This window comes from Periplaneta americana, chromosome 10 (genome assembly GCF_040183065.1).
Source record: "Periplaneta americana isolate PAMFEO1 chromosome 10, P.americana_PAMFEO1_priV1, whole genome shotgun sequence".
NCBI lineage: Eukaryota > Metazoa > Arthropoda > Insecta > Blattodea > Blattidae > Periplaneta > Periplaneta americana.
Genome location: NC_091126.1, coordinates 27,535,749 through 28,433,248, shown reverse-complemented (window position 1 = coordinate 28,433,248; position 897,500 = coordinate 27,535,749). Strand labels below are relative to the sequence as shown.

Sequence of the window (897,500 nt, the reverse complement as noted above, 5' to 3'; positions counted from 1 at the left end):
CGCGGCGGCAACAGTTCCATGTTTGGCTTAATAGCAGAAAAGAAACTTGGAGTGAGGAAGTTTTAATCACAGTGTGAGTGTTTTAGGCCTGTAAAATTATTCACACAACATCTAACAACAGGTTAGAAATACATTGGACGCATTTTTATCGAACTTAGAAAGCGCACCGTGGATCAGAACGCAAATCTGCTAGTAGTAGTTGGGCAAAATTAATAACTTCTCTCCTAACAGATTTTTATGAATGTTTATACAGAAGCTATGGGTAAAATACATTTTATGAAACTTTGTACATTTAGGCCTTTAGGTAGCATACAGGTGTAATTAGAATTCGTACACAAAAATATATACAGGGACATCATTTTATTTTTACTAACATTTTTAATATTAACCTGGCTATACCTTTCTATTAACGATTGAAACAGGAAACACCGTTTGCTCCCCCTTCCACGACTGGAGTTGGATGATACTGGCGTAAAATACAAATCACTTTACTAGGTACAGGAGGGAAGAAAAGTAGTTCATCCATTTATGTAAACTAGGAAATATCGCAATTTTGAGTTTGATAATTTTCATTAGGTTTTTGTTTAATCAAAATACAGTAATGTATTAACACTTAGTGTTTTTACTCACGAATTGAGCTATCCATTCGGACGTATTAATTATGCAGTGTATATTGTACTGTTACAGCACATTAACGTACAATATAAAGAATGAAGTTAAATTGAAAAATAATCATAATATGGATATTTAAACACATTTTTGAAAATGGTGGCCATTCATTTCGATACAGGCTTCAGTTCTTTTGTGCATATTATCACACTATATACTATTGTACCTAATTCCAATTACCAGTTTCCTCCTTCGTTCTAGTAATTCATGTTGAAATAATTCTGTACCTACTCTATAAAAGAGTACCTTACGTACTGTAAATTCATTCTTCACTTCTGCCCGATCCGAAAGATAAAATTACTCAGAAATGCTATCTACTGTCCGTTCAAGTGGTTTTGTTGCAGGGTCGTAGAAAGGGGGGGAGCACGTGACAGTTAATTACTTAACGAGGCCCTTTTATTTAAGTTATTTTAAACAGTTGTATAACATTACGTAGACGTCCAATTCCTAAGAGAAATTAATGTTTTCAGAAAAGAGCTAAGACAGCCCAGCTACTAGACTTTACAGAGGGACGAACAGAAGCAGGTGGGGGAAACCGGGATACGACGTAGGCAAACGGACAACAGTACCTGTGCAAAAATGTCATTCAATATTGAAAGCTCTTTCGTCACTGGAAAACGCGAACATATTTCTGGAACGTACTGTACTCGCTAACTCAGTACTGCTTATGCGCCCTCGGCTCTGTATCGTGAACGGTTGGAAGTTCACTAGTAGAAGGGGTGGGAGTGAAGTACATTCCAAAACTCAGGTACAATAAAAATTGAAGTAAAAATAAAATGATGCCCCTGTACTACTTGTTTGTAACTCTTGTACAAAGTTTCATGTAGAACAAGTTAATTTTGTGTAAATACACTTCCTATAAAGGGGTAGTTCCTCTTATGAGACCGTAAATATAGTTTGTACAAAAAAAATATATGCTACCTGTAAATTCCGTACAATGTTTCATAAAAATAAATTAGGTAAGAGAAAAGTTATTAATTTTGTCTAAAACCACCATCTATAAAGGGGTAGTTCCTCTTACACTAACGTAATCAGAGTTTGTACACAAAAAATAAGTGCTACTTATAAGGTCTGTAGTCCACACCTGTGGAGTAACGGTTAGCGCGTCTAGCCGCGAAACTAGGTGGCCCGGGTTCGATTCCTGGGAGCAAGTTACCTGGTTGAGGTTTTTCCGGGGTTTTCCCTCAACCCAATATGAGCAAATTCTGGGTAACTTTCGGTGTTTTATTTATTTAAGTAGGTTATTTTACGACGCTTTATCAACATCTTTGGTTATTTAGCGTCTGAATGAGATGAAGGTGATAATGCCGGTGAAATGAGTCCGGGGTCCAGCACCGAAAGTTACCCTGCATTTGCTCACATTGGGTTGAGGGAAAACCCCGGAAAAACCTCAACCAGATAACTTGTCTCGACCGGGAATCGAACCAGGGCCACCTGGTTTTGCGGCCAGACGCGCTAGCCGTTACTCTACAGGTGTTTTTCGGTGTTGGACCCCGGATTCATTTCTCCGGCATTATCACCTTCATGTCATTCAGACGCTAAATAACCTAAGCTGTTGATAAAGCGTCGTAAAATAACCTACTAAAATAAAAAATATAAGGTCTGTACAAAGTTTCATAACAATCCATTAGAATGCAGAGAAGTTATTCATTTTGTCCAGCTAGATTTGATTTTCTGCACACCGTGTGTCGCCTCAACTTCCGCTCTTTATCTCGCAACGACGTGACGCAATGATTACAACGCAGCATTCGGCCAGTATAATGTGCCTCAGCCAGGTCTTCTCGTGAGATCATAGCAGTACCCTTGTTGTTGGTCGTAAATGGCAAACAATGCACTATGGCTGTCTGGCTGCGACACTCCTACGTCTCCATCATTTGCCATAAACCTCGGTGTAACATTTCCGTTCCACCAAGCTCTGGAATGTCCGTAACGAGCTGTGCCCATAGTTTTAAAATTATAGCATGCATTAAAACTCCGACAGAGTAACTGAACTTGTACGTGATGATTTTTAAAAACAATTTTAAAGAGCTTTTGTCTTCAAATGAGTATGTATGTATGTATGTATGTATGTATGTATGTATGTATGTATGTATGTATGTATGTATGTATGTATGTATCTACGTATGTATGTATGTATGTATGTCTTTATTCACACTGCAGTGGGTATATACCCGGTGGCAGTGGTAACTAATTACACTCAATAATGACATAATAAACTTATTAATTAAAAATACAATTAATAATACTAATAATTAATACTAAAAATAACTAATAATAATAATAATAACAACAACAAGAACAACAACAACAGGGAATATACTAAATTAAATGAAACGATCACTTAAAATAACATTTGAAATAAATCTAATTTGTATCTTAAAACTAGGATCGAACTAAAACCCACGAGAATGATATGTTCATATCTGCACAAGTACCTTTCAAATTACACTCATTTCGCTGTCAACTCACTCACTGCAATGGAACTACGACACATTTCACTGATTCTATCCTGATTTCACTAACACTTCAAAAACATTTCACTGTTCAAATACTATGCACTGCCACTATAAACTATAAAGCTTCACTGACAGAAACACGTTTCACTTACACAGCACACTTCACTGACACGACATACTTCTTCACTGATACAACACACTTCACTGACACAACATAATTCTTCACTGATAAAACACTTCAATAACAAAATATCATTTACACACTTTAAATACTGTGTATAATTACCGTCTATTAGTAAGGTCCTAAAGCCTATTTTTAAATACATTTTTGGTTGTTGGTAAAGCCTTTAGTAATTCTGCAGGTAAAGCATTCCAGTCCCTGATAGTACGATTGAGAAAAGAAAACTTTCCAGTGTCCGTCCTCTGCCTTCTTTCCCTTAATTTATATGAGTGGTCGTTCCTTGAAGAGTAATTTGGCGGCTGCAACCTATTTAGTAGTCCAATATCATAACCGTTCGTCTGCATTTTTAGAGAGACTGAATTAGCTCTGGTTTCCGCCTAGCATGCCGGTGGCTAGTTTTATTTTTATTGGGTTATTTTACGACGCTGTATCAACATCTAGGTTATTTAGCGTCTGAATGATATGAAGGTGACAATGCCGGTGAAATGAGTCCAGGGTCCAACACCGAAAGTTACCCAGCATTTGCTTGTATTGGGTTGAGGGAAAACCCCGGAAAAAACCGCAACCAGGTAACTTGCCCCAACCGGGATTCGAACCCGGGCCACCTGGTTTCGCAGCCAGACGCGCTGACCGTTACTCCACAGGTGAGGACGCCGGTGGCTAGTACACAGGGTGCGCATATATGAACGATCCATTTTCGAAAAAAGAGCGTTAATTTCAATCTTTATACAGGGACATCATTTTATTTTTACTAACATTTTTAATATTAACCTGGCTATATATTTTGGATTAAAGGTCTAGAACCGGAAACACCGCTTGCTCCCCCGTCCAAGACTGGAGTTCGATGATACTGGCGTAAAATACAAATCACTTTACTAGGTATAGGAGGGAAGAAAAGTAGTTCATCCATTTATGTAAACTAGGAAATATCGCAATTTTGAGTTTGATAATTTTCATTAGGTTTTTGTTTAATCAAAACACAGTACTGTATTAACACTTAGTGTTTTTACTCACGAATTGAGCTATCCATTCGGACGTATTCATTATGCAGTGTATATTGTAGTGTCACAGCACATTAGCGTACAATATAGAGAATGAAGTTAAATTGAAAAATAATCATAATATGGATATTTAAACACATTTTTGAAAATGTTGGCCGTTCATTTCGATACAGGCTTCAGTTACTTTGTGCATATTATCGCACTATAGACTATTGTACCTAATTCGAATTATCAGTTTCGTCCTTCGTACCAGTAACTCATGTTGAAATAATTCTGTACCTACTCTATAAAAGAGTACCTACTTACTGTAAATTTAATCTTCACTTCTGCCCCATCCGAAAAGATAAAATTACTCAGAAATGCTATCTACTGTCCGTTCAAGTGGTTTTGTCGCAGGGTAGTAGAAAGGGGGGGGGATCGTGTGACAGTTAATTACTTAACGAGGTCCTTCTATTTAAGTTATTTTAAACAGTTGTATAATATTACGTAGACGTCCAATTCCTAGCACAAATTAATGTTTTCAGAAAAGAGCTAAGACAGCCTAGCTACTAACTAGACTTTACAGAGGGGCGAACAGAAGCAGGTGGGGGAAATCGGGATGCTTCGTAGGCAAACGGACGACAGTACCTGTGCGAAAATATGATTCATTATTGAAAGCTCTTTCGTCACTGGAAAACGCGAACATATTTCTGGAACGTACTATACTCACTAACTCAGTACTGCGCACGCGGCCTCTGTTCTGTGTGGAGAACGGTTGGAAGTTTACTAGTAGAGGGGGTGGGAATGAAGTACGTTCAAAAACTCAGGTACAATAAAAATTGAAGTAAAAATAAAATGATGTCCCAGTATCACTGTGTGATACACCATTGGATAAAATGTAGGCCTAACAGGAACATAAATCACCTCAGAAATGTTTATGCACTGCTCCCAATCATCTCAGAACAGATACCAGTACAGTTCCACATGCCCTCCAGCAATGTTTATGCACTTCTCCCAATCACCTCAGAACAGAAATCAGTACACTTCCACATGCCCTCCAGCAATGTTATGCACTTCTCCCAATATGTAGTCGTGGAACGAAACACGGAACTCAACATACGCGGAGTGATAAGATCCACAGCATCACGGATTCTTTGGCTCAGTTCCTGGAGATCATGCACTCATTCTTATTGTTCCCCCAGGCAAAGAAATCTAATGGTGTGAGGTCAGGGGATCGTGGGGCCCACGAACGTGGTGATTCGCGCCCAATCCACCGACCCGGAAACATGTCATTAAGGTACGAACGTACGATTAATGCAAAATGTGGTAGGGCATCATACTTCTGATACACGACTGTAATTGCCGTCCTTTTCACAGTCGTCGGGGACGGTCTACAGCAGCCATCGTTAACTGGCCTGCATACTAGTTCGGAGCGCTGAGACGCTGGTTGAGAAGGTATAATATTTTCAGCCACATGCGGCAACTCATTTACCTGCTGATCCTGTGCTGCGCTCGGTCGTGTGTTCGATTCCCGCTTGAGCTAATTACCTGGTCGGGTTTTTCCGAGGTTTTCCCCAAGTATAAGATAAATGTCAGGTGATCTATGGAGAATCCTCGGCCTCATCTCGCTATCGCCAATTCCATCGACGCTAAATAACCTAGTAGCTGATACAGTGTCAAGAAATAACCGACAAGTATTTTCTTATAAGACGTGTTGTTTTCTCTGGTAAATATACAAGTTGAAATACGGTTACCTCCTCATCTTTCCCCAAAATTTTATCCTTATAAACAAATTGCAAGCACTGAAAAGTGCGTTTTCGTAAGCGTGATAATGCGCATTCGACACAAAGAAATCTGCTCTTTATTTAGTATCTTAAGATAATAATAATAATAATAATAATAATAATGATTTATTTTAGCTGGCAGAGTTAAGGCCGTAAGGCCTTCTCTTCCACTCAACCAGCAAAAAGTGTATATACATATGCATGAACTTGCAAAGAATTCAACAATTTGATTTAGATGAAAGTTACATGTATACAAGAGATATTTACGAATTAAACAACAAAATACTATGAACTATCAATTAAACACTGAAATAAACTGGTAGCAGAATTAAACTAAAATACATAGAATGTTAATATATTTCAAATGATATTAGATAATAGAAAGAGATTATTATGAGACAATTTTGAAAATACAGCACAATCAGGATGATGTCTAAAGAAAAAAAGTAACAGTGTAGTCAGTGATAGTTTAAATCAGTATGATTGGAGTGAAATGCTAATAAGGTTATCTTTTAAGCTGTTCTTAAAGGTGTTTGTTGTCTTGCAGCCCCTAATACTTTGTGACAAGGAATTCCATTGACGCGAGGTGGCTATTGTAAAAGATGAGGAATAACAAGATGTTCTATGAAGAGATATATTTAGCGTGGCACAGATAAGTGATCTGGTATTTACGTCGTGGTTAGAGTATAGATAAGAGAAACGAGACGAAAGGTAATTTGGTGTTGAGGTGTGCAAAATTCGAAAGAGTAAAGACAAAGAGTGTAAAGTTCTGCGTTCTTTAAGTCGGAGCCACGAGAGACTTGCGAAGGACGGTGATATGTTATCATATCGTCGGATGTTGCACACGTATCTGTCGCACATATTCTGAGCTCGCTGTAACTTGACTGACAGTTCAGAACTTAGATCACTTAACAAAACGTCACAATAATCGAAGTGCGGCATTACTAGGGTTTGTACTAGGGTAAGTTTTAGTTGCTGGGGCAAGAAGTTTCTCAAGTGACTCAAAGAGTGAATGGAGGAACAGATTTTTTTATCGTTTCTTTAATTTGAAAATTCCAACTTAGATTATTATCAAAAAAGAAGGCAAGATTTTTTACGACAGATGAATAAGGGATTAGCGTGTTGTTAAGGGTAACAACTGAAAGATTACTGTTATTAAGGGAGTTAACTAAACGCTTATGTCCAATAATTATGGCAGTGAAGTAACCGTGAATGTTCAGTTCTAGCACACAGTTCAACATCCATGACGTCTCTGTCTGTCTGTCTGTCTGTCTGTCTCTCTCCCTCCCTCCTACTCTCCGATCCTCTTTCACACTATCTTCTTTGTCTCCTTTCTATCTCGTCCTCTCCCTTGCCATGGAACCAATTACAGTATTTTTTCTCCCTTGCACGAACCCTTTCGCACATTCCAACTCCACACATTCTATCCCCTCGCTTCTCCCATTGATACAAACTTTCCTGTTCCACCACAGTGACGTCGCCAGGATCAGAGCAAGGGGGGTGCGGATGGGGTGCGAGATTTAAAAATGGGGCGCGAGCTGTAATAATATGGTATATAAAAAATCCAAAATGTTCTTTCATGCACTTGCGCGCATAATATACATCTGTTTATTATTATTATTATTATTATTATTATTATTATTATTATTATTGCTCATCACATCCATTACGATACGCTATGGGACGTAGTTTTTTCACATCCAAGAAATTGTTTGTAAATAGTTTGTTTTTGTTCTTCAAAATAATTTAATTCTAGTATTTTGTTAATAAATTGCCCTTTGGGGTGCGGAAAGGGGTGCTCCGATTTTTATGGGGTGCTTGCTCACCCTTTCGCACCCCCCTAGCGACGTCCCTGCTGTTCCACCTCTCACACGCCCTCTCCTCCTCTTCACCTGAGATATATTCTTTCTCTCAATCCCTCTCTCTTTCTTTCTCCCCCTCCACATCCTTTAAGCTAGTTTTGCCCCGCTCTACCTTCGTGGCATTGTTTCCCTCTCCACCACCCATTCCCCTCAAGTTCCCTTCACCGCATAGACATACAGGTACGAAAGAAGATTGGTGAGGAAATTTTGATTGGCGAAGAACTTATCCTTGATTACACACTCCTTTCCCTCTCCAACTCTTGTACGTTCTCCCTGCTCCCTTCACCTCTGCGCTTACAACCTTCTGTTTCCTTTCCTCATGCAGTGTTGCCAGATGTATCTCTCGGCATAGGGATTTTTCACACATAAATGGATGAAGGGACTTTTTAAACATAACTGGCAAAATATAGGAATTGTCGGTGATTTTTTCTGCTTATTGCTGATGGACAATTATTTACTCTTAAAATAGAACAAGGAACACATCCTGTTGTATGAAGTAGTCTACTGCAGCGTTTCTCAAACTTTTTTGAAGTGGAGGACCACTTTTTTAAGTCAGAACAGTTCCGCAGACCACCTTATTCTTGTTCCCTTCAAAAGCAAATTTATCATTTTTGTAGCATATTTTAATACCAGTATACTTATATTTTAAAATAGAATTAATTAATTAAAATTAATTTATAATTACATTAATTTTGTATTAGTATTAATTAAGTTAATGCTAATAAAATAAAATTCATTTTCGTTTTTTTTAATAATTGAAGGCCATTAGAGTTTGGATAATCTTTAACAGAAAAAAAAACAAATAAATAAATGTTGGTACTCACATTAATGAGATGGATGAGCCTGCCGATTTTTGCACAGTTATTCTATATTTGGATATTTAGATATTTCATTAATGACACTAGATATTAATATCTTCACACACATCTTCTGAACTATTAACACTGCCTAAATGAAGAGTATTATCACGTTTCTTTCTTTTCAAAGATCCGGATCGAAGCCAATTTTTCATTACGTACAATGGACACTATTTAACAGAGGCATAGACGACTACAAGCGTGTACCATATGTATGTATTTATTTACACTGCAAGTGGGCAAGCACCCGGTGGCAGTGGTATATACAATATTAACAATACACAGTTAAAATGATAAGCAATACACAATAAAATTTACAATACATAATACAATTTACAACACATATACAATTTTATACACAATACAATAAGAATACACAATACAATTTAACACAATAATAAAACATAAAATAAAACACTTACTTTTACAACACAACCTACATAATTATGTATAGGTCCTACATAAGTTTCAATAGTCTTTCACTTTACTCTCATCTCATTCCCTGTAGTGGCACTATGACGCATTTCACTGACACTTTAGCACACATTTCACTGACACTCTGTAACACATTTCACTGACACTATAGAACACATTTCATTGACGCTATAAATTATCACTGATCGGAACTGTTCCCTGCACTGTAAAACCATAACTTCACTGACTCACCTCGCTTCACTGATACAACAGTTCAAATAAGTCAAAAAATTGCATTCTTATGCATACTTATAAACAGAACTACATTTAAACTAAACATTTCTAGTCTAAGGCCCTCTTACACGCTATTTTTAAATAATTTACAATTCAAACCAAAGAAGTAAACTCGTAAGGCTAGATAAATACATGTCACCTTAAAAAATTAAATGTTGAATGTCACCTTAATTTTAATTTTCACTTTATACACAACTCTTTAAATTATTCTTGAATCTCCTTAAGGAAGGACAGCCCTCAAAGACCGCTGCAGGTAGGTCATTCCAATCATTTATAGTTCTGTTTAAAAATGAGAATTTACCTACATCCGTTTTCTGTTTCCTACATTTGATTTTAAAATCATGATCGTTCCTACCATAGTACGTTGGCTTTTCTAACCGAGCCGTTATGTCTACCCATGCTTTCTGACCTAGATGTGCTCTATACAGTGATGTTATTCTAGTTTTCCTACGTCAAGGAAGCGCAGAGGAAGGATTTCAAACAACTAGGCCTATAACTGCTAACAACCAAGCAACGAATCGACAATGCACAGAATCTGTTATAAGTTACTTGCGATTGGCTACAAAAAATATAATTAGAAAAGTATTGCAATTTGAATTTCTGAATCTTATTCGCCCGGATTTTAAAATAGGCGGAATCTAAAATTTCTTACATCGTTATCTGGGGGGGGGGGAGAACGCAGAAGAATGTCCGATTTTAAACAAATAAAGATGCAATTTGACACGTTCTATTATTAGTGTACGACGTACAATAAGTGAACATTTTCCATTTCGATGTGCAGACTGGGTATCGGCAAAACTATTAAGAAAGTCATAAATACATGAAACGGTTCAGTACTTTGGTCCTCTGTTATGAATTCGTGTGGTTACTGGCTAGGTTACAGATGCGGCATCAAATGTGCAGGAAAAAATGGCGAGAAACCTCACGTTCATAGTGCTTTAAATCCCTCTTTTGTTGCTGAGAGTAGAGTGGGAAGTCGGTAGACGAGTAGGGTAATAAATTTCATAAAATATCAGTACTGGGAGAGAAAGTGAAAGGCGATTGCCATGTGCCATTTCCAAACTCTGAGATTTTCAGCTATAGTGTGATATGCAATTGTTTAATTTTTTTTTCTTCTATCTTTTTCGAAGGACCACAAGGGTAGACCTCGAGGACCACAGGTGGTCCGCGGATCATAGTTTGAGAAACGCTGGTCTACTGTATAGTGTAAACATTATAGTTGTTGTACACGTGATGGAATTTTATGCCTGGGAATCCTCTGATTTTACAGGCCGACATAATTAACCACAGGAAAAAAATATGTACAGACCCAGAAACAAAATTTGGGCCACCTGAATTTTGTTTCTGGGTCTATACCTTTATGAGAAGAAACATACAGGATCAAGGGAGAAGTGACTGCAAGCCACAGAGAAAGTGAATAACCATCAGCGTAGCTATCGGCGAGACACTTGCCTGCCAAGCCAGAGTTGTGCTCGGGCCTCGCACAGTGTGCAATTTGCTTAATCAAGCTGGACAAAATTAATAACTTCTCTTCTAAGTAACAGATTTCCATGAAGTTTTATACAGAACTTAAAGGTAGCGTATTTGATATGATTACCAACTCAGGTTACGTTTGTGTGAGGGGGAACTACCCTTTCATAGGGGGTGAATTTAGAAGAAATTAATTACTTCTTTTCTTTCTAACATATTTTCATGAAACTTTACACAGACCTTAAAGGTAACATATTTGATATGATTACGAACTCTGATTACGTTTCTGTGAGGGAACTGCCCTTTCGTAGGGGGTGAATTTAGAAGAAATTAATGATTTCTTTTCTTTCTAACATATTTTCATGACACTTTACACAGACCTTAACCCCTTTACTCCCACTGTTCCCAAATGGGAACATGCATTATTTACGGCGTAAATGATTTGAGAGGGCCAATAATCATCTTATTTTGTTTCTTATGTGTCAATAAGTAGTAATATAAGAAACACCAACATTTTTAATAAAAAATAATTTGGGCATAAATGGGTTAATATCAATTCTGAAATATTTATATTCCAATCATTGAAAGTGTCTTGGGATCAAATGGGTTAAAGGTAACATATGATTACGAACTCTGATTACGTTTATGTAAGGGGAGCTACCCCTTTATAGTTGGTGAATTTAGACAAAATTAATTTTTTTCTATCTAACAATTTAATTAAACTTTATGAACAACTTAAATGTACTATATTCGAATTGTGGACTTTTTTTTAAGGCAGAGTAACTATCTCATGCCCCCATGTTTTAGATTGCTACCAGTGCACTTCATTAGAACCAGGTACCCAGCTTCGAAGCCGTTGGCCCTGTGAACTTACAATATATTTATGTTCCCCTATTATCATAATTCAGGGTTTGTATCTAAGAAATTAGCAAGTTCTTTGTGATAGTAGAAGAGAAAGAGTGGGGGAAGGGAAGTGGCCCGTGGCCCATTTCTTTTAGGGCTCATCCCGACATTTGTCTTATTGCTCAAGGGAAACCACGGAAAAACCTAGAGCAGGATGAGATGTCGTGCTGACGACAAGCCAATTGGCTATAGTGTGGTCGGAATATGTTCAGGTGGGAGGTTTTGATTTAATCATTATTCAATATACAAATACATTTAAGGTCTATAAAAAGTGTTTACAATTAGAACAATGCATCTATGCTGCCAATAACGTGATGACCCTGAAACAGAGAAATAACATTATTAGTGCATTAATAGCCTTGTCTGTGTGTAGAGTCAAGTGGTTATTTAGTGTTCAAGTTGGTATTCGTCTTGTACGTTGTCGTTCCAAGCTAGAGGGTGGAGTACGCTCTTAGGTCTTTTATGTTTGTCTAATGCAGGGTTGTAATTTCCTAGTGAAGAAATTAGTGGGTTTGTGCTGCTGTATGACTTGGTGTACGTGCAGAAGGCTTGATTTGAAATAAATTCTTGAATTGTCGGAATTTCTAGTTCTTCATGAATCAATCTGACAGGAGTTACTCTAGGAACGAATTGTGGACAAACTCGGATTATGTTTAAATAAAAAAAACTACCTCTTTATAGGGGTAAATTAATAATTATGAATATAAATAAATATATTTAAATTTAATATAAACATGTCCCTTATCCTTGATAATTTACTTTCAATAAACAATTAGGAATTCAGGCGTATTCTTTAATGTTTGAAAGTTGAAGGTAATCGAACGCAAGATGGAGTAAAATCAGTTATTCTTTGCTCATTTATGAAGTAATTTTATTAAATATGTACAATATTGCGAAATTTATAGCAGCTTTTTATAGTCTAAAGGTAAGATATTGCTGATTCTGGTTGCTCTTTGTGGAGATGCTTCTGACAATAACATTCTTTTACAATGTCTGCTGCATATCGATTTCCCGTTGCTCTTAAAGTTCATTCTGCAGCGAAAGAAATTTCCTCCGGACTAAGGTCTCCTATTAAATTCTGAACTTTACTTTTTTTGCTCTTACTGCTGCTTTCACTGAATAGTTTTTTTGGACGACCCCTACTCGGCTCAGATGTCGCATCCACAGGCAAAAAAGCAAAAAAATTGCAAATTTGTTCAGGGAAATTGAAGTCATTATTTAGCCAGTCAGCATTATATTTTAAAAATCTTTTCTTACTTCTGTGGTACTTTAACCAGCGGGACAGAATTTTCGATTAAAAATGGCTGATGGCGTTCTTAATTTTATTTTCAATATCGCTGGGAATGTATTTCAGTCCTAATAGAGCTATGATATTGTTTAAAACCTCGTTATTCCTTGATTCAGCAGTACTCCGATACCAAACTTCAAAAAGCTGCCAGCGGCGTATAGCCCGCCACGCCACTGAAAATAATTAATACCGGTTAGGTTCGCAGCTATACGCAACCAACCAACCAAACAATATTTCACATGGAAATGATGTCGGAATACAAATATGCAATTATTTTGGCAGCAACTAACGGCTAGTATTTTGTAACTCATGTTAAAGCCAGAGTTTATGGAAAAAAAATTATATAAATATTCTTGATATGAAATAAAGGCCGTATTGGATGTTCTAATTTAGTAATTTAGCTAAATTACGTGTACACATTATATTGAAGCACATACTTGAATTTACAAATTCCATGTTAAAGAAGACAAGAAAACACAATTTACTAGCACTTAATGACTTTGAACAAAGCACTCTCTGAGGAGTATGGATTCAACCCTCTGCAGATAGCAATGTTTACGCTGCTGTAAAACAAATATCCGGGAGAAAGATCGCGCATTGTCTTCACAAGATGCCTTGTACAATTAGGAACATAAATTCATAAAAATATATAGTGAAATCAATAAGTCGAAAAATGATTTTTGTCCAGCTAGATTAGGAAAATTGCACTCTGTGCGTCGGTTCGATTCCCGCTTGGGATTACCTGGTTGAATTTTCTCCAACTGTAAGACAAATGTCAGGTGATCTATGGCGAATCCTCGGTTTCAACTCGCCAAATACCATATTATCGCCATTACCAATCCCATCGACGCTAAATAACGCAGTTGTTACAACGTCGTTAAATAACCAACTCAGAAAAGAACACATGAAGAACATTTTATATGGAAATTGTCTGTATCTGTATTCCTACGTTGTTGCAACAGTAAGTTCAATATGTTATTACTGACTAAATATTTAAACCCCACTAGATGCCTATCATAACTATGCCATAGCAATAAAGGAGTGTTGCAGAATTGACTTATGCTTTATATTTGTAATTACGGTATTACATTTTATATCATTACTCAGAAGATAGTCTAACTTCTAGGCACTCTTGTCTTCGTATTGCTAAATTCGGTGATCAACAGACATCGATTGCGGGACTTAATAAACGAACTAATATACGTAATAAAACAGTGTTGTATATAAACAGAGCTTTTGTGAGTCATAATATGCCTAACATGAGTAATATTAAAACGACACTCTGATTCTCAATTGAATCCTTTGTGGGAAAGTGATTATTTACTTTCGAAGGTAGGAAATAGGACAGCATTTAATTTGAAGAAAAGTAATTTATTATTGTTAGAAAATTCCATTATGCAGATATCGTGGGAGTGTATTGAAGGCCCTTTTGAATGATCCTCGCAATGATGAACTTAAGGAGAAGGAAGTTTATTTAATCATACTGTGTAGTTTGAGTATGTTAGGACCTACGCAATATTAGAGATAATTCTTTCAGAAAAAATTTTGATTTTGTTTTCAAAGAAGCATTTCTTTACGTCATGTGAGCTAACATTATTAGGTCGAGTAAATAAAAAAAATATGTCTAAAATATAAATAATTCAATTGTTTAAACTTTTAAAGCTACTTATATACATAATTTATTTCACTTTATTTCCACCATCGAAACAACTCTCTCATCGTTAAACCACGCTCACGTGTTATGGCACCACTTTGGATGAGAATCAGCTCTTCAAGAGTGAAATATATACACGGTGAAACGTAAGTATTGCCATTAATTTCAAGGAGTTATTCTTTGAGATAGCCTGGTTCTCAGTCAATAAATTAGTAATAAATTGTAACAAAACTAACATAATTCAATTTAAATCCTGTCCAAATTCAACGTCGCAAATTTCTAGCGCAATAATTAACAACAGATCCCTATTAGAAACAACAACAACAAAATTTCTTGGCTTAAAAATCGATAATGTGTTAAATTGGAAAAATCATATTAAAGAAATTACCCCCAAACTAAATTCAGCTTGTTTTGCTATTAGATCTATGCAAAAGATAGTAAATATCAATACCTTAAAAACAATATACTTTGCATACTTCCACTCGGTAATGAGTTTTGGAATAATATTCTGGGGAAATTCCACAGATAGTAACAATATATTTCTATTACAAAAAAGAGTAATTAGAATAATTGTAGGTGCCAAATCTAGGGAATCGTGTAGGACTATTTTCAAAAAACTACAAATAATGCCCATGGCTTGTCAGTATATCTTTTCATTAACAGTCTTCCTCGTATGTAATCGTGAAAACTTTGTAACTAATTCAACAGTTCATAGCATAAATACACGTCAACAAAATGACTTTCATACTCCATCGGCAAGTCTATCGTGCTATCAAAAAGGAGTGCGTTATATGGCAGTAAAAATTTTTAATAGCCTCCCTATCGATATAAAAAAATAAACTCAAAACATAAAATTATTTAGGGCCAAATTAAAGAAGTACCTAATTTCTCACGCCTTCTATTCTGTAGGTGAATTCATGACATTCAATAACACTTCATGAAATTGATACTAAAACTATATGTTGTACTAGTAGACTATATTGTAAATCTCGTCTGTATATATTTCATCTAGACTGTGACTATAAATTAAGATTTTATAATAGTATTAAGTTTTTTGACTTGTTCCATATTCTAGCTGTAAGCATGTATGAATACCATGGAATGTTAATAAATACAATACAATACAATTTCAAGCAAAAATTTTAATACCTACAGTTTTGTTTGTTTTTGCTTCCTTTTCGAAATAAAAATAGTTTTGTGTGAAATATTTCCTAGCGTGTTTTCGGAAAACCATTAGTTTAATTCCCAAAATGCTCAGTCAATTTAAGAGGGAAGTGTATTATGATAATAAATTATTGAAAGAATTTTAGTTTTGTCATTTAAATGTGCAGAAATTTGATCCGAATAAATGAAACTTTTCGTTCTGGAAAGGAATTTTAAAATGTTACATTTGTTCGGGTCAAATTTCTGTATATTGAAACGGCGAAACTAAATTCTTTCAATAATGTATTGTCATAATACACTGCCCCCTTACATTGACTGAGCATATTAGGAATTAAATGACTTTTCCAAAATACGCTATGAAATGTTTGACATAAAACAATTTTTATCTTGGAAAGGAAGTAAAAACGAGCAAAATCGAATTAAATTTTTTTTAAATATCTCAAAGAATAACCCCTTGAAATTAATGTCATTACTTACGGTTCACTCTGTGTATATATATATATATATATATATATATATATATATATATATATATATATATATATGTCATTTCAATTTTGTACAGTGTAGGAATCTGCCCATCTCTGGGCTACATGAATATAATAGTGATGGTGATGGTTATAATAATCGCATGGGTAGATTACCTGGTTGGTTTCTTCCGAGATTTTTCCCAACTGTAAGGCAAATCACCATATGAGTCATTCCACGTCAAATCGAATAAAATAAGGCTATAATTTACCTCAGGGTCTTCGATTTTTTTTTTAACAAAATATGTGTGCACAGTTTTGTTTGCCAGAGAAAAGTATATTTTCATATTTGATTATTGAAGTTGTTGGCTCGAATGTTGTGCATGTTGGCTCCACATATGTATGCGAGCAGCTTTTCTCTTTCTTGAAAGTAAGCAAACTTAGTCACAGAAACCAAATGTCAGATCAAAGTTTGCAATCTGTGCTTAGGTTATCTGTGACTTGCTCTTTTTGCCCGAATACTGAAAGACTAAGGTTAAAAAGAATTCAGAAATCCAGAAAAACAAGTGAAAATATAACTCAATAGAATGTAACATTAGGTTATATAATAGGCATAAATAGTAAATTGTTTTTCATATTATCCACCTACAAGTTCTTGTGTTTGTTATTTGCAAGAAATTTGTAATGTGTCCATTTTCATTTTTATGCAAGTAGTTCATTGGGGTATATTGTTTTAAATTGTTATTTATCATATTTTCAAGTTATTTGTGTTTGTTATTACGTTATTAGCAAGAAAGTTGAAATGTGTCCATTTTCATTTCTTTACAAGTAGTTTACTTATTATTTATCATTTTAACATGATTTATAAGTTCCACATGAACTTAGTGTACATTAAATATGGTAGAAAAATACCATAATTATTTAACTATAATAGCTTGTACCTACTTCATTCCTAATAGACTACGATATTATTACTGCAAACACTCTGTTCTAGGCCTACTTGTTTGCCATACATCACTGCTTCGCGTTGCGATCTGCTCCATAGTATCTACCTAGATATTGCTACGGAGAACGAGAGAAGCCTGTTGTGACGTCACAGAGCATTCAGTTGGAAATGACTGGAATAACCAATAACTGTATGTATGAAATAAATATGATGATAATTCACTGAAGATTGTATTCACTTACAACTCTCAGATTTGTGAGCCAAAATAAAATGAAACACACTATATTGAAAACAAAACATTTATGGGAAAGATAAGTACACATATGACATTGGTATACTTTATTTTATTTCATGGAGTGCAGTTTCATAGAAAAGACTTTGCCGACAGACCTTCTACTACCCGCTACTAATTGGTTGTCATAAATAAATGTCTTCCTTACTGTGACGGAAATCTTGTCTTCTCCTGTTAGTAACCAATCACAACCTTCGTTTAGAAGAATTGACAGGCTCTCCTCAAATCCACGTGGAGGCAGAGTTGTCGCATCTTTTCCGAATTCCAAGAATCCCGTCAGTTTCACTGCATAATTTCGAGGGTCACCAGGATGACTGTGGCAAATGTGCAATGTTGGGACGAGGGGACAGGATGGAATTGTCAGAGTTGTTTGTGTAGTAAGTCATAAATCTGTAAGTGGGTGTTCAAAGGAGCCACCGAACTGCACTCCTTGAAATAAAATGAGGTATACATATGACCATTGTGAATTTCTACTTCTTTATCTATTTACAATATTTTAGAAGTTATGTTAGACTAGATCTTTGCGGGCTTCTTATCTCTTCATGACTGAAAACATTTTATTTGCAAACATATATTGAACCAAATATTGATAGCAGTTTTGCAGCATGCAAACTATGAAATCGAGACCTGAGGCTTGAAAAAATTCGTAGGCATCGAAGATCAATGTTTGAGTGTATGTCCTTTCATCCTATGTCTTGGAGTGACATTGTTGGCACTGCACACAACCTGAGCTTCCACACCTGCCTTTCACCCTGTCTACACCAGTAGTGCGCACTTGATAAGAATTCGTTGCGCAGATTGTATGCACGGGAACATGATATGCAAGCTGAATGGGCTGCGTGACTTTAAACATTTCTTTCCTCAATTTATAGTGTTAGAATTATGATAGAGATTTGTTTTATAAAGGTAGGTACATTGCATGTTTGGGTCTATATGACTATAGGATATCGGTAGTGTGTTTACGAGAATAAATGTTAGCTACATTGGAGAATGGGGTGATGTCATGTGGTCGAAGTATGCGAGAAAGTTAGTGGGTTAGTTGAGGTGATATCTTAGTGACATGAGGTCAACTTTTGTGAGAAGGTTAGTGGGTTAGTTGAGGTGATATCTCAGTGACATGAAGTCAACATATGTGAGAAGGTTAGTGGGTTAGTTGAGGTGATATCTCAGTGACATGAGGTCAACTTATGTGAGAAGGTTAGTGGGTTAGTTGAGGTGATATCTCAGTGACATGAGGTCGACATATGTGAGAAGGTTAGTGGGTTAGTTGAGGTGATATCTCAGTGACATGAGGTCAACTTATGTGAGAAGGTTAGTGGGTTAGTTGAGGTGATATCTCAGTTACATGAGGTCGACGTATGTGAGAAGGTTAGTGGGTTAGTTGAGGTTATATCCCAGTGACATGAGGTCGACGTATGTGAGAAGGTTAGTGGGTTAGTTGAGGTGATATCTCAGTGACATGAGGTCAACTTATGTGAGAAGGTTAGTGGGTAAGTTGAGGTGATATCTCAGTGACATGAGGTCAACTTATGTGAGAAGGTTAGTGGGTTAGTTGAGGTGATATCTCAGTGACATGAGGTCAACTTATGTGAGAAGGTTAGTGGGTTAGTTGAGGTGATATCTCAGTGATATGAGGTCGACGTATGTGAGAAGGTTAGTGGGTTAGTTGAGGTAATATCTCAGTGACATGAGGTCGACGTATGTGAAAAGGTTAGTGGGTTAGTTGAGGTGATATATCAGTGACATGAGGTCGACGTATGTGAGAAGGTTAGTGGGTTAGTTGAGGTGATATCTCAGTGACATGAGGTCAATTTATGTGAGAAGGTTAGTGGGTTAGTTGAGGTGATATCTCAGTGACATGAGGTCGACGTATGTGAGAAGGTTAGTGGGTTAGTTGAGGTGATATCTCAGTGACATGAGGTCGCCGTATGTGAGAAGGTTAGTGGGTTAGTTGAGGTAATATCTCAATGACATGAGGTCGACGTATGTGAGAAGGTTAGTGGGTTAGTTGAGGTGATATCTCAGTGACATGAGGTCGACGTATGTGAGAAGGTTAGTGGGTTAGTTGAGGTGATATCTCAGTGACATGAGGTCAATTTATGTGAGAAGGTTAGTGGGTTAGTTGAGGTGATATCTCAGTGACATGAGGTCGACATATGTGAGAAGGTTAGTGGGTTAGTTGAGGTGATATCTCAGTGACATGAGGTCAACTTATGTGAGAAGGTTAGTGGGATAGTTGAGGTGATATATCAGTTACATGAGGTCGACGTATGTGAGAAGGTTAGTGGGTTAGTTGAGGTTATATCCCAGTGACATGAGGTCGACGTATGTGAGAAGGTTAGTGGGTTAGTTGAGGTGATATCTCAGTGACATGAGGTCAACTTATGTGAGAAGGTTAGTGGGTAAGTTGAGGTGATATCTCAGTGACATGAGGTCAACTTATGTGAGAAGGTTAGTGGGTTAGTTGAGGTGATATCTCGGTGACATGAGGTCAACTTATGTGAGAAGGTTAGTGGGTTAGTTGAGGTGATATCTCAGTGACATGAGGTCGACGTATGTGAGAAGGTTAGTGGGTTAGTTGAGGTGATATCTCAGTGACATGAGGTCGACGTATGTGAAAAGGTTAGTGGGTTAGTTGAGGTGATATATCAGTGACATGAGGTCGACGTATGTGAGAAGGTTAGTGGGTTAGTTGAGGTGATATCTCAGTGACATGAGGTCAATTTATGTGAGAAGGTTAGTGGGTTAGTTGAGGTGATATCTCAGTGACATGAGGTCGACGTATGTGAGAAGGTTAGTGGGTTAGTTGAGGTAATATCTCAATGACATGAGGTCGACGTATGTGAGAAGGTTAGTGGGTTAGTTGAGGTGATATCTCAGTGACATGAGGTCGACGTATGTGAGAAGGTTAGTGGGTTAGTTGAGGTGATATCTCAGTGACATGAGGTCAATTTATGTGAGAAGGTTAGTGGGTTAGTTGAGGTGATATCTCAGTGACATGAGGTCAACGTATGTGAGAAGGTTAGTGGGTTAGTTGAGGTGATATCTCAGTGACATGAGGTCGACGTATGTGAGAAGGTTAGTGGGTTAGTTGAGGTGATATCTCAGTGACATGAGGTCGACGTATGTGAGAAGGTTAGTGGGTTAGTTGAGGTGATATCTCAGTAACATGAGGTCAACATTTGTGAGAAGGTTAGTGGGTTAGTTGAGGTGATATCTCAGTGATATGAGGTCGACGTATGTGAGAAAGTTAGTGGGTTAGTTGAGGTGATATCTCAGTGACATGAGGTCAACTTATGTGAGAAGGTTAGTGGGTTAGTTGAGGTGATATCTCAGTTACATGAGGTCGACGTATGTGAGAAGGTTAATGGGTTAGTTGAGGTGATATCTCAGTGACATGAGGTCGACGTATGTGAGAAGGTTAGTGGGTTAGTTTAGGTGATATCTCAGTAACATGAGATCGATGTATGTGAGAAGGTTAGTGGGTTAGTTGAGGTGATATCTCAGTGACATGAGGTCAAATTATGTGAGAAGGTTAGTGAGTTAGTTGAGGTTATATCTCAGTGACATGAGGTCAACTTATGTGAGAAGGTTAGTGGGTTAGTTGAGGTGATATCTCAGTGACATGAGGTCGACGTATGTGAGAAGGTTAGTGAGTTAGTTGAGGTGATATCTCAGTAACATGAGGTCAACTTATGTGAGAAGGTTAGTGGGTTAGTTGAGGTGATATCTCAGTGACATGAGGTCAACTTATGTGAGAAGGTTAGTGGGTTAGTTGAGGTGATATCTCAGTTACATGAGGTCGACGTATGTGAGAAGGTTAGTGGGTTAGTTGAGGTGATATCTCAGTGACATGAGGTCGACGTATGTGAGAATGTTAGTGGGTTAGTTGAGATGATATCTCAGTGACATGAGGTCAATTTATGTGAGAAGGTTAGTGGGTTAGTTGAGGTGATATCTCAGTGACATGAGGTCGACGTATGTGAGAAGGTTAGTGGGTTAGTTGAGGTGATATCTCAGTGACATGAGGTCAACTTATGTGAGAAGGTTAGTGGGTTAGTTGAGGTGATATCTCAGTGACATGAGGTCGACGTACAGTGAATCAATTTAATATTGGGCCAATAATATCTTACTATATGTGCAGAATCACACTTTGCATTAAAATATAAATACATTGCAAAATAGATGCATATAAATATATTGTGCAATTAAAAGTAAGAAAAGTGTGTATTGTACTATAGTCACTATAATGTGGTAAAAATATTTCAATTATCAGGAGACATTATTTGCATTATTTTTCTTCAAATATCATAAGAGTGCTTCAATTTAATATTGGGCCGATCAGTGTTATTATCCAGTCAAGGTATTCAGTTCAGTCTCAGGTGGAGTCAGGTGCGGTCTCTGCATTATGAGGATGTACCGAAGCTTACAAGAATGGTATGGGGCGAAGAGGACCCAACATTACGATTGAGCAGCGGCAACTGATTGTATACCATCTTGCAAGAGATAAAAGTTAAAGACAAATAGGCAATATGCTAAATTTGTTCAAGAGTAGTGTTGGAAATACTATAAGACGATACGAAAAAGAGGATAGGTTAGAGAGTATACCACAAACAGGTCAACTAAAGAAAATATCTGAGCGAGAAGAACGGTTCGTACTGAGAATGGTTCAAACTAATCCAAGAATAAGTGCACCAAAACGTGCTTCCGAATTGTGGACAGGTTTAATAAGAAAGTATATCCAGAGACAGTGCGTTGTGTAATTAGGGAAGCAGGGTATAATGGCAGAGCTGCCAGAAAAAAGCCATACATAAGTAAATTGAATAGAAGGAAGAGACTTCAATTCGCAAAAGTATATGTTAATAAGGATAAAAACTGGTGGAAAGATGTGCTTTTTACGGATGAAAATAAGGTAAATGTTTTTGGTTCCGATGGTAGGATAACTGTATGGTACAGAGTAAATGACGAACTAAAAACTAAATACTTGCAACCTACAGTTAAACATGTGATGGTCTGGGGTGCATATCTTCAGCTGGGATAGGGGATATGGCCTTCATCGGGGGTAAAATGAATCAAAATGACTATCTGAATCTCCTGAAGAGCAATCTTCATAAGAGTGCTGAAAAGTTGAGTATTAGAGACACTTTTAAGTTCTACCAGGACAACGACCCAAAACATAAAGCTTGGAAGAACAGAATGTGGTTCTTATATAACTGCCCAAAAGTAATAGGAACACCTCCACAAAGTCCATACTTAAACCTAATCGAAAAATTGTTGGAAAAAGCTGAAAAGGAGACTAATAAAATCAAAACGTGGGCCCAAAAGGAGACTGCAGGAAGAGTGGGCATTTATTGATTCAAATTATACCCGGAAAATAATTGAGAATATGCCGCAACGGTTGAGGGCGATCATTTAGACAGAAAGGGAATCAAACTAAATTATATGGATTAAATTTTTGTACATACGACGAAACATTTAATTTATCTGGCACAATATTAAATTGTGTGCATATATATTAGGTTATTTTTTCAGAGAGTCGTTGTAGCTCTTCAAGTAACAATTTGTATTTTTTTACGAAGTAAGTTTGTGTTGTTTAAATTGAAATAATGTTCTGAGCTTGAATTTCTTGTATATGTTTGTTTCAAATGTCGAATAAAGATCTACAAAGTGGTAGTACGACATTGGCCCAATATTAAATTGATTCACTGTATGTGAGAAGGTTAGTGGGTTAGTTGAGGTGATATCTCAGTGACATGAGGTCGATGTATGTGAGAAGGTTAGTGGGTTAGTTGAGGTGATATCTCAGTGACATGAGGTCAACTTATGTGAGAAGGTTAGTGGGTTAGTTGAGATGATATCTCAGTGACATGAGGTCGACGTATGTGAGAAGATTAGTCGGTTAGTTGAGGTGATATCTCAGTGACATGAGGTCGACTTATGTGAGAAGTTTAGTGGGTTAGTTGAGGTGATATCTCAGTGACATGAGGTCGACGTATGTGAGAAGTCTAGTGGGTTAGTTGAGGTGATATCTCAGTGAAATGAGGTCAACTTATGTGAGAAGGTTAGTGGGTTAGTTGAGGTGATATCTCAGTGACATGAGGTCGACGTATGTGAGAAGGTTAGTGGGTTAGTTGAGGTGATATCTCAGTGACATGAGGTCGATGTATGTGAGAAGGTTAGTGGGTTAGTTGAGGTGATATCTTAGTGACATGAGGTCAACTTATGTGGGAAGGTTAGTGGGTTAGTTGAGGTGATATCTCAGTGACATGAGGTCGACTTACGTGAGAAGGTTAGTGGGTTAGTTGAGGTGATATCTCAGTGAGTTTTATTTACTCGTCGTGTTGGTTTACGTCGGTCATGTTGTGACGTCAGAATCGTTTGTCAAACTTGACGAAAATTAAGCGATATCCTATACTAAAAGAATCCCGCATGTTCTTTAACTAAGTAATGACATATGGTCTGCTTTCAAGACTTGGGTTATATCAAATTCAAATTGCTCTCTGATGGAATGCATTTGAACGTTAATTTCTTTCTTTGTTGTTTACTCATTTTAATGAATGTCTCAAAATCTTCCGTAATTTTACAGGTATAGATAATTTATCAGGAGAAAGGAATTACAGGCTGGGAGAAGGTAAATGAAGACAAGCAAGACGAAGGATGACTGAAGTCGTGATTGTACGGCTATACTATATGACTTTGGATACATGGGATTCGGAAGATATGTGAAAGTAGTCCTTTAATGTGGAGGAAAAGTTTCACCAAGCGCCTGCTGTAAATGTGAGAACAAATGTAAAACAATTAATATATTGTACCGGTATGTAACATTGTGCTAGGTAAATTTTGCACAACTGATAATAGATGTCTTTCTTTTCACAAATTCACAATCCTGCCATTGTTTAAAAACTTTACTCCATTATGTTCGTATCATTTAAAGAAAAAAGAAAGCTTAGTGTTCTGTACCTGTTATTTCCCTTTCAGGTGATAAAGATTTATCCAAACCTGATACAGATTGAACTTCAAATAAACTTACTTACTTACTTACTTACTGGCTTTTAAGGAACCCGGAGGTTCATTGCCACCCTCACATAAGCCCGCCATTGATCCCTATCCTGAGCAAGATTAATCCAGTCTCTACCATCATATCCTACCTCCCTCAAATCCATTTTAATATTATCTTCCCATCTACGTCTCGGCCTCCCCAAAGGTCTTTCTCCCGCCGGCCTCCCAACTAACACTCTATATGTATTTCTGGATTCGCCCATACGTGCTACATGCCTTGCCAATCTCAAACGTCTGGATTTAATGTTCCTAATTATGTCAGGTGAAGAATACAATGCATGCAGCTCTGCGTTGTGTAACTTTTTCCCTTCTCCTCTAACTTCATCCCTCTTAGCCCCAAATATTTTCCTAAGAACCTTATTCTGAAACACACTTAATCTATGTTCCTCTCTCAAAGTGAGAGTCCGTTTCACAACCCTAAAGAACAACAGGTAATATAACTGTTTTATAAATTCTAATTTTCAGATTTTTGACAGCAGACTAGATGACAAAAGCTTCTCAACCGAATAATAATAATAATAATAATAATAATAATAATAATAATAATAATAATAATAATAATAATAATAATAATAATAATCTGCATTTAATTTCCTCCCGAGTGTCATTTATATTTGTTACTGTTGCTCCAATATATTTGAATTTTTGCACCTCTTCGAAGGATAAATCTCCAATTTTTATAGTTCCATTTCGTACAATATTCTGGTCACGAGACATAATCATATGCTCAGTCTTTTCGAGATTTACTTCCAACCCTATCGCTTTCCTTCCTTCAAGTAGAATTTCCGTGTTTTCCCTAATCGTTTGTGAATTTTCTGCTAACATATTCAAGTCATCCACATAGACAAGAAGCTGATGTAACCTGTTCAATTCCAAACCCTCTGTGTTATCCTGAACTTTCCTAATGGCATATTCTAGAGCGAAGTTAAAAAGTAGAGGTGACAATGCATCTCCCTGCTTTAGCCCGCAGTGAATTGGAAAAGCATCAGATAGAAACTGACCTATACGGTCTGAACTTCAAATAAAAGTCTTCTTTATTCTAAACGGTCACTACACACACTCCAAAAGTTCATTAAACACTATTCCACTACTGCTGAATTGGAAGAAAAACAGATTAAATTTTTACACAAGTATACGTGGTGGAATGTGTTCAAAGAGAGTAAATCCTTAAGATATGAGGAAAAAAATTTCCTTTGCTATTTTGTGTTATTTGTTTTTATTTAGCAGAAGATCAGTTTTGTTTCTAGAAAAAATTGCAACATCGCAGTCAATTCAGTAGCATTTGCCAACACATGGTTTTGTGCTCCTGAAATGGAGAGAAAATTTTCAGAGTTGCCTATTTAATGAAATTGATATTTCTGTAGATATGTTTTCTGATCTTCGGAGATGTCAGCTTCCATAATACCAAATCCATCTATGTCTTCTTTCGCTACCAATTTATTGAGTTATGTTGTCTTATGACTCAAACCTCTTGAAATATTACATAAAATTACAATTCTACAGTACATTCCAGCTCATTGTGCAAGAAGCAGAAATGAATGAGCTGGTATGCAGGTTAAGAAAGGATATAAACCATCCAAAAGAACATAAATTTTCATATGAATCCATAAAATGATTGATAAAAAATAAAACTAACCACAACTTTTAACTTTCAAACGCTAGAAGAAGGAAAAAAATCTAAGTGGGTGAAATTTTTAAAGGAACCTAACTTAATTGCAGAACTACCCCGAAAATGTGCTGCTGCCATGTCCAATTATTACTGGCCATGGCTGCTTTGTCATTGTCCATGTTTCCACTACGTATGCCAAGACTGCTTTAAAATATGAATTACACATGATTTCCTTGCACTTTCCAGATATGTCTCCACCAAATAGAAAACCTTTCACTTATTGGTAACATCTACCACTATACCACATTCTAGTATATACAGTCGCGAAGCTCAATACATAGTAAATATGCAAACATTAGCTAGTTGCTCACCACTAGGATCGCTAATATTGCCTCATTACAGGCAATGCAAAATAGTACCGTCACAGTCTATTGTTTCTAGCACCCCTCAAAACTCAAGCTTCGTGACTGTTTATAGTAGACTGTGACTATACTGTATTCTTCTAATAATTTCATGTTATTCACTTCACTTCCCAAATACTTGAAATTTCCTACTTTCTCTAAATATTTTCGATTTAATTTAATTCTGAGCTTTGATTTTGGTGTTCTAGCCATTTTCATTGCTGTAGTTTTTCTTAATTTATTTTTATTCCATATTCATTTATTACAGTATTCCAATTTATCAGTCTAATTTCTAATTCTTGTTCATTTTCTCTCCAAATCGTTATATCACCAGCATAAATCACTATTTTTGTATCTGCTATATAATTTTCTCCTAATATTTTACTCCGTATCTCGTTCATAACAATATTAAAAAGGTGAACAATGTATGACTTGAGGCTTTCCCGGCGTTTGATGTAGAATAACTCTTCTCGGGTTCTCAGCCAGGTGAGTTGGAGATTAGCTTCCAAGCTTTCGACGGCTAGCTCTGCCATCTTCTACATTCCTTGATTCTTTTTAATATTGAATAACTCTTCTCGGGTTCTCAGCCAGGTGAGTTGGAGATTTGCTTCCAAGCTTTCGATGGCTAGCTCTGCCATCTTCTTCATTCCATGCTGTCATTTCATGCTAGCCGTCGAAAGCTTGGAAGAAAATCTCCAACTCACCTGGCTGAGAACCCGAGAAGAGTTATTCAATATTAAAAAGAATATGTGATAAGACATTTCCTTGCAGTACTCCATTCTTTGGTTCTAACCAATCTGTTTGACCGTTTGGTGTTCTAACACAACATTTTAAATTGTAATAAATGTCCTTCAATCTGTTCACTATGTAGTCTGCTACTCCTAAATTTGTTAGTGCTTCCCAAATTTTTTCTCCCTTGATTGTATCATAAGTCTTTCCTACCTATGTTTATAAAAATCATTATTATATCTTTTTCTTCTCTCCAATTATTTTCAATTAGGATACTTCTCTTGTGAAAATAAATATCATTGATTGAATTTTTTTTTTAATTTAATTTAATTCATGTCTTCCCCAACTTGTGAAGTTTCCACATGACAAAGAATACTGTAAATAAGATTTAAATCGAATAAAACATGGTAAGAAATCAAGAATTTTATAATAATAGTGATCAATATAAAAATCTGTCTAAATGCATGTTGTCCCTCTTTTAACTTTTCTTCAGAATTCTGTTCAATTTACCTGCCAATATTCTTTCATATATTTTTAAAATGTGGTTTAATAAACTAATTCCTCTATAATGACTTTTTTTTAAATATCCTTTCTTAGAAATTGCCACAGTGATACCTTTTCTCCAATCTTCTGGAGCAATTTTCTCCTCCCATATTCTTATAATTACTCTATACATCCAGTGAATGCAGTTGGGAGCTGCACTTCTTAACACCTCCAATGAAATTTCATTGTGACCTGAATTTTATTCATCACTGTCTCTAGATGTAACATGTCAAAACTTTCGTCATCATTACTGCAAATTTTCTTTGTTTTTTCATGTGTTGCTCTAATCTCATTACTTATTTTTTTGTTAGGTGGCCAGAGACATTGTTGAGAACGATCTTTCCAAATTTTTACAATTTCTTCATTCCTTAATTCTAATTTTCCATGATTATACAAAATTTTGCTCAAAGAAATTACCCCCAAACTAAATTCAGCATGTTTTGCTATTAGATCTATGCAAGAGATAGTAAATATCAATACCTTAAAAACAATATACTTTGCATACTTCCAATCGGTAATGAGTTTTGGAATAATATTGTTGGGAAATTTCACAGATAGTAACAATATATTCGTACTATAAAAAAGAGTAGTTAGAATAATAGTAGGTACCAAATCTAGGGAATTGTGTAGGACTATTTTCAGAAAACTACAAATAATGCCCATGGCTTGTCAGTATATTTTTTCATTAATACTCTTCCTCGTATGTAATCGTGAAAATTTTGTAACAAATTCAACAGTTCATAGCATAAATACGTGTCAAAAAATGACTTTAATACTCCATCGGCAAGTCTATCGTGCTATAAAAAAGAGTGTGTTATATGGCAGTAAAAATTTGTAATGGCTTCCCTATGGATATAAAATATGAAACTCAAACATAAGATTCTTTAGGGCCAAATTAAAGAAGTACTTAATTTCTCATGCCTTCTACTCTGTAGGTGAATTTGACATTCAACAACGCTTCATGAAATTGATACTAAAACTTTGTGTTGTACTAGTAGACTATATTGTAAACCTATTCTGTATATATTTCAACTAGACTGTGACTATAAATTAAGACTTTATAGTAGTATTAAGTTTTTTTGACTTGTTCCATATTCTAGCTGTGAAGCAATGTACGAATACCATGGAATGTTAATAAATACAGTATAATAAACAACAAATCCAGCTTCTTAAGTTCTGTGTCATACAATAAATAATATTATCTGACACTAGCATAGATATGGCTATTTTTCAGTGTCAAAGTACCGATACCATCTAATCCCTTTGTAAGTACTTAATATTTATGGTACCGGTACTGGAAAGTTCAATAGTAGGTCTGTCTTTGCAAGAAATGGGACACATTATTTCCAAAACCTGAGAAATGCTCCATAGAACCAACCCATCAGGAGTAGCACAAAGCCAAGTCTGTGTCTTGTGTATTATTACCCAATGAAAGACGTTCCAATCCTGTTAATGAAGAATATTATTTCAGGGCCACTCTCTTTTAATTTCTGTGCTTTCTCCGCTATTGACTTGTGGCTATCTGTGTAGTCAATATATGCAAACCCATTTTTAATTGTAACTTCCATTACACAAACACAATATCATAATGATGAATTTAAATACTATTATAGTTACAATCATGCCATGGTATGAAAGAAAAATTTCACAACCTCCATGGCATGATTGTGACTATAATAGTATTTAAATTCATTAATATGTCACATCAACGGACGTGTATACGTCACCAAACATCGTAAGATGAAGAAAAATATCATAATGTACATGATATGATGTTACACTTGAAAGAAAGAAGCCGTACCGCCCTAACTAGCATAGCATTCACTATACGTACCAGAGTTTTGCATCGAAACCCCACCAGAGCGCTCTGTTTGAAGATGCATGCATGCTCCCTGTAGTACTTGGTGAGTGAATTATCTGTGAAACATTCTAGCATGTGATATGCAATTACTTAAGTTGATAATAGTTAGGTTTACTTTTGCTTATAATAGGCATTATTAGAGCGTAGTTTTTATTTATAGTCCTAGGTTTACTGCATTTATTTATAGTTATAATTAAATTTACTTTATTTTATTTTTTTATTGCTGTAATTATTGCAAAATTTATTAATATAATTATATATCACTGGGTGTGTACCCAATTGTAGTGTTAATAAATACATACATGCATTTAAAATATTTCTGTAGTGGCTATAATATCTGCAACGAATCTTCTCAAAATACAGCAGCAATCTTCTTCAGAAGTGACTGTCCACCTCTTGCTGATGTGGTTGAGCACATAGGGGCTTGGGATTCAACGAAAAGTAGGAATAATTTTGTTATTTATGATTTCTCTTTATGAAAAGTTTGTCAGTCAATACTAACATGACTGTCTCATTTGCCATTATATTGTACACAAAAAAATTATGGAGAAAATCTAATAATTCTTCTAGGTGAATGCCATTAGAACGTAGAAATTTTCATTCTCTTGTTCTCCTTTTCCAAGTCCTTCACACTTCTACACCTACCTACCTTGCCTCCCGTTTCAGTTACCTGTCATCATATCATAATCTCTTCACACGCACGCAAAATAGCTGCATACTAGCCATACCAACACATAAGACATCATCGTATTCATCATCATACATAATCTCGCTCTCGCGCTTGTGGACTACCCTACCCAGTGACATCAGAGACTGTCGGAATTTAGTAGCGTTCAAAAGCAAGCTTATTAAGCATTTTCTTACTGCATAGAGTATGTTTAATTTTTACCTAATCAATAAAAGAAATGCTTTTCTCTTCTTAACTTTTACAATAAACTGTCTAGCTTTTATTAATCAGTTAATCTTTTAGTGCTTTGATTTTTATTGTATTTGTAAATTTAATATTAATTGTAATTGCATTCTTAATATTGTAGTTGTAATCCCCTAGTAGATGGGACGAGAAGGCCTGATGGCCTTATCTCTACCAGGTTAAATAAACAAATAAATAAATAAATAATGTCCAGTTTGTTTTCAAATAAAGGCCCATGAATTCTTTTACTAAAAATTTATTTAATTTTAAAGTGGTCCCTGCCTGTACATCCGAATGAGAAACTTTTTTTTTTACCTTCACAATTTCTTTGGAAAGGATTTTGTTGTCTGTTGCTAATTTAGCGACATCTGGTGGAGAAAGGGGGCATGTGTAGCTTAAGATATACCCATTGCCTGCTGGATCACATCCTATGGCTGTGTAAACTGCCTGCTCAAAGTTATTTTGCTGCTAGGTGGCAGATAGTGCACACAGCTATTAACATTATCCCTAATAGTGGTGTGCAATACCTACCACATAGTGGCTACTCTCACATAAGTGTTACTTGAGCAGGCAGTGTAAGCAGCCATAGGATGCGATCCAGCTGGCAGTGGATATACCATAATTTCATATGCATGATCACGAAGAACGGTGGTAGCACTTTTCACTTTGGAAACAGGTTATGACTGCTTAGATCAGCGGTCGTCAACTCAATGCACTCTCGGGCTAGCGTCTCTTACCAGCGGGTCTCTTACAGCACCAGCGTGCATTCGTGGCTGCTGGCAGGTATGCTCTCTACCTCTTCCTGTTGCACGATGGGGGAAATCATGTTGCTCCGCTTACCCTTTACCCATTTCAGCGAGTACTGACGACCACTGGTTTAGATTAACACTTTCAAAGGAAGAGAGGAACAGGGTGCTCTCTGTGTGGAGAGGATGTAGCTTCAAAAAAGGAGCACCTGTAATACCTGCAGATGACTGGATCCATGGAAAATGGACTGATGATGTAGAACCTTGTTTAGCTAAGAAGTCTGCTTCTTCAATACCAAATAGACCCACATGAGAAAGAATGTACTTCAGTATGATGTACAGTATTTTACCTTGTGTCGTCAAAATTTTCTACACACTTCTATTTCCTGAATGATTTTTGCCTGTATTGCTGATATATGGATGAATTGTATATGCTTTAAATTGAATAGTAATCTGTGTAGCTCTGTTGATAAATTGTTTGTGTTTGTAATTTGAAGTAGTTTGCATGATATGTATTATCAATTTCTGTGTATCACAACTGGTTGAGTTGTTTATGCCTTGAATTTAATTAACTTACTTGTTTTGTATTATACATATAGCTCAACTTATGAATGATCGTTTGCGTTTGTAAATTTAATAATCTGATTGGCTATGTATTGTATACTTTTAGTAGAGCCATCGATGTAGCTCAGTCGGAAGACTTGCTGGGCTGCTGATCCGGAGCTGTGTTCGGGCTTGGGTTGGATCCCCCTTTGGTCTTTGGTTTCCTCCGAGGTTTTCCACAGCCGTGGGACTGAAGCCGGATGGTATATGGCGAGTCCTCAGCATCAACCCCTTTGATTTGATTACCTGGTTGGGTTTTTCCGAGGTTTCCACATCCAAAAGGCAAATGCCGGGTAATATTTTGGCAAATCCTTGGACCTCATCTCATCTCACTGCATCTCGCCAAAATATTGTAAAAAATTGCACAAAATTGTAAAAATTGTAGAAAATCACTAAATTGTAAAACTGTAAAAATTGTAATTGTAATATATAATAAAATTTTGACTTGTTCCACATCTTAAAGCTTCATTGCTCATGTAAGACATATGGAATAAAATAAATGAATGAATGTATGAATGAATGGATTCAGGAGCTTCATACTTCTCAAAAAAACAACAAGATACAGTATCTGCGTCTATTGCATTGAAAGAAGGACAGATATGGAAATTGTCAGCAATATTTCTTCTGACAGCAATGCTGGCCATGACTCGAATGGGATTTCTCAGAATTTCATAATTGTTCTGGGAAGTCATATCTGAGACGTGCTCACAAACTGCCATTGTGATCTATGTGACTGAAAATCGAAGAATGATATAGCCCTAAACCACACAGACAAAATTTTACAAGAGAACGTGTTAAAGGTTTAGATTCCAATGTTATTAGATGCAGTATCATAATTTGTTTGGCTTATATTTACACTAATAAATTTTGTTGAGTAATTTTTTTTTTAAACATTTTAATAGTATCTTCCATATGTGTAAGAAATAAACTCGCACAAAAAAAAAAACATTTTTGTTAAAAGTGTGGCTTTGGACTATCCCATTCTCATCCCTTCAATTGGTTAAGTTTATTTGCTGCCCTAGAAAGGCTAATTAGAATGTTCCCAGCTGTGAAATCATAGTTTCTGTCTGTGCAAGTGATGATAAAGTTTTATAAATAAGTTCTCAGAACTGTGTCTTTGGTTTCTTCACTCAATAATGTATGTCTTCTACTCTAAAATCTCAACTGTTGAAAGGGAAAATAATTCTATTGTGGGAGTCTGACTTGCTCATGTCAGTTCTCGTTTGTTTGCATGATAAGCTGAAAAATCAGTTCTTGCTACTGAAAGTAAAATTTCTGAAAATGGATTCTGTACAGAATGTAAACATTTTCATGAAAATGTAATTAATTTCTATGAAATTTCCATAGGATATCTCAAGAAATGTTAACAGATGGAAGAATTTAACTGATTTCAATAGTTGGCGCTCAAAGACATAAAAAAAATTGATTATCTATTGACATGCAATAAATTCTTACATTCTAAAAATGTCTCTATTGATGATTCTAAGCTATTCGATCAATTCTGTCATGCACAAAGATATGCCAATCAAGTCAATTTTGAATCACTTTAATCACTTTTTGAATAACTTTCAATAAACAATGGTGCAAATTCAGTTTTAATAGTTCTATGACTATTGAAGTTTTCTCAGAACTTCTAAAATTATGTCAATTCTATTTCTCTATCCCAAGTTACAATGGAAGTGTTGAGAGGATATTTTCCTAATATCTGCCCAATGGACTAAAAGAAATAGCATTCTACAGAGACAGTCAGAGATATCATCAGTCATTCATAGTGTTCTACTTAAGGACTCTGCAAACCCAGCATTCTCCAGTCTTTCCTATTTTCTGCCTTCCTCAAAATCTCTGCATATGATCCATATATCTTAATGTCGTCTATTATTTGATTTCTGCCCTGAACTCTTCTCCCATTTACCATTCCTTCCAGTGCATCCTTCAGTAGGCAGTTTCTTCTCAGCCAGTGACCTACCCAATTTTTTTTCTTTTCCTGATCAGTTTCAGCATTGATATCATGGTGAAATATGATTTCAAGAACATGTCCTGTGAACAGTTTCATACTTGTTACAAGATAGAAGTTCATCTCTCCAGACTCTTCTGCAGAGTGGGTTCCAGCAATAAGTACAGATGTAATACTGATCCAGCAACTAGTGAGAAAGCTGATTAAGGTGATCCATTATTATCTTCAATTTTGTGCAGGCCAATTTCTAAAATGCTCTCTTTCTTTTCAGCAATATCCTATTATTTTAGATTCCATGTCCTCCTATAGAATTTCTTATGGTAATCCTACAACGAGGTAAAATTACTTACTCATACCACCTAGGGGAGATTATCAAAAACTAAGAGATTGTTATATCACAGTCTAGTATATACAGTCACGAAGCTCAGTACGTAGTAAATATGCATCCGTAAATAGTTGCTAACCACTAGAATCGCTAATATCGCCTCATTACAGCCAATGTGAAATAGTACCGGCACAGTCTATTGTTCCTAGCACCCTCACAACTCAACCTTCGTGACTGTATATATACTAGACTGTGGTTATATTCTACGGCTATTGAGTTACATAATAAATTACTCCAGGCAGCCAACCATGTAACTTTTCAGAGATTCAAAGCTGGTTAATTATGAATCTTTTGATAGTATTTATAAATTTTTCAGTATCTACTGTCAATATAACCTTTTAATGTGTTTGCAATTGTATTATTGTAGGTCAACCATTATGTACTGAATTTTGACGAAATCCATGGCCCGTAATTGAGTTTTCGACTTAATTTATTGATTGGCAGTAACATTATTGAGTGACTGAATTTTTATTATTTCAGTTTTTGGTGTTCCTTTTAACGGTTGTTCATAAAATCATTTAATATGTAGATGGTATTTGCAGAGTTTAAGAGTAATTGCGAAGTGTAATATATTTTATTATGTACAAGTAATTTTTCCAGAAAAAATTGTAAAGTATGTCATAATTTATGATATAACAAGATAATAATATACAACTTAAAAATGAAAGACATTTTAAACATTATTAAACACTCAGGTAGTCTTCACAAACTTGTTAACATGCACTTGTTCCAATTATTATTATTATTATTATTATTATTATTATTATTATTATTATTATTATTATTGTTTGCCACTAATTTGTTACAAGTTCAATAACTATCAGCCAATTGTCAAGTTCTAACACAACACCACTATTACTCTGCATAATTGGGTACTATGGTTTTAATTTTTCTTTCTTCAGCCTCTCCACTTCTTGTTCCACAAGATATTCCAAATTTTGCAGGGGTCTGTAGTATATATGGACAACCTGAGCTCCCAGCATCATGGACAACATCGCAGCAGAAAAGAATTTGATGTACTTCGGCCACGAAACACCAGCAGGCATGATTTAGCTCGTCTTTTCCAAGAGCAGTCTTTCCTGTGCCAATTCTTGAACTTGCCGTCTCTTATAGGTGCGGTCTGAAATTTTAAACAAATTATTTATTTATTTATTATTAATATTTGTGTGCTGAACAACAGCCAGAGGCCAATTATAGTTCAGCACAATACACAATAGATACAAAGGTGCAAAAACAAATAAATAATATCTTAAATAAACAAAAAACATACATAAATAAAATTGATAGCAAGAACAGTAAATACTAATAATCAAAACGAAACTATACCTTAAAAGGATCTAAATTGTGCCCATGCAAATTGGCATATTTTATGCATCTACAGACTGGAGAAAGTGATTTTGAATTTCTGTTATAAATTTTTTTTTGAAATCTGAAACCTTTTGTGGGAATACGAAGGCTGATGTTGTTTATGATACACTCACAATCAATATTAGCCTTGATAACTTTGCAAAGAAATTGATAATCAAGGTTTTGACGTCTAGAATAAAGGCTACAACAGTTAAAATATTTACAGGTAATCTCATAGTTAAAGTCAGAGGAATTGGGTATAAATCGAAAAGCACATAAGGAAATAAATTTTGTTTGAATATTTTCCAATTTAACCGAATCAGTTGAAGTAATGGAATTCCAGGCTACAGATGCATATTCAAGTTTAGATCGAACCAAAGTAAAGTATAGAATTAATAATAATTAATAATAATAATAATGATGATGATGATGATGATGATAATAATAATAATAATAATAATAATAATAATAATACTTTTAGAGTTATAACCTAAATGTGAGATCATATAAATTGTTTTGGCCTTTTAAATATGGACAGAACTTCTCATCTTTGGTAAGTCTGTTGCTCATTTCCCGTAAACTAAATTTTCCAAATCCTTTTCCCTCATAACTTCCACGTTATTTTAGATGAATTTATAATTTTTTTGCGCAAATGTATTTAATACTGGAGAACAAATCCTGCCTCTAGCACTCTTTTATCATTTCAAGTTTTGTTTTTCATAAATAATTCTTTGTGTAAAAAAGACAAGACTGAAAATAGTGCATAGTGGTGCACCGGTATTAAACCTTGTATGAAAATTGAAACCAAAATTTTCCATGAAACCTTTTAAGGGTTTTGATTTTGGTGATCCTATATTTCTTAGTTATATATTCAACTGATGAGGGAAGGATTTATTAACCTACTCATTATGAATAAAACAGAAGAAAAGTATTAGAAATATTCAAAAACATTGTACAAGATATAAGAGCAACCAATTTTCCCTGCACAAATTGCACCACCAAATTAAAAAAAAAATTAAATACCCTTAACAATAAAAGTTTCTTGGATTCTAAGAATTGTTTATTAATCTAGATGTACCATCTAATCACTATACCAAATTTCAGCACAAAATTAATTCAGGATAGGTAGAAAACAAATTTCAATATCACTAAATTTATACTAGCGAAAAGTTTACATACTCTCTTAAACAGAATGAAGTAAATCTGTCACTTAGCTAAACCTTACTCTTTAACCTGGTCATAAACATCGGCATACCACTATTACAGGTAAAAGTAAATGAAGCAAATAGAATAATAAAAACCTTATTAAAGAAGTTCATAAATATTTCATAGGCTTAGCATTGTTTTAAATGTAAAAAGACAATGTGAATGCAATTCCAGTCAAAAGACATAAGCAGTGAAAATTTAACAATTAAAATACAAAGTGAAGAAATATCAGAAGTTCTTATTAAAAATTTTACAGGACTTAACAATGACAATTCTCAGTTAGGAAACACAGATTGAGAAAATATGTATGAAACTTCACAAAAATATTTACATATTAAAGCAAGTTTAGCAAGTAATGAACTTAAAGTAAAGCAAGCCAATTTCGCCACTATTGGCTCACATCAAAACTATGAAATAACTTTAGCTATAACAATAATTCCCAAAATTCATAAATATGTTTCATGGAAAAACCGTTTCAGCGATCTAAATATCTTAACATTTCCCTCTATGTAGCCTACATATATGGATGTATTAAATTCTTACCGATTACTAAGGAAGCAGTGACAAACTCAAATGCACACAAACATATTATTGGAATAAAGATAAAAATTTCCTAAGCACACTGAAATAAACAAAAAGGAGATCAAAATAATGGAGGTATATTCTACAACCTTCTACCACAGTCTACTATATACAGTCACGAAGCTTGAGTTTTGAGGGTGCTAGAAACAATAGACTGTGACGGTACTATTTTGCATTGCCTGTAATGAGGCGATATTAGCGATCCTAGTGGTGAGCAACTATCTAATGCTTGTATATTTACTACGTATTGAGCTTAGCGACTGTATATACTAGACTGTGCTTCTACCTAAAACACAAAAAATATGCGTAAGGATATCCTAAAATTGAAATAAACACAAAAGTACCTAATTAATCTAATTTGCTACTATCGAATAGTACATCAGTAGGCCTACTTATAAGACAAACCAAACTGGTAAATAAACACTTAAAACAAAGTTGTTTACATATATTAAGTTCCATGTTTAACGATGTCATCTATATTTTATAACTGTGGGCAAATAAAGAAATGAATGAATTCTTCAATTAAATTACGTTAAGAAACATGCATCAATGCAAGCTGGCGATAAAAATAACGACAGTCTGATATGAATGTAGAGAAATGTAGGCTATATTTTAAATGAAGACTATCAGTATGTATTTTAATCGGCAATTTGAACACGTCAGAGGTTTGAAAATAAATCATTATGTAGGTACATATTTTTTTATTTGTAGTCAAAGGAGAGTCACTGGAAAATTATGAAAGTAACCTCTGAGGCAAAGAGGTGCTGTCATCAGTTATGCATGCATTCATATAAAAATTATTTTGTATATACTAAAAATATGCTTAGGTAGTATTACTGCCTACACATAGGCCTAATACTGCATTAAAGCAATACGACACCATGTAAGTAATACGGTGAAAGTAAGTACACAAAATCAGATTTAGACAATATTTTTAATGTTTTAAATCCATTTCAGGAAGATATAAGTGTAACATATTACTATAGTGTCTCGACACTCTCAATTATAAACAAGTTAAAAAAAACTGCCATTACAAACATTTTATGATGACAGTAGATTCAAATGCATCTAGGCTATAATACTGGATAAATAAATGGTACTTTAATTGAATCAAATTACCTGATTATGCATTTAACTTTCATTGTCCACATGTAATAATAGCCCACTTACAAATTCACAAATGTGGGATACTTACAGAAATTCACTTCTCCAACATGCCAATTAATCATAGAGAATTCCAGTGTAGCCCCCAGAACGAAGAAGATTGGAAGAAATCTATAAATACCAAGATATTTCTTTCCAGGCCACTTATCCAGAAATCTTCGAAATGCAGTCCTGTAAATTTTCATTTGATACCCTGTAAAGAAATATCTTCAAATTAGAATGTGATTCACATTTCTCTGTTTTTATTTATTTGTTTGGAGGTTGTATTGCTCTAATTAATATTACTGTTGGAAGGAGAGGAAGCAGAAAATCACTGTGATTTATGAATTTGTTGGACTTCGATTAATTTTCCAGTCGATATAACACAAGGGAATATTTTAATTTGAGGCTTTGCTGCAACAATGTATGGAATACGTTATTGTACTAATAGTTTTATATTACGCTTCCACCTGTTCTTAGTATGAGGGTGATTCACTTATACCGAAGAGGAAGACGTTTCAATTAAAATCCCGTAATATTAGGCCTAATTTTTAAATTATTGAACTCCCAAACTAAAATAAACAGTGTGATCATACAAAAAAAAATTCTCTTGTTCTTCCACTCTACTACTTATTCTAGTTAAAACATAACAGCTAAATCACCATATAGTCAAACATTCATTACCAGATAATCTTATTTGGTCTTTAAATGCAATTATTCAACTTGGGGCAAAACTAACAAAAATTGTGTAATAGCCTATTGAATAGACGACAATTCACTGTATTGAAAATTTATAGCAGTCTATCTAAGCTTATAAGCTAATATTTATGGAAGTTGAACTCTGATCAGATATAGCAATCAATGATTTTTTTCTCATAACCTCAACAATAACACATAACCTCTCTTTCACACACCTTCGCTCTAGCTTTTGGCTTGCTTTGATTCTGTATGCATTTTTTTTTATTTCATCTGGTCGAACATCTTCGATTCAACACAAACTATCGACATTGATCGAGATCCACATCTCGAATATGCGTGTTCATTGAATTGCGAGTTCAACCAACAGATGGCAGTTGCGTTCATTCAGAAGCATTCCATACGTAAGTTTCGATTGTCAGAAATCTTTCTTGCTGCAAGCATTAAAACTATTTCAAAGTAGAATTTATTTTCTATTTTTAGATGTTATGTTCATCACTTTGTTGTAGTGTTTTAAAAATAAATCAAAAGTGATAAGACTCTTACAGTATGATTAGCTTACATTACGACTTTAGTTTGTTCCATTGAATGTGAATACGTGTCTTGTATCGCACGGTATCATTATTTCATTCGTAAACATATGTTGCGCGTTTAAATAGCTTCGAATTTTTCTCTTGCTACGTTCGTTATTTCCACAACGATGTCCCGATTTGTTCATTTTCTTGAAAGAGACAGTACTTCCATCGGTCCTCATCCTTCGCCCTCACGTCGTGCCTACATACACACGTCAAAGCAGACAGCAACGCCACCATTTTTTTTCGGTAATCGTTCCTTGCGCGAGCTATATAGTAGACATATCATAATTGTGGGCCTTCCTGGTCAAGGGGCGGCATGACTCAGGGACACCGTTGAGACATTTTAGAACAGTCACAAAACAATGGACAAATAGCCAATCTCGTGGACAGAAGATAACTTTGTTCTCTTATCCACAACGAGAATCGAACCGACACAGCCATGACGACGGGTTTTTTTTTCCTGCATTGTGCAAAATTGAAGTATAATTTATTTTCTTAATACGTAGCCTACTATATTTACCTCTGATTGAGGTTCTGGCTGGTATATATGTACAGTATATCCAGTGCTTTTCTTCTGGAGAAAAAGGTGGTTGAACTCTGCGTATAATTTATTATAGCAGACGGGGAGATCATTACTGTCCAGTGCAAGATATCAGGCGATATGTTTGTATACATCTGAAATCTGATTAATGTAATACTGTATGTACTAGTCAGTGATGTATGCAATGAAGGGGGGAAAGAACTGGTAAACCTACCCTATTATCTCCTGACTTAGTTGTTTCATGATGATAATAATGATGAAGACGATAGCGACGACGATGAAGACAACTACTAGTGGTACTACCGAAATCCCAGAACCAGGGCACTTTTTTGTTTAGAAATACACCACTGCGTAGTTTAGATTTCTGAAATTACAGTTTAAATCATTCGATATGTTGGAATGCTATTTGAATATATGTATTTTAAGAGATTATTAAATTTAACGACACTATCAAATATGTGGTCATCTTGCGTCTATGCAATTGGTGTTAGCGATATGACGCCGAGGATTTCCCGTGGGATTGTCTTACAATTGAATCGTTCATTGTTAAAAAGCACTAAGGAATTCCTTTCTATATTGTGATAAACAAAGAAAACTCTTCTACAGGCTTAATAATATTAAAGTTATATTGTTTCTATGTTTACGTATTTTTTTCTTAGTTGATTTATTTTACCACACTTTATCGACTGCGATGGTTATCTATCGTCTAAGTCAAATGTGGTGGTGATGATACTCTCTTCTGTTTTACCCTACCAGTAAACGGCCCCACGTAGTATGACTGACATGTGACTAGTATGACGCAAGAGTACCCTCTCGGACCCACGAAACAAATGGAGACTTTGGGGAGAAAACTATTATATTCCCAATAGTCAACGCATTCAAATTGGTTTCAAGAGTTCAAATATTTTGTACTTCTCAGGATTTACACCATGTCCCTTTGAGGAAATGTATACCTAAAGCAGCAAACAGAGATATCGCGGAACTTGTTAATGTGAGATCAGGACAGTGAATCTCGACTCAGATACACGGATAAACAGTGATGGCCGAGGAAGGATTTGTACAGCTACACTAGCCTTCGAGCGACGTTAAAGCTGCACTTTGCATAGGGACACATTACAATCAGACAGGTACTTTATGTATTTTGAATTTGGTAACAATGCTGAATTACGTGGTGATGAAGTTAATCTTTCCAGAAGAGTTCGCTAATATCATTTCCGGTTTTCTTTTTGCGTTTGTGTTGAAGGTGTGTAGTTATGTCAGTGCTTGTTAATATTAAATTGGTTAAAATTATGCTTTTATTTGTAGCTCTCATTTGTAATTTGTTTTAATCTGTGAATTGGATACACCATACCCCTGGTTTAGTGACGTGAGACTGTTAGAGGCAAAAAAAGTGGAAAGATGTAAACAGAAGCGGGACCATGTTAATAGTTCGTGTGGTGGTTGGAAGTCAACACGCAGAGATTTTGACAGACGAAGAGAGTGTACGAGTTCATCATCGAAAGCAGCAGGTGCAGTTTATGTTATCGGTGAGTGTGAAAATATTTCTATTCCGTCATAAATATAATAATGCACTAAGTAATTATATAGTAAGCTTCGGCCACGTCATCTTTCCGTAACACACACACACAATATGTTTAGTCAACTGTCCGAAGACAGATCTGAACCTCACAAGTGATACCAAATGGCATCACTTATGAGACTACTAGGACAGGAGATAATGGAGTAGGGTGGCCATCCCCCCTCCATTGCATACATCGCCGATTAGCTACATATCCCACTAATTAGACAAACCAGATGTACACAAATAATTGGGTGGCTCAGTGCCAGAGTTACCGGTGAATCTTTCTTATATCCCAGGCACTAATAAATAAATAAAAAATACCTTTAAAATGCCTTGGATTTAAAGTATTGAGTAGTAGATAATTTATGTGATCACTCGGAGAGCTGTAAGCCCACCCTAAATACGTACCTTACTTATATACAAAAATCGTCATGCGTGAACGAAGAATACCGCCATATTTCCTTAATGTAAGAGTGGGTTTCAGTGTTGCCAACATAGTAATAATATACACACCTAATCAAACCTAACCTAACCTTTCTCATGATACTACATACCTAATAAGACGCAATCAATGTAAATAATTCAGGTTTTACCGTGATTTATTGTATTATTTTAATTTCAATCGTTAATTAATTTATTTTTATTTATTTATTATTTATTTTTTAAATTTTATATTTACTTATTTTCAAAACTGCCCTTGTCCATTCCCATAACTGTGGGAAATCATGAAAAACGTTTTTAAGTCTAAAATTTTTTACCAGCTAGGCAAGAGACATTATGAAACCAAAGAGGTTGGGTACATTTACTGTAGTATCAAATGGGAGCATGAGATTCTTTGTTTACAAAGCTGAAACTAATATTTAGTTACGATTTTGCTGTGAACAAAAGTCAGTTCGATTCCAGTAGTCACTTTTTTAACTCATGATTTGAGTGGTTTAGAGGGAGTTATGAAGCTAGATTATGGCAGTTGTATGTAGAGATATATTTGAAGAATGCATGGACACAGGAAGCTCATTTTCGTTTTCAGATCTACGAGAGACCTTTTGAAAATGAGCTCCTCAATTCCTACAATCTGGCATTAGAGGCGGTAATATATGGAGACAAAACAACCCACAAATAGTTTGAAATGGATGAAAGTTGAAACATCGGAGCCGAAATGTATTTTATATATTTCAATATTACCCCATTTTCAGTTGTAGATATTCAAATTTCAACCCTTTCAATTACTTGTCATATTATTTACTTTTAAACTAATTTTCGCTTTGATAGAATGAATCTATTTCTTTTAAAAAGTGCAGTTTAGGGTTAAACGAGTGTTGAGTGACTTCCGCCGATTTTGGAATAGACACCGACACACTTAGGTTAGGTTAGGCTTTTATTATCCCGTCAAGATGAAGGTGAAAGCGATTGAGTGTGATTTTTTGTTTTCTATGTTGGCAGTTCAAGTGCGTCGGTGTCTATTCCAAAATCGTCGGAAGTCGCTCAACGCTCGTTTCACCCAGTTTAGTGCTGAAGACTCTGTAAAGACGAAAAAAATAATGAGCATTGGATTTTCCATTTTGTATGAAAACTATATTATGAAACATAAGTTTTCTAGAATCTAGATGCGTTTTACTTAGTGTGAGAATAATCTTCTGTTGCCCATAAGTGGCTTTAAAGAACACTTAGTTCGTTATTAAATCCACATTATATATATATATATATATATATATATATATATATATAATTTTATACGTGAGTAATCAAGTCGACATGCGAATAAGCAAATGTAAACACACGAAACGGATCTGGGTGATGGGTCATTACAACTTTGAACAGGTCTGACTCACAGAGGACAGCTTGTATGATCCATGTACACTTAACTTGTATTCAAAGTAACCAAACGCAGGACTTTAATTATTAGGTAAATAAATAGCATCATGTAAATAGCACCAACTATTAATTATGCATTTAGTTATATGTTTAACACACCATCGTTAAATAAAAATTTAAGTCAAATGAATAATTCATATAGTAATATGCTTGGGGATTTCTTGTATAACGCTAAGGCACCACGCGTACTTTCAATGCCCAAAACGATTGTTCATAGCCTTGTTCCAGATTATTTATTATTACACAGTAATAATGTGCCTCATACAATAAACTAATGTGGACTATAATGTAACTCAACCTAGAGCCGCGTCCTTCATCCAGACCGTCCGGGTTCGATTTCCGGCCTGATACTGATAGAATGTGTGGTGAAGAGACGTTGCAAATTTTTTCTCAGCATGCTCCCGTTTCCATACTTTATTCCACCAGCACATTGGACCACCTCATTTAATTTACAGTATCACATGTAGCAGTCCTCGTGTCGAGTCTCGAATATATAAAACCCATCCAAGCATCATTGTAAGGGTTCTGAAAACGTGTACAATGTATCGTTAATAGGCATATTAAGGTAGTATATATATATATAATAATAATAATAATAATAATGATTTATTTTAGCTGGCAGAGTTAAGGCCGTAAGGCCTTCTCTTCCACTCAACCAGCAAAAAGTGTATATACATATGCATGAACTTACAAAGAATCCAACAATTTGATTTAGATGAGAGTTACATGTATACAAAAGTTATTTACAAATTAAACAACAAAATACTATGGACTATTAATTAAACACTGAAATAAACTGTGTAGCAGAATTAAACTAAAATACAGAGAATGTTAATATATTTCAAATAATATTAGATAATAGAAAGAGATTATTACGAGACAATTAAAATACAGCACAATCAGGATGATGTCTAAAGAAAGAAGTAACAATGTAGTCAGTGATAGTTTAAATCAGTATGATTGGAGTGAAATGCTAATAAGGTTATCTTTTAAGCTGTTCTTAAAGGTAGCCCCTAATACTTTGTGACAAGGAATTCCATTGACGCGAGGTGGATATTGTAAAAGATGATGAATAACAAGATGTTCTATAAAGAGGTATACTTAGCGTGCCACAGATAAGTGATCTGGTATTTACGTCGTGGTTAGAGTATAGATAAGAGAAACGAGACGAAAGGTAATTTGGTATTGAAGTGTGCAGAATTCGAAAGAGTAAAGACAAAGAGTATAAAGTTCTACGTTCTTTAAGTCGGAGCCACGAGAGACTTGCGAAGGACGGTGATATGTGATCATACCGTCGGATGTTGCACACGTATCTGACGCACATATTCTGAGCTCGCTGTAACTTGACTGACAATTCAGAACTTAGGTCACTTAACAAAACGTCACAATAATCGAAGTGCGGCGTTACTAGGGTTTGCACTAGGGTAAGTTTTAGTTGCTGGGGCAAGAAGTTTCTCAAGCGACTCAAACAGTGAATGGAGGAACAGATTTTTTTTATCGTTTCTTTAACTTGAAAATTCCAACTTAGATTATTATCAAAAAAGAAGCCAAGATTTTTTACGACAGATGAATAAGGGATTAGCGTGTTGTTAAGGGTAACAACTGAAAGATTACTGTTATTAAGGGAGTTAACTAAACGCTTATGTCCAATAATTATGGCTTGAGTCTTACTTGGATTAAGTGCGAGTCCGAAATTGGCCGCCCAAGTGGAGACAGTGGCTAGGTCACAATTTAACTTGTCAATCGATTCATTGATCGTAGGCTACATAGTGACATGCGCAGTACTAATTAGTCGGTCAAAAACAATAATAATAATAATAATAATAATAATAATAATTACGGCTTTTAAGGAACCCGGAGGTTCATTGCCGCCCTCACATAAGCCCGCCATTGGTCCCTATCCTGAGCAAGATTAATCCAGTCTCTACCATCATATCCTACCTCCCTCAAATCCATTTTAATATTATCTTCCCATCTACGTCTCGGCCTCCCCAAAGGTCTTTTGCCCTCCGGCCTCCCAACTAACACTCTATATGCATTTCTGGATTCGCCCATACGTGCTACATGTCCTGCCCATCTCAAACGTCTGGATTTTATGGTCCTAATTATGTCAGGTGAAGTATACAATGCGTGCAGCTCTGTGTTGTGTAACTTTCTCCATTCTCCTGTAACTTCATCCCTCTTAGCCCCAAATATTTTCCTAAGCACCTTATTCTCAAACACCCTTAATCTCTGTTCCTCTCTCAAAGTGAGAGTCCAAGTTTCACAACCATACAGAACAGCCGGTAATATAACTGTTTTATAAATTCTAACTTTCAGATTTTTTGACAGAAGACTAGATGTCAAAAGCTTCTCAACCGAATAATAACAGGCATTTCCCATATTTATTCTGCGTTTAATTTCCTCCCGAGTGTCGTTTATGTTTGTTACTGTTGATCCAAGATATTTGAATTTTTCCACCTCTTCGAAGGATAAATCTCCAATTTTTATAGTTCCATTTCGTACTATATTCTGGTCACGAGACAATAATATACTTAGTCTTTTCGGGATTTACTTCCAACCCAATCGCTTTACTTGCTTCAACTAGAATTTCCGCGTTTTCCCTAATCGTTTGTGGATTTTCTCCTATCATATTCACGTCATCCGCATAGACAAGAAGCTGATGTAACCCGTTCAATTCCAAACCCTCTGTGTTATCCTGAACTTTCCTAATGACATGTTCTAGAGCGAAGTTAAAAAGTAAAGGTGATGGTGCATCTCCATGCTTTAGCCCGCAGTGAATTGGAAAAGCATCAGATAGAAACTGGCCTATAAGAACTCTGCTGTAAGTTTCACTAAGACACAATAATAATAATAATAATAATAATAATAATAATAATAATAATACTATATATTTATTTTATGAATATGTGAGAACCAAGGTATTTTGCCTATGATAGTTTAGCGGAAAAAGACAAAGTAATAATAATTATACAGTGTAAACAACAGAGATTGTAAGAGCCATTTTGTAATTTTATAATTAGTTGCCAGAACAGATTGTGTGCGTGAAACCCAATAGTCTACAAAAGTCATAATGTTGAAATACAAAGAGGAAGTATACCCTAGTTAAGTAAGCAATCACGTCGCCAATAGTATATGATTTGGATGGAAAAAAATATTTTTGTGCGAGATCGTGCGTATTTGCTTGTTTTCTGCACAGAACCAATACGCGGTAAGTGTGAAATACCACATTCAGTATTCCCAACGTAACACACATAACAATTTCCCTCTTCTTACCGCTTAAGCGCGACATTCATTTTACTGCTTTAGGCTTTTAACATATTATTTTTAGAGACGTTTAACATAGTAATAATTATAAATTGGAAACTTACCACTGCAATTTCACCTAAATTGCAATGTTAATTATTGCCTTTAAATATTTTAAAAAAATTAAGTAAAGTCTACTACTCCACGAAACTTATTGCATTCCTGATACAAGTAACATTAAGGAAGCCGTGAAAAAATCAACAAGACTCCAGATGCCGATGTTATTACTGCAATATGTTATATAAATAATATTGTTAAAATGTTAAAATGAAAAATAAATCATTACATAACCTTACCGTTTGTTTTAAGTTCGCATTTATAGACTGGGGGAAAAAAAAAAGACAGACGTATATCGCGGCCTGCTGGAGTATAATAAACACAGAAAACATTTTATAGCAACAATGTTGAAGAAAGATATTTTGGTTTTCCGAAGTTGCAGTCATTGAACAGAAACCAACATGGAGATTTCATTGCAACTAATTAGAAATTCGTCTTTCAGGTATGTAATAAACGATCTTCGCACAAAATAATGTACGATACACGAGCGGTATGTTTGTTTTCATGTTCTTGGAAATTAAAAAAGCTCAACTACGTTTCGCCTTTTCAGTCTTTTCCTCGAACATGAAAACGTCAACATACCGCTCTTGTAACGTATATTACTATTGCCGTTCCTGAAAAATGTTGCTCTGTGCACTTAGCCTATAATATTTTTGTTTAAACTCTTCAGTTATACAGTACATAACAAAATTAATAATTATTTGTGTATGTGTGTGTATACACACACACACATGGTGAACAATAAGTGTGAAATATTGCTAATAACGTCTTAAATTTCAATTTTTCAAAAAATAGTTTTATACAAAAGCTGTTGGAGATAAACCATACAATATGATGTCAGTGTTCGATAAAAGTTAGTTGTTCAGGCATACAGGGCGTGACAGAAAACTTAAGTTTTTTAATGGCACTCTACTGTATATTAAAATTTACATATTTCGAATCTCCATTAAATTTTATATATCAATGTATAGAAATTTTACCCATTAACCCGTTTTATATCTTTTAAATGCCTCTTAAACTTGTTTCGTGGACTTCGAAATTGCGACAAATAAGTAGGGCCTATGCAAAATCATGTTGATTAGGCCATAAAAGTAAACAAAACACTTTGACTAACCAAATTTTACCACAGGTGCTCAAAATTAGAACCATTCACAGCCAAACAAAGCCCGAGTCTATGACGAAAATAGTCTGCTGTAAATATGAGATGGAACCGATCAGTCATGTAGGTAACTGTGAGAAAGATAAGAGACTCTGCGTTTGTTATTGGTATAGAGATTGTGCAGTTGATTAGGGACTATGCAAGTTAGGAGTTTTAGTGCATATAGACACTGGGGAAGAGGTTTAGAAATACTGTTTTAGGAAAGAATGTGGCCGCCAATGTCTTTGTTTGGAACAAGTAAATAACGTTGTTAATAAGCCATTCAAAGATTGTTCGTAACTCTTGAATAGGAAGAGAGTCAAGAACTTTGCGCCGGGAATATGAATTGTGACGCTTGGAAAATGTACATTGTTCGGTAATTTTAACCTTCCTATTATGTTCGAAACTTTGTAACACATGTTGTGAATGGGTCAGTTTGACCCAGGATTTGAAAAATGGATATAATGGTTAAATATCTTCTTTTATTTATGCCTCGGTTCAAAAAAAGCAAATAATGTCTTATTTTCCAATGTGTGGACACAAAATAATTACCGATTTAATCTATGCGAATGTTGCATTAGGCCTAAAATGTTTGCATGATCTTGGCATAGGAATAATTTGCACCTATTGCATTTTTGACAGTCTTTGGTCTTTCTTCGGTCTACATTCCTTTTTGTTGCACTTTCTCCTGAACTAGTTCCTGGAACATTTTCCAAAAGTAGTTTTATCTTCTGAGGCAGGCTTCTTCATCTTTTTTTCTCGCATTGCTTGTGTTAATTGTAGGCCTAGTCCAATTCCTTCAGGAACAATCTTCATCTGTACAATTTATTTGGATTGTACTCGCATGAATATATAATACATAAGCCTTTATTCCTTCAATATCGACTACATTATAAAACATACAATCAGATCATCTTTTGGTACTCGTTTTGCAAGTGTAGGTACTGGCACGTTTATCTGTGATGTCAATTCCTCCTTCGTTTTGTTGTAATGTAACAAGATTTCAGGCTTTCTGTGCTCTTCTGAAGATAGACTGTAATCGTGATGCACTGTGGACAGCAAAATCACTGATTTATTCTTCTAAGACACATGCGACGTCGGGCTGAAATTCGAAAATGCTTGGACACCCTGGTCTCGTACAGTTTAGCTGCATATCTTATGGTTTGTTTTTTCTCAGAGCTCTGACTAAAGTCAGATTCCTCTTGAGAAGTTCCTCGGCCAAAATATAATAATCCGTAGCGCTACAGCCCACGAAGGGCCAAGACCGACCAGTTGGCTGCTGGCCTCACGGCCGCATGCCGAAGCAGAGGTGCACGATCATCCAACCAGAATGGAGGTATCGTGAGGTTAGCCCCCCAGCCGTTATAGCTGATTTGTGTAACCGGATTTCGCTAATTATCATAGCTCCCCAAGTGCATCACGATGCTGGGTGGGCACCAGTCCCATACCCTGGCGAAATTTCATGAGAAAATTTCTTCCCCCATGAGGACTCGAACCAGCGCGCATTCCGTAACGCGAGTCCTACGTAGGATGCCTTAGACCACGACGCCACGGCGTGGGACCGGCGAAAATATAGCTGGTGAAAAAATTGTCCATGGTGATGTTTCGATCATTCTTTTCAATGCTACCAACATTTCTGCCTTGGTTTGTTTCTCGTGGTCAACTTTCTGGCTTTGCTTTGCACACTTCTGCTGCATAAACATATTATGCTGTTTTTACATCACAATTTGATACCATACTTCCCTCTGAATTTTGAAAGTGTGTACTGGCGGAAGGGACATTTGTCTCGAAATGACACCAACTGTTCTTATACTGACATATTAGTAGGGTAGGAATATTTTTGGCATTTATTCCACAAACATGTAGAAAAAAGATATAATAGCAGCCAATTTATCATGACGTCATCTCACTGGTCGAACTGATTTGTTGTCAAACCTGAGAAACCTGCTAGAGGTTTGGAAAAATTGAAGTGATACTGTTGCACAGAAAACAACTCTGCCATACATACTGTCCCACAGTTCTTGAACTGATTATCCAGCAGATCTGTGCACACCGGCTAATATCAGAGTGAGTGAGTGAGAGAGAGAGAGAGAGAGAGAGTGTGTGTGTGTGTGTGAGAGAGAGTGTGTGAGTGTGTGTGAGAGAGTGTGAGAGTGTATGAAAGTGTGAGAGTGTGTATCGGAACACAACAATAGTACGTAACTCATAATTAAAATCAAAATCCGTGACTGGGTCTAAATGACCCAAACACAATAGATGTGTCAAAGTGAAATATATGACGAAGTACTATATTTTTGTGGATAAAAGTAATAGGAAATATTCGTAATGATGTTTTTTAGGATTACTCAAAGCCCTTAACATTATCGCTGTTTTTGTACGATTTGTGTTAATTTTAGTAAATGCAATGGGTCATTTAGACCCATTCACAATAGGAAGGTTAAAGATACTTTAACGTCCTGAGTCCTGAGAGTACGAGTATAGTATATTATACTATACCTGCGGAATTTTTTCAGCATTTTTCGTCATGTCAGTGACTTTTCTTTTGAAGTGTGGAATTATATTGAACTTTGAAAATAAAACAACAAATGTCTCAGGACTCAGGAGGTTATGGTGACGTCACGAACGTATTTGTAGCCAATACGGCAGTCATGTTAGATTAATTAGTCACTTCTTTCGTAAACAAAATTGATAAAACCCACAGGATATAAGATACACAAATTTACTAATTTTTAGGGGGCTACACCCCCTAAACTCCCAAATATTCATTGCATCGACAAAATTTTCAAGCAACATATACCACAACATAATAAAAAAGTCATACATCACACAAAAATATTATGTGGTTTTTATATTATTTACGAAAATGGCTACAAATATTAAATCCAATATGACCACCGTATAGGGATATAAAAATGTTCGCGACGTCAACAATAAAGCCATGGCCATCCAGTTTACTCAACACAAAAGTTAAAAAAAATACACAAAAACAACTCAGCACACAACATTTTAAATCACATACATAATCACAAATTGTAGGAATATCAATACTGAAATCAAGTTCAGGACACGCGGCTTTCAATGTATACTAAATCATGCACCTATGCATAAATAAATGCAGTATTCTGTTGAACAGAAAGTATCCAACAGCCAAATCATGCATTTTTCCACATACACAAATAAATCCAAAGGAATAAGTACATTTCTCAGATCACTTGCTCCACAAACTACAAAAGCCTTCGAAAAGTAAAACACTCTTCACACTACTCAAATTATGAGCTAAACTGAACCAAGTGATCGGACAATCACATGCCATGTTCAACTCTGATGCAACGAACTTTAAAATTTGAAAAATGTTCAAATGTCAAAACGACTACGATATACCGCACGACTCCAACTATCGATCTATCGTTCAAAATACCGCCATCTTATAAGGTAATAATTTAAATCACTAATGACGCCATAATTTCCACTATATTTTTAAAAGTAGCACTTTCTCTTGTAATTACATTTTTTGGCATTATAATCTGTACGAATATGAGAATATGAATTTGCGTTCAATATTTTATAATATTGTACCGAGCTAGTTGTAACGAAAATCGAAATTACGTATATATATATATATATATATATATATATATATATATATATATATATATATATATATATATACAATTGCAGTTTTGATCTCACTACTACAAAGTGAGTTACTGGTGTAGCTCAAGCGGCAGGTGCATTTCTCTTGCCTGCAGATTCGGAACAACGCTCGGACGTGGTTTCAATTTGCGCCTGGGCTGATTATCTGGTTGAATTTTTCCGAGGTATTTCCCAACTGTAAGACGAGTGTAAGGCCCGTAACACACTTGCAGAGTTTTCGCCAGCGAGAAATGTGTTGCGAGAAAATTAAAACATTGATAACATGGATTCAAATGAACGTCCACACACTGGAAGAGATTCTCGCTCAAGGCAAAAACCTCGCGCGAGTTTCTCGCTGGAATCGGTAGCTCAGCGAATTTTCTTGACACTTTTATCAAAGATGTTTGACATTTATACTCCTTATGACGATTGAATGCAGAAAAAGATATCACAGGTGGCGATGAATTGTATTATTTTTATTTGAAAATGAGGAAAGATGGCTGATAATATTGCAGTGAGAAACTTATCGAACTTGTACGATGTCACCCGTAGGCCTATTTATATGATACAAGGGATGAAAACTATAAAAACACGAAACTTAAAGAAGAAATCTGGAGACAAATATCAGATTATCTGAAAATAAATAGGGCTATATTTTATTTTGATGAGATTTAATAGTATTGATTAAACATTTGAAATAATGTATCTATATGTCTTAACAGTTTACGTAATTTTAATCAGAATATAGCAAAGAATTCTCTATCATATCATTAATGGCAAAAAAAAAAAAAACTGTGGCCCATTGAACCTGAAATAACGCCTAAACGTATCATTCAAATCGAAAACAGTGTCCAAAACTCGCCCTTATTTTCGTAAGATACAATGTGATTCTCAGCTATTTCTGGCTTTAATTTTAGGCCTACTTCTTCTTTTCGTGAACAAAATATGTTCATGTAACTCCGTTTCCTCATCATCTGAATACTCAGATTCAACATAGCGTTCGTACGTAATTTGTAAAGTACGACAATATACTTACAGGTTATATATTTAAGTACGACAATAGGCTATACGTAAATATATAACCTATAATATTTCCCCCAACGAGTGATTACTATAATCAGAAAAATGCTTTCTGCATGAATGCAGTGCATAGATGATCATAGCGAGGTGTGATCTGTGATAGCGAGAACTCGCCAAGTGTGTGGAGGAAGGGTCTTCGCCTCTTTCTCGCAACACATTTCTCGCTAGCGAAAATTCTTCAAGTGTTTTTAACCACATGGCATCTCGCCGAATAGAGTGCATACTTTTCATCTTTGCTCAATAGCTTGAAGGTAGATCGTCAGACTCACTTCTTTCTACCAATTTCAAATGGCGTATGTATTTTTTTTTAATTTGTACTTTCGCACTTGTTTTAGACACCTTTATTTCAACTAGTAGTCCATAATATCACAAACATTGCTAAATGAAGTATACTGTACTTATTTATGAATAAGGAACCTCTTTTAGAGTGACCCTGTAGTGCGCGTTACTTGCTTTTGTGAGCAGGGTGTCTACTGAAAGACACGTGACGTAATGCATGCCCCGTACACACTTACTGTATACTCATTCCAATATTGTTGGACTAAGAAAACAGTCTCTTCTAATAGTAATAACTAGACTTCGTGGAATTGCCACGAGAATCGCAAGGTTTACTGCGCACGCGGTATGGACTGTATGAGAAGGGGGCGTGCAAACGATTGAGTATGCCTCTGATGTAAACACTGAGCAGTATATTGCGGTTACAATACAACCTGTATCCTGCATTCAAGAAATATAATGAATGATCATTGAAGTAGCAAAATGTCTAAACATGTAAATACACAATTATTTTATAGTGATATATATTAACTCTTAAAATTTAATGTAAGATACATCATCCTTGAATATGTGCATTGCAGATAAGAGTTACGTACATTTTGAGATACTGCAAAGTAATCTCCTCTGATGGTCACTTAAACAGTTTTTATTTTGGGGAAATGTACGTTCAACATCACACGATGTAATACGTACATATTTGAAGAACGGAAAGTCACTACTTTTTAATACTCCAACTTCAGATGTCTTGTCGTGATCTGATAGTACACCATTTATAATACGAAGTTGTGAATAGGCAGAATTTTTAGCAATAATGTTTCTCAACTTACATTTCACTTTTTCTGAAATTAATGAATTGTTATTTTGGATAACGGTTTGTGATACTTTATCCACTATATTAAGGGCTTCTGAGAGTTGTAGTTCAGACGATTCTGACAGGATGATGCTTTTGGACACGATTTTAAAATTAGAATCAATAAACAGAATATCTTCCAATAGCTGTTCAGAAGGCAATGATTTTACAGTTGCAACAGCGGAACTGTCTGTGCTATCTAATGCATCAATTACCTCCATTATTTTGCCGTAATATTCTGTATAATAATTAACAGCATACAACCACGTTTTCCAGCGGGTCAAGATTGGCTGCGGGGGTAAGGGTATTTCAGGGGCAATTGTTTGGAACAGCAACACTCTCATTGTAGTATGTTTGATGGAATTCTTGTCTGCACTGAACAGATGTTAAGCGTTGACTAATCCAACCACAGTAATGCAAAAACAAGTGCTTACATAGGTATACATTAGCTGTAGCTGCTCTATCTATTTGGACCGGTCACAACTCTTAACATGAACAGCTTATACTACAAGACTGGGCGGCCGCTCACCTCCTCTATACTACCGTACATCGGCAACGTGATAGCATGCTGCGTGTGGCAATTCAACGAAGTCTACACATTACTGTTGAAACCTATTGCAATGTACTACAATGTAGCCTACATTTTCAATGTCTCTTAACAGGATTTCCTTTCATTTTCGGAGAGACATGATTTGAATTCCGAAAGAGCTCTTTCCACGTCACAAGACTTGACAGGAGCAAGTTTGAAGAAGGGAATATCACGTTTATATACTTCAAGAGCAGCCAAACTTGGGCCGTATTTAGCCCTTCAGGTTCATCTCTAATTTTACACATAGCAGAAGATCCTCCACATTTCCGAAACAAATTTTAAAATTTATCTTTCATTGCTGCACTTGCCTCACCTGTAGCTTGGTTAATGACTCGGACAAATCATCGGCATATTGAAGGGCTTTAACAATTTCCAGGTTTCCCGATTCAAATATTATGATTGCTCTTGCTACATGTTTGTTTGTTAGAAAAGTTAGAAAGAGGTATATGTGATATTTCGCCACTCTAATCGAAAAACTGTCTTTAGTATAGAGCGAGTTTATTACGTCGACGATTGCATGAAAATATCTTCTAACCACGTTCCCCAACTAAATATGACCGATCTTGGAGGTACAGGTAAATCTGGTGTCATTTCCCGAAATATTGATAGTCTAGAAAGAGCTTTTAAAAATAGTTTTGACATAACTCGGATGCCAGCTAACTCGATGCACTCGCCTGTTGCTGAATGGGTTCTGTATGCTTAGTACCAGCCTAGATCATATATACCCAGATTGCTCTGCTTTGACGGTAACAACTTTTGTCAGGTTTACTATGCTGCCATCTAGTTATTACATAAGGAGTCACGTCATAACTGCCATTTGAATTGCATTAGCGACTGTACTGCCATCTCGTGTTCGTTTACGGCTGACGGGTGGCGATCCTGGCGGGTGTTCTCTTCAAAGTGCAACCGATTTTAACATAGGAATGAGCAATCTATATGTGATTTGAGGTACCAGATTAGTTGCCGTCGCACACTACGTTTACGAACAGTTTACGGGACAACAGGCGCACAGTAGCTATATTCTGGTGTCTGGAATTATGTAATCTTAATCCTGTGTTCATTCAAAGTATTCGCCCGAGGGTAGGTACTTCACTGCAAACCCAGCATACTCCAATCTTTCCTATTTTCTGCCTTCCTCTTAGTCTCCCCATATGATCCATGTTTTGGTATGGAATGTGCCAGCCCTAGTAACTGTACAGCTTCCACCGTATATAGTCCATACTACAGAACGTCCATATGATAAAACGTCCAGAAGGTCAAAATGTCCATACGATGAAAATGTCCATGTACTAAATGTCCATATGACAGAAAGGCTATATGATAAAATATTCGTTAGGTCAAAATTCCATACTGTCAAACGTCCATAATGTCCAAGTTCAAAGAAAAATTCTGCTTGAATAGAACACAATAAATTTTATTCCATAACTCGTACAAATAAGTTATTAATCATCGGGAACCGGAGCCCCACTTTTAAGATGGTAACCAATACTTTTAAGATTTAAGAGAATTTCTCCTTTTTCTTTGTACCTGTTGTAGTTTCTCACAATCTGAAGAATTTGCCTTTGATTCGTCAAATACGTCTCATTCCCGGCTCTTTGATTTGTGTTTGCCTCACTCTTGCTTGCAATATTTGTGTCCAAATTCCATTTTCTTCGCGCTTTAGGCACTGTATAAATCGCCAAGTGGATGGATGTACAGCCATCACGCGTTGAAGATTGTGTCAGTCTTCTACCGCGTTGATTGTGTGCTGCATGCCTTTCAGGCTTGGGAGGTTCCTGTTCCTGTATCGCCAATATATTTTTGTCCTATCTCTATTAAAGTCATGATGTTGGTACAGGTATCCAGAAGTGGCTTAAGTGGTTTACCCTTCTAGGTTGGCACTAACTGAGGATTTCGTTCCGTCTTTAAAAAATTCAGTTCTGATTAGTTCTGCATTTGAAAAATTTTACATAGGTTACTATAACTATCATGAACGATGGATATAGTGTACATTATAGAGCTATGGACATTATGTCTCTGAACATCAGATTGAAGAGGACATTACAGAACTATGGAAATTTTGACTCTGGACGATTTAACATGGGCATTTTAAACGTGGACATCATTCCATGGACATTTTGACGTATGGACATTATAATCCTGGACATTATGTCTGGTAATCACTGTACAGAGTGAAATGGCCATAACTGCATTAATTTTAAGAACAGAATTTTTAGGTTGTAAGTAACCAAAAAGTCAAATGTCATTTTAGTGTTTCAATAACGATTTAGCCGGAAAAAAATTTGAAGTTTATGGTAACACTATTGGGTATTGAGACGTATGAGTGTTAATATATCAACGCGAAGAACAAGCCGAAAAGCAAATTCCTGTGCCATTTCTCCGTAAAGCGCTCCATTTGTGTATTTTTAAGTAGGTTATTTTACGACGCTTTATCAACATCTTTGGTTATTTAGCGTCTGAATGAGATGGTGATAATGCCGGTGAAATAAGTCCGGGGTCCAGCACCGAAAGTTACCCATCATTTGCTCATATTGGGTTGAGGGAAAACCCCGGAATAAACCTCAACCAGGTAACTTGCCTCAACCAAGAATCGAACCCGGGCCACCTGGTTTTGCGACCACACGCGCTAGCCGTTACTCCACAGGTGTGGACTCATGTGTGTAATAATGCACAAAATTAATTGATTAAATTTCCGTCACACTGTAAATGCGTTTTTAATCACTTAATTTTGTACGTTATTACACAAATGAAGCGTTTTTCGAAGAAATGACAAAGAAATATTCTTTTCGGCTTATTTTTCGCGTTAATATCTTACCATCCACATGTCTCAACACCCGATAATTTTATCACAAATGGACTTAAAACTTCAGAAAAATTATTATTTTTTTTCCGGCTATTGAAATATCAAAATGATATTTCACTTTTTGGTTACTTACAACCTAAAGATTTTGTTCTTATAATTAATGCAGTGTACTTATTTTCAACCAATAGCTGAGCACGATTATCGGTGCGATGTTTGTTAATAGAATGTTTCAGTATACATATATAATTTATATCAGCCCTGGGACGACGGGAAAGTAAAACGGAGCTCAGAAGCCCCCGCCCATTTTTTTCGCTTACATTACACTGCCTTATAAAAAACGCACAGTAGGCACTGCGTATGAGTGACTGGTTTCAGGCGACCAGCGAGAGCGAGAAGTTCATGAAAGCTATGATACCTGCCTTATACAGGGACATCATTTTATTTTTACTTCAATTTTTATTGTACCTGAGTTTTTGAATGTACTTCACTCCCACTCCTCTACTAGTGAACTTCCAACTGTTCTCACAGAACCAAGCGTATACAGTCAAAGTCGCCCTAAGGTCGTAGTAAACACAAACAGTATTGAGTTAGTGAGTATAGTACGTTCCAGAAATATGTTCGCGTTTTCCAGTGACGAAAGAGCTTTCAATATTGAATCATATTTTCGCACAGGGACTGTCGTCAGTTTGCCTACGTCGGATCCCGATTTCCCTCATCCGCAACTGTTTAAAATAACTTAAATAAAAGTAATTAACTGTCACGTGATTTCCCCCTTTCTACGATCCTGCGACATAACCACTTGGACTGACAGATAGTCCGAGTAATATTATCTGTGCGAGTCGGCAGAAGTGAAGATTGAATTAACAGTATGTAAGGTACTCTTTTATATAATAGGTGTAGAATTATTTCAACATGAGTTACTAGTACTAAGGACGAAACTGGTAATTGGAATTAGATGCAATAGTCTATAGTGCGATAATATGCACAAAAGAACTGAAGCCTGTATCTAAATGAACCACCACCATTTTCCAAAATGTGTTTAAATATCCATATTATGATTATTTTTCAATTTAACTTCATTCTCTACATTGTACGCTATTGTGCTGTAGACAGTGTAATATACTCTGCATAATGAATACGTTCGCATGGATAAATCAGTTCGTGAGTAACAACACATTGTTAATACTGTACTATATTTTGATTAAACAAAAACATAATGAAAATTATTAAATCCAAAATTACGATATCTCTTAGTTTACGTAAATTAACTACTTTTCTTCCCTCCTATATTTAGTATTTTACGCCAGAATCATCGAACTTCAATGGATGGGAGTAGCAAGCGGTGTTTCCGGCTCTGAACCATTAATCCAAAGGTATAGCCAGGTTAATATTAAAGATGTTAGTAAAAATAAAATGATGTCTCTGTACAATCCTTCATTGGTCAATGCTTACCTTCCTATCTACTCGTCTCAGCCGAGGAAGGTGGAATGGGGAGTTAAGGTGAAATATCCAGTGACTCGATTGAGTTATTAGTGTGCAGGCCTGACATATGAACACTACGCTTGCAATTACGTCTTCTGAATCTGAGATGCAATTAATGTGCCGTCTACTTTTTAACAATATAAATAAACTGGCATAGCAGCATTAATGGTGTAAAATTAAGGTATTTTCCCCCCATACTGCGCTTTTACATACTAGTAGCTTTTAAGCTCTGAGATGCTTACAGATTCTTCTCTTAGAAATTCTTCGCATTTTCTTCCATATACATGTCGCATCCGTTTCTTAATATACATTATGGAAACCTGCTAATCCTAAGTCGATCTTAAGAATCGAATTCCGTCACTCTAACACGCACGTAATTTTTCTTTTATGCTCGACCATGCCGAAATGTAGTAGCCCTTTAATGCACCTCATTAAAGTACACCTATTCATTATAATTCAGTTGTTTAGCCAATGAAAAATCACCTTTGTATTGATTGTACCATTATAAAACCGCAAGTATCGATTATTATCGGATACGTAATCGAAATACAATTAGCGAAAAGTTACGGAGGCTGGAAATCCAATACTGTCGCAGAAGGTTATGTTTTGTTACTATAATAATTAGCGTTAATTGTAAATAATATTCAAATAAATTCAATTTGTCATCTCGTTTTTCAATTCTAAATCATTTTCCAGGTTATATCAAGCCTAATCTTCATGTTATTCTCTAGATTATATCGAGGTCAGTGACATTCGTGTTTCGGAAAAAATCAATACTTTCGCGTCTGCGCACATCTCACAATTCAGGTCAGTTCCACTCCTCACTTACATAACCATAACATGAATACTTCTGAATAATTTCAAGTTAGAAATATGGTCGAGCATAAAAAGTCGTATGAAACTTGCCTATAATGGTAATTAAGACGCTCGTATGAAAATTATGAAACTCGCTTGCGCTCGTTTCATAAACAAACATACTCGCGTCTTAATTACTACCATTATAGGCTCGTTGCATAATGTAGACTACTATTATTTACTTACGAATGGCTTTTAGAGAACCCGGAGGTTCACTGCCGCCCTCAGATAAGACCTCCATCGGTCCCTATCCTGAGCAACATGAATCCAGTCCCTACCATCATATCCCACCTCCCTCAAATCCATTTTAATATTATCCTCCCATCTAAGTTTCGGCCTCCCCGAGGTCTTTTTCCCTCAGTTATTTCAACTAACATTCTATATGCATTTCTAGATTCATCTATACGTGCTACATGCCCTGTCCATCCCAAACGTCTGGATTTAATATTCCTAATTATGTTAGATGACGAATACAATGCGTGTAGTTGTGCATTGTGTAACTTTCTCCATTCGCCTGTAATTTCTTCCCTCTTAGCCCCAAATATTTTCCTAAGCACTTTATTCTCGAACACCCTTAACCTCTGTTCCTCTCTCAAAATGAGAGTTCAAGTTCCACAATCATACAGAATAACCGGTAATATAACTGTTTTATAAATTATAACTTTCAGTTTTTGGAAAGAAGACTATATGACAAGAGCTTCTCAGTTAAATAGTAGCAGGCATTTCTCATATATATTCTGCATTTAATTTCCTCTCGAGTGTCATTTATATTTGTTACTTTTGCTGCAAGGTATTTGAATTTTTTCACCTCTTCAAAGGATAAATTTATAATTTTTATATTAACATTTCTTACTATTTCCTGGTCACGAGACATAATCATATAGGTCTACTTTGTTTTTTCGGGATTTACTCCAAACCTATCTCCTTACTTACTTCAAGTAAAATTCCCGTGTTTTCCCTAATGGATTTTTTCCTAACATATTCACGTGAACGGCATAAACAAGCAGCTGATGTGACCTCTTTCAGTTCCAAATCCTGTCTGTTTTCGTGGACTTTCGTAATGGCATATTCTAGAGCAAAGTTAAAAAGTAAAGGTGATACATCTCTTGGCTTTAGCTCGCAGTGAATTGGAAAATCATCAGACAGAAACTGGGCTGTACGATCTCTGCTGTATATTTCATTGGGACACATTTTAATTAATCGAACTAACTTCTTGGGAATACCAATATTGTATAAAACTTCTTTCTTTTTTATTTCGATTAGTTGTCGAAGTTGTGAAATTGAATTGTATTTAATTGCGTAAATGTTCAAGAGCGGGCATGGAAGGAGTTGGGACTTTCCTCACTAGATGACGCAGTATGCGAGGAATATGGTTTTGCCACCTACAGGACGATATTTGACTTACTGGCTTGGTTACGTCAATAGAGAATGTTGCCGTGTCTTTCAATAGATGGCGCACGAGCTTTGTTTTTGCATTAGGGTCTCCTTCGATTGGTCTTGTGGGAATGTTAAGATGTTGCATAGTCTCTCAATAGATCGCGCAAGAGCTCCGTTTTTGCTTTGGGGATTCCTTTTGAATTGCGATGTGCATAAACCTCGGTTAAAAATGTGATAACCATGGGTTATGAAAGAATTTTGTTAAGGCCCAATTGTATAAAACTCCCTGACTAAAGATCAACTTTGATCGAAGATCGAAAAGTAAACCGAGTTCAGACACTTCTTCTATTGTATAAAACTTTTCTGCGATCAAATTACCTTGGTTCAAATGCAATCTAAGTTCACGTGAAAAGGATTTGGCAACATCGCATAAACAGGTGAAATACGTGATGCGCGGACCATGTTATACAGGTTTGTTCAGTGTTGCCAATCTAGCGATTTTAACTCTTTTTCAACAACAATTTCTTTTAACTTTTATATTGCTTAAATAGGGATTTAGTGACCTTTTTAGCACCCCATAGTGACAAAATTTAATCTTTCTTTGTTGATAATGAGAAATCTAGCGGATTTACAACTACTTTTTCGCGACTTTCCGTATTACACTCTGTTGGAGACACTGGTTTTTTTTTGCAATGTAAATAATGGCGGACAATAAGAAGAAGGTTGACTGTTCACCAAATTGTTATCATGTTATGGTGTTTGATACTGCTAAACATAATAAAGCTTTATAAAACGACAATTTTCGGTTAGTAATACAGTTAATTGAACATTTATGAATGTAGCTATCATATCCATTAATAATTAATGGTTGTTATAAACATAATATAATTCTAGGTTATGTTATTTGATACTGCTGAACACGATAGAGCCTTATAAAATATAAGAATGTTTGTGTATTAAGGCAAGAAATTGAAAGAAATATATATATAAATGTACCTAACATATCTATTAATATTAATAATACTGGATATTTTATTTGCACAATCTGTCACTCGTATATTTCAAACAGAAAAGAAATAACTGAACTTGGATCATCTAACTTAATCGGAGAAATTTCTTCAGTCAAAGTAGACTTTAGTTTGAGACAAATTAATCTCAGATTAGACTTTATACAACACAAAATTCCAAGTTCAGCTGAAACAAGGATCAATTTAACCTCTGATCTAAGATTAAATGGTTTATACAATCGGGCCTAAAAGTTGTTGTGATTAATCAATTCAATTACGTTATATGTGACCAGACTATCACGTGAATTGAATTGAGGGAGTCAGAAGCAAAGGGGTGTAAGTGCAATTCGGTACAATACTTATAATCGTCGGTTACTCACACTATGGGTAGCTAACACCTCATTTAATCAGAGTAAATTTTATAATGATATATTATTTCTACAAATAAACAAAAGGAAAACTTTCATATCTCTGCAAATATGTTAGTCAATATTCTGTTTTACTTCGAAAAGAACGCGTGCTGTATTTTTGTTAGAGTTGCTTATCTTCCTGCGCAATTATGGCTCCGGGTTATATATATATTTTTTTCGGTGCAGTTGATTTGTTAAAATCTTACAAAACGGAAAATAAGGAGCCAAAATTATTATATCCTAATTCGAGTCTGAATAATAATTGATAGACGCATTAATAAATATGTAATAGGAAAGAAAAAGATGGAATATCCATCAAGGTTTCAGAATATAGGAAGAATGATATAACGAAGAAGAATAAAGAGTATAAGGTTTGCTGGTTATTTGGCATTGTTAGCTGAAGAGGATACGCTACTGAGCGGTATGCTTACTGGAGTTAAATAACACATGACGTGAACAGTATGAAATGAAGATACATGGAAACAAGAATAAGACCACTGTTATAGAAAGAAAAATAAGGAAAGTAGATTTTCGAGTTCGAAATGAGGCAGTAGAACAGCTCTGGGCATAAAGGGGAAGGGAAACGGAAAGGAGATACCTCTGCCCATATCCTTTTCTCTTACATCTTGAGAAATAAAGACATAGTAAGACACTGTGTATAAGTGTTGGATTTTAGCCGACCAGCGAGAACCGAAAGCTATGATGCCTGCCTTATAAAATCAGTCATTCAGCAGTGCTTGCCTTCCTGTCTACTCGTATCGGTCCGAAACATGACTGTCTCTGCTGAGGAAGGTGGAGTGAGGAGTTAAAGGTTAGTCTGCAGTGACTCAATTGAGTTACTACCGCTCAGTCCTGCAGTAGAACAAGTGGACAGTGGGGTGTAAACCTACTGTATGTAGTGACAGGAGCAGCAGCCAGGAAGTCAAAAGGATCATAGAAATGACAAAGGAAGCTTTTAATAGAACAAGGAGTATCTTCTGCGAAACTCTGGAAAAGGAACTAAGGAAGAGAGTAGTGAAGTACTTTGTACGGAGTGTGGCATTATATGGGACAGAAACACAAAGTGAAGAGAAACTATTGGAAGCATTTGAAATGTGGATATGGAGAAGTATGGAGCGTGTGAAATGGACTGTCAGAATAAAAAATTAAATTGTGTTAGAAAGAGTGGGTTAAGAAGGAATGAATAATACTGAAACTGATCAGGAAAAAAAATGGCTGGGTCACTGCCTAAAAAGAATTTCACTACGAAAGGATGCCCTGGAAGGAATTGTGAGCGGGAGAAAAGTTCGGGGAAGAAGAAGATATCAGATATATAATACAACAATAAGATATATGAATCGTACACGGAGACTAAAGGCTGGCCCACAATAAACCGCGAACAAAGACCAGAACGAGAATGGAAAGCGGAGGACGTGAACGTGAAGATTTCTGATTCACAATAAACCAAGAACGAAAACGAGTAGCCTATGCCTATCGATATGTATGTCAATAACGATATTACGCAATCCGATGTTAATAGTGTTTAATTGGCCAATGGCGTTATGTCATAAGTACAATCCAGCTAACATGAACACAGGTTAACCAACTTCAAAATTTATGGCACAGAATATTTAAGAATTGAGGGATTTAGAAGCAAAGGGATGCAAGTAACATTTCTGATAACATGAGTTAAGTGTGTCCAGGGTAAGCTAAAGCATCTAAAATTTTAGTGGCAAAGGGACAACCAAATAGATTTTTGATGACGACAGAATAAATCTAGTAGGCTGTCATCGGAAACGAGAACGGCAAAATAAAAAATTCGCCAGCTTACACATTCCCGTTCCCGGGCTCCGGCAAGTTTCTCGTTAATTGTGAATGCTCCTATTTAAATATATTTATTTAACAATTTTTCCGTTCTCGTTGTTGTCGTTTTCGTTCCCGGTTTATTGTGGACCAGCCTTAAGAGTAAGTCGGAAAATAGAAACTATTGGAGAATATTAGGTTTTCAGTGACAGGCCTACCTTTGTGGGGAAAAAATGAATGGATCCATAAAGGAAAAGCTTGAAGCACAGACCACAAGGAGTGCGAATTTGTATACAGTCCAGGGTCCTAATTCGAATCCTTTCGATGACCTGTCTTCGTCCAGCCTGCGACGCAGGAAGAGAGATTCGTACACTTGAGCAATGCGATGCTATTACATTGCTTGCATTGTGAATGATTCTTACTACAGTAGTAGTATGCATTTTGTGTAGAGTTTCCTTTTAACTAAAGCAGCCGTGGCGAAAATGCGACTCACGAGCACATTGTGGCTCCCAATGCATTTCCCTTGCTTCCTACCTACAACCCCCACCCTCTCACTCACAGATGTCAAACTCCGTTACATTTGTATTTGTCTCTGACCTGCGAGTGGCGTATCGTCGCAATGTCTCTCTCGAAACCATGTACCTCTACAAAAACGGAAGTTTCAAGTAGGATGGGAGGATGCATTTCTTTGCTGACAACATGAAGAGAATATTAAATGTATGATTTAAGTATTACGAGGAAAACGGTTGTATAACATAAAACGGCATTATAAGTTACTACATGTTACTGATGAAATTTTTTATTTATTTTATTGGGTTATTTTACGACGCTGTATCAACATCTAGGGTATTTAGCGTCTGAATGATATTGAAGGTGATAATGCCGGTGAAATGAGTCCGGGGTCCAGCACCGAAAGTTACCCAGCATTTGCTCGTATTGGGTTGAGGGAAAACCCCGGAAGAAACCTCAACGAGGTAACTTGCCCCGACCGGGATTCGAACCCGGGCCACCTGTTTTCGCAGCCAGACGCGCTAACCGTTACTCCACAGGTGTGGACCTGATGAAACATGAAAAGGTTAAAAGGTTAAGTGTTATTATTATTATTATCATTATTATTATTATTATTATTATTATTATTATTATTATTATTATTATTATTATTATTATCATCTCTGTACGTCGATCCTTTTTCAGCAGATGTACGCATAATGCGGTTAGATCTTCAACTTTAAACTCACAGATTTACTATGTGATGTTAAATGAAAGCTAGATGTAAGGACTTGAGAAATGTTGAACTTTTCAAATCTTTGGCAAAAAATAAATATTTGAAGCTTCATTCTTTCGCTTGCTCTGTTGAAGCCGTGTTCGCTACAACTTACGTTTGTGAAAAATTATTTTCAACAATGAAAATAGTAAAAATCAAATTTAGATCAGGACTGACAGACAAATACCTTCGTGATCAACTACGACTAGCAGTAAGTGACATAATTCCTGATTTTGAAACTGTCGCAGAGACATTCTGAAGACAATTAATTTCAGGTTGTGATAATGTGTCCTATGTTTTCTTGTCCATTTCTTTCTTCGTTACACGTACTAAACATTAGTTTGTAGCCTTGTACTGTATATAATTTTATTTAAGTGCTTGACGTAAGGAAAATGAAAATCCGTTAATAAGTCAGACAGTTGCTTCACTTCCCCTTCGGGTGTCCGCCTCCCTCCATAGACGCTATGTACGTTGCAGGTTACACAGTGGCTCGGCGCACGATGGCATTTTCGACGCGGTTGAACTAAAGTATCAGTTGCAGAGAATCGTAATGTAAGCAGGCGGTTTATACTGTAAATTTTATAGGATAAATAGGATTTTTTTTTCTGTTTGTGAAATATTCCGAGTGATCCATCTATTGCAGCAGAAATGACACGGTAGATTTCGTTAGGAAATCTCTTCTGAAAATTTTCGTCACATGATTCTTTGCAAGAATTCTCTCTTTCGACTAAAAAATATTCACGCTCACCACCATCCCGATATAAATAATACAAATGGAATAATTTTTCGAAATTATCTATTGTGAATCTGGGAGCCATCTAATTTTTACTACTAATTACTGTTTATCTCCTCTAACCGCTAGAATATGGCCGGTTAGAGATTACCGTGATTAATCTCCTTTTGAGTTAAAGAAATTATTAAAAAAATTGATGCCGTGGTAGATAATTTCTTATTATTAATTTTATTTACTTATGAATATCAGTTACAAATTCTTTCAGTTCTGATTAGTTATTTCATATTATGTTGTTTTTAATTTAAATACTATTTTGTTTTCACTTACATTTATTTTGTATTTTTCATTTCCTCTGCGTATCTACTCGTATACTGAAATACTAAACGAGTGTTGCTCATATGAGAATTAATTTATTTAAATTAATTTTACGTTTGAATATGTAATGCGTTAATTTATATTGAATATTTTTTTGCATACTGTTCACTTGTTTTTATTATAACGTCAGTGTTGCTTTCCTACTATTGTGTAAATTAAATTAAGTTAAAAATAAATTCGTAGTGAAAAATAAAATTAAAAAAATATCGATTACGAGTTGGAAAAAAAATTAAACAATAATAGAATATGGTGTGTGGATAAGCTTCAGGGCTTCTACCGCGTTGTCTTGGTGTTATTGGCTGACGTTTCGACCGCTGTGTTGTGGCCATCTTCAGAGCAGAATATCTTTTCGAATCCATATTTCATGTTCAGGCAATGCATTTAAGTACACCTAGATAGAACACGTTGCTTGGTGATCATAATTGCGTACGAAATTACCTGTCAGAAAATAGATCCATTTTGTTGTTGTTTTTTTTTTTCAAGTTCCTTGATTCGGTATTCAAGGCTTCGTGTCATAATTTTGTTTCTCGATTTCTCCAGGAAAAAATGTGCCATCATAATCATCACCACCACTGCCATCGTAAGAGTGCATATATATTAAAAATTATGTGAAACTCTTAATTTCACTGCAAGTGGTTCAACTCGCTTTAAAATGTCGTGAGTTGCTCATTTACTTGGATGTAGATACAAGGATATGACCTTCGTTTTATGTTGCAGTAGATGTGACATATTCGATCGTATGTTTTCGACATGTAGCCTGAATTATCCTCCTTCATTTGAAAGTTTGAGAACAATTTTTTCTCGGACATGGAGCAGGTAATCAAGAATTTTTGTAAATTTATATTTTACAGTGTTTGTTAATATATGAAAATGAAAGATACGCTTCATATTTGTCTAAAAGTGCAAGAAGTTCCTGCAGATCAGAATTAGAAGGAAAATGGGTACTGTGCCATATTCACACAGTACGAAAGAAAATTATTTTAGTATTACAAATTCGTTAAGATTTATCGCTAGTGTCCCAGAAGATTTACAGGATGAATTTTATTCCAGAATTTTGTAATACAAGATGCTGAGACGTAAGTACATTTTTCGAATTATACAATACATTAGATTAAAATTTTTGGGGCCACACCTGTGGAGTAACGGTTAGCGCGTCTAGCCGGGAAACCAGGTGGCCCGGGTTCGATTCCCGGTCGGGGAAAGTTAGCTGGTTGAGGTTTTTCCGGGGTTTTCCCTCAACCCAATATGAGCAAATGCTAGGTAATATTCGGTGTTGGACCCGGACTCATTTCACCGGCATTATCACCTTCATCTCAGACGCTAAATAACCTGAGATGTTGATAAAGCGTCGTAAAATAACCTACTAAAATAAAAAAATTGGGGGAAGGGGAAAGAAAGTGAAGAGGGGAGGAAGAAAGTGCACGCAAAGAAGGCAGAAGAATCGTAAGTGGTAAAATTTAACAAATGATTGTGTGTAGGATGGTATCATAAATAATTAGACTCAAGAAGGAGAACATGAATAAAATTGCTAGACGTACAGTGGAAATATGTGAAGTGGATAATAAATGTGAAAGTGTTAAAGAGTAGAGAGTAGCAATAAGGGAATTATAAGTTTAGGAGTATTTATAAGTATACGAAAAGAAACAGTAAAAGAATGAATTAGGGAGAAGTGAAAATGGAGGAAAAAAAAATGTGAGCAAATAAATATAAGAGAGAATAGCTTAGAAATAATAAGTGATGGTAAATAGAGAAAGAGATAATATATGTAAATAATTATAGGAGAGAATAGCTTGGAAAGAATACGTGAATGTAGGTAGATTGGAGAGTTGATAATAAACATATTTCGAATAATTAAAAATAATATATGATAATTGATACGAAGGTAAAAAAAATGAGAGTTGGACAGTATAGGTAGAGGATAGAGCAGAAGAGGATGGGTTAAGGGGAGAGGATGGTATTTTTGATGAAAAATGACTAAATTTTCAAAAAAGAAAAATTCTTTAAAATACTCTGTGATATGTGTGGATCACCATTTTTAAACTTCCTGCATTATGGATTTTTAAATCACTCGCTCACTTTCATTGTTGTTTCCGGTAAATTAAATTTTCAAAAATCTTTTTTTCTTTAAAATACCCTTTGATATGTGTGGAATGCATTGCATACCATTTTGTGGGTATTTGTGCCCTTATCGGATGTTGAGACGTCATTTTTAAACTTCCAGAGCTATGGATTTTTAAATTACACGCCCGCTTTTTTCGGTTTCCAGTAACTTCATTTTTTTTGCTAATTGCCAGACAAAATTGATATAATTTCTGAACTATTAAAGATACATGCAAGAAATTCAGAACACACATCCCTTAGACTATTAGGAAACTTTTCTCTATAATAGAATTTTGTTAATTGATTTCATTTTAAAAATACGTCCGTTTGTTTGCAACAAAGGAAATCAGAAAATCGTTATTAAATTTTAATTGTTTATTTTTACAAACGTAGGGACTAATATCAAAATTCTGTTACAGACAGTTTGTAGAACATACGTTTGCAAATACATTTCAAAAACTGTTTGAATCTATCTTTAAAAACGGTTTAGATATATCGATTTTAGTACAATCCTGCATTGGGTATATATATATTTTTTTTTTTCAAATTTGGGCCCCCAAATAATTTTTTAAAATATTTTTAGTTGGTTGAGTTGCCACAGCTATGAGCTCTCTACATACAAAAAAAAAATAATAATTTACACCAAATAGGAAAAAAGTTAAAAAAAATACCATCCTCTCCCCTTAAGGAGGGATGGAGATCAAGACAACAGAGCAGGGTAATGAGAATAAAGGAGAAAATAATTAGAAAATAAATGTATAAATACGAGGCAGTGGGTATAAATCAGCTGATAAGACGATTAGATAAAACTGAACAGGAGATGAACTAGAGCGGAAATGATACGCAATGAACTGATGTAAAAATTGTTGAAGTGATGATGAACCGAAAATCAGAAATGTGAAGGTCCACCATGACTAAAATTTTAAAGTTGGCTGACAATAAATGTCATAATATCATCATCAATTAAATTATTTTGTAGTTTTTAAATAAGAGAAGCATTGTATGTTACATTATGGAAACTGAGCACTGAAATTGGAATAATACTAAGATGTTATTGGTTAATATGAAGCTTTCGTTTCTTTGAGTCTGTCCATTTGTCTATATGTCGGTTTCATTCTGAGTTGGTGACTAGAGAAAGCTTATGCATAATTCAACATTCAGTATACATTTAATTTCTTAAGTATTAATATTCAAGAAGTTGGTCCTTTGACCGTTTTTTCTCATTCGTGAGAATTTGAAACGGGCACTGCATATTCAAGAGTAACGAGGTTCCTTGACCATGTGGTATTATTTTTCTTTCATATAGGCTAATTTGGATAAAGTTGCCTTTGAAAATCGACACATAAAATTGAATGCCATAATTATCCATACAAATATAATCATCCTATACTAAATTCTTCCATAATTACTGGCATATGTCTGTGGAACGTTTCATTGATAGGTTTAAAACGTTCTGAGATAAATGTATAATCTATTCCATTAATGCCGTCACGTCTTGAAGTTGTGTTTACATTCAGTACGTCATTCCCCTCTCACAGTTATGGGGGTAAGTATGTATATAAGACACAGAGATAGCTATTCCCGTCAGTAGTGGCGTGCCGCTGCACCTCTGAAACGTTGGCATAATCCTAAACGAGTTCTGCTTTGTGATGGCGGCACAGCTTCTACTCTAGAATGAACACCGCTGAAAACTGGAATATACGAGGCGTATCCAGAAAGTAAGTTTCCCTATTTAAAAAAAAGAACACACACTTTCAGGAAAACATTTATTGGCAACAGGTACAGCAATGTTTCAGCTATTTTTCAACATAGCCACCATCAGAACTGAGACACTTGTCGTATCGTGGGATCAACTTTTGTATCCCTCTGTCGTAGAACTCTGCCGCCTGTGAATGAAACCAGCGTGTGACAGACGTCTTCAGCTCTTCGTCGTTGCCAAAACGCTCACCGGAGGACAGGAATTTCTTTAGGTGCAAGAAAACGTGAAAATCGCTGGGAGCAAGATCAGGACTGCAGGATGGATGATCAAACAACTCCCAGCCAAATTCCGTCAAAACAGCTGCTGTGCGCCGAGCCGTATGTGGACGAGCATTGTCATGGAGGAGCACAACACCTGCAGTAAGCACTCCACGCCTCTTGTTTTGAATGGCACGTCGCAATTTTCGCAGTGTTTCACAGTAACGGTCAGCGTTCACTGTTTCACCTCTTGGAAGGAAATCAATGAGCAGAATGCCCTTCCTGTCCCAGAACACCGTGCACATCACTTTCCGTACCGACAGCGTCTTTTTGAATTTCGTCCTGACTGGAGATCCACTATGCCGCCAATGCATTGACTACTGCTTGGTTTTCGGGGTGAAGTGCGAAATCCAAGTCTCATCGCCCGTGACGATCCTGTCGAACTCGTCGCCGTCATCGTGATACAGTTGCAGAAATGTCAGTGCTGCTCCTAAACGTTGCATTTTGTGTTCGGGTGTCAGATTTTTCGGCACCCACCTGGTACACACTTTTTTGAACAGCAGGTGCTTAGTGACAATCTTATGCAACAAGGATCGCGATATCTGCGTAAAATGGCTACTCAGCTCCGTAATCGTGAAGCGACGGTTCTCCATGATGCACTGCCGCACCAGCTCAACACGATCATCATTGATGAGGGACGGTCGCCCACTGCGCTCTTCATCATGGACACTTTGACGACCTTCGGAAAACTGCCTACACCAGCGACGCACCATCTGCTTACTCATGATGTTCGGCCCATAGACCTGACAGAGCTGCCGATGAATTTCAATTGGCGCAATGCTTTGTGCATTAAAGAACTTTATCAGTTATCGCCGACCGAACCTCGTAGGCGGCGGGAGAAGGAATAAGAGCTTCCATTTCGGACCACTGCTGCCACGCAACTGGCACCAGACGGGACCTGTCCGGCTGGCATATGATTGATACGTCATAGATCTGTTACGCATGCGCAATTGACACGGCTAATTACGTTTACTTTCAAGGGGGAAAAAATCGGGAAACTTACTTTCTGGATGCTCCTCGTACAATACAGGCGAGTCAAGGTGCACGTGCACAGTATGGGTGGGATAGAAAACAGTTTCGTTGTGAGTACGACTAGAGAACGAGATGGCATTAATAGAATCCAGTGTACGAAAGTACAAAACTTGTAGTTTTGAGAAACAAGCAGTTTATAAACCGGCTTTCAATTTAAAGATCTTTGACGCGGCCATTTAACGGCGACCAGGGAAATTTAAATATATCGGAACATACGTATGTATGTAATGTGTATATAAAACCGTTCAGAATTTAATGGGGAAACTCATTTTATGAAAATTTGAAAAGAAAGACAACTTTTGGTCTATTTTTACGTAAAGGTTCCTTTAATAAAACAAACAGAAATTGATGTGCCTCGTAAAATTCAGTATGTAAGGAGTCATGTGTATGTTTATCAGGCTTATTACGATAATAACGGAAACTTACAAATGAAAAATTATAACGAATTTGAATATACTTTTATTTTAATTGAACTTAAATTTTGAAGAGAGCTACAGGAGATGAAAATGTCATTATTCACTTTTGTTTGTACCTTATATTTTTAAACAGTATTTTAATTTGCTATACAAATTTACAGTTTTAAATGTGATGTTTACTTTCATTTAACAGTGCATTAGTTGGTGATATGCTGTTGTTTGATTTTCCCTTAGTCTAGATTTGTGTTTAAAGGGGACAGCTAGGAGGGAGGGTTAGTCAGCGAAGGGTAGAAACGAACCCTTTGGAAGACAGGAAAGGAGGGATATTTATCAGAGTTGTGACGAAAGGGAAGCAACATTTGATAAGACGTGGTGGGAGACGACGAAAAGTGTTTCGTAGTGTCTTGTGGAGGAGAACTGAGATAAGAATGGGATTTATGTGAGGCTCGAATTGCTAAACTGACAAGTGACACAACGTATATGTCATTTAACGGTAAAATATAAACTTCTCTTACAAAATGTATAGTGTGGGAGAATCTAAACTAGAGAATCCGACTTATACAGGGACATCATTCTATTTTTACTTCAATTTATATTGTACCTGCGTTTCTAAGTGTACTTGACTCCCACCCCTTTCACTAATGTCCTTGCTAACGCCAGTCACACAAACTTACGGCCGCTGTTGCTAGCAGTGAAATAAACAGTACAGGGTACAGTGTGTTTCAGAAATATGTTGCATTTTCTTAGAAGAAAAAGTTTATATTATTGAAGTTTATTTTCACACAATTATAGTGTGTAGCATAACTGAATTTATCTGTGTGGACTGAGCACAAGTTAAGATTAGAGTTACCAAAAGTACGTTACCCTATAATATGGTGCGGTACTTAACAGCATTATTTAAACAAGAGTTTTGTTTTACTATTTGTAGGTATGAAGGACAATGATGGAAACTGGAATTACAATATAACCGAATGTGAACAACAGTTTTTCTTTTTCTTTTTTTTTTTCTTCACAATTTCCTGATTATATTATTACGGAATATTTTCGTAGAAACGTCATTAATCTGGTAGATAAATTTAGAGGAACAGAGTGACAACAAAGGTGACATAAGATGCTGTAGAAAATGCTAGAGAAAGACTGCAGCGAGGTCGTAATAAGTCGGTCAAGAAGTTAGCTGTAGAAATTGGGGTTTCTTACGGAAGTGCTCACAAAATTCTCGGGAATAAATTAGTAATATGCTGAATAAAGTAGACATTACATAATGTATATAACCGCCGGAAGACTTGAGTTTGTGAAAAAAATTGTTACTATTCTGCTGTTTTTTGATAAAATACTGAAAAGTAATGACCAAACTGAAAATCGTAATACTGTATTTCCCTGTAACATAAATGGATACACTACTTTTCTCTCCTCCTATAGCTAGTAAAATGATTTGTTTACATATTGCACTAGCAACTCCAAACTCCTGTAATGGAAGGGAGGTTACAGTGTTTCCGAGTATAGCGAGGTTAATGTTAAAAATGTTAGTAAAAATAAAGTGATGTCCCTGTACAAAACATACGTCTGACAAGCAAACGTTCTGATGGGGGCAGATAAGAAAGCTAATTTTTTTTCTTCCACCATGTCAATAATGTCAAAAGAAGTGCTTATACAAATTTTGGCCACTCGACCGCAATTACCAGGCCGTCCAGAAAGTGATTTTCCCTGTGGCTCTTTATAGAAAAAAAGCACAATTGCATGGAAATATTTATTGAAACAGATACAGCAGTTGTTGCGCTATTTTTCAACATATTCACCACTGGAATTGAGACATTTATCATACAATGAGACCAATTTTTGTGTCGTAGAAGTCAGCCGCCTCAGATCTGAACCAGCGTTTGACTGCGTCTGTACCTCTCTCTGTCCATCCCATGACATGATGGAAAATATGTTGAAAAATAGCTCAACAATTGCTGTGTATCTTCTAATAAATTTATCCAATGAAATTGTGTTCTTTTTCTGTTAACGGCCCCAGGCAAACTTATTTTTTTACGGCCATCGTAATTGCGGTCGAGTGGTCAAAATTTGTATAAGCATTTCTTTTGACATTATTAACATGGTGGAAGAAAAATAATTAACATTTTTATCTGCCCCCATCATAACGTTTGCTTTTGAGATGACTGCGAGTCGCCATTATAATGGATTCACGTCAGATTATTTCCTAAAAATTAATGTGGCCGTTTTTCAGTGTTGCAAACTGTTACCGTATATCACAAAAGCAAGTAAAATGGCAATGCTAGAGTATCGAAACAATAATAATAATAATAATAATAATAATAATAATAATAATAATAATAATAATAATTTGTTTTTCATTGATCAAATACTAAAATGTTGTTTGTCCGGTAACATGAAAAACATTGGTTTGACAATAGTAATATGCGTTACAAGAGCGGTATGTTGAAGTTTTCATGTTCGAGGAAAAGTTTGAAAAAGCGAAACGTAGTTGAGTTCGTGTATCGTACATTATTTTGTGCGAAGATCGTTTATTACAAACCTGAAAGAGGAATTTCTAATTAGTCGCAATGAAATCTCCATCTCGGTTTCTTTTCAATGACGGCAAATTTGCAAAACAAAAATATATATCTTCAACATTGTTGCTTTAAAATGTTTTCTGTGTTTACTATACTCCAGCAGGCCGTGATATACGTCTGTCTTTTTTTTTTTGCTCCAGTCTATGATGAGTCTGGAATCTTGTTGATTTTTTCACGGCTTCCTTAATGTTACTTGCATCACGAATGCAGTAACTTTAGTGTAGTTGTAGAGTTTACTTAATTTTTGCAAATATTTAAAAACAATAATTAACAGTGCAATTTAGTTGAAATTTAAGTGGTAAGTTTCCAATTTATAATTATTACTATATTGAACGTCTCTAAAAAAAATATGTTAAAAGCCTAAAGCAGTAAAATGAGTATGTCACTTAAGCGGTAAGAAGAGGGAAATTGTTGTGTGTGTTAGGTTGGGAATACTGAATGTGGAATTTTAGACTTTCCGCGGATTGGTTTTGTGCGGAAACCAAGCAAATAGGCACGATCTCGCACAAAACACTTTACAATGCTTGGGATCTGACCTAATTTACTTTGTGAACTCCGAAAACCAATTAGCACTTTAATAGTAATACGAGTTATATGAGCGGTATGTTGACGTTTTCATGTTCGAGGAAAAGATTGAAAAGGCGAAACGTAGTTGACCTTTTTTAATTTCCGAGAACATGAAAACAAACATACCGCTCGTGTATCGTACATTATTATGTGCGAAGATCGTTTATTACATACCTGAAAGAGGAATTTGTAATTAGTTGCAATGAAATCTCCATCTTGGTTTCTGTTCAATGACAGCAACTTTGGATAACAAATATATCTATCTTCAACATTGTTCCTATAAAATATTTTCTGTGTTTACTATACTGCAGCAGGCCGTGATATACGTCTGTCTTTTTTTCCCCCCCAGTGTATGATGAGTCTGGAATCTTGTTGATTTTTTCACGGCTTCCTTAATGTTACTTGCATTACAAATGCAGTAACTTTTGTGGTGTTGTAGAGTTTACTTAATTTTTGCAAATATTTAAAAACAATAGTTAACTGTGCAATTTAGGTGAAATTGCAGTGGTAAGTTTCCAATTTATAATTATTACTATATTGAACGTCTTTAAAAATAATATGTTAAAAGCCTAAAGCAGTAAAATGGATATGACGCTTAAGCGGTAAGAATAGGGAAATTGTTATTTGTTACGTTGGGAATACTGAATGTGGTATTTCACACTTACCGCGTATTGGTTTTGTGCGGAAACCAAGCAAATACGCACGATCTCGTACAAAATGTATGCTGTTTATTTATTAACTCTTACTGACTCATTTATTAAAATTCTTAATTATTAGTTGAAGTTTGCATTTCAAGTGATACTCGTAACTTTTATTTCATGAATGTTTGCAGCTGCTCCACACCAGCGGAGTAACGATCAGCGCGTCTGGCAGCGAAACCAGGTGGCCCGGGTTCGAATCCCGGTCGGGGCAAGTTACCTGATTGAGGTTTTTCTGGGGTTTTCCCTCAACCCAATACGAGCAAATGCTGGGTAACTTTCGGTGCTGGACCCTGGACTCATTTCACCGGCATTATCACCTTCATTTCATTCAGACGCTAAATAACCTGAGATGTTGATACAACGTCGTAAAATAACCAAATAAATACATGTTTGCAGCTTCTTCTAAAGCAAACAATGCTGTCAACGTAACAGAAAGTATTTTTCAGTACCGAAATTCGAAACAAATTTGACAAAAGGAAATTCAGCCTGACAATTAGAAAACCAATGTAAATCACTACTATATGTAGTAATAGGGTGAAAATGGTTAGGTTTACACTTAGGGTATAGTATAATGAGGTTCACGCAAGATTAGTTTTTTGAAAGGTAATGTGGGCGTGTTTTCAATGTTGGCAACTGTTAACAGATATCATCAGTATTTTCCCTCAACTCATTAAGAGCAAATGCTGGGTAACTTTCGGCGCTGGACCCTGGAATCACTTGTTTTGTAGTTCATGCCATTTCAAGCCTTTTTATGTATTCGACTTGGTTAACTTTTCACAGCCTCAGCGTAGGTACTTATGTTTTTGCAATTTCTTCTCCTTTGCTTTAACTTAGCGCCTTAACTTTTATAATTAGCAAAGTTGAAGAATTTGAAAAATTGCTAATGCAATTTGCATGGGATTCTTGCTTTCGGTGACGACACACATTTCACGTGATGTAAATACAAAACACGGACTTCTTACCTTTACTTTTATCAGGAAGAAGATATGGTGTGGATTTTTATTGTCTTTGGAAATGAAAATTCATTACCCTCTGTGGGAATTGAACAAGTGAACTCTGCTCTAATGACAAGCAAGTTAGCTTAGTGATTGTATAACCCGGAAAGGCTTCGTGAAATATTGTGGAAATTGAATGCCATTGAAAGTATTTTAGAATTAATGAGAAAAGATATAATATATACAGGGACATCATTTTATTTTTACTTCAATTTTTATTGTACCTGAGTTTTTTAATGTACTTCACTCCCACCCCATCTACTAGTGAACTTCCAACTGTTCTCCACACAGAACCAAGCGTATACAGTCGCTTTAAGGTCGTAGTAAACACAAACAGTACGGTATTGAGTTAGTATAGTACGTTCCAGAAATATGTTTGCGTTTTCCAGTGACGAAAGGTCTTTCAATATTGAATCAAATTTTCGCACAGGTACTGTCGTCCGTTTGCCTACGTCGCATCCCGACTTCCCTCACCCGCAACTGTTTAAAATAAATTAAATAAAAGTAATTAACTGTGACGTGATTTCCCCCCCCCCTTTTCTACGATCATGCGACACTTGGACGGACATTAGATAGCATGTCTGAGTAATGTTATCTGTGCAGGTCGGGCAGAAGTGAAGATTGAATTTACAGTACGTAAAGTATTCTTTTATATAATAAGTATATAATTATTTCAACATGAATTACTAGTACGAAGGACGAAACTGGTAATTGGAATTAGATGCAATAGTCTATAGTGCGATAATATGCACAAACGTACTGAAGCCTGTATCTAACTGAACGGCCACCATTTTCAAAAATGTGTTTAAATATCCATGTTATGATTATTTTTCAATTTAACTTGATTCTCTTTATTGTACGCTAATGTGCTGTAGACAGTACAATATAAACTGCATAATGAATACGTTCACATGGATAACTCAGTTCGTGAGTAAAAACACTTATTGTTAATACTGTACTGTATTTTGATTAAACAGAAACCTAATGAAAATTATCAAACTCAAAATTACGATATCTCCTAGTTTACGTAAATGGATGAACTACTTCTCTTTCCTCCCATACCTAGTAAAGTGATTTGTATTTTACGCCAGAATAATCGAACTTCAATCGTGGAAGGGGGTAGCAAACGGTGTTTCTGGCTCTGAACCATTAATCCAAAGGTATAGCAGGGTTAATATTAAAAATGTTAGTAAAAATAAAATGATGTCTCTGTATATATAGGTGGCCGACCTGGTTGACGAGTTGGTATAGCGCTGGCCTTCCATACCCAAAGTTGCGGGTTCGATCCCGGGCCTGGTCGATGACATTTAAGTGTGCTTAAATGCGACAAGCTCATGTCAGTAGATTTACTGGCATGGAAAAGAACTCCTGCGGGACAAAATTCTGGCACATCTGGAGACGCTGATATATAACCTCTGCAGTTGCGAGCGTCGTTAAATAAAACATTATATATATATATATATATATATATATATATATATATATATATACATATAATAAAGTAGAATTGCGCACAATTGTGCATTGAGAGTCTATAAATGGTCTTTCTTGTTATAAGAGTTTAAGCTTTTCGTCCTTTTTGGGCAATATTCTATATGGTATTGCTTGCATTGGCATCCGCACATGGAACACACACAGTTTTCGTCTGCTTGGTGGAAACCTGGTTTCTCGCAGATCTCGTGATGGAAGCCGTGAATGGAGAATCGAGTTAGCACATGACGCTGTGGTTGGTCGGGATTCGCCCATGTTCGATTTATCATTGCTTTATATATATATATATATATATATATAGGGAAATTAAAAAAAAAAATTGTACAAGTACAGTATTTTAAAGTAATTATGTGGCAAGGATTAGGTATGACTGTGTAGAACGTTTGAATGTACAGAAAGCAATTCGGACTTAGATTTTAACGTTCGGAGAACGTTTTAAAAAATCAAACATTAAGCGATGCAATCTCCACTCATTTTTCTTCATTATAAATTCATGCACACGCACGGAAATAACGAAACGGAAAGATACGTCAGAATGGATGCTTGAAATAAAATGACGAGTATAAATAACAATTTGCATTACAATATTATCACAAGGATTTCTCAACTACAAACGAAAATCATCTAGTCACTGAATAGCCGTTGCTGGAGGGTCGACCGCTGAAAGAGCTGTCAATATGTCTGTTGAATTCAGTAGGGCTTCAATTAAAACAGTTAAGTAATAGTCATAGAGAAAGAACAAAATGAATATCTCTCCGCATGGTGCACGGCGTTCCTATCTGTTGGTTTCTTTAGCACAATGAATGCGCACAATCGTCGTATTAGACACTTTGATAGGCGATAGGATATCTCGACTTCCCCAATGAGCCTTTGATGGATGATGAGTTCTTCAGGTACTACTAAAGATGATGGACCAAGGCGAAGTTGCTGGCGCAGGAAGATAAAAGCTGCTTTCACAATATTCTCATTGTCAGTGGAAGTCTCTGAGGTTACCGCCAACTCGAAAGCTTTCTATTGTAATGTTCAGATTCCGAGAACAATGCTATACACATTTGGCTTTCTTGCTCGATCAGGGGCTAAACTTTATGTCGTTAAAATACATGGAGGAGAAATATATGGTTAATTCGTATACCGAAAATGTTATGATGCTTTTCCGTGACAAAAGCGCGAGCGAGGAAGTTGAGGCCTATATAAAATGCCAATCTACAATAACAAAAGAAACAAGCGTTTGTGTTGTACGAAAACAATTCTGTAAGATTCACCAGCGTTTTACAATTTACAAGAAATTTATTTATAAGTGAAGTTAACAAATTATGTAGGTTATTTGTATTAATTGTACTGTAGACCTGGTCGAGTGGAAGAGACGTCCTAAAAGCCTTAACTCTGCCAGATAAAAAATTATTATTATTATTGTTATTATTATTATTATTATTATTATTATTATTATTATTATTATTATTATTATTATTATTATTATGGCTATACAGCCTTGTCTTACTCTCCACCGAGCCACGAAATACACAAACAGGAAATTTAACAAAAAATTAAAAGGAGAAAGATTAACATATAAAATATTAACAAAATTAAGCCAGTACAAATTGAAAATAGTGTTACAGAAGGAAAAAAATTAAAATACAATTCTATAGATTGAAATACAACATAAGTAACTCATTACAAATGAAATAAAAAATAGAAAAATAGATTAATAGACTAATAGATGAACAAATGAATAGATAAATAAATAAATAGATAAATAAATAAATAAATACATAAATAAATAAATAAATAAATAAATAAATAAATAAATAAATAAATAAATAAATAAATAAATAAATAAATAAATAAATAAGTAACTAAGTAAATAAATAAACGAGTGGATGGATGGATAACTAGGAATTTAATATGGAGTTTTCCAACGCAGTGAGAGGATCGTGAACTGTAATTGGATTGAGGTACAGACACTGCTGTTTGTGGTTATTGTAGAACCTTATAAAAAAGTGTAAGATATTCCGCAACATTTTTTGAATGCTACTCATTAGCTAAAAGAGAGGTGTGTTAATATTAGAGGGAAAAATGGCAATTATTATTATTATTATTATTATTATTATTATTATTATTATTATTATTATTATTATTATTATTACTATTATTATTATGGCTATAGAGCCTTTTTCTTACACTCCACCGAGCCACAAAATACACAAACAGTGAAATTTAACAAAAAGTGAAAAGGAGAAAGATTGACATATAAAATATTAACAAAATTAAGCCAGTACAAATTGAAAATAGTACTAGAGTACAAAAAAAATAAAATACAAGTCTATAGATTGGAATACAACATAAGTAACTCATTACAAATAAAATAAAAATAGATAAATAGATTAATAGACTAATAGATGAACAAATGAATAGATAAATATATAAATAAATGAATGAATAAATAAATAAATAAATAAATTAAATGAATGAACGAATGAACGAGTGGATGGATGGATAACTAGGAATTTAATATGGAGTTTTGCAACGCATTGAGAGGATCGTGAACTGTAATTGGATTGAGGTACAGACACTGCTATTTGTGGTTATTGTGGAACCAGCGAATAGGGATTATAAAGAATGGACACTTCGCGTCGGTACCTTTGATGTAGCCGGACCGATTTCAATGTCCTTCAAGCCAGCTAGAGCGTCAGATTCTGCTTTCTCCCTAGAGTTGGCGCTGACATCACACCAGCTAGCAGTCGACACAGCGGAAATATAATACATATAATTAATACATCTAGGTACATTATGTACTCAAATAAAATAAATTGGATCCATAAAATAATAAATCCTTCATTAACTGTAATGTCTAGACTCTAGAGTTCCTTTATAATGAGAGTTCAGACGTTGACCCCTACAACAATTAAAATATGTAATGATTTGATAGCGCTGAAAATGGAAAAACAAAACTCTTACGAGAAGTAAAACCATATACCTATATTATATTATATACAAATATTAAACGAATTCGATACTTAATTTTATAATGCATTGTATTATTTTATAATATAATTTATGATATCTGAAATATAAAATATTATTATTACTACTAGTTTGTCATTGAGAAATAAGGAAAAGCTATTAACTTGAATTTATTTGAAGCAAAGCGTTACTGGATTATGCAATAAGGTAGGCGATGTTTGGATCCTGTGCCTTAATTCTATTCTCAATTATTATCTTAGCGTATGCTCGATTACACTACCTCTAGCGCTTGAAAGTGGAACTAGCCGCTGGCGCACAGAGAAACAAAACACAGGAAAATTCGCTCAGTGTCCATTCTTTATAATCCCTATTCGCTGGTGGAACCTTATAAAAAAGTGTAAGATATTCCGCAACATTTTTTGAATGCTAATCATTAGCTAAAAGAGAGGTCTGTTAATATTAGAGGAAAAATGGCAATTATTATTATTATTACTATTATTATTATTATTATTATTATTATTATTATTAATGTAATTATCATCATCTTGACCATTATCCTTCCTTATGGTATAAACTTCTTAACTAGGAATACTTCGAAATATCTCCTTAAATTTCTGTAATGCTCTGTAATCTAGTATATTCTTTTAGTTGGTTATTTAACGACTCTTTATCAACTACTCGATTATTTAGTGTCGATGAGATTGATGATAGCGAGATGTTATTTGTCGGGATGAGGCCGAGGATTCGCCATAGATAACCTGACATTCCCCTTACGGTTGGGGAAAATGTGGAAAAAAACCCAACCAGTTAATCAGTCCAAGCGGGAATCGAACCCTTCGGTTGGGCAGGCAAGTGCCTCAGCTTGTGTGTGTATGTGTATACACATTCTGAGCAAGAAATGTCATATAAACATTTGTCCTAATATCAATATTTTCAAAGTTACATTAATTTGAATTTGTTAGTAAAATACCCTTTTTCTTTAGTTTTAAGAGTAAAAAAAGTATTAGAAATAGAGAATGAACTATTCAGAAATATCATTTCTTTAATTGGCTAGTGTTCTGAAACTAATATACATCAAAGCTTGTAAGAAAATACTCTCTTTATAATTAATGTACACGCACTGTCGGTTCCGAATTCATAAGTATAATCCTCTTTTGCTTTTGATCCACCTTATTTCTGCACGGCATGTAGACGCGTTGAGTTGGCATTATTTGTTATGTGTGATCGATCGACTTGATGACCAGTTATTCGTAGTCGGTGGACTAGTTGACAACTTTCGATTTGCTCATATAAATCGTAATAAACTTCGATTTATTTTTGCTTTTAAAAAAGTTATCAAACAGAAAACTAGTTGGCCATAAAAGAAGTACCTTGGGAAAGCATGTTTTATGAGTAAAGAGTCTGATATTCTGTGGCGTAGGTCAGCTGAAAGCTTGAGAGTACAACAGGTGTCTATAAAATAATAACTCATGGTCTTCAGTACAGTTCTAAAGTAGGTCACGTTATGAAGATATACAGGGTGATAACTAATATCTGGGAAACGTTTGGAGAAGGGATAGAGGACCTAAAATTAAGAAAAAATATTTGATTTGTGGAATTTCTTTATTCAATGTATAGGTAGAGAATTTGCATTAATTATATACGTGTAACGTCATTAGGGAAGATAGTTATTGGTGTACACCTGGGTACATGCACCTCTTACAAGGGAAGGGTTTCGGCTCGAACAGTAATTTTTGGTTAAAAATTTGTACAGAGGCTTACCTCACAATGGTGATGAAGTCCGTAAAAGCATTCAATTGTGTTACTCTCCGTTTGGTTGGTATTGGCCAATACACTTCTTTAAAAATGTACGTGAGGATTCTCTATAAAATGCATGAAACAGCATGGAGCAGAGCAATAAGCACAACACGCAGAAGCAACACCTGAACAATCTTCTGAACCACACTCCATTGGCGAAAAATCAAATGCCACCTGAATTACATTTTTGAAGTCCGAGACTTGTTCAGTATTCACTGCCAGGAATACTGAAGCATAGGGCGGTATACTGGAGCAGACAACTGGTTATGAATAACAGAGTGGATTTTCATTATAAACACTCGATTTCCCAAGTTAAGTTCTGGATTCTCTGCTAGAGTCCTTATGCAATCTATTATCCTCCGATCATATATTTTGTATTGTCTAAGGAAATAGATATTCAGAGGCTGGAAATATTTAGTTTTTTTAGGTGGAATGATCATACATTCTATGTCCTAGCCTTGGAATGATTCATTTATTAAGGTTGTGTCCTTGTGCGCATTCAATGACTCGCAAAACAGTGTACATTTTTTTATTAGCTGCAATATTTTCAGACAGAACGTTGGAGAAAAATGTTCTTAAATGAACTTTAGACATTTTACCACTCGCACTAGCTTCTAGGCTAGGCTAGGCTTACGGGTAAGGTGTCCCATCCCCTTAATTTGTGCAGTTCTCTCCCCACCCCTCAACTTGTACAGTGCTCTAACAGACAAATCACATATTACACAAACGAATCCTTTTGGGAGCTTTGTAGAGATGTAAAGATGGGTCTGTATACAAATTTTGGATACGAAATTCCTGTCGAGCCGAAACCCTTCCCTTGTTAGTACCGCTGGAACTGTTGACTAAACAAGACTTTATGTCCACCGTTCAAAATTGCTCTATGGAGTTGTTTATTCCATTTCCCTGTGAATCTAGTATTACACATAGATAATTGATTTCACTTACACATTACAAAGCAGTCCTATCCAAGAACCATTTTTCTTCTTTAAATTTTACACATTTTTTTAAACACAGTGACCTTTGTTTTCTTTACATTCACTCTTAATTTCCATTCATTACAATGTTGTTCTATAGCATTTAATGATTTCTGTGATCCCATTACTATTATCGCACTACATATCAAATCATCAGCATACAAGTAGTCAGTGGCGGTGCGTCAATAAGAGCACAAGAGCACGTGAACACCTTGTTTCCATTAATGCACGACTAGTTTTAGTATTTAATACCGTATTGGCGTAGTGGGGATGTATAATATCAGGATCGAGTATTTTAAACTTCCCGCATCTTGCATAAACTTCTTATGTAAACTTGGCAACATCCGTTCACGTACAAATCGTGCTCTTTTCATGAAGGTTACAGAAATTTCACGCATGCGCGGGAGAAAATTGTCTTTCGCTGGCCGCTTATGACTCGTCAAGAGCACAAAGCATTAAGTGAACAGTGAATCTATCCTACAGATGTCAGGTACATCGATGCCTATCGTTTATGTGCTATATCTCGAGGAGAAAATTTAGTAAGTCTATATTTTAGCCTGCAGGTGTCAGCATCTCACTGTCGGAACGTTTACTTTATGCTGATGTGTGTACAGTGCTGCTACGAGAGTGTAGTTTGTGAATTACTATACTTCAGTGTCGGCATATAGCATAGTTTGGCTTTCAAAGACGTGCTGGCTGAATGTGACCGTGGTATGAATTTAAATATCTGTATGGTGGTGTATATTATTTAAGAATAATATTTACTGGCATGTATTTATAGTAATCAATCTATGCGAATGGGATTACAGTACTGGTATAGGCTATAGAGTATCAGTGTGTTGTGAATCAAAATACAGTATATTAATGAACACACGCTTTTGTAAATTGTTTTATGTATTAATTTTTAACAAATGTAAACAATGAACTCTGTTCAAGTAATTTTGAAGAGTAAAGAACTGGGTAAACTGGCTTTTCAGAAAAAATTGGAAATAAAAAGACTAGGTTTCATTATTATTATTATTATTATTATTATTATTATTATTATTATTATTATTATTATTATTATTATTATATGTTGTTTTGAATTTATATACGGTTTTTTCGACAGTGAAACATTGGAATCATGAAATTTCATATTAGGCTAAAAACGTACGATTTCAAATTCTCTTCGATTTTGGAACACAAAATTGTAAACACACATAATATTTTATCACGAGCCGCCACTGCAAGTAGTATTGTATGGGACAGAAACATGGATATTACGACGAAGTGAAGAGAAGCGACTAGAAGCACTTGAAATGTGGATATAGAGAAGAATGGAGGATATGAAATTGACAGACAGAATAAGAAACGAAGCTGTGTTGAAAAGAGTGGGTGAAGAAAGAATAATGTTGACACTGTTCAGGAAGAGAAAAAGGATTTGTTTGGGTCCTTGCCTGAGAAGAAACTGTCTACTGAAGGATGCACTGGAAGGAATGGTAAACGGAAGAAAAGTTCGGAGCAGAAGAAGATATCAAATAGTAGAATTCATTAAGATATATGGATCATATGGGGAGACTAAGAGGAAGGCAGAAAATAAAGACTGAAGAATGCTTGGTTTGCAGTGAAAGACCTGCCCTTGGGTAGAACACTATTTTTTTATTTATTTACCTAGCTACCTAGTGAGTACAAATTAAAATTATAAAACAAAAATGTTTCTAGCCACTACCCTAAGAGCCACGGTGTGGTAATGAATTAATGAATTGACGTTAATAATTACTGGTACATGCGCGTTACTTCAAGCAAATTTAATATTTTTTTAAATAAAAATAAACAACATACGTTTATACAGAGACATTTTATTTTTAATCAATTTTTATTGTACCTGAGTTTTTGAATGTACTTCACTCCCACCCCTTCTACTAATGAAGTTCAAACTGTCCTCCACACAGAATCAAGGCTGCATATAGTAAACAGAACTGAGTTAGTGAGTATAGTACGTTCCAGAAATATATTCGCCTTTTCCAGTGACGAACGATCCATATTTTCGCACAGGTACTGTCCGTTTGCCTACGTCGCATACCGATTTCCCCCACCTGCTTCTACTCGCCCCTCTGTAAAAGCTGGACTGTCTTAGCTCTTTTCTGAAAACATTAATTTCTGTTAGGAATTGGATGTTTACGTAATATTATACAGCTGTTTAAAATAACTTAAATAAAACGTGATTTTCCCCCTTTCTACGATCCTGCGGCATAACCACTTGGACGGACAGTAGATAGCATGTCTGAGTAATTTTATCTGTGCGGGTCGGGCAGAAGTGAAGATTGAATTTACAATACTTAATGTACTCTTTTATAGAGAAGGTACAGAATTATTTCAACATGAGTACGAAGGACGAAACTGGTAATTGGAATTAGATGCAATAGTCTATAGTGCGATAACATGCACAAAAGAACTGAAGCCTGTATCGAAATGAACGGCCACCACTTTCAAAAATGTGTTTAAATATCCATATTATGATTATTTTTTAATTTAACTTCATTCCCTATATTGTACACTAATGTGCTGTAGACAGTATAATATACACTGCATAATGAATACGTTCGCATGGATAACTCAGTTTGTGAGTAAAAACACTAAATGTTAATACAGTACTATATTTTGATTAAACAAAAACCCAATGAAAATTATCGAACTCAAAATCGCGATATTTCCTAGTTTACGTAAATGGATGAACTACTTTTCTTCCCTCCTATACCTAGTAAAGTGATTTGTTTGTGTTTTACGTCAGTATCATCGAACTACAGTCGTGGAAGGGGGTAGCAAACGTTATTTCCGGTTCTCTAAAGGTATAGCCAGGTTAATATTAAAAATGTTAGTAAAAATAAAATGATGTCCCTGTATAAACTACAGTGTAATAATGCCAGCAAAATAGTTCATTGACCTAACATAAAAGTCATGTTGTGGTTATTATTATTATTATTATTATTATTATTATTATTAATATTATTATTATTAATATTATTATTATGAACGCTTTGGAATATGATTGGAAAGAATTGCATCGTCGGTTTGTGTGGGATTGCGTCGCTCCTGTAACCAAGGCGGTGTTTCTGACAAGAGGACTTACCTCTATACAAGAGTGATACTTAAGAACGACATTCCTTTTCATGATGAGATTGTGAATCTAAATTTTTCCAGTGTGCATTAGAAAGAATCTTAACCGCAGAGAGCGATGAAAGCATAGAGGGAGTAATAAATGTCAAGATACGTGAAATACTTGGGCCTCAGTTTTAAATCTTCCATTTGACACTTTCTAAGAACCTTGCACGGGCATAGGTCATAGCAGAACCCATCGAGTCAACGGACCCGACAGGAGTCAATAAACTTGGCAGTGACTGGTCCAAAACTCGCTTTCTGAAACACCACACGATAAATTTTATTCAGCTAAGGTTTCGGGTGTCGTAAAGTTTGCAGCGATACCAAAAATCCTATAAAAGCGTAATACTTCAGGTTAGCTCCAAATACATTAAGTTATAATAAAAATCGTTTTCTGTTCTGATGTTTAAAAACTCAGACGCTTATTGTGACTAAAATTGCGTTATTTTTTATACCGGAGATATTTGGAAGGACTAACATGCTCAGACAGAAAGAATATTGAAGATGAATGGCGCATAAAAAAGGAATCAGAAGTTAGTTTGTGACCATGTATAGTGGCCCTCAGTCGAAGAACTTAAAAATATAGCCCTATAAGAAGTGCGTATAAGAAACCTGTTTCGCCAACTGATTTTACTGACATAGCTGATTCCAATTGGTTTGAGGAAAGTTAACATCTTATAATCTATATAAAACCATCGATTCTGTACAGATGTATACATATTGCGTCATTTGAAATGATCCTTTTAGTGCTCATGACATATGCGTAAAACACTGTAATGTAAGTTGTTTTTCTTCATTCCTACTTTAGTAAGTACGCTATTAGGAAAGTAAGTTGATTTTACCTAAAAAGTATTAATTGTTGTTGACAACGGGAAGTAAATGAGGCAGTCAACTCAGCTCCATAAGATAAAAAGTAAACAAGTTTCTTACAGAAATGAAAATACCCTAGTTAACTGACATTTTATTAATTGAAATTTGTAGTAATTTTGTGATATATTGAGGTGACCACTTGGTGAGTTGAATTGTCTTCCTGACTTGAGTTGTTTTGGTGACTTGAGTTTTTGTCTTGGTGAGTTGAGTTGGTGACTTGGTGAGTTGAGTTGTGTGTCTACTCAGCTCCATACAGATAAAAAGTAATCGAATTTCTTACAGAAATGAAAATACACTAGTTAATTGACATTTTCTTAATTTAAATTTGTAGTAATTTTATGATATTATATTTAGATGGTCACTTGGTGAGTTGAGTTGTCTTCGTGATTTGTTGTTTTGGTGAGTTGAGTTTTGTCTTGGTGAGTTAAGTTTTGTCTTGGTAAGTTGAGGTTGTGACTTGGCGAGCTATGTGTGTACTGAGCTCCATACAGATAAAAAGTAATCGATTTCTTACAGAAATGAAAATACACTAGTTAATTGACATTTTATTAATTTAAATTTGTAGTAATTTTATGATGTACTGAGATGGTCACTTGGTGAGTCGAGTTGTCTTCGTGACTTGTTTTGGTGAGTTGAGTTTTTGTCTTGCTGAGTTAAGTTTTTGTCTTGGTGAGTTGAGTTGGTGACTTGAGGTTGTGACTTGGTGAGTTAGTTATGTGTCTACTCAGCTCCATACAGACAAAAAGTGATCGAATTTCTTACAGAAATGAAAATACACTATTTAATTGACATTTTATTAATTTAAATTTGTAGTAATTTTATGATATATTGAGGTGGTCACTTGGTGAGTTGATTTGTGACTTGAGTTGTTTTGGTGTCTTGGTGAGTTGAGTTTTTGTCTTGGTGAGTTGAGTTGTGAGTCTACTCATCTCCATACAGATAAAAAGTAATCGAATTTCTTAGAGAAATGAAAATACACTAGTTAATTGACATTTTATTAATTTAAATTTGTAGTAATTTTATGATGTACTGAGATGGTCACTTGGTGAGTCGAGTTGTCTTCGTGACTTGTTTTGGTGAGTTGAGTTTTTGTCTTGCTGAGTTAAGTTTTTGTCTTGGTGAGTTGAGTTGGTGGCTTGAGGTTGTGACTTGGTGAGTTAGCTATGTGTGTACTCAGCTCCATACAGACAAAAAGTGATCGAATTTCTTACAGAAATGAAAATACACTATTTAATTGACATTTTATTAATTTAAATTTGTAGTAATTTTATGATGTATTGAGGTGGTCACTTGGTGAGTTGATTTGTCTTCGTGACTTGAGTTGTTTTGGTGTCTTGGTGAGTTGAGTTTTTGTCTTGGTGAGTTGAGTTGTGAGTATAGTCATCTCCATACAGGTAAAAAGTAATCGAATTTCTTAGAGAAATGAAAATACACTAGTTAATTGACATTTTATTCATTGGAATTTATAATAATTTTATGATATATTGAGTTGGTGGTTTGAGTTGTCTTCGTGACTTGAGTTGTCTTGGCGAGTTCAGTTTTTGTCTTGGTGAGTTGAGTTGGTGTCTTGGTGAGTTGAATTGGTGACTTCAGTTGGTGACTTGGTGAGTTGAGGTGGTGACTTTGTGATCTGAGTTTGTGAATTGATGAGTTAGTGGTTTTTTGTTAATGTCAAAATAAATTAAGCAAAAATATGTGAAAAAAAAAAGTCTCACTTTTTATTGTGTCGAATGTGGGAGCGGAAGAAACATAATATGGGTATGGCATTCGTAATATAATTACAGTTGATCAGTCTCGAACTCCATTGCCAGCCCTCGCTATCGCTCGAGCGGAAAATCATCCTTCGCTAGTATCTGCTACCTGCATCCCTTGTAGCGTAAATACCTATTTTGGAAGGTTTTATTTCACAAAATGACTTTTCTCAAACGTTATTCATATCTTATAATAATATTTCAGTTTTTGTTTTAATTGCTTTAGAATACAGTAAATGCATTAACGGAATTAATAATAATAATAATAATAATAATAATAATAATAATAATAATAATAATTATAATGTTTTATTTTCTCTGGCAGAGTTAAGGCCATAAGGCCTTCTCTTCCACTCAACCAGCCTTAATCAATACAATACATGAATTTAAATTACAAATATTTACACTACACTTAAAAGGTTCTCCAGCAATATTCTTCACTACAAAATGATTTAAATTTAGGTAAATCTATAAGGTAAAGTAGTAACTTAATTTATGAGCTAATTTAATTCAGTGAATTATAATTAATTTAATATTTGAGATAGCTAGTAAAATGATGAAAATTAATTTAATATAAGCTTACTAGGACTATGTTACAGGGAGAATATATACATATTTCTATTTCTATAATGAGAATATTAATGTAATTGGCATTAGATGTTTTGTAAATCTATTTAGAGAAATTAATGATAATAATAATAATGGACAGATGTTAGTTTCATTATAAGTAACAAATATTAATCAGCAATTAATCTGTTAAGTAAGAATTTATGTAATTTTGACCTAGATGAAGTTATTGTCCACCAACCCCTTATATCACTCGGAAGCGAGTTCCAATTTCTAGCAACTGAAACTGTATAGGATGAAGAATATAAAGATGTCTTGTGGTAGGGTATAATGAGTAAATTGTTATGATGAGATCTTGTACTTAGCTGATGATATGCGGATAAATTTTGAAAACGAGAAGCCAAATAGATTGGGGTAGCGGTGCGCAGAATTTGAAATAAGAGAACAAGAGAATGCAGGGCTCGTCGATCGCTTAGCCTTAGCCAAGACAGAGTTTGGAAAGACGGGGAAACATGATCATACTTACGAATATTACAAATATAACGGACGCACGCATTATGCACACGTTGTAGCCTGCTGCTCAAATTTCCATTTAGGTTACTTAATATAATATCGCAGTAGTCAAAGTGTGGCATCACAAGTGTTTGTACAAGGATTAATTTTAATTTATCAGGAAGAAAGTGCTTCAGTCGCTTTAATGAGTGAATAATGGAAAATATTTTTTTGGAAGTGTGATTCACTTGTTCAGAATTATGAATTATGGAAGAAAATAATAAGTGTAAATTAAAGTCATCATCATCACATATATATGTATATATAATGTCTAATTAGTATACAGGGAGAAACGTTAGTAATGCCATTAATTTCAGGTGGTTATTCTCTTAGATACTTCAAACAAACAAATGTAGTACAATTTAGCTCGTTTTGCTTTCTTTTCGAGATAAAAATTGTTTGATACAAAAGATTTTATTGCGTGTTTTGGGAGAGTCATTGATTTAACTCCCAAATGCTGAAGAAATTTAAGAGAGCAGTTGGGGAAAACCTCGGAAAAAAACCCAACCAGGTAATCAGCCCAAGCGGGAATCGAACCCGCGCCCGAGCGCAAATCCGGATCTGCAGGCAAGCGCCTTAGCCGACTGAGCTACGCCGGTGGTTCCTAAGTTTTGTTATGCTTATTAATAATTGCCTAATGTCTCTGTATATTCTAGTTTTTTTTTTAAGGATTGTCGTATGATATTTTCAGGAAGAATTGTCGGTTTAACATTAACTACACTATTTGATTTAATTTACATAAATTGACTGTTTACCATTAACTATGTGAAATATGTAACGAGGGTGAGTATTTCACTGTTGATTACACTTCCGTTGATTTTAAGAAGTTGAGAAGCAAAGAAATGTCAGAAGTCATGTTGAAATATGTAAGAATATTGCACCCTCCGGGAGCTGAAATTGGGACGCAGTGCCAAATCACCGTCGTCAAGTGGTGACAAATGTGCCGACACATGTTGTTGTTATTTCCCAAATCTCTTCCATACCACATCAAGGGACTCCAGAATTCAACACGGCAGGATTATGCGTACAGTGAGAAATATATAGCGTCTCCAGATTAGACGTAATGCGTTCCAACATCTGCCTCTCATGATATTTCAGGACGATTGAACTTTGGGAAACATATGCAAATGCTAGTATAGACTTTACGTAAACATTTTCAGCGTTATATCAGGTTTCTAAAGTTGTACGCTATCGTAGATTTAGTTCTTAGGTTGATTACATTCTCCTCGAAATTCGGTCCAACAGTAAAATAGATAACTGGTGACTTCTGATTAATCTATTTATATACTATATCAAATTAGTCCATGTTTATCCCTTCCTCCATTTTTTGTGGTCTTTAAAAGAGTCACTACCTAAAATTATGAATAATTCACAAAGATGAACATTACTTTACGTCTGCCTCTTTGCAATGTAATTTTTAGGGAATTATATTTTTTTCGAAAATAAACTGTTGTTAGGGATCAGATCCAGATTTCGAGGATACGGCGTTCGACGTGTGTCTTGAGTAGACTTCGAAATTGAGGTACATTTACTCTGAATTTAAGGTATAGGCCTATGTACACCCCCAAAACGCAAAAAATGATGAAAAATTAGAATTTTCAGAATATAACTAATTTAATAGAGAATTTTCTCCTCTTTAATTTGATATAAGAATTTTCAATTTATGCCTTATGGTTTTTCAGATAAGTCCCATTTTCCAAAATGCTGCGTCATCAGCCACGGTCACTTACTTTTGGAGTGATCTTTGTAGCAGTCAATCCCCTCGTCCAGCTTTGCTTGTAAAATAAACTTCTTTCTAGTCCCGAAATAGATGCATAGATATCTGGGCATGATCATTAGATTGAAAAAAAAACTTTTTTTACATAATGAAGTAATTTATAATCTTTTACTGTTAGTAATAAAACTGTAAATTTTTGTGTCACTGATGTTGTACGTCATTTTAATAAGAGTCCAAAAGTAGAAATTACAAATCTGAGGAGGATGGGCATAAACCCTGGGACAAACACCATCGCAGGATTTGTTGCATCAATGGAAATAGGGACAAAAATGCCAAAAAAACATTCAACACCTGAAGTTAAAACAAGGCAGAGGTATTTGAGAGGCAGAAAGAAGCTGAAACTGGACCGACATGAAGCTGCTTAAGGGGTGACATATTATGATGATGGAGTCTTCTAGACTGAAAGTTTGTGGCTCATTTCCTGTAAATAGTAATTTTAGAATATTTAATTCTTTCAAACATGATATCTTAGTCAAATATGGTGATACCAAGAAGATATTGGTGTCATTTTGAAGCTTGAAATGTCCCCCAGTGCCTGACAATGAGTAAAATAACATTCATATAATTAATAATTATCTATGAATTTTTTATATGATTTATGCAACATAAAATATTATTGTAAGTTACATATATGGTAATATTTAATTAATGTAAATAAAAATAAAAAATAGCTCTATGTCTGGCAGTAAAGAATAGTTTTAGCTATAAAACAGTGAAAAAAAACTGTGGCTCTATCTTAAAAACAAACTGCATGAGCTATCATGTTTCAAGTTGCGTGTCAAAATTATAAACAAAATAATTTTTAAAAACAATTTAGACATAATTTCAAGGGATCTGTTCACTTCATTCTTTTTCTGGTACCATTCTCATTTGTATAAAATTTTACAGAGCAAAATTATACGAAACAAAATTTTTTGTATGTAAAGGTGTACATATACCTTAAGTACACACAATGTTTTTATTGGTTCCATTACGGCACTAAAGTTTTTGCAATAATTAGTATACTACGCACTTGCACGAGGAAAAGAAGTGAATTTCACAGGAGCTGCACAGCGACTAACCCATACACCCCTTTTTTCCCTTGTCAGTATCAAATGGTCTTGCCTGATTTACTGCACATAATGTTTTGACGGACCAAGCTGTCTAAACACAACAATATGTCTGAACCTGAAACGAGCGGTTCCGGGTTCAAATCCTGGTTGGGACAAGTTATCTGATTGAGATTTTTCCGGGGTTTTCCCCTCAACACGTTAAGAGCAAATGCTGGGTACCTTTCGGCATTGCACTCTGGATTCATTTCGCTGGAATTACCACCTTCATTTCAGGCAAACGCTAGATAAACTTAACAGATGATAAAGCGTCGTAAAATAAAGCAATTACAAGGAAAATCTTTGGATACCCCTCCCCCCAAATAAAATTATTGTATACATGCCTGGCCACGTTCATTTGAATCAAATTCTTTTGCAACTTACAAGCAGAGGACACGCTCTGTACATCACCGAATGGAATAAGATTGTGTGAGATGAAAGTACAAGACGGACTGTTTAAAGTCATACCTGATATGGGTGGCCAATGACCCCTCGTTTTGGAAATATTGGCTATTGTTTGTGACATACTTCCGTCAGGTGCTCAATAGGGAAGAATGTGTAACAGCGTAGCCCATATGATTGGATGCTGAGTTGTTATCCAGGCAACCTGAGTTCGAATCTTGACCGGTTCTCTATTTTTTTCTTTTAATAATGATTAATATTGTGATCACAGTTATCTATGTACATACCTATATCATATTTCTCAATGTATTGAATGCTTCATCATGTTTTAAACAAATTACTAATTAACTAACATTGTATTGTATAGGATAAACAATGAAATACTGCTCACGTAGGAAGGTAAGATGTCACTGGCGTCTGTTCTATTTTTCTGTAGCAGCTATTCCATTTCATTTTGTACCCGATTCATTATGATGTCATAAAAATACACAAAACATACATACAGGGACATCATTTTATTTTTACTTCAATTTTTATTGTACCTGAGTTTTTGAATGTACTTCACTCCCACCCCTTCTACTAAGGAAGTTCCAACTCCACACAGAACCAAGACCGCAGATAGTAAGCAGTACTGAGTTACTGAGTATAGTACGTTCCAGAAATATGTTCGCGTTTTCCAGTGACGAAAGAGCTTTCAATATTGAATCATATTTTCGCACAGGTACTGTCCGTTTGCCTACGTCGCATCCCGATTTCCCCCACCTGCTTCTGCTCGCCCCTCTGTAAAAGCTGGGCTGTCTTAGCTCTTTTCTCTTAGGAATTGGACGTTTACGTAATATTATACAGCTGTTTAATTTAACTTAAATAAAAGGGTCTCGTTAAGTAATTAACTGTCACGTGATTTCCTCCCTTTCTACAATCCTGCGGCATAACCACTTGGACGGACAGTAGATAGCATGTCTGAGTAATTTTATATTTTCGGGTCTGGCAGAAGTGAAGATTGAATTCACAGTACGTAGAGTAGGTACAGAATTATTTCAACATGAGTTACTAGTACGAAGGACGAAACTGGCAATTGGAATTAGATGCAATAGTCTGTAGTGCGATAATATGCTCAAAAGAACTGAAGCCTGTATCGAAATGAACGGCCACCATTTTCAAAATTGTGTTTAAATATTCATATTATGATTATTTTTCAATTTAACTTCTTTCTCTATATTGTACGCTAATGTGCTGTAGACAGTATAATATACACTGCATAATGAATACGTTCGCATGGATAACTCACTTCGTGAGTAAAAACACTTATTCTTAATACAGTACTGTACTTTGATTGAAGAAAAACCTAATGAAAATTATCAAACTCAAAATCGCGATATTTCCTAGTTTACGTAAATGGATGAACTACTTCTCTTCCATCCTATACCTAGTAGAGTGATTTGTGTTTTACGCCAATATCATCGAACTCCAGTCTTGGAGGGGGGAGCAAGCGGTGTTTCCGGTTCTCTAAAGGTATAGACAGGTTAATATTAAAAATGTTAGTAAAAATAAAATGATGTCCCTGTATATCCTGCACCATGGACAGCAAATGAAGGAAGGTTTTCCACAGTCACACATTTTTGCGCACTTCTGCTGCGAAACGGATATCCTTCACATTCACAAACACTTCTCGTTCGTTTATCAGTTTTGATGCATACCACGGATATTTCAACATGGCTTTGAATATAGGAAGTGACAACTGAAAGTGAATTAAAATAATAATAATAATTATGGTAATAATAATAATAATAATAATAATAATAATAATAATAATAATAATAATAATAATAATAATAATAATATCAAGCTTTAAAATATGAGAAGACATTAGGAATCGAACTCGGGTTGCCTGGATGACAACTCAGCATCCAACCACATGAGCTACGCCCTTACACAGTCTAATGCTTCCCTATTAGGCACGTAACGGAAGTTTGTCATAAACAATAGCCAATATTTCCAAAACGAGGGGTCATTGGCCACCCATACCAGTGTGCCTTGTACTTTCATGTCACTAAATCTGATTTAATTCGGTGATATACAGAGCGTGTCCTCTCCTTGTTAGTCTCAAAATAGGACTAAACCAGAAAGGAAGCAAAATTATTTCGCAAAAGTTCCCTTAGTTTTTAGGAGTGAAAGCAAACAATAACGTAAATTCGGTTACTTATTTTGTTGCAAACACTATTCATACAGATTGATTAATCACGATTAATAGTGTAAATTAAAGTTAATCATAGTAAACTACATGAAAACTAGCAGACCCTATATGAATTTCTGTGAAAATATGTAGGCTATTCTGTTTATCTGCTTTGACGATTGTGAATGTTCTGCAAGTGTCCAGTAGTATTGCAGTCTGTAGGACCTATTTGTGCTATTGTAGATGTGACCAATCCCATCCTTTTGATCTTTGCTACTAGTGCTTATGGAGTGACTCCTGTTGATGACATGAGTGGAGTGACATGGATTTGATCCGGATGTCACATATGTGAAGTTCAATACTCAGGTCTGAATATTGTATATCCGGATGAAATGTATCCAGAATAAAAATATGTATACAGGGTGCCTCAAAAATAGACCCACAAATTAATTGTAGTAGTAGATACAGAGCAAAGAAATATTCCGTTCAAAACCACACAGACCTATTTAAATACGTTTCAACTTATCATTCTCTGAATTTTTTGAAATAATAAACGTTAGACCATCTCTGGACGGTCTAAAGAGGGGAGCGGGTATGTGTTATTTGCAGGAAAGATATTTCTGGCGTTTCCTTTCTTTTCGCTCAAATTGTTTCTACATTTTTAATAGGTAAAATTATGCAAAATCAACTCAGTAGCGATTAGGCAGTGTATGAAGAGCTGTTTTCTGACTCCTCGGAAAGTTGGAAGTTGAACAGTTGGATTCCAGGTGTTGAGGCTGGTTCACAATAAACCGGAAACGAGAATCGGAACGAAAACGAAAACGGTAAAATTGTTAAAATGTACACATTTAAATATGAGCATTCACAATTAACGAAAAACTTGCCGGAGCCCGAGATCGGGAACGGAGAGTTGGCAAAGGTTCAACTTTGGCGTTCACGTTTCCGATCACAGCCTACTATATTCATTCTATTGCCATCTAAAAGCTATTTTGTTGTCGTATATTTTGTAGCAAGAAGACCGTGACATAACCTATGCATTATTATGTTCTGTGCTGTGCATCATGGAGCAAGTTTTATTTGATGAGATTCTAATATAGAAATCCTCACATTTACGATAAGCGGCGCGCCTCGTATAAAGATGAGAAAATGAAGGAAAATACGTGGCTTTCAATAGCTGCATTTTTGAACACCGATAGTAAGTGAATCATATTTTATTACTGTATTGGTTGTATTACACACTATATATTCACGCTTCAATTCAATAACTACTGTTGTGTTCATTTTTGTTCTATTACAAATGTTTCTTCTCTAATTATTTTACGTTATAGTAGACTTAAAATAGGTTGTGATAATAAAGATGTATGGGCATATTTATAGTACCGTACCTAATGAAATGTTTCAGTTGAAATTTCGAAGTTGGTTAACCTGTGTTTATGTTGGCTGCCTTCTACTCGTGAGAGAACGCCATTGGTCAATTATACACATATAACATCAGAATGCGTAATATCGACTTTACATATCGTTATTGACATACATATCGATATGCATAGTCGTCTACGTTCTCGGTTTATTGTGAATCAAAAATTTTCATATTCACGTCCTCTGCTTCTCGTTTTCATTCTGGTTCTCGTTCCCGGTTTATTGTGAACCAGCCTTTACAGTGTTCACAGTAGTATACCTGTGATGTGCACACTGGCTAATCACAAGATAGTTTGAAATCTTTTGCTTTTTTTTTAATTGAAAATTTTGTGGGATTATTCTTGACACACTCTGTATATGTATCTCGAAAAGTATTTATGTTTATTAAAATTTTAGTTTTGTTAATGTTTACGTTTGTATTGAAGTACAACCTTTGAATTGATTAAAAGTATTGATTATTCAGTCTATTTTAATATTATAAAGCAATATTATACACACTTCAGGTTTGCGTTATCTTACACGAAATGTTTCGAAGTTACGTCCATAGTGTGTCCAAGCCTTTGTGCCAGCTGGTGACCTTGGTCGAACTCAATAAACAATATCGACATTAAAGGAGAAGGTTGAATGCCGGTTGTGGTTAGGCGAGATAGTCCTCTATAGATGTTCAGCTTCATTTTAGAACGCAAAGAGACGATGAGTTGCGGCCTGTATGCTGGCAGGAGATAGACATTTTGAATAGTTCATCTAAGGAAATGTAAACAGAATACATCAAAATAATTCCAGCAAAAAAAAAAGTATTGGCATGCCCTCTGATATTGCTTGCTATCCCTACTCAGAAATCGAGCACTTCTGGACCCATGTTGACATTATTATTAAAATTCCATAGATATGAGGATGAGCAAGCTGTATCTGAAGTTTTGTCTTTTTTTTCGTTACACCTGTAAGTAATGTCATTAATTTCACGGGGTTTTTCTTTGAGATATTTCAAGCAAAAAAGTTTAATACAGTTTTATTCGTCTTTGCTTCCTTTTCGAGATAAAAAATTGTTTTATATCAGGCATTTCATAACGTGTTTCGTGAAAGCCTTTGATTGAATTCCCAATATGCTCAATAGTGTTTATAATAATAAGTGATTGAGAATTATAGTTTAGTCCTTTAAATGTGCAGAATTTTGTTCCGAACAAATACAACACAGGAAAATTATTTTACAGAACGAAAAGTTACATTTGTTCGGATCAAATTTCTGCACGGACAAAACTAAAATTCTTTCAAGCATGTGTTACCATAATACACTGCTGTCTTTAGTTGATTGAGCATATTGGAAATGAAATCACTGACTTTCCGAAGACACGCTATGAAATTTTCACATAAAACAATTTTATTTCGAAAAGGAAATAAAAACGAGCAAAATTGTAAAAAACATTTTTGTTTGGAATATCTCAAAGAATAACCCTATGAAATGGATGACATTACTTACGGTTCAAACTGTACAACATTACTGCTACTTTTAATTTGTATGCATCAAGCAGTAAGACAAAAGTAATAATATTTAAAGGCGAGAAAGTAATCAGATCAAAAATGGTTATCAACAATGAGACTATAGCAGCGGTACTCACTAAAAATTAGAGAAGAGCCAAAGTGAGAAATAGTAATTTTCCCAGAGCCACAATACATTTCACATTATTGGAGCTTAACAAAATAAGCGGATTTTCAATTATTAAATTATACATCTTGATTACACAACTTTTAACACTGTATCACTTCGGAATATGTATGGCAAGACTTTCCTGCGTTAAATTTCAACGTACCTCGTTTACATGTTTCGACCTATTTATGGGTCATCTTCAGAACTGGTCGTTGTTGATCTTGTCGCCACTTGTTCTGTTTCCTGTGAGGGTGTGTTCCTGTGGTATAGTGTAGAGTCGAAGAGTGTGTGTGTGTTTTGAAGTTGAGTTGTGTGTTGAGAATTTCGTTGGGGTGTGTTTTTGTGTGTCTGTATATTTCATATTGTTCTAGTGTGTTTAGTTTCTGGCTTATGCAGAACACATCACAAATGCTAACCACACCCACAGACACATCAACACAGACATGGAAATGCTACATATTCAACCAAAAGCCAGAAACTAAACACACTAGAACAATATGAAATATACAGAAACACAAAAACACACCCCAACGAAATTCTCAACACACAACTCAACTTCAAAACACACACACTCTTCGACTCAACACTATACCACAGGAAACAGATCAAGTGGCGCCAAGACCAACAACGACCAGTTCTGAAGATGACCCATAAATAGGTCGAAACATGTAGGCTAAACGAGGTACGTTGAAATTTAACACAGGAAAGTCTTACCATACATATTCCGGAAGATATTAAATTATTTTTTGTAGGTTATTTTACAACGCTTTACCAACATCTAGGTTATTTAGCGTCTGAATGAGATGAAGGTGATAATGCCGGTGAAATGAGTCCAGGGTACAACACCGAAAGTTACTCAGCATTTGCTCATATTGGGTTGAGGGAAAACCCCGGAAAAAACCTCAACTAGGTAACTTTCCCCAACCGGGAATCGAACCCGGGCCACCTGGTTTCGCGGCGAGACGCGCTAGCCGTTACTCCACAGGTGCGGACTTAAATTATTTTGCCTATTATTATTATTATTATTACTATTATTATTATTATTATTATTATTATTATTATTACTATTATTTATGCTTTATGATTCTTCTTTATTATTCTGTCTTAACATATTTTATAATTAAGCTTGTATACTGTGTTGACGGTGTAGGGAATTTGTGGCCCAGCAGTCGTCCGTTAGGAGCGCCACGAACGCGTCACTTACTTGTCACTAAAATAGTGGCTTGGCTGTGGTCCCGTCTGAAACCTACAATTTAATTTTATGTATCGCGATGAGAAGAGCCACTTTTAGTGGCATCCACCAGTGGCGAAGCCAACCACTAAGAGCGTCTGCGGCGCTACTATTATGTGGCTGTGGCTGTGTCTGAAGGACTCCATTTAAATCCATTATTCACAAGCGGAGCGCTTCTGAAAGTGGCCTCGTCTGAAGGGGCTCAAACAAATCCTGTAACTGCATCGCTATTTTTGTTACAATAAAACGGAATTTACTTCATGAATAGCCCTTCTATTTACAATTAATATGCGGATACTTAAAACAATGTAAGCCTAAGGGGATACATTGACAGAAGGAGTTGAGAAATATTGTTTTTTTTATTAACCAATATAATAAACCCTATTTCACCCTGAGGTATAGTAGGGTTATAGTTGGCATCAAAATATATATTTTATAACCAATAATAGTACATTATGCAACGAGCCTACATATAATGAAGGTAATTAAGAAGTGAGTATGGATATTTATGAAACGAGCGCAAGCGAGTTTCATAATTTTCATACGAGCTTCTTAATTACCATTATAGGCGAGTTTCATACGACTTTTTATGCTCGACCATATTTCTAACTTGATATTATGAATTTTATTGTATCTGTCCTGGAGCAATGTTCCGTATGTTGTGAGATGTGCGCAGACGCGAAAGATTTGATTTTTTCCGAGGAACAGATGTCCACATTGACCTTGCTAGGCCATAAGAACCTACAGAGATAGCATTGAAATTAAATTAGACATTGAAAAACGAGATGACAAATTGAATTTATTTGAATATTATTTACAATTAACACTAATTATTATAGTAACAGAACATAACCTTCTGCGACAGTATTGGATTTCCATCCTCCGTGACTTTTCGCTAATTCTCTTTCGATTGCATATCCGAGAATAATCGATACTTGCGGTTTTATAACGGTAGAAAGCTGACCTGTCATTGGCTGAACAGTTGTAACCTGAGTCGTCATTGGCTGAAAGACCTGACCTTTAATGAGTATGTGTACTTTAATGACATGCATTAAAGGTCTGCTGCCAGGTGTATAATTACTACATTTCGGCATGGTCGAGCATAAATAGTAAAGGGATAACATAAAATAGTGGTCACAGTTACAATTCACATGAATTATGTAGAAGCATGCACATTAGTGAAAGAATGGCTCCTGTTAAAGATTAATGAGATGTTTGAGGAATAATCAATATAAAAGGTATACAAGACTGTCTAACCGTTTTAGAGTAAATCACGATCTTAAAAAGATAATCAATAGTAGATTAATAAAACAAAGTTTCACTTTCACTTTCAAATTAATACTTGATTCATGAACAATGAAACAGTTAAGAGTAATAAAGAGATATTACAAGCAATGATTTACGGTTACAAGTTACATACATGATTCAGGAACAATTACAATAATTAAAATATAACACAAGTAATCACTTACAACTAACGAATAACGAAATTCTTGAAGGGCAATGTATAATAGTAGGGGCAATACAAAAGATTTAAAAACAAATGTAAACAGTACAGTAAAGGAATAGTAGAAAAAATGACTTAAGATTACAAATTAAACACATTCTTTTTAAAGCAATAGGTAACAACAAAGAGATACTAATAACAATACACTGACTATAGTTACAGATTAAACACATTATTAAAAAAAGCACGCAGAGGATTAATAACTATTTTCAGGCATCATTCAAAGGGACCATGACTGTAATTCACATCTTCTTGACGTTATTTCGTATATTATTTTGTGTTTTAATCTATTTCAATTTGTTATTTTCCACTGTAACAACAAAACATGTTTCATAAAGCCTCAAGACATTTCTCTATACTTACTGTATCACGGTACTCTTTGTCAATGGCAACCTGTAATGGTTATAGGAAGAAATATATATATATATATATATATATATATATATATATATATATATATATATAAGTAAAATAGTTATTAAACACATTATTTTAAAAGCAATAAATAGCTATATTAAGAGATGACTTGAAATTTACTAATTAAATGCATTATTTACTAACAACAATTGGAAATAAGGAGGTATTACAAGAAATGGCTCAAAATTCTAAATTAAATACATAATTAAATAAATAAATAAAAACCAATAATACATACTGGTTTAGAACAGTCACCATTGCCGTCTTCTTGTCTTTGGACATATGACGAGGATTCCAGTATCGACGGCAGGAGTACGAGGTGATACCAAGCAACACATAAGAAAATGCCGTATTTTCGAACAGAAGATGAAAATGAAATGGGTTTATAGAAAGTTTTTGTGGAATGAGCGGAAAAGTGGGGAACCCAGAGGAAATCCTCTCAACCTTGCATCGTATACAAAATATGTTACATACATGTTACAAGTTACATACATGTTCCTGGTTGAGTGTAAGAGAAGGCCTTAAGGCCTTAACTCTGCCAGGTTAAATAAAGCCATTATTATTATTATTATTATTATTATTGTTATTATTATTATTATTATTATTATTATTATTATTATTATTATTATTATTATTATTATATCATTGATATCAAGATCACCGAAGTCGGGGATTGAACCCAGTCCCGTTTGGGTGAAAATCTCTCGCGCTAGTCATATGAGCCACCAAGACTGCTTCGTGTACGTTTTAGAACTGTCGAAGAGAATGTTGCTGTAAAATTTTTAATCCCAAAAAGCAGAATTTTTCTGGTTCCGAGCAAAATATTTATATGCTACGATTCTCATATATTGATGAAAATTATGTATTTACCAGTTAATTGTGCTATGATGATTACTCGTTTACTCTTTCCTAGTTCCCGCTAGCCTCTTTATAATTACTTCTCCAAATTAATATAGAGGGCTTATAATTTTTTAGTGTAATTATATCAGTCTGTTAATTAATTATTACACCATCTTTTTCAAATTATCGTTCCGGTTATATGTGGTGACGGAAGGCTTGTATTTTAATTATCGGCAGTTTTAATTAGTATTTACCAATGTTATTAGTTTGCAAGATATTATTAGATTTCATGACATTGTTAAATTGTTGGAAGTAATTTTGTACTAATCACTGCGTCACTTTGTATGCTGTGAGTACAGTATAAAACTCTACACCAGTGATGTCAAGGCAAGCGCATTTTTCTGACCTTGACGTCGTGCGCGGGCAGCAAGCGCTAAGTATGGAAAGAAGAAAGGTTGTGCATATGAATAAGCAACCTGTTGGATTAAGAAAACAGTGGCGCACAAACTTCAAACGGAACGTGAAATTTTATGTCGTTATTTTTACATGACTTCTTTCTGTTTAATATTATCTATAGGCGTAATTCCGGGTTAGATGGCCATATTTTTTTAAATCACTTAGAACAGGGTAACCGATTGGAAAAGAAATACGAAACAAATCAAATACGTTCCTTCTAGGTTATATTTCTCCACTACAGTGCCTCAGGGCGCATAGAATTCACTGATGTAATAAAAAAAATACGTTTGAAATATAATAGGCCACTGGCCATTTCACCCAACATATATGGGTGAGACGGCCATAGGATATAGGGATAGATGGCCACCATTATTTTTAAGTAAATTCGTAACAATTTTTTGTAAAACAATTAGGTTATATGTACTGGTCACATAAATATAGTGTCTAAGTGCATAGGCCCCCTAATTATGATTGTTTGAAATTTTTCAACAACTTTATTTTTTGTTTTTTTCCTCTTTTAGTGAATTTTCCTTAAAAAACACAGAAATAAATTGAAACGCTTATGAACACATTATAATAATAATCCGAGGCACGACAGCCCATGAAGGACCATGATCGACCAGCCGGCTGCTGGCCTCACGTCCACATGTCGAAGCAGAGTTGGACGATCATCCAACCAAATGGCGGTATCGTGTGATTAGCCCGATGAACCCCCAGCCGTTACAGCAGGCTTTCTTAACCGGATTTCGCTACCTATCGTACTTACCCAAGTGCATCACGATGCTGGGTGGGCACCGGTCACATACACTGGCTCAAATTTCATGAGATAATTTCTTCCCCCATGAGGACTCGAACCAGCGCGAATTCCGTAACGCGAGTCCTAGGCAGGATGTCTTAGGCCACGACGCGGGACCTTATGAACATGTTAATGAAACAAAATCCTGAAAGGTCAAAGTAACAGTATCTTTTCCAGTTGGTTTCCGGGATAGGAAGTGTTGTCTCACAAGCAAACATTCTGATGGGAGCAGATAAAAAAGTTATTTTTTTTCTTCCGCCATATTAATAATGTCAAAAGAAGTGCTTATACAAATTTTGGCCACTCGACCGTAATTACCAGCCATCCAGAAAGTGATTTTCCCTGGGGCCGTTTACAGAAAAAAACACAATTACATGGAAATATTTATTGAAACAGATACAGCAATTGTTGCGCTAATTGTCAACGTAACTCCCACTGGAATTGAGACATTTGTCATACCATGGGATCAATTTTTGTACCATTGTGTCGTAGAAGTCAGCTTCCTGGGATCGAAACCAGCGTTGGACAGCCGCCTGCACCTCTCTACCGATCCCATGATATGACAGATGTCTCATTCCGGTGTGGAACGTGTTGAAAAAAATAGCTCAACAATTTCTGTGTCTGTGCCATTAAATTTTTTGAATTAAATTGTGTTTTCTTTCTGTTAACGACCCCTGGCGAACTTTTTTTTACGGCCCTCGTAATTGCGGTCAAGTGGCCAAAATTTGTATAAGCACTTCTTTTGACGTTATTAACATGGTGAAAAAATATAACTTTTTTATCTGCTCCCATCAGAATGCTTGCTTGTCAGCCAGTCAGAGAATATTGACAAGTTATTCAGCAAAAATGTAAGCGAGACTATAGACATCGGTCCCTGTAAGGGAAAATCCATGTTCCTGCATATTTAATATGGCGAACAAACCTACATCCATTGTCATTGCCTATGTGTCACTTGGTCCCATTGCACCCTTTGTAGAATTGTCTGTTTTAACTCTACTTTCCAGGGCTTTTATTGGAATATGAAATGTGATGAAGGCTTGACGTACAGAAGTGCCATATTTAATGACTTCAAAAGCACGGTGTAAGTCATCTTCATTCCAAAGACGCGGTTGCTGCCGGGCTTTGCTTTATATTTTATCGGAATCTAGAAATAACGATACCTTTAACATAATAATATTCCTCAATTGTAGGCCATCTATCCCGGAAAAATGCTGGCCATCTCTCCTTTTTTACGGGAGAGATGGCCATACCGCGTAATAAAAACTGGCAACAGTGAAGAGAAGAAATTCAGTTAAGATGGAATGTTTAAAGATGCCTTACCTCTTTAATGTTTCCAGCAAATTTCCTCACAAAATGCAGTATTTCTCTATTGTTATTTCAGAAGGTGAAAAATTATTGCTTGCTCACAAACTAACGAACGGCTACAAAATGCGGAAATAATAACCTTACGTTTTCGCAGGTGCAACAATCACTTCGTTTAATTAACATCTGGCAGCAAACCGATTTTCATTCGAAACGGATGATTACAATAAAAATAAGAGCGGTTGGTCGTCTCACCCGCATGGCTATCTCCCCCGGAATTACCCTATTGTCTGTAAAACAAAAGTACTAACACTAATTTCTTAATATTGCACTTGTGTTTTAAATCTAAATAACATAATAGAGAGTTAAGAAGGAATATTCAGTTAAATTCCATATCCGTATAATATTATACTGTGTTAAGTGGATGAAACATATCATTCATAAAGAAAGTGATATTCCAAAGAAAGAGATTGAGTATGACATGATAAGTTGGAATTTATATTGATGGTATCTTTAGCCTTACAAAAGTAATCAATAAACTAATCAAAACAATATTACAGTACAAAGCAAAGTTACCTAGGTACTGTATCTGTTTTAAGTGTAACTAATATTACATAACAAAACTCTTATCGCATTATGCTTTTAAGCATGTGAGCAACTTCCTATCATCAGAATATTAAATTATTTTCTCGAAATCTGCTGAAGATATAGAGCTGACATTTTTACAGCACATGGGCACGTATCTTTTGCTTATGATGTAACAGTAGTTGCTTTGTTAATTCATTTCCTTACAAACAATTTCCATGCGAATATTTTCAAAATTTTCAATACACTATCTTCAGTAATACGTATATACGGTATATTAGATTTACGAAAACATTCTGTAAGGCTACTAAATAAATAGGCCTATACCTGAAAATTTCACTTCTCTATACGAAAAGTTGAAAAAATATTTCTTTTGAATAAAAAAAATCAAACTTGTGAAAAATGAGCTTTAAAATTAAATCTTACATTCTTATAATGCACTTATACTTCTCAGACAAATCTAAAAATTAACATGGACACAGTTTTAATAAGCTCTCTTCCCTTTGTCTATTGAATCAGTGCTGGCTATCCCTGAATATAGCTCGACCAAGCGGCATATACTACCTCTTTCGTCTGTCTCTTTCCTTTCCGCTGTAAAGTGCTCAGGCTCTCCTGGGCTCTAAAGCGCGCGCTTGCTCCTGTGGGCATCAATTGACATGCCTGGTCTACACCGTGTCTCGTTCGTGATGATTTGGCCTACCGATGCCTTAATATTTAGCATTGTGTGTTACTGAGGACGGGAAAAATTACAATTGACTTCATTTCTTATCGGGTTTTATGTTTTAAAATATTCACAGTATTATAGAAACTAATTTTCAGAGTCACTGCAACAGCTTTCCAGAATTTTTTTCCTCGCATGTTTCAAGTGTGAACAGCAGATGTATTTAAAAATGTTATCATTGTACTGATGTGTAGTAATGTGTTTGACATGTAAGCTACATAATAAAATGAAAATGAAGGGAGCAAAAAAAATGGTTAAAAAATGATATGAAATAAAATCACATTACTCATAATGAAATTAAAAGAAAATAAGACTGAAAATATAAAAACAGAATAAATAGAAATAAATAAAATAATTTCGTTTATGGAAAAATAAATCACGTACCTTGCCTCGAGGAAGAGTACATTTAAAAAATGTCTAATTATTTTTCTTCATTAACCTTTCAGTTAACACAACTTATGATGGTGGAATTTCTCTGCGGTTTTTGTTATTTCTAATGCCTTCAGTCTTCCCAACCTCTCTGGTCTACGAGGTGCATCCAGAAAGTAAGTTTCCCGATTTTTTCCCTTGAAAGTAAACGTAATTAGCGTGTCAATTGCGCATGCGTAACAGATCTATGACGTATCAATCATATGCCAGCCGGACAGGTCCCGTCTGATGCCAGTAGCGTGGCAGCAGTGGTCCGAAATGGAATCTCTTATTCCTTCTCCCGCCGCCTGCGAGGTTCGGTCGGTGATAAAGTTGTTTAATGCACAAAGCATTGCGCCAATTGAAATTCATCGGCAGCTCTGTCAGGTCTATGGGCCGAACATCATGAGTAAGCAGATGGTGCGTCGCTGGTGTAGGCAGTTTTCCGAAGGTCGTCAAAATGTCCATGATGAAGAGCGCAGTGGGCGACCGTCCCTCATCAATGATGATCGTGTTGAGCTGGTGCGACAGTGCATCATGGAGAACCGTCGCTTCACTATTACGGAGCCGAGCATCCATTTTCCGCAGATATCGAGATCCTTGTTGCATGAGATTGTCACTAAGCATCTGCTGTTCAAAAAAGTGTGTGCCAGCTGGGTGCCGAAAAACCTGACACCCGAACACAAAATGCAACGTTTAGGAGCAGCACTGACATTTCTGCAACGGTATCACGATGACGGCGACGAGTTCCTCGACAGGATCGTTACGGGCGATGAGACTTGGATTTCGCACTTCACCCCGGAAACCAAGCAGCAGTCAATGAATTGGCGGCATAGTGGATCTCCGGTCAGGACGAAATTCAAACAGACGCTGTCGGTACGGAAAGTGATGTGCACTGTGTTTTGGGACAGGAAGGGCATTCTGCTCATTGATTTCCTTCCAAGAGGTGAAACAGTGAACGCTGACCGTTACTGTGAAACACTGCGAAAATTGCGAAATGTCATTCAATACAAGAGGCGTGGAATGCTTACTGCAGGTGTTGTGCTCCTCCATGACATTGCTCATTCACATACGGCTCGGCGCACAGCAGCTGTTTTGACGGAATTTGGCAGGGAGTTGTTTCATCATCCACTCTACAGTCCTGATCTTGCTCCCAGCGATTTTCACGTTTTCTTTCACCTCAAGAAATTCCTGTCCTCCGGTGAGCGTTTTGGCAACGACGAAGAGGTGAAGACGTCTGTCACACTCTGGTTCCATCCACAGGAGGCAGAGTTCTACGACAGAAGGATACAACAGTTGATCCCACGATACAAGTGTCTCAATTCTGATGGTGGCTATGTTGAAAAATAGCTGAAACATTGTTGTACCTGTTGCCAATAAATGTTTTCCTGAAAGTGTGTGTTCTTTTTTCTTTAAAATAGGGAAACTTACTTTCTGGATGCGCCTCATATTATTTATTTATTTATTTTACGACGCTGTATCAACTTCTAAGTTTTTTTAGCGCCTGAATGATATGAAGGTGATAATGCTGGTGAAATGAGTCCGGCGTCCAGCACCGAAAGTTACCCAGCATTTGATCGTATTGGGTTGAGGGAAAACATCAGAAAAAACCTCAACTATGTAACTTGCCCCGACCGGGATTCGAACCCGAGCCACCTGGTTTCGCGGTCAGACGCACTAACCGTTTCTCCACAGTTATGGACACTCTGTTCTGTAATTGAGTACAATTTATCTGTATTCTTTTCTGACCCCAGGCTATTTCTTGTTAAATAAACTTATTTGGTGATGAATAATTTAGACGAGCAAATTTTATTTCAATTAACACATTTTTAAAGCATGTCTCTTACGAAGACCACAGGGTAGTAACTTGATAAGCCTAAAATTATCGATTTTCTGTTTTATATGTCATGTAATAGCTCAGGTCGTGTAGTTTAATCACATTCTAGTATATACAGTCACGAAGCTTGAGTTGTTGAGGGTAGTAGGAACAATAGACTGTGCCGGTACTATTTCGCATTGTCTGTGATAAATAAATATGTATCCATACATAGTTGCTAACCACTAGGATCGCTACTATGCCTAGCAACTATGTATGGATGCATATTTATTTATTTATTTATTTAAATCCACCACCAACAGAAGTAGGCTTCCAATTGCAGGTGGCTTACACAGATACATACACAAAATACATAACAAGAGAAAAAAAAACAAAACAAACAACACCAGCGAAAGAAAGAAAATACATAACGGTAATAGATGCTAGAATATAATATTGCTGTTAACATAGTGTCAAATGTCAATATGATGCACAATTATTTAAAAATATAGAGTAAAAACATTATAATACATTTCTTCATAATTTAAATATCTAAGGAAATACAGTTTTTTACTATTGCATGAAATTTTTCAACTGTTAAACTGAAATCTAATTGAGAATAAAAAATTGTTTATCATCTATTGTTTTCAAAATCTGAATCTATCTATCCCCCTCTTGTCTCTTGAGTTTAATATTACCAGCATTATCAACACATAGGTAGGCAAAATTTTTAAGTTTCTTCAACTTTCTAGCTTCACTGTAAATGTGCCTACGCAACCGTGTGAGACTAAGATTTATATATATATATATATATATATATATATATATATATATATATATATATATATAATATTGTCATTATTAGAAACGCCCACGTGATTAGCTTTTAGGTTACGCTTAACTTTGCGCTTGTGAATAAACTGATCTTTGTTCATTCGTCGGACGAACTTAACAATTGCTGCAGCAGATGGTTGACCGGGCGACTTTCCTAATCGATGACAAGAATCTATCATTTGAGGCTGAATTTCTATGTCCATTGCACATCCAATATTCTTAACTATTTCCAACAGATTTTCATTAGCCATTTCAGGAATTCCATGTATTTCAATTGAATTTCGCCGTCCATATTGCTCCAAATCCTCTAACTGAGCTTTCGTTATCTATAGATGATTTTTAGTAGCATGTTCTCTTTTTTTTTTTAAACCATCAATGGAGTCTAAGCATGTTTTAATGCTTTCAACTTGTTTGATTAGTCGTGAATTTTCATCCAACTTCTCATGCATGAGATCAAGTGATTTCCCTAACTCCTGCTCAGTTTCTTTATTAATTCTTTCCAGGGTAGAATATTTTTTGGCAAACTCGATTTCAATTCTCTTCAGAAGGTTATATATATATATATATATATATATATATATATATATATATATAACCAAAATGAATGGTACGGTTGTATGTAGCTCAATAGGAGAAGTCTCCTCCTTCTGTCCAGCGCAATATTTACATAACCAGACTAACCTAGATGTTGATACAGCGTCGTAAAATAACCCAATAAAAATAAAAAACTACCACCACCTCTACTACTATTACTACTACACTACTACTACCACTACTACTACTACTACTACTACTACTACTACTACTATGACCACTACTACTACTACCACCACTACTACTACTACTACTACTACTACTACTACCACTATTACTACTACTACTATGACCACTACTACTACCACTACTACTACCACTACTATTACTACTACTACTACTACGACCACTACTACTATTATCACTACTACTACCACTACTACTATTACTACTACTACTACTACTATGACCACTACTATTATTATCACTACTACTACCACTACTATTACTACTACTATTACTACTACTACTACGACCACTACTACTACCACTACTATGACCACTACTATTAATACTACCACTACTATTACTACTACTATCACTACTATTACTACTACTACCACCACTACTACTACAACAACAACAACAACAACAACTACTACTACTACTACAACTACTAATACCACTACTATTACTACTACTACCACTACTATTACTACTACTACCACTATGACCGCTACTACTACTACCACCACTACTACTACTATGACCACTACTACCACTACTACTACTACTACCACTACTACTACTACCACTATGACCACTACTACCACTACTACTACTACTACTACTACTATGACCACTACTACTACTACCACTACTACTACTACTACTACTACCACTACTGTTACTACTACTACCACTACTATTACTACTACTACCACTACTACTACTACTACCACTACTACTACTACCACTACTATTACTAATACTACTACCACTACTATTACTACTACTACCACTACTATTACTACTACTACTACCACTACTATTACTACTACTACTACCACTACTACTACTACTACTACTACCACTACTACTACTACTACCACTACTATTACTACTACCACTACTATTACTACTACTACTACCACTACTATTACTACTACTACCACTACTACTACTACTACTGCTACTGCTGCTGCTGCTGCTACAGATACATTTTCGTGCATCTCGCCAGGAATAGGAGTATGACCAGAAACCTTAAGATTTACACACTGATCTTGATCTACATGTGTTTAAAGTTTGTTAATACTCGTGCCGTTTAGCAACGTTGGCTCAATTACACGATATGGCCGGAGACTTGAGGGGCCCTTTGAATCTGGGAGTGGTGGGTTGGAGCCGGCTGGCACGGATTATTAAATTACGAGGAGAGTAAAATGTTGCGGGGGCCGAGTTCCGTCATTTCCCCACACACATCATGCGAAGTAGATCATTTATACTTGCAGAGATGAATTAATCGCCGCCCCATTTGCGGCCCTTATTGATATAACCGCAGACAAATTAACCGCTTGAAACATAAAAGTGAGATGCTTGCAAAAGACGAGTCATGTGGCATCTCGCGGACCTGCTCTGTCTTACAGGCATCGAAGCCATTATATCCACATCTGCGGCTGCAAGAGAGACTTTAAACCGTTTTCCGTAACTGCAACTGCTAGCTTTAATTTATTTCCTCTTTTTGTTGTCCTTTCTGTACGCATGTGAGTGATATTTATTCACATTGTTACCTCGTATTCTTTCTGTTTCATTTTTGAAACATGTGGCATTTTAAATGCTCTTTTGTAGCGTGGTACACTCAAAAGCTTTCGTGTCGCGTGCAGCGTTTCATGTATTTAAAATATTCGAAATAAAATGACGTGGCTAGAAGGCAATTCCCATTTCGGTTATAAAGTCATTTGAGTTGAAAATTCGTTTCTCTTTTTACGACCAAACACGTAATTAGCGTACAAGTAACTTTGGCCATAGTATTGTATGAGGATACCGGGTTCGAAACTTCTCCTCCTTTAGGCTAAAGCTATTATAAGTAAGATTAAATGGTTTTATGAAGACTATTTCGTTTATATGACGCCATTCCATTTTCGACCAATGATGTGTAATGAAATTTTGAATTCCAACCAATCACAGTCAGACTTTGCGATAATTTCTGCGGCTAGATTTATCGCTATCAATTTATCGCACGGTCGTTCTTTTGTTTAGTCGTTGTCGCCAACTGTTTCCCCGTGAATTGATGATCATGAATACATTAAGATGTAACTACACGGTTAAACTTTTCTTTCAACTTTAAGGCAATGAATGCAGGATTGATATTTAATATTAATTAATATATTTACGCAGTGAAGACCACGTTCAAAACGGCGCACCATGTAGACACAAAATCTTTATGCATCTTAATTGAACGTACCTTTTAAACTTGATTCCTTCAATATTCTTCCCAGATTGCACGCATACGCGATTGGAATATTGAACTGTGTAGATGCAGCTTTAGTTCCGTTACACACTACAGCGAGAATGCGTTTGTCGAGCTATAAAAAATGCTTTCGTGTAGCACTCATTGTAAGTAACGGTTGAAACAAGGCACAGCTGACATTGGTCCTGCTTCCACAGGTAGGCCTAACGTAACCTATAAAATTGTAGCCTATAACATTTGTTTTGAAATTAAACAATTAATAGACGTTCAAATTTATGTAACATCATCGCATATCAAACTCAAAGACCTTGCATAGTAATAATGTCTTTGATCAAACTGCCTTTTGTATGGCGTAATAGAATTCGTGTTTTAATTAGGCCTATCTATACAGAGATGACTTCACTGTGTAACAACATGTCTCACTGTGAATACGTAAGCATTGATATATAGCTGTCTCCCACTGTTACTGTTAAATTAAATTATGATTTCAGCAGATAATGAAAATGTGTTTGTTATAATATAATAATAAGAGAAAAGTGCAGTACATGTAATTAATATTGTTAAACCTGTATTTCGCTTTTCGCAATTGGCATTACTGAATAATAATATCGAATTTCTTTATTGCAATAATCGATATTCATCTACGAGTATTTCAACTTCACAATGTCTGAATAGGTTAAGTATTCGTTTATATACAATTATTAACATTTTGTGATCGAATTTTAGGGATATATTATTTAAATTTTTATTTTATTCACGAAATAGTCCTAATAAATGTCACTCGATGTCTGAGATTTCCCAGATAAATCCACTCGCTTCGCTCGTGGATTTACCGGCAGATCTCAGACCTCTCGTGACATTACTACAGACAACACACAGTTTCTCACTACGGAGTTTTTATAGGTTTCTCAACAATTCGGTTTTTTTTTTATCATGTGACGCAGTCATGTCAAACTCAGTGTCACGATAAACCTACACAGAGCAAGGTACCAGACTCGGGGCAGATGACCAGTGTTGCCAAGTCAGCGGTTTCGTAGCTAAATCTGTTTTTTTCAGGACTATGGTCAGCTACAGAATTTTACCGTCAGCGGCTAGCTATTTATTTGGCGTTTTTTTGAGGATTCCGGCGGAGGGAGATGATATTTTAAGTTTTTCTTCTCTGTAAAGATGTTGTAATTGCTTTTATATGTATATGCGGACAACAAAGCCAGTTAATGATAAAGAGTTTAGTAAGGTATTGTCACACTTTTTAATTGTGACGGTATAAAATATTAATGTTTTATGTTAGCTCTATTTGGTGCAACCACGTCCATTTTCTGCCTCATCCATTGTTGTTGTACAAATAAAGTAGCCTATGCCGCATTCGTTAAAGTGAATCAAATGTAGGTATTGTTTTTGTAAATGAATTTGATATATTTAATCATAATAGATAATGAACTGAATTATTATTTTCATTTATGGTGACCTATTATGATATATTATTTAATTAATCATTAATTTATCATCAAATCTGAAATTAATATTTAGTTCTTAAACGACAAGAATATAATTTCCCACATAGTAATGATTATTTATTGTTAAAATGTACAGGATTTAATACAATACTTTTATTATAACCCCATAATTAACGAATCAGTCACGAGTAACATTTTCAATTGTATATATCTGTGAAGCAATATAGATGTTATAATAATTCAGTACAAAAACAAAAAGTTTCAGAATTATGGCCACCAGTGTAGAGTCTACAAGATGATATACACTTTCCATAACTTATTCTACATTTATATAAAATTTTCTAGTTTCTAAAACTCTATACTCAGTTTTGTATTTCAAATTTGGAAGTGATGTGTTAAGAAAAATTTGGAGTTTTTTGACTACAGTTTAGCAGTTTTTTAAAACTTGTGCAGCGGTAAATGGAATTCTGAGTTGGCAACACTGCAGATGACGTAATGCAAACGACAATTCAGTTGTACCTGATAGGCGGCGTCATTCGGTGTTCTGTGACCGATCACATTGCAGTGTGCGAATGTAAGACCAGGGAAACTTCTAAATTACCAATAGGCCTATTAGTTATCTTCAATAATACGACAGAGAGTAGAAGTTGACAAGTGGAGAATATTATTCTAAGATACACTACAAGTATAATAATACTTACTTACTGGCCTTTAAGGAACCCGGAGGTTCATTGCCGCCCTCACATAAGCCCACCATCGGTCCCTATCCTGTGCAAGATTAATCCAGTCTCTATCATCATATCCCTCCTCCCTCAGATCCATTTTAATATTCTTCCCATCCACGTCTCGGCCTCCCCAAAGGTCTTTTTCCCCTCCGGCCTCCCAACTAACACTCTACATGCATTTCTGGATTCGCCCATACGTGCTACATGCCCTGCCAATCTCAAACGTCTGGACTTAATGTTCCTAATTATGTCAAGTGAAGAATACAATGCGTGCAGTTCTGTGTTGTGTAACTTTCTCCATTCTCCTGTAACTTCATCCCTCTTAGCCCCAAATATTTTCCTAAGAACCTTATTCTCAAACACCTTAACCTATGTTCCTCTCTCAAAGTGAGAGTCCAAGTTTCACAACCATAAAGAACAACCGGTAATATAACTGTTTTATAAATTCTGACTTTCAGATTTTTCGACAGCACACTGGATGATAAAAGCTTCTCAATCGAATAATAACAGGCATTTCCCATATTTATTCTGTGTTTAATTTCTTCCCGAGTATCATTTATATTTGTTACTGTTGCTCCCAGGTATTTAAATTTTTTCACTTCTTCAAAGGATAAATTTCCAACTTTTATATTTCCATTTCGTACAATATTCTCGTCACGAGACATAATCATATACTTTGTCTTTTCGGGATTTACTTCCAAACACAAGTATAATAATAATAATAATAATAATAATAATAATAATAATAATAATAATCCTTTCCTTCAAACTTTAGTATCAATTCAATGATTAATGTTATATTTCCATGGGCTACCGAAATGCATATCCCGGTCATAAATATTACCTATATTACTGCTACGTCTTATTTACATATTAACTATGATTCTATGAAACAAATTTTTAGTTTCCTCTTAGGATTGTACAACAGTAAATAGGCCTGCATGTGCTATCAGCAAATTCCATGAGTTTTAAACTGTGCAACGACGGCAAATAGCATTTAACTTGGTAGAGATATATTGGGAGGAAATGCCCAACTCCACCTCAAGACCAGAGGAAATAGGGAGCACACCCAGACAAAGCGCCTTGAGTTGGGCTAATCACCCACGTCAGGGTAATTATTTATTCAAAGGAAAAACAGAAGCCTCGGATTGGACGGATCAAATGGACAAAACGAGTTGTCCTGGCGCTTAGCGGCATAAAAGACTAATGAAGAAAGATATAAATAATTGTAATATCTCGGTGTGAGTGAACTAATTACATAATGTTTATCCACTCTTAGGCATTTTACTAGAGAAATTCGTTCATCTCTAGCAAATTCTTCATAGTCCGCCTGGTGTTTCAACTTGTAATGTCGTTTTATATCGTAAGGTACACGTACCAAATAACGCCACCTTAACACTTCAGTCACTTTTGCTCTGGAAATGATTTATGTACAAACACGAGAATTATGAAATAGAAACTGTAATCTTATCTTTACAAAATAGCAAAATGAAAATGTATATATTATATACCGAACAAGAATTAGAACTCAAATAGGAAAACTTTGTAAACTAGCGTTATTAGGAACAGGTTGTCCAATTAACGCCACCTAGTAACCTATACACTTATAATTATTAATGAATTATTTTTCCTAAGCAACACAAATTGAACTAAGCAACTAAATTTGAGTTTCTGTTAATAAAAGGTACAAAATCACTGAACACTAATGAAAGATTCTTGATCTGAAACTGAAACACCAGATGGATTAGGAAAATATGTTTTCCAGTGACTCCTTACTTTAAAAAAAGAGACAGTGTGACACAGTAGAAAGTTATTAAACACAAAAGCATTTACCTTAGTTTAATATGAATGTTTTCCAATAAGTAGGCCTAAAACAAAAAAAAATTAAGTTACGTAAAATAAAAAAAAAATAAGAGTTCGATAAGCAATATTGAACCAATATCATCACTGCACATTCTGAACATTTGTAAGTTGAAAGCTTAGTGATTTTCCTGATGTTTTCACACTTATCATGTAAATACCTCGCACAATATGAACATAATGACATGTTTTCAACGCGATCTTCTTTACATATAAAACATATCCAGCTAGTGCTTGCACTTCATCCATGGGTTGCAGCTCATGTGTTGTATTACTGGAAAGGCAATACCAGTGTGATTCCGTAATTATTAGTGGTACTTGTAATGTTTGCGTCCAGATGAGATGATGCTCCATCAAATATCAACACCACCTCTCCTGCCACCTTATATCGGGCGAATTGATCAAGCCAATGAACGAATACAGCAGTTGTCATAGAGCCCTTGGCACTCATGATAGTCTCTGTTCCAAGAGGCATATCTGTCTCCCACTCCGGCTACAAACTCTGGCTTTTTAAGATAACCATACGTGTACAAAAAGTTTTAGCGAATGTAACAATAAATTTATTAACACACAAAATAAAATATTGCTTCTTACCTTGATATAAGAACAGCCATTCACTGTCAACACACAACAGGAAAATGGTGGAATATCATGTCACTCGTAAATGTCAGCGGACAGCTAGTAACTCATTTCATCACTTGATTGCAAGCGAATGAATGCTACAGTAGAGTCACTACCAAAAACTTGTGTCGTTAACAAAAATTAATAGGGTGGCGCTAAAGGTACAATGGCGTTATTTGTCTCAGGGACCTTATTTTGTTTTTTTTATTTATAAAATAGTACTGTTTACATACTGAGCATTGTACGAGTATATGATTTGCTACAAACCTACATAAGAACAGGTTCTCAAATTCTGTATTTAAAAAATATACGCAAAGTAGGAGATTCACAACGGATTTTATGTGTGGATTTAGATGCAGCCATTTATTGGAATTGAAATTCTTACGTCGCCGTCTGCCAAAGCACTGTGCTAGCCGCTTGGGGCACGAGAGGCGCTGGGTCCGGGCTTGTGGCAAACCTGTGGGAGCTGCCACGAATGGCCGAGCCTGACATGGCTGATATAACGCATATTATTCCAGTTCGTTGCATTTATTGAGCTAGAATTCATGGGTAGCTCAGTCGGTAGAGCGTTGGTGCGCTTATCCAAAGGTCCCGGGTTCGATACCCGGCCACGGAATAATTTTCCCCTTGAAATTATTCAGATCACCTTCACAGGGAGCTATACGTGAAAGCTAGATTTGCATAATACACGTCACTGTTGGTTAACAGGAAACCACAATTCAAGTCACACAGAGTTTGTGTGCACTCAGTGTTGGATGTTTAATGGTTTGTCAGCCAACTTTGAGGTATGTGGATATAAAGGGAAAAATTGAGTCGGGGTCTGATACAGTTCCTGGGTAGCTCTGTCGGTAGAGCGTTGGTGCGCTTAGCCAAAGGTCCCAGGTTCGATATCCGGCCCCGGAACAATTTTTCCCTTGAAGAAATTCAATGACATCGAAATCCGTCTCTAGGAAAATTTTTTGGCGAACCCCTTTCAAAATTTCGCGAACGCTCAGGGGCTTCCCGAACCACAGTTTTGGAAACGATGAACTAAGACAACTTTCTCCCTTTCCCTCCAGCACTGTGGTTCATGCTCCTAAACACTGCGTACCAGAGGTCTGCATCGGAGGTTTTCGGTCGAGAGCCAAGTAGTTCATAGCATAATCCGATAGGTAGCGCACATGCATGATGGGTAAAATTGTCACGAGCGATAAATCCTCGAACGGTATAAGCCGAGCGTTTGACATTCGTTCTTGTTACAGTGATGAACTGTGTAGTAACATCATAGATGTATATCATTTCAAAACTTGGCAGTGTTTAACTAACCTCTCCATAGTACAACTACAAAACTTGCTTCGAAATGTAATATAAATGTTGTAGGTAAATGTTTTTTTTTTTTTTCACACAGGAGTGTTTTTGTTTTTGCCACATCTGATAGATGTTATTGCATGAAAATGTAATTATTATAAACTGAGAACACAATCACGATAATTCAAGAACTGTATCAAGTTTTCTAGTAGTAATAATAATAATAATAATAATAATAATAATAATAATAATAATAATAATAATAATAATAATAATAATAATAATAATCTCTAATAATTAGTTTATCAATCTTTGCGTCTGTAACAGTTGTGCAGCATGATTATTCGTTTTATTATATTTTCTGTGACGTTATCTCTGTACTAATATTGTTATTAATCTACTGCTATATCAATAATATTTTGTAAAACGTTTCTACATTGTCGCAGTATATAGGCGGAACACTATGTCTGGACCTATCATATTATATATGTGGTAAATCAAATATTGAATAATTATTAATTAGCAATAATAACTGTTTATCGAAGTTTTTCAGACTATTTCATTTATAACTTCATGTTCCTATTTTGGTACGTTCCATTGACTGTTCCATTAAACGTTTGTCATAAACGCACAAATTAAAGCCTCATTTTTACCGTATGAGCAAAACATATGTGTATCTTATCTGTCGCCTTCCATACAAGATAAGACATGCCGGTGAGATGACCGTGTACTGTGCTTCTATTTATTACGAGCGTATCACGACCGATCGTATCTCACTCGAGGGTGCCACACTCGACCGAGTTCAAGCGAGCGATTTAACTCCAAAGCAGCACTCTGCTGCGTACCCAGTACCCGTTGGCGACCGATCTTGCGCCTGACAAGCACAACATATAGAGTCCTGTTTTCCGGAACAGAAATAAAGAAAGGAATAATGCGGAATATATTGCTCAAATAAGGAAGAAAATATGAGAAGCCGGAGAAAATCTTCATGACCTTGGCTTTGTTCACCACAAATATTTTAACTCTGCCGTCGCCGGGATTCAAACTCTGGTCGTCGTAAAAAGCGAGCACTCCTCCAACATGGCTGCCACGGCGGCTTTTGGACGAAGTTTGTTCGCTTCTCTTTGTGAAAATATTACACGCAGCTCAATGTGTTTTCCGGTTGCGGGAGAATTGGACACACACATTCTTAAGCTTTATCGCCGTATAAACGTTTGTTTCAAGTATCAAGCTGTCTGTAGCACTCTAGGCGCATTTGGAACATAACAGCGCTGGTAACTAGGGATATGAATTTATTTTTTTCTTTTACTTGTGGCTTTTAAAGTGTACAGCAACATCGTTTAAGAATCTGAAATAAATTTCAGCAACAGACGTTGTAAATCTTAATTGTATATATAGCATTTAGCTCGAACATAAGCTAGAGAATGAACATGGCATATAGGCTTCTTATATCTGTAAAGTAGTCACCGATCATATAACAGGGTCTTAAGATTTTTGGACTTGGCAGTCTGCATTATAAAGATCTAAGCCCGGGCACACCCATGTTAGCGAGAGATGTAGGTTCATAGCAAGTGGACAGCCCCATGATTCAACGTGTAAAGACCGGTTCAGTTTAGACATAGTGTGCAGTAACGCATCCTAAAATTGGAACGAGCAGCCGGATGTTAATTCTGTGACGGCTTTTAAGAAAATATTGAAAAGTCAAAACAGCTAAATATTGGCGATCAAGATGAGATGAAACGCTTCTGACAGAAGTAGATATCGGAAAAATGAGGCGCACATAAATAGAAAGAGAAAAGTAAACCATAAAATTTCTATGTTTAAGACAAAGGAACACAGATAAGGAACTGGAACATTACAATCACAGGCTCAAAAATATTAGAAACAGGCCATTTATTGTCTATTCATTCATTAATTTTATTCCATAGATCTTACATGAGCAATGAAGCTTTAAGATCTGGAACAAGTCAAAATTTTACAATATTACAATTACAATTTTTATAAATTTATACAGTTTTACAATTTAGTAATTTTCTACAATTTTTACAATTTTGTGCAATATTTTGGCGAGATGTAGTGAGATGAGGTGAGGTCCGAGGATTCGCCAAAATATTACCCGGCACTTGCCTTTTGGTTGGGGAAAACCTCGGAAAAACCCAACCAGGTAATCAAATCAAAGGGGTTGATGCCGAGGACTCGCCATAGACCATCCGGCTTCAGTCCCACGGCTGTGAAAAACCTCGGAAGAAACCAAAGACCAAAGGGGGATCCAACCCAAGCCCGAACGCAGCTCCGGATCAGCAGAAAGGAATATGAGCATATTCTAGTCGTCGTAGGCAGCATTTTACGAGTTGATGCTTGACCTGCCGCCGGGAGCCATATCCCGTACTACGGTAACCATTTATATTAAAGACCCTGTATTAATATTATGATAAAGGAAGCGTGGCAACGACGTTGTTTTGGAGTTTGTGTTGACATATCTATCAAAGTTTAGATAACTTACGACTTCCGTTTCATAAGCTGAATTATATAGCTCGAAAGTTCTGACCCTCTGTCAAATACACGTAGCTGGGGACAGGAGTTCAGTATAAAAAATGCACACTTCCGACACGGAGGTACAGTTGGGTCTACGGAAAAGGTGAACACTTCCTAAAACACTTTATTGATATCACACCCTACAACTTACTTACTTACAAATGACTTTTAAGGAACCCGCAGGTTCATTGCCGCCCTCAAATAAGCCCTTATCCTGTGCAAGATTAATCAAGTGTCTATCATCATATCCCGCCTCCCACAAATCCATTTCAATATTATCTTCCCATCTACGTCTCGGCCTCCCAACTAACACTCTATATGCATTTCTGGATTCGCCCATACACGTGCTGCATGCCCTGACCATCTCAAACGTCTGGATTTAATATTCCTAATTATGTCAGGTGAAGAATATAATGCGTGCAATTCTGTGTTGTGTAACTTCCTCCATTCTCCTGTAACTTCATCCCTTTTAATCCCAAATATTTTCCTAAGAACCTTATTCTCAAACACCCTTAATCTCTGTTCCTCTCTCAAAGTGATATCACACCACGTTGATTAAAATAAACACTACATATCTTTAATTCTGATTTCTTTTCGTGGAGTTTATTGTAGTGTATGGCCACATATTCACAGAAAAAAAGTCTTATCATGTCTATCAGGAAGGAGAATTTCCACAATAACATTTCTAATAAATCTCCCTGTTTGGTTAGTCTTTTTATCTAAGGAAACCCAAATCTTATTGTCTGCCACTTTTTCCTTATATCGGTTATAGCGTTAGAAGTCTTTCATGTACCTTTTTGAATTATTCCCTCGGAAGGAAGTTTCTGTATATGTTTGTTATTTTTATAAGAATTACTTGAAAGAAGAGTTAACTACTTTATGAAATAGAATGTGCCCCTACTCGAATTTGAAGTGAATAAAAGTTTTTCCTCCTGCTGCTCCAACAATGCTACATGTTCACGGTGATTTTTGGTGTTATACTGTTTCTGCCGTCAACATAAGGAACAAAATAGGCTTTCACTTGAAATCCAAGGTCTACTGATGACTTGTGAGCAGTACAAGAACAGTTCTTGAGGCTGTAAGAAAGGAGTGAAGAAATCAACAGTTTCGTCAGGCGGAAAATGTTACGGAAAAATATAGACGAAAATATTTCATTCCAGTAAAGGTACCTTCTGAAATCACTATTCTAATTCCTATGGACCTCTTTCGAACTACACCAATGCCCAGTTGTATAAAAGCCATTAAATGTGGGTTGTTTCTGAGAGAATTTATCTAAATAAGTCTAGTTTAGTTTCTACATAGGTATGTTGTGTATAATTAACATAAGGACATGTACAGTAGCTTTAATAGTAACTGATATTTGTGGTATATGTGAAAAAATCTTGAAACATGGTTGAAATTCGTGTGTTAAGCCAGTAGATTTTCAACTGTTTCGCCAATGAGACAGAAAAAACAATCACCTTTGCCTCCTAATTATGCGTCTCATTACGTGTAAGAAGAATAATAAACATTGCATTCAGAGCATGGTTTCGTTTTGTTTTCAGTTTAACTGAGGACGTAACCTTTGTTCAAGTCTTCTACTACAAATTATGGTAACCGAAATCCCATTTTAAATTGTTTCTCATCGAGTTCAGTGAATGGATTTCCTCGCTCGTGAAAAATGGGAAGAACAGGAAAAAATTCAATATCATCATTAGCAGATGAGAATTCAGAATAATTACATGTCTAATTACAATGGAAATAAACTTCACTCATCGTTTTACTTATAAGGACAATATTTTCTCTTATTTTCTTTAGAAAATATTTTCTGTAAACTTCAGTTAATAGTTTACTTGAGAAGATTCGTGAGTTATGTTTAACTTAGCCTAAATTTAAGACAAAATAAATTATAGTTAGTGTTTATGTAAGTAAACATTCGCAGTTAAATATAACTGGATATTAATTTGATATCTTATGGCCGATTTCACCAACATGTTACTTATTCACAACTAACTATTGTAATTCAACTTCATTCGAAAGTTAAATCATATTTAATTCATTTGAATTTCATCAGTCTATACGCGTTTAAAATATAAGCAATTAATTTAATTGCCAATTAAATTATTACGGCCTTTGGAATTATAGTATAATGGTAATTTCGAAGTTCATGTGCCTTGTTAATGTAAGCAGTGACCTTGATAATAATAATAATAATAATAATAATAATAATAATAATAATAATGATTTATTTAACCTGGCAGAGTTAAGGCCATACGGCCTTCTCTAACACTCAACCAGGAGTAAAGTCTGCGTTACAAAAACACTACAAATTTACAAATTACACTACAATTTTACACACAAAATTGAATAAGATAATAATAATAATAAAAAATAAACAACAAATAAGAAGAAATCGGACATAATATATAACATACAGAAAGAAAGAAAAAAGCATAATAATATGTGAACAGCAGGTCAAAATAAATGAGGCATACAAAACAAAGACAATTATTCATAATAATAATAATAATAATAATAATAATAATAATAATAAAATAAGAATAGTAATAATTATGATGATGATGATAATAATAATAATAATAATAATAATAATAATAATAATAATAATAATAGTAATATTAGTAATAAAATAGTGCAGTACAAAGTATACAGTGAATACAATATTTCTAAGTACACACAATAAGGAAAATTAAGATTATATATAGCTCAACTTATCACATTAGAGATATAACATTATCGGAAAATATGAAAACAAAAATATAAAATAAGTTGAATATCATTAGAACATAAAAAAAAAAATGTGAAAACGTGGAAACATGCAATACAACACTTGTCATAATAGTAAGTTAGTTTGGCAACTCGTCATAAGATAATTTTCTAACTTGGATTTGAAAGAATTCAATGTTCGGCAGCCCTTGACTTCAGGCGGCAGAGAGTTCCAGTGACGAGAGGTAGCAACAGTGAAGGATGAGGAATACAGAGACGATGCGTGAAGTGGAATTTCTAGCGTGTTATCGCGTTGTGATCGAGTATTAATATTATGATAGCGAGAGAGAGTATGAAATCGAGCGAATAAATAATAGGGGGATGAAGAGTGCATAATTCGATATAAGAGAGAAGGTGAGTGCAGATTTCTCCTCTCATGTAACCTAAGCCATGATAACTTCTTGAAAGAAGGTGAGATATGATCATAGTATCGAACATTACAAATGAAGCGGACGCACGCGTTATGAACACGCTGTAGTTTCTGAGCGGAATCAATCCTGAGATCACTGAACAAAACGTCGCAATAATCGAAGTGTGAATAGTGTGTTCATTTGTTATATTAAAAAAAGTAAAATGCCATCATAAATAGAGATAACCTCAAAGTATATTAAAATCATAGCGCTATACTGGAGAATTCCCACGGTATCATTGAACCGTGCCGTTACGTTTAGCGCCAAATTTTATAAATACACAATCTCGCCAACATAAGAACACGATGTTGGTGTGTGGCGTCATTAGAGAGAGAAATTTGTTTATTTTCTTTCTGTGCCTCCTTCGTTCTGAACATTACTGAGAGATAGCACCACTGTTAGCTACAAGGTATATTTGCGCAAATATATTGCAAGTAGATTACGTGACTTAAGCACAGGAACGCCATTTCGTAATTTCATTTAAGAAACAAGCCAAACGAATTATCTTTGCATCAAAAACGGATGCTCCCTGGACCAAATTATCGTATTTTATAATTGTTTGAAACTTATTACATGACTTAGATGAGAGTTTCGAGACAAAACAGTTTTGCTATATTTGTTTTTTTTATTAAATGTTAAGCACCACTGTTAGGTACAAGGTGTATTTGCGCAAATATTGCGGGTAAATTATGACGAGTGGCTTAGATGAGAGGCTCGCGACAGAAACAGTTTTGCTGTAGCGCATGCGCGGACCTCTCATGCAGTGGAAGCGTGATCCTTGAAATTATTTTCGCGTGTACATTGAAGATTAAATGATTGAGATCCCTTCTTGTTCCGGTTACAGACCTTGGATATACGAAGGTTAGGTTTGGTTAGTTTAGGTTTTTATTAGCCAAGTCCGCGCATGCGCAGACAGGCAATATCCTGTCGCGAGCCGCATGTGATAAGTGATATGAGGTCGAGGAATGGGAGAAGGTTAGGTTAGGTTGGGTTAGGTTAAGTTTGGTTGGGTTGGGTAAGGTTAGGTTAGGATAGGTTAGGTTGGGTTAGGTTAGGATAGGTTAGGTTGGGTTAGGATAGGTTAGGTTAGGATAGATTAGGTTAGGATAGGATAGGTTAGGATAGGATAGGTTAGGATAGGATAGGTTGGGTTAGATTAGGATAGGTTAGGTTAGGATAGGTTAGGTTAGGATAGGTTAGGTTGGGTTAGGTTAGTTTAGAATAAATTAGGTTGGGTTAGGATAGGTTAGGTTAGGATAGGTTAGGTTAGGTTAGGTTAGATTAGCTTTGGTTAAAAATAATAGGCCTATAATGAAAGCGGTGAATAATTTCATGGTCCTTAAATTTTTTTTCGTAAAAGGCTAAGTATTTTTCTATAGGCCAGAAATAAAACAGCAACGCCGTCATAATTACGTACTTTACGCTTTGGCGAACATTAACCGGAAATTTACTTTCCGTCATTTTAATTGTATTCCGTGAAACACACCTTTATCCTGTTAATTTCCTTGTGATAACCTAGTTTATTATCTTATTACATCTTCATTTTCTTTTAATGCATTCAAAAAACCGCCGTTGTACTACATAAAACCTTGAACTTGACTAATGGAGTGAATTATTTAAGAATATAGTCGGGAATTTGACTACCACCATTTCGATTATATTTTGTTTGATACGGCTCTGTACGGCCCGGTGACTAGTTGCCAGCGAGTAGAGTCGACTATCGATATTGGTCTGCCGTGCGTATTATCCAGTTGTTCCAATCATAGTAAATAAAAAGACTGATGGGCAGACTTCATAACAAAAGAAGAAAGGTTAGTAAGAAGTATAAAGAGATTTCAGTGCAAAAGAAAAACCACATCCCAGTGTGTTCAGGAATGTTGAAGACAAAACGGGATAATATGAAAATAGATGCAAGGGATTATCATGCAACAAGCAAAATGGAAAGATTTAATAGATTTACACTATTGTGCACCATGATAAATATGTTAGTTGCTATGTTTTTGGGAATCAAAAAATTGATTATACTTTTCTTCATTAAATATATAATTTGAATAATTATGAGCTACCTACTTAACTATCAGTTGGAAATTCTAAATCACCTTCTGTACTATTCAGAATACACAGTGGTGATGTTTTGGTTAGCTTAAATCTCATTTGCAACTCTTTTCCCTCCATTGTATTAAAATAATCTTCTCTTTCGGAAATGATCTTCGCCGTCTTGGTAAGAAATCATCATCTTCAAATATCAAGTCCATCATTGTCTTCCCCATGATGAAAATTATCGTCGTTACTTCAGGATTAATTATTTAAGTGACCAAATATTGACCAATTAACTTAAAGCGATGTGCTACTGAAAATAGCCAAATTTTAACAAACAATGTTATCATTTTTATATTTTCGCGCTAAAAAATGTGCTGTTTCATGAAAATTTTACCTCAATATCTTAATTATAAGTATACTTTTATATAATCGGTAGAAGTTGTGTTAATGTGCGAGTTATGTGTAACCAAAACTATAAATTTAATTTTCTCAGCAAAGAAGTTGTTTACATTTTCAATCACAAGTATTCATTTTATTTCTCAGTGGTTAAAACTAGAGTATACTTATTCATTAATATCTATGTTGTGAAATGGAGCATTTGATTGGTTATATTCAGCAGAGTTTTATTGCTAGAGAATTATACATACAGCAGCATTATATTTTATTAGTATTTGAGCATTGAATATTTTTTTGTGCGAGATCGTGCGTATTTGCTTGGTTTCCGCACACAACCAATCCGCGGAAAGTCTAAAATTCCACATTCAGTATTCCCAACCTAACACACATAACAATTTCTCTCTTCTTACCGCTTAAGTGGCATATTGATTTTACTGTTTTAGGCTTTTAACATATTATTTTTAGAGACGTTGAATATAGTAATAATTATAAATTGGAAACTTACCACTGCAATTTCACCTAAATTGCACTGTTAATTATTGTTTTTAAATATTTGCAAAAATTAAGTAAACTCTACAACTCCACTAAAGTTACTGTATTCGTGATGCAAGTAACATTAAGGACTGCACAAATGTAACAATTAATTTCAATGTGAAGAATTAGATGTCAAAGATATTTTCCATTTCTAAACATCTCCTTGACCGCCAAAATTAAACTTGCCGATGTTATTACTGCAATATGTTATATATAATTTTGTTAAAATATTAAAATGAAAAATAAATCATTACATAACTTTATCGTTTGTTTTAAGTTCGCATTTATAGACTGGGGGAAAAAAAGACAGACGTATATCACGGCCAGCTGGAGTACAGTAAACACAGAAAACATTTTAAAGGAACAATGTATGTATGTATGTATGTATTTATTCACACTGCAATGGGTATATTATACCCGGTGGCAGTGGTAACTAATTACACTCAATAATGGCAATAATAAACTTATTAATTAAAAATACAATTAATGATAATACTAATAATTAATACTAATAATAATAATAATAATAATAGTAATAATAATAACAACAACAGGGAATATACTAAATTAAATGAAACGATCACTTAAAATAACATTTGAAATATTCTAGTTTGTATCTTAAAACTAAGATCGAACTAAAACTCACGAGTATATGTTCATATCTGCACAAATACATTTCAACATTACACTCATTTCGCTGTCAACTCACTCACTGCACTGGAACTACGACACATTTCACTGATTCTATCCTGATTTCACTAACACTTCAAAAACATTTCACTGTTCAAATACTTTGCACTGCCACTATAACCTATACAGCTTCACTGACAGGAACACGTTTCACTTACACAGCACACTTCACTGACACGTCATACTTCTTCACTGATACAACACACTTCACTGACACAACATAATTCTTCACTGATACAACACTTCAATAACAACATATCGTTTACACCCTTTAAGTACTGTGTATAATTACCGTCTATTAGTAAGGTCCTTAAGCCTATTTTTAAATACATTTTTGGTTGTTGGTAAAGCCTTTAGTAAGTCTGCAGGTAAAGCATTCCAGTCCCTGATAGTACGATTGAGAAAAGAAAACTTTCCAGTGTCCGTCCTCTGCCTTCTTTCCCTCAATTTATATGAGTGTTTCCCTCAATTTATATGAGTGTTGAAGATAGATATTTTTGTTTTGCAAATTTGCCGTCATTGAACAGAAACCAAGATGGAGATTTCATTGCAACTAATTAGGAATTCCTCTTTCAGGTATGTAATAAACGATCTTCGCACAAAATAATGTACGATACACGAGCGGTATATTTTCTTTCAATTCTCGGAAATTAAAAAAGCTCAACTACGTTTCGCTTTTTCATACGTTTCCTCGAACATGAAAACTTCAACATACCGCTCTTGTAACGCATATTACTATTTCAAATGAACAAATTAGAATAAGGCATTGCTAATATTTCATTGCACAAATATGCAGTATTACCTTGAAAAAAAAATAGATAAAATAATAATCTTTCTAGAAATAGGATGTTCACTAAAATTAAGAAAAAAATAAGTTTATTATTTTTTTTTTTTTTAGTTTTTATGAGAAAAGATTGAAATTTACAATGTGTGGCTATGATATTTATATGTATATTCAGTAAAAATTTCAACTCCCTTGCTAAAGAATTGTGGATTTCAGAAATTTCATCGTCTTGAATGCAGTTTAATGGGAGCACAATCACAATTTGTGTCTGTGAAATGCATTGTCCCTTTAAGTGTCAATTAAAAAGACTTCAAGTATAAGTTGAAGTTAAATATGTTTGGTGAAATCGGCCCTAAAAGAACTAGAAACCATGCGAAGGAGATATCTCAGAGCTGTCACGTGGTTTGCGCGCCTTACGGAACCTGATGAGGCATTAAGTGAGGTTGTGGGCCCTCGTATCCGTGTCTCTGCCGCTGTCCTGCATCTGCGAGGCTCATCTCTGCGTCTGTCAGTGGGTGTAGCGGATTCGCAACGCTCGTCTGCTCAAGTTATTTATGTGTGGAAGTCGGCGGTAAACTGTGTGAAGATTTTCGATTAAAAACACGAATAAAACAAAAAGGAATATATACATAATATGATTCTCCGAGGCTTTTTGTTACTGTGTTAAGGCGTAGGAGGCAAAGGAAATGGGTGTGACTCTGGCTCAGCGTAATACCTTTGAACCTACCGGAACGATTCCTCGCATATATCGGATATGTTATTTAAATCACTTTGGTCGCCTTTCCAAGCGTATTTTGTGCACTGCATGTCTCCGGGCTTAGGTTGAACAATTTTATGAAAATAGATGTGGAGCATATATTATAAACTACAAGAAGTTCATAAAATTTATTCCCGGTTTACTGTGGGGTCATAATAATCAAAACCAGTTTAGTCTTAATAACAAAAACAATTCTAACATTAAGGGGAGAGGATGATATTTTTTTTAACTTTTTTCCTATTTGGCGTAAAATGTTAATTTTTTGTATGTAGAGAGCTCATAGCTGTGGCAACTCAACCAAATAAAAATATTTTGAAGAATAAAAATTATCTGGGTGCCCAAATTTGAAAAAAATATACCCAATGCAGGATTGTACTAAAACCGATATATCTAAACCGTTCTTAAAGATAGATTCAAACAGTTTTTTGCAACGTATTTGCAAAAGCATGTTCTACAAACAATCTGTAGGAGAATTTTTATACTAGTCCCTACATTTGTAAAATAAGCAATTAAAATTTAATAACAATTTTCTGATTTCCTTTCTTGCAAACAAACGGACGTATTTTTAAAATGAAATCAATGAACAAAATTCTGTTACAGAGAAAAGTTTCCTAATAGTCTAAAGAATGTGTGTTCTAAATTTCATATATGTATCTTAAATAGTTCAGAAATTATATCCATTTTTGTCTGGCAATGTAGCAAAAAAATGAAGTTACTGGAAACCGATAAAAGCGGGCGTGTGATTTAAAAATCCATAGCGCAGGAAGTTTAAAAATGACGTCTCAACATCCGATAAGGGCACAAATACTCACAAAATGTAATGCAATGCATTCCACACATATCGAAGGGTATTTGAAATAATTTTTTTTTTTAAATTTAATTTACCGGAAACAACAATAAAAGTGGGCGAGTGATTTAAAAATCCATAACGCAGGAAGTTTAAAAATGGCGACTCAACATCCGATAAAGGCACAAATACCTACCAACAAAATGTTATGCTATGCATTCCACACATATCACAGGGTATTTTAAAGATTTTTTTTTTTTGAAAATTTACCCATTTTTCACCAAAAAATACCATCCTCTCCCCTTAAACAGTAATAATTGAATCGTGGGCTGCAAAAACGTTCTAAGTCGTCCAAGGTAGTTTTTCGGGGGGAAAAAAACCGCTCCCCTGGTAAACCACGAAATTAAAAAATCCAAAAAATTATATTTTATATCATATCACGGTTTATTATAATTTCGGGTGCATACTAGTTCGGTCCCATTAGATAAACATCTGAAATATGCAGTACTAATTCGGTCCGATTTATGCAGGTATAGACAAATTATATTTTTACGGTCTTACTAATAAACCGTGGATAGTTTTTATACGAGACTTATGCAGAGTTGAGACAGAAAACGTTACTAATAAACCGTGCTTAAGCGATGGATGTATAAACAGTCTGTAACTGTATAATGGGAATTGCTTTGCAGTAGTTATATACACGAAACCCCTTGTTTAATCGTTGTATATAGAGAAAAAATGGTCGCTCCTCTAACAGCTGTTCGTATCGACTGTCATTTTATTATGATGGTTGCCTTGTAACCACAGAAGAACAAATCAAAGAGCACAGAATAATTAGAATAATATTGCTGTAGCTTGTACTCTTTGACCAAAATATAGTGTGGTAATAGATCAGAGTCAGTTCTACTATCGATACTTAACACGGCACACTAGAGCGCTCTACCGGATGCAATAGAGAAACTCAGATATTCTATTACCTTTCGTAATGAAATAATGACGAAACTATGACGTAGCTGTGTAACGGTTATACTGTTATATACGACGTATGTAGTGATTATTAGTAAGGAATTTACACACGACTTATAAACGAGCTACTCATTGTATAAGTATAAGACAGTTAAACGTCTGTATATAGAGTTTTTATTAGTAAGACCGATTCAGTCTATCAAACTATATAGTATATATACAGGGTGATTATTAGTAAGGAATTTACACACGACTTATAAACGAGCTACTCATTGTATAAGTATAAGACAGTTAAACGTCTGTATATAGAGTTTTTATTAGTAAGACCGATTCAGTCTATCAAACTATATAGTATATATACAGGGTGTTTCCGGGCTGGTGTTACAAATTTTCAGAGATGATCGGGAAGGGCACATGTATCAATTTGAGATAAGGAACCCTGGTCCGGAAATGACTCAGTCGAAAGTTATAAGCAAAAATAATTGTGTGGAAATGGAATTGTAATTTCGCACCACGTGCCCTCCTTCCCTTAACCTTTGGAACAGTCGTGGAAAGATGGTATGGACGAATGTCTCCTACGTGGGTACTTGCCTCGATACAATCTGTGAGCTTGTCTACTGTTCCCATTGGCTCATCCGTATTCGAATATCAGGTCTGCATATTTCGCTCTCGTGTACTCCTCCATTTCACTAGGACTGATCGACTGGACACTGCAACTTGTACACATACACTACTGTCTATAGACGTACATATCAGGACCGACCATGTCCGTTACACATTACGCTATCTGCATTGCTTTAGTGTAGTTTCCTGTCCCCACCCCTCAGACAACGCACTGAATGGAATATTGTAAGTAGACAACGTAATCAACGTGAGATGAATACAGTATGTGTAAGATGTACAGATAAATACACATAAATGAGATATACAGAGGAATAAAATTATTTCATTTCCACACAACTATTTTTGCCTGTAACTTTTGACTCAGTCATTTCCGAACCAGGGTTCCTTATCTCAAATTGATACATGTGCCCTTCCCCATCATCCCTGAAAGTTTGTAACACTAGCCCGGAAACACCATGTATATAGCTTCCAGGTTAAATTGTCCACATCAAAATGTTTTTATCAAACCCAGAGTTGTACCATTACAATTACTAGAACATTTGCTACTGTTAAGGCTCATTCACAATGAAAATTAAACATAACGTAAGCGTTAACTTAAGAATGTAAACGTTACGGTAAAGTCAAGATGGGAACGATGGGAACATAAACATAACAGCAAACATACTTGGTAACCATGGAAACATAACAACGACGCCATTTCCTCATATTCTGTCGCATACTTCAGCGCTCCACAAATGTGTTCTGTTTGCAAATCACGTAAGCATAAGCATGAAAGTTTGGAGTTTGCAAACTTTCATATTAACGTCTTACGGTAATGTTTATGTGAATCATTGTGAATGATCCCATTTGGTAGCCTGGCCGCAAACTCCTGTGTTTATGTTACGGTTATGTTTAATTTTCATTTTCATTGTGAATGGGCCTTTACTATTACTACAGTCTAGTATATACAGTCACGAAGCTTGAGTTTATGAGGATACTAGGAACGATAGACTGTGCAGGTACTAATCCGCATTGTCTGTAATGAGGCGATAGTAGCGATCCTAGTGGTTAGCAACTATCTATGGGCGCATATTTACTACGCATTGAGCTTCGTGACCGTATATATTGGACTTGTGATATTACCATTATTACGTAAATTTGTAACTACTACAGCAAATGTTATCACTAAGCCAGGAAGTTCATGCTTTTGCATATATTTTTCCATTGACTATTATTAATAGTTGGTTAATTATCTACAGGAATCATCAACATTTAGGATTATGAGAGCAAGTTTTATATTGCATATATTTCCTTATTTTGGCTTTTCTAATAAGTGCATAATATTCCATGATATTTCTATTTTTGTGGCATATTTTCGCGTTTAAGTTCATTAAAACTGATTTTATGTTGTATAAAAATGCATAGTTTCGATTTTTTAAAAATAAAATCATCATAGACTATTCTATTTTTGAAAACTGTTATTTAGTGAAGTTATTATAATTAGTTTTACCAGAAAAATATTGATTGTGTCGCGACACCTAGCGAATCTCACGGCACAGTAGTGTCGCGGCACACCAGTTGAGAACCACTGATGTAGAGCGTGGGAATATTTATCGCGTTATCGCTTGGTTTGAAAAGTCCCGGGTCTCGCGTGACATTCAACTACGCATCGTGTACAGCTACATTGGCTATTCTAGTGCGTCGTGCGTGGTGCGTGGCTGAAGGCTTCTTATCCAGTGTATTGTGTTCGTTTCTCTTGTTCTCAAGTTGTTCAAGTATGCCTGAAACAAAACCCAGCAATTCGTGTAGACTAAATATCTACAAACTGAATTTGCAAGTGACATGATATCTTCAGATTTGGTATTTTTTGTATTTTTATTTATATTGTTAATAATTTCAACATAATAGTACATTATCCAACGAGCCTATAATGGTAGTAATTAAGACGCGACGTATATGAAACGAGCGCAAGCGAGTTTCATAATTTTCATACGAGCGTCTTAATTACCATTATAGGCAAGTTTCATACGACTTTTCATGCTCGACCATATTTCTAACTTGAAATTATTCATAAGTATTCATGTTATTCTTATCTGACTGGGGAGCGGAACCGACCTTGTGTAATATCTTGTAAATTGTGAGATGTGCGCAAACGCGAAAGTATTGATTTTTTCCGAGAAACAAATGTCATTGACCTTGATATAATCTATAGAGTAAAATAAACATTAATCTTGATATAAACTTGAAATTGAGGAGCGTTTTTGCAAAAGTCGATAGATGCAGAAATTTTCGAAAGTGAGTTACATATGGATATCGTATGTTTTCTACCTCCGGAATCGATCTATGAAATCAGATTTACCAAAACTTGATTCATACCATATGTAGAGACTACAAAACCTTCCAGGTTTTTTCAAAACTCGATAGATCCTGTCAGTGTAATTTCTGTAAAATCTTGATTTCTGCATCTATCGACTTTTGCAAAAACGCACCTCAATTGATTTAGACATTGAAAAAGGAGATGACAAATTGAATTTATTTGAATATTATTTACAATTAACGCTAATTATTATAGTAACAGAACATAACCTTCTGTGACAGTATTGGATTTCCAGCCTCCGTGACGTTTCGCTAGTTGTCTTTCGAGTGCATATCCGAGAATAATCGATATTTGCGCTTTCATATTGCTACAATGGTGTTTTCTGGTTGGTGGAAGACCTGAACTTCAATGAATAGGTGTACTTTAATGAGGTCCATTAAAGTGCAGCTACCAGGTGTATAATTACTACATTTCGGCATGGCCGAGCATAAAATATAATATAAACAGATAAATCTTTTGTTCACCCCTGAAAGAGTAGAACTCGTGCTCAAGGGCGGAGTCCTGAATTTCAATTAAGAAGTATATAATACAATTTGTCTTATGTCTACTACACAATAAGAGTACAGTATATAAATCTAAATTTACAATTTTTCATGATTTATACAATCCATATACATAACTTTTTAAATTTAATACTAGAACTACTAGAAGTGATAATAGAGGAAGAAGAATAAGTGCATAAGATTAGCTGATGATACGGCGTTGTTAGCAGAAGAGGAAATGATATTAAAGGACATGTTACTGAAGCTAAATGACAGCTGTGAGTAGTATGGGATGAAGATAAATGCAAATAAGACGAAGAACATGGTCATAGGAAGAAAAATACAGTAGATAAATTTGCGAATTCTAAATGAGGCAGTAGAGCAAATGGACAGCTTCAAATACTTGGGGTGTACTATAAGCAGTAACATGAGCTGCTGCCAGGAAGTCAAAAGCAGTATAGCAATAACCAAGGAAGCTTTTAATATAAAAAGGAGCATCTTCTGCGAGCCCCTGGAAAAAGAACTAAGGAAGAGACTAGTGAAGTGCTTTGCATGGAGTGTGGGATTGTATGGGGCAGAAACATGGACATTACGACAAAGTGAAGAGAAGCGAATAGAAGCATTTGAAATGTGGATATGGAGAAGAATGAAACGTGTGAAGTGGACAGAGAGAATAAGAAATGAAGCTGTGTTGGGAAGAGTGGGTGAAGAAATAATGGCGCTGAAACTGATCAGGAAGAGAAGAAGAAATTGGTTGGGTCACTGGCTGGGAAGAAAGTTCCTACTGAAAGATGCAATGGAAGGAATGGTGAATAGGAGAAGATCTCGGGGTAGAAGAAGATATAAGATGATAGACGACATTAAGATATATGGATCATATGAGGAGACAAAGAGGAAGGCAGAAAATAGGAAAGTTTGGAGAAAGCTGGGTTTGCAGTGAAAGACTTGCCCTTGGGCAGAACATTAAATGAATGAATTATTGGATTTGACAAGATTAGTATATTTAAATATAAATTTGTTGTGTATTCTTGGGCCTAAATTACTACTATGATTAAATACTGAAGCAGTGTTGCATTTTGGTTTAAACAAACTTTAAAGAATTCATACCTTTTGTTTTATAACTATGAGAATACAATTATTCAAAATTATTTAGATTTTTATGTCTGAATTTTATTAATACTTCTTATTGGCTTTTAAAGAACCCGGAGGTTCATTGCCGCCCTCACATAAGCCCGCCATTAGTCCCTATCCCGAGCAAGATTAATCCATTCTCTATCATCATATCCCACCTCCCTCAAATCCATTATAATATTATTTTCATATCTACGTCTCTGCCTCCCCAAAGGTCTTTTCCCCTCTGGCCTCCCAGCTAACACTCTATATGGATTTCTGGATTCGCCCATACGTGCTACATGCCCTGCCCATCTCAAACGTCTGGATTTAATGTTCCTAATTATGTCAGGTGAAGAATACAATGCGTGCAGTTCTGTGTTGTGTAACTTTCTCCATTCTCCTGTAACTTCATCCCTCTTAGCCCCAAATATTTTCCTAAGCACCTTATCCTCAAACATCCTTAACCTATGTTCCTCTCTCAAAGTGAGAGTCCAAGTTTCACAAACATAAAGAAAAACCGGTAATATAACTGTTTTATAAATTCTAACTTTCAGATTTTTCGACAGCAGACTGGATGATAAAAGTTTCTGAACCGAATAATAACAGGCATTTCCCATCTTTATTCTGTGTTTAATTTCCTCCCGAGTATTATTTATATTTGTTACTGTTGCTCCCAGATATTTGAACTTCTCCACCTCTTCAAAAGATACATTTTCAATTTTTATATTTCCATTTCGTACAATATTGTCGTCACGAGTCATAATCATAACTTATACTTTGTCTTTTCGGGATTTATTCCAAATCTATCTCTTTACTTGCTTCCAGTAAAATTCCCGTGTTTTCCCTAATCGTTATGAACTTTATTAATAGAATGCAATTAATTTGTCTTATTTTAAGAACATTAAAGTATAAAAACTGTGCTGTAAGACTTGTGAAAAAAGTATGGGAAGTGGAAAATAGTTTCAAATTACTCAATACATAAGGTCAGCCAAGCATAAAGAATTATTGGCAAAAATCTGTGAAAAAAAATGGCAGTGCAAAAACAATTGGAGTATGTAGGGAATAGACTGGATCAATTTTCTTTTGATTTATGCGAGACATTTTTAGCCGCTCACATTCATATTTGGAAACTTACTAAATCCGTGTTAAGAAAATTTTTATCCACATAGGGGAGAGTTGGGTAGTATCGGACATCGGGTAATATCGGACATCGGGTAATATCGGACAGTGAGTTTCTTTCATCTACTATCAGATGATAGTACCTGAATGACATGGTTACGTGTCTGTGATGTCGCATACAGAAACGTAACCATGTTATTCAGGTACTACCATCTGGTGGTAGATGAAAGAAACGCACTGTCCGATATTACTCGATGTCCGATACTACCCAACTCTCCCCTATGCTAAACAACACATTTCTGATCAGAGTACATTGCGTAAAACTTTTACCAGTCGTTCTTACGACAAAGTGATGTTGAAAATTAAAAATAAGCTAGAAAATCAGTTTCTCTGAGTGCCTGCTTTTTCTTCTGTAGCTCGCACGAGAAAGAAAAGTGGAAAAGAGTAATACAGAAATGTAAGGGAAATAAGTACGAAAGCTGAAGATTTATAAAAGTATTTCATGGAGCGTTTTACATAAAATCTAGTGCATAAGTGCCATAGCTTTGAGAGATAACATTGCTATCGTGTCAAATGTTACAAAAAATGAGTTGTCTGCAACAAGAAACGACACTTAAGAGTAAAAAGTGCGTATTGAATGGATTGTTTCCTTGCATTTCCTGCTTTTCCCACGGAGTTGGCCAAGTTTCAAGCATCCGGTCACAATGTGTTGAGGACGTATTTTACTTTCTCACATTCGGGTAACCAAGATTCGAGGCAGCCAGATCAGATTGGACCACGTTCCTGCAATCATGGTGATTGCTTACCAAGATACAGCAGGGGCGCTAATTAATAACAGCGGCTGACAACCGTCGGGCATCTGAGCGAGCGTTCACGAAATGAGTTCGGGTCTTAGTTGGATTATCCGTTATCTCTGACAATGTTTTGATGGATGTTAATATTATAGAGAAAAGCGCTGAGAAGTATTGAAACACCGGAATTATTCCAATCAAAATAAGACTGAATTAATTTAGCATTATGGGTTACATGTTAATTAATATTTTATTAGGCCAAATTTGAACTTTAAAATCAATGCAAAGGAAACTGTTTACAAGAGCTCGAAATATGACGACTCTTCCATTGTGTACCAGTGCATGTATTTTATATACAGGGTGATTCAAAAGTCCGGCGACATAGAAAATCTCCGTTTTTAGTGCAGATAGCGGAAAATGGAGAGGGAAAATATTAGTTTTCAATCTAATGTGCTTGAATTTTCAACGTAGAATGCACCGTTGAGGCTGTAAACTACAGTAGTACAACACGTCCGCCATTCCCAATACTGCCAAACCAGTGGCTTTTTTTGCTAGTTTACCGGATTTTACATACGTAATGTATCGGGTAAATTACGAAACGATTAAGATAATTATCAGTGTTGCCAGTACAAGTTCAGGGAAAACTGTTAGGCAAGAATGAAATTTCCCTGAATTCTCATGCTATCAATGTAAATATATGTTTCTTTGCATTGTGAGAAGTTAAATAACTGCTAAACTCTGCAAGTCAAATATTTTTCTCTGTTAAATTAATAGTACATTATGCAACGAGCCTATAATGGTAGTAATTAAGACGCGAGTATGTTTGTTTATGAAACCGAGCGTCTTAATTACCATTATAGGCAAGTTTCATACGAATTTTTATGCTCGACCATATTTCTAACTTGAAATTATTCATAAGTATTCATGTTATGGTTATGTAAGTGAGGAGCGGAACTGACCTTCTAAATTGTGAGATGTGCGCAGACGCGAAAGTATTGATTTTTTCCGAGGAACGAATGTCATTGACCTTGATATAATCTAGATAATAACATGAACATTAGTCTTGCTATAACCTGGAAATTGATTTAGAATTAAAAAAACGAGATGACAAATTGAATTTATTTGAATATTATTTACAATTAACGCTAATTATTATAGTAACAGAACACAACCTTCTGCGACAGTATTGGATTTCCAGCCTCCGTGACTTTTCGCTAGTTGTCTTTCGATTGCATATCCGAGAATAATCGATACTTGCGCTTTTATAATGGTACAATAGTGATTTCTCATTGGCTGACCAACTGAACTATAATGAATAGATGTACTTTAATGAGGTGCATTAAAGAGCTACTACCAGGTGTATAATTACTACATTTCGGCATGGTCGAGCACAAACGTATTTAAAATCCGGCAGAACTAGCGAAAAAGCCACCAAATTGGCAGCATTGGGACTGACGAGTGTGTCGTTCTAGCGGACAGCCTCATATTTTGTGAATACAGAAGATATTTCTGATTTGTGTTACCTAAGTCACACCGCCTTAAAAAAGTTCAGTACGTATGAACAAAGGTGCTTCCTAAAAATACAAGTTGCAAGAGGAAAAAATAGAAACCAGTGCTTTACGGCATTACATGAAGCTTGTGGTAGACAAGTCCTAATATACCGAACTATTGCAAGATGGGTGAAAGCGAGTCATTCGCTTTCGATCAAGAGTTGGAATCCGAAGAGCTTCAAATCGATCAGTGAAAGAGAGATCCAGAAATGATGCTGCAGATGGAGTCCGCCGTCTTTCAAGGATTTGTCGACGTACTGTTGACATGGCAGGGGTCTATATTTGAAGTATGTAATGCCAAAAGCAATCTAAATAAATTTAGTGAGAAACATTACCTTTCGAATGCCCTTGTATTTTACTGCGGGAGGTATGAAGCGAAGGATTGTATTAAAATATTCGAGATATATGGCAGGGAAGAACATAAGAATCCGAACCCTGATAATCACCCTATGCATATATCTTAATCGAAGTACCATTTCCCATTTCTAACGCGAATTAAACCGCGTTCTAAATATTTGCAGCGTTTGGTACAAGCGTTCGGCAGATATCGCGCGCGGACGTCAGCTCTATTGATTGTTTGTAAATGTACAGCTTCTGTTAATTTGCTGTCGTTGTTAATTTTCCTTTGTATTGTGCTTGGTTCGTTTCCCATTGGTTTTACGGGTTTTCGGATATTTCCGCTTTCTCGTGCTTTGTGAAGGTGTGGCATGAAACGGTCTCCCTTTTTGAAAAGTGAAAAGTACAACATGTAAAGAGAGCCCTCACAGAGGATTCTGATGATATGTGAATATGATTGATGCGAAGTTCGAAGTCAAAACTTTAAGACGGTTAGTGCAGGGATTTATCGCAACGATCTGTATTACGAGGACTAAAATGCTTAAGTTCAATCCGTAGAGACGTGTATTGTGTCAGTACACTGCTCCGTCAATTTAGTAGAATGCGTTTGAATCTAAAGAAAGCAGCAAAACATCATAACGTGGTCTGTTTTTGTGATGAGAATCCAAGCCCCCGCAACCTGTAAGACATCATGTTACAAACACGCTCACGTCTGAGTGTTTCTTATAAAGTGAATATTATTCAACGCCTTGAAAACGGAGCAAGTATTAAGGATATTGCTGGAGAGTTTTTGGGTAATATTTAATCAATTAATTACAGTAATTAATTTGTGTATTTATCCAGTTACTATTTGTCTATTTATTTATTTATTTATTATTGTATTTTATAGATATATGTTCTACGAAATGAAATTAATTTGTATTAACCTTGTATCAAATTCACTTTTATAGCCTAATGAATTAGCAACTCTTATTATCGATTTTTCCTGTCCATAAAGTTCTTTGACTTTCAAGTTTTACCTAAACATGATAGCAGACTTGGTCCGCGTGTTGTATCTAACAAGATAACCGTCCCAGGTCATGTAGCTCGAATTTAATGAAAACGCATATTTAAGCTAATTTTCATTCATTAAGAAACGTGGTGATAGTCGTTCGTTTCGCTTTTCCTCGTTTACGAAATATAATGACTTCAAAATCGATGCTACTTACGCCGCTTCTTGCGCACACTGAAATCCTCATAGCTCCGCGACACAGTATCACAGCTCTCGCATTAATGCTCTACTCAGTTTTGTTTCCCTTAATTCACATTCATGTAATTAATTAATAAAACATAATTTACAATTGAAGTTACGAACAAAACCGGAAATTTCCGAGAACAAAAAATGACCTTTTTTTTATGGTTTCGGTTTGTTTAGAAAGGCATATTTCTGAATATGTTACTTTTTTAATTCTAACACAGTCGTTTCCATGAGAAACAGTATTTCCGATGAAAACGGGATAATTCCATATCATACCAATGTCAATATTTTCTTTGTATTTTTTGTGACAAAAACGGACAGTTCCAAGATTTTGTATGTGTTGCAATTACTAATCCATTCAAAATCGGTCATTTCCACTTTTATGTGCAACAGTGATAATATCTTATTCCTAATTCAAATTATTGTAAAAGTGTTATAATATATTCATTTTCCGTGATACAGTAGAATGAAATTGAATATCTAGGGAGATAAGCTATTCAATTCGTATTTTTATTTTCATGCAATGTGCATTCACATAGTTGAGCTAAATGTTTTATAATTGAAGTTGTTGCAAAAGTGTTAAGGTACTGGTAATTGTGTAGTAAGTATCGACCAGGCCTCCATTTTTCCACAATAGAGGTCCTGAGCACATATTTTTCCGTTAGAGCAGGGATGTCGAACAGCGCTCTCGAGCTGTGAACTGCAGAGCCTTCACTCCTCCCTTACCGTGCAACGGTTGAACACAGGTAGCCGACAGACCGGCCGAATGATCGTAAACGAAAGCGAAACTGCGGCGGCTGGTACTTTGATAACTTTTATACATCTTATCAATTGATTAGGAACTCAGTTTAGATTTGCACCTGATGAACTCTGATAAACAAAGAATGTAGCCTACATGAAGACGAATTATGATGATGATGATGATGATAATAATAATAATAATAATAATAATAATAATAATAATTAGAGCAGTGCAAAGGGAGCAGTTATTCGACACACCGGCAACCGGCAACAGGGCAAGGGTTGTAAATTCACCTTGTGTACCCGCAGATGTCTGACTCTGCGGTACACAGGATAGCTGCAAGCAGTAGGTACAGCTTGGTAAAGGAAACGTCAGTACTGAAGAAAGATAAGAACAATTCGGTTCTAGTGTTACGATGCCTAAGGGGGAGAAAATTCGTTCGGCAAAGTTTAAGGGTGCTATTCATAGACATTTCGCTAGCCCGCGCTACGAGCGTGCTAAACAGGATTCATATCATATCATATATTGCTGACACTGATTTATGAATAAGAAAAACGTTAGTTCGCTGATCATCCACCGAAAGCCCGCGCTAAGAATGTCTATGAATACGGCCCTAAGAGATTTCTTTCCGAATATAGTGATATTTTTTTGTTGCAACGAAGATAAACTATTCTGTAAATTGTGTAAAATATCAGTTTCAGTAACTAGAGCATATAATGTTCGAAGACATGTAAATAGGGATGTACACAAACGTGTTCTCATGAAGTTGGAAAAAAAAAGGCGAAACATGTGAGCAGGGTCACAGTTCTTAATCCGTGTTCCATGAAGAAATGTGTGATGCGTTTTGTTAAGCATTCAAGAAGATATGTCCTGGTGTATCTCTTCCTCCTTCTCCTATACTTACTCGATAGGGTTCCTGGTTGAAGGCCTGCATTTATTACTGCAAATATTTTGACCAGGTCCAGAATGTTATTCAATCATTTGATGTGAAAGATGCATTTGCAATACCAATAGCCCAACGTCTGTTGGTTGATTCAAGCATAAAACAACTATTGGAATACATTGCATCGAATTACGGGTTTATTCCTGATTGTGTAACAGCTTTAGAAAAGTCTGGTACAAAACTGGTTGATCAGATTTCCCTATTGCGAAATATCTGGAAGAAAGTGACTCAAGTAGACGATAAAATTTCTAAAATAATATCTGCGAAAATAACAAATATGTTGAAAAAATGGTGTATATTATGAACTTTGCAAGATTAGTGACAGTATTTCTGGAGATAAAGATTCCTTTGAAGAACTAACAGAAATTGAAAAAAAAAAAAAAATGTTGTACAGGATTTTACGTATGCCCGAGTTGTTTCAACAGACGTAGAAAGAAGCTTCTTCACATATTATAAGGCCATGCTATCAGATAGACGATAATCGTTTTCTGTTAATAACTTACAAATGTCATTTGTTGTGCATTGTAACAATATTTGGAAGAAAAGTGATAACCTATAACATGTGCGTTAATAACTCACACTCATTGTAAAGAAAAGAAAAAGACAAAAAACAATTGTTCAAGTGCTTTTGCGAATAGAATATCATGAACCCGTTACAAATAAACAGTGATTTTGTTTGCGTTCTGTATGAAATCATACATGTAAAATATATATTATTTGTTTAGGATGAAATGGTTGATTACTTTTGTAATTTTGAAATCTTATTAAAGTATCTGTAGAAAATTAATTGCAGAAACGTTAGGGAACTGTGTCATTTCTATTGTGTCGTCTGTACGTCAACACATCGTGTACATGACCGTCGCTTGTACACAGGGAACACGCCGAGTAACGTCGGAACCTTTCCTATGATGCCATTCCGTCTGTCATGTGCTCCGTCTGCACCGCTCTAATAATAATAATAATAATAATAATAATAATAATAATAATAATAATAATAATAATAATAATAATAATAATGTTGTTAATATCAACTTAGTGTGTATGTTTTGTAGCAGTTTAACTTCAAGCCCAAAAACGTAAACTGTTTTGATGTATAAAATTAATTACTTTTAACGTGACTTGATATTTGTTCATAGTTTTTGTTATAGATTAAAAAATATCTTCTCGAGTTCGATCCTTTTGTGAAATGACATCTACTAGATCTCCATGAACACTGAGATCTGAATCGACACTCCTTATGAATATATTGTAGCTAGCTGCGCCGTATCTTTCCGGTCGGTACTTTCATCAACAGCTATAGTGAGTAATAAGTGAAAGTTTTCATTCTTGCTGTCAGTTGTTTCTTCAAGTTGTCTCCCATTTATGATGTACGCACTGCAACAATATTACGAGACAAACATATAGATTTAAAATCATTAACGTATTCCGGACATATCTCTTTTGCAACAGCTATGAGACAGCCTTTCACAAATTCTCCGTCAGTAAATAGCTTTGAAGCCATTGCAATAATTTCACAAATTTTGTAGCTAGCACGAACCAAGCTTGTTCTACTAACACCCGATGATGATGATGATGATGTTTTCTCAATTAAATCTCGATTTTAATTCTTCTACAGCCTTTTTACTAGTGAAACCGGATAACTTTTCTGATCCCTAAGCTTCCGCACGATGTGTAGAATTAAAATGCCTTTTAATATTATGATGGCTCATGTATCCAAGTTCTCTTCTACACATTAAGCAATGTGTCTTTCCGTCCTTTACGATAAATAAATATTTATCTGTCCACTCACTATTGAATCCTCGTTCCATATCCATAACAGCCGCCAGAGTTGATAAACACTGCGTATAGAACACTCCTACTGCTAGGTGACTGTCGTTTCAGCTCAGCTACGGTAGGAAACAGTATTAATCATTTCACAGTTTGAGAGCGCTGTTCGACGTCCCTGCGTTAGAGCGTAAAGAGACTCACAATGTGCTAGTCATAAGAAAATTTTCAAAATTTAATCAAAATATATGTATATATTTGGTATGGTAATGTAAGCCTATGTGCTCTGGACCCCTATTGTTGGAAGATTGCCTAGTCGATGCTTACTACACAATTATCACGTAATGTTATATTCGTTACTCCATGATAAGATGATGTAAGTGACGTGTATGTTTTACTGTTACAAATGTAAAGTAACTTTTTTTCGAACAAAAGTGAACATTTCCTTCATATTTCCAAACAAAACCGGAAAATGTAGTTAAAAGTAGACTTAAGGACTTTACTAATAGGCGGTAGTATATTATGCATACTATTTAAAGAGTATAATTGATGTTTTGTTATTTGAAATGTTCTGTCAGTGAAGAAGTGTGTTGTGTCAGTGAAGTTTTATAGTTTATAGTGGTAGAGAAAAATATTTTACCAGTGAAATGTTTTTGAAGTGTTAGTAAAATCCGGATAGTATCAGTGAAATGTGTCGTAGTTCCAGTGCAGTGAGTGAGTTGGCAACAAAATGAGTGTAGTGCTGAAAGGTATTTTTGCATGTATGAAGATTTCATACTCGTGGGTTTTATTTCGAACTTAGGGTTAAGATACAAATTAGATTTATTTAAATATTATTTTAAGTTGTCATGCTTCATTTAATTTAGGATGCTCCTTATTAATATTGTTATTATTTATTATTATAGTATTAATTATTATTAATTGTTTTTTATTAATTGTCATTATTGAGTGTAATTTGTTACCACTGCCACCGGTTATTTATCCATTTGCATTGTGAATAAGTACATACATATTTCCTGAATATTTTTGTCTATAAAATGAGCAGAAAATGTCTAAAATTTAATATTGTTTATTGACACCATTATAACAAAGGATATAACGTGCGCGACACATAAAATTATCGTTCACTTTGGGATAAAGTGAAGGCCCGATACAGTTTTTTTTGCTTCCTGAAAAAAAAATACTATTTTGGAAATAACCGGTTTTGTTCACAACCTCTACAATTTTATCTCCTATTTTTATCGCCTGTGTGTTTCTTTTGTTCCTCATTTTTCTGCACTTTTTTCAAGCTTACAGATAGATAGATAGACAGACAGACAGACAGATATGCTTTATTAAGTTTGGCTTGTGTCTACAGACAATCAAACTAAGTCAAGAAACAATTAACATAAATCATAGCAACACATTCTTAAGCATACCATGAAAATCACTTATTCTGTAATATGGATGATCAGTAAAATGTTTTTTAATACAATCCTAAAATGTCTCATATCCAAAAGTTTAACGTCATTATCCAACATGTTATAAAACTTTATACTTTGTTTCATAAATGAAGAATTTGTTTTTCCAAGTCTAATCAATGGTAACTGAATATCATTACAATATCCGGTAGCGTTCTCGTGATAGTCTTTACGTAAAGGAAGCTGAGTTTCATCTCTTTTAACATACAACAAACATGCATAAATATACAAAGGTGGAAGTGTCATAATTGAAATTCAATAAACAATGGTTTGCAATGTGCTACATCATTACTGCCAGATAAAATTCTAACAGCCTTCCTTTGTAACAGAAAAATGTCATCAATTCGTGAACAATTTCCCCAGAGTCTAATACCATAATTCAAGTGACAATGGAATAAGGAATATTATATTTTAACTAGCATGTCTTGTGCAATTACAGGTTTGATTCTTCGAAGCAGATACAATGTCTGAGATAATTTATTGGATAATTCATCAATATATTTATTGCAATTTAACTTATTATCAAAAGTAAGACCGAGAAGCTTAGCATAATTAACTTCAATATTACACATTTTAAATAAGACATTTTGCGTCTTATCTTTGTTAACGTATAAACCATTGTTATCAAACCAATTTTCAGAAACTTGTATTGTTTCATCAACTTTTAATTGCATTTCATTTATATTCTCACCAGTTATTATGAAAGTAGTTTCATCTTCAAACATAACACATTCAGAAGTAGGTGCCATAAAAGCAGGTAAATCATTTACACCAATTACAAATAATAATGGGCCCATAACTGAACCCTGTGGGACACCAGTTGTCATCGTTTTAAAATCAGACCACTTTCCTTACAATAAACAGCCTGTAATCTACCAGATAGATAGATAGATAGATAGATAGATAGGTAGGTAGGTAGGTAGGTAGGTAGGTAGGTAGATAGATAGATAGAGTGTCCACACCTGTGGAGTAACGGTCAGCGCGTCTGGCCGCGAAACCAGGTGGCCCGGGTTCGAATCCCGGTCGGGGCAAGTTACCTGGTTGAGGTTTTTTCCGGGGTTTTCCCTCAACCCAATACGAGCAAATGCTGGGTAACTTTCGGTGCTGGACCCTGGACTCATTTCACCGGCATTATCACCTTCATATCATTCAGACGCTAAATGACCTAGATGTTGATGCAGCGTCGTAAAATAACCCAATAAAAATAGATAGATAGATAGATAGATAGATAGATAGATAGATAGATAGATAGATAGAACTTTATTGTCGATGGCATAATGTATGCATAGACATGGTCAAATATATACAATTACAATTTAATGTAAAATAAGTCAAATATAAAAAAAAAAACATTATTCATTTCAACGGCCCATGCGTGCATCCTCAAGACTGTAGGGACACAATTTTATTAATTTCGTTTTATATAATTCTTAAATTTCAGAGAATTTTTTGTATATTTGATGTCATCAGGCAAACTGTTGTATATTTTAATACCAAAGACCATATATGTTCTACTAGTGTTTGTAAGGTGGTGAACTGGAATAGTTAAACTATTTTTGTTACGAGTGTCGTAGGTATGGAAATCACAATTTTGATGAAAATCAGACAGATTTTTATAAATTAGTAGTAAAACATTAAAATGTATATACCATAAACAGTAAGAATATTATATTGTAAAAAATGTTCCCTACAAGAGGTCCTACTGTCAACACCCGCTATGCATCTGACAATACGCTTTTGAGCAATAAATATATCATTGAGCATGGTTCCGGATACCCAAAAACAAATACCATATGAAAGCCTTGACTCGACGTGTGCGAAATAGTAAGACATTAATACATCGTGATTTATTATCGTTCTCAAAATTCTGATTTGATAACAAATGCTATTGAGCTTAGAAATTAAACTCGTGCAATGGGGTCTCCAAGACAAACAATCATCAAATGTAAGAGTTTATAAGCTTAAGATGCCTAAGTAGGCCTATTAGAAGTGATTGTTGGTGCTTGTGCTGGTGATATTACGAGCGGTGATTGCATAGGTAACAGTGATGTTACAGGTCAGTGTAGGTTCCCGTATTTCCAGTGGCTTGCACTACTAAATTAAGTCGTCACTCTCTAATTCTGTAGACGCAGTAACGCTGATCGATCACCAGAGTACCGCCCAGCTCCTTGCCCAAACAAGTGTGTTTCAAACAAATTTTTATGGCCCACAAGATATTTTATGATAACATATCATCTTGAGTCTGGTTTCCGCAGACTCGCGGTCTGAATGTGAGACTCGGCGTGAGTTATGAGTGGGAAAAACTACAGCGGCGTTTTGTATGGAAATTGCGGTAAAAAACCACCAATTTTTAGTCACACCACAAGCGATTGGTCACCTGATAGAGGTTCGTTATATCTAGGTCAGATTGCATATTGCAGTTTGTTGAATAGGGCCTGCGCTGCAGCCACCCTGACCGAGGCACGCAAGTCCCGGTGCACGATCCCACGTACAGTAATGCAACGCAATACCACTTCATAAGAGAGAGACATCTGTATACATTAATATTACTAGTAGCTTCCTCTAGGAACGGATTTTTAGGTAAATAAGTATTTTTGTTCTGATCGTAAATAAGTTATTGCAATTCAGCTGCTTGTCTATGCGGATGACGTGAATATATTAGGAGAAAATCCACAAAGGATTAGGGAAAACACGGGAATTTTACTGGAAGCAAGTAAAGAGATAGGTTTGGAAGTGAATCCCGAAAAGACAAAGTATATGATTATGTCTCGTGACGAGAATATTGTACGAAATGGAAATATAAAAATTGGAAATTTATCTTTTGAAGAGGTGGAGAAGTTCAAATATCTTGGAGCAACAGTAACAAATATAAATGATACTCGGGAGGAAATTAAACACAGAATAAATATGGGAAATGCCTGTTATTATTCGGTTGAGAAGCTTTTATCATCCAGTCTGCTGTCAAAAAAAATCTGAAAGTTAGAATTTATAAAACAGTTATATTACCGGTTGTTCTTTATGGTTGTGAAACTTGGACTCTCACTTTCAGAGAGGAACATAGGTTAAGGGTGTTTGAGAATAAGATTCTTAGGAAAATATTTGGGGCTAAGAGGGATGAAGTTACAGAAGAATGGAGAAAGTTACACAACACAGAACTGCACGCATTGTATTCTTCACCTTACATAATTAGGAACATTAAATCCAGACGTTTGAGATGGGCAGGGCATATAGCACGTATGAGCGAATCCAGAAATGCATATAGAGTGTTAGTTGGGAGGCCGGAGGGAAAAATACCTTTAGGGAGACCGAGACGTAGATGGGAAGATAATATTAAAATGGATTTGAGGGAGGTGGGATATGATGATAGAGAATGGATTAATCTTGCTCAGGATAGGGACCAATGGCGGGCTTATGTGAGGGCGGCAATGAACCTCCGGGTTCCTTAAAAGCCAGTAAGTAAGTAAGATTAAAATTCACAACAATAAGGTATATGTTTACAGATGAAATTATATTCCACATAAAACATATTTTTAAAGTTTTAATGTAATTTTTCGTACATATACAGGGTGTTTCAGGGCTGGTGTTACAAACTTCCAGGAATGATGGGGAAGGGCACATGTGTCAATTTGAGATAAGAAACCCTGGTCCGGAAATGACTGAGTCGAAACTTATAAGCAAAAATATTTGTGTTTGAAATGGAATTGTAATTTGGCACCACGTGCCCTCCTTCCCTTAACCTTTGGAACAGTCGTGGAAAGATGGTAAGGGTCGGATGTCTCCTACGTGGGTACTTGCCTCGATACAATCTGTGAGCTTGTCTACTGTTCCCATTGGCTCATCCGTATTCGAAAATCAGGTCTGCATATTCCGCTCTCGTGTACTTCTCCATTTCACTAGAACTGATCGACTGGATACTGCAACTTGTACACATACACTGCTGTCTACAGACGTGCATATCAGGACCGAGCATGTCCGTTACACATTACGCTATCTGCATTGCTTTAGTGTAGTTTCCTGTCCCCACCCCTCAGACAGCGCACTGAATGGAATACTGTAAGTAGACAACGTAAACAACGTCAGATGAATACAATATGTCTAAGATGTACGGATAAATACACATAAATAAGGTGTACAGAGGAATAAAATTATTTCATTTCCACACAACTATTTTTGCTTGTAACTTTCGACTCAGTCATTTCCGGACCAGGGTTCCTTATCTCAAATTGATACATTTGCCCTTCCCATCATCCTTGAAGTCCACACCTGTGGAGTAACGGCCAGCGCGTCTGGCCGCGAAACCAGGTGGCCCGGGTTCGAATCCCGGTCGAGGCAAGTTACCTGGTTGAGGTTTTTCCGGTGTTTTCCCTCAACCCAATATAAGCAAATGCTGAGTAACTTTCGGTGCTGGACCCCGGACTCAATTCACCGGCATTATCACCTTCATTTCATTCAGACGCTAAATAACCTAGATGTTGATAAAGCGTCGTAAAATAACCCAATAAAATAAATAAATCATCCCTGAAAATTTGTAACACTAGACCGGAAACAACCTGTATGTACAGAGTGGAAGTGAAATAACTCTGCAGAATTTGTGAGCGAATAGCTCATTTTATACGTAACAAATGAGTTTAATACAATTTTGGTGAAGAGTTCTTACATTTAACACACACTTATTCGGTAATTATTGCTAGTAGGATCGTGAATTTGATCCATCTCAATAGAAAATCTAATAATGAATCATTTATCCCTCTGGCGTATTTCAATAGCGTGCATGGTTTTCATGTCAATTTAATTTAAAAACCACTAATTTCAGGCCACTGAACAATCCGACCAGATTGCAAAGTTGTGACCAGAGAGGGAGATGGAAGGTCTTCCTGACTGTATGAAAAATAATAATCAATATCTACCGCCAAATTCGAATTTTTATTACGCGAAAAATATATGAAGAGTCTACTGCAAGAATGATGGATGTCACTTTCTTGTCGAAAATGAACCAAGACTGTCAATGCATAGCTTAAGACATATAGAATGTACATGCAGAGTTATATGGCATTAACACTGATAGTCATTGTCCAATAATGATCGGAAAATCTCAGTTAATGTTTGAGCGCTAAGCATTTCAAACTTTCAATTGCTTCTCCTGCAAAATGTATTCCAAATGACATCCATCATTCTTGCAGTGGACTTTTCATATGAAATTGACATAATGTGACGTACTGACACTTGCAGAACTGCACTTCCTGTTTAAAGAAAGGGTGCTTCCGGCTAATAAAAACTCAGCTAATTAATTAACCAAACATAATAGGGACAAAACTGATATATTTTTGAAAACTAGAAAGTTTAAGCCAGCGATGGGCGTTCGAGTGCATTTGCCCTCCGTGCGCACGGGGAATTCCAAGTGCGAGCGCTGAAGTGTGCCAGCAGCTATAACAGATCTTACAGCTTTTAAATGAGTTAAATTTAGGACTTCAGGGAAAATAAATTCTTAATACAGAATTTCCAGATAGAATTGCAGCTTTTAAGGAGAAATTGCTGTTATGGATACGTCAAATGCAAAAGGGCGAAATATATCATTTCCCATCCTTATCGAAGCGCATAGAATTTTGAACAATGAAAATTTCGAAATGTACGCATGTATTCTATCCGGTCTATTAGAGGAATTTACGTCAAGATTCCACGATTTAGTTTGCCGGGAAATGGATTTACGTATTTTTGCTACATGTTCTGATTCCAACTGATTATTGATAACGCCCCCCCTTGATTATAGTGTGAATTGATTTACCTGCGAGTGATCGAGAGATGCGAGCGAAATATGAGTCAAGGTCGAGTCTTATGCAGTTTTATGACGGATTCCCAAGAGGACGCTTTCCCAATCTGCATAATCTGTGTGAGAAAGTTTTGTGTTTATTTGGTTCCACTTATAGATGTGAACAGTTATTTTCTATTACAAAAATAAACAAATCTCGAACAAGAAATGATGGGCTTTTAACGGCAGTTCTTCGTCTAGCTTGTGCTAATACAGTTTCTCCAAATCTTGAGAAATTGAGTAAAATGAATTAATGTGCAACAGACATGTTTTGTTTTGTGTTTAAGGAAGTGTTTCATTACTTTGTGTTCTTATTTAGTTTGGTAGAATAACATTTTCTTTTGAAACATACAGTACGTACCGCAACTTGAATAAACCGGTTTTCGTGCACTCTATAAGCACACTTCTTTCGTGGTACACCGTGCAAGCACTGAGTGCATATTTCTGCCCAACCCTGGTTTAAGCTTTCAGGTGACACAAAAATAAAGAAATTAAATTCTTTAAGGAAAATTAAAAATGAAGGGTAGGTAGGTGAGTACCTTAAGAGCCAAAAGAATAAAATTTGAAGGATCTCTTTATCACTGCTTCGGCTTCTGTTGCCAGTTTCTTCTTGCTGTTCGTGACTCCTTACCTTTCGTTGCGTTACGTTGCCGTTTGTCACACATCCATCGATCTGTCGTTTGGAAGAAAGAGCGGGCGGGCGCTTTTTGAAGTGGGCGCAAGCATTAGGGAAGTATAAGAACAAGGCCAGTCGCAACGGAGAAACTCATGAATTCAGATGACTATCAGTAATTAGGCTGGAATTGCTTTATTTGGCGGGGGCCCACTCCCACTCGAACCCTTTCCATAATGATCACACCCCCACCCCGGCATTATACGCCATCAATCACGACAGTCAACAGAGAAACCCTCGCCGGTAGCAGTCTTATCACTCCGCTCAATTGTGTGTACGCATTACAATACAGGCCAGGAATCGGAAGGTACGTGGTTTGAATCTCCAAGCAAGCTGATCGGCCGGGATATCCTCTGCAGCTGCAGCCTGTTTTGTTTACAATATATGTTGGACATGGGGTGTTGTGTAATAAAATTGGTCACGGCAAATATTTGCACAGTGAAGGCACTGCAGCTAATCATGAGTACAGCTCCGCTATATAGACTTAAGGCATGTTTGTACTATCAGATACCTGTGGGTTACAATATAGCAAATGAGAAATCTGACTTTGTACACAAAACATTCCTTCAATTATTAGGCTACTCTGATTCTACATGTGTACAACATTATGATTATATTATGACTTCTTGTTTTCTCGGAAACCGTGGTAGCGTGTCACTAATTCTAAAAGGGACGGATGACTAAGTTTTAGTGAAAATTGATGAAAATTTTTATTTTTATTTTCGTGTTGACACTAGAAAAACGGAACCGCCGTTTTATCGGGTACCCTTTGTTAAAATTACAGTTTTCCAACGTTAAATTTACTCTTCGGCCTCCATGTTGTATGATTTTTAACAAATGAAGAATCCACTGCAAGAATGATGAATGTCATTTGGAATACATTTTGCAGGAGAAGCAATTGAAAGTTTGAAATGCTTAGCGCTCAAAGCTTATCTGTGATTTTCCGATCATTACTGGACAATGACTATCAGTGTTAATGCCATATAACTCTATATGTCTTAAGCTATGCATTGACAGTCTTGGTTCATTTTCGACAAGAAAGTGACATCCATCATTCTTGCAGTGGACTCTCCAAATATATTTATACTTTACACTTCTTGAAAAAATTAATCTTTAATTCCCACACTGTGGTATCTGGTAGGATTGAAGAGAAGGCCTTATGGTCTTAATCCTGTCAAAATAAACAAACAAACAAACAAGTAAATAAACAAACAAACAAACAAACACAAACAAACAAACAAATAAAGGATATTACAAAGGATTAATACTATAACCAGGACTAGGATTTATGTGTACCCGGTACTGAAGATGTCCAAAATTTGTACGTATGTATTAAAAGAGTAAAAAATGTGCATATAATCTAATTATAAGGGCTAGAAAGTTCGTACCAAAACACAGTTTTCAGGTTGAGTGCAGTCAAGCATATATTCACGCTGGCTCTATTATACTAGGTGCCTTACACTGTACTTTGTTCACATAAACAACTCACGGTACACCGCAAGAGTGTATGGATGACATTCGTAACTTGAATTACAGCGATATGCACAGTAAGAGAATCAGTTTCATTACGTGCTAACGTTTGCAATGGAGTTGTGTAGTTTAGTGAGAGGTTTTTAACATGGCAGAATTTATATCTTCCAGACACACGATGTTGAATGCAATACTTAAAGATTTGCTGGTATTCATATATCAAGAAATGGAGAAAAATTTAATTGGAAATTATGTCGTGTGGAAATGTAATTAATCTACAAAACGAATATTATTTCAGAGACACTGTGCCACGAAGTATGTGTATATACGGAATAACTCTCTTTGCATGGGAAATATAACAATGAAGAGAGACATTCTACTTCAAAATCTCACTCAAATAGACATAATTTTATTCTTTCTCGATCTATGTACGGTATAATGTTGGTATGTTTCAATACCCCTTCAGACAATTTCTGTATGCAGGAATCACATTGCTGCAGTCCAGAAATATAGAAATGACACGCCGCGTGATGTGGAAAAATGATTACTGTTCAATGTATACAGGGTGATTCGCGTAGAATTTCCGAAGACATTTTGAGCAAATAATATCATAAAAAACATGGGTACTATTCTCAATATTTTCTGAGTTACACTAATTTGAATTTGTTCTTAAAATATCTTTTTTCTTTAGTTTTAAAGGTAGAAGAATATTATAAACAGATAATGAACTATTCAGAAATGTCATTCCTTTAATTGGCTATTATTCTGAAGCTAAAAATGTGTCAATTATTTAGTTGCTTTGCACAGATTTTTTTTTCAAGTTTTAACTAAAAATTACATTATTCTTGCGAACTTATCACAGCAATTGTTATAAACCACACCACTTCTAGAGACTTGATCTGTAATGTCTGTTTTCTGGAAGATCTTTGAAATGTTTCCCATTTGTTTTTCTGATCTTATCTGTATCTCCTTGGTTTAAAATAATAAGTGTATTTTTTCTGTTCGCAATAGGTCCACGACAGCGCAAATTGAATTTGTGGTGTAGGAAAATGAAGTCATCGCTGCACACAACCATTATGTTGGTAAGTTTTATAAACCATTTCTATTAATCTCCACACACTTTTATAATTGGACAATTTAAAATTTGTGATGAGCAAGTATGTGCGTGAGAAATTTCCCGTATGATTATTGAAAGAAAGAAATAATGGAAACACTAGGCGTGCTTAAGAAGAATTTCCATTTCGATCAAAAATAATAATTGGAGATAATGTCTTAAAATTGGTTACAGTGTTATGTTTCTACATAGTTATTTCTTCCTTTTGTGAAAACTAACGGTTACTTATATATATTGAAAAATTATGACAGTCTAAATTAGTTGAAATTGGGATGTACTGACTGGACATACGTACACCACAGACGTTTCACTCCTTTTTCCGCAGTCAGACGCTTTTCCTATAAAAAGGAGTTACAACAAAAGCAGGACAACGGCCAATATACAGTTAAACTTTCGTAGGCACAGTACGTAAACAATAAAATAAATTTAATTAATCAGTATGCGGAAAAATAGACCTATCTAAAACAATTTACAATTCATGTATTGATTTTAACATAAGTCAATTATTAATTACAATAAATAATGCTAGAATTTTCAATCTTATGACTTATCAATTATATATTAACATTTGTTAATACATGTTAAATATAAATAATGTGTAAACGTTTTCGCCTTTTACGGCATCATCAGATACAACTTGCTTCTACGATATCTAAATTACATAGTGGAATTTTTTTTCTCTTATAGTAAACCATCAAATTGATGTTGAATTAATAAGTAATAATGGCTCACGAATTTTATTTATTTTACTTGTAAACATTTTTAGGTTATAAATAAGTCTACATTATTATATAATTTATTTCAAGAAATAGTCTGCCCAGGCATCCTGGGTTGCCAAAAACACAGAATAACACACATATAAGAATAGTAATGATTACAGTAAGATAAATGAGCCAAATTTAAATGTGAACTAGGAGCTTAAGTTTAAGAAATAATAAATTTGTACATATATTTGTAACAATCACACACTAACGAATAGAAAAGGGGGGGTATTATGATATTCCGTATAAATGATTTTTCAGAATTGCCACAGACCCTTTAATGGTTGAAGTAATTATTTTTGGAATGATGTCATGGATTCCAAATGTTTTGATAGTGTTTACAGTTGATCGTGGGATGGTGCCCCTCGCTCCGATCATTAAACCATGTACTTCCCAGGTGCCTTCCATCTGATATTTTTCTCGAAAATACGGAATAGTAGGCTCATAAATTTGTTGTTTTTCTTTGTTGACCTCGGATGGTTGGGTCTGGCTCATCTCAAATCTAACAGTTGGGTCCAGTATAAAGCCTTTACTATTAGTCTTGTCTAGAGCCACGATGTCCGCTCTTCTAATTCCGCCGCCTTCAGACGCAACGCAGTGCACCTCTTCATGGACCTCGAAGGATTTGTTTCTAAGGGCTTGTGCTATTAGTTTTCGGATGTTATGATGGCGTGAATTTCTCAGGAGTTCTCCATGCTGACAGGATCCTAGGACGTGTGCTAAGGTTTCAATCTCGTTGCAGTATCTGCAACGGAAACCGTCCAAGGATCTCCCATGAAGACTTCTCACTGGTGCTACGTTAGCATTCATCTTAATTGCGTCCCGCCATTCAGAGGAAGATAGACCCTCCTTAGAAAAAATCCATTTATTTCCGGGAGTATATTCTTGAAATAAAATAACACCTTTTCCTTTATGTGGAAGCGCACACTAATTATATTCTATTTAGTATTGAAATACATAAAACTCATGTTACAACGGTTTCAGTTACATGTGTATTTTAAATTGTCAAAATTTTAAATTCAATTACGTTTTCGAACTCTGTGTTTAAATATATGATATTGTGTTTATTATATATAGCTCAATTTATGCACAGCTTTGTTGATGTAATTTATATCTTCATTATATATATATATTTATATTTTATATAAAATGAAGATATAGGTCTAAATTACATCGACAAAATTTTACATAAATTTGAAAACGTATTCGAATTTAAAATTGTGATAATTTAAAATACACATGTAACTGAAACCATTGCAACATGAGTTTTATGTATATCAATACTAAATGGAGTATACCTGGGTTGGATAAAAAGTAATGGCAACAGTTCGATATTTCTGACATGGCTTTATTCACAACATTTACGTACCTCCTACATAGTCGCCCCCCTTATTTATTACCTTTTGCCAAATGTTTGGAAGGCGTCGTGCACCATCAGCGCGTCCATCTTTGTTGATGTTCCGTATTGACCGCCCTAAAGCACGGATAAGTTCATCTCTGGTATTGTACCGGGTCCCTCGCAGTGGTTCTTTCACTTTGGTGAAAAGATCGTAATTGCATGGACTCATATCGGGTGAGTACGGAGGATGTTCCAGAATCTCCCAGCGACGCAAGAGGTCCTTGACAGCAGCAGAGGTAGGTATGCCGCTTTGCATTATCATGAAGAATGATGGGGTTCTGTACCCCCAAGTGTCGTCGTTTTCTCCTGAGGGCTGGACGAAGGTGGTGCTGCAGGAACCTGCAGTAGTAGTCCGCCTTGGAGGTACAGCGTGGTGCAGTATTACCCCATCAATGTCATACGCCACAATGAACATCACCTTCACAGCACTTCCAACAAGGCCTTCCCGACACGCTTTAACCCATCGTGCCACTGTGCGATATGGCAACACTGCATCGCTGCATGCTTCACGCAGTCCCTGAAAACATTCTTGTGCACTACGACCTCGTGCCACTTCAATTTTGATCCAGGAACGTTGCTCTAGTTTTGTAAACATGATCTTAGGGCGCTCGCACTATCCCTATGAAAGTCAACGTACTACACACTGCAGTAGATTGACAGAGTACTGTCGCCGCTGGCTACACTAACTCATCTAACAGTCCTTGTTCATGTCCATACAGCTGGAAACTCTCGAACGCACCATCGTCACGTGACAGCAGTGTTGCCATTACTTTTTATCCAACCTATGTATTTAGTTATACAATGTATACTTATTTATGACCTAAAATTTTTTCCAAAAAGTAAAATACATAAACTTATTATTATAACACCAATTTGATGGTTTGGGAAAACAAAAATTCCACTATGTAATTTAGATATTGTAGAAACAAGTTGTATCTGATGATGCCATAAAAGGCGAAAACGTTTATACATTATTTATATTTAATATGCATTAACAAATGTTAATATTAAATTGATAAGTCATAAGATTAAACATTTTAACATTTTATATTGTACCTAAAATAACACATGAAAATAAACAGAAATAAAAGTCTGCAAGGCAATGGCCATTTTTATTCTTGCAAACAGCGGCAACTGTAAAATGATACTGGGAAAAATTAACAATTCCATGTATGAATAATCTGAACATTATGCACACAGTGATCGTGAAGCGAATGAGAGCAATAGCGGAAGAGAGTGTCTGGAATTCTGTTCTCTGCTCTCGATGCTACCCTTTGCATGTTGTTGACGTCATCAAAATTGCAGCCTTTCAGTAGTAATTCAAAATGTCCGGATAGAAGGCAGAAATAACTGTCTGCGCACTTGATACGATCCGTTTGTGCTCAATTTTCTCACGATCGTAGAAAATGAACATCATTTCTTGATTTTTATCATTCTTGGCGAGTTATTGCCTTGGGAAGAAATTACTGACTTCCACTCACTTGTCAGCCTATTGTCAGTTTTAAAATGCCCGAGTTTCTCAATTCCTTTAGCTTTTTTGCAAGTACATTTATGCTCGAACATGCCGAAATGTAGTAATTATACACCTGGTAGCAGCCCCTTAATGGACCTCATTAAAGTACACCTATTCATTAGTGTTCAGGTTTTCCACCAATCAGAAAGCAATATGAAAGCGCAAGTATCGATTATTCTCGGATATGCAATCGAAAGACAACTAGCGAAACGTCACGGAGGCTGGAAATCCAATACTGTCGCAGAAGGTTATGTTCTGTTACTATAATAATTAGCGTTAATTGTAAATAATATTCAAATAAATTCAATTTGTCATCTCGTTTTTCAATGTCTAAATCAATTTTCAGGTTATATCAAGATTAATGTTCATTTTACTCTCTTGATATTATCAAGGTCAATGACATTTTTGTTCCTCGGAAAAAATCAATACTTTCGCTTCTGCGCACATCTCACAATTTATGAGAGATTGGACGAGGTCACTTCCGCTCCCCAGTCAGATAAGAATAATATGAATACTTCTGAATAATTTCAAGTTAGAAATATGGTCCAGCATAAAAAGTCGTATGAAACTTGCCTGTAATGGTAATTAAGACGCTCGTATGAAAATTACGAAACGAGCGCAAGCGAGTTTCGTAAACATAGTCGCGTCTTAATTACTATCATTATAGGCTCGTTGCATAATGTACTATTATGTCATCATAAAATAATTTTAACTGCTTTACAATTCACATTGTTACGTTTATTTGATAAAAGCATCCGCTACGCGTTTCCATGCTTTCTTTTTCTCCTTTATGCAAATGGTGTCCGTTCTCTAATTTTAAATATTATGTCACTTTATTTATATACTAAGACAATTGTTATTTCTCCGACTCAGTATAATTACTATAACAAATATTCTATTCTCCACAGCTGATGTGTAAAAAGTCAAGAGGGCAAAGCTCACCCAAGATTTTCCCGGCATACATTTTTAACACCCCTATTACACTTTTACTACGTCATACTACATTTGACTATGAAAGCGATACCAATCGTGGCTGCTTATTCTACAAATTTTATCACCTCCCTAGCATTTGTCTCTTTGTTTGCCAACACTGTACTTTCAATAATTGTATTTTTTAAATTATTCATGTTTATTTCATCATTCATATTTAATTAAAACTTTTCTATCATTTATCTTATATTATTTAGGTTATGTCATAGCTTCTACTGTATGAGATTATGGATAGTCGTGTATCGGAGATTGTTTAATATATATTGATAATTGAAGTGGAATGCAACTGTTTTAATAAAAATGAAACTGAATCAATAAAACCTTCTTGAATAGTAATCGTCTATAGAGTTCAATGGAGATTGTATAGTTCGCACAACTGGTAACAAGAGAAGAGTAACTGGCAGTAGTGTGTTATGATTAATTGTTAATCATAACACACTACTGCCATCTAGCGGAATATTTGTATTTATGAGCTGGTACAATAATACATTTGAAGGCAGTTTAGTATTTTCTTGAGTCAATGAATATGTTATTGTATTAGAGTACTTTATTTCTTCTAATCTTTATATACTTTCTTGTAATCGTGTAATAGTCAATTAAATCCCTCTCGAATTTTGATTTTCTCTTGATAAATCAAAACTTCTATTGAGATTACTATATATAAAAAGAAAATAGTAACATCAACCGAAGTAGGAGGCAGCGTTCTGAAAGCAGAATTAATGTCAAGGCGTTCTAGATTCTTTTAACTCAATATGTTTAACAATCCGTTACTTAACAAAACCCGAACAGATCTCGATGAAACACGGTCTTTTTAAAATTTTTTTTTAAATTATTAAAAACCCGTTACTTAACAATCCGTTAACCTACTATTAAACGTTTGCTGATGAAACCGGCCAATAATGTAATTGATTAGGCCTATGTACAAATATAGGCGTACATCAAAAGCTTATTAGTAAGTAAATGTTACCATTTCTAAGTCCAGCGCCGTAGCTTCGTGGTCTAAGGCATCATACGTAGGACAAGGTTACGAAATGAGCACTGGTTCGAATGATCATTGGTAAGGAATTTTCTAATTTCGGCCAATGTATGGAGCAGGTGCCAACGGAGCATCGCAATGAATTTGGAAGCTACGTTAGGTAGCTAATTCCCGTTTCGCAAACAGATATAACAGCTGGAAGGATCATCGTATTGGTTGGATGATCGTTCACATTGCTGAGGCATGTGAACTTGAGGTCATAATTCAGCCGGTCGGAATTGACCCTTCATAGGCTGTCCTGCTATGGATTCAAAATAGGCCTAATATTATTTTTATGTTTACGAAATCTAACATTCAAATGTGATGTAAATATAAACAAAACTACTCGTGGTTTATAATGTGACGTCAAGAATATTCTGTCATTCTCATTTATGTCCACGTGCATCAACGTCAGTTAGTGTAACCACCGGTTAAAATTGTCACCTAACCTCTGGTTAAGCATTTTTACAGTGGATCGACCTCGGTTACGACTTAAATAGGAGGTTAACCACAGTAATCTCTAACCGGCCATATTCGAGCGGTTAAAGGAGATAACCAGTGATTAGTAGAGCAAGTAAAGCAAAATGGCGGCCAGAGCCACAGATGTTTATTTCGAAGACGATTATTATTATACAGTACTTGAATTACTTGGATAGAGCATGAACGTGAAGTTTCTTTAGTGGAAAGAGGGAATTCTTACGAGGAATTAGGTGACAGAAAATTTCAGGTGGGATTTCGTTTATCAAAATCTACAAATGGATCACTTGAAATAACACAAAAAGTCATATTTCTCCTATGGTTCGGCTGCTTGTATTACAATTCTATGTAACTGATATTTTCTGTATTTTAAGAGGGAATACTCGAATGTCTCTTTCTCTATGTCACTGGCTGAACAAAGAGAGGTTATTTATGGATCTTAGGATAATGAACAGTTCCTTCGTGTAAATGAGGTGCTTGATCGTATACACATTCCTATTAATCTTCTGCATCCTTTTCATTTATAGATATTCCATCTTTTTATATAATATATTTAAATTCTAGTAATTAAGTCTAGCGACACTTCAACCACACATTGGGATATAATCATTTTTGCATTCAATTTTCTATTTTGTACGATTTTAACCTAACAGCAAAGAAATGCAACTCGCAAATATAACAGCGCCCAAAGGCAAACAAATGCAAAGCGAAAATGTAGGACACGTTCATTTCGATGTAGAACGGAGTGAGCGCAGTCATTTTTAGACGTTGACTATTATCTTTACAGCGGTATGGATGCTTTCCTTTAGTCATTTTGTAGAAACAGTACACCAGCATAGACTTTACTCTGGTTAAATGAGGTGTCAGCTAGCAATGTTTAAGTAATCTGTGATTATGAATGGTGCACACAAATTACATTTTAACCACTGTTACTGTTTAACCGTCGTTTCGTAATCTACGATTATTGCGTTTTTAACCGATGTTGATACACTTCGCCATTAGCCTCACTTCTGTAGAAATTCATTTACTCATACCAATGAAGTTTTACATCTGGCTACTGGTAATCCTTTAAAACGACAGAAATTTACAAGTGGATACTGACTATTCTCTAAGATAGACTCTGATCAATATATCTTCGGGTATTTAGTCGAAAGTTTAAAATCCAGTAGGAATATTAGAATCGCAATGCGAATTATAAGTACATTTGAATACAATAATTTCACTTACGAACACGTTTGTGCGTTGATATGAGCTACAAAGTTTTATTCAATTTTTATGCGTAACGCAAAAAATAACAAAGGAAATTGATGTTTTTGTTGGAGTGGATTGCTGTAATGTGTTTCTGATTTCAAATGGAGGCCCATTAATTTTTTGCTAAAAACAGTTATTTCATTGCGTCATTCGCCGGAAAAATTGACTTATAAATATAGAATGTGAACAAAATTCAGTTAATGCTTCAGGAGAGATCGCTGTAGAGAGAAGGCATATAAAAATCACTTCTTTGATGTCAGAGATACTAAAATCATGCGTTTCCGTGGAAATCCTATAATCAGTAATTTGTTGCATCACAATGCTTTCTCTGCATACTTCGGAAATGAAAACATGCAGACGAGAACTTTTAACAGACTTGTCTGTGGTTGGTTGATAACCAAACCTTCTTATGATATTAATGAATGTTTAATATTAATGTTGTTTAGTGTTTTTTATATTATTTTATCACATTTTATGCCCTCTGCTTGTTTATTTTATATTCTGATTATATTATGTATCCTTCGGAACACGTATTATGTGTCTTTCTCGTGTTAAATCTTACATTACCTTGTTAACATGTTTCAAGATGTATTATGTATGGGCTATTCCATATGAAATCGATCAGTAAAAAACCTCGCATTTTTTAATACTCTAATTTTTTCCCTATTTATACAAGGTGCTGAGGAGAGTGCATTTTCAAAAATATACTATCGAAAGTCAAACAGTTTTCGTACTATTGAGCGACAAATTTAGCGTATTTTATAAAAACAAACCTTTTTCAGCGCTCAGAACTCTGGAACCGTTTACTTCAGAACTTTGAACGAGAGCTTATTTTGAAGCTGACATTTGGTAGGTTATGATAAGAAGTAATACTTATTTTTATTGTATACAGAGGGACAAATAATCTAATTTTACTTACTTTTAGGCTTTTTGCCCATTTGTAAAATTGTAAAAAATATTGAGAAAAAATCTTGCATTATTAAGAGGGATTCGGCATTGTTTGCTTAGTGGCTCGGCAATAAGTTTCGAGGGTAGGCCTATTAAATAAATTATTTTCACACGCCTAGACTTGAACGGCGCAGTACCGCACGCACTGGCCGAGAGCTGAAGATAAGCGAGCATTGCGCGTCATTTTACTCCTGTGTTTATGAAAACTTGTGATAAAGCTAGCCCAGCTATGCGCTACTAGACGAAACATCACGTGTTTATGTCTCCTGGCCTTGCTTGCCTCGGCTAGCTCCCGCCTCACAGTCAGCTGGTTAGTTCACGCGCGTACTATTTATTTCCTTTATTTGACATTTTCAATACTTTCTTATCAACGTCGCACCAGTAAAAAATGTGTGTTCAATTTTTATTGTACCTGAGTTTTTGAATGTACTTCACACTCCCCTTCTACTAATGAAGTTCAACGCCCTCCATACAGATCCAAGACCGCATATACAGTCATAGTAACCTTACAGTTATAGTAAACAGTATGTTCCAAAAATATGTTCGCGTTTTCCAGTAACGGAAGAGCTTTCAATATTGAATCATTTTCGCACAAATACTGCCGTCCATTTGCCTACGTCGCATCCCGGTTTCCCCCACCTGCTTCTATTCGCTTCTCTGTAAAGGCTAGTGGCTGGGATGTCTTAGCTCTTTTCTGAGAACATTTCTGTTAGGAATTGGACGTCTACGTAATATTGTACCCATACAATAAATAAAATAACTTAAATAAAAGGGCCTCGTTAAGTAATTATCTGTCACGTGATTTCCTCCCTTTCTACGACCCTGCGACATAATCACTTGGACGGACAGTAGATAGCATGTCTGAGTAATTTTATCTTTTCGGATAGGGCAGAATTGAAGATTGAATTTATTTACAGTACGTAAGGTACTCTTTTATAGAGTAGGTACAGACTTATTTCAACATGAGTTACTGGTACGAAAGACGAAACTGGTAATTGGGATTAGATACAATAGTCTATAGTGCGACAATATGCACAAAAACTGAAGCCTGTATCGAAATCAACGGCCACCATTTTCAAAAATGTGTTTAAATATCCGTATTATGATTATTTTTCAATTTAACTTCATTCTCTATATTGTACGCTAATGTGCTGTAACAGTACAATATACACTGCATAATTAATACGTCCTAATGGATAGTTCAATTCGTGAGTAAAAACACTAAGTGTTAATACAGTACTGTATTCTGATTAAACAAAAACCTAATGAAAATTATCAAACTCAAATTTGCGATATTTCCTAGTTTACATAAATGGATGAACAACTTTTCTTCCCTCCCATACCTAGTAAAGTGATTTGTATTTTACGCCAGTATCATCGAACTCCGTCTTGGAGGGGGAGCAAGCGGTGTTTCCTGTTCTAGACCTTTAATCAAAAGATATAGCCAGGTTAATATTAAAAATGTTAGTAAAAATAAAATGATGTCCCTGTATTTAAAAATTGCAAGGTCAATTTTCTCTATATTTTGGTCGATTTGAGATGGAATAGCCCGTATTCTATTGATTTTGTCGATTTCACATATTTGTGCTTACAGACTGTAATGATATTCAATAAAGTCATTAAATTCTATAGTATCGTGCCATTGATAAGTAGCAGAAAGAGAACAGTGAAGGATGGTTGTCCGAAAAAAAAAAAAAAGAAAACTGCAGAAGACGAAGTAATGTGATGAAAATGAAGACATTGTTGGAAGGGAAAGTGATGTATATGAGTTGCTGATTGTAACAACTTTTGTGGAGACTTGTTATGCAGCGAGGAGCTGCTGATTGACAGTTGACAGTTGAGAGAACATCCCGTAGCATGCAGTCGGTTATTAACATTGCGCCCACACTGCCTGCGTGGGAGGAAGTCATCTCATATAAATTTAAATCTAAACATCCTACTCACGGTCCTGTGGGACGAACCTCTCGCCAGGAAAATAATATGGGCAGCGTTCCATGACTCGAAATAAAGCGGATTGCTTCGGCACTAAATTTAATTTTGAAGTTAATGTAATATCGTCAATAAGGGTGAAAGTTGGATTCTTTTTTTTAAGTCAGAAAATGTGCCATACAGTTTCTTGCTTAACTAAATGCATTGACTGAGAGATAACACAACAGTGCTCTGTTAATTTCAGGGTTGCCAAAAAAACAGTTTTATCTAAAATAATAACAAATATGTTTTTTTTTGTTTTAAACTGTTTTTAATACTGTTTTAAACAGTGCCATGAAATAGTACGTTCTTAAAAGTAGTTGCCGTCGTTAACTAATGCTGAGTTCTTGGAAATAAAGCCATTATCTCATTTTCTCTCCAAATAGATTATTTATTTACACCAAACATGGGCATCGTGCCTCACTTGAGAATTTGTGCCTCACTTACCTTCACAGAGCTTATCGCTCTGAGTGACATCATCTTCACAGTTCTCCCCTTCTAAACAGCAAAAAAACTCTTCCATTTCTCATGAAATCGTTTTCTAACGCGTACACACTGCTTTGATAATGCCATTATGCCACCACTGATATTGCTTATGAAACTGATATAGAACCTGCCCACGCCTAGGAGCTACGTGAGGGAAGAACGGGGACTGTGAAGATGATGTCACTCAGAGCGATAAGCTCTGTGAAGGTCAGTGAGACCTATTAGGCATTAATAAATTTAGTATACAACGACATTACTCCTTATATCATAAAGAACATGCTGAATTAGAAGGTAAGACAAATTAAATGTTATTTTTTTCGTGCTATTCCGAAGAAAATTTATGATCTTAACATTTGCATAATATACTAAATACGACATTATACCTTAAACACGCTGCATTAGAAGGTACTAGGAATTAAATGTTGTTTGTACGTATCATTTCCAAAAGAAATTTATAAAAAATATCAAATGTGCGTAGAAAACGAAATATGATTTTCTGAAATTATTTTAGGTCGAGTACGTGCAAATCGATTAAGTAATCTTGATAAACGCCAGAATATTCAAGAAAATAAACGTAGAATATTATTGGCTAGTTACGCAATTTCTCGCCTGTGATTTAAATAAATTCAATGATGGAGAAATAGTAAAGAGGTTTATGATTGAAGCTGCCGAATTAATTTGCCAAATTGAATAACATTTTTCGAGTCTCTCACGTTAACCAAGCGTTTTCCTAATAATTCGCCACTGACCGCCTTAGCGATTACGATAAGGTGACGCAGGTCACAACAGTTTATATTTCCCATCCTACTCTGCAGTCTCCTCTCCTAGTAAACAAACTATTTTAAATCGAATGCCTCACGTAACCGAAAATTGTGCCCATGTATGATTTACACCAATGTGCATATACATGCTATAGGATTTTTCAACAGTAATCTCACTAGACGTTTTGATTTATCTAGAGAAAATCAAAACTCGAGTGGGATTTAATTGACTATTACACGATTAGAAGAAAGTATATAAAGATTAGAAGTAACGAAGTACTCCAATACAATAAAATATTAATTGACTTACGAAAATACAATTGTCTTCAAATGTATTATTGTACCATCTCAACATTATAAATATTACGCTAGATTCATGCTAGATGGCAGTAGTGTCTTTATACAGACACTGTAATGATTACTATATAATAAATCTTAATATTAAACAATCTCTGATACGTGACTATCCATAATATCTTATAGCAGAAGTTCTTTTTATCCTCTCAGAGCAGAAGCTATAACATAACCTAACTAATATACACAAGTGTTAGAAAAGTTTTAATTAACGACGATGACATAAAAAATAAACAGGAATAATTTTAAAAGAAATAATTATTGAATGTACAATTTTCAAATTTGAATGTGGTTGGTGGTTGAATTGATGTTATATTGGACGTGTGCATTATAGATGTGGAACTCGTTGATTTAGGCCTACATGGTGTATTCAACTTATTCAGGATTTCCGAATGGTGCTCTTCATTTATTTGTAAATCGGATTTCAGAAGATGCATAGGTATGATCAGTGATTTTTATTAATTCTTGTTCTTGAATGCCAATGCGAGTCATATTTGAAACTGCTGTGCATCGACTGGAGTGGTTTGTAATTTTATATATATTTTTGACGTCCAGACCAGCGCAGTTTCAAATGTTGGCAAACAAAGAAACAAATGCTAGGGACGCGATAAAATTAAACAAATGCTAGGGACGCGATAAAATTGTGCGATAAGCAGCCATGATTGGTTGAAATACGTCCTATCGTACCGTTTTATTGGTCAAAAGTAGTATGACGTAGTAAGAGTGTAATAGTCAATATAAAAGTATTATACTGTCGCACACAGTGGGTTAAATAAAAGGGGTAGACATGATTCTGAAGACTGCACAATGGACAAAGTGGTGAAGAAAAAATTCCAATTTTGTTCATATGTCTTGACAGTCATACCCTGTGAGTGACCGAAAGGATGCTACTGCACTTTTCCTTGGATACTCAGGAATGATCTTTTGTACACTGAGACACCCCCATCTTTTGTTATTTGAAATTTCGTGGGAATGATTCACCTTGATATCTTCAAAATTATAGAGCTGACATGTTTTTAAACATAAAACATGTTTTATACGTAGGGATGCCAGATGGGTACTGCAAAATTTAGCGAAATTCCCGATTTTTAAAGAAAAATTCAGGAAACAGGCATTTTAGAGGTTTTAAAATTTATCACTGGCTATTAAATTATAGTCCCGTCGCTCTAATTTCCGGCAGCCAATCACGTTGCAGGTCGGCTACATTTTAAACGTGTGCGTCTTGTGATTCGCTGATGAAGATGTTAAGCATTTCCTAAGGCTCGATAAATACTTAATATAATCGCCTGCCATTTTGGCTCTTTCGTTGGCGTTCGCAGAAAGCACACGAGGACATTATTTTCCCCTCATTTATTTGCTCAATTACAGTGCGTTTGATTTATTATGATAGGAGCAACGACATGATAATATTTAACGGTGTGGCAAATAGATCCCTCGTCTGGTAGCTCAGCAACGAAAGAACAAAAATGGCGAACGATACTGCCTACCTAGACTTTATTGAGCCTTGACTTCCTAAGACGTAAGAAAAGAGCAGGAGTCACGCCGGGAATAACAGCGTCGCGACTATAGATAAGGTTGTTCATGAAATTAATGTCCTACTAACTGAAAAAGTAAATAAGTTTTACGAAACTTAATGGTGAGTTTCATAAAAAATCAGTGTTTTAAAATTTACATGAGTTTGATTGCTTATATTTCGCTGAAGATCTAGCATCTATTAGGTTAGGTTACGTGGCTACGGGCGGGTTAGGACGACCCTTTGCCATACTGAGGCCTATTGTGCACCCCGAAGTGTATGGGATGAATGAGGATGAGGGTGTACTAGCCCACCGGCCGCATGTGACCCCTCATCCGCTCACCCAGTGGGGGCCTCCTACCCTTCCCCGCTCTAAGTTCATACCGTCAAGGTGACCAAGCAGCACAGGATACATTCCAATGGCCCTTCCAAGGTGTCGAAGCGTCCTTGGAAGTGCTCTTAAGGAATGAATCCTGGCAGAGATATTGCGGAAGACTGGGAACTCAGGAACGGTTGTAGAGAGGACGCCCCCTCCTGTAAGCGGATGAAGACCTGAATGTGGCTATTGAATGAGATGAGAAAGATGAATGATATGATAGGAAAATATAAATTCTTTTTCTCCACGGAAGGGGAAGGGAAAATGGACAGTGGCAATGAAAATTCCAAGCCTCATTTGCCTAAGTAACTGTGGCAAACTACGGAAAAAACATAGTCATGTTGATCGGTCCGGGAATCAAACCATGGACCTTCCGGATGAGAGTCCCATGCGGTAGGCATGATTCAACTCGCACCGTAGCATCTATTAACAGTGAGAAATAATTTTTTATGCTCGACCATGCCGAAATGTAGTAATTATACACCTGGCAGTAGCCATTTAATGGACCTCATTAAAGTACACCTATTCATTATCAGGTTTTCCACCAACCAGAAAGCAATATGAAAGCGCAAGTATCGATTATTCTCGGATATGCAATCGAAAGACAACTAGCGAAACGTCACGGAGGCTGGAAATCCAATACTGTCGCAGAAGGTTATGTTCTGTTACTATAATAATTAGCGTTAATTGTAAATAATATTCAAATCAATTTCCAGGTTATAGCAAGATTAATGTTCATTTTACTCCCTAGATTATATCAAGGTCAATGATATTTGTTCCTCGGAAAAAATCAATACTTTCGCGTCTGCGCACATCTCACAATTTACGAGATTGCACAAGTTCACTTCCGCTCCCCAGTCAGATAATAATATGAATACTTCTGAATAATTTCAAGTTAGAAATATGGTCGAGCATAAAAAGTCGTATGAAACTTGCCTATAATGGTAATTAAGACGCTCGTATGAAAATTACTACCATTATAGGCTCGTTTCATAATGTACTATTGTGACATTATAAAAACAGAAAGATTTATGGCCGTGTGCACCATTCTCGATCATCTAGCCCGTTTATCAGCAATCACGGAAACATGGTTAATTCTTGACAATGATCAAGTTACAGATGCGGTGCACCGACATTTTCCCTCGATCAACTCAGTACCGTCAGCTGACGGTACGCTCGCTTGAGAAGAATCATCTGTGCGATAGGTTACCGCATATAAAACAGCGAACGAACGCACTTTGTCAATTATCGCTTCGTTTTTGTTTGTCGGAGTGCTTTCAAACATCCTCGCAGTTTTCAAATAACAAGTTTCAATAATCATGGAAGAAAAAAAGAAACGAGCACCGAACGTCTCACAGTTCGAAGTGGGAATTCCTTTAGAACTCGTCAGCAATTATGCATCCATGTTACAGAATAAAAGTACTGACGGAAGTTCTCTAAGAGAAAAGCAGGCTACCTGGTTGGATTTAACCTCACAATTCACATGAGTTATACGTGTTTACATAATTCCACATAATTTGTAACGTAATTTACACAGTGGTTATTTCATATTATTGATAATAATTGGGAAAATTTCAGTATACGGATACCTCACTGACAATTATCTTGAAATAGGCTACTAAAAAGAGCAGATTTGTGTTTGTCGAATGCTCATCTTGCTTACGAAAAGACACATTTCAGTGCCAATAATTTATTTGGGAAAATTTCAGTATACGGATACCTCACTGACAATTATTTTGAAATAGGCTACTAAAAAGAACAGATTTGTATGTGTTTGTCAAATGCTCATCATTTTGCTTACGAAAAGACACATTTCAGTGCCAATAATTTATTTGGGAAAATTTCAGTATACGGATACCTCACTGACAATTATTTTGAAATAGGCTACTAAAAAGAACAGATTTGTATGTGTTTGTCAAATGCTTATCATTTTGCTTACGAAAAGACACATTTTAGTGCCAATAATTTATTTGGGAAAATTTCAGTATACGGATACCTCACTGACAATTATTTTGAAATAGGCTACTAAAAAGAACAGATTTGTATGTGTTTGTCAAATGCTCATCATTTTGCTTACGAAAATACACATTTCAGTGCCAATAATTTATTTGGGAAAATTTCAGTATACGGATACCTCACTGACAATTATTTTGAAATAGGCTACTAAAAAGAACAGATTTGTATGTGTTTGTCAAATGCTCATCATTTTGCTTACGAAAAGACACATTTCAGTGCCAATAATTTATTTGGGAAAATTTCAGTATACGGATACCTCACTGACAATTATTTTGAAATAGGCTACTAAAAAGAACAGATTTGTATGTGTTTGTTAAATGCTTATCATTTTGCTTACGAAAAGACACATTTCAGTGCCAATAATTTATTTGGGAAAATTTCAGTATACGGATACCTCACTGACAATTATTTTGAAATAGGCTACTAAAAAGAACAGATTTGTATGTGTTTGTCAAATGCTTATCATTTTGCTTACGAAAAGACACATTTCAGTGCCAATAATTTATTTGGGAAAATTTCAGTATACGGATACCTCACTGACAATTATTTTGAAATAGGCTACTAAAAAGAACAGATTTGTGTTTGTCAAATGCTCATCATTTTGCTTACGAAAAGACACATTTCAGTGCCAATAATTTATTTGGGAAAATTTCAGTATACGGATACCTCACTGACAATTATTTTGAAATAGGCTACTAAAAAGAACAGATTTGTATGTGTTTGTCAAATGCTTATCATTTTGCTTACGAAAAGACACATTTCAGTGCCAATAATTTATTTGGGAAAATTTCAGTATACGGATACCTCACTGACAATTATTTTAAAATTAAAAAAAAAAAGCAATTCGTCTGTGTATGTCGAATACGCATCATCATGCATACGAAAAGGAAGTTTTTAGTGTCAATTTTATTTTGTGTGCACAAAGTTGGAATTTTGGAGTAAGAGGAAAAGGAATGTATCTGAATTTTATCTATTTATTTTGTGTTCACAAGGTTGGAATTTTGGAGTAAGAGGGAAAGGAAGGTAGCCGTATAATTTCTCTTAATTCAAGCGTAAATAGCCTAATTGTCCAAAACGTCATGTAGGTCCTAATAGTTTCAAAAGGCAAATCTATAGCTAATAAGTGATAATCTCGCATTCTGCAAAATGGTCATTTATTTTGCTATATTATTACCGGCATAGAATAATTAATTTATTATTATGTTAACAATATTGGACAATTAGGCCTTAATAATATTTTGTCCTCAAGTAAAGTCCCGATCTTCCAAAGCAGAAACATATATAAAACATTAGTCTATTTTGAGAAAAAAGAACATTTTTATTATTCATCTACAAACTTACTCTTTCTACAATAACACCAATTCTATTATTTCCGCAGTGATTTGCGTTTTCAAGATACATCATTTCATCTTCAATTCCATGAAGCACGTCAAATCGTGCCGCCATTATGATTTTCTCGACTTGACCATATTCAAGATAATCGGTCCCACATCCGTGATCAAATTTGATCATCATCAACTCGCTTGTTTAAGTTTGATCGAGATTGATACTCCGCAAATTGGCGTTGAAGATGGTCAAGTGCCGACTTAACCATGGTCAAATTTTAATCGAGAATGGTGCACACGGGCATTAAACGTGTTTAAAACTTGTTTTAGTCAACGGATATCATGTTAAACACTTTTTAACACAAGGGTGATATTATCATTAATTTAACAATGTATCACTAAAAAACTTTATTGGTTTTCTTATCAAAACTAGTAAAGCAGAATTATCACCGCGGATACAATCAACCTTTCCTACTTTTTGAATAGGAACAGCAATAAATTTTGCTGTAATATGTTGAATTAGAACATGACATCACCCTTAAGAGCATTGTGGCATTAAGGGACACGGAAAATGTTCTTTCAGTGAAGGTATCGAAATCGATGTTTGCAGCGTAGCTGTGCAATACTCTGTAATCATGGAAAGTGTGAAAAGAAAGTCAAATTGGAAACTGAAAACTTTTCTGATTACTTCTATGTAGTTATGAATGTTGAACACAACATGAAACTGCCTGTACACGGTTGTGGTGTAAGATGCGATTTTGTCGTTTCTGACTTTCACTGAGACGGCGATTTGATCTCAGTTGTGTTTTAAACTTTTTTTCAGAACCATGGTTGGCGTTACAGACGCGACTTTTTTTTAACACTCGAGTGGAATCGTCATTTGATGGAAAAGTAATTGCGTTCAACTTCTACGGAGAAGTTCTCGATTTTAAACACATTTCCATATTCAGCAGATAGTGTTCAGGTGCGAGTAGTTGCTTGTTTGAATGATCTACTGAAATGGTAAAATTCGCCGGAAATGTGTTAATTGCTTTTGCGTTAATTTTACAATAGCTCGTCGGCTTAGAAATATTACTGAGAATGTAGTTTTTGTTCAAAGTATGGCTGCAAATTTGTCGGAGGAAATATTGTATAAGCGCAAATGACCATGATATAGCTGTGAAACACGTGGAGAATACATAAAAGCGTAAATTTGACAACATAGCTGCTGAAATAATCTAATTCTATTCATATATTGACTTACAATATATATATATAATATGATATGAAATGAAACGATTGTACTCACACATAATATTTAGTTGCAAAAAAAAATATGAAATGAAACGATTGCACTCACACATAATATTTAGTAGCAAAAAATGGATATATATATATATATATATATACATAATTTCAGGTATGTATTTCCCACATGTAGACAATCAAAATAGTTCATTACAACATGTGTCCGGAAATGCTTTATTTCCGAGTTATGGCCTTCACAACATTGAAATTCACCGGAACGTTTTTCTTTCCGCAGGTCTTTGCCGTCAAAGGAGACATTAAGAGGGCACTCTGACAGTTCATTCCGAGGCGAAGGTTATATTCAGTGTTGTGTAGGCGTTAGACTGTGCGACATATATTCAAATCAAGAGCTGGCAGAGATACACTTCATGTACGGTAAGGCGGACGGCAATGCTGCGCTGACTCGTTTGTACCAGGAGAGGTACGCACAGCGACAATGTCCAGATCGGAAGACATTTGTACGTCTCCATTACCGTCTGTGCGAGTATGGAAAATTTAACTCTCCCGGTTTGGGAAGGGGACGACCAAGATCTACAACTCCAGAAGTACAGGAGGAGATTCTGGAGGCTGTGAACATGACTCCTCCTATCAGCACACGAAGGGTAGCCTCATACGACTGTCTGGAGACTGTTGAAAGTGTATCAATTGTATCCTTATCATTTGAAACGTGTACAGGCCCTGGCACCAGCAGATTACCCTGCACGAGTTAGGTTCTGTCAGTGGTTCTTGCAGCAGTGTGGTGGAAATCCGAACTTTCCTGCCTTAGTATTATTTACAGATGAAGCACAGTTCACACGAGATGGCATAACAAATTTCCACAATCAGCATGTATGGGCGTATGAAAACCCACGTGCAACTGTTCCATCTCATCACCAGGTGCGGTTCTCCCTCAACATGTGGGCCGGTATCATTGGTGATCGATTAGTTGGACCCCATGTACTTGTAAACAGACTTACGGGGCAGGCGTACACGAACTTCCTGGAAAACACCATTCCTCATGTTTTAGAAGACACTCCACTGATCAATCGTCAACACATTCACTTCTTGCATGATGGCGCTCCTGCACACTTCAGTCGTACGGCTCGCCGGTACTTGGATCGAAGGTTTCCTGATCGATGGATAGGTAGAGGTGGCCCAATTGCTTGGCCTCCACGCTCACCTGATCTGAACCCTCTCGATTTCTACTTGTGGTGCCATTGAAAATGATTGGTTTATTCGTCTCCGGTGCCTGATTTGGAATCCCTTCGGAATCGAATTGTGGCATGTTCTGAGGACATACGCAATCCTACTCCTGGAGTTTGGGTTCGTGTTCGCAGGTCAATGAGACATCGATGTGAGGTCTGTATTCAAGCAGGAGGTGGACATTTTGAACATCATCTGTAATGACAACGACCTGCGGGAAAAAAAACGTTCCGGTGAATTTCAATGTTGTGAAGGCCATAACTCGGAAATGAAGCATTTCCGGACACATGTTGTAATGAACTATTTTGATTGTCTACATGTGGGAAATACATACCTGAAATTATGCCCCGTATTTTTTAAACAGCCTATATATAGAGTAGTTTATTGACTTTACTGGCTTTGAGCCAGAGGCCGTCTTAGGGTCTTATACGCGCAGAATGCCCTCTCCAGCCATTGTACATAAATAATAATAAATATATATTTACATACTGTATATGACACTATTTATGGCATGAGTGCCAGTAGGTGTGTGATTGCAGTGATTGGTTTTTTTTAATTATTTATTTATTTTTTATTTTATTTTATTTTTATTTTATTTATTTATTATTTTATTTATTTATTATTTTTTATTTTGGTGTAGGCCTAATTTGTTAATTTGCGATGCTTAAGGAATGGTGAACGGGACAAGAGTTCGGGATAAAAGATATCAGTTGGCAGACAGCATTAAGATATTATATGGGGAGATTAAGAGGAAAGCAAGAAATTGGGAAGGATGGGAAATGCTGGGTTTGCAGTTAAAGACCTGCTCTTGGGCAGAACACTGTACATACATACATACATTTTTTTTTTAGTTTCCTCTTCCGGTGCCAGAAGCGTCTGAATCGTTATGGAGACTTTCATGGTTTAGTGTTATTTTATTGATCTGCCTCTCTGTTGCTGTCGTGTGTCCTCTCAGACAGTATTCAAATTTCCAATACGTGTTTGCGGTTTTGTTTGTGTTTTAGTTTGGTGGTTGGGGCTGGTGGTAGTTGTAGAGGAGTTTCTCCAGTGTTGTTCTGTTGTTTGTGTTCGGTGGATTTGCGAAGATGTGTTGTGCATATACGCGATTTACTGCCGAATGTGTGTATTTTCTGTTTATGTTGTTTAGGTGTGTGAAGTGTGGCTTTGTTTCTGTCGTAGTGTAAACTGTGTTGTTTCTGGTGCGTCTGTGCAGGTGGAAGATTTGGCGGAGAATTCTTCTTTCGCGGGCTTCAAATTTCGATTGGGTCGTTGGAAGGGTTTGTGTGAGGGAAATGGAGGGATGTATGCATAGGGATCTAACCAATGCTTTGTATAGGTGGAGGAGTGTTTCGGTTATACAGCCGGGTCGATTGATGCCACTTAGGTATATATATATATATATATATATATATATATATATATATATATATATATATATATATAGTTGTGGCATCTGCTAAAGTATCGATTTGCCCATTACATAAAGATTGCAAATTAATTAGAGTTGTTAACATAACGATTTTACTATTAATATTCAACATACAGAAATTGCTCGCGTTTATTAGTCATAACTAGACTTCGAAGTTGAGACACCGGCCGGGGAGATGCAGGTTAGCTGATAGCTGAGTGTTGGGCAGAGGAGGGAGAACAGGTTTGGGCTTGTTTACTTTTTCCGGTCTTGTTGGAGGTTTCGTACGTACTAGCACTGAAGCTGGAACAGTTGAACTGTTTGAAGTCATTGCGATGTCCAAAACCAAGTTCAATTGAGGGGTAGGGTGCAAGAAAGGCACTTCTTTCAAATGCAAGTTTTGAGAAAATTGATGTTGAAAATTCAAACCGTAATAATGTGATCTATGGGCGCCTTTACATTTTGGGTACTCCTGGACTCTATGATCACAGTATGGAACCACAACTTGGTGATCATATGCATAACAGATGAGGGAAAACAATAAAGCGTTTTACTCAAAAAGGGCACATTCTCTAAAATGCCCTTCTTGTACCCAGCCCCTCAATTTGAACACATTGGTGCTACTACTACTACTAATATTACTGTTATTTTCACTGCCAATACTACTGTTACATTTTTACTACTACTACTACTTTTTCTATTACTGCCGCTACTACTGATACTTATATTATTACTGTTATTTTCACTGCCACTACTATTGTTAGTTTTTACTACTACTACTACTACTGCTGCTCCTACTACTACTACTACTACTACTACTACTACTGCTACTGGTTTTTCTACTACTGCCTTTACTACTGATACTTATACTATTACTGTTATTTTCACTGCCACTACTACTGTTACTTTTTACTACTACTACTACTACTACTACTACTACTACTACTACTACTACTACTACTACTACTACTACTGCTGCTTTTTCTACTACTGCCGCTACAAATGATACTTATATTATTACTGTTATTTTCACTGCCACTACTACTGTTACTTTTTACTACTACTACTACTACCACTACTACTACTCCTACTACTACAACTACTACTGCTTTTTCTACTACTGCCACTACTACTGATACTTATACTATTACTGTTATTTTCACTGTCACTACTACTATTACAATTTTTTACTACTACTACTTTTCTACTTCTACTACTACTACTACCAATACTACTACTACTACTACTACTACTACTGCTTTTTCTACTACTGCCGCTACTAATGATACTTATATTATTACTGTTATTTTCACTGCCACTACTACTGTTACTTTTTACTACTACTACTACTACTACTACTACTACTACTACTACTACTACTACTACTACTACCACTACTACTACTCCTACTACTACAACTACTACTACTGCTTTTTCTACTACTGCCACTACTACTGATACTGATACTTATACTATTACTGTTATTTTTACTGCCACTACTACTGTTACTTTTTACTACTACTGCTCCTACGACTACTACAACTACTACTACTGCTTTTTCTACTACTGCCACTACTACTGATACTGATACTTATAATATTACTGTTATTTTTACTGCCACTACTACTGTTACTTTTTACTACTACTGCTCCTACGACTACTACAACTACTACTACTGCTTTTTCTACTACTGCCACTACTACTGATACTTATACTATTACTGTTATTTTCACTGTCACTACTACTATTACAATTTTTTACTACTACTACTTTTCTACTTCTACTACTACTACTACTACTACTACTACTACTACTACTACTACCAATACTACTACGACTGCTTTTTCTACTACTGCCGCTACTACTGATACTTATACTATTACTGTTATTTTCACTGCCACTACTACTGTTACTTTTTACTACTACTGCTCCTACGACTACTACAACTACTACTACTGCTTTTTCTACTACTGCCACTACTACTGATACTTATACTATTACTGTTATTTTCACTGTCACTACTACTATTACAATTTTTTACTACTACTACTTTTCTACTTCTACTACTACTACTACTACCAATACTACTACTACTACTACTACGACTGCTTTTTCTACTACTGCCGCTACTACTGATACTTATACTATTACTGTTATTTTCACTGCCACTACTACTGTTACTTTTTACTACTACTACTACTACTGCTCCTACTACTGCTGCTCCTACTACTACTACAACTACTACTACTACTACTTTTTCTACTACTGCCGCTACTAATGATACTTATATTATTACTGTTATTTTCACTGCCACTACTACTGTTTTTTTACTACTACTACTACTACTACTACTACTACTACTACTACTACTACTACTACTACTACTACTACTAATGCTGCTGCTCCTACTACTACAATTACTACTACTGATTTTTCTACTACTGCCACTACTACTGATACTTATACTATTACTGTTATTTTCACTGTCACTACTACTATTAAAATTTTTTACTACTACTACTTTTCTACTTCTACTACTACTACTACTACTACTTTTTCTACTACTGCCGCTACTACTGATACTTATACTATTACTGTTATTTTCACTGCCACTACTACTGTTACTTTTTACTACTACTACTACTACTACTCCTACTACTGCTGCTCCTACTACTACTACTGCAACTACTACTACTGCTTTTTCTACTACTGCCACTACTACTGATACTTATGCCATTACTGCTATTTTCACTGTCACTACTACTATTACAATTTTTTTACTACTACTACTTTTCTACTTCTACTACTACTACTACTACGACTGTACTGCCGCTACTACTGATATTTATACCATTACTGTTATTTTCACTGCCACTACTACTGGTACATTTTTTACTACTACTACTGCTGCTACTACTACTACTACTACCACTACTGTTTCTGCGAAGAGAAGCGAAAAATAATATAGCTTATATAGAAATAAAGCAAATTATACAGTTAAAATATTCACTATGAATATTAAAGACGCTTCTTACTCACTTTATGCATTACCCGGTAATTATTACTTAATATTCGTAGTTTGATATTTGATAGTAAATTGTTCATACAGGTGCATTTGTGTTCTTGAATATGATGCATATATGTAGGTATCATTTCTGCATAGATTTGTCCATGCATAGTGCATATTATTTTACAGTATATCAGTTTTTACTTCGAAATGGAAACTGAATATCTTGGAATATGCGGCAGGTATAAATAATCTGACGCTGTGGTAAAGATGAAATCACATAATTGAGATTGATTAGGGCATGTTGTTAAAACTCAAGGTGAAATATATGAAGTTTTTAGCACAGTGCCCAGAAGGAAGAAATTTAATACTTGGTCAAAGCGAAAAACGCAACTAACTCAGCAAAAAAGTTAATAATTGCATAAATGCTTGATTGCGTCCATTTTGCAAAGATTGACGTGGGAACTGCTTACCAGGTTATTCTCCCCGAACTTGTCATTACAATTAATTTGATTACGTTCTCTCCTGAATGTGAGTTCCAGCATTTCTTTTAAAACTCCAGGCCAAAACGCGATTAAAATCTAAAAAAAGGACATCAAAGGAAATTTTTGTACAGCGTATGACGTTGTGGTTGCAAATGATGACTCTGTGTGAATGAATGATAACAGTGTGAACAGAGTTTTTTTTTTTTTTGGTAATTCCTGGAATATGTGCTGCACCATGCAACAGCGCTGCACCCGTGATAGATCGGTACTGTGCAACGGTGAGATGATGATTGGCAGGGGCTCGAGCGGGCCGAGTAATGCGTGACCCAGTTCCAATTTTTCATCACGAACTCTGGACAGAGCGAACTGGCATTGGACATGGCGCTCTGCGTAGACGTGTGTACATTTTTGTAGATTACTTCTGTCACTTTTCCCTATTATTCATATTTGAGAAGTATGACAGGAAATCTACAATAACTATTCTAATATACTCACTAGAAATGCCATTTAATGAGATATCAAACGCTCCGAAAATTGATTGATAGCGAGATGTTATTTGGTGAGACGAGGCCTAGAATTCGCCATATAATTACCTGACATTATCGTTAGATTTTGACAAAACTTAGAGGAATAACTAATCATGAAATTAGCACAGTATAGTATATACAGCCGCGAAGCTCAATATGTAGTAAATATGCAAACATTAGATAGTTGCTCACCACTAGGATCGCTGATATCGCCTCATTACAGGCAATGCAAAATAGAACCGTCACAGTCTATTGTTTCTAGCACCCTCAAAACTCAAGCTGCGTGACTGTATATAGTAAAAAGGTAAAAGGTAAAGGTATCCCCGTAACATGCCATGAAGGCACTTGGGGGGCATGGAGGTAGAGCCCCATGCTTTCCATGACCTCGGCACTAGAATGAGGTGGTGTGGTCGGCACCACGCTCTGACCGCCTTTTACCACCGGGAAAGACCCGGTACTCAATTTTATAGGAGGCTGAGTGAACCTCGGGGCCGTTCTGAAAGTTTGGCAACGAGAAAAAAACCCTGTCACCACCTGGGATCGAACCCCGGACCTTTCAGTCCGTAGCCAGCTGGAACACATCTCCGGATCTTTAGACAAAAGAGCCAACGGCCTGAGCTACACTTCGATGGCTTTAATGATCATACAGTTACTATTTTGTCCGATAACAATTTCATAGCCTTGCAGATTTTCAGAGCGAATGGCTCATCTATACTAATAATAAATCTGTAAGCGAAATTTTTCTGGTAAGTTTCGCTTTTCCAAAAATAATTGGTGTTAATCATCCTGAGACCGAAAATCGCGTTTTTTTGAAATTTTTGTTTGTAGGGTCTGTCTGTCTGTCTGTCTGTATGTTTGTTACCTTTTCACGCGATAACGGCTGAATGGATTTCGATGAAAATTGGAAGATAAATTAAGTTCGTTGTATCTTAGATTTTAGGCTATATGGCATTCAAAATACTTTATTTAAAAGGGGGGTTATAAGGGAGCCTGAATTAAATAAACCGAAATATCTCGCTTATTATTGATTTTTGTGAAAAATGTTACATAACAAAAGTTTCCTTAAAAATGATTTCCGATAAGTTTCATTCCAAGAAAAATTTTGATAGGACTGATATTTAGGGATATACAAGAGTTTTGAAATAAAAATACAATACATTTCCACCGCCGCCTCAGATTATAGCGTCGTTGTTCCGTAACTCTTATGTCCAAAATATACAATTTTTCAGTAGGAAGAAAAACAGATTCATTCATTGTATAGCAGTGGTACATAGGAGATCGTGAATTCTTACATTTTCGAAAGAAAGAAATATAATTACATACCACTATATATGCTGTCTCACTATGTAAGTTATTTGAAGGGTTCAGAACCATAGTGGGCCAAGCGCCATTTACTGAAGACGTAGAAAACAAGGGTTAAAAATTAGTTATTACCATAATTCAATGGAAACTTATAGCAAGTAATATAAAGTATACACATTAAATCTAAATGATGTCAATCTTCATTAAACTATGGTTGAATGTAATAAAAATTAAGAAACATGTTAAAGGAATTGTCATTGCACCAAATGAGTGGTCTCTCGAAAAAAATGATCGCATTTTAATTATTTAAATACAATTTAAATTAAGTAACATATTAAACGATTTATCCTTCTATCAAACACGAATGTTCCCTGGATCAAATGTCCTATTTTAATTATGTAATTACTTTATACAATCAGGGACAAAAAAACCGGACACTTCTATATTTGCTTGTATTTTGTTGCCAATTATTTCAAAATGAAACAAAACCCATTTAAACAAAATAATGTTTCATTTAGCACCTTATACGACAACATTTGAAAAAAAATCTCTGATGAGAAAATTTACAAAAATTACAAAGGGCGTATAACTATGGCATCGTTTGGTCTAACTGTTTTTTCATTTTATGCTGCCTTAAACATTAGAAACTCTTTTTAGTAACGGGTATTACCCCCTCTGGCTTGAATAACTGCATCCATACGTCTTGGCATGCTCTCAATTTGGTTAGCAATGTCTTCTTGAGGAATAAGTTCCCATTCTTCGCCAAGTGCTCGCCTCAACTCTTATAACGATTCTGGTCTCGGTCGTCTATTCTTAACACGCCGTCCCAGCATGTCCCACACGTGTTCAATTGGGTTCATGTCTGGACTCCTTGCTGGCCATGGAAGAACATGGATTCCCTCTTCTTGGAGATAATCTCCGACCGCGTGGGCAATATGCGGTCGTGCATTATCATGCATTAAAACAAAATTATCGCCTACAAATTGGCCAAATGGTACAACATGATCAGCCTAACATTCATTTATATACCTATCAGCTGTCAGTCTTCCATTTTCAACAAAAACCAACTCTGTACGAGCATCCGTACACACTCCTGCCCAAACCATCACTCCACCAATTCCATACGGCACATTTTCGGAAATGCAACACTGTGAAAATCGTTCTCCCCTCCTACTCCAAACTCTTTCGCGTCCATCAGGTGAGCACAGATTGAAACGGAACTCATCGGTGAACAGAACACAGCTCCACTGTCCATTTCTCCAATCCCTGTGATCATTTGCAAAACGCAGTCGTTCAACTCGATGCATCCTGAGAAGTCTGGGACCAGTTGCAGGTCTACTTGATATCAGTCCACTTGCTTTCAACCTCCTTCTAACTGTTTTGGCCGAAATTGGGCGTCCGTGCATGTTAACAAATTTCTGGGCTACACTAGTAGCTGGCAGGTTGCGCTCCCTAAGAACTCTCAACACCATATACCTGTCTTCATTTGGATTTGTAGCTCTTGGACGACCCGAACCTGGTCTTCTGGTATATTCTAGGGTCTCTCTATACCGTTTTATGGCGTCATGGGTTGTGCTTCTAGCCATATTCATAACATTTGCAATGTAACGTACACTGCGTCCATCATCGTAAAGGGCCACATCTTCAGGCGCATCTTGTTTTAAGACAAATGTTACAACCCCACTTAAACTCAGAAAATGTAAAAATAAAGAAATAACGAATGATAACGAAAATGAAGCACAAAATGGTTGAGACAAAATTGTTATAGCTGAGACTCCGAAAGCAAAATTGGAATGAATGAATGAATGAATGTTAGCCATGATGTCCCATGTTGGGCACCGGCCTCCTGTGATGGGGTTAGAACCCCCTTCGACAGGGATGGCTCAAGTGTACTCGCTTGGTGAGCCAATCCAGGTGAGCTTGTCGTGTACACTACTTTTGTGATATGGTCAATAATTCTATTAGACTTTAACCAGTCTCAGCACTCTGTTCTTTGTTCATTTTTTCTTGTATTACACACATTATACTGACACTGGCACTTTGACAAACACTGATTGCTATTTACACTATTTACCTGGCACTTTCTCAACACTGACTTAACTATTTACAAAACTTATCTTACACTTTCACTAATACTGACTTTGCTATTTACAATATCTTAACACTGGTTACGTTATCTATTTACAATGACCTTCCCTAGTTCTTTCCACAAAACTCTGTTCTTTGCTGTCCTCGACCATTGTTTCCCCGCCTCTCTGGTAAACATATCAGACCATCTGAGCCGTGGTCTTCCCTGTCCTCTCTTTCCGACGTAGGGGTCCCACATCGTGAATGCATGGGTCCATCTTGCCTGGTGTAGTCTCGCCACATGTCCCCCCCCCAGGTCCACTTCGTTGCCGTGGCTCGTTCTGCTGTGTCAGTAGTGTTCGTCAGTCTTTGTAGTGTTTCGTTAGTCATTCTGTCTCGTAGCGTGATGCCCAGTAGTTTTCTTTCCATCTTCCTCTGGCATGTTTGTATACTTGAGCGTTGTCTCTCGGTCAATGTCCAAGTTTGGCATATTTGGTTGTAATGGTTTGTTTATAAAACAAAAAAGAATCAACAATGTATACAAGTCTCCATAACAACAGATGGCTAGCATAATATTGTATGAGAAGACAATGTTTTGCAAAATGCCAGCAAATATTAAAGTGTCCGGTTTTTTTTGTCCCTGAGTGTATTTATATCTAACAGGTGCAGCGAAGCGCACGGGTACGGCTAGTATTGTATGTAACAAAAAACATATAACATCATATTGGTGGAAAATTAATATTTTTTCAGAAAAAAATGTTTTTATCTCAAATGTTTAACAACCTTTTATTCGGTAACTATTGGGAGTAGGATCGTGATATTTGTCCATATCGATAGGAAAACTAATAAAGAATAATTTATTCCTCTGGCGTATTTCAGTTAGTGTGTACGGTTTTCGTGTAAATATAAATTTTAAAACCTCTAATTTCAAGCCGCTGCACGGTGCGAGTTGTTTGCAACACAGCGCCAGAGAATAGCTCATCTAGCGAGACACACCGAGTTCATTGACCTCTTACATCTGTATCGCGAGAATAGTGTGTTAGCGGCGATGTTGCCGGAGTGCTGAAACTTCAAACTTAATTTTCTAATTAACAGTGCATTTAATCCCAAAACGTAATATATGTTCTTTATTCATTTCATTGTACCCCATCGTCGCTTTCAATCTGCAACGTTATTTCACTTCCACCCTGAATAAGCGATCATAGTGCGCGTTTAGTGAGGAGATCCGACCTCTCTCTCACGGGAAAAAAAGCGAATTGGCGGTGAATGGCTGTAGTTTAGGCCTATAATTCCGTACAAATAATGCGCCGGTAATAGGAGAAAGTTATACTGATATTTCTTTTTATCAGTGCATTTTTTTTAAATTATCTCCATATTTCTGGATGTAAGAATCACGTCGGAAAAACTTTCAGATTTTCAGGCAAGAATACAGCTAACAAGCAAGCATTGTCATGGGGGCAGATAAAGAAGTTATATTTTTTTTCCACGATGTTAATAATGTCAAAACAAATTCTTATACAAATTTTGACTATTCTAGCACAATTACGAGAGCCCTAAAATTAAATTTCCCTGAAACAGTTTACAGTAAGAAAACACAATTTCGTGAAAATATTTATTGGAAGAGATACAGGAGTTGAGTTATTTTTCAACATATTCCCTACTGGAATTTAGACATTTGTCATACCGTGGGGTCCACTTTTGTATCCTTGTGTCGTAGAATTCTACCGCCTGGGATCGGAACCAGTGTGTGTATATAGTATTGTCGTTAAAACGTTTAATGTAAACTGATAAATCATTACTCGCACTTTAGGGGAGTAATAAGTAAAATGAGACATAATACTTACTTACAAATGGCTTTTAGAGAACCCGGGGGTTCGTTGCTGCCCTCACATAAGCCCGCCATCGGTCCCTCCTGAGGAAGATTAATCCAGTCCCTATCATCATATCCCATCTCCCTCAAATACATTTTAATGTTATCCTCCCATCTAAGTCTCGGCCTCCCCATAGGTCCTTTTCATTCAGGTCTCCCAACTAACACTCTATACGCATTTCTGGATTCATCCATACGTACTGTTCACACCTGTGGAGTAACGGTCAGCGCGTCTGGCCGCGAAACCAGGTGACCCGGGTTCGAATCCCGGTCGGGGCAAGTTACCTGGTTGACGTTTTTCCGTGGTTTTCTCTCAACTCAATATGAGCAAATGCTGGGTGACTTCCGGTGCTGGACCCCGGACTTATTTCACCGGCATTATCACCTTCATTTCATTCAGACGCTAAATAACCTAGATGTTGATACAGCGTCGTAAAATAACCCAATTAAAAAATCCATACGTACTACGTGCCCCGTCCATCTCAGACGTCTGGATTTAATGTTCCTAATTATGTTAGGTGAAGAATACAATGCATGCAGTTCTGCGTTGTAAACTTTCTTCATTCTCCTGTAACTTTTTCTCTCTTAGCCCCAAATATTTCGCTTAGTACCTTATTGTCCACCGCTGTGGAGTAACAGCTTGTCTGACCGTGAAACGAGCGGGCTCAATTACAATTGCTGGGTGTCTTTGTATAATATATCTTCAATATTTGCCACAGGACATGTTTCACTTCATCATTCTTCCATATTAAATTCCATGACGCTACATTCACATTGCTAAAAGTGCTAATGCATGTTGCGGAGAAATGGTACGTGAGAGAGAAAATTTGAGCTCAGTTCTGGATTCAGCACCCCAAGGAACTATAAATGTAGCATACATTTTGAGAAAAGTTTTTATGACCCTTAATTTTGCAGGCCTGTGTTATTTTTCTTCAAAACAAAGTTTGACATATGTTCAAACCAACTGTCGGACTCCCCTTAACAGATTATCTCTGTTACTGAGAAACATTTTTTAGGCTAGACCACTTTTTCAGATCCTGTGAGTTTTGCTGTATACGAAAACGAATTGGAGCAGGATTTGTTTGAGCAGTTCTGTCTCCCCCATTGTCGATGCCATTGTTCAATTACCGTAATAATGTTCATCAACATCGCACGGCCTTTGAACATCAGAAGCTAAAACGCATCGTTGAACAGAGAAGTGCCTACACCGTACGGTTTATGTAGAGTGTGTAGGCATGTTGCGTTGGGAATGAAGTATCAATACTAGAAACTGAGCCGTTATTGCAAGAACCGTGTGGATGAATGTGGCTATTTGTATATCGGAAGTGGCTTCGACAGTTTATATATTTTATCACTTGAAAAGTATGAGAGATATTTGACATGAAAATAATGAAATACAAAAATAAAATGTGTGAACATATGGAATGATAAAGAATAGCACACATCTGAAATGATATAAATAATGATGGTTTATATACATAGTGATGTATGTCTGTGAAATTTGGACGCTAAAACATCAACGCATTTAATAACTCCTTTAAATCTACTTCAACATGGGGAAATGTTCATACAGGGGTCCCACAGGGATCTATATTAGGGCCTCTTCTTTTTTTAATTTTTATAAATGACCTAGGCCCCATAATAAAAGGAATAGGTTATCCTATACTACTTGCAGATGACACAAGTATCATAATTACAGACAATAACTTTGTCACATTCAAATATAAAACAGAAACAATTCTCCTTAAAATTTATGAGTGGTTTACAACCAATAAACTAGCATTAAAAATTAATAAAACTAACATAATTCAATTTAAAGCCACTTCAGATTTAATCTCTGAAACATTGGACACAACTATCAATAATATACCTCTGCTAGAAACATCAAAAACCAAATTTCTTGGTTTGCATATTAATAATACAATAAATTGGAAAAATCATATCAAAGAAATAACCCCCAAACTTAGCTCAGCATGCTTCGCAGTTAGATCGTTACAACAATTTCTAAACAGCAGTATCTTAAAGACAATATATTTTGCCTATTTTCATTCCATTATGTACTACGGAATAATATTTTGGGGAAATTCTGTAGATAGTAAAAATATATTCTTATTACAAAAAAGAGCCATTAGAATAATAGTTGGAGCAAAGGCTAGAGAATCATGTAGGTTATTTTTTTTTAAATTAGAGATTCTAACCTTAACAAATCAATACATATACTCAACAATAAATTTCCTCTTATGTAATAAAGAAAATTTTCCAACTAACTCAGCCATACATAGTATAAATACCCGCAGAAGGAATGATTTTCATACGCCATTATCAAATTTATCATGCTTTCAAAGGGGAGTACATTACATGGCGATAAAAATGTTCAATAGTCTTCCTGAAGACATTAAGAATCATAGCCAAAACCCTGCATTACTTAAGGTAAAACTAAAAAATAATTACTTAATATCTCACACTTTCTATTCTGTAGATGAATTCTTGACATTTCACAGTACTGTGTAAATATTATAATATTATTAAATGGTAAATATATTACATTGTATAAACTATTATTGTTATTAAGGTATTAATTCTGTACATATTTCATATTTGCATTTTATATGTATTGCATTTTATTGTTAAACGTAAGAATTGGACATGTTCTTTATTCTATGCTATAAAGCAAATGTAAGAATATTATGGAACGAATAAATCTATCTATCTATCTATCTATCTATCTATCTATCTGTCTGTCTGTCTGTCTGTCTGTCTGTCTGTCTGTCTGTCTGTCTGTCTGTCCGTCCGTCCGTCCGTCCGTCCGTCCGTCCGTCCGTCCATCCATCCATCCATCCATCCATCCATCCATCCATCCATCCATCCATCCATCCATCCATCCATCCATCTATCTATCTATCTATCTATCTATCTATCTATCTATCTATCTATCTATCTATCTATCTATCTATCTATCTATCTATCTATCTATCTATCTATCTATCTATCTATCTATCTATCTATCTATCTATCTATCTATCTATCTATCTATCTATCTATCTATCTATCCATCCATCATTCTATCTGTCTGTCTGTCTGTCTGTCTGTCTGTCTGTCTGTCTGTCTGTCCGCCTGCCTGCCTGCCTGCCTGCCTGCCTGCCTACCTACAAAAACATAAGTGTAATAGAAGCAGTCATTGATTGATTGATTCATTGTTTTCTGCCCAAGAGCAGGTTTTTCACTGCAAATCGAACATTCTCCAATCTTTCCTAATTTCTGCCTTCCTCTTTGTTTCCGCATACGATCCATACTTTTTAATGTCGTCTATCATCTGATATCTTCTTCTGCCCCGAACTCTTCTCTCTTTTACCATTCCTTGCAGTCCATCCTTCAGCAGGCAGTTTCTTCTCAGCCAGTGACCCAACCAATTCCTTTTTCTCTTCCTAATCAGTTTCAGCATCATTCTTTCTTCACCCACTCTTTCGAACACAGCTTCATTTCTTATTCCCTCTGTCCATTTCACACGTTGCATTCTTCTTCACATTCACATTTCAAACGCTTCTATTCGCCTCACTTCACTTCGTCGTAACGTCCATGTTTCTGCCCATACATTGCCACACTCCACACAAAGCACTTCACTGGTCTCATCCTTAGTTCTTTTTCCAGAGGTCCGCAGAAGATGCCCTTTTCTATTAAAAACTTTCTTTGCCATTGCTGCCCCTTTGTCTTCCTTGCAGCAGTTCATATTAGCCTACTGCTTATAGTACACCCCAAGTATTTGAAGCTGTCCACTTCCTCTACTGCCTCATTTGGAATTCGCAATTTTACCTTCTTTATTTTTCTTCCTATGACCATTTTCTTCGTCTTGTTTTCATTTATCTTCACAGCTGTCATTTAGCTCCAGTACAGTATCCCTTAGTATCGTCTCCTCTTCTGCTAACAACGCCATATCATCAACAAATCTTATGTATTTTTTCTTATTTCTCCTACTATCACTCCTCCCATGTTGTGCAAACAGTTTTTCACTAAATCCTCCAAGTAGATATTGAACAGGGTAGGTGATAAGGGCATCCTTGTCGTACTCCTCTCCCTATTTCACTTCCTTCTGACATTTCTTCTATGCTGACTTTGACTCGTTTCATATAAAGATTACAGAACAACCTTCTCCTCCTCGCCCAGTTGCGTGATCACTTGATCAAATCTCAGTCCCCCTCGCGTATGTGGTACCTAAGAGTTACGTCCAATTTCGGCTTCCCCTTCAAATTTTTCTGGAGCTCCTTCAGTGGAGCCGCGTAACCCGGAGTGAGACTAGTGGCCAACAGGCTTGGAGCTCACATACTTAGTTTTGTACAGCCCCCAACCCCTTGCAAGGACGCGTTTTGCGTACCTTTTAAATTTGTCCTCCCAATTCTCTTTCGATTTTTCGATTTTTTTTCTCTCTTTCCAATCCACACCAATTTTTTTAGTGTGTAATATAATTTGTATGCTACTACATTGGAAAATAACCACTATCTACCTGATTTTATAATTTAGTCACTGCTTTACAGCAAAATTTTTATAAGTTTAATAAAAACGGTATTCGGCTATACAGAGTGGAAGGGAACCTATTACATTCATTCACATAGGTATTAGATCAAGTCACTGCTAACAAGTTTTGTCTTTCGTTTGGTACCAAAATCAGCGCTTTTGCACATCGGCGTCGGGAGATATAGTATTAGTATTAGTATTTAGTATTTATTTATTTAACCTGGTAGAGATAAGGCCGTCAGGCCTTCTCTGCCCCTCTACCAAGAGATTCCAACTACAATATCAACAATAAAATTACAATTAAGTTAGTATTAAATTTACAATTACAATTACAAATAATATTACAATTAGTATTAAATTTACAATTACAATAAAATCAAAGTACGAAAAGATTACCTGAATAATTAAAGCTAGATAATTTATCATAGAGAAACAAAGAATATTTTATATTTACTGAATTACAAATTAAATCTAGAATAACAAAATAGTATTGTCGGGAAAATTTTGCTCACGCCCCAAAATGGTCGCCAGTCGCGCGGGTCCCCATCTGGGTCTCGTCTAAGCGCGGCGCCATCTCAAGGTCATGCTCGCATCGTAGTCGTATACACGATCGAAAAAGACAAATCAGTTACTCGACTTACCACTAAGTACATTAGTACACGAAAAGTTTGTTGTTATTTACGACTAGTTTATATTTTATTGCCATCTCGCATTTTGCACCTCAATTTCCTTCCCTCCAAATTTAAAAGTGGGGGGGGGGTACAACTGAAGAAAATACAGTAGTTCAGACAAATGCATTTATTTTTTTCCTTGCATATTGAAAATGTTAAATTGCGTAACTGTAAACAATTTCTCTACAAAATAGTAACTGTCAATAGTCTGTGAAATTTATTAAAAGAAATGTGATACACTATTTCATCTTACGGATGTAATTTCAGAGGATCATACTTCTAAGTGTGAATTGAAGAGCTTAAATTTTGTCCAACCCTGCTGCTCGCGATATATGTTTGAGATTGTGGATATCCATCCCAATTGAAGAGCTTAATTTATTCCAATCGAAGCTTCTTATAGATTACCGACTTCGATTACTTGTATTGAATTTACGACACTGAACTTCGTTGTAATCTTTCTTATCAGTTGGGAAGTCAAATTAATGTCCAAACCTTGGAACTGGTTTCGGTGGAACAAGGATTTACTGTGTTCATTTTCTTTCTGAACGTGTAGCCCGCACGTAAGCGAGGGAAGTTCAATCCATTTGCTTGTGGTGGATTTTAAACACCGACTCCTTTAAGAAAACTCACATCAGAAGCGAATTTTCTAGAAGAACACTGCGCTCTGTGGTTAGGCGTTTGGGTAACCCATCAATTTCTGCACTTCGATTCAGATCACAACTCTAAACTTAACGTGTACAAGGCAGTGTAGGCACAGTTTCACTTTGAGTCATCTCTTTTTTTTCCTTCTACCATTTCAGTTTTTTGTATTTTTAATAAACTCATTTAGGAATGTTAATGATGATGCCATCGAAGAATTCTATCAGAAATCAAAATGGATTCATTTCCAGGTGTCTTCCTTTGCACTTCTTCTTGCGCTAATATTTGAAATCTGAATACTCTATTTTTCCAAAATATTAAAAGTTTAGCGTTGGCTTGATAACGGGCGATAATTGAAGAGGTGGATTCCAAACTGGCCTAAGTCAAAATGAGCAATTATGACAAAAATGACAGAAACTGATAAATAGACTTCGAAGTTGAGGCACATAAACTCTGAAGTTACGTGCACACAGGATAAAGCAGTGTTTACAGAACAGCTGGCAAGATACTCCTCTCCCATCATACACACATCGTATCAGTTGGAGGTTTTGTAATCTAGGCCGAGCAAATAAATTAATAAACTTTCACCTCGAGAAGAAATCTGATAGGTGGTCAATACAATGAATTATCGTCTCTCAGGTATAAAAACATTTTTTTAAGCTTTAAAAGAGCTATACAGAGCAATACTGTTTAAAAGTAATATTTGACAATTATTGTTGTTGTTATTATTATTATTATTATTATTATTATTATTATTATCATCATCATCAAAACATACAATATTTTTAATAAAAGGACACTACAAATAAAATAATTGTGAAGTATAAATCATAGAAATAAACTTGTGTAAAACAATACCATTAGGCCTACTATAAAAGACACAACATTTTAGATAAATATTTAGAAAACAATATTATGTTCTGTTTGGTATAAATGTAACTGTCGTATAGGTAACCTTTTGTTCGGAGGAAAAATTGAACGTATAAAACATAGCTGAATAAATAATTACGAAGAAAGAAAAATAATAACATTTAAAATGAAATATTGTATTTAGCAAGAATTGTATTGGATTCAGTAAGAAGAAGTCAAAATGAATGTTTTCCAGGTTAACTTGATAATAAATTAGAGTAAACTGAGAATAAAATGAATTATAATAAAGTGTCGTCAAATCACATGATATTTATTTAAAACACATCAGTTAAATATATATTAATACTCATTTCAATTACGTATTGTAAATATCTATTTAATTTTTAATTTGAATTCATATATGTTATCTTAACAGTATATATTTCCATTTGAAAATCATGTTATAAATTTCTATTCCATAATTAAGACCTATTTTTTTTTGTTTGCCAGCAGTTGTGATGCATTTTGCCTCTTCTTGTAAAGTTTTATTTTATTTTTTATGCTCGACCATACCGAAATGTAGTAATTATACACCTGGTAGTAGCCCTTTAATGCACATCATTAAAATACACCTATTCATTATAATTCAGTTGTTCAGCCAGTGACAAATCACCTTTGTACCGTTACAAACCCTCCAGTATCGATTATTCTCGGATATGCAATCGAAAGACAATTAGCGAAAAGTCACGGAGGCTGGAAATCCAATACTGTCGCAGAAGGTTATGTTCTGTTACTATAATAATTAGCGTTAATTGTAAATAATATTCAAATAAATTCAATTTTTCATCTCGTTATTCAATTCTAAATCAATTTCCAGGTTATATCAAGACTAATGTTCTCTAGGTTATATCAAGGTCAATGATATTCGTGCCTCGGAAAAAATCAATACTTTCGCTTCTGCGCACATCTCACAATTCAGGTCAGTTCCCTTCGTCACTTACATAACCATAACATGAAAATTTATGAATAATTTCAAGTTAGAAATATGGTCGAGCATAAAAACTCGTATGAAACTTGCCTATAATGGTAATTAAGACGCTCGTATGAAAATTATGAAACTCGCTTGCGCTCGTTTCATAAACAAACATACTCTAGTTTTAATTACTGCCATTATAGGCTCGTTGCATAATGTACTAATATCATTTTCTTGTGGCCGAAAGTAAATAATATATATTTAAACATTTGTTCCAATTAGATTTAGTTTTCGATATCGCAATGACTTCACGTCGTCCCAAATGTCCCAGCTTCAATGCGAGTACTACATACGGAACCTTCAAGGTCAACCATATTACACGTAGACAGACAGCACAGTAGATAGAAGAGGGAAAAAGTAAACAAGCCCTAGCTTTTTCTCCCACTCCACTCAATACTCCGCTATCAGTTAACCTGTCTCTCCCCGACTGCGACCTGAGTTTCCAAGTCTACTAATAAAACAAATTTGACGCTCCTAATGTCTGGATATTTAATTTAATTTTGTAATTGAATTTATTTTAACACTTCCCTAAAGTATTTAGAGTCACTCTGCTTATTATATTAATTTAATTAAATTAATTTTTTTTTTCAAACGGAACTAAGTTAAGACTTGAGAGAGTATGTAAAATAAACTTATACAGGTTTATACGGGCTTACCAAAGATAAGTTGAATTAAAACGTGAATAAAATACTTTAAAATCTTTGAGAATGAGCAAATTTTATGTTCTAAATGATTCCTTTCACATTTCTACATAATTCATAGTTTCGTAATACTGAACTCGAGGAGGGAAGATACTGTAGCTTCTTGCACTATTTTCTCCTGTCATGGTTCTACCGACATTCAAGTCTCGCAATAAATGCAGTGATCTAATCTGAGACGTGCACATCCTTTGCAGTTTGACTACTACCCCCTCTTCTTTCCGATCTACAGGGTTGTTTCCGATCTCTGATAACGAATTTGAATGTCGCCATGTGCGTCAGGAGTCACACTACAGCTGAACTTTGACGCGAGGTGACAGACCAGTAGTGAGTGATCTCATAGTCAGAATGCACGGTGTATCACAGTAGCAATGCCCAAGAAAATCGAGCCTTTTTCGGAGGGGTACATAACAACCCTTTCCGATGCCAAGTATAGTTACGTGAAAATCATAGAAGACTTCAAAAAACGTGGTTTCGTTATTTCCAAGAAAGGAATCTTGGGTGTACCTAATGAGACTGGCAAAGCTCGGATGGGATTAATTCCAAAGTGGAAAAAGCAAGCAAATCCACCCCCGTCACAAGTCGCCGCACCCCACGAGATGATACAAATTAATTCCATTCGAGCTTTACCAATCTTATCAAGTACACAGAAAATGCCTTTCTTGGAAATAACGAAACCTCATTTATTGCAGGCTTCATTTATTTTCACTTAACTGTACGTGGCATCGGAAAGGGTTGTTATGTACCCTTCCCAAAATGCTCGATTTTCTTGGGAATTTCTGCTGTGAGTCGCCGTGCACTCTGACTATGAGATCACTCACTACTGGTCTGTCACCTCGCGTCAAAGTTCAGCTGTAGTGTGACTCCTGACGCACATGATGTCATTCAAATTCGTTTTCAGAGATCGGAAACAACCCTGTACTGTGACCTTGATTCATGGAAAACCTACACAAACCATTCATTATCTTCGTCCGACTTGGGTGACCGTTAAGGATATTTTAACGCAAACAAAACTTCATTCCAGATACTGTTTTGTAACTCTAGATTTATTTAAAAAACATTTTACGTCATTATTTGTCAAATTACTAGCATTACAACCATGTGTTTCTTTATGAGATCAGTTTATGATAGGTGTCCTTGCATCTGAAACTGAACTGTTTCTCGCCTATTTATAGTATGTCCGCTCAAATGAGAGCTACTTGCACCTACCTTGAGCGGGAGGCGTCAGGTGTTTCAGTCTTGAAGCACGCGGCTGATTCTTGGTAAGCCAGCGCTGTTGACAGATCTAAGTCAGTACTCCGAGAACAAGTTCATATGTATATTGTGGATTTTGTGTTCCATATAATATAAATAAAAAATAAAATAGCTCCAACGTCAAATAAACTTCTCAATGCAATGCGTAAAAAAACACAAGCTACCCAATATGAGTTTCCGTATAAAAAAAATTCTTTAATGACACTATTACATTCAGTGGAGTTTAAATATAAAATTCATGGATCTCAACCACAAGCAATGGAATCATTACGAATACGGATGTGGCGTTCCTCGTATTTACGGAATATAGAGTATTATCGACAACTGGGTTATGCAGAAGTATACTTAGATGAAACATGGTATGATACCCATGACGGAGTAAAGTGTCGTTAGTCAGATGGGTCAAGTTATTGTGATGGCAATTTTTCTTGAGATAAAGGACAACGAATGGCAATTTTACATGCGAGGGGAATAAATGTTTTCATTCCATTCATTATTCGTTACTCACCAAAGTATGTGTGATGCCCCGGCTGATAATCGTGGGACTATGAATTCTAAAATCTTTGAAGAATGATTTGTGGAATGTTTGCTAAAACGACTGGAAGGATCGTTTGGCATCATTATGGATAATGCCCCATACCATTTCTGTATTGTGAATCCTGTACCTACCACTAGATCAACAATACTGTAGATGCCATTAAAACGTGAACATAACATTCCTTTGCCCACGCCAGTCCCAACAACAAAGTTACATCTGCTACAAGAGATAAAACGTAGCCATTACATAAAAAATATGTGTGTACTGTAACTGACGAACAATCATCGAAATACGGCCATGTTGTACTACGACTGTCCCCCCTACCATTGCCATAGAATTTGTTTGGTGGGAACTGAAGAGAAATGTCCGGTCAGAAAATGAATTGGGAAACAAATCTGTTCAAGAAGTACGGGATTTAATAGTAACTGTGATGGATGACATTAACAATAAAGAGCATTGCGTGAAGTATATCGAACATGTAAAGACAAAAGAAAGTGATTATCGCTCCTTAGAAACTAGCTTGGAATCTTGTGTAATTGATTTAAATAGTGACTCAACGGACTCTGAATAGGAGGTGTTCGTGTTTTAGTTCTGTTTTTACAAGATGCACACGAAGATTCACTTCAGCCTTCAGAAGGGAGATATGGCAACGCAGCGTTGTTTACATGGGACCTGTTCAGAGTCGCGTGCCTACTTGCTCCCTGCGGTAAGTGTGTCCAATCGCACGTTCCAAGTGGCTCTCATTTGAGCGGATGTACTGTAAGGCGATTTGTAGACCAGTCAAATTCATTCCTTATTCTCCTTAACGTTCTGTTCGATACTGTGAACAGCATCACTGTATTCTTCAATATTAATTTCATTCATATTTTACGGATATCATGTGCGTCCTAGTCAACAGTGCAAGTGGCATTTATGATGTATGTAGTCTATATTGCATGCCGACCTAGGTCAGTTTGAAAGCAATAAACAGAATACTCAAGATAGTTTGGAATGAATTAAATATTTTTCACTGCATGTAAGAAAACCTTTTTAGCATTATAGAATATACAGTATTTTTCCTTATGTCAGTGACTTTTTTTAAGTAGAAATTTATTGAATTTTAAAATAAAACCACAAATGCCTCAGTACTCAGGAGGTTAAGGCCGAGTCCATGTGAAATCGGACTAAAAATTAGGACAATTTACCTAACAATTTGTAATTGATACAGTATTTGTTATACAATAGAATAGAGAAAGATGGTTTTGTGAAATATGACGTTATATATAGAATAAGAATAAGAACAATAGAATAGAATAATATGTAGAAGAATATAAACGAAAAATTGATATGGATATAATTTTAGCATAATAATGAAGGAAAAAGGAACTGGCCACCCTACCCCATTATCTCCTGGCTTAGTTTCCTCGTAAGTGGTGCATTATTGGTGTCACTTATAAGGTTCAGACTCTCTTCGGACAATTGACTTAACAACATGTGTGATGGGGCTATACCGTTTTAAAGACGAAAAATCAAAGAATAAATTTTAAAAATAAAAAGCTTATTATCTTAAGTTCAACCACAAGCTTATTATTATTTTTTTTTGTAAAATAATCGTTAAAATTAAAACTTGTGTCCCCTTTTTATAGATAATCGAAAAATTAAAATGGGTACAATTTTATTATAGTTACATCGAATAATAATAATAATAATAATAATAATAATAATAATAATAATAATAATAATGATTTATTTAACTTGGCAGAGTCAAGGCCATACGGCCTTCTCTAACACTCAACCAGGAGTAAAAATGCGTTACAAAAACACTACAATTTTACACACAAAACTGAATAAGATAATAATAATAAAATGTAAACAAAAAGTAAGTATAAATCAGACATAATACATAACATACAGAAAGAAAGGAGAAAGCATAATAAAATGTGAACAGCAGGTCAAAATAAATGAGACATACAAAGTATAAAAAATAAGACAATTATTGATAATAATAATAATAATAATAATAATAATAATGATAAAGAAATAAGAATAGTAATAATAATAATAATAATAATACTAATAGTAGTAATAAAATAGTGCAGTACAAAGCATACAATGAATACAATATTTTAAGTACACTCAGTAAGGAAAATTATGATTATATACAGCTCAACTTATCACATTATAGATATATCATTACCGGAAAATATGAAAACAAAAATATAAAATAAGTTAAATATCACTAGAACAGAAAAAAAAGAAGTGAATACGTGGTAACATGCAATACAACACTTGTCATAATAGTAAGTTAGTTTGGCGACTCATCATAAGATCATTTTCTAACTTGGATTTGAAAGATTTCAATGTTCGGCAGCCCTTGACTTCAGGCGGCAGAGAGTTCCAGTGACGAGAGGTAGCAACAGTGAAAGATGAGGAATACAGAGATGATGTATGAAGTGGAATTTCTAGCGTGTTATCGCGTTGTGATCGATTATGATAGCGAGAGAGCGTATGAAAACGAGCGAATAAATAATAGGGGGATGAAGTGTGTATAATTCGATATAAGAGAGAAAGCGAGTGCAGATTTCTCCTCTCATGTAACCTAAGCCTTAATAACTTCTCGAAAGAAGGTGAGATATGATCATAGTATCGAACATTACAAATGAAGCGGACGCAAGCGTTATGAACACGCTGTAGTTTCTGAGCGGAATCAATCCTGAGATTACTGAACAAAACGTCGCAATAATCGAAGTGAGGTAGAATGAGTGTCTGTACCATATACCATTTTACTAGTAATTCTACTAGGACATCAAAGATTACTATCTTCCATCAGTATTAATACACTTTTGCAGTGACTTTAAATAATACTATAATACCATTCAGTACTACGGTTAAAAACTTAGGTTTCCATTTCGACTCGAATCTCAGCTGGAATGCGCAGGTAAAATATGTCTGTAAGAAAACTTTCTCAATCTTGCATTCACTGAAAAGACTGAAAAATTTCTTTCCTTCTAAACTGAAACAGATCTTGATACAGACCCTGGTGATGCCTTACTTTGACTATTGCGACGTTTTGTATAGTGATCTTAGTGTTGAATTATCATTGAAGCTTCAGCGTGTTCATAATGCTTGTGTTCGTTTCATTTTTAACAGCCGTCCCTATGATCATGTCTCCGAGTATTTCTTTCAATTATCTTGGCTTCGTTTACGGGAGAGACGTTCAGTTCATTCACTCTGTTTGCTGTATCAGATTTTAAATAATTCCACACCTATTTACCTAGTTCCTCGCTTCACACTTTTAGCATCCCACCACAACCGTGATACACGTTCACAGCATAACCATGTTCTATCAATTCCATTCCATCAAACATCTCTCTACTCTGCTTCCTTCACAATACACACAGCTCGTTCCTGGAATTCCTTGTCACAGGAAATCAGGAGCAGTCGGAGTCTAAAATCTTTTAAGTACACACTACTTAGAAATGTTTTTAATGAACAGAACTAGACTCTTGCGGAAGTTTCTAAGTAGTCTTAAATGACCAAGTTGTTATTTTTTTCTCCTCTCTTCTTCTTCTTCTTTTTTTTTCTCTTTTCTTTTTTTCATTATCTTGATATATTTCTTAATCATTTGTGTTTGTATGCCACTTAGTACGAATTTGCTAATCAACATTTTATGTCTTGTAACTTACATGTATTCTCCTATTAGTATATTAAATGTATAATATATCTCAAGTGAATTAATCGTCGTATTTATCTCGGGCATTTTAGGTCTTATAAATTGTGTGTTTGTATGTGTGTATTCCCCTTTATGTTATGTAACTGATTTTGATTACGTGTAACTTTCTATTTTATTTTATATATTACATAACCGATCTTGACTATTTGTAATTTTATATTATGTAACTGATCTTTTGTATTGTAATTTTCTACTTTATTTTATGTAATTTCTAAGGTATTTTCTCTTGTGTTGTTTTGTAATTAAATTTTGTATTTCATGTATATCATTGAAACCTGGTTGAGTGGAAGAGAAGGCCTCATGGCCTTAACTCTGCCAGGCAAAATAAACCTACTACTACTACTACTACTACTACTACTACTACTACTACTACTCCTGCTGCTGCTGCTGCTGCTGCTACTACTACTACTACTACTACTACCACTACCACCACTACCACCACCACCACCACCATTTTAAAGGGGGAAAACCAAATAATAAACTGTAAAATCCAATCCCATTTCACTCAACAGTATTTCTAAGATTCCGATCGAATGTTAAATATTTTCCATTCTCCTTTCTTTGATGTGGATATTGCTGCTACTCGTTTACTGCCGCTTCCCTCTTCCACGCCCACTGTCCTATATCACGTGAACCGTAGCTCACTCATTATTTATTTAAAGTCCCACATATTTTCAACGAAAATAATGGAGTCCTCGGGGGTGAAATTTTTATGAACAATCATAATAAGAAACGTCACACGCAGATTTCCATTCCGTCGACACGCGACATCAACTACTATCAGGTTCCCTTAAGCCTCGCGGCGATAAAATTGTTTGTGAAAACGTAAAAAATAGAATCGTCTTATATTTTTACGTGGTAACGCTGTTCCATCATTTAGTGGCAGAGAAATAACGGTTGCTGTTATCGGATGAAATACGAAATTATTTTTCCATTGGACGAATAATTTTTCTGGAGTTTGATATTGCACATAAACGACAACAATTTGGGTGAAACGAGCGTTGAGGGACTTCCGCCGACTTCTGACTTCTGTTGCATTCAAATAATTATAAAATAAGGTAATTTGGTCCAGGGAGCATCCGTTTTTGGTGCAAAGATAATTCGTACAATTTGTAATAAAATTAATTAATTAACTTTTATAAAATCATCAACATCCAGAAGGATGTGACGTTCTTTTGATCGCTGACTGCCTTTATTTAAAATTATTTTCTTTTTTGAGATGTGTTTCAGAAAATAAATCTAGCCTTTGGTGAGAGAATCACTGATTTTGAAGGACTGTTTCAATAGATTTCTATGCATGTACAGAGTAATTCTAGAAGTGAGATCAAATTTAAGATATTACTAGGGATCGTACTTTGCCCCACGATGCTACAAGATTAAGTATTACAAGAGTTTTTAAGTGGACGATGCACGTGCATATAGAAAGCGAATACTTTACTAACTACTGTCATCCTCTGAGGAGTTTAGTGCTGAGAGGAATGCGATTCCAACTAGCCTAGCGCGGTACTGGAGTGGGAGAGAACAGTGACAACGGCAGTCTGGAAGGAAGTACAATCATACTGAAAACATTTCACTCGTATATAGAATACCTAACACGTGCACACAGTCACAGACTACTACAAACTGAAGACTGCATATTTTTGGACGATTAATACTTCCCACTCCTCTCGGCTCGGCTTGGCTGTAGCAACAAAAGAATCTATCTGCAACCCCCCCGCACCGATGGCAAGAATACCTCAGGTCCCAGCGCTAAACTCGTTGGAGGAAGACAGTACTCATGGACTTTGTTTGGTCATGGGCAGAACAAAACATTAACCACTTTAACAATTATTTACATACCTACATACAAATGACTTTTGAGGAATCCTCAACAATAATAAACATGTCTACTATAAGTATAAACACAGATCACATATAGATCGCTCATTCCTATGTTAAAATCGGTTGCACTTTGAAGAGAACCGCCAGGATCGCCACCCGTCCGCCGTAAACGAACACGAGATGGCAGTACAGTCGCTAATGCAATTCAGATGGGAGTTATGACGTGACTCCTTATGCAATAACTAGCATAGTAAACCTGACAATAGATGTTACCGTCAAAGCACAGTTTAGTATATACAGTTGCGAAGCTCAATACTTACTAAATATGCAAACATAGACAGTTGAAATACGCATCCATAGATAGTTGCTAGCCACCAGGATCGCTACTATCGTCTCATCACAGACTCCTTCCCTAGCAGACGATAAAATGTATTGTACTTTTGATATCGTGTTCTTTTGAAAAGTTAACACCTTCCTTCCAATATTGAAATACTAAATATATAAGATTAATATATTATTTTCATAAAGTATATATTGTATTTTATAAACTCACCTTCCTGGATCTTTCGCAAGGATAACTCTGACCTCTTTTTCTTAGAATTTATAGTGCAACAAACGTCTCCTTGTCCCATATTATTACTCAAATTATTGTATTTTAGCCATTTACAGTTATTACAACCGATAACGAACATTTCACAGTTTACACAACTTTTCACAATAATGCGAAATACGGCACAGTCAACGCTTTTTCGATCTAGGCCGTAATATATATTCGGGTTTTTTATTTCAGTCTATGGAGCTCAGTGAATTATTATATTATAACTTTATTGCGTATCATAGCTAAGTTTTATTTAGTGTAATGTGTCCATAAGTTCTCTTTACTTCTTGTTGCATAATATGTTGCAGAAATAATTACAAAACTGTGTTATTTTAATGTGAAGAGTATTTTACATGTTAACATAATCTTTTCGCATCAACATTTTAAGTTTAGAATGGAAGCTATTTTGAGGTTTAATAAAAAAGAATTTACATTGTGATTTTAATATAGCACATCTCCCTTCCTTGATAAAGACAGAAAATTTATCATACCACTCTTATGAAATCAGTGTACGTACGATTGTTACTTCGTCTCTTAGGTAGTAGATAAATACAGGGACATCATTTTATTTTTACTTCAATTTTTATTGTACCTGAGTTTTGGAATGTACTTCACTCCCACCCCTTCTACTAGTAAACTTCCAACCGTTCACGACACAGAGTCGAGGACGCGTAAGTAGTACTGAGTTACTGAGTATAGTACGTTTCAGAAATATGTTCGCGTTTTCCAGTGACGAAAGAGCTTTCAATATTGAATCATATTTTCGTACGGTACTGTCGTCCGTTTCCCTATGTCGCATCCCGGTTTCCCCCACCTGCTTCTGTTCGCCCCTTTGTAAAGTCTAGTAGCTGGGCTATCTTAGCTCTTTTCTGAAAACATTAATTTCTGTTAGGAATTGTACGTCTATGTAATATTATTCAAGTCTTTAAAATAACTTAAATAAAAGGGCCTTCTTAAGTAATTAACTGTCACGTGATTCCCCTCCCCCTTCTACAACCCTGCGACAAAACCACTTGAACGGACAGTAGATAGCATTTCTGAGTGATTTTATCTTTTCGGATCGGGCAGAAGTGAAGATTGAATTTACAGTACGTAAGGTACTCTTTTATAGAGTAGGTACAGAATTATTTCAACATGAGTTACTCGTACGAAGGACGAAACTGGTAATTGGAATTAGGTACAATAGTCCATAGTGCGATAATATGCACAAAAGAACTGAAGCCTGTATCGAAATGAACGGCCACCATTTTCTAAAATGTGTTTAAATATCCATATTATAATTATTTTTCAATTTAACTTCATTCTCTATATAGTACGCTAATGTGCTGTAACAGTACAATATACACTGCATAATTAATACTTCCGAATGGATAGCTCAATTCGTGTGTAAAACACTAAGTGTTAATACAGTACTGTATTTTGATTAAACAAAAACCTAATGAAAATTATCAAACTCAAAATTGCGATATTTCCTAGTTTACATAAATGGATGAACTACTTTTCTTCCCTCCTATACCTAGTAAAGTGATTTGTATTTTACGCCAGTATCATCGAACTCCGTCGTGGAAGGGGTAGCAAACGGTGTTTCCTGTTTCAGTCGTTAATAGAAAGGTATAGCCAGGTTAATATTGAAAATGTTATTAAAATAAAATGATGTCCCTGTACAATAATTCAATACTCAATTGTAGTATTAAAATACAGACAAATTGAATGTGCGGAGTATCATACATGACATTATGATTAATTATAATGTATAATTGCGAATTTGGGAATATAAGATATAGTAAACATAACCTATAATATTTCCATATGAATGGCAGGGCATTGGAGACCACTAAAATTAGACAGAAAGGGGCAACTGGGACAGTAAATATAACCTATAATTTCAACATATCTAAATATTCGTGCGGTGCAACTGAAAATTATTGAATCGTGCATAACTGAATGTACAATTATTTCGCAATATTAAATCGATATAAAGGCAGGTAGGTCTATTACACATACGAACAACGTAATTTTCACACCAAAAATAATATTACACCTTAACTCGCAAGGAATTATGTCTGAAGTGTCTCCTAATCATTGTTTTAAATTTTATTAATGCAATTACACTACATTTTAGAGAAATATATGTTACTTTTTATGCATTCCAATTAATTTATATGGTTGAAACGCCGCCCTTCGTGATCGGGTTAAGCGAGTCACATGGTCTGCCTTACGGCCTGTATTAGATCACGATGCCAGTGACCCAGTCTATTGTTCCTAGTACACACAGCGCTCCAAGCGGCTAGCAAGTATCGCGAGAAATGCAAAAAGTCACCCCAAGCTTCGCGACTGTATATACTAGACCAGCCGCGGCGAAAATGCGACTCACGAGCACATTGTGGCTCGCAGTGCTTTTCTCTCGCTTCCTACCTACAACCCCCACCCTCTTACTCACTGGAGTCAAACTCCGTTCTATTTGTATTTGTCTCGGACCTGCGAGTGGCGTATCGTCGCAATATCTCTCTCGAAACCATGTACCTCTATAAAAAACGAAAGTTTCAAGTAGGTTGGGAGGATGCATTCTTTTGCTTACAACATGATGAAAATATTAAATGTATGATTTGTTCACAAATATTACTAGGAAAACGGTTGTATAACATAAAACGGCATTATAAGTTACTACATGTTACTGATGAAACATTAAAAGGTTAAGTGTTATTATTATTATTATTATTATTATTATTATTATTATTATCATCTCTGTACGTCGATCCTTTTTCAGCAGATGTACGCATAATGCGGTTAGATCTTCAACTTTAAACTCACAGATTTACTATGTGATGTTAAATGAAAGCTAGATGTAAGGACTTGAGAAATGTTGAACTTTTCAAATCTTTGGAAAAAAATAAATATTTGAAGCTTCGTTCTTTCGCTTGCTCTGTTGAAGCCATGTTCGCTGTAACTTACGTTTGTGAAAAATTATTTTCAACAATGAAAATAGTAAAAATCAAATTTAGATCACGACTGACAGACAAATACCTTCGTGATCAACTACGATTGGCAGTAAGTGACATAATTCCTGATTTTGAAACTTTGTCGCAGAGACATTCTGAAGACAGTTAATTTTGGGTTGTGATAATGTGTCCTATGTTTTCTTGTTCATTTCTTTCTTCGTTACACGTCCTAAACATTAACTTCCCCTTCGGTTGTCCGCCTCCCTCCATAGGTGCTATGCACGTTGCAGCTTACACAGTGGCTCGGCGCACCATGGCCTTTTCGCCACGGCTGCACTGGACTGTGGTCAAAGCTTATAACGCCGATCAATCTGGATATATATGATCTAGGGTATAAATTACGAAATTATGTCAATTTTTTAGAGAAGCGACGTCAAAATGAAGCGCATTTTATGTTCTTGAAAACATTCACAGTCGTCAAGCGCTAGGACACGGCCAGGAGATTGACAAAATGTACTGTATCTTGGAAGAACCTGCTGTTTGCAGAACGATAGGAAATCAGTGATGTACAAACATGGGCGAAATGTGATATAAACCACAATTTTTTGATATACATCCCTTGTTTATTTCTACATTTGTAGAAAATTAGCAATTGTTGAATATGACACGATTTAAGTTCGTAACGTAAACAAATTGCTTTCACAAAGTAAAATATCTCATTATAACATAACAAGTAACACCGTGTTCAACAACCTGTTATATGAGTAACTTAATATCAAAGACGGACATCTGACCTCAACCGAAATTTAGATAGCTGTCGTTTTTTATACTATTTTTCATGCTCTTTCCAGTTATAGTGAAACCATATGCAAACTCTAACACTACATTTATAAAATAACTTGTGTTAAATATTACAAAGAACACTGTGAATTAAAAAGTTGCCTCTAGATCAAAACTATGGAAACGACAGATAAGAAGGTACTTTTCAAATGGTATTAAGTCCATTAAAGCAAAGTTTTCAGGAGAGAGGAGAAACCGTTAACTCCTAAACCCTTGGAGATACATTTAAATTTCAAGTGTCCAAATCTATTTATAGACTTCAATATTCAGGATCTATTTTCATTGAAATCATTTTCAAAATGGTTTTATCGATAATCACAGAAACAGTATGGACATAATATGGTTTGATATGAAAAACAACATAAATGAATTCTGAATTTTGAATATGCTTCAAATTTATCAAATTTGTTTACATAAACAAAACAATATAAAGGATAATATTTTTTTAGATGTTTCATTGTCTTATTCTGAGAAAGGCTGGAACGTTAATCTGTCCATTTTTAATGGTTTTCTTCAGCAGTATTTGTTTCATATCGCTGATCCCAACAAGTTTCTTCGGGTGTAGTTAAAGTGATTTATAATTCTTGATTTCCCAACTATTTGTGCATGCATTTACACAACCAATGGTCTCTAACTTTCAGCTATTACTATTTCTTCATACATTCTGAAATGTTTCTCCACCATCTCAAAAGTCAACTGATATTGAGCGGCAATAGTTTAGTAATTGCCCTTTATACATATATTGATGAGGACTTAATATTGTTTGAAATGGACGAAAAGGTGGATAAAATACGATTTGAACTGAACACTATATTTCAAGCTTTGTTTTCTTGGGACCTAATAGAGTTAGACGCGAATTGATTTCACCATTGGATAGAGCATGTTCAGAATATGCGGAAATGGTATAAAACTCAATTACGTCAAAAAGTGGACTTAATACGATTTAAAAAGTACCTCCTCAGATGTCCGTCTTTGATATTAAACTACTCATATATTTGTACTACCCAATTTCTGAATTATGTTTTTCCGGCAGTTATCAATGAAATAAGTCTCCTGTAACTGAGGTTTCCATTTATACCACGCTCAAAAACAAGCTGAGAGGTATCAGCACAGTCTAGTATATACAGACACGAAGCTCAATACGTAGTAAATATGCATCCATAGATAGTTGCTGACCACTAGGATCGCTAATATCGCCTCATTACAGACAATGCGAAACAGTACCGTCACAGTCAATTGTCCCTAGCACCCTCACAACTCAAGCTTCGTGACTATATCATACATGGGCACAATTTTCGGTTACGTGAGGCACTCGATTTGAAATAGTTTGTTTACTAGGAGAGGAGACTGCAGAGTAGGATGGGAAATATAAACTGCTGTGACCTGCGTCACCTTATCGTAATCGCTAAGGCGAATTATTAGGAAAGACGTGAGAGACTCGAAAACTTTTATTCAATTTGGCAAATTAATTTGGCAGCTTTAATCATAAACCTCTTTACTGTTTCTCCGTAGCTGAATTGATTTAAATCGCAGGCAAGAAATTGCGTAACTAGCCAATAATATTCCATCATGTTGTCTATGTTTATTTTCTTGAATATTCTGGCGTTTCTCAAGATTACTTAATAGATTTGCACGTTCTCGACCTAAAATAATTTCAGAAAATCATATTTCATTTTTTACGCACATTTGATATTTTTTTATATATTTCTTTCGAAAATAATACGTACAAACAACATTTAATTCCTCGTATCTTTTAATGCATCATGTTTAAGGTATAATGTCGTATTTAGTGTACTATGCAAATGTTAAGATCATAAATTTTCTTCGGAATAATACGAAAAATTACATTTAATTTGTCTTACCTTCTAATTCAGCATGTTCTTTGTGACATAAGGAGTAATGTCGTTGTACAGTATATTAAATTTATTAATACCTAATAGGATTTTCGAACATAACATACATCGTATGTTCTCCCCTTCTAAACAGCGAAAAAACTCTTCCTCCATTTCTCATGAAATAATCGTTTTCTAACGCTTACACACTGCTTTGATAATGCCATTATGCCACCACTGTTATTGCTTATGAAACTGATATAGAACCTGCCCACGCCTGAGGGAGAAATTGGGACTGTGAAGATGATGTCACTCAGAGCGATAAGCTCTGTGAAGGTCAGTGAGGCACAAATTCTCAAGTGAGGCACGATGCCCATCTCTGCTCTGTATACTAGACTGTGGTATCAGATACTTCTATGCTTTCGTCAAAACAATGAGAAGCAAATAGGTTCTTCACGTAAGTGTGTCCTGCTAATTTTTGTATTCTCTTAGCTATCGTGTTTCTGGATAAATATATTTCTTCTTATCATTTGGAAATATCTTGGCTATAGCATTTAGAATAAAACTTTTAATGAACTGTCAGTTAGAGAAAGATGACACATTTTTGCAATTTCGAGGGACATCTCATACCTAACTGATAATGGCATACATTATTCATCAGACATTGCAGTCTGCAAAATGAGGAAAGTGCATAGTAAACTGTTATGGAATAATGATTCGCATTTAAAAGCTACTATTTGGATGTAGCTAGTTCGCTATTATTATTAGGAGATATATACTAATATCCTCTGTGGGAAAATTCCCATCAGGTAACCGCTTACATTAATACATAACTGAGCATAAGTTTTTGTGTGTATGATCAGCCGTTTTTTGTAGTCAGTACTGTATTATACTGCCTTCAAGCACTACGTATAATATGTTTGAATATTGAAATATAAACGTAAGAAAAAGAGTAGTGTTTAATATTCGTAAGATAAACGAGGCATTTATGAACCATGCTTGCCTTATTTCAGCAGCAAGTATAACATCCCGCTCAGCAATTGGTCAGTTCAAGGAATTCCTTTTAGAGCCAGAGATCAAATCATTTACAACTAAAGTCACATGATACACTGCTCCGCCGATTTAGTAGAATGCGTTCGAGTCTAAAAAAAATCAGAAAACAGTACAACGTAGTCTGTTGTTGTGACGAGAATCCAAGCCCCCGCATACCGGTAAGGCATTATGTCACAAACACGTTCACGTCCGAGTATTTCTCACGAAGTAAATATTATTCAACGCCATCAAAAAGGTGCAAATATTAATGATGTTGTTCGAGAGTTTAAGGTATTATTTCTTTCTTTCATTATTTATTTATCCACTTGTTTGTTTATTTTTCTATTTTTCTATTTATTTATTTTATTTATTTCATTATGCATTAATTTTTTATTTATTTTTATTTATTATTTTATTTTGTAGACATATTCTAGGAAATAAAATTAATTTACATTAACGTTGTACGAGATTCACTTTTTTTTAATGAATTGACAACTCTTAAATACTCATTCCCATACAGATAAAGTTTGATACTACGATAACATATCCTACAATTTATTTTTTTTTTCATTTATTTAACTTATTTTTACTTTTTCTGGCAGAGTTAAGGCCACAAGGCCTTCTCTTCCACTCAACCAGTATTAAAATACATAGCAAATATAAATAGCATCAATACAGAAAACAGTGGAATAATAATAATAATAATAATAATAATAATAATAATAGTAAAAGCAAAATGTAGATGTGTTTAGTTACATGTAATTCTAAGAGTTAAACAATTACAATTTAGTGTTAACTAGTACAATTTGGATCGAAGGAATGATTAACAAACTGAAGAAAAATTGATATACTGTATTAAGAATTAATATTCTACAAAAGTAATGATTGAAGAATGATCATGTTAATCGCTGTAGAGTAAATGTTAGCATTCGTGACCGTGAAACTAGCGTGGCTCGGTTCAAATCCTGGTTGGGACAAGTTACTTTGTTGAAGTTTTATACAGAGATTTCCCTCAACCCATTAAGAGAAAATGCTGGGTAACTTTCGGTGCTGGACCCTGGACTCATTTCGCTGGTATTATCACGTTCATCTCATTCAGACGCTATGTAATGAAAGCAGTTGAAAAAAAGCATCGTAAAATAAACAATAAAGAAAGAAAGATCGTATTCTAGAGACGAAAAGCAGTCTTTCAGACAATCGGCTATTCAGAATAGTCTATGTTTGTCAGCCCTGTACACTATGTAAACTAAAATACGCCATTTTCACTGTTTACACTATCATAAAGAATGAAGGCGTACATTGGTCAAACATTATTCACACTGTTGTACAAGATTTAGAAGGAAATAGGCCATAGTATTATCACAGTCTAGTATATACTGTCACGAAGCTAAATACGTAGTAAATATGCATCCATAGATAGTTGCTAACCACTAGGATCGCTAATATCGTCTCATTATAGACAATGTGAAATAGTACCTGCACAGTCTATTGTTTCTAGCACCCTCACAACTCAAGCTTCGTGACTATATACTAGATTGTGGTATTATGAAAAGAAATACATTGCATTACAATACATAACACTATATATATCGAACCCTTAAAATAATATAGTTTTGAGTAAATGAATGATAAACACTTAAAAGTCGCATGAAAACTCAGTATTATCAAGGATCAGTATGAGCTCTGCATACTTTGCCTTGAACTTAGATATACGACTGTTCTGCTGTTTGATAGAGGATTAAATCTGTAGTGCTCGGGAAAAGTGGCACAAGTCAAAAATGTTAATCTTACAGGAGAAGGAAAAAAACTCTTCACACTGGTATATGTCAATTTGATTTTCTTCTATATGAATTATTGTAATGGGAGAAATACTTATGTCTCTTTACCCAGCGAGATGTTCCGTAAGTTGTCAATGAATTAATAAGAAATATTTGTGGAAACCGACTTATACCACTTTTACCAAGCATTGCAAAAATAAAGGTCACAAAACTGCCTGTAACACAAAATGCAATTTTTGGGAGTTACAACAGTATTGTTCTAGGGATGCGATAGGGTAAATAATATTTGATCAATGTAGGCCTACATTTTTATTGTAGTGTAAATAGTAGAAGTAGCTAATTCTAGTTTAGTGTAAATAATGTAAATTGTAAATATTAGTGTAATTGTTGAAGTGGTCCTGTTTCCTCTGTCCCACTTTGCGTACAAGAGTCACGTGAGCCGTCAGTCAAGTACTTCGCTTGCTAAACGACATTTCATACAAGTTGAGAGGATGCGAAGGCATTTCTTTCCCCTTCTACTTTCCCAGAGTCCGTCAGTAACAGAACGGTAGCTGTTACCACTTTTACCTGCACCCCCCCAAGTTGCACACACAAGAAAATAAAATATTAATTAAAGTACATAAGCGGATATAAAATACAGTGACACAAGTTTGACAATTACATGTTTGTGTATATTTTAGTGTCGTTCTTATAATATTTCCAACTAATAATAAATTAAATTAAGAAATATTAGTTTGTATTATGAAGTCAGGGGGAGTGACACGGTGCAGATTGTTCAGTTGTGTATGCTATAGAGTAGCAACTAGCGATGAAGAAAACATTTGTGCGAGATCGTGCGTATTTGCTTAGTTTCCGCACAAAACCAATCCGCGGAAAGTCTAAAATTCCACATTCAGTATTCCCAACCTAACACACATAACAATTTCCCTCTTCTTACAGCTTAAGTGACATATTGATTTTACTGCTTTAGGCTTTTAACATATTATTTTTAGAGACGTTCAATATAGTAATAATTATAAATTGGAAACTTACCACTGCAATTTCACCTAAATAGCACTGTTAATTACTGTTTTTAAATATTTGCAAAAATTAAGTAAACTCTACAACTCCACTAAAGTTAGGGGAGAGTCGGGTAGTATCGGACATCGGGTAATATCGGACAGTGAGTTTCTTTCATCTACCACACGATGATAGTACCTGATTGACATGGTTACGTTTCTGTGATGTCGTATAGAGAAACGTAACCATGTCATTCAAGTACTACCATATGGTAGTAGATGAAAGAAACACACTGTCCGATACTACCCGATGTCCGATACTACCCGACTCTCCCCTACTGCATTCGTGATGCAAGTAACATTAAGGAAGCCGTAAAAAAATCAACAAGATTCCAGATCCATCATACACTGGGGATAAAAAAAGACAGACGTGTATCACGGCCTGCTGGAGTATAGTAAACACAGAAAACATATTAAAGCAACAGTGTTGAAGATAGATATTTTTGTTTTGCAAATTTGCAGTCGTTGAACAGAAACCAAGATGGAGATTTCATTGCAACTAATTAGAAATTCCTCTTTCAGGTATGTAATAAATGATCTTCGCACAAAATAATGTACGATACACGAGCGGTATGTTTTCTTTCAATTCTCGGAAATTAAAAAAGCTCAAATACGTTTCGCTTTTTGAAACTTTTCCTCGAACATGAAAACTTCAACATACCGCTCTTGTAACGCATATTACTATTATCTTCTGCTCTCAGTAGTTTTTTAACGTGCCAGTTGATATAAATAGCAATAAAATGAAATATTAACACTTAGTATAGGCTTTCGAAATAAAGATTACCGGTAAACATTTTCAATAATAAAATTTCGTGACTGTGTTGAAAGTCAATTAGTCGAACGTTAGTAAGATGGACAGTAGCAGCTTCCCCTTCACTGATGGTAGAGAGTGTGAGTAGAGGGGAAAGCCTATCAACCAAACTGAAATGGGGTTTGAATAATTTCAAGGGAAAAATTCTTCCGGGTCCGGGTATCGAACCCGGGACCTTTGGTTAAACGTACCAACGCTCTCCCAACTGAGCTACCCGGGAACTCTACCCGACACCGATCCAATTTTTCCCTCTATATCCACAGACCTCAAAGTGGGCTGACAACTGTCAAGCAACCAACATTGAGTGCACACTAACTCTGTGTGACTTAAATTGTGATTTTCTGTTACGTACAGTGACATGTATTATGCAAATCAAGCTTCCAGGTGTAACTCCCTGTAAAGTTAATTTGAATAATTTCAAGGGAAAAATTGTTCCGGGGCCGGGTATCGAACCCGGGACCTTTGATTAAGCGTACCAACGCTCTCCCAACTGGAGTTTAGATGCACGTGCGTCGTCCACTTAAAAACTCCAGTAATCCTTAATCTTGTAGCCTCCTGTTACCTCACCATTCAAAGTATGGAATAATTATAGTTTTTAATATCGTGGTATCGTGAAATGTTGCTAAATCGTACAGTATAAGCTTACTTCATTTCTCTGTAAGATGAGCGTTCGCAGTGTGAGCGCGTCACAATATTTAATCCACCACTGGCCGAGCTGGTGCGTTTGCAGAATGTGGCAATTTCCCGCCCCGAATTGGTAGAGGGAGATAAAGGGAAGTTGTTATCCAAACAAACTTAGTACCTGTGACCGCATAGTACGGGTCTTCTCGTTGCAAAGACAAAACTTGAAGCGATTAATTAAGAAAACTACCAGCTCTTTACTTTGTGAGTTGCGGTGCAGGCCACGATCCAATTGAAGCAACACACCACTTTCACAGCCAATTCAAAACTCAAGCCCTTTGGGACTTGCTTTAATATTAACATACACTGCACTGTCGTCATATAGGGAGAGAGAATCCATCACTACGTGAAAGAAAGTTCGTGGAACATTGCTCTTAATACTGGAGTATGTTATCTTATATAACTGCGGTTCCTCCGTTAGGGCACTGTTGCATATACTGGATTATAAATGGAGCTGGTGAGGAGAAAAAGAAAGCTGAGTTAAGATTTCTTGATTCAAGAAGCTATATTCAGTCTCCTAAGACAAGGAAACAGGCCTACTTTTAAAATGTAACGTCTTAATCTTAATATAATAATAGTACATTATGCAACGGCCCCTATAATGGTAGTAATTAAGACGCGAGTTTGTTTATGAAACTCGCTTGCGCTCGTTTCGTAATTTTCATACGAGCGTCTTCAGTACCATTTTAGGCAAGTTGCATACGACTTTTTATGCTCGACCATATTTCTAACTTGAAATTATTCATAAGTAGACTTCGTTGAATTGCCACACGCAGCATGCAATCAGGTTGCCGATGTACGGTAGTATAGAGGAGGTGAGCGACCGGCCGGTCTTGTAGTATAAGCAGTTCATGTTAAGAGATGTGACCAGTCCAAATAGATAGAGCAGCTACAGCTAATGTATACCTATGTAAGCAGTTGTTTTTGCATTACTGTGGTTGGAATAGTCAAAGCTTAACATTTGTTCAGTGCAGACAAGAATTCAATCAAACATACTACAATGAGAGTGTTGTTGTTCCAAACAATTGCCCCTGGAATACCGTTACCCCCGCAGCCATTCTTGACCCTTTGGAAAACGTGGTTGGATGCTGTTAATTATTATGCAGAATATTACGGCAAAATAATGGAGGTAATTAATGCAATGCAGACAGTTCCGCTGTTGCAGCTGTAAAATCATTGCCTTCTGAAGAACTATTGGAAGATATTCTGTTCATTGATTCTAATTTAAAAATCGTGTCCAAAAGCATCACCCAGTTACAATCGTCTAAACTACAACTCTCAGAAGCCCTTAATATAGTCTATAACGCATCACAAACCGTTATCAAAAATAACAATTCACTAATTTCAGAAAAAGTGAAATGTAAGTTGGGAAACATTGCTAAAAATTATCCTATTCACAATTTCGTAATATAAATGTTATGCTATCAGGTCACGACAAGACGTCTGAAGTTGGTGTACTAAAAAGTAGTGACTTTTGGTTCTTGAAATATGCACCTACTACATCGTATGATGATGAACGTACATTTTCCCAATATAAAAACTGTTTGAGTGACCATTGGAGGTTCACTTTGCAGTCGCTCAAAGTGTACGTAACTCTTCACTGCAATGCACATATTCAAGGATGATGTGAGTATATTACATTAAATTTTAAGAGTTAATATATCTCACTACAAAATAATTGTGTATTTACATGTTTAGATATTTTCTACTTCAATGATTATTCATTATATTTCTTGAATGCAGGAGACAGGTTTTATTGTAACCGCAGTATACTCCTCAGTGTTTACATCAGAGGCATACTCCATCCGTTGCACGTTCTCTTCTCATAGAGTCTATACCGCGTGCATAGTAAACCTTATGATTCTCGTGGAAATTCCACGAAGTCTATTCATAAGTATTAATGTTATGGTTATGTAAGTGAGGAGCGGAACTGACCTAAATTGTGAGATGTGCGCAGACGTGAAAGTATTGATTTTTTCCGAGGAACGAATGTCATTGACCTAGATATAATCTAGAGAATAACATGAAGATTAATCTTGATATAACCTGGAAATTGATTTAGAATTGAAAAACGAGATGACAAATTGAATTTATTTGAATATTATTTACAATTAGCGCTAATTATTATAGTAAGAGAACATAACCTTCTGCGACAGTATTGGATTTCCAGCCTCCGTGACGTTTTGCTAGTTGCCTTTCGATTGCATATTCGAGAATAATCGATACTTGCGCTTTTATAGTGCTACAACGGTGATTTCTCATTGGCTGAACAACTGAACTATAATGAATAGGTGTACTTTAATGAGGTGCATTAAAGGGCTACTACCAGGTGTATAATTACTACATTTCGGCATGGTCGAGCATAAAACAGTTTTAAAAAACATTAATTTAAAATACTTAAAGCTAGTAAAAAAATATATTTATGGCTGTACATGTTTCGAGACCTACAGCCCCATCTTCAGTAGTACATTTCAAGGTCAGCCGATTTGGCCAGTCTACCGTACAACAGAGCGGCATAACATACGATACTTAAGTACGCCAACATAGCTGACCTTGAAAAGTTCTATTGAAGGTACTGACATCAAATAAATTTTGCAAGATTTTAACAAAAAAATTTTAAATTAAAATCATTTAAAAACTGTTTTAATGCATTTACATTAACACATAGTTTATAGTAATGAAAACACTGTAACATTATATGACATTGTACAGGTTGTAAGGAGTATAAGTGCCACTATTTAACTGATGATTATTCATGTCATAAGAAAGGAAAATGTTCTCACAATTTTTTTCCTAATTGTAATATTTACCCCACGTGCTATGTTTCTGCCCTCAGGGCGAATTACTGCGAATTGACAGACATAACACAGTCCGCTCAATAATTGCTAACAGATTAAGGGAACATGGGGATACGAAGTATATGAGGAAGTTCAATGTCTTTCTACGGAAGGATCTACACGGCGTGCTGACATCATAATAATTGACCGAGATAAAAAGACTGCTCTCATTCTTGACCCCACTGTAAGGTTCGAAATTAATTAAGATCACCAAAGCAGGTACATGAAGAGAAACGCGCTATTTACCTTCCATGCTGTGATGATCTCAGTCATAAATATAATATTCAAGATTGGACTGTCATTGGACTTATGTTTGGTGCGCGAGGAACAATTCCCAAATTTACATCGGAGATCCTCAGAAAACAAGGTTCCTGATAAGACTCTTCAGACAATTGCATCAACCATTTTAAAATCTTCATTGAACATCATCAATCACCATCTCTATTCACCTTTATAATATTCAATGTATATTATTTATTTTCAATAAATTTTTATCGTTTTGATAGCTACCAAATCTTGTCGCAGAATATTCTTTTTTTTAATTTCATTATGTATTTTTAACATTAATTTACATTTTATTTTTGTTCATTTGAATTGATTAGTATGCCGATATTTTAAATCCAAGATTTGGACGGCTATCATTTCGATGATATTCTCTCTTAAAGTTTACAATATTAGACGTTTGACAACGTTGCTGGATAAGGAGAAGAGGGTTTACAAGTACACAGTACAACTCAAGCGGGTACAGACGTACCGACACAAAACAGATGCTCTGTCCTAATGAAGGGGGCGGACCATGACAATACTGTTGTTTACATGAAACGAGCAGCAAATAAAAACTTCCAATCTCATTAATAGAACACTATGGTAAATTTCCATTTCATTTAACAACATTGCTCCATTTTTATTGTACATCTAAAAATAAGTAATAATGATTTACTGCACAAAATCACACGCACTTTTTCCAATGCAACATTTTAATCCCTCTCGCTTCCATAAAGTAGTACCATATTAAAACAAATTTCTGGTTGTGTGATTTTCGAAATGGGGTAAGAGATTCCTAGTTTCTAATAATCGTTGAGAAACTGCTACAAAAGTTTGCCGATTTGGTAACCTTCTTTGCGGAAAACGTTGACGGTACATCCTTCTTGCCCCACTTGAATTACGACGACTTTCTCCATAAATTAATAACTTATGATATTGCTAAACTGTGAATGACATTGTACAGTAGCATGCAAATTAATCCGAACACGACATATTTTTACATTTTCTGTCATTGTTGGCCTCACAGCTGCTCATAACGCTTTAATTGACATCTGTAGTACGTGTAATTCCATTGTTGAAGGTCTGTCGTTATTATTTTTTTTATAATATGTGACATTTTGCCTGTCGTTTTGTACTTATAAGCATTTCAGTTGTGTTGAAGACTTAATACTGCAATCCTGTGTACATTCTGTCGTCTTCACAAATGGATACAACTCCACGAAAACGGTCTAAAATTATAACATTAGCAGAGCATTCTTCTATGACACAGAGGCAAATTGCTGCAGAATATCACATCGGTTTGGCTACTGTTAATTCGATCATAAAACGATACAGGGAGACTGGATCCATCACACCCCAGAAAAAAGGAAACTGTGGCCGGAAAAGGAAGACTTCACCTGCAGATGATCGTTTAATTGTCAGGAAAAGTAAATTAAATCCTAGACTAACTGCTGTCGATTTAACCCGCGAGTTAATGGCTACCACTGGGGCGAATATTCACGTCACAACCGTGCGGCGTAGGCTTTTGGAAGCTGGACGAAGGGCTCGTAAGCCTATTAAGAAGCAACTGCTAACCCCTGTTATGTGCAAAAAACGCTTAATGTGGGCAAAATTACATCAACACTGGACAGTGAATGACTGGAAGAATGCACTTTTTTCCGATGAGTCTCATTTCGAGGTCCACGGCCACTGTGTTTCTTACGTACGGAATGGATCCGAAAAAGCAACAGCAGCTCATCTCCAACAAGCACCCAATACCCACCTAAAGTAATGTTTTGGGGTTGTTTTACAATTGAAGGGCATGGAGCATTAATACCTATCAAGAGAATGATGAATTCTGACAAATATATTCACTTATTGGAAACCAGAATCGTACCCCAGCTGCAAAAATCATTTCCGGATGGCAGAGGTGTGTTCCAACAAGACCTGGCACCATGCCATACGTCTCGAAAAACTACAGAATTCTTCAACAAGAAAAATATTCAGGTACTCCCCTGGCCAGGCAACTCACCCGACATCAACCCCATTGAGAACTTGTGGTCAATTTGCAAAAGAAGAATGCAAAAAATGGATTGTTCTACAAAGGAGAAGATGATTTCTGCCCTCATTGGTGTATGGTTTCGCGATGAAGAAATGAAGAATATTTGTGGGAAATTAGTGGAATCCATGCCAAATCGTTTCAGAGTAGTTATTAGGAACAAGGGAGGCCACATAGATTACTGAGGTATGTCTTTGATCATTTTTTTTATCCCGTTTGAGTGTTTTTGCATAAGTAATTACGTTGTTCGGATTAATTTGCACGCTACTGTAAGTTGTTCATAGAACTGCACTGAACTGTCATCCGCTCGGCAGGAGACCTGTGGAGAGGGAGCTTGAACTCAGCTGATATGCGCGTACTAGAGATTAACAAAACTATCACTCTCGCTCGCTGTGTTCGTTGCATTTGTCTTTCGAGTCTCGTCTCGTCTCGTCTCGTGCGCATCGAATCTCGCTCATTATTCTCGAAATTGCATTTGGTCGGCGTGGAAAGATTTCGTAACTTTGAATAACATACATCATTGAAATAAATAATATTATAAATGTTTAAATGAGACAAAAAGGCAAAACAGAATAGTAGCTTAGTTATTAAAGCGTTCTGGTTCTATTATATGATATTACCTATGGTTATATAAATAGAAAAAAAAATCTCAAATAAATTTGCATTTCTAAAAAACATAAAACATAACGTTAATATCTTTTTACTTGAGATTGGACACTTGATCTCAAACATATGAAAAGAAAACTCCTAGCCTTTTAATAAGGGCCTAGTAATTAAATAAAGACAGGTGAACGGATTATTATACACTGAAAGGTAGAGATAATGTTTCAGATAGGCTACTTGGTTGTTTATACATATATAACAGTTGCCAAAGTAGATAGAAGTTCAGTCAGTATAAACAACTGTGGCGATTCAAGGCTGCTTGACGTTCGGGACTTCAGGAGTGATCAATCTCGACGTCTCGAAACACTCACAAGCAGTCTTTACGTCAACGACGCGACGTATACAACCTTGTTGTGCGGGTTTTCTACTTTGCGGGCGCTGTTAGTCTTGCTTTCTCGGTCGTTGTTCATCTCTAGTGCGTACGTCTGTGCAGAGTACTGCCTGCTGAACATGTTGCCACGTCTCTCACGCCAAATATTAACAAACTTAAGCATTCATTATTATTTAATTTCACGAAAACGTATTAGAACACACAAATTTTTGTTTAAACTAATATTAACTCTTTGCTAGATATACCTACTGATGTAATTGTTTTAGTAATTTTACTAACGATATAAGCAGTATAACGCAAATAAAATAAGAAAAGATTTTTTTCTGGGAAAACTATCAAGTTTTGACTTCATGTTGTATGGACATTTTGTGATCCTGTGGACTGTCCCCGACGACTGTGAAAAGGATGACAGTTATACCCCTTACACAATTAACTGAAGTCAGTTTTTAATAATAATAATAATAATAATAATAATAATAATAATAATAATAATGTTTTATTTTCGCTGACAGAGTTAAGGTCATAAGGCCTTCTCTTCCACTCAACCAGCCTTAATGAATACAATACATATTTAAATTACGAATATTTACACTACACTTAAAAGGTTCCCCAGCAATATTCTTCAGTTAAGTTTTAACGACTAGTAGACTACATATTTATTTAAATTTAGATAAACCTATAAGGTAAAGTAGTAACTTAATTTATGAGCTAATTTAATTGAATCGATTGTAATTAATTTGAGATTTGAGATAGCTAGTAAAATGATGAAAATTAATTTAATATAAGCTTACTAGAACTATGTTACAGGGGAAAAAAAAAAATATATATATATATATATATATATATATATATATATATAAATCTAAAATATATTTCTATAATGAGAATATTAATGCAATTGCCATTAGAGGTTTTGTAAATCTATTTTGTGTGAACAATTAAAAAATTAAAAATGCTGGCAGTAGCTTTAATACACACATTGGAGTGGACTGTTTCTGTAAATATGTGAACGGGACGAGGCACTGAAGCGACTCTAGAGCACAGCACTGCAAGATATCGATCGAGTTCTTCCTAAAATAGAGTCATATTTGTTTTATTGCCTGCGAAACATTAGCAAATGAAATGTTAACAAGATGCAGCATCCAAGGGGGAAATAAAAGGATAGCAATATTCATCCCCTTAGTAATTTCGTGGGGATTATAACACACCATCCAGCTTCTAAACTTGAAACTCTGCTCATAAATGTAGAAAATATTGTACTCGGTTTTGAGCTTGGACTTAAAGTCTTTCCTGTTTAACCCGCAACTGTTTTGATGAAGCAAGTTTCAATGCAAACACTGAAGTTCACGATAATACCTCGAAATGGATATAGTGCCTACAAGGCATTACACTTTGGGGAACAGTTTAACAGTTCATTAGGCTCGGATAAGATATTGGCCATGCGTTTCAAAAAAACTTAAAAACTCTGATGAAGGCGTTGAAATCCCATGGTCGCGGCTTCAAATACAACCGACGGCACTTAATATTTAGGCCTAATGTTTTTATTAACTTTTCTGATTATGTGAAATGTAAGATAAATTATTGTGATGGTGCAGAATAATAGAGTTGGAGGTTTTCGCTTGAAAATATTCGTTTTAACATCCTCAATAACAAGAATGTGATTTTGGTCATGCCGTATCAGTGCCTTATTAAATTAATTTGTGTAATTAAGCTTATAAGATTTGAAATACTTGTTGCATGATCAGAGGATATTTTTGGTACTGCATGAAGGAATTTTGTATTCCAGAGGAATAGGCTATATAAGGTTGCCAGAAATGTGTAAAACTAATGGGAGTTTTAAAGAAAATTATAAAGACTAATTTTTTTCAGAAAATAGTCATAACACGAATTGTTGGATTGAAAGTAATATAATATAATATAATATAATATAATATAATATAATATAATATAATATAATATAATATAATATAATATAATATAATATAATATAATATAATATAATATAATATAATATAATATAACATTTAATTTACTTTAAATGTAAATTAGAAAAATATCTTATGATTAGTTGCCAGACCTAATATTTAATGGAATGTGTTCCACTGTATTTATTTTTATTTTTTTGTTTCTTACTTTTATTGTGTAATCATGTAAATCGCGTTTATTGATCACTTAACGCCAATATGTATCCTACTGTGCTGTTTTTTATTATTAATCTATTTTTTTGTGTACATTTTATTCAATTATCGGTTTCTGGTTTAATTATGTAAATCCTACTTAATTGTAATCAAATACTAATGTGTGTACTAATATGTTTATTTTTATTTTTACTGTGTACATTTTTTATTGAATTATCGGCATCTGTTTTTATGTGATTCGTATTTGATTCTAACAACATTAATATGTATTCCACTATGTTTATTTTTATTTTATGAGGTAAATTTTTATGTAACTACCTCTTTTGATAGCATTATGTACCTAAATTGTATCATTATGTAATTACTTAATTCCGATCGAGTTTTATGTTCAACTATGTAAGCAAGTTTTAATCCTGGTTGAATGTAAGAGAAGGCCTTACGGCCTTAACTCTGCCAGGTTAAATAAAGCCATTATTATTATTATATAATATAATATAATATAATATAATATAATATAATATAATATAATATAATATAATATAATATAATATAATATAATATATACACGTATACATACAGGGTGGAAGTGAAAAGTGTGCAGATTGAAGGGAGCAATAAAATCCACGAATAAAAATAAAACACTAAGGCCATATTCATAGGTATTCCGGTGGATGATCAGCTAACTAAAGTTTTTCGTATTCATAAACCAGTGTTAGCGATATGATATGATATGAATCCCGTACAAGTAATCACTCGATAGCCGGGGCTAGTTTAGCACGCTCGTAGCGCGGGCTAGCGAAATGTCTATGCATAGCACCATTACTGATGAACGTTATTGAACAATTAATAATTACTTCAATGTGTTACTGTTATAATTTTGATGGTAAATTACCTGATTGATTAGTTTCGACGTGGTTTGCCTCAGCCTCCGAATTCTAGTGAGCTCAGCGCTATCTTCTGGTTTCTTGTTCTGGTAGGATTGAATTGTGTGGTTTGGTTATAGCTGTGATATGCATTTTTGTTATACTGATTATACCAGTTTATCTTCGCTTACATTTACGCTACATGTGTATCTCTGTCCAACGCTTACTCCCAAACAACGGACTGCCATCTCATAGTGATAGATCTATACAGCATGGCAACAATATTCTGGGACACTCTGTATTTGCCAACCCTTCCATTGTATTTTGCAGTGAATATGACGCTGCAACATTACTCGGGGTTTCCTATATCCCTTGTCTTATCCAACACGCCGGTGGACAGCCTAACTGGGATCAGAGAGGACGTCCGTAACGAAGACGTGGGAGGGGAGGGTTCTCACAGCCCCTTTTGAGAGTCTATAGTGACATGTCTGGAATATTATCCAAGATGAAGGAAGTGGAGGGCAGTTTGTGAGTGTTTGGATGTAGGGTAGATGCTCGCGGTCTCCCCAGAGTTTCACGAGCTTAGTGGGGGGCAATCCCTAAGTTTGTGACATGATATCACGAAGAGGTGTGTTGCTTTCAAAATTCTTGTCACTTGTGAATCGAATTTAATATGGCAATGTGGGTTGGTGTTCACGTCATAAGCAAGGAGGGGAGAATGCGAAGTAATCGACCATGTTCTCATGAGACACTGTCACAATGTCTTGTTCACTCCAGGAATCAGAATGAGGCCGCAAAGAGTTATTCGCGAAACTCAATACCAACTTCCCTCGTATCGCAGTCTCTATAACTTCAGTTTACAGTGAGAAGTGAAGGTTGAAGCCTGATTTAGAGTAGAGGTGCGTTGTATCAGTATTTCATAATCCTGACAAGATCAGGGAATACCAAGATATTCTTTGGTCTTTCAGCGAAACCTCCTGTCTCGTTACGAACTCAGTCTGTGACTTATATTTGCGTAAGATAAGTTTGTTTAATGAAGATTTCAACTTAGGAGATTATAAACCATCGGCGAAGTGACACGTCAGGATTTGTCATATCGTCCCGAATACGAAATTAGCTTGCTATTCAGTTTCGAACCTCTGTTTCGTCTACTTCTCACTGTTGCTGTTATTATTATTATTATTATTATTATTATTATTATTATTATTCGGTTGAGAAGCTCTTATCATCCAGTCTGCTGTCCAAAAATCTGAAAGTTAGAATTTATAAAACAGTTATATTACCGGTTGTTCTGTATGGTTGTGAAACTTGGACTCTCACTCTGAGAGAGGAACATAGGTTCAGGGTGTTTGAGAATAAGGTGCTTAGGAAAATATTTGGGGCTAAGCGGGATGAAGTTACAGGAGAATGGAGAAAGTTACACAACACAGAACTGCACGCATTGTATTCTTCACCTGACATAATTAGGAACATTAAATCCAGACGTTTGAGATGGGCAGGGCATGTAGCACGTATGGGCGAATCCAGATATGCATATAGAGTGTTAGTTGGGAGACCGGAGGGAAAAAGACCTCTAGGGAGGCCGAGACGTAGATGGGAGGATAATATTAAAATGGATTTGAGGGAGGTGGGGTATGATGATAGAGACTGGATTAATCTTGCACAGGATAGGGACCGCTGGCGGGCTTATGTGAGGGCGGCAATGAACCTTCGGGTTCCTTAAAAGCCATTTGTAAGTAAGTATTATTATTATTATTATTATTATTATTATATTACTGTTATTATTGTCATTTTCTCATAATCAATTGGAAAATGCTGAAGACCCATTGGTTATTAACGGAGAATTCGCTGCGGCGCCGGTGATCGAAACCGGGACTAGAGCTGGAGACGGAGCGAGTAGAACTGTTGAGTAACTCGGTTCTATCGGTTTATGTGCTTGGCAGCGGAGCACCGAAGTTACTCGGTTAACCGTAGCCGTTACCGGTCAGTTCAAACATTCGAACAGAGTTCACGTATTTCAATTAGTTCTACCAGACAACAACGTAGGTACTAAGTGATTGTATTTAAATATTTTCTTCTGCAGGACAAATTATTTCCTTATCCTCAAAGAGGGCTGAAACTCTAGTATTGAAGAAGAGTTCATCCTATTATATGACCTGTCAAGTGGGCCTAATGAACACTGCCAGTCTGAACGTATTACTGTACATAATAATAATAATAATAATAATAATAATAATAATATAATAATAGTGTGTTTGATTAATATTGAAATATGGTAAAAAAGGAAGTGCATTCTATTTTTTTCTATTTCTGTTTATTGGATTTGTGTTACCTCATCAGTCATCATTTTATTTGTAGACTATTTATTTCTACGAATTATGTTACCTAATTACTTTAATTTATCAATAATATTACTCTTCACCAAAGAGAACATGGTTGTATGGAAGGCTAGTAACGTTATAAAGTAAATAAACATTATGTTCTTCAGTTCAAGATTCCACGTTTTATTGACTGTTTTATCCACTTTCCGTAATAGCAAATAATTCTGTGTGTTATTTTTTAAGTGTTTTAGGCAGCGCTTCAAGGAGTCCGTTTCTTTCTATCTTATTTTTTACTTAGCTGCAGAGTTTAACGTTTACCTCACATGTTAATTTATTAGCTGTTAGTATTATAAATTATTTTATCAATTTTATTTCGTCTGTCATATGTAACAACACTGAATGTTAAATAGGCCTTTCATATAAAATAACTCCGCAAATAGTTGTAATCACACAAATAAAATTTGCAACCGCCATTTTGCAATGACGAGAAGTGCTTTGTTTTCTCGTCAATTGGCAAAGTGAAAGCGCTTTACTACAACCCTTGTAAAACCCTCAATCTATCTGAATTTTAAATCTGCCGCCACAAATTTGTACTCGGTACTATACTCGGATCAACCGAGTAATGACGTCACATTAACTGCTCCGAACCGCTCCGTCCCCAGCCCTAACCGGGACCCCCAGTTCTACGCACTGGGCTCTCTAACCACTGAGCTACGCCGAGGCTTAATCCCTAACACCGGATCGAATAGATAGACAGATATGAAAATAAAAATATTGCTTGTAGTAGGCCTACTATATTTGTACTTCGTTAAATACGAGTATATATCAAGTTTGGAACAGGTTAAATAATTATGAATAGATGAGCAAGTAGGAAGATTATGCACATTACGATTATCATACAGAAGGCACTCGAAAATAAACATTAACGGTAACGTAAGTATACCTAGTTGAACGAAAACTGGTTTACAGTGAGTTCTGGAAGACACACCACAAAAAATTATCACTGGTCCCTTTTGAAGAACAAAAAACTTGGAAACCGAAGTATGGTTACCCCACAAAAGGGTCCCGTAGCTTATGAATCTTTCTCCTTTGATATTTTCCCTTGGTGGCTTGACTCCATGTTCGACGTATATATTGATAGATAAAGATAAAGATAACCTATTGTGTCCCATGAAGGACAAAGGCCTCCTTAAATAAGGGAAAGCTCTGCTTGCCTAACGTAGTGAGCTAGTTCACGTTAGACGTGATAGTTAAGTCTAGGAATTTGAATTTCTTTAACAATGATTTTCTCACTGCCTTTCACAACTTCCTGTCTATGCACAAATGTCCCTCGAGTAGTTTCCACTTTCTTCTGTCTCTTGCCTCTCTGAATCATTGTTGACCTGCCTGTTCTTTGAAGAAGTCTGCCCATCTGCGCCGAGGTCTGCCTTGAAGTCTCCTTCCTATACGGGGGTCCCACATGGTAGCTCGCTATGCCCATCTGTCGCCTGGTAGCCTGGCCACGTGTACATATCATATATTAAGTCAACTGTCACTACACAAGGAGCTTACTCATTTGAGTGACTTTGTGGCCGGGACTCCACAGTATATATCGTCGTTATTCCTGCAGTAACTCCTATGTGCAAAATATACAATTTTTCAGTAGGAAGAAAAAAACACATTTATTCATCCTATGGCAGCCGTACATAGGAGACTGTGAATTCTTACATTTTCGAAACAAAGAAATATAATTACATATAGGAGGTTTTATTATTTGCTGTATCACCATTTAAGGGAAGGCATAGGTGAAATTACTAAATCTTACAGTTTTCATTTTTTCCCACACGTCGAAAATTAAAGAAAATCACGTTGAAAAAAAAATCCTGCCTTTCATTTCATCTTAATAAGGAAATGTTTCACATAATTTTATTCTGGTGTCCTTGGTCTTTGAGAAAAAAAATGAAAACTGTAAGATTTAGTAATTTCACCTATGCCTTCCCTTAAGTTATTTAATAGAGCAAAAATCTGAAAGTCGATAAATGTGTCACATAGGAGTTATTGAAGGAACAACGACGATATGCACTGTTGGGCTAATGATCTACGTAAAGATTATTTTTTTCCATGTTGAATCTTTCGTACACTACTTTTAACACTTGAATATAAATAATTGATTAAATGGCGATCTTACTCGTGTTAATTGTGTAAGTATGTGCTGCTCACAGCTGTTTCGGTGCTTTCTCACACCATCCTCAGAGCCTAATAGATCTCGGCGTCATCTCGAACTTCGCTGCCTGTTGTGTGGGTGCGTTCGATTGTTGAAAAGTGTTGAAATGTGGTGTCAAATAGTGTGTGTGTTCTGAAATTGATCTGCGTGTTGAGAATTTGATCAGGGTGTGTTTTAGTGTGTCTGTATATTTGATATTGTTCTAGTGTGTTGAGTTTTACATAAGTAATGCTAACCACACATACAATAACATAAATTCAGACATGGAAATCGTACACATACAACCCAAAAACTCAATACACTAGAACAATATGAAATATACAGACACAATAAAACACACCCTGATCAAATTCTCAACACACAGATCAATTTCAGAACACACACACTATTTGACACCACATTTCAACACTTTTCAACAATCGAACGCACCCACAGAACAGGCAGCGAAGTTCGAGATGACGCCGAGATCTAGTAGGCTCTGAGGATGGTGTGAAGAAGCACCGAAACAGCTGTAAGCCGCACATACACAATTAACACGAGTAAGATCGCCATTTAACCAATTGTTTATTAATTTTTTTGGTCCTACAGAATTATCTATTATGGTTACCATTTGTTATTAATGGAGAAAAATCCGCTCCGGCGCCGGGGATCTAACCTGGGACTCCCAGTTCTACGCACTTGGCGGTCTAACCATTGAGCTACGTCATTAATAACCAATGGTAACCATAACAGATAATTCTGTAGGACCATAAAATAAATCTTTACGTAGTAATTGCGGAAGAGTTTGAAGACATGGAGTATATGCAGAGCCGCGTTCTATTCGTATTAGCGATAAACACGTAACAGGATGTTCAGTTGTGGTTAGAAATATATACAGGTTTAGTGTTAAATATAGTTCATTTATGGCAATATTTTTCACGTGAATTTCCGCCAGTTTTACGATTTCTTACGAAAGTCTTAACTTGCGCGATAAACAAGAAAAATAGTTATTTTTTAACTTTCTTTCCTTTAAAAGCAAATGATATCTAGTCTTTCGTGAAAACATACTTAAACATTTTGACTTTCTCTTATTTATTAACGTTGAGACTGAATAAAAGTAATTTTACCTGCCAGTTATTAGATTGACCAACCCTTGGGAACATTGTTAATGTATACAAGTATAATATAATTAGTGAGTCACGTACATGTCTATGTAATGTTTATAAATATTGATTCTAGCGTCCAAACAAATTTGGTACACGAGATGAGATGGGTTATTACACGATGAGAGACATTATTTTATTGCGATATTATCGGGAAAATTTGATACTTTATTCAACACCAAAAAACGAATTACACGCAAAATGTTAATAAAATTATCAATAAAAACACTGGTCTGAGTACATGACAAGGAAAATTCTAGAGGAATATGGGAAATTGGGTCTGAAAATAAATCTGAAGGAAACACATTATATGGCAATACGTGCAGATTCAAAGGATTCCATTTTGGAAATCGGAAAAGGAAACAAAATCATTACTATGAACACACATAGGTCTATTTAGAAGTCAAAATAACTAAAAATATACGGCGGGATGTACGAAATGGGATCACAAACGCAATGAAGATGCAATGGAAGAATTACAATTAGAACTTGTAGTTAATCACGTAAAACATTATCGGAACAACTGGATAAATCATCTGCATCGCATGCGTAGAGCTAGAATCCCAAAAGTCATGCTCCACTATCGTCCAAACGGGAAGAGATCTCTCGGTCGTCCAAAAAGGCGCTGGATTGAAAATTCAACTGTGAGATCGTAACAGGCCATATGACGAAATACTTCAAAGGAAGAAGAAGAAGAAGAACAAGAAGAAGAAATAACTAAAATGGAAATCTCGAAGATGATATAAGTGGAACAATAAGCAAAGGGAGATCGGCAATACGAAATTAGGGACCGATGACTGATTTATGTGATGGTGGCAATGAGCCTACGAATTCTCTGAAAGCCAATTGTAACTAAGTACAGGGACATCATTTTATTTTTACTAACATTTCTAATATTAACCTGGCTATACCTTTGGATTAAAGGTTCAGAACCGGAAACAAGTTTGCTACCCACTTCCATTGGAGTTCGATGATACTGGCGTAAAATACAAACAAATCATTTTACTAGGTATAGGAGGAAAGAAAAATAGTTCATCCATTTACGTAAAGTAGGAAATATCGCGATTATGGGTTTGATAATATTTTCATTAGATTTTTGTTTAATCAAAATACAGTACTGTATTAACAATAAGTGTTTTTACTCACGAACTGAGCTGTCCATTCGGACGTATTCATTATGTAATGTAGGCCTATATTATACTGTCTACAGCACATTAGCGTACAATATAGAGAATGAAGTTAAATTGAAAAATAATCATAATATGTATATTTAAACACATTTTTGAAATTGGTGGCCGTTCATTTCGATACCGGCTTCAGTTCTTGTTTGCATATTATCGCACTATAGACTATTGTACCTAATTCCAATTACCAGTTTCGTCCTTCATACTAGTAACTCATGTTAAAATAATTCTGTACCTACTCTATAAAAGAGAACCTTACGTACTGTAAATTCAATCTTCACTTCTGCCCGATCCGAAAAGATAAAATTACTCAGACATGCTATCTACTGTGGTTTTGTCGCAGGGTCGTAGAAAGGATGGAAATCATGAGACAGTTAATTAATCAACGAGACCCTTTTATTTATTTTAAACAGTTGTATAATATTACGTAGACGCCCAATTCTTAACAGAAATTAATGTTTTCAGAAAAGAGCTAAGACAACCCAGCCACTAGTCTTAATAATAATAATAATAATAATAATAATAATAATAATAATAATGGTTTTATTTAATCTGACAGAGTTAAGGCCGTAAGGCCTTCTCTTACACTCAACCAGGAATAAAACTTGCTTACACAGTTGAACATGAAACTGGATCGGAATTAAGTAATTACATACCGATACAATTTAGGTACATAATGAGATCAAAAGAGGTAGTTACATAAAATTTACCTCATGAAATAAAAATAAACATAGTGGAATACATGTTAATGTTGTTAGAATCAAATACGAATCACATAAAAACAGAAGCCGATAATTCAAAAAAAAGGTACACAGTAAAAATAAAAATAAACACATTAGTATACACATTAGTATTAGATTACAATTAACTAGGATTTAATTAATTGAACCAGAAACCGACAATTGAATAAAATATACACAAAAATAGATTAATAATAAAAAAACAACACAGTGGGATACATATTGGCGTTAAGTGATAAATAAACACGATTTAGATAATAAAAATAAGAAACAAAAAAATAAAAATAAATACAGTGGAACACATTCCATTAAATATTTGCAACGCGTTAGGTCTGGCAACTCATCATAAGATATTTTTTACAGAGGGACGAGCAGAAGCCGTTGGGAGAAACCGGGATGTGACATAGCCAAACGGACGACAGTATCTGTGCGAGAATATGATTCAATATAATGAAAGCGAACGTATTTCTGCAACGTACTATACTCACTAACTCAGTACTGTTTGTGTTTACTATGACCGTAATGCGACTTTGACTGTATAGGCTTGGTTCTGTGTGGAGAACGGTTGGAAGTTTACTAGTAGAGGGGGTGGGAGTGAAGTATATTCAAAAACTCAGGTACAATACAAATTCAAGTAAAAATAAAATGATGTCCCTGTATATCAGGGTTGGGCAGAATTATGCACTCTGTGCTTGCTCGGTGTACTACGAGAGAAGTGTGCTTATGGAGTGCACGAAAACCGGTTTATTCAAGTTGCGATACGTACTGCATGTTTCAAAAGAAAATGTTATTCTACCAAACTAAATAAGAACACAAAGTAATGAAACACTTCCTTAAACACAAAATAAAACATGTCTGTTGCACATTAATTCATATTACTCAATTTCTCAAGATTTGGAGAAACTGTATTAGCACAAGCTAGGCGAAGAACTGCCGTTAAAAGCCCATCATTTCTTGTTCGAGATTTGTTTATTTTTGTAATAGAAAATAACTGTTCACATCTATAAGTGGAACCAAATAAACACAAAACTTTCTCACACAGATTATGCAGATTGGGAAAGCGTCCTCTTGGGAATCCGTCATAAAACTGCATAAGACTCGACCTTGACTCATATTTCGCTCGCATCTCTCGATCACTCGCAGGTAAATCAATTCACACTATAATCAAGGGGGGACGTTATCAATAATCAGTTGGAATCAGAACATGTAGCAAAAATACGTAAATCCATTTCCCGGCAAACTAAATCGTGGAATCTTGACGTAAATTCCTCTAATAGACCGGATAGAATACATGCGTACATTTCGAAATTTTCATTGTTAAAAATTCTATGCGCTTCGATAAGGATGGGAAATTATATATTTCGCCCTTTTGCATTTGACGTATCCATAACAAGCAATTTCTCCTTAGAAGCTGCAATTGTATCTGCAAATTGTGTATTAAGAATTTCTTTTCCCTGAAGTGCTAAATTTAGCTCATTAAAAGCTGTAAGATCTGTTATAGCTGCTGGCACACTACAACGCTCGCACTTGGAATTCCTCGTGCGCACGGAGGGCAAATGCACTCAAACGCCCATCGGTGCTGTATATTATCGGTCTTACTAATAAACCGTGTACAGTTTTTAACGAGACTTATGCAGAGTTGAGACAGAAAACGTTACTAATAAACCATGCATAAGCGATGGATGTATAAACAGTCTGTAACTATACAATGGAAATTGCATTGCAGTAGTTGTATACACGAAATCCCTTGTTTAAACGTTGTATATAGAGAAAAAATGGCCGCCTCTCTAACAGCTGTTCGTATCGACTGTCATTTTATGATGATGGATGTCTTGTAACCACAGAAAAACACACCAAAGAGTACAGAATAAGTAGAATAATATTGCTGTAGCATGTACTCTTTGACCAAAATATAGTGTGTAATCGATCAGAGCCAGTTGTACTATCGATACTTAACACGGCACACTAGAGCGCTCTACCGGATGCAATAGAGAATCTCAGATATTCTATTACCATTGATAAATATATAATAGGATGCGAAACTTAATGAGTTTCCCGTAACACATACTAGAGGCGCTGTTGTAGAAATTGATCTTGCTGCCATCTATTTCTGGGAGGGGTGTTATTACATCTAGCAGCGCACCAAGTAGTGAAAGGAGTAATTACTCCATGCATTTAGCAGCGCACCTGGTGACGAAAATGTTAAACTGTGCAGAAAGTATTCCCTCCCACCCTCATCGATATTCAAACTAACCCAATTTAAAATAAAACATTTACGGTTTTATTCCTCACAGCATATTCTACTGAAAATTCTTACCGGAGCCCACAGGAAGATAAAAGAGACGATGTGTTTTACACTACCCGATTAAAATATAACCAAACAGAGACAAAAAATAAAGCAAAAGGTTAGATAATTGGAATTGTATTCTTTGGGTATAGAAAAGTCTGCAAGAACTACTTAGATAGTTCAATTTATTATATTACTATTACTTTACAATACATTCAACAACACTAAACGTCCATAAACATCACTTTTTTTAACATACACTGCTTATACACACACGTATCACTTTATGTTCACTTATTAGCAAGTTTCAGTCCGCCATCTTCATCTTCGACTCTCACGTACAGCAATATCTCGAACGGATAAATAGAGAACTCTCGGTAATGTACCCAACACGTACTTCTAATATTCACCACCTACGACGTTGGGCGCTGATCACCTTATTTCAAACTCCCAAATCCAGATGGTGCTGACCGCAGTTTCGCATCCTATTATATATTTATCCATGCTATTACCTTTTGTAATGAAGTAATGACGAAACTATGACGTAGCTGCGTTAACAGTTATACTGTTATACACGATGTATGTAGTGATTATTAGTAGGGAATTTACACACGACTTATAAACGAGCTACTCTTTGTATAAGACAGTTAAACGTCTGTATATAGAGTTTTTATTAGTAAGACCGTATATGTAGACAAACTAGTAATCTGTAATGGCTTATTTTGTCAATAATTATGAAAACCTGCTCCAAATTGTTTAGAAACGAAGATATTTTAGCAATGAAATATGTATTTAATATTTTTTTTCGAAATAAATTTCATATTTTGGAAATATTTCCTTCGTATTTTACCTGTCTCTGGTCATAATACTTCCCCTTTATTATTTTTGTACTGAGACAATAAAGAAATCGTTCATGCCACTTTCAATTAGTTAATATCAGATAAATAACCGTAATGAATTAATTGCCACTGGTTAATGGAGTGGGCCGACATGTCTGGAGGACGAGATGAGCTGAGTGGCGAGTTCGATGCGTTGCGCCGCTCCGCGCCTGCTATCAAATATATACTGGTGCCGGTGCCTCGCTTGATGCGGACTCGGAGGCAATCAATCTCCCGCACATGCTAACAGATCACTTCACAGAGATTGGACGTGTATTAAAAAACAGAATAATAAATTTTAGAGAGGCAGAGTGAGAGAGCCAGTCTCAGATGATTGAAATAATGAAACGTGTCCACCTCCCGTGTTCTCTCCGGTACGGTGCTAGGGCCAATTCACGAGCAACAACACAAAGCCTGCTAGAGTTGCGATGTTTAATTCGGCCACTGACCCACTGCTTTCGTTTTCTTCAACTTAGTCTCCTTTCCATTCTCTACGAATAGGCCTACTCTTATTCCACATCTTCATTAGTGCTTTTCTCTCGGCCCACATCCCGAAAAGACAAAGTTTATGATTAAAGGCTCATTCACAATGAAAATTAAACATAACGTAAGCGTTAACTTAACGTTACAGTAAAATCAAGAAGTCATACCATCATTCACGATGGGAACATAAACATAACAGCAAACATACTTGGTAACCATGGAAACATAACGACGCCATTTCCTCATATTCTGTCGTATACTTGAGCGCTCCACGATTGTGTTCTGTTTGCAAATCACGTAATCATAAGCATGAAAGTTTGGAGTTTGCAAACTTTCATGTTAACGTCTTATGGTAATGTTTATGTCAATGCTTATGTGAATCATTGTGAATGATCCCATTTGGTAGCCTGGGCGCAAACTTCTGTGTTTATGTTACGGTTATGTTTAATTTTCATTGTGCATGGGCCTTATGTCTCTTGACCAGAACATAGTACGAAATGGAAATAAAAAAATTGGAAATTTGTTTTTTGAAAAGGTGGAAAAGTTCAAATATGTTGGAGCAACAGCTGAACAAATATAAATGACACTCGGGAGGAAATTAAACGCAGGATAAATATGGGAAATGCCTGTTATTATTCGGTTAAGAAGATTTTTGTCATCCAGTCTGCTATGAAAAAACTGAAAGTTAGACTTTATAAAACATTATATTACAGGTTGTACTGTATGGTTGCGAAACTTGAACTCTCACTTTGACAGAGGAACAGAGATAAAGGGTGTTGAGAATAAGGAGCTTAGGAAAATATTTGGCTAAGAGGGATGAAGTTACAGGAGAATGAAAAAAGTTATACAACGTAGAACTGCACGCATTGTATTCTTCACATGACATAATTAGGAATATTAAATCCAGACGTGTGAGATGGGCAGGGCATGTAGCACATATAGGGGAATCCAGAAATGCTTATAGAGTGTTAGTTGGAATGCCTAAGGGAAAAATACCTTTGGGGAGGCTGAGATGTAGATGGGAGGATAATATAAAAATTGATTTGAGGGAGGTGGGATATGATGGTAGAGACTGAATTCATCTTGCTCAGAATAGAGATGAATGGTGGGCTTAAGTGAGGGCGGCAATGAACCTTTGGGTTCTCTAAAAGTCATTTGTAGGTAAGTAAGGTTTCAATCACTGAACATTTGTTGGTTCTTTCAACAATGTGACTTTACTGTTAACAAGGAAACCAGTAAACAAATTTGTCTCGTGTTAGGTTTTTAGAGTTACAATTGTCGTCATTATGACTAAGATAGTGTTATATTGAGTTTGTGTATAGTTTGAACCTAATTTAGTACTTACTGTCAACAGTATAAACATTGGAAAATATGGAAAATCAAAATTAACGTAGACACTTGAACAGAGATACCATGCAAAAAGCTATAAAATGTTATTGTGATGTCATTTGATACCCCAATGGTTGTTCAATATAACAAATACTATTTTTTTTCATGTGTTCAAAATAAAATAAAAAGCGAAACATTGCTAGATAGAACCCTAGATCATGTATACCCAGATAGGTCGGCCTTATAGGCTTTGACGTTAACAACTTTTGTCGGGTTTACTACGCTGCCATCTAGTTGTTACATAAGGAGTCACGTCATAATTCCCATTTGAATTGCATTAGCGACTGTACTGCCATCTCGTGTTCGTTTACGGCGGACGAGTGGCGATCCTGGCGGTTGTTCTCTTCAAAGTGCTGCCGATTTTAACATAGCGATGAGTTATCTGTTACATATATAATCTAGGATAGAACACACTCAAAGGAAGAAAGTTAATTTATTTCAAAATAATTGAAATAAGGAAACAAAAAAGATACGCGACTTTGTATGTAATGGTAATCCGTGGCGCTACAGCCCGTGAAGGGCCTTGACCGACCAGCCGGCTGCTGGCCTCACGCCCACATGTCGAAGCAGAGGTGGACGATCATCCAACCATAATGGAGGTATCGTGTGGTTACCACGATGATCCCCCCAGCCGTTATAGCTGGTATTCGCAACCGGATTTCGCTATCTATCGTAGCTCCCCAAGTGCGTCACGATGCTGGGTGGGCACCGGTCCCATACACTGGCCGAAATTTCATGAGAATATTTCTTCCCCCATGAGGACTCGAACCAGCGCGCATTCCGTAACGCGAGTCCTAGGCAGGATGCCTTAGACCGCGACGCCACGGCGCGGGACCGATTTTGTATGTACTCTTGTATAACCCCGCTGTTAGTAGGAGAATAAATGCTAAATATGGCAATAGTACATTATGCAACGAGCCTATAATGATAGTAATTAAGAATCGAGTATGGATATTTATGAAACGAGCGCAAGCGAGTTTCATAATTTTCATACGAGCTTCTTAATTACCATTATAGGCGAGTTTCATACGACTTTTTGTGCTCGACCATATTTCTAACGTGAAATTACCGGTATTCAGATGTATACATTTTATTTGTAGGTATCTGACAAGATCGGAAGTGACTCGTTCTAGGTCGTGAATTGTGAGATGTGCGCAGACGCGAAAGTATTGATTTTTTCCGAGGAACAATAATGTCATTGACCTTGACGTAGTCCCGTTAAACTTGATAATATTATAATATTATAGCCTTGATTATTGAATTCGACATTGAAAAACGAGATGACAAATTGAATTTATTTGAATATTATTTACAATTAACGCTAATTATTATAGTAACAGAACATAACCATCTGCGACAGTATTAGATTTCCAGCCTCCGTGACTTTTCGCTAATTATCTTTCGATTGCATATCCGAGAATAATCGATACTTGCGGTTTTATAACTGTACAAAGCTGACTTGTCATTGGCTGAACACATGTAAGCTGAGTTATCATTGGCTGAAGACCTGTACTTTAATGAGTAGGTGTACTTTAATGACATGCATTAAAGGACTGCTGCCGGGTGTATAATTAGTACATTTCGGCATGGTCGAGCATAAAATATGCATTTATATTACCAACAAAAATCGTGTTGTGTACAGAAAAGTTACATAGACTTTAATTTAACTGAAGTTTGTGAAAAAAGATCAGGATAAAAATATTACTTGTCATAGAAATCCGAGGCCTGGTAATCATTTGTCTAGCACATTCCAGCTGCCGAGTGGACGAGGTGTAAGAACGAAGGATCTTGAATGAACATGGAACTGTCATCTAGACTATACAAAGAATCTCAAACTAAGCTCTACGAGGCTGCCAAGAAACAAACAATAAAACGTAGACAGATTGATGGATTGAGATAATGTTCAACTACAAGCATTCAACGTGGAACTAAATGAGGTAATGGTCATGCTTGATGAGAATGATCAGCCGTGGTCTGCTCGATACCAACTCCACTTCAAGTTGCTTCAGACGCTGAATCTATGCACACACAAATTTGCATTTATCTAGCTCTGGTTATGAAGGGCCGCAGGTAGTTCAGTAGTTCGAGTTTGATGCAAGTGCACACAGGTTGGAATCATGAAACTAGACGGCCAAGAACATTTTTATGATGTTGATTAAAGCGAACGTAACGTAATAGAATAATTCTGAATTAAGTAAATTGTAACAATCCAGCAATAAAAAGTTCATCACTAATGCCGATGAGATGCAAGTTGCAAAATCAAGAGAAGTTGCGGACTCTTGCAGTGTTGCAAGAAAGTAAACCAATAAATTCGCTGATAAACTATTAAGGTATATGTACACCCACAAAACGCAAAAAAAAAAAAAAAAAAAAAAAAAAAAAAAAAAAAAAAAAAAGATGAAAAATTAGAATTTTCAAAATATAACTATTTTAATAGAGAATTTTCTCCTCTTTAATTTGATATAAGAATTTTCGATTTATGCCTTATGGTTTTTCAGATAAGTTCCATTATCCAAAATGCTGCGTCATCAGCCACGGTCACTTACATTTGGAGTGCATTACTTTTGGAGTGATCTTCGTAGCAGTCGATCCCCTCGTCCAGCATTGCTTGTAAAATAAACTTCTTTCTAGTCCCGAAATAGATGCATAGATATCTGGGCATGATCATTAGATTGAAAAAAAACTTTTTTATATAATGAAGTAATTTATAATCTTTTGTGCGAGATCGTGCGTATTTGCTTGTTTTCCGCACGGAACCAATACGCGGTAAGTGTGAAATACCACATTCAACATTCCCAACGTAACACACATAACAATTTCCCTCTTCTTACCGCTTAAGCGCGACATTAATTTTACTGCCTTAGGCTTTTAACATATTATTTTTAGAGACGTTTAACATAGTAATAATTATAAGTTGGAAACTTACCACTGCAATTTCACCTAAATTGCAATGTTAATTATTGTTTTTAAATATTTGCAAAAATTAAGTAAAGTCTACTACTCCACGAAACTTATTGCATTCCTGATACAAGTAACATTAAGGAAGCCGTGAAAAAACCAGATGCCGATGTTATTACTGCAATATGTTATATAAATAATATTGTTGAAATATTAAAATGAAAAATAAATCATTACATAACCTTACCGTTTGTTTTAAGTTCGCATTTATAGACTGGGGGGAAAAAAAGACAGACGTAGGCTACATCACGGCCTGCTGGAGTATAGTAAACACAGAAAACATTTTATAGCAACAATGTTGAAGAAAGATATTTTGGTTTTCTGAAGTTGCCGTCATTAAACTGAAACCAACATGGAGATTTCATTGCAACTAATTAGAAATTCGTCTTTCAGGTATGTAATAAACGATCTTCGCACAAAATAATGTACGATACACGAGCGGTATGTTTGTTTTCATGTTCTCGGAAATTAAAAAAGCTCAACTACGTTTCGCTTTTTCAATCTTTTCCTGGACCATGAAAACGTCAACATACCGCTCTTGTAACGTATATTACTATTACTGTTAGTCATAAAACTGTAAATTTGTGTGTCAATGATGTTAATAAGCGTCCAAAAGTAGAAATTACAATTCTGAGGAGGATGGGCATGAACCCTGGGACAAACACCATCGCAGGATTTGTTGCATCAATGGAAATAGGGACAAAAATGCCAAAAAAAAAACATTGAACTCCTGAACTTAAACAAGGCGGAGGTATTTGAGAGGCAGAAAGAAGCTGAAACTGGACCGACATGAAGCTGCTTAAGGGGTGACATATTATGATGATGGAGTCTTCTAGGCTATGAAAGTTTGTGGCTCATTTCCTGTAAATAGTAATTTTAGAATATTTAATTCTTTTAAACATGATATCTCAGTCAAATATGGTGATACCAAGAAGATATTGGTGTCATTTTGAAGCTTGAAATGTCCCCCAGTGCCTGACAATGGGTAAAATAACATTAATATAATTAATAATTATCTATGTATTTTTACATGATTTATGCAACATAAAATATTATTGCAAGTTACATATATGGTAATATTTAATTAATGTAAATAAAAATAAAAATAGCTCTATGTCAGGCACTAAAGAATTGTTTTAGTTATAAAACAGTGAAAAAACTGTGGCTCTATCTTAAAAACTGCATGAGCTATCATGTTTCAAGTTGCATGTCAAAATTATAAACAAAATAATTTTTAAAAACAATTTAGACATAATTTCAAGGGCTCTGTATCATATATGTAGTTATGTTACATATATGATGTTAACAGTTTAAAGAAACTGTTGTTGAATATGGCCATAAAGTCATGTAATATGCGCTCCTGTACATATATGACGTGTATCGTCTCAAGTGCAGGTAGTAAGGCCGTAACTCGATACTACGAGAGGAGTTCGGCCGGCGTCGTGAATCGGGTCCCGGCATAGCTCAGTTGGTTAGAGAGCACTCAGAGCGCACAGCTGAGAGGTTCTGGGTTCGATTCCCGGTGCCGGTACGAATTTTTCTCGTACTTAATGGTATAAAATTCAAGGGCTCTGTTTACTTCATTCTCTTTCTGGTACCATTCTCATTTGTATAAAAATTTTACAGAGCAAAATTATACAAAACAAAATTTTTTGTATGTAAAGGTGTACATATACATTAACCTAATGTATTTAAAGCACATAACACTTCAACCTACGCAGAACACATCACAAACTCCAACCACAATTACAGCAACATAGACACTGACATAAAAATACTACACTTTTGACCTCAAAACTAGAAACTCGATACGCTAGAAAAATACGAAATTTATAGACCCACAAAAACATACCCACAACACATTCTCAACACTGAATTGAATTTCAGAACATACACACTTTTCGACACAGTCATGAACACACCCTACCATAACAGGAAGCCAGAAGATAGTGCTGTAACTCACTAGGATTCAGAAGATGATTGGATTGTATTTATTAACATTCCATGATATTCATACATTGCTTACAGCTAGAATATGGAACAAGTAAAAAAACTTAATACTATTATAAAGTCTTAATTTATAGTCACAGTCTAGATGAAATATATACAGACGAGATTTACAATACAGTCCACTAGAACAACACAAAGTTTTAGTATCAATTTCATGAAGTGTTATTGAATATCATGAATTCACCTACAGAATAGAAGACGTGAGAAATTAGGTACTTCTTTAATTTGGCCCTAAATAATTTTATGTTTTGAGTTTCATTTTTTATATCGATAGGGAGGCTATTAAAAATTTTTACTACCATATAACGCATTCCTTTTTGATAGCACGATAGACTTGCCGATGGAGTATGAAAGTCATTTTTGACGTGTATTTATGCTATGAACTGTTGAATTAGTTACAAAATTTTCACGATTACATACGAGGAAGATTATTAATGAAAAGATATACTGATAAGCCATGGGCATTATTTGTAGTTTTTTGTAAATAGTCCTACACGATTCCCTAGATTTGGCACCTACTATTATTCTAGATGATTTAAAATGTTAACACAGTGAAGTCGTTATTAATTTAATTTAAATAACTTAATGGTTCATCAGTGGTTATACAGTATAAATGTTCAAAGAATTTATTTGAGAATGAACAATAAATTCGTGCGCTATTACTGTAGGTAACGAATCTCTAAAAATTAGTAGGTGACTAAATTATGGAGCTTCGCTTAAGCGACATTCAAGGGACTATTATTACATTGGATATAATTTTGAATTTCTAGCTAGCCAACATATACGTTTATCGTCACATAGTATTTCTATGTTAGATAATGCTAAAGTCTCGTTTTTGGGCTAAAGCCTTCCATCAGTAAATTATTCAGAACAAGCTAAATTAAATGATTGATATTATAAATTTCAAATCGTAAATATTATAACTTAGTAATTTAATTATAAGAACTAAGGCAGAGGGTAGTGAAGTGCTTTGTGTGGAGTGTACAACAGTATGGGGCAGAAACATGGGTATTACGTCTAAGTGAAAGAAATGATTGGAAGTATTTGAAATGTGTATATGGAGAAGAATGGAAATGAACAGACTGTATGAAATGAAGCTCTGCTAGAAAGAATGGGTGAAGAGATATTAACGTGAAACTGATCAGGAAGAGAAAAAGAAACTGACTGAGAAGGAACTACCTACTGAAGGATGCACTGGAAGGAATGGTGAACGAGGGAAATCTTCGGGGCACAATAATATATCAGTTGATAACGACATTGTTTTTTTTTCTTACTTTAAGTTAAGTGAACAAATTGTAAAATATACTAGGGTGCAACTGCACTCCACTTGGTAATCCAGACAATTAAAATTAATATGAATGGCCTATAATTTTTTTTTTGTTGGTTGGCATAACTGTAATATATCGCCCAATTTTCAGTATTCGAATTAATGCTGCATTTTTGTAACTCTTTACTTTTAGTAACACAATTTAATATTATACCCTTTTCGCTGTAAGAACAATCCTAATGTAAACACAAGCACATGGCTGTCATAGGCGTGATTGGCTCCCAGTCGAAACACTCATACGACGCAGGAAAATATAGTTCCATGTTTGGAAATCATAACCATGTATTATTTGAAAATAAAAATTGAATTCTAGTTCTTAAATACGATGAAACATATAACTTCACTCATATGTAAAATGCTACGTAAAATAATAGCTACTTTTAGATTTCATTATTTACGTTGTGAGCGGATGAATACTAAGATTAATACCAAGGTAGTCTGTTCTTGTAATAAGCTGGCGCCACTTGAGCTGCTTCTCGTAAGTACGTGTTAGTGTGGCCTCTGCATACTCAATGTGTGTGGTTACTAAACGTAAGAGTGGAAACATTCTCAAAAGCGGAGAGAAAGAAATAGTGTTGAATATATGTAGCAAGTTCCAGTTAATAAATTATGAAAAACACTTTCCTAAGCAAACCAATGCCTAGTAGTGAGGTTAGGTCTACTTTGACGAGTAACAGGAAATGTTTAACATGAAACAGAATGTAGGCTACAGGAGTAGGCGGGATCACTTACTGAGAATCTCTGATGCCAAACTGCGGCCAATGAAGCCCCATTTCAGTCACATGCCATTGTTTACTGTAGCATTATTTTTACAACGAAAAGATTATAGTATCGCATCAGTTCAGTACCGAATTTGTATTACTAGTGAGTGTTTCCAGTGAAAATCCGAGGAAATGTGGTAAACAAATGATTAAATCCGGAGACATTTCGGGGAAGATTTTTATCCTGGGACAGAAAGCAAAATTCGGGGAATGTCCTCGGGAAACGGGGATGTCTGGTAAACTTATTTTACAATATTGATGTAACAATTCTAAACCTAACATAATAAAAATAAAATAAATTTAGCCTGCTAGATCCCGTAAGGGCAAGGGCCTCCTGATTGACAGGGCTTGGTTCAGTAGACTTCACTCGTTAGGTGAGCCGATCCTAAGGAGTGTTTTCTACGTACACAAACACTATATGCACTTGTAAGATTCGCACCACACTACACACTGAGGACGGTGGCTTCTAGATTTCTCCATAGCTGTCTGTCTCTTGTACTGCTCGTCCAATATGGTCCTGCCTTCTTCTTGAAGAAATCGGCCCATCTAGTTGTCTGGCGTCCCACTCTTCTTCTGCCGATCCTGGGATCCCACAATGTCAGTCTGTGCGTCCATCCTTACCACGTGCCCTCCCCATTTCCACTTCAGCCTTTCTGCGGTGTTTAGGACGTCTTTCATGCCGGTACGTTTGCGTAGCTCCTAGTTCCTTACTTTGTTCCTCAGAGAAAGTTGCAGGATTTTTCTTTCCATACTGCGTTGGCAGGTTTGAAGCATACGCCTCTGTTTTGATGTTAGGGACCAGGTTTGGCATTCATACAGTAGTACAGGTAATACACATTTTTCCAGGGTCTCAACCTTTAAGCTTAGCTTCTGGAATTAGTCTGTAAGTATGAACTTTAGAGACCAGAACTTCTTCCATGCCATGCTGATTCGTCTCTTTATTTCTTTCTCTGCATGTGGCTAAATATAGGTTTACTGTATTTCTATGGGTAATAATAATAATAATAATAATAATAATAATAATAATAATAATAATAATACAGTACATTGAGCGCAAAGAGAAAACTAATCATATGACTTATAGGATAGTGTTACATGTATAATACTCAATCCTAAGTTATGCAACTTGACGTGTGGTTAGCAAGCAATTGCGCGATGAAAAAGAATGTTATTATTTAACTTAGGTTTATTGAATTTTGTAATTGTCTGACAGTCTGACAGGTCAGAGAGAGAATTCCACAGCCTTGAAAGCGAAATGCGAAAGATGACGAGTATAAGAATGTTATGTTCAGAGGAATACAGAGAAGTTCATATCTCGGGTTGTAGGTAGTAAAAAAAAAAAGATGATGCTGTGTAATTATGTGTGAATATGTGGTTCATTTAATTGGATCCCAAGAAAAAAATTTTATTTACGGCGTTACATGATCGAATTTTCTAATGTTACACACGAAAAGAACGCAGGTATGAACACAGTCGTTATATGCGCCTTCAAACGCACTATTAAAAGGTAAATAATAAAACATATCATTCCATTTAAAATAACGAAGTTGACGTTTATATCTCGTGTACGCCTCCACCTATGAAAAAACTATCAATATGTACATTTATTATCAGGCAGTACACCTCACTTGACGATATTTCTATGTGTTAGAGAAGAGCAATTGTTTGTATACATCTGAAGTCTGATTAGTGTAATATTTATCTAGCCAGCGATGTATGCAATGGAGGGGGAAAAGAACCGGCCGCCCTACCCGAATATCTCCTAGCTTAGTTGCCTAATGAGTGATGCCTTATTGGTGTCACTTTTGAGATTCAAACCCATTTTCTGACAATGAATCACATTTTGTCCCCATTCAAGCCAAGCAACTTTTATCTGAAAAGGTTTCTTTTATCACTAAAAATGACCTTATTCTTCAGGTGGCCTGCTTTAAGTCCCTTACTCGGTATTTAATAAAAGTCAGTTTTGTCACAAATTCGAAAAACACAGGTCTCTGAGGACAGAAAATATGCTGTGAAAACTGAATGTCTATTTCAGACATAGAAGATATTATTTACATCACAACTGTTCGCTGTCTATTGGTCCCACATAATCAATATTTATTGTAAATATGTCAATACAAAGAAAAATTATTGAGCGTATAATGGCAAATATTGATGGATTGCCAATACAGAAAATATTGACGCCATGTTTTGATGGAAACTGAAGTACGTTTAATGTTATCGATACATATTGTCGGGTTAGGCAAACCTATTGATGGATTGACAATATTTATTCACTTGCTCGCCAGATCTCATGTAGGAACTACTGTTTGTTATTGGATAATGTGATTGCTGTACAGAAATGAAGGCGATCTTGCTTAGCTTACATTTGCAGAATAGCCAAAGCCAGATCATGAATATTGGCTGTCATCTAAATTCTCCTTCTGTTCATTGAGTGCTTTCGAGATTGCTAATTTTGTAGAGCAATAGTTCTGGAGAGTGCATGGATCGAGGAGAAAATCAAGTGTTCAAAACTGCTTGTAATTTGAAGTAAAATATTACTGGTCATGTTAAAAAATAAATCCATTTCTTACTGTACAATTTCCGACTGTACAATCGGCCGCTACAGCAACCAGTCTTGCCTGCACACATGCATTTTGTAAACACAGAGCTCTATGTACGATGCAGCATAACTTATAAATAGACTTCGTGGAATTGCCACGAGAACCGCAAGGTTTACTATGCAAGCAGTATAGACTGTATGAGAAGGAGGCGTGGAAAGGATAGAGTATGCCTCTAATGATAACACTGAGCAGTATACTCCGGTTACAGTAAAACCTGTGTCCTGCATTCAAGAAATACAATGAATGATCATTGAAGTAGGAAATGTCTAAACATATAAATACACAATTATTTTGTAGTGAGATATATTAACTCTTAAAATTTAATGTAATATTTTCACATCATCCTTGAATATGTGCATTGCAGATAAGAGTTACGTACGTTTTGAGCGACTGCAAAGTGAACCTCCTCCGATGGTCACTCAAACAGTTGGGAAAATATACGTTCAACATCACACGATGTAATACGTACATATTTGAAAGTCACTACTTTTTAGTACACAAACTTCAAACGTCTTGTCGTGACCTGATGGTACATCATTTGTAATACGTAGTTGTGAATAGGCAGAATTTTTTAGCAATAATGTTTCTCAACTTACATTTCACTTTTTCTGAAATTAGTGAATTGTTATTTTGGATAACGGTTTGTGATACTTTATCCACTATATTAAGGGCTTCTGAGAGTTATAGTTTAGACGATTGTAACAGGGTGATGCTTTTCGACACGATTTTAAAATTAGAATCAATGAACAGAATATCTTCCAATAGCTGTTCAGAAGACAACGATTTTACAGCTGCAACAGAGAAACTGTCTGTGCTATCCAATGCATCAATTACCTCCATTATTTTGCTGTAATGTTCTGCATAATAATTAACAGCATCCAACAACGTTCCCCAACGGGTCAAAACTGGCTGCGGGGGTAAGGGTATTCCAGGGGCAATTATTTGGCACAGCAACACTCTCATTGTAGCATGTTTGATTGAATTCTTATCTGCACTGAAGAAATGTTAAGCTTTGACTATTCCAACCACAGTAATGCAAAAACAAATGCTTACTTATGTATACATTAGCTGTAGCTGCTCTATTTATGTGGACCGGACACAACTCTTAACATGAACTGCTTATACTACGAGACCGGGCGGTCGCCCACCTCCTCTATACTACCGTACATCGGCAACCTGATTGCATGGTGCGTGTGGCAATTCAACGAAGTCTACTTATAAATAAGGAGCGGATTGCTATGTAATTAAGTATTCTTTTTGCGTGTGATAAAACACAATTAACAAAATTAAAAACTCCGAACATGAAGTTTCAAGTTTAAAACCCGAATTTTATTTCACATAAAACACATATTTTCACAAAAAAATTATGTAAATACATATTTTCAGGAATTCTATTATAAACACATAAATCTTGGAGTTTTTTTACTTAAATAATTTTTTACAAGACATTTTAAATATTTTAAAACTAACTCAACTATATCACTCAGAAGTACATCTTTTTTAAGAATTCTTGGTTGCTTCGTGTTTTTAAGCGTGGTGTATCCATTTTTGTAATAGTATCGCCATAAGTTCTGAGAACTGCTAGACAGCATATCAGTGTTATTTATTATTAGAGAATAAATTAACAATGGACAAGGAGGAGAGATCTTGCAACACATAATTAGGAATGTTTATTGTTCCTGAAGATGATTTCATTCTACGCTTTGTTTGTGAAACACAACAGATAAGAGCTCGGGTATGAACATTATTTAATTTAAACAAATCTCTCGCCTCTCGCTCATGTCTATCAAGTAAGGCAATATATCTTGTTGTGATTCCTTGTTATCGGGCTTCGTCAATCGATATCCTTCAAGATATACTGAAAGATGTTTGTTTAAAAAACGATTTGGCTTTCCTATTAGAAAATCTAAGCTCGAAACATCCAAAAACCTGTTATCTGAAACAGGGAGGTGCATGCCGTGGAAATTAAACTAGACTCACTACCAGGTTCAGAAGCACAATTACTAAAGGACAAGTTCCAGAATGTGTATGGGAAAAACAGTAGATATAATAAAATGTGTAAAGTTGCTCAAGTATTGGATGGTGTGCCTGTAAGTGAAATTGACGGTGTTTGTTTTTGTGACATTCCTCTCTTTAAATATGCTCGCCTGACGTCCTGTGATGTGGAAAGATCGTTTTCACAGTGTAAGTCGTTGTTCAGAGATAATCTGCATGCATTTGTGATGGAGAATTTGGAGATGATCTTTGTTCACTGCAATTCTCGGCCAACTACTAGCACTCAAGTGTGGTAGGGGAGTACCTAGTAACTTTTTTTTTTCCAAGCTAAGTAAGGTATTTTTGTCATATTTAAAAAAAAAATATATATATATATATATATATTTTATTTTTCGCAAATACTTTCGTACTTTCAGCACATAAAAATAAATATATTTAAATTTTTTAACACATAAAAATCCGCTCCCTACTTCTAACAAATACTTTTTTTCAGCCCTAATTTACGAGCATAAAAGTAAAGAAAGTGGATTTTCTCAATTTTTCATCGTTATTTCACCACAGTGACCTCTTATCTCTATGATTAGGTTCTTCAGAGGAAACTTTAAATGCCTTCTAGAACGGTGGAAGTAGGGTAAGTTAATCAGTTCAATTCAACTGTTTAGTTCCGCTGCATTTCACTTAGTGACGTCTGAAGATAGGAAATGTGGGGCCGGAGTAATAATGAGACGCTATTAACAGATGGTCTTTCCTTGTGAACCTGATCTCCGTGCACCTCACCCATTTCTAACAACAGATAATGACCGCCCTGTCACTTAACCCGTCGCTCGGTCCACTGACTCCGGAGTAGGGACTCGTATTGCGTCTGTTCTGTGAAAGTGACTGACCCTGTGGAGTATGGGAACTGAGATTCTACTGAAAACAAAATTCTTTAGGCTCTTCATTTAACTGAATATCGTCTGAGATTATAGTGCCTTTCTACAAGGAACAGATGATATGACATTTTATATTAGGATTGATATCTTAAGTGTGTGAGATTAGTGATATTAAGTTTTGATTTAATAAAAGTAATTAATTTGGTTTAAATCATCCAAAATCGTAGAGTTTTAGTTTGCGATTTCAACTTTTAAAATGTTTTGTAAATGAAATATACAGGGACATCAGTTTATTTTTACTTCAATTTCTATTGTAACTGAGTTTTTGAATGTACTTCACTCCTACCTCTTCTACTAATGATATTCAACCGTCCTCCACACAGAACCAAGACCGCATATACAGTCATAGTAGCCTTACGGTCATAGTGAACAGTACGTTCCAAAAATATGTTCGCGTTTTCCAATGACGAAAGAGCTTTCAATATTGCATCATTTTCCATTTGACTACGTCGCATCCCTGTTTCCCCCACCTGCATCTATTCGCCTCTCTGTAAATGCTAGTGGCTGGGCTGTCTTAGCTCTTTTCTGCGAACATAAATTTCTGTTAGGAATTGGACATCTACGTAATATTATACCCATACAATTGTTTAAAATAACTTAAATAAAAGGGCCTCGTTAAGTAATTAACTGTCACGTGATTTCCTCCCTTTCTACGACCCTACGACATAACCACTTGGACGGACAGTAGATAGCATGTCTGAGTAATTTTATCTTTTCGGATCGGGCAGAAATGAAGATCGAATTTACAGTACGTAAGGTACTCTTTTATAGAGTAGGTACTGAATTATTTCAACATGAGTTACTGATACGAAGTACGAACCTGGTAATTGGAATTACGTACAATAGTTTATAGTGCGATAATATGCACATTAGAATTGAAGCCTGTATCGAAATGAACGGCCACCATTTTCAAAAATGTGTTTAAATATCCATATTATGATTATTTTTCAATTTAACTTCATTCTCTATATTGTACGCTAATGTGCTGTAGACAGTATAATATACACTGCATGATGAATACGTCCGCATGGATAGTTCAGTTCGTGAGTAAAAACACTTATTGTTAATACTGTACTGTATTTTGATTAAACAAAAACCTAATGAAAATTATCAAACTCAAAATCGCGATATTTCCTAGTTTACGTAAATTGATGAACTAATTTTCTTCCCTTCTATACCTAGTAAAGTGATTTGTTTGTAGGCTATATTACACCAGTATCATCGAACTCCAGTCGTGGAAGGGGGTAGCAAACGGAGTTTCCGGTTCTTAATCGTTGGACCAAAGGTATAGCCAGGTTAATATTAGAAATGTTATTAAATATAAAATGATGTCCCTGTATATAATAGTTTCGAAAATTCTTTCTGGCTCTATGTACCAGTATCTCGATGGACACAGAAAGCACTGATCAACAAAATTATAATTCCAATTATATTATATAATTATAAACCGGGAAAGGAAACGAAAACGAGAACGAGAACGGAAAAATTGAGTTGTGTTTAGCAAAAACGTCAGTTGTCCAAAATCTGGTAATTTTAGTTATAGGGGCCATCTGATGCTTCTCTGGGACATGCATAAACACATGTATTCAGTTCTTCAAAAACGTCAATAGTACAGTGTCGAATGGCTTCTAAAAAATGTGTTTCTGTTAAAAGGTCAGTAGTACACAATATCTCTTGTAAGAATATCAGTTGTCCAGATTTCGTTGATCTGTGTTGGCAGCACCATCGCACCAGAGTAACAGCTGCATGCGCTAGTGCGTTTTGTTGCATTTTGCATTTTTCATTTGGAACTTTTCAAGTAAAAATATCATATTTGACCAAATAATTTTTTGCTCCCATTAACTAAAGATGCGTTACGTGTAAACAGCATACTGTAGATCAGTGGTTGCCAAGCACCACGAAATTGTGACGTAATAGAAATGCGACCCGCACACCACTATCGCAGGGAGAGGGGTGGAGTGGGTATCTCCTCAGGTAATGCAGTGAATAACAGTGCAGAGACGGACTGTGACCGGAAAACAAAAACAATATAATATTCTTCTACTTATTAAGTATATACACCTTTTTCCGTGTTATTTTTTACCCTCTTATTCATTATTTTTGTATTATTAATAAAATAAAATAAATTTATTTTCTTATTTACCTTAAAAAGAACGTGTACTTTACATCAGCAGATATTTGAAATTAGAAAAGCGTACCAGGCTGGTCACGAAGTTGTAAATTACACTACATACTTCAAAAAAACGTCGAAGTATTTTACTCCGATTATGACATAGAAGCCGATACATTTTATTGTTTATTAATTAATGAAATATCCAAATTACACTACATACGTCGGAAAAACGTGGAAGTATTTTACACCGGTTAAGACATAGAAGCCAATATTTTTATTGTTTTCTATTAATGAAATATTCAAATTACACTACATACGTCGAAAAAAAAAGTCGAAATATTTTACCCCGATCAAGACATAGAAACAGATACTTTTTATTGTTCGTTTATTAATGAAATATTCAACTCACAAATAAGGGCGTGGTAGTCTTCATAACAAGAAGAATAATGACAACGTACATTGTATTTTACACTTCATTTAACATTTCACAACAAATTAAGTATCTCATATCTTTGCCATCTACACAAAATAAATACTTTTCCTCCCATTCTCCTTAAAATTAAGTTTTTACTTATTATCTGTTTTCGAAAAGACATCGAAACATATATTGTCCACACCTGTGGAGTAACGGTCAGCGCGCCTGGCCGCGAAACCAGGTGCCCCGGGTTCGATTCCCGGTCGGGACAAGTTACCTGGTTGAGGTTTTTTCCGGGGTTTTCCCTCAACCCAATATGAGTTAATGCTGGGTAACTTTCGGTGTTGGACCCCGGACTCATTTCACCGGCATTATCACCTTCATCTCATTCAGACGCTAAATAACCTAAGATGTTGATAAAGCGTCGTAAAATAACCTACTAAATAAATCGAAACATATTATCCTACACACTTGTCACATTACATGTGTAAGTCCGCTGCTGACAAATGTCTTTCCTTACGTACATATATCGAAGTGATGGCTGTAAACAGAGGGTGGGGGTATGATGCCATGGTTACGCTTGAGTGGAGGCAGGGGCATGTGTCGCGACACAGCTTTTGGCGATCACTGCTGTAGAAATCCAGTAACTAAAAAGTGTTTTCATACAAATTACCAACGCCAAATGCCAATAATTGTTGATGCCGTGAAGTTTTTTCAAGATTCTCACAAAAATGTGATTTTGGACAACTGACGTTTTTGCAAACATCTCTCAATTGTTAAAATACATAGGCCTATATTTAAATGTGAGCATTCACAATAAACGAGAAGCTTACCGGAGCCCGGGAACGGGAACGTGAAGCATGGCGAACAACGCCATTGGTTAGTTATGCACAAATAATATCAGAATCGGCTTTATATATCGTTATTGACATACGTATCGAACGCCGGTGGCCCTTATATATCCTCCTGAGTCTTGAGAGTATACTATACCATATTTCATACATGATTAAAATGTATGTGTAGCGATCCGAAGTATAATACAATAAACCTGCATTTGTGCCCTAACTGTAACCTGCAGAGCTTTTCAGCGTTTTCCCTCATGTCAGTGACTTTTTTTTTTTGAAGTGTAGAATTATATTTGACTTTAAAAGTGAAACAATAAATGTCTCAGGGTTCAAAAGGTTAATCGAAGGGAAGGGTTGTTAATTGGTACTTTTCAAATAAATTTTCATGAAAATCTGTTTATGTGCACAGGTTATTAATGGAATACTTTTATTCTGTAAACTATTTTCTTTACTGTCCGGAGAATTATCCCAAATATTAAACAATATTTGATAATAGAATGGAAGTAAGTAAAATATCGTCGGTTTACAAGCAAAACACAGAAGTAGAAAATATTACTTCTGAGAAATAGGAGTATATAATGTACATAATGTATGTATATAAACTTAGAATTGGAAAATGAGACAAACATAGAAACAAATTACTAAAAATAATATTTTGAGAATTCAATTTTGTCAGGAACTTTGAAACGCCTTTTTGTCAGAAATAATATTTTTGACTTAATGTGTTTTGCTTGTAAACCGACAATATTAACTAACATTTATTTCATCTAAGAGCAATACAGGCTGAAAACAATTGATAATAACATTAACAGTCACCGTCTTAGCTCAGTCGGCTGAGGTGCTTGCCTGCCAATCCGGAGTTGCGCTGTGGCACTTGGGCTGATAACCTGGTTGGTTTTTTCCGAGGTTTCCCCAACCGTAAAGCGAATGTTAGGTAGTCAATGTCGAATCCTCAGTCTCATCTCGCCAAATATTATCTCACTCTCACCAATTCCATCGACGCTAAATAAGCTAGTAGTTGATACAGTGCGTTAAATAACAAAATAAAAGTAAAAATATTAAATATAGGCTCATTCAAAAGTAGCCTAAGTTACTTTTTTAAATATAACATTTAAAAAAATTTACGTATGCACAAAATGGTAATACATTTTTATGTATCGAACAGCTGGGTAACTTTCGGTGCTGGATCCCGTACTCATTTCACCGGCATTATCACCTTCATTTCATTCAGACGCTAAATAACCTTGATGTTGATACAGCGTCGTAAAATAACCCAATAAAATAAAAAAAATAAAACGTATCGAACAACTGGATTTGTTCATTTATGACACTCATTTGTTTGTCTAACAAGGTAACAGATTTTGTTTATACTGTAGTGTGTCAGAAGTAAATTTACTTCGTATTGAATTTTTAAATCACTATCGTTGACTGTGTTTTAAAATGGTTTTGACTTTGCAAGATCGAATTAATCTTGTTCAGTGTTATTTTGAATGTGAATAAAATTTAATAAACGACATACGAAAATTCAGAATTTATGGTTATCTGACAACGTTATTTTGACATGCTGCAGAATTTTGTTATACCAAATTTACGAAATCGTGATATCGAGAACATAATCCTCATGCAGGATGGTGCACCTCCCCATATTTATACACCGTTAACCTATTGTTACGTAACACGTTTGTGATCGTGTAATAAGCAGACATTTTTCTAACACCTGGCCAGCGCGTTCCCCGATATCAATCCAACAGATTTTTGGCTGTGGGGTTATTTAAAAGATCGAGTTTTTAACTAATCGTACAACTACTGGCGAACTAAAATATGCAATTTCGCAACAAATTGAAGATATTTCACCAGATCCACAGAGCGTTCGCCTACGGGTGGGGCCAGGAAAGCGGCATACGCCGGTTTGTGCTCGCAGTCGTTGAGACACGCTAGACAATCAAGGACATCAAGGTCGACAAGTTATCAGTTGTGAGCCAGATGTTGCAGTATTTAACACGTACAGTGCAGTTTCTTGACACAGTTGCTTAAATATTCAGCGTGTGTGTAAGATTTGTTAACAATGCAAAACGCAAAATTCACGCTTGAACAAAGACGTTAACAAAACTGTTAGACGTCTTATTAACAAATTAAGGACACAAGGTCGCTAAATGCTAAATTTCCTAAGCGAAAACAAAGAGTATTGACGGAAGAAAAAATTGATGAAATCAGTGCATCATTTACACGCTCTGCTAATAAATCTCTAAGACGTAGTTCACAGGAAGTTAGTGTTTCAAAAACATCAGTCTTTACTGCTGCTAAACTTTTAAAATTAAAACTCTACAGAGTATAGTATAGAAAGCGGAAGCTTACGGATAGATGATTCCCGCAAGCGACACCGCAGGCAGGCCGCTTTCCTGGCCCCACCCGTAGGCGAACGCTCTGTATTAGTAAATGCTGTTCACAGAAGAAAGATTGTTGTTTGTTAAAGAACAAAATGGTGGACATATTCAACATTTAAACTGAATCCAATAAACCCCATATCTTGTTCTTGTTTTGTGTATATTTTAATTCTTAAAAACGTTATGGCGACGTCAAAATGTACTTTACTTTTGAATAGCCCTGTATGTTAAATTCAATTACATTTGTAGAGAAGGAAATGAATTTAAATGGTAGTGAACTCGTGTGAAAGTATTGTTATCACCACGAAAAGAGACGAAAGGACATGTGATAACTCCGATGGTTGCTGTGGTAAGACACCCATTCACACATCAATGACTTCCCAATGTTATTAACTCGTGGACTGTAAAATTGGTCCCAAATTATGTCCAATCAATACATAATTTTCAATTAAACTAATTTAATCGCTTTGATGGGGGGCAGCGGGGAATATTGGCGCTTTCGTGGGCGAACAAGTCCTGCAACCGACACCGCCGAGTTGCTGCAGGGCTTCGAATGGTTTTGTGCATCGTTTCTACACCATCGGTTACTGAAACCACAATACAGGAGTTGCGGCTCAATTTCCTTTCGACCAGTGAAAACAGAGCGACCCCATTTGAAAAATCGCACTTCATATGGCTAAATTAAAATTTAATAAAATTCCCAGTTTGTACAGAGCACAAAAATCAGCTCAACGGATGTGAGTAGGAACATTGACAAATCGAAACAATTTAAATTATATGGAAAATATGTAACATATACTTCTCTTGTAGAAATTTACATTTCAATAAACTTTTTAAAGTGTTTGTCCTTAATTTTGTGGACAGGAATGTTGGCATGTACACTTACGTTCAAAGATATCTGACCCGACTAATCGATAGCGAACGACGATTTGTTGGTGTAAGTGTGGCTTCTTTAGTTATTACTACCATGAATAGATGGCGTAGATAATAGTATCACCAATCGTACATAAATATACCCGCATTATAGAATTCAATTTTTCATGCCACTCTGCTGATCTTTTCCGGGGTTTTCCTTCAACCCATTAAAAGCAAATTCAGAGTAACTTTCGGTGCTGGACACATTTCGCTGGCATTATAACCTTAATCTCTTTTAGATAACCATATCAGTTGATAAAGCGTCGTAAAATAACCAATAACCAACCACATTTATGGAATATCACTTACTATTACAGGCCATTCATTATCACGTGAAACCAACTTGCGCGTGAGGGAAAGAAGAAAGTGGACTGGGAAACTTCTCCCCCTCGCTGCGCTTCCACTTTCAGCTAGATAGCAAACTAACTCCCACCATAAGGTTCTTACTATGAGATATGGCGCACGCATGCTGTTGGTTAAACGAGATAACAGAATGGCCTGTACTTGCTTTCATGATTTCTTTTGAGATTTAAATGCAACATTGCAAATAATGTTTCCTGCTATTAATGATTAACAAAAATGATCTTGGTTATATCACGTCTATAAAAGAACTCGAAAGAAAATAAGTAATAAATAATTTGACTAATAGACTTCGATTGTTCATGAAAAGACTTCCTCTCTTCACGATGACGATCCTAAAATCCTATCAGCCTCTCATGGAGCAGTGGTCGGCAAAGATTACGTCATATAAAATGCAGCCCGCAATACACAGTAAAGGAGAAGGTGGGAGAGAGAGGATACCCAAACTGCTTAACGTTGAATGAACGAGTGATGACTAAGGGGAGGGAAATCATGTCTTACCCCTCTGCCCTACTTGTGTATTATACACCTTTACATACAAAAAATTTTGTTTTGCATAATTTTGCTCTGTAAAATTTTTATACAATTGAGAATAGTACCAGAAAGAGAATGAAGTGAACAAATCCCTTGAAATTATGTCTAAATTATTTATAAAAATTATTTTGTTTATAATTTTGACATACAACTTGAAACATGATAGCTCATGCAGTTTTTAAGATAGAGCCACATTTTTTTCACTGTTTTATAGCTAAAACTATTCTTTAATGCCTGACATATAGCTATTTTTTATTTTCATTTACGTTAATTAAATATTACCATATATGTAACTTATATTAATATTTTATGTTGCATATATCATGTAAAAATCCATAGATAATTATTAACTACATTAATGTTATTTTACTCATTGTCAGACACTAGGAGACATTTCAAGCTTCAAAATGACACCAATATCTTCTTGGTATCACCATATTTAACTGAGATATCATGTTTAAAAGAATTAAATATTCTAAAATTACTATTTACAGGAAATTAACCACAAACTTTCAGAGCCTAGAAGACTCCATCATCACATGTCACCCCTTAAGCAGCTTCATGTCGGTCCTGTTTCAACTTCTTTCTGCCTCTCAAATACCTCCTCCTTGTTTTAACTTCAGTTGTTGAATGTTTTTTGGCATTTTTGTCCTTATTTTCCATTGATGCAACAAATCCTGCAATAGTGTTTGTCCCAGGGTTTATGCCCATCCTCCTCAGAATTTTAATTTCTCCTTTTGGACTCTTATTAAAATGATGTACATCAGCCGTGGCGAAAAGGCCATGGTGCGCCGAGCCACTGTGTAAGCTGCAACGTGCATAGCACCTATGGAGGGAGGCGGACAACCGAAGGGGAATCTAATGTTTAGGATGTGTAACGAAGAAAGAAATGAACAAGAAAACATAGGACACATTATCACAACCTAAAATTAACTGTCTTCAGAATGTCTCTGCGACAAAGTTTCAAAATCAGGAATTATGTCACTTACTGCCAATCGTAGTTGATCAAGAAGGTATTTGTCTGTCAGTCTGATCTAATTTGATTTTTACTATTTTCATTGTTGAAAATATTTTTTCACAAACGTAAGTTACAGCGAACATGGCTTCAACAGAGCAAGCGAAAGAACGAAGCTTCAAATATTTATTTTTTTCCAAAGATTTGAAAAGTTCATTATCTGTCAAGTCCTTACATCTAGCTTTCATTTAACGTCACATTGTAAATCTGTGAGTTTAAATTGAAAATCTAACCGCATTATTCGTACATCTGCTGTAAAAGAATCGACGTACAGAGATAATAATGATACTGGCTACGGACTGGAAGGTCCGGGGTTCGATCCCAGGTGGTGACAGGATTTTTTCTCGTTGCCAAACTTTCAGAACGGCCCCGAGGTTCACTCAGCCTCCTATAAAATTGAGTACCGGGTCTTTCCCGGGGGTAAAAGGCGGTCAGAGCGTGGTGCCGACCACACCACCTCATTCTAGTGCCTAGGTCACGGAAAGCATGGGGCTCTACCTCCATGCCCCCCATGTGCCTTCATGGCATGTTACGGGGATACCTTTACTTTTTTAAATAATAATAATAATAATAATAATAATAATAATAATAATAATAATAATAATAATAATAATAATAATAATAACACTTAACCTTTTAATGTTTCATCAGTAACATGTAGTAATTTATAATGCCGTTTTATGTTATACAACCGTTTTCCTAGTAATATTTGTGAACAAATCATACATTTAATATTTTCATCATATTGTAAGCAAAAGAATGCATCCTCCCATCCTACTTGAAACTTTCGTTTTTTATAGAGGTACATGGTTTCGAGAGAGACATTGCGACGATACGCCACTCGCAGGTCAGAGACAAATACAAATAGAACGGAGTTTGACTCCAGTGAGTGAGAGGGTGGGGGTTGTAGGTAGGAAGCGAGAGAAAAGCACTGCGAGCCACAATGTGCTCGTGAGTCGCATTTTCGCCGCGGCTGACTTAGAACATCATTGACACAAAAAATTACAGTTTTATGACTAACAGTAAAAGATTATAAATTACTTCATTACGTAAAAACGTGTTTTCAATCTAATGATCATGCCCTGATATCTATGTATTTATTTTGGGACTAGAAAGAAGTTTATTTTACAAGCAATGCTGGACGAGGAGATTGAATGCTACGAGGAGATTGAATACTACGAGGATCACTCAAAAAGTAATCCACAATATTTATTTAAAAATACATTTTTATTCTACAGCTTTTTGGTATTTTCATAGAATGTAGATACATCCTTCAGGAACAATACGTCACTTTTCCACATAATCCCGCACCTTTCAACTGCCTTACGCCACCTTGGAATGAGGGCCTGTATACCTGCACGATAAAAGTCTGAACCAACCAAAGAGTTTGTAATATATAACTAGAGACACCAACGGCGCTAGTTTCGCGTACAAAATTGAACCGCTGTTCGGCCGCCATTAAAGGGAGTTGATGCTTCGCCGGGAGTGCCAGCAGTTCGTGCTTATTGAGGAGTACGAATAAATATAAGTACACTTGAAGGGAAATAATTAGAAAATGGTGAAATACTGCGCCGCAAATAATTGTTCGAACATAGCTACTATTGTAGGATGCCCAGGAAAGCATGCATATCTTAATATTTGAAAGAATGTTCCAAATGCAGTTCCTCCTTTGAATGTGTTTACAGAATGTCGGAATATTTCTTGGATAAAGTTTTTCCAGAAACAAATTAATCAGGTTTACAAGGTTGGTTTCAACAATGTCTGTAACGGTTAGGTGCCATCATATTACAGTGGATTATAATAGCAGAGTGCATAAGAAAATCCTCAGACTATATCTGTCTAAAACTGTTTTGTTTCACAATAAATGAATTAATAATGTAATTTCCGTATTGTACAGTATGTACTCCTAGTTTTTGGTTGTATTAAATGCAAAGAAATGAGTGAAAATATAGCTGATGGCCTAGTTAGGCCTATTATTACCACTACTACTAGGTCTACTATGACGACTACTACTACTACTACTACTACTACTACTACTACTACTACTACTACTAGGCATACTATTACCACTACTACTAGGTCTATTATTACCACTACTACTAACTAGATCTCACTACTACTAGGCCTACTAATACCACCAAAACTAGGCCTATTATTACCACTACTACTAGGCCTACAATTGCCACAAAAACCAGGCCTACTATTACCACTAATACTAGGCCTACTATTACCACTACTACTAGGTGTATTATTACCACTACTACTAGGTCTACTATTACCACTACTAGGCCTACTATTGCCATTACTACTAGGCCTACTATTGCCACAAAAACTAGACCTACTATTACCACAAAAACTAGACCTACTACTACTGCACCTACTATTACCATTACTACTAGGCCTACTATTACCACTACTACTAGGCCTACTATTACCACTACTCCTAGGCCTATTATTACCACTACTACTAGGCCTACTATTACCACTAGTACTAGGCCTACTATTACCACTACTACTAGGCCTATTATTACCACTACTACTAGGCCTATTATTACCACTACTACTAGGCCTACTATTACCACTACTCCTAGGCCTATTATTACCACTACTACTAGGCCTACTATTACCACTAGTACTAGGCCTACTATTACCACTACTACTAGGCCTGTTATTACCACTACTACTAGGCCTACCATTACTACAAAAACTAGGCCTACTATTACCACTAATACTAGGCCTACTATTACCACTACCGGTACTACTAGGTCTATTATTACCACTACTACTAGGCCTACTATTACCACTACTACTAGGCCTACTATTACCACTACTTCTAGGCCTACTATTACCGCTACTAATTGTATTAAAAAGTCTGTACTGACCTCTAACTTGGTGGTCATGAACTACACAATGAATAGATTGTTTTATATAAAATTTATTCTCATTATATTTTAAATCTGTTTCCAGAATTTTTGTTATCTCATATTTCACCACTAAATATTTTCTAAGCACCATATACCTTCCTCTTCCTTTGCATGAAAGGACTGAAATATAGATCACTTGAAATATTACAGTAAATATCCATTATTATGTCCTTAAAACAATACTAGTAATACTGAAAATTAATGCTGACATTGCCGTTATTCACTATTTCACATACTTATTCCGAGTGTATATGGGTGATTTAATTTATTTTTTAGAATATCGCCAAAGATGAACCATTATAATACATTAATAAATATAGCGCTCCTCTGCCATTCATGTTTATTTCATCACGACTCATCCTTTGTAAAAGATGTTTAAAAAAGTGTTTCTATCACCAGGCTACATCAATGTATTGTGGTACTGTTTTCGAATTTTGCGCCGCAAACACTTCCTTTAATGGCGGATGCTAGCCGATTCAATTTGTGACATTTTTCTTGCCTGCCACTCACGGGTATGTGTCTCTAGTAAGTATTACAAACTCATTGGAACCAACACGCCTGAGCTACTCTCTGGCGCCACTCATGGGAACGACTTAAATTAAATTTGAATACAAGGGGGAAGGATGTTTCTATGACCTCCATAAATTACAAAGGTTTAGAAAAAAAAATAAATTTAAAAAAATGTTGTGCATTACTTTTGGAGTGATCTTCATAGAAGTGACCGTGGCTGATGACGCAGAATTTTGGAAAATGGGACTTATCTGAAGAACCATAAGGCATAAATCGAAAATTCTTATATCAAATTAAAGTGGAGAAAATTCTCCATTAAAATAGTTATATTTTGAAAATTCTAATTTTTCATCATTTTTTGCGTTTTGTGGGTGTAGTACATACAGGCCTACCTTAAGGGGTTGACTCGCGAGATATGAAATGCCCACCACTGGACTATGGAGTATAAAACTCAGAACGCCATGCTGATCATTTACTTTTCGAAAAATTGCATTAACATGGGGTCAGAACTTCGCTTCCGATAAGTTTTATCTTGTTTCACTCTTTACAATTCCCTTCCTCTACAAGTTCTGCCAATGTTAACGCAATTGACTATACGCTCTAGATGCTGCAATAAGATGATTAGTATTGGTTTTCTTTCCGCGATATAAACGGATTTCGAGGCAGTGTTCAACCACACCAGCAATATTGAATATAAGATTTTTTTTACTATTATTGTTATACTCGTTTTATTATATGCATTTTGCTTATACGAATATTGTACTCTCTTATTTTCATGACACTTTTTATTGGACAGTATAAGTTCTAAGTCGTAAAATATTTTGTAGTTCTAAAGCCATGAAACTAAAAGTACATCAAAATATAAAACGTTTCTATATACTAGTACAGGAGAATATAAACAATAATGTTTGTAAATAAGAAAACTACAAAGGAAATATATTGAAATCGGAATTCTCAAGAAGCGATCTTATTTGCCTCTAGCTATGAAGTTAATAACCTTATATCAATAGTAAACCTATCGCATGATACGTTTTTAAATTTACAGCACGTGTTGAGCGTGGAAAGTAATTGACCAATAGTGTCATAACATTGTGTCACACAAAAGTCTAGACATTTTAAATGATGGTTTTCTATTTCACAAATGGTGTTCGATTCCTGACTCCGCTTCTTCGTTACTTACACATATTTCAACTAAATGTATTAAGTTGTTCAAACAGACTTGAAAATTATACCTTAAATTCTCCAAGGACTCATATTCTAGTTACTTCGCGTTAAATTTTATCACCTGACGAATAATTCGTCGTCTAAAGGTATGAAATTCGTGCTTCGAAAGATTCTTTCGAATAACACTAAAATTTGACTGCAATTTCTCGTAACTTTAATATTTTATTTATTGGTAGATCTATATTCCATACAAAAACGTATTATATCTCCGAAAGAAACTGTTGATGCTACATGCATGATATTTGACACGCGCGCACACACACACACACACACACACACACACACAAACGCACATACACTTACTTTTGGACTATTAGGAATGTTTTCTCTGGATGAGAAATTGTTATTTTCATGCATTTAAAAAATATGGCTCCATACTTATAAAATTCATTCTTAAATTTAAGTATTTATCTAAGAATTTTGAATGCAATTATCAAAATAATTGTGCTCTAGACATTTTAAAGAACTTGCTTTTAGGAGTAAAATTTGAGGGGTTCGGGAGTAAAACATGGTAAGTGACGTTTTAGTGTTCTTAAGTTATTAGGTAGGTAGACATTTATACATGCAACAGTTTGTATAGTTACCAGGAAGGTAAAATCTGTATACTTCTGCCATCTGTTGAGATGTTGAGAAACTAACTACAGGATTAGACGCAGAATGTAAGATACCATATTATACGCTACATATCTCATTTTTTACCAATATGTCAGTTACCATGTTTTAAGTTCGAGCTCCTCATTTCATAAAAATTGTGCCTTCATCTTTAAAATGGCTGAGATACATCCATTTTAGTGAATCATACATCTTGTTTTCTTTTAATTTGGTCTCAAATTATTTTCTCAAAAAAGGAATCCCTAATTTTAAGTTCTTACTTCAATGCTCTTTCTTCATACAAAAAGTGAAAGTTGTGGATCAGCTAGGAAAAAAAAAAAACAAATTTCACAGTTATGTCATTAAATGACAAAGCTTACTTCAGATATGTCATTTTTCAATTTTCATTTAACCTTCATCTTGAATATCGAGATATTTAAAATATGATTTTCGTAACTTCACTTTTTGATTTCTTGGGTTATTTCATACAAAAACATACATCTTCGAAACTGTTGATGCTACATGCATGATATTTATATACTTTTTTAGTCTATTAGGAATACTTTATCTAGAAGAAAAATATGTTATTTTGTTGTATTTTAAAATTACGCTCCATACCTCTAAAATTTATTCCTAAATTGTAATTATTTATTTTAAAATTGTGAACGTCATTATGAAAATATTGTTGTATAGACATTTTAAAGAACGTGCTTTTAGGAGTAAAATTTCATATAAATTTAGCATTCGTCTTTAAAATGACAGATATATCAATTTTGGTGAATTATGTATCCCGTTTGCTTTTAATTTGGTCCTCAATTTTCTCTTAAAAAACGAATCTCGAATTTAAATTATTGTGATGATATTTCTACACATAGAGAATGAAAGTTATGGATTGGTTAGGGGAAAAAATCGAAATTCACTATTCTCTACCTATAAATAAGCAAGTTTTCTTCAGATATTAAATTTTAAATTGTCATTCGAACTTCATCGTGAATATCGAGATTTTCAACATATAATTAAGTCCTCAAATTTATTCTCATTATATTTGAAAGTGAGAGATATGTGCCCAATTCTCGAAAGCCTGTTGGCGTCACCTGTGTGGTTACTTACTGGCTTATAAGGAACCCGGAGGTTCATTGCCGCCCTCACATAAGCCCACCATTGGTCCCTATCCTGAGCAAGATTAATCCAATCTCTACCATCATATCCCATCTCCGTCAAATTCATTTTAATATTATCTTCCCACCTACGCCTCGGCCTCCCTAAAGGTCTTTTTCCCTCCGGCCTCCCAACTAACACTCTATATGCATTTCTGGATTCGCCCATACGTGCTATATGCCCTGCCCATCTCAAACGTCTGGATTTAATGTTCCTAATTATGTCAGGTGAAGAATACAATGCGTGCAGTTGTGTGTTCTGTAACTTACTCCATTCTCCTGTAACTTCGTCCCTCTTAGCCCCAAATATTTTCCTAAGAACCTAATTCTCAAACACCCTTAATCTCTGTTCCTCTCTGAAAGTTAGTGTACAAGTTTCACAACCTTACAGAACAACCGGCAATATAACTGTTTTATAAATTCTAATTTTCAGATTTTTTGACAGCAGACTAGATGACAAAATCTTCTCAACCGAATAATAACAGGCATTTCCCATATTTATTCTGTGTTTAATTTCCTCCCGAGTGTCATTTATATTTGTTACTGTTGCTCCAAGATATTTGAAATTTTCCACCTCTTCGAAGGATAAATCTCCAATTTTTATATTTCCATTTCGTACAATATTCTGGTCACGAGACATAATCATATGCTCAGTCTTTTCGGTATTTACTTCCAACCCTATCGCTTTACTTGCTTCAAGTAGAATTTCCGCGTTTTCCCTAATCGTTTGTGGATTTTCTCCTAACATATTCACGTCATCCGCATAGACAAGAAGCTGATGTAACCCGTTCAATTCCAAAGCCTCTGTGATATCCTGAACTTTCCTAATGTGTATTCTAGATGGTTCCCGTTCGTAATATCTCAGAGCACATAATATCCAATCTCGAAAATCATATTTATACCAAGTTCGTAATTTTAAAAGAATAAATCAGTGAGATCTCATTTCGTTGGAGAGGTAATTCATCCTGTTGTAATAAATAATACTTAAAGTGACAAGTTTCAATTGATACTGCTAACATGTAGGCCTACATCAAACGTAAGTTATGTTACGTCAGAGAGATGTATTGCAGCATGGGATGAGCGAGGGGCAGGAAGTCATCTCCCGGTCTCTTGACTCTCATCTCCCGCTGACATTCACGCCCTCGCCATATCACTCCATGTTCAATGGACTATTGCTTCCTACTGCCAGTTACATGTTCCCATATTCAGCGTGTTCCAAAACTCCTCAACTGTTGGCTATCATGGAAACGACAAGTATAAAAACCAACAAGCTCGAAAACAGAAATAGAAATGAGAAATTGATGTTAATAAAGTAAAAATACTTCATAAATATTTTAGTAGGAGAGCAAAAGTAAGATTTCCGTGGTTTCAAGGCAAAATGTGATGTCATATTTCAGGAGCGAGCATTTGAAGTTTGAACGACGATGTAAAACCATAAGAATCCTATGGTAAAGGATGGATAGAACAGAGAAAAATTCTGCAAATCCCTCGAAATTATTCAAATCAACTTTACAGGGAGTTATACCTGAAATCTTGATTTTCATAATACACGTCACTGTTCGTTAACAGAAAACCGCAATTTAAGTCACACGGAGTTAGTGTGCACTCGAAGTTGGTTGCTTGACGGTTGTCAGCCCACTTTGAGGTCTGTGGATATAGAGGGAAAAGTTGGATCGGTGTCGGGTAGAGTTCCCGGGTGGCTCAGTTGGTAGAGCGTTGGTACGTTAAACCAAAGGTCTCGGGTTCGATGCCTGGCCCCGGAACAATTTTTCCCTCGAAATTATTCAAATCAACTTTACAGGGAGTTATACCTGAAATCTTGATTTTCATAATACACGTCACTGTTCGTTAAGAGAAAACCGCAATTTAAGTCACACGGAGTTAGTGTGCACTCGAAGTTGGTTGCTTGATGGTTGTCAGCCCACTTTGAGGTCTGTGGATATAGAGGGAAAAGTTGGATCGGTGTCGGGTAGAGTTCCCGGGTGGTTCAGTTGGTAGAGCGTTGGTACTTTAAACCAAATGTCTCGGGTTCGATGCCCTGCCCCGGAACAATTTTTCCCTCGAAATTATTCAAATCAACTTTACAGGGAGTTATACCTGAAATCTTGATTTGCATAATACACGTCACTGTTCGTTAACAGAAAACCGCAATTTAAGTCACACGGAGTTAGTGCGCACTCAAAGTTGGTTGCTTGACGGTTGTCAGCCCACTTTGAGGTCTGTGGATATAGAGGGAAGAGTTGGATCGGTGTCGGGTAGAGTTCCCGGGTGGCTCAGTTGGTAGAGCGTTGGTACGTTAAACCAAAGGTCTCGGGTTCGATGCCTGGCCCCGGAACAATTTTTCCCTCGAAATTATTCAGAGAAAAATTCTCTCCGGCACCGGGACTCGAACCCGGATTTTCAGCTCTACGTGCTGACGCTTTATCCACTAAGCCACACCGGATTCCATTTCCGGTGCCGGATCGAATCCGCTCAGTTTAAGTTCTACCTCTCAGTTTTCCCTTTGGTGGCCTACCCTCATGTACTGTGTCACAGAATATGTGACAGTGGCACAATGTCCAACGTACTATATATATACAGGTGCACTCATTACGAGTGACTAAGTGGCCTGGATCCGACGGGATGAGCGCCGTCTTTATTCACTAAGTGATTACTTACGCATATCATATTATTATGTACCAAAGTATGTATGATATTTCCGTGCATTAATTCTGCGTTGTCATATGGTAAAGAATGGATAAAATAGAGAAAAATTCTTTCCGGCACCGGGACTCGAACGTGCTGACGCTTTATCCACTAAGCCACACCACATATGTTATACTACTTTAAGCAACAAACTCGATATAAGAAAAAACGTAAAGATTGGCTTCGTAATATGAGGTCGTGCCTAATATGGGGTGAAAAAGGTCCCTAAAATGGGATAGGATTTCTAAGGTAAATATATACATAACTACAACAGTTTCAATTATTACATTAAACAATGTCTTTAATGAATGTGATCGGTTGGTGCCCATTGTAAAAGTCACAGGTTGAAATCCCGACAGAGTACAATGGTTTATTCTCAATGTTTCAGTAGCTGCTTTTTGTCTATTTGTTTTTTTTATATAATTTTCGAATGAGGAAGAAGATTCGAATTGAAAGCACGCAGATATAGAAGCCCCATTTGTACTTAATAAGCCGATATGCCTATATCTAAAGTAGTAATGTTTATTTCCTAATGTAGGGTACACCATATTATGTCCTCCGTCCTACCCCATAATAGGACACTGACGTGTTGAATTACTTATGTTTCCAGCTACTCTTTAGAATGGAGTTAGGCCATGCAAAGAGTAGCGTCAGGTAGCGTGATTTTCATAAAATTGCGCGAGCATAAATGTGTTAAAAGCAAAAATTTTCGGCTTGTATTTGTACACACAGACATCATTACCAACAAAAATCCTCGAAGTACCGACTTCTTTCTTCGACTCCCTGAGCGGCTTCTTACACAGGAATATCACAGTGTGTACTATATACAGTCACGAAGCTTGAGTTTTGAGGGTGCTAGAAACAATAGACTGTGACGATACTATTTTACATTGCCTGTAATGAGGCGATATTAGCGATCCTAGTGGTGAGCAACTATCTAATGTTTGCATATTTACTACGTATTGAGCTTCGCGACTGTATATAGTAGACTGTGGGAATATTGTCACTTACTTACAGAAAATGTTGTTGCATGTGCCTTTGTGGTTTGTTAAGTTTCCAAACGATTTCATTGCCAAATAACTGAGATTTTGAGGTATCCCATATTAAGCACCACCCCATATTATGCTACTTTCCTCTATACCATGGCCGGGCATGAGAGCGGCTCCATTTAGTCGATCAGAGCTGCTCTCGCTCCGCAAGGCACTTCAATTCCAAGCCAGAGCAGAACGCTCACGCAGTGGCGGACTCGCATTACAGCTACCTTCCCTGGATTAATATAAGAAGAGCCACGGTTGTTCTAGTCATTCAGTCTGTCAGTACATAATAGTTTATAAGGATATTACATCAATCCATTGTACAGTGCAGAATTTGTAACACTCTTATTACTTTAATGAAATAAACTTCGCTCTATGTACACATACAAATCATTAGGCTTATTTACATAACCAGTACGCACATACTGCAATTTCCTCACCACGGTTCTACGAGACAGGCGTATGGCTTCCACTTCCCCTACTTGCTGTGGACAGAGTTCATCTGCCAATATAATTAAACATCTCTTGATGAATTCACCTTCGTTGAATGTTTTAAATTCCTTTGCAATTTCGTGGCAAATTTTGTAGCTAATTCTCATAGCCGATTCACTAAGTGCATTATTGTCATCCTGTTAATACATAATATATAATGTAATATAATATATAATGTAATATAATATATGATATGATATGATATGATATATGATATGATATGATATGGTATGATATATGATATAATCATAAATTAATACAACTTAAAGAAAATGTTTCTCAGGTACATTATATTAGAGTACCTATTCGATATTTATATTGCATTATAAGTTATTATAGTACATTTAGTAATATATAATTTTAAATAATATAAGTATTATGATATATCATAGTATAGTATATTACAGTTCATGATATGTCATATTATATATCATGAACTGTAATATACTATACTATGATATATCATAATATTTGTATAATTTAAAATTATATATTACTAAATGTATAATAACTTATAATGCAATGTAAATATAAAATAGATAGGCCTATTCTAATATAATGTACCTGAGAAACATTTTCTTAAGTTTTTGTATTAATTTATGGCGTTCATTACCAACATATTTGTCGTATTCAGTAGCATGTTGTAAAGAATAATGCCGTTGGATATTGAACTTCTTAATCAGTTGTAGTGTTTTATTCCAAATTAAACACTTCGCTAATCCACTGCTCTCTAACAAAAATAACTCCTCCTCCCATGATACATTTAAAGCATTGGGAGTAGCGGGATGCTTTAGTGTATGAGCGGAAGCTCCGTCTTCAAAGTTCGCCATCATACTGCAGAGTCACCACTGCACAGACACTGAATGACGTACAGTATGCATACGTCACAGCGCCCGCAAGACCCGCTTTTTAAAGGACACAGCGCTCATTTCTCAGAATCACGTAATGTGCCTTGCCCTGCTCTATACATTCATGTAATTTTGAAACTGTGATTATTTTCTCCCTTTCTTGTAGCACTAAATTTAAAATAATTTAAGAAGGAGGACAAGACTAACTGTAGTAACTTTCGAGGAATATCACTTTTGTTGACGTCGTACAAAATTTTGTCGAATATCCTTTTGAGAAGATTAACTCCATATGTAGATGAAATTATTGGGGACCATCAGTGTGGTTTTAGGCGTAATAGATCGACTATTGATCAGATTTTTTGTATTCGACAGATATTGGAGAAAAAATGGGAATATAAGGGTACAGTGCATCAGTTATTCATAGATTTAAAAAAAGCGTATGACTCGGTTAAGAGAGAAGTTTTATATAATATTCTTATTGAATTTGGTATTCCCAAGAAACTAGTTCGATTAATTAAAATGTGTCTTAGTGAAACTTACAGCAGAGTCCGTATAGGCCAGTTTCTATCTGATGCTTTTTCCAATTCACTGCGGGCTAAAGCAGGGAGATGCACTATCACCTTTACTTTTTAACTTCGCTCTAGAATATGCCATTAGGAAAGCTCAGGATAACACAGAGGGTTTGGAATTGAACGGGTTACATCAGCTTCTTGTCTATGCAGATGACGTGAATATGTTAGGAGAAAATCTACAAACAATTAGGGAAAACGTGGAAATTCTTGTTGAAGCAAGTAGAGCGATAGGGTTGGAAGTAAATCCCGAAAAGACTAAGTATATGATTATGTCTCGTGACCAGAATATTGTACGAAATGGAACTATAAAAATTGGAGATTTGTCCTTCGAAGAGGTGGAAAAATTCAAATATCTTGGAGCAACAGTAACAAATCTAAATGACACTCGGGAGGAAATTAAACGCAGAATAAATATGGGAAATGCCTGTTATTATTCGGTTGAGAAGCTTTTGTCATCTAGTCTTCTGTCAAAAAGTCTGAAAGTTAGAATTTATAAAAAAGTTATATTACCGGTTGTTCTGTATGGTTGAGAAACTTGGACTTTCACTTTGAGAGAGGAACAGAGATTAAGGGTGTTTGAGAATAAGGTTCTTAGGAAAATATTTGGGGCTAAGAGGGATGAAGTTACAGGAGAATGGAGAAAGTTACACAACGCAGAGCTGCACTCATTGTATACTTCACCTGACATAATTAGGAATATAAAATCCAGACGTTTGAGATGGGCAGGACATGTAGCACGTATGGGCGAATCCAGAAATGCATATAGAGTGTTAGTTGGGAGGCCGGAGGGGAAAAGAACCTTTGGGGAGGCCGAGACGTAGATGGGAAGGTAATATTAAAATGGATTTGAGGGAGGTAGAATATGATGGTGGAGACTGGATAATCTTGCTCAGGATAGGGACCAATGGCGGGCTTATGTGAGGGCGGCAATGAACCTACGGGTTCCTTAAAAGCTAGTACATAAGTAAGTAAGTTTATAAATTTGAATTTGATATTTTAATTAAATCATCTGTTAAACTAAATGTATCTTTACATTTAAGTGACCCAATCAAGTCGAAGACTGACTTAGATATTTCAATATCAGGTGACTAAAGTGAAATATTTATAAATTGTAAAAAGTGGAACAGTGTTCTATGCTAACTGGAACTTGTACCGAAGAAAAAATTTGCACGTCGCTTAAACTAACTGAACTCTATTTGAAGTATGTTAAATTCGTCTGGTGTCACGGTGTCGAGTCTTCTTTATTGTCCTCCAGTGACAATGACTTGTCAGTTGTCAACTTTCAGAATCCAAGCGATGTTTTTCACTGTTGTAAATGCCTGGCTTTATGCCAGTACGCTGTTCAGTTTATTTTCAACTATTTCTACTATTGGTCCCCTTGATTTAATCAGTTTGTTCACAATTTCATCCCCTACTACAGAAGTATAATGCAGAGCCATAACTTTTTGCATTACCATTAACTTATTTTTTATGAAGTGAAGCACGAAACACTGAACAATAGCCAATTTTTATTTCATGTCTTTATCCTCGTATTAATTTCTGTATCTTCGAAGTGACACAACAACTCTGTGATTACAATTGTTTCTTACAGGATATACTCCGTTTATCCGAACTAAAGAGAGCGGAGCTGTTTCGAATAATATGTCGTATCTTGGGTAGGGGAGTAGTGGGTACAGTGATACACAAAATATTAAGACATATGTATGAAAGTGATAATTAAAGTATTTTTAAAATCAAGTGCAATAGAAATAGACATTAAAACATGGAGTATAATAATACATAAACAGAAATGTTAATAGATAAAGGACATAATATACAATACGTGTTTGTAAAAAAAAATGCAAATGTCTCACTGTTCCCATTCAGGAGGGTACAGTGAGACACCACAGTGTCTATTAACGGACATTGAAATGATTTATATTTATTTCAAAAGAAAACAAAAACTTACTGTCTCTCTATCTTGGCATGTTCTGTGGGCTTATTTAAAATCATTTTGATGTCTGACTTCGAAACCATTGAAACATCTGGAACATTTGGAAAAGTGAATTTTCCATGGCATTTCAAACTTTTGTGAAAAAATGAAATGAATATTTGGTGACAACAAAGCTTATAATTATAAGAATTTAATGTAATTCTTTATTATTTTTTCACATTTTCTTAAATTTTGTGAATAATTTTTTTTATTTATGAAACCATTAAAATGTAATGTATCCATTATTTTAAGGTACAGTTCCTAAATTGGTTACTACTATGTTCATTTTTAATGTTAGTTATTGGTAAATGTAATATAATTACAGTTTGTTTTTGCAAATCATTGGTACATGGGAACAGTGAGACGTCTCAGTGTACCCTTCAATGGCATGTCTCACTGTTCCCTTTACGCATAGTTCATTTAAAAATGACCCCATCACTTCAACATTAAAACAAGAAAGACGAAACTTTGCCAAACATAATCTCAAATACCATAGTATTAGGTAACAAAACATTCATATTTATATCTCATTTGTACATCCAATATAACCTTCATTGAACACAAGCCAAAATTTTACTTCTAGAGTGAAAAATTACGAATTATTTTTTCATCACTCACCTTTATAACTAGAATCAAATCGAGTATGAAAATACTGTTACTTTACTCATTCAATATACAACTCCACTGTTACCAACATCTCAACATCAAAATTTACCATCTAATAAAATATGTCTCACTGTTCTCCCTGTCTTACTGTACCCATTTCTCCCCTACTATTTCCGGTAGTGAATACGAGATGCTACAGTTATAATATTAAGTGTAACAGTGTAAAGCAAAATCATTCACTTCATTATAATCATGCGGATCAGTTGTCACCTCTCACTCATTTGTAACTGGGTCCACAATTTATTATTATTATTATTATTATTATTATTATTATTATTATTATTATTATTATTATTACTAGCCGTACCCGTGCGCTCCGCTGCACCCGTTAGAAATAAGTATAAAGTAATTACATAATTAAAATAGGACATTTGATCCAGGGAATATTCGTGTTTGATAGAAGGATAAATCGTTTAATATGTTACTTAATTTAAATTATATTTAAATAATTAAAATGCGATCATTTTGGTCTAGAGAGCACTCATTTGGTGCAATGACAATTCCTTTAACATGTTTCTTAATTTTTATTACATGCATCCATAGTTCAATGAACATTGACATCATTTACATTTAATATGTATACTTTATTTTACTTGTATGTTTCCATTGAATTATGGTAATAACTTAATTTTAACTCTTGTTTTCTACGTATTCAGTAAATGGCGCTTGACCCACTATTGTTCTGAACCCTTCAAATAACTTAAATTATATTATATTAAATTATATTATATTATATTATATAAAAAGTGTGTTGATAACGGATGTACCCCGATAAGTAAGTTTTCAATTTGTTATGGGGGCTCTTGAATCTCAGGAGGAACAAATTTTATTTTACAACAGGGCAACATAATCTGCTTGGCTCATTACCCAAATTTTTTGCATTGCATTTAATGCATATGTATTTTAACTCGATTCAATTGAGCATAGTTAAAATTTGGATTATAAAATAATGAAATGCTAAGCTAACATATTATTACTGCATACTAAATCAATACACTCTAGTTGTTCGTTAATTCTCTGAGATAAACATTATTTTAAGAAATACAGGAAACGAATACACAGAATAGCCTATCAAGTTTTCTGTGCATAAGAAGCTATTTTAATCTTACCTGTCCTCAATTCACTCAGAAGTTACTGTAATAACATTATAGCATTATGTCCATACAGAGAAACTACACTTTCCAATGGTGAAATAATAATTAATTATACAAATTGGTTAATTTAGCTTCCGATATTGCTTCATACAAACACAGAAACATTTTCTGTAGGCTATGATTCATAGCTTTCGATTGTTGTTGACCAAGGCCCCTTATAGACGAAGTCATTTGTTTATTTCATTACACAGCCTTAGATGGCAGTTATTTTAATTTTAAAACTCATTTATCTCATTAAATATCAGTCCTATCAAAATTTTTCAAAGAATAAAACTTATCGGAAATGATTTTTAAAGAAATTTTTGTTATGTAACATTTTTCATAAAAATCATTATTATTATTATTATTTATTCGTAACAGAACTCTATGTTTTTCGTTGGTAGGACCCCGGTCCTTATGATGAGAAGGAGTGCAGTGATACTAAAGACAAGGGAATACGAATAGGAACTCACTCGAGCATCGCCTTTGTTTACTGGTAATCATCAAAGTATGTGTTCAATAGAAGAAACCAAAATTCGTTTAGGTTCTCGTGGGAAGTCCGTAGGAAGAAAGGCAGGTCGTTTAGAAGCTCAAGGGAATATGGGAGGATAATAGGATTTGGTGGAGGGTTGTAATGAGGACAGGATCAAATCCGATCAAGATTACGTCATCTGGCGTGCTTATATTGGGAAGTCGATGAACGTCACGATTCCTTAAATAGAAATGACTTGAATTCCGAAGATCTGCAAATCAATCCCTTAAGTTATTATGACATTTATTCTTCCAGTCAGCAAGTCAGCTTCTCAGTATTTTAATCTCAATCTGCCAATTATATGTTTCAGTAAGAGTTTGCAATTCTCTTTAGGTCTTGTAGACAATTATAACTCTATTCAATCAGTAACAGCCACTGAGTTAACCAGTCAGTCAGTCAGTCGGTGGTAGTCAGTGAGTCAATCATTGTTAGTCAACCAGTCGTTCAGTTTGTCTATCAGTCATTTAATATCAGTCAATCAGTCATTTAGTGTCAAAGAGTAATTCAGTGTCAGTAAATCAGTCATTCATTGTAACAGTAATTCAGTGTCAGTCGGTCAATGAGTCAGTCAGTCAGTCAACCAGTTTGTCAGTCAATCAGCGTCAGTCAGTCAGTCAATCGGTCAATTATTCAATGTCAGTCAGCCAGTCAGTCATTCAGTCCATCAGTCATTCATTGTCATAGAGTCAGTCAGTCCTACATTCATTGTCAGTCATTGAGTGTCAGTCAATCAGTGAAATGGTCATTCTGTGTGTCAGTCAAGCAGTTATTTACAGACAAAAAGTTATTCAGTATCAGTCATTCAGTGCTAGTCAATCAATTATTCAATACCAGATAGTATATCAGTTTGTCAGTCAATTAATCAGCGTCAATCAGACTATAGAGTATATTTTATTTAACGACGCTCGCAACTGCCGAGGTTATATCAGCGTCGCCGGTGTACCGGAATTTTGTCCCACAGGAGTTCTTTTACATGCCAGTAAATCTACTGACATGAGCCTGTCGCATTTAAGCTCACTTAAATGCCATCGACCTAGCCCGGGATCGAACCCGCAACCTCGAGCATAGAAGGCCAGCGCTATACCAACAGCGCCAACCAGACCGAATTGTAATTCTGTGCCAGTCAGTTATTGAATGCCAGATTAAGTCATTTAGTGTCAGTCAGTCAGTGACAATCCTTCAGTTCATCAGTCAGTCAAACAGTCATTCAGTGTCAATTAGTCTGTCAGTCATTTAGTGCCAGTCAGTTAATGAATCATTCACTGTCAGTCAATGAGCCATTCAGTATCAATCAGTCAATGAGTCATTCAGTATCATTCATTGAGTAGTTCGGTGTCAGTTATTGAGTCATTCGTTGTCAGTTATTGAGTCCTTCAATGTCAGCCACTGAGTCATTCAACATCAGTCAGTGAATAATTCAGTGTCAGCCAATGAGTCATTCAACATCAATTAGTGAATAATTCAGTGTCAATCATTGAGTCATTCGGTGTCAGTCAATGAGTCATCAGTGTCATTCATTGAGTCATTCGGTGTCAGTCATTGAGTCATTCGGTGTCAGTTATTGAGTCCTTCAGTGTCAGCCAATGAGTCATTCAACATCAGTCAGTGAATAATTCAGTGTCAATCATTGAGTCATTCGGTGTTAGTCATTTAGTCATTCGATGTCAGACATTGAGTCATTCGGTGTTAGTATTTGAGTTCTTCAGTGTCAGCCGATGAGTCACTCAACGTCAGTCAGTGAATCATTCAGTGTCAATCATTGAGTCATTTAGTGTCAGTCAATAAATTATTCAGTGTCGGTCATTGAGTCATTCGGTGTCAGTCATTGAGTCATTAGGTGTTAGTTCTTGAGTTCTTCTGTGTCAGTCGCTGAGTCATTCAACGACAGTCAGTGAATCATTCAGTGTCAGTCATTGAGACATTCAGTGTTAGTCAATGTTAGTCAATGAGTTATTCAGTATCAGATGGTCAATGAGTCATTCATTGTCAGTCATCGGTGTGAGTCAATGAATCATTCAGTGTCAGTCAGTCAATGAGTCATTCAGTGTCAGTCATTGAGGTATTCGATGTCAGCCAGTCATAGTGATCAGTTATCTGTGTCAATCAATATGCCAGTCAGTTTTCTGTCATTCAGTGTTATTGTTGGCGTCAGTGTTATTCATCCACTGACTCTTATTCAATCTGTAGGTCATTCACTGTCTTTTACCCAGTAATTTATTCATTAATTAACCATCATTCAGACAGTACATTAATTAAGTCACTGTTACTTAGTTTCACTCATCCAGTGTAAGTGTCCAAGTAGTTAGCTAATATTAGTTGGTGTCTTAATTTACTGTCGGTCATCGTTAGTGTAGTCAGTCAGTCAGTCAGTCAGTCAGTCAGTCAGTCAGTCAGTCAGTCAGTCAGTCAGTCAGTCAGTCTGGTAACTGCGTTACTTGAGTCAACAAAGTCCTCAGTCTCAGACTTAATCATATTCTTTCAGAATTAAAGTTGTAGACTAAAGGACACTGGCTTTGTTTGTCGGAAAAAAACGTTTTTACCAGAGGCTTGCGAAAACAGTTAATTTAGCCCTTTGTGTAAGAAATAAATAATAATTTACACGCGCCCGAACAGTCCTCGCACCATTGGGCGGGCATTCAGTAAATTTATTGTAAATTGTTCAATCATCCCGATACTTTTTTATCTTGCCGGTGTCCCCCAGTCGCATGAATACACGGCCATAATTTTAGTCATGATTGCTGACCGTCGATTTGGTATATAAATTCCATGCATACAATGGATCATTTCGGTTTTTGATGACTTTAAATAAGATACTTTTTTTTATTTACTTTTGTTGTAACATGTAGTTCATTCTATGTCGAATTGATATCGGCTATGAAATATAGACATTTTATTTATTATTCTGTCACTGGGACGATGCACGATATTTGATAAAATTGATCGGTGCAGTTTGTCATACAAGCGCTGTCTGCCGCCGTTGGAGTGAAAGAGGAAACACAGTTACGTTTGTTGTATATCAATTTCATGGAACACGGCTATTTTCATTCAAAGTAAAATATTATTAATCCACGCATGTGTTAATTCAAGTTGAAATCATATCACTTCTTTCACACGCTTCGAATGACAGGCTATTTATGACCAACCTATTTTAATATTGACGTCATGTCCGGGAATTCATATTCATGTATGCTTAAATTTTATGTATAACAAGATACAATTCCGCGAGTTCGGCAGTTTTCGCTTCTCGCCAGGTAATGCGGGGCTATTAAAACCAGACTTTGTAGTGAAGCCGAGGCTCGTACCGAATTTCAGGCATGAAGGGAACTCACAAAACTTTCAATTGATGTGTATTTGTGGGTCATTTCCTTGTGACGGTAGCGACATCTGTACTATAGAAAGAACATATTTTTAATAACAGAACTACATGTTCATATTGGTTCAAAATTTATTTCTACATCGTTTACGGAAGTACTTGTGGAGGTTGCGAACAAAACCGGTTTTTTCCACCGGAAACAAAAAATGAGTTTTTTACGGCTTCGGCATGTTTAGACAGGCATATTTCTGAATATGTTATTGTTTTTTATTCCAACTCGGTCATTTCCATGAGAAACAGTATGGCAAAATCAGTATTTTTAATCAAAACTGGATAATTCCATATCATACTAAATGACAATACTTTGGTCGGCGGAAAAAGGCACATAAGTAAAAAAAAGTCTATTTTTAATTAATTACTTAATTCATTAATTTGTTTATTTAATCTGACGGGATTAAGGCCATAAAGCCTTCTCTTTTATCCTACCAGATAGCACATATAAATACAAAAAAGAAATACAAACACTCATGAAAATTTAGTTAAAGCCCTTTAGAGGGTCAACAGAGTCAAAAGAACACTATAGAGCTCTCATCGAGCTAATACAAGAAAAAAGAAAGAAAACAGAGATAGCAATGATGATATTGATAACTGACAATAATAATAATAATAATAATAAATACATTACATATTAAGTGTCAATTTTACAACAGCATAGTTACAATATTTACTATATGTCATGGGTTAAGGCGAAGTTGCGCAACCTGACATGTGTTCAACAAGCAATGCCATGAACTAGAATGTGATTTTTAAATTTAAATTTGAATTTTAATATTGTCAGTCTCTGACATGGTTAGGGAGAGAATTCCAGAGGCGTGGAATAGATATGCTGAAAGATGAGTAGAAGGATGTTCTGTGCAGAGGAATAGAGAGAAGGTACATGTTCCGGGTTCGAGGTAGTGAAAGGTAAACAAAACGAGATGCTAGGTAAGAGGGTGTGGTGGTGTGGATGATATTAAATAGTAATAAGAGAGAGTTGAAGAATCTTCTTTCTTTAAGTGGACTCCAAGACAACAATTCTGTTGTACCTAGTCACGTAAGTCTAGTACTTTTTCTAATTTTTGAAATAATAAAATTTATTGTACTTTTAATTGAAAAGGGTCTTACTTCAACCAACATACTGTACATGATTTTTTATTTCATTTATTACATTCCATAGATCTTATATGAGCAATGAAGCTTTAAGTTGTGGAACAAGTCAAAATTTTACAATATTACAATTACAATTTTTAAAAATTTTTACAATTTCATTATTATACTTATATTCAGTTAAGAATAAATTAAAAAGAAAGTCTCTCTTGAAAAATTATTTTTTTTTTACTTATGTGCCTTTTCCAGCCGACCAAAGAATATTTTCATTGTTTTTTTTGTATCAAAAACGTACATTTCCAACATTATTTATGTATTGCAATAAACCACTTCATTCAAAATCGGTCATTTCCACTTCTATGTGAAAGAGTGCTAATATGTTATTGCTAATTAAAATTATTGTTAAAGTGTTATAATATATTCATTTTTCCATAGTACAGTAGAATGAAAGTAAAGAATATCTAGGGAGATGTGTATGTTTTACTGTTATAAATGTCAAAATAGCTTTCTTTCGAACAAAAGTGAGCATTTCCTTCACATTTCCAAACAAAACCGGATATCTCCAAAACATTTTTATCTATAAAATGCACAGAAAATGAGTAAAATCATTATTATTCACACCATTAGAACAACGGACGTAACATGCACGACACAAAAAATTGTCCTTCACTTCGAGATAAAGTGAAGGCTCGATACAGATTTTTCTACTTCCTGGAAAAGAAAAAAAAAATATTTTGGAAATGACCGTTTTGTTCGCAACTTCCACACTTCAAAATATCTAAACGAACATTGTAATAGATACTGTAGATCCTAAAAATACACTTTTTTGTGACGGTTATGACCATTTGATGACATGAAATTCCCACAACAGTTTCTTAACCCTACCATTACCAAGGTTGAGCAAAAATGGCCCACCTTTTATTATCTAAAATTTCTTGCAATAAATTAAATCTGTTTTCACCCTCCCTCTAATTGTCTCTAACATGAAAAAGTATAATAAGTGTACGCATTTATTCTATTTTAGATTTGAAATATAACACCCTAATAATTCTGTGTCGTTTGGATAAAGGGAGATATGTCATAAGAAAGAGTTTGGAGATTAATGAAAATTAAACTTGGAACTATTATTGCAAATAATTTTCTAACAAATAAAACACATCAATTGCTAGTATTCTTTTTATTTTTGCACACTCACTTGTATAATTTAACTTGTGTATTCATTTGGGGAACAAAATTCCAGCTGTACAAAAAATGACTTATCCCCCTTTACCCGGACACCACAGAATTGAAGTATTTGTTGGTGGAGATTTTACCCAACCTTGGTGTTTCATGTGACCTAAATTTTTTAAACATTTTCAAGTTTGAGTTCTATGATTTTTGGACATTTTTGTAACTGTTTTCAATGCCGTTGAAGTCGTTAACTGTTTCAGTTATTCACATTACCAGTTTCTTGCAGTGTGGAAGCTTGAGTTGGCAAATTGATACTTCATTTATTAGTGTTTATTCAAATCTAGTTGTATTCAGGTACACAGAACATAAACATGAGTTTTGTGGATAATAGTAGGTCTAATGTTTTGGGTGAAAGTGGGATTACAGTGCTATTGGAAACGGATTTACCGGAGGAGTTGGAGAAAGAAAGTGGCAGTGAGAAAGATAATGCAGAAGTTGTTGGTGAAGGTGAATCAAGTTCTAGCTGCTAACAAGAAAGCTATTCACATTGTCACCAAAAACAGTGTCAGATATAGAAATTGTGGACTTAATTTATGTAAAAATATTCAGATACTAAAAGTGTGTGTGCTGGAGCATTTTTCTCAAGAAATGATGTAGAATCAGTGGAATGAAAAACTGATATGCATGTATAAATTGTTGGTGATAAAATTTAATTGAACGTATTTCAAGTCTTTAAAAGAGCAGGTAATTGTTCAATGATAATACAGTAATATAATAATACAATTTTTGTTACACTAGAGTAATATATTTAAATTTAATTTGGTGGGAAATTTTTTCCCACCCTTTTTAATTCACTTCACAAAAATATTTTTTACGTGGTTATATAACGACGCTGTATCAACTACGATGGAATTGATGATAGCGAGATGATATTTGACGAGATGAGGCCTAGGATTCTCCATAGATTACCTGACATTTGTCTTACGGTTGGGGAAAACTTCGGAAAAACCCAACCAGGTAATCATCCCAACCGGAAAACAAAAATATCTTGGTAATGCTAGGGTTAAAACAAGATTTCTGTGACGTTTTGGCAAAAGTAATATCAACTTATTTTATTCCTGATCTTATATTAGAATATAGCAACGCATAATAACAATAATAATAATAATAATAGGTCTAATAATAATCAAATAACAATATAATCATTACTTATTTACTTATTTATTTTATTTTTACTAATATTTAATGTGCTGTACAACAGCCAGTGGCCAATAACAGTACAGCATATGACAATTTCATAGCAAGAACATTAATAATGATAGAAATTACAATAAAAGTACATAGAAATAATTATTAAAGTAATGACAAAAATAATTGTAATTGAAAATGAAAGGGTGGAATAATATAAGTGAATATAATACAAATAATATAAAAGATGACGAGAATGATATTATAATACATATCTAAACAAAAGACATGAATTAATAACTTATATAAAACTCGAAAAGTATATACTATACATTAAATGGATCCAAGTTCAATCCATGAAAATTGCCATATTTTATACATCTGCAGACCGGAGAGAGAGAGATTTAGAATTTCTATTGTAAAAAATTTTATGAAATCTTAAATCCTTAGAAGGAATACGGACATTCATATCGATTATGAAGGATTCACAGTCAATATGACCCTTAATTACTTTACAAAAATATAAATAATCAAGATCTTGACGTCTGGCAAATAAACTACAGCAATTGAAATATTTGCAGTTAATCTCATATTTATAATCATCAGAATTAGGTAAAAATCTATAAGAACACAAGAAATATTTTTTTTTAATATTCTCCAATTTAGCCGAGTCAGTGGAAGTAATGGAGTTCCATACAACAGATGCATATTCAAGCTGGATCTAACCAACGTACAGAATAGTATAGAATTAATAAACACATAGGGGTAGAAAAATAATAAGTTATAGATTTAATTAGACCAAGCATTCTTAATGAATGGGTATAAATATATTGCACAATGTCATGGAAATATGATAATAGTACTAGTAATAATACTTACTTACTTACTTGCTTACTTACTTACTGGCTTTTAAGGAACCCGGAGGTTCATTGCCGCCCTCACATAAGCCCGCCATTGGTCCCTATCCTGAGCAAGATTAATCCAGTCTCTACCATCATATCGCACCTCCCTCAAATAGATTTTAATATTATCTTCCAATCTACGTCTCGGCCTCCCCAAAGGTATTTTTCCCTCCGGCCTCCCAACTAACACACTATATGCATTTCTGGATTCGCCCATACGTGCTACATGCCCTGCCCATCTCAAACGTCTGGATTTAATGCTCCTAATTGTGTCAGGTGAAGGATACAATGCGTGCAGCTCTGCGTTGTTTAGCTTTCTCCATTCTCCTGTAACTTCATCCCTCTTAGTCCCAAATATTTTCCTAAGAACCCTATTCTCAAACACTCTCAATCTCTGTTCCTCTCTCAAAGTGGGAGTCCAAGTTTCACAGCCATACAGAACAACCGGTAATATAACTGTTTTATAAATTCTAATTTTCAGAATTTTTGACAGCAGACTAGATGACAAAAGCTTCTCAACCGAATAACACGCATTTCCCATATTTATTCTGCGTTTAATTTCCTCCCGAGTGTCATTTATATTTGTTACTTTTGCTTCAAAATATTTGAATTTTTCCACCTCTTCGAAGGATAAATCTCCAACTTACATAGTTCCATTTCGTACAATTTTCTGATTACAAGACATAATCATATACTTAGTCTTTTCGGGATTTACTTCCAACCCTATCGCTTTACTTGCTAATAATAATAATAATAATAATAATAATAATAATAATAATAATAATAATAATAATAATAATAAATAGTACTGGTAGTAATACTAGTATTAATACAGGAGAATGGAGAAAGTTACACAACGCAGAACTGCACGCATTGTATTCCTCACCTGACATAATTAGGAACATTAAATCCAGACGTTTGAGATGGGCAGGGCATGTAGCAAGTATGGGCGAATCCAGAAATGCATATAGAGTGTTAGTTGGGAGACCGGAGGGAAAAAGACCTTTAGGGAGGCCGAGACGTAGATGGGAGGATAATATTAAAGTGGATTTGAGGGAGGTGGGATATGATGATAGAGATTGGATTAATCTTGCACAGGATAGGGACCGATGGCGGGCTTATGTGAGGGCGGCAATGAACCTTCGGGTTCCTTAAAAGCCATTTGTAAGTAAGTAAGTAATACTAGTAGCAGCAGCAGTAATAACAATAATAATTCATTATTCATTCTTGGGTACACTACTTTAACAGTTAAACAGTCACTGATGAATGTTATTGAACAAGTAGTAACTACTTCACTGTGTTAATGTTATTAATTTTGATGGTAAATTACCTGATAGACTAGTTTCGACGTGGTTTTGCGTCATCCTCTGAATCCTACTGAGTTCCAGTACTATCTTCCAGTTTCTTGTTGTGGTGAAGTGTGTTTATGATTGTGTCGAAAAGATGGTGTGTTTTGAAACCCTGAACAATGGAAACTTTATCGAAAAAAGAAAAAAAACACCTTGATTACGTAAACCTCAGCCGCTGCTGACGGCGTCTCTCGAGTGAATACCTACTGGTTAAGGTGGTGAAACGTTTTATTTACCATTTGAAGACTATATTTGATCTTGAGTGATAACTTCAAGTGTCTTCATCTTGATAATAAACTTCGGTTCTCACGTCTTCCATGACAAGAAATTCATATTCAGTGCTACGTAGATAAACTAATAAGGTCCCTGAGCCAAATAACGCCATGTATACCTTTAACGCCACCCTATTCAAATTTGTTAACGACACAAGTTTTCGGTAGTGCACTGCTGTAGCCTGCATTCGCTTGCCATGTAGTGATGAAATGAGTTACTAGCTGTCCGCTGACATTTACGAGTGACATGATATTCCAGCATTTTGCTGTTGTGTGTTGATAGTGAATGGCTGTTCTTATATCAAGGTAAGAGGCAATATTTTATTTTGTGTGTTGAGCAAATAATAACTATATTAAACAATACATTTTCGTGATCCTTAAACATTCTTCTATGTATAGAAAGTATTTGCTATCCATAAAATTTGAAAATGTTAGAGAAACAGGCATGTCATGTTATCAAGTACTCAGTAGCGCTTTAACGCCATGTGGCGTTAAAGGTCCACAGACAAAATTTTAGGTTATGTTAGTACTAAGGCTGACAGTACAGCATCAGTGTGAAAACATCAGGAAAATCACTAAGCTTTGAACTTACAAATGTTCAGAATGTGCAGTGATGATATTGGTTCAATTGTTTATCGAAGTCTTAATTTTTTATTTTATTTTACATAACTTAATTTTTTTGTTTTACTCATTGGAAAACATTCATATTAAACTAAGGTAAATGCTTTTGTGTTTAATAACTTTCTAATGAGTCACATTGTTTCTTTTTTTAAAGTAAGGAGTCACTGGAAATAGTACATTATGCAACGAGCCTATAATGGTAGTAATTAAGACGCAAGTATGATTGCATATGAAACTCGCTTGCGCTCGTTTCATAATTTTCATACGAGCGTCTTAATTACCATTATAGGCAAGTTTCATACGACTTTTTATGCTCGACCATATTTCTAACTTGAAAGTATTCAAAATTATGGTTATGTGCGAACTGACCTGAATTGTGAGATGTACGCAGACGCGAAAGTATTGATTTTTTCCGAGGCCGAATTTAATTGACTTTGGCACAGAACAAGATGAACATTACTCTGGTATAACCTGAAAATTGATTTAGAATTGAAAAATGAGATGACAAATTGAATTTATTTGAATATTATTTACAATTAACTCTAATTATTATAATAACAGAACATAACCTTCTGCGACAGTATTGGATTTCCAGCCTCCGTGACTTTTCGTTAATTCTCTTTCGATTACATATCCGAGAATAATCGATACTTGCGGTTTTATAACGGTACAAAGCTGACTTGTCATTGGCTGAACACCTGTAAGCTGAGTTGTCATTGGCTGAACACCTGTACTTTAATGGGTAGGTGTATTTTAATGACATGCATTAAAGGACTGCTACCAGGTGTATAATTAATACATTTCGGCATGGTCGAGCATAAACATATTTTCCTAATCCATCTGGTGTTTCAGTTTCAGATCAAGAATCTTTCATTAGTATTGAGTGATTTTGTATCCTTTATTAATAGAAACTCAAATGTAGTCGCTTAGTTCAATTTGTGTTGCTTAGGAAAAATAATTCATTAACAATTTTTTATAAGTGTATAGGTTACTAGAAAATAGGTGGCGTTAATTGGACAACCTGTTCCTAATAACGCCAGTTTACAATGTTTTCCTATTTGAGTTCTAATTCTTGTTCGGTATATAATATATCCATTTTCATTGTGCTACTTTGCAAAGATAAGATTGCAGTTTCTATTTCATAATTTTCGTGTTTGTACATAACTTATTTCCAGAGCAAAAGTGACTGAAGTGTTAAGGTGGCGTTATTTGGTACGTGTACCTTATTGTCAAATACAACTGCCGCGTATTTTGTTAATGTTACTGTAGTTTGACGACGTCAAAAGGTAAGGAGTGGAAAAGGACAGTGGTATGATGAAGGATTCGCTAACAGGATTAATTTAGTTGAGAACAAAGTCGCATGGGCAGCCTGTATAATAGGAACAGGAGTATTTTATGCGAGACTTTTACAAGAAATGAAAAGTTTTTATCATAACACACTATGAAAGTGATGACACTTATTTTATATAGTGACCCTATATTGAACTCGAAGCGTAATAAAACATAAAAATGATGGATGACAGGAAGAGAGGCTCAGACTTGTTTTGAAGTTGATAACATTTTTAACTACGGAAATGTGATCGATCACTTTTGAAGTAAGATTATTTCCTGCCTTTTTATTCCGAAAGGAAATGAATATAGCCCGCGTTAAGTGCCCAAATGAAAACATAATTTACTTCTAAAATGTTAACTTCTTTAACTTAAAAGTAAAGATGTTATATTTAGTGTTAACTCATTTTTAAATTTGTTTGGGATATCCGTATACTATGTCGAACAGTAATAAGAAAACTTGGTTGGAAGACGTGGAAACGATGTAGGGCACGTAGAAGAACCCTCTCCCTGATAGAGTACTGCTGACAAAGTTGATTGGCCATTTCTCTCCTATGTTGATATTAGACGCTGAAGAACCTCTACAGATGAAGCGTTGTTAAATAAAACCCTACTACTTCTACTACATTAGTCTCCCTTGAGGAGTGGTGCAGGGACTGTGATCTGTCCTCGCACGTAGGCCGCTTGGATGGGCTCCTTTGTACTACCGTGAATGGAATTGTGTGCATGTCGTAAGGCAGGCGTCTGCAAAGAGCGTATTCCGAATCTCACTGATGAGCAATCCGATGGCATCACGGTGTTCCGAATTCCATCGATGCCGTCATTGATGCTCCACCGGTGTCGCACCGGTGCCATCAACTTGCAGAGGTGGTGGCAGTCTCCATCAGCCACCATCAGTGAATCTGATTGGTTCTTGTATAGGGCGGGAATTAGCAGACGAATAACATCGTGCGCTGTTGTGTCATGGCGGTGTGTTCTGCTTTAGTTCTGCTGTATTGTTTGTAATGAGCACAACGTAAAAACAATATGTTAATGGCTTATGAGCGAACATGTCAACGGACCAGTTATTACTACCGGTTCAAGAAATAAATTGTTTATGCTATCTTTACTTTGAACGAGATGGGAGTACGAAACTTTCGCAAAATTTTGCTAGCATAGCACAGACAACAACTTGTACAGTCGCCATGACAGCCATCGATCCTTCCAGCAGTTTTGTTCCTTATTTCGCTTCAACGTGACGTCATTGATGCCACCGGACCGGTGAGATTCGGAATACGCTGAAAGCATTAGATAGCGCCGAATCACTGCTGAATGCAGCCCGCAACACTTAAGTTTACGTTCGAGGAGTGAGGATGGAGAGGTAGCTGTTAGTACAAATCATAAACTGTGACAGTGGTAGATTGCTTCATTTAGGAGTTACTAATGCCTGTTTATTTATCAAATTATTAATATAAATAATATGTATTTACACAATATTATGCTATACAATATTTCCCTACAATTACATTTTTAAATATAAAACGATAATTTGTTTGAAAATGAATATAATGTATGTTACTCTTCTCAGTGAGCGAACGTAAACTGCTTCTTATATAGCATTTGATATACTAATGAACTGTTATTATCTATTATTACGTCGTTCCTATATCAATTTCATTAATAAGTCATTGTAAAGTACAGGGATTAAATATTGTATGTGTGATTAAAAGTAAAAATTATTTTTAACCATTATTGTCCCTTAATCTTCTTCATTGACTCGAGCAAAAGGAACTTCAAAATCTGGCGTTATATCTGAAACAACCACAAGTAATTATGACAAAAATTTCTTGTCCAATATTCGTATCATGTATTTTGATTTTACAATGTTCATCAGTGAAAAAAAGCGCTCACACTTATAGATTAACGCATACATAGATTCTATGATACAAGTTAAGGAACTATAATAGTTTAATAATAATAATAATAATAATAATAATAATAATAATAATAATAATAATAATGAAAATGTTGTAGGTATAGCTCATCCTTTAAATCAGAATACTGGTAGTGACACGTAGTATAATGGTGTTTTATGTTAGTTTTGAAAAGCACGTAAAACCTTGTGGCAAATGAGGCATTTAATATTTATTTCATACCCACAAACAAAAATTTCTCCTCTCTTTACGAATGGAAATTTTTCTTCACAATCGACACAGAATAACTTGATTTCAATACAGACATTGCGAAGGTACAATCGCCATTGCTACCATTCTTCCTCTGTCGTGCAGGGGGTAGTGAAAGGGGTTGAGGGAGGAAACATTACGAGCTATCGTGAGCCCAGGAGATAGCCCACGGTACATAGCACTACCACCATCAACTAATGACCACGTACCACGGGTTTAAAATTCGGTGGCGGCGCACACCTGACTCTACATCGGAGCAATCTCGAAATATGGGAAAGGAACGGAGATGATGTTTAAATAGGGGAATTGAATTATAATGGCGAATGAACCCGAAGTCCAACGCTTTAATTGGTTGAGGGGGAAAACCTCGAAGGAAACTTCAACCAGGTAACTCGTCCCAACCAGAATTTAAACCTCGTGCCCCGCTCGTTTCACGGATAGACGTAATAACCGTTAAGGCTGGTTCACAATAAACCGGGAACGGAAACGACGACAACGAGAACGAGAACGGAAATGTTAAAATAAATGTATTTAAATGTGAGCATTTACAATTAACAGCGGTTTACACTACTACCACCACTACTGCTGTACTAAAGAAGAATGGATGGATGGATGGATGGATGGATGGATGGATGGATGGAGAACAGACAAGACACACGGACGGAAGGAAGGATAGATGGATCGATGACGGACAGAGAAGACTGGCGGGCGGAAGAATGGATTAAAGATAGACAATACGGAGAACGGAAAGATGGAGGACAGATAGAAAAACAGACGGACGGAAGGATGGAAGACAGACTGAGAGATGGACAAGTGGATTGATGGAATGACAGAATGACGGAATGGTCAGAAGCGTCTTAATTGAATGGCTGCTCGCAAAACATTGCTAACCATATTTTAGTAATATTGAAAAAAACTGACTTTCTTAAATTCATGAAATAATGAAGATATTTCCTTTGCGTGCATAGGCCTATTTTTGTTATTAAATAAAGGAGATTTATTTAATTTACATTAATATTTTTGTTCATACATAAATTGAAAAGTAAATTTTTGTTCATTATTAAATTCTAAATGATGGTTTGCCCGGATTTACTATTACCTATATAATTATTAGTTCCTGATTATTAGGGAGCGGATTTTTATGTGTTAAAAATTTAAATATATTTATTTCTTATGCGCTAAAAGTACGAAAATATTTTCTAAAAATAAAAAAAAAATATATATATATATTTTAAATATGACAAAAATATCTTACTTAGCTTGAAAAAAAATGTTACTAGGTACTCACCAACCACACTTGAGTGCTAGTAGTTGGCCGAGAATTGCAATGAACAACAAAGGTCATCTCCAAATTCTCCATCACAAATTCATGCCGATTATCTCTGAACGACTTATATTGTGAAAACGATCTTTCCACATCACAGGACGTCAGACGTGCATATTTAAAGAGAGGAATGTCACAAACACATACACCGTCAATTTCACCTACAGGCACATCCTCCAATACTTGAGCAACTTTACACATTTTTTTATATCCACTGTTTTTCCCAAACACATTCTGGAATTTGTCCCTTAGTACTTGTACTTCTGAACCTGGTAGCCAGTTTAGTTTAATTTCCACGGCATGCACCTCCCTGTTTCAGACAACAGGTTTTTGGATGTTTCTAGTTTATTTATTATGTCACACCAAAAGCTTAGATTTGCTAATAGGAAAGCCAAATCGTTTTTAAATAACCATCTTTCAGTATATCTTGAATGATATCGATTGATGAAGCCCGATAACAGGGAATCACAAGATATGTTGCCTTACTTGATAGACATGAGAGAGAGGCGAGAGATTTGTTTAAATTAAATAATGTTCATACCCGAGCTCTTACCTGTTGTGTTTCACAAAAAAAGAATGAAATAAAATCATCTTCAGCAACAATAAACATTCCTAATTATGTGTTGCAAGAGCTCTCCTCCTTGTCCATGTTAATTTGTTCTCTAATAATAACACTGATATGATACGTAGCAGTTCTCAGAACTTGAGGCGATACTATTACGAAAATGGATAACGGATACACCACACAGCGCTTAGAAACACGAAGCAACCAGGAATTCTTAAAAAAAAGATAACGTACTTCTGAGTGATATAATTGATTTAGTTTTAAAATATTTAAAAGTCCTTGTAAAAATTATTTAAGTAAAAAAACTCCAAGATTTATGTGTTTATAATAGAGTTCCTAAAAATATGTATTTACATAATGTTTTTGTGAAAATACGTGTTTTTATGTGAAATAAAATTCGGGTTTTAAACTTGAAACTTCATGTTCGGAATTTTTAACTTTGTTAATTGAATCGCCCCATGCAGAAAGGGCTTCAGTCCATTAGACCTGGTTTTGAGAAAACTAAGGAAAACAGTGTGCACTTTGTATTCCTTTCTGCATAGAACTCTGAGCCTGACGCTTCAGTTTCTGTCTTTCCAAGCATTGGACTGAATACCTTTCTGCACAGGCTGATGGAACCATCCACAAAGATATGATTTCCATCGATATCTCGTTTTTTCAAAATTTGTGACTGAAGCTCTTTCTGCATGGAGCGATTCAATTGTGTTTTATCACACGGAAAAAGAATATTTAATTACATAGAAATCCGCTCCTTAATGATTACGCGTAAATTCGTTAAAATACGGAAATCAAATTTGCAGTATTGAAATTCTTCTTTCGTAATGCCTTCGATAAGGACTAAAAAATATGAGTTATAGCCTTTCCTCTCTGCAGGGAATCGATGCGAAGACCTCCCTAAACGCTAGCGACCTTCCTGTTATAACCTCGATATCCTTGCTGCTAGTCAATATGAGAAGGGCATCAATTCTTAAGCGGCGTGAAATTAAATACTATATTTCTATTGCCGTTGCTTGTGGTGTGGTTGTCCCTGCATGGTGCTACATGTACCGATCCTTGAAGAAGCGATCAAACTGATAGTGTATACCGGAGTCAGCATGTGCGATCCCTTTGATTAATGACATTACAACATATGAGTCTAACCTTTTGACATCCTTTGCATAGATAAGTCTGGAACCCAATTTACTGGCTGTTCTAATGCTTTCACAATGATGACGGTGTAGAGTTCATTGCTTGCTTGCTACAAGACAGGTAAAAAATAATCCCTGAACTTGATTACATACCTATCAACGAAGAGATAAGGACTCTTGAGATGCAAATTCATTGCTCATGATTATTCTTTTCGTTTTGCTTGTCGTGGCGGATGCCGTCTCAAGGAGTGGCGAAGGGTTCGGTCTGCAAGGGTATGATTGATTTGTTTTGTATCGTTATTCGACACGAAGGTTTTAAATGTATAGTTGCTTCGCAGACATGTAAATTACGTAACTACTAGCATCGATACGATCTGCGTAAACAAGAGGCAAGCATTTTCACTTCTTTCCTTCCTGCTGTCTTCTTGAAAGCCTCCCTCAGCCGAGACCCAGAGAGTTATTGTCAAATTTTCGGTAGACATAAACATATTTCAGCAAGTGTGTTATAACACTCAGTTCAATTCAGTTAATTTATTTTAGTCGACAGCAAAAAAGAGTGCTATAAACGTCGTTAATTGTACATAAAACAGGCTCGATATAAAATAATAAAATAAAAAAACATAGGATGGTACACAAACAAAGATATTGTCAAAATGGTACTATATATTAATGTTTTAATGTAGGAAATTTACTTATAAAATAAACATGATTAATTATCCCAATATACAATACTCTTTTAATCCTCGACACTACCTGGGATATTTTCTGACCACATACCTTCTTTTGTTAATATCTACATCCATATACTCCGAAAAGTTCCAGTAAATTTGATATGCCATCCTTGGTCATTTTAGTTTCCTTTATAATTAAAATTATTATTTCATATTGAGAACCTAACATTCTAAGGTCCGGTTTTATAAATACGGTTAAACTCAAGATTATGTTAAACCTAAGTTAAATCTAACCGTGAGTTTAACTCAACGAGCCGTATTACAGTCTCGGTTAAGTTAAACCGTAGTGGAATACGATTGGTATTACTGCCAGGAAAGAAAAGAAGACGATCACATTGTTCAGTTATATTATTGATTTAAAATAGCCGACGCTCGTGAAGAATCTTCATTAAGAAACGATCTGCGTAAACAAGAGGCACGCATTTCTACTTCTTTCCTTCCTGCTGTCTTCTTGAAAGTCTCCCTCAGCCGAAATCCAGAGAGTTATTGTCAAATTTTCGGTAGACATAAACATATTAAGTATATTATAACACTTAGTTCAATTCAGTTCATTTATTTTAGTCACCAGCAAAAAGGAGTGCTATAAACGACGTTAATTTGCATAAAACAGGCCCGGTATAAAATAATAAAATAAAAAACATAGGATGGTACACAAATAAAGATATTGTTAAAATGGTATTGTATATTAATGTTTTAATGTAGGAAATTCACTTATAAAATAAACATTATTAATTATCCCAATATATGAGGGGTTCACAACCAGAGTGGACCAAGTCCATTTGGAATAGTTCTGAGATATTGAGTCGTAAAGTTCCTGACTCACGCTTAGTAACCTTCACCTTCCATAGGAAATGCTACCCTCTGTGGAGTAACAAATGAGTTATGGACTTTGTTTGTTATGGCAAAGAATAAATCTAAGTTTTCTTCATCCGAGATTGTATTAATCCACAAACTGACCACTGGTGCACTTGGTCCACTCTGGTTGTGAGCCCCTCATATAAGAGGCTACACTTTTATTCCTCGACATTACCTGGGATATTTTCTGACCCCATACCTTCTTTTGTTAATATCTGCATCCATATACTCCGAAAAGTTCCAGTAAATTTGATATGCCATCCTTGGTCATTTTAGTTTCCTTTATAATTAAAATTATTATTTCATATTGATAACCTAATATTCTAAGGTCCGGTTTTATAATACGATTAATCTCAAGATTATGTTAAACCTAACCGTGAGTTTAACTCAACGAGCCGTATTACAGAGTCTCGGTTAAGTTAAACCATAGTGGAATACGACTGGTATTATTGCTAGGAAAGAAAAAAGTCGATCACAATTGTTCAATTATATTATTGATTTAAAATAGCCGACGTTCGTGGAGAATCTTCATTAAGAAACGATCTGCGTAAACAAGAGGCACGCATTTCCACTTCTTTCCTTCCTGCTGTCTTGTTCAAAGCCTCCCTCAGCCGAAACTCGGAGAGTTATTGTCAAATTTTCGGTAGACATAAACATATTTCAGCAAGTGTATTATAACATTCAGTTCAATTCAGTTCATTTATTTTAGTAGACAGCAAAAAAGAGTGCTATAAACGTCGTTAATTATACATAAAACAGGCCCGGTATAAAATAATAAAGTCAAAAACATAGGATGGTACACAAACAAAGATACTGTTAAAATAGTACTGTATATTAATGTTTTAGTGTAGGAAATTCACTTATAAAATAAAAATATTATTAATTAGCCCATTATACAGGGTGTCTCTAAATTAGACCGACGAAATTAGGGAGCAGATAACCTTCGTGGAAGCATATTTTGTTAAGGAACCCATGGGCTGCGACGCTTCGTTTCAGTGCAAGAAGGAATTACAGGTCGGGATAAAGTAAGTAGATATGTGCAAATAACAAGCGATTCTGTGTGTTAATCCAAACAAAGAAAAAATACGTACAGAAAAACGAAACCAACGACGCATCAAACTGTACTGAACATTAAAACAGAATGATTGCAGTACAAGTACTAAACTACGTAGACGAATAACACGGATAACAAGAGGTCGTACCAGTGGAAGTGAACAAACGTGCTGTAATCGATACCAAATGATACTGGGCTCCGGACGTAAGCAAACCGAGTGATAGTAGTAATGACACACCCCTCTTGGACTGAAAAGAGTGATTATCCGTTCCCGCTTTCTTGCAATGAAACGAAGAGTCGCAGCCCATGGGTTCCTTAACGAAATATGCTTCCACGAAGGTTATCTATCTGCTCCCTAAATTTGTCGGTCTAATTTAGAGACATCCTGTATAATACTCTTTTAATCCTCGACACTTACCTGGGATCTTTTCTGACCCCATACAGTCTTTTGTTAATATCTACATCCATATTAAACTCCGAAACCTAGATATGCTATCTTTGGTTATTTTAGTTACCTTTACAATTACATAGGTTGGATAAAAAGTAATGGCAACACTGCTGTCACGTGAAGATGGTGCGTTCGGAGCTGCCAGCTGTGTGGACATGAACAAGGACTGTTAGATGAGTTAGTGCAGCCAGCGGCGACAGTACTCCATCAATCTACTGCAGTGTGTAGAGCGTTCACTTTCATAGGGATAGTGCGAGCGCCCTAAGACCATCCTTACAAAACTAGAGCAACGTTCCTGGATCAAAATTGAAATGGCACGAGGTCACAGTGCACAAGAATGTTTTCAGGGACTGCGTGAAGCATGTGGCGATGCAGCGTTGCCATATCGCACAGTTGCACGATGAGTTAAAGCGTTCCGGGAAGGCCTTGTTGCACCGGTACCAAAGGGAAGGTGACGACTTTCTTGGACGAATCGTCGCTATGGACGAAACCTGGACTCGCTCGTATGAACCAAACTTGAAACGCCAATCAAATGAATGGAAGCATCCCGGTTCTCCTCGTCCAAAGAAAGTGCGCCCTACACAAAGTGCTGTGAAGGAGATGTTCATTGTGGCGTATGACACTGATGGGATAATACTGCACCACGCTGTATCTCCAAGGCAGACGGAAAACGCGGACTACTGGAACATCCACCGTACTCACCCGATATGATCCATGCGATTACGATCTTTTCACCAAAGTGAAAGAACCACTGCGAGGGACCCGGTACAATACCAGAGATGAACTTATCCGTGCTTTTATTGCGGTCAATACGGAAATCAACAAAGATGGACGCGCTGATGGTGTACGACGCCTTCCAAATATTTGGCAAAAAGTAATAAATAAGGGGGGGCGACTATATACCCCTGTGAATAAAGCCATGTCAGAAATATCGAACTGTTGCCATTATTTTTTATCCAACCCATGTAAAATTATTATTTCATATTGAGGATCTAACATTCTAAGAGTGCTAAGTTAATTTCGGACGAGGTTGCAAATATATTCAGATCCAGTGACAAGCATGGAATGCACACCCGTGATATTGAACGTATTTTATTCAAATGTAGGACCTACCGTATTTTCTCGAATACCCCGCGCACTTTTTTTTTTTTTTTTTTTTTTCGAAATATACAAGTTAAAAATACGGGTGCGTGATTTATTTGAATCGTATTTGACAACATTGTCCGATTTTATTCCCGCGTAACCCCAAAGGTGGTAGCGTATGCCATTATCCCAGATCACATATAGATTGCTCATTCCTTTGTTAAAATCGGTTGCACTTTGAAGAGAACAACCGTCAGGGTCGCCACCCGTCCGCCGCAAACGAACACGAGATGGCAGTACAGTCGCTAATGCAATTCAAATGGGAGTTACGACGTGACTCCTTATGTAACAACTAGATGACAGCATAGTAAACCTGACAAAAGTTGTTACCGTTAAAGCCCATAACGCAGAGCAATCTGGGTATATATGATCTAGGCCATTATCTTCCCGCTGGTGATTCAAATTTTAACGTCATTAAATGGCATTTGTATTAGCACAAAATGTGTCACAATCAATTTCAAGTGTAATAAGTGTACGGTTTGTGCGTATTATATTTTCAATTCTGAAAATGAGTGCCACGCTGATTGCGATCCTTTAATTGCAACAAAAAACTTAAAAATATCAAAGATCCTGAGGAACATGGAAATCGTGATACAGCCCGTAAATTTGATGTAAGTGAAAGTTGCATCAGAGACTGGAGGATCCTGTTCCAGTACAAAATTTGTTGCTAACTGAAATGTATTTGTGTTTAATTGTTTTTAATTTGTCTTGAAAGAATTAGTTGAAACTTTTATTTTTGTAACTTGTGTTTTATTTATTCATTTACTTATTTATGTATTTACTTATTTATTTTATTTATTTATTTATGTATTTAATTATTTATTTAAATAATTATTTATTTAATTATTTAATTACTTAATTATTAATTAATTAATTAATTTACTTATTTATTTATTTATTTATTTATTTACTTATTTAATTATTTACTTATTTATTTATTTACTTATTTATTTACGTATTTACTTACTTATTTACTTATTTATTTACGTATTTACTTACTTATTTACTTATTTATTTACTTACTTATTTACTTATTTATTTATTTACTTATTTACTTATTTATTTATTTTTTATCTATCTATCTGTCTGTCTGTCTGTCTGTCTGTCTGGTCTGTCTGTCTGTCTGTCTATCTATCTATCTATCTATCTATCTATCTATCTATCTATCTATCTATCTATCTATCTATCTATCTATCTATCTATCTATCTATCTATCTATCTATCTATCTATCTATCTATCTATCTATCTATCTATCTATCTATCTATCTATCTATCTATCTATCTATCTATCTATCTATCTATCTATCTATCTATCTATCTATCTATCTATCTATCTATCTATCTATCTATCTATCTATCTATCTATCTATCTATCTATCTATCTATCTATCTATCTATCTATCTATCTATCTATCTATCTATCTATCTATCTATCTATCTATCTATCTATCTATCTATCTATCTATCTATCTATCTATCTATCTATCTATCTATCTATCTATCTATCTATCTATCTATCTATCTATCTATCTATCTATCTATCTATCTATCTATCTATCTATCTATCTATCTATCTATCTATCTATCTATCTATCTATCTATCTATCTATCTATCTATCTATCTATCTATCTATCTATCTATCTATCTATCTATCTATCTATCTATCTATCTATCTATCTATCTATCTATCTATCTATCTATCTATCTATCTATCTATCTATCTATCTATCTATCTATCTATCTATCTATCTATCTATCTATCTATCTATCTATCTATCTATCTATCTATCTATCTATCTATCTATCTATCTATCTATCTATCTATCTATCTATCTATCTATCTATCTATCTATCTATCTATCTATCTATCTATCTATCTATCTATCTATCTATCTATCTATCTATCTATCTATCTATCTATCTATCTATCTATCTATCTATCTATCTATCTATCTATCTATCTATCTATCTATCTATCTATCTATCTATCTATCTATCTATCTATCTATCTATCTATCTATCTATCTATCTATCTATCTATCTATCTATCTATCTATCTATCTATCTATCTATCTATCTATCTATCTATCTATCTATCTATCTATCTATCTATCTATCTATCTATCTATCTATCTATCTATCTATCTATCTATCTATCTATCTATCTATCTATCTATCTATCTATCTATCTATCTATCTATCCATCCATCCATCCATCCATCCATCCATCTCTGTCTGTCTGTCTCTCTGTCTGTCCGTCCGTCCACCCATCCATCTGCCTTTCAAAAGTCGGGTGCGCGGCATATTCTAGGGCGCGGGGTATCCGAGAAAATACAATTATCATTTTGGAAGAAGTTGGTAAGTATATATATGATATTTTAGAATTTATGACCTACTCAAAAATTAGAATATTTAATTTTAAACTCCGCACGAAAATAGAATTATACAATAACAATTCATTTACTCCTTAACGAAGAATAACTTTCCAATTTTGGAAATTTGAATCTGGATTTATGATAACTCCGAGAAGAACTGCAATCATTACGTTGGCATTCCACATAGTATGACATGAAAACACAGAAAAGAGACGATTTCAACACAGATGCAAATCTATGCTGCAATACTCACATAAAACACGGTTTATTTTTCACCTTTGGGAAACTGAAAACTGTTCTGAAATTACACACTCCGTGCAGAGAACAGCGTCAACAGGCTCGAAGCGGCTATGTCGATGATGGCGTTTGATAGCGGCACGAATGCCAAAGTCAATTCCTATTATGACACGCACTAAATGCAAATTAAATTAATTATAGTGAAGCTAAAATATGTTACTTACTTATGACTTTTAAGGAACCCGGAGGTTGATTGCCGCCCTCACGTAAGCCCGCCATCGGTCCCTATCCTGAGCAAGATTAATTCAGTCCCTATCATCATAAAATATATAACAAGGATATTTAACACTGCTCCAAAAGTATGCTACCATCACACTAAAAATTAAAAACATGTCAGGAATATAAGTGGATCCAAATGGTGTGATCCTTTGGTTGAGATTCTGGCTGATATGTATATCTATTATCAGGCAGTACACGTCACTTGACGATATGTATCAGAGGAAGAACAATAATTGTTTGTATGCATCTGAAGTCTGACTAGTGTAATATGTAACTAGTCGACGATGTATGCAGTAGAGGGGGAGAAGGAACTGACCACCCTATCCCATTATTTCCTGGGCTAGTTGCCTCATAAGTGTTGCCTTCTTGGTATGACTTGTGAGGTAGCTACCACCTCTGAAAACATAGAATGTATTTCTTATTAACTCGCTGTGTTGGCGATTGTTCTTCAGGTTGCGGATAGAGGAGACGGCCTCCAGATATATTGAATAAGCAGTCGCGGACAGCCGATGAGGGGAGGTCCTCCAGCTTGGGAGTTGGGCGAAGGGCTAACAACTCATCACCGTAAAAAGCAGCCTGTTACAAAATACCAACATAAGCCTCGGAATGGGACTGATTCTCTGGCACGACCACAGCAAAGAAATAAGATTATTAGATTTGGTACTTGGACTGTCACAAGTCTATATAGAACGGGAGGGGCAACGTCAGTAGCAAAAGAACTAGCTAGATATAGAATAGACTTTATGGGAATGTAGGAGGTTAGGTTAGATGGGAATGACATATCACAAATAGGAGATTACTTGTATTATGGGAAAGGAAACAATTATCACCAATTAAGAACAGATTTTTTTTCGTAAAATAATATAATCAGCAGTAACAAAGGTTGAATTTATTAGGGAAAGGTTATCGCATTTAGTAGGCTTATTTAAGAGTAGATGGTGTGATATCGTAGTTATAAATGCTCACGCCCGTACAGAATAGAAACATTAATTCTAGACGCTTGAGATGGGCGGGGAATGTAGCACGTATGGTGGAATCCAGAAATGCATACAGACTGTTAGTTGGGAGGCCGGAGGGAAGAAGATATTTGGAGAGGCCGGGGCGTAGATGGGAGGATAATATTAAAATGGATTTAAGGAAGGTGGGATATGATGATAAAGACTGGATTAATCTTGCTCAGGATAGGGACCGATGACGGACTTAAATGTGGGTGGCAATGAATTTCCGGGTTCTCTAAAAGCCATAAGTAAGTTGGCGATTGTATTATGTAATTTGTATTTGGGTTTACAAGTAACATGAAATTTTAGTGATTGTTGGTGTTTAGTCAACTGTCCGAAGACAGTTTTGAAGTGACACAAATAAGGCATCACTCATGAGGCAACTGCGCCAGAAAATAATGGGGTGAGATGGCCAGTTCCTTTCCTCCTCCTTTGCAGACATCGCTGACTAGTAAGTTATTATACTAATCAGACTTCAGATATATACAAACAATTGATTGTTCTCCCCTGTCACATCGTCAAGTGAGAAGTACTGCTTGATAATAGATGTACAGTGCATATCAACCAGAAACTCAGTAAGAGGTTGACTAGCGTTCAGTATTTGAATGCCCATTTTCTTTTCCGATAAGTTTACTGTTACAGATTTATTATTTATTTATATACACTTGTGGTAAAACAAACCGGACCGACCCTTGTAGCTGATTTCAGAGCCTTGTTCACTCCAGAGCACGATAGACTGGTAACTAAGACTTTCGTGGTTGGAATCCTGCCTGGAAACGAAACGTTTTTTTGTTCCTTATTCAAATTTATTCCCAATACTTTTCGATATTTTACTACTTAATTAACTTATTATTCCCAGAACATGAATTTTACCAGCAATCGAAAAGTACTGGGAATAAATTTGAATAAGGAAGAAAAAAAGGTTTCCTTCCCTGGGAGGATTCGAACCACGAAATTCTTAGTTACCAGTCTATAGTGCTCTGGAGTGAACAAGGCTCTGAAATCAGCTACAAGAGTCGGTCCGGTTTTTTTGCCACTACTGCACAATTTGCCCACCGCTGTGGAGTAACAGCATGTCTGACCATGAAACGAGTGAGCCCAGATTCAAATCATGGTTGATACAAGTTAAGGCTGGTTCACAACAAACCGGGAACGGAAACGGCAACGAGAACGAGAACGGAAATAATGTTAAAATAAATATATTTAAATGTGAACGTTCACAATAGTTAATTGTGAATCCTCACATATAAATACATTTGTTTTAACAATATTCCCGTTCACATTCTCGTTGCCGTTCCCGTTCCCGCTTTATTGTGAACCAGCCATTACCTGCTTGAGGTTTTTCCGGGGTTTTCTCTCAATCAATTAGGAGCAAATGCTGGGTAACTTTCGGCGCTGGAACCTGGACTCATTTCGCTGGTTTATCAGCTTCATATCTCTTAGACGGTATATAAAAATAGCAGTTGAAGCGTCGTAAATAAAAAAAATTAAATGTTATATATAATTTCCATAACACAGTTTTATTTAAAAGATCCGTGATAGAAATTGTGTGAAAATAAATAATAGATTGTTGACTGTAAACTTATCGGAAAACTAAATGACCATTAAAATATTAAGGGTATATTATGTACGTGAACGACCACAAATGTTATCAGAAAATGCAGGCTCTAAATTTCTAAAATTTTATAAGGAAATGAACTCACTATTAGACAAAAATTACAAGGTACCACAACAAGACTTATGAGAACTTAAATATCTGATAAAAGTATAAAAAGTTTACTAATAATATTTTTTTGAATTCACTTTTTACTTTAAATTAAATTTTCCAAAATTTGAAAATTTTCACACATTATTTCCCATAACTCCACAAGCATTAGAGACAGAATTCTGAAATTTCGTACACTGATTTAATATGCATTTATGCAAAAGGTAGACTGCAATAATCCCCATTTCTTTGAAAATAGAAAAATTAGGTCACAAAATATTATATAAATTTTAATATATTTTATATAGGAAAAATTAAAAATTACTTGTATTAAAATAAACAACTCTACGTGTCTGAGAGTAGTCTATTTTTCAGAAATAAATCTTTATTTCGCTTTAGAATATGCCATTAGGAAAGTTCAGGATGACAGGCAGGGTTTGGAATTGAACGGGTTACATCAGCTTCTTGTCTATGCGGATGACGTGAATATGTTAGGAGAAAATCCACAAACGATTAGGGAAAACACGGAAATTTTACTTGAAGCGAGTAAAGCGATCGGTTTGGAAGTAAATCCCGAAAAGACAAAGTATATGATTATGTCTCGTGACCAGAATATTGTACGAAATGGAAATATAAAAATTGGAGATTTATCCTTCGAAGGGATGGAAAAATTCAAATATCTTGGAGCAACAGTAACAAATATAAATGACACTCGGGAGGAAATTAAACGCAGAATAAATATGGGAAATGCGTGTTATTATTCGGTTGAGAAGCTTTTATCATCCAGTCTGCTGTCAAAAAATCTGAAAGTTAGAATTTATAAAACAGTTATATTACCGGTTCTTCTGTATGGTTGTGAAACTTGGACTCTTACTCTGAGAGAGGAACATAGGTTAAGGGTGTTTGAGAATAATGTGCTTAGGAAAATATTTGGGGCTAAGCGGGATGAAGTTACAGGAGAATGGAGAAAGTTACACAACGCAGAACTGCACGCATTGTATTCTTCACCTGACATAATTAGGAACATTAAATCCAGACGTTTGAGATGGGCAGGGCATGTAGCACGTATGGGCGAAGCCAGAAATGCATATAGAGTGTTAGTTGGGAGACCGGAGGGAAAAAGACCTTTAGGGAGGCCGAGACGTAGATGGGAGGATAATATTAAAATGGATTTGAGGGAGGTGGGATATGATGATAGAGACTGGATTAATCTTGCACAGGATAGGGACCGATGGCGGGCTTATGTGAGGGCGGCAATGAACCTTCGGGTTCCTTAAGAGCTATTTGTAAGTAAGTAAGTAATCTTTATTACAAGCAGGAAAAATATTAAAGATGTCAGAGAGACCATAAAAATGTTATGCTTACCAAATGATGTAACTGTAGAATTTTTTTTCATACTCTGATAAAACTGGTTTGAAAAATATTATTAGTAACCTTTTTTATACTTTTATCAGATATTTAAGTTCTAATAAGACTTGTTGTGGTATCTTGTAATTTTTGTCCAATTGTGGGTTCATTTTCTTACAAAATTTTAGAAGTTTAGAGCTTGCATTTTCTGATAATATTTGTGATCGTTCACGTACATATAACCTTAAATAGGTTACTGAAATTAAAATTTCCTTAACATGAAAATTTCCTTCCTACTCATGTAGTTTGGTAATGGATAATTATAGGCCTACACAGCATATAAGAGCTCTAATTAGCGTGAAACAAATTGCCTCCTTATACAAAACTGGAGACGTGGGCAGCATTGTTTTGCATGTAAAGTCTGAATTTTGGTCGGAGTTTCGGCGCGGTGCGCTCACGGCGTGCTTCACGCGAGTCGACGCAAAACAAACAGCGGCCGCGCCGCGCGCCGTTACTAATTCCGCCAGATCACGCCGCCTGGCCGCAATTCGTTCCGACGGGTTAGTAACGGAGCGCTCAAGGAGCAAGCACACTTCTACTCCTATCTGGAACACCAGTCTTGAGGGCCTTTCGATCTGCTCAACTACTACAAATATTAACGTTTTCTGGCAAGTTGTCTGTGTTTTTATCAACAGTAATCTCACTAGACGTTTTGATTTATCTAGAGAAAATCAAAACTCGAGTGGGATTTAATTGACTATTACACGATTAGAAGAAAGTATATAAAGATTAGAAGTAACGAAGTACTCCAATACAATAAAATATTAATTGACTTACGAAAATACAACTGTCTTGAAATATATTATTGTACCATCTCAACATTACAAATATTACGCTAGATGCATGCTAGATGGCAGTAGTGTCTTTATACAGACGCTGTAATGATTACTATTCAATAAATCTTAATATTAAACAATCTCTGGTACGTGACTATCCATAATATCATATAGCAGAAGTTCTTTTTATCCTCTCAGAGCAGAAGCTATAACATAACCTAACTAATATACACAAGTGTTAGAAAAGTTTTAATTAACGACGATGACATAAAAAATAAACATGAATAATTTTAAAAGGAACAATTATTGAATGTACAATTTTCAAATTTGAATGCGTTTGGTGGTTCAATTGATGTTATATTGGACATGTGCATAATAGAAGTGGAACTCGTTGATTTAGGCCTACATGGTGTATTCAGCTTATTCAGGATTTCCGAATGGTGCTCTTCATTTATTTGTAAATCGGATTTCAGAAGATGCATAGGTATGATCAGTGATTTTTATTAATTCTTGTTCTTGAATCCCAATGCGAGTCATATTTGAAACTGCTGTGCATCGACTGGAGTGGTTTGTAATTATATATATATATATATATGTATATATATATATATATATATATATATATATATATATATATATATTTGACGTCCAGACCAGCGCAGTTTCAAATGTTGGCAAACAAAGAAACAAATGCTAGGGACGCGATAAAATTGTGCGATAAGCAGCCATGATTGGTTGAAATATGTCCTTTCGTACCGTTTTATTGGTCAAAAGTAGTATGACGTAGTAAGAGTGTAATAGTCAGCATTATTTATTCAGCTGTCCGAAGACAGGATTGAACCTACTTGAAACCAACAAGGCATCACTCATGAGGCAACTAAGCCAGGATAAAATGGGGTAGGGTAGCCAGTTCATTTCCCCCTCAATTGCCTACATCGTTGACCAGTAACATATTTCACTAATCAGCGGACAGCGGATTTTGAGTCCCGATGGTTAACATGACTTTACATCAGCCGTGGCGAAAACATCATCGTGCGCCGAGCCACTGTGTAACCTGCAACGTGCATAGCACCTATGGAGGGAGGCGGACACCCGAAGGGGAAGTGAGGCAACTGTCTGACTTATTAACGGATTTTCATTTTCCTTACTTCAAGCACTTAAATATAATTTTATACAGTACAAGGCTACAAACTAATGCTTAGTACCTGTAACGAAGTAAGAAATGAACAATAAATTAACAATATCACAACCTAAAATTAACTGACTTCAGAATGTCTCTGAGACAAAGTTTGAAATCAGGAATTATGTCACTTACTGCCAGTCGTAGTTGGTCACGAAGGTATTTGTCTGTCAGTCGTGATCTAAATTTGGTTTTTACTATTTTAATTGTTGAAAATAATGTTTCACAAACGTAAGTTGTAGCGAACATGGCTTCAACAGAGCAAGCGAAAGAACGAAGCTTCGGATATTTATTTTTTGGCAAAGATTTGAAAGTTCAACATTTGTCAAGTCGTTACAGCTAGTTTTCATTTGACATCACATAGTAAATCAGTGAGTTCAAATTGAAGAGCTAACCGCATTAATCGTACATCTGCTGAAAAAGAGTCGACGTACAGAGATGATGATGATGATGATGATGATGATGATGATAATCATGACGACGACGACACTTAACCTTTTAATGTTTCATCAGTAACTTGTAGTATAATGCCGTTTTATGTTATACAACCGTTTTCGTCGTAATACTTGTGAACAAATCATACATTTAATATTATCATCATATTGGCAGCAAAAAAATGCGTCCTCCCATCCTACTTGGAACTTTCGTACATGGTTTCGAGACAGACATATGCCACTCGCAGGTCAGAGACAAATACAAATGGAACGGAGTTTGACTCCAGTGAGTGAGAGGGTGGGGGTTGGCGGAGGTTCGAAGCAGCTATCACTGCGAGCCACAATGTCTCGCGAGTCACGTTCTCGCCAAGGCTGCTTTACATACATACTGATAATATCGACGAGTTTCAATTTGACCCCTCAGTTTTAGTAGGTATTTCTTTTAATATCTCAACTTCTATAAAAGTTTCAACGTCTACTGTAGATTTCAGGTTAACAATATATTGGCAAAATTAAGAAATGTCATAGAGCCACAATTGATTATGACATGTAGCATTGGAGTATTGCGCTCATAAATATGGAAAAGGGGTCAAAATGTTCTCTCCGTCTTTATAGTGTTGAGCTAAAAATCTGCTACAGAAATTGCTGTATATGGAGACAATAGGTTGGATGCACAAAAGCTATTTTCTAATTACCTAGAAACGTTAGATTTTCAGTTATCTAGTTAAAGTACTAGACCCGCGATATGTTACATAAAACTATAATAATAATAATAATAATAATAATAATAATAATAATAATAATAATATGTAGTCATTTGAATTGCACTAAAACAACATAATAAACTCAAAATAAAAATTTTAACTGCTTTACTCAAAAATATCAATTCATATTCATTGCATAAGCATGGGTTCTGGCAGGGATTGGTCTAATACTGGAGTCAATATGACCCAAGCGACAGGCATACTCTAGTGGTTTGAATTTGACTGGTGCTCTGAAGCTAGGCATATTTTTGGCATGGATATTGAGTCCCGAGTCGTATTACCCTTTTTTACATAGTTTTCCCGAACTTTTAGGTGAATGTGAGTTCCGAGTCGTATTACCCTTTTTATATGGTTTTCCCGAACTTTCAGGTGAATGTGAGTTCCGAGTCGTATTACCCTTTTTATATGGTTTTCCCTAACTTTTAGGTGAATGTGAGTTCAGTCTTATTACCCTTTTTTACATGGTTTTCCCGAACTTTTAGGTGAATGTGAGTTCCGAGTCGTATTACCCTTTTTATGTGGTTTTCCCTAACTTTTAGGTGAATGTGAGTTCAGTCTTATTACCCTTTTTTACATGGTTTTCCCGAACTTTTAGGTGAATGTGAGTTCCGAGTCGTATTACCCTTTTTATGTGGTTTTCCCTAACTTTTAGGTGAATGTGAGTTCAGTCTTATTACCCTTTTTTACATGGTTTTCCCGAACTTTTAGGTGAATGTGAGTTCCGAGTCGTATTACCCTTTTTATGTGGTTTTCCCTAACTTTTAGGTGAATGTGAGTTCAGTCTTATTACCCTTTTTTACATGGTTTTCCCGAACTTTTAGGTGAATGTGAGTTCCGAGTCGTATTACCCTTTTTATATGGTTTTCCCGAACTTTTAGGTGAATGTGAGTTCCGAGTCGTATTACCCTTTTTATATGGTTTTCCCGAACTTTTAGGTGAATGTGAGTTCCGAGTCGTATTACACTTTTTATATGGTTTTCCCGAACTTTTAGGTGAATGTGAGTTCCAAGTCGTATTACCCTTTTTTACATGGTTTTCCCGAACTTTTAGGTGAATGTGAGTTCCGAGTCGTATTACCCTTTTTATATGGTTTTCCCGAACTTTTAGGTGAATGTGAGTTCCGAGTCGTATTACTCTTTTTACATGGTTTTCCCGAACTTTTAGGTGAATGTGAGTTCAGTCTTATTACCCTTTTTTACATGGTTTTCCCGAACTTTTAGGTGAATGTGAGCTCCGAGTCGTATTACCCTTTTTTATATGGTTTTCCCGAACTTTTAGGTGAATGTGAGTTCCGAGTCGTATTACCCTTTTTATATGGTTTTCCCGAACTTTTAGGTGAATGTGAGTTCCGAGTCGTATTACACTTTTTATATGGTTTTCCCGAACTTTTAGGTGAATGTGAGTTCCGAGTCGTATTACCCTTTTTTACATGGTTTTCCCGAACTTTTAGGTGAATGTGAATTCCGAGTCGTATTACCCTTTTTTATATGGTTTTCCCGAACTTTTAGGTGAATGTGAGTTCCGAGTCGTATTACCCTTTTTACATGGTTTTCCCGAACTTTTAGATGAATGTGAGTTCCGAGTCGTATTACTCTTTTTCACATGGTTTTCCCGAACTTTTAGGTGAATGTGAGTTCCGAGTCGTATTACACTTTTTATATGATTTTCCCGAACTTTTAGGTGAATGTGAGTTCCGAGTCGTATTACCCTTTTTTACATGGTTTTCCCGAACTTTTAGGTGAATGTGAGTTCCGAGTCGTATTACCCTTTTTTATATGGTTTTCCCGAACTTTTAGGGGAATGTGAGTTGCGAGTCGTATTACACTTTTTATATGGTTTTCCCGAACTTTTAGGTGAATGTGAGTTCCGAGTCGTATTACCCTTTTTTACATGGTTTTCCCGAACTTTTAGGTGAATGTGAGTTCCGAGTCGTATTACCCTTTTTTATATGGTTTTCCCGAACTTTTAGGTGAATGTGAGTTCCGAGTCGTATTACCCTTTTTTATATGGTTTTCCCGAACTTTTAGGTGAATGTGAGTTCCGAGTCGTATTACACTTTTTATATGGTTTTCCCGAACTTTTAGGTGAATGTGAGTTCCGAGTCGTATTACCCTTTTTTACGTGGTTTTCCCGAACTTTTAGGTGAATGTGAGTTCCGAGTCGTATTACCCTTTTTATATGGTTTTCCCGAACTTTTAGGTGAATGTGAGTTCCGAGTCGTATTACCCTTTTTTACATGGTTTTCCCGAACTTTTAGGTGAATGTGAGTTCCGAGTCGTATTACCCTTTTTTATATGGTTTTCCCGAACTTTTAGGTGAATGTGAGTTCCGAGTCGTATTACCCTTTTTACATGGTTTTCCCGAACTTTTAGGTGAATGTGAGTTCCGAGTCGTATTACCCTTTTTTCACATGGTTTTCCCGAACTTTTAGGTGAATGTGAGTTCCGAGTCGTATTACACTTTTTATATGGTTTTCCCTAACTTTTAGGTGAATGTGAGTTCAGTCTTATTACCCTTTTTTACATGGTTTTCCCGAACTTTTAGGTGAATGTGAGTTCCGAGTCGTATTACCCTCTTTATATGGTTTTCCCGAACTTTTAGGTGAATGTGAGTTCCGAGTCGTATTACCCTTTTTATATGGTTTTCCCGAACTTTTAGGTGAATGTGAGTTCCGAGTCGTATTACCCTTTTTATATGGTTTTCCCGAACTTTTAGGTGAATGTGAGTTCCGAGTCGTATTACACTTTTTATATGGTTTTCCCGAACTTTTAGGTGAATGTGAGTTCCGAGTCGTATTACCCTTTTTTACATGGTTTTCCCGAACTTTTAGGTGAATGTGAGTTCCGAGTCGTATTACCCTTTTTATATGGTTTTCCCGAACTTTTAGGTGAATGTGAGTTCCGAGTCGTATTACCCTTTTTACATGGTTTTCCCGAACTTTTAGGTGAATGTGAGTTCCGAGTCGTATTACCCTTTTTTACATGGTTTTCCCGAACTTTTAGGTGAATGTGAGTTCCGAGTCGTATTACCCTTTTTATATGGTTTTCCCGAACTTTTAGGTGAATGTGAGTTCCGAGTCGTATTACACTTTTTATATGGTTTTCCCGAACTTTTAGGTGAATGTGAGTTCCGAGTCGTATTACCCTTTTTTACGTGGTTTTCCCGAACTTTTAGGTGAATGTGAGTTCCGAGTCGTATTACCCTTTTTTATATGGTTTTCCCGAACTTTTAGGTGAATGTGAGTTCCGAGTCGTATTACCCTTTTTACATGGTTTTCCCGAACTTTTAGGTGAATGTGAGTTTCGAGTCGTATTACCCTTTTTATATGGTTTTCCCTAACTTTTAGGTGAATGTGAGTTCCGAGTCGTATTACCCTTTTTATATGGTTTTCCCGAAATTTTAGGTGAATGTCGCTAAATACTAGTGCTCTGTCATCAAGTCAATCGGCAGCAAATAATCACTCAGTGGATAAGTGTCATTGAACAACTGATTAATAAAAATTATTTATACTTTTAACATGTAATTTTTATAATAATATTGGGTCATAATTTGCTTTTGTCATAAATCCTTATATCTTCTAATGACATAACTAGTTCTGATTAGATATATTACAGCGTTTCTCTTTTTAGTTCGCAGAACATATTTCGTCTAGGGAGAGCCAGAATAAAGCCAGTAAGTTACAGTCGACAATTCTGTTTATTACTGGGTCCGCTATTTGATCTTACAAGTCGGAAAGCTGTTATTTTCAGCATGAGTTCAATCAACAAAAGTCGACATAAAGCGAAAACCCGAAGCTACGTAACATTCTGCTCGAGAAGACTGCAATTTCACACATCTGGCTGAGCAGGTTCAAGGTTCGTTAATAAAGAAGGAGAATTTTGTTGCCCTTCATGCTACGCCATCTCTACTTCCCAAGCCTGTGTTCGTATTCCAAGACATGCCACCGCTTTTCTTAGTGTGTGTTTATGTAGAAAATGAAATGCACCCCCTCCCACGATAAGGGGAGAAATTTCCAGATCGGCGTGTAGTTTCCCACAACTTTTAGAGGACACGGACAAGAGAAACGGGGACTCTAGTCTGTCCGAATTCGCTGACAAACATCTCCAGCCTGTTCAAACGGGACACGTTATTAACCAATCAGACGTCGTTTTGGCAAATGAAAAGTTTATGGCTCTGCACTGGAGCCTGCTAAAGTAATCTACGAACACAGGGAGCTAACGTCTACTTCAGATATGGCGATCTTGTGTAATTCACCACAATTTGAAGCTGGATATTGTGCATGCATAGAAATATGCTTGTAAGAATGCAGACCTTTGCTGAAATATGAATTAGGCCCGATTGTATAAAACATTTAATCTTAGATCAGAGGTTAAATTGATCCTCGTTCTAGCTGAACTTGGAATTTTGTGTTGTATAAAGTCTAATCCGAGATTAATTTGTCTCAAACTAAAGTCAACTTTGACTGAAGAAATTTATCCGATTAAGTTAGATGATCCAAGTTCAGTTATTTCTTTTCTGTTTGAAATATACGAGTGACAGATTGTGCAAATAAAATATCCATTATTATTAATATTAATAGATATGTTTTGTACATTTATATATATTTCTTTCAATTTCTTGCCTTAATACACAAACATTCTTATATTTTATAAGGCTTTATCGTGTTCAGCAGTATCAAATAACATAACCTATAATAACATTATGTTTATAACAACCATTAATTATTAATGGATATGATAGGTACATTCATAAATGTTCAATTAACTGTATTACTAAACGAAAATTGTCGTTTTATAAGCTTTATTATGTTTAGCATTATCAAACACCATAACATGATAACAAGTTGGAGAACAGTCAACCTTCTTCTTATTGTCCGCCATTATTTAAATTGCAAAAAAAAAAAAAACAGTGTCTCCAACAGAGTGTAATGCGGAAAGTCGCCAAAAAGTAGTTGTAAAGTCGCTAGATTTCTCATTATCAACTAAGAAAGATTAAATTTTGTCACTATGGGGTGCTAAAAAGGTCACTAAATCCCTATTTAAGCAATATAAAAGTTAAAAGAAATTGTTGTTGAAAAAGAGTTAATGTCGCTAGATTGGCAACACTGAACAAATCTGTATAACATTGTCCGCGCATCACGTATTTCACCTGTTTATGCGATGTTGCCAAATCCGTTTCACGTGAACTTAGATTGCATTTGAACCAAGGTAATTTGATCGGAGAAAAGTTTATACAATAGAAGAAGTGTCTGAACTCGGTTCACTTTTCGATCTTCAATCAAAGTTGATCTTTAGTCAGGGAGTTTTATAAAATTGGGCCTTAGAAATTCTTACTTACAATTAGACACAAGATTAACGTGTTGTAAGTAAAGGCTGGTTCACAATAAACCGGGAATGAGAACCAGAATGAAAACGAGAAGCAGAGGACGTGAATATGAAAATTTTTGATTCACAATAAACCGAGAACGTAGACGACTATGCATATCGATATGCATGTCAATAATGATATGTAAAGTCGATATTACGCATTCTGATGTTATTTGTGTATAATTGAAAAATGGCGTTCTCTCATGAGTACAAGGCAGCCAAGATAAACACAGGTTAACCAACTACGAAATTTCAACTGAAACATTTCATTAGGTACGGTACTATAAATATGCCCATGCATCTTTATTATCACAACCTATTTTAAGTCTACCATAACGTAACATAATTAGAGAAGAAGCATTTGTAATAGAACAAAAATGAACCCAACAGTAGTTATTGAATTAAAGTGTTTAATACAACCAATACAGTAATAAAATATGATTCACTTACGATCGGTGTTCAAAGATGCAGCTAATGAAAGCCACGTATTCTCCTTCATTTTCTCATCTTTATACGAGGCTTATCGTAAACGTGAGGATTTTCCTCAACACTCAATATTAGAAACTCATCAAATAAAACTTGCTCCATAATGCACAGCACAGAACAAAATAATGCATAGGTTATGTCACGGTCTTCTTGCTACAAAATATACGACGACAAAATAGCTTTTAGATGGCAATGGAATGAATCTAGTGGGCTGTGATCGGAAACGTGAACGCCGAAGTTGAACCTTGGCCAACTCCCCGTTCCCGATCCCGGGCTCCGGCAAGCTTTTCGTTAATTGTGAATGCTCACATTTAAATATACACATTTTAACAATTTTACCTTTTTCGTTTTCGTTCCGATTCTCGTTTCCGGCTTATTGTGAACCAGCCTTAAGTAGTGATTGCCCAAGATCTTTTTTATTTAGAATTTATGGTCAAAAGATTAAACAAATTTTATAATCCTGGGGTCTCTCTATAAATTATAAGAAGACAGAATATTTGGCCATTAATACCAAAAGTAGTGATAATATTGTTATAGGTGATGAAATTGAAATTAAACAAGTTAACCAGGCAAAATACCTAGGTACAATTATAACTAAAGCAGAAGGTATTGGCGAAGAGGAAATAAATAACCCACTTGAACAAAGTAAAAAAATTATAACATGATTAAATTCTATATGGCAGGATAAATATCTTTGGAAGGATACTTACTTACATACTTACTTACTTACTGACTGGCTTTTGAGGAACCCGGAGGTTCATTGCCGCCCTCACATAAGCCCGCCATTGGTCCCTATCCTGAGCAAAATTAATCCAATCTCTATCATCATATCCCACCTCCCTCAAATCCATTTTAATATCATCTTCCCATCTACGTCTCGGCCTCCCTAAAGGTATTTTTCCCTCCGGCCTCCCAACTAACACTCTATATGCATTTCTGGATTCGCCCATACGTGCTACATGCCCTGCCCATCTCAAACGTCTGGATTTAATGTTCCTAATTATGTCAGGTGAAGAATACAATGCGTGCAGTTCTGCGTTGTGTAACTTTCTCCATTCCCCTGTAACTTCATCCCTCTTAGCCTCAAATATTTTCCTAAGCACCCCATTCTCAAACACCCTTAATCTCTGTTCCTCTCTCAAAGTGAGAGTCCAAGTTTCACAACCATACAGAACAACCGGCAATACAACTGTTTTATAAATTCTAACTTTCACATTCTTCGACAGCAGACTGGATGATAAAAGTTTCTCAACCGAATAATAACAGGCACTTCCCACATTTATTCTGTGTTTAACTTCCTCCCGAGTATCATTTATATTTGTTACCGCTGCTCATCTTTGGAAGGGTACCAAAAATATATTGGCAAAATGTTAGTTGAATCTGTATTAAACTACGGAAGTGAAATATGGGTAAGGAATGCATATTATAGAAAAATAATTTTGGCCGTAGAAATGGATTGAGACGAAGTGCTAGAGTCTCCCGCTTAGACCACATTAAAAATGAAGGAATTAGGCATAGAATGGATGCTGAAGAGACAGTGTTAAATAGAATAGAAAATAAGAGTTTGAAGTGGTTTGGTCATCTGTTGAGAATGGGTGAAGACAGATGGCCTAAACAAATTTGCCAGTGGAAACCTCCAGGAAGAAGAGGAAGAGGTAGACCAAAGAACTTGGGACAACGAAGTAATGGAGGTCATGCACAAGAGGGGGTTGAGGACTGAAGACGCACAATACAGAAGGCTTTGGAGGATTGCACAGGAAGACGGCAGTAGCTATAGAATCCTGAATATAAATAAATAAATAAATAAATATATATATATATATATATATATATATATATATATATAGTAGTTTGGTAATGTATTGGTGGTAAATAGCCTAGTGTATAATGTGATGAAAATGCGCTTAGGAGAATTATGGGGATCAATTAGGAAGGTAAGGAATTGAAGCGGACTATGGGAAATTTAAAAGAGTGTATAACTTTTGTGGAATATTAACTTTAAATATATCAATTTTCCTTCATTATATTAATCATTCCTTCGATCTAAATTCTCTTTTTTAACACTAAATTGTAATTGTTCAATTCTTGGAATTACATGTAAGTAAACACATCTACATTTTGCTCATTATTATTATTATTATTATTATTATTATTATTATTATTATTATTATTATTATTATTATTATTATTATTCTATGGATGAAATTATTGGGGATTATCAGTGTTGTTTTAGGCGTAGTAAATCGACTACTGTATTGATCAGATTTCTTGCATTCGACATCAGTTAGTCATAGTTTTCAAAAAAGCATATGACTCGGTTAAGAGAGAAGTTTTATGCAATTTCTGATTCAATTGGGTATTACCAAGAAAATAGTTCGATTAATTCAAATGTGTCTCGGTGTAACATATAGCAGAGTCCGTATAGGCCAGTTTCTGTCCAATGCTTTTCCAATTCACTGCGGGCTAAAGCAAGGATCTTTACTTTTTAACTTCTCTCTAGAATATACCATTAGGAAAGTCTAAGATAACAGAGAGGGTTTTGAATGGGACGGGTTACTTCAGCTGTTTGTCTATGCGGATGGCGTGAATATGTTAGTAGAAAATCCACAAACTATTAGGGAAAACACGGGAATTTTACTTGAAGCTAGTAAAGCGATAGGTTTGGAAGTAAATCCTGAATGAAATCAGTATGTGATTGTCTCGTGACCAGAATATTGTACGAAATGGAACTATAAAAATTGGAGATTTATCCTTCGAAGAGATGGAAAAATTCAAATATTTTGGAGCAACAGTAATATAAATGCCACTCGGGAGGAAATTAAACGCAGAATAAATATAGGAAATGCATGTTATTATTCGATTGAGAAGCTTTTGTCATCTACTCTGCTGTCAAAAAAATGTGAAAGTTATAACTTATAGAACAATTATATTATCGGTTGTTCTGTATGGTTTTGAAACTTGGACTCACTTTGAGAGGGGAACAGAGATTATGTGTGTTTGAGAATAAGGTTCTTAGGAAAATATTTGGGTCTAAAAGGGATGAAGTTACAGGGAAATGGAGAAAGTTACACAACGCACAACTGCATGCAGTCTATTCTTCGCCTAACATAATTAGGAACATTAAATCCAGACGTTTGAGATGGGCAGGGCATGTAGCACGTATGGGCGAATCCAGAAATGCATATAGAGTGTTAGTTGGGAGGCCGGAGGGGAAAAGACCTTTGGGGAGGCCGAGACGTAGATGGAAGGATAATATAAAAATGTACTTGAAGGTGGGATATGATGGTAGGGACTGGATTAATCTTGCTCAGGATAGGAACGGATGGCGGGCTTATGTGAGGTCGGCATGAACCTGCGGGTTCCTTAAGAACCATGAGTAATATTGTTATTGTTGCCATTTTTTCCGTATTGATGTTATTTATATTTGATCTGTATTTTTCTTCTTGTTCGGTGGGACAGAATGCCTTATATCCTTTACTCTGCCAGTACCAATAAAAAGTGGAATAAATAAATGAAGAAATAATATAAATTGTAGGAAAGGTCATCGTAGTGTCAATCTTTATCATTGTAATGCATTTTCAACAGTCTTCGAGGGCCATGAATAGAACCTGAACTGCAGCACAAACAATATATAAATGTTCCCTGATGAATACATTGTCCTACGCGCCAAACATGACGTCACGTCAATATAATCTATGAGAAACTAATTTTATCTCCGTTCATCCTGGGACAGAATACGGTCCTTAATTATTACCAGCAGAGTCAGTGGGAGTACTTTCTCAAGTTTTGTAATGCAGTTAATCATGAATGTTTCTCTAAAGCATGTGGAGTTCAGAACTGTTGTTATAGTTATGGACAAAATCAACAAAAAAAGATGTTTGTGATAACAGTAGCAATTACAAATACATCGAATGTACAGTCCAAGTACAACACTAGAATATCAAAATAAACAGATTAACAATTTGCAATATGAAGAAACTAGGAGACAACTTATGTTCAGATACTTCAATAGCCATATAAGGAACAGGTTTAATCCCACGCATTGTTTATGAGTAGGGCTCGCATTTCAACGATCTAAAACCTCTGAAAATATGTATGCATTTATGCCCTGAAATACCAAAATAGAGTTTGGATGTATGACGTAAAGGAATTAAATATTTCCCAAAATTTACGTGCAAAACTCTTTCTTCTTCATCATCATTCAACAAAACTGTTTTCGTTAACATTAACTCCCTTAATGTGGACTCCGTAAGAATAGGATGAGTTGTGCACCTTCCTAAGTACTTCCGAAAAGTGTGGATATTTACTTTATATCAAGAAATGTTCAATGAAAACATATCACAAAGATCCTTAGAAAACTCAGAGGCACTGTCTGGAGATGAATAGCTGGCTGATTTCTCAAACACCAAGCTCTGCGCGCTATCTGACTTCTGCAGGGAATTGTCTATCTATACTTCGTTCCATAAGTCTGACAGGCGATGTTAATTTTGCCGGCAAAGGAGGAGACAAGCATAATTGCTATTCAACCAAGGACATAGATGTCATTCCACGCTACTCTTGAAGTTGGGGAGGGGGAGTAGAACGATTCAGACCGCCCAACTTCAAGGTAAGAGTGGAATGAGAGCTCTGACATTGGTTCAGTGACAATTGTCCTTCTCTCTCTTTCTGTCGGTAGTATTTATGTCGCCTTTCAGACATTATGGAACGAAATATAGACGACTTTTGTGTTCAGCAGTGCTGCAATGTTGAACTGTAAAACGTTTGTGAGCCATAACATTCACGTCACAAAGTTTTAAAATTAAAATTTCCCTATCAGCGCTGAAATATTTTTCAACGCACAATTTCGTACTATCAGAGTACTTTAGGCATCTTAAAATCAGACTCGGATGCCGCACAACTGAATTTACACTCACAGTAGAGAAGTCGAAAGGATTCTGGGATAAAAGGGGGAAAGGGGTGAAAAATGTCCATCGCCTGTCCTCTGAGAGACTATTGCTTTTAGAGCTACGTGAAGGTCACTGACTTGATGAATTAGTACCTGGTAACATAGGGGTTGGAAACAGTTTCGGGCGTCAACTGGTTGGGAGGGATGAAGGGAGTGCAGGCAAGACCGACCAGCAACAAACTGACCACATTCCTAACATTCTTTTGGTCTTTGTGTTTTGACAACTTACTGCTACAAACTACATTTAACCACAAATATTTCTAAGGAAAGAAAATTCAAATTAAATAACCAAACACGAACAAAATCTCTTGCTTTAAAACATGTTAATAATACTTAGAGATCTATTAAAAAAAATTGTCATATGACCAGAAATATTCGTTTGTACCATTTTTGGTCAAATATAACAATGCTAAAATGTGGTAAAATATGCTTTATACAGGTTGGAAGTGAAAGAGATTTTCGGAGCGAATAGCTCATGTTGTATGTAACAAAAAACTCTAATATAATATTGGTGGAAAGTTAATAGTTTTTTTTTCAGAAAAAAAAAATAGTTTTTTTTTCTCAAATGTTTAGGATCGTGATTTTTGTCCATATCGATAGGAAAACTAAAAAAGAATAATTTATCAATCTGGCGTATTTCACTATTCTGAACAATTTTCGAGTAAATTTAATTTTAAAAACACCTCTAATTTCAAGCCACTGCACGATGCGAGTTGGTTGCAACACAGCGCCAGAGAACAGCTCGTCTACCGAGACACACCGAGTTTGTTGACCTCTTACATCTGTATCGCGAGAAGAGTGTGTTAGCGGCGATGTTGCCGGACTGCTGAAACTTCAAGCTTAATTTTCTAACTATCCGTGCATTTAATCACAAAACGTAATATAGGTTTTCTATTCATTGAAGTGTATCCTATCGTCCCTTTCAACCCGAAAAGTTATTTCGCTTCTTCCCTTTATAATGAATAAAATCCGTGTCATCGTGTTGAGAAAAACTAGCAATGTGATTAATTTAACTTAAGTTTGTAAAATGAGACCAGGATAAAGAATGACATGTCGTAGAAATCCGAACCCTATTCATGAGCTTGTTAAATGTCTGGTTATTGTAAGCAAAATTTTACTCGGCAAAGTAAGTTACACTAACAATAGTTGGCGAGTTTCTCCTCCCATCGATCGCTTAACATTTATTTTTATCACAGTTCTCATAAAACAAATGTTAAGTTGTTTCAGCGTAAACATTCTACGAGTAGTTAGTGTTTGCAATTTGCATTGCAGTATTCCCCTTTTTAACCATTTGACGCCGACAGCAACATGGATTTGAACTGAGATATTCTCCCAGTCTACAAGCTTGCATCAAATTGTATATCGCGTTTCATAATCAAGTAATCCGAGACTGTGGCTCCTGTTTGACAGAAATTATATTGCATTAGTTGACTCTTCCTTGTCCTCGAGGTGTGGCAATACAATTTCGAATAAGTCTCTTCCGCTACATGTATATTCAGTTAAATAATTTAAACATTATAATCTCCCGTATTCAACTGTTACAGGTATTCCTATTCCTTACAGCGTCAATCTACAAGTCTGCAATTTTACTTCGATGTTCAATAAGTGTACATCCTCAAAGTTTAATTTAGATATTCTAGCAGTTATGAAGTATGAAAGAAGACAGAAGAATTTAAGGAGAGTTTGTCATTAAAAGGGTAAAAAATTGCATTTAATTTTAATTTGCTTTCTTTTTTAAATAAATATAAGCAGACAGATTGGAAGTGAAATAGCCTTGCAGATTTTCAGAGCGAATACCTCATGTTGTATGTAACAAAAAACTATATCATATTGGTGGAAAATTCATAGCTTTTTTTTTTTCAGAAAAAAAAGCTTTTTTCCTCAAATGTTTAACAACCCCTTATTTGATAACTATTGCGAGTAGGATCGTGGTTTTTGTCCTTATCGATAGGAAATCTAATAAAGAATAATTTATCCCTCTGGCGTATTTCAATAGCGTGGACGGTTTTCGTGTAAATTTAATTTTATGAACTTATAATTTCAAGCCACTGCACGATGGGAACAGGTTGCAACGTCGCACCAGGGAATAGCTCACTTAAGGTCCGTCCCCGGAATGTGTGAAGTATAAAGACGAAATAAGACCTCCGCGCATGTGGTATGTGGGAGGGCTACGAAGCTACCAATCGCTTGCAGGAAGGGGATCGTTTCTGTCTGAACTGTCTACCACGAGCATCTTACCCCTTAGCATCCTCGAACTGATGCTGCCCGCAATACACTCCAGCACAGATAGACTCCGCCCCCATTATGCGCCAAGTCACTCTACAGATTCTTGGGACGGACCATAGCATCAAAATTTATTTTCCTACTCACTTCACATATTTCAGGAATTTGATGTTACATACTTTATCGAACTTACTTTTAAAATAGTTAAATATAAAATTTTGAATCAAATGGGATCTAAATCAATTAGGACGCTTCACATGATTGGTGTGGAATGGAATGGAACGGAATTGAATGGGATGGAATGGAATAGAATGCGGTGGAATGGAATTGAGTGTGATGGATTGGAATGGATTTGAGTGTCATAGAATGGAAAGGAATGGATATGAGTGCGATGAAATGGACAGGAATGGAATTGAGTGCGATAGAATGCAACGCAATGAAATTGAGTGTGATGGAATTGAGTACCATGGAATTGAGTGCATAGGAAAGGAATGTAATGGAATTGAGTGTGATGGAATGGAATTCATTGCAATAGAATGGGATTCAATGGAATTGAGTGTAGAATGCAATGAAATTGAGTGCGGTGGAATGGAGTGCAATGAAATTAAGTGCGAAGGAGTTGAATAGAATGAAATTGCGTGCAATAGAATGAAGTGGAATGTAGTTGAGTGTGATGGAATGAGATGCAATGTAATTGAGTGCGATAGAGTAAAATTCAATGGAATTGAGTGCAATGAAATGCAGTGAAATTGAGTGCGGTGGAGTGGAATGTGAAGGAATTAAGTGTGGTGGAATGGAATACAATGGAATTGAGTGCGGTGCAATGCAGTGCAATGAAATTGATTGTAGTGGAAAGGAATACAATGGAATTGATTGCACTGGAATAGAATGAGTGCGATAGAATATAGTACAATATAGTTGAGTGCAATGGTTGAAATGCAATGAAACTGATTACGATAGAATAAAATGCAATGGAAATGAATACGATGGAATGGAATGCAATGGAATTGATTGCGGTGGAACGAAATGCAATGAAATTGTTTGCGGTGGAAAGAAATGCAATTGAATTGAGTGTAGTGATGTGGAATGCCATGAAATTGATAGCAATGGAGTGGAATGTAATGCAATTGAGTCCGGTGTAGTGGAATGCAATGGAATTGATTGCGGTGGAATAGAATGCAATGAAATTGAAGTGGAATGTAATGCAATGGAAATGAGTTCGATAGAACGGAATGCAGTGGAATTGAGTGCGATTGAATGGAATGAAATCGGGATTATTTTTTTATTGTTTATAAATATATTATCAAAATATTAAGTCATATAATGCGTGTATAGGCCTACTTATTGCATTATCTAACAGATAAGGATATATATTTTGTTTATTAAGCCTGTTTGAAAATTTAATTTTGATAGATGAAATTTTATTTATTGTTAAGGATTATTAAAAGGCAGATTTGAAATATATACAGTATTATTTATTTTCTTTTGGCTTTAGGGGAAATGTTCCAGAGGGATGAAATGGAATTGAATGGTATGAAATGGAATGGATTTGCGTGCCGTGGGATGGCGGAATGGAATTCAGTATTTATCAGAGGTCTGCATCGGGCGTTTTCGCTCGAGCGCCAAGTAGTTCGCAGCATAATCCGATAGGTAGCGCACATGCATGATGGGTAAAATTGTCACGAGCGATAAATCCTCGAACGGTATAGCCGAGCGTTAGACATTCGTTCTCGTTACAGTGAATAGTAATAATAATAATAATAATAATAATAATAATAATTAGTGTATCAATCTTTGCGTCTGTAACAGTTGTGCAGCATGATTATTCGTTTTATTATATTTTCTGTGACGTTATCTCTGTACTAATATTGTTATTAATCTACTGCTATATCAATAATATTTTGTAAAACGTTTCTACATTGTCGCAGTATATAGGCGGAACACTATGTATGGATCTGCAAATCAAGATTTTCAGGTATAACTCCCTGTAAAGTTGATTTGAATAATTTCGAGGGAAAAATTGTTCCGGAGCCGGGTATCGAACCCGGGACCTTTGGTTTAACGTACCAACGCTCTACCACTGAGCTACTCGGGAACTCTAACCGACACCGATCCAATTTTTTCCCTCTATATCCACAGACCTCAAAGTGGGCTGACAACCGTCAAGCAACCAACTTCGAGTGCACACTAACTCCGTGTGACTTAAATTGTGGTTTTCTGTTAACGAACAGTGACGTGTATTATGCAAATCAAGATTTTCAGGTATAACTCCCTGTAAAGTTGATTTGAATAATTTCGAGGGAAAAATTGTTCCGGAGCCGGGTATGTATGGATCTATCATATTATATATGTGGTAAATCAAATATTGAATAATTATTAATTAGCAATAATAACTGTACATCGAAGTTTTTCATACTATTTTATTTATAACTTCATGTTACTGATTTCGTAAGTTCCATTAGACGTTTGTCCTAAACGCAGAAAATAAAGCCTTATTTCTACCGTGTGAGCAAAACATATGTGTATCTTATCTGTCGCCTTCCATACAAGATAAGACATGTCGGTGGTATGACCTTGTACTGTGCTTCTATTTACTACGAGCGTATCACGACCGATCGTATCTCACTCGAGGGTGTGACACTTGACCGAGTTCAAGCGAGCGGTTTAACTTCAATGCAGCACTCTGGTATTTATATTTGTACAATGTAGTGCTGATAATGTTTTATGCAACGAAAATTCAACTGCAGAATTTATTCGGGATCTAAATTCAACTTGTGCGCTGAATGGTAGTCAGTTTTGCCTTCAGTACTCTTATAAGGGACAGAATGTTTTTTTTCGAGCCGTATATCTACAATACGGTATCCATAGCTTTAATTACTTCTCGAGATAGTCATGCTTGGAATATTATCACCCTTTAAAGTCCATCTCCTTCTGCCGTGTTGAGCATCCAACTGTCAGCATGGTAACTGAGTAATAGTGTACCATGTAAATGTCATGTGATTTCAGTGTAATATGTTACCGTGTCCATTTGCTCGACTATGCATCGCAATCAATTTCTCGGAACCAAATACAGGTGAAAGTGCATGATAACAAACTGTTACATTTTGTTGCTGTAACAGCTGCAGTAAAATTGGTTCCGTCACATGCTGTTCGCGTCATGGTTGCCTTTTTGTAAGATACAAAGGAAAAATTTATTTCTGCGGTATTGTTGATCTCTATTAGACGGTGAGTTATTTTACCCCATTACGTGTATATGGATGCATTGGCAAGCTGGGTACCACCAAATGGAGCGGTAACGACATTTTGATGACGGAGAATTCGTGGAACGATGGCAAGGGAAGCCGAGAACTCAACAGGAAATCTCCTCAAACCACTATTGTAGCCACCAGAAATACTGCAACTTGTACGTCATTACGTTTAAAACGTAATTCTGAAGTAATTTGTGCAATTTCTGTTTGAGTGGTTTCAAATCCAATGAGGAGTGTAATTTAATTTCACGTTCTCTTTATTTTCGAGCTCTTACGAGAATTTGCAGTTCAGAATAGACTGAGAGTCTCCAGTAGAGCTACCAAAATGTAGAATGTTACATCAAGTTATGCATTCTGTTGCATACAATAGCACTAGCATCCCTTAATCTTGAGCTGGCAATGTTAGCAGAGATAAACGGTAAGAGATCGGAAACATTACATCTTGTGTTACTTTCGGATGTGGTATGGTAGAACAAGAATCAGTCACGTTGACATGTAACTACGAACTCGTCTTAAAAGACATGAACGTAGTTGCTATATTTTCTTACCTATCTGTATTGGGTGATATTCCTCTCCCCCTACTCACAAGCAAACGTTCTGATGGGGGCAGATAAAAAGGTTATTTTCTTTTCTTTCATCATGTTAATAATGTTAAAAGAAGTGCTTATATAAATTTTGGTCACTCGACCGCAATTACGCAAGTTTGCCAGCAGTCGTTAACAGAAAGAAAAGAAAATTTCATTTGAAAAACTTATTGAAACAGACACACCAATAAATTGTTGACCTATTTTTTCAACATATTCCCCTCCGGAATTGAGACATTTGTCATATCATGGGATCACCAGAGAAGTGAAGACGGCTGTCAAACTCTGGTTCCGATCCCAGGGGGCTGACTTCGACACAGGGATACAAAAATTGATCCCATGATATGACAAATGCCTCAATTCCAGTGGGGGATATGTTGACAAATAGCGCAACAATTGCTGTATCTATTTCAATAAATCTTTCCATGCGATTGTATTTTTTTCTGTAAACGGCCAGAAGGAAAATCACTTTCTGGACGGCCTTGTAATTGCGGTCGAGTGGCCAGAATTTGCATGAGCACTTCTTTTGACATTATTAACATGGTGGAAGAAAAATATTTAACTTTTTTATCTGCCCCCATCAGAGTGTTTGCGTCTGTAGCGCTACAGCGCTGGTTTTTCATCTAGGCTTCCCGAGTTTGATTGTCGGCGTGGTCTTTTTGGAATTTATGGTGGATAAAGCGGCGTTACAGAAGGCTGTTCTTGGGGTACTTTCCGTTTCTTTTATCATTCCATTAACACACTCTGTCTTTCCTAATTCCATCTATCATTTACAGTAGTAAAGTAGGTTGGATTAAAGTCTTGGGGGTAATATGGGCTTGTGATTCTGATAAAGGAAATGCTTGAGACGTAACTGGTAGACTCTGAGGATGGGACCTGGCTGTCAGGGCTGAGGCAGGATGGTCCACTTGTTAGTATCGGATTCACGAAAGCTATCCCGTCCACCTAACGGACTTGGAAAATCATGACAAATACATGGGACGTATAATTGACAAAAGGAAGCCTACGGGCAAGTATCCGTCCCGGGGCTGCTTTTCAAAACCCAAGCCAAGCCAAGCCAAGCCAAGCAAGCCGCTCTACTCAGAGATATTCGCTTCTTTTGGTGCACGTTGACACTCGACTTAAATAATTGTATCGAGTTAACAATGGAAATCTAAATTTCTACACAAGTCAGTCAAATGCTATTTGCTAAGAATGCTCTTTTTCCTTGTAAAAATTTGCTAATTACACGTAGTATGTACAATGAACCACTATGAATGCCTTATTTGCGCATGGATTTTGTCCACATAACTACATTTCGTACTTTATCATACCTAGTATGGCATAACATCATATAACACCATACCGTGCCATGAAACTTCAATACGATACCATAATATAACCTAGCGTGCCATATCATAACAATCCATCTGATGTCCTACTATAACAATCCCAAGCCATACCATAACATTCTACATTGTACTTCAATCAATTTAATAGCATAATATAAGAATCCACTTGATAACATATACCATTTCGTATCAATCAATTTCATACCATACTATACCTTACCATACCATATCATAACAGTCCATTTGATATCATAATATACCATATCATTCCGTTTGGTAATAGTACATTATGCAACGAGCCTATAATGGTAGTAATTAAGACGCAAGTATGATTGCTTATGAAACGAGCGCAAGCGAGTTTCATAATTTTCATACGAGCGTCTTAATTACCATTATAGGCAAGTTTCATACGACTTTTTATTCTCGACCATATTTCTAACTTGAAAGTATTTAAAATTAGGTCTTCTTATGGTTATGTGCGAACTGACCTGAATTGTGAGATGTGTGCAGACGCGAAAGTATTGATTTTTTCCGAGGCCGAATTTCATTGACTTTGGCACAGAATAAGATGAACATTACTCTGATATAACCTGAAAATTGATTTAGAATTGAAAAACGAGATGACAAATTGAATTTATTTGAATATTATTTACAATTAACGCTAATTATTATAGTAACAGAACATAACCTTCTGCGACAGTATTGGATTTCCAGCCTCCGTGACTTTTCGATAATTCTCTTTCGATTGCATATCCGAGAATAATCGATACTTGCGGTTTTATAACGGTACAAAGCTGACTTGTCATTGGCTGAACACCTGTAAGCTGACTTGTCATTGGCTGAACGCCTGTATTTTAATGAGTAGGTGTACTTTAATGGCATGCATTAAAGGACTGCTACCAGGTGTATAATTACTACATTTCGGCATGGTCGAGCATAAAATATCATAACATTCCATACCACACCATATAGCAACTGTATTAAACTATTGCATTTTGTTTGAAATGTCTAAAAGAATAACCTCCTGAAATTAATGACGTTACTTACGATTCGACCTGTGTGTGTATATGTATGCTCGTTCATATGATTGAAAAGCTATAGGGTGCCATTTAAAATCGTTGCAAAACAATATTCGTAAAATATTTTGTTTCCATGAAAGTATTCCTTTCTAATAGCAAGGTTTGACGTGTCTCATCTTCTTGTCTAAAATCCCGCCATTAAATTTCAATTACAGTAAAGTTCTACTTTTGAAAATCCTTGTATATTGCTTGCATCCCTAACATCCATTTTTGTCATTGTATTTATTTATTTATATGTTTGTGTGTGTTTGGTATACAGTAAGTGTCCTATTTATACAGGAGTAATTAAATTTGAAACCAAACTTTCTAACATTCGTTAAAAGAACAATTTTATTTTCCCATCATAACCCGATTACTACACGCTCTATCTTCAGCAATTGAGACAGGGAGATCAAATCCCACTAACTCCAATTTGTGACAAAATTGAGCTATTGGCTGTATGATGCTTTTTAGTTTGTCCCGCATGCGTGGAAGGCAATAATACACTAATATCGACATTCATCTGCATTCTGGGGGCTGTTTTAAAACTCGTGGAAGTCAGAACTCCACTTACTCCATGGAATAAGAGAGTTTTTGCATTCCAAGCTTAATTTCTCGGTAGATGGCAACACTATCGCTCAACCAGCTGAGTAAAGTGATACGATACGGTATTCAGAATGGCACAACAATCTATGAAATCCAAGTAAGTAAGACTATTAAAAGCACAATATCGAGTCGATTAACTTTCAGAAACCCAATACAGATGCATCATTCACCAGTCAACTAAAGTACAATTCAGCATTGTCATTGAAAGAAGAAAGCAAAAGAACTTGCAAAATTTAATGCAGTTTATTTCTGAGGAAAGTAGGATGATTTACCAAACTCTGTTTGCGGACAGTAATAATCTAGAATCTAGATGCACAGGAAAAGCATGGGAGTGAGAGAAAAAACAGAATCTGTAACATGAATGAGACTGTGTTAACATTTTCATATTGTTTGTGGTTTTATTTGTGTATTTTGATGTGCTTTATGGTAATTTGTGATTTTCTGTCTCATATATTTTAAATAAAAAAAAAATGTAGAAATGTTAATTGTAATAATAAACTTCATTTTCTCGTATATTCCAGTGTTTCATAAGGGAATTATGACATAATTATCTTTTTTTCTTCACATGGCTCATATTTATTCACTTTTCTTAATTCGTACACTGTGGAAGTCAGCAGTGTGTATTTCAAATTGTAGCGTAAGATAGTATAAACATTTAGGTTTTGGAGTATTTAACTGATAAAGAATGTAATTTTACACAATATGCAAAGATAAATGTATAATATTTAAAGTTAGTAATACTATTTCGTTTATATGACGTCATTCCATTTTCGATCAATGAAGTGTAATGAAATTTTGAATTCCAACCAATCACAGTCAGACTTTGCAATAATTTTTGCACCTAGATTTATCGCTATCAATTTATCGCATCGTCGTTCTTTTGTTTAGTCGTTGTCGCCAACTGTTTCCCTGCAAATTGATGATCATGAATACATTAAGATGCAACTACACGGTCAAACTTTTCTTTCAATTTAAAGCAATGAATGCAAGATTGATAGGCCTATTTAATATTAATTAATATATTTACGCAGTGAAGATATCGTTCATGTAGACACAAAATCTTCATGCATCTTAATTGGACGTACCTTTTAAACTTGATTCTTTCAATATTCTTCCTAGATTGCACGCATACGCGATTGGAATATTGAACTGTGTAGATGCAGCTTTAGTTCCGTTACACACTACAGCGAGAATGCGTTTGTCGAGCTATAAAAAATGCTTTCGTCTAGCACTGATTGTAACGGTCGAAATAAGACACAGCTGACATTGGTCCTGCTCCCACAGGTAACATAACCTGTAAGTAACCTAGAAAATTGTATCTTGTGAATGAAATGAAACATTTAATAGAAAGTCAGATGTTCAAATTTATGTAACATCATCTCATATCAAACCCAATGACCTTGCATAGTAATAATAATGTCTTTTCATCAAACTGCCTTCCGTATGGCGTAATAAAATTCGTGTTTTAATTAGGCCTATATATACAGAGATGGCTTCACTGTGTAGCAACATGTCTCGCTGTGAATACATAAGCATTGGTATATATCTGTCCCCACTGTTACTGTTAAATTAAATTATGATTTCAGCAGATAATGAAAATGTATTTATGTTATAATAATAAGAGAAAAGTGCAGTACATGTAATTAACATTGTTAAACCTCTATTTCGCTTTTCGCAATTGGCATTACTGAATAATAACGTCGAATTTCTTTATTGCAGTAATCGATATTCATCTACGAGTATTTCAACTTCACAATGTCTAAATTGGTTAAGTATTCGTTAATAAACGATTATTAACATTTTGTGATCGAATTTTAGGGAAATATTATTTACATTTTTATTTTAATTCACGAAATAGTCCTAATAAATGCCACTCGAGGTCTGAGATTTCCCAGATAAATCCACTCGGTTCGCTCGTGGATTTATCGGCAAATCTCAGACCTCTCGTGACATTAATAATAATAATCCGTGGCGCTACAGCCCGTGAAGGGCCTAGACCGACCAGCCGGCTGCTGGCCTCACGCCCACATGCCGAAGCAGAGGTGGACGATCATCCAACCAGAATGGAGGTATCGTGTGGTTAGCACGATGATCCCCCCATCCGTTACAGCTGGCATATCGTGACATTACTACAGATAAATAATAAGTTTTTTCTCTCTCCTGTCAAATTTGGTTTATTGGAGTTAGGGAGTTTTTGATTTCCCTGTCTCAATTGCAAATTTCACTCCTTCCGCCAGAAATCAACTACGGCTGTTGCATTCTAGTTAATCACGCTTCCCTCTCATTTCGCGTTTTCAGTTGACAATAGTTATTGTTTGAGTGCGCTCATCTTGCAGAGTTGGAGTGTATCTATTTTATCTCAGTGCAGTTAATGCAGTATCTTTTATAAGCAATGAATAAACCACAGCGTTCGATGTGAGTGTAGCGAGGGGATTCCCAAGAGGTCGGTACTTGTGAGTGGTCATCCACCCTCCCTCAGTCCGGCTGAAGATATCGACCCCAGCGCTTCGGAAAGCCGGCAGAGTCACACATTTCAAATAATTGCAACATCTTTTATCGTCTGTAAGCCCCGCTCTTGCGGTTCGGAAAGAGAGGTTGTACTACTACATCTCCTAGTCAGTGGGATTGGCTGCAACTATCTTTAGATTTTTCAGCCTTCTTGCGTATCCCCTAGATACAGCCCAGAACATATCACGCCGGTCGCCTACCAATCTTTTTTCATTTAGACTTTCCAGAGGCAGTATAACGAATGCAAAAGCGAAAAATAAAAGGAGTTCATAGAAATAACTGATTAAACCAGCGCACAGTGGTCTAGAATGCAAATTTAGCGGGACATATTATTAACTTTTCAGCTACCTAACAGATTTTTATGAAATTTTACACAGTAGTTACAGGTAGCATATATGTTTTGTATGCAAGCTCTCGTTACGTTGGTATAAGGGGAACTACCCCTTATAGGGGGGCGCATTTAGACAAAATTAAAAACTTTTCTCCTATCTGACAGATTTTTATGAAATTTTACACACTAGTTACAGGTAGCATATATGTTTTGTATGCAAGCTCTCGTTACGTTGGTATAAGGGGAACTACCCCTTATAGGGGGGCGCATTTAGACAAAATTAAAAACTTTTCTCCTATCTGACAGATTTTTATGAAATTTTACAAAGCAGTTACAAGTAGCATATATGTTTTGTATACAAGCTCTGATTACGTTCGTATAAGGGGAACTACCCCATTCAGGGGGCGCAATTAGACAAAATTAGTAACTTTTCTCCTATTTAACAGATTTTTATGAAATTTTACACAGCAGTTACAGGTAGCATATATGTTTTGTATACAAGCTCTCGTTATGTTGGTATAAGGGGAACCACCCCTTATAGTGGGGGCGCAATTAGACAAAATTAGTAATTATTCTCGTATTTAACAGATTTTTATGAAATTTTACAAAACAGTTACAAGTAGCATATATGTTTTGTATATAAGCTCTGATTACGCTCGTATAAGGGGAACTACCCATACAGGGGGTGCAATTATACAAAATTAGTAACTTTTCTCCTATTTAACAGATTTTTATGAAATTTTACAAAGTAGTTACAGGTAGCATATATGTTTTGTATACAAGCTCTCGTTACGTTGGTATAAGGGGAACTACCCCTTATAGGGGGGGCCAATTAAACAAAATTAGTAACTTTTCTCGTATTTGATAGATTTGTACGAAATTTTACAAAACAGTTACAAGGAACATATATGTTTTGTATACAAGTTCTGATTACGTTGGTATAAGGAGAACTACCCCTTTTAGGGAGCACAATTAGACAAAATTAGTAACTTTTCTCCCATTTAACAAATTTTTATGAAATTTTACAAAGTAGTTACAGATAGCATGTATGTTTTGTATACAAGCTCTCATTACGTTGATCTAACTGTAACCACCCCTTATAGGGGGGCGCAATAAGACAAAATTAGTAACTTTTGTCCTGTCTAACAGATTTTTATGAAATTTTATACAGTAGTTACACTTAGTACATTTGTTTTGTGTACAAACTCTGTTTACGTTGGCATGAACAGAAGTGCCCCTTACAGGGGGATGCATTTAGACAAAATCTTATGGGGGGGGAAATGTTACATTTTAGGTACTATTGCACCTTTTGGACACTCGGGAAGCTTATTTGGTACATAATTAACAAGCTGTCATCTTGTATTCCCTGAATTATACTGCGGAAGCAGATTCGGTTCACAGATATTGAAATAACTGCAACCGAGAAAAATTGCACTACTGCACCTCGAAAGAATAGTGCTCATAAATTATTACTTCCGCAAATCTGCGCACCTTAAGACTAGATTTAAAATTGAGGTAAATAGTGGAGGAAGTGAAAAAAAATCATTTTTTGACGAACCAAAGGGGTTTTTTTCTCTACCTTAGCAAAGTCTGCACTCAATGATTAAATTTATATTTTGTCCCGTGTCCATTCATGCTAATTTTACATACTATAATGACATTAAATGTAACAAAAACAAACAGTGTTACATACCCAAAGAACTACTTGACATGTTGATACCAAATATGATTGGAATCGACCACTTACAACAGAGTTACAGCACAAGGAAAACGGCATACTCGCGGCGCTTGCTGAGTAAGAATGCTGGGTGGCGAAATGTGGCATGTTACCGGCTTCTTATCTTGCTATGCAGCCACCTCCGCTGATTAAGATTATCAATTCAGTGTTACTCAGTTATATAGGAAAAATAATTTAAGGGTTTAATTTCATTTTTTTACATGTAATTTTTCTGCATTTGTTCTCCTAAATATGGATTTTAGACCACTGTGCAGCTGTGGCGAAAATGTAATCGTGCGCCGAGTCACTGTGTAACCTGCAACGTGCATAGCACCTATGGAGGGAGGCGGACACCCGAAGGGGAAGTAAGCAACTGTCTGACTTATTAACGGAATTTCATTTTCCTTACGTCAAGCACTTAAATATAATTTTATACAGTACAAGGCTAAAAACTAATGTTTAGTACGTGTAACGAAGAAAGAAATGAACAATATCACAACCTAAAATTAACTGTCTTCAGAATGTCTCTGCGACAAAGTTTCAAAATCAGGAATTATGTCACTTACTGCCAGTCGTAGTTGATCACGAAGGTATTTGTCTGTCAGTCGTGATCTAAATTTGGTTTTTACTATTTTAATTGTTGCAAATAATGTTTCACAAACGTAAGTTGTAGCGAACATGGCTTCAACAGAGCAAGCGAAAGAACGAAGCTTCGGATATTTATTTTTTGGCAAAGATTTGAAAGTTTAACATTTGTCAATTCCTTACATCTAGCTTTCTTTTGACATCACATAGTAAATCAGTGAGTTCAAATTCAAGAGCTAACCGCATTATTCGTACATCTGCTGGAAAAGGGTCGACGTACAGAGATGATGATGATGATGATGATGATGATGATAACGACAACAATAACACTTAACCTTTTAATGTTTCATCAGTAACATGTAGTATAATGCCGTTTTATGTTATACAACCGTTTCCTCGTAATACTTGTGAACAAATCATACATTTAATATTCTCATCATATTGACAGCAAAAAAATGCGTCCTCCCATCCTACTTGGAACTTTCGTACATGGTTACGAGAGAGACATATGTCACTCACAGGTCAGAGACAAATACAAATGGAACGGAGTTTGACTCCAGTGAGTGAGAGGGTGGGGGTTGGCGGAGGTTAGAAGCAAGCGAAATGCACAGCTATCACTGCTAGACACAATGTCTCGCGAGTCACGTTCTCGCCACGGGTAGATTAAACTGATGGACCAGTGTGGGTGTGAGAAAATTCCTACTTGTCTTGCGTTGTCCTCTTCTGTCAACGGTGACCTTTAACTACCTGTAACACGTGACCAACTACAGTTGAATATGGCCATTGCGTCAACTAAGGGACTGAAGAAATGATGTCGTAATGAACGAGTGTCGATACAAGAAAAAATAAATAAATACTGTACATAAAATTTGCAGAAGATATACATTCACGATATCACGTATTCCGCACACCACTATAATTTCATTTGAAATTTTAAACAGGGTGAAAAAGTGAAATGGGCTCGGTGATTTTCAGAGCGAATAACTCATGTAGTTTGTAACAAAACTATACTAATAATAATAATAATAATAATAATAATAATAATAATAATAATAATAATGATTTATTTAACCTGGCAGAGTTAAGACCATGCGGCCTTCTCTAACACTCAACCAGGAGTAAAAACTGCGTTACAAAAACACTACAAATTTACAAAGTACACTACAATTTTACACACCAAACTGAATAAGATGATAATAATAAAATGTAAACAACAAGTAAGAAGAAATCAGACATAATATATAACATACAGAAAGAAAGGAAAAAGTATAATAAAATGTGAACAGCAGGTCAAAATAAATGAGGCATGCAAAGTATAAAAAAATAAGAATTATTGATGTTGATAATAATAATAATAATAATAATAATAATAATAATAATAATTTATTTAACCTGGCAGAGTTAAGGTCATACGGCCTTCTCTAACACTCAACCAGGAGTAAAACTGCGTTACAAAAAACACTACAAATTTACAAAGTACACTACAATTTTACACACAAAACTGAATAAGATAATAATAATAAAATGTAAACAACAAGTAAGTAGAAATCAGACATAATATATGACATACAGAAAGAATAGAAAAAGCATAATAAAATGTGAACAGCAGGTCAAAATAAATGAGACATACAAAGTATAAAAAATAAGACAATTATTGATAATAATAATAATAATAATAATAATAATAATAATAATAATAATTTATTAACCTGGCAGAGTTAAGGCCATACGGCCTTCTCTAACACTCAACCAGGAGTAAAACTGCGTTACAAAAACACTACAAATTTACAAAGTACACTACAATTTTACACACAAAACTGAATAAGATAATAATAATAAAATGTAAACAACAAGTAAGTAGAAATCAGACATAATATATGACATACAGAAAGAAAAGAAAAAGCATAATAAAATGTGAACAGCAGGTCAAAATAAATGAGACATACAAAGTATAAAAAATAAGACAATTATTGATAATAATAATAATAATAATAATAATAATAATAATAATAATAATTTATTAACCTGGCAGAGTTAAGGCCATACGGCCTTCTCTAACACTCAACCAGGAGTAAAACTGCGTTACAAAAACACTACAAATTTACAAAGTACACTACAATTTTACACACAAAACTGAATAAGATAATAATAATAAAATGTAAACAACAAGTAAGTAGAAATCAGACATAATATATAACATACAGAAAGAAAAGAAAAAGCATAATAAAATGTGAACAGCAGGTCAAAATAAATGAGACATACAAAGTATAAAAAATAAGACAATTATTGATAATAATAATAATAATAATAATAATAATAATAATAATTATAATTTATTTAACCTGGCAGAGTTAAGGCCATACGGCCTTCTCTAACACTCAACCAGGAGTAAAACTGCGTTACAAAAACACTACAAATTTACAAAGTACACTACAATTTTACACACAAAACTGAATAAGATAATAATAATAAAATGTAAACAACAAGTAAGTAGAAATCAGACATAATATATGACATACAGAAAGAAAGAAAAAAGCATAATAAAATGTGAAGAGCAGGTCAAAATAAATGAGACACACAAAGTATAAAAAAGTAAGACAATTAATAATAATAATAATAATAATAATAATTATAATAATAATTATAAAAATAAGAATAGTAATAATAATTATTATTATAATAGTAATAATAATAGTAATATTAATAGTAGTAATAAAATAGTGCAGTACAAAGCATACAATGAATACAATATTTTTAGATACACACAGTAAGGAATATTATGATTATACATAGCTCAACTTATCACATTATAGATTATATGCATTAATTAATTCTCTTATCAGAGATCCATACTCTCCATTTGTAAACCGAAACAACAAATAAAACATTTAAACCAACACAACTCTAGTTTAATTCCAGAAACTAGGGGACGTAGTCTACGTGTCCGTGTATCCATGACAGCCTTTACTGCGCAGGATTTTTTTTGGCGCTTACCTGTTGTGGACGTACCGGCCTTCAGACTTTACCATACGTCTGTTTTTATTTCTCACTTAAAAGTGTTGGAATATCCGCTTAATATTGATCTTTTGAGTGGTTCAATCAGTACTACACACATCCTTGGCACGCACGGGTCAAGAGATTCGGATGTGGTTCTGTAGCGCTCGTGTTGCGATCTGGAAAGTTGCGTAAAGCAGAACACACGTTATTTAATCCGCTAGCTTGGAAAAAAAATACATAAGTATTTCTCCCATTACAATAATTCATACAGAAAAAAATTAAATCGACATAAACCAGTGTGACTTGTCAATAAATTATCAAGAAAGGTTTGTGGAAACTGACTTATGTCACTTTTCCCAGGCACTGCAGATATAATATAATATAATATAATATAATATAATATAATATAATATAATATAATATAATATAATATATTATATTATATTATATAATGTAATATAATATTAGTACATTATGGAACGAGCCTATAATGATAGTTTGTAAATTTAATAATCTGATTGGCTATGTATTGTATACTTTTAGTAGAGCCATCGATGTAGCTCAGTCGGCAGACTCGCTGGGCTGCTGATCCGGAGCTGCGTTCGGGCTTGGGTTGGATCCCCCTTTGGACTTTGGTTTCTTCGGAGGTTTTCCCCAGCCGTGGGACTGAAGCCGGATGGTCTATGGCGAGTCCTTGGCATCAATCCCTTTGATTTGATTACCCCCTTTGATTTGATTACCTGGTTGGGTTTTTCCGAGGTTTCCCCCACCGAAAAGGCAAATGCCGGGTAATATTTTGGCGAATCCTCGGACCTCATCTCATCTCACTACATCTCGCCAAAATGTAAAAAAATGTAAAAAAAATTGTACAAAATTGTAAAAATTGTAGAAAATTACTAAATTGTAAAACTATAAAAATTTGTAAGAATTGTAATTGTAATATTGTAAAATGTTGACATTTTCCACATCTTAAAGCTTCATTGCTCATGTAAGATCTATGGAATAAAATAAATGAATGAATGAATTAAGAAGCCAGTATGGATGTTTATGAAACGAACGCAAGCGAGTTTCATAATTTTCATACTAGCTTCTTAATTACAATTATAGGCGAGTTTCATAGGACTTTTTATGCTCGACCATATTTCTAACTTGAAATTACAGCATTCAGATGTATACATTTTATTTCTATCTGACAAGGTCGGAAGTGACCTTGTTCTAAGTCGTGAATTGTGAGATGTGCGCAGACGCGAAAGTATTGATTTTTTCCGAGGAACAATAATGTCATTGACCTTGTGTAATCCCGTTAAACTTGGTATAACTTTGATTATTGAATTCGACATTGAAAAACGAGATGACAGATTGAATTTATTTGAATATTATTTACAATTAACGCTAATTATTATAGTAACAGAACATAACCTTCTGCGACAGTATTGGATTTCCAGCCTCCGTGACTTTTCGCTAATTCTCTTTCGATTGCAAATCCGAGAATAATCGATACTTGCCGTTTTATAACGGTACAAAGCTGACTCGTTATTGGCTGAACACCTGTAAACTGAGTTGTCATTGGCTAAAACACCTGAACTTTAATGAGTAGGTGTAGTTTAATGACATGCATTAAAGGACTGCTACCAGGTGTATAATTACTACATTTCGGCATGTTCTAGCATAAAATATAATATAATATAATATAATATAATATAATATAATATAATATAATATAATATATTATAATATCTGTAGTGCTCGGGAAAAGTGGCACAAGTCAAAAATGTTAATTTTACAGTAGAAGGAAAAAAACTGTCTTCACACTGGTTTATGTCTATTTGATTTTCTTCTGTATGAATTACTGTAATGATAGAAATACTTACGTCTCTTTTCCCAGGCGAGCAGATGTTCCGTAATTTGTCAATAAATTAATAAAAAATGTTTGTGGTAACTGATATAATATATATAATATATAATATATAATATAATAATATATAATAGATATAATATAATATGATATTATGATATGATATAGTATGATATGATATAGTGTAATATAATATAGTATAATATAGTATAATATAATATAATATAATATAATATATGTAGTGCTCGGGAAAAGTGGCACAAGTCAAAAATGTTAATTTTACAGTAGAAGGAAAAAAATCTGTCTTCACACTGGTTTATGTATATTTGATTTTCTTCTGTATGAATTGCTGTAATGATAGAAATACTTATGTCTCTTTTCCCAGGCGAGCAGATGTTCCGTAAGTTGTCAATAAATTAATAAAAAATGTTTGTGGAAACTGATATAATATATATATAATATTATAATATAATATAATATAATATAATATAATATAATATAATATAATATAATATAATATAATATAATATAATATAATATAATATAATATAATATAATATTTTATGCAATGGCGGGTATTTGACTTACGTCATTCACCCATATGAAGGCAGATATGTAGACCAATTTACCGACAGAGTCGTTGCCCAGGGTGCGCATAGGAAGCTGGTCTACACTACACTCGCGATGAGATGATTATGGAGATTTGTTGGGCTGCCACAGGGGAACCGGAGCTTCCCGGAGAAAACCCCTGTGTTACCTGGATCACGGGCTTGTCCGACACAAGTTATTAAGCAACTCATTCCATCTATTCCGAGAAAGAAATCACTAAGCCGCTAATTATACGTGTAACTAAATAGAAAGCCAGCAGTAATTCAAACGAAGTAGTAGATTTTATGCCTAGCTAAATGATTATTTTCAAACTGTTTATTATCTCTTCATATGTTTATTCCATGCAGATATTTGCTGCGTCAAATATTTTCGCTCCGAACGTCTTAATTACAATAAACTTTATTCTTGCTTCGTTTCTATTTCACGCTTTTCTAACTTGTCTTTGCCTTACAATTTGAAGCCATTTTCCCCTTGGGTGACGCTAATTCCAGTGTTTTGTTTTCTTCTACGCAGTAAGCATTCCTTTTCCAACGCACTGAACTGTAAACCGCGGCATCAGCAGACTTTATTTGAGGTCTGTGATGGAGGACACAGCGTGACAATAAGGGCCGCTGCCATTTGACCCAGTGCGTGGTATTGGAAGTCGGTAATGAAGAGATCCGAGCTCTTCGCGGCGGCAGCAATCCTTCTCCTTAATGAAACTGAGGAATGTTCTTTACAATAATGCTTGCAGAACTGTTGCAATTGTTATGGACTTAAAGAGAAGAAATGAAGTAATTTATTTTACTCTTAAGGCGAACCACTACTGAAAATTGTCGAATGTTGACCAATTTTATCAATTTTTTTCGCGCTAAAACTAGGATTCTTACCAAAATGAATTATCATTCGACACATAATTATTAACGAAATAAACTTCATTATTTCGTTACATTGTATTACTATTTAGGAATTTGTTATGCAAGTTTCATAATCTTATACGTTGAACCAAAATGAAATATTCAGTTCCATAATAATAAAATTATTCCAGCCGTATGGATTCATGAAAATGTTACCTCATTATCTTAATTATAAGTGAATCTGTTTTGTTTTAAAAATCCCTAAAGTCACTGGGTGTTATGCATAGACATTTCGCTAGCCCGCGCTACGAGCGTGCTAAACTAGCCCCGGCTATTGACTGATTACTTGTACAGGATTCATATCATATCGCTAACACTGGTTTATGAATACGAAAAACATTAGTTCGCTGATCATCCACCGGAAGCCCGCGCTAAGAATGTCTATGAATATGGCCCACAAAGTTTTAGAGAAAGACAGAAAAACTGTTTAAAAGAAACAGATGAGTTAAGAATTAGAATATTTGAAAAGGAAAATGTTTGTAAAAAGATAACGAACATTTCTGTATGCAAAAGAATATTTAAAATGTAGAATATGACTCAATACTGTTAGAAAATGTTTGACTTATGGGGTTTCTCAAAATCTGGTAATATTTAACAAAAGCTCCAGAAAATTTTCTAATAATGGTTTATTTAACGACACTCGCATCTGCCGAGGTTATATCAGCGTCGCCGGTGTGCCGGAATTTTGTCCCGTAGAAGTTCTTTTACATGACACTAAAGCTAGTGACATGAGCCTGTCGCATTTAAGCACACTTAAATGCCATCGACCTGAGCCGGAATCGAACCCGCAACCTCGGTCACAGAAGGCCGAAAACAAACTCTTTATTTCATAAAATAATTGAAAATTTGGTTAAAAAACAATAGGAATTTGATTCTTAAAACCAGTATTTAGAAGCTCACTTCATAATTTTTGCTTCATGTGAACAAATTTTACTCTAACCTGTATGAATGTCACTAAGGACGTAAATAATAAAGTTCCGCATGAAATAATCTAATAGGCCTACAATAATACATTACGCAAAAAAACATCATTGTAACAAATTTAAAATTCAGACAGAAAATAATTAATTTAACAAACACAAGAGCTTAGGCTATAGTTTTGTTCATTCTGTGTCAGCCTTGTCACTGACTTACAAGCCTTCTACAAGAAACCTAATTTTTAGGGCACATATCACAACAGAAATACCGTTTGACTTGTGATATTTTTCTCCAAAATCTATCGCTGTAGAACAGGAATTAGCAATAAACTTAATTTTGTTAAAATTCGACTTATGGAGTCTCTAAAAAAACGATTAAATTATATGTTTATATAATTGGTAGAAGCTGTTTTATGTACGAGATATGTGTAAAGAAAACTTTAAATTTAATTATCTGGGGGAAAAAAATTCTACGTTTTCAACCACAAGTATTCATTTTATTTATCAGTGGTTAAAGCTAAAGCGATGAAACGTGGTAAATCTATTCATTAATATCTCTGTTGTAAAATGGAGCATTTTTTTTGGATGTATTCAGCATATTTTTATTGCTAGAGAATTATACGTAAAGCAGTAGGCCTACGGTATTTTTATTAATGTTTGAACATTGAAGAAATTATTACTATTTTTTTTTACAAATGAACAAAATAGAGTAGGATATTACTAATGTTCCATTGTACAATATTCAGTGTTACCTTCAAGAAAGGAGAATTAGATATAAATAGTATTTTTAGAAAGAAGATTTTAGCTAATAAAATTAAAAAAAATAAGTTTATTTTTTAAGTGTTTATGAGAAAAGATTGAAATTTACGATGTGTGATTATGATATTGTTATGCATATTCAGTAAAGATTTCAACTCTCCAGGTAAAAAATTGTGGATTTTATAAATTTCAGTAGCACATCGCCTTAGAGCAGCCGTGGCGAAAAGACCATGGTGCGCCGAGCCACTGTGTAAGCTGCAACGTGCATAGCACCTATGGAGGGAGGCGGACAACCGAAGGGGAATCTAATGTTTAGGACGTGTAACGAAGAAAGAAATGAACAAGAAAACATAGGACACATTATCACAACCTAAACTGAACTGTCTTCAGAATGTCTCTGTGACAAAGTTTCAAAATCAGGAATTATGTCACTTACTGCCAATCGTAGTTGATCACGAAGGTATTTGTCTGTCAGTCGTGATCTAAATTTGATTTTTACTATTTTCATTGTTGAAAATATTTTTTCACAAACGTAAGTTACAGCGAACATGGCTTCAACAGAACAAGCGAAAGAACGAAGCTTCAAATATTTATTTTTTTCCAATGATTTGAAAAATTCAATATCTGTCAAGTCCTTACATCTAGCTTTCATTTAACATCACATTGTAAATCTGTGAGTTTAAATTGAAAATCTAACCGCATTATTCGTACATCTGCTGTAAAAGAATCGACGTACAGATATGATAATGATAATAATAATAATAATAATAATAATAATAATAATAATAACACTTAACCTTTTAATGTTTCATCAGTAACATGTAGTAACTTATAATGCCGTTTTATGTTATACAACCGTTTTCCTAGTAATATTTGTGAACAAATCGTACATTTAATATTTTCATCATATTGTAAGCAAAAGAATGCATCCTCCCATCCTACTTGAAATTTTCGTTTTTTATAGAGGTACATGGTTTCGAGAGAGATATTGCGACGATACGCCACTCGCAGGTCCGAGACAAATACAAATAGAACGGAGTTTGACTCCAGTGAGTAAGAGGGTGGGGGTTGTAGGTAGGAAGCGAGAGAAAAGCACTGCGAGCCACAATGTGCTCGTGAGTCGCATTTTCGCCGCGGCTGCCTTAAAGTGACGGAGATGCAATCGTAGATTCGGCATGTTCTATCCAAGAATACCAGTGATCGATTCTCTGACAAGCATGTAAATTTCACGTTTCAGAAAACGGCTTGTGGAGGAGATATCCCGAGTTACTTTGCACCTATCATTCCATGTTAGTATGATTCACATTACCTGAATTGCGTACACCTGGAAGATTGCTAAACTAAGAATTATTTAACTTCTTTCTTAATATATATTTGAAGAATGAAGATGTACCTACGAGTCATAAGCAGAAAATAAAATTTTGGGAGAGGACAGAACCATAAATGGCACAATAAAAAACAGAAATAAAAATTCAAAGACCAGTGGAACAAAATATAAATCACCTTTAAAGTAAACAGGTGATGTCGCATAGTAGATCTGTGTGTGTATCTAATGCCCACCCACTTCACTTGCGTGATTCGGGTTCCGCATATTGCGGATAGATGGCAGAACTGTGACCCATTTTGTAGTTGTACGCCACTTCGGCGGGTCACGCTGTACATCGTGTATCTGTGGAGAGATATGTCGTGTACTAGGGGCATAGTAGATCTTGTGGAGGATGTTTCGAACCAGAGACTTTGCTGTAATGGAGGATTGAAGTTAGTTCAGTTTTCTAATTGTGCCAGCGATGGAGAAATTTGTTTTATCTTTTCTTTTAGATGTAATTATTTAGACTCGCCTTTCACCTTTACATAAGTTTAAGATGGAATAGTTTTTTTTTTTCAAAATTTCAGTGAAAATATAAACAAAAAGATACTTTGAATCCAACAACCTTTTATAATGACGTACGGATGATGCAGTTAATGGAAAAATGAACAATGTGGGTTTGGAACCGGCACACTAGACACAAGCAATTATATTAGGACACAAACGGCAAACCGACGCCTTAAAGCACCTCGACATTTCCCCCGTTAAAGTAAGTACAGTGCATATCCCTTCAAGTTCTTCGGCAAAAAATCTTGGCATTCACATGGATAATAATCTCAACAGGGACATGCAAATCACATAAACCTTCAGAAAAGTATATTCTATTATCCATGTGCTAAAAAGGATAAATGTTCATCTTCCCTCTTGCTTAAAACAGTCCCTTGTGCAGATGCTTGTATTTCCCTATTTTGATTATGCTGACATTTTACTGACTGACCTCTCCAGCGACAACAAAACGAAACTTCAACGTGCTCATAATTTGTGTGTACGTTTTGTAAGCAATGTTCGTAAATATGATCATATTACCCCATCCCAGGAAACAATAGGTTGGCTTAAACTAGATAAGAAAAGAAATTTACATTCACTTCTCCTTCTCTTCGAAATCTTGAACACTTCTGTTCCTTCGTACCTGTCGTCTCGCTTCACTTACCTTTCTTTCCACCACAATCTGAACACACGCTCTCGCCATGAAACAATACTAACAATACCATCCCATCGCACCTCATACTCATCCTCTTTCACAATAGCCCTGCCAAGATTCTGGAATTCGTTACCTGCTAGCATCAGGCACTGTCGAAATAAAATTGAATTCAAACGCAAACTTACTAGGCACTTGGTCAGTAATTGAGACTCGTTCAGACATGGTTTCTTGTAAATAGTTCTCTTAATCTATCACAAAATATTTCAATATCCGGTAATTTCATCATTATAGATTTTTGTTATTGTAGGTTTCATTTGTAATTCAGTAAATATAACAATATTCTTTGTTCTTAACTTCTATGATAAAATGTCTAGCTTTCATTAATCAGGTAATCTTGTCGTACTTTAATTTTTATTGTAATTGTAATAGTAAATTTAATGTTAATTGTAATTTTATTGTTCATATTATAGCTGTAATCCTCTGGTAGAGGGGCAGAGAAGGCCTGACGGCCTTATCTCTACCAGGTTAAATAAATAAATACTAAATACTAGTGAATTAGAAGTCTTTTGGAATAATCATAGGTATTTAACATTTAAAATGCAGGGAATTAAACGTAGTTTAGAACGTAATGTGTACATAGAATGATAGAGAAAAGTGAGTATATGCAGAAACTACTGCTAACGCAATTTCGTCCAAAAGTGGATAAGGCGAATTTTGGAACCTGGTGCCTCACTTGTTTATTTTCATGCATTCAAGATATTTATACAACATACGACGATTAGCTCGAGCAATGCACTGCTATCGGTTGTAACATTTAAGTTCGAGACATTTTGTGTTATCGATTTAGTAGTGGAGCAACTTCATTTTTTGTCTCAACCTTAATGACCAGCTCACGTGTCGACATGGCAGAATCGTTACTCAAAGTTATTGAAGTAATGGGTCGGTATTTGTGTGTAATCTCCAAGCCTCACCGCCGCGGCTACTGGTTCAAACCCTGCCTAAGGCGGTATAATTCTTAGCATTGTTTCCCCCCGAAGAAAATTGAAGTTGTGAGTCCTACGTCGTAGATTCACGACACGTAAAAAAACCAAATTCCTGCCAGAGGGATCAAGATTACCCTATGACTATTCACAATTATTGTCACTGGTAATAGTAACTTACTACTACATTGGTAATGCTATTACTATTGCGTTGGTAATCTTATTAATATTGCCATTAGAAATCCTATTACTATTGCGTTGATAATCTTATTAATATTGCCATTAGAAATCCTATTACTATTGCGTTGGTAATCTTATTAATTTTGCCATTAGTAATCCTATTACTATTGCGTTGGTAATCTTATTAATATTGCCATTAGAAATCCTATTACTATTGCGTTGGTAATCTTATTAATATTGCCATTAGAAATCCTATTACTATTGCGTTGGTAATCTTATTAATATTGCCATTAGAAATCCTATTACTATTGCGTTGGTAATCTTATTAATTTTGCCATTAGTAATCCTATTACTATTGCGTTGGTAATCTTATTAATATTGCCATTAGAAATCCTATTACTATTGCGTTGGTAATCTTATTAATATTGCCATTAGAAATCCTATTACTATTGCGTTGGTAATCTTATTAATATTGCCATTAGAAATCCTATTACTATTGCGTTGGTAATCTTATTAATATTGCCATTAGATATCCTATTACTATTGCGTTGGTAATCTTATTAATATTGCCATTAGAAATCCTATTACTATTGCGTTGGTAATCTTATTAATTTTGCCATTAGTAATCCTATTACTATTGCTTTGGTAATCTTATTAATATTGCCATTAGAAATCCTATTACTATTGCGTTGGTAATCTTATTAATATTGCCATTAGAAATCCTATTACTATTGCGTTGGTAATCTTATTAATATTGCCATTAGAAATCCTATTACTATTGCGTTGGTAATCTTATTAATATTGCCATTAGAAATCCTATTACTATTGCGTTGGTAATCTTATTGATATTGCCATTAGAAATCCTATTACTATTGCGTTGGTAATCTTATTAATATTGCCATTAGAAATCCTATTACTATTGCGTTGGTAATCTTATTAATATTGCCATTAGAAATCCTATTACTATTGCGTTGGTAATCTTACTAACATTGCCATTAGAAATCCTATTACTATTGCATTGGTAATCTTATTGATATTGCCATTAGAAATCCTATTACTATTGCGTTGGTAATCTTATTAATATTGCTATTAGAAATCCTATTACTATTGCATTGGTAATCTTATTAATATTGCCACTAGAAATCCTATTACTATTGCAATTGGTAATCTTATTAATATTGCCATTAGAAATCCTATTACTATTGCGTTGGTAATCTTATTAATATTGCCATTAGAAATCCTATTACTATTGCGTTGGTAATCTTATTAATATTGCCATTAGAAATCCTATTACTATTGCGTTGGTAATCTTACTAACATTGCCATTAGAAATCCTATTACTATTGCATTGGTAATCTTATTAATATTGCCATTAGAAATCCTATTACTATTGCGTTGGTAATCTTATTAATATTACTATTAGAAATCCTATTACTATTGCATTGGTAATCTTATTAATATTGCCATTAGAAATCCTATTACTATTGCAATTGGTAATCTTATTAATATTGCCATTAGAAATTCTATTACTATTGTGTTGGTAATCTTATTAATTTTGCCATTAGTAATCCTATTACTATTACCATTGATAATCCTATTACTATTGCATTGATAATCCTATTACTATTGCATTGGTAATCTTATTAATATTGCCATTAGAAATCCTATTACCAGTGCATTGGTAATCTTATTAATATTGCCATTAGAAATCCTATTACCAGTGCATTGGTAATCTTATTAATATTGCCATTAGAAATCCTATTACCAGTGCATTGGTAATCTTATTAATATTGCCATTAGAAATCCTATTACTACTGCATTGGTAATCTTATTAATATTGCCATTAGAAATCCTATTACTATTGCATTGGTAATCATATTAATATTGCCATTAGAAATCCTATTACTATTGCGTTGGTAATCTTATTAATTTTGCCATTAGTAATCCTATTACTATTACCATTGATAATCCTATTACTATTGCATTGATAATCCTATTACTATTGCATTGGTAATCCTATTACTATTGTAATAGATAATCCTATTACTGTTGTCATTGGTAATTCTGTTACCGTTGCCGTTTGAAATCCTATTAGTGTGGCATTGATAATTCTATTACTGTTGTCATTGTTAATCCTTTTGATGTTATAATTGGTAATTGTATTATTATTATTGTTATTAATTATTTTACTATTGCTAATTACTTTATACTACTATTACTATTGCAACTATAACGCTATTACTATTGCTATTACTACTATATGATCATTCAAGGAACGACCACTCATATAAACTGAGGGAAAGAAGACAGAGGACGGACACTGGAAAGTTTTCTTTTCTCAATCGTACTATCAGGGACTGGAATGCTTTACCTGCAGACTTACTAAAGGCTTTACCAGTATCCAAAAATGTATTGAAAAATAGGCTTAAGGACTTTACTAATAAACGGTAGTATATTATACACACTACTTAAAGGGTGTAATTGATATCTTGTTATTTGAAGTGTTCTATCAGTGAGGAAGTGTGTTGTGTCAGTGAAGTGTGTAGTGTCAGTGAAGATTATTGTGTAAGTGAAGTGTGTTGGTGTCAGTGAAGTGGCTGTGCAAAGTATTTGAACAGTGAAATGGTTAGAAATGTTAGTGAAATCAGGTAGAATCAGTGCAGTGAGTGGGTTGACAGCGAAATAAGTGTACTGCCGAAAGGTACTTGTGCAGGTATGAACCTGTCAAATTCGTGGTTCTTAGTTCGAACTTAGGGTTAAGATACAAATTAGATTTACTTTAAATGTTATTTTAAGTGACCATGCTTCATTTAATTTAGGATGCTCCTTATTATTTTATTATTATTATTATTATTATTATTATTATTATTATTATTATTATTAATTATAGTTTTTATTAGTTGTGTTTATTATTAATTGTCATTATTGAGTGTAATTAGTTACCACTGCCACCGGGTACATGCATACATACATACATACATACATACATACATACATACATACATACATACATACATTACTATTTCTATTATAACTGGCATCGCCGAAACATGCGCTGCCGCATCCGTTGAAATAGATGTCAGGAGTAGTACGTATGGTGTTACAGGGGTCGACAATCCGTCAAAGAAAATCATCGGCCTGGTCTACAAGTGTGGCGTACACTAGAATCTTTATATATACGTCCCCACGAAAAGAAGTTAGCGGATTAAGATCTGGCGATCTTGCTGGACATGGGACGGGACCTCGATAACCAATCCAAATGTTGCCATCTGCTGTTGCCTTGCCGCAAGACTGAAGTGCTCAGGAGCTCCAATCCGTCACCATATGTTGCCATTACTTCTTCCTATTAGTATTATCATTACTTCTGATACTGCTACTGCTATTACTTTGCCATTACTACTCCTATTATTATTGCTTTATTAGTATATTAGGCCTACTATTACTACTATACTATTAATAATTTTTCTATTATTACTGTGCTACTATTGCTAGTACGATTACTGTTTTACTACTATTAATACGATAGACCTACTACTATATTTTTTACTATGCATTTACGTACAAGAACTCTTACGTTCCTTCACATTTGGCCAGGATTGAACCCACTATCTTGGATCTGTGAACTGGTAATGTAACTGTCAGAGCACCAAGATCTACAGCAGAAATTATTTTCTCTGTTTTGCTTGGTACGTCCTATAATAATAATAATAATAATAATAATAATAATAATAATAATAATAATAATAATAATACTAATAATAATAATAATAATAATAATGATTTATTTTAGCTGGCAGAGTTAAGGCCGTAAGGCCTTCTCTTCCACTCAACCAGCAAAATGCATACATACATATGTATGAACTTACAGAGTTCAACAATTTTATTTAGATAAGAATTACATGTATACAAGAGTTATTTACGAATTAAACAACAAAATAGTATGAACTTTTAACTAACAATGAAATACAAACTATGTAGCAGAATTAGGCTAAAATAAATATAATGTTAATATAATTCAAATAATGTTAGATAATAGAAAGAGATTATTATGAGACAATTTTGAAAATACAGCACTATCAGGTTGCATGTCTAAAGGAAGGAGTAACAATGCAGACAGTGATAGTTTAAGTCAGTATGATTGGAGTGAAATGCTAAGAACGTTATCTTTTAAGCTGTTTTTAAAAGTGTTTATTGTCTTGCAGCCCCTTATACTTTGTGACAGGGAATTCCATTGTCGCGAGGTGGATACTGTAAAAGATGATGAATAACGAGATGTTCTATGAAGAGGTATACTTAACGTGTCACAGATAAGAGATCTGGTATTTACGTCGTGGTTAGAGTATAGATAAGAGAAACGAGACGAAAGGTAATTTGGTGTTGAAGTGTGCAGAATTGGAAAGAGTAAAGACAAAGAGTGTAAAGTTCTGCGTTCTTTAAGTCGGAGCCACGAAAGACTTGCGATATGTGATCATATCGTAAGAAAGTGAAATATTTTTTCAACAGTATGAGAGAAAAGTATATAGGCCTACATACACCATTTACACACACACACACAATTACACACACACGTAGACGTACAGTATATGTACAAACATACACGTGCTGTGTGAAAGACGTGAAAAATTGTATTTATGTCTCTGAAATTCGAATCTTTCTCTGGGATTGAAATATTTCTATGTATTACTTTGTATTTTGCATTATATTATATTGAATCTACATCCATCTCAGCTCCCAGATGGAACTATCAGATCCATAGTCGTAGGAATCAAATGCAGAAGGCGTAATGTAGATGTATGCTTGGAAGTTTATCAATCTCGGGGTGGGGGGGGGGGACATTTGAAAAGCGTGTAACACTCCGTCACGGCCAGGGTTCAGACCGGGGCATGGTTCCAGAGAAGCCGAGCAGCTGAACGTCATGTGGACCCTCGTTTTATTTTTTTATTGGAATCTAAATACCTTTGTCGGTCTGTCTGGGCCCTTACAGTTCGCCCTCGCCCGTCTTGTGTAACACATGCACATTCCACTCGTGACGCAGCACAAATGTATTCGTAAGAGTCAACGGCTTACTGCACCAGTCCCCACACTTACAGATATCGGTCTCTACAGTCGTCACAATTTCCTGCTATGTAGATTGTGTTGCATCCAAGACTTGAATTTTATTTGTTTCTTTAAGTTTATGTACAGTAGTGGTTGTCCGTCCGGACTAATGAACGTAATGTTTCCTCTTACAAGTAAACATTCTGATGAGGGCAGATAAAAATTCTATTTTTTTTCTTTCACCATGTTAATAATGTCAAAAGAAGTGCTTTCACGAATTTTGGCCACTCGACCTCAATTACGACGGCCGTGAAAATAAGTTCGCCAAGGCCGTTAACAGACCGGATGACGTGAATATGTTAGGAGAAAATCCACAAACGATTAGGGAAAACACGGGAATTTTACTGGAAGCAAGTAAAGAGATAGGTTTGGAAGTAAATCCCGAAAAGACAAAGTATGTGATTATGTCTCGTGACGAGAATATTGTACGAAATGGAAATATAAAAATTGGAAATTTATCTTTTGAAGAGATGGAGAAGTTCAAATATCTTGGAGCAACAGTATAATAGATATAAATGATACTCGGGAGGAAATTAAACATAGAATAAATATGGGAAATGCCTGTTATTATTCGGTTGAGAAGCTTTTACAAACTAGTTTGCTCTCAAAAAAATCTGAAAGTTAGAATTTATAAACATTTATATTACCGGTTGTTCTTTATGGTTGTGAAACTTGGACTCTCACTTTGAGAGAGGAACATAGGTTAAGGGTGTTTGAGAATAAGGTGCTTAAGAAAATATTTGGGGTTAAGAGGGATGAAGTTACAGGAGAATAGAGAAAGTTACACAACACAGAACTGCACGCATTGTATTCTTCCCCTGACATAATTAGGAACATTAAATCCAGACGTTTGAGATGGGCAGGGCATGTAGCACGTATGGGCGAATCCAGAAATGCATATAGAGTGTTAGTTGGGAGGCCGGAGGGAAAAAGAGCTTTAGGGAGGCCGAGACGAAGGTGGGAAGATAATATTAAAATGGATTTGAGGGAGGTGGGATATGAGGATAGAAAATGGATTAATCTTGCTCAGGATAGGGACCAATGGCGGGCTCATGTGAGGGCGACAATGAACCTCCGGGTTCCTTAAAAGCTAGTAAGTAAGTAGTAAGTAGGGCCGTTAACAGAAAGAAAACACAATTTCATTGAAAAAATTATTGGAACAGACATAGTAATTGTTGAGCTATTCTTCAACATATTACCCACCGGAATTGAGACATTTGTCATATCATGGGATCTACAGAGAGGTGCAGACGGCTGTCAAACGCTGGTTCCGATCCCAGGCGGCTGACTTCCACGACACAAGGATAAAAATATTGGCCCCAATGATATGACAAATGTCTTAATTCCAGTGGAGAATATGTTGACAAATAGCGAAACAATTGATGTATCTGTTTCAATAAATCTCTCCATGCAATTGTGTTTTTTCTGCAAAATGGCCCATGGAAAAATCAATTTCTGGACGGCCTCGTAATTGTGGCCAAAATTTGTATAAGCACTTCTTTTGACATTCGTAGCATGGTGGAAGGAAAAAAAAATAACTTTATCTGTCCCCATCAGAATGTTTGCATGTTAGATTATCTTAAAGTTTTGTTCTATATAATATTTTATATTAAACTTTATAGAACTTACATGGCGTTCCTTCATATATGGTCGATACAACCTAAAATAATACTAGAGCGACACTTTAAAAATGTAGGCCTAAAGTAGCCTAGTCCCGCGCCGTGGCGTCGCGGTCTAAGGCATCCCGCCTAGGACTCGCGTTACGGAACGCGCGCTGGTTCCAGTCCTCATGGGGGAAGAAATTTTCTCAAAAAATTTCTGCCAGTGTATGGGACCGGTGCCCACCCAGCATCGTGATGCACTTGGGGAGCTACGATAGGTAGCGAAATCCGGTTGCGAATACCAGCTATAACGGCTGGGGGATCATCGTGCTAACCACACGATACCTCCATTCTGGTTGGATGATCGTCCACCTCTGCTTCGGCATGTGGGCGTGAGGCCAGCAGCCGGCTGGTCGGTCTAGGCCCTTCACGGGCTGTAGCGCCACGAATTATTGTTATTAAAGTAGCCTACGTAAGAACTGAACATTATATATATATATATATATATATATATATATATATATATATATATATATATATATACACACACAGGGTGAACATTAAGTAATGTTATTAATTTCAGGGGGTTATTTTTTCAGATATTTCAAACAAAAGTTTAATACAATTTTGTTTGTTTTTGCTTCCTTTTTGAGATAAAAATTTGCCTATATGAAATATTTCATAGCTTGTTTTGAGAAAACCATTGATTAAATTTCCAATGTGCTCAGTCAGTTTAAGAGGGTAGTGTATTATGATAATAAATTATTGAAATAATTTTAGTTTTGTCTCTTAAATGTGCAGAAATTTAATCCCACCAAATGTAACTTTTCGTTCTGGAAAGTAATTTTTCAATGTTACTTTTGTTTGGATCAAATTTTTGCACATTTAAAGGACAAAACTGGAATTATTTCAGTCATTTGTTGTCATAATACACTGCTCTCTTAAATTGGCTGAGCTCATCGGTAATTCAAGTAATCGCTTTCCCAAAACACGCTATTAAATGTTTCATATAAAACAATAAGTTTTTTGTTTGAAATAATGCCCTGAAATTATTGACATTACTTATGGCTCTCCCTGTATACAAAATTAAGAAATATTACGAAAATAAAATAAAGGAAATGAACAATAAAAAATTAATTAATATTACATTATGCAACGAGCCTGTAATGGTAATAATTAAGACTCGAGTATGTTTTTTTTTTCATACGAGCGTCTTAATTACCGTTATAGGCAAGTTTCATACGACTTTTTATGCTCGACCATATTTCTAACTTGAAATTATTCATAAGTATTCATGTTATTCTTATCTGACTGGGAAGCGGAACTGACCTTGTGCAATATCTCGTAAAGTGTGAGATGTGCGCAGACGCGAAAGTATTGATTTTTTCCGAGAAACAAATGTAATTGTCCTTGATATAATCTAGAGAGTAAAATAAACATTTATATTGATATAACTTTTAAATTGATTCAGACGTTGAAAAACGAGATGACAAATTGAATTTATTTCATTATTATTTACAATTATCGCTAATTATTATAGTAACAGATCATAACCTTCTGCGACAGTATTGGATTTCCTGCCTCCGTGACGTTTCGCTAGTTGTCTTTCGATTGCATATCCGAGAATAATCGATACTTGCGCTTTCATATTGCTACAATGGTGTTTTCTGATTGGTGGAACACTTGAACTTTAATGAATAGGTGTACTTTAATGAGGTCCATTAAAGGGCAGCTACCAGGTGTATAATTACTACATTTCGGTATGGTCAAGCATAAAAATTACAACAGGTTAAAATAAAGGCCAAAATTGTAAAGGCTACAATAGTAGCCCAAACGAGAAATAACGGGATTATTATAAGCGTGAGCAATGAAATGTTAAGCATGCCTATTTTTATTATACAGTAGCGTGCAAATTAATCCGAACAACGTAATTACTCATGCAAAAACACTCAAACGGGATAAAAGAAAAAGGTTCTAAGACATACCTCAGTAATCTATGTGGCCTCCCTTGTTTCTAATAACAGCTCTGAGACGATTTGGCATGGATTCCACTAATTTCCCACAAATATTCTTCATTTCTTCATCGCGAAACCACACACCAATGAGGGCAGAAATCATCTTCTCCTTTGTAGAACAATCCATCTTTTGCATTCTTCTTTTGCAAATTGACCACAAGTTCTCAATGGGGTTGATGTCGGGTGAGTTGCCTGGCCAGGGGAGTACCTGAATATTCTTCTTGTTGAAGAATTCTGTAGTTTTTCGAGACGTATGGCATGGTGCCAGGTCTTGTTGGAACACACCTCTGCACGTCTGCCATTCGGAAATGATTTTTGCAGCTGAGGTACGATTCTGGTTTCCAATAAGTGAATATATTTGTCAGAATTCATCATTCCCTTGATATGTATGTATTAATGCTCCAGTACCTTCATGTGCAAAACAACCCCAAAACATTACTTAGGGAGGTATTTGGGTGCTTGTTGGAGATGAGCTGCTGTTACTTTTTGGGACCTTTCCGTACGTAAGAAACACGGTGGCCGTGGACCTCGAAATGAGACTCATCGGAAAAAAGTACATTCTTCCAGTCATTCACTGTCCAGTGTTGATGTAATTTTGCCCACATTAAGCGTTTTTTGCACATAACAGGGGTTAGCAGTTGCTTCTTAATAGGCTTCGTCCAGCTTCCAAAAGCCTACGCCGCACTGTTGTGACGTGAATATTTGCCCCAGTGGTAGCCATTAACTCGTGGGTTAAGTCGACAGCAGTTAGTCTAGGATTTAATTTACTTTTCCTGACAATTAAACGATCATCTGCAGGTGAAGTCTTCCTTTTCCGGCCACAGTTTCCTTTTTTCTGGGGTGTGATGGATCCAGTCTCCCTGTATCGTTTTATGATCGAATTAACAGTAGCCAAACCGATGTGACATTCTGCAGCAATTTGCCTCTGTGTCATAGAAGAATGCTCTGCTAATGTTATAATTTTAGACCGTTTTCGTGGAGTTGTATCCGTTTGTGAAGACGACAGAATGTACACAGGATTGCAGTATTAAGTCTTCAACACAACTGAAATGCTTATAAGTACAAAACGACAGGCAAAATATCACATATTATAAAAAAAATAATGACAGACCTTCAACAATGGAATTACACGTACTACAGATGTCAATTAAAGCGGTATGACCAGCTGTGAGGCCAACAATGACAGAAAATGTAAAAATATGTCGTGTTCGGATTAATTTGCACGCTACTGTAGATTTGGAGGAAAAAGTGTCGAATCAATATATAAATACATTAGCGAAAGTTGTACTTCCCTCCTTGTCTGTCCCACTCTTGACTTAGTTCAGTTGTACTCCACACGCACTCAGGAGCAGTAAGCGATTCGCCCAGTGGTATGAAGCTGCTTGTCTTAACATCGGCTGCAAGAACATCGTATTCATGAGATAATAAATGCTGGCATTTTTATTCAAGCCAGGTAATCAACCACCTGAGGCTTTTAACAGAGATTGCTCGGAGATGCTCGCAAACTTGTTGGTTGTGTTAGCAGCTGGATTAATTAACCGTTAGAATTTCACCGCCGTTTGACGGGAAGGCGTAAGAGTTGAAATATTGACTTGCTTAGCTACTGAAGCGCCTCCTGAACTGATTGATTAGCGGAGGCTTCACACACTTGCATCCGGTGTTGGGAAAATAAATTGCAGAATATCAGAGTCTGACATAAAGCAACAGTAAAACATTCAGTATAAGTAGTCATTACAGCGCGAGTTAAGATAGACACCTCTGAGGAGCGTTCCGAACTCCTCTGGTCCAGAGCGCACTGGTGCTGATGCCACTCACTTAACATCGCACAAAAAATGATGTGTGCATTAATAGAAATATTAGCTCTTAACTCATTCAGCTTTTTTGTTCTCAAAACATTCTACTTGACGTTGAATCTTCTTTAAGAAATTAAGTTATTAAAGAGATGGTTTGATGTATAAGTACGCATTAATCCATCTCCGAGGTTGTGTAGAGTAATACAGAACCTTATTAGCCCGTAGCTCTGTCTTAACATACCAGCTTCAGAGTCAAAGTTCACTTCTTGTTTGAGAGATTTTTATATACTTTTTTTTTTCTTGGGAATGGGGCAGGGGAAGACTAGATAGATTGCGCCTGTTTCAAAGTGGAAGGAAATGAGAGCATAAAAGCAAGAACAGAAAAGTTCTGAAGACAAGGGCCAGAAAATAAGGGAAATCAGGAGAGGGGAAGTTCATTTCTTTCCGAGTAGCCTGTTTTACTCTGCTTCCGCTGCCTTCAGATCCTTAGAAGCCGTGTTTACGATCTTACGATGACGGCATTGTAAGCAATAAGACAATAGAATGGTCTCTAAAAATGCGTATTTTCTGCTTCTTTTTATTTCCTCTCTTAGAGAAAATTATTTAACGAATTGGCCTGTGCAATTAATTTGACGTAGGCTACATAAAGCAGTAAAACAATTCAAGAAAGAATCTGCTTCTTTTCTAGTAGTTTTGCATCTATAAAAAACTAAAATCTAGCGACACTTTTCTTCTGTATTATACCGTCTATTCTCTGGGATTGCATTTCTACAAATCCAATAGTGAAATCTTCAGCAAAAATAGTATTTTACGCTGCGTCAGTAAAACTTTATTTATTTGATATCTTTCACTATTACTTGACAGTGGCGGCTCGTGATAAAATATTATGTGTGTTCACAATTTTGTGTTCCAAAATCTAAGAGAATTTGAAATCGTACGTTTAGCTTAATATAAAATGTCATGATTCCAATGTTTCACTATCGAAAAAACCGTATATAAATTCAAAACAACATAAAATAATAATAATAATAATAATAATAATAATAATAATGAAACCCAGTCTTTTTATTTCCAATTTTTCCTGGTAAGCCAGTTTACCCAGTTCTTTGCTGTTCCAAATTACTTGAGCAGAATTCATTGTTTACGTTTGTTAAAAATGAATACATACCACAATGCTGTTATTTACAAAAGCGTGTGTTTAGTAATAAATTTTGATTCACAACACACTGATACACTATAGCCTATACCACTACTATAATCCCATTCACAAAGATTGATTACTATAAATACATGCCAGTAAATATTATTCTTAAATATTATACACTACCATACAGATATTTAAGTTCATACCACCACTACATTCAGCCAACACGTGTTTGAAAGCCAAACTATGCTATTATGCTGACACTGAAGTATAGTAATTCACAAACTACACTCTCGTAGCAGCACTGTACACACATCCACATAAAGTAAACGTTCCGACAGTGAGATGCTGACACCTACAGGCTAGAATACAGACTATTAAATTTCGTCCTCGAGATATAGCACGTGAACGATAGCATCGAAACAAAATCTATGTTATTGTTATTCTATTATGTTTTGTATTTACGGATATTATTTTTTTAATTTCTTTAATGTATTTTGTATAATTAAGCGCTTTCTTTTATGCTTTATGTAGACATTTTGTGTGTTTGTTGCTAGTTGTAACTGTCATAAAATTAAGTTTATATGTATTTTATTAATAACGTCCATACAAAAAAAAATGTTAAAAATGTTTTTATAGTATATTATCTCTTATTGATTGAAAACTTTAACCCTAATATACTCATGTAAAATAGGGATTTTTTATGTGGGAAAAAAAAGAGTAAGCAATATTCTCGTTCCCAGAAATCCGACGTAAAGGTTGATGCGTTTTGGATGAAATCAAATACAATATCTGTAACGTAAGAATGGTTGCTGTTTATTTTTCAGAAATCTGTAAATTCATTCTAGAAGGATAGGAGTGTTTCCCACATTAGTTCATAACATGCCACAATTGCGTACACAGCACAATTCATATCATGAGGATTATTTCTTCCATGTATCCTATTGATCAGATTTTTTGTATTCGACAGATAATGGAGGAAAAATGGGAGTATAAGGGTACAGTACATCAGTTATTCATAGATTTCAAAAAGGCATATGACTCGGTTAAGAGGGAAGTATTATATGATATTCTTATTGAATTTGGTATTCCCAAGAAACTAGTTCGATTAATTAAAATGTGTCTCAGTGAAACATACAGCAGAGTCCGTATAGGTCAGTCTCTATCAGATGCTTTTCCAATTCACTGCGGGCTAATGCAGGGAGATGCACTATCACTTTTACTTTTTAACTTCGCTTTAGAATATGCCGTTAGGAAAGTTCAGGATAACAGGCAGGGTTTGGAATTGAACGGGTTACATCAGCTTTTTGTCTATGCAGATGACGTGAATATGTTAGCAGAAAATCCACAAACGATTAGGGAAAACACGGAAATTTTACTTGAAGCAAGTAGAGCGATCGGTTTGGAAGTAAATCCCGAAAAGACAAAGTATATGATTATGTCTCGTGACCAGAATATTGTACGAAATGGAAATATAAAAATTGGAGATTTATCCTTCGAAGAGGTGGAAAAATTCAAATATCTTGGAGCAACAGTAACAAATATAAATGACACTCGGGAGGAAATTAAACGCAGAATAAATATAGGAAATGCATGTTATTATTCGGTTGAGAAGCTCTTATCATCCAGTCTGCTGTCCAAAAATCTGAAAGTTAGAATTTATAAAACAGTTATATTACCGGTTCTTCTGTATGGTTGTGAAACTTGGACTCTCACTCTGAGAGAGGAACATAGGTTCAGGGTGTTTGAGAATAAGGTGCTTAGGAAAATATTTGGGGCTAAGCGGGGTGAAGTTACAGGAGAATGGAGAAAGTTACACAACATAGAACTGCACGCATTGTATTCTTCACCTGACATAATTAGGAACATTAAATCCAGACGTTTGAGATGGGCAGGGCATGTAGCACGTATGGGTGAATCCAGAAATGCATATAGAGTGTTAGTTGGGAGACCGGAGGGAAAAAGACCTTTAGGGAGGCCGAGACGTAGATGGGAGGATAATATTAAAATGGATTTGAGGGAGGTGGGATATGATGATAGAGACTGGATTAATCTTGCACAGGATAGGGACCGCTGGCGGGCTTATGTGAGGGCGGCAATGAACCTTCGGGTTCCTTAAAAGCCATTTGTAAGTAAGTAAGTATGTATGATGTAACATCTCAGGGGTAGGTTTGTCAAACGCTAAGAAAATATGTGCTTGAGATCGCTGTGCACAGACATTGTCATGTATGTAGTGTGCGTGTGTGTGTGTGTGTGTGTGTGTGTGTGTGTGTGTGTGTGTGTGTGAGAGAGAGAGAGAATTTTGAGTTATGGTTTATTTAACGACGCTCGCAACTGCCGAGGTTATATTAACGTCGCTGGTGTGCCGGAATTTTGTCCCGCAGGAGTTGTTTTACATGCCAGTAAATCTACTGACATGAGCTTGTCGCATTTAAGCACACTTAAATTATTCTTTGAGATATTTCAAACAAAAAGGTTTAATACAATTTTGCACGTTTTTACTTCCTCTTCGAGTTAAAAATTGTTTTATATGAAATATTTCATAACGTGTTCCGGGAAAGCCATTGATTTGATTCCCAAACTGTTAAGTCAATTTAAGAGAGCAGTGTATTATGGTAATAAATGATTGAAAGAATTTTAGTTTTGTCCTTTAAGTGTGCAGAAATTTGAGCCGAACAAATGTAATTTTTCGTTCTGCAAAGGAAGTTTACAATGTTACATTTCTCCGGATCAAATTTCTTTACATTTAAAGGACAGTAATTTAATATCATAATACAATGCTCTTTTGAATTCACTGACAATATATGGGGAATTAAATCAATGGATTTCCGAAAACAGGCTATGTAATATTTCATATATTTTTTTTTATCTTCAAAAGGAAGGAAAAACGGGCAAAGCTGTATTATACTTTTTTCTTTGATATAGCTAAAAAATAACACCCTGAAATTAATGACATTGCTTACTATTCAATCTGTGTATATATCTGCTATGTCTTTTGTTATAGTTTATGATATTCGTACAATATATTATCTGTGTTTATTGCAATATGTGGCTAATTATACCTAATTTTACTGCAAAAAGGGAGTAACTCCATTATTTGTTTATATTTTACCCCTCTAAATTGTTGATTGTAATAAATGAGTGAGTGATAAAATGAAACTCATATGTACCTAGGGCTTATTCTGAAAAAATGAAGGAAGCTCGATTAAAATTTGAAATTTTTAAATAAAGTTTTTGTTGTTTTCCACAAATATGTAAAAGTGGAACTACTACTTTTCTGGGTGGAGCCCTTCGATTGTTCTTCCTCTAACACATATCGGGAAGTGAGATGTACTACGTGATAATAGAATTGTGATATTATTATTAATTCTATTTAATTAAACACAAATTCCGTATAGTATTATATACCGTAAAAACAATTGTATGTCGTATGTTCCTATTTTGTTTACTTCATTTAGAAACCTCGTAAATATGTGGCAGGTATCAGTAAATTTTGTATTTCCAGCAACAGCTGCTTCAGTTTTAAAAGTTTAATTGCTCGACAAATATTCGCGGCACTGTCCCAGTGGATGAAATTATCAATGGATGGTTGTGTTCTGTTTATATTTGCCACATTTGCTTTATTCCCTTAGCGAATTACAAATATTTGTTAATTTTATAGCATATGTGTAAGTTGTGTGTAAATTCCTTTTAACTAGCACCGCTACATCAATCACAGAATCAGGTTTCTGTTTTTATTGTGGAGTTATATTATATCACAATACACTGTTATATACAGACGTTTTGACTGTATTAATTTTGTCCAGCTTTAATTTACTGCCCCAGTTTGATATATCACTTTGTGCTTACATTACTTTTGTGGTGTTTGAAATCCAACATTCATTCGTAAAATTATTATTATTATTATTATTATTATTATTATTATTATTATTATTATTTATCATCATCATCATCATCATCATCAGTACCAGTAGTGTCAGTATTATCACTAGTATTTTCAGTGTGATTAGTAGTATCCGCATTTTCAGTAGTAGTAGTGGTATCAGTATCATCAGAAAGAGTATCAGGACCATCAGTCGTAGTATGCATGTCATCAGTAGTATTATCCATATAATCGGTAGTAATATCATCAGCAGTAGTAATATTATCGGTGGTGGTATCACTATTATCATCAGTAGGAGTTATCAGTATTATCAGTAATAGTATCATTACAATCAGTAGTAGTATCAGTTGTAGCACCAGTAATATCAGTAGTAGTGATGTCAGTATTATCAGTAATAATATCATTACCATCATTAGTGGTATCCGCATCAGTAGCAGTATCAGTTGTGGTATAAATAATATAATTAGAAGTACTAGTATTATTATCGGTTGTAGTATCAGTAGTAATAGTATCAGTATTTCTATTAGTAACAGTGGTATCAGTAATATTAGTAGTAGTAGTAGTATTGTCGGTAGTAGTATCAGTATTATCATCAGTAGTAGTGGTTCAGTATTATCAGTAATGATATCAGTATTATCAGTAGTATTATCAGTGCCATAAGTAGTAATATCCATGTCAGCAGTAGTATCAGTTTTGTCATCAGTAATAGTATTATCGGTAGTGGTATCAGTATTATCAGCAGTATCAGTAATGTATTCATCAGTCGTGTTAGTAATATCAGTATGATGTATGAATTGTATATATGCCTACTGTAAATTGAATGGTAGTCTGTATAGCTCAATTGATGAATTGTATATGCTGTAAATTGTGTAGTAGTCTGTTAGCTCAACTGATGAATTGTTTATGATTATAAATTGAATTAAGCTACTTGATATTAATTGCACAAATTTGTATAGCTGAATGAAAGTATGCTACTTTGTATTGTACGGTATATATTTTTATAGTTTTGGCCGATGAATTGTATATGCTTTAAATTGAATAGTAATCTATATAGCTCTATTGATAAATTGTTTGTGTTTGTAATTTGAAGTAGTTTGCATGATATGTATTATCAATTTCTGTTTATCACAACTGATTGAATTGTTTATGCCTTAAATTTAATTAACTTACTTGTTTTGTATTATACATATAGCTCAACTGATGAATGATCGTTTGCGTTTGTAAATTTAATAATCTGATTGGCTATGTGTTGTATATATTATTTTAATGTACCGAAGTACATATGATATTTCCATGCAGATATTCTGCGTCATCATACGATGAAAGAGTAATGGAACGGAGAAAAATTCTCTCCGGCGCCGGGATTTGAACCCGGGTTTTCAGCTCTACGGGTTCAAATCCCGGCGCCTGAGAGAATTTTTCTCCGTTCCATTGCTCTTTCATCGTATGTGTTGTATACTTTTAGTAGAGCCATCGAAGTAGCTCAGTCGGCAGACTCGCTGGGCTGCTGATCCGGAGCTGCGTTCGGGCTTGGCTTGGGTTCCCCTTTGGTCTTTGTTTCTTCCGAGGTTTTCCACAGCCGTGGGACTGAAGCAGGATGGTCTATGGCGAGTCCTTGGCATCAACCCCTTTGATTAGATTACCCCCCTTTGATTTGATTACATGGTTGGATTTTTCCGAGGTTTTCCCCAACCCAAAGGCAAATGCCGGGTAATATTTTGGCGAATCCTGGGACCTCACCTCACCTCATCTCACTACATCTCGCCAAAATATTGTAAAAAATTGCACAAAATTGTAAAAATTGTATACAATTACTAAATGTAAAACTATAAAAATTTGTAGAAATTGTAATTGTAATATTGTAAAATTTTGACTTGTTCCACATCTTAAAGCTTCATTGCCCATGTAAGATCTATGGAATAAAATGAATGAATGAATGAATGAATGAATGAATGAATGAAAGAAAGTAGTATCATCATGAATGATGCCTTATTGGTGTAGCTTATGTAGGAGGTTCAAACCTGTCTTCGAACAGTTGACGAGAAAACAAACATCGGTGGTGGTGGTAGTGGTGGTGGTGGAGATGTTGTTTGTTTTTCGTTTTTCGTCAACTGTTCGAAGACAGATTTGAACGTCATAAGCGACACCAATAAGGCATCATTCATGATACTACTGATGATGGTGGTGGTAGTAGTAATTTCATTCTTCTTCTTATTATTATTATTATTATTATTATTGTGATTATTATTATTATTATTATTATTATTATTATTATTATTATTATTATTATTATTATGGAAACAATTTACTGGATATTATCAGCAGGGAAATGAAATGTACTTACAAAATATAACAGTATGTAGAACAATATGTATTTTAAATCTGAACAATTTTTAATATAATATATTACTTAATAGACGCGATTGAACTGAAAGGTATAATTATAAAGTTAATTTTATTTAATCTGACTCCATATGCAGTGAGTTAACCATATATTATGGATGTTAACGGACGATATTGTTCGTTACGCATGCTGTTTTTATTTTTGAACCTGCGGAGCGGGTTGGGTGGTGTTTCGGAATCAAAATGCTCGGCCGTTTCAATTATTCATGCGGTAGGCTATAGGCTAGGCTAATATAATGAGCCCCACAGCTAACGCACTTTTAACTTACAATACATCATAGTGCTATGGAACATGCTTGCTCATTTGTATTCCGTTCATGTGAACCATGACCCTGGAATAAATGACGCATTGGAGGGAATAAAAGGGAAGGGATTGATACAAGAAATAATATCAGATTATAGCGAGAATTATTGTAAAGCGTGGCACAATACTGGGTCCGGATTTTTATTGGGCGTCGCTTTACGCATTTCACTCAACTTGGGAGCTGAGTACGTCCTCCGAAAAGTTGGCCATTGACGAAGAGCATTTCTAGACACGGGTACGAACTTTGGGCCTAATCTGAAGTAATTCCACTCACATATAAATAATACTTTCTTACTAATACCACAGTCTACTATATACAGTCACGGAGCTTGAGTTTTGAGGGTGCCAGAAACAATAGACTGTACCGGTACTATTTCGCATTGTCTGTAATGAGGCGATATTAGCGATCCTAGTGGTGAGCAACTATCTATGTATGCATATTTACTACGTATTGAGCTTCGTGACTGTATATACTAGACTGTGCTAATGCTGAGCAAATACATTGTTGTTCTATAGTCCCGTCGCTCTAATTTCCGGCAGCCAATCACGTTTCACGTCGGCTACATTTAAACGTGTGCGTCTTGTGATTCGCTGATGAAGATGTTAAGCATTTCCTAAGGCTGGATAAATACTTAAGATAATCGCCCGCCATTTTGTCTCTTTCGTTGGCGTTCGCAGAAATCACACGAAGATATTATTTGCCGCTCAATTATTTGCTGAATTACAGTGCGTTTGATTTATTATCATAGAAGCTACGACATGATAATGTTTAACGGTGTGGCAAATTGATCCATCGTCTGGTAGCTCGGCAACGAAAGAACAAAAATGGCGAACGATACTGCCTACCTAGACTTTATAGAGCCTTGACTTCCTAAGACGACAGCAAAGAGGTGGAGTCACGTCGGGAATAACAGCGTCGCGACTATAGTTATTGTAACTACATGTCCGAAAAATTTATTTCAATGGTCCGAAAAAATTATTTTAAAGGAAACATGTGCAAATTTAGTCACATTGACTTCTGGATGGATTTGAAAGATAGGATTGTCTTAGTATTGTAATAAATGAGATGAGTGTTGAAATATATTCAGTTTCCTTTGCATAGATTTCAATTTGCCCTTTTTATAAAGCATTCTAAGATTATTAAAATTCAGCCTGATAATTTTTATGCTTCTAGTGGATACTGAAAATTTAAACACATTCAATATGAAAAATATTAGGTTGATGCGTAAGCTCATAGCATTTTTCTTCTTCTTCTTCTTCTTCTTCTTCTTCTCCTTCTTCAAAACAATGCGTTGTTAGGAGATTGTTTATCGTTTATATTTTGGAGTGCTAAGCTTGTAACTACCTCTTGAAATTTTAGGATTTGAAGAATGTTTGTGCTATTTGTGGGCTAAAGAAAATGGAGTGTCTAGTGGAAAAAAAAAACGGAAACTTCCGACATAATTCTTCGATGTGAGTTTAACCCTCCAGTAATGGCATGGTTCACAGTTGTGAGCGGAGAGAGCGTGCTACCTGCGATATAAAGCGCAGTGTCTGTAATTAGACACAATAATGTAAAATATTACAAAATATAAGTAATTAACATATTTATGTGCTGACCCATATTAAGAGAGGAAATGCACAAAATGTCTGCCTCCTTTTCAAAATATGTGTTACAATTATTTAAAATGTGCCCAGTCTTTAGGATTTTTTCGGAACCGTAGAAGAGGGTAAAGTCGATCAAGATTTTGCAATTTTTTAATGATATTGAGGTTATGCAATGGAGCGAAGTTCCTCAGAAAATAGCATTTTGTCATCATATCCTTCACTTATGAAGATACGTTACAAGAATTGAATTACAATCTATAAAAAACTGTTTTTTATTTGACTTATGATCGAAGTTACCTGCTTAAATAGGGTAAAGTCGATCACCATTGAATTTTTAGTTTAAGATCGATTTTAAAATATTCCGGAGTAAAGTCGATCACTGTTTATGTTAAAAAAAATAAAGTGTATTACATATATTTTATTTGTTATAAGGGGTGTAAAAACAATAATAATCTTTAATATATGCCTATAGCATTATATAGTGTATCTTTTGTTACTGTGATCATACTATTCGATACAATTAGGCCTATAGGTCTCCACTGTACAATCGTGACTATGATTGCCAACTTATAAAACATAAAAACACATTTTAATACTTCACATACCAACAAACAAAGATTTAAGAATTCAAAATTTACATTGAAATACCACCCTTCAATTATAATCTAAAATGCAATTCAACATTGCTTAGGTTTACATCAGATGTTATTTGAAATCTTCCCCTCCTCATGTCACTTTTGAAATTACGTTGTTCCCATAGTTAGGTACAGAGGGGTGTACAAAATATGTTTCTTTGGCAGTGCTTCTCTTACGCAAGAAATTCACCATGATTTCGTCTTCCTCTTTCCCCACTATCCCATCAATATAAGCTATACTATGACACTTTTCTGTTTATAAGTGTTAGTTGGAGGTATTTTGGTGAATAATTTATTCTTCCTGCTGATCCTATCTGTTTCGAGTAGGTCGATGGCATGATCGACTTAACCCTACAAAGGTACAAGTTTTCTTAAAATAATAAGTTCGAATACTAACATTTACGAACTGCAAAACTATTATTTCAGAATACAATCTCAACGAAAAGTACTTGTCCACACCTGTGGAGTAACGGTCACCGCATCTGGCCACGAAACCAGGTGGCCCGGGTTCGATTCCCGGTCGGGACAAGTTACCTGGTTGAGGTTTTTTCCGGGGTTTTCCCTCAACCCAATATGAGCAAATGCTGGTAAACTTTCGGTGTTGGACCCCGGACTCATTTCACCGGCATTATCACCTTCATCTCATTCAGACGCTAAATAACCTAAGATGTTGATAAAGCGTCGTAAAATAACCTACTAAAAAAAAGAAAAGAAAAGTACTTACGTATACTTCCTGTCTCCTTTCACTGCTGACTATAATTTAGAGTTTGTAAGACTTTTGTTTCATTTAAGAGAAAAAGTTGAAAATAACAATTTTCACTTCAACGGTAATTACACAATGTTCCCATTGTTGGCATGCGCAGGCTTTTTGTTGTCCCTCTTTCTTACATTTGTAGTGTAAGGCAATGAAGTCAACATAAGAAAATTTTAACAAGTAATTGAGAAAATATATAATTTTCAATAAAAATCGCAAATGATCGATTTTACGCCCACTGATTGGCTTTACCCACTTCTACGGAACCTAACCTGTGTCTCTGGTGTGATTGTTCAGCTTACTGCCCTACGGGTTCTTTGTTAAGTAGCTTGCCTTTTACGAGATGTAGAAGTAATCCGATGTCCATTGAAAATCGTCACGTCTGAATTCATCCTTGTATACAAGTCAGATGCAATTTCCTCTGATTCGCCTGCACTTGTTTTGAAAGCAACTGGTAAAATTAAAGTGTGACTTCTCTTTGTTTCTTTGTTCATCGTACGCTTTTCTTCGCTCTGCCTCGCTGGGAAGTTGCTTCTGCAGCAGACACAAGAATAAGGACTGAACAAATACACTGTCTCAACTTTGAATCGCAGTTTGTTAAAACATGAAGTCACACAACTCAAAGAAGCTAAATACAGAGAAGATAAAAGAGAATCTTTGCCATTTAATCGGGATTTCGCTTAAAATACAGTATCTTTAAAAATTTATGCTCGTAATTTGTTTATGTACCTTTAAAAGATTTCAGACCTTTGGAGTATAAAATTATCTTTTCTAACATTGAAGTTCATTACCATGGTCGATTGACGTGTTGTATGACGCGCTGAATTCGTACTTTGAAAACCATGGGTTCGATTTCCCATGTCATTATTACTCGAAATCTCTGCGGACAAGTAATTAAAATCATTACCTTTCAGATCACCATATAGTGGTATAAATAAAGATTTGCATAATATATACGTCACTGTGTACGTTAACAGAACCACAATTCCAAGTCACATAGAGTTAGTGTGCACTCGATGTGGGTACCGGAACAATTTTTCCCTTGAAATTATTCAAATCTGCTTTACAGGGAGCTTCACCTGAAAGACTAGATTTGCATAATACATACGTCACTGTGTACGTTAACAGAACCACAATTCCAAGTCACATAGAGTTAGTGTGCACTCGATGTGGGTACCGGAACAATTTTTCCCTTGAAATTATTCAAATCTGCTTTACAGGGAGCTTCACCTGAAAGACTAGATTTGCATAATACATACGTCACTGTGTACGTTAACAGAAAACCACAATTCCAAGTCACACAGAGTTAGTGTGCACCCGATGTGGGTACCGGAACAATTTTTCCCTTGAAATTATTCAAATCTGCGCTACAGGGAGCTTCACCTGAAAGACTAGATTTGCATAATACATACGTCACTGTGTACGTTAACAGAAAACCACAATTCCAAGGCACTCGATGTGGGTACCGGAACAATTTTTCCCTTGAAATTATTCAAATCTGCTTTACAGGAAGCTTCACCTGACAGACTAGAGTTGCATAATATATACGTCACTGTGTACGTTAACAGAAAACCACAATTCCAAGTCACACAGAGTTAGTGTGCACTCGATGTGGGTACCGGAACAATTTTTCCCTTGGAATTATTCGAATCTGCTTTACAGGGAGCTTCATCTGAAAGACTAGATTTGCATAATATATACGTCACTGTGTACGTTAACAGAAAACCACAATTCCAAGTCACACAGAGTTAGTGTGAACTCGATGTGGGTACCGGAAAAATTTTTCCCTTGAAATTATTCAAATCTGCTTTACAGGGAGCTTCACCTGAATGACTAGATTTGCATAATATATACGTCACTGTGTACGTTAACAGAAAACCACAATTCCAAGTCACACAGAGTTAGTGTGCACTCGATGTGGGTACCGGAACAATTTTTCCCTTGAAATTATTCAAATCTGCTTTACAGGGAGCTTCACCTGAAAGACTAGATTTGCATAATATATACGTCACTGTGTACGTTAACAGAAAACCACAATTCCAAGTCACACAGAGTTAGTGTGCACTCGATGTGGGTACCGGAACAATTTTTCCCTTGAAATTATTCAAATCTGCTTTACAGGGAGCTTCACCTGAAAGACTAGATTTGCATAATATATATGTCACTGCGTACGTTAACAGAAAACCACAATTCCAAGTCACACAGAGTTAGTGTGCACTCGATGTGGGTACCGGAACAATTTTTCCCTTGAAATTATTCAAATCTGCTTTACAGGGAGCTTCACCTGAAAGACTAGATTTGCATAATATATACGTCACTGTGTACGTTAACAGAACCACAATTCCAAGTCACACAGAGTTAGTGTGCACTCGATGTGGGTACCGGAACAATTTTTCCCTTGAAATTATTCAAATCTGCTTTACAGGGAGCTTCACCTGAAAGACTAGATTTCCATAATATATACGTCACTGTGTACGTTAACAGAAAACCACAATTCCAAGTCACACAGAGTTAGTGTGCACTCGATGTGGGTACCGGAACAATTTTTCCCTTGGAATTATTCGAATCTGCTTTACAGGGAGCTTCACCTGAAAGACTAGATTTGCATAATATATACGTCACTGTGTACGTTAACAGAAAACCACAATTCCAAGTCACACAGAGTTAGTGTGCACTCGATGTGGGTAACGGAACAATTTTTCCCTTGAAATTATTCAAATCTGCTTTACAGGGAGCTTCACCTGAAAGACTAGATTTGCATAATATATACGTCACTGTGTACGTTAACAGAAAACCACAATTCCAAGTCACACAGAGTTAGTGTGCACTCGATGTGGGTACCGGAACAATTTTTCCCTTGAAATTATTCAAATCTGCTTTACAGGGAGCTTCACTTGAAAGACTAGATTTGCATAATATATACGTCACTGTGTACGTTAACAGAAAACCACAATTCCAAGTCACACAGAGTTAGTGTGCACTCGATGTGGGTACCGGAACAATTTTTCCCTTGAAATTATTCAAATCTGCTTTACAGGGAGCTTCACCTGAAAGACTATATTTGCATAATATATACGTCACTGTGTACGTTAACAGAAAACCACAATTCCAAGTCACACAGAGTTAGTGTGCACTCGATGTGGGTTTCTGGCGTTTCGTCAGCCCACGCGAGTTGTGTGGATATAAAGGGAAAATTTGAGACGGTGTCGGGTGGAGTTCCCGGGTAGCTCAGTTGGGAGAGCGCTGGTACGTTCAACCTGAGGTCCCGGGATCGATACCCGGCCCCGGAACAATTTTTCCCTTGAAATTATTCAAATCTGCTTTACAGGGAGCTTCACCTGAAAGACTAGATTTGCATAATATATACTTCACTGTGTACGTTAACAGAAAACCACAATTCCAAGTCACACAGAGTTAGTGTGCACTCGATGTGGGTCTCTGGCGTTTCGTCAGCCCACGCGAGTTGTGTGGATATAAAGGGAAAATTTGAGACGGTGTCGGGTGGAGTTCCCGGGTAGCTCAGTTGGGAGAGCGCTGGTACTTTCAACCAGAGGTCCCGGGATCGATACCCGGCCCCGGAACAATTTTTTCCTTGAAATTATTCAAATCTGCTTTACAGGGAGCTTCACCTGAAAGACTAGATTTGCATAATAAATAATTAGTTTGTCTATTTATTAAGTTATATATTTAGGGGTTTATACTGAAGAATAAAGTTGCGATATATTATTTGCATGCAGGTATTTAAAATATTTGAATTTAAAAATGAATATAAGTAATTGATTAACTAGTGGACTTACTCGTGTTAATTATGTAAGTCTGTGCGGCTTGCAGCTGTTTCGGTGCATCATCACACCATCTTCATAGCCTACTTGATCTCGGCGTCATCTCGAACTTCTCTGCCTATTATGTGGGTGCGTTTTATTGTTGAAAGATGTTGAATAGTGGAGACACCGAGATTTAGTAGGCTCTGAAGATGGTGTGATGATGCACCGAAACAGCTGTAAGCCGCACAGACTTACATAATTAACACGAGTAAGTCCACTAGTTAATCAATTACTTATATTCAAGTGTTAAAAGTAGTGTACGCAAGATTCAAAATGGATAAAAATGAATGCTTTTTGTAAATGATACTTCAAAAGTATCTATGATATATGATTATTGATTTAGTTCGCGACACACAATATATTTTTTTATTTTCGAACAAGCATTAGCGTTTTTAATGTATCTTAACATTAATGTATAATTTTTGTTTTCTTTGCTGCCATTTTAGTAACTAGATACTTAAACTCTCATAAGCAAAACACTACAATCCGCCACTGCTTCAGTTCTTTCTTGAAATCGCCACCTAACCTACATGCAAGTTATCTGTGTGCTGCGGAATGCATTTCTTGAATCTCCCCAACTTATCCTTTAGAGCACGCTTTCTCTAGAATTATGTCATGTTACCGTCATTGTTGTTTTTGCTTACTCTTTATTTTCTTAAGATATTATTAGAAAAAAAATGAACAAAATTTAAATCATTGGTTAAGGCTAGTTCACAATAAACCGGGAACGGAAACGACAACGAGAACGAGAACGGAAATAATGTTAAAATAAGTGTATTTAAATGTAAGCGTTCACAATAGTTAATTGTGAATGCTCACATTTAAATGCATTTATTTTAACAATATTTCCGTTCTCGTTCTCGTTTCCGTTCCCGGTTTGTGAAACAGTCTTTACTTACTTACTTACAAATGGCTTTTAAGGAACCCGAAGGTTCGTTGCCGCCCTCACATAAGCCCGCCATCGGTCCCTATCCTGTGCAACATTAATCCAGTCTCTATCATCATATCTCGCCTCCCTCAAATCCATTTTAATATTATCTTCCCATCTACGTCTCGGCCTCCCTAAAGGTATTTTTCCCTCCGGTCTCCCAACTAACACTCTATATGCATTTCTGGATTCGCCCATACGTGCTACAAGCCCTGCCCATCTCAAACGTCTGGATTTAATGTTCCTAATTATGTCAGGTGAAGAATACAATGCGTGCAGTTCTGCGTTGTGCAACTTTCTCCATTCTCCTGTAACTTCATCCCGCTTAGCCCCAAATATTTTCCTAAGCACCTTATTCTCAAACACCCTTAACCTATGTTCCTCTCTCAGAGTGAAAGTCCAAGTTTCACAACCATACAGAAGAACCGGTAATATAACTGTTTTATAAATTCTAACTTTCAGATTTTTGGACAGCAGACTGGGTGATAAGAGCTTCTCAACCGAATAATAACACGCATTTCCCATATTTATTCTGCGTTTAATATCCTCCCGAGTGTCATTTATATTTGTTACTGTTGCTCCAAGATATTTGAATTTTTCCACCCCTTCGAAGGATAAATCTCCAATTTTTATATTTCCATTTCGTACAATATTCTGGTCACGAGACATAATGATATACTTGGTCTTTTCGGGATTTACTTCCAAACCGATCGCTTTACTTGCTTCAAGTAAAATTTCAGTGTTTTCCCTAATCGTTTGTGTATTTTCTCCTAACATATTCACGTCATCCGCATAGACAAGAAGCTGATGTAACCCGTTCAATTCCAAACCCTACCTGTTATCCTGAACTTTCCTAATGGCATATTCTAAAGCGAAGTTAAAAAGTAAAGGTGATAGTGCATCTCCCTGCTTTAGCCCGCAGTGAATTGGAAAAGCATCATATAGAAACTGACCTATACGGACTCTGCTGTATGTTTCACTGAGACACATTTTAATTAATCGAACTAGTTTCTTGCGAATACCAAATTCAATAAGAATATCATATAATACTTCCATCTTAACCGAGTCATATGCATTTTTGAAGTCTATGAATAACTGATGTACTGTCCCTTATACTCCCATTTTTTCTCCATTATCTGTCGAATACAAAAAATCTGATCAATAGTCGATCTATTACGCCGAAAACCGCACTGATGATCCCCAATAATTTCATCTACGTACGGAGTTAATCTTCTCAAAAGAATATTGGTCAATATTTTGTACGACGTCAACAAAAGTGATATTCCTCGAAAGTTACCACAGTTGGTTTTGTCCCCCTTTTTAAAAATAGATACAATTATGGACTCCTTCCATTGTTCTGGTACAATTTCCTTTTCCCAAACAGCCTTTACTAATTTATAAAACGTAAGATTTTTCAAAATTGTTAGGTAGAAAGTTTTGTGAATACAGACGTTCTACTGGCGGGCAGACATTCATGCAGCGGTACTCACAGTCGGAGGGGGTGACGAAGACTTCCTATTTCCACGAGTATACTTTGTGCGAACTCACCTGTGAACGAGCAAGATTGTTATGAAATGTAAATAGGATTTGTAATTCACAAAGCAACCAGTATTGCTTTAGTTTAACTCTTTGCCGTCCAAGTTTTTATATTTCACATTTGCTACACATTTGTGTAACCGAAACGAAGTTTCCCTGGGGAAACCATTTAAATAATTTAGTCCGCATGACTTGTCGGTCCGGTTTATTCTGCTTGCATGGCGGATAACAAACCTCACACTAAAATTTCCATCAGCTAAACTAGCCCTCTACAATTCCTTGTCGCGTAATTGATATCATAGTCTGTAGTGGAATGTGTTTCCAGAGAATTCGCAGAGCAGTTCCAGGATTTAATTACATTTTTATTTCCTTAACCACTTACGTAGTCAAAAAGGATAATTCATAACGGACTGGCCGCGAAATAACTTGTTGACTTGTGTAATTTCAAGGGAAAAATTGTTCCGGGGCCGGGTATCGATCCCGGGACCTCTGGTTGAACGTATCAGCGCCCTTTCCAACTGAGCTAACCGGGAACTCCACCCGACACCTTCCCAACTTTTCCCTTTTATATTCCCACAACTCGCGTGGGCTGACGAAACGCCAGAGACCCACATCGAGTGCACACAATCTCTGTGTGACTTGGAATTTTGGTTTTCTGTTAACGTACACAGTGACGTATATATTATGCAAATCTAGTCTTTCAGGTAAGGCTCCCTGTAAAGCAGATTTGAATAATTTCAAGGGAAAAATTGTTCCGGGGCCGGACTTGTGTTTCGTAGTTCTAAGATTTGAACCCTTCCATATTCTTCTGAAGATCAATTCCTTTAACGACTTCCTGTAGAAACTCCAGTGACGAAGCTAAAGTGTAAATACTAAATAGGGTGAAAAATCTGCTTACCTTTTATACAGGGACATCATTTTATTTTTACTTCAATTTTTATTGTACCTGAGTTTTTGAATGTACTTCACTCCCACCCCTTCTACTAATGAAATTCAACCGTCCTACACACACATCCAAGACCGCATATACAGTCATAGTAACCTTACACTCATAGTAAACAGTACGTTCCAAAAATATGTTCGCGTTTTCCAGTGATGAAAGAGCTTTCAATATTGAATCATTTTCGCACAGGTACTGCCGTCCATTTGCCTACGTCGTATCCCGGTTTTCCCCATCAGCTTTTATTCGCCAGCTAGTGGCTGGGCTGTCTTAGAACATTAATTTCTGTTAGGAATTTGACGTCTACGTAATATTATACAACTGTTTAGATAACTTAAATAAAAAGGCCTCGTTAAGTAATTAACTGTCACGTGATTTCCTCCCTTTCTACGACCCTACAACATAACCACTTGGACGGACAGTAGATATCATGTCTGAATAATTTTATCTTTTCGGATCGGACAGAAGTGAAGATTAAATTTACAGTACGTAAGGTACTCTTTTATAGAGTAGGTACAGAATTATTTCAACATGAGTTATTCGTATGAAGGACGAAACTGGTAATTGGGATTAGGTACAGTAGTCTAAAGTGCGTTAATATGCACATTACAACTGAAGTCTGTATCGAAATGAACGGCCACCATTGTCAAAAATGTGTTTAAATATCCATATTATGGTTATTTTTCAATTTAACTTCAGTCTCTATATTGTACACTAATGTGCTGTAGACAGTATAATGTACACTGCATAATGAATACGTCCACATGGACAGCTCAGTTCGTGAGTAAAAACACTCATTGTTAATACTGTACTGTATTTTGATTAAACAAAAACCTAATGAAAATGATCAAACTCGAAAGCGCGATATTTCCTAGTTTAACTAAATGGATGAACTACTTTTCTTCCCTCCTATACCTAGTAAAGTGATTTGTTGTATATTACGCCAGTATCATCGAACTCCAGTCGTGGAAGGGGGTAACAAACGGCGTTGATCCAACGGTATAGCCAGGTTAATATTAATCAGAAGTTAGTAAAAATAAAATGATGTGCCTGTATTTTTATACAGCAGATGTCCTCGGATTTTCTATCAACATTTTTGTAACGCAGACACCACAAGGCGATGATGCCCACTCATTTTCACCCTCAAACAAAATACAGGTATAAGAATATAACTTATTTGTCTCAAACCGCCATATTAGCCGAGGTTATTTCTTATACTATGACAATTGAAAATTTCTATTTTGTCTTCCTCCACCCGCTATTTTAATATATAAATATAGCGTCGATCTCCTATCTTTGTAAGCACATACTGTTTCATACGTCCAACTTGAAAACGATTTCTCTTTTACTTCTACAAATAATGACCTCAATGTTCTCTCAATATGAGCCATTTTACACAAAATTAATATGTAAAACACACACGCATGCACTTCTGATTAAACTACCACTCAATAACGCAGGACACCAATATAGGGCAACGTATTATTGTAAAAGTGAGGCTAGCCGCGTTGCGTACCCAGATGTAGCGAATCGATACCATTCAAGCTTGCGAGTCAAGGTCATAGCCATGCCTTTAGAGCAGCGGTCGTCAGCACAGAGCATCCTGGGATTAGCGTCGCTTACCCGCGGAGAACACAGTGCACCAACTTGAAAACGATTTCTCTTTTAATTCTACAAATAATGACCTCAATGTTCTCTCAATATTAGCCATTTTAAACAAAATTAATATGTAAAACACACACGCATGCACTTCTGATTAAACTAACACTCAATAACGCAGAACACCAATATAGGGCAACGTATTATTGTAAAAGTGAGGCTAGCCGCGTTGCGTACCCAGATGTAGCGAATCGATACCATTCAAGCTTGCGAGTCAAGGTCATAGCCATGCCTTTAGAGCAGCGGTCGTCAGCACAGAGCACCCTGTTGCTAGCGTCTCTTACCCGCGGAGAACACAGTGCACCATGGTGCACTCGTAGCTGGTAGCGGGTATGCGTTCTACCTCTTCCTGCTACACGACGGGGCACACGGGACGACTCCGCTTAGCCTTTACACATTTCAGCGAGTGCTGACGACCACTGATTTGGAGGCTTCTGCCAGAAGACTCGCACTGAATTCTCCTTCCTGGATTGGCTGCCAACAGTGAACTTAATATATGGAAGGATCGCAGTGATATCAAGTGTTACGATACATCATTATTACGAACTTATAGGTTTACTGTTACTAGATATAGCTCAAAATTTTTGGTAGCCCAAACCTCAAAAGCCTCTTAAGAGATTCGCCACTAAGCAACTCTATGGCCATTGTGAATCACAATTAAAATTTTTATTACTCTCTCTTTTGGGAGTTAATGACCTTCTGAGTGGGTAATGGCTTGCACGAAGCACATTTATGGACTTGTTAGCTGCTGCGACGCCCTTTTTAAACCACTGGTGCTAAAATTTGATTTCAGTTACGCGTAACTTTCTCGTCTTGTTTGTCTTCTGAAGTATTAATGTTCCATGCATGATATTTGGAATACACATTTTTTAGACTATTAGGATTCTCATATCCAGAAAGGCATATAAAGTGTTAGTAGCAGTAGCAGCAGCAGGAGTAGCAGTAGTAGTAGTAGTAGTAGTAGCAGCAGCAGCAGTTTGCCTGGCAGAGTTAAGGCCATGAGGCCTTCTCTTCCACTCAACCAGATTTCAATAATATACATGAAATACAAAATTAGATTACAAAACAACACAAAAGAAAATACCTTAGAAATTACATAAAATATAGTAGAAAATTACAATAGTCAAGATCAGTTACATAATATAAAATTACAAATAGGCAAGATCGGTTACATAATATATAAAATAAAGTAGAAAATTACACACGATCAAAATCAGTTACATAGCATAAGGGGAACACACACACTCAGACACACACACACACACACACACACACACACACACACACACACACAAACACACAATTTATAAGACCTAAAATGCCCGAGATAAATTCGACGATTAATTCACTATACAGTTAATATACAAATAGGAGAATACATGTGGGTTACAAGACATAAAATGTTGATTAGCAAAGTCGTACTAAATGACGTACAAACACGAATGATTAAGTAATATATCAAGATAATAAAAAAAAGAAAAGAAAAAAAGAAGAAGAAGAGAGAGGAGAAAAAAATAACAACTTGGTCATTTAAGACTATTTAGAAACTTCCGCAAGAGTCTAGTTCTGTTCAATAAAAACATTTCTAAATAGAGTGTACTTAAAAGATTTTAGACTCCGACTGCTCCTGATTTCCTGTGACAGGGAATTCCAGGAACGAGCTGTGTGTATTGTGAAGGAAGCAGAGTAGAGAGATGTTTGATGGAATGGAATTGATAGAACAAGGTTAGGCCTATGCTGTGAACGTGTATCACGGTTGTGGTGGGATGTTAGTTGGGAGGCCGGAGGAAAAAAGACCTTTGGGAAGGCCGAGAAGTAGATGGGAGGATAATATTAAAATGGATTTGAGGGAGGTGGGATATGATGATAGAGACTGGATTAATCTTGCTTAGGATAGGGACCAATGGCGGGCATATGTGAGGGCGGGAATGAACCTGCGGGTTCCTTAAAAGCCAGTAAGTAAGTATGTATTAGGATTCTCATACAAAAGGTTATATACAGAATGAACCGTGTGTAATGTTAATTTGAGGAAGTTTTTCTGTGAGATATTTCAAATAAGAAAGTTTAATGCAATTCAGCTTGTATTTTTTCTACCTTTTCGAGATAAAAATTGTTTTATATCAAGCATTACATAGCTTGTTTTGGGAAAACCATTGATTTAAGGGTGTATGTACGTGAACGATCACAAATAATATCAGAAAATGCCGTTTCTAAATTTCTAAATGTTATAAGGAAATGAACTCACAATTAGACAAAAATTACAATGTACCACAACAAGACTTATTAGAATTTAAATATCTGATAAAAGTATAAAAAAGGTTACTAATAATATTTTTTAGAATTCACTTTTTACTCTAAATTAAATTTTTCAAAATTTGAAAATTTTCACATACATTATTTCATAACTCCACAACCATTAGAGATAGAATTCTGAAATTTAGTACACTGATTTAACATGCATTTATGCAAAAGGTAGACTACAATAATGCCCATTTCTTTAAAAATAGAAAAATTAGGTCACAAAACATTATGGAAATTTTAATATATTTTGTATAGTACAAATAAAAAAATAATTGTATTAAAATAAACAACTCTACATGTCTGAGAGTAGTCTACTTTTCAGAAATAAGTGTTTACTACATTCAGGAAAAATATTAAAGATGTCAGAGAGACCATAACAATGTTATGGTTACCAAATGATGTAACTGCAGAATTGTTTTTTTTTTCATACTTTGGTAAAACTGGTTTGAAAAATATTATTGGTAACTTTTTTATACTTTTATCAGATATTTAAGTTCTAATAAGCCTTGTTGTAGTACCTTGTTATTTTTATCCAGTTGAGAGTTCATGTTCTTATAAAATTTTAGAAATTTAGAGCCTGCAATTTCTGATAGTATATTTGATCGTTCACGTACATATACCCTTAATTCCGATATACTCAGTCAGTTTTAGAGAGCAGTATGTTATGATAATAAATGATTGAAAGAGTTTTAGTTTTGTCCTTTAAATGTGCAGAAATTTGATGCGAACAAGTGTAACCTTTCGTTCTTCAAAGGAATTGTAAAATGTTGTATTTGTTCGGATCAAATTTCTGCACATTTAATGGACTAAACTAAAATTATTCCAATCATTTATTATCATAATACTCTGCTCTCTAAAATTGATTGAGCATATTGGGTATGGTATATGGTATATTTCTCAATATACTCGGTCCTGCTGGCCCTTCACATTTCTGTATTCGGGCCAGCATTTCCTTACTTACACTATTTACAATTTTAACAAAGCCGTGATGTGACCCTTGAAGCCTGTCCATGTTCCTTTCACTTTCACTTAATATTAATTTCTTGTCTTATTCCTACATTCAACTTCATTCCCCTTTTCTCATAACTAACTAAATACTACCGTCTTGTAAATAACATAATACATTTATATATATTATTTCAATGTACCGAAGTACATATGATATTTCCATGCAGATATTCTGCGTCATCATACGATGGAAGAGTAATGGAACGGAGAAAAATTCTCTCCGGCGCCGGGATTTGAACCCGGGTTTTCAGCTCTACGTGCTGATGCTTTATCCACTAAGCCACACCGGATACAACCCCGACGCCGAACAGACGTAGTGCAAAGGGCGGCCACTAGAGGGAACCCAAGAGTTGGAACTCAATCAGAGACGATTCTGTTCGGCGTCGGGGTTGTATCCGGTGTGGCTTAGTGGATAAAGCATCAGCACGTAGAGCTGAAAACCCGGGTTCAAATCCCGGCGCCGGAGAGAATTTTTCTCCGTTCCATTACTCTTCCATCGTATAATACATTTAACCTTACGTATTTAATATAGAACCCTAACCCTCGTTGACTATTTCCCTAAAAATTCACCCTATTATTAAATACACTGACTAAGCACTTCTTATACTACACATTCGCGCTCGCAGCCTACACATTTGTTACACTTTATTTATAACCGTATTAGAACAAAACTATTATTCAATAACCCTGAAAAAATGTCGCAGTTCAATTTGAATTATCCATTACATAACTTACACCAGCTATTATTTGAACCCACTAATACACCACTTTCTGAGATTATAAACAGTTTTTTCTTCTCTATTGTCCCCTCGTTTCGAACTCCTAGTACGATTTGCACTCTCAATATTTCCCCTTCTATTCCCCGCACTTATTTCATTTCCTCGATCACTACTCTCTTCTTTCGATGGTTCAGCATTCTTCTCTCCCCCCTTCTGCCTTTCTTCTCATGTCTTCTCTTGCATTTCCTCCATTAGTCTTGTCTATGCTCCTGACCTCAGACACTACCAGTTGTTTCCCTAATCCTTCGTCCGCAGTGTTTTATATCTGCCTCACGTTATGTTTTCCTCCTTGGTTTATTCTGGTCAGCTGTTTCGTACTCGAAGTAGACGTCAGGTATCGTCATTGTCCATCTCTCGTTTCATTGATATTGAAGTTTTGTGTCGTATGCATTTTTCCATTCTTCCTAGCGTGCTACCTTGACATACGCATATTTTCGCGTCCATTGAACCTCCGTTTCAATGCGCCTTGATTCGCCTGGCTTTGCTAGATTTCGGTCCGAAACTCTGGTTTGTCTCAATTCTTTCCACAGTATTCGAGAACGTACAATTTATCATTGATTTTCAATTTATCTATGCCTCAGACTAAGCAGATCTTTCCTCTGATTCACTTTTACACTTCACACGTCTTAGTTTGCACTTGCTTGTTTCTTTACTATCACATGACTCGCTGAATTTTTATATAGTTTCACCTATTTTCTCGCACATCTTTTTTTTTTAGTTCCCTCTCCAAAACCTCCACGATTTCTGAACTTGACCCTCTGCGCTCTCGTTGACAGTTGTCCTTAAATATCACATAACTCGCTGCATTTTATATAAGTTTCGTCTACTTTCTCGCGTATCTTATTTAGTTCTCTCTCAAACATCTGCATATTGGGTATTAAATCAGTGGCTTTCTCAAAACATGCTGTGAAATATTTCATAGAAAGCAATTTTTTTTCTCGAAAAGGAAGCAAAAGAGAGTAAACTTATATTAAACTTTTTTGTTTGAAATATCTCAAAGAATAACCCCTTGAAATTAATGACATTACTTATTGTTACTCTGTATATTAGAAAGTATTAATACTACATGTATGATATTTGGAATACACATTCTTTAGACTTAGTACACTTTCTCCGCAAGAGGGATTTTTATTTTGTTTCATTTGGAAAATATCTCTCCAAATTTCTACAAAAGTATCTGTAAAATGCATTCTTAAAATAATACGATCGTTCATCTTAAAAATTTGAAAGCACATATTAATTTATGCTCCAGGCATTTAAGGGCGGCCGGGTAGCTCAGTTGGTAGAGCAGCTGGCTACGGACTGGAAGGTCCGGGTTTCGATCCCAAGTGGTGACGGAATTTTTCTCGTTGCCAAACTTCCAGAACGGTCCCGAGGTTCACTGTATAAAATTGAGTACCGGGTCTTTCCCGGGAGTAAAAGGCGGTCAGAGAGTGGTGCCGACCACACAACTTCATTCTAGTGCCGAGGTCATGGAAAGCATGGGGCTCTACCTCCATGCCCCCCAAGTACCTTCATGGCTTGTGACGGGGATACCTTTACCTTTTTTTACCAGGCATTAAAAAAAATGTGCTTTTTTGAGCAAAGTGTCAAAGAGGTTTCGTTTTCGTCCATTTTAGCGAATTAGTGTAACATGGTACTTTTTTTTTTTCAAAATTCGTGCCCCCCCCCTTTTTTCTAATCTCGAAGTGAAGTTATTGCAGCTATATTATTTTCACATACCAAAAAAAGAGAAAATATGCATCAATAGGGAAAAAAACTACAAATTATACCATTATCTCCCTTTATGACGGGAATATAAACGCAGGCATGCTATTTCCATTGTGTGGTTATAACGACTTTAGAATGAGTTTAATGAAAGTATTAAATCGGAAGTAACTGGAGATATTCTACACAATAGTAAAGTCTTTGTGGATCATACATACTACTATTTTCTCCGCAGGGGGGCCCACAGGCAAGTACCTCAGCCTTAGGCTTATTGTGCAACCATCTTATGTTGGAATGATTGTTGAAGTCCATTTAGGATCGCCCCTCAAGCGCATGATTCATTGCATGGTGCCATCGTATCGATTCAACCACAGCATCCAGTTCTGACTGGAGACCTGCCTGTGATGTTATTCTACAGCCTCCTCAGATCGATGGCATCTGTTTGCAATTCATGTGCCTGAATCTGCTGCATCCTCAACCACAAGGCCATGCCGCCGTCGATTGCACGACTATATTCGAGGGAGCTACACTCCCCCGATCTAATCGCAGTCCGCTTATTGAAGCTTATGCAGTTTCTCTGGATATGTGCAGCTCCCGCACACAGACGCCATCTGTAAGCGGATACCGGAACCATGTTCATTCATTCATTCATTCATTCATTCATTCATTCATTCATTCATTCATTCATTCATTCATTCATTCATTCATTTTATTTCATAGATCTTACATGGGTAATGAAGCTTTAAGATGTGGAACAAGTCAAAATTTTACAATATTACAATTGAAGATATTATTACAAAAACAACCCTAGTCAAAATTGCTATTTTTCAGGAGAACAATAAAAAAATAAAAGAATAATACATGTCAGCTATTTCCGTTCAACTGGTCTTTTATTCTTGTGTCTATTGCACTTGACATGGACCTTTTTGGAGTCCATATATATTTAAAATAGCAGCAAATGTGTCCTTAACTGAATTTCATTAAAAATGACTAGGGCTGTTTTTGTAATAATGTCTTCAATCACAATTTTACAATTTTTTTTACAGTTTTACAGTTTAGTAATTTTCTACAATTTTTACAATTTTGTGCAATTTTTTACAATATTTTGGCGAGATGTAGTGAGATGAGGTGAGGTCCGAGAATTCGCCAAAAGATTACCCGGCATTTGCCTTTTGGTTGGGGAAAACCTCGGAAAAACCCAACCAGGTAATCAAATCAAAGGGGGGAAATCAATTCAAAGGGGTTGATGCCCAGGACTTGCCATAGACCATCCGGCTTCAGTCCCACGGCTGCGGAAAACCTCGAAAGAAACCATTCATTGAGACCAGAGGGGGATCCAACCCAAGCGCGAACGCAGCTCCGGATCAGCAGCCCAGCGAGTCTGCCGACTGAGCTACATCGATGGCTCTACTAAAAGTATACAATACAAAGCCAATCAGATTATTAAATTTACAAACGCAAACGATCATTCATCAGTTGAGCTATATGTATAATAGGCCTACAAAACAAGTAAGTTAATTAAATTTAAGGCATAAACAATTCAATCAGTTGTGATATACAGAAATAGATAATACATACCATGCAAACTACTTCAAATTACAAACACAAACAATTTATCAATAGAGCTATACAGATTACTATTCAGTTTAAAGCATATACAATTCATTGGCCAAAAATATATACAAATATATACAATACAAAGTAAGCAGATTAATTTAATTTACAAGGATACTTTCATTAAGCTATACAAATTGTTGTAATGAATATCAAGTAGATTAATTCAATTTATAATCATATACAATTCATCAATTGAGCTATACAGACCACCATTCAATTTACAGTAGGCCTATATACAATTCATCAGTAGAGCTACACTGACTAGTAACAGCATATACAATTCATCAGCCAAACTATACAAACATATACAATCAAATTAGTTCAATTTACAAACTTATATTCGTTAAGCTACACAAATTGTACAATTCATATGAAGTAGATTAATTCAACTTATAAGCTTAAACAATTCATCAGTTGACCTATACAGTATACTTTTCAATTTACAGCATATACAATTCATCAGTATCAAGTCTTCCTGGTCAATCTGTAGCTTACTTACTTACTTACTTACTTACTGGCTTTTAAGGAACCCGGAGGTTCATTGCCGCCCTCACATAAGCCCGCCATCTGCCCCTATCCTGAGCAAGTTTAATCCAGTCTCTACCATCATATCCCACCTCCCTCAAACCCATTTTAATATTATCTTCCCACCTACGTCTCGGCCTCCCCAAAGGTCTTTTTCCCTCCGGCCTCCCAACTAACACTCTATATGCATCTCTGGATTCGCTCACACGTGCTACATGCCCTGCCCATCTCAAACGTCTGGATTTTATGTTCCTAATTATGTCAGGTGAAGTATACAATGCGTGCAGTTCTGCGTTGTGTAACTTTCTCCATTCTCCTGTAACTTCATCCCTCTTAGCCCCAAATATTTTCCTAAGAACCTTATTCTCAAACACCCTTAATCTCTGTTCCTCTCTCAAAGTGAGAGTCCAAGCTTCACAACCATACAGAACAACCGGTAATATAACTGTTTTATAAATTCTAACTTTCAGATTTTTTGACAGAAGACAAGATGATAAAAGCTTCTCAACCGAATAATAACACGCATTTCCCATATTTATTCTGCGTTCAATTTCCTCCCGAGTGTAATTTATATTTGTTACTGTTGCTCCAAGATATTTGAATTTTTCTACCTCTTGAAAGGATAAATTCCAATTTTTATAGTTCCATTTCGTAGAATATTCTGGTCACGAGACATAATCACACAATCTGTAGCTATTAAGATTATTAATGAGATGATACTGATGAAGGCGAAATGAGTCCGAGGTCAACGCCGAGAGTTACCCAACAGTTCTGCTTCGAGTGGTTGAGGGAAAACCTGAGAATAAACCCCAACCATACCTGACTATGATTTGAACTCGGGCGTTCTCGTATCACGGTCAGGAAGGCTAACCGTTACTTCACAGCGGTGGACATGCATAGCACTTACGTTCGCCGGTTTCAAATCCGAATGTCTAGCGTGGAAAGCCGATTCACTAGACGTTTCATTTAGTCTGTCTTGTTACTTAGAAAATTCATCTTAGCATTGCAGTAGGACTTGCAATGTGATTTATTGTACACGTGACTACGAAAGCGATACAAGCCGAACCGAAGAGTGCGGCACCTTGTGAAATACAGTTTCAACAAGTTCATACTTGACCCAGGATTTATATGATTCCCATAGTACAGCTTTCCTTTCACACCGAAATATTACACGTTGCACATCGTGATTAATGTAATGAGCGCATCAATTGGATTCAACACACGTACGAAACGTAGGCAATTCGTCGAAAGTCCTTTCTGCAATTTGCACTTCCAGAGAAGTTGCTGTCACGATTATTTTTAACAAGCAGCTAACTCCTTTTTCTTTAGAAATAAAAAATATATAAGTAGCTCTCCCCTTCTACCAAACAATATTTTCCATTTGCTGTTCACGTCTCAAGAAATTTCACGCCTGTGTTGAATCGCACGGCAACACTGACCTGAAGACTGTATGGGCGTTACGGTAGAGACCGGGCATTACGTAATGGGCCATAAATTAAACAGTGGTCAGACAGAAGATTCTCCGCGCGCAACCAATTGTTAAAAGTGAGACGTAATCTGGCCAACACCCTTATTGGAAAATGCCTCAGTCATTTGGGAAGTAGCCGCTTCGAACCCCAGCTCTGACTCCACATTATAAGCCTACGGTAGTATTAGATTTTTACTCTCTCATATGAAATATAATAATAATAGTAATAATAATAATACCAGTAATAATAATAATAGTAATAATAATAGTAATAATAATAATAGTAATAATAATAATAATACTAGTAATAATAATAATAATAATAGTAATAATAATAGTAATAATAATAATAGTACTAATAATAGTAATAGTAATAATAGTAATATTAGTAATAGTAATAATAGTAATAATAATAATAATAATACTAGTATTATTAATAATACTAATAGCAATAATAATTTCATTTTTTTTTTATTTTATTTAGAATATTAACGTGCAAAAACAACAGCACAAGGCCAATTACAGTTTTGCACGATACAAAACAGAACAAAACAACAAATGATGATGAGAATGAATGATAGAAAATGGCAATGAGATGAAATACAAACAATATAATGGTCTACATAATCAATGATCAAATAATAATTATAAAATTAGTACAATGAGATAATTGAAATAATGGAATAGTCTACATTAATCAATTGACCAAATGCAAGAAATAAAATGGACAAATAATTATTAAAATAAGATCAGTGAGTTAAAAACTTAAAGATATACTACACATTAAATGGATCCAAGTTGAATCCATGCAAATTAGCATATTTAATGCATCTGCAGACCGGAGAGAGAGATTTAGGATTCTTATTATAAAACAATTTATGAAATCTTAAACCATTAGCAGGAATACGAAGACTGATATTGCTTATGAAAGATTCACAATCAATATCACCCTTAATGACTTTGCAAAAAAATAAATAATCAAGATCCTGACGTCTGGTGAACAAACAACCGCAATTGAAATAATTGCATTTAATCTCATAGTTATAATCGGAATTTGGTAAAAATCTATAAGAACACAGGGAAATAAATTTTCTTTGAATATTCTCCAATTTAGCCGAGTCAGTGGAAGTAATGGAGTTCCATACAACAGATGCATATTCAAGCTTGGATCTAACCAACGTATAGTATAAAATTAATAAACACATAGGAGTGGAAAAAGAATAAGTTATAGACCTAATTAGACCAAGCATTCTTAACGAATGGGTATAAATATATTGCACATGATCATGGAAATATAATTTTGAATCAAGTAGGACACCAAGATCTCTAATACAATCAGTCCTAGTAATTACGACATTACTGAGAGAATAGTTAAATTTTAGGGAGATAGTTTTCCGTGAAAAGGAAATAACAGAAGTTTTGGATTGATTAATTTTCATTCCATTTTCAACAGACCATTGTGAAATTGAATTAATGTCTTTTTGAAGAATTTGACAATCAACCAAACTATTAATTTTGCGAAAGATTTTGAGATCATCCGCAAATAAAAGGCAGCTAGAACTTATTCTTTTTCTTATATCATTTATAAATAATAAAAATAATAGAGGTCCCAATAATAATAATAATAGTAATAATAATAGTAATGATAATAATAATAATAATAGTAATACTAATAATAGTAATAATAATAATATTAATAATAATAATAGTAATAATAATAATAATAATAATTCTTTATTTAAACTGGCAGAGTTAAGGCCATAGGGCCTTCTCTTACACTCTACCAGGTCACAAAGTATACAAGCAGTTAAAATTTAACAAAAAGTTAAAGAACAGAATACTAACATATTACAAAAAAATAATAATAGCATAATAAAATCGACACTAAACAACATGAAAATAATACCATAATAGAAAAAAAATAAAATACATTGGAATGTAGTGAAAGCAACTCATTTAGTACAAATGGTTAATATGGAAAAACTTAAGGAAGAATATATCAAAATGGAATGTAATAAAATAATAATAAAAAAGAAAAGAAATACGGAAATTAAATAAAATTGACGATAAAAAGGCTATGATAATAAATTCATCGGCTGATAAAGAGAACAAAAAAGGGAAAGGAAGGAAAAAGAAATATATAGCCTATATTTTTACAAAACTATGGCAGAGAAAAGGGCTTATAACTGAAAGGAATCTAATTCAAAAAGTGCAATTTTAATTTATTTTTGAAACTAGACAATGTCTGACAGTCTCTGATATTTTGTGGTAGAGAGTTCCAGAGATGAGCTGCAGAGACGGTGAAAGATGAAGAGTAGAAGGATGTTCTGTGTTTAGAAATGGAGAGTGTGATATGGTGTTGTGAGCGAGTATCTATTTCCTGATATGAGGACAAATGTTGAAAACAAGAAGCTAGGTAGCTAGGGTTAGAGGTTTGAAGAATGTTGAAGAGTAAGGTGAGAGAGTGAATAGTTCTTCGCTCTTTGAGACGGACCCAGGACAGCATATTTAGTGAAGGTCTGATACGGTCAGATCTACGGACGTTGCAAATAAATCGAACGCATGCATTATGAACACGCTGTCTGTCAGTCTCATGTTAAGGTCAGTGTAGAGAATGTCACAGTAATCAAAATGAGGCATCAAGAGCGACTGCACTAAATTCTTCTTGAGAAGCAACGGAAGGAAATTTCGAATTCTTTTTAGTGCGTGAATTTTCATAAAAATTATTTTACATGTGTGTGTGATTTGAGTATTCCAACTTAAGTTTTTGTCCGTATAAATTCCTAGATTTTTTACTCTATCACTGTAAGGGATAATAGTTTCACCCATTTTAACAGAAGATAAGTCACCTGTGTTTAATTTACTTAAAAGTCGTTGATGTCCCATTATGATTGCCTGTTATTTCTCTGAGTTCAATTTCAGTCCAAACGTTTTCGTCCATGAATTGATTGATATAGAAGTGGAAAATTGTATAGCTCCAAAGAGTCTATTTCAAGATAACTTATGGATGAGGAACGGATTTCTAGGTGCTAAAAAGAGAGATTTAGGACTTTATAAAATTAAATTTAGTACTTTTATGAGTTTATATAAATTAAAAAATTAATAACTTTAATTTCAGTAAATATTTCATTTCAACTGGCATTTGTGTACAAAGAACTGGTGATAACAATGAGTGCTACTGAACTGAAGGCTCAAATTGTATCAGTATAAGAGACGATTGCTGATTAGTCAGTTTCATTTCGCATAACGAGGGTGTACGGATGCGAAAACTAATTTGTAAGCTGTCGCCTAACCTGAACAACCTACCACCCCTTTTATGTTGATTGGACTTTTCCAAACGAACTTCGATTCCAGGAAATTAGGTAAAATCTTCTTCGCTCCCCTTTTTAAACCAATTTGGGACGAACTTTCCAGACCAGTTTTTTCTGCTTTTTTATTTTAAATAGTATTTTTGTAGTTTTTTTTGGGCATTTTTACATTTTTAATACCGGTATTTCCATTTTAAATATACGAAAAATAATAGAAAGGCGCTTTTAGGCAGAAACATAGCTTTTAGTATTTAGATAACTTTTTGGTTCATTTAGACATTTAAGTTCCTATAGAATTTTAATAGGGGAATCCTGTGTACACGAACGTCTAGGACGTAGCATACAAAACAGGTACGGAACTAGATATTCGTTCCCTATTTATGTTGTTGTTTAGTCAACTGTCCGAAGACAGGTTTGAACCTCGTAAGTAACACCAATAAGTCATCTCTTATGAGGCAACTAGGCCAGGAAATAATGGGGTAGGGTCGCCAGTTCCTTTCCCCTTCAATGCATACATTGCCGATTAGTTACATACTCCATTAATCCAGCGTCTCTCAAACTTTTTTGAAGTGGGGACCACTTTTTAAAGTCAGAACAGTTCCGCGGACCACCTTACTCTTGTTCCCTACGAAAGCAAATTTATCATTTTCGTAGCATATTTTAATACCAGTATATTTATATTTTTAAATTGAATTAAGGTTCGGTACTTTGGTCCTCTGTTATGAATTCGGATGATCCCTGTCTGGATTACAGGCGCGGCGCCAGATGTGCAGGGAAAATATGTCGAGAAACACCACGTATATAGTGCTTTAAATCCCTCTTTTGTTGCTGAGAATAGAGTGCGAAGTCGATAGACGGGTAGGGTAATAAATTTAATAAAATGTTGTACTGGGAGAAAAAGTGAAATTCGATTGGCATGTGTCATTTCCAAACTCTGAGATTTTAAGCTATAGTGTCATACGCAATTCGTTTAAATTTTATTTTTTCTTCTGTCTTTTTTGAAGGACCACAAGGGCAGACCTCGAGGACCACAGGTGGTCCGCGGACCATAGTTTGAGAAACGCTGCACTAATCACATTTCAGATGCATAGGCCTACAAACAATTGTTTTCCTCTGACACATATCCCTACTTATGGAAGTAAAATATCCAATATATATCGTCTTTGCATCTCTCTAAAGTGATTTATCACAAAATATTTGTGTGATTTTGTTGAGACTCGGTATCTGGGAATTAACTGAGGCAGAAATGACGAAGTAGGATGTAATATTTATTTGAAGAAATAGGAAATAATGGTTAGCATATCATCCCCTTCATCCCGCCTGCTCGAATAAAGTCGCCAGAATTTTGCACATTTACCTCCGTGACAACCTCCACTGGCAGACTGCCCCTGTATTATTGTACATCCTTCAGAGAACTTGTAGACAGCTTGGCGTGACAATTACATTTCTTTATGTATACACTTTGCTACCAGACCTCTAGCCCAGAAACAAATCGCATAGCACAGTTCTGGTCGACAATGATATACTCGTGCATACGTAGGTGCCGCTATTTTTCAACTGCTGCTTCTTTGTTTCGCTTCTCCTGCTTGTGTGCTCATCGAGCACCTCGACACGTGGATAATACTATCATATAGCAATTAATAGATTCAGGTACTATCCGTATGATTCTGATTTTTAATCTTATCATTAGAGAAACTGATAAGGAATTATTTAACTCTTTGCTGTATCAAAATAAAATGGATAGTTTTCTTGCAAATTAAATAAAAGATTAACACGTATCGTTATTGCCTGTTATTAGGAAGTATGGCAACCATACTGCAGTGGTTAAGAGACGCAATGCTGCTATTCAGACCTGAGTTCGTATTGGTAGATGAGCCGGCGATGCGCTGTTGCCACAGTACTCAAATTTTCAGCCTAAATTTCTAATTAACCTTGCACTTAATTACGAAGTGCATAATAGGTTGTTTCTTTAAATTAATGTATTCTATTGCCCCCTTAAATTTTTAGAATTATATCACTTCCACATACAACAGGCAGAATAACAATCAAGGTTTAATATGGAGAAAGACGCCACTAGGTGTCAGAACGTCAGTTTGCTTTAAGCTTATTGCTGGTTTTGCATGTATTACATTTCTTCTCTGCAATAGGCTACTTTGCAGATAAGAATACTTAGGGGAGTGCCGGGTAGTATCGGACATCGGGTAATATCGGACAGTGAGTTTCTTTCATCTACCACACGATGATAGTACCTGATTGACATGGTTACGTTTCTGTGATGTCGCATAGAGAAACGTAACCATGCCATTCAGGTACTACCATATGGTGGTAGATGAAAGAAACGCACTGTTCGATATTACCCGATGTCCGATACTACCCGACTCTCCCCTAATTTTGTTACATAAATTATTAGTCGTCGTTTATACGAGTATTACATAGTAATCGAAGAGGAACAAGAGAACTTCGCTCTCTATTTGATTTTGAAATGTTTGTTAAATTTAAAAACTATGAACCAATATTTTTATAACTTTAAAAACGTATCTTCACACGCTTCCATTTCAAAAACTCATATTAAAAAGGCATGCTAATGCGGAAGGTTTTTCTTTTTTAATAGTTACAAGAAAACCTAATTATTTTACGATGCTGTAAGTTTTGCTACCTGATGGGATCCGACACATACAGTATGTAAACAAAATAGTAAGTTATGGAAGAAATAGAGTTGGAAATTGATATATATTTAATGCTTAAAATAACGGTGCTATAGACATTCATTTTTACTAACTATAAATGAATAAAAATAATCTCTAGTGTACTAAATAGCTTCTTCCATTGTTACAACAGGTATTCAAACACAACTGAGTAGACACACGAACAATTCAAGAACAAGTCAAGCAAACTGTTGTGATGCAATAGAGCACTCGGAGAACTACCATGTGTGAGGTAAGTAAACCAAATACTAGATTCATTTTGGCTGTGTGGTTTTGAGTGGAAAGTGATGTTTATAATATGGCTGGCGTATAGCTTACTGGTTGTCGAACTTTAAGGGGAGAGGATGGTATTTTTTTTACTTTTTTCCTATTTGGTGTAAAATAATAATTTGTTGTATGTAGAGAGCTCATAGCTGGGGCAATTCAACCAAATAAAGATATTTAGAAAAAAAATATATTTTGGGGCCCAAATTTGAAAAAATACACCCAATGCAGAATTGAACTAAAACCGATATATCTAAACCGTTTTTAAAGATAGATTCAAACCGTTTTTTGCAATGTATTTGCAAAAGCATGTTCTACAAACTGTCTGCAACAGAATTTTGATATTAGTCACTACGTTTGTAAAATAAACAATTAAAATTCAGTAACAATTTTCTGATTTCCTTTCTTGCAAACAAACGGAAGTATTTTTAACATGAAATCAATTAACAAACTTCTGTTACAGAGAAAAGTTTCCTAATAGTCTAAAGAATGTGTGTTCTAAATTTCATGCATGTATCTTTAATAGTTCAGAAATTATATCCATTTTTGTCTGGCAATGTAGCAAAAAAAATGAAGTTACTGGAAACCGATAAAAGCGGACGCGTGATTTAAAAATCCATAGCGCAGGACGCTTAAAAATGACGTCTCAGCATCCGATAAGAGCACAAATACCCACAAAATGTTATGCACTGCATTCCACACAGATCAAAGAGTATTTTAAAGAATTTTTTTTTTTGAAAATTTAATTTACCGGAAACAACAATAAAAGTGGGAGAGTGATTTAAAAATCTATAACGCAGGAAGTTTAAAAATGGCGACTCAACATCCGATAAGGGCACAAATACCCACAAAATGTTATGCTATGCATTCCACACATATCATAGAGTATTTTAAAGAATTTTTTTTTTAATTTACTCATTTTTCACCAAAAAAATACCATCCTCTCCCCTTAAGAAAAAATAACTTTTTCGTTTTAAACAAACATTTAGATTTCGACTTCTAGCCGGAATTTTGTTACACTGTGCTACGTTAGCACAAACGCCGATATCTAAGTGATAAGGGGACGAAGACTGTGACAAATTGGAGTGGATAGCTAAGTAACAGAATTTCGAGGACTGTGACAATATTAGACTGGGTTATACTCCGTTTGTGGACTCTGTAGAGTATAGGCCTAGGAAATGAAATAGGTCCTTTGCGCAAGTGGTGGATGGAGGGGGGCCAGTTCAATGACCGTCCTGGGCGAAAGCATTGCTTGAAAACGAGCGACTAAAATGCCATGCGTATCTTACCCCTTAGCGGCCGTGATCCGATGCAGCCCGCAACACATTCCCGCACTGATAGGCTCCGCCCATTCGCTTGTCATCGGCTCCACCCAAATGCGTCGACTTAAGGCTGGTTCACAATAAACCGGGAACGGAAACGAGAACCAGAACGGAAATGTTAAAATAAGTATTTAAATGTGATCGTTCACAATAGTTAATTGTCGTTTCCGTTCCCGGTTTATTGTGGACAAGCCTTAACTTTATAAATTTCACAAACGAATTGTAGATGAGGGGACAGCGTTTACCTCCATAACTAAGCTACGCTACAGCTCTTCAAACGCTGGCAGTAGGCTTATTACTTCTGCGACTTCCTCTAGTGACCGCTCTAATATAAAGTGTCTCTCCAAGTCAATCACAACACTTTAAATATCTACTGTTCCTACGTCGCTTTTAATTGATATGTAAAAGATAATGTGGAATTTAGGTAGGTCCAGAAGGGACACACACATTTCTACAAAAAGCATCTGTCTACAGACAGTCCATGTTACTTCTTACATGCATGCTATGTTTGGAAATTCGCTCCCTTAGTTCTGGTTTAAGTAAACAGTTGTAACCAATTTTTAGTTTTTATAATTACACACATATTATATGTTTAAGAATAGTGTTTCGCCCGAATTTATTGTAATTTAATTTATATTATTGCTTGTAAATTTCAAATGAATACAAGTTAATATAATATAATATACTTACTTACTTACAAATGGCTTTTAAGGAACCCGAAGGTTCATTGCCGCCCTCACATAAGCCCGCCAGCGGTCCCTATCCTGTGCAAGATTAACCCAGTCTCTATCATCATACCCCACCTCCCTCAAATCCATTTTAATATTATCCTCCCATCTACGTCTCGGCCTCCCTAAAGGTCTTTTTCCCTCCGGTCTCTCAACTAACACTCTATATGCATTTCTGGATTCGCCCATACGTGCTACATGCCCTGCCCATCTCAAACGTCTCGATTTTATGTTCCTAATTATGTCAGGTGAAGAATACAATGCGTGCAGTTCTGTGTTGTGTAACTTTCTCCATTCTCCTGTAACTTCATCCCGCTTAGCCCCAAATATTTTCCTTAGCACCTTATTCTCAAACACCCTTAACCTATGTTCCTCTCTCAGAGTGAGAGTCCAAGTTTCACAACCATACAGAAGAACCGGTAATTTAACTGTTTTATAAATTCTAACTTTCAGATTTTTGGACAGCAGACTGGATGATAAGAGCTTCTCAACCGAATAATAACACGCATTTCCCATATTTATTCTGCGTTTAATTTCCTCCCGAGTGTCATTTATATTTGTTACTGTTGCTCCAAGATATTTGAATTTTTCCACCTCTTCGAAGGATAAATCTCCAATTTTTATATTTCCATTTCGTACAATATTCTGGTCACGAGACATAATCATATACTTTGTCTTTTCGGGATTTACTTCCAAACCGATCGCTCTACTTGCTTCAAGTAAAATTTCCGTGTTTTCCCTAATCGTTTGTGTATTTTCTCCTAACATATTCACGTCATCCGCATAGACAAGAAGCTGATGTAACCCGTTCAATTCCAAACCCTGCCTGTTATCCTGAACTTTCCTAATGGCATATTCTAAAGCGAAGTTAAAAAGTAAAGGTGATAGTGCATCTCCCTGCTTTAGCCCGCAGTGAATTGGAAAAGCATCAGATAGAAACTGACCTATACGGACTCTGCTATATGTTTCACTGAGACACATTTTAATTAATCGAACTAGTTTATAATATAATATAATATAATATAATATAATATAATATAATATAATATAATATAATATAATATAATCATCATCATCATCAACTTTCAGGTTTAGGCCTTCAGACCTGTCCGTCCTCAGGGAATATCGTCAGTACATCTTGTTCTTGGGCGCCCAACATCTCTACGTCCTTTGGGCTTATAATTTAGCATTATTTTGGGAAGTCGCGTTACACCCATTCTAATTATGTGGTCATGCCAATTTCTCTTCTGTTGTTCTACTCTGTTGTTCATGTTAAATATGTTCAGCTCTGTTCTGATATCAGTGTTCTTTCTGTGGTCTAGGAGAGTAGTCCCTTCAACTGATCTTAGGAATTTCATTTCCGAATTCTCTATTTTCCTCTTATCTTTCCTATTTAAGGTTCGCAATATATAATATAATATAATATAATATAATATAATATAATATAATATGACATGACATGACATGACATGACATGACATGACATGACATGACATAAACTAGCCCACTCCTGAATGAGTAAGACTCGTGCTCAGGAGGGGATTCCAATACAAAGAAAAATAAAATTGAGAGTTAATAAATTACAGATTAAAGAGTGTAAATATCTTTAAATCCAAACTACAAATTCAATACAAATGTTTTTATTTGTTTGTTAATTTGGAGAGGATTAGTAGTTTCAATAATATTAGAATAATTTTTTTAATAATCTAGGACCTTGACTCATGCTATGATAAAAAGCTGCATTGGTTTTTACATTTAGGTTCAAATAAACGCAGAGAATTATTAATATTTTTAGTTGTATATTTATGTATATATACCTTTCAAAGTTATTTAGTTTTCTGTGAAAATATTTTAATAAAATTAAATAATAAATTTGTTTAATGTTGAAAACTTTGAAATGTTTAAACAACAGTTCAGTTGAGTAATCTTTCTGCTTTTTAAAACAAATTTTTAATACTTTTTCTGTAGTAAAATTAACTGAGGAAGATTGGATTTATAAGTTCAACCCCAACCTATAATACCATATATAAATATAGATTGAAACAACGCTAAATAAATTGTACGTACTCGTAAACAGTTAATTGACAAAATATTTCTTAGAACAACAAAGTAATATAATGTTTTACGTAATTTATTACAAATATAATGAATATGGTTCTTGTATTTTAAATGGTTATATCAGTAATTATACCTAAGTAAAGTAAAGTAATTATTTTGGAATTATCAGCTGCTACTACTAATTTTCATGTAGATTTCATTTGCTAGTAGCCTAGGTACAAAATGATCCACAGAAAGAGTATACCTCGATATTTTTTCATTCCGGTTAAGCTGATTTCGTTTAATAACAAAAATATATACAAATATTTAATCAAACCATGTAGAGGGAGCACTTCTCTCTTTTTATAATTTATCACGTCCTCTTCAAAGTCTGTTTTCCTTTGAGAAGGAATGAAAACTCCGAAAGAGCTACCCGTCATTGTTTATTTTTAGTGTTTGCTTTCACATTTCACAAAGATCGTGGACTCCGCACCGATCCACATTAAAGCCCAACCATCGATAAACAAATCGTCTTTGCTTTGAGATTTCTTTTAATTACTGTTCCAGTATAAAAGTGTAACACTCAAGACAGCGCATATTCTGCAATCTGCGAGCTGTGTACGAGGGTGCAGCGAGTGTGTGCCTTGCACTTCAAATGTACAATTTCATCTTATTCAAAGTTTCAATGTTAAAGTTTATTATTACCTTTCTTCAATCCCTCAAATTACCATAAAGTTATGTATCGTATTTTCTCGCTCGTCCTCGGCCTGGGTAGTGCTGTCGGTATGGCGCTTGTTTTCTGTGCTCGAGGTTGCGGGTTCGATCCCGACCCTGGTCGATGGTATTTAAGTGTGTTTAAGTATTTAGTATTTATTTATTTATTTATTTATTTAATATGTTAGGGATAAGGCCGCCAGGCCTTCTCTGCCCGTCTACCAGGGGATTACAACTATAATACGAAGAATAAAATTGAATCGCACTTTTTAGAAAGGAACTAAGTCAAAATGTTCTATTTTTCAGGAGAGCAAAAGAACTTACTTTCATGAATAAATACCAGTGTACCAGTGCCGTAATATAAACATCAACTCGATGTTAGAGATAAAGGGAAAGGTTTGTTTAAGTTCCTTCCTTTGTTTATCTTTGCGTCTTGGAAGTATTAATCATTTCATCAGAAGAAATAAAAAAAAAACAAATTTTGACTTGGTTCCTTTCTAAAAAGTGCGATTCAATTACAATTAATATAAAATTTATAATTACAATTACAATAAAAATTAAAGTACGACAAGATTACCTGATTAATGAAAGCTAGACATTTTATCATACAAGTTAAGAACAAAAAATATTTTTGTATTTACTGAATTACAAATTAAACTTACAATAACATAAATCTATAGTGATGAAATTACCGGATATTGAAATATTTTGTGATAGATTAAGAGAACTATTTACAAGAAACCATGTCTGAACGAGTCTCAATTACTGACCAACTACCTAGTAAGTTTGCGTTTGAACTCAATTTTATTTCGACTGTCCCTGATGCTAGCAGGTAACGAATTCCAGAGTCTTGGCAGGGCTATTGTGAAAGAGGATGAGTATGACGAGGTACGATGGGATGGTATTGTTAGTATTGTTTCATGGCGAGAGCGTGTGTTCAGATTGTGGTGGGAAGGAAGGTAAGTGAAGCGAGACGACAGGTACGAATGCGACAGGCTCATGTCAGTAGATTTACTGGCATGTAAAAGAACTCCTGCTGGACAAAATTTGCTGATATAACCTCTGCAGTTGCGAGCGTCGTTAAATAAGCCATAATTTATAAACGGTTGAAGTTCAGTGTACCTTTCCATGAGAGCCTCACGAGTCGGTTGGTAAAGTCGATTTTCAGTTTCCGCCAGACTACCACAACGTACGCATTGTCGAGGAACTGAGCTCTGCATTCACAGGTCGTCCAAGAGCGTTATTGTTACTAGTAGAGGGTGGAAACGGGATACTTCAGCAATCAATGTACTACGCGACCAAGGCAGGACCCGTCGTGGCAGAATGAGGAACTCCGTGCTCACTGCGTATGTTTACTGCTGGAGTGTCGTCATATCCAATGCCTAGCGTTTCAATCTGGTAGCAATGCCGCATGTAGGGAGACGTGTGTTTCGTAGCCAACCGCGGAGCATTATTTATAATGTCATGAAGTTTTGTGATGAAGAAAAGGCAACTGGTTTATTCTTACCTCTATCAAAGACAACAGAGCGTGCTACAGCTATTGTGAAATTAAATAAGGAAACAATTAGTAGGATTAGAAAGGAAGGTAAAGAATGTAAGGACAAGGGTGTAGAAATATCGACACCAAGCAAAGTTAGACGACCTCCTGCAAATGGGTTGATAGCGAGATGGTATTTGGCGAAATGAGGCCGAGGATTCGCCATAGATTACCTGACATTCACCTTACGGTTGGAGAAAACCTCGGAAAAAACCAACCAGGTAATCAGCCCTAGCGTGTATCATAAGAAGAGAAGTTCATAAATATTATAGTCTCTACAAAGAGCTTCCAACATTAAGAAAGTTGCATAAATTTTGTAAGAGAGAGATAATTTTTAAAGGATGCAAGGAAACTTTACGAAAACTCATACTATCCGTGGGGTTTGCATTCAAGAAATGTAAAGATAAACGAAAATATCTAATAGAACGTTCTGATATAGCAGCCCTCTTATTTAACTTGACGAATCATGGTTCCATACCTATTACACTTTCCACAAGTGTTGGCAAGACGTAAACGTGTCAGAGTTTATACAAATAGCAGTGCAGTTCAACGACTTATAGTAGCTCATGCTAGTGGTAGTGATGGTTTATACCGGGTGTTTTACTCATATATGATGTCCGGAGTCCGGCCAGTTTAAAATGCTAAGGTAAGATTTGTATATCAAATGCAATATTGTATAAGATACAGTACCTATTTTAGTTTACATTACTTTCAATTCATGTTTCCTCCATTACGAACACCGATGTTGTGGTGTGTTTTCTGAATAGATTCCTATGTGTGTAAGCATATTATAAAATAAAACTAAACAATAAAATTAACTATATATATATATATATATATATATATATACGAACATAAAACACATAAAGTGTGTTAATAATAGTGAAACAAGAGCGCAGTTCAGCATGTGCTTCATTTTGCATTTGAGCGGACTTTACAACACGGCCTGTGTTGTAAAGCGAATCGCAGCGCCACCAAACAAAACGGTTCCCGCCTTGGTCGCGTAGTACGCAAGCATTGACTATAGCTTTTACACACTCGGAACTGGGTACACACTGCGGACATAAACAAATGTAGTACAGTCTGGTTATGATTGAAAATAAAGTACGTGAATACATAACTTCTACATGCAAGGTTCCTTCTTCGGTTTCGTTGCCGGCATTACAATGAACAACAAAATACATCCGAAGATTTGCGAACTGAAAAGTCCTGTGGCGATCACTCAAACAGTTTTTATATTTTGAGAAGGACCGTTCAACATCACAGGATGTCAATGCTGAATGCAAATAATACGACTGGTGTTTCGACATAGCACTTGAACACGTTACCAAATACAGTAGAGCAGAGGTCTCCAAAAAGTGTATCGTCATTCGTGCTCTCGATGCTGCCCGCCGAACACAGTGTGCTGTAGGACTAGAGAAGGAGAAGAGACTCGTACCTCAACAGATGAGAGCGGTCGGTGGGGGATCGCGGCAACGGTCTGCTGAGGTTTACAAATAATAACATCAAAAGAATAAGAAATATCATACGTTTGTATATTATTTTGACATACTATGAAGCTGGGGAGCCCCTTCTGCTGCTATTGACACAAATCATTGCAAATTCAACCTCTTCTGTTCTATGGTGCCTTTCAGTGCCTGGAAAAGATCTTCTCCAGTTATATCTTGTAATTACATCTAGAAGACATTCAGACACAGTAAAATGTTCATTACCTCCTCGAATGAAAATGGCTAGGTGAGCTTTGTCATTTCTATCTGTGCTTTCGTCCAATGCAAGTGAGTAAGCTTCAAACTGGTTAATTGTGGTTTCGACTTCAGATTCAACTACATTTACAATCTTGAAATTCCTTCTCTGAACTGTAATTGGAAACAATTTAATTTTCTTAAACTTTGACTTTGTTCTGGACACAGTATTTTAGTAACGGCCTGTATGCACGATTTTACAAATGATGCTTCTGTAAAGGGCTTAATCGATTTTCCAATATTACAAGCCAAAACATAGCTAGCAGAAAGCTTTTTTTTTTTTTGTTTAAGAATGAGGACACGTGTGTGATTTGTGTTTGTATTTTCTTGTTTTATATTTATCAAAATATTTGTAGGCCTATGTATTTCACCTAAAATTAAACAAAAAACTATATGTTTGTCAAGCGGAACTGAGTGTAAACGTATTGTAATATATTGATTATTATGTATAACCAACAATTATACAGATAGCCCTAAAATAAATTATTTTCACATGTCCAACATGCCTGTAATTGTATGATATTCTTTGTGAAGAGTCGAGTATTGTCGTCGCATGTTGAATTTTAACAGACCCTAAGAATATTCGAACAAATTATGCATTTCACTTTCTCACCACTAATACAAAACAAATTTCTCTTCCTATTCATCCTTGAATGTACTACGTCCAAGATTAGAAGACGTGAAACGGTGGAACATTCCGTCCAATACAATGATTATGGCAGTCCGCCACTGCTCTTCGTTTGCGCATAAACATTGAGTACAGTACAGGTGGAGATGGGTGAGGCGCTCTTTACGTACTGGCTTCAGTTCCGTTCAGGGGCTTACTCGCGAGTACGCTTTTGGAGACGTCTGCAGTAGAGCGTCTCGTTTAGGCACAGTGAAAACGTAAAGAAAGTGCAGGTAACGTGTGGGAGAGAACGAGCCGTACGATAAACACGAGGGATGCACAAGGTTTTAATTAAAACATTTATGGCGGAGCATTAATTGAAATTATATTTTCCAAAAAACACACAATAGAGAGAATGAAATTCATGACCTTAAAAATGCTGCTTGAAAGGAACATCATGTAAGTAGCAAAATTTGATTTGTTATATTGAATTATTTCAACATTACAATTCCTTGTTTGTTAAAATGTGTATATGATAATGTTATGCAATTTGGGTTCCTTTATTTTGTGTGTTTTTGGAGAATATGATAATTAATGTTAATTAATATAATTAATTGTAACTAAAACCTTGTGCATCCCTCGTGTTTATCGCAGGGCTCGACCTCCCCCACACGTTACCTGCACTTTGTTCACGTTTTCACTGTGCCTAAACGAGACGCTCTACTGTACACGTAAACACTGTGACAAACAACCTCGACACTAACGTCAGACAGCTGTTTATTATGAATGCGCACAGTACTCTGCTGGCTTAGGTTCGGTTCCTTCAGCGCGCAACGGGACGGCTGACAGGTCGTTTTGCGTTCTTAACAAAATGTAGCTACGGGAGCAACGTCACATGTCTAAGCTCCGTTCTGCATCAACCTATTGCTTATGTCGCAGGGTCGTCGAAATGTGTAATATCTGGTTCTACTTAACGGAGTTCTTTTCTTTAAATTATTTTAAGCTGTTTGTAAAATTACTTAGACGTCCAATTCCGAGCAGCAAACATTTTCAGGAAAGAGCTAACACGGCCTAATAGTCCAGCCATTACTCTTTGCCAGCAGAAACGGGTTAGTAAAACCGGGATGCGACAAAACCAAACGGATGGGCAGTACTCTGCTTGTAGCAACTACTCGTGATTGAGAGAGCAAGATATATTTATTCATATGGAGTTGAGTAGGGTAGAGTAGCATAAATCGCACCGCTTCCTAAATGGCTCCACTGCTAGTTTAAAACAAATTACTATAGTAGTGTAGCATCTAGTGGTATTGTCACAATCTACCATATGAACTTCCGCCATGTCACTTGCTTTCTGCCACTTCTTTGTGTCAGCAGCGTGGTGATAGTGTATCTAATATAATCGCTCAGGTGGATGTATATTTAGCCGACATTTTGTAACTAAATAACGGATTTGTATGCAAAGGAATCCATAATCTTAAGATGTTATTGATTTAAAGAAATATTAAATAACATTTAAATTAGTAGGATTTTCGAACATGTGGTCATTATAGACTAGAATGAAGGAAATAAAAACTTATGACGTAGTTTCTCAATTCGCAACACTTTGTAGGTGCCTAATTCGCACCGGTGCGATATGAGCAACTGTAGCAATTCTAGACGTACAAAAGAAGGCCCCCAAAAATTTCAACTGAACGAGGAATGCATCAGGTTGGTGAAAAGAGCGTTAATACACCAAGTGTGTGTTGTACAAGCGCACCAGGTATTTTGTGCCACCCATGATAATTTTTAAACGTCAAACAGCGCTTCCTACATTATGAGCTGGTGCTCCTCCAGGATCGTTAATTGTTTGCTTTGAGTCAGGTTACATCAACGGTGAACTAATTGTCGAATAGATAAAACATTTTATTTGTCACTCAAACCTGCCAAAGAAAAAAGTGCTGCTTCTGTATGTCCACCCATACGACCCATTCCAAAAATTTAGAAGCTATATTATCTCGGCAAAACGGTGTGCTCTGTTTCAGCTTCCTCGTCATAATACTCATAGGCCCAGCCTTTAGATGTTTCTATTTTCAAACCATTTCAGACAGTTGTATCATGAAGCAGTCTTAGGTGGCCTCGAGATAATCGTGGAGAAAAAGTGACTCAGTTTAGTCAGAACTGCCTGGTGAAGCACATGGCAAATGTGTAACAATAAAATGCATTTAGGAAGTTCAAATGTTAGGTAATTTTTGCTCTATTTTTTTAATTTCATTTGAAGATGTGTTACTCTCTTCCATTAACTTCAATAAACTTGTAATTTGCATTTATTACATTATTCATATTAAATACTGTTCAATATGTTCAATATTAAAAGCTTTCCTTCATCCTGTTCTCTGCAGATAAAGAGGTGCGATTTAAGAAACCGCAGGTGCTATTTAGGAAACTAGTTGCCCAAATGGCACCACTGACAAGTGTTTCGAAAATGTCACTATAATTATAAAATATTAAATCAAATTCAAGGATTCTTTTTTACATCAAAGGTAAATGTTCTGGGAATGTATCTCTGTAAAGGAATGCAGAAAATAAAAACTGTATTGTTCAATAAAAATTATAAATGCTAAAGTGGTGCGATATAGGCAACCTTACCCCAATTTCTCTAAATTGCGAGAAAAAAAGTACTTGCCTACCTTAATGCATTTTACTCAATGTTGACAATTAACTAATCTCTTCTGGATGGACTAGACTTGGAGACAGAAACGGTATTGCTTGGCCCACAGACAGGGATTAATATAGACCATAAATATTAAATGTGTTCAGTGTAATGACATGACGTTCCGCTACCCATTAGGCCCATTTTTCTAAGCAGCACAAATTGATGATTGATTCCCATGTAGCCTCATGGGAGGTCCGCAGCCTCGCCACTTGACCCCGTGCCTTCTTTCTCACTCTTCTCTTCTCTGGGAAGGAGTCGGAGAAATTGCATAGCAATTTTCAAGCCATATTGAACAGGGCAAGTGAATCAGGTTTCAGTAAGGCGCATATTGTGATGGGTTAAAATTACTCGGTAACTTCGTGCGAGACCTGACCGATGGGATGCAAATTTTGATATCGATGCCAGCTGAAGAGCATGTCTGCACCTCTTAACATTGAAGATGTTTCGTGTGCATTGTATTGCGAGAACGACTGTACTACTCGTAGATTGAGTTATTCGGTTTCTCCCATTTCCCCTCACACAAATTCGTGCAGTACAGTCACTTCCAATATTTTGGAACTTTCTGGTGGTTTATGTTTAAGATATTGTTAACTCTCTCATTTATCAGTACAGTAGAACCCCAATTATCAGTCACCCTATTAACCGATTGTCGAATTAGCCGACTTTTTTTATAGCTCCTTTTCTTTTTTCTTCCTTTTTTTTTTCCTGCAAAAAAAAATATAAACGTTATGTTCCTGCGTAGTTTTTAAACGGAGGGTTGTTACAAGTTTTTACCCTTACAAGAATCATAATCATCCGCGGCGCTACAGTCCGTGAAGGGCCTAGACCGACCAGCCGGCTGCTGGCCTCCCGCCCACATGTCGAAGCAGAGGTGGACGATCATCCAACCAGAATGGAGTTATCGTGTGGTTAGCACGATGATCCCCCCAGCCGTTATAGCTGGCATTCGCAACCGGATTTCGCTACCTATCGTAGCTCCCCAAGTGCATCACGATGTTGGGTGGGCGCCGGTCCCATATACTGGCCGAAATTTCATGAGAAAATTTCTTCCCCCATGAAGACTCGAACCAGCGCGCATTCCGTAACGCGAGTCGTAGGAGGATGCCCTAGACCGCGACGCCACGGCGCGGGACCTTACAAGAATCACAGTATGTAATAGGAAAGCTTTGCTGTCGGCACCACAAATAGTTAGTCTACTTGTAAAATAGTCATTAGCCGCTTTCAAAGAAATTATCCCAAGAACTTCCACAAACCCGTGTATTATTCTTTATTTATCCTTACTGTTCGAGTGGCCGTATTGTATAACTTCTACGCAAACTGTCTTCCGCATTTGTGAAAAGAAAACTTAGTATGTTAATTACAGAAAAAAAAAATACAAATAATTGAGAGGTTTGGGAAAAGAGAAACTGTACGCGGTTTAATAAAAACACAAGAATAAATTGCATAAAGTATGTTAATCTACAACATGAGACATACTATTCCTACTTTTCCGCAGACAATCATCAACCATCAACCCTTGGTCCTTAAGGGTATATGTACGTGAACGACCGCAAATATGATCAGAATATGCAGGCGCGATATTTCTAAAATTTTATAAGGAAATGAACTCACAATTGGACAAAAATTACAAGGTACCACAAAAAGACTTATTAGAACTTAAGTATCTGATAACAGTATAAAAGAGGTTATTATAATATTTTTTAGAATTCACTTTTTACTTTAAATTAAATTTTCTAAATTTTGAAAATGTTTACATATATTATTTCATAACTCCACAACCATTATAGACAGAATTCTGAAATCTTGTACACTGATTTAACTTACATTTATGCAAAAGGTAGACTACAATAATGTCCATTTCTTCGAAAATAGAAAAATTAGGTCACAAAACATTATGTAAATTTTAATATATTCTATATATAAGACAAATAAAAAATTAATTGTATTAAAATAAAGAACTCTACATGTCTGAGATTAGTCTACTTTTCAGTAATAAGTGTTTATTACATACAGGAAAAATATTAGAGATGTCAGAGAGACCATAATAATGTTATGGTTACCAAATGAAGTAACTGCAGATTTTTTTCCCCATACATTTTATCAGATATTTAAGTTCTAATAAGTCTTGTGGTACCTTGTAATTTTTGTCCAATTGTGAGTTCATTTTCTTATAAAATTTTAGGAAGTTAGAGCCTGCATTTTCTCATAATATTTGTGGTCGTTCACGTACATATACCCTTAAGCGCCCGTCGTTGACAACCGAACTTCTAGTGAACTCCTGATCCACTACATAGCACGCTAAACAAAAGAACACGAAGGAAATTACGAAATTGTAGGCTATAGTATTATGCACTTAATTTATGAAGATCTCTTATGGTACGGATTATCCGATTTTTTCGATTAATCGTTCAGTCCATCCCCTTCATTACCACGGACAATAGAGTTTCTACTGTATTTTCTATTACAAAACTGAACTCTGAGAGCCGTGTATATCCATTTTCAATTGTTTTCTAGTGTTTCATGATACGATTTCATGACCGAATACTTCGATTTCTTACTCACTTGGTAATTACTGGTGCCCAATTACGACACAATCTCGAATTAGACAACTTATCTGCAAAGGCAATCACGTGATCTTGACATTGAGTGAGTGGTTTCTATAACTGCGAGATGAGAGGTCTGCGCACCTCGCAGCCATAGAAACCACTCACTATCTCTCATGTAGTCAGGATTTGTGCGAGGCCGGCCTCGCACCTCGCATGTCGCAGGAAAATCAAGACTTTACTGAACGCTGCGTGTAAAATATTTATATATATTTATCTCGAGTACCTACCGACGATTGGAGTATAAAATCCGTCGAATTTTAACAAATTAAAGATGTTTTTTTGAGTAGGTTATTTTACGACGCTTTATCAACATCTCTGGTTGTTTAGCGTCTGAATGAGATGAAGGTGATAATCCCGGTAAAATGAATCCGGGGTCCAACACCGAAAGTTACCCAGCATTTGCTCATTTAAAGATGTTTATCAACAGTAATCTCACTAGAGGTTTTGATTTATCTAGAGAAAATCAAAACTCGAGTGGGATTTAATTGACTATTACACGATTAGAAGAAAGTATATAAAGATTACAAGTAACGAAGTGCTCCAATACAATAAAATATTAATTGACTTACAAAAATACAACTGTCTTTAAATGTATTATTGTTCCATCTCAACAGTACAAATATTACGCTAGATGCATGTTAGATGGCAGTAGTGAGTTATAATTAGCTGTTTTCTTGTTATCAGTAAAGTTGTACCAACTATGGAATCTTCATTGAACTCTGTAGACGGTTACTAGTCAAGAAGGCTTTGTTGATTCAATTTCATTATTATTAAAACAGTTGCATTCCACTTCAATTATCCGGATCCCAGTAATCAACGTCACTTGACAGATGATTTTCAATAAAGCTTAGTATTAAACAATCTCTGAAACGTGACTATCCATAATATATAGCAGAAGCTATAACATAACCTAAATAATATAAACAAGTGTTAGAAAAGTTTTAATTAGGGATGATGAAATAAACAAGAAACGTTTTAATTAACGATGATGACATAAAAAATAAACATGAATAATTTAAGAAGGAATAATTATTGAGAGTACAATTTTCAAATTTGAATGTTTTAGTGGTTGGTGGTTCAGTTGATGTTATATTGGACGTGTGCGTAAAAGAAGTGAACTCGTTGATGTACATGGTATATTCCTCAACTTATTCAGGATTTCCGAATGGTGCTCTTCATTTATTTGTAAATAGGAATTCAAGGAAGATGCATAGCTATGACCAGTGATCTTTATTAATTCTTGTTCTTAAATGCCAATATGAGTCATATTTGAAAGTGCTGTGCATCGACTGGAGTGGTTTGTAATTTTCTGTTTTTTGTTTCTTTTTTTTTTTTTTTTTTTTTTGACGTCCAGACCAGTGTAGTTTGACATTTTGGCAAACAAAGAAACAAATGCTAGGGTAGTGATAAAAATAAACAAATGCTAGGGAAGCGATAAAATTAAACAAATGCTAGGGACGCGATAAAATCGTGCGATAAGCAGTCATGATTGGTTGAAAGATATCCTTTCGTACCGTTTTATTGGTCAAAAGAATTATGACGTAGTAAAAATGTAATAGTCAGTGCTAAATTTTAGTTCCATTTTATGAATATTATGTTAACTGCAATAAGAAATGGTAACAAAATTCCAACTACTAGGTAATGGCAACAAAAGCGTCACAAATGTGCTATTACTATCAGAAATGCATGCTCGATACGTCATTGCGTTATCGTAGATGAAGCATTTGTTAAATCCGTGAAAATCCTGTCCCAATTTGATGTGAAGTATGTGTGTTGCTATCTAGAACAGTAAATTAATCGCGATATATGCTCTTCGGCTGGAGACCCTGGGGCACTCTGCAGGCAGCGGGTGCAGTAACAAACGACTCTTTTTATCATTAATCATTTGCATCATAGACATGACCCCAACAAGTTGGGTTTCAGTCCAGGAGAAATACGTAGAATATTACGCGCCGCATACGTATATTCTCTTCTCAAGGCAAGAGAAAGCTCTCACGAATTGCAGTTGAAAAACCTGACTCTGTACAATCGATTATAAGCTTAAAATATTCCCAGATGGCACACGTGACAGTATTGAAATCAATTGAAGAAAGCGGAAGTGACCTGATCTACAAAAGTGAGGAAAATACTTTGCGAGTAAATTTGGACCTACCTTTTGCGAATGAAAAAGACTTTTATTTGATACTTCGACGATGAATGACGTAGTGTGAAGTTAATTGTACCAGAACAATGGAAGGAGTCCATAATAGTACCTATCTTTAAGAAGGGGGACAAGACTAACTGTAGTAACTTTCGAGGAATATCACTTTTGTTGACGGCGTACAAAATTTTGTCCAATATTCTTCTGAGAAGATTAACTCCATATGTAGATGAAATTATTGGGGATCATCAGTGTGGTTTTAGGCGTAATAGATCAACTATTGACCAGATATTTTGTATTCGACAGATAATGGAGAAAAAATGGGAGTATAAGGGTACAGTGCATCAGTTATTCATAGATTTCAAAAAGGTATATGACTCGGTTAAGAGAGAAATTTTGTACGATATTCTTTTGAATTTGGCATTCCAAAGAAACTAGTTCGATTAATTAAAATGTGTCTCAGTGAAACGTACAGCAGAGTTCGTATAGGTCAGTTTCTATCTGATGCATTTCCAATTCACTGTGGGCTAAAGCAAGGAGATGCACTATCACCTTTACTTTTTAACTTTGCTCTAGATTATGCCATTAGGAAAGTCCAGGATAACAGAGAGGGTTTGGAATTGAACGGGTTACATCAGCTGCTTGTCTATGCGGATGACGTGAATATGTTAGGAGAAAATCCACAAACGATTAGGCAAAACACGGGAATTTTACTGGAAGCAAGTAAAGAGATAGATTTGGAAGTAAATCCAGAAAAGACAAAGTAATTGATTATATCTCGTGACGAGAATATTGTACGAAATGGAAATATAAAAATTGGAAATTTATCTTTTGAATAGGTGGAGAAGTTCAAATATCTTCGAGCAATAGTAAGAAATATAAATGATACTCGGGAGGAAATTAAACACGGAATAAATATGGGAAATGCCTGTTATTATTCGGTTGAGAAGCTTTTATCATCCAGTCTGCTGTCAAAAAATCTGAAAGTTAGAATTTATAAATCAGTTATATTACCGGTAGTTCTTTATGGTTGTGAAATTGGACTCTCACTTTGAGAGAGAAACATAGGTTAAGGGTGTTTGAGAATAAGGTTCTTAGGAAAATATTTGGGGCTAAGTGGGCTGAAGTTACAGGAGAATGGAGAAAGTTACACAACACAGAACTGCATGCATTGTATTCTTCACCTGACATAATTAGGAACATTAAATCCAGACGTTTGAGATGGGCAAGGCATGTAGCACGTATGGGCGAATCCAGAAATGCATATAGAGTGTTAGTTGGGAGACCGGAGGGAAAAGGACCTTTAGGGAGGCCGAGATGTAGATGGGAAGATAATATTAAAATGGACTTGAGGGAGGTGGGATATGATGATAGAGAATGGATTAATCTTGCTCAGGATAGGGACCAATGGCGGGCTTATGTGAGGGCGGCAAGAGTTCAGCCATATCTGCGAAATAGTAAACTAAACGTATGTCTTCATCCTTGATAATCGCATTGCGCACGTAACATCAGACCTCCCAACCTACGAGAGATGTGTTGCAGGAGATGGGATTTTAGCAGCGGAAATCATTTTTAATAATAATAGTAGTAGTAGTAGTAGTAGTAGTAGTAGTAGTAGTAGTAGTAGTAGTAGTAGTAGTAGTTAGTAGTATACTATTGTCGGGCTATCGGATCTGTGCCGCCGTAAGATATGCGAACTGAACCCTAATTCCTCCTCAGCCTCGGTAATTCATTTCTCTCCCTGCATTGCTATCTCTCTCTTTTCTAGTTCTCTCCCTTTATCTCCCCCACTACTCACAATTTTGAGCCTTCTTGCGGGACTGTGTATTTGAACTTGCAGTCCAGTGTTGTCAACTCAACATGAAAACTGTAACACGGAGTGGTGAAAAAAAATATTATTAAGCAAGTAATAGCATTTTTCGGTGAAGAGAAACAAACAGATCAATATCTGTTACCTATAAATCAGGCAACGAAAAGAGCAGCTGCTTGCTTTATTTCAATTGATTACTTATTAAAATTACTTACTTAACTGATACTAATAATACAACATTTTTATGTAATTTATATAGACAGGTCAGAGCGCCTAATAAAGAAAATCAGGAGAGAGGGAGTCTGTGCAGGAGATGAAAAGCTAGAATCACCAGAAAAAAATAGACCAAGGGAACTTTTAATTCTTGTAGATGATATGAACCCATATATTTTAGGAAGAAAGATACAAGAATTTTATACCGTGTAGAAAGATGTTCCAACATTGAAGAAATTACTGAAGGTTGCGAGAGACAATATTTTCCATGGTTGGAGAGAAACGCTGCGGAAAATGATTCGAGACATGGGATTTAGATTTAAAAAATATAGAAATACAAGATGTATTTTGATTGAAAGAAATGATATTGCAGCATGGAGGACCAGTTATTTATGACACCGTTTGACGGAAGTTTGGCAACATCCGTATTCGGCAAGGTTCATGGCCTGCTGTTTAACGTGGTGGGAGGAAAGCGGGTGGAATGGAGAGAGTACAGGCGTTAACTTTTTCGAGAACGACAACAGCGCTGAAGGGGCACAGATCCGATGGTCCGACAATATAAGTAGTAACATGTGCTGCTGCCAGGAAGTCAAAACGAGGATAGCATTGGCAAAGGAAGTTTTTAATAGAAAAGTAAGCATCTTTCGCAGACTTTTGGAAAAAGTTTTATAGAAGAGACCAGTGAAGTTCTTTGTGTGGATTTTGGCACTGTAAGTGCATTACGACGAAGTAGTATTACTAGCAGTAGAATAAACAGCATTAAGACAAGCATTATGCCACTGCTGCTGCTGCTGTTTCTACATTTAAGAAAAGTTGAAAAGATTAGGCTGATATTTAACAGCAATTTAGGTGCAGTGTAATTACTAGATATCTAAGTTGTGTCATGCAATTAACTAAGATGACTTGTAACTGCTTAAGGGGAGAGGATGGTATTTTTTTTAACTTTTTTCCTATTTGATGTAAAATATTAATTTTTTTGTATGTATAGAGTTCACAGCTGTAGCAACTCAACGAAATGTGATTATTTTGAAAAAAAATTGAGGGCCCTGATTAGAAAAAAAAATATATATTCAATGCAGGATTTTACTAAAACCGATATATCTGAACCATTTTTAAAGATAGATTCAAACAGTTTTTGCAATGTACTTGCAAAAGCATGCTCTTCAAACTGCCTGTAACAGAATTTTAATATTAGTCCCAACGTTTGTAAAATAAATAATTAAATTTTAATAAACTTTTTTTTGATTTCCTTTTTCACAAACAAATGGACATATTTTAAAAATGAAAGCGATTAACAAAATCCTGTTACACAGGAAAGTTTCCTAATAGTCTAAAAAATGTGTGTTCTAAATTTCATGCACGTATCTTTAATAGTTCAGAAATGATATCCATTTTTGTCTGGCAATGTAGCAAAATAATGAAGTTACCGGAAACAACGATAAAGGGGCGTGTGATTTAAAAATCTATAGCGCAGGAAGTTTAAAAATGGCGTCTCAGCATCCGATAAGGGCATAAATACCCACAAAATGTTATGCAATGCATTCCACACATATCAAAGAGTATTTTAAGAATTTTTTTTTTTTGAAAATTTAATTTACCGGGTACAATAATAAAGGGGGACGTGTGATTTAAAAGTCCATAGCGCAGGAAGCTTAAAATTGCCGTCTCAACATCCGCTAAGGACACAAATACCAACAAAATATTATGCAATGCATTCCACACATATCAAAGAGTATTTTAAGGATTTTGTTTTGAAAATTTAATTTACCGGGTACAATAATAAAGGGGGACGTGTGATTTAAAAATCCATAGCGCAGGAAGTTTAAAAATGGCGTCTCAACATCCGCTAAGGACACAAATACCAACAAAATGTTATGCAATGCATTGCACACATATCAAAGAGTATTTTAAGGATTTTTTTTTTAATTTAATTTACCGGGTACAATAATAAAGGGGGACGTGTGATTTAAAAATCCATAGCGCAGGAAGTTTAAAAATGGCGTCTCAACATCAGCTAAGGACACAAATACCAACAAAATGTTATGCAATGCATTCCACACATATCAAAGAGTATTTTAAGGATTTTGTTTTGAAAATTTAATTTATCGGGTACAATAACAAAGGGGGACGTGTGATTTAAAAATCCATAGCGCAGGAAGCTTAAAATTGCCGTCTCAACATCCGCTAAGGACACAAACACCAACAAAATGCTATCCAATGCATTCCACACATATCAAAGAGTATTTTAAGGATTTTTTTTTTTTGAAAATTTAATTTACCGGGTACAATAATAAAGGGGGACGTGTGATTTAAAAATCCATAGCGGAGGAAGTTTAAAAATGGCGTCTCAACATCCGCTAAGGACACAAATACCAACAAAATGTTATGCAATGCATTGCACACATATCAAAGAGTATTTTAAGGATTTTTTTTTTAATTTAATTTACCGGGTACAATAATAAAGGGGGACGTGTGATTTAAAAATCCATAGCGCAGGAAGTTTAAAAATGGCGTCTCAACATCAGCTAAGGACACAAATACCAACAAAATGTTATGCAATGCATTCCACACATATCAAAGAGTATTTTAAGGATTTTGTTTTGAAAATTTAATTTATCGGGTACAATAACAAAGGGGGACGTGTGATTTAAAAATCCATAGCGCAGGAAGCTTAAAATTGCCGTCTCAACATCCGCTAAGGACACAAACACCAACAAAATGCTATCCAATGCATTCCACACATATCAAAGAGTATTTTAAGGATTTTTTTTTTTTTGAAAATTTAATTTACCGGGTACAATAATAAAGGGGGACGTGTGATTTAAAAATCCATAGCGGAGGAAGTTTAAAAATGGCGTCTTAACATCCGCTAAGGACACAAATACCAACAAAATGTTATGCAATGCATTGCACACATATCAAAGTGTATTTTAAGGATTTTTTTTTTAATTTAATTTACCGGGTACAATAATAAAGGGGGACGTGTGATTTAAAAATCCATAGCGCAGGAAGCTTAAAATTGCCGTCTCAACATCCGCTAAGGACACAAATACCAACAAAGTGTTATGCAATGCATTCCACACATATCAAAGAGTATTTTAAGGATTTTTTTTTTGAAAATTTAATTTACCGGGTACAATAATAAAGGGGGACGTGTGATTTAAAAATCCATAGCGCAGGAAGCTTAAAATTGCCGTCTCAACATCCGCTAAGGACACAAATACCAACAAAGTGTTATGCAATGCATTCCACACATATCAAAGAGTATTTTAAGGATTTTTTTTTTTGAAAATTTAATTTACCGGGTACAATAATAAAGGGGGACGTGTGATTTAAAAATCCATAGCGCAGGAAGCTTAAAATTGCCGTCTCAACATCCGCTAAGGACACAAATACCAACAAAGTGTTATGCAATGCATTCCACATATATCAAAGAGTATTTTAAGGATATTTTTTTTTAATTTAATTTACCGGGTACAATAATAAAGGGGGACGTGTGATTTAAAAATCCATAGCGCAGGAAGTTTAAAAATGGCGTCTCAACATCCGCTAAGGACACAAATACCAACAAAATGTTATGCAATGCATTCCACACATATCAAAGAGTATTTTAAGGATTTTTTTTTTGAAAATTAAATTTACCGGGTACAATAATAAAGGGGGACATGTGATTTAAAAATCCATAGCGCAGGAAGTTTAAAAATGGCGTCTCAACATCCGCTAAGGACACAAATACCAACAAAATGTTATGCAATGCATTGCACACATATCAAAGAGTATTTTAAGGATTTTTTTTTTTAATTTAATTTAGCGGGTACAATAACAAAGGGGGACATGTGATTTAAAAATCCATAGCGCAGGAAGCTTAAAATTGCCGTCTCAACATCCGCTAAGGACACAAATACCAACAAAATATTATGCAATGCATTCCACATATATCACAGTGTATTCAAAAGAAAAAAACTCTTTTTGAAAATTTACTCATTTTTCACCAAAAAATATCGTCCTCTGCCCTTAAGTAGACATTAGTTGTGTTTAATAGAAATAGGTTTACTCATACGTCAGTAGGGCTACTGTGCGTATACTTCACAACTTCTGCAGCAAATATAATGAATTTTACTTTTAAGCAGAACGCAGTGCTATGTGCGAGGACTATAAAATTTCCAAACAAGTGTATTGCATAAAACGAGGGGCTACACTGACAATACGCACTAGATCTTACATTTTGAACGTCTCCCCTGGAGATCGGTAATGGATCCCCTGAGTAAGTGTCCCTCTCATTTTGGGAAATTTAGCGTCCTTCTCACATGACCGCAAATGACTTGTGAATAAAGTACAGTTTTCTGTCGCTGTCAGGTATTGATACAAATTTAGAGTAATGAGTAAGTTTCATATAAGTGTAACTATATCGGGGAGCAGACTTAGCTCTGTTGTGGGGTAGAAAGGGGAGGAGAGTCCGCACATCCCCTAAGCATACGTGGAGTTGTGTTAGTACAAAACAAAGGGGCGGGCACAGATTGCACAGGTCTCACTGAGATGCTGACATTTGTCATTTGGATTCAGAGCGTTTCCTAGATAAGACCTCATTACAATTGAATAAAGCATTAATTGAAATAGTTTGGCAAACTCATAATTGCATTGGCAGTAGTAACAGCAGCCAAATAATTAACTTGGTTTCGGCTAAGATATTAATCGTGTCTCAAGTATTCGACTGCATCTTGGGAACTGACTTGTATAGTCCCACGCTTCTGAACACGAAGGGAAATGACAATTCACGAGTCAGGCTGAATCTATGAACAAATTCTTCTCAGCTCCTGGCTCGAGATACGGAAAGAGGCGATAAATATTAACGGTTTGTTAACTTTTAGAATAACTTCAAATTATGAATCCAGTTTACGTTTATCAAGATTGATTGAACTTCGATATCGTTCCGAATTTACTGTTAGGTACGTATTTTATATGCTAATATAAGTAAGAAATAAAGTATTTCATCACGAAATAGATGAATAAGAAAATGAAATGCCCAGAAGCCAATCGGTGTAAGTTACTGATGTTAGGTATTCCGATTTTTATGATGATGATAATGATAATAATAATAATAATAATAATAATAATAATAATAATAATAATGTCCATCGCTGTGAAGTAACAGTTAGCATGCCTGACCGTGAAACGAACGGGCCCGGGTTCAAATCCTGGTTGGAACAAGTTACCTGCTGGTCTAGACTTTTGCGTCCCAAAACCACTAAACTAAGATTTTTTGCGTCCATAGATTCTCAGTTTCTGTATCCAATATGCGTCCCGGGTATCTGCAGAGCCATTACCAAAATGCGGCCAGGGTCTCTATAGAACCATTACCAAAATGCGTCCCATGAAAAACAAGATACAGTTCGTTTAGCTTTACCCAAGGTGCAGAGGACAAACACCCCAAAAATACTGTTAATCATATTTAAAACAATTTCGTTTTTATTATTTAATTTTAAGTAAGACTTGTATTTCTTTTTTGGTGCAGCTCCAACGTTGGACGTTTCCTGCTAACATTTTGTGGAATCGCAATTTGAAACCTATCAATCGTACAGTTTTGTTTTCTTTGCTTGCAGATATCTCCATCTTAGCGGAAACTAACCTGAACTGTAGTATCTTATTAGGATTAAGAGTTTATTTTAAAATATCCAGTGTTGTCATCAGACTAGACAGTGAAAATATCATATGAGCCGTTCAGAGCAGAAGAGGTGTAAGTCAAGAATGGGTAATGATGATTAAAGTAAACATTCTGTAAAATACAGCGCAAAGTAGCAATTAATATTCAATTTATTTAAACTATTAGTAGTCAGGGGATAGCAAGCAGGAAATATTAATTGCTACTTTGCGCTGTATTTTACCGAATTTTTACTTTAAACCTCATTACCCAATTTTGACTTGCACCAATTTTGCTCTGAAGTGCTCATATATAAGTATCGATGTTGTTAACACCATCTCAATTATTATATGTTCAGAAATGCAGTGTTCCCATCATATTAGACATTAGTGATATTTCCCACTAAAGTAAACACGACACACTTCGGAATTATTAAGTATTCAATTGGATGAAACTTGGGACGCAGGAGGGTTGTTTCCATCACAGAACCCCAGATGCAGAAGAGCTGTTTACATCATAAACCCCGGACGCAGGGAGGTTGTTTACACCATAGAACCCGGGACGCAGGAGGGTTGTTTCTATCACAGAATGCCGGACGCAGGAGGATTGTTTACATCATAGAACCCCTGACGCATGAAGGTTGTTTACATCATAGAACCCGGGACGCAGGAGGGTTGTTTCTATCACAGAACGCCGGACGCAGGAGGATTGTTTACATCATAGAACCCCTGACGCATGAAGGTTGTTTACATAATAGAACCCGGGACGCAGGAGGGTTGTTTCTATCACAGAACGCCAGAAGCAGGATTGTTTACATCATAGAACCCCTGACGCATGAAGGTTGTTTACATCATAGAACCCCGGACGCAGAATGGTTGTTTGGATCATAAAACTCGGGACGCAGGAGGATTATTTTGATGAAGGGGCTCCACACGCTGGGACGCTAAAGGGTACGATCCGTTACCTGGTTGAGGTTTTCCGGGATTTTCCCTTCAACCCGTACAGGGTAATTTTCTGTGGTGGATCCCGGACTCATTTCGCTGATATTATCACCTTCATGTTATTCAGATACTAGTTAACCATGATAGTTGATGAAGCGTCGTAAAATAAAACCACTAAAATAATAATAATGATAACAATAACAGATAATAATAACAATAATGTTATTATTGTGGTTTTTTGCAAGCCGCAATCATTATAAATAGAATTTTCAAACTATCCGAACATTTACAGCAAATTAATTCAAAATTATATAACACATTAGGGGCCGATTGTATAAACTATTTAATCTTAGATCAGAGATTAAACTGATCCTCGTTCTATCTGAACTTGGAATTTTGTGTTGTATAAAGTCTAATCTCAGTTTAATTTGTCTTAAATTAAAGTGAACTTTGAGTGAAGAAATTTCTCCGATTAAGTTAGATGATCCAAGTTCAATTATTTCTTTTCTGTTTGAAATATATGAATGGCAGATCGTGCAAATAGAATAGCCATGATTATTAATATTAATAGATATGGTAGGTACATTTATACATATTTTTTTTCCAATTTTTTGCCTTAATACACAAACATTCTCATATTTTATAAGGCTTTATCGTGTTCAGCAGTATCAAATAACATAACCTATAACTATATTATGTTTATAAAAACCATTAATTATTAATGGATATGATAGGTAGATTCATAAATTTTCAATTAACTGTATTACTAAACGAAAATTTTCGTTTTATTAAGCTTTATTATGTTTAGCAGTACCAAACATCATAACAAGATAATTTGGAGAACGGTCATCCATCTTCTAATTGTCCGCCATTATTTACAATGCACAAAACAAACCAGTGTCTCCAACAGAGTGTGTGGAAAGTCGCCAAAAGTAGTTGGAAAATCGGTAGATTTCTCATTATCAACAAAGAAAGATTAAATTTTGTCACTATGGGGTGCTAAAAAGGTCGCTAAATCCCTATTTAAGCAATATAATAGTTAAAAGAAATTGTCGTTGAAAAAGAGTTAAAGTCGCTAAATTGGCAACACTGAACAAACCTGTACAACATGGCCCGCGCATCACATACTTCACCTGTTTATGCGATGTTGCCAAATCCTTTTTACGTGAACTTAGATTGCATTTGAACCAAGGTAATTTGATCGCAGAAAAGTTTTATACAATAGAAGAAGTGTCTGAACTCGGTTCACTGTCCAATCTTCGATCAAAGTTGATCTTTAGTCAGGGAGTTTCATACAATTGGGCCTAGATGTACCAGCAGATCTGTATGGTTGCAAAATCTGGATTTTAAAAGAACGAAAAAAATTGTCACAGCAATAGAAATGAAATATTTAAGGAAAACTGCTACATGCAATGCTAATATTAATTATTTGCAGAGAAAAATAAAATTCATCCTTCGGATAAATCCAACAGAATTTTGCTTTTAACGCCTTTTTAATTCATAAAATTTAGGGAACATTTCTTCTAATTCTTTTATGCTTTTACCGCTACATGAATGTTGTAAGACTTTTTATAATTTATTTCTGTTGTATTTCCGTGCCCGAACTCTGCTCATCCGGAAGGTACTGTTATTAAACATCGAAAAATTCATTTGCAAAAGGAAAAGTTACATTTGTTCGGATCGAATTTCTGCACATTTATAGGACAAAACTAACATTCTTTCAATTATTTATTATCATAATACACTGCTTTCTTTAATTGACCGAGAATATTGGAAATTAAATCAATGGCTTTCACAAAACACGGTATGAAATGTTTCACATAAAACAATTTTTCTCTAGAAAAAGAAGCGAAAACGAGCAAAATTGTATTAAACTTTTTTTTTTGTTTGAAATTTCTCAAAGGTTAGGGGAGAGTCGGGTAGTAACGGACAGCGGGTAATATCGGACAGTGAGTTTCTTTCATATACCACACAATGATAGTACCTAATTGACATGGTTACGTTTCTGTGATATCGCATAGAGAAACGTAACCATGTCATTCAGGTACTACCATATGGTGGTAGATGAAAAAAAACGCACTGTCCGATATTACCCGATGTCCGATACTACCCGACTCTCCCCTAAGCCCCTGAAAATAAGGACATTACTTACAGCTCACCGTGAATAGTTAAGTGTACTCTTTAATTACTCTAAGTTTTTCACTATTTTTTTTTTTTTTGCTCAGAGTGCGTAAAATGTATTGTTGTATTGTGGATTGTCGCAGTTACAGTGTCACAGAATTCAACATCATGACAAGAATTCGAAAATACTATAATACATTTTTGTGCAGAATGAATCGTTCCGCCAAGAGATTTAAGATGGTCAGATTAGAAGGCGAATGATATAAAGGGGTTGCAGATAGTAATAATAATAATAATAATAATAATAATAAAAATAATAATAATAATAATAATAATAATAATAATAATGGCTTTATTTAACCTGGCAGAGTTAAGGTCGTAAGGCCTTCTCTTACACTCAACCAGGATTGAAACTTACTTACATAGTTGAACATAAAACCGGATCGGAATTAAGTAATTACATACTGATACAATTTAGGTACATAATGAGATCAAAAGAGTTAGTTACGTAAAAATTTACCTCATAAAATAAAAATAAACATAGTGGAATACATATTAATGTTGTTAGAATCAAATACGAATCACATAAAAACAGAAACCGATAATTCAATAAAAAATGTGCACAGTAAAAATAAAAATAAACACATTAGTATACATATTAGTATTAGATTACAATTAAGTAGGATTTACATAATTAGATAAACCAGAAACCGGCAATTGAATATAATGTACACAAAAAAATAGATTAATAATAAAAAACAACACAGTGGGATACATATTGGCGTTAAGTGTTAAATAAACACGATTTATATAATAAAAATAAGAAACAAAAAAATGAAAATAAATACAGTGGAACACATTCCATTAAATATCTGCAACGCGTTAGGTCTGGCAACGCATCATAAGATATTTTTCTAATTTACATTTAAAGGAAATTAAAGTTCGGCAGCCCTTGACTTCAGGCGGCAGAGAATTCCAGTGACGAGAAGTAGCAACAGTGAAAGATGAGGAATAAAGAGATGATGTGTGGAGTGGTATTTCTAGCGTGTTATCAGTGTAGGAGGAAGGACACAAGAAAGCCCTAAATTCCATTGGCCTGCTAATACGACCGGTTTAAAACTCTTGTTGGGACGATTACTTCTATATAAAAAATACTATAGCTTATTTTTGATTATTGTGAACTTTGGCGCATTTTACCTCGTGCTACTTCAAAGTATAAAGTCTTGTTTTCATTATCTGAATCATTGGCTGTCAAGCGTTTGGGCGTTGAAATGTTATTTGAATGAAATATATAACTCTTCCGTAATTTTTAAATACTTTATAGAAACAAGAACGAATTTTTAATGTCATCACTGACAAACAATTTAGAATTGTAAGTTTGTTTTACAGAAAGAGATGACCAAATCGCTTGTTCTTTCTTGCTGTGTACTTGTTTTTACAGCTATATCTATTCCAACAAATGTCCTCCTGAGATTTGGCACTTAAACTCCATCATAATCCATTTCTAGCCACTTGCCTTTTGTATCACACATTGTCACTGCAACATTTGTTACGGCTTTTGTTGTCAGCTTCTTCATGTAATTGATGTCATCTTACGATTTTACTCTTTCTAGCTAATGTCAAAGACGTTTTTCTTTGTGCTGTCGTCAGAAGCGCTCATTCACGAGCGGTACACTTCAATGTTTTTACTTCTCCTTTTAATAGTTACATGCATGGAGTCAACCTCTTTTAGTAGGAATGATCTGACTCAATTAATTTTATGGAAAATTGCCTTCGCCTTACTAGTTTTCTACTTCATAAAGCACTGCAGCTCCCAGGAACTGATTTATGTTCTCTTTTGTGAAAGGTACGTGTGTCAGCACTCAGGTTGACTCGGTATCATTTTCATAACTTATTTTATTGATGTATTTACCTTAATTACTTATTAAAGATAATTAAATAGTACTCACATTGCTTCAGACAATCGAAGTATTCATTCTCTGCTTTTAAAAACGTGCGTGAATCAGTGACGAGGCTAAGGTGTAAATACTAGGTAGGCTGAAAAAATCTGCTTACTTTGTATCTTTTTATACAGAAGATGTTTATCTGCTTATCTATTAATTTTTTTGTGACACAGACCATTCTCCTCCCCCCAAACAGAATAAAGTTATAAAATACAGTAGAGCATCGATTATCCGAATATCGATCAACCGAAACATCGGTTAACCGAAAGCGTTCCAGTCGGAAAATTAAAATTTGCCTGCGCACCATGTAGAAGTTTCGCTAGTGCTGTTTACGAGATTTAGCGGCAAAAAAAAAAAAATCTCAGCTCTGAAGCAAAAAAAAAAAAAACACTTCTTTTTCTAAACTCTAGGCCTATTTTAATGACCATTTTTTGAACTTGTCAAACTAGGCTCATCAGATGTCTGTGTTATTTGTGAGACATGTGATACAAAATATATACTGTATGTACAGTTTTGTGTTTAATATCAGTGTTTCTTTGTTTCATACTGCTCCTATGACATCGGTACAATTTGTTTTCGTAAATGATCGGTTATCCGAAAAATCGGTTATCCAATTGTTTCGGATAATCGACGCTCTACTGTATAATTTATCTGTCTCAGAACACTCTGTTAGCCTAGGATATTTCTTGTATCATGAAAATTGAAATTCTTTTATATTTTGTCTTTCTGCATCCGCTATTTTAATATGTAAATGTAATGTCCATCTCCTATCTTTGTAAGCTAATTTCGTTTTATACACACGCCCAGCTTAAAAATGGTTTCTCTTTCAATTCTGCAAATAATGATCTCAATGTTCTCTCAGTATGAGCCATTTTACACAAAATTAGTATATAACGCACATGCATGCACTTTTGATTAAACTAACACTCAACAATGCACTGCATTCACAGAAAAATAAACAGCGCGGCGTATTATATCGCGGTTGAGGCTAGCCCCGCATCCTGCTACCAAATCGTAGCGAATCGATACCCCCTCCTCTTCGGCCTCCCCTCAAGCTTGCGAGTGCTGCTCTCTGTGAGCGAGGCCGTCAAGTCTCGCTACGTGGCTTTCTGCGATAAGGAGATACATTTTTATATTTTTCTATCTACTGTAAACATCTATATTCTTAGTTTGAAGGGAGGATTCCACACGATGTTAACAGTTCCGTGACGATGTGATTGTTTCTCAGCCAATAAATTAGTATTAAACTGTGACAATGCTAACATAATCCAATTTAAATCCTGCCCAAATTCAACCTCGCAAATTTCAAACGTAATAATTAACAACAGATCCCCAGTAGAAACAACAACAACCAAATTTCTTGGCTTGCAAATCGGTAATATATTACATTGTAAATATCTTATTAAAGTTATTACTCCGAAACTAAATTCAACATGTTTGCTATTACTCGTAGATCTATGCAAGAGGTAGTAAATAGCAGTACCTTAAAAACGATATACTTTGTGTACTTCGACTTGGTAATAAGGTTTGGAATAATATTCTGGGGAAATTGTACAGATATTAACAATATAGTCCTACTACAAAAAAGTAATTCGAATAATACTGTAATAGGTGCCAAATCCAGGGAATCGTGTAGGACCACATTAAAAAAACTGCAAATAATGCCCATGGCATGTTAGTATTTATATTTTCATTAAAAGACTTCCTTGCATGTAATCGTGAAAACTTTTTAACTAATTCAACAGTTCATAGCATAAATGCGCTTTCATACTTCATCGGCAAGTCTATCGTGCTATCAAAAAGGAGTGCGTTATATGGCAGTAAAAATTTTTAATATGGAGATGAAAATCAAACTCAAAACGTAAAATTATTTAGAGTCAAATTAAAAAAGTAGGCACCTAATTTCTCATACCTTATATTCTGTAGGTGAATTTATGACATTCAACAACGATGAATGAATATTTCTGTCTTGTATTAAGTATCCATACTAACCTCTTGTGTTGTTGTTTAGTCAACTGTTCGAAAACAGGTCTGAACCTCACAAGTGATAACAAGAAGGCACCATTTATGAGGCAACTAGGTCAGGAGATAATGGGATAGGATGGCCAGTTCCTTTCTCCCTCCATTGCATACATCGCCGAATAGCTGGTAATAATAGATGTAGACCTACATATCAGCCAGAACCTCAATCAGAGGATCTCTTATGTTGATACTAGTATATTTTAAAACCCTTCTGTATATATTTCAACTAGATTGTGACTATGAATTAAGAGTTTGTAGTACTATTAATACTTTTATGCTCGACCATGCCGAAATGTAGTAATTATACACCTGGTAGCAGCCCTTTAATGGACCTCATTAAAGTACACCTATTCATTAAAGTTCAGGTGTTCCACCAATCAGAAAATACCATTGTAGCAATATGAAAGCGCAAGTAACGATTATTTTCGGATATGCAATCGAAAGACAACCAGCGCGAGACATTTGTTTCTAGAAAAAAATCAATACTTTCGCGTCTGCGCACATCTCACAATTTACGAGGTATTGCACAAGGTCAGTTCCGCTCCTCAGTCAGATAAGAATAACATGAATACTTGTGAATAATTTCAAGTTATAAATATGGTCGAGCATAAAAAGTAGTATGAAACTTAACTATAATGGTAATTAAGATGCTCGTATGAAAATTATGAAACGAGCGCAAACGAGTTTCATAAACATACTCGCGTCTTAATTACTACCATTATAGGCTCGTCGCATAATATACTATTTTGTCATGTTCCAAATTCTAGATGTGAAGCGATGTACACCATGAAATGTAAATAAATACAATACAATGATGCTCAGTGGCGTGCGGTCAATTTTATGTGAGGGAATAAATAATAAAAATTTTTATATGTGTAGTACAAAACTCATAGCAGCCAACTCATCTAAATATATTTGAAGACCAAAGCAATTCTCCTATCTTTAGCATCATAATAATCGAAGGGAAATAATCGAATCCGCATCTGCCAGTATAGGCGCCTCAAGCTAAGAATATGAGTAACGAATCCGCCTAGACCAGGACAGACGTTCAGAGAAAGAATTTTGTGACATTTTAAGAGTAGAGAATTCATAGTTCTCACGATTAAAATATAATTTCTGCAATACATTTCTTCTTTTTCGCTTTATGAACAGGGGAAGCATTGCTTCCCTTGCCTCTCATATAGGGGAGTAGTGGGTACAGTGAGACACAAAATATTAAGACATGTGTGCAAGTGAAATTTCAAGTATTTTAAAAATCAAGTGCAATAGAAATATAAATTAAAACATGGAGTACAATAATACACAAACTGAAATGTTAATAGATAAAGGACATAATATACAATAAGTGTTTGTCAAAAAAAAATGCAAATGTCTCACTGTTCACATTCAGGAGGGTACAGTGAGACACCACAGTGTTTATTAATGGACATTGAAATGATTTACATTTATTTCAAAAGAAAAGAAAGCTTGCTGTCTCTTTATATTGCCATGTTCTGTAGACTTATTTAGAATCATTTTGATGTCTGACTTCGAAACCATTGAAACATCTGGAAATTTGGAAAAGTGAATTTTCCATGACTTTTCAAAATTTTTCGAAAAAATAAAATGAATTCTTGGTGACAACAAAGCTTATAATTATAAGAATTTAATTTAATTCTTTATTGTTTTTTTTAATATTTTCTTAAATTTTGTGAATATTTTTTTTATTTAAGAAACCATTAAAATGTAATATATCCATTATTTTAAGCTATATTTCCTAAATTGGTTACTAGTATGTTCATTTTTAATGCTAGTTACCGTTAAATGTAATATAGTTACAGTTTGTTTATGCAAATCATCGGTACATGGGAACAGTGAGACGTCTCAGTGTACCCTTCAATGGCATGTCTCACTGTTCCCTTTACGCATAGTTCGTTTAAAAATGGCGCCATCACTTCAAAATCAAAGCAAGAAAGACGAAACTTTTCCAAACATAACGTCAAATACCATAGTATTAGGTAACAAAACATTCATATTTCTATTTGATTTGCATATCCAGTATAACCTTCATGAAACACAAGCCAAAAATTTGTATTCTAGAGTGAAAAATTACGAATCATTTTTTCATCACTCACCTTTATAACTAGAATCAAATCGAGTATGAAAATACTGTTACTTTACTCATGCAACATACAACTACACTGTTACCAACATTTCAACATCAAAATTTACCATCTAATAAAAATGTCTCACTGTTCTCCCTGTCTCACTGTACCCCAGTGATGTCAACTGATGCCTATAGGAGCAAGCGCGCGCTTTAGAGCTCAGGGGAGCCTGAGCGCTTTACAGCGGAAAGGAAAGAGACAGAAGAAAGAGATAGTATATGCCGCTTGGTCGAGCTATATACAGGGATGGCCAGCACTGGTTCAATGGGTAAAGGGAAGATAAATTATTAAAATTGTATCCATGTTAATTTTTGGATTTGTCTGAAAAATATAAGTATATTACAAGATTGTACGTTTTAATATTAATGCTCATTTTTCACAAGTTTGTTTTTTTATTCAACAGGAATATTTTCTCAACTTTTTTACAGAAAAATGAAATTTTCAGGTATGTTTGTTTAGTAGCCTTACAGGTACTGAAACAATGTTTTGTAAGTCTAATATATCGTAAGTCTAATATATCGTTTTGTAAGTCTAGATAATGCATTAAAATGTTTGAAAATATTCGCATGGAAAATGTATGTAAGGAAATGAATTAACAAAGCAAATACTGTTACATTACAAACAAAAGATATGCGCCTATGTGTTGGGACAACGTCAGGTCTATAGCTTCAGCAGATTTCGAGATAATTTAATATTCTGATAACAGACAGTTACGTACCAATATCACCTAAAGCATAATGCGATAAGAATTTCATTAATTAATATTAGTTACAGTTAAAACATATTCCTAGGCAACTTTGCTTTGTACTATAATATTGTTTTGATTACCTTTATAAGGCTAAAAATACCATCAATTTCAACTTATCATGTCATACTTAGTGTCTTTCTTTGGGATAACACTTTCTTTATGAATTATGTGCTTATTTCACTTAGTACAGTATAGTTGTAGTTATTATAGAATGTGTGTGAATATTCATTCTTTATTCTTTATTATGTTATTAACGTTTAAAACACAACTGCATTATTAGGCTAAGAAATAGGTGTTAGTACTTTTGTTTTACAGACAGTATAGAAAATAACAAACAGAAAGAAGCCACATAAAATTAACGTTCCGTTTGAAGTTTGTGCACCACTGTTTTCTTAATCCAACAGGCTGCTAATTTCTCTTTCCATACCTAGCGCTTAATGCCCGTGCACGACGTCAAGGTCAGAAAAATGCGCTTGCTTTGACATCACTGCTGTACCCACTTCTCCCCTACTGCACGCCACTGATTATACCAAATATTTTCTCTCAATACAGTCGCTGAGACTGCCTCACACTTCACGTATTGTGTGGAAATGTATAGGCTATGTGCAGTTTAAGGTAAAGTTTTGCTGTGAGCGCATTAATATTACCCTTGTGAGTGCACTGCTCTTGGACAAAATCTTCCTCTCACTCAATCGTAGTTAACGTATGAAATCTCAAACAATTTCAGCATTTAGATCCGCGTAAGTTGGATATCCCTGCCGCAGGTGGTAAAATGTGACCGCGAGTAAAACAATGGTTAATTCAAGCTTAATTTGAAACATGCACCAGGACAACGCATAAGCAACTTCCCCTTCTGCTTATCTATGCATGTATAAAGCTTCACTAAAATGCAAATGTCCACTATGCATATGCAACACGTGGCTGTGTATTGGGTCCAGTGACACTCCTACGGCATCTAATTCCTACATCCTCCCTTCCTAACCACCCATCAGACTTTAGATACCCCCTCTACAATAAGGCCTAATCACCGCCTCTACAAGAGATCAGCTCCCAAAGCGATTCTACAACTATTATCCTCCGTCTTTGTCTACTACAATACGTTAACATTGCTTCTACGTATACAATTTTCTTCAAAATAAAGTTTAAATGCTTCGAAGTGCTAGTAAGTTAAGTCACGTCGGTAAAATGCGCGCGAGAAAGGTGCGGCGAGTGAATTGGTCTGGGGGACGAATACGATTGTGGCAATCTTCATGCTCGCCGTTGCATCTGTAATTCGCTGCTTCTAAACCAGAGGAACACGGCAGTAACCTTTGGCGTGGATAAATATATAATAGGATGCGAAACTGCGGTCAGCACCATCTGGCGGCGGGGGGCTGAAATAAGATGATCAGCGCCCAAGGTCGTAGGTGGTGAACATTAGAACTATGTGTTGGGTACATTACCCAGCGTTCTCTATTTATCCGTTCGAGATATTGTTCTAGGAGACGACATGGCAGACAGAAACTTGCTAATAAGTGAACATAAAGTGATACGTGTGTATAAGCAGTGTATGTTAAACAATGATGTTTATGGACGTTGTAAAAATAGTGTTGTTGAATGTATTGTAAAGTAATAGTAATATAATAAATTTAACTATCTAAGTAGTTCTTGCAGACTTTTCCATTGCGCTGTACAATAAATACCCAAAGAATACAATCCCAATTATCTAACCTTTTGCTTTATTTTTTGTCTCTGTCTGGTTATATTTTAATTGGGTAGTGTAAAATAGATCGTCTCTTTTATCTTCCTTTTGGCTCCGGTAAGAATTTTCAGCAGAAGATGCCGTGAGGAATAAAAATGTAAATGTTTTATTTTAAATTGGGTTAGTTTTGAATATCGATGAGGGTGGGAGGGAATACTTTCTGCACAGTTTAACATTTCCGTCACCAGGTGCGCAGCTAAATGCATGAAGTAATTACTCTTTTCGCTACTTGGTGCGCAGCTAGATGTAATAACGCCCCTCCCCCCAATAGGTGGCAGCAAGATCAATTTCTACAACAGCGCCTCTAGTATATGTTACGGGAAACTCAGTAAGTTTCGCATCCTATTATATATACTTGCGTCTAGAGCCCAACCATCAAAAGCTTACACTTGAGTAAATAGTTAGAATTTCACGCACCAGGTGGCAGTCGTGTTACAGTTTTCGTATTAATAGAATCTTTTGGCGCTAGATGGCGGTAACACTAAAGCCGAAAATAGTGACTGTGTTTTTGTTCAAGTTAAAAGTTATTGTATTCGTGTTAAAATGAGGTGTTAACAGTTAAATAATGGGAAAAAGTTTGTTTGCAAGCTGTGCAACAGAGAGTATGATTATTATAATAACCTTAGGAAGCATGTAAGTAGATCTCATCCTGGGACAGTAGACGAAATTGCCCCTAAACTGAGACAAACTGACTTGAGTAAATATAAGTTTAAATGTTCTTATTGTGACAAAATAGGTATTTATTCAAAAATATCATGCTACATTTCATGAGTGGAAAATTCATGGATTGCCCTCCAACTCAGCTCTTCATGAAAGTAAAAAGTGCCCTTTATGTAATTTTACTTGTGGATCAACAGAAGAATTATGTAATCATTTGCATACAGTACATTCTATTACAATTCATAGAGAGACTGTAGAATTTCAAAATAGGGACCAGTATGATAAGTGGAAGTGTAATATTGAAAAGGAGTTATTTTCCAAATATACTAATGTTAAAAGTTATTCAAATTTGAAAGGGTATACCCATGAATATACTTTTTACTTTCCTCTCATGAAATGTAGCATGATATTTTTGAAAAAACATTTTGTCCCAATGAGAACATTTAAACTTGTATTTACTCAAGTCAGTTTGTCTCAGTTTAGGAACAATTTCGTCTACTGTCCCAGGATGAGATCTATTTACATACTTCCTAAGGTTATTATAATAATCATACTCCCTGTCGCACAGCTTGCAAACAAATTTTATCCCCATTATTTAACTGTTAACACCTCATTTTAACACGAATACAATAACTTTTAACTTGAACAAAAGCACAGTCACTATTTTCGGCTTTAGTGTTACCACCATCTAGCGCCAAAAGATTCTATTAATACGAAAACTGTAACACCACTGCCACATGGTGAGTGAAATTCTAACTACTTACTCAAGTGGAAGCTTTTGATGGTTGGGCTCTAGACGCAAGTATTATATATTCATCCATGGCACTGCTCTTGGACAAAATTTTCTTCTCTACTCATTCGTAGTGAACGTATGAAATCTCAAACAATTTCAGCATTTAGATCCGCGTAAGTTGGATATCCCTGCCGCAGGTGGTAAAATGTAGCCGCGAGTAAAACAATGGTTAATTCAAGCTTAATTTGAAACATGCACCGGGACAACGCATAAGCAACTTCCCCTTCTGCTTATCTATGCATGTATATAGCTCCACTAAAATGCAAATGTCCACTATGCATATGCAACACGTGGCTGTGTATTGGGTCCAGTGACACTCCTACGGCATCTAATTCCTACATCCTCCCTTCCTAACCACCCATCAGACTTTAGATACCCCCTCTACAATAAGGCCTAATCACCGCCGCTACAAGAGATCAGCTCCCAAAGCGATTCCACAACTATTATCCTCCGCCTTTGTCTACTACAATGCGTTAACATTGCTTCTACGTATACAATTTTCTTCAAAATAAAGTTTAAATGCTTCGAAGTGCTAGTAAGTTAAGTCACGTCGGTAAAATGCGCGCGAGAAAGGTGCGGCGAGTGAATTGGTCTGGGGGACGAATACGATTGTGGCAATCTTCATGCTCGGCGTTGCATCTGTAATTCGCTGGTTCTAAACCAGAGGAAGACGGCGGTAATCTCTGATTTGTTAGAGTACCTTGCACTTCCCAGTGTACACTGCATGAACGAATTATGAACATTGTAGTGGTGGAGGTTGTGGTAGGAGCAATGGCGTGTGGTGATAAATAATCCTGGTGGTGCACAAATATTTATTATGATTATGATTATCATATTATTATTATTATTATTATTATTATTATCATCATCATCATCATCATCGGTACTAACTACTACATAACTATTAACATATGAAGAGCACAGGAAAAGAACGTGCTTTGTCCACTTTATCAAATTTTTCAGGAGAGCAATTTCAAAGTTTGAAACCGAATTCCATGAATACTAACGGAGATATTAATGAACACTGAAGTCAATATGAAAGAACAGGTTATCTGAATGAATTTGAATTTAAGTTTGCATCCTTATTTTTGAAAATTGTAGTTTTATTGACATTTATGTAAAGTAATGTCATAAGTTACAGGGAAAAAACGTGCTTCTTATGTACGGAGGAATTAATTTTAGATTAAATATTACAAGTAAAGCTGTTTTCTTCCGGAAACGTGTTTGTATGTCTGTTTGTGCGTATTTTGTGTATAGAAATTTTGAATTAACATTCAGAATTTCAAAATCACGGGATTGACAAACCTTTAAATGATAACATAACGTTAAACATTTTCTCTTTCCTTTTTTAACTTTTTCTGTAATGAAGTGGAGTGGGGCATAATAATAATAATAATAATAATAATAATAATAATAATAATAACAATAACAAAGATCACTTTTGTCACAAAATGCGCAGGGCCTCATAAGAATAAAACAAGATCAATTCTGTCCCAAAACACACAAGGTATAATAATAATAAAGATCACTTTTGGCTCAAAATACACATGAACTAATAATAATAAAAATCACTTTTGTCCCAAAATGCACAAAGCCTAATAATAATAATAATAATAATAATAATAATAAAGATCACTTTTGTGCAATTTTGTCCCAAAATGCACAGGACATAATAATAATAATAATAATAATAATAATAATAATAATTTATTTATTTTTATTTATTTATAATATTAATGTGCGAAACAACAGCACAAGGCCAATACTTGCTCACTTTTGACTCAAAATGCACAGAGACTAATAATAATAATAATAATAATAATAATAATAGTAATAATAACAATGATCACTTTTGTTCCAAACTGCACAGGACCTAGTAACAATAAAAATCACTTTTGACCCAAAATGCACAGCCCAGTCTATTGTGGAAGGTTTGTGTAAAACACTCTATCTTCGTGTCCACGAAATTCCTTCAAAATCTGGAGGTCCTAATACTTTTCCTTCGATATTACCAGAGAAGTTTCTTTGTTAGAAATAATGTTACAGATATTTAAATTATTAGCGGATATAAAATAAATTATTCAAAATAATTTGTGTTTTGCCTCTGTAAGCAGGACATGGGTATTCTTGAGATTGCTGCTCTCGAAATCGCAGTGAAGCTCTCACCACCGATGAAATCCTAGTTCCATTACACATATCACGATGTTGAATGAGGTGAGGGTGTTCTTTTGTGATGATTACCCCTCTGATGGGCCTTGTAAGAAATGAATATTTCCTCAAATATTTCTTCTGCAGAAATGACTCCCAACTTCCCATCATATCTTGATTGAACACCACAACATCAAAAGGCGTAGGTTTACTTCGAGCTTGTACCATGATCCGCACCCAACCCATTGGAATTCTGCTACTGCTTTTGTATTAGTTAGTCCTATATTTTATTACATTCCATAAACGAATGTTTCATTCTGTTCATAAGTTTCAATCCGTTCACAAGATAATTAAGAAACTTCAGAACAATATAATTCTTGTTCTGGCCTGAACATGAATCACAAAAATTTTCAAGATATCCGCTTTGTTGTCCATTATTCCTGTCACAAAGTGATTTAAAAAGGATACGACTTCATTGGCTCCTTTTCTACCATTATCTTCAGTACAACTAAAAAAACACTGAAGTTTCATCTGAAATTTGATGAATATTGAAAGAGTAAACAGATAATTGCCTTCTGTAATACTAATAGACATCATTGATACTAATGTACGGTAAGCATACATTTTTTCGTAGTCCATGAAAATTGCTTCTGTTTCTTCAAACTTCCGACTTCTTAAACGAGCATTCCTCTTTCTGGTATAAAATATTTCAACTTTGAGTTTATGGACCTTGTTGTTACTGGTGATCTTATTAATTTATTCCAAAACTTGTTTCATGTTACCATCTAAATTATTTTCAGTCAGTCTTGCATTCAGCACTTCCATCTCAGCTGTGTACTTATCATATGCATGTATCACTTCTTGGATATCCAAATGCTATATTGAATTTGGTGTTGAACATTATTCTGTATGTTTCATAAGAAATTATTAAATTTTGGTATTTTTCTTGAACATTTCATACATCTTTTTCACTAATAGTTCTTCTGGGAGATACAATTTATTGGTCCTTCCATTGCTGTAATGACTGATCGCTTTCGATAAACTGGAATTATTGTAATGAGCCCAGTCATATGTAATGATTGTTGATTCCAGTCTTCTAAATCATTAAATTGCCTTATAATACTTGATCTTTCTTCAGAACTTACTTCCTCGAAGCACTTTAACTAACAGTTGCAGTCTTCTCCTACTTCATGTGATTGAACCCTTAATTTCTTCATGACTGCAGTCATTCTCCCTCGTACTTTCTTTTTCTTAACACTGTTAGAAGTCGAAGGTCTCTGAGTTCCATCCTCAGATGAAGTACTCAACATTCAATAATATAATAATATTAATAATAATATTAAAATTTAAGTGACAAATTTACAATACTTATACTTCTAAACTGAATTCCTCAAACTAAAAAGATTTATACTTGTACATAAAGTTTATGCAGCAAGAAAAAATTTTCTCATTATAACAATAATGAAAAACAATGGAATATTATTTTTACTCCAATTCCCTTCTTCCTGCTATAACATGCATGCCAATCCGTAAGGAAACTAAAAATTAAATCACAGAAACAGTGGACAGAGCATATTATTTCCCTGTAGTGAGAGGACTTAGCACGTTCTTTCCCTGTACGCCAAATCTAAAATCTCTTGTAGCACTTCGACTTTTCACATTATCACATTGGTCGATTAATAACTTTAAACGACATGGAATCCTGCATCTCATAGCATGCATAACTCATTTTTGAAAAAAAGTGGACAAAGCACGTTCTTTTCCTGTGCTCTTCATATGTTACGTAGGTATAGATTTACATAATTTTGTTAGTCAAGTAATTGCAGTTAATCAGTTTCCTAAGTAGGTCCAGTAATAGCAAAGTAAAGTGTTCAATTTCTATTGCAGCACACCGTAAATAATATTGTTTTCGCTATATTGCGTTTTATAACACAGTTCACACGTTCACAGGCATTCGATACGTGTGTCGTCACATCAGCCTTAACTGCTAGAAAGTCAGCAGCTTTCTTTATTTTTTTGAAATCTCATCATGGCATACATCAAAATGGCTTGAAGGACTTCGTTCTGTATAGTGTTTGATGTGCTCTTAAACACTGTTCCTCTTTCCAAATGTTCCTTAAGAGTGCGTCTAATTCAGAACTGAAATTGATGAGGCCAAGAAAATTACTAGCGTTTAAAGATGAGTTTCCGTCTTCGTGACCTCTTAAAGCCAACTCAAAAGTTCCACAGAACCGCACGCACATATCTGTTATTGGTAACTTTATCTTTGTGAAGTGCAACAATCCAATTGAATCCAATTGTGTCCGTATATTTGTTTGACCCAACACTGCTAGTTTAACATTATTGTTGATGTGTGCAGCTGAAGAATCGTGTTTTTTAATTCTTTCATTCATGTGCTTGAAATCAATCATACCCGCAGAACGATAATCAAAATTATTTAGTTACTACGCACAGTCCTAAATTCAAACAGAAAAATAAATAAAATTCATAAAACATACTTATTTTTGTCAAAAATTAATGTTCGCCGTCGAACAATAGGCAAGGAAAACAAAATACAGCGTCTATTATATTGCAGCCGCATATTGCATTTTTCGTAAGTCCGAATGTTGAATTTTCTTGTCACTTCTCTATTACTGTTCTTCGTCATTTATAATTTTAATTCATGTGTAGGTCTACCCATCTTCTTTATTTTGATCTTTTCGTGTAAAAGTCTTATAAAAAATTACACATTTAAAAGATTTTGCACACTATTCATTGTAACATTTATGATGGAACGAGCTTGAGAACACATCTGAAAGTGCTCCTAATCCCTCCTACGCACACAGTACTGCCTCCCTACCATGCTCCAAAGCCTGCCAGTGAAACAGTACTACTGCGCATGCTCCAACGGAACAGTGTGCCGCAAGTGTCGAGCGGTAAACATAAGTCCCAGGCGCCAACAAGAACAGTACACATGCAGTGTTATTTTTACATAGTATAATAAAGAATTGTGACGCTCACATAGTCTACTGCAGCTCATTGATATACATTTAAAAACGTGTGTTATTTGAAGAGGTGGTGCACTGCCCCTGTGCTCCCTAAGAGAAATTGCCACTGGGTAGGAGTAATATTATGTACTCGTACGTATCTAAACACTCATGAATGGCATGAATAGGGACCGGATTTTTAGGTTTTTAAGAAGTACATTTTAGGTTATTGGAATAGATAAAAAAGAAAGATTTTTTCAGTGTTTTTTTGTTCAAATTGTGAAAGGTGTTGCAAAAATTGCCTGATTATTAAAATTGTACTCTTACAGTCAATTTTAAATAACATATCTTTTCCCTCAATGGTAAAAATGGAATCATTTGAAGAGTCCACTGCAAGAACGATTGGATGTCACTTTCTTGTCGAAAATGAACCAAGACTGTCAATGCATAGCTTAAGACATATAGAATGTACGTAGAGAGTTATATGGCATTAACACTGATAGTCATTGTCCAGTAATGATCGGAAAATCACAGTTAAGCTTTGAGCGCTAAGCATTTCAAACTTTCAATTGCTTCTCCTGCAAAATGTATTCCAAATGTCATCCATAATTCTTGCAGTGGACTCTTCATTTCTAATCCATTGTCGTAATAAATGTGATTTCACTTATTTTGGCATAGCTTAAAACGTATTCTGTAGGACCAAAAAATTAATCTTTACATAGATATGCATTCAAGTTAACCCACACAGCAGAAATAAAATATACTGCAAAGAAACTTTACTGTTTGAAGTTGTATAACAGATAACTAATAACCCTGATCACATATAAGGTAAAAGATTATTCAGCTTAATGCTCTTTCAAGACAAAAATATTTATCAATTTCACTATGCTACCATCTAACGACTGCAAGAGAAATCACGTTAAAACCCTGATGAAATTGCATGGAGTAATATCTTGGAGCAATACCTCCATCTAGCGGTCGTTACAAAAAAAAATCATTTTCGACATTGGAGATCCGGGTGGTTGTTCTCATTTATATGCTTGCTTGCCATTTTATCAGATTGGAATGGCCAATCTTATATGATACAGGAGAACCGTAAATAATGTCATTAATTTCGGTGGGTTATTCTTTGAGATATTTCATCATAGTAGTAATTTAGGCCCAAGAATATAAGAAATTTATATTTAAATATCCTAATCTTGTCAATTCTAATAGTTCTAGTATTAAATTAAAAAAAGTTATGTGTGGATTTTATAAAAATTGAAAAATTGTAAATTTAAATTTATATACTATAATTGCATAGTAGATATAAGACAAATTGTATTGTATAATTATTAATTTCAATTCAGGAATCCGCCCCTGAGCACGAGTTCTCCTCTTTCAGGGGCGAGCTAAAGTTTTTCTGTGTATATTATATTTTATGTTATAATTATTAGAAAAGTAAATAAATAAATGACCGAATGAATGAATGACCGAATGAATGAATTTATAAATTAATGAATTAATGAATGAATGAATTAATTAATTAATGACCGAATGAATGAATTAATGAATGAATGAATGAATAAATGTCATACAATTTTGCTCCTTTTTTATTCTTTTTCGAGATAAAATTTTGTATGAAACATATTATAGAATTATTGATTGAATTCCCAATATGCTCAGTCAATTTAAGAGAGCATTGTATTATGATAATAAATTATTGAAGGAATTTTAGTTTTCCCTTTAAATATGCAGAAATTTTATCCGAAGCAAACAGAAAACGAAAGAATCTATGGCGCTACTCAAAAACCAAATATTAACCATGAGCATTGGCGTAACTTTGTTTATATCAGGAATCAGATCACACAAAGAGCGTGTCAACTTTAGCCGGCTATCTTCAACTACGCAAACAGTAGGCCTAGTGAATTTCAAATGAAATGGTCGATCTGTTCTATCTGTGAAACGGCAGCAAAGAAACTACTTTCATGTCCCGAATAACACTTTGAATCACTTTCTCGCCGGTTCACCTTACCTTTGATTCACCCTGTATGTTACCTAACCATTTGCCGTTACAAAATAGTTATTTATTATACAAGTTCGTAAAGATTCTCTTTTCGGTACGAAGGCCAAAATATAATTTTACGAATGTGTATCATAGAATGTTTTATACGGTAGCACAGATTTACATTAAATTAATATTCAAGTTTGAGAGGTTATAAAATCACGATTTCACGGCCATCTAAACTTAGAATCATTAAGAAATAAGTATCCTTGGAATTACAACCTGTTTTATTCATGATCACGATTTCACGGCCATCTAAATAGGCCATATAATAAAAAAAAGCAGTTAGGAAAAGTTGAAAGCTACACTTGTTGCAATGAATACTATATGTGTCTTCAGAATAATACGGGCTAAAATATGAATGTTAAATGCGTTACTTACTAATTGTGTTACGTGTAATATTTACGTAATTAAAGATCGAGGTAATGCTTTAATTTCTTACTGAATGAAGTTTGTATATTGCATTGCATTTTCTTCGGCAGTGTAAAAAGAATAGCAGTGCGTAAAGTGATTACTGACTTTTTTACTCAATAGTATTTTAAAGATACTCTCTACGCACTGATAACATTGAGTAAAATGCAACTTTACGCACTATCGTAGAAAACAATGTATTTAACTGTCCACACTCAGTACCGCCGCTGGCTGCATGGTGCGCTACTGTACAACTCCACTTCAACGCCACTCCGCGCATATCACGTTACATTGTTTTGCAACTATAAGGATTTTGTACAGACTAATTAACGTTTAACACAAGGAAACATCACATTAATTGTCTATTTAACTAGAGCTAGGTAACTGGTTGTAAGCGTTGCTATTAAATTCATTAGAACTTCAGCTATCAAGAAAGTGTTACGGTGTATAAAGTTTCACTATTAACACAGTCATTATGTCGTTTCCTGATACAATTTTAATCTCAACGCCCATGTCTTGAACTGTTCCATTGTTGACGAGACATGAGCTGCTGAACTGACAAAATTATTTTTAAATCATTTTGCGCGCCAATTATCTGAATTTGAGCTGTTGTATTTCGTTTGAATGAGCTCCTTGGTGGATCAGCTTTTCCCTGGTTGTTTCCGATTCTTGGAAAATACTGAAGGGATGCCACCTACTTTCAATGACCTTCTTTTGCAGTCGTCTCTGCAGTTTTGTGTCTCAAAACAGTCACTGAAAACATCACTGTTGTCCAGGCGGGTGCCAAATTCTGCCGGATTCTCCTAAAATTTAGATATTAAAATCATCTTTAGGCTTTCATTCCAATTTCTACTGTTCTGTATGCAAATGTAATGTTAATATGACAAAAAAGATACGCTGCAGGCTATATACCAGGAATTTTTGACATTTCTAACTCTTATAGTCACTTTGAAACAACATGAAGTTTTCTGTCTCAAAACAGTCACTGAAAACATCACTGTGGTCCGGCGGGTGCCAAAGTCTGCCGGATTCTCCTAAAATTTAGATATTAAAATCATCTTTAGGCTTTTATTCCAATTTCTACTGCTCTGTATGCAAATGTAATGTTAATATGATAAAAAAGATACGCTGCAGGCTATATACCAGGAACTTTTGAAATTTCTAACTCTTATAGTCACTTTAAAACAACATGCTGAAATTCGTCAGAACCAATAGCCGGACTCTTTGTATAGATGTAGATGTAGAATATAGCTTGCAGTTACAGCAGTGTTAGGAAATGTGACTGGCAGATCTGATTTCTAACATTACCGCCAATTCGTAGGAGTTTATCATTGTGGTATCTAGCTTGGAAAGATAATGATTACACATTCTAACTTCCACAATCTTTCTGTATTGTTGCACATATTGCAATTGAATTTTACTTAAAATAACTCTCATAAGTAAGGTTCGGATAAATTACTTGTATCAGGATAGGCAACCTTGGTTGATGCGTTTTGTTTACAAACATTAACTAAACGACATTTCATACAAGTTGAGAGGACGAGAAGACATTGCTTTCCCCTTCTACTTGCCCTGACTTCGTCAGTGACAGACTGGTAGCTGTTACCTCTTATACCCTCACCCCCCAAGCTGTACACACTAGCAAATAAAATATTAAATAAAGTACATAAGTGAATATAAAATACAGTGACACAGATGTTTGATAATTACATGTTGAAGTATATTTTAGTGTCGTTCTTACAATATTTTCAACTAATAATTAATTAGATTAAGGAATGTTAGTTTGTATTATGAAGTCAGGGGGAGTGACACAGTGCAGATTGGCCCAGTGTGTATGCTGTAGAGTAGCAACTAGCGGTGGAGAAAACATTTATCTACTGTTGTCAGTAACTTTTTAATGTGCCAGTTAATATAAACAGCAACAAAATTCAAGATAAACGCTTAGTGTGGACTTTCGAAATATAGAGTGCCGGTAAACATTTTCAGAAATAAAATTTGTCATTATGTAGAAAATTAATTAGTCGAACGTTTGTGAGATGGACAGTAGCATCTTCCCCTTCACTGCTGGTAGGGAGTGTGAAAAGAGGGGAAAGCCTATCAACCAAACTGAAATGGGGTTTAGTTGTTGCGTGTCCCCCAGCCGACAGTAGTGACGACGAATATTCAGTTCCTATCGGATGTACTGTTCATTCACTGATACTTTAGCTAGGGGAAGGGGAGCGCTCTTCCCAGCAGGTACAGTTTTAGCTAGTGGAAGGGAGTAGTGTTTACTTAATCTGAAGCAAGTCAAGGGCCTGTCCTATGCAACTATACAGCCTATCATGTTACAACTACTTTATCAAACCTTATTCATATGTGTCAATTTCCATGCCATAGTATAAGTATTTTCAAGCATTTATAACACTTTTAAGCGATAATAAATAACCTGTCGATGTTAATTGACGCTACGTTCACAACAGAACTATCAAATTACTTTCGCTCTGTACAGTCATTATTTTATAAAGAAATGTGATACGTAGGCCTAACCTGATTTACCACATCCGGGGGCTTTGACATACATTTTCGTACATATATATTTTCACATCAAATTTTATCTTATTACATAAAGAGAGCATCATACCAGAAGAGCGTGTCAACAAATGCAGCTTTACTGAAATATTTTAAAATAAATGATTTATGCTTGAAAACAAACTTTTGAGAATTACAATGGGCATGAGGAAGGATCAAACAATGTATCTTGTTATGTAGACAAGGATAGGAAAATTATTTTATGTTTAAATGGCTCTAATGTAAAGGTGCAGTTTTGTTGATACGACCTTCTGGCAAGACGCCCTCGATATGTTCACAACGGGATTTTAATCAAGTGTCCAGCGTTGAAATCGTTTCTCTATCAGTAAGACAGACAGCCCGCCACGACCAACTACCTGAGCTCAATTTCTTTTTGAAATTGTAATTAAAAATCGTGCACATTGATTTCTGCAAGATGCTTCTATCTTACGGTTTATTGAATGTAAATTGTTGAAGCAAGAGATAGGTAGGCTAAATAGCTTGGCACAGTAATAACCTTATAAATAGGATGCGCTATTATGCGCACGAAAAAAATAATAGGAAGTGCTTGTTTTATGTTCTTATAGCTGGAAAGAAAACTCTTTATCTTCTCGTCTACTTCCCAGTACACAATAGCTTAGAATTCTAAATGAATTATCTTCTTCGTTCTTTTGGATGTGAATCTCGGCCGCTTAATCTTTGGAAAGAACATAGGCTGCAGATATTGCAGGGAATGTACAGAGCTGGATTGAGCTAAGAACAGAAAGATTTGCATAATGAGTTAACTCTTAAACCTTCAATATAGAGGAGAAGAGCTAAAGGTGTACTTCAAAAGAGGCGAAACTTTCTACACACTTTCCGCTAAGTGACTTTAAGGGATGAAATGGGTAAAAGTTACATCAAGGTAGATACAGGGCGCTCGCTTCCCCCTGCGGCCGGCCAGCAAGCGCGGAGCATTAGTTAGCGACGTGTAGCAATCCTCAACCTTATCCTACTCATTTATTGTTATCACTTGAGTACTAACCTTGTTACAAAAGATGCTGGAAGTGGTGTCCATCTGCATTGAAGCATTCTTGACATCTTCTGATAAAATTTCCATTCACACGCTGAAGTTCACTACTGTGCGTGACCTTGAGGCGTTTTTTAAAGCGCTTCTGTTCCTCCTTTCACTGTTTGAGTCGCATAAGAAACTTCTTGCCCCAGCAACTAAAACTTACCCTAGTACAAATCCTAGTAATGCCGCACTTCGATTATTGTGACCTAAGTTCTGAACTGTCAGTCAAGTTACAGCGAGTTCAGAATATGTGCGTCAGATACGTATGCAACATCCGACGATATGATCACATATCACCGTCCTTCGCAAGTCTTTCGTGGCTCCGACTTAAAGAACGCAGAACTTTACACTCTTTGTCTTTACTCTTTCGAATTCTGCACACTTCAACACCAAATTACCTTTTCTCTCGTTTCTCTTATCTATACTCTAACCACGACGTAAATACCAGATCACTTATCTGTGGCGCATTAAGTATACCTCTCCATAGAACATCTCGTTATTCATCATCTTTTACAGTATCCACTTCGCGACAATGGAATTCCCTGTCACAAAGTATCAGGGGCTGCAAGACAATAAACACTTCTAAAAACAGATTAAAAGATAACCTTCTTAGCTTTCACTCCAATCATACTGACTTAAACTATCACTGATTACATTGCTACTCCTTCCTTTAGACATGCATCCTGATAGTGCTGTATTTTCAAAATTATCTCATAATAATCTCTTTCTATTATCTAACATTATTTGAAATATATTAACATTCTATTTATTTCAGCTTAATTCTGCTGCACAGTTTGCGTTTCAGTGTTTAATTAATAGTTCATAGTATTTTGTTGTTTAATTCGTAAATAACTCTTGTATACATGTAACTCTTATCTAAATCAAATTGTTGAATTCTTTGTAAGTTCATACATATGTATGTATACTTTTTGCTGGTTGAGTGGAAGAGAAGGCCTTGCGGCCTTAACTCTGCCAGCTAAAATAAATCATTATTATTATTATTATTATTATTATTATTATTATTATTATTATAAAGCAAACTGATTGTTGAAACAGAACGCAATTAAGTCAGCTGACTGCAAAATGATGGACAGCCGTTGAGTGATCCTTAAGCACGGGTGGCAGCACGTTGGTAGCTATATTATTGCTGCTCCGCGTGCTTGCTGTTCATCGCCCGGCCGCAGGGGGGAGCGAACGCACTGTATATATTTTTTGTATACATTAACCCCTTGTCATTAGTGTTAATGTTTCCAAGTGCTATTGGTAATAATTTAATAGTTTTTGTTAATTAAAATTTTTAAAGAAGAATTTGACTGTTACAAAATGTATTATCTCCGTCCGTCCGTGGCGCTACAGCCCGTGAAGGGCCTAGACCGACCAGCCGGCTGCTGGGTTCACGCCCACATGCCGAAGCAGAGGTGGACGATCATCCAACCAGAATGGAGGTATCGTGTGGTTAGCACGATGAACCCCCAGCCGTTATAGCTGGTATTCGCAACCGGATTTCGCTACCTATCGTAGCTCCCCAAAATGCATCACGATGCTGGGTGGGCACCGGTCCCATGCACTGGACGAAATTTCATGAGAAAATTTCTTCTCCCATGAAGAATCGAACCAGCGCGCATTCCGTAACGCGAGTCCTAGGCGGGATGCCTTAGACCGCGACGCCACGGCGCGGGACAAAATGCATTATCTACTCCCACAAAATATGAGTTACAGACCTGAAAAGAATTGTACAGCATCTTCGACATGCATCCAATTTAACACCAGAGCCATTTTTAATGTACGAGCGTAAAGCTTTCTTTGCCATTGCTAAACTCCTTTCGACTTCTTGGCAGCAGCTCATGTTACTATTTATAGTACACCCCGACTATTTGAAGCTGTCAACATGCTCTACTGCCTCATTTAGAATTCCTAAGTTTGCCTTCTTTACTTTCTTCCTATGACCATGAGCTTCGTTTTGTTGGCATTTATCTTCATTCCATACTGCTTACAGCTGTTATTTAGCTCCAGTAACATATCCCTTAGTATCATCTTCTCTTCTGCTAACAACGCTATATCATCAGAAAAGTCGACCTGGTTGACAAGTTGGTATAGCGCTGGCCTTCTATGCCCAAGGTTGCGGGTTCGATCCCGGGCCAGGTCGATGGCATTTAATTGTGCTTAAATGCGACAGGCTCATGTCAGTAGATTTACTGGCATGTAAAAGAACTCCTGCGGGACAAAATTCCGGCACATCCGGCGACGCTGATATAACCTCTGCAGTTGCGAGCGTCGTTAAATAAAACATAGCATTTAATTAATCAGAAAATATTACACACTTTATTCCTCTTCCTCCTACTATCACTCCTCGAATGTTCTAAAAAACAGTTCTTCACTAAAGCTTTCTTTGCTATTGCTATTCTCCTTTCGACTTCTTGGCAGCAGCTCATGTTACTATTTATAGTACACCCCTAGTATATGAAGCTGTCCACTTGCTCTACTGCCTCTTTTAGAATTCCTAAGATTACCTTCTTTACTTTTCTTCCTATGACCGTGGTCTTCGTCTTGTTGGAATTTATCTTCATTCCATACTCCTTACAGCTGTTATTCAGCTCGAGTAGCATATCCCTTAGTATCATCTTCTCTTCTGCTAACAACGCCATATTATCAGCAAATCTCACATACTTTATTCTTCTTCCTTCTACTATCACTCCTCCCATGTTCTGAAAAACAGTTCTTCACTAAATCCTCCAAATAGATGTTGAACATGGTAGGTGATAAAGGGCATCTTTGTCGTACTCCTCTCTCTATTTCACTTCCTTCTGACATTTCTTCTCCTATCCTGACTTTGATTCGTTTTTTCATATAAAGGTTACTGAACAGCCTTCTCTCTTTCCAATCCACGCCAATTTTCTTTAGAATTCCCATTATTTTATTCCAATCCACTCTGTCAAACGCCTTTTCTAATATGATATGTGCATATTTTAACTTATATACCTGGTAAGATTTATCTTGTGTCAATAGCAGTAAAACCAAGTCCCTTCAAATGAGGGTGAAGATTATAGGAGGGTTGTAAATTTTCAGGATTCCTTTCAAATTGTACAGGCTGCCGGAACTCAGTTCCTTGAAAGACAAGCTCAGTGACGGAACTACACAGTACGAAGAGAGATATTTTGTTATTTTATTTTGCGCTACAGAATGTATCAACTAGTCCCTTCCGCCACTGGATGGATGAACAGCATCGCTCCACTCTCCCATCGCCATAACAATACAGACGAAGTAAGACATATCTCCTTTCTCTCTCTTTTCACAGTGAGACAAGATACATCACACAGCCTTTTAATAATAACAGAGAAAGAAACAACTGTCTTACTGCCAAGCCTGTAAGAGGGAATAGAAGTAATTATACTGGGGTGGGGGTAAAATGAATAAAAATTGTCATACTAACTAAGTAAGAACCTACGAGCAGCCTTTATAAAACAGTTATATTGATTTAGAAATTAAAATACATTTCAATTGTTATAGAATACCTTAAATCAGTAAATAAACATTTTCTGAATCAATAAAATAACAAATAATTTTGGCGAGCTACATCAGACAAATACCCCACTGTGCGTCGCTTGCGTTTTCTAAAGACTGGTTCACAATAAACCGAAACGAGAATCGGAACGAAAACGAAAACGGTAAAATTCTTAAAATGTGTACATTTAAATGTGAGCATTCACAATTAACGAAAAGCTTGCCGAAGCCCGGGATCGGGAACGGAGAGTTGGCCAAGCTTCAACTTTGGCGTTCACGTTTCCGATCACAGCCCACTAGATTCATTCTATTGGCATATAAAAGCTATTTTGTCGTCGTATATTTTGTAGCAAGAAGACAGTGACATAACCTATGCATTATTTTGTTCTGTGCTGTGCATCATGGAGCAAGTTTTATTTGATGAGATTCTAATATTGAGTGTTGAGGAAAATCCTCACGTTTACGATAAGCGGCACACCTCGTATAAAGATGAGAAAATGAAGGAGAATACGTGGCTTTCAATAGCTGCATCTTTGAACACCGATCGTAAGTGAATCATATTTTATTACTGCATTGTTTGTACTGTATTACACACTACATATTCATGCTTTAATTCAATAACTACTGTTGTGTTTATTTTTGTTCTATTACAAATGTTTCTTCTCTAATTATTTTACGTTATGGTAGACTTAAAATAGGTTGTGATAATAAAGATTCATGGGCATACTTATAGAACCGTACCTAATGAAATGTTTCAGTTGAAAGTTTCGAAGTTGGTTAACCTGTGTTTATGTTGGCTGCCTTGTACTCATGAGAGAACGCCATTGGTCAATTATACACAAATAACATCAAAATGCGTAATATCGACTTTACATATCGTTATTGACATGCTTATCGATATGCATAGTCGTCTACGTTCTCGGTTTATTGTGAATCAAAAATTTTCATATTCACGTCCTCTGCTTCTCGTTTTCATTCTGGTTCTCGTTCCCGGTTTATTGTGAACCAACCTTAACTGGCGTGTGCCGATACGCGACCTGGACAGAGAGAGTACTGTCTCTTCCCACTGGCTGAATACATCTGTCAAAATAAACGGCGGTTACTTATGTTCCATAAGGTGAGGTCTGAATATGGAGGGCAGCCGATAGAAAAAATGCCGAAACTTCGCTAGCATTTAAGTAACTCACAACATCATGCATAAGAGTTGAACGTATGAAATCAATATTACTACATTTTTGTGATGGACATTAACTGAGGGGTTTGTGATTTGGTCTGTACGTTTCTGTCTTGATGTGTGCAAACTCCCCTTCACGTGAGTTGAACTCTGGGATGAAGGTCGTGCGCACATACATGTTCCCTTGTTCCTCGACAGTCCGATGCACGCACGCTGTCTTGTTCCGAAGCAGGTGATTGTTTTAATGACTTTTTGCCTTGCTTGCAGGCCTCTCTTGTGTCGGACAATGTATTTATAGTGAATATTGGTTTGCTTGTTTAAATCGTCTGACACTAAGCATAGACAAAAAAGAGTAATTAGAATAATAGTACGTGCCAAATCTAGGGAATCGTGTAGGACTATTTAAAAAAAAAACTACAAATAATGTCCATGGCTTTTCAGTATATTTTTTCATTAATAATCTTCCTCGTATGTAATCGTGAAAACTTTGTAACTAAACTATTTCCAACTAAAGATTGAAGGAGACGTAAACAAAACCGAAATGTATTACTCCGCAATCGCAAACTAGCTACCAAAGCAGCCACCAGGGCGCATTATTTTCAGCAAGTGAGCACGCAGGGCAGCCACCGTCTGATATATTGCAGACATTTAAACACATTCATTGAACTAACCCGTAAAATCCTGACAGAGGGTTAATATTTATTATTTCTCTACTGGGAATAATGGATTTTAATTTTCTGTAGATTCGTGAATAAATGTTATTCTTTGAAGAGTGGAGAATTTCTTTAATTCTACAGAAATTTATTTCAGGTTGACAACACTGAATCTCGCACTGTGTTATACCAGCCGTGCTGATGTGCTCTGTGAAGCTGCAAGTCACCTTGGGAGGGATTTAATGCCTATTACGCAAGCGCGTTGCAATAATACACGTTACAATGATTTAACACGCAATGTCTGAAACTACTAATATAAACATGTTGTTTAAATCGTAAGAAAGTGTTCTTATAAGCATGTTTAATTCACTCGTATTCCATGTATATTATACATTTTATTATTTTAGAAGGAACTACTTTAATATGAGGAAGAAGATGACAAGGATGAGATTAGAGGCGTTGTGCGTCCAATAGCCAATCAGGAACCATTAAGCCACGTACATTTATTTACATTTACTTCAATCTTTAGCTGGAAAGAGAGTAATTCAACAGTCCATAGCACAAATACGCGTCAAAAATGACTTTCATACTCCATCGGCAAGTCTATCGTGCTATCAAAAAGGAGTGCGTTATATGACAGTAAAATTTTTTAATAGCCTCCCTATTGATGTAAAAAATGAAACTCAAAACATAACATTATTTATGACCAAATTAAAGAAGTACCTAATTTCTCACGCCTTCTATTCTGTAGGTGAATTCATGACATTCAACAACGCTTCATGAAATTGATAATAAAACTTTGTGTTGTACTACTGTAGTAGACTTTATTTTAAACCTATTCTGTAAAATATTTCAACTAGACTGTGACTATAAATTAAGGCTTTATAGTAGTATTAAGCTTTTTTGATTTTTCAATATTCCAGCTGTCAAGAAATGTACGAATACCATGGAATATTAATATATACAGGGACATCATTTTATTTTTACTTCAATTTTTATTGTACCTGAGTTTTTGAATGTACTTCACTCCCACCCCTTCTACTAAGGAAATTCCAGCTCCACACAGAACCAAGACCGCAGATAGTAAGCAGTACTGAGTTACTGAGTATAGTACGTTCCAGAAATATGTTCGCGTTTTCCAGTGACGAAAGAGCTTTCAATATTGAATCATATTTTCGCACAGGTACTGTCCGTTTGCCTACGTCGCATCCCGATTTCCCCCACCTGCTTCTGCTCGCCCCTCTGTAAAAGCTGGGGTGTCTTAGCTCTTTTATGAAAACATTAATTTCTCTTAGGAATTGCACGTTTACGTAATATTATACAGCTGTTTAATTTAACTTAAATAAAAGGGCCTCGTTAAGTAATTAACTGTCACGTGATTTCCTCCCTTTCTACACTCCTGCGGCATAACCGCTTGGACGGACAGTAGATAGCATGTCTGAGTAATTTTATATTTTCGGGTTGGGCAGAAGTGAAGATTGAATTTACAGTACGTAGAGTAGATACAGAATTATTTCAACATGAGTTACTAGTACGAAGGACGAAACTGGCAATTGGAATTAGATGCAATAGTCTATAGTGCGATAATATGCACAAAAGGACTGAAGCCTGTATCGAAATGAACGGCCACCATTTTCAAAATTGTGTTTAAATATTCATATTATGATTATTTTTGAATTTAACTTCTTTCTCTATATTGTACGCTAATGTGCTGTAACAGTACAATATACAGTACACTGCATAATTAATACTTCCGAATGGATAGCTGAATTCGTGTGTAAAAACAGTAAGTGTTAATACAGTACTGTATTTTGATTAAACAAAAACCTAATGAAAATTATCAAACTCAAAATTGCGATATTTCCTAGTTTACATAAATGGATGAACTACTTTTCTTCCCTCCTATACCTAGTAAAGTGATTTGTATGTTACGCCAGTATCATCGAACTCCAGTCGTGGAAGGGGTAGCGAACGGTGTTTCCTGTTTCAATCGTTAATAGAAAGGTATAGCCAGGTTAATATTAAAAATGTTAGTAAAAATAAAATGATGTCCCTGTATAAGCATGGAAATTTTTATTCCACTCTGAGCACTAAAAGCCTAGAAATATTGAACTAAACTTTTGTATTGAAATGTTTCAATCGCACAGGCATCATTACCCACTACCCTTAACAACGACAAGTTTAGTGCAGGTTTCATGCGAACTAGGTTTTCGTAAACAAATGACTAAAATCAAGATGTGATCGGGTTATTCCGAGCGGAACCCAAGCGAGGAGAGACGTTCTGAATTGCGTTCATCGACATGCAGAAGGATATTGCTTCTGGTCGTTAAGTCGGGATTAGGCAGATGGGAAAATACCGCACGATGGCTAACCGCCGGACTGACACCAGGGTTAGTTGTTATAATGAGTGATTACCTGGTGAACGATTGTGCGTGATCTCCCATAAAGTCTATCCCACTCCATCCCTTGCGGCCGCCATGTTGACTAATTAGCTACTAAAATAATTGTGTGGCAATATTGACACGCACGATATTGAGAGAGTCGACGGGCGTTAATGAACGTATGCACTGACTCAATCTGCAACTCTAATTCTAGTCAGTTTGCCTCACAAGGCAGCTTCCCTAAACCATCGTTACGAGAACATCGGGGAAGTTGTGCAAAGGAAGGGTTAAATACAAAAATAACAAGTAAGTGACAAAAATCTACTTCCGAAAGTACGAGGCGTGTTAAAAATAATAACTATTGCTTGCCCACGTAGATGGAAAGATTATATTTAAATACATTTCAAATTTTAAATACATTAAAACATGTTCACATAATCATCTGCATTATTGGGACTTCGACCATAAGGGGTAGGCTACAAGTTTTGTTCACCATGTTATTCATACACTAATGTGGCCTTGTGCGAGACTAAAAAAAGCCGGGGACAAGGCCATGGGTTTTACGTGAATATGTCTGGCTTAATCGATAGATCTAGACAAAATGTTTCATTTGTCACCAAAATCAGCGCAATGGTACATCGGAGTCGAGAGATATACTTCCCGGAAACTTTCGTCTACTACTACTACTACTACTACTACTACTACTACTACTACTACTACTACTACTACTACTACTACTGCTACTACTGCTGCTGCTGCTGCTGCTGCTGCTGCTGCTGCTTCACGAACCTCGTAGATTTATTTATTTATTTACTTATTTATTTATTTGTTTGTTTGTTTATTTGTTTATTTATTTATGTAACAGGGCAAAGCCCCAATTACAATAGACAGTACAGATATTCGTTAAAAAACATAGAATTGCATATAACATGAAAAAAGAGATGAAACAGATACACATGCAGGATACAAGTGTAAATACAAATTAAAATGGAAAATGAGAAAAGGAAAAAAAAAGAACTGACAAATAGATACTACCTAAATAAAAGACACAGATATAGATATAAATGAAAAATACAAAATAAAATAAATGAAAAATAGTTAAGTATAGATATCATAGCCAAAAGGTAAAATGTAGCTACAATTGGCAAATTACAGAGTAACAAATAGCAATATTATATAAAATCAACTACCTTTAGTATGTTAATAAGAAAATGTTTGTATTCCATGTAAGAAATGCAGAAATCTAGATCCCATGTTTTACATATTTAATTGAAATTTGAACACATTTTTAACACTGGTGAATTTTTATGTGATGAAGTGTTTGGTTTTTTCTAATATAACAATTGACGATTTCTTAAATGTGATGTTCTAACATTAATCTGGATTTGTGACAATATTTCGCTGTTATCCAGTAGACCGTTGAATATTTTATATAATAAAAGTTGCTCAGCAAGTAATCTACGACTTCCAAGAGACATTAAATTAAATTCAGCAAGTAGATTGTTGTACGAAATGATGATAGATCATTAGGCGTAAATAAGTCATGAGCAAGCTTAGGATCTGATACAACTTAAGAATGAAGTGAAGTTAACAGCGAAAAGGAGTATAGATGGAGTGAGGCGGCGCAGTGAGTTTTGTTTACATGTGCGTCAGTGTTCAATCCGGTTCGTGATCCGAGGTACAGTATTCTTCCGTCTCTTCCCACGAAACGACCTCAGGCCATCACAGTGCATTTTCAATTCATTGAGAACAGTTTTTTCGAACTAGTTGTAAGTATGTACTACATGGTTGTTCATTGTAACGCTAACGACTTCAACGTCGCCGAGGGGCATGAAAACTTGTGAGGTATGCATCCTAATTCATTTTCCACTGTCACTAGATTGTACTGTTAACAGTAGAATATAACGCAGCACCTTGACATAGTTTATATTCACCGTTTGTCTATTACAGTCATGAAAATTGATGCCCATAGGAGCAAGCGCGCGCTTTAGAGCTCAGGAGAGCCTGAGCGCTTTACAGCGGAAAGGAAAGAGATAGACGAAAGAGATATTATATGCCGCTTTGTCCAGCTATATTAAGAGATGGCCAGCACTGATTCAATAGATAAAGGAAAGACAACTTATTAAAACTGTATCCATGCTAAGTTTTAGATTTGTCTGAGAAATATAAGTGCGTTATAAGAATGTATGTCTTAATTTTAATGCTCATTTTTCACAAGTTTGATTTTTTTTATTCAAAAGAAACATTTTATCATTTTTTTTTATAGAAAAGTGAAATTTTCAGATACAGGCCTATTTATTTAGTAGCCTTAGAGAATGTTTTCGTAAATCTAATATACCATAAATATGTATTACTGAAGATTGTATATTGACAATTTTGAAAATATTCGCATGGAAATTGTTTGTAAGGAAATGAATTAACAATGAAACTACTGTTACATCATAACCAAAAGATATGTGCCCATGAGTTGTAAAAATGTCAGCTCTATAGCTTCAGCACATTTCGAGAAAATAATTTAATATTCCGATGATAGGAAGTTGCTCACAAATATCACCTTAAAAGCATAATGCGATAAGAGTTTTGTTATGGAATATTAGTTACACTTAAAACATATACAGCACCTAGGTAACTTTGCTTTGTACTGTAATATTGTTTGGATTAGTTTATTGATTACTTTTACAGGGCTAAAGGCACCATCAATATCAATTCCAACTTATCATGTCATACTCAGTCTCTTCATCCAATTAGTACAGTAGGCTATAGTTGTACTACTATGGAATTTATGTGGATATTCCTTCTTAACTCTTTATTATGTTATTGACATTTAAAACAAAACTGCAATATTAAGAAACTGGTATTAGTACTCTTGTTTTACAGACAATATAGATTATAAAAAACAGAAAGAAACCATATGGTATAATATATTTCGTCACAGAATTTCTTTACATGTAATGGTGTACCTCACATTTCTGTATCCAGTGCCACCACTAACATATTATTACAGTAACACATTATTTGCAGTACACGTCTACACAAATACTCCCAGTTACACTATGTACCTTTTATGTTTCAATTTTTCTCTATAAATTATGATATTGAATTATTTGTCCTATTTGTTCTTTGACCTTTTCTCATATTCATTTAATGTTCCAACGTTCAAATGTTAGTACTAATTTTATGCCGTCACTTGTACACTTCTCTTTACCCTTTCTCACTATTATCACTCATTCCTAATTGCGCTCACTTTCACTTCCTCACTATTCTGCTGACACCTAATCCTTTGTCACTATTCTCACTTCTTATAAATACTTATATTTTATTCTACACATTTGCTTATACACTTTCTCTCTCCCCTATACATCTCGATATTTTACAATTTCACTTTACTAGCACTTTTTGATCACATCCCCACATTTTTAAATCATATCTAATACCTCTGCTATATCCTCAGCTGTCGCAGGTTCTGATCTTTCTTTACTATTCGTCTCTGCCTTATTTCTATCTCTGTAGAAAGAAGCCATATAAAAATAACGACATAAAATTTCACGTTCCGTTTGAAGTTTGTGCACCACTGTTTTCTTTCCAACAGGCTGCTTATTCATAGACACAACCCTTCCTCTTTCCATACTTAGCGCTTGATGCCCGCGCACGACGTCAAGGTCAGAAAAATGCGCTTGCTTTGACATCACTGGTCTACTACGAGGCGCATCCAGAAAGTAAGTTTCCCGATTTTTTCCCCTTGAAAGTAAACGTAATTAGCCGTTGTCAATTGCGCATGCGTAACAGATCTATGACGTATCAATCATATGCCAGCCGAACAGGTCCCGCCTGGTGCCAGTAGCGTGGCAGCAGTGGTCCGAAATGGAAGCTCTTATTCCTTCTCCCGCCGCCTGCGAGGTTCGGTCGGTGATAAAGTTCTTTAATGCACAAAGCATTGCGCCAATTGAAATTCATCGGCAGCTCTGTCAGGTCTATGGGCCGAACATCATGAGTAAGCAGATGGTGCGTCGCTGGTGTAGGCAGTTTTCCGAAGGTCGTCAAAGTGTCCATGATGAAGAGCGCAGTGGGCGACCGTCCCTCATCAATGATGATCTTGTTGAGCAGGTGCGGCAGTGCATCATGGAGAACCGTCGCTTCACGATTACGGAGCTGAGCAGCCATTTTCCGCAGATATCGCGATCCTTGTTGCATAAGATTGTCACTAAGCACCTGCTGTTCAAAAAAGTGTGTGCCAGGTGGGTGCCGAAAAACCTGACAAAATGCAACGTTTAGGAGCAGCACTGACATTTCTGCAACGGTATCACGATGACGGCGACGAGTTCCTCGACAGGATCGTCACGGGCGATGACTTGAATTTCGCACTTCACCCCGTAAACCAAGCAGCAGTGAATGCATTGGCGGCATAGTGGAGCTCCGGTCAGGACGAAATTCAAACAGACGCTGTCGGTACTGAAAGTGATGTGCACGGTGTTCTGGGACAGGAAGGGCATTCTGCTCATTGACTTCCTTCCAAGAGGTGAAACAGTGAACGCTGATCGTTACTGTGAAACACTGCGAAAATTGCGACGTGCCATTCAAAACAAGAGGCGTGGAATGCTTACTGCAGGTGTTGTGCTCCTCCATGACAATGCTCGTCCACATACGGCTCGGCGCACAGCAGCTGTTTTGACGGAATTTGGCTGGGAGTTGTTTGATCAACCACCCTACAGTCCAGATATTGCTCCCAGCGATTTTCATGTTTTCTTGCACCTCAAGAAATTCCTGTCCTCCGGTGAGCGTTTTGGCAACGACAAAGAGCTGAAGACGTCTGTCGCACGCTGGTTCTATTCACAGGTGGCAGAGTTCTACGACAGAGGGATACAAGAGTAGATCCCACGATACAAGTGTCTCAAATCTGATGGTGGGTATGTTGAAAAATAGCTGAAACATTGCTGTACCTGTTGCCAATAAATGTTTTCCTGAAAGTGTGTTCTTTTTTTTTTTTAAAATAGGGAACTTATTTTGTGGATGCGCCTCGTATTTTCAAGGAACATCTATAGTCAAGTTGTGCGTACATTGGTTGCTAAAGTGTCCCGGATCCTAAGCCTGGTCATAAGAATATCTACATTCACTTAAAATAATGCCATTCGATTACTGTTATTACAGACGTGGACAAATTATTAGACTAAATTAATTGTATGTGCAACAAAGGTGAATTTATCGGTAGAAATAGTGAACAAAAATGTATTTTGCACAGAAATAATGAACAGAAAATTGAGCCTGGAGGTTACTAATATTTTGTGAACATTCCCTTATTCTTTATTAACACGTCGATTTTGTCAGGGATGCTGGAAACCAAAGTTTGACACTTTCTTTGAATATCAGCATCATTTAGCCAGATATCAGACAGTGCTTTAAATGAGTCCATGTTTTGTTGTAAGCCTGTTTTTGTTCACTTTCTTCTTCAGTATAGATCACAGATTTTCATTTCCGTTCATGTCTGGTCTTCTTGCAGGCCATGGGAGAACAGACTATTGAATATGTTCTGCAGTATATAACTAAAACACCAGTAGTACCAACACAGCCAGACAAAATATACTTAACCATTGGAAAAATATACCAGAAGATATAAACAATCATATTTACAACAATAGAGACTCTGTGAATTATACTTATAGTTGATATGACGAACTATATTATGTTTCTAAGAAAAACGTTTTAGTCTAATAATTTGTCCACGTCTGTAGATATCGTGAAATGTAGGCCCTACATTTAAGTTCGAAGTCAATATTGATAGTGTTTCTGAACCGCGGAGATGTTTCGTAGGACCCTACTATTCTGAGACAATGATTCATTCCCCCTCGAAGGCTTCTATATTGGCAGCGGAGAAGGAGAACTTGCTCGAAAAATTATAAGTTGAGTTTATGGACAGTGATTGATGCGGGGCAGGCGAGCCCCATAACTCAGGGGCCCTATGTAGGTCAGTGCCGTACACCTGTATCCGTGCCTGCCTGCCGGCCAGGCTGTCCCGGGGGAATGGAGTTCAGCTTGGCGAGGGAAAATCTCAAGTCCGAGTTTGGCAGGCAATTCCAGCCTTGTGATTGAGTGATTAATGTGCACGAGGTTTGACGTGTTGTGTTATTAAACAGACTAGACCATAACCGCGCTGAAAGTCTGTTCGAGTCCTATTCTTACAACGTATCGTTTCTGGCATGCACATCAATTGAATTGACAACAATCCGCGTTATGCAAACGTTTCGTCTTGTGTGCCATCATGGGTAGCGTTGATACATCTTGGTTATTCGCACTGCTAATTGTATTAGTTACGTCCACCGGGGTAAGGCGAAACACAGGTAATCACTTGGCGAATTCTGAGATTCATCCTGCAAATGCTGCCAGCAATTCCACTGACTAACGTATTTCAAAATTAACTCCTTTAAACCCGACTTCTCAATTTTTTTGTGCTTTTGTTAGTTACTACAATGAAATAAATGTGACTTCAAAAGAATTTCAAATTTGGAGTTGTGTAACATTGTCAACTGGCATGTTCCATTAATGGAACAACGGGATCGAGAGGGTACCGTGGTATTCCTTTCACATTTTTCATTAATGATAGAAAGAAATGATACAATACAACAATACTCCAGTTGTGAGTTACATTTATTGTGAAAGGTAACATACTACAAACTAATTTACAGAATTATTAGACAAATATTTAACAATACACGACGTCCACACCTGTGGAGTAACGGCTAGCGCGTCTGGCCGCGAAACCAGGTGGCCCGGGTTCGATTCCCAGTCGGGGTAAGTTAAATGGTTGAGGTTTTTTCCGGGGTTTTCCCTCAACCCAATATGAGCAAATGCTGGACCCCGGACTCATTTCACCGGCATTATCACCATCTCATTCAGACGCTAAATAACCTAAGCTGTTGATAAAGCGTCGTAAAATAACCTACTGAAATAAATGAAATAAAAACAATACATGACAAATTTTGTCTCACTTACGATGGAAAAGCACGAAACATTTGGCATGAAGTGAGATGATATATTAAGAGCATTTCATAAAATAAATGAATTCTTCTTACACTGACCACATCGAGATTGATTTTCAGACTTGACAATAAGATACCCTTCGTTTGGCACTCCTCTTTTCAAAGTATAAAGATTACTCTTCTCACAAATAATTTATAAAACTTCCTGATCAAGGAAAATGTTCAAAAAGCTCAGTCGGTTCATGTTCTTTATCTACAAGTCATGGTTTTTAACTCCATTATTCTTCCTTTTGGTTGGGTAAGTCACTCACTTTGAGAGAGAAACAGAGGTTAAGGGTGTTTGAGAATAAGGTGCTTAGGAAAATATTTGGGTTTAAGAGGTATGAAGTTGGAAGAGAATGAAGAAAGTTACACAACGCAGAAATGCACGCGTTACATTCTTCATCTGACATAATTAGGAACATTAAATCCAGGCGTTTGAGATGGCCAGGACATGTAGCACGTATGGGCGAATCCAGAAATGCATATGGAGAGTTAGTTGGGAGGCCGGAGGGAAGAAGACCTTTGGAGTGGCCGAAACGTAGATGGGAGGATAATATTAAAATGGATTTGAGGGCGGTGGGATATGATGGAAGGGACTGGATTAACCTTGCTTAGGATAGGGACCGATGGTGGCTTATGTGAGGGCGGCAATGTACCTCCGGGTTTTTTTAAAAGCCATTTCTAAGTAAGTAATTAATTTTTATTATAATTCCAATATTGCTTGTCAAATATTTTGCAAATTAAGAAATAATAATAATAATAATAATAATAATAATAATAATAATAATAATAATAATAATAAACAAATAATTTTCTTGGTATCAGGGATGGCGAGAAATCCTATTTCCTAAAAAATCTGAAAATGGACTTGTCTCAGCTTCTTCATATAGGGGAAGTACAAAGGCAGAAGTAAAGGATATTCGAACTTAGGACCTTACTGGTAACTAGTATGTATCTATTTATTTACACTGCAAGTGGGCAAGCAACCGGTGGCAGTGGTATACACAATATAAACAATACACAATAAAATGACAAACAATACACAATAAAATCATAAACAAGAAACAATAAAATTTACAGTACACAATACAATTATACAATACACAATACAATTATATACACAATACACTAAGAATACACAATAAAATTTAACACAATAATTAGAATTTATAATAAAACATAAAATACCTAATTTTACAATACAACCTACATATGTATAGGCCCTACATAAGTTTCAGTAGTCTTTCACTTTACTCTCATCTCACTCACTGTAGTGGCACTATGACGCATTTCACTGACACTTTAGGACACATTTCACTGACACTCTATAACACATTTCACTGACACTATAGAACACATTTCATTGATGCTATGAATTATCACTGATCGGAACTATTCACTGCACTGTAAAACCATAACATCACTGACTCACCTCGCTTCACTGATACAACAGTTCAAATAAGTCAAATAATTACACCCTTATGCATACTTATAAACAGAACTACATTTAAGCTAAACATTTCTAGTCTAAGGCCCTCTTACACGCTATTTTTAAATAATTTACAATTCAAACCAAGGAAGTAACTCGTCAGGCTAAATAAATACATGTCACCTTAAAAATTAAATGTTAAATGTCACCTTAATTTTAATTTGCACTTGATACACAGCTTTTTAAGTTATTCTTGAATCTTCTTAAGGAAGGACAGCCCTCAAAGACCGCTGCAGGTAGGTCATTCCAATCATTTATAGTTCTATTTAAAAATGAGAATTTACCTACATCCGTTTTCTGTTTCCTACATAGTGATACATATATAGTGATATGCAATAGACTGACCCTCAAATGAATAAAACTGTTAATGATTCCTAGTCGACAACTTTGGGAAATTGTCCTGTTAATGGCTGATCGTGTATGCCTGTAACGTAGGTGTGTTGGAATCTACGCCACACACAAAACAACCTGGTATGGGTTTCGTTAAAATATCATGTTTCCAGCTCACGACCTTTCCTTGTTAGTTGTGTTAGGAAATGAACAATATTAAGGTTGCATAAATTAACGGCTGTTTCAATGTTGCTCTCTGGAAAAAATATATGAATATTAAACCCAAATTTTCGAAAGACAATTACAATAAATTATTTAAATAAGGTTCCTCAAGACTTTCAAAAGATATTAAAAAGAAATAATGGGCTATGAAAAGAATACAAACGAAGCGAGTTCAATATACCGAGTTTGATGAGACTAACTAGGATTCTTTTCAGAGATGAATGAAGAAGCGATTAAAATACAGGTCTAATAGGCCTATCATTTGAGGGGGTCAGACGCAAAGGGGTATAAGTGCACTTAAGTTATTTGTGAGAAAATGTGATTGAAAGTACTTAAGATTTCGTCAATTCCGTGAAACACTTTATTTCAATTTTAGTGCGGGGTGTGGTTAAAAGATGTATCCCTTTGCCACTAAAATTTTAAGGCCCAATTGTATAAAACTCCCAGACTAAAGATCAACTTTCATCGAAGATCGAAAAGTGAACCGAGTTCAGACACTTCTTCTATTGTATAAAACTTTTCTGCGCTCAAATTACCTTGGTTCAAATGCAGTCTAAGTTCATGTGAAAAGGATTTGGCAACATCGCATAAACAGGTGAAATACGTGATGCGCGGACCATGTTATACAGGTTTGTTCAGTGTTGCCAATCTAGCGACTTTAACTCTTTTTCAACAACAATTTCTTTTAACTTTTATATTGCTTAAATAGGGATTTAGTGACCTTTTTAGCACCCTATAGTGACAAAATTTAATCTTTCTTTGTTGATAATGAGAAATCTAGCGACTTTACAACTACTTTTTGGCGACTTTCCGCATTACACTCTGTTGGAGACACTGGTTTTTTTGTGCAATGTAAATAATGGCGGACAATAAGAAGAAGGTTGACTGTTCTCCAAGTTGTTATCATGCTATGGTGTTTGATACTGCTAAACATAATAAAGGTTTATAAAACGACAATTTTCGTTTAGTAATATAGTTAATTAAACATTTATGAATGTCCCTACCATATCCATTAATAATTAATGGTCGTTATACCTAAACATAATGTAATTATAGGTTATGTTATTTGATATTGCTGAACACGATAGAGCCTTATAAAATATAAGAATGCTTGTGTATTAAGGCAAGAAATTGAAAGAAATATATATAAATGTGCCTAACATATGTATTAATATTAATAATAATGGATATTTTATTTGCACAATCTGCCACTCGTATATTTCACTCGTATAACTGAACTTGAATCATCTAACTTAATCGGAGAAATTTCTTCAGTCAAAGTTGACTTTAGTTTGAGACAAATTAATCTCAGATTAGTCTTTATACAACACAAAATTCTAAGTTCAGCTGAAACAAGGATCAATTTAACCTCTGATCTAAGATGAAATGGTTTATACAATTGGGCCTAAATGTTTTAGCTTGCCCTGGATGCACTTAACTCATGTTCTTGGAAATGTCACTTGTATCCCTTTGCTTCTGAACCCCTCATTTATGAACGGTTTTTGTGATATTGATATAGATAAAAGCAAACAGATGGGAATACTGCAACATGTGTTCACGTACCAGTAGCGGTTGAATCTCATAATTATGAAGGCCTAAGCAACTGCACGAAACATTCAGTAAACTAACCCATCACAAAAGGACACTGATCCCTGTGCATTTCCTTACCTTTCTAATCTTGCTTCCGACTTGGTACTTCTAGCGTCACTGAACGGATCGTTGCCACGTCTTCTTGTTACACATTTTGTTACCTCTCTTCAATGGAGTTACGGAAAAATCGTCACTGTAACGTACGATAAATTGTTATTCCATGGAATGCCTCGATTTGTTGTAAGGTGGGATTAATTTCGCAATGCCTCGTTATATGGAGAGGAAATAATACACTATCTACCAAAAAGTAATTGGGCACTATTTTTGCCTCTTTAGAACCTCGTGGTACCACCTCTTGTTGCCATAACATCAGCCACCATGTCAGGCATGCTCTCCACTAGTTTGTGTAGGATATCCACTGGAATGCGTCGCCATTCCTCTTGCAACATGGCACTCAGTTGGACAATGGAAGTTGACCGCATCTCCCGAGACCTCAATCGCCGGTCCAATTCGTTCCAAAGGTGCTCAATGGTATTGAGATCAGGACTCTGTGCAGACCAGTCCAACCGGTGAATATTATTGTCTGCATACCACTGCATAGTAGCCGCCGAAACATGGAGCCAACTTCCATTGTCCAACTGAGTGCCATGTTGCAAGAGGAATGGTGACGCATTCCAGTGGACATCCTACAAAAAACTAGTAGAGAGCATGCCTGACAGGGTGGCTGCTGTTATAGCAACAAGAGGTGGTACCACGAGGTTCTAAAGGGGCAAAAACAGTGCCCAATTACTTTTTGGTGGATAGTGTACGTTGTATGCCTATCATTTGTTTGTGCCTGTTTGTGATTATGTATTCAGTCTCTTTTTTATTTATTATATATATATATATATATAAATAATTATTTTTAAGTTAATACTGATTCAATCTCTCTTTTTTACTTTATTACTATTATTATTTTTTTTAAGTTAATATTTGCATACCGGTATGTATTTTTCTGTATGTGATTTGATCCTGGTTGAGTGGAAGAGAAGGCCTGATGGCCTTAACTCTGCCAGGTGGAAGATGGATTACATTTATATTAATTATTGGAATATTATTTGGAATTTCATTATGAAATTGGATTTAATTGTAATTTTTTGTAGATTGTAATAGTGATTTTGGCTCTAAAATATTATTATCACTGTTTAACTTCGCTCTAGAATATGTCATTAGGAAAGTTCAGGATAACAGGCAGGGTTTGGAATTGAACGGGTTACATCAGCTTCTTGTCTATGCGGATGACGTGAATATGTTAGGAGAAAATACACAAACGATTAGGGAAAACACGGAAATTTTACTTGAAGCAAGTAAAGCGATCGGTTTGGAAGTAAATCCCGAAAAGACAAAGTATATGATTATGTCTCGTGACCAGAATATTGTACGAAATGGAAATATAAAAATTGGAGATTTATCCTTCGAAGGGGTGGAAAAATTCAAATATCTTGGGGCAACAGTAACAAATATAAATGACACTCGGGAGGAATTTAAACGCAGAATAAATATGGGAAATGCGTGTTATTATTCGGTTGAGAAGCTCTTATCATCTAGTCTGCTGTCCAAAAATCTGAAAGTTAGAATTTATAAAACAGTTATATTACCGGTTCTTCTGCATGGTTGTGAAACTTGGACTCTCACTCAGAGAGGAACATAGGTTAAGGGTGTTTGAGAATAAGGTGCTTAGGAAAATATTTGGGGCAAAGCGGGATGAAGTTACAGGAGAATGGAGAAAGTTACACAACATAGAACTGCACGCATTGTATTCTTCACCTGACATAATTAGGAACATTAAATCCAGACGTTTGAGATGGGCAGGGCATGTAGCACGTATGGGCGAATCCAGAAATGCATATAGAGTGTTAGTTGGGAGACCGGAGGGAAAAGACCTTTGGGGAGGCCGAGACGTAGGTGGGAGGATAATATTAAAATGGATTTGAGGGAGGTGGGGTATGATGATAGAGACTGGATTAATCTTGCACAGGATAGGGACCGCTGGCGGGCTTATGTGAGGGCGGCAGTGAACCTTCGGGTTCCTTAAAAGCCATTTGTAAGTAAGTAAATTATTTCTCTTATCATAGTCCTATACTCTGCCTTTATAAACCAAACCAAATATAAAGTATTCAGACCAACACAACTGTAGTTTCACTCCGGAAACTGGATGACGTACTCTGCCTGCCGGTATATCACTGATAACAACGTAGAAATTGTAGTAACTCTACATATTTTACGACAATATGTAGAAAAGTTCTCTGTCTCTATCTGTACATGTGTGGTATTTTCTTAAATAGATTTAATTTACGCGAAATATTCTTGAGGCACAGTAGTGAGAGATTTCTCTCGTGTTATATTCCCTCAATTTTCATAAATTATGGAAGCTGTACTTAACACGCTTTGTTCTTTAAATTTTCCGCATGAAGAGAGGGATTTCTAATTTCATTTAACTTCTCTTCTGTTAGCGCTCGTCCACACCGTTTCCGTTTTCTTGTCTAAAACACATCCACAGCTTCTTATTTTATTTACAGTTATGCGTATCGTGATCCTGTTGGGAATGTCGTTTCCTGGGGTTCCATGAAGTATTCCTGTTTACTTTATGGCTTCATTTTCACGTATCACACATAAATATTTACTTTGTTATGTTAAAATAAGATTTTTTTCACCCTTCAAAATAAATATCTTACAGCATATAGGTCAGGAATAGAAGCTCATTAGCTGACCTTGTTCAGGAAGGTTTCTATTTAAATGTTAAAAGTTGGAGAAGGCACGTTTTGGAACCATACCTAGGAGAAGACAAGTTTTGGAAACGACATATTTTGGATAAGGCATGATTTGGAAAAAGACAAAAATCTTCAATACAAATTAAATTTTGTATTACAAGACTTCAAATCAAAAGTTATACGTTGTTAAAGTAGTAGTTTCATGTCAGTGTTTAGTAAAAAGCTGAAAACTTACTAAAAAAAACTCAAAATACTCTCATAATGAAAATGTTTTCAAATGTTCTTAAGCACAATGAACTGATTCAGAGTCTGGTTCATAACAGTCAACATCTGATTCAACGTTCTGGGTTTCATAAGCACGATTTCCGTTCAGGAGGTTTATGTAGAAAAATTATCCGGCCCGATCTTTCCATTCATCGCCGAAATGTTTTGTTAGAGCGTAGTAAACATAACTTAATTTCGCTTCTTCAATGGTGTTCCCTTTGCGAATAACTTGAGGCTCAATATAAAAAATGCTGTGCCTCTTTTTTACTACAATTCTATGGAGTATGGAGTAGACAAGTAATGGAACACACTTTTGGAGGATAAGACACATTTTGGAACATCAACCATATTTCTCCTATTAACCCAGATATGCCTGAAATATTTTTTTTGCAATCTTTGTGTATTTTCAAATCTCATTTAATGCAGTATCTTATAACTGAAGTATTTGTATGGTGTCGAAACATTCTAGTTGTAACTGGTTGAGCTAGAAACAGGTGTCCTTTTAAAAGGACAGTAGGCATATGAGCATACATTTTGAGGAATAATTGTATACTATGCTTATATGAAAGGAAACAATGTAATTGTTGTAATTTACAATTATTATTGTTGTTATTCTTATTATTGTTGTTATTCTTATTATTGTTGTTATTCTTATTATTGTTATTATTATTATTAACAAATTATTACGTTGTTATTTTATTATAGTGTCTTTATTATTACTACTAATATTATTCTGAAGAATGATTCATTGTGACTAAATTCGTTTAACTTTGGAATGCTTTCGTCATTGAATAGTACCGTATTGCTATCGATACGTAAAAATAAGTAATAGGCGAAAAGAGTGTTGAAGTTTCGAGCAGGAGGTTATATTGGGAGAGAAGTGACGATACATATAATGAAGCAATTGCTGTGGCAATGTCGAAAGACAGGTTTGAGTTCATTTTCTAAAATCTACATTGTTATGACAATGACAATTTAGATAGAAAATAAGACCGCTTCCAAAAATACTAAATGAAAAACAATAGAAACTTATGTCCGTTCAATACCTTCCTCCAGAACGTCACCAGTCCACCACTTGTAAAAGGATTTTGCTGTGCAAATCTGGCTTTCAGGGAAATCTCCTTGTGAAGCAGACTTGAATAATTTCAAAGGAAAAATTGTTTCGCAGCCGGGTATCGATCCCTGGACCTTTGGCTTAGCGCACCAACGCTCTGCCGACTAGCTACCCAGCAACTACACCCGACACTGTCTCAACTTTTCCCTTCATATCCACACACTTCAGTGGGCTGACAAGACGCCAGAAACCCAATTTTGTGTGCACACGAACCCTGTGTGGCATTTGTAGGCTGCATTATAGTGATATGTCTGTATTTGAGACGAAATTTCGCCCGTAGCATAATTTTCAAACGTAGATAGCATTTCATGCAGGGAAAATCCACTAAAATTGAAAAAGCGAAACAATTTCAAAATATATGGGGATATGCCTACTGTCCTTTTAAAAGGACACATAAGTTTTCGTCATTGTTATGTCACAATGAATAGATATTTCGAACATATTGTGGTTTCACGTTATATTTATGTTTATTAGGAATCATTTGATCTGCAACAATTTGTAAAATAATTCCGAACTAAAAATATTTAAAATTCTTACCTGATTTGCGTCTGGGATGCCATAGCTGAATTAAACGAACAATTCACACGTCCACATCTCAAACTCAGCGATGACCAGAACTCTCATTACCAGTCTTACCACACCTAGCAAGCCTCTTATTAAGACCAGTAATAGTGACAACTGTGAAGAAGTAAATGCGTTAACTGTAGAGAGGGTAATTTGAAACATTGACAACTGTCCTTTTAATAGGACAGTAGGCATATCTGGGTTAAATTGAGTGAGAGAAGAATTTATTTGCAACGTCATTTTGTGACAGTATATTGTGTATTCATCATAGAGTGCAGTAGTATACTTAGAAGAATGTTCAATTCTCCTGGATAAGACACGTTTTGGAATTATGGGACAGGTAAATTCTAAATACACAGAATGATTCACGAGTTTTTACCGCCACTTACAGAGCTTATTTGCAAGACATTCTGGGCAAAAAATTATCATATAAGCCGTTCAGAGCAGAAGTGGTGTAAGTCAAAATTGGGTAATGCGGTTTAAAGTAAAAATTCTGTAAAATATAACGCAAAATAGCAATTAATATGTCCTTTGTGCTATCCACTGATTACTAATAGTTTAAATAAATTGAATATTAATTGCTACTTTGCGCTGTTTTTTACAGAATATTTACTTTAACCCTAATTATCCATTTTTGACTTACAAAATTTTTGCTCTCAAAGGCTCATATAAACATCTGTAATAATTTCAGTATTTTCAGAGTTACACTGTCTTGAAGTTGTTAGTAAAATACCTTTTTTTATTTAGCTTTAAGGGAAAAAAATATTACAAATAGAGAATGGACTATTTTTTTTTATTTTAGTGGGTAATTTTACGACGCTTTATCAACATATCTGGTTATTTAGCGTCTGAATGAGATGAAGGTGATAATGCCGGTGAAATGAGTCCGGGGTCCAACACCGAAAGTTACCCAGCATTTGCTCATATTGGGTTGAGGGAAAACCCCGGAAAACACCTCAACCAGGTAACTTGCCCCGACCGGGAATCGAACCCGGGCCACCTGGTTTCGCGGCCAGACGCGCTAACCGTTACTCCACAGGTATCGACTGAGAATGGACTATTAAGGAGTATAATTTTTTTTAATTGGTTATTCATCTGAACCTAAAAATGTGTTGTTAATTGCTTTGTAGAGATTTTTAATTTTTAACTAAAAATTACATCATTCTTACGCACTTAACACAAAAATTGTTACAGATCATACGACTTTAGGAACTTAATTCTTTACAGTTTAATTATGCATCCTAATGGACATAAATCCTCACGACATGGGACCCAAGGATTGGCAAACGCAACCCTGGAAGACAGAAGACAAGGTGGGCAGACGAACGTAAATCATGATTCGGCCATCTATGGTCAAGAACAGCGAAAGGCAGACAGCAATGGAAACTAATCACAAAGTGACTTGCTACCCAAACAGTGACTAGTGAACAGTGGGCCCTTCAGTGTTAACCCAGACAGCATCCCAAACTATTACATCACAAAAGTGACCATCATTCCCGGAGTGGCTAACCGGGAACTACTTGATAATCCACCCTGCATAGTCAGGAGGCCCTTGCCCTTCACGGGATTTCGTGGCTAATTCTTAATTCTTAATGCAGAGTCTTGAAGAATTTACAAGGGCGGCGTGATTTGTAACAATTGTTGTGATAAATGCGGAAGAAAATATAATTTTGTAGTTAAAAACCGGAAAAAAAAAATTCTGTACCAAGCAACTACGGACTTCACAACACATTTTTAGCTTCCGAATACTAACTAATTAAAGACATGGTACTCCTGAATAGTTCAATCTTTATCTGTAATATTCTTTTATCCTTAAAAATCAAGAATAATGGTATTTTACAAAAAACTTCAAATTAATTTAGCACTGAAAATATTGAGATTAGGACAAATGTTTATGTGACTTTTTGGCTCAGAATGTCTTCGGAAATAAGCTCGGTAAGTGACGATAAATCCTCGTGAATCATCCTGAATGCAATGCTTTAGATCAGGCTTTGCTAGAAAGTGGTTCATGCATGCGAGCTATGGGATGACTGATAACTAGGGCTAGGAATTTGATGACTTATAAATGATCAAAAAATATCCTAAAACAATGCCTTTATGACTTAAATATCTTTCAAAAATGTCCTTAAAATGCCCTAAAAATTGATCTTACATAATTGGATTAGTAGGAATATTAATATTTAGATTAGTAATTAAATTAAATCCTAGTACCAACATTCAATTTATTTAATTCTACATAATTTTTCTAAGTAGTAAACTTTTATTAATTATTTTACCTGATGAAATTCCATGTAGTCCACTCAAGGCCACTCTTATTCGGAACTAGCAGGTATAGAGGAGTCTATATTAAAGGGGTAGTTGGACTGATCCATTACGTGGGGGTGTACTGCGTTAAAATGATAATATATGTGTAGAAAACAATTAAAATAATATACAAAATAATGGGTATTAATTGACAAAATATGTAGAGAAAATATCAAAGGAAATGAATAATATTTTACATTAATAATGGGGATTCATGGCCAAATTAATTGAAAATACCACACAAATGACCGAATAAAACAAGAAATGCTCTTATGAGTTGTAAGAGGCAAAAAATGCAAAACATGCCCTAACATAAATGTTTTAAAACACTCAGTTTATCACATAACATATAAATACTAAAGCAGCAATGTTTCTGGCTTACTAGAAAAAAGATGCAATTTCATAAAAATCCTAGCCCTACTGATAACTCACTTGAAAGTTTCGCATCTCTCCTATTACCTTACCTCATCAAAGAGGTTGCTCGAGATTGGTTCTATGGGCCTAGAAATAACTCACAGACACAATTGGTATTTTTAAAAGACTTACTGGCGATTTTAGAACTGTACTTTAAAGGTTGCAGTAAAATATCATGGTTTAAAACGTAGAACATGGCGCTCATTGAGCTTTGCCTGAAACCCTGTGAGTAAATGCTATAATATAAATTTCTAGTTATTCTAAGAATGAAATATTATAATCGTTAATTGTACGGTCTTTGAAATAAGAATCTGGACCATGGAATTGAGCCTACAGCGTGAGTTGTAGTAGGAAGGGATGAAAGCCGAGCGGGTCGTGAGAGGCTACTAGTGTTCTCTGGTTCCAGCAGCGAATTACGACCATACTTAATGGCCGAGCGTGGTGCAGTCCCGCGCACATCACTTACTGCCCCGTCCTGCGAGATAGTAATGTGTTTCCTATAACTGTTGACCCTGGGGGAGGGGAGAGTGGGGTGCTTGCAACCAGAACCTATTGTTGCTAGCTTTTAGTTTAATATATATAGGCCCGTAGTTAGGTCTAGTCTCCGCAGCGTACAGTCAAGTGGAATCATCCGCAGCCTCTTCTCCGCAATAATTACGTTCTTCCGACGTTGAGATTCTGTTTACCCATCTTCACTTCGGCTGCATCTTGTATAGTGAGGTTCACGCAAGACCTGTTCCTAAAAGGCTAATTTGGCCAACTAATACCAGATATCACCATAGAGGGTAAAATCACAATGCCATGTACTATATTAATAATAATAATAATAATAATAATAATAGCCTAATAATAATAGCCTAATAATAATATATATTATTTATATATTATTTTAATGTACCGAAGTACATATGATATTTCCATGCAGATATTCTGCGTCAGTCCACACCTGTGGAGTAACGGTCAGCGCGTCTGGCCGCGAAACCAGGTGGCCCGGGTTCGAATCCCGGTCGGGGCAAGTTACCTGGCTGAGGTTTTTTCCGGGGTTTTCCCTCAACCCAATACGAGCAAATGCTGGGTAACTTTCGGTGCTGGACCCCGGACTCATTTCACCGGCATTATCACCTTCATTTCATTCAGACGCTAAATAACCTAGATGTTGATACAGCGTCGTAAAATAACCCAATAAAATAAAAAAAAATATTCTGCGTCATCATACGATGAAAGAGTAATGGAACGGAGAAAAATTCTCTCCGGCGCCGGGATTTGAACCCGGGTTTTCAGCTCTACGTGCTGATGCTTTATCCACTATATCCACATATATATGATATGCGTAAATCACTTCGTGATTTAAGACGGCGCTTATTCCGTCGGATCCCGGCCAACTAGTCACTCATATCGAGTGCACCTCGGTCCTGCGTTCATAGACACCTATGACGTAGTGTAGAGGGCGGCCACTAGAGGGAACCCAAGAGTTGGAGCTTAATCTGAGACGATTCTAACCGGCGTCGGAGTTGTATCCGGTGTGGCTTAGTGGATAAAGCATCAGCACGTAGAGCTGAAAACCCGGGTTCAAATCCCGGTGCCGGAGAGAATTTTTCTCCTTTCCATTACTCTTACATCGAATGATGACGCAGAATATCTACATGGAAATATCATATGTACTTCGGTACATTAAAATAATATATGATATGCGTAAATCACTTCGTGATTTAAGACGGCGCTTATTCCGTCGGATCCCGCCCAACTAGTCACTCATAACGAGTGCACCTCAGCACATGTGTGGACTTCGGTCCTACGTTCATAGAATCTATGACGTAGTGCAGAGGGCAGCCACTAGAGGGAACCCAAGAGTTGGAGCTTAATCTGAGACGATTCTGTCCGACGCCGGGGTGGTATCCGGTGTGGCTTAGTGGATAAAGCATCAGCACGTAGAGCTGAATACTCGGGTTCAAATGCCGGTGCCAGAGAGAATTTTTCTCCGTTCCATTACTCTTTCATTTAATAATAATAATAATAATAATAATAATAATAATAATAATAGCCTATTAATAATAATAATAATAATAAAATATTAACTAAAAAATCCTCAAAGTTAGAATTTATAAAACAGTAATATTACCGGTTGTTCTGTATTTATTTATTTATTTATTTATTTATTTATTTATTTATTTATTTATTTATTTGCCGTACCCGTGCGCTTCGCCGCATCCGTTAGAAATAAATATAAAGTAATTACATATTTAAAATAGGACATTTGATCCAGGGAACATTCGTGTTTGATAGAAGGATAAATCGTTTAATATGTTGCTGCTGCTGCTGCTATGGCGCTACTGCCCAATTTGAGCCTTGGTCTCCTCAATGCGTCTCTTCCAATATTCTCTATCTCTGGCCTTCGTTTTCCATGCCCTTATCCCTAGAATATTCACGGCGTCCTCTCTGACTTCATCCTCCCATCTTTTCCTGGGCTTTCCAACTATTCTTTTCCCATGCATTTGTTGGGTGAAGGACTTTCTTGCTATCCGCTTCTCACCCATTCTCACTACATGTCCTGTCCACTGTAATCTTCTAAATTTAATAAATCTGGATACTTCCATATCTTTATATAACTGATATAACTCAGAATTATGTCTTATTCTCCACCCTTTCTCATCATGGACTGAGCCAAAAATCCGTCTTAAAATCCTTCTCTCGAAGCTGTTCAATCTTTCCTCCGCCTTACTTTGCATGGTCCATGTCTCACAATCATAGCACAGTATTGGTCTTATTGTTTTATGCAATCGTATTTTGTTATTCCTATGTATTGTTTGGGATTTCAACAAGTCGATCATCGAAAAATAGGCTTTGTTAGCCCGTAATGTTCTTTATGCTCGACCATGCCGAAATGTACTAATTATACACCTGGTAGCAGTCCTTTAATGCATGTCATTAAAGTACACCTACTCATTAAAGTACAGGTCTTCAGCCAATGATAACTCAGCTTACATGTGTTCAGCCAATGACAAGTCAGCTTTGTACCGTTATAAAACCGCAAGTATCGATTATTCTCGGATATGCAATCGAAATAGAATTAGCGAAATGTCACGGAGTCTGAAATCCAATACTGTCGCAGAAGGTTATGTTCTGTTACTATAATAATTAGCGTTAATTGTAAATAATATTCAAATAAATTCAATTTGTCATCTCGTTTTTCAATGTCGAATTCAATAATCAAGGTTATAATGTTATAATATTATCATCAAGGTCAATGACATTATTGTTCCTCGGAAAAAATCAATACTTTCGAGTCTGCGCACATCTCACAATTCACGACCTAGAACAAGGTCACTTCCGATCTTGTCAGATACAAATAAAATGTATACATCTGAATACCGGTAATTTCAAGTTAGAAATATGGTCGAGCATAAAAAGTCGTATGAAACTTGCCTATAATGGTAATTAAGAAGGTCGTATGAAAATTATGAAACTCGCTTGCGCTCGTTTCATAAACATCCATACTCGCTTTCTTAATTACTATCATTATAGGCTCGTTTCATTATGTACTATTCTTTTATCTCCACTAATTCATCATTCTCCTTGTTTACTATGGAACTCAAATATTTAAAGTTTTCTACTAATATGTTACTTCATTTAAATTGTATTTAAATAATTAAAATGCGATCATTTTGGTCCAGAGATCACTCATTTCGTGCAATGACAATTCCTTTAACATGTTTCTTAATTGTTATTACATGCAACCATAGCTTAATGAATATTGAAATCATTTAGATTTTTTTATGTATACTTTATATTACTTGCTATATGTCTCCATTGAATTATGGTAATAATTTAATTTTAACCCTTGGTTTCTAAGTCTTCACTAAATGGTGCTTGGCCCACTATGGTTCTGAACCCTTCAAATAACTGAAATAGTGATACAGCATATATAGTGATATTCAATTATATTTCTTTCTTTTGAAAATGTAAGAATTCATGATCTCCTATGTACCATGGAATGAATAAACGTGTTTTTTCTTTCTACTCAAAAATGTTATATTTTGCACATTGGAGTTATTGCAGGAACAACAACGCTATAATCTGAGGCGGCGGTGAAAATGTTATTATATTGTTATTTTAAAAGTCTTGTATATCCTTTAATCGATATTACTTCATACAAACACAGAAACATTTTCTGTAGGCTATGTTTAATAGCTTTCGTTTGTTGTTGTCCTAGGCCCCTTATAGATGAAGTCATTTGTTTTTTATTTCATTACTGCGACTTAGATGGCGTTGTTATTAAAATTTAAACCTCATTTATCTCATGAAATATCAGTCCTATCAAAATTTTGCATAGAATAAAACATATCGGAAATAATTGAAAAAAAAAAAAAACTTTTCGTATGTAACATTTTTCACGAAAATTAATAAGAAGGGAGATATTGCGATTCATTTAATTCAAGACCGCTTATAAGCCCCCTTTTAAATAAAGTATTTTGAATGCCATATAGCCTAAAATCTAAGTTACAACGAACTTAATTTATATTCCAATTTTCATATAAATCAGTTTAGCCATTATCGCGTGAAAAGTTAACAAACATCCAGACAGACAGACAGACAGACAGACATACAAACAAAAATTTCAAAAAAGCGATTTTAGGTTTCAGAATGGTTAATTATACATGTTAACACCAATTATTTTTGGAAAATCGAAAATTACCAGAAAAATTTTGGCTACAGATTTATTATTTGTATAGATTTATTTATTTATTTTGCTAATAATTGTAACATAAAATGTAGTATATTCAGAAAAACATTAGCTCGCCCCTGAAAGAGTAGAACTCGTGCTTAGGGGCGGAATTAATAAGTATGTAATAGTCTTACGTCTACTATGCAGTTAGAATATATAAATTTAAATTTACAATTTTTATAAAATTCATACATAACTTTTTAAATTTAATACTAGAACTATTATAATTGACAAGATTAGGATATTTAAATATAAATTTGTTATATATTCTTGGGCCTAAATTACTACTATGACTAATACTGTAACAGTGTTGCATTTTGATTCAAACAATCTTAAAGAATTCATACCTTTTGTTTCATAACTATGAGAATACAATTCAAAATTATTTCGATTTTTATGTATGAATTTTATTAATACAATATAATAAATTTGTCTTATGTTAAGTACATTAAAGTCCTAAACAATTTTTGAGATGGAAAATCAATAGGTTTATGAATTAATATTTTAATTATTTCCTTCTGTAATAAATAAAGTGCATTAAAATTGGATTTAAATGAGCTACCCCCATCCTATTATTCCATACATAATTACCGATTGAAATAAAGTTAAATATATTATGCGTAATAAACTTATTGACAAGTAAATAAACTTATTAACAATTATTTTATGGTTGTGAAACTTGGACCCTCACTTTGAGAGAGAAACAGAGGTTAAAAGTGTTTGAAAATAAGGTGCTTAGGATAATATTTGGGGCTAAGAGGTATGAAATTAGAGGAGAATGAAGAAAGTTACAGAACGCAGAACTGCACGCATTGTATTCTTCACCTGACAATTAGGAACATTAAATCCAGAGGTTTAAGATGGACACCTATGGGCGATTCCAGAAATGCATATAGAGTAGCTGTTAGTTGGGAGGCCGGAAGGAAAAAGACCTTTGGGGAGGCCGAGACGTAGATGGCAGGATAATATTAAAATGAATTTGAGGGAGGTGGGATATGATGGTAGGGACTGGATTTATCTTGCTCAGGACAAGGACTTACGGCAGGCTTATGTGAGAGCGGCAATTAACCTCCGGGTTCCTTAAAAGCCATAAGAAAGTAAGTAAGTATTAATAATAAGAATGTCTTGGTTACTTACTTATTTACCTCAACTCACCTTTATAACTCCCGATACGATGTGAACAACTGGCTACGCTAGAAATGCCTAGTGACATAGACCGTTGTTCCAACCAAGGAATTCATGTTTGTATCTCTTGTAGAAACGCCTCTGATACAGATATTGAAAAACAATTTTTGTGACAGCTGTGTAAGACTATACAGAACATTATTCCATTAGAAATTCAATTTTTAAAATTGTAACATAGAGCGTTATTGGGCTCAACGCTTCAATTGACGCCTCGGGGTATACACTCACAATTTCTTCAAAGTTCATAAAATCGAAAAAGTGCCCATAATTTGTAATTACATATTATTAAACATTAATGTCATCATTAAATTATTTATTTGGTGTTTTACGATCGATTTATTTCCTATATTTTATAGTCATCGGCAATTACCCCACTCGATTTCTTGCTTCCGAATTTTGAAAAAAAAAAAAGTGGGGGAAATTGCGCGAATAGGTAAGGTTCACGAATAAAATACATGACTAATAAAACTTTAAATTGGATAAATTTTAATACAATTGAAACTTTACAATTTCTTTACCACTTTCATGTATTTCTCCCGTTCTGTCGTAAGTCTTGTGAGAATATCAGACGATTACTGCACTTTAAAAGTGTATTCACAATGTCAGCATGGCATAAAACCACAATTTAAACATTGAAGTTGAAGCGTAATACAAGAGGCCCAAAATTCTTTTAAAATATAGTTACATATTCTTTCGTGCCTGTAATAGAAAATTCATAATTTCTCTGGATATGTAGTTCGACAGACTATTACTTCTGTTAAAATCTACGAATGTACTAATTTTTCATAAAATATAATATTGATGGAAATTGTTTTTATTTGTTTCAGGATGCGGAGCTGATTATATTAATCACAGATACTGGAACTTCTGCCCCAGTAGTCCTTTCGTGCACTCGTTATTTTACTCTCCAGTCAACAGCTTCGAATATCATACCTTTGGTGGTGGTCTGCCGTATCTCAGAAAAGCAACTCAATCGTGTAGTTCCCTGTTACACAGAATCGGGGAAGATCTGAGTTGTCTAGAACCTACAACCACTGACACCTACCGAGCTTTGGAAGAGCGAGACTAACAACTGGCACGGCGAACGACCGATACGGTGTCGAACAAACACAAGTATGTGTTCCGTTTTTGGAAACTGAGACGACAAATGTGAATTGTGTATAGTGTTGGTAGAATGAAGAGGAAAAGAAAAATAGAAGAAACCTGAGGAAAACTGTTTGAACTTTGACTTTGTCTACCACAAATAAAATTCCGCCATTGCCGGGAATTTAATCGGGGTCCGCTGCCTTCAAGTGATAGTGAACTAAAAGCTAAGCTACAAAGGCGTTTTGACTTGTTTGGATTTAAATGTTGAATGCTCATGGAGAACTAGCTGCAAGAAAGAAAATGGTGTGAAAGAAACATTTTGAAATGTAAGAAATGAAGACGAGAATCGGGTAAATGTAATCAAGACCGGTGGGGGTCCCGCTGAGAATAGGATTGTGTCCCACGTCGGCCTGCATAACAAGTGCCTACGTTGTGCCTCCAAGTTTCTCTTCAGTCTGCTGCAGAAGGTAAGTTTAAATGTTTATTTAACTAACATAATTATATGGAGCTGCACTGTACTACTTCTTATACTTGTTGCGGAGAGGCTTATGCATAGATTATACCGCCGAAACTTGTTAGCTGAAGCAGCCCGTTTTTGTGGCAATTGAAGCATCCCTACAAACACTGATGTAAATAAAAGTGAAGTATCTGTTGTTATTTCATGGTAATTCTCTAAAATCTTAAGATCGGATGCAATTCGATTTTGCGTAAGATTTTGATTACTTTTTCATCTTTCCAATTTATTCTTTGGTCTTCCCTCTTTAAAATTGTATATAACATATGGCTATAATAAAATTGTATCCATTTAAATTTTTCTATTTTCTGAGAAGGGGTGTACAAGTTTTAATTTTAATTCTCAGTTTCCAAAAGTTTACGGATTCTGGGCAGAAAGTTGTGTTCTTTATTTTTCAAATTTATTTATTATTTACCGGAAAAGGCTAACCGATTTTTAATAATAGACCAGCAGGTGAATTAATATTCCTAAGCAAAATAAATAAATGAATTTTATACAATAAACGAGTTTTTTGCTTATAAATAGCAGCAAAATTCAAATAATAATAATAATAATAATAATAATAATAATAATAATAATAATAATAATAATGTTTTATTTTCGCTGGCAGAGTTAAGGCCATAAGGCCTTCTCTTCCACTCAACCAGCCTTAATCAATACAATACATAAATTTAAATTACAAATATTTACACTACACTTAAAAGGTTCTCCAGCAATATTCTTCACTACACATTTATTTAAATTTAGATAAATCTATAAGGTAAAGTAGTAACTTAATTTATGAGCTAATTTAATTCAATGAATTATTATTAATTTAATATTTGAGATAGCTAGTAAAGTGATGAAAATTAATTTAATATAAGCTTACTAGGACTATGTTGCAGGGAGAATACACATATATATATATATATATTTCTATTTCTATAATGAGAATATTAATGTAATTGCCATTAGAGATATCGCTTTCTTGAATTTTTCCGAGTTAAATTAGCCTGCCATCAACAGATTTGCGCAAATATCTCATTATTGCGTAACTCTGTCCATTTGAACTCGCCGTTTAAAATGAAGTTCTGCGATTAGCGAATGCATTGCGGGTGACACAGAGTGATTCGCAAAGAAACGCTCCAAGTTAAAATTCACATTTTGCGAATACGAAAAAAAAAAAAGCATTAAGTGTTTCTTGTTTTGGCTGAAGAGAAATCTACGTGAGTTCAAATATCGGAATATGATGGCTTCAAATTAATATATTGACGTTCCCAAAAAAACTACACGGTCAAACGGAGACTACAAGATAAATTTCACTGTATTCTAATTTCGCAAATATACGGAATATTGAGCGTCTCGTTTACATAAATGTGGAAGTTTGTTTCTGAACCTTAAACGCAAGAAATCCCTTAAGATTTCAGGACTCTTGGCGAAATACTGCTGCCCAAGATCTATAGAAAATGACCTTGAGCTTTGACACTTTCAGTTCAGTATTTTCAGGATACTCCAGAGAAGGTATTTTCCTTCTTGAGTTGTAGAGCGTCCAGTGTGTATAAAGGGACTCGCGTTTGTTATCTTTTAATTTATATGGGAGGAAAGGAATTATATCCATTCACAATTTTAATTTCTTTACTATGTCCGGCTTGTAATCTAGAGAGTACTGTTTATTCTTCTAAGGATCTAAGGTGTATATGTGCAAGAATGTTTATTTTACAAATCGTGATTTGATGGTTTCTTCCTTTTTGTGATTTTAGGTTTATTAAGAGTAGACTTCCTCATATGCTAATTAGTTTTCTTGTCTAAAGGCTGTGGTTCTTACTTACTTACTTACAAATGGCTTTTAAGGAACCCGAAGGTTCATTGCCGCCCTCACATAAGCCCGCCATCGGTCCCTATCCTGTGCAAGATTAATCCAGTCTCTATCATCATACCCCACCTCCCTCAAATCCATTTTAATATTATCCTCCCATCTACGTCTCGGCCTCCCTAAAGGTCTTTCTCCCTCCGGTCTCCCAACTAACACTCTATATGCATTTCTGGATTCGCCCATACGTGCCGAGGCTTATTGTAGGGATTCGTAACAAGCTGTTTTTTTACGGTGATGGGTTGTTAGCCCTTCGCCCAACCCCCAAGCTGGAGGACCACCCCTTATCGGCTGTCCACGACTGCTTATTCAATATATTCGCAGCTACCCTCCATATCTGGAGGCCGTCTCCTCTATCCGCAACCTATGTAACGACAATTTATTATTTCCTAAATCTGAAAATTGATGGTGTGGATTTAAGTTCGTAAAGGACGATGTTAATTAAGAATATAGAAGTCATTATTACTTGATATCTCCTAAACTCTGAGTATATTTATGCATAATGTAATACTTACATACAAATGGCTTTCAGAGAACCCGGAGGTTCATTGTCTCCTCCACATTAGCCCCACCATCGGTCCCTCTCCTAAACTATATTAATCCAGTCCCTACCATCATGTCCCACCTCCCTCAAATTCATTTTAATATTATCTAAGTCTCGGCCCCCAAAAGAACTTTTTCCCTCCGGTCTCCCAACTAACACTATACCGCTACGCATTTCTGGGTTCACCCATACGTGCTACATGCCCTGTCTATCCCAAACGTCTCGATTTAATGTTCCTAATGATGTAAGAGAATGAATGCAATGCGTGCAGTTCTGCGTTGTGTAACTTTCTCCATTCTCCTGTAACTTCGTCCCTCTTAGTCCAAAATATATTCCTAAGCACCCTATTCTCGAACAACCTTAACTTCTGTTCCTCTCTCAAAGTGAGAATCCAGGTTTCACAACCATACAGAACAACTGGGAATATAACTGTTTTATAAATTATAACTTTAAGTATTTTTTGAAAACAGACTAAGTAGCACAAGCTTCTCAACCGATTAATAGCAGACATTTCCCATATTTGTTCTGTGTTTAATTTCCTCTCGAGTGCCATTTATATTTGTTACTGTTGCTTAATGGTATTTCAATTTTTCCACCTTTTCAAAGGGTAAATTTTTAATTTTTATATTTCCACTTCGTACTATGTATGTTCTGGTCACGAACATACTCGCTTCAAGTAAAATTTCCGTGTTTTCCCTAAAAATTTTTGGATTTTCTCCTTCATGTAATCGCATAAACAAGCATCTGGTGTAACCCGGTCATTGCAATACATTATGCAAATTAGTGGCGGTTTCTGGCCTGCTTGCATGTGCGTGCAATTACTATATTTTTACATTCTTTTAATTGAATCGAGATTGAGTTCTTACTTCTCCTAATAGCAATTGTGTTGCGGATTGCTTGGGAACCTTAGGTAACCAAATCCATGGCTCTACTCATGACTACCACAGAGGCCAACAAGGAATATTCAGATTTTGCCACGCTTTAAGACAGTATTGCCAATTTAGTGCAACTAGAGCTCACTAATTTTAACAGTAACTTCTTAGAGATAAAATTAAGAAAAGTTTCTTATTGTAAATTGCTTAAATATAATTTAACGACTTTCTTTAAGTGCCTTAGCACAGGAATATATATATTTTTTCCATTGATAACATACTGCGTGTTCAGTTCAAAGTGTGTCATGGCTCGCTGTATGCCGTCATGTGGCTAGCCGATGAGCCTAGAGAATTCAATCTTCCTACACTTCCGCAGAGGCGTATTACCTATATGCCAGAGAAGTTACCTGGCAAGTACGGCGTTCATTCAGAAGAGTACTTACCGATTCGTACCGTAACGCCGGTAGTGGCAGGAATGTGAACTGTTTGGAAACACGTACTGAGGTGAGTATTTTTCTTACTATCGGGATATTGGGAGAGGGTTAAGACGATTACTTACGTACAGTATTTGTTGACATTAACTTCGAGGGTCAACATGGACACGGAGCATTTGATTTGTGTTGTGGAATGTTACCGTACGCAACCGATGATAACAAATACCCTGCGTACGACTTGCCTGCGTAAAACACGGTTCGAAAGAGGTTATGGTAGCACACAGCAGACCATACAGACCGCCATCTGTTGCTACGACGTTCAAGTTATACCGTACACGTTCTCAAGTTCAGATTGAACGCCTTGATTAATAGACAACTTCTCTGACATAAAAGCTGAAACTCGCTTCAAATCGCTGACTCACCAACAGTGACGTCATGACACACTTTGAAATGAACACCCAGTAGTAATATCCTTCGTTCTGCCAACTCACTATTTAAATTCTGGCTTCGCCACTAGTAGACACAAGGTCAACCTACCAAAAGACACTTTTGCTGTTTGAGGAATTCTGCATTACCATACAATTTCGTAATCGGATACAGGTTCACAGTAATTTATCCTCTTAGTTTAGTATAATGAGCAAGTTGAAATGAACGCTGAATTATTTGAGTGTCACGCCTGAGAAAAAACGTTGGAGATAATTAAAAAGATAGCTATTGGTTTCGTATTTTTAGGCTGCGTTTCTCAAACTATGGTCCGCGGACCACCTGTGGTCCTCGATGTCTGCCCTTGTGGTCCTTAAAAAAAGACAGAAGAAAAAATAAAATTGAAGCGAATTACGTATTACATTATAGCTGAAAATCTCAGAGATTGGAAATTACACATGGCAATCGCTTTCACTTTTTTTTCCCAGTACTAACATTTTATGAAATATATTACCCTACCCGTCTATCGACTTCCCACTCTACTCTCAGCGACAAAAGAGGGATTTAAAGCACTATGAACGTGGTGTTTCTCGCCATCTTTTCCCTGCACTTCTGGTGCTGCACCTGTAACCCAGCCAGGGACCACCCGAATTCATTACAGAGGACCAAAGTACCGAACCTTTTCATGTATTTATGACTTTAAATCTTTCTTATGTGGTACACGCTAGTAGTTGTCCATGTCTCTGTTAAATAGTGCCCATTATACATAATAAAACTGGCTTCGATCCGGATCTTTGAAAAGAAAGGAACGTGATGATACGCTTTATTTAGGCACTCCTGATAGTTCAGAAGCTGTGTGTGAAGATATTAATATCAGTGACTCTAGTGCCATTAAAGAAATATCTAGTCATTCAAATATAGGCCTAGAACAACTGTGTAAGAATCGACAGGTTCATTCGTCTCACTAATGTGAGTACCAACATTTATTTATTTAGTTAATAAATTAAAGTTTATCCAAACTCTAATAGCCTTGAATTATTTAAAAAAACGAAAATAAATTTTCTTATATTAACATTAACTTAATTAGCTAATACTAATATAAAATTAATTGAATTAAATTAATTTTAATTAATTCTAATTTAAAATATAATTATACTGGTATTAAAAATGCTACAAAATTTATAAATTTACTTTCGAAGGGAACAAGAGTAAGATGGTCCGCGGAACTGTTCTGACTTAAAAAAGTGGTCCCCACTTCAAAAAATTTGAGAAACGCTGTTTTAGGGCATATTTAATCCTTGCAATCTCATATTTGCGGACAATTTTACACGTTGAAGTATGCGTAATTTGAATGTTATTGATGTTGAAATGGGAAGTACATATGGTTATCACGGAACATTTCATCTTTCGGGGCATCATTCCTATCCACACAATAGAGACGTTACGCCCATAACCTTCATAACTTTCAGTTTTCCTCTCTGTGTAGCAACAGAGAGAGAGAGAGAGAGAGAGAGAGAGAGAGAGAGAGAGAGAGTGTAGGGTGGGATATTTTTTGGCAAATTCCCAGAGAGGGCTTTTCGATCACTTAGTGGCATTGTGACGCGATTGCTTTATCTGCAGGGGGATATTACAATAGATCATAATTATATAGATACGGATGGCTTAAATTGGCAATTAACCTAACTGGGTATAACGGCGAACTCAATCCACCAACTGCATTCCGATTGATGGGACAATAGTAAATCGATGGTACGAGATCTGGAGCTCGCGCGGTCCTGTAACCGGCGGTTACATGTCCCATTATACAGTTGTACAATAGCCCCTGCTCAATATCATTGCCACTATTTATTGGCATTCATGGTTGGCGTTCTTAAAGCGATATTCTGTTTGAGCATCGCAGTCCGGAGCTGGGAATGGGCCAAGTGCAGTCGCTGGGTTGCCTTTGTGTAAGCAATAACTGATTAAAAATCAAACAAATTCTATTTAGCGTACCCACTTATCTGACTGGTCGTTTTCCGAGGGGGTTGCGCGGTTAGGACGTAGCGCTACAAGTCAGGATATCTTGGGTTCATTCAAACTAACAGAAATGACTGTATACAGGGTGGAACAGAAAGGTATGTCAAAACTTTAGAAAATGTTAGAAAAATGTTGTTTTATTTAACGACACTCGCAACTGCAGAGGTTCTATCAGCGTCTCCGGATGTGCCGGAATTTTGTCTCCGCAGGAGTTTTTTTACGTGCCAATAAATCTACTGACATGAGCCTGTCGAATTTAAGCACACTTAAATGCCATCGACCTGGCCCCGGATCGAACCCGCAACCTTGGGCATAGAAGACCAGCGCTATACCAACTCGCCAACCAGGTCGACTCAAAACTTTAGAGAAATGTTTCTCATATGAAGAGGATGAAAATAAGAGAGTAGTTCCGAAAATAAACTTCGCGTATTTATATCTTCGGAAGTAATGTACGCAGGAGGAAATTGTATACTCTATTTTTTTTCATGGAGTGCAGTTTCATAGAAAGGACTGCCGACAGACCTTCTACTGCCCCCTACAAATTGGTTGTCATAAATAAATGTCTTCCCTACTGTGACGGAAGTCTTGTCTTCTCCTGTCAGTAACCAAATCAACCCTTGTTCAGAAGAATTGACAGGCTCGCGTCAAATCCACGTGGAGGCAGAGTTGCTGCATCTTTTCCGAATTCCAGAAATCCCGTCAGTCTCATTTCGGGAGTCACCAGGATTGTGGCAACTGTGCAATGTTGGGACGAGGGGACAGGATGGAATTGTCAGAGGTGTTTGTGTAGGAAGTCATAAATCTGTAAATGGGTGTTCAAAGAAGCCACCGAACTGCACTCCTTGAAATAAAATAGAGTTTACTGTCTACAATTAAGGGACATTCGTGTGTGTCACTGCGTGTAATGTGAACGCAAGAGTCCGGACCGCACATGCACAGGAGTAGACTGAAGCAAGGGACTTCTGCGGAGTGTATGCCCACACCATTGAAGGTTGCGTAACAATGGCTGAGAGACGTGCGTTACAGAACTGGATGAAAGAGGAGGTTAGAGCAGTTGATCGCTATGAATGGCCACTTGACTCAAGCGGTACGGAAATCCATATGCGGCTGGTTGAGATGTATGATCCGGACATGATGTCGAAGCAAATGGTTCAGCGATGGTGTCAGCAGTTCCATGATGGACGTGAGAGTGTGGCAGACGAACAGCGGCCTGGATGTCCAGGGACATCGACTACAAAGATGAACGTCGAACAGAAATGCCTAACAGCGCGTTCAGCTTCTTCTTTGCTGCTTTAATGGTGTTCAGACAGCTACCCCTTCAAGGCTGAGAGCAAATGGAAGTCACTGGCCGCGAGATCGGGTCTGTAGGAGGGTTGATCCATACTTTGCCAACCGAACTCCTCCAGAAGAGCTGCTGTTGCTGTCGTCGTGTGGGGTTTTGCGTTGTCATGAAGAAGCACAACACTCGACGACAGCAGTTTCGGTCTCTTTCGTCGAATAGCTGCTTTCAACCTGCTCAGTGTATCGCAGTATCGTTGGACATTCACCATCCCTTCACGAAGGAAGTCTAGCAGAAGAACTCCCTTTGCGTCCCAAAAAAGACAGTCAACATGACCTTGCCGGCATACGAGGTCATTTTGATTTTCTTCTTGACCGGGGATCCTGGATGCTTCCATTCCATGGAGGAACACATTTTCTCCATTGAACGTGTGAATGTCATGATTAGGGGCGAATGTTGATTAAAAGTCTTCTTCTTATTTTTCACATTAGGAGGATGCCTATTAATATAGAAATCCTTTCTATGTTAACATCAACGTAAAAAATAATTTCTTATGTTGCATTTTTTGCATTTTTGACGTTTTTGAATTAATAGGTCATTTTTATATTTTTTTCGGCATTTTTGGTCATTTTTAATATTTTGAAGAACTTTTAGTGGAATGCATTTTACTTTCTTCTTTACCGATAGGTCTGTTAAATCATTTTCTAAGCAAATAGATCAGTAGTAATTACCTACTGAATAAGTGAATAACAGTTAAGTTTGAGTTGTATAGTTTGGAACAGACTTTAAAGTCCATCCCTTATATCACTGAAGGCTTCACTTCACACAACGGAAGTAATATAAAATGCATGAAAACAGCTTAGTTTAAAGTGAGGGCTTTGATCGCTACTGTTCTTTTGTCGGTACGAGTGTGTCTTTAGAATTTATGTTTGGAAGGGGGGGAAACTTTCACCATGTCCTGGACAGGACGTGGTTCGGAATGGATGTCTACTGTAGGAGACAGTATTTTCACATAAAGATTGTAAGAATGCACGCTGCGCCCACAATTTGTTTTGTCATTCACACTCCCTCACCTGGAAAATCTGGTAACAAAAGTGAAGCGCGGAAGGATACAAAGAATGAAGGCACTGAGATGGACCACCCCTGACTGAAACACATTGTAAACCCTCGTTAAAATCTAGAGTTTTTCCTTAAAACTTTCATTTTGTTGCATGTTCGTTTCCTTTATCTTAGTTAAATTCCTGGAAGTTGCCTCCTCTCTCCGAGATTTGCGGGGCAGTCATTGAAACAAGGTGACTAATTCTTAAGAAGTTGTGGTGCGAGTACGGTGAATAATATTTAAATGTCATTTTCTTTCAATTTCATGTCTTTTTCTATTAGTTTAAGGGCATTTTAATGATCACTTAAAGTAGATTTTTAAGTCGTCAACATCCGCCACGTATTTTCTGTTAGTTTAAGGGCATTTTAATGATCACTTAAAGTAGATTTTTAAGTCGTCAACATCCGCCACCTATTTTCTGTTAGTTTAAGGGCATTTTAATGATCACTTAAAGTAGATTTTTAAGTCGTCAACATCCGCCACGTATTTTCTGTTAGTTTAAGGGCATTTTAATGATCACTTAAAGTAGATTTTTAAGTCGTCAACATCCGCCACCAATTTTCTGTTAGTTTAAGGGCATTTTAATGATCACTTAAAGTAGATTTTTAAGTCGTCAAAATCCGCCACCAATTTTCTGTTAGTTTAAGGGCATTTTAATAATCACTTAAAGTAGATTTTTAAGTCGTCAACATTCGCCACCTATTTTCTGTTAGTTTAAGGGCATTTTAATGATCACTTAAAGTAGATTTTTAAGTCGTCAACATCCGCCACGTATTTTCTGTTAGTTTAAGGGCATTTTAATGATCACTTAAAGTAGATTTTTAAGTCGTCAACATCCGCCACCTATTTTCTGTCAGTTTAAGGGCATTTTAATGATCACTTAAAGTAGATTTTTAAGTTGTCAACATCCGCCACCCATTTTCTGTTAGTTTAAGTGTATTTTAATGATCACTTAAAGTAGATTTTTAAGTCGTCAACATCCGCCACCTATTTCTATTAGTTTAAGGGCATTTTAATGATCACTAAAAGTAGATTTTTAAGTCGTCAACATCCACCACCTATTTTCTGTCAGTTTAAGGGCATTTTAATGATCACTTAAAGTAGATTTTTAAGTCGTCAACATCCGCCACCTATTTTCTGTTAGTTTAAGGGCATTTTAATGATCACTTAAAGTAGAATTTTAAGTCGTCAACATCCGCCACCCATTTTCTGTTAGTCTAAGTGTATTTTAATGATCACTTAAAGTGGATTTTTAAGTCGTCAACATCCGCCACCCATTTTCTATTAGCTTAAGGGCGTTTTAATGATCACTTAAGGTAGATTTTTAAGTCGTCAACATCCGCCACCTATTTTCTATTAGTTTAAGGGCATTTTAATGATCACTTAAAGTAGACTTTTAAGTCGTCAAAATCGGCCCCCTAATCATGATTATCTCCGACCGGCGAGTGTCCGTGGCTGATGTTGCCTAAGAACTGAATGTCGGACGTGCCCGAGCGCACTACATCATGAGGGACATCCTCGACTACCGCAAAGTGGCAGCACGGTGGGTACCTCGACAGTTCACTCCCTATCATATGTCTCAAAGAATGGACATCAGTCTGCAACGTCTCCTTCGTTGCGAACAGGAAGGCAACCAATTTTTATTCCGCATTGTTACGAAGGACGAGAGATAGGTCCACCACTACAATCCGGAGACTCTATCGTTTATCGTCTAATAAAATAACGTCTTTTTTCAAGTCAATTATCGGCCTGGGTAGCGTAGTCGGTATAGCACTGGCCTTCTGTATTCGAGGTTGCGGGTTCGATTCTGGCCCAGGTCGATGGCATTTAAGTGTGTTTAATTCTGGTCTGCTGCCGTTTTCGTCATTACATAAAACTTCTAGAAGTCCACGCAAAAAATAAATTGGAACGCTTAAAAATGATCGGGAGGATTGCTCTTCCTATTGTGAGAAGGTCTCTTTCTTACAGTGAAGCAGCTGTAACAGAAGTGAGAGTTTACCATCCACCAGCCAACTATAAGGAACCATCAATGGATGAGCTTCCTATTCCACAAGGATCATGGTAGTCGCAGAACAATTCAAATCAAACGAAATATAAATTACACCTACTTGTAGGTGTTTCATTTCTGACCCTGACTCTTGGCTTCGTGGCCACGAGAGGTATTCTCGAATTCAACTTCTCTCCCCCACCAATGAAGAATGAATAGATAATTCGTGAAGTGTAGATTAAAAATAAGCATGTAAACATACATGTGTGTAGATGGACATTAAAATGTATAAAGTATTATTAAAATCTGGCATTATAAAATGCTCTACATTGTCAGGTACCTGTTGTAATAAAATGATCATGAAACTATGTCAGAGTCTTATTCATCAACGTAATGTAAACTTTATGAAACAGAATTTTCTTGTTTGGTGTAAAATTTATGTTGCTTAGAAATAAAAAATAAAATTTAAAAAAATGCGACAGGCTCATGTCGGTAGATTTAATAATAATAATAATAATATAATAATAATAATAATAATAATAATAATGTTTTATTTTCGCTGGCAGAGTTAAGGCCATAAGGCCTTCTCTTCCACTCAACCAGCCTTAATCAATACAATACATAAATTTAAATTACAAATATTTACACTACACTTAAAAGGTTCTCCAGCAATATTCTTCACTACACATTTATTTAAATTTAGATAAATCTATAAGGTAAAGTAGTAACTTAATTTATGAGCTAATTTAATTCAATGAATTATAATTAATTTTATATTTGAGATAGCTAGTAAAATGATGAAAATTAATTTAATATAAGCTTACTAGGACTATGTTACAGGGAGAATATATATATTTCTATTTCTATAATGAGAATATTAATGTAATTGCCATTAGAGGTTTTGTAAATCTATTTAGAGAAATTAATGATAATAATAATAAGAATGGACAGATGTTAGTTTCATTATAAGTAACAAATATTAATCAGCAATTCATCTGTTAAGTAAGAATTTATGTAATTTTGACCTAAATGAAGTTATTGTCCAACAACCCCTTATATCACTCGGAAGCGAGTTCCAATTTCTAGCAACTGAAACTGTATAGGATGAAGAATATAAAGATATCTTGTGGTAGGGTATAATGAGTAAATTGTTATGATGAGATCTTGTACTTAGCTGATGATATGCGAATAAATTTTGAAAACGATAAGCCAAATAGATTGGGGTAGCGGTGCGCAGAATTTGAAGTAAGAGAACAAGAGAATGCAGGGCTCGTCGATCGCTTAGCCTTAGCCAAGACAGAGTTTGGAAAGACGGAGAAACATGATCATACTTACGAATATTACAAATATAACGGACGCACGCATTATGCACACGTTGTAGCCTGCTGCTCAAATTTGCATTTAGGTTACTTAATATAATATCGCAGTAGTCGAAGTGTGGCATCACGAGTGTTTGTACAAGGATTAATTTTAATTTATCAGGAAGAAAGTGCTTCAGTCGCTTTAATGAGTGAATAATGGAAAATATTTTTTTGGAAGTGTGATTCACTTGTTCATTCCATTCCAGGTGACAATCCATATAAATAGCAAGTCGTACTGTATGGAATAGTAGTATTATTTACATTATCAGATTTACTGACATGTAAAAGAAATCCTGCGGGACAAAATTCCGGCACACCGGCGACGCCGATATAACCTCTACAGTTGCGAGCGTCGTTAAATAAACCATAATTTAATTTAAAAATTTCAAGCCAATGGTCGTGGAAATAAAATAATTAAAATTTCAAGCAGATGAAGGCACTTTAACTTAACGTAGCTACAGCAGTTTCCATTCGATGAACTGCACTACTTCCATTGTTAAGAAATTTATTTTCTAGAAACATATTTACTTACGGTCGAACTCAATGTGAGAAGGTTCTAGTAATGCAGGTATATTTTTCAAAAGCAACAAGATGACTAATTTTTGTTACAGAGAGTAGTTTACAAATAGACTAAAAATATATGTACCAAATGTGATCTATGTAGAGTTAATTGCTTCGATATAGTTTCTATGTGGAATATAGTATAAAGTTAAAGTTACGGAAAATTGCAATCAAAGTTTAGTATAATTTAAAGCTCTGTGCACCAGAACTTTAAAATTGCGTTACAGGAGCCGACAAGGCGCATTAAATTTTGTCATCTATTTTTCACACATGAAGGAATATTTTAATGGAAAAATAAAGGAAAAAATAAAGCTACGGGAAATTGCAATCAAAGTTTACTGGAATTAAAAATCCCTGTACGCAGAGCTTAAAAAATGACATCAGAGTAGCCGACAAGGCCACAAATGCGCGATAAATTTAATGTAATATTTTTTTTTACACGTCAGTGTGTGGGGGAAAAAAAAACTTAGAGGTTTTTCACCATATTTAAACATAGTCTTCTCTTAAACCATTAAATATAGTTATATTGCTTTAGATGGGGGAAGGAGCAACGGTGTCCTACCCAAAACTGTTCGATATTTCGAAAGCAGGCCAATTGCATTTCGGTAACATAAATGGGAACATTTAGTAGTAGTTAAAGAAATCAGAGTAATAAATGTAGAACGACTGAAAAGATTCAAATCTTTACAAAGATATAAGAAAAAGAAAAATATTAATATTATGATATTAATAGATCATTGAAGTTGGACGCACCAGACTTTAAATAAATGAAGAAATAATGACGCCTTTCCAAAAGTGGTTGCATATTTCGAATTTTTGATCAGCAGTAATTTTGAAATTGATAGAGGATAAGGGAAACACATCGTCGTTGTTCCTGCAATAACTCCTATGTGCAAAATATAAAATCTTTTAGTAGGAGGAAAAAACACATTTATTCATCCTATGGCTTCCTTACATAGGAGACTGTGAATTCTTACATTTTCGAAACAAAGAAATATAATTACATATAGGAATGAATGAATGAATGAATGAATGAATGAATGAATGAATGAATGAATGAATGAATGAATGATTGAATGAATGAATGAATGAATGAATGAATGAAATAGCCTTTGGATTTCCCGTGAAGGGCTATGGCCTCCTAAAAAGGGGAGCTCTTTAGAGATCATGCGGTGAGCTAATCCGCACGACGGTAGATTCAGTTCTATATAAGTTTTGTTCATCGTTCGTGTGTGTACACTTGCACTCTCACTCGATAGATTTCATTATTTGCTGTATCACTATTTAAGTTATTTAATAGAGCAAAAATCTAAAAATCGATAAATATGTCACACAGGAATTATTGCAGGAACAACGACGATATTGTCTCCGAGAACAATGCCAGCCAGCTCTTCATTCTCCTTACATATTACATAAGATTAAGAGAGGTCTTTCTTTGAAACTTTGTATGTTGGGTATATCGCCAGATAATGGCGAAGGTTTAATCGAATAATTTCCGGCTACTACTACATATTCGATTTAAATTTTAGGCTATAATTTTTATACACAAAATACGAAAAAAAAATCAATGGCTTTAAATAAATATTTTGTTTGTTTTAAATGCACATGCCAGTATATTTTGTACGTGAGTAGCATACTCATTGTTCAGTCTCTCTACTACCCTTAAAAATTTCCTTCCTACTAAACTCAAAGAAATCCTAGTACAGACCCTTGAGATGCCTCACTTTGACTACTGTGACGTTTTATATAGCGACCTCCTAAGTGCTGAACTTTCTCAGAAACTTCAACGTGTACATAATGTCTGCGTCCGATTTATTTTCAATATCCTCCGACATGATCATATATAGAAATATTTACTATGACTCTCCTGGCTCCGCTTGCAAGATAGACGTTTAGTACATTCTATTTGCCTGCTATATCGAATTATAGGCCTACATGATTCCACACCCAACTACCTTGCCTCTCGGTTTACTCTCCTAGCTTCACATCATAATCGTAATACACGCTCACAGCACAATCTGTTGCTATCAATACCACGTCATCAACATCTCTGTACTCAAGTTCTTTCTCAATAGCCATGGCCCGCTCATGGAATTCGCTGCCGCTGGAAATCAGGGGTAGTCTTAGTCCTCAGTCATTTAGAATTAGGTTATTTAGACATATTTTAAATGAACAAAATTAGTTTTGTTATAATTATTTTTTAATATAGTCGTTATTTTGTATTTATTTTTCGTTAACGCTAATATCCAGGTAATTTCCATTGTTTCAATGTAACCCATACTGATTTTACCAATTGCACTATTCATTTAGTTGAGTGATTATATTCATTAATTCTTTATTTTATTTAATTTTTAAGTTAATACTTGTATACCAGAATGTATTTTCCTGTTTCTGAATATATTTATACGTATTCAATTATTATTATTATTATTATTATTATTATTATTATTATTATTATTATTATTATTATTATTATGCTGAACTGATATTGGTCCCGGGCTGTTGTATAGCACAATAAATATTAGTAAATAAATAAATAAATAAATAGATAAATAAATAAGTAAATAAATAAATAGTTTTTAAGTTAATACCTGTATACCAGTATGTATTTTCCTGTTTCTGATTAGGCCTATATTCATATGTATTCAATTATTATTATTATTATTATTATTATTATTATTATTATTATTATTATTATTATTGTGCTGAACTGTTATTGGCCCCGGGCAGTTGTACAGTACAATAAATATTTTAAATAAATAAATAAATAAATAAGCAAGTAAGTAAGTAAGTAAATAAATAAATAGTTTTTAAGTTAATACTTGTATACCAGTATGTATTTTCCTGTTTCTGATTAGGCCTATATTCATATGTATTCAATTTTTATTATTATTATTATTATTATTATTATTATTAATTCCTTGTTTCCTGCTGCAAATTCCTTGTCTCAAATTATAAACAATGCTATATCCCTTTGTGTCCCTGTCACCTTTGTTAAAAAATCGCACTATCCTAAACGGTTTTCAAACGATTTACGTCAGCTTATAAAGAAAAAAAAATAAAGCTCATAAAAATTACAAAAAATATAAAACTGATCATCATTATCAAATTTTTTCTACTCTTAGAAAACAAGTCAAAGCCATGATTAAATCTGATAAATTCAAATGGTTACAATCAATTGATGATAACCTAAAGCATGAACCAAATACATTTTGGAAATATGTAGAAACTTTTCGAAAAACTAATAGTAATCCCACAGAACTAATAATAAATGGCGTTCACATCACAGATGAAAAAGAAATTGCAAATGCATTTGCTAGTCAATTTAAATCTGTTCAACAAAATTGTAACTCTAATTTCATTACTTATGATTCTAATATTACTGACTGTTTGTCCCTGCCTAATATTACATTCGATGATGTAAATAATGCTATTAAAAAGCTAAAGCCTAATAAATGTAAAGGTACTGACAGCATTCCTAATTTTATAATCAAGGGTTGCTCTAATATTTTCTTGCCTGTTTTAACTTTTTTGTTCAATCTTAGCTTAAAAACAGGAATTTACCCGTCACTTTGGAAGGAAGCATCCATTATTCCAGTTTTCAAAAATGGTAATAAAAACAGTGTTACTAAATTATAGACCCATTTCTATCCTAAACAATTTTTCTAAAATTTTTTTAAAAATTATCCACAAACACATTTCATTTTATGTTAAAAATAAGATCAATTCGGCCCAACATGGATTTACAAGAGGGAAATCTACTACTACTAATTTAGTTTCCTATCTTAATCTCATAATGCCTATAGTTGAAAATCAAGGTCAAATTGACTCAATTTATTTTGATTTTAGCAAAGCATTTGATGTTGTTCCTCACAAAATTTTATTAAATAAATTAAGTAATTTTGGTCTCTCCACTAACTATGTTAATTGGTTTGAAAATTATTTAACAGATAGACAGTCTTGTGTTCGACTAGGTAATTCTCTCTCGGTTCCATTTAATAGTTTATGCGGTGTTCCTCAAGGGTCTACTTTGGGACCTCTCTTATTTTTATTATTTATAAATGATATAAGTAAAAGAATAAGTTCTAGCTGCCTTTTGTTTGCGGATGATCTCAAAATCTTTCGCAAAATTAATAGTTTGGTTGATTGTCAAATTCTTCAAAATGACATTAATTCAATTTCACAATGGTCTGTTGAAAATGGAATGAAAATTAATCAATCCAAAACTTTTGTTATTTCCTTTTCACGGAAAACTATCTCCCTAAAATTTAACTATTCTCTCAGTAATGTCGTAATTACTAGGAAAGATTGTATTAGAGATCTTGGTGTCCTACTTGATTCAAAATTATATTTCCATGATCATGTGCAATATATTTATACCCATTCGTTAAGAATGCTTGGTCTAATTAGGTCTATAACTTATTCTTTTTCCACTCCTATTTGTTTATTAATTTTATACTATACGTTGGTTAGATCCAAGCTTGAATATGCATCTGTTGTATGGAACTCCATTACTTCCACTGACTCGGCTAAATTGGAGAATATCCAAAGAAAATTTATTTCCTTGTGTTCTTATAGATTTTTACCAAATTCCGATTATAACTATGAGATTAAATGCAATTATTTCAATTGCGGTAGTTTGTTCACCAGACGTCAGGATCTTGATTATTTATTTTTTTGCAAAGTCATTAAGGGTGATATTGATTGTGAATCTTTCATAAGCAATATCAGTCTTCGTATTCCTGCTAATGGTTTAAGATTTCATAAATTGTTTTATAATAAGAATCCTAAATCTCTCTCTCCGGTCTGCAGATGCATTAAATATGCTAATTTGCATGGATTCAACTTGGATCCATTTAATGTGTAGTATATCTTTGAGTTTTAACTCACTGATCTAATTTTAATAATTATTTGTCCATATATTTCTTGCATTTGGTCTATTGATTCATGTAGACCATTCCATTATTTCAATTCTCATTGTACTAATTTTATAATTTTATAATTATTATTAGATCAATTATTGATGTAGACCATTATATTGTTTGTATTTCATCTCATTGCCATTTTCTATAATTCATTCTCATCATCATTTGTTGTTTTGTTCTGTTTTGTATCGTGCAAAACTGTAATTGACCTTGTGCTGTTGTTTTTGCACGTTAATATTCTAAATAAATAAATAAATAAATAAATAAATTATTATTATTATTATTATTATTATTATTGTGCTGAACTGTTATTGGCCCCGGGCAGTTGTACAGTACAATAAATATTAGTAAATAAATAAATAAATAATTTTTAAGTTAATACTTGTATACCAGTATGTATTTTCCTGTTTCGGATTATATTCATATGTATTCAATCTTTATTATTATTGTTATTATTATTATTATTATTATTATTATTATTATTATTATTGTGCTGAACTGTTATTGGTCCCGGGCTGTTGTACAGCACAATAAATATTAGTAAGGAAATAAATAAATAAATAATTTTTAAGTTAATACTTGTGTAGGGCCTACCAGTATGTATTTTCCCGTTTCTGATTATATTCATGTGTATTCAATCTTTATTATTATTATTATTATTATTATTATTATTATTATTATTCTTGTGCTAAACTGTTATTGGTCCCGGGCTGTTTTACAATACAATAAATATTATTAAATAAATAAATAAATACTTTTTAAGTTAATACTTATATACCAGTATGTATTTGCTGTATATGTTTTGATCTTGGTTGAGTGGAAGAGAAGGCCTGATGGCCTTAACTCTGCCAGAGAAAATAAAACTATTATTAATATTAATAAACAGATGTAAACACACAAAGCGGAACTGGCAGTGGAGTCAGAGCTCTTCTTTGGTCCATGTACATCTAACTTATACTCGAAGTAACCAAACGCGGGACTCTACTAAATATATTGGCCGATGTTGGAAGGTACACAACTTTACATGTCGAAATGAAATTATGTAATACGCAAAGGAAATAATCTTACTATTAGGCGTCTAAGTGACTCATTTTATCGTCCCCCTAATATGGCAGGCAAGTTAATGACATTTACCAAATTACTACGTCTTTTAAGTCACTCTCTCACTGACCCAGTGGATCGAAACTGTTGTTAAGAGGGCAAGGAATAGACCTGTCTACCAACAACTGGCTATTACTTGTTTCACTTACGAGAGCATGGGTAATTACGTAATTAAAGTAATATATAATTGAGAACTTCCGTTACTAAAATAAGTTATTCTGGGTAGTAGGAAGGGGCTGCAACGTTAACCCCTAATTACGTAAACGCCCATTAACCAAGAATTGTTGGTCTACCAGTGGACTTCCGACAGTTCCTATAGAACTTCTTACAGTATGAATACTTCAGACGCGTCGCGATCACCCAGGCCAGAACTCGCATATGTTTCAGGCGTATTCGAAGAGGGTGAGTGAATAATGTGGTAGTTGCTTGTAATTCGAAAGCAGTTTTGTCTCGACATTTTCTTTCCTTTCTTCGACATGTTTCACCACCTTCTTTCAAACACACTTACGGTGTAGAGAGAGTATACTGCATTTACTCGCATTTTAAACCCCATTTTTTCCCTTTTTTTTTTTTTTTGAACCAATCAGCTCCTTGCTATTAATGCGAACCACAGGATGCCCTAGAAAACGAAAACATTCAAATATATTCGGACAGAAAAATCCGGACCGGTAGAAAGATTCAAGTCAACACATCAGACATATTCCTTTTCAACAAGAACAAACAAGAAGTCTCAATAGTCTAATAGACATAGTAATACCCTTAAATCTCAACCTACAACACACGGATGCACAAAAATAATAATAATTTATTTAATCTGGCAGAGCTAAGGTTAGTAGGCCTTCTCTTCCACCCAGCCAGCCTCTAATTCTAATTGAATACAATTGGTTACATATTTATTACATTAATATCTAGACCATAAAACAACATGAAAGTCAATAATGAAAGTTGGATAAGTAATGTTAATGTGACAATAATAAACATTGGTAAGAAATAGTGATGATAATAATAATAATAATAATAATAATAATAATAATAATAATAATAATAATAATAATAGAGATAATTTAAATATTTATCTGTGATATATATAACCATTAAACATTGAGGAACCTGAAAGAGCTATTATTGTTAACAAGAATTGTTAGAAAAATATTTCGTTAGTCTATTCTTAAATTGGTTTGATGTCTGACAGTCCCTGACATTACTCGGGAGGGAATTCCAAAGCCGAGGAACAGCCACAGTGAAAGAAGATGAATATGAGGATGTTCGGTGGGAGGGAATGGATAATATTGAGGAGTGTTGTGATCGTGTGTCTAGGTTATGATGGGTGGATAAATTTTGAAAACGAGACGCAAGATAGACAGGAGTGGAGAAATGCAATATGTGAAAGAGAAGGGAAAGACAGTGGATTTTCCTACGATCTTCTAGACGGAGCCAGGACAACATTTCGAGGGATAGTGTTATGTGATCAGCCTGGCGAATATTGCAGACGAAACGGACGCACATATTATGAACACGTTGTAGTCTCTGCGCTGAAGTAACGCTTAGGTCAGTAAACAGAATATCACAGTAATCGAAGTGGGTCATCACGAGTGTTTGCACTAAAATTCTTTTCATGGAAAAGGGTAGAAAATTCTTCAATCGCCTAAACGAGTGGATTAATGAGAACAGTTTTTTTGCAGGTTTCTGCAACTTGAAGGTTCCAATTTAAACTTTTATCCATATAAATACCTAGATTCTTTACTGATTCACTGAACGGAATTTCGGTGCCGTATATTTTAATCGGGGACACATTTGGTATGATAATAGTGCTTAACAGACGTGAAGGGCCCACAATGATTGACTGTGATTTTTCTGAATTTAGTTTAAGTCGGAATTTCCGTGTCCATGTCCAAATTGAGTCTAGATCGTCATTAATTTTAGTTATTGCATCATTTATTTCGTCAGTGTGGAATTTTATGTATATTTAAAGATCGTCTGCATAGAGATGGTGCTGGCAGTACACGTACGTGGAATTAGCCACAGAAATCAGGGAGATGTGGAAGGTCATCCGAGTCACCATACACTCAATAACACTCTTAACCAATGACATCATATCGAAGACATTAGTCCGGCAGATATACTCTCTAAATCTGCAACGTATATTATCACTACTTAAAAAACAGTAATTTTAGACATTTCACACTGTCCGACATTTTCTAAATGCTGAATAATTTGTGATACTTGATGTAAATCGTTATTTACAAATGGCTTTTAAGGAACCCGGAGGTTCATTGCCGCCCTCACATAAGGCTCCCATGGGTCCCTATCCTGTGCAAGATTAATCCAGTCTCTATCATCATATTCCACCTCCCTTAAATCCATTTTAATATTATCCTCCCATCTACGTCTCGGCCTCTACTAATCGATTATAATACTGCAAGCCAGTTTATTGCATTGAGTTCTATGCTATGAGTAATCACTCGATCATGATCACTCTCTCACTAATCGATATGATAGTGACGTCATGAGAAAGCGGATATCCGGTTATTCACTTTGATTGGAAATGTGTCTGTTTTCTGTTGTGTATTCCGAGTAATAAATAGGAAATCAAAAGTAATCGGTGCTCTAGTTTTATTGTGATGTATAAATAGGTTAGGGAAGCGAAATGATGATAAGGATCCTCCATCGAAAAAATGCAATTTTTTATATAAAGAGGTGGGAAGATGTGTATAATTGGCTTCTGTTCATGAGAAATAATTCCATTGAAACTCACAATGAACCACAAATGGTCAAACAGCAGTAAAATATGCTCCAATACTTTAATTAAATCAGAATTGTAAGTTTTCTTACAATTCAAATTGAAGTGTCAGAATATTTATAATGTAAAAATGATGTGTCCCTGTTAAGAGGTTCTAGATTCAAAGAAATGTAGAAAATCAAACTGAGTTAAATTTGAATATACTATTTCGTTATGAAACTCAGCGTTGTTTCATAAAAATTTAGTTCTTTTTTGGTCGTTCATTCACAGTGTTCTGGCCAAGGGCAGGTCTTCCTTCTTTTCTTTCCTCTTCTTCTTTCGCCATTGCATATTTGGGTTTGGTTCATTTTGATGATCATTCATTTATAAAACGAAATATTTAACCAATAACACAGACAATAACAGCTAATATGGTGATGAAACAAAAGAAGACAACAGTAATGTCATCTTCATGATATTTTCTAACAAGAACCGTATAAGATTGTGACTGTCAGTCTCTTGCCAGAAAGACATTGGACTAATCCGATTTTTGTAGAAACGCTATATTTTCAAATACTTATTTGAATGGCACAAATCCGGTTTTTGTAGAAACTTGTTGTGTCAATAAATGCCACAGAAAACTGTACTATGCTCAAAATTTGAATTTTTGGACTGCACCGGTTTTTGCTATCAAACATTTAATTGATTCAATTAGAAGTAAATACATGTGGCATAATAATAATAATAATAATAATAATAATAATAATAATAATAATAATAATAATAATAATGTTTTATTTTCGCTGGCAGAGTTAAAGCCATAAGGCCTTCTCTTCCACTCAACCAGCCTTAATCAAAACAATACATAAATTTAAATTACAAATATTTACACTACACTTAAAAGGTTCTCCAGCAATATTCTTCACTACACATTTATTTAAATTTAGATAAATCTATAAGGTAAAGTAGTAACTTCATTTATGAGCTAATTTAATTCAATGGATTATAATTAATTTAATATTTGAGATTACTAGTAAAATGATGAAAATTAATTTAATATAAGCTTACTAGGACTATGTTACAGGGAGAATATATATATTTCTATTTCTATAATGAGAATATTAATGTAATTGCCATTAGAGGTTTTGTAAATCTATTTGGAAAAATTAATGATAATAATAATAAGAATGGACAGATGTTAGTTTCATTATATGTAACAAATATTAATCAGCAGTTCATCTGTTAAGTAAGAATTTATGTAATTTTGACCTAAATGAAGTTATTGTCCAACAACCCCTTATATCACTCGGAAGCGAGTTCCAATTTCTAGCAACTGAAACTGTGTAGGATGAAGAATATAAAGATGTCTTGTGGTAGGGTATAATGAGTAAATTGTTATGATTAGATCTTGTACTTAGCTGATGATATGCGGATATACAGGGACATCATTTTATTTTTACTTCAATTTTTATTGTACCTGAGTTTTTGAATAAACTTCACTCCCACCCCTTCTACTAACGAAGTTCAACCGTCCTCCACATAGTTTCAAGACCGCATATACAGTCATAGTAGCCTTACGGTCATAGTAAACAGTACGTTCCAAAAATATGTTCGCGTTTTCCAGTCAGCTTTCAATATTGCATCATTTTCGCACAGGTACTGTCGTCCATTTGCCTGCGTCGCATTCCGGTTTTCCCCACCTGCTTCTATTCGCCTCTCTGTAAAGGCTAGTGGCTGGACTGTGTTCGCTCTTTTCTGAGAACATTAATTTCTGTTAGGAATTGGACGTCTACGTAATATTATACCCATACAACTGTTTAAAATAACTTAAATAAAAGGGCCTCGTTAAGTAATTAACAGTCACGTGATTTCCCCCCTTTCTACCATCCTGCAACATAACCACTTGGACGGACAGTAGATAGCATGTCTGAGTAATTTTATCTTTTCGGAACGAGCAGAAGTGCTGGTTGACTTTACAGTACGTAAGGTACTCTTTTACAGAGTAGGTACAGAATTATTTCAACATGAGTAGCACGAAGGACGAAACTGATCATTGGAATTACACACATTAGAACTGAAGCCTGTATCGAAATGAACAGCCACCATTTTGAAAAATGTGTTTAAATATCCATATTATGATTTTTTTCTCTATAATGTACGATACATAAAAAAGAGACTCTTGAATTTCTCAGATCTTGCCCCCAACCTGTATGGGATAAATTCTTCTTTAAATACATTAACCCGACTGACGTAATGAAGACGCTGCGATGTATGAAATCTAAAGCCCAAGGTGTAGACAATATAAATATCACTCTCCTGTATAAAATAATAGATGTGATTCTGCCGACCGTCACCCATATATTCAATGCATCTATTATGACTGGGTCCTACCCCTCACTCTGGAAAATGGCATTAGTGAAACCTTTACCTAAATCTAATACACCTTCTACAGTAAACCAATACAGACCGATATAAATTCTTCCCACTCTTTCAAAAGCATTAGAACATATTGTACACGGACAACTTACGAACTATCTCGACGAACACAAACTCCTCGATGACTATCAATCGGGTTTTAGGCATGGACACAGCACTACTACAGCCCTACTTAAAGTGACCGAGGACATCCGTGAAGCTATGGATAGGGGTGAAGTAACGGCACTAACTCTTCTCGATTTCAGCAATGCCTTTGGTTCTGTTGATATCGACTTGCTTCTTGCAAAGATGAAAACTTTGCACCTATCAGACAATACCTTGAGCTGGATGGACTCCTACCTACGGGACAGCCAACAGTGTGTTTCACTTGATAATCAATTCTCCCAATGGCGATACACAAAGGCGGGAGTGCCGCAGGGCTCCGTATTAGGACCACTACTTTTCTCTATCTACATTAATGACGTATCAAAGAACTTACAGTATTGCCGATATCACCTCTATGCCGACGACCTACAACTTTACATACATTCCAGACCCAATACGATCAATGAATCGATTGACAAGTTAAATTGTGACCTAGCCACTGTCTCCACTTGGGCGGCCAATTTCGGACTCGCACTTAACCCAAGTAAGACTCAAGCCATAATTATTGGACATAAGCGTGTAGTTAACTCCCTTAATAACAGTAATCTTTCAGTTGTTACCCTTAACAACACGCTAATCCCTTATTCATCTGTCGTAAAAAATCTTGGCTTCTTTTTTGATAATAATCTAAGTTGGAATTTTCAAGTTAAAGAAACGATAAAGAAAATCTGTTCCTCCTTTCACTCTTTGAGTCGCTTGAGAAACTTCTTGCCCCAGCAACTAAAACTTACCCTAGTACAAACCCTAGTAATGCCGCACTTCGATTATTGTGACGTTTTGTTAAGTGATCTAAGTTCTGAACTGTCAGTCAAGTTACAGCGAGCTCAGAATATGTGCATCAGATACGTGTGCAACATCCGACGATATGATCACATATCACCGTCCTTCGCAAGTCTCTCGTGGCTCCGACTTAAAGAACGCAGAACTTTACACTCTTTGTCTTTACTCTTTCGAATTCTGCACACCTCAACACCAAATTACCTTTCGTCTCGTTTCTCTTATCTATACTCTAACCACGACGTAAATACCAGATCACTTATCTGTGGCACGCTAAATATACCTCTTCATAGAACATCTTGTTATTCCTCATCTTTTACAATATCCACCTCGCGTCAATGGAATTCCTTGTCACAAAGTATTAGGGGCTGCAAGACAACAAACACCTTTAAGAACAGCTTAAAAGATAACCTTATTAGCATTTCACTCCAATCATACTGATTTAAAATATTACTGACTACACTGTTGCTTTTTTTCTTTAGACATCATCCTGATTGTGCTGCATTTTCAAAATTGTCTCATAATAATCTCTTTCTATTATCTAATATAATTTGAAATATATTAACATTCTATGTATTTTAGTTTAAATCTGCTACCCAGTTTATTTCAGTGTTTAATTAATAGTTCATAGTATTTTGTTGTTTAATTCGTAAATAACTCTTGTATACATGTAACTCTCATCTAAATCAATTTGTTGAATTCTTTGTAAGTTCATGCATATGTGTATACACTTTTTGCTGGTTGTGTGGAAGAGAAGGCCTTACGGCTTTAACTCTGCCAGCTAAAATAAATCATTATTATTATTATTATAATGTGCTGTAGACAGTATAATATACACTGCATAATGAATGCATCCGCATGGACAGCTCAGTTCGTGAGTAAAACCACTCATTTTTAATACTGTACTGTATTTTGATTAAACAAAAACCTAATGAGAATTATCAAACTCAAGAGCGTGATATTTCCTAGTTTACGTAAATGGATGAACTACTTTTCTTCCCTCCTGTACCTAGTAAAGTGATTTGTTTGTATATTACGCCAGTATCATCGAACTCCAGTCGTGGAAGAGGGTAGCGATCGTTGATCCAAAGGTATAGCCAGGTTAATGTTAGAAATGTTAGTAAAAATGAGAATATTTGGGGCTAAGAGGGATGAAGTTACAGGAGAATGGAGAAAGTTACACAACACAGAACTGCACTCATTGTATTCTTCACCTGACATAATTAGGAACATTAAATCCAGACGTTTGAGATGGGCAGGGCATGTAGCACGTATGGGTGAATCCAGAAATGCATATAGAGTGTTAGTTGGGAGGACGCAGGGAAAAAGACCTTTAGGGAGGCCGAGACGTAGCTGGGAGGATAATATCAAATTGGATTTGTGGGAGGTGGGGTATGATGATAGAGAATGGATTAATTTTGCTCAGGATAGGGACCAATGGTGGGCTTATGTGAGGGCGGCAATGAACCTCCGGGTTCCTTAAAAGCCAGTTTAAGTAAGTAAAAATGAGATGATGTCCCTTTACATGAGACAGATTTACCGATTTTTGGATAATTTGGTCCTCTTTGGTTGAGTAGTTTCCAACATAAAAAATGGTAACCTATCAGTTTTGGTCACTTCAGTTTTTAAGAAAAACCTTCTACACAGAACAGCTTTGCTGTACTCGTATACCAAGTTGCAGACCGTGCGCTTGTGGGGAAGTCCCTTGCGAGCCTCCTCGGCTCCAGAGAGATGCTGCAATTGTTTCCTCTCATTAGAGTCTCGGCGGGTCAACTACTCCCACGGGGCCCCAGGACGCAACATACTTTCATTATAATTCAATTAATCTAAGATGCGAGCGCGTGATCAATTGATTAGCAGACTCTCACACGTGCTACAAAGGTTAATTGAACCGGCAACGTGATCCAGGATCTCTGGCGTGCCTTTGTGATATCGGACTTCGAGGGAGGTCTCGTTCGTGTGTGATTCAGTCGGGTGACTGGCCACTACGTCACTAGGGACTGTGGAGCCGATCAGACATCTGGAAAGTGGAGATGCACTCCACGTCCCTCTGCCGCTGGATAGAGTGATATTTATTTTATGGCCCCTTATGGAGCTGCATTGTGGGCCTGTTGCAGGCGATACTGAATCAGTAATGATAATACAAAAGCGAAGATGGTATTTCAATGCTAGGGGGAAATATAGTACGCGGAGAAAAGTTACCCACGCTCATTGTGACAACAGTTATAGGGTAAGGTTGCCTATATCGCACCACTTTAACATTTATAATTTTTATTGAACAATACAGTTTTTATTTTCTGCATTCCTTTACAGAGATACATTCCCAGAACATTTACCTTTCATGTAAAAAAGAATCCTTGAATTTGATTTAATATTTTTTAGTTAAAATGACATTTTCGAAACACATGCCAGTGGTGCCATTTAGGCACCTAGTTTCCTAAATAGCACCTGCGGTTTCTTAAATCGCACCTCTTTATCTGCAGGGAACAAGATGAAGGAAAGCTTTTAATATTGAACATATTGAACATTATTTCATATGAATAATGTAATAAATGCACATTACAAATTTATTTAAATTAATGAAAGAGAGTAACGCATCTTCAAATGAAATTGAAAAAATAGAGCGTAAATTACGTAACATTTAAACTTTCTGAATGCGTTTTTTATTGTTACACATTTGCCTTGTGCTTCACCAGGCAGTTCAGACTGTAAACTGCGTCACCTTTTCTCCACGATTATCTCGAAGCCACCGAAGAACTGCTTCATGATATAGCTGTCTGAAATGATTTGAAGATAGAAACATCTAAAGGCTGGGCCTATGAGTATTATGACGAGGAAGCTGAAACAGGAGCATACCATTTTCCCGAGATAATCTAGCTTCTAAATTTTTGGAATGGGTCGTATAGGTGGACATACAGAAGCAGAACTTTTTTCCATGGCAGGTTTGAGTGGCAAATAAAATGTTTGAGCTATTCGACAAATAGTTCACTGTTGATGTAATCTGACTCAGAGCAAACAAATAACGATCCTAGAGGAGCACCAGCTGGTAATGAAGGATGCACTGTTTGACGTGTAAAAATTATCACAGGTGGCACAAAATACCTGGTGCGCTTTTACAACACACACTTGTTGTATTAACGCCCTTTTCACCACTTGATATTGCACCCACCTGATGCATTCCTAGTTCAGTTAAAATTTTTGGGGCCTCCTTTTTTACGGTTAGAATTGCTACAGTTGCTCATATCGCACCGGTGCGAATTAGGCACCTACAAAGTGGTGCGAATTGAGAAAATACGCCATAAGTTATTATTTCCTTCATTCTAGCCTATAATCACCACATGTTCGAAAACCCTACTAAGTTAAATGCTCTTTAATACCTCTTTAAAGGAATAACATCTTAAGATTATGGATTCCTTTGCATACAAATCCGTTATTTAGTTACAAAATGTTAGCTAAATATACATCCACCTGAGCGATTATATTAGATACACTATCACCACGCTGCTGGCACAGAGAAGTGGCAGAAATCAAGTGACATGGTGGAAGTTCATATGGTAGATTGTAACAATACCACTAGATGCCACACTACTATAGTAATTTGTTTTAAACTAGCAGTGGTGCGATTTAGGAAGCGGTGCGATTTATGCTACTCTACCCTATACAGTAGATTGACATCCACTGAAGCTCGCAGATATGAAGCTTCATTAAGATTACGACGACTATCTAAGAACACTGAAGGAATTTTCACTGCAAAACTGGCTTTCGGGTATAGCTCTCTGTGAAGTTGACTTGAATAATTTCAAGGAAAAAGTTGTCCTAGAGCCGAGTATCGAATCTGGGTACTTTTGTTGAGCGCACCAACGATCTACCGACTGAGCAATCCAGGAATTGTACCAGACACCGGCTCATTTTTTCCCTTTATATCCACATACCTCAAGTGGGCTGACAGACCGTCAAAGACTCAACATTGAGTGTACAAAAACTCTGTATGATTTTTTTTTTTTGAAAATGTGAAAATTTTAATATATACAGAATACAGAATATAATTACAACTATAGAAATAGCAATAAAATAATACAATCAATATAAAAAAGGAGATACAGTAATATTAACAAAATTTGAGGATCGAATGAGCAGCGCTCGTGTTCGGTCGCAGTTCAGATATTATTAATAGGCATAAAAGAGAATAGACAAAATAAAATAAAATAGGAACTAAAATTAAAATTACTGCTACAGTGAAATTATATAATATAATAGGCATATATGAATATAAGAGGAATATAGAAAATGAAATAAAATAACAGCGGCAATGAATTTGAATAATATAATATTAACATAGAGAAGAATAATATCGTACGTGAATAAAGTAGGACAATTTATAAATAAATAAATAAATATATATATATATATATATATATATATATACATTCCAAAATTATAGAATACAAATATAATATAGGCTGATTAATTCAAACACATAGGCTATAATTTTTTTAAATCAAATTGAAGACATTAACACGTTTCTAATTTTCTTGTTATATTTTAGTGGGTTACATGTTAGAAGTTCTGGATGTAATTTAGCTAAAGAATTATACAAACGAGGGCCAAAATTTATGCTATGCTTTAGACCAGCAGATGTGAAACATTTAGGTTCTACTAATGTTGAATTATTATTTCATCCTGTGTCATGATTATGTGCCTGTACTATAAACTTATTACGATTTTATGATAAAATTTTAACAGAGTATATTTATAAATTTGTTCAATATTAAATACATTAAATTTAGAATAAATTAATTTATTTGGATAATCAAAACTTTTCTTCAAACAAATTTTAATTGTTCGTTTTTGTAGTAAATTTAACGGACTTTAATTGTGGTTTTCCGTTAACGAACAGTGACATATATTATGCAAATCTAGCTTTCAGGTATAGCTCCCTACGAAACAGTCTTTAATAATTTCAAAGACAAAAATTGCTCTGAAAGCAACATGTTTTGGAAAATAAGACAGGTGTGTGAAATGAGGCGGCAGGTTCTAAAATCTGTATCCAGCTATTACGGTAATCCAGAAATCACAGAAAATAATTCTGTAATTTTTTTTAATACTCTACTTCAGCCGTGGCGAAAATGTGACTCGCGAGCACATTGTGGCTCGCATTGATAGCTATGCATTTCTCTTCCTTCCTACCTCCCACAACCCCCACCCTCTCACTCACTGGATTCAAACTCCGTTCCATTTGTATTTGTCTCAGACCTGCGAGTGGCAATGTCTCTCTCGAAACCATGTATCTCTACAAAAACGGAAGTTTCAAGTAGAATGGGAGGACGCATTTTTTTCCTGCCAATATGATGAGAATATTAAATGTATGATTTGTTCACAAGTATTATGAGGAAAACGGTTGTACAACATTAAACTGCATTATACTACATGTTACTGATGAAACAATAAAAGGTTAAGTGCTGTTGTTGTTATTATTATTATTATTATTATTATTATTATTATTATTATTATTATTATTATCATTATCATTATCATCATCATCATATCTGTATTTCGATCCTTTTTCAGCACATGTACGAATAATGCTGTTAGATCTTCAATTTAAACTCACAGATTTACAATGTGATGTTAAATGAAAGCTAGATGTAAGGACTTGACAAATGTTAAATTTTCGAATCTTTGCCAAAAAATAAATATCCGAAGCTTCGTTCTTTCGCTTGCTCTGTTGAAGCCATGTTCGCTACAACTTACGTTTGTGAAAAATTATTTTCAACAACGAAAATAGTAAAAACCAAATTTAGATCACGGCTGACAGACAAATACCTTCATGATCAACTACGCCTGGCAGTAAGTGACATAATTCCAGATTTTCAAACTCTGTCGCAGAGACATTCTGAAGACAGTTAATTTTAGGTTGTGATAATGTGTCCTATGTTTTATTGTTCATTTTTTTCTTCGTTACACGTACTAAACATTAGTTTGTAGCCTTGTACTGTATTAAATTATATTTAAGTGCTTGACGTAAGTAACATGAAAATCCGTTAATAAGTCAGACAGTTGCTTCACTTCCCCTTCGGGTGTCCGCCTCCCTCCATAGATGCTATGCACGTTGCAGATTACACAGTGGCTCGGCGCACGATCACATTTTCGCCACGGCTGGTCTACTTAAACTTAATGTGTTAAAAGTAAATAAAAATAAGAAAATAAGTCTTCAAACTTTCATCCTTCAAACTTTAAAGATAATAACAAAATAAGGCATAATATTTTGGATAAGATGTTGGTTGGAACCGTATACTGGGCAATGCGGGTTCTGCAGTTTTAAATCATTGACTTCAGGTTGTCTGAAACCAAAACAAATATGAGAGTATTTTCATAAGTCATGGAACTATGTTATATTTTCAGAATAAACGAAAATGTGGTTAGTTTAGTATATACGTTTGAAAACCTGTTGTATACTGTACGGAATGCCACCGCCAGATTGCTTCTGTGTGGATTGGTGACTAAGTTAAGCTAGAACTTCCATTTTCGGCTTTCCATTCAAAATTTTCTACAGTTCCTTCAGTAGAACGACGAAACTCGGAGTGAGACAAGTGACCAACTGGCTTGGAGCTCACATATTCAGTGTTCCTCAGCCCCAAACTCTCTTTAAAGTACGCGTTTCCGCGTACCTTTTCAATGTCACTTCTCCCATTTCCTTTTTTTGACATTGACATTGGCATTGTTAATGAGTGGGATGAGAGACTCTTATTTCACGGGCGTAGATTTAATTTAATTAATTTATTTAATACTTTACACTAGGCTACATTAAGCATTGCAGGCCGAAAGAGCAGAAGCTCGTACTCGACCGCAGTTCAGATCAGTTATACAAAATATATCACAAAATTAAGAGAGTTCATTGAGCACGATAACATTAATAAATGGTAAAATACATACAGCATGTAATAATAGGGTCTATATACAAATAGAAAATACAAAAGTACATAAATATTAGAGTATCAATTTTTAACTCAATTAGCTAAAACAATTAAATAATTAATCTGATTTGTTTCTTAAATCTATGTGTGTTAAGTGTACTTAGATCAGGGTACGCTCTAATTAATGCATTATATATTTTTGGTCCAAAATTTCTGCTGTGTTTTAATCCAGCAGTTGTGTGGCATTTGGGAGTATTTAGAAAGAAACTGTAGTTTTGTCTCGTATGGTATTCGTGAGGATCAAATTTAAATTTATTGTGGTTTTTATGGAAGTAAATCAGCAATGTTTGTTTATAAATTTATTCTACATTTGATACACCAAGTTCCAGAAAAATTAATTTTGTTGGGTAATCAAAAGGTTTATATAGATAAATTTTGATAATTCTGTTTTGGAGCAAATTTAAAGGATGGAGAGTCGATTTTGCCATTCCTCACCAACCTAAAATACCATACTGAATTATTGATTGAAACAGAGCTGAGTACACAGCACGCAGAACATAAACAGGTAAATAAGAGCTTAGAATGGAAAATTTGTGGATTGTTTTACGCAATCTGTTACACAGGAATGAGATATGCTTGTCCCATTTTAAATTTTGTTCAATAATAATGCTTAAATAATTAACTTGTGAGGATATACTCAAAGCGTTACATGAGCAAGTAGGTAGGTTACAATCATGTATTGTTATACTTCTATTATTATTTATTTTTAGTTGCTCAATGCCATGTGATATTAATGAAAATGGAATTAATTTTGTTTTAGAAACCTTCAAAGAAAGTAAGTGAACATCCAGCCATTCCTTAATAATGTTAATACCACTATTATAATTTATTTTGACAAGTTTAATTCCAACCGCTAAGTATAACCACAATATCATCAGCATAAGAATACAGAGTACCAGAATATTTCTCAATGTCAATTTTAAGTAAATCGTTGCTATATATATATATATAACAAAACAGGACCTTAAAATCGTCCCCCGAGGTACACCTATATCAATGTTACGTAATTCACTAAGGTGATCATTTATTTTAGTTGCTTGAGTTCTGTTATTTAAGTAAGATTTAAATAATTTTAAAGCTATTCCATTAATTTCCAATCTATCCATTTTATTCAACAGTAATATGCGTTACAAGAGCGATATGTTGAAGTTTTCATGTTCGAGGAAAAGTTTGAAAAAGCGAAACGTAGTTGAGCTTTTTTAATTTCCGGGAATTGAAAGAAAACATACCGCTCGTGTATCGTACATTATTTTGTGCGAAGATCGTTTATTACATACCTGAAAGAGGAATTTCTAATTGGTTGCAATAAAATCTCCAACTTGGTTTCTGTTCAATGATGGCAAATTTGCTAAACAAAAGTATCTATCTTCAACATTGTTGCTTTAAAATGTTTTCTGTGTTTACTATACTCCAGCAGGCCGTGATATACGTCTGTCTTTTTTTTCCACCAGTCTATGATGAGTCTGGAATCTTGTTGATTTTTTCACGGCTTCCTTAATGTTACTTGCATCACGAATGTAGGTGGAGTTGTAGAGTTTACTTAATTTTTGCAAATATTTAAAAACAATAATTAACAGTGCTATTTAGGTGAAATTGCAGTGGTAAGTTTCCAATTTATAATTATTACTATATTGAACGTCTCTAAAAATAATATGTTAAAAGCCTAAAGCAGTAAAATCAATATGTCACTTAAGCGGTAAGAAGAGGGAAATTGTCATATGTGTTGGGTTGGGAATACTGAATGTGGAATTTTAGACTTACCGCGGATTGGTTTTGTGCGGAAACCAAGCAAATACGCACGATCTCGCACGAAAGTATATTGTGATTGACTGTATCGAAAGCTTTTTCTAAGTCCAGAAAAATTCCTAGACATTTATTTCCTACATCTAATTGTTGAATAAATTGCATTTGCTTAAGTACATACCAGATTTATAGAGTGCTCGTTGGTTTTATGCAGAATGTTGTGCATTCAAAGAGACACGATAATATTGGCCACTATTTTGAATTCGAATGGAAAACACTAAAAGCATTTGCAATAATTGAAACGAGGTAATCGGTTATGAACAGGATTGCTCATCTATTAACATGATAACGCTCTATTACGGAGACAACATTACTTCATTTAATTAATTGCCCTTTATATGCGCTACTTTTTACAATCTGCTTTTATTGTCTGTCATTCTGTAGCAGGACGTATTTTGAACAGCGGGACGATTTAAACCGTTCTACAAACGTTATTGGTTCACAAATGAGTATTCACTGAGTGATTTGTTGTCGAACAAATGGCGCTGCTAGCATGGTCTTCTTGTCGCAGTAGTTTAACTATGTAATAAACAGGCTCGTGTTCACATTGTCAGCGCTAATGGCCGCAGAGGAATGGAACGTGTTCTCTTGTAGACAGCGAGCATTAGTGGTTTTCTGAGTGCGTGAAAGATGGATTGCAAATGTTCAGCTTCGACACTGTTTTAAACTATTTCTGATATATTCAGGTGCACTAAAGCTGTTTCTGTAGAACAGCAGCTTACGTCAGTCAGTGTGGATTTTGTTTCTCAGATTGTCACCTGCTGAAAATCACGTAGCAAGATGATGATAGACTTACTGTCTCTTTATTGATTTCTTTGTATTCTCTCAAACGAGGGTTTAAGACACAGTCGCATTTTGCTACTCGACTTCTACAGGGACATCATTTTATTTTTACTTCAATTTTTATTGTACCTGAATTTTTTAATGTACTTCACTGCCTCCCCTTCTACTAATAAAATTCAACCGTCCTCCACACAGATCCAAGACCGCATATATTCAATTCAATTCAATTCAATTCAATTCAATTTATTTGGCCATTAGACATAGAGTTTTAGGCTTCGTCAGAATACATTGAAAAAAGACATATAAATACATTTACAAAAAACACTAATAACAGAAACAGTAAAATTTAAGTAATACAATGAAAACATGAAATAAATTTAAACTTTTAAATTGAAGAAAACTAACTGAATTGCAATTAAAACTTATTTATTAAAATACAATTTCATACAAATTTGTGTTAAAAACTCAGCAACAGAATAAAAGGGATTATTTAATAACCAATTGTAAAATCTAGTTTTGAAACTATTGATTGGTAATTTATAATATTGACTTGGGAGCTTAATTATATAATTTCATCCCCATAATTAAAAAGTTTGTGTTGCTCTTGTGTAATCTACAATATGGAATATTAATTTGTTGAGTATTCTAATTTCATGATCATGTATACTGGCTACTAATGAGTAATTGTCGATATTTTGTCTAGTGTAAAGTACTAGATCATATATATACAGATTTATGATTGTTAAAATCCGTGATTGTCTGAAAAGTGGCCGACAATGTTCCAGATAATTTGATTTACATAAAATTCTATTGGCCTTCTTTTGTAAAATCAAGACGCTTCCAATTTTGGTTACATTTCCCCAGAAAATTAGGGCATATCGAATTATCGACTGAAAGAAAGAAAAGTAGGCACATCTTAAATAATTTTGAGAAATGCAAGTAGATAATTTCTTTATCAAATATAAAACTCTTGATAGCTTTGTGCATATGTACTCGATGTGTTTATCCCATGTTAAACTGGAGTCTATTAAAATTCCCAGAAATTTTGTGTAGTTGAGTTTGTTGTCCTTATTTATTAGATAGTTTAGGCTGAAAGTTAAGTTGATGGTTTTTTCTTCATTAAGCAAGAAGCCATTAGATTCAAACCATAAAGCCATCTGTGATAGAGTGTCATAGTAGCTTTACGGTCGTAATAAACAGTACATTCAAAAAGTATGTTCGCGTTTTCCAGTGACGAAAGAGCTTTCAATATTAAATCATTTTCGCACAGGTACTGTCGTTCATTTGCCTACGTCGTATCCCGGTTTCCCCCACCAGCTTTTATTCGCCAGCTAGTGGCTGGGCTGTCTTAGCTCTTTTCTTAGGAATTGGACGTCTACGTAATATTATACAACCGTTTAAAATAACTTAAATAAAAGCGCCTCGTTAAGTAATTAACTGTCACGTGATTTCCTCCCTTTCTACGACCCTACGACATAACCACTTGAACGGGTAGTAGATAGTATGTCTGAGTAATTTAATCTTTTCGGATCGGGTAGAAGTGAAGATTGAATTTACAGTACTCTTCTATGGAGTAGGTACATAATTATTTCAACATGAGTCACTAGTACGAAGAACGAAACTGGTAATTGGGATTAGGTACAATAGTCTATAGTGCGATAATATCCACATTAGTACTGAAGCCTGTATCGAAATGAACGGCCACCATTTTCAAAAAAATGTTTTTAAATATCCATATTATGATTACTCTTCAATTTAACTTCATTCTCTATATTGTACGCTAATGTGCTGTAGACAGTATAATATACACTGCATAATGAATACGTCCTCATGGGCAGCTCAGTTCGTGAGTAAAAACACTCATTGTTGATACTGTACTGTATTTTTATTAAACAACCTAATGAAAATTATGAAACTCAAAAGCGCAATATTTCCTAGTTTACGTAAATGGATGAACTACTTTTCTTCCCTCCTATACCTAGTAAAGCGATTTCTTTGTATATTACGCCAGTATCATCGAACTCCAGTCGTGGAAGGAGGTAGCAAACGGGGTTGATCCAGAGGTATAGGCAAGTTAATATTAAAAATGTTAGTAAAAATAAAATGATGCCCCTGTAAAAATGCAACAAACTTTGAATATAAATGTGCAAAAATGCGACAACCACATTGGACTTCAGAAATGAAGATGGTAATAGAGAAAATGAAGTCAGAGATTTGTTTGAACTAATCTGAATTGAAATGAAAGTCGACCTGGTTGGCAAGTTGGTACAGTGCTGGCCTCCTATGCCCAAGGTTGCGGGTTCGATCCCGGGCCAGGTCGATGGCATTTAAATGTGCGTAAATGCGACAGGCTCATGTCAGTAGATTTAGTGGCATGTAAAAGAACTCCTGCGGGACAAAATTCCGGCACATCCGGCGACGCTGATATAACCTCTGCAGTTGCGAGCGTCGTTAAATAAAACATAACATTTTTAGAAATGAAATGCTAATGGCATGGACAATGTTGAAAAAGGTTTTAAGTCCACTGCACTTTTTGGGTAGGCGATATGTGAGCAGAGTGCCTTGCGGTTTGAACTGAGCTGAGATACAGTGTCAATAATTGAGTTTGCTCAGAATTCTTGCCGCATAAATGTATTGCGTAATCCTTTGTTAGGTTGTGTTGATAAACTTTACAACAGTGAGAGAAAGTTCACGTGACCTGCCGCAATTCCGGTTTTTCCGGTTATGCGCAACGCTTTGTTTAGAGAATAAATTTAGAAATACTTCCGTCAGTAATATGAAAGTTCTGGCTATTCTTGGACATGATCACATCGGATATAAATTATCGGTAAAAAGTCAGTTGTAGAAAAAGTGAATTCAATCAATTATTTAGGCTGTGAAATGTCATGTGTGGTATAGAAAACTATGTCAATATAAATATCGAAGTCAATAATGATTATAGGACCCTAAAGTTTTGTATTTTATTCTTCTTCAGTAAAAAATAGACTCAGGTAATTGTTCGCTCTGCCTTATGAATATAATTGATATAGTATAGAATAAGTGAAGTGAAACAAATTTTCAAATTTGGTCTAAATTAGAAATTTTATTGAATTGGAAACGATACGCGAAGGAGATGTGAGTGAAAATTCTATAACAAATTGTAACATGTTGCTATGCTAAAGTTAAACACTTCAGAAGTGAACTAAACTTTGTTAGAAACACGATTCACGTTGAAATAAAGCGCGGCTTCAGAGAAGAAGGAAGTTTTTCCTTGTTAAAGTTTACATGTTTATTATTTTGTGCGAGATCGTGCGTATTTGCTTGTTTTCCGCACAGAGTGAGTGTGAAATACCACATTCAGTATTCCCAACGTAACACACATAACAATTTCCCTCTTCTTACCGCTTAAGCGCGACATTCATTTTACTGCTTTAGGCTTTTAACATATTATTTTTAGACACGTTTAACATAATAATAATTATAAATTGGAAACTTACCACTGCAATTTCACCTAAATTGCAATGTTAATTATTGTTTTTAAATATTTGCAAAAATTAAGTAAAGTCTGCTACACCACGAAAATTATTGCATTCCTGATACAAGTAACATTAAGGAAGCCGTGAAAAAATCAACAAGATTCCAGATGCCGATGTTATTACTGCAATATGTTATATAAATAATATTGCTAAAATATTAAAATGAAAAATAAATCATTACATAACCTTACCGTTTGTTTTAAGTTAGCATTTATAGACTGGGGGGGGGGGGAAAGACAGACGTATATCACGGCCTGCTGGAGTATAGTAAACACAGAAAACATTTTATAGCAACAATGTTGAAGAAAGATATTTTGGTTTTCCGAAGTTGCCGTCATTAAACAGAAACCAACATGGAAATTTCATTGCAACTAATTATAAATTCGTCTTTCATGTATGTAATAAACGATCTTCACACAAAATAATGTACGATACACGAGCGGTATGTTTGTTTTCATGTTCTCGGAAATTAAAAAAGCTCAACTACGTTTCGCTTTTTCAATCTTTTCCTCGACCATGAAAACGTCAACATACCGCTCTTGTAACGTATATTGCTATTGCAGTTATTATTATTATTATTATTATTATTATTATTATTATTATTATTAGTACAAAGAATAATTTTGTTCCTTAATAGGGCCTAATAATAGCGTCCGAAATTAAGTTAAATTTTAGGGTTTATCAGTCCCCCTTGAGGGGAGGGGCACGAGCTGGTATTGCCCTAGGCGATTTGGGTGGGCCCGTGTACTACCCGGAATAGAATGGTGCGCATGCAATAAGGCTTTCCGGGCTACTGAGTGTCCTGCGGTCAGCCTCCGAAAACCTCTACAGCCGTCAGAATTCATTTTCCCTTCCCACGCACGTAATGAGTAAAATTTTTATGCATATTCCGTAGTTTCCGCGATATAGGAGGTATTTCGTGTTTTTGACATATTTCGCACTGTGATTCAAATTGGCGTTATTTCTCGACTTTGGTTTGCTTAAATATGGTATTCTAGGTATCTGAAAGTGTAGGGTAAGAGGGGCCGAATTGACCCAGCGGGCAAATCGGGCCAATTTTAGAAAAGATTTAATATCAGAAACCTAGACAATAGTTTATAAGATGAAACATCTCATGAGTTAATTTACAATCCCTTAGAAGCTGATAGAATGGAATCGCGCGGAAGTAGTCTTTATTTCTTTGTGAAAACCATCATTGTTTGCAAGAGGAAGGAATTAGATGAGGTAAATAAGTCTTTATTTCTTTGTGAAAACCATAATTGTTTGCAAGAGGAAGGAATTAGATGAGGTAAATACAGTCTTTATTTCTTTGTGAAAACCATCATTGTTTGCAAGAGGAAGGAATTAGATGAGGTAAATACAGTCTTTATTTCTTTGTGAAAACCATCATTGTTTGCAAGAGGAAGGAATTAGATGAGGTAAATACGGTCTTTATTTCTTTGTGAAAACCATCATTGTTTGCAAGAGGAAGAAGTTAGATGAGGTAAGTACAGTCTTTATTTCTTTGTGAAAACCATCATTGTTTGCAAGAGGAAGAAATTAGATGATGTAAATACAGTCTTTATTTCTTTGTGAAAACCATCATTGTTTGCAAGAGGAAGAAGTTAGATGAGGTAAGTACAGTCTTTATTTCTTTGTGAAAACCATCATTGTTTGCAAGAGGAAGAAATTAGATGAGGTAAATACAGTCTTTATTTCTTTGTGAAAACCATCATTGTTTGCAAGAGGAAGGAATTAGATGAGGTAAATACAGTCTTTATTTCTTTGTGAAAACCATCATTGTTTGCAAGAGGAAGAAGTTAGATGAGGTAAGTACAGTCTTTATTTCTTTGTGAAAACCATCATTGTTTGCAAGAGGAAGAAATTAGATGAGGTAAATACAGTCTTTATTTCTTTGTGAAAACCATCATTGTTTGCAAGAGGAAGGAATTAGATGAGGTAAATACGGTCTTTATTTCTTTGTGAAAACCATCATTGTTTGCAAGAGGAAGGAATTAGATGAGGTAAATACGGTCTTTATTTCTTTGTGAAAACCATCATTGTTTGCAAGAGGAAGAAGTTAGATAAGGTAAATATAGTGTTCATTTCTTTGTGAAAACAATCATTGTTTGCAAGAGGAAGAAGTTAGATGAGGTAAGTACAGTCTTTATTTCTTTGTGAAAACCATCATTGTTTGCAAGAGGAAGAAATTAGATGAGGTAAATATAGTCTTTATTTCTTTGTGAAAACCATCATTGTTTGCAAGAGGAAGGAATTAGATGAGATAAATACAGTCTTCATTTCTTTGTGAAAACCATCATTGTTTGCAAGAGGAAGAAGTTAGATGAGGTAAATACAGTCTTTATATCTTTGTGAAAACCATCATTGTTTGCAAGAGGAAGAAGTAAGATGAGGTAAATACAGTCTTTATTTCTTTGTGAAAACCATCATTGTTTGCAAAAGGAAGAAATTAGATGAGGTAAATACAGTCTTTATTTCTTTGTGAAAACTATCATTGTTTGCAAGAGGAAGAAATTAGATGAGATAAATACAGTCTTCATTTCTTTGTGAAAACCATCATTGTTTGCAAGAGGAAGAAGTTAGATGAGGTAAATACAGTCTTTATATCTTTGTGAAAACCATCATTGTTTGCAAGAGGAAGAAGTAAGATGAGGTAAATACAGTCTTTATTTCTTTGTGAAAACCATCATTGTTTGCAAGAGGAAGAAATTAGATGAGGTAAATACAGTCTTTATTTCTTTGTGAAAACCATCATTGTTTGCAAGAGGAAGAAATTAGATAAGGTAAATACAGCTGTTTTTAAAATACTCCACATTATTCTTATTTCGTTGTATATTGTGAATACTGTTTAGAATCTTGTCCTGTGTGAGATGATAAGTAAAACTGATACAGAGAATTAGTGCTGCCAACTGTAGAAATAAGTCACTAAACCATTTCGTGTGCATCGACCAGCTCTGATAAAATAAAATACTTAAGTATAAATTACTAATGAATCTCTATAAGTCTACAGTTCTGTGATAATTGTATATGAATAATGACTCACCTTTCTCGGACATTGTCCATTGTTTGATATATTAGAGAAATACGCGACGTTTCGGGGATTGTGTCTACTCTTCTGTTCAGGTGTTTTTCATGATACTGATAGTTTTTGTTATTTTTGTTTTGAGATGGTTAAACATTAGACCAGTTCGCTAACAATTCGGTGGTCTAGTGGTTAACGTACTGGATTAGCGTTAAAGAGCGACAGGCTTAAATCCCTGCCTCCGCTAACCTATTGGGAATTAAAAAAAAAATAAAAAGTGTCAGCATCACGAAAAGAGGTAAAGACGAGAGCAGATCTAAGATTCGAAACATCGTATATTTCTGATATAGATCAGGCAATGGACACTGTTCAAAATCTAATTTATTTTGGAGTTTTGTAATATTATCTTAAATTGTGTAGAATATAAAATCTATTATTTTTACGCGTCAGTTGTTTTGGTTCTTCTACATGTCATACCCAGTGATTATAATAATGTTAATTATTGTAAAATTATTGAAACAAGTTATAAAAATACTATACATGTCTGCTAGCTATAAATAGAGCGTGTTCCGTCATAATTCCACATTCCTCGAAGTGGTCCCTTTCACCCAACTATGTGGACCTATTCACCCGCATGACGTCAGTCGAATAGGATCATGCAGTATGTGACTTGGTTCGAAACAGCAATTAATATTTGAAAGCAACGAATTTACGTTTCATATGGAAGATAGACGAAGAAACAGGCTACTTAACTAAAGTAGAATTGAAACTGAGTAACTTAACTGGTTCGCGTTGCAGACAATTTTCTATTCAGTGGTCCTATTCATCCCCACTTATCCTAAATGTAAGAAGGAAAGTAATTGTGGAAAATTTCGTGCGTATCGTTATTACGAAAAAATATAGACCCTATTTATTATTATTTGTTTGCATTCATTCTAATTTTTACTTAAATGTGCTAATATCAGGATTCATGGCATGAAAGAAATGGGTGTAAGACCCGTCGCACACGGTCCATGCCTAGCGTGTTGTGCTGCTTCGATCAACTGTAAATAGGAAGTTTGTTACTTTTAATCGAAGTTCCACGATAATAAAACCTAAATTTACCGCCGCTATTATTAATGCAAAAGGCGTTCGTAGCATAAGCTTGTTCATTGCGTGATCGAACGATCACGCAAAGGTGTATCGGGTCCACTTACATATTGAAAATATATCTGGTTCAATCAAATGACGTGGAATATCGACTGAATTCCAAATAGAAAAAACTTTCCCGACTTCAAAATAAAGGAAAGTATTTAAGCTGCAATTACATCTGCCAAAAATAGGTTAACAACACTTTTGTCCTCAGAAGTGACTAATGTGAAACTTATGTCACAAAGTGAAATATTTCGTCAGGAAATATAATAATAATTTATTTATTTAACCTGAGAGGATTAAGACCATAAGTCCTTTTCTTCCATCCTACCAGATAGCACATATAAATACAAAAAATAATTACAAAAACACTGATGAAAATAATACAAATTAAGCTAAAGCCCTATAGATGGTCAACAGAGCCAAAGAACACTATAGATCTCTCATCGAGCTAATACAAGAAAAAAGAAAGAAAAACAGAGATAGCAATGATGATAGTGGTAACTGATAATAATATAATAATAATAATAATAATAATAATAATAATAATAATAAATACATTACATATTAATTGTAAATTTTACAACAGCATAGTTACAATTTTTACTATATATCATGGGTTAAGGCGAAGTTGCGCAATCTGACAGGTGTTCAACAAGCAATTCCATGAACTAGAATGTGATTTTTTAATTTAAATTTGAATTTTGGTATTGTCCGACAGTCTCTGACATAGTCAGGGAGAGAATTCCAGAGGCGTGGAATAGATATGGTGAAAGATGATGAGTAGAAGGATGTTCTGTGCAGAGGAATAGAGAGAAGGTACATGTTCCGGGTTCGAGGTAGCGAAAGGTAAACAAAACGAGATGCTAGGTAAGAGGGTGTGGAGGTGTGGATGATTTTATATAGTAATAAGAGAGTTTGAAGAATCTTCGTTCTTTAAGTGGACTCCAAGACAACAGTTCTAGTGACGGTGTTACATGATCGAATTTTCTAATGTTACAAACGAAACGAACGCAGATATTGTGAACACGCTGTAGTCTATGGGCAAGATCAGTATTTAGATTCGTGAATAGAGAATCACAATAATCGAAGTGGGGCATCACTAAAGTTTGGATCAGGTTCTTTTTAAGGCTGAGAGGTAAAACGTTGGTTAAGTGTCTGAGGGAATAAATTATGGAAAAGGTTTTCTTACATATGTAGGTCACTTGACTTTGAAAATTTAAATTTGAATCTAAATATACCCCTAATTTTTTTACTGTCTTACTATATGTAATTGTAGTATTATTTATTTTTGTATTTGATACAGTGGCTAGATGTATGTCTTCCTTGAAATTTGCCAGAAGAGAAACTACTGTAAAGGAAATATTGAAACAATCTGCAAATTGGAATGGTGAAACACAAAATATACTTCCAAAAAGGGCTTAAAAATAGCATTTGGCTCGACGTTTTGTGCATATACTGTATACGTATACACATAATTGCTCTTTCAAGTAGCACATACACACAGCCTACCATTTCAAGTAGCGTGATACTGTGTTATTTAGGCCTCGTTTTCATCAATAGAGTTAGCAGTAGAGTAACTTGGGCAAGTATTAACTATCCTTTTAACTCTACCAATGTAAACGTTGGTAGAGTACTTGATCATGGTAGACTAGAGTAAGATTGCACAGTGGGATAATAAATCTACTACTCGCCTTCCCCCACCACTCATTTTTACTCCACTCTACCGGCACTATACTAATGAAAACAGGTTTGATATAGTCGAACGTACCGTTTATGAAGATACCACCTGTTTGGCGCGTTGTTCTTAGTTTAGTTTCGTTGTGATGCTTTAAAAATGAAGTGGTCTGAGTTGCAGACAATGTGTGGAGGGATCACCTCCAACTTGCTTCCCGTCTCTCAGTTTCTCCTACCCCCTTTGCCCCCCTTTCGAGCAAGGCTCTTCAGTCCTCCCCAGGCACTCCCGTTTCCCCTCTTCCCTTTTCACATAATAGTCCATCGCTGCTCTCCCCTTTGTCTTGTCTTCGTTTTTCCTCAGGCATTCCTATTGCTTCTGTCTCTCTTCTTGTCTCCAGTCCTGGTATCAGCACATCTTCGAGTTAGCTCATCGGAGTCATAGGACCAACGATCTCAGTATTCTAGACTTTCTCAACGGGACTCTCGTTTTCCCTGCCCACGAACTAGTGCAGAACGCAAATTGCTTAAATAAATAACTATATATGTCATCATCATCATCATCGTCCTTGCAGGTATTAGGCCTAGTGGCCTGTTACGGTCTCCGTCCATCTTTTCAGGGGGCTTTCCAAAGATCTCTCAAGTGTTGTAATAATTCACAATTAAAATGGGACACACTCACGGACCGGAGAACGCGAATTCGATTATGCGCAATGTTCAAAACATACAGAGGTGAGCCTACCTGGAGACAAATAAAAAATAGGTTGCAGCCGCCAAATTACTCTTCAAGGAACGACCACTCATATAAATTGAGGAAAGAAGACAGAGGATGGACACTGGAAAGTTTTTTTTTTCTCAATCGTACTTTCAGAGACTGGAATGCTTTACCTGCAGACTTACTAAAGGCTTTATCAATAACCAAAAATGTATTTAAAAATAGGCTTAAGGACTTTACTAATAGGCGGTAGTACATTATACACACTACTTAAAGGGTGTAACTGATATCTTGTTATTTGAAGTGTTCTATCAGTGAGGAAGTGTGTTGTGTCAGTGAAGTGTGTAGTGTCAGTGAAGTCTATTGTGTAAGTGAAGTGTGTTGGTGTCAGTGAAGTGGCTGTACAAAGTATTTGAACAGTGAAATGGTTTTGAAGTGTTAGTGAAATCAGGATAGAATCAGTGCAGTGAGTGAGTTGACAGCGAAATAAGTGTAGTGCCGAAAGGTACTTGTGCAGGTATAAACGTGTCACACTCGTGGGTCTTAGTTCGAACTTAGGGTTAAGATACAAATTAGATTAACTTTAAATGTTATTTTAAGTGATCATGCTTCATTTAATTTAGGATGCTCCTTATTATTATTATTATTATTATTATTATTATTATTATTATTTATAATTATTATATATTTTTATTAGTTGTGTTTATTATTAATTGTCATTATTGAGTGTAATTAGTTACCACTGCCACCGGGTATATACCCATTTGCAGTGTGAATAAATACACATACACATCATCTTCCATGTGGTATATAGCGGAGAATTTATCTTGGGAGTCTGGAACGGTCCATCCTGTTGACATGGTTAAGCCATTTTTGTCTATAGTGGTTGAGATGTTCATAAATAGGTGTAAGTTTCAATTATATATATATGTAACTTGAGTTATTCCTTTCTACATCGTCGTATCATCACCCTCCCCCCCAAACTTCGGCCTTCTTGTCCCGTCACTCCCGTTTCCAATCTCTTCACCCGTGACAATAGTCATCAGTAGAGGGGCGTCAACGGAGGCCGGCATACCACAATCCCCTGAAATTATTTAATGTGCACAGACCCACTAATTAACGAACAAATGTTACACAGCACATGATCTCAAGACGACCATTTCGATTTATTTCCTAATTTTACATAGATAAACAAAAGATGTTAGAGTAAAAAAGGGGACCCTTTTAATATTTTAACATCACAGATGGCTTGCTTTGCGTGACATAATAATCTGACTAGGCGGAAGACATGGACAATTTACCGACCCTTTAGAATTTTTACGTCACGCGACATACACCGTGTAGGGGGCCAGAACGTTGTGTGTAAAAGCTTTTCAATTATGGTTCGCATTAATGCCATAAATGCTACTGGTTTCATTTCAGAATTGTAAGGAAATGGAAACTGTGTCCCAGAGACGTCGATGAAACCAATTGAACTAAAATCAAAATGCGTGCTATTATTTATAATATGAGCACTAAGTGGAACTTCTACCAATGAGACGTAATATTCAGACGTAAAGGAGTAGTGCTGATGTATTTACACACAATTTATTTTGTGCAAGATCGTGCGTATTTGCTTGGTTTCCGCACAAAACCAATCCGCGGAAAGTCTGAAATTCCACATTCAGTATTCCCAACCGAACACACACAACAATTTCCCTCTTCTTACCGCTTAAGTGACATATCGATTTTACTGCTTTAGGCTTTTAACATATTTTTAGAGACGTTCAATATAGTAATAATTATAAATTGGAAACTTACCACTGCAATTTCACCTAAATTGCACTGTTAATTATTGTTTTTAAATATTTGCAAAAATTAAGTAAACTCTACAACTCCACTAAAGTTACTGCATTCGTGATGCAAGTAACATTAAGGAAGCCGTGAAAAAATCAACAAGAATCCAGACTCATCATAGACTGTGGGGAAAAAAAAGACAGACGTATATCACGGCCTGCTGGAGTATAGTAAACACAGAAAAATTTTAAAGCAACAATGTTGAAGATATATATTTTTGTTTTGAAAATTTGCCGTCATTGAACAGAAACCAAGATGGAGATTTCATTGCAACTAATTAGAAATTTCTCTTTCAGGTATGTAATAAACGATCTTCGCACAAAATAGTATACGATACACGAGCGGTATGTTTTGTTTCAATTCTCGGCTATTAAAAAAGGTCAACTACGTTTCGCTTTTTCAAACTTTTCCCCGAACATGAAAACTTCAACATACCGCTCTTGTAACGCATATTACAATTAATTTTTTTCAATTAACAATCCGAAAGTGTCGTGTGTAAAAGATAAGGTCAGATTTGTTACTTTACACAAGTTGATAGATGTAATTCATAGAAGATTGTTAACCAAATTTCGCACAGTGGTAATAATAATAATAATAATAATAATAATAATAATAATAAACAGTAACTTGAGCTGCTGTCAGGAAGTCGAAATAAGGATAACAATGGCAAAGGAAACTTTTAATAGGAAAAAGAAATTCTTCTGTGAACCTTTGGGAAAAGAACTACGGAAGAGACTAGTGAAGCGCTTTCTGTGGTGTGTGACATTGTATGGAGCAGAAACATGGACATTACGTCGAAGTGAAAAGAACCGACTAGAAGCATTTGAAATGTGAATTTAGAGAAGACTGTAGGGAGAGAAATGAACATACAGAATAATAAATTAAGCTGTTTGTAGAAGAGTGGGTGAAGAAAAATGATGCTGAAACTAATCAGGAAGAGAAAAAGGAATTTGTTGGGTCACTGGCTCAGAAGAAACTGCCTACTGAAGGATGCACTGGAAGAAATGTTCGAGGGAGAAGAATATATCAGATGATAGAAGACTTTAAGATAGAGGGATCATATTTTTAGACAACATTAAGATATATGGATTATATGCGGAGACTAAGAGGAAGGCATGAAATAGGAAAGATTAGAGAATGCTGGAGTTGCAGTGAAGGACTTTTCTTGGGCAGAAAACTATGAATGAATGTATAATAATAATAATAATAATAATAATAATAATAATAATAATAATAATAATAATCATCATCATCCTGACAATAATAATATTCTTCATCAATAATCATAATGAACATGAAATTTTTATTGACATACTGTACACTCAGTCGCTAAGGCCCAAACAAGGGCAGGATTAAGAAGTAGCTCAGAACAATATTACGAAATCATTTGGTAGACTTCATAAGAAACGGCTCTATGAACACCACTTATATATGTTTTTTTTTTTTTCTTATTTTTATTGAGGGAAAGAAGGCAGAGGACGGACACTGGAAAGTTTTCTTTTCTCAATCGTACAATCAGGGACTGGAATGCTTTACCTGCAGACTTACTAAAGGCTTTACCAACAACCAAAAATGTATTTAAAAATAGGCTTAAGGACCTTACTAATAGACGGTAATTATACACAGTATTTAAAGGGTGTAAATGATATGTTGTTATTGATGTGTTGTATCAGTGAAGAAGTATGTCGTGTCAGTGAAGTGTGCTGTGTAAGTGAAACGTGTTCCTGTCAGTGAAGCTTTATAGTTTATAGCGGCAGTGCATAGTATTTGAACAGTGAAATGTTTTTGAAGTGTTAGTGAAATCAGGATAGAATCAGTGAAATGTGTTGTAGTTCCATTGCAGTGAGTGAGTTGACAGAGAAATGAGTGTAGTGTTGAAAGGTACTTGTGCAGATATGAACATATCATACTCGTGGGTTTCAGTTCGAACTTAGTTTAAAGATACAAATTGGATTTATTTCAAATGTTATTTTAAGTGATCGTTTCATTTAATTTAGTATATTCCCTGTTATTATTATTATTATTATTATTAATTATTGTTAGTATTAATTATTAGTATTATTATTAATTGTATTTTTAATTAATAAGTTTATTATTGTCATTATTGAGTATAATTAGTTACCACTGCCACCGGGTATATACCCACTGCAGTGTGAATACATACATACATACATATATTATATAAATCGTGTTTATTTATTGCTTAACGCCAATATGTATCCCACTGTATTGTTGTTTTATTATTAATCTATCTTTGTGTACATTTTATTCAATTGTCGGTTTCTGATTTAATTATGTAAATCCTTCTTAATTGTAATCTAATACTAATATGTAATACTAATGTGTTTATTTTTATTTTTACTGTGTACATTTTTTTATTGAATTATCGGCTTCTGTTTTCATGTGATTCATATTTGATTCTAACAACATTAATATATATTCCACTATGTTTATTTTTATTTTATGAGGTAAATTTTATGTAACTACCTCTTTTGATCTCATTATGTACCTAAATTGTGTCGGAATGTAATTACTTAATTCCGATCCAGTTTTATGTTCAACTGTGTAAGCAAGTTTTAATCCTGGTTGAGTGTAAGAGAAGGCCTTACGGCCTTAACTCTGCCAGGTTAAATAAAGCCATTATTATTTTTATTATTATTATTATTATTATTATTATTATTATTATTATTATTATTACAATGAGAGGAGTACTGGAAACTGGAGCTTTAATCTGAAGAGTAATAATGATAATTTATTTTTATTTGTTTATTTATTTTTATTTATTTATTTATTTATTTATTTATTTATTTAGAATATTAACGTGCAAAACAACAGCACAAGGCCAATTATTGTTTAGCACGATACAAAACAGAACAAAACAACAAATGATGATGAGAATGAATGATAGAAAATGGCAATGAGATGAAATACAAACAATATAATAGTCTACATCAATAATTGATCAAATGCAACAGAGTAGAATAGCATAAATAATTATAAAATTAGTACAATGAGATAATTGAAATAATGGAATAGTCTACATTAATCAATTGACCAAATGCAACAAATAAATGGACAAATAATTATTAAAATTAGATCAGTGAGTTAATTAAAAAAAATGAAGCCTGGAATAATATGAGCAATATTGTAAGATATGCAAGCATGCTAATAATAATAATAATAATAATAATAATAATAATAATACTAATAATAATAATAATAATAATAATAATAATAACAGTAGTTTAATAGTTACAGAATTTGAGTCGCAAAGAATCAAACTGCACTTTCTCCAAATTATGAAATACGAAATTGAGGTATGTTTCAGTGCAGAATTACGCTCGTTTGGAGTCAAACTGGAATTCACCGTTTGCAGTCTAACTACACTAGTTTTTCGTCTTTTTTACCAAATAAGATTTTCGACAAAGTGCAGTATATTTCTAGGCGACTCAGTTGTTTAGTCAACTGTCCGAAGACAAGTCTAAACCTAATAAGTGATACCAATAATTCATCACTCATGACTAAACATTACGGAAACCTGAATCATTATTGGACCAGAGAAGCATGCTACTATGCATGTATAATATATTCTAGTCTCTTGTTTTTCGCCACTAGACTTGTGCAGTTTTTCCTGTCAGTAGTATGAATAATAGCGTTATTATATTGAGTTTTAAATGTAATTAACTAAGCAGCATAATACTCTGTACTTTTTTGCATTGTAATTGAAATGAACATCCGTCAGTGACTCAATTTACAACGGCGCGCCATATGTTTGAAATGCTCGTCCTTTAGAACCTGAGACAACCAACTACCACAAACAGCCAAGGATAGAACGGAAATATACCTTTTAACGTAAGTTTCACATTATTTCGTACGTGTCAGCAGAGAGAGTTGGTGATTGGTTTTCCATGGCAAAGAATAGGATTCAATACTCGAAAAACCCACAATGGTTTTGTGGGGGAGACAATTTAAGGTATTTTTCTTCCTGTCGTCGTACAATTGCTTTCATTATGTGATTGTTTAAGAATTCTACGAGCTAATGTAATACGCACAGGTCAAACCTGGCCTCCACCTTTTGATCAATTCACAACAACATACCTCAAAAGCTTCAGAAAATTTATAAAATCCATAGAATTTGGCAAAATGTAACAGTAATTGAAATTATAAATAATACTAACAATGATGGTAACCTAAAATAGAAGAAGTAGAATTAGGCAACACTTTTATATATAAGAATTTCAAGATCTCAATCAAAATTGTAAATATCTCGTTCTCATGTCATAAATTATGTAACTAATTATTGTAATATTTTATGTAAAGCATGTAATATTACTCCAATGTAATGGAGTATGCTGATATACAAAGAAAAAATACATACATACATACATAAATTCATACATAGATGCTTTAATCGCGGCTGTATTAAGAACTGAAAACTGCCCACCTAACAAAGACGACCTCAAAAAAAAAAAAAATACTAGGAAACTTATACAATTTGTAAATAATATACCTTTTGAGAAAATTAGCCAGTTGTAGAAAAAAACAAAACAAAATAGAATTGTAAATTAGAATGTTAAATGTAAATGGTAGAAATTGTAAATAATTGTAAAACAAGAGTATCATATAAAAAACAATAATTTTAGAATCTGCAGCAACATTACAGTCTAACAGTAGATTGTAAACTATAAACGGTAGATAGCTATAATTAATTGTGACCTTAGAACATTTTTATAGAGAGAAAAAAAAAAGAAAAAATTGTGGAAAAGAAAATAATCCAAATCAGATTGTAAATTTCAAATTGCAGAAAATCAATATAAATGCAACATATATTTTGAGAGGAATAAGTGAATGGTAAAAACAAAATCACCTAACCATCATATTAGATTTGAATTATTATAGATTATTGTAAATATCTGTAATATTATAAGAGAGCTCAGTGCATGTAGTATTACTCAGCGTAATGGAACATGCCGTTTTTAATAACTACATTTAAAAAGTACATACATACATACATACATACATACATACATACATACATACATACATACATACATACATACATACATACATACATACATACATACATACAGGGAATATCTTTTAACTGTCCCGGAGAGTTGCGGCTTCCCTCTCCCAGGCGACCTTGTGACTAACACGCTGATGACGTAGTTCCCGGTTAGCGGTCTCAATGCTAGACATTATTCCACGAAACTTCATTCCCTGAAGAAGATGTCAGAACTAGTCAGCCAAAGCTTGGAAGTAACTTTCCATCTCACCTAGCTGAGAACCCAAGAAGAGTTATTCCACGTTCTATGTCTCTAGATGTGAACGGACCTTAATACTTGGGAGCTGAAAGAAAAAAATTCGCTGTGAATTTGGCAACATTCGTTCAGGATTTAAGTTCATGTTATGGAACGTTTCTGAGGTCAACTGCAGCAGCGCGTTGTGGACCTAACTATGGGAGCTCATCTAAAGGATTCAGTTTTGTAACATGTAATTTCAGTTTTGAAAACAAAGACTAATCCAGAAATTTAAATAGACTGTTTAGTCCCTTAAACACTAGTTTTATTTGCTTTATAAGGTTTTAGTTAATTTCATACGTACTTGGCTTAAAATGCCCCACCTTTTAGGAGGAGTACACTTGTATAGACTGCAGCTCAGCTGTTGGAACAATCAAAGCAATTTTTTTTATCGCACTGTGGGACGGCACAGTCCTGTACGCGGTACCTGTAATTACCAGGTTTGTCTCCTGGCTATGGCCTTTTGTATGACGTCTCGCCAACCGCTCTAGGCGGTTCCACCCGCTTACAACCTGCCGTGCAGCCCGCCACACGCGTAGCAGAGACAAGTCACTCCCATGCTTACAATGCGCCTGTGGTTATTAGCTGCATAGGCCTACTACAAAAAATCACACTTGTGTTGCGGGTCCACGTCCTGTCCTTTACACAATGTCTTCACTAAAATGTTTTCCTCTGTTAGTCAGAGTTCATTTACACAAACTTATGAGTAACATAAATTTTATCTCAGTCTTTATTTAAAACTAGCCGTACCCGTGCGCTCCGCTGCACTCGTTAGAAATAAATATAAAGTAATTACATAATTAAAGTAGGACATCTGGTCCAGGGAACATTTATTTATTTATTTATTTATTTATTTATTTATTTATTTATTTATTTATTTATTTATTTATTCTGGTGTAGTTAAGGCCATCAGGCCTTCTCTTCCACAACACCAGGAATACAAATACAATAACAGAAATAAAAAGGGAAAAAAAAACACTATAAACGAAGTAAAGTCACACAAAAATATACACAGGTTGCAGTCACACAAACTTTAAATGAGTGATTAAGTATAATTAATTGTATCCTAATTAACTAACATAAACAAGAAACTTGCGATTTTAATCTGGAGTAAAAAAAAAAACACAAATCAACACCCCTAGCAATATCTAAAAAGCATTAAACAAGACAAAATTTTCCAATTTAATTTTGAATTGTGATAAAGTCCGGCAGTCCCTCACATCATTAGGTAGCGAATTCCAGAGACGAGGTATTTCTACAGTTTAGGAGGATGAGTATAGAGACGTTCTATGATGAGGGATAGAAGCGCGATAAGAGATAATTCGGAGTAGAAGTATGCATGATTATAAATAGAAGAGACAGTGAATGTATTGTTCTTCGTTCCTTCAGACGCACCCATGAAAGGAACTGGAGGGAAGGTGTTATATGGTCAAATTTACGAGTATTGCAGATGAATCGTATGCACACATTATGAACACGTTGTAGTCTCTCAGCTAAGAGTGAACTTAAATTAGTTAGTAAGGAATCGCAATAATCAAAATGGGGCATTACAAGCGTCTGAATAAGATTCTTTTTTAGACTAAGTGGTTTGATAGAAGGATAAATCGTTTATTATGTTACTTAATTTAAATTGTATTAAAACATTAAAATGCGATCATTTTGATCCAGAGACCACTCATTTGGTCATAAAAATTATTTTAGGAAATACAGAAAACGAATGCCTATTAAGTTTTCTGTGCATAAGAAGCTATTTTAATCTTACCTGTCCTCGATTCACTCAGAAGTTACTGTAATAACATTATAGCATCATGTCCATCTGGGGAAACTACACTTTCCAATGGTGAATTAATAATTAATTATAGCCTACAAATCGGATAATTTGGCTTCCGATATTATTTCATACAAACACAGAAACATTCTCTGTAGGCTACCGTATGTTTCATAGCTTTCGAGTGTTGTCGTCCAAGGCCCCTTATAGACGAAGTCATTTGTTTTTTATTTCATTACACCGCCTTAGATGGCGTTGTTATTGTAATTTTGAAACTCATTTATCTCATTAAATATCTGTCCTATCAAAATTTTGCATGGAATAAAACTTATCGAAAATTATTTTTAAAGAAACTTTTGTTACGCAATATTTTTCATGAAATTTAATAATAAGGGAGATATTTCGATTTATTTCATTCAAACCCCCTTATAATCCCCCTTTTAAATAAAATATTTTGAATACCATATAGCCTAAATTCTAAGTTACAACGAACTTAATTTATATTCCAATTTTCATATAAATCGGTTCAGCCATTATCGCGTGAAAAGATAACAAACATCCAGACAGACAGACGGACAGACAGACATACATACGAACAACAATAAAAAAAAGCGATTTTCGGTTTCAGGGCGGTTAATTATATGTGTTAGGACCAATTATTTTTGGAAAATCGAATATTACCAGAAAAATTTCGGCTACAGATTTATTATTAGTATAGATAATCAGTGTTTGTTAAATAAATCGTAATATGAAAACAATGTCGCAGAGAAAATACAACATTGTCGATATCATCTTTATGCAGACGATTTACAACTCTGTATCCATGTCAGTCTCGATTCGGTGAATTAAAATATAATTAAATTAAAAGCAGGTTTAGAGTCTGTAACCTTGTGGTCACAAAAATTTGAATTAATTCTGAATCCTGAAAAGCCACAAGCAACCTCCTGTTTTAATTTAAGAGAAGAAAACTGTTAAGAGCTTCGAAGTGAGTGCAGTATAGAAAATACTGTTCTACATACAGGGTGTTTCAGAACACAACCGAAGAAATTTAAGTAGTTTTGGTGGGATCTTATATAATTATTTTGATATAGGGAATAGTGTCATGTGTTCGGTTAAAATTTGTCGAGCGTGACAAGAACCGAAACATGTTTTGAAGAAGCAGGTCTCTCCAGCTCGCTCGAATTTGCCCTTCAAGTTAGCTGGCCACTCCTACCCTCCCCTCCCAACCATTTATGCCTTTAGTTGTGTAAGAATTTTATAACAAATTTTGTGAAGATGTATTTATATGTAAGAACAGGTAATTTTTATTACAAAAATACGATTAAAATTCTACAGAAATACACATACACAGAGGTACATCACGTTATGTTTTAAAAATACATGACAGTTGTTGCTTCATTGGCCGCTGTTTGGCGCCATAGATTCTCAATACGTGATCCCGCCCACTGTTGTACATTCTGTTTCATGTTAAACATTTCCCGTTACTCGTCTAGTAGACCTAACCTCACTACTGTGCATCCGTTTACTTAGGAAACACTTACTTTATAATTATTGTAATTAAAACTCGTTTAACTTATATACATTTAAGACTATTTGTTTTTCTCCGCTTTTGAGAGGGTTTCCACTCTTATGCTTAATAACCACACACACCGAGGATGCAGAAGCCATACTTCAGTACCACGTGCTTACGTGAACAACTGCAAGCTCAAGTAACGTCAGCTTGTTACAAGAACAGACTACCTCAGTATTACTGTTGGTATTCATCCGCGTTCATAGTACATAGCAAAATATAAAAGTAGCTTTTTTTTTACATAGCGTTTTACATATGAGTGAAGTTATATGTTTCATCGTATTTAACAATTAGAATTCATTGATTTTATTTTCAAATAATACAAGATTATGGTTTCCAAATACGAACTATATTCTCCTGCGTCATGTGAGTGTTTCGTCTTGGAGCCAATCACGGGTATGACAGCAACGTGCTTGTGTTTACATTAGGATTTTCTTACACCGAAAGCAGTATAGAGAAAGAAGAAAATCTAGAATTGCACAAAGAAGAAAATATATAGGAAATCAGCGAGTGGGTTGAAAAGGAGGGGAAAACAAACCACTGAAATTTTGGAGTACATGAGCTCCCTTATACTACTTCTCTGACGATCTTGATGTCAGCATGGGATGCCTATCTTCTCTTGTCCATTCCGGACACCAATTCCTTTTTTGAGAGGAGGAGTACAAATAGCTATATGTATTATTGGAGGACTATCAGTCAAACTTATTACAACACGGACATCTCCAAAAATGATTAAGGTCTCCATATATCTGGATCCCCCGCTTCTATTTAGATACAACCAACACTAGAAAAGACACCCCGCAAAATAATGTGTCAGCATTTCCCCATCCTTACATTCGCAGCCTCCCTCTCTTTCGAGACAATGGACCCCATTCTATTCAGCAGCCATGCGTTCCCGATACGAGACGCTTACTACCAATTTATATGATAAATGATAAGAGTTTTCGTGTGTGCTTTTTACTGTATTGCCATCATATCGCCAAGTCATGGACGTAGGTAATAACACTGGCCAATAATGCGTCGGATGGTGTCTTCCACAAATCAAATTGCGCTTCCATGTTAAACCCAACGAGAGTTCCCCCGCTCTTAATGGGATCACAAGAAATGCCAGTCAGTAGTTAGTCAAGTGTCGGACAAAGATGCGGGGCAGTATCTCACGTCTGCTTTTGCAACGGTTATTATCCACAATTTTAGGGATGTCCAAATGTCGGACTCGATTTAACAAACTTCCCCAATTTCCTGGTGCAAGTAATAGACTTGATCAATTTATGAGTACCATAAATTATTCTTTATAGAAGAAGCGTCATTCAAAATTGCTTTGCTGGCAGATGAGTGCTTGAAGGAACATGAGTTCGAAGCCCAGCGTTCAATTTACTGATTAGAGCTCGGTCACGTGTACCCCTTTCCATTACATTACGTGAACACGGACCATTCTGTTCTGTTGTAAGGGGTGTAAGGTGAGGAATAGTTGATCCTACCTGTACTCTTCCTACAAACGCGTTGATTGAAGTACAGTCTGGTGAAAAATACAAATTTTGTGAATATTTTATTTATTTATTTATTTGTTTATTTATTTAGTTATTTATTTATTTATTTACTTATTTATTTTCTTATTTATTTACTTATTTATTTAGTTACTTGTCTGTCTGTTTGTCTGCCTCCTTGCCTGCCTATCTATCTATCTATCTATCTATCTATCTATCTATCTATGTCTGTCTTGTCTTGTCTTGTCTTGTCTTGTCTTGTCTTGTCTTGTCTTGTCTTGTCTTGTCTGTCTGTCTATCTTGTCTGTCTGTCTATCTTGTCTGTCTGTCTGTCTGTCTGTCTGTCTGTCTGTCTGTCCGTCCGTCCGTCCATTTATTTATTCTGACAGGATTAAGGCCATAAGGCCTTCTCTTCCATCCTAGCAGATAGCACATGTAAATACAAAAAAGTAGTACAGAAGCTACTGAAAATAATACAAATTAAAATAAAGCCCTATAGAGGGTCAACAGGGTCAAAAGAACACTATAGAGCTCTCATCTATCTTACGAGAAAAAAAAGAAAGAAAAACAGAGATAGCAATGATGATAGTGATAACTGATGATAATGATGATGTAATAGTAATAATAATAATAATAATATTAATAATAAGTACATTACATATTAATTGTCAATTTAACAACAGCATAGTTACAATATTTACTATATATTTTTTTATTTTAGTAGGTTATTTTACGACGCTTTATCAACATCTTAGGTTATTTACCGTCTGAATGAGATGAAGGTGATAATGCCGGTGAAATGAGTCCGGGGTCCAGCACCGAAAGTTACCCAGCATTTGCTCATATTGGGTTGAGGGAAAACCCCGGAAAAAACCTCAACCAAGTAACTTCCCCCACCGGGAATCGAACCCGGGCCACCTGGTTTCGCGGCCAGACGCTCTAGCCGTTACTCCACAGGTGTGGACTATTTACTATATGGCATGTGTTAAGCCGAATTTGCGCAACCTGACAGGTGTTCAACAAGCAATTCCATGAACTAGAATGTGATTTTTAAATTTAAATTTGAATTTTGATAATGTCCGACAGTCTCTGACATGGTGAGGGAGAGAGTTCCAGAGGCGTGGAATAGATATGCTGAAAGATGATGAGTAGAAGGATGTTCTGTGCAGAGGAATAGAGAGAAGGTACATGTTCCTGGTTCGTGGTAGAATGGGACCCGAGACGTTCTGGTACCAAAGAAATCAATTCCACATTATCAACCAAATAATTGTAAACATGGCAGTGACTAGACAATAGGGCTTTGCATCAAACTGCACTATAGACTGGCGTACACTTTTCATTCTGCAAGAAATTTTACAATGTTACATTTGTTCGGATCAAATTCTGCACGTTTAAAGGACAAAACTAAAATTCTTTCAATCATTTATTATCATAATACACTGCTCTCTTAAATTGACTGAGCATGTTGAAAATTCAATCTATGGCTTTCCCAAAACACGCTATGAAATATTTCATATAAAACAATTTTCACGTCGAAAAGGAAGCAAAAACGAGTAAAATTGTGTTAATATCTTTTGTTTGAAATGTCTCAAGGAATAACTACATGAAATTATTGGCATTACTGTTTAAGGGGACACTCAACTATATTTTGGAACTTTTTTCCTATTTGACCAATCTTTTTCAAATTTGGAGAAAAAGTTTAATATACACATGGAAAGTAACATGCAAAATCTCAGCTCATTAGATCCAATACTTTTCAAATAAAAAATATTTCAATTTTTAATCAATCATTAATTGAAATATCACTTTTAATTATCATTTTTTATTTTTTGGCTTTGCGCATTTGACTGTGACTTCTCAATGAATAGGGGAAGAATTCTGCATATTGATTTAGTTCTGTCACGTAAATTAGTATAGAAATTTAATTTTTCATTTCTATGACACTTTTCTGCAATTTTTAAGTTGAGTGTCCCCTTAAAACCTAGGTGAAGTTTTATTCAATAAATTGTAACTTATACCCAAATTACCTCACTATACTCAAATTGCCCAACCCCCCAGTCAAGGTTTTGAAAGAATCAGATAATGTTCTCTGTAATGTTCTAACGCGCACTATGTGCATTTTATTATTCTCTGGGAAATTATCTTCTAGCGAAATTCAGTTATACTCCTCATGAAAGCAACTACCGAGATACTGAATAAAACCCTGTCAATCCTATAATTATGACAATTAAAATACAAGTAACTTTGCGATGTATCATCTCTGAGTTTGTCTCTTTGACCCCGTAATTTCATAATCTTGCATAGCTTTTTTTTAAATTTATTCAACAAAAGAAATTAAATTAAATAGCTCATTGTGAAGTCAAGCTTCCAGTAAACTAATTAACGCATGTTCTGCTCCTGATACATTTTAAAATTGTTACTAACCCAATAGATTTAATTTTCTGAAGAAGCAACTTCCCCTTGGCTTTTTTTTCCTTCAACTCCTCCCTTACTAAAGTTCCAGATAGGATTGTGTAGATGTTTGTTTCAAGATGTTTAATGAGAAAAGAATACAGAGCGTTGCTGTCGCGCCTAATAAAAACATTCCATTTCTCTCTACATTACTTTTTATTCCTCTCGCCAGCCAACACACTTCGAAAGGATAACGATGCTTGGTCAAGTAGATGATCGAGCAGAATAATCTTTTATTATCAGTAATCTCACTGGAGGTTTTGATTTATCTAGAGAAAATCAAAACTCGAGTGGAATTTAATTGACTATTACACGATTACAAGAAAGTATATTTATTCCCTTCCTCTCTTATACCGAATTTTGCACATCTACTCCCTCTTACTTATCTGTCCGATTCCACAGTCTTTCTCGGTATCATAACGTAAATACTCGGTCACAATATGATAACAAGCTAGAAATACCACTGCACACATCATCTCTTTATTCTTCATATTTCACTGTTGCTACTTCTCGTCACTGGAATTCTCTGCCGCCTGAATTGAAGGGCTGCCGAACTTTAATTTCCTTTAAATGTAAATTAGAAAAATATCTTATGATGAGTTGCCAGACATAACGCGTTGCAAATATTTAATGGAATGTCTTCCACTGTATTTATTTTTATCTTTTTTTTGTTTCTTATTTTTATTGTGTAATCATGTAAATCGTGTTTATTTATCACTTAACGCCAATATGTATCCCACTGTGTTGTTGTTTTTTTATTATTAATCTATTTTTGTGTACATTTTATTCAATTGTCGGTTTCTGGTTTATTATGTAAATCCTACTTAATTGTAATCTAATACTAATATGTATACTAATGTGTTTATTTTTATTTTTACTGTGTACATTTTTTTATTGAATTATCGGCTTCTGTTTTTATGCGATTCGTATTTGATTCTGACAACATTAATATGTATTCCACTATGTTTATTTTTATTTTATGAGGTGAATTTTTATGTCACTACCTCTTTTGATCTCATTATGTACCTAAATTGTATCAGTATGTAATTAATTAATTAATTCCGATCCAGTTTTATGTTCAACTATGTAAGCAAGTTTTAATCCTGGTTGAGTGTAAGAGAAGGCCTTACGGCCTTAACTCTGCCAGGTGAAATAAAGCCATTATTATTATTATTATTATTATTATTATTATTATTATTATTATTAGTATTATTATTATTTTATTCATTCATTCACTCATTTATTTATTTACTTATTTTTATTCATTCATTCATTCATTCATTCATTCTGGTAGAGTTAAGGCCATGAGGCCTTCTCTTCCACACTACCAGAAGTGAAATACACAATGAACCAATGACAGAAATATTACCTAATATTAATAGTCATACTTAAATATAAAAATCATTTTCATGCACATTAACAATCTTACATATAAAGAAATATTGACAAAACATGATAATAATTAAGTGATTTACAATTCGTATCCTAATTCTACTTTATGATAGGCCTAAATGACAATTTATACAAACACACAGAATAACCTGTAAAAATCGGCTGACGCTCACAAATCAATTCCACGTAAAAGTGTGTAATTCTTAATTTTTAATTTAAATTGATTAATCGTTCGGCAATCCCTGACATGACGAGGTAGGGAGTTCCATAGGCGACAAACTGACACGGTGAAAAATACATTAAAATACTCTATGTACTTTCATTTTATGTTCCAAATTTCTTATTTAACTTTTTTTTTCAAAGTTAACGACAAACAACATTTCTAAATCTGTTACTGTGAGGTTTCTGTTCTTGTCAGGCAATATGTTTTTATAGGCAGAGAATGACCTCTGTACATCGCAAGAAGTTATGGGTGTTAACTTAATGAACATACTTGTGACAGTGTGAGGTCAAATTCTTCCTTCAAGTTTTCGTCACAAATAATCTAATTCACTGAACAAAAGAATCCGTAGTCCGGGTTCGCGTTCATGACCCTGTCCAGTATATTTTAAAGAAGTTTTGTAATGCTTTTCAAAGAACAACTGTCATGGAAAATATTCGGAAACAGAGTAGCAGTGCTTACCTCTTTACTGCAACAATCGAAGAATACAACATCCCTAAATGATCTAATAAAATCCTTTCCTTTAATCCACTGTGCAAAGAGTACAATTCTGGAACCATTAATTGGAGACATATTAGAACCACATTAACACACGCAAACAGAATAAACAAACACATTAAACACTTACGAGGTTCGCACACTGCAAAAACAGTTCAGCGAATGATTCCAATTTTAGAAGAATCTAAATTGCTACTGTCCGGGAAAGAGAGAGAGTATTTACAACCTCCATGAAAGATGGTGCTTTTGACCTAAATTATTTGTCGGTAGTTTCCTTGAACCCCCTATTTTTCCTTTCTACTATTCTCACAATATCTAACGTAATAAATCCATTTATGTCACGCAGTCTGTGGAGGGTCGTCAGTAAAGTGTTGTAAAAGTGAACTAACATCGTCGGTAAAGTGTCGAACTTCCGTCCAGAGAAAAGTCCTCTAACATCTTACTGTGCAAATCTTAACATTTTATTTCATTTTTCTGTTATTTAGTTTTTTTCTTTTCCTTCGTCAATCCTCATTCCTGAAGTTAATAAAAACATAAAAATAAAGAACCTGAAGTGTCCACTCAAAACCATTAAAATCTGCATTTAAATTGAATATATGTATATTATATGCATGTTTAAGCTAAAAATTGCTTAAATATGCATTATGCATGTTTTTATCCCAAAAAATGCCAAAACATGCAAATATGCACGGAAAAAGTGCACATATTTGGAATCGGAAAGTAATGAATTGGATAAGTACTAAGTTAGAGCTATGTCCTATGTTGCTATAAAAACATGCATTTACTTGGAATTCTCGTCTCACCCGTGAGTCATGTCTTGTTGGTGCTACAGTCCGCGTCACCGTTTTTGGCGTGTGAAATAAGTAATGGGAACGTTAAGTGCTAGTGTTTTAACTTTATTGTAGTCAGTCTGACAACTGTGTTTGGTTTTTTTAATTCAGTAGGTTATTTTACGACGCTTTATCAACATCTTAGGTTATTTAGCGTCTGAATGCGATGAAGGTGATAATGCCGGTGAAATGAATCCGGAATCCAGCACCGAAAGTTACCCAGCATTTGCTCATATGCGTTGAAGGAAAACCCCGGAAAAAACCTCAACCAGGTAACTTGCCCCGACCGGGAATCGAACCCGGGCCACCTGGTTTCGCGGCCAGACGCTCTAACCGTTACTCCACAGGTGTGGACTGTGTTTGGTAAATGGCTGATGTGACGTGTATAGGAAGTGGTACCATTCTCAGCTACACTAGCAAAATACTCACAAACTGGGCACTATACTCTAACACACACGCCAAAAATGCTGGCGCCAGCTATACTTAATGAGATTCAAACCTGTCTTCGGACAGTTGACTGAATAACTTATAAATGAAAACGTTTTATGAGGAGTAAGTTTTGTTCTATAAAATTCTCGTATTTTGGTTCAGATAATTTGATCAGCCTACTTTATGTGACCTTCGCTCTACATTTGAGGAAAACCACGGAAGACACCGAAACAGGTATTAGTCCAGGCAGGATTCGAACCCATATGAAACGAGTCAAGCTCGCTTAAAAATAAGCTACTCCGGTGGCCACATTAGAGTTTCCATGCAACCAGCAGAAATGCATATGGAGATAGTGTTAATGGATTGTCGAATTCACATGTGCGTCACCCTGCACCGACCTCGGGGAGGTTACAAAGCGTCGCTTGTCTCCGCTCGACACGCCACCTCTCAAGTGTCAGACGTTTGAAGTGCGCATCAGCTGTGATATTTTATTTTCCCCTCTTTGAGAATGAGCTTGGGGTTGTTGCGATAGAAGGGGGGCTGAAAGAAAAATGTTTGTCTGGATTTTAGCTCTCAAGACCACTTTAATTTGGGAGTCCTAGTATATCTACAATGGGGAAACTGCGGGAGTCGTTTTATGTAAAAGCTGCAACAATTCTCGGCGTCATAATATTAGCACAGTCTAATATATACAGTCGCGAAGCTCAATACGTAGTAAATATGCAAACATTAGATAGTTGCTCACCACTAGGATCGCTAATATCGCCTCATTATAGGCAATGCAAAATTGTACCGTCCCAGTCTATTGTTTCTAGCACCCTCAAAACTCAAGCTTCGTGACTGTATATAGTGGACTGTGATATTAGGTCAAAGTGAAAAAATTCTGAAGTGATAGTGAATCTTACTTGTGAAATTCTGTAATTTACTAATATGTAGGCCATACCTGCACAAACAGCGCTCAACGAGCGCGCGCGCTCCTTTGGAGCGGGAGAGCTGTGTTTACCGCTCGCCGAAACGGAAAGGAAGATAGAATGACATAGACTTGCTATAGGTAGAGGAGAGGGAAACGACCATTCAGTTATCTAGTGGAGTGCAGTGTGTAGGCCTATTCTCAGTAACTGTTTCACGTTGCTTACCTACTGCTATAGTAAGTCAATTAATATTCTAGAGTACTTTATTACTCCTAATCTTTATAATATACTTTATTCTAATCGTGTAATAGTCATTTAAATCCCACTCGAGTTTTGATTTTCTCTACATAGTGAGATTACTATTGATAATATTATTTCCTGTGCATAACTGCAGAAATTGATTGAACTAACTCCGTGTTTTCCTGGAAGTAATACTTCAGCGGAGAAAGTTTTCGTCTTCATTGAACATAATGTGGACATCCCAAAAATCCAGAATGAATTGTAAACTGTGTACTGCATATAATTATGAAATAAAAATCAGAAATCTCTGCGTAATTCTTTTGAACCGGACCCATATCGATATGAAACTTTCATTGAAAATTACCACTTGAATTATCTCCTCAAATGTGAGCCATACTTTCTGAGCCATCCCGTAGGGGAGAAGTGGGTACAGTGAGACAGGGAGAACTGTGAGACATTTTTTATTAGATGGTAAATTTTGATGTTGAAATGTTGGTAACAGTGTAGTTGTATGTGGCATGAGTAAAGTAACAGTATTTTCATATTCGATTTGATTCTAGTTATAAAGGTGAGTAATAAAAATAATTCGTAATTTTTCACTCTAGAAGTAAAATTTTGGCTTGTGTTTAATGAAGGTTATAGCTATTGGATATACAAATGAAAAAGAAATATGAATGTTTTCTTCCCTAAAACTATGGTATTTGACGTTATGTTTGGCAAAGTGTCGTCTTTCTTGTTTTGATTTTGAAGTGATGGCGCCATTTTTAAACGAACTATGCGTAAAGGGAACAGTGAGACATGTCATTGAAGGGTACACTGAGACGTCTCAATGTTCCCATGTACCAATGATTTGCAAAAAAAAAAAAAAAAAAAAAAAAAAAAAAAAAAAAAAAAAAAAACCTATATTACATTTTTTAACGGGAACTAAAATTAAACATGAACATACTAGTAACCAATTTAGGAACTATAGCTTAAAATAATGGATATATTACATTTTAATGGTTTCTTAAATAAAAAAATTATTCACAAAATTTAAGAAAATAGAAAAAAAAACAATAAAGAATTAAATTAAATTCTTATAATTATAAGCTCTTCGAATATATTGAATAAGCAGTCGTGGACAGCCGATAAGGGGTGGTACTCCAGCTTGGGGGTTGGGCGAAGGGCTAATAACCATCACCGTAAAAAAACAGCTTGTTATGAATCCCTACAAAAAGCCTCGGAATATGACTGATTCTCTGGCACGACCACAGCAATTATCATCCAGTCTGCTGTCCAAAAATCTGAAAGTTAGAATTTATAAAACAGTTATATTACCGGTTGTTCTGTATGGTTGTGAAACTTGGACTCTCACTCTGAGAGAGGAACATAGGTTAAGGGCGTTTGAGAATAAGGTGCTTAGGGAAATATTTGGGGCTAAGAGGGATGAAGTTACAGGAGAATGGAGAAAGTTACACAACACAGAACTGCACGCATTGTATTCTTCACCTGACATAATTAGGAACATTAAATCCAGACGTTTGAGATGGACAGGGCATGTAGCAAATATGGGCGAATCCAGAAATGCATATAGAGTGTTAGTTGGGAGACCGGAGGGAAAAAGACCTTTAGGGAGGCCGAGACGTAGATGGGAGGATAATATTAAAATGGATTTGAGGGAGGTGGGATATGATGATAGAGACTGGATTAATCTTGCACAGGATAGGGACCGATGGCGGGCTTATGTGAGGGCGGCAATGAACCTTCGGGTTCCTTAAAAGCCATAAGTAAGTAAGTATAAAGTCTGTTGTCACCAAAAATTCATTTTATTTTTTCGCAAAATGTTGAAAAGTCATGGAAAATTCACTTTTATAAATGTTCCAGATATTTCAATGGATTCGAAGTCAGACATCAGAATGATTCTAGATAAGTCTACAGAACATGGCAAGATAAAGAGACAGCAAGCTTTCTTTTCTTTTGAAATAAATGTAAATCATTTCAATGGCCGTTAATAGACACTGTGGTGTCTCACTGTACCCTCCTGAATGTGAACAGTGAGACATTTACATTTTTTTTGACAAACACGCATGTTCTTTATCTATTAACATTTCTGTTTATGTATTATTTCACTCCATGTTTTAATATATATTTCTGTTGCACTTGATTTTAAAAATACTCGAAATTTCACTTGCATACATATGTCTTAATATTTTGTGTCTCCCTGTACCCGCTACTCCCCTATGTAGTTTCACATATTAGGGAGGAATGGTGTGGTTTAATTATTGCTTTGAAATGGAGGTTGTGAATTCCATGTCCCTGTTAAGTTCCTGCCTGTCTGTTGCTAGGAATCTCAAAGTAACATTTAACCACTCATGAGGTGTGAGAGCACGTCTCGTGCAAGAGTCTTGTTTTCGGATTTGTGAAATGTCAAGGCAATGCAAATGCAGGCATGTTCATGTCCATGTGTAAATAGGTCCGTTAGTCTTAGTCTTGATGTTCATCGTGTAATTAATTTGGAGATATTTGTCCTTCAGTCGTGACTGCGCGTTATGTAAAAAGGAAGTACTATGACGACAGTGAAATCGGGGTTTTACAGAGAATAAAATTTTCAGCTTCCCTGATTCCGAGAAATCCGCTTTAGCCATGAAGTCTGCCTTTGTGTTTGTATCTGTACGTGTTTCTGAAGTCATTTCTTCCCAGAGTTTCATTGGTCGAAGATTGATGATATTCCTTATCTTCGAGTGAATCCTCTAGCATAGTGATATCAAAGCAAGCGCATTTTTCTGACCTTGACGTCGTGCGCGGGCAGCAAGCGCTAAGTATGGAAAGAGGAAGGGTTGTGTATATCAATAAGAACCTGTTGGATTAAGAAAACAGTGGTGCATAACCTTCAAACGCAACTTGAAATTTTATGTCGTTATTTTTATATGGCTTCTTTCTGTTTAATATTATCTATATTGTCTGTAAAACAAAAGTTCTAACACTGATTTCTTAATATTGCACTTGTGTTTTAAATCTTAATAACATAATAGAGAGTTAAGAAGGAATATTCACTTAAATTCCATAGTAGTATAATATTATACTCTATTAAGTGGATGAAACACATCATTCTTAAAGAAAGTGATATTCCAAAGAAAGAGATTGAGTATGACATGATAAGTTGGAATTTATATTGATGGTATCTTTAGACTTACAAAAGTAATCGATAAACTAATCAAAACAATATTACAGTACAAACAAAGTTACCTAGGTACTGTATCTGTTTTAAGTGTAACTAATATTACATAACAAAACTCTTACCGCATTATGCTTTTAAGGTAATATTTATGAGCAACTTCCTATCATCAGAATATTAAATTATTTTCTCCAAATCTGCTGTAGCTATAGAGTTGACATTTTTACAACACATGGGCACGTATCTTTTGCTTATGATGTAACAGTAGTTGCTTTGTTAATTCATTTCCTTACAAACAATTTCCATGCGAATATTTTCAAAATTTTCAATACCCTATCTTCAGTAATACAGGGACATCATTTTATTTTTACTAACATTTTTAATATTAACCTGGCTATACCTTTAGAGAACCGGAAACACAGATTGCTCCCCCTTCCACGACTGTAGTTCGTTGATACTTGGGTAACACACAAACAAATCACTTTACTAGGTATAGGAGGGAAGAAAAGCAGTTCATCCATTTACGTAAACTAGGAAATATCGCGATTTTGAGTTCGATAATTTTCATTAGGTTTTTGTTTAATCTTAATACAGTACTGTATTAAGAATAAGTGTTTTTACTCACGAACTGAGTTAGCCGTTCGAACATATTCATTATGCAGTGTATATTACTGTATACTGTCTACAGCACATTAGCGTACAATATAGAGAATGAAGTTAAATTGAAAAATAATCATAATATGGATATTTAAAAACATTTTTGAAAATGGTGGCCGTTCATTTCGATACAGGCTTCAGTTCTTTTGTGCATATTATCGCACTATAGACTATTGCATCTAATTCCAATTGCCAGTTTCGTCCTTCGTACTAGTAACTCATGTTGAAATAATTCTGTACCTACTCTATAAAAGAGTACCTTACGTACTGTAAATTCAATCTTCACTTCTGCCCGACCCGCACAGATAAAATTACTCAGACATGCTATCTACTGTCCAAGTGGTTATGTCGCAGGATCGTAGAAAGAAGGAAAATCACGTGACAGTGAATTACTTAACGAGGCCCTTTTATTTAAGTTATTTTAAACAGTTGTATAATATTACGTAAACGTCCAATTCCTAACAGAAATTAATGTTTTCAGAAAAGAGCTAAGACAACCCTGCTTTTGCAGTGGGGCGAACAGAAGCAGGTGGGGGAAATAGGGATGCGACGTAGGCAAACGGACAGCACCTGTGCGAAAATATGATTCAATATTGAAATCTCTTTCGTCACTGGAAAAAACGAACATATTTCTGGAACGTACTCTACTCACTCAGTGCTGTTTACTATATGCGGTCTTGGATCTGTGTGTAGAGGGGAACTTCATTAGTGGAAGGGGTGGGAGTGAAGTACATTCAAAAACTCAGGTACAATAAAAATTGAAGTAAAAATAAAATGATGTCCCTGTACGTATATACGGTATATTAGATTTACGAATACATTCTGTAAGGCTACTAAATAAATAGGCCTATACCTGAAAATTTCACTTTTCTGTACGAAGAGTTGAGAAAATATTTCTTTAGAATAAAAAAATCAAACTTGTAAAAAATGAGCATTAAGATTAAAACTTACATTCTCATAATGCACTTATACGTCTCAGATAAATCTAAAAATTAACATGGATACAGTTTTAATAAGTTCTCTTCCCTTTATCTATTGAATCAGTGCTGGCCATCCCTGAATATAGCTCGACCAAGCGGCATATACCACCTCTTTCTTCTGTCTCTTTCCTTTCCGCTCTAAAGCGCTCAGGCTCTCCTGGGCTCTAAAGGGCGCGCTTGCTCCTATGGGCGTCAATTGACATGCCTGCTGTAGCGAAGGAAGCACAATATGAATTTCATGGCCTTATTAAAAATTAATAAATCTGTATTTAGACGGAATCTTACCACACAAAGTTCATTGAAAATTAGCTGCAATTGTATTTTAATTCTCATTGGCATAAAAGGTCACGACCTAAATAAAACTTTATATAGAATATGTTCAACTAATTTAAGCCACGAAATGAAAGCATGCATATAAGATTAGTGAGCAGTCCGTAGACACTGTGACACCTATAATTCTTCGCTCATCAGGCAACTAAACCAAAATAAAATGAGGTATAGTAGCCAGTTCCTTTCCCCCTCCAGTGCACACAACGCTGACCAGTGCGTGAAGTGGGGGAAAAAACCAGAGACGGTGTGCTACCTCAAGATTTTCGTCTGGCATACGTCGATTTAGAAAAAAAGCGTACCCCCTTCCTTACAACATACACATACATTATGTATACAATAAATTGTTTCGTTCAGTCAGTAACGCGAATTTTTGGAGCTTACGCAACACATTAAATTTCTTAATAAAATAATTTCAGTTATTTACTAGATTATTTTGCAATGTCCATTGAGTTCTATCATTTACTTACCTTACTTAATTATTAATAAAAAAAATGCATTAACAACAACAAAAATGACATAGTCACTAAATTGGCAACAATGGTCACTACAAGCTACACACCACAGCCTTCTATACTGAAATACTGCCCTTGTACTCATTCCAGGAGTTGACTTATCAAATAAATGCGTCTAAATACACGTTGAATTCAGTTCCAGAAGCCTGTGGTTTATATTTAATAAGCAAACAGATAGTACTCTTTGCTGTGAAGAAATGTATAAACAAATTTTTACGAATTACATTTTCAGTGACGGTATGTCATTTTTTCACTAACGGTACGTTTTCCCGCCATAGAAACCAGTGGCGGTATTCTATACCTCCCTCACTGATAATAACAAAGTTCACTAATCAGACTTGAGAGCAAGTAACAATATTGTTCTTTCTCTGACACATGCCTTAAAGTTAGATGTACTGCCTGATGAGTGATGGCTATTACATTTTTATTACGTCGTACTACTTTTGACCAATAAAGCAATACGAAAGGACGTGTTTCAACCATTCATCGCTATAATTTTATAACTTCCCTAGCATTTGTTTGTTTTATCACTTCCCTAGCATTTGTTTGTTTAGCTTGGTTTTTCTGAACCGACGCATACGAGTTGCGAGGCCCGCCTCGCACATATCCGGACTACACGAGTGATAGTGAGTGGTTTATATAGGGACATAATTTTATTTTTACTAACAATTTTAATATTAACTTGCCTATACCTCTGGATCAACACCGTTTGCTACCCCCTTCCACGACTGGACTTCGATGATACTGGCGTAATATACAAACAAATCACTTTACTAGGTATTGGAAGGAAGAAAATTAGTTCATCCATTTACGTAAACTAGGAAATATTGCGCTTTTGAGTTTGATAATTTTCATTAGGTTTTTGTTTAATCAAAATACAGTATTAACAATGAGTGTTTTTACTCACGAATTGAGCTATCCATTCTGACGTATTCATTATGCAGTGTATATTATTCTATCTACAGAACATTAGCGTACAATATAAAGAATGAAGTTAAATTGAAAATAAACATAATATGGATATTTAAACACATTTTTGAAAATGATGGCCGTTTATTTCGATACAAGCTTCAGTTCTTTTGTGCATATTATCGCACTATAGACTATTGCACCTAATTCCAATTATCAGTTTCGTCTTCGTACTAGTAACTCATGTTCAAATAATTCTCTACCTACTCTATAAAAGAGTACCTTACGTACTGTAAATTCAATCTTCACTTCTGCCCGATCCGAAAAGATAAAATTACTCAGACATGTTATCTACTCTCCGTCCAAGTGGTTTTGCAGCAGGGTCGTAGAAGGTGGGGAACTCACGTGACAGTTAATTACTTAACGAGGACCTTTTATTTAAGTTATTTTAAACAGTTGTATAATATTACAGTACGTAGACGTCCAATTCTTAACAGAAATTAATATTTTCAGAAAAGAGCTAAGACAGCCCAGCCACTAGTCTTTACAGAGGGGCGAACAGAAGCGAGTGGGGGAAACCGGGATGCAACGTAGGCAAACGGACGACAGTACCTGTGCGAAAATATGATTCAATATTGAAAGCTCTTTCGCCACTTGAAAACTTCAACATATTTCTGGAACGTACTATACTCACTAACTCAGTACTGCTTACTATGACCGCATACCCGGCCTTGGTTCTGTGTGGAGAACGGTTGGAAGTTTACTAGTAGAGGAGTGGGAGTGAAGTACATTCAAAAACTCAGGTACAATAAAAATTGAAGTGAAAATAAAATGATGTCCCTCTATAACTGCGAGGTGAGAGGTCTGCGTACCTCGCAGTTATAGAAACCACTCACTATCTCTCGTATAGTCCGGATTTGACCTCGCAAGTCGCACTCGTCGATTAAAAAACACCAAGACTCTAGGGCAGTGGTCATCAGCTCTCGCTGAAATGGGTTACGGGTAAGCAGTGCATGGCGACATGCACCCTGGTGCAGGAGAAAGCAAACCCGCCAGCAGCCACGAATGCACGCTGGTGCCGTAAGAGACCTGCGGGTAAGAGACGCTAGCCCGAGAGTGCTGTGTTCTGATGACCGCTGCTCTAGGGGGAGACGCTGTCTGACGCTGCGCTTGGTCGTGGGTTCTAAATCCGTTTAGATCAGCGTTTCTCAAACGTTTTTGAAGTGGGGACCACTTTTTAAGTCAGAACAATTCCGCGGACCACCTTACTCTTCTTCCCTTCGAAAGCAAATTTATCATTTTTGTAGTATATTTTAATACCAATATACCTACTTATATTTTAGAATAGAATTAATTGATTAATAGTACATTATGCAACGAGCCTATAATGATAGTAATTAAGAAGCGAGTTTGGAGGTTTATGAAACGAGCGCAAGCGAGTTTCATAATTTTCATACGAGCTTCTTAATTACCATTATAGGCGAGTTTCATTCGACTTTTTATGCTCGACCATATTTCTAACTTGAAATTATTCATAAGTATTCATATTATTATTATCTGACTGGGGAGCGGAAGTGACCTTGTGCAATATCTCGTAAATTGTGAGATGTGCGCAGACGCGAAAGTATTGATTTTTTCCGACGAGCAATAATGTCATTGATCTTGATGTAATCCCGTTAAACTTGATATAACCTTGATTATTGAATTCGACATTGAAAAACGAGATGACAAATTGAATTTATTTGAATATTATTTACAATTAACGCTAATTATTATAGTAACATAACATAACCTTCTGCGACAGTATTGGATTTCCAGCCTCCGTGACTTTTCGCTAATTCTCTTTCGATTGCATATCCGAGAATAATCGATACTTGCGGTTTTATAACGGTACAAAGCTGACTTGTCATTGGCTGAACACCTGTAAGCTGAGTTGCCATTGGTTGAACACCTGTAATTTAATGAGTAGGTGTACTTTAATGACATGCATTAAAGGTCTGCTGCCAGGTGTATAATTACTACATTTCGGAATGGTCGAGTATAAAATTATTTAAATTAAATTAATTTTATATTAGTATTAACTAATTAAGCTAATATTAATAGAAGAAAATTCATTTTTGTTTCTTTAATAAGGCTATTAGAGTTTGATAATCTTTAACTTATTAACTAAAAAAAAATAATAAATGTTGGTACATTAATGAGATGGATGAGCCTGCCGATTCTTGCACAGTTGTTCTATACTTGGACGTATGCTGGTAAGCTTAAATCGGAGATTGACACATACATCGAGTCGATTTTAGTAGCCTACTTTGTTTTTATTAGAGTTAGTGATGGAAACCCTTATTCACACAGATACGTAGAAGCAAACTAAATTATAATCTCTAAAGCACCATTATAAAATTCACTCTATTCTCTTTTCACTTGTAATGCGGTCCAGAAATTAACCATATTTCCGCTTGGAATTTCACTTAAATCTGGTCTCATTTGAGAGTTCAATTAACTGTTCTCTTTCGCTCAACGAAAGTTTGTTAGTTTCAATATCGCAGTGAAAGTGATCACGAACCCATGAAAAGTCGTCATATTTACTTGGAAAATAAGTTTCAAATTGTGACCTCAGAGTTATATTATTATTGGTGTACAACGTACAGTATGTGAACATTTCAGTGTTCTGACTGGGTGTCGGCAAAATTATTAAGAAAGTCATAAATATATGAAAAAGTTCGGTACTCTGTTATGAATTTTGTGGTCCCTGGCTGGGTTACAGGGACTGCGACAAATGTACAGGTAAAAGATTGCGAGAAACACCACGTTCATAGTGCTTTAAATCCCTCTTTTGTTGTTGAGAGTAGAGTGGGAAGTCAGCAGACGAATAAGGTAATAAATTTCATAAAATGTCAGTACTGAGAGAAAAAGTGAAAGTCGACTGCCATGTGTCATTTCCAAACTCTGAGATTTTCAACTATTGAGTGATACGCAATTCGTTTGAATTTTATTTTTTCTTCTGCCTTTTTTGAAGGACCACAAGGGCAGACCTCGAGGACCACAGGTGGTTCGCGGACCTTAGTTAGAGAAACGCTGGTTTAGATTGATTACTTCATTAATTTTATTTCAATGTTGTGTGTGTGTGTATGTATGTATGTATGTATGTATGTATGCATGTATGTATGTATTCACACTGCAATGGGTATATACCCGGTGGCAGTGGTAACTAATTACACTCAATAAAGACAATAATAAACACGATTAATAATAATACTAATAATTAATACTAACAATAATTAATAATAATGATGGTAATAATAATAATAATAATAATAATAATAATAATGATAATAATAACAGGGGACATCCTAAATTAAATGAAGCACGATCAGTTAAAATAACATTTAAAGTAAATCTAATTTGTACCTTAAACCTATGTTCGAACTAAAACCCACGAGTATGATATGTTCATATCTGCACAATTACCTTTCAACATTACACTCATTTCGCTGTCAACTCACTCACTGCACTGGAACTACGACACATTTCACTGATTCTATCCTGATTTCACTAACACTTCAAAAACATTTCACTGTTCAAATACTTTCCACTGCCACTATAAAACTATAAAGCTTCACTGACAGGAACACGTTTCACCTACTCAACACACTTCACTGACACAACACACTTCACTGACACAACATAATTCTTCACTGATAGAATACTTCAATAACAAAATATCAATTACACCCCTTAAATACTGTGTATAATTATCGTCTATTAGTAAAGTCCTTGAGCCTATTTTTAAATACATTTTTGGTTGTTGGTAAAGCCTCAATAGTATGACGAATACCAGGTAGTTAATGGGAAATCTCAGAAATCGTATCGCTAATATCATCCCTCCGTCACCACTTCCATCTGCGATAGGTAGTTGATACAGCATCGTTTTCAGCGAATTGTTGATCCCCTTTAATGGAACTAAATCCCCTTCCCTTGTCAAGCGCTGGGTGGTAATAATCTAGGTGCCCTTGCCGGAGATTGAATCCCGGCCGTCCAGTTGCGCAACTAACGTAGTTAGCACGGCCGCACACCCTGGTTGTGCTCTCCAGCCTCTAGGGGTGGTGGAAAATTTCCTCGATTTCCACGCGTTCACACGTGTTTGTTATGCGTTGAGACCAAAGGAGAGCTGCCCATATGCGATGTGACAATTCAATTTCTGCAGAGATTATTCCCTAATGACAACACTGTCTCCCACAAGTTAATTAATAAAAAGGTTAACAAATATTTAACTCATATTTTACTATTTAATCAATATGGAAGCGGGTTTTTTTTGCGGATTACCGAATGGTCTAAGGCAGTAATGGAAGTACAGGGACATCATTTTATTTTTACTTCAATTTTTATTGTACCTGAGTTTTTTAATCTACTTTACGCCCACCCCTTCTACTAATGAAATTCAACCGTCCTCACACAGATCCAAGACCGCATATACAGTCATAGTAGACTTACGGGCATAGTAAACGGTACGTTCCAAAAATATGTTCGCGTTTTCCGTGACGAAAGAGCTTTCAATATTGAATCATTTTCGCAACAGGTACTGTCGTCCATTTGCCTACGTCGCATCCCAGTTTCCCACACCAGCTTCTATCCGCCTCTCTGTGAAGGCTAGTGGCTGGGCTGTCTTAGCTCTTTTCTGAGAACATTAATTTCTGTTAGGAATTGGACGTCTGCGTTATATTATACAACTGTTAAAATAACTCAAATAAAAGGGCCTCGTTAAGTAATTAACTGTCACGTGATTTCCCCCATTTCTACGACCTTGCGACATAACTACTTGGACGGACAGTAGATAGCATTTAATTTTATTATTTAGGATCGGCCAGAAGTGAAGATTGAATTTACAGTACGTAAGGCACTCTTTTATATAGTAGGTACAGAATTATTTCAACATGAGTTACTAGTACGAAGGACGAAACTTGAGACGGTTCCTCGTATAGGATAAGGAGATTTTCATTAGATTAGTATTTCGTGTTAATATTCTTATATGGATAGGATGCGCGGACGTGTAAGTTAGTTTCAAAATCTGAGACGGAAGTAACAGGTGGACAGGAAGACCGAAAGGAAGTTAGGCGGACAGGAAACATGTGTCCAGGCGTGGAGTTGACTGATGAGGGAATGTATGGACTTTGCCTGCGGGTGGTCAGTAAGATGACGCCAAGCCAGGTTCCAAAAGAGATGATCTGGTATATGTCAGAGAATTGGCAGGACGCCGGAAGTAGGGGGATGTTCTAGTTAACGAACAATTTTTGAAGAACGCGTCTTAAGTGACGTAAGTGTAATCATGGCCAATCAGGATTCTTAATAGAGACACGTGATATATAGATAGGAGGGCGAAATTCTATGTTTGGTGGTTGAAAGTAGGGGATAGATTTGGCAGATAGACAGAAGGCATATAGAACGCGTACGGAGAAGTTGCACTCCACATATTCTCGGCAAACCTAACTCGGAAGTATAACAATTTACGGACTTAGAATTTTTTAGTGGGTGTAGTAAGAAGTCGTGTGTTGCATTATTATTATAAGTCCGAATTCTTTCCTATCATCACGTTATCAACTGTCCGTTATATTACTGGTGTTTTATAGTACAAAAGATATAATTACGTGAACTCAGAAATTAGTATACCAACTTGTGGGAAGTGAGAGCGAGATATTATACACTTGGACGCGCATTTCTGTTAATCTGAAACGAACACTTAATAATAATAAACGCTTTCATAGTTCTTACCAACAACTTCTTGTGTGCGCCTATATCATTTCAACCTACGAGCACGTCTCCCAAACCCCATGTCCCGACCGTTTTGCAGCTGACCTGGGAACCTCATACCTCTACCGGAGTAATCTCGAGGAGGCTGGCGCCCAAATTAATCAGTGTATATAATTAATTATTGACATCGACGTGCTTCCTCGAGATACTTTCCATATTTCGGAGCTGGCAGCCGAGGGCGACGACGACTGTTACAAAATTTGGCGTCCCAACGTCGGGCACGAGATGAGCAGCGAGGCCCGAATGAACAACGAGCTACAAGATGAACACCTGATGGCGTGAGGAATCCACAGGGATCGACGAGACAACATCATGCAGACCCCGAGCAGCTTGCAGTGTCATGCAGTGTCAACGACCGACGGCCACAACACCGTGCAGACCCGAAACAGCTGAGAACAACGTTGGACGGTGGGGGAGACGATCAACCAGGCGTAACCTAGAAGACGTCGATACGTAAGCATATAGGGTTTCATTTCAATTGTTGTGTCCATATATATGTACATGTGTGTAATTCATTTTGGTAGGGTTTATTTTGTTTTTGAGTTTAAGGGGAATTGTTGAAGATATATTATATATTACATGTTGCTAAGGAGCCAGACTAGAAGTAAAAAAAAATGGAGACTACAGCAGGGACGAGTACTAGCCAAGATAAAGAAAGTTCGCGAGGTTCGGACAATGCCATGTCGAATAATGTGTTAGAGCGGATATTGGAGCAGATGAATCAGATGAGGAACGAAATGATAGAAACTAGTAATAATTTGAAGAGTGAGATGGCTGAGAATAGTAGCAGGCTAGAGAGCCATAGTAGCAGGCTAGAGAGCCAGTTCGGTAATTTGAAGAGTGAGATGGGTAATTTGAAGAGTGAGATGGCTGAGAATAGTAGCAGGCTAGAGAGCCATAGTAGCAGGCTAGAGAGCCATAGTAGCAGGCTAGAGAGCCAGTTCGGTAATTTGAAGAGTGAGATGGCTGAGAATAGTAGCAGGCTAGAGAGCCAGTTGGTGGAAAGTTCTAAAATAAACCAGGAACAGATTGGACAATTGAAGAATGAGATGATAGAGAATTCCAGGGAGAATAGGGACCAAATAGACAGGTTGGAAAGTAGGTTAGTAGATAGTCTCCAAGAGATAGAGGATAGAGTCAAACAAAGTGTAAATAGAGAGAACGGGGAATTTAGAGAGGCTATTATAGAGGAAATGGATGGTAAGGTCAGGGAAATAAGCCATGTGATCGAGGAAAGACTTAACAGCGTAGGACAGGAAGTGGTGAATCTGAAGGCGTTAATGGATAATAGGGAAAAGGAAGATACGAATAAGGTCATGGAGTTGAGTGAGAGAATTAGTAGACTGCAGGCTAGAATGGAGGAAAATAACGCCCGTGATGAGGAAAATGATAACGCCTCGGAGCCAACGCTACCTGTTTTCACGGATGGGAGCCGGCCCGTCGCTTCGGGAAGTAGTGCGACATCAGGTGTCCACGATGTAGGTAGAGTAGGAGTTAATCAGGCGTCCCGAAGCCACGAAAACGCTCCTCCGTCTCAATCAAGCGATCAGCCGTCTTTAAATCGTCCGAGCTACCCCATCCATGTTATAAACGAGCTAATGTATCCAACGTTTGATGAGGAGGAATTTACAAATCCTCACCAATTCATCGGCGAGTTAGAAAAATATTTCCAGCTGAAAGGGGTACCGGATGAGTTAAAGATGACGATCGTAAAGAAAAGTTTGAGGGGAAGACCCCTGAACTGGGTGTTGGTTGCCCTAGGTGACGATGTCAGCTACGGCGAATTTCGAGAAAAATTTTCGAACAAATATTGGGGCCCAAGGCGACAACAGCAGCTGAGGGCGGAAATCACGCAGGGGCGGTATGACGTAAAAAGAGGATTGTCAAAAATCGATTATTTTCTAGATCTAGTCAGGAAGGGGAAAAGCTTGAATCCGCCCATCCCGGATTCCGAATTAATACATATGGTAATCTCCCACTACCCGGAGAATATTAGGCACAACATGATAGTTGCCAATCCGAGGGATTTCGGGGAAACCATTGATTTGTTGGCGGCCTTCGACTTGTCGGATGCCAGCCATGAATCGTGTAGATTAGGACCCGATAGTAGACTGGAGAAAGAAAATGTCAAAACCGTGACGAAATTGGGGCGGAGGGCAGGAGAAGCCTCCCCACCCCACAGAGGGTACAATAGTACTAACTATAATGACGGTTGGAGCAGGGATCGGCCAAGCAATGCTGGCGGTCGTGGTTTACAACCTTACGATATTGACAGGCAGTATAATGTAAACCGATTTTCTAACAATGTTAGAGGACGGTACTGCAATGATCAAAGGAGTGAAAACGTACAATGTAATGTTAATAGAAACGGCATGAGCCGAGGGAGTGGTCCCGTCAGGCGTGTGAACCACTTAAGGTGGTGTCGAAATAATGATGGGATTGATAACTACGGGATCCGAGGCCAGCCTCACTGGTTAAGGAATCGGGGATATAGGCAGGGCTACTGGAGGCCTAATTTCTTTGCAGGGGGAGAAAGGCGCAATTGGAGGCGCCCCGGTAGATTCAATGAGAGGAGAAGTATGTCTCCTGATGTAGTTTATCAAGGTGGAAATGACCCAATGGCGTATGACGGAGTCCGCAGACGATCCCATTCTGAAAATGGCGATCAGGTACGTCTTAATAGACAGCCAGGTGACAGTGTGTCAGGTCCTCCGAGAGTGACCGAGAACGTCCGTCCCGGACAGGCTGGGACTTCTCAACAGGGAAACTGAGACCCGGGAATCTTACGGACTCGGAGATTTCTGTGGCGATAGATCGCAAGATCCTGTCTAGAGGGTCCACAAATTTTGTTAATGTGGGGAAACAGCGCGAAATCGCATATCCCAATAACCAAAATCAGAGTGTATACGAACTGCCGCGAGTAGACGCGACAATATACGATGTTAAGTGTAGCGTGCTATTGGATTCCGGTTCCACGAACAACGTTTGCAGTATGGAGTTTTTCTCCCGAATTAAGGAATCAGGGGTTAAGTTGCAAGTGTTGCCATTGTGTTCTTTGTATTGTGCGGGCGCGCTAGGAAAGAAACGTGAAAAAGTTCGTTTTCAAGTCATGTTTGAATTGGATGTTGGTGGAGTGAAGCTAAGTGCGATATTTCTGGTGATACAGCGTCTCACCACAGATGTTATAGTAGGAGTAGAAAGCTTCTACGAGTGGGAGGCCTTGATAGATTTCAGTACGCGTAGTTTGACCGTTAGAAAAGATATGGAATCGTTGCTTCAGATACCGTTCGGTCCGGATGTTGATAATGGTATGATAGACGAGAGAATGAGCGAGGAAAAAGAGTTACAAGGGGAACTGTTCTTTGTCGAAAATTTAAAAATTTTTGACCATATAATTGTAGAAGTTAATCCGTGTGAGGAGCGTGGTAATTATGAGGACGTCTGTGATTTTCTTGGTAACGATTGTGATGTATGTATGGAACAGGTTGTTTATTCGAAGTATTTAGGTGTCGACGGCGAGGGAAGCGCGACACGCGACCACTTAGGTAGAAGCCCCGTGTTTACAAGCTGTCAATCAGAGGACAGGTTTCGCTCGGTGAAGGAGAAAGTGGACAAGGCGCACGGGTTGAGTGACGGACAAAGAGGTTATTTGACGAAGGTCATTGTGAAGAATATTGACGTATTTTCCGAAAAGCCCGGGTTGTGTAATGTTTACACACACAAAATTCAGGTAGAAGGCGCGGAAGAATTCCGGCATAAATGTAGGCCAATCCCCTTGTCATTAAGAGAGCAGGCCGACCAGGTAATCAGCGACATGTTGAGAGATGGTGTTATAGAGATTTCGGATTCACCTTTTGTTAACGCATTATGTTGGGTTAGGAAACCAAACGGGAGCTTAAGAGTTACATTAGATGCGCGCCGTATAAATTCATTTTCTGTCAGAGACAATTTTAGGACCGAGGCTATAGATACCTTATTGGGTAGAATGGGTGAGTGTACAGTCTTCACTAGCTTGGATCTGACCAGTTCATTCTGGCAGATACCATTAGCACCCGAGTCTCGTAAGTACACAGCGTTCTTACATAACGGTCGAGTATACCAATATACGAGATGCCCGTTTGGTATCGCGAGCTCAGGAGCCGCATTGTTAAGGGCGCTAGATATTGTTTTCGGCGAGACAACGGGAAATTTTCTTGCACAATACGTTGACGACTTCTTGATATACGGCAACGACGTCGATCAGCACATAAAGCACATTGACTATGTTTTGGGTAGGCTGAGAGACGCCGGTATGACTGTAAAACTGGGTAAGACGGATTTCTTTAAACGAGAAACCGACTTTTTGGGATATGTGATCTCCGCGGACGGAATACGTCCTAACAGGGACAGGATCGATAGTATTTTGAAGATACCGTGTCCGCGAAACAAGAAACAGGTCCGCCGGTACCTAGGAATCCTACAATACCAGAATAGGTTCCTAGTCAACTTTGCAAAGCACGTAGCACCATTGCGGGAACTCTTAAAGAAAGAGACGCAATTTAAATGGGGCAAAGAAGAACAAGAAGCATTCGAACGCTCGAAGGCTCTCTTTGCCGAATCTGTCTTATTGGAAAGGCCTAATGGTAGCCTACCATATCAAATTTATACAGACGCGTCTGGACTCGGATACGGCGCCGTCCTGTGTCAAGTAGACGAAAATGATGAAAGACATGTGATCGCCACAGCCTCCAGAGGGCTGTCGAGAACTGAGAGCAACGCCTCCATAACCGAGATGGAAATATCGGCTGTATATTTTGCGTTGCAGAAATTTAGACAGTACGTCTTTAATAAGCCGATTACAGTTTTCACTGACCATGTGAGCTTAGCATTCTTGAATCGCTGCAAGCTGACTAATTCTAGGATATCGAGATATGTGCATGAGATCCTGGACTTATGACGTAACCATTACGCACATCCCAGGATCTGAGAATATTTTCGGCGATTGTCTTTCTCGCCTGAATTTCAAGTCGGGACTTCCCGAAACCATTACCGCTCCTAATTATGAAATAGCGGTAATGAAGATGCACGTTACCGGCAACGATAACTCATTAGTTGCAAAATTCAAACGGATCTCGGAATTACAGGACTTAGATCCTGATGTAAAATGCATGAAAGACGGCGCCACAGAGATTTCCTCGGTCACAGACGAGAAAGTGGGGGTGTATAATGGTGTATTGTATAAGCTACATGGCCGGCAGGAACAAAAGTGGAAAGTCTACATTCCTAAGAATCTGGAGGAGGAGCTGATAAAGAGCTTCCACATATCTATGTGTCATTCAGGTTGTGAACGAGTGTCACTCATGATCTCCGACACGTTTTATGTTAAGCAATTGGCAAGAAAGGTAAGAAAGGTGATATCTTGCTGTGAACTATGCCAAAAAGCAAAACCTCTTAACGTGAAGTATGATGTAGTACCACAGGCAATTGTAAGAGAAGCTAAGAATGAGTTGGTGGTGGTAGATGAACATGGACCTATGCCGACATCTTCCTTCGGTTACAAGTACATTTTTGTGACTTATGACGTGTTTACTAAGTTTGTGAAAATATATCCTATGAGATCGATCACAAGTAGATCTTGTGCTAAGAAGTTGATTGAGGACTATATGCCGGCTTATGGGCCGATTAAGTGTATTCTAAGTGATAATGTGTCAGTGCATAAGTCCAAAGTGTTTAGTAAGATGCTGTATGATACTGGGGTGAAGTTGTACAACTGTTCGTCTTATTTTCCTAGTGGTAACCCTTGTGAGAGGGCACTGAGAGATATTTCACTGTACTTAAGGGTATTGTGTCACAAAAATCATAGGGACTGGTTTAAATACTGTAAAGTTATTGAAAGGGTAATGAATCATTCGATCAATCCAACCACCGGCGTGGCCCCGATTACATTGATGTTGGGTCAGGACCCGGAACCTATGATAGAGAGACTGCCAACAGCCATTAGTAGCGATACACCTCCCACTCCTGAACAGCTGTGTAAAAGGGTCATTGAACGGATAAAAGCTAAAACCGAGAAGCGCCTAAGGGGTGTTAAAAGGTACAAGCGTAAATGGGAGCCATCCGTTGGGGATGCGGTCCTTGTCCGAGACGTAAAGTTGTCCTCTATATTGAGGGGACGTTATTCGAGAATGGAACTGTTGTATAAGGGCCCGATGACAATTCAGAAAAAATTGGGTGACCATACATATGAGTTGATGGACCCAAAGAGTAGCAAACTTATTGGGCGATACCACAAACAGCTGTTAAGACCTTTCAAGGTTGCAGCTAGTGTATGAGATAGGATAAATAGGGCCAATTGGTATTTTAAAAGTATTATGTACCTCTTAGTATAATTTTGATTCTGGTTAATGGTTATTATTTCAATTTTATGAATGTAAATGTGTTTTCAAGGCTTCAGATAATATATGAAGTATGATATAAAGGGTTAATTGGTATTTTAAAATGTATTATGTATTATTTAGCGTATATTTTTTTTATTGTGGTTCATAATTCTTATTTCTATGTTATAAGTATAAGTATGTATCAAGGAACCGATCATGAATGTGAGTGAGAGAGCGCCATTGTATTCGGATGTGCCCTGAATGTTACGATTGGATGCTGTATATATGTCAGGTAGAAGTCAGTTAAACTGGCGTGTGAGATGTAAGCAGGCGTGAGGTGTGTATATAGATTCATACATGTGAATAGTTGTAAATATGTAATAATTGTAAGTGTAAATTTGTACATTGTTTATAAGCATAGCAAAAGGTGTATCCAAGTGTGACTAATTAGGGGACACCGGAGACTAGTAGCGAAGGTATTTTTTTTTGGGACGTCTCATAACAACAAATATTCCCTTGGGAATATTCTTTGTTATGAGAGGGCATTTGAGACGGTTCCTCGTATAGGATAAGGAGATTTTCATTAGATTAGTATTTCGTGTTAATATTCTTATATGGATAGGATGCGCGGACGTGTAAGTTAGTTTCAAAATCTGAGACGGAAGTAACAGGTGGACAGGAAGACCGAAAGGAAGCTAGGCGGACAGGAAACATGTGTCCAGGCGTGGAGTTGACTGATGAGGGAATGTATGGACTTTGCCTGCGGGTGGTCAGTAAGATGACGCCAAGCCAGGTTCCAAAAGAGATGATCTGGTATATGTCAGAGAATTGGCAGGACGCCGGAAGTAGGGGGATGTTCTAGCTAACGAACAATTTTTGAAGAACGCGTCTTAAGTGACGTAAGTGTAATCATGGCCAATCAGGATTCTTAATAGAGACACGTGATATATAGATAGGAGGGCGAAATTCTATGTTTGGTGGTTGAAAGTAGGGGATAGATTTGGCAGATAGACAGAAGGCATATAGAACGCGTACGGAGAAGTTGCACTCCACATATTCTCGGCAAACCTAACTCGGAAGTATAACAATTTACGGACTTAGAATTTTTTAGTGGGTGTAGTAAGAAGTCGTGTGTTGCATTATTATTATAAGTCCGAATTCTTTCCTATCATCACGTTATCAACTGTCCGTTATATTACTGGTGTTTTATAGTACAAAAGATATAATTACGTGAACTCAGAAATTAGTATACCAACTTGTGGGAAGTGAGAGCGAGATATTATACACTTGGACGCGCATTTCTGTTAATCTGAAACGAACACTTAATAATAATAAACGCTTTCATAGTTCTTACCAACAACTTCTGGTGTGCGCCTACATCATTTCAACCTACGAGCACGTCTCCCAAACCCCATGTCCCGACCGTTTTGCAGCTGACCTGGGAACCTCATACCTCTACCGGAGTAATCTCGAGGAGGCTGGCGCCCAAATTAATCAGTGTATATAATTAATTATTGACATCGACGTGCTTCCTCGAGATACTTTCCATATTTCGGAGCTGGCAGCCGAGGGCGACGACGACTGTTACAAACTGGTAAATGGAATTGGGTACAATAGTCCACTTTGCGGTAATATGCACATTAGAACTGAAGCCTGTATCGAAAAGAACGGCCACCATTTTCAAAAATGTGTTTAAATATTCATATTATGATTATTTTTCTATTTAACTTCATTCTCTATATTGTACGCTAATGTGCTGTATACAGTATAATATACACTGCATAATGAATACGTCCTCATGGATAGCTCAGTTCGTGAGTAAAAACACTCATTGTTAATACTGTACTGTATTTTGATTAAACAAAAACTTAATGAAAATTATCAAACTCAAAAGCGTGATATTTCCTAGTTTACGTAAATGGATGAGCTACTTTTCTTCCCTCCTATACCTAGTAAAGAGATTTGTATATTACGCCAGTATCATCGAACTCCAGTCGTGGAAGGGGGTAGCAAACGGTGTTTCCTGTTCTCATGTTGATCCAAAGGTATACTTACTTACTTACTTACTTACAAATGGCTTTTAAGGAACCCGAAGGTTCATTGCCGCCCTCACATAAGCCCGCCAGCGGTCCCTATCCTGTGCAAGATGAATCCAGTCTCTATCATCATACCCCACCTCCCTCAAATCCATTTTAATATTATCCTCCCATCTACGTCTCGGCCTCCCTAAAGGTCTTTTTCCCTCCGGTCTCCCAACTAACACTCTATATGCATTTCTGGATTCGCCCATACGTGCTACATGCCCTGCCCATCTCAAACGTCTCGATTTTATGTTCCTAATTATGTCAGGTGAAGAATACAATGCGTGCAGTTCTGTGTTGTGTAACTTTCTCCATTCTCCTGTAACTTCATCCCGCTTAGCCCCAAATATTTTCCTTAGCACCTTATTCTCAAACACCCTGAACCTATGTTCCTCTCTCAGAGTGAGAGTCCAAGTTTCACAACCATACAGAAGAACCGGTAGTATAACTGTTTTATAAATTCTAACTTTCAGATTTTTGGACAGCACACTGGATGATAAGAGCTTCTCAACCGAATAATAACACGCATTTCCCATATTTATTCTGCGTTTAATTTCCTCCCGAGTGTCATTTATATTTGTTACTGTTGCTCCAAGATATTTGAATTTTTCCACCTCTTCGAAGGATAAATCTCCAATTTTTATATTTCCATTTCGTACAATATTCTGGTCACGAGACATAATCATATACTTTGTCTTTTCGGGATTTACTTCCAAACCGATCGCTCTACTTGCTTCAAGTAAAATTTCCGTGTTTTCCCTAATCGTTTGTGTATTTTCTCCTAACATATTCACGTCATCCGCATAGACAAGAAGCTGATGTAAACCGTTCAATTCCAAACCCTGCCTGTTATCCTGAACTTTCCTAATGGCATATTCTAGAGCGAAGTTAAAAAGTAAAGGTGATAGTGCATCTCCCTGCTTTAGCCCGCAGTGAATTGGAAAGCATCAGATAGAAACTGACCTATACGGACTCTGCTGTATGTTTCACTGAGACACATTTTAATTAATCGAACTAGTTTCTTGGGAATACCAAATTCAATAAGAATATCATATAATACTTCCCTCTTAACCGAGTCATAAGCCTTTCTGAAATCTATGAATAACTGATGTTCTGTACCCTTATACTCCCATTTTTTCTCCATTGTCTGTCGAATACAAAAAATCTGATCAATAGTCGATCTATTACGCCGAAAACCGCACTGATGATCCCCAATAATTTCATCTACGTACCGAGTTAATCTTCTCAAAAGAATATTGGACAAAATTTTGTACGACGTCAACAAAAGTGATATTCCTCGAAAGTTACCACAGTTGGTTTTGTCCCCCTTTTTAAAAATAGGTACAATTATGGACTCCTTCCATTGTTCTGGTACAATTTCCTTTTCCCAAATGATCCAAAGGTATAGCCTGGTTAATATTAGAAATGTTAGTAAAAATAAAATGATGTCCCCGTAGTAGTGGTAGTGGTAGATGATTTATTTCTACTGGCAGAGTTAAGGCCATAAAGCCTTGTCTTCCACCCAACCAGTATTAGAAAAATAGCAATGCAATAGCAGAAATACAGGAACAATATAATAATAATAATAATAATAATAATAATAATAATAATAATAGTAACAAAATTAAAAGAAATTATTTAGTTACGTGTAATTATAAAAATCAAACAAATTATAGCAATTTGAATCGAATTGTTAAAATAATAAAGACAATTTATCATCTTCTTCTTCTTCTTCTTCATGGTATAGGCCTCATGGCCTGTTCCGGCTCAATACTCCATCGCTTTCTTGGTCTGCCAGGGTGTCGTCTTCCTCGTGGTTTATAATTCCATGTCAAGTTCGGAAACCTTCTATAATCCATTCTCTGTAAATGGTCGATCCATCTATTCCATTCCATGATATGACAAATGTCTCAATTCCAGTGGGAAATATGTTGAAAAATAGCTAAAAAATTGCTGTGTCTGTTTCAATAAATGTTTCCAATGAAATTGTGTTTTCTTACTGTTAACGGCACCTGGCGAACTTATTTTTACAACCCTCATAATTGCGGTCGAGTTGCCAAAATTTGTGTAAGCACTTCTTTTGACATTATTAAGACGGCGAAAGAAAAAATAATAATTTTTTTTATCTGCTCCCATCAGAATGTTTGCTTTTAAGTGGAACCGTTGCTTTAAAGTGTCGCGGTATTGAAGGTTTCCTGTTAGACGCATGTGGATTGTAGGAACAAACGTTGCCACTTAGGCTAAGTGGATGTCGCTATCGCAGTTATTGGACGAAACGCACACAATACAGACAAGTCCCAGCGTCTTCACGTCTCCCCGCCAACATTCTCGAAGACACTTGAGAGTTGATTGCTAATGTGTTGATAATGCGATGGTTCCACTTTAAGCTACATCCACGACTTCCTTCAGCAAGCTCGCCTCGAGATATTTTGACGACTTCTACACTCGTCTTCTCTCATTTCGTTGTTATTGAATACTAGAGTAAATAAAATATCTACCTAATTCATTTTAGAAATAATGCTATGTAGCCGGCCCTCCAAGGGCTGTACTACGGCAGATAAAAGGGATTGAGGTTCTACGTCCAGGACTCCACGCTGCTGCCATTTCCATTCACAAGTTGGTAGGTAGTTCTTACACAGTGTGCTAAAATGTTTACAACATTCCTAGGATGATAAGAGATAAAAACAAACATCTTATATGTGACAAAATCCTCTTAGACTTGTCATTTCGGCCCAAGTTAATAATAATAATAATAATAATAATAATAATAATAATAATAATAATAATAATAATCCGTGGCGCTACAGCCCGTGAAGGGCCTAGACCGACCAGCCGACTGCTAGCCTCACGCCCACAAGCCGAAGCAGAGGTAGACGATCATCCAACCAGAATGGAGGTATCATGTGGTTAGCACGATGATCCGCCCAGCCGTTATAGCCTGTATTCGCAACCGGATTTCGCTACCTATCGTAGCTCCCCAAGTGCATCACTGTGCTGGGTGGGCACCGGTCCCATACACTGGCCGAAATTTCATGAGAAAATTTCTTCCCTCATTAGGAATCGAACCAGCGCGCATTCCGTAACGCGAGTCCTAGGAACAAGTTCATAAGTATTATTAAAACATAGTGTTGTTACTTTCTTTACTTCAGGGATGTCTAAGAAATAGCGCGTGAACGATATTCGATTACTTCGCATGCTACCTAGCTGCAGTATACACAGAGTGATTTATATAGAACTGACACATTTCTTTCTTTAATTATTCCGTTGGAAATTCATTCAATGACCCAATTTTAGCACCAAATTAAGCAGAATGTTCTGGAGTTTCGATTCCTTGTCACTAGATGCGCAGATGTTTATGTTTTATTCATATTGTTGGCAGCACTGACCCAATTTTAGCACCAAATTAAGCAGAATGTTCTGGAGTTTCGATTCCTTGTCACTAGATGCGCAGATGTTTATGTTTTATTCCTATTGTTGGCAGCACTAGATGCGCAGATGTTTATGTTTTATTCCTATTGTTGGCAGCTGTTTTCGACATTTTTTGTCAACGTGAAAATGCAGTACACATTAAATCAACGACTCTTCCTTGTGAAGCAATACTGGATTACGAATTCAATTACAGCTACTCAAAGGGCATATCAGAGAGAATTTGGTGTTGGCAATCCCCCCAAAAGAAACACAATACTGAGACTGGTAAACAAATTGGAAACAACTGGATCTCTGGTGAGTGAAAAGGGCAAGGATCGTTCATCTAGGCTTCCCACGGTTGTTGTTGACGTAAGAGCACGACTGGAGCAGTCACCCAAAAAATCATTAAGACGTTTGTCGCAGGAGACAGGGTACACCTACTCAATGTGTCAGAGAGCCTAAAGCCATATAGGGTTACGGTTGTTCATCAGCTACAGGAACCAGATAAGGATAAAAGATTGAATTATTGTCGTTGCTTTCAGACGTTCATTGTGCAAAATCCTGCAATATTGCCCATCACATGGTTCACAGATGAAGCATGGTTCCATTTATCCGGTTATGTGACGACCGAATTATTTCCAGGAACTGTGGCCACCGAGATCTCCGAATTTGACAACGCCGTACTTCTTTCTATGGGGTTACTTAAAAGACAGAGTTTACGCCACACGTCCCCAGACATTGGACGATCTGAAGCACAACATCACACAGGAGATTCAAGCTATTGACAACAGAGTCCTCCAACGAGTGGCCAGTAACATGGAACGACGTGTTGAGTTGTGCCTTATACAGGATGAAGGACATTTTCAACATTTGCTATAGAGGTAAATAATCTCCCAAAATTCCTCTACATTTTAGGTATAATAAGTTGTCGCTAGCACAATTCATTTTGAAACAATTAATGAAAGAATTGTGTCAGTTCTATATAAATCACTCTGTATTACTGTACAGGTAGCAGCGACTAAAAGACGAAGGTAAACAAAATGAACTTTAAATAAAATCAAGTTACTATAATTCTTACAATTTTCTTTACTTTTTAACAAATCCAATAAAATTATTTCACAACAGAAAATTTTATAGTCCACATCTGTGGAGTAACGATCAGCGCGTCTGGCCGCGGAACCAGGTGGCCCGGGTTCGATTGCCGGTCGGGGCAAGTTACCTGGTTGAGGTTTTTTCCGGGGTTTTCCCTCAACCCAATATGAGCAAATGCTGGGTAACTTTCGGTGCTGGACCCCAGACTCATTTCACCGGCAATATCACCTTCATCTGTTTCAGACCCTAAATAATCTAAGATGTTGATAAAGCGTCGTAAAATAACCTACTAAAAAAAAAAGATGTTGTATGAAGGGTTAAGAGCCATAGTGGGCCAAGCGCCATTTATTATAAACGGAGAAAGCAAGGGTTAAACTGAAGTGAATACCATAGTTTAATGAAAATTGACATATCATTTAGTATACTTTATATTACTTGCTATAGGGTAAACTAGGATCTGTTGGACAGTGGGGCATGTTGGACACTCCGTATTTAATGAGTTACCACGCCACTTGTGGGCACCACATTCTGCTAGAAGTCAATGACGGAAGTAGCCCTACTCGTGGCTACTTCCGTCATTGACTTCTAGCAGAATGTGGTGCCGACAAGTGGCGTGGTAAGACGTTAAAGTACGGAGTGTCCAACATGCCCAACTGTCCAACAGACCCTAGTTTACCCTATGTTTCCATTGATTTATGGTAATAAGTTCATTTTAATCCTTGTTTTCTACGGGTTTAGTAAATGACGCTTGGCTCACTATGGTTCTGAACCCTTCATATAGGCCTATGCGATTTTGAATAACTCACGAAACGTTACACACGTGTAATTTGCAATGTTAAATGAATAATTTAAAAATAACTACGTCCACGTATAAAACTTCTCAAACCGCTGAAGTGTAACATCACTGTCATTATAACAGCGGTACTGTTATGTGAAAGTAAACATTTAAAGATGTAATTTCGTCAAAATCGCTTCTTCGGTTTCCGTGTCACACTAGCCTTTACGTTACGTAAAATATTATTTAAGAAAGAAAATCTAACCATAGCGCTCTTACCGCAATCGAACAGCCTGACCTTTATTCTTGGCTTTGTTCGGCTCATAAAATATATCGTCATTATACGTCCATTTCAATACTGTAATATGTGAAAGATCAATTATTCTAGCTACAACTCTCTAGAGCAGGTATGCTCAAAATTGTAAAAGCGCCGATTACACGGATGATGCTGCACTGCATAACACACACAGTGTACGGACTGGGCTCCGCAACTACATTGCAGCACCGCCCGTGGCATCGCTCTCACTGTCTTACAAATACGGATAATAAACTGAATTTGAAAAAGGTAAGAGTGTACGCCGTAATATTCAGTTATTACATTATTTATTATATTTTATACAGTTATGATACTATTATATCATAGATAATGTGGTTTTCATATTCCACATTCAACATGTCTATTCGTTTCTGCAAGTAATCGGAAATCTATTTCCAACGAATTTACTGCAATGTATAAAGATTCTCATCTGTTAATCGGGATCTATGTTTGGATTTTTGGATTCAGCAACATTCATTCTCGAAAATAATTGTTCGCACACATATATCGAGTGGCAGCGAATAAGCTCATCTTGGGATATTTCGTTTTGTTAATTTTTTAATAATTCTGTGCTTGTCAAGTTATGTTCTCTGCATTTAGTTCTGAATTCTACGTGACTTTGTAAATCAATGAACTCGTCCTGGAACTGCACTCTCACGGATTGTACTAAATTTACTATGAAAGGTGTAACAAAGAGATTAATATCACTCTCCATACGTCTAAAATCGCTAAATCTATGTTCTGTGAATTCACATTTGAGCTTTTCCAGTACAGAAATATAACTAACTATATTTTGTTCAGGCACCATAGATCTCTTTACAAGTTCACCATCCATGAAGTGTTTTTAGTGCCTTAGCTAATTCCCAACATACTACATAACTTGCTCCTAAACATAGACTCTGAATTGTTCGACTCTCTTCAGTGTTTTGCCTATCATGAAGTGCTTTCAATTCTTGAAACTGTAGTGCACGTTGCACCCCTGAAAAATTATTTTATCATAACATGTATTTCTGTTGGAATAAAATCACCACAATAACAATAATAATTGTAGTAGTAGTAGTATGTATTGTGGGTCCCTATCACCACGGCATGGCGCGTCCTCAGGTTGCGGATAGAGGAGACGGCCTCCAGATATGGAGGGTAGCTGCGAATATATTGAATAAGCAGTCGTGGACAGCCGATAAGGGGTGGTCCTCCAGCTTGGGGGTTGGGCGAAGGGCTAACAACCCATCACCGTAAAAAACAGCTTGTTACGTATCCCTATAATAAGCCTCGGAATAGGACTGATTTTCTGGCACGACCACAGCAAAGGAATAAGGTTTTGAGATTTGGCACTTGGAATGTAACTAGTCTTTATAGAACAGGAGGGGTAACATTAGTAGCTAAAGAACTAGCTAGATATAGAATAGACTTCGTGGGAGTACAAGAGGTTAGGTTAGATGGGAATGGCATATCACAAATAGGAGATTACTTGTTGTATTATGGGGAAGGAAACAATAATCACCAATTAGGAACAGGATTCTTTGTTCATAAAAGAATAAAATCAGCAGTAAAAAAGGTCGAATTTATCAGTGACAGGTTATCATATTTAGTACTTAAGGGTAGATGGTGCGACATCATAGTTATAAATGCTCACGCCCCTACAGAAGAGAAAGACGACCATATAAAGAATAGCTTCTATGAGGAATTGGAACATACATTTGATCATTTCCCTAGATATCACATGAAAATTTTATTGGGGGATTTCAATGCTAAAGTAGGACGGGAGGATATTTTTAGACCAACTATTGGAAAAGAGAGCCTACACGCAATTAGTAGTGACAATGGAGTTAGATTAGTCAACTTTGCCACATCGAAAAATTTAATTGTCAAAAGTACAACATTCCCCCATAAGGATATACATAAATATACTTGGACTTCTCCAGATGGATTGACACACAACCAAATAGATCACATCTTGATAGATAAACGGAGACATACTAGTATAGTAGATATTCGAACTTTCAGGGGTGCAGACTGTAATTCTGACCATTATTTGGTGATTGGAGAATTAAGAGAAAGATTATTAGTAGCCAAGCGAGTAGAGCAACAAGTTAATATTACTAAATTCAATATTTTGAAATTAAAGGACGAGGAAGCTAAGCAAAATTATCAGGTCGAAATTTCGAATAGGTTTGCCACTTTAGAAAGTTCCGACGAAGTTGAGAAAGAATTAGATGTTAATAGCGTGTGGGAAAATATCAGAGATAGTATCAAAATTGCAGCTGAGCAGAGCATAGGTTATTATGAAACTAAGAAAAAGAAACCGTGGTTTGATGAAGATTGTTGCATGGTAATAGAAAGAAGGAAACAGGCAAAATTGAAATTCTTACAGGATCCAGTCGAGGAGAAGAGAGATAATTATTTCAATGAAAGACGGGAAGCAAGTCGTACACTTAGGAATAAAAAGAGAGGTTACTTGAAGGAAAAACTGAATGAGGTAGAAACAAATAGTAAGAATAAAAACATTCGAGATTTATATAAGGGTATAAAGGAATTTAAGAACGGATATCAGCCAAGGGTAAACGTGATCAAGGATGAGAATGGTGACTTGCTTGCAGACTCTCCATCAATCCTAAACAGATGGAAAAACTATTTTGCGCAACTACTAAATGTACATAGGCCAAATAGAAATGATCGGGACGAAATTGAAATACAAACTGTTGAGCCATTTATACCCGAACCCACGCTTTCAGAAGTCGAAATTGCGATAGAAAATCTGAAAAAGTACAAGTCTCCAGGTATCGATCAAATTCCAGCAGAATTAATACAAGAGGGCGGAAGCGCATTATATAGCGAAATTTATAAACTTGTACTTGCTATTTGGGAAAAGGAAATTGTACCAGAACAATGGAAGGAGTCCATAATTGTACCTATTTTTAAAAAGGGGGACAAAACCAACTGTGGTAACTTTCGAGGAATATCACTTTTGTTGACGTCGTACAAAATTTTGTCCAATATTCTTTTGAGAAGATTAACTCCGTACGTAGATGAAATTATTGGGGATCATCAGTGCGGTTTTCGGCGTAATAGATCGACTATTGATCAGATTTTTTGTATTCGACAGATAATGGAGAAAAAATGGGAGTATAAGGGTACAGTACATCAGTTATTCATAGATTTCAAAAAGGCATATGACTCGGTTAAGAGGGAAGTATTATATGATATTCTTATTGAATTTGGTATTCCCAAGAAACTAGTTCGATTAATTAAAATGTGTCTCAGTGAAACATACAGCAGAGTCCGTATAGGTCAGTTTCTATCTGATGCTTTTCCAATTCACTGCGGGCTAAAGCAGGGAGATGCACTATCACCTTTACTTTTTAACTTCACGCTAGAATATGCCATTAGGAAAGTTCAGGATAACAGGCAGGGTTTGGAATTGAACGGGTTACATCAGCTTCTTGTCTATGCGGATGACGTGAATATATTAGGAGAAAATACACAAACGATTAGGGAAAACACGGAAATTTTATTTGAAGCAAGTAGAGCGATCGGTTTGGAAGTAAATCCCGAAAAGACAAAGTATATGATTATGTCTCGTGACCAGAATATTGTACGAAATGGAAATATAAAAATTGCAGATTTATCCTTCGAAGAGGTGGAAAATTCAAATATCTTGGAGCAACAGTAACAAATATAAATGACACTCGGGAGGAAATTAAACGCAGAATAAATATGGGAAATGCGTGTTATTATTCGGTTGAGAAGCTCTTATCATCCAGTCTGCTGTCCAAAAATCTGAAAGTTAGAATTTATAAAACAGTTATATTACCGGTTGTTCTGTATGGTTGTGAAACTTGGACTCTCACTCTGAGAGAGGAACATAGGTTAAGGGTGTTTGAGAATAAGGTGCTTAGGAAAATATTTGGGGCTAAGCGGGATGAAGTTACAGGAGAATGGAGAAAGTTACACAACACAGAACTGCACGCATTGTATTCTTCACCTGACATAATTAGGAACATTAAATCGAGACGTTTGAGATGGGCAGGGCATGTAGCACGTATGGGCGAATCCAGAAATGCATATAGAGTGTTAGTTGGGAGACCGGAGGGAAAAAGACCTTTAGGGAGGCCGAGACGTAGATGGGAGGATAATATTAAAATGGATTTGAGGGAGGTGGGGTATGATGATAGAGACTGGATTAATCTTGCTCAGGATAGGGACCGCTGGCGGGCTTATGTGAGGGCGGCAATGAACCTTCGGGTTCCTTAAAAGCCATTTGTAAGTAAGTAAGTAAGTAAGTAGTAGTAGTAGTAGTAGTAGTAGTAGTAGTAGTAGTAGTAGTAGTAGTAATAATAATTTATTTATTTATTTATTTATTTATTTATTTATTTATTTATTTATTTATTTATTATTAATATTTGTGTGCTGAACAACAGCCAGAGGCCAATTATAGTTCAGCACAATACACAAACAGAAGATACAAAGGTGCAAAACAAAAATAAATAATATCTTAAATAACAAAAACGTACATGAATACAATTGAGTACAAACAGTAAAAACTAATAATCAAAACGAAACTAAACCTTGAAAGGATCTAAATTGTGCCCATGCAAATTGGCATATTTTATGCATCTACAGACTGGAGAAAGTGATTTTGAATTTCGGTTATAAAAATTTTTTTGAAATCTTAAACCTTTTGTAGGAATACGAAGGCTGATATTGTTTATGATAGACTCACAATCAATATCACCCTTGATAACTTTGCAAAAAAATTGATAATCAAGATTTAGACGTCTAGCATAAAGGCTACAACAGTTAAAATATTTACAGGTAATATCATAGTTAAAGTCAGTGGAATTGGGTATATATCGAAAAGCACATAAGGAAATAAATTTTCTTTGAATATTTTCCAATTTAACCGAATCGGTTGAAGTAATGGAATTCCAGGCTACAGATGCATATTCAAGTTTAGAGCGAACCAAAGTAAAGTATAGAATTAATAGTGACTCAGGAGTAGAAAAAGAATAGGTTATAGACCTTATTAAACCAAGCATTCTTATTGAATGATTATAAATATATTGAACATGATCGTGAAAGTATAATTTAGAATCGAGTAGTACACCAAGATCTTTTATAGAATTTTTCCTAATAATACAGGCGTTATTAAGAGAATAATTAAATTTTATGGAAGTAGTTTTTCGAGAGTACGAAATGACAAAAGTAATAATAATAATAATAATAATAATAATAATGATCATAATAATAATAATATTGATATAAAAATACATATTACAAAAAACAGCTTCTCTGTCACTTCGGCATGTTCTGGATGGCAGAGCGTGTATGTTTTATGTCGCTCAGTAGTATTCCTGACAGTACGTTACAACATAGTAAATACTTTACGTTTTCACCGAACGCACAACAAATATAGCCTTCCTCCCACACTATACGGAATAATTGTTTGGTTATAGAAGGTTTTGACTGTGTCATTGTCCCTCACTGTTGGTACATTTATTAAGTACTTGAACTGCCTTCCGCAGTCATCCGTCGAGCTTCGAACGAGGAACAGCACGCTCTACATTCGAAGGTTGTGATTACAGAACGTAATCGGGAGTCAGAGAATGAGCATACCTGCTCTAGAGGCAAATTTCCTGCTCTACTTAGCTTATGCACGGACAACCTTTACGCCGCTCACTTTCGGTGCATCCTGGTAGGGGAAGACAAGTAACCTGCGCGCATAATGAAACCGAATGCCCGCCAGCGCTGATATAGCTTACCGGTGACTCGAGCAATGGATTGCTGGCAATCCGTTCCCCGACGTCCCGTACATAGTGCAGTAACTTTTAGCTGCCTCTCTCCGTATTTTTCGAATGAAATTAAGCACCGGTACCGTATTAGCTGTTCGTAAACAAATTCCTCGCCCAAAAGCGTGTCGTGCCTTCAAAATACTTGGGAACTACCGCTTGTATAGCATATCATTCTCAACAAAGATTGAATTATTGTGAAACGTTAATTTATACAGGTTGTCTCAGGAGGAATGTAAAATGTTTCAGGATAATGGAATTTGGAGTAACCTACATCGTTTTAACCGTCCCGCGCCGTGGCGTCGTGGTCTAAGGCATGCTGCCTAGGACTCACATTACGGAATGCTCGCTGGTTCGAGTCCTCGAGGGGGAAGAAATTTTCTCATAAAATTTCGGCCAGTGTATGGGACCGGTGCCCACCCAGCATCGTGATTCACTTTGGGAGCTACGATAGGTAGCGAAAATCCGGTTTCGCAAACCAGCTATAACGGCTGAGAGGTTCATCGTGCTAACCACCGATGGCGAGCTTATGTGAGGGCGGCATTCTGGTTTGATGATCGTCCACCTCTGCTTCGGCATGTGGACGTGAGGCCAGCAGCCGGCTGTTTGGTCTTGGCCCATTATGGGCTGTAGCGCCATGGGTTTTTACATCAATTTAACCTGATATACTTATGTCCGAAATCTAACGATTCAGAAGAAATTAAGAAGAGAGATAGTGGAACATCTTGCGGTTCCGTGTACTATACTTGACATGTTACACCAGATCTTGTGCACACGGTAGTTCCCGGGTTCAAATCCTGGTTTGGAAGAAGTTACCTGGTTGAATTTTTTCCTGGGTTTTCCCTCAACCCATTAAGAGCAAATGCTGGGTAACGTTCGGCGCTAGATCTTAGAATCATTTCGCTGGCATTATCACTCATACGCTAGATAACCATAGGACTTGATAAAACGTCGTAAAATATTCACTTACTTACTTACTGGCTTTTAAGGAATCCGGAGGTTCATTGCCGCCCTCACATAAGCCCGCCATCGGTCCCTATCCTGAGTAAGATTAATGCAGTCTCTATCATCATATGCCACCTCCCTCAAATCCATTTTAATACGTCTCGGCCCTCCCAAAGGTCTTTTTCCCTCCGGTCTCCCAACTAACACTCTATATGCATTTCTGGATTCGCCCATACGTACACCATATCCTGCCCACCTCAAACGTCTGGATTTAATGTTCATAATTATGTCAGGTGAAGAATACAATGCCTGCAGCTCTGCGTTGTGTAACTTTTTCCATTCTCCTGTATCTTCATCCCTCTTAGCCTCAAATATTTTCCTAAGAACCTTATTCTCAAACACCCTTAATCTCTGTTCCTCTCTCAAAGTGAGAGTCCAAGTTTCACAACCATACAGAACAACCGGTAACATAACTGTTTTATAAATTCTAACTTTCAGATTTTTCGACAGCAGACTGGATGATAAAAGTTTCTCAACCGAATAATAACAGGCATTTCCCATATTTATTCCGTGTTTAATTTCCTCCCGAGTATCATTTATATTTGTTATTGTTCCTCCAAGATATTTGAACTTCTCCACCTCTTCAAAAGATAAATTTCCAATTTTTATATTTCCATTTCGTACATTATTCTGGTCACGAGACATAATCATATCGTCGTAAAATATTCAGTTAAAAAATCTGTGACAGTATTTGATGTATATCAGCATTCCTCAAACTATGGTCCGCGGACCACCTGGTCCTCGAGGTCTGTCCTTGTGGTCCTTCAAAAAAGACAGAAGAAAAAATAAAATTCAAACGAATTGCGTTTCACACTATAGCTTAAAATCTCAGAGTTTGGAAATGACACATGGCAAACGAATTTCACTTTTTCTCACATTAAATTTATTACCCTACCCGTCTATCGACTTCCCACTCTACTCTCAGCAACAAAAGAGGGATTTAAAGCACTATATACCTGGTGTTTCTCGACATCTTTTTCCTGCACATCTGGCGCCGCGCCTGTAATCCAGCCAGGGACCTCCCGAATTCATAACAGAGGACCAAAGTACAGAACCTTAATTCAAATTTAAAATATAAATACAGGCCTATTGGTGTTAAAATATGCTACGAAAATGATTAATTTGCTTTCGAAGGGAATAAGAGTAAGGTGGTCCGCGGAACTGTTCTGACTTTAAAAAGTGGTCCCCTACTTCAAGAAAGTTTGAGAAACGCTGATGTATTTTTAGTAGGTTATTTTACGACGCTTTATCAACATCTTTGGTTATTTAGCATCTGAATGAGATGAAGGTGATAATGCCGGTGAAATGAGTCCGGGGTCCAGCACCGAAAGTTACCCAGCATTTGCTCCTATTGGGTTGAGAGAAAACCCCGGCAAAAAACCTCAACCAGGTAACTTGCCCCGACCGGGAATCGAACCCGGGCCACCTGCTCTCGCGGCCAGACGCGCTGACCGTTACTCCACAGGTGTGGACACACTGATGTATATTATTGTGAAGCTGGCCAATAAAATATGCCTGTTGTCTGGAGAAATCTGACACTAGGCTTGTGTGGCTATACAAATGTTGAGAGGTTCGTCGTCAGCATCACGGTTAGCGGGTGAAGGTAATACGAAACACTCGGGTGCGCCCTTAGGCTGCGGAGATATGTATCTTTGTGCTCAAGAGCCGTGTTAATCAAATTAGAAGTGCATGCTAAATGAATCAGTAGTCTATGTTTGGCCGAAGCAATTTTCAAAGAAAGTAATTTGTTAGGAGGATGATTTATGGGCCGACCGGTGGCGCGCGCAGCTTATCTGTAATACGATTCTCCAAATGCTGCGTGGAACTTATCTGTGTGTTGGGGAGCTCGCATCTCATATTGTTGAGATATCCATTGAACCAGATCGCGTGCCGATCTCTTGCTGCACTTGGAAGCTCGGGGAATTGGCAAATACTGGCGAACTCGGGTCAACTATTAGTGATGCCATCGCCCAACAACTGTTAAGGAGACTATTCAGCAAATTGCATGACTTTGAGGGGGAAAGTTGCCCAGAATATATTGATTTACAGGCCAGAACATACAGTACTACAGTAACTGAGAGTAACTGTTTCCACTGCGGTAAATACACGGTATTTAACATTTACACTCTGTTTCTCTGAAAAATTGTTGTACTCAACGAAATAAATTATTTATTTGATAAAACAATATAAATTATTTTCATTCTGAATAGAGGATAATAACTATCGAAATGATATCCATACACTTATTCCGAAGTTAAACACCTTTAGAGAACGAAAAAAATTGAAGAATTTTCAACGATTTCCAAATAAAAAAAGTGATCACATTCCTTAGAAAATATAGAAGTAGAAGTATTTATTTAACCTGGTAGAGATAAGACCGTCAGGCTTTCTCTGCCCATCTACCAGGGGATTACAACTATAATATGAACAATAAAATTACAATTAATATTAAATTTACAATTACAATTACAATAAAAATTAAAGTACGACAAGATTATCTGATTAATGAAAGCTAGACATTTTATCATAGAAGTTAAGAACAAAGAATATTATTGTATGTAATGAATTACAAATTAAACCTAGAATAACAAAATTCTATAGTGATGAAATTACAGGATATTGAAATATTTTGTGATAGATTAAGAGAATTATTTACAAGAAGCCATGTCTGAACGAGTCTCAATTACTGACCAAGTGCCTAGTAAGTTTGCGTTTGAATTCAATTTTATTTCGACAGTCCCTGATGCTAGCAGGTAATGAATTCCAGAGTCTTGGCAGGGCTATTGTGAAAGAGGATGAGTATGAGGATATGTGATGGGATGGTATTGTTAGTATTGTTTCATGAAGAGAGCGTGTGTTCAGATTGTGGTGGGAAGAAAGGTAAGTGAAGTGAGACGACAGGTACGAAGGAATAGAAGAGTTCAAGATTTCGAAGAGAAGGAGAAGTGAATGTAAATTTCTTTTCTAATCTAGTTTAAGCCAACCTATTGTTTCCAGGGATAGGGTAATATGATCATATTTACGAACATTGCTTACAAAACGTACACACAATTTATGAGCACGTTGAAGTTTGGTTTTGTTGTCGCTGGAAAGGTCAGTCAGTAAAATGTCAGCATAGTCAAAATAGGGAAATACAAGCGTCTGCACAAGGGACTTTTTTAAGCAAGAGGGAAGATGAACATTTATCCTTTTTAGCACATGGATAATAGAATATACTTTTCTGCACGTTTCTGTGATTTGCATGTCTCAGTTGAGATTATTATCCATGTGAATGCCAAGATTTTTTACCGAAGAACTGAAAGGGATATACACTGTACTTACTTTAACGGGGGAAATGTCGAGGTGCTTTACAGCGCCGGTTTGCCGTTTGTGTCCTAATATAATTGCTTGTGTCTTTCCAGGATTGATATTAAGATGGAATTTCTTTTACCATGTCACAATCGAGTCAATAATGGGGTTCAATAAGATTAATATCTAAAAGCTAATATGGACTTTTTTCGGTGTTTCCAACTCTCACCAGATATCACTAAATGCAGTAAAATTACAATGGTATCCAATGAAGTAATAATAATAATAATAATAATAATAATAATAATAATACAGTATCGTGCAAATTAATCCGAACACAACATATTTTTATATTTTCTGTCATTGTTGGTCTCACAGCTGCTCACACCGCTTTAATTGACATCTGTAGTACGTGTAATTCCATTGTTGAAGGTCTGTCATTATTTTTTTATAATATGTGACATTTTGCCTGTCGTTTTGTACTTATAAGCATTTCACTTGTGTTGAAGACTTAATACTGCAATCCTGTGTACATTCTGTCGTCTTCACAAATGGATACAACTCCACGAAATCGGTCTAAAATTATAACATTAGCAGAGCATTCTTCTATGACACAGAGGCAAATTGCTGCAGAATGTCACATCGGTTTGGCTACTGTTAATTCGATCATAAAACGATACAGGGAGACTGGATCCATCACACCCCAGAAAAAAGGAAACTGTGGCCGGAAAAGGAAGACTTCACCTGCAGATGATCGTTTAATTGTCAGGAAAAGTAAATTAAATCCTAGACTAGCTCCTGTCGACTTAACCCGCGAGTTAATGGCTACCACTGGGGCGAATATTCACGTCACAACAGTGCGGCGTAGGCTTTTGGAAGATGGACGAAGGGCTCGTAAGCCTATTAAGAAGCAACTGCTAACCCCTGTTATGTGCAAAAAACGCTTAATGTAGGCAAAATTACATCAACACTGGACAGTGAATGACTGGAAGAATGTACTTTTTCCGATGAGTCTCATTTCGAGGTCCACGGCCACCGTATTTCTTACGTACGGAAAGGATCCGAAAAAGTAACAGCAGCTCATCTCCAACAAGCACCCAAATACTCCTCTAAAGTAATGTTTTGGGGTTGTTTTACACATGAAGGGCCTGGAGCATTAATACCTATCAAGGGAATGATGAACTCTGACAAATATATTCACTTATTGGAAACCGGAATCGTACTCCAGCTGCAAAAATCATTTCCGGATGGCAGAGGTGTGTTCCAACAAGACCTGGCACCATGCCATACGTCTCGAAAAACTACAGAATTCTTCAACAAGAAGAATATTCAGGTACTCCCCTGGCCAGGCAACTCACCCGACATCAACCCCATTGAGAACTTGTGGTCAATTTGCAAAAGAAGAATGCAAAAAATGGATTGTTCTACAAAGGAGAAGATGACTTCTTCCCTGATTGGTGTATGGTTTCGCGATGAAGAAATGAAGAATATTTGTGGGAAATTAGTGGAATCCATGCCAAATCGTCTCAGAGCTGTTATTAGGAACAAGGCAGGCCACATAGATTACTGAGGTATGTCTTAGATCCTTTTGTTTATCCCGTTTGAATGTTTTTGCATAAGTAATTACGTTGTTCGGATTAATTTGCATGCTACTGTAATAATAATAATGATAATAATAATAATAATAATAATAATAATAATAATAATAATAATCAGAAGTTTGCTCGGTCATGGGTTCGATTCCCATTTTGGCTGATCACCTGGTTCGGTTTTTTTCCTAGGTTTTCCCCAAGCGTAAGGAGAATGCCAGGTGATCTATGGCGAATTCTCGTTCGCCTTTCGCCATATACTATCGTGCTATCGCCAATTACATCGATGCTAAATAACCTAGTAGTTGATACAGCGTCGTTGATTAACCAATTGAAATAATAATAATAATAATAATAATAATAATAATAATAATAATAATAATAATAATATAATAATAATAATTTATCATCGTCCTGATATTGAAAATAAATGTACATATTTTGTTAGACAACATGAAATTTGCTGGTTAGACTAAACAGTTTATTATTCATGAGATCTAACCCTAAAATATGTTGTTTGGCCATATGGAATGATTAGTATGAACTCCGAAAACCGAATACCAATTTAAAATACATATGGTTCATTTATTAATAAAATTGTTGCTGTCTCAATTTTTAGTATTATTAATTACATTGAGATTTCAAATAACAGTCGTTGGACTCATTCGTTTCATGAATGCTGACAGCTTATTAAAACACAGGTGATGCTGTTAACATATCGGTTATAAAATAACTGTGTGTTGTAGTATTTGTGAGTACCACAATTTAATGGACCCAATTAAGTGGATTATGTGCACGGGACCGAAAGTGCCCAACCCAATTGAGTTCATTCATTCGTTCGTTCGTTCTTCCGTCCGTCCATCCATCCATCCATCCATCTATCGATTCATCTATTGAGTACCGAAATTCGAAAAAAAAAAAAGAAAAAGAAAAGTTAGCAAAAGAAAGTGTAATAGGATAGACATACAAACAATGAATAAAAGAGAATTGAAGTGAAAGAACATCTGAACAAGTGAGAAGTAGAAGAGAGACAAATTGGAAGTGTAATTAAGTGAATTAGATGTTAGATGCTCTAACATGCCGCGCCTCTGATCCAGCTGACTTTACTTGAGAACAGTACGGGAGTGAGGGTAAGCAGGCAGGGCAAATGTAGTCCATTGCTTGACCTTGAGCAGCCACTTCGAAATGCAAAGGCTTTAGTAAGACTTACAAACTAACACACAAACTATACAGACTGGAAACACAAAGTACCTATACAAACTAAACACAAATTGTACAAACTAAACACAAATAAACTAACCAAACTAAACACACATAAAAAACCATACAAACAGATATACAATGATACACAGTTTACAAAACAACTATATATTATAATATATTATACAGGGACATCATTTTATTTTTACTAACATTTTTAATATTAACTTGCCTATACTTTTGGATCAACGCCGTTTTCTACTCCCTTTCACGACTGGAGTTAAATGATCCTGGCGTAATATACAAACAAATCACTTTACTAGGTATAGGAGGGAAGAAAAGTAGTTCATCCATTTACGTAAACTAGGAAATATTGCGCTTTTGAGTTTGATCATTTTCATCAAGTTTTTGTTTAATCAAAACACAGTAGCAGTATTAACAATGAGTGTTTTTACTCACGAACTGAGCTATCCATCTGGACGTATTCATTATGCAGTGTATATTATTCTGTCTACAGCACATTAGCGTACAATATAGAAAATGAAGTTAAATTGAAAAATGATCATAATATGGATATTTAAACACATTTCTTAAAATGGTGGCCGTTCATTTCGATACACGCTTCAGTTCTAATGTGTATATTATCGCATTATAGACTACTGTACCTAATTCCAATTACCAGTTTCGTTCTTCGTAATAGTAACTCATGTTGAAATAATTCTGTACCTACTCTATAAAAGAGTACCTTACGTATTGTAAATTCAATCTTCACTTCTGCCCGATCCGGAAAGATAAAATTACTCAGACATACTATCTACTGTCCGTCCAAGTGGTTATGCCGTAGGGTCGTAGAAAGGGAGGAAATCACGTGACAGTTAATTACTTAACGAGGCCCTTTTATTTAACTTATTTTAAATACTTGTATAATATTATGTAGACGTCCAATTCCTAACAGAAATTAATGCTTCCAGAAAAGAGCTAAGACAGCCCAGCCACTAGCTGGCGAATAAAAGCTGGTGGGGGAAACCGGGATACGATGTAGGCAAATGGACAACAGTACCTGTGCGAAAATGATTCAATATTGAAAGGTCTTTCGTCACTGGAAAACGCGAAAATATTTTTGGAACGTAGTGTTTACTATGACTGTAAGGCTACTATGATTGTATATGCGGTCTTTGATCTGTGTGGAGGACGGTTGAACTTCATTTGTAGAAGGGGTGGGAGTGAAGTACATTAAAAAACTCAGGTACAATAAAAATTGAAGGAAAAATGAAATGATGTCCCTGTATATTAAAGATGACCTTATTAAGAACAAAGTAAAAAAATAACCCCTTAAAAAATTTGTTTTTCAATTGTTCGCACTCATAATCATAATTCATGTATTTTCTTCACGTAGCGTGTAATATTTAGTGCAGGAGAAGACTAAGCATCGTACCTTAAAACATGTGTAAATGGTGCATTACTACTACGTAAAATTTTCACAAAATTATGCCTGCAAATATTTTTGCACTTACAGTTTAAATGTGAGTAGATTTGTAAGCATTATATGTTTACAGTCTCCTTAAACATAACGTTCAAGAGCAGGTTGCTATAGTTTCACAACACAGATATCTTTGTTTCAAATCTGGGATGGTGTGCTTTTAGGAGTGGGGTACGTTTTCGTGCTCTTATGAAGGTTGGGAAGGGGATAAATTCGATTACCTCTCTTATGAAACTTGAGGGGGAGGTAAATTCGATTATCTCTTGGATGAGAACAGAATTATACAAGCTGTTTTCACTGAAGGCGTGGAACAATATCGTCGTGGTAACATAGAAAACATTCTTATCTTTTATACAGAAGATTCCCAGTTCAAATTGCGACTTTATCATCACATACACTTATGATTACATTGTCCCCCCTCTCTGTCCTTCCAATGTTCTGAAATCATGAGGTTAGAGACCTTTTAATAGTACATAAGGCAACGAGGCTATAATGATAGTAATTAAGACGCAAGTATGTTTGTTTATGAAACCAACGCAAGCGAGTTTCATAATTTTCATACGAGCGTCTTAATTACCATTATAGGCAAGTTTCATACGACTTTTTATGCTCGACCATATTTCTAACTTGAAATTATTCAGAAATATTCATTTTATTTGTATCTGACAGAAGATCGGAAGTGACCTTGTTCATAGCTCGAAATTGTGAGATGTGCGCAGACGCGAAAGTATTGATTTTTTCCGAGGAACAATAATGTCATTGACCTTGATGTAATGCAGAGAATGCATAACCTGGAAATTGATTTAGAATTGAAAAACGAGATGACAAATTGAATTCATTTGAATATTATTTACAATTAATGCTAATTATTATAGTAACAGAACATAACCTTCTGCGACAGTATTGGATTTTTAGGTGGTTGATTTGGATATGAAATTTCTAAAATTAATATTGGTAACAAATTGTTAGCTATTAAATTTTATTTGTATTCAAGATTTATAGGTTCTATATGGTTCATACCATATATTTCTACTTACGGTATATCTAATATACCTTTATTCTTAGGGTATCAATCATATAAGGTATTTGATTCTGGTTGGAGAGAATATTTTGGTGGTCAATATAATAATTTAAAGTTTTTTCTTATATTTTTTATGTGAATTGTTGTTATAATATTTTTATTAATTATTTAGACTTGAATAGCTTATATCGTTTCCCTCGTCTTTCGATTGCATATCCGAGAATAATCGAAAACCTGAACTTTAATGAATAGGTGTACTTTAATGACATGCATTAAAGGACTGCTACCAGGTGTATAATTATTACATTTCGGCATGGTCGAGCATAAACTCTTTTAATAAATGTTCTAAAAATGTTAAAATTTAAGTAATTTTATTAGTAATATTACCAAGGTAAATTAATTTCTCAATTTGTGTGCAGGTAAAAGTTTCAAAATTGTGTTTATGCTCGACCATGCTGAAATGTAGTAATTATACACCTGGTAGCAGACCTTTAATGCATGTCATTAAAGTACACCTACTCATTAAAGGTCAGGTCTTTCAGCCAATGACGACTCAGGTTACAACTGTTCAGTCAATGACAGGTCAGCTTTCTACCGTTATAAAACCGCAAGTATCGATTATTCTCGGATATGCAATCGAAAGAGAATTAGCGAAAAGTCACGGAGGCTGGAAATCCAATACTGTCGCAGAAGGTTATGTTCTGTTACTATAATAATTAGCGTTAATTGTAAATAATATTCAAATAAATTCAATTTGTCATCTCGTTTTTCAATGTGTAATTTAATTTCAGTGTTATCTCTGTAGGTTCTTATGGCCTAGCAAGGTCAATGTGAACATCTGTTCCTCGGAAAAAATCAATACTTTCGCGTCTCCGCACATCTCACAACATACGGGACATTGGTCAAGGTCAGATACAATTAAAATTAATAATATGAAGTTAGAAATAAGGTCGAACATAAAAAGTCGTATGAAACTCGCCTATAATGGTAATTAAGAAGCTCGTATGAAAATGATGAAACTCGCTTGCGCTCGTTTCATAAATATCCATACTCGCTTCTTAATTACCTTCATTATAGGCTCGTTGCATAATGTACTATTAAAGGATGAGTTATACAGTGCAAGATTTAGTTACCGGTACGTAGTCATGTCTCATGGTAATAAAGTCTACCACTATTGTAGACAAAGATTTTGTCGAATTATTTAGTGCAACGGTTCATATACTGTGGTCCGCGGATGCTAGGGGCCCGCGAGTGGAACCAAAGTATGTTTTGAAACGATATTTTAATTAAGCTTAACTTAAACACTTTCTCAATTTTTTCTCAGATTTTTGGCACGTGTTTTGCTTATCTCAAACGTTTCAGACACAGAGTTTAACAGAAATGAGATCGCCTGAGGCACTTCTCTTGGCTTGGAAGTTATGCCTACCTATCTGATATTTTCAGCTTTTAAAATTCTCTGAATTCCAGCCTCCAACTTTAACAGTGTTCACCATTCATTATAACCTATAAGATTGAAACAATGATAAAAGAATTAAACTTTCGATCTCAGTGAGTTACCTATCAAGTAGGCCTATTCCATTTATCTTCAACTATCATTGACTTTCTAGTAGCAAATTGTAATGGTCTCGTTGGATATTGGAAATATAAACAATACTGTTTCTTTAGCAAGGAAGAAATTTTCTTTCTGCAATGGGAAAAATAATTTTACGAAAATCTCCTTGAAGACAAAAATAGTTTGTCCGTAAAAGAAGAGATGTTAGAATTGTCTTCTGTTTCCGATAATTTATATAAACTTTGTTTTCAGTCATAGAACTTATCTTTTGAAATTTATTACATTAATACGTAATACACTTTACAATGTATGACATATATTGTGTGTTATTTATACACGGTGAACAGTAAGCAATGTCATTAATTTCAGGGTGGTTATTCTTTCAGATATTTAAAATAAAAGATTAATACAGTTTTGCTTGTTTTTGCTTCCTTTTCGAGAAAAACTCTTGCATATGAAACATTTCATGGCGTGTTTTAGGAAAGCCATTGATTTAATTACCAATATGCTCAATTAATTTAGAAAAGCAGTGTGTTATGATAATAAATTATGAAGTGTTTCTAAATTAACGTCATTCGCTTTCTCCGATGGGCTCTTTAACTCTTTGGATTTTGCCTTCGTCGTCATCCATCTGCAGTTAATATTGCTCGCCTAGAAGCCAACCCTCCCCAAGATTCTTACAGTTTCTGATGTAATGAACCCAAATTGTCTTCAAAATTTATTTAGTTAAATATTACAATCATACTTTAAATGTGGCATGTTCTGTACATACAACTTTCCATTTAAGCCACTTAAAATAGGTTAGGTTAGGCGAGGTCACAGTGACTACGGGAGGGTTAGGACGACCCTTTGCACGTCGGCCATACTGAGGCCTATTGTGCACCCCGAAGTGTCTGGGCTGAATGAGGATGAAGTGTACCAGGCCACCGGCCGCATGTGACCCCCTCTTGCGCTCACCCAATGGGGCCTCCTATCTTCCCCGGCTCTAAGTTCACAACGCCAAGGTGACCAAGCAGCACAGGATCCATGCCAACGGTCCTTGCAAGTTGTCGAAACGCTCTTGGAAGTGCTCTTAAGGAATGAATCCTGGCAGAGATATTGCGGAAGGCTAGGAACTCAGGAACGGTTGTAGAGAGGACGCCCCCTCCCGTAAGCGGATGAAGACATGCGTCTTGACCTGACTGTGGCTATTGAATGAGATGAGAAAGATGAATGATATGATATGAAAATCTAAATTATTTTTCTACTTGGGAGGGGGAAGGGAAAATGGACCTTGGCAATGAAAATTCCAACTCGACATTCGCCTAAGTAACTGTGGGAAACCGCGGAAAAACCACAGTCAGATTGGTCGGTCCGGGAATCGAACCACGGACCTTCCGAATGTGAGTCCCATGACACTTAGAAAAAATTGTTACCGTATCTTTCCTTACTTTAGTCCACACCTGTGAAGTAACGGTCAGCGCTGCGAAACCAGGTAGCCCGGATTCGAATCCCGGTCGGGGCAAGTTACCTGGTTGAGGTTTTTTCCGGGGTTCTCCCTCAACCCAATACGAGCAAATGCTGGGTAACTTTCGGTGCTGGACCCCGGACTCATTTCACCGGCATTATCACCTTCATACCATTCAGAAGCTAAATGGCCTAGATGTTGATACAGCGTCGTAAAATAACTCAATAAAATAAAATTTGCTTACTTTAAACATTATTAAGCATATGGGATCTAATTAAAATATTATTAGTCAGGGCAGACGGCTACAAAGCTAGGTACCCGAAAAATAATGCACCGGTATTTAAAATTTAACATGGGGACATAGGTAAGTAAACTTGCCTGACATTAAAACTAATTCCTTACGATTCTACCACTATTTGATCGATTGTTGTTGAAAGATGTTTTATTTTCATGTGACAAAACATTGGAAGTCTCTAATGTGGTTTAGCTCACTCTCTCACTGAACCACTGAATTTCACCGCAACATATTGGAAAACAATTTTAATCTTTGGTTTGAATTTACTGCTTTCTTCATTATGATATTTAAAAGAGTGTTCTGACGTAGCGTGGTAATTAATTAACCAGACATCTTGTAAAAGAAGCCATTAATTCAATCTGACGTAGAAGAAGAATAAAGAACTTCAGTGAAAAGCCGTATTCATGTCCTCGAGTGTTAAGGATTTCTCTCACACCTGAGTTTCGAAACAGTAAACTCTTTGAAGTTATGGGCTATGTTAATTACAATATTCGAATACTGTATCCACTATCAATACACGGAGGACATAGAACTCCTCCCTTTTTAGAACAAAAATCAATTTCTACCCCTTTGAACACGCAACTGTATCACTGACTTTATTAGTGGGTGCTGCCTAGAGTGTTCGTAAAGGGGAGCACAGGGTGTTTCATTTAGAACTCACATTGCGATGGCTGTCGTTTCAAGCCAAATTTTCTTGTCATCCAATTCAGTTAATTGAAATTAGAATGAGGGAAAAGTAATGAAAATCTGTATCCAAAATCGCTCGATTTTATTGTATAGAACTCCATGATATATGTGTCATCTGCAGTGCTCTAAGGGTAAAGAGTTGCTTGTCAAACCCGGCTAGAGTCGATGGATTTTTCAGGACGCAGAAATCTGGAGGGCAAGTTCCCCGGGAAGGACTTTGTGTTTTCCCGTGTCGGAGTTTTCTGGCACGTTGAAGACCTTCAAGGCTAAATTAGAAACTCTGGACCAAATTTGTTTTCTCTTGCGTCCTAATAATACCTCAGTTGCATACTAGGTGGCGTTTTAGGCGATGAACTTGTCACCTGTCCCTCTGATCAGTCGACGAATAAGTGTAACTGAATTCCTTGTACGTACTGAAAATTCCATCAGGGAATAGGGGAGTAGTGGGTACAGTGAGACACAAAATATTAAGACATATGTATGCAAGTGATAATTGAAGTATTTTTAAAAAACAAATGCAATAGAAATAGATATTAAAACATGGAGTATAATAATACATAAACAAAAATGTTAATAGATGCAGGACATAATATACAATACGTGCTTGTCAAAAAAAAAATGCAAATGTCTCACTGTTCTCATTCAGGAGGGTACAGTGAGACACCACAGTGTCTATTAACGGACATTGAAATGATTTACATTTATTTCAAAAGAAAGGAAAGCTTGCTGCCTCTTTATCTTGACATGTTTTGTAGGCTTATTTAGAATCATTTTGATGTCTGACTTCGAAACCATTGAAACATCTGGAACATTTGGAAAAGTGAATTTTCCAGGTTATTTCAAACTTTTGTTAAAAAATGAAATTAATTTTTGGTGACAACAAAGCTTATGAATATAAGAATTTAATGTGATTCTTTATTATTTTTTAACATTTTCTTAAATTTTGTGAATTTTTTATTTTTGAAACCATTAAAATATAATGTATCCATTATTTTAAGCTGTAGTTCCTAAATTGGTTACTAGTATCTTCATGTTTAATGTTAGTTACCGGTAAATGTAATATAGTTACAGTTTGTTTTTGCAAATCATTGGTACATGGGAACAGTGAGACGTCTCAGTGTATCCTTCAATGGCATGTCTCACTGTTCCCTTTACGCATAGTTCATTTAAAAATGACCCCATCACTTCAAAATTAAAACAAGAAAGACGAAACTTTGCCAAACATAATCTCAAATACCATAGTATTAGGTAACAAAACATTCATATTTATATCTCATTTGTATATCCAATATAACCTTCATTAATCACAAGCCAAAATTTTACTTCTAGAGTGAAAAATTACGAATTATTTTTTCATCACTCACCTTCATAACTAGAATCAAATCGAGTATGAAAATACTGTTACTTTACTCGTGCAACATAAAACTCCACTGTTACCAGCATCTCAACATCAAAATTTACCATCTAATAAAAAAATGTCTCACTGTTCTCCTTGTCTTACTGTACCCACTTCTCCCCTACAATGTTTCGCTATTGGAAGAACGGGTTAAATACATTTTATTTATTTATTTAAATTTATTTATTTATTTAAATTTAAATATACATAATAAAAAATATAATTACGAACAAACAAGAGAAATAGAAATAAAATAATACAAACAATATAAAACAGGAGATACAGTAGTATTAACAAAATATTACTTGACATTTATTCATATTCATATTAAATGTAGTCGAAATTTGATTATTTCGAGGTGCTTCCAGCAATGGATGGGTAATGCTTCAAAGTTGCCGAAAATACTAATTATGACATAAGATGTTAATACCTTCACTTATCGTATTTCACACGATAAGAAAATGTCACATATGAAAGCAATTTTTGGACTGCCGTTGTTTAATTTGAACTGTGTTTAAATTTTCGCGGGAATAACGTCACTATTTTTGTACCCCCAGTCCGATGCGGACGATTCTTCCCCGGATGGCTGCAACACAAGTTAAGTTGTATGTCATGTTTTGATCTAGCGCGATTGTACAAGTCGATATTGTTGGGGTTATTGAATATTTAATGGCTCGTGATTCATTCCGTGCATCTCACATGGCAAGGAGCGTTGCTTTCGCACGAATGTGTTAGAGTGGACATGCAGGGATTGCCATTTCGCGGAAACAAGTTATTACAGCTATAATACGAAATTAATTGTCAGATATTTTACGACATAACTGTATTTAGAACACAATCTAATGACTTGTGTTGGAATTTAAATTTATACAGAATATTTGATACACTAACAAGGGAAGAGTTTCGGCTCGAAAAGAAATTTCGTATCCAAAATTTGTATACAGGCCCATCTTTACGTCTCTGTAAAGCTCCCAAAAGCATTCGTTTGTGTAATGTGTGGTTTGTCTGTTAGAGCACTGTACAAGTTGAGGGGTGGGGAGAGCACTGCACAAGTTAAGGGGATGGGACACCTTACCCGTAAGCCTAGCCTAGCCTAGCCTAGAAGCTAGTGCGAGTGGTAAAATGTCTAAAGCCCCTTTAAGAACATTTTTCTCCAACGTTCTGCCTGAAAATATTGCAGCTGATCAAAAGTATATACTGTTGTGTGAGTCATTGAATGCGCACAAAGACGCATGGCTAGGACATGGAATGTATGATCATTCCATCTAAAAAAAACTAATTATATCCAGCCTCTGAATATCTATTTCCTTAGACAATACAAAATATATACTCGGAGGATAACAGATTACATAAGGACTCTTGCTGAAAATCGAGAACGTAACTTGGGAAATCGAGTGTTTGTAATGAAAATGCACTCTGTTGTTCATAACCAGTTTTCTGCTCCAGTATACTGCCCTATGCTTCAGTATTCCTGGCAGTCAGCTGGTTACGTGAATCGTGAACAAGTCTCGGACTTCAAAAATGTAATTCAGGTGGCATTTGATTTTTCAGCACTGGAGTGTGGTTCAGAAGATTGTTCAGGTGTTGCTTCTGCGTGTTGTGCTTATTGCTCTGCTCCATGCTGTTTCATGCATTTTATAGAGAATCCTCACGTACATTTTAAAAGAAGTGTATTGACCAATACCAACCAAACGGAGAGTTACACAAATAAATGTTTTTACGGTCTTCATCACCATTGTGAGGTAAGCCTTTGTACAAATTTTTAACCAAAAATTCCTGTTCGAGCCGAAACCCTTCCCTTGTAAGGGTTGGTTGTACAGTACCCTATGAACTTTTGAAATTAGATTAAATATTAAAGATGGCCGCCAGTTAACTTAAGCCCATCTTTCCTGTTGTATAAACGCTAACCTAAGTTCATGTTATCCCAGTCTAAGTACATACAGTATTAGCTCTCGAATTTTCTCCGATTAATCTTCTTGAACCTGGACCAGAAGCATTCATATTTATTATTTAACTGTTTCTGAAGCATAAAGCAAGATATTTCGTGTACCGTAAATGTATACAATAACTTTATTAAGGTGAATTATGTCTATTTTGAATAATAGTTATATAAATAACATTGCTTGAAGGTTGTGAAGTTTATTATTTAGAAGTGAGGTTATGTATATCAATAATGAGTATATTTGCCGACATCCGAAATTGAAATGTCTATTTTTTTCTCCATCATTTAAAAATATAGATGCATGAAATTGTTATTTTAACGAGTTTCGAGTTTATAAAATAAAAAATTAATGCGTATTTAATAAGAAATGTGTGAGCCACCGGCGTAGCTCGGTCGGTTAAGGCACTTTCCTGCCGATCCGGCGTTGGGTTTTTTCCGAGGTTTCCCCCAACCATAAGGCAAATTTCAGGTAATCTATTGCGAATTCTCGGCCTCATCTCGCCAAATATCATCTCGCTATCACCAGATTCATCGACGTTAAATAACTTCGTAGAGTCCACACCTGTGGAGTACCGGTCAGCGCGTCTGGCTGCGAAACCAGGTGGCCCGGGTTCGAATCCCGGTCGGGGCAAGTTACCTGGTTGAGGTTTTTTCCGGGGTTTTCCCTCAACCCAATACGAGCAAATGCTGGGTAACTTTCGGTGCCGGAGCCCGGACTCATTTCACCGGCATTATCACCTTCATATCATTCAGACGCTAAATAACCTAGATGTTGATACAGCGTCGTAAAATAACCCAATAAAAAATAAAAACTTCGTAGTTGATATAGCGTTGTTAAATAACCAAATAAAAAATACGAAATGTGTACCTTAGGAAGTAATTAATAAGTAATATGTGCTGCCTGTATATTTGTCAAGTTATTCCATCCCTCGGATTCATTTGGTCATGAAGTAACGCAAAGAAAACCAGACGTCATTCCCGTATGTGGTGTGGGAGGATATAAAGTTGCAGTTATATTCCGAGCATTGAATTGAGTTACAATTTCTTTCCATGTAATTTGTTTACCTTGTACGGAGGAGGGACCCGAAGGCTTACACTGCAGCCTGAGGCTTATTGTGCTTACCATTCCTATTCTGTGAATGACTGGATAGCCGAACGGCCCCGCTCTTGTACAAGGGGAAGACAAAGAGAACAAGGAAAAGGTAAGGAGAAAGAGAGGAATAAAGGAGAACAAGGGGAAACCAACCGGATTAGCTTAGACGATAACTCGTTTTCCTGCTAATTCGGAGCTCCACTCGGGCGTGGGTTCGATTCCCGCGTGGGCTGATTACTTCTATTGGGACTTTTCCGACATTTTCTCCAACTCTAAAACGAATTTCATGCAATTCATGGCGAATTCTCGGCCTCATCTCGCCAAATAGACCTACAAGTTTGCAAACATCAATTCTGTACCGTGCACGATAATACAGGGACATCATTTTATTTTTACTAACATTTTTAATATTAACCTGTCTATACCTTTAGAGAACCGGAAACACCGCTTGCTCCCCCCTCCAAGACTGGAGTTCGATGATACTGGCGTAAAACACAAATCACTCTACTAGGTATAGGAAGGAAGAAAAGAAGTTCATCCATTTACATAAACTAGGAAATATCGCGATTTTGAGTTTTTATAATTTTCATTAGGTTTTTCTTTAATCAAAGTACAGTACTGTATTAAGAATAAGTGTTTTTACTCACGAAGTGAGTTATTCATGCGAACGTATTCATTATGCAGTGTATATTATACTGTCTACAGCACATTAGGGTACAATATAGAGAAAGAAGTTAAATTGAAAAATAATCATAATTTGAATCTTTAAACACAATTTTGAAAATGGTGGCCGTTCATTTCGATACAGGCTTCAGTTCTTTTGTGCATATTATCGCACTATAGACTATTGCATCTAATTCCAATTGCCAGTTTCGTCCTTCGTACTAGTAACTCATGTTGAAATAATTCTGTACCTACTCTACGTACTGTAAATTCACTCTTCACTTCTGCCCGACCCGAAAATATAAAATTACTCAGACATGCTATCTACTGTCCGTCCAAGTGGTTATGCCGCAGGATCGTAGAAAGGGGGGAAATCACGTGCCAGTTAATTATTTAACGAGGCCGTTTTATTTAAGTTATTTTTAACAGTTGTATAATATTACGTGAACGTCCAATTCCTAACAGAAAGTAATGTTTTCAGAAAAGAGCTAATACAGCCCAGCTCTTACAGAGGGGCGAGCAGAAGCAGGTGGGGGAAATCGGGATGCGACGTAGGCAAACGGACAGTACCTGTGCGAAAATATGATTCAATATTGAAAGCTCTTTCGTCACTGGAAAACGCGAACACATTTCTGGAACGTACTATACTCAGTAACTCAGTACTGCTTACTTTCTGCGGTCTTGGTTCTGTGTGGAGTTGGAACTTCCTTAGTAGAAGTGTTGGGAGTGAAGTACATTCAAAATCTCAGTTACAATAAAAATTGAAGTAAAAATAAAATGATGTCCCTGTATAAGTCATTAGTTGATGCAGCGTCAGTAAATAACCGAAAAATAATGGAAATACAAGGGAAAAATGGGAATACAAGGAGAATGAGGGGAGTAGGAGAATAGGAGAAAGACAAGGATAAAAGGAGAAGACAAGGAGACCAAGGGGAAGAAGAGGAGAACGAAGGGAAGACAAGGAGAACTATGGGAAGGTAATGAGAACAAGTAGAAGACTAGGAGAACAAAGGAAATACAATGAGAATAAGGGGAAGATAAGGAGAAGAATGGAAATACAAGGGAAGCAAGAGGAATAAAGGAGAAAAAGAGGAAAGTAAGGAGAACAAAGGGAAGGCAAGGAGAACATATGGAGGACAATGAGAACAAGGGGAAGATAAGGAGAACAAATGAAGGACAATGAGAACAAGGGGAAGTTAAGGAGAACAAGGGGAAGATAAGGAGAACAAATGAAGGACAATGAGAACAAGGGGAAGTTAAGGAGAACAAGGGGAAGATAAGGAGAACAAATGAAGGACAATGAGAACAAGGGGAAGTTAAGGAGAACAAGGGGAAGATAAGGAGAACAAATGAAGGACAATGAGGACAAGGGGAAAATAAGGAGAACAATGGAAATACAAGGGGAGCAAGAGGAAAGTAAGGAGAACAAATGGAGGACAATGAGAACAAGGGGAAGTTAAGGAGAACAAGGGGAAGATAAGGAGAACAAATGAAGGACAATGAGGACAAGAGGAAGATAAGGAGAACAGTGGAAATACAAGGGGAGCAAGAGGAAAGTAAGGAGAACAAATGGAGGACAATGAGAACAAGGGGAAGTTAAGGAGAACAAGGGGAAGATAAGGAGAACAAATGAAGGACAATGAGGACAAGGGGAAGATAAGGAGAACAATGGAAATACAAGGGGAGCAAGAGGAAAGTAAGGAGAACAAATGGAGGACAATGAGAACAAGGGGAAGTTAAGGAGAACAAGGGGAAGATAAGGAGAACAAGGGGAATATAAAGAGAACAAGGGGAAGATAAGGAGAACAATGGAAATACAAGGGGAGCAAGAGGAAAGTAAGGAGAACAAATGGAGGACAATGAGAACAAGGGGAAGTTAAGGAGAACAAGGGGAAGATAAGGAGAACAAGGGGAACATAAAGAGAACAAGGGGAAGATAAGGAGAACAATGGAAATGCAAGGGGAGCAAGAGGAAAGTAAGGAGAACAAATGGAGGACAATGAGAACAAGGGGAAGTTAAGGACAACAAGAGGAAGATAAGGAGAACAAGGGGAAGATAAGGAGAAGAATGTAAATACAAGGGGAGCAAGAGGAACAAAGGATAACAAGAGGAAAGTAAGGAGAACAACTGGAGGACAATGAAAACAAGGGGAAGTTAAGGAGAACAAGGGGAAGATAAGGAGAACAACTGGAGGACAATGAAAACAAGGGGAAGTTAAGGAGAACAAGGGGAAGATAAGGAGAACAACTGGAGGACAATGAAAACAACGGGAAGTTAAGGAGAACAATGGAAATACAAGGGGAGCAAGAGGAAAGTAAGGAGAACAAATGGAGGACAATGAGAACAAGGGGAAGTTAAGGACAACAAGAGGAAGATAAGGAGAACAAGGGGAATATAAAGAGAACAAGGGGAAGATAAGGAGAAGAATGTAAATACAAGGGGAGCAAGAGGAACAAAGGATAACAAGAGGAAAGTAAGGAGAACAACTGGAGGACAATGAAAACAAGGGGAAGTTAAGGAGAACAAGGGGAAGATAAGGAGAACAACTGGAGGACAATGAAAACAAGGGGAAGTTAAGGAGAACAAGGGGAAGATAAGGAGAACAAGGGGAAGATAAGGAGAAGAATGTAAATACAAGGGGAGCAAGAGGAATAAATGAGAACAAGAAGAATTTAGGAGAAAAAGGGGAAGACAAGGAGAACAAATGGAGGACAATGAGATGAAGGGGAAGATAAGGAGAAGAAAGGGAAGACAAGAGAATAAATGGAGGACAATGAGAACAAGGGGAATATAAGGAGAATAATGGAAATACAAGGGGACCAAGAGAATAAAGGAGAACAAAGGGAATATGAGGAGAATAATGGAAATACGAGAAGAATAATGGAAATGCAAGAAGAATAATGGGAATATAAGGAGAATAATGGGAATACAAGGAGAAAAAAGAAGTTGAATTTTTATACAACGATCAATTTGCAAGTAACCACCATACCAAGTGAGGAGAAAAAATATTTGCACGTCAAAACTAACCCCACACCTGCCCAAATGGGGCTAACCCTATGAGAGACGCGGGGAATATTTTGGAAACATTGATCTCAGTTTTTATCCTACTTATGGAAAATTTTATTTTAATTTATTTATATTATTGGGTTATTTTACGACGTTGTATCAACATCTTAGGTTATGATATGAAGGTGATAATGCCGGTGAAATGAGTCCGGGGTTCAGCATTTGCTCATTTTTATTTCAATGAACAGTTACAGAATGAGGGGGAAGTACAATGTGACTCCAACGGAATGATATTTGTGAAGTTTATTGAAAGAAATATGTGCTTCTGTTGTAGTTATTTTTATATGTAGTTGCCTGCTGTCAAATTCTCTACGTACCATGAAATGTGTGAAACAAATATTGTTATATATACGATAATGCATTTCGCCACTTAGCGCTCCGTCTCGTGGAGCTATTAAGGCAAATAATTATTCTATGATTTCGATATTTCCGGTCATTGAATTTTCGTTGATGCTTTTTGAAACATTGACTCTCCAATTACAACTTCATTGTTTAGGGATCCAATAATTAATTTTTAGCTTCAGCGTAATGCATTGCCTTTGATTTATTTAATTACTGCCTTTGTGTTAATTACAGAAATTGATTCCGTTGGTGAATTATACAAAACCTTTATTTGTGGCAATTATAACGTGAGGTAGTCGCAATATGTGCAGCCTGATGGAATGCAACACGCCCCCTTTGCTGCCCGGGTGCTCTTGTCGATGTTGGGGACTATTTGATTTATTCAATCTAATCACAGTTTACATATTCATTCTGTAAGATGGCTCTGTTATTGACTCTATATCTGTTTATGCAACTACAATTTTATTTATAGTCTGCAAATCGAGAGTCAATGTTTATTCATTGCTATTTTATAACTCCATGCTTCAGTGAAGTATAGCCTGTGAAGTGTCAATTACTTTATAATAGTGTACTCCATTTGCTGCACAGCATTACGGGATATAATGAAACGCTACTCTATTACGATAATGTAAACATCGAACTATAAACTTTTACTGAAATACACATTTCTACAGGGGCATCATTTTACTTTTTACTTACATTTTTATTGTACCTGCATTTCTGAATGTACTTCACTCTCACCCCTTCACTAATGTCCTTGCTCCCGTCAGACACACAAACTTACGGCCGCTGTTGCATTCGAACTCTTCAAGCAGTGAAGTAAACACTGCAGTGTATAGTGTGTTTCATAAATATGGTTGCGTTTTCTACAGAAGAAAGAACCTATATTAATAATATCACACTAAAAAATTATATTTAAGAAACGATAAATTCAATTTCAGAGAATATGATTCAAAATGTTTTTAATAATATGCGTAAAGAATTGAAGCCTGCATTGTAATGAACGGCAACCATTTTCAGCAACTTGTTTAAAAATTCAGATTAGCTTATTTTGAATTGAGGTGGCTAGAAGCAAAGGAATGCTAGTGACATTTGTAATAACATGAGTTAAGTGCATCCAGTGTAAGCAAAAGTATCTAAAATTTTAGTGGCAAAGGGATATTTTAATCGCATCACACATTAAAATTTAAATAAAAATTTCACCGATTTTACGAAAGCTTAAATATTTAAACCCCATTTTCTCAAAAGTAACTTAAGTGCACTTACAGCCCTTTACTTATGAGCCCCTCAATTTAAATGCACTCTCTATATTGTATGTTAACACCAATAATTAATATGCTAAATAAAGTAGACATTACATAACGAACATAGCCGCCTGAAAAGTTGAGTTTTTGAAAAAAATATGTTACTACTCTACTGTATTTTGATAAATTCCGTAAAAGTGATGATCAAACTGAAAATCGTAATATCGTATTTTCCTACAACATAAATGGATACACTACTTTTCTCTCCTCCTATACCTAGTAAAATGATTTGTTTACATATTGCATTAGTAACATCAAACCCCTGTAATGGAAGGGGGCAACAGTGTTTCGGAGTATAGCCAGGTTAATGTTAAAAATGTTGGTAAAAATAAAGTGATGTCCCTGTACATCCTTTATGTTGAAAAAATAGTTTTGAGCATGCTCTTTTTGAGTCTATACCAGAGATCGCCAAAAGCAATGCCGCGATACATTCCCCTACCTTTACTGAAGTCTGACGATGGTTAGAAGGAAGCAACATATCAGAATACTGTCTCGAAAAGTCTCTCTTAAAACAGAAAACAAATATCATACATAAAAACGTAAATTTTGAGAAGAATTTTTCTTTCATGCCGATGGGGAAAATGTGAGGTGCTTAATTTATTGTAAAATGTTAAATGAAGTAGGATGGGTTGGGTAATTTGGGTGTAGTGAGATAATTTTTGTATAAGTTCCAATTTATTGAATAAAAAATCACCTAATCTTCAAACACATGTCAATTTAATATACAAAGCAAACCGCAAGTAATGTCATTAATTCTGGTGGATGGTTCATTCAATAAAGAGTAACAAAAAATCATAGTTTACCATAAAAACGTGCATTTTAAAATACAAATGAAATAAGAGATTGTGTAATGCTGCAACGAGTAGGGAGTGCACATTATGTTGTGTTGCTCTGAACAACCACTCACCTGAATTGTTGAAGGTCATTGTCATGTACAGTAGTGGCAAAAAAAAACCGGACCGACCCTTGTAGCTGAATTCAGAGCCTTGTTCACTCCAGAGCACGATAGACTGGTAACTAAGACTTTCGTGGTTCGAATCCTGCCTGGGAAGGAATCATTTTTGTTGCTTATTCAAATTTATTCCCAATACTTTTCGATTGCTGGTAAAATTAATGTTCTTGGAACAATAATTTAATTAAGTAGCAAAATATCGCTGCAATCGAAAAGTATTGGGAATAAATTTGAATAAGGAACAAAAAAAAAAAGTTTCCTTCCCAGACAGGATTCGAACCACGAAAGTCTTAGCTACCGGGCGAATTCCCATCAAGACATGCTCCAAATTTTAATTCCGTATCCGTGCATGGATTTCAAAAACAAATGTGAAGAAAAATGGAAATAATATTGACAAATTATCAGTGAGGTAATATTGTAATCAGGCTTAGGATCCGAGACAACTTAAAAATGAAGTGAAGTTACAGTGAAACGGAGTACAGATGGAGTGATGACGCGTTGAGTTTTGTTTACTTGTGCGCTTGTGTACGATCCGCTTCGTGATCAAAGGTACAGTATTCTTCCGTCTCTCCCTACGAAACGAACTCAGGCCATCACAATGCACTTTCAATTGAGGGGCTTAGAACAAAAATCAGGTAAGTGACATTATTTAAAAAAAAATGAGGTAAGTGCGTGTTGTGATAGCCCAGAATGTTGTTTCTTTGGGATAAAATCAGGTAAGTGATCGTACTGTGCAGTGCTGCTATATGGGCATCATTTCACCAGACTAGTGTATAATATTCCATTGCATGTAGAAATTTAACTGTAATTTCCTCAAAACTAGGTTTCCTTCACTTACCTGCTTTTTGTTCTAAGCCCCTCATTTCATAGTGAACAGTTTTTTTCGAACTAGTTGCAAGTATGTACATGATTGTTCTTGTAACGCTAACGCCTTCAACATCGCCGAGGGAGATGAAAAGTTATGAGGTATGTATCCTACTTCATTTTCCACCGTCAGTAGATTGTACTATTAACAGTAGAATATAACGCAGCACATTGACGTCGTTTACATTCACAGTATGTCTGTCTACTATGTTCAAGGAACTCTATAGTTAAGTAATACGTACATTGGTTGCTAAAGGTCCCGGATCATAAGCCTGATGTCCAAACCTGTGGAGTAACGGTCAGCGCGTCTGGCCGCGAATCCGGGTTCGAATCCCGGTCGGGGCAAGTTACCTGGTTGAGATTTATTCCGGGGTTTTCCCTCAACCCAATACGAGCAAATGCTGGGTAACTTTCAGTGCTGGACCCCGGACTCATTTCACCGGCATTATCACCTTCATTTCGTTCAGATGCTAAATAACCTAGGTGTTGATACAGCGTCGTAAAATAACCCAATAAAATAAAAAATAAGCCTGATTATAACTCTCCGTGATAATAGAAATATTAACTGAACTACTGTGGAAAAAAAAAGCATCAGGCATTATATTTCTGTCTCAAACTCATAGTCTTTGAGTGAATTTGTAATACAGTGTGTGATTTGAATTGATGTTGATATTGCCTCCTACTTTCAATCGTGAGATTCCCAAATTTAAAGTGTTTCCTCTGAAAAATTAACGGAAGTTAACGTAGTCCTTTTCTAAAGCCTGTAATTTGAAGAGCGCAGTTGCATGGTTTGAGAAAATATTTGTGACAAAAATTTCAATTCTGACACAAAAACAAACAAGTAAACTATATTAATCTTTTAGCTGTTAAAATAATCCTAATATAAACAATAGCACGTGACTGAAGTGAGGCTTCATTGGCCGCTGTTTGGCGCCATAGATTGTCAGTACGTGTTCCCGCCCACTGTTGTACATTCTGTTTCCGTTACTCGTCAAGTAGGCCTAACCTCACTACTATGCATTCATTTGCTTAGGAAACATTTACTTTATAATTACTGTAATTAAAACTCACATAACTTATTATATACATTTAAGACTATTTGTTTTGTCCGCTTCTGAGAGGGTTTCCACTCTTATGTTTAATAACCACACACATCAAGGATGCAGAAGCCGTACTTCAGTACCACGTGCTTATCGTGAACAACTACGAGCTCAAGTGACGCCAGCTTGTTACAACAACAGACTACCTCGGTATTACTGTTGGTATTCATCCGCGTTCATAGTATGGGTACATAACAAAATATGAAAGTAGCTTTTGTTTTACATATCGTTTTGCATATGAGTGAAGTTATATGTTTCATTGTATTTAACAACTAGAATTCAATTTTTTATTTTCAAAAAATACAAGATGATAGTTTCCAAATACGGACTATATTTTCCTGCGTCGTGTGAGTGTTTCGACTGTGAGCCAATCACGGGTACGACAGCCATGTGCTTGTGTTTACATTAGGATTTTTCTTACAGAGAAAACAGTATTTGTAGTAGTGGATATTGGGGATTTTCACAGACAAACTTTAAAATTTTAATCCCTCATAACACACTCTCGCCATGAAACAATACTAACAATACCATCCCATCGCACCTCCTCATACTCATCCTCTTTCACAATAGCCCTGCCAAGACTCTGGAATTCGTTACCTGCTAGCATCAGGGACTGTCGAAATAAAATTCAATTCAAACGCAAACTTACTAGGCACTTGGTCAGTAATTGAGACTCGTTCAGACATGGTTTCTTGTAAATAGTTCTTTTAATCTACCACAAAATATCTCAATATCCGGTAATTTCATCACTATAGAATTTTGTTATTGTAGGTTTAATTTGTAATTTAGTAAATACAAAAATATTCTTTGTTCTTAACTTCTATGATAAAATGTCTAGCTTTCATTAATCAGGTATTCTTGTCGTACTTTAATTTTTATTGTAATTGTAATTGTAAATTTAATATTAATTGTAATCTTATTGTTCATGTTATAGTTGTAATCCCCTGGTAGAGGGGCAGAGAAGGCCTGACGGCCTTATCTCTACCAGGTTAAATAAATAAATCTAAATCTAAATCTAAAATATAAATCAGTTCGGCTCAATACTGACACGAGTATCGAACCAGCGAACTCGAAACTCATTGCACTGCGTTTGGTATTGATCAAGTCAGACGAACGCATAATAGTTCGTCCCGTTCAGAAGGCCAACATACGCCGTCTGCTTTGAAAACAAATCCCATTGTGTTAAGGTCGTGGTTTGCAGACAAAGATGGTGCATTGTCTTCATAGTCTTGTGTTGTTCTATAGGAAAGAAAGGGCAACCTTTTTTGCGTACTTCATTGTTGACTGCATCATTTGTATGATGTTCTTTCTTGCTGAGTTCACAACGCTGCGTAAAACCCTTCTCGTTAAGAGACTCATTGCCCTTTATACGGACTTAATTGTAGTCACGTCTCAGGATACTGTAAAACATCTTCCAGGTCCCAGTGTAGATGTGTGCACAAAACATACGATTCAGCAGAAGTATATTTTCATTGACTAGCTTGTATACAGACTGATAGAAAGTTATAATCTTTCTCTGTCTGTCTTCTTTTACATCCTCTTTTGTTACCGACTTAAAAGCCATTGCGTTGTTGGGGAGTGTATATCCTTCGGACAGTGCATAGTACAATAAAGACTTAAAACAACATAATATAAGACAATTTCTACAAATATATTTTCGAAGCAGCTGTAAAGTGTGAAATGTAAACAAGGAATTCAACCGAAATGTACAAAGTCCGTATTGACATAGTCTGGGCTAGAATCTTCAGAAATAGTTTTGTTAGAAAAGCTAAAGTAGCATTTTAACAGGTCAAATCCGAAGAAAAAACTTAATGTTTACTTACTTACTTACTGGCTTTTAAGGAACCCGGAGGTTCATTGCCGCCCTCACATAACCCCGCTATTGGTCCCTATCCTGAGCAAAATTAATCCATTCTCTATCATCATATCCCACCTCCCCCAAATCCATTTTAATCCGTATTATCTTCCCATCTACGTCTCGGCCTCCCTAAAGGTCTTTTCCCTCCGGCCTCCCAACTAACACTCTATATGCATTTCTGGATTCGCCCATACGTGCTACATGCCCTGCCCATCTCAAACGTCTAGATTTAATGTTCCTAATTATGCCAGGTGAAGAATACAATGCGTGCAGTTCTGTGTTGTGTAACTTTCTCCATTCTCCTGTAACTTCATCCCTCTTAGCCCCAACCTTTGCTGTGGTCGTGCCAGGGAATCAGTCCCATTCCGAGGCTTATTTGAAGGGTTGTTAGCCCTTCGCCCAACCCCCAAGCTGGAGGACCACCCCTCATCGGCTTTCCGCGACTGCTTATTCAATATATTCACAGCTACCCTCCATATCTGGAGGCCGTCTCCTCGATCCGCAACCTGAGGACGCGCCATGCTGTGGTGATAGGGACCCACAATACATGGACTTAATGTTTACTCAACTATAAAATAAAAGGTGATAAAGACAAGTGGCATGATCGTATGGAGAGACTGGTAAAAGAGGATAGTAGAAAAAGTCCTGGAATAATACACTATCTACCAAAAAGTAATTGGGCACTGTTTTTGCCCCTTTAGAACCTCGAGATACCACCTCTTGTTGCTATAACAACAGCCACCCTGTCAGGCATTCTCTCTACTAGTTTGTGTAGGATATACACTGGAATGCGTCGCCATTCATCTTGCAACATGGCACTCAGTTGGACAATGGATGTTGGCCCCATGTTTCGGCGGCTACTATGCAGTGGTATGCAGACAATAATGTTCACCAGTTGGACTGGCCTGCACAGAGTCCTGATCTCAATCACATTGAGCACCTTTGGAACGAATTGGACCGACGATTGAGGTCTCGGGTTATACGGCCAACTTCCATTGTCCAACTGAGTGCCATGTTGCAAGAGGAATGGCGACGCATTCCAGTGGATATCCTACACAAACTAGTGGAGAGCATGCCTGATATAGCAACAAGAGGTGGTATCACAACGTTCTAAAGGGGCAAAAACAGTGCCCAATTACTTTTTGGTAGATAGTGTATATTAAATAAAAAGGATTAGTTGTAAGACGTCGTAGGAAAAGAAACTTTCACGAAGACAAAGTAGACTGCAAGCCTAAAAATGAAGGGAAAAAATACAATTTTCAAGATAACCACACATTATAAAATAAAATAAATTACGAAAGAACATTATGTCAAGAACTGGCGCCGAAAAGAACTTCTTAAAATTTTGGAATGTTAGCAACAATTTCTTTCAACTAGTACGTTACGAATTTAGGTACAGTTTTTTAGGCTTTCAGTATTACCGCAGTCTAGTATATACTGAAGTCACGAAGCTCAATACGTAGGGAATATGCATCCATTGACAGTTGAACATTAGTTGCTAGCCACTAGGATCGCTACTATCGCACAGTGTATTGTTCCTAGTACTCTCAGTTGCTAATTGCTTGGAGCATTGTATCGCGAGAAATGCAAAAATCACCTCAAGCTTCGTGACTGTATGTACTAGACTTTGATATTACTCGTTTGTACATATGCTTCCTTGACGTACGTATAGTAGGCCTAGTCATTATTCCACCAGTGGACTGTACAGTCCTAGAAAACAGTTTTGTAGCACAGATAATTTGTAAGTCCCAGAAAGGAGACAGTGCGCATGATCAGACATACAACGAAACAAAACTAATTTTATTCCCTCAACTAATCCTTCTCTTGTGAAGCTTGTCCTCTGATCATGCGCACCGCCTCCTTTCTGGGACTTGTAAAAGTACCTGTGCGACAAAAATATATTTTGTGCGAGATCGTACGTATTTGCTTGTTTTCCGCACAGAACCAATACGCGGTAAGTGTGAAATACCACATTCAGTATTCCCAACGTAACACACATAACAATTTCCCTCTTCTTACCGCTTAAGCGCGACATTCATTTTACTGCTTTAGGCTTTTAACATATTATTTTTAGAGACGTTTAACATAGTAATAATTATAAATGGGAAACTTACCACTGCAATTTCACCTAAATTGCAATGTTAATTATTGCTTTTAAATATTTGCAAAAATTAAGTAAAGTCTATTACTCCACGAAACTTATTGCATTCCTGATACAAGTAACATTAAGGAAGCCGTGAAAAAATCACAAGATTCCAGATGCCGATGTTATTACTGCAATATGTTATATAAATAATATTGTTAAAATATTAAAATGAAAAATAAATCATTACATAACCTTACCCTTTGTTTCAAGTTCGCATTTATAGACTGGGGGAAAAAAAGACAGACGTACAATATATGACGGCCTGCTGGAGTATAGTAAACACAGCAAACATTTTATAGCAACAATGTTGAAGAAAGATATTTTGGTGTTCCGAAGTTGCCGTCATTAAACAGAAACCAACATGGAGATTTCATTGCAACTAATTAGAAATTCGTCTTTCAGGTATGTAATAAACGATCTTCGCACAAAATAATGTACGATACACGAGCGGTATGTTTGTTTTCATGTTCTCGGAAATTAAAAAAGTTCAACTACGTTTCGCTTTTTCAATCTCTTCCTCGACCATGAAAACGTCAACATACCGCTATTGTAACGTATATTACTATTCTAAGAATATACACAATTCATTTCTTGTAAAATATAATCAGGTCAAATCAGAAAACACTTTTTTATTATGCACTTTCTAGTATCAACATTAGATGTTTTATTATTAAATTTGTAACCTCCACAATCTGCTACAAAATGATTTTATATTTAGGTATTACTAATAGGGGAGAGTCGGGTAGTATCAGACATCGGGTAATATCGGACAGTGCGTTTCTTTCATCTACCACCATATGGTAGTACCTGAATGACATGGTTACGTTTCTCTATGCGACATTACAGAAACGTAACCATGTCAATCAGGTACTATCATCGTGTGGTAGATGAAAGAAACTCACTGTCCGATATTACCCGATGTCCGATACTACCCGACGCTCCCCTAATATTAATACAGTTTTATTATGTGTAAGTATATTTCATTTATGCCATCCTAGCATTATAAACAGTTACTACATCCAATATCGTGTGTAATCGGCTTATTATGGCACGCGTGCCAAGAATAGCAACGACGTGTTCGCTATGACGTAATACCGGAACGCTTGGGTGCCGATGCAGGAAACTCGTCTGCCTATCTTCTTACCGCTCCTACGCGCCACTTAACAAGAAATGAAATGCATAACAGAAGGGAACATATCATTTATTTCCAATCTTTAACAATTTTGTATCACTTTTGTAATATCACATAAAACAGTTCTGTGGTTCAGAGAAACTATATTAACAAAATAAAGGAACTTTTGTAAAATAAAATTAGATACCTAAGGTATAACTAGAGTTTGTAATAACTGCAAGGTTATCCATTCCTCTTTATTCAATGCCAATGCTAGACGCAACTAATCGATACTATCAATACGAACATATCAACACTTACATTAGCTGTGGATGCCGAATTATTTCCTACAATTTATAATGCTAAGATGCCATAAAGTGTTGCATCCAACTCGTGAATACTGTTATTATGACACTCGTGAAAATTGTCGCACTCACGACAAACATTCCCTCATTTCATGATCAAGATTATTCACTTGTTGCATAAATAACTACTCTTCTAATGTCGAAGAGAAGGCCTCATGCCCTTAACTCTGCCTAAATAGATAGGTAGACAGACAGACAGACAGACAGACAGACAGACAGACAGACAGACAGACAGACAGACAGACAGACAGACAGACAGACAGACAGACAGACAGACAGACAGACAGATAGATAGATAGATAGATAGATAGATAGATAGATAGATAGATAGATAGATAGATAGATAGATAGATAGACAGACAGATAAATACATAAATAAATTAATAAATTAATCCAAATGATAGCCATCCAAATCTTTGATTTAAAATATTGGCATTCTAATCAATTCAAATGAACAAAAAAGAAAATGTAAATTAATGTTAAAAATATACATAATTAAATTATAAAAAAAGAATATTCTGCGACAAGTTGTGGTAGCTATCAAAACAATAAAAATGTATTGAAAATAAATAATATACATTGAATACTATAATGATGAATAGAGATGGTGATTGATGATGTTCAATGCAGATTTTAAAATGGTTGATTCAGTTGTCTGTAGAGTCTTTTCAGGAACCTTTAATTTTCTGAGAATCTCCAATGTAAATTTGGGAATTGTTCCTCGCGCACCAAACATAAGTCCAATGACATTCCAATCTTGAATATTATCTTAAATGACTGAGATCATCACAGCATGGAAGATAAATAGCGCGTTTCTCTTCATGTACCTGCTTTGGTTGATCTTCTTAAATAAATAAATAAATAGAATAAATAAATAAATGACTGAATGAATGAATATATAAATAAATAAATAAATAAATAAATGAGTGACTAACTGAAAATGTAATTGAATGAGTGAATTAAAGAGTGAATAAATGGATTGGATGTGTAAATGAATGAGTAAATAAGTAAATAAAATAGATAAGTAGAAGAAAGATAAGTAGATAAATAAATAAGTAAACAAGAAAACAAAGACACGAATGGGGGGGCGGGCTGACTCAGGGGTTGATGAATATATTGAGTATTGTACAGTCAGTGAACACACATTTGTGCAATCGACAAAGTCAAATATTGCATATAAAATAAACAGAGACAGAATAGACAATAAAATCGTCAGAAACACTCAACAACATTAACTTTAAAAAAACTCATTAATATCATAATAGGGTTTGTTGATCAAGTGTTAATGAGTGAATTAATAAATGATAATTAATCAACTGTTTATAGAATTAAATAAACTTAGATATGACATTTGTAGTTGTTTATAAAAAATTATTTACTTGCTTGGATGTTCAACTGCTTCGTGTCTCACCGATGTTACGATGGTCTAGGTCTACTAGTCCTTGAAGCCAAGTCTCATATTCATACTGTATAATCGATTTGTCGAATTAATTTCAGACTTGACAAATGGTTCATGAAATGAAAATAAGCACTTTGACGACAGCTCAACATATAATATTCATGTTGGTCTTGATCATGGTTGGTGGAGCAGATATGTAAGTTATAATGACGTCATTTTGAGTGAAACGCTCGAGCCAAATTGACAGGAAGCTTTGGCTTACAGACATAATGCATTATTCTTGTAATTTTCACATATGAGAAATACCTGTTTCGAGTTCATAACAAATCCATCTCCCTATTTGCTGTCGTCATGTACAGTATCTCGGCTTATTGAATGTGTTTTTGTCCGACATTCTGTCTACGCCATTGCGGCAATACCGTGTTTTTATCATTTGAGGGTATTTTAATTCCTGTTTCAATTTTGATTTCATATAAAATATGTAATATTGTACAATCCTTTATTCTTGGAAAATTATTAATTTCTGAGTTCTGTATTCTGTTAGATATTTTTCAGCTCATAAAAAAATATCAGTATTCTTTATAAGCCAATCATGGTTTCTTTTGCTGTTTTAAATGTTGCGTGAGTGGTACTGCAAATCAATGAAATCGAAGGCACTACTACGGAATTCTCATGTGGGACAATAATCCAGGCATGGCTCTGGAGCAAATAATCAGGCGATTTCCAAAGTGATTTTTAGAAAAAAAACAGATTCTCTAATTCTAATAATATCACTATCGCCATCACTACGGTAAAGTTGCCTAATTCCGTGATACCCCTAATTCCTTGATACGTTTATTTCACTGAAGTCACGGGATTGCATTTCTTGGTAGAAAGTTCACCCATGTCTCAAAAGTAGCTGAAAGATGTAATCTTTCGGGAAAGATGTCTGGCGCTATGGTCGAATGCAAAGCTTTGAGTGACATTCGATTTTAAAAAAAGTATGACGGGATTAAAAGTATCACTGAATTAGGCAAATTTACCCTACCACTACCACTACTACGACCACCACCACCATTAGTACTAGTATTCATATAATATTAGTATTAATAATAATAATAGTAATAATAATAATAATATAATAAAATGATTAACACAGTGAATTCATGATTAGAAGTTGTATTGCAACACGGATGGCGAGAAGAACACTTGGGAGGAAATTAAGCGCAGAATAAATATGGGAAATGTTTCCTATTATTCGGGTGAAAAGCTTTCGTCATCGAGTCTGCTTTAAAAAATAACTGAAAGTTATAATTTATAAAGAAGTTATGTTACCGATTGTTCTGTGTGTTTGTGAAACTTGGACTCTCAGTTTGAGAGAGAAAATAAGATGCTTAAGAAAATATTTGATGTTAAGAGGGATGAAGTTATAGCAAAGTGGTGAAAATTACACAACGCAGAATTGCACACATTGTATTTTTTACCTAACATAATTAGGAACATTAAATCCTGACGTTTGAGATGGGGAGGGCATGGAACACGTATGGGCGAATCCAGAAATGCATATAGAGTGTTATTTGGATGGCCGAGACGTAGATGGGAGGATAATATAAAAATAGATTTGAGGGAGGTGAGAAATGATGGTAGAGACTGGATTAATCTTGCTTAGCATAGAGACCGATAGCGGTCTTACATGAGGGCGACAATGAACCTCCGGTTTCCTTAAAAGCCAAAAGTACAGTCCGCGTCACCGTTTTTGGCGTGTGAAATAAGTAATGGGAACGTGAAGTGCGAATGTTTTACATTTGCCGCAATCAATCTGACGACTGTATTTGAAAAATGGCTGATGTGACGTGTATAGGAAATGGTATCATTCTCAACTGCACTAGCAACATGCTGACAAACTGGGCACTATATAGCCTAACTAGGACACACGTCAAAAACGCTGGCGCCAGCTGTAAGTAATGTTTTTTTATTAATGTTTGGACATTGAAAAAATCAATTTTTGTTACAAATGAACAGAGTAGAGTAGGGCATTACTAGTGCTCCATTGCACAATATAGTGTTACTTTAAAAAAAATTAGATAAAAAAAATAATAATTCTTTTAAAATAGGACTTTCTCTAAGAAAAATAAGTTTATTTTTTTAAGTGTTTAAGACAGCGATCACCAGCACAGAGCACCCTGGGGCTAGCGTCTTTTACCCGCGGAGAACACACTGCACTATGGTGCATTCGTAGCTGCTAGCGGGTATGCTCTCTACCTCTTCCTGCTGCACGACGGGGCACATGGGACAGCTCCGCTTACCCTTCAGCGAGTGCTGACGACCACTGGTTTAAGAGAAAAGCTTGAAATTCACAATGTAAGATTATGATATTGATACGCGTATTGAGAAGAATATTTCAACACTCTAGAGAGAGAAAAAAAAAAAAGGGATTTTAGAAATTTTAGTAGCGCATCGCCTTAAGACCTTTCTCCCAAATGAGATGGCTGAACGTCTAAAATATTTTGTCGATCCTTACCACATACCAGGGCATCCAAGTGGTTAGATCATGCCTGCAGCACTCGCAAGTAGGGGAAATTTTGTATGACGTCAGCCTCACTCAACTTCTGTTGGGGATGATCGACTTCCGCGTAGAGTTGTTTTACATTTTCTGCCCGTGGCGGCATGTAATTTTCAAAAGGATTGTAATAAATTCCTTGTATTTATAATGCGTTATCTCGTTTCAAGGTATACAATTATACTAGATTTCCTGTCGGTAGTTTCTTTGAGATTTCTTTGCACCTACCCTGCTTTAGATTTTCGAAAACTTTCTTCCTATCATGACCTACGGAAACATAAATGTATAGCATTTAAGTAATGAACCTTGAAAGTCACTATTAATTTCAATTCAAAATGAACACAACGAGTGACGTCCTTATTTTAACAGTAGTCTATGTAAATAAATAATCAATATAGAGTTCTAATAATGAACTTACCCGAAAGTTTGTGCATTCCATAATTCTTAATTTGGACTTCGTTGAAATATGGTTTAATATTGAAACGACGAGTACAAATAAATTGGTTTGGACATAGTAAATAAGCAATTTTTTATTCTTCAATAACAAAATAATCATATTCCAATTGGAAGTAGCATTTCGTCACGGATTTAGATGTTGCCATGTTCCAGTTCTCGTTAAACTACAGTACGCGTATTGTGTATTTATTTATTTACTTATTTATTTATTCATTCCTTCATTTATTATTTATATATATATATATATATTTATTTGGCTGGAGTGCGTTGCAATGTTGAATGACAGCATTGACATCCGGTCATTTATCTATCACTCACTTATCAGCGTGCAATTTATTTATCGTCCTATTACTAGTAAAACCATTTAAGACCAGTAATGCTCGTTTTGTAAAAACAGGAATTAAAACTTTATTAATTCACGAAAAAATCATAATAAATTCTTCAAATAAAGTAATTGGTTTGTTGCCTGCATGCAACATTTCGAACTTATTTCATTTTAGTAGAATACAGAGCACGGAAAGACAAGTCGGGGACTGTAGGCTACTTAACTTATTTTACACAAAAATGGACTTAATCGGCTTTACTAGTAATATGACGATATATACATAGGTAGACCTTCTTACATTATATGCATACACACATTTTAAAATTTATTTTACAAGCTTTTTAACTTATTTATTTCCCTCATTCATTTTTCTCTTACTTTCTAAAATGTATGTTCCTAAGGATTTTATTATCTGTTCATTTGTAATTCTTGATAGCGTATTGCAGCCGTGGCGAAAAGGCCATGGTGCGTCGAGCCACTGTGTAAGCTGCAACGTGCATAGCACCTATGGAGGGAGGCGGACAACCGAAGGGGAAATTGTTTAGGACGTGTAACGAAGAAAGAAATGAACAAGAAAACATAGGACACATTATCACAATCTAAAATTAACTGTCTTCAGAATGTCTCTACAACAAAGTTTCAAAGTCAGGAATTATGTCACTTACTGCCAATCGTAGTTGATCACGAAGGTATTTGTCTGTCAGTCGTGATCTAAATTTGATTTTTACTATTTTCATTGTTGAAAATAATTTTTCACAAACGTAAGTTACAGCGAACATGGCTTCAACAGAGCAAGCGAAAGAACGAAGCTTCAAATATTTATTTTTTTCCAAACATTTGAAAAGTTCAATATCTGTCAAGTCCTTACATCTAGCTTTCATTTAACATCACATTGTAAATCTGTGAGTTTAAATTGAAAATCTAACCGCATTATTCGTACATCTGCTGTAAATGAATCGACGTACAGAGATGATGATAATAATAATAATAATAATAATAATAATAATAATAATAATAATAATAATAATAATATAATAATAATAATAATAATTATAATTATAATAATAATAAAAACTCTTAACCTTTTAATGTTTCATCAGTAACATGTAGTAACTTATAATGCAGTTTTATGTTATACAACCGTTTTCCTAGTAATATTTGTGAACAAATCATACATTTAATATTTTCATCATATTGTAAGCAAAAGAATGCATCCTCCCATCCTACTTGAATCTTTCGTTTTTTTATAGAGGTACATGGTTTCGAGAGAGATATTGCGACGATACGCCACTCGCAGGTCCGAGACAAATACAAATAGAACGGAGTTTGACTCCAGTGAGTGAGAGGGTGGGGGTTGTAGGTAGGAAGCGAGAGAAAAGCACTGCGAGCCACAATGTGCTCGTGAGTCGCATTTTCGCCGCGGCTGGCGTATTGTATACCCGCCGCCGCGAGAATGAATTTTGATGCAGCCGAGCGTAACTAGAACGTTATGACTGGTAGAAAAGGTGGGTGGGGTAAGAAAGGGGAGGAAAACAGTCGCTCTCGGGAGCTACAGTTCTGCAGGTCTGGGTTAGATTATCAAATAGTGTTTCCTAAGCCTCAAGTGAGGACGAGATGCACCGCATGGTACAGACCTTGAAGGGAGGTGTTGATTTCTTGGTGGATAATGAAGAACAGTACCTGCGATAGAGCGTAGCTGAAGTAATCGAGAATAAACAGATTAATCATAATTCCCGTCTGAGACTTCCGCTTGCATGCAATGGGCATATGTCGAGTAACGCAACTGTGGAGTATGTAACTAACTGTACGACCCCATGTCACGCAAGGGAGGAAACTTCCCAGCAATCGATACAAATGCAATCGATTGAGATCAGTGATTTGAGTGCTTCGGGGAGGGAGAGCTAATCTACAGACACAAACAGATACGTCGAATGCGTGTCAGGGAATCAGATTTTCAGTAACTGAAATGTTTTCACATCACAATATTTAGTAGCGTCTTAAGTTTGTCCTTACATTGTCGCTCACCTTCCAGAAGTTCAATTCTTACCATCTTTGAAATTGTGCTCACTCACAGATTAATATTGTTAAGAAAAAAGTGACGTATTGGCAAATAGTTTTTAGATTTTGTAAAAGAAAAATAATGTCTAAAAGGTGGTTGAAAATAGCATTAAATGTTCATTGTATTAATGGTTGAGCAAACATTCTCAAGCACCAAAAGCAGCGCAGGGTAAGTTCCTGAATTCTATACAACCCGTGCATCTTGACCACAACAGGAATTAACACTGATTCATTTTGAATGCTTCGTTGGTATAAATCAGCCGTGGCGAGAACGTGACTCGCGAGACATTGTGGCTCGCAGTGATAGCTGTGCATTTCGATTGCTTCTAACCTCCGCCAACCCCCACCCTCTCACTCACTGGAGTCAAGCTCCGTTCCATTTATATTTGTCTCTGACCTGCGAGTGGCATATGTCTCTCTCGAAACCATGTACGAAAGTTCCAAGCAGGATGGGAGGACGCATTTTTTTGCTGTGAATATGATGAGAATATTAAATGTATGATTTGTTCACAAGTATTACGAGGAAAACTGTTGTATAACATAAAACGGTATTATACTACATGTTACCGATTAAACATTAAAATGATGTTATTGTCATCATCATCATCGTAATCATCATCTCTGTACGTCGACCCTTTTTCGGCAGATGTACGAATAATGCGGTTAGCTCTTCAATTTGAACTCACTGATTTACTATGTGATGTCAAATGAAAGCTAGATGTAAGGACTTGACAAGTGTTGTTTTTTCAAGTGTTTGGCAAAAAATAAATATCCGAAGCTTCGTTCTTTCGCTTGCTCTGTTGAAGCCATGTGCGCTACAACTTGAGATTGTGAAAAATTATTTTCAACAATTAAAATAGTAAAAACCAAATTTAGATCACGACTGACAGACAAATACCTTCGTGATCAACTACGACTGGCAGTAAGTGATATAATTCCTGATTTTGAAACTTTGTCGCAGAGACATTCTGAAGACAGTTAATTCTAGGGTGTGATATTGTTCATTTATTTTTCATTTCTTTCTTCGTTACATGTACTAAACATTACTTTGTAGCCTTGTGCTGTATAAAATAATATTTAAGTGCTTGACATAAGGAAAATGAAAATCCGTTAATAAGTCAGACAGTTGCTTCACTTCTCCTTCGGTTGTCCGCCTCCCTCCATAGGTGCTATGCACGTTGCAGGTTACACAGTGGCTCGGCGCACGATTACATTTTCGCCACCGCTGGTATAAATGATGTTATTCCTTTGCATTGAACTAATTTTCATTTCATTTCGGTCCAGTACTGAAGTATCAATTGCATGTTAAACCTATGAATCGGTGAAATTTCTAACTTGTACATTTTTACGTTAATTAATCTGAAATTTTTACCACATATTTCTGACAATGTGGACATCCAATACACAAATTTTCATTTTGATATTCCAATTAGATTACTTAATTTCTTTTTCAATACTGAATTATAATTCTCCCAACTTTCAAAGTTTACTTATATTTTTAAATTTATATTTAATTTATTCCTGACAGATATATGTAAAATATGACACATGTTTTTTTTTTTTTCATATTTTTGCAATTACTTTTTGAGAAAAAAAAACATTTATCCTGTTGTTAATTTTTTAATTTTTAAGACTTGTCACATCGTAAAAGACATTGTGATTTCAATAGTTTCAACAGCAGAAGAGAACATTTGTGTCACTTTACTTCACATGCGTTTGTGTATTTCTGTGCAAAATTTCTCTAAGATTGGAGAATTAAGGCCATCAGTAAAAAAAGTACATTAAAAGGTTTAAAAGTTTATTTTATTCTTGATATTGTACCTATGTGATGTTTTGAGAAGAGTTTTTAATATATAAATGATTACTTTTTTATGAATTTCTTTAATTTTCACACGATGAAAGTTAGTGACATGTCCTTTAAGGGGAATTGGACGTTATCGCGTGAAAAGTAATGGCAAACATAGCCTATCTTCAAGTGGTCAGAATTGTAAAACTATTTATCACAGTTCTTTCATTTTTTTAGTGATATATGTATACACATTAAGCTTTAAAATGAAAGAAGAATGGTTAATCTAGTGTAAATCTTACCCTTAAATTAATTTTTGAATTTAATCATATTTTTTATATAAATTTACTACATACCTGTGATTAGGTACATTCTATTCACTTATCATAGCACACATTGAATTAAAATTTTGGCCACTTACTGCTAGTAGATACTAAAACATACCCTACTAAAATTATTAAAATATCTGTAATATTATGGGCATACGGCTTATACTAATCTTCAATTCCTTTTTAATTTATTGACAGTGATGATTGCTATAAGCCCTATGCCCATAATATTATAGATGCGTGAATAATTTTAGTAGGGTATGTTTTAGTATCTATTAGCAGTAAGTGGTCAAATTTTCAATTCAATATGTGCTATAATAAGTGAATAGAATGTACCTAATTACAGACATGTAGTGGATTTATAAAAAAATTGTGCTTAATTAAAAAAATTAATTTAAGGATAAAGATTTACTCTAGAGTAACCATTCTTTTTCATTTCAAAGCTTAATGTGTATACATATATCACTAAAAAATGAAAGAGCTGTGATAAATAGTATTATATTTATGACTGCTTGAAGAGAGGCTATTTTTACCATTATTTTACATGCGATAATGACCAACTCCCCTTAAAAAAATAGATTCAATCATTTAGTTCTAAATGAAATATTTATTACAGTAAAACTTATATGTAGGCCAATATATTTATTTAAACTATGTAATACATTCATTTGTTCTCAAATAACTTTGTAAGAAGTTGTGTGTAATTTTCCATGACTGAACTGTACTTCTCTTTTATTAATGCAGTAGCTCTATTCCAATTCACGAAACCTTGGGCTATACTCGTGTATACTACGTTTCACCATTACCTTATAGTGCCCCCAAAATCCCTTACCCTGATGATGAGATAGGTTTGAGCGAATTACGAATTGACAATGTCGCCAAATCTCTCTTCATATTTGTCTTTCTCTGTCCATGCATGTGCAACGGCCATCGTTTGTGACGAAAACTGTAGGAGGTCATGTGATCAGTATTAGATTTTGCCCACCTTCTACCCCCCGTACGCAATTTTATAGGGGAAAATTGGACCCCGGAGTCGTGGAAATTACGGCGTCATAAAGAATCCCTCCACAGCGTAGGCTTCAACTCGGGCTGTATCGGTCTGTAGTCTGTCTCACTATTGACGAAACCAACTCTCTGGAATATCACCTTGACCTTTCTGAATCCCAGGTGAGAAACCAAAACTTCAGAGTGATAAAGATCACTCCCGATTACAATATGGGTCTTAGCCTAGCTCGGCTTCATTCCGTAGCATCTCTGAAAGGTCATTTCGGATTATTGCTAATTTATTATTGTAGATTTTCTATTTTTACTTATTTTGAGTACTAATTAATTTTGTATTTTTACAATTTCTCGACAGCTGGCACGCCAATTAATTATTTTAACACACAGTCTTTGGTTCCGAAACTTTCATCTTCCTGTTTTTCTGAGAATATTATTTCAACTTTCAATATATATTTGTATTTTTGAGCCGTTAGTTCAAGACATAGAATTATTGAAGTACTGAATTAGTTCAAGAGAATTTTTTGCATCATATAGGACTTCAGAGTTGTTACAAGCATTTATGATTTACTTCAACTTGTTTTCATATTTAGTATTTTTGTGTTTTGTATTTATTTATTTAACCTGGTAGAGATAAGGCCGTCAGGCCTTCTCTGCCCCTCTACCAGGAGATTCCAACTATAATCTATACTAATAATAAATCTGTAGCCGAAATTTTTCTGGTAATTATCGATTTTCCAAAAATAATTGGTCCTAACATATATAATTAACCGCCCTGAAACCGAAAATCGCTTTTTTTGAAAATTTTGTTTGTTTGTATGTCTGTCTGTCTATCTGGATGTTTGTTACCTTTTCACGCGATAATGGCTGAACCGATTTGTATGAAAATTGTAATATAAAGTAAGTTCGTTGTAACTTAGAATTTAGGCTATATGGCATTCAAAATATTTTATTTAAAACGGGGTTGTAAGGGTGCTTGAATTAAATAAATCGAAATATCTCCCTTATTATTAATTTTCGTGAAATATATTACATAACAAACGTTTCTTTAAAAATAATTTCCGATAAGTTTTATTCCATGAAAAATTTTGATAGGACTGATATTTAATGAGATGAATGAGTTTCAAAATTACAATAACAACGCCATCTAAGGCAGTGTAATGAAATAAAAAAACAAATGACTTCGTCTGTAAGGGGCCTTGGACAAAAACAATCGAAAGCTATTAAACATAGCCTACAGAGGATGTTTCTGTGTTTGTATGAAGCTAAATTAACCGATTTGTATAATTAATTATTAATTCACCATTGGAAAGTGTAGTTTCTCTAGATAGACATAATGTTATAATAGTAACTTCTGAGTGAATCGAGGACAGGTAAGATTAAAATAGCTTCTTATGCACAGAAAACTTCATAGGCATTCGTTTCCAGTATTTCCTAAAATAATTTTTATGACCAAATGAGTGTCTCTGGATCAAAATGATCGCATTTTAATTTTTTAATACAATTTAAATTAAGTAACATAATAAACGATTTATCCTTCTATCAAACACGAATGTTCCCTGGATCAAATGTCCTATTTTAATTATGTAATTACTTTATATTTATTTCTAACGGGTGCAGCGGAGCGCACGGGTACTGCTAGTATGAAGAATAAAATTACAATTAATATTAAATTTACAATTACAAATAAAATTACAATATTAAATTTACAATTACAGTTACAATAAAAATCAAAGTACCTGACTAATAAAGCTAGATAATTTATCATAGAAAAACAAAGAATATTTTATATTTAGTGAATTACAAATTAAACCTAGAATAACAAAATTGTACAGTGATGAAATTACTGGATATTAAAATATTTTGTGATAGATTAAGGAAACTATTTACAAGAAATTTATTACTGACCAAGTTCCTAGTAAGTTTCCGTTTGAATTCAATTTTATTTCGACAGTCCCTGATGCTAGTAGGTAGCGAATTCCAGAGTCTTGGCAGGGCTATTGTGAAAGAGGATGATTATGAGGATGTGCGATGGGATGGTATTGTTAGTATTGTTTCATGACGAGAGCGTATTGGATCCTGACTCAAAAAATTGTATAATTTTTATATATTTTTTACCATTTTAAAATAATTTTATTTATGTAGTTATAATATAGGCCTAACATTGGCGACAATAGGTAACTCTGACTGAATTCAAGTTAGACTGATATTTCTTCTGAAACGATGATAATATGTTTTGAATTTAATTTTGTTGTTGGTGTGAATTTGTTACGTTGTGTTACACTGGATTTTTTTACCATTTTTTTACTCCTTGTATGTAGAACAGAATAAGTTATCTCTTAGAATACTGCGAAAAACCTTAAAATAGCGAATATATTTTAGATTAGTTTACAGTTACAGTCCGCGTCACCGTTTTTGGCGTGTGAAAAAGTAATGGAAACGTTAAGTTTGAGTGATTTACATTTGCCGCATTCAGTCTGACAAGTATGTTTAGCAAATGGTTGATATGATGTGTATAGGAAGTGGTACCATTCTCAGCTGCACTAGAAAAAGCTCACAAATTGGGCACTATATATCTAGGACACACGCCAAAAACGCTGGCGCCAGCTATAAATGTTACCCTATCAGCATTTCCATTGCTGACAGTGATGGATATATAAATTATTTTCACTAATGCCTTGCGATATGTCCAGAGAGAATTTACACTTTTCTTAAATGTTTCACACTTAATATATTGCTATGTAATACGAAGACATATGTATATGTAGTTAAAATATTTCTAGAATAATTTTAAGGAATTTGAATTTAAATGTGTCAGTTCTTTATTTCGAAACGAAAACAATAATAGGGTAAATATGAAATCTGTCGTCTTCTTCTCTACCTCTACAGCCGGATGTGCGCCTTGGCCTCTTCTATTATACGTCTCCAGCCATCTCTGTTTTCAGCCTCTAATCTTCATTGCAGCAAGATCTGTCTCTATACAGTCCAATCATCTTGTTCTTGGGCGTCTTTTCTTATAATTCAGTGAAGTCTCCCTTTGAATATTCTTTTTAGCTTACGGATATCTTCCATTCTTTCAAGGTGTCCCCGCATCTTAATCTTGCATGTTTATGTGTGTATGTATTTATTCACACTGCAATGGGTATATACCCAGTGGCAGTGGTAACTAATTGCACTCAATAATGACAATAATAAACTTATTAATTAAAAATACAATTAATAATAATACTAATAATTAATACTAACAATAATTAAAATTAATAATAACAATAATAATAATAATAATAATAATAACAGGGAATATCCTAAATTAAATGAAGCACGATCACTTAAAATAACATTTAAAATAAATCTAATTTGTATCTTAAACCTAAGTTCGAACTAAAACCCACGAGTATGATATGTTCATATTTGCAAAAGTACCTTTCAACATTACACTCATTTCGCTGTCAACTCACTCACTGTACTGGAACTACGACACATTTCACTGATTCTATCCTGATTTCACTAACACTTCAAAAACATTTCACTGTTCAAGTACTTTGCACTGCCACTATAAACTATAAAGCTTCACTGACAGGAACACGTTTCACTTACACAACACACTTCACTGACACAACATACTCCACTGACACAACATAATTCTTCACTGATACAGCACTTCAATGACAAAATATCATTTACACCCTTTAAATACTGTGTATAATTACCGTCTATTAGTAAAGTCCTTAAACCTATTTTTAAATACATTTTTGGTTGTTGGTAAAGCCTTTAGTAAGTCTGCAGGTAAAGTAGTAATTAGTCCCTGATAGTACGATTGAGAAAAGAATACTTTCCAGTGTCCGTCCTCTGTCTTCTTTCCCTCAATTTATATGAGTGGTCGTTACTTGGAGAGTAATTTGGCGGCTGCAACCTATTTTTTTATTTCTCTCCAGGCAGGCTCACCTCTGTATGTTTGAACAGTGCGCATAGTCGAATTCGCGTTCTCCTGTCCGTGAGTGTGTCTTTGTGATTTAATAAATGTAACAACGTCCTGGTTCTCTATTAAATAATTTAATTCCTGGTTATATGAAATTTGTCTTACGTATTTAAACTGTGTTGTAATGGAACTATCTTCAACCTTCGAGCGATGCTTTGTTACGTAATGAATCGTATTCATCAAAGGAATGAGTACAGAATTGGTCAAGAAAGCCTACGTAATTAGACCTCAGGTTCGAGGTCTGAGGCTCAAGAGCTAATGAGCTGATTTTCCATCCAGGAGATCCGGGTTCGATTCCCATCCAGGTCGTGTTAAAGTTTGTGGTGGACAAGGTAGAATTTACAGAGGATTTTTCTGGTGTACTTCTGTTTCCCTCTATGATTTCTCCAACATTAACTTCACCCACAACAGTTAAAAGTTGACTGGTGTGAAATTTCATAGTAGTAGATATTTCCTATGCTAATATAGAAAGGACTTGAATTTCTGGACCTGTTGCTAATCAGGTACTCATTTGAAGATGAGACCTGACTCTTTCTGGGTCGATAAAGGATGGTCCATCTCTCATCATTGGTAGTATTAGTAGTATTTATCTATCTAACCTGGTAGAGATAAGGCCGTCAGGCCTTCTCTGCCCCTCTACCAGGGGATTACAACTATAATACGAAGAATAAAATTACAATTAATATTAAATTTACAATTACAATTACAATAAAATTTAAAGTACAACAAGATCACCTGATTAATGATAGCTAGACATTTTATCATAGAAGTTAAGAACAAAGATTATTTTTGTATTTAATGAATTACAAATTAAACCTAGAATAACAAAATTCTATAGTGATGAAATTACCATATATTGAAATACAGTATTTTGTGATAGATTAAAAGAACTATTTACAAGAAACCATGTCTGAACGAGTCTCAATTACTGACCAAGTGCCTAGTAAGTTTGCGTTTGAATTAAATTTTACTTCGACAGTCCATGATGCTAGCAGGTAACGAATTCCAGAGTCTTGGCAGGGCTATTGTGAAAGAGGATGAGTATGAGGAGGTGCTATGGGATGGTATTGTTAGTATTGTTTCATGGCGAGAGCATGTGTTCAGATTGTGGTGGGAAGAAAGGTAAGTGAAGCGAGACGACAGGTACGAAGGAATAGAACAGTTCAAGATCTCGAAGAGAAGGAGAAGTGAATGTAAATTTCTTTTCTTATCTAGTTTAAGCCAACCTATTGTTTCCAGGGATGGGAAATTTTATGATCATATTTACGAACATAAATCATCGGATTCATGAATGCCACCCGGCCCCGTTGTCGGACTTCTCACGTATGTAGGACGAACGGTGGACTAATATAAGCCAAAGTATGTAAGGATCCGTCCATGGTCCAGCTCTCAAAAAGTCGAGCCAAGCCAAGCTAAGCTGTTTCGAGATATGTTTGACCAATGATAAAAGTAATTTTTGATTTTCTGCCCTGTTTCAGAATTTCCAAGACTCCTACCAGAGATTGTGGTCTTCATGACGATTGGGCCGCGAAATCCAGAATGGTCTTCGTAAGTTTCACTTTGAAAATATTGTCGTTTCGTTTGTAATAATTGGGTACGAATTTAGAAAAATAATGGTATTATCGAAATGGCTTGCAATGGATTTCCTGAATTGCACTTGATAAGTATTAGAGTCGTGCACAACCGGTTACGAAAAATAGAAATTATATATTGCTATTGAACGCCTGGCGCTGTAGTCAATATGCAAAGCTCTTCCGTTTCGCGAAGTGTGTCGGGTTCGATTTAACGAATATTCGAGTTGTTTCTCACTCTTTGTGGGTGGACGGTAAAGGCAGACCACCTTGAGCTATGCAGGAGTTCCAAGAGCCCTAGCAAGGACGCGATTATCATCGTGTAGCATACTATTTAATTGATAATTCTTCTTTTCTCACTACATTAAGTCAATCATCCATCGATCCATCCATCCAGGCATCCATCCATCGACTCATTGATTCATTCATCCATGGATTCATTGATTGATTCATTGACCGATTCAGTGATTCACTGATAGGTTCATTCATTCATACATTCATTCATTCATTCATTCATTCATTCATTCATTCATTCATTCATTCATTCATTCATTCATTCATTCATTCAGGTATTATAGTTGGTACCGTCAAATAATGCATCTATTTAGAGTAATTAAAAGGCATTAACTACTGCTTTAAGAGGAATGTATTTTGAGTTTAAAGAGTAAACGTTACAATAGAATGTATGTATTTATTTTCTCTTTTGTTTAGTAAGTAATTGCAATTTATTCTATTCTTGCATTTCTTTACACACCAGATTTCGTATTATGCATTATATTTATTTCCTTTGATGTTACCGATGTCCATTTGTTCATCTATAATATATGTTGTGATTTTATGAAGATATATGTAATAAAGTATGCAATCAATTGTAGGTGTATATTAAGCAAACACATTTTTTAAATTACACATGGTAAATTTCCTTCAATTTTTACTCCCTTTGTGTACTCAGAAAATGTCGGTGTTATGTCTTTTTTTTAGTAGGTTATTTTACGACGCTTTATCAACATCCCAGGTTATTTAGCGTCTGAATGAGATGAAGGTGATAATGCCGGTGAAATGAGTCCGGGGTCCAGCACCGAAAGTTACCCAGGATTTGCTCACATTGGGTTGAGGGAAAACCCCGGAAAAAACCTCAACCAGGTAACTTGCCCCGACCGGGAATCGAACCCGGGCCACCTGGTTTCGCGGCTAGACGTGCTAACCGTTACTCCACAGGCGTGGACTCGGTGTTATGTGTAGCCTGCAAAACATCAGGGGTAACCGGTTAAAATTCGAACATCGCTCGGAGCTCTACCTTGACGGATGCTCTCTGACCGGTCGAATGAAAACCGATTGTAAACCATATTCTGCAGCTCTCTAATCAGTACCTTAGCTATTTCACAGCAAGGGCGTAAATTTCTAAACTTCGACTTGTCGAACATTTCATTGTACTATTAATTTTAGCAATCTGTTGAAAAGTATATTGTTGAATATTTAGAATTATATGCAGTAAACAGATGAAACAAATGTGAAATTAAAGGAAATTTAAATTAGTATGAAATATAGAGTGTAAACTATATAGGCCTAAACTGCAAATAGTACTGGTGGTAGAGCATAAATAACAGAAGAAAAATCCAAATAAAGTTTATCTCTATCTGTTAAGGTTTTTCCCAGATAAAGAAATATTTTGTGGGTCTAACGTTTTCGAACATGAGAATAGACAGCCATTTATGCAAATCTGGCTTTCCCTGTGAAGCAGAAGCATGTGTCGGGTGCAGTACCTGGGTAGCTCAGTCGGTAGAGCGTTGGTGCGCTCAGCCAAAGGTCACAGGTTCGATACCCGGCCCCGGAACAATTTTTCCCTTGAAATTATTCAAGACAGGCGTTTAGTTTGTCCGAAACTTATTCTGAAGTAGTCGTTTGTTATTCTGTTGTGCCTCTGTTATGTATATTTGTATATGTAGGCCGCAATGGCATTTCAGTTCAGTCGAACTGTAAACAAATAATTATACTACTATCAATCTTAAAAACATGGTATTTTACAAATTAAAAATAAAAATATAAGAAATATCTAAATTTCAATTGATATTTTTTCAATAGACCAAATTGTACTGTATTAGATACGGGCATTTGAAGAGATGCGCCGTGCTACTCTGCGGCAACGCGCATTACGCAGTGGTGGATCGCATGAAGTAATTTAAGCAGGACGAAAACATACGCAATAATCTGGAATGTCGTTTTTATAAATGACGACAGTGGAAGAAAATAAAATTTCCAAAATAAATACAGATTATATTACAAATAGCTGAAACATAACTGCGTTCCTAACTTATTACTTTAAAACCTTGTAAACATGAAATAAACATGTAAAATTCCATAACGGTTAACGTTTAATGTTATATTAATTATTTTGTGCGAGATCGTGCGTATTTGCTTGTTTTCCGCACAGAACCAATACGCGGTAAGTGTGAAATACCACATTCAGTATTCCCAACGTAACACACATAACAATTTCCCTCTTCTTACCGCTTAAGCGCGACATTCATTTTACTGCTTTAGGCTTTTAACATATTATTTTTAGAGACGTTTAACATAGTAATAATTATAAATTGGAAACTTACCACTGCAATTTCACCTAAATTGCAATGTTAATTATTGTTTTTAAATAGTTACAAAAATTAAGTAAAGTCTACTACTCCACGAAACTTAATGTATTCCTGATACAAGTAACATTAAGGAAGCCGTGAAAAAATCAACAAGATTCCAGATGCCGATGTTATTACTGCAATATGTTATATAAATAATATTGTTAAAATATTAAAATGAAAAATAAATTATTACATAACATTACCGTTTGTTTTAAGTTCGCATTTATAGACTGGGGGAAAAAAGAGACAGACGTATATCACGGCCTGCTGGAGTATAGTAAACACAGAAAACATTTTATAGCAACAATGTTGCAGAAAGATATTTTGGTTTTCCGAAGTTGCCGTCATTAAACAGAAACCAACATGGAGATTTCAGTGCAACTAATTAGAAATTCGTCTTTCAGGTATGTAATAAACGATCTTCGCACAAAATAATGTACGATACACGAGCGGTATGTTTGTTTTCATGTTCTCGGAAATTAAAAAAGCTCAACTACGTTTCGCTTTTTCAATCTTTCCCTCGAACATGAAAACGTCAACATACCGCTCTTGTAACGTATATTACTATTTCTTCGTAACTTAAATTGGCAAGCTTTTAAAAATTTTGAGTTATGTCTGGCATTGTAATTGTGAGCTAGTAGAATAAATTCTCGTCTGAAATGAGTGATCTTGTTTTGGATTTTGCAATGGCCAACTGAGGAAAAAATTATCACAAATAGCCCTATAGGTGAACCAAACAAAGAAGCAGTTTTCATAACAAAACTCCGAAGATGTGGATATTTTACTTTGCAAAGTAATTTGTATATATTTAAACCAATCATATTTGTGCATTTGCATTTGAAGAGTTCGCGGGAAAAACGATGAATATCACAGTTTTGTTAAGGTTGATGTCATTATCTAATTCAATGGATCACTACGAAATTTAATGTTGTTCTTTTGAAAAATGGCAAAAAAGGAGAATTATCACCACGAATACAGTAATCCTTTCCTTTATTTTCTATAGAAAAAGAACTACATCTTGTTGTTATAGACTCAATTAGATCATTATCTAATCCTTAACAGAAATGTGACATTCATCGTTTTTCCCGCGAACTCTTCATTTGGTAAACGTGTCTCGAGAGCATTTTCTTCGAGCGAAGGAAGGAAATGGTGGGAGAGTCACGTGATTCCTTTCGACTCCGTACGAAATGTTTTACTAATGCCCATGTCTGGTCTATATAATTTTGGCGGTTTATACAGTTTACACCCTATATATGCATTAATTTCTCGTAAAACTCTGTCAGGGAGCAACGTTAATTTTGGAAATTTAGTTCAAATTCAGAATAATACTTTCAACGCCTTTAACTGTAAAATTTCCATAACCTTAAGTTGTGGCATGTTCAGGAATAGCGTTCAAATCTACCGAATATTTCTTTCCCATTATTTCCAAGAGTTACGTGTTGAAGGCGCATAAAACATGACAAGGAATTTCTTTGATAAAGAAAAGTTATAAGCAATGATAGCATCAGATACTACAGCGGACTTACTTGGTTTGTGGGTTGTGGTGGTGCTAGAAGAATGAAATCAATTCCTGTTATCTAGAGAAGTCGTTTTCAAACGTGTATTTAGACACTAAACTTCAAATTTGTACATGCCCGTGCACTACAATAATTTAGGCAAACTTAAGTTTTTGTTACAACAGGAACCATTTTACTTCGCATGTTATTTCGTTCTAGCATGTAAGAAGGTATTTGCTTTCAGTTTTCCTTTAACGTATAATGTTTGTCGTGGCATACTATCTAAAGCGAGGCACGTAATATAACTTTCCTTCCTTTACAATGCCCGGCTATCTTCCCAATAACGGAAACATGTCATTTGATTGCGATGTAGGAAGCGAACCGAAATTTAAGGTTGGTTCACAATAAATCGGGAACGGAAACGACAACGAGAACGGAAATAATGTTAAAATAAATGTATTTAAATGTGAACATTCACAATAATTAATTTTATTATGAATGCTCACATTTAAATACATCTATTTTAAAAATATTTTATTTCTCGTTCTCGTTGTCCTTTTCGTTCCCGGTTTATTGTGAACCAGACTTTTATTTGAAGCGTCCAGTAGTAATTTGGAATCAGTTTTCTTATATTAAATGTAACTGTTTGAACTTAATTCAGGATAACACAGAGGGTTTGGAATTGAACGGGTTACATCAGCTTCTTGTCTATGCGGATGACATGAATATGTTAGGAGAAAATCCACAAACGATTAGGGGAAACGCGGAAATTCTAGTTGAAGCAAGTAAAGCTATTGGGTTGGAAGTAAATCCCGAAAACACTAAGTATATGATTATGTCTCGTGACCAGAATATAGTACGAAATGGAACTATAAAAATTTGAGATTTATCCTTCGAAGAGGTGGAAAAATTCAAATATCTTGGAGCAACAGTAACAAACATAAATGACACTCGGGAGGAATAAACGCAGAATAAATATGGGAAATGCGTGTTATTATTCGGTTGAGAAGATTTTGTCATCTAGTCTTCTGTAAAAAAATCTGAAAGTTAGAATTTATAAAACAGTTATATTACCGGTTGTTCTATATGGTTGTGAAACTTGGACTCTCACTTTGAGAGAGGAACAGAGATTAAGGGTGTTTGAGAATAAGGTTCTTAGGAAAATATTTGGGGCTAAGAGGGATGAAGTTACAGGATAATGGAGAAAGTTACACAACACAGAGCTGCACGCATAGTACAGTATACTTCACCTGACATAATTAGGACCATAAAATCCAGACGTTTGAGATGGGCAGGACATGTAGCACGTATGGGCGAATCCAGAAATGCATATAGAGTGTTAGTTGGGAGGCCGGAGGGCAAAAGACCTTTGGGGAGGCCGAGACGTAGATGGGAGGATAATATTAAAATGGATTTGAGGTAGTTAGGATATGATGGTAGAGACTGGATTAATCTTGCTCAGGATAGGGACCAATGGTGGGCTTATGTGAGGGCGGCAATGAACCTCCGGGTTCCATGAAAGCCAGTAAGTAAGTAAGTAAGTAAGTAACTGTTTGAACTTAAACGGAAACCAACTTTTATTATAACCGAAAGAAAATTCAATTTCACGCAATATATTTAAGGTCATAGAATAGCAAATTCCAGAGCGTATGTCCCCAAGACGTAGAAGAAAAGAAATGACCCGATAACATGTTGCGTTGTTCTCATTTCAAAGTAATTCCATGTAAACTTTGACATAACCACTAAAATTTTTAAGTTACTTTTTTGTGAATTTTGGCGAGTAATAATTAATTTTACGGTTATTAGCGCATAACAACCAAAAATATTGATTTTGTGTGTTCTGCAATATTCCAGAATTTTAAATTAAAATATGAATAAAATTAAATGTATGTAATCTATAATTTCTGCGGTTGGCTAAACTATGTTGTGCAACTCACCATTCCTTTGTTCTGAAGGCAGCCTTTCTTTCTTGTTTAATTTTGGAAGGAGTTACTGTACATATACGTCATAGGTTCTCCTGTTCCGATAAATGCATTATTAATCACATTTGCTTTAGCATAGTTAATAGGCGTTAATGTGGCAATCTTCACGCAAAAGGTGAATAATAATGTCTTTCATGCAATTAGAATAATTAGTACCTACTACATATACCTATATAATTGTATATTATTATTATTTATGAGAAGTGTCCGAGAGGTATTAGGAGTGTAATTAAGTGAATTGGATAATTCATGTGAATCAATGTTGTGGGTTGGAATAGCATCGGAGGTTCTATAACTGTAGGAGTATTCTATATAAAAGTATACGGAAAGAGGCAATAAAAGAGGGAATTTAGGAGTTGGAGCGAAGAGAGAGAGATAAGTAGGTAAATAAATAGAGGAAAGAATAATAAGTGATGTGTTATAAAATAGGGAAAATGGAAATGTAGACAAACAATTTAGGAGGAAATAGCTGGAAATGAGTGATCAAGAGTAGATTACAGAATAGAGAATAAAAAAATAATGTAAATAATAATTAAGGAAAGGAATATAGGCCTACAATATGTAATGGGAGAAATGGAAGGGAAATAGTCTAGGTATGAGAGAGAATAGAAGAATATATATAACAATTCAGTTAAAACAGAAGAATAGGCAGTAATAAGTAGTAAGGAAATACTTGGGAATTAATCTATTAACATAAGAGTGTGGTCTAAGCTATATTAAAGTGATGGTGGATCGAAAAGCAGAAATGTAAAAGTTCACCATAACTACGAATTGTAAAGTTTCCTGATTAATAAATATTAATATCAATATCAATCAATATGTAATTGTTTATAAGCAGATGTGGTATATGCTTTACTTTATTTACTCCCTTTATACCGACCTACTATTGTTTTTATACTTCATTCCATAAGACAGACGACGTAAACATTGACGGCAGAGGGAGAGAAAATGATAATTGCTATTGAACCAATGGCAGAGGTCTCATTCCACGCATACCTTGAAGTTGGGCGGTCTGAAGCGTCCTACCTCCGGCATGGATAAATATATAATAGGATGCGAAACTTACTGAGTTTCCCGTAACACATGCTAGAGGCGCTAATGTAGAAATTGAACTTTCTGCCACCTGTTGGGATTAGGCGAACTTATTACATCTAGTAGCGCACCAAGTACCGAAAATAAAAACTAATTACTCCATGCATTTAGCAGCGCATCTGGTGACGAAAATGTTAAACTGTGCAGAAAGTATTCCCTCCCACTTTCATCGATATTCAAAACTAACCCAATTTAAAATAAAACATTTACATTTTTATTCCTCACAGCAGCTTCTACTGAAAATTCTTACCGGAGCCAACAGGAAGATAAAAGAGACGATCTATTTTACACTATCCAATTAAAATATAACCAGACAGAGACAAAAAATAAAGCAAAATGTTAGATAATTTGGATTGTATTCTTTGGGTATTTATTGTACAGCGCAATGGAAAAGTCTGCAAAAACTACTTAGATAGTTAAATTTATTATATTACTATTACTTTACAATACATTCAACAACACTATTTTTACAACGTTCATAAACATCACTGTTTAACATACACTGCCTATACACACACGTAGTATCACTTTATGTTCACTTATTAGCAAGTTTCTGGCTGCCATCTGGTCTTCTCGAGCAATATTTTGAACAAATAAATAGAGAACTCTGGGTGATGTACCCAACACGTAGTTCTAATGTTCACCACCTACGACGTCGGGCGCTGATAATCTTATTTGAGCCCCCTGTCGCCAGATGGTGCTGACCGCAGTTTCGCGTCCTATTATATATTTATCCATGCCTCCGGTGTTACGCGCGAACATTTGAGTAGTGATGATGTGGAGTGAGTCAGTTTCTCAGCAGATTCAGTAGGGAAGGAGGGGGAAGAGGAGAACTGCACGCATGCTGACGTAATTTATAGCTATATTGAAAAACATGGTCACGTACCTCCACTCCATGGGCGATCACAGCTCTCCCACTCACTACTATCCAAACACTCATACTTAACACAGTGTAGGCTTTTCTTTTTTCATTCTCCCAAGTACAATAAAGTAAACTGTAATATCTTCATTGGTTCCATTATGATAATAATATTTTTTCAATAGTTAATATAATATGCACTTGCACAAGGAAAAGAAGTGAATTGTACAGGATCTGCACAGAGACAAACCCATACGCTACACACCTTTCTCTTCTTATCTGTATCAAATGAATTTGCCTGGTTTATTACGCAGAATTTTATGACCGGCCATGCTATCTAAACATAACAGTACAAACCAATAACTCTACGTGGTCGAAATTTAATGCAGCATGTACGGATAGCTAATAAGTGCATAAACATGAGTTGAAAATAATGGAAACTTTAAAGCTGTGAACGTTGAAAAAATCCAGTGTTAAATACATTTAATGGATAAAGAACATTGCCTTAGGCATACGCAAACTGCTGAACACAGCAGTAGTTAAGGTTGCATTGTATTTTAGGATTTATGAGGTACTTTACATTGCATTTTGGTGTTTTGCGGAAATGTACAGCGTTTTAACAACTCTAGCTGTCCCTAATGATTAGGCAGTGTGCAAAGCGAGAGGATTAATCCCTGCATATGCTTCACACCACCCAAATGCAGCCACCAACCCATCCAAAGTGTACTAGGTAGGGTCTATATTCTCTCGTACCGCGCTCTCCATTATGTTATTTTTCTGCTCGGTTTTGCTCATTTATAACCTTCATATTACACCACCTGCTTTCACGAACAACTAAAATTTAAGCCATTATTTCCATTCGTGTTTCGCAAATTACACGTAAAAAAACGGGGAATAGAAAGTTGCGTGCCTACGTTTCAATAGCTGTTGAAGTTAGACTATTATGAGTTGAGCGACTCGGTGGTTGCACGGAGACGAAAGAAAGTCTGGGAAAGATTAGTCCTGTCCAGTTTACAATTTAATATATGGAACGGATCGTAGCAAGTATAACAGAAGTCTTCTTTTATGCTCGATCATGCCGAAATGTAGCAATTATACACCTGGTAGCAGTCCTTTAATGCATGTCATTAAAGTACATCTACTCATTAAAGTTCAGGTGCTTTCAGCCGATGACAACTCAGCTTACAGGTGTTCAGCCAATAACGAGTCAGCTTTGTACCGTTATAAAACCGCAAGTATCGATTATTCTCGGATATGCAATCGAAAGAGAATTAGCGAAAAGTCACGGAGGCTGGGAATCCAATACTGTCGCAGAAGGTTATGTTCTGTTACTATAATAATTAGCGTTAATTGTAAATAATATTCAAATAAATTCAATTTGTCATCTCGTTTTTCAATGTCGAATTCAATAATCAAAGTTACACCAAGTTTAACGGGATTACACAAGGTCAATGACATTATTGTTCCTCGGAAAAAATCAATACTTTCGCGTCTGCGCACATCTCACAATTCACGACCTAGAACAAGGTCACTTCCGATCTTGTCAGATACAAATAAAATGTAGGCCTATACATCTGAATAATTTCAAGTTAGAAATATGGTCGAGCATAAAAAGTCGTATGAAACTCGCATATAATGGTAATTAAGAAGCTCGTATGAAAATTATGAAACTCGCTTGCGCTCATTTCATAAACATCCATACTAGCTTCTTAATTACTATCATTATAGGCTCGTTGCATAATGTACTATTATAACACAGTACTAGGTTATGCTACAGAGGCCAACTATCAGTAGAGTTACGATAATGTCATCTACCCCACTCTATAAATCCGTATCTAGAAAAACTAGACTGACAACGGTAAATCACAAATGTGAACTGCCATATTTGAAAGTAAACTCTAAAAAGTACTGGACTTAAAAAAACACAGTTTATGGATGTAGCCTATACGATGAAAAAAAAATATAGGGGAGAGTCGGGTAGTATCGGACATCGGGTAATATCGGACAGTGAGTTTCTTTCATCTACCACACGATGATAGTACCTGATTGACATTTTTACGTTTCTGTGATGTCAGGTACTACCATATGGTGGTAGATGAAAGAAACGCACTGTCCGATATTACCCGATGTCCGATACTACCCTACTCTCCCCTATGTATATACACAGAATGATTCACGAGTATTTACCGTCCCTTACGGAGCTTATTTCCGAAGACATTCTAAAAGAAATGTCATATAAACATTTGTCCTAATCTCAATTTTTTTCAGAATTACACTAATTTGAAGTTGTTTGTAAAATACAATTATTCTTGAGTTTTAAGGGTAAAAGAATATTAAAAATAAAGAATGAACTATTGAGTAGTATCATTCCTTTAATTAGTTAGTATGCTGAAGCTAAACATGTGTTGTGAATTCCATACTTGCTTCGTACAGATTTTTTTTTTTCGATTTTTAACTTCAAAATTACATTTTCTTACGCATTTATTACAATAATTGTTACAAACCACGCCACTCTTGTAAATTCTTTAATACTATACATTAGGATGCATAATTGAGATGTAAAGAATCAAGTTAGTTCCTAAAGTCGTATGATTTGTAACAATTTTTGTGATAATTTCGTAACAGTAATGCCATTTTTAGTTAAAAATTGAAAAATAAATGTGTACAAAGCAATTAACAACACATTTTTAGCTTCAGAACACTAGTCAATTAAAGAAATGACACTTCTGAATAGTTGATTCTCTATTTGTAATATTTTTTTGCCCTTAAAACTAAAGAAAAAAATGTATTTTATTAACAACTTCAAATTAATGTAACTTGAAAATTTTAAGATTAGGACAAATGTTTATATGACTTTTTGCTCAGAATGTCTTAAGAAATAAGCTCCGTAAGTGACGAAAATCCTCGTGAATGACCCTGTATATATTGCCCGGCACATAGAGGAAATAACAATATGAATATATGTATCATGTCTCCAAAACTTAGTGGGAACGACGATATGAATTTATATATAGCTTTTGTGTTCGGTACATAGGGAAACAATGTGAGTGTGTATACTGTGTCCGGCAATAGAGGGAGCAATAATACGAATATCTCTAGTGTATATACGAGGCGCACCAAGAAAGTAAGTTTCCCGATTTTTTCCCCTTGAAAGTAAACGTAATTAGCCGTGTCAATTGCGCATGCGTAACAGATCTATGACGTATCAATCATATGCCAGCAGGTCAGGTCCCGCCTGGTGCCAGTAGCGTAGCAGCAGTGATCCGAAATGGAAGCTCTTATTCCTTCTCCCGCCGCCTGCGAGGTTCGGTCGGTGATAAAGTTCTTTAATGCACAAAGCATTGCGCCAATTGAAATTCATCGGCAGCTCTGCCAGGTCTATGGGCCGAACATCATGAGTAAGCAGATAGTGCGTCGCTGGTGTAGGCAGTTTTCCGAAGGTCGTCAAAGTGTCCATGATGAAGAGCGCAGTGGGCGACCGTCCCTCATCAATGATGATCGTGTTGAGCTGGTGCGGCAGTGCATCATGGAGAACTGTCGCTTCACGATTACGGAGCTGAGCAGCCATTTTCCGCAGATATCGTGATCCTTGTTGCATGAGATTGTCACTAAGCACCTGCTGTTCAAAAAAATATGTGCCAGGTGGGTGCCGAAAAACCTGACAAAATGCAACGTTTAGGAGCAGCACTGACATTTCTGCAACTGTATCACGATGACGGCGACGAGTTCCTCGACAGGATCGTCACGGGCGATGAGACTTGGATTTCGCACTTCACCCCGGAAACCAAGCAGCATTCAATGCATTGGTGGCATAGTGGAGCTCCGGTCAGGACGAAATTCAAACAGACGCTGTAGGTACGGAAAGTGATGTTCACGGTTTTCTGGGACAGGAAGGGCATTCTGCTCATTGACTTTCTTCCAAGAGGTGAAACAGTGAACGCTGACCGTTACTGTGAAACACTGCGAAAATGGCGACGTGCCATTCAAAACAAGAGGCGTGGAATGCTTACTGCAGGTGTTGTGCTCCTCCATGACAATGCTCGTCCATATACGGCTCGGCGCACAGCAGCTGTTTTGACGGAATTTGGCTGGGAGTTGTTTGATCAACCACCCTACAGTCCTGATCTTGCTTCCAGCGATTTTCACGTTTTCTTGCACCTCAAGAAATTCCTGTCCTCCGGTGAGTGTTTTGGCAACGACGAAGAGCTGTAGACGTCTGTCACACGCTGGTTCCATTCACAGGCGGCAGAGTTCTACGACAGAGGGATACAAAAGTTGATCCCACGATACGACAAGTGTCTCAATTCTGATGGTGGCTGTGTTGAAAAATAGCTGAAACATTGCTGTACCTGTTGCCAATAAATTTTTTCCTGAAAGTGTGTGTTCTTTTTTTTAAGAAAATAGGGAAACTTACTTTCTGGATACGCCTCGTAGTATCTGGCATATAGAGGGGGCAACGATGCGAATCTGTATACTGTGTCCGGCACATGGAGGGAGCAAAAATATGAATCTTCATTTACTTTGTCCGGCACATATAGGGAGCAATAATACGAATCTCTATAGTGTGTATAGTGTCTGGCACTTACAGGGGGAAAAGATGTGAATTTGTATACTGTGTCCGGCAAATAGAGGGAGCAACGATGTGAATCGGTGCATTGTATTCGGCACATGGAGGGAGCAAAAATATGAATCTTCATTCACTTTGTCCTGCACATAGAGGGAACAATAATATGAACCCTTAATTACTGTGTTTGGCACATAAAGAGAGAAACAATAAGAATCGATATAGACTATGCTATGTCCGTCACATAGATGGAGCAACAATATGAATATGTATATGTCTTCTGAACATAGAGGGAGGAATAAAGTGTTTCTTTATGCTGTAGCCGGTGTATCTTCAATTCTAGGAGCTGATAAATTCATCTCAACAAACATTAATATAAAACCAATTAATTAATTTTATAATTACTCTAGAACGAATTCTGTTATTTGTTTGAGCCGCATTTAGTACAAATTTATAATAATAATAATAATAATAATAATAATAATAATAATAATAATAATAATAGTAATTATTATTATTACAAATTTATAATAATAATAGTAATAATAATAATAAAAATAATAATAATAATAATAATAATAATAATAATAATTATTATTATTATTAGTATTATTATTATTAGGCCTATTATTAGTAGTAGTAATAGTATCATCATCATCACAAATAGAGGAACAATATGAATCTGTATTATACTGTTTCCGGCACTTAGAGGAAGCAACAATATGAGTCTGTGTATACTGTGTCCGGCACATACAGGGAGTAATAATGTATGTATGTATGTATTTATTTATTAACACTAGAGTTGGGTATACACCCGGTGGCAGTGATATATAATATACAGTAATTACCATTACAGTAATAAAATAAGTACAGCAATAATAAAAAATAAAATAAAATAAAATAAAATAAACGTAAATTTATTTCTAACTATAAATAAGTAGATGCAGTAAACCTAGGACTATAAATAAAAATTATTCTATAATAACGCCTGCAATAAGCAAAAGTAAATCTAACTTATAAGTACTTCTATTTCACCCACTATTACCAATTTGGGTAATTACATTTGAAGAGTCCACTGCAAGAATGATGGATGTCATTTGGAATACAATTTGCAGGAGAAGCAATTGGAAGTTTGAAATGCTTAGCGCTCAAAGCTTAACTGTGATTTTCCGATCATTACTGGACAATGACTATCAGTGTTAATGCCATGTAACTCTCTATGTACATTTTATATGTCTTAAGCTATGCATTGACAGTCTTGGTTCATTTTCGACAAGAAAGTGACATCCATCATTCTTGCAGTGGACTCTTCATATCACCTTAATTAATTACATACCAACTTAATTACATATCATCTTAATTAATTACATATCACCTTAATTTATTTAAATATCATCTTAATTAATTACATATCAACTTAATTAATTATATATCAACTTAATTAATTACATGAAAACTTAAATAATTACACTGCACCTCCAATTATATTTTCAGTCTAATCTTCTTAACCTATTCTTAAATGTATTGATTTTAAGAGGATCACCCTTAATGTAATCTGTATAAATGCTGTTGCCCGGAACATGAAGGGTTCAACAATGTGAATATTTGTATACTGTGTCTGTCTTATAAAAGGGAGCACAAATGAAGAGTCCACTGCTAGAATGACGGATCTCACTTTCTTGTGGAAAATGAACCAAGACTGTCAATGCATAGCTTAAGACCTATAGAATGTACATAGAGAGTTATATGGGCATTAACACTGATAGTCATTGTCCAGTAATGATCGGAAAATCACAATTAAGCTTTGAGCGCTAAGCATTTCAAACTTTCAATTGCTTCTCTTGCAAAATGTATTCCAAATAACTTCCATCATTCTTGCAGTGGACTCTTCAAATACGAATCTTTATATACTACGTCCCGTACGTAAAAGGAGAAATAATGTGAATCTGTATATGCTGTGTTCGAAAAAATAGAGGGAACAATAATATAAATGTGTGTATACTGAGAGTAACAATGTGAATCTCTTCCTGGGTCGGAACGAGCGTGATGCGAGTTGAATTTTCGGGTTCTCTGAGTGCGGTGGAGACTGATTTAAGTTCTCAGTTGCGGGAATAACCGAGGAGCGACCTCGGGTTAAAGATTTAACGTAACAAGATTAAGAGAATGCGGACTGGGTGGGTTAACCATCTGGTCACGTGATGCAGGTTGGGGCTTACAGAAAGCTGTCGCTTGTTTGAACTAGTACAAAATGGAGTGGTTGGTTTCCATTTTTTATTTATTCGCGTTTCTCGTGCTTTCTGGCGCTGACGAAGCAAACTGCTATTTTGCATGACGGCTAAGAATAAAGACGTGAATCGGGGACTCATGTGGCGGATCCAAGGAAATGAAAATCTTACAAAATAATTATGTACGGTCCCTCGTTGTAGTTTCATAAACAGAACAAGTATGTATGTATGTATGTATGTATGTATGTATGTATGTATTTATTCACACTGCAATGGGTATATACCCGGTGGCAGTGGTAACTAATTACACTCAATAATGACAATAATAAACTTATTAATTAAAATACAATTAATAATAATACTAATAATTAATACTAACAATATTTAATAATAATAATAATAATAATAATAATAATAATAATAATAATATTTCGATTAACTAAAATGTGTCTCAGTGAAACATACAGCAGAGTCCGTATAGGTCAGTTTCCATCTGATCCTTTTCCAATTCACTGCGGGCTAAAGCAGGGAGATGCACTATCACCTTTACTTTTTAAGTTCGCTCTAGAATATGACATTAGGAAAGTTCAGGATAACAGGCAGGGTTTGGAATTGAACGGGTTACATCAGCTTCTTGTCTATGCAGATGACGTGAATATGTTAGGAGAAAATACACAAACGGTTAGGGAAAACACGGAAATTTTACTTGAAGCAAGTAAAGCGATCGGTTTGGAAGTAAATCCCGAAAAGACAAAGTATATGATTATGTCTCGTGACCAGAATATTGTACGAAATGGAAATATAAAAATTGGAGATTTATCCTCCGAAGAGGTGGAAAAATTCAAATATCTTGGAGCAACAGTAACAAATATAAATGACACTCGGGAGGAAATTAAACGCAGAATAAATATGGGAAATGCGTGTTATTATTCGGTTGAGAAGCTCTCATCATCCAGTCTGCTGTCCAAAAATCTGAAAGTTAGAATTTATAAAACAGTTATAGGTATTACCGATTCTTCTGTATGGTTGTGAAACTTGGACTCTCACTCTGAGAGAGGAACATAGGTTAAGGGTGTTTGAAAATAAGGTGCTTAGGAAAATATTTGGGGCTAAGCGGGATGAAGTTACAGGAGAATGGAGAAAGTTACACAACACAGAACTGCACGCATTGTATTCTTCACCTGACATAATTAGGAACTTAAAATCCAGACGTTTGAGATGGGCAGGGCATGTAGCACGTATGGGCGAATCCAGAAATGCATATAGAGTGTTAGTTGGGAGGCCGGAGGGAAAAAGACCTTTAGGGAGGCCGAGACGTAGATGGGAGGATAATATTAAAATGGATTTGAGGGAAGTGGGGTATGCTGATAGAGACTGGATTAATCTTGCACATGATAGGGACCGATGGCGGACTTATATGAGGGCGGCAAGGAACCTTCGGTTTCCTTAAAAGCCATTTGTAAGTAAGTAAATAATAATAATAATAATAATAATAATAATAATAATAACAGGGAACATAGTAAATTAAATGAAGCACGATCACTTAAAATAACATTTAAAGTAAATCTAATTTGTATCTTAAACCTAAGTTCGAACTAAGACCCACGAGTATGATATGTTCATATCTGCACAAGTACCTTTCAACACTACACTCATTTCGCTGTCAACTCACTCACTGCACTGGAACTACGACACATTTCACTGATTCTATCCTGATTTCACTAACACTTCGAAAACATTTCACTGTTCAAATACTTTGCACTGCCACTATAAACTATAAAGATTCACTGACATGAACACGTTTCACTTACACAACACACTTCACTGACACAACATAATTCTTCACTGATACAACACTTCAATAACAAAATATCATTTACACCCTTTAAATACAGTGTATAATTACCGTCTATTAGTAAAAGTCCTTAAGCCTATTTTTAAATATATTTTGGGTTGTTGGTAAAGCCTTTAGTAAGTCTGCAGGCAAAGCATTCCAGTCCCTAATAGTACGATTGAGAAAAGAAAACTTTCCAGTGTCCGTCCTCTCTCTTTTTTCCCTCAATTTATATGAGTGGTAGTTCCTTGAACAGTAATTTGGCGGCTGCAACCTATTAAGTCTCCATATGCTTCGGAGAGTGAGAAGTATATGAAACTGAATATTCATTTATATAGGCTTACCCTAAAATTGCCCACTTGTTCAACATATTCAATTGTTTTCTTAGGTCAGTCCACGAATACGTTGTGAAAAAATCCGTCGTCATTGATAATATTCTCCAGCTTATGGGCGCACTCCCGCCGATAATCGAAGTTGCCTCTTTCTGGTCTAGAGATAAATTGTTCACCTGGAGTTGTGTATTTTCTGACGTGGAAGGGAATTTCTAGCTCTGTCATTATAGGAGGAAGTTCTGAAACGATATAATATTACGGATATTTGTCTCGTATTTTAAAAATTCCTTTTTTAAGAATCGACTCAATATAGTAAAAACGAAATTGTAGTGTATCAATCTTTGCGTCTGTAACAGTTGTGCAGCATGATTATTCGTTTTAAATTTTCTGTGACGTTATCTCTGTACTAATATTGTTATTAATCTACTGCTATATCAATAATATTTTGTAAATCGTTTCGACATTGTCGCAGTATATAGGCGGAACACTATGTATGGACTTATATATGTGGTAAATCAAATATTGAATAATTATTAATTAGCAATAATAACTGTATATCGAAGTTTTTCATACTATTTTATTTATAACTTAGTATTCCTGTTTTGTTACGTTCCATTGACTGTTCCATTAAACGTTTATCATAAACGCAGAAAATAAAGCCTTATTTTTACCGTGTGAGGAAAACATTTGTATCTTATCTGTCACCTTCCATACAAGATAAGACATGTCGGTGAGATGACCTTGTACTGTGCTTCTATTTTATTACGAGCGTATCACGACCGATCTTATCTCACTCGAGGGTGCGACACTCGACCGAGTTCAAGCGAGCGATTTAAATCCAATGCAGAATTCTGCTGTAGACAATTCGTTTCATACTGATTAATGTAGATTTTATTGGATTAATTTTCAGTTATTTTTTACAAAGTCTAAATATTTCTCTTTCGATCTAATATTTTCTATGCATTTTTTTCTAAGAAATCTCATCTCGAGAGCAATCTATAACCTCTTCCTACCCAAATGTCAACCTCACCCTCACGTGGTAAACTCCCGTTTCTACAGAAGCATCTCTGACGACAGAATCATGGCCGAATAATAGTTGTGGAGATTCCACCTCATTAGAGTAGGTCCTACATCTGTCCAGAGGCATAAAATTAGCAATACCATTATTTGACTTACTACTTCTCGCTCAGAAACAGATTAGTTGCACATTCATATGCTTTCCCGTCTCCAAATTAATTGAACCGGATGGGCTTTTAAATTAACACAAGGTCGAAATGATATCACACTATGCTTGCTTGGAGATACTTGCTAATATAAAAGAAGGCAATTTAATCATGTCACACAACGTATTTGCTGCATTTATCTTGTCACTTTCCAGTTGCAATGATGAATGACTGGGATTATGGTCTCATGCTAGAAAAAAGAAATTTAAGTACCTGACCTCGGTTCTGAACTCAGTGGTGAACAGGGTAAATTACGTAATGAGCAAATTAATTATAAAGCTTTGCTTTCTACATAGGGTCATTAACGAGTGGATGTTCAGTTTGACACGTGCATGAAAGTCTTGATGGTGTATCTTCTCTGGGAAATTAATACGGATGTGTTGTACAGCGTGTTTCCGAAGTTCAGATACGTACGAAATTTGAGTGCGACTCATTTAGTGACTGGTAGGTGAGCTCAACTCATTTACTTTCAAGAAGTTTACATATGAAGATATTGATAGATAGGATACGCAATTTAATAAATTTTGCTTTTGCGACTACAAATTCAAATTCTTAAACTTCCAACCTCCTCCACCGTTGTGGCTGAGGGGTTAACGAGTCTAACTCCGAATCCAGCGGTACTGGGTTCGATTCCCGTTCAGGACGAGTTGCCTGGGTGAGGTTTGGAATGCCACTCATCTTCGCCACTCTCTTTCCTCCCCCATCACCCTTTCCTCATCCCGTTTCTGGCTTTTGAGATCACTCTACAGGCGGACTCCCGAAACTACTGGCTCTCTCGACCGGCCTCCGTGGAATGTAGTTAAGCGACGTTGGATGGCTTCTGCAACGAGCACCCGAGGAAGACCTACTCGGGGGAGGAGTTTCGCCTCGGACAGACAGGGGGGCCTTGGGGGAAATTGTCGAAGCAGGAATCGTATATGGACTTCTGTCGGCTGTAGGAACCGGTCGTTAACGGAGTCATGTGGTTGGGTTGGTGCGCGTAGGGGATCTGTGGGACGCAACTCATTCTATATCGAAGAATAGCGCAATAGATCTCAACAGGTCGCAGTGCTGGGCCATCCGTGCCCACCTCAGTTAAATTCCATTTGACACTCTACAGGCGGCCTCCCGAAACTACTGGCTCTCTCGACCGGCCTCCGTGGAATGTAGTTAAGCGACGTAGGATGGCTTCTGCAACGAGCACCCGACGCGGACCTACTCGGGTGAGGAGTTTCGCCTCGGACCGACAGGGGGGCCTTGGGGGAAGTTGTTGAAGCAGGAATGGTATATGGATTTCTTTCGGCTGTAGGGACCGGTCGCTAACGGAGTCATGTGGTTGGGTTGGTGCGCTTAGGGGATCTGTGGCACGCAACACATTCTATATCGACGGTTAGCACAATAGATCTCAACAGGTCGCAGTGCTGGGCAATCCGTGCGCCCCTCAGTTAAATTCCAATCCATTTCATTCTCATCAGAAAACAGATTTACATTCACAATATACTTAAGTGCATATCCCACAACTTGCAACTTCAGAACACGTATATTTACCGACTTCATGCTCTAGGACAACGTGGATGTAAAACCACTATGTAAACAAATGCATATTCAACAAATTCCAACTGCAGAAAAACACGCATTTACATCCACAGTGTAAATCAATGCATATTTAACAACTTTCAACTTCACAAAATCAACATGTATTTAAACTCATTATGTAAAATGAATGCATATTCAATAACTACTCATTCCGGAGGAACAAGAATTATTTACATCCACTACCATGTAAATAAATGCATATTTAAAACTTGCAGAACCAGAAGAACACACAATTATACCCACTATAAAAATGGTTGCATTTTCAATCATTTTCCACTCAAAAGAACAAGAATTTACATCCACTTGCAACTGCTGAAGAACATGCATTTATACGGACTCTACAAATAAATGCTTATCCAATAACGTTCCACTCCAGACGAACAAGAATATACGTCCACTATGTAAATAAACGCATATACAACTACTTTCAACCCCAGAAGAACATGTAGGCTACTTATACAGACTTACAAATGGCTTTTAAGGAACCCACAGGTTCATTGCCGCCCTCACAGTGCCATCCCATCTTATTACATAGCAAATTTATGCAAGTCGTAACTTCATTCCCTCTTTCACTCATGTTCCATTTAAATGTATCTTGTCACCTCTCTTTCACCAGTTTATCTATTTATTATTTCTCCACTACTCCACTACTGCCCCCCAAACTTATATCCTTCCCTCACTTCACTTCACTTCACTTACTATTGATACCCTCGTCCCCTCTACTATCTACTTCTTTCTTGTATTTTCTCCCACTACTTCCCCACTACACCAACTCCTTAAATCATAATGTTTCTTTTTACTATTCACCTTTATCCCTTCATCACTGCTCCCTGGATCCGTTCCATTTTTCTTCGCTTGCTTTGTCATAGATTTGGAGTTACGAAGTTTATATTTAAAAATTATTGTTTTTTATATTATTCGCTTCTTACAATGTTTCTCTAAGGCCGTGGACGAATGGAGCACATGTTTGCGTACCACCCGGTTGTACGTCTTTGTCGTTCTGGCTCACTGACATCGAGAATTGCGTTAATACTTTTCTTTCGGAATATGTATGATAAGAACTTTCTTGTGTTAAAATTTAACGTACCTTGTTAACATGTTTCGACCTATTTTGGGTCATCTTCAGAACTGGTCGTTGTTGGTGTTGGCGCCTCTTGTTTCCTTTGAGGGTGCGTTCGTAGTGTAGAGTCAAAGAGTGTATGTGCTTTGAAATTGAGTTGTGTTGAGAATATCGTGTGAGTGTGTTTTCACACACAACTAAACACAATCAAATACATAGCACAAGAAAACGGATACAACCCCAACGTAATAGACAACATAATACGTAAGACGAAACAAAACCACAAAAAACAGAAGAATACAACACAAACACAAGAACACAAAAAATACATCACACCAACATACGAAAACAAAAACACACATAATTATTGCAACCTCATTCAAGAAATTAAATTACAACATCGCATACAGAACAAATAACACTCTACAAAAACATCTCAACACACAAACAACACAAACAAATACAACCACACAGGCGTATACAAACTCAAATGTAACACCTGCAATAATTTCTACATAGGACAGACAGGCAGATAATTTCAAACACGTTACAAAGAACACATCACAGCCATAACAAAATTACAAAACACCTCCACATATGCAGAACGCATCACAAATGCCAACCACACCTACAGAGACATCAACACAGACATGGAAATACTGCACATCCAACCAAAAAGCCAGAAACTCAACACACTAGAACAATATGAAATATACAGACACACGAAAACACACCCCAACGATATTCTCAACACACAACTCAATTTCAGAACACTTACACTCTTTAACTCTACACTACGAACGCACCCTCACAGGAAACAAGAGGCGCCAAGGCCAACAACGACCAGTTCTGAAGATGACCCAAAATAGGTCGAAACATGTTAACAAGGTATCGTACGTTAAAATTAAAAACAAGAAAGTTCTTATCATACATATTCCGAAGTGATACGGTGTTAAAAGTTGTGTAATCAAGATGTGCTTTTCTTTTCGTAGATTTACAGCCCAAGCTCATACAACTTAACAGTTTTGGTACCAACTCCCTAACTCTGGTGTGATATTGACGATGATTCAAGTAGTGACGCTGTTTGTGACTGAGGAACTTCGTTTCTCGTAAATGCTAATGTCGTTTAGCTGACTCTAATTATGTGGAAAATTGTTACGATGATGTGGGTGGATAATCAGTCTGAACAGTTTTCTAACCTCACTTGAAAGCATGAGCAAAACGCATCTAGAACAATCCGTGACTCTTATGCAGTAATAAACGCGAGCGAAGTGGAATTATTATTACTCCTATACACAGGACGAGTGCAGAGTGGAAAGAAATCTGTTGTTTACACGGTGCATTATCATTTAGTTAAGCTTAATGTAGAGCCAGGTCTGCAGGCAATTCCGCATAATGCACTGCATTAACGTACGTTAGCGTCGATGAATTGAAATTCAGCGGTCCGTACCAATAAGTATCGAGTAACACTCACTTACTGCTCTTAACAGTGTTGTTAAAATTAACCGCAGCTCCCATCTCAGACCAGAATATTTCACTTCTACGGCTGTTAAATAAGCTTTATGCCGTCTTTACAATAAAAACTGTACTTAAGAGAACCATAATCGGAAGGTATACAGCATTAAATACTAATCCAGACATTTATAGCTTTCAGTGAATCTTTATCTGGACTCATTAAAGCGGAAAAGATTTTTGTAACAAAAAAGAAAAAGAATCTGTTGAAATTGTAGAACTGGACATTAAAGAGTAAAATATGAATAACAGCATAAATTACATTACGGCATTCTTTATGCGGGACTAATGATATTGGAACCGCGAGAAAGCTATAAAACAGCAGGAATTAAAGTATATAAGTTTAAAAAAAAAAGGTGTAGTAATTATACCTGACTTTACATGTCCCTACAAACGGGACATTTCAGTCACGCTCTGTAACACGAAATCATGTAAACTAGTCATAAAGTCTGTCGAAATTAGATTGAAAAACTTTAATGCCAGAGACCAGAATGGATTCCAGGATAACCTACATTTAAAAACACAAATTTCTTCCGAAAAAGGATGCAGTACTTTCAGAGCTTCATTGCAAGTAATTATTATTGCATTATTATACAGGGTGAACCGTAATTAATGTCACTAATTTAAGAGAGTTCTCCTTTTAGGATATTTCGAACAAAAACGCTTAATAGATTCTGCTCGTTTTTGCTTCCCTTTCGAGATAAAAATTGTTTTATACGAAACATTTCATTGCGTATTTTGACAAAACCGTTGATTTAAATCCCGAAATGGTCAGTCAGCTTAAGAGAGCAGTGTATTGTGACAAATGATTGGAAGAATGTTAGTTGTGTTCTTCAAATGTCCAGAAATTTGATCCGAAAAAAATGTAACATTTAAAAATTCATTTTCATAACCAAAAGCTAGTAATTTTAGTATAGGTCCCTTTAAACTGAAAATTATAGGTGTTACATTTAGTTTCGAAAATTGAAACAAAAAAAAAACGTTATCAATTGAAAATGTAATTTCATATCACAATTACTTACTTACAAATGGCTTTTAAGGAACCCGCAGGTTCATTGCCGCCCTCACATAAGCCCGCCATCGGTCCCTATCCTGTACAAGATTAATCCAGTCTCTATTATAATATCCCACCTCCCTCAGATCCATTTTAATATTATCCTCCAATTTACGTCTCGGTCTCTCCAAAAGGTCTTTTCCCCTCCGGCATCCCAGCTAACACTCTATATGCTTCCCTTTCGAGATAAAAATTGTTTTATACGAAACATTTCATTGCTTATTTTGACTAAACCATTGATTTAAATCCCGAAATGGTCAGTCAATTTAAGAGAGCAGTGTAAGATTGAAAGAATGTTAGTTGTGTCCTTCAAATGTCCAGAAATTTGATCCGAAAAAAAATGTAATATTTTAAAACTCATTTTCATAACCAAAATCTAGTAATTTTAGTATAGGTCCCTTTAAACTGAAAATTATAGGTGTTACATTTAGTTTCGAAAATTGAAAAAAAAAAAAAACACTATCACTTGAAAATGTAATTTCATATCATAATTACTTACTTACAAATGGCTTTTAAGGAACCCGCAGGTTCATTGCAGCCCTCACGTAATCCCGCCATCGGTCCCTATCCTGTACAAGATTAATCCAGTCTCTATTATAATATCCCACCTCCCTCAGATCCATTTTAATATTATCCTCCTATTTACGTCTCGGTCTCTCCAAAGGTCTTTTCCCCTCCGGCCTCCCAGCTAACACTCTATATGCATTTCTTGATTCGCCCATATGTGTTACATCCCCTGCCCATCTCAAACGTCTGGATTTAATGTTCCTAATTATGTCAGGTGAGGAATGCAATGCGTGTAGTTCTGCGTTGTGTAACTTTCTCCATTCTCCTGTAACTTCATCCCTCTTAGCCCCAAATATTTCCGTAAGAACCTTATTCTCAAACACCCTTAATCTCTGTTCCTCTCTCAAAGTGAGAGTTCAAGTTTTACAACCATATAAAACAACTGGTAATATAACTGTTTTATAATATCATAGCATAGCGGATAAACTATCAGCCCTTCTGTACGACGTTCTCGGATTCAAATCCTGTTCAAAGGGATGGACTTGTAGTAGAATGACAATGAAATCTTTAGTATATGTATTTCTCTCCATGGGAAGAGTTAAATTGGGCGGCGTGTTCGTGGATTTACGCTAGGTAAAAGAATTCTACCTCTGATAGAGGGATCCAGCAAATGTTTTTGTCCATTTCTTGCTTAGGTTTGAGTCGAATTGGAATGGAATTTCGGTAGGGGGCACTACGACCCAGCACTGCGATCTTTCAATATCTATTTGCTCTAAAGCAGCGATGTCAGACAGGGACTAAACGGAGCGGAGCGCTCCACTAGACTGGTTGCTTGCTCCGGTGTTTCCACAGACATAAGCAAGTTCAAGCTCCGATCTAGCTCCACAACCGGTATTGGAGCTTACAACTCTGACACTACTGCTCTAAAGCCTTGGTTTTTCTGAACCGACGCATGCGAGTTGCGACGTGCGAGGCCTGCCTCGCACAAATCCGGATAACGGGAAAAATAGTGAATGGTTTCCATAATTGCAAGGTGCGAGGAGCGAGGTCTGCGTACGTCGTAGCCTAGATCATATACGTATATATGACCTAGGCTCGCAGTTATAGAAACCACTCACTATCTCTCGTATAATCCGGATTTGTGCGAAATGGGCCTCGCACCTCGCAACTCGCATGCGTCTGTTCAGAAAAACCTAGGCTTAACACTCAGTCTAGGCGCATTACCAAACGCAGACCAGCTGACTTTTTTTTTTACTTTTTTTTTTATTAAACAATAAATTTAATATAACAGTATACAATACTAATAATGGTGCACATGTACATTCCAAGTTATACAGTAAGCTAATATATCAGTATGCAGTACTGAAATAATTTCGTATGTACACTTCAAACTAAGCAATTAATGATTTTACCATTATACAAAACTGAAGCCAAAACACATATACATTTCAATCTGAACAGATAAGCTGATATAATCAGTATACAGTACTGAGAACAAATTTCCATTACACTTTTTTTATATCATCGTCGCCGGATGTACCGGAATTTTGTCCCGCAGGAGTTCTTTTACATGCCAGTAAATCTACTGACATGAGCCTGTCGCATTTAAGCACACTTAAATGCCATCGACCTGGCCCGGGATCGAACCCGCAACCTTGGGCATAGAAGGCCAGCGCTATACCAACTCGCCAACCAGGTCGACTGACTGGACGAAGTTTCGCTGCGTACCCAGCTTTCGAGAAGGCAACCTCACTCGTCCCTAGGCCAGCCAGCGATCGGGAAATGCTGTGGAATGTTGACGGAATGGAGAAATGTTGACGGAATGATGTAGATGCTTCATATGGAGAAATGTGAGAACCCGAGAAGAACCTCAGCTGCGACCTTATCTGCCGCAAGTGTTTCTATGGATCTTTCAAAGAATCTTGAGTAGGTTGTTTTGAAGCCAAAAAAACTCTGCAGTTGAAAACGTCTTGCATATTATAACGCCTATTACTACTAAACGACTTCATAGAAGTTGAGGGGATTCGAAGTAGTGTTTAAGCCACAGTCGCATTTGCCACATTTTGCTACTCCACTTCTAAAAATGCAACAAACTTTCAAAGAAAATATGCAAAAATGCGACAACCACATTGGACTTCAGAAATGAAGATGGTAAAGTAGAAAATTAAATCAGAAATGTGTTTGAACTGAATTTAAGTGAAATGCTAATGGCACGCACAGTGTTCAAAAACGTATTGAGCAATATACCCAGTCGTGGACAAATTATTAGACTGAGACGTTTTTCTTGGAAACATAATATAATTCGTCATATCAACTATCAGTATAATTCACAGAGTATTTCTTGTTGTAAATATGATTGTTTACATTTTCTGGTATATTTTTTTTCAATGGTTAAGTATATTTTGTTTGGCTATGTTGGTACCACTGGTGTTTTAATTATATACTGCAGAAGATATACAACAGTCTGTTCTCCCATGGCCTGCTAGAAGACCGGACATGAACGAAATTAAAAATCTCTGATCTATACTGAAGAAGAAAGTGAACAAAAAGAGGTTTACAACAAAACATGGACCCATTTAAGCACTGTCTGATATCTGGCTAAATAATGTTGATATTCAAAGAAAATGTCAAACTTTGGTTTCCAGCATCCCTGACAAAAGCATCTTGTTAATAAAGAATAAGAGAATGTTCACAAAATATTAGTAATCTCAAGACTCAATTTTCTGTTCATTATTTCTGTGCAAAATACATTTTTGTTCATTATTTCTGCCGATAAATACAGCTTCGTGGCACATAAAATTAATTTAATATAATAATTTGTCCACGTCTGTATGTTCAGGAATGGATTTCAAAAAGTTGGTGCAGTTCATGCAAGTTAAGTGAACAATATCTTCTAATTGATTTATGTTATTCCATTGCATACTGCAAATTGAAGAGTTCAGAACCATAGTGGGCCAAACGCCACTTACTAAAACCGTAGAAAACAAGGGTTAAAATGAAGTTATTACCATAATTCAATGGAAACATATAGCAAGTAATATAAAGTACACACATTAAAACTAAATGATATGTCAATCTTCATTAAACTATGGTATTCACTTTAACCCTTGTTTTCTCCGTCTTTAATAAATGGCGCTTGGCCCACTATGGCTCTGAACCCTTCATTTGTGAGCGAGGATTTACTTGCATGAATCTTGTAAAAACTGTAATTAGAAACCGTCGTTCAGTAAAAAGAGTTAGCACTCTGCTAACAATTCGTACATTATGCAACGAGCCTATAATGGTAGTAATTAAGACGCAAGTATGCTTGTTTATGAAACGAGCGCAAGCGAGTTTCATGAATTTCATACGAGCGTCTTAATTACTATTAGAGGCAAGTTTCATACGACTTTTTATGTTCAGAAGTATACATTTTATTTATATCTGACAGAATATCGGAAGTGACCTTGTTCATAGCTCTTGAATTGTGAGATGTGCGCAGACGCGAAAGTATTGATTTTTTCCGAGGAACAATAATGTCATTGACCTTGATGTAATGCAGAGAATGTATAACCTGGAAATTGATTTAGAATTGAAAGACGAGATGACAAATTGAATTTATTTGAATATTATTTACAATTAACGCTAATTATTATAGTAACAAAGCATAACCTTCTGCGACAGTATTGGATTTCCAGCCTCCGTGACTTTTCGCTAAATGTCTTTCGATTACATATCCGAGAATAATCGATACTTGCGGTTTTATAACGGTACAAAGGTGACTTGTCATTGGCTGAACACCTGAACTTTAATGAATAGGTGTACTTTAATGAGGTGCATTAAAGGACTACTGCCAGGTGTATAATTACTACATTTCGGCATGGTCGAGCATAAAAATATTTAAGAGCCCACTCGTAAAGAATATCAATGTTCAGAGTCCCCATAAAATAACGTATTTTAATGTGATGTAAATTCAGCAGTAAGTGACTCTAAACGTAACTACGTGTAATGATTTATTTAAATAAATATATTTAGAGTGTGGTAAGATGGATTGAAAGTAAGTAAATTCCAAGAAACAAATTACCTAACTTTTTGTTTCTGCATACTTTATTAATTTTATCTTTCTGTAGAATTGTTTATAATATTGCACAAGCTTTTCACAATTTGCACAAATATTTTTCATTTGTGCACTTTTGCGACAATTATTTACTTTATAGGTTAAACCCTAATTCGAAGGCATTTCTTTCCCCTTCTTCTCTTCGAGTCGTCAGCAGCGACCAGTAGCAGCTGTTACCTGTTGTACCTGCACCCCCCAATGCTATGCAAACAAAATTAAATATTATTTGAAGTACATAAAGGAATATAAAGTGCAACACCACAGATACCTGACAAAAACTTGTTTCAGTATATTTTAGTGCCGCTGTTACAATATTTTCAGCTAATTATTAAGGAAATCAAGGAATGTCATTTTCTTATTAAGAAGTCAAGGGGAGTGACGGTGCTCACTGATCCATTGTGTATGTTGCAGTGTAGCAAATAGTGGTGAATAAAACTTTTATGCTCGACCATGCCGAAATGTTGTAATTATACACCTGGTAGCAGACCTTTAATGGATGTCATTAAAGTACACCTACTCATTAAAGGTCAGATCTTTCAGCCAATGACGACTCAGGTTACAACTGTTCAGCCAATGACAGGTCAGCTTTCTACCGTTATAAAACCGCAAGTATCGATTATTCTCGTATATGCAATCGAAAGAGAATTAGCGAAAAGTCACGGAGGCTGGAAATCCAATACTGTCGCAGAAGGTTATGTTCTGTTACTATAATAATTAGCGTTAAATGTAAATCATATTCAAATAAATACAATTTGTCATCTCGTTTTTCAATGTCTAATTTAATTTCAATGTTATCTCTGTAGGTTCTTATGGCCTAGCAAGGTCAATGTGGACATCTGTTCCTCGGAAAAAATCAATACTTTCGCGTCTGCGCACATCTCACAACATACGGGACATTGCTCCAGGTCAGATACAATAAAATTAATAATATCAAGTTAGAAATATGGTCGAGCATAAAAAGTCGTATGAAACTCGCCTATAATGGTAATTAAGAAGCTCGTATGAAAATTATGAAACTCGCTTGCGCTCGTTTCATAAATATCCATACTCACTTCTTAATTACCTTCATTATAGGCTCGTTGCATAATGTACTATTCTGCTCGCTGTAGCTTGTGATTGCTTCGTATTCATAATTCGATTTGTAGTGTTTAGCGAATACTAGTACAGAAAATAGGTACGTACCTGTAGTTTAATGCTAAATTCTTATATGATATATTTATTTCTACAGCTCTTATTTAACAATGGGTCGCCGCCACATAAATATTTATAAGTATATCTAATTTATTTACGCGTGGAAGCATATTTTATCGTAATTTGTACATTATTTAACGAACATTATTGCAACTAACTTACTTACTTACTTATGGCTTTTAAGAAACCCGGAGGTTCAGTGGCAGCCACCGCCGTGGCTCAGGCGGTTAAGGCGCTTGCCTGCCAGTCTGAAGTTGCATTAGGACGCGGGTCCGATCCACGCTTGGATTGATCACCTGGTTGGGTTTTTTCCGAGGTTTTCCCCAACCGTAAGGTGAATGCCAGGTAATCTATGGCGAATCCTCTGCCTCATCTCGCTATCACCAATCTCATCGACGCTAAATAACGTAGTAGTTGATACAGCGTCGTTAAATAACCAACTAAAATAAAAAAGGTTCATTGCTACCCTCACATAAGTCCCTATCCTGAACAAGATTAATCCAGTCTCTACAGTCATATCCCACCTCCCTCAAATCCATTTTAATTTTTCGCTCCCATCTACGTCTTGGCCTCCCCAAAGGTCTTTTTCCAACCGGACTCCCAACTAAAACTCTATATGCATTTCTTGATTCGCCCATACGTGCTACATGCCCTGTCCATCTCAAACGCCTGGATTTAATGTTCCTGATTATGTCAGGTGAAGAAAAGAATGCTTGCAGTTCTACGTTGTGTAACTTTCTCCATTGTCCTGTAACTTCATCCCTCTTAGCCCCAAATATTTTCCTACGCACCTTATTCTCGAACACCCTTAACCTCTGTTTTTCTCTGAAAGTGAGAGTCCAAGTTTCACAACCATAAAGAACAACAGGTAATTTAACTGCTTTTTTAATTCTAACTTTCAGCTTTTTTGAGAACAAATTGGATGATAATGCTTCTTAACCGAATAATAACACGCATTTCCCATATTTATTCTGCGTCTGTGTTGTAAAAAAATTAAACTAACGCTCAGTGTTCAGAAGAGATGTGTGTTTAATTTACTTCACACATTTCTAGGTCTAATATTATTAAAAAGCATGCCACCTTAATATAGGCTATGATTTATAACATGATTCATAGTTTAATTTAAATTCCACATATGATATAATTTGTATAGGTGAATGTTGAAACGCGTGGTTGCTTGTGCATTATGCCTATATTAATAGCGAAATGCTTTAATTTAATGTTAGTTGTGACGTAAGAACAAATATTAAAACAATCATAAAAATACTTGTAATGAATTATAATAAACTCACAGAATGTGTATTTTTTAATATTCGAATTGATAAAGACAGTAATAAAAGTAAAATACTAACGTCTTAGTATAATAATAATAATAATAATAATAATAATAATTAGTATTATTACCATTATTATTATTATTATTATTATTATTATTATTATTATTTACTTACTTCATCTATTGATTTTTTGTATTGGTCAACGGCCGTTGGCCAATAATTATAGACCAGCACATTAGTACAATAAAAACAAATAATACAAATTTTATTAGAATGTTGTAGCTTAAATATAGATAATATTAATAGTGATAAAAGCGATAAACATAGTGTTAAAGCATAAATACAGGTATAATATTAATAAAAATTAAAATGATCAGTGTTGAATTAATAAAGGATTGCAAAGAAAAATAAAAAGCCAAAATTTATAGGTTATATAATGCAATTAAATCATTTATTAGTTATTTATTACTATACATTAAATGGATCGAAATCACAACCATGCATATTGACATTTTTATGCTTGTAGAGACCGGAGAAAGGGATTTAGAATTTCTAGTAAGAGAAAATTTTGTGATCTCTGAATTCTTTAGTAGGAATACGGAAGCTGTCACCCTTGATGATCTTACAAAAGAAAATGTAAACAAGTTCATATCGTCTAGTATCAGGGGCGATTTCTCCGGGCATGCTATGCTTGCTGCGCAAGCCCAATATTTTCGTAAAATGTTTATTTCTCAAAATGGCGTTACGTATATTAAAATTTATTTTGATTTTTGGAATACTGTATAGGCGTAATACCATCCGCAGGTTGCACACCGCAAGTATCGCAACGCTTGCTCGTTTCTCGGAGCTACAGGAAAGACGTAGAAATAGCGAGAATATGATGCGCGCGCAAGTGCCTTCCTCCTTGGTCCGTCCTAGGCGCACATGCTTCTGTTATGTGTTGTTTGAAGCTCTGGTCCGAGAGCTACACCAACGACTATTTAACGTTACACAGAGCAGTATTGACAGCGGGAATGTGCTGTGATTTGCGAGTGCAATGTAATTTGTGTGAGCTGCTGCATGTATTATTAATTCTTAAACATTAATTTGAAGTATTGCAATGAGTTCGGAATTGTGTATTATTCAAACCTTATTATTAAATCCATTTTCCCGAAGGACTATTCAAGAGAAGACAGACATTATATAGAATATTAATGTACTCAATACAACTTTATGCATTGGTTGGCAGGGTCCGAAAAAACTAAATAAACTGTATTGTTGGCCATGTTTGTTATATTATATCGAACTTCTACATCTGATAAGCGAATATGATCCATGACTCATAATGATTTCATAATTATAAAATAAATTATTTATGTGGGTCGGATTATTTTTATTAATTATGAATTATTATATCCTCCCATCTTCCCCTGTGAATAAAAGAGCAAGCCTAACTTTCGTGACTAGCATTCGCCCCTGTCTAGCATAGGTTTCGACATTTAAAGTATTCAGTAAATACCTCATAATTATACTTATTATTTAGGTAAAAATTTAAATGCACATAAGGATTAAGTTTTCTTTGAATATTTTCTAATTTTGCCGACTCAGTTGTGAGAGAATTCCAAACTATAGATGCATATTCAAGTTTCGATCTCACTAATGTATACAATAATATTAATAGGGAGTCTGGTGTAGAAAAAGAATGACCTTATTAGCCCTAGAATTCTTAAGAAATCATCATCATCATCATCATCATCATCATCATCCTGTCAAGTACTAGTCCCAAAAGAACTGTTACGGCCTGAAAAAGCGATTTTCTTGCCATCTTTTCATAGGTCGACCAAGTGACCGTTTCCCATTTGGACGATACTTCATTATTACCTTAGGGATCCTGGATGAAACCATTCTTGAGACATGTTCCTTCCAGTTTAACTGATATCTGGAGATATAGTCCAGTATTGATGACACATTAAGTTCTTGAAGGATATCTTCATTTTTCTTTCGATCCCAGTTAGTGTAGCCAGCTGTTCGGCGCATGAATCTCATCTCGCAAGCTGTTAGTCTGCTTTCATCTTTTGTCCTTATAGTCCACGCTTCACTCCCATAACATAAGACTGGTCGAGCTATTATTTGATAAAGACGGGTACGAGTTGATTTTGTACTAATGAAGGTTTTAAAACTCTATTAATAATTGTTGAATTTCACAATTTTCTCTGGTAAATCCAAATTTTCAACAAAACAAAGTTTATATCCTAAATAATTAAACTCATTAACTCTTTCCAAAATTGAGTTATTTAAACAAATTTTGCTTGGTATTGGGTATTTACCACAAAAGGCCATTATTTTTGTTTTGTTAATGGATATTTCCATTGAATAATTTTGAGCTATTAAATTTAAATTATGTACTGACCATTGCCATCTATATGTTAATTCCCTGAACGTTCCATGTAGCAAATTTAATATTTTCTTTTTTCCATTCATTACTCTTATTGATTCGTAAGTTGTCATTAAAATGGTCTTAAGAAGTAATGATAATAATAATAATAATAATAATAATAATAATAATAATAATAATATACAGGGACATCACTTTATTTTTACTAACATTTTTAACATTAACCTGGCTATACTCGGAAACACTGTTACCCCCCTTCCATTACAGGAGTTTGGAGTTGCTAGTGCAATATGTAAACAAATCATTTTATTAGCTATAGGAGGAGAGAAAAGTAGTCTATCCATATATGTTACAGGGAAATATAGTATTACGATTTTCAGTTTGGTCATTACTTTACAGTATTTTATCAAAAAACAGTAGAATAGTAACAATCTTTTTCACAAACTCAATTCTTCAGGCGGTTATATGCATTATGTAATGACTACTTTATTCAGCATATTAATAACCTAATTTATTCCTGAGAATTTTGTGAGCACTTCCGTAAGAAACCCCAATTTCTACAGCTAACTTCTTGACCGACTTATTAGGACCTCGTTGCATCCTTTCTCTAGCATCTTCTACAGCATCTTCTGTCACCTTTGTTGGCCATATTACACTTTTCTTCCTTTCTGTACACTCTGTTGCTCTAAATTTATCTACCAGATTAGTGGCATTTCTACGAAAATATTGCGTAATGATATAATCACGATATTGTGAGGAAATGAAACTGTTGTTCACATTCGGTTATATTGTAATTCCAGTTTCCATCATCGTCCTTCAAACGTACAAACAGTAAAACAAAACTCTTGTTTAAATAATGCTGTTAAGTACCGTACCATATTATAGGGTACCGTACTTTCGGTAACTCTAATCTTCACTTGTGCTCAGTCCACACAGATAAATTCAGTTATGCTACACACCATACCTGTGTGAAAATAAACTTCAGTAATATAAGCTCTTTCTTCTATAGAAAACGCAACATATTTCTGAAACACACTGTACTCTGTACTGTTTATTTCACTGCTAGCAACAGCGGCCGTAAGTTTGTGTGACTGACGTTAGCAAGGACATTAGTGAAAGGGGTGGGAGTCAAGTACATTTAGAAACGCAGGTACAATAAAAATTGAAGTAAAAATAAAATGATGTCCCTGTACAAGATTAAGCATATTTCCATTTTGATATCTAGTTTTGAGAAAGTAGAGAGATAGGCTTCTTTATCCCAGTGAGCGAATGATGCTGCTTTTGGCAAGGCTCACGAAGGGATTGTTTTCTTCCTGAAACACGGGCGTAGTCCTGTACTCCAGAGAGGAGTAGTTCACTTCATCGCCCTATTGAGCGTCCGTAACTCTTGACTGAATCCGCCACTGGGAACCCAATGAAACGAGTTCGGAAATAGGAATAGCTTCTGCGGGGTGTAAGGAAAATCGCCTCCGCTGGGGCTAATAACTAAGGCGTGTTTCCCTTTTTCTCCGACTTGATCGAACTGCATTCACTCCTTCCTAATCCCATCCCAGGTAATGCTCTCTCAAGGGTGTCGGCTCAGACTCGAACTGACCGTGCCTTGCGGTTCGCTGCTCTTGTAACGCACGTTTTGGGAACAACTTCCTTTGTAATCGAAAATTGCACAATTTAGCAAAACCCTTGTGAATATTTTAATTTCTCTCAAGTCTTAACACTCTGTCGACTGCAACTTCGTACACGGCACCAAGTTGCCGGCTTCTTTCAATTCTCTAAGTCAGGGATCCTCAAATTCTTCCCGCGATGCCAAATATTAACATAACTCTCTAATTGAAGCATTGGGCCGAATAACGGTCTATGTTACAATTTTTGAAAATCGAGTTTTTAATGGAAAAATCCTCTGTATAATTTTACACAGCTGTCACAAAAATAATTGTCATGTTATAACCATATCCACTCGAAAGCAGGCTACTAGTACAAGAAAACACTTAGGGTGCTATTCAGAGACATTTCGCTAACCCGTGCTACGAGCGTGCTAAACTAGCCCCGGCTATCGACTGGTTAATTGTACAGGATTCATATCATATCATATCATATATCATATCATATCATATCATATATCATATATCATATATCATATCATATCATATCATATCATATCATATCATATCATATCATATATCATATATCATATATCATATATCATATATCATATATCATATCATATCATATCATATCATATCATATCATATCATATATCATATCATATCATATATCATATATCATATATCATATATTATATATCATATATCATATCATATCATATCATATCATATCATATCATATCATATCATATCATATCATATCATATCATATCATATCATATCATATCATATATCATATATCATATATCATATATCATATATCATATATCATATATCATATCATATCATATCATATCATATATCATATATCATATATCATATCATATCATATCATATATCATATATCATATCATATATCATATCATATCATATATCATATCATATCATATATCATATCATATCATATATCATATCATATCATATATCATATATCATATTTCATATCATATCATATCATATCATATCATATCATATCATATCGCTAACACTGATTTATGAATACGAAAAACGTTAGTTTGCTGATCATCCACCGGAAGCCCGCGCTAAGAATGTCTATGAATACGGCTGTTGATCTTTATTTCCTGTTAAACTTGCGTATGATCATGCTTCGACATTTTGAATGCAGAAGATTTTCACAAATTTGTTCTCTTCCATGTTATTGGCTGCTGGGACACAAACATCCAGCAGTAGCGTTGGACATCCTGGCTGTTGCTCTTATCTGCGATCAGTCAGAAAGTCAAGAAATGAATTGGAAAAATAAAAATGTATTTAATTGCGTGCCCAAAATCTATAAATTTATTAAACATCTAAATCTTTTGAGTTAGTGTGGTTTAGAAAGTGCGCGTCAGCAGCTAGAGCTATTTACACCGTTATCTAAAATTACACCCCCTGTAAGAATTAGTTTCCCTTATATAAGCTTAATCAGAGTTTGTATACAAAACAAATATACTACCTGTAAATACTGTACAAAGTTTAATGAAAATCTGTTAAATAGAAGAAAAGTTATTAATTTTTCCTAAATGTAATACCTTATATGGGGTAGTTTCCCTTATACAAACTTAATCAGAGTTTGCAAAACAAATATAGGCCTACTACTTGTAGCTACTGTTCAGAGTTTCATGAATATCTGTTACATAGGAGAAAAGTTATTAATTTTCCCTAAATGCACTCCATATAAGGGATAGTTTCTCTTATACAAACGTAATCAGAATTTGTGTAGGAAACAAATACACTACTTGTAACTACTGTACAAAGTTTCATGAAAATCTGTTACATAGGGGAAAAATTATTAATTTTCTCTAAATGCACCCCATATAAGGGATAGTGTCTGTTATGCAAACGTAATCAGAATTTGTGTAGGAAACAAATACACTACTTGTAACTACTGTACAAAGTTTCATGGATAAATCTGTTACGTAGGGGAAAAATTATTAATTTTCTCTAAATGCACCCCATATAAGGGATAGTTCCTCTTATACAAACGTAATCAGAGTTTGTGTAGGAAACAAATACACTACTTGTAACTACTGTACAAAGTTTCATGGATAAATCTGTTACATAGGGGAAAAATTATTAATTTTCTCTAAATGCACCCCATATAAGGGATAGTTTCTGTTATACAAACGTAATCAGAATTTGTGTAGGAAACAAATATACTACTTGTAACTACTGTACAAACTTTCATGAAAATCTGTTACATAGGGGAAAAATTATTAATTTTCTCTAAATGCACCCCATATAAGGGATAGTGTCTGTTATACAAACGTAATCAGAATTTGTGTAGGAAACAAATACACTACTTGCAACTACTGTACAAAGTTTCATGGATAAATCTGTTACGTAGGGGAAAAATTATTAATTTTCTCTAAATGCACCCCATATAAGGGATAGTTTCTGTTATACAAACGTAATCAGAATTTGTGTAGGAAACAAATACACTACTTGTAACTACTGTACAAACTTTCATGAAAATCTGTTACATAGGGGAAAAATTATTAATTTTCTCTAAATGCACCCCATATAAGGGATAGTGTCTGTTATACAAACGTAATCAGAATTTGTGTAGGAAACAAATACACTACTTGTAACTACTGTACAAAGTTTCATGAAAATCTGTTACGTAGGGGAAAAATTATTAATTTTCTCTAAATGCACCCCATATAAGGAATAGTTCCTCTTATACAAACGTAATCAGAATTTGTGTAGGAAACAAATACACTACTTGTAACTACTGTACAAAGTTTCATGAAAATCTGTTACATAGGGGAAAAATTATTAATTTTCTCTAAATGCACCCCATATAAGGGATAGTTTCTTTTATACAAACGTAATCAGAATTTGTGTAGGAAGCAAATACACTACTTGTAACTACTGTACAAACTTTCATGAAAATCTGTTACATAGGGGAAAAATTATTAATTTTCTCTAAATGCACCCCATATAAGGGATAGTGTCTGTTATACAAACGTAATCAGAATTTGTGTAGGAAACAAATACACTACTTGTAACTACTGTACAAATTTTCATGAAAATCTGTTACATAGGGGAAAAATTATTAATTTTCTCTAAATGCACCCCATATAAGGGATAGTGTCTGTTATGCAAACGTAATCAGAATTTGTGTAGGAAACAAATACACTACTTGTAACTACTGTACAAAGTTTCATGAAAATCTGTTACATAGGGGAAAAATTATTAATTTTCTCTAAATGCACCCCATATAAGGGATAGTTTCTGTTATACAAACGTAATCAGAATTTGTGTAGGAAACAAATACACTACTTGTAACTACTGTACAAAGTTTCCTGAAGATCTGTTACATAGGAGAATTGTTATTAATTTTCTCTAAATGCACCCCATGTAAGGGATAGTTTCTCTTAGACAAATGTAATCAGAATTGTGTAGGAAACAAATACACTACTTTTAACTACTATACCATGTTTCATGAAGATCTGTTACATAGGAGAAATGTTATTAGTTTTCACTCTCGGTAGTTGTAATCCCCTGGTAGAGGGGAAGAGAAGGTCTGATGGCCTTATATCTTCCAGGTTAAATAAATAAATAAATAAATAAAAAAATAAATAAATAAATAAATAAATAAATAAATAAATAAATAAATAAATAAATAAATAAATAAATAAATAAATAAATAAATAAATAAATAAGTAAGTAAATAAATGCACCCCACATGAGGGGTATTTTCTCTTATACAAACGTAATCAGAGTTTGCTTAGAGAACAAATATACTACCTGTAACTACTGTACAAATTTTATTGGAAATCTATTACCTAGGAGAAAAGTTATTAACGTTTTCAAACTAGAGTGGTGTTTGGGATCACTGTGCGATGGCTACAACCGATGCTAAATAATGTAGATGACAAAAGGATATAATTGTCTTCTACGTCGGAGTTGCTGAACAGATTCGTTTATATCTCTGAATAGGTTTCACAGCTTGACATGTTTCGAGAATTTCGCATATCGGTAATAAGAGAATGCAAGCATATCGGCATAGCGCTTAGGTTCGAGAGCTGGTGCTCTCTTCTGATAGATTGGTGCGACAAGCTTTCGTCTCCGATTTCCAAAAAAGTTCTCTTCTAAGATGTGGGAGTTCCCATTCTTCGGGCCAGCGCCTGCTGCTCTTTTGTGACATAAGCTTTTGTGAGGGATGCGAGACTGATTCCCGTACAATGCTTGACAGGCCGCCATCTATATGTCTGGACACGAACTCTCCGTGTCAGGAAATGTCAGGTGTAAAAAAAATCATGTGGGTGGAAATAAATGAGGGAGATTTATGCTTGATCAGGGTCGTACATGCGTGGGAGAATACCTGTGGACAAGGAAACGTATGGGGAAATCTATCTCATCACAGCGACGCTATTGTGTGAACTACTATTCGCTTTCGAAATATATTCAAAGGAGCATAGATATGGAATTTGTGGTATGGGCATCAATATATTGTCTGTCATGTTCCAATGAATGCCATTAACGAGGCTCTACGTGGTCGTACACGTTCTTTAAATCCATGTTTATAGTTTGCTTGCAGTACTTTTGTTGGTTAAGAGAAATTTTTGGTATTTAGTGTATCGAGAAACTGTTAAGTGGTTACTCACATTGAAATATTGAAAATATATAAGTTTCATAAATGTTATTCCTCCATGTACTTAAGCTGTATTTTGATTAAATTTTATATGCTTATTGCCTGAAATTTATTTTTCGATGTAAAAGATAAATGTTTGTTTACATAAAAAGTTTACTGAATAGTGAATTTTCAAATTTTTCGTTTACAAATTGATACCTAACTGCTTTTGAGGTTAATGTAGTAAGTACGATTCTATGGAATAATAGGGGTGTAATTGACGTTTTGTTATTTGAAGTTTTGTATCAGTGAAGAAATGTGTTGTGTCAGTGAAGTGTGTTTCTATCAGTGAAGTTTTATAGTTTATAGTGGTAATGCAAAATATTTGAACAGTGAAATGTTTTTGAAGTGTTAGTGAAATGTGTCGTAGTTCCAGTGCAGTGAATGAGTTGAGAGCGAAATGAGTGTAGTGCTGAAAGGTATTTGTGCATGTATAAACACATCACATATCGTCGTTGTTCCTGCAATAACTCCTATGTGACATATTTATCGATTTTCAGATTTTTGTTCTATTAAATACCTTAAATAGTGATACAGGAAATAATAAAATCTCCTGTATGTAATTATATGTCTTTGTTTCGAAAATGTAAGAATTCACAGTCTGCTATGTATGGCTGCCATAGGATGAATAAATGTTTTTTCTCTTCCTACTGAAAAATTGTATATTTTGCACATAGGAGTTATTGCAGGAACAACGACGATATACTCATGGGTTTAAGTTCGAACTTGGGGTTAAGATACAAATTAGATTTAGTTTAAATGATCGTGCTTCATTTAATTTAGAATGTTTCTTGTTAATATAATTATACTATTGCTATTTTATTATTATTATTATTATTATTATTATTATTATTATTATTATTATTATTAGTGGTATTCTTATAAGTTGTAATTGTATTTATTATTAATTGTAAATTTATTGTTAATTATCATCATTGAGTGTAATTAGCTACCACTGCCACCGGGTATTTACCCATTTTCAGTGTACATACACACATACATACATACATACATACATACATTTACAAAATTGAAGAGTGAGATCACAAAACGCGTCCAGTCCATTTATATAAAAGGACTCAGTTTTTTTATCCACCGGTCTACGAAACTGAGCGAATTCCTGAAGAATTAGGTAAAAGATCCTAGACCAGTGGTGGTCAACACTCGCTGAAATGGGTAACGAGTAAGGAGTGTATCGGAATATGCACCGTTTTGCAGAAGGGAGGTGAAGAAAGCATACCTGCTAGCAGACATTGATGCAAGCCAGTGCAGCTCTTATCCGCGGGTAAGAGACGCTAGCCTGAGAGTGCACTATGCTGATGACCACTGTCCTAGACTATATTGTTGATGTAGGTCTTCAGAATAGTTCTGTAGAAGAATCATGCAGAAATAATGTACTTAACTGTAGATTTTATTATGTAAATGCTTTACGGTTGTAAAAAATTATAAAAATTTGATATTATTTTTATATATATTTTTATTTGAACTATTTTAATATTCTGAATAGTGTTTTATGAAGCGAACTGTGCCTATATTAAGCATGGAAAGGTTTGTTAATTTAGTTTTTAGAGTAGCTGAGATATAAAAAAAAAAATTACTAAATTTTGTAGGCCAATTGCGTACCTCCCCCCTAAGCATCTGGGTGGGTCACAATAGCCTTATTTCATTGCTATGTGTAATATGGCCAGATTGATAGCACTGTATCTGAATAGCCCCATAGTTTGTCACGATAGCCAACACAGGAGGTTACTATGATTCTCTGATTTTGTTTTTTTCTATTAAACTTATTACAATTAAAAAATAAATTTAATTCCATATCCTTCATAAATGTCTAAAGCAGCACAAGACGTGATTTCTTCAAATTTGTATATGCTTTGATAGAAAAATTACAACAAAAGATTGATATTTTTTATCACAATAGCCCTACTTGACCCTAAGTGATATTTAGTGGAAGTGCATTGAATTCCGACATCCTCTAGTTCAGCGTTTCTCAAACTGTGGTCCGCGGACAACCTGTGGTCCTCGATGTCTGCCCTTGTGGTCCTTCAAAAAAGACAGAAGAAAAAATAAAATTCAATCGAATTGTGTATCACACTATGGCTGAAAATCTCAGAGTTTGTATATAACACATGGCCTTTCACTTTTTCTCCCAGTACTGACATTTTATGAAATTTATTTAACCTACCCGTCTATCGCCTTCCCACTCTACTCTCAGCAACAAAAGAGGGATTTAAAGCACTATGAACGTGGTGTTTCTCTCCATCTCTTCCGTGCAAATCTGGCGCTGTGCCTGTTACCCAGCTAGGGACCACCCGAATCCATAACAGGACCAAAGTACCGAACCTTTTCATGCATTTATGACTTTCTTAATAGTTTTGCTGACACCCAGTCTGCACATTCAAATGGTCACGTACTGTACGTCGTACACCAATACTAGAACATGCAAAATTGCATCTTTACTTGTTGAAAGTCGGGCATGTTTCTGCATTAATTTTTTTTTTATTTCTGTTTTTGCAAACGACGATATAAGAAATTTTCTTCTATTAACATTAACTTAATTAGTTAATACTAATATAAAATTAATTGAATTAAATTACTTTTAATTAATTATTTCTACATTAAAATGTAAGTATACTGCTATTAAAATATGCTAGAGTAAACGCAAGAAGAGCTTGCCATGGAAAGCTGCGCGAACTTTCGGAAACGTTCGGGTGCACTCGACCCCGCTTCGATTCGATTGGCAAATTGTCGTCAGTTCTCAGTCGTCTGCTGGCTTGATGTTTCGAGTGAGATTTATAACAGCGCATGTAACGTAACCTAAACCTAGTTGCAGAGTAATAACACAGTCTACTATATACAGTCGCGAAGCTTGTGATTTTTTGCAAATCTCGCGATAAAGCGCTCCAAGCGGTTAGCAACTAGAAACAATAGACTGTCCACGGTCGACTTTGGATTTAGAGTGGACTGAGTCGTATTTTCATCGAGTGCTAGGTCGTTGCCTATTTCGCATTGGTGTTCGTGAAGAAAAATCCTAACATCTATTTCTCATTTTACTTCTAGATGCAAAAAGTGGTTAATAAACAGCAGGAGGGAAGATCTAATCACAAAGAATGAAGCATATCTTTATAATAATATAACGTTTTGCTCTCTTCATTTCGAAAACACACAATTTATGAATGAAAACAAAAATAAATTAATCTGGAATGCAGTTCCAACTTTATTTGGTGTTTCAAATGAACCTGTTCTGTTATTACCTGCAGCTGAGAAACAAAAGCTTTGCACTAATTCTACGTCTGTATCAGCTGATTCCTTGAATAATATTGTACATTTTCAGACAACTTAGGCCTACTTTTTTTTTTCAAAGGATATGTTTTTAATTGTAGCTGTTAATTTTGTTGTTATTTTTATTTGTTACTTTACTAGAGACGTAGAAAATGTAAGTCTGTTACAATAAAATTTATTGATCACGTTTTATTTCTAATTCTGGTGTGATTATTATTCCTTAACCTCATCCCACTTTGTTAACTACGTAAGCCTATACAAGTACCGGTACACGTAAGTTACTCCCATTAATTCATATTTCCATTATTATTGTTATTATATTATTGTTGTAAAGGGAAATGCAAATTATTATTTATAAATGAACTTTATCCATTTAATATTTCAATAATGGAAGGAAGGTGTTAATTTTTCCAAAAGAACACGACAACGAAAGTGTAACATATTTTGTCATCTGCTAGGAGAGATCTGTGATGATGAGGCGATAGTAGCGATCCTAGTGGTGGGCAACTACCCATGTTTGCATTTTTACTACATATTGAGCTTCGCGACTGTATATAGTAGACTGTGGTAATAACATAACATTGTTGAAAATAAAGAACCACGAATTCATTTACATATAAAATCACTGAATGAAATGACAAAGATGTTATAAGAAATATATGATCGTGTAATAATTGATATTTGACATTGTAATAAAATACTAATAACTAGACTTCGTGGAATTGCCACGAGAATCGCAAGGTTAACTGCGCACGCGGTATAGACTGTATGAGAAAGGGGCGTGCATAGGATGGAATATGCCTATGATGTAAACACTGAGCAGTATACTGCGGTTACAATAAAACCTGTATCCTGCATTCAAGAAATATAATGAATGATCATTGAAGTAGGAAATGTCTAAACATGCAAATACACAATTATTTTGTAGTGAGATATATTAACTTTTAAAATTTAATGTAAGATACATCATTCTTGAATATGTGCATTGCAGTGAAGAGTTACGTACTTTTGAGCGACTGCAAAGTAATCTCCTCCGATGGTCACTTAAACAGTTTTTATATTGGGAAATGTACGTTCAACATCACATGATGTAATAGATGCATATTTGAAGAACGGAAAGTCACTACTTTTTAGTACACCAACTTCAGACGTCTTGTCGTGACCTGATTCCACATCATTTATAATAAGAAGTTGTGAATAGGCAGAATTTTTAGCAATAATGTTTCTCAACTTACATTTCACTTATTCTGAAATTAGTGAATTGTTATTTTGGATAACGGTTTGTGATACTTTATGCACTATATTAAGGGCTTCTGAGAGTTGTAGTTTAGACGATTCTAACAGGGTGATGCTTTTGCACACGATTTTAAAATTAGAGTCAGTGAACACAATATCTTCCAATATTAAGAAGGCAATGATTTTACAGGTGCAACAGCGGAACTGTCTGTGCTATCCAATGCATCAATTATCTCCATTATTTTACTGTAATGATCTGCATAATTCTTGTCTGCACTGAACAAATGTTAAGCTTTGACTATTCCAACCACAGTAATGCAAAAACAAGTGTTTATATAGGTATGCATTAGCTGTAGCTGCTCTATCTACTTGGAACGATCACAAGTTTTAACATGAACTGCTTATACTACGAGACCGGGCGGTCGCTCACCTCCTCTATACTACCGTACATCGGCAACGTGATATCATGCTGCATGTGGCAATTCAACGAAGTCTACTAATAACCAAAGCTCGGAACTTGGGGACTTGTGTGTCGTGCGCTTGAGTAAGGTTACAGGTACAGCGTACACAAAGCTCAAGCTGCAAGAGCTCAGGGACAGTCGTGTGTACTAAGAAAGTGGCCACAACTAATGACAGGAAGACGGACGAAGAAACTGTGTCGTGTCGAAGCCAATGACATTAAGAGAATTACAGGTAAATGGTCTGTCTGAGGAATGAGAAAATACGTGTTATTCGAATGGGTGTTATGGAAGTTTGAAAATACATTTCTTAAATTTTAGGTACAGAATTTCGTGGAGGAATTCTGAGGAAATACATTATTTTCTTCTAATGCAGAGTTTATATTTTGTAAGTTGTGCCACACATAAACTAGAGCTGGAAACGGGCATTCATTGAAAGACATTGCAGTCCTTTAAATTGATGGAAAATTTGTCCATAGCTATGGATGAAGTAGTGGAGGGACCTTCCCTAGTAGTGATATACTAATTGAAAACTATTTGCGAGAAAAATTTAGGATATACTTATCTTTCTCAGATACGAGATCTGCTGAAAATCGAACAGGAAACAGTGACAGTGAAAATATTCAGTATTTCATTTAGGCCCAAGACTTTATAATAAAATTTCAAACCATTTTCCAAATTTGAAATCTTTTAAAATTGAAACTTTTAAAAAAGAAATTTGTAAAATTATCCATGATATATAATAGTAACAAATGTACTTTTTTACCTTTTATTTCTATCGACTATATTCATGTTTTTATTGAATATCACTGGCTTCTGTCGGATTGTCAATTTATATTAAATGTGTATTTTTCTCTCTTTTTCTCTTTCTTCTTTATTCTTGCTCTTGTGTTGTATTTATTGGTTTGAATTAAGTTACTTACTGTATTTAGTAAAGCGTTCTTGTAAATTTTATGTTATATTATTGACTAAGACCACACCGTACACGAGCCTGACTCTTACGGTAGTGGCTAGAAACATTTTTATTTTATAAATGCAATTTGTACTCACTAGGTAGCTAGTTACAATAAATAAAATAAAAAATTAAAGTTTGCTCCCGTCACTTCATGTGACGTGGAAATAAGTTTCTTTCGTTTCAAATCATGTTTAACTAACAGACGAAGAATTTATGGGTTCGAAAATCTTCGAATGCATGTAGTCATACACTGTAATAAAATGTACAGAGCAGAACTGTAAATTTGATGTATTTTGCATGTTTATTTATTTATATGCTATAAAATTGCTTGTTTCAACCTATCATAATATTATCATTATGTTGTTCCAGCCAGGAACCACTTTTATAGCAGACCTGACAGTACCTCTGTGCTGGAAGCGGGAGTTTGTTGACATTGAAGTCCGGTCGCTTAGCCACGTGCAAAGACACAAGTCCCCAAGTTCCGAGCTTTGCTAATAACTAATACTATGTGATTTTATTAAAATGTTCCGATAACTAACGTGGTACTATGGTCGATTTATTTTAATCTGTATATACTCCCTACGTTACGAGCTGAGCCTGTTTCGTTTTTCATACATTTATAAAAGTTATAAATAATTCCCTAGTTTGACTGTGTAACGTTTCATTAGCACTTCCTAATTTAGAGCCAACGGGGGGCATTGTTAAGTACATAGAATGTTACACAGAACTCTGTTATTTTACAAACACACTTTGAACTCTATAAAAAATCCTGATATGAGGGATAAAACGCAGAATATGTAACGCATACGCTGACTTCTACTCGCTCTGCACAATACATTTCACGATACGAACAGCTCAAGACAGCGCTTTCGAATGCGCCCTGTAATCAGCATTACGTAATTCATAGCAGCCCTGTAACGAGCATGACGGCACGAGGACCGAATATCGTTCTGTGGGCATCAGTCAAATGGGCAAGCTTTCTTTGCGCTTCCTCTAGATAAATTATAAATTTGCTTTCGAAGGGAACAAGAGTAAGGTTGTCCGCGGAAGTGTTCTGGCTTAAAAAAGTGGTCCCCACTTCAGAAAAGTTTGAGAAACGCTGCTCTAGGGAACGGAAACCTGGTCTGCAGAATTTGTAGCTACTGCTCGAACTGCAGAAGAGGACGAAAGTAAAGTGTATTGTAATTAAATGACTAATGACAAAATATTTGATGATTTGCAAGTCACTTTTTCGTAGAAGTAGGAGCGCAAAGATTCGGAATGTGAAAGGTGACGACAGAGAAATCCAATACAGTAATAAATAGTGAGAATTGCTGAGGAACCAAGATAGGACGAATGAAAAAGGGAAGGAAGATGAGGATAATTTTTGTGCCGCACCCACCTAGCTCGGGATGAAATAGCGCCATTAGCTGCTGGTGGTGGGACGTGTCTCCTTTATCTGGAGGATGAATGGTGCCGCGGTGCAGAATTGCAAAGAGGTTTCACTGAAACATAAAAGCATATTGAAATGTAATAAATTACGCGCCGGGTTTTACACTAGTCTGAACACAGAAGACTTACATGTATCACACGGTCTCTAGTCTCTACCAGAAACCCAGCGGATTCCAGTATCACCTCGTTGCACAAGTTGACTCAGTAGCTCTACTGTAGATTTCTGTGATAGTAAACACTTTGATGTATAGGCGAAAGCTCGTAATGTTTTGTAATTATTTTAATAAATTACAGGTCATGATTATACGTGGGGAGAAAACTGATAAAATTCCTTTCCGATAATTCGATATTAGATCACGATTTTCTTTATAACTTCGCTCTAGAATATGCCATTAGTAAAGTTCAGGATAACACAGAGGGTTTGGAATTGAACGGGTTACATCAGCTTCTTGTCTATGCGGATGACGTGAATATGTTAGGAGAAAAATCCACAAACGATTAGGGAAAACGCGGAAATTCTACTTGAAGCAAGTAAAGCGATAGGGTTGGAAGTAAATCCCGAAAAGACTATGTATATGATTATGTCTCGTGACCAGAATATTGTACGAAATGGAAATATAAAAATTGGAGGTTTATCCTTCGAAGAGGTGGAAAAATTCAAATACAGTATCTTGGAGCAACAGTAACAAATATAAATGACACTCAGGAGGAAATTAAACGCAGAATAAATATGGGAAATGCCTGTTAATATTCGGTTGAGAAGCTTTTGTCATCTAGTCTTTTGTCAAAAAATCTGAAAGTTAGAATTTGTAAAACAGTTATATTACAGGTTGTTCTATATGGTTGTGAAGCTTGGACTCTCACTTTGAGAGAGGAAGAGAGATTAAGGGTGTCTGAGAATAAGGTTCTTAGGAAAACATTTGGGGCTAAGAGGGATGAAGTTACAGGAGAATGGAGAAAGTTACACAACGCAGAGCTGCACGCATTGTATTCTTCACCTGACATAATTAGGAACATTAAATCCAGACGTTTGAGATGGGCAGGGCATGTAGCATGTGTGGGCGAATCCAGAAATGCATATAGAGTGTTAGTTGGGAGGCCGGCGGGAAAAAGACCTTTGGGGAGGCCGAGACGTAGATGGGAGGATAATATTAAAATGGATTTGAGGGAGGTGGGATATGATGGTAGAGACTGGATTAATCTTGCTCAGGATAGGGGCCGATGGCGGGCTTATGTGAGGGCGGCAATGAACCTCCGGGTTCCTTAAAAGCCAATAAGTAAGTAAGTAAGTAACTCATTAGAGGTTTTGATTTATCTAGAAAATGAAAACTCGAGTGGGATTTAATTGACTATTACACAATTCGAAGAAAGTGTATAAACATTAGAATAAATAAAGTACTCTAATACAATAAAATATTGACTTACTGAAATTCTGCTTCATTAAGATTAGCTTCACCAAAACGTTTGAACGGAGCCGCCATTTTCAATTGACTGTCCACGCGGGAAACAAATTACGATCGCAAAGCATGTTTTATAGCACCGTAAAGAATTTGAAGTTTGAAATGTTGGCAAACAAAGAAATAAATGGTAGGAAGGTGACAAAAACAGAAAAAAATGTATATAAAGATTAGAAGAAACGAAGTAGGCCTACTGTAATACAATAAAATAGATATTAATTGACTTAGTAAAATTCTATTTCACCAATGTTACCTTCACCAAAATGTTTGTACGCAGCCGCCATTGTCAGTCGACAATCTATGCGGAAAACAAATTACGATCACAAAGCATGTTTTATAGTACCGTAAAGAATTTTCAGTTTGAAATGTTGGCAGACAAAGAAACAAATGCTAGGGTAATGATAAAAAACAAATGCTAGGGAAGCGATAAAATTAGATAGATGCTAGGGAAGCGATAAAATTGTGCAATACGCAGCCATGATTGGTTGAAAGACGTCCTTTCGTACAGTTTTATTAGTCAAATGTAGTATGACGTAGTAAAAGTTTAATAGTCACCTAAAAACACTTGTTCGATTTCAAGTTTTAACTGAAGCGATAATTTTTATTTACAAAATTGGAAAATGATATTTGCCGACTACTATTATTATTATTATTATTATTATTATTATTATTATTATTATTATTATTATTATTATTATTATTATGGAAATGTATTTTTTTAAAATTATCTACATTGAGGAATATGCAGTAGGGGTGTTCTGATAACTTTGGCAGCCATTTTCTTTCAGTTGTATTTTTCTCTATAAAGCGTATCATATCCCAGCTTCTAGTGGTTAGATGTATTTCAAATTTTCTATGTGGATTTAGTTGGTATTGTAGCATAAACTTTATTGACACAGGTTTTTTTAAATAATGATTATTAAGGGGAGAGGACGGCATTTTTTTTTTAACTTTTTTCCTGTTTGGTGTAAAATATTAATTTTTTGTATGTAGAGAGCTCATAGCTGTGGCAACTCAACCAAATAAATTTTTTGAAAAATAAATTATTTGGGGGCCCAAATTTGAAAAAAATATACCCAATGCAGGATTGTACTAAAACCGATATATCTAAACCGTTTTTAAAGATAGATTCAAACAGTTTGTAGCAATGTATTTGCAAAAGCATGTTCTACAAACTGTCTGTAACAGAATTTTGATATTAGTCCCTACGTTTGTAAAATAAGCAATTAAAATTTAAAAACAATTTTCTGATTTCCTTTCTTGCAAACAAACGGATGTATTTTTAAAATGAAATCAATTAACAAAATTCTGTTACAGATCAATTTTCCTAAAAGTCTAAAGAATGTGTGTTCTACATTTCATGCATGTATCTTTAATAGTTCAGAAATTATATAGATTTTTGTCTGGCAATGTAGCAGAAAAAATGAAGTTACTGGAAACCGAGAAAAGCGGGCGTGTGATTTAAAAATCCATAGCGCAGGAAGTTTAAAAATGACATCTCAACATCCGATAAGGGCACAACAAATACCCACAAAATGTTATGCAATGTATTCCACACATATCAAATGGTTTTTTAAAGAGAACATTTTTTTTAAATTTAATTTACCGAAAACAACAATAAAAGTGGGCGAGTGATTTAAAAATCCGTAACGCAGGAAGTATAAATATGGCGACTCAACATGCGATAAGGGCACAAATACCCACTAAATGTTAAGCTATGCATTCCACACATATCACAGGGTATTTTAAAGATTTTTTTTAATTTACGCGTTTTTCACCAAAAAATATCGTCCTCTCCCCTTAAAGCAGATTTATTAAAAAATATGGCAAAAAATTTCGGTAAACATTTACATATTCAGAAAAAAAGTTCATAAATTTATAAAATATTGTTATTTTTGAAAACCCCTATATCGGATTACTTATAAGAGTGTTACAAATAAGCTGTAAAAGTTTCATTGTTCTATTCCCATCAGTTTTAGAGGAAAGGTACAGTAAATATCACTAATTTAACTTGTATTGAGACAGAAAATTCCCGGTCCTCTTATGAGGTAGTATTTTGATTTTATCTCTCTTCAGCACATCATTGTCGTCTTCTGTGGTCTAGGCGTTAGAACTCAATTCAATTTATTAAGCCATTAAACATACAGTGATAGGCTTCGTCACAATACAGAAGGGAGGAAAAAAAACATACATTTGAACATACACATGTAATTGAAAACAGTAAAGTTTAATTAGAATGAAAAATTAAAACATTTAAAACTTTAAAATTAATGAAAATACTTCACTCTTAATGTGATAATTGTAACTAAATGTAAATAACTTATTTTATTAAATAACAATTTCGTATGAATTTATGTTAAGAAACTCATCTACACAGTAGAAAGGATTAATTAAAAGCCAATTATAAAATCTAGCTTTGAAACTATTGGTTGGTAACTTATAATGTTGACTGGGAAGCTTATTACATAATTTCTTCCCCATGACAGAAAAATTTGTACTAGTTTTATTTAATCTACTGTATGGGATATTAATTTGTTCACTATTTCTAATTTCATGATCATGTATATTGGCTATTAATGAGTAATTGTCTATATTTTGTCGAGTGTAAAGGACTAGGTCTTATATATACAAGGACTTCATTTTATTTTTACTTCAATTTTTATTGTACCTGAGTTTTTGAATGTACTTCACTCCCACCCCTTCTACTAACGAAGTTCAACCGTCTTCCACACAGATCTAATACCGCATATACAGTCAGAGTAGCCAAAGTAGGTTCCAAAAATATGTTCGCGTTTTCCAGTGACGAAAGAGCTTTCAATATTGAATTATTTTCGCACAGGTACTGTCGTCCATTTGCCTACGTCGTATCTCGGTTAACGCCATCAGCTTTTATTCGCCAGCTAGTGGTTGGGCTGTCTTAACTCTTTTCTGAGAACATTAATTTCTGTTAGGAATTGGACGTATACGTAATATTATACAACTGTTTAAAATAACTTAAATAAAAGGGCTTCGTTAAGTAATTAACTGTCACGTGATTTCCCTCCTTTCTACGACCCTACGACATAACCACTTGGACGGACAGTAGATAGTATGTCTGAGTAATTTTATCTTTTCGGATCGGGCAGAAGTGAAGATTGAATTTACAGTGCGTAAGGTACTCTTTTATAGAGTAGGTACAGAATTATTTCAACATGAGTTACTAGTACGAAGAACGAAACTGGTAATTGGGATTAGGTACAATAGTCTGTAGTGCGATAATATGCACATTAGAACTGAACCCTGTATCGAAATGAACGGCCATCATATAAAAAAGTGTGTTTAAATATCCATATTATGATTATTTTTCAATTTAACTTCATTCTCTATATTGTAAGCTAATGTGCTGTAGTCAGTACAATATACACTGCATAATGAATATGTCCACATGGACAGCTCAGTTCGTGAGTAAAAACACTCATTGTTAATACTGTACTGCATTTTGATTAAACAAAAACCTAATGAAAACTATTAAACTCAAAAGCGCAATATTTCCTAGTTTACGTAAATGGATGAACTACTTTTCTTCCCTCCTGTACTTAGTAAAGTGATTTGTTTGTATATTAGCCTACGCCAGTATCATCGAACTCCAGTTGTGGAAGGGGATAGCAAACGGCGTTGATCCAGAGGTATAGGCAAGTTAATATTAAAAATGTTAGTAAAAATAAAATGATGTCCCTTTATAAATTTATGACATTTAATATCTGTGATTGTTTGAAAAGAGGTCGACAATGTTCAAGATAGTTTGATTGACATAGAAATTGTAATGGCTTTCTTTTGCATAATCAAGACACTCCTGATTTTGCTACCATTTCTCCAGAAAATTAAGGCATACCTAATTATCGACTGAAAGAACGAAAAGTAGGCACATCTTAAATAATTTTGAGAAACACAGGTTACTAATTTCTTTACTAAATATATAACTCTTGATAATTTTGTGCATATATATATTCGATATGTTTTTCCCATGCTAAACTGGAGTCTATAAAAAGTCCTAGAAATTTGGTATAGTTTTGTATGTTTCAAGTTTCAAACCCGGTCGTGTGCACGAGTGTAATGATTTTAAAGGCGATAAATCAGGTATCATAGCTTCTCAAGAATGGAACCAATGCCAGGAATCACAAGTTTTACCTTTGCAGCATAGAAGATAGAAGCCTCCAGGTAAATTCTTTGGCAGTTCCTCGCGTAAGATGAATTTAGACGCTGAATATCCTCTGCAGTTGAAAGCATCGTTAAATAAAACACTACCTGGTGCTGCTGCTTGATGACGCGGCGACCTCTCGAACGTGAAGATCAGTGACCAGATATGGAGTCGTCTAATGGCGGTGGAAACATTTCTGGGTAGAATTTAATTCTCGTTTGACCTCTCTCGCTAGCGGCTCCATGTTCAGGAACTCAATTTGGCGCCACAAAGTGCAATGGGAACGTAAGCAAAAGCGGGGAGGAATATGATTACTTAGATGCAGCAAGACGAGATCTGCAATGCAGGGCCGCGCTACGTGTCAGGAAAGTGGGGTCCATGAGTAGATGCGTGGACTTCGAGTTGGAGCTCTTTCTTTCATTTTACTTTTTTTAAATTTATGTCGTGTAAGAATATCACATTTGACACTTTCTCATCTTCCCTTTCCTCCCCTATTCCCCTTTTTCGTCCCTAACCCATTTTTCTGCCCTAATTCTCCGTCCAAAAGCTATTGTGCTGTTCCGAGTTCTGCGGCAACGATTAAATGGAGCCCTATGTTACGCGCGTAATAAGATCTCTTTCATACGCCACCGCTAAATAGGAGCTTCACAGCATCGCCACTTACAGTCAAAATATCAGTATAATGTAAATTGTTAGTCTGTATCTACCCTTGATAACAAGCAACCCATTAGCATTGCAAACTTCATCTGATAAAACTTTGGAGATGTTCACCAGAAGCGAGTTAATGAGTCGCATATGAGCCACACAGCAGCGCCATCCTGTAACGCTAGTAATTTTCCGTGTGCGAAACGCCAATATATGTGATGTGCTATATAAGCAGTGTCTTAAATGTCTACAATGATCAAGACAAAATACGTGTTGTTTTTGTTATTCACCGGATGAAGAGCGGGAAATGTGGCAGCAGAGGGAAGAATGTTAGTGATATGAATGTCTACATTATGTGACGCAGTGATGGTTGTAATTTATTCTCTTCTTGCATTTCTTTACACACACAGAATTTCATATTATGCATTACACTTTTGTCCTTTGTTGCTACCGATGTCCATTTGTTCATTTATGTATTGGTTATGAAGATAAGTAACGCAAACTTGCTAGGCACTTGGTCAGTAATTGATTTCTTGTAAATAGTTTCCTTAATCTATCATAAAATATTTCAATATCTAGTAATTTCATCACTATACAATTTTGTTATTCTAGGTTTAATTTGTAATTCAGTAAATATAAAATATTCTTTGTTTTTCTATGATAAATTATCTAGCTTTCATTACTCAGGAAATTTTTTTTTCGTACTTCGATTTTTATTTTAATTGTAATTGTAAATTTAATACTAATTGTAATTTTATTCTTCACATTATAGTTGGAATCTCCTGGTAGAGGGGCAGAGAATACCTGACGGCCTTATCTCTACCAGGTTAAATAAATAAATACTAAATACTAAATAAATAAGTGTATTAAAGTATGCAATCAATTTTAGGCCTATATCAAGCCAATACATTTCTTAAATTACACATAGTAAATTTCCTTCAATTGCTACTCTCTTTGTGTACTCAGAAAATGTCAATGTTTCTGTATGATGAAGTGCGCCTGGTGTTCTGTCTATCCTTCAAAACATTAGGAGTAATCGTTTAAAGGTCGAACATTCGTTCGGATGCTCTACCTTGTCGGATGTTCTCTAATCGGTCGAAACTAAACCGGTTGTATGCGCTATTCTGGAGCTCTCTAGTGCAGACAATACAGCCACTGGTGTAGCTCAGACAGTAGCACGTTTGCCTTTTGATACGGAGCTGCGCTTGGGCGTGGGTTTGATTCCAAACTGGGCTAATTAAAAGGTTGGGATTTTTCCGAGACTTTCCCTAACTGTAAGGGGGATTTCAGGTAATCTCCTGACAAATTCTAGGCTTCTTCTCGCCAAAAAGAAATTCGCTATCATCAATCCATCAACACTATTAGCTGCTGTCCGGACTCGGTACCCTGGACATCGGATTGAATTTAATTGCATACATTGTATAGCCAGAGGTCATGAGGGAGGGGGAAGTAGTACAGTCGAGTCTAGTCGGGGTGCATTACGCGGTATTGCTGACTGGCGTGCTTGGTTCCTTCTGACCACGATACGTAATTGAAGTGTTGTACTTTACTAACAAGAGCAGTTAGCTGTCTTCGTTAAACACATAACTAAGCACACCTTTTATTCTTCTTCAAATACTTTTCGCATATATTAATCGGTTGAATGAAATGTCTACTTACACAACAAACTCGCCAAAAACACGGATTGCAAACGTTCTACGTTCACTACATTTGTACAGGAATTCGTTAAATATTTTTTCTATAAAATAGGAAAATATCATATTTGGTCAAGTGTGCCATCTGAACAGAAGAGGAGACAAAATATGTTCCAATCAGAAACATTGTTAACAAGACAGAATGACATTAAATCTAATAATAGTACATTATGCAACGAGCCTATAATGGTAGTAATTAAGACGAGAGTATGTTTATGAAACGAGCGCAAGCGAGTTTCATAATTTTCATACGAGCGTCTTAATTACCATTATAGGCAAGTTTGATACGACTTTTTATGTTCGACCATATTTCTAACTTTAAATTATTCATAAGTATTCATGTTATTGCTATCTAAGTGAGGAACGGAACTGACCTTGTGCAATAGCCTACCTCGTAAATTGTGACATGTGCGCAGACGCGAAAGTATTGATTTTTTCCGAGAAACAGATGTCGACGACCTTGATATAATCTAAGAGAGTAAAATAAACATTGATATTGATATAACCTTGAAATTGAATTATACATTGAAAAACGAGATGACAAATTGAATTTATTTCAATATTATTTACAATTAACGCTAATTATTATAGTAACAGAACTGACTTTATTCCAAATGTAGGTTATTTATTGTGCAATTGGTGAAATCGATACTTGCGCTTTCATAAGGTGCTTTCCGATTGGCGGAATACCTGAACTTTAATGAATAGGTGTACTTTAATGAGGTCCATTAAAGGGCTGCTACTAGGTGTATAATTACTACATTTCGGCATGGTCGAGCATAAAAATAATTAAGATATGCCCTCAACTTCTGGATGAAGCTCAAATAGTCAATTGATTTTTTTTCGTGACTTAGTTTAATGATAGTACATGCCAATTAAATATGAACAAAAGACTGGATTGTCCCTCTTCAAATATTTGGACTGTGATAGGTTGTACTAAGGCTCGTTTTGTGTATTGCTTTAGTCCCCATAAATTAAAAGCATATCTATACTTCGTTCCATAATGCCTGACAGACGATGTAAATATTAACGGCAGAGATGGAGAGAAGTATGATTGCTATTCAGCCAATGGCAGAAGTCTCATTCCACGCTTGTCTTGAAGTTGGGCGGGGGTAGAACGTTCCAGAACGCCCAACTTCAAGATAAGGGTTGAATGAGAAATCTGTCATTGGTTCAATAGCAATAATCCTTCTCTCTCTCTCTCTCTCTCTCTCTCTCTCTCTCTCTCTCTCTGTCTCTGCCGTCAATTACGTCGCCTGTCAGGCATTATGGGCCATATTCATAGACATTCTTAGCGCGGGCTTCCGGTGGATGATCTGCGAACTAACATTTTTCGTATTCATAAACCAGTGTTAGCGATATGATATGATATGAATCCTGTACAAGTAATCAGTCGATAGCCGGGGCTAGTTTAGCACGCTCGTAGCGCGTGCTAGCGAAATGTCTATGCATTCCACCCTAAGGAACGAAGTATAGGTAGGCCTATTCACGATTAGTAAATATTGGCATTGTCCTTAATTGACTTCATCTTTAATATTCTACGAACAGAGTTGATACTGCTTAGGTATAGCTCGCGCAAGAAACGATTACCGAAAACCAATGGTGGCGTTGCTGTCTGTTTTGACGTGTGTATGTAGGCTCGCCGAGGGGGGAGAGGTGCGAGCCGATGGAAGTACTGTCTCTTCCAAGAAGATGAACAAATGAGAACATCGCTGTGGAAATAAAGAACGTAGCAATAGAAAAATTCGAAGCTAATTAAACGCGCAACATATGTTTACGAATGAAATAATAATACCGTGCGATACAAGACACGTATTCACATGCAATGGAACAAACTAAAGTCGTAATGTAACTATCACAACGCAAGACTGATTCTATCGATGTCATTTCTCTTCCGATTGTACTCTTGAATATCATTCAAGTTATATCGTGACCTTTCCTCTCGCCCGCTCTTCCTTATCGCAGTGTTTGATTCGCATTCCTTCCGTCGGTAATCCGTACTTGCGAGACCTATACAACGTAAGAACGTAGATAAACAGTGTAAACTTACCAAACAACCATTAAGTGCAGCGATGCCAGATTTTCCTCAAGATTCCGTCACTCTGCAAGTGCGTTTCTAATCATTTAATTTTGTACATTATTACTAGAACTAGAAAGTTGGTACCAAAACTATTAAGTTGTGTGAGCTTGGACTATATTTCTACTAAATGAACAATAGTGATAGTACGTTAGTGCAGTAGACCTATATGCCTGCTGCATTTAACCTGAAAGCAATGTTTTGGTACGAACTTCCTAAGATTGGTTATTACACAAATTAAGCGTTTTTCGAAGAAATGACGAATATATATATTTTTTTCGGGCTCTGCTTCGCGTTCATATCTTACCACTCAAAAGCCTGAATACCCAATAGTTTTACCGTAAATGGGATTCAAATTTCAGACACAAATTTTTTCCTCCTAACCGTTAATCAAATACGGAAATGTCATTTGACTTTTCGGTTACTTACAACCTAAAGATTTTGCTCTTAAAATTAATGCAGATATAATCCTTTCAACCTGTATATGCATATTGACCTAAAATAAATTCACTACTAAACATGTGCCTCATGTTTGCGAATTGACTGATAAGAAGCTACGAGCATTGACATCGTCATTTGACCACCATGAGCTTGTGGCATGCTCTGCACTAATCGTGTGATCAGCTTTCAAATGGCAGTCGATATTAGAGCAAACCCGCAATGCAGAAGGAACTGATGTGCTTCACAATGATCATTAGGGACTGTAAACACGCGCAGATGGCCATAAACGTGAGCGACACATTTTGTAGAGCGTTTTATCGCTGTAGACTTGCATTTACTTCATATTTGAAGCATTTCTCTATTTAAACACTTCAGCTTCTGTGTGTGCGTTTCAGAAAAATACTAACTAAAGCACTTGAAGGGATGCTGATAAATTTTTACTGCATGCATGACTTAACTCATAGCTGTCAGTCGTATATTTTAATCACGCGATACAAGAACTTGGCAAAATATTCTTTGATGTTTCGAAAACTTTCTTCCCCGATTTTTGACAGAATTATTTCCATTCAGAGTGAAGCATTTGATGTTTAAAATCATGATGTCTTCGCTTTTTAAAATTGGTTTATTTTAACACGCTTTATCAACTGCGATAGTCAAAGGGCCGTATTCAGGAACGTCACTTGAACTTCATTTCACTTACATCCGCCTTAAGTGGGTAGAAAACGAAGAATTTGTGTTCACAGTTACAACTTAACTTAGCCAAAAGCTAGTAAGATTCTACATACGGGCTATTCCATATGAAATCTATCAGTAAAAAACCTCGCATTTTTACACTCTCATTTCTTCCCTATTTATATAAGGTGCTGAGGAGAGTGCATTTGCAAAAATATACTATCGAAAGTCAAACGGTTTTCGTATTATTGAGCGACAAATATAGTGTATTTTATAAAAACAAGCCTCTTTCAGCGCTCAGAACTCTGGAATCATTTACTGCAGAACATTGAACGGGAGCTCATTTTTGAAGCTGACATTTGGTAGGTTATGTTAAGAAGTAATCCTTATTTTTATTGTACACAGAGAGACAGATAATCTGATTTTACTTACTTTTTGGCTTTTTGCCAATTTGTAAAAATGTAAAAAAAATATTGAGAAAAAACCTTGCAATATTAGGAGGGATTCGGCATTGTTTGATTAGTGGCTTGGCAATAAGTTTCGAGGCTATTAAATAGATTATTTTCAAACGCCTAGGCTTGAACGGCGCAGTACCGCACGCACTGGCCGAGAGCTGAAGATATGCGAGCGTTGGGCGTCATTTTAATCCTGTGTTTATGAAAACCTGTGATAAAGCTAGCACAGCCATGACTGCTAGACGACACATCACGTGTTTATATCTCCTGGCCTTGCTTACCTCGGCTAGCTCCCGCCTCACAGTCAGCTGGTTAGTTCACGCGCGTACTATTTATTTTCTTTATTTGATATTTTCAATACTTTCTTATCAACGTGCCATCAGTAAAAAAAGTGTTTATTTGTACTTTCAATGCGGAATCTATGTATATATTTTAAAATATTTTTTCGTGGTCAAAGGCGTCTTAATGAGGAAAAATCTAAATTTCTCCATTTCCATAAAAAGTAAGAAAATCTGTTTAAATGTCAATATAAACTTTAACTTCTCAGCATCAAAATAAACCATGATTTTGATCATTGGGTGAGAGAGTTTCGGAGCTACAACAGTTTAAATTTGCAATTTATGAAAATACGATAAATTTATATAGTTTTAATTTAAACACTATGAAGTTCTGATGCCTCAAACTTTGCACAAAGCATTGTATCACAGTTCTCTACGTTTATTGTATTTAGAAATTGTAAGGTCAATTTTCTCTATATTTCGGTTGATTTGAAATGGAAAAACTCATACGTGAAGACTAGAGTTGTGCACAACCGGATACGAAAAATAGAAATTGTAATATATATTGCTATTGAACTCCTGGCGTTATAGTCAGCATGCTAAGCTTTCCCATCTCGCGGAGTGTCTCAGGTACGGTTTATCAAATATTCGAGTTGTTTCTCATTCTTTGTAGGCGAACGGCAAAGGCAGACCACATTGAGCCATGCAGGAGTTACAAGAGCCCTTGAAAGGACGAGTTTATCATCGTGTAGGCCTACCATTTAATTGATAATTCTTTCTCTCTCAGCACATTCAATCAATCAATCATCCATCGATTCATTCATCATCCATTCATTCATCCATCGACTCATTGATACACTCATACATCGATACATCGATTCATTCATGTATGAATCGATAGATTCATTAATTGATTCACTGATTGATTGATTGCTTCATTAATTCATTAGTTGATTATTCTTAGATTCATTTATTGATTACTTCACCCAGTCCAGGTACTACAGTTGGGTATCTTCAAGGGCAACAACATAAAGTACAAGCATTTGAACTTCAAAATACTTGAGTAGTTTTCCTTCTGTTAATAACACTCTATCTTCTTAAAAATGATTTATTAATGAAATATTAATGAAGCTCTTTAGAGTAATTAAAAGGCATTATCTATTAACAAATACTGTTTTAGAGATATGCATTTTGAGATTAAAATGTAAATATTACACTATAATGTAGGCCTATATACTTATTTACTCTTCTTTAGTAAGTAATTGTAATTTATTTCATTCTTACATTTCTTTATGCACCAGATTTCATATTCTGCGTTACACTTGTTTCCTTTGCTGTTACTGTTATCCATTTGTTCATTTATGTACTGTATTAGTTATGAAGCTAAATGTATTAAAGTGTTGAGTCAATATTTATAGACCTATATCAAGCAAACACATTTTTTTTAATAAGACAAAATAATAAATTTCCTTCAATTGTTACTCCGTTTGTGTACTCCAGAAAATCTTGGTTTTGTGTATGATGAAGTGCGCCTGGTGTTCTCTCTACCTGGAAATATAAAGGGTAACCGGTTGAAAATCGAATATTCGGTCGGTTGAACGGGCAGGGCATAGTTGCGCCCCACTGTCAGATAAGATGCAGCAGATAAAAGAGAAAAGGGCATGGCATAGTTGCGCCCCGTTCCCATCAGGTAGAGAAAAGGGCATGGCATAGTTGCGCCCCGTTCCCATCAGGTAGAGAAAAGGGCATGGCATAGTTGCGCCCCGAAGAAATAGATAGAGAAAAAGACACTAAGGAAACTCGAGCCTCGTAATCAACCAACCGTATTGATTTCTTATTCGATTTAATATTTATTAAAATGAACATCATGAAGTTGGCAGAACTTTATTAACTGTTTTTCTACTGTTTATGCAGCAATCATCGATACCCTACCGTAAAAATGAACATCATGAAGTTGGCAGTACTTCACTGACATATTCAAATGAGTGAGCCGTTGGAACATGGGGCCTTAGCAGTCTTGACATTTTATTAGTGATTTTCACACCGTCTGTGGCGTATAGTGACGTTAATTTAAAATGAATGTTAAGTTTAGTGAAAAGGGTAAAGACTTAACAATTCACAATGTTTCCAAGTTTCAATTTTCGAAACCCTGTGCCGTAGGGTTAAGATATCGGTGTACAAACAAAAAATGCAGTTCATTTATTGTGCGTGATCGATAAAAAAAAGTGTTATTTTAAATAGCAAAATTGATAATATGCTAGGCCTACCTGATTCCAATGCAGCTACCGTTATAATATTTTTAAGTAATTTATTAATTTAGTGTACTATGTCCATCGGGGCGCAACTATGCCATGTCCATTCTTCTACCTGATTTCTTCGGGGCGCAACTATGCCATGTCCACTCTGCTACCTGATTTTTTCGGGGCGCAACTATGCGATGTCCATTCTGCTACCTGATTTCTTCGGGGCGCAACTATGCCATGCCTAGGTCTCCCGATTGACCGTGGGGAGCAACTATGCCATACCGGGTTGAACGACCTTGAGGGATGTTCTCTAACCTGTCGAATCTAAACCGGTCGGAAGCGCTATTTTGCAGCTCTCTGGTGAAGACCAACCTTACACGTCACTTAGCGCTATAATTTACCTGAACAACAACTAACGAGAGATTTGTTTACTGCGATTAAATTACGTTTAAGGGTTCAAATGGATTCAGAAGACAGGAATTTACAAAAATTCGTGAATTATGCATTCTATGTGATATTGTTTGCTTCTTTCCCTAAGTGAAATGAAAGTGATAATGCCGGCGAAGTGAGTGCAGCGCCGAAAGTTACCCAGCCTTTGCTCTTAATGGGTTGAAGGAAAGCCTCGGAGAAACATGAACCAGATAATTTCTCCAAACCAATTTGCTTATATTAACATTAAATTTAGTAGTATTTAAATATAAACGAATGGAAGTTCTGTTTCTTTCTTTAAGGTGGGATATTATTAGAAATACAACTTTTTCTTTAAAAAATCATTATAACCATAGTTTTTAAGTTAGAAGTATGAAATTTTGTGTGCATAAAGACAAAGAACTGTGTTCATTGAAAAGAATATAACGGAATACCGAAGAGTAAGACATGTGCATAAATATATCATAAACATTTAACAGTTATGCCCTTTTTGTATGAAAGCTATAACCTGAATCCCAATTATGCAATTCATTTGAAAATTTTAATGTATGAAGCTAACACTGCTATATAAGTTTAATGAACTATAATAAATACCATATGCATGTTAGTTTTATATTTGTAAAATTTTTAATTTAGTGTTGCAAAAATAACAAATTTTTTCTTCATATAATAACATAAATAGAAATGTAAGTAATTCATTATTATCATTGTAGTTTCAAATGTTCAGCAATATGTAATGAACAACTCCTAAGAAAATCAGAACACTGGAATTTATAGTTTTTGAGAAAAGACTTCAGATCCTGCAAAAATATATATATTTCAGAGAAAAACACTGAAACGTCAGCAAAAGGGGCGTGGTGGCAGGTGCAGAGTTTAACATTTGAACCGTTTTTAATATACAGGGACATAATTTTATTTTTACTCTAATTTTTATTGTACTGAGTTTTTGAATGTACTTCACTCCCACCCCTTCTACTAATGAAGTTCAACCGTCCTGCACAAAGATCCAAGACCGCATATACAGTCATAGTAACCTTACGGTCATAGTAAACAGTACGTTCCAAAAATATGTTCGCGTTTTCCAGTGAATCATTTTCGCACAGGTACTGTCGTCCATTTGCCTACGTCGTATCCCGGTTTCCCCCACCAGCTTTTATTCGCCAGCTAGTGGCTGGGCTGTCTTAGCTCTTTTCTGAGAACATTAATTGTTGTTAGGAATTGGACGTCTACGTAATATTATACAATTGTTCAGAATAGCTTAAATAAAAGGGGTTCGTTAAGTAATTAACTGTCACGTGATTTCCTCCCTTTCTACGACCCTACGACATAACCACTTGGACGGACAGCAGATAGTATGTCTGAGTGACTTTATCTTTTCGGATCGGGCAGAAATGAAGATTGAATTTACAGTACGTGAGGTACTTTTTTATAGAGTAGGTCCAGAATTGTTTCAGCATGAGTTACTAGTACGAAGGACGAAACTGGTAATTGGGATTAGGTACAATAGTCTATAGTGCAATAATATGCACAAAAGAACTGAAGCCTGTATCGAAATGAACGGTCGCCATTTTAAAAATGTGTTTAAATATCCATATTATGATTATTTTTTAATTTAACTTCATTCCCTATATTGTATGCTAATGTGCTGTAGACAGTATAATATACACTGCATAATGAATACGTCCACATGGACAGCTCAGTTCGTGAGTAAAAACACTCATTTTTAATACTGTACTGTATTTTGATTAAACTAAAATCTAATGAAACTTATCAAACTCAAAAGCGCGATATTTCCTAGTTTACGTAAATTCATGAACTACTTTTCTTCCCTCCTATATCTAGTAAAGTGATTTGTTTGTATTCTACGCCAGTATCATCGATCTCCAGTCGTGGAAGGGGGTAGCAAACGGTGTTGATCCAGCGGTATAGCCAAGTTGGCATTAAAAATGTTAATAACAATAAAATGATGTCCCTGTACTTCGATGCCTTTTACAAATATAAAATTTATACACAATGTAAATTACACTATGTAGATTACGAAAAACATATTTCCAAAAAAAAATAGATTTTTGACACCAAATATTCATGACATCCCTTCTTAATTGATCCCATTTAATGTGTTCCCTTTCATGTGAACTGCCCCTGCTGTTACGTAATATCTGAATTATCGTTTCTTTTGCTGTCGGTTCCATCTCGCCTCCCGACGTAGTATAAATTCCCCCGAGGGAAAGTGTATGAATTCAACACTGCTTACCTTTGTATTGTGTACGTGTATAACCTCAGATTTCAGCTGACATTTTGAAAGTAACTGAATGTATTAGCCTTAATTTGTTTGCTTCATATTCGTGCTGTGTGGATTATGCTTACAGTAACAATACTAATAGTAGCGTGGCTGTCTCATATCCACTCAGGTTGACAGGTATTTATTGCTAGAAAAATTGATGCTGTCATTGAAAGAATAGAAAATGACATGAGTCCAGCCTTTTTATATTCATAAACGTATATACGTCATTCTTATTAATTAAGACATAGACGCCAGCATGTTGTTCATGTCATCAATAAAATGGTCGTTACGTTATTCCTTTTGTCTTGGCGCTCGCGAGCGATCGTGACATGTTCGGATTAATTAGTGGGGCGTCCGATGTGGGGATTAACAAACGAGAAAAGTTTGAAGCGAGCGGCACGCTACGGGGCGAGGAAGAGGGGCGCCGGACGCCAGAAACAGAGAAATTGTGTTTTCTTAAAACGGTGATGAGCTGTGACAATGAAGCCTATGCAACGAATTAACGCTATACTTCACGAGGAACAGTGGCTGTCGACTCCACGCAGTGTGGAACTGGCTTAATGCCATGTGCAAGCCCACATGACGTCACTGGTAACAACCCCCAAATCAATTAAGAGCTCTGAGATGTAATTAAGGCCAAAAATCGAATTTTTAATTTTCCTTAAAAAAAAAAGAAATAAATTTTTCCTAGAAATTGTTCAAATCAACTTTACAGGGAGTTATACCTGAAAGCTCTATTTGCATAATACCCGTCACTGTTCGTTAACAGAAAACCACAATTTAAGTCACACAGAGTTAGTGTGCACTCAATGTTGGTTGCTTGACGGTTGTCAGCCCACTTTGAGGTCTGTGGATATAGAGGGAAAAATTGGATCGGTGTCTGGTAGAGTTCCCGGTAACTCAGTTGGCAGAGCGTTTAACCAAAGGTCCCGGGTTCGATGCCCGGCCCCGGAAAAATTTTTCCTAGAAATTGTTCAAATCAACTTTACAGGGAGTTATACCTGAAAGCTCGATTTGCATAATACCCGTCACTGTTCGTTAATAGAAAACCTCAATTTAAGTCACACAGATTTAGTGTGCACTCAATGTTGGTTGCTTGAAGGGTTGTCAGCCCACTTTGAGGTCTGTGGATATAGAGGGAAAAATTGGATCGGTGCCTGGTAGAGTTCCCGGGTAGCTCAGTTGGTAGAGTGTTGGTACGTTTAACCAAAGGTCCCGGGTTCGATGCCCGGCCGCGGAAAAATTTTTTCTAGAAATTGTTCAAATCAACTTTACAGGGAGTTATACCTGAAAGCTTGATTTGCATAATACCCGTCACTGTTCGTTAACAGAAAACCACAATTTAATTCACACAGAGTTAGTGTGCACTCAATGTTGGTTGCTTGACGGTTGTCAGCCCACTTTGAGGTCTGTGGATATAGAGGGAAAAATTGGATCGGTGCCTGGTAGAGTTCCCGGGTAGCTCAGTTGGTAGAGTGTTGGTACGTTTAACCAAAGGTCCCGGGTTCGATGCCCGGCCGCGGAAAAATTTTTTCTAGAAATTGTTCAAATCAACTTTACAGGGAGTTATACCTGAAAGCTTGATTTGCATAATACCCGTCACTGTTCGTTAACAGAAAACCACAATTTAATTCACACAGAGTTAGTGTGCACTCAATGTTGGTTGCTTGACGGTTGTCAGCCCACTTTGAGGTCTGTGGATATAGAGGGAAAAATTGGATCGGTGTCTGGTAGAGTTCCCGGGTAGCTCAGTTGGTAGAGTGTTGGTACGTTTAACCAAAGGTCCCTGGTTCGATGCCCAGCCCCGGAACAATGTTTTCTAGAAATTGTTCAAATCAACTTTACAGGGAGTTATACCTGAAAGCTATATTTGCATAATACCCGTCACTGTTCGTTAACAGAAAACCACAATTTAAGTCACACAGAGTTAATGTGCACTCAATGTTGGTTGCTTGACAGTTGTCAGCCCACTTTGAGGTCTGTGGATATAGAGGGAAAAATTGGATCGGTGTCTGGTAGAGTTCCCGGGTAGCTCAGTTGGTAGAGCGTTGGTAGGTTTAACCGAAAGTCCCGGGTTCAATGCCCGGCCCCGGAACAATTTTTCCTACAAATTGTTCAAATCAACTTTATAGGAAGTTATACCTGAAAGCTTGACTTGCATAATACCCGTCACTGTTCGTTAACAGAAAACCACAATTTAAGTCACACAGAGTTAGTGTGCACTCAATGTTGGTTGCTTGACGGTTGTCAGCCCACTTTGAGGTCTGTGGATATAGAGGGAAAAATTGGATCGTTGTCTGGTAGAGTTCCCGTGTAGCTCAGTTGGTAGAGTGTTGGTACGTTTAACCAAAGGTCCCGGGTTCGATGCCCGGCCCCGGAACAATTTTTCCTAGAAATTGTTCAAATCAACTTTACAGGGAGTTATACCTGAAAGCTTGATTTGCATAATACCCGTCACTGTTCGTTAACAGAAAACCACAATTTAAGTCACACAGAGTTAGTGTGCACTCAATGTTGGTTGCTTGACGGTTGTCAGCCCACTTTGAGGTCTGTGGATATAGAGGGAAAAATTGGATCGGTGTCTGGTAGAGTTCCCGGGTAGCTCAGTTGGTAGAGCGTTGGTAGGTTTAACCATAGGTCCCGGGTTCGATGCCCGGCCCCGGAACAATATTTTATAGAAATTATTCAAATCTTTTCTTAACAGTTAAGTATTATTTTTTCTCTGAATTTCGAACATTTAAATGCTTGAAAATTAGATTTTAAAAGAGACGTCCTAGCTTCCACACACATTGTTATGTTTTATTTATTATTTTTTGGCCTATCAACGCAACATGTGACTTTTAAGCCTTGGTTTTTCTCAACCGACGCATGCGAGTTTCGAGGTGCGAGGTCCGCCTCGCACAAATCCGGACTACACGAGAGATAGTGAGTGGTTTCTATGGCTGCGAGATGCGAGGTCTGCTTACCTCACAGTTATAGAAACCACTCACTGTCTCCCCAAAAATGAATTAAAATACAATAAAATAAAAACAAAATTAAAATTTAAAATAGAATATTGTTGATCTACAATTAATTTAGGTGTTGTTACCGCTCGGTACCCCTTTTTCAAGGGCAGCTATCCTTCTTGGATTCCTCTCTCTCTCTCTCAAATATAGATAAATTTGACATGAACTAAATAATTTATTTCATGAAATTGCTTTCTTTAAGGAATAATGTAACTTTTGAGTAAATAGGAAATTTGAATGAAGAAAATGCTGATCTTTTTTTCAACATGGAGTAAATTTTTTAAATTTTCTTTGAGAAAATGATTTTCTTTCCAGAACTGCAGAAGTTTATTGAACTATCTCTAAGTCTTCCTGTAAGTAATGCTTCAGTGGAGGTAGTTTTCCTTCATTGAACATGATGTGGATATCCCAAAAATCCAGAATGAGTCCAGAAACTGTTATAGAAATATTTGCTATCTTAACCAGCCTCAACATGACTTGTCAGGAATTCACTGAAAAATTGTGGATCCAGAGAAGACGTATTTAAAAACTCACTGTTCTGAAAATAATAACAGTTTAAGTGGTAGTTCATACAATGAATATTTTAGTCTGTAAATAGAATCAGTATTTTAATTTTCTAAAGTAGTTTTTCAAATGTCGATTTTCAATTTTAATTTGACGAGGTTCTAGGGCTGAGCGGCGTTGCCTGTTCAAAGCCGGACATTCAGCATACCTTAGCATAGTCAGCTAGAATGGATTGGGATTTCGTCTGGGTGAAATCACCGTAAAATTGACTGAGCAGTTCTATGCCTAGGCCCTCTCCTTCATGATCATAACAAAACATCTCTCTCCCTTTTGTTTTGTATAAGAAATTAATATTTTAGTGTGTAAATAGAAGTAGTATTTTAATTCTTTAATAGTACATTATGCAACGAGCCTATAATGGTAGTAATTAAGACGCGAGTATGTTTATGAAACTCGCTTGCGCTCGTTTCATAATTTTCATACGAGCGTCTTAATTACCATTATAGGCAAGTTTCATACGACTTTTTATGCTCGACCGTATTTCTAACTTGAAATTATTCATAAGTATTCATGTTATTCTTATCTGACTGGGGAGCGGAACTGACCTTGTGCAATATCTCGTAAATTGTGAGATGTGCGCAGAAGCGAAAGTATTGATTTTTTCCTAGAAAGAAATGTCATTGACCTTGATATAATCTAGAGAGTAAATTAAAGATTAATCTTGATATAACCTTGAAATTGATTTAGACATTGAAAAACGAGATGACAAATTGAATTTATTTGAATATTATTTACAATTAACGCTAATTATTATAGTAACAGAACATAACCTTCTGTGACAGTATTGGATTTCCAGCCTCCGTGACGTTTCGCTAGTTGTCTTTCGATTGCATATCCGAGAATAATCTATACTTGCGCTTTCGTGTTGCTACAATGGTGTCTTCTGATAGGTGGAACGCCTGAACTTTAATGAATAGGTGTACAGTACTTTAATGAGGTCCATTAAAGGGCTGCTACCCGGTTTATAATTACTACATTTTGGCATGGTCGAGCAAAAAGTAGTTTTTCAAATATCGATATGTCTCTGAGAATTGTGGAAAAAATTCTGGTAATTTAAAATATAACATTCATGTTTGTTTCGTGACTTTAATATTAAAATGTTATGGAAATAGGAACAAAAATCTTATTGTGCACACCTACGTCTCTTTATTAATACACTTTCAAAAATTGAAGTATGTGGAAAGTACAGGAAAAGTTGGAATCGTTTTGCTAAGTTGCGTGTTTTATCAAACTATGAGTTGAGAAGGCATTTTCTATTTATATCAGACCATTTATAGCAAGTCACGTTAGGAGTTCTTCCTAGAATTTCTTGCATTATTGTGCCGCATTTAACATTTAAATTGAATTAATTGCACCCTGTTGAGCAACAGTGTTGCACTCCTTGTTCTTGCATTTCTTTGAAATCTGCAGTGATCAAGTAAAAGCGAACTTATTACGTTATTTCCAAGCACAAAAGAGTTAATAATTGTGTTTATTTATTTTTTCTAAAATTTGGTGCTCTGTTCGTCATGGGAGAATTAAAGCGTCAGTAAACCACTTCCAACTAGAAAAGTCGTGTTAATTTCATCACGCCGAAGGAAATTTAATGTTAATCAAAATACATTTGAATTTGTTAAGACATCTTATACTGCGTGTTCAGTTCAAAGTGTGTCATGGCTCGCTGTATGCCGTCATGTGGCTAGTCGATGAGCCTAGAGAATTCGATCTTCCTACACTTCCGCAGAGGCGTATTACCTATGTGCCAGAGAAGTTGCCTAGCAAGTACGGCGTTCATTCTGAAGAGTACTTACCGATATGTACGGTAACGCCTGAAGTGGAAAAAATGTGAACTGTTTGGAAACACGTACTGAGGTGAGTTATTTTCTTACTTACGGGATATGGCGAGAGGGTTAAGACGATTACTTACGTATTTGCTGACATTAACTTCGACGGTCAACATGGATACGGAGCATTTGATTTGTATTGTGGAATGTTGCCGTACGCAACTGATGATAACATATACCCTGCGTACGACTTGCCCGCGTAAAACACAGTTCGAAAGAGGTTATGGTAGCACACAGACTTTACAGACCGTCATCTATTGCTACGACGTTCAAGTTATACCATACACGTTCTCGAGTTCAGATTGAACGCCTTGATTAATAGGCAACTTCTCTGATATAAAAGCTGAAACTCGCTTCAAATCTCTGACTCACAACAGTGACGTCATGACACACTTTGAATTGAACACCCAGAATTTTAACGGTAAAAATTTATTTAGAAGAAGAGATTTGTTTCCTCACCATGAGTTAGAATTTAGATGAAAAGCTTCGTAACTACTAGCAGGGAATACAGAGTGATTAAGTAAAAGCATGTAAAAATTAAAGAGGAACTATCGGATACTCTGCAGAACATTTTGAGATGGAAACTTGGGGCCTAAGAATTCAGATTAAGGAGATACGAGCTTAAACTTGTCTATCGCTTACACTTAAGCCTTGGTTTTTCTGAACCGACGCATGCGAGAAGCGAGGCCCGTCTCGCACAAATCCGGACATAGGAGAGATAGTGAGTGGGTTTCTATAGCTGCGAGGTGCGTAGACTTCTGAATACTCTTTTATAAAGTGTAATGTATGTATATTAAGCATGAACAGCTTTATTCATGTAGCTTTTATAGCAGCTGTGATATAAAAAATGAAATTTACTCAATTTTTTGCAGACCAATGGTGTACCTTACTTACAAATGGCTTTTAAGAAAACCGTCCTCACATAAGCCCGCCATCGGTCCCTATCCTGTGCAAGATTAATCCAGTCTCTATCATCATGTCCTACCTCCCGCAAATCCATTTTAATATTATCCTCCCATCTACGTCTCGGCCTCCGCAAAGGACTTTTTCCCTCCAGTCTCCCAACTAACGCTCTATATGCATTTCTGGATTCGTCCATAAGTACTACATGCCCTGGCCATCTCAAACGTTTGGATTTAATGTTCCTAATTACAGACCGATTATTTAGTCCTGACAGCTCAGCGACGAGATAGAGGAGAAGTAATAGGAGGAGTGTGGAGAGTTACGGAGTAGAGATAGGGCGAACTGTCGGTAAAGGCAAGCGAGTTAACAACCCAAACACTCCTTGGCGTAACTAAATGGACTCGCCTGTCCCACGCGCAGATCTCCGGCGACTGTCAGGACTAAATAATCATACTGTATGTCAGGTGAAGGAAACAATGCGTGCAGTTCTGCGTTGTGTAATTTTCTCCATTCTCCTGTAACTTCATCCCTCTTAGTCCCAAATATTTTCCTAAGAACCTTGTTCTCAAACACCCTTAATCTCTGTTCCTGTCTCAAAGTGAGAGTCAAAGTTTCACAACCATACAGAACAACCGGTAATATAACTGTTTTTATAAATTCTAACTTTCAGATTTTTGACAGCAGACTAGATGACAAAAGCTTCTCAACCGAATAATAACAGGTATTTCCTATATTTATTCTGCACTTAATTTCTGTAGTGCCCGGGAAAAGTGACACAAGTCAGTTTCCACAAACGTTTTTTTGATAGTTTATTGACAACTTACGGAACATCTGTTCGCTTGGAAAAAAATACATAGGTATTCCTCCCATTACAATAATTCATACAGAAAAAAATCAAATCGACAAAACCAGTGTAAGTTATCAATAAATTATCAAAAATGGTTTGTGAAAACTCACTTAAGTCATTTTTCCCAAGCACTGCAGATTTCCTCCCGAGTATCATTTACATTTGTTTTTGTTCCTCCAAGACGAATGGTGTACCTCCTCCTCAATGTGTATTTTAAATGCTTAAAGAAATTGGTAGGCCTTTATGATTTTGATGATCCAGACGTTTGAAATGGGCAGGGCATGTAGCACGTATGGGCGTATCCAGAAATGCATATAGAGTGTTAGTTGGGAGGCCGGAGTGAAAAAGACTTTTGGGGAGGCCGAGACGTAGATGGGGAGATAATATTAAAATGTATTTGAGAGAGGTGGGATATGATGGTAGAGACTGGATTAATCTTGCTTAGAATAGGGATCAGTGGCGGGCTTATGTGAGGGCGGCAATGAACCTCCGAGTTCCTTAAAAGCCAGTATGTATGTATGTATGTATTTATTTACACTGCAAGTGGGCAAGCACCAGGTGGCAGTGGTATACACAATATAAACAATACACAATAAAATGATAAACAATACACAATAAAATTTACAATACACAATACAATTATATACACAATACAATTTAACACAATAATTACAAATAATAATAAAACATAAAATACCTAATTATACAATACAACCTACATATGTATAGGCCCTACACAAGTTTCAATAGTCTTTCACTTTACTCTCATCTCACTCACTGTAGTAGCACTATGACGCATTTCACTGACACTTTAGGACACATTTCACTGACACTATAGAACACATTTCATTGACGCTATAAATTATCACTGATCGGAACTATTCACTGCACTGTAAAACCATAAATTCACTGACTCACCTCGCTTCACTGATACAACAGTTCAAATAAGTAAAATAATTACACACTTATGCATACTTATAAACAGAACTACTTACTTACTTACTTACTGGCTTTTAAGGAACCCGGAGGTTCATTGCCGCCCTCACGTAAGCTCGCCATTGGTCCCTATCCCGAGCAAGATTAATCCAGTGTCTATCATCATATCCTACTTCCCTCAAATCCATTTTAATATTATCTTCCCATCTACGTCTCGGCCTCCCCAAAGGTCTTTTTCCCTCCGGCCTCCTAACTAACACACCCAATGCAATTCTGGATTCACCCATACGTGCTACATGTCCTGCCCATCTCAAGCGTCTGGATTTTATGTTCCTAATTATGTCGGGTGAAAAATACAATGCGTGCAGCTCTGCGTTGTGTAACTTTCTCCACTCTCCTGTAACTTCATCCCTCTTAGCCCCAAATATTTTCCTAAGAACCTTATTCTCAAACACCCTTAATCTCTGTTCCTCTCTGAAAGTTAGAGTGCAAGTTTCAAAACCATACACAACAACCGGTAATATAACTGTTTTATAAATTCTAACTTTCAGATTTTTTGACAGAAGGCTAGATGAAAAAAGCTTCTCAACCGAATAATAACACGCATTTCCCATATTCAGTCTGGGTTTTAATGTCCTCCCGAGTGTCATTTATATTTGTTACTGTTGCTCCAAGTTAAACAGAACTACATTTAAGCTAAACATTTCTAGTCTAAAGCCCTCTTACACGCTATTTTTATATAATTTGCAATTCAAAGATAATTTACATTTCAAAGTAAGTAAGTAGGCCTAAGTAAGTAAGATTTTGATGAGGTAATGGTATTACTCTCTTGATAGTAGTAACTTGTAAAAGAAACCTTGGTAGCATGTGGGTTAAGACCCTTTTTATTGTGTCTTCGCTGCCACTCCCGGGCCTGTTCGCCACTGCACAGGTTCCAACGTAGCATGACTGATCCCAGTTTATCAGGCTCAGAATGAACCAGTGGTGCACCACCGACTAAGGTGACTGGAACGTCTGCACGCAATGCTACCATTACGCACCTCGCTTCACATTTATTTTCACCAATATGTCTGGGAATGTCATAAGGGTATCATGAAATCGTCCTAATAGGAAAAGTTGGCACAAAGTTTAGTTTACCTTTTTTATAGATGCGATAAATGAGAGTGGTTTTGATCCCGAAGACTACCCTTTAATTCGTGCAATCACGATTTTGATAGATGTTAAGACGTACTCTACAACGAAATAATATAGCGGACAAGGGTGGCAGCAACTTTCCGTGACGAAGATTCTCGGCTCGGTATGACTCATTACAACAACTAAATCATTATTACGTCATCTATACATCATGCTACTCAAGGGTGTACAAATTCATGTAGCAGCAAATATCTTGCTTTAGAATCAGTAGTCACGTGCTAAGAAAATTAATAATAATAATAGAAGTTTTCAAGTTCTAACAATACTTCATTTTTAAACGATAGCCTTCAGCCTTCTGTTGAAATTTCATAATATTTCGACGTTCAGGAAAAGCTCACAGGTTGAGTTCTGAGTAGAGTTAGGATTTTTAGGCTCTGAAAATTAATAATAATAATAATAATAATAATAATAATAATGGTTTATTTTAACTGGCAGAGTTAAGGCCATTCGGCCTTCTCTTCCACTCAATGAGTATGATAGAGAATTACTACAATGCTATGGATATAACATAATTAATACAATACAATACAACACAATTCAAAGCAATACAATGCTACAATACAAGACAATATAATACATAATTGATATAATACAATGATAATTCTTTTCATCTTCACAATACCAATAAAATAATTATGTAATAATAGTAATAATAATAATATTAATATTAGTAATAGTAATGATCGTCATACCTAAATTAAATTAAATTATTAAACTCGATCACAATTATAACTGCAATTTGACTGCGCCCGTAAGAAATCGTTTAGCCTTTTCTTGAAAGTGGTTATTGTCCGGCAACCCCTCAGGTAGAGAATTCCATTCACGGGGGACTGAGACAGTAAAAGAGGATGAATAGTGGGATGTTCTGTGGGCAGGAATTGCTAGGATTTGGCTCTCCTGTGACCTGGTGTTTAGATTGTGATTGGAGGATAAGTAGTTAAACCGGGAACGAAGATAATTTGGAGTAGAAGTGTGAAGAACTCGAAACAGAAGAGACAGCGAATGAAGTGTTCTACGGTTACTAAGTTGCAGCCAGGATAACGATTTGAACGAGGGTGTAATGTGGTCAAATTAGGTTTTAGGTTTAGGTTTTAAATGCCTAATGTAGGCTCAATTTAACTATGGAACAGGTTCTAAAATGTAAAATAGGCTTTAAAGTCATGTATCTAAAATGATCTTTCATGACACTAACTCAAAATTAGTAAACATATTATACTTAGGGTTGTGATTTTGTGGTTATTAACGATATACGCGAAATGTGTTGCAAAATTAATTTTATGCATGAAAAATGCAAATACCTTAATGAAAATCCAAAATTAAGTGAAATGTATCAGCGATTTTTTGCGAAATTGATTTAAATTCACGAAATTACTTCACAATGACGTTATTTTAAATAAAAAAAATACAGGTTTCATGGAGAATTCGCTATAAAAATTACTATTTCTTCGAAATAAAACGTGAAAATTTTCTTCGTATTATATTGCACTTGAACATTTCTACATATTTGGTCGTTAACATTATAGACCCCTATACCTGTGGTATCTGGCAACGATGTACGCAGGGAGCTGCGCAAGCAGACAAGGTCATTTCTCTATCCAACAACAACTGACTTTGTGACTGCATTTTTTTTCTGTCACTAAAACACTGCTTCAGAAAAAATAACATCCTACAGAATAGACGATGATTTACTGTTGGAACCTGTATATATTTCCGGAACGTCACAGATTGTATAACTCGACCGAGGCGAGTGGAGACGCGGGCGTAATGTGAACTATCGCGATGACGCTATACCAGTGATGTCAAAGCAAACGCATTTTTCTGACCTTGACGTCGTGCGCGGGCATCAAGCGCTAAGTATGGAAAGAAAAAGGGTTGTGTATATGAATAAACAACCTGGTGGATTAAGAAAACAGTGGTGCACAAACTTCGAACGGAACGTGAAATTTTATGTCGTTATTTTTATATGGCTTCTTTCTGTTTTATATTATCTATATTGTGTGTAAAACAAAAGTACTAATATCAATTTCTTAATAATGCAGTTGTGTTATAAATGTTAATAACATGATAAAGAGATAAGAAGGAATATTCACATAAATTCCATAGTAGTACAACTATACTCTACTACATGGCTGAAACACATCATTCATAAAGGAAGTGAGATCCACAAAAAAGAGATTGAGTATGATATGATAAGTTGGAATTGATATTGATGGTGTCTTTAGCCTTACAAAAGTAATCAATAAACTAATCAAAACAATATTACAATACAAAGCAAAGTTACCTAGGTGCTGTAGGCCAATATGTTTTAAGTGTAACTAATATTCCATAACAAAACTCTTATCGCATTATGCTTTTAAGATTATATTGGTGAGCAACTTCCTATCATCAGAATATTAAATTATTTTCTCGAAATGTGCTGAAGCTAGAGCTGACATTTTTACAACACATGGGCACGTATCTTCTGCTTATGATGTAACGGTAGTTGCTTTGTTAATTAATTTCCTTACAAACAATTTCCATGCGAATATTTTCAAAATTTTCAATATACTATCTTCAGTAATACGTATTTACGATTTATTAGATTTACGAAAATATTCTGTAAGGCTACTAAATAAATAGGCCTATTTCTGAAAATTTCACTTTTCTATTAAAAAAGTTGAGAAAATATTTCTTCTGAATAAAAAAAATCAAACTTGTGAAAAATGAGCATTAAAATTAAAACTTTCATTCTTATAATGCACTTATACAGGGACATAATTTTATTTTTACTTCAATTTTTATTGTACCTGAGTTTTTTAATGTACTTCACTCCCACCCCTTCTACTAAGGAAGTTCCAACTCCACACAGAACCAAGACCGCAGATAGTAAGCAGTACTGAGTTACTGAGTATAGTACGTTCCAGAAATATGTTCGCGTTTTCCAGTGACGAAAGAGCTTTCAATATTGAATCATATTTTCGCACAGGTACTGTCCGTTTGCCTAAGTCGCATCCCGATTTCCCCCACCTGCTTCTGCTCGCCCCTCTGTAATAGCTGGGCTGTCTTAGCTCTTTTCTGAAAACATTAATTTCTGTTAGGAATTGGAAGTTTACGTAATATTATACAGCTGTTTAATTTAACTTAAATAAAAGGGCCTCGTTAAGTAATTAACTGTCACGTGATTTCCTCCCTTTCTACAATCCTGCGGCATAACCACTTGGACGGACAGTAGATAGCATGTCTGAGTAATTTTATATTTTCGGGTCGGGCAGAAGTGAAGATTGAATTTACAGTACGTAGAGTAGGTACAGAATTATTTCAACATGAGTTACTAGTACGAAGGACGAAACTGGCAATTGGAATTAGATGCAATAATCTATAGTGCGATAATATGCACAAAAGAACTGAAGCCTGTATCGAAATGAACGGCCACCATTTTCAAAATTGTGTTTAAATATTCATATTATGATTATTTTTCAATTTAACTTCTTTCTCTATATTGTACGCCAATGTGCTGTAGACAGTATAATATACACTGCATAATGAATACGTTCGCATGGATAACTCACTTCGTGAGTAAAAACACTTACTGTTAATACAGTACTCTACTTTGATTAAAGAAAATTCTAATGAAAATTATCAAACTCAAAATCGCGATATTTCCTAGTTTACGTAAATGGATGAACTACTTTTCTTCCTTCCTATACCTAGTAGAGTGATTTGTGTTTTTCGCCAGTATCATCGAACTCCAATCTTGGAGGGGGGAGCAAGCGGTGTTTCCGTTTCTCTAAAGGTATAGACAGGTTAATATTAAAAATATTAGTGAAAATAAAATGATGTCCCTGTACTTCTCAGACATATCTAAAAATTAACATGGATACAATTTTAATAAGTTCTCTTCTCTTTATCTATTGAATCAGTGCTGGCTATCCCTGAATATAGCTCGACCAAGCGACATATACTACTTCTTTCGTCTGTCACTTCCCTTTCCGCTGTAAAGCGCTCTGGCTCTCCTGAGCTCTAAAGCGCGCGCTTGCTCCTATGGGCGTCAATTGACATGACTGCGCTATACGAACACAGGAGAAGTACAAGTGGAGCTGCCGAGGTAACCATTTTATAATATGTTGAACGTAAACAGCGGCGCTGCGAACTTATATTGTTACTCTGTGCGAGAGAGAAAGCCATGGTCTATGAATAGAAGACAGAGATCGTAGGTAGCGTAAAAGCAGTGCGCTGTGTATTAGTACAAGCGACTGCCGTCCCACATAGAGAATGGTCGTGTAATAAGTCTCAGGTCACAGTGACTTTTAAATTTATCTCTCATAACCTAAACACCGGGGAGGTTTAAAATCTCGTAAAGTGATTTTATTTAACCCTAGACATAACTTTATCTGTTATTGGAATTGGATTTAGTTTTCTTTCGCTTTATGTCTAGAAGCAAACGATAATTCGAAGGATGAATCTACTGACAACTGCATGCCAGATGATGGGAAACTACTCAGAACTACTGCGACTAATTCGGTTCAGTGGTCGAAGTTCGAACCATATGGAAACTATAACGAAATATTACGTCTGGAAATGAATAGCAGTTATGACATTTCTGAGCCATTTTATTGATTTAGAGCACATATAAACAAGGATTAGTAAAGGGAGGAACACAACACGAAACTATAAACCAATGAGAAGAGAATTTCTCTTTGTAATTTTGATTCGCAGTAACGGATATACACCACGTAAAATCTCTCCCAGCGACGAGAAATCGTTGCTTCATTATTCTGAAAGGTATATAATTTCCGTTGTTTGTTTTTATGGTATTAAAATGTTATGAAATGTCAATTAAATATAAAAGGAAGCACTGCTAATGGCACATAAAAACTTGTTAAATTTATTACAATCAACAGCTTACATATCTCAATTATGTGTACATAATTGATGTAGACTTGTATAGGAAGCTGGGAATGCTAAATCTCCAGTAATTTCATGAAATTATGAAACGCCGCAAAATTAAATTAATTTTAATACGATATTGTTATTATTATTATTATTATTATTATTATTATTATTATTATTATTATTATTATTATTATTATTATTATTTACACTGATGCTGATACTACTGATGCGTCCACACCTGTGGAGTAACGGTCAGAGCGTCTGGCTGCGAAACCAGGTGGCCCGGGTTCGATTCCCGGTCGGGGCAAGTTACCTGGTTGAGGTTTTTTCCGGGGTTTTCCCTCAACCCAATATGAGCAAATGCTGGGTAACTTTCGGTGTTGGACCCCGGACTCATTTCACCGGCATTATCACCTTCATCTCATTCAGACGCTAAATAATCTAAGATGTTGATACAGCGTCGTAAAATAACCTACTACTGATGCTTTTACTACTGCCGTTAATATTACTACAGCTACTGAAACTTCTGTTACTACTGCTACTTTGTCATCAAATTATCTTCTGTCCAGAACTGCGGTAGAAACTACCTCAGCCGATAAGTCAACGCCTATGGTCGGACGGGGAAGTGGGCTGGCGGTGTTAACTGGTTTTGATCTGACTTTTACGCTACACATTTAGTGTTGCTTGAACAGTGAAACCAATCCGCTCGTGCTCTCAGGAGTTTATTTCAAGGAAAATTCCCAGGTGATCGAGATCCAAGTCCTGATACGATTCATAAATTAGGTAATACATTTTGGAAAACGGGAAGTGTTCAAGGTAAGAAGGGAAGAAAGTATTCTTGATGACATTGGACAACGCCGAGAAAATTCCCCTAAGAAATATCCTAAGAAAATTTCAAATGTGTGGAAAGTGGAGGCAGGCAATTCCAGCACCTTCTTGCGTGACATGGTTGAGTACAGATACGGAATTAAAATTTGGAGCGAGTCTTGGTGGAAGTCCACCTGTATGTAGGCAACAATTTCGCACGACTGTCCACAAATAACATATAAACAGGGGCTCTAGTTTACTGCACATGCGCAGTGTGTTGTAAGGGAAACTGATATAACAAGGGAGCTTCAAATTTTATTTCCGTACCTATACCTAACTTTTAAAGTCCATTAGAATTTATTAGAGAGTCAGTCTAGCATAACAAGTAATCACCGAACCTCGGACACATGCACTTCCCGGCCGGCGGGAAGCGATAGCTTATCGGCCGACACAATCCCTGCCGCATCTCCGGTCAGATGATAATTGGATGACCCTGTACTACTAGTCCTCTTGCTACTACTACTACCACTAATAACTGCTGCTACTACTAGCTACTAATGCTGCTACTGCCTATTCCTGCTCCTACTACACTCTGCTACTACTGCAGATACTGTTGCTTCTCAGTATCACTTCCTAAAGTTTAGAATTCCATCTCTCTCCTATCAGAGATTGCCGGCTCCTGTCAAAATTTAAAAAGGAATTGAAAATTAACCTGCTAAACAGACACCTCACTATTATGAAATGTAAAATATTTGTCGGCTTGTAATTTTATTTTCCTCTGTTATTAATTTTACTCTTTTTGAGTGATTAATAGGATTATTATTGTTTATTACTGAATGTAACCATTTACTTCTTAGTGTAGCGTATATTTTAAAGTCAAACGTACTGCTTGAAACTTTATATGTCATTGCTGTTTTGAAAAATCTTTTATTGTAGTGTATTTGTATTAATTAATTATAGTTTATTTTATATTGTTCGTTTTAGGTAGATTTAGTTGAGTGGAACAGAATTCCTGAAGGTCTTAACTGTACCAGACGAATAAATAAATAGGTAGGTAGGTAGATAGATAGATAGATAGATAGATAGATAGATAGATAGATAGATAGATAGATAGATAGATAGATAGATAGATAGATAGATAGATAGATAGATAGATAGATAGATAGATAGATAGATAGATAGATAGATAGATAGATAGATAGATAGATAGATAGATAGATAGATAGATAGATAGATAGATAGATAGATAGATAGATAGATAGATAGATAGATAGATAGATAGATAGATAGATAGATAGATAGATAGATAGATAGATAGATAGATAGATAGATAGATAGATAGATAGATAGATAGATAGATAGAAAAAAATAAATTTATAATAAATAAATAACTAGATAAATAACTAAATAAATAAACATATAAATAAGTGAACAGTAAGAAAGTAAGTAAATCAATATATAAATAATAATTAAATGAATTGATACTGTAAATAATAAAGAAATACATAATTAAATGCAAAAATAAATATAAATAAATAAATAATATTTGAGCTACCTTTACTGCTACTTCTGCTACCAATTCTGATCCTTCTGCTATCTTTGCATGGTACTTAGTTTTGTTTCAAGGGTAGTTTCATTACTGCCCCACTATTTTTTAAGAGATAGGGGTAAAAATGAAGCGTAGGCCTATATAGAAATGACAGGCAAATGTTACTACAACTGCTACTCCAATATGTGGTTGCGGTACACAGAAAAGAAATACTTTGAGCAGAACTGTTTTCAAACTTTAATTTTATATAGGCTAATCTTTCTTTACTACTTTTAAATTGGACACAGTATGCATTCCCAAACGTTTTACATTCACTTCCATCAACAATTACGTATTAAAATCCTTAACCCGTTCTCTTACGTTTAATTAAAATTTGTTCCAGGTACCGAAGAATTTCTTCATGGCCGTGATGCATTGGTGATCAGTGGAGAGCAAATGGACAGGACTTGGAGACATAGGAAAATTGGTAAGTTTAACTTAAATTTTAACGCACTCCTTTACATACTGTAAATCGTCTTGTTTAAGTACGGAATAGCGTGCAATCGGGAAAATGTCCGTCGATGGAGATCAATTCAAAACACATTTTTCAAAGTTAGTGTTCTTGTTTATGACACATTTTTCGTGAGCTTATGCAATGAAGCGTTTAAGACATTACTGCATAAAATATAAAGATTTTTGTCGTAGTAAAATCCATAACGAGTTTCATGAAGAAATATTTAACTGTAAACAAAATATGAGACAGAAAAATAGAAAACTGTTTTTGCTTGGTGACATAGTAACCTACTTTAATCCGAGGAATAAATACGTCAAATGAGGGGTATTTTGAATTTTTTTTTTCGAAAAATGTGAGGAAATTTAGCAAGACTTTAAACGACAGATTAATTAAAACACATAGCATTAGATCTTTTCCATAAAGTCATCACAACTTCCTGAAATTATTTCTTATAAATCAACCCTTTCATTCACTGCGTCCTCTACATAGGACAGCAACTTCAATGCCGCTTCATAGACAATGGGTTATTGAGAGTGAGTCCTCTGAAGTGAACAGTTCATATGTGGAAATCCAGGCATCATGCTTTAAAAATGAGACTGTGGGCAGTTCACAAAACTTAAAAGGAGTCAATAACAAACAATTAGACTTTTCCAAACAAAAACATAATTCGTGACTGAAAGGGTTAATATCGTTTTAACCTAGGTATATACTGCAGATATCAGTCAAGGAAAGTTAGGAATGATGTATGTTCCAGGCTTTCGTAAATACTTTATTCCCGATCCATCTAATTCAAATGCACCAATAATTTTGGTTCAGACTTTTTTTAAATCTTTAGACTAGAATTAACCGTAACAAAATATTAACGATATACATTAGTTTTCATTCTTATATTTTCTATTTTTCGTATCGCTTCAGCTTTTTTATACTAAAAACCTACAATTCGTAGAAATGTTGTCTGTTTACAAGACTGGTGTACTGCTGTAGCTGGACGGTACCAGGTACTGTGTAGGCACACTATCTCAGTGGAGCCTGAAATTTTGGGTTAGGGATAGGAGACTCAATATGCAGAGACTACTTGTTCGTTCATTTTATTCCATAGATCTTACATGAGCAATGAAGCTTTAAGATGTGGAACAAGTCAAAATTTTACAATATTACGATTAAAATTTTTACAAATTTTTGCAGTTTTACAATTTAGTAATTTTCTACAATTTTTACAATTTTGTGCAAATTTTTACAATATTTTGGCGAGATGTAGTGGGATGAGGTGAGGTCCGAGGATTCGCCAAAAGATTACCCGGCATTTGCCTTTTGGTTGGGGAAAACCTTGGAAAAACCCAACCAGGTAATCAAATCAAGGGGGGTAATCAAATCAAAGGGGTTGATGCCGAGGACTCGCCATAGACCATCCGGCTTCAGTCCCACGGCTGGGGAAAACCTCGGAAGAAACCATTCAATGAGACCAAAGGGGGATCCAACCCAAGCCCGAACGCAGCTCCGGATCAGCAGCCCAGCGAGTCTGCCGACTGAGCTACATTGATGGCTCTACTAAAAATATGCAATACAAAACCAATGAGATTATTAAATTTACAAATGCAAACCATCATTCATCAGTTGAGCTATATGTATAATACAAAACAAGTAAGTTAATTAAATTTAAGGCATAAACAATTCAATCAGTTTTGGTATTCAGACATTTATAATACATATCGTGCAAACTACTTCAAATTACAAACAAAATTTATCAATAGAGCTATTCAATTTAAAGCATATCAATTTCATCGGCCAAAACTATATAAATATATAAAATATAAAGTAAGCAGATTAATTAAATTTACAAGCATACTTTCATTAAGCTATACAAATTTGTGCAATTAATATCAAGTAGATTAATTCAATTTATAATCATAAACAATTCATCAGTTGAGCTATACAGACTACTATACAATTTACAACATATACAATTCATCAATTGAGCTATACAGACTACCAACAACAGTACGTGTGTGTTGAAATCGCATAGTAGTCTGTTTCTTTGAAAATGACATTGAAAACTAAGAATAACTATGACACTATTTAGGGAGTAAAGCGTCTTCCATGTTTGATTTTCCTTCGCACCGCAAACACTGCGGCATTTCCTGTTATATTCGTGTTATACAGTTACCGCAAAATGGGCAATAACTCTTGACCCTAAGACATTTTTAACTGGGAAAAAGTTTACACACAACTTAAAAAATAATAAAAGTACGCCTTATCTGTGTCACAAGAGATGATCAAAGTGTCCTCCTATTTCAGTACTTCTTCACATAGGGCCTATCCGAAGATGTTTTTGAAATACTCAACTAAGACTTTCTTGCAAAATGTTAGGTATGACTTACTCGATGCTTTCTTCCTCATTTTTCATGAATTAAAGTTACAAAAACTACTTGCAAAATGCTATCCACAATACTCAAACATTAGGAAAATAACAGACAGTAGCTTGCACTATACTACTAACGACTCAGTAACTCCTTCAGTGTTCTCAAATAGCTTTCAGTATAATATGCATGAGTGAGTAAATCCTTCAGTATCTCAAACGGACTCCGCACTTTTCGTCACTGTGGAAGCAGGTAAAAGTTTTTGAAAATATCCCGCATGATTTTCTGTTGAATGCCGTTTATTCTCTAGAAACGAGTCTAAAGACACAGAAGAAAACTGGAGATCTTATCTCATTGTTATGTAATTGTTGATAGTTAAATAACCTCTTTCCTTTTATGAACAAAACTGTATTATTATTTTTCTGTAAACTTGCTTCGTAACAAAGTCAGAGAACTTTCAAAATATTTCTTGGCTTTTGAATAATCATATACATTAACATACGGTAACAAATTAGAAACAATAATTGAATCTGAATGCGAGAAAATCGAACTCCATGTAACGTTGTAAGGCATAGAGTGAAGATCAGATATAAATTTTGCTATCCGAAATTTCAAGTCAAGTATAGGTCTTATGGCCAGTTTGTCCAAGTAATGTTTAATTTTGCATAACGAATGTTAAATTAACAGTCTGTTTATTTTTAAGGCTTTGTTAATGTATTTTCCATTTGTTCAACATAATTTTGTTTAAGATAACCAACACTTAACTGTAACGTCTGTTAGCACTATTTTAACTACTCAACAGCAGTTGGTAATGATTCTACACATGTAAGACAATTATTGATTTTCTAAGATTAATCTTTAAATTCTATATTATAGAGTGAGTCATGAAACTTGCATAAAATGACAACCTGTTATAGTAGGCCACGCTCCATAAACAAACAGCTGACAAATGAAAGTTGTAGGTGACGTGCTGAATAATAATTACAAAGTAAGGTTATATTTCCTCATTGCTATTATGGATACGAAATACGAAAGAAATAAAATAAAGCTGATGTATTTAAACAGTCCAAAGTATTTTTTAAATGTTATATTACCAGTCATATGCTAACATTCCCTACAGAGACACAAAATATTAATTTCGCAACTTCTGTTCGAACAGCTGTGGAGATATCGGCCATATTTAACTAACCGTTAAACGAGTTAACTGCCCGAAATCCTACATTTAAAATTAACAAACAGTTAACAATATGTTAAACCAAACTGGTGTTGAAAATATACAATTTTATTAATTAACAAACTGTTTAGAGTTTTAACTGTCGTTAAATTGTCTAACAATACTTGGAAAACCCGGCCATTACTGTAGTTAATACAAAGTTATATACCAATAATAAAATGCTTCGCTCTTGCAATTTAACATAAAAGCCAATGTTTCTCAAATGACAAAGTTATCTTAACCACACACTTGTGAGGTATTACAAGTATACGATGCATTAGCTATATTACTTTTAGTTGTTGCACTTCAAAATCGGTTTCTTCAAAGACAGTAAAGTTTGTCACAAGTTTCTTATGCCGAGCGTTGAGTATTGTAAAGCTATTGTTTGTAGTGTGTTCATTTAGCCTTTATCACCTTCCAGTCAACCGTACATTGTACAACATTTCCCCTGTTATCTCTTGTCATCCTTGAAGCCTAATTCATTTGCATCGCTACCTTTTTATTTTATTGTACGTTGTACAAAGAGACATTTGATAAGGTATGGTGCTAAAGCGTTGGTTGTATTTTACGATTATATCGCGTTATATGCCAGCTAGATCTCCACACAACTACAGCGCGTTTCCTTTGTTGTGGCAATCGGGTGCGCAGTAAAAAAAAAAATAAAGTTTAGCTGTTTTCTCCTACAGCCTACGATAGTATAGGCAACAGTTTATCAACTACAAGTGTAAAGTTGTTACAGTGTTTCACGTACCTTTAACTACCATAGAAAAATGATGTTATAATCGATAAGCATAAGGCTACTGAGGGGTAGCTATATGTAAAAGGTACACAGCAATAAAGAACAGTGTTCACCCTAGGTTGAATTTGAGCTTTTACTGAAATCTTGTGATATAAATGGAGATATATTAGACTGTAAAACGTAAATTATGGAAAACCGAATGATGTACATGAAATTCATGCTTGAAGTTTTCGTGTAATTGGAAAAAAAAGTGACAAAAGGCGCATTGTTCCTCTGCACGAGCGAGTGCGTAGCCGCCATTTTCAGTTGACTGTAAACAAATGACGATCACAAAGCATATTTTATATTACCGTAAATAATTTGTATTTGAAATATTGGCAAACGAAGAAACAAATGGTAGGGAGGTGATAAAAACAGGAGAAAGTATATAAAAATTAGAGGAAATAAAATACTCTAATACAATAAAATAGATAATAATTGACTTACTAAAATTATGTTTCACTAATGTTACCTTCACCAAAATGTTTGAACGGAACCGCGATTTTCAGTCGACGATAAAATTAAATAAATGCTAGGGAAGCGATAAAATTGTGCGATAAGCAGCTATGATTGGTTGAAAGACGTCCTTTCGTACCGTTTTATTGGTCAAAATTAGTATGACGTAGTAAAAGTGTAATAGTCAATTTAAGCCTTCATTCTCTATGACAGTGTAATAGTGAAATTAGCGTATTTTAGTGTACATAGTGTAAAGGGATGTTGCACATTGACTGCTTTCAAACGCCGATTATCAGGACTGCTTTTCGTCTCTTAATACACTCAGGGACAAAAAAACCGGACACTTTAATATTTGCTGGTATTTTGCAAAACATTATCTTCTCATACAATATTATGGTAGCCATCTGTTGTTATGGAGACGTGTATACATTGTTGATTGTTTTTTGTTTTATAAACAAGCCATTACAACCAAATATTCCAATTTTGCTTTCGGAGTCTCAGCTATAACAATTTTGCCTCAAATATTTTGTGCTTCATTATCGTTATCATTCGTTATTTCTTTATTTTTACATTTTCTGAGTTTAAGTGGGGTTGTAACATTTGTCTCAAAACAAGATGAGACCTGAAGATGTGGCTCCAGCTGTAGCTCTTTACGTTACATTACAAATGTTATGAATATGGCTAGAAGCACAACCCATGATGCATAAAACGGTATAGAGAGACCCTAGAATATACCAGAAGACCAGGTTCGGGTCGTCCAAGAGCTACAAATCCAAATGAAGACAGGTATATGGTGTTGAGAGTTCTTAGGGAGCGCAACCTGCCAGCTACTAGTGTAGCCCAGCAATTTGTTAACATGCATGGACGCCCAATTTCGTCCAAAACAGTTGGAAGGAGGTTGAAAGCAAGTGGACTGATATCAAGTAGACCTGCAACTGGTCCCAGACTTCTCAGGATCCATGGAGTTGAACGACTGCGTTTTGCAGATGATCACAGGGATTGGAAAAATGGAGAGTGGAGCTGTGTTCTGTTCACCGATGAGTCCCGTTTCCATCTGTGCTCAACTGACGGACGTGAAAGAGTTTGGAGAAGGAGGGGAGAACGATTTTCACAGTGTTGCATTTCCGAAAATGTGTGGTATGGAGATGGTGGAGTGATGGTTTGGGCGGGAGTGTGTACGGATGCTCGTATAGAGTTGGTTTTTGTTGAAAATGGAAGACTAACAGCTGATAGGTATATAAATGAATGTTTGGCTGATCATGTTGTGCCATTTGGCCAATTTGTAGGCGATAACTTTGTTTTAATGCATGATAATGCACGGCCGCATATTGCCCACGCGGTCGGAGAGTATCTCCAAGAAGTGGGAATCCATGTTCTTCCATGGCCAGCAAGGAATCCAGACATGAACCCAATTGAACACGTGTGGGACATGCTGGGACGGCGTGTTAAGAATAGACGACCGAGACCAGAAGCGTTACGAGAGTTGAGGCGAGCACTTGGCGAAGAATGGGAACTTATTCCTCAAGAAGACATTGCTAACCAAATTGAGAGCATGCCAAGACGTTTGGCTGATCATGTTGTGCCATTTGGCCAATTTGTAGGCGATAACTTTGTTTCAATGCATGATAATGCACGGCCGCATATTGCCCATGCGGTCGGAGATTATCTCCAAGAAGTGGGAATCCATGTTCTTCCATGGCCAGCAAGGAATCCAGACATGAACCCAATTGAACACGTGTGGGACATGCTGGGACGGCGTGTTAAGAATAGACGACCGAGACCAGAATCGTTACAAGAGTTGAGGCGAGCACTTGTCGAAGAATGGGAACTTATTCCTCAAGAAGACATTGCTAACCAAATTGAGAGCATGCCAAGACGTATGGATGCAGTTATTCAAGCCAGAGGGGGTAATACCCGTTACCAAAAAGAGTTTTTAATGTTTAAGGCACCATAAAATGAAAAAAACAGTTAGACCAAACGATGCCATAGTTATACGCCCTTTATAATTTTTTTGTAAATTTTCTCATCAGAGACTTTTTTTCAAATGTTGTCGTATAAGGTGCTAAATGAAACTTATTTTGTTTAATGGGTTTTGTTTCATTTTGAAATAATTGGCAACAAAATACAAGCAAATATAGAAGTGTCTGGTTTTTTTTTGTCCCTGAGCGTATATCAGTTTTCCTTCACTGTGTTAAACATTCCTACGATCCAAATTGTCTTATTTAACACTAAATTGTACTTATTTAATTCTTAAAATTACATGTAACTAAACATCTCATTTTGCTCTTATTATTATTATTATTATTATTATTATTATTATTATTACTATTATTATTATTATTATTATTAGTATTAGTATTAGTATCGTATTGGTTTCTGTATTGATGTTTTTATATTTGCTGTGTACTTTTATCCTGGTTGAGTGGAAGAGAAAGCCTTATGGCCTTAACTCTGCCAGTACCAGTAAAAACATATGAATTAAATAAATGAACAAATGATTTAAATAGTAGAAGATATCTTCGTAGTATAATTCTTTATCACTAGAATGCATTTTCAGCAGTCTCCGTGGTCTATCTTAGAATCATGACTAGAACGTCAACTACACACAAAACAAGATGCAAGTATTCCCTGATAGTACCCGTGCCACGTGCCAAATGTGACCTCACGCCAATAGAAACTTATTCCCATACACATTGGGTAGAATACGGCCTCTATTATAGCACGCTATTTTTAAGCTAAGATACTGGATATCTTCATTGAAGTCGAGTCTGTAGAATGACAGAAAATAAACTTGGAAGACACAGTCTTCCCGGAAGCGACTGCAACAATAGAGAACTAGAAATAGAAGTGAGACACATTAGTTGGCATCCAAACGGACAGGTGGCTGACAGCGCACAGGTGGGATGCAGCCCTCCCAGATTCATTATTGTTCCATACCTTGAATGAAGTGCTAAGTACGTGCTATAAAAACGGACTAGCGGCACATTTGTAAATCTAGGGAGGGAGCATTCAGTCACGAGCTCCTACCAATTTACTCAAAATAACTTCACAACTCTTCTTCGCTCTTTCTTAAATAACAGCCTCTGTAGCTAGAAATCTTTGGTAATCCTTCCCTGTGCAGTAATGCTTACTGTGCTTGTCAGCGGATTCCAAATCTGACTGTTGAAAGCCAGCTGAGAGCCACGTAACTATACTGTTTTCGCTGTAAGAAAAATCCTAATGTAAACATAAGCACGTTGCTGTCATACCCATGATTGGCTCCCAGTCGAAACACTCACATGACGCAGGAAAATAGAGTTCGTATTTGGAAACCATAATCTTGTATTATTGAAAATAAAAAATTGAATTCTAGTTGTTAAATACGATGAAACATGTAACTTTACTCATATGTAAAGCACTATGTAAAAGAAAAGCTACTTTTATATTTTGTTATGTACTATGAAGGCGGATGAATACCAACAGTAATACCGAGGTAGTCTGTTCTTGTAACAAGCTGGCGTCACTTGAGCTCGTATAGCTTTTGCATCCTCAGTGTGTGTGCTTATTAAACATAGGAGTGGAAACCCTCTCAATAGCGAAGAAAAACAAATAGTCTTAAATGTATATAATAAGTTAAGTGAGTTTTAATTACAGTAATTATAAATTAAATGTTTCCTAAGCAAACGAATGCACAGTAGTGAGGTTAGGAATACTTGACGAGTAACGGGAAATGTTTAACATGAAACAGAATGTACAACAGTAGGCGGGAACACGTACTGAGAATCTATGGCGCCAAACAGCGGCCAGTCACGTGCTATTGTTTACATTAGAATCTTTCTTACAGCGAAAATATTGTATGTGTTGTTGTTTAGTCAACTGTTTGAAGGCAGATCTGAACCTCACAAGAGATACCAAGAAGACACCACTTATAAGGCAACTAGGCCAGGAGATAACGGGGTAGGGTGGCCAATTCAGTTCCCCCTCCATTGATTACATCGCCGATTAGCTACATATTACACAAATCAGACTTTAGATTAGATTAATAAAATAATCATATTTCCTGTAGCACAACTTGCAAATTAGTTATTGCCAATTATTTAACCGTCATCATTTGAAAATTACATGCCGCCATTGATGGACCTTTGCACGGACAGAGAATGTAAACAACTCTACGCGGAAGTCGAACATCCCCAATAGAAGTGGAGTGAGGCTGACATCATATTTCCCCTACTTACGCAGGCCTGGTTAAGGCGCTTGCCTGCCGGTCTGAAGTTGCGCTCGGGCGCGGGTTCGATCCCCGCTTTGGCTGATTACCTGGTTGGGTTTTTCCGAGGTTTTCCCCAACCGTAAGGTGAATGCCAAGTAATCTATGGCGAATCCTCGGCTTCATCTCGCCAAATACCATCTCGCCAAATACCATCTCGCTATCACCAATCTCATCGATGCTAAATAACCTAGTACAGTAGTTGATACAGCGTCGTTAAATAACCAATATAAAAACTTCTTGAATGAATGAATGTTAGCCATGGTGTCCCATGTTGGGCACAGGCCTCCTGTGATGGGGTTAGAACCCCCTCGACAGGGATGGCTCAAGTGTACTCGCTTGGTGAGCCAATCCAAGCAGAAGACAAAAATTTGACGAATTTTCAGCGACGTATTAAGCTCATGCAAATCTGTATTAACACTTATAGAACTGTTACTGGTTAATAACCAAGAAATACTATTTATTTTGCTGTTCATTCTGTAAATTCTCCCGCGGGTTGTACCTCGTTATTTTTTAAAATAGAAATCGTAAACTGGCAGCCTTGCCATAATGTTCGATGAAATGTACGAAACCTTCTTTATCCACCAAAATTTTGAACGTTCATTCAGCGGTATACGAACCCTGGTACCCGACGCGATTAGCAAATGCACTAGCCATCAAATAATTAATCGGATGGTTTGGTAGCTTAAATTTGCACAGATCATCAAATGAGAGCAGGAAAGCAAAAGAATCGGAATTGATTGTTGTTGAGCGGCATCAGGTGCGGCGTTCGTTAAACAGCGCGAGCTCCCAGCACACCGCATCACAGTTCGCAACACCTAATTAGCTTCGAGTTCAATTAGTCAATTGCGCCAGAACCTCACTTTTACGTGCAGCGTCATTCAGAGCCGAAAAAAGTGCTGAAATGATGTTAATTACAATAGTTTCATTAGCAGGTACAACCTCTAATCATGTCTGTGAATCACAGTTATCGATTCTGAAAGTATTTTTAACCATGGATGATAAAAAATTTATAGAGGTCCTTACTTGATACTCATGGCCAGTTCCTGGAAGTAATGTTTAATTTGGCTTAAGTGTTAAATTAAAAGCCTGTTTTTAACAATTTGTTAATTTGTTTTCCATTTCTCCAAGATAATTTGTTTCAAAAAACAAACACTTAACAATAACACTTGTTAGCACTGTTTTAACTACCCAGCAGTAGTTGGTAATGATTTTGTGCATGTGAACCCTGATCACATACTTATCTTTAAGAAGGGGAAAAGATAGTAACTTTAGAGGAATATCACTTTTGTTGACTTCGTACAAAGTTTTGTCCAATATTCCTTTGAGAAGATTAACTCCATATGAGCTATTCCATCTCAAATCGACCGCAATATAGAGAAAATTGACCTTACAATATCTAAATATAATAAAACTTTTTTTGTACGTAGAGAACTGTGATACAATGCTTTGTGCAAAGTTTGAGGCATCAGAACTTCATAGTGTTTAAATTAAAAATATTTAAATTTATCGTATTTTCATAAAATTTGCAAATTTAAACTGTTGTAGCTCCGAAACCCTTTCACCCAATGATCAAAATCATGGTTTAATTTGATGCTGAGAAATTAAAGTTTATATTGACATATAAACAGATTTTCTTACTTTTTATGGAAATTGAGAAATTTAGATTTTTCCTCATTAAGACGCCTTTGTCTAAGAAAAAATATTTTAAAAATATATAGTTAGATTCCGCATTGAAAGTACAAATAAACACATATTTTTTACTGATGGTATGTTGATAAGAAAGTATTGAAAGTATCAAATAAATAAAATAAATAGTACGCGCGTAAACTAACCAGCTGACTGAGAGACGGGAGCTAGCCGAGACAACCAAGGCCAGGAGACAAACACGTGATGTTTCGTCTAGTAGCGCATAGGTGGGCTAGCTTTATCACAAGTTTTCATAAACACAGGAGTAAAATGACGCCCAACGCTCGCATATCTTCAGCTCTCTGCCAGTGCTTGCGGTACTGCACCGTTCAAGTTCAGGCGTGTGAAAATAATCTATTTAATACCATCGAAACTTATTGCCACACCACTAAGCAAACAATGCTGAATACCTCTTAATAATGCAAGGTTTTTTCTCAATATATTTTTACATTTTTACAAATTGGCAAAAAGCCTAAAAGTAAGTAAAATAAGATTATCTGTCTTTCTGTGTACAATAAAAATAAGGATTACTTCTTAACATAACCTACCAAATGTCATCTTCAAAATGAGCTCCCGTTCAATGTTCTGCAGTAAATGGTTCCAGAGTTCTGAGCGCTGAAAGAGGCTTGTTTTTATAAAATACGCTAAATTTGTCGCTCAACAATACGAAAACCGTTTGACTTTACTTTCGATAGTATATTTTTGAAAATGCACTCTCCTCAGCACCTTGCATAAATAGGGAAAAATTAGAGTATAAAAAATGCGAGGTTTTTTACTGATCGATTTCATATGGAATAGCCCATATGTAGATGAAATTATTGGAGATCAAAAGTGTGGTTTTAGGCGTAACAGATCGTCTATTGATCAGATTGTTTGTATTCACAGATATCGGAGAAAAATGGGAGTGTAAAAGTACAGTAAGTTACATCAGTTACTCACAGATTTAAAAAAAGCATATGACTGGGATAAGAGAGAAGTTTTATATAATATTCTTATTGAATTTGGTATTCCCAAGAAACTAGTTCGATTAATTAAAATGTGTCTCAGTGAAGCGTACAGCAGAGTCCGTATAGATCAATTTCTGTCTGATAATCAATTCACTGCGGGCTAAAGAAAGAAGATGCATTATCACTTTTACTTTGTAACTTTGCTCTAGAATATGCCATTAGGATATTCTAGAGTAACAGAGAGGATTTGGAATTGAACGGGTTACATCAGTTGCTTGTTTATGCGGATGATGTGAATATGTTAGTAGAAAATCCACAAAATATTAGGGAAAACACGGAAATTTTACTTGAAGCAAATAAAGAGAGAGGTTTGGAAGCAAAGCCCGAAAATGCAAAGTATATGCCGTATTTGTTTTTATGACCAGAACATTGTACGAAATGGAAATATAAAAATTGGAAATTTATTCTTGGAATAGGCGGAAAAATTCAAATATCTTGGAGCAACAGTAACAAATATAAATGAAATTAAACGTATATTAAATATGGGAAATTACTGTTATTATTCGCTTGATAAGCTTTTGTCATGCAGTCTGTTCTCGAAAAAAAACTGAAAGTTATAATTTATAAAACAGTTGTATTACCGGTTCTGTATGGGCTATTCCATATGAAATCGATCAGTAAAAAACCTCGCATTTTTTTAATACTCTAATTTTTTCCCTATTTATACAAGGTGCTGAGGAGAGTGCATTTTCAAAAATATACTATCGAAAGTCAAACGGTTTTCGTACTATTGAGCAACAAATTTAGCGTATTTTATAAAAACAAGCCTCTTTCAGCGCTCAGAACTCTGGAACCGTTTACTGCTGAACATTGAATGGGAGCTCATTTTGAAGCTGAAATTTGGTAGATTATGTTAAGAAGTAATCCTTATTTGTATTGTATACAGAGAGACAGATAATCGGATTTTACTTACTTTTAGGCTTTTTGTCCATTTGTAAAAATGTAAAAAATATTGAGAAAAACCTTGTATTATTAAGAGGTATTCAGCATTGTTTGCTTAGTGGCTCGGCAATAAGATTCGAGGGTATTAAATTAATTATATTCACACGCCTGGTCTTGAACGGCTCAGTACCGCACGAACTGGCAGAGAGATGAAGATAAGCGAGCATTGGGCGTCATCTTACTCCTGTGTTTATGAAAACTAGTGATAAAGCTAGTCCAGCTATGCGCTACTAGACGAAACATCACGTGTTATGTCTTCTGGCCTTGCTTGCCTAGACTTGCTCCCGCCTCACAGTCAGCTGGTTAGTTCATGCGCGTACTTTTTATTTTATTTATTTGATATTTTCAATACTTTCTTATCAACGGTGCACCAGTAAAAAATATGTGTTTATTTGTACTTTCAATGCGGAATCTAACCATATATTTTAAAGATATTTTTTCGTGGGCAAAGGCGTCTTAATGAAGAAAAATCTAAATTTCTCTACTTCCATAAAAAGCAAGAAAAACTGTTTACATGTCAATATAAACTTTAACTTCTCATCATCAAAATAAACCATGATTTTGATCACTGGGTGAAAGGGTTTCGGAGCCACAACAGTTTAAAGTTGCTAATTTTATGAAAATAGGATAAATTTAAATATTTTTAATTTAAGCACTATGCAGTTCTGATGCCTCAAACTTTGCACAAAGCACTGTATCACAGTTGTCAACGGACAGGAAAAGTTTCATTGTATTTAGCGATAAATATAGACTAATAATACACAGTGAAAATTGTTTAGATCCCAAAAGTTGTAAATGTCCACCTTTGAAAGAAGCCACGTATGTCAAATATCTGGGTATCATTATTGATCAGAATTTAAAATGGCCTCATCACATTACTTATCTTTGTAAGAGGCTTCGTAAAACAATTTATAAATTTGTTAATCTTCGATGCTACTTACCTATTAGTGTTCTACGCAATGTTTATTTGGCCATTATTCAGTCTATCATTCAATATGGTATAATTTTTTGGGGTGGAAGTACAAAAATTAATCTTAGTCCGTTAAATTTACTACAAAAACGAATAATTAAAATTTGTTTGAAGAAACGTTTCGATTATCCAACTAAATTAATTTATTCTGAATTTAATGTATTTAATATTGAACAAATTTATAAGTATACGCTGTTAAAATTTTATCATAAAAATCGTAATAAGTTTGTATTACAGACACACAATTATGACACAAGACGAAATATTAATTCAACATTAGTAGAACCTAAATGTCTCACATCTGCTGGTCTAAAGCATAGCATAAATTTTGGCCCTCGGTTGTACAATGCTTTAACTAAATTACACCCAGAACTTCTAACATGTAACCCACTAACATATAACAAGAAAATTAGAAACGTGTTAATATCTTCAATTTGATTAAATAAATTTATAGTCTATGTGTATGAATTAATCAACCTATATTATATTTGTATTCTATAATTTTGACATATATTAGTCCTACTTTTCACGTGCGATATTATTCTTCTCTAGTGTTAATATTATATTATATAATTCCATTGCCGCTGTAATTATATTTTAGTTCCTGTTTTATTTTATTTATTTATATTATTATTTTTTATTTTAATATTATATCTGAACTGCGACCGAGCACGAGCGCTGCTCATTCGGTCTCAAATTTTGTTAATACTACTGTATCTTCCTTTTATATTGCTTGTATTATTTTATTTGTATTTCTCTTTGTTTGTTTTGTAATTATATTTCTTTATTCTGTATATTTGAATTTAAATAAATAAATAAATAAAAAATAAATAAATAAATAAATTCATCCTATGGCAGCCGTACATAGGAGACTGTGAATTCTTACATTTTCGAAACAAAGAAATATAATTACATAGAGGAGATTTTATTGTTTGCTGTATCACTATTTAAGTTATCTAATAATTTAAAAATTACAAGGTCAATTTTCTCTATATTTCGGTCGATTTGAGATGGAATAGCCCGTATGGTTGTGAGACTTGGACTGTCACTTTGATAGAGGAATAGAGGCTAAGAGTGTTTGAGAATAAGATGATTAGGAAAATATTTAAGGCTAAGAGGGATGCTGTTACAGGAGAATGGAGAAAGTTATACAACGCAGAACTGCACGCGCTGTATTCTTCACTTGACATATTTAGGAACATTAAATCCAGACGTTTCAGATGGCAGGGCATTTAGCACGTATGAGCGAATCGAGAAATGCATGTAGAATGTTAGTTGGGAAACCGGAGGGAGAAAGACATTTAGATAGGCCGAGTCGTAGATGGGAGTATAATATTTAAAATGGATTTGAGGGAGATGGGATATGATGGTAGAGACGGGATTAATCTTGCTCAGGATAAGAGCCGATAGGGGGTTTATCTGAGGGCGGCAATGAACTTCCGGGTTTTCTAAAAGCCATAAGTAAGTCAGTCCTGATCACATACGTGTATAACAGGTTGTTCAGCCTACTGTACTGGACTGTAAAGGCAACAACTTTTGTCAGTTTCTCTATGCTGCCATCTAGCGGCTGAAAAAGAAGTCGCATTATAATCCTTATGGCCAACCAGCAAACTATCCTAATTTTTGAATGGTTACAGTAAGTAGACCAAGCTTTCGCTTTTGAATCCTAGTTGAATTACAAACATTCAATTTGTTTATTTTAGTTTATTAAAGTCTGATGTGACTTCTTTCTTCTGCGTTGATGTTAAAGATGAGGCTGAAATGACGTGACCATGAAGTTAAAAAGATTTTCCCATTAACGTATTTGATTGGTTCTGTAAATTATGTAGAAACTGTTGATGTTCATTCAAAAAATCTTTTATGGAAACCCTTAGGAATTGGATGGAGTAACTGTACTTCCATTTAGCGGTCGTTTTGCAAAAAAAAAAAATGCCTTTTCTACGGTGGAGGCTGTGATGGTTGTGCTCATTTCTTAACGTGGAAATGGCCAATCTCACATATAGGGTGATTCACGAGGAGTTACCCCCACTTACGGAACTTATTTCTGATGTCATTTTGAGCAAAAACTGTCATATTATCTTGTGTCCTATTCTCAAAATTTTCAGAGTTACACTAATTTGAAATTGTTAAAGAAATAGGTATTTTTAAAGAGTAAAAGAATTTTCCAAATACAGAATGAACTATTCAGAAGTATACTTTCTTTAATTGACTAGTATTCTGAAACTAAAAATATGTTCTTAATTGCTTAGTTGCTTTGTACAGATTTCCTCCGCTCCCCAATTGTTAACTAAAAATTGCATTATTTTTACACACTTATCACAGTTGTTACAGATCATACGACTGCTAGTAACTTGATTCTTTACAGCTCAATTTTACATCCTAATATGCAGTCTGAAAGAGTTTGTAAGAATGACGTGATTTGTAACAATTGTGATAAATGCGTAATAAACATGTAATTTCGTAGTTGAAACTTGAAAAAAGTCTGAACGAAGCAACTATGGAATTAATAACATATTTTTAACTTTAGGATACTAGCGAATTAATGAACTTATGGACTACTTCTGAATAGATCATTCTTAATTGCAATATTATTTTACTCTTAAAACTAAAGAAAAAATGATATTTTTTGAGAACTTCAAAATAGTGTAACTCAGAAAATATTGAGAATAGGGCCCATGTTAATATGTCATTTTTTACTCAAAATGTCTTTCGGATTATGCTCCGTAAGTGGTGGTAACTCGTGAATCGCCCTGTATAATAGCTCAGCATCAAAAGAATCCAATATGATAGAGTTTACTTTTAAATATTACTTCCTCTATATTAATATTGGAGTATTAAAGATTGCAAAGTATCTTTGAAATGTTGTATTACCAGTCATAAACTAAACATTCCCTAAAGGAAATACTCTTTTGAATGGGTGTGATGTCATCTGTCATATTCAATTATTTGTCAAATGAGTTAACTGTCTAATATTTTATATTTAAAGTTAATAAACCGCTAATAATTTAAGCCAAATTAGAGTTCCCTTTTATACCCATGAGCCTTAGAGAAATAACTGAAATCAAATTGATTTTTATTAAAAACTTATTGTCGAGGAATAAATATTTGGGCCTGATTTCATCAGAAGAGCTTAAATATAAAAACCCTGAGTTTATTATCTTTGGGTTCAAATTTTATCTCATTTTTGCGTTTCACCAAGCCTTTTCCGCAGAGGGTTAGCTGACAGCATTTTAACCCTTGCAGTAAATAGGAAATAACTAGTGTTGTATTGGGAGGGGTTATCGAAATGTTGCCCAAATTTATGTTCTGAAAGAGAACGTAGTAGACATAAATTTAAATCAGCATTCCGTACTATAACATTTACGACCATTTAATTATTGTATTTAATTTTTCTTCTCTGGCTACCACTTCCATTAAAGTAGTCCCATGTTTGCCTTTAAAACGTTAGAGCCAAGTATTGCTTGCTTTGAAGTCTGAATCACCAAGTACACTGACGAAATTAAGCGCTATTTGACTCATAATAGGATGGTATGTTACAGGAATGTTAAGTGCCCTCACTTCATTAAACCACTTCAAGGTAGCAGTGTCAGCGCTTACGTTGAGGATTAATTTTGCCACTTCAGACACTGTCCTCTATTTCCTTGCGTACCTTTATGAATATTGCAAGTGATAACTGCGCAAACCTATACTTTTTATTCACTTCAATGTGCTTCAATCCCGTATCTAAATTACTAAATACAGCTAATTTAATATCCAAACGGATTTGTTTTCGTGCTGCACACTGGCGTTCGAAGATATCTGACCTACAATCTGATCGTGTGTAATATATCAGCGAACTTTCTAACCACGGGATAAGGCAGAATCAAAGATATAACAAATTGACAAACTTTGAAATAGTTCCGTTAGTTGTCAATAGATGGTATTGTTGTTGGGACGGCTAAAATAGCTCTTTAAAAGTCATGTTGAGTTCAGATAAGTTTGTGGAATAATATCATATAAATTAGTTTTTATTTTTCAGTCAATCACTTATCATTTTATGATGGTAGAAATGGACTCTGTTACATGAAGATACAATGTTAATATACGCCACGAATATTTTCGACTTATTTTCAAGTCATCTTCCGGTGATAGTTTTCTAACAAACAAACATTTGAGCTAGGTGAAAATATTATTTAAACACATTATAAAACACTTGTAAATAGTCTGATCATGCATACTTTACATAAAATGGTTAAATGGCGTACATAGTCTTAAAATTAAATTGACATACAGATAGAAAGCCTTCCAATGAACATAATTATAATACAATATATTGAGAGGAATGCAGTGTGCCTGAATTATGAAATTAAAAACATTTAAAATTATTATATATAAAACTAAAGACTAGGCTTGTTCTTTATGACGTTCAATGTATTGGAAGACTGTATGAAATGGATGTAAAAGAAAATCTCAGTCTATTCGCCGTGGTGAGAGGCATTATGTGAAAGATGTAGGCTACAGTGGAGATTTTCAGATGATGTGGCCTTCTCATCTTGGCGTTACATGGTAGACATGGCAAACCACAAATAGCTAAACTTAAAATCAAAGTCATAAACTGCTTAATTCTCAAGGACTTTCTTTCACTTACTTTGACTTTGACTTTCACAATTTGTGCGAGTCTAAAGGGAGGGGCAAAAATTACCCTCACTATAAATACAGATTATAGGCAGTTTTAAATCATTCAAAAGAAATTGTAAGTCCATATCATTATGTACTCGAGATTGGAGCTGTTGGGTGGCATTGTAGCTACTACAGCTTTCATTCATGACTTTAAATGTCCAGCATTTGTAGCATATCTGAGTGATTTTGCAAGGTATTACAAAGTGGCAGTAATGTGCTGGATATGTACAGCAGAAGACATTACTGTCCAAATTTCACGAGAGGATCCCTGCGAGGGGAGTATGGCTCTTGCGGGGTAAGAGGAGAGGGTAAGCCAGCAACTCAGCGTTCTTGAAGTAGCAGGTGGATGGGAGTGATGTCATTGGCCGGCTGGGACAAACAAGACTCAGTCAATGGCCGGCCGGTTCAGTGTCGTGGATAGGTTATAAGAGTGGGGGGAAAACTTGCATTCCTTGCTCGGATCTTCTCGTGAAATGCGGACTGTAGGCTACCTTTCTTCGAATTTCATAATTGAATTTTATGGGACTATAATACTCTCTCTGTATTTGATATGTAATGAAATTAAAAAAAAAATAAATTGTAACATGTGATTATATGATGATACGCTCCCTTTTGACAATGTAATTATTTAAATGGACATCATAAGTAGGGAGGGAATGCACACAGACTGTGACGGGATTGTGTAAATAAAGTAGACAGGTATGAGCGTAATTGAAACAGCTGTTGATTGTTCACAAGGGGATTACCCCGTTCACACTTATACGGTGGCAGCATGGAGCGAGTGCGAACTTAAAAAAGAGACTACAAAATCCGCGCTTACACCCACACGTGCACCACTTCAACCCTCTCTTCCGAGCGAGCTTTCCATCATATTTTCTTTGCTGCGGTGCTAAGCTTTAATTTTATGCAGAAGCCCAAAAGAAAACAATAACAGTTGACGCTCTTGCGTAATCTTGCGAACACGGAGGGGGATAAATCCTGCTGTAGTATTTTCGTAAATGATTTGAGATATTACCGTTCGTTATCATAAAATTACTCCAAGTGACTGACTGTAAATGCCGACTTATAATAAAATACAGCAAAATTAATATTGTTTAACTAGCGATCAATATTTAACTAGCGATCAGTGTGATTCGGATCGATGTTTTGTGATAAAGAATGTTATAAATGCCCCTTTAGAAATTTTGATGCCAGTCATGAGCGGTATGCAATGAAGATAAATGCAAACAAGACGAAGACCATGGTGTCTGAAGAAAAATAAGACTGGGACACGCAAATCACAGAAACCTGCAGAAAATTATATCCTATTATCCATGTGCTAAAAAGGGTAAATGTTCATCTTCCCTCTTGCTTAAAAAAGTCCCTTGTGCAGACGCTTGTATTTCCCTATTTTGACTATGCTGACATTTTACTGACTGACCTCTCCAGCGACAACAAAACGAAACTTCAACGTGCTCATAATTTGTGTGTACGTTTTGTAAGCAATGTTCGTAAATATGATCATATTACTCCATCCCTGGAAACAGTAGGTTGGCTTAAACTAGATAAGAAAATAAATTTACATTCACTTCTCCTTCTCTTCGAAATCTTGAACTCTTCTATTCCTTCGTACCTGTCGTCTCGCTTCACTTACCTTTCTTCCCACCATAATCTGAACACACGCTCTCGCCATGAAACAATACTAACAATACCATCCCACCGCACCTCCTCATACTCATCCTCTTTCACAATAGCCCTGCCAAGACTCTGGAATTCGTTACCTGCTAGCATCAGGGACTGTCGAAATAAAATGGAATTCAGACGCAAACTTACTAGGCACTTGGTCAGTAATTGAGACTCGTTCAGACATGGTTTCTTGTTAATAGTTCTCTTAATCTATCACAAAATATCTCAATATATGGTAATTTCATCACTATAGAATTTTGTTATTCTAGGTTTAATTTGTAATTCAGTAAATACAAATATATTCTTTGTTATTAACTTCTATGATAAATTGTCTAGCTTTCGTTAATCAGGTAATCTTGTCGTACTTTAATTTTTATTTTAATTGTAATTGTAAATGGAATATTAATTGTAATTTTATTCTTCATACCATAGTTGCAATCCCCTGGTAGAGGGGCAGAGAAGGCCTGATGGCCTTATATCTACCAGGTTAAATAAATAAATACTAAATACTAAAAGATAAATGTGGGAATACTAAATGAGGTAGTAGAGCAAGTGGACAGTTTCAAATACTTTGGGTGTACTAGAGTCTACGGCAATTCGGAAGGCGGTAGTCTGCTAGCGTTTGCGTCGAGAGAGACAGAGAGAGAGAGAGAGAGAGAGAGCAAGGCAGCGTACAGCATTGCCACATCATACTGCAATACAAATAGCGCAGGAGTGAATTTAAATTATCAAAAGACAATAATGACCTTAGCCGTTGATTAACACCAAACAAACCCTCTTTCCTTCACTAACAATATTCAGGCCTGATCGGGACTTGAACCCGAACCTCCTGCGTGATAGACTGAAGGTCCAACTACTCAGCCACTGCAGGAGTAAACCTGAAGTGTCATTATTGGTCAAGTACTATCAGTTGATTTGAAAGTTTTGTGTTGAGAGCAAAACAAGGGTATCATTTTTCCAGAATGTTAACATGAATAGCTTTGTTGAGAGATACAAATATTTTCATACCCATATTGTTTCAAAAATTCTGAACAATAAAAATGTGTATTTTGTGCAACTGTTTTGGGCCTTAAAGCTTAAACACCCAGAGTTCACCCACACAGCTCTGCAATGTATTTGGAGTCCTACCAACAGCGTAGATGCTGGGTTCACATTCATAGTTACGTAGTTACAACAGATTTCTAGAAGTGCGTCATAGCGAATGGAGCGCTAGGCATGTTTGTTGTACGTCGTTGATAGTCGCGTCTGAGGGCGAGTGAAAGACATCGTGCATCAGGTTAATGTACAAACATGCGAAACGTCGCTTCAACGCATTCTGGTGGCGCGTCGACAATAAGGAACAAACGTGTGAAGCAGCGAAATGCTACACGTGCGGTTCACACCCGTGCGGACCGTTGTCTTGAAATAAAGGGAGGAATTTTCGAAAATGTGATTAAAATCCACTCTGGATGAAAGAGACTAGTACATATTTAACCAAACAATTCTTTGTATTTCAATTCTTTTTTTTTTCATTTTTTTTAGTGAAATCCTGAAATAAAACTTTTCCTGCCGTTTTCAAATTACCATAACTCCGTAATTATGATTGTGATGCCATTGATTTATTTAACTTTTTGTTCCAAATATCCTCAGGAATCACCTTCACGAACTGGGAGAGAACTTCGTGAATCACCCCGTATTATATATTACATTATATTTTATGCTCGACCATGCCGAAATGTAGTAATTATACACCTGGTAGCAGTCCTTTAATGCATGTCATTAAAGTACACCTACTCATTAAAGTAAAGGTGTTCAGCCAATGACAACTCAGCTTACAGGTGTTCAGCCAATGGCAAGTCAGCTTTGTACCGTTATAAAACAGCAAGTATCGATTATTCTCGGATATGCAATCGAAAGACAATTAGCGAAAAGTCACGGAGGCTGGAAATACTATACTGTAGCAGAAGGTTATGTTCTGTTACTATAATAATTAGCGTTAATTGTAAATAATATTCAAATAAATTCAATTTGTCATCTCGTTTTCCAATGTCGAATTCAATAATCAAGGTTATATCAAGTTTAACGGGATTACATCAAGGTCAATGACATTATTGTTCCTCGGAGAAAATCAATACTTTCGCGGCTGCGCACATCTCACAATTCACGACCTAGAACAAGGTCACTTCCGATCTTGTCAGATACAAATAAAATGTATACATCTGAATAATTTCAAGTTGGAAATATGGTCGAGCATAAAAAGTCTTATGAAACTCGCCTATAATGGTAATTAAGAAGCTCGTATGAAAATTATGAAACTCGCTTGCGCTCGTTTCATAAACATCCATTCTTGCGTCTTAATTACTATCATTATAGGCTCGTTGCATAATGTACTAATATTATATTATATTATATTATATTATATTATATTATATCATATATCATATCATATATCATATCATATCATATCATATCATATCATATCATATCATATCATATCATATCATATATTAATGACCATTTAATGATAGACCTTAAAGAATATGAAGGTGATTTATATTCGTATGCTGATGATACTCTTTTACTTTTTAGTGGAAAAACTTGGACTCACGCTTATTATAATGCAAATTGCGGCTTAAAATTAATTAAAAAATGGTTCGATTTAAATTCACTTGTAATTAATAAAGATAAAACAATAGCTTTCCCATTTTCTTTAAATAATAAAGGTAATAAACCAATTTCATCTATACTACAAATTAAAATTCACAATTCTGATTGTTCCGATATAAATTGCAATTGTTCAGTTATTAATGAAGTTAATGAGGTTAAATACTTAGGTATAATTATTGATAATCATTTAAAATGGAATAATCATATTTGTTAGATTTGTAATAAATTACGTAAAACATTATGTTACTTTGTCATTCTAAGAAATATTTTGTCAATTAACTGTTTACGTGTAATTTATTTAGCATTATTTTAATCTATATTTACGTATGGTATTATAGTTTGGGGTGGAACTTATAAATCCAACCTTCATCCGTTAATTTTACTACAGAAAAAAGTATTAAAATTTTGTTTAAAAAAGCAGAAAGATTACCCAACTGAATTGTTGTTTAAACATTTCAGAGTTTTCAACATTAAACAAATGTATTATTTTATTTTATTAAAATATTTTCATAGCTATTTTAATAACTTTGAAAGGTATATACATAAATATAGAACTAAAAATATGAATTTTCTGCGTTTGTCTGAACCAAAGTCTAAAACCAATGTAGCTTTTTATCATAGCATGAGTCAAGGTCCCAGATTATTAAACAAATTTTATCCTAATAATATTTCAAACACGGATCCTCTCCAAATTAATAAAAAATAACAAAATTTGTATTGAATTTATAGTTTGGGTTTAAACATATTAAACACTATTTAAACTGTATTCACTCTCAAATTTAATTTTATTTTGTCTGTATTGGAATCCACTCCTGATCACGAGTCTTACTCATTCAGGAGTGGGCTAGTTTATCTTTCATTGTATTTATTAATTTGTATTCATTTCAAACTTACTAGCAGTAATAAATAAATAAATAAATAAATAAATAAATAAATAAATAAATAAATATTATATTATATGATTATGTTAGGAACTGAATCAATCTTGCTCAAGATAGGGACAGATGGCGGGCTTATGTGAGGGCGGCAATGAACATCCGGGTTCTTTAAAAGCCATTTGTATGTAAGTTATATATTATTGACTTATTGTGCCATGTAATTGTGCTGTACGTTTTCCACGTCGGTAATATTGAAAGATTTCGCTGAAAAATTTGTGGACTTAGGACACAAACGGCAAACCGACGCTGTAAAGCACCTCGACATTTCCCCCGTTAAAGTAAGTACAGTGCATATCCCTTTCAGTTCTTCGGTAAAAAATCTTGGCATTCACATGGATAATAATCTCAACTGGAACATGCAAATCACAGAAACCTGCAGAAAAGTATATTCTATTATTCATGTGCTAAAAAGGATAAATGTTCATCTTCCCTCTTGCTTAAAAAAGTCCCTTGTGCAGACCCTTGTATTTCCCCATTTTGACTATGCTGACATTTTACTGACTGACCTCTCCAGCGACAACAAAATGAAACTTCAACGTGCTCATAATTTGTGTGTACGTTTTGTAAGCAATGTTCGTAAATATGATCATATTACCCCATCCCTAGAAGCAATAGGTTGGCTTAAACTAGATAAGAAAAGAAATTTACATTCACTTCTCTTTCTCTTCGAAATCTTGAACTCTTCTATTCCTTCGTACCTGTCGTCTCGCTTCACTTACCTTTCTTCCCACCACAATCTGAACACACGCTCTCGCCATGAAACAATACTAACAATACCATCCCATCGCACCTCCTCATACTCATCCTCTTTCACAATAGCCCTGCCAAGACTCTGGAATTCGTTACCTGCTAGCATCAGGGACTGTCGAAATAAAATTCAATTCAAACGCAAACTTACTAGGCACTTGGTCAGTAATTGAGACTCGTTCAGACATGGTTTCTTGTAAATAGTTCTTTTAATCTACCACAAAATATCTCAATATCCGGTAATTTCATCACTATAGAATTTTGATATTGTAGGTTTAATTTGTAATTTAGTAAATACAAAAATATTCTTTGTTCTTAACTTCTATGATAAAATGTCTAGCTTTCATTAATCAGGTATTCTTGTCGTACTTTAATTTTTATTGTAATTGTAATTGTAAATTTAATATTAATTGTAATCTTATTGTTCATGTTATAGTTGTAATCCCCTGGTAGAGGGGCAGAGAAGGCCTGACGGCCTTATCTCTACCAGGTTAAATAAATAAATCTAATCTAAATCTAATCTACAAGCCGAATTGTACATTGGGAGAAAATGTCGTACATTGTGAAGTTTGACACTCGTCTGCCTTCCAGATTCACACCCCGTGTGTTAATTTTAGACACGGTAAGTGCTGATTCTTTTGAAAGATGATCACTGGTGCTGAGGGGAGTATAAATCTGGGACCAAAAACAACAAAGCGCTCAAGAATGCTCTTGGACGAGGCGAGCGGTCGAGCTCGGAGGGATTGTGTTACAAAGAGCCCCTACTTTATTTATTCATTCTGGAGCTCTTTAAGGGTTTCACCGGCTGTGTAGCACACGGCGACGAAAAAGTGAGGCGTGGCCAACCGCGGCTTCGTTAGTAATGAGACAGTCTGTTCCCAAACCCCTAGCATTTGGAAGTTCTCTACCAGGAAATCATCTGCAAAGAAAGTGTTATCAGTAGGGACCGGATTTTTAGGTATTTAAAAATACCATTTTAGGCTTTTTGAATAGGTGAAATAGGTATTTTTGGGTTTTATGTCCAACCTGTGAAAGGGGTCGCAAAAACTGTCCGATCGTTAAAAATGTATCCTTACAGTTTTTCTTAAAAATTAAATATACAGTGAAACCTCTCAATTACGGAGATCGAAGGGACGTAACAATCTGTCCGCATGTGGGGGGTGTCCTTATTGGGAGGGACGTTCCCCAATCTAACAATAAATTTATAATACGCATTATGTATCTCTTCACGCTTTAAATGAAATGTATTATTGTAATTCTAAATACAGCATACTACAGTATATTCTTTACAACTTTGAACTACAGTAGAGAAGGCCGAAAAAGGAAAATACATTACTGTGCCATGCAATTTTATTCTAGGTCTACAGTTATGCAGTATTGTAATTTACAGTTTTCAACTTACGTTCAGGTGCCATGTCTCTCGAAACAAAACACCCGATTGAAGTGAAGAGAATAATCCTACTAACCCTATTATGTGTCGATTACAATTTCACGATCTCGGAAACTTTGGACCCATCAAACAGGTTAAATTTTATGACTTAGTTTATCCACCCGCTTCCAGCTAACAAGGGATAGCCGGCTGGGCTTTTGGTATCCTATGAGACCCTTATGTTATGTTTCATGTTAAGGAATTTCTGTACAGTTCTCAAAATTAATTTTCCATTTTTGTAACACATTAGGTTTTGAAATCCAAGTTCTGTCCGCAATCAGAAGGTAAAGCAAGCTTTAGGACTGTGAAACAGCTGTCCGTGTCCGTGTCTGAGAGTGTCCGTAAACGAGAGTTAAATTTATCATTATTTATATATTAATTCAGTTGGGACATAAAAATCTGTCCGTATATGAGGAGTGTCCATATATTGGGGGTGTCCGTAAGGAGAGATTTCACTGTACATTAAGGCAACGTGAACCTTTCCAAGAATCAAACTATTTATCAACATTTTTAAGATTCTAAATGTTTGCTCCTTCCCCTTTAACATTATTTGTAGTTTGGATAAATTATTGTAACAATTAACATTTTAATTAATATAATTTGCCTTGATACAACAACATAAATTTCAATTTTAAAAACATAAAGGTACAATACACACAACTTTTGAATTAAATTGGCTCAAACTTGATCAAGAATTATTTTAAAAAGTAACAAATAAACAAACAAAACATTATTTACTGGTACTGTTTCTGGTTGCAATATATGGCCAAATAATTTTCAAGATTCTCGACTCAGAAGTTTTTCCTACTGTCTCTCAAAATACATTTGAAGGACGAAAAGGTTCTTTTGACAAGACATGACATCATAGGTGCAAATTTCAACGCTACCACTGCAGCAGGTACCCACGATAACTGACAGTTGAAGCTTTCCCCCTGGAGAATGATGCACACATTTTTCATTTTTTTCAACCCTGGATTCCTCTTTAATACTGTCTTCAGTTTTAACGTGACGGCATCACCCAAGGATCTTAGTACTTGTTTTTGTAGACGCGAGTCAATGACACCAATTGCATCTTTCAGTTGCAGCGAAGAAGATTCCAAGTACTCAATATATTTTGGAAGGTGACTCAAATGTGCCTTGAGGAAAGCAAGGGAGACATAGATGTTGTCACTCCTAAGTACAGATTTTGCCTTGGGGATTGAGGCAGCCTCCTTCACGTCGAGAGTGCTTCTCTCTCTCTCTCTCTCTCTCTCTCTCTCTCCCCCCCTCTGTCTCGAAATATATTGTTATTTCTCTCAAAATAAAAATTGATATATAACGCTGTAAATACAGGATAACGCTTATCAACAATGATTTAGGGACTAAGGTTCAGTTTAGCTTTATTAGGTTCAACAGAATTCACATACACGACGTCTACGATCATGAATAGGAAAAGTATTGAAGAAATTAGGAGTTCGGAAGCAAGGAAAAATGTAGGTAAAACCTTCAAATACTGTCCCTAGTAATGAGGCAGGCTGTTCCCAATTCCCCCCACTTGGAAGTTATTCTCTACCACGGACATCAGGAAATCGTCTGCAAAGAAAGTGTTTCAGTAATCTAAATCGGAAAGGATCATGATCCACTCACAGTTGTTATCTGTAGAAGAAATTATATATGAGCTTGATAAGTTAAACAGAATCAGACCCACTTCGGCAATTTTATTAATTGGACATTGAATTGCCTATCTTAATAATGTTATATCTGCAGTGCTTGGGAAAAGTGACATAAGTCAGTTTCCACAAACCTTTTTTGATAATTTATTGACAACTTACACTGGTTTATGTCGATTTCATTTTTTTCTGTATGAATTATTGTATTGGGAGAAATACTTACGTATTTTTTTCCAAGCGAGCAGATGTTCCGTATTGTTGTCAATAAATTATCAAGAAATGTTTGTGGAAACTGACTTGTGTCACTTTTCCCGAGCACTGCAGATATTATGTCTTACACAGGGAACTTTTTCTGAAAAACTGTTGAAGCTGGACAGCTGAATTTTTTACAGTTTTTGAACGCGTAACTTCAGTTTATGCTGAAACCGTAGTTTTTCATTAATTTATTTCCTTGCTGAGAAATATGTTTTGTCCATTAGTATTTTTCAACGGTTTTCAATGCATTACGCCCCGTAACATCTCCAAAATTTAACAGTTTTCTAAAACTTTGTTTCAGTACAAGTAAAACATCAAAATAAACAATTCCTGAAAATGTCAGCATTCTACACTAAATAGAAGCTGAGAATTGGTTGGCTTTATATGAGAAAACTAAACTCGCGTAAAAGAAGCGTTAAAATAACACTTAACTTACATAGATATTACGCTTCGTCTTTAGAAAAATTAAAAGTTAATTAGGATATAAATTTAGAGTAATCATAAGTGATAGCGTCAGCCTGGTTGGCGCAGTTGGTATAGCGTTGGCCTTCTATGCCCGAGGTTGTGCGTTTGATCCCGGACCAGATCGTTGGCATGTAATAGTCCTTAAATGCGACAGGCTCATGTCAGTAGATTTATTGGCATGTAAAAGAACTCCTGCGGGACAAAATTCCGCCACACCGGCGACGCTGATATAACCTCGGCAGTTGCGAGCGTCGTTAAATAAAACAAAAGTGATGTCTTGTATAAAAGAGAAAAATAAGATACATGCAGCAGAAATGAGATTCTTAAGAAGAGTAAAAGAATGAATAAGATGGAAATTAATAATAAATGAAGACATACGTCAAAAACTTAATATAGACCTACAGTATATAATCCCAGCTACAAGATAGATGAAGAAATAGAAGAATGGAAACAACATTTACAAAGAATGAATAGCAAAAGAATGCTTGCAATTATAATCAATTACAGACCAAGACGAAGAAGAAATCTAGATCTCCCAAGGAAAAGGTTGCAATAACATTGTGAGACGTAGCAGGTATTGATGCTTAAGTCCTGGAGTGAAGAAGAAGAAGAAGAAGAACAAGAACAAGAAGAACAAGAAGTTTATTTTATGTACAGTCGTAAAAAATAAATATTTGTATTGTCTTGATTATACAACTTTTAACACTGTATCACTTCGGAATATGTATGATAAGACTTTCTTGTGTTAAATTTTAACGTACTTTGTTTACATGTTTCGACCTATTTATGGGTCATCTTCAGAACTGGTCGCTGTTGGTCTTGGCGCCTCTTGCTGTTTCCTGTGAGGGTGCGTTCGTAGTGTAGAGTCAAAGAGTGTATGTGTTTTGAAATTGAGTTGTGTGTTGAGAATATCGTTGGGGTGTGTTTTTGTGTGTCTGTATATTTCATATTGTCCTAGTGTGTTGAGTTTCTGGCTTTTTGGTTGGATGTGGAGTATTTCCATGTCTGTGTTGATGTCTCTGTAGGTGTGGTTGGCATTTGTGATGTGTTCTGCATATTTGGAAGTGTTTTGTAATTTTGTTATGGCTGTGATGTGTACTTTGTAACGTGTTTGAAACGATCTGCCTGTCTGTCCTATGTAGAAGTTGTTGCAGGTTTTACATTTGAGTTTGTATACACCTGTGTTGTTGTATTTGTTTGTTTGTGTTGTGTGTTAAGAAAAAAACAAAAACACACACAAAATTGCAACCTCATTCAAGAAATTAAATTACAACATCGCATACAGAACAAGTAACACTCTAGAAAAACATCTCAACACACAAACAAATACAACCACACAGGCTTATACAAACTCAAATGTAACACCTGCAACAGCTTCTACATAGGACAGACAGGCAGATCATTTCAAAAACGTTACAAAGAACACATCACAGCCATAACAAAATTACAAAACACCTCCACATATGCAGAACACATCACAAATGCCAACCACACCTACAGAGACATCATCACAGACATGGAAATACTACACATCGAACCAAAAACCCAGAAACTCAACACACTAGAACAATATGAAACACAATTAAACCCCGATTATCCGTCACCCTATTAACCGATTACTGTCTTCCTCTCTCTCCTTTTTTTCGCTACAGAAACATATGAAGTAATACTACTGTACGTTATATTAATACCAGTACGTATTTTTTTCTAGAGAGTGTTATTGCAAGCTTTTGCACTTACACAATATGGTCTACTGTTCGAGTCGCCGTACAAATTCTACTGTATATAATAGTAATATACGTTACAAGAGCGGTATGTTGACGTTTTCATGGTCGAGGAAAAGATTGAAAAAGCGAAACGTAGTTGAGCTTTTTTTAATTTCCGAGAACATGAAAACAAACATACCGCTCGTGTATCGTACATTATTTTGTGCGAAGATCGTTTATTACATACCTGCATGCTTTTGCACTTACACAATATGGTCTACTGTTCGAGTCGCCGTACAAATTCTACTGTATGTAATAGTAATATACGTTACAAGAGCGGTATGTTGACGTTTTCATGGTCGAGGAAAAGATTGAAAAAGCGAAACGTAGTTGAGCTTTTTTTAATTTCCGAGAACATGAAAACAAACATACCGCTCGTGTATCGTACATTATTTTGTGCGAAGATCGTTTATTACATACCTGAAAGAGGAATTTCTAATTATTTGCAATGAAATCTCCATGTTGGTTTCTGTTTAATGACGGCAACTTCGGAAAACCAAAGTATCTTTCTTCAACATTGTTGCTATAAAATGTTTTCTGTGTTTACTATACTCCAGCAGGCCGTGATATATGTCTGTCTTCCCCCCCCCCAGTCTATAAATGCGAACTTAAAACAAACGGTAAGGTTATATAATGATTTATTTTTCATTTTAATATTTTAACAATATTATTTATATAACATATTGCAGTAATAGCATCGGCATCTGGAATCTTGTTGATTTTTTCACGGCTTCCTTAATGTTACTTGTATCAGGAATGCAATAAGTTTCGTGGAGTAGTAGACTTTACTTAATTTTTGCAAATATTTAAAAACAATAATTAACATTGCAATTTAGGTGAAATTGCAGTGGTAAGTTTCCAATTTATAATTATTACTATGTTAAACGTCTCTAAAAATAATATGTTAAAAGCCTAAAGCAGTGAAATGAATGTCGCGCTTAAGCGGTAAGAAGAGGGAAATTGTTATGTGTGTTACGTTGGGAATACTGAATGTGGTGTTTCACACTTACCGCGTATTGGTTCTGTGCGGAAAACAAGCAAATACGCACGATCTCGCACAAAATATATTCCATTAGTGACAAAAGAAAACGTTTGTGCTAAGTACCGAAAAAAGTGCAAATAATTTAGCCGTTTGGGAAAATAGAAACTTGTCTCTCATCTCGCATCAGAATACGACATTGATGTCACAATTGTGCGAGATTTAATAAAAATAAAAAAGTACGTAAATCTACAACACGAGACCTCTACTATTCCTATCATTTTGCTGACATCCATTACAAGAAATTTCCTTGCCACTTAAAAACCCGTCTTTGAGGACCAGACTTAAATGAGAGAAATACTGATTCACTACCTAGCGAGTTAAACAAAGGATCATGAAGGAAATATAAAAAGTGCAAATATTATCCAATTAATTTACGAAAATATTTTATGGTAGGCCTACGGATTATCCAATTTTTTCGATAAACCCTTCAGCCCACCCCCTTCATTACCACGGATAATAGAGGTTCTACTGTATACAGTATACAGATACACGAAAACACACCCCAACGATATTCTCAACACACAACTCAATTTCAAAACACATACACTCTTTGACTCTACACTACGAACGCACTCTCACAGGAAACAAGAGGCGACAAGACCAACAACGAACAGTTCTGAAGATGGCCCATAAATAGGTCGAAACATGTAAACAAGGTACGTTAAAATTTAACACAAGAAAGTCTTATCATACTTATTCCGAAATATTTGTCTTATATAATGTAGGCCTGTGTTTCAGGAGTTCATTTACGTATGGTATATCGTTTAAGTAACGGTTCAATAAAAGAGACAGTTAACAGTCACATCATTAGCAACATGACAGAAAAGACGAATTATTTCCGAGCACGCAAAATATATGAGATAGTATGTCATCTTCGTGGCACTCAATTTTTTTTGCTTCAAGTGCACGGATGATTTAAAACGGTTTGGAGTAGACTGTAGCTAATTTTTGGAAGGAGATTCATTTCGGAATGCTCTGTTTTACATAATTATGTAACTGCGAACCGTCCTGGATGTGGATGTTAGATGACCTGCATTTTCCGCAGCCCAAGTTCAGTATATATAATAAATCAGGCGAAGACATTACCTATCTCCGCGCTCGTGAGATTTATTAGGCTCCGCGACACAAACTATGGAGAAGCATTTACTCATTATGGTAGTACGAAAGCCAGATGTTACACACACTGTAATGCGTCTCTCAGCGTAAGCTCCCGCTTTTAATTTTGCTTTTATTAGGGGCGCGTTAGCACTCAAATATTCTTGGAAGCACATCCAGATACACAACAGCCTGCCAGTGTATTAAAACTTTACAAACTCTGCCCCGGCGTCGCAAACAATAAAGAATTATCTTATTCCTGAACATATTACCTCTTTATACAGGGTGCTAAGGAATTTTGTTGTATAGATTTTAATGGCTTGTACGAAGAATTACTTGACACGCACTCCACTATGTCATTCTTTGACGGAATTAAATCGGCATTTCTCCGTAAGGGAACAATATCATGAAATAATACTGAGAAATTAAGAAAATTCACTTTTTTTTCTTTTTATGATTGTAATTATATTTGAGACTTCTTAAAATGATCTAGCCATATAATCAAATGTGGCCAAACGTACGGTGTGTGAATTGAAAGAAATATTATTATTTTTTTGTCTTTTCTTAATGCTGTTTCCCGACTTTAGATATTTAAGAAGTTTAGAAAAGCTGCTTGCACAATAATTATTGTCAGATTGATCTGAAACTTCTGTATTTGAAGTGAGCTCAAAAGCTAATTAAATTTTTATTCCCATGACTACTTTTAAGCTTTTGAGCAAATATGAACTAAAAATTTGAAAACTTTGACGCAAGGAGCATTTTTAGTGACGTCAATATAACATACATTTAAAATATATATTCAAAAATTAGCCCTACTGGCAACAACTTTTGTACAGATGATAGCATTGCAGGCCTGTTTAAGCAGTTTAAATTTTAAAAATTTGAAAGAAAATTGTGGAATTTTTGAAAATCATGTGCTTCGTCTTAAGGGAAGAAATGGGTGATTTTTGGTCAGTTTTTGAAAAAAAAAAAGTTCGTTTTTATTTACAAAGAAGTCGGTGATCTTTCATTTATATCTTTGTAAAAATTTTACCAACATAATCGTCCTCACAATTCATGCTTTACGAATTACAAACATCGACTCTTGAAGTCATTTTCCCACACTTGAATTTATACTGCATTTACCTTCATTCAAATATGAATATGGATATGTATTGTCATCAGCTGTTTCATATATCTACATGTAGTGAAAAAAATAATGGCTTATTTAACGACGCTCGCAACTGCCGAGGTTATATCAGCGTCGCCGGTGTGTGCCGGAATTTTGTCCCGCAGGAGTTCTTTTACATGCCAGTGAATTACTGACATGAGCCTGTCGCATTTAAGCACAGTCTCTCCCTTAGCCTATTTACATCTCCATTAGCCTATCTATATTACCGTCAGCCTTGAACGAAACCAAATTATAGTAATTACTTTGAATCCGATAAGTGAGAATCTACCCTTTCCGCTCGAATGTGTCCATTTGGAATCGCAAAAGTTCTTCTGAAACAATATTGGAGTTTCACAAATTTATCACTGATGTGTTTAAGACCTTGTAGAAAATAACATTCTTCAATGTAAGTAAAAGTGTCCTATTTATTTTTCTGGGAGACAACTTCATAACTTTTAAAAGTGTGGCTATTATGTTGAGGCATTTGTGTTGTAGCGGATGTTTGATTTGCTATGTATGTGAGTCGTAGTTATGGGACGCTTGATGCAATCGCAATGCCTTAATTATGGTTTGCTTGTGTTCTGTGGCAATTGTGTACTTAATTTATGAAGTATGGTACGGAAAGCCGCATATTTGTGTTGTAGTGGACGGCTTTTAAGAAGTGTTGAATTAGAGGTAGATTGGATATAATGATAGAGATTGGATTAATCTTGCATAGGATAGGGACCGATGGCGGGCTTATGTGAAGGCAGCAATGAACCTGCGGGTTCCTTAAAAGTCATTTGTAAGTTATAATAATACTTACTTACTTACAAATGGCTTTTAAGGAGCCCGAAGGTTCATTGCCGCCCTCACATAAGCCCGCCATCGGTCCCAATCCTGTGCAAGATTAATCCAGTCTCTATCATAATACCCCACCTCCCTCAAATCCATTTTAATATCATCCTCCCATCTACGTCTCGGCCTCCCTAAAGGTCTTTTTCTCTCCGGTCTCCCAACTAACACTGTATAGGCCTATGCATTTCTGGATTCGCCCATACGTGCTACATGCCCTGCCCATCTCAAACGTCTGGATTTTAAGTTCCTAATTATGTTACGTGAAGAATACAATGCGTGCAGTTCTGTGTTGTGTAACTTTCTCCATTCTCCTGTAACTTCATCCCGCTTAGCCCCAAATATTTTCCTAAGCACCTTATTCTCAAACACCCTTAACCTATGTTCCTCTCTCAGAGTGAGAGTCCAAGTTTCACAACCATACAGAAGAACCGGTAATATAACTGTTTTATAAATTCTAACTTTCAGATTTTTGGACAGCAGACTGGATGATAAGAGCTTCTCAACCGAATGATAACACGCATTTCCCATATTTATTCTGCGTTTAATTTCCTCCCGAGTGCCATTTATATTTGTTACTGCTGCTCCAAGATATTTGAATTTTTCCACCTCTTCGAAGGATAAATCTCCAATTTTTATATTTCCATTTCGTACAATATTCTGGTCACGAGACATAATGATATACTTGGTCTTTTCGGGATTTACTTCCAAACCGATCGCTTTACTTGCTTCAAGTAAAATTTCCGTATTTCCCTAATCGTTTGTGTATTTTCTCCTAACATATTCACGTCATCTGCATAGACAAGAAGCTGATGTAACCCGTTCAATTCCAAACCCTGCCTGTTATCCTGAACTTCCCTAATGGCATATTCTAGAGCGAAGTTAAAAAGTAAAGGTGATAGTGCATCTCCCTGCTTTAGCCCGCAGTGAATTGGAAAAGCATCAGAATAATAATAATAATAATAATAATAATAATAATAATAATAATAATAATAATAATAATAAAAATAATGATTTATTTAACCTGGCAGAGTAAACGCCATACGGCCTTCTCTAACACTCAACCAGGAGTAAAACTGCGTTATAAAAAACACTACAAATTTACAAAGTACACTACAATTTTACACACAAAACTGAATAAGATAATAATAATAAAATGTAAACAACAAGCAAGTAGAAATCAGACCTAATATATAGCATACAGAAAGAAAGGAAAAAGCATAATAAAATGTGAACAGCAGGTCAAAATAAATGAGACATACAAAGTATAAAAAATAAGACAATTAATAATAATAATAATAATAATAATAATAATAATAATAATGATAAAAAATAAGAATAGTAATAATAATAATAATAATAATGGTATATTTAACCTGGCAGAGTTAAGGCCATACGGCTTTCTCTAACACTCAACCAGGAATAAAACTGCGTTACAAAAAACACTACAAATTTACAAAGTACACTACAATTTTATACACAAAACTGAATAAGATAATAATAATAAAATGTAAACAACAAGCAAGTAGAAATCAGACATAATATATAGCATACAGAAAGAAAGGAAAAAGCATAATAAAATGTGAACAGCATGTCAAAATAAATGAGACATACAAAGTATAAAAAATAAGACAATAATAATAATAATAATAATAATAATAATAATAATGATAAAAAATAAGAATAGTAATAATAATAATAATAATAATAATAGTAATAAAATAGTGCAGTACAATGCATACAATGAATACAATATTTTTAGATGCACACAGTAAGGAATGTATGCGTGTTGTAACCGCTTTTCTGTCTATCTCAAATTGATGCCCGGTGTTTGCTTTCCTATCGGAATGCCTAAATTACGGATTGCTTGTGTTTTGTTTACATTGTGTAGGCTAATTTATTTTTCATTTCCATTGTCTTTATGGTTATAGTCTTTATGGTTATGTGTAAAACTATAGCCCTAGCATACATTTGTAAAATAGGGCTCCCTCACCTGGAGATACACTAATAAGTAGGTGTGCTCTGTTTACATTTTGTGTTAAATGCTGTCAGAACTATCTCGCAAATCATGGAACGTATTTTGTTTAAATTAATTTTATTCGAATAATTTTATATTGTAATCTGATAAAAGCCTTTGACGAATTGGTCACAGTCGATGACGAACATGTGGCAGCGGTCGCGTCGTTAGTCACGTTGTAATAGAGATAATGTTATTTTAATAAGTTCGTACACCCTGCACACTGACTGTGGTGGTTTTGGTGGATTTACATCATATGCTCCAACTGTTATTAAAATCATTTCATCATCTCCGCAGTAAGGCACAAATTTTAAACTGACATGAATAAATTGACATAGATGTGACATCTAGGTTACCTTTATCTATTTGCGTTTTTAATGTGTAATTAATAGCAACTAATTGGATGATATCGCGCATAACATGTGGAACAATGTTTCTCTTCGATTACAAGTCACTGGCAAAGTATAGGGATTAATCACCTGTGGAGTAACGGTTAGCGCGTCTGGCCGCGAAACCAGGTGGCCCGGGTTCGATTCCCGGTCGGGGTAAGTTACCTGGTTGAGGTTTTTTCCGGGGTTTTCCCTCAACCCAATATGAGCAAATGCTGGGTAACTTTCGGTGCTGGACCCCGGATTCATTTCACCGGCATTATCACCTTCATCTCATTCAGACGCTAAATAAAATAACCTAAGATGTTGATAAAGCGTCGTAAAATAACCTACTAAAATAAAAAAAGTATAGGGATTAATACAAAACGGATCTCGTGTTCTGAGGCTGCTTTAGAATATGGGTTCGAACCAGGTTGGGCTCAATGTTTAGTTAATGAGACGTAAAATTACGTCTTTTTATTCGGCAGTAAGCGATTTAATAAATATTACATTTGAATCGCTTATAATTTTTTCTAAAATAAACAGTGAATTTAAAGTATACAACCGTGTAGAGAAAGAAGTTCCATAACCGTAAACATCCGCACGAAACCTGTCGGATAATCAAGGTCGGCTGATAGAACAAAACATGCCTCGAAAACTGCTTTTCCTTCGGCCATTTTATGCGTATAACTGTGAAAACTGAACCGATCCGAAAGTTTAAGTTGTTGATATATCGATCTGGACGACATTAAATAAATAAACAAATTAATTAATTAATAGGTAAATAAATGAACAAATAAATTAATAAATACATATAATCCGTGGCGCTACAGCCCACGAAGGGCCTAGACCGACCAGCTGGCTGCTGGCCTCACGGCCACATGCCGAAGCAGAGGTGGACGATCATCCAACCAGAATGGAGGTATCGTGTGGTTAGCACGATGAGCCCCCCAGCCGTTATAACTGGTTTTCGTAACCGGATTTCACTACCTATCGTAGCTCCCCAAGTGCATCACGATGCTGGGTGGGCACCGGTCCCATACACTGGCCGAAATTTCATGAGAAAATTTCTTCCCCCATGAGGACTCGAACCAGCACGCATTCCGTAACGCGAGTCCTAGGCAGGATATTTTAGACCACGACGCCACGGCGCGGGACAAATTAATAAGTAAATAAATAAATGTTATAAACGTAATCCGGCATGTATGGGATCCTCAACTTTTAAAAACTACTGAGAATTTATAAAATTTATAATAGCTCAAAATGCAGTTGTTGAGAGAATGGAGAATTCGAGACGAGCACAATAGGAAATAAGGGTATTCTAAGGCGAATTAAACAAGCCCAAGATCACCGCTGCAATATACAAGAGACGGGAGAGGAAGCGCAGTAGTACGGCTCCATACAAACGAGTTTCGTGGACTATGGCTGTAGAACGGCGAGACGTATTACCGCAGCTGTCTACATCGGCTATAATAGTGAATTCTGCACTATTTACGTATTATAAAGATAGGAATATATGAATTATATATTTATTTACTTAGCACTTCAAAAGAATGTCTTTTTTATCATTCTAAATTTTGTCTCAAACAGAATACTAATCGTTGAACAAAGATCAGATAATTTCATAGGAGAAATTTCTCTAGTCAAATTTAACCACTTCTACGCGAATTTGTCTTCGATTAGCATTCATGTAACAAAGACTTCCATGTGCAGCTTGAATAGAGATTAATTCCATCTCTGATATAAGGTCAAATTGTTTATACAATCGGACCTTAGTATTTTTTTTATTTTAGTAGGTTATTTTACGACGCTTTATCAACAGCTTAGGTTATTTAGCTTCTGAATGAGATGAAGGTGATAATGCCGGTGAAATGAGTCCAGGGTCCAGCATTTGCTCATATTGGGTTGAGGGAAAACCCCGGAAAAAACCTCAACCAGGTAACTTGCCCCGACCGGGAATCGAACCCGGGCCACCTGGTTTCGCGGCTAGACGTGCTAACCGTTACTCCACAGGTGAGGACGGACCTTAGTATGATGCCATATCTAGTAGATATAAAAATCAAATTAAGATGACTAACATAATGTACAAAATTTGGTTGAGGAAAGACATAAATATCTTGGGAAATTGTCTTTAATTCCTGAGGATTTCAAGCGGATTAAACCAGCCGACTCGTGCAGATTTATATTTTCATCACGTTTGCTTGTTTCATCCCTGAGGATTGAACGAACAATGGACCAGAACAATAAGCGTAATTTCTGCGTACCATTTTGGATCATCCAAAGGGGAAGAAGAAGAAGAAGAAGAGTAGCAGTACAAGTGTAATTCATATTGTACATGACGTGTAATGCTCTTAAACCAGATCATGATTTTAATAGCGACTGACCGTAGAAGCAGTGCACATGACGGGTAGGGGAATATGAGTTATTGTCTTTGTTTCATGTCTTTTTGGTTTTATATTGGTACCGCGTCACTGGAGGAGAGGTATATAATTTTAATTTATAGCTTTTAATATGAGAGACAGATCTTAATCGGGGCTGTTCATTTCCGCAGAAGCAAGGCTCAGATTCCCGGCTACATTCCCCCCCTGCACCTTTCTTACAATCAATACAAACGATCAGTCAAGTAGTCCAAAGAGCCAAATACTAAGGACTATTCTGCAAGGGGGCTAAAAACGCCGCTTTAGTGTTGCTAACGAGCACAGTGATAAACAAAGGATTGCGATGAACTGTGGGGAATTATAGTCTGTTCGAAATAACATTAGGCCTTTGCTTCTACTGCGAGAAAGGGAGGTAAGACAAATGCAAGAGCGGCTGGAGTGGATGCAGAAAGTCTTCCTGCGACGACAGTGAGATAGTCGTGTACAGCAGGGTGGACTAGAAAAGGGTTTTGACAGAGTGGATGAACTGGTGGGGATCCTAAAGAAAATTCGTGTGGATTGGAAAGGGAGAAGACTGTTCAAATAATCTTCGTACGAAATAACGAGTCAAATGCAGGATAGGAGAATAAATGTCAGAAGGAGGTGAAATAGGGAAAGGAGAACGTCAAGGAAGCCCTTTATCGCTTAAACTGTTCAACATCTACTTTGGGGATTTAGTGAACTGTTTTCAAAACATAAGAGGAGTGATAGAGAAAGAAGAATAAAGTGCATAAGATTTGCTGATGATATGGCGTTGTGATACTAAGGGATATGCTACTGGAGCTAAATGACAGCTGTGAGCAGTATGGGTTGAAGATAATAGCAAATAAGACGAAGATCATGTTAGTTGGAAGAAAAAAAAGAAAGTAAACTTGCGAATACTAAATGAGGTAGTAGAACAAGTGAACAGCTTCAAATACTTGGGGTGTTTCTTCTCAGCCAGTGACTCAACCAATTTCTTTTCCTGTTCCTGATCAGTTTTAGCATCATTCTTTCTTCACCTACTCTTTCCAACACAGTTTAATTTCTTATTCTGCCTCTTCACTTCACACGCTCCGTTCTTGTCCATAACCACATTTTAAATGTTTCTATTCGTTTCTCTTCACATCATCGTAATGTCCACGTTTCTGCTCCATACAATGCCATATTCCGCATAAAATACTTCACTAGTTTCTTCCTTAGCTATTTTTCCAGAGGTCCGCAGAAGATACTCCTTTTTCTATTAGGCTAAAACCTTCCTTTGCCATTGCTGCCCTCCTTTTTACTTCCTCGCTGCTTAAACTGTATATAGTATTGCTCTACTGCCTCATTTAGAATTCGTAAGTTTACTTTCTTTATTTGTTTGCGACAACCATCTTCACCACCTATTGATAGAAGTAATAACTAAAGAAGTCACACTTGCACGAACAAATTATCGATCACTGTAGATTAGTAGGGGCCAGGTATTTTCGAACCCAGTGTACCAAGACGTCTGGTTTATGGATATAGTGAAAACTAGTGTAATATTTAACTTACATCTTTTTTTTAATTGTATCCTAATTAAAATCTAATAGTTCATCAAAACTATTTATCGACATTCTAAGAGGGGGGGGAACTCTTCGTATTCTTCTAAGGACAGTCAAACATGACATGAAATAATCATGTCATTGTACGTTCAGATTTTTATGTTAATATCTTTTGAAACAAACAATATCTATAGAATAGGCGCAACAAACTCGAAAATTATGTCTTGAGCAAGTAAATATTTTATTTATTTTTTCTCAGGACACATTTTTAACATTTCGATACTCAGTGTTTTTTTTTTTCCAAATAGGCCTATATCAGAGGTAGTATACACAAATTTGTAATAAGAGATGTGGATTTAAAAGTCACATTAAAAATGCATTGATACAATATTACTTAGGCCTACGTGACATATACATACATACATACATACATACATACATACATACATACATACATACATACATACATACATACATCAGAGGTCTGCATCGGACGTTTTCGCTCGAGCGCGAAGTAGTTCATAGCATAATCCGATAGGTAGCGCACATGCATTATCGGTAAAATTGTCACGAGCGATAAATCCTCGAACGGTATAAGCCGAGCGTTAGACATTCGTTCTTGTTACAGTGATGAACTGTGTAATAACATCATAGATGTTTATCATTTTAAAACGTTGCATGTTTAACTAACCTCTCCATAGTACAACTACAAAACTTGCTTTAAATTGTAATATAAATGTTGTAGGTAAATGTTTTTTTTTCCTCTCCCCACACAGGAGTGATTTTGTTTTTGCCACATCTGATAGATGTTATTGGATGTAAATGTAATTATTATAAACGGAGAACACAATCACGATAATGCAAGAAATGTATCAAGTTTTCTAGTAATAATAATAATCTCTAATAATAATTAGTGTACCAATTTTTGCGTCTGTAACAGTTGTGCAGCATGATTATTCGTTTTATTATATTTTCTGTGACGTTATCTCTGTACTAATATTGTTATTAATTTACTGCTATATAATAATATTTTGTAAAACGTTTCTACATTGTCGCAGTATTTAGGCGGAACACTATGTATGGACCTATCATATTATAAATGTGGTAAATCAAATATTGAATAATTATTAATTAGGTATAATAACTGTATATCGAAGTTTTTCATACGATTTTATTTACAACTTCATGTTACTGTTTTGGTACGTTCCATTAGACGTTTGTCATAAACGCAGAAAATACAGTAAAGCCTTTTCTTTACGGTGTGAGCAAAACATATGTGTATCTTATCTGTCGCCTTCCATACAAGATAAAACATGTCGGTGAGATGACCTTGTACTGCGCTTCTATTTATTACGAGCGTATCACGACCGATCTTATCTCACTCGAAGGTGCGACATTCGACCGAGTTCAAGCGAGCGATTTAACTCCAATGCAGCACTCAGATATATGAAATTTGGTGACATGTATTCGTATTCCAAGAATAATTTTCACCCTCCTCCCTCCAATTGTGTGAGCCAGTAAAATAGATTTGTAATTTATAATGGAGAAATTTCAGTTTTTTAATGAGATGACCTTTCTTCTTCATTTAGTATGTTGGACAAATTTTGAATAAATTTCCTCTAGCACACAAATTCTTTCAACAACAAAATACAGAATGTGCTAAATTTTTAGGACCAACCTATGGTTAATTCATGGAATATTGGGAGTGTTTTTAATAAATGTTGTTATATCTCTAAGATAATTTCCTTCTAAATTAGAACTTGTGAACGCAGACAGTTTGAGCACGACTAAATGCCAACATACTGTACAGCCAAATCGTTACATGAAGCGCATTGTACAAGAAAATAATGCTTTCTATTCTGCTAGATTGGAGTCCTGCGATATGAGGTACCTTTTAAATTGGACTCAAACAAATGAAGGGATGGGACAAAGAGTCTGCGGACCATTTTCTGAAGAGGATAATAGTGGGATGGAAGTATTGTAGGCGTCCGTGTCTGCCAGCCGACGTAACAAAACTTTCTAATAACTTATCCTGAGATGTTAACGACTCTTCGGTGGGAAGTCTTCTAATAGTGCAATAATAGCTATCTGTCCCTTCTTCGCTCCCCAGCAGAAAGAAAATTGTCCTGTAATGGCGGTGGCTTCTCGAGTAACCCATAGGTTTCGTCGGCTGTTCATGGTAATGCCAGCCACATTTATCTGGCAGTTTCTCAGCCCTCCCTCCTTCCACGCTGCCGGCGCGGTAGAGTTGAAGAAACGCAAACAAAGTCGCAGTATTGGATGCAATTAAGAGGAGTAATTAGTTATTTGTTATAAATAGCAATTAAGAAGACCAAACAACATAATTCCTTGTCTAATGGAGGGAACTCAAATACAGTTTTATATTCCGATCCCAATTTAGGTCAAGATCGTTAAATATCGTAGAAAATGAGAGTAATTGTGCTTCAGATTCTTTGAAATGAAAGTTTTTTTTATATACAGTAATTGAATTGCTTATTGTTAAAAGGAACTAAGTACAATTCTTAAACTTTTGTTTACGCCGGAGGCAGATTTCTACCAGTTTCACTTTTTTTCGATCAACCTAACCCGTGGACATTCGATACTTTCTGTAATGCCTGTAATGTGTATTCTATCAAATGTTTTCTCTTGAATAGCGCTTAAAATGTTCATTTCACAAGTGCTACTTTCTGGCGGAGAAGAGGCTCGAAGGCTTGCGCAACAGCCTGGGGTTGATTGTGCTTGCTAGAGAGGAACAAAACTGCCGCTCTCGCTCGCTGTGGCTTCCCCAAAACACGTTATGAAATATTTCATGTAAAACAATTTGTATCTAGAAAAGACTCAAAAAGGAGCGAAATTTTATTAAACTTTTTTGTTTGAAATGTTCCATAGAATAACCCCCGAACTTAATGACATTATTTATGGTTCAACCTGTATAATAAAAAACATTAATAATTAAGATATCAAGGCTGAAGCAAAAAAATTCATGGTAAATATATGAAGAGTCCACTGCAAGAATGATGGATGTCGCTTGGAATACATTTTGCAGGAGAATCAATTGAAAGTTTGAAATGCTTAGCGCTCAAAGCTTAACTGAGATTTTCCGATAATTACTGGACAATGACTATCAGTGTTAATGCCATATAACTCTCTATGTACATTCTATATGTCTGAAGCCAGCGTTTCTCAACCTATGGTCCGCGGACCACCTGTGGTCCTCGAGGTCTGCCCTTGTGATCCTTCAAAAAACGCAGAAGAAAAAATAAATTTCAAACGAATTGCGTGTCAATCTATAGCTGTAAATCTCAGAGTTTGGAAATAACACATAGCAATCGCCTTTCATTTTTTCTCCCAGTACTGACATAAGTCCTATTATGAAATTTATTACCCTATCCATCTACCGACTTCCCACTCTACTCTCAACAACAAAAGAGGGATATAAAGCACTATTAATGTGGTATTTCCCTGCACATCTAGCGCCGCGCTTGTAACCCAGTCAGGGAACATCCAAATTCATAACAGAGGACCGAACCTTTTGATGTATTGATGACTTTCTTAATAGTTTTGCCGACACCCAGTCTGCACATTGAAATGGTCACGTAATGAATGTCGTACACCAATAATACAACTCTGAGGTCACACTTTGAAACTTATTTTCCAAGTAAATATAACCAATTTTCATGGGTTCGTGATCACTTTCATTGCGATATTGAAACTAACAAACTTTCATTGAGTGAAAGAGAACAGTTAATTGAACTCTCGAATGAGACCGGACTTAAAATGAAATTCCAAGCGGAAGGTGTGGTTAATTTCTGGACCGCATCACAAGTGAAAAGAGAATTTAGTGAACTGTACAATGATTCTTTGGAGATTATAATTCAGTTTGCTTCTACGTATCTTTGTGAGAAATGGTTTTCATTACTAACTCTAATAAAAACAAAGTAGGCTACCGAAATTGATTCTATGTATGTGACGATCTCCAACTTAAGCTTACCAGCATACATCCAAATGTAGAACAACTGTGCAAGAATCAGCAGGCTCCTCCATCTCATTGATATGAGTAGGCACCACCAACATTTATTTTTTATTTTTTAGTTAATAAGTTAAAGATTATCCAAACTCTAATAGCCTTGAATTATTAAAGAAACAAAATTAATTTTCTTCTATTAACATTAGCTTGTCCACACCTATGGAGTAACGGTCAGCGCGTCTGGCCGCGAAACCAGGTGGCCCGGGTTCGAATCCCGGTCGGGGCAAGTTACCTGGTTGAGGTTTTTTCCGGGGGTTTCCCTCAACCCAATACGAGCAAATGCTGGGTAACTTTCGGTGCTGGACCCCGGACTCATTTCACGGCATTATCACCTTCATTTCATTCAGACGCTAAATAACCTAGATGTTGATACAGCGTCGTAAAATAACCCAATAAAATAAAAAAAAACATTAGCTTAATTAGTTAATACTAATATAACATTAATTAAATTTAATTCATTTTAATTAATTAATTCTATTTTAAAATATAAGTATACTGGTATTAAAATATGCTACAAAAATTATAAATTTGCTTTCAAAGGGAATAAGAGTGAGGTGGCCCGCGGAACTGTTCCAACTTGAAAAAGTGGTCCCCACTTCAGAAAAGTTTGAGAAACGCTGTCTTGAGCTCTGCATTGACAGTCTTGGTTCATTTTCGACAAGAAAGTGACATCCATCATTTTTGCAGTGGACTCTTAATATGTAATATATTTATATCAAGCGTTAAAATTCTATTCACTTTCTATTAATTAAAATACATATAGACAAGTTAAAATAATCCCTAAGCTTCCCAGCTCTCTGTTTTGTTAAAGTGATTCCCTAACAATTAGAAAATTATTAACGCCTATAAACTATGCTAAGGTAAAATATGTGATTAGTACATTCATTATTTTGAAATAAAAACTGGAGAACCCATGACAAAATGTGTAATTCCCTCCAATATTTAACAAGAAACAATGGCTGCCTTCAAAACAAAAGAATAGTGAGTTGTACAATACAGTTTAGCCAACTACAGATAGGCTTGTTATAAATTCAAGACGTTTAATTTCATCCATTCTTCAATTTTAAAAAATTGGAATATTACATGACGCATGCAGTAGGATCAGTATTTGGTTCTTACGTGCCAGTAACCATAGAATGAATTATTAGGCCTACTTGTCAAAATCCACAAAACCATTCGGCCTAACATTTCAGTGCTCGCGCTTATAATAATCCAGTTATTGCTCACGTGGGCTACTATTGTATCCCATCACAATTTGTTGTTCTTGTCGTTCATCACATTCCGCAAACGTTGCTGAATTTATCTGTCAGTCACAATGCATTTATTTTAATTATGCACGCAATGTTTAAGAATTAAAACATGAAATTTAAGAGAAGTTGCTTCTAAAATAAAGTTACGGGTTTACTCGCTTGGGCTGCAAGGAATAATAATCGCTCTCACTCCGAATATCTAATCAAGTCCTAAACTATAACAGCACTGATGAATTTTTACAAGTGTGCAGGAAAGGTATACAAAAGTAAAATGTCACCGCTAGATTCGCTAAAACGTGAAATTTATGAGAATTTGTTTCGAAAATGAAGTTACAACTGTAACCCAAAGAATAATAATCACTCTCACTCTGAACATATGGACAAGTCATAAACTGCAACAACACTGACATTGTTGTTACAAGTATGCGAGAAAGTTGTACAAAAAGAAAATATCGCCACTTGATTCGCTAAAACATGAAATTTACGAGAAGTTGTTTCGAAAATAAAGTTACAATTGTAGCCCAAAGAATAATAATCACTCTCACTCTGAACATATGGTCAAGTCGTAAACTACAACAACATTGATGCATTGTTACAAGTGTGCGAGAAAGGTATACAAAAGGAAAATATCGTCGCTTGATTCACTAAAACATGAAATTAATGGGAAGAATAATAATCACTCTCACTCTGAACATATGGTCAAGTCGTAAACTACAACAACATTGATGCATTGTTACAAGTGTGCGAGAAAGGTATACAAAAGGAAAATATCGTCGCTTTATTCGCTGAAACATGAAATTTATAAGTTGTTTCGAAAATAAAGTTACAACTGTAGGCCAAAGAATAATATAACTCTAAATATATGGTCAAGTCATAAACTACAGCAACAATGATGCTATGTTACAAGTGTGCGAGAAAGGTATACAAAAGGAAAATATCGTCGCTTGATTCGCTAAAACATGAAATTTATGAGAAGTTGTTTCGAAAACAAAGTTACAACTGTAGCCCAAAGAATAATACTCACTCTCACTCTGAACATATGGTCAAGTCATAAACTACAACAACATTGATGCATTGTTACAGGTGTGCAAGAAAGTTATACAGAAGGAAATATCGTCGCTTGATTCGCTGAAACATGAAATTTATGAGAAATTGTTTCGAAAATAAAGCTACAACTGTAGTCCAAAGAATAATAATAACTCTAACTCTGAAAATATGGTCAAGTCATAAACTACAGCAACAATGATGCTTTGTTACAAGTGTGCGAGAAATGTATACAAAAGAAAAATATCGTCGCCTGATTCGCTAATGCGTATGAAATTTATAAGTTGTTTCGAAAATAAAGTTACAACTGTAGCCCAAAGAATAAGAATCACTCTCACTCTGAACATATGGTCAAGTCACGAACTATAACAGCAATGATGCAGTTACAAGTGTGCAGGAAAAGTATTGAAAAGGAAAATGTCGCCGCTTGATTCGCGAAGACGTCATAGCAACTACAAAAAAGAGTGGACTACAATAATAGCCCACTCGAGCACTGAAATGTTAACTTTGACGTTTTAGTGGTTACTTCAATGTTCACATGGAATAACTCTTTCATATTTTGTATTAATTTTCATGTTCTATTTTTTTTTTTAGAAGTAGTGTGTAGTCGTGTAAAAACATTTTTTAAGCCATCTCCCGTTCCTGAGAGCGACTGGTAAAGGCTGGTTCACAATAAACCGGAAAAGAGAATCGTAACAAAAACGGTAAAATTGTTAAAATGTGTACATTTAAATGTGAGCATTCACAATTACCGAAAAGCTTGCCGGAGCCCGGGATCGGGAACGGAGAGTTGGCCAAGTTTCAACTTTGGCGCTCACGTTTCCGATCACAGCACACTAGATTCATTCTATTGCCATCTAAAAGCTATTTTGTCGTCGTATATTTTGTAGCGAGAAGATCGTGATATAACCTATGCATTATTTTGTTCTGTGCTGTGCATCACAGAGCAACTTTTATTTGCTGAGATTTTAATATTGAATGTTGAGGAAAATCCTCACTTTTACGATAAGCGGCTCGCCTCGTATAAAGATGAGGAAAGAAGAAGAATACGTGGCTTTCAATAGCTGCATCTTTCAACACCGATCGTAAGTGAATCATATTTTATTACTGTATTGGTTGTATTACACACTACATATTCATGTTTCAATTCAATAACTACAGTTGTGTTCATTTTTCTTCTATTACAAATGTTTCCTCTCTAATTATTTTACGTTATGTAGACTTAAAATAGGTTGTGATAATAAAGATGCATGGGCATATTTATAGTACCGTACCTAATGAAATGTTTCAGTTGAAATTTCGAAGTTGGTTAACCTGTGTTTATGTTGGCTGCCTTGTACTCATGAGAGAACGCCATTGGTCAATTATACACAAATAACATCAGAATGCGTAATATCGACTTTACATATCGTTAGATAGATAGATAGATAGATAGATAGATAGATAGGTAGGTAGGTAGGTAGGTAGGTAGGTAGGTAGGTAGGTAGGTAGGTAGGTAGGTAGGTAGGCAGGCAGACAGATAGATTTATTCATTCCATAATATTCTTACATTTGCTTTATAGCATAGAATAAAGAACATGTCCAATTCTTACCTTTAACAATAAAACGCAATACATATAAAATGCAAATACTGTATGAAATGTGTACAGAAATAATACCTTAATAACAATAATATTTTATACAATGTAATATGTTTACCATTTAATAATATTATAATATTTATACAGTACTGTGAAATGTCAAGAATTCATCTACAGAATAGAAAGTGTGAGATATTAAGTAATTTTTTAGTTCTACCTTAAATAATGCAGGGTTTTAGCTATGATTGTTAATGTCTTCAGAAAGACTATTGAACATTTTTATCGCCATGTAACGTACTCCCCTTTGAAAGCATGATAAATTTGATGATGGCGTATGAAAATCATTCCTTCTGCGGGTATTTACACTATGTATGGCTGAGTTAGTTGGAAAATTTTCTTTATTACATAAGAGGAAATTTATTGTAGAGTATATGTATTGATTTGTTAAGGTTAGAATCTCTAATTTTTAAAAAAATAATCTACATGATTCTCTAGCCTTTGCTCCAACTATTATTCTAATGGCTCTTTTTTGTAATAAGAATATATTTTTACTATCTAGAGAATTTCCCCAAAATATTATTCCGTAGGACATAATGTAATGAAAATAGGCAAAATATATTGTCTTTAAGATACTGCTGTTTAGAAATTGTTGTAACGACGTAATTGCGAAGCATGCTGAGCTAAGTTTCGGGGTTATTTCTTTGATATGATTTTTCCAATTTATTGTTTTATTAATATGCAAACCAAGAAATTTGGTTGTTGATGTTTCTAGTAGACATGTACAGGGACATCATTTTATTTTTACTTGCATTTTTATTGTACCTGAATTTCTGAATGTACTTCACTCTCACCCCTCCACTAATGTCCTTGCTCCCGTCAGACACACAAACTTACGGCCGCTGTTGCATTCGAACTCTTCAAGCAGTGAAGTAAACACTGCAGTGTATAGTGTGTTTCATAAATATGATTGCGTTTTCTATAGAAGAAAGAACCTATATTAATAATATCGTAATAAAAAATTATATTTAAGAAACGATAAATTCAATTTCAGAGAATATGCTTCAAAATGCTTTTAATAATATGCGTCTGAATTGAAGCCTGCATTGTAATGAACGGCAACCATTTTCAGCAACTTGTTTAAAAATTCAGATTAGTATTTTTTGAATTGAGGTGGCTAGAAGCAAAGCAATGCTAGTGACATTTGTAATAACATGAGTTAAGTGCATCCAGTGTAAGCAAAAGTATCTAAAATTTTAGTGGCAAAGGGATATTTTAATCGCATCAAACATTAAAATTTAAATAAAAATTTCACCGATTTTACGAAAGCTTAAATATTTAAACCCCGTTTTCTCAAAGGTAACTTAAGTGCACTTACAGCCCTTTACTTATGACCCCCTCAATTTAAATGCACTCTCTATATTGTATGTTAACACCAATAATTAATATGCTAAGTAAAGTAGACATTACATAACGAACATAGCCGCCTGAAAAGTTCAGTTTTTGAAAAAAAAAATTACTACTCTACTGTATTTTGATAAATTCCGTAAAAGTGATGATCAAACTGAAAATCGTAATATCGTATTTCCCTACAACATAAATGGATACACTACTTTTCTCTCCTCCTGTACCTAGTAAAATGATTTGTTTACATATTGCACTAGTAACATCAAACTCCTGTAATGGAAGGGGGCAACAGTGTTTCCGAGTATAGCCAGGTTAATGTTATAAATGTTGGTAAAAATAAAGTGATGTCCCTGTATATCGATATGCATAGTCGTCTACGTTCTCGGTTTATTGTGAATCAAAAATTTTCATATTCACGTCGTCTGCTTCTCGTTTTGATTCTGGTTCTCCTTCCCGGTTTATTGTGAACCAGCCTTAACTCTTCATAAAAAGTTTCAAGTTCTAAGAAAGAGGTGCGCGTAACGGAAAATAGAAGCTACACGTCTCTAACTCAGTGGCAGTTTATGTATATCCGTCTCAACTGTGCATCTAATTCCCTCACGCATGTGAGGCAAAGAATAAAGAACGCGGTTTATTAAGTGCTGAACAGAGCCAGCGTGCAGTACGGAAGAACCGTGTCGACTTGTTAACTGCCGCGCAGACAATTTGGAATGTCTTTTTTTAAACATATAATATATACCACATGTGTCACAAACTTGTATTCGGCTATCAAGTTTACAGGTTTGCAGTTTAGGACGCTGTTAGATCCTTTAATGTGATGTCATGTCGTCGATTCTCAGATGGAATGCGCGAGGGGGAGGCTCGGGGGGGGGGAGGAAACTGCATCCATCTCAGTACCAAGCTACAGACCAGGGCTGTCCAATTCCATATGACGAGGGACTCATTTTGTGTGTTGCGATGCGAACTCTTCATTACTTGCTAATAATTTGTTAAAGGTATGTCGCGTTTAAGGAGGTAGGTCATCGTCGTAATTCAGGTGGCAGGCGTGTATTCTTGCCGATAGAACTGCGCTCAGGCGTTGGTTTGATTGCCTCTTGTTCTTATTGACTGGATTTTTTCCAAGATAAAATCAAAATTTCAAATTCATTTACAATTTTAATTTAATTGATATGATAGTTACCCGAAATGAGCATGTGCTCGTGCTCGGACACAGTCCAGTAGAGCCTACACAAATTTTATAGACATCAAAAATATTGTTGATGATAGTAATACTAATAATAATAATAATAATAATAATAGAATAAGTGACGGAAATTATACAAAAAAGTGATAACAATTAAATAATAATAATAATAATAATAATAATAATAATAATAATAATAATAGTGACGGAAATTATACAAAAAAGTGATACCAATTAAATAATAATAATAATAATAATAATAATAATAATAATAATAGAATAACAGTGACGGAAATTATACAAAAAAGTGATATTAATTAAATAATAATACTTACTTACTGGTTTTAAGGAACCCGGAGATTCATTGCCGCCCTCACATAAGCCAGCCATTGGTCCCTATCCTGAGCAAGATTAATCCAGTCTCTACCATCATATCCCACCTCCCTCAAATCCATTTTAATATTATCTTCCCACCTACTTCTCGGCCTCCCCAAAGGTCTTTTTCCCTCCGGTGCCCCAACTAATATTAAATAATAATAATAATAATAATAATAATAATAATAATAATAGAATAACTGACGAAAATAATACAAAAAAGTGATAACAATTAAATAATAAGAGTAATAATTATTTATTTATTTATGTATTTATGTATTTATTTATGCATTTATTTATTTATATATTTATTTAAGTATTTATTTATTTACTTATTTATTTATTTACTTATTTACTTACTTATTTATTTACTTATTTATTTATTTACTTATTTACTTAATTTAACTTATTTACTTACTTATTTATTTACTTATTTTGTTATTTACTTATTTACTTTTTTACTTATTTATTTATTTACTTATTTGCTGGACAACAGCCATAGGCCAATAAAAGTCCAGCACAGTGATACAAATAATGCAATAAAATGAACAACTATGGTACACATTAGGCAATAGAGATAACAACAAAATGAAGAATATAGATTACAATGATTAGTTTACAAGAATTAGTACTATTATATTTTATGGAAAGTAGTTGATTCATACAAAAGTATTACCAATATGTGTAGAAAGATAATGCAATTAATATTAGCAAAGGTATAGCCATGTTCTAATACTTCTATACATTGAATAGATCGAAATCGCCTACATGTATGTTAGCATTTTTAATACATCTGGAGACCGGCGAGGAAGATTTAGAATTTCTAATATAAAAGAGTTTGTGATGTCTCATGTCCTTCATAGGAATACGAAGGCTGACACTGTTTAAGAAAGATTGACAATTAATGTCACCTTTAAGGACCTTACATAAGAATAAGTAATCGAGATCATGACGTCTGGCATACAGGCTTCGACATTTAAAGTGCTCGCATTTTTATCGTAGTTATACCCAGAGTTATTAGGCAGGAATCGGTACGAACATAATGAAATAAATTTCCTTTGAATATTTTCCAGTTTTGCCGAATCAGTACTTGTAATAGAGTTCCAAACTACAGATGCATATTCGAGTTTCGATCTCACTAATGTATAGTATAGTATTAAAAGAGAAGCAGGTGTTGAGAAAGAATAAGTGATTGACCGAATTATTCCTAACATTCTTATTGCATGGTTATAAATATAATCAATGTGGTTTTGAAAATATAATTTATTGTCAATTAATACACCGAGGTCTCTAAGACAGTCTTTTCTGTTAATTAGTACAGTTTTTAGAAGATAGTTATATTTTAGTGTAGATGTAATAATAATAATAATAATAATAATAATAATAATAATAGTAATATTATTATTAACAATAATAATTATTTATTTATTTACTTATATTTAATGTGATGTACAACAGTCAGTGGCCAATTACAATTCAGCACAAAGACATGTAACAAAAACAATACCAATGATATAAATTACAATAAAAGTACAATGGATCACTAAAATAATGGCAGTTAAATGAGATGATAATTGCAAATGAAAGAATGGAATAATATAAATAGTACTACAAAGATATACAAGATAACGAGAATATTATAATACATTTCTAATCAAAAGGCATAAATTAATAACAATTTATATAAAGCTCAGAAACTATATACTACACATTAAATGGATCCAAGTTCAATCCATACAAATTAGCATATTTTAAACATCTGTAGATCGGAGAGAGAGATTTAGAATTTCTATTTAAAAAAAAAATTATGAAATCTTAAACCCTTAGCAGGAATACCAAGACTGATATTGCTTATGAATAGGGCTAGGATTTTGATGAAATTGCATCTTTTTTTCTAGTAAGCCAGAAACATAGCCGCTTGAGTATTTATATGTTATGTGATAAACTAAGTGTTTTAAGACATATTTGTTAGAGCATTTTTTTTGCATTTTTTGCCTGTTTCAACTCATAAGAGCATTTTTTGTTTTATTTGGTCATTTTTGAGGAATTTATTTTAATTTTGGCCATAAATCAACATTATTAATGTAAAATAATGTTTATTTCCTTTGATATTTTCTCTTCATATTTTGTCCATTAATACCCGTTATTTTATATAATATTTTAATTGTTTTTGTACACAAATATTGCCATTTTAACGTAGTATACCCCATGTAATGGATCAGTCCAACCACCCCTTCAATGTAGACTGTTCTATGCCTGATAGTTCCGGATAAGAGTGGCCTTGTGGTGGAATACATGGAAACTACATCAGGTAAAATAATTAATTAAAGTGTACTACTTAGAAATAAATATATAAAATTAAATGAACTTAAATGTTGGTACTAAAATTTAATTTTAATTATTAGTCTAAATATTAAGTAGTACAAAACTTCTTTTCCTACTAAGCCAATTATGTAAGATCAATTTTTAGGGCATTTTAAGGGCATTTTTGAAAGATTTTTACGTCATAAATGCATTGTTTTAGGACATTTTTTCATGATTTATAGGTCATCAAAATCCTAGCCCTACTTATGAATGATTCACAATCAATATCACCCTTAATGACTTTACAAAAAAATAAATAATTAAGATCTTGAAGTCTGGCAAATAAACTACAGCAATTAAAATATTTACAGTTAATCTCATATATATATATAATCATCGGAATTTGGTAAAAATATATGAGCACAATAATAATAATAATAATAATAATAATTAATAATATTATTATTAATAATATTAATAATAATATTGATAAAAGATATATAAACCATTTAGCGAGAGTTAACACAATTTATATAGGCATATAGAAAAAATAAAAAGTAAGAACACGAAGTCCACTGAAAAGTTCGTTTTATCACTGACGACAGCAACCGCCGTATTTATATCATGTTATGGATTATCGGGGGGGGGGGATGAAGCCGAAAATATACATCCGAAGATCCTCTTCGAGTCTTTTGGCATACAACTAGAGGGAGTTAATGCTGAAAAACAAAACGTCTATGAGCCAGACTATTCCTTATTTCCAGGATAAATAAAATAATAACATTAAAATATATTAACTCTCCTGTTACCAAGGTTTTTCACATCTTACTATTACCAAGGGGGGGTAATATAATTACCCCAATTAAAATCATACACCAATATTCGTCAAGCATTTGGAATATAAACAATTTATGTACAACGTATGACTTGAGGCTTTCCCAGCGTTTGATGTAGAATAACTCTTCTCGGGTTCTCAGCCCGCAGCGGGAAGCCCTACTTTTGCATATATACCGGCCAGACATGGTCCCACATCACTTCATTCCCTGAAGAAGATGGCAGAGCTAGCCGTCGAAAGCTTGGAAGCTAATTTCCAACTCACCTGGCTGAGAACCCGAGAAGAGTTATTCTAATTTATGTACAGTATTATTGATTATAGACTTGTATGTATGTATGTATGTATGTATGTATGTATGTATGTATGTATGTATGTATGTATGTATGTATGTATTCACACTGCAGTGGGTATATACCCGGTGGCAGTGGTAACTAATTACACTCAATAATGACAATAATAAACTTAATAATTAAAATATAATTAATAATAATACTAATAATTAATACTAACAGTAATTAATAATAATAATAATAATAATAATAACAACAACAACAACAACAACAGGGAATATACTAAATTAAATGAAACGATCACTTAAAATAACATTTCAAATAAATCTAATTTGTATCTTAAAACTAAGATCGAACTAAAACCCACGAGTATGATATGTTCATATCTGCACAAGTACCTTTCAAATTACACTCATTTCGCTGTCAACTCACTCACTGCAATGGAACTACGACACATTTCACTGATTCTATCCTGATTTCACTAACACTTCAAAAATATTTCACTGTTCAAATACTATGCACTGCCACTATAAACTATAAAGCTTCACTGACAGGAACACGTTTCACTTACACAGCACACTTCACTGACACGACATACTTCTTCACTGATACAACACGCTTCACTGACACAACATAATTCTTCACTGATATTACACAAAATGTAAAAATATAAAATACTCATTCTATTTTTAAAATACAGAATGGTTCAAAAGTCCTGTTCCATTTTGTTGTAAACGTGTACCAAACTTTATGAACTTTAGATATCCTCGGCTTAGAGTGTAAACCTGCTAACCTCCAAAAATAAAATTTTACAAGGGAAGCAAGAAACTAAGTTTAAATTAACTCTGAAACTTTAGGACAAAATTCAAAGTACACGTGGTAATGACAGTAGTAGCAGTGGTTTTTGTGGCAGCAACAGTAGTAACAGTAGCATTATCAGCAGCTGTTGTAGTAGTGGTTGCAGCAGCAATTGTAATGGTGGCAGCAGTGACAGTAATGGAGGTGGAGCAGCATATAATGTTAGCAGCATTGCCGGCGGTAGTAGTAGTAGCAGCAGCAGCAGTTGTGATGGTACAGCACTCACGATTATGGCAAATGCTGATCAGTATTTAATACATATTTTCATCTTATACGTTTGTCTCATATTTAGTGGTTTGAATATATATTTATATATAGAGACATCTAATAACATTAATTATATATTCTCATACATTTTTAATATACAGCATTGCCTAATGAATTGGTTAATTATTGTGGAAGGTTTAAAATAACATATTTACTTACTGGCTTTTAAGGAACCCGGAGGTTTATTGCCGCCCTCACATAAGCCCGCCATTGGTCCATATCCTGAGCAAGATTAATCCATTCCCTATCATCATATCCCACCTCCCTCAAATCCATTTTAATATTATCTTCCCATCTACGTCTCGGCCTCCCTAAAGGTCTTTTTTCCTCCGGCCTCCCTAAAGGTCTTTTTCCCTCCGGCCTCCCAACTAACACTCTATATGCATTTCTGGGTTCGCCCATACGTGCTGCATGCCCTGCCCATCTCAAACGTCTGGATTTAATGTTCCTAATTATGTCAGGTGAAGAATACAATGCGTGCAGTTCTGTGTTGTGTAACTTTCTCCATTCTCCTGTAACTTCATCCCGCTTAGCCCCAAATATTTTCCTAAGCACCTTATTCTCAAACACCCTTAACCTATGTTCCTCTCTCAAAGTGAGAGTCCAAGTTTCACAACCATAAAGAACAACCGTTAATATAACTGTTTTATAAATTCTAACTTTCAGATTTTTTGACAGCAGACTGGATGATAAAAGCTTCTGAACCGAATAATAACAGGCATTTCCCATATTTATTCTGTGTTTAATTTCCTCCTGAATATAATTTGTATTTGTTACTGTTGCTCCAAGATAGTTGAACTTCTCCACCTCTTGAAAAGATAAATTTCCAATTTTTTTATTTCCATTTCGTACAATATTCCCGTCACGAGTCATAATCTTATACTTTGTCTTTTCGGGATTTACTTTCAAACCTATCTCTTTACTTGCTTTCAGTAAAATTCCCGTGTTTTAGCTGGAGTTTAATACCTAGAATACGGAAAGAATACGAAAGAATTCTTATATCGTCTTTCGCGCCTTAGAAAGGGAAAGAATACTTTGAACATCAACCCACAGAAAATAGAAAGGAATTTATTGATCAGGAAGGGACACATTAAATTAATATTAAAGGAACGTCACTCAGACTAAAAAAGGAGGATGTCAAGGATATGTGAATAGGCTAAAAATTACCAAAGCTTCAGTACGTGGAGGTGTTTTTCCAAAGTTAAGAATTACTGTTTATCTCAGTCAATCAATCAATCAATCAATCAAATAGAGGTGGTTTCAGAGTGAACTTTAATGTCAGGCAGATTAATTATGTAATGCCTCCATGTGAATTTATACAATGAGTGCACTCATTAGAACCAGGTACCCAGCTGCTGTGCCGTTAGTTCTGTGAAATAGCAATTTATTTTCCCTATTAAAAATTTACGTTTTACTATAAAGGAGAAGATAATTTGATAAGTTAATAGCTTTATTATGTTGAGGATATGCAGAGCAGTCCGCATTATGAATGTGTATAATAATAATAATAATAATAATAATAATAATAATAATAATAATAATAATAATAATAATAATAATAATAATAATTCTAGGCACGACAGCACATGAAGGACCATGACCGACCAGCCAGCTGTTGGCTTTACGTGCACATGCCGAAGTAGAGGTGGACGATCATCCAACTAGAATGGATATATCGTGTGGTTAGCACGATGATTCCCCCCAGCCGTTATAGCTGGCTTTCGTAGCTCCCCAAGTGCATCACAATGCAAGTTGGACACCGGTTCCGTACAGTGGTCGAAATCTCATGAGAATATTTCTTTCCCCATGACGTCCAGAACTAGGGCGCATTCCGTAATGCAAGTCCTAGGCAGGATGCAGTAGACCACGACGCCACGAATGTATGGTACTGTAGTAGTTCATTCAGTTTCCAATACATTTGATATTACATTGTGGGCAGTACCCAAAGTCAACTTGGCTATCAACTTCCGTGACCAATGGGCATATTTGAAACTTAATAGTACTAATGTAATGATACAGTGTAGGCCTAAATGAGTGTAGAAATTAATTTTATTGTTGGCTTGACAAGTGTTATCACGTTTCCATTATTGTTCGTGGAAACGTAATTATGAAAATATTTATAATCTTAAATGAAGTGCTTTCATTAGAATTTCTTATTCTATTTTTTTCTGGAATCTACGACGAACCGTTACGAAAACACGACGACCCACGTTTGAATCGTGATCGATAGGTTAAGAACCCCTCAATCAACGAAAGAGAGCATATGACATTTACTAAGAAAGTTTTGGAAATTACGAAATTGCCCGCGAAATATTATCATCATTCCCCAGACGTCAAAGACATTGTTTTTTTAGTAGGTTATTTTACGACGCTTTATCAACATCTTAGGTTATTTAGCGTCTGAATGAGATGAAGGTGATAATGCCGGTGAAATGAGCCCGGGGTCCAACACCGAAAGTTACCCAGCATTTGTTCATATTGGGTTGAGGGAAAACCACGGAAAAATCTCAACCAGGTAACTTGCCCTGAACGGGAATCGAACCCGGGCCACCTGGTTTCGCGGCTAGACGCGCTAACCGTTACTCCACAAGTGTGGACAAGACATTGTTAATGACTGATAATTTACGTTATTGTCCATTGCATTGTAGTTGCAAAATGTCACTAAAAACCGACCATTGACTGTATTTCCCCAATTGACTTCATTACGTAACATTATATACAAAGAAGATACGAATTCAAACTGTGATACTGGTCCATGTTATGTCTTTTTTTAGACAGACCACAAAATCTGATAGGCCTGAATGCAAAGCATAATAATAAATAGGGTAATTTAAACCTTTCTAGTCCAAATGTAACTTATAATTTCAATCTTTCATAGAAGACTTTATCAGCCACCGGCGTAGCTCAGTCGGCTGAGGCGCTTGCCAGTAAATTTGAAGTCGCGCTCGGGCGTGGGTTCAATTCTCACTTGGGCTGATTACCTGGTTGTGTTTTTTCCGAGGTTTTCTCCAACCCAGTACCATAGTTTGAAACCGTTGCGACATGGGATTCAGGATCAGGTGTTTTTATTCTCAATAGATAGAATCCACTCTGAGAATTTTATCACCCACTAAAATCCATCGACCTTGATCGAGTCTGAGCATGACAGTCACAAATTCAGCGTAATTTCGGTTTAACAAAGCCTAAGCAATAACAGTATACTTACACAGTTTGAGCATGAATCATGTTTTTGTTTATTTCAGCTGTACTGTTTTCGCTTAAGAAAAATCCTAATGTAAACATAAGCACGTTGCTGTCATACCCGTGATTGGCTCGCAGTCGAAACACTCACATGACGCAGGAAAATATAGTTCGTATTTGGAAACCACAATCTTGTATTATTTGAAACTAAAAAAAAAAAATGAATTCTAGTTGTTAAATACGACGAAACATTTAACTTCACTCATGTGTAAAACGCTGTGTAAAATAAAAGCTATTTTTATATTTTATTATTTACTATGAACGCGGATGAATACCAACAGTAATACCAAGGTAGTCTGTTCTTGTAACAAGCTGGCGTCACTTGAGCTCGTTGTTGTTCACGTAAGCACGTGGTACTGAAGTATGGCTTCTGTATCCTCAATTGTCCATTGTGAAGACATAAGACTTGAATAACCAAGTAACCCATACTACCAAAAAAAGTGCTTTCCATACTACATTCCTTATACTAGCCATACCAACACATAAGACATCATCGTACTCATCATCATACACAATCTCGCTCTCGCGCTTGTGGAATACCCTACCCAGTGACATCAGAGACTGTCGGAATTTAGTAGCGTTCAAAAGCAAGTTATTAAGTATTTTGTTACTGCGTAGTAGGTTTAATTTTTATTTAATCAATAAAGAAATGCTTCTCTCTTCTTAACTTTTACAATAAACTGTCTAGCTTTTATTAATCAGTTAATCTTTCAAAACTTCGATTTTTATTGTATTTGTAAATTTAATATTAATTGTAATTATTATTGTAATTGTATTCTTAATATTGTAGTTGTAATCCCCTGGTAGAGGGGAAGAGAAGGCCTGATGGCCTTATCTCTACCAGGTTAAATAAATAAATAAATAAATAAATAAATAAATAAATAAATAAATAAATAAATAAATAAATAAATAAAACAAACATAATTTAATTGCAGTAATTATAAAGCAAATGTTTCCTAAGCAAACTAATGCATAGTAGTGAAGTTAGGCCTACTTGACGAGTAACGGGAAATGTTTAACATGAAACAGAATGTACAACAGTAGGCGGGAACACGTACTGAGAATCTATGGCGCCAAACAGTGGCCAATGAAGCCTCACTTCAGTCACGTGCTATTGTTTACATTAGAATTTTTCTTATAGCGAAAGGATTATAGTTATGTAATGTAGTTACATGTAAAATTTTCAAACCTTTGTCTACATCTGGGGCGTTTTTGGATGAGGCAGAAATTACCGAAAATGAGTCTCTGCTTCCCTGTGTTCACAGATAGAAACTTTGCCGGTTTAACATAATGGGTTTATTTTTATTTGAAAAAATTGATAATTTTTTTAAATGATAAAAAAAAATTCCACGATCTCCAAATTAATTGTCAGATGCCACACGAGGTCTGTGGGCCACCATCTGTTCAACCCTGCTCTAGTCAACATTTGAGGCAAGGCAGTAGTCTTCAATATTGCTTTCAACAATACGGCTTGGAAAAGCTATTAGCCTGCTAGTGGTGAATTATGGGGGGCTATTTCTATGCCAGACTTCTCCTTCCCTCTCTCTCTCTCTCTCTCTGTCTCGGTCTCTCCCATCTTCCCCCTCACCCCCCAAAATACGTTTTATGTTCCCTCTCTAGGTTGATAATTTATCCGGTCACATCTATCTCTCCATTTCCATTTTCTAATTTCTCTCAACTACAGAAACAGTAGGTCCATGTCTCCAGCACGCAGATCTTGTTTAGTGGGGGTGTGTCCAATCTGAGAAGCGACAGCCTTCACTGTCGGGTCGGTCTAAGTCGTTATGTGAGTTTGGCTCAATTATGTTGGTGCTAAATAAGAAGTGGAGTCAGTGCTTCGAAGACGGTTGGGATGAGACTTTGTAGAATTCTCGTTGCGATGGTGTCATGTCATATAACATCGAACATTGTTGTCATTAGTACATCAACCAACTGAAATAAATCAGTGTTCGAAGACAGATTGTCTGATGGAATCTTTATCAATAATCTTGGCAACAGAGTTTGTTGTCTTAAGGGACCCTAGTTCGATTAATTAAAATGTGTCTTAGTGAAACTTACAGCAGAGTCCGTATAGGCCAGTTTTATATCTGATGCTTTTCCAATTCACTGCTGGCTAAAGCAGGGAGATGCACTATCACCTTTACATTTTAACTTTGCTCTAGAATATGCCATTAGGAAAGTTCAAAGTTCAGGATAACACAGAGGGTTTGGAATTGAACGGGTTACATCAGCCTCTTGTCTATGCGGATTACATGAATATGTTACGAGAAAATCCACAAACGATTAGGGAAAACGCGGAAATTCTACTTGAAGCAAGTAAAGAGATAGAGTTGGAAGTAAATCCCGAAAAGACTAAGTATATGATTGTGTCTCGTGATCAGAATATTGTACGAAATGGGACTATAAAAGTTGGAGATTTATCCTTCGAAGAGGTGGAAAAATTAAAATATCTTGGAGCAACAGTAACAAATATAAATGACACTCGGGAGGAAATTAAATGCAGAATAAATATGGGAAATGCTTGTTATTATTCCGTTGAGAAGCTTTTGTAATCTAGTCTGCTGTCAAAAATCTGAAAGTTAGAATTTACAAAACAGTTATATTACCGGTTGTTGTGTATTGCTGTGAAACTTGGACTCTCACTTTGAGAGAGGAACAGAGATTAAGGGTGTTTGAGAATAAGTTTCTTAGGAAAATATTTGGAGCTTAGAGGGATGAAGTTACAGGAGAATGGAGAAAGTTACACAACGCAGATCTGCACGCATTGTATCCTTCACCTGACATAATTAGGAACATAAAATCCAGACGTTTGAGATGGGCAGGGCATGTAGCACGTATGGGCGAATCCAGAAATGCATAGAGTGTGTTAGTTGGATGGCTAGAGGGGAAAAGATCTTTGGGGAGGCCGAGACGGAGATGGGAAGATAATATTGAAATGGATTTGAGGGGGTGGAATATGATGGTAGAGACTGGATTAATCTTGCTCAGGATAGGGACCAATGGCGGGCTTATGTGAGGGCGGCAATGAACCTACGGGTTCCTTAAAACCAGTAAGTAAGTAAGTAAGTAAGTAAGGGACCTTAGACCCTATAATCGTAAGGAGACTCTACACTAAAAATGACAAATTTTTTCCTAATCTTTTTATTTTTTTTGACCAAATTTTGAGAGAATTTTTACTATATAAAGGATTTAGAAAATCCAAATTTTGAACTCCCAATTGCTTTTGGCTTTTGATTTTCATTTTTGTATTCTTTTCAGAAATAGATACTCGTATTTTAAAACCCAAGTTTTAAAATATCATCTCAATTATTAAGCTTCGGTTTTTTTGTTACATTCACAAGACATAGAGAAATATTTCCATGCATTCATTTTATGAAATATCTCATTTATTCAATTTTATTTTTTTTCTATTTAAAAAATATTATTTTCCATATAATTCATGAAAAAATATTAATAAAATAAACTAGCAGCATTTCTCACAAAAATGCATAAAACATGCAGCTAACTCATAAACATTTTCAGTAAAAATTTCATCCAGATTGATTAATATTTGGCATAAAAATGTTGGTGTTAAATCGAGAAAAATAGACTTGCGGGAGAATGAATTTGAAAGTAAAATGAATGCTTATGTAAATTAAAATTCTCCTCCGCTACCTTCATCTAGTAACTTCAGAGAGCCAACTTTAGAACAAAAAGTTACTAGATTAGTAATAAGAAATTTGTAAAAAAAAATAATCTTTGATGGGAAAATAATTTCGACAACTCTTTAAATTCCACGTCCCCTTAAAGCCTTAATAAAAAATTAAACATATCTTAATGTGTGTAATCAATGTAACATGATTAAAGTATGTAGTGCTATTTGAAAGATTGATGACGTCACGTATATCTTGTACCATAATGTAGTTACAGACGTGGACAATTAATTATTAGACTAAATTAATTATGTGTGCAACGAAGCTGTATTTATCGGTAGAAATAATGAACAAAAATGTATTTTGCACAGATATAATGAAGAGAAATTAAGTCTTGAGATTACTAATATTTTGTGAACATTCCCTTATTCTGTATTAACACGTTGATTTTGTCAGGGATGCTGGAAACCAAAGTTTGACACTTCCTTTGAATATCAGCATCACTTAGCCAGATATTAGACAGTTCTTAAATGAGTCCATGTTTTGTTGTAAGCCTCTTTTTATTCACTTTCTTCTTCAGTATAGATCAAAGATTTTCAATTTCGATCATGTCCGGTCTTCTTGCAGGCCATGGGAGAATATCTTCTGCAGTATATAATTAAAAAAACCAGTAGTACCAACATAGCCAGAAAAAATATATTTCACCATTGAAAAAATGTACCAGAAGATGTAAACAATCATATTTACAACAATAGAGACTATGTGAATTATACTGATAGTTGATATGACGAATTATATTATGTTTCCAAGAAAACGTTTTAGTCTAATAATTTGTCCACGTCTGTATATGGACCAAATCTCTACACTCATGTTAGCCCCTCGTTCTAACATAACTCTCAAAAACAAAAATAATAATAATTATCCAAACAAAAAAGTTATAATAGATGCACAAGATAAATGGGACACCTTGTATGGGTCATATGAGGAGACAAAGAGGAAGACACAAAATAGAAAAGACTGGAGAATGCTGGGTTTGCAGTGAAGGATCTGCCCTTGGGCAGAACACTATGAATGAATGATGAAACCAGTCCTGAATTTATTCTGTCTTCCTCTCGTTTTCTTCCTTATTCGTTTCTTTTGGTTGAGTTTGCGATATTCTACTTAGTCAACCTTAGGTTATATTAAACTAGAGCTAGAGAGAGGTTCATATTAGATGTTTAACTCTGTTCTCAGCGAGGTGACTGAGGTAGATCCATCTTTTGCGTAGAAATGAGACAATGCTGATGGGCTTCAGGGGTGGTAACGTAAGCGAAACCGTGTAACAAGATAGGCAGGCTAAGTTGTGAAATTTCTCTTCCCCACATTTACAGGAGCTGTCAGAGCCGTTCTTTTAGCGGCATAGGTACAGTCGGTCGCTTAGAGGTCTGTTAATTTATCTCTGAGCAGACGCCCCATAGTGACATCTTCTCGAGAGCACCTCTTGGCACGCACAAGATGCATCAACGTGTGTAACGGCCCATAATTCAGAACAGTAGCACAGCTAATACTCCGACAAGCGTGCTCAACCCTGAGTCTTCTCACGCCTCCTTGTAGGGAAGTGGTCTGTCTCAGGTTTCTCTTCACTCAGAGGTGACGACAATCCCAGAACGAAGGAACAGAGGTTCGTTCCAACGAAGCATATTTATTAATGTGTAACCAAGTTAAAAAAGGGAGAAATTTCAGAGAATATAATGCAGTAAAGAACTAAAAATAATAATGTTCTCATCACTAAGGCTCAATAACTGGCCCTTGAAAATTATTTGTTGTAAGTCGAGTAAAAGAATTCATTCATTTTTGTGGGTAGAGAAGCTGCTTACCAGTTTCAAGACCCCAGGGTACAAAAATGGCTTGACCTCGTAACTGACTCTGTTGTTTCTGATAAGAAGAAATGAACTCGAATGGCAAATGACAGATTATTGTTTTCCAGAATCATTATTTCCCGCGAAATTTTTCACAGTAGAAAGCAGCACACTCTAGTCAATCACGTGATAGAATGAACCGTTAAAATTCAAAGACTCCGCGCAAGAAAAATAGAATCGAATCGAAAAAGAGAGGAGAATTGGGAGGACAAATTTAAAGGTACGCAAAACGCGTCCTTGCAAGGGGTTGGGGGCTGTAAGAAACTGAACATGTGAGCTCCAAGCCTGTTGGCCACTAGTCTCATTCCGGGTTACGCTGCTCCACTGAAGGAGCTCTAGAAAATTTTGAAGGAGAAAACCAAAAATGGACGTAACCTCTTAGGTACCACATACGTGAGGGGGAGATGGCTTCTGTAGGTCTGCACAATGAAATGAACTGTCATTTCGCAGTGCAGGTGGAGTCGAGAAGACTCCGTCGTCTGTTGTTCGATGACAAGGCAGGTGAAGACCGCCAGGAGAGACGCCGTGAATTCTGAATCTGCAATTTGAAAGGTTCCCTGTCCTTTCGAATTGCGACATGAGTGACGTTGCACATGTATTTCATAAATTTATAGACTCTGAACTAGGCCATTAAGTTGTTTGTTAGAGAAAAAAAAAGAGGGGGCTTATGGGGAAGGGCATATAGGTCCGTGGCCCATTTCTCTTAGGGCTCATCCCGACATTTGTCTTAACGCCTTAGGAAAACCACGGAAATTCCTTAGGCAGGATGAGTTGTCTCAATATAAGAGACTAGCCAATTTGGCTTTTAGGTAATAGGTCGATTGATTTATGAATTTAGGATAGACGTAATTATTAATTAATTTAGAGTAATTAAGGGGTTCATGGGGATATGAGTGCAGGTCCGTGGCCCATTTCTTTTAGGGCTCATCCCGACATTTGTCTTAGCGCCTTAGGAAAACCACGGAAAAAACATTAGGCAGGATGAGTTGTCTCAATTTCAGAGACTAGCCAGTTGGCTCTTAGGTAAAATGACTCTGTGAATCGATGGATATATACAGCCAATTGGCTCTATGATAGTTCCATCGATCAGCAAATGTAGATATAGTCAGGGAGGGATTTTGTTTAGCCAAGTTAAGACCAGGTCATTTCAAAGCGGTTGAACTATCCAAGGAGTCTCAGGGAGTTGAGTCGCGAGTACCAAAACCTGGGAGTAACGCCAGCCTCCCTGTCCTCCTGTCTCAAGAATATAGCTAATGGACCTGTCTGGTGTCTACGCCGTAACCTAGGATTATACTGGCCGAGACCAGATATGAGCGGGATGGGGTTAGCACGAGCTTCCGCATACAGATTCCTAGTCAGTCGAGCAATGAACTCGTCTATGGTTGGCAAGTCTAGTTCATCATGGAACTTTCTTCTCGAGGCGACTCGGGGGAGTTGAGTAATGAGTCGAATCACCTGGTTTTGGATAACTTGGAGTTTACGGAGATGGGACACTGCCGCAAACCCCCATGCGGGTGCGGCATAGGTAATGACAGAGCGAATGAGGGCCTTATACATGGTAAGTCCTACCCCCCAGGTTGTCAGGAGTTAAGGCCGCCAGAATGGGATAGTGTCTAACTATCAGCCCGTTGGCCTTACGAAGAAGGGATTGGACGTGATCTCGGAAGGTGAGATGAGAGTCCGTAATGATCCCTAAATATTTAATTTGGTTCATCCACGGCATTTCTCGTCCGAAGAGTGTGGGTGGTGGTCGTATGTCTTCGAGCCTCGCTCTTAGTGAAAAGAGTATGGCCTGACATTTCTCTACATTGACCTTGATTCTCCAGTCGTGGAACTACGGCTGGAGGTGATCTAAGATCGACTGCAATCTACGGGACGCTAATCTATAGGTTTTGCCCATCGCCAAGAGGGCAGTGTCGTCTGCATAGATATACAGATGACTACTTCTGCCGTGGATATAGCGAAACGGGAGGTCATTAATGAATATATTGAAAAGTATGGGCCCGATAATGGAACCCTGTGGGACTCCTGCGTGAATTTCACGGGGGATGGAGAAACTACTGTAGTGTCTACACGGGTTTTGAATGTACCATTCCATCTGGGACTCCATGGCCCAGTAACTTAACGAAGAGTCCCTCACAGACAAAAGTAGAGCGTTTTAATACACTGTTCTAACAGAATCGTTTGTTACACATTGTAGTGAGAAATATTTTCTTTGATGGAATACGTATTATTTGCTTCACGTAGTAATATTTGACCGATACCCTGTATATTATTAGCATAGGACAAAATTAATTTTAATTATCCTGATGATAACATATTAGTAGAATCGCGATATTTATATTGGGCGGCTCGTCCCCTATAAACAATAGTCCAAATCGTAACAAATCTAAAGAGATAAGAAATATAATGATTTGTGCGTCTGTGGGGTTTGTCGTGTAGTTGCTTTAACTGGCACGTTCTAGGTAGTTGTAATTGAATTACTTCGTAATCAAAGGGTTGACCGCACACAGTGGAATCGAAGCATTTCCCCTTTCCGTAACTAGAGGGAAGAGCTGATAGTATTGTTTTGAAACAAAACATTTACTGTTGGTTTACAATAGCGTCAAGTTGAGAAGATAAACAAAATTTGTTTTAAGAAACAATATGTTGGACAATAGAGAGCCGCTTTGTTTTGCAGTGCACTGCAACAAGTTGAGGATGGGGCGAACCTGGTCAGTGGTGCAGAATCGCATCCAAATAATTGGATAGTGCAGTGACCAATGTGGCGATATGTGTTGAATTTCGAGAACCGGGTATGGTTTCTTTAAGCAATATGAAATTCAGCACATGTTATAATGAACTTCAAAATAAGATAAAGCACTGTATACATGACCAGAATTTAAACTTACCTATGTTAAATAATTTTGTAAGCGATATGTTCTTCTAATTTTCTTATGAAACTAAACGTGCTCATAATTTGTGTGTAAGTTTTGGAAGTCATGTTCACAAATATGATCATATTACCCCATCCCTGGAAGCAATAGGTTAGCTGAACTAGATAATAGTAATATGCGTTACAAGAGCAGTATGTTGAAGTTTTCATGTTCGAGGAAAAGTTTGAAAAAGCGAAACGTAGTTGAGCTTTTTTAATTTCCGAGAATTGAAAGAAAACATACCGCTCGTGTATCGTACATTATTTTGTGCGAAGATCGTTTATTACATACCTTGAATAGGAATTTCTAATTAGTTGCAATGAAATCTCCATCTTGGTTTCTGTTCAATGACGGCAAATTTGCAAAACAAAAAATATCTATCTTTAACATTGTTGCTTTAAAATGTTTTCTGTGTTTACTATACTCCAGCAGGCCGTGATATACGTCTGTCTTTTTTTTTCCTCCAGTCTATGATGAGTCTTGAATCTTGTTGATTTTTTCACGGCTTCCTTAATGTTACTTGCATCACGAATGCAGTAACTTTAGTGGAGTTGTAGAGTTTACTTAATTTTTGCAAATATTTAAAACAATAATTAACAGTGCACTTTAGGTGAAATTGCAGTGGTAAGTTTCCAATTTATAATTATTACTATATTGAACGTCTCTAAAAATAATATGTTCAAAGCTTAAAGCAGTAAAATCAATATGTCGCTTAAGCGGTAAGAAGAGGGAAATTGTTATGTGTGTTAGGTTGGGAATACTGAATGTGGAATTTTAGAGTTTCCGCGGATTGGTTTTGTGCGGAAACCAAGCAAATACGCAGAATCGCATCGAAATAATTGGATAGTGCAGTGACCAATGTGGCGATATGTGTTGAATTTTGAGAACCGGGGATGGTTTCTTTACGCAATATGAAATTCAGCACATATTATAATGAACTTCAAAATAAGATAAAGCACTATATACATGGCCAGAATTTAAACTTACCTATATTAAATAAGTAATAATTTTGTAAGCGATATGTTCTTCCAATTTTCATATGAAACTAAACGTGCTCATAATTTATGTGTACGTTTTGTAAGCCATGTTCATAAATATGATCATGGATGGGCAACTCGTGCTCACAGAGTGCTAAAAAACCTTGAAAGATAGAAAGACAGACGGAGCCAGCCGCAGCAGTTAAAAGTTGTTTGTAGCTTTACTGCAAAAGCAGTTCATTGCCACGGTGCGCTCTGGCGGCTCATGCAGGTGGTCGTGATTCTACTCCATGATTTGAATTTCAGAATGACGCATGGCATAATAATTATAGTAATTTCAGACAGACTGTACCTAAGCACACATAACAAAATTATATTATTTCCTAGCTTTGTAAATTAGTTTAGTACTGGAAACACAAATTGAATACAAACTTTTCAAGATTCAGCGAACATAACTGCAACACTTATTATTTATTATTACACTATTTGTTAATATTTCTTATTATAAGTCTTATTTGAAACATAGAACGCGAGAATTTTCAAGTCCTTATACATTAAAGAGTATTCCTCTGTTCTCAGAAAGGTAATAGTTGTATTCGCAAATAATCACAAATTCAAGGAAGTATTTTTCACATGTCACGGCAGATGAAATAAACTTACTTCTAAGCTCTTTCTGCACATTGGGACCTCTTACACTTCTTTCTTGTATTAAACTCTGACTCAAGCATATACAGTAAAACGAACAATGTCACAATTCCTTTAAGGGTGATATCGTTATCTAATTATCTTTATTAGTACAAACATTAGTGCTATTTTTACCAAAAGTGGTAAAAGAGAATTAAAACCACTGATACACTAATAACTTCCTTCATTTCAAGTAGAAACACCAATAAATTGTGCAGTAATATACTGAAATAGATAATTATCTCACCCTTAATGGAAATGTGATATTGTTCGTTTTTCCCGTGTATCCTTCATTTGGAAATTCTGACTTGGGCAGCATTACTAACAGTTCGATCTTTACTAAAACCTTCACTGTGTTTATTTGTAACATTAAATCTGCAGTGTTTGGGAAAAGTGGCATAAGTCAGTTTTCACAAACATTTCTTATTAATTTAATGACAACTTACGGAGCATCTGCTCGCTTGAGAAAAGAGACATAAGTATTTCTCTCATTACAATAATTCATACAGAAAAAAATCAAATCGACATAAACCAATGTGAAGACAGTTTTTTTCCTTCTCCTGTAAAATTAGCATTTTTGACTTTTGCCACTTTTCCCGAGCACTACAAAAATGTTATGCGTAAGAAAGTGTAATAGAACATAATACAAGCTTTACCTCCCTTCTTAATAAAAAATATTTCTCTTTCGACTCATCACTAAATGGATATGATCTGGGGATTATATTGTTTTTCACTTAAAACGAGCCGCCACTTACTGCAGACGCGAGCAAACTTGTATACAGAAACTACAGTACAGAGTCCGTTCTACCTGCACTGAGGTTGTGTTCACACTTCGAGAGCACGAGTTGCCCACCCATGAATATGATCATATTACCCCATCCCTGGAAGCAATGGGTTGGCTGAACTAGACAAAAAAAATTACATTCACTTCTGCTTCTCTTTGAGATCCTGAACTCTTCTATTCCTTTGTACTTGTCTCGCTTCACTTACCTTTCTTCCCATCATAATCTGAACACACGTTCTCGGCATGAAACAATACTAACAATACCATTCCATCGCACCTCCTCATACTCATCCTCTTTCAAAATACGCTGCCAAGACTCTGGAATTCGCTACCTGCTAGAAATTCAATTCAAACGCAAATTTGGTAGGCACTTAGTCAATAATTGAAACTCGTTCAGACATGGCTTCTTGTAAATACCTTATTCTACCATAAAATACTTAAATATCCGGTAATTTCATCCTTATATAATTATTCTATCTTTAATTTATACTTCAGTAAAAAAAATTGTTGTTCTTAACTTCTGCAATAAAATGTTTAGCCTTTATTAATTAGGTGATCTTTTAGTACTTCGACTTTTATATTGTAATTGTAAATGTAATATTAATTGTAATTATAATTTTAATTTTATTCTTAATATTGTGGTTGCAATTCCCTAGTAGAGAGAAAGAGAAGGCCTGATGACCTTATCGCTACCAGGTTAAATAAGTAAATGAATGAATGAATAACTAAATAAATACATAAATAAATAAATAAATTCTGTTACTAAATTCAAATTTATTCACAATTTACATTTGGAATGAATACATATAAATAGATACCCGAAATGAGCATATGCTCGTGCTCGGGTACAGTCCAGTAGTCCACATAAATTTTACATAGTTCAAATAATAATGCTGATAGAAATAATAATAATAATAATAATAATAATAATAATAATAATAATAATAATAATAATAATAGAATAACCGTGACGAAGATGATAAAGATAGTAGTACAAAATAATTCATTAATAATAATAATAATAATAATATTATAATAATAATAATAATAGTGATAAAACAAAAATATTTCCAATAATAAAATAAATACTAAGACGGATAAAATAAAATATGAAACCACTAGCGAGAGTTAACACAACTTAAGTAAGCGTATTATAATAACCGGAAAAAAAAAATGAACTCGAAAATCAACAGAAACGTTCGTTGTATCGCAGACGACAGCAACCGCCGTATTGACATTGTTATGCATTAATGGTAGTAGGGGGGAGCAGAAAGTCTACGTAACTGCCGTTCTCTTCGAATCTTGTCGTACAATCATGGGAAGTTAATGCTGCAAAAACAAAATGTCAAACTGTTCATTATTACCAGAATAAATACAAATAATACTGAAATATATTAATCAAGTTTCAGTTATAGATCTCCCCTTTTGTGCAAGAGGTATCATATCAAAATATTTTATGAATGGCGGGGAAAATATAAATTTCAAGAACTGTCTAGTGACAAGAGATAGTGACAAGTACAATCAAGTGTATCTGTGGCGATGCTAAGAAATCATTTATTGGAGATATAACACTATTATTAATTAAGAAAATGATCTATTTATAATTTATTACAATGTTTTACCTTATAGGTTACATGCATCAGATAAATACAATAAAAATTAGTACCATATAATGCTAGTAACACTTAAAAATAATAATAAAATTGATCAAATATCATACAAAATTTATCAAATATCATACAAACATTACATACAAACTAAACTTCCTAGATAAATTATTTACTTGTAATATAGAGATATTTTGATTAAGTCACGTGCCTTGTGACTCCATTAAGGACCGCATAATCCATTAAAACAAGAAATACGTAGGATGTGTTTTCCCCTTTGTCGTTGCTCTGAGATTGGAGTCTATAACGATTTATTTCCAAGAGAAATTGATTGGAAATGCGGATTGAAATTAAGTGTATAGGGTTCCCCTCGCAGTGTACAAATAATCTCCTAAGAATGTTCGCGTAGGGAGAATTGGAGGCGCAAGGAGGTGAGAAGGGTTCCTCCCAGGAAATATAATAGATACTATGTGTTAAAGTCTTATTCAACCAGAGAATTTATTTCGGGATTTCAATGGGATTAGAAGAAACGTTGGTACATGTTTAGTACTCAGAGAATTACAGCCTGGCTTCTCTTATTTTCTCCATCCAGGACTTTTTCGCACCCTCATTTCCTCAATCCATCTCCTTATCTCACTTCCGCCCTATCCCTTCCTGGTTAGACTCCCCCACGTCGCAACCCTTCGCAAGGACAAAAATCCTTTTCCTGAATCTCTGCGATGTTGTCAAGAATTCTGTTGTTGCCTTCGGCAAGAGGAAGCATAAGGAATTGTCATCTGGCTGTGAACTCACGAGTTACGTTCACATTTACTTACACGACTCGATACAGAATACATGACTGCAACAATAAAATTAGCAATCGGCGTAGCTCAAGCTTAGGCCTGATCTGCAGCTTGGAATAAGTACCTGGTTGGGTTTTTACTAAACTTAACTGTTTAAAACAAATATCAGGAAATCTCATGGAACGTCCTCAGCCTCATTTCGCCAAGTACCATATTGATATCAATTTCACCGACGTTTAATGACTTCGTAGTTGATGCATTGTTGTTCAATAGCCGATTAAAGCCTTGGTGTTTCTGAACCGACGCATGCGACGTGCGAGATGCGAGGCTCACCTTGCATAAATCCGGACTACACGAGAGATAGTGAGTGGTTTCTATGGCTGCGAGGTGCGCAGACCTCGTATCTCTCATTTATAGAAACCACTCACTATCTCTCGTGTAGTCCGGATTTGCCACCTCGCACGTCGCATGCGTCGGTTCAGAGAAACCAAGGCTGTAAATTTTTACTGTACACGGAGAAGGTGATTAGTAAATATTGGCGTAGCATAGCCTTCTGCATACCAACCTCTAAGAATATACCTACGTAGAATACGAAGCGGGGGTGATTTAAATGACGCACAACTCTAACCAGAATTGTCCTCCCTGTGTTCAATGCTTGTTCAGACTTTGCTTACGTCTACTCTTACCGATGACATTCAAGCAGTCAGTAAAGTAGCCAGTTGTTATTAGACAGAGATAATGCATCATTTGCAATACAAAACATAGTTGGTTCCCACTCAAAAGAGAAAGTTGACTCTAATGTCTTAAAAATTATTTTATATACAAAAAATACATTACGTGTATCAGATGTACTATTCGATGTAGCCTAATTTAACTTGCAATTGTCGGTTTGTGTATATCTGAAATATTTCAGAAGCTATCGGAGGTGAAAAATTTAAGTGGGCCACTCTGTATAAAGAGTCTTCCAATAAGAGTGTCCTCTTTTATCATGTAAGCCTAACATCTGCCGTGTTTATGAAGCTATAGCAGTCACATTTTTCCCATGGTTACAGTTGTTGTTGATAATTATGCATGGGACGTTACACGAATCCACAACGTGTAGAAACCGTTAATATTCATTATTAAAATGGGTCATCGGTATGCCAATCATTCCGTGCATTACATGAAGTGTGCGGTGTGGATAATCGTTCCTGCGAGAGAACAGTTCGACGTTTGATTGCAAAAATTTGAGGCAACTGGTTCTGTCGCAAATCAGAAACGTCTGGTTTAAGCAAGATGACGCCACTTGTCATACTGCTCACGAAGCAGTCGACCTTTTGAGGGAGGAGTTCAGAAGCTTCATCATTTCGCGTGGTGGTGATGTTAAGTAGCACCCGAGATCATGTGATTTAACGCCGCTGGATTACTTCTTATGGGGTTATGTTAAATCACGGGTTTATGTCAACAAGCCAGAAAGAGTTCACGACCTGAGGAAGAATATCATGCGCGATATTCGTGAAATTGAGCCTGGTTTATGTTTGTCTGTTATTGAAAATTGAAAGACCCGTATACGGGCAACCCAACGAAGCCGCGGCAGCCATTTAACTGGCGTTATCTTCCGTACGTAATGACTTTAATGGCTGGTTTCACCAACCTTCGTTATCATTATAACGTCTCGTTAAATAATTTAATGACACGTTAGTCAATTTTTGTGTTTCACCAAACATCGTTATTGCTAACGCATCTTTAAACTCATCGTTAATTTATTAGGACCTAATTTGTCGCGTTAAAGTAGTAACGATAGGTTAAGAAGTCAACAACATGGCGGACGTATTCGATGTTGAAATTCTGCAACATAATAGCGAACTTTTGTGTGTTGTAATAACACTTGGAATAATCATTTTGAAGATTTAAGTGATAAAGAATTTCACGAAAGCTACACATTAAGGAAGTAAGTAATAAGAATGATTCTAGAAGAAACTGAATATAGGTTATAATACGACAGATAGGATCACCCACTTAACACCTCTGCAACAGATTCTTCTCGCTTTAAGATAATGTTACGGGAAGTTTTGAAATAGTAATTGGTGATATGAACGGGATGTCAAAAGCTGTATTGTCTAGATATGTGAATGAAGTATCAGACGTACATCAACATTACGACCACAATACATTCATTATTTTTATAATAGGCCTACAGCTAAATTTCCCGTCGTCACTGACAACGATAGAGTGTGTAGGCTACATGTTCCAATCATATCTCCTGGCAGTAATATGGCCAAAATATTCTGCAACAGAAGATCCTATTTTTCAATCAATATTCAAACAATTTCATTTGTAAAGTTCCGCATAAAAATTGTGACTACGGTAAAATATCGCTGAGGTAGTTTCCTTCGTTCTCTGCTTATCCACCTTGCACATACGAAATTGTGACAGGTTAGGTTTGATTAGTTTAGATTTTTATTATGCCTTATATATACGATCAGTTGCATCTCCACAAAAAACACATAAAATTCAACGATTTTCAATTCCGAAATCAGCAGAATTACCTCAGCGCTAGTTTATTGAAATTGTAATAGGTTAGAATACGACAGATAGGAATCACCCATTTAATGCCTCTACAACAGATTCTTCTCGTTTTAAGATAATGTTACGGTCAGTACACGATAGCACAACATTCCAAAAGTGTTAGAGGATCCCTTTTTAAATGGAAAGGGTGCAAAGAGATTTTGCTTTTAGGATGCAATGGATACCCCTTAAAATCCAATTTAATGACACCTATTCTGAATTCTACCACACAAGCAGGGAAAAATTGTTACAGGGTACATAAATCTACATGAAATACAGTATAAAAGTAGTATGCAATTTATGGAAGAGGCGATTTCCCATCCTAAATTTAGGCCTAATAATAACAGTATTGTGGCATCAATTCTGAAGCTGTTTACCTTATCGTCCGCAAAATGTTCTTATACAGGGTGCGTCAGAAAGAACGGATGGATTTCACATGGCAAGAAAATTGTAAAGATTCATCAAATCAAAAATTTATTGTTATCAACATATTCACCAATACATGCAGTTTATTTATGGAAAACAACATTATCCATATGATGTCCTTGGCTTTCAATACAGGCATCGAGGCGTTTTCTGATGTTCGCCATCACTTTCACAGTCATAGCTGGTGCAATTGCCACGATTTCTTCGCGAATCGCTGTCTTCAGTTCGTCCAGTGTATGTGATCGATGTTTACAAACTTACGCCTTCAAATGGTCCCAAAGAAAGAAGTCGCAAGGCGCGAGATCTTACCGTAGCCTCGGACAATCTCAGTGCAATAGAATTTCGTCCAGGTGATTTCTTCTTTAATGTTGAACCTGTGATACGAAATGAAGCCACCCACCGCAAAATTGTATTCCGAGTTGGAATCCTAGCGTGACATCCGATGTCGAAATGAGTCCTGAGTGGCGATCACAGACTCTTCATTTTTCAAAAATGTCTCTACGATGAAAGCACGTTGTACACCAGACCAACACCATATTCTCAACTGAAACTGCATTCTATGGCTGAACCAACAGTCGTGGTCCCCCTCACTATATCTCTCTCCTCGTTGCGTATCGATAGTTTGAAATCCACCCGTTCTTTCTGACGCACCCTTTATTTCCTTTAGAAGTTACAAATTAACCGCTCTACATTCCTATTTACATTTGGAAGCATCTGGTCTTTTTGTTTTTAAATTACGGTATGACAACATACTGTATTTAGGAAAAATATCAAGAATAAGAACTTTTAGATATTCGTAAAATTACAGCCTCTTACACGTTTGCCTATGATTGTTTCCTCATACCAAACAAAGTCAGCCGTGATCATATGTAACCAATGAAATTCGCGATTTCGAAGCCATAATCGTATGAGAAATAAAACATGCAAGATATAAGTACAAAATCCCCAGGTTAGTAAAGGCACGTTAATTTTAAAGGAACGAGGCATGGTGAAACAGTCAACTTTTAAAGATCTCGTTAAAATTAAATGATCCGTTTATTGGCAAGTCGTTTGTGCTAACTTAAAGGAGCTTGGTGAAACCGGCCATAAGTGTGCTTCAAAATAATAATAATAATAATAATAATAATAATAATAATAATAATAATAATAATAACAAATAATGCAACTTCTCTGTCATTTATAATTTCTTTTTTCATTTCAGAAGTATGATACTTTTATTGAAATACCCTTTATTTAAATAATATATTTTTCACATTTCAGAGACTATTTTAAAACAAAAAATATTTTCTTTGAAAAGTTTGTAGTTTTTCACCATCCTTAACCATCCTTGTGAAACCTCTTTGCATCACAGATTTAGAAGTAGCTTCGCAGCGGGTGACAAATGCATAAATTTGTCTTAAGTTACAAACAAAATTTCCCACATCGAATTGTTTTTAAATATATTTTTTTATTTCACTGCTTTACCACCACTTTAAGACTTTCGTCTCCCCTTAAGTCATTGTATCGAAAATGTTAAATTACGCTTCACAATTAAACTACACCTCGAGGACAAAATCTCATAAGGAGGATGTGGAAGCGAAGGAAAAATAGAGGATGAGAAGTGAAAAATAAAATATAAAGATTGGAATGAGGAGGAAAGGAAGTGAAGAAAGAAGGAATCTGCTCTTCCATTGCCTAGCGGTATTCGTTCCATGCAATATCGCATATTTGTGCTGGTCTGAAATTTGCATGTCTTCTTACCGCTTCACTTTGAGGGCGCGTGTGATACGTCAGTATGTCTTGCTTAAACTGCAAGAAGCTACTCTAACGAGAATATTTCACTCGAAATTACTGAATAGCTGAGCACTTTTTACTCCGTTTTATTTAAAACTTCGTAACTATTTCTGAAGCTGCATCCTATCGCTCATTCCTAAACGCCGTTCAAACAAGCCCAAGTAATGCTCATCTTATTCTCAAGTCCCGCACCACTCAACTATCTAAAGCTCTTTGAAATATTGAAAGTTGGCTTAAATTTGTTCTCTCGCAGCAAAGAGATTTTAACACCAATGGTACTACATTTCACTAAAAATTGAAATATTATTTTTAGGCAATCATTCGTAAAAGCAGATCTTTTAACGCTAGGCACGCGTGTTAAATTTGACTGTTACACGGTATAGTGTGCGAAAAGCAATTTTAACACTGACTTTCAACTGTTTTCGCCGGTTGTCACATGTTTCCTATCACATGTTACACGAGAGCAACCGCAACCGATCAATAAATCGGTTCAGACAATGTCAGGTCGACATTTAAGAATTAATATTTCAGATTAAGTAATGTACACAAATTAAATGAACTACTGTACTTCAGCAATTATTTTGTTGATTATTTATTCATTCCATTCAATGAGTCAAAAAAAAAAACATATTGCAAATATAATAATAATAATAATAATAATAATAATAATAATAATAATAATAATAATTTAAAATAATAATAATAGTAATACTAATAATAATAATAATAATAATAATAATAATAATATAAGAGCAAAATAGAAATAAGTTTACTTATATGTAGGCCTAATTCTAAAAGTCAAACGATTACAATTTAGTGTTAAATAAGAAAATTTTAATGAAAGGTATGATTAAAGTAATAAATAAAAATTTGAAGAGTCCACGGCAAGAATGATGGATGTCACTTTCTTGTCGAAAATGAACCAAGACTGTCAATGCATAGCTTAAGACACGTAGAATGTACATAGAGAGTTATATGGCATTAACACCAATAGTCATTGTCCAGTAATGATCGGAAAATCATAGTTAAGCTTTGAGCGCTAAGCATTTCAAACTTTCAATTGCTTCTCCTGAAAAATGTGTTCCAAATGACATCCATCATTTTTGCAGTGGACTCTTCAATTACTAGTATATTAAAAATAAAAATCATATTTTACAAAAATTATATTTTAAGTGAGATCATATTTTGGACACAGAGGTCAACCTGGTTGGCGAGTTGGTATAGCGCTGACCTTCTATGCCCAAGGTTGCGGGTTCGATCCCGGGCCAGGTCGATGGCATTTATGCATGCTTAAATGCGACTGGCTCATGTCAGTAGATTTACTGGCATGTAAAAGAACTCCTGCGGGACAAAATTCCGGCACATCCGGCGACGCTGGTCTAACCTCTGCAGTTGCGAGCGTCGTTAAATAAAATATAACATTTTTCCTCATAGACAAGCATCTGATGTAACCCGTTCAATTACAAACGCTCTCTACTATCCTGGACTTTCCTAATGGCATATTCTAGAGCAAAGTTAAAAAGTAAAGGCAATAGTGCATTTCCTTGCTTTCGCCCGTAGTGAATTGGAAAAGCATGAGCAATAAACTGGCCTATAATACTGCTATACCGAACTCTGTTTCGAGTGAAAGGCTGCCTATGAGAAATGAATTGAGGGGTTCGCTACAAGAGAGCTTTGCCACAAACTTCTGATGAGTCAAATTTCATATTTGTTAGACAATTAATACCATCTGTTTTTTCTATATCTAAACTACAGGGTGATTCACGAGGAAAGGTAAAAAATTTAGGATAGGATATCTTAGGCCATTTTGAGTGAAAAAGTTCATATGAACATAGGTCCGTTTTCGAACAATGGCGGAGAAAGATGCATTTTTTTGGTAAAACGTCTCGCCCCAATGTGAACCAGACGTTACCATTTGCTGCTGACGTGAGACGAGGCGTGAGACAAGGTCAAGGTCGCAATGAATGACGTAACATTGAAATCTGCATTGTGAACAATGTAGATAAGAGGAAGAAACTGGGTAGTGGGGCATTACAAATGTCCAATCGCCTGCCTTTGTCTGATGTAATGACACAGAACCCGCAGATAACACAAATAGCCTACACTATCATCAATTCACAGCAGTCCAGTTAGCTACCTACAGTACAGTAGTTATACAGGTACAGTTATCGGAAGTGTTAAGTTGTGTTTTTCAAGATGCCTTATAAATTTTCGACTACAGAATACGCCGATAATGTGTATGTTTATGGTTTGTGTGATGGAAGTTTCTTGCGTGCCGTCGCTGAATGTGAACGACGCTTTCCGAACAGAAGGGTACCATATCGAAGAATACTTACTGTCTATGGGGTTGGATGAAAGACTTGGTATAGCAAAGGAAGGGGGAAACGAGAGAGGCGCTAATCGACCGTATTTTGGATGCGGCATAGAGAACAGTTACGCGCAACAGTGCATTGAAGCAGGAGGTACTTTTGAAAATGTGCGAAAACATCGACCCCGACGTCTAGAATATTAGGTATGTATGCATACATGAATATAAACTTTAAATTTGTCAGTTATCTATCTCTAAATGCGAGTTAGTAAAATGGAATCTTAAAAGTTTTTGTGAAATCAAAGAGCCATATCTCCGTAACCGTTCGAAAACGGACATATATTCATATGAACTTTTTGACTCAGAATGACTTCAGATTTCACATCCTAAATTTTTTACCTTTCCCCGTGAATCAACCTATATATATATACAGGTTGTAACAACTTTAATGTTTAGAATTTCTGGAACATGTTCCCTGACATGTTCTACGTCGATTAAACCTAACATACCTATATCCAAAGTTCAATAGGTTTGGAGTATTTGTACTCCAAAGTTAAATTTTTGAGTTTAATTTTATCGCTGAATACTGAAAGAAGTAACACCAATTTCCGAAAGAGACATGTCTATGTCATTATTTTTATTAGTACCATATTACATTTTAATATCAACTACTTGTGAGTATGAAAGGAGCAGTGCAAAGTTGAAAAAAAATGTCCTTAAGATTCCAAACACTGTACTTCTTGAAATTTGCAAATAGGCACGTGAAAATACCTGTGCACTAGGAATCCTACGATTTGGGAACCGTGCTTGATATGCCAGAACAGCTGCTGTTGCATTGCCATCACACAGTCCATACACATAAACTATGTCGGCGTATTCCTGATGTGTGTACACAAAAGGCATGTTTTAATGGTCAAAACTCAATAAAAAAGACTAGTCACAATACGGTTTATTTTTCTCAAAACTGTTATTTTAAACTGTTGTCTGTTTCGTTTCCTTAGCAACCTAAACAATTTTAATTTAATTTCTCTTAAAAGTAAAATTTCCTTCATTCACTGCTTTTCAAATGTTTCTTACGTATCTCTACTTAGTAATGCCATAAAATAGGCCTAGTATAAACGGTATAATGCTTGGAGCTGCAAGAAGTTCTATTTTTTTCCAGCTCTGTTATCTCTGTAACCTCTCAATTTCGGATATAGGTATGTTAGGCTTAATCAACGTAGAATGTGTCAGGGAACATGTTCCAGAAATTCTAAACACATTAAAGTTGTTACACCCTGTATATATATATGTGTGTGTGTGTGTGTGTGTGTGTGTGTGTGTGTGTGTGTGTGTGTGTGTGTGTGTGTGTGTGTGTGTGTGTGTGTGTGTGTGTGTGTGTGTGTGTGTGTGTGTGTGTGTGTGTGTGTGTGTGTGTGTGTGTGTGTGTGTGTGTGTGTGTGTGTGTGTGTGTGTGTGTGTGTGTGTGTGTGTGTGTGTGTGTGTGTGTGTGTGTGTGTGTGTGTGTGTGTGTGTGTGTGTGTGTGTGTGTGTGTGTGTGTGTGTGTGTGTGTGTGTGTGTGTGTGTGTGTGTGTGTGTGTGTGTGTGTGTGTGTGTGTGTGTGTGTGTGTGTGTGTGTGTGTGTGTGTGTGTGTGTGTGTGTGTGTGTGTGTGTGTGTGTGTGTGTGTGTGTGTGTGTGTGTGTGTGTGTGTGTGTGTGTGTGTGTGTGTGTGTGTGTGTGTGTGTGTGTGTGTGTGTGTGTGTGTGTGTGTGTGTGTGTGTGTGTGTGTGTGTGTGTGTGTGTGTGTGTGTGTGTGTGTGTGTGTGTGTGTGTGTGTGTGTGTGTGTGTGTGTGTGTGTGTGTGTGTGTGTGTGTGTGTGTGTGTGTGTGTGTGTGTGTGTGTGTGTGTGTGTGTGTGTGTGTGTGTGTGTGTGTGTGTGTGTGTGTGTGTGTGTGTGTGTGTGTGTGTGTGTGTGTGTGTGTGTGTGTGTGTGTGTGTGTGTGTGTGTGTGTGTGTGTGTGTGTGTGTGTGTGTGTGTGTGTGTGTGTGTGTGTGTGTGTGTGTGTGTGTGTGTGTGTGTGTGTGTGTGTGTGTGTGTGTGTGTGTGTGTGTGTGTGTGTGTGTGTGTGTGTGTGTGTGTGTGTGTGTGTGTGTGTGTGTGTGTGTGTGTGTGTGTGTGTGTGTGTGTGTGTGTGTGTGTGTGTGTGTGTGTGTGTGTGTGTGGTGTGTGTGTGTGTGTGTGTGTGTGTGTGTGTGTGTGTGTGTGTGTGTGTGTGTGTGTGTGTGTGTGTGTGTGTGTGTGTGTGTGTGTGTGTGTGTGTGTGTGTGTGTGTGTGTGTGTGTGTGTGTGTGTGTGTGTGTGTGTGTGTGTGTGTGTGTGTGTGTGTGTGTGTGTGTGGTGTGTGTGTGTGTGTGTGTGTGTGTGTGTGTGTGTGTGTGTGTGTGTGTGTGTGTGTGTGTGTGTGTGTGTGTGTGTGTGTGTGTGTGTGTGTGTGTGTGTGTGTGTGTGTGTGTGTGTGTGTGTGTGTGTGTGTGTGTGTGTGTGTGTGTGTGTGTGTGTGTGTGTGTGTGTGTGTGTGTGTGTGTGTGTGTGTGTGTGTGTGTGTGTGTGTGTGTGGTGTGTGTGTGTGTGTGTGTGTGTGTGTGTGTGTGTGTGTGTGTGTGTGTGTGTGTGTGTGTGTGTGTGTGTGTGTGTGTGTGTGTGTGTGTGTGTGTGTGTGTGTGTGTGTGTGTGTGTGTGTGTGTGTGTGTGTGTGTGTGTGTGTGTGTGTGTGTGTGTGTGTGTGTGTGTGTGTGTGTGTGTGTGTGTGGTGTGTGTGTGTGTGTGTGTGTGTGTGTGTGTGTGTGTGTGGTGTGTGTGGTGTGTGTGTGTGTGTGTGTGTGTGTGTGTGTGTGTGTGTGTGTGTGTGTGTGTGTGTGTGTGTGTGTGTGTGTGTGTGTGTGTGTGTGTGTGTGTGTGTGTGTGTGTGTGTGTGTGTGTGTGTGTGTGTGTGTGTGTGTGTGTGTGTGTGTGTGTGTGTGTGTGTGTGTGTGTGTGTGTGTGTGTGTGTGTGTGTGTGTGTGTGTGTGTGTGTGTGTGTGTGTGTGTGGTGTGGGTGTGTGTGTGTGTGTGTGTGTGTGTGTGTGTGTGTGTGTGTGTGTGTGTGGTGTGTGTGTGTGTGTGTGTGTGTGTGTGGTGTGTGTGTGTGTGTGTGTGTGTGTGTGTGTGTGTGTGTGTGTGTGTGTGGTGTGTGTGTGTGTGTGTGTGTGTGTGTGGGTGTGTGTGTGTGTGGTGTGGTGTGTGTGTGTGTGTGGTGTGTGTGTGTGTGTGTGTGTGTGTGTGTGTGTGTGTGTGTGTGTGTGTGTGTGTGTGTGTGTGGGTGTGTGTGTGTGTGTGTGGTGTGTGTGTGTGTGTGTGTGTGTGTGTGTGTGGGTGTGTGGTGTGTGTGTGTGTGTGTGTGTGTGTGTGTGTGTGTGTGTGTGTGTGTGTGTGTGTGTGTGTGTGTGTGTGTGTGTGTGTGTGTGTGTGTGTGTGTGTGTGTGTGTGTGTGTGTGTGTGTGTGTGTGTGTGTGTGTGTGTGTGTGTGTGTGTGTGTGTGTGTGTGTGTGTGTGTGTGTGTGTGTGTGTGTGTGTGTGTGTGTGTGTGTGTGTGTGTGTGTGTGTGTGTGTGTGTGTGTGTGTGTGTGTGTGTGTGTGTGTGGCTAATTCTAAGATACGATCCTTTTCGTAACACTTATTTTTCTCACAATATGGTTAATGTGGCATAGCTCCCTCTTGCAGTGAACCTCTTCATTGTCACATACAACGCTGCCACCATATTTTTACTCCAGGGTAAGAGATGTTGATTTTGACAGGAGGTTGTGTGGACACCGGGGTCATTCCGGACGTTTTGGCAACATAAACGTTTCCCAACATCACCCGGGTTTGAACCCGGATCTTTGTACTTCATAGCCAGTTGCTCTACCAAATTACTTACCCGGCCTCTACCCAAATTATTAGAGTCTTTATCTCATCGAAGCGTGATTTAAATAGCGTAGCTAATTAAGTTTTCCTAGCATTCGCACTGCTTTGAAAGCTTTTAATGGAAAGTCTACGTCGAGCTTGTTCAACAAAACTTGTTGTTTACATTGATTTCCTCCCCTCCCACGCAAAATCTTACATACGAGCAAGCACAGTGGAGAGGCGGAGAAGAATTTTGCTTCTGCTACATATAATTCTGTAAAGAAACATTCCCTGCAGGAGCTGGAAGGCGTTCTCAGAGCCTGGAATTTGACAACGTCTGCAAATCCCCGTTGCCACGTCTCACAACTTGGTAATCCTTAAAATAAACATGAAATAAGTATTCCTTTGTCTAAAAACATGAGATGTCACCACACTCTGCACAACAGTTCTCGCTTTGGGGTAGCTACGCGCCACAATCAGTTTGCTTTAACTTATATATGATTCAGTCAACGACTTCTTGCTGAAGAGACTGAAGTTCGATCCCAGGGATGTTTTCATAAAATTCTTGTAATAAGAAAAGACATGCACTGTCACCTTTACTTTTTAACTTTGCTCTAGAATTAGGAAAGTCCAGGATAACAGAGAGGGTTTGGAATTTAACGGATTACATCAACTGCTTGTCTATGCGGATGACGTGAATATGTTAGGAGAAAATCCACAAACGATTAGGGAAAACACGGGAATTTTACTTGAAGCCAGTAAAGAGATAGGTTTGGAAGTAAATCCCGAAAAGACAAAGTATATAATTATGTCTCGTGACGAGAATATGGTACGAAATGGAAATATAAAAATTGGAAATTTATCTTTTGAAGAGGAGGGGAAGTTCAAATATCTTGGAGCAACAGTAACAAATATAAATGATACTCGGGAGGAAATTAAACACAGAATAAATATGGAAAATGCCTGTTGTTATTCGGTTGAGAAGCTTTTATCATCCAGTCTGCTGTCAAAAAATCTGAAACTTAGAATTTATAAAACAGTTATATTACCGGTTGTTCTTTATGGTTGTGAAACTTGGACTCTCACTTTGAGAGAGGAACATAGGTTAAGGGTGTTTGAGAATAAGGTGCTTAGGAAAATATTTGGGGCTAAGAGGGATGAAGTTACAGGAGAATGGAGAAAGTTACACAACACAGAACTGCACTCATTGTATTCTTCACCTGACATAATTAGGAACATTGAGATGGGCAGGGCATGTAGCACGTATGGGCGAATCCAGAAATGCATATAGAGTGTTAGTTGGGAAACCGGAGGGAAAAAACCTTTAGGGAGGCCGAGACGTAGATGGGAAGGTAATATTAAAATGGATTTGAGGGAGGTGGGATATGATGATAGAGAATGGATTAATCTCGCTCAGGATAGGGACCAATGGCGGGCTTATGTGAGGGCGGCAATGAAGCTCCGGGTTCCTGAAAAGCCAGTAAGTAAGTAAGTAAGTAAGTAAATAAGTAAGTAAGAAAAGACGGTGACATCAAAAACGGAACATTCCATCAATTTTGAGGTATCTGAGTTAGGAGTGCTTCGAAATAATGTGAGTGACCCTTCATCGTTTAATATAATTATGGAAGTTGTCACTTACGTGAAATACTGTATAATTCTAGAATTCGACATTCTGTGTTAAACAAAAATTACCCAGCAATCCAAGATTCTGGAAGTCAGTCATGGGTCAGTGAATGACTCAATTTAATAGTGAGTTGCTAAGGTGTCAACTTATTTATAAATATAATTTTGTGCATTAACATTTATATGACACTAGTTTATTTTAGTAGGTTATTTTACGACGCTTTATCAACATCTTAGGTTATTTAGCGTCTGAATGAGATGGTGATAATGCCGGTGAAATTAATGCAGTGTCCAACACCGAAAGTTACCTAGCATTTGCTCATATTGGGTTGAGGGAAAACACCGCAAAAACCTCAACCAGGTAACTTGCCCCGACCTGGTTTCACGGCCAGACGCGCTAACCGTTACTCCACAGGTGTGGATTATATGGCAATAGTAATATTATAATGAAATACCGAAAATGATTGCCATTTTAAATTTATTTGCTATTTTTGTTACAGTCTTTTTCTTTAGATAAAAAGGAAGACGTCTGCAGTTTTCAAACCTAGTTTTGTATACCTTCAATCTCCTAAAAATTAAATCGTTGTGTAATAAAACTAAAAATAAGGCCAATAAATGTCCAGCACAATAATGCCAGTTAATACAGGGCTGGGCATCGGGAGCGGAACTAGACTCTAAACGGGGACGCTTAATATTCATCCGTTACTAAATCAACGCTGCGCGGTGTTCGGCGGGGAAGAAAGGGGATGAAGAGAAATCATAAGGCTCCCCGTGAGAGAGTAGAATCCGCTCTTGCTGCCCAGCCCTGGGTTAATACAATAATAAATTGAACAATAATGCTACAAATTAACTATATAACAGTGACGTAATAAGCAACAAATTGAAAAACGGTTTACAGTGGTTAATAATTTTTTACTAACAAAACTATAAATTCTAATCAGTGATATGTTAAGGAATGAATATTACAGAAAATATTACAAATTTATTTAGAAATAGTTTGCAAATAATATAGATGCTATTGACATTGCGTGAATTAATACGTCTATACATTGAATGGATAGAAATCACATCCAAGCAATTTAGCATTTTGGTAATTATCTGTAAGCACTTTTTTTGTTTTATTTTTATGAATTTAGTGTTTTAAAAGTTTGTGATTATTTATAATGTGGAAACACTAGAAAAAATGAGCGGAAAACAATCGTAGTTTAGATTTGCTATATTTACGTACTTACGAATATCGGCCGATTGGAAGTGGTGTGAGTTCTTTTGTTTTTTATGTTTATAAGAAGACAGGAACCGTTTCGCTGGGGCACATGCTCTGACTTGTCATGGAGTGTTGGGGGTGGCGTGATTTTTATTACGTGAATTTATTTTCGCGTGTACATTCCAGATCAAATCAAATCAAGTAGTCTCCTTCGTGCTGTGGTTACACATCTTGCATATACGAAGGTTAGTTTTGGTTAGTTGAGGTTTTTATTAACAAGTCCGCGAAAGATTCTATCGCGAGCTAGATGTGTATAAGTCGATATTTGAGGACGGAACATTAATTTGATTGGCATGATATTTACGTGAAGATTAGGTTTGCTTAGTTCAGGTTTTTATTAACAATTCCGCACAAGATTCTATCGCGAGCTAGACGTGTATAAGTCGATATTTGATGATGTAACATTAATTTTATAGGCGTGATATTTACTTGAAGATTAGGTTTGCTTAGTTCAGGTTTTTATTAACAATTCCGCACAAGATTCTATCGCGAGCTAGACGTGTATAAGTCGATATTTGATGATGTAACATTAATTTGATAGGCGTGATATTTACTTGAAGATTAGGTTTGCTTAGTTCAGGTTTTTATTAACAATTCCGCACAAGATTCTATCGCGAGCTAGACGTGTATAAGTCGATATTTGATGATGTAACATTAATTCGATATTCGTTGTTTTCCTTTTATTTCTGTCACATTGACATTAGTTCTGGCGATGGAAGGAGGACAGTTTGAAGGAGCGTGTACTTCTACGTCTCGTGATGGTGGTTTGTGTGCAGTTTGCAGTATAAGTGCTACGGAATTTATATGGTTATGCAAGGATGAAGAAGAGTTGTGTGGGTTTTTGTTTCGTCCCGGTGTTTTGTGTGATAAATACATATGTGGAAATTGTGGCTCAAGTTTGAAGGCAGACTGTAAATCTGGGTAAATGTCTGTAAGTACTGGTTCTGTCCTTTCGAAAAAAATTAAAAATTTCCGATTTTTGCCCTAAAAATTAAAACACTTCGAAAAGTGAGAGGAAAACGTTAAAATTTATTTTTTGTTTTTGTGATTTTTTTTGTGTTTTTAAGTTACTTGCGAAAATTGGGAGTTTTAAGTTTGTTTTTCCTTACTTTTTTTTTCTCGAAATTTTAACACTTTTCGCTCATTTTCTTGGGCTGGAGAGAGAGAAAGAAACATAATTTCTAATATAGAAAAAGTTCGTGAAGTCTTATGCCCTTCATCGGAATACCAAAGCTGACATTTCTTAAGAAAAAATTCACAATTAATGTCACATTTAAACACCTTACATAAGAATTAGTAAGCCTAACCGAGTTAAGCTTCGACATTTAAAGTCCTCACAATTTAGGTCGTTGCTATACCCAGACTTATTAGGCAGAAATCCGAACGAACATAGCGAAATAAATTTCCTTCGAATATTTTATAATTTTGCCGAATTAGTAGTTGTAATTAGAGGTGAGCTTAATAGTAATATGCGTTACAAGAGCGGTATGTTGAAGTTTTCATGTTCGAGGAAAAGTTTGAAAAAGCGAAACGTAGTTGAGCTTTTTTAATTTCCGAGAATTGAAAGAAAACATACCGCTCGTGTATCGTACATTATTTTGTGCGAAGATCCTTTATTACATACCTGAAAGAGGAATTTCTAATTGGTTGCAATGAAATCTCCATCTTGGTTTCTGTTCAATGACGGCAAATTTGCAAAACAAAAATATCTATCTTCTACATTGTTGCTTTAAAATGTTTTCTGTGTTTACTATACTCCAGCAGGCCGTGATATACGTCTGTCATTTTTTCCCCAGTCTATAAATGCAAACTTAAAACAAACGGCTTCCTTAATGTTACTTGCATCACGAATGCAGTAACTTTAGTGGAGTTGTAGAGTTTACTTAATTTTTGCAAATATTTAAAAACAATAATTAACAGTGCAATTTAGGTGAAATTACAGTGGTAAGTTTCCAATTTATAATTATTACTACATTGAACGTATCTAAAAATAATATGTTAAAAGCCTAAAGCAGTAAAATCAATATGTCACTTAAGCGGTAAGAAGAGGGAAATTGTTATGTGTGTTAGGTTGGGAATACTGAATGTGGAATTTTAGACTTACCGCGGATTGGTTTTGTGCGGGAACCAAGCAAATACGCACGATCTCGCACAAACGATATCTTCAAGTGTCTGTGACAACTGAAGGGTACACGGGAATAACGATCAAGGTCCATTTTAGAAAGTTTCGAGAAAAACGAATTTTAAAGTTTAAGCTCTTAATACTTTGTTATGTGTGTATTTAATAGAAATTGACGTAGTGGAATGTCAAGAACGATGATTTCTTATTACTAGCTACACCACATGATAGTACTTCTTTTCCACTATAAGATGGCATTATTAACTCAATTTCGATTTTTTATGGACCTTGATCGTTTTTCCCGTGTACCCTTCAACTGTGACTGTGACAATTAAATATCTGTGATTTTTATCGGTGATTTTGTCACACCGATATTTTATATCGATATCTAAGCACAATATGCATTAATTACACCGATATTTTGTCAAACCGATGAAAATCAGCAGGAAACATTAAAGAGCAGTGAAATATAATTACGATTTCTCTATACACACCACTCATCAGTGATTTATATGGGAAAATTCAACAAAGAAATTATGTACATGTACCATTAACAAATAAATACTAACCAAACTGAACAGTAACATGTCAAACGTTAAAGAGGTTATATTATAGATATTGAACCAGTTGATCATTTTTAAATGTAGTTGGGTATGGAGAAATTGAGGTTATATGATTATCCTAACCGTTTTAAAAATGATCTTTTTATTGCATATAATATAATGGATAAATTATTTTAAGTCGTGCATTAACATTATAATATTGAGTCATAGAATAAAAATAAATGAAACATAAGTATTCGGGAAAACACTGGAAAATAATTACAAAACTGTTACTCAGACAGGATTTTACACAAGATTAAGTACTGGTAACCAATGGTGTTATTATTTAAGGGGACACGTTACTGAGTTTTCGTCAATTTTGGTCAATGTTAAAAGTTATTTTTTTTACTGATGAACTGTATTGACTAGGAACAAACCCATGCGCCATTTCATTGTAGGTAGTCTTAGCATCATTTTAAAAGTTTAAGAAACAAATTATCTTTATATGAGACCAAGATATTTGTTTACTAAAATTATTAACACTTTTTTATATTTTATTTTTTTCCGAGTACATTTTTCAACATAAAATTTTGAACATAATTGTGCACATGTAACTCATCAACATCTATTCCATTTTAAAATTTCAAAAACTTACAATCAAAATTGTGGAGATTAGAAATCTCAGTAGCGTGTCCCCTTAAATCGTGTAATAACTACATCATTTATAATAAGATGGAGAAACTACCGCCCGATTGCTGTTATTGTATCATGCGCATGCGCAAACCTACGACGTAGAGGAGAAAATATCAGTCACATATTCGATAGCGATATTTTGTCACAGATATTTCGCGTCATCAGTCACAGGTTGTCTGTGACAAAAAAATACCTGTGACAAAATATCGGTTTGTGAAATATCGGCCATCTCTAGTTGTAATAGAGTAATAATAATAATAATAATAATAATAATAATAATAATAATAATAATAATGGAATAACTTTCCCGTATCAGAAATAATTTTATTTCATAGTAAACTCAAAATTGCCGTCTTTCTCAGAATTAATTTCTTTGACGACCGAGGTATAGGCTATATTACTCTATAACCAGACATATGAGCCGGTTCTCTGAGACAAGGTTGACGGAGTGTATAGGGCGAATGGAATCAGTCAGACGCTTTCAATGATAAAACAAATGGACGGAACTAACAGGAAGGGCTCTTACTCTATATAAAAACATTTGCTATCAGTTGCATGCTTCCTGATGTAAGAGAGTCAAATATTTTTTTCCACTGCTGGTGGATGGTTATTTTAATGGGGTGTATCGTGGTTTTTGACATGACTGAAGCAGAGATGTGGTCTCACATTTTGGGCTGTCGGAAGGTGGGACAATATATATACGGGGGTTACTGGATTTATAGCAACCATTTCCTATAGTGAGAGCGAGTGAGGTCTCTGAAACCCATCTCTATCTTGGCAACCCCAACGGGTCGGCCGAGAAGAGATAGTTGGACTCCTTCATTCCTTGAGGACCGGATACTCCCTTCTCTGATGGGACATTAAGCAAATCAGACGTTATCTTCAGAATTCTTTTCGGATACCATTCTCGTAACTTTACTATAATTTATTTCTATTTTTATTGGTATACCTAACTGCGCCAGTTCCACTGTTTTGACTATTAAATTCTGTGAATTATCTCTTCCCTCAGTTGCATTTTTATGGGCGGAAACAATGGCAGCCTATTAAAAACAGAATTTCTGTGACCTATTTCATCTAAAGGGTTACCGACGGAGTGATAGCATTTTGGTCTTATACTCGGCAGGCTCTCAGTTCGAAACATATGAGGCGCTGCGGATATTAGGGGTGAACTCGAAAAAGAATCTCGACTGTCAGTTCGCTCCTGATATCAGGAACGCCTCAAATGCTGACGCTTATTATTTGTGCTACCAGGAAAGTGATTTCCATAAAAGGAGGCTGGCTGGTCGATTTCTAACACTTCATGTCAGAATGAGGAAATTGAAATATATTTTCGTCTATTTCATCAAGTAATACAGAGCTTCTACAAGAGACCTTTCCGGTTTAGAACACATGTAATTTGCGTTCAATGGATCTGAGGTGCTTGAAAATAGTGACAATGAAAAGAGAAGCTCAAAAAGTTTAATATGAATGAATGTTTTTGGTATCAATCTTTGACTTATCACACAATATTCAAGTAATAATTCCTTTATATTACATATTTTATGATCGGAATATATATGATAAGACTTTCCTGTGTTAAACTTCAACGTACCTCGTTTACATGTTTCGACTTATTTATGGGTCATCTTCAGAACTGGTCGTTGTTGGTCTTGGCGCCTCTTGTTCTGTTTCCTGTGAGGGTGCGTTCGTGTGGTATAGTGTAGAGTCAAAGAGAGTGTGTGTTTTGAAGTTGAATTGTGTGTTGAGAGTTTCGTTTGGGGTGTGTTTTCGTGTGTCTGTATATTTCATATTGTTCTAGTGTGTTTAGTTTCTGGCTTTTTGGCTGGATGTGTAGCATTTCCATGTCTGTGTTGATGTCTCTGTGGGTGTGGTTAGCATTTATGATGTGTTCTGCATATGTGGAGGTGTTTTGTAATTTTGTTATGAATGTGATGTGTTCTTTGTAACGTGTTTGAAACGATCTGCCTGTCTGTCCTATGTAGAAGTTGTTGCATGTGTTACATTTGAGTTTGTATACGCCTGTGTGGTTGTATTTGTTTGTGTTGTTTGTGTTAGTGATATGGTGTTAAAAGCTGTGTAATCAAGATGCATATTTTATGATTTTTATAAATGTTTGCTTGAATATTGTATGATAAATCATGGACTGAAACCTTAAACATTCATTGATATTATCCAGAGACTTATCCGAAACACTTTCAAAATTAATTGTAAAATTCAAGAAGTTTAGTTGTGGCAACATTGTTTTCCTAGTTGATAACACTGCCTCATAATAACGCATATAAAGAAATTTGTTCATTGTTGAGGCGAAATGGCTGTTATAGAGATCAGAAAAGCTTTTTGTGCGAGATCGTGCGTATTTGCTTGTTTTCCGCACAGAACCAATATGCGGTAAGTGTGAAATAACACATTCAGTATTCCCAACGTAACACACATAACAATTTCCCTCTTCTTACCGCTTAAGCGCGACATTCATTTTATTGCTTTAGGCTTTTAACATATTATTTTTAGAGACGTTTAACATAGTAATAATTATAAATTGGAAACTTACCACTGAAATTACACATAAATTGCAATGTTAATTATTATTTTTAAATATTTGCAAAAATTAAGTAAAGTCTACTACTCCACCAAACTTATTGCATTCCTGATACAAGTAACATTAAGGAAGCCGTGAAAAAATCAACAAGATTCCAGATGCCGATGTTATTACTGCAATATGTTATATAAATAATATTGTTAAAATATTAAAATGAAAAATAAATCATTACATAACCTTACCGTTTGTTTTAAGTTGGCATTTATAGACTGGGGGAAAAAAAGACAGACGTATATCACGGCCTGCTGGAGTAACTTATAGTAAACACAGAAAACATTTTATAGCAACAATGTTGAAGAAAGGTATTTTGGTTTTCCGAAGTTGCCGTCATTAAACAGAAACCACCATCGAGATTTCATTGCAACTAATTAGAAATTCGTCTTTCTGGTATGTAATAAACGATCTTCGCACAAAATAATGTACGATACACGAGCGGTATGTTTGTTTTCATGTTCTCGGAAATTAAAAAAGCTCAACTACGTTTCGCTTTTTCAATCTTTTCCTCGACCATGAAAACGTCAACATACCGCTCTTGTAACGTATATTACTATTGTGGGCTTGATTTTCATGTGAACCAGTCGGTTATTAATAAAGATAGGAATTTACCCACAGACTACAAGGTTAGGTATGCTTAGAGTATTTGTTGATGAAAGAGAGCGTGAGGGTATCTAGCAATGCAGATGCATAGGTATAGTTCATTTTATTTCATGGAGTGCTGTTTCGTAGAAAGGACTTTGTCGACAGACCTTCTAATACCCCCTGCAAATGGTAAATATGTTTCCAAAAATATTAAAATTACTTTATAATTTACAGTTAGTGTATTTTAAGCGTGTGAGTTCTTATTTGTAAAGGATTTGAAGATTCTGAGAGGAAAATTTTTAAATAACAATAAAATTATAACTAACTAAAAATGTTCCTCCCCCTTAGATATGGACAGACAGTAATTCAAACTAATAAATTACCCAATATCTAAATCACAATTGTATGATTTTATAGGGTAGACCTATTAAATTTAGTTTCTGAATATTGATTTAAGACGTCCGCACCTGTGGAGTACCGTAACGGTTAGCGCGTCTGACCGCGAAACCAGCTGGCCCGGGTTCGAATCCCGGTCGGGGCAAGTTACCTGGTTGAGGTTTTTTCCGGGGTTTTCCCTCAACCAAATATGAGCAAATGCTGGGAAACTGTCGGTGCTGGACCCCAGACTCATTTCACCGGCATTATCACCTTCATCTCATTCAGACGCTATATAACCTAGATGTTGATACAGTGTCGTAAAATAACCCAATAAAATAAAAAATATATAAAAATGTATGTATTATTTCTTTATTCATTCATTCATTCATTCATTCATTCATTCATTCATCTATCCATCCATCCATCCATCCATCCATTCATCCATCCATCCATCCATCCATCCACCCATCGTCTCAACCATTCATCCATATGTATTTAGTTATTTATTTATTTACTAGCCGTACCCGTGCGCTCCGCTGCACCTGTTAGAAATAAATATAAACTAATTACATAATAAAAATAGGACGTTTGATCCAGGGAACATTCGTGTTTGATAGAAGGATAAATCGTTTAATGTTACTTAAATTAAATTGTATTCAAATAATTAAAATGCGGTCATTTTGGTCCAGAGAGCAATCATTTGGTGCAATGACAATTCCTGTAACATATTTCTTAATTGTTGTTACATGCAACCATACTTTAATGAAGATTGACATGTCATTTAGTTTTAATGTGTATACTTTATATTACTTGCTATATGTTTTAGAATTTACTGTAATAACATTGTAGAGAAACTACACTTTCCAATGGTGAAATAATAATTAAACAATTAATTAGCTTCCGATATTACTTCATACAAACACAGAAACATTCTCTTAGGCTATGTTTAATAGCTTTCGATTGTTGTTGTCCAAGGCCCCTTATAGACGAACTAATTTGTTTTTATTTCAGTACAGCGCCTTAGATGGCGTTGTTATTGTAATTTTAAAACTCATTTATCTCATTAAATATCAGTCCTATCAAAATTTTGTATAGAATAAAAACTATCGGAAATCATTTTTAAAGAAACTTTTGCTATGTAATATTTTTCACGAAAAGCAATAATAAGCGAGATATTTCTATTTATTTAAGTCAGGCCCCCTTATAACCCCCCTTTTAAATAAAGTATTTTGAATGCCGTATAGCCTAAAATCTAAGTTACAACGAACTTAATTTATATTCCAATTTTCATATAAATCGGTTCAGCCATTATCGCGTGAAAAAGTAACAAACATCCAGACAGACAGACAGACAGACACAAAAACAAAGTTTTCAAAAAAGCGATTTTCGGTTTCAGGTTGGTTAATTATACATGTTAACACCAATTATTTTTGGAAAATCGAAAATTACCAAAACAATTTTGGCTACAGATTTATTATTAATATAGATTTATCTATTCATTGATATATTTATAGTTATTTATCTATTTATCGATTCAGATAAAGGTGGTCCTCGAACGCTACTCAGATCCAGATTATAAAATAGATTAAGAAAATTTAATTTTTAAATCCTACCAAGGAATGGGAGGTCAAAATTGTCAATTCAGAACGCCTCCGTGTTAAGCTCACGTATCGCTATCTTGAAATGTTTTCAACAAGGAAACACAATTTGTTTTAAACTTTGACCTAAGGTCGTTCACACACAGTGCTACACAGTCGTGATCTGACTAGAAAGATTCTCCTGCACCAGACCAATTGCGAAGTTCCTCTTCGTACGCGAAGCGAAGAAACTGGGACTCAGATTGAGCGCAAATGTATTACTTTTGTGCACGTTTGTCGCGAACAAAGGCAAATGTCAAATTTCGTGACATTCAGAGTGAATTTGGCTCCCTATACGCAGTGCGAAAATAGTACATTATGCCACGAGCCTATAATAGTAGTAATTAAGATGCGAGTATGTTTGTTTATGAAACGAGAGCAAGCGAGTTTCATAATTTTCATACGAGCGTCTTAATTAACATTATAGGCAAGTTTCATACGACTTTTTATGCTCGACCATATTTCTAACTTGAAATTATTCATAAGTATTCATGTTATGGTTATGTAAGTGAGGAGGGGAACTGACCTTCTAAATTGTGAGATGTGCGCAGACGCGAAAGTATTGATTTTTTCCGAGGAACGAATGTCATTGACCTTGATATAATCTAGAGAATAACATGAACATTAGTCTTGATATAACCTGGAAATTGATTTCGAATTGAAAAACGAGATGACAAATTGAATTTATTTGAATATTATTTACAATAACGCTAATTATTATAGTAACAGAACATAACCTTCTGCGACAGTATTGGATTTCGCTAGTTGTCTTTCGATTGCATATCCGAGAATAATCGATACCTCCGCTTTTATAATGGTACAATGGTGATTTCTCATTGGCTGAACAACTGAACTATAATGAGTGAGGTGCATTAAAGGGCTATTACCAGGTGTATAATTACGACATTTCGGCATGGTCGAGCATAAAAGACATGTTTTACGTCAAAATCAAAACGGGTTCCTTGAGAACTTATTTCTGCTGTAGCGTTGGAACTATGGATCTATTTTTGGTTAGTTACTGCGCACAAACATTTTTTGTAAGGTTCAGATTTGAACGAATAGTACCAATAATATCACTCGAACTGAAGGGGTTACATAAACCTTTGAAGGTTAAAGAAATAAATTAATTTTTAATTTTTCTTTTATTTAATAGGAACTCTCAGCTTTATATCTATAAAAATATTTTAAAATGTCCGTAGAATTGATCAAGTTATTCAATAAGATGTCCTCCCGTGAAAACACAATCCATCCAGCAAACTCTTACACTTGTAAGGGTTAAAAATTGATTTTTAATTTTTCTTACAGTAGGCCTAATTTAATATGAACGGTTAGCTTTACATCTGCGAAAGAAATTATAAGATTCCTAACTCACGGACCGGAGAACGCGAATTCGATTATGTGCACTGTTCAAAACGTACAGAGGTGAGCCTGCCTGGAGAGAAATAAAAAATAGTTTGCAGCCGCCAAATTACTCTTCAAGGAACGACCACTCATATAAATTGAGGGAAAGAAGACAGAGGACGGACACTGGAAATTTTTCTTTTCTCAATCGTACTATCAGAGACTGGAATGCTTTACCTGCAGACTTACTAAAGCCTTTACCAATAACCAAAAATGTATTTAAAAATAGGGTTAAGGACTTTACTAATAGACGGTAGTATATTATACACACTACTTAAAGGGTGTAATTGATATCTTGTTATTTGAAGTGTTCTATCAGTGAGGAAGTGTGTTGTGTCAGTGAACTGTGTAGTGTCAGTGAATTCTATTGTGTAAGTGAAGTGTGTTGGTGTCAGTGAAGTGGCTGTGCAAAGTATTTGAACAGTGAAATGGTTAGAAGTGTTAGTGAAATCAGGTAGAATCAGTGCAGTGAGTTGACAGCGAAATAAGTGTAGTGCCGAAAGGTACTTGTGCAAGTATGAATCTGTCAAACTCATGGGTCTTAGTTCGAACTTAGAGTTAAGATACAAATTAGATTTACTTTAAATGTTATTTTAAGTGATCATGATTCATTTAATTTAGGATGGTCTTTATTATTATTATTATTATTATTATTATTATTATTATTATTAGTTATTGTTTTTTATTAGTTGTGTTTATTATTAATTGTCATTATTGAGTGTAATTAGTTACCACTGCCACCGGGTATATACCCATTTGCAGTGTGAATAAATAAATACATACACACATACATACATACATGCATACATACATACATACATACATACATACATACATACATACATACATTACATAAAATTGTTGAAGTTGTGCGTTAGAATGTCCTGTTATGGACACATATCAGCCAGCACAATCTAATTTTGTAGCTTATTTTCTGGAAATTGTATTTTTAAAAACTGTTTAAATCATATCATCCACAATTTTTAGATAATTGCATGAAATTTTGCATGGCCCACTTTCTTAGTCAGATCGACGGACTGTAACTCAATCTTTAACCTAACTTCAACAGAAATGAAAAAAAAATAATAAATTGAAATTTTCTGAAAAATTTAAATTATAAGTTAAAAAAATTATTTCTCTTGCAGTGCTGATATTATTTTTTTTATTTTATTTTACTTTAAATTCACCGCCAACAGAAGCAGGCTTCCAATTACAGGTGGCTTACATAGATATATACACAAAATACATAACAAGAGAAAAAAACAACAAAACAAGCAACACAAACGAAAGAAAGAAAATACATAATGGTAATAGATGCTAGAATCTAATATTACAGTTAATATAGTGCCAAATGTCAATATAATGATGCAAAATTATTTAAAAACTAGAGTAAAAACATTATAATACACTTCTTCATAATTTAAATATCTAAGGAAATACAATTCTTTGTGATATTGTATGAAATTTTTCAATTGTTGAACTGAAATCCAATTGGGAATCACAGTTTAAAGACAGAGTTGTAAGTATTACACATAACAAACAATGGAGAGTTCTTGAAGAAAAAATATCTTTTCTGTATCCTCTCTATTTGCATCTGATGGGACTGGAACTGAGGTGGCCATATTACAGACGCATACTCTAGCTTACTTCTAACTAGAGTTTTATATAGAGTATCAATTTTATTTATATTTTTAATTCTTTATGCTCGACCATGCCGAAATGTAGTAATTATACACCTGGTAGCAGACCTTTAATACATGTCATTAAAGTACACCTACTCATTAAAAGTCAGGTCTTTCAGCCAATGGCGACTCAGGTTACAACTGTTCAGCCAATCACAGGTCAGATTTCTACCGTTATAAAACCGCAAGTATCGATTATTCTCGGATATGCAATCGAAAGAGAATTAGCGAAAAGTCACGGAGGCTGGAAATCCAATACTGTCGCAGAAGGTTATGTTATGTTACTATAATAATTAGCGTTAATTGTAAATAATATTCAAATAAATTCAATTTGTCATCTCGTTTTTCAATGTCTAATTTAATTTCAATGCTATCTCTGTAGGTTCTTATGGCCTAGCAAGGTCAATGTGAACATCTGTTCCACGGAAAAAATCAATACTTTCGCGTCTGCGCACATCTCACAACATATGGGACATTGGTCAAGGTCAGATACAAAGAAAATTAATAATATCAAGTTAGAAATATGGTCGAGCATAAAAAGTCGTATGAAACTCGCGTATAATGGTAATTAAGAAGCTCGTATGAAAATTATGAAACTCGCTTGCGCTCGTTTCATAATTAACCATACTCGCTTCTTAATTACCTTCATTATAGGCTCGTTGCATAATGTACTATTATAACCACTGAGCTAGGACCTGTTAACATGAATGTTACCTTTAAAGGAAAAAAAAAATTGCTAAAATGTTAAAAATCTTGATATCAATTTTTAATAGCTGTTTGGTGCAAATCGCAGAATGAAAATTTTGAAAATTCACAGTTCCAAAGCTCAAGATACATCCCTTAACAACAATTCTATTATCCAGATAAGACTTGGTAGTGTAATGAAAACGATTGCTTTTACATATAATTCCGTAGGTAGAACGCTTTGATCGTACACTCAGCCGCTGGCCTCTGGTTGAAAACTATTAGCCAGTTTCGCCGCTTCGTTGTACGAGAGCTCCAAAGGCGGGTAACCACAGACTATATCGTCTTCGTCAAAGGACTGACTCGCCCTTTGATGCAGGGTTTCCAAAATTAGTACCGGGAGGACAAAATCTTTACTTGATTAAGCGCCATTGCTCTGTGGTAGGGCGCTTCTGTCACTCTGCCCAATTTAAAACCTCTAACAGCATTAGACCAAGAATCACTGTTGCGTGCAGAACCCTCATCCCCGGTATCCGTGCAGGTAGACACGAACGTTATTGCTGCTAATAATTTACTAATTACGGTTGCGAAGCTGAGTATGTCAATAATAATAATAAAGTGTACTTTTAGATATGTCATCATATAAACCGTAAGTACAAAATCACTCGCAATTTCCACTCCTGAGATACGAATTTCCAATGTTTTATTATGAACCAGAATCTGGATTACCCAGCCATAACGAACGCGCCATAGAAGAATGCCGTAATGTCAGATAATACGAGCCATATGACAAGACTGGTACTTGTTTCAGTCTTATTTGTCTAATCGTACGCAGTTCGTTTATTTTAATGATGTATATTCAAAATTGTGTGCTGTTGATTGTGGTGTTCCTCAAGGCTCTGTGCTGGAACCTTTCTTGTTTTTTGTAATAATATTGATATACATACTCGATCACAACGCGATAATACTCGATCACAACGCGATTAATACTCGATCACAACGCGATAACACGCTAGAAATTCCACTTCACACATCATCTCTGTATTCCTCATCTTTCACTGTTGCTACCTCTCGTCACTGGAACTCTCTGCCGCCTGAAGTCAAGGGCTGCCGAACATTGAAATCTTTCAAATCCAAGTTAGAAAATTATCTTATGACGAGTTGCCAAACTAACTTACTATTATGACAAGTGTTGTATTGCATGTTTCCACGTATTCACATTTTTTTATGTTCTAGTGATATTTAACTTATTTTATATTTTTGTTTTCACATTTTCCGATAATGGTGTATCTATAATGTGATAAGTTGAGCTATATATAATCATAATTTTCCTTACTGTGTGTACTTAAAAATATTGTATTCATTGTATGCTTTGTACTGCAATATTTTATTATTACCATTATTATTATTATTATTATTATTATTATTATTATTATTATTATTATTATTATTATTATTATTATTATTATTACTGTTCTTATTTTTTATCATTATTATTATTATTATTATTATTATTATTATTATTATTATTATTATCATTACTATTATTATTATTATTTTGACCTGCTGTTCACATTTTATTATGCTTTTTTCTTTCTTTCTGTATGTTAAATCGTAGGCAATCTTAATAGAACATCAAAGATCGAAGTGTGACAAACAAAATTTGCCACCGATAATTGTAAATAATACTACTATTCCATACAGTACGACTGTGAAGAACCTTGGTATTTATATGGATTGTCACCTGGAATGGAATGAACAAGTGAATCACACTTCCAAAAAAATATTTTCCATTATTCACTCATTAAAGCGACTGAAGCACTTTCTTTCTGATAAATTAAAATTAATCCTTGTACAAACACTCGTGATGCCACACTTTGACTACTGCGATATTATATTAAGTAACCTAAATGCAAATTTGAGCAACAGGCTACAACGTGTGCATAATGCGTGCGTCCGTTATATTTGTAATATTCGTAAGTATGATCATGTTTCCCCGTCTTTCCAAACTCTGTCTTGGCTAAGGCTAAGCGATCGACGAGCCCTGCATTCTCTTGTTCTCTTATTTCAAATTCTGCGCACCGCTACCCCAATGTATTTGGCTTCTCGTTTTCAAAATTTATCCGCATATCATCAGCTAAGTACAAGATCTCATTATAACAATTTACTCATTATACCCTACCACAAGACATCTTTATATTCTTCATCCTATACAGTTTCAGTTGCTAGAAATTGGAACTCGCTTCCGAGTGATATAAGGGGTTGTTGGACAATAGCTTCATTTAGGTCAAAATTACATAAATTCTTACTTAACAGATGAATTGCTGATTAATATTTGTTACTTATAATGAAACTAACATCTGTCCATTCTTATTATTATTATCTTTAATTTCTCTAAATAGATTTACAAAACCTCTAATGGCAATTACATTAATATTCTCATTATAGAAATAGAAATATATATATATATTCTCCCTGTAACATAGTCCTAGTAAGCTTATATTAAATTAATTTTCATCATTTTACTAGCTATCTCAAATATTAAATTAATTATAATTCATTGAATTAAATTAGCTCATAAATTAAGTTACTACTTTACCTTATAGATTTATCTAAATTTAAATAAATGTGTAGTGAAGATTATTGCTGGAGAACCTTTTAAGTATAGTGAAAATATTTGTAATTTAAATTTATGTATTGTATTGATTAAGGCTGGTTGAGTGGAAGAGAAGGCCTTATGGCCTTAACTCTGCCAGCGAAAATAAAACATTACTATTATTATTATTATTATTATTATTATGTTATATGTTATGTCTGATTTCTACTTACTTGTTGTTTACATTTTATTATTATTATCTTATTCAGTTTTGTGTGTAAAATTGTAGTGTACTTTGTAAATTTGTAGTGTTTTTTGTAACGCAGTTTTACTCCTGGTTGAGTGTTAGAGAAGGCCATATGGCCTTAACTCTGCCAGGTTAAATAAGTCATTATTATTATTATTATTATTATTATTATTATTATTATTATTATTATTATTATTATTATTATTATTATTATTATACATTCTAATGCCGGTTGTCAATCTATACTTTCCGCTGCTGATATTACTGTGCATAATAATAGTTCTGACATGAATAGTGTCTTGTCGGATTTCTTTATTGATGCTAGTCAGTGTTTGGGGCTAATATTTTCTGCCTAAATGACAATAAAACGAAAAATATTGTTCACACTAAAAGTGCTATAGTATATGATACGCTTGAGTCTCATGTACAAGTATTAGGAATTATTATAGAATCCAAACTGACTTGGAAAACACAGGTATAATCTGTTGCAGGCTAGCTCCAGCATTACATTTGAAGAGTCCACTGCAAGAATGATGGATGTCATTTGGAATTCATTTTGCAGGAGAAGCAATTGAAAGTTTGAAATGCTTAGCGCTCAAAGCTTAACTGTGATTTTCCGATCATTACTGGACAATGACTATCAGTGTTAATGCCATATAACTCTCTATGTACATTCTATATGTCTTAAGCTATGCATTGACAGTCTTGGTTCATTTTCGACAAGAAAGTGACATCCATCATTCTTGCAGTGGACTCTTCATTTGTTAACACACCTAATTACAGTAACACCTAAACATTACTTTTAAAGTGCTTATTTTGAATTCCTTAATGGTATCTTAACCTATGGTATTACTATTTGTGGTAATGGTAACGATATATAAAATTCTTACATTGCAAAAGAAAGTTGTTAATGCTTACATTTTAAAAATGTTTTTTTTGGATATTGAAAGAATCTCAATAACACTGTATCAACTGTTCATGGTTACCTTAAAATGCATAACTATTACCTTGTGAAGCCCAATGTCAGATTAAATAATCTAGAAACTGGTGCAACCCCATTGCCATCGTCTTATTTAACACATTACCGCAGAAGCATTTCAATGTATTTTTAACCCTTTCTGCTCGGATGAATCCATTTGGAATTACTAATATGTTTGTAATCCCTGACTCAATATGATTTGCCTGATAATTCCATTTGGTATCCTCAGAACTAGTTTCATTCTTTACCGATAGAGTGCAACACCCGCCAGTTCCTTGGACAGCAGTTATTAGGTAGAGGGTTGCTTTTTTTTTTTGTTTCTCCATGGTGTCTCTATGACCTTGTGTACCCATAAATTCAGGCTATAAATGGTTAATTTTGTCCACATTTTTCAGAAAGGAACCAACCCCATTTTAATTGAACTGAGAAAAATGCACTTTAGAGTTAAAAATGAGTGATAAATTCACAAGTAAATATAACTACATACTTATAGCTTTAAGCAGAAGTGTATTATACGAAGTATATCCTTTAAATTATTAAATTATTTAATTATTGAGACATTAAATCTATTTGTGGGTTGATTCCTTTGTGCAGAATGTGGTCCAATTGAAGAATGTAATACATGAAATATCTTATCCATAATCAGTTTCATTCTTTAAATAGAATTTTAGTCTGGAAATATTTATGTATTTTAATTCATGCTACTATTAATTTGTTGTACTTTTGTATTGTATTGTGTTTTATTCCACATGTTTATCGTGTATCAACGAATGTATAGAAGTAGCAGTACCAGTACCAGCAGCGGTAGTGGTAGTGCCGAAACGTCGAAGAGAGTAAATCTCAGTGACACGGTTGATAATGTAACATCATTCTTCAAAAAATCCTGAATTCTTCTATCAAATAAATGATTTATTGATCTGTTCATGCAAAATTGTGAGGCCCACAATACACGATTGTCATTGTTAACACCAAATATATCAATATTGATCTGTTTCAACGTGTGCTTCAATTTATCGCACCAATGTGGTAGGGCATCTTATTATGACATTTTTATGAATGTTATAAACTCTGACATTAGGTACAAAAACGGGCGAAATATTTTCATGAAAGTAATGGCTAACTTCCACTCAGTTATTTAAAATTACCTTAACACCGTTATTTTATTTATTTATTTCTTTATTTATTTACTCACTCATTTATTTATTTATTTATTTACTTATTTTTTACTTATTTACTTATTTACTTATTTATTTATTTATTTACTTATTTGTTTATTTATTTATTTGTTTGTTTATTTATTTGTTTGTTTGTTTGTTTGTTTGTTTGTTTGTTTGTTTGTTTGTTTGTTTGTTTGTTTGTTTGTTTGTTTGTTTGTTTGTTTGTTTGTTTGTTTGTTTGTTTGTTTGTTTGTTTGTTTGTTTGTTTGTTTGTTTGTTTGTTTGTTTGTTTGTTTGTTTGTTTGTTTGTTTGTTTGTTTGTTTGTTTGTTTGTTTGTTTGTTTGTTTGTTTGTTTGTTTGTTTGTTTGTTTGTTTGTTTGTTTGTTTGTTTGTTTGTTTGTTTGTTTGTTTGTTTGTTTGTTTGTTTGTTTGTTTGTTTGTTTGTTTGTTTGTTTGTTTGTTTGTTTGTTTGTTTGTTTGTTTGTTTGTTTGTTTGTTTGTTTGTTTGTTTGTTTGTTTGTTTGTTTGTTTGTTTGTTTGTTTGTTTGTTTGTTTGTTTGTTTGTTTGTTTGTTTGTTTGTTTGTTTGTTTGTTTGTTTGTTTGTTTGTTTGTTTGTTTGTTTGTTTGTTTGTTTGTTTGTTTGTTTGTTTGTTTGTTTGTTTGTTTGTTTGTTTGTTTGTTTGTTTGTTTGTTTGTTTGTTTGTTTGTTTGTTTGTTTGTTTGTTTGTTTGTTTGTTTGTTTGTTCGTTCGTTTATTTATTTATTTATTCCTATAACAAGGCAAAGCCCCAATTACAATAGACAGTACAGATATTCGTTTAGAAAAAACATAGAATTGCATATAACATGAAAAAAGAGATAAAACAGATACAAGTGTAAATACAAATTAAAATGGAAAATGAGAAAAGGAAATAAAGAAGAACAGACAAATAGATACTACCTAACTAAAAGACACAGATATAGATATAAATGAAAAATACAAAATAAAATAAATTAAAAATAGCTAAATATAGATATCATAGCCAAAAATGTAAAACGTAGCTATAATTGGCAAATTACAGAGTAACAAATAGCAATATTATATAAAATCAACTACCTTCAATATGTTAACACAGTCTACTATATACAGTCGCGAAGCTCAATATGTAGTAAAAATGCAAACATGGGTAGTTGCCTACCACTAGGATCGCTACTATCGCCTCATCATCGCAGATCTCTCTCCTAGCAGCCGACAAAATATGTTACACTTTCGTTGTCGTGTTCTTTTGGAAAAATTAACACCTTCCTTCCATTATTGAAATATTAAATGCATAAAGTTAATTTATTATTTCAATGAAGTATATTAAATTCCACCATAAACTCGAAGATACCTGCAAGAAATAAGTTAATATAATTTTTGTTTGTGCAAAACGAACTGAAATTTGCTATAATAACTTCACTCATTCAAGATTATAGCGATAATTAACTATGAAACCAATAAATATTAATTTGCATTTCTCTTTACAACAATAATAATGGAAATATGAATTAATGGAGTAACTTACGTGTACCGGTACTTGTAGTGTAGGCTTACGTAGTTAACGAAGTGGGATGAGGTTAAGCAATAATAATCACACCAGAATTGGAAATAAAACGTGATCAATAAATTTTATTGTAACAGACTTACGTTTTACTACATCTCTAGTAAAGCAACAAATAAAAATAACAAAATTAACAGCTATAATTAAAAACATATCCTTTGAAGAAAAAAGTAGGCCTAAGCAATAATAATCCCACCAGAATTGAAAATAAAACGTGATCAATAAATTTCATTAAAACAAACTTAATTTTTCTACGTCTTTAGTAAAATAACACATAAAAATAATAACAAAATTAATAGCTACAATTAAAAATATATCCTCTGAAAAACAAAAGTAGACCTAACCTTTATTTCTCTGGAAATTTAGCAGCCTAAGTGACAGAACTTTAACCGGTATCTAATGTCCTTTCGGTTAGACTGAAACATTTCATTGTGAAATTTAAGGATATAATGTATTTTAACAGTCACAAAGAACTTCAAATTAACAGTTTTGTTTCTGCACAGCATTCTTGTGGAAACCCAGGAACCTTTCTGAATCTTCCGGAAATCGGAAAAAGGATAACTCTGGCCTCTTTCGCTTACTGTTGCTACAGTTTGTAGCACTACAAACGTCTCCTCCTTGTCCCATATTATTATTCCAATTATTATATTTTAGCCATTAACATTTTCATTATAACCAGTTACGAACATTTCACAAGCATCAATGTGAAATACGCAACGAACTAGCACTCGATAGAAATACGACACAGTCCAAAGTCGACCATGGACAGTCTATTGTTTCTAGTTTCTAACCGCTTGAAGCGCTTTATCACGAGATTTGCAAAAAAACACCTCACGCTTCGCGACTGTATATAGTAGACTGTGATGTTAATAAGAAAATGTTTGTATTCCTTGTAAGAAATTCAGAAATCTAGATCTCATGTTTTACATATATCATTGAAATTTGAACACATTTTTAACACTGTTGAATTTTTATGTGATGAAGTGTTTGGTTTTTTATAATATAACAATTGACAATTTCTTAAATGTGATGTCTAGCGTTGACCTGGATTTGTGATAATATTTCGCTATTATCTAGTAGACCGTTGAATATTTATATAATAAAAGTTGCTCAGAAGTAATCTAATACTTGCAAGAGACATTAAATTAAATTCAATTCAACAAGACGAAGATTTTTGTACGAAATTTTGTTATGGAGGGCTGAACAATGATATCTTCTAAAATACAGATATCTAAAGAATCGTTTTTTGAGTTTTTTCAATTTGATTACTATGTGATTTGCAAGTGGATGACCAAATTACAGAGACATATTCCAATTTAGCGCGAACATGACAATTAAAAAGGAGTGTCAAAGTCGAATTGTTCTGTAAAGATTTTGAATTTCTAATAATAAAACCCAGATTTTTGAAAGCATTATTTCTTATATTAAATATGTGATTATTATTATCAAATTATGATTAATAGTTACACCAAGATTTTTACACAATACATTCGTTGTAATGGTTCATCGTTCAGTGTATAATTACCTCTTAAATAAGATGTAATCCTTGTACAGGGACATCATTTTATTTTTACTAACATTTTTAAATTAACCTGGCTATACCTTTAGAGAACCGGAAACACTGTTTGCTACCCCCTTCCACGACTGGAGTTCGATGATACTGGAGTAAAACACAAACAAATCACTTTACTAGGTATAGGAGGGAAGAAAAGTAGTTCATCCATTTACGTAAACTAGGAAATATCGTGATTTTGAGTTCGATAATTTTCATTAGGTTTTTGTTTAATCAAAATGTAGTACTGTATTAAGAATAAGTGTTTTTACTCACGAACTGAGGTATCCATGCGACCGTATTCATTACGCAGTGTATAATATACTGTCTACAGCACATTAGCATACAATATAAAGAATGAAGTTAAATTGAAAAATAATCATAATATGGATATTTAAACACATTTTTTAAAATGGTGGCCATTCATTTCGATACAGGCTTCAGTTCTTTGTGCATATTATCGCACTATAGACTATTGCATCTAATTCTATTTGCCAGTTTCGTCCTTCGTACTAGTAACTCATGTTGAAATAATTCTGTACCTGCTCTATAAAAGAGTACCTTACCTACTGTAAATTCAATCTTCACGTCTGCCCGACCCGCACAGATAAAATTACATCAGGCATGCTATCTACTGTCCGTCAAGTGGTTTTGCCGCAGGATTGTAGAAAGGGAGGAAATCACGTGACAGTTAATTACTTAACGAGGCCCTTCTATTTGAGTTATTTTAAACAGTTCTATAATATTACGTAAACTTCCAATTCCTAAGAGAAATTAATGTTTTCAGAAAAGAGCTAAGACAGCCCAGCCACTATCATTTCCAGAGAGGCGAACAGAAGCAGGTGGGGGAAATCGGGATGCGACGTAGGCAAATGGAAAATGATGCAATATTGAAAGCTCTTTCGTCATTGGAAAACGCGAACATATTTTTGGAACGTACTGTTTACTATGACCGTAAGGCTACAATCACTGTATTGCGGTGTTGGTTGTGTGTGGAGGACGGTTGAACTTCATTAGTAGAAGGGGTGGGTGTGAAGTACATTCAGAAACTCAGGTACAATAAAAATTGAAGTAAAAATAAAATGATGTTCCTGTACATACAAACCAAGTGTTCCTTCATGACTTTTAAAGTTTCGTCTCAATGAATATCGGATATTTTTGAGAAAATTGTAGGCTTACTTCTGAAATTAAGGTTCATATTCAGATTTGCATTGCTAGAATTGTTATGTAACCTCTGATGTTACAAGAGACGAAGTCTATCTTTATTAATCGCTACTCTCTTTGCTGCTACGTTACAAACGAATATGATAGAAATGTGGAGCTATTATTGTGCGTCGCTGTTTCATACCAAGAGGTACGACAAAACTATTCATAACCCTGGGATTATACTGAGAATCAGACCTGTTGTGAAAGATAGTCTAGCACTATTCCTGTTTTGTTGGCTGCCACCAGCAGCACGCTTTAAATGGGACATTAATTTTTGTGCTTTTAGGAGGATAGAGACGACACTCAAGAAGGAAGGATACGGGGAGGTTTAAGAAGGGGTTGGTGTCAGTCCTGGCAGCAAAAAGATTGGTCTGGGCATGTGATGTGGCATAATGCCAGTACTTTCATGGGCTACAGAGGAGATGAGACAAAGGGGCTAAGGGAGGAAGTGCCTCCCTGATATATATAAAACGTTAAGATCTTCCCGGTTTCTTTCCTTCTTTACGCCCTGGAAGTATTGCTTACCTCTTTCTCTCCTGCCTTCCTTGCTCTTCTCAGGTGGTGTCGACCAAAATTGATGGGACTCGTCACAAAGTCAATTTCACCAGAAATGTCTGTGTGGCTTAGCTTCCAGGGAAGGATGACTTCACGTGCTTGCCAACTGGCTCACTGCGGTACCTTCCGCACTCGTAAATTGCTTGCTTTGTGTGCAAATTGAAATTGAACTGTTAGGACTTGCTGTCTTCGAAAGGGTCACTTTCCAGTAAGGCTATTTGCCGATAGTAACGTCGAAGTATGTAATTCCATTGCGTTAAAATCCCCCCTGATCAAAGTCTATATTTGTGACTTGCAAGGAGTTTGTCTATCTTTTTGGGAACATATTCCTATGATCCGAGGCCTCGTATGAGACTTGAAATCAATATAAATTGGGTTGCTAGCACAGAAGGGTCGAAGGAAAGTACAGGGACATCATTTTATTTTTACTAAAATTTTTAATATTAATCTGGTTATACTTCGAATTAACGGTTGACAACCGGAAACACGTTTGCTACCACCTTCCACGACTGGAGTTCGATGATACTGGCGTAAAATACAAACAAATCACTATAGCTACTAGGTATAGGATGGAAGAAAAGTAGTTCATCTATTTACGTAATCTAGGGAATATCGCGATTTTCAGTTTGATAATTTTCATTAGGTTTTTCTTTAGTCAAAATACAGTACCGTATCAACAATAAGTGTTTTTACTCAAGAACTGAGCTAGCCATTCTGACGTATTTATTATGCAGTGTATATTATACTGTCCACAGCACATTAGCGTACAATATAGAGAATAAAGTTTAATTGGAAAATAATCATAATATGGATATTTAAACAAATTTTTGAAAATGGTGGCCGTTCATTTCGATACAGGGTTCGGTTCTTTTGTGCATATTATTGCACTGTAGACTATTGTACCTAATTCCCGTTACCAGTTTCGTCCTTCGTACTAGCAACTCATGTTGAAATAATTGTGTATCTACTCTATAAAAGAGTACCTTACGTACTGTAAATTCAATCTTCACTTCTGCCCGATCCGAAAAGATAAAATTACTCAGACATGCTAGCTACTGTGCGTCCAAGTGGTTATGCCGCAGGGTCGTAGAAAGGGAGGAAATCACGTGAAAGTGAATTACTTAACGAGGCCTTTTATTTAAGTTATTTTATTACGTAGACGTCCAATTAATGTTTTCAGAAAAGAGCTGAGACAGCCCAGCCACTTGTCTTTACAGAGAGGCGAGCAGAAGCGGGTGGGGGAAAACCGAGATGCGACGTAGGCAAACGGACGACAGTACCTGTGCGGAAATATGATTCAATTTTGAAAGCTCTTTCGTCACTGGAAAACGCGAACATATTTCTGAAACGTACTATACTCACTAACTCAGTACTGCTTACTTTAACTGTAAGGCGACTGCATACGTGGCCTTGGTTCTGTGTGGAGGACGGTTGTTAGTATACTAGTAGAGGGGGGTGGGAGTGAAGTACATTAAAAAAGTCAGGTACAATAAAAATTGAAGTAAAAATAAAATGATGTCCCTGTAGGCAGTGATGCTGTACAATTAAATAATTTCAGTAAAAAGAAGTTTAGTTCAATATTTCTAGGCTTTTAGTGAGGAAAGTGGTATAGAAATTTTCATGATTATACAGGGACATCATTTTATTTTTAATTCAATTTTTATTGTACCTGAGATTTTGAATGGACTTCACTCCCACCCCTGCTACTATTGATGTTCAACCGTCCTCCACACAGATCCAAAATCGCATATACAGTCATAGTAGCCTTACTGGCATAGTAAACAGTACGTTCCAAAAATATGTTCGCGTTTTCCAGTGACGAAAGAGCTTTCAATAATGAATCATTTTTGCACAGGTACTGTCGTCGATTTGCCTACGTCGCATTCCGGTTTTCTCCACCTGCTTCTATTCGCCTCTCTGTAAAGGTTAGTGACTGGGCTGTCTTAGCTCTTTTCTGAGAACATTAATTTCTGTTAGGAATTGGACGTCTACGTAATATTATACCCATACAACTGTTTAAAATAACTTAAATAAAAGGGTCTCGTTAAATAATTAACTGTCACGTGATTTCCCCCCTTTCTACGATCCTGCGACATAACCACTTAGATAGTAGATAGCATGTCTGAGTAATTTTATCTTTTCGGATCGAGCAGAAGTGAAGATTGAATTTAGAGTAAGGTATTCTTTTTACAGAGTAGATATAGAATTATTTCAACATGAGTTACTAGTGCGAAGGACGAAACTGGTAATTGGAATTACACACATTAGAACTGAAGCCCGTATCGAAATGAACGGCCACCAATTTGAAAAATGTATTTAATTATCGATATTATAATTATTTTTCAATTTAACTTCATTCTCTATAGTGTACGCTAATGTGCTGTAGACAGTATAATATACACTGCATAATGAATACGTCCGCATGGACAGCTCAGTTCGTGAGTAAAAACACTCATTGTTAATACTGTACTGTATTTTGGTTAAATAAAAACCTAATGAAAATTATTAAACTCAAAAGCATGATATTTCCTAGCTTAATAATAATAATAATAATAATAATAATAATAATAATAATAATAATAATAATGGCTTTATTTATCCTGGCAGAGTTAAGGCCGTAAGGCCTTCTCTTACACTCAACCAGGATTAAAACTTGCTTACACAGTTGAACATAAAACTAGATCAGAATTAAGTAATTACGTACTGATACACAATGAGATCAAAGGGGTAATTACATAAAATTTACCTCATAAAATAAAAATAAACATAGTGAAATACATATTAATTTGTTAGAATCATATACGAATCACATAAAAACAGAAGCCGATAATTCAATAAAAAAAAGAAAAATGTACACAGTAAAAATAAAAATAAACACATTAGTATACATAGGGTAAACTAGGGTCTGTTGGACAGTCGGGCATGTTGGACACTCTGTAGTTTAACGTGTTACCACGCCACTTGTGGGCACCACATTCTGCTAGAAGTCAATGACGGAAGTAGCCCCACTCGTGGCTACTTCCTTCATTGACTTCTGGCTGAATGTGGTGCCCACAAGTGGCGTGGTAACACGTTAAACTACAGAGTGTCCAACATGCCCGACTGTCCAACAGACCCTAGTTTACCCTATTAGTAATAGATTACAATTAAATAGGATTTACATAATTAAACCAGAAACCGACAATTGAATAAAATGTACACAAAAATAGATTAATAATAAAAAACATCAACACAGTGGAATACATATTGGCATGAAGTGATAAATAAACACGATTTAGATAATAAAAATAAGAAACAAAAAAATAAAAATAAATACAGTGGAACACATTTGCAACACGTTAGGTCTGGCAACCCATCATAAGATATTTTTCTAATTTACATTTAAAGGAAATGAAAGTTTGGCAGCCCTCGACTTCAGGCGGCAGAGAATTCCAGTGACGAGAAGTAGCAACAGTGAAAGACGAAGAATAAAGAGATGATGTGTGCAGTGGTATTTCTAGCGTGTTATCATATTGTGACCGAGTATTTAAGTTATGATACCGAGAAAGGCTGTGGAATCGGACAGATAAGTAAGAGGGAGTAGAGGTGTGCAAAATTCGGTATAAGAGAGAAAGGGAATGTAACTTTCTCTTCTCATTTAACCTGAGCCACAATAATTTATCGAAAGAAGGCGAAATGTGGTCGTAGTAGCGGACATTACGAATGAAACGAACACACGCATTATGAACACGTTGCAGTTTCTGGGATAAATCCACCCTGAGATCTCTGAATAAAGCGTCACAATAATCGAAATGAGGCATAATAAGAGTCTGTACAAGCGTCTGCTGTAATTTAGCTGGATAGTGGTACAATCTTTTTAATGAGTGAAGAGTGGAAAATACTTTCTTGCATGTGTGTTTGATATGCGTGTCCCAGGTAAGGTTAGATTCAAAATGAACTCCCTGGTTTACGTAAATGGATGAACTACATTTCTTCCCTCCTATACCTAGTAAAGTGATTTGTTTGTCTATTACGCCAGTATCATCGAACTCCAGTCGTGGAAGCGGATAGCAAACGGTGTTTCCGGTTCTCAACCGTTGACCCAAAGGTATAGCCAGGTTAATATTAGAAATGTTAGTAAAAATAAAATGATGTCCCTGTACAATAAATCATTCTGAATTCAATGTTATAAAAGACAACCAATTGGTTTCTTATCCAAGTGCAAAAGAAAGGCCTAACTCAGTAGTGTCAGAGTTGTAAGCTCCAAAACCGGTTGTGGAGCTAGAGAGGGCAAGTCGGAGCGTGAACTTGCTTATGTCTGTGGAAACACCGGAGCACGCAACGAGTAATAGTGGAGCGCTCCGCTCCGTTTAGTCTCTGTGGGCCGTATTCATAGACATTTCGCAGCACGCGCTACGAGCGTACTAAGCTAGCCCCGGCTATCCACTGGTTACTAGTACAGAATTCAAATCATATCCTATCGCTAACACTGGTTTATGAATATTAAAAACGCTGATTATCCACCGAAAGCCAGCGCTAAAAATGTCTATGAATACGGCCCTGTCTGACAACGCTGGCCTAACTCATAACCTGTTTTTCCACTTTGTTAAATGTATCACATTCTTCTGGTGCAGATTACTTGCTACATTCTTCACTCATATGTCTTGTAGTTTTTTAAGTTATCAAGTAAAGTATGTTATAAATTCTAAAGAAAAATTTAGTTAAATATTTCACCCTTAGTGAAACGGGGAAAAAAATATTTAACTTTGATTAACAATTTTTGCCATTTTTTTCAATGCATATATATTTTTTTCCTCGTGTTATGTGTGTGATATTCTTAAACCCGTAGGTCTACTTTGTAAAACACAGGCTGCAGAAAACACTGTAAAGTTGTCTTGTAAATTGATTCTGTAGTTTCAGAGAAAATTGCACTTAAATTTGAAAAAGATCAACTTACGGAAATCTGCTTTAAAAAAAAAGAAGGGTGTACGAATTACAAGCACCGCCATATTTAAAGAGACAATTTAAACGGCTTATCTGCATAGATATCCCCACAAAAAAATATATATTATTTTATAGAGCAAGTTTTGTACTGTTTAAAACACGAAATAAAAAAATCGGACATTTACCCTTAATCACTACCCGGTCCCCTTAATTGGTGGGGTTCCTAAGAACAAAATATTTGTTGTAAAGGCAGGTCTTGCTGTGATAGTTACTTTTCATTGAAATTACTAATTGAAAAAAACAGAGAATTCAACTTAGCTTAGGTTGACCAGATTTTCAAAATAAAGAAATCGGGACACTTATTAAAGTTGACATGAATCAACATTTTATCTAAACATTCATTATTACTTGCGTTTACATAATGTTAGCGAGCAATAAAGATCAGTTTTATTTATTTTAAAGTAATAAATACTACACTGTTCACAATAACTATGCTATAATAATTATGCAAGTACATAATATAGTAGCATGCATACTTGGCTTAAGTCATTTTTTATATTTCCTGAGACTAATGGGAAGTACTATAATAATTTTTCTTGAAATGTGTTGAAATCACTTCTCATATATTTCTGTCAAATTTTAATAACCTAAAAACTACAAAAACTAGATACACCTTGGTTCTTCTAAAGTTATTGTGTCATTCCGTCTAGTGTAATAATAGATTTTCCTTGTTATTATGAAAATAAATAATAGCATTAAATTATATAATTTGATTTATGTCTAAGACTTTAAATGTCCGCCACTGTGGTCTCGTGGTAGCGTCTTCGCTCCCGAACTCAGCAGACCGGGGCTCGATTCCCCGCTTGGGACGAGTTGCCTGGGTGAGAATTTTTTGGGATTTTCCCCTCACTCCTATAGATGAATATCAGGTAACTTTATCAGGCGTATGGAACCCCACTCATTCTCGCCACTTCCTTTCCTCCCTCATCATTCTGGTTGTCCGAAGCCCCTGACTCTCTCAATCGGCCCCCGTGGATATGTCAAGTATGATACCTGGTGGCCAGCAGCGGAACCCACTCTCCTCCCGACGGGAGAAAGGGCTTACACCTGAGGCCGTTTGAGGGAGGAATGTGTGGGGCTTTTGGGGTGGGATGGTACACGGATTTGGAAGGATGGCAGGACTGATCGTTAGGGTGTTGGCGGTTAGGTCTGTTCAGCGTAGGTGGGATCGGTGGGCTTGCAATTTATCTCAGTAGCGCACAATAGACCTCAGGTGGCGATGTACAGGAATGTTCCCTTCCCACCCTCATAGAGAAGAAAAAGATATTTTAAATTGAGGGGCGTTTTCACAAAACTCGTTATCTACATTTTTTTCGATTTTGAGGTTTTAGCGTATCCTTATGTTTTTGGGTCAGGAGAATCCAATGGTGCTATCAGAATTAAGCTAAAGTTGGTAAGTATATCAGTAAATTGATCTTGAAATAAAAGAGATTTTTCAAAACTAGGTATCTACAGTTGTGTATTTTAGAAAAGAGTTGTCTTGAAAAAAGAAGATTTTGTAGATAAAGAGTTTTGTGAAAACGCCCCTCAGTTATGCGAAGATCAAACTGATTGGATAAAATAAAGATTTTTGTCCACACCTGTGGAGTAACGGTTAGCGCGTTTGGCCGTGAAACCAGGTGGCCCGGGTTCGATTCCCGATGGGGACAAATTACCTGGTTGAGGTTTTTCCGAGGTCTTCCCTCAACCCAATATGAGCAAATGCTTGGTGACTATCAGTGCTGGACCCCGGACTCATTTCACCGGCATTATCACCTTCAGCCCATTCAGACGCTAAATAACCTAAGATGTTGATAAAGTGTCGTAAAGTAACTCACTAAAAATAAAGATTTAAATCTGTTATACATTGTATATACACAAAAAAAATATTTCACACTTTGATTTTAAAATTACACTTCGTATAAACACTATGTCAAGATTTCTAAATAACTTAGTAGTATTTTCAGTATTATAGTGTTTTATTTTGTATCACAGGAACGTTGAGTTGGACGCGTATACAAGCAAAGCAGTTGTATCATTCTGAGTTGCTAATATCTCAGGAGAGAAACTTTGTGCTTTTCGCGGCTGAGGCATATTACGATTCTGCAACGTGTCTAGAACTGCCAGCAGAACACAAACGCTTACCTTTGCAATGAAGGGAATGCGAGCTGAGTAAGCTTTGAGTCTTGTTGTATATGTGCAGACTTCCAGAGCAAATCAAAAGAGGTATATTCTCTTTGTTGAATGGAATTTCTTAATAGAGAAGATGGTATTCAGACTCGAAGCTGCTCGTCTGTTGACAAAAGTAATGCATATTGCGAGGAGAGACAGGTTGGTATTTATGATACCAAATTAATTTAGAGGAAACCTAGAGATACTTCCAATGGTATGTCAATAAAATCTTGAATACAAATACTTCAGTTTCATTTTCAAGAGCTGCGTGCAGACAATAACGCATATGTAAACAAATTCTATACAGTGTGTTAAATTTACAAGCGAATTCTGTGGAGCGCGAGATTTCGACGCTATGTTCACAAATGCAGAGACATCATTTTATTTTTACTTCAATTTTTATTATACCTGAGTTTTTTAATGTACTTCACTCCCACCCCCTCTACTAGTATAAACTTCCAACCGTTCTCCACACAGAACCAAGCGTATACAGACAAATTCGCCTTAAGATCTTAGTAAACACAAACAGCACTGAGTTAGTGAGTATACTAAGTTCCAGAAATATGTTCGCTTTCAATATTGAATCATATTCTCTCACAGGTACTGCCGTCCGTTTGCCTATGTCGCATCCTGGTTTCCCCCACTCACTTCTGCCCGTCCCTTTTTGGCTGGACTATCTTAGCTCTTTTCTGAAAACATTAATTTCTGTTAGGAATTGGACGTCTACGTAATATTATACAACTGTTTACAATAACTTAAATAAAAAGGCATCGTTAAGTAATTAACTGTCACGTGATTTTCCTCCTTTCTACGACCCTCGACAAAACCACTTGAACGGACAATAAATAGCATGTGTGAATAATTTTATCTTTTCGGATCGGGCAGAAGTGAAGATTGAATATACAGTACGTAAGGTCCTCTTTTATAGAGTACATACACAATTATTTCAACATGAGTTAGTACTACGAAAGACGAAACTGGTAATTGGAATTAGGTACAATAGTATATTGTGTCATAATATGCAAAAAAGAACTGAAATCTGTATAGAAATGAACGGCCATCATTTTCAAATGTGTGTTTAAATATCCATATTATGATTATTTTTCAATTTAACTTCATTCTCTGTATTGTACGCTAATATGCTATAGACAGTATAATATGCGCTGCATAATGAATACGTCCGAACGGACAGCTCAGTTCGAGAGTAAAAACACTTATTGTTAATATTTTACTGTATTTTGATTAAACAAAAACCAAATGAAAATTATCAAACTCAAAATCGCGATATTTCCTACTTTACGTAAATGGATGAACTACTTTTCATCCCTCCTATACCTAGTAAAGTGATTTGTTTGTATCTTACGCCAGTATCATCGAACTCCAGTGGAAGGGGGTATCAAACGATGTTTCCGGTTCACAACCTTTAAGCCAAAGGCATAGCCAGGTTAATATTGTGTGTGTGTATGTATGTATGTATGTATGTATGTATGTATGTATGTATGTATGTATGTATGTATGTATGTATGTATGTATATTTATTCACACTGCAATGGGTATATACCCTGTGGCAGTGGTAACTAATTACACTCAATAATGATAATAATATGCTTATTAATTAAAAATACAGTTAATAATACCAATAATTAATACTAACAATAATAATAATAATAATAATAATAATAATAATAATAATAATAATAATAGGTAATATCCTAAATTAAATGAAGCACGATCACTTAAAATAACATTGAAAATAAATCTAATTTGTATCTTAAACCTAAGTTCGAACTAAAACCCACGAGTATGATATGTTCATATCTGCACGAGTACCTTTCCACATTACACTCATTTCGCTGTCAACTCACTCACTGCAATGGAACTACGACACATTTCACTGATTCTGTCCTGATTTCACTAACACTTCAAAAACATTTCACTGTTCAAATACTTTGCACTGCCACTATAAACTATAAAGCTTCACTGATAGGAACACGTTTCACTTACACAACACACTTCACTGACACGACATAATTCTTCACTGATACAACACTTCAATAACAAAATATCATTTACACCCTTTGCATACTTTGTATAATTACCGTCTATTAGTAAAGTCCTTAAGCCTATTTTTAAATACGTTAGAAATGTTAGTAAAAATAAAATGATTCCCTGTATATTCCCAAGTTCTAGTTGTATCGTATCGTTCAATCTTGAAACTTGTCTCATTTCGGCAAGATGCTAAGTAGTTAATTTACACTGATGTAAGTACTAAGTCCAATGACTGACACTTCACAAAGCATATTGGGTACGTCTATAACAGGCCTGCACAAACGGCGCTCATTGAGCGGGAGAGCCGTCCAAACAGCTCGCCGGAAAGTTACGTCGGAATGACGTATGCCTGCTTTAGGTAGAAGATAGTCCACGAAGCTATATGGTGTAGTGTGTATTATCAGTAGCTATTTCACTTTGCCTATCTACGGCTACATAATGGAGGAATCTAAAAGACGGAAAAGTGATCATGAGGCAAATTCTTTCAATATTGCATGGGAAAATGCTTATTTTTTCACAACAGCCAGAGTCAATACTTATCTGCCACAAAAGTTTGAAAGAAAGAGGAAAACATAATATAATGCGTCATTACTAGTCCACACATAGAGATACGACGGTTTTGTTGAGGAAGATCGCAGTAAAAAGGTTCAGGAGTTGAAAGTTGCATTATTACATGACGTAGGGTACGTTAGAATTTATTGATCTTCAACAATTTAAATATCTCTCTTCAGGGAAAAGGCCAGCTCATTGTTGATATGTTGAATAAATTACGGGATTTCAGTCGTAAACTTACACTTTTCGTAAGTCAGTTTCGGGAAGGTAATATGACTCACTTTCGAATGACAGAAACTGCTCGTGATGAAGCCATGTTAAACGATTATGTTCAAATATTAATTGAAATTCAAAATGAATTTACAGTAATTCTAGGTTCCAAGAGCTTGTCTTCATTGGAAAGAAGTTTAAAGTCATCATAATAAATTCCTTCAACACCAGTTGAAACAGTGTCATACATAATAATTAATTGTGCTTAAATGCGACAGGCTCAAAATTCTGGCATACGGGCGACGCTGTTATAACTTCGGCAGATGCGAGCGTCGTTAAATAAAACATAACATTGAACATTTAACGGTTTACAGCTTGAACTTATTCATCGTCAGAGTGACCTAAGGGCTAAAGACCGTTTGAATAATACTACTACCATGGTTGACTTTTACAAGACTAAACCTTAGCAATAATGTCCACGACTACACAGGCTGGCTGTGAAAATGATTGCTATGTTTGGCTCAACATTTATATTTGTGAGCAATTGTTTTCTATAATCAACTTTAATAAAGGGCTAAACACCGTTTGAATAATACTACTAGCCTGGTTGACTTTTACAAGACTAAACCTTAGCAATAATGTCCACGACTACACAGGCTGGCTGTGAAAATGATTGCTATGTTTGGCTCAACATTTATATTTGTGAGCAATTGTTTTCTATAATCAACTTTAATAAAGGGCTAAAGACCGTTTGAATAATGCTACTAGCCTGGTTGACTTTTACAAGACTAAACCTTAGCAATAATGTCCACGACTACACAGGCTGGCTGTGAAAATGATTGCTATGTTTGGCTCAACATTTATATTTGTGAGCAATTGTTTTCTATAATCAACTTTAATAAAGGGCTAAAGACCGTTTGAATAATACTACTAGCCTGGTTGACTTTTACAAGACTAAACCTTAGCAATAATGTCCACGACTACATAGGCTGGCTGTGAAAATGATTGCTATGTTTGGCTCAATATTTATATTTGTGAGCAATTGTTTTCTATAATCAACTTTAATAAAGGGCTAAAGTTCGTTTGAATAATGCTACTAGCCTGGTTGACTTTTACAAGACTAAACCTTAGCAATAATGTCCACGACTACATAGGCTGGCTGTGAAAATGATTGCTATGTTTGGCTCAACATTTATATTTGTGAGCAATTGTTTTCTATAATCAACTTTAATAAAGGGCTAAAGACCGTTTGAATAATACTACTAGCCTGGTTGACTTTTACAAGACTAAACCTTAGCAATAATGTCCACGACTACATAGGCTGGCTGTGAAAATGATTGCTATGTTTGGCTCAACATTTATATTTGTGAGCAATTGTTTTCTATAATCAACTTTAATAAAGGGCTAAAGTTCGTTTGAATAATGCTACTAGCCTGGTTGACTTTTACAAGACTAAACCTTAGCAATAATGTCCACGACTACATAGGCTGGCTGTGAAAATGATTGCTATGTTTGGCTCAACATTTATATTTGTGAGCAATTGTTTTCTATAATCAACTTTAATAAAGGGCTAAAGTTCGTTTGAATAATGCTACTAGCCTGGTTGACTTTTACAAGACTACACCTTAGCAATAATGTCCACGACTACACAGGCTGGCTGTGAAAATGATTGCTATGTTTGGCTCAACATTTATATTTGTGAGCAATTGTTTTCTATAATCAACTTTAATAAAGGGCTAAAGACCGTTTGAATAATACTACTAGCCTGGTTGACTTTTACAAGACTAAACCTTAGCAATAATGTCCACGACTACATAGGCTGGCTGTGAAAATGATTGCTATGTTTGGCTCAACATTTATATTTGTGAGCAATTGTTTTCTATAATCAACTTTAATAAAGGGCTAAAGTTCGTTTGAATAATGCTACTAGCCTGGTTGACTTTTACAAGACTAAACCTTAGCAATAATGTCCACGACTACATAGGCTGGCTGTGAAAATGATTGCTATGTTTGGCTCAACATTTATATTTGTGAGCAATTGTTTTCTATAATCAACTTTAATAAAGGGCTAAAGTTCGTTTGAATAATGCTACTAGCCTGGTTGACTTTTACAAGACTACACCTTAGCAATAATGTCCACGACTACACAGGCTGGCTGTGAAAATGATTGCTATGTTTGGCTCAACATTTATATTTGTGAGCAATTGTTTTCTATAATCAACTTTAATAAAGGGCTAAAGACCGTTTGAATAATACTACTAGCCTGGTTGACTTTTACAAGACTAAACATTAGCAATAATGTCCACGACTACATAGGCTGGCTGTGAAAATGATTGCTATGTTTGGCTCAACATTTATATTTGTGAGCAATTGTTTTCTATAATCAACTTTAATAAAGGGCTAAAGACCGTTTGAATAATGCTACTAGCCTGGTTGACTTTTACAAGACTACACCTTAGCAATAATGTCCACGACTACACAGGCTGGCTGTGAAAACGATTGCTATGTTTGGCTCAACATTTATATTTGTGAGCAATTGTTTTCTATAATCAACTTTAATAAAGGGCTAAAGTTCGTTTGAATAATGCTACTAGCCTGGTTGACTTTTACAAGACTACACCTTAGCAATAATGTCCACGACTACACAGGCTGGCTGTGAAAATGATTGCTATGTTTGGCTCAACATTTATATTTGTGAGCAATTGTTTTCTATAATCAACTTTAATAAAGGGCTAAAGACCGTTTGAATAATACTACTAGCCTGGTTGACTTTTACAAGACTAAACCTTAGCAATAATGTCCACGACTACATAGGCTGGCTGTGAAAATGATTGCTATGTTTGGCTCAACATTTATATTTGTGAGCAATTGTTTTCTATAATCAACTTTAATAAAGGGCTAAAGTTCGTTTGAATAATGCTACTAGCCTGGTTGACTTTTACAAGACTAAACCTTAGCAATAATGTCCACGACTACATAGGCTGGCTGTGAAAATGATTGCTATGTTTGGCTCAACATTTATATTTGTGAGCAATTGTTTTCTATAATCAACTTTAATAAAGGGCTAAAGTTCGTTTGAATAATGCTACTAGCCTGGTTGACTTTTACAAGACTACACCTTAGCAATAATGTCCACGACTACATAGGCTGGCTGTGAAAATGATTGCTATGTTTGGCTCAACATTTATATTTGTGAGCAATTGTTTTCTATAATCAACTTTAATAAAGGGCTAAAGTTCGTTTGAATAATGCTACTAGCCTGGTTGACTTTTACAAGACTACACCTTAGCAATAATGTCCACGACTACACAGGCTGGCTGTGAAAACGATTGCTATGTTTGGCTCAACATTTATATTTGTGAGCAATTTTTTTCTATAATCAACTTTAATAAAGGCAGACATCGAACATCTGTAACTGATGTTTCATTACGATCAGTAGGCCTACTGTTCCTTTCAGCTTCCAACAGCATAAAACCCCGTTTTCATGTAGTGATAAAAATATAACAAAATGATATTGTACATTTAAGTAGCTAGGCTATAGAATTTCTATTATTTCTGTAAAATAAATATTTCTTTATTAATTAATAATAGTCGAAGATAGTTTTGTAAACACTGAACGGGAATTCATTTCATGAACACCTTTCGTGTACATTTTGTACGAGATCACCCCTTCTTCCAGTCCACACTTATACAGAGCGCAGCTAATATCTGCATTCCGCTCATGAGCTGTGAGCCGGCTCGGAGAGCGCAAACCTTGTGCAGGCCTGGTCTGCAATGTCAGATGTTAAAGGAGAATAGCAATTTTACCAATGTGGCGCAGTGGAAGGGACAAGAAATAAACCAAGGCTGGATATGAATTACTATATTATAGTAATGAAATAATTAAATAGAAAATGCAAACGAGTATAAATATAATAATAATAATAATAATAATAATAATAATAATAATAATAATAATAATAATAATAATAATAATAATAATAACTTTAACAATAATTAAGTCTATGACTAGGTGAAAATACTTAACCAAAAAACGTAAAAAATATAAATTTTGTATGTAACTCTAAAAAAATAAAATAATGTTTCAGTTTCCTATATCTGTGCTTATTTTGGCCTTATGGCAATTTAAATTCAATTCAATTCAATTTATTAAGACATTAAACATACAGTGATAGGCTTCGTCACAAAAAAAAACATACATTGGAAATACACATATAATTGAAAACAGTAATTAGAATGAAAACACAAAACATTTTGAAACTCTAAAATTAATTAAAACACTTCACTCTTATGTAATAATTGTAACTAATCTAAATAACTTTATTTATTAAAAAACAATTTCGTATGAATTTATGTTAAGAAACTCATCTACAGAGTAGAAAGTGTTAATTAAAAGCGAATTATAAAATCTAGCTTTGAAACTATTGGTTGGTAACTTATAATATTGACTGGGAAGCTTATTATATAATTTCATCCCCATGACAGAAAAATTTGTACTAGTTTTATGTAATCTACAGTATGGAATATTAATTTGTTCACTATTTCTAATTTCATGATCATGTATATTGGCTATCAATGAGTAATTGTCTATATTTTGTCGAGTGTAAAGGACTAGGTCTTACATATATATATATATATATATATATATAAATTTATGACAGTTAATATCTGTGATTGTTTGAAAAGAGGTCGAGAATGTTCAAGATAGTTTGATTGACATAGAAATTGTAATGGCTTTCTTTTGCAAAATCGAGACACTCCGAATTTTGCTACCATTTCCCCAGAAAATTAAGGCATACCTAATTATCTACTGAAAGAACGAAAAGTAGGCACATCTTAAATAATTTTGAGAAACACAAGTTACTAATTTCTTTAATAAATATGTAACTCTTGATAATTTGGTGTATATATATTCGATATGTTTTTCCCATGTTAAACTGGAGTCTATAAAAAGTCCTAGAAATTTGGTACAGTTTTGTATGTTGTCCTTTTTTATTACATGATTTAGGGTAAAAGTTATGTTGATAGTCTTTTCTTGATTAAGCAAAAAACCATTAGATTCAAACCATAAAGCCATCTGTGATAGAATATCATTGGTTAGAGCATGTAATTCATTCAGAGTAGAGCTAGAACATAAGAATGTAGTGTCCTCAGGACGAATGTAAAGGGACCAGCGTCTGCGTGAAGCTGCACCCCTTTAAACTGACACTCAGTTGTTATTCTGAAAGACTGTTTTCCATTCTAACTAATTTGACTTTTCATTCAGTTCATATTTCGCGCTGTTTTGTAGCAGAAAAATGTGTGTGGTAGACCTGTATATGATGGCACGAAGGATATCGATAGTCTGTATCATACACATGTTGTACATTGATACTCGTTTTCTCGATTTTCCCCTCTCACTATGGTATTGCGGTGAGGGAAATTTTGAATCGTGATTTGCAGAAGAAGGTAGGTGGGAAGAAGAGGAAGGACAGAATGGCCAGCCAGTTCCCCCTATTCTCACAGCCTGTGACTATTGGTTGTGAGGTTATTTGAAGGAGAAGGTTTATGCCCGGAAACTGCGACACGTCGACATGTTGAAAATAGGAATTGAGGAGTAATTTCATGTTATTCCCATAGACATGTATCATAAGTCAATATTAATGACTTCCCAAAGCGTTGTCAGTTATAGGCCTACTTGGCTGTAAACGGTGAACAGTTTGAGGCAATAAAGTGACTTTGTTAGTATTGTGACAGCGACGTGAGATTCGAACTCACGACCAGCGTCCCGCAAGAGAGAAGATCGCGCGGAGCACTTTGTGATGGCGCGCGGCGAAGAGGGGAAAGGGCCAACGCGGCGAGAGAGTGGAGAGAGTTTGCGCGCGCATCTTCTGCTTGCCTAGAGAGGCCGAGAAATCCGTCGAAATGGAAGACTCGCGAATTCGAACTTTCGAGGCTACGTCGCTGTGGTTATAAATTACGGACGCGAAGGAACGACAGCAGTTTTAGAGTTTTCAGTTATTCAGTCAGTGAGAAAGTCAGAGCAAGCAAGCCAGCCGGAGTTCGACTCGAGTGTGCGTCCGCATCTGCGTCAGCATTCGAAGGCCTGAGTTCGAGTGCAGTGGACCGCAGTTGGAGGGACCTGAGTTCGAGTGCAGTGGACCGCAGTTGGAGGGACCCGAGTTCGAGTACAGTGAACTGTCTCTGAAGGTCTGTGGTTCGAGATACCGTGAACTCGAGTGACTGAGATAGAAGAACTGTGAACTGAGAACTGGTAGTTCTGATTTGTAAATAGTGCTTTGTAAATATTAGTTAAGATTAACAGTTCATTGTTGTGCGTAATAGTCCAAGTAAATTGTCATTGTCGTCGGTGGAGTGCTATAACGAATACGGTGTTGAGTGAAGATCCAATTGTTGACGAGAGCGTTTAAGGTGAATTGTAGAGAGGAATTATTGTTGTGACGAATAAATTACATTGTTGTTACTAATAAAATTCACAGTATTGTTGTGACTTGTTTAATTTGAAGTATTGCTTTTCCAACAGTACCGTAGAAGAGGGTAAAGTCGATCAAAATTTTGCAATTTGTTTATGATATTTAGGTTATGCAATGGAGCGAAGTTTCTCAGAAAATAGCATTTTGTCGTCATATCCTTTACTTATGAAGGCACGTTACAAGAAGTGAATTACAGTCTATCAAAGACTATTTTTTTTATTTGAATTTTGATCGAAGTTACCTGGTTAAATAAGGTAAAGTCGATCATCATTGAATTTTTAGTTTAAGATCGATTTTAAAATTTTGCGAAGTACAGTCGATCACTGTTTATGTTAAAAAAATTAAGTGTATTACATATATTTTATTTGTTATAAGGGGTGTAGAAAATAATAATAACCTACAATATTTGCCTATAGGATTATATAGTGTATCTTTTGTTACTGTGATCATACAGTTCGATACAATTAGGCCTATAGGTCTCCACTGTACAAACGTGACTATGATTGCCAATTTGTAAAAAAATAAAAACACATTTTAATACTTTACATACCAGCAAATAAAGATTTAAGAATTCAAAACTTACATTGAAATACCACACTTCAATTATAATCTAAAATGCTATTCAACATTGCTTAGGTTTATGTCAGATGTTATTTGAAATCTTCCCCTCCTCATGTCACTTTAGAAACTATGTTGTTCCCATCGTCAGGTACAGAGGGGTGTACAAAATACGTTCCTTTGGCAGTGCTTTTCTTACGCAAGAAATTCACCATAATTTCGTCTTCCTCTTTCCCCACTATCCCATCAATATAAGCTATACTATGACACTTTTCTGTTTATAAGTATTAGTTGCAGGTATTTCGGTGAATAATTTATTCTTCCTGTTGGTCCTATCTGCTTCGAGTAGGTCGATGGCATGATCGACTTAACCCTACAAGGGTACAAGTTTTCTTAAAATAATAAGTTTCAATACTAACATTTACGAACTGCAAAACTATTATTTCAGCATACAATATCAACGAAAAGTACTTAAGTATACTTCCTATCTCCTTTCACTGCTGACGATAATTTAGAGTTTGTAAGACTTTGTTTTCGTTTAAGAGAAAAATTTGAAAATAACAATTTTCACTTCAACGGTAATTACAGAGTGTTCCCATTGTTGGCATTCGCAGGCTTTTTGTTGTCCCTCTCGCTTACATTTGCAATGTCAGGCAATGAAGTCAACATAAAATTTTAACAAGTAACTAAGAGAATATACTATAATTTTCAATAAAAATCCCAAGTGATCGATTATACACCCACTGATTCACTTTACCCACTTCTACGGTAATGTCATATTTCCTGTAACAATAATGCTGTCATCACACGATGAATCAAATGTATAGCCCTATTTCTGATGCAGAAGATACAGGCATTTCGAACCAGAAACTTTCTTTAGAATAAGCTCATAAATTAATTAATTTCTTTAAGGAGGAGTTTTTTCTGTGAATATCAACACTTCACCTCATTTGGGAGTTTAATATTCTGTGTAATATAAAATATCGCTAATAAAAAGATTTCAAAAAGGTATATGACTCGGTTAGAGAGAAGTTTTATATGATATTGTTATTGAATTTGGTATTCCCAAGAAACTAGTTCGATTAATTAAAATGTGTCTCAGTGAAACGTACAGCAGAGTTCGTATAGGTCAGTTTCTGTCAGATGCGTTTCCAATTCACTGTGGGCTAAAGCAAGGAGATGCACTATCACCTTTACTATTTAACTTTGCTCTAGAGTATGCCATTAGGAAAGTCCAGGATAACGGAGAGGGTTTGCAATTGAACGGGTTACATCAGCTTCTTGTCTATGCGGATGACGTGAATACGTTAGGAGAAAATCCACAAACGATTAGGGAAAACACGGGAATTTTACTGGAAGCAAGTAAAGAGATAGGTTTGGAAGTAAATCCTGAAAAGACAAATTATATGATTATATCTCGTGACGAGAATATTGTACGAAATGGAAATATAAAAATTGGAAATTTATCTTTTGAAGAGGTGGAGAAGTTCAAATATATTGGAGCAACAGTAACAAATATAAATGATACTCGGGAGGAAATTAAACACAGAATAAATATGGGAAATGCCTGTTATTATTCGGTTCAGAAGCTTTTCTCATCCAGTCTGCTGTCAAAAAATCTGAGTTAAAATTTATAAAACAGTTATATTACAGGTTGTTCTTTATGGTTGTGAAACTTGGACTCTCACTTTGAGAGAGGAACATAGGTTAAGGGTGTTTGAGAATAAGGTGCTTAGGAAAATATCTGGGGCTAAGAGGGATGAAGTTACAGGAGAATGGAGAAAGTTACACAACACAGAACTGCATGCATCGTATTCTTCACCTGACATAATTAGGAACATTAAATCCAGATGTTGAAGATGGACAGGGCATGTAGCACGTATGGGTGAATCCAGAAATGCACATAGAGTGTTAGTTGGGAGTCCAGAGGGAAAAGACCTTTAGGGAGGCCGAGACGTAGATGGGAAAATAATATTAAAATGGATTTGAGGGAGGTGGGATATGATTATAGAGAATGGATTAATCTTGCTCAGGATAGGGACCAATGGCGGGATTATGTGAGGGCGGCAATGAACCTCCGGGTTCCTTAAAAGCCGGTAAGTAATAAAATCATAGACTGGAAACTTATTAACTTTACTTCTCTACTACAATGATATATTTCATAATTTGACTTGCATATTCTTAACATGTACAAATTTCGTCCAACTGTTAAAAGAAACCCCCGTACAGAGGCAAAGAGGCGGCGTTTCCAAAAATAACTTTTTCGTTCTCATTGATGATGAAATGCGTCTCCTCGAAGGTCAGTGAACCATCATAATATCCTCTCTGTATTTCTTGTGTAATTGGGAAGTAAAAAACAGCAATATGGAAAGGACATGACAACCTCAGTCTACCAGTTCCACGTGTGTAGCAATGTAAGTAGATTTGTACAACCATGGAGTCTATGGATGAAATGACTTCTCTTGACATCCCGTATAGCGCCTTGGATTTTGTTCATTTTCATTCTCCGTGTATGAGAGACGTAATAATGCCTTGAGTTCGCGGAAAATATCTCCATCCACGTCAACTGTAAGTCATTTACTTGGAATTCCATGCTCTCATATCTTTCAATTCGTAAATGAGATAGGATTTAAATTATGTGAACAAGTGTGTAAGAAATTGTTCAATAGGGAATTCAGTTACAAAAGAAATGTAAAAGTGAATAATAAATAATCACAAAATAAATATATAAACGTAGATAATAAACATATACATGAATAATAAATGAAATAAAAATATAAAATAATTTTATTAATTGTAGACCAACAGAAGGATATGAGCAAATATAACCTATATTCTCATCTTCAACAAACATTAATGCTTAAAGTTTAGAATTTAGAAGTCTATTTTTCCTTAAAATGTCTTATAAGTTTCAGTAGAACAGTCTACTTTTGAGGCTTCGTTTTGGCTTCTACGACCTCTAGGTTTGTCATCGCTTGCAATGGCGTTCGTCTTTATTCACTCCATGGACATGAACTTAGCATTTTGACGTGAAATGCGTAATTTTTTTAATGTTCAACATTATTGTCCATTTGAAAGGGAATGAACACCTAAAAAAAGAACAAATTTTCATCTTGGTACTTGCTTTAACTTTTATTGCATATCTTTACTTTCACTAAGATTTCAATCAAGGGGATAAAGGCTAAGTGTTAATTAATCTCTTATCCCTTACAGAATGGGAATCAAGCTGTAAAGAATTACGGACAAATAACAAGATAATGAAAGATATTTAGCTCATGTCGATTAATGTCAAGAATTAACTAACGTTTTAATACGATTAAAATCTAAGAAATCGCGACAAAATTAACATACAATTAATGAGAAATGTTCGAATTGCCATTTACGAAGTGAAAGTCTAAGTAACGAATTAAACATTAATAATTAAATAACAAACTACTATAATAATATTATATGAGTAAACAAACAAATAAATAAATAATGGTAATCTTGAAGGGCCTGGCTGCTGACTTCACGTTCACATGCCGAAGCATAGGTGGACGATCATCCAACCAAAATGGAGGTATGGTGTGGTTAGCACTATGATTCCCCGAGCCGTTATAGCTGGCTTTCGCAACCGGGTTTCGCTATTTATCGTAGCTCTTCAAGTGCATCATAATGGTGGGTGGGCACCGGTCCCATACACTGGCCGAAATTTCATGAGAGAATTTCTTCCCCCATGAGGACTCGAACCAGTGCTCATTCTGTAACGCGAGTCCTAGGCAGGATGCCGTAGACCACGACGCCACGGCGTGGGACAAATAAATATATAAATAAATAAATACATAAATAAATAAATAAATAGGAGGACAAGTACATTTTTAAATAATAGCATAATAAATATTGAGAACTTATTTAAATGCAGGTAAATAAGTGAGTATATAATCCTCCTGTATGGCCAGTAAGGGAAATATGCCAATATAAATACGTAATTAAATAAAGGAATAAGAAAACCTATAATTAAAGGAAGATAGTAATAATGCTAGGTAAATGAATAAACAAGCGAACAAGAAAAAATGTAAATATTTAAAGAAATGTAAATAAAATGAATAAACTGAAAAACTGAAAAAAATGTGAGCAAATAATTAAATAAATATTTAAAATATGATCAACTTCATCAAAGAGTAATTGAATCAGGAGATATGAAAGGAAGTAAAATTGTTTATTGTTACAGTAATTCTATGTAATGAATTTAATGGACTGAAGTAGCAGAACTTAATAGACGTTATGATGCAATTCCCCTGCACAACTGTAAGACAAACATAAGGTAATCGCATGTCGAATTCTCTGTCTCATTCATCAAACATCACATCGCTGTCACAAACCCTTTGACGCTAGGCATCCACGTAGCTGATAAAACTTCTTGAATAACTGATTTTTTAATACTTTCAGTAGGCCTACGACTTTTGCTAGTGTAATTTTACTATATTTCAACTTTTTTTTTTCCGCAGAATCTATAGTTCTACTGGAAATAAAAATTGACATGCTTAATACATACTATGGTAAAAACGTAATACGGCGAACGCTAAGCTCCGCCCACAATCCCTTTCCACTTTTCCCCTACTAGCTGACACCACACACTACGTGACAGGCTAGTGTTGTGTCGAATGCACATTTCACGTGGGTGGGGATAACTTCCCCTACTGGCGTTCGCCGTATTACGTTTTCGCCTATACTATTTGTTCTTCACAAGTGTGATTTTAATGTTTTTCAAAACCCTAATAATAATATGTTTTTAATTATGAAATTTTGTGCAATATTTTGTTCAGGCGGAAAGACCTGATAACTAAAAAAATATCGAAAATATTTTAAAGAAATCTGGCTTAAATATAGAGTTCTGTCATGTGAAAAACCTACTTTCAAATATCGTATATACAGGATGTTTCCGGGCTGGTGTTACAAACTTTCAGGGATGATGGGGATGGGCACATGTACCAATTTGAGATAAGGAACCCTGGTCCGGAAATGACCGAGTCGAAATTATAAGCAAAAATAGTTGTGTCGAAATTAAATCATTTCATTCCTCTGTACACCTTATTTATGTGTATTTATCTGTACATCGTACACATACCTGTACTGTATTCACTACAGGTGTTCAAAGTTGCGTCCCCCAGCTTCGATGCAGACATGACATCGTCGCACAAGGTTCTGACGTATCCTTTGGAACTACCCCGGTTTTGTTCGAACATTGTCACAGGCAGCGAGAATTCGTGCTCGGAGATCCTCTTCCGTGTCGACTGGTGTCTCATACACAAGACTTTTCACATAACCCCACAAGAAAAAATAAAGTTCGGTAGATCAGGTGAACGAGCTGGCCACGAAACAGGACCTCTTCTTCTTATCCACCTTTCAGGGAACGTCGCACACAGGTGGTGACGAACAGTATGTGCAAAGTGGGATGGGGCTCCATCATGTTGGAACCACATACGTTGACGAACATCCAGTGGGATATGTTCCAACAACTCGGGGAATACGTCTCTCAAGAACGGGAGGCAACGGTAGGCAACGTAAACAACGTCAGATGAATACAGTATGTGTAATATGTATAGATAAATACACATAAATAACGTGTACAGAGGAGTAAAATTATTTCATTTCTACGCAACTATTTTTGCTTATAACTTTCGACTCAGTCATTTCCGGACCAGGGTTCCTTATCTCAAATTGGTACATGTGCCCTTCCTCATAATCCCTGAAAGTTAGTAACACCAGCCCCGAAACACTCTGTATAGTTTATTTTTTAAACATAATGATTTCATACTATTATCTTTAATTTGATAAATATTTTTACTTTTAGTTGTGTATATTTCAGGTTAAATTTCTATTAAAATTCATATCTGTGCAGTAGCCATAAAATGAATGTCTGTCCTGTTGCATTGAAAGAATCCGTTGTCAGACACTGATTTTAAATTATTAAATTTCAGTTCCTAAATAATATGAAAATTCACTAAGAGTAGAGTAAGGGAGAGGATTGTCGGATAGGTCTGGTAATGTCGGATAATCTCGGATAACATATTTCTTTTCCATCGAATGGTGCAATCTGATGTGAAAATAATGCATTACGTTCTCTACAAGTAGACGAACATCTGCATGAATAGCCATTACTGTTGAGTGCTTCACTGTGTGTGAATAGCGTGTTTTCAACGTTTCTGCAAAAAAAAAAAAAAAACTTTTTGAGGGTAAGTAATGTGATTTATTCGTTACAAGTTATTCTTATATTTACACAACATGGTATGCACTGTTTGATATACCATAGATAAGGCTTCTTAATTCTCTAATTCAAGACATTTTATCGACAACATGTTTCATGCAGCTGGCTTGTTTTACTGTTTGTGAATAGTCGGCCAATGTCGGATACTAGCTGAGGGCAATGTCGGATACTAGCCGAGGGCAATTTTGGATACTAGCCGAGAGCATTGTCGGCTGTCTTTCAATGCTGCTCGCTACATAAAAGCCGCCTTAAACCCATTTATATGTTTTCTATAACAAACCACTACATTTTTACACATGGGTATTTTTAATTAATGTAACTAATTAATTTTCTAATTAATAGAATATTATGAAGTAACGAATTGTTTCTTCTTCTGATATTTTTAGATGCCTAAAGTAAAAGAAAAAAGAGATTCAGTCTAAAGAAAATGGAAGTCTGAAGATACGGTAAATGCCATTGTCGCAGTACGGAAGAAAAGAATGGGCTATCTTGCTGCTTACAAAAGATTCAATGTACCTCGATCAACATTATTTGATTATGTACGGTCCAACTCTGAGCCCATCAAAGCCGTTAAATCGAAACTTGGACGAAAACCAATACTCTCAGCTTCACTTGAAGAGAAGCTAGTTGACTATGTGTTAATGATGGAGAGAAAATATTTTGGATGAACCAGAAATGATGTTAAAAGTCTTGCATATAGTTGGCTAAACAGAACACTATTGTAATAGTTTCTGATATGCAATATATTATTTTAAATGCATTATCATACCTCCTACATAATAATGTCTAATGTATCCGACATTAGCTTCCCATTCTGTTTTCACTTTGCAAGTTATACAGCAAATGCTTATTATGTAAATTACCTAATACTTATGTACAATGTGCAGGAACCCCAAAAGGTTATTATAATACTAAGTAATTCAAATTCTAACTTTTTTCAATTACATTTATTTTGAAACATCAAAATGGTATCCGACAATACCCTCCCTTACTCTACATTTTAACATTGTAGTCAGCATACTTTACAGTCTTTAAATATTAATTTAAATGCCTGGAGAGGAAGTGCTGTATAGAAAGATTCTGGTCCATTATCAATCGAGTTATCATGATTGATATCACAGAGCATTCTGATATTCAACTCGGGGAAGAAAAAGAGCCCAAAGTCTGGCGCCTAATTAAATTTTCTCCGGGATAAGCTACAATTCATCTTCATTAGCAGGTGTCTCCCCTATGCCCTTTGGGAAACCTCACGTTCGTCTCCAGCGTTGTCTCACAATATTCAATAACTACCCAAACTATACCGTGTCACGGCGTGAACTCGGGTGACCCTAGCCAACAGCACCCAACTAATTCAAACTTTCCTTCAGTACTTTATTTTGCTTTCCATGCTTGCGTAATTGGTATATTTGCCGGAACTTTCATTGTTCCATTAGTTGTTTAGAATCTACGAGAGGCCTGTGGACGTAATTGGAATGCACACTGGCGTTTAAAGATACCTGACCTAGAAATTTTATGACCGTGTAAGCAAATTTCTAACCACGGGATAAGTAGGCCTAAGTAAAAACTAAATATTAAATACAGATGGACAAAAAATCTATACTTTCAAAAGGTGGAAAAATTAAAATAGGCCTACTTTGGAGCAACAGCAACAAATATAAATGACACTCAAGAAGAAATTAAATGCATTACAAAATATGGGAAATACCTGCTATTATTCGGCTGAGAATTTTTTTTCATCCACTTTGCTTTAAAAAAAAACTGAAACTTAGAATTTCTAAACAGTTATATTCCCGGGTTTTTCTCTATGGTTGTGAAACTTGAACTCTAACTTTGAGAGAGGCACAGAGGTTAAGGTTGTATGAGAATAAGGTACTTAGAAAAATATTTGGTGCTAAGAGGAATGAAGTTGCAGGAGAATGGAGAAAGTTACACAACGCAGAACCGCAGGCATTGTATTTTTCACATAACATAATTAATAATAATAATAATAATAATAATAATAACAATAATAATAATCCGTAGCGCTACAGCCCTTGAAGGGCCTAGACTGACTAGCCGGCTGCTGGCCTCACGACCACATGCCGAAGCAGAGGTGGACGATCATCCAACCAGAATTGAGGTATCGTGTGGTTAGCACGATGATCTCCCAGCCGTTATAGCTGGCTTTCGTAACCGGATTTCGCTACCTATCGTAGCTCCCCAAGTGCATCAAGATGCTGAGTGGGCACCGGTCCCATACACTGGCCGAAATTTCATGAGAAAATGTCTTCCTCCATGGGGACTCGAACCAGCGCGCATTCCGTGACTCGAGTTCTAGGCAGGATGCCTTAGACCGCGACGCCACGGCGCAGGACTACATAACATATTTAGGAACATTAAATCCAGACGTTTGAGCTGGGGTAGCACTATGTGTAACCCAGAAATGCATGTAGGGTGTTAGTTGAGATACCTGAGGGTAAAAGATCTTTGGGAAGACCGAGACGTAGATGGGAGTATAATATTTAAATGGATTTGAGGGACGTGGGTTATGATAATAGGGACTGGATTAATCTTGCTCAGGATAGGGACCGATGGCTGACTTATGTGAGTTTGGCAATGAACCTCCCGGTAAAAGCCATTTGTAAGTTTTCAATAGGTGACATTGTTATCGTACAGTCATATCATACGGTACCTTTCTCTCAAAGAACTCTAACATTGAAACTGATATTTTTAATTGGCTATTTTACGACGCTTTTGATATCTAGCTTCTGAATGAATGGTGATTATGCCAGCAAAATGAGTCCCCGGTCTAACGCTGAAACTTAGCCAGCATTTCTCTTAATGGGTTGAAGGAAAACCTCAACCAGGTAACTTGCCCCAACTAGGATTTGAATCTGGGCCCTCCCCGTTTCATGATCAGGGAGACTAACCGTTACTCCACAGCGGTGAACGAAATCGATATTTATCTCTAATAATAGTAATAATAATAATAATAATAATAATAATTATTATTATTATTATTATTATTATTATTATTATTATTATTATTTATTTAATCTGGCAGAGCTAAGGGCAGTAGGCCTTCTCTTCCGCCCAGCCAGACTCTAATTCTAATTAAATACATTTGCTTACATAGTTATTACATTAACATCTAGATTATAAAACAACATGAAATTAAATAATGAAAATTGGATAACTAATGTTAGTGTGACAGTAATAAACATTGGTAAGAAATAGTTATAATAATAATAATAATAATAATAATAATAATAATAATAATAGTAATAATAATAATAATGAGATAATTTAGATATTTATCTGTGATATATATATAAAACCATTAAACATTGAGAAACCTGAAACAGCTGTTATTGTTAACAAGAATTGTTAGAAAAATATCTCGTTAGCCTATTCTTAAATTGGTTTGATGTCTGACAGTCCCTGACATTACTCGGTAGGGAATTCCAAAGTCGAGGAACAGCCACAGTGAAAGAAGATGAATATGAGGATGTTCGGTGGGAGGGAATGGATAATGCTGAGGAGTGTTGTGATCGTGTGTCTAGGTTATGATGGGTGGATAACTTTTGAAAACGAGACGCAAGATAGACAGGAGTGGAGAAATGCAATATGTGAAAGAGAAGGGAAAGACAGTGGATTTTCCTACGATCTTCCAGACGGAGCCAGGACATTTCGAGGGATGGTGTTACGTGATCAGCCCGGCGATCTCTAAACCAAATTAAAGAAATAGAACGCATCCTTAAAATAGTATACTTCTTCGTCTCTAAAATACTTAATCACATAAAATGAAAGAGTGGAAAAAATAACACAAAATTGCATTATATACAGAGTGTATCAAAAGATGAAATCAATCGTGAAGGATGTATGGACGAGTCTGATTTGCTGCAAAATATGTTCATACAATTTTTTTTAATTCGTCCCCGTTTCCAAGTTGCACGATGATAAAATTTCCTATGAATGTAAGATACTGTAGGCGCATTTGGTATCTCATTTCGCTAAATAAACATAGTATGTGCTTGAATAAGCATAACTACACCTATATATCATTAAAGTCTATCGGAACCGATAGTGAAAATGTTTCACACAAGTCTAATTTCGCTTTGTAATTTCTACACTCCCTGCTTTTATATTATGATAGAGCTATGTGAATCTTTGCGTCTAGATCATCTTTATTAGAGATCTCAGAACTGTAGACACGTTCCTTCATGGAGACCCACAGATAGAAGTCTAGTGCTGTCAAGTCTGGAGACTGCGCCGGCCAAGAGACTGCGCCAGCCAATAGACTGGCCCATCCCTAATCACAAATTGGAGAAACCGAATATGGGCTGTGAAAATAGGGTACTTTAATGACATCATAGCATACATAGAGAAATAAAACGACAAATGGGTTCATAGAGTAAGACAACTGAGCCGTTCAGAACAAAAGTGGTGTAAATCAAAATTGACTTGCACCACTTTTGCTCTGAACGGCTCATATAAACTAGGCTAACGATTCGGTCGTTATTGTACAAATTTAAATGACATGAATACATATTTTGCCTCTAAATGTATATACGAAGAACAGAGATATTGAGAGAGAGAGAGAGAGAGAGAGAGAGAAAGAGAAAGTAGGAGTTGTATTTTGTATATTATTTACTTGAGCCGTTCAGAGCAAAAGTGGTGTAAGTCAAAATTGACTTACACCACTTCTGCTCTGAACGGCTCAACTAAAGAAACGTGTGTCGTCGTGCAACTCGAAAACGGAGACGAATTCAGAAAAAACATTATTATTTCTTGCAGCAAACCAGGTCCTCTATCTCCTTCATAAAGGTTGACTTTACTTTTGGCCTATATATTTTTTTATTCATAACCAGGCTTTGAGACTTCGGACCCAATAGAGCAGTTCAGTGGGAAATCCGCATAACGGCATACTGAGTATAGTGGTAAAGCGTACAGTGGGTGGGGGTACTGTAGAATGAATGACAACAAATACGCAAAGGAAAACGCTCTGGATTTGAAGGTTTTGACGAATAATTTGGTTTTCATACAAACTGTGTCTGAAACTATTACACGGTTAGAGAAGTCAGAGCAAGAGATACCGGAAACCCTCAAATTAATTTAAAAAATGACGCAGAGAATTAATGAGACACCAAATACACCGGTTACTGAAAATGTAAAACAGAAGTGGAAATCAATTTTATGTAAAAATTAACGGGTATGGAACATTGTGTAACATAAACAGTAAATTAGTAGGCATAGAGTCACCCGAGAATAAAGGACTGTCTCTTAGAGACTGCATTGATGTTAGGTTTTCTCGTTTTGTTCCTATCACGTCATGCGACGAAGAGCGCAGCTTTCCACAGTACAAACTTTGGCAGATAACCGAAAAAGATTTACGTTTGAGACACTGAGAAAGTATCTTGTAGTACATTGCAATTCGGTACTGTAACTGCACTTCCTAAAGACGACCAATAGGATAAATGAAAAAATTAAAATTGCTACATGCTTACTTCCACCATTAACACTGTGTATAATTAAACACAAATGCTTATAAAAGATAGGAGAATAAAATGCTTTTCACATTCTTTTGACATTATCATTGTGTAATGTATATTTACTTTCAGAATGTACATATGTGTGTGTTTCCCCATACTACCGTACTCTACTCTAAATAGCAACGTTCTTACCTCAACCATCTCTACCTACCTGCAGCGAGTCAACAACCTATAGTGCATGCACAGTAAACTTATTGTATCGGATGCAAAGTCTCGAAGCCTGTTCATAACATATTGTACATTTTGTTCATAAGTGTACAGTATATACAGGAAAACTAGAGACGTTATGATGATGATGATGATGATGATGATGATGAGTAAGAAAGAGTGGGGGGGGGGAGTGTTCGAAGAAGCGAATATGCCTCATGCTTGTTCATTATTTTATCTACTATTATGGACTGCAGTTTTACTAGAGTATCCACTCGAAAGTGCATTTTGTGCATGTGGGTGGCAGGGCGTTCTCTCGACACAATATTTATTATTTATGTATTTAACCTGGTAGAGATAAGGCCATCAGGTCTTCTCTTCCCCTCTACCAGGGGATTACAACTACAATATTAAGAATACAATTACAATTATAATTACAATTAATATTGAATTTACAAATACAATAAAAATCAAAGTACTAAAAGATTAACAGACTAATGAAAGCTAGACAGTTCATTGTAAAAATTAAGAAGAATGAAACATTTTTTTTATTAACTAAGTAAAAATTAAATCTACTCTACGCAGTAAGAAAATGCTTAATAAGTTTGCTTTTGAACGCTACTAAATTCCGACAGTGTCTGATGTCACTGGGTAGGGTATTCCACAAGCGCGAAAGCGAGATTGTGTATGATGATGAATACGATGATGTCTTATGTGTTGGTATGGCTAGTATGCGGCTATTTTGCGTGCGTGTGAAGAGATTATGATATGATGACAGGTAACTGAAACGGGAGGCAAGGTAGGTAGGTGTAGAAGTGTGAAGGACTTGGAAAAGGAAAACAAGAGAATGAAAATTTCTACGTTCGTTAAGGCGTAGCCAGTTTAGAGTTTGGAAGCATGGGGTAATGTGGTCAGCGCGACGGACATCGCAGACGAAGCGAACACAAGAATTATGAACACGTTGTAATCTTTGCGACTGGTTGACATTGAGGTCGGTCAGTAGAGAATCACAATAATCGAAGTGGGGCATTACTAGTGTTTCCACTAGCATTTTCTTGAGTGATAGCGGGAGGAATTTTCGAATGCTGTTTAAGGAATGTAGTATGGAAAGCACTTTTTTTTATAATATGGGTTACTTGATAATTCCACTTTAAGTGCGTGTCAAAGTAAACTCCAAGGTTTTTAACACAGGAAGCAAAAGGGATTATTGTGTCGTTTAACTTGACTGGAAGAGCAGGAGTAATGTTGCATAATAGACGTTGGTGTCCCACTAGGATTGCTTGTGATTTTCTTGCATTGAGAGTCAAACCAAACTTTCTGGACCATGCAGATATGGATTCAAGGTCCTCGTTAAGATTGTGTATTGCGTCATTGAGTGAGTCAGGGATTGTATGGATATACAGGGTGTTTAAAAATACGGGGCATAATTTCAGGTATGTATTTCCCACATGTAGACAATCAAAATAGTTCATTACAACATGTGTCCGGAAATGCTTAATTTCCGAGTTATGGCCTTCACAACAAACTTCCTGGAAAATACCATACCTCATGTTTTAGAAGACACTCCACTGATCAATCGTCAACACATTCACTTCTTGCATGATGGCGCTCCTGCACACTTCAGTCGTACGGCTCGCCGGTACTTGGATCGAAGGTTTCCTGTTCGATGGATAGGTAGAGATGGCCCAATTGCTTGGCCTCCACGCTCACCTGATCTGAACCCTCTCGATTTCTACTTGTGGGGCCATTTAAAATCATTGGTTTATTCGTCTCCGGTGCCTGATTTGGAATCCCTTCGGAATCGAATTGTGGCATGTTCTGAGGACATACGCAATACTCCTGGAGTTTGGGATCGTGTTCGCAGGTCAATGAGACATCGAAGTGAGGTCTGTATTCGAGCAGGAGGTGGACATTTTGAACATCTTCTGTAATGACAACGACCTGCGGAAAGAAAAACGTTCCGGTGAATTTCAATGTTGTGAAGACCATAACTCGGAAATGAAGCATTTCCGGACACATGTTGTAATGAACTATTTTGATTGTCTACATGTGGGAAATACCTGAAATTATGCCACGTATTTTTGAAACACTCTGTAGATTTGTAAATCGTCTGCGTAAGCCTAGCCGTCCACTGGCACCGTGAACGGCCGAATATTTGTTAGGCCGCATACGGCCGAATGCCGGACAACCGGCAGAAGAGCCGATCGATCGTCCATTGGAGCCGACACTTCGGCCGTCAATTACCAGTTGTATGTCCTTGTGCTACATGCTTATACTTAATACATACATACATACATACATACATACATACATACATACATACATACATACATACATACATACATACAGCCACCGGCATGGCTCAGTCTGAAGTTGCGCTCGAGCGCGGGTTCGATCCTCGCTTGGGCTGATTACGTTTGGGATTTTTCCGAGGTTTTCCCCAACCGTAATGTGAATGCCAAGTAATCTATGGCGAATTCTTGGCTTATCTCGCCAAATATCATCTCGCTCTCACCAATCTCATCGACGCTAAATAACCTCGTATTTGATACAGCGTCGTTAAATAACCAACTAAAATGTACATACATATATACAAATTACTTTTAAGGAACCAACAGGCTCATTGTAACTATCACAAAAGCCCGCCATCGGTCCCTATCCTGTGCAAGATTAATCCACTCTCTATTATCAAATCCCACCTCCCACCAATCCTTTAATACTCGTATTATTCTCCTATTTACGTCTCGGTCTCCCCAAAGGTCTTTTTCTCTCTGGCTTCCCACTAACACTCTATATGCATTTCTGGATTCGCCCATACGTTCTACATGCCCTGCCCATCTCAAACGTCTGGATTTAATGTTCCTAATTATGTCAGGTAAGGAATACAGCGTGCAGTTCTGCGTTGTGTAACTTTCTCCATCATCTACACCTACACAAACTTCTAAAAGATAGTGCTATGTTTTTCGATTACTATCGGATGAATGATTATACATTTCAATATATTTTAAATGTAATTTGTCCATCAATCTCAAAATGGTCAAAATTCAGAGAAGTTGTGCCACTTGAGAAACGTTTGTCAGTGATATTGAAGTAGTACATGAATAATAATTTGTTAAGCCTTAAAAGTTTTAGTTCACTTGTTTAATGAAAAAAAATACAAGAACTAAGTAATTTTTCGGCGTTCATGGCGAAATTTATGGAAACAGTCACCACGTGTTGCTCTGTTCGGCCGAATGAGACCGGAAAATCCCATCTGAATTGGATCCAATCGTCATTCGGCCGTCTTCGGCCGCAAACGACCGAATAGGGCGAGTGTAATGGATGCGAGCCAATGTATTCTCTTGTTGTGGGATCATTCGGCCGTGTACGACCGTAAACGGCCGAGTTGTTATTCGGCCGAATTCGGTTCCAGTGGACGGCCAGCCTAAAGGTGATGCTTACAATGCAGTAGAGTCGAAGGGATGTCATTTACGTAAATAGTGAATAGTAGTGGTGATAGAACAGATCCCTGCTTTGTCAACTACAAATTCCAGCACGACCTGGCCGAGGATCGAACCCGGCAGCCTGAATGAAATAGCCTACCACAGTAACAGACTCGGCTTGTCTCCCATTTCCAGATGGCTTCGTCTGGCCGCAACCGAAGTTTCAGTTGTAGAATGTCGATGCAAGAGGTATCCGCGTAACGGATCGCCAGTAGGTGGCGTGGCAGAATAAGAAATTCGTAAATCTGAAGAGACTTGCCGTGAATTCGCCCAAGCGTATGACTCGCTGTGCTGTGTGGATGATTAATGACCCTCCAGCATCAGCCAAGTGCTGAGTGCTTTTCCACGACCGGCGTAGAAGTCACCTTCCCACATTTATAGCCACTTGCTCCACTTCCAATGCTGCTACTAATATCAGACTGCGGGGAACCGTGGAGGCCACAGCTTAGTTAAGGCTGGTTCACAATAAACCGGGAACGAGAACCAAAATGAAAACGAGAAGCAGAGGACGTGAATATGAAAATTTTTGATTCACAATAAACCGAGAACGTAGACGACTATGCATATCGATGTGCATGTCAATAACGATATGTAAAGTCGATATTACGTATTCTGATGTTATTTGTGTATAATTAACCAATGGCGTTCTCTCATAAGTACAAGGCAGCCAACATAAACACAGGTTAACCACCTTCGAAATTTCAACTGAAACATTTCATTAGGTACGGTACTATAAATATGCCCATGCATCTTTATTATCACAACTTATTTTTATGTCTACCATAACGTAAAATAATTAGAGAAGAAACATTTGCAATAGAACAAAAATGAACACAACAGTAGTTGTTGACTTGAAGCATGACTATGTAGTGTGTAATACAACCAATACAGTAATAAAATATGATTCACTTACGATCGGTGTTCAGAGGTGCAGCTATTGAAAGCCACGTATTCTCCTTCATTTTCTCATCTTTATACGAGGCGCGCCGCTTATTGTAAACGTGAGGATTTTCCTCAACACTCAATATTAGAAACCCATCAAATAAAACTTGCTCCATGATGCACAGCACAGAACAAAATAATACATAGGTTATGTCACGGTCTTCTTGCTACAAAATATACGACCACAAAATAGCTTTTAAATGACAATAGAATGAATCTAGTGGGCTGTGATCGGAAACGTGAACGCCAAAGTTGAAACTTGGCCAACACTCCGTTCCTGATCCCGGGCTCCGGCAAGCTTTTCGTTAATTGTGAATGCTCACAATTAAATGTACACATTTTAACAATTTTACCGTATTCGTTTTCGTTCCGATTCTCGTTTCCGGTTTATTGTGAACCAGCCTTTAGTTAAGGCTGGTTCGCGATAAACCGGGAGTGGAAACGACAACGACAACGAGAACGGAAATGTTAAAATGTATTTAAATGTGAGCACTCACAATAGTTAATAGAAACTGCAACGTGTTCATAATGCGTGTGTTCGTTTCATTTGTAATGTCCGCTACTACGATCACATTTCGCCTTCTTTCGATAAATTATTGTGGCTCAGGTTAAATGAGAGGAGAAAGGTACATTCCCTTTCTCTCTTATGCCGAATTTTGCACATCTCTACTCCCTCTTACTTATCTGTCCGATTCCACATTCTTTCTCGGTATGATAACTTAAATACTCGGTCACAATATGATAACACGCTAGAAATACCACTGCACACATTATCTCTTTATTCTTCATCTTTCACTGTTGCTACATCTCGTCACTGGAATTCTCTGCCGCCTGAAGTCAAGGGCTGCCGAACTTTAAATTCCTTTAAATGTAAATTAGAAAAATATCTTATTATGAGTTGCCAGACCTAACGCGTTGCTAATATTTAACGGAATGTGTTCCACTGTACTTATTATTTCTTTTTTGTTTCTTATTTTTATTATCTAAATCGTGTTTATTTATATCTTAACGCCAATATGTATCCCACTGTGTTGTTTTTTTATTCTCAATCTATTTTTTGTGTACATTTTATTCTGTTGTCGGTTTATGGTTTAATTATGTAAATCCTACTTAATTTTAATCTAATACTAATATGTATACTAATGTGTTTATTTTTATTTTTACTGTTTACATTATTTTTTTCGTTGAATTATCGGCTTCTGTTTTTATGTGATTCGTATTTGATTCTAACAACATTAATATGTATTCCACTATGTTTATTTTTATTTTATGAGGTAAGTTTTTATGTAACTCCCTCTTTTGATCTCATTATGTACCTAAATTATATCAGTATGTAATTACTTAATTCCGATCCAGTTTTATGTTCAACTATGTAAGCAAGTTTTAATCCTGGTTGAGTGTAAGAGAAGGGCTTACGGCCTTAACTCTGCCAGGTTAAATAAAGACATTATTATTATTATTATTATTATTATTATTATTATTATTATTATTATTATTATTGTGAATGCTCACATTTAAATACATTTATTTTAGCATTATTTCCGTTCTCGTTCTCGTTGTTTCCGCTCCCGGTTTATTGTGAATCAGCCTTTAGTCGAAGTGTTTTCAGTCAGACTGTGCTGGGTCGTACCAGAATACAACAGATTGTCGTCTTGTTTTAATTTCTACCGGCATCTAACAAAATCCCAACAGCATAACACAAATTAACATTTCACATTCAGATACAGATATTAGGTGCAAGAGATAACATTTCTACAAATTAAATATGCATTCTTTAAACATGCTTTGTGCCTAAAATTTGGGCATCCTTAAGGTAGGCCTACACATCGACTGTAGAAATGTCAGATTTCTTCAAAATATTATAGGCTACATAACGTTTTTTCCTCATCTGGAAACTCATTTCTTCTAGTTTTCAAAAATATATAACTTTTACCTATTATCTAAATGATTTCATAATTATTTGGATATTTATAATATAAGTGTACTATACTTTATACAGGGACATCATTTTATTTTTACTAACATTTTTAATATTAACCTGTCTATACCTTTAGAGAACCGGAAATACCACTTGCTCCCCCCTCCAAGACTGGAGTTCGATGATACTGGCGTAAAACACAAATCACTCTACTAGGTATGGATGGAAGAAAAGTAGTTCGTCCATTTACGTAAACTAGGAAATGTCGCGATTTTGAGTTTGATAATTTTCATTAGGTTTTTCTTTAATCAAAGTACAGTACTGTATTAAGAATAAGTGTTTTTACTCACGAAGTGAGTTAGCCATGCGAACGTATTCATTATGCAGTGTATACTGTCTTCAGCATATTAGCGTACAATATAGAGGAAGAAGTAAAATGGAAAAATAATCATAATATGAATATTTAAACACAATTTTGAAAATGGTGGCCGTTCATTTCGATACAGGCTTCAGTTCTTTTGTGCATATTATCGCACTATAGACTATTGCATCTAATTTCAATTCCCAGTTTCGTCCTTCGTACTAGTAACTCATGTTGAAATAATTCTGTACCTACTCTACGTACTGTGAATTCAATCTTCACTTCCGCCCGACCCGGAAATATAAAATTACTCAGACATGCTATCTACTGTCCGTCCAAGTGGTTATGCCGCAGGATTGTAGAAAGGGAGGAAATCACGTGACAGTTAATTACTTAACGAGGTCCTTTTATTTAAGTTAAATTAAACAGCTGTATAATATTACGTAAACGTCCAATTCCTAAGAGAAATTAATGTTTTCAGAAAAGAGCTAAGACAGCCCAGCTTTTACAGAGGGGCGAGCAGAAGCAGGTGGGGGAAATCGGGATGCGACGTAGGCAAACGGACAGTACCTGTGCGAAAATATGATTCAATATTGAAAGCTCTTTCGTCACTGGAAAACGCGAACATATTTCTGGAACGTACTATACCCAGTAACTCAGTACTGCTTACTATCTGCGGTCTTGGTTCTGTGTGGAGTTGGAACTTCCTTAGTAGAAGGGGTGGGAGTGAAGTACATTCAAAAACTCAGGTACAATAAAAATTGAAGTAAAAATAAAATGATGTCCCTGTATAACTTAGCCATCTTCAGTGTGTGTTTTCTTCTATTTCACATTTTTCGACATTTATTATCCTTCTGACTGACAAAAATTAGACCTCAAATTGGATAAAATTCTTCGTTGAGGTACCAAATTAAAGCTTAAACATGTGGCTGTGTTGTAAACTGAAATTATTTGCAATCGGTTATAATTATTTTATTCTTGAAAAAAAAAAAAAAATATATATATATATATATATATATATATATATATATTTCTAAAGTGCATATATAATGTGGCATATCCTTTGGATGGTTCAAGATAAATAAAGAATTTTAGTGTGTAACATTCTCAATATGTACGGTATCATTTTGGCGGAAGAAGTTTTACTCTAAGTCAATTTCTAATGAAATTAGGTCGATCAAAAATTTTACTAATTTTTTTCCAAAAAGAATATTCTTTGGGCCCCCAAATTCGATTTTAAAGTTTGAATTATATAAATTGCTTTGAAGTTTGAAACACATTAGAGACAAGATGTGGATTTTTATCCTAAGAGTCGATATTTAGCCTACCTTAAATATAACTTATATACGAGTTTGCATAACATAGAATAGTACAGGGACATCATTTTATTTTTACTTCAATTTTTATTGTACCTGCGTTTCTAAATGTACTTGACTCCCACCCCTTTCACTAACGTCCTTGCTAACGTCAGTGAGCCGCTGTTGCTAGCAGTGAAATAAACAGTACAGAGTACAGTGTGTTTCAGAAATATTTTGCATTTTCTATAGAAGGAAAAGCTTATATTATTGAAGTTTATTTTCACACAAGCAAGGTGTGTAGCATAACTGAATTTATTTGTGTGGACTGAGCACAAGTGAAGATTAGAGTTACCGAAAGTACGGTACCCTATAATATGGTACGGTATTTAACAGCATTATTCACTGTTTGTAGGTATGAATGACGATGATGGAAACTGGAATTACAATATAACCGAATGTGAACAACAGTTTTTCTTTTTTTTCTTCACAATTTTCTGATTATATCATTAGGCCTACGGAATATTTTCGTAGAAATGCCATTAATCTGGTAGATAAATTTAGAACAACAAAGTGTACAGAAAGGAAGAAAAGTATAAGATGGCCAACAAAGGTGACAGAAGATGCTGTATAGGATGCTAGAGAAAGGATGCAGCGAGATTGTAATAAGTCGGTCAAGAAGTTAGCTGTAGAAATTGGGGTTTCTTACGGAAGTGCTCACAAAATTCTCAGGAATAAATTAGGTTATTAATAGGCTGAATAAAGTAGACATTACATAATGTATATAACCGCCTGAAGACTTGAGTTTGTGAAAAAAAAATTGTTACTATTCTGCTGTTTTTTGATAAAATACTGTAAAGTAATTACCAAACTGAAAATCGTAATGCTATATTTCCCTGTAACATAAACGGATACACTACTTTTCTCTCCTCCTATAGCTAGTAAAATGATTTGTTTACATATTGCACTAGCAACTCCAAACTCTTGTAATGGAAAGGGGGTAACAGTGTTTCCGAGTATAGCCAGGTTAATGTTAAAAATGTTAGTAAAAATAAAGTGATGTCCCTGTATAAAGAAGAGTACAATGCTTTGACACGGAAAATGGTCGCTCTCCTGCAGTGTGAGTTTGTCTATTTATCGTTCGGGTTAAAGCGAGATTCACACAAAGAAATATTAAGCATCGAGATCCCAAGATGAAATCAAGTCGTAGCAGCGACGTACCTCTACGTCACGAAACGACATACAGTATTTCTTACGAAGTATTTATGGCTTAGCGATAGAGCTCTTTCTCTTTGTTACAAATACCGGGCTTCGAAACTCTGTGTTAAACGCACGCGTGTAAACATAGCGAACACGATGATTCCAGAGCTTTTCCGAGTGGGATTCAGTCTTTGAACAGCGACCAATTTCCGTTTCAAATTGTGTACATAAATTAAAATATTAAGAATATCAAAATTAATACATGGGTTATAATGAATGGAGTAATTTCAATACTACGATTTTTGAGAAGTGTTCTTTTTTCTCCTGGTTGTTTAACGAGGCTGCATCAACGAACCTCACGTTCGTCTCCAGCGTTGTCTCACAATATTCAGTAACTACCCAATCCCAATATCCATGCAGTTTCAAAGGGACGATAGGGTGCACTTAAGGGAATAGAAAATCTTTATTATGTTTTGTGATTAAATGCCCGGTTAATTAGAAAATTAATTTGGAAATTTCAGCACTCTGGCAACATCGCCGCTAACGTAGTCGTCTTTCTGCTCATAATAAAGATGTAAGAGGTCAACCACTCAGGCCTGTCTCTGTACACGAGCATCCCTCTCTCGCTACGACGTTGCAATCTACTCGCATATTCAGTGGCTTGAAATTAGTGGTTATTAAATTAAATTTACATGAAAACCGTCCACGCTATTAAAATACGCCAGAGGGATAAAATATTATTTATTAGCTTTCTATCGATACTTACTTACTTACAAATGGCTTTTAAGGAACCCGAAGGTTCATTGCCGCCCTCACATAAGCCCGCCAGCGGTCCCTATCTTGTGCAAGATTAATCCAGTCTCTATCATCATACCCCACCTCCCTCAAATCCATTTTAATATTATCCTCCCATCTACGTCTCGGCCTCCCTAAAGGTCTTTTTCCCTCCGGTCTCCCAACTAACACTCTATATGAATTTCTTGATTCGCCCATACGTGCTACATGACCTGCCCATCTCAAACGTCTGGATTTAATGTTCCTAATTATGTCAGGTGAAGAATACAATGCGTGCAGTTCTGTGTTGTGTAACTTTCTCCATTCTCCTGTAACTTCATCCCTCTTAGCCCCAAATATTTTCCTAAGCACCTTATTCTCAAACACCCTTAACCTATGTTCCTCTCTCAGAGTGAGAGTCCAAGTTTCACAACCATACAGAAGAACCGGTAATATAACTGTTTTATAAATTCTAACTTTCAGATTTTTGGACAGCAGACTGGATGATAAGAGCTTCTCAACCGAATAATAACACGCATTTCCCATATTTATTCTGCGTTTAATTTCCTCCCGAGTGTCATTTATATTTGTTACTGTTGCTCCAAGATATTTGAATTTTTCCACCTCTTCGAAGGATAAATCTCCAATTTTTATATTTCCTTTTCGTACAATATTCTGGTCACGAGACATAATCATATACTTTGTCTTTTCGGGATTTACTTCCAAACCGATCGCTCTACTTGCTTCAAGTAAAATTTCCGTGTTTTCCCTAATCGTTTGTGTATTTTCTCCTAACATATTCACGTCATCTGCATAGACAAGAAGCTGATGTAACCCGTTCAATTCCAAACCCTGCCTGTTATCCTGAACTTTCCTAATGGCATATTCAAGCGCGAAGTTAAAAAGTAAAGGTGATAGTGCATCTCCCTGCTTTAGCCCGCAGTGAATTGGAAAAGCATCAGATAGAAACTGACCTATACGGACTCTGCTGTATGTTTCACTGAGACACATTTTAATTAAAGATTTTCTATCGATATGGACAAAAATTACGATCCTACTGGCAATGGTTGCAGAATAAAAGGGTGTTCAAAATTTGGAGAAAATTTTTTTTCTTTCGAGAAAATTATGAAATTTTTACCAATATGGTATTACACATTTCTGTTACATAGTTCATTAGGTATTCACCCTGATAATTAATCTTCTAGGTTATTTAACTTTCACCCTGTATGTATGCTGCGCAATGTACCATCTTACTATCAATAGTTTTACAAAGTCAAATATCCTCGAAGTTGATAGGGCGTTGCTAAATAATCGATTTATAATAACACAGAGTGAGTCAGGACGAAAGATACATGGTGTGAGGAGTGATAATATTGGTGATTCTGAACAAAAAAGTTTATATCAACAAATGCCCTGTTCTTAACAGTATCTGACATACAGCTGTTTGAAAATCATGGGCGTCAGTCTTATGTCCATCAGCACTCGTATGCTCACTCAGCCAAAACGACATTAGGTTGTAGTAGGATCAAAGAAAGTATCCTGGGTGTTGGATCGGTCGCGGTGGAGTCATTTATTGATCACCGACGTCACCCGACTTTACTCCATTGGATTACTGTGCGTGAGGTTGGCTTAAGAGCGAAGTCTACAGGCGCAAATTGTAAACAAGGGAGGAACTTCTCGCTCGCAATTTATATGCTTGTGCTCAAGTAAAGGAATGCCCGAATCAGCTCAGATCAACAACACAGCAGTTGTCTACAAGAGGTACACCGACATCATTTTATTTTTACTTCAATTTTTATTGTACCAGTTTTGGAATGTACTTCACTCCCACCCCCTCTACTAGTAAACTTCCAACCGTTCTCCACACAGAATCAAGCGTATACAGTCAAAGTCGCCTTACGGTCATAGTAAACACAAACAATACTGAGTTAGTGAGTATAGTACGTTTCAGAAATATGTTCGCGTTTTCCAATGACGAAAGAGCTTTCAACATTGAATCATATTTTCGCTCAGGTATGTCGTCCGTTTGCCTACGTCGCATCCCGGTTTCCTCCACCTGCTTCTGCTCGCCCGTCTGTAAAGACTAGTGTCTGGGCTGTCTTAACTCTTTTCTGAAAACATTAATTTCTGTTAGGAATTGGACGTCTACGTAATAATATACAACTGTTTAAAATAACTTAAATAAAAGGGCCTCGTTAATTAATTTTCACGTGATTTCCCCCCTTTCTACGACCCTGCGTCAAAACCACTTGGACGGACATTAATTAGATAGCATGTCTGAGTAATTTTATCTTTTCGGATCGGGCAGAAGAGAAGACTGAATTTACAGTACGTAAGGTACTCTTTTATAGAGTAGGTACAGAATTCTTTCAATATGAGTTACTAGTACGAAGGACGAAACTGGTAATTCGAATTAGGTACAATAGTCTATAGTGCGATAATATGCAAAAAAGAATTGAAGTCTGAATCGAAATAAACGGCCACCATTTTCAAAATTGTGTTTAAATATCAATATTATGATTATTTTTCAATTTAACTTCATTTTATATATTGTACGCTAATGTGCTGTAGACAATATAATGTACGCTGCATAATGAATACGTCAGTTCCCGAATGAATACTCAGTTCGTGAGTAAAAACACTTATTGTTAATAGAGTACTGTATTTTGATTAAAGGAAAGCCTAAAGAAAATTATGAAACTCAAAATCGCGATATTTTTTACTTCACGTAAATGGATGAACTACTTTTCTTCCCTCTTATAGGCCTACCTAGTAAAGTGATTTGTTTGTATTTTACGCCAGTAGCCTACATCGAACTTTAGTCGTGAAAAGGGGTAGCAAACGGTGTTTCTGATTTTCAACCGTTAATCGAAAGTTATAGCCTTGTTAATATTAGAAATATTAGTAAAAATAAAATGATGTCCCTGTACAAAGTGCATTGAAGTAGGTGGTGGAATTTTTGAACATGTTTGGTAAAGAAGAGTACGAGTACGTAATTAAACAGAATATAAGGTAACAATGATTTAATTTACTATCACCTGCAGTTTTCCCGTTCCTCATTGTTTCCATTAGTTTTCTCCGAAAACTATTAAGAACAGGTCATGTCTTCATATAAACTTTTTTTGTTGAGAATCACCAATATCACCTCCCCTCAAACCATTTACCTTTCCTCCTGACCCACTCTGTGTTTGTGGAGTTTATATTGCTACGCAGGTGTTTTTCAAATACTTCACTATCTCCTGACCGCAGCACACCATCTTATGCCACTGACACTAAATATTTTTTGATTTTCAATGGAGTTTTGGACATTTGCCGGCGAATCTCTAGCTTAGTAGCAAATAAAGATCTGCGTTTGAAATCCAACACATCTGGCGAAGACGCAGTCTGTTGAAGTACTTCGCTTTCACCTGGCATTCTCTGTAGTCCTGCGTACTGTGACCTCAGAGTGAGAGCACTTACAGTGCAAATCGATCCTCCTCCACTCGCACCTTCCACTTAGATGACTTTGAGTGGAGAGGAGATTTCAATGGCTGCACCATGACAAAGATAATGTAGAACATTTGAAAACCAAATTATTCTAACGCATCTCCACTCAGAAGTGGCCGAAGTTATAATAGCCCTAATGAAACTGCGTGTTCCAGTTCAACCATTTAGTATTGCTCTTCATCGGTATCTCATACCATTCCGATACAAGAGTGAGGGAAATTTTTTCTGCGTTCGGTAGAGATTCGAAATGAACTTGTTTTGCATTCTTCTCTATTATAATCTCAGAAGTCTGTAGGTTTGACTAAGTTTGAGAACAATACCGTCGATACCAAATTCTACAATGTGTTCAACATTTGAGAAGAAAGCGATGTAGTGCTGGTAAAAATAAGGAAGAATTGGTCAACTATGGTGAACGATGATGAGTAGGGCCTGAATTTATGGCAAAATGCCACTTTTTATTGGTGACCGTCAGAAAAGAAACTGCACTAAAACTGACAACTTTATTTTTAATTATTTTTTTCAACCAAATTTTGAGAGCATCTTTACGAACTAACAAACTCCAAAGTTTCAGTTCGTAAATGTTTTTGGCTTTTGCTTTTTTTCTATTATTTTAGAAATACTTTCAACTTCAAGATTTTAGTGGAAAATCTCAGTTTTTTAGATTTTTTTTTTGGTTACTTTCACGAGACATAGAGAAAAATTTATATGCATTCATTTTATGAAATATCTAATTAATTTACTTTCAATTTTTTTTGAAATGTTGAAAATGTAATTTTTTCTATAATTCATTAAAAATATTAATAAAATGAACGCATAAAAATGCAGCTACATCATAAATACTTGCAATAAAAATTTCATCCAGATTGATTAATATTTGGTGTAAAAATTGGTGTTCAATCAAGAAAAATAAACTTAAGGAAAAATGGATTTCAAAGTAAAATGAGTATTTATGTAACACATACCGATTAAAATTCTCCTCTGTTACATTCATCTAGTAACTTCATGGAATCAACTTTAGAACAAAAATTTAATAGATTTGTAACCATAAATTTGAAAACAAAGAATTCTTTGCTGAAGAAATAATACTGACAGCTCTTTAAATGCCACACTTCCTTACAGCCTTAATTAAAGAAAAATAAATAAATTTATAATCAGAATTGAAATAAATCCATTTGGAGTATAGAAATATACATTATAGGAAAGTGAAACAGCAATAAAATTCTTTTTTGGAAAGTTTTCATGATTTTGAGTCGTCTCCGCTTAAGTATACAGACATATTCGTGGGCTATCACAAACAAGTATTATGGTAAGGTTTTATTTTTGTCTCTTTTAACTTTTTGTACTTTGCTGCCTATTTCTACTATTCTGTCTCTTTCTGCCATTTTTGTAATTTTTTTCTTATTTTCCAACTTATTTGTTAGTATAGTTTAGTGTTTTTGGCGGGAATTAGAAGCAATTATTTGTCCCAACACAGCTGTTGTAAAAATCTCTTGCAGCGAATTTCAATTTATAAGGGAAATGAGGTATAGGTCATTCGTTAGCTCGTGAAACTGAATGTATTTGTGAGCCGTAGCTTACAGTAAGAACCCTATGGTGGGGATAAGAGAGCTACCTAGCTTGCAAGTTGAAACGTAGCGAGGGAGGGAAGCTTCTCAGTCCACTTTTTCCTTCCCTTCACGCGCAGAAAGGTTTCGCGACATACCGAATGGTCTATAACAGACCTGCAGAACAGTAGCTCTTGACAGCGATTTCTTTCCTCACCTTTCTTACCCCACCCACCTCTTCTACTTGTGCGGTCACGGCGTTAAAGTTACGCTCGGCTGCATCAACATTCATTTTCGCGGCGGAAGTCGATCATCCCCAAGGGAAGTGGAGTGAGGCTGACGTCATAGTTCCCCTACTTGCGAGGTCTGCAGGCGTGGTCTATAACAATGTATTCAAGTTTAGGTAGGTCGCAACCTGATCGCCGTAAAGTTAACACTTTAAAACTCTTTAGTGGCGTCCTGGCACGACTACACCCCTGATTCTCTATACAAATGTACCCATTAATTAACTTTAACGCAATGGAACATTTACTCTCAATCGATATACATTCCGACAATACTTTTCATAGCTTATAGCCTATCTTTTCATTTATACAGGATGTATAAAAAAGAATGGCGTAAACTTACACGTTTGAAAGTACGCGATATTAGAAGCAAAAACGTCCCAGTAAATGAACCGTTTGCGAGAAAATTACAAATGTTTGGTTACAAGCCGCCACTGACTTCATTGTAAACATCGTTCTAATTAGTACAAATTAATTTCAAATTTAGAATTCACTATTAATTTTTCATCTGATTTAGTTCACATTTCACTTATGGAACAATGTCGTATCTTTGAGACGTTGAACTCGTTGGAAGCGGTAAGGGTACTGTACATTGCGATGTAAAATTCTCCATACACTACTGTGGCTTAGTACAGGCACTTGTGCTGCAATTCTCGTCGAACTTCTTGGAGATTTGCACTGCTTTCAACACCATATACTCAACACTAAGCGTAATGCGAGCAGGCCTACCTACTGCTCTGCCATATGCGAAGCTTCCATTTTCTCTGAGGCGCTGATGAACCCTTGTAAATGTACGAGTTTTGGGGTATATTCGATCAGGATATGTTTCTTGGTACAAGCGTGAAGGCTCCCGTGCACTGCCATTAGCCCAACCATAGTACATGAAATGCGTATTCTTCGTTACAGTACAGCACAACTGGCACTCCTCAGAGAAGTGACGTGACTGATACATTTTGAGACTGTGTACTGTATCCGTCCTGTACGCTCTGCGTGTATGGCTCGATTATAACTCCACCTCTCGGCAGTGTTCAGTTTTGTAAACAAAGAGCATAGGACCGCTTCTATACCTGGTAAGGTTTATCTTGTCTCAGTAGCAATAAACCCAAGTGAGGGTGGATATTATGGGAGGGTTGCAAATTTTCAGGATTCCTTTCAAAACCTTGTTATTGTACAGGCTACCGGAACTCAGTTTCTTGAAAGACAAGCTCAGTGCCGGAACTATACAGTACGAAGAGAGATATTTTGCTATTTTATTTCGCGCTACAGAATGTATCAACTTGTCCCTTCCGCCACTGGATGGGTGGAGGCATCGCTCCACTCTCCCCGTCGCCATAACAACACAGACGAATTAAGACATACCTCCTTTCTCTCTCTTTTCACAGTGAGACAAGATACATCACACAGCCTTTAGTGCCCAAGGAGTAAACCATATGATGACGAATGGATAAATCTCACCCTCGGTCCTCTAACTGCGCATGCGTGGTATGAGGCAAGGTTAGTGGGTTAGTTGAGGGGATATCAAAATGAGGATCTTAAATCATTGAAATCTTTTCGCATATTTTTCGGCCTCACGTCACTTAGATATCCCCTCAACTAACTCACTGACCTTGTCACATAGTACCTTGTAAAAGACTTTCATACAGCATCAGAGCAGACGATAACTCGATTTTATGCTTACTTCGGTGCACGCGCATGCGCAGTGAAGAGTGCTGGGGGTGAGATTTAGCCATTCGTAACTATATGGTGTCAGTGGCGGCTTGTAACCATACATTCGTTTGCGGATCCATGTTTAGGCCTACTGGAACGTTTTGCTCCTATTATAGTGTACTTTTAAACGTGTAAGTTTGTGCCATCCTTTTTTATACACTTTGTATTTTACTTCAGGGTTTTTTCTTTTCACACCAGGATCTCTGAAGTATTTTGAAAATGTTAGTCATTCTTCAGTACACATACGTCTGATTGTCATCTTTCTTCTAATTCTTTTTTTAATAGATTATTTTACGACGCTGTATGGCTGTAAAACTTGGACTCTCACTTTGAGAGAGTAACATAGGTTAAGGGTGTTTGAGAATAAAGTGCTTAGGAAAATATTTGGGTCTAAGAGACATGAAGTTACAGGAGAACGGAGAAAGTTACACAACACAGAACTGCACGCATTGTATTCTTCACCTGACATAATTAGGAACATTAAATCCAGACGTTTGAGATGGGCAGGGCATGTAGCACGTATGGACGAATCCAAAAATGCATATAGAGTGTTAGTTGGGAGGCCGGAGAGAAAAAGACCTTTAGGGAGGCCGAGACGTAGATGGGAAGATAATATTAACACGGATTTAAGGGAGGTGGGATATGATGATAGAGAATAAATTAATCTTGCTCAGGGTAGGGACCTATGGCGGGCTTATGTGAGGGCGGCAATGAATCTCCGGGTTCCTTAAAAGCCAGTAAGTAGGTAAGTATGATCAAATCTTAGGTTATTTAGCGTCTGAATTAGATGGTGGTAATGCCGGTGAAATGAGTCCAGAGTCCAGCACCGATAGTTACCCAGCATTTTTTCATATTGGGTTGAGGGAAAACCCCGGAAAAACCTCAACCAGGTAACTTCCCCCAACCTGGATTTGAACCCGGGCCACCTGGTTTCGCGGCCAGACTCACAAACTAGATGTGGACTCATCTACTGTCAGTTACTCAGGAGAAGACGAGGGGCAAGAATGTGACCTTCTTGACTATCGCTGCTGATTATTATAAACATCGCTCAGATAAGCATCCCAGTTCCAGGTTATTACTCGGGCAGGAAACATGAGTAACAATGCGTATGGAAATTAGAGCTAAGTTGAACAGAAGGAGACCTAATGTTTCCGCTTACTACATTACAAATATTGACGTGTTGTCGTACGTAATCTGTTCACATCCCTTTCCCCTCAGCCCGCTTTCGTCTTCTCCTCAGCCACCGACAGTAAGTCAATCTGTCCATGTGATGATAGGTCTTTCGACGTATAATTTCCTTTTGGAATTCAATTCCTAACCTTTTTACCAGGCTTATTGTCTTGCGTGCGTATGAAGTAAACATACAATCTCGATTCTATTCTTCATTCTCTTAAAATGCGTCCCTTAATTTCAGTTTTCATTTGTTATTTTATTCTGTTTCGTATTCACGCGTGAAACCCATGTAGAGCGTTGTAAATAATTTATTTCCCTAATTGCATTTTTTGTCTGTTTTGGAGATCGTGATTCTGTTTCATATGTTAGTTAGCTTTTTGAATATTGGATAATATTTAACTTTGTTTGCTATGAATGTTTTTACTCAATAGAATTTAGTTGAGCGTAGCAAATTACTGTTTTCGTTTCACTAATCCTATATTAAATTTCCATATAAAATGCACCATTTTTACAGCTAATCCTGCAGATTTAAAATAGTTTGCATTTGGTATTACATTTCCCTCAATTATCGGTTACTTTGAATGATCAATACGTAAATAATCGGGTTTTGTGTAATTTACTTTCAGCCCTCAGTATTGTAAATTATGAGGCGAAATTTTAGGTTTATGCATCTTTTATAATATGTGAAAAATGATTGTATCTGAGATAGTATCATATCTTATCAGGAAGCGCAAGGGAAGGGAAATGTGTGTGTTAGATTAGGAGCAAGAGTCAGAAGACATTCTCTTGTTAACAGATCGAGAAGATGATGATAAGCTCTTGGGAGCGGATTCAACAGATACGTTCATATTTTCTCCACGACTAGCTCTTGGTAACGGATTCAACATTTTCTCCATGACTAGCTCTTGGTAATGGATTCAACAAATATGTTCGCATTTTCTTGAAGATAAACTTTTGGAAGCAAATTCAGCAAATATGTTCGTATTTTCCCCATGACTAGCTATTGGTAAGGGATTCAACAAATATGTTCGCATTTTCTTGATGATAAACTTTTGGAAGCTAATTCAGCAAATATGTTCGTATTTTCCCCATGACTAGCTATTGGTAAGGGATTCAACCAATATGTTCACATTTTCTTGATGATAAACTTTTGGAAGCAAATTCAGCAAATATGTTCGTATTTTCCCCATGACTAGCTATTGGTAAGGGATTCAACAAATATGTTCACATTTTCTTGATGATAAACTTTTGGAAGCAAATTCAGCAAATATGTTCGTATTTTCCCCATGACTAGCTATTGGTAAGGGATTCAACAAATATGTTCGCATTTTCTTGATGATAAAATTTTGGAAGCAAATTCAGCAGATATGTTCGTATTTTCCCCATGACTAGCTATTGGTAAAGGATTCAACAAATATGTTCGCATTTTCTTGATGATAAACTTTTGGAAGCAAATTCAGCAGATATGTTCGTATTTTCCCCATGACTAGCTATTGGTAAGGGATTCAACAAATATGTTCGCATTTTCTTGATGATAAACTTTTGGAATCAAATTCAGCAGATATGTTCGTATTTTCCCCATGACTAGCTATTGGTAAGGGATTCAACAAATATGTTCGCATTTTCTTGACGATAAACTTTTGGAAGCAAATTCAGCAGATATGTTCGTATTTTCCCCATGACTATCTATGGGTAAGGGATTCAACAAATATGTTCGCATTTTCTTGATAAAATTTTGGAAGCAAATTCAGCAGATATGTTCGTATTTTCCCCATGACTAGCTCTTGGTTATGGATTCAACAAATATGTTCGCATTTTCTTGATGATAAACTTTTGGAAGCAAATTCAGCAGATATGTTCGTATTTTCCCCATGACTAGCTATTGGTAAGGGATTCAACAAATATGTTCGCATTTTCTTGACGATAAACTTTTGGAAGCAAATTCAGCAGATATGTTCGTATTTTCCCCATGACTATCTATGGGTAAGGGATTCAACAAATATGTTCGCATTTTCTTGGTGATAAAATTTTGGAAGCAAATTCAGCAGATATGTTCGTATTTTCCCCATGACTAGCTATTGGTAAGGGATTCAACAAGTATGTTCGAATTTTCTTGATGATAAACTTTTGGAAGCAAATTCAGCAGATATGTTCGTATTTTCTCCATGACTAGCTATGGGTAAGGGATTCAACAAATACGTTCGGATTTTCCTCCGGCTAAATCTTCATTACATATTCAACGGGTATGTTCGCATTTTCTTGATGATAAGCTCTTGGGATCGGATTGAGCAGATAATTGGTAATGGATTCAACAGATTCGTTCCCATTTTCCCCGCGACTAGATCTTGATAACGTATTCAACAGATACGTTCGAATTTCCTCCATGACAAGCTCTTGGTGACATATTCAACAGATACGCAATTTCTCCGTGACTAGCTCTTGGTAAGGGATTCAACGAACACGTTCGCATTTTCTCCATGAATTATCTAGCGAAATTTATAAGCATGTGCTTGCTATTTGGGAAAAGGAAATTGTACCAGAACAATGGAAGGAGTCCATAATTGTACCAATTTTAAGAAGGGGGACTAGACCAACTACTCTATAACTTTCAAGGATATCACTTTTGTTGACGTTCTACAAGATTTTGTGCAGTATTCTTTTGAGAAGATTAACTCCATATGTAGACAAAATTATTGGCGATCATCAGTGCGGTTTTAGGCGTAATAGATCGACTATTTATCAGATTTTTTGTATTCGACAGATATTGGAGAAAAAATGGAAATATAAGGGTACAGTACATCAGTTATTCATAGATTTCAAAAAGGTATAAGATTATGTTAAGAGAGAAGTTTTATATAACATTCTTATTGAATTTGGTATTCCGAAGAAATTAGTTCGATTAATTAAAATGTGTCTCAGTGAAAATTACGGTACAGTCCGTATAGGCCAGTTTCTGTCTGATGTTTTTCCAATTCACTGCGGAATAAAGCAAGGAGAAGCACTTTCACCTTCATTTTGTTCACGTATAAGCTTATAAATTATCTAAAAATTTCGCGCTAATTTGTTAACTTTTCTTTCCTTCAATTATTCCTAAATGAATTGAGTCTAGATTATTTTGATTGTAATGTAGATGTATGTATGTATGTATGTATGTATGTATGTATGTATGTATGTATGTATGTATGTATGTATGTATGTATGTATGTATGTATGTATGTATGTATGTATGTATGTATGTATGTATGTATGTATGTATGTATGTATGTACGTACGTACGTATGTATGTATGCATTTATTCACACTGCAATGGGTATATACCCGGTAGCAGTGGTAACTAATTACACTCAATAAGACAATAATAAACACAATTAATAATAATACTAATAATTAATACTAACAATAATTAATAATAATAATAAGAATAATAACAATAACAAGAGGGAACATCCTAAATTAAATGAAGCACGATCGGTTAAAATAATATTTAAAGTAAATCTAATTTGTACCTTTAACCTATGTTCGAACTAAAACCCACGAGTATGATATGTTCATATCTGCACAAGTACCTTTCAACACTACACTCATTTCGCTGTCAACTCACTCACTGCACTGGAACTACGACACATTTCACTGATTCTATCCTGATTTCACTAACACTTCAAAAACATTTCACTATTCAAATACTTTGCACTGCCACTATAAACTATAAAGCTTCACTGACAGGAACAAGTTCCACTTACTCAACACACTTCACTGACACAACACACTTCACTGACACAACATAATTCTTCCCTGATAGAACACTTCAATAACAAAATATCAATTACACCCTTTAAATACTGTGTATAATTATCGTCTATTAGTAAAGTCCTTAAGCCTATTTTTAAATACATTTTTGGTTGTTGGTAAAGCCTTTAGTAAATCTGCAGCTAAAGCATTCCAGTCCCTGATAGTACGATTGAGAAGAGAAAACTTTCCAGTGTCCGTCCTCTGTCTTCTTTCCCTCAGTTTATATGAGTGGTCGTTCCTTGAAGAGTAATTTGGCGGCTGCAACCTATTTTTTATTTCTCTCCAGGCAGGCTCACCTCTGTATGTTTTGAACAGTGCGCATAATCGAATTCGCGTTCTCCTGTCCGTGAGTGTGTCCCATTTTAATGGTGAATTTTTCCGACAACACTTGAGAGCCCGATTTTTTAATCTTTTCCAGTGTCTTAATATGTTCTAATCGATCTAATAGATCGACTATTTATCAGATTTTTTGTATTCGACAGATATTGGAGAAAAAGTGGGAATATAAGGGTACAGTACATCAGTTATTCATAGATATCAAAAAGGCATATGACTCGGTTAAGAGAGAAGTTTTATATAACATTCTTATTGAATTTGGTATTCCAAAGAAATTAGTTCGATTAATTAAAATGTGTCTCGGTGAAAATTACGGCAGAGTCCGTATAGGCCAGCTTCTGTCTGATGTTTTTCTAATTCACTGTGGGCTAAAGCAAGGAGATGCACTATCACCTCTACTTTGTTTATGTGTAAGCTTATGAATTATCTAAAATTTTCGCGCTAGTTTGTTAGCTTTTCTTTCCTTCAATTATTCCTATTCAGATTTTTTGTATTCGACAGATATTGGAGAAAAAATGGGAGTATAAGGGTACAGTACATCAGTTATTCATAGATTTCAAAAAGGCATATGACTCGGTTAAGAGAGAAATTTTATATAACATTTTTATTGAATATGGTATTCCGAAGAAATTAGTTCGATTAATTAAAATGTGTCTCGGTGAAAATTACAGCAGGGTCCGCATAGCCCAGCTTGTGTCTGATGTTTTTCTAATTCACTGCGGGCTAAAGCAAGGAGATGCACTATCACCTCTACGTTGTTTATGTATAAGCTTATAAATTATCTAACATTTTCGCGCTAATTTGTTAACTTTTCTTTCCTTCAATTATTCCTAAATGAATTGAATTTACATTATTTTGATTGTAAATGTAGATGTATGCCTATCACAGCACGAGCTTGCACGTTAGAACCGGTATGGCATAGTTGCACCCCGCGGTCAATTGGGAGACCTAGGCATGGCATAATTGCGCCCCGAAGAAATCAGGTAGCAGAAGGGACATGGCATAGTTGCACCCCGAAGAAATCAGGTAGCAGAATGGATATGGCATAGTTGCGTCCCGATGGGCATAGTACACACGAAAGTGATTGTCATAAAATAAATAAATTACTTAAAAATATTACAGTGATAGCTGCATTAAAATCAGGTAGGCCTAGCATATGATCAATTTTTCTATTTAAAACAACACTTTTTTATTGATCACACACAATAAATGAACTGCATTTTTTGTTTCTACATCGATATCTTAACCGTACGGTAGAGGATTTCGAAAATTGAAACTTAGAACCATTGTGAATCTCTTCACCCTTTTCACTAAACTTAACATTCATTTTAAATTAACCCCACTATACACCATAGACGGTGTGAAAATCACTAATAAAATGTCAAGACTGGTAAGGTCCCATATTCCAACGGCGTACTTATTTGAATAATTATGTCAGTTGAAAAAGTACTGCCAAGTTCATGGTGTTCAATTTAACAGTATGCTATTGATAATTACTGCATAAACAGTAGAAAAGCAGTTAATAAAGTACTGCCAACTTCATGGTGTTCATTTTAATAAATATTAAATCGAATAAGAAATCAATAAGGTTGGTTGATTATGAGACTCGAGTTTCCGTAGTGTCTTTTTCTCTACCTATTTCATCGGGGCGGGACTATGCCATGCTCCTTTCTCTACCTGATGGGAACGGGGCGCAACTATGCCCACAAAACAGGGACCCTTTTTTATCTGCTGCATCTTATCTGACCGTGGGGCGCAACTATGCCCTGCCCGTTAGAACCCAACTCCATCTCTTGTTACAAGCATGTCGCTCGACGTGTTTTCGTTTCTCATTTTCTAATTTCGAAATCTGTCTCACAGCAACATTTTCAAAATTCCCCATGGTTCACCGAGGTCGTCTGCAGTGTTATTGCATCGCTATTCTATCCACAAGCATCCAGCGCTTCGTCCCACAAGAATTCCTACAACACAACCCCTTTGTTGTGATATCTCCAATAATTACTGGATCCAGATGTCTCGCAAATCCCGCCAGCTTTCCCCGATGCGATGCTCTCCTCCGAACACGTGCTGCCCCCACTCCTCCGCGAGACGTCACTTATTGTGCTTTTCATCCCTGACGTCTGTAGTGACATGTGGAAGCGAACAATAGCCAAGCAAATACTTGAAAATTCCCTGCTCTCCACATGTCTCCGGTCCCTTGCGGACCACGAGATGAGACAGAACAGGAATCTGTATCGCCAGGACGGCCGCTGTCCCCTGGGAGCGGGGGGTGGGACAACCGGAGCCAAACCGAATAAAAGCTGCTAACTAGAGTTATCAATCACCACGAGGACAACAAAGTTGGGCTAGAGGTAACATGACTGGCCTTTGACCTTACTGAGGTCAAGAGACTTTCGTCCATTTCTATATACAGATGTATCGAAATAGAAATCGATGCAGGAAAAGGAAATTATATTATCTGAGGTCTGAGATCTGCCGATAAATCCACGAGCGAAGCGAGTGGATTTATCAAACAGTAATCTCACTAGACGTTTTGATTTATCTAGAGAAAATCAAAACTCGAGTGGAATTTTATTGACTATTACACGATTAGAAGAAAGTATATAAAGATTAGAAGTAACGAAGTACTCCAATACAATAAAATATTAATTGACTTACGAAAATACAACTGTCTTCAAAAGTATTATTGTACCATCTCAACATTACAAATATTACGCTAGATGCATGCTAGATGGCAGTAGTGAGCAATGCCTTCTCGTCGAGAAGTTCTCGATCTATTATACACGATGGCAATGTTACTAGTCAAGAAGGCTTTGTTGGTTCAGTTTCACTTTAATTAAAATGCAACATTCCACTTCAATTATCCGAATCCCAGTAATCAACGTCACTTGACAGATGATTTTCAATAAATCTTAATATTAAACAATCTCTGATACGTGACTATCCATAATATCATATAGCAGAAGCTATAACATAACCTAACTAATATACACAAGTGTTACAAAAGTTTTAATTAACGACGATGACATAAAAAATAAAAATGAATAATTTTAAAAGGAATAATTATTGAATGTACAGTTTTCAAATTTGAATGTGGTTGGTGGTTCAATTGATGTTATATTGGACGTGTGCGTAATAGAAGTGGAACTCGTTGATTTAGGCCTACATGGTGTATTCAACTTATTCAGGATTTCCGAATGGTGCTCTTCATTTATTTGTAAATCGGATTTCAGAAGATGCATAGGTATGATAAGTGATTAATTTCGAGGGAAAAATTGTTCCGGAGCCGGGTATCGAACCCGGGACCTTTGGTTTAACGTACCAACGCTCTACCACTGAGCTACTCGGGAACTCTAACCGACACCGATCCAATTTTTCCCTCTATATCCACAGACCTCAAAGTGGGCTGACAACCGCCAAGCAACCAACTTCGAGTGCACACTAACTCCGTGTGACTTAAATTGTGGTTTTCTGTTGACGAACAGTGACGTGTATTATGCAAATCAAGATTTTCAGGTATAACTCCCTGTAAAGTTGATTTGAATAATTTCGAGGGAAAAATTGTTCCGGAGCCGGGTATCGAACCCGGGACCTTTGGTTTAACGTACCAACGCTCTACCACTGAGCTACTCGGGAACTCTAACCGACACCGATCCAATTTTTCCCTCTATATCCACAGACCTCAAAGTGGGCTGACAACCGCCAAGCAACCAACTTCGAGTGCACACTAACTCCGTGTGACTTAACAGAACCACAATTTAAGTCACACGGAGTTAGTGTGCACTCGAAGTTGGTTGCTTGGCGGTTGTCAGCCCACTTTGAGGTCTGTGGATATAGAGGGAAAAATTGGATCGGTGTCGGTTAGAGTTCCCGAGTAGCTCAGTGGTAGAGCGTTGGTACGTTAAACCAAAGGTCCCGGGTTCGATACCCGGCTCCGGAACAATTTTTCCCTCGAAATTATTCAAATCAACTTTACAGGGAGTTATACCTGAAAATCTTGATTTGCATAATACACGTCACTGTTCGTCAACAGAAAACCACAATTTAAGTCACACGGAGTTAGTGTGCACTCGAAGTTGGTTGCTTGGCGGTTGTCAACCCACTTTGAGGTCTGTGGATATAGAGGGAAAAATTGGATCGGTGTCGGTTAGAGTTCCCGAGTAGCTCAGTGGTAGAGCGTTGGTACGTTAAACCAAAGGTCCCGGGTTCGATACCCGGCTCCGGAACAATTTTTCCCTCGAAATTATTCAAATCAACTTTACAGGGAGTTATACCTGAAAATCTTGATTTGCATAATACACGTCACTGTTCGTCAACAGAAAACCACAATTTAAGTCACACGGAGTTAGTGTGCACTCGAAGTTGGTTGCTTGGCGGTTGTCAGCCCACTTTGAGGTCTGTGGATATAGAGGGAAAAATTGGATCGGTGTCGGTTAGAGTTCCCGAGTAGCTCAGTGGTAGAGCGTTGGTACGTTAAACCAAAGGTCCCGGGTTCGATACCCGGCTCCGGAACAATTTTTCCCTCGAAATTATTCAAATCAACTTTACAGGGATTTATACCTGAAAATCTTGATTTGCATGATAAGTGATTTTTATTAATTCTTGTTCTTGAATGCCAATGCGAGCCATATTTGAAACTGCTGTGCATCGACTGGAGTGGTTTGTAATTATATATATATATATATATATATATATATATATATATATATATATATATATATATATATATATATTGTTTTTTTTTACGTCCAGACCAGCGCAGTTTCAAATGTTGGCAAACAAAGAAACAAATGCTAGGGACGCGATAAAATTAAACAAATGCTAGGGACGCGATAAAATTGTGCGATAAGCATCCATGATTGGTTGAAATACGTCCTTTCGTACCGTTTTATTGGTCAAAAGTAGTATGACGTAGTAAGATTGTAATAGTCTGGAAAATCTCAGACCTCGAGTGACATTTATTAGGACTATTTCGTAAATAAAATAAAAATTTAAATAATATATCCCTAAAATTCGATCACATAATGTTAATAATTGTATATTAACGAATACTTAACCTATTCAGACATTGTGAAGTTGAAATACTCTTAGATGAATGTCGATTATTGCAATAAAGAAATTCGATGTTATTATTCAGTAATGCCAATTGCGAAAAGCGAAATATAGGTTTAACATTGTTAATTACATGTACTGCACTTTTCTCTTATTATAACAAATACATTTTCATTATCTGCTGAAATCATAATTTAATTTAACAGTGACAGTGGGGACAGCTATATACCAATGCTTATGTATTCACAGCGAGACATGTTGCTACACAGTGAAGCCATCTCTGTATAGATAGGCCTAATTAAAACACGAATTTTATTACGCCATACGAAAGGCAGTTTGATCAAAGACATTATTACTATGCAAGATCTTTGAGTTTTATATGCGATGATGTTACATAAATTTGAACGTCTATTAATTGTTTAATTTCAATACAAATGTTATAGGTTACAATTTTATAGGTTACGTTAGGCCTACCTGTGGAAGCAGGACCAATGTCATCTGTGCCTTGTTTCAACCGTTACTTACAATGAGTGCTACACGAAAGCATTTTTTATAGCTCGCCAAATGCATTCTCGCTGTAGTTTGTAACGGAACTAAAGCTGCAACTACACAGTTCAATATTCCAATCGCGTGGATGCGTGCAATCTGGGAAGAATAGAATCAAGTTTAAAAGGTACGTTCAATTAAGATGCATAAAGATTTTTTGTCTACACGGTGCGCCTTTTTGAACGTGGTCTTCACTGCGTAAATATATTAATTAATATTAAATATCAATCTTGCATTCATTGCTTTAAAGTTGAAAGAAAAGTTTAACCGTGTAGTTGCATCTTAATGTATTCATGATCATCAATTTACGGGGAAACAGTTGGCGACAACGACTAAACAAAAGAACGACCGTGCGATAAATTGATAGCGATAAATCTAGCTGCAGAAATTATGGCAAAGTCTGACTGTGATTGGTTGGAATTCAAAATTTCATTACACTTCATTGGTCGAAAATGGAATGACGTCATATAAACGAAATAGTCAACAGTAATCTCACTACAGGTTTTGATTTATCTAGAGCAGCGGTTCTCAAATTATGGTCCGCGGACCACCTGTGGTCCTCGAGGTCTGCCCTTGTGGTCCTTCAAAAAAGAGAGAAGAAAAAATAAAATTCAAACGAACTGAGTATCACACTATAGCTTAAAATCTCAGAGTTTGGAAATGACACATGACAATCGAATTTCACTTTTTCTCCCAGTACTGACATTTTATGAAATTTATTATCCTACCCCTCTACCGACTTCCCACTCTACTCTCAGCAACAAAAGAGGGTTTTAAAGCACTATACACGTGGTGTTTCTCAATATCGTTTCCCTACACATCTGGCGCCGCGCCTGTAACCAGTCAGGGACCACCCGAATTCATAACAGGAACAAAGTACCGAACCTTAATACTGTTTTAAAATATAGATATACTGGTATTAAAATATGCTACGAAAATTATAAATTTTTTTTCGGAGGGAACAAGAGTAAGGTGGTCCGCGGAACTGTTCTGACTTTAAAAAGTGGTCCCCACTTCAAAAAAGTTTGAGAAACGCTGATCTAGAGAACATCAAAACTCGAGTGGATTTAATTGACTATTACAAGATTAGAAGAAAGTGTATAAAGATTAGAAGAAATAATGTACTCTAATACAATAAAATATTAATTGACTTAATGAAATTGTATCTCACTAATGTTAGTTTCACCAGAACGTTTCACCTGAGCCGCCATTTTCAGTCGACTATCTATGCGGGAAACAAATTACGATCGCAAAACATGTTTTATAGTAGCGTAAAGAATTTGCAGTTTGGAATTTTGGCAAACAAAGGAACAAATGGTAGGGAGGTGATAAAACAGAAGAAAGTATATAAAGATTAGAAGAAATAAAGTACTCAAATACAATAAAATAGGTATTAATTGACTTAACTAAAATTGTGGTTCACTAATCTTAGCTTCAGCAAAACGTTTGAACGGAGACGCCATTTTCAGTCGACTATCTATGCGGGAACCAAAAATTACGATCGCAAAACATGTTTTATAGCAGCGTAAATAATTTGCAGTTTGAAATTTTGACAAACAAAGGAACAAATGGTAGGGAGGTGATAAAACAGAAGAAAGTAAATAAAGATTAGAAGAAATAAAGTACTCAAATACAATAAAATAGGAATTAATTGACTTAACTAAAATTCTAGTGTACTAATCTTAGCTTCAGCAAAACGTTTGAACTGAGCCGCCATTTTCAGTCGACTATCTATGCGGGAAACAAATTACAATTGCAAAACATGTTTTATAATAGCGTAAAGCATTTGCAGTTTGAAATTTTGGCAAACAAAGGAACAAATGGTAGGGAGGTGATAAAACAGAAGAAAGTAAATAAAGATTAGAAGAAATAAAGTACTCAAATACAATAAAATAGGAATTAATTGACTTAACTAAAATTCTAGTGTACTAATCTTAGCTTCAGCAAAACGTTTGAACTGAGCCGCCATTTTCAGTCGACTATCTATGCGGGAAACAAATTACAATCGCAAAACATGTTTTATAATAGCGTAAAGCATTTGCAGTTTGAAATTTTGGCAAACAAAGGAACAAATGGTAGGGAGGTGATAAAACAGAAGAAAGTATATAAAGATTAGAAGAAATAAAGTACTCCAATACAATAAAATATTGATTGACTTAATGAAATTCTATTTCATTAATGTTAGCTTCACCAGAACGTTTGAACGGAGACGCCATTTTCAGTCGACTATCTATGCGGGAAACAAATTACGATCGCAAAACATGTTTTATAGTAGCGTAAAGCATTTGCAATTTGAAATTTTGGCAAACAAAGGAACAAATGGTAGGGAGGCGATAAAACAGAAGAAAGTATATAAAGATTAGAAGAAATAAAGTACTCAAATACAATAAAATAGGTATTAATTGACTTAACTAAAATTCTAGTGTACTAATCTTAGCTTCAGCAAAACGTTTGAACTGAGCCGTCATTTTCAGTCGACTATCTATGCGGGAAACAAATGACAATCGGAAAGCATGTTTTATAGTACAGTAAAGAATTTGCAGTTTGAAATGTTGGCAAATAAAGGAACAAATTGCAGGGAGGTGATAAAAACAGAAGAAAGTATATAAAGATTAGAAGAAATAAAGTACTCAAATACAATAAAATAGGAATTAATTGACTTAACTAAAATTCTAGTGTACTAATCTCAGCTTCAGCGGGAAACAAATTACAATCGCAAAACATGCTTTATAAAAGCGTAAAGCATTTGCAGTTTGAAATTTTGGCAAACAAAGGAACAAATGGTAGGGAGGTGAAAAAAACAGAAGAAAGTATATAAAGATTAGAAGAAATAAAGTACTCAAACACAATAAAATAGGAATTAATTGACTTAACTAAAATTCTAGTGTACTAATCTTAGCTTCAACAAAACGTTTGAACGGAGCGGCCATTTTCAGTCGACTATCTATGCGGGAAACAAATTACGATCGCAAAACATGTTTTATAGTAGCGTAAAGAATTTGCAGTTTGGAATTTTGGCAAACAAAGGAACAAATGGTAGGGAGGTGATAAAACAGAAGAAAGTATATAAAGATTAGAAGAAATAAAGTACTTTAATACAATAAAATAGATATTAGTTGACTTAATAAAATTCTATTTCACTAATATTACCTCCACCAGAATGTTTGAACGGAGCGGCCATTTTCAGTCGACTATCTATGCGGGAAACAAATTACGATCGCAAAGAATGTTTTATAGTACCGTAAATAATTTGCAATTTGCAATTTGAAATGTTGGCAAACGAATCAAATGCTAGGGTAGTGATAAAAAACAAACAAATGCTAGGGAAACGATAAAATTGTGTGATAAGCAGCCATGATTGTTTGAAAGACGTCCTTTCGTACCGTTTTATTGGTCAAAAGTAGTATGACATTTGTGTTTGGAATAATAAAAGATTGTACAACCGTGTACAGATTATTAGACTAATGGCCAGTGTCTTCAAGACATGTTCAATTTGGCTTAACTGGTGTTAAATTAACGGCCTGTTTATTTTTAACGTTTTGTTAATGTATTTTCTATTTCTTCAACGTAATTTTGTTTAAAACAAACAACACTTAACTACATATAACAGTCGTTAACACTATTTTAACCACTCAATAGTAGTTTGTAATGATTTTGCATATGTAAGGCAAGTTTTTATTGGCTGATATTATTCTTTAAATTCTGTATTGTAGAATAAATCGTGAAACATGTATAAAATCATAACATGTTATAGTCGGCCACGAAGAAGAAGACCAATCAAAGTTGTAGGTGACTACTATTGGATAATAATATTACAGTGTAAGGTTGTAATACTAAAGGCTGGTTCACAATAAACCGGGAACGAGAATCGGAACGAAAACGAATACGGTAAAATTGTTAAAATGTGTACATTTAAATGAGAGCATTCACAATTAACGAAAAGCTTGCCGGAGCCCGGGATCGGGAACGGAGAGTTGGCCAAGTTTCAACTTTGGCGTTCACGTTTCCGATCACAGCCCACTAGATTCATTCTATTGTCATCTAAAAGCTATTTTGTCGTCGTATATTTTGTAGCAGAAGACCGTGACATAACCTATGCATTATTTTGTTCTGTGCTGTGCATCATGGAGCAAGTTTATTTGATGAGATTCTAATATTGAGTGTTGAGGAAAATCCTCACGTTTATTTTTTTTTATTTTACTAGGTTATTTTACGACGCTTTATCAACAGCTTAGGTTATTTAGCGTCTGAATGAGATTAAGGTGATAATGCCGGTGAAATGAGTCCGGGGTCCAGCACCGAAAGTTACCCAGCATTTGCTCATATTGGGCTGAGGGAAAACCCCGGAAAAAACCTCAACCAGGTAACTTGCCCCGACCGGGAATCGAACCCGGGCCACCTGGTTTTGCAGCCAGACGTGCTAGCCGTTACTCCACAGGTGTGGACCCCTCACGTTAACGATAAGCGGCGCGCCTCATATAAAGATGAGAAAATGAAGGAGAATACGTGGCTTTCAATAGCTGCATCTTTGAACACGATCGGAAGCGAATCATATTTTATTACTGTATTGGTTGTATTACACACTACATATTCACGCTTCAATTCAATAACTACTGTTGTGTTCATTTTTGTTCTATTACAAATATTTCTTCTCTAATTATTTTACGTTATGGTAAACTTAAAATAGGTTATGATAATAAAGATGCATGGGCATATTTATAGTACCGTACCTAATGAAATGTGTCAGTTGAAATTTCGAAGTTGGTTAACCTGTGTTTATGTTGGGTGCCTTGTACTCATGAGAGAACGTCATTGGTCAATTATACACAAATAACATCAGAATGCGTAATATCGACTTTACATATCGTTATTGACTTGTATGTCGATATGCATAGTCGTCTATGTTCTCGGTTTATTGTGAATCAAAAATTTTCATATTCACGTCCTCTGCTTCTCGTTTTCATTCTGGTTCTCGTTCCCGGTTTATTGTGAACCAGCCTTTATGCTAACATATGACTTCTCAAAGAAGCAATTTTTGCTGAAACCTTTTTAATATAATACTCACTGTGTATTTTGAAACAATATTGACATCGGCTATAAGTTAGTTGAAAAGAGCCAGTATCATACAATCAGGATCAATTAGTAGATGCTGCTGAATTGGAGTAAGTGGTCTATTTCTGTTAGTAGAATATTCAAGTCTGGTTTAAATTTCTTGGTAAAATTTTGAGGCCTACTTGTTTTGAAAATCTATATTGCCACAAATTGAGTATCATGCATAGTATATAAATCATAATTCCTAGTTACCTTGCCACGTTGAGATCTCACATTTTCTAAATATTCAATATAATATAATATAATATAATATAATATAATATAATATAATATAATATAATATAATATAATATAATATAATATAATATATAATATAATATAATATAATATAATATAATATAATAGCTCAGCATCAAAATAAGTAGCCAGTATGATAATTAGTTCACTTTTGTAGATTATCTTCCCTTTATTAGCTTTCCAATGTGTTTTTAAATGTTTATTTATTTTATTTTATTGGGTTATTTTACGACGCTGTATCAACATCTAGGTTATTTAGCGTCTGAATGATATGAAGGTGATAATGCGGGTGAAATGAGTCCGGGGTCCAGCACCGAAAGTTACCCAGCATTTGCTCGTATTGGGTTGAGCGAAAACCCCGGAAAAACCTCAACCAGGTAACTTGCCCCGACCGGGATTCGAACCCGGGCCACCTGGTTTCGCAGCCAGACGCGCTGACCGTTACTCCACAGGTGTGAACTTTTAAATGTTATACAGAGTGATTTATATTGAACTGACACATTTCTTTCATGAATTGTTTCAAAACGAATTGCGCTAGCGACAACTTATTATACCTAAAATGTAGAGGAATTTTGGGAGATTATTTACCTCTATAGCAAATGTTGTCCGGCGTTGTCAAATCCGGAGATCTCGGTGGCCACAGGTTCCTGGAAATTATTCGGTCTCACATAACCGGATAAATGGAACCATGCTTCATCTGTGAACCATGTGATGGACAATATGGCAGGATTTTGCACAATGAATGTCTGAAACCAACAGCAGAATGTTCTGGAGTTTCGATTCCTTGTCACTAGATGCGCAGATGTTTATGTTTTATTCCCATTGTTGGCAGCGGTTTTCGACATTTTGTGTCAACGTGAAAATGCAGTACACATTAAATCAACAACTCTTCCTTGTGAAGCAATACTGGATTACAAATTCAATTACAGCTACTCAAAGGGCATACCAGAGAGAATTTGATTTTCGCAATCCTCCTAAAGAAACACAATACTGGGACTGGTAAACAAATTGGAAACAACTGGATTTCTGGTGAGTGAAAAGGGCAAGCATTGTTCATCTAGTCTTCCCACGGTTGTTGTTGACGTAAGAGCACGACTGGAGCAGTCACCCAAAAAATCATTAAGACGTTTGTCGCAGGAGACAGGGTACACCTACTCAATGTGTCAGAGAGCCTAAAGCCATATAGTGTTACGGTTGTTCATCAGCTACAGGAACCAGATAAGAATAAAAGATTTAATTATTGTCGTTGGTTTCAGACGTTCATTGTGCAAAATTCTGCCATATTGTCCATCACATGGTTCACAGATGAAGCATGGTTCCATTTATCCGGTTATGTGACGACCGAATAATTTCCAGGACCCTGTGGCCACCGAGATTTCCGGATTTGACAACGCTGACAACATTTGCTATAGAGGTAAATAATCCCCCAAAATTCCTTTACATTTTAGGTATAATAAGTTGTCGCTAGCACAATTCGTTTTGAAACAATGAAAGAAATGTGTCAGTTCTATATAAATCACTCTGCATTATAAGCCATTAACGAAACGATCCTCAAAGGGAGACATAAAATATTATTTTCTCAACTTCTGTTTGAACAGCTATGGTGTCACCTGCCATGACTATCTGTCAAATTAGTTAACTGTCTAAAATCCTACATATAAAGTTAACAAACATTTAACAATCTGCTAAGGCAAACTAGTGTTGAAGATATGAAAAAACGATATTTAACAAACTGTTTAGAATTTAACATTCGTTAAATGTTCTAACAATACTTGGAGAAAATGGATATGAGGTTCAGTTGTACGAACACAGAATAAAGTCCTGTTAAAATTAATTCCATGGTTACGTCAGAAATGTGTTGTACAAACTCGGAATAGTACATTATCCGGAGGATATCTTCCGAATAAGCTAATCCATGCTGTCAGATTGGTATCTAAAGAATAAATTATAAAATGGCAGCAACATTAGACACGAATCTCTGATACCGTTTGTGAATTACTGTAACTTATAATATATTTTTGAGAAAGCGGAAACAAAAGAAAATAAGCCATAACAGAACAGATGTCTGAAATGAGTATGGTGGTGAAGAATTTCTGGCAAGTTTTAGGCTAAAATGGACACTATTTTAAGCTTGTTTTTACCTTCTCTATCATCCCTGAAACGTTGTAGACGAACTTTTTAACGCTCTGTATAGACGAGTTTGGATTAGATTCTGACAAGAAACAGTCTTCGGAAAATAACGCAGTCATATTTCGATTAGTTAATGTCTCCTCTACAATGAAATAAAATTTTGTTTTTCATTAGATCTTGTAAGTTTTGGGGTACCGGTACACGAAGCTTCTGTAATGTAAGATCCCTTTTAGCATTTCATTCTCCACATTCTCACCCATTCGTCTTCCCTCAATGAACTCGTATATTCTTAGAACATGTACGTATAAAATTTAAAATTCAGTGGTTTTAATATCGGAGTAACGAAGGTAAACTTTGAAGCCATGTCACACGCGATATCTCGCATTCATTATTCAACAAATTAATTTCTTGCGTGGAATTTAATTACTCTTTTTGAAATAATTTCTATTAGCCTATCTGCACTCAGTACTCGAAACAATTATGAACATGCGTGAGAGATGTATGACTTGAGGCTTTCCCGGCGTTTGATATAGAATAACTCTTCTCGGGTTCTCAGCCAGGTGAGTTGGAGATTAGCTTCCAAGCTTTCGACGGCTAGCTCTGCCATCTTCTTCAGGGACGAAGAAGATTGCAGAGCTAGCCGTCGAAAGCTTGGAAGCTAATCGTTCTCAGCCAGGTGAGTTGGAGATTAGCTTCCAAGCTTTCGACGGCTAGCTCTGCCATCTTCTTCAGGGACGAAGAAGATTGCAGAGCTAGCCGTCGAAAGCTTGGAAGCTAATCTCCAACTCACCTGGCTGAGAACCCGAGAAGAGTTATTCTATATGCGTGAGAGAATTTTTCCTCCTTGTCGTTAATTTTAAAGACATGCTAGTTTTGAATGTAATAATTACGTACAATACAATTATTGTATTTATATTATGCGTTCACTGTAAAAGTTCCGTCTTTGCGCGAGGGGTCACACTTTGTTGTCATTCTTATAATACAGGGACACATTTTTAATTTTACTTCAATTTTTATTGTACCTGAATTTTTGAATGTACTTCACTCCCACCCCTTCTACTAATGAAGTTCAACCGTCTTCCACACAGATCCAAGTCATAGTAGCCTTACCGTCACAGTACGTTCCAAAAATATGTTCGCGTATTCCAATGACGAAAGAGCTTTCAATATTGCATCATTTTCGCACAGGTACTGTCGTCCATTTGCCTACGTCGCATTCCGGTTTTCCCCACCAGCTTCTATTCGCCTCTCGGTAAAGGCTAGTGGCTGGGCTGTCTTAGCTCTTTTCTGAGAACATTAATTTCTGTTAGGAATTGGACATATACGTAATATTATACCCATACAACTGTTTAAAATAACTTAAATAAAAGGGCCTCGTTAAGTAATTAACTGTCACGTGATTTCCCTCCTTTCTACGACCCTGCGACATTATCACTTGGACGAACAGTAGATAGAATGTCTGAGTAATTTTATCTTTTCGGATCGAGCAGAAGTGAAGATTGAGTTTACAGTACGTAAGGTACTCTTTTATAGAGTGGGTACAGAATTATTTCAATATGAGTTAGGCCTACTAGTACGAAGGGCGAAACTGGTAATTGGAATTAGATACATTAATCGAAATGAACCGCCACCATTTTGAAAAATGTGTTTAAATATCCATATTATGATTATTTTTCAATTTGACTTCATTCTCTATAGTTTACGCTAATGTGCTATAGACACTCTAATATACACTGCATAATGAATACGTCCGTATGGACAGCTCAGTTCGTGAGTAAAAACACTCATTGTTAATACAGTACTGTATTTTGATTAAACAAAAACCCAATGAAAATTATCAAACTCAAAAGCTTGATATTTCATAGTTTACGTAAATGGATGAATTACTTTTCTTCCCTCCTATACGTAGTAAAGTGATTTGTTTGTGTATTACGCCATCGAACTCCAGTCATGGAAGGGGTTAGCAACCGTTGATTCAAAGGTATAGGCAGGTTAATATCAGAAATGTTAGTAAAAATAAAATGATGTTCCTGCAGGAGTAAATGGGAAATGAGATAATAAAATCCTTGATCTATGTCTGTAGCTTACACAAAGCAAACTGAGCTTAAGGGGAGAGGATGATATTTTTTGGTGAAAAATGAGTAAATTTAAAAAATCTCTAAAATGCTCTGTGATTGCCTATGTTTGGAATGCATAGCATAACATTTTGTGGGTATTTGTGCCCTTATCGGATGTTGAGTCGCCATTTTTAAACTTTCTGCGTTATGGATTTTTAAATCAATCGCCCACTTTTATTGTTGTCTCCGGTAAATAATATTTTCAGTTTTTTTCTTTAAAATACCCTTTGAGATGTGTGGAATGCATTGCATAACATTTTGTGGGTATTTATGCCCTTATCGGATGTTGAGACGTCATTTTTAAACTTCCTGCGCTATGGATTTTTAAATTACACGCCCGCTTTTTTCGGTTTCCAGTAACTTCATTTTTTTTGCTACATTTCCAAACAAAAATGGATATAATTTCTGAACTATTAAATATACATTCATGAAATTTAGAACACAAATTCTTTGGACTATTAGGAAACTTTTCTCTGTAACAGAATTTTGTTAATTTATTTCATTTAAAAAATACGTCCGTTTGTTTGCAAGAAAGGAAATCAGAAAATTGTTAATAAAGTTTAATTGTTTATTTTACAAACGTAGGGACTAATATCAAAATTCTGTTACAGACAGATTGTAGAACATGCTTTTGCAAATACATTGCAAAAAATTGTTTGAATCTATCTTTAAAAACGGTTTAGATATATCGGTTTTAGCACAATCCTGCATTGCGTATATTTTTTTTCAAACTTGGGCCCCCAAATATATATCTATTTTTTATTTTTATTTGCATAAAATTTACTCTGTCACACGTTAAAAGTGTTAAAATTGTTAAAAAGGTATTTACCTTCGACAGACGGCCCGTTTCGACGCTATTTGTCGTCGTCTTCAGTGTCTCTTGAATCACTGCTGATTTTGGCTCTGCGATGTGCAGTTGTCGACGGTAGGGGTGGGGGTGTGTTGCTCCTATGGTGGGGGTTGGTTGTCTGTATGCTATGACGTACTATGACGTCAAACAATGTGTGCGTATTGAACTGTAGTTGCGTATTAAGTATATATTGTGGGTATGCTATTGTATTCATATTTATTTCGTATTGTTCTAGGATGTTTAACTGTGAACTTTTTGGTGTGATGTGTAAAATTTCCATATCTGTTTCTATATTATTGTAGTCATGATTATTGTCGATAATGTGATCTGCATAATTTGATGTAATGTAAGGTTTGGTTATAGCTTTAATATGTTCGTTGTATCTTGTATGAAAGGATCTTCCTGTCTGTCCTATGTAAAAATGTGGGCAACTATTGCATTTTAATTTTACATAGGACAGACAGGAAGATCCTTTCATACAAGATACAACGAACATATTAAAGCTATAACCAAACCTTACATTACATCAAATTATGCAGATCACATTATCGACAATAATCATGACTACAATAATATAGAAACAGATATGGAAATTTTACACATCACACCAAAAAGTTCACAGTTAAACATCCTAGAACAATACGAAATATATAAGAATACAATAGCACACCCACAATATATACTTAATACGCAAATACAGTTCAATACGCACACATTGTTTGACGTCATAGTACGTCATAGCATACAGACAACCAACCCCCACCACAGGAGCAACACACCCCCACCCCTACCATCGACAACTGCACATCGCAGAGCCAAAATCAGCAGTGGTTCAAGAGACACTGAAGACGACGACAATTAGCGCCGAAACGGGCCGTCTGTCGAAGGTAAATACCTTTTTAACAATTTTAACACTTTTAACGTGTGACAGAGTAAATTTTATGTTTTTAACAAAGTGTTAACGAGAACTTTAATCAATGATTTTTATTTGGTTGAGTTGCCACAGCTATGAGCTCTCTACATACAAAAAATTAATATTTTACACCGAAAAGGAAAAAAGTTAAAAAAATATATCATCCTCTCCCCTTAAGAGATTATATCGCAGTCTATTTCCATATAAGTTATCGACACTGAAACTTAGCAAATAGGAAAGCAATACAGTGAAAGAAATTAATTTCAGAAAGCTTAGCTCATTAGATGATGTTATAATGTGCTTTGTAGCTCGCCAGTAGAACTCCGAACGGGCTATAAAGTGAAAATAAATTCGTTCCAACCTAAGCCCATGAGGTGCTGTTAAATTTGTTTTATACATCATAGTTTTTTCACTTCAATACAGTGAAAAAGACTATATTAATTTCAGGAATATCAGGTAATTGTTCGATTCTATAGATCAGTACATCACTACTGGAAGTTAGAAAAGAGCCGAGCAAGACAGTGTAAAAAATGCATTTTGTACAGTGAGATAGGTATTCGCTGGTTCGTAGCTTTGATCGAACTGCTTTACTGCAGTAGCTAGAATCATACTGCAGATATTGTGACATGCCACACAGTTTTCATTCCATCTGCATATTGCCGGTGTTTGTTAATTTTTTCAATGGATTTTTGAAATGCTATTCGCGCTCACCACTGGAAAATTAACAATGTAGACCTGCTTTTGATGTTTCTGTCATGTGAATAAATTTGACCTGGTGCGATGAATTGTCCTGTGGGTGGAAATACATTTATCGTAGATGTTCGTCACTCTTTGCAATATGTTCGACGATTATAGTACCAGCAATACATTCGACACTTTGTTAAAATTATCATCATTGCAATTATTATTACCCAATAATAATAATAATAATAATAATAATAATAATAATAATAATAATAATAATAATAATAAAATAATAAATAATATGATATATAATATATGATATGATATTAAGGTACTGTGTGATATGATAGGCTTATGATATAGGCCTAATAATATGATATAATATAATATATGATTTGATACGATACATTGTGATATATATATATGATATGATGTGATATGATATGATATGGTATAGTATGGTATGATATGGTATGGTATGATATGATATGATATGTGATATGATATGATATGGTATAGTATGGTATGATATGATATGATATGTGATATGATATGATATGATATGATATGATATGATATGATATGATATGATATGATATGATATGATATGATGTGACATGATATGATATGTGATATGATATGGTATAGTATGGTATGATATGATATGATGTGATGTGATATGATATGATATGTGATATGATATGATATGATATGTGATATGATATGATATGATGTGATATGTGATACGATATGATATGATGTGATATGATATGTGATATGATATGATATGATATGATGTGATATGATATATGTGATATGATATATGTGATATGATATGATCTGGTGTAGTATGGTATGATATGGCATAATATGATATGATATGATATGGTATAGTATGGTATGCTATGGTATGATATGATGTGATGAGATATGATATGATATGATATGATATGGTATGATATGATATGATATGATATATGATATGACATGACATGACATGATATGATATGGTATGGTATGATATGATATGATATGATATAGTATGGTATGATATGGTATGGTATGGTATGATATGATATATGATGTGATATGATATGATATGGTATGGTATGGTATGATATGATATATGATATGATATGGTATGGTATGGTATGATATGATATGATATATGATATGATATATGTGATGTGATATGATATGATATGATATGATATGATATGATATGATATGATATGATATGATACGATATATGATGTGATATAATATGATATATGATATGATATGATATGATATATGTTATGATATGATATATGATATGATATGATATGATATGATATGATATGATATGATATATATTATATATGATATGATATGATATGATATGATATGATATGATATGATATGATATGATATGATATGATATGATATGATATGATATAAGCTTTTTGCTGAAGACATTCTGAGCAAGAAATGTCATATAAACTTGTGTCCTAACCTCAATATTTTCAGAGTTACACTAATTTTAATTTGCTAATGAAATACCTTTTTTCTTTAGTTTTAAGGGTAAAAAAATATTACAAAAAGAGAATGAACTATTCAGAAGTATCATTTATTTGGCTAGTGTTCTGAAGCTAAAAATAAGTTGTTAATTGCTTTTTACAGATTTTGTTTGTCAATTTTTAACTTAAAAGTACATCATTCTTACGCACTTAACACAAAAATTGTTACCAATCATACGACTTTACGAACTTGATTCTTTACAGTTTAATTATGCATCCTTATGTACAGTCTTGAAGAATTTACAAGAGAGGTGTGATTTGTAACAATTGTTTGATAAATTCTTAAGAAAATGTAACTTTGTAGTTAAAAATCGAAAAAGAAAATTGTTTGAAGCAACTGTGGAATTCACAACACATTTTTAGCTTCAGGATACTAGCTAATTAAAGAAATTATATTCCTGAATAGTTCATTCTTTATCTGTAATATTCTTTTACCCTTAAAACTCAAGATTAATGGTATTTTACAAACAATTTCAAATTAGTGTAGCTCTGAAAATATAGAGATTAGGACAAATGTTTATATGACATTACCTATTTTGCTCAAAATGTCTTTGGAAATAAGCTCCTTAAGTGACTGTAAATCCTCGTCAATCATTCTGAATTTATGGTATGATATATATTGTATATGATAATAATAATAATAATAATAATAATAATAATAATAATAATAATAATAATAATGATTTATTTTAGCTGGCAGAGTTAAGGCCGTAAGGCCTTCTCTTCCACTCAACCAGCACGGTTGATACGGTAGTATTATAATATCATTTGTGTGCATTAAGTTTTGTATTTTTGTATTATAATGGAACTACACTCCGATCACGAACTTTCCTTATACGGGTTTTCTTCATTTTTATGCCTTGTATAATTAATTTAGGTAAAAAAGGTAAAGGTATCCCCGTAACATGCCATGAAGGCACTTGGGGGGCATGGAGGTAGAGCCCCATGCTGTCCATGACCTCGGCACTAGAATGAGGTGGTGTGGTCGGCACCACGCTCTGACCGCCTTTTACCCCCGGGAAAGACCCGGTACTCAATTTTATAGGAGGCTGAGTGAACCTCGGGGCCGTTCTGAAAGTTTGGCAACGAGAAAAAATCCTGTCACCACCTGGGCTTGAACCCCGGACCTTCCAGTCCGTAGTCAATAATTTAGTATAAATTAAAATCGTCCCGCGCCGTGGCGCCGTGGTCTAAGGCATCCTGCCTAGGACTCGCGTTACGGAATGCGCGCTGGTTCGAGTCCTCATAGGGGAAGAAATTTTCTCATTAAATTTCGGCCAGTGTATGGGACCGGTGCCCACCCAGCATCGTGATGCACTTGGGGAGCTACGATAGGTAACGAAATCCGGGTGCGAATGCCAGCTATAACGGCTGGGGGAACATCGTGCTAACCACACGATACCTCCATTCTGGTTGGATGATCGTCCACCTCTACTTCGACATGTGGACGTGAGGCCAGCAGCCGGCTGGTCGGTCTAGGCCCTTCAGGAGCTGTAGCGCCACGGAAAAAATTAATTAATTAATTAAAATCAATATCAATATATCTTCATGTATAGATAGCATTTTCATATTACCAGTTTTTTCTGACCCCTTTATGCAATATTAATTTGATACAAGGTCGCTTAAGGGTATATGTACGTGAACGACCACAAATATTATCAGAAAATGCAGGCTATAATTTCTAAAATTTTATAAGAAAAAGAACTCACAATTGGACAAAAATTACAAGTTACCACAACAAGACTTATTAGAATTTAAATATCTGATAAAAGTATAAATAAGGTTACTAAAAATATTTTGAAACCAGTTTTATCAAAGTAAGAAAAAAAATTATGCAGTTACATCATTTGGTAACCATAACATTGTTATGGTCTCTCTGACGTCTTTAATATTTTTCCTGAATGCAATAAACATTTTTTTCTGAAAAGTAGACTACTCTCTGACATGTAGAGTTGTTTATTTTAATACAATAATTTTTTTATTTGTTCTATATAATATATATATTAAAATTTCCGTAATGTTTTGTTACCTAATTTTTATATTTTCAAAGAAATGGGCATTATTGTAGTCTACCTTTTGCATAAATGCATGTTAAATCAGTGTACAAAATTTCATAATTCTATCTTTAATGGTTGCGGAGTTATGAAATAATATATTTGAAAATTTTCAAATTTTGGAAAATTTAATTTAAAGTAAAAAGTCAATTCTAAAAAAATATTATTAGTAACCTTTTTTATACTTTTATCAGATATTTAAGTTCTAATAAGTCCTGTTGTGATATCTTGTAATTTTTGTCCACTTGTGAGTTCATTTCCTTATAAATTTTTTAAAATTTAGAGCCCGTATTTTCTAATAATATTTGTGGTCGTTCACGTGCATATACCCTTAAATAACAATTAAACAAAGCGATATAAATCCATAATGGAAGAGAACTTTCGATCAACTGAGCACAATTTATTTCAGTACTTAAACAATTCTTACTATTAACCATAAACTTCTGAACTCGCTCTCTTTTCGAAAAGGTCTCAATGCTCTAAGCTAGAACGAAGCTACGCCTCGCAAGCTCTGATATACTACATGACGTTACAGCGTTTGTTGCCCGTAAATGAAATTCATGTAGCAAAGATAATAGGAAGTAAGTGACTTTGATTAAAACAAACGCATTCAGTGTTGGATCCGTATGCGGGCGATGGGAACAGATTTCAAAACACCCGCTTTTCCCGCCCCTCCACCCATAGCAACAACATTCTCCGGGCCGATAACAATGAAAAATTATATCTATTGTTAGCAGACGTTCGAACTAACATATGAACGCATTTGAGTCGGAAAGAATTCCGTTGCTCTTTTTATTAGCGTAGTTTGGCTTGTTTATGGCAGATGACAATTGGCCCTATCTGTGTAACGGGTTTGAATGACTTCGATCGCTCTGGTGCATTACTTCAAAAAGCTCCGATTGGTTGGAAGTATGGATCGGACGTGATTTTTCTCTACATTTCACAATACTGCCCCTGAAATATACTGAGTGATATATGTGCAAGATAAATGAAAATTGAAATGCAATAAAATTCTATTACTGAGTGTTTGCGAGACAAGGGTGATGTGTCTTCCAAGGGGAAAGTTTTATATTAACCTAGGATATTTTATAGGACAATACGAGACATGAAACCTTCATGACGTTGGGGATGTAATTATTTTCGGCTTTAAACCTTCCATTGAGATTCAATTTTGCAGACTTTTCACATCTATGAACAACTTCTAATCTCACAAGAGGAACTACCACAATATCAGATCGAAATACATTTTTTTAAATTTGTGCAAGGAAATAAAGCTAACTTTCAAAACGTAGTGTGATCAAAATTTTAAATATAATTTTTATACAGGGTATATCGAGAAAGTGGGTAAAATTTCAGGTATAGGTTCCTCATTTATTTATTTTATTGGGTTATTTTACGACGCTGTATCAACATCTAGGTTATTTAGCGTCTGAATGAAATGAAGGTGATGATGCCGATGAAATGAGTCCGGGGTCCAGCACCGAAAGTTACCCAGCATTTGCTCGTATTGGGTTGAGGGAAAACCCCGGAAAAAAAACCTCAACCAGGTAACTTGTCCCGACTGGGATTCGAACCCGGGCCACCTGGTTTCGCTGCCAGACGCACTGACCGTTACTCCACAGGTGTGGACTATAGGTTTCTCATATGTACGAAAGAAAATATGGTTATATCAACATGGGTTCAGATATCCTTGGTTTCTGAGTAGGACTTGTGAGTATGACCACAGTGTACTCCAGTACGTTTGTTTCATGGAATTATTAGGATGTATTCTTTTTAGGTACATTTCCACATTATTAGATTGAAAAATATTTTGAAAATTTGTGCAACGAAATAAAGCGAACTTCCAAAACGCAGTTTGACAAAATTTTCAAATACAATTTTTATACAGAATATAACGAAAAAATGGTCAAAACTTCAGGTATAGATTTCTCATATGTATGGCAGAAAATATGATTATATCAACATGAGTCCAAATATACTTGGTTTCTGAGCAGGGCTTGCAACTATGTCATAGTGTACTGTAGTACGTTTGTTTGCTGGAATTATTATTATTATTATTATTATTATTATTATTATTATTATTATTATTATTATTATTATTATTATTATAAATATGCATTCTATTTAGGTACATTTCCTTCGATGAACTGTTAAAAATTTCGACCTTCTGCATGAACACAAACCGCAGTAGTCGTCTTATCGAGATCTGAACATGCTTGGCCTCCTCGTTCACCAGATTTCATATCTGAACCCATTGCACTTCTTTCTCTAGGGGCACTTCAAATCGTTGATGTATTTCAATCCTGTGGATAATGAATAACTCTCCATCGGTGGAATCTGCAAGGCTGCCAGACAATAAAAGTTATGCCATTAATTTAGAAGCGTGTTGAGAACAAGGTTCTTCAGAAAATATTTGGGGCTAAGAGGGATGAAGTTACAGGAGAATGGAGGAAGTTACACAACGCAGAACTGCACGCATTGTATTCTTCACCTGACATAATTAGGAACATTAAATCTAGACGTTTGAGATGGGCAGGGCATGTAGGACGTATGGGCGAATTCAGAAATGTATATAGAATGTTAGTTGGGAGGCCGGAGGGAAAAAGATCTTTGGGGAGACCGAGACGTAGATACGAGGATAATATTAAAATGAATTTGAGGGAGGTAGGGTATGATGATAGGGACTGGATTAATCTTGCTCAGGATAGAGACCGTTGGCGGGCTTATGTGAGGGCGGCAATGAACCTGCGGGTTCCTTAAAAGCCATTTGTAAGAAAGTTCGGATCTCGATGAGACGACAATCTGCGGACTTTATTCAGGCAGTAAGTGGACATTTTGAACAGTACATCTAAGGAAATTTAAACAGAATGCAGCGTAATAATTCCAGTAAATAAACGCACTGGAGTGCACTGTGATCATACTTGCAAGTCCTATTCAAAAACCAAACATTTTCGGACCCGTGTTGATAATCACTTTTTCTTCTGTACGTCTGAAAAACCCATACCCGAAGTATGTCTCACTTTCTTCGTTACATTCTGTAAAAGGCTAAGTATTATAGCCTATATACAATTTAATATTTTCGTGTCTAAATTCAATAATTTTAGCAGTTATAGAGGCAAGAAATTTTATTTATTTATTTATTTACTTACTTACTTACTGACTTACTTACTTACTTAATTATTTAATTAATTATTTAATTATTTATTTATTTATGTAATTATTTAATTACTTAATTACTTATTTATTTAATTATTTAATTACTTAACTACTCAATTAGTTAATTACTTATTTATTTATTTATGTATTTATGTATGTATTTATTTATGTATGTATTTATTTATTTATGTATTTATTTATGTATGTATTTATTTATTCGCATCCCGGAAACGCAATATTCATACCATTACATCAAAATTTGTATGCTCATTTAGAAGAGAAAATTTATAGATATAGAAATTTAAAAATATAAAATTACTTTTACAAGTATTCCTTACTTTGAATTAAGCAATGCGTTACTGAAATTTCTAAAAATCTACAATTTTTTTACCTGGAGAGTTGAAAACTTTACCGAACATGCAAATCACTGTCATAATTACACTTTATAAATTTCAGTCTTTTCTCATAAACACGTATAAAACTTGAACTTTTTTTCTAATTTTTTAGTGGAAATCCTATTTCTAAAAAAAGAAAATAATATAATTTTTTAAGGTAACACTGCATATTGTGCAATGCAGCATTAGTTATGCCCTCTCTAATTTGTTGATTTAAAATATATATGTATATATAATTTCTTCAATGTCACTGCTTTACTTATAATTCTCTAGCAATAAAAGCGCTGAGTACAGCCAATCAAAATGCTCCATTTCACAACAGCGATATTACTGAATAAGTATGCCAAGTTTCAACACTCTAGCTTTAACCACTGAAAAATAAAACGAAGAGGGTCTGCTTGTCGTTGAAAACGTAGAAAATATCATATTTGAGATAATTAAATTTAAAATTTTGGTAGCCACCGGCGTGGCTCAGTCGGTTAAGGCGCTTGCCTGCCGGTCTGAAGTTACGTTCGGGCGCGGGTTCGATCCCCGCTTGGGCTGAATACCTGGTTGGATTTTTTCCGAGGTTTTCCCCAACCGTAATGTGAATGCCAGGTGATCTATGGCGAATCCTCGGCCTCATCTCGCCAAATATCATCTCGCTATCACCAATCTCATCGACGCTAAATAACCTAGTAGTTGATACAGCGTCGTTAAATAACCAACTAAAAATTTTTTTTTGGTTACACATAACTCTTGGATTAATACAACATCTACCAATTTAATTTGTAGATTTAATACTGTATAGTCTACTGATGTTATACCATAAAATTTTCACGAAAATACTGCTCACGAAACCGTACATTTTTAGGGCGAAAAAAAAAATATATATAAAATTTGTCAAAATTCAACTCGCCTTAAAGTATCAAATTTCAAAATCATATGCTGTTCGATCGTCAATGCTTGAAATTAATGTTTGATTGTCGGCATTTATAAATGTAGGCCTATCTGTTGCATGATCTGTTACCTCCTCTGCATTTCAGAGTCGACCGTGATGTTTGATTGCAAGGGCAGGTCTTTAACTTGTTTGCATGACGGGTGGACGGTACTATAAAACATGCATATTTATGTTCAAGCTCACACATGAGGCTAATATACGAGAATGCAGGATAATAATGTAAGGTTAAGTGACATTCATTGTGACATAAGTATAAATTAACTGTGCCCTCATCATAATCTTCGGTCTGTAAAATGATTTGATTACCTCTACAGGATTGTTATAGATGTTTCGTTAGTCGCTCGATTTATATGTGCCCGGCTGAAGCGTCATTAAATTTGATGGGTCGCTTTATGCGCCATAACCGACTCAACAGCTCTGCCTTCAGCGTTGCAATATGTTCCCAATCTCTACATTAGGTGGCATAGTGATCACGCCCTCTTCTTAGTATTGGTGAACATGTTTAGCTCTCAGTAGAAGATCAAAGTGCTTCTAACGAGTCCATCAGCTTTGCTGTCCGGTTTGAGTTACAATACTGACACCTGCAAGGAATATCTGGCAGTCACAAATTCTGCCTAGAAGTTATTTATTTAGTATCATTTCAAGATGGGCTGGCCGTGAGTTAGACGGCCGAAGAGTTTTTGCCCGCGAGGTACACTGGTTTTCAAAGATACCCGACCCACGATTTTCTGATCGTGTAAAGACTTGGTTTTTCTGAAACGACGCATGCGACGTGCGAGATGCGAGGACCGCCTCGCACAAATCCGGACTACACGAGAGATAGTGAGTGGATTCTATGGCTGCGAGGTGCTTAGACCTCGCATCTCGCAGTTATACTGGGTGGTCAGTTCAAAGTGTGTCATGGCTCGCTGTATCCCGTCATGTGGCTAGTCGATGAGCCTAGAGAATTCAATCTTCCTACACTTCCGCAGAGGTGTATTACGTATGTGCCAGAGAAGTTGCCTATACCTTGACCAAAACTACTTCCGACTTGACAGTTTACAGAGAAGGGGGAGCAGTGTTGTCATGTTGCCCATCTTTCGTGTAAGCGAGCGCAGTATAGACTGCAGTAATGAACGGCTGACATAAACGTATACATTTCTAACCAATTTGTTGAACACTAGGCAATAAAATTGGTGTACATTATTACTTTTATTAGTCTATTATTATTATTATTATTATTATTATTATTATTATTATTATTATTATTATTATTATTCAATGTAATACCGTTAGAAAAGCGTCGAAAGGATTGTAAACTGTAAAAACAGGTTTAAATTTAATACGAACCCTTTACTTTTATGAGTGTCGGTATTCTTCAATGTAATGTTGTTAGAAAGACGTTGAAAAAATAGTAAACTAAAAAATATTTATGATTAAAATCTCCACGGCCTTTTTCTTTTCCAATATCTATAACAGTGCTCTTATTAATTGTAGCACAAGCAGCAGTCCTAATTACGACTTGCGCCAAAGGTAAAAGAGGCTTGACTCTTTAACGGGGCACCTTGTACAATATTCTTTGTTCTCCGCCTGCCTTTCCTGCCTTCCGACATTGCACAAGTCACCTGTTTAGAAACTCTCGCAGAAACTAGAAAACGCACACTAGCCACACACTCCACCAACGACAGCGAAGATAATACGTGTAATATAATTTAAACACAATAACTATCGATACACTAAAACAATAATACAACTAAATAATATTTTTAATTCACACAAAGCACGCGCTAACCAGCCAACTCAGTCATTCCGGGCTCTGCATTCACCACTAGGCAGTGGTATTCACGTGCAGCTTGTAAACATAGACATGGCAACACCGTCCCGTTACCATGGTTACGCGTCTCTCGTGATTGGTTGATTTGAATGGTTGCCATGGTAACATGCTAAAGGCGCCATTTGTCAGGTCGGAAGTTGTTTTGGACAGACCATAGTAAGTACGGCGTTCATTCAGACGAGTACTTACCGATATGTACGGTAACGCCGGTAGTGACAGGAATGTGAACTGTTTCGAAACATGTATTGAGGTGAGTTTTTTCTTACTGTCGGGATATGGGGAGAGGGTTAAGACGATTACTACCGTATTTGTTGACATTAACTTCGACGGTCAACATGGACACGGAGCATTTTATTTGTGTTGTGGAATGTTTCCGTACGCAACCGATGTTAACAAATATCCTGCGTACGACTTGGCCGCGCAAAACACAGTTCGAAGGAGGTTATGGTAGCACACAAACTGTACAGACCGCCATCTGTTGCTAGGACGTTCAAGTTATACCGTACACGTTCTCAAGTTCAGATTGAGCGCCTTGATTAATAGGAAAATTCTCTGACACAAAAGCTGAAACTCGCTTCAAATCGCTGACTCATCAACAGTGACGTCATGAGACACTTTGAAATGGACACCCCAGTAGAAATCACTCACTATCTCTCATGTAGTCCGGATTTGTGCGATACGGGCCTCGCATCTCGCACATCGCATGCGTCGGTTCAGAAAAACCAAGGCTTTAAACTAATGCTTTTTACAATCATTAGAAGGTGATGAATAACTGTGCAGATTGAAGGGGGCAGTAGAAAATAAATAATAAACATATTATAGGTTTTGTAATTAAGTGAAAATGAGGCTGAAATTCTGTGTAGACTGGCAACAACGCCTCGTCGGTTCACATACTAATACAAACACGAACTCGGGTATTAATAGCAGCACTTCGTCCCCTAGTCGCTGCAGTAGGGTTGCCAGACTTCCTAATGGCAAAAAATAACGATACGTCTTAATCTTTTTGTTGAATTTTGCAAGAAAACCGTCCATTTCATTGGAAAACTACATAGAAATACATCTTTCCTTATGAGTTTCTCTAATGAAAAGTGTAAAAATCAGAATCGTAGCACTTACCGACAAAAACTGTGTTAACGTTTAGGGGAAAATTATTTTTGTTGTGAGAAATTATTCATTTCTGACTAATTTGATATTAGAATAAGCTGTAAACAACTGCTAAGTCATAGTGCTTCCATTCTTTAATTGGCGGTAATGTATCTAGGCTGAGGAAATACGCTGACACCGACTAATTTATGTACAAAATAACTCTAAACCAGCTCTGGGCACAAGAGAGGAGTGAAAGGGACGCAGAAACTCTCGCCTATGTCCTTTTCGCTTACACCGTCTTATAAATAAACTCAGAACAAGCCTCTGTGTATCAGTGGTGGATTTTAGGCGACCAACGATAGCCGAAATTTCATAAAAGTCTGATACAATCCCTCACTGACCTTCCCGTCTTCTAGTACCGCACCAAAACATAACTGTCTCAGCCTGGGAAGGTAGAGTGGGGGTTAAGGAATGGTCTGCAATGACTCAATCGAGCTAATAGCGCCGAGGCCTTCTCTAAACTGAGAAATATTTGTATACATGAATACTGGTAGTAACGTCTTAAGTGCAGCGAATAGTTCCTGTTCTTTCTCATTTATTGAAATTTAATACTAGAACTACAACAGGCAGGGTCTGGAACTGAACGGGTTACATCAGCTTCTTGTCTATGCAGATGACGTGAATATGTTAGGAGAAACTACACAAACGATTAGGGAAAACACGGAAATTTTACTTGAAGCAAGTAAAGCGATCGGTTTGGAAGTAAATCCCGAAAAGACAAAGTATATGATTATGTCTCGTGACCAGAATATTGTACGAAATGGAAATATAAAAATTGGAGATTTATCCTTCGAAGGGGTGGAAAAATTCAAATAGGCCTATCTTGGAGCAACAGTAACAAATATAAATGACACTCGGGAGGAAATTAAACGCAGAATAAATATGGGAAATGCGTGTTATTATTCGGTTGAGAAGCTCTTATCATCCAGTCTGCTGTCCAAAAATCTGAAAGTTAGAATTTATAAAACAATTATATTACCGGTTCTTCTGTATGGTTGTGAAACTTGGACTCTCACTCTGAGAGAGGAACATAGGTTCAGGGTGTTTGAGAATAAGGTGCTTAGGAAAATATTTGGGGCTAAGCGGGATGAAGTTACAGGAGAATGGAGAAAGTTACACAACACAGAACTGCATGCATTGTATTCTTCACCTGACATAATTAGGAACTTAAAATCCAGACGTTTGAGATGGGCAGGGCATGTAGCACGTATGGGCGAATCCAGAAATGCATATAGAGTGTTAGTTGGGAGACCGGAGGGAAAAAGACCTTTAGGGAGGCCGAGACGTAGATGGGAGGATAATATTAAAATGGATTTGAGGGAGGTGGGGTGTGATGATAGAGACTGGATTAATCTTGCACAGGATAGGGACCGATGGCGGGCTTATGTGAGGGCGGCAATGAACCTTCGGGTTCCTTAAAAGCCATTTTTAATTAAGTAAGTAAGTAAGTAAGTAAACTACAATAAACGAAACCACGAATATTTATATATGGTTTATTTAACGACGCTCGCAAATGCAAATGTTGTACCAGCGTCGCCGGTGTGCCGGAATTTTGTCCTGTAGGAGTTCTTTTACATGACAGTAAATCTACTGACATGAACCTGTCCCTTTTAAGGGATTAGGTACAGCTTATAGCAGTAAAATTTTGGAAATATTCAACAAGTTTTCCCTTCATTACTGTATCTTGTATAATAATGAAAATTAATATGTGTAAAACACTGTGCTTCTGCTCTATAAAAAGAAAATATTTTTACTATTTAAAAAAATTATTTACATTTTTTTTTCAAAATTCAGTTCACTGTGTAGTGATGAAGCTTTTCCAATATAACTAAAAAACTATCTAACATTCTGTGATGAAATTTTTTGTATGTTTTTATGCATGCCATATCTACAATACGATGCAAAATCACTTCTCTGCCTTTGATAGTTTGTCTGATAAAAAATATATTATTTAAAAAATGATCAAATAACAGTATTTTCTTTTATCATAAAATAAAAAAAAATGTTATTTATTAAGTAATGTAGTTTAAAGAGCATGATATTGTAAACATGAGTTTCAGTAATAAAATAAAAGAGAGAGAACATGAAAAAGTTATCAAGTTTATGAGTTATGAGGGAAATGCTTCATCACTGTACAGTAAACTACCACCATTTTGAATTTTGAAAAAAAAAAATATATATATATATATATATATATATATAAATATTTTTTATCGTAAAAATATATATATATATTTTTTTGATATAGCAGAAGGACAGCGTTTTACGAATACCAATTTTCATTATTGTACAAGATACGGTAATGTAAGGAAAAAATGTTGAATATTTCCAAAAATGTTACTGCTGTAAGCTGTACCTAACCCCTTAAACATACTTAAATGCAATCGACCTCGGCCGGGATCGAACCTCGAGCATAGAAGGCCAGCGCTATACCAACTGCGCTACCGAGTGCGACAATAACTTCATTTAGGTCAAAATTACATACATTTTTACTTAACAGATTAATTGATGATTAATATTTGTTACTTATAATGAAACAGACATCTGTCCATTCTTATTATTATCATTAATTTTTCTAAATAGATTTACAAAACCTCTAATGACAATTATATTAATTTTCTCATTATAGAAATATATTTACATTTTTTCTCCCTGTAACATAGTTCTAGTAAGCTTATATTAAATGAATTTTCATCATTTTACTAGCTATCTCATATCTTAAATTAATTATAATTGATTGAATTAAATTAGCTCATAAATTAAGTTAAAACTTTACCTTATAAGTTTATCTAAATTTAAATAAATATGTAGTCTACTAGTCCTTAAAACTTAACTGAAGAATATAGCTGGAGAACCTTTCAAGTGTAGTGTAAATATACTCAGGGACAAAAAAAAACCGGACACTTCAATATTTGCTGGTATTTTGAAAAACATTATCTTCTCATACAATATTATGGTAGCCATCTGTTGTTATGGAGACGTGTATACATTGTTGATTGTTTTTTGTTTTATAAACAAGCCATTACAACCAAATATTCCAATTTTGCTTTCGGAGTCTCAGCTATAACAATTTTGTCTCAATCATTTTGTGCTTCATTATCGTTATCATTCGTTATTTCTTTATTTTTACATTTTCTGACTTTAAGTGGGGTTGTAACATTTGTCTTAAAACAAGATGCGACCTGAAGATGTGGCTCGAGCTGTAGCTCTTTACGATGATGGACGCAGTGTACGTTACATTGCAAATGTTATGAATATGGCTAGAAGCACAACCCATGATGCCATAAAACGGTATAGAGAGACCCTAGAATATACCAGAAGACCAGGTTCGGGTCGTCCAAGAGCTACAAATCCAAATGAAGACAGGTATATGGTGTTGAGAGTTCTTAGGGAGCGCAACCTTCCAGCTACTAGTGTAGCCCAGCAATTTGTTAACATGCATGGACGCCCAATTTCGGCCAAAACAGTTAGAAGGAGGTTGAAAGTAAGTGGACCGATATCAAGTAGACCTGCAGCTGGTCCCAGACGTCTCAGGATGCATCTTGTTGAACGACTGCGTTTTGCAAATGATCGCAGGGATTGGAGAAATGGACAGTGGAGCTGTGTTCTGTTCACCGATGAGTCCCGTTTCAATCTGTGCTCACCTGATGGACGTGAAAGAGTTTGGAGAAGGAGGGGAGAACGATTTTCACAGTGTTGCATTTCGGAAAATGTGCCGTATGGAGGTGGTGGAGTGATGGTTTGGGCAGGAGTGTGTACGGGTGCTCGTACAGAGTTGGTTTTTGTTGAAAATGGAAGACTAACAGCTGATAGGTATATAAATGAATGTTTGGCTGATCATGTTGTGCCATTTGGCCAATTTGTAGGCGATAGTTTTGTTTTAATGCATGATAATGCACGGCCGCATATTGCCCATGCGGTCGGAGATTATCTCCAAGAAGTGGGAATCCATGTTCTTCCATGGCCAGCAGGAATCCAGACATGAACCCAATTGAACACGTGTGGGACATGCTGGGACGGCGTGTTAAGAATAGATGACCGAGACCAGAATCGTTACAAGAGTTGAGGCGAGCACTTGGCGAAGAATGGGAACTTATTCCTCAAAAAGACATTGCTTACCAAATTGAGAGCATGCCAAGACGTATGGATGCAGTTATTCAAGCCACAGGGGGTAATACCCGTTACTAAAAAGAGTTTTTAATGTTTAAGGCACCATAAAATGAAAAAACAGTTAGACCAAACGATGCCATAGCTATACGCCCTTTGTAATTTTTTTGTAAATTTTCTCATCAGAGATTTTTTTTTTCAAATGTTGTCGTATAAGGTGCTAAATGAAACATTATTTTGTTTAAATGGGTTTTGTTTCATTTTGAAATAATTGGCAACAAAATACCAGCAAATATTAAAGTGTCCGGTTTTTTTTGTCCCTGAGTGTATTTGTAATTTAAATATGTATTGTATTGATTAAGGCTGGTTGAGTGGAAGAGAAAATAAAACATAATTATTATTATTATTATTATTATTATTATTATTATTATTATTATTATTATTATTATTATTATTTTTATTTTTATTATGTATAAATTCAGTTAAATAATGTTAATAATCGTCATAATGATAATTATTCGTGGTTTTACTCCCTCTTTCAGTTACTGAATACGAAAGGCGATCCTTTCTTGCGAATGTCGTGTTTCGTATTTCATCAGCAATGTAGACTACACTTCTTCATTAAAATTCAAAAGATCTGCTCAAATACAGAGCTGGTCAGAGAAACCGCTCACAGACTTGCTGAGCTAGACTGAGTCTTGCTTTTCTGTTCGTTGTTACTGCAATTCGTTTCAGTAAAACCCCTGTGAAATATCAGCTTAGCGCAATGAGCAAGCATGAGCCATCTACAATTCGTCCCACATGCCAGCCCGTTTATTCATAACGATGGAAGGATGCAGCGCTGCTTTCGCAAATGCTTTGATCTTCGGTTTCTTATCAAGCTACAGAAATGTCTTCATCTAAACATGTTTTCTTGTGATGCTATATTTAGATAAAATTGCTTTGCTCTCCTTGTCCTTATTAGAGAATTTTGACGACTTTGTGGATGTGAAGTCTTTTTTTAGCTCATTTAGTTGACTGAAAACTTCTTACTAAAGTAATTCAGATGCTGTGGGATTTGTATGTAACTTATTTATTAACACTACAATTGGGTATACACCCAGTGGCAGTGATATATAATATACAATAATTACAATTACAATAATACAATAAGTACAGCAATAATAAAAAAATGAAAATAAAATAAAATAAAATAAACGTAAATTTATTTCTAACTATAAATAAGTAGATGCAATAAACCTAGGACTATAAATAAAAACTATTCTATAATAACGCCCATAATAAGCAAAAGTAAATCTAACTTATAAGTACTTCTATTTCACCCAACTATTACCAATTTAAGTAATTACATATCACCTTAATTAATGGCATACCAACTTAATTACATATCATCTTAATTAATTACATGTCACCTCAATTAATTACATGACAACTTAAATAATTACACTGCACCTCCAATTACATTTTCAGTCTAATCTTCTCAAACTTTCCTTAAATGTATTGATTTTAAGAGGACCACCCTGAAAAATTGCCGCAGGTAAGCTGTTCCAGTCTACTATTGTGCGGTTAACAAAGGAAAATTTTGCCACGTCCGTTCTTTGTTTTCTACATTTAAACTTCATAATACGATCAGTCCTTCCTAAGTATGATGGTGTTGCTAATCTAGCATTGATGTCGGTCCATGCTTTGTGTCCCATTTGTGCCATAAACAATGCGGTGAATCTGGTTTTTCGTCGCGTTGATTTTATTTATGTGGACAGAACATTTATGATGAGTAAAGAGCACAAATGGAGTGCGTATTGAGAGAATATGTACAAGTTTATTACACAGAGGTCTTTATTGACGTGACGAGTGTGGGTTGACTTGTACCTCTTCGGTACACTGACTTTACGCTCACGATTCACTGGTGGTGTACGTGATTTCGTAGCATTTATTTACCATTCTTCGGCAGTTCTTTGCTTACTCCCGTATTTCTACACTTGCTAGCACATTTCTTATCTTCCTCTCGTACAAACAAATATTCTGATAGGGGCAGATAAAAGAGTTAATTTTATTTCTTCCACCATGTTAATAATGTCAAAAGAAGTGCTTGTACAAATTTTGGCCACTCGACCGCAATTACGAGGCCGCTCAGAAGGTAATTTTCCCTGGGAACACAATTGCATGAAAAGATTTATTGGAACAGGTATAGTAATTGTTGCGCTATTTGTGAACACATCCCCCATTGCAATTGAGACATTTGTCATACCATAGGATGAATGTTTCTATCCTTGTGTCGTAGAAGTCAGCCGCCTGGGATCGGAACCAGAGTTTGACAGCCGTCTGCACCTCTCTGTCGGTCCTACGATATATGACTAGGGAACGGATTATTATGTAATATCAAGGTGTGAAATATGTACATATTTATGTAAGAAAAATAAGCTGAATGTGTACCAAAATAAGTAAAATCATGAAAATATTTAATATCAATATCTGCGCTGGTTTGTACTGTTAAGCCTAGATATTTGTAGTCTGGTACAGTTTTTAATTTTCTGTTCTTCATGACGATTTCTACTGTTTCTGGTGCTCTTCCGCCATTTATGAGTGTCATCATTTCTGTCTTGTCCACATTTACATCAAATTTGTTTTTATTGCACCATTTTACCATGATGTTTATTGTTTCTTTTAACTTTGTAATGTCTTTAGGCCCTACCACTATGTCGTCCGCGTATGCGTATGAGATTATTCCCTCCTTGATTTTATCCTTGTATGAGAAAGGTTGTCTTTTGTTCACTCATATTTACAGTGGGCGGTATGGGGTGAGCGCCTCTTTTACTTCCTGGAACTTAGATGTTATGTTTCGTCACGAAATATATCCTTTCTCGGGTAGGTAAAAAGGCTTATTTCAAATTGTAAACTTCCCCAGCAGCAGTTTTCTTTTTCCTTTTAAAGAAGTAAAACTGAATAAAACCCCTAAATATGTAGATTTATGTAATACCAAGTCATAATATGTAATGTGGGGTAAATATGTAAAAATATGTAGTATCAAATTTTAATATATTAATGGTAATTACAAGATTCGCAAAGATTTGTTATTTATATAGGTTAGGTTGAAAGGAATATAATATGTAATTACATAAAAATCCGGCCCCTATATATATGACGGATGTCTCAATTCTGGTGGGGAATGTGTTGAAAAATAGCCCAACAATTGCTGTGTCTGTTCCAATAATTTTTTCCAGTGAAATTATGTTTTCTTTCTGTTAACGGCCCCTGGCGGATTAATTTTTTTACGGCCTTCGTAATTGTGGTCGAGTGGCCAAAATTTGTATAAGCACTTCTTTTGAGATTATTGACATGGTGAAAGAAAAAAAAATAACTTTTTTATCCGCCCCCATCAGAATGTTCGCTTGTTAGTTTTTCATATTCATCCTCACGTCTTCACTTCTTTATTCGTACATCTGCTCTACTTGCAGCATTTCTTTACTTCTCACCGTAATTCTTCCCATTCTTCCGTATTTATTTACTTAATTTCGTAGCATTTATTTACCTTTAAGGCCACCGGCGTGGCTCAGTCGGTTAAGGCGCTTGCCTGCCTGTCTGAAGTTGCGCTCGGGCACGGGTTCGATCCCCGCTTGGGCTGATTACCTGCTTGGGTTTTCCCGAGGTTTTCCCCAACCGTAAGGTGAATGCCAGGCAATCTATGGCGAATCCTCGGCCTCATCTCTTCAAATACCATCTCGCTATCACCAATCTCACCGACACTAAATAACTTTGTAGTTGATACAGCGTCGTCAAATAACCAACTAAAAATATTACCTTTATAGTCGGCCTGAGTAGCGTAGTCGGTAAAGCGCTGGCCTTCTATGCTCGAGGTTGCTGGTTCGATCCCGGCCCGGGTCGATGACATTTAAATGTGTTTAAATGCGACAGAGTCATGTCAGTAGATTTACTGGTATGTACTCCTGTCCCGCGCCGTGGCGTCGCGGTCTAAGGCATCCCGCCTAATACGGAATGCGCGCTGGTTCGAATCCTCATGGGGGAAGAAATTTTCTCATGAAATTTCGGCCAGTGTATGGGACCGGTGTCCACCCAGCATCGTGATGCACTTGGGGAGCTAGGATAGGTAGAGAAATCCTGTTGCGAATACCAGCTATAACGGCTGGGAGGATCATCGTGCTAACCACACGATACCTCCATTCTGGTTGGATGATCGTCCACCTCTGCTTCGGCATGTGGGCGTGAGGCCAACAGCCGGCTGGTCGGTCTAGGCCCTTCACGGGCTGTAGCGCCACGGATTATATTAAAAGAACTCCTGCGGGACAAAATTCTGGCACAACGGTACATATAATTACATACCTATAATAACGCAGTTTCACGTGATGCGATGGATTTAATAAATTCCCTGCCATTTTTTAACTACATTCATAGAAGTTAACCTGAAGTTGAGATTGAAATAATTCCCCTGGATATGATTTATAACGTTTAAATCTACTGATCAAATGAGTCGCACGTATTTAATATCGTGATAATTTAAAATGTAATAGCGGCCGACGTAGCTGAGGATGTAACACGCTGAACTCGTAACCTGAGGCTGCAATGGTGTCTGGGTTCGGATCCTGCTTTGATTGATTACCTGGATCGATTCTCTCCGAGATTTGTCTCCAACTGTACTGCAAATATTACATAATCACGCAGATAATCCTCGAATTAAAAGCAACAGATACCATCTGTCACCAATTCCTCCGACTCTATAACCTCAAAAGTGATACAGCGTCGTTAAATAACTGAGTGAGAAAAGAATGTAAAAATAATGTAATATTCAGTTTCCGAAATATGTTTCTGTATTTAATTTATCCAAAGTTAACACATATTTTCAGGTGCCATTACCAGGCCACCATAGCTAGGGACGTGATTTTTTGGTATTAACGATACACGCGAAATGTGTTAGAAACCTAATCTTATGCATGTAAAGTGCGAATCTCTTAAAGTACAAAGTTAAGTGAAATATATCCTCGAATTTTCGCGAAATTGATAGAAATTCACGAAGTTACTTTAAAATCACAATATTTTCAACAAAAAATTAGGTTTCATGGAGAAATCGTACGAAAAATGACTCTTTCTTCCAAATAAAACGTGAAAAAATTTATTACAAAATATACACGAACATTTCTATATATCTGATCGTTCAGAATTACATACGTTTGATATCTGGCAACGATGTACGCATAGTTTCAGAGACTGCTTCCAGGGAGCAGCGGACGAAGAAAACGGTTATTTTCGAATGAAATTGAATTATGAATTCAATTAATGATGCAAACAATTTTCTGTTAGTTTCTAACAGATTGATTCAATAATTGTGTTTAAAAATTTCACTTTATTATTTTTTTAATTATATTCGAAATATACGCGTAATTTCTTCTTTTCTTCACGAAATATTCACAAAAATTAAACCATTTTATCACCGAAATGAAGGTGAAATTATCAACAGTAATCTCACTAGAGGTTTTGACTTATCTAGAGAAAATCAAAACTCGAGTGAGATTTAATTGACTATTACACGATTAGAAAAAAGTATATAAAGATTAGAAGTAACAAAGTACTCCAATACAATAAAATATTAATTGACTTACGAAAATACAACTGTCTTCAAATGTATTATTATATCATCTCAACATTACAATAGATGGCAGTAGCTGTTTTCTTGTTATCAGTTATGCCCACTATGGAATCTTCATTCAACTCTGTAGACGGTTACTAGGCAAGAAGGCTTTGTTGATTCAGTTTCATTTTTAGTAAAACATTTTCATTCCAATTCAATCATCCGGATCCCAGTAATCAACATTACTTGACAGATGATTTTCAATAAATCTTAGTATTATACAATCTCTGATACGTGACTATCCATAATATCACAGCAGAAGCTATAACAAACATAACCTGAATAATATAAACGAGTGTTAGAAAAGTTTTAATTAGGAATGTTGAAATAAACAAGAAACGTTTTATTAACGATAATAAATAAAAAATAAACATGAATAATTTTTAAAGAAACAATTATTGAAAGTACAATTTTCAATTTGAATGTTTTAATGGTTGCTGGTTCAGTGGATGTTATATTGGACGTGTGCGTAAAAGAAGTGAACTCGTTGATGTACATGGTGTATTACTCAACTTATTCAGGATTTCCGAATGGTGCTCTTCATTTATTTGTAAATAGGGATTCAGGGAAGATGCATAGCTATGACCAGTGAGTGATCTTCATTAATTCTTGTTCTTGAATACCAGTGCGAGTCATATTTGAAACTGCTGTGCATCGACTGGAGTGGTTTGTAATTTTCTGTGTTTTTTTTTTTTTTTTTTTGACGTCCAGACCAGTGCAGTTTGAAATGTTGGCAAACAAAGAAACAAATGCTAGGGTAGTGATAAAAATAAACCAATGCTAGGGAAGCGATAAAATTAAACAAATGCTAGGAACGCGATAAAATTGTGCGATAAGCAGCCATGATTGTTTGAAAGACGTCCTTTCGTACCGTTTTATTGGTCAAAAGTAGTATGACGTAGTAAAAGTGTAATAGTCACCATAAAATCACATCTCTAAACATAGTTCAATATTCGATCCATTATTTCGGATAACAAAGCTTAGAACTAGAAAGCAACTAGAAGTAGACCAACGGAAACTTCCAGGATTTCGACCGATGAGTTCCTGAGGAGGGAATCTACAACTACATAAGAAACGTGCAAAATCATAAACTTGCAATTCTCTCTATATTATTCACAATTCAATCGCCGAGAATGCTCAAATTCCAAATTGATTGTTGTTACTAGCAATAAACTTCGTGTAAGGAAATTCTTAAAATACCGATCGTCTAACATCATCCATGTTGGGCCCAGACTAAACACACATACCTCGTTTTCCCTGTCGCCAACGTCTTCATGGGTTGGGGTTTTCTAACCGAGATAGGTTCCCAAAGTTTTATTTCTTTTTAATGGTAGAAATAAATTTCTAACCGTAGCATTCAGGAAAGTACACATCGAAACAACAAGATCATTAATTTCTGTTTTAGACACTTGTAAGAAAGTTATATCAGTTAAGCGAAAAGAGGACTGTTGGTTCATGAATCTTAATCAACATCCGGACAGAGGTCTACGATTCATATCGCTGGAATGGCCATTGTGCTAAGTGTGAAGAAGCTATTGATTTTTTCGTGATTTTGGCGGAATCTTAAGTTTCCAGTAGTCCTACCCCTGTTGCCTAGAATGTAGCCTTCCACACGTCGGCAGCCTAGTTGCCAGTTTGTACTTATGCTTTGTCTGTCTCTTTATACATACATATATTTGTTATTTTCTTTCAATTAATGTGATAATTGTGAAGAAAATTTGAGATAAATGTCCAAAAATAATTATAACATAGCAAAATTTGTTTCAAATAAATATAGTTCTCACCCTACTCTGTATACAAAAGTTCTGGTACTTATTTCGGAAGTTTTGCTAAAAAGTACGATTTTATTTCCCTTTCCGTAAAGGTGAACTTATCACGTCAGCTTCTTTCTGTTGGCATGCAAGTCTGCCTGAACGTTCCTATGTCTGTCTGACCATTTCTCCATCTTCCTGACAATTCTTCTGTCTTCTAGATAGTACTTCTGTCTTCCGTCTGCCTGACTGTTCTACTGTATCTCTGACTGTGCCTTTGCCTTTGGCCATTCTTTTGTATGCCCGACCATTGATCTGCCTTTCTGACTGCTTTTCTGGTTTTCTGGCTGTTCTTTTATTTGCTTAATTATTCTTCCCTCTGCCTGGCCGTCCTTTATCTGCCTGATCGTTCTTCTGTCTCCCTGCCTGACAGTTCTTCTGTTTCCCGGACCGTTCGTCTCTGTGCCAAATCGTTCTTCTGTCTGTGTGACTATTTCTATATCTGTTTGTTTGTCCGTCGGTTTTTATGTTTTCTTCTCCTTTTTTCAACTATCAGTCCCTCCGTTCGTCTGTCGATCCATCCGTCTCTTCATTTTTTTCTATTTCCTTTTCTGAATTTCGTATCTCCTTATGATTTCTATTTTAATTCTATTTTCCGTTTTTCTTGCACTGTCCGTTCTTTTTGTCCTGCCCGTTCTCTTTGTCCTGTGCGCTCTTTTCGTACTGTCTGTTCTTTTCATACTGTCTGATCTTTTCGTTCTCTCTGTTCTTTTCGTCCTGCCCCTTCCTTTAGTCCTGTCCGATCCTTTTGTTCCGTTCGTTCTTTTCCTCCTGTCTGTTCTTTTTGTCCTGTCCTTTCCTTTTGTCCTGTCCGATTCTTTTGTTTCTTTCGTTCTTTTTGTTCTGTCTGTTCTTTCCGTCCTGCCTGTTCTTTTTTTCCTGTCCTTTCCTTTTGCTCCGTTCGTTCTTTTTGTTCTGTCTGTTCTTTTTGTCCTGTCCTTTCCTTTTCTCCTGTACGATTCTTTTGTTTCTTTCGTTCTTTTCGTTCTGTCAGTTCTTTCCGTCCTGCCTGTTCTTTTTGTCCTGTTCTTTCCTTTTGTCTGTCCGATCCTTTTGCTCCGTTCGTTCTTTTTGTACTGTCTGTTCTTTTTGTCCTGTCTTTTCCTTTTGTCCTGTCCGATTCTTTTGTTTCTTTCGTTCTTTTTGTTCTGTCTGTTCTTTCCGTCCTGCCTGTTCTTTTTTTTCCTGTCCTTTCCTTTTGCTCCGTTCGTTCTTTTTGTTCTGTCTGTTCTTTTTGTCCTGTCCGATTCTTTTGTTTCTTTCGTTCTTTTTGTTCTGTCTGTTCTTTCCATCCTGCCTGTTCTTTTTGTCCTGTTCTTTCCTTTTGTCCTGTCCGATCCTTTTGCTCCGTTCGTTCTTTTTGTTCTGTCTGTTCTTTCCGTCCTGCCTGTTCTTTTTTTTCCTGTCCTTTCCTTTTGCTCCGTTCGTTCTTTTTGTTCTGTCTGTTCTTTTTGTCCTGTCCGATTCTTTTGTTTCTTTCGTTCTTTTTGTTCTGTCTGTTCTTTCCATCCTGCCTGTTCTTTTTGTCCTGTCCTTTCCTTTTGTCCTGTCCGATTCTTTTGTTTCTTTCGTTCTTTTTGTTCTGTCTGTTCTTTCCATCCTGCCTGTTCTTTTTGTCCTGTTCTTTCCTTTTGTCCTGTCCGATCCTTTTGCTCCGTTCGTTCTTTTTGTTCTATCTGTTCTTTTTGACCTGTCCTTTCCTTATGTCCTGTCCGATCCTTTTGTTCCGTTCGTTCTTTTTGTCCTGTCTGTTCTTTTTGTCCTGTCCTTTCCTTTTGTCCTGTCCGATTCTTTTGTTTCTTTCGTTCTTTTTGGTCTGTCTGTTCTTTCCATCCTGCCTGTTCTTTTTGTCCTGTCCTGTCCTTTCCTGTTGTCCTGTCCGATCCTTTTGTTCCGTTCGTTCTTTTTGTCCTGTCTGTTCTTTTTGTCCTGTCCTTTCCTTTTGTCCTGTCCGATTCTTTTGTTTCTTTCGTTCTTTTTGGTCTGTATGTTCTTTCCATCCTGCCTGTTCTTTTTGTCCTGTCCTGTCCTTTCCTTTTGTCCTGTCCGATCCTTTTGTTCCGTTCGTTCTTTTTGTCCTGTCTGTTCTTTTTGTCCTGTCCTTTCCTTTTGTCCTGTCCGATTCTTTTGATCCGTTTGTTCTTTTTGTCCTGTCTGTTCTTTCCGTCCTACCTGTTCTTTTTGTTCTGCCCTTTCCTTTTGTCCTGTCCGATCATTTTGCTCCGCTCTTTCTTTTTGTCCTCTTTTCTTTTTGTCCTATCCTTTCCTTTTCTTCCTGTCCGTTCTGCTTGCCCTTTCATATTCTCTTCGCCCTTCCCGTTTTTCTTGGCCTTTGTCTTCTTCTTCTTCAGACTTCCGTTTTCTTGACCGTCTTGAAGTTTAGTCCATTTAAGTCTTCATTCATTTTTAGAAATACTATATTTCTGAAGGAAAGTTATAAAAATACGATCCAATGCTCCCATCTGTGACAATTGCTATTGTGTAAGAAATGCCACAGCCGATTTAAAATAAATTTTCCTTACCCTCTTTTGTCTTAATTTCAACTAAGACCTCACTATGAACCGATTTCAAGATTCTAAGAATGGATAGTCATGGAAAGCATACGAAGGGATAGGCTAATAGATGTAGGCCCAAGTACTTTTTCCCCATTTCGGAAAATGCCGCGGTCAGGCTCCTAGTAACATAATATTTTTTGTACGCTCAACTTGATAAGTTCTAAAAAATGCTGGGTTTCGTAGAATATTTTATAGCCCAACTTGTTCTTCCCATAAATGTCGTGTTGAGAAACGCGAATTGTACATAACTGGCGACACGTGTGTGTTAATTGCAGGGAAGGGCTCTTCATAATCACACGTGTCACTCTGCTATGGGAGGCGGTAAACTTTTGGCTGCTAAGACCATTTCGCAAGGTCCATTAAAAACGGGGTCAGGAAACTACGCGCATAAAACTGTTAATTATTGTCTGTCTGCATCCCGCAGCGCTCGCATGGGCCGCGACGAAGACGCTCCTCGACATCTCCCAACGGCTTTTATCACAGGACAAAGGGGCGGGGAAACCTCCCATATGAATGACTATAATTTCCAAAGCTGTAAATTTAAAATGTATGTTAAAACATTACATCTTGAACTTGTAAAAACGAAATTTATGATCATAAACTGTAACTATACCAGGATTTTCGCTACGTGAAAATTGCAATTGAAGGTCGGTAACGTTTAGTGCTACTTTTTCAGTGGCCATACGTTCCAGTCCTTGTAGGGAAGCGCAGCTACAGAGTGATTTATATACAGGGACATCATTTTATTTTTACTTGCATTTTTATTGTACCTGCATTTCTGAGTGTACTTCACTCCCACCCCTTCACTAATGTCCTTGCTCCCGTCAGACACACAAACTTACGGCCGCTGTTGCATTCAAAGTCTTCAAGCAGTGAAGTAAACACTGCAGTGTATAGTGTGTTTCAGAAATATGGTTGCGTTTTCTATAGAAGAAAGAACCTATATTTATAATATCGTACTAAAAAATTATATTCAAGAAACGATAAATTCAATTTCAGAGAATATGCTTCAAAATGGTTTTAATAATAAGCGTAAAGAATTGAAGCCTGCAATTTAATGAACGTCAACCATTTTCAGCAACTTGTTTAAAAATTCAGATTAGCTTATTTTGAATTGAGGTGGCTAGAAGCAAAGGAATGCTAGTGACATTTGTAATAATATGAGTTAAGTGCATCCAGTGTAAGCTGAAGTATCTAAAATTTTAGTGGCAAAGGGATATAGTAATCTCATCACACATTAAAATTTAAATACAAATTTCACCGATTTTACGAAAGCTTAAATATTTAAACCCCATTTTCTCAAAAGTAACTTAAGTGCACTTACAGCCCTTTACTTATGACCCCCTCAATTTAAATGCACTCTCTATATTGTATGTTAACATCAATAATTAATATGCTAAATAAAGTAGACATTACATAATGAACATAGCCGCCTGAAAAGTTGAGTTTTTGAAAAAAAATGTTACTACTCTACTGTATTTTGATAAATTCCATAAAAGTGATGTTCAAACTGAAAATCGTAATGTCGTATTTCCCTACAACATAAGTGGATACACTACTTTTCTCTCCTCATATATCTAGTAAAATGATTTGTTTACATATTGCACTAGTAACATCAAACTCCTGTAATGGAAGGGGGCAACAGTGTTTCCGAGTATAGCCAGGTTAATGTTAAAAATGTTGGTAAAAATAAAGTGATGTCCCTGTAGAACTGACACATTTCTTTCATTAATTGTTTCAAAACGAATTGCGCTAGCGACAACTTATTATACCTAAAATGTAGAAGAATTTTGGGAGATTATTTACCTCTGTAGCAAATGTTGAAAATGTCCTCCATCCTGTATAAGGCACAACACAACACGTCGTTCCATGTTACTGGCCACTCGTTGGAGGACTCTGTTGCCAATAGCTTGAATCTCCTGTGTGATGTTGTGCTTCAGATCGTCCAATATCTGGGGACGTGTGGCGTAAACCCTATCTTTTAAGTAACCCCATAGAAAGAATTCAGGCGTTGTCAAATCCGGAGACCTCGGCGGCCACATGTTCCTGGAAATTATTCGGTCGTCGAAGAAACTTGCAATTAGTTCCATAGATTCATTTGATGTATGGCATGTAGCGCCATCTTGCTGAAAATATCCTTGACTCAGCTCTACATCGTCCAGTTGCTCAACAGACTCCATGAAAATCAGTCGGTACTCTGCAGTGTTCACAGTCTGGTTAAAAAAATTGGCCCCACTATTCTCTGTGCGGATATTGCGCCCTTCTCACTCACCAGAGATCCAGTTGTTTCCAATTTGTTTACCGGTCCCAGTATTGTGTTTCTTTTGGGAGGATTGCGAACACCAAATTCTCTCTGGTATGCCCTTTGAGTAGCTGTAATTGAATTCGTAATCCAGTATTGCTTCACAAGGAAGAGTCGTTGATTTAATGTGTACTGCATTTTCACGTTGACACAAAATGTCGAAAACAGCTGCCAACAATAGGAATAAAACATAAATATCTGCGCATCTAGTGCTGCCAATAATAGGAATAAAAATAAACATCTACGCATCTAGTGACAAGGAATCGAAACTCCAGAAAATTCTGCTTAATTTGGTGCTAAAATTGGGTCAGTGCTGCCAATAATAGGAATAAAACATAACCATCTGCGCATATAGTGACAAGGAATCGGAACTCCAGAACATTCTGCTTAATTTGGTGCTAAAATTAGCTCATTGAATTAATTTCCAACGGAATAATTAAAGAAAGAAATGTGTCAGTTCTATATAAATCACTCTGTATAACACGCTTCCAAGGAGACTAAGTATGTGTCACCTACGTTGTGATCATCCAGTCTTGGTCTTAAGGAATGTTAGTATAGTACGCTTATTTAGTCCTAACAGTTGTCAGCGATCTGCGCCTGGATCAGGCGTGTCCATTTAGTTACGCCAAGGGGTGTTTGGGTTATTCACTCGCTTTCCTTCGAAGCGATCGGGTGTCATGCGTGCGGTAGAGCGGTATGTTTCTAGTACAATTAAGCTGTACTGCATTCCTTTACCGACCGCTCGCCCTTATCTCTACTCCGGAACTCTCCCCACTCCAATATTACTTACCCTCCTTCGCGTCGCTGAGCTGTCAGGGCTAAATAATCGGTCTGTGCTTATCGAATGAAAAATAATAGCAAAAAATACCCTAACTTCAAGTAGTCATAAATATAATACTATTTATCAGAGCTCTTTCATTTTTTGAGTGATGTGTGTATACATATTTAGCTTTAAAATTAAAAAATGGTTACTCTAGAGTAAATCTTTCCCCTTAAAATAATTTTTGAATTTAAACGTAATTTTTACATAAATTCACTAATTACCTGTGATTAGGTGCACTCTATTCACTTAGTGTAACACATTGAATTGAAATTTTAGCCACTTACTGCTCATAGCTACTAAAACACACCCTGCCAAAATTATTGATATATCTGCAATATTACGGGCATAGGGTTTATATCAAACTTCACCGTCAAAAAAGTAAAAAGAAAATTAAAAGATTTTTTGAATACTGATACTGATATCGAATTTTAAAAATAAAATAAAAAATTTCTCGGGACTCAGGAGAATATTCGTTTCTTTCCTTATCTCACTTTTTTGTTATTATGAACTCTTATCTCTACCTGCATTAATTCATTTTTCCAAGCCCTTCTTTTCTGTAATTGTATTTCAGTATATTTTCCCTTTTTTATATAACTACCTTTAACTAATTCATTATTTCACTGATATTGATGATGATGATAATAATAATAATAATAATAATAATAATAATAATAATAATAATAATAATAATAATAATAATAATGGCAATAAAATACGTTATTTGGGAAATCATGACATTTCTGAATATAAGGACCCTCTGCGAAATAAAAGGCCTTCCTTTCTATAATTATATTTCAGCATATTTTCCCTTTTTATATAAGGCATATCACCTTTAACTTATTCATTATTCCACTTATAATGATAATAATAATAATAATAATAATAATAATAATAATAATAATAATAATAATAATACGAGAAATAAAATGCGTTCTTTGGGAAATCATGATATTGCTGAATAGAAGGACCCTCCATAGTATAGAGAACATACAGTATAGACACCTAAGCCATTTCGTTGGAACAAATTCTGAGTGCGCATGTCACGAAACCGGGTGTATTATCTGGAACCTCCACCAGATGGATCTCCATGTACGACAGGCTGGCATAATTTAATATTAACTGAAAACATTCATTACTCATTTTTAATAATTTTAAAGACATGAGGCAAAGGAATGGCAATATAACCATAATAATAATAATCACTTCCGTATGCAATCATCATGAAAAATTCACTAATTGATGCTAACGTTCAAGGCACTGTTTGAGGCTTATGTTGGTAAAACTGATCCAAGTACAACACAATACATCATGGCGTCCGTTGCGGTGAAGTGCGAACATGAACGTCAGCAATGGATATAAGTATTTTGACTTCCTAGCGACATAATATTAATGGTAGATAATATACATACAAGATTATTCGTATTACTGACCAATAAAATACTGTAAATACAGTAAATAAATATTTTACTAATATTTTGATAGTGGTTTGATACTAGCGACTTATTATTATCGTTGAGAACTAGACCTTACTGAGCTTGAATTTAGTACCAACAACATCAAAGGTGCCGACAAGAATTGTCCCTACTGATTCTTCTTATACTGTGGACCCTCGCA

The 897,500-nt window shown here is 35.7% G+C and overlaps 1 long non-coding RNA gene across 1 annotated transcript; it reads left to right on the top strand.

The window, feature by feature from the left end:
* The first annotated feature begins 41,809 nt into the window (after window positions 1-41,809).
* Window positions 41,810-610,058, top strand: LOC138707276 (uncharacterized). The gene is made up of 5 exons (XR_011334147.1): window positions 41,810-42,097; window positions 156,030-156,100; window positions 386,180-386,278; window positions 466,878-467,603; window positions 610,003-610,058. It is a non-coding gene; the product is annotated as an uncharacterized lncRNA (long non-coding RNA).
* Window positions 610,059-897,500: the final 287,442 nt, after the last annotated feature.